This window comes from Tursiops truncatus, chromosome 2 (genome assembly GCF_011762595.2).
Source record: "Tursiops truncatus isolate mTurTru1 chromosome 2, mTurTru1.mat.Y, whole genome shotgun sequence".
NCBI classification, from domain to species: Eukaryota; Metazoa; Chordata; class Mammalia; order Artiodactyla; family Delphinidae; genus Tursiops; species Tursiops truncatus.
In genome coordinates this window covers 21,845,691-22,999,123 of record NC_047035.1, presented here as the reverse complement: position 1 = coordinate 22,999,123, position 1,153,433 = coordinate 21,845,691, and the positions used below count along the sequence as shown (strand labels likewise).

The 1,153,433-nt window shown below is 38.3% G+C and overlaps 5 protein-coding genes, 3 long non-coding RNA genes, 1 other non-coding gene and 1 pseudogene across 20 annotated transcripts; 4 read left to right on the top strand and 6 right to left on the bottom strand.

Annotated features, from left to right (window-relative positions):
• Positions 1–12,328: 12,328 nt before the first annotated feature.
• DIO2 (iodothyronine deiodinase 2) lies at positions 12,329–26,612 on the bottom strand. 2 transcript variants are annotated; one of them, XM_019919910.3, is made up of 2 exons: positions 26,391–26,612; positions 12,329–17,998 (listed from the first exon to the last, which is right to left on the bottom strand). In XM_019919910.3, exons 1-2 carry the CDS (start codon positions 26,610–26,612, stop codon positions 17,411–17,413), a joined length of 810 nt encoding a protein of 269 aa, XP_019775469.3. In that variant the 3' UTR covers positions 12,329–17,410. The 2 variants fall into 2 exon arrangements, with proteins under 2 accessions (XP_019775469.3, XP_073656272.1); XM_073800171.1 differs by having other exon boundaries at positions 17,423–17,998.
• LOC117311022 (uncharacterized) lies at positions 25,114–30,790 on the top strand. Its single transcript, XR_004525010.2, has 3 exons — positions 25,114–25,548; positions 26,213–26,628; positions 30,532–30,790. It is a non-coding gene; the product is annotated as an uncharacterized lncRNA (long non-coding RNA).
• Positions 30,791–181,012: 150,222 nt separating this feature from the next.
• On the bottom strand, positions 181,013–191,271 carry LOC141277818 (uncharacterized). The gene is made up of 2 exons (XR_012329671.1): positions 190,913–191,271; positions 181,013–181,336 (listed from the first exon to the last, which is right to left on the bottom strand). It is a non-coding gene; the product is annotated as an uncharacterized lncRNA (long non-coding RNA).
• Positions 191,272–193,905: 2,634 nt separating this feature from the next.
• LOC109547392 (uncharacterized) lies at positions 193,906–256,418 on the top strand. Its single transcript, XR_002173168.3, has 3 exons — positions 193,906–194,096; positions 240,724–240,863; positions 253,273–256,418. It is a non-coding gene; the product is annotated as an uncharacterized lncRNA (long non-coding RNA).
• Positions 256,419–269,245: 12,827 nt separating this feature from the next.
• CEP128 (centrosomal protein 128) lies at positions 269,246–708,349 on the bottom strand. Of its 5 annotated transcripts, none has more exons than XM_033850758.2 (27): positions 708,114–708,349; positions 706,133–706,287; positions 687,923–688,084; positions 686,152–686,238; positions 666,349–666,475; positions 664,950–665,068; positions 661,894–661,985; positions 660,847–660,924; positions 658,066–658,138; positions 644,838–644,954; positions 612,615–612,701; positions 604,590–604,664; positions 602,876–603,008; positions 596,507–596,658; positions 570,421–570,771; positions 554,853–555,503; positions 550,747–550,911; positions 524,221–524,397; positions 519,499–519,558; positions 504,360–504,552; positions 345,440–345,489; positions 324,003–324,026; positions 301,211–301,303; positions 293,076–293,153; positions 289,738–289,851; positions 277,290–277,398; positions 269,246–270,389 (listed from the first exon to the last, which is right to left on the bottom strand). In XM_033850758.2, the coding sequence occupies exons 3-27, from the start codon at positions 688,067–688,069 to the stop codon at positions 270,262–270,264; spliced, it is 3,480 nt and encodes a 1,159-aa protein (XP_033706649.1). In that variant the 5' UTR covers positions 688,070–688,084; positions 706,133–706,287; positions 708,114–708,349; the 3' UTR covers positions 269,246–270,261. The 5 variants fall into 5 exon arrangements, with proteins under 5 accessions (XP_033706649.1, XP_073656270.1, XP_033706651.1 ...); XM_073800169.1 differs by lacking the exon at positions 660,847–660,924 and adding an exon at positions 331,868–331,957; XM_033850760.2 differs by lacking the exon at positions 301,211–301,303 and having other exon boundaries at positions 708,114–708,348.
• Positions 708,350–729,004: 20,655 nt separating this feature from the next.
• Positions 729,005–895,734, top strand: TSHR (thyroid stimulating hormone receptor). Its single transcript, XM_019919874.3, has 11 exons — positions 729,005–729,233; positions 729,538–729,859; positions 821,039–821,110; positions 826,493–826,567; positions 844,198–844,272; positions 846,755–846,829; positions 848,559–848,636; positions 851,853–851,921; positions 861,036–861,113; positions 889,977–890,165; positions 892,299–895,734. Exons 2-11 carry the CDS (start codon positions 729,690–729,692, stop codon positions 893,710–893,712), a joined length of 2,295 nt encoding a protein of 764 aa, XP_019775433.2. The 5' UTR covers positions 729,005–729,233; positions 729,538–729,689; the 3' UTR covers positions 893,713–895,734.
• Positions 895,735–931,976: 36,242 nt separating this feature from the next.
• Positions 931,977–978,173, bottom strand: GTF2A1 (general transcription factor IIA subunit 1). 2 transcript variants are annotated; one of them, XM_019919822.3, is made up of 9 exons: positions 977,733–978,173; positions 973,788–973,889; positions 964,532–964,733; positions 962,806–962,870; positions 958,861–958,936; positions 956,472–956,605; positions 953,592–953,912; positions 945,230–945,319; positions 931,977–936,875 (listed from the first exon to the last, which is right to left on the bottom strand). In XM_019919822.3, exons 1-9 carry the CDS (start codon positions 977,760–977,762, stop codon positions 936,768–936,770), a joined length of 1,128 nt encoding a protein of 375 aa, XP_019775381.1. In that variant the 5' UTR covers positions 977,763–978,173; the 3' UTR covers positions 931,977–936,767. The 2 variants fall into 2 exon arrangements, with proteins under 2 accessions (XP_019775381.1, XP_019775376.1); XM_019919817.3 differs by lacking the exon at positions 977,733–978,173 and adding an exon at positions 976,091–976,644.
• On the bottom strand, positions 963,428–963,571 carry LOC117311483 (small nucleolar RNA SNORA79). Its single transcript, XR_004525679.1, has one exon. It is a non-coding gene; the product is annotated as a small nucleolar RNA SNORA79 (small nucleolar RNA).
• A 23,763-nt stretch (positions 978,174–1,001,936) lies between the features above and the next one.
• STON2 (stonin 2) lies at positions 1,001,937–1,149,655 on the bottom strand. Of its 6 annotated transcripts, XR_004525009.2 has the most exons (8): positions 1,149,500–1,149,655; positions 1,115,038–1,115,324; positions 1,112,957–1,113,241; positions 1,087,255–1,087,449; positions 1,016,447–1,018,285; positions 1,010,610–1,010,812; positions 1,008,459–1,008,988; positions 1,001,937–1,008,308 (listed from the first exon to the last, which is right to left on the bottom strand). XR_004525009.2 is itself a non-coding variant. In XM_019919776.3 (7 exons), exons 2-7 carry the CDS (start codon positions 1,115,123–1,115,125, stop codon positions 1,008,905–1,008,907), a joined length of 2,694 nt encoding a protein of 897 aa, XP_019775335.2. In that variant the 5' UTR covers positions 1,115,126–1,115,324; positions 1,149,500–1,149,655; the 3' UTR covers positions 1,001,937–1,008,904. The 6 variants fall into 6 exon arrangements, 5 of the variants coding, with proteins under 5 accessions (XP_019775335.2, XP_019775355.2, XP_019775341.2 ...); XM_019919776.3 differs by having other exon boundaries at positions 1,001,937–1,008,988; XM_019919796.3 differs by having other exon boundaries at positions 1,001,937–1,008,988; positions 1,112,966–1,113,241.
• Positions 1,125,827–1,127,558, top strand: LOC117311021 (core histone macro-H2A.1-like; annotated as a pseudogene).
• Positions 1,149,656–1,153,433: the final 3,778 nt, after the last annotated feature.

Genomic DNA, 1,153,433 nt, shown 5'->3' with positions numbered 1-1,153,433 from the left:
CCATGGAATATCCAGGAATAGGCCTTGCTCCTGCAGCCAGCTGCCCTCTTTCTAATGGTTGGGGTGTAAGCCCCCTATACCATTTGGCTTTTGAAAAAGCAGGCCAGCCTCTGTAAAGGGCAGCTTCAAAAGAGGAGGCAGCCTCACTGTTCTTGTGAAAGAGCCATAGTCAAAATTCTATTTTTAATTATCATTGAGATAGTGACAACAAACAAGATTGCCAAGTGATGGTAATCATTTGTTAGTGAAAACAAATCAAAGGTCATTGTGAAAGTGTTAAACTTTGGGTCTTGAGAAGGTCGTGACAAGACATTTAAAGGAAAGAGGAAATCTAACGGATACATATCTCTTCATGTTTAAATATGAGATTACACAATTGTGGACATTTAGTTCTCAGCTTCCTTGCCTAGTTTCTACTTTTCAGGTCCATTGGGATAGTTTAGAGATAAAAATTTGGTCTGCCTGGAATGCTCCCAGCCCTCCCACTTTGACTGAATAACATCTACCGCTGCTTTCCTTCTTGTCTTGGACGCCACTCCTACTGCAAAGTCTTTTCTGATCTCCCAGGATGGACAGAGAAGTTCACCACTGTGTGCCCAGTGCTCAGTACAGTGTACAATCCAGGTAGGTACTCAAGAAATGTTTGTTTGTTGAGTGAAGAAATGAATGCTAGCAGGGTGTAAAAAAAAAGGCAGACTTACAGATCAAGTTCTACCTCTGCCATTTATCAAAGAAATTAACTTTTCTGAGATTTGTGTGCTCATCAGTAAAAACTACAGATATAATAGTATCTACTTCATAGAGCTTTCTGAGAACAAGTAAGCCTATGTGGTAAAAGCATTTTGTAAAATGAAATGCCTTATAAAATTTGAAGCTATAACTCCCTTTTTCCTTTTACCTACATATTTGCTGTGAGGGTTTTATGCAACATTTTGGAATGTGAGCCAAAATTATTTGGGTTGCAGGTTGGAGAGAGCCTGTCAACCGTATTCTCCGCTAAGTGTGATTCCACAGTGGACTGCATAATCCATGGCTGATATGCAGAGACTCTCTTCTGGGCAATCCAGGCAGTACAGCCCAGGGGTCCCTAGAAATCAGAGCAATGGAAGAGGAGGCACTGGATAAAAGAGATGGTTTCTTGCCTTTCATAACCTGTGACTGTCCACAGTGAGGATCAACTGAGTTTTGAGACCAGAGGTCAGTGAGATAGCCCTGGCATACTCTTCACATGTCCAATGTTATAATAGCTTTCCCAAATGATTGGGTTGAGAATGAAGCTAAATGTATTATCTTGCCTTCCCTGGGAGGAGTTTCTTGCAAAGTCAGGAACATTCTTTGAGTAATGTATGATGAGTAGGGTAAAAGAAATGTATACAGAAACTTTACTCACTGGCCTCTTAATTCAGTATAGCATCTAGAATAAACTAAGAAGGGGGGACTAACGTCTCATGCCCCAGCAAACTTATATGAGAGATAAATGGTCAACATGACCAAATCCAGTAGAGCCAACCATTGAATCTTAAGAATAAAGGGTTAAGTTCTCCCAGGTATAGTTGACATAACAGTCTTTGTGATATTTGTTACAAGGAATAGACACCTAGCTAGCTTATACAAAAGCTTATACACAAGAAGTTTTACAGGCAGCTGAGAGAAGAGAAAGAGCAGGGCCACAAAAGTATAATAACTGGAACTGCGAAGTCCAGGAGCGGGGCACCTTATTTGTTTCTCTTGGACAGCATGGGCATCTGCCTTTTGGCCTCCCTCTGTCTCCTCTTTATCTTGATTGGCCTCCTTTGGTTGCATATGGTCCAACATAACATCTTAGGAAATCCACCATCACTCATTTTTAACACCTAGGAACATTGGCTCAGGTCCCTCTCCTTTGATCCTATCAGGTATGACCATTAAATTCAGGGCTACATGATAAAAGAAGGCAGTAGGGCTCAGTGTAAAGGCAGAGTTTTAAAAAAGGGGATGAAGACAGAGATGCAATCATTTAAGTGGCTAAATCTACTCTTCAAGAGTAGTTTGGGGCTTATTAATGGTGCCAAGGATGCATGGATTAAGGAGAAAAATGCGGGAAATGGTCTCCTTTATTTAAGAGCCAGGCCAATAAAGCACAAAACCAGGGTAGACCAAAGTGTGATACATCTCCTCCCTTTTCTTGTGTTTCCCCTCAATAGGAAATAGTGATTTCAGCCTTCTGTGAGTCATAAAGGGAAAAGAAAACTCTTCAAGGGGGCGTCTAATTGTGGTTTAGAAAAAAAATGCCTTATAAAAAATCTGTGCCTGATTTTCCCCTTACCAGCCAGTACACTCAGCATATTATCACCAGTAACCAAAATATTAATATAGTCCTAGATTGTAAATGTCTTTCAGTTGCCTTGTGCTTGCCTTGTGCCAGTTAGATTGTGTAAGTCACTGCAAAAGTACAAATGAAGAACCCATACCATGGCCCACTCGCCTTCTTTTCCACATCTGCCTCCATCTTTCACCACAAAGAGCCTTAGCCACATGGAGTGAACACCCACCTCAATCCATATTCCTCCTCCAAAGCAATTATCCCTTTGGCTACTTTGGGGTCAAGAGAAAAAGAACAACAGTGTAGTTCACTCTTGGGAGGACAGACTGGGGAAGAGGACTGAGTAAGCACTGAGAACTGCCTTCAGCATCTCAGGTTCCCAGAGCAGTACAGAACTGAGGAGAGGTCTAGTGTAGGGAGTGCACCCTATTTGAGAGGTGGACCCTATAAAGTGCTGAGCCAAGGTCAGAGGCCTTAGCTGCCATGGTCCAAGAGCAGTGCTGGCTGGCCAAGAATGTCAGAAATCACCTAGGCATGCTTTGACCCAGGTGAAGTCTTTGACATTGAGTCTAGAATTATGCCTCTAAACTCAAAGCAGGGAAGGCAGCAGGAGCTTCTATGGGTCATTAGCCACAGGGAGCTGCGAGTGTCTGGATTTCTGCTCATGTGCTGTCAAGGAAGGGAAGGATCGTTCAATGAGACCATCACAGCTCCAAAAGAGTATTTTAGGTGGAGTTCAGCCATTATTCCATAAAATCCCAAAGATGTGATGTCTCTTCAACAACAGAGATTTAACATATTTGAAATCAAATTCAACACTTTTTCCTCTTCCTTCTTCCCTTCACTATCCTATCCCTGCTAAGAGCAGCATTGTTCTCCCAATAACTTTGACTCTATATCTCTTCAGTTTCTCTCTTTCCTGAACTCTCTAACAATTAATGCTGTCATCAAGTCCCCTTGACCTTCCTCTCTATTAGATCAAATGTCTCTCCTCTTTCCTATCCCTGCTTCAGAGATGTAGTTCTGGCCCTTATTACTTCCTGTCTAGACCATAACAATAAATTCCGGTCATTCTTCCACTTGAATCCAATCTAAACAATAACAAGACTTCTGTCTTAATCTTCTCAAAATACAAATCTGTTCACATTAATTCCCTTCTTAAAAAGCTTCAGTGGCTCCCCATTGGCCAAGAACCTTTCCAAACCCCTTAACCTGGTATCCAAGTCCTCCAAACATGGCTCCAGCCAAGCTCTTGACAGCATTTGTTTGCTTTTTTTGTTACTATAAAAATAATCCCAGGTAATTGTAGAAAATCTATGCAAAAAATATGAAAAATGATATAAATTTGAATCCTAATTTCACCATTCAAATGTATTTTGGTCTAACTACAGATGTCCGTATTTACAAAAGTGAAAACATTTTTTCTTTTTCATTTGATAGAATACCAGTAGCATTTTTTTATACTTGAAAATCATTTTTAATTGTTAAAATACCATATGCTGCACTGGCTCAAAAACAGAAATTCTTATGTATCATCTGTAGCAGCTTGCATACTACCTTTCACAAAGCAGATGATCAATAGATACTAGATGCATTAAAATTATATCAAATTAATCTTAAATGAGGTGCTTAGATCTTGTATTCTGAGTAGGGATTTAAAATGATAATTTATGATATAGATATTGGGTCAAAGAGAGGAAACAGTGACAGATTGCATAAAGGGTATGAAGGTGCAATAATCATTTCTAGTATTTTCAAGGTTTACAGGCTAAAAGCTAGGAATAATGTTGACTTGTTAAAATAACAAAGTAGCAATTTTTTTTTTTTTTTTTTGCGGTACGTGGGCCTCTCACTGCTGTGGCCTCTCCCGTCGCGGAGCACAGGCTCCGGACGCGCAGGCCCAGCGACCACGGCTCACGGACCCAGCTGCTCCGCGGCATGTGGGATCCTCCCGGACCGGGGCACGAACTCGTGTCCCCTGCATTGGCAGGCGGACTCCCAACCACTACGCCACCGGGGAAGCCCAAGTAGCAATGTTTGATGGGAGAAGCAGTTTGTTGAATAAGATAACTTCCACCTTGAACACCTTGAGCTTTAACAGCTGATAAAATACTCAAGTTTCTACTTCATATTTAAAAATGCCTAAAGGAAATAGAAAGCAGATGAGAGTTTAGGTCTGAAGACATAGATTTGGGATTCACTTTCATTAGCATAGAATTGATGATAATAATGATTAGAATGGATAACATTCCATAGAAATGAATAGCATCAAGTTCTGCTTTCAGCAATAGGATCAGCTACATATTCCAGAAAGACCTTCTACTACAAACCCTGAGGAATTCTGGATAAAATAAAACAAACAGACTTTAAGGCATAGATGAGCAACAAAAGAGTAAGAGAAATTCACAGGTTTAAAAAAAGAAGCCTAGGGCTTCCCTGGTGGCGCAGTGGTTGAGAGTCCGCCTGCAGATTCAGGGGACATGGGTTCGGGCCCCGGTGCGGGAGGATCCCACACGCGGCTAGGCCCGTGAGCCATGGCCGCTGGGCCTGCGCGTCCGGAGCCTGTGCTCCGCAAACGGAGAGGCCACAACAGCGAGAGGCCCCTATACCGCAAAAAAAAAAAAAAAAAAAAAAAAAAAAAGCCTAAAAGCCTGAAACTGAGTGTAAGCAAGTGTTAAAGTCACAGATTGCCTATGGGCATCTCCTGACAGCAGAAATCTAGATGGCCAAGACCAAGAAAGGTGAGAAGACCTCAGTCTGGGTCACAGTAATAAGTCAAATCTGAGACTCCTACAGAAAGTTGGGTTACTTGAAGGGATATTCACTCAGTAAAAATGTGAGCCAGAAAAAGATTCATCCACTGGGAAAGAGAGCAACAGAGGAACCAGTTTGCCTTGGGTCTTGGTAGAAAGGAAAAATGAGTCTGCATTGGAAATTCATAATGACAAGCCTGCCCTCACATGGGGTAGGGACTTGAACACATGTTACCTTTGTATTCTAGTAAACTGCAAGCAAAATTAATTTTTAAGGGCTTCTAGGTTATTAGTGGCCCAGGACACCTGACAGAAGGAAACACAAATCCTGTCTAGAGAAATAATTCCCTTAACTTAGATTCCTCAGAAACGCCATAAATTAATATCAGTAAAAAGGAAGAATATAAAGTAAAATTATCAAAAACACAGGCAAACAACGCACTAACAACAAGTCAGAGAAAAACAGCCCATGGTCTTCAAATGTTGGAATAATCAGGTACAAATTATCTTAAAATATGATTTAAAAGTTTTGAGGGTCAAGAGAGAATTAAAAATAAGAATATAGAACATGGTACTTTCAAGGAATACCAAGGAACATTTGGAAAAGGACTCAAAAGAACTTTCATACATTAGTAACATGAATTTTGAACTTCAAAACTCAGTGGATTGGTTAAACAACAGATTAGACACAACTGCAGAGAGAACTGAAGAAATCATAAGAAAATCATAAGACAGATCTGAAAAATTCAAAAAAAAGAAAAAAATGCAGCACCTTTGAAAGTTGAAAAAAGTATAAAAGCCTTGGAGAATAGAATAAGAACACACATACACCTATGTGGAATTAACAGAGGAAAAAATAAAGAAATGAAGAGAATTGATATTCAAAGAATTGATGGCTTTGAATTTTTTTGACTCTCTGAAAGACATGCATCTTCAATTCAGGAAGCACAATAATACTAATAAGAGTAAATACCAGGAAATTTCCATTTTACTACATGATTGTAAAATTTCAAAACACTATTGTCAAAGAGAAAATCTAAAATGTAGCCAGAGGAAGGGAAAAGTGCATAAAAATTGGTAACAGACTGTTCACAGACTCTCAGCAGCAATATTGGAAACACCAGTAGAATAATATCTCCAAAAGTTATGTATAATTATATCCCTGCCTGAAGAACAAGAGTGAAAAAGGATATTTTTAAATAAAAAGAAAATAAAGATAAAAAGTCTACTACAAATGCACCATCGCTAAAAGAAGTTTTAAAGAATGAACTTTAGGAGAAAAGAAACTCATTTCACGAGGTAGACCTGATAGTCAAGAAGGATTGGCAAGCAAATGAATTGGTAAATATGCAAGTAAATATAAATGAATATCTGTGTATGAAATGATAGTAATTTGAAAAAAAAAGAACCAAAATATTGCACCAAAATAACATTTCAGAATATGTGTGAGACATTTATTGAGAAAATTTCATTGAAAAACAAAAAGAATACGTAAACCAATGGAAAGATATATCATGTTCATGTATAGAAAGATGCAATACCACCTAAATGTCAATTATCCCAAAAAATAATTAGAAATGCAACAAACTTTTAATTGAAGTGCTAAAAATGTTCTTTCTTGGAACTTGGAAAATTGATTCTAAAATTTATATCAAAGAGCAAAGTGCCAAAAATAACCAAGATGCTCCTCAGGAAGACAAGTATGTATGAGGAAAGTCGGGGAAGGAATTTGTAATAACAAAGCTTTTTATGAAACTATAGTGTTAGTTTTGAATCATATGAAATGGACATTTTTATAGGGCAAAAACTAATATTGCTAACTTCTCATAGTTCAATATAATAATAAAAAAGATGTAATAAAGTATTGGTTTAGAGAACAACAAATAGATGAGGAAAATTCAGACTAGAGTACTTTGGGACGGGCCCATGCATATTTGGAAACTTGTCAGAACTGGCATTATAGACCATTGGAAGAAAAAAAATATAAAGATGCTGTAATAATTAATTATCTGTTAGGAAAGTAAAGCCAAATTAGATTTCTTACCTAATATCATAGACAAAATTAGCTCCAGGTAGATAATCACATACTTATGAAAAGCAAATATTTAAAATGCTAGAAGAAAACATAGGAGAATGTATTTACAGATATGTTTTCTCCTTCTTCTACAGTAAAAAAAATTTCAGGTGGGCACATGGCTGTCCAAAATAAAGACATTTTCTAACCTTCTTTGCAGGTAGGGTCATCTTGTGACAAAAGTTCTGGCCAATGGGATATAAGTGGAAATGTCCATAAAAATGTTTCTAAGAATCTCCTTAAAAGATAGCTGATACACCCATACTTTACCCCCCCCCCTTTTTTTCTCTTCCTTTTTGCCCTTCTGCCTGGGATATGGGTATATAAGAACAATAAGACATCATGAGGGTGGAGCAGAAAGCTAGAAGAAGCCTAGATCTCTCAAGACTTCATGGAACACAGCTTCCTTACCTTCTGCAGATTTCCTACCTCAGGATTTTTGCATGAGAGAGAAAAATTAGCTTCTGTCTTGTTTAAGTCATTATTAATTTAGGTCTCTGCTCCTAACGCACAGGCAGACCTAATGCTAACTAGTGCAATTTGCAATGACATGTCTTCTCTCCTTATTTTAGAAAGTCTACAAGAGAAAAACAGGATAGGAATAATCCTATAGGAACATCCACTTTTAATAGACTAAATGGGAAGAGAGAAGAATAAAAAAGAAAGAAGCTATAAGAGTTTAGAAGGGCCACATGCTGTGAAATACAGAGAGTGAGGATGGGAAAAAAATTACCTGTGGACTTGTCTAGATTAGAAGGAGCTCACTGGTGACTTTAGAGGACTCCAAAGAATGTTTCCAAAGAATGACTAAGAAGTCAGTGAAGCAACACAACACTCAAGGGATTATTGCCACTTGCACGTTACTTGGAGGCCTTCCAGCTCCACACAAAACCAGCATACAAACGCGTTTGGTGTTTCTGGGCTACGGGTGTAACTAGATGTACCTGAATCATCAAGAAACAGAAATAACCCTTACCCTGGATAATTTCTTAATGTCTCTTCCATAATTATGACACACCCAGTAGGAACACGCCTGGTCTACTCTATCTGGTCACAATTGAATTGATAATTCAATAGGGATCCAACCTATCTCTCGTCTTCACTAAACAAGGGGATTCTTTTTTCTCTATTGTTTAGAAGGTAACCATTTTATGCCATGGGATGAACTACATAGATTACTACCAATGTGTATTATAGCTATCCATAGAAGTGTCCACCTGTAACAGAAAATGACAAATCTTCTGAAGGTGCAACTAAAATGTGGGCCTGATAACACTCACCACCTGTATGGAAGCCCTGAGCACCAGAACAATGGAAGAAGTGCATGCAGGCCAGAACTTAGAACTTAACAAAACATGAGTAGGCATTCCCCGGTTATACCCAAGGGAGATGCTTTTCAGAAATGTGCACAAACTGAGAATACATAGGCCAAAAGAAATTTTTCCATAAGAAATAGTGGTAAAGAATAAATTTAGGGGATTTCAGTCATTACAACATACAGCCTCTACTTATACATCCTTCAAGTATAATAGGGAGCACACTTAAATGGGTAGAGTAAGTAGTGGAGTTGACCAAAAAAAAAAAAAAAAAAAAAAAATTAGTGTTGGGTTTGATGAAGGAAAGTGCAGCCATTACAAAAGCAAGGGAGGTTTGTCTCCATAGGGTGATGACTGTTGGAAATGGGGGATTATGGTCCCCTAGTACCATCAGAGGATGGAAATTCCTAAACTTTCCCTTAGGATTTTCTTCACTTTAAAGAAACTTTCCTATGCCAGACATTTGCAATGCACCCCTCCCAGTAGAATTTGGTAGAGCACCTAAACCTCAAACAATTACGGTAGCAAGGGCAACCTATCAGGTATAGATAAATAGAAACACAAAAAGCAATGAAAACTTGGTGGCTGAAGTAGGAACACCTGATGAATAAACATCCTGCAGCATTTATTGGGGATGCCACCTCCTACAGGAGTGGCCTACGAGGACACCTAGGCCTGTGGTCTGTACACATGTTATTAAATTGCCTAAACTGCCTCACATGTGTTGTCTAAAATATATGAATCAAGATTTTTTGCCTCAATTACCTAGACTAAATCAACAACACAATCCACTCCATTCCATCCCATATCCATAATCATGGCATTAGGCTAAAGTTCTTATTTTTTTTGGAAGGAGAGGAGAAATAAGAAGGGGACAGCAAAGCCAGGAGAGGAAACAGAAGTTAAACTCCCTTTTCTAACTTTTTTTTTTTGGCCGTGCTGCATGGCATGCGGGATCCTAGTTCCCCGACCAGGGAGGGAACCCCAGCTCCCTGCAGTGGAAGCGTGGAGTCCCAACCACTGGAACGCAAGGGACATCCCCAAACTCCCTTTTATGAAGCAGGAATGGGAATGGGTGGGTTCCTGGAAATCTAGCATTCTTTCAGTCCACTCTCCCTGGTTTGGGCCAGTTAAAATGGCTACCATTTATCAAGAGGTACCTGAAATCTCTGCCACTACTCTAGAAGACCTAGGCAACTGCAAGACCCAGAATTGTCCCCCCTGGATATTTAAGCTACGTTGTACAAGTGTCAGTTTGGGCTCCAAGGGGATCAGGGCTCTAGCCAGTCTTGGTTCCTGAAGGTAGAACCATGAATTCCCAAAGTCTAGATGTGCAGGCTCACCCAGGACAGCTCATTAATTTCATAATAACAGACCCTGCATTTTCCTGATTAAGTTTTCAATTTTTTTCACTAGTGTATGTTGGGAATTTATTCTACTCTAGCAGATCTTCCTTTTGTCTCTTGCATAAATCTAGGCCACATCTTGACCAAGATGACTAAACCACAGTGAATCCTCACCCCTGTGAAAACTGGGAAAGAAAACTGGGAAAGGATTGTGAATGCCTTTGCAAAATGCCCCAATGCAACACATTATTATACTAAGGAATTTTATTACAAATTTTCCTGGAATATATTTCAGGGCTCAATGCTGGCTGGAAGACGCCCTTATTTTTAAAACACCCTTTTCTATGTTTCTTTTTCTCCAGTTCCTTCTACAAGTCCTTCTAGATGGAGTTAAATGGCAAAACTTCAAGGTTTTACAGTTCAGTATATTTGAAGATTATACATTAGATACTATGATGCTTAGATTTTTCATTTACCAGCCAGACTAGAAACACTTACAGTATGGGAAACCATATTTTATACCATTTGTATATATACCCACCGAAGGTAGGTTTTGATGTTTTGATGACTAGTGCTTTATTTACAACAACAGGTGCCCAAACATTCACTGGTGACTTTATTGTTGGTTATTTAACTGTCTGCTCACCCCAAAGAGGAAGAAATACAAAGAAATACAAAACGTATCTCCTATCCTCAGTTCTCTCAATTTTTATGAATTGGATTGAATTCTCCCCTCTAAAAATCATCGACATATTTTAGTGTCTTTATGGCTGCTTTGGCCTTCTTAGTCCCAACTAATAGACACTCTGTAAATACATACTGATAAAATGGGAGACATTCATCTTCTTCTCCATCTAAATCTTGCCCATCCTCCTAGGTCAATTCAAGTCCTTTTAAACTCCACAGAGTCTCCCCTGAGAGCTCTATCCTTTCTCTGAACTTGTTTTTAATGTTGTACCTATCCGATCACTTATTGAGGTGCCCCTCATTTTTAGGGAAGTTAAAAATAGTAGCCATTGAATTAATTTCTGATACCTTGTATATTCTCAGCATTTCTTGCTGTCCTTCTGGTAACAGACACTACTCCCTTGACAACAGAGTGAGCATGTTACACAAGCTGGTCCAGCTCAAGTCCTTCCCTCGGGATAGGTTCAAACTCTATCTGAGCCACCTGATAGTTAGAATAAGTGAGGAGTTTCCCCCAGCCAGGTTACCCAGCATAAGGAGAAGCTGGTCTGAAAGAAGAAGCTGACACCCAAAAAAGAGAAGAGACAAAAGACCTAGCAAGCACTGAAGATTTCTAAGTCACTGGATTTTGCTGTCCCTGAGGTAAGTTTCATCCCAACTATTTGCAAGGTTTGGTTATATCAGCCAATATATTCACTTTTTTTGTAGACTAACATCAGTTTGTCACTTGCAGTTTTTTTTTGTTTTTGTTTTTGTTTTTTTGCGGTACGCGGGCCTCTCACTGTTGTGGCCTCTCCCGTTGCGGAGCACAGGCTCCGGACGCGCAGGCTCAGCGGCCATGGCTCACGGGCCCAGCCACTCCGCGGCATGTGGGATCTTCCCGGACCGGGGCCGAACCCGTGTCCCCTGCATCGGCAGTCGGACTCCCAACCACTGCACCACCAGGGAAGCCCTTGTCACTTGCAGTTTTGACGAATCCATGACAGGTGCCTTGAGTGAGTCACGTCTTTGTGAGTTTAGTTTTACTGCTTTTGTACATCCCATTGCACTTAGCACAGGGTGCACCCTGCAAGGAATAGAAACTCAGTCAGTAGTTGTCAAAGTAATGATTCTTTAAATTTCCATTAAAATTCTGGAATATTATATGACACTACAAATATTAATTACTATGTGTAGGAAATATGAGCAGAAGTCTCAGGTACTAATACTGTGGTTAAGTCACCTGTTTTGGGGAACAAAATGCACATATTTAACCATGTTGCAAATATATTCCTTGTCATTAACAGGCCACTGCCTTCACAAACCATTCTTATCCTTTATATCTTCGCATAGTGGAAAGTGCTTGATATAAATGTTTTCAGATGTTGATGTTTTTATCACACACTATTGTACTACTGATCATGTAACAAATTATACACACACACATATATATACACACAAACACACACACATACATACATACATACAGTGTGTGTTATATGTACTGCTTTAACCAACTTCCTTGAAAGTTTTTTTATTGCACTTAGAAACTTGGGGTATAAATGTAACAAAGTAAAAGTTTGCTCCACAGTCTCTTTAACAGCCCCCCTTTCCATTAGTTCTGTGTGCAACTTGTTCATGAATATGGAAAGTATCTGAAGATTTTCTTTTAACTTGTCTTGATTTCCTTGAAGACTCTGGCGCACAGCATGAGATTAAAATAACCTGGCATTGCTGGTGATTTTGCCCACAAATACCAAGGAATAAATATTAGAATGATGGATTCCCTTTCCCTTGTCAACCATGAACATATTCCAGCCAGGGGCAAGGTCTAGAGAGTAAGTTAAAAATAAACAAACAGAACCAAAGAGTAACTTTATTCTTTTTATTCAAAGTTTATTAAAATACAAGAACAAATTTAAAAGCACATGTACCACTCAGCACCAATATAATAACTGATTTCTACTGATAATCTCCAAAGCATTTCTGTTTCTGCAGCTAGGAAGCAGAGATATACACACACACATTCTCACCACATTTACCCAGTACTCATAGCATCATGCCCCGAATATTCTCCTTGCTAGGGAGGCAAAGATGGGCAGAGGCAAACGAATGTGACTATATCCAACCACTAACTGAGTCGATGACTCTTTCGTCAGTAGTTATCATTTGCACACTAGTAACCTCTGCACATCCCAATCTCCCTATTTGGGCACCCGATTACTTGGGCTAGTGATAGAGTCTGGCGATAATGTGACGCAAATTTAAACAAAACTGGCCAACGTTCCCTACCCAATATCTTTTAATTGCTTTGGTTATAAAGTACTGGATACGAATGTCTTCACATCTTCCAATCTTAACACACACAAAAACCACACCGACCAGTGACATGGTCTGGAGAAGTCTTGAAACAATTTTATTTCTTTGCCACTCCCCTCTGTGGTCTTCTTTCATTTACGTGTTCACCTATTTGCTTTTCTGGGGGAAAAGGGGAGTTTTGTGCCAAAATAGTGACTTCATTAAACATCTCCTGGGTCTTCGAAGTCTCTGCAGCAAATAGTAAGTGAACTCCCTGGAGTTCTAGTGCAGCTGCCCAAGATGGGCAGAGAGCCCCAACTTGCACGAGCAGTATTGTTTGGAGATCTGTACATGTTTGCTATTGGTTCAGACTCACCTTGGAACAGAACTGGATCTTAAGTCTGAGACCTTGCTTCTAGTGCTATCCAGAACATAAGGCATCAGGAAGTGGCCCAATGTTTTGCTAAAGTCACTCAATGACAGTCATCAGCCCTCCTCCAAAGGTGAGAAGTTTCTTTTCAAATCTTCCAGGATCAGTAGACCAAGCCCTCAGGGCCTAGTTCTTCCCAGTTAGCAACTTCCTGGATCTCCAAGTCCCTGTCCCCCTTCTTTCATAGGGGACCTCAGGACACTACCAAGACAGCGTGGGTCACCAAGCAGAGGTTGGTAATTATGCCCCATCTGGACTTACACAGGAAGACTGGGTTTAGCTTCTATTTTTAAGATAAAGGAAGAAGTACAGAGGAGGTTGTAATATAACTAAAAACACTTTAGCTCTGATTTTTGGCAGTATCATTTTAAAAAAAAACTCCTGGAATTAAAAATCTTATTGTTAATCTCCACTGCTCAGAGACATAACATTGGGTATATTCTGAAAAGCTCTAAGTGCTGGTAAAGGTTTTTATTAATTCTTCAGTGGGACAGAAGTTAGCGTCTACATTTTCCATTTTGCAATGGCCATGTGATTCTAATTAAGCTTATCTTCCAACTATCAATAAGAAATTAGGTAGAATAAAAGTCCATGTTTATCCTCTTATGATTTACAGAACAGGAAGTCCTGCACATCAGTGCGTTCTTCTTGCTGCGGACATGGCCCATAGTGCATGCTGAGGGCACCTTGTATCCAGCTGGGAGTTTTCCAAAAGGCGTAGACATTGCCTTTAACCTACCTCTCTGGTATTTTATGCATCAAGGCAGCACCCGTGCATGACCTCACCATATTTCATAATTTTTATTCAAGAGCCCAAAAAGTGAAATACACTCAGGCAAAATGAAAGACAGCAGGCCTTTCTTCTCTCCTTGATCACAGAATCAGCATTTCCTGGTTAATGGTAGGAGAACTTAACTAAATCAACAGACCATTTCAAAGTTGATGTTACCAAAAATCAGGGGTACATTCTATAAACAAGGCGAAGACAAAGGACCAGAGATCGAAAGTCATATGAGTTAAACGACTGTAACTTTAGCTATACAAAGCAAGAACAGCATTACTAACCTGCTTCTGAGGAGGTCAGTTACATTTTAGTATCTGTATCAAACACTTCTACCCTACCATGCAGACATTTCAGTCATGCCCATTCAAGAAAGTCATCCTTGATTCCACTAATGTTTTCTCTAAGCAATAAAATAAAGTAAGTTTTGAATAGTTCCAAGACATAAGTCTTTCAAACACTAAATGTCTGAGTAAATCCAGATGTTATAATAATACCTAAAATTGCTTGGAAACTATTTCTACAATGGACAAGCTAATCCAGTTTAAAAGACTAAACTGATAGCTCCATGTAAACATAGCCTATGGGGTGGGGGGCAAATGTTTAAGTATTAAAAAGAAGAAATCATATATATATGTTTATATATATAAGCTTATAATGTATAAGTTTTTATATATATATATATATATAACTTATAATTTTTGCCTTGTGAGAATAGGAACTACAATTCTTCAAAGAAACATACCTTATAAAAGATAGGATAGGTAGGGTGGGTATTGACAATCTAATAATTTCTCTGAACATACCAGCTAAACATTGATTCTCCTCTATCTCAAATAATGAGTTCTTGTTAAGTTCATAAAAGATACACCACAGGAAATCATAAAAGTTCATGATGAGATAAATAAGTTACATAATTATAGGCTTATCCTAACTCTGATAACATCAAGCCATTCTACATATTGTAGGATTCCTGAGCTTTGTCAATTTACTTTCTCTTCTGGCCCCCTAAAGCCTTTCTTCCAGTAACTCTTCTATGTTCCACTGAACATATCTTTGTCCCTGATAGTCAGCCTATGCCTCTGTATGTTTACTTCCGCTGCTTCACTTCTCCATTGCCCTATCCTCAGGGAGAAGAATTGCACACACACAACCTTCTCTTTCTTTAAAAATATATCACAGCTGGGTAGTTTTCCCATCATCCTTTTCCCCAGACGACTAGCACTGCCTGCCTTAGCCAAATCTCATCCCCCCACCAGCATCTCTAACATCCTGTTCCCTTATTGTACATGTAGAACAAAGGGGAATTTTAAGGACAACAGTGTGAGTGGGCTGCCACCAATTCTTCATTTTTCTTCTCCTGGGTACCACATAAATCTCAACACCATTTTGAAGATAAAAATCAGTGGGGTCCGCCGATAAGCCTTGAGTCACAGAGTTTAACTATTGAGGACTCAGAAATAATCTATTCTCAATGTGATTTTCCAGAAATTCATTAGATAATGTCACATTTTCAAAATTTGTTCCTTTGTGGGCGCATTTTGTAGAATTTAGAACAGTGGGAAACTTAAATGTTGCAGTTAAAAATAATCAGTTAAAACGGTGCTTTAATATCTAAACAATAAACTATGTAGTGATATGACTATTATGTTGCTCCATTAAAAAAAAATAGACTTTTGGTTCTTGTACACTCAGTTCCCACTTTTTTCTCATTTCAGGCAACTAGTTCAGGAAGGTAGTTTCAATTTTAGATATCTTTTTCTATTAGTTTTATTTTATGATTCAATTATTAATGGGATGGTCATAGGAACCTTTGATTGTACATATAAATATGGCCATATACTGTGATTTGATAACATCCTCAAATTTACAATAAAAAAATTAAGATACAAAATTGGTTGGTCTATTCTTTTGGAGGTTAGGATATTAGTTATTACTTATATTAGTTATGAGTAAAACTATAGCATCTTCATTTTAAAGAGAAATATGGTATATATTAAAATAGCATTATAAAAATGTACTATAGAGGCCTTAGATTACTATACCTCAGCTAAGAGGAACAAAGGAAAACCCAAGTCCAAATTCAAATATTAATGGGAATTCCATGGTACTGAGAATTGCCTTATAGCAAAGCCTCCAAAATCACTGATGGGAATTGTCTCAAACTTACTCTTCTTCCATTTTGCTCCTGAAGAAACCTTGTTTGTTTTCACCTATCATTCATTATAGTTCACCTACTTTGGGAGAAAAACACTGCTGCAGCTGAATGGCCAGGGAACCTACATCCCACAGCAGCTGAGAATGTGTATATATAAAATATATACTGCTGAGCTCAGCATTCAGAGAACACTGCCATAGAGACCGAGACCAAGAAGGAGTGGGACCAGAGCAAAATCGTAGGGATGGAGAAGGACAGACCAGCACCACTGGACCCACTGGTTTTACCTTTCATCAGCATCATGGGGTATAATTCACCTACTGAAAATGTACACACCACAAACATGTTTCAAAAAGTAATACAAATATTAAAGCGTCTCTTCCCTCTCAATCTCTCCTTCTCCTCAATCTAGGAGTATATGATAAATACATTGATTTCATACGTATATTCTTGATGCTATTTTAGTGGAGTTTCTTCTTTTTCTAGCTTTGTGTATGTTTCCATGTTTCTGTGACTAACAAATTAGTCCCACTCTCTACAGTTGCAAGGTGAAGCACTATGAAGTCTCCTAATCTTTCTGCCGCCTCCTTTTCCTAGCTTGTCAATTCGATTTTCTTCTAGCACTTTCCCCACCTGCCTAGAAAGTAACCATCAGAGATCAGATGATCATTCTAACCCTCCAGGTAGGGACCATTCTTGGTATCTGCAAATATAGCTGCGAGTTCTGGGATATTTAGACTGGCATAGAGCACCACATGGCTAGAAACTAGAAGATCAGAGACTACTGTGACATGTTAAACACCAAGGTCCTAACCACACGGCCTGGGCTTGAAGATTCATTATAAGTAAACATTTGGGAATTATCCAGTTGGGCTCTATCCATGCTGAAGAAAGCCTAAGCAATACCCCATATAGTAACAAGGATGGTAGTTATTCAGGTAGGTCTTTTCTTCAGGTCCCAAGGCATGAATCAGAGGTATCACTTCTTTTCCAGGGCAGAAAGGAACACATGCTGAAACAAGGTTTCTTCCTCTCCATCTTGGGATCTTTTCATTCAGGGCTTTTCACCAGGAAGAGAAGTAACGGGGCTACTATTTAGCCAAAAGCCATTTAAGTGGTGAAAGTAGTATCGAGATGTTAGAGGTTTATGTTCTTCTGACACGTAAATTCCTGTCTTTCAGTGAGACAATGGGACTCAGTTGAAATAGTGGATTCAGTTCTTAGTTTCCTTGTCTTTACATAACTTAAAAAAAAAAAATCTCTATTACAATCATACCTTTAACCAGCTAATCTAGCTTTCATCTCTTGCTGAAATTCTTCTCCAGCCAACGCCGGACTTCTTGAAGGTTGTAGTAGAAGGGGCCCTTTCCTCCCAGATAAGCAATTTTCTGTCTCTGCACAATACACACACGTTCAAAGGCTACCCCATAAGCGACATTGGCATTATTGTCCATGCGGTCAGCCACAACTTGGCACTGGGGCGGCAAGGAGAAACGCTCCATTAGCTGGTGGGCTGCTGCACATCGGTCTTCCTGGTTCCGGTGCTTCTTCACCTCAAAAGACAAAGAAGAATCCCCAGGCACCGCCCAACCATCTGAAGGATGAGCCTCATCAATGTAGACCAACAGGAAGTCAGCCACTGATGAGAACTCTTCCACCAGTTTGCTGAAGGCTGGCAGCTGGTTAGTAAAAGGAGGTCAAGTGGCTGAGCCGAAGTTGACCACCAGTGGGCGCTCAGGGCTGGCAAAGTCAAGGAGGTGGCACTCAGCTCCATCAGCTGTTTTCTCATGGGCACCATTTCCACTGCTGTCATCTCCTTCAGGATTGGAGACATGCACCACACTGGAGTTGGGAGCATCTTCACCCAGTTTCACCTGGTGGTGAAAAAAAGAAAGAGGGAGAGAATACCACATTGAACACATTGTCACTTTAATTCACTCTGTATAGAAACAACTGGCTCTAATAAAATGTGGTATTTCCTTCAGAGGATATGGTAAACATATATTGATTTGAGTAAAGAGCCATTGTGGCAGGTAATATAATGAATGGCCCTGAAGAGAATAAAAGTCCTTTTCATTCTGTATAGTCACTAAAGGTAATTATTTTCATGATTGAAGGCGCTGCAGTTAACTCTCTTCATAATTAAGTTGAGACTGGTATTCTTTACTATCCTTATTTTGTGTCAGTGCTTAGCACACAATATACAACAAATGATTAATTGCCTTCATTTTTGTGGGGTTTTTTGTTTTTTGGCCGTGCCCTGCAGCATGCAGGATCTTAGTTCCCCAACCAGGGATCGAACTCGTGCCCCCTGCAATGGAACTGCGGAGGCTTAACCACTGGACCACCAGGGAAGTCCTTGCCTTCATTTTAAAAGTAAAAAGTGAATGGTCCACTTTAAAATAAATTATCAGAATTGTGGGACATAGTACCTCTTTCTGTATTCCCACTTCTGAATTCTAAAGTACTCAGAAAAGACCTTTATTTTCTTGCCTGATACTAAGTCATTTAAGCTCAACCAATGGACAAGGGTACCAGTGGGCTCTATTCCTGCCCAGAACTAGAAAACCGGGGGTCCACCATTTATAAGAAGAGCTACTCCCATTTAATCTCTTCAGTACTTCAGCTTTCCCATCTGTAAAATGGTGATAACAACCCCAGTCTTCCTCATACGGTTATAGGAGGATGACACAGGAAAAGAGCTTTGTACACTATAAATCATTGTGGGTGTGTAGTTTGCCATTATAGATGCCACCCAAAAATGTGAAACAGAATACTATTTTCCTGACCAATTCTCTGTTTAAAAAAATATCTACTGTTAGAAGTGATTTGAGCTCTCCTCAGTGTGACATCCTTCCCAAAGACTTCTATGGCTACTGAATACTTTGGGGTTCTTTTGACTAGAACCTCGCCATTTCCATTAAACAAACAAATGAGTGAACAAAAACATAAAATTTTACTTTCTGCAGAATTCTACTTTTAATTTCTCATATTACATGTGTTTTTTGTTGGTTTCACTTTTTTAATCTAAGAAGTCACAAACCATTTACTTTTCTACCACACATTTTATTATCAAGTTCCTCTGAATTATAAAATACTCAGGCAGAAGAGGTATAGAGGAAAATTGTTCCAGGTACCCTCTTTGCACGTAGTTTAAATTGTTGAACACAGACTGAAAGAAAGTTTGCTGGTCTTTGAATCTGTAAACTGATAATAAAAAGCAGGCAACATAAAAGGGCCAATTACTTCAGTTTGAATTAATACAATTGGATCTTCCCCTAGAATGCTTTAATCAAAGCCAGTAACATTGGGGACAACTTACAACAGTATAGTTGATTTTTATACACTATCCTTAACATTATAAAACACTTCCAACTGGATCGACTTTTTCCCCTCATATAAATACCACCACATATAACATTGCTGTTAATTGAAGTCACTTAGAAGTGAATTGTTAAAAACTCAACAATCCGAACTGATAAAAAAAAAAAAGCACTCAAGGGCTTTTATTCAGAAGCTTCTATCTGATGTTAATGCATAACTCATTTTAACTGCAGAGGAAGAGGTAAAGAAGCCCTTTCTCTCCCTTGTGAAAAATCCTAGCAGGGCAGGTCTGAAACAAGTACTGTTAGTTTTCTAAAAGAAATCTTAGAATAACAAATTTCTTTCTTAGAAAAGGAAGCTGTTGGTGTGGTTTAAATAAGTTCATTTGTTTTCAGTCACTATCAGGAAGAAAGTTGTTTTATGTGTATTTTCTTGGTTAATTTGCAAGTGACACTAGGTGAAGAAACCGAATAAGCCACTTTTAGCTGGACTGTTTTATATGAGCTAGACTTGTCTCTGAGGTTTTAAAATATACTTAAAATTTAAAGATATATACATTTTAAAGGTATTATAAACTTTTAAATCTATGGGTTCTTTTTGTACTTCTTTGTAGATTTAGGTAATAGGTAGCGTTACCATCACCTTCTCGTTAGATGTTTCCCACGTCAAATAGCAATAATGATTCTAGGACGGCTGCTTTTAACAATATCGTTGTGCTGTGTTTTGCAACACACTGTGATATAACGATCTGAATGCATTCAGATCAGTCTGAATCCATTAGTTGTTTTAGCAACTTCTCATTAAGTGAGCATCCCATACACAGGAGAAAAATCATCTCTGGACTACAGACTTGGAGGTTCTTGGTAGGTAAAAACATCCACCTGCATTTCTGAGTCATTTTTAAGAATTCTGAGCAACTGTGCTGCCTTGTTAAATGGGCCTCTGTCGCCCCTGACTCTCACCCAAGCTGAACTGTTGATCCTTGCATTATTCCTGATTATTCAACTGAGTAATCTAATCTGACTTCAGTCACAGGTGACACTCTTGTTACCTGTAATTAATTTTCTTGGAAAGGTAAAGCACCTTCTCCTTCTCCTTAGTGACAATGTATCATCCAGCCACATAATTCTTTTCAAAATACAAACAGACTAGTTCAACTTAGAAAACTTAGAACAAGTACAACATCTTAACTTTAAAATCAAAAGTGAGGAAAGTTACCAAGTACGTAATGCTCTTTGGTATTTGGGGGAGGGGGGTGGTGGGAGGTGTTGGTATTTTGTTAAGCTGGGGGAAAATTTATACATACACTTTAAAATTTTTTATTACATACATTATTGTTACTATTAATTGTTGCTATAATCCTAGGTAGAGGTCAGTGAAGAATTTTAGGCTTAATAATAACCTTAACCTACACTGAACACAATCACATTTGGGTGATGGATGAGCTAACTGAGGCAGCTTATTTAGAAGAGCGAATCCTGGATCCCACTGTAGAGTACCGCCACGATCGACACCTAATGCTGTTGATCTGTTCTTGATTATCTCAGCTGGTCAGTGCGTAAAATGAAAGTAACCAAATCCTCTTCATTTTGTTGAGCAGCCGTAGGACTTGACTGCAGGTTAGAATGTCATAAACAGAATTATCCTTTTAATGAGCATGACTAGGTAAGAGAAAATGCACAGGTAAGAACAGTGCTATTAATAAAACTACAAGGGAAAAACACACACCCATTTTTTGGAAGTCCAGATGTGAGTAGACCAGTAGTCTGCTTTTATAAGTGTCACAGACTAATCATAAAATTTGTCCATCTTTGCTAAAAACTGCTGATAGAGGACAATTTAGCAACAATAAAGAAAAAAAAACTTTAACAATTAAAAAAGTGAAAGTCTGTCTTAAACTGAAAAAAAAGAATCTTTTAGAAGGACATTATTGTTCATTTCTCGTCTTCCTATTCGGTCACCATGAAAATTAAATACGTATTGTGACCAAAGTTACAAATGGAGAGTTTCTTGGTTTGCTTGGCTTTTCACCCTGCTGAGATGGAATGGGAGAACCACCATTGTCTTCAATGATGGAAGATCTTTGCTTTCCTCAGGAGCAAATCATTCCTTGACAAAAAGCCAGAATGATGAAGAAAATAAAGTTGGTCCCATAATAACATTTAGGCTGCAGGAAAGAAGCTCGACAAAAACAGGTTATCCCCTGGTACTCCCAAACTTTGTTTTAATTTCCCACAGTGGCACAGAAAGTCTCCTGGCCACAAGTTACCTATCATCTTAATTTCTCCTTCTTAGAGGGTTTGTGTTTGGTTTTTGTCCTTAATGAGACATATTTGCCAAAGAGGCATTCAAAAGGCATTTTTTACTCTTGCGGAAGAGTAATTAGGTCGGTACCTCTTTCCCTGCCAGCATTAGCCGCTCTAAAGAGAACCCTGCCCAGTATTTAATGCCCAAACACAAGCATCATTTCCACTAATTGGTCTTGAAGTTCCGATGTTCCCAAAGGGTCTCTTTATTTTGCAAGGATCAGAAAGGACATACGTAAAATGTAATATCGTCATCACTGACTTTTCTCTCTCTCATCTGCACTATTACGGTTGTCCTTTCTTATGTTTTTATAATCAACATGAACACAACACCAACAAGGGAGGAAAATAAAGGGTTTGTATTTTTACAACAGAAGACATCTCTGGGCCAAGCTCAAATGTTGTGATAGCCATATTTATAAATATGAACAAGAATGTAAATATATGACATATATTTGATTCCCTTGATGATGGGATTCCTTTTGCTGACAGTTTTCAGTGCATGGGGAAAAGGATAATGCTGCTTTAGCATGTGGACTGTGAAATGCAGGGCAAGGGGAAAAAAAAGAAAGAACCATTCATCAAGGAGAAGCTGGAAATAGAGCATATACTACTAACCTTGTTTTTTTTTTTCTCTTCCACAGCCTGAGAAAGGCTTCTGGACAAAATATCACCTAATCTCATGATAGAAAGCAAAGCAGATGATAAAAATGGGGTAGGTATGTGGCAGAATTATTTTTACACATCCTTTTTGCTCTCCAAAGCCCTGGAATGGCTTTATTAACTGTCAGGAAATTTCAAATTCTTTGACAATAATGACCAGCCTACATCAATGTCCTTACAAATGTGGCCAAACAATTATTAAGCAGCATTTTAACCATTTATATTCAAATTGGCCCAATAAATCAGCGTTGAAGGATAAGCTACCTACTCCTTCCTCTGAGTTCAATTCCCTGTTAGCTATTCTCTTGTTGATTTGTAACTTGAAAAATATAGCTCTAAGCTCTATCACTTCCCAGTGTTTTATCCAAGTGATGGACAAGCTCTGGCTGTAGCCTTCTTTGTGTTCTTTTCGGAATGTTTCTTTCTTAAAAGAGCCATTTTCCATTGTAGAAACGAGTGTCAAAAGGCTGAGGTGAATGAAGAGGAGGAAGAGAATGTTAAAGAGACCCTTTCAAAACCAAAATTATATGTTCAAATGAATATGTTTTCTGTGCCACAGCAATATTGACCATGTAGAAGCTAAACTGCTTGTCAGCATCTATACTGTGTGTTTACTTTTACACTTCATTTAGGTGGGAGCCAGGCTCCCAGACAGAGTAGTTTGTTTACTGGTTGTATTTTTGAGTCTTTGAGCACCAGCACAAGGATGCAGTGTTAGATGCAATGACACTGACTAGGGAAAACTTAAATAATAAACATCTGTTATACACCTCAGTCTCTCACAAAATTCAGTAGATTTTCTTTTTCCTCCAAATCTTGCATGGACCTCCCTCTAACCAAACCCAAACTGTCTTTAAAGGCTTCCCTATAAAGTTAATTTTAAATCCCATTCAACATTTTAATGAAGAAGGGTTTTTTGTTTTATTTTGTTCTAATTTGTTTACATTTCTTTGTTGCCTCTTGTAGGAGCCAAACACAGGCACAGCGCTTTTACTGCACTTTCTCTAAGTAGCTTCCCAAGTATCTGCCATTCAACAACCGGGAGAATTGGAAATGACATGCCTCATCGTATGGCGTGTGCACATGCCTCACCCTGCAAAACTCCGTTTCTGGGGGTGGCAGCCTCAAAATAACGCAAGTCAGGATTGTGAAACACTGTGATGCCGTCTCAAACAGAGACTCCTCCAGTGTGTCTCTAGACAGGGCTACACCCAAAGGCAGTGGCACAGGTGACAGTAGCATTTGGGGAAGTGATTCAATCTGTTTCACAGATTCTGAGTGACCCTCAAGTGCCACCACAGCCGCGAACGCCCGCCCTTGCTACACTTGGAGACAGAAGGAGACCTAAACTCAGTGCAAGCTGTGTTCACCATGCTTCCATCCATCACACACCCAGTCCAGCCTTATCTCTGGACATATGGGTTCTTGTGTTGCTTCTTCTCCTGGCAGCTATTATATAAGTCATAAAAGCAAACATAATAATGTCAGTCATGAACTTGGTCACTAATCAAATCAGTAGACAGAAACAATACAGGAGAAGAATACACGAACCGTGTGCAAAAAGGAAAACAAATTACTCATCCTTCTCAGTCTCTCAGCGTAGGGATAACGAAATATTGCGACACAATGAAACACTATACATTGGTGAAAAAATAAACAAATGATCAAGTTTATTAGAGGCATTTGTTTCCTTTTCCCTTTTTATTTCAATAAGCTGCTTAATAGGAGAAACGACCTCACTTAATATTTGTGGGTAACATCAACCCCCATATTTTATGTGAGAATATACATGCATACAGGTAAAATTCTCCAAAGCAGTGCCTTTTCTTTTATAGGCAGAAGTCACTTGTCTTTGCAAAAAGTAAGAGTTTAATATGCTGAGACCAAATAACTGACATTGCCCTGTTATCTCCTAACACCTATGAAATACAGGTATAGATGAGGGAACTTCCTAATTCATAACATGCCTGACATACTTGTGCGTGCACACCCCACCCTCCTCCAAATTCTCTACCCCCAGAACAAAATGTGAACATTTCACATTTAGCGTATGCATTTGTGGAAATGAAATGATCATCTCAGTATGTCCTTCCCACATCTCCCATTCACCCCATGTACATAATATAAAGTGAGTTTTTACTGTTAGAACTTTGAGCATCGTTTCGAACTATTATAAAGAAATTTTCACTTACTAAGAAGAGCTCTTACTATGTTCCTGTCTTTAGGACAACAAATGCCAACCTTCTGCAGGTTGCTCTCAGTAACAAAGACATGTACTGTAGGAACACTTCCCTAATCCACCATGAGTATTCTCGTCTTGAACACTTATTTGATTTTCAATGGAAGGATCCTACTCTGGATTCCTTGCTACTAGAAATTACTTCTTTTCCATTCCTGGTGCATAGATTTTTTTTTTTAATTTTTATTTTATATTGGAGTACAGTTGATTAACAATATTGTGCTAGTTTCAGGTGTACAGCAAAATGATTCAGTTATACAAATACGTGTATCTATTCTTTTTCAAATTATTTTCCCATTCAGGTTATTACAGAGTGTTGAGCAGAGTTCCCTGTGCTGTCCAGTAGGTCCTTGTTGGTTATCTGTTTTAAATATAGCAGTGTGTACATGTCAATCCCAAACTCCCAATCTAACACTTCCCGCCCACCCTACCCCCCTTGGTAAGCATAAGTTCCTTCTCTAGACTTATTTTTCTAGTATTTATTTATGGAGGACTCATTCTCCTTCCCCCTCTTATTCTGAGTTTTCCGGCTCTGTTTCTGAGGTATTGCCTGCCTATAGTACACCACTTCACTAGCTCCCATATTCTTCTCAAACTCCCTTCCTGGCATCTCGGACAAGGTCTCTCAATACTGTTAGGGAAAACCAAGAATGTCTGCTTTGATACTAGCTTTTGCCAGATGAGTCAATTCTTCCTAAGCCCAGGGACATTCAGGAGTCCCACGGGCACAGGGAGAGACAGCAAACTGACAAAGGACCAGTGCCCTTTCCTCTTTGCCCCTTAAGAAGATCTGAGCTGAGGATGCGTCACCATCTCCAAACAGCATGCTTCACTTAGAAACAAAGATCACTCTGGTTTTGAAAGGGCAGCCCCTGGGACGCAGCTTCTGCAGGTAAGTGAGGCGACTGCTACAGTGTTCCAGGCACCAGTTATAAGACCTTTGAGGTTGCCATGAACCATAGATTTATCTGCTCTTTCTAAGACAACTTACTTAACTTTTGAGAAATAAAGCAAATGTGGTTTCTCTAACAAAGTCTGGATTTTTGACAGCTAGTTCTCAGATCTTTCTTCTTCAAACAGATATCTAGTAAGTCCAGACTCAGTGCCTAATAACTGCTTCAAAAGGTTCTAATCCAAATCAAGGTAGATGATGGTGCACACAGGCTTGCTCTCATTAACTCTTACTTCTACCAGAAACGAAGCAGCCACTCTGCTAAATGATACCTGCTGTTATTATTTTGTGAAATCTTGCCAGCTCCCTGAGAGTTTTGAGTGGTGTTTTCTTTTTTTCTTGCTTTTTAATGCCTACCCATTGAACTGTCTTTCCTAATGCACCTCACATAGCCTTTCATCAAGCAAAAAATGCCAGTTCGTGACAAGAGCAGAATAAATGCAGCCGTCTGCCCTCCCCCAACACTTTCTGACTTTTCTCAAAGTTATTCTACAGGCACCAATACCTCCCACTCCAAAGTCACAGCAAGCCATTAACGACCCTTATTAGGAAGACTCCTTCTCAGGTCACGCAGTCACTGTGACTTAATACCTGTCATCCCCAGATCTACTGTGTGTGACAGGTGTAGAGAGCAGACACAGGAGCAACCTTGAGCATAACCGCTAGGCCCCCAAATAGGGCTGCACCGTTCTCACTCCAGTGCTCCAGCTGGCACCCGGCCCCCCACATTCCAGCCCCTGCCCCGGCCGCCCTGCGGAGAAGCCCCTCTCGGCGCAGCTCACCTGTTTGTAGGCATCGAGAAGGAAGCTCTTCCAGATGCAGCGCATCCCCTCTGAGGTCAGCATGCGCCTCCACTCCCCGCGAGTGGACTTGGAGCGGCTCAGCAACAGCACCACGTGCTTGAGGAGAACGACCGAGTCATAGAGCGCCAGGAAGAGGCAGTTGGAGAAAAAAACTGGCAGAATCTGCAGTGTGATCAGCAAGTCTACGCTGAGGATGCCCATCTTCTCTGCCTCCTGGGTCAGTTGCCTTGTGCGCTCTGGTTCCCCTTCACCCTCTTATTTAAAAGGGGGGTGGTGATTGAGGGGGTGGGGGAGGGGAGGGGGGAGGTTGGGGGTGGGGGGAGAGGGAGAAAAACTAAATTAAAAGGAAGCCCAAGTTGTCTCCTTTTTCAAAGAAGCAGAAATGGCAAGACCAAGTCCAGTCTCTCCAGCCCAGCAGTTGGAGTGTGCCCATCAATTCATTCAATTCGGAGCTGCTGCTTTTTTTTTTTTTTCCAGGATTTAAGATGTTAAAAAAAAAAAAAAAAAAACTGGCGTACCCGTCCCTAATCCAGTTACCCCTCTCAGAGTCGGTTAAAGACAGGCAGTTCTACTTTCATTTCCAAGCACCTATGAGACTGTGGCAGAGATTGCAAAATTTTCTTTAGCTTTTCATTGTCTCTATGTTCAGAAACATAGCCTGTTTCTTTCTAGAATTGCCAGAGTTTTTAAAATGTGCTTTAAGGGTAGTTTTTTCCCTTCTTTACTCCGTTTACACACACTTTCTGTTCTCCTTCTCCCAGCCTGTCTCACTCTCTCCCTTCCTCAGGAGCGACTGACTGACTTCTCTCTTTTTCCTCACTCCCTCTGGCTTTTCCTTCGTGCTATCTGTCTGTGGTGCAAAGTGCCTCTCTCTGCAGCCCAGTGAGTCTCCCTGAAGCCTTTTATACATTCCCTGGCTAATTGCTGCAATAGAGAAATGAAAGCCTAATCTTGGTAAAGATCTTGACGTCATTGAGAAAGAGGGCTTTACTTTGGCCAGGACTGCAGTGAATAGAAAAGCAAAACTCGGCAACTTTTTTTTTTTTTTTTAGGAGGTGGGGTGGGGGGCAGAGGGACAGTGGAATTTTGCTTTGTGATTTAAAGAGAGAGAGGGAAAAATATTAATACCTTTGAGGGTTTTCAGGAAATGCTCCCAAACTTTGGGGAAAGTTACTTAATACAATGTGTAGATTGACAGGGAAACTCTCTCTCCTCTGATTATTATTATTGTTATTGTTTATTTATAAGGGGTTTGGGAAAGAAAGGATCCTGCAAGGCGAGTAGAAAAGAGGAAGATTAATCGTAGATGGTCTCTGTTCTATTTCTTGGAAGATGTGAATGCTTACCTTTCATCTTTACACCTATATACTATGACTGTCTCCCGTCAGATTTGTGACCTAAGCTCTTTAAATATTTTTGAGTCATAACCTTATTTAAGAAAATCCAAAGTGAATTGTGAGGTGGAAAACTTTTAAACTCTTTGAGTACCACCACAGCACTTTTCTAAAGCTTCTTGTTGAAAATTAGTACAAGTTTTCTTTTTAGTTTTACTGAAGCTTCCAATGAAAAAAAGAAAAAAAAGAAAATCTTCTAGACATGAAAGTAGCTGGGTGACCAGACCTTCTTTTAGTTCCATTTTGCCTATATGCAGATTACATAAAATTTTTATTAAGTGGCATTAAGCATAAGGATAAGAAATAAATTCTTTATAAGAGAACTCTTTAATTTCTGCAATTGCCCTGCTTCTGTTAACCTAGCCCCTAAGAGACCTGACACTTTAATGAACCTTCTTTTTGCTTGAAAAAAAAAATGTAATTAAATTTGTAAGTGGTTAAGAGCAGACTTTGAATTGGCTCAAGAGTCACACTGACCATTGCTCAGTGGCTTGCCTCTCCCACTAGCCTCCAAAACTGACAGGTACTTAGGCAGACAATGCTTTGGCAGAATGCCACGGCCCCCATCCCGTTCTAGTTTTCCTTCCTCACTTACCTAACAGATCACCTCTAGGAATTATGTTTTCTTGGAAGAAGGAGTGGCAAGTACAGACATTGGGGTGGAGATATAGAATGTAAATTGAAAATTAATTAGCTGACTTCTTCGTGCTCACGGAGCTCTCATTAAGCATGAGTTAAGCAGTGGGTGCAAATATATGGTCAGTACATTTCTGTGTTTTGTCCCTGTGGTTAAAACCTGCAAGATCAGAGAACTAATTTAAAAGCCTAGAGTAGGGGTCATTAACTGGTGGCCCCATGGGCCAAATTCTGCATGCATATGCATTTTATTTGCTTGGCACAGTGCTTTTTGCCTTTAATAAAATAATTGAATGAGAGTGCCTTTCGGTTCCGAGAGACCAGAGTTTCCTGTCGGCTTTGTTCGCTGCTATCTCTCAGCAGTTAGAACCATGCCTGGCATGTAGTAAGTGCAAGGAGGGTGTCCTGAATGGATAAATGGGCCAGGCATGCATTGCTCCACACCAGGGGCACCATTCACATACCATATGTTGTGACCATGACTGGGGTACCCCAGAATTGTGTGCATCCTGGTGGACTTGGGTGTGGCCCTCCCCACTGACACAACCCTCACCATTCCCTATTGTCCTAAAAACCTGATTCCTTCATTTTTATCATCAGTTTAGCCCATGACAAGTTTTGGATTTGCATCCCATGGACTAAATTTTTAGAGAAGACTTCAAAGCCTAGAAAAATGAACATAAACCACATAGAAAAATATTTTTCCTATGACTAGCATACATTGTTAGCAAAGGATATTATTTGTATACATAATATATATTTACTCCATTCATTCTCTCAGTCTTCTCCTTGTGGAAAAAAAAAAAGGACAAAAAAGGGAGGTGGCAACATGATATTTTAACTGGTATAGATGGGAAAGCTACGGTGCCAGACGGAGTGCCAGCCAACAACGACAGAAGAAGGTGTGGACTCAGGAAATGACACTTCCACTCACCGCCCAAGCCTTAAAATCTCACCCCTTCTCAGACATTCATTTTGCCCTGTTTGAATTAAACCAGTGCTCCTTTAAGGTAGAGATTTCTTGGCAGCTATAAACCAATTCTCCCTCACTTGTCATTTGCTTTCAATGAGAGGCGTATGTTTGGAAATGGCAAGACAAGGAGGAGGATTGGTAGAGAATCAGAAAAAATGCCTTCTTTTTAAATGCAAAGTTCAAGGCACGTGCAGACTACAAATGGTTATAAATCAAAATTTTTTTCTTTTTACAAAGTCAGAAGTGTTTGAGAGGTTTTTTTTTTAAAAAAAGAAGAACAAATTGGCAGATAGCCAATCTGATTGTGACATTTCTCAGATTTCTTCTGTCATTTTCTTTAAATGAATGAATAAATAAATCACAAAACCGAGAGCCTTTCTTTTACTTGTTAGACAGTCTGTCCAATCTAGAAATTACATTTCTCCAAAGCTATTTCTCTTTTTATACATGATTCACAACTGCTTGTTCTAATTATTAATAATATTTAGCACTTTATAGCACTTTGATCTTCAAGTAATTTTATACCAATTAAGTAACAAAAACAACCCATAAGGTGATAGAGTATGATTTGTCCCATCATGTAAATGAGAGAAAGTAGATCATCAAGGTTGTAAAGTCAGAGCTGGTGTTGGGATATTTTTCCCAACTCTAAACCTCAATGCTTTTCCTATATGACTATTTTATTGGTCCTGGTCGTAACTCTGAGAATGAAAACCCTTGCCCAAAGGATATCTGGGATTTCACATTTGTTTAATATTGCCCCAATTCAAGCTCCTGGTTCCATTTGAAAGGCTTGGATATCTTCTTGGTCATGTAAGTGTTCTTAGCAATCAACACTGTAACACTGTAATGAGTTAAATGCAAACCAATGTGTGGTATGTTGGTTGAATTTCCCCACACAATGCTGTACACAGGTTTTAAATTCCAAAGAGAGGTAGCCTAGAGAAAAATGCTTTAGGCTTTTTAATAAGAACAGAACCACTGTAAAATTGTTTAATTTTTTTCCCTTTTCATAGTTTGAGAGCAGCATGTCCTACCATAGCGTCCTTCCGTTTGGAAAAATAAGCATATGAGTGATAAGGCTTCCTTTGGTCCACTTTTTGACTCTTAAATTTAGATTAAGAAAATGAAGTTGGATAACCTGAAAGCACACCTGGAGATTTCAAGGATGGAAGCTACCACTACTCTTTCCTTACTGTTATCTGAAGGCAGCAAAGGGCATTCAAGAACACTACGGAATTCATGCTGTGGATTTTCAAGTGGTCTTAGTTTCATAAAATTTTATTCCTTCCAATTCAAGTGATTTGCTAAATATAATTTTTGAATGGAGATTAAACTTTACTTTAATAAAAACTTGTCTAATAAATATATTATAAATCCAATAATGTCTGGTCAGGACAGGTGCATTGATTCTGGGTTTGGAAATATGACTGCCGTACATATAACGCCCTGCCCCCCACCCAAATAGTGCGCCTCTTACCAGAGAAGGAAATCACAAACTGTACAACCTCCCATATCTAGTGACCCCCGACTGTGCTGAGAGTGAGTTATAATGAAGGGTTTACACCACAACTACTGAATCACTCAAAATTCCCTGTGGGCCCATCCATTCTACAAACACAGCCACGTTCCCTGCCCTGTGATGAAAGGAGAAGCTCAATGGATAAAACAGACAACCCCAGAGTAAACTCTGACACACCTTGAGCAAAGCAGCTTAGGGCTGGGGTCGAGAAGGCGGACGCTCTGGGTGGTATGAGAATTCTATCCCAACAGCCCAGCCGTTCTTAGGTCCCTTTGCAAGCCCTGGCAGAGAGCGCGGTCTGAGGTGTTAATGCATTCTTCCCTCAGGAACTGCTGCTGCTCTTTTTTCTTCCAGGCCACCTACTGGCAAAACAGAGAAGGAAAAGAAAAGGGAAAACACAGGAGGAGGGGAAAGCAGAAATGGAGAGAAGGAAGATGAGGAGGGTGGAGAGGAGAAAGAGGAATGTAGAAAAAAGGAGGAGATTCGATGAATTGCCTGCAGAGGCTGCCAGCCAGAGAGCCAATTAATGCCAATTGTGGCAATGCTTTTTGTGAGGAAGACAGCTGTCCAGAAACTGGATGGATGCCAGCACCGCATTTCACAGTGGCCACTGAACAGCTGTTAAGAGACAACAGCCTTCATTTGCTATTGACCTGATCTAGATCTAAACTGATGGCCAGTCCCCAACCCACCTGGTCAAACCTCTTTAGGTGCTATGAGGCTCTCTGAGTGTTAGTTTTGAGACTAGTTTATTAACCTCTAGAGACAGCAGGGTTGGATGGAGGGTAGTGGAATAGATGAGAAGAACACTCTGTAAAGTTATACATGGTGAATTCCTTCAGGACAAAAAGCCCTCAGAAGGAACAAATTGAACTCACCCTCTCTTTTCCAAAAATTTGACTCAACATCCTCATTCTCCCTAAATCCTTGACCCAATGCAATAGACCAAAAGAAACAAGGGAACATAATCAAAATCAGTCATCATTTTTGGAACAACTTTTCCTCTACTTTGTTTCATTCCACAGCTCATAGGAAACCACCAGATGATATTAAGTTTTAAAATAAAGTAGGTCATACTTTATAAATGGTTTTATAGTAGCTTTTAAAAAAAATCCCTTATATATCACCACACTCATACGCTGAGTACATGAACACAGAACACGACAAAATGTATTAACATACACGCCAGTTCATGCCATTCCAGAAGTAATAATGTAGCTTGTTCCCACTGAGAGCAAAGGATGCCACACCACCTCTCTTAAGAATCAGTAGATACTAATGCACAGAGGAAATATTCTATTCCAAGCTCAGTGGAGATGGTGAAGCTAATAGAATTAACTGTAGCATGAAAAATCCATGTTTGATATGGGGGTAAGATACCTTCAATGAGGATGATTGTACAATGAGATATGCTACCAAGGGAGGTTATGGAAATGTTATCAGTGGACCTATTCTCAAGGTAAAGAGGGAAGCCCATAAGATAATCTCTCAAAACCTTTCAAGCCTCTGGTGCTATTAAGGTAATAGTTAAGAATAAGTTAATATATAACACATACATAAAACCGTCCAACTGGGCTAATGGCAGAATACCATAATCATAAATTATTGCTCCATGCCCATTTCAATTTTGAAGACTAATTTTTTGTACAATTAAGTGAATCCTTATGCTTTTCTAAGGGAGAGTAGATGAGATGAGAAGACAACTCCTCAGATGTCTTCTAAGGAGAAAATATAAGACGTGAAATTCAAATCTATTTTTAAAATTCAGCCTCATTTATTAGATGGACCCTGGTATCTTTTATCAAGACACAACTACTTAGCTAAATGATTATTTAAAAAATAGATGTATACAAATTCCTGAATAGTCTTATTTTGTTTTCTGAAGGGAATTTTCTATCATGTTTTGAGGACTCAACATCTGCCTTCCCAAAATAGAAACAATACTCTTTATGATTGTTGTATTAGTAATGAGCTAAATGATACACAAATCTAAGACCTCAAATTCCTCAGAGCATAATCTCTATTGCTTCCTGGTAAATGTTAAATAACACCAGCTTACTCAAAAATTGGCATTCACCTCCTATCAAGAGATGTCTTATTCTGACAATCATCTGACTCAATCTATTTCTGGGGCCATACAGGTCCGTATGACCAAAAGCAAACCCCTGAACTGATTTCTCTACCTATAAAATGGAGCTAAAGATGTCTTCCCACATTTATCTCAGGTTGGTGGCTGAGATAGTCATAACATAGTCATGCTTTTAAGAAACTTAGTCTTTTTTAAAAAAATGCTCAAAATAAAAAGCAATCTTGGATGATGTTTATTCAGACCTGCCAATGTCAATAGATTCCCTCTAATAAAAACTTCTTTGGATAAAAAAAGTTCCTGGCAGGTCAGATCTGATTTTAGTATTAATTACCTACCTGCTCTACCTGACTTTAAGGAAATTTTGGTTACTTCGTGGAAAACAGGAAAGATTACCTGTAATTGGGGATGTTAGAAATGGGCAAATTTTGCCTAAAGAATGATAATAATCAACCTGAATCTTTGCCCAAACTCAAAGCTGAACTGAACCTGCTCGAGAGCCCTCTAGAAAAGCATGAACTTAACGATAAATTATTCACCACGTCACACTCCTGCACCTTCCATGATTCTAGGGAGAATAGAAAGAAAAGCTGCCCAGATACTTCCAATCCTAGAAAACAATTGTTCTCCTAAGTTTCCTGGACCAGAATTGGATAGATAAATGTTCAATAACAAAGGAGGAAAACCACTGACATTTTAGTGGATAACGTGCTTGTCAAATTGAAGGCTTAACAAAAGTCAATGGCTGCCAATATGTGTGGTACTATTTTGTTTTATTCATCCTACACAGAAACATGTCCCTACTATCCAGAACTGTGGTCTCAAAAGAGCTATCAAAGCTATTAGTTTTCTTGTGTGACAAAATGACTCTTCCAGAAGGAATTAGTAGGCTTTGCGTGTTGGGAGGAGACAGGAGGCAAAGCGAAAAGATGGAAGACAGAGCTGGATTTAGAATAAATGTAATAAATATTGGGGGGGGGGCAGTGCATAATCAATAGCATTTGATTCCTTGATCACAACAGATGTATATTGGGAAAAACAGAGAAACATAAAGAATGTAGAGGTTCAAGGAAAGGATGTGAAATTGGAAGTCAGTGGGCAAAATACTTTGTTTTTCTATATGCAGCCCCCAGCGAAAGGATATGGGAAATGGGAGAAAGGGGATAGGAAAAAGTCAAAGACATTTGCTTACCTTGTGAAATTAGCTCAAGTTCACTCAAATGATTAGCCACGATGACATTTATTCAGTTAGCCATCCTCTTAAAACAGACATTTACTGAAACCTACAAAGAGCTAGTCATTGTACTGGGCATTGAAAAGGATCCCTGGGTCTCAATCAAATTCAGAGTCCAGTAGGGGGAGACAGATATGTAAACCAAAGACGGCAACTCAACAGTCTAGGGGCTATAATAGAATTGCAGCATACAGTATGGTATAAAGGAAAAAATTAGCCAATTCTATGTGGGATAAGAGTCAAGGAAGAGTTAATGAAGAATATACACAGGCCCCACTAAATATAGTTCTGCAAAATCTAATTTAGAGATGTGGCCTTTGTTAATGGAACAAGCTTTAAACAATGTTTTCATATACATCCATGTTTGTAATATTTTATCATCAATCTCTACTAGAGGGACTTACATAGTATTTTTTGACTCTGAAACATAAGTTGTTTAGGAATCAATAACCTTCTCTTGATAAACAATAAAGCTGTTATAGCTACACATAATGAAAAAAGTTTGCTTAGAACTTTGTTTTGACAGATCCTATCAGTAACAAAAAGAAACAGGGACCTGGGTATATCCTTTGATTTTCAATTGACAGGAAGTTACTATGTACAAGTTCAATCTTAACACCTTAATGTTATGGATATACCATGGAAGCTGGGAAGCACTTCTTGGCAGTGCTGTTCACGTCTAGTTAAAGAATACCTCAGTGACAGGCATAGCAGTGACCAGAACAATTCCAGTTCTCCATCACCACACTTACATGATTTCAAGGCATTCATTTCATTTTTAGGTTCTCCAGGTACCTCACCAGGGAAGCTAATAAAGCACATTAAGCTTCCAAATTAGTGACTATTGAACAATGTAGGCTTTAAACTGCTACAGGGAAAAATGGGTCCAGAAACTCAGAATGACTTTAATCCAAATTTTCAGTCTTTCTGTTCTTTTCAGTCTATAGCTTAGAGTACCTCTCTTGATTCTTTATTTGTGATTTTTATTACCTTTGACCTCTCATGACGAATCACCCTGACAATGTACAGAAAGCAGGGTTAGAAACACTGAGGATGTTTACTTGCTGGGAAAATTTATGAGCTAGTTCAAGAATGATGTGGAAATCAAGATTTTATGGAAATAGGTATATTTGTGAAATGCAGAACCTCTGGTTTAGGTGCACAATGAACATTCTTATTTCCATATTTAGAGTATAAACTCCTCCTGGGAAATAGTTAAATCCTGGGATTTGAAAACAGTGTTTATTATGGGAAAATTCAAACACATGTAAATGTAGAGTGATAAGAATAAGGAACCCTCATGTACCCATCAGCCAGTTCAACAAATACGAACTCATGACCAATCTTGTTTCATTTCCACCCACTTTCCTGCTTCCCATGTAATTATGCAGGACATTCCAGTCAAGATTTTTGATTCTCCCAAAACATCTACAATGTTTTTTTGACTACAGAAAGCATCATATAAATTAGCTAGCTAACTGATATTCTCTTGTCTCTATCTTTTTAATCACTGACACATCTGTCAAGCCACTAAGGAAGAAATGTAAAATAGACATTCCTCCCCATTATTTCTGAGCTTAAATCCAATCTTTCATCTGAGTACCCTTGTGCTACAGTGATGGGTGTTGTAAAAAAAATGCATACATACATTGATAATAAAACTATAACATTTTTCATAAGTTACTGAACCACAGTCATTTCCTTTTTTCATTCATTTTTGATTGTATGCAGTACACATGCTGACTCAGAGTGAGATTGCATTTTAAGTTACAAGGTGGTCTCAGTTTACTCATTTGCATCCACCCCCAAATGCAAGGTATGACATGAAATTGCCTACTAGGTCATAAGAATCTGACAATTCTGACAGAACAAAAGCTTATGATAAGAATTCATGGAGGTGATCAATGACAAGCTAATGTGTTTCTTGATGTGAAATTTCTCATAGTGAAACTTCATTGATACAAGAATATAAAAAAATTAATATAAAAACAAACATCACATGAATATAAAATTTAACTTCTTTGTGAAACCCATAATAATAGGTCTGTATGCCTAATTCCCTAAAGTTATTCTTCCTTGAGTCATCAAACATTCCCTAAACAGAATAATCTCTTCCATTAGAGATCTGGCATCTTCTCAGCTACTTAGAATTCCAGAACAACCCCCAGCCCCAAAAGTGATGAATAGATGTTTTGCAGGGTTTTATGGAAAATATAATACCTTTCTATTTTATACCATATAATACCATATTACTGATCACTAAGAAGGTGGAGGGGAGGAGGGGAGAAGGACGTGCATCTATTTGATTCTCTGTATTTTCTTCTACAGGAAGTATAAAATTTTACCTGATGCTATTCCAGAATAGTGTACTTGCATATGCATGTCCATTAAATTCTGTAGGTGTGCTTTGCTATATTGGAAAACATATTCAAATAATAAATCTCAATAAATGAAAATGAGTTTCTTTTCCTACAGTACATAAAAATGCCAGGGCAATCTGCTTTCCATGCTCAGACACCAAAGAGCTAAACATTGAGTGATATCTAACTTTATGAGACACATAAAAATGAAATAAAAATGAGTAAGAAGATAAACATTAAAGACATAAACACTGTCAAACAGAAATGATGACAAAGTTTGTAACAATCTGCATTTTTCATTGCTTTCTATTTACCTAGTTTCCCCACTATGCATTTCTCTTGCTCATTTCCCTTCTTTTAATAATGTATGTTCCCATAATCGCGGATACTAAAGTAAAGGATCTGAAACAGGACTTAGTTTATATTTATCTGGAGAAATATAAGTAACTTGAAAATACAAAATTTTCCCTATATACTTGAATGTTTCATCTAGCCACTTTCATTTAATAGCGCTGGAAAATTGAGCTCCTTTTTCACAGGGGTAGTTTGCTTTGTACTATATGAAACCACCATATTCAACAGTTTTTGACCTACAAAAACAGCAATTTCATATTGTTTAACCTAATAGTATTTCAAATAGCAAAAAGTCTACAGATTGCGATTTCTCTTAAGCTACATATGGTATTTATTGGTGAAATGCATAGAAAAAAATGAAAGTATTGTTTCCATTGGTGTACCCTTGACATTATTGAAATTTTATTTTTTAAATCATAACATATTAATAATAAAAAACAAATTAATATTGTTTTTTAGTCTGGTCAGTCAATGACTCTGTCATTGGCCTAATGTAGCCCCTGGAAGAAATTACACCCTACCAATTAGTGTGTTCAGTAGACATAGCAGTTCCTTCTTCAAAATTATGATACCTAAAATGTATGTGAGAACACAGAATGTCACTATTTATAAGACCTAGTAAAACCTTTAACTAGAAAATGTTTTGTAGACAATATGTTGCTTTGTTATTAAAAAATTAGATGTGCTTATTCTATAGTAATGATAGGGGGTGGTGTGGGGATGGACAGTCTAAAGTTTTGGAAGTAGAAAAGTCAACCTGAATGAAGACTGATGTTATAAAGTCAGGTTACATAACAATGGTACTCAGTTTAGCAAGAAGGGGCTTCTGTTACAGTCTAATTTTACGTATGTCCATAAAAAGTTGAAAAGGTAACTCAGATATTTTAAGTATAGAATAATTTCTTCTCTGATCATATAGTTCATGTCTGCTACTCCGAAGGTATTAGTATTAATGGGAACTTTTTAAAGACTTGATTTCTGAGTTACCATCTCAATTTGGGGGTTAATTTAGTCTGTCCCTATTGTAGACAAAGTTCAATAAGCTCCACAAAGCAGACCAAATACATTCTTTAGACACCAAGTCACTACTTTACTTCCATGACGTACCTTCATTAAATTTGTCAAACAAAATAAAGTAACAGTAAAGAAATATGGAGTATATAATAGACCACCAAGTAAGTACCCAATTATCATCTCACTTAATCCTTCTTTTATGATAATGATGATATCAACACAAACAGCACCAACAAGTAATGACAGCTGACACGTATTGAGACTTCATATATACTACTCACTCTTCTAAATGCTTTAATTGTATTAAGTCATTTAATCTTTATAACAATCTTACTGGCCTAAATACCATTATTAGGCTCACTTTGTAAGTGAGAAAACCAAGGCTCAGGGGAGGGGTAAAGCAAATTGCCAAAGGTCACAGTCTCTGAATTACAAAACCCTAATGCTAGAAGGGCTCATGAAGCACTCAATCGGTTTATCCCTCAATTTGTGTAGTAGACTAAAAAAAAGGAAAGAAACCCAAAAACCAACCAAACAAAAACCTCCCCTGCAAATGATATTAAGTCCTAATCCCTGGAACTCATAAATGTTAACTTATTTGGATAAAAGGTCTTTGCAGATGTGATTATGTTGAGGATTTTGAGATGAGAGATGGAGAAATTATCCTGGAATATCCAGGTGGGCCCTAAGTGCCATCTCATGCACCCTTTTAAAATGGAGGCAGAGAGAGATTTCACACACATACACACACGAAAAGGTAATGAGAAAAGAGAGCAAAAATAGATTTGAAGACACCAGCCTTAAAGATTAGAATGATGTGGTCACAAGCCAAGGGATGTTGACTACAAGAGGAAAAGAAAGGATTCTTCTCTAGAGCCTCCAGAGGGAGCATGACCCTACCCACACATTGATTTTTGACCCAGTGATACTGATTTCATACTCTGGCCTCCAGAACTGTGAGAAAATAAATTTCTATTGGTTAAAGCCAATTAATTTGTGGTAATCCATTATGGCAACCGTAGAGAACTAATACAGGCTGAAATTAGAATGGTTAAACTGTTGAACATAAGTTAAATGTTCTTGTTTTTAAAAACTCTAAAGATTTTTAAATTTTTTCCTTCAGTAACACACTGCAACATTTGACCATCTCACTCTTGGAAATAATTCTTTCTAATTTATAAATCATATACTTCCTTTTGCTCTGCCTTCTATAGGAAGAGATATTAGTTTATTTTTGTCCTTTATGAAAGTCCTCCATACTCTAAATGACTTCATATCACTGTTAAATTTCACAGGATGAATAATTCTCATTTATTTAGTCTCTTTATTACAGGACCAATTTCTGGTGTTAGGATTATCTTTCTAGTTTTCCTCTGAAGTCCCACTATAGTTGCAAAACTCAGAAATGGTTCCAGATTTCCAATAAACTAGATTTTTTTCAAGATCTAAGCATAATGGAGAGAGCTATGGAATGGGGTGAGTGTAGCTGTGTGATTTTCAGAATTAATAATGATCTTCAACTTATAAATACTTACATTAATTTAGTCAAAATTCCTCTAACATTAATTATTTATTCTACAGGCATTTCTATCAGTTCCACAAATTGCTTCTAGTCATCCAAATAGACTGTCAAAAAATTGTTAGATAATAGCATCTGTGATTTCTATACTGAGAATTTAATCTATAAGGTACTACAACAAATTGAAACAACATATATTTACTTAGTGATGGTAGACAAGATTTTGAATAACAGAAAATACAGGGGACATCATGACCTCTAGTCCATTTATGAAAATTATAAAAATTACAGATACACTTACTTGTCCTAAGCTCTGGAAGGTTTTACACCAACCTGACTGATTACTCTGAAACCACAACTAGATTACTCTGTGATAGGATGGCCAACAGAGGTGAAGCTATCTGCACATCTACCAGATGCTAGTCGCACCACCTCACCTTAGCCCCCAAACAAAAATGTCTCCAATACTGTCAAATGTTCCCTGGGGAACAGAATCAATCCCCATTGAAAATACTGATTTAGAACAAGCATAAATAATAATTAATATAACCAATTGCTGAAATGGGATAATTTAAGAAACAAAGAGTGGAGCTAATGCCTCTTTTACATTGGTCTTGCTTTAAAGGAAATCATAAAAGTTGTAAGGCAGGCCAACAAGGACCCCCTTGAACACAAAAGATAGACTTCTTTAAAAGAACAATTGAGCGTTCATTTATTTTTGTTATTTTTCTGAGAGTTTATTTTTTAATCAGACAATTTTGTGACTGATCTCTAGCCTCCAAAACAGCTTGCTCCTGTTCCATATCTCTTCGACGTCTTAATTTAGTTTTCTGAGAATGAGGATTTTAAAGCCAATCCTTGATTGACATGGATTACACTGACATTCAGGGCAGGTGTGCATCCAGAGCAGTTCTATTCATATATGTATCTAGAGCACACAAAGGCAATGTTCCTGCATTAGATATTAACAGTTTCATTAACTTAAGTGGCCAACAGGGATATTTTTAATTCCCTGGGTGATTTAGAAGTGGAGGTAAGGAGAAAAGGATTTAGTAAAAGGCCAACTGAGATGCTGTCCCCTTGTTTCACCCCCAAATGGGATCTCTGTTCTTTCTACAGCAGAAAAAATAAAACTAAGTGATATTAGTTAAAAGACTCCCAATAGCAAAAAGGTAGCATGATCTTTAAGAGAAATAGAAACTTAGGAAGCAGATTTTCAGCCCTTTACTTTCAAAATAATAGAATATGTAAGCACAAAGAATCTTAAATCCATCAATAACAGATTTCTGTAAATGTTTGTAGAAATGACACCATCTGAGTTGCTAGAACTCTAAGAAGCTTCTACTGTGATTTCTCTTTAAATCATGTAATTTTTAAAAAATAAATTTTTCATTATTTATTTTTTGACTGCGTTGGGTTTTCATTGATGCACGTGGGCTTTCTCTAGTTGCGGTGAGCGGGGGCTACTCTTCTTTGCGGTGCGCAGGCTTCTCATTGTGGTGGCTTCTCTCGTTACAGAGCACTGGCTCTAGGTGCGTGGGCTTCAGTAGTTGTGGCACATGGGCTCAGTAGTTGTGGCTCACGGGCTCTAGAGCACAGGCTTCAGTAGTTGTGGCACACGGGCTTAGTCGCTCCACGGCATGTGGGATTCTCCCGGACCAGGGCTCGAACCTGTGTCCCCTGCACTGGCAGGCGGATTCTTAACCACTGTGCCACCAGGGAAGTCCCAAATCATGTAATTTTTAAAAACATAATAGCAGGGGTCACATGATATTCTCTAGACATCTATCCCATTTGCATTAGGGTCAAAAAATTTCAACTCTGCTTTCAGAATTAAATAATCCTCACAACCCCAAAAGATAGTCTATTACAGCCTTCCTCCTATTACCAGGTGAGGGTGAAGATTAATAGCTGGCTTTCATTTCTAATACCTTCAGCCAGCAACACATTTTTGCCCATCCTACAAAGATAATGCATGTACGAACAAATATGGGCATGTGTTTATTGTTATTGTTTTTAATCAGGCATCATTTGTGAGAGTATATAGGCAAAGCTGTTGGAACCTTCTTGTTCCTGGCATCACAGCCACTCCCTTCCAAGGCAAAGGACACAAGCCCTGCCCCAATTCTTGTACCAGCAAGTCAAGGGCTTCTGCTGAGGATCTCTTTCACAGTCATGCAAAAATGAGTACAACCTCTGTAGACTGAAAGTAGATGGGGCCAGTTCTTGTTGCATTCCTGCCCCTCCTTCTGATTAAGTGTTTTGCTCTTTTGATTGAGGAAGTTTCAGTGGGTGAGGAAGTTACTCTTCAATTGTCATCCCTTAAGAGGAAGCTGACAGTGCTAATAGTTCAAGCATGGGTTGATTGATGAGACTGTCGCAGCCTGAGAGGCTGACAATCTTTGTCACTGTCAGGATCAGTTAAGCAGTTTCACCTGCCAAAATGTAGGTCTTCCTCCCCTTCCTCCTATACTGCCCAAAAAAGAGACAGGAGCACTACTGTTACTAAAAATAGAAGTCTCATGTGATTTGAGTTTTGTTGACTTTGTAGATCCAAGGACTTTGGCTCACAAATTGGAAGAATTCTCCACCAATTTTTCTTAGTCGATAATGTTGCATAAGGGAGAATACAGGGGTAAATCAGGTTTTATGAGGCCTGAAGTTTCTATAATTTGGGAAGGCCCTCTTTAAGAAAAAAAAATACATAGTAACAAATACAAAAATTGGGTACAAAAATGAGTAGCTATTCAGAATGTCGAAAAGACATCACAACAAATTACAAATTTTAAAAGGCTGAGAAATACCACAAACATCACAAAATTCAGAAAAATAGCATGGTATTCTTTACTAATTAACTACCTGATACATTTCTTACATTTTGTGACTATTTTTTAATCACCTCTTCATAATACATCAATACTGTCATACATTTTTCTATAAAGAATAAAAGATAATAAAAAAAAAGAAAGAAAAAAAAGTAGTTGAAGAAATAAGTACACAAAGACAACTTCATTCTGTATACATTTATTTAACTACAGGTATTATGTACCTGTCACTCCAAGTACTGTACTCTATGTTAGAGATAAAAATATGATGACAATTTGGACCTTGCCCTCTGAGGGGTCCTCATCTTAAAGATAAAGTGTATAATCAAATTCACATGTGTGAAAGATGTTCCTACTTAAAAATGCATGAAATCGTGAAAAAAAAAACTACAAGAAAAGATAGGTAAATATCTCTTTTGGATGAGGAACAATTAAAGCAAATAATGGAAGAAAACACAAAGGAAAATATATAAATTTAAGTATATTACACTTAAATACAACTCTGCTTACAAACTACTGTCAACCAAATTAATATCAACCAACGTATTTATTGCAAAAGGAGACTAAATATAACTTCTCTATAGTTATTTAAATTAATTGAGAACATTTCTATCCATCCAGTAGAAAAATAGGCAATAGAGATGAATAGACAATGTAAGAAAAAATGTGACCAAAAAAATATGAACATATATTTAAAAGAAATAGTAATGAAAGAAATATAAATTAAATCAATTCATGATATTATTTTTCACTTATAAAATTACAAATGTTTTTTAAGACAGAAGTTAATCCTAGTGAGGGTATGTTAAGATAGCAACTCTAATATATTGTTAGTAAGAGTGTCAATTGGTATAAATATTGTAGTAGATTGAATCATGGACCCAAAGATATCTAGGTCAGAAATGAACAATTATTTCTATTTTCAAAACTATCCTAAGGAATAATCAAAGGCAAATACCATATGATATAACTTATATGTGGAATCTAAAATATGACACAAATGAACTTATCTAGGAAACAAACAAACTCACAGACATAGAGAACAGACTTGTGGTTACTAAGGGGTAGGGGGGTAGGGGAGGGAAGGACTGGGAGTTTGGGATTAGCAGATGCAAACTATTATATATATATACGTATATAATGCATGCCTTTTCCCTTGTCAGGCAGACAGGGTGACAAGCAGACCATTTTGAAGTAATTAGGAATTGAGCTGGGTGAGAGCTGGGTTGCCACTTTAAACAAAGGTGTGAGCTATTCTGTGTTCCTAATAAACCTCTCCACCTTGCAGAACTTTGACTTCTAAGTGTTGAGACACAGAAATAGTGTTTATTGGGTATTTTAGCCCAGTCTCCCTACTGTACAACCTTAGACAAGAATCCTGTGGGGAAAAATGGTGGGGAGTAAACAGCTATGCATTTAAGACTCATCCAGTTTCCAAGTAGCTATGCCATCCCTCTGTTAAAAGCTCCTGATTTCTCTTTCCCTCAGCAATGTCTGCCTGTCTGTTTTGAAACCTCAGCCTATGATCAGACTTGATAAAAGCCCTCAGAGAGAAAGATGTTTGCCAAATTTGCCCATCTAGAAGGTCTCTTCAATCTCTGGAAATTGATTCCTCTAGACCACTACACAATTATCTAATGACTTTTATATATAATATATATATAATTTTTAATTCATTCAGATTTTTCTAGTTGTTGCAGAAGAAGCAATGTTCTGCCAGTACCTTATATATCTTAAAGGAAAGTAGAAGTTCTTATAGCTATAAAATAATTTAGTTCAATTAATTTTTTTTCCATTTAGAAAACTCCATACATAGATGACTTTATAGATAAATTATACCAAATATTTAAGGAAGCAGTAATGCCAATCTTAAAAAAACTCTTCAAGAGAATAATAATAATTTAAAAAAACACTCTCCAACTCACTTTTTGGAGGCAGCATAACCTTAATATCAAACCTTACAAGAAAGGTAACTTATGACCCACACTGTAATAATTATAATGGCAAAATAAAAAAATATATAAATGAACTATTTGCAAACAAACACCGAAAGAATAATACCTCATAACCAATTGTGTTTATTTCAGCAATGTGAGGTTTATCATTTGAAAACTTATCAATATAACTTCCCACATTAATTGAAAAAGGAATAAAATCATATGACTACCTAATATATGATATGAGAAAATATATGCAAAGAAAATATTTAATAAAATTCAACAACAATGCATAATAAAAGCTCATTGTAAACTAGCAATAGAAGAAAACTTCTTTAATCTGATAAAAAGTTATTTTAAAAAATTACAGCAAACACCCTACATAATAGTGACATGTTCTATCTGCTATCAGTAACAAAAGAAGTCTTCCCACTGTCACCAATTTTATAAAGATGTATGAGAAGTAGCAAAGAAGAAAAAAAACTGATAGGACTGTGTACATAGAAAATCAAAAAGAACCTACAGATTGAGTACAAAGTCAGTGTTTAAAAATCAGCGGTATTTTTCTAATCATCAATGAATAGAAAATGAAAGTTTATGTGACACCATCTACAATAGCATTCAGATACATTACATTTCTAGGAAATAACCTAAGGAAATATGTAAAGCATTTCTAAAGCATAGAAAAATAGGAAACATTATGGAAAAAAATAAGCAGTATCCAAGTGAGGAGCCACCAAATATTTCTGTAAAGGATCTGGTAATAAATATTCTAGCCTTTACATTCTAGACGGTCTCTGTCAGAACTACCCAACTCTACACTGTAATGCCAATTCAGAAATAGATAATAGGTGAACAAATGTGTGTGGCTGTGTGCCAATAAAACTTTATTTTCAAAAACAGGCAGAGGACTGTATTTAGTCCATGGGTTGTAGTTCACTACTTCCTGATTTAAATAATCAGAGGAAAAAATATATTAATATATAATGAAGATATAATAAAGATATGTATTCTCCTTAAACTGATCTTTACATTTAAATCTCTCACAGTCAAAATTCAGGAAGTTGAGTTCTGTCGTCGTTGCTGTTTTTGTTGTTATTTTGTTGTGGGCTTTTGGTAGACATTGGCAAACTAACTCTAAGATAAAGTAAAAACTTAAAGGGCAAAAGTTTGCCAAGACATACTTGAAGAACAGAATTAAACTACTTTGGCAGATGTTGAGACTTATTTTAAAACTCCAGTAATTAAGAGAGCATGGTATTGCCAACAAGGTATATGCCTAGATCAACAGAATGTAATAGATAGTCCATTAACACCCTTACATATAAATAAAATTGGTTCATGACAAAGATGGCAGTGCAAAACAGTGTAGGAACGATGGTCATTCCAATGAATTATTCTGGGTCTAGATATTGTAAAAGAAAATATTCCTCATATTATATAGAAAAATCAGTAAGTATACTGTAAATCCAAATGTGAAAGATAAAACAATGAAGCTTCCAGAAGAAACCATTGGGAGAATATCTTCAGTACTTTGAGGTAAAGAAATTTCTTAACTAGGACACATAAGGCACTAATGCTAAACAAAAAGACATTAGAATTAAGAAATTCTACTTATTAAAGGATACTTTAAGAGAGCAAAAATGTAACTCACTGACTGGGAGAAGATACTGTAGAGACTTAGTACACAAAAGAAGGCATCAGAATGAAAAGATGCTCAATGTTATGACACATCAGGAAAATGTAAACCAAAACCACAATAAGATATATCAGCACATACCAGCTGGGGTAGCTAAAATAAGACTGGTAACACTAAGTGTTGCTGAGAATGTGGGACACACAAAAGTCTCATACACTGCTCGTGGGTTCTAAAAGTTGAATACATATATGTCCTACTAACCAATTCCATTTTAAGGCATATTTGAAAGAGAAATAAATGTACACATACACAAGAACGTTCATAACAGCACTATTCGAGATAATCTCACATTGGAAACAACTCAAATGCTAATCAACACTAGAGTGAATAAATAATTGTGGCATATTCATTCAATGGACTATTGCACAATAATGAAAATGAATAAACCAGTGTCCCACATATAATGTGGATATATCTCACAAACATAACATGGAACAAAATAATTTGCCAGACACAAAAGAATACATATTATTTCACTTAAATAGATGTTTAACAAACAAGCAAAACAAACTATAATATTCTAAGTCAGAATAGAAATGTTTGGAGATGGGGAGAAGATAGCCATAGAGAGAGCACAGGAGGGTCATCTAGGAGTTTGCAATAATCTGTTTCTTAACATGGGTGATAGTTACATAGATATTTACTTTTGTGACTATTATTTTAGCTATACATATTCACATTACGTTAAAATTTTTGCTTATTCAGGTACATGAATAGAGTTTATGTTTCTCTAATGCATAGAACAAAGACTAGAAGAATAAACTCCAATATAACAATGCTCATTTCTGGATGCTGAGGTTATAGATTATTTATTTTTTTATTTGGATCATCACACTATTAATTTTCCTCCTTTTTATTTTTTTAATTTTAGTTTTAATTTTTTTTCTTTATAACAAAGTGAATCAGCTATACATATACATATAACCCCATATCTCCTCCCTCTTACATCTCCCTCCCACCCTCCCTATCCCACCCCTCTAGGTGGTCACAAAGCACTGAGCTGATCTCCCTCTGCTATGCAGCAGCTTCCCACTAGTTATCTATTTTGGTAGTATATATAAATCCAAGCCACTCTCTCACTTCGTCACAACTTACCTTTCCCACTCCCCATGTCCTTGGGTCCATTCTCTACATCTGTGTCTTTATTCCTGTCCTCCTCTTAGGTTCTTCATAACCATTTTTTTTCTTTACATTCCATATACATGTGTTAGCATACGGTATTTGTTTCTCTCTTTCTGACTTACTTCACTCTGTATGACAGACTCTAGGTCCATCCACCTCACTAGAAAAAACTCAATTTTGTTTCTTTTTATGGCTGAGTAACATTCCATTGTATATATGTGCCACATCTTCTTTATCCATTCATCTGTCGATGGACACTTAGGTTGCTTCCATGTCCTGGCTGTTGTAATTACAGCTTCAATGACGACTGTGGTACATGACTCTTTCTGAAATATGGTTTTCTCAGAGTATATGCCCAGTAGTGGGATTGCTGGGTCATACGGTGCTTCTATTTTTAGTTTTTTAAGGAACTTCCATACTGTTCTCCATAGTGGCTGTATCAACTTACATTCCCACCAGCAGTGCAAGAAGGTTCCCTTTTCTCCACACCCTCTCCAGCAGTTATTGTTTGTAGACTTTTTGGTGATGGCCATTCTTGACTGGTGCAAGGTGATACCTCATTATAGTTTTGATTTGCATTTCACTAATGATTAGTAATGTTGAGCATTCTTTCATGTGTTCGTAGGCAATCTGTCCATCTTCTTGGGAGAAATGTCTATTTAGGTCTTCTGCCCATTTTTGGATTGGGTTGTTTGTTTTTTGGATATTGAGCTGCATGAGCTGGTTGGAAATTTTGGAGATATATCCTTTGTCAGTTGCTTCATTTGCAATTATTTTCTCCCATTCTGAGGGTTTTCTTTTCGTATTGTTTATGGTTTCCTTTGCTGTGTAAAAGCTTTTAAGTTTCATTAGGTCCCATTTGTTTATTTTTGTTTTTATTTCCATTTCTCTAGGAGGTGGGTCAAAAAGGATCTTGCTGTGACTTATGTCATAGAGTGTTCTGCCTATGTTTTCCTCTAAGAGTTTTATAGTGTCTGGCCTTACATTTAGGTCTTTAATCCACTGTGAGTTTATTTTTGTGTATGGTGTTGGGGAGTGTTCTAATTTCATTGTTTTACATGCAACTGTCCAGTTTCCCAGCACCACTTACTGAAGAGGCTATCTTTTCTCCATTTTATATTTTTGCGTCCTTTATCAAAAATAAGGTGACCATATGTGTGTGAGTTTATCTCTGGGCTTTCAATCCTGTTCCATTAATCTATATTTCTGTTTTTGTGCCAGTTCCATACTGTCTTGATTACTATAGCTTTGTAGTATAGTTTGAAGTCCGGGAGCCTGATTTGTCCAGCTTTGTTTTTCTTTCTCAAGATTGCTTTGGCTATTCAGAGTCTTTTGTGTTTCCATACAAATTGTGGATTTTTTTGTTCAACTTATGTGAAAAATGCCATTGGTATTTGATAGGGATTGCATTGAATCTGTAGATTGCTTTGGGTAGTATAGTCATTTTGACAATGTTGATTTTTCCCATCCAAGAACATGGTATATCTCTCCATCTGTCTGTATTATCTTTAATTTCTTTCATCAGTGTCTTATAGTTTTCTGCATACAGGTCTTTTGCCTCCTTAGGTAGGTTTACTCCAAGGTATTTTATTCTTTTCCTTGCAATGGTAAATGGGAGTGTTTCCTTAATTTCTCTTTCAGATTTTTCATCATTAGTGTATAGGAATGCAAGAGATTTCTGTACATTAATTTTGTATCCTGCTACTTTACCGGATTCATTGATTAGCTCCAGTAGTTTTCTGGTAGAGTCTTTAGGATTCTCTATGTATAGTATCATGTCATCTGCAAACAGTGACAGCTTTACTTCTTTTCTGATTTGGATTCCTTTTATTTCTTTTTCTTCTCTGATTGCTGTGGCTAAAACTTCCAAAACTATGTTGAATAAGAGCGGTGAGAATGGGCAACCTTGTCTTGTTCCTGATCATAGTGGAAATGGTTTCAGTTTTTCATTACTGAGAACAATGTTGGCTGCTAGTCATATATGGCCTTTATTATGTTGAGGTAAGCTCCCTCTATGCCTATTTTCTGGAAGGTTTTTATCATAAATCGGTGTTGAATTTTGTCAAAAGCTTTTTCTGCATCTATTGAGATGATCATATGATTTTTATCCTTCAATTTGTTAATATGGTTTATCACATTGATTGATTTTCGTATACTGAAGAATCCTTGCATCCCTTGGATAAATCCCACTTGATCATGATGTGTGATCCTTTTAATGTATAGTTGGATTTGTTTGCCAGTATTTTGTTAAGGATTTTTGCATGTATGTTCATCAGTGATATTGGCCTGTAGTTTTCTTTCTTTGCAACATCTTTGTCTGGTTTTGGCATCATGGTGATGATGGCCTCATAGTATGAGTTTGGGAATGTTCCTGCTTCTGCTATCTTTTGGAAGAGTTTGAGAAGGATAGGTGTTACCTCTTCTCTAAATGTTTGATAGAATTTGCCTGTGAAGCCATCTGGTCCCGGGCTTTTGTTTGTTGGAAGATTTTTAATCACAGTCTCAATTTCAGTGCTTGTGATTGGTCTGTTTATACCTTCTATTTATTCTGGGTGCAGTCTCGGAAGGTTGTGGTTTTCTAAGAATTTGTCCATTTCTTCCAGGTTGTCCATTTTATTGGCATATAGTTGCTTGTAGTAATCTCTCACGATCCTTTGTATTTCTGCAGTGTCAGTTGTTACTTCTCCTTTTTCATTTCTAATTCTATTGATTTGAGTCTTCTCCCTTTTTTTCTTGATGAGTCTGGCTAATGGTTTATCAGTTTTGTTTGTCTTCTCAAAGAACCAGCTTTTAGTCTTATTGATCTTTGCTGTCAGTTCCTTCATTACTTTTTAATTTATTTCTGATCTGATCTTTATGATTTCTTTCCTTCTGCTAACTTTGGGGCTTTTTTGTTCTTCTTTCTCTAATTGCTTTAGGTGTAAGGTTAGGTTGTTTATTTGAGATGTTTCTTGTTTCTCGAGGTAGGACTGTATTGCTATAAACTTCCCTCTTAGAACTGCTTTTGCTGTATCCCATAGGTTTTGGGTAGTCGTGTTTTTATTGTCATTTGTTTCTAGGTATTTTTTGATTTCCTCTTTGATTTCTTCAGTGATCTCTTGGTTATTAAGTAGTGTATTTTTTAGCCTCCATGTGTTTGTAATTTTTACAGATTATTTTCTGTAATTGATATCCAGTCTCATAGCATTGTGGTCAGAAAAGATTCTTGATATGATTTCAATTTTCTTAAATTTAACAAGGCTTGATTTGTGACCCAAGATATGATCTGTCCTGGAGAATGTTCCATGAGCACTTGAGAAGGAAGTGTATTCTGTTGTTTTTGTGTGGAATGTCCTATAATATCAATTAAGTCCATCTTGTTTAATGTATCATTTAAAGCTTGTGTTTCCTTATTTATTTTCATTTTGGATGATCTGTCTACTGGTGAAAGTGGGGTGTTAAAGTCCCCTACTATGATTGTGTTACTGTCGATTGCCCCTTTTATGGCTGTTAGCATTTGCCTTATGTATTGAGGTGCTCCTATGTTGGGTGCATAAACTTTTATAATTGTTATATCTTCTTCTTGGATTGATCCCTTGATCATTATGTAAGGTCCTTCTCTGTCTCTTGTAATAGTCTTTATTTTAAAGTCTATTTTGTCTGATATGAGAATTGCTACTCCAGCTTTCTTTTGATTTCCATTTGCATGGAATATCTTTATCCATCCCCTCACTTTGAGCCTGTATGTGCTCATACAGGCTGAAGTGGGTCTTTTGTAGACAGCATATATAAGGGTCTTGTTTTCGTATCCAGTCAGCCAGTCTATGTCTTTTGGTGGGAACATTTAATTCATTTATGTTTAAGGTAATTATCGATATGTATGTTCCTTTTACCATTTTCTTAATTGTTTTGGGTTTGCTATTGTAGGTCTTTTCCTTCTCTTGTATTTCCTTCCTAGAAAAGTTCCTTTAGCATTGTTGTAAAGCTGGTTTGGTGGTGCTGAATTCTCTTAGCTTTTGCTTGTCTGTAAAGGTTTTAATTTCTCTGCCAAATCTGAATGATATCCTTGCTGGGTAGAGTAATCTTGGTTGTAGGTTTTTCTCCTTCATCACTTTAAGTATGTCCTGCCAGTCCTTTCTGGCTTGCAGAGTTTCTGCTGAAAGATCAGCTGTTAACTTTATGGGGAATCCCTTGTATGTTATTTGTTGTTTTTGCCTTGCTGCTTTTCATATTTTTTCTTTGTATTTAATTTTTGATATTTTGATTAATATGTGTCTTGGCATGTTTATCCTTGCATTTATCCTGTATGGGACTCTCTGAGCTTCCTGGACTTGACCGACTCTTTCCTTTCCCGCATTAGGGAAGTTTCCAACTATCATCTCTTCAAATATTTTCTCAGTCCCTTTCTTTTTCTCTTCTTCTTCTGGGACCCCTATAATTCGAATGCTGGTGCATTTAATGTTGTCCCAGAGGTCTCTGAGACTGTCCTCAATTCTTTTCATTCTTTTTTCTTTATTCTGCTCTGCAGTAGTTATTTCCACTATTTTATCTTCCAGGCCACTTATCCATTCTTATGCCTCAGTTATTCTGCTATTGATTGCTTCTAGAGAATTTTTAATTTCATTTATTGTATTGTTCATCACTGTTGGTTTGATCTTTAGTTCTTCTAGTTCCTTATTAAAAGTTTCTTGCATTTTCTCCATTCTACTTCCAAGATTTTGGATCATCTTTACTATCATTACTCTGAATTCTTTTTCAGATAGATGGCGTATTTCCTCTTCATTTGTTTGGTCTGGTGGGTTTTTACCTCCCTCCTTCATCTGCTGTGTATTTCTCTGTTTTCTCATTTTGCTTAATTTACTGTGTTTGGGGTCTCCTTTTCGCAGGCTGCAGGTTGGTAGTTTCCATTTTTTGTGTGTTTTTGCCCCCAGTGGCTAAGGTTGGTTCAGTGGGTTGTGTAGGCTTCCTGGTATAGGGGACTAGTGCCTGTGTTCTGGTGGATGAGGCTGCATCTTGTCCTTCTGGTGAGCAGGATCGCATGTGGTGGTGTGTTTTGGGGTGTCTGTGACCTTATTATGATTTTAGGCAGCCTCTCTGCTAATGGGTGGCATTGTGTTCCTGTCTTGCTAGTTGTTTGGCATAGGGTGTCCAGCACTGTAGCTTGCTGGTTGTTGAGTGGAGCTGGGTCTTAGCATTGAGATGAAGATCTGTGGGAGAGCTTTCGCCATTTGATATTACATGGAGCCGGGAGGTCTGTGGTGGACCAATGTCCTGAATTCGGCTCTCCCACCTCAGAGGCACAGGCCTGACAGCCAGCCGGAGCACCTAGACCCTGTCAGCCACACGGCTTTCTTCGTGCCGAGTTTCACTGTAAGGACACCACAACCCAACCCACTCCCAGGGGCAAGTGGCCAGCCCAGTGATCTTCGAGCTCCACTGGGGCCAACAACCAGGAACCAGGCTGACTGGCATTCTCTCTTCTACTTTTTAATTATTATTTTGCTGTTCTATCTCTTTAATGTCAATGCTTAAAATGCTGTCTGATTAATTTTGAAACTTCTTCTCTAAGGCTAATAATTTCGCTCTAACACCGCTTCAAATACATAAAAAGCTTTTGACAGTAGGATATTTATTATTATTAAATGCTCAGTATTTTCTAAATTTATCATTTATTCTTTGATTCATGAATATATTTGGTAACATATATTCTAATTTTCAATCCTTTTTCTATTTTAGAGGGTTAATAACCTCTAAGTTAATGGCACTGTGATCAGATGATATGTTGTTTATGCTGTCAATCCTTTGAAATTTGTTGTGGCTAATTTTATGGTACAGCACAGGGTCAGCTTTCATATATGTTTCATATGTACTTGAAAAGAATGCTTGTTATCCAGTTGATGGGGGCAATGTTCCATATAGGTAAATTAGAATATGCGGTCTGATTTTGCTGTTTAAATCTTCTATACACATAGATATAAAAGTATCTTAGTTAGCTTGTGTTATCAAAGACTAAGAGATATATCACCAACATTGATGGTGTTTTGTGAACATTTCTCGCAATTTTGTCAATCTTCGATTTAAATTTCTGAGGTAACGATGAACATACAAATTGAGAATGTTTTAACTTTTTGATGAACTTAGGCTTTCATCATTTTCAGTGCTTCTCAAAATCACAAGTAATTATTTTGCCTTCGTGTTTACTTTCCATGATATTGATATAGCAGCTTCCTTTTGGTTAGTATTTGACTTGAAGTCCAGGGAGGTTGCATGACAAGCCCAAGTTCACACAGATAATTCACAGAAGTAGAACTTGGACCCACACTTCCTGACTCCCACTCCAGGACTCTTGCTAAGTGTTCTAGTAGAATGACCAGGATGTGGTACAGAGAACAGACGAGAGCCAGACTGGAATGAATGATAAGAGCCACGGAGCAATGGGGAATAGCAGGCACAGCTATAAAGGATCACTGGGGGACAAATAAAGGCAGGCACAGAGTTTTAGAATTTTTTGACAAGGGTGTCATGACAAAACAAGATTTAAGGAAGCCTATAATTTTAGCAGTATACAGGAGAGAGAGGTGGGGGGAGGAAATAAGACTGTTTAGGAAGAGTCTGAGACTCTTTGAGACTGTCTTTGTCCTCCGCATCCCACAGAATGTAATAAGAGCTTGAGTCAAGACCACTGGAATGGAGAGGAAAAGGTAGATTCAAGAGCCACTGTATGAAGGAAATGACACACTGAAATGACTTAATAGATTTTGGAGATGAAGGGAATTGTAGAGTCAAAGATACTACCTCATTTATATCTGTAGTACCCTGACAGCTTTATTATTTCTTAGGTTGGAAGCCACATAGTTGAGAAACAGTAGCTGGCCTAGAGGAGGAGAGAAAATAATGAGTTTTCTATCCGTGCTCTAAGTCTGGTATTTCTAGTACACAGCTGGAAATATAGGATTTAGAACAGATCCAGATATGAAGATTTTTTTGATGATGATGATGATGAAGATGAAGGGGACTACTCACATAGAAATGATAGTCAAATCTTTGGATTAGGCTCTCTTTTTTTTTTTTTTTTTGCGGTACGCGGGCCTCTCGCTGTTGTGGCCTCCCCCGTTGCAGAGCACAGGCTCCAGACGCGCAGGCTTAGCGGCCATGGCTCATGGGCCCAGCCGCTCCGCGGCATGTGGGATCTTCCCAGACCGGGGCACGAATCCGTGTCCCCTGCATCGGCAGGCAGACTCTCAACCACTGCACCACCAGGGAAGCCCCTAGGCTCTGTTTCTTAAGCATATCTGTTTCTTAAGCACCAAGTATCATTTATTGCCAAAATTTTTAAATTAAAAATTGCTGTAATTGATTACTATCATCTTTTAAAAATTGATATCAAGGATAATGGCTTCATGAATAAACTTCTGGACAACCCAGAAAGCGTTCTGGTACAATCACTGTACTCCAGGTCACTTTTGAGCATGACTGTATTAAAAAGTAAGGTTTACTGCTGCAGACCTATAAAATTTCTTGTAGACCTCCCCTTAAAGTATTGACAAAGCTCAACCCTATTTAATTCACAACCATTAAGATCAAAGCATTCAGTGGTACATCTGCTTATGTAATTATCAGTAATGCCAGAAAACAGCTTTATGAATTTGGTCACAATGAACTCTGAGGGAATAAGCAGTTGGAAAGGCTATGAGAGCTTTCTCCCCAGAAGTTAAAAAAAAAAAAAATGTACTCAACCCGGTGAATTTTTTTTCATTGAGTTTGGTTTTGTTTTTTGTTTTTCCAACTGGATATAATAAAAATGTCTGAGATTTTGCTACATAATATGATCTTTCAGAAGGGTCAACACTAATGTTTTAGGTCAGTTCAGCAGGCTTGAGTTCAACTCTGGAAGTGGGTAAATTCCAACAGGATTCTAACAAATCCACCCAGAAGAGCCAGAATGTGTCCATAGATTATTTATGTTGAGTTCCTTCACTGGTAGAACAGGGAAGCCCTGAAGGAATCGTGTAGTTGTCGGAGTATCAGTTAAAATACTTAGAGGCTCTGGGGCTTCCCTGATGGCGCAGTGTTTGAGAGTCCGCCTGCCGATGCAGGGGACACGGGTTCGTGCCCCGGTCCGGGAAGATCCCACGCGCCGCGGAACGGCTGGGCCCGTGAGCCATGGCTGCTGAGCCTGCGCGTTCGGAGCCTGTGCTCCACAACGGGAGTGAGAGGCCCGAGTACCGCCAAAAAAAAAAAAAAAACACACAAAAAAACTTAGAGACTCTGAAATCAAATTCAAATCCCCAAAAGGCCCACTTAGTCCTCACACTACAAGGTACATTCATGGAGTATAGTGTTGTCTGCTAGAGGAGGCTTTAGGATGAGACTTTTATATCAATACGATGCACACAGAACGTTGGTCTTAAAGATCCCGTGGTATTTTTGATATCAGGAGAGGCTTGCCTTAGCGTTCTCAGCCAAAATTTCTGGGACTCAGCTGAAATTCTGGAGTCATTGAGAACTTGGCTATATATATCTAATCTCAGATTAATAATAAAAGACATTTTTAAATTTAAAATCTCAAACTGTCTTACATATCTAGAGTAAATAAAGTGCTCCAAAAAATGTCTCCCTACATTAGAATGAGAAGAATCTATTTTGGCCAAGTTTTCACCTTCGAAATGCATATAGAACCATGAAGCAGTTCTAAAAATTTCCAAAGATTCAGGTAAATATACAGTTCTCTAAATCTTTTTGGAAAAAGAGATTTTCTTTTGTTTGTTTCACCAAGAAACCTGCTACCTGTCTGTATTCACCTTAAAGCACCATCTCCTGCCTCTCTCTCCTCTTTCTCACTGGAGGATGAATGGGACATGAATGAGATCAACTGAAGTTCTTTAAAGTCAATCATTCTATCTATTTATCTGTCTCACTCTCAATCTCTCTCTCTCTGAACTTTCATGTGTAGCTACTCTTGCCCCTTAGGTCAGCATTCCTTACACTCTCTTTCAGATAAATCCTAAGGATCCTTTAGCACTCAGCTGAGCTGTCACTTCCTTCAGAAACCTCTAGAAATTCTAATCATCTTTCTCTCACTTTAAGCTTCTCCTCTCTTTTGACCAGATTAGAACCTTTCCAACTTCCACAGTAACTTTTGCTTCTTTCTGTCATAACACTTACCTATATGTCTCCTCCTCCAGCAAGAGTTCCTCAAATCTAGACTGCCTTATCTGTACCTAATTTTTAGTCTAATTTTGTTAAATATTTGTTAATAAGTGTGTAATGGAGAGCTGATAAACTACTTTTTCTCTCACTGACAGAGATACAAAGCAAATGTGCATCTTTTCTTCTGAGGTTGTTAACAAATTACATTCATTCATTAATCCATTGAAAATATTGTAAAACTCATGTGTCTGGCACTTTAGGCACAGAAGACAGAATGATAAACGAGCCAAAAAGTGTCCCTCTTCTCTAGAGCTTATATTCTAGTGGGGGGGACATACAATAAAGCAAAGCAAAGCAAAAAAAAAAAAAAAAAAGTACATCTACAATATGACATCAGTGTTATACGCTATGAAGAAAAGTCATTCAGAGCCAGGGATAGAAAATGAATGTTTGTGTGTGGTGGGACGGGGACAGGAGTGGGGCTCAAGGGAGCCTTTTCTGACCTGAATAACATGAGTGAGTGAATGAGAGCAAACATGGAAGGAAGAGCGTTCCACTTAGGGGAACAGCAAATGCAGATTCTGACATGTAACATGTTTGATGTACATGGAGAACAGCAAGGAGGCAGTGTGGCTAGAGCAGAGAGAATGAGCACAGAGTGGTAAGAGAAGGATGTAAAGCTGGGCAGAATTCTGACCATTCAGAGGCTTGGAGGCTCTTAATCGTCTTTGCATGGGATGCATATAATGCAAATGTGAAGGGGGCCCCTTGGAGGGCTTTGATAAGGGACATGACAGTCTGATTTAGGTTTTAGAGGGAGCACTCCCGCTGCTAGGTGAAAACAGAATGTAGGAGGACACAGACAATTGTTAGGAAGTTCTTAGAGTAATCTGGGCCAAAGATGATGGTGGCTTTACCTAAGGTGGTAATAATGGAGGTGGTGGGAAGTAATCAGATTTCAGGTCAGTTTTGAATGCAGAGCCAATAGGATTTGGTGCTTACTATTGTGAAGCTATGTTTTAAGTTTATTACAAAGTAAATAAGGATCAGGTTAATCTCATGATTAATCATAACACTAACAACACATACACATGCATAAACACGCACACACCAAACATATAGCTAATGACACAAAATACATGAAGCCCTTGGTCTGGCCTGCTCTGAGGCTATAGACACTACCTGTAGATTCTATGGGTGACTTAGACTTCACCTGACAACCACTGAGTAATTGCTCCAAGTGAGCTCACTAGTCTACAGCTGCAGTTTGTCAGCATTCACTTCACAAATGCATTGCCCTGAGGACAAATATTAGTGTGCCCGTGAGGAGTTACTTCTACCCCTCTGCCATCACAAAACCCTGGTTTGGTGTCCATCCAGAAAGGCTAGGCTATCCCAAGCTCCACTTCAGAGATATAATAAAAAGGGAGAGGTTTGGAGTTTGAATCTTGACTTTGCCACTTAACTGACTGAGTAACCTTAAATGACTTACTTAACCTCTCTCTGAAACTTAGTTTACTCATGTATGAAATGTAGATAGTCAACAAACTTGGAGAGATGTTTGAAATTCTTCCTCGTCCTGCTTCCTGTGCTTCTGGACCTCATTCAGAGTCTTGTCTGGAAAAGTACAGCATCAAAAAACTGGTGAAACCACCAACAGGAACATCCATGGCATATTCAACATTCACAGCCATGTCCAATGTCAGAATTTGTCTCTGTTCCAAAGACCTTTAGCTTGGAACAATTCCCGTCTAGAGTGGCATCCCTAGGACTGCTTGCTGTCTCTGTAACAGAATCCAAAGACAGCTTCCAGTCTCAAGTTTCCATGAAAATCCTTGGCACTCTTGAGGGTAATAATACTGTCAGCACAGCAATCCACAAATAGAGATGATAATAATGTCTCAGAAAGCAGGCATTGAACTGAGACTTTTTCAAGATTTGGCAAGTCAGTCTCTTTATGCTGCCCTTTTGGTCACTGAAGAGCTAAGGCCACTTTAGTTTCATTAATGTTAGAGCAGTGTTTTAGGATAAAGGTTAAAATTGCTCCAGTGGGAGAGAGGGAAAGAAAGAGCAGACAAGAGCCAAGGGTTGAGAGTTGAGCAATGTGTCAATACAAACAATGGAAATCATCAGCAGACACTGAGGGCAAATTACTTTCATATATAGAAATTACGCCACAATAAAAGAGACTGATAGATGCTTACACAGCTGTGGTTATTAGGGAGACATAATAGCGTTTGTTCAAAGCAAATATTGAAGTAGCAGCAGGCTCAATGTGACAGGCTTTCAGACCTTACCAACGATGGAGAAGAGACAAGTGCCAAATAAGGCAATAAAATCATCAGGGAAAAAAGAATAAAGATTGAGCCCTGGATTAATGTGATGAAGTGGGAGTGATGTGAGGAGGGTTTTAACAAGGATACTTTTCTGGTGTGTGAGGTTAATTCTAGATATCTAACAGGTTAACAGACAATTTTCAATTTTACAACCTGTGCGTAATTAGAGTGGCTGTTTGTGAGTTACTCGTTTTGTTTGTAATTGAAATTTGGAGTTTGGACTGTGTAACGATTGCTATCAGAAGGGAGATGGAACATGCAAAGAGGTGGCATTTTGTCCTCCAGAAGGAAATGTCCCGTAGATAAAATAACCTAAAGACTTCTTTCCCAGCAGTGCATTAGAATGTGTAATTTGGATAAAATGTATTATTGGAAATGGTGGTAAAGAATGAACTAAAATAAGTGTGTATCTCTTCTGTTGACGTCATCTTTTAACACGTGCCTCAATTAAAACTAGGCTCTCTCTTCTCAAGAAATAATATGTTTTCTTCCCTTTCCCGGACACATTTTACCTGAACAATAGCATTTGGTTTTGATAAATATACCCTTTGATGTCATAAGGGAGATGATCACTACCTTTATTTACTTCTTGTCTCAACCTGAAATGTGGCTCTGGAAATACTACCTGTTAAAGATGTCAAGGAGAGGAACAACTTTACCTATTATATAAAACTGAATATTATATGTGATTTTTAGTCATTTTTATAAATTTATAGCAAAAAGCAGACTCTATAGCCACTGTTAAAAAGTTATTAAGCACTATCAGCCAACCAACTCTAATTCAAGGAACACTGTAACTCATTGACCATAATCTGCTGATTATCTCTTCTGTAAACTGTATTTCAGGCCCTTTAACTACTCAAAATTTCCTTCTTTCTTCTGAGCCTGAGAGCCCACTTCTTATGGAGGAGCTGTGAGTCTGTAAAGCTTAAAAACTTCACAGTTTCATTTGCTTCTTTTTGTTCAACTGAAAGAGGCCTTGAGAAAGTTTGACTGACATTTGTGATAATTATATTTGGAGATTAAAATAACGTAGGGTTTCGAAAGGTTTCAAATTTATTCACCATATTGGACCTCACATGATTATGGCTTCCTTTGTATCATTTTAGTCAGGTATTGAAATCCATTTGATGTGAATGTAATAGTCATTTTAAGGGATATTGTTAATTCCTTGTTTTCAGCATAATAGATAAAGGGGATTTTAATTAAATTCATTGTGTGAGTACTTATTGGGGGTAGAAAGTTTCACAGAATTATTATTTTTTTCTGGCATGACATGTAAAGAACATTGTAAAAGACAGAGAAGACAGCAATATCAGAGTACAGCTGGCATCAGAGTCAGGCCAGTTTCATCTCCCCCATAGATGACGGGGCAGGCTTCAAATAACACTAAAAAGTGTGCCTTGAGACTATAGTGTCCATAAGGGACCAGCACAATGTAACAACATTGCTTGCTTTCTTCAAAACTGGTGGAACTCTTAAAGGTGAGAATTTGGGTTTCCCCAAAAGCCTCAATAGAGAGCCCAGTCCTAGGCCCCATAGCAGCCCGCTAGAAATATGGTAAGAAATGGCAAGAGCTTTTGTCCCAGTATTTCCAATTCCTGTGACAGCTCAGAAAATCATAAGAACCGCTTCTCCCTGGGGGTTTTAGGACACTCCTGGTTATAAACCCTGGGTGACCAAGGGGCTCCAAAAGTCATTGGTCTGGTCACAAAGGAACTATGACATCAGAGAGGGTAGCATTCAGAGAATGAAAAGTCCAAGAACCACTGAGATGGTGAGTTTATTTTGGTAGAAAGGGAAAGCCTGAATTATTTATTCTGTAGAATTTTTACAACATAGTATTGATTGACCATTTCTCTCTGGGTCACTAAGCCCAGAAACTCTGCCCTTAGCCTGCTACTCACAAACCTTTGTCATAAAGTCCTTAGTGTTGTTAGACTGCTTTCATACAGCACAATGATTAAGTGTAAAAATATAGTGGAAGCTTCCACTGGGGAAAAAAATAGTTATATGCAGTTCCAACCATTTCCAAACAATCTCTGCAATGAATAAACCCGCTACACTCCTATCTTATCTTTGAAAGTTTGAGTTAGGATGCTAAAATTAACTTATGCAATAGGTATATTTATACACTCACACACACATAATACGAATATGTTAACAGTTTTCTCTGGGCAGAGGAGTTATGTGTGACTTTCTTTTCCTTTCATGTGACAATATTACAATGGTAATGAATATATATTACTTTTAAAATCTGCACAAATGCCTTGAAAAATTGAAAAAGTAAGTAACATATAAAAAGGTATCTTTCTTTCTCTCTCTCCAAACAAAGCCAGTTCCTCCCACACTCAGTGTTTATCCTAACAATCTCTCCAAGATTTAGAAATAGTTGGTATGGAGAGGAATGTGTAAAATCTAACTACATCACACTTCTTAATTTTCCCAAATTAAGTGGAAGGGGTAGTTTTAATACACATTCTTTGGGGAGAAAAGGGGACACCCACTTTTTAAAAATTGGAGTATCACTGCTTTACAGTGTTGTGTTAGTTTCTGCTGTACAGAGAAGTGAATCAGCTATAGGTATACCTATATCCCCTCCCTCTTGGACTTCCCTCCCCCCCATCCCACCCATCTAGGACATCACAGAGCACTGAGCTGAGCTCCCCATGCTCTACAGTAGGTTCCCACTAGCTATTTTACACATGGTAATGTATTTATGTCAAACCTAATTTCCCAATTCATCTCACCCTCCCCTTCCCAAGCTGTGTCCATACGTCTGTTCTCTACGTCTGCATTTCTATTCCTGCCCTGCAAATATGTTCATCTGTACCATTTTTCTAGATTCCACGTATATGCATTAATAGACGATATTTGTTTTTCTCTTTCTGACTTACTTCACTCGTATGACAGACTCTAGGTCCATCCTCGTCTCTACAAGTTACCCAATTTCGTTTCTTTTTTATGGCTGAGTAATATTCCATTGTATATATGCACCACATCTTTTTTATCCATTCATCTGTATACCCACTTTTAACATGAACTCCCTGATATCACTCTCCCTTTCATGATTAAAATTCTCAGGGGTACTTCTTGCCTCAACCTCCTTGCCAAACACTTCTCAGTATTTACCATGTGCTTCTACCTCCCACCCACCAATTGCTTAAAACTCATCTCCCAAAAGTCACCAGTGACCTCCTATTAACCCAATTAAAATATGCTTCTCACTCTTCCTCTTTGACCCCTTCTGCTATATTTGACAATTTTGACTTGCTCCTCCTTCTTCAGAAGTCAAAGGCAAACTGAATTTATTACTCTTGCCCTTCTCTAATTCCAGTGTCTGGCTATTCTTATCTTCTCTAATTTCAATGGCTATTCTTTCTTTGTTTTCATCACCCATTTTAAGTTTTATCTTGGCTCTGCTTTCTCCTCCCACTTCCCACGTGAAAGCCATTTCCAAGTCTGTTTTCAATCTTCATGCCACTTTATTTCAGCAAACATTGCTTTAAAACCTGCTACATATTTGACATTGGGCTAGGCACTGGGTATGGACTGAAAACAGAGTGATATACAAAGGAGAAAGTGGCAGATTTGCTTGAAGAGGGTATGGAATAACCTCCCCTGGGAAGAGGTAGGTCTCATAGGTCATAATAAAGATGCTAAACTTCTTAGACTTCATCTCATGAACAAAGGGAAACTGAGGAATTTTAAGCCAGGAAGTAATACATATTTGCATTTTTGAAAAATTGTTAAAAGGAGTGAAAGAAATGAAAGAAAATACTCAACTAGAGATGAGGAGACTTTCTGGGACATGATTCTTGTTGGCTAGGTGAGAACTGATGCAAGCAGGAACTAATGCAGTGTCAATGAGGATGGAGAAGAGTGAAGGAAGTTGAGAAGAGTCAGAATTAAAGAGAGAAAATCTATAGGATTTGATGTTGATTTCATATAGGAGGGACAGAAAGTGAGAACGAATGGAATCCCAGGATTCTGATTTGGGTTTCTGAATGGCTGATGCTGATGCTATATCCTACAGATAGGCAATATAGGAAGAGGGTGGTAGGGGAGACGGGGGGTTGAATTTTAGACACATTGAGATTGAGGTATCTCAGGGAAATCCAGGGAGTGTTGGCTAGATGGATCTGGAGCTAATGCTCTGAACTGGGATATAGACTTGACACTCATAAGGATAAAAGAGATAGTCCAATCCTATGATTATAACAGGAAAATAGATGAGACACTCAGGGAGAAAGAACAGAATAGGGAGAAAATAACACTAAGTAAGAGTCCAGGAAGTAATGGCACCCAAGTGTAAGAAGAAAAAATTAGCAAAGGAAAAAGAAATGATTGCTAATTCTATAAACCCACCTGCATTTGTGGTGATATTCTGTTTTCCTTCTTGCTACTACTGAGGTGTCCCACTAAAAATTTCTACCTTCCCAAGTAAGCTTGCAAATAACTCCAAAATCTGTGTCACTGACTCAACTTCTTCTAAACTCCTTAACAAGGCTCTCCAAATCTGATTCAAGTCTATTTTACCCAGACTTTTCTACCATAAATCTCTTACATAGCCCCTGAGTTTTAGCCAGTCAAGACAATCCCTTTTCTTCAAAGTTTTCATTCACTGTTCTGCCTCTCTGCCTTTATTCATGTTGCTCCTTCTTCCTGGAATTCCCACATCCCCCATACCTAGCCTCTCCACTAGCCATTGTTTATCATCCTTACCCATGACTTATGAGAAGCTAAAAAGAGCCCAGACTGGAGTCACTACCATCAAAGGGAAAAGGACAAAACATACTAATATTTATTTGGGATCCACTAATGTGTTAAAACTATGCTAGACAGGGAGTATGTGAGTGCTTGTGAATATCATTTAATCTTCACAGCAACCTCAGAAAGCCCCTTTTGTAGATGAAGACACTGAGGCTCATTCATCACTTAATGAATGTTTATCAAACGTCTATTATTGCCAGGCACTGTGCTAGATGCTAGATAAACAATAGGGAACCAGAAAGAGTCTCTAGTTGCTCCTACAAAGAGCTAACAATAGTGGGAGAGACAAATATTAAAATATATTTGTGTAAATAAATGTTTAATGACAAATTGGAGTAAGGGCCATAAAGTGAAAGGATGGGAAACTAATTCAGGGAAGGGGGTCTCTTTGCTAAGGCAGGCTCATTTAAGCTAAGACCTACAGGATGAGTAGCCAGATGAAAGGAGTGGAAATAATGTTTCAAGCAAAGGGAAGAGCCTGTTTGAAGTGTAAGGAAATTATGAAAGGCCAATGAGGCCAGAGAGATGTGAGTAAACTGGAAAGAAGTGCTCTGTGAGACTGACAAAGTAGGCAAGATTTTGCATGTCCTTTGCATGTCCTTGTAGACCATGTTTAAAAGTTTAGATTTTTCTCACCAAGCAATTAGAAGAGATTGAAGGATTTTAAGCAGCAGAGTTACACGAGACCGATGTTTACAACAAATCAGAAAAACTAAATAAAGTCATGCCAATAATAAATGGTAGAGCAAAAGATTAAACACTGGGTCTGATGCCTAACATTTGCAGAAAGTTTGTAATCTCAGTCCAAGCCTATTAGCATAATCTGAAAGGCATGGTCACCCCTGGCCTGGCTTGGGTGGTCTAATTCAGATACTGATGGCTTTTTTTTTGGCCACACCACATGGCATGTGGGATCGTAGTCCCTGACCAGGGATCGAACCCACACCCCACACCCCCTGCATTGGAAGCATGGAGTCTTAACCACTGGACTGCCAGGGAAGTCCTCTGATGCCTTTTTTTTTTACTCGAAGACTTAGCTGACAATCTCCTGAGTAACATAAACTTTCTCTTTTCCATATGGAACCATAGGGCTGTCTTTCAAGTGATGCGTGCTTTTTATATCCACCTGTAGCAAAGGTAACCTTGTCTGCCTTTTAACTCAGCATCCTCCCCTAGAATGACAACTGTGGTTCAGTAAGGTGCTTGGGGTGGTGCTGCTGCTGTGAAAATCAGGCACGTCAGTATCAAGGCTTCCTAGAAAGACATCTAACTAACCAAAGGCAGCATCGGGTGGTAGAACCTGATTGCCTAGTTTCCAAATCTGGCTTCACCATGTTAACTGTATGACCCTGGGCTAGGAACTCTGAGCCTATTTTCTCATCTATAAAATGGGGATGTGATAATAATAATAACAATAACTAATTCATAGAGTGGTGAGAATTAAATGAACTAATATATTTAAAGCACTTGCAACATTACCTAGCACTAAATAAGTGTTATATAAGTGATGTCTATTATTATGAATAATAATAAAGGCATTTGAAATTTAGGGTGTTTCTAAGAAAAAAAATTGCATATATCCATTTGTAACCATTTTTTATAAATAGACTGGCCTTTTAAGGTGAAGAATCCAAAGGAAAGAGACGTTATTTCATATCCCTACGGTAACATGTGAAGTTTGTGCTTGTCAGATGCTTCATGACCACTTTTGTGCTTCTGTCCCAACACGAGAAGTAGGAAAGCTCAGACAAGTGGACTGTGTTCCCATCTGGAGTCTAGTAGAAGGTACACCCTCAAAGAACCACCTCTGAAAAACACTGCCATGGGCTTCCCTGGTGGCGCAGTGGTTGAGAGTCCGCCTGCCGATGCAGGGGACACGGGTTCGTGCCCCGGTCAGGGAAGATCCCACATGCCGCGGAGCAGCTGGGCCCGTGAGCCATGGCCGCTGAGCCTGCACGTCCGGAGCCTGTGCTCTGCAACGGGGGAGGCCACAACAGTGAGGGGCCGGCGTACCGCAAAACAAACAAACAAACAAACAAACAAAAACACTGGCAGATTGGCAGGATCTGAAATCCACTCAACAAACTTTTAAGACTGTTTCTGGTGCTTATCAAATCAACAACCATTAATAAGGTACAGAGACAAGCCTAGAGACCATGTCAGATTGAACACTTCACCAAGGTGACAACTCCTAAGAGATTCTAAACTAGTTTCTAGACAAGTTACCTGAAATATATTACAATTGGCCTCCCCACCTGATTCCTGAAATAGAGAATGCAGAGCATTCTCTAAGTAGGGAGAGGGCTTCCCTGATCCTATTACTACATTGAAGAAATGCAAGGCTCTAAAACCGTTGGTTACTTAAATGGAATGAGTCCTCAGGTTTATTGCTGCCATGTTTCGCCAAATGTTGAGATCTAGCTCAGGTATCCAAATTGACCTCTCCCTAGAGGAAAGAAAGAGGGACCTTGAAAATGTTTCCAAAACTAGGAAGAAAAAAGTGTAGAAGAGGGAAAAATTGGATAAAATCCGGGTAAACTTAATTGTAGGGGAGAGGCACTGGCAAGAAATGAAGGGCAAAATATAATGAGTAACTGAGCACAAACAGTTTTCACCTATTATAGTTGAAAATTGATTTAAAGAGCATCAAGAAGAAAAGATGCTAGGGAAGAAGACAGGTAATTTCCCTTCCAACCTGACTCCATTGTCTACCAGAGGACAAAACTAAAATCTTCTATGATTCTTCTACCCAGATAATCATCATTAGCTTTTTGGCATGTATGCTTATTATATTCTTCATAGATATATTTATATAAACTTAAGTTAAATTGGAATTATACTTTACACATTGTTTTGTAAACTAACCTTTCATTTAATAAACACTTACCTAAATTATTACTCTTCTAAATTATGATCTTTAATGACTGCTTAGAATCTTCTCTTATGGCTAAATTCTAAATTATGCAATCAATAATCCATTGTTGGCCATTTCAATTGTTTGCAATTATAGTAATGTTGCAGTAATCATCCTTATATCAGATTATTTCTTTAGACTAAGTGGAAAGAGAATTATTAGGTTGAAGGCTATAAACATTTTTAAGGCACGTGTGTTATTTATTGTTAACTTGTACCCATTAAGGTTGTACTATTTGCCTTTCCACCAGGAGTATATAAGTCTACATTGATTAAAAAACAAAATATAAGCAAAGGTAAATAACAGTTTCTACTTCCAAATAAGAGGAGGACAGGAACTATAAAGTTATAAAAATTAAAAGAAGCATAGCTTTACTTAAATTAGTGAGCAAATAAAACTGATATATTTATCACTGATTCATTTTAATGCTCTTCTAAACCTTTTTTTTTTTTTTTTTAAATCTCATTTACCTCTTTAAAAACACAGTAGAGGATAACTCAGACAGGCTTTGGAGTAAGAGAGAAGTGGGCTCAAGTCCTAGTTCTCCAGGTGAAAACCCTGGTGAATTACTGAACTCTGTGAGGTTAAATTTATTCATATATAAAATGAGCATAAGCACACCTCTCAGGATGTTGGAAAGACCACACAAGATGACGAATGGAAGTTGCTTAGGACAGTGCTTGATTCTTAGGAGGTCTTCTCTCCTAGAGAATCTTCCATCAACTTTATTATTTTTTTTCATTAATTTTTATTGGAGTATGGTTGCTTTACAATGTTGTGTTAGCCTCCACTGCACAACAAAATGAATCAGCCATACACATACAGATATCCCCTCCCTTTTGGACTTCCCTCCCATTTAGGTTACCACAGTGCATTAGGTAGAGCTCCCTGTGCTATATAGTATGGTCCCATCAGTTGTCTATTTTATACATAGCACCAATAATGTTCCATCAACTTTAAACATGTTCTGTTCATGGTATTTTTTAACATAATGGGAATATGCTCATATGTTGCTGAAATGAATCTAAAAACTGTTGTGCCCATTCTTCTTTTGTTAATATTTTTTCATCAGGAAATATTAAGAAATAAGCCATAAATCCTGACATAAATATTCAAGAGAAAGCTTTATTTGTTCAATGTTTTAAAAGTTAAAATTATCAATCAAACTGAGAAAAGCAGAATCTGCCCTTCAAATACCAACTGTGTTGGCTAAATCCTTGTTCCTCCTTCTCCATGGTTATGCAGGCCTTTTCCTCAAGGGGTCCACCCATTAAAAGAGCCATTTTTAGTCTCTTTGTCCTTATTGTTTTCTTATATTTTTCAGATCTTCTCTCATGATTAATCTTTCCCATAAACTCCATGCCTCCTGATTGCTTCTTTTTTGCTCCATTTTGTGATTTAAATTCTATCAGGCAGTAGGGTTGGGAGGCCAAAAAGCTTATAATGTGAGACACTGAAGGATAAAGTGGTAGAGACTTGTCTAATACACTGATGAATAGCTAACGTAATTGACTCAAACATATGAACAAAAGAAAGTCATAAGAACTAAAAATGCGTGGGCATTGAACTATGTCATAAACAGGGAAGATTAGACCAATGAGTCACAGAACCATGCTGTCTGAATATTAGAATATGGATTGAGAGGAAAATAGATGAATTTTTACCTTTTGCTCCAGAACCTTCTTTATTTTTTCATTGTGATAAATTAAGCTTTCACATTTTTAAAATCCTAAGTGTGAGTGTATGTGTTGACTAATGCCATCTTGTCTTCATTTACTGTTCACTGCAGTTACCCTTGGGAATCAGCATCCCATTCAAGAAAGCTACAAACTGATCAGATGTTCAAACTGGCCTCTGTAATGGCACAAGATGAGTGCATTTCAAAGGAGGATACTGCTGAGCTCTTTGTCCTTTAGTTTTATATAAAATTAAGGAATTTTTAAAAAGAAATTATGATGTGTTGCCATGTACTAAATGTTTGTGCCCCCCCCTGCTAAAAAATTTGTATGTTGAAGTCTAACCTCCAATGTGATGTTTTGGGCAGTGGGGACTTTGGGAGATAATTAGGTCATCGGGGTGGAGTCATGATGGGACTGATGCCCTTATAAGTACATGAAGAGCACAAAGCAAGAAGACAGCCACTTATGAAAGAGGAAGTAGGCTCTCACCAGACACTGAATGTCTTGGCTTCTTCATCTTGGACTTCCCAGCCTGTAGAACTGTGAGAAATAAAAACTATTTTCAGACCTGATAAAAAGACACGCCAAAAGAGAAACTCTTATCATGCATTTAGATGCTGCTGCGTGAGGTCATGTTACCTTGAGCTGCAAAAGCCAATGTACGAACACAACAGGAAAGATCTAAGGACAAAAGCCATCACACTAAGGGTGGAAAGATGGAAACTTTAAAACCCTTCAGTGAAGACATCCTTATAATACTGAATGAATCCTTAAATTCACCACATTAAGACTTCTTGTTTAGTGATACAACACATGCTTTTTGTAATTTAAGCTACTTTTTAAAAAAAATTATGTGTCAGGTCTTAGTTGGGGCATGCAGGATCTTCACTGAGGCATGCGGTATCTTTCGTTGTGGCGTGCGGGCTTCTCTCTAGTTGTGGTGTGCGGGTTTTCTCTTCTCCAGTTGTGGCGTGTGGGTTCCAGAGCACGTGGGCTCTGTAGTTTGGAGCATGCAGGCTCTCTAGTTGAGGCACGTGAGCTCAGTAGTTGTGGCGCATGGGCTTAGTTGCCCCGCGGCATGTGGGATCTTAGTTCCCTGACCAGGGATCGAACCCGTGTCTCCTGCACTGGAAGGTGGATTCTTTACCACTGGACCACGAGGGAAGTCCCTAAGCTACTTTTAATTAAACATTCTGTTACTTGCAGCTGAATTTATCATAAGTGTTATAACTAGTTAGGTATAATACATCACTTCCAGGAAGGGTCATAAACCCCACATCTACTTTGCCTTTAGCCTACTCTTTTTCTATATTACTGTATCTTTCCATCTGGAAATACTTTCCTCTCTTTCTCCCCTGAACTACGGGCCAAATATCTCCTCCTCTGTAATGCTGTCCTACATTCCCCTGCAAGAATGGAATTACTCCATTATCTGTGTTTCTATATAATTTAGTCACTCTCAGCATTATTGCTATTATCATACAACTATAAACATTGTATCATGCAATTATAAACATTATATGTGTACTCTGTGCCAAACATGCTAAATGCTTTATATGTTTTACATGTATTACATCTTGTGGTAGATTACTTGTTCCTAAATATTTACTGGCTTCTCACTCATGCCATGCTCCTAGATGGCAGAATATTCTTCCCTATCTATCTATTTGGGGCTTGGCCATGTACCTTGATTTGGCCAATGAAATCTGGGTAAACCAGATGTACCATACGTCTGAGCAGAAGCTTTACGTGCCTACATATAGTCTGGCTCTGTCTCTCTTACTCTTGTCTTCACCACAGGAACAGGATGTTCAAACATGTGCCCTTAACATGACTCCCAGAATGAGAAGACATGTGGAACTCAACAGAGACCAATCAAGCCCAGCAAAACAACAGATAATCTGCAGCACTCACGTAACAAGAGAAAGAAGCACAAGTTGGTTTTAGCAAGCCACTGAAATATGGGGCAAAAGCTGATACAGTACCGTTTAATCTAGAACTCGTAACAGTATGAAGTAACTATTCTATTATTATTATCCCATTTAAAAGTAGAGGAGACCAACTCCAGTTACAGGACTTAGATTCTTCCCCCTATAATATAATGCACATCTGTTTCTCTTCCACTAGACAACTCTTTAAGGATAAGAACTATATATATTTTTTATCTTTCTTTCCCCAATACATAGCACATTGTCTACTCAATTAATTATGCTGTTGTAAAGAGGAAGTTATGATTCTAATAAATCCCCATTATTAACACATCTTCATGACTCCTACATTTTATATACCCTGATACCAGTTGTTTGCTGTTCACTATTTACTCTCCATTGTCCTTTGATTTTTAAATACAAAATGAATTCTTTGCATTTTTATTTAAATAAATGAAATAATCGGTACGGTCGTCCTACATCTTAATTTCTTTAGAGCACATGCCATGAAAACAAAAATCTCAAAAACTTATCTGGATAAAAAGTCACTTATCTATTATATAATAAAATATACTTTTAGAAAATTGCTAGTCTACTTGTTACATAGGTTTGTGAGAAGAGATATTGAACAAAAGAAGACACTGTGTACATTGTCTTTAAAAAAATTAACAATACTCACCGAGTAACGTTTGGCCAAATTTCTGGGCACCTCGTGGACCAGTCAAGTTGACACATAAAATTACCCATCACACACGATTCCTTCATTTAACAAATACGTACTCAATGTGTTAAGTGTCTACTCCATGCTTTAAATCTGTCAACAACTCTGTAGTAACTAAAATTTCACCTTTCAACAAAGAATTTTCATCTTAGAAATTATGTTATCCAACTGAGTCATTTATACAGGTAAGAAAATTAAGGCCCAGAGATACCATGTTGCTTGCTCCAAGCAACATAATTTTACTGGGAAAGGTAGAGGTAATATTAGATCCAAGGTCAAAAGCAAATGTTCTTTTCATTACACTGTCCAATTCTACTTCTCCTTCTCTATATTAGATTGTGAATCCCAATCCCAGAAGGAAAAAAAATTAATAGATACAAATCCTACATAAGCCTTGTGGAGTGTTTATCTTGTTACAGATACATACATATAAGCATTTATGAATACAGGGAGAGATAAAAGCTTTATGATAGCTTCCAAGCAATAGTCAAACACATTTTAGATATAAAAAACAAGATCCTCATAGATAAAAATGCACCCTTTCTAGTTTTTTATACATTAGAGAGAAATATAATAAAACACCCAATTTCTACTCCTGAATGAAGCATTTCAGAAGTTTAATTTTTCTTGCTAACATCCAAGTAACTCAATGATGTTCATCTAAAAATGAGGGCAGGGCTTCCCTGGTGGCGCAGTGGTTGAGAGTCCGCCTGCCGATGCAGGGGACACAGGTTCGGGCCCCGGCCCGGGAGGATCCCACATGCCGTGGAGCGGCTGGGCCCGTGAGCCATGGCTGCTGGGCCTGTGTGCCCGGAGCCTGTGCTCCGCAACGGGAGAGGCCACAACAGTGAGAGGCCCGCGTACCACAAAAAAAAAAAAAAAAAAGAAGAGACAAGTTCATGAGGTTCACCTTCTCTGATCATCTGGAAGTTTTACGTAAAATAAATGTATTTCTTTAGCAACGATGTCTAGAAAACTGGATTTAAATTACAATTTTAATTCTAATTTTTTAATTGCTACAATTTACCTGAAGCTAAAATTGCTGTTCATCACTCATTCATTCAAGAAAATTTTACTGGGACCTACCATGTGTCTGGCATTATTCTAGACACTGGGGATGTAGCAGTGAATGAAATGGACAAAAGTTTCTGTCACCATGGAGATTATATTCTAGCATGCCTTGTGTGTCAGGAAGAGAAATGACATTATCCAAGTCTAATACAAGCCAATGGATGATATATGGAAGTCAGAAATTAAACAGAAAATGATATACAAAATAAAGAAAGGGTCTTCTAGAATCACGTTAGGGATGGGAATGAAGTTTCCCAAAATCACAATAAACAATGACAGGAATGACCTTACTATAACAACAAATGAAAATAACAATTGGAGAACACTTCTGGCAGTTTTGTGGTGAATGAAATGGCTGGGAACGTTGGAACTCTACTTGCTCATTTGAAAACTATAATTTTTCAATGGCACACAAGCCTTTTGAAGTAGCAACTAAGTATTATATTCCTTTGGCACACCCCCAATAACCCTAGGATAGAGATGAATCCATCTCATTAAATACCTCAAGGGCATCCTTATATGCCCCTCAAGGAGAGCTAAATAAGAAGTCTCATGATGGTTCTTGTTTAAAATCAGAGAGATTCAGCCATCCTAGAGTGTATGGCCCTGGGGCTGAATTCTAGTGTGTGTATGAAAATGTGCCTTCAACCTTTAAACTGCTTGCCCCCTGAGTGATAGCTGAGGATAGACACAAGACTGACAGAACTGTTAACGGATTTTGTAACATGATTGAGTATCTAGAAACACATTGCAAATAGTATAATTCTGTTTGGCAGTTATAGCAATACATAATGAAGGATTTGTAGAACTTATATGCACATGTTATCGACTTATACAAATAATTTGATGAGCAAATAATCACTTTTTGTTTGGATGCATGTAATTTTAATCCTGGGAATCCCTAAAGATCAAAGTGCTACTAAAACACTTTACTAGTTAATTCATAATCTACTCATTTTGAATTTGTGATCAGAGAAAGGCTAAAAAAAGGAGAAATTGTATATTAATCAAATCACTAAAATACATGGTACTGCATAAGTTCATGTTTGACTAGAAAATATACATTTTACTGAGTACCTTATTTTTATCAATCCTTAAACAATTAATGTATTATGCATTCTTCTTATTCATTCACTTTTTAGGAATTTAGCAAATTCCTAAATGACCTCTGAAACACTTTAGCTACCAATTGTGTAGTACATACTTGGAATATATAAAACTAAATTTTTTATAGAACTCCAACTTAATACTTATCTGACTGTCTCTCAATTAATCTGAATAAGTACAATTTAATGTCATTTCTATTTAGCTTCCAGTTAACAGGACCCAATTTTTCTACATATCCTGTATAGCACTAGATAAATAATTAAATTTTACTAGTCAGTATCAGTAATTTTACCCATTTGAGATTTCAAAGTGTTTTGATTTTCCTTCTCCATAAAAACAGGCCATCCAAATTACTTACATCAGTAAAATGGTTGTCAAAATATTTCAAAAGCATTAAGCTAGACTTTTAACTTTGCAGACAACTGTTAATTTATTCATACCAGGACACTGGAATCTTGATGCTAACAGTTGTCTTTTGAAGTGTTTGCCAGAAAACCAAAGTGGAACCCAGACTCAAAATCCACTGTTTTATTTATGAATATATCATGTGAAATACAAATTTAGATGTAAGGTAAAAAAATAAAGGGATTTTTAAAAAAATCTGAGTATCAACCTAACCAAAAGCAGAGAGACTTAGATATGTGTGATAGAGGCAGTTGAGAAGTTATTTGGAAGATGTTATGAGTTGATATGGCTACACACCTACAAGAATAGCTAAAATGAACAGACAGGAAAATAAAATTGGTAAGGCTAGAGAGGACACAGAGCAAACACAACTCACGCTGCTGATGGTGTGTAAACTGATACAACCACTTTGGAAAACTGCTTGACAGTATCTATCTAGCTGAATATATGTATACCCTATGGCTTAGCAATTCTACTCCCAGGTATGAACTCAAAAGAAATGCATCCATATGTTCACCAAAAAAAAAAAAAAAAAAAAAATGCACAATGCATTACAATATTCATAGAAGCACACTTCACAATTGCTCAAAACAGGATACTACTCAAATATCCATCAATAGTAGGGTGGATATATAAGTTACAGAATATTCACACAATAAAATAGTACACAGCAATGAGAATGAACAATCTACAACTACAGACAAAAATAGAAATGACTCTTACAAACAAAATGGGTTGTATTATTCAATTTTTATCCAGTTTAAAAAAAAAACAGGAAAATCTAATCTATAGTTTTAGAAGACATGACAGTGGTTACTTATGGCAAGTGGATAGTGGATAAAAAGTTACATGGGAGGTTTCTGGTATTTCTATTTCTTGACTTGAGTGTTCATTATAAAAGTGAGCTCAGTTTATGAAAATCCACCAAGCTATATAATTATGTTCTGTGCACGTTATTAAAACTTAAACTATTTTTAGAGCACTTTTAGGTTCATAGAAAAATTGAGGGGAACGTACAGTGATTTCTCATACACCTGCTAATTCCACATATTCACAGCTTCCCCCATTATCAACACCCTCCATCAGAGTAGTACATTGATTACAATTGATCAACCTATATACATCATTTCATCCAAAGTCCATATTTTACATTAGGGTTCATATCCTGTGGATTTTGACAAATGTCTAATGTCAAGTATTATGTAATGTATGTCACCATTACAATATCTACAAAATAGTGTCACTGCCCTAAAAATCCTCTGTGCTCCACCTGTTCATCTCTCCCTCCTCTCAACCCTTGATAACCACTGATCTTTTTACTGTCTCCATAATTCTTCCCTTTCTAGAATGTCATATAGTTAAAATCATATAGCATGTAGCCTTTTCAGACTGGTTTCTTTCATTTAGTAAAATATGCATTTAGATTGTTTCATGTTTTTTCATGGCTTGGTAGCTTATTTCTTTTTACCACTGAATAATATTTCATTGTCTGGATGTACCACAGTTTATTTATCCATCCACCTACTGAAGGACATCTCAGTTGCTTCCAAATATTGGCAATTATGAATAAAACTGCTATAAACATCTATGAGCAGGTTTTTGTGTGGCTGTAAGTTTCAACTCCTCTGAGTAAATACCAAGGAGCATGATTGCTGGATCATATGGTAAAAGTATCTTTAGTTCTGTAAGAATAGACAAACTGTCTTCCAAAGTGACTGTACCAATTCGCATACCCACCAGCAATGGACGAGAGTTCCCATCCAGCTTTTGATGTTGTCTGAATTCTGTATTTTGGACATTCTATTAGGTGTATAGTGATATTTCATTTTTGTTCTAATTTGCATGTCCCTAATGACATATGATGTGGAGCAGATTTTCAAAGGCTATTTTCTATCTGTTTATTTTTTTAGTGAGACACCTGTTCAGGTACCCATTTTTTAATCAAGTTATTCATTTTCTATTGTTGAGTTTTAAGGGTTCTTTGTGTATTCTGGATAACAGTCCTTTATCAGATATGTTTTTGCAAATATTTTCTCCTAGGCTGTGGCTTGTCTTCACAAGCTCTTGAATCTGTGTACTTTCTACTGTTTATATTATATCATTTATTTTGTATTTAGCAGTTTGCCTTTGTTATTGAGCCATATATACATAATGTAAAATATAAGATTTTAACCATTTTTAAGTGTATAGTTCAGCTAGCAGCATTAAGTACATTCACACTGTTGTGTAACCTTCACCACTCTCTATCTCTAGAAATTTTTCATCATTGCAAACTGAAGCTCTACACCCGTTAAACAATAACTCCTCATTCCCCCTTCCTCCAGCCCCTTGTAACCACTATTCTGCTATCTGTCTCTATGAATTTGACTATTCTAGGTATAAGTGGCATCATCCCATATTTGTCCTTTTGTATCTGACTTACTTCATTAGTATAACATTTTCAAGGTTCATCCATGTTGTAGCAAGTGTCAGAATTTCACCCCTTTATAAGGCTGAATGATATTTCATTATATGTCATCATTTTTAAATGTCACATAAATGCTCATTACATCAAAGCCATCAGGCCAAACATCCTTGGCCAATTAGCTGATAACTTGTATAATAACAGGATCAAACTGGCCAGAATAAGTAAATGATGTGCATAATCACCTCCATAATATTAGTTAAGAGAAATTAGAGTGTTCTTTATGCCCTCAAATGTCTTCCTACCACACGTCCGATGTTATTTAAAATTCTACACAGGCTATTTCTAATCTCCAATATTCCCTAAAAAGAGTAACTTATTAAGACAAGACCATCTTAAAATGGTTTAAATTCCCTGCGTTATTTGTGACAGGGGAGACTTTGAGAGGAAGGGAAAGTAAACATTTCTTTTGCTTCTAGTACATTGTGACACTGTGTCATTTAATGGTCATGCCAGCTCCATAAAACAGGACTGATAGTCCTCTTGTTGAATATGAGGAAACAGAGATTCAGACAGGTTCAGCAACTGGGACCAGATGAACAACCTGCACGTGGGAAACTGGATTTCATTTTCAGGTCTCAAGCTTGCTTACTATACCATGCTGCCTACCAGGAAGTGATGTAATTCATGAAAGGAAAAGAAAGAGAATACCAAAGAATAACTATCAACTACATAATTTTGTCCAAAGCTAGCCTAGGTTGTCAGTTCAACTGATGTATTTCACTAGAAGCTGTTCTTAATCATGAAATGACTGATGTGAAACACATCACGACTAATTTAAATATTTGGTCCATACTGAACTTTCCCAACTAAAACTAAAGACTTACCAGGAAAAATAAAAATGCTTGATTGCCTCATTTAAGGACGTCCTCTGCCTCTAGCTGTTATGTCCAGAGCTAGTGGGCTCTGTAAATTTTTTTTTTCCCATGGATAGAGAAAAAAATGCCAAGCTTACATTGTGTAAATCATTTCCATGTTTAAAATCCTTGTTCTTAGGAATTTCTTCCTGAGACATTAACAAAATTATTCTTGCTGGTCTTTAAGAATATTTGTCAGAGTATATGGAGACTAACTGGTCACTATCCTTCAAATACTAAAAGGGTCGCAATGAGCTTTCATTCTCCAGGTAATTCTAATGCCTTTCATCCTATTTCCTAAAATAATCAGAATTTTCTTAGACGTTAATAAGAAATGTCAAGACTGAGAAAGCAACAATTCATCTGAGGCTATTTAGTATCAACTATGATCCATAATTGGCAAGTACGTCTGCTAATATTCAGCATAAACATGAAAGCAGTTTTATTAGCTTAGTGCACACTAAACTGAAATAAACTAAACTGATATTTATTAAAACATGGGAAGACAGTGCTATATTACTGAGATTTTAAAACACATCTTACTCTGGTGCTTTAATTTTATAGACTGAATTATAGAGAGAGATGCAGCTAGAGGCAGGAAGAGGTAGACATAAACACAGATATAGAAACAGAGATGGGACTCCCTCTTGTGAGAGCACCAGAATTACGAGTAACTGCTGAACAATCATCAAGAGGAAGACACTGGAACTCACCAATAAAGATATCCCACATCCAAAGACAAAGGAGAAGCTGCAGTGAGATGCTAGGAGAGGCACAATCACAATAAAATCAAATCCCACAACCCCTGGGTGGGCGACTCACAAACTGGAGAACAGTTATACCACAGAAGTCCACCTACTGGAGTGCAGGATCTGAGCCCATCAGGCTTCCCAACCTGGGGGTCTGGCAATGGGAGGGGGAATTCCCAGAGAATCAGACTTTGAAGGCCAGTGGGATTTGATTGCAGGACTTCAACAGGACTGGAGGAAACAGAGACTCCACTCTTAGAGGGCACACACAAAGTAGTGTGCACATCAGAACCCAGGGGGAAGGAGCAGTGACTCCATAGGACACTGAAACAGACCTACCTGCTAGTGTTGGAGGGTCCCCTGCAGAGGCAGGGGGTGGCTGTGGCTCACAGCAGGGACAAGGACACTGGCAGCAGAAGTTCTGGGAAGTACTCCTTGGCATGAGCCTTCCCATAGGCCACCATTAGCTCCACCGAAGAGCCTGTAGCCTCCAGTTCTGGGTTGCCTCAGGGCAAACAATCAACAGGGAGGGAACTCAGCCCCACCCATCAGCAGACAAGTGGATTAAAGATTTACTGAGCTCTGCCCACCAGAGCAACACCCAGCTCTACCCACCACCAGTCCCTCCCATCAGGAAGCTTGCACAAGCATCTTAGATAGCCTCATCCACCAGAGGGCAGACAGCAGAAGCTAGAAGAACTATAATTCTGCAGCCTGTGGAACAAAAACCACATTCACAGAAAAGATAGACAAAATGAAAAGGCAGAGGACTTTTTACCAGATGAAGGAGCAAGATAAAACCCCAGGAAAATAACTAAAAGAAGAGGAGATAGGCAACCTTCCAGAAAAAGAATTCAGAATACTGATAGTGAAAATGATCCAGGACCTCAGAAAAAGAATGGAGGCAAAATCGAGAAGATGCAAGAAATGTTTAACAAAGACCTAGAAGAATTAAAGAACAAACACCTAGAAGAATTAAAGAACAAAGAAACAGAGATAAACAATACAGTAACTGAAATGAAAAATACACTGGAAGGAATCAATAGCAGAAAAACTGAGGCAGAAGAACGGATAAGTGACCTGGAAGACAGAACGGTGGAATTCACTGCCACAGAACAGAATAAAGAGAAAAGAATGAAAAGAAATGAAAACAGTCTAAGAGACCTCTGGGACAACATTAAATGCAACATTTGCATTATAGGGGTCCCAGAAGGAGAAGAGAGAGAGAAAGGACCCAAAAATATATTTGAAGAGATTATAGTCGAAAACTTCCCTAACATGGGAAAGGAAATAGCCACTCAAGTCCAGGAAGCACAGAGAGTCCCAGGCAGGATAAATCCAAGGAGAAACACGCTGAGACACATAGTAATCAAATAGACAAAAATTAAAGACAAAGAAAAATTATTAAAAGCAATAAGGGAAAAACAACAAATAACATACAAGGGAACTCCCATAAGGTTAACAGTTGATTTCTCAGCAGAAACTCTATAAGCCAGAGGGAATGGCACAAAATATTTAAAGTGATGAAAGGGAAGAAACTACAACCAAGATTACTCTACCCAACAAGGATCTCATTCAGATTTGATGGAGAAATCAAGAGCTTTTACAGACAGCAAAAGCTAAGAAAATTCAGCACCACAAAACTGGATCTACAACACATGCTAAAGGAACTTCTCTAAGTGGGAAACACAAGAGAAGAAAAGGACCTACAAAAACAAACTCCAAATAATTAAGAAAATGGTCATAGGAACATACGTATCGATAATTATCTTAAATGTGAATGGATTAAATGCTCCAACCAAAAGACACAGGCTCGCTGAATGGATACAAAAACACAACCCATATATATGCTGACTACAAGAGACCCATTTCAGACCTAGGAACACATACAAACTGAAAGTGAGGGGATGGAAGAAGATATTCCATGCAAATGGAAATCAAAAGACAGCTAGAGTAGCAATACTCAGATAAAACAGACGTTAAAATAATGAATGTTACAGAGACAAAGAAGGAAACTTTGTTCTTCTTAATGATCAAGGGATCAATCCAAGAGGAAGATATAACAATTATAAATATATATGCACCCAACACAGGAGCACCTCAATACATAAGGCAAATGCTAACAACTATAGAAGATGGAATCGACAGTAACACAATAATCATGGGCAACTTTAACACCTCACTTACACCAATGGACAGATCATCCAACAGAAAATTAATAAGGAAACACAAGCATTAAATGACATAATAAATCAGATAGATTTTATTGATATTTATAGGACATTCCATCCAAAAACAGCAGATTACACTTTTTCCTCAAGTGCGCACAGAACATTCTCCAGGATAGATCACATCTTGGGTCACAAATCAAGCCTCAGTAAATTTCAGAAAATTGAAATCATATCAATCATCTTTTCTGACCACAACGTTATGAGATTAGAAATCAGTTACAGGGAAAAAAATGTTAAAAACACAAACACATGGAGGTTAAACAATACATTACTAAATAACCAAGAGATCACTGAAGAAATCAAAGAGGAAATAAAAAAATAGATAGAGACATATGACAATGAAAACACAATTATCCAAAACGTATGGGATGCTGCAAAAGCAGTTCTAAGAGGGAAGTATATAGCAATAAAATACTACCTCAAGAAACAAAAAAAATCTCAAATAAACAATTTAAACTTACACCTAAAGGAACTGGAGAAAGAAGAACAAAAAACCCCAAAGATAGTAGAAGGAAAGAAATCATAAAGATCAAAGCAGAAATAAATGAAATAGAAACAAAGAAAACAACAGCAAAGATCAATAAAACTAAAAGCAAGTTCTTTGAGAAGATAAACAAAACTGATAAACCTTTACCCAGACTCATCAAGAAAAAGAGAGAGAGGACTCAACTCAATAAAATTAGAAATGAAAAAGGAGAAGTTACAACAGACACCACAGAAGTACAAAGCATCACAAGAGACTACTTACTACAAGCAACTCTATGCCAATAAAATGGACAACCTGGAAAAAATGGACAAATTCTTAGAAAGGTATAACCTTCCAAGACTGAACCAGAAAGAAACAGAAAATATGAACAGACCAATCACAAGTTATGAAATTGAAACTGTGATTAAAAATCTTACAACAAACAAAGGTCTGGGACCAGATGGCTTCACAGGTGAATTCTATCAAATATTTAGAGAAGAGCTAACACACATCCTTCTCAAACTCTTCCAAAACATTGCAGAGGAAGGAATACTCCCAAACTCATTCTATGAGGCCACCATCACCCTGGTAACAAAACCAGACAAAGATACTACAAAAAAAGAAAATTACAGACCAGTATCACTGATGAACGTAGATGCAAAAATCCTCAACAAAATACTAGCAAACAGAATCCAACAACACATTAAAAAGATGATACACCATGATCAAGTGGGATTTATCCCAGGGATGCAAGGATTCTTCAATATATGCAAATCAATCAATGTGATACACCATATTAACAAATTGAAGAATAAAAACCATATGATCATCTCAATAGATGCAGAAAAAACTTTTGACAAAATTCAACACCCATTTATGATAAAAACTCTCCAGAAAGTGGGCATAGAGGGAACCTACCTCAACATAATAAAGGTCATATACGACAAACCCATAGCAAACATCATTCTCAGTGGTGAAAAACTAAAGGCATTTCCTCTAAGATCAGGAACAAGGCAAGGTTGCCCACTCTCACCACTATTATTCAACATAGTTTTGGAAGTCCTAGCCGTGGCAATCAGACAAGAAAAAGAAATAAGAGGAATCCAAATCGGAAAAGAAGAAGTAAAACTGTCATTGTTTGCAGATGACATGATACTATACATAGAGAATCCTAAAGATGCCATCAGAAAACTACTAGAGCTAATCAATGAATTTAGTAAAGTTGCAGGATATAAAATTAATGCAGAGAAATCTCTTGCATTCCTATACGCTAACAACGAAAGATCAGAAAGAGAAATTAAGGAAACAATCCCATTCACCACTACAACAAAAGGAATAAAATATCGAGGAATAAACCTACCTAAGGAGGTAAAAGACCTGAACTCAGAAAACTATAAGACACTGATTAAAGAAATCAAAGGTGACACAAACAGATGGAGTGATATACCATGTTCTTGGATTGGAAAAATCAATATTGTGAAAATGAATATACTACCCAAAACAATCTACAGATTCAGCACAATCCCTATCAAACTACCAATGGCATTTTTCACAGAACTAGAACCAACAATCTTAAAATTTGTATGGAGACACAAAAGACCCCAAATAGCCAAACAATCTTGAGGGAAGAAAACGGAGCTGGAGGAATCAGACGCCCTGAATTCAGACTATACTACAAAGCTACAGTAATCAAGAGAGTATAGTAGCGGCACAAAATCAGAAATATAGATCAATGGAACAGGATAGAAAGCCCAGAGATAAACCCACGCACATATGGACATCTTATCTTTGATAAAGGTGGCAGGAATGTACAATGGAGAAAAGACAGTCTCTTCAATAAGTGGTGCTGGGAAAACTGGACAGCTACATGTAAAAGAATGAAATTTGAACACTCCCTAACACTATACACAAAAATAAACTCAAAATGGATTGAAGAACTAAATGTAAGACCAGACACTATAAAACTCTTAGAGAAAAACATAGGAAGAACACTCTTTGACATAAATCACAGCGAGATCTTTTATGACTTACCTCCCAAAGTAATGGAAATAAAAACAAAAATAAACAAATGGGCCCTAATGAACCTTAAAAGCTTTTGCACAGCAAAGGAAACTATCAACAAGAGGAAAAGACATCCCTCAGAATGGGAGAAAATATTTGCAAATGAATCAACAGACAAAGGATTAATCTCCAAAATATATAAACAGCTCATGCACCTCAATATTGAAAAAACAAACAACCCAATCAAAAAATGGGCAGAAAACCTAAGTAGACATTTCTCCAAAGAAGACATACAGAAGGTGTGCCAAGAGGCACACGAGGTGCTGCTCAACATCACTAATTATTAGAGAAATGCAAATCAAAACTACAATGAGATATCACCTCACACTGGTCAGAATGGGCGTCATCAGAAAATCTACAACCAACAAGTGCTGGAGAGGGTGTGGAGAAAAGGGAACCCTCTTGCACTGTTGGTGGGAATGTAAATTGATACAGCCACTATGGAGAACAGTATGGAGGTTCCTTAAAAAACTAGAAATAGAATTACTGTATGACCCAGCAATCCCACTCCTGGGCGTATACCCAGAGAAAACCATAATTCAGAAAGACGCATGCACCCCAATGTTCATTGCAGCACTATTTACAATAGCCAGGTCATGGTAGCAATCTACATGCCCACTGACAGATGAATGGATAAAGAAGACGTGGCACATACATACAATGGAATATTACTCAGCCATAAAAAGGAAGGAAATTGGGTCATTTGTAGAGATATGGATGGACCTAGAGACTGTCATACAGAGTGAAGAAAGTCAGAGAAAAACAAGTATCATATGTTAATGCATATATGTGGAATCTATAAAAATGGTACAGATGAATTGGTTTGCAAGGCAGAAATAGAGACACAGATGTAGAGAACAAACATATGGAAATCAAGGGGGGATGGGGGGTGGGGTGGGATGAACTGAGAGATTGGGATTGACATATATACACTAACATGTAAAAAATAGATAATAAGAATCTGCTGTATAAAAAAATAAAATTCTAAAAAATAAAACAATAAAATAAAATGGTATTTGAAGTAAAAAAGAAAAGAGGATGGGAGTACAAGAAACTGGATGTATTCAGACTATTTCTAGAGAAAATATGAAGTATAGCTGTTAAAATTGTTATAAATAACAATCATCAAAAATATCCATATGTCACTCTGTTTATTGCATTCTGGAAGTTACCTCAGTTTTTAAACAATTTTATTGATATATAATTTATATACCATAAAGTTTATTTATTTAATGTATACAATTCAATGGATTTTAGTATATTTACAGAGTTGTACAACCATCACCATGATCTTATTTTGGAACAGTTTCATCACTCCATAAAGAAACTTAATGCCCCTTAGCAGTCACTCCCATCCCCTCCCTTACCCCTTCTCCCATCCATAGGCAACAACTAATCTACTTTCTGCCTCTGTAGATTAGCTTATTCTGAGCATTTCATATAAACAGAATCATACCACATGTGATGTTTTGTGACTGATTCTTTTACTTAGCATACTGTTTTTGAGGTTCATTGATGTTACAGCATGTAGCAGTAATTCATTCCTTTTTATTATAGAATAATATTCTATAGTATGGCTATGCCACATTTTGTTTTTCCATTTACCAGTTGGTAGGTATTTGGGATGTTTCCACTTTTTTGGCTACTAATAAATAATGCTGCTATAAACATCTGTATACACATTTCTGTGTGAACATATGTTTTCATTTCTGTTGGTTAGGTATCTAGGAGTGGAATTGTTGAGTCATATGGTAACTCCATGCCTAACGTTTTGAGGAACTGCTAAATAGTTTTCCAGAGTAGTTGTAACTTTTATAATCCCACCAGCAATGTATGAGAGTTCCAATTTCTCACATCTTCACTAATAATTGTTATTTTCTCTCTTTTTCATCATAGTCATTCAGTGGGCATAAAGTGGTATCTCATTGTGGTTCTGATTTGCATTTTTCTAATAACTAATAATTTTGAGCATCTTTTCATATGCTTATTCAACATTCCTATAGCTTTGGAGAACTGCCTGTTCCAATCCTTTGTCCATTTTTTTTAATTAGGTTGTTTGTCTCATTGAGTAGTAAACATTCTTTATATATTCTAGATTCAAGAATCAGTTATATGACTTGCAAATATTTTCTCTCATTCTGTGGGTTGTCTTTTCACTTTCTTCATGGTGTCCTTTGAAGCACAAAAGTCTTTAATTTTCATGAAGTACAACTTACCAATCTTTGCTTTTATTAATTATGCTTTTGATGTAATTCCTAAGAAATCATCACCTCACCCAAGGTCACAGAGAGTTAATACTGTTTTCTTCTAAGAGATTTTTAGTTTTAATTCTTACATTAAGTCTATAATCTACCTTGAGTTCATTTTTTTGTATAATATTAGGTAGAAATCTAAATCCATTATTACGCATATGAATATTTAGTTATCCCAATACCTTCTGTTGAAAAACTATTCTTTCTTCTATTGAATTGATTTGGCCCTTTGTCAGAAGTCAATTGACCAAAAATACTAGGGTTTATTTCTAGATTCTTAATTCTATTCCATTGATCTATATGTTTATTCTTGTGCCAGTACCACATTGTCTTGATTACTACAGTTTGTAGCAGGTTTTGAAATGGGGAAGTGTGAGTCTTCCAACTTTGTTCTTCTTTTTCAAGACTGTTTTGTCTAGCCTGATCCTCTGACATTTCCATGTGAATTTTAGGATCAGTTTGTCAATTTCTCCAAAAAAGCTAGCTGGCATTTTGATAGGGACATACATTGAATCTATAAGAGGTTAACTCTTTAATACCTTTCATTAGAAACAAACTCTCATAATTAATTATGCAAAAAATGACTATCTAATTATTTCAAATTTGATGAAAAGTTAAAAATATAGTCACACTTTAAAATCAGTTATCAGCAATAACAAACACATGCTAGGTAGTAAGCAGTCAATTGTGAAACAAAGGGAGGATACAAGGACATATACTGTGATTTGTAAAAATTTATTTATGGGCACAAAACTTAAGGCCTACAAAAATATTAAAGAATGAAAAAAATCTATTTGTCCCAAAATAAGAAAACTAAAAAATTTAAATTCACAGATGTTCAATTTAATGTCTATAAATGTAATTTTATGTCAACTAGCCAATTGAAGCTTAACTCTTGAAATGGTTATGTATCAATATAACAACATTTAACTCATAAGAATATACAAGTTAATATATGACAAACCAAAATCATACAATTAATTTTAAAAAATGTTATAGCAGAGGGCTTCCCTGGTGGTGCAGTGGTTAAGAATCCACCTGCCATTGCAGGGAACACGGGTTCGAGTCCTGGTCCGGGAAGATCCCACATGCCACGGAGCAACTAAGCCCGTGCGCCACGACTACTGAGCCTGCGCTCTAGAGCCCATGAGCCACAACTGAAGCCTACATGCCTACAGCCTGTGCTCCACAGCAGGAGAAGCCACCACAATGAGAAGCCCACGCACCACAACAAAGACCCAATGCAGCCAAATATTTTAAAAAGATAAATTAAAAAATATGTTATAGCAAAGGTTTTGCTTATTTGATTAAAAAAGAAGACTGATAGCATTTGCAATAATTCTAATTCTAATACATCAAAAATTCTTTAAGGTAAGATCTAAAAAAATCAGAAAACCTATTGTCATTAAACGTCTTTAAAAAGCCATAGAATCAACTGTAAAGGAATCACATAAATTCTCAACTCTGCAGAATGAAAATCTTCTATATGCTTCTTTGAAATGTAAACAAATTGCATAGTATCTTTATTGTGGTCTGTTACTCTACAGTATAGAAATCAAGCAATATTAGATCATATAATAGTCTAAGAAAAATCACTTCTCTCTTTGACCTAGTTTCAAAAGCATTTTCCCTTGGCTTTGAAGATGAATAAATATGCTTGTAGAAGTACTGGATCAGTCCATCCACCCTTAGTAAGGGATTCTATTAATTATCATCTGGTCCCTGTTAATTTTTAAGTTCTACTTGGAAAAAAAATGCTTTATCTTACAAACCTTTTAATTTCTCTTTTATTTACCAAATGATTGTATACTGGTTGCTCAGGGGATCTCTAGTTATATTTAGCCTTTGATTATCCCTCTTAATAGGAACAGAAACTTTAAAGATATTCCCACAGCTAAACAAGTATGAATGGAGAAACTTGAAAGTAACTTCCTTTGTAACCTCCTTAGTTATTCCAAAAATGCTGAATGCTGGAGTGACCATTTTCTTCAGTGAAGACACTTCTACAAAACAGCCATTATTTATCCATTGTACTTCTCAAGCACCACTATGTTTGTTATGTAAGCAAGATTTATAGAAGCAAGGTAAAAATTTTGCCCAGCAACAGCTAAAGGAAAAATGTTATTCATAATCTTCAGTTCTATTAAGACAAAAATATTGGCAAAGAGATTGTGATTATTTCCTTTTCAAACTGGTTGTCATTTCCTAGTTCCAGATGCACTAGAAATTTGAAGCTCACTGGGGAGGATGAGTGATTTTACGTTCTGTGTCTAATAAATGGCTCAGTAGTCCTCCCTTTAGCAGTTGAACTACACTTTAAGTTAATGTGCTAACTGAATAATAAAAATCTAAAGATAAGAGTACATTTGCAAATTGAGCATATTCCTATTGCCATTTTGTGATGCATATAATTGGTTTTGGAAATGTTCAGTTTACCAGGATCAAAAAGGTTGTGCCTAAAGAAACTGGCAAATTGTTTATCCTCTTGGTAGTTTAATAATGATAATTTTTAAAAATTGAGTTTCATACACAGGCAGTCAATACTACCTACTACTATGAATATCTGAATCTTACATAAACTTTACCAGATTATTCACAATTATAATGAAAAATGAGAGTATCTGAAGACTTCTTTGACTATTACACTTTCTTACAAAAGAGAATAAACAAACATTTATCAAAGTGCATCTTTCTTTTGGTATATTGTAGAACTAACCATGTTCTACAAAATATTTAGCCAGAGGACTACTAGTTCATTAAAATCAAGAAAAAAAATTATCATTAACTTAAATAGACAGTGGTGATTTCCACTGGATTCTTTCAACCTGTTGCTTTTCCATCACTGTTCCCTTTCTTTGTCCATGAGGAGAGGGTTTATGGATGAGAACACCTAAGTTTTAGAGAAGTTACATAAGTTGATTGAGGTCACACTGCAAATAGTGACAGAATCTTGATCCAACTAAAAATGAATCTTTTTTCATTATACCATTATTCTATGCATCTCTCTTTAGCCAGTAGCGATTATTGCTACTATCATTACCACCATCACTCTGATTTTGCCTCCTCTCCATCGAAGTCCTCACATCAAAGTAGTATGCATGTTCTAGGTCAATTTAAGGTAGAATTGGGAGTCCTGGTGTTGAGAGCCTAACTTGAAGGTGACTTCAAATCTGGGTATAAAAAAGCTACAAATGAGAAAGCCTGTTCTTCATAAAAGAAGCCTCTGAGAACAATGGATGTCACAGTGAAACGACAGGGAAAAGCAGAGCGTGACTCAGATGTTCTCAAATGCACCAGCTCTTTACTACCTCACGTTAGAGGTACTAGAGGTACGTCTGTTTTATAGTTCTTCTAAAGAATGCATCTACACCGAAGTATTCATGAGTGGTGCAGATTTTACTGAAGATTTTGTAGGGAAGATGAAGAAAGAGATTTAAATTGTATATTCCTCCAAAACCTTCAAAGGCACCCATTAGAGACTTTTATTCTTTTCCAAATCACTACCAGCATTTCTCTTCCTCTTCTCTTTCACCACATGCTGCCCCACCTTGTTGAATCTTTTCCTTCCCCAGTTTTCTCAGGATCATCAAATACTTTTCCCCTTTAGAATGCTGAAAATTTCAACTCTGCCTCAGGAACTACCCCCTTACTGTATCCCAAACCCCATGACACTCAGAAAAATAAAGGCCTTCTAATTTACATCACCCATTCTCCATAGCAGGCAACAAGAAAGTATAGTATTTTTTTTTTTTAAAAGAAGCTTGGCTGTCCAGAATCACCATCCATGAAAATTATGTGGACTAATGCCATTCCCTATGTTATACTATGCCTGCCTCCATGTTAATTCTGTCTGTCTTCGCCTTGGTCTGACTTTCACCCTCATTTTTACTGCAAATCTTGAACCTGTTTGATGTTGGCCAAAAATTGGAATGCACCCTGCTTCCAAAGATTTTATAAGTAACAATTAACACAGCCCCATTTATTTAGCATTTTCTAATAATAAGCATCTCCGCATTTGTCAGTGTGGTGAGCACTTTACAAATAATTACATTTAAACCTCCCAACAAGCCTACTAAATCGTTATCACTTCTCACATCTGTCCCTTGCCCTTCCCCTTATCATGAAAAAAGACTTTCTTCTTGGTGCTCACATGTTGCTGGGAAAGAGACAGTGTGCTCACTAAGCAGCCAGGAACCAGTTGCTGAACAGCAGGGGATAGGTAGGTAACAATTACTCAGTACTGACCTTGATTTCACATCTAAATGGTTTAATGAGACAAAGAAATTATGCCATATTTAAATTTAATTCACTGAGTTTATGTAGTGAGTAATAACCTCTCAAATGGTGTCGACTGTGTGATCTTCCGTAATCTTCATAGCGACCCTGAGGAAAAAATATTATTATGACCCAATTTTCACAGACCAGGAAAGGCGACTCATAGATGTTGAGAAACCTATACAAAAATCTGCTGGCAGATGGCAGATGTGACAGCTGTCTTTATCTTCTCTCTCCAGACTTTATGTACTGATACTTTGAAAAATACCATGAATATATATACATAACTATATGTATATGCATATAGTATGCATATACTAGTATGTGTGTTTAAATGTCTGTCTCACAAGGAAATGACAACTGGCTTATAAGGCTGAATTATTTAATATGTAAACTGATAACAGCTTAACAGTGGCCCCTCTAAAAAAGGTAAAATTTCAAGTTCAGTGAATTGATTCAGAAATTTATAAACCTAGAATTTAAAATCTACTTCAATTTCATCATCTAAAGCTCATATTTTCCCATCTGTAACCTAGAGGTAGTTATTACAGAATTTTGTGCTATTTTCAAAAGTTGTTTCAAAAGATAATTTTATTTTGATTTATGTATGGGCGGATATTGGGAGCGGGGGTACCGCAGTCTTTTTAGATCTGAAGGCCTCTAAAATTCTGAACTCAAAGCTGGCAGTATAGAATACTCCTTCAAGCCATGCAATATTGAAAGGAGAAAAGTAGGGTGGCAGTTAGAAGAGAAAAATGTAAGTAAAGAACCATCAGAATGGGTTGGAATACTGAAATCAAGACAACATAATACATTTATTACCAAGTGAATATGAACTGCAAAGCACAGATCACGTTTCAAATACAAAAGAACTTCTGAGAAACGAGATGGTGACAATCATAACAATAGTTTAACATTTCCTTAACACATACAGTGTGCCAAGAACTTCATATGTATCATCTCACTTAATCAGCTCCATGAAGTAGTATTATTATCATTTGCATTTGGTAGATAAGAAACTAAGATGTGAGAATTTATGGAAGAGCCGGAAGTCACCCAGCTTGTGATTGGTTTCAGCCACAGTGTCCAAAGTGTGGCCACCAGCGGCATTCTCTCAGGCATGAGGGGAAGAGAGAGAGTGGGTGGAAGGATAAAACACGGAGCTGCCAATCCCTGCAGATTTACAAAACAGAGAAATTAGGGTAATTTCAAACTTAAAAGTTGAAAAAATTAGAGTCCTTTATGACAGCTCATACATTAAAAATGGAGGAAGTTCTGTAGCAATGGAGGCTTAATAAAAAGAACAAAATTGATCCTACGAAGTAGATAAAATGTATAATTCAACAAATCTGTTTAAACTGGTTTCTCCTGTGGAGCAGCCATGTGATGGAGTTGGGAAGGGGAGGAGACTGGAAGGGAGGAGAGGAGAGGAGATGGTAAATAATGGCTGAAAAGAAACAAGAGTCTCACCCTAAGAGTAATGCAAGGAATTCTCAATGAAAAGCGAACAAGAAAAAGTTTAGATGTCATGAGAATCTAAAACATTTGGGTAAGTATTAGAGTTAATCGCTTGAAGTAAGGTTTGGAAAATGACTCCTTAGCTAATCTCCTCTCAGAAAGAACAGAGGAACATTAAGTAATTTGGTCACAATCATTACAAGAGAGGTTTATATAAAATTTCCTGTTTCTCAGGGCCTCACCTTAACCCCTGCTATTCATATCACTATTTTTGATTCCAGAATATTAAGAACTGTGCAATCATGGATAAATGGTAAACATGCTGTGGTGGGTTTGTTTTCCCTTACTCAGGGTTTTCTGTGGGGTGTAGATGGTAGGAGTTACACCATGCATAGCCGTTTGTATTCATTTCATCAGCTGATTATAGACATCCTTCCCAGGAAAGCTTCCTTCCCTGATATGCTCAACTCTATCACCAAACTCTGAGGCGCAATGAAGGATTCATGAGGTCAATGATAGTATAGAGATGTGAAATGCAAAATGAAATTGTTTAGATTTGTTGCTCTATCATAATGTGTTTTCTATAATACCAGTGTGGCAAGCTGCACACTTGATCAAAAACATATCTTTATAAGCTGTGGAACCTCATACTTTAGTTATCACTTCTGCAGATATGCAGAGTAATACCTCACCTAGGCAGAATGCTGATGAGAGGCAGAAGATAGTTGTGCCTCTGAATAGCTAGTGCACATTCACTCCCAAAGCTAATACCTAAAACTTCAATAATTTATTCAGTAAAAAGTTTACTGGACTCTCACTCAGAACCATTTTACTTTTATTTTACATACAATTCTAAGAAATTTGGTATAGCATGGGATTAATCTAAATCAGAGTCACAGGCTCTCCCATAAGTTCTCACCCATGCATTATTTGGTAAGGGGTTTAATCTTTCAAAGCCTCCATTTCGCCACCTGTAAAATGGGGATAAAACATTTACATTTCATAGGATAGGTTTGAGGATATAATCAGCACATTCACATAAAGTATAAACACAAAGGAGGTACCTTAGAGTTTAAATACAGACATTTTTTTCATAGAACCTGATACCACAGAGTGAACCAACTACCTTATCTGAAGCTCAATCAGAGAAATAGCAATCCCTTCCCAAGCCTCCTGGAAACTATTCTGGAATGCTTGAGAGACTGTACATTGATCTCTACAGTAGAAACTCCCTAGGAGATTTTCAAGGGTAATTTTAATTTATATAATTGTCTTTTTGTTGCTAGCATTAATATCTCCCTAAGAATTCAAAATACATAGCAATCTGAACCTAATGAGCACAGAGGTAAATGGGCTTTCCTAACCTCATTGCCCTGCATTATTGTAGAATACGATAATCAGTGTTCTTAATAATTAAGTCATCAAGAAAGGGTTAGGTATCTGTTCCCTAATGCTCTGACAAAGAAGATAGAGTAAATAGAGATGTTTAAAAAGCTCACTATTTAAAAAAACTAGAATTTTTAAACAATATTTTTAGGAAATTTATAGGTATGAATACTCAGCCAGTCAAGAAAAGTCATTCATGAAAAATGGAGCTAATCACAGTGCCCAAATATAGGACCACTGTCTTCCCATTCATGTATAAAGATGGTTTAATATTCACTCTCCAGTACTTGGACTCAAGACTACCAAGGTAAGGATTTTTGGAAAAGAGTGAGTTACTTAGACATTTGCCCTTTCAGGACCTTTGGTTACTGTACTAAGTTGTTTCTCTTCTTATTGATTTGTAGGAGCTCCTTAAATACTAAGGATATTGGCCTTGCTTCTGAATTATAAACAAATTTCCACAGTTTACTCTTTGTTTTATAGTTACTTTTTTGCTATTCAGAGGTCTTAAATTTTAGTATAATCAAATGTGACATAATTTCCTTTTATGATCCCTGAATTGCTGACATACGAAGAAAGCCTTTTTCTAATCCAAGATCATTAAAATATTCTCCTATACTTTCTCCTATCCCCTCTACGGCTTTAATTTCCCATTTAAGGCATTAATCCAATTATAGCGTATGTGTGTGCATTATGCAAGGTAAACAATTTCCAATAAAACATCTTTTATGAGAATATAATTTTTAGCCTCTTAATTCACGTTGGCAAAAGCATGGATTTTTACACTATGCCTCGGTAAAATAAATGTTATAGATTTTTCATATGATTCTAAATTATCAAACCCCTCATATCTCTTAAAATAAGTAAACATTTTGGTGTTGTGACAGAAGGAAAAGGGAACTAACACTGACAGAATGCCTAAAATATGCCAAGCTCTGTCCTGGGCACACGATATATACCATTTCATTTAATCCTCACAAAGCTGAGATTCAAAGAAGATAATAATTTACCCCCAAAGTCACATAGCTGATAAAGTGGAACAATGACTCAAAACCAGCTTGTTCTGACTTCAAAACATATATTATTTCTGTGCAGAGACACAGAAGTCTTTCCTATGTCTAAGGAATGCATGATTATAAAATTTAGTGGTTAATGTTATTTTTTCGCCAAATTCAAGGTAGCTCATTTAATCCTTTGGTAACAGTTATTATTGTATCTAAGTATAGAAACTGAGGGAAAATGGTAATAGACTTGGGCCTCATCCTGGGTAAGATGAGGGCTAGAAAAATGTATTATCCTCTTTTTTCCTAATTCTGTTTTCTGAATTTCTAGACTGAAAGTTAGTAAAGAGGTGACATGATAATCCAATAAAAATTCCAGGCAGTTGGGAAATTTTGTACTTCTAGGTATAGCTTCCTGCCTTCATACACTCATCCAGAATGTTTAGGACCTAGAAATAAATCACTTTATGAAATAAAATAACATAATCAGAGAATAAAGTCAATTCTGTTCATTGCTTTCATATATAGCCCAACAGAAATATTTATGTTAATGTTATACATGATAATTTTACTGTTATTGCTATATCAATACAAAAAGTTTATAGCACTTTATTGCATAAAAAACATACATTATCACAGTTGATTTCAACAATCACCACATAAGAGGAAAGCAGGGCAGGCATTATTTCCCCTGTGAGACAAGGTAGCTGAAGTTGTCTATATCCCAAGGCAGAGAATGAATGAAATCAGTTTTTCCCACCAGGCTGTACTAGAGAGGAAGGAAGGAAGGAAGGAAGGGAGGGAGGGAGGGAGGGAGGGAGGGAGGTAAGAAAAGAAAAAAAGGTAGATTTAATCTTAAAATGCAATGCAAATCTAATAAAATAGAATTTCATAATGTTTTAGTTTATTAACATCTGCTTTTAGATCTACCCTGTTATAAAAAGAGACGTTATCAACTCTGTCCCTAGAGTTATTTGAGAAGTTAATAGGACAAATATCTGTCCTTAAGGATCGAAAAAATAACAGGTGGACCAGAAAGTCTGCTGAATTCCATTCTAAGCCAGTAATTAATATTCATAAAGAATTTACAACTACTTTCATATCTTCTTTGAAAAAGTTCAATTCCTCAAACATTAAGTAAACCTACTGTTCTGAGGGGTTCTAAGGAAATACAGTGGTAAATGAGATGTCTATAAAAACCAATGTTAACTGTGACTGTCTCTGAGAGTGTAGGATTAAGGGAGTTATTTTGGCATATCTCTATCTCCAAATTTTTATGTAATAAGCATGCATTTGCTTTGGAGAGAGAGAGAGAGAGAGAGAGAGAGAGAAAGAAAGGGAAGGAAGGAAGGAAGGAAGGGAAGGAGGAAGGAAGGAAGGGAGGGAGGGAGGGAGGGAGGAAGGAAGGAAGGAAATGTGTGGGAAAGAATATAGTATGGTGTTGTCTTATTTTCTTCTAGAATAGACCTCCCATGTTAAATCCCTTTAGAAATGCCATGCTAAAGGAGAGGGGAAGCTCACAGTGATTGATCAGTTACTATGTTCAGCTGTTTGCTTAGACGGTTATAAACACTAATCTTATTTATTTCTCACCACAACTTTGCAAAGAAAATATTATTATCCTCATTTTGTAGATTTGGAGACTGGCTCTTAGTGAGGTTATATGAGTTGCCTTCGGTCACACAACAAGGCTGCAGACCACAGGTACAGTATTCTTTTCACATTGTCATGACAATTTCTTTTAATCCTGCAGGCAACAGGCTTGCCCCTTGCTGAGTCTGATTTATGACTAAAAGAGAAAATCATGTGCAGTCCCTAAAAGCTTTGTATTTCTTTTTATTTGTAGCTCCCGAATACACCAGATATCAATTCCTATGGAATTACCCCTAGTGCCAGTAAACTATTGTGCTAAATCCATCATATCCAATCAATTGGTTTGCTTGTTGACAAAATTTTCCCACTGGATAAAATGGAAAAATTGTTAACCCCTTGTTTTAAATTAATGTAGTTCAAACAATTGCCCTGAGTGTTCCGTAATTAATGTTGACTACATATCTACTTCTACCCTGAAATTTTAATTTGTACATTTCAGGTTAGAAACAAAACATGAACTAAACAGAAATGATTCAAGTTGAACCTAGAGAATTTTACTTAATGAGAGAAAACTTCTAGAATTATAAATTAGTAAAAGGAAAGAGTTTTTTAAGTCAATATTTAGTCCAAAAAGTTCAGATTGAATTAATATTGATCATCAAGATGTTAAAGATCCCAATATCTGGAGAAAGACTAATATTTACAAAAAATAAGTAAAGTGATTAGATATTTATTAGAAATCAAATGACTTCTAGCCATCAGGAAAATGTTTTTTCTTGGGAAGTCTTAATGAGCAGAATTAGGGACAAGAGTGACTTTTAGGGTGTCAGTAGGTTTTGTTTCTGGATCTCAGTACTGGTTACCTGATGAAGCTCTGTTTGCATATTTTCTGGTTGTACTAATATTTTATAGTTCAATAAATGTTTCTGAGAAATGAGGATTATGTTTCTAAGTGAGGACTAAAATACCCTAAATGGTTTTTAAATGATAGTTTTTATGTCTCTGCCCTATAGACTTAAAAGAAAAAAGAAAGGGGGTGGGTAATGAAAAGAGCTTAGGTATAGTAGATATTTATTCTTTTGCAAAAGAAAAAGACAAAGAAAATATTTTTAAAAATCATTTCACTATGGGTAAAATCCAAAAGACAAATTCCTCTGAGTTCTTGTAATCTGTATGTATCTGACCTGGGATTAGAAGGAGTGAAGTTCTCATACACAACAGGCCCCCAATTAACTCCCCTTTCTTCTACACACATATGCACATACACACAAACACACACACACTCCAGACTATGTAAACCATCCCTGAAAATAAGTCTTTGTCCTATGAAGAATCACCTTTGAGTATGACTCATACTCTCACATTTCTAAGGTTTAACTATAGGATAACTTTCATTAGCCTCGTGGCTGACAAGCCAAAAATGGGTTGTAAGGTTATTGCTGATCCATGAAATCCTTACTTTTAAAGTTGACTATTTTAACCCCCAATTCTGTTTAAAGCCTATTAGAAAATAATTAAAAATAGCAAACTTAGCATCAACACAAGCTAGTAGTTCTCAAACTTTAGAATTCATACGGAGCACATGGAACACTTGTTGAAAACATAAACTTTCAAACTTTATGTCAGAGACACTGATTCAGTAGATCTGTAGGGGTAGCCCCAGGGATCTATGCTTTCCACAAGCATGCCAGGTAACTCTGAAGCAGATAACCAAACACCATACCTTGAGAAACAATGCCATTATTAGAAACTCAAATATGAACAACTTCCAGCCAAACTCTGCATGGGATTCAAAGAGATCACAATCCAAGCAGTGTGCATGGACCTGAATAACCAGATGGTTTTCATCCTGGAAATCTAACAATCCATGGTTTGATTCCACATGAGAGTAAAGCAAAGAAAAAAGACGTATCAGGACAGGGGATTTCACCATGTCCTCTGAGTGAGTTTTTACAAGATGTACCCTGGCTGAAGTTTTATATATTTGTAAACTTTTTCCCAATGCTTTCACAAATCTTTGTCCTGTGAGACACAGTGGCTTAAGTGAGGAGAAGGATACAATTCAGTAAACTTTTATGACACCCTGACCCATGTTTGACTAAGACCTAACAAAGACTACCTAGCAGGTAAACACTCCATTTGGAGATAGGCCCCATCCACAGAAGTCATGATTCAACCCGTCACAACAAGTATACAAGCCTTGTATCTGGATTGTCATGGGGTGTCAGTCACAGGGTGGCTTACTAATTTTCCTGAAACTCAGAGTCTCATGATGCCAGAAAAAGCAGCTACCTTGTTTACTCTTTTTCTTAGGCAATCTTTCTCTGCACTATCATTTTGATCATCAACGTGCTTGGGTTGGCAGGAGCCAAAGAAAATTCAAATGCAACCCAGAAACAACAGAAATGTGTCATCCTGGAACAGACATGTGGTCTGTCCAACCCAGGCACCTGCTCCTCATGATGAGTAATGCCAGATGTTTCAGGGAAAGACACAAGCCTTTATTACACATCTGCTTTATGCAATTGTGCAACAATACATCACAAGGGAGTTTTCTTTTTCTGACCCTGGATTAGCCATCAGTTACAGCCTAATATTTCAAGACATCAGCCCTTGAACTCATCCCTGCATCCTTTACTGCACTCTCTCTTAAAAAATAAAAAGAAAGCAGAAAGAAAGAAAGAATATTTGCTCAGTATATTCAACCATCAACTCTAGACCGAAGCAATTATACTTGTAGACAACCTTCTCTAGCTTCCATTAAGGAGATGGCTAGACATTTGATATAAGAGCAATAAGTGTTGGTTATAGTAGGTAAATGAGAACTAGCTCTCATTTGCAAATAACTTTGAAATGAAAATCACTTTCCTGGTAATGCTAAAAGTCAGTATTAGGAAAGCCTTACAAAATGTGAATAGCTAACTGAACATAATTCAGGTAAAGCTACAAAAAAACTAGTAGCAATTGCGATAAATATAAACACTAACAAACTTTCCTGAATTATATACTCCTGAAAAAATTTAATAAGCAAAGAGCATAACCATAGCATGTTTATTCACTTTTTCACAGACATTTATAGAGTGACTTCTCTGTTCTAATCACTGTGTTAAGTGCTAGGGAAACAGTCATGGTCTTACCCTTACATAGTTCCATAGGGAAAATGGACAACTGTTAGGGAAAATAGATAAAATAATGATAAATTGAGATATATGTTCTAAAGGAAAACAGCATGGTTATAATATAGAAAAACTGGAGGAACTTGCTTAAAGTTGTCAGGTGAATTTTCCTTAAGATGTGATATTTAAACTGAAGTAAAAGAAAGAAAACTAATATCAGTCCAAAAGCAGGAGAGTAGTGTTCTGGGTAGAGGAAATAATGAGGGTAAATCTTGTGGGTAGAAGCTTGGTGTGTTTTAGGAACTGAAAGGAAGTCAGTGTACCTGGGAGTAGATAAGAATCAGATCTTGAATTAATTTATAGGTTATTGTAAGGAGTTTGGGCTTTGTTATAAGTGAGATGCGAAGACATTAGGACTTAAAGTGGAGAAATGGTATGAACGTATATCCATTTTTAAAAGCTCATATGGGGAAGTCTGTTAGAACAGTGATTACCTAACTTTAAAGTATACACAAAGATTTGGGGATCTTGTCAAAATGCAGATTCTGATTCTCTAAAGCAGGGCATGAAATTCTGTATTTATAATAAGCTCCTGGGTGATGGTCTGGTCTAGAAGCTACTGGTTCTCAGACCACACTCTGAAGAGCAAAGGATGAGAAAACTTTTACAGTAATTCAGACTCTTGCCTCTACCAAGATGGTGGCTTGAGCTGGGACAGAACATGTGGTAATGGAGGAAATGTGACCAATTTGAGAAATATTGGGGAGTTAGAACTAACAGATTCTCTATAGCATGCTTCTGAACACCACAGCAAAGTGTGTATTAAGAAGACCTCTGGGGCTTCCCTGGTGGCGCAGTGGTTGGGAGTCCGCCTGCTGATGCAGGGGATACGGCTTCGTGCCCCGGTCCGGGAAGATCCCACATGCCACAGAGCGGCTGGGCCCGTGAGCCATGGCCGCTGAGCCTGCGTGTCTGGAGCCTGTGCTCCGCAACGGGAGAGGCCACAACAGTGAGAGGCCCGTGTATCGCAAGAAAAAAAAAAAAAAAAAAAAAAGGAAGACCTCTGAAACCAAAATTTCTGAAAGTTAAAGGGGATCCTTAAGTTCTTGTCTCAACACTTGTTACGGAAGAGGACAGAAGGCAGAGGTAGAAACTTTCAGTGAGTAGGTTAGAACTTAGCTTGGGGGTGCGATGAGGGTTAAAGGTGGTGTGGGTGGAATAGAGATACTGCCTGGGGCTCAGCCTATTTGCCTGACAGCCAGAGAGTTAGCAGCAGTAGTGAGAGCAGAAAACCACAGACACGCAGGAAAGGATGTTGAACCTCAAAGTCAGGGTTTTAAGTCTTAGTTCTGCCACATTTTAGCTCTGCGTCTCTGAAAAAAAAAAGTTTACTAGTCTATCTGTTTCCTCATTTAATAAAATATAATGAGATCATGCATATGAAACTATTTAGCATGGTGCCTACAATAAGAAGGTATTAATAAATATCAATCAAATTACACTTATGCATCTTAATGGGGGACCATTTTTTGTTTCTTCTGAAGATGTAAAGATCATCCACGTAACTATAGAAGGGAGTGATTTCACATCCTGGAGTGTGTCGCCATGCAACCCATATTATTTCTGCTTCTGGTAAAGACGTTTTCTGACAATGAAGTTGGAAAGCCTTTTCTCACTTAGAAGCAATAAAAGAGTATCCCCTTTAAATTCAACAATGGTCCATGCAGCAAATGCTCCAAAGGTAACTTACAATTAAATATAACGTTAGGTTAATACAGAAGTTACAGAGCTTATCTAGTCCCTTTGCCACACCTGAAAGGATACCTCAAAGGCAGCAGACTCCTATTTTAATGAAACTCTTAGGAAAAGAAGCGTTTGGCAAAACCAAGGTAGGCTATTTCAAGGTCTCCTTAAAATAACCATCAGGATATTTTTTCTTGATGATTTGATAACAGTCTTCTGCTGTTTGTTTGTTATATTATATGTACTAAAAAAGAGATTTACTGGCTTTATCTTTCCTGGTTCAATTTAAAGTCATTCCTCTTTTCCATACTCTCAGAGGGAATGGAAACAGCTGGTCCCCACGCTCTGTAACTCAGGTCTGGTGTGAAGTTAGGCCGACTTCGGTTAAGCCTCTTTTGTAATTAACAGCAAATATTTGCATACAAACAAAGTTCCAGAAGTCCCCCAAAATTCTTTGATTCCAGAATGGGTAAAACACGACCCCTGTAAACATACTCTGCATCGTTAATTCATAGTGATTATAGTCTTCCCAGTGATACAAAGTCAAACTCAGCCTTTCAAAATTATAAATTCAAAACAGTGAGCTTCTTTATAATCTTTATAATCTTAAAAGTCATGGGTTTATAGCTTTCTCAAGATAGGGAAGAATTTATAGAGTATATTTCATATAGCCCTGTGAGTTTTACTTGTTGAACCCTATGCCTGAAATAAACAACCAGGATCTTCTCCCAAAATGCATTGTATCTACCCCAGTCAAGGTAGATGTAGACTCTTGGTCTCAGTCACTCTCCCTCCCTCCCTTCCCCACCCTCAGAATAATTCTCAAATCCCAAAAGAAGGTCTCTGAAATTTCTCTAAGCAATCCACGCTGGTATAAAAGAGGCAAACATTTTGGTCATCGTCATTGTGCACACTCTCTTAGGCAACATGTAGGACCATGTCCAAAATGTTACATGTAACCCTAGCCTTTTATAACAACTTCTCACAAAACATTTCTGAGTAAGTCAAGTCCTCAAATTGCACAGAATCCCTCAAACTCAGAGGAAACGTCCAGGCATTTTCCACCCCTGCAGAGATGATCACCGTCCGTTTCCTCACAGCCAGGCCACATGATCAGGGAACGGAACGTTCCAACCACACAAATTAAGCGAATCCTACAAACCAGTAGTTTCCTCCACCTGGACTCAAGATACATAATGTCAAGCATCTGGGTTTCGGAGATGAAAAATCTTTCAAAAGACATAACAGTTAGGCATTTATCTGTCACCTGTACTTCTGCAATGGGCTTGATCAGGCTCTCCCTGCTTCCAGTGCAGCCCACTTTAATCCCTCCTTCACACCAACTCCAGAGGGAGACATCTAAGGTGTAAATTTGATCATGGCACTTGGGCAATTGGTGAACTAGAATTTAACACGTCAAACCCACAGATATTCTTGTCTGACTCCCTCACTAACCTGTAAAACCTTTAAAGCAGGGGACAATTCATATTTATCTCATTAATCCTACAAGCTAACATTAGGCATGACATTTAATAGATACTCCATAAATGCTTGCCTAATGAGTAACTATTAGTGTTTCAGAATCACAGATTCCCCAAAATGGAGATCCAGAAAGTGAAGGAAACATACTAAATGACAAAGAAGCCAAACTACAGACCTTCTGTCACATCTTCTTATTCCCCAGAGCAGTTAGAATAATATCTGAAATAAATACTTTATATCACAAACTCCTATGGCATCCAGAGCTTCTGAGATCACCATCACATCCTAAGTGACATGCAGAGAAATCATATTTCACACCAACATATTATTATTGAAACAAAGCAAAGCTGTGCTGTAGGTTTTAAGTAGAGGAATGGGATAATGTTTTCTGAACACAGTTTCACTAAAATGGACTTGAGTACATATTTTCCAGTAATGATATCCCAATATCCACATCTGCCTCCCTGTGCCCACCACACACACACACACACACACACACACACACACACACACACACACACACACACACACAGTTTTTGATACTGCAAATCTCACTCAGATACATGGGGGTAAATCTTATTCACCCTTAACGCCATTCCTCCTCGACTCCCCTAACTGCATTATAATCATAGTCATTACTGCCATAATGATAGTAATAATGCTTTGTGCTTCTACAGCACTTCTCAGATGATCTCAAAGCATGACTGCATCGTGACTGTATAAATTAAGAATGTTTGCCTCCTCTGGAGACAGTGTTTATAATAAGGACGGGAGCTCACAGACTTACCTGACACCTGCAAGTTAAAATTATGAGGAGGAGGCCTGCACAGATTTGTCTCTTTTATTTAACTAGGAAAAGATGATTTTCTGACACAGGTCAAGACACGTCTCCAGAGGGAGAAGAAGACCTATTTCTTATCCTATACTCACTGAACTTATTGAATACATTTTATACTGACAAGGGGGAAAAAGGTTTTAATACTTCCATGGTTTAAATCCGCAAAGTGTCTTTCAAGTCAAGAAAACAAACTGACCAGCTGACCCATCTAGTCTTGATCCCTAGCCTCAAGTCACACTTTCTGTATGGCTCAAACTTCTCCTCCTCCTCGTTTCATGTGATGCTTTCACAGCTCCCCAAATATTTCCCTGCAGGTACTATATGGTCACTATTACAGTTATCTTCCCATAATTCCAGGGAATCAGGAGACTCCAGAAAACAGAAGGAACCTGATTCACCCCTCAGGAGGGGGGAAACCCATCTGTGAGAAGGGTCGTAAGTCATGAGGCTGAGGTATTTCTGCCCCACTCTAAATCAGAAATTTCCTTTATCCGCTCTTCTAGAATATATTCAATACTTAACCAAACACCTATGAAGTGCTAGGATAAGGCAAAGCACTAGAAACAATAATATGTAGAGATGTATTCTCTGCCCTTGAGGATTTCATACTCTTTGTAAACTAGAGATCATGAGAGGGTATAATTGGTCTCCTTGCTTCCAAGCTGTGACTGCCTCCAAGAAGTTCTGGCTATATGGCAGCAGAAAGATGAATTTAAAATACAAATCCAATCATATTGTTCACCTGCTCAAAAATTCTTTGGTGCTTCTCATCACACTTAGAATAATATCTAATTTCTAACCATGACCTACACGGGCATCCCTCGTGCTTAACTCTGGTCCCGCTCTCTTGCCTGTGATCCTGCCTTCCTTTCTGCTTCTCTAAGAAACTAAGCTTGATCCCATCTCAAGGCTCTGGACATGCTGCTCACCTTCTTCCCCTACTCTCCCCCATACCAGCACTCATTTCATTCAGTTTTCTCCTCCAGTGTCCACTCCTTGACCACTTCCTTTAAAATGATCAACCCAATCTGTGATAATCCGTATCTCTATCTTTCTCCACCATGTTTATCTTTATCTGACATTATCATATATGTTTATCTGGTTAATTGATCACTGTTGATCTTCTCCACCAGAAGGTAATCATACAGGCAGGGGTTTTGTTGTGTTCATCACTGTAACCCAAGCACCTAGAATAATAGTCGGCAAATAGCATCTGGTCAATAAATGTTTGTCACTAGATAAATAAATAGTAAGGAGGTTTCTATACCCACAGTTTACCTAATAATATCATAGGATAACCTATTTGCTCTCAGTACAAATTCTAGGGATTCTTTAAGGTCTTGAAGATGGAAAAATGGAAAGGAATGAGTTTTTACCTGTTAAGCCTAGATATACTCATGTGGGCTGCAAGTAATATCTATGTGCCTGTGCCATTCTCTACTACCCAGAACCTCAGGTCTTTCTCTCCTTTACACATAGGCATTATAATTATGATTTTATGGCTGAACATTGGCTGTCTAGCCACTAGGAAGCATCCTATTTCTCTGGCGTAGGCTTAAACTTGACGCATTCGCATATCCCAAGAAAGTTTCCCCATGGGAGCAATAACAGGAACTGAACTGTTTTCAGAGAGCTTCATGTCTCTCTGGTTAGCCTCCAGGGGTCAAATGTTTGTGTCTTACTTCCTTACAGGGGATTTCAAACTATCAAAACAAGTTTGTGCAACCAAACAGCTACTTGGTGGAATTCACCAATAGTTTGGATGCATATCTACAAACATACACAATTCTCCTCCGTGCAAGCTGTTAATGGGCAAAATGTAAGGGCACAAAAGCTCAAGCATACCAAAATGGACTCGCGCAGCCCGGGATACGCCAAATTGGTGCTTTTGAAACTCTCATAGGTTCAAATAAATCTTGGAACTTAAATGTCTCATTTATAATTGTCTCTAATTCTGTAGGAAACTGCCTCCCCAACATGGGTCACTCCCTCCTTCCCACCCCAGTACCTAATAAGGATACTGGTTCCCATTGCCAGCAGGCACCACTGTGAACACTCTGGTATGTGAGGAAAAAGGCTGACGGCACAGTCTTTATACATCTTTTCTGCTTTAACAATCATTTAACAGTTGGCTGGGTCTCGTCAGTTGACTATAATACTAATTCAGAAAATGTGGCTTCCAATCACACAGAACAAGACTTGTTCTCTCAGCAGTATTTCATGTCATCATCTGTTTTTCTAAAAAATAGGTAAAACACTGCATGTGTTACCAAAATGTTTAATAAAAGTTGTGATGTTGGTTTTCTTTCAAAACTGTACTGGGCTGAGCTAAAGAGAATATCAAAAACTGTTTTTCCATTTTTGAAGCAAAAATGACTATAGAGCCATGTAGCCACACAACCATCTGTTCACCCATCCATCTGTCCCTCGAACATGCACTGAACTTCTACTTCCAGTTCCCTGCTGGAACTGGAATTCTGAGTATTAATAAGAGATGATTCTTGCCCTGAATCAATTATCTACCTTAAACCAGAGTTTCTATCTTAAGCAATAGCTCTTAGGTTCAAACATACATAGTCTGTATAACTTTACCGCCATTAATTTCTCTTTCATGACTCTCTACCAAACCTTTAGTTAAATCCACACTACATATCTGTGATGTCAGGGGTTCTCCTATTTCCTTGATTGATTATTCACAGCCAGTAATTTACAAAGTACTTTCACATATAACATTTTATTTAATCCTCACAACAACCTATGAGGTAGATGTCACAACAACCCTCATTTTGGAGAAGAAGCAGCAGCAGAACTTAGGGAAGCTCTGTCACTTGCCTAAAGTCACACATGGTCTTAAGGGCAGAAATGGACATTTATGACCCCACATCACTGCACTGTGGCTTCCAGTTGTCTACACTAACATCTCCTTCTAGTCTTCTTTGGTTGCACACTCAGTTAGCAAATATTTATTGAGCATCACCTATGTGTAATATATTTTGCTAAGTAGGAGTATTCAATCCTTGCCAACTTGGTCAGTTTCTTCAGTTCTGAAATTTGTCAAGAGAAGTTGTTCATCTCTGTATTCCTGAATCTAGAACTAGTCTCCTCTACAACTTCTAGGCAAATGCTATAAAATATCACATGGAGTCTGACCTCTCAAGTATGTGCCCACCTCAGCCCCACAGAAAGGATCAAAACTTTTCCCCATAACTCATATCGATTTTTAAATTCTCTCCTCATTTTACATGGTAGTTTTAAGCCATAACCCTTTTCCCAATGCCCCAAGCCTAGAGAGAAAAGTGAGTGGATTAGAGGAGAAAGGGATAAGCAATGCTGCATTTCTTTGGCAGTATTTGAGAAGAACAGGTGGATGAGAAGCTAGATGCACTGTGGTGCATGGCAAGTACAGATGAGAGGCCATGAATGGGAGGCCATCTATATGATTCCACCAAAGCCCAGGTTACAGAGCTTTTCAAAATCCCAGGGAGATAATTCTGTAATTTCTACCACTTTTTAACCAGACTCATTGCCTCATTACCTTCACCTCACATTTGTAGTCTGTTGAGCTACTTTAAACCTAGTTCAGAAAGATGACCCTTAAGACAGAAAATATGTAAAATTAAAAGCAGATGCTTCAATGTACTGGGGTCATGTCTGGGTCTGGAAATGGAAACAGGGACAGCAGGTTTTTATATTCTCTTGAGCAAATCCCAGGATATTCTTTAAAATGAAGCAGTCAAAAAATGTAAATATTTCCGTTAGTCAAAGGATACCAAACCAATGTTTTCAAATCAGTGACTGTGAGAACTCCTCCAAGTGGAAATATTTACAAGAAGACTGAAGCAATCATTGTTACCAAGAACTTTTGTGAGACGTGTGCACCCTTCTCTCTCATTTTCCAGACAGACATATTACAGCATGGAAAGGTAAAGAAAACAAGAAAGGAACTAAAGGGAACAGGAGCTGAGAGGAAAAGAGTCGGAAAGGTGAAAAGAAATGAGGAGAGAGGGTGGATGGTATAAAAAATAACAAGTTTTGAAATCACATGGGCATCAATTTAAATTCTGGCTTTTGCCATGTGTCTTTGCTCAAGTTGTCTCATCTATACAGTGGACATTATATTTACTTTGTAGAATAAATATGAAGATTAAATGAGATATTGAATGAAAAGAGGCAGCATGGTGTTTGACAAAGTGGACTCTCAATAGAGTGGTAGGAATAATTACTGTTATTTATTTTAGAGTAAAAGATTGAAGAAAGAGAAAAGGAGAGATGTTCTCATTGAATAAAATTCTCAAAATCTCTATTTGAAAAAATAATCTACCTGGATATTCCAGAATCTTTTAAATTGACTATTAATTGAACTACTCTGATAATTCTATAATGTATGGGAAGAAAGGTGGAGCTGCCCGAAATAAAAACTAAAAAAATTTGAATGCACTGTGTGATTCTCAATCCTGGATGTATATCAGAATCACTTATGGAGTTTAAAAAAAAACAAATCCCCAGGCCTCACCTCCACAAATTTGTTTTCAGTAGGTTTTGGGTAGGGCTCAGACACCTGTATTTTTTTTTAAGTTCAACAGGTATTCTAATGCCCAAACAAGGCTGAGAATTGCTGTTATAAACACTAAATAAAGTTGGGCATTCTGACATAGTAAGGCTCCATCTCACCACTGTCCTAAGTCAATGTAGAACATCAGTAGGGAAATGGAAATAAATACACATTCAACATAGCAACTTTCTTTATCAGATTAAAACCTGCAGTTACAAGATCTTTTATTTTCTGCATCTATTTACTCAAACTTCCTCTATTTGTACCCATCTACAAAACCAAGCTGTGCTCTGTAAAAAAGATTATGGAAACACAATAAACACTTTCTCTAGAATGTTTTGCAGGTTTTAACCAATCCTTCCTGAGTCTGTATGATGACATTTACAATTTAATTGACTTCAACTGTGTGGAGAAACACTGCCCTGAGAATGGGGTGGTGACTGTACATAGCACATCATGTTCTCGGAAGTCATGCGGGGGTAAAGTTATGTAACTTAGCACTTTGCTTCAGTTTGCTCTGCCACCTCCACCTGCACAAGCATTGACCGGTGTATGGAGACTTACTTCATTCGGAATGGGTCTCCAGAAAAGTAAAACGATCAAATAAGAGTTTCTTTGTGACAAGGCTAAATGGCTGATACGGTACCAAGTTCCGAAAGAAGACCCTTCACTGTCTACTGATGCTTCTGAGTGCACTTTTCATTGAAGACTACAACCTTCTTTAAAATACCATCACTTCCACCGCTGCAAATGGAAAATAATTTAAAAACACAAAACTTTTGTTCTTACATCACAAAGTTAACCACTTTGTAAAGCTTTGTCTGCAAAACACAAAAGAGCTTATAATGCATTTGTTTTTAAATATGAAACAGAAAAATTGTTCCAAATAAATTTTAACATGAAATGCCAGAAACTTGGGAAAATGGACTCAGTGGGCCAAGAAAACAAAAAGTGGATGGTGGATGAGAGTCTTCCCTCTCTTTCGTCAGGTTTCACTTAGCTAAGGTCAGTCATGCAATTGCAGATAAACAAACAAAGGAACTTACATTTAAACATGGGACATTCCTAACAGGACTTCTCAGCACCTCCCTGCCTCATGGAAGCACCAGCTGCTCCTCATCGCTTGGGGAGCAAGTTGTGAAGAACACTAGTGACTTATAATTAAAGTGAAGAAATTCCATTCAGATGTAATCATAAAGGGAAATGACAGAGACACAAAAGCGATGAAGAAATTAAAAAAAAAAATTAAGCCTACTAAACCCTTGAAGGCCTGAATTGACCCCAGATTATAAGAAAAACAGATTGGCCTTTAAAAAAATATTATTTTGATAGGAAATCCACATTCATTGAGATGAATTCTGAGAAAAGAAGGCCATGTTGGTAAGAAAAGGACAGATAGTGATTTTAAGAGCTTACCAATGTAGATAAGCTGGTGAAAAAGTAAGGGTGACAGCTCAGCAATCCCCTAATTATTTACCTTCTTTAGGACACTGGGGGCTTTGATAGAAGTTTCCAACACCCTGAATATTTTATGTTTCTTATAAACATTTAGATATGATGGACGTTTCATTTGATCATTTCTTTTTATTCCATGAGTGGCTGGCTTGCATTAACTCTCGCTCTCTCATTCCCTCTGCCCCCACCTTCCCTCTCTGTCTTTGTTTCTTTCTATCTCTCCCTCCCTGTCTCTCTCTCTCTCTCTCTCTTCTTTGAATAAAGAGAAAAGTTCCAATGTCTTTTTCACTATGTTCTCAAGACATCTAAATAGAAACACACCTCCTGAAAGAGATTAATCTTTCATTAAGATAGTCCTTCACAGATTTTTGAACCTGAAAGAAAATTACAGAAACATTCCAGCCCCCATGGGGGCCATTGTGATTCAGGCAGGGGTGCCATCTAAAATATTTTCATGGGCTGTGAGCTGAATTTGAATTGAATTGGTACAGTGTGGGTATATGGTGAAAGAGTGGCCGAAAGTGGAAAAGGAGAGAAAAAGTGAGTATCAAAGATACTTGCATCATTTGCTTGCAAATTTATCAAAGTATTGGCCTCCTGTAGGCAGCAGAGACATCTGGGATGCTTCAGCTTCAAATTTTACATTCCCAGACCTAAGTTACTGCCCCTAAATTAACTTGTATCACTAGCGGGTAACTTTATATCATAAACAACTAGTTCTATGGCTTGAACACATAGGAACTAAAGCAATACATTTAATGTATATGTGTTAACAAATTTGTTTAACAGATTCCATCAGCTAAGACTTGAGAACAGCATGGTCATAAGGCTCACTATTTCAGAACCAGCATGAAATAATGAAAAGCACATGAATTGAAGAGCTACAGAGACCCCATTTAGACCCTGCTCCACCACAGACCATGTGACTTTGAAAATAACAATAACTAACATTTACTGAAAATTTATATTTGCCAGGCACTGTTCTGAGCACCTGACGTGTATTAAGTGACACATTCTACATAACAGCTCCATGAATCAGACATTACTATTATTAATGCTGAAACAGAAATATAGAGTGGTCAAATGGCTTATTAGTGAAGAAGTCAGTATTTGAACTCATGGTGTTAACTTTTCAGACATACTCTTAACCTCTATGCTGTAACATTCTTCAACATTAAGCAATTTTTCTCTCTGAGTTTCAGTTTTCTAATTGACAAGAATAAAAGGTTTGTGATGAAGTCTAAATAATACATAAAATGGCTTTAGCTTTTAAACAGTGCTACCCTTAAGGAGACTTCTAATGCCAGTCACGATGCAGCAATGTAGACGACATTATCTTTCTACCCTAAACAACAAGAAAACTTGGAGGTGGGGATGTGAAACAGTGATATTCAAATATCTGACAAGTGGCACCACAGGCCAGAGATCCCTGAGAGAAATGAAACAAATTAAGTGAGTCCTATAATAGCCCCAGTGTACTACCCTGAGAGTTTCTAGGCTTTGGTACAACAGAAAAAGGGAACCCAAATAGAACCAGAGGGCTTTCTGAATTAAAGAGACGGAGTTTGTAATTCAAGGAGATGAAAGCAGATAGAATTAGTGAGGCAGAGTGTAGAGCAGGGAGTTGCACAGAGAAAGACTTCCAGAGATCTGAAGAGGGAGAGTCTTTGACATTCTGCCTGAGTATTGATGGGCATGTACATGAGAGGAAGCTCTCCAAGGCCAGGGAAAGGAGATGGTGAACACTGTCTAAAGCTCACATGGGGCTGAGAATAGTTCTAATCCAACCAGACTGAGTGGAAAGGCCTCCTCATACATGGGGAATTAGGTAGAGTTCTCCATATGACATTGCCTTAGACGTGGGGCTAAATTAGTCTTAGACTAAAGACTGACTTTGGGTATGTCCTAATGAAACTTAAAGGCAAGACTCAAAAGAATCAGACTGATTCCAAGTAATTTAACTGCAACCCAGAACCAGTCAAAGAGAATTTAAAGGATAAAACAAAATTCAACCCCCAAGTACATAAAATTCACAAGTTGGTATCCTGTCAAAAATTACCAGGCATGCATAAAGAGTAACAAACAAGATGAGCCCAAACAGACCCACACCAAAACATATCATAATTAAAGTGGCAAAAGTTAAAGAGAGAATTCTAGAGGCAGCAAGAGAAAAACAGTCATATACAAGGGAACCCCCACAAGGCTATCAGCTGATTTTTTCTGCAGAAACTTTGCAGGCCAGAAAAGAGTATCATGATATACTTAAAAAGGTGAAAGGGAAAACCCTGCAACCTAGGATACGCTACACAGCAAGATTGGCATTTAGAATTGCAGGGGAGATAAAGACCTTCTCAGACATGCAAAACCTAAAACAGTTCATCAATACTAAGGCAACCCTAAAAGAAATGTTAAAGAGTCTTCTCTACGTGGAAAAGAAATGGCTATAAGAAGAAGTAAGTATTTATAGGAAAGGATAAATCTCACTCAGAAAGGCAAACACATAGTAAAGGCTAAGGACCAACAACTTAAATAAGCTAGGACAAAGATTAAAAGACAAAAAATTTGTAAAATCAAGTAAAACTACAATAATCAGTAAAGTGATAAATATAAAGATGTAAAATATGATATCAAAAACATAAAGTGTGGGAGAATGGAGTAAAAAATATAGATCTTTTAAAATGTGTTTTAACTTAAAGGACTGCCTATTTAAAACAGATATAGTTATAGGTCAACATATATGAACCCCATGGTAAGCACAAATCAAAAACTTACATTAGATACACAAAGGAACACAAGCATGCTACTAAAGAAAATCATCAAACCACAAGGGAAGAGACTACAAGAAGAAAGGAATAGGGAAGAACTACAAAAAAAAAGGAAAACAAGTAATAAAATGGCAATAAGTACATACCTATCAATAATTACTTTAAATGCAATGGACTAAATGTCCCAAACAAAAGACATAGGGTTGCTGATTGGATTAAAAAAAAAAAGACCCATCTATATGCTGCTTACCAGAGAATCACTTCAGAAATAAACACACACAAACTGAAAGTGAGGGGATGGAAAAAGATAATTCATGTAAATGGAAATGACAAGAAAGTGGGAGTAGCAATACTCATATCAGGCAAAACTGATTTTAAAACAAAATCTATAACAAAAGACAAAGAAGTGCATTACATAATGATAAAAACATGAAGAAGGTATTATACTCATTAACATATATGCACCCAATACAGAAACACCTAAATATATAAAGCAAATATTAACAGACATAAAGAGAGAAATTGACAATAATACAATAATAATAGGGGATTCTAACACTCCACTCACATCAATAGACAGATCATACAGACAGAAAATCAATAAGGCAACATTGGTCTTAAATGAAACAACAGACCAGATGGACTTAATAGATATCTTCAGGACATTACACCCCCAAACAGCATTCTTTTCAGGTGCACGTTGATTATTCTCTGGGACAGATCATATGCTAGGCCAAAAAACAAGTCTCAACAAATTTAAGGGGACAGAAATGATGTCAAGCAATTTTTTCCCACCACAATAGTGTGAAACTACAAATGAATTACAGGAAAAAATGTTAAAAGTACAAACATATGGAGTCTAAACAGCATGCTACTAAAAACCCAGTGGGTCAATGAAGAAATCAGAGAAGATATCAGAGAATACTTCAGGACAAATGAAAATGGAAACACAATTTTCCAAAATCTATGGGTTGCAGCAAAAGCAGTTCTAAGGGGGAAGTTTATAGCAATACAAGCCTACCTCAAGAAACAAGAAAAATCTCAAACAACCTAACCTACTATTAGCAAAAGATGAATAAACAGTATAAGGAAAGAAATAATAAAGATCAGAGAGGAAATAAATAAAATAGAGATTTTGTAAAAATAGGAAAAAAATCTAGAGCTGGTTCTTTGAAAAGATAAGCAAAATTGATAAAAACCTTAGCTGGGCTCATCAAGAAGAAGAGAGAGAGGACCCAAATAAATGAAATAAGAAATGAAAGAAGAGAAATAATAACCAATACTGCAGAGATACAAAAAATCATAAGAGAATATTATGAACCGTTACATGTCAACAAATTAGACAACCTAAAAGAAATGGACAAATTTCTAGAATCACACAATCTGCCAATACTGAATCAGGAAGAAATAGACAATCTGAACAGACGGATCACTAGTCGTAAAGTTGACTTTGCAAATTAAAAAACTCCCAGAAAACCAAAGTTCATGACCAGATGGCTTCACAGGAGAATTCTACCAAACATATAAAAAAGAGCTAATACCTATCCTTATGAAACTATTCCAAGCAGTTGAAGAGTATGGAACACTCCAAAATTCATCCTATGAGGCCACCATTAACCTGATATCAAACCAAAACAAAGACACTACAAAACAAGAAATTATAAACCAATATCTCTGATGAATATAAATGCAAAAATCCTCAACAAAATATTAGCAAATCAAATTCAACAATATATAAAAAGGATTCTATACCACAATCAACTGGGACTTATTCCAGGGATGCAAAGATGGTTCAATACTCACAAATCAATCAATATGACACAACACATTAACAAAAGGAAGAATAAAAATCACATACTCATCTCAAAAGATGCAGGAAAAACATATGACAAAATTCAACATCCATTCATGGTTTAAAAACAAAAACAACTTTCATCAAATTGATATAAAGGGAACATATCACAACTAAAGGCCATTTATGACAAATCCAGAACTAACATCATACTCAACTGTGAAAAGTTAAAAGCTTTTCCTCCAAAATCAGGAACAAGGATGTCCACTCTTGCCACTTCTATTTAACATATTATTAGAAGTCCTAACCACAGCAATCAGACAAGAAAAAGAAATAAAATGCATCCAAATTGGAAGGGAAGAAGTAAAACTGTTGCTACTTGCAGATGACATGATACAATATGTAGAAAACCCTAAGGTCTCCACCAGAAAGCTATTAGAACTAATAAATAAATTCAGTAAAGTTACAGAATATGATTACTATATAGAAATATGTTGCTTTTCTATACAACAATAATGTACTATCAGAGAGAGAAATTAAGGAAACAATCCCATTTACAATCACATCAAAAAGAATAAAATACCTAGGAATAAACTGAACTAACAAGAAAAAATACCTATACTCTGAAAACCATAAAATATTGATGACAGAAATTGAAGATGATACAAAGAAATGGGAAGATATCCTGTGTTTTTGGATTGAAGAAGTAATATGTTTAAAATGTCCATACTACCAAAAGCAATTTACAGATTTAATGCAATCCCTATCAAAATACCCATGACATTTTTCACAGAACTAGAATAATTCTAAAATTTATATTGAACCACAAATGACCTATAATTGCCAAAGCAATCTTGAGTAAAAGGAACCAAGCTAGAGGTATCACTCTCCCTGACTTCAGACTATAGTACAAAGCTACAATAATCAAAACAGCATGGCATTGGAACAAAAACAGACACATAGATCAATGAAACAGAATAGAGAGCCCAGAAATAAACCCATGCATTTACGGTCAATTAATCTATGACAAAGGAGACAAGAATATACAATGGAGAAAAGACAATCTCTTCAATAAGTGGTGCTGGGAACAATGGACAGCTACATGTAAAAGAATGAGATTAGAATTATTTTCTCACACCACAAAGAAAAATAAACTAAAAATGGATTAAAGACCTAAATGTAAGACCTGAAACCATAAAACTCCAAGACAAGAACACAGGTAGAACACTCTTTCACATAAACAGTAGCAATATATTTTTCAATCTGTCTCCTCAGGAAAAAGAAAAGCAAAAATAAACAAATGGTACCTAATTAAACCTAAAAGCTTATGAACAGCAAAGAAAACCATCAACAAAATGAAAATACAACCTACTGAAAAGGAGAAAATATTTGCAAATGACATGACTGATAAGGGGTTAAAATCCAAAAAATAAATAAATAAACAAACAAACAGCTCATACAACTCAATAGTCAAAAAAAAACAAAGAACCCAATTAAAAATGGGCAGACAACCTGAATAGACATTTTTCCAAAACAGATATACAGAGGGCCAACGGGCACATGAAAAAATGCTCAACATCACTAATCTGAGAAATGCAAATCAAAAGCACAGATATCACCTCAGAGCTATAGAAATGGATCTCATCAAAAAGTCTACAAATAGGGCGGAGTCAAGATGGCAGATTAGGAGGACGTGGAATTTGCATCTCCACACAACTAGGGTACCTACCAGGCACCAGTGGGTGACCACAGACACCTAAGGGGATGGGAGGAACCCCCAGGGACCGGGTAGGACGTGGGGTGTGGGAGGGAGTGATGGGGGAGGAGAAGTGGAGGCGGAAAGGGACTGGTGCCCCTGAGGGGTGGCTGGGGGAGGGGAAGGTATCCCACGCCTGAAGGGGGAAATTGGGGGACCATTGGGAGGGCATAGGATCAAAAGGGAGCATGAGTAGGTTTCTCCTACCCATTTGGGTCCCCGGAAGCCTGCTGAGACCCTGGACCTGATCCTCTGCCCACCAAGGCCCCCTCCAGCCACACGCATCCTGAGAGAGTGGGAGGGAGGGAAGGGAGACCAAAAGTAAAGGCCAGACCTATGGGACCAGCATCCCTGGGGGAGGGGAGGAATTCCTACACGCAGCGGGACCCACACACAGTTAGGGGTCCAGCAGGAATCGGGGAAACCAGGGGGTGGGAGGGCAGGGAGGAATGGAAGGGAATGCAGCCAGAACTCTTCCTGTCCACTTAGGCACTGGGGAGCCTGTTGGGCTCCTGGGCCTAATCATATGTCCTCAGAGTCTCCCTCCTGTGAGCAGAGCTCAAGCCCTGCCCCTACACCCCCACCCAGGGCCCTACTTCTACACTCAGAGACCCCTCTGAGACCCCCCTCCAACTGAGCTGGGTCTTCACCCCACCCACACACCCTCACCCAGGGCCTTACCTCCACACACTGGAGGCCCCCTATTGGACTTGCTGCCATGCCCCTACCGTGCAGCTCCTAAGCAGAGGCCCCACCTAGGTCCTGTCCAATCCTAAACCCAACCCCTGCTTAAAATCCACCCCCATAGGCAAGGTGCTTTTAAAATTTTATTTTTCCTCTTTTAGATTGGGGTTCTGTTTTACCTTGCTGTTGATTCAATGTTGTTGATTCAATTATATTTTTATTTGTTTTAATAAATCTTTTATTTTTCTAATTTTATTTTATTCTTTATACTTTGCTATGGTGCTGAACTTTTTAGCTTGTTCCTCCCCCCCGCTTTTTTTTTTCTTTTTTCTGTTGTGGTTTTGTTTTACCTTGTTGCAGTTGTTACAATTATATTTTTATTTTTCCTAATATATTTTTTATCATTCTAATTTTATTTTGTTTTTTATTCTTTGTTATTGTACTGCTCCTTTTTTTCTTTTTTATTCTTTTTTTTTTTTGCTGTGCCATGAGGCTTGCAGGATCTTGGTTCCCAGGCAGGACATCAGGCCTGAACTCCAGTGGTGGGATCCCCAAGGCCAAACCGCTGGACTAACAGAGAACCTCAGACCCCAGGGAATATTAATCAGAGTGAGACCTTCCAGAGATCCTCATCTTGGAACCAAAACCCAACTGCCAACTGCCTGCAAACTCCAGTGATAGACACCTCAGGCCAAACAACCAATAAGACAGGAATACAGCCCCATCAAAAATAATAATAATAATAATGAAAGGACAAAAAAATATGTTACAGACGAAGGAGCAAGGCAAAAACCTACAAGAACAAATAAATGAAGATGAAATAGTCAACCTACCTGAAAAAAAATTCAGAGTAACGAGAATAAAGATGATCCAAAATCTCGGAAAGAGAATGGAAAAAATACAAGAAACATTTAACAAGGATCTAGAACAACTAAAGAGCAAACAAACAGTGATGAACAACACAATAAATGAAATTAAAAACACTCTAGAAGGAATCAATAGCAGAATAACTGAGGCAGAAGAACGGATAAGTGACCTGGAAGATAAAATAGTGGAAATAACTACTGCAGAGCAGAATAAAGAAAAAAGAATGAAAAGAATTGAGGACAGTCTCAGAGACCTCTGGGACAACATTAAACATACCAGCATTCAAATTATAGGGGTCCCAGAAGAAGAAGAGAAAAAGAAAGGGACTGAGAAAATATTTGAAGAGATTATAGTTGAAAACTTCCCTAATATGGGAAAGGAAATAGTCAACCAAGTCCAGGAAGCGCAGAGAGACCCATACAGGATAAATCCAAGGAGAAACACGCCAAGACACATATTAATCAAACTATCAAAAATTAAATACAAAGAAAAACTATGAAAAGCAGCAAGGGAAAAACAACAAATAACATACAAGGGAATCCCCATAAGGTTAACAGCTGATCTTTTAGCAGAAACTCTGCAAGCCAGAAGGGACTGGCAGGACATATTTAAAGTGATGAAGGAGAAAAAGCTACAACCAAGATTACTCTACCCAGCAAGGATCTCATTCAGATTTGACAGAGAAATTAAAACCTTTACAGACAAGCAAAAGCTAAGAGAATTCAGCACCACCAAACCAGCTTTACAACAAATGCTAAAGGAACTTCTCTAAGCAAGAAACACAAGGGAAGAATAAGACCCACAAAAACAATCCAAAATCAATTAAGAAAATGGTAATAGGAACATACATATCAACAATCACCTTGAATGTAGATGAATTAAATGCGACAACCAAAAGACATAGACTGGCTGAATGGATATGAAAACAAGACCCATATATATGCAGTCTACAAGAGACCCACTTCAGAACTAGGGACACATACAGGCTGAAAGTGAGGGAATGGAAAAACATATTCCATGCAAGTGGAAACCAAAAGAAAGCTGGACTAGCAATATTCATATCAGATAAAATAGACTTTAAAATAAAGACCATTACAAAAGATAAGGAAGCACACTACGTAATGATCAAGGGATCAATCCAAGAAGAAAACAACAATTATAAGTATTTATGCACCCAACATAGAAGCACCTCAATACATAAGGCAAATGATAACAGCCATAAAAGGAGAAATCAACAGTAACACAATAATAGTGGGGGCTGTAACACCCCACTTACACCAATAGACAGATCATCCAGACTGAAAAAAATAAGGAAACACAACCTTTAAATGACACAATAGATCAGATACACTTTATTGATAATTTTAGGACATGCCTCGCAAAAGCAGAAGGATACACTTTCTTCTCAGGTACACATGGACTGTTCTCCAGAATAGATCACATCTTGGGTCACAAATCAAGCCTTGGAAAATCTGAGAAAACTGAAAATGTATCAAGCATCTTTTCCAACCATAACACTATGAGATTATAAATCAATCATAGGGAAAAAAAAACAGAAAAAAACACAAATACATGGAGGCTAATCAGTGCACTGCTAAATAACCAAGAGATCACTGAATAAATCAAAGAGGAACTAAAAAAATACCTAGAAACAAATGACAATGAAACCACAATGATCCAAAACCTATGGGATGCAGCAAAAGCAGTTCTAAGAGGGAGGGTCATAGCAATTCAAGCTCACCTTGAGAAACAAGAAAAATCTCAAATAAACAATCTAACCTTACACTGAAAGCAACTAGAAAAAGAAGAACAAAGAAAACCCAAAGATAGTAGATGGAAAGAAATCATAAAGACTAGAGCAGAAATAAATGAAATAGAAACAAAGAAAACAATAGAAAAGATGAATAAAACTAAAAGCTGGTTCTCTGAGAAGATAAACAAAATTGATAAATATTAACCAGACTCATTAAGAAAAAAAGTGAGAGTGCTCAAATCAATAAAATTAGAAATGAAAAAGGAGAGATTACAACTGGCACCTCAGAAATACAAAGCATCATAAGAGACTACTACAAGCAACTATATGCCAATAAAATGGACAACCTGGAAAAAACGGACAAATTCGTGAAAAAGTCCAACCTTCCAAGATTGAACCAGGAAGAATTAGAATATATAAACATACCAATCACAGGTAATGAAATTGTAACTGTCACTAAAAATCTTCCAACACACAAAAGTCCAGGACAAGATGGCTTCACAGGCGAATTTTATCAAACGTTTAGAGAAGAGTTAACAGCTATCCTTCTCAAACTCTTCCAAAAAACTGCGGAGGCAGAAACACTCCAAAACTCATTCTAAAAGGCCACTATCACCCTGATACCAAAACCAGACAAAGATATCACAAAAAACGAAAATTATAGACCAATATCACTGATGAACATAGACACAAAAAGCCCCAACAAAGTACTAGCAAACAGAATCCAAAAGCACATTAGAGGGATCATACACCATGATCAAGTGGGATTTATCCCAGGAATGCAAGGATTCTTCAACATACACAAAACAATAAATGTGATACACCATATTAACAAATTGAAGAATAAAAACCATATGATCATTTCAATAGATGCAGAAAAATCTTTGACACAATTCAACACCCATTTATGTTAAAAACTCTCCAGAAAGTGGGCACAGATGGAACCTACCTCAACATAATAAAGGCCATATATGACAAACCCACAGCAAACCTCATTCTCAATGGTGAAAAACTGAAAGCATTTCCTCTAAGATCAGGAACGAGACAAGGTTGCCCACTCTCACCACTATTATTCAACATAGTTATGGAAGTCCTAGCCACGGCAATCAGGGAAGAAAAAGAAATAAAAGGAATACTAATTGGAAGAGAAGAAATACAACTGTCACTGTTTGCAGATGACATGATACTATACATAGAGAATCCTAAAGATGCTACCAGAAAACTACTACAGCTAATTAATGAATGTGGTAAAGTAGCAGGATACAAAATTAATGCACAGAAATCTCTTGCATTCCTATACACTAATGATGAAAAATCTGAAAGAGAAATTAAGGAAACACTCCCATTTACCACTGCAACAAAAAGAATAAAATACGTAGGAAAAAACCTACTGAGGGAGACAGAAGACCTGTATGCAGAAAACTATAAGACTGATGAAAGAAATTATAAGATGATAGCAACAGATGGAGAGATATACCATGTTCTTGGATTGGAAGAATCAACATTGTGAAAATGACTCTACTACCCAAAGCAATCTACAGATTCAATGCAATCTCTATCAAACTACCAATGGCATTTTTCACAGAACTAGAACAAAAAAATTCACAATTTGTATGGAAACACAAAAGATGCCGAATAGCCAAAGCAATCTTGAGAAAGAAAAACGGAGCTGGAGGAATCAGGCTCCCTGACTTAAGACTATACTACAAAGTTACAGTAATCAAGACAGTATGGTACTGGCAAAAAAACATATATATAGATCATTGGAACAAGATAGAAACCCCAGAGATAAACCCACCCACATATGGTCACCTTATCTTTGACAAAGGAGGCAAGAACATAAAATGGAGAAAAGACAGCCTCTTCAATAACTGGTGCTTGGAAAAGTGGACAGCTACATGTAAAAGAATGAAATTAGAACACTCCCTAACACCATACACAAAAATAAAGTCAAAATGGATTAAAGACCTAAATGTAAGGCCAGACCCTATAAAACTCTTAGAGGAAAACAGAGGCAGAACATTCTATGACATAAATTACAGCAAGATCCTTTTTGACCCACCTCCTAGAGTGACAGAAATAAAAACAAAACTAAACAAGTAAGACCTAATGAAACTTAAAATCTTTTGCACAGCAAAGGAAACCATAAACAAGATGAAAAGACAGCCCTCAGAATGGGAGAAAATATTTGCAAATGAAGCAACAGACAAAAGATTAACCTCCAAAACGTACAAGCAGCTCATGCAGCCCAATATCACAAAAACAAACAACCCCACCCAAAATGAGCAGAAGACTTAAATACACATTTCTCCAAAGAAGACATACAGATGGCCAACAAATACATGAAAAGATGCTCAACATCATTAATCATTAGATAAATGCAAATAAAACCACAGGGGCATCCCTGGTGGCACAGTGGTTAAGAATCCTCCTGCCAATGCAGGGGACACAGGTTTGAGCCCTGGTCCGGGAAAATCCCACATGCTGCAGAGCAACTAAGCCCATGCGCCACAACTACTAAGCCTGCTCTCTAGAGCCTGCAAGCTACAACTACTGAGCCCGTGTGCCACAACTACTGAAGCCACATGCCTAGAGCCCGTGCAAGAGAAGCCACTGCAAAGAGAAGCCCGTGCACCACAACTAGGAGTAGCCCCTGCTTGCTGCAACTAGAGAAAGCCTGCACACAGCAACAAAGACCCAACGCAGCCAAAAAATAAAGAAATGAATAAATATTTAAAATAAATAAATAAGTCACAATGAGGTATCACCTCACACCAGTTAGAATAGCCATCATCAAAAATCTACAAACAATAAATGCTGGAGAGGGTGTGGGGAAAAGGGAATCCTCTTGCACTCTGGTTGGGAATGCAAATTGATACAGTCACTGTGGAGAATAGTATGGAAGTTCCTTAAAAAACTAAAAATAGAACTACCATACGACCCAGGAATCCCACTACTGGGCATATACCCTGAGAAAACCATATTTCAAAAAGAGTCATATACCACAATGTTCACTGCAGCTCTACTGACAATAGCCAGGACCTGGAAGCAACCTAAGTGTCCATCGACAGATGAATGGGTAAAGAAGATATGGCACATATATACAATGGAATATTCCTCAGCCATAAAAAGAAACGAAATTGAGTTATTTGCAGTGAGGTGGATGGACCTAGAGTCTGTCATACAGAGTAAAGTAAGTCAGAAAGAGAAAAACAAATACCATATGCTAACACATATATATGGAACTTAAAAAAGCAGTACTGATGAACCTAGTGGCAGGGCAGGAATAAAGATGCAGATGTGGAAAATGGAATTGAGGGCACAGGGGGAAAGCGAAGCTGGGATGAAGTGAGAGAGTAGCATTGACATATATACACTACCAAATGTAAAATGGATGGCTACTGGGAAGCTGCTGCACAGCACAGGGAGATCAGCTTGGTGCTTTGTGATGACCTACAGGGGTGGGATAGGGAGGATGGGAGGGTAGCTCAAGAGGGAGAGGATATGGGGATATATGTATACATATAGTTGATTCACTTTGTTGTACAGCAGAAACAAACACAACATTGTAAAGCATTTACTCTCCAATAAAGGTGTGAAAAAAAAAGTCTACAAATAACAAATGTTGGCAAGGATGTGGAGAAAAGGAAACTCTAGTACATTATTGGTGGCATTGTACCTTGGTGCAGCCACTATGGAAAACATTATGGAAGTTCCCCCCAAAATAGAACTACCAATTCCAGTACTGGGTATATATCTAAAGAAAATGAAAATAGTAATTTGAAAGGAAACATGAGCCCAACGTTCATAGCAGCATTATTTACAATAGCCAAGATATGGAAGCAACCTGAGTGCCCGTAAACATATGAATGGATAAAGAAGATGTGGTATATGTCTTATATATATAATGGAATATTACTCAGCCATACAAAAGTAAAACTCTGCCATTTGCAACAATGTGGTGGACCTAGAGAGTATTATGCTTAGTGAAATAAGTCAGACAGAAAAAGACAAATACCCTGCTATCACTTATATGTGGAATCTAAAAAATAAAACAAATGAACGCATGTAACAAAGCAGAAACAGCCTTCCCATATATAGAGAACAAACTAGTGGTTACCAGTGGGATAAGGAATGGGGGAGGGGTGAGATAGGGATATGAAATTAAGGGACACAAACTACTACGTATAAAATAAATAGCAACAGGAATATATTGTACAGCACAGGAATTATGGCCGTTATTTTGTCATAACTTTAAATGGAGTGTAATCTATAAAAATCTTGAATCAGTAAGTGGTACACCTGAAACTAAAATAATATTGTAAGTTAACCATACTTAATTTAAAAACTTACCAGGCATGCAAATAAGAGGGAAAATATGAACCATTTTTAGGACAAAATTCAATCGATAAAAATAGATCCAGAAATGAAAAGCTGACAGAATTAATAGACAAGCATATTAAAAGAGTTGCTATAAAGATGCTCAATATGTTCAAGAAAAAACATGAGCATGATAAGAAGAGAAATGGAATATGCAAAAAAGAACCAAATCAAAGACTCTAACATAAAGATGCACTGGATGGGACTGACAATAGATTGGATAATGAAGAAGAAGAAAAAAAAGATTAGTGAACTTAAAGACACAGCAATTGAAAAATATCCAAAATAAAACAGAAGAAAAAAGACTAAAAGTATGAACAAAGCTTAAGTGATGTGAGACAATATCAAGTGATGAAACATGCAAGAAAAAGAAATATTTTTTAAAATAATGGCAAAATTTTTCCAAATTTAATAAAAACTGTTAACCCACAGATCACAGAAACTCAACACAACCCAAGCAAAATAATCGTGAAGAAAATCAGTCCAATTCACATATTAAAATGGCTGAAAACCAGTAATAAAAAGAAAATCTTAAAAACATTCAGTGAAAAAGACATTACATATAGAAGACTGAAAGTATTAATGACAGCAGACTTCCTTTGAGAAACCATGCAAGAAAGAAGACAATGAAATGACATTTTTGAAGTATTAAAACAAACACTTTCAATTAAGAATTCTATACCCAGCAAAAATATATATCAAAAAGGAAGGTTAATTAAAGACTTTTTTACACAAAAAAGATATTTAAGAATTTATCACTAGAATTTCTTCAGGCAGAAGGAAAATGATACCTGAAGGAAATATGAATCTGCACAAAAATATGAAGAACATCAGAAATGGTAATATGTGAGTAAACATAAAAAACTGTTTTTGCATCTTAAAAATATCTTTGAAAGAGAATTCACTGTTTAAAATAAAATTAATAATAAAATAGTATGGACTTTATAACATATGGAGAAGTAAAATTATGATAATAACATAAAGTATAGGGAGATGGAAGTGTATTAGAATAAAGTTCTTAAATAGATGTGTAGTTATATGATATTGTTTGAAGGAAGACTGTTACAAGTTAAAGATGTGTATTATAAACCCTAGGAACAACCACTTAAAAAAAGTATACCCAATAAGACAAGAGTGGAAATAAAATGGAATCATAAAACTTATTTAATCAATCCAAAGGAAAGTAGGAAAAAAGGAACAAAGAATAGAGAAGATAGGAACTGTTTTCTATAATTTCCTACAGAAAAACAAATAGAAAGATGACAGATTTGAATACAATCATGTAAATAATTATGTTAATTATAAGTGGTCACAGTACTACTCTTGAGAAAGAAAAAACTTTTTAATTTGCCCAAAATTAGTGTTTTAATACGAAAGAATACATAAATGACAATTGTAAAGTAAAAGTACATTGAGGTATGGTGATAACACTGATTTCTCTTGGAATCAAAGATAACCATGATGAGAGAGAGGGGGAAGATGGCAGAAGAGTAAGACACAGAGTTCACCTTCCTCCCCACAGATACATCAGCAATACATCTACACGTGGAACAACTACAGAACACCTACTGAACTCTGGCAGAAGACCTGGCAGAAGACCTCAGATCTCAGACTTCCCAAAAGGCAAGAAACTCCCCAGGTACCTGGCTAGGGCAAAAGAAAAAAGAATAAACAGAGACAAAATAATAGGGACGGTACCTGCACCAGTGGGAGGGAGCCGTGAAGGAGGAAAGATTTCCACACACTAGAAGCCCCTTCAGGGGTGGAGACTGCAGGTGGCAAAGGTGGGGAGCTTCCGGGCCGCGGAGGAGAGCGCAGCAACAAGGGTGCAGAGGGCAAAGCGGAGAGATTTCCGCACAGAGGATCAGTGCTGACCAGCACTCACCAGCCCGAGAGGCTTGTCTGCTCACCCGCCAGGGCGTGCGGGGCTGGGAGCTGGGGCTCCGGCTTCGGTTGGAGTGCAGGGAGAGGACTGGGGTTGGCAGTGTGAACACAGCCTGCAGGGGGTTAGTGCACCACAGCTGGCCGGGAGGGAGTCCGGGAAGAAGTCTGGACCTGCCCAAGAGGCAAGAGACTCTTTCTTCCCTCTTCGTTTCCTGGTGCGTGAGGAGAGGGGATTAAGAGCGCTGCTTAAAGGAGCTCCAGAGACGGGCGCGAGCCACGGCTAACAGCGTGGACCCCAGAGACGAGCATGAGATGCTAAGGCTGCTGCTGCCGCCACCAAGAAGCCTGTGTGTGAGCACAGGTCACTCTCAACACCTCCCTTCCGGGGAGGCTGTGCAGCCCGCCACTGCCAGGGTCCCGGGATCCAGGGACAACTTCCCCAGGAGAACGCACGGCAGGCCTCAGGCTGGTGCAACGTCCCTCTGGCCTCTGCCGCTGCAGGCTCGCCCCGCACTCCATGCCCCTCCCGCGCCCCCGGCCTGAGTGAGCTAGAGCCCCCGAATCAGCAGCTCCTTTAGCCCCGTCCTTTCTGAGCGAAGAACAGATGCCCTCAGGCGACCTACACGCAGAGGCGGGGCCAAATCCAAAGCTGAACCCCGGGAGCTGTGCGACCAAAGAAGAGAAAGGGAAATCTCTCCCAGCAGCCTCAGGAGCAGCAGATTAAATCTCCACAATCAACTTGATGTACCCTGCATCCGTGGAATACATGAATAGACAACGAATTATCCCAAATTGAGGAGGTGGACTTTGAGAGCAAGATTTATTATATTTTCCCCTTTTCCTCTTTTTGTGAGTGTGTATCTGTATGCTTCTGTGTGAGATTTTGTCTGTATAGCTTTGCTTTCACCATTTGTCCTAGGGTTCTATCCATCCGTTTTATTTTTTTTTTACTTTAAAAAAATTTTTTTTCCTAATAATAATTTTTTATTTTAATAATTTTATTTTACCTTACTTTATTTTATTTTATCCTCTTTCTTTCTTTCTACTTTTTCTCCCTTTTATTCTGAGCTGTGTGGATGAAAGGCTCTTGGTGCTGCAGCCAGGAGGCAGTGCTGTGCCTCTGAGGTGGGAGAGCCAACTTCAGGACACTGCTTCACAAGAGACCTCCCTGCTCAACGTTATATCAAACAGGGAAAATCTCCCAGAGATCTCCATCTCAACACCAACACCCAGCTTCACTCAACGATCAGCAAGCTACAGTGCTGGACACCCTATGCCAAACAACTAGCAAGACAGGAACACAACCCCACCCATTAACAGAGAGGCTGCCTAAAATCAAAATAAATCCACAGACACCCCAAAACACACCACCAGACATGGACCTGCCCACCAGAAAGACAAGATCCAGCCTCATCCACCAGAACACAGGCACTAGACCCCTACAGCAGGAAGCCTACACAACCCACTGAACCAACCTTAGCCACTGGGGACAGACACCAAAAACAACGGGAACTACAAACAGGCAGCCTGCAAAAAGGAGACCCCAAACACAGTAAGATAAGCAAAATGAGAAGACAGAAAAGCACACAGCAGATGAAGGAGCAAGATAAAAACCTACCAGACCTAACAAATGAAGAGGAAATAGGCAGTCTACCTGAAAAAGAATTCAGAAAAATGATAGTAAAGATGATCCAAAATCTTGGAAATAGAATGAATAAAATGCAAGAAACATTTAACAAGGACCTAGAAGAACTAAAGAGGAAACAGGCAACGATGAACAACACAATAAATGCAATGAAAAATACTCTAGATGGGATCAATAACAGAATAACTGAGGCAGAAGAAAGGATAAGTGACCTGGAAGATAAAATAGTGGAAATAACTACTGCAGAGCAGAATAAAGAAAAAAGAATGAAAAGAACTGAGGACAGTCTCAGAGACCTCTGGGGCAACATTAAACGCACCAACATTCAAATTACAGGGGTTCCAGAAGAAGAAGAGAAAAAGAAAGAGACTGAGAAAATATTTGAAGAGATTATAGTTGAAAACTCCCCTAATATGGGAAAGGAAATAGTTAATCAAGTCCAGGAAGCACAGAGAGTCGCATACAGGATAAATCCAAGGAGAAACACGCCAAGACACATATTAATCAAACTGTTAAAAATTAAATACAAAGAAAACATATTAAAAGCAGCAAGGGAATAACAAAAGGGAATCCGCATAAGGTTAACAGCTGATCTTTCAGCAGAAACTCTGCAAGCCAGAAGGGACTGGCAGGACATATTTAAAGTGATGAAGGAGAAAAACCTACAACCAGGATTACTCTACCCAGCAAGGATCTCATTCAGATTTCATGGAGAAATTAAAACCTTTACAGAAAAGCGAAAGCTGAGAGAGTTCAGCACCACAGAACCAGCTTTACAACAAATGCTGAAGGATTTTCTCTAGGGAAGAAAAACAAGAGAAGGAAAAGACCTACAATAAAAAACCCAAAACAATTAAGAAAATGGGAATAGGAACATACATATCGATAATTACCTTAAATGTAAATGGATTAAATGCTCCCACCAAAAGACACAGACTGGCTGAATGGACATAAAAACAAGACGCATATATATGCTGTCTACAAGAGACTCACTTCAGACCTAGAGACACATACAGACTCAAAGTAAGGGGATGGAAAAAGATATTCCATGCAAATGGAAATCAGAAGAAGGCTAGAGTAGCAATTCTCATATCAGACAAAATAGACTTTAAAATAAAGACTATTAGAAGAGACAAAGAAGGACACTACATAATGATCAAGGGATCAATCCAAGAAGAAGATATAAAAACTGTAAATATTTATGTACGCAACAAAGGAGCACCACAATATATAAGGCAAATAGTAACAGCCATAAAAGGGGAAACCGACAGTAATACATTCATAGTAGGGGACTTTAACACCCCACTTTCACCAATGGACAGATCATCCAAAATGAAAATAAATAAGGAAACACAAGCTTTAAATGATACATTAAACAAGACTTAATTGATATTTATCGGATATTCCACACAAAAACAACAGAATACACTTTTTTCTCAAGTGCACATGGAACATTCTCCAGGATAGATCATATCTTGGGTCACAAATCAAGCCTTGGTAAATTTAAGAAAATTGAAATCGTATCAAGTATCTTTTCCGACCACAACGCTATGAGACTAGATATCAATTACAGGAAAACTTCTGTAAAAAATACAAACACATGGAGGCTAAACAATACACTACTTAATAACAAAGTAATCTCTGAAGAAATCAAAGAGGAAATCAAAAAAATACCTAGAAACAAATGACAACGGAGACACAATGACCCAAAACCTATGGGATGCAGCAAAAGCAGTTCTAAGAGGGAAGTTTATAGCAATACAATCCTACCTTAAGAAACAGGAGACATCTCGAATAAACAACCTAACCTTGCACCTAAAGCAATTAGAGAAAGAAAAACAAAAAAAACCCCAAAGTTAGCAGAAGGAAAGGAATCATAAAGATCAGATCAGAAATATATGAAAAAGAAATGAAGGAAATTATAGCAAAGAGCAATAAAACGGAAAGCTGGTTCTTTGAGAAGATAAACAAAATTGATAAACCATTAGCCAGACACATGAAAAAAAAAGGGAGAAGACTCAAATCAATAGAATTAGAAATGAAAAAGGAGAAGTAACAACTGACACTGCAGAAATACAAAAGATCATGAGAGATTACTACAAGCAACTCTATGCCAATAAAATGGACAACCTGGAAGAAATGGACAAATTCTAAGAAATGCACAACCTGCCAAGACTGAATCAGGAAGAAATAGAAAATACAAACAGACCAATCACAAGCACTGAAATTGAAACTGTGATTAAAAATCTTCCAACAAACAAAAGCCCAGGACCAGATGGCTTCACAGGCAAATTCTATCAAACATTTAGAGAAGAGCTAACACCTATCGTTCTCAAGCTCTTCCAAAAGACAGCAGAGGGAGGAACACACCCAAACTCATTCTACAAGCCCACCATCACCCTGATACCAAAACCAGACAAGGATGTCACAAAGAAAGAAAACTACAGACCAATATCACTGATGAACATAGATGCAAAAATCCTCAACCAAATACTAGCAAACAGAATCCAACAACACATTAAAAGGATCATACACCATGATCAAGTGGGGTTTACTCCAGGAATGCAAGGATTCTTCAATATACGCAAATCTAACAATGTGATACACCATATTAACAAACTGATGGAGAAAAACCATATGATCATCTCAATAGATGCAGAGAAAGCTTTCGTCAAAATTCAACACCCAAATATGATAAAAACCCTCCAGAAAGCAGGCACTGAGGGAACTTTCCTCAACATAATAAAGGCCATATATTACAAATCCACAGCCAACATCGTCCTCAATGGTGAAAAACTGAAAGCATTTCCACTAAGATCAGGAATGAGACAAGGTTGCCCACTCTCACCACTCTTATTAAACATAGTTTTGGAAGTTTTAGCCACAGCAATCAGAGAAGAAAAGAAAATAAAAGGAATCCAAATCGGAAAAGAAGAAGTAAAGCTGTCACTGTTTGCACATGATATGATACTATACATAGAGAATCCTAAAGATGCTACCAAAAAACTACTAGAGCTAATCAATGAATTTGGTAAAGTAGCAGGATACAAAATTAATGCACAGAAATCTCTGGCATTCCTATACACTAATGATGAAAAATCTGAAAGTGAAATCAAGAAAACACTCCCATTTACCATTGCAACAAAGAGAATAAAATATCTAGGAATATACCTACCTAAGGAGACAAAAGACCTGTATGCAGAAAATTATAAGACACTGATGAAAGAAATTAAAGATGTTACAAATAGATGGAGAGATATACCATGTTCTTGGATTGGAAGAATCAACATTGTGAAAATGACTCTACTACCCAAAGCAATCTACAGATTCAATGCAATCCCTATCAAACTACCACTGGCATTTTTCACAGAACTAGAACAAAAAATTTCACAATTTGTATGGAAACACAAATGACCCCAAATAGCCAAAGCAATCTTGAGAACGAAAAACGGAGCTGGAGGATTCAGGCTCCCTGACTTCAGACTATACTACAAAGCTACAGTAATCAAGACAATATGGTTCTGGCACAAAAATAGAAATACAGATCAATGGAACAGGATAGAAAGCCCAGAGATAAACCCACGCACATATGGTCACCTTATCTTTGATAAAGGAGGCAGGAATGTACAGTGGAGAAAGGACAGCCTCTTCAATAAGTGGTGCTGGGAAAACTGGATAGGTACATGGAAAAGTATGAGATTAGATCACTCCCTAACACCATACACAAATATAAGCTCAAAATGGATTAAGGACCTAAATGTAAGGCCAGATACTATAAAACTCTTAGAGGAAAACAGAGGCAGAACACTCTATGACATAAATCACAGCAAGATCCTTTTTGACCCACCTCCTAGAGAAATGGAAATAAAAATAAACAAATGGGACCTCATGAAATTTCAGAGCTTTTGCACAGCCACGGAAACCATAAACAAGACGAAAAGACAACCCTCAGAATGGGAGAAAATATTTGCAAATGAAGCAACTGACAAAGGATTAATCTCCAAAATTTACAAGCAGCTCATGCAACTCAGTAACGATAAAACGAACAACCCAATCCAAAAATGGACAGAAGACCTAAATAGACATTTCTCCAAAAAAGATATACAGACTACCAACAAACACATGAAAGAATGCTCAACATCATTAATCATTAGAGAAATGCAAATCAAAACTACAATGAGATATCATCTCACACCAGTCAGAATGGCCATCATCAAAAAATCTAGAAACAATAAATGCTGGAGAGGGTGTGGAGTAAAGGGAACACTCTTGCACTGCTGGTGGGAATGTGAATTGGTACAGCCACTATGGAGAACAGCATGGAGGTCCCTTAAAAAACTACAACTAGAACTACCATATGACCCAGCAATCCCACTACTGGGCATATACCCTGAGAAAACCATAATTCAAAAAGACTCATGTACCACAATGTTCATTGCAGCTCTATTTACAATAGCCAGGAGATGGAAACAACCCAAGTGTCCATCATCGGATGAATGGATAAAGAAGATGTGGCACATATATACAATGGAATATTACTCAGCCATAAAAAGAAACGAAATTGAGCTATTTGATATGGGGTGGATGGGCCTAGAGTCTGTCATACAGAGTGAAGTAAGTCAGAAAGAGAAAGACAAATACTGTATGCTAACACATATATATGGAATTTAAGAGAAAAAAAATGTCATGAAGAACCTAGGGGTAAAACAGTAATAAAGACACAGACCTACTAGAGAATGGACTTGAGGATATGGGGAGGGGCAAGGGTAAGCTGTGACAAAGTGAGAGAGTGGCATGGACATATATACACTACCAAACGTAAGGTACATACCTAGTGGGAAGCAGCCGCATAGCACAGGGAGATCAGCTCAGTGCTTTGTGACCACCTAGAGGGGTGGAATAGGGAGGGTGGGAGGGAGGGAGACGCAAGAGAGAATAGATATGGGAACATATGTATATGTATAACTGATTCACTTTGTTATAAAACAGAAACTAACACACAATTGTAAAGCAATTATACTCAAATAAAGATATAAAAAATAATAATAACCATGAGTCATTATATTTATAGACTTTCTCCCCTCAAGTATGAACATACAAATAGAAATCTATCAAGGGTTACTATAGCAATAAAGGTAGAGAGAATATGTAAACACTCAACAGTGGTTACGTCCAGGGAGAAAGGTGGGAAAGGTGAACTAGAGTGAAGGGAAGAGGGAGCTTGCTGAATGCGGATTTCCAAGTTTCACCATGAGTGACACATTTAGTAGATCTGGGATTGTACCCAGAAGTCTGCACCTTTAGCAGGCACCTACAAGTAATTAGTTTGTAAGTAGTCTCTGAATCACACTTTGACGGTCACTGGTGGAGTTTAGAGAATGGGACCATAAGTGTATATAGTCAAACCGCCTGGCTTGAATCTCAACTCCACCAAGAACTAGCTTGGCACAAGTCACTTAATTTTAGTTTAATGATGTGCAAATAGGAGTATTTGGGTGAATTGAGTCATTTCGTTGAAAACACTTACCATAGTTCCCAGCCCAAAGCCACAACAATGCTGTAATATGGTTAATGCTAAACACTGTTGTTATATATATATATTTCTGAATAATTTGGAGTTTTCTTATGGATGGTATTAGTGTATTACTCAGTGCCATGACACGCCATATTGGAGGCTGAGCCAAAAGAGAAAACCAGCAATGTTGATCCTGTCTTTATTTAAAATTTTAATATTGTGTTCATCATGGATTTTTTCATTAATTGTGATTTTTTAAATATTGTATTAAAATATTATTTATTGGGGTTTTTGGTGCCTAAATCTAGTGCCTTACCCTAGTCCCACCCTATATCATTTGTTTAAATAGAAGAGTTAGGGATGCGGCTTGTTCCTATGATTACATAGCCCACTGATCAAATATTGTGGAGATATAGTTTTGGCCTCACCCTCTGAAAGAGTGGGAAGTATTAATATCCTGAGAGTGAGGGTCTTCTTCACTATTCAAGGCACTTACTCTACCTTCTTTCAAGTACCCAGCTCTCCTAAACGTACTTCTGGAAAGAATTCAGTTTACTAAAAGTTTATTTGCACAACTTTTTATCAAAATGTTTCACCTGCAAAATGACCTCAAACAAGAACAGGAATATGGTACCACTCAGTGCTCAGTTTGTATCAAGTATTGTTCTAAGCACTTCACGTATGTCAAATGATGTCAGTCTCTCAATAGTTCTAGGAGATGGGCACCATTTTGTCCTGATTTTTATAGATGAAGAAACTGAGGTCCTTAAAAAGTACATGATTTTTCCAACATTACACAAGTGGAAAGTGGCAGGGTCAGGATTTAAAACTAGGCCTTTTATTCTGGGCCCTCACTCTTAACCACTACACTACATGACTTTTCACACACACACACACACACACACACACACACACACACACTGCCCAAACTTAGGAAGCAGAGATCCAGGAAACTCAGGATGTCAGTAGGCAGCAAACACATCTGGAACCTTTCAACTCCTGCTTTTTATGTTCCCAAAGAGAAATCACTGCCTCTATATTAACTAGTATCATAGGTGGATAACCTCATCAACAGCTAGATCCACTGCCTAAATATTTAGGAATACAAAAGAACACTTGCAGTGATTTATAGTTAAATTGCCTATTCATTGGCAGAAAGTGACTTGCAACACACACACACACACACACACACACACACACACACATCCTTGGAGCACGCATGGGAATCCATTCCACTTGTCAGGAGAGATTTGTGTAGAAAGCAAGAACACTTGGATCACCAGGGTGTGTGCCCCTTTTTCTCATTATGGTATCTTTGCAGTCATGAAGGCTTCTGATGACATGTCAATTTAGAAAGTGGTATCTCTGTTGAAAGCTTGATGAGTACATCTTATTTTTAATGCTAACTAATTCCTGCTTGCAGAAAATCCTCTTCAAGCAATGTTTACATAAGATACAGAGAAATGACAGGATAACATTAGTTACTATGAAAGTCGCCACAGGCTATAAACAGTTTTAACTTTTGGCAAAAGGACTTTATTATTTACATACTCGGACAAACATAGGTCACACTCTCCTCAGGTTCTTAACGTTCCTTTGCAAATAACTGACATATAGAGTGTGTAAATATACCAGCTGAACCCCTTCCTGGGTCTTAATTAAATTCTAGCAGTCTTGCTCAGAGTCTGGTATATTTGGTTTATCTTAGGATCATCATTAACACATATCAGTAATACTGCAGTCAGAGAATCTGATCTTGCCTTCTTTTTAATAAACAAATACAGTCAGAAGTTATTTATTTCCAATAATAGACAATGTCCAGCTCCAAAATCTTCAGATTTCAATCCCCCACTGTCCAAATGTCCATAAACTTCAAATAATATCAATTCAAATGCCATAACCCTAGTAGAAAGAAGGAGGGGGCGGATTCTGTAACTGAAGTAAGAAGCACACTGGTTTACATTAAAACAGTTATTTCTCTGTCAAATCCTCACAGCAAGAACAGAATCTCAGTTCAACGTTTCTAGGCCAAATGAAGCATCATGTTTATAAATAAAACCTTCAGTCCTTTTCCTCTCTAAGCAGTAAGTTCTTTGCAACCCCTGGCATTTGCAGTATGAACATTTGTCTGATTTATCTGCAGGACAAAGGCACTCTGTTATGGAAAAAGAAGCATTTCTGCACTCACCCATATCCCAAAATATTCCTAAAACGTAGGTGTCCTATGAGGGCTGTGGTGGGTGGAATAATGACTCCCAACATATGTCCATGTCCTCATCCCTGGAACCTGTGAATATGTTACCTTACATGGCAAAAGGGACTTTGCAGATGTGATTAAGGTTAAGGACCTTCAGATGGTGAAATTAGCCTAGATTACCTAGGTGGGCTCAATTGAATCACATGGGTATTAAAAATAGGAGACATTTTCTTGACTGGATTTAGAGTCAGAAAGAGATATATGTGAGTATAGAAGAATGGCCAGAGAGATGCAATGTTGCTGGCTTTGAAGATGGAAGAAGGGGCCACAGGCTAAGAAACATGGATACTTTCTACAAGCTGGAAAATCCAAGAAAGATTGTCCACTAGAGCCACCAGAACGGAATGCAGTTGTGCCAACAGCTTGATTTTAGCCCAAGTGACACCTGTGTCACACCTCCAACCCAGAACTGTGAAATGCTGAATGTATGTGTTTTAAGCCACTAAGATTTTAGTAATTTGTTACAGCAGCAATAGGAAACTGATACAAAATATTTTTAAGTTAATAGGCAACTCAATCAATTCCATAAGAAAAATGATTCCACTTTTACAACAGGTATTTTTAGCATTATTCCTACCAAAGGAAATGTGTGATTAACTTTGTGTGTCAAATTGACTAACAATAGGGTGCCCAGAGTAAGAATTATTTCTGAGTGTGTCTGTGAGGCTGTCTCCAGATGAAATTAGCATTTGAATCAGTAGGCTCAGTATAGCAGACTGTCCTCCCCAAAATGGGTGAGCACCATTTAATCCATTGAGGCCTGAATAGAACAAAAGGTGGAGGAAGGAGTAATTTGCCCCTTTTGCTTCCTGTCTACCTGCTTGACTTAGGACATCTCATCTCATCTTCTCTCCTTTTCAGACTGGGATTTACATCATTAGCTTCCCCAATTCTTAGGTCTTTCAACACAGAATGAATTATATCATGGGCTTTCCTGTGTCTCCAGCTTACAGATGACACATTGTGGGACTTCTGAGCCTCCATAATCTTTTGAGCCAAGCCAATTCCTCACAATAAATACATATATTTAATCTATATCTATATCTATATCTATAGAGAGAGACAGGCATGTATCTTATTAGTTCTGTTTCTCTGGCGAACCCTAATACATGAACTTTCTTCTTTTTACACAGAAACCATGTACATAGGAAATAAAGAGTTAATTAATCTTCTATTTTCCAGGAAATAAACTAAAAGAGTGTTCTTAGGTACTGAAACCAAAACCACTGAACGGTAGACCTCAAGCTTCAACAATTTCCCATGTCTCTAAGATATAAGATTCCCAGAATTTCCTAAGAGTTAGTAACTTCTGATTTCTCTAAAATCTTGGGCTCACCATCAGGTTATGAGGATAGGAGGTATGGTGGGGGAGGAGAGGTAAGTGACCCAGGCCTGGCTCCCAGGTGATTTCCTTAGAACACTGGAGTTTACATGCACCTAGAAGATCAATGTATCATATATTCATTTTTAAGCAAATATTGACTGTGCATCTATAATATCCCAGGCACTGTGCTAGGTGCTGGGGAAGCAGTGGTGAACATAACACGCAGTGCTTCCATCGCAGAAGTTAGAATTTACAGAGTTCTTACAGAACAACAGGAGCTGACAGACAATGAGTACTTCTCTCCAGATCATGAGCATCTGGTCAAGGCTTTTGCTCTACAAGTATGAAGAGAAGTGACTTAGCAACTGTTGAGGCACACTTCATTCTCCTAGCGACTTCCAGCTTTGCATCTGAACCCATTCCTGACCAGCAAGAGCAGGACCCCAGAGGTCCCACAACTTTATTCCACTCTCTGCTCTACAAAATGCCTTCCTTGTGCACAAGCTGAGCAAGCCCTTTCCCCTGGTTGTTCTCAAATTTTAGTGTGTACAAGAATCATCTGGAGTGCTTGTTTAAAATACAAGTTCCTAGGCTCTCATCAATCTAGTCTGATTGGATGGGTGTGACATGAGATCCAGCATGCAGAATTTTTAAACAAATACTCCAGGTGAAATCTGCTGAAGTGACTACACGCTGCAAATTGACAAACACTGATTCAACTGCTACATTTTTCATATCCATAAGGCTAAGAATGGTATTACCTATTTAAAAAAAGTAATTGTTGATTTATTCTCAATTTTTGAAATTTTTATTCATGTTGAAGAAAAAGAATCATACAAACAATATGTCACCCAGCATTCTATTATATAGAGATAACCACTGTTGACATTTGGGTAGTTTTTCTCCAACTTCTTCCAAAGTGAATGAATAAATATCTGAAGTCATACTGTAGATAAAACTCTGAATTTTGCCAATTTCAAGTAAATATTATAAATAATTACCCATATAATGAAATCCTTCAAAAATGGAACAGCTTTTATTAGTCTTATTTTAGGTTGCTTAGCAAAGTTTATGAATTTTCTTTATGTAAATTGTATACACTTCACGATACCCTTATTCTTAGATTATTTTCAAATTTTGTGACTATTAAGCAAAAAAATGTTTCTGTTATGTTTTCACATTTTAAAATATGAGCATGTAGGAAATCCACTAAATTCTTAAGTATTTAAGTTTTAAAAGGCTATCTTATTTCACTCTTGTTATAATAGCTTTTAAGTTGATTCTTTTTAGCTTTTTCTATAACCTGCAAATAATGGTAACTTTGTCTCCTCCTTTTAACTTTTTAAATTCATTGATTTTTATCTTATTGTGTCTGTTACAACTTTCATACCAGTACTAACTAACTAGTAATAACTAACATAATTTTTCCTGATGTTGACCTTTTTCCAGTCTTTCACCATTAAATACCATATTTTCCATTTATTTCAGAGTGATAATTTCAGTAAATAATTTTTCTCCTATCATCGGTTACTAAGGCTTTTATTTTTAAGATCAAGATTAGGTGTTGCATTTTTCCAAATAATATTTTTGAATCTAATAGGAAAACAATATTTTTTTTTATCATGTTGGTCTACCTTAATACAGTAAAGCAAATTGGGAAGATGTCCGTCTTGTTCTAAGCTCTGTTTCAGAATATAGATTAATCTCTTTTTTTGAATATTTAAAGGAACTTGCCCTAAAATACTTTTAGCCTTGCATTTCTGAGAATTTCCTTTCGTTGCTATGCATGTGAAAAATAGGTTGAGTATAAAATTCTTGAATCATATTTTTCCCTCAAAATCTGAAGATTGTATCTTAGCATTTAACATTGGGAAAAAGAGGTGATTCATAAATAACTTGTTTGTTCTACCTGAATGTTTACAGTAATTTTTCCCTTTTTTCCAAAATTAAAATATGTTGTAGGTTAAGTCTAGATATCATTTTTTTTTTGCCTGAATTTGATTTGATAAGTACATGCCAGGTGAAGACTCAAGTGTTCATCTGAGGAAATTTTTCTCCTCTTTATATTTTATTTATTTTATTATTATTTATCTGGGTTTTTATTTTCTGATATTCCTAGGTTGAATAGCCTTGGACTATTCTTCATATTTCTTATGTTTTCTTTTATAATGATTATTTAGATTTTTCCATGAGTTTTGTGATCATTTCTCAAATATAGAGCTGAAGATAGTCATAGTGTTACATCCATGTGTTTTCATGGTGTTTTTTTCATTTCTGTTATGACAGCTATAAAAGTTAACTAGAAATATAATCTTGCTTCCTTAACTGAGGTGACTGTCCCTATAAGGCACCAACCTCAGCTGGGCCTTGGCTTCATTCAACTGGCTACTACAATCAAGTACAAGCTATGAGCATATAACACTAACTCAAGGTATACTCCTCAGAGATTTTACTGAGACTGAGATTTGTGTACCACTTCCTGTACCTGCTGTCTACAGCATAGTCCAGCTGTTCCAAGCCCATGTCACTCTAAAGGAAGGGCCAACCAGCCTGTGAGTCCCCACAAGGAAAGAAAAGCCTGCTTGGCAAATTCCCTTTAATACTTGCTAACTCAGTCAGTTTCTCCTTTATCATACCCTAAAAAGATGCTCTAAGGTTTGTGGCACTTAGTCCCATTCTTCAGTTGTAATAAGGAATTTCCCTTCTTATTAGCACTCTTTGTCAAATGGTAATGTGTAACAGGGAAAAATGTGAACAAAGACTCTGATCATGCCATTATATGAGAACATCATCATTCTCAATGCAAACACACACAAAAAAAGAGTAGAGATAAAAACAAAGGATTCCAAAGCTGTTGGACAATAGCAAAGGTCTAATGTAAGTATTATTAACATCCGAGATTTAAAAATCTTTAGAGATAATCGCTAACAATTTTCTAAAGTTAATGAAAGACAACAAACCATAGAAGCTCAGAGAATTCCACAGTAAATATGAAACTACATGCCTAGACACATCAGGGTAAAACTGATTAAAAGCAAAGATAAAGAGAAAATCTTGAAGATAGCCAGGGACAAAAGAAATATACATACAGAAAACAAAGATAAGAATTACAATAGATATTTTATCAGAAATTATGCAAGCTCAAAGAATTGGAATTACATATTTAAAATATGAAAAGAACAAAAACATTAACAAAATAACAAACAAACAGATGACCCAGACTTCTATATTCAGCAAAAATGCCCTTCGATAGTGAAGGGAAAGTGAGGTCTTCTTTATATAAACCAAAGCAGAAGTAATTGTCAGCAGATGTATACTCAAAAAGTTTTAAAGGAAAATTTTCCATCAAAACTATACCGGGGGGACCTTCAAGATGGTGGAGGAGTAAGACGTGGAGATCAACTTCCTCCCCACAAATACACCAAAAATACACCTACAAGTGGAACAGTTCCTACAGAACACCTACTGAACACTGACAGAAGGCCTCAGACTTCCCAAAAGGCAAGAAGCTCCCCAAATACCTGGGTAGGGCAAAAGAAAAAAGAAAAAACAGAGACAAAAGAATAGGGACAGGACCCGTACCTCAGGGAGGGAGCTTGAAGGAGGAAAAGTTTCCACACACTAGGAAGCCCCTTCACTGGCAGAGATGGGAGGTGGGGGGGGGGGGAAGTTTCAGAGCCATGGAGGAGAGCACAGCAACATGGGTGCAGAGGGCAAAGGGGAGAGATTCTCGCACAGTGGATAGGTGCTGACCAGCACTCACCAGCCTGAGAGGCTTGTCTGCTCACCCACAGGGGTGGGTGAGGGCTGGGAGCTGAGGCTCAGGCTTCGGAGGTCAGACCCCAGGGAGAGGACTGGGGCTGGCTGCATGAACACAGCCTGAAGGGGGCTAGTGCACCACAGCTAGTGGGGAGGGAGTCTGGGAAAAACTCTGGAAGTGCCTAAGAGGTAAAAGTCCACTGTTTCAGGGTACATAAGGAGAGGGAATTCCTTGCCCATCTGCCCACAGAAGGCAGAGCACTGCCTAAACGAGCTCCAGAGATGGGTGCAGGCCACAACTATCAGCTCAGACACCAGAGATGGGAGTGAGAGGCTAACGCTGCTGCTGCAGCCACCAAGAAGCCTGTGTGCAAGCACAGGTCACTATCCACACACACACACACCCAGCCAGGAGCCTGTGCAGCACGCCACTGCCAGGGTCCCACGATCCAGGGATAACTACCCCGGAAGAACAGACAGTGTACCTCAGGCTCTTGCAACATCACACTGGCCTCTGTGGCCGCAGGCTCACCCCGCATTCCAATTGTAACTACCGTGCCCCTCCCTCCCCAGGGCTTGAGTGAGGCAGAGTCCTCTAATCAGCCGCTGCTTTAAGCCCCTCCTGTCTTGGCGGGGTACAGATGCCTGAGGGCGACCTACATGCAGAGGTGGGGCCAAAACAAAGCTGAATGCCAGGGGCTGTGTGAACAAAGAAGAGAAAGGGAACTTTCTCCCTGCAGCCACAGGAGCAGCAGATTAAATCCCCACAATCAACTTGATGTATGCTGCACCTGCGGAATACCTGAATAGACAACAAATCATCCCAAAATTGAGGTGGTGGACTTTGAGAACAACTGTAGACTTGGGGTTTGCTGTCTGTGACTGATTTGTTTCTGATTTTTATGTTTATCTTAGTATAGTTTTCAGCGCCTGTTATCATTGGTGGATTTGTTTATTGGTTTGGTTACTCTCTTCTTTTTTTTCTTCTTATTACATTTATATCTGATTATTTTAATTATTTTTAAAAATTTATTATTATTTTTCTTTCTTTTTTTCTCCCTTCTCTTCTGAGCTGTGTGGCTGACAGGAACTTGGTGCTCTGGCCTGGCATCAGGCCTGAGCTTCTGAGGTCAGAGAGCTGAGTTCAGAACATTAGACCACCAGAGACCTCCTGGCCCCATGTAATATGGAGAGCAACAGCTCTCCCAGAGATCTCCATCTCAACACTAAGACCCAGCTCCACCCAGTGGTGAGCAAGCTCCAGTGCTGGACACCCCATGCCAAACAATCAGCAAGACAGGAACACAAACCCACCCATTACCAGAGAGGCTGCCAAAAATCATACTAATTTCACAGACACCCCAAAACACACCACGAGACGTGGCCCTGTCCACTGGAAAGACAAGATCCAGCCCCACCCACCAGAACACATGTACCAGTCCCCTCCACCAGGAAGCCTACACAAGCCCCTGAACCAACCTCACCCACTGGGGGCAGACACCAAAAACAATGGGAACTATGAACCTGCAGCCTGAGAAAAGGAGACCCCAAACGCAGCAAGTTAAGCAAAATGGGAAGACAGAGAAAAATACAGCAGATGAAGGAGCAAAGTAAAAACCCACCAGACAAAACAAATGAAGAGGAAATGGGCAGCCTACCTGAAAAAGAATTAATAGTAATAATCATAAAGATGATCCAAAATCTTGGGATAGAATGGAGCAAATACAAGAAACATTTAACAGAGACCTAGAAGAACTAAAAAGCAAACAAACAATGATGAACAACACAATAAATGAAATTGAAAATTCTCTAGAAGGAATCAATAGCAGATTAACTGAGGCAGAAGAACGGATAAGTGACATGGGAGATAAAATAGTGGCAATAACTACCTCAGAGCAGAATAAAGAAAAAGAATGAAAAGAATTGACGACAGTCTCAGAGACCTCTGGGACAACACTGAATACATTAACATTCGAATTATAGGGGTCCCAGAAGAAGAAGAGAAAAAGAAAGGCTCTGAGAAAATATTTGAAGGATTATAGTCGAAAACTTCCCTAACATGGGAAAGAAAATAGTCAATCATATCCAGGAAGCACAGAGCGTCCCAGAGAAGACAAATCCAAGGAGAAACATGCCAAGACACATATTAATCAAACTATCAAAAATTAAATACAAAGAAAAACTATTAAAAGCAGCAAGGGAAAAGCAACAAATAATATACAAGGTAATCCACATAAGGTTAACAGCTGATTTTTCAGTGGAAACTCTGCAACACAGAAGGGAGAGGCAGGACATATTTAAAGTGATGAAAGGGAAAAACCTACAACCAAGATTACTCTACCCAGCAAGGATCTCCTTCGGATTCAACGGAAAATGAAAACCTTTACAGACAAACAAAAGTTAAGAGAATTCAGCACCACCAAACCAGCTCTACAACAAATGCTAAAGCAACTTCTCTAGGCAGGAAAAACAAGAGAAGGAAAAGAACTACAAAAACAATCCCCAAACAATTGAGAAAATGATAATAGGAACATACATATTGATAATTACCTTAAATGTAAATGGATTAAATGCTCCAACCAAAAGACATAGACTGGCTGAATGGATACGAAAACAAGACCCATATATATGCTGTCTACAGGAGACTCACTTCAGACCTAGGGACACATACACACTGAAAGTGAGGGGATGGATAAAGATATTCCATGCAAATGGAAATCAAAAGAAAGCTGGAGTAGCAATTCTCATATCAGACAAAATCGACTTTAAAATAAAGAACATTACAAGAAACAAAGAAGGACACTGCATAATGATCAAGGGATCAATCCAAGAAGAAGACATAACAATTGTAAATATTTATGCACCCAACATAGGAGCACCTCAATACATAAGGCAAATGCGAAGAGCCATAAAAGGGGAAATTGACAGTAACAGAATAATAGTAGGGGACTTTAACACCCCATTTTCACCAATGAACAGATCATCCAAAATGAAAATAAATAAAGAAACACAAGCTTTAAATGACACACTAAATGAGATAGACTTCACTGGTATTTATAGGACATTCCATCCAAAAACAACAGAATGCACTCTCTTCTCAAGTGCTCATGGAACATTCTCCAGGATAGATCATATCTTGGGGCACAAATCAAGCCTCAGTAAACTTAAGAAAATAGAAATTATATCAAGTATCCTTTCCAACCACAATGCTATGAGACTAGATATCAACTACAGGAAAAAAAAAACTGTAAAAAATATAAACGCATGGAGGCTAAACAATACGCTACTAAATAACCAAGAGATTGCTGAAGAAATCGAAGAGCAAATCAAAAAATACCTGTAAAGAAATGACAACGAAAACACGATGACCCAAAACCTATGGGATGCAACAAACGCAGTTCTAAGAGGGAAGTTTTTAACAATACAATCCTACCTCAAGAAACAAGAAAAATCTCAAATGAACAACCTAACCTTACACCTAAAGCAATTAGAGAGAAAAGAACAAAAAGACCCCAAAGTTAGCAGGAGGAAAGAAATCATAAAAATCGGATCACAAATAAATGAAAAAGAAATGAAGGAAACGATGGCAAAGATCAATAAAACTAAAAGCTGGTTCTTTGAGAAGATAAATAAAATTGATACACCAGTAGCCAGACTCATCAAGAAAAAAAGGGAGAAGACACAAATCAACAGAATTAGAAATGAAAAGGAGAAGTAACAACTGACACTGCAGAAATACAAAGGAGCATGAAGATTACTACAAGCAACTATATGCCAATAAAATGGACCGCCTGGATGAAATGGACCAGTTCTTAGAAAAGCACAACTTTCCAAGATTGAACCAAGAAGAAATAGAAAATATAAACAGACCAATCACAAGCACTGAAATTGAAACTGTGATTAAAAATCTTCTAACAAATAAAAGCCCGGGACCAGATGGCTTCACAGACAAATTCGATCAAACATTTAGAGAAGAGCTAACACCTTCTCAAAGTCTTCCAAAATATAGCAGAGGCAGGAACACTCCCAAACTCATTCTATGAGGTCACCATCACCCTGATACCAAAACCAGATAAAGATGTCAAAAAAAAGAAAACTACAGGCCAATATCACTGATGAACATAGATGCAAAAATCCTCAACAGAATACTAGCAAACAGAATCCAACAACACATTAAAAGGATCATACACCATGATCAAGTGGGGTTTATCCCAGGCATGCAAGGATTCTTCAATATATTCAAATCAATCAATGTGATAAACCATACTAACAAATTGAAGGAGAAAGTAAATATGATCATCTCAACAGATGCAGAAAAAGCTTTTGACAAAATTCAGCACCCATTTATGATAAAATACTCTCCAGAAAGTAGACATAGAGGGAACCTACCTCAACATAATAAAGGCCAATATGACAACCCTGCAGCCAACATTGTTCTCAGTGGTGAAAAACTGAAACCACTTCCTCTAAGATCAGGAACAAGACAAGGTTGCCCACCCTCACCACTATTATTCAACATAGTTTTGGAAATTTTAGCCACAGCGATCAGAAAAGAAAAAGAAATAAAGGGAATCCAAGTTAGAAAAGAAGTAAAGCTGTCACTGTTTGCAGATGACATGATAGTATACATAGAGAATCCTAAAGATGCTACCAGAAAACTACTAGAGCTAGTCAATGAATTTGGTAAAGTAGCAGGATACAAAATTAATGCACAGAAATCTCTTGCATTCCTATACATTAATGATGAAAAATCTGAAAGAGAAATTAAGGAAACACTCCCATTCACCATTGCAACAAAAAGAATAAAATACCTAGGAATAAACCTACCTAAGGAGACAAAAGACCTGTATGCAGAAAACTATGACACTGATGAAAGAAATTAAAGATGATACAAATAGATGGAGAGATATACCATGTTCTTGGATTGGAAGAATCAACATTGTGAAAATGACTATACTACCCAAAGCAATCTACAGATTGAATGCAATTCCTATCAAATACCAATGGCATTTTTCACAGAACTAGAACAAAAACTTTCACAATTTGTATGGAAACACAAAAGACCCTGAATAGCCAAAGCAATCTTGAGAAAGAAAAACGGAGCTGGAGGATTCAGGCTCCCTGACTTCAGACTATACTACAAAGTTACAGTAATCAAGACAGTATGGTACTGGCAAAAAAACATATATATAGATCATTGGAACAAGATAGAAAGCCCAGAGATAAACCCACGCACATATGGTCACCTTATCTTTGATAAAGGAGGCAGGAATGTACAGTGGAGAAAGGACAGCCTCTTCAATAAGTGGTGCTTGGAAAACTGGACAGCTACATGTAAAAGAATGAAATTAGAACACTTCCTAACACCATACACAAAACTAAACTCAAAATGGCTTAAAGACCTAAATGTAAGGCCAGACATTACAAAACTCTTAGAGGAAAACAGAGGCAGAACACTCTATGACATAAATCAGAGCAAGATCCTTTTTGACCCACCTCCTAGAGTGACAGAAATAAAAACAAAACTAAACAAATTGGACCTAATGAAACTTAAAAGCCTTTGCACAGCAAAGGAAACCATAAACAAGATGAAAAGACAACCCTCAGAATGGGAGAAAATATTTGCAAATGAAGCAACTGACAAAGGATTAATCTCCAAAATATACAGCAGCCCATGCAGCTCAATATCAAAAACACGAAAAACCCAATCCAAAAATGGGCTGATGACCTAAACAGACATTTCTCCAAAGGAGATATACAGATTGCCAACAAACACATGAAAGTATGCTTAATATTGCTAATCATTAGAGAAATGCAAGTCAAAACTACCATGGGGTATCACCTCACACCAGTCAGAATGGCCATCATGAAAAAATCTACAAACAGTAAATGCTGGAGAGGGTGTGGAGAAAAGGGAACCCTCTGGTACTGTTGGTGGGAATGTAAATTGATACAGCCAGTATGGAGAATAGTATGGAGGTTCCTAAAAAATGAAAAATAGAACTACCATATGACCCAGCCATCCCACTACTGGGCATATACCCTGAGAAAACTGTAATTCAAAAAGAGTCATGTTAAAAAAAAAAAAAAAAGAAAAAGTCATGTACCTACAGAGTGAAGTATGTCAGGGAGAGAAAAACAAATATCATATATTAATGCATATATGTGGAACCTAACAAAATGGTGCAGATGAACCAGTTTGCAGGGCAGAAATAGAGACACAGATGTAGAGAACAAACGTATGGACACCATGGGGGGAAAGTGGCGGGGGGGTGTTGGTGGTGTGATGAATTGGGAGACTGGGATTGACAATATATACACTAATATGTATAAAATAGATAACTAATAAGAACCTGCTGTATAAAAAAATAAAATAAAATTCAAATATTCAATAAATAAATAAATTGTAAGTATTTTCCTAGCTTATTAAAACTCCTAAAAAAAAAAAAAAGAAGAGTCATGTACCACAATGTTCATTGCAGCTCTCTTTACAATAGCCAGGACATGGAAGCAACCTAAGTGTCCATCCACAGATGAATGGATAAAGAAGATGTGGCACATATATACAATGGAATATTACTCAGCCATAAAAAGAAACGAAATTGAGTTATTTGTATTGAGGTGGATGGACCTCGAGTCTGTCATACAGAGTGAAGTAAGTCAGAAACAGGAAAACAAATACTGTATGCTAACACATATATATGGAATCTAAAAAAAAAAAAAAAAAGGTTCTGATGAACCTAGGAGCAGGACAGGAATAAAGACACAGAAATAGAGGATGGACTTGAGGACACGGGGAGGGGGAAGGGTAAGCTGGGACAAAGTGAGAGAGTAGCATTGACGTATATACACTACCAAATGTAAAATAGATAGCTAGTGGGAAGCAGCTAGAGAGCACCCGGAGATCAGCTCAGTGCTTTGTGACCACCTAGAGGTGTGGGATAGGGAGGGTAGGAGGGAGCCACAAGAGGTAGGAGATATGGGGATGTATGTATACATATAGCTGATTCACTTTGTTATACAGGAGAAACCAACACAACATTGTAAAGCAATTACACTCCAGTAAAGATGTTAAAAGAAAAAAAAGAAAAGTATTCCAGTTAGAAATGTGGATCTTACACAAAAAAGTTAAGAGCAGCAAAAATTATTTTAAAAGATGCTGTACATGAAAGATACATTGTTCTTATTTTAATTGCTTTAACAATAATTAGTTGTCTAAAGTTAAAAATTATGTCTTAAAAGATTTATAACATCTAAAAGAAAAATGTATAAAAACTATATCGCAAATTATCAGAGAGAGCAAATGAAAATATATTCTTGAAAGTATCTTACACTATGTGTAATAGTGTGAAATAATGTAAGATAATTTCAATGTAGACTATTGTATTTAAAGGTATATATTTAAACCTTAGAGCAATTTTGAAGAAATTTAAGAGATATAACTAGTAAGCCACAATGTAGATAAAATTGAATCAAAAGAAGGCAGAAAAGAGGAAAAGGTGAACTAAAAATAGACGAGGCAAGTAGATGAGAACTAACAATACAGTAGATTCAAATCCAAGCATATCAGTAATTACATTAAATATGTAAATGGTCTAAACACCCCAATGAAAAGGTAACAATTGTTAGATTGGATTTTTTTTTAAGGCAAGACACAGCTATATTCTATCTATAAGAAATCACTTTACCTATAAAAACATACAGATAAATAGTAAAAGGTTGAGAAGAGATGTACCACACACACTACTCAAAAGAAAGTGAGAGTGGCTATAATATCTGAAAGACTTCAGTACAAAGAACATTACCAGGCATAAGTAGGGACATTTCATAATGAGATAACAAATGTGAAAGCAAAGCTTCAAAATACCTAAAACAAAACTAAAAGAAAAAGGCAGATTCACAATTTTTGTTGGATATTTCCAAGCTCTTCTCTTAGTAACTGACAGAACAAGTAAACAGAAAATCAGTAAGGATATAGAAGACCTAAACAACACCATTAACCAACTTTGTCAAGTTGATGTTTAGAGGATCCTCATCCAACAACAGAAGAATATAATTTCTTCTGTTGGAACATTCACTATGATAGGCTATACTCTAGGCCTTAAAATTAATCTCAACAAATGTAAAAGAATTTAAATCATACTTCTGTTGGAACATTCACTATGATAGGCTATACTCTAGGCCTTAAAATTAATCTCAACAAATGTAAAAGAATTTAAATCATACAAAATATAATTTTTTACCGTAATGAAACTAAACTATCTCAATAATGGAAAGATATCTGGAAAGTACCCAAATATTTAGAAATTATATAAAATTGGTTTCTCATAAATCTCTCAAATTTATCCTTTTCCTCCTCAAATCTAAATCTTTTGAGGGGGTTATACCTCAGAGGATATTATCATCTTCTCATTCTTAATACATTAAAATTTTCTACTCTTTTCATAAGGCTCCAACCCTCTCTACCAAATACAGCCTAATCCATTGACAAATTTTGTGATTCAGCTTCTGAAAAGTTCCCCGTTTCACAATCCCACTATACCCCCAGTTCAGGTCCTTCTAACCTCCCCTGTGGCTATTCTATCAGCTTTCCAAACAATCTTCACTCCTTCAATCCAGTCTTACAACAAGTGTTATCTTCCTAAAACAGGGTTTCAAATGAAGTGTGCACAATTATCTGTTAATCCTTTTAGATACACTATCAAAAAAGTATTTCTGTGACCAAAAATATTAGGGAAACATAGCATATTACATTCATCTCTTTGATCTTTATAATACATGTTGGCATATTAAGAGTTATTTGAATTACTGCATAAAACACCTGCTTAGCTTTGCTTAACCTAGCATGCCCCAAATTTGTCTGAAAATTAAGTCGTTGGTTTTTTCATATAAAACCTATCAATACTCTACGAATAATTTTTAAAAGAATGTCCTTTAGCAAATACTTTCCTAAATCACAACATAACTTCACTTTCCCCCTCCTTTAAAAATTTGATGGTTCAAAACTGCTTATGAAATGCCACCCAACATCTTTGGCCTAGATGCAAAGGCCTTTCATGGTCTGGCTTCAACCTTCCTTTTGAACCATGTCTTCCTTATACTCCCCATCCTCAGTCCACCAATCCATTCATGACTCAGCCACTCCGGACTAGTGTCCATGAGCCAAAAATACCTTGTACTTTCCCTCTGCTCATCTTGCTCTTTCCCCTGTGTTCACTGTTTAATCCTGCCTATCTTTCCATATCCAGCTGAGATACAGCATCATCTATGATGAGGTACCATTCATTTATTCAGAAAACATTACTTAAATATCTACTAAGTACTAAATACTGGGGTCTATTCCAAGAAGGCTCCAGTTGTAAATAATCTCTATTTCCACAGTAATCCAGCAGCAAGTTTTGCCTCTGTTACATTTCTGCTTATATTATATTTTACATCCTGCCTAAAGTTTACATTTGCCATTCCCTCTCCTGGACTATTCCTCTCCCAGATATTTGTATGGCCACTTCCTTACCTCTTTAAGGTCTAGATTCAAATGGCAACTTCTCAATGAGGCCTTCTCTGATCGTTTTTTAAGAATTGTAGCTCCCCTTCTCCCTTTTTTTTTTAAAATCTTATTTCTCTCCATAATATTTAACATATGTTATAATGTAAATTTTACATATTTGTGTGTTGCAAACTCCATAATCACAGGGACTTTCATCTACCTCATTCACTGCTACATGCTTAGTACTCAGAATAAGGCCCACCACTCAGCAGCTGTTGATGGCTAATTTCAGGTGCCAACTTAGCTAGGCCACAGTAACCAGATATTTGGTCAAAAACCAGTCTAGGTGTCACTGTGAAGGTATTTTTTAAGATGAGATTAACATTTAATCAGTAGACGTTGAGTAAAGCAGATGACCCTCAATAATGTGGGTGGGCCTCATTCAATCAGTTGCAGGTCTTCAGAGAAAAAAACTGAGATCCTGCAAAGATGAGGGAATTCTGCCTTCAGACTGCATTTGAGCTATAGCATCTACTCTTCTCTAGGTTTCCATCCTGCTGGCTTGCCCTGCCAGTTTCAGACTTTCCAGTCCCTGGAGTCTTATTAGTCAATTACTTACAATAAATCTCTGAACTATGTACCTAGATAGATATTTCTCTCTATATATGGATAGAGATACAGATATTTATATCTATATAACTATGTCTATATCTATAGCTAGCTAAGTATAGAGAGAAAGAAAGATAGAGATACATCCTACTGTTTCTCTTTTTCTGGAGAGCCCTGGCTAAATACAGTAGGCACTCAGTAAATACTTGTTTAATGACTAAATGATTTATTATTAGTTATATACAGATCCAATTCCCTTACTAGACTCTAAGCTCCCAGAAGGGGCTATAACTCACTTATCTTTCTATTTGTTCAGTGCTTAAAACCATTATTCATTCATTTATTCAACATATATTTGTTGATTCCCTACCTAATTGGGCCCATGCCGCATACATGCCTTGACCTTCCCTACATCTCTGGCTTTACTCCCCCCTCTCCTCATTAACTTATTTAATTCCACCTGTCCTTCAAAATCCAGTTCAAATATAACATCTTCTATGAATAAGAAGCTATTCATCTATTCAGCAAACATTAATTAAATGTCTACTATGTACCAAGTACTGGGTTATGTTTGTTGAATAAACATATGAACTTCTAAAAAGAAAGAGTCACATAAAGAGAAAGCTAGCATAATTCAAAGAACCATGCTCATTAAAGTTGAGCTTGTTAGAGAATCTATACATTAATAGCATCACAAACACCAAAAATACATAGATCAATTGACTGGAATCACTTTAGTCATCTTTGAAATGTAGTCACCAATCAGCCAAAGGACCACAGCACTAGAGCTTTTAGTACAGAAAAGCAGCACGTTCATATGAAATCAAAAGGTCAAGGAAATGCAGGCAGTGAAAAGTGGACAAGTTCAAATATGATTACAGCAGGTTGGGGGTAATAAAGAAGGAAAATGGCAAAGGGTTTTCAAAAGAACATCATTTTCACACCTCATCCATATTTTAATCATCCATCAAAGGTGATTAGTCCAGAGTAAGTGTCAGCACTACATGCGAAAGCTTTATGTATGAGGTGAAACGTAGTCTTCTTGGCTCTTGCCTCGCACTGAAATGATTTACGAGGATAACTGAGATTGACAGATTGAAAAGGTCACTTGTCCAGTCAGCCCGCCACACCTCATCTTGTTTCCATGTCATAATAAACTTCACTTGCAGACCCTGTCTGAGAGCATATCCATATGCCCTGGATGCTCCAGAAGCTGAAAGGTCATTTTGGAGCTGAGTGCCTCTCAGTTTTGTGTGGGTGCTCCTGGTCTCCCCCCACTTGCATATTTTTGTATTGAAAGCCACAAGCAGGTAAGTTTCTATCTTTTGTTCAGCCTGTAAGTCTGAATCATAAATTATATTTTTCCATTTTACAGTCAGAATAATCTCCTCTTCAATGATAATAAAACCAGCACACCAGACTCTGCCCTTTGTTACTAATGTACAAATCCTGCTAAAGTCAGCAGAACTTAAGGGCATGCAACTTTGGGCAGAATGTATTCCAACTTTTTCTTTCCTTGCTGGATTTTTATTACCTGACATCTTTCTGATTCCTCTGGATTGCACAATAAGGGAAGGGTAGCCCAGTTTGGGTAAAATAAAAAATGACCCAAACCACTGACCTAAATCCTGCCTTTGAAATTTAAAATTACATTTACTAGGAAGGAAAATAGTTTTCTGAGTGTGGGTGGTTTTCTTTTTCAAAACCCATTTTCAAATGTTGACCTCCTGAATGCTATCATACCAGTTTGGATTGGAAAACAGAAGGGTAGGTAAACATTTTTTTTAAGCTTGTTGGGGGAGATCATCCTTTCTGAATTCATTATCTGAAAAGAAGCAGGAAATACCGAGAACTTTTCTTTTTCAAAAGATTTCCTGGTCACGTTGCCAGATTTGACTCTAAAAGTAAATTGTCCAATTTTGTGAAATGTTGAAACTTTTTGTCTTCCCTTTCTTCAAAGGTAAACTAAGGTGGTGAAGAAGCAAAGGTAGGAAAGCTTTAGCTTGGGGCAGGATGTAGGACATGGAGGTGAAGAAGGCTCATCCTTTGCACAAATAAATGTCAGCCTACATGGCTTGATGTATTGACTCAAAGACTATCCCACTATAAATCTCACAGCTCTTCCCTTATACCTGAGACGCCTACCGAAGTCAGTCTTTCGGATAAGATGCCACGTCCAGAAGCATTCTGTAAAATTCCCTGGGCTATAGGACTCTAACACACGGTAACCACACAGCCAAGTATTTACCAATTCCCGATCTGAGATTACAGCCCTGACCAAATGGAACATGACACAGGCAAATTCTAATGAAAGAGAAGAAGGATAGATTTGATAATGGAGGAAGGAGAGATTTGGAGCAAACTCTCTGTACCTTACATTAACACTTATTTATCCCTCTGTGTTGTCGTTCTTTGTATACATAACTTATTCCTGACCTAAACTGACCTCCTTGAAATAGGGATCTTTTCCTTACTTATTTTTGTTTCACTGACCCCTGACACAGGGCCTGATAACACAGAAGCAGTTTAACATGGTGCTTTGATTTCACAGTCTTCGGCTTGAGTTCATATTCTGTCAATTACAAGCCACATGACTTTGGGTAAGATATTGCACCTCTTTGAGCCTAATCTGTAAATTGGGCCTAATCATTCCTTCCTTTAAATATCCTTCTGAGGAATAAGTAAGATAGACGTTTAAGTGCTTTTTGTAGTGCTTGGCACAGAGTTCGCATTTAATGAACACTATTATTATTATATCAATACATTCAAAAATTGCTGAATAAATGAATAAATCAATCAATCAAGCAAGCAACTAAATGGACTTCACAATGGAGAAGCGGGCATACAGAGTGCTAGGTCATACACAGAGACCTAAGGGTGGGCGTGAGGAGTGTGGCAAGAAGGCATGTAGCAATTCAACTCAATCTTTTTTTCTCAGCACATTTTCAAAAACTCATGACATTTAATGGGACACCTGACTAGAACAAAAGTCTTAAAACAGCACTAAAGTAGCAACAATTTAGACTAACAATGTTTCACAGTGTCAACACCATGCACTGGTCATCCCTCAGCCCCATGTAGCTGTTTAAGTAAAACTATGTATGTGCTCTCTGAAATTCTTGCAAAGCAAAGCCACCACATGCTCCAGTAAATACATACTCTTTCTTTCACACTTTCACACACATGTCACACGACATGATGTTAGTCGGGCCTCTGACCTCATGCAGGTCATGTTATACCCTGTGCTACATCATAAAGAAGTGATATTTATTGAGAGCTTACTATGTACTCAGCATGTTTCTAAGTACATTAAATGAAACTATTTAATACAACTCTATGATATATGTATTCCTTATATGGAAATAACCATTATCATCTTCAATTTACAGATGAGGAAACTGAGGTACATGGAATCAAATAACAGCAAAGGTCACAGAGGTAGCAAGAGCTGCAGTGGATATTGGAACCCAGATGGGTGGACTCCAGAGTTCTTAACCACTACGTTAAATGCCCCACAAGACACACTAGTTCCACCCGCCTATTACAGGCACCGTCATAGCAGTATTTGTATATTACTTTGTAGTTAATAAATTTTTCCCACTGGTGGAAATATAGCTGTGTACCTGGGGAGGCTCTGCACCAAGAGCATGAAATCTACTGGCAGAGGCACAGTACCCTATAGGCAAATTCTACTTAAATCACAAATACACCAAGGATCAATGTGCCAAGCTGCGGAAGTGGGGCAAAAATTGACCACATTCTCAAACATATAATTCCCAAAGGAAATGTTGCCTGTCTTGAGGTCTCAGCAATAATCCCATTTCTGCCGACATTGTTATTGAGGGCTTCTTCAACCCAGTTTCCAAATTTCCTGCCAATGGGGCAGACCCACAGGGAGCAACTGGACAATTGTGAAGCATAGTCAGAGCTCCCTAGAGCCTCCTACCTAAACTTCCAGCAATTCCTCTCTCAATAATCTTTGCTTAAAAAGAAACTTGAGCATGACAGCCATTGAAAGTGCAACAATTATTGAAGTCAGCAAGCAACATGGGAATACAGAATCTTCCCTTCAGATTGTGTTCTGGGCCCAGGCCTGTGCACCTGCCTGTGTACCAGTAAGGTCTTGTCAGTGTTGTCATACACCAAGTTACTGCCTTTAGGAATTTTTCTCACACATATTTTTATATTTGTGCATGAGCTGGTTAATCAGCTCCCCATTTTGATTTCTTGCCCTTGGACTGATTATTTCTAGATGTTAAGATTCGGCAGTAGCATCCGTTTTCTATTTTGTGTACAATAGCAGGATTCAGTAACTCCTGTCTAACTGAGATTTTTTAAACTATTGCAATTGTACACTGTATTGCATCCAAATAAAATGTTAGTTTCTGTCCTAGAATAGGCAGATTGGATTACATATTTATTAAAATTTGGAAAACAGGCCAAGAACTTTGGGGAACTCAACTTTGTTACTCCTGGGATCTTTAAGGTTGCAAACTACCTCTCTCCTGAGCTGAAACAGTCATGATCAGGAATGGAGAACTGGTCAATTTCTTTGAGAGCCTCAGTTGAAAAGTTCTTAGTCCTTGGAATACTTTTAATGTTGCTTATCACCTTTCATCTCTAGAGCTGCCCCTGTTGATTCATTCATCCTCTCTTCTGTCTCTTAATTCAGAGGAGATTATGATCCTTAAAAACAAGGAGCATCCCCACTTGGCAAATGGAGAAAATGGGTTTCTGATTGGTTCTTCTCTACTCACATAACCAGTATTCCAGAAAATCGTGCAGCACAGGTAGAACCCATGTCATGCCTTGAGTGCCAATTCAAAAGTCATCCTCACCCTCAGATCCCATTACGGTATCTTAATACCTGGGAACAGTATTTGCAGTAAGATAAAGACTGTAGAACTCTGCATTTGTCATTAAGCTTCAAATATCCTAGTGGTGCACCCAAGGAGTGGTGACTGGTCCGGAGGGATTTCTGCCCCTCTTATAGCTATATGCCCTTAACAGGAACCAGCGAGAAAATCGGCACCAGGAAATAAAGACAGGGGAGGGTAACATTAGTCCAAGTTATTATCATCTCTTACCTGGATGATTGTAATACTTTCTCTGCCACCATTCTTGCTTACCCCAATTCTTTCTCTTCATATAGACCAGGGTTACTTTTACAAATACCATATCAGATAATACTCCCGTCCTACTTAAGACTTTTAATGGAATCCCATTACGTGAAGAAAAAAAATGCTAATTCCTTAGCATGGCCTACAAGACACTATAAGCAGCCCCTGCCGACCTCTGCAATGTCATTTTCAGCCCTTTACCCCTTCTCTCATATGTTCCAATAACACGGTCAGCCCTCCATACCCATGGGCTCCGCATCTGCAGATTCAACCAACTGCGATGGAAAATACAGTAGTCAAAAAAAAAAAAAAAAAAAAAAGGCAAGTTCCAAAAAGCAAAATTTGAATTTGCCCTGCACAGGCAACTATTTACATAGCGTTTACATGGTGATAGGTGTTATGTGTTATCTAGAGATGATTTAAGGTATGCTGGAGGATGTGCGTAGGTTACATACAAACATTATGTCATTTTATATAAGGGACTTGAGCACCCATAGATTTTGGTATCCAAAGGGGGGATCCTGGAACCAGTCCCCCATGGATACCAAGCAGCAACTGTATTCACTACTTTTAACTTCCTGAGCCATGCCAAACCATTTCCCAAATCAGAGCACAAACTTTTCCCTCTTCCTGGAACACATCTTTCCCCTTTTAACTCCCCCTTCCAGATGACTGCCCTCCCTCTGACTCCCCCCATGAATGGCATCTTATTTTTCAGGTTTGACCTTTAATGTCCCTCCTGAGACAGGCCTTTCTTTATTAACCTAGGCAGATCTCACCTACTCTTCCCTATCAGAACATCTTGTTCGTTTTTTTCATTCATTTAACAAAATTATTTTGTGTACTAGTATGTGCCAAAAACTGTGTTAAGCACCGTGGTTACAACAGTAAACAAAACAGACAAAAAATCTGTGCCTTCATGAAGCTAACATTTTAGTCAGAGAAGCAGAAAATGGGCAAAATAAATAAGTAAACATTTAGATACTCAGTTTTCTTTTAGATATAGGCTGGAGAAAGTTTTACTGAGAAGGTGACATGAGAGAAAGGACAGCCGGGGTCGGGGGTAAGCCTTACTACCCTCCAAGGAAAGAGTGTTCCGGGCCGAGAGAGCATCAGAGGCAAAGGCCCTGAGGCAGGACAGTGCCTGAATTGTCTGAAGAAGGCAAAGAGCTGAACTGGTGAAAGTGAACTGAGGTGGGGGACAGTTTAAGAGATGAGGCTGGAGAAGTAACCATAGAGTCAGATAGAGTAGAGCCTTGGGTGTCACAGTGCGTTCTTTGGCTTTTACTTTGACTGAAATGGAAAGGCCTCGGAAGCTTCTGAATGGAGGGTGATAAGATCTGCCTTGCATTATAAAAGGATCACTCCAGTTGCTCCTTGGGGGGAATAATTTGAAGGAGAGAGTTATGGAATGAATGTTTGTGTCCCCTCCACCCACAATCCATAGGTTGAAGTCTTAACCCTCAAGGGGGTTCATCCTTGGAGAAAGGGCCTGTGAGGAGGTCATAAAGTTAATGAGGTCATAAAGGTGAGTCCCTAATCTGATAAGGCTGGTGCCCTTATAAGAAGAGGAAGAAAGCCAGAGCTCTTTCTCTTTGCACACAGGTACAAAAGAAAGGCCATGAGTACACACACCAAAAAGGAGGCCAGAACCTAACCATGCTGGCACCCTGCTCTCAGACTTCCAGCCTCCAAAACCGTTAGCAAATAGACGTTTGTTGTTTAAGCCACCCAGTCTATGGTATTTTATTATTGCAATTGAAGCTGCAATATATTTTTATTATTTATTTTTATCAAAGATGGGATGCAAGAATGGAAGACCTTCTTTCCTTCATAGCATTTAAGAGAATGTGTAATTTTAATATCTGCCAGTGCGTACTTGTTTTAAACATTCTCCAATCAGTTGTAAGCTTTAAGAGGCTGGGCTCTTCGTCTCTCTCAATCACCACTCTACCTTCACTTCCCAGTACTGTACCTGGCAGATTGGAGATTTATAATCACATTGCCTGACTGAGTAATTTGATGAATTTAGGATTTCCGCTAAGGGCCCATACATTTAAGACATGCGCTTTCCAATTAAAAACGTTTTGTTTTTGTTCAATTTATTTCTTTAGAGACTCCTGTGAACTGATACTATGACACTTTATATTAATCAACTTTCCCCTTTTGCATTCTTTCATTCATTCCACAACCATTTATTGAGAACCAGCTATAAACCTGGCACTGTTTATAAACTGGCACTTCCCAGCCAGGGCTGGGAAGGAAGGAGGCACCTCCATTGTTTCCTTCAAGTTGTTAACAGATTTTTTATGTTTGTATTATTTAATATTATACCACTTACTGATAATTCGATATGCAAAACAATGGAACATATTTTTACCAAAGCTGCGTAGCTTTAATTTCTGAAACAGTTTTTACTGGACCACTTAGCAATCGCCTCTCAGAACTCAGATGGCACCTAGTCAAAATGTAACTTTTGTATACAGTAGGCTACAGTTTTAAAATCTGCATCACTTTAATAGACTCTTGTATTAGTTTCCTAGGGCTGTTGTAGCAAAGTACCACAAAGTGGGTGGCTTAAATAACAGAATTTATTGCCCCACTGTTCTAGAGCTAGAAGTCTAAGATCAAGGTGTCCGCAAATTTGGTTCCTTCTGAGGTCTGAGAAGAAGAATCTGTTCTATTCCTCTCCCCTAGCTTCTGTGGATTGCTGGCAACTTTTGCCTTTCCTTGGCTTTGCAGAAGCATCACCCCAATCACTGCCGTCATCTTCATACGACATTTTACCTGTGTGTCTGTGTCCTAATTTCTCCTTTTTTATAAGGATACCAGTCATGTTGGAATAGGGGCCTATCCTACTTCTGTATGACCTTGCTTTAACTAATTACATCTACAATGACTTTATTTCCAATAAAGTCACATTCTGAGGTACTGGGGCATTAGTTCTTCAACATAGGAATTTCGGGGGTGTGTGTGTGGCACAGTGCAACTCATAACAACGCTTAATAGAGGAATAAGCAAAAAGTTCTTCTCAAAGACTGCTCCACCTTTCAGCCTTTAATGATTATTTGTCTTTGCTAAGTGCTGGGGTTGAAAAATAAAATTCTGAACTCTACAACTTTCCTAAGAAAAGCACCATATGGTGTAGCCAAGAAAACACTCTAGCAGGAGTCATAAAGGCCTGGCTTAGTCTCACATATCTGATAATATCTGATTCAGCTAATTTTATTGAGGGTATCAGTGAGTTTCCTCATACATGAAAAGCGGAGTCAACTTTCATGATCAATAATGTCTCAAACTGTCCCAAAAGTATTATTATTTTTGGTAGGCAGAAATCTACCATGACCCCCGTGACCTGCACCTCCTTGTGTCAGCTCTGTGAAGGTTCCTTTGTATGGCAAAAGGAATTCTGCAGTTGGTGATTAAGGTTACCCACAAATTGACTTTATCATAGGGAGATTATCCCTATGGTGGGCCTAAACAATCACATGAGCCCTCTAAAAGCAGAGTTTCCCCCCAACTCATAGGTGAAGAGAACATCAGACAGATTCTAAGTGTGAGGGGGATTCTTGTGAGGGAGGTTCTCCATTGCAAAGTTGGGGGAGGGGAGGCACCACGGGGGGCAAGGACCTGAGGGTGGCCTCTAAGAGCTGAGAGAGGAATCTGGCCAACAGCCAGCAAGAAAGCAGGGGCCTCAGCCCTACAAATAAGTGCAAGGCACTAAAGCCTTCCAACAATCTGAATAACCTTGGAAGTGGATTTTTCTCCAGATAACCCAACATTTTGAGACCCTAAGCAGAGAACCCAATCAAGACACCCACCTGGACACTGACCTATGGAACCATGAGCTATAAAGCGTGCTGTTCTAACCTACTAAATTTGCAGTAATATGTTATGCAGCAACAGAAAACTAAGACATTATTACCTTGTGGTAAGGAAAGGAATAGCGCAAGCAGAGGAAAAAAAACAGGTAAAAACTGAGAGGACAGGGCACTATCAAAAGAAAGAAGCGAGGAAAGAATAAAGATAGAAGGAGATAAGATATATGAAGTTACCCTACGGTATTTCTACTTGGTCAGAGCTAAAACATGCTTACATTTGTTTCTTTGACTGCCCTCCTTTTTGTATGGAGTGGTGACAGTGGACCTGACTTGAAGCACGTAACACTCTGTACAGTTAAACCAAAATCACACTCGGTTGATTACCTAGGAAAAGATCATGTAATTTAAAAATGGAAGGGATACAGTGTGCTTTTTGCACACATTAGGAACAGTAGAGGAAAAAACAGAGATTAGAAAAGAAGAGATGAAAAGATGTAAGAAAGGGAGAAAAAGGACAGAAGGAAGGAAGGGAAGGGAGGGGAGAAGGGCAGGAAAGTGCGAAGAAGAAAACCTTTTTTAGACAAATATAAAATTCTGTATTGAAAATTAGACTAACGTGTGTCAGGGACAAGCATGGTGGTATCAAACTTCTCTTGAAGTTCTCCAGAAGCAATAGAGAAATGCTGTTTCCATTCAGCTATTTCAGCCTTTTTGAGCTTCACTGGTTCCCTGGCTGCTTAAAACAGCCTTCAATGCCATCAAAGGAAGCGAAAGCTCCAAGACTCCACAACCATGATGTTAAAAAAAAAAAAAAAAAGTCTTTACTTCACGTAGGTATTTCTGAGTCCAACAATTAAGAAAACACAAAATCACATCTGTTTGAAAGAGATGGGCAGGCCAATAGCAATGTTAGACATTTCCAGTAAAGTTCAGTAACTAACTGAAAATAAGTTTTATTAGGAAAACATTATTTCTGGATTTTCCCTCAGCAAGGCAGAGAAATAACTCTGACATGATCAAATCCCAACGAGATTTTTTTCCTATGTCCTTAATGGTTCTGTGGCTCCTTTAGAGTATGTGGGGACATTTCATCCCATGTTCAATGCCCAGTGACACAGACCAGCATCAGCGCATTGAAACAAAAACACACAGACCAACCTGGTGGAGAATTTACAGTAAAAAACAGTAGTGAGAGAACCAAAGTGGCCAGTCAATTAAACAAGCACACACAAAAATGAGCAAGCTATGCACAGACTTCCACTGCTAGTTTTATATGTAAGAATTCTTTTTTTTTAATTGAGCTATTAAACATAAAAAAGAGTTGAATACACAGGACAAAGTTCAGCTATACAAACTGGCATCCAAATAATGAATAAGAAAAAAGTGAATATTCATCGAGCAACTTCTGTTCTGGGTTCTAAGGAAATACCAACTCTATTTGCTTTGTCGAGGACTACCAATATTATTTGTAAAGCATTCTCAACAAGTTGGTTAAACGAGATCTCTTTTCTAGCAAGAGGTGAAAGACCTCTAATGGAAGTGTGCTTTCAGTAGCTCCTCTTGCTGTTCTCAGGAAATTCTGCAGGATTACTGCCATTATTTCCTATGTAGATGACTATTATATAATTATCTATTCCCTGTCTTGTGGCCTTGGGAGGACTACTGATGTGATGGTTGATGACCAGCCAAACCCCAAGACTGTCAAGTGACCCAAAGAGTTGTTTACGCCAATCTCAGGGAGGAAAAGTACCACATAATTACAAAATAACATATTTAGACGAGGGGTCAGCAAACTTTTTCTGTAAAGGGCCATAGAGTAAGTATTTTAAGATTTCAGGGCCATGTGGTCTTTGTCGCAACTACTCAAGTCTGATTGTAGTGTAGCCATGGATGATATGTAAATGAAGGAGTGGGGCTATGTTCCAATAAATCTTTATTTGTGGACAAAAATTTGAATTTCTTGCAATTTTCTTGTGTCAGAAAATATTACTCTCATTTAGATCTCCTTCTTAAAAATGCATTATAAAAAACGATTCCTACCTCACATCCAGACAAAAAACAGGTGGTGGGATGGGACTGCCAGGAGGGTCCTAGTTGCCCACTCCATAGTTATACTATTTTATGTGTTTCCAGAATATAAATACATCACTTAATTATATTTATAGATTGAATACCTAAAAAAAACAATAAAAATTGTTTACAGTTATATACAATGGGTACCAGATGTACATTACTGAATTTTGTGAAATATTAATAGAAGTTCACCTTTTCTAAAATGCTAAAATTCTATTTACTTGGTGTTTATAGAACTTACAGTCCATGAAGAAAACACATTGTAGAAAATCTGAAAGTCCCAAACAATTTGACTACCTGTCAACTGCCAACTTTTTGACACTAAAATATTGTGTAGTGTCATAAAACCCTGAGATTTGTTTTCCAGCAGACAGAAATTATCTCAGAATTATTTGGTGTTATTGATTCAGCTGAGAAGTATCTCAGAATTAACTGATGATTTATCCTGTGCAGTAACACAATTACAAATGAGCAGTAGTCAACGTCTGCCTTGCCCTTAGTCCTCTGATATCAGTGATAGAATTAAATGGATAAATCCAAAGAATCAAGGTTAACTTCATTTGAAAGCCCTGGAGACAGCTGTAGTAGGAGTTTTAATGTAGCTGTTCCCATTATCCACACAGTGTGATTCATAGTTTAAGGCAACACTAGCTATTGTTGGGGTGGCTCTGTTTGTATGTGTGTTAAGTTGTTCAACGTGTATGGCTTCAATTCTTCATATTAACGCAAAATAAGGTGATTGCTAAAGAGCTGTCTAAACTAGTTCAACCCTATCGGTTAATTAATCAACAAGTATTTGCTAACTCTGTGACTTATCCAAAGCTTCACAAAATTCCATTTGTGCCTGCTTTCCCCTAACATACCAGTGCAAGTTCTCTCTTACTGTTCAGTAGATCAGGCAATTATTCAATACTTTTCCCAAACTGTCATTTCTCTCTGACAGCTTAATAGAATTTAAATTTCAGGGATCTAGCTAGGCTCCAGTACCAAGAGAACATGATTCAAGTGTTTCAAAAAGAAGACAAATCCTAGCTTTTCAAGCCCTTTCCTTCTCAGAAGGAAAATGTACCTTCATCTTGGTTATAGAGAACAAATGCCATCATCTTTTGTCTTTATCTCTGATTTATTCTCTCCTTCAGTTCTTCCTCATGGTCCTTCACTGTCTTTCTCTAACTTCCTTTTCTTCCCTTCTTTTACAGTCCCCAATTTTTCTTTTCTCCTTTCATATTTTTCAATCTTTCTTCCTTCCTACAGACACTGATTGACTACCAGGCCCTAGGCTCAGCACCAGAAATACAAAGATGAACAAGACACAGATGTATGATAATAGGTGGTGATATAAGGTGTACCAAAGAGTAAGATGCAGTTTGGACCTCAAAGTCTACTCCTCTCTTCAATCTGGAGACCCTGTATGCCTCATTTTCAAGAGGCCCATGCCGTATCCCCCATTTCTTCAGTCTTGACATTCTCCCCCTTTCTTAGCATCCGCTAACTTCAAATATAATTATGCCTCTCCAAACTGAAAAACACTCTTCACTTTCATGTTTTAATAAAATATTTCAAACATGCATAAAGTAAAATAGCAAGTCATCTACCACCTTAACGAACATGTTAGTGTTTCATCTTACTCAATTCAGACTTTAAAAATAAATAAAACATTCCCAGTTTAAAGTTTTCTTTGTAGCTCTCCTTGAACCCATTCTTACCTAACTTCTCTGCCAACCCTTCCCCCCACCAAGTAACCACCACCCTGAATCCTTACCATTCAGTTTTTTATGCTTTTGTTACATATGTATGGGTTTTATTATGTAGCTTTACTATATGTATACATAGTTTTTTAAACACGATCCTTTTGTTTTTAAAGTACATTATATCACACTATATGTTTCATTCTGAAATTTGTTCTTTAAATATATTTTATATATTACATACTTGAGATGTATCCATATTATTGATACAGTTTCAATTCATTCATTTTACCTGGTAAGTACTATTTATCATATAAATAAAGCACAAATTATTTATCTTTCCCTTACTGATGGACATTTATATTAATTGTTCACTACCAAATATAATGTCAGAGTGGACATTTTAGTTCATGTCTCTTTGCGGACATGGGAAAAGTTTCTCTAAGGTACTTAATCAGGTGTGAAATATCTGGACCTTATGCCATGTGCGTTTTCATCTTCACTAGATACCGTGGATAGTATCAGTTGCCTCTCCAAAATAGTTGTTTCAGTGGGCTCTTCCACTGTTAATGTATGAGGCTTCCTTCACAGCCTTGCAGGAATTGGTATTGTCAGATCTTTACATTTTATGGTGTCTAACGGTTTAAAGGTACCTTATCATTGCTTTCCAATCTGGTTTTCACCCTTATTTAGCTATAAAACTGTTCTTTCCATGGATATCTAATAATCACATTCTTGCCAAATCTCAAAGACTTCATTTGTACTCATCATTCTGCTTGACCTCAATTGCATTTGGCCTACCAGTAACCACCCAGTCCAAACTCTCTGCTCCCTTTGCTTACATTTAACAGTATTCTGGGGAAGAAGAGGCAGAAAGCAAGATGTTCCCTTAGAAGTTCAGATGTAAATCTAGTAGATAAGTCAGGCAAGGTACTCTTTAAAGAAATATATTTAATAAGAGAACTGCAAACTTGGAAAATCAAAAAAATATATACAGGTAGCTTTCATAATATGAAATACAAAAAATTGATATCAAAACAAATACTTCTAAGTTTGGGGGGTATGCAGAAACAGCCTCAGAATACATTCATAATAAGCACTACTTTTAATATAATACATAGTAATTATTTCTTAATTATGTTCCATGTAGCTTATGTGTGTGATACATTTTATGTTGATAAGCTTATTTAGTGTTTTATATTTGAATCTACCACAATGTTCAAAAAGGGGGGCTATGGTTCTCATGAAGGTTCTTTATGATGCATCTCCCATTTCCTTTCCCATCAGCTATAGTTCATGCTCTATGCAAGCTAGAAAACAGATTTAAAAATAAGACCATTTGGATCTGGTCCTAGGAACATTTAAATGGGCCTACATTGGTAGCTATATATGGAAAATCATCTAAAATATTGCTTATTGGAGATCACGCATACCTGAAGCAGCCAGCCCCACCACTGACATCACTGATGACAGACTAACAAATATTCACTTAATAAATTCATTCAACAGATATTTTCTGAGCATTGACTCATTGATTCTTCTAGGTAAGGGGATTGAACAATAAATAAATCTCTTCCCTCACACAACTTAGATTCTAGAAAAAGATTTTGTGAAAGTAACTCCAGGCTCTGATCAGCATCTCCAGACTTTAGAAGTTTTCTGAAGGTTGAGGGATGGAATGTTTTGTTTTGAGGAAACATTAGGGTAGCTGATAATGTTGGCAAAAATAAAATTCTTAAATGTGATAAGGCTCATATGAAGTAAACGGTCACAAACATTGTAAAAAGATGATATCCAGATTTCTCAGTATAGTCTAAAAATGCAGAGTAATGGAACCAAACAAACTTGAATGATATTTGAGTAAAGAAGATGTGGCACATATATACAATGGAATATTACTCAGCCATAAAAAGAAACGAAATTGAGCTATTTGTAATGAGGTGGATGGACCTAGAGTCTGTCATACAGAGTGAAGTAACTCAGAAAGAGAAAGACAAATACCGTATGCTAACACATATATATGGAATTTAAGAAAAAAAAAATATCATGAAGAACCTAGGGGTAAGACAGGAATAAAGACACAGACCTACTAGAGAATGGACTTGAGAATATGGGGAAGGGGAAGGGGAAGCTGTGACAAAGCGAGAGAGTGGCATGGACATATATACACTACCAAACGTAAAATAGATAGCTAGTGGAAAGTAGCCACATAGCACAGGGAGATCAGCTCGGTGCTTTGTGACCACCTAGAGGAGTGGGATAGGGAGGGTGGGAGGGAGGGAGACGCAAGAGGGAAGAGATATGGGAACATATGTATATGTATAACTGATTCACTGTTATAAAGCAGAAACTAGCACACCATTGTAAAGCAATTATGCTCCAATAAAGATGTAAAAAAAAAATTAAAATAAAAATCATACAAGTCCTGAAAAATAAAAGAGTATTCTCTGCCCAACACATGAAGTTGGCAATTACTAAAACCTCTAAGAATCTTCAAAAACTGTGAATATTTTATGAGAAATAGCCCCTATAATTGCAAAAAGTAAAAACCTTATTTCTTTGGTGACTCTCGTTAAACCTTGTATTCTGAATGTTTCCAAAATGTTTCTAATAGTGTTTCTTTATGGGAAAAGTAGTGTTCTATATCAAAGAACCCTATGGTGTTTCTTTGTGTTAGTCTTGTAATCAGTCTTTAAACAGATAACTCAGCAGAGAACACCACAATTCAAGTTTGTCAAAAATGCAATCATTACCTTTTATTTTCTTTGTTTGACTTGTTATGATTCTACCAGTGGGAGAGTCAATTCAACTATTAGTTTATTCTGAATATTTAGCTAAATATTCTATGGAATAAAAAATGCTCTTTTTTCAAGCCTTGGCAACTACCAAAAAGATGAATTATCTTCATGGTTCTGTCAAAGTTTTTCTAAATAAAGGAGCAGAATTAGGGAGGAGGATGATTGTAGTATATGCTTTTACTATTCTAGAAATATTGGGTTGACAATCTAGATTGCTAGCAAAAAAAAATTTGGAGTGAAAGAAAAATCATTGGTTTAGATGCCCTATACCATTTGCCCCCAAGCAATGATTGTCCAAATGCTGCCAAGATCTTATAAAGAAGAATTCGCCTCACTATCAAGATAATCAATTATGGGAATAACAATATACGAAACAGCAGATTGTCTCCTTTGCTTTGTGAAGATACATATTTGGGTTAAAAAATGCTTATGTTCTTTGATTCCCAAAAGGAAATATTCTTGGTTAAATTTATGAGCTGAAAGACCAAGTGGCCTATTTTTGGAACACCAAAGAAAAGATCAACTGTGTCAGACCTGAAAAAATTATAACTGTCAGTGGATCTTGGCTGTTTGGCATATATACTTTAGGCATTGAGTATACTGAATCTGAAATGTCAAGAGAAAATTTCCAACCTCATTTCTCATTATAATAAATTTTAAGCATTTATAGCCAAAACCCAGATATGGATACAGCATATTAATGCTAAAAAAATCTAATTATTGTCTCAACTTGGTGAATATTTCAAGGACAATATCTTAAAAGTGATTTTTAAGGAGGGAACATTGTGTCTCATCTACTCCTACTGTAAGAAAAATGTGGATGGTATTTTCTTGATGTCATGGCAAAAATCCCTTTTGGAAACTCACAAGAAATTTTTTGTAGGATTGGACCATATACAACTAACTCTGAATATTTTTAAAATTATGCTTAATACAGTTTCCAAAATTAATTTTTATATAATCATGAGTGGAATAAAATATCACCCTAGAGGAAGTAAACAGGCTTTGCTTGTCACTATTCGATGTTCATCAACATAGACATGACACACATTTTCTTCACTTTTGGTCAGCAAGAAAAATAACTGTACAATTGATTTAATATTTAAGTATAATATCCTTCATTTTTCACATAACCTACCATAGAAAAGTTTAAAGCAAGCAAGCATACTCAATTCTCACATAATCAATTTTTTAAATTATTATTTAGATGATTAGAGGTAGTTTTTTCTTCTGAAACTACCACTGAAATGTTGTCTTTACCTAACATTTTTAAATTGTAGAAATGTTATGCATTAAAGCTACTATCTAATTGATACCACTTTTGTGGGTTCCTTATCTTGTTACACTTCCACACTAGAAGACTTTCCCAAGACTTGGTCCTTGGTCATTTTCTTATCCTTCTTTCCTTCCTTTCTTTTCTTTCTTTTGTGACACTCCTTTTAAAAACTTACCATTTATCACATTTTGAACTATGATCTCTGTGCAGAGGACTTCCAAATCTGTGATCTTAATGTTTAACAAGTTCTCCATTATTATATATTTATTTATTTCGAGTCATTCACCTAATATGTATAGGGCACTTACTGTATACAGATCTTTCCACAAGCAACAGAACACAAAGCAGTCAGTGCAGGTACAGTACCTTCAGAATCGTCTGCCAATGAGTAACCTCTTGGATGTCTGCTCAGCACATTGTATTTGACATTCATTAATTAAAACTCACCATTTTCTGTTCTACTTGCACTCTTTCTTAATATTTTTTGTCAGTACTATAATCACTCTCCTATTCATTCAGATGTGTAACTGTGGGATTAACTTGAATATTGGAAGGAAGTACAAGAGAGGACTTTAGTTTCCACTCCACAACTATCCATTTTTAAATTTCGTATCTGTTCTTTCCTATCATTTTTTAATCGACGCCCTTGCATTCAGGGTCTTCTCATTCCAATCCACTCTGTATACGGTTGGCACATTATTTTTAGAATATCATCCACATGATGTCACATCCCTGTTCAAAACCTTCATTGGTTTTCCACTATCTATGGAATAAAATCTAAACCTATTATTCAAGCATTCAAAACAGCCCACAAAGTATAAGATACTTCTCAACCTTATCTCCTATAACTCTCCAATATATGTTTTATGCTATAGCCAGACCACTCTCCTCACAGTTCACAAAACATACTTTAGCATTTTCACCTCCAAATTCATCACTTCCTGGCATGCTCCAATTTTTTTCCCTAGCTGACCAGGTTTCACCAAATTTAAGATAGACCTGTACTACCACCTCCTCCTGAGGTTTTTCTTAACTTTTCCAACCAACATCCAACTCTCTCAGAGAGCATGGACTATTTTGTCTGTCTTGGCACTCATAATGTTTTAATGATTTAGCTTTTCTTAGAATGAATATATTTTACCTCTGAAATCAAATTCAATGTCTTTAAGTTTGGGGCCTTTATTTTTTTACTTTTTATCTTACAGCTTTTAATGTTGTGATTCTGTTTGCCTAAAGGTTGACATTATAGAATGACTTGGCCTTTTATAGATGTGGATTTTCCACAGACTATTCATATCCTCTTAAAACTGTGCACAAGTGAAGTATAATGTAAGTGTTTAGCTTTTTATGAGGAGCACAGTCGCATCCCCTTACAGCAGTGTTTTAATGGGATCTCCTACATGACAGTATTCCTTCTGTTAGCTTTAGGTCTCAAATCAAAGAATAATTCAGTGCCCCCATCCATACCATCCATGATGATCCAATCAGTATGGCTTTCATGTCAGCTGTAGAAAATTAGACACTATTTCCCATCTTTTACGTGACTACAGAACAAACAGCAAGAATTGAATTTTGATTTTATGTTCTCTTCGTGAACTAAACTTAGGCATTTGATTCTATTAACCGAATTAGTATGTGGAAAATCTTGTGAAAGAAAGTATATAAACACCATTTGCTCCCTGCCTAAAGGAGGAATGGTGAGAGTTACAGATTAAGGAGCAAATATCAGATGCATTTACTGTGACTAACAGCACTAACACGGCCCCGTTCTTGCTCCATGACTGTTTATTATCTGCTTTTCAACAGTGCTCTGCACTTTCTCCAAAGATTCTGATTTAGAGACAGGCAGAGTGTCTCTCAAGCAAGAATACACTCAATGTGCAGTACAACGATAGCAAAGTGCTGATGGATGTTATTCAAGAATTTTGATATGTCAGGAACTGTACCCCTGTGGCTCGTAATGGGAATCAAATGCAGCTATTAGATTGATTTGCCTTCGCCACACTTCACTTTACTCTGGCTGACAGTACCAGAAAAGACAGAGGTCCTCACCCAGTACCTCCCAATTAATATGTTTACAATTCCTGTCATTCGGCTAAGCAGCTTGTACCTGCACGTCACTGATAATTCTGTGGTCACAGTAACCCTCGGAAAGAAAATTGGTGTCCAGTTGGCCAGTAATGTTTCTGAATGGACTCCAAAAGACTTGTGAAAAGGTCATGGTACTAAGATCAGCATAATCTAAAAGAAGAGAAATCTAGGCTGGACCAGAACAAAGACAATTCCCTAGGATATAGGTTTTCAACAGTTTTACATTAAGGAAGAACATGAAGCTTTATTAGAAGTTTATCTTTTTAACAGCTTTATGGAGGTATAATTTACACAGTGTTGGTTCACCCATTGTGAGTATACAATTCAGTGGTTTTTAAAAAATTTAGAATTGTGCACCTATCATCACAATACAGTTTTAGAACATTTCCATCACCTCTAAAAGTGCCCTTGTGCCCTCATTTGCAGGTAATCCTATTCCCATCCCAGCCCCCAGCAACCACTGATCTGATTTCTTTCTCCATAAAATTTGTCTCTTCTCAATGTTTCATATACATGAAATTATATTATGCATAGTCTTATGCATTGGAATTATTTCACTGAGCAAAATTATTTTGAGGTTCAATTATGCTGTAGTACATACAGTAGTATACTCCTTTTTATTACTGAGTAGTATTCCGTTGTATGTTTCTTCATTCACCAATTGATGGTCATTTGAATTATTTCCAGGTTTGGGCTATGATGAATAATGTTACTATGACTATTCATATACATGTCTTGTCTTTGTGTGGATATGTTTTCACTAAAAATCACAATAATCTTTCTCCCCTCAACACTGGGTTTTTTTCTAAATGTCATAATTCTATTGGAATGGTCAAAACCCACAGAAAACAGTAACACCAGCAAGATTTAAAAAGAATGAAAAGCTGGACCTGATTCATTTCACTCTGCTGAATTCTTTACCTAACTCTTCCTCATTCTATGTCAAGGTCAGTGTACTCAGAGAAATGACACAAGGTCAACTCAAAATGCTAGAAAAGGTAGCCTTTATCAAAGGTAGCTTTTATCAAGGGTTATGTACTTTTTTCTTCCAAGTGTACAACTGTCTAAATAACACAATAAAAACTTCTCTGGCATGAACTCATTCAATGCCACAGACTTCTTGAGGCAAACAGAACAACAAATCTATTTAGACTTGATTCCCAGTTTAAATAAGTATTCTAAGAAGTACTCAGCTATATGCTATTCATCTCAAAACAGAAAAAATTGCTACCAACTTATGGATATACAGAGCATTTTCCTGGCAGGTAGACTATTCCTCTTATAGACTGAATGCTGTGTTCCCCCAAAATTCATATGTTGAAGTCCTAACCCCCCAATATGATGGTATTAGGATATAAAGCTTCAGGGAGTGGGTAAATAGGTTTAGATGAGGTTATGATGGTGGGGTCCTCACGATGGGATTAGTGCCCTTATAAGAAAAGACTAGAGAGCTTACTCTTGTTCTCTCTGCCATATGAAGATATAGCAAGGGACAGCCATGTGCAAGCTAGAAAGAGGGCCTTCACCAGAACCCTAGCATGCTAGCACCCTGATCTCAGATTGTCAGCCTTCAGAACTGTGGGAAATAAATATCTATTGTTTAAGCCACCCAGTCTATGGTATCTTGTTATAGCAGCCTGTGCAGACTCCCTTTCAATAATCTTCACCCAACCAACCCTAAGAGAATTTCTTCTTTTCTCAAAACAAAACAAAATAATATAAACAAAACTATAAAAAATTAAGATGAATATTATTTTATTGTTTGTGTCTAGTGTAACTTCTTATCTTGAAATTTTATGAAATTAAAGAAGTTCCAGCAAGGTATTTCACTTATTTCTGGTATCTTATGGGTAATTTTTCAGAGGTCCCTCTTTCATAATAAATACATTATTGCAGGGTTTTTCACATTAAAGAATGATTTTAATTTGCCTTAGTGCCAACATTTTTAATGAGGGCACACATCCTTGAAATTATAATGGAAATCAGTAGGAAAATGTGATTTCCTTTACAAACTGTGTTCAGAGTGATCCTTGAGAAGCATAACCCTTGGTAAATTGATGTGCACCCACAATGGGCATCATCACTCTAGTGTATGTAGATTTAACTGAAGCCTCTGATAAATGTCCCTTGGTTAGCTGGCAGAAGATGCGCAAGGAAAGAATATGCTATCACCACATGCCTCTTGGGACACTCTGCCTCATAAGCCTAAACTATGTCAAGCATTACCACAGCGGTGACTTTGTGTGTGATAAAATATAGAAGTACGTCAAAAATTCTGTACAACCAAAAGAGTATTTAGAATATTATCAACAGGATATATCTCTGGGACAATGAAGAAACAACTAAGACTGTGGGAACACCTCTTGTAAAGGCACATGGCCAGACAAAAAGGATACTGGAAAACTTCAGCCATAATCAGCATATTTACCTTTCAAAAACAAATCATTATAATTACAAAAACGCTACTGTCTGCATCCAGAGAACATTTACTTGAGGAATAGGAGTTTTAAAAGGAGTTCAGTCTTGCTTCCTTTATCATGTTCTTGGTTGTCAGAAAAAAATAAATGGCATTCTTTTTGTACTCTGCTGGTATAGGAGCCACAGGGGTTTAGGCTATATTGAATATGAGGTGGCCATAGGATATCAACATCAGGGAGTCTATCGTTGGAAATACCCGGGTGGAGCTCAGAAGAAAAATCTGGCTGGAGATTTGCAATTGTAGTTCATCAACATAATAATGTCAACTGAAGCCATGGCAATGCATACACCAGTGAAAAGATAATTTTCAGGCTGAGTGAAGAGCCAAGAGAAAACCCTCCAAAGTATTCAGATATAAAAAGCATGCAGAACAAGAAGAGTCTGGGAAGGCTGGCAGGCTGTCTCAGAAGCCAAAGGAAATGAGTGTATAGAGTACATGGATGAGGAGGGGTGCACCAGTGCTGCCAAATGCTAGAGAAAAGTCACGGGTGAAACATCCTGCAACGCAACCATTTGATTTAGCTGTTAAGGGGTTGTTAGTAATCTTAACCAGACCACAGTAGAAGGAGAAGTGGAGACAACAAAGAGATACAACCAGTGCAGATTATTCTTTCAAGATGTTTGGAAAGAGATACGTCAATAGTGGGAGGAAGAGAGGATATGGAGTTTAAGACACTTACTTAGTGATTTATTTAGGTAAACTCAGTAGACTAAAAGAAGTTTGGGTACTAATGAGAAAGAAGTAGAGAGGGAAGGATGGAAGACACATGAAGGAGAGGGATTCTTATAAATTTTAGATACTCAACCAGTAACAAGCATAAACATGAGTGATCCCGTTCAATGCCTCTCCATTTTAGATACAAGGATCCTAGAGCTCAGAGAGATTAGTTTATTTAACTAGTTATGTTACTAATTAGTGGCAGAAACAAGGTTCCATCACAGGTCTTACCATGTCACATCCCAGGGCATTCCCCACTGTACCACTTCACAGTATTTAATCCTAAGGACCTGCCAGCTTGTGCATCCTGTGGTGAGATGGTGGATAGAGCAATGTCAGTAAGATCTGAACAGGACACACTCTAAAAAGTCAAAATTCCTGATTCCTGTTACAACCAGGAGCTCTAACAGCTTCCCTATACTGAAACAGGTTTCTCCTAATTTTCAAGATCCTCATAAATCCCAATTCATTGTGTATGTTCCTCCTTGCCCCTCAATTTGCCTGCCTTGGACCCATGACTCTACCTTGACATCTACATGTGTCATACTCTCTAGGTAAAATTCTGTCATATAAATACAAATTATGTCATATAAATAATAAAATTATGTCATACTCTAATAGATACAATTTAGGATGCCTAGTTAAACTTGAATTTCCAATAAATATGTGTTTATTTAGTATAGATATGTTCTGTTACAATAATTGCAACAATATACAAACAGCTCATACAACTCAATAACGAAAAGACAAACAACTCAATCGAAAAAAGGGCAGAAGATCTAAAGAGACATTCCTCCAAAGACATACAGATGGTCAATAGGAACACGAAAAATGCTCATCATCACTAATTATTAGAAAAATGCAAATCAAAACTACAATGAGGTACCACCTCACCCTTGTCAGAATGGCCATCATTAAAAGTCTACAAATAACAAATGCTGTAGAGGGTGTGGAGAAAAAGGGATCTACCTACACTGTTGGTGGGAATGTAAATTTGTGCAGCCGCTACGGAAAACAGTATGGAGGTTCCCCAAAAAACTAAAAATAGAGTTGCCATACGATCCAGCAATCCCACTCCTGGGCATATACCTGCAAAACTATAATTCAAAAAGATACATGCACTCCTGGTTATAGCAGCAATATTTACAGCAGTCAAGACATGGAAACAACCTAAATGTCCACAAACAGAAGAATGGATAAAGAAGATGTGGTACATATACACAATGGAATATTACTCAGCCTTTAAAAAGAATGAAAGAATGCCATTTGCAGCAACATAGATGGACCTAGAGATTATCATACTAAGTGAAATAAGTCAGAAAGAGAAAGACAAATACCATATTGATATTACTTATATGTGGAATCTAAAATATGACACAAATGAAACAGAAGCAGACTTCAGATATAGAGAACAGACTTGTGATTGCCAAGGGGGAGGAGGAATGAGAGAGGGAAGGATTGGGAGTTTGAGATTAGCAGTTGCAAACTATTCTATATAGAATGGGTAAAAAGCAATCTCCTACTGTATAGCACAGGGAACTATATTCCATGTCCTGTGATAAACCGTAATGGAAAAGAATATGAAAAAGAATATACATAAAATAATATATATATAACAATCATTTTGCTGTACAGCAGAAATTAACACAACATTGTAAATCAACTCTACTTCAATAAAATTTTTAAAATAATAATAGTTGTAACGTATCTATTTATGCTAAAAAGATACTCATGTTTATCTGATATTCAAATTTGAATGGGCATCCTGGTTTTGGTTTGGTTTGGTTTTTACTGTTGTTGTTTTGCTAAATCTGGCAATGTATCCAGGGACCATGTAGCTGATGGACTTTCTCCTTCCCATCACTTCTACTCTTCATTGTGCAGCAGTTAGTTCATAACCCTGTTCCACAGTCACGGCTACCTGAGGCCCAGGTTGAGAAATATTCATAAGCTCTGCTGGTATAGAAGTCTCCCAATAGCTGATAAACCCTAAATCACATGTTTGTCTTAATGCAGTCTAGGATTTTTTTCTAGATTTGCTTCTTTATTTATGTGTCGTTTCAATAGATATTAACATTTCTTCTAATTAATGGCAGATAAAGTCTATAGAAATGGCAGGGAGGAGAAGAAACTGCCTCATATTTTAATTTTTCCTCAAGTAATCGACAAAGCAAGTAAGGAGCGATGATCACAATCACATTTAATCCCTGCTGATTGGCTGATACACAACGGGCAGTTTAGGCAAGAAAACCTGGGTTGTATCCTCCTCATCTGGTCTCAGAGGACTGCCTGGAGGTCAGCAACTCCTGGCACTCACAGTTGCTGACCCAACATGATGGCTTAAATAATAAATACGATGAAATAAGGGCTCAGTTAATTTATGCAATCCTGCCCTGATCTGTTAATCCAAATATATACTAAGTGCAAATGGGAAAGAGCAGGAGAAGTTCATGGTGTTTGGCCTTTAAAAAAACACCACAAAACACATTTTGCCCCAAGCATTTTCCCCTTCATTTAAAAGTTAAATTGTGTATTTCAAAGATAAATCTAAGCCATGTGTCTCACTTCTTCCCTCTAACAGCAAACTGTTGTGAAAGAGCTCACTGTCATATCAAGGACTTCTAGAATGTCATTTTTATTCCAAATGAGAAAACTACATTTTTTTCTAAACACATAACAACATTCAATCTCAAAGCTACATACATATGGCTTCAACTCATATCTCATGGAAGCAGTAATAACCCATTTTCAACTGATCAATTTATATTCTTTCTGAAGTTACTTGTCATCTGATCAACACTGTCAGCAGTTTAACATTTATTAAGAGCCTATTACATGCCAAGCACTAGGCTATGTACTTTACAAACATTAGTTGTAACCTCAGTCACCTGGTGGGGACATATTATTAACCTATGTAATAGATAATGGTATTAAAGTCTCAAGGGGTTATGGAACATGTGAAGCAAATGAGAGGCTAGCACAAGTTCTGCCTAACGCAGAAGCCCATGGTCTTCCCATTTTCCCAGATGGTAGTATGTTCCCCGATAGGTAAGAAAGGCTAAGTCAGGACTTCCCTGGTGGCGCAGTGTTAAGAATCTGCCTGCCGATGCAGGGAACACGGGTTCGATCACTGGTCCGGGAAGATCCCACATGTCGTGGAGCAACTACTAAGCCAGCGCTCTAGAGCCCGTGCACCACAACTACTGAGCCCACGTGCCACCACTACTGAAGCCTGCGTGCCTAGAGCCCATGCTCCGCAACAAGAGAAGCCACCACAATGAGAAACCGGTGCACTGCCACAAAGAGTATCCCTTGCCTGTCGCCACTAGGGATAGCCTGCACGCAGCAAGAAAGACCCAACGCAGCCAAAATAAATAAATAAATAATTTTATCCTAAAAAAAAAAAAAGCCTAAGTCATCCTTATTTTCTGTAAGTTGATAGTCTTAACAAAAGACTTAGACAAGAGCATATTAACACAGGGTTGACTAACCCATATTTAACTCAGTGGAGAACAATGCACTAAGATGATACGTGCATGGATCTCAAAAATCAGCCTTTTACAAGAAATTAGACTGTAAAATTCACAAAAATGAAACACCCAGATTTTCTTTGTTAAGATGACATATAATAAATCCTATCTCCAGTGCTTCAACTTATTTGAGGGGTAGTAATTATGTACGGATTATATTTTTTGGTATTATGAGGGTATAAGGAAAGAGAAAGTCTTCTTAGTTTCTAAGTGTATGCATTACGGAGAGCCAATAGGGAGGAGTGAATAAAAACACAGGGTCAGGATTCCGACACTCTTGGGTTCCAAACCGAGTAATGTGGCTTGCTTGCTGGTCATTCAATTATGGGCCCTTTGCTCAACTACTCAGTACCTCAGTGTCCTCATTTACAAAATGGACATAATCATACCTATCTTATAGAACTGTTATAACAATTAAATGAGATTATATTTGGAAGATAATTAGCGTAGTGCCTGGGTCATAATTAGCATCTTACAAATGGTGGTTGTGGTTATATCTAAACAATTGAGTAGAAAACTTTGGCAGTCATACTACAGTCATAGGGGCCAATGAGGCGACATTTTCAAATAATCATAGCCTGTGGGTAGGAAAAGGAGAAACCTGGCTAAGTGCTTGGCAACACTGGGAAGAAGTGGGGGAAAAGGTGACTGTCAGAATTGGCACATGTAAAGACAAAAAGAGCTTGACAACAACAAACTTGCTATGTATAACAAAGACATGCTACTTATATTTTGACCATAAGTGAATGTTCCATATAGAAAGAAAGAAAGAAAAAAGACATTAAAGAGAAAATTTTCATTGGATTAGGAGATCCAGAGTTTATATGGCTTAGCCATAAAAATAAGCATTAACCCATGTGCCTTTTGCCTAAAAGTAACCATGGGAATCATATATTGGAACTTGCAAAAATGGAAAAGATAAGTAATTGTCTTTATTTTGTGTTTATTTAGTAATAATGGAAATCTGCCTTCAAGGAAAAAACCTGAATGTAACCACTTGTTATTTTTGTGTTTTCTTAGAGTAAGGGCTAGCAAACTAGAGCCTGTGACCAAATATGGCCCACTGTCTGTTTTTGTAAATAAAGTCACAGCCTCATTCACTTTTTTATTTACTGTTTATGGCTGCTTTTGTGCCACAAGGGCACAGTTGAGTAGTTGTAAAAGACTGTATGAACTGCAAAGCCTAAAATATTTACTCTATGGCCCTTTACAGCAAAAGTGTGCCAACCCCATTCTTAGAGCTTTGAGGTAAGTATTCTGCCTTAGGCAGCTCAGGCTGTTGTAACAAAATACCACAGACTGAGTGGCTTACACAATAGGCATTCATTTGCTCACAGTTGTGGAGGCTGGAAGTCAGGGTGCCAGCAGGGGGGGTTTCTGCTGAGAGTTTTCTTCCTGGCTTACAGAAGGCTGCCATTTCATTATGAGCTCACATGACTGGTGAAGGGGGTGGGTAGGGGCAGGGGGAGTGAGCTGGAGCATGTCTGATGACTCTTCTCTTAATGACAACAATCCCATCCTATCCGGGCCCCACCTTACTACTTTCCTTAACCTTAATTACCTCTTTATAGGCCCTACCTCTAAATACAGCCACACTGTGGGTTACAGCTTCAACATATGAATTTTGGGGAGACACAATTTATTATGTAGCGTATTCAAGCCGACAAAATCTGATTTAGTCTGAAATATCCATGGTCTTTCATTCCCCATGTACCTTTCTATAGGCTCTTCTAAACACATCTGAAAAATAAGTTGAAAACAAAGTACAGTGCAAACCTTCCCCACTGACTATGAATAAAGAGACTATCCTGAAATCTTACCCCAAATATTACCCTTAGCAAAGTATTTGAACTTGGAGAAAAATAGAGATGAAATGACTTCTGAAAGGCAGAACAAATTCCTCCATTCAGAAACTGAAAGACTCCTATAAATCCATACCCCAGATGGCAGTTTCCATCATACTGATGCCCTTTTATCTTACTGAGGAAAACAGCAGTGAAAATACTTGGGGATAATCTGTGACCAAGTGGGGTTAAAAGATTCAAATAAGCATTGATGGGTCAAAGTCAAGTTGTAGGCCTCATCGTTCTTGCACTATTTGTAAAGAGGATATAACTCTATTTCTCCAACAACCACAGCATATTTTAAGAGTCACTACTTCATTCATCTTCTGAGTACCCTTTGAAGTAAGTGTCCCATATTTTATTTCTATTTTATAAGTGGAAAAACTAGGGCAGGGAGCAGTTATATGCCTCTCCCCAGAGTGAATCAATCACTAGAAGAACTAAAGATAGGACAATTTTAAGTCCCTTGTTCTTTATGCATTCAACCACGAATTAGTGTAGTAAAGATCTCTCCATAAGTAAAAAGTGTCCTGTGCTCATTGTATAGGTATTACTCACACTATGATCATGGCATGTATTTCCTGCCATGCTAATATGGTGGATGACTCTCTCAGTCTGGCACTTTCAAGGATTCCCTTCTCAATTTTAAGCAGAGAAACAAGAACAACGATAGGAAAGAAATGTTAAACCAAAATAGACTGTGGCCAAATCACGAAAAGTAACACTGGATTGAGCTCCTGGCACCATACTGCTTCATGACATGGAAATAGGTTCTAGCACCATCTAGTGGGAGATCAAAGTAACTCATGGTTTATTAAGAGGGTTGTTTGTCATCCTGAGGGTTTCTTTCATCAAGAGGTTTGGATTATTTCCAGATTAAAGCTTCCTTGGGTTTACTCCTAAATAAGCAAGTGTATCTTTCATTGAAGTCATTGCAAAAGTACACCAAGGGTTGGTGTCCACAGGGTTGGTTCTTTCTGAGGACGTGAGAGAAAGCTCTGTCCCGGGCCTCTCTGGTTAGCTTGTAAACAGCCATTTTCTCCCCGTGTATTCTCATATTATCTGTCCTAATTTCCTCTTCTTCTAAGGATACTAGTTTTATTGGATTAGGGACCACCCTAATGACCTCATTTTAATTTACTTATCTCTTTAAAGACCATATCTCCAAATACAGTCACGAGTCACTAAGGGCTAGGACTTCAACATAGGCATCTGTGTGTGCGTTGCAGGTGCTGGGTATAGAGGGGGCACAGTTTAGCCCATAGCAAAGCACAATAAGCAAACAGCCACACAGCATGTGAATAGTCGAGGCAGGGTAAATCCCAGACTTCACGCAGCATGACGCAGCCATGCTGCCTCCGAGAGTGCTAAGTAGGAAAATACTGTTTTACAGATCAAATGAAAGATCCCATCTACTTTCGTTTAAGGAGAACTGTGAGATCTTTTTCCTCCAGGATCATAGGTTTCTGAGATAAAAGGGACTCTACAAGCACAACAATGTTTTGTTGATTACAGCAGGTCCCTCAGGCACCCCTGGCAAAAAAGTGGGCGGAATTGAAACGTTTGTTCCATCCCCTAAATGGATTGAATCCACGATTCCGGAGTTATTATGCTACCCACCAGTGCTAAATCCACTTTGCGAAACTTCATCTCAGCATTTAGCTGACTCAGGAAAGGCTTTTTGTAACTTCTAGCTCATCTATAGTACAGTTCAAAATATTCAGCTGCTAAAAAACTGCACTCTCCAGTTTTTATTCTAAAAAAAACTGTCTGCCAGCACTTTCAAAATATATTCTGTGAGGAGGTGCACATATGTTAATATAAGTATAGCAAAGATCGCCCACCTCGTTGCTCTCCTATTAAGCAGATTTCCCTTTACAATCTCCCACATAGCCAGCCTCCGCACTTCACGTTTAGAGGGAACAGAACTGCAATGCGTTCCTGGCCTGCTGTACCGTGACTTTACCACCTTTCTCTCCTTCCCATCTCTCCACTACAGCTATTCGCGTACTTGGTATCCAGTCTTTCTCTGCCTCGGACAAAACAAAAAGTCATAACGATAAAACACAAACAGGAGTTTTGGAATCCCAACCAATTGCACTCTCTGGTTTTCATTATCATTATTACCTCCGTTTATATTTTAAGTGACTATTTCAGTTGACTTCATAAAAAGAGAGAAAACTCAGTGCAAAGATAGAAATATCAAGCAGTACTCGGTTTTGAGAATCCAAATGAAAGTGGGCCTGAAGGGTCAGCTATGAATTTTTCTGGTAGAACGGCATATCATACTCCATTGCAAGGGTGCTTGTTATAGACTTACCTCAGGGTCTCATAATCAATTTTACATGCTTGTGTTGAGTGGCGATGCCTATTCGTGCACAGTGTTTCACGTGGGTACCCAGTAGGTGCCAGGCTTTACCCCCAGCTTCAACACAGCGTTCAATCCTCAGCTATCGTGGAACCCACTTCCTTGGTACTTTTCTCCTCTTTATTCCACTTGACAGCTGATCTCTTCCTTTCCCTGAAGCTGACATAGTCCCACTATGCAAACATTACCACTTTTACACCCAAACGTTACTGCTTTTACACCCAGCACCTAGATACTGGTTTCTAATACCATTCACCAATGAAATAACAAAAACTGGGGCAGATTCTAGGTCTGGGACAGGGGGTACACAAGATGAGCCTGGAGCATCTTGAAGGGCCAGAAAGTAAGGAAGTACTCAAAGAAAAAACAATGTTTTTTAAAGGATGGAGCCTGTCAAAGAAACAAAGGAACCAACCTGAAAGAGCTCTGGTGGCCAAATGTGGGACAATTTGAGCAACAAAATAAAAAACATAGAATTGGATTATAAGACAAAGTTTATAAAATAAATGTACACAGGTCCATATTGACATAAATAAATGATCAAATACATGTAGGAGAAGAGACAAATTGTTTCATACAGAAAATTACAAATAATGTATGTAAATACTCACCCGCTTGTTATGGACTAAATATTTGTATCCCCCCAAAATTCATATGTTGAAATCTTAGCCCCCAATGTGATGGTAATAGGAGGTGAGGCTTTTGGGAGGTGATTAATTGGAGCCTTCATGAGTGTGATAGTGCCCTTATAAAAGAGATTCCAGAGAGCTCTCCCTGCTCTCTGCCATGTGAGGATACAATAGGAAAACAGCTGTCTATGAACCAGGAATTGACCTCTCACTAGACACCTAATCTGCCAGCACCTTGATCTGCTGCTGGACTTTCCAGCCTCCAGAACTGCGAGAAATAAATTTCTGTTGTTCGTAAGCCACTCAGTCTGTGGTATTATGTTATAGCAGCCCAAACAGACTAAGGACACCCTTCCCAAAGGTAGAGATTAATCTCCCCCACACCCTGCTCTGGATGTGAGCTGGATTTATGACTTATTTCCAAAGTATAGAGTATGGAAAGATAGAGTGGAGAAACCTGGCAAACTCTAATTTAAGCAAGTGATCAAGATCACTATTCCTGGTGTTAAGTCATATGGATACCATGTACTCCTCCACATGCGTCATAAGAAAGGGGCGTTACCTCTGATATTGTCCCCCAAGCACATAACTCCAGTCTAATCATAAGACAAATATCAGACAAACCTAAACCGAGGAACATTTTATAAAATACCTGAACAATTTTCTCCAAAACTGTCAAGGTCATGAAAAACAAGGAAAGAATGAGACAGTCACAGATCAGAGGAAACTAAAGAGATGTGACAACTAAATGCAAAGTGTATCCTGGATTGGATCCTGGTACAGAGAAAGGACATCAGTGGAAAAAAAGCTGAAAAATCTGAATAAAGTCTAAAGTTTATTTAATGGTAATATCAATGTTAATTTCTTAGTTTTGGGTCTTGGTCCAAAGGCTGTGTAAGATGCTGACATTAGGGGAAACTGAGTAAAAGATATACAGGATTTCTCTGTATTATCTCTGAAAATTTTCTGTAAATCTAAAATCACTCTAAACTAAAAAGATTATCTTTAAAAGTTAAAAAGCAAAAATAATTCCTGTTTTTTAACATTTTGTTCATCTATGACTTTAGTTTACAATTAGAAACCTCCTTTAGGAAAACATAGTGAAAAGTAGACAAATGAAGAAAATAACTAAAATGAAGACAGCAATAACTTTTGAGGATGGAAGCATGCTCACCTCTCTATATATAGACATAACTCACATGCCATAAAATGACACTTTTAAAGTCTACAGTTGATTGGTTTTTAGTATATTCACAAAGTTGTGCGACTATCGCTACTATCCAATTCCAGAATATCCCTTTAAGGTCACAAAGATTCACACCTGTTTTCTTCCAAGACTTTTGTAATTTTAGCTCTTACAATTAGGTCTCTGATCCATTTTGAGTGCATTTTTGTATATGGTGTGAGGTAGGGGTCCTCTACAATACAGTTTTTTTATTTTAATTTTTTAAGTTAATTTTTATTGGAGTATAGTTGCTTTACAATGTTGTGTTAGTTTCTGCTGTACAGCAAAGTGAGTCAGTTATACATATACATATATCCCCTCTTTTTTAGATTTCTTTCCCCTTTAGGTCACCACAGAGCACTGAGTAGAGTTCCCTGTGCTATACAGTAGGCTCTCATTAGTTATCTATTTTATACATAGTGGTGTATATATGTCAATCTCAGTCTCCCAATTCGTCCCAACCTTGGTATCCATAAGTTTGTTCTCTATGTCTGTGTCTCTATTTCTGCTTTGTAAATAAGTTCATCTGTACCATTTTTCTAGATTCCACATATAAGTGATATTATATGATATTTGTTTTTCTCTCTCTGACTTACTTCACTCTGTATGACAGTCTCTAGATCCATCCACGTCTCTGCAAATGGCACTGTTTCATTCCTTTTTATGGCTGAGTAATATTCCACTGTATTTATGTACCATATCTTCTTTATTCATTCCTCTGTTGATGGACATTTAGGTTGCTTCCATATCCTGGATATTGTAAATAGTGCTTCAATGAACACTGGGGTGCATGTATCTTTTTGAATTATGGATTCCTCCAGGTATATGTTCATTTGTCTATGTGGTATCATAAACAATCATTTGTCTTAGAAGCAAAATGCCAAAGCTGAAATGTCAGGTCCAGCAGGTACCAGTATTAGGTGTTTTCCTTTCTTAGGTTTCCATTTTCTCACCAGCATTGTGAGGGAATTGAACATCCTCTGTGGAACCTGTTTCAATTTTACTTGGGATTTTTTAACCACCCAAATTTCTATTAATTGCAGAGTACATATGGGTTCATTATACTACTGTCTGACTTTTTTTAATATATTGGAAAAAATTTAACGGGAGAAACTGATACTCAGAATTGCCAATATTTTAGGCTGCCAAGTAAAAACATATTTTAAAAAGACTACCATCTATTATAATTATAATTTCATAAAAGAATGGCTTACACCAAATAGTAGGGGGAATACCATCTTTATATAAAGGAAGTTTTTTTAGTTTGGGAAAAAAATAGCTTCATAAAAAACTCATTGCCCTGTCCTTGTATGTTTCACTTAGCCGTGGACCAGTACTGATCCTGAGTCTCATATTTGGGAAGCACTGAATCAGATTACAGTTCTGAGGAATTAGAACCATATAGGCTCAGGCATATGATTCAGTTGATTTTTGATAAATACAAAGAACAATAGCATGCGTGGGGGAACTAGATGTTCTCGGGCAGAATCCTGTTGACGCCAAGCTTTCAATAAACCAGAGAGTGCTGGGCTGACGGGCAATAAGCTTCAGCTTTAGTCACAATATAGTAAAACTTCCATGAAGCTCTCATGACTACGGATTAAACCACAATAACTGTGAGGCAGGGAGAGAGCGAGGAGGGAAGTCTCATCCTTTATTGGGGGGTTTTTTATGGAAATTATGCATGGGCTTGTAACCGAAAGCGGGGTGCGGCTGCTCACCACTCAAAAGCCAATAAAGACGCCAGGTTGGTAGAAAGGAAAGTTTGCTTTATTTTGGAGGGTGGATGCCTGTCCAAAGGCTGACTCCCCCCCACCACCGACAATCAGGGAGCAAGAGCTTTTATAGACAGAGGGAGGGGCTACATGCAGCAACAATACAGTCAGCTCTGACAGTCATCTTGAAATGGGTCATCGGTGGTCTGATCAGCATCATCTCGATTATTTTAGGTACAGTTAATCTTCACTTCCAGGGTCGGTTTGTTTCCATTTCCTTGAGGCCAGTTCTCAGAATTGTGGCAGCCTATGTCATGGCTACAGCCTGGTCATCATGTAGTTAACTTCTTCCACCTGCTGGGGGTTTCAGTATCTATAAGACAGCTCACAGGATACGACTCAGAATATTATCTGTAGCCCTTAAGGAGGAACTAAAGGTTCTTGACTATGCTTAATGACTAAGCTATCATTATTTGGTCTCCTTTGACTGCTTTCCTTTGTTTCTGCATTTTCTCACTTCTCTGATTAAACTTATTCTTTGGCTAAAGTTTTTCCACAGACAAAAGGCAGGCTGGGGACATGGTGTGGGGGGCAAGGACCACAGGGCCCTGCTCTGTTTCAGGTTCAGATGCATTGTAGCAAGTTTTAATTCCATGTCATTAATTGAACATTAATAAAAATTCTAGTAATATACAAGAGTAAAATCCAGCAGTAGAGATCATTCATTTATAAAATCCAACTAGAACTCTTTGTGTTATAGAAACCACCGTAATGTGACAGTGTTGATTTATGAATGTTTTGAGGAAACAGAATTATAATTTTCAAAACAAAAAACAAAAAAAGAAATTGGATTTTTCTCTTCTTGTCTTTGGCCTCCTAATGATCTCTAGACCAATAGCAAGTTAGAGTCTCCACTGGCTCAATAAATTTTAAACCCTTTTTTCCAAGCAAGATGATGGTAAGGTTCACAAATTCTACAAAAGTAAAGCTGAACGTGATAGATAGATAGATCACTTGAACTCAAGATTGAAATGGACATTAAACCCATACAACCTTGAACCTGTCCTAAATGTCTTTATATCACTAGCATTTAGTATGTTATATATTTCCTAGGTAATTCTCTGAACCTTCATATTATCCCTTCCATCACATGTTTTTGGGATTATCAAGTCTTATAATCTTTACTCAGGAATTCCAAATTTACAAAATACTTATTATTGAATGAATAGTGTAATATTGCAAAATGAATCAGTTGTAATGTATACATTTTATAGCTGAGAATTCTGAATTATTGAAAATGTCGATGAGATGCTTTTCTCAGCTTCCTCCCTCTTCCTACCCCTGTGCACAACTTCCAGCCAGCTCTTCGTTGAGTTTAGATCACTTTCAATTAATTATTCAGCAAATATTTATTGGGTACCTACCAAGTGCTAGGCATTATTTGTGTTCTATGGATACAGCAGTGAAGAACAATAACAAAACATGGAAAAGGCCCCTGCACAGATGGAGCTAGCAGTCAGGGGGACAAGACAGACAATAGACAAAGGAATAAGATAAATATAAGTATATACTATGAAATATGTGAGTCATGTAATGTGCTATGTGGGAATTAAGAAGAGGCTGATATGATAGAAAGTAACTGAAAGAGAGGTATGACTCTCAAAGGGGTGGTCAAAGAAAGCCTCTTTGAGGAAAAAGCATTTAAGCCAACAGTTGATCATCAAGAAAGAGCTAATTAAAGATCTGGGGAAGGCAGAGGGACCTGCAAGTGCAAAGACCTTGAGGCTGGAAGGAGTTCAGCCAGCATGTCTGAGAAAGTGGAAGAAGCTGAGGTCAGAGGATTGTCAGGGCCAGGGCATGCAGGAACTCATCCAACATGGTAAACAGTTTGCAATGGGAAGACATGGGAGGGTTTTAAGTCCAGAGAAGAGAATCAATCCATCTTTAGGGGAAGATAAGGAATTTTATTTCAGTAACTCATACAACTCATCACTAATTCAGCCTTCTAGTTAGCCCTACTATGACCTTATGTCCCATATTTGGTTCATGAGCTTTTCTCTTATACCCCGATACAGGTTCATATCTTGTACCTTTACAAATAGTTTGTCTCTATGTAACTTGCTATTCCAAAAAGGTAATGGAGAGGATAGTATGAAAGTTCAGAGAATCACCCAGAAAATATTTAACTGCTACTAAATGCTCAAGACATAAAGAAATTTAGGATAGGCTCAAAGTCGTACTGGTTTAATGCCCATTCCATTCTTGAGTGCGAAGTGATATATAAAGCAGAAAATGTTCAACCTAACTTTCGCAGAATTTATGAATCTTATCATCATCGTGCTTGGAGAAAAGGTCTAAAATATATTGGGTTAGTGGAGACTCTAATTCGCGATTGGTTTAGAAGTCATTAGGAGGCCAAAGAAAGAAAGATATGACTCTCAGATCCTCCAGGCAACACTTCTATGGGATTCCTCCCTTAATTTTGCTAGCCCATTGAAGGCTGGAGTCATACTGACTAAATCCCCATCATTCAGCTGGTGCCCCATAACTCTTGCCGAGATCCTTCTTTGCTGGATCACTTTAACACTGATGGGCAGCTTAATTGTCAAGGGCTATAAACAGTACATTCCCTTGCTTGGCTGGGCATCTTCCACATCTGTTTAGAATAGTTCTAAAATACCAACTCCCCACCTGCCCACCCATCCACCTGAGAGGTTGGGGTTTAGAGGTGAGCTCATTTTGCTGGTGTCTAATCCTCTTGGTCGGGCTGTCTCTTAAGCTCAAAATGCCCTTCTCGAATATAACCCATGCCTACAGACACAGGCAGAAACCCAGATGAGATTACCAATCAAAACTCAAGAATCCCTTAAATAAGCTCAATTACTGATGCTTTCCCAAAGTTTACAACATTCTGCCTTGGAAATTTGGCATTATCTAAGTGAATGGGTATTAGAACTTTCCACTCTTTTGACACCGAAGTAATGGCTATACTGTAATTATTCCATTGGATTAAATTCAAACATTTGAACATGCAAAAACAGGATTTTATTCAATAAATTTTATAGTATTCAGAAGAGAAGTTATTCCTAAATTGTGGGTGCCAAGAACAAATATCAAAGAAATAATTCAATAGCAGTGGCCTTATCAATTGAAGATGGGGTTTTTGAGGTCAGGGTTGAGGTATTTTGGCAGCAAATGGCATGCACATGGGTCCACAGATCACAACCTCCCTGACCATGCCAGAGTCACTCTGGATAGAATATTACAAGGGTGGGGGATGGGGACACGTATCTAATCATGGCTCTAGAATGAAATAAATCAGCTTCATCTCATCACTGTTTTGTCTTTTTGTAAAACAAAATTTACTCATTTCTGAAAGACAGTAATATGGGAAACTTCTCCAGAATCCAAATGTTTGTTAGAAAATTTGTCTCTCGATTACCCTCCCCATCCACTCTCCCCTCCCCATTCATAGTTTTGCTGAAGCAACAACAAGCAGTGTCTCTTAACCCATAGTGAGGCAACAAGTGTGGCACTGCTACAGAGAGAACAGACAGAAACCAGAAGGCTAACTGGACGAGTGTCTGTCAAAGTGTGACCACTTCAGAATCATGTTTATGAAATGGTTCCCAAGTACCATCTGAGACCAACTGAGTCAATCAGAATTCTGAAGATGGGATCAGGATGGCTATATTTTTGGGAGATGGGCTTCAGGAAGTTAACCTTGCTGACTCTAAAATATTAAAGTCTGAAAAGTATTAATAGCAAAGACAGAAGGGAGCCCTAGGGGTGAAGCTGGTATTAGTAGAAAGTAACTGACTTTGGCAGAGAGAAAAGGTTCAGGAAGCTTGAACTGAGCATAAATAATAATAGCATATGTCATCTTCTTGGGTCATGAAAAGGGGTCTTTGCTCACACATACTTCAGAGCCTGAAGGAATAAAGCAAAAATCGGTAGAAGACAACACCCTTAACTTAGAGCAAGGGTCCTTACGGTCCAAGTTGCTAGAGGAGGCGCGGTCTGGGAGAGGTTATTACGGGGTATGAGGAAAGAAGTAAGGGAAAGAGGGATAATCTAATAGAAATAAGATGGATTGCCTTTGTGGCCATAAAGCAAATAGGCAAGGAGTGGATGTCTATTGCGATTTTTGTGACACCAATGCAAAAAGCCACAAAAGTCTTCAAGAAAACAGCAAGCATAAAAAAGATACTCTGCTCAGGGTAAGGCAAAATCCAGGTAGAATGATTTTGCTCAGAGTAGCCATACTGTCTAAAATTAAGAACCTCCTTTGATTTCAAAGCAGAAACAAAGCAGCACATGTTTCTACGGTGATGTTGTCTATCATACAGACAAGGTGAAACTATATGAGGAGTTTAATTTCTCAGTGTGTATTAATGATTAACCTACTTACCAGGTTTATTACATAGGATTAGTACCTAATTGGAGCAGAGCAACCATAAGGCAAATTATCAAAATAACAGATGGAAATTTCTTTCTTGACTTTAAAAGATAAAGCTTGGCAGCTCCAGATATTTATGTGTCTAGTATGAGAAAAGAATGGAGAAGTTTTGGTCTTGAAGAACTGGAAAGTGTAACCGCTTTGAGATATTCAAGGAAAGATTGGATAGTCTGAGTACTGAAGTAGGGTTCGATACAGATGCTGGCAAGAAAGAATATTTTTAAAATACATATTGTATCTGGTGGGGGATGTTGATAATGAGGGAGACTATGCACGTGTGGGCTCAGGGGCATATGAGAAGTTTCTGCACCTTCCTATCAATTTTGCTATGAACCCAAAACTGTTTTGAAAAAAACAGTTCTTAAAAAAAAATAGATATGTTTCTGTGTATTGACATAACAGTCCTCTACCTAGCACGTGAGGCCACCAAATTGCTGGTCACTACTGATGCCATAGTGGTAAGAAGACCACAACCGTGTATGGGTATAGGAATACATTTATGTAAATTAACTTTTAAAAACTATATTTGACATGGCTTTGGTCTCTTGAAGTCTTCCAGACTTAATAAATAAATAAAGGTGTCTTTCAAAAATCCACCCTTGAAATTTTAAACTAGGATATTGAGGAAGAACAAAGTTCGCCAAATACAAAAATAAGTGATATTAAAGATGATTGCATCTATTATTTTATCTTACCTTTTCCTGCCATCCCAAATATTACCAAATACTTTTAAAGCATTATGAACTATGGCCCAGCTCTTTTTAGATTCTGGGATATCTTTGCTGATTTATGCCCTACAATATTACAGATTTTAAAAAATCAAAATAACTCTTTGAAAAATGCCTGGCTCCACTGATTTTGTGGAGAAGCTCTTGCTTGGCTAAATTTAATTTAAATGTAGTTCTTTGTTATTGCTTCAAGAGGATGACAGTCATTTCTAACAAGCACAAATTATTCAGAGCATGACCCTAAATGCTGTATTTCAAATAGCAAAAGAAAACAAGCTATCCTCTAACCTACTTCGCATTGCAGGAAGAGAAGCTGTGTGAAAAGAGCTGCAAAAGGACAACCTGACCCAGAGAGATTCGCCCTCACCGGGGCCCTCCTCCCAGCTTTAGTGGGTCTCTGGATGGGCCAGTTGCACAAATACAAGAAGATCAGGCCAGCATCCTGGAAGGGGGAGGGGGCTTGGTATCACCCTCCTTGGATTGCTGTTTGCCAAGTTCTAGTTAACCCAGTTACAGTAAAGCCATTGTGGACTCTTTAGTGGAGCAAGCCTCAAATCTACATGGCATTCACGATTTTTGATGGCCATGGCCACAGCCAGTAACTGCAATTTAGTGGCTTACACATTATCATGAAAGGGGGCGGGCAAAGGCTCAAGAGCAGTGGATTTTACAGCAATAGGAAATAGGACACATTTTGTGCAGTCGCCAACTCCTTTGCATTTCTGAGGATGAAATGCCCCCTAGATCAAAGTGACAAAGTGGTTAGGATATTCACGGGACAGAAGACAAAAGGAGTTCATTCACTGCCAAAAAACAGCCTTCTGTTAAGTATTTAGAAGTTTAATAACAGTACTTACATGAGAAGCAGAATGCAGAAGGGTAACTTGAAAGTGTGCAGTTTAACAGAAACTGGTCGCTCTTCACGAAGCAGGCAGCCCCCATTCACTCAGCACACAGAAACTGGGCACCTGCTACGTGGGGCCTGCGTCAGGTATTATAAAGAGTATAGGAATGCATAACAAAAGCCTCTGCCTTTAAGGAGCTTGCAGGCCTATGTAATAGTATATAATACATATTTATACAAAATAAAATAAATATGCACAAGTCGAGGTGTCAGACCACCTATACAGTACTTGCAAAAGAGAGGGACAGGGACAGAAGGTGATTTTGCAATCTTAGCCCCACCCCCTCCTCGAGAGAATACAAGGATGGTGGTTAAAGAGGAAAGGAGAGAGAGAGACAATTAGTTTGGAGGATCTGTTGGTATTTTGTGCATTTCCCTCTCCACATGCCCTTACCCTGCCAATGGTGCGTCGTACTCCCTCTTTACTTCAAGTCAAATGAAAGACGTTTCAAGAGAACTACTTGGGGAGCTTGGCCTGTATCCTTTTAGAGTTTTGGAGGTACAGGGTCTGATGCAAGACACATACTCAAAAAAAATCTCTAGGCAAGACGCTGACTAAAGCTGCCTATAGTGTGATTTGAAGGCTGTACTGAGCGCAAACTGTTCTTCCACTGATGGCAGAATCAAGGACGCATACAAGTTTCCCAAGTACTACATATGGTCCGCAGCACATGAGAAAGAGCTGTCCTAGAGTTATTTAAGGTCCTTTACAAAAGAGGCTATGTAGAGAGACAATGGGTTTAAAGAATGGAGGAGGATTCGGGGAGTGGAAAATAAAGATGCCTTCCGTCTGCAACCGATGGAGATGAGCACACTTCATTTAGTACTTGTAGTACATTAAGGTAGAAAGTCTAAATCACTTTAAGATCATTATAGACAAAGTGTTATAGGGAAAATGTTTTTAAGTCAGCTAAGACTTGTTATACACTACTAATGTATCACTGAATAAAGGCTGGATCTAAGAAGGTTATACCTATTGACCCAACTAGTCAAATAAAAAGTGAAATTTTAAATTGTTATCCAGATATTTAGCTTGCAAGACTTCAAGGTTTTAAAAACTTACAGAGTTTGGAAGTTTGGGAGACTATAATTTTTATCTACGTGTCTAACATATGAAGATATGACATGAATAAAGAATGCAGATTCAGACTTGATGCAAATGTATTTGGTCCTTTAGCATAAGGACCTTAGAGCGATGCCTTTTAAGGGTGAATCATATAGGGAGTTATAGAGGGCTTGCATCCCCTTTCCTGAAGGAGCTGGGATGGAGCAGAAGTAGGAAAGGCGAAAAGGCAAAGCCAGCTTCTCTAGTGTTAGCCCTACTCCTTAGAATGGGGAGGTTAGGACATTCGGAGAGCAAAGGACAAAGCCTGCCTCCTTACCCCCAGCTTCTCTCCTTCTTTACCCCATGGGAAAGTTCCCCTCCCCACTGCCTTGCTTGTCAACCCCCTTGACTGCTCAGCCGAACAGGCCATGGCTCTAGCAGTCCTCTCAAGGCTGAGGCCATGGTTTGCTGCTGTCCACAGACAGCTCGCGTGTAATCCGGAGGTTGTGAGGTCTGCACCTCTCTGTTCTAAGGTTCAGAGAAGTTAAGTGGCCCACACACCACAGAATACTGGCTGGTGGCAGTGACAGAAGGAGAATCCTGATCTACTGCTTCTCTAATAGGGCTCTTTTCTACACTACATTAAATGGAACGTGCAAGAAGGAGTGAGGGTCACATATAGATATACACACACCCACAAAACAGGTAAACACTGTCCTGCCCCATCCCACACTGTAGTTAGGGGTCGCAGTTTCAAGCAATTTTATTTGCAGCAACCCAAAATAAGTACTTTGGAAACTTCAGAGAAATTTATAGGACCACTTCATATGCTATGAAATTGTACCGTGTGTCATGAATCAAAAAAACGATTAAATAAACTGGGAACGTCATGAAAGTTCCATTAGTGCTCATGTTATCTCTGCCTAGAAAAATCACTAGATTAAGTAAATTCTGGAAAAAAAAAAAAAAAAAAACATTTTCATAATCTCCAGTCACCACAATTCTTAGTATATAAACATATGAATCTTATGTGGTTGCTGTCCAGTCTAGACTGATGTTTCAGGCAAAGGGCCACGGCGTTGTCTGCAGAGCCTGCATGAGACTTAATTTAGCTCTCTGCAGGGTTCCCATTCCTACGATGGCGCATGGGTCCACAATTCCTAGGAACCATTCTTAGATAAGAGTCAAGATCAAGACTGGCTGAGTCCTCACTCTGCAGTTTTCCAGCCTCACACCAGTGCGGCAGCCCTTCACAGAGAGTCCTTGCTGTAAAAGCAAAAGGCTGAACGAACAGAACCGACTGCTAAGAGAATCTCCTACACTTGGGGGCGCATTCCTTTATTTCATCAAGGAGATAAAACCAAATAGCTCAAACACATCTCAGTCTTCCCCTGCCAACTCTTCTTTCAATGACAAAAAAGCAATTTTTTCCATACCATGAATAATTTAAAAAATAGGTACTAATGAGATTTACGCAATATTGGAAAAAAAAGGATTAAGACTAGATAATTACACTTCTAGGAGATTTACAGATTTCAACCAGTTAAGCCCCAGGGTATAATTATCTCATTAGTCCTGTGCACTCAGAATAAATATAGAATAGGTTGGGTATGACCAGTGAACACCACTTTTTGCCAAAAACTTGTAAAGAACAAGCTGTGGATTCAGAAGGGTATGTAACAAATGTTACCCAAGTGGATTTCATGCTTATGAAAGGCAAGCGGCGCCTGGCAGAGCCAGCTCTCCACGTTCGGAGCCATTCACACATCTGCCACGTTGCCAGCCTCCCAAACAAACCACTTTGTCTCATCCCCATCCTGGGCCTCCACTTCTCCAAGTACTTCAAGTTCTCCGTGTGCCATGCTGAACATACTGACCTACCTCTCCCTCAGGCCTTCTCTGTGGCTTGTTCCTTCATCTGTCCCTGGAAATGAATTTATTCTCATCCACTCCTACTCCTGGAAGTCACAGGAGCAGTGTGAGCCCTGGTGGCCCCTAAAAGTTTAAACCTACTATTTTGGCTTCAATTAGATCCTACTCTGAAAGAGTTCCCGTGAAGAGGGAGAGCTAGGAAAGGCAGAGGAGTTCTGCTTGAGAGAAATACTCATTAAACAAAAAGACTGAAAAAAGAAGTAGCAACTGGTCAGAACTGGTAGCACTCCTTCATCTATAATGACTAACACTGAATGATCCCCTCTATGTGCCAGGCACTCTTCTAAGAGCTTTACTTATGTCGAGTCATCTAATTTTTCTCAACAATGTCATGAGATAAATGCTCCTAAAATCCTCATTTGCAGAGGAGACAATACAAGTACAGAGAAATAAAGTCAATTGTTCAAGATTAGAATGTTGGAGCCAGACAATCTGCTCAATAATCACAATAAAACTAATTGAACGCTCAGTTGGTTCCAGTACTGTTCGTTATATGCCAGACATCGCGCTATATGTTATATGTATTATCTCATGAAATCTCTACAAGACCCCAGGAAGTAGGTACTCTCATGATGATCATTTATACATTGTCCTTATTTTACATCTGAAGTTTAGAAACGTGAAACAAGGGAGCCAGGACCCAGACTAAGGTTAGAGTAAAGAAAGCCTTGGGTTTTTTTTCTCCTCACTATTGCCTCTACAAAGTTATACCCAGCTAGTCCCTAGAGAGGGTGGGTGGGATGCTTCAGAAGACATGGAGTACCCTGTTATTGGAGATGGACAAGGAGGGGTGAGACATTTACTCAGACGGGGTGGCCTTTTGAAGTCATTGCCATATTTCCACATCTTAGGGATATATCCTTACCTTCATTCACGTTTTTTCCATGTCTTGTGTTCTTTTCCTACCACGTTTCTAATTTTTCACCTTGTGGCTGCAAACTGCCTTTTCTTTTTCATTTTTGTTTTCCCACAATATCTGGGTGCCATGTTCAATAATTCTTGCTGCTGTAGCAGCAGCTAAGAAATTTAGGATTATGGAAGGCCCTGAAAAACAAGTCTGAATTGTCTTCTTACGAAACAGACACTTCCTTGCTGTGTGTTTTCTGCCCAGAGCAAGGATCACGTTGTTCAGACTTGTAATGGACTGGGTGCTCCTAAGACAGCAACACCATCACCACACCCATGCGTTACCTCAGGGGCGTTTGTTTGCTTTTCCTTCGGATTTGGATCTATAGGATGATGTTAGGTCCTTGTATACTTGGAACTTTGTGATCAGTCACCAATCAAGGAGAAAATTGTTCCACAGTGATGGCAAGTCACTAGGTTCTGAATCCATTATTGTAATGGAGTCAGTTTCCCCAAAAGGGAGGACATCAAAACGAGTATAAAAATGATCATAATTAATATCTATTACACACTTACTGTGTGCCCCTCACTGAGCACTTTACATTTATTGTCTCGTTTAATCCTCACATGCAAAAGAAAACTGAAATAAGTACTGAGATCCATCACAATTTACGGGTAAGGAAACTGAGACTTTGGAATATTAAAAAACTCTCCCGGGGTCACACAGCTGTGGGAAATGGAAATAGTATTTTAGAACAACCACTGCCCTTCGAGAAGCCTCACCACCATCCAACACGGCTTCCCACCATCGCAGTATAATCGACTGACTCAGCATCACAAAGCTGCGCCAACACAAGAGCACTGCGGAGGCTGCTCACTAGAACTCTGTGAGAGCCTTCGGAGTGGGAGCAATTTCTCACCTGAGCTAAGTTCCTGCCACACGGATTGCTAGTCCAAAACGGCCTCGAAGCAATCGGATCCTCACTGGGTAGGATCTTACGGTTCTTCCAAATGCCATCAAATCCATATACTGGGGATTTAAATGCACAGAATATGGCTTAAAGCCCATCTTTCATAGGAGCTTCCTCTCTCCTTATATGCTTATGTCCCATCATCCTCAGAACTATAATTTGCTGAGCTGGGGACAGGATCTTCTATATACTACAAGGGCCTCATTTTTTTTTTTTTTTTTTTTTTTTTTTTTTTTTTTTGCGGTACGCAGGCCTCTCGCTGTTGTGACCTCTCCCGTTGCGGAGCACAGGCTCCGGACGCGCAGGCTCAGCGGCCATGGCTCACGGGCCCAGCCGCTCCGCGGCATGTGGGATCTTCCCGGACAGGGGCACGAACCCATGTCCCCTGCATCGGCAGGCGGACTCTCAACCACTGCGCCACCAGGGAAGCCCCTAAAATTTTGGTCGTTTGTTTTTTACAAAATAGTTTTAGGGTATACCTTGTGGCACTGATACCCTAAAACCATGGAAGTCAAGGAAATTTTAAAATATTATACACAAAAGGACAATAACCAACTAGATGGAGGTTTAAACTAAATATATAAAACATTAAGATTATGGCGATAGAGCCAGCAAACTAAAGATATAAGGAATCTAGACTCTAGATTGGCTCGAAATGACAATTTTATGGAATTTTTATCCTAAAACTCCCTTAGAAATGAGCTATGCCATCACCCCCCACTACCAAGTGAGAAAAAATGAGGCCTATTGTGTTGGGGAGACTGGTTTAGGATCACAAAGGTAGTCAGGACCAGAAGCAGGGCCACATTTTGTGACTCTTTGTCAGGCTTGTCACTTACACCACTTACGAGTTTTTGTTTCCTATTTTGTTTTATCCCTGACCTTCTCTCACTTCCTTCATGAAATGATATTTTTCATTAAAGAGCATTCTGGCCCATTTGGCAAGAAATCCACATTCAAGTTCCACCCCTGCCACTAACGTATCGTGGGACAAACTGCCATGGTGCTGGCCCCTTGCTGTAACTTTGCTCAGCGGCCTCTCTCTCTCTGGTTCGTCCCAAACCAAGGGCAATGACTGCATTGCTGACGGACGAACCCTAGAGCACAGGCTGCGTCAACAGGGACAACTGACTCACTGTGAATTTTACAATTTGGGAAGCCCTTGTATCTCAGCCAGTTCCTCTTTTAAACACCTGGAAGCTACAAGTGATGTAACATGTTCACTTGGTAACAAGCCAGAGACGAGTTTAAATATTGGTCTTTCTCATGGACATTCAGCCAGAAGTCAAACAGTACCTTCCCCCTTTACTACAGTGAAGTAAAATATTTGTGCCTGATGGTTTCGGTGTATTTCATAACCCTAGATTTGATTTTTCCTTTTTTTTTTTTTTTTGCATAGGAACTCTTCTGTCAGAACAGATCAGTGCTCATCAACTGACGCCAGGGTCCTCACTAGCCAATAGCAGAGACTGCCCTAGATGCTTCTCTTGCCTTCTTCACACCACTGGGGGAGCAGAGGGGACTGCTTCACAAGCGACAGCGAGGAGGAGAGGGGTTTTTGAACTTTTTGCCGACATCAGAAATCTTCTACTGTCTCAGGCAGTGTCCCTAACTACCACTGGAGATGGCACAGAGAGGAGTGGCAGCTGGTAACCCACCTGCTGGCTGGCACTCTGCAACAGGTTCAACTAGTTAAATCCAAGTTAATGGCCAAGCCAAGATTATCCTGACCCTGCACTGGAAAAAAGGTCGAAACCCTGCCGCTGAAAGGAGGTGGCAAGGAGCGTGGAGAGGTGCTTCTGGGTGCGATGATTCTGGCTGAGCAGATGCATCTTTTGCTCACTAGCTCTATCTGACTGGATCATGTTATGGTTTAACTGAGTCCACCAAAAAAGTCGTATATTAAAGTCGTAACCCCAGTATCTCAGAAAGTGATCTTATTTAGAAACAGGGATGTTACAGATGTCATTAGTTCAGATGAGGTCATACTGGAGTAGGATGGGCCCCAATCCAGTGTAACTGGTATCCGTATAAGAAGACGCAGATACACAGGGCGAACACCATGCGGACATGAAGACAGAGACCAAGGTGATGCCTCTAAAAGCCAAGGAATGCCAAAGATTGTCAGGAACCACCAGAAGCTAGGAGAGAGGCATGAAGAGGTTCCTCCCTCCCAGCCCTCTGAAGGAACCAACCATGTGGACACCCTGATCTCGGACTCCTAGACTCCAGGTAATAAATCTCTGTTGTTTACGTCACCCAGTTTGCAGTACTTTGTTATGGCAACCCTCAAAAAACTAGCACAAAGTTTTGAGAAACTTAATACAAAGCTCTAGCAATCTGTACATTCCAGTAGCTAGCTGCTAAAATAGAAAGTTTATAGAATTCACCATAATCCATATTTCTCCTTATTGCGATACACTGTTTGTCTATTTCTACCCAACAATACCATCACTTGAATGTCTCAAAATAAACTAAAACAACAAACCAAACCACAAGCTCATTAATAAAACTTAGGTCTCTCTGCACAATTCTTTCCAAAGCAGAGCACCATTTCCAAAGTATAGTTAAGACCAGCTAAGGACTGCCCATGACTCAGCTAGTACACTTGATATATATTCTTTCCTGTCCCACAATAAATACTACTGTGTATCTGCTGTATACCAGTCACTATGAAAGGTATTAGAGACACAATAGTGGTCAAAACAGGTAGTCATTGTCTTCACAGTGGCCTATGTGCACTGAGGAAGACAGATATCAATCAATCACTCAAACATACTCAACTATTAACCGTGACAAGTGCAATGAAGGAGAAGTATCACCACACTTTGTACGCAGCTACTTCCCCTATGAACTGTGGACAGACAGAGCGAGGCAAAGCTAGGCATACTCTGTATTCCATGTGAAGCCTGCAATACTATGAGTTTTCTCCCATGAAAAGAAAACACTGAATATTACATTCAGAGAACCAAACCATCCGCCAAAAATAATCATCTTAATAAAACATGGGCCCAAAGTGAAGGAGGGGATAGGTGCTGAAAAGTGGTAAAGAGAAGCAAAGTGGCAAATAGGACATGGAGAGAGTTAAATAAATAGAAAACTCAGGACAAAATGCTGACATCCAGTCCCCCCAGCCCCCCAGGATTCAAGAATAAGGGAGTGAGGACATATGCCCAGCACTGTGAGTGTGGCAGTGGTGAACGGCATGTGGTCAGGCATGAGATTTTGTGCAGTTGAAAGGATCTTACCCGAGATAAAAGCCTACCTTTGTTTGAAGCTCTGTCTTTTTAAACTGGAACATCCCTGTTCAGCATGCTCCTGGCTCTGTGCAGTTGTGAGCACTTGAGGCTGCTGCCAAACGACGTAGCTGGTGACCAAAGAAGCTGCCGAATGCTGCTGAAGACAGGGAAGAAAATCCATTGAATTCATCCCGAACATTGCAACAGCGGCTGCCTCTCTCAATTACTTTGTCAGGTCCCATTATAATTGTAGCTTTGATCACATGCAAGGTTTTCCCACGGGTGGGGATAGAGTCAGGATCCTCAAAGTGCCGGCATGTCTCCCCAGGCCACTGTGGACAGGTCTGCAGCCACTGTGTCACATGCTCTTGGTGGAATTTAACAAGATAAACTGCTTCCTTGGCATTTATATGACACTTAGCATGGGTTGTATTTACACCTCTTGCTTCTTGGTGATGACCAACTTGGATTATCTACTTTGAGATCTCCCAAACAACCTAGGTATAACTGATTTGAAAATACCTTTAAAACAATAAATCCATCACTGTATGAAAACATACACTTCTGTTTTCCAAGATAAGTATTCAGGGATATATGATAGTTGGGGGCTGGGTTAATGAGCAAACAATACCAGTGGGGCAAGGAACTCCATCACGGAACAGAAATAAGCTTGTAGCCCAGCACAGAATTCTACAATGACCCTTGATTCATCCTTGTCTGAGTTTGCATAATTCCAAAGTGTGGTTGTGATAGGTGAAGATGTCAAGCCATCCTTAGGTAACTAGTTGCATCACTATGATGCCCAGGTGAATAATGTGAAAGGAAAACTATTTGGAATGTTATTATGTTAGATGGTAAGGCTTAAGTATGTTTGGCATATTTAGCATCAGATTTGAAAATGGTGTCAAAAGAGAAAAAAGAGAAATATACTGCCTGTGAACAACAAAAAACAGAATGTTCTGGGAATGGGAATTGATGGCTGGTTAGAGCAATGGTTCTGAAAATGTGGTCCTGGGACCACCAGCAACAGCAACACCTGGGAACTATTTGGAAACACAAATTAGCAGGCCCCTCCCTAGACCTACTGAGTCAGAAACTGTGTGTGTGTGTGTGTGTGTGTGTGTGTGTGTGTGTGTGTGTGTGTGTGTGTGTGTGTGTGTGTGTGTGTGTGTGTGTGTGTGTGTGTGTTGAGGCAGGCGGGGGAGGAGGGGATGTCAACAAGCCACAGTCTAATAACCCAGTGATTCTGATGCACACTCACCTTTGAGAACCACTGAGTTAGGGCATGAAGACCAAAGCACATTTAAGAGAAAAACAAAACAGAGCAAACCATTTTCCCCTAAGTCCATTATCAGGGCAGAACTTTAATGACTCCAGGAAAAGAACTCTAATCCTGGAGCCTGTAAATTATTAGGGGGCCTAACAATGTAAACAATCATGATAAAGAGATGAAAAAGTCATTAAAGTAGACAGATGGCTCTTCGGCTGAATGGGTGACAGACCTGATCCCTGTCCTAGTGACATTTGCAGAATTTCTGCAAGTTCACTACAAACAGTGTTTTCATCCCCAGATTCCTCAGTGACTGAAATCAGCCTTAAGCCCAGGCAGCTGAAGTTTTTGTGGTCTGGCAAGTATTTGGTATGACTCCCTTCACCTGAATCTGAGCATTTTCCTTCTGAAACGTTCACTGAGTGAGAAGAATTTGAAAAGGAGTTAATAAAACACATTCTTTGAGGTTGGAAAAATACAATCTCCTCTGATCATAACACGGGTAGGCCAGTATAAGCAAATGACATACAGATAAGAAACACAGAAGACTTCTGAACTGTGTAGTCTTCCAAATTATTATACACACCTGGGGAAATCCCTAGCAGAGGTCACTGGTCAAAGCAAATGTTGAAGGGATTGTAAATCCAGGAAAGAAAAAATATGTTATAATAAAATTGTAGAGTTAATGTGGCTTGTCCAACCTAAAGCTGAATGCCAGAGATATTTCTCCACCCTCCTCACCTCCGCCAAACTTACAAGCAACTCTTAGCTCTGGGATATTAGCAAGAAAGAGTTTTATGTGAATGGAAGTTTCTTTTTCTTTTAAACTCTTTCATTTAGCGTGCACCAAAAAGACACTTGTGTGCTTAAAAGTGACATCCATTTGCTAGTTCAGTTCCCCCAGGCTAGGAAAATAAATGGATGTTTTGGCAAAAGTCTTAACTAGCACTTAAAGTTGGATGCTTGAGAAACACTTTATTCAGTGTTCCGCCATAATGGAAGGTGATGCAAGATTAATTTTAAAAAGGCTGGAAATATTCTAATGAAATTTCTTTTTTGATATGCCTAAATTTTTTTTCAAATACTATTGTGAACCTCATATCTCTACCACAAATACACATTTCAAAAGATCCTTTAAAAAGATCACCCAAAGGTGTTAGCTTCAGAGCCATCAAATCAATTTAATTCCAGCTTGTAGAAGTTGTTTCACTGAAAAACTAACATTTGCTCAGCCAGTCCCAACTCCTTGAGTCCAGGTCCTGATTTTTATCCTAAATTAATCTCTCTCTCTTTTTTTTTTTGTACAGCAAGGGCAGCAGCCTATAGTCATATCTCTGCCAAAACTTTTGAGGGCACAAGAAAGAAAAGTACAAGAATAGTAATTTAATATTTTCCACCTGTAGATATAACACTTCTTTAGTACTTACTGGTCTCATGCTGGCAAGACTCGTATGATGCTTTTGATGTACCTGAATTTTTAACTTTCCCTACTGTCTTTTACTCATCGCCAAGAATATGCTAATTGTTCATCTCTTGTTTTAAGACAACGCAACTTTAGTCTGGGGTGCCATACCGACTCTATGGATCACCAGCCAAAGCTCTAGTTTAACTTGTTCACTCGTGGTCTTCAAAGCTATGATGGAAAGGGAATTACAGTTTGGATACTACAGATCTCATGACAGCTACTGATGGGATCAGTCCAGAGAGTTACTCAAAGGAATTCACAAGTTTGACCTGGCTAAATATCCTTTGGGACTTAAAAAGCTGACCAGTTATTTGAACTGATTCATAGCCAGCTTTACTATGATCTTTTTCTCAAGACTCCCTAGGCAAGTACCTTTCATGTGATTGAGAAAGCCAAAAACCTCAAAGAGAGGAGGATTCAGGTATCTCCCTCCCGCCCCCACCTCTCTCCCTCCTTCTCTCTCTCTCCCTCCCCCACCCTCTCTCTCTCTGTCACTCACACACACACACACACACACACACACACACACACACACACACACACACACACACACACAGTGTCTAGGAACTCAAATTCCAGTGGTGGGGTATTTCTCAACCTCAGAGGCACGGTCCTCTTTTGTTTTGTTCCCTCTTCTTTCCATAATCAACTAAATGGGGTTTGAAAGTAATTGGAGCCACATGGATTGTTGTGCTTCAGATTTTGTCAATTATATAAAACTTACTTTCCTTTCTTCACTTTCCTCTAAATTTGCACTTTTACCATATACATGGTATATGTCGAATCTCATTACAATAGAAACCTTTGAAAGACAGACATCCCAAACTTCTCAATCATGAATATTTTTTTATTTTTTCAGATAATACACAATACAATAAGCTTCCCTATAACAAAATTATCTGGACAGTCTTTGGGAATTAGTCTGAAAGAAATTAATAACCAGAAGTAAACAAATAATCTGAGAAGAAACTAAGTCTTGCCATTGACATAGCACTCATTTTCTTTTTTTTTTTAAATTGGGGTATAGTGGTTTTACAATGTTGTGTTAGTTTCTACTGTACAGCAAAGTGGAGTTCCCTGTGCTGTACATTAGGTTCTCATTATTTGTCTATTTATACCTATTAGTTAGTGTATATATGTCAATCCCAGTCTCCCAGTTCCTCCCACCCCACCCCTTTCCCCCTTGGTATCCATATATTTGTTCTCTACATCTGTGTCTCTATTTCTGCTTTGCAAATAAGATCATCTATACCATTTTTCCATTGTATATATGTACCACATCTTCTTTATCCATTTGTCTGTCGATGGGCATTTAGGCTGTTTCCGTGACCTGGAGCACTCATTTTCTTAATATTGATACCATTCCGTAAGTTCTGAGTATTATTTACTGATTTACTTGGAGATGCAATATACAGGAATGTTTTCACGTAAACCTCACTTTGCCCTCCATACTGTCTCCTGGTTCCATTACTAGTTTATATAAATGATTATATCTCCCTTGTATAAAATGAGGCTGTTGGCCTATGTTGTCACTGAATTCTTTTCTGAGCCCCCAAATCTCTGATTCTCCTCTAAGAAGCTCAAAGATTCGCATTCTTCAGGATATTTCATGAACCTTCCCTACCAAGTTCAAACTACTCCATTTAATTCAGGTAAATTCATTCAGTCATTTAACAAACAAATATTGCACATCTACCTATGTGCTAGGCATTCTGCTAGACACTACCCTTAAGAAGTTCATAGTCTAGAATCTTATATGTTTTATATTTGATACATATTTATTTTTAAAGAGGATGTATACACTCTTATGTAGCACATCATCCATTTTGTTTATGTGCATCAGTGCAAATATGCCCAACTTGGTCTAGCACACTTAAAACTAAAGACATCAGACTTCCCTGGTGGCCAGTGGTTAAGGATCCACCTGCCAATGCAACGGACATGGGTTTGAGCTCTGGTCTGGTAAGATCTCACATGCCATGGAGCAACTAAGCCCGTGCACCACAACTACTGGGCCCGCATGCCACAACTACTGAAGCCCATGCGTCTAGAGCCTGTGCTCCACAACAAGAGAAGCCACCGCAATGAGAAGTCTGCACACCGCAACAGAGTTGCGTGTGTTGCCCCTGCCTGCCGCAACTAGAGAAAGACCGCGTGCAACAACGAAGACCCAACACAGCCAAAAATAAATAAATAAATAAATTTATTTAAAAAAAACTAAAGACATCTGAAAGTGCAGAAGAATATTTTATGAATTTTGGCCCCATTAAACAAAGAGGTTGAGACAATCTATATATTTAGCATAAAAACAAAACATTAACTAATAGTTTATTCAAGCAAATTAAGGAAATACTACAGATATTTTTCTTAAAATTTCCAGGTAAGATAGAAATCAATAATTCAAATCCCTGATTGTGCATACAATTGGAATGAAATTCAAATGAGCTTTGAGGACTATATTTGCCAACAGGTTATTTCTCACTAATCCTTAACAATTACCAATTATTACTTATATTTTGTGCAGAAGTCCAGTATAAGGTTAGATCAATTAGGCAAATAAATTCAGGTATCATTCTGATAACTTTTTTAATGAAATTCTAGTAGGTCTTAAAGTCCATTAGTTAGATTTAGAATTCTAATCTAAGTGCTATGAAACCCTATAAAGTGAGCTTATGAGTTAGCTTATCAGCATTCCTAAGTATGTCAGAATATTATCTTTTTATTTTTCCCCATCTATATCTTAGGAAACATAGAGCTGTTCATAGGTATAGAAATTTTAACTACGTCAGATTTAAGAAACACTAGACAAACCAACATGCCTCTGAATATTTCCCCAACCTACAGAAAATCATCTAATTTCTCCATTAAAGGTGGCTTCTTTTGGGTTCAGACACTGAGTCATCAAGGGTGGCCTGATTACAATAATGATGTCCATTCAGTGAGTGCCTAGTCCATTCTAGACACTGTGGCAAGTGCTTTACATACTTATTCCCCAAAACATCCCCGTAAAATGAAATCTCTTCCCAGATGAAGGAAGTGAAGGTAGAGTGGTCACCTAGCTAATAAGTACTGAAGCCAATATTTAGCCCCTATGTTCTTCCACTGTGCCACCTTGAGTCACTGCATTAAACCATTATCACTTTTGGTGGTCTATCATACAGAATTTTACAATATTACACTTCAAGATAGCTGAAAATTATGAGAGAAATAGTTTTTATTGAAGTACAGTTGATTTACAATGTTGTCTTAGTTTCTGGTGTACAGCAAAGTGCTTCAGTTTTTTATATATATATTTATACTTTTTTTAGTGTATATATATATATATATATATATATATATATATACATATAGATACTTTTTCAGATTCTTTTCCATTATAGGTTATTAAAAGATATTGAATATAGTTCCCTGGGCTATACAGTAGGACCTTGTTGTTTATCTATGAGAGAAACATTTTTAATAGCAGAGAAAAAATCAAGTGATACATCTGGGGAATGGGGCATTTATCATGGTGATAGTAATAGAATTGGTCTCTTTAGAGAAGAGTGGTAGAAAAAAGGTATACACAAGGCTGCACAATTTTGAGGACATTAATATAACAATAATTATTATAGCTAGCCTTCACTGAGGACTTGATGGTGCCCATTCACTGTCCTAAGTATCACACGTATCTTATCTGATTTAAACTCCCTAGATCAGAGAAGCGTCTCAAATTTGGAGAAATCTCAGGGAATCATGGTGACAGGGAAACTAAGACTTGCCAAACAAACTTTGTCTACTTCAAGGACATTCCTTTTAGAAAGCTACCTTGAAAAGCCACCTTGTGATTATCTGGACACATCACAGGCTTCTAATCTAGGACCTACAACCTTAAAAAAAAGTGCTTATAATAGCCATTCTAATGGGTATGAGGGGATATCTCATTGTGGTGTTGATTTGCATTTCCCTAATAATTAGTGCTGTTAAACACCTTTCCATGTGTCTGTTGGCCATCTGTAGGTCTTTGGAAAAAATGTCTATTCAGCTCCTCTGCCCATTTGTTAATTGGGTTGTTTTGTCGTTTTTGTTGTTGTTGAGTTGTATGAGTTCTTTATATACTATTTTGAAGGGTATTATGCTCAGTGAAATAAGTCAAATAGAGCAACACAAAAACTATATGATTTTATATATTTTTTAATATGTAAAATACTAAATAAATTAAAAAGCAAACAAAACAAACAAGAACCAAAACAAATGCATAGACACAGAGAACAGAGTAGTGGCTACCAGAAGGGAAGGAAGTGGGGAGAAGGCAAAATGGGTAAAGGGGGTCAACAGTATGGTGATGGATGGAAACTAAACTTTTGGCGGTGGTGAGCGCACTGAGGTGCACACAGAAGTAAAAATAAAATATTGTACACATGATACTTACATAATGTTATAAACCAATTTAAAAAGTACTTATATAATGAGCAGGGACAGATCCAGGTTTGTTAGGCCTAAAGTTTATGTAATTCGGGGGTCCTTATTTTTAAAAAACACACAAAATTGTGAATACAAAATTGTTTGTGAAACCACACAGTGGTTATAACTAGTCGTGGTTAGATTAGCTTATATTTTCAAAATTTACAAACACATGTGATCATGTGGACACACTGTAAGAGCTCTTGCCAGAGACTTGGAAGGGGTTTGTGTGAGGGGTCTTAAAGCTTGAGTCTCACCGGATTCACTGCCTCTCACACTGAACAAGAGTGAAGTGAGTACCTTCAGCAGAATGTTGAAAAAGTAGTCGTCAATGAAGTTGTAAGTGGAGGGAGGATATCCTTCAAATTAACCACTTGCAGCCCATCAATTTAACAAAATGAACTTTATAACCGGTAGATCTTGGGAACTGAGATAAACGTTGCAACTGATCATCCAGCTGGAGACTGAGGCACATGTAATCAGGTTCAAAAGTGAGGGTAAAGGTACTTGACTGGCAGAATGACAGGGGCTTATTGTTACACTCCTTAAACCCCTTCTGGGAAGCAGCAACCACCTCTCCCGCCTGAATGTGTCAAAACACATCAGAGCGTTAGACAAACAACTCAGACGTTTCCCACATTTCCATTCTTGTATATTGACCCAAGGGATAGGGAGCAGCAAGGCCTGGTGAGGCAGTGAGCATCCTGTTACACATGACCCTCCCAACAGCGCACAATTCATTTCTTGAATTGCTATCACACCCTGGGCCCCTTTGTTTCTCAATAACAGACTCATTTTTCCCTCCACCTTGTAAAATCCACTTAGAAGAAATTTAATGCAGTCAGAGAGCATTAAAAAAAAAATTCCTTAGTGGGACCACCCATTAATAATGTTACCCTAGAAGAGATAAAGAAAAATGAAGTATAGATACAAGAATCAAAGAGATCAGGTGAACCAGATGCTAATGGCTTTCATAGAGAATGACCTAATGAAATGCACTGGCATGGTTTTCCTTTCAAAAGCAATCTTGAAATGAAAGAAAAATATCTTAGGCAGGCTGAAACATACATTTTTAGATGATGGACACAGACTGACTTCCTTATTTGCACCCTTAGAGTTTTCGGAAGGCCAAAGAGATTGAACCCTTCCCTGCTGTTTATTTGATTTGGTCTGAGTTGAAGCCAAGAGATGTGGTGATGGAAGTTTTGGAAAAACAATTAAAAAGAAATGTATGCAGTGGTTTTTCTGGGATCCTAATTAACTGGCCCATTTCTAGGTAACATTAGGGAAGTTGTGGGCAGTGATTATTATCTCTTTAAAGTCCTAATTAAAACGTCGAACTGTAAGATAGAATGTCTTCAAAGCTGCATGTAATTTGATTGTGTTGGCTTACTGGGAAAATGGCCTTGGAAATACAAATAAACCAGCCACTAAAAAGATCCCAGAAGTCCAGGCTTTATTCCAGAAGTATAATCTGTTGAACCAATAGCATTTCATAACTAACCACTCACCAAGTGGTAGACATCCAAATGTCAAAGCCAGTTTCATAACACGGTTAACACGTAACATGCTGCACAAGAATGCCTCGCCACAGCACACTTGGGTTTCAAAAGGGTGTTTGGGGTTAGTTCACCTACAAATTCTTATCAGCCAGCTTTAAATGTTCTCATTTGATGAGTTTCAGAAATGGCTGGCACCCTATCCACTTTTTAATTAGCTCTAAAAGAATTCCTGCATACAATGGCAGATTTCTGTTACTCTCAAGCATTAAGATCACAGGCAGACTGGAATCCCTATCACATCTCTGCATGACCATTGGTAAAGCTGTCCTTCACTTAAGAAGGTTATGACACTTAGGAATGCAAATAACAAAAAAGCCAATCAAAAAATGGCTTCAACAATAAACACTCCTGTTGTATATCAAGTACAGCAGTTGATTCATACGGCATCTCAACAACGTCAACAATGATCCACTTGCCATTTTTCCACACTGCCACTCTCAGTATGCCAGCTGCTCCCCTCACTGTCACACTTTGTTTGCATGAGCTCCAGCATCACCCCCTCATATAACCACATCCAAAGGGAGAGAAACAGGAATGTTGCCTTTCATGCATATCCTTTTATCCTTTTCTGGACACCTCGCAGCAGGCTTGCCATAATATTTCCTTGCCCATAATTGCATCACATGCCCACGCCTAAACCAAACAGTGTCAAAGGGAACTACTACGACTGGATTTGCTTAATCAAGGCTCATCTGCTACCCCCACAGCTAAGGGGAAATCCAGGCTCCCTGATGCACATGTCATACTGATGCTGCAAAACAAATCATAATTCTCTTTGCAATGGAAAAAAATGGAACAGTGTCCACCCCAGAGGTAGCATGTCTATCGCACCACTGGTAGTAGGGTTGAACACTGAGTTGCATTTCCAGTGATGGGCAGATTTACTGACACGTTCACTCATATTCTCTCTTCTGTCCCCACTCGTGGCAACACTTATACAAAATACCTAGTCGAGAGCTTTGGCCATGAATACGAAAAGAAAACTATTCACACCTTAGAACTCATCCATTCATTCACTTGTTTATTCACAAATGTAGTTTGAGCATCTACTAGGTGATGGGCGCTGTATTAGAGATATAACAAGAACAAGTGAGACATGGTCTCTAACATCAGAAAGCTTATAGCTGAGTGGGGAGAATACATAAAGGCAAACAGGCAGAATAAGATCATAATCCCTGATGGGGAAAACACAGTACAGTAAAGTACCTGAATACTATAGTATCATAAGTGCTTTGATAGCAGAAGTCCTGGGCACTATATAGATGCACAGAGACGATGTACCTCACCCAGTCTCCTAGAGGAAGAGATTCCTGAGGTGAGAAATGAAGAATGATATGAGGATGGGTTGTAAATAGAAAGAGTTAAAAGGAGACTAAATGAACCCCACAGCCTTGGCCCTCATCTAATTAATACTGAGTAATTATTTCAAAACTTCTCATATATATACACCACTAATTTCTCAAGGGTACCTATACCACTAAAACAGGGATTCTTAATTTGAGGTACATAGATGTAATCCAGAAGATTAATGAATTTGGAGAAGAAAAAATACATCTTTATTTTCATCAGCCTCTAACTGAAATTTAGCATTTTCTTCAATAACAAATATGAGCAAAAAAACCCCACAGTAGTGTTATCATCACCCACGACTTTGGTAACAATAGAAATCATAGGTATTTCATATTACTCTACAAGATGATGCAGATGTATTAAAAAAGTGTTCAGAATTGTGGCACTTAATGACTACTGCTAGATATTGTTTTTAAAGCATTTATTTTAAAGAACGTGATTGCTTTTAAACATTTTGACTGCTGTATTTCAACATAATTGGCTTCCTTTTTGATTCTATATATTTTATTTTATGCATCTAAAAGCAATAGTCTGAGAAAGGGTTCATAGATTTCACCAGACTAATAGGGGTGCATTTCTTCCCAGGTCAGACTCAGTACTTGTACATGAGAGAATTGTGAAAGCTATGAATTTAACTTTTGCTGTAATTGTGCCTTATGCCCAATTAAATTTTTTTTTTTTTTTTGGCGGTACGCGGGCCTCTCACTGTTGTGGCCTCTCCCGTTGAGGAGCACAGGCTCCGGACGTGCAGGCTCAGCGGCCATGCCTCATGGGCCCAGCCGCTCCGCGGCATGTGGGGTCTTCCCGGACCGGGGCACGAACCTGTGTCCCCAGCATCGGCAGGCGGACTCTCAACCACTGCGCCACCAGGGAAGCCCTGCCCAATTATATTTTGTATTTGATTCTCAGCAATGATAGCCCAGTGGCTATAAAAAATATTATTTTAGGGCTACAATAAAGGTCCCTGAGTCTCTGGGTTTGTTGTTTTCTTTCTGTACGAACTTCAGAACAATCAGAAAATCTACCCCACACAAAGTTCTTGGAGTCGTCATTACCATCATAATGGTCAGCTTCTTAGGCATATGCTGTAGTAGGCATTTCACCACAATCAACATTGGTGATAATTTGATTAAATGAGATGTGACTGCACGCCATGGATTACTAGTACCTAATTTCAGCATTGTATTCAAGTACAAAAACATGACCAAACCAATCCTCAAATCCCCATTTGGAGTGTCCATTTCCCGGGACCACATGTGGAACCAATATTTGTATCAGTCAGTGTCCAAGCAGGATCTAGAAACCACATCAGTTATATGAACAGAGAGAATTTAATATAAAAAATTTTTAATTTTTATTGTAAACTTAACTAAAAAGGCAAGACTAGAACACTGTGGCGAGGTTCAGTAAACTTGTTGTACAAAGAGCCAGATAGTAAACATTTCAGTCATATGGTCTCCATTGCAAGTACTTGACTCTTATAAAGCAGCCATAGATAACACAAACACACATTTGCCTGCCACTGCATTAAGGGATCATGGAAGTATCAGTAGCAGGAGGCAGCCACACACCTTCGCCTAGCAGAACAAATAGGAGAGGCTGGAATTTTAAAAATCCCGGATCTAGAGGAAAGACCCAGTGGAGATGAAATTCCGACTTCTGAGAAGGTGCTAGCTGGTGCTGCTATCTCTGAGGTGGTACCATAACTCAACTCTGCCAGCGCTGGAAAATCTGCAAAATGAATTCAGCTGTTGTTATGGGAAGATAATGCTGATGCAAAGGTGAAGAAGTATGGCACGGTCATAGGAAATAAACAGGAAGCCCGTATACAACAGACAGGAAGGAAAAACATCCCTTCTCCCTCCCCCCGCCTTGCCATCTCCCTCTAGTGGCCTCCTTTGGTATAGCCTAGTAGGGAGCCAAGTGCCATGCTGAAATGTGGTATGGAAAGTATTAGCTTCACCATCACAAAGTGGTGTTTAGAAGAGTGGGCTTGGAACTAAGAAACAATAGCTTTATACCTGGCACAGGAGTTGCCTTATAAGCTTCACAGACTGCTAAAGGATATTCAGTATATAAAAACCAGTTCAGAATGAACTGGCTCAACTTTTACATGAACTCTGATTACTGAATAAGCCTATTAAGTCGTCTACCTGAACTCCTTACCTCAGTAAACATTCATTTTTACCAAAAGAGTATTAAGAAGTATTGTCTCCCTTGTTACCAATTTGAAAGAAGAGAAAAAACTATAATCAGTAAAGGCAATGACTCTATTCAGGTCACTTTTAAAAAAGAAGAAGGCACCAAAGCTGAGGCTGGTTCTCCTGCTATTATAATTACCACTTCCGGGCATATACAGATGGTACCATAAGCTCTTCAAAAGCTACTGGGAAATTAAAAAGAATACTAAATTAATGGAGCATTTTTAATAAAATAGGAATGTTTTTTAATGGAGTCCTTCATTGCTATGGGTGGCAGAAATGGACTGGAGACAGAGAGATGATAATTAGTTAGCTAATTTCTTTATAGAAACTAGTCTTTGGTAAAAAGGACCACACATTTTTTGCCCTAGGATAATCTCCACTATTAATAATGATAGGGATTCTGAGGAATAAAAGAAAATAAAGTACACTCCAGGTTGACATGCCATGGTTGGAGGATCCATCGAATATTCCAGATTCCAATTTTCCCAAGGATGTTTACACCAAACAACACAGCAGACCATGTGATATTTGGAATTTTTTTCCCTATCTCTCATGCTGTGTCTTTGAAGAAAGAAAAAATAAAACCTTTGCAAAATTATATTACCCTCTTGAAACTATCTCTGATTAGTATCATTCAAGGCTTGATCACTTCCCTATACCTTGCATCACTGTGACATTTTTCTTTTTTAATATGGTTTCTTCCTCAGTCACAATCAGAGGCTGTGCTAACTGCTCGGTGCCCAGCGTTGCCTGAGGTACTATAGGATGCTCAGAATGGCTCCCATTGTCAAAGTGTTTACTATATGGTTTGGAAAGCAGAATGGAAACATATGAAACTACTGGATTCAACAGAATGTTAAATGAGGTCATTTCTTTCCCAGCATCCTAGTTAACAGGCTTATATCTTGGCAAAGAGAAAATGAAGAAACATTCATGAGCTGAAGTATGTTGCCCAAGGTTTTAAATTAAAAATATGATTTAGACCAGGCCTTGAAGGATAAGTAGAATCTAAACCAAGGAAAGTGGAGCTCAGGAAACAGCTGAGCAAAAGCACAGAAGCAAAAATAAAAATTCTGACTTAAGTGACACAAAGGCTTATGATTTGCGAAAAGAACTGTGTGAAATAAGGTTCATAACAGTTAATGGAAGCACTCGAAAATGGTTAAGTATGAACTTGAAGCAGGAGCTTCAAGTAGGCAGGATCACACATGCTGAAAGTGGGGTTTTGAAAAGATTGATCGTAAGTATAAAAAACAGTTAAGCAAAAAGAGGGCAGGCCTTGTAAAGGATGTCAAACAGGGGTCTACTCTAGCGGCCCAGGCATACGTAGGTAATAATCCTACTAGAGTAGTAGCCATGAGAATAAAGAGTAAGACTCTTGGAATCCAGAAATTGAGGTCACAGTGGAAGCTACATACCAGTAGTTGACTGCTTTGATAGCATGTTTCTCAGCACCCTGGGTCCCCTTCTAGGCCATCAGCCTTACCATGTCCCTTCCCAGCCTCATATGTCGATTGCTCCAGGATCCAAAGACAGCACCGTGCCCCTGGAGGGTGACGATGAACTCTTCTGAGGGTCATGCTGATCCTGCTGACACACAGCTTTTAGTCTTTTTGGCAGTGTTTCCCCACATGGTGTTTACAGATCCTAATAACTCCTAGAACTCTTCCTTTCTTTCCCCTAAACCGAGGGAATGATTATCCTTCCTGCTTTATGATTTGATGGAAAACCAAGGGACACAGGAGAGCATAGCTGATCCCTTCATGCTTTCTTCTCAAACCCCCATCTTATCCAGAACATCTGGCTCTTTGCACAACAGGATACATTCTTGTCTTACCTGACTTTTCTAGTCACTACCCTCATAGCTCTTCTACAGTATCTCCACATATTATATAGGTACTCAATGTTTTGGTTTGGTCTTGGTCTTAAGCAGTTTAGTTATATAAGGCTGTGCAATACATTTTTATACTATATCATTATAAGCTTGTTTTAGTCTATTTTTTTTTAATTTATTTAATTTATTTTATTTTTGGCTGTGTTGGGTCTTCATTGTTCCACGCGGGCTTTCTTTGGTTGCGGCAAGCAGGGGTTATTCTTCCTTGCTGTGCACGGGCTTTTCATCGCGGTGGCTTCTCTTGCTGCAGAGCACGGGCTCTAGGCGCTTGAGCTTCAGTAGTTGTGGCACGCAGTCTCAGTAGTTGTGGCTGGTGGGCTCTAGAGCACAGGCTCAGTACTTGTGGCACACTGGCTTAGTTGCTCGGCGGCATGTGGGATCTTTGCGGACCAGGGACCAAACCGGTGTCCCCTGCATTGGCAAGCAGATTCTTAACCACTGCGCCACCAGGAAAGCCCTAGGTGTTGACATTTTGCATCTCAATAAGTGAAAGTAAACATGCTAATCTTTTGCATGTTTACATTTCTTGCTAAGGTGCTAGAGATGCAGAAGTAGGTGTCTTGATAAGAAACTTTAGAATTTCTAAACTTGAAAAGGCATGGAATTTACTAACAGGTGAGTAAAATTTCATAAGAGCATCTTTTCTTTAATATGTGCTAAGAGATAAATTGTATATAGGCACAAACCCTCAGGATTTGAAATGTCACATTTTGAAAAGGCTCCTACAGTATTCCTTGGAAAATAACTTTAAAGGAAAACAGAAACCAACCTGAAGATGCTTCTCTCTTTTTTTTAAACAGTGTCATTTATTCTTTAGCACAGCAATCCCAAAACAGTAATTTATAATATTGTACACTCTAGTCTCAGACTATTCACAGTTAATAACCATTATCTTTTCCTGTTTGATTCACCAGGCATAGATTTTCATAAATTTTCTCTCCTAGTCTTTCAGATGGTTCCTCCCCTCCCATTCTTTAAATCAGCTTGTTCCTCATAGTATCCTACCTCTGAAATCTGTCTACTAAACACACCCAATTTCTCAATTTGTGTGTATCTAGTTGCAAGATTTTGTTACCACCTGTGATGACTGTTTAGACAAGCAAAAGATATTCATTCAATCCATCTATAAACTTACAAGAAATTAAAGTTTTACCAACTACATTTGCTTATCAACCCTGCACTATTTAAACAATGTATTCTTAAGGGCTAAGTTCCTGATATGCCCTTCTCTGCCTGGATTAGAAAGGAAAAAAAAAGATGGCTTGAAATATCTTTGATAATTAGAAGTAATAAATGTAAAATAAGAGTTGGATAAAGAGAATATACAAAAAAATTTAATGTTATCAAAATGTGTGTATATAGTAGTTTTATATAATAAAGGCATATAGAAGGAAAATAATCAAATCATCTTAGATATATCAGGGGGGTTTAAGAATGAATACTTTGTTGCAAAAAAATATCCAGTCATTTAAATATTCTCCCTAATCACCTTCAGGTGAATGGTCCTGTTGTAAGTATCCTGGGTAGCCTATGGAGATACCCAGTAGTAGGCTCTTCTCTAAAAGAATCTGACAATTCAGTTGGAGAGAAAAACAAGTAGAATAAATATTAAAGTAAATTAGAAAAATCTATCACAGGTGCATAACTTTTGACCCAGATATGTTATTTCTCAGATTTTGGCCCAAATAAACAATGATGTATAAAACCATATGGGTTTATAGAATAATTTTTAGAATAACTAATCTTGGATAAATGACAAGATAATTTTAAAAGGTGGCCACATGCAGTAAAATGGTATGTAGCCACTACAGTGGTATACAAAAGACAATTTAATGACAGAGAACTGTTTGTGGTATGTTGGGTGGAAAATCAGGCTAAAAATGAGCAAACCTGATATGATCCCCTTGGTGTGAAAAATATACAAAAGGTCATCTACATAAAACCCACAACTAACATCATATTTAACAGTGTTAATGAAATTAGAAACTAGACGAGGGTGTCTGCACTTTCCACTTCTCTGCAGCATTGTAGTCGAGGTCCTGGCCAAGGCAATTAGATAAGAAAACTAAATAAAAGGATCCAGATGGGAAAGGAAGAAATAAAGCTACTTCTATCTGCCAATGACTTAATCTTGTAAATAGAAAATCCTCTAGGAATCCACTAAAAAACTATTAGAGCTAATCAATGAGTTCAGCAAGGTTGCAAGATATATCAAAATATGAATATTATTTGTATTTCTATACAGTAGCAATGACCAAATAAAAAATGAAGTCAAGAAAATAATTCCATTTAAAATAGGATCAAAAAAATATTTAGGAATAAATTTAACAAAGGAAGTACAAACACTCTAAAAACTACAAAACATCATTGAAAGAAATTAAAGACCTTACTCAACAGGAAGACATTTGTTTTCATGGACAATATTTATTGTTACAGTTGCAATACTCCCCAAATCGATCTACAAATTTAATGCAATCCCTATCAAAATACCAACTGAATTCTTTGCAGAAATGGAAAAGCTAATCCTCAAATTCATATGGAAATGCAAGGCATGCAGAACAGTCAAAACAATCTTGAAAAAGAAAAACAAGGGACTTCCCTGTAGCGCAGTGGTTAAGAATCCACCTGTCAATGCAGGGCACACGGGTTTGATCCCTGGTCTGGGAAGATCCCATGGAGCAACTAAGCCCATGCGGCACAACTACTGAAGCCCGCGCGCTCTAGGGTCCATGTGCTGCAACTACTGAGACTGCGTGCTGTAACTACTGCAGCCCACATCCCTAGAGCCTGTGCTCCACAAGAGAAGTCACTGCAATGAGAAGCCTGTGCACCACAATGAAGAGTAGCCCCTGCTCACCACAACTAGAGAGAGTCCGCATGCAGCAACAAAGACCCAACACAGACAAAAAGAAAAGAAAAACAAAATTAGAGGACTCACATTTCCCAATTTCAAAACCTATTACAAACATATATTAAACAATGTGGTACTGTTGTAAGCATAGACAAATGGAATAGAATCAAGAATCCTGAAATAAACCCTTATATTTACGATCAATTGATTTTTAGTAAGAGTGCCAAGGGTTGGACCATATATACATATATCAATACATCACACTATACACAAAAATTAATGCAAAATGAATCAAAGATCTAAATGTAAAAGCCTAAACTATAAAACTCTTAGAAGAAAAGATAGGAGTAAATCTTCATGCACTTAGATTAGGCAATGGTTTCATAGATATGACACCAAAAGCATAAGCAGCAGCAACAACAAAAATAGATAAATGGGAAATGTGCCATGTTTTGGTTAGTTTTCTGTTTGTTCTCTGTTTTTAATTTGTTTCCTTTTTCTTGTGTTCTTGTGGGTTTCTGTAAGTTTTTAGAAACCCATTTTAATTTATCTATAGCATTTTTTAGTTTCTTTGTTCAGATTTGTTAATGGTTGCTCTAGGTATTACATTGTATATACGTAACTTATCACAGTCTACGTGGTATTGTCGTTCTACTAGTTTAAGTGATATACAGAAACCTTATCTGGATTTACATCTTTATCCTCCCCCACTTATAACTGTAATAAATATTTCCTCTACATATACTTAGAGCCATATCAGACGGTGTTGTAATTTTGTTTCAATCATCAAACAATTTCTGCTTAGAAAACTTCCTTTAGTCTTTCATTTAGGGTAGATTTGATGGCAACAAATTCTCTTAGTTTTCCTTCATTTTAAAATGTCTTGATGTCTCCCTTCATTCTGGAAGTGTGTTTTCTCTAGGTATGCAATTTGGGGGTGTAAATTCAGATTCCTAGGCCCTGAGCACTGCATGGGAAAGAGAAACTGCACCCTTAAATTTTAAAAGGTCACAGACTTTTCAGTGGTAATCAGTGAAGCCCACACCTCTGAAAGCCTAGTTGGCCTTGCATAACACCTGTAAATAAGGACAGAGTCCCAATAATAACCCAGCATGAATGTACCACTATCTCTGTGGTATCGAAACTTAGGGTCAGATTTAATTTGGTTTGATTTCAAGGGAATAAAGTAATATTATATGCCTTGCACACTTAGCTTTGTAAAATACAATTTAAATCTCTTATGTAGTTTTTATTTTTACCTAATAAAAGAAACAGGAAGCTTTGATCCCAGAACAATTATCCTTATGCCTTCCTTTTATTTTTTTCTAATTTGTACATTTAATTTCTAGATCACTGTAGCCTTCTGTGATAACTGTATGCTCTTGGTTTTAAAAAGCACATCTAAAATAAGTCAGATTTTCTTACAGAGCTAGCATTACACACTGTGGAACTACTTTAGCCTGGGCCCCAGTGTTCAAAGGAAATTTATCAAAGGGGACATGGGTTTCAAGTGTGATGTTTCTCTCACCTTGTAGTGGAATGTCATCTGTGACTTTAAAGGTAAAAATTCCTCCTTTTATACTCTCTATTCCCTCTGTGGTCTGGGAAGTGCAGACATTGCCTAGACAATGTGAATCTACTTTTGTAGTTTTACAGACATAGTGGACATTATTGGTTCTACCTGAGATTTCTGGTGTACCGTGTTCTCTTCCCAAGGCTGCATTTTCTACAGTTATTTCCTGAGTCGTCCTGAGACTACCATTCTCTTCTTCTGCTTAAAATCTTTTTAAAGCTATTTTTGGCTCTCATTATTTCTAGTTATTTTCTCAATTATTAATTTTTTTAAAATGTGGGTGCCCCAAAGATACCAGAGTTATAAATATACTCCTGACTATCAGATATTTATCTCAAGGCTAAGTCTGTCTCTGTCTCCCTGAGGTCAGAACTATATAACCTCTCCTGCTACATACGGAAATCTCCTTGGGGATGTAGCAATTGTACCTCAGACTCAACACTTTCAAAACCAGACTCTAACTTTTCCATTAAAATCAGTATCCTCCTATGATCCTCATCTCAGAAAATGGCACTATTGTTTATCTAGCCACGTATCCAAGCTAGCTCCTCACCCACTTCTAAATCAAACTGTTACGAAGACTTAAAACTTAAATATCATACAAAATTCTTCTCCCCTTCCATCCCCACTGCTACTTCCTTGGTTTAGCTTCCAATCATTTCTCATCTAAACATACTACTACTTTTACTGCTATTTCTCCTCTCCCTCCTTGTGCTACTACTGCTACTACAGCTACTAATAATAGTGCTAATAAAATACTATAGTAATAAGAGCCAACATTTATTGAGCACTTTCTATGATCCAGTGCATAACATGATTTGATTGGCACTCAATAAATACATGTGATTGAATAAGAGAATTCCTGTGGACTGAATTCCTGAAATCAAGAGTTGATTAAAATTAGTTACAATTAATTTCTACTAGCTTGTACACATCAGAAGTCAGCAACTTCTAAAACAATTCTCAAAGTGAGGTCCCAGCATAAGCAACACCTGGATACTTGTTAGAAATGCAAATTATGGAGCCCCATCCCAGACCTAGAGAGTTAGAAACTCTAGGGGTGGTGCCCATCCATGCATTTATTAGCAAGTTCTCCAGGTGGATTTGAAGTATAATAAAGGTTGAAAGCAGCTGTTCTTCATATATATATATATATACACACACACACATATATATATATATATATAATTTATTTATTTATTTTTAAATTCATTTTATTTTTGTCTGCGTTGAGTCTGCGTTACTGCATGCAGGCTTTCTCTAGTTGTGGTGAGCAGGGGCTACTCTTTGTTGCGGTGCATGGGCTTCTCATTGCGGTGGCTTCTCGTTGCGAAGCACGGGCTCTAGGTGCGCAGGCTTCAGTAGTTGTGGCTTGCGGGCTCTAGAGCGCAGGCTCAGTAGTTGTGGCACACGGGCTTAGTTGCTCCACGACACGTGGGATCTTTTTGGACCAGTGCTCGAACCCGTGTCCCCTGCATTGGCAGGCAGATTCTCAACCACTGCGCCACCAGGGAAGCCCAAAGCAACTGTTCTAAAGCAATGGTTTGCAGACTTGGCTGAACATTAGAATCACCTGGTGTGTTTGCGAGTGTGTGTGTGTGTGTGTGTGTGTGTGTGTGTGTGTGTGTGTGTGTGTGTGTGTGTGTGTGTGTGTGTGTGTGTGTGTGTGTGTATTATTGACTGAATATTTGTATCCGCCTAAAATTCATATGCTCAAGCCCTAATCTCCAATGTGATGATATTTGAAGGCAGAGTTCTTGGGAGATAATTTGGTTTAGATGAATTCATGAGGTGGAGCCCGTTCTCATGATGGCATTAGTGTCCTTATAGGAAGAGACTGAAAGACTAGACCTTTCTCTGTCTCTCCCTCTTTTCTCTTCTCTCCCCCTCTCTCTCCTTCTCTTCCTCCCCCCACCTTCTCCTCTCCCTCTCCATCATCCCCCACCACCAGGTGAGAACACAGAGAGAAGGTGGGCTATCTGCAACCCAGGGAGAAGGTCCTCACTAGAACGCGACCATTCTGGCACCCTTATCTTTGACTTGCAGGCTCCAGAACTGTGAAAAATAAATGTTGCTGTTTAAGCCACCCAGTCTATGGTATTTTGTTATAGCAGGCTAAGCAGACTAACACGGTGTGTGGACCCATACATACATATACATATATATCAATCCTTGGTTTATCCTCAAAGAGCCTAATATAATTGGCATGGCACAAGCACTGGTATTTCCTGGAACTCAGAATGCTTGGGGGTAAGTCTCAGAACTCCCACGTTTGTTCTAAGAAGCAGCTTATGTTCTGAAGCTCACAGATTTTTACTATTCCCCAGAGCAGTGCATTTTCTTCTCTCCCCTTCATCCTTCACTTCCTTATTTTGGACGCACTGTGTGCTGGGATAAAAAGAACATGGACTTTGAAGCCAGAGACACAGATCTTGTACATATCCCAGCTCTACCGCTTAATGGCTTTGTGAGCTGGAGAAAAGTCACTTAGCCTTTCTTAGCCTCAGTTTCTTATCCAGAAAAAGGGGGGTGGGGTGGATAATAGGATAATACCTACTTTCCAAACAATGTCAAGATTAAATTAAATTAAGATAATGTATGTAAAATTCTAGCATAGCATATAATGCAAAGAAAATGCCAGTTATCTTATAAATAAGCCTTCCTCTTAAAGATCATATTATAAATTTAAAGGCTTCCCCAAATTCCATAATCATAACAAAAAATAAAAGGGATATTTTTGTCATTTCTGACATGTGCATATTTTTTGATAGTTTTTAAATTAAATAATTAATTTAATTTTTAGTTTTTAATAATTAATTTTAATTTTTATTTTTGGCTGCCTTGGGTCTTTGTTGCTGTGCACGGGCTTTCTCTAGTTGTGGAGAAAGGGGACTACTCTTCGTTGCAATGTGTGGGCTTCTCACTGCTGTGGCTTCTCTTGCTGTGGAGCACAGGCTCTAAGCGCACGGGCTTCAGTAGTCGCAGCATGCAGGCTCAGTAGCTGGGGCTCACAGGCTTAGTTGCTCCACAGCACGTGGGATCTTCTCAGACCAGGGAATCAAACCCGTGTCCACTGCATTGGCAGTCAGATTCCTAACCACTGCGCCACCACGTAAGTCCCTAGAATTACTTTCTGAATTGGAAGCAATATCTCTGATCAACCAATATAATTCCTGCCTCATAGAGATGAGAAAACTGAATCTAGAGACTATATAAGTGACCCAAGTTCACACAGCTGGTTGGTAACAGAAATGGTACTAGACAACAGACATCTTGAATGTGAGATGGTCTTTTCTCACTAACCCATGTCAGACCTCAGTCCAGTTCTAGTTTCAGGTGGATCACTCCTATGCATGGAGAGGTAGGCATCACTGTGCCGTTCTCCAACAACCTTCTTAGTGCCTCTCATATTTTTTGTGCTATTCTAAATATTTTCTTTCATCATGGTCTTAAAGACTGTCTTTTCAACTCATTACCAAGTTCTCAGAGGTTGCTCTCCATTTGCTCCCTGACTACTCTCCTCACCTTTTAGCACAGTGTGGAAGCTTATGGTACCCTGTTTACTGTTCTTCTGTACCCCATTGGAGGATATCTTGGTATTTCAGCCTTCCCACTCTGCAATGAAGAGCTGCTTCATTAAGCAACCTAAGTGTCCATCAACAGACGAATGGATAAAGAAGATGTGGCACATATATACAATGGAATATTACTCAGCCAAAAAAAAAAGAAACGAAATTGAGTCATTTGTAGTGAGGTGGATAGACCTAGAGTCTGTCATACAGAGTGAAGTAAGTCAGAAAGAGGAAAACAAATACTATATGCTAACACATATATATGGAATCTAAAAAACAAAAATTGTTCTGAAGAACCTAGGGGCAGAACAGGAATGAAGACGCAGACATAGAGAATGGACTTGAGGGCACAGGGAGGGGGAATGGTAAGCTGGGACGAAGTAAGAGAGGAGCATGGACATATATACACTACCAAACGTAAAATAGATAGCTAGTGGGAAGCAGCCACATAGCACAGGGAGATCAGCTCGGTGCTTTGTGTCCACCTAGAGGGGTGGGATAGGGAGGGTGGGAGGGAGACGCAAGAGGGAGGGGATATGGGGATATATGTATATGTATAGCTGGTTCCCTTTGTTATAAAGCAGAAACTAACACACCATTGTAAAGCAATTATACTCCAATAAAGATGTTTAAAAAAATAAAGTTGCTTCATTAGACCAAAATCCTGATAAAAATGGTGATCCTTTCTTCCAGAACAAGCATGCATGCACAAAATAGGCTATATTTCTTGTTAATTTTCATACAAATTTCTATTAGTAGAGAAAAACATGCTTCAGTATGTTTAGATTTACATTTATTTTTGGCACTTCCTTCATAGTAGAATTGTGTACTGTGGAATATCCAGGTCCCAGCAGACAACGTAAATATAAGTTTGTTAGTCTTTCTTCCTTTCATCTCCCTCTCTCTCTCCCTCCCTCTCCCCCTCTTCCTCCCTCCCTTCCTTCCTTCCTTCCTTCCATCCTCCCCCAGCTTTTCCTTTTTTAATTTTATTTACCCTGACAGAAAGAATTCCCATCTTCTCTGGTAGACTGAATTACTTCTCGTTTGTCTAAACTATGCCCAAGGTATATGCAGCATACCATCAAATTGTTAAGACTTGCTTGTTTTTACATCCTCTCTGGCATGTTAGACGTTGTTATAGCTGCTGGAGATTTCCAGTGCATTTTATGAAATTATTCCTGTTATTATTTTGTTGTCTTTCTGAAGGGTCCTCTTGAGATCTGAAGACCTTCATCTTCTTCTGTTAATGGTCTTTTGGTTTGCCTTAATGTTGTTTGATCTTTGTTATTACCAATTGTTGCAGAATCATCTCTCCCATCTTCTTCCTCTCTTCTTCCTTCTTTCCCTCTCTCTCTCTCTATGGCTTGCTCTCCTTCCTTCTTTGTAATGTTGTGATGACAGATGAGACACTACCTATAAAATGCTTATAATAGTATCTGGCAGCCAGTAGATATTCAAAAATGTTAGCTTTTACTATTATTTTAGGCAAAATAACCTCCTGTCTTACATCGTAGACAGACATGAGAATTTTTAAGACTACACAAGCTTTGGCAGTGCCTTCCTTATCCTCCTTTCACAATTTAGTCTCCAGTCCTGTGGATAACCAGGATAACCAAGAACCCTACTCCAAGTGACTGAGTTAATGTGCCTTTGGTCAGCACAGATGACTTTATTATTTTCCTCTCTTCTTTTGTCTGCTAGGTAAACATCATTTTTCTAAGGTTTTTGTTTGTTTGGTTTTGAAGACTACTCTTCTTAATACATTTTTTTCCTTGATCTATTTATAATCACACTGCTATCCTTGACTTAATGGTTGACTTTTACCTAACTACAGAGTCATAGGTGATGAGCTCTGGTTGGGGCCGAACTGTTCAGAGAGACCATTGTACATTTTCTTAAACCAACTTTAGTTTTTCAATACTGCTTGAAGTTCATGAAAATTATGCTTTTTTTTGGTCTCTCTTTCCAGCCACTTATGTGGATGGGAATCTCTCAGTGTTTTAAAGCTTTTGGGTTTACCTCTTCATTGACACCTTTTCTGTATGTATTTTTAATTCATGTTACAAAGTTCCTGCATCTTGCTCCTCCCTTCAAGCATGTTTTCACTACTTCCTGGTATATCTAACACTTTTCGTTTTGGTTGTATAACTGTCTAATTTCTAAGCTTTGGGAAACTGATTTTTTACTATACTGTTGTGTGAATGGAGAAGACAACTCAACATTTCATTAGGCTCCTTATCTCTTTCCTTCCAATCTTTTGTATCTTTTCCCCTGGAAAGAAGGGAAGGACTATGCAATTCCAGACCTTTGATCAGTTACAATTAAATTTACATTTGTGGGGTCTTCCAATTTAGATTTCAGGTCCTTCTGGCTTCTTGGGCTGGTGGGGCTTACCTCGCCCTTGGAGCCTCCCCTTGGAATCTGGGCACCGTGTCTTCCTCTGCGTATTCAGATTTGTTGTTGAATTAAAGCAACCTCCACTTTTTCTTCTCTCAGAGCTGGGCTTCTAGCCGTTGGTATTTATAGCCATTTCTTTTGTGTTACATGTTTGTATCTGTACTTTTTACATTTTAATTACTCTATCAAGACTGCTTTTGAATATTTTCCCCGTCTCCTCTGATTCCTCTTTCTGCGTTGTCCATTTATCTCAGGCTGAGTTGCTACTATCCCTACAATAGTTCTTCCTTTCATTTATTCAACAGATATTTATTGAATGCCTACTATATGCTAGGCACTGACCAAGGACTTGGAGATACAAGGGCAAACATGGCAGACAGGATCTCTGCTCTTATGGAGAGTTCATTTTAGTGTGGAAGACATATAAATGAATAATGTGATTTCAAATAATGACATACGCTGTGATGAAAATAAGGTAGCATAATGAAGTAGAGAGCTAGGTTTAGTTGAATACGTAAGCTATTCTTTTTAATAGGATGATTAAGGCCTCTCTAGAAGGTGACTCTGAGCTGAGAAGAGAATGACATAACAACCAGGGAAAGAGCATTCTACGTAGCGGGAACAATAAGAATGAAGGCATTGAGGTGAGAAAGGACTGTTCCAGGAACATAAAGAAGGCTACTGTGGCCGTAGTGTAAAGAGGGTAAGGTGGACAGGAGCTGAGGTTGGAGAAGTGGACAGGGGTCAGGGCACACCGGATGCTGTTGTCCATCTTACTGGAGGCCCCTATAGAGTTGCTTATAGAAGACAACTTATAGAAGTCTTGGTGCTGATTTTGGAGTTTATTCTAAGGAGGCCACCAGATGATTTTAAGCCAGCGAATGAGAAGATCACTTTGGCTAGCGTGTTGAGAATAAGCTGTGAGGGGAAAGAGGAGAAGCAGGGGGATCAGTTGGAGGCTACTCTTTTTAGTTAGAAAGATATTTTGATTTGTTAAATCCAAGTGACACAGACTGACTTACACAAGGACATGTTTCATTTCATATATAAGAAGTCCAGTTGCAGGGTGAACTCCAGGGTTGGTTGTTTCAGAAACTCCAGAAGTCATCAAGGAGACCCCTCTGCCATCCCTGGATTTTGTTTCATTCTCATGTTAACCACAAAATAGCTGTTATGCCTCTGAGAGTTATGCTCCCAAATCACCAAGACCAGAGGTAGGAGAGAAATTAGTATATCATGCGGCAATCTCTTAGCAAGTGTCCTCTCTTCTAAATTTGCCCCATAGCTCTTTGGTTACTCCTGAACCTTTCACTGACAGAAGTTATGGAATTATTAGTATTTACTTGGGCTAATACTTTGGGGTTGGAATGGATAATAGGGAGTCAGCCTCTGGTGCTCTAGTCCAGAGAGAAATAAATAATGAATGGCTAGCCAACTGTGTGTATATAGCAGGACCTCAAATAAAAGTAAACCAAAACCAAACAAACAAAGCAATCCTCCTACTTTGGACCCTTCAGAAAAAAACGATATTCCCCTGACATTTCTCTTTCCAAATTGTGTTGTCCTCCTTGTAACATACAAGAAGATATTCAACTAACTTTTCAAGTTTACTTATAAAGAGAGTGAATATTTGAATGTCTCTTATATGACAGGTAATACTCGGGGAAGTTTACAAATGAGAACTGTGTTAGACTTTACAAACATCTTATGAAGTAAGTATTTCTAAATCCATTTTGCAGAACAAAAAGCTGGGCCTAATTAAATTGATGAAGGTCACACAGCAATTTTTACCATTCTCCAAAGTCCATGTATGTCCTTCTACAATTTTAAGAATAAAATAAAAGAATATGTATGGCTATAGTTGAATCTGAATGCTTGAGCCTTTTTTCAGGATTCTGCATAGATAGCTTGCCTAGATCTTGATAGCTGGATCTCATTTTTAGCTTCCAAGGGCTCACAGGCAATATGAAAAGCAATAATCTTCAAATTTGAACAAATAAAGGTCAGAAGTGATATATATCACCCAGAAGCAGACTCCAGAGTCATATCTCTTTCTGTTTGGCAACTCAACTGTTATAAAGGCAGTGCCTAATTATTTTAAAAAATCCTTAGATGGGAGGGTTTTCTTGTGGATGTTGAGATGCTAATCTTTTATGTAGTGGGTATTATGAAAGCAAAGTTGACAAAAATACAGACTCTTTCCACCTGAAGGCAAGTTATTTATTCCACTCAGTTTGGGTTTTTTCTCTTTGTGTTTTTAACCTTTGCCTCAGTGTATACTCTGCACAGATACTGACCAAATCATAGCTGCTGGGATGTGAAATTAGATGATTTAAAGATTCACTTCTGATTCCCAGGATATGCTTCAGGACATACTGTGATGTGCTTTAGGGCATAAAATGATCTCAAGCTGAGGTTAAGGGGAAAAAAATCTCTGCAGTAACAATAAATATTGCACAGTGGCAAGGTGGTTAGAAAATAATGTTCTTAAAATTTTTCTGAACAGCTAGCTATACTTGTCATAAAATCAGGTTATAAGGCAGGAAACTAAACTGTATCAACTGTTGGCTTATTATATATTGGAAACTCCTTAAGTTATTCAATATGTTGTAAATTGTTCTCATCAGTTCAAAGATGAAATTCACTTTGTTTTTTTCTAAACTAGCTTTGGACCAATGTGTAGAGCTAAAAATAAATATAAAACTTCTGGGAGAGCTTTGATACACCCAGATTTCAATTTGTCCATGGTAATGAGGGAGAAAGGAGATGGTAGCTCCTGAATGTCCAGTTCTAAAGAATGGAGTATTGGTGTAGAAAACAAGATAATTCTTCCAGGGCTTTGATTGATCTGTCATTTGCATAATCAGGAGCAAAGGACAATCTTAGAGTATAGTCTCCCAAATAACTTTTATCTGTGTTACCAGAAAACAATGAAACATTGACTCAATGCTTCCTGAACGTGTTCCTTTCTACCCTCTGGCAGAGCTTCTAATAAGTGAACTGATCAGAAAACAGTGGAGGAAAGTAGGCAGAAAGAGAAACAAGGAATCTGGGTTAATTTCCAAACTGAATAATCAGCTTCCTACTAAAAAAGAGAATTGGCAAGGCTGTATGGAAGGTTCCATGATTCCTTCATTCCCATTGTGGCAGCAGTATGTGAGCTGGCAAGAGAGACCTGCAAATACTATGGATAAACCTAATCATTTCTCAAAGGCTCCCATTTAACTCACTATAATTTAAGATTACACAGCCCTACTTGCCCTGCATACATCCTCTTCTGTGTTGAGTCTACAACTTTGCTTGAGAACCTAGCAATCATTGCCCTGAATGGTGTGTTAACATGGAGTGCTTTGTAGTTGGTGATACACTTGGGAATTTGCAAGCTTGGCCCGGGAAAAAAAAATCTGTCCTCCCTCTCTGAATCTTGGAAAAACTTGGCCACTATCCCAGTGGCCCATATCCCCTGATTCCCTACTGCAGCCATCTTTTTATGATTAAAAAAAAAAAAATCCTGCTCCAGGTTGGTGTAGAATAAAGATCTGGGTGGGGCTAATGGGCTTCTGTCCCACACAGCCTAGCTACTGCTCAACAGAGCAGAAATTCTTGAAATCCTTAGAAAGCCTGCATTGCTCTATTAATACACTGAGTTTACATATAAGGGAACAGAACTCAGAGCATTTAAATGACTTACCCAACTTCACAGTTAGTACTGGAGTCAGAATTCAGACACACACGCTGGTCTGAAGCTAAAGACCATACTCTTTCCGCTACACCATGCTATCTCCCAGATGTATATAAAGGGAAAAACGTAAACACGAAGAGGTAACGTGGAAAGTTTTCTCTAAAAGGTATGTGGCATGTAGTAAGCATTTAATAAATATTTCTTGAATAAAAGAACTGTATTAACAATTGATTTTTGGATTTTTTTTTCTCCTTTATACTTGCTAAATTAAAAAAATGAATATTCACTACTTTTACAATTACTAAAAAGAAGGAAATGAAAGAAAGAAGAGTTGTCCTTTTCCACAGACGCAGAAAGTAGTTCCAGAAATTAAAAATGCCTTTAAAGAAATTTTGGATGAGAAATATTCTTTAGAGGTCAAATCATCACTATTAGCACAGGGTCATTTATTGTTGGTTTAATGGATTCAATTCTTAGAATGGTCAATGTCACACAGTGACCTTGTGGTTCTCTTTCCCTTGGTCTCTCCATCTGTGAGCAGATTTTAATCCCTGTCACCTACCCAGGAGAATGAGATGTTCTAGTGAGTACAGAAATATAAAGTACTCTCCAAAGTTTGGATGAAAGGCCTTGGGATCAGAGAAAAGTGTTAAGTTGCAAGCCAGTACACATTCAACAATTACTTGATTCATAGTCCATAAGGATTTAGACAGATCATGGAGAAGTACAGAAGGGAAAGGAATGACTGCCAATGTGCATCCACAGACCTTGATATTTCATAATTGCATAAGAAGAATTACACTCTGTGAAAAGTCAGCCTTTGTCTTCCTAATGTAGATGGAGAGCCACATCTAATCTTTGGACCCCAAGCATAAAGTAAGAGAGATACACATAGATTCTTGAAATATGGAAAACAGAATTTTGGAAGGGAAATCTCCTCTCCCCATGATGTCTAAATTTAGAGATGTGTCATCATGGAAAATACTGGGAACAGAAGCTTAGCTTAACAAATCACACAAATGACTTAGGGCAAAAATGTTCAACTCTACGCAATACTATCAATTGCATGAAAGGTTTGTCCTGTTGTCTAGAGCAGCACTGTTCCACAGAACTTTCTTTGATGATGGGAAATGTTCTCTTCTGAACCATCCAAAACAAAAGCCACTAGCTGTGAATGAGCAATTAAACTGTGGCTAGTGTGACTGAGGAACTAAAATATCAATCTTATTTAATTTTAATTAATTTGTATATAAAGTTAAATAGCCACATAGTGCTAGTGGCCCAGGTCTAGAGACAAATTAATATACCAGAAGTTTCTATTTCATTGCTTCTGGCCTAAGTAGGATTAATTCCAATAGCTATGCTGGCTTGTCAAACTCAGTTGGGTCAGAAGAGCCCTCTCAGAAATTAGACTTCAATGGGAGAAAATTCTCTCCCCATTATTCCATGACTCTAGAAGTTCTTAAACCAGGCCATCCTCTCACAGTAAGGAACACAAAGGCCCCTTCAAGCAACTGTTGGCTTCTTTACTGAGTGGCTACTTCTCTGTAGATAATACTGAGAGACAGACTGACATAGGACTTCTCAAGAATATTTATTCCATGTGAATCCTTCTGTATCCATTAGTATTCATACACACATTCGTTCATTCAAAAAATATCAAGTGTCTATCATGGGCCAGATGTTGTTCTCGCAAAGATAATTTTCCACTGTTACCATATTGATGTGTTGCCTCTACCTCATACGCACGTGTTGGGGCAGCATGGCATGGAGGAAGGAGCTTTGGAATCAGACCAACCTGAAATAGCACTATTTCCTAGAACAGAGTTTGGCAAAATTTTTTTTGTAAAGAGCCACATAATAAATGTTTTAGGCTCTGTGAACCACAAAGTTTCTTTCACATCTATTCAACTCTACAGTTATGTCAAATAAACCATGAACAATACAAAACCATATGAGCTTGGCTGTGTTCCAATAAAACTTTATGGGCACTGGAATTTGAATTTCATGTATTTCCTGTATAACAAAATATTATTTTTCTTTAGATTTTTTTCAATCATTAAAAAAGGTAAAAATTGGGCTTCCCTAGTGGCGCAGTGGTTGAGTCCGCCTGCCGGTGCAGGGGACGTGGGCTCGTGCCCCGGTCCGGGAAGATCCCACATGCCGCGGAGCGGCTGGGCCCGTGAGCCATGGCCGCGGAGTCTGCGCGTTCGGAGCCTGTGCTCCGCAACGGGAGACGCCACAACAGTGAGAGGCCCGTGTACCGCAAAAAAAAAAAAAAAAAAAAAAAAAGTAAAAATTATTTCTTAGTTCATGGGCTGTACAAAGACAGGTGGCAAAATATGTTTAGCTCATAGTTTGCTATCATAGTTTGCTGATCCCTGGTTTAGAATATAATAAATGAGAAAGTGTCTATGATATAATGCAACTAAAAACGCTTTATGAACATTTTAGTGTTTCTTGAATATTCTATCCTGTGACTGTATATGTAGAATGTGTGTGTTGATTTTCTTTATTTTTGGATTTTTAGGATTTTTCTAAGTTTCAGTCATTAAAATTAAGATGAACATCTTTGTTCATAATGACTTTTATTGTGGATTATTATGCAAGTTGGAAGGTATAAATATTTTAAGATTTTTATTATGTTATTGCCAGCTCACTTTCAAACAGTTTGTACAAGCTATGTTCTGCAATAGCCCTCAGTAGTCTTTTTCAAATTTCATAAGATTTAGCCTTTCTGCAGGTAGCTCTGCAGCTTCATTACCTAGAGTTTTAATTCTGTATTTTAGAAGGTCCTTCAAAACTACTCTAAAGACAAGTAGACTGAAATATCCTAGCTAAAATTTTCCCAAACAACTGAAAAATGGGTAAATATTTATTAAATTAAAAAAACTCCTACTAGGGGGCTTCCCTGGTAGCGCAGTGGTTGAGAGTCCGCCTGCCGATGCAGGGGATGCAGGATCGTGCCCCGGTACGGGAAGATCCCACATGCCACGGAGCGGCTGGGCCCGTGAGCCATGGCCGCTGAGCCTGTGCTCCGCAACGGGAGAGGTCACAACAGTGAGAGGCCTGCGTACCACACACACACACAAAAAACTACTAGGAATCTGGGTTACTGGCTTGGTTAGAAAGATTTAACAGTGTATTAAGGGTCAGAGACTGTGACTTTGCTAATTTTGAAGATGGGTAAGAAAGTAATATACATACCGTAAAAGTCATCTGTTTAAAGTGAAAAATTCAGGGAATTCCCTGTTGGTCCAGTGGTTAGGACTTGGCACTTTCACTGCCGTGACCTGGGTCCAATCCCTGCTGGGGGAACTAAGATCCCGCAAGCTGTGCAGCGCAGCCAAAACAACAACAACAACAAAAAAAAAAGTGTGAAAAATTCAGTGGTTTTTAGCATGATTACATATGCTGTAATTGTGTCCCTATAGATTTGCCTGTTCTGAACTTTTAATATAAATGAAGTCATACAATATGTAGTCTTTTGTGACTGTGATGAGACTTTATGTGTGACTTAATCTAATGTTTTTGAGGGTTATCCATGCTGTAGCATGTATTAGTACTTCATTCCTATTTATTGCTGAATAGTATTCCACTGTATGGACGTACCACATTTGTTTATCCATTCATCAGTTGATGAGCATTTGGGTTATTTCTACTTTGGGGTTATTATGAATACTGCTATTAATATCCATGTGCAAGTTTTTGTGTGGACATAGGTTTTCTACTCTCTTGGATATAACTAGGAGTGGAATTTCTGGATCATATGGTAACTCTATGTTTAACATTTTAGGAGCTACAAGATGGTTTTTCAAAGTGGCTGCACTGTTTTATATTTCTACCAGCAATATATGAGGGCTTCAATTTTTCCATATTGTCACCATCACTTGTTGTCTGTCTTTTTAAATTTTATTCATCCTAGTGGATGTGAAGTAGTATCATATCATGATTTTTATTTGTGTTTCCCTGATGACTAATGATGTTCAGCATCTTTTCATGTGCTTATTAGCTATTTGAGTAGTTTATCTGGAAAGCTAGTCAGATTCTTAGCCTACGTTTAAAATGGGTTATTTACTTTTGATTGTTGAGTTGTAAGAGATTGTCTTTATATTTTCTAGATGAAAGTCCCTTGTAATATATATGATTTGCAAATACTTTCTCCCATTCTGTGGGTTGTCTTTTTTACTGTCTTGATAGTGTCCTTTGAAAGTGTGAGTTTTTTGTTTGTGAAGTCCAATTTATCCAATTCTCCTTTTGCTGCTTGTGCTTTTAGAGTAATATCTAATAAATCATTGCTAAGCCAGGTCACAGACGTGTATTTCTTTGTTTTCTTCTAAGAGTTTTATAGTTTTTAAAACCTATTTTAGGTTGTTTATTACATTTAGGTCTCTGATCCACTTTGAACTAACTTTTACACATGACGTGAGGTAGGTGTTCAACTTCATTATTTTGCAGGCAAACATCCAGTTGTCCCAGAACCATTTGTCAGAAAGACTATTCTTCTATTGCATTGTTTTGGCACCTTTGTTGAAAATCAATTGACCATAAATGTTAAGGTTTTATTTATGAATTCTTACTTAGAATTAATATATTTCATTGATTTGTCTCTCCTTGTGCCAGTACCACCCTGTCTTGATTACCGTAGCTTTTTAATGTTTTGAAATTGGGAAGGCTGAGTCTTCCAACTTTTTGTTTTTCTTTCTCAAGAATGTTTTGACTATTCTCTCTCCACATTTTCATACAAATTTTAGTATCAGCTTGTCAATTTCTGCAACGAAGCCAGCCAGGATATTGATAGGATTTCCAGGGAACTTGTAGATCATTTTGGGGCAAATCTTAACAAAATTAAATCTTCTGATCTATGAGTATGGGATGTCTTTCTGTTTATTTGGATCTTCTTTAACTTCTTTCAACAATGTTTTGTAGTTTACAATGTGCAAGTCTTGCACTTTTTTGGTTAAGTTTATTTCTACGTGTTTTAAAATGCACCCACTGTTGCAGCATAAAAAGCCAAAAGAGGGAAATGCAGAATGGTCTGACTCCTTCACCTAAACTCACCAATAAGGCAATTCATTTCTTCTCTGACAAGAAAAGATGAAAGTGGGAAGAGGAAGGATAGAAAGAGAACTGGAAGTGTTATTTCTTTTGTTATTTTTTTAAAAATAAATTTGTTTATTTATTTATTTTTGGCTGTGTTGGGTCTTCATTGCTGTGTGCTGGCTTTCTCTAGTTGAGGCGAGCGGGGACTACACTTTGCTGCAGTGTGCGGGCTTATTGTGGTGGCTTCTCTTGTTGTGAGGCACAGGCTCTAGGCACACAGGCTTCAGTAGTTACAGCATGCAGGCTCAGTAGTTGTGGCGCACGAGCTTAGTTGCTCCGCGACATGTGGGATCTTCCCAAACCAGGGCTTGAACCCGTGTCCCCTGCATTGGCAGGCGGATTCTTAGCCACTGTGCCACCAGGGAAGTCCCTGGAAGTGTTGTTTCAACACAATTCTTTCCTAGGACCAAAAAGTTCCTTTCAGGCAACATGACCAGAGGAAAATAGGGATTCTCTCTATTAGAGAACTTGGTGATTGACTAGATATGACAGTTAAGGAGAAGAAAGTATCAGGAATAATTCCACAGTTTCTTGTGTGAGCAACTGGATACATAGTAATACTAGTAGATGGGGGAAGATTCAGAAGAGCCATTTTTGAGAGAATATATTGAGATTGGTTTGGACAGGTTAGCTTTAAGATGTCTCTGAAATGTGTGAACAAGGATGAATATATAGCTAAGTGTATAGATATGGACCTCACAGAAGGCTAGCAACAAAGTTAATTTGGCCTAATTAGCATATTAATGGTAAATTAAAATGTGCAGTGCAGTTGGAGTCATCTAGGGAGAATTTATAGTTTTACATGAGAATAGAGCCTAGAACTAAGTTTTGGGAAATTCCATCATTTACTGGAGAGGTAGGGCACGATGAGTTGGGGAAGTCGAGAAAAAGAGATATCAACTATAGGAGGAAACAGGAGATGGCTGTGTCCTGAAACCAAGAGTAGAGAATGTTTAAACAGGAAGGAGTGTGTAAAATACCATAGAGACGTCAGGCAGACACAGCTAGACCAATTAATTTTTTTTTTTTTTTTTTTTTTTTTGCGGTACGCGGGCCTCTCAACAGTTGTGGCCTCTCCCGTTGCGGAGCACAGGCTCCGGACGCGCAGGCTCAGTGGCCATGGCTCACGGGCCCAGCCGCTCCGCGGCATGTGGGATCGTCCTGGACCGGGGCACGAACCCATATCCCCTGCATCGGCAGGTGGACTCTCAACCACTGCGCCACCAGGGAAGCCCTAGACCAATTAAATTTGATGACATCAAGGTCTTCGGTGACCTTGGCAAGAACTGTTTCAGGGGATTTGTGGTAGGATGGAGGACAAGATTCTAGGGAGCTAATATAACAGAGAAAGGGGCTAAAATAGACAGAGTGACTGTGAATAAAAACAGAGAGAGAGGTAGCTGGTGGGGGAAATACAGCTGAAAAAAGGTTTTTTTCTTTTTAAGAGAAGAGAAACTTGAGAATGTTTAAATGTTGATGGCAAAGAGGCCACAGAGAGTAAATCAAATATACCTCAATAAAAATATATAAATAAAAGGGAAAAAAGAACAATTAAGATGCTAAAAATGTATACACTAGGTTTCAAAGACTTGATATAAAAAAGAATGTAAAATATAACATTACTCATTTGTTGTACTGACTATATGTTGAAATAATATTTTAGATATATTAGAGTCAATAAAATATTTAAAAAAGAGGCCACAGAGAAAAGGAGGATGAAGATGAGTTAATCCTGTCCTAATCCATAGGATTAGGTTCTTAAGAAGGCAGGACTATTAGAGGATCCATAGTACAGGCAGAGGGATTACCCTCTTAAATAAAGAGATCATTCATTCCTCATTGTGGAAGGATGCAAGATACATTGACGCACATACCTTTTAGGTTTGCTGTTGGTGAAGGTTTGCTGTTTGCTGTAGTGCTTGTTTCCTTGCTGGAAAGGAATACGTAAGTGGGGGAGGCTGGGTATTTAAGGAGAGTTGAGATTATGACAAATGGAAGAGTGGGTCAACCAAAGAGATATCACAGTACTGCTGGATGGTATGGAGGGCTCAATGTTAGTGTGTGCAGGAGGGGCTGATTTTTGAGGGAGACATGGACATGTGATGTGATGGAACCAAAATGCAGATGACTGGAGCAATAAACCTAAACTGAAGAGGTGGTGGGTTTAGGCTAAGGCTGCTTCCAACTCTTTCTTGTTTCCAAGCAGTGGCTGAAATTAGAGAAGGACTGGGTGGCTATGAGTGACAACAGCCAAATGCCTGTCTTTATTTTCCCACAATACTAGACAGTGTTTCCAGTTCTGTTCTATTATAAAGAGAGAACCAAAGCCGGCTTTGTAGAACAAGGATTCCTACCTTGGTTTCCTCCTCCAGCTGCCTGGTGCTAACAGCTTGGAGTATTTTATTACAGTCATACGACTGGTACCTACAATTCAGAGTAAGAGCCCAGACAAGAATTTGTGCCATCCAATTAGAAAAGGTCATTGTACTAATCCTGAGCTGGAATGGGGGTAGAGAGAGATGTAACTGGCAAGGCTAATTTTGTCATGTGGCATGCAAGGGCATGTGGCAAGCTGATGGTCTCCGCCTTACCTAAGGTAAGAGCCCATAACCCTTGGTTGTGATCCTGTGTATGAGAAAGGAAACACTTACACTAACAATTACCACGAGGTTGTATTCAAGAGCAAGCCCACAAGCTTTCCCTAGCCAGAAACAATCCCAGAATGCCATGGCAGCCTTGGTATATTATCCTCCTCATCTCCTGGTGAGACTTTGTGTCTGTGCCTTGGCGACCTCACACTTACTCTGTGAATCATGTTGCAGCAGCAACATTTATCACATTATGTGTTGAGAAAAGTAAAAGAAATGGGAGTTGGCTGAAATGAACAAAGTAAAGCAGGGATTGTTGATTAAGGAGTCAAATTGCTAACTCTCAGATAATACCCATGTGGTAAAGATAATTGTCACAGGATCAAAATATTAGTGGTGTTTCTCTCTGAATGTGTTTAAAAAAGAAATTAGTTGTCTCAAAATGTTGCAAGGAAACACGACTAGTGACAGAGTATAAATCAACACTTTTCATGGAAGACTATAATGCATTTTAATTAATATTAATCTCCCATGCATCTTACATGTCCAGTATCTAGAAGTGACACAATCTCATTTTTGATTAGGAGGTTTGGAAACATTTTACTTTCAAATAATTGGCTCAAGGTAATAATGAAAGTATTACTGTTGGTCATGGTAATAATAATGATAATAAAATTATTATAGCTACCATTTATAACTCACTTGGTACCAGGCACTCTGCTAAGCATTTTGCAAGTGCGTGTCATTTAAGCCATACAACACCCTTATGAGCTGGTACTGTTTATTTTATGGTATTTATTTTACACAAGTCTATTTAACCAGCAAGGAAGCTAGGCACTACTAAAATGTCAGGGCTGGAATACACCCGGGTGTATCTGTCTCTAGACTCCATGCTCTGCTGTATTCTGCCATTTCCTCTGTTACCCTACTATCTCCATGCCTCAGTTTCCTCTGTATAAAATAACTAATTGCATCCGTCTCATTGGGATTTAAGGATTAAGTGAGACAATACATGTAAAACTCTGATAATAATACAAGTACATAGAATATACTCAAGTAAATGCTACTTGCATGACTGCACTAGAGTAAATGATGTATCCATTAGAAGTCTTACTGGGTGTGTTGTCTCTCCTGATAATCAATCAACTTGCTCTTTGAACTGCTTTTCTTGCAGTAGCTTGAACAGGGCTGACCTAACCCTAAACTCTTTCTTGGGATCAAAAGCTAACAATAAACTGTAGCCCTGTGCTACAGTTTAAAGAAACAGAATAAAGTAAAGCCTAAGGAGCCCACAGGGAAACCATACTCCTAGCTACAAACATGTAACAATATACTGTATTCAGCTAAACAAAATCTGTGAAAAGGAAAGATGGGGTTCAGCAACAGGCGCTTTGAGAAGAATTTGGTTCCTTAAAACTACAGCTTTCTAAAATGTGGGAGCAAAATCAGGGCCAACATAAGAAAATTTGTGAAGGTCCATTGGTGTGAGGATTTCTAGAACGTGAGGTCATCCACTTGGTCTTCACTTTCCCATGTTTTCAGGAAGCTGCCATTTTAAATCTCACTTGGGAATAAGACTCAGCAACAAAAAGGAAGGACCTGTTCATCCAAGCTACTGTGTGAATGAGTTTTAAAATAATTATGCCCAGGGCTTCCCTGGTGGCGCAGTGGTTGAGAGTCCGCCTGCCGATGCAGGCGACACGGGTTCGTACCCCGGTCCGGGAGGATCCCACATGCCGCGGAGTGGCTGAGCCCGTGAGCCATGGCCGCTGAGCCTGCACGTCCGGAGCCTGTGCTCGCAACGGGAGAGGCCACAACAGTGAGAGGCCCGCGTACCGCAAAAAAAAAAAAAAAAAAAAAAAGAGGACATTCTGTATGATTTCATTTATATAAAATTCTAAAAAAAGAAACAATAGTGACACAAAGTAGATCACTGGTTGCCTGGAAATGGGCAGGGATGTGGAGGGAAGCATTGCAAAGGAACATACAGAAACTTTTGGAGGGTGATGATTTCACAGGTGTATACATATGACAAAACATATCCAACTGTACACCTTAAACATGTGCAGTTTATTGTACTTCAATTATACCTCAATAAAGCTATTTTAAAACTTTCACAGGATACTTTAGGAAATTCTTTTTATAAATTGTAACTTTTATAATATTTTCCTTCAAAGATATTGTCAATTCTTACTCTTATTCGTTAAGACAATTTTGGGTTTTCTTATAAACTTGAACTTCTTTACTGAAGTTAGAATTAGTTTTCAGGTTTTACTTATTCACTTATACATGCATGGTTGCACCCCTACCCCCCGACACACAGATACACATACACACAAACCTGCTAAGACTTTGATGAACTGCACTGAACTATACATTAATTTTGGAATAAAAGACATTTTTATGATATTGTTATGAACCACGAGTATGGTATATCTCCATTTATGCAGGTCTTCTTTAATGTCTTTCAAGAGTTTTACAATTTTCTTTATATAGGTCTTGTACATTTCTAAGTATCTATGATTTTATTACTATTGAAATATTTTTTTAAATAAATTTTCTGTTGAAAGTTTATAAAAATACAAATGATTTTTAATCCAGTTACCTTTTATTAATTATTTAGATTTTGTTGATTCTTTTAGGTTATTTTATGTAGACAATGATGGCATCTGCAAATATCAAGAATTATTTATACTTCCTTTCTGATTCTCAAAACCTTTATTTCTTTCTCTTGCCTTATTGCTTTGGCTAGGTTCTCCAATACAGGCATGAATATAAATGGTAATAGATTATTTTCTCTTACCCCATTCCTAATCTTAAAGGAAATGATTTTAATATTTCATCATTAAATAGGAGTTTACTTTGTTTTAAACCACTGATTCAATTTTTAAAACAGTTATAGGACTATTTTCTGTTCCTTCATTAGTCAATTTTACTAAGTTACATTTTCCTAGAATTTGTTTTCAAATCCATTGCCATAAAGTTGGTCATGATATTCTTTTACATCTTTAGTTATGATTTCTGTTTTATTCCTAATTTTGCCTGTGAAAGCATTATCTTTTTTTCCCGATAAACCTTGTCACTGTTTTGTCAATTTTATGTTTATAAGAACTTTTAACTTATTTAAAGGCTTATAAGTTTATAAGAATTTTATAAGAAACAACTTTTAAATTTGCAGATTATTTCTCTTTTATGTATGTCCCAAATCTGTACTAATATTTTTTACCTTCTCTCCTATTACTGTGAACAGACTATCTGTGCTCAAAGCTAAGTCTAACCCCTTCATTTGTGCATTAAATTTCATTCCCTTCTCCTACTCAAAAACATTGGTCTGACAATTCTCATTTCTTTCCCTGCATCATCATATTCCCCCCCTTATTACTGGAACATTTCCATCAACATAAAATATACTATTATTTCTTCAACTTACAACAACAACATCAATGTTCTCCTGACCTCATTACTTCCAGATGCTGCCCTATTTCTCTTTTCCTCTACAGCAAAACTCCTTTAAAAAGTTGTCTGTACTTACTGTTTCCAATGTATCCTCTCATTTTTTTTCTTGAACCCACTCTACTCAGGCCTCTGCACCAGCCACTGCTATGAAACTCCTTTTCTCCAGGTCATCAGTATTGCTAAAATCCAGTTGCAATCTCTTGGTCCTTTTCTTATTTGCCTGATTAGTAGCATTTGACACAGTTGCTTATTCTTTTTTCTTCCCTTGGCTTCCAGCACACCACACTCGCCTGCTATCCCTAATCTATTTCTGGCTACTGCCTCTCAATCTCTTTTGCTGGTTCCTTCTCATATTATCAGTATCTAAAATTTGAAGTAGCTCTTGGCTTAATCCTTGGACTTCATTTCTCTATCTACACCACTGTTTGGTGATGTCATCCTGTATCATGGCTCCTAAATATTCATCTATATTCTAATGACTCCAAAATTATATCTCCATCTCACGTGTTTCTCCAGCACACCACTGTTAACTCCATTTGCTGCATGACCACCATAAACCCCCAATAATGACTGGCGGGCCAAGTGGCATTTAGGGTTCCTAGAAGTCAGAACCAGTTCAAAGCCAGTGCCTCATAGTTCCCAAAAGATCTGGGTACTTCTTTTTCCCATAGCACGTTCATACTAATAAATGCCTACAGTTTCCTTTGGAAAAGGCTTGAAGGAAGATTCATAGTATATATGTATGGCAAGGTAGCAGGCTCTACCTTCAAGTGAACTTAACCTCTCCCCTTCAATCAAGGGGTTCTAGGCTTATATATAGAAACTGGGTGAGAGGTTATGACACTGCATTGTGTCAGTCCACACCTAGTTTCTCTCAGACATTTGAATTGTTTCTATTTTATAGATCAAGTAACATTTTAGTGACCCGTCTATATATTTTATCCCTAGAGATACTGTAAACAATTTTCCACTGCCAAAGATATTTGCAACTCAAAACATACTGATTACCAGTTTATTCCTTCTGCCCATTATGGTAAACACATCCACATTGTCAGTTAAGCACTGATACTTGGCTAAGTGTCAGTTAAGCCTCTGCAAATGCAGTTTCCTACTGAAAATCAGAGAGCACATTTCAATGGAAGTATCACCCACTTTTGTACTTATAAGTAACAGCAACCAGAGGGCTTTCCCAAGATTCAGGTTCTCCCCTCACCAATGTAAATGGGGTGTCCTTGGAGCCTTCTCGGTGAATGCAGTGTGGGTTAAAGGTAACGGAGGGGTGGGACTGTAGGTCACAGGTGATAAATGTCTCTAACATTCTTTTCTCCCCAAGCCTTTTGGATCTGCTTCTCTACATTTTCCCAGGGGTGTTTTGGCATCTCAATCTCATTAAATGCAGGCTATCAAAGAGTCAGATGTCACTCATTCAAAATAAACTATTAGAACCACCTCCAATGAACACATTCAATCCAGAAACACTCATAAAACCATCAACATCAATAAGCTTGGTTCTTTTTGGAATTCTGTTCCTTCCTCCTTGGGCAAACACCCTTAGAATCCATTCACAATATTCCTCATTTTCTCTCTGTAAATGTTCCAATGCACACAGACTCTATCCTTCACCACAGTCCTTGTTACCTTCCTCACCACAGTGCTAAAGGACAGTAACCCTTTGGTTTTCTAAGGACCTGCTTCAGTCAGCATTTTACCATCAATCACAAGTGATGCTTTGATTGATCGTATGTCAGTTCATGTCATAGATCACTAACAATGCATTTTCCATGAACAAGTAGCTCAACACTCAATGCAAGCCCACAAAATGACCAAATTAACCCTAAAGTACTATGTTTGATGGTATGTTTCATAGGACTACTCCTAGTGCCAAAATCTTTATCAGTCGAGATCCCTTCAAAAGCAAAGCATATCAATGTTTTGAAATGAATTGACTTAATGGAATGAATTACTAATTATGTCTAAAGTTGTATTTTATGTAACAGAGAAACAAAAAGAGCGAGCACTAGAGAGAGAGGGAGAAAACATGAAGGTGTCATAGAGGCAGCAACTGAAGGAAGCAGTTACTACCCTTAGGGCTGGGGGTGGGAGACAAGGGGGAGAGTTTGGAATTTTTAAACCCTAGAAGCTGGAAGGAGGGCCTGTGGTGCTGGAAGTCAGACTTCCAATGACAACGCGGCTCTGCTTAGCTGGTGCAGATATCTTTTTGTGTTGGGCTGGGGCAATGAGGGGGGTGGGGGTGGGTGATGGGGATGTTTCTACCAGTATGGGAAAAATTAAAACTGGATTCAGCTGCTGTTTTTGAAAGGGACTGCTGCTTCCAAGGTAAACAGTACTGCGAGGCAGATGCTTACAGGAATAAGAACAGATAGGAATCAAATAGGAATCTTACGGTAAATAATTTGCAATACTTCGGGGCTCATTCTTACCTTGCAATCAAACTACACTTTAAAGTTATAGCACAGCAATTCCTTGTTAGGGAAAAATAAAGACCAAATTCTTAACACCAAGTGAAAATAGCACACATCCAATATAGACAAAACTGTGGTAGAAGACGTTACTTTTTCGTCCCTCTTATTTTGCGCACATATCTGAAAGCAAAACATCTGTTTGCTGCACATGTATGCAAGCAAAATATTTTGGGTTTATCCAAATGGGCACACAATTTTTATTTGTTTCCACAGGATAGTCCTTGACTAGAAAGCACTGTGCCAAGAAAATTAGCCGGGGTATAATGTCAAAATATCACCTTTAATTGTGTATTTATTTATTGTGATTTTGGGTGAAAAAAGATATTATTCTAAAAAAATAAAAATAAAAAAGAAAGTTGTCCACAACGTGATTTAATTTTTCAGGAGCTATAATGAAGCATTGCTAAATGAACATACTTATTATATGAGGTAAAATTTCACTTGAGATTTAAGTGTTGCTTCTGGGACGGAAAAAGTAAAGCCACCTTTATCTTCAGGCCACGGAATTTTGTTGAAAATCTGAAGAAAAATTCTACAAAATTACTGGCTGATACGAATTTAGCAAAGTTGCAAGATGCCTGGCCAATGCACAAAAATCAAGTTTATTTCTATATATGAGAAATAATCAATTGGAAAGTAATATGTAAAAAGTGTCATTTATAATAAAATGAAATACTTAGGAATGAATTTATAAAATATGTGTAAGCCTGTATACTTTAAACTGTAATAGAAAGTAAACTAATATTTGCTGAAAAAAGTAGATACAGTATTAATCTTAAATTAATTATATTATTAAATTAACACATTAAATTAAAATACTAAATTAATATAATTAATATTAAAATGTTTTAAAATTATGTTCTTTAATATAAAACAATTTCTCATAAAATTATTAGTTATCAGAAGAATGTAAAATTAAACTACATACATCTTTTTTTTTTTTTTTTTTTGCGGTACGCGGGCCTCTCACTGCCGTGGCCTCCCCCGCCGCAGAGCACAGGCTCCAGTGGCCATGGCCCACGGGCCAAGCCGCTCTGCGACATGCGGGATCCTCCCGGACCAGGGCACGAACCCGTGTCCCCTGCATCAACAGGCAGACTCCCAACCACTGCGCCACCAGGGAAGTCCAACTACATACATCTTTAACTAAATATTTTAAATCAACTATACACCAATAAAAATTTAAAAAAATTAAACCACAAATAGACACTACAGTTACAATGTAATGGCTAAAATTAAAAATACAATACAAAGTGCTGGTAAGATGTGGAAATAACAAAACTCTCACACGTTGCATATGGGAATACAAGAATGGTACAGGCACGTTGGCAGTTTTGCAGTTTCTTATGAACTAAAACATATACCCACCATATGACCCAGCAGTTCCATTCTAACTATCCAAAGAAATGAAAACATATTCATGTCCACATAATAAACTGTACAGGAATATTCATAGAAACTTTGTCCATCATGGCCAAGAACTGGAAACAAATCAAATGCCCTCAAAAACATAATGCTGAATAAAAGACATCAAATACAGAAGACCGTATGATTCCATTTATATGAAATTCTAGAAAAGTCAAAACTACAGTGATATAAAGCAGACCCTTAGGCTTTAAGGTCTGGAGTTTGTTGGGGTGGAGGAAGGATTAACTGCAAAAGGAAAAAGAACTTTTTGATGTGATGGAAATATTCTGTATCATGATTATGTGGTATTTATACAACTGGGTGCATTTATCCAATCTCATCAAATTGCTCATTTAAGATTGGCAAATGTTATTGTATGTAAATTATACCTCAATAAGCTAAATTTTTTAAATTTGCAAGAGAAAACTAAATTTTCTTTCATGAAAGTAAGAGTAATTTACCCTTTCACTAGGGATGTCACCTAATGCCTCTGGTCAATTTCTGAGGGGGCAAAGTGAGACGACAAAGAGAGAGCAAAACTCAGAATTTCCTTTAGCTCAGGGGAGTAAAACCATAAAATGTAATTTCTTAAAATGTGTTTAACCATAAAATGTATTTCCAAATAACTTATACTTGTGACTTACTGTAGCATCAGTATTTGGACACCTATTATACCAATAGTACCGCAGGCCAGCTGTGTTGGCCAGAGAAGCAAAGACAGTCTACAGAAAGAGAGTAACTTGGGCAATTGAGTCAAGAAACATCTGCCATTCCTCTACCGTTTCTCCCAACCCTCCCTCAACACCAGAGGTCACAGACCTTGAAAAGAGAATAAGAGAACCAGATCATGACCCCGATTCTCAACCGGAATACACCCACACATGCCACACGGTGCCAGGGCGAGGAGTGGGAGAGGACTGAGGGGAAACCACCACTCTTCCCCTCTGGTCCCTTGAGCCCTAGATGTAGCTGTTGATCAGGGAAGGAAAGGTCTGAACTAGAGTTAAGACTGGAGTTGTAAATTGGATAGTCTTTTAACACCAAAAGTGACTGGGAAGGTATAAATCTGCCTGAGATGTGGCTAAAGAATTTACAACCAGGAAAGGAAGGGGGGATGCAAGATAGGACACTGAGGAAAGTGTTTAAACAAAAATAATTCCTGTTTCATGTTTGAGCTGACCTATTCAATAAACTGGTATTTTCAAATTCTGGCCTGTTCACTTGCAGCTGTTGACCTTAGGCAAGTTACTTAACTTACTTTTGCCCTATGTATGAAATGGGAATTCATGAGATAAGACGTATAAAGCTTAGAAAAAGCACTGAACCCATAATGTGTTCAATTCACACCAGCTTTCATCATCATTATAATTCACATTATCTCATTAAACTCAATGGACCTGGCAATAAGCGGTGATGGGATTAACAGGGGACATATATGCATTCCAAGAAATGGAGTGTGAAAAAGCAGAGGTAGGGAAGGTAAGGAACTGGAGAGTAGATGACCTACCTAATAGATTCAAATTCAAATTTTAAAAGATCTAGATGGGCCAAACAAAACCACTCTACAGACAAATTCTGCCCTGGAGACTACAATTTCCAACATAATTTCAAGATCTCATTCAACTCCAACCTGGACCTGACCACCCAGTCAGCTTTAACCCTTTCTCCCATATTGCCTCTCTATCCTGTCAATTCCCACATCCTATTAAGTGCCTCCATTCAATGAATCCTTAGCTTTCTCTCCAAAATAAGTTCTGAATACTTCCTCTCTTTGCCCACTTCCACACCTGTATTGGTCAGCTATTCCTGCAAACCTAGGGTCTTACAACATTAAAGGTATATTTTTCTTGTTCACTCTTTGATGGTCAGCAGAGGCAGATGTGCTTCTGTCTGTAGTTGGCTGGGCTCCAGACTTTGGATCTGGAACAAGTTTATATCACGTATCTCTCATCATTCTTAGACCAGCAGCGATCTGGGGCATGTACTTCCTGTGGCAAAGGGCAGGAACACAAGCGGGTGAATAAGAAAAGCACAGTCTCTCTTCAGTTCTTAGTCCGAAACTGGCATATTGTGACTTCTTCCCACTTTGCACTGACCAAAGCAAACCACACGGCCAATCTCAACATCAGTGAGGCTGGGAAATATACTCCATTCACTCTCGTGGAAGGTATTGCAAAGTCATATGGGGAAGGGTGTAAATGTGTAATGCCAACAAAGGGAAGGTGTGGATAATTGTGAACAATGAATGAATCAATTGACAAAAATCCCATCTTTTGGTCGTAATTATTCATGTCCCTCTCATACCCAAATTACACTTTAGTCCTCCCCAAGTAACACCACAAGGATGGAGACATGTGGAGCAGAACTGAACCCAACCCCAGCCTAGAGCCAACCTCAACTTGGGTGACCTGCAACCTGAAACAGAGCTACTTGGCTAATCCAGCCTAATTCAGCAGACCTGTAAGTGTGAAAATAAGTGCTGATATAAGACACTGAGTTTGGGGGTAGTTTTATTAGGCAGTATTTATGTGGCACTAGCTGATTAATATAATGCACTTTCTCATAATTTTTCTATGTCCTTGACATGACTTCAACACTTTCTCCATCTTCTTAAATCCTTCCTATGTCTCAGATTGACCTAAATGGTCTTTCAGTTCCTATATCTTTATCTCATCTCCAATAACGTCTACAGAGGCTATGCTACTTACTTTGTACTTTAAATATAGTCATTCTGTGTATTTTTGAAAACTTGTTATTCACTCATATTCCAACAAAGATTTTTGAACCCTTACTATGTGAACAATGACAAGAGCTGGGAATACAAGGATGAAAACAGGATCCAGCTTCTTGGACTGTACAATCTAATAAGAACAAAATAGTAACAACTAAGAAGGTACATGAATGCTCTAATTCCAATGTATCCGTTTTAGATGCTTAATTAAGTTTTAAGCTAGGACAAAGAGTTAAAAGTGAGGATTATTATATTCTTTCTTGATCCCTTTATAGTACTAAGAGACAGAGCTTTCCTAGAGTAAGTTTTCAATAAGCAGTTTTTTTTTTGTTAAATGGTCACCTCATCACAACTGCCTTTGTGCTACGTCTAGCAGCTGAGTCTTTTCATCCACTGTTCCCAAACATTTGCTGAATGGCTATTATGTGCCAGGCATTGTGCAAGGTCAAGGTAGTCTTGGCTGTCAAGGAGAGTATAGTCTGGATGAGACTATACTCATCCAGGCATGTATACACATAATTATGATAGCACTTAAGATACACAAGAGTATCAAGAGCAAAGAAGAGTGACCAAGTTCATTTGGGGAAGTAACTTTATAATTTCATATTATAATTGGATCATTAAAGTGTAGAAATTTTTCAGGCAGGAAAAATGGGAAAGGCTACTGTAGGTCACAAGAACATCTTGTACAAAAGAAACTAACACACCACTGTAAAGCAATTATACTCCAATGAAGATGTTAAAAAAAAAAGTACATCGGCATGAATAAGCAGATGGGTTTGGAGATTAGCAAAGCATTAAGTATGCATAGAATTTAGGTTGGGTGGGAGCTGAGTGATGAGCGATGAGGCCACAGCTGAGCTGAGAAGAGCTTTATATGCCAAAGTAATAAACTGAGATATTATTCTATGGAGGTGGAGCAACAAATGGAACATTTTAAGAATGAAAGAACTGTTATTGGATACTTTTATTTATTTGAGGGTGACCACCTCATGACAATGTAGAGACTGGAATAAATAAAGATAACTTGATTATAAAAAGACCAGTTAGGAAACAGTTCCAGGCCCAATATGATAAAGGCTCAGCTAGGCTGGAGGGTGGACTGGAGAGGTGTTTCTGCAAGAGTTGACAGGATATGCCGAGCCGGTGGATGGGAAATATAGAGCAGGGTAAACCAGGTCTGCACTGTGTCTAAGCTGGGAGCCGAATGGGACTTTTATGACTTTATAAGATAGGAGGAAAGGCAGGTTCTGAGTAGAAAGAGCAATCTAGATGTAAATCCTGTCCTACCCATTTCTCTGCAATTTGGGTAAGGTATTTCACTTTTCTGAACTAGAGCTGCATCATCTATAAAATGGAAAATAATATCTACTTTATGGGATTGTCACATAGGTTAAATAGGAGTAAAACATAAAAGCAATGAGCATACTGCATGGACAGAGAAGGTGCTTGATAAATATTTGTTGAATAAAGGAAACTGACTGAAGTAGAGTGAATAGCGAGACCAGCGTTTTAAATGAGGCTTGATTATGTGACCTTGAGCATGTTACCTAACCTTGATGACACTCAGTTTCCTCACATGTGCAACAGGGAAAATCTGTCCTACCTCGCTGGCTTGTTGGGAAGATTAAATCTGAACTCCTATGCAAAGTCTGATGCAGTCACTGGCACATAATCGGTGCTGAATAAATGCACTGAATGAAAGTATAAATTCATTCAACTGTGCTCAGTATACCTGTTTTAAGGAGATAGCAAACTACCTCAGTTTAGTAAATATTTACATTCACACTTAGACAAATACACACAAAAGAGGATCTTACGTTTGTTTCACATTAAATTTAAAATGGTAAGCTTCCATTATTTGGAAAGTTAACTTAGAAAAGTTCATTCTTCAATAATGTTAAAAAAATGGCATGCCTCTCTAATATACTTGTGTCATATAAAAACTAGAAACTACCTTCATATCTTCTCATTAGAAACAAAGCCATGTACACAGCTAAATCTTTGTGCAGAGTGTAGGTGACCTGTGTAACTTTTACTCCAAAGAAGTGGTACTAGACTGAAAAAACTTGAGAACCACTATTTTTAAATAACACAAGTACTACCAGCATTAATTCATTTAATTGTTTGAATGCCTTTGACGATTCACTGTGGATACTATTCCTGCTTGAATAACTGAATTTTACTTTGTATACTGTGGCTGTGACAGATGCTGGTATATGGTCTCCAGTATCTTTCCTTCTCCATCTTCTTTTAATAGATGAGACCACCCCTCCACCCTTCCTCCTCCATCCCATCTTTTAGAAACATGGTCTCCCAGCTACAGACTACATTTCCCAGCATCCCTTGAACCTAAGTAAGTTCATGTGCTAAAGTTCTGGGCAATGGGAGAGGAGAATTGATATCTTTCATTTCTGGGTCACCTCCTTAAAGACACTTGCCCTGGACTCTCTCCTATTCCCTTCTTCTACGGGCTGTAGCACAGACGTGGTAGTAACCCAGCTTTGGTAATGCTGATGAGCACATCAGGGAATGGTGATGCAGCAGAAAGGAAGAAACCTGTGTTGTTTAATGACCTTCACCACCTGGACCAGAGGGACTGTAATATGAGAAATACATTTCTATCTGCGTAAGCCACTACATTTGGGTTTTGTTTGTTTTTAAAACATTTTTGGGAGGGAGGGTTAGAGCATCTCAACCTCTACCCCATGGAATGCAGGGTTTTACCTTGTTTTACAAGAAAAAAAAATTGTTTCAATTGTGAAAATTCCCCTTAAGACTTTATGGGGCAAACAGATTTTTAAATATGAAAGTCCGAAGTGTCAGGCTGAACTTTCTGAATACTCATTATTACACCAAGGTTACTACAAGGGCTTTTCCATCACTCCTTATTTGGTAACAGTATTTTGAGTTCTAATGGGGAATACTTGTCAATTTGGTTGGTTTTGATTATGAGTATGCTGTTGTTTGTAATGAAGTAGCGGTTTCCCATTTCTTTTACTAATCCTGCCAGTGAGTGCCGGTTGAAAAAACTAAAGACCTTTCAACTTGCCCTATCTCTATGAAGCTTAACCATAAATTAGATAAAGGAATGGGTGTCTCAAAAGAGAATATCTAAAAAAACGGTTCATCAAATTTTAACCTTGAAATAATAGTGTCAATTTTGTATACCATAATCACTGATTTCCATTAAAAAAATTTTGTTGACTAAAGGACAATATCGGAAATAGAATTTTATTGTATGATTCAAGATTCTAGTTTTGTATACCTTCAGTAATAGGGTATCTTGCATCAGTATTTTTATTACTAGTGTAATGAATAGCTATGAGACGGTTTATTTGTCAAAAATAAAGTTAATAAAAAGATAGTTAACATAAAACAATTAGAGCACCACGTGATGGTGGAATATAGCATAATATAGCCAGAACGCACCAAAATCATACACAGCCACTTACATAACTTAACTCAATCACACATAGGACTGTCTTAGATCAACTGACTTTGGAAAGTAACTGCACTGCTGATATTTCAGTCACTATCAATAATTCTCAACTTCAGAGAAGTTAAATCAGTTTCTTCCCCTCGGCTTCCCAATAACCAGTGACAGCTGTTGTAGTGGAAAGAACCCTTGGCTAGGAATCAGGAAACTTCATTGCTAGCCCTGGCTTTCCTACTTACTAAGTGTGAATTTGAGCAGGTCATTTAACCTGTGTGCGGGGTAATTATGAAGTTCAGAAAAAGATAATCTATAAGAAGCATTTTGGAAAATAAAAATCTTTATACAAATACACAATAGTATATATATATATATATATATATATATATATATACACACACACACACACACACACATACGTATGTATGTGTGTGTTATGTAAGGAAAGCATCATTAACAATATAAAGCCACCTATAAATGTATTCATATATATACATATGAACACATATATACACGTGTGTTTATAAAGATATGCACACATCAGCTAAATTGAAAAGTTTTACTATTTAGGATTTATTTCCCGGCTGCTTCTAAAGTGAGTCAAGGCAGTTATAGGTTAACACACAATGCAAAGGTGCAACGAGACGCTTTAAAACAAAACAAAGTCCATGCAGGTGACACTTGAGAAGCATGTTTTAGTGGAGCCCTCCTGCTCTTCATTGATGGCTAAAAGCAAAGCAGATAAGGGGACTTTCGTTCCCTTATTAGTAATAACAGATTATTAATAGTTTATTGAACACTTGTGAACTGCCCCCCACAAATAAAAGTTGGAATCTTAATAATGACCTACATCTAATCATACAATGTCACCCATATCCCATTACTCTGTCACTGTCTCCCTGGGTGATAAAGTTAATAAGCCAACTCTGCCAGAGTTCTCTGGAAGTCACATCTGAGAGGTGTCAAGTTCCCATAGTGGAATACAAGGCACACATTAGGCTTGTACCCTAAATTCAGCAGGACTGTTATTACAACATTCTTCTGAACTTTTTTCCTTAGTGATAATCTTGAATCGTGAGATGATAAGAATAAGAATGACTAATCTTTCCTTTTCCTAGTCCCACACCACCTGTTAGTTTTAAGTGAGCTACATTCCTTTTTATATACAGGTAAATAAATTAGGAATTAATTTCATTGTGAGGTGGAGGGTTAATACAAACAACTTTGATTCATCAGCTCAGGCAATACCATTTTATTTGAAACCATCCATCAATTCCCTTTGATCTTTTTAAAAAACATGCAAAAGTAAAGCATTGCGTTTTATGGCCTTAGTCCTTAACACGAACAATGAATATATTAGGCTGTATTTTTATTGGACAGATTAGTATTGACGGTCATCTAACTCAAACTGAAAATCTCAGAGTAAAATCATTAGGTTAACGCTGGAACTAGCAAAGAATGGCATTGGAGATTCTACCCCCATGCCCCAGTCTTTTAAGAAATGATAACATATAATAAAACGGGTTAGAAATCTCTGCACAGATGGCATGGAAACAAAAAAGCAAGAGCTGGTCATTGACTATCACTTTAATACTTCGTTCTACTGGTGTGCTTGGCCTCACTGCTTAACCAAAGCATCACTCCAAAAGGGTCTACAGGCATTAAAAAATACTCACGACTGGGATATAGGTCTTTCAGAAGTTGGAATTTCTGGGTGGGATGAATTGGGAGATTGGGATTGACATACATATACTACTATGTATAAAATAGATAACTAATGAGAACCTATAGTATAGCACGGGGACCTCTACTCAATGCTCTGTGGTGACCTAAATGGGAAGGAATATGTATATGTATACGTATAACTGATTCACTTTGCTGTACAGCAGAAACCAATACAACATTGTAAAGCAGCTATACTCCAATAAAAATTAACTTAAAAAAAATATTTCCCCTACCCCCAGTCTTGTGGCTGATGCCTGAAATTCCACTATTACAGGCTCCTTTCATCAGTTCAAAATATTTGATCACTGTGTAAATAAAAATGCATATTAGAGTAAAAATATTTTAAACAATTATGTATAAAAAATAATTTGGAATTTCTTCTCCAGTCTAATATTTCTATTTTCTGATACTTACAAGAAAAAAAGTTCCTAAAGAAGGATTCTGCAGCAATGTATTCAAAGTTTGCCACCTTAGAACTGAACCATAATATGCCTTTCTTCCAGAGGAGGCGTCCAAATGCAGTCTCATTTAGTATCATGGTGTACCTGCCAAATAGGCCGCAGAGCGCGCCAGCCCCGTCTGACAAATGGAGGCCTAAGTGTCATTCCAGCCTCTCCCTATGTAGAGAAAACGAGGGGAAGCAGGGACAGCCACATATTCTACTCATTTCTTGAATGTGCATTTGTGAGCTCACGTGTCAATGACAGACTCCTTAAGCAGGTTCAGAGTAAACAAATAGAATACGTTGGGAATGCCAGTCATTGTGATTCAAAATTTAACCAGTCTCGCGGAGCAACTGCAGAGGGACAAAATGTATGCAAGTAAACACAGTCTAGTTGATCTCGGACTCACCTGACTCCTCTTGTCCTCTTGGAGTCGTAAATACCTGCCCCGATTGGCAGGTGTCTGCTAGAACAGAGACAGTGGAGAGGGAGAGGAGCCCCAAACACTTAGTCTTTATATGCCCCCCTCTTTCTGTTCAAACATGTTCTTCACTCTGATTGGCTTCTGGTTCTCTCACTGTCCCTTGCCTTTGACGTGTTTTCCACTCAGCAACACTCAAGGTTAATTGTCTCCAACTTCCCAAAGCATCTACGCATGTCCTGGGCACACGTGTATTTCCAGTGACCCAAAATGACAGTTAGTGGGAAGTAGCTTCTTGTAACTCCTTTTCCTGGAGACTTGTCTCTCCTTTGCACCGCTTGTCTTCTAAAACGCTAAGGGAGGTTATCTATTCTTTTCACCCACAGGTTATAAAACACAACATGGTTCTGTTTTAGAAGGATGATCAGCATGACTGGCATATCACTGCTAGAAAGAAAACTCAGGTTCCATATTTGAACCCCTAGCTCGTCTTCCAAATCAAGCACCTCCAAAAAATTATGAACCCGTTACTGCTTTTCTCTTTGTCATTCCTACTCAGATTAACAGTATTTTCCTTTCCTAATATGTTTTTCTTCATTTTTCTTCTTTACAAAGTTTTCTTTATAAAGTTTCTTCTCACAAAGTTGAAGCTATGGGTTATTTTTCTGAAAAAAGAAAAAATCTTTATCCCTAGCTTCACACACCATACTACAGAATGAACACATGTGATTTCCAAAGAGCAATAACTGGAATAACTTGTTTGTCATTCCATCTTCATTTCTTAACTGAGAAAATGAATATTCAGGTCAAATTCTGTGGTAATGGGAATAAATTCTGTGGTAAAGGGAGTTTCCAAGTTCGTTTCTTAGAATGAAATTTTATTATACCTATTATTGAGTGAAAGCAAAAGAGAAGCTTAGGAATCATTCAGCTATGCGTTGTCTTTGCTCTTATAATGGTATTTGCTGAAAGGGCAGATATCCAATATACCATTTTTGAATTCCATCATGACCATTTCTGGTAACCAGAATGTGACAGCATGATCACCTTCATGTAATTGAATTTTACAGCTTTGGTCTTCACAGTGACTGTGAAAACATTAAAAAAAAATCATGTGTAATTGAATTTAACTGATTTCTGCCAAACAGATAAATATCAGCTTTCCCTCAAGTCTTTATTTCAGTGAAATTCAATTAGTAATGAGATTTAACATTTCCAACAATAAATTTATAACATACTAAATTTAATCTCTTGAAATCTTGAAACAAACTAACGCATCCCTCCCCCCCAATTCCTCTGCATGGAGATGTATTGAATGTCCTCTCAGAATTCTCAAATGTTGAGTTATTTTTGATTCAGAACATTTCCACTGGTTGCCCTTGAGTAGACCTGCCATATTATCACATTACCTTTGGAATCTCTTTAGACTGTGACTGACATTCTCAGCAAGGCAACTAGATATGAACACCTTCTCCATCGACTTTTTTTTTAATAATAAAATGACATCTCCCTTGAGTAACTGGTCACCTTGCAAGGTCTCAATCCATTGAGTTGAGTACATGTGTTACTATTCCAATGAACTATAGGAATTTCTTTTTTTTGCTCAACTTAGAAGTAACAAGAACTTTGTTAATATCTCCCCATATATTTGAGCTGTGAAGTGCACAACATTTTCCTAGAGAATTACATTCCTCAATATTTCTTGTACTTTTTTCCATCCTCCACCCCAACTGTACATATACAAGTACCACCTGCTTTTGGAAAGTTTGCTTTATGCAACTCTGCTTTTACAAAAGACCTACATTAGTACCTGTTTTCCCTAACCAGAAGAAATCCAAAGAGGATTTCACTTTTATGAAAAAAGGTACGTAACCATTTCTTTGCTTTATGCCATTTCGGTTTATTAAGGTTTCATAGGAACGCTCTATTTTATGGTAGCAAGGGAAGTGTGTGTGTGTGTGTGTGTGTGTGTGTGTGTGTGTGTGTGCGCGTGTGTGAGTATGTGTGTGTGTGTATGCATGCGTGTTCTCATACATCTATAGTTAAAAATATAAGTTCTACATCAAGTCCCACCTATCTAACTCACAATTTAGACTTTGATAAAATAAATTTTTTTAAAAGGGGTAGAAAGGTATAAATTTCCAGTTATAAAATAAATCAGTTATAAAACTATTATAAAACCAAACTATTGGGTGTAAGATAGGCTACAAGGATGCATTGTACAACACGGGGAATATAGTCAATATTTTGTAATAATTGTAAATGGAGTGTAACCTTTTAAAATTGTACAAAAAGTTGAACATTTTTTAAAAAAGAAGAGGCATCAGTGAGATATATACTTAGAATTATTTAGAAGAATGCTGCTAAGAAAAATTCCAGAAAAAAAGTCATAGGGATGTAATGTATAGCATGGTGACTATAGTTAACAATCCTATATGGTATATTTGCAAGTTGCTAAGAGAGTAGATCTTAAAAGTCCTTACCACAAGGAAAACAATTTTTGTAATTATATATGGAGAATAACTGGTCACCTTGCAAGGTTAGATGGAGACAGATGTGGTGAGAGGTAGACTTACTGTCGTGATCATGGCTCAATATATACAAATATCAAATCATTATGCTGCACATTTGAAATGAATATAGTGTTATATATCAATTATACCCCAATAAAAATAAAGTTTTCAATAAAAAATGAAAATTTTCATTAAGCTCTTAACACTACTCTCTGGGGGTACAGGTCAGGGTATGCTATCTTTCATAATAATCTTTTTCATATGGTCTCTCTGAAAAGTATCTGTGAAGTCACTTTCTCCTTGTCTTCATCTCCCCATTCCAGGTACCCAAACTAGTCTTCAGAAGTATGTTTAGCTAACAAAGACTTCAAATGTTCTGTCTACGCCCAAGATACCTTCATTTTAATCAAGAATGAGTCTTAGTGAATTTCTAAATAGGAGGTCTCCAGATACCCTTGATGGGGGTAGGGGGGGAACTGGGGTGGAAACACTGCAAGTGCTCTGAAAGGGAGAAAAAAAGAAAAGTGGCAAAATATATATAACTTGTAATTTTAAGGAGCAAAACTGTACCAACTAAAATAGTGTTTTGATACATTATTTCTAATCTTTACCCTGCAGAGTTGGCATTATTATTAGCCCCATGTTTACGAATAAGGAAGCTGAAGCTCCCCGTTGTTACGTGCTTTGCCCGGGGTCAGGCAGCAGTGAAGCGGAAGAGCCAGGACTCACACCAGGTCTATGGATGCTCATGCCCACTCACCTGTGCCTGCATATTTTTATTACACTGTCAGAAGGCTTTGGGGAAGGATAAGTGAGAGCTCAAAATCTCCAAGTATCAGCTCCAAGTAATGTGGAATTTGTACAGGAAGAGAGGTTGGACCAGAAAATATATATGGAAAACCTAAAAATGCCCCTCCCTCCATCTTTTTGAAACCCAAGGAAAGTATCAGAGTAAAATAGAATGAACATGGACTTAGAAGTCAGAAGGCACTGGGTCAAATTCAGTTTCTGCCAGTTATTATACTAGCTTGGGTAAAATTACTTACTTCTTTGGTGCCAAGTTCTCTCATAGAAAAAATGAATATGATAATATCTACTCCATCGGCTACAGTGAAGATTAAATGAAATAACTTATGTGAAAGTCTCAAGACGAGTACCCCACTCATAGCATGATTTTAATAAATGGTCCTTTCTAATCCTTTCATCCATTGTTACAGTTTATTTACAACCTTTAAATAGATGCAAAGGAAGAGGCTTTTAAATCTGTAACCACACATTCTCAGGAGCACTGGACCACAGGTGCACCATCACGCCCAAGAGCATGAACTCTAAATCCTAACTCCTCGTTAATATCCTGGCTCTACTCTTTAAACGTTGTGTAATCTTAGCACAGTTGCTCAACACTTCTGTGCCTCGGTTTCCTTATCTGCAAAGCAGAGTTAATGATGGAACTTACCTTGCGAGATTTTGTGAGGTATGAATTTATTAATGCAAGTGAAGTGCTTATTACAGTGACTGGCATTTAGTAAGTGCTCCATAAATGCTAGCTATAATTATTAACCAAGCAAATAATAGAGTTAGAACACTAATTCTCAACCAGGGGTGATTTTGAGCCCCAGGGAACATTTGGTAATGTTGAAGATTTTTGGTTGTTACAACTCAGCAAGGAAATGGCATCTAGAGGGCAGAGGCCAGGATGCTGCTAAACATTCTAATATACACAAGACAACCCCCATGACAAATAATTATCCAGTCTAAAATATCAATAGTGCCAAGGTTGAGAAATACTGAGCTGAGAAAAATCATCCCTGGTCAACAGAGATCCTGAGATATTTCCCCATGGGGCATAAGAGGCCACGAAGCAAAGATTGCTGGAAAACCAAAAATATCCCTACAGAAACTACAACCCATTTAATATCCAGTAAGCTAACACCGGAAAAAGTAAAAGTAATTATTGACTGTATGGGACTGTAACAGCATGTTAGAGTTATTTTAAAATGCTCTTTTAAAAGAGTAATATTCCTCATTAGAATCACTATTCTAAAATTCACTGAATAAGAATTCTGAGAGTGAATGAACAAGGATGCATAAGGGCTTTAGAGACCACACCATAAAAATTAATGTTGGCAAATTTATCCGGATTCCCTCTGCCAGAGGACCTTGCAAGTGAAAATGGTCTGCCAGTAATGGACACTGGGTAGGAAAGAAAGTGGGCACGAATTTTCATGCTCCTTATTTATATTTTCACCCTCCTCATCCTCGCCCAGATACTTTGTGGGTGATGGGATTAAAGAAAGCTAAATGTGAAGGACTCAGAGCATCTCTTTTCTCACAGTCTCAACATCTCAGGTGAATTTAGCAGGATCTCTAGCTGGGAGAATTCCTTATCAATCCTCTCTGCGTGTTTCTCTCCTTCTCCTCCAGCCTGAGTTGAAGAGGGTATGTTGGCAACTTGAACCAGAAACCAGTAAGCCCAGGGGATGGCTTTTCCTTACCAAAAACAAAAAGTAGGCTTCAAAGTCTGAGGAAGAAAATAGGGAGCCCTCCATGAGGAACACACCCTTGGTGCTGACCTTCATTATTTGGGACTTAATGGTTGGTACTCAGGTTACTGGAAAGTTACAGTGAGGTCTCTTTTCCTTCTTCAGTCATTAGCAGGGAGGTATTGCTCAAACACAGAGCACTGTTCCAGTGAACACAAGACACATGAAGAGGTATGACTCCTTTCTCATGCTTGCAAGTGAGATCCACCAGAGAAGGTCATGTGTGTCTAGGATGGACTTAATGATGTCTGCCATATGTCAAGGGAGGACTCTTTGTAGTAGCCTGATTACAGTGGGTTGAATAATGGTGCCCAAATATATCAGGTCCTAATCCCTGGAACCTGTAAATATTACCTTATTTGGAAAAAGGGTCTTTGCAGATGTGATCCTTTGCAGGATCTTCAGGTGGGAAGTTTATCTTGGATTATCTGAATGGGCCTTAAATGTAATCATGAGTGTCATTTTTTTCCCTTAAGTATATTGATTTACAATATTATATTAGTTTTAGGTGTACAACATAGTGATTCACTATTTTTATAGATTATACTGCATGTAAAGTTATTATAAACAATAGCTCTATTTCCCTGTGCTGCACAATATATCCTTGTTGCTTATCCATTTTATACATAGTAGTTTGTATCTCTTAATCCCCTAACCCCATCTTGCCCCTCCCCTCCTCCCTCTCCCCACTGGTAACCACTAGTTTGTTCTCTGTATCTGTGAGTCTGTTTCTCTTCTGTTTTGTTTTACACCTTTGTTTTACTTTTTGGATTCCACATATAAGTGATAACAGAGTATCTGTCTTTTTCTTTTTCTGCCTGACTTATTTCACTAAGACTAATACTCCCTATGTCTATCCACATTGTTGCAAATGGCAGAATTTCATTCTTTTTTATGGCTGAATAATATTCCATTATATATCTATCTCACATCTTCTTTATCCATTCATTTGTTGATGGATACTTATGTTGGTTCCATATCTTGGCTATTGTAAATAATGCTGTTATGAACATTGAGGTGAATATATCTTTTCAAACTAGTGTTTTCATTTCCATAGATGAGTGTTCTTATAAAAGAAAGGCAGAGAAGGATCTGATACACTGGGAAGAGGAGAAGGTCATGTGACCATGAGACAGAGATTGGAAGGATGTGGCCACAAGCCAAGGAATGCTGGCAGCCTCCAGAACTTGGAAGGGTCAAGGAATGGATTCTCCCTTTGAGCCTCTGAAGCAAGTGCAGCCCTTGATTACTGTCCAGTGAAAAGGATTTTGGACTTCTGGCTTCAAGAACTGTGAGACAATACATTTCTGTTGTTTTAAGCCACTGGTTTGTGGTAATTCGTTTCAGCAACAACAGGAAACGAATATACTCGTCATGACTGTGGATTCTCTTCTCACAGACCTCTATTAGCCTAACCTAAGGGAAAGAGGAGGTGGAAGAAAAAGAAAAATTAAGAAACAGAATGCAAGCAAGAGATAAAGGAAGAGGAGGAGGAGGAGAAGAAGAAAGAAGAATCAGGAAAAAAGTGGAGGAGAAATAACTCACTGAATGGTACAGGTCATGTGTGAATCATATTGGGGAGAAGTTCACATAGCCCCTAAAGTCCACTTCTATCAGTGTGGTGGGTATTAAGGCTATGCCCAGGCCTGGGTCAGAAGAGGAATTTGTCTTTAAAACTTCTTATGATTCATCCAATAGTTGTAATGTAGCTTACTGAATTTTTTCTTATCGAGGTCACCAATGACCTCCTTTTGGTTAAAAAGCAGTAACCCCCTAGTCATCAAGTTCTTTAACCTGACATGCCAACACTATATATCCTTCAAGATCCTGCTCATAACCCACCTCCTCTACAAAACCTCCCTTGACCTGTGTTATTTTTCTGAATTCCTATTACACTCACAGGAAGTATGTCTGTTATTATTTCTGCCCCTATAAAAAGAGGCCAGAACTGCTTACTGCTAAACATCCCAAAATGTATAAAACGCCCCCTACAGCAAAGAATTATATTTTTATCCCCCTTCAGCAATTTTCACAGGGCTGGTCTGTAAGAGTCCTGTGGTGACTGACTATCGCTACTTTGAGTCCAGCAATACAGATAGTCTCATCTCTTTCATTTCTACCTATTTACTGTATTGATGATCGATACATATGGTGATCGATATTAGAATTATGTCCCTGTGGCATGCTAGGTCTAAATCATAAAAAAATACATTGACAAAATTCACTGTCTTGCTGGTTAAGAAAATCTACTCATATATTTCAGAAAGTTTTCCAACTAGAAGAGTTGAGGCCAGAAAGCATTTCTCATTCATCCTAATTTAACCCCAAAATGCAATTAATGGCAACCCCTCAAGTCTTTAATATTCAAAGCATCTGAAGATTTACTTTATTATCAGAAGAGTTACAGGTTTGTCCTAAAATACACCTGCTTTCTGGTATTTATTTCCCAATATGTGGCAAGTCTCATATAATGGAAACTTATTTTTTAATTGATATATGCTCCTGGCTTAGCATTTCCAAAAGGAAAGTTTTCATTCTGGGGCCTATTTATACTTTTAGTATTGCTCATTTGCATCCAGTGTAACTGAAATTGAAGCTCAGTTCAGGAAACTATCCCACGGTAAGTGATCAGATAATTGCCCACATGCAAACCATTATGCACACACATGGCTAAAGAATCTAGTCAAGGATATACAACTGTTTGTGAGCAGTCCTCGTGATTTCACTTTTTTATTTTTTAAGCATAAAAATACCAAAGGCACATTGTGGCATTCCCATCACATAAAAGCAGTGAATATAAACCACATCATACAATTAAGAATCACAAACACACAGAGAATGGTAATAAATTAAGTAAAACAACTGAACTAATTAACATACTTCCAAAACAGAAAACCAAGACTTAAAACATTATATACCTTAGTGAAATAACAGCTGCTCTTATTACAAACCATATATTCCATTAGTGTGGTATTTTGTAATTTATTGCCTTTCCCACCTTGGAAAAATTATGTTACAGTTATAAGGCCAAATTAACATTTTTTGGCCTTCTATAAGTAACAGCTTTTGAAACTGGACATGCAGCTATCCATTAAGTCAGTTGCCTGAAAAAAAGCTTTCTTTCTTTTTTTTTTTTTAGCTCTTTCAGAATGCTCCAAAAGAATGATTCAGCGAAATCATAAAAAGATTAATTCATAATAATGAAATGATGAACTTCATAAAATATAAATGCCCTTCCCACCTAATGTGTTATCTATGTACCTAAAGCATGATGCAGTCACAACATCCACATTTACCAGATTTCTATTCTGATGACCTTAGTTAGTCTGGAATAATGGTGAGGATCAAAAGGCCCACACACCCTGGAAAGCTTAGAGGGTTTTAGGTAGGGAAAAGGGTTCTTGACTAGGCTGTTATTACTAGGTTCCTTTTTTCAACTTTCCAAAGAGAATCCTACAGGTTGTACTCTGTTTTCCTGTTTGCTCATGATAAAATGCTTAGTATTCTATGACCACTTTCTGACACTCAAACTTCACTCTGCCCCTGAAAAAGGAAAATCATTTTCTTCAACCAGGGCCTTCTTCCTTGCATTAATATTAATATCCCATGAGAATATTAGCTCTGGAGGAAAGAATGTGGTGGCAAAATTCCATATTTTCTCATGAAATTCACTCCCAACTTCCACTCACACATTAATAGGACGGTCAGGAGAAAAGCTCGCCATTCCCCCGGCCTCTCTTCACACTTCCCCTCGGCTTCTTCTGACACCCACTCTGTTTTTATTTTTCTTTCCTACTGAACCAGAAGCCACTTTTATTAGTAGAGGCTCTTCTTTAGGCAGAGTATATTTTGTATTTATTAGAGCAAACAAGGATTTAAGTTTAAAAAAATTGGTTGGCACTGGCTAGAGTATAGAGACAGAAAATGGAGTCTGCTCAGTCCCCTAGGCTCTAACCCCACCTGACGGCTCTTTCTCCCCTCTCTTGGGCTGCGGGAAGGATGTATCAAAACCTAATGTATTATCAAGCCTTAGTAATATTTAAGCAAGGTCAGTGGAGCTGACAGCTGTTGCCTCTCTTTTTTTTTCTCTAGAAATGCTATTTAAAAGACTTTCTGGAAAAAAAGAAACCCCTTAATGCCATTAATTCTTCTGCATTTTAAACATCTGAATTTTGCATTTTAAAATAAAAATCATTAAAGTGGCTCTTTGCAAATGTGGCCGAGTGACAAAATACATGCATTCAAATGTGGGCTCCATACTTATGAATGTATGATTTTGAATAAGTTATTCAACCTGTGTCTCAATTTCCTCATGTGAGATATATTTCTGAATGAAAATGATAAATACCAACCTCATAGGCTTTTGAGTTAAACTACGGAAAGTATTTCAGCACAGAGTTGGCACTCAAGAAATATTTGATGAATTTATACAATCTAACAGAATAAATGTGCTAATTATAGAATCCAAATACTTTCACCTCTGATTGTTGTATAGTTTGAGTGATCTGTTGCTGTTTAGTAAAAGGAGACAAGAATCTGAGCTCACTGGAGAATTTTACAGATTAAGGGGATCAGGCCTAGATGTTAAAGAACAGTTAGAAACTTTTATGGAGAATCAATGTGTGCCATGTTCTGAGCCTGGCACTTTTCGTAGCCATTACACATAAGTCTCTAAACAGTTCTTCTGAAGGAGACACAATTAGTTCCACTGAGCAGATGAGATAAATGAGCTCAGAAATGTTAACTACCCCAAATCACACTTACCCCAGCTCGTAAGTCAGTGGTAGAGGTAGGATTCTAATCCTACGCCATTTTAAAACCAAATATAACATGGAAAAAGGAGGAAGGCAGACTGTGCAAGTAAAATGATTTTATGACAATGTCATTATTGAAGAGCTCACTGACAAGGTTTGTTTATAATCCAAATATGGTTTGGTATCTGTCAGAATTAGCTTCAAGGTAGAGACTCAGCCTACACACTGTTCAGTTTTAATCCCGTGAAGAATGAATGCCATTGTGTTTTTCAACAGCAGACTCACAGACCATCAGAGATAGAAAGCGACCCAGAAGACCATTTAGTCCAACCTCCTCCGTTAACACCTAAGAGACACAAGGGGTGCAATGGCCGGCCCAATGTCATACAGGTGATTAGTGGTTGAAGTAGCCAGGATTCTTCTGGAACCAACGCTCCTCCCCTTGCAGCATGCAGATAGCCAACTGGGACACCATGGTTTTAAATCCATCCATTTAGATGCATGTAAATTCTAGTTCATTTTAAATACCCCAACTCCTACTTTAGCACTTAAACCTAAAAAGAATATTAGAGTGATTCTTAAAATTATTTCGGAAGATATAATAAATAATGAGAATATTCTCTAGTGAAAATAAGCTTCTATGATCTAAAATCTTCTTTTTAAAAACTGACTAAAATTCTGGGATTGTTGTATTTTATCAAACAAGAACAGGGCTTCCCTGGTGGTGCAGTGGTTGAGAATCTGCCTGCCAGTGCAAGGGACATGGGTTCAAGCCCTGGTCTGGGAAGATCCCACATGCTGCAGAACAACTAGGCCCGTGAGCCACAACTACTGAGCCTGCGCGTCTGGAGACTGTGCTCCGCAACAAGAGAGGCCGTGACAGTGAAAGGCCCGCGCACCACGATGAAGAGCGGCCCCAGCTCGCCGCAACTAGAGAAAGCCCGCACACAGAAAGGAAGACCCAACACAGCCAAAAATAAATAAATAAATTTATTTTTTTAAAAAAATAAAAAACCCACAAGAACAAAAATTAAATATTGTCTGGGTAGAAGAGCTGTTTAACGGAAAGTATTGCTCTTTATACAGTGAGGAATTAAAAAGATCTTTAACTTTTTGTTGTTGTTGCTGTACTGCATTCATTCACCAAATGTTTACCGAACGTCAAACAGCTATGACAGCAGGAGTTCTACTTTTCTTGCATATTTCACAGCACTCATTACAGTGCTGGGCTTTTGGTAGTCATTGATTAATTGGCGGTACCTTATCCTATGTTCAGTATATTAAATGACTTCAGGACAAAAGTCATTGAGGTTATGAGAGCTACTATTTATATCCTCCTACAGAGGTGAAGGAAGGACACAGCTCTTGACTATTCCAATGCTTGTGTTGCCCCGAACCATGCAGCATGATATGCACTTTCTTAGTTATAATATCTTCAGTAATGTAAAGTCCAACGTTTTACATGTGCATGTACTGTCTCTTAGGCTGGCAACCATCAGGCTATGTGATGGTAGCCATACTGAAAAAAACTGCACTATCTAATTATGTCATAGTACACAGTTCTATCATAAGGCCAAGCTTTGGTAATGCAGGTTATAAAAGACAGATGAAAAGCACATTATCCATTGCTTCAGCAATAGTGCATTATTACAAACATAAGAAGAAAGCTAAAAATGCCAGATCTTGGGAAGATCAAACTTTTGACCTAAACTTCAAAATATGCAAAACATTACTTTGGTAGAAAGGGTTTTGGATTGCAATAGCAATGTGGAGAGAAAGGAAGTACTAAAGGTAAAGACAAAGAAGGATGGAAGTACACAATTCTAAGTGATTTTTACGGCAGACACTTAGCCAGGTCAGCAAATAAACTGTTAACTGACAAGCAGTTGTCATATGAACTAACTGAGTTTCTCAAGCCAAACATCCTGAAATAAAGGAATGCTGGTGGGCTGAATAAGCAACGAAACCACAATTAGCCACAAATTCGCTGGATATGGGCAGGCCTCTATAAGGCCTAGCAAAGATTTACCTGCCTTATTGTGAAAAGGGTGAAGCATCTTCCTGCAGATGATACTGAAAAGTCAACAATCATGGAGCAATTGATCTTAATTCATCACATGGGTCTCTCCACTTTCCCTAAAGTACCGTACAGCAAAATTAACTTGGGATTTAAAGGACTGACGTTACAATCTCAAGGATTTTGTTCTACATTATCCGTCCAGTGGAAAAGTTCTGGCAAACTATGTGATGATGATAGGAATCTCTACAAAAATCCACAAATATCATGGCAACACATACTCAGGCCTCAGTTATACACTTATAGAAACACAAGAGATGGTGCATGCAATGATAACACAGATACTTAACGGATATCCATTATGGAAAATTCAGCACATTTCATGCTCAGTAAATTAGTTATTAATATTGGTGACGTAAGGGTGTTATCTGATTGGTGTGGTTTTCCTGCCATCATGGCACTGAAGGCATAATTTAAACCATTAAGTGGAAATTCCAAGAACACTATGATTTGAATTCTCATGAATACAATCAGGCAACTGGTTTGTTAAGTGATGAAAGACTCTGCAAATCTGGCTATCAAGATCAGTTAATAAACACCATTTGCTCACTGTAGTAGGGAAAGATGGTTGACAGCGTAGGTGTGGTTAGTTCAGTTATCAAATGTATTCGGAAGACTGAAAATATGTCATGCACTGTGCTAGATAAAACACGATGCCTTTATTTAAAGAGCTTACTGTCTAGTGAAGCATCTTGTAATTTAGAAATATAGTAATTATATTTAGAGCATATATACATAAATCATCAATTAAAGATGCTTTCTAGGTACCATTGATTGCATTCAGCAATTTTCTACATAGATTTCAAAGATTCTGATTCTCAATACAATAATGATTGAAAGAGTTAAGAAGATGTCCAATCTATGATGATATCAGAACTATAATAAAAACCTAACTCTTGGTTCCTATTACACACATTTTTCTATATGCCAGACCTTTGGCTCATAATTATAAAAATGCACTACAAATATTAAACTGGTGATGATTTACTTTGGTCTGACCTTCCCAAGTCCTACCTGGATTTCAAATATTAATAAATGTCTCTTCACACAAGTTATGGGTAACTTGGGAATTAGCTCCCATGATGCTACCAGCAAAAGGTAAGTAATTCTGTTGGTAACAGTATTACTTTTGTAAAATTGATCAAACATTTGTATAAAGTTATGGTGTTGAGACCAGTACCAAAATAAATATGGATCTTAGTCTGGTGTTTGTCACTTTGATGAGCATATATCATATTAGGAAAGTTTGTAGGTTTCAAATGTGTTGTCTGCACATGTGGAAGGACAAAGAAGATTCCTTACACATCCATGCTTTCAATATATAACACCCGAGTTACAAGACACCAGACGATTTTAAGTTTTTCTTCTTTAGATGCCTACTTTGTTTCCAGTTCACTTATAATCACTCTCTGAGAGGAGCAATAAACACTAAATATTTAAGGATAATGAAAATTTAGCCTGAACATCTACTTGCATGAACATCACATGGGAAAGTTCTTTCTTTAGCTGCTCTGTGGTACCAGTGTCTGTGACCGTACGTCCCACTGAGAAATATAGAGTCCCAAAGGGCAAAATTAAGGGTAGAGAACATCTGACCTCAATCATGGGCGTCAGGATAAGAAATGCATAACACATGGTCACAACTCAAAAGCAGTGATCTCGAGGTTACCGCAGAGGATGGCAGCTGTTCAGTTGGACATCTGGATCTCTGTGGCTCCAGAAATGGATTGTTCTCACATGAGATCTGTCTATGAGAAGCTCAGCCTGTCTTCAGTAACAATTCTAACAATTTGAATGAAAGCTTCATGTAGTGCCCAACAAATAATAAATTTTCACATATACACAATATCCTTGTTTCTGGAAAGTAAATGTTGCCCAGAAGCAAAATATTAAAATTAGAAGGATCACTTTGGGGTTGTATGGCTGTGTCCAAACTGATCCTTCACCTTTAGTGTTTACACTCAAAAGATTATCAAGGGTAATGTAAGGGTTTTTACGTACTGCCCTCCTGTATTATTTGACACTATCTGAATATATATAACTTTTTGCTTACTTTTCAAAAGTTCAGTTTCATTCTCTTTTCTAAGAGCAATAATCAGCAAAAGGGGCATGAAAGGTTAGCACATGCAAGTCTAGTTTAGTATGCAAGTCTAGTTGTATCAATTTCAAACTGTGTATAACTATTCTAATTGGTAAGCAGGAATTAAGAAGTATGATCATATTTAAACATACATGTCCAGCTAATCAACTTTATCAGTGCACTAAGCGAAGAAATTATACTTAAATTCTTTACAATTACAAGGTTAAGATTGGTAATACGTACAGAAGACCTTTTTTTTGCCAATTAAACAAGACATAATAGATTCACACTAATTAATAACGATGTAAAATGGATAGATGATTGAATTAATGGAAATGATGCTTTCTTGGGTGGAAGGTCACTAGTCCTGAGTAACTTATGAACCTAAGTATGTGGTTGGCACAGGTCCCCATTCAACAGTGGGAAGATTTTCCAAGGCATATAGCAGCAGGTGTAATAAAATGCATCTGTATATTCAGTCTGTTTTTATAAAAAATTATCTATATAACCACTTGGTACAAATTTCAAACCATAAAATAACTGAAGACACTTTAAACACAGTTGAGGGGTTATGCTATTTGCTCAACTTACTTAGTTTTGTTATTTATGCAAGACCTGTACATTTCAGTACTTTTCTTGCTGCAGTTGGCTAGCTGGAGGTGGGGGCTCCTTAGCAAAGACTCTGAAGGGGCCTGTCACAGTGTAGTTGCTCCCGAAACAAGCACTCTTCCAAAAAATACACTTTCTTTGATGTATGGCATAGTGTAATACTTAAATCAAGTGTTCAGAAACTGAAAGAAGTTCCTGAAAAGATTTAGTTAAGATACATTAGAATTGGAAAATTCTGAATAGCTTTTGACTTAGTCCATTCCTAAGTAAATAAGGGGAACAGGAAGCAACTTAATTTCAAACAGTTCAAATTATCAGTGATACAAAATGGAGGGTACAAGATGTAAGGTAAAAGGCCAAGACAAATTATATATGGCCATTAATTATCAGAGGACAACGAGATGGAATGACATAATAAATCCCTGATCTCAGTTGTAGACAGTGAGGAAAAGTTGGAAGAGACTTAAATGTTCAACAGTCATTACATCAAAATCTTTCTTAAGGTGACAGTGTCAGAGGCTGGAAATGTTACTCTGAAACACAGTGGATGCCTGTGAGCCACTGGCACAGACGGGAAAAACTGAAATCCCATGTGAAATCATCATGCAGAACTAATGCCCCAAATCGGATTGCTCCCAAGTTCCTCGGAGGGAAGGAAACAGGATAAAAATTCAGCCCTGACGAAGTTCACACCCTTTTGATAATCAGATACTAGCTTGCACTTCAAACCAGAGAGAAGAGCTACACCTGTAGGTCCTGATTTAGCTGGATGCCTTCATAACAATCTTGGTGAATGGTTGAAGGGTTCTGGTTAATGGAAGCCTGCTAGGAGAAGCAGGTGGAGAAGTGACCTCTAATAGTAAATCAAGCATGTTTGGAAGCTGCTTTATGTCCTTAACCTGGGTGACCCTCAGGCCTGGAGTCATAGTTTGGATACCTGGGAGAATATATATTATTAGAAACCAAATAACCCTTGCACAACACCTGGAAAAGAATCTTTTTTTTTTTTTTTTTGGTTTTGGGATAGAGACTAAAACTCAGAGAAGGCTATAATCAAATGAACCTTTAAGGCATGGCTCTTGAACTCCAGCATTCACCAGAATCACCTAGAAGACTTGTTAGAGCACAGATTGCTGGCCCCATCCCCAGGGTTTCTGAATCCCTTGGTCTGGAGATGGTCGGAGAACCTGTAGTTCTAACAAGCTCTCAGGAGCTGTTGGGGCACTGGTACTGCAGGTCTGGGGACCACACTTTGAAAACCAGTGCTTTAAGGAATACCGAATAAAAGGATATGTATCTTCCTCACAGAAAACTATGATTTGTCCTCAATGGAATCTAATCAGAAGGTTTACATGCAGTTAAAATTAAAAAATGAGCAATGACCACTACCGTTAATTTGGAACAGTCAAACTAACCTCACAAAAGCCTTCTCCAATGGAAAAAGTAGGAAACTCTTTCCACGGTACACACTGGCTTTACTGGCTGTGGTCTCAGTCAAAGCACAGAATGAACCTTGGCCAGCAGCATGAGGTCTCTCAAGCTTGCAGCTGTTGGGAGGAGGCTGCTCTGCCAGTGACTCTGGGCAGGAAGTTCCTCGTTAGAACTGATGCTTCTCTTTTATTCAGCTCAGAGGGAAAAGAAGAAAAAGAGGCAAGAGCCTCTAGGCTTCTCCAAACTTCTTTTAACTATCTGACCTCCCCAAAGCCACCATGTTAGATGGTGGCTTTGCTGCCATGGCTGCTTGACTCGTGGTAACTGGCAGCTCGAGGTTCAGGGTGACGCTAAGCCGTAAATCACACCTATATCCTCACTCCTGGTGGGCTGACAGCATGAATAAAATGAAAATCCAAAACGACAGACAAGCACAGGGCGCTGAGACCGAAAAATATCTCAAATAAGGCCACTTTGCACCTGATCCAAACTGCCAGCCAGCAGTCCATAAAGAACATTAAGCAACAGTGTAACTTTCATCAGAAATAGGACTTCATCGCGCACATCAAGTTCAACGGGACTTCTCACAATGCTGCTTTCCAGGACCCTGCGTCAGATAAAGAATGGAGCGCTCCCGCAGTTTTTTCTTTCAAGTAAACAGTTTAAAATGTATGTTGTTGATGACAACACAGCTTCCGTGTTCATATCCTTTTACGGAACGCCTGCCATTCTTCATTCCCTTATTCCACCAAGGGCTCAGCAATAACGGGCAAACAAAATCTAAACTAGCATTACCACTACCCTAGGGAAACCACTGAATGAGAGTTACGCAGTATGATCTGATAATAGCTGGCTTCAAGAGCTGAAAAGGAAGACAATGTCTTGTAAAGGGGATATACCAGACATTTAGATTTTAAATCCTATGTGCAACATGACACACAGTTTGGGAATTGCTCTTTTGGCTTTAAGGTAAAAAAAAAAGTGATAGAAATAGGCTATGATATATGAAATACATTTAAATACTGCTTTAAAATATAGCTGTGCATCATCACACAAGGATGAAGAGAAACAATCTTGTTTTACCAAGAGAAGCCTTTCGTACCTGGTTAACAGACCAGCCCACATCATTAGAAAAAAACGTAAGCGTTTCATGTGTTAATCTCACTAGCTCTTTATGGTGCCATTACCCTGATGTCTTGCAAGGCATACACAGGACAAGCGAGCATGACTCCAGTCCACAGGCTTGCCCAAGTCAAGGACATAAAGCTCCTTCCAAAGGTCCTTGAGGAAATGACTATGGATCCCGGGGAAAGAAATGCGAGACAGTGGGAGGGAAAAATATTTCCAACTGAAATATAGCATGTCAAGAACAAAGAGAGGCTGCCTCATGTGTCAAAGAATATAACATGGATTTAGCCTTTCTTTAAAGTTTGATAACTTTTTATGGGACACTGTGAATAAAACTGATTTTTTTAGGAAAAAAGAATAGAGAGGTGCACTATAACGAAGTACAAATTTTCACACTACTGGCCAAGTTTTTTTCTTTTAAAAGCCAGTTGAACTCTCCGTGGCTTCAAATGATTCAGAAATCCACCTGACTCGAAATTGAAACATTTGTAAGGAAAAACAAAAGGAAACTAATTTGATGGAGAAAACCTGATACTTAAAACATTAGACGTGTCCTGTTGTCACAGGAAAAGCCCATAAACAATCCCCAGGAAAGAAAAACAGAATCCGGGTAATAAAGTCTAACCTTTTTTCCGCGTGGTGCTTAGTCTAGTTCCACTGGCCCACAAGGTGCCGCTCGCAGAGGCCTCCAATCCGGGGTTTCAGACCAGAGCTGCCCGTGAGAAACGCCGGCCCCGACACCTCAGCTCGGCGGACTGTGTGGAAAGGGGCTGCTCACGACCCTGCGATTCAAGATGGCGGATGCGGGCCGTGCGCAGAGGCTCTGCGCCCGGCACTGTGATCTGGGGCCTGAGCGGCGCAGCTGCACCTGCCTTGCAGCAACTCCGCCTCCCTCGCCTCTGCCAAGGTCCCTATAAAGCGGGCCGGCCCACGGCCAATCGGGAGATCGCGTGCTCTAGAGCTCTCGCCTCTCCATTCTCTGATTAAAGAGTAAAGCTTGTCTGTGCTTCAACCAAACTTGGTCTTGTTCTGTTGGCTTGATCAACACTGGGCAGAAGGACCCTTGCTGGGGACTGGCTCTGGAGGACTCGTAACACTTAAAAAATAAAGGTATGATTTTAAGAAAACATTAAGTCAGGATTTAAAGGAGACTGTCAATTAGTGACAAATGAACATATAATATTATCCTACTTTCCCTCAGAATAAGATATTTTCTCTTAAATGATAACATCTGAACTGTTGGTAGTTTAATATCCACTACTTTTGTTTAAAAAAATACTGCTTCAAGCTAGTGTTCTGATCTTTTATTTCCAGTCGAGTATACAGCTAAGATGACACAGAGTTCCTGTATTTAAGGATAAATAGTAATTTTTGTTTTTATGTAAATAATGCCGGTCAAAATGCTTTACCAAAGAATAAAAAATGAGAGGGTGTCAAGTCGTGAGGATCTATGGAGAGGGGATAGAAGACAGTCTGAGCATGAACGTCCAGCATCTGCCAGTTTGAGAAAAACAGAGCATTCATTCCAGGGAATGGCAAGTATGCAATGTCAATGCCTTAAAAGATAGCAAGTTATTGTTAGAATTACAGGTGATAAATGTATGGCTGTATTTTGACTACAGCAGCATTTTTTCCCCCAGATTCCCACCTATATGCTCAAAAGCATAAGGTTTTACATTTTGAAAGGTGGAGGTCATCAGATTATATGTTGCTTTAACTATTCTCCTGACAGGGATCTAACATGCTACTATGTTTAGAAATCCAATATACTCCTGCAGAGAGCAACGTGGGACGTTCACATCCACAGCTGTCTCATGGCTTTGGACCACGTCAGAGTCAAGCTGTGTTATGGAAGAAAAGATACCTAGCCACAGAAGTATTCCTGGGCTTTCAACCACGAGAGTAGTCAAGGACACGTGACATTCAAATCCCTGTCTTAATTGGCTGGCTCTGAAAGACATGAAGGTGCTACAAACCCCAGTCAGCCAGCCGCTTCATTGTAGGTTTTTGAGGTATCAGACACCAGAGGTCAACAGTAAGGGCTGACTTGGTAAAACACTCAGAGTGACTTGGGTTGGGTTTGGATTTGGGTAGGATGTGGGCATAGGACAGAGCAGGAGAGGCTAAGATGGGGACAGATGAGGTTAAAACTTAAAGGTTCAGCTGGTTTTACCAGAGCAGAGCAGATTCGTTTACTTTGTTATTATCAAAAGCAAGGGAGACATCTCTGAAGTTTGTTTGGGGGCTTGGAATCTAAAATTCTGCTTCTAGATGTAAGCATTTCTCCTAGCCTTAACCTAGATGTGTCGTGTTTTGTACGGAAATGAAACTAGACGGAATCTTTCATGGTTTAAATTTCTTTTTTCAAATAGGGATAAGCTGATACGTTTTTACTGCTAAACATCTGAGAACTTAAAAGTTGAAAGATGTAACTATTTTTATATCATACTTCAGAGCATGAAATGCCTTTACATACAAACTTTCCCAAATTTACATTCCAGCTTAAGGTTCATGGTTTAGTTTTTTGGTTTTTTTTTTTTCTTTTTTTGCGGTACGCGGGCCTCTCGCTGTTGTGGCCTCTCCCATTGCGGAGCACAGGCTCCGGACGCGCAGGCTCACCGGCCATGGCTCACGGACCCAGCCGCTCCGCGGCATGTGGGATCTTCCCGGACCGGTGCACGAACTCGTGTCACCTGCATCAGCAGGCGGACTCTCAACCACTGCGCCACCAGGGATGCCCCATGGTTTAGTTTTGATCCAAGAAAACCAGACGCTTTCATGAGGACAGCTTCCTCATTTGAAGGCCATGAAAATTACAAATTTTCTGTTTTGTTTTAAATTGAGAGAAAATACTGGGCCAGTTTGTTTGAAGAGGGGTATAAGAATCTTGGAAAAGGAATAACTTCCTCAATGATAATTCACATCGTTGGCCACCATATGATGTGTAGCTGGGCTTATGGTACAAATACTGAGTAAAACAATTTGAGATATTTACCCTTTCCTAAAATAGGGTTTGCTAAGTAAATATACCACCTAATTATATGTAAGAATTTAGTCCCACATAAAACAATTATTTTTTAACTGTAAGATTCAATACAGATTAGAGAAAATGTAATAAACACTGTGATTCTAAGTATGCTTTACATAACTCTGACTTGAGCCTCATGCATTTACCACAGTTGAAAGGAGGAGAATGAAGAAAAATAGGCTTAATTGTTTTCTTAGCTAAGTAGGTAGGCATTTTTTATCCACATAACCTTTAAATCCAAATGCCTTATGTGCACTATTATGTTAAGCTATAGATTTTATCTCTTTATTAGTAAAAATATGTAAACTATAACAAGAAGGAAAATTCGTGATTCTGGGAAACGGCATAAGATGTTATATAACCAACTGGTTTCCAGCCTTCAAATCAGACATTAGTCAAGGAAATAATAATGACCTTAGCCAATGGGAAAAACATCAAGCCAGATTCCTCCCAGCTGTGTTTCTCCCCTCTGTGGCCTTCAGTAACTTCAATGGAAGTTTAGTATGTTTAGGGAGAAAGGTGGCCAGAAGAATCAAAATTATTAAACCAAAAAGGTCAATCTTCAAATTAAGTCTTGGACCACGATCATTTCAAGAATAAGGTTTATCCCTTCCAATGTCCTAGTGCTACAAGCAATATGGCTGACCAACCACTCAATGGGGCTGATATCACACATTATCTTGCCAAAGGGGTGAGTAAAGGAAAAACAGTTGCTGGCTTTGAAATGTACAAATCAAGCTATTAGTGTTTCTTTAGCATTCCTTTTAATTTCCAACTCAAGCTTATGGTGACTGCGAGAGATAGGAAAAATCCTCAGAGGAGGCAGGTCCTTGGATTTAATTCCATATAAACAGAGGGCCAAGGAATTTTGACAAAATTGTTGCTCACAAAAAGCTAACTTTGCCTTTGAAGTTCTTGTGTGTTCCATACTTAAAGTCAGACACCTTTATTCATCCAACCATAGTATGCGGCCTTCAATAATATGATATCATGCTTTATTTTTTTTTAGATTAAAAACAGTCTTTCATAAGATCCCTCTCTGTTATAAAATCATCAGCTAACATGTTTTCAAGGCTTTGCCAAGTACACAATCTGAATTACCTTCACTTTTCAGGCCTAACTGGCCTGATGTAATTTTTTTTTTAATGACCACAGATGTGCTAATAATGCTTTAGATCAGTTTCTATTAAAAGAATGGACCACATGAAGTTCTTCCCAACACATTAAGTGAAAAGCTATCTAACCATTACCTGTAGGATTTAAATAAAACCTGTTAATTTTCTCCCTTACTTCCTTCCCAGTTAGTCATTTAGATCCAAGGAGATAAAATATCAATATTATGGTACTGGTCAAAACATCAAGGAAAAAATACTGACATAATTTTTCAATACCCCAGATATTACCATAGAGTGATACCACCCCCACTAAAACCTCTGGTGCTCATTAGCACATCAATGGCTCCAAGTCTTAAGGTTAGATACAAACAAATCAAACCTGCTTAGTGGTGTCTACTCCAGAATTTCTCCAGCCAGCCTGAACACATCACTCCTTTCTCACGTAATTCCTAGTGCCAAACAAACTTTGGGACATACACACCTGTACTTATGTCTCTTTTTTCCTTCTTAACACCATGACTGGCCTATAGTAATAACTCAGTAAAAGGTTTTTGGAATGAATAAATGATAAAATGCAAGGCTGTACTATCAGAGGTTATGTAGATTGTACTGGTAAATTTTGAAATAAAATATCTCTGTCTTCCGTAGTGACCATTGAGTTCGAGTTCATGGAGAATGCCATTTCTTCTGCACATTCAAATGTGGTAAGTTAGGAAAACGTATCTTGAGTAGAAAAAGAAGCATCTTCATGAAATATGAGAAATCTAAAAAGCGAGTAGGTGTTAACAAACACAAAATGTAATGCACATTCCAAAGATATCTCTTTATTGTCCTTGTCTCTGTTCAGAATCTTTCCATTATGACTCAGTGGGATTTAGTTCCTGGATGTTTACTCTTATTTAGCATTTAATAGAAATCTTTCTCCACTGGTAGATCAGCATGTAAAGGGGATAGGTTCTTAAAAACACTTTGATGTCGAGAAAGGCTAAGATGCTGAAAGCAGATAGATAGTACCAAATTATACTAGAACTCTTGGCAAGTAGATGTCATGGACACAGGAGTTTGGTGCTGTGATTTTGGTCAGAGTAAACCAAAGACGGTCCAGGATATGACTGGAGTGGTTACAGTGGGACATTTGGCCACAAAGAGACAAATAAATAAATTGTGCTACGAATGAATTCTTTAGAGCTCTACAATTCAAATATCATTTGTAAATTCTTTATTGCTATAAAAAATGGATGATTGGAAAAAAATTTTAAGATACTGCACGTAGTAGCAGACTGCTGAGATGATGGATGTAACAATCCTGAGCATTTGTAAAGTGGACTGCCTAATATTATATATGCATATCTCCATGACATGTTATAACACATGATAATTTATGAGGGAGAAAGCATCAAAATAAAATCAATTGTATATAAACACTCCCTGAATTTAAAGTGCTGGCAACTTCTGCCTCAAGGGGTACTCATTTTCCTCCTTTTTAGCCAGTCATTTTTGAAACACCTCAATTATAAATCCAGATTTTGGCCAGAAATATGTGACTGACGACACCTGAAAAAGGAAAATGCAAGGTGAAAAATATTATTCTTTCTCTGCTGGTATAAGTTGCCAATAAGTTAGTTGCATGTCATTCATGAGCTGATATCATTTGGATTGGTTTAACTTATATCATCCACAAAGACCGACTGCACTGTTATTTCAGTCAATGGTTGGCAATGCTGAAGAGCAGAAGCTACAGATACGTCTGCTAGATAATCGGGGCCAAACTGTGGCAAGGATACATGTGCTATTATTTATAAAACACTCATGTAAAGCAACTCATTATATTTTGCTGTTTTTGCTTTCGTATTCCTCCTTTTTGGACTGTGGACTTGTTCCATCCATCAGTAAACTTGTGGCATCTTCCTTGATTGAAGGTGAATCTGGAGCAACTGTTCTTTGGATAAATGCTGCCAAGGTAGGAGAAAAGAGAAAAATAAACCTAGATGAATAGAATCCCTGGGCTGACAAAATTGTAAGTAATCGCTGCATTTGATCTAGTTTTCTGTAAACTTTACATGGACTAACAAATCTTCGATGTAGGAATAAAATAGTTTACTATGTTTTTAAAAACACATTCATGGGATTTAATTTTGTTTTAGATTTGAAGAGTGAGGGTGGAAGATGTGTGTTTGTTCAGTATATAATGATATTAAAGCATTAATATGCTAATTAATAGCATTAATTCTGCTAAAGCAGAATTTTAGAGGGCGAAATCTTAAGGGCCTCCTTTTCATAGAATCCTCTTTTTTACACAGAAGGAAACAGACTAAATCTGGAATGTAGGTTTACTGTTTTTCTACTACCTCTTCCCTCTCTTCTGAGCTCCAGATGCCTATATCCAAATGTCTATGTCAAACACTCCCACCTGATTTATAATCTCTGATGTCTGCCCATCGCTTGCTCTCTTCATCTTAGAAAATGATACACTCATCCACCCAGTTTCTCAAACCCTGGTTCCTTCTTTCCTTTGGCCGGCCTGCTCGACCCATCCAATTTAAGAGTAAGTTCTGAGGATTCTACTGCCCATTTCACCTGATTCCTTCTGCTTCACACCACCTCCGTTACCATCAGCCCAGCCCAAGCCACCATTTCCTCTCTTTCTGTTTTCATCTTGCCTCCTTCTCCACACACCAGAATGATCTTTCTAAAAGGTAAATCCGATTATGTCACTCTACTGCATTAACCCTTCCCTCCCCCCACCCCCCCCCCAGCCTCCCAGCGAAATTAGAATAAAATCCAAACACCTGATGGTGTCTGAAAAGGCTCCACCAGGACCTCAGCTCCCACCACTCTCTCTCCCAATCACTCTCTCCCTCACTCATTCTCACTCTCCCTCCTTCTCTCCCTCCCTCCCTCCCTCTCTCACTCCTTCAGTGTTCCATCTCTCTAGAAGACCATACCCCTTTCTTCTCTGGGGCCTTTGCACTTACTGCTCCCTCTATCAGGAAAACTCTTCCCACCCAATTTTAACTCAGCTGGTTCTTCTTGCCATTCAAGTTTCAGGTCAATTGTAACCTTCTGATCACTAATATATAGTTCTGGTCCTGGTACCTTCTATGATTTCACCTTTATAGTACCAGTCACCATTTTGCTTGTTTATTGCTTACTACCTGTTTCTTCCATGAGATGAGGTGACCTTTTCTGTCTTAGTCACTACTGTATTCCCCCAGAGCCAAACACAGAGCCTCGTGCATAGTCTCTTAGTAAATGTTGTTTGAACGCGTGAATATATTTTAAGGGATTTCAAAACGATAGTCAACTGGGGATTTTCTAGCTGCTTTCTAGAAAGCATTTATAGAGTACATACCTTGTCAAATCGCAATAATCAGAACTCAATTATTTAAAAATATCTGGTACCTAATTGGTCAGTGAAAAGATAATCACCAAAAAAAATAAAAAAGCACTATCACATACAATGAACCTATAAGATGGAGAGGTAGAAAGATTGTGCTTTCATGAAATAAATAAATCCTATAAAGGACAAGAAATAATATTTTACATCAGCAGTCCCCCAACATTTTTATTGCTATAAATCTTTGGCACTTTAGTTTACAAATTTGAGGACAGACTACACATGAAGCGTCCATTCAGTTAGCCGGGGGGATCCTGAAGTACAACACAGACGTGAAGAGTATTGCTGTTCTCGCTGTGGTCAAGTCCCATCTGAGGGACTTAAACCTCCACTACAGGAACGTCAGAAAACAAATGAAGAATACTAACTTTTCTTTTTATAGTGACATATTCTGAAGTAAGGAAGTGAACAAAAGTACTTGTTAGTAACTTTCATTGATTTGCTTTTCTAAGAATATCAAGTTAAATTAATATGTCAGATTCACTTCCAGCTCCTGAAGTAGTCTGCAGATAACATTTCCCCCCCCATGAAAAATCACTGTCCTTTCTTTTTGGGATTATTTATTTATTTAAATGAACATTATTTACCACAATGTTAGAATTATGGAAAAATTGCAATCTGCATTTATTTTAAAAATTGAGTTTATAGATCCCAACTCCACAAACATTTAGCATTTGAATCTCAAAGAACTCGAGATTTTGAGGAGTCAGCAGTTTACTCCAGACTTCATTCAAACCCAGTCTGGTCCGGGCCCCAGGAGTGAGGGCCCTGTCCTGAGTTGTGTTCCTTTAGCCTAAAAGGAGCTATACATGGAGACCAGTGGTCAGTCACTACTTACAAAAAGTAAAAATGACAGTTTCAAAAGCTGGCATTATGAGTCTCTCTTACTAAGCCCCCACTGTCTACAGGCTGCAGGTAATGGAATCCAAGCCTCCTCAAAGAGTGTCCTGAATCATGGCCATAGCTTCCAGCCAGCCAGGATAAATTTGGTAGTAATCACGGCTCTAAATAATGGATTTCTGTGTTCCTATTTCCAATAGTAATATAAACTTACAATTTATATATTTCTTCCCTTCTTCCTGGCAGGAGGAATCTACCTTTTCTTGAATTGACCTGAACTACACAAAGCTGACATAAATTACTACTTAAAACAAACTTTCATTAATGCTGGATCATTTCAGAGACCACAAATTATGCAGTATTTTCCCATTTCCTTTGTTTTTTCCATGGTCAGTGATTCTACGCTTTCGTTTGGTCACAGTTTTGACAGGGCACCTAAGTCAGCAGAATGAGTGCCTTAGCGTCAACAGCACAGACAAAAGGGCCTCATCCAGTACCAATCCCAACCTGAGTAAGAAGGAGCCTGTTCTGTGGGCTCATAAACCCATGTCTGCCTCAGCACCTCAGTTACTCCCCGGGTCTCCACACAGGTCTCAACTGCTCTAAACTCCAACCCCCAGCTTTCATGCTTCATTCAGAGGTTAAGAAAATCCAGTACTCGCTAGTCAGACATAAAAGCTGGGGTTTTCTCAGTAGCGTTTTATTTTTGTAAGATTTCTTTTTAGCCAAAGCGTACATACATACACATATCAAATAGCACCAAAGGGCTACATAGAAAGACAGCAGTCTCTTGCCCCATCCCTCCCAGCCCCACACTCCTTCTCCCCAGACTCAACCGCAATCAACCCTTTATTTTATTTATTTATTTATTTATTTTTTCAGTACGCTGGCCTCTCACTGTTGTGGCCTCTCCTGTTGCGGAGCACAGGCTCCGGACGCGCAGGCTCAGTGGCCATGGCTCACGGTCCCAGCCGCTCCACGGCATGTGGGATCTTCCCAGACCGGGGCACGAACCCGTGTACCCTGCATCGGCAGGCGGACTCTCAACCACTGATCCACCAGGGAAGCCCACAATCAACCCTTTTAGCTTTATTTTCTGTACTTGCTTCAATTTTTGAAAGAAAAAGCTGATATTGCTATTTTTTGATTTATCATTTTTAGACTTATCCACACCCATCCACTTTCCCTCATCCCATCCTCCCTATATAGTTACATCTGGACTTGTAGTTATGTCAATAGTATTTACATTATTATGACTATGTAAATATGGCTCACACAAACCTAATAGGTCTACTATGACAATGTTTCTTTTCTTGCTCATTTTTTCCTGGAGTTATTAATTGATATTTATTAAAATTCATTAATAAATTAATTTTTGTTTGTTTTTATTTACTCTTTATAACCATTCTCAATTGTTTCTAATAGCTCAGTTATACCTATAATAATCATATGTCTATTAGTAGTTTTTCTAAGCACTCAAATGAATCAAATAATCTATCAGTTTGTTTATTTCCTAAAGATTCTCCTGAGGGAATCTTTTCTTTCTTCCTTCACTATGATAGAACTAAAGAATATGAGTGTCCAGATGAAAAGCTCCCCCCCCCGCAACCCTGCCCCAGCAAATAGTTAGAAAACTCAATAAACCAAGACCCACAGGGAGGCATATCATCACAAAACTCACTGGGGTTAAAGGGACAATCCTAAAAGTTGCTGGGCCAGGGGTGAGGGTGGGGCAGTGGTGGTGAAAAGGATCACGTCAAAGGAATGGAAGTCAAAACAAAAAGACATAAGGTTTTTCAACAGCAACACTGGATTTTGGAAGATGACTGTGCAATGACTTCAGAAGAAAAGTCCTTTTTAACCTAGAATTTTATAGCCAGCCAAAGTCTCAGTCAAGTGTGAGTGGAAGAAACCCATTCTCAGAGATACAAAAACTGAAAATATTTACCTCCCTTTCTTGGATGTGCTCCCACAAAAGATGTGCAACAGCTGTTTGTTGGGTGAGCCCTCATCATCCGCCCCGCTTCTGGCCTTTGTTCTGTTTTCTTTGTTCTCTCATCCCAGGACTCTCACTAATCAGGTACTGTCCTCCTTGTATTGATTTTCTGAATATCTTATCTTTTCTCTCCTATTGTCCCATTCTTTCTTTTTCCTTATCTTCTACTTTGTAGGTTTCTCAACTTTGTTTTCCACCTTTCTAGTTCATATTTTAAATTTCTGAGACCTCTTATCCTGTGTTCCTTTTTTATAGCATCTTGCTCATATTTTTACTAAATGTACTATTTTCTCGTTTCTCTGAGGGCATTAATGATATTTTTAAGATATCTTCCATTCCCTGTATTATCGAATTACTGTAGGCTCCATTTTTCTCTTTGTTGATCTTGACAGATCTCCTTTTTAATTTTGAAGTTTCAAGAAAAATTACAGGACAGTTTCTATAACTAAGCTGAAATTGTTTGTGCTACAAAAATGGAGAAGTATTCAGGATGATTCTAATTCGCTTCCAAAAATACTACATCATGAAAAAGATATAAAAAATTCAAGGTTCATCAGAAAAGCAAATAAGAATAAACATTATTTCTAGAAATAAGTTTGTTAAATCACTTAAAATGATTAACAGTAGTACCTATGATTAAACTTTTTAAAGTAACCTTAAAAACATGGAGGTAGGTATGGGAGGAAAATCATAAAACAAACTTGTCAAAAAGAACAGTAAAACTATGTGTAAATAAATAAATAATTTATCAATAAATTAATAAAGAGGTTTACTTTCTAAGCTAAATTTTCAGTCAGATTGTACAATATAGACTATAATAAGTATTTTCTTATCCAAATTATGTTCTCAATGATATTTTTTCCTATTCTTATTTAACTTTATTTTTTTTGAGCCAGTGTATTTATGTAGAAACCTATGGCAGCTTATAAGTACTATATCTTAGAGAAATGACCAGGGCTAGTCATGAAATGTTACTGAATGAAAAGCTGAATACAGTTTCTTTTATTGCCTGTCACAGTATTAAATAAAATTCTAAAAAATTTCATGTTTTCCCCTTAATGTCTTCTAACCACTTTCTTCTAGGTACCTTTCTAGGGAGCCTTATGAAAGTCATAATGGCAAAATTAAATACCAGTAGAACAATGACCTCTGTGCTCATATCATGGCGCTGTTTATTTCCAGGCTCTTAAATGTCTTAATGGATGGGATATGATGTTTGATGGTGCTCTGTCCCCACCCTCCTCCTCTTCCATGCTTACATACATCAAACAGACCTGAGGAAATTTTTCCATTGCTTAATATGAAAAATAAAAATTTTGTCCTATGTGTATATCACATCCTGAGGTACAGTAACCAAACCTGAGATATGATCCAATTTGAAGGGTGACTGCCAGATTAGAATAGCAGAGGGTTTATGAAAATATATAGAATCACTTGGTAAAATGGTTAGGACAGGAAAGGGAAAATGCTTAGCTTTTGCAATAAAATAATTATGATATAATGGAAGCCAAACCATTTATCAGAAACCAGTAAATATTTATTTGATGACTATGAATATAAATCAGCAAAAATGAGAGTTATCATTTTTGGATTTGACCTACTTCCTTGTGGCTAATTTTGATATTTTATTTTATAGCAGCCTAGTTTTTTTAAATGACAGCATTGTCAAATTGAATGTACAAACTCTATGTCCATGGAAAACTGAAGAGCTAAATGGTTATCTAACTAAGAATTTATTAACATTTGAGTCCCAAATGGATTGGATAAAAGTGGACTTGAAATAAAAAACTCATACACTCATTCATCTAATATTAATTGAGCCTTTACTATGTGCCAAGTTCTATATAGGATGCTGAGGAAACAGTGGTGCATAAAACAGACATCACTCCTAACATCATGGAGTTCACTCTTCGGTGAAGAGAAGAGTCAGTAAACAAAATGTCACTCAAATAGCAAATAATTCCATAATTAGTATGAGAAAGGTTTTAAAGGAAAATTGTAATGCTTTGTGGGCACACATAACAGAAACCATACTTAAAACTGAGTCCTGAAGGCTTCTTTAAGGACATTACATCCAAGGTGAAGCATAAGTGGTTGGAGATGGTATCCTGGGTCAACAGACTCACACTTTGTCAATGTGTGTGACATTTTATCAATATTTACACTGTATTATTCACAGAATGAAATCGGACGATAATAGTTTTCATATTCTTTGCACAAAATTAGATATTTTTGAACAGTTCTACGCAGAGATTTTCTACTTTTTGATGACTTGAATTTTATTACAATACCATCTAACTTCCTTACCCACTCATCCATAGTTACTAGCAATCTCCAGGCCAAAAAAAAGTTGCTTAATTAAGATTTTTACCTTGGGTAATTCATTTTCAGTTTTTATGAGAAGTGTAAGGTCTAAAAAGAAGCGATTCCATATATTTTTAGTAAGTTAGGTAATATTATAAATGTACTTGGGTATTATTTGTATGATTCATAATGAACAGTTTTTCAAACTTACAACATGAATATTACTATCATGTACTGGCCTTATGCTTTAATCTTTCCATGAGATGCATTTTCTTAAATCCAATTTAAAAGCTGGTACAGGACATCATTACTTACAGTGCAAGTGTGAAAATTGAGGACTAGACAGGAAGCAACTGTGATCCTGCCAAGAGGATGACTGATCTAACCCATGAGCATGGGAACCTTCAGCAAAGTTTCTGTCATCCTAAAAAAGAGAGCACAGCATTTTAGTTCAAATCATTGAAAAATGTAAGGCTTGGGATTCACTTAAATGTACTGAAAATAAAATTGAACCTCAAGATGCCAGCTATGTTACACCACAGTTTAATATAATTATAATCCTTGTAAAAAATAAAATGTGTGGATGTTAAAGAAAATATGAAAAAACGAGAGGGAAGGAAATCATCTGTAGCCATAACAGCATAACATATTTCTTTCCAGTCTTTTTTTTCCTGTGGATAAGATTTGTAAATATTGTTGTAAAACTCTTATTTATTTACATTTAATAATATAAACATTTTAAAAGTCATTAACCTTTAGCTTTATGTTACTCATATACTGTCTAGTGAATATATCATGCTTTACTCAGGTATTAGTCTTCTGGGCATTTAGGTGGTTTCCAATGTTTTACTCCTATAAATAACACTATGAGAAATACCTTTAAATATATAACCTTTCCCATATTTAGGTCTATTCCTTATGACAAATTCTTGGGTGGAAATACGGGGTCAGTAAAAACAATTTGATGTTTTTAAATACATTTACCTAGACTGCTTTCCATAATGATTATACAAATACTCATTCAACAAATATTTAATACATAAACCAAAATGAATACAGAAAAGGTCCCTCTCCTCATGGACTGTATGAATGTGTCCTTTTCCCCAAATCTTAGCTGAAAAACGGAATTAGGGAATTATATCTTTGAAAAATTTTACTAATTAAATAGGTTAAAAAACAGGTGCTTTAAGATACATTTACTTGATAAAAAATTGCAATTTTTTTCTCTTAAATGTTTTCTAATTATTTACTTCACTTCATTTTTTCTTTCTTGCACTCGTTCATTCATTCAACAATCGTTTATTTGGCACCTACTATATGCTGGTCAAAGGGCAAATAAAACACTGGTGTATATGATCATGAAATCTTCAGGATTGCAGGAGAGAAAGGCATTAAACAAACTATACAAAACACAATATAGTTTAAAACTATGATAAGAGCTATAAGAAGAAGAATGGGAAATAATAGGCAGAACTACATTTAGATTTGGGGTCCAGAGAAGTTTCCTCTGGTAGGTGATATTTAAGGCAATAATTTGAATGCTGAGTATGAATCAATGGGTTAGCCAGATGAAAACTCATAGGTGGAGGATGGAAAAGTGGGAGGTAAGGGGGAGCAGAAGGGTGGTCAGGGAGTGGTGCTCTAGGCTCGTGTGAAGGTGCTAAGAAGGTAAGAAAGAGTTTGGTGTGTTTGAAGAACTGAAGGAAAGCCCATGGCTTAGGCACACTGAGCCTGGGGAAGTGGTTACAATGAGATCCAGAGGTGGGATTTGGATGTGGGTTTCTTCTTACTTAAGTACAATCGGAAGGCAATCAAGGGTTTTGAGGAGAGGAATGACATGCTTTGATTTGTATTTCTCAAAGATTACTATGGCCTCTTTGTGGAAAACAGACTGAAACAGCACAAATGTAGAAGTGGGAATACAAGTTAAAAGACTGTGATTGAGGATGACTGCGGGGTCAAGGGAGAGGAAGGGATCAAGAATGGTGGCAAAGGTTCTAGATGAAACAACTGCTGGTTAGGTGGCCTAAACAGATTCTTCAAAACAGTAAGGCCTCATGTAGCATGACTATCTGATGAATTAGTTGTGGTTCTCTGCACTAAGTACCAAGTTTATATTTTATATCTTTGTCACATATATATGTATGCAAACGCAAAAGAAAGGCCAAAAAAGAACAAGTCTGTGTGCGTGTGTGTGTGTATATGTGCACACACACATGCAGACTCACACACACATCTGTAAAAGACACATTTATTCTGCGCTAAAAGCATGGACATAATCCTAAAATGACTTAAGATCATCAGTTTTCAGGTACCAAAAGGGAGTTTAGGTTCATTTAGGATGAAGGCCCTGTGGTTTTTAACCAAGTGATTTATAGTTTTCACTAATTATGAGAATTTCATAAGAAACTGGAAGTCATTCATTGTAGGATTCCTGGAAAGGAAAGGATATGCAGTTGACGCTTGAACAACACAGGGGTTAGGAGCACCGACCCTCTGTGCAGTCAAAAATCCACGTATAGCTTATAGTTGGCCCTCTGTATCCATGGTTCTGCAACTGTGGAGCCAACCAACTGTGGATTGTGCAGTACTGTAGTATTTACTATTGAAAAAAAAATCTGCATGTAAGTGGACATATGCAGTTCAAACCTGTGTTGTTCAAAGTTCGACTGTATTAAACTTCCTCATTTTCTATATATGAAAAAAAGAAATGTGAGTGGTTGAATAAGTCAACAATTTTAAGGGAAAGGGATAACAGTCCTAAATTGTATGTACATATTAACACAGTGCCAAAAATATATGACGCAGAACTGATAGAACTATAAGGAAAAAATAGACAAAACCATAATTATAGTTGGATATTTCAACGTTCCTCTCTCAGTAACTGATAAAACAGTAGGCAGAAAACCAGTAAACATAAAGAAGACTTGAACAACACTACTGGCCAGCTAGACCTAATTGACATTTATAGAATACCCCAAAACAGCTGATTACAAGTATTTTTCAAGCACACATCCAATATTCTCCAAAACAGACTACATGCTGGGTGATAAAACAAATCTCAATAAGTTTAAGATGACTGAAATTATACAAAGGATGCCATCTAACCACATGGGGTGAAAGAAGAAATCAACAACAGAAGGATATCTGAAAAATTCCCCCAAATTTAGAAATTAAAGAACATATTTCTAAATAGCTCATAGGTGGGTCAAGGTAGAGATCAAAAGAAAAATGAGAAAATATTTTAACTATATGAAAAGAAAAGCATAATTTATCAAAATTTGTGAGAATCAGTTCAAACAGTTTGGAGGGAAATGTATAACATTAAACGTGTATATTACAAAAGAAGAAACGTCTCAAATTGATAATCCAAGTTTCCACCTTAAGAAACTAGAAAACAAAGAGCAAATTAAACCTACATTAAGTAAAAGGAAGGAAATAATAAAGAGCAAAGATCAATTAAATAGAAAGCAGAAAAGCAGTGAAAAAATGAAACCCATACTGTTATTCTTTTTAAGATCAGTAAAATTTAAAAACCTCTACTGAGATTAATTAAGAAAAAAGAGGGAAGATATAAATTGCCAATATTAAGAATGAAAGAGGAATATTACTAGAACATCTATAGACATTAAGAAGGTAATTAGGAAATATTTTGAACAACTCTGCCAATGTATTAGACAACTAAGATAAAATGGGTACAAATAAACAGCCTTAAAATGTGTCATCCATGGGCTTCCCTGGTGGCTCAGTGGTTGAGAGTCCGCCTGCCGATGCAGGGGACACATGTTCGTGTCCCAGTCTGGGAGGATCCCGCATGCCGCGGAGCGGCTGGGCCCGTGAGCCATGGCCGCTGCGCCTGCACGTCCGGAGCCTGTGCTCCGCAACAGGAGAGGCCACAACAGTGAGAGGCCGGCGTACCGCAAAAAAAAAAAAAAAAAAAAAAAAAAAAAAAAAAGTGTCATCCAGTATACTTCTAGGCATCTATATTAGGTTAATAAATTAAAAATACGGACAAAGATTTTTATACCAAGATGTTCATCAAGTGACTACTTATAATAGAAAAAAGCTGAAATTAACCTTAAATTTCCAACAATAGGAGATCAGGAAAGTAAAGTATGGTAGAACCATAATGATAATAATGATGATGATAGAGAAAATTCCCACATATATACAATGTTACATGAAAAAAGGAGGAAATAAAATTATCAACAAATGGTGATTTCAATATAAAAAGATATTTATAAGTAAGAGCTGGGAAACATACACCCTTAAATTACACAATAGGTTTTTAAAAATATTTGTTGGATTATTTATTTTCTTGTTAATTTTTTTTGTATTTCCTAAATATGCCATATTTTTAACTGTCATATGCCAAGAAGCTGGTTGTATAATTAAAAATATAAGTGGTTCTTTTTCTGGTAACAGAAAAGATATAATCTATGGTTTGATGCCAGTTGATTTTGTTTTAGAAATTTAAAACCATACCTTGGGAAGAGCGAATAGGATTTGACTATCCTGCGTACTTCATCCTTCCTCTGGGAGGCACATTTTGAGGCTGTCATTGCGCCATCTGCTTCATTCAGCAAGACGCCCAGACTTACACCTCCACTCCTGTCCTTTCTCACTGTCTTTCTCAGCCCAGGTGTCAATGGGCAAAATGTGAGTGTTTGCTTTTCCTTATTTTTTCCTTTCTCTTACTGGCCCATAATCAACTAAGCATCTCTTAGCGGGAAACCATAGATTACGCTTTTCTCTTTCACATTTTATACAGGAACCACGATTAAGTGGAGATTTCTAGCATTGATTGAAAGCATAATTCTCCTTTCTATCTGTGTATCTTCCAGCTCCACCCAGGCCTTTAGTATGGCACATCTGAACTATAATAGCCAGATCCACAGCTCTGCCTCTAGTTGGCCCATGTCAACTCATTCTAAAGTAGCTATTGGAATACACCTGGGACTCAATGAACAGTTGACCCTTAAACAACACAGGTTTGAACTGTGTGTGTCTAGTTAAACACAGATTTTTTTTCAATAGTAAATACTATAGTTCTACATGATCTGCTATTGGTTGAACCCAAGGATGTGGAAATGTGGATGCGGAACTGTGGATGTGAAGGGCTGACTACAAGTCTGATTTTCCACTGCATGGAGGGTCGGTGCCCCTAACTACCGAGCTGTTCAACGGTCAGCTGTATGTCTTTAAGTTCCCAAATTTTCTAAGTCTTCAAAAGACTGTCAGAATCCCCAATGCTACCTTGAAAGATAACTAATGAAATGAACCCTGAAAGAACATACTAAAAGAAAAATATTTCACGATCCCTTTGAACAATCAACATATCAGAATATGAAAACAATATCTTCATATTCTCCAATTATACATTGATTAACTTGTGGAATTTCTATCTAAGTAAAGTTTACAGGGTGACCATAAGATGACTGTTTCTTTCTAATTCCTACCTGTTTTTCAGTTAAATACTTAAATATTAAAAAGGAAGTACTGGTTAAAAAGGAAGATTCTTTGCAATTTTAATAATCCTAGCTTTTGCTTTTTGCCAACTCTTATATCCTTAGCACAGGGACCTATTTTTATTTCTGTCTTAAGTCTCAACAAGCTATTTAACCAGAATTCCCTGCAAAAATTCCACTGGGTGAAGGAACTTGCATTTTCTAATATTTTCCCTGGGTTTCTTCCACTTCTCTTTCATAACCCACATTGTAATTGGTTTCTTAAAAGTTGTTCCAACCCAACTAAATCTTTTTGCTAAACTAATCTCTAATGATTAATATTTAATGATGCCCACCAAGTATTTTTCTCTCAGAAATACTCTAAGTTCAAAGTTTATAAGACAAATGATGCATTTAATTTTTTGTAAATTTTAATTTATCCAACTCTTCCCCCAGAGAAAAGGAAAAAGCACTTATGTGTTCCTGAATCTGTGGCAGAAATGTTTTCCTGAATTTGTCTCTAGCTTAACAATGCACTGTTCCCCACTCTTAATTCCCAATTCTCCATCAGTGCTCGAAAAAGCTTAACCACTTCCTCAGTAAACTTTATTCCTATTTGAAACTTCAATCTGGACAGTTTACTTAAAGTCTGCCCTCCGTAACTCAATCTGCACGGCTGCTATTATATAGCATTTTACCTCCATGAGGGTGGGGCTTTGATCACCTCTTTCTACCTACCCATCCCAATATTCCACAATTTAGCACAGTGCCATTTGCATTAAGAAAGTCAATAATGATCATATATAATTATTCTTGACCAAAGTACCGAAATGAAAGTTTGCTATGTGGAAGTTGGGAAGAAGGAGACTGTCACTCTCACATTCTCTGTTTCTTCATATAAGGAAATGAGGGCACTGGACCAGATCATCTCCTAAGATTTCTCAGCACTAACGTTTTCTAATTCTAATCTACCCGAGCAGAACCACTGAACAACCAGTACATCTAACTATGCAAACTATCTTTTCCAAATTTATACCATAATGCTATAAACATGAAGCCACGCTCATGAACAGACTCATGAAAATACCGTGTTAGATCAGGCAATTTGATAAATTTACCTTTATGCAATTGATTATTTTATGGTATAAAATTTAATATTACTAATGACTCACTAATGAAAAAGATCATACTCAGTTTTTGTTTTGTTTTGTTTTTTTACTCATTTTGGACTTGGCTCTACATGACTTTAATCCATTTTCAGAAACTGAATATATTCGTAGTGGGTAGAAATTTGCCATAAACAAGGATACGCAAAAAGATGTCACTGACTTAAGAAACAAAAGCAGAGATGCAGAGATATTTTATAATGATGGTGCCTCACTGGAATCAGTGCTTCCTCTCTTGAAGTGACTATTTCAAAGGAAACAGTGATTGTTTGGATGAATACGTTATAACATGTTTATTTAAAAACTAATAAGACATTTAATTGGTATTCCTTATGTATCTAGTATTCATATCTAGAATTTTGAATTCGACATGATTAACAATGGTATCTTTATAGTTAAACTCCTTCATAATCTTTCCTTTCTTAATGTTCTTGTTGAGTAAATTATTGAGAAAGGTGAAGAAAGCATGTGGCTTGTTAGGGGAACTGGGTTTGGTAGAGTTATGTGCTCATCTAAGTACCCATGTTGATTCCTAAATAAGCACTTTTGATCCATTGCTATTTTCAGGTTTTATACCAAAGAAAAATACCAACTCATTTGGCAACCTTTTGTTTAACTTTTAAAGAGCAAGATGTAATCAACTAGTTAAATATTATGGCTGGATCACTTCAAAAGCATAAAAATTGCTTCAGAGTTCAGCATGATTTGATTGTCTACGAGGTTTCAGATGTGTCATCTAAGCATTACTGGAAAAATAGCAATTAAACTTTTGTTAGAATTCCATAAAAGGCTAAAGTTAGAAAAAAGAAAGTTTAATCACCAATTTAGCGTGAATTGTGTATTCTGGAGCCGAAGATAAGGCAGACAGTGTCTACCCTCAAAAATCATACAATCCAGTAGAATAGCATTTCCCAGATTTCAGTATTTACCTATAGTTATCTTACTATTTCTTTTATGTTAACTTAAAGATTAGTGTTGGACCCTAAATCTGTATATAGGAGAGGCTTAAAGGATGGCAAAATTGCTCGGGGTTGGGGGAAGCATGGAGTTATATTTACGTAGGAGATTACATGGGATTTCTTAACAAATCATGGAGAGAGGTGGTTATAAATGAGATAACTGGGGTATTGTGGGGTTAAAGCTCCCTCAAATTCCCCCATGATTGCTACTACTGTTCCCAAGCAATATTTGTAAAATTATCTGAATAATACACTGGTGATATATTTTAGTAGTCATTAAATAAAAATCACCTACAGTCTTGAATTGCATGAGGAGTTATGCATTGCGTGCTTCAGAAGCTACAATTGTAGAAGATTTAAGATATGTACAGAAATAGGTGACCTTAGAAAGAAAGTGCTAACAGCCATTAATTGCTATGAGCAAAGCATAAACAAACCACGGAGAGATTCAAGGAGGGAGAAATAGCTTCCAGGAGCAAAGCACATTCTTAGAGCATACACATGCTTACATTGAACAAATATGACAAAGGGCTTCGGCAAACTCTGGCTTCAAAACCTGTGCTGAAAGCCATTATCAACACTTCCTCACCTACCTCATCTTATCCTGTAAAAATCTGCTTCTTTAAAAAGAAATTGCATATGAACTCTTCTACTGGAAATTGAAAATCATGATTTTTTTTTCAGGAGGAGGAAGGATGGGAACAAAATATGCCTTTTGTGATTTTACTAAAAAATCCACTGCTAATTAAAACCATATATTTAGCATGGGTAGAGAGCAAAAAGGGCAGGTAGCAAATGGGAATATCTTGGACCAAACCATGCTCTTTCGTGAATTCAGATTAGCAATGCTGTGTTATTGGCTGACTTTTGAACATTCTGTTCTATTTGAAACAGCTGGGACAGCAAGGAAGTCTGTATGTCCTACAGAAACCCAGTTAGGCCTCATGAACGAGAAGCTGTGAAATGTTTCTGTTGTCTACACAGAGACAATCTGGGTCAGATTCAGCTTTGAATTGAATTCTAAATTTAAACTTTTAGATCAGGCTTTGACCAGTTAACTTGGTAAGCTTAGTACAATATTACATTATGCTCTCAGCAGTTGTGGACATTGGTCCTGCTAAAACTCTCAGTAGGTTTCTAGAAATCTGATCATTTGGTCCTGGTGATTGCCATGGGAGTAAACAGCAGGAGTTGGTTCTCTTTCTGGATTGAAAGAGAACCTGACTTGTACACTTTCTGCTACACTTCCCCTCCACCAGCAGTGTGGCCATATTGGATGTTTCACTGCCTTCTGACATCAGCAACGACATGAGAGCAGCCAGCTGCCAATATAGTTCTGCTAGTCTAACAGTTATTTGTCTGCTAACAGTAATACAGTCAGGGGTCTACAACTGTAATGCTAATAGTGATCCTTTTCCCTGTACCTTGTCATCACAAGCCTCTTTTCAAGACTTGAGAGCATCTTTCTTCTCTGAACTCCCACTGCAGTTTTTTTGGGTCACCCTTACAGCATGTACCCCTTTCTCCTTTGTACTACAGTTGTCTGTGTGAAGACTCTGAGTTCCTAAGGACTGACAATGGCTCTTCTTACTATGCCATCATCCTCTCCGGCTTCCAGCACAACGCTTTATACACAATGTAAACTCAGTAAAGGTTTGCTGAATGTTGTATTTAACAACAACGAGAACAAACTTGAACATCTCACAATTAGAACAGAAGCTCTAAAAGGCAGGGATCTTTGTTTTGTTCACGGACGTGAGTCCCAGGGGCCTAGAAAGTTCCTGGCACATAGCTGAAACTCAATAAATTTGTTGAATGAATGGATAGTATTATGACTTTATAAAGAGCTTGGGTAGTATGTTTTGGTTAAATAAAGAAAAGAGAATATTTTACATAATGTGTAAAGGAAGTAAGAGTAGATTGGTAATTTCTCCTTCCTCTAGACCAGGAATTGGCAAATTTTTCCCGTAGAGGGCTTGATAATAAATATATTAGGTTTTGTGGGCCATACAGTTTCTGTTGCAACTACTCAACTCTGCCACTGAGTATGAAAGCAGTCACAGACAACACGTGAATAAATAAATGTGGCTGTATTCCAATAAAACTTTACTTACAAAAGCAGTCAGCAAGCAAGATTTGGCCCATGGGTGGTAGTTAGCCAAACTGCTCTCAAACAACTGTGCAAGAATTACCTATAAGGATTAAGATGACTAGATTACTATTCCCTACTTGAAGACCATGCCTTCTGCATGTTTGTACATCCTGCCACTCCCACCTCCAACAGGTAGTGCAGTGCTTTTGCAATATAGTATCTGTATAGTCTATGTCTGTTGCATTAAACTGAATCCTACACTAACTGATTTCCTGGAACCAGAGTTTATAGTAGAACCAATGAACTCAAGAGCCTTTTCTTTGAACTCTGTCCTAGCAAAATATGACAGAAGTCAAGAGCTGCTGAAATAACATCTTATGAAACTGATGTAGTAAATGGGACGCCTTATCCCTTGATAGAAAGAGTCTCAATGCCTCTTATTATTTTCTTCAAGATGTCCATAGTTAATCAGAGGTAGCTTTTCTGATTATCCATGCCTCCCCTCTCATTCTTGATAAATAACTTATTTTCATAAAAAGCATATAAGCAAATGATCATTGGTATCTACAATTCACAAAAATGCATTCTCACATTTTTCTCAACAATGACTATAAAAGATGTGATATTCTCATGAGTTTTGCATTAGATCACTACATTATTTCAGGCCAGACTTCTGCTACACATGACAGTAACCTACATATTCATCAGTAAAATGGATTAACATTTAAAAATGTTTAGTATTAATGTGGGACAACGTCATCACAAAATGTGCTTTGTGGCTCTTCCTTATATTTGTACTGTCTATTTGCAAAATTTTCAACCTTATTTCTCATTTTGATAAGTGTTGGCCTCACAAACCAGGCTTGATTTCCTCTTCAGCTGCAAATGTAATTTTAAAGAGAACTCCAATGAGATTACTGGCTGAACGTGTTAAACATTCATAGCTTTGCCATATGCTGTTATGGAAATTGCATTGATTTATAGCAATTTGGGTGCCACTAGACAGCACTGACTTACCTAATACCGGATCTAACTGTATTGGGAAATAATGTTTTTAATGCTTCATTTGCATCCAGACCTCTATTGAATTAAGAGGCATATAATGTGTTTATGTACTTTTGGAGACAACTGACTTTTATTTATTAAAGATATAGTCCCTACATTTGGTGACTTCTAAAAAAATTAAGGAATATCAGGTACAAATTTATACTATAATAGCCTGCTGCTCAAGGATATAGATTCTTGAAGCCAGGCAGATTTAGGTTTGAACCCTGATTCAACCACTTAACTGCCCTATAACTTCGTTTTCTTCAATGGTAAAAATGGAAAAATAATGGTGCCAACTGACAGGGTTGCTGTGAGGATTAAATGAGGTAATGCACATAAAGCATGAGACACATACAAAAAGAGCAATTTTATGTAGTTTGTTCTAATATATGCTCAATAATGAGTCGTTATTATTATTAGCTCTTGTTACCTAAGCCTTTCACTTCTGTTTAAAGTTAGTGGCACTCCTCTCAGTGGTGGAGAAATGCTTGAGTATATGGGACCTGATGAGAACGTTGGAAGACAATTTAAAATTCACCATATGAGACAACAAGGTCACTACTATAGTAAATAATACCAATATAAAAAGCAAAGGTAAAAAAGCACAAAGCCCCAGGACGCCCTCTTTACAATAAGGGTATAAATAACATGGCATAACTGTGTTAAATTTTTGTTTGAGATGGAGAAGTGAAGTGCTCATTTTAAGCATGCTAGGGAGGACTTATGTAAATGAATACTGTCTTTATATCCACTGAGCATTCTATCCAATTACATTCAGAGGAGGCAAGAAGCATCTTAAAAATAATTATATTTGGCTGAAATAAGTGAATATATACAGTGTAATGAATATTCATATATATTGAAGTTTGTAAGAATATAAAAAAGCCAAAAGAACCTTTAGTGTTTTTTTATTTTCTAAATCGACTTGGAGTGTACATTAGAATATAGATGGATTCTCTCTAGGTCAGTGTTCTCGATGGGGGGCAATTTTGCCCTCTAGGGCAGGGATCCCCAACCCCTGGGCTGTGGACTGGTACCCGCCCATGGCCTGTTGGGAACCGGGCCGCACAGCAGGAGGTGAGCAGCTAGCAAGCAAGTGAAGCTTCATCTGCCGCTCCCCATTGCTCCCCATCGCTCGCATTACTGCCTGAACCATCCCTCACTCCCCCCCCCCACCCCCTGCCCTGTCCGTGGAAAAATTGTCTTCCACGAAACTGGTCCCTGGTGCCAAAAAGTTTGGGGACTGCTGCTCTAGGGGATGTTTGGCAATATCTGGAGACACATCTAGATGCCACAACTTGGGATGGGGAATGCTACCGGTATTTAGTAAGTAGATTCTTAGGGATGCTGCTAAACATCCTACAATGCACAGGACAGCCTCTACAACAGAGAATTACCCGGCACAAATGTCACTAATGCCAGGGCTAAGAAGCCCTGCTCTAGGCTAATAACTGTTCAGGGTCAAATGAGTTTAAAGTCACCCATACCCCACATGGGTCTTGGACAGACTCTAGGGAATGGTAGGCTTTTTGTCAATATGGTCAGATCTTCCCACTCTCCTATGTTGATTCCACACTAGTGAACCATAGGCTGAAGTAGTAATATGGAGTTCTTATTCTTATGAAAGGAATGACTATAAATGCCAACGCTATGAAATACTATATGTTACTTCACCTACTGGGGACCTCAGCACCGAGAGTAGTTGAACTTACATATTGAGAGGGGCCACCATCCACACTAAGCCTCTGACCAATCAAGAGACCAGAGGTTTCCTGGCTCAGGATTTCTTAAGCAGCATCAATTCCCATAGACAAACAACATATTAAGCAACAATGGCATAAACTTAAAGATGAGTTCTCAGGGAAAAAGTTATAAACACAGTCTTTGGATTTTTATTTTCTACTTCTACAGAATTGAAAATCTATCTCCTACATCAAGAAATTTCTTTTATAATTAGTACCCTTACACAAAACCTGCGGCAGCTACTTAGAAAGCTGTAGCCATAAACATGAATAATGCCCAAAGACTGAAAGTGTATATAAAGGGCATTACTTTGAAGCTTGGGATTCTGTACTTGGTGTCATCCAGGCGCTGCTGAAGAGACTCTCTGTGAACTCCGTACTTAGAATATCTCCCGTCAATTCTGTCAGATAAACTGCGCGAACCCTGCAAAAACAACAAAGGGTCTAAACTGGTAGATGAAAGAAAAACCAGTGCTTGAAATTAAAATAAGAAAGTTTTGATATGTAGATGATTAATCATTATAGCCGTTTAGAGAGATATATAGAGGAATCATAGGTTCCCAAGGATAAAGAAGAAAACGATCACTTTGGATGCTATCATAAAAATAGAAACAGGGCCCCACATTGGTTATTTCTTTTCACTGCTAGTCCCCATGCCAATCTGAAACGACTTCCTTCCTTTAGTTGAAGGAAGGGAAAAAGGTTTAATTAACAGTGAGTTGTCCAAAGATGGAACTTAATGATACCATGCCACTTTTGGATGTTATATATGATCCCTTGGAATAGTACCTGGCATCAAAATATACTCTTTGTTCAACATTCTGACTTTTAACTATTACATCACGTAGATTTTTAAACCTAAGGATAGCTCATCGGCCCTCAAAAGCATAAAAAAAGTCAGGTAATAAATTAAGACAGAAAAAATTTCCAGGGCCTGCCTTCCTTCCTTTCTATTTTTCCTTCATTCCGGGGAGAGAGGATAGAACACAGCAAATAAGTCACCACAGCCAGTTTTTTAGACATTTCTATTATGAATTAGGGAGAAATTAGAGTAGAATTAGGGCAACTGATTTTCATATGTAAGAAAAATCATCTATGGGATTTAGTTCCCCAAATAGCCCCAAAGAACTTTTTGAATGTTCAAACTGGAAGGGGTATTAGAATTCCAAAGTTCTCATTTTTATTAAAAAAAAAAAAAAAAAAAAAGTTACAGCCCAGGTAAGTTAAGAATGACCTGTCCAAGGGTAGGCAATTTGCGGCAAACTGGGCTTGGGACCCAAGCTATTCCCTCTCCTCCATATCAAATATGTAATGTTTAAATGTAGGATTGTCAAGTTGAATCACTTCTTTCAAAATAAGGGGGAAAAAATGAGAGAGAGAGACTATGACACCTTTAAATAAGAATAAAGTCAAAACCATCTAAATAAGTTGAGGTTTGTATTCATACTTAAGAGTCAGACTACAGTATTGCCAAAAAAATATGTGAAATGCATTTTCACATATATGCTAGTGATGCCGGTGTGAGGAGGAACGACAGAGATAATATTGTTCAAGTCTCTCATATTTTATGGATGAGGAAATATTCCCTGAGATATTAAGTGATTTTGTCTGGTGCATGAGCATAGACCAGAACTTAGGTCTTTGAACTCTTGTTAACAGCGTACTGAATTTTAGAAAGTTTTGGGTTTTGAAAAATATAATCTATGTCTAATAACCTAAAGGCTTCATGTATTTTTATTTAAGGCTATGCTTAGTTGTTTTCATTAAATTGATTACATGACCTCTTTTTAATCATACAGATGGCTTTAGAGTACATATAGAATGGGTTTCAAGCTACAGGCAGTAGGGCAAAGCAGATGGGCTTTGCTGTAAACACAGAGAAGTAGATCGTAGATTTCTCTAATTTACATACCCCAAACCTCAGTTCCCTGAGCTGTAAAATGGGGGAAAATAATGCCAATCTATAGGGTGTCTCTGAGGATTTGAAGAAATGTAATGTAAAGTACTTAGCTACTGCCTGCCACATAGCAGTGTATAATACTTGCTAACGAACTCCTTTCCCTTTTAAAGGTAAAGGTTTCAATTTTAATGACTAATACTGGAAAGTACAATTCTGAAATTTGAAAAACACTGTCCCTAAAAATTTCACTATATAGGCACCTTCCTATGTGAGTGTGTGCACATATAAGCTAGATTTGTAGATAATCACTAGCCTATAAGATGAAAAAGATAATAAATTTTTTGGCAATAGTAGAGAACACAACTTTTAAATTACCCTTATGAACATTCTGTTTAATGTAGACCACTGGGGGAAAAATGAGCTGTCACTGGAGGTTAAACTTTATTTTTTTTATGCTGGTATAAGACAGGCATTAGTTTTTCAATGGCAAATGCCACTTGTTTCTAATACCTTCTGGTGCCGGCCCTTCATTCACTTAGATAACTTCTATTAGCTAAAGAAGAAAAAAGTGGAAAGGACATGGGTGTAACATATTGTCTGCTTTCCATATCGGGTCATATAAGGTTGAAAAGAAATTCTTGAACACTGGTTTCATAATTCTTTGATAAAGATTTAGACTGCAAATATGCAATTAAATCATGAGAAAGAATTAAAACTTTAGTAAAATATACTAGAAACACTTGGCTTTATTCTATAAGTGATATTCTAGATTTCTAGATGTGTCAGCTCAACCCTAGATCCCACTCAAAAATGTTTAGTTACTGAACTAGCAAAATACACTTAATGAAATTTTAAGATAGTGTAGACCTTGAAAGTTACATCGTATCAGTACCTCTAATAAATCAACATGGCATGATCTGGTTATATTTCTTACTCGCTATATCCTCAAATAATATGTTAGAGTTAAGCAGAATCTATATATAAGTTATATTTTAAAGCAAACGTGAAATAAACAGTTAAATGGTTTTCAAAGAGAAACTCTCATCTCTGTTTGTTCATACAGGGTCAAGAAATTACAAATCACTAAAACTGTCCATTACATATGCACCCCTATGGGGACATGTGCTGTCTGGCCTGGACCTTGTCTGGCAGGACTGGGTGGCAGGGTTATATTTACAGTAGGTAAATTCCGACATGTAATTAACTGGCTTGATAATAAAGTCCTTTGTGGTTAGAGTTCTATCAATAAATAACATTGGATATAAAATCTAAAATTCTATGTGGATCTGAATTCATATATTGTAGAACAGGGATAACCTGTGCACTACTGTATCTCTAAGACAAACAGTACTCTGGAAATTTATAATTTAAAAAAAGATAATTCATAAATTAAAATTGTTTATCAAAAAAGTCATTTAATTCCTTTAAAAGAATTAAAAGGAATGTGTAATTCCTTTTAATTCTTAGGTTTTTCTAAATTATAGTTGAAGCTTTAGGGGGCCAAATGAGCTTCTGGTAATAGGGTAAAAGCCTCTATTTTCCTATATATTGTGCTAATATGTAAGTTCCACTATTTTCAATGCTGGCTTCAGAAATGTCAATAAGCTCTGGTAAGACTGAGTGTTAAGAGTCCCCAATGTTTTATGGTCTTTCCTCCCTCCCTACAATTTTCTTTGCACATCAGGAAGATGTCAAGTGCTTTCACTCAGATAAAAATACTGAAAGAGAAAAGCCAAACTCTTTCTCACTCTGAAGCCTTTGAAATCTTCTAGTAGGCTCAGTTTCTCAGGCACAGACTCCAGATGGTCTAAGGCCACTCGGGTACTCTAGAAAACACAAGGCAAGCAAACATGATGAAAAATTGATTAATACTTTCAGAATCCAAGTACTAAAAATCAGTTGTACCACTGGTATAAGCAGTTCAAGCTGTAGATTTAGAGAGTCAAATAACAAATAATATGTCTAAGATAAATGTATCTACATGAGAAAAAATTTTTTCAAGAAGAATATGAGATGCATTTGCAAGACTGATTTGAATATAAAGCTCCTCCTAGATAACTGCTTGCAACTGATATACTATCAAACTTTCTATAGAGAATTTCATATTAATTTAAAAACCTGCTTCAGTGAACATCAGAAATAAATCATAAGGTAATACTGAGAAATAGATGAATTTGCAGTTATTTATCTATGGAGCATATTAGAGATCCTCACATGTTGCCATTATAAAGAAGAAAAGAGCTCTCAACAATTATTTTAGTTAAAAAGGAAAAGAGTAGTTCTCAAAAGACTTGGAAGAAATAATCTGAAATTAAATATGTGCGACAGGGACACAAGGTCCTGTTGATTACAAATCAATAACTTCTACAGTCTTTGATTAGCTAGTCACTGATTTACACATACTGATATAACCACTAAGAGGGAATGCTCTGAAAATTATTTCAAAGCAAATGTTGAACTAAGAGGTTAAATGGTAGAATAACCTTGAGACCAGAGACTGTACCATATACACCTCTGTATTCTTAGTCCTGTCACAGGGTAGGCACACAGATAGTAGCTTTTACATTTAAAACAAATTGTAATTATTCAATGAAATAAAAAATAAACCCTAGGGCTGTGCATGGGAAGAAAGTGTCCTGCAGGAACCTGGACATAAGTTTGCACAGAGCTATCAGGAAGTTAGTGACCACCCACTATTCCATGTACTCCCCTACATCTCCCACATGAATGGTTTTGCACAATAGATTATGAATGAAAGTGACATGTGTCACTTCCGGACTGAGACAGTTAAGAGTCTGTGTGTTCCCTTTTCCACCTCACACCCTGCCATAAGGACCCTGGAGGCCACATATTCCAGACGGCAGAGCTACAGGATAGAGGAGAGCCGCCCACCATATTGGACTTAATGTGAGTGAAAAATCAACTTTTATGGTGCTAAGCCATAAGATTACATGGTTTGTTAGCTACCAATGCATAGCATAGAATTTATTGCAAACAATACCTGAGAATTATGTAACTTAATGATAGGCTAATCAGGTGGTCAAATGGCTTTTTTTCTTTTTCTTTCTTTCTTTTCTTTTCTTTTTTTTTTTTTTTTTTTGGTGGGAGGAGGCTCCAAATTATATGTGCATCAGGGTTTTTTTCTCAGGGGAGTTCAATTTTTTTGGAACTAGCCTGGGTTAGGAACTGGTGTTCTTATCGTCTGGTATACTCACTTTCATTTACTCTTCCTATCCCTATCTCACCCTGATGCTCTGTCTTCACCTCCCATCCAGAGCATAGCCTTACATCTCCTGCAGGGTTTCTGGAGGAGCAGGGATGGAGACAGACAGTGGAGGGTCTAACTCTTCCCTGAAGACACTTTCAATGTACTCATTTCCACTCTCTCCTTCTGCAATCAAAGGGTACCACTAGCTCAAAAGCCTTTCAGAAATTCTACAGGGTGAATAAAATTTGCTTTCCATAGCTATCCCCTTGACAGGCATTTGGGTTTCACGTCTGTCATGAGGCATTTTACCCTTTTTCTTTCGATGTTCTTTGACTTGGCATTATAGATGTCTTCTAGTTGTCAACATGTAAACCACCGTTTCTATCTCTTCATATTTGTATTCTTCTAATGTGATTTTTGAGAGAGTAGTAGAAATATCCTTACTTTGGCCATTTTGAAATTGGAAGTTGTACGTGCTGTTTCTTCACATTCATAACTTTTCAAGTTCCACTTAAGCTTCCTTTTCGAGTTCCATTTAAAAGATTTAGTATTTTGTTCCTTCCGATTAACACTTACATTGTTAGTCTTTTTTGTGGCGTGTGCTCAACTCAAACTGCCATGCATTTTAAATAGCATTATTTAATTATTTCATGAATAGGAAAGATTAATCAAAATAACATGTTTCTTAGAGACAGACTCACAGACATAGAGAACAGGCCTGTGGTTGCCGGGGGTTGAAGGGATGGGGTCGGGGGGTGCGGAGGGATGGACTGGGAAGTTGGGGTCAGTGGTTGCAAACTATTTACACACAGAATGGATAAACAACAAGGTCCTACTTTAGAGCCCAGGGAACTATATTCAATATCCTGAGATATACCATAATGGAAAAGAATATAAAAAAATGTGTATATATATGTATAACTGAGTCACTGCTATACAGCAGAAATTAACACAACATTGTAAATCAACTATACTTCAATTAAAAAAATGACATGTTTCTTAACATAGGCCCTAATGTGTAGATTTAGGAGAACTAGTAGTTTTAGTCACCATATGTGCTATATTCATTTAAATAGTAAAATTATAGCTTTCCTCAAGAATTATATTGGCCCTTGAATAGTAAAATCCAAATCAATGCCATGGTGATTTTAAAGCAAAATTTTATGCATTGGATAAAATCTTCTTCATAAACAATGGTTTCGGTACAACTTGTAGTTTTAAAACTTTATTTCCTTTTTTTTCATCCCATAATCTTTTTCATTCAAAAGTGACCCTCTGAACCTGGGTTAAATATGTTATACTTATTTTGATCTTAAAATAAGCAAATGATCTCTTTCCCTACTGTAAAGCTAGCAGGTTATGCAAATATTTTTGCTTAAAATTTTCAATCAATCAGGTGATGCATTAAAAAGGTTTTTTCCTAGCATGTTTACACATACTGGTTTATTCTATTTGATTATGTTTTGGGGGTACATATTCAAACGGCTACTTTTTTTTGAGTAAACCTTCAACCTTAAAAATTTGCTTGGCTTCTTCTTTCTTAACCGGTTATTTTTCTACTTCCCTCCCCTAACCCCCCGCGTCTCCATTAACATCTTTATACTTTCTCTTCATCTATTGTAGATGTGATTATTTTATATTCCATTTATGGATTGTTTCTCAATATCTTGCTCAATATCAGAAATACTTTCTGGTACACATGTCCTTCTCTTCATCCTTATATTCTAGTCAGTTAAGTAACACCAAATGTATATCTAGATACCACAGAAAGATCCATAAGACGTAGGTGGCACACTTTCTCTTCTGCAGGAACTTTAAATTTACTGAGGGAGAATATGCATATGTAAAAGATGTAAGAATTATACAAAGAAAAAAGTTAATTGCATTTATTTTAAGGAAATTACATGTACAGATGCTGAGATTTCTAAGGCATCTGCAACAATAAGACATAAAGTAATGAAGATAATGAGTCCAGGCCTGCAGTCACCTCAGGTCTCATAATTTCATGATTAAGCGGTATTTGGAGAGTACGTTTATTTTCTGGCCTTCTCTCCCTCTATATGCATGTTAGTGTGCTTAAACCTACCACGTTGTCATATAGACTTAAAAAGTATGCATATGCACGTTCAAACTCCGTCTTTTTTTTTTTTTTCCGTCTTTTGTTTTTTAATGTGAGATTGGCTGGCATCCTGTGCTTAGAGTCTTGTCACATTACATGGCATTTCAAGTTCACTTTTCCCCAAAAGCTAACTGTGCTAGAGAGACAAGAACTAATAGCAGATGGGAAGTCTAAATAGGGAACTTGCTTGGATTTTAAAGGTGCCAATGAGGACCTACTGCATGCTATTTCCTAGGGCAAAATATCTCATGCAGTCAGGGAACCTTTTTATTTTTTAAGTTGATTAATTACTTCTGCCTTACATGGTCGAATGCATTAAAGGGCACATATAAGTCTCCACTGGTAGAATTAAGGGAACAATTTCTCAAGTTTATGAATAATGGCACCAGGAAATGACAGGTGCTTAACCTGTCTTTAATTTTCTTAAATCAATTTTCTAGAAGAACTAAATTGGACATTCACATAGGGGTTTAAAGAGTGTTTCTCTTTTGAAAATGTTACAAGATAATAAATTTCATATCTAATTTGAAAACAGAGAAATTCACAATTAAGACTCCATTTCATAAAAAACTGATACAATACGCTGATTATAGTACTTGCTTTATCTCAGAGGCTTAAGGAGCTGGACTTCCACTGGCCTAGGAAGCAAATGATCAATTACTCCTAATCCTGTTTAGTAGGATAATGAAAGACTAACTATAAAAATGTAATTCAGGGGCTTCCCTGGTGGCGCAGTGGTTGAGAGTCCGCCTGCCGATGCAGGGGACGCGGGTTCGTGACCCGGTTCAGGAAGATCCCACATGCCGCGGAGCAGCTAGGCCCGTGAGCCATGGCCGCTGGGCCTGCGCGTCTGGAGCCTGTGCTCTGCAACGGGAGAGGCCACAACAGTGAGAGGCCCACGTACCGCAAAAAAAAAAAAAAGTAATTCAATTTTGAATACAATTCTTAATCCTCATTCCACTGTATAATGTAGATACTAAGGTTATCCCCATTTTACAGATGAGACAACTGAGGACCAAAGTGTAAATAACTTCTTCACAGTCATGTGGTGGCAAAACTGGTATGCAAATCCAAGCAGTCTGAATGCAGAAATGTCAGTGTTATTATATAAATATTTTCATGGCAAATCACCAATTGAAAAGGACAGCAACCAGTAGCTGTAATAGTGCATGCTTTAGGTAAATTCCTAATCCCTTGTTAGCTATCAACTCTTAGCAGCTAGAATTTTGAAGATATGTCCTTGATGAGCTTGTTTCTGGAAAAAGAAGTCTTAAGATGAACCCAGGAAGAATTTCATCTTGCCAGTGCTGAAGGGTCTGTGCTCAAGACCATGCATCCAATATATATACACACACAAGGGGTCAGGACAGTCTTTCTGTTGATTAGAGGACGTTAGGTATGAGATTGAGTTTTATGATACTAATACCCCCTTTTCTTTTTTTGTAACATTTAGCACTAGGATAGCACACTATCTGTCCACAAGAGGTGCTTCAACAAATGTTGGCCACATAAAGACAAAGGCAGAGTTACCGTGTTCTAATCAACCCGCTGAATCTTGACCTCTGTATTAAAAACCTAGAAGCAAAAGTTTGCTATTTCATTTATTTTCTCTAGACTAAGGGCAAGATCCAGTGGTGGAAACAACAGTGAAATTCAGAAGTCCTGTCTGTTAGGACTTCCGGCTTCTGTGCGTACGGGCGTGTTTAGATACCTGTTGGAAGGGGCAATGAATCAGCTGGCAATTTTACTATTCCAAAATCTTCAACACACACCAAACTGCTGTGGGGTTGAACAGTTTGTACTGGTCCACAGTATATTTTTCTTCAGGTGTTCCTTTGCTTCAGACTTGAGGGAAATTGAATAATATAGTATGACAACATAAGTAGCAGCTATTAGGAATTAGAAGGGGCTTCACTGCAATTCTTAGATTCCTGTCTCCTGTAGAGAAAGCTTACGAAACAGAATATACTTTTCTTTGTAAAAATGTACATGTTATTTTCTTATTAACCTATAACAACCACCATTTTCTTATAGTGCTATTGAAATCATATATTTTGAGGTTCTGGATGATACATAAAGGATATGGTGTCTATATTTTTATTTTAAAAATGTGTGTGCATTTTTGGCACTATATAGATATTAAATACATGAGGTTATGAAGCAGTTTATTTGGGTTCAAAAATGCAATTCCATTTCATTTGGAAAGAGATTCACTTAAAAACTTTTTTGACAAATGGCTGAAAGATGGTAAAAGGACCTGAGTAAACAAGTTTGAAGGAGAGGAAGAGTGAGATCATGAAAAAGAGAGGCTGTCTGCCTTTTCACTTGAGGTGACTAGATCCAGCACAGCTATATTGGCTTCACAGGGTCCTCTTTTCATCCAAACTGTATGACAGCTGGAACCAAGTGAAAAAGTAGCAGAGGCTGGGCTGGCAAAGTCATTTCGTAGACACACATCCTTCAAAGAGCCTCAGAGCTCAAAGTCATGTGGATTTCTTGGAATATCAGAGGAGTCCTCTATTTCTAGATTGTGTACTTTTGATACCGAGCAGGACCCTGTGGGGCTCCTGGGCACAAAAGCCTTTCTGTGTCCTCCATGTCTCGATAACAGGAAATAGGCTTCATTCAGCCTCCATGACCTTCCCTGAGTTCCAGTGAGAAGGTTCAAACAGTTGCTAATTAGGGAAGGGAGGGGATGTGGAGACAAGGGAGGAACAGTCAAGAGAAACAAAAATGCAGCCTCGGGGCAGGGTTCTTGTTCCCCATTAAGGGATATACATATATAACAATATCTGAGCTGTTCTGCAGATACTGAAAGCCCCACAAGGTGGGAGAAATTAATGGTATGCTGCTCTCAAGCAGGCAGACCCCAGACGGGTTGGAACCAGAAGGTTGATGATGCTAACTCCCACTTACCTCACCACCAACCAATCAGAAGAGTGTCTGCGAGCTGATCACACCCTCTCTGAACCATTACCGTGAAACTTCTCACTATCGCCTCCATGTTGAGACACACAGTTTGTGAGGCACAAGCCCGCTGTGGCCCCTTTGCCTGGCAAAGCAGTAAAGCTGTTCTTTTCTACTTCACCCAAAACTCTTGACTCCAAGATTTAATTTGGTGTCAGGGTACAGAGGCCGGGTATGGCTTCACTTTAAGAGAGTTTTAAAAATCAGACACCCACTTAGAAGTGTTTACATGTGTCTCAGGGTAAGAGGGTACATAAGGCTTGTTAAAAAGACAAACCAAAAAAACCACCAGTTAATGTGGCAATACGGCATCAGTGACTTTTGTCAACAACAAATTCTATTTGTCTTCATATAATACCATTCTAATCAAACATGGTAGAAGATCTCCTTTAAAAAGCACAAATTTATGAAATTTGAGAATAGGTAGAATATCTTCACTAGAAAATATGAATAAAGAAGACTTTCTAGGTATTTTCCAACTCTCGTTCACAGTAATTTTTTTCAGTGAAGAACTATAAAAAACGTACAGAATCTGTCATTCCAGGTTATTGCTTTCTTGTTTCTAGACATAACCAAATGATGAGTTATCTTATTATTAGCTTAATTTGGGGATTTTTTTTCAATAAGAGAACACCAAGAATGAGCTGAAGGAGAAAGGAATACAGAAGGAATAAAGAAACATATCTCTTCCCCTTGAGATCCCCTCTTTAAATATTTTTCCTGATATAAAGGAAAAATAACACACAAAGAATAGTGAGGACTAGTTTAGTGTTCTCTGTATGCTAGATAACGAACTGGGCCCTTACAACCAGTCTATAAGGAGGAGTGTCTTGAGATCCACACTTTAATTTCTGTGAAATCACTTCATTTCTTAAAATTGAAAACTAAATGCCCTCAACAAAGGGAAGAAATTTAAGAACTTTTGCCCCCAAAATGTGATTGCATGTTAATAATGGGCAAACAGTATAAGCAAGTGTTTGCTGAAAGAGACAGAGTTTAGCAATTTCTGCTTAAGGTGGCAGATAAAGAAACTATGTTTGTGGGGTTTACTGGTCCCAGTCACGTGTTTCAAGCTGGCTGATGGAGGACAGTGGTGAGGTGGAAGGGATGCTGAACCAGAAGTCAGCCTATCTCATTTGTGGAGATGCACAGTTCCAGCAACATTAATTGTATTTTGTGGTTTCCCCTGCCCTTCTAAGCTTCAGTCTTTTATTTGCAAAATGGGGATAAATAATGATGGTCTTTATTATCCCATACTCATAGAGTAACTGTGATAATCAAGTAAGAGTGAATGTGAAAGTACATTGAAAACTGTCAAGTACTTTCTAAATAGTATTAAAAAAAACCTGATTCTGTGAAATACTGTCAGCTCAAGGATTCTCAAATGGAGAAAAGGAGGTCAGTGACAATCTAAATTTGACAATCTAAAATTACTAATAAAAATTAGTCAACAGAGTACAAAGCAGAAACAAGGCAAACTTAATTAAAACTATATCCAATATTTAGAAATACATTACTGTTCTAAAGACATCATCCAAAACATAAAAATAATAGCATTGTAATGGCACGCAAATTGCTTTTGTACATACTGTGCCCTCGGTGGAGAATGTTCCCTGCAGTCTCCTTATCTGGTTAAAACTTTTCCCCCCAACATTATGAGCATTTTCAAGCATACAGGAAATCTGAAAGAAATTTACGGAGATCACACAAATACCCACCACCTAAGTTCTACTATTAACATTTTGTTATATTTGCTTTATCACATATTCATCTATCCATCCCCCCGTCTATCCATTAACCCAACTTATTTTTTGGATGCATTACAAAGTAAACTGTGTACATTAGTACACTTTACCCTAAAGACTTCAGCATGCATACCATTAATTCCACTTGAATATGTTTAATGTAAAATTTACATTAATTTGTAATGAAATGTATAAATCTTAAGTGAACTGGTTAATTTTTATTATCTTTCATCACTTCCTCAGGGAAGGCACCCATGCCTTCACTGATTTCTGTCAAATAAGTTCTCAGTTAAATCATGAGCCTTTCCTTTGCAACAAGTATTAGAGTACTAGTGTTCCATTTATTTGTGCGGTTATTTAATTAATGCTTGTGTTGACACTGGGCAGTAAGCATCCTCCGGGTGGGGAATGTCTGTCTTTGTTCCCCACTGTACCCACAGTCCACCCAGTGCTTCCACAGAAAAGGTATTCAATAACTGCTTCTTGAGTGAACGAATGCAATTTACTCAACGAAGGGGAGGGATTTATCCATTTATTCAATCTGCAAGCATTTACTAAACACTGACTCTATAGCAGACACTGTTCTACAGGTGAGCTGAGGGAGGGCCCAAGATGAGGCTGAAGATGCCTATGGTAAGATCTTACAGAGCCTTTAGGCCACAGTGAAGTAAGTGTATTTAATTCTGAATGAGACAGAAGGTCTTCTGAGGGTTTTCAGCAGAGGAGTGACATGCTCAAAAGGAACTTCTGATGCTGTTTGCAGACTGCTGGCCCCTGAGCCCCAAGCAAGGGAAGAATTGGTGGAGTTTGGGAGTATTGTGAGAAGGGGTCAAGGCGTCTCACTCCCAGGTTGGGGACCTGCTGAGCAGTGGAAACTCTGAGACCCACATCAGGGGTACCATCTGGGTGGAGTTCCCTGAGAAATTTATTGGGAGAATGTACTGAAACCCCAGAAGGGCAATGGTGCCACATCTAAAGCTCTTGATTTACCCCAAATACTCTTACATCTCAAGAATAGTCATTCTGACCATAAACTTCTGAAAATGTCTTAAATGTCCACAAAATAGTTTCTCTAATAATGATAGATTATTTAGATTACTCAGATAATATTTTTATTTGCGGTAGCCTTCTGTTTAAGGACATCAAGATATATTCGAGGCAGCAAGGTACAGTGGAAAAGATCACTGAGTAGCAATCAGGAGATAAAAAGTTATATCTCAGGTTTGCCATTACCAGTTATATGAACTTGGGAAAATCATTTAACCCATGGATCTCAGTTTCCAAATCAGGAAAATGGGAAAGAAGGATCTAAAAATCTCTAAGAGCCCTTCTGGCTCTAGATTTAGTCTGCTGTAGCTTTAACTTCTTCCCATAGTAGGTTGGGAGCTTGAAAGGTTGGAAAGAGTAAGAAAAATGGCTTTCTATAAAGAGAAAGTAAAATAAGGAGAAAACCATTTAGGGATTACTATTTACCCAAGAACACCTGAGGGGTGGAAAAACCTTCATTCTTCTGTGGCAGAAAGCAAAGTCAATGACTGCATAAGGAAACCAGGAAGAAAGATATTTCTGTCATCTTGGGTATTTGCCCTATCAAATTACTAACTCCAAATATTTGTCATTTTGTATTTTTAGAACAGATACTTCCAAAAGCAGGCAAAGAACTTGCTTTTCTTTTTTCTTTTTCCATTTTATAACTGTCCTAATTAAAAAAAAATTAAAACAGAAAAAAGATTTTACAGTTTTGCCCTCATCTAGAGGCTGCTAATTAGCTTCTGGTTCTATTACCATAAATGTTATTCCATATTTTTGCTTCTGTCAAAGTTTCTGTGCCATCATGACTTTGCACACTGTGGACCAAACAAATGTTGCTGCCATTCTGGTAAACAACAAATGTAGCCTTGCCAGCAATCCATCAGCCAATGCAGCCACCTCCAATGATGTGCCCTGAGGGGAATTCAGGATGGAGATAAACAGGATACTGGCCCTAGATAGTTAAGATGCATATCTAAGCAATAATTTCAATGAACCTGGACTCATTCATCTTCCCATACATAGAAAAAACACTAAAATCATTAACTTGAGATGGCTGTTTTTTGTGATTAGCAGCAATCTTTCGATGTTTGACTTTTTCTTTTTTTTTTTTCCCAGCAAAAACTCCTATATATCTTGGCTCCTTCCTTACCTCTTTGAAACAGTTCCTCAGAGCTGTCTGAGAGCCTATATCCCAATTATATAGTCCTCAGTAAGATTACCAAAGAAAACATAATTCTCGACTTTTAGGTTGTGCTTTTTTGTTTGTTTTGTTTTTTCAGTCGACAACGTAAAGGCCCATCTGTCTGGAATATCCTCTACACGCTGCTTTAATTAGCCCACTGATTGTCCTTCTGCAAGACTTGGCTTGGTTATACCTCCTCTAACATGGCAGTTAAAAGCATGGCCTCTTGAGTGGTCCGAGTTGAAACCCTGATTTAGTCTCCTACTGGCCACGTGTGCCTACGGAAGTTCCTGATCCTTCTGCACTGGGACTCAGTTTCTTCACCTATAAACAGGAATGATAATAACACCCATAGCGTAGAACTATTTTAAGGATCAAATATATTAACATATGTAAAGTACTCAGAATGGGGAAGGGCACTAGTAAGCACTCAATAAACACTAGCTATTGTTACAACGATAATACTAGTGATTATTCCGTGAACATCTCTCCTAAAGTGTGTGTTGGGTACCCATCCTCAGAGCTTCCCATGCACACACATGCCTCCTATCACCTGCCTAATCGCTTCCTGTCTATTTGTCCCTTTCAGTAGACAGCAAATTTCTTAAAGGCAGGACTATATTCTTCCTTTATATCCAGGTCTGAGTACTTGCTATTACACACAATAGATTTTAGTTTTATGGGGGAAAAGAAAACAAAAAACCTTCTCAACGCAAAGATCAATAAATACTCATTTAGAACTTATAAATGTTGTAGAAACATATATGTAGCACAAATTATTTTCTAAAAGTACAATTTAAAACCTGACTTGAGGGACAGTGAATGTTTTTAAACACTCAAAGTTAAATAAACAAATGGAAGAAAACGAGGGACAGTAAAGTTGAGTTGGATGGTCCAGACAGAGTAAAAGAGAGGAAGATGAGAATAAAATCTTTTGTGGGCCTAATAATGTCCTAATAAGGAAATGTGGGATGTGAACAGCAAACTGTCTCTGTGGATGAGCTGACAGGGGCCTAGCCACTCGAGGCCACGAAGACACTGGTCACAGGGCAGATACTGAGAAATGCTAATCATTTCCCTGAATACTGCAAGGCCCTTGCCCCAAGCCCTCAAGATATGCCAAAGCAGGCAATCACATTTGCCTCTTCCATATTTAACATGGAACAGAGGGTCCTGATATGGAACACTGATAAGGAATGATAATTGTTCTGGCTGAGGTAGGGTCCAGGCTAATTTACTTAAAAGCTCCTTGGTGAGGTGAACATAATTAACCTTCTCTGTTCTCAAAGTAAAGGGTTATTTTCTTTTAAAGAGTTGTCCTGTGTTCTAAAAAGGAACGACAAAACAAATTAATCATTTTCCATTACTCGGCACACAGCACTTGGATGCTGAGAGAGCATGTGAACAGTTAATCCGCCTATATGGATGAGTTTCTGGTGACAGGCAGATCAGATCTAAATAGAAATCAGGCAAGGTATTTTATTTTTATCATTGTGGCTTTGAGACTTAATTCAAAAATAACTGAGACCAACTCTGACTATACTTTTAAAGTTTGCTTTCATAATTAATCCTTTTTTGAACACTTAGAAACACTCTTTTGGATCCTGTACAAAGCATTTCCCTGGCCGACTGCTGCCAAAGCAGACAGAAGCAGAGACTATCTAGAATCCTTCAAAACTATTGAAAATTCAACTGAACTATCTCTTAAGGCCATACTTAGTTCAAAGTACCAGTAATTTGAAGTTATAGCAATACATTTTGGAAGACAGCCCACCTAAACAAGTAATGTTAAAGGTGAATTCTAAGTATGTTTGAGAGGCTCTGTTAAGGTATGTCCTGAATGGCTGAACAGAAGGGCAAGAGAGGATAGATGAAGTATATGTAAGCAAAAGTATATATTTTTAAATAAATTCATCTAGTTTCTGAATTTGCAAGCCCTGGCTGAGAAAGATGGACCATGAAAGCCACTGGGCATCACACAACTGACAATATTATTTGATGAGCAAATTCATCTGACATTTGCCACAAACAATCGTCTTCCTGAAACTTCAATTGCTAGAAAGGTTTTTTTCTTTTTTCCAAATGAAAGCCATGTATTCATTCAACTGGACAACAATGAAGCTTTGTGGCCTGGTGGTTAGTATGAAAAGGAGTTGGTTTTGCCAAAACAATTTGAAATTTTGAACTTAGTCTCCCTTCCCCCACTTCTTTTTTAACATACTCAACTAAAATGAACGAGTTCTGTAGCCCTTACTAGACACATTAAAAAAAAAAAAAAGAAACTAAACAAAAAAACAACCAACAAACCTCCTGAAGTAGCCAAAACCACATGACTTTGGACATTTAAAGTATGTTGTAAAAACTTAGAAAACATGCAATACTCTGGAAATTAGTCAGGATTTCACAGCATTTATTATACAGAAACTGGATAGGACATCTGGCCTTCCCTTTATCCAACAGCATTTACTAAGTACCTACTATGTACAAATCAAACTATAACATCACTACATCAGACTTCATTTTGCTAAAGCTGATTAGATTTAGTTCAAGCATATTCTTTTGGTTCCTGAATGAAAATAAGTTATTAGGGCAATAGAAATATTTATAATTTTTTGTTAACTGCCTTTTCCCATTAAATTGGAAAATTTTAAGTATAGGGATTAAGCCTTACTTACTATTCTTTAAATCTATGGTGTTAATACATAAAAGCTACTCAATAAATATTTATTGAATTTGGTGCTATAATTGCTTCTCAGTCATCCAGTAACTACATATATGCAACAATATTTTTAAAATTTGCTAATGTGAAAGATTAGATAATTTATATTTGATTTGGGGATAATGCCATATCCTGTCAAGTGAATGTGGGTTTGTCAGGAGTTCTGGGATATACTCTATATAATGAAGTTGCAACAGTAACATCAATTACGTGAGACAGGTACTCCACTTTTTCTCTGAGGACGCCTGCTCCCTAAATTTTCTTGAGATATTCTAGGACATGACACCCACGAGGAATACCAGTTAGGAAGAGCAAATATGAAGTATTACATAATATTGCTTTGCCTGTCCTTCCTGCCCTCCCACCCAACTTTAGTTGGAGGCCAAAGGTAAGAGCTTTGCTCTATATTATTTCTAAGAAGGTACAGACATAGGTACATATCACAGCCATGCAGAGCTCAAACTTTAAATATATATATGGTCTCTTCCTCTTAAACTTAGAGGGAATCCAGTGTTTTAAAGGAACTTTCTGGAGAGGCAAACAAGATGCCTATTGATAGTGAAAACTGGGTCTATCAAATTTATGGTAATAGGTAATATCGCTTGAAGTCAGTTGCAATTTGAACACTGTGGGAACTACAGGAGATTCATTCATAACAAAAACAAACAAGCAAACAGAAAACAAAGAAACAAGGAGATGGGAATACAGAATGGCAGTTTGTTCCTAGATCTCGGAACACAACAACATACTTTTGCTTAATCTTTGGTGTATCGGTAATAATTAGTCATCACCATTTACTATTCTGGTCCAACGGGTGAAGTTTCTTTCTTTTTTTTTAAGATTTTTTTTGAAATTTAATTTAATTTATTTTTTGGCTGTGTTGGGTCTTCATTGCTGTGCACGGGCTTTCTCTAGTTGCGGCGAGTGGGGCTCTTCACTGCGGTGCACGGGCCTCTCATAGCGGTGGCTTCTCTTGTGGAGCCTTCTCTTGTTGCGGAGCACACGTTCTAGGCACAGTACTTGCAGCACGCGGGCTCAGTAATTGCGGCACATGGGCCCTAGAGCACACGGGCTTCAGTAGTTGTGGTGCACAGGCTTAGCTGCTCTGTAGCATGTGGGATCTTCCTGAACCAGGGGTCGAACCCGTGCCCCCGGAATTGGCAGGCCAATTCTTAACCACTGTGCCACCAGGGAAGTCCCCAACGGGTGAAGTTTTAAAAAAATATTTTAGCTACTTGATAAATAACTTAAAGAATATAAAGAGATAGTAAAAAAAAATAATGTCATTAGAAATTTTAGTAAGAAGTTAAGCACGTTATATATTCTCTTGATTTAGAAGGTATGAACGCAACGGACTACTGAATAACTGTCATCCATGATTCTGGAAAACACCCATCTTGTAAATACTGATTAGAAATTTCAAATATATTTCTAATGAGTTCTATTTTATCATTACTTCTGGCTTGTTCTCTTGCACTTGCTTCTTCAAAACACAATACCTCTAAAAATGTGACAGCTTCTAATTTTTTTAAATATAAATTTATTTATTTATTTGTGGCTGCGTTGGGTCTTCATTGTTGCGCGCAGGCTTTCTCTAGCTGTGGTGAGCGGGGGCTACTCTTCTTTGCGGTGCACAGGCTTCTCGTTGTGGTGGCTTCTCTTGCTGTGGAGCACGGGCTCTAGGCGCACATATGGGCTCAGCAGTTGTGGCTGACGGGCTCTAGAGTGCAGGCTCAGTAGTTGTGGCGCATGGGCTTAGTTGCTCCACCACATGTGGGATCTTCCCGGACCAGGGCCTGAACCTATGTCCCCTGCATTGGCAGGCAGATTCTTAACCACTGTGCCACCAGGAAAGCCCTGCTTCTAATTTTTAAAAAATTGATAATGCAGTCTTCTTTACTACATAATTGCAGATTTTTTTTCATTTTTTAGATTTATAAGTATAAATTAGAATGGTCAATCCAACAAAAATTTTCATTTCTATATTATCTTTTCCTTTCAATCACATTTTTATACAACCTGCTTTCAGCGTTTGCCCATTTACGAACCATATGAAGTAAATTATGGTGCACAAACATAACTAAAGATGAAAGAGTACTGTCACACATTCTTTCAGCAAATGCACTGCTCCAGGTTCTTGTTGCCAAATGTTGCATAATGAAGTCCTTCTTGTTGATTAAGTAACTGGAAGAGAGCACCCTATTTCCTCTTTGTCCTCAGAAATAGATTGTTCATTCATTGATTTGCAAAAAATTCATCTATGATATTATCATTTGAAGACTCATAATCTGACTTTTGCTTATACAATCAATTTCACCATCATCATTAGTATCTGGAATGCCACTGTCTGTCTCTTTATATTCATCTTCTGATTCATCTAATAAGTATGAAATGTCTTCCTCTGTCAGTTTCCTTCTCTTTGTCATTATGGGAGAAAATGAGAAATTCTGAACTATCAACCTGCATCCAATAAAAGTAATAATAATAAAGAAAAAGACTGTAAAACTTCTTCTTGAAAGATAATACAATATTTTGATGCAAGGTACTTCTCCGTGGCATTGCTACATGTCTTATGATGGCTTTTATCCCAGAATAGCTTTCCAAGAATGTTTCTATAGCAAACAGACTTGGAAATACACTGTCTTCCTCTTAGGCAAAGGTTCGGTAGAATTTCTTGTAGCTCCCTTTATAAGACTGGGGTTACATAAGCTCAGGGTTCCTCAGCTATAACACAAATTCACTGCATGTGCAATGCCCACCTGGACCCATCTCCGTATTGCCCCTGAGGGACTTGGGAGGCAAAGGGAAGTGATACAAACATGCAGCTCATGGGGCCAGCTGTGCTGTGACTAATAAAGTCCTTTGTCTCATGTCTTCTTCCAGCATCCGTAAAAGTACGGCAGGCTAACTTGGTAACTGGTGAGAAGGATAAAATTCTCAGACTCTTCAGTTCTTGATATACTTTGGACAACACAATAAGAAAATTGAAATGTTATGTAACAGTGATGATTTAGGTCACTTATTGCAACATCCTTCTGTGTGATCCCCTTATCCCTCCATCTTCATATGATTTTGGTCTCTTCTAGCATATTTGGGAACAACTGACAAGTACCAATAAAATAATTTCTAGGATGATGAAATAGGAAAATGTTTCAAGAAAATAAGATCACCAAGATTCATTATACATCTTGGATTTATAATAGGCTTCAATAGACTCATGGTGTTTGCAAGACAGAATGAATTTTTTCTATCTTAAAAGTGAGGAAAATTTCTCTTTGCTCTTTGTAAGAACTAAAAAAAAAAAAAGAAAAAAATAATTTAAAAAAATCAATCCTTACCAAAAGAAATTAATAGACTAAGATTGGGTCCAAATGACCCTGATGGTATAATAAAGATTAAATCACCCTTGAAAAACTCTTTGCCTTTTATCATCACCTCTCAGACCCTGTTCATCCTTTAGTACCTAATTTCTCCTTCCTAGGAGCCTTTGTAAACTACTTCTGTGGAGTCTGATACGAAGTCTGGTAGTTCATGAAGTACTTGTCCTATGCTGCTTTGCAAGATAAACCATGCTTTATACTCAGTCCTTTACATGGGTTAGTTGGTGGTCATTTGTTGAATAGAGAAATGAATGAAAGAAATGAGTGGAGAAATGAGTGTGATGTCACAGAGGGGGGAACTAACACAAAAGTAGAAAAGAGGAGTAACAAGAAGAGAGATGAGAGAGGCAGGTAGTCAAAAGAAAACTGAATAGCCAATTTGCTCAATATACTGATTTACAAAACAACGTATTTGTTTTTTAAACTCTTTATATGGTTTCCAAAAATACTAGTTTGTAAACTGGACAATTCATTAAGGTTTATTAAAATCAGAGAATTAATCATTTGGTGAGCTCATGACTGGGTAAATTTGCCCTTGAAGTTAGGCCCAACAAGGTTAAATTTTAGTAAGAAGCTACAAGTAAGCACACGAGATTCCTGGAAATTTTTTAAAAAATAAAGTTTGAGAAAGAATCTTATGAATGTTGTTTTGGTAGATTGGAAATTATATGTTGTAGGCACAGAATACATGATGGTATCAGTAGAAAAGGCATGAAATTAACTCAGTGGAAATTAATAGGACTACATCCAACAGACATGAAGGCAGAGTAACACCAGGCTCTAGGGGATGGACTGTAAAGGCACATTCTGAAAGGGCACAAAGAAGATGGCTTAAATCAGTGATTCCCACACATGACTGCAAGTTAGAATCATCTGAGGAACTTTAGAAACTACTGGGTCCTATCCCAGGTCAACTGAATCTGGAGGCAGGAATGTGTTGAACTAAAATTATTAGGATTATTAAATAAGAACTATAAATCTAAATTTCTCAGACCCTAAATTTGAAATAATTACATTGAATTTTGGAGGTAAAATGTATATAACATAGAGTGCCAAGACACATAACCAGTGTGACAAAACTAGGACCAGAATGCAAATGTCCCGATTAGTCAGCCAAATCTTTCTAGTCCATGTACTGCTCCTGTGACTGGGAAAGGTAGTGCACACATAAGGGAGGAATATTTGTTTTAAATTAGAAACGGACTTTCCATCCATTACCTCATTTGATCTTCTCAGCAAATCTGTGACACAAATAGGATAAGTAATAGGCCCATTTCATAGATTATAGAAATTAGGATCAGAGGGGTTAAGTGAGTTGTCCATGTGAAAGAGCCAGGATTCACAACCAGGTCTTCGAACTCTCAGGGCACCAAATTCTAATCGTTCTCTAAGAAATGTGGAGATCACCTGGCTTTTGCCTTACCCTCTCAGTCAACTCCTTCATGTCTGGGAACAAATACACTCTTCTTCAAGGAAAAACTAATGTCTAATGTGGAGTTCTGGGGTATTACAAAGCAAAACAAGTTCTGAGTTAGAAATGATAGGGATAAAAGCTGAAAACAGTAAGTTCTCTGACAAGATATAAAGGGAGTAGTTCACAGAATCTAGGTGTTTTAAGTCAGTGAGTCTATATTTAATATGCTTTAGACTATCTGGTTAATGTCTGATGACAATGAAACAAACAAGTCAGGATGTGTTCTATTGGCCTTTGCCATGGATATAGGTAGAGTGAGATCCTAGTAGAGAAAAACATTGAAGAAGCTCCAGAAAATCATTTACAGAGCACGAACTATGCGAAATAAGAACAGAGCCTAAAGACAATAATGAGGGAAGGGCTACCTTGATGGTCTTTCACTGTTTGATGTTCAAGTATAATGTATTTGGGGGCAATGATAGGATAAAATCGTTCACTAATGTTAAATAATTAACACAAGACCACTTTGGATATTTATATTAATAGTGCTAATAGTGACAGTATACTCTCTCCAGCCTTTCATCTGAGATCAAAGTTTGTTAAAAGCCCTAAACAAACTTTATAAACAGTTGTGTAAGTGGAATTAGAGTATAAAATTAAAAAAAGATCGACTGAGGCATTTGATATCACTGAGCAAAAGCTCAGGACACAACTAGTAATGCAGCCAAGGGGCACGCCAACACTCTTCGACATTCGCAAGGAAGAAAACCAGATCAAAGCTGCTTTATTAAACTCCATGTACCAAGAGGTCGAGGGCATATTTTGACAATTCTAAATATGATTCAAGAATTCAGTGTCCTGTTTATGACTCTACTTCTTGCCCTGCTCAAGGTAAATACGGGATCTTGTTGTTAATTGTCTTCCTCTTCACTTAGTATCATTCACTAGGTACTTACTTATGAAGCATTCCTTACTCATGTCTTCATTACCCTCAACATTCACAAGTGGAGTATGTGGAATGGAAAGAACACGGAGCCACTAATCAGGACAAATGAATTCTAGCCCCTGATTTGCCGTATTTGGCTATTCATAAATTCCTCTGTCCTCCATACTTCTTATTTATAGGGTGAGGGGTTTTGACAAGGGTCTCTAAGAGTCCTTCCATTTGTAACATTACCTAGAATGTGAGATCCACGGCAGCAGGGACCCAATCTGCTATATGCCCGAGGACACTGTCGAGATATGGCAGGGATTCAACAAGTATCTGTTGTACACAATTACGTGATTAAATCAGGGTAAATTGTTTGAAAGCAACTATTCATAGGGTGGAAATTTTTTAATGAAGATAATTTTTTTTAATTCCTCCTAGACTAGAGTCTACTAAGTAAAAGACTTTTAAAATATGATCCAGTCCAGCACAATTAAAAAAAAAAAATTTAAAAACTGAAATGTAGAGAGGTTAAACAACGTGCCCAGAGTCATGTGCCTGGTTATCGGGGAGGATATGACCAGAACCCACCATTTCTGACTCTAAATCAGATACTGTTGTACTATATCACTTTCCATCATTTAAAACTAGGCATATAATAATTTTCAGCTGAAACCTGTATGCAATTGGTTAAAATTAGGTGCACAAAATGAAAAATTCCCAAATTAGCTTTTTATGTAAAGGCTACTTCAAAATGTGTGTAACAGACACTACTCCCACCAACTATATGTTAAGGGTGTAATACCAATATTTCATTTTATAGTTCGATTAGGATCTTAAAAAGATGTAATACATTATTACTCTGAGATTTCACCCAGATATGCGCTCTTAAAGAGAACAGAAAGCATTTCTTATATGTATTATATTTTTCAGAAAGATACTTCAGAAAGTGTTTTGTAATATATACACTCATATTATCTTCACAATACAAAACAAGCGCTTCTTACCCATAGAATGCACTGTTATTGATAGTGTTTGGAACAGGACTATAAAACACATCATCGAGCAAAGCAGTTAGGCAGTCTGACTACTTATCAGCACCAACTATGAAGCTGTCAGACTGACCTCCAAACACTGAGGAGTTCAATAATACTAAATTCATCTGCTGGTGAAGCTGCATTCATTATGTAATTTCTCAATGATACTTTCCCTATGTCACCGCATTTATGAAAAATCTGACAGCGCTGTGAGAAACGATCTTTGCAGGCTGAAGGAAGTCTTACATTTTTAAATTGGTCATCACCTTTTGCCACAAGGTTGCAACTCTGTATAAACAGCCCACTGGTTTCAGCACCATTTTCTTCATTTTAACATAAGCACAGTCATGTTTTTGCAATTTAACCCTTTGAAGATGACCCCATTATTGGAAAATATACACATTTTAATACTGACTAACACAGAATACAGACTCTGTATTTTGGGACAAGGTGGCGAAAGGAGAATGTCTAGATTGTTTCAACCAAGATCCCTCATGAGAGATTCATGAGGATATTTCCGTTTGCCCTCGATGCGAATATACAGAAGGTAGACTAACATTAGAGCAGTGGGAAACTTGGCAGAACGGGCTAGGACAGGGTTTGTGCAAAACCTTTTTCCGGTTTCAGTTTGAATGGGTTCCCAGGAAGTGTCAAGTTCGAACAAATCCAAAATTTTACAATGCAGCTCAGCCAAAACTGCTGAGATTCACCTGATTCTGGGTCAAAACCGTACAGAGCACACTGCGTTTTATTTGGTGTAAAGCCAATTTGACTGAACCTTTCAGGCAACTTCAATGAGAGGCTTATAGCCTTGGCAAGACCAAAAATGAACCTGGCTTGATCTTTGGTTTTGAAACAGCAAGTTCTGGCTTTATAAAGAGATAAAGGCAAGTTTTACCCAGCTTCAAGATTCTTACAAATACTTAGAAGAGGCACTGCAGATAATTAACTGTTATTTGGCCACATTTACATACTCAAGTCAGTTATTTCCTCAGCTAAACCAGGACACTTTAGTTAAATACATTAACACTACTGGGTCCATATACTCCTAACTGCCCCAGAGCAGATTCTGGTGTCCTAACAAAGAATAATGGTCCTTCTTCAACAACTTATGTGCCTGTAGACTGGCTTGCACACGTAGTAGGGTGAAGCACAATTAGTGTTAGATCCATAGTGGGAAGGGAAGGAAATTGAAAGTAAATCCCCAACAATCAGTGTCTAACAGTAGACAGGTGAAATCAGAATACGCAACATCACTTAGTAATTTCCAGAGACATACTGGCATACTCTTGTACTCGTGGATACCAAGATCTTGAAGATCAACTGGTATGCATACTTCAAGTCTGGTACCACTAATATTAGCTGAATGAATCCTTTAGAGATGTGCTTAAGCCTCTAGCAGTTTTTTAAACATAGAAATCATATTTCTAACAGTTTTCCTGTGTCTTGTAATTTTTCTCAGATAGGCAAATTTGTGCATGTTTTTCTCCATATAGCTGCAGGTTAGGATTTATCCTGTAAATTATGTTATCTCTGCAAGTATATCCTAAAAATACAGGAAGCTTAGATTGTTTTAAGTAACTTTGGTTTGAGAAGTTGATTAAACACTGACAAATTGCAACTACACAGTTACACATTTGCTCTCAGTCAACACTTTTCAAAATTTTAATTACATCCTCCCTAAATAATTTTTAAACTGTATATCTCCCTTACTCTCCCCCCTTCCATACACACATTTTTAAGTTGTCAGAATGTTTTCATCATAAGTTTAGGTAGTTGCAAAGGATGAAAATTCTGGAATGTAGTAAATATTGTCATTTTCAAATAAAACTTTTATATTACTCATATAAACTTATCCAGTGAACTTTAAATCTCATTAATTTGTTACCACCATTTATCCACTTCCAAAATAACTAAATACTATCCTCTTTAAAAGACAGATTTTATATGATTCCTTTTCCCTTTGAATTTATTTCAAATCTGTTTTCCCTCACCGACTTTTATCCTAATATATAATATACTTACGCTTGCAGGCCTATTTATTGGTTATCCTATCATACTTTATCCTTCTCTGTAACAAAAATGTATATATATATACAGAGAGAAGAACTGATTTTTAAAACTCCCTGTGACCATAATGCTCTAAGTGTTAAACATTATTATGGATTGAATTATCATATAATTAATATTAGGTATATTAAAATTTTTGAGAAAAAATTAAATGTGAGATGTCAAAAAACCTCAAGGCTTCCAAATGTATATCTCTTACTGGGATGGATATAGCTTCCTCTTCTCCTGTACTCAATTAGCTCATGTATCCATGGGTAAATGCTAATTTTGTTTCAATAAGACAGCGTTCCATTTCTATTTCTATTTTTTGTTTCTATAGATTTACTCACTGAGAAGTCTTGTTCACATAAAAAAGTACGTGAGAATAAAATTAGTTTTGTTATAACAATGTCACTCAATTTCTTGAATGCCTTCCTAGTTTTATAGCAAAGATTACACAGTGATCTGTCATCAAAAATTAATTTAAATGATCTACCAGCTCGATTAGGTCCTCTTTCAATTTTGTTGAAAGCAAAGAATTAGAAACCACTTGACTTGCCAAAGGATTGTAATGTAGTTATTAAAGTCATTCACTTTCCATTTCTGGAAGGTAAACCCAAAAGGCTTTACTCACCAAGACTTAAATGACTACAACTGTTCTTTTTTCACTTAGAGATATTTCATTGAACTTAACACATGCAAAAAATAAAAATCTCAATTTCAATACCATTCTATCAGTATGAAATTTTAATATATTTATTTTATCTCAGCATTAACTATATCTGCATCCAAAACTTAGAGCTGCAGACTGGCAAAGCCAGTCCTCATTGTCAAACCAATCAGCCAAATCAGCAGTACTTTCTGGCAGAAAAAAGTCTGACTTCATTTTTCAATTCTATGTAATGTGTTGATGTGTGCTCGTGACAACCGTCTCACTTTTGAATCATAATTCTAAGACAGATAAATAGATAAGGCATGGAGCCGGACCAGAGTTTGTCACCCGGATGAAATAAGACACTGCGGCTTTCAATCTTTTCTTTCCAACACATCTTAGCTTTGTTTTCTGGAGCTACACATTCTCTGATTATAGTAGGTGGTGGAAGAGGTGAGGTCATTAAATAAAACTGTCTTTACTCCTCCTCAACATCCATCAACAATACATGTCGATTTCAGAACAACCCATTCTCAACACCCCAAATATCTAATACAACCCTTTGTTCTTATCAAAAATATATGGATGACTAAGAAGGACAAGAAGCCTTACCTTAGTGACCTGATTAAAGGAGGACATGAAGGCACCCAAATCATAAACTGCCCCTTGTTTGGCACCCTGATGTGCCTGGGGGAATTTGCCATCATGGGACCCTGGATGGGTGAGAAGGAAGCCTTTCTTCTGCAAAGTGGGAGGGGGCTGATTATGAAAAGTAAGAGGGCCTCTTCAAGCCGAGCTATTTTAAGAGAACGTGCAGGTGGTAGCTGAGGATATAAAAATGGATTCTCCTAAACCTACTTGTGTCTTGACTGCCCCTTGGAAGATCTTTGTGTATTCTTGGAGGTACTCTACGGGAAGACTGTGCTGTACCTCACCAGTTCTCTTTGAACCTTACTGTCAGGGACAGCATTAATCATTTCGTTGTAAAATTGAAAAAAAAAAAAAGTGCTGCTAACATGTTTCAATTTCCTTTGCTTTTTGGTAAAATGTGTCATAGATACAAATGAGTACATAAAACATATACATAAAGAAAATGACAATTTTTGTGGTTTTAGTCATCATTTCCCTGATTATGAATGAAGCTGAATATATTCTTACATGTTTCTTCTTCAACTGAAATGCCTGCTTATGCCTTTTATCCTTTTTCTTTTTTCTTTTTTTTTAATCTGCATTGTTTATCTTTTTCTAATTGCTTTGTTGGCAATAAGATTTGGATACAAACTGATTTGGATACAAACTGCTAGTCAGTTATATCTTCTGCTACAAATGTGTTCCAAGTGTGGCTTTTCTTTTCATTCTTTTTATGTTGTCTTTTGATTTATGGAAGTTCTTAATTTTGATGTGGTCAAATCAGTCATTTCCTTTATGACCTATGTTTTCAGTGCCCCTCCCCTCACCCCTAGAAATCCTCCAAAGTCCCAAGGTCATGATGATACTAAACTATACTTCGTTTTAAAGCCTTATGGTTTCATCATTCACATTTAGGCTTTCACCCACTTTTGCATCTGAGATAGGGGTTCAATTTCATTTTTTTCATACCATCTATTAAAGAGTCCATCCTTACTCCTCTGATATGTGATGCCAGGTATGTCAGACATCAAGTTTCTATGTACACATATTTGTTTCTGGATTCTCTATTTGATTACATGAACCTATTTATATATTCCTGTGTCAAGACTACACTATCTTAATTTCAATAGCTTTAATAAGGTTATATGTATGTTAGGAAAACTCTCCCCACTTCCTCTTCTTCAGAAGTATCTTGACTATTCCAGAGTGTCTTCTCTATAAAGGCTTGAATTTTTTTTTTTTTTTGCGGTACACGGGCCTCTCACTGTTGTGGCCTCTCCCGTTGCGGAGCACAGGCTCCGGACGCGCAGGCTCAGCAGCCGTGGCTCACGGGCCCAGCTGCTCCGCGGCATGTGGGATCCTCCTGGACCGGGGCACGAACCTGTGTCCCCTGCATCGGCAGGCGGACTCTCAACCACTGCGCCACCAGGGAAGCCCAAAGGCTTGAATGTTTTTGTCAGATATTTTCCTGTATACTTTGTATTCTTTGTTACTTTTGTATTGATATAGTAACTTTAATAACATTTTCTCAGCGATTGTTGCTGGAGTTAGAAGGAAAAGGGACTTTCAAATACTGGTTTCTATCAAACTTGTTAAACTATTTTTCATAATTTAACTATGAATTCCTAGAGCTTTTTATACAAACAATAATATTACTTTCAAATAATGATAGTTTTACTGCTCTGGTTAATACCACCAACACAGTGTCTAACAGAAACTGTAGAATGGGGCATCCTTTGCTTATTCCTGGTCTTAAAGAGGGACTTTCAAAATGCTAAGGTGAGGTTTGCCAGAGATTTTTTTTCACATGACCTTTATCAGATTAAGGAAGTTGTCTTCTATTCTTAGTTTTCTAAAAGGTTTATGAGGATGATAATGATATAATAGGAATAAATCTTCTTATTCATCTATTGGGATGACCTTATTAAATTTATTTCTCCTCAATCTGTCACTATGGTGAATTACACTGACTGAGTTTTTAATTTTAAACCAACTCAATTCCTGGAATAAACTCAATTAATTGATGAATTGGTAATTTGTCAGTGTTCATGAGTAATTTTCCTTTTTATACCTTCCAGGATTTATTTTGCTAATATTTGTGTATAATATTTTTGTATCCATGTTAATATGTGAGAAGTTCCTTAATTTCCCTTATTTATACATTCCGTCTGGTTTTGTCTCAAAGGTTATGCCAATTCCTAATGAGTTGGGCATGTCCTTTCTTTTATTTATTGACCTGTGAGTTGTTTAGAAGTTTACTTTGAAATTTCCAAAAGTCTATAGCTTATTTCGTTCTTTTTGAATCTTAAAGCTAGTTATAATCATGTCACTAAATTCCGGTCCACGGAAATGAACAGAAATGATATGTGCAAATTCTAGTTTTCACTAAAGGCAAGTTACATACATGCTCTCCCTTTCTTTCTTTTGTCTATTTACAATATTAATCTAAGGGCTGGAGTGGAACAGGCATCATAGATCAGGAGGCAGAAGCAGTATATTGAAGATGGTAGAGCAAAACAACAAAAGAAGCCTGGGTTTCTGACACCATACCCGCCATGGACACCATATATTTGGATTGTTAAACGAGAGTGAAACTAATTTCTATCTGACTTAACCCATAATTCTTTTTGGATTTCTCTTAACTGAGGTCATGCTAACTCTAAGTAATACAAAGGTATTGAGAATCTAAATTATCATGGCATTTATGGAAATGAAAATAAAGACAGGTCTGAAGTGCGATATGACAAACAGAATTTGTATCTCCAAGCTGAACAGCCTTCCCTTCCCTTTCATTTCCTAAAATGACCCTGACTTCTTATTGTACTGCCTGTATCTCCTCTTCTCCCTTGACCTCCCACTTACTAAGTTCACTAGTGCCTTTCTATGAACAAGGGTAATCACTCTAACCCTGCCTTTCTGGCACCAAACTGTCCCAATTCCTAATTTTCCTAGCACAGTCCTAAAGTTGTATTACCTCCGCATGCGCTTTCCCTCTTCCTGCTTGCAGGCTCTCACCACTCCACTCCAGTGTAGTGGTGGTTGCACACCACCACTCCAGCTGTACTCCTGCACACCACAACCCCTGACTGAAAACCATTAATGACTACTTATTGACTAAATAGCCATGCTACCGCCTTTCACCTCCCAACCTCGTAATGGACACAACAGAGAATGCAAAGCAATCACAGCAGTGCTCTCCAAAAGAGCAGCCCAGAATCCTTCCCAAAAGAATGTTTCAATAGCCAGTACTGACCAGTAGGAACTGGCACTCAGGAAGAAACCCACTTGTATCCCTGATATAAAGATAAAATCTAAACTCCTTGGTTTGTATTTCAAAACCCCGAAGTGTCTATTACTCTTTCAAAGTTTTACAGACAATGAGGCTATTAAAAAAAAAAAAAAAAAAAAGATGTGAAAGCCTTTGAAATGGAACAAAAACTTACTGGGTATTTTCAGTGAAAAACTAGTTTTTGCCTCGCAGACGCTTCTGGGTTTTTTGATTCTACAGGATCTCTGTATCAGTCACTGTCTTGGAGCTATTTATAACTCTGTGAGTTATAGATGACTGATCGCTATGCAAATGATTCTTGTACATAGACATGAAATAAATTTTGTCTGGGGAGGTTCAATTGATTTCCTTCCTCCACTATGGAAGAAGCCAGTTTTGCCTCTATTCTAAATTCACTTCAGTACTCTATTGCTCTTTGAATGTTCCTTTAAGTGAGTTGTAACATCTTGCTCATTCTCTGATTAATTAATGAGTTAAACTCATTTGTCATGAGTTCATTTTATATTTGTATGAGAGTCATGATTTCATGATTTTGCCTTAAAATTTTTTTTTTTAAATATCCTTTTAGCTAACTCTTTTTTCTTTTTTCTTTCTTTTTTTTTTTTTTTTGCAGTACGCGGGCCTCTCACTGTTGTGGCCTCTCCAGTTGCAGAGCACAGGCTCCGGACGCACAGGCTCAGCGGCCATGGCTCACGGGCCCAGCCGCTCCGCGGCATGTGGGATCTTCCTGGACCGGGGCACGAACCCGTGTCCCCTGCATCGGCAGGTGGACTCTCAACCACTGCGCCACCAGGGAAGCCCTAGCTAACTCTTTTTTCATTATTGCCTTTAAACTTTTATTACATCCCCAATATAGAATGTCTTCTCTGGCTCTTTCTACCTGACACTACTGATTCTTCCCATTTCAGAGAGGAAACTAATCTCCTCCATCATGTCCTCAAACTACAAAAGCCATGCTTTTCCATGACGAACCTAGACTGCAATGATGTTAATTTATTTTACAATTATTGTTTCTTTGTAATGCCTTCTACAAAATGCACTGTTTCATTCACATGTTGTAGACAGTGCATATTTATCTTACATCATTAATTCATTTATATGTAAGCAACTTCTCTCCTCAATTAAAGTGCAAGCTCCTTGAGAGAACTGATCACAATTCCTTTTCCTTTTCTCCTCTTCACTGTCTACCTAGTACCTTAGTGCCCAATAAATATCCACTCTGAGTCCCCAGTATATGTAGGAAGGATGCTTGCAAGCTGGTAACCACTAGTTTGTTCTCTGTATCTGTGAGTCTGTTTCTCTTCTGTTTTGTTTTATACCTTTTTTTACTTTTTAGATTCCACAGACAAATACTCTGTTATCACTTATATGTGGAATCTAAAAAGGATCCTAAAAAGGATCCTTCCAACCAAGATTTTTTTCAGGTAATCACTTAGCTTTATTTGGGGAATCAACCTACTATGTTTTGGCTGAAGGTGGTTCCTTCCTAGGAGAATTCACACTAAACTTTAATGAAGATAATGGAAGCTTCTGTGAAACACCAAATAAAGTGTAACACTGATCAGAAAGGCTAGGGAAAAAAGAATTAATTGATATGCTTCTGGGTACTTTTTTCCCTCAACTGTCAGTACTGTGTATACCTATATTCCTAAGAATAGTCTATGTGAGGATTATATACATTCAGTTCAACATTCATTCTTTGATTTTACAAATGTTTATTGATTGTCAACTATATGTTAGAAATGTTTTGCAGGCCCTGGGGGTGCATTTGTAAATAAAATGTAATTTCTATTCCAAGAAGCTTACCTGCTAGTGAAGAAGGAGAGGGAAGTATTGAGAAAGAAAAGGGAAACAGACACAACTGCGACCTGAGCATATAGATAATTGGTGACAAGCCAAATCAAGTTGCTCGTTATGACAAAAAAGACCTTCTTATTTTCAGGTATTATAACTACTAAACCTTTAAAATTAATCTATTGTAAATACTCCTAATGGAATAATGAAATTTCAAATTTTGCAGATCTGTATCACCAGGACACGTATCCTACATTCAAAGCCTTACATACCCTAATACCACCTAAACCAAATGAGAGACCACCAACATTTTTCTATGGTTTAAGTGCTAAGTTGTGAGAGACTAATAAATGGTCTTGAGACTGCTTCCAGCATATTTGATTTTATGAACTATAAAATACTTTACCAGCTGAACAGTCTACCAAGTATATTAAATCCACTCTTTATAATGCCATATGAAGTCAAAGGATTTCATAACATTTGAGCATTAACATTATTACTGAGCATTTTCATTTTTCATTCATTATTACCGAGGTTTTACTTATGATAATTATTTCAAATTAAAACCATCTTGAGAAAACTGCCACTGTAAAAAACCTAGTTCATTTAACCAGTTTTATTTTTCTCATGATGATTTTTTATTTTTTACCTTTATTCTTAGCGGAACCCTTAGAATAAGGCATTTAAGATTTTATACCATAGTACTATGTTAGTAAAGAGATTATGTAAATAAAAAAGACCAACAAATACTAATAAAAGTTATAGGCTTCTTGTTGTTATTGATAATTTTCAGCTTCACATGACACACTAGTATAATCAAAATGATTAAATAAGAAAAAATAAGCAATCACGTAATGATAACGATAACCTAACACTTGTCTGGTCCTAAATATTTTCACATATATTTTCTTTCTTAATTCTCACAACAGTGTGATAAAATATGTTTAATTATATTCACTTTTACAGACGAAGGAATCAAGAAACAAGCGATTTACTAAATGTTGAAGTGGCATTTTGTGTACTGAACCCAGGTCCTCAAACTCAACATTTCTGTTTTGGTTCATACTTTTAAAAAGAGCATTTAATTTACAAGCCAAATACTGTTGGCAAGACACTTTCTAAGGATAAGTAAAATATATGTGGAGGAACACTAAACATTTTATTCACTTACGATGTCATCATGCTGAAACCAAGAAAGTCAGTGTACTTTCCCAATGGCCTGGTTAAATCTAAGGAATAGATTATTTCCCAGCTAGGGTCTGCACACTGTCGATCAAAATCACTTGCTTACACAGGACTAAAATACTCTCAATTAGCATCTTTCCTTTCCTCACACTCAAAATATAAATATTTTATTCTTAATTAGCCTTATTGTTTAAAAGTTTCTTATTTTTCACCTGCTCATTAAAAACATTAAAAAAAAATCACCACTAGACCCAAGTCACTCAATATTTTGTGTGTTTTCAAAAGTTTTAAACACAAAATATGCATATTCAATATTTGCATCATACTCTCCATATAGCTTTAAATATCTCCCCCTGTATATAATAGCATGTCAATATTTTCTTTTTGAAAATATGACTTTTAATGGCTGAATAATATTTCATCGTTAGGTGGTACCATAATTTATTTTACCATTCTTTCAATTCATGTGGTTTTTATTATAAAAATGTTTATTTATAAAGTAATCTAACCATGTTTTTTAAAACTTGAGGAACAGAGAAAGGAATGATATCACAGCCCTAATTCTTGTCTAACAAGTCGCTGTTATAAGATTTGCTTGCTTCTTTTTTTATACACCTATCATCATATGTTATCATTAAAGTACACGTAATTTTATATCTTGAATTTGTTTCCATTTAACATTATATAATAAACCTTTTCCAAAATCTTTGTGTCATGCTGGGTGGAAATTTCACACTTTATCTAACCATTACTTTATTGCCGAACAATAAGTCATCTCCCCTTTTTTTCTATAAAATTGTATATCATTTTCCAATAAATATTGCAAGCACGTAATCTTTATATATTTGCACTTAAAAAAATGATTTCCTAACATCAGATTCCTGCAAGTAAGATTATTGAAAAAAAGGCTAACCAGCTTTTATCATTATTTGGATATTGTAAAAAAAAAAAAAAATGTTGACTGCCCTTCAAAGTATAAATAGCATCCTAATCTCAGTTTCTTATCAACTAGTCCTTTTAGTGATTGGGAAATACAGAAACAAATAAGCATAATTACATTTAAGCTAATTATGTCTTCCATAAATTAGTGCATCACCCGTCTTGAGAGAGCAGTGACCACTTAAACACACACAATTTTTTTCTTAATTCTTTTTTTTTTTTTTCATTTTAAAAGTTTGTATCTACATATCTTTCTGGTATAGTTTAGCTTACTTTCTCCTTTGAATCTTAGATATAGTTTTAGAAACGCTTTCCAGAACTGCTTCCTTTGGGGAGTGCTCTGAAATCCACATCAGGACACAGCAGTAATCCTGATAGAAGGACAAAGAAAATGCCCCAACTTACCGTTTCTAACGCATGTACACGGTCCTGCAAATAAAGCATAATACATAATTATTAAAACAAAGCTATAAAAAATCATTTCAAGTTTACTTAATTTTTAGATTTTCTATTTATCCTCTATGAACAATAACATTTAAAAAATGTAAAAAATGAAAACTCCTACTCAGGATAATCTCTCCAATAGAAAAATAGTCATAAAAGAATCACTTTTCTCATCTCAACTAGTGTTAGGAGGACTACAAGGTTTAATTTAATAGTAAATACCATAAATTCAAACATAGTTACTAAGTGGAATAGATTTTATCACTTTTGCATTGGTAAAATTATTTATCTATTTAGTGAAATATAACTATTAGACCTGAATATATGAACCACTAGACAATAGTAGTGATTTAAAAAAGGAATTTAGCACATATACCAGCTCTCAATTAGGTATACAGCACAAAGTATGCTCTCACAGGAAGTAAAGTTCAGACATAAGAATGACTTCACCAATTAAAATTAATAAGTACACTGTTAATTGAAACAAGTCAGGAAAAGTAAATGAGAAAGATATGTCACATGCAGCCAATCCTGAACCCAGAAAGGTCTTCATTACCTACAATATCTTAGAAGGTTTCATAGAAATACTGTTTTTAAAAAGAGTCAGTGATAATATCACTTTAAAAGCTAAATGATTAAGAATGGTTTCATTCTCAATCCAACAGTTGTGTTCTCAACTCTTCCCAGAGCTAACAGCTACATACTAAAAGTTTTTACCAAAAAAAAAAAAAAAAAAAAAAAAAAGCTGACTTGAGAGAAAGGAGACTGAAAATTCAAGGAAGTGCAAAGCCATCCTTTTTACGAGGGTCAAGGCCACTTTTCTTTCTATTCTTTCATTTTAAGTAGTTGGAGGAGATATATAAAATCTGGATTTTTAAAAATTAAATTGTTTGCGCTAAGAGGGAAAGGAAGGAAAATGGTGCAGAGGGCCATTCAGCTCAGATCTCTGTGACCGTACAGAGACTGACAGAGACCCATGACACTTAGGAGCATAAATTTGGCTCTCCCCTGCATTCTCCCAGCTTCGCCTTCAACCCTCAGACTGCGAAACTGGGTTGAACATTTCTGCCTCTTTAAATATTTGGCTATGTGGGCACAAGCTAAATGAATATATTATGCAAAATCAGCCCAAAGCAGATTGCTTTTAGCAATATAATCTGTTTAATTACATTTTGTTGGCATACTTGAGAGAACCTCGCCCTTACCCCCATAATTTTCATAAAATAACTGCTATTTTATTGGTGACTTGTGTACTGTCACATTTGAGTAGCTCGTAATAAATACATATAATGCCTCAACGGGGCTTTGATCTGTTCTTACCAGGCATCTTATTCACAGTGCATCTGGGACAAAATCATTCAGCAAAGTGTTATCATCACTTGCAGACTGAACAGAACCTCATTAGACAGTCTTTGGGAAGTATCGCATTTATATGAACCATCTTGGAAGGCTGAAAATATTTACAGCCACTATTTGGGCCTTAAGTTTTCCCCACACCATGTACCTATGGGGCTCATATTATTTAGAATTAGCATATTTTAAAAGCACACATACAGCTGGTTTGAAATCCGTGATATCATATGATGCCAAAATAGTACAACTGAATTAAATTCCATTTTAATTCATAGCTCACTGTTTGGTAAAGATAAACTGATATAATTTATGTATTACTGTCTTCATTTTACTTAAATATTTGTTACAGGATTTTAAAATACGCACTGTCATGGATTACACGTTTGTGTACTCAGAATTCATGCATTAAAACCCCAATCCCTAATGTGATGGCATTTGGAGATGTGGCCTTTGGGAGGTAGCCAGGTCATGAGGATCGAGCCTTCATGGGATTAGTGCCCTTATAAGAAGAGACACAGAATGCTTGCCTCTCTTTCTGCTCTCTGCCAGGTAAGGGAATAAGGAGAAGATGGCCATCTTCAAGCCAGGAAGAGGTCCCTTACCAAGAACCGAATTGCCAGCACCTCGACCTTGGACTTGCCAGCCTCCAGAACCGTGAGAAATAAATGTTTGCTGTTTAAGCCACCCAGGCTACAATAATTTGTTATAGCAGTCCCAGCTGACTGAAACATAACCCTAGTCTATAAGGCTAAAACGCAAATGGTCAAAAAATCTCAATTTCGTTAAAATATAAAGATCAATAATCTATTTCAATACAATTTACTTATGTCTGTCTATAATCTACTCCATTCCAAAATGGTACTGAGATAGATTTCAATGAAAAATATATATGTTAAGAAAATGAGAAAATTAGGGAAACAAGAAATTCAATTCATTAGTCTGAATTTAAATAATTCAGTTTGCCAATCAACAACAGCTAATAGGATACCCGTCATTGTTGCCAATTAGTGAGCTCTGTCTAAATTGCAGTTTTGTTGGCCTTAATTGTAGGCCATAAATAAAAACAAACTACTCCTAATCTTTATGAACTTATTAACTTGCTTTTTTTTAACATCTTTATTGGAGTATAATTGCTTTACAATGGTGTGTTAGTTTCTGCTGTACAACAAAGTGAATCAGCTCTCTGTATACATATATCCCCATATCCCTCCCTCTTGCATCTCCCTCCCACCCTCCTTATCCCACCCTCTAGGTGGTCACAAAGCACCCAGCTGATCTCCCTGTGCTATGCGGCTGCTTCCCACTAGCTATCTATTTTACGTTTGGTAGTGTACATATGTCCATGCCACTCTCTCACTTCGTCCCAGCTTACCCTTCCCCCTCCCCATGTCCTCTAGTCCATTCTCTATGTCTGCATCTTTATTCCTGTCCTGCCCCTACATTCTTCAGAACCTTCTTTTTTTTTGTTTTTTTAGATTCCATATATATGTGTTAGCATATGGTATTTGTTTTTCTCTTTCTGAGTTACTTCACTCTGTATGACAGACTCTAGGTCCATCCACTTCACTACAAATAACTCTTTTTATGGCTGAGTAATATTCTATTGTATATATGTGCCACATCTTTATCCATTCATCTGTCGATGGACACTTAGGTTGCTTCCATGTCCTGGCTATTGTAAATAGTGAGGCAATGAACACTGTGGTATGTGACTCTTTTTGAATTATGGTTTTCTCAGGTTATATGCCCAGTAGTGGGATTGCTGGGTCTTATGGTAGTTCTATTTTTAGTTTTTTAAGGAACCTCCATACTGTTCTCCATAGTGGCTGTATCAATTTAAGAAATGTATTGCGAAATTTAAATGGTTGAAGTTGACTTCTTTTTTGGCAGAAAAGATTAGTTATTATAATTCTATATAAAAGAATTAGGCTACTGCAAATCTCTATTCTCAAACAAAATATTTGCATACATCTGCTCATGTTCTTATCATTAAAATATCCAATAACTTAAGCCAATATTGTGGCACTGATACAGTCTATGAAAACACATGCCAGTATATGTCTTGGAATGAATATATAATTATACCAAAATATATTCTCCCTATCCTCTCCCACTCTTACTATAACTGCAACTGTAGTGTTTTGTTGTTGCTGTTTAATCTTCAATTTTCATTTCAACAGATTTTATCTTCAAACTTGGCCTGCAGGTTCAGCACTCTCCCTCCTCTCCTACCACATACACACTCCTAAGGTTAGATCCCCAAAAGAAAAGAATTGCTAGGATATTGAAAGGGGGGAGAGTAGGTGAGAGGAGTAGAGGGGGAAGACAGAAGTAATGAAGTAAGGAAGATATTCTCAGTATCATCATGACATTTCAGGTGGTTTTAATAAATCAGTGGTTCTTATTTTTGTAGCCATGGACTTTGAGAATCCTTTCCCAGGAAAATGTACACTATACACAACACACAGAATTTTGTATATATTTTTAGGGGAATTGCAGACTCTCTGAAACCCACTCATGGGCCTCCAAGTGCTTTTACTCCAAATAAAAACACTTGAAATAAGATGTAAGAATTATTTTAGTAGACCAAATAATTTATTTTAAATAAATTATTTTATTATGCCAAATAAACTATTTTATTAGACCAAATCTATTTATTTCTCCTGTATGAAATATTTCTGGATAACAAGGAAAGAAACAATGGGGAGTAGAAGGTTAAAAATTGGAGGAGAAATTTCCTTCAAATGTTTTGAAGAAAAAAGCTCTTAGGGAAAAAATATGTTTTATCGTTACCAGTTTTTTTGTGATTGGAGAGTCCCTTTCCCACTATTTTTTAGTGCTATTTAAGATGGGGAAAGTCTAAGAAAAACCTAAAATGGCAACAATTATTTTAATGTTTACTCTTAAGGATTATACATATAGTCACTGCATAGTCCTTGAGTTACAATGAAGAGTACTAGCTGTTATTATCAGTGTGAATACTACATACCATTTCTAAATGAAAACAATAATGCTAGAAATCACATTTTAATTTATTCTGGGCTTGACAGATGGAGTAAGGTGAGTTATATTTTTGGGAAGGACAATAGCACATGCACTATAAAAAAAAGATGTATTTTAACTTTTTATCATTAGGTTAGTAACCTGTCTTGAGCTGTATATATTCCTTTGCTACCTGGTCACAGTGGGGCGTACATTAGAGTTTATGAATAAACCAAAGCAAATTCATTAGTATCACTGGAGATGGGAACATATTTGTAGGCTGTTAGGAAATGAAGGCTACGTGGAGAGTTGGTATCTGAATCCTTGGTCATTAACAGTTTATTTGACTCAGCTGAGCCAATCAACTAGCCACATTGATTCATCCATCCCTTCTAAGAGATGAAATAGAGACTCACAGGTCTGAATGCTCAGAGTGCTCTCCCCCTGATAAGTAGAGCTGTACAGGTCTAGTGACTTTATCACAATAATGCAGCATTTTCCAAAAGTGCTTTAAATACATCCACTAGCGTACAAAAAAAGCACAATACTGGCGTAAAAATATAATGAAAGTCTCTATTGCTTCCGAGTCTAAGAAACACTACAAGCATAGACTAATTCTGGAAACTTCTCTGTACTGAAGGGCCATGATGAACATATAATTTACAAAAAGAAAACCCACAGTGAGGACTCCCTCTCGTCACTGTTCTAAATGCACAAAGCCTGTTTTCTGGAAGAAAAATCCACTGAGCTTCACCCAGAGAGACCACTGCAGGGCATTTTTCCTGTCAATGTTATCTTGGTTTAATCAACACTCACACTTTACCTGCTGTTTCGTACATGAAGGTTATAAAATGGAATGCATTTTTCCTCTATGCATTTTTCCACATGACAACCCATTACATTTAACAAATTGTCAATCATTTTTTTAAATAATTCAAAGAGTTAGAAATAATTTCAAATGTATTATTTTCCACACTTCAAGATATTAAAGTGAAAGAAAAGGAAAAGGCTTTTATTAACCACCTCAAAAAAAGATCAGTGTTTCATAGTCATTCTAAAAAATTAAAACAAAATAGATAAAAATCATAAACAACCTCAATGTTGCAACACCAAAGTTTTAAAATATAGCATAAGTTGGCTTTGAATACACACAGAAGTCAAAGATCTGTACATAAAATTGCATGTTATCTATTAAAAGTCAAAGTTACTCTATATTTTAAAAAACTTTAGAATGAATGACATTAGGGCAGCATGCAGTGGTTTCCCACCATCTGGTGTTCAATTTAGCCATCATTAGATATTTCCGGTCAATCTTTGTTAACTCATTTCACTAGCTGCTTATGTGCCTTTTTCAAATAATCTACCTCAGGATTCAAAATAACAAAACAGAAATGCTGAAAAGAAAACCACAACAAGGCATCAGGATTTTACCTAAAAAGTCGTCAATAAGAAAACCCAACATTTAACTTATCAAGAAAAGCCAGTTTAAAGGTACGTATTATTTCCTAGCCTAGTAATGATCCTTGTTATCTACCTTTCACTTGGGGACTGGAAAATCAGAAGCAGAAACAAAGACAAAATTTAAGAACAAAGCCTAAGTGTGTGCTCCACATTTCTGACCTGTTCTCTCATCCACTACCGTTGCCAGATAGGGACCTGAGGCAGCCAGTTTTGCTTCTGTAGCTTTCTTCTGCTGTATTCTCAGGCTAGCGGTTTGGTTTGCGGTATTGTTATGAGGCCGTTGTTGACTACTGCACTTGCATTCAGTACTATTCAGGAAAGGCTGAGGTTGCACTTACACTGAAGTGGGATGTGTACATGGGTTTGCGGAGCAGGGAATACAAGTGGGGTGAAGGAGAAAAATGAAGAGAAAGCATGGAAATGGGGCTCTGTTGGTTTGTTTCAACAGATTTCACACTGGAAAATGCAGCCAGAAAGGCTAGGTAAGGGTTTTGCTTAAAATCCCTGTAAGCATTTCTAGTCAACAGTACAAAACTAACACCAAAAAAAAAAAAAAAAAAAAAAAATCTCAGATTTACCCTTTATATTTTAGAACACAAAGCAAGGCAATGAGATTTCTTCCCCCTGCCCCGCTTCAAAATGAAGAATCACTGTAAGTTTCTTCTTTAATGCACAATGTAATACGGTGCATAGGTGTGTGCCTACAGGATAAGACTGCAACCCAAATGAAGGGCAAAAGCCAGAATTATCTTTCTGTTGGTACTGCTCAGTTCCACAGTGAAACTGCTAGTAACAGGTAACAAAAGTTCAGTGAATGACATCTAGACTGGAGAACACCTAAAAGTTATTTGCAGGTAATATAAAGGCTATGATCGTGGTTAGGGGTAATGCAAATGGTAACCAATGTAATTTCAAAGATTGTCCCCAAAAGAGATGCAGGAACAGGAGTTGAGTAGCAGGGGAAAAAGCTAACAATCCAGAAACCAACACACCACATTTTTTTTCAAGGATTTACACCTTATGAAATAAAGTACGTGTCTCCAGTTGTGAGGCCTGTCATATATCAGCTGAATATGCTCTGAACTCTTATGCAAATCATAGTGCAGTGGTGATTATGGCATAATTTATGAGTAGGTCTGTGTCATGCATAACTTGTGGAAAACAACTGGGTGTGCTTTTTTTTTTTCAGGGTGTGTCTCTGACTGCCACCAAACATAGCTGATCTAATGAGACTCCCTGAGGCTAACATCTCCTTTGTTTCCCTCAAGTGTGCACATCTCTTGGGTTTCCAAGTGAAGCATGTTCACAAGGAAACCCATATAATCACAGAACCCTTTGTCCCAAGCTCCTTGCTCTTGAATATTTGAATTGCAACACTTGATTGTTGACTACTATGCATGTCACATGGCTGAGTCATTAAATGGCAAAAGCAAACAGTCCACCTTGGGAATTAAATTGTAATTCCAATAATCCACATCCTAATTTACATGGAAAGTCATTTACTCAATTCTTTTCAGGAATTAAAACATAAGGAATATTATATTAGATACTCTCCTTTTCACCCTCATTCCCATATTCCTTCTGCGGGCTACTGCGTACAGTTATCTCTCACCATTCTATACAAAGAGAGAGGCTGCTGCTCCGAATGACTAATCAAGGCATAGACAGATTGTTTTAAAATAATGTATTCGGCTGACATAACTCAGGCTTTTCTTGCTTCCTAACTCAGTTTGACTCAGCTTAGAACTATACTAACCTCCATTTTGTAATACACAAGTACAGGTAGAAAGGGAAAGGTGATTAAAGGATTTAAAACTAGCCTTAGATTATATGTACTCTGATAATCAATGGTGCACTATTCTTAGTATCTACAAAAACTGAGAGAAAAAACCCAACAACTTAGTTTTCAGTTGAACTTCTGGGAAGCATACCTGAAGGCTGACTTACCCTGTATGTCCTGAAATAAAGCGGATGTATTTTGACTATTCAGTTCCAAATATTCTAAATATTTTACCTATGAAGTACTTAACTGCTTTTTCTTCAAATTGAGCTTCATTCTGATTTCTCATTGCAGTCTGACTAGCATCTTCCGAAGGTGGCATTTTAAATAGTAGCTTTGGCTGTTTAAGAGAGATGTGAGTAAAGAAAAAGAGTTGGAAAGCTCTATTGTCTACTTAAAGCACTATAAATAGTAATAGCTATAAAAATAACACCAATAGGACCATAATAATTTCTAATGATTTTTAAAGGACCTTTAAAATGTTCCTCCAAATAACTGTTTACCCAACTAAGGTCACAAATTTTAGGGAAATCATTATTTGAAATTTAAAATACTTTACTCTTCAGGATTATAAATAAAGAATAGTGATTCATTTCAAAATATCCCCAACTGTCTGGCTTTCAAAATCATCCCAGGAAGTAACTGATCCTAAATTCCAAAGTCTATGAAGGAAGGAATAAATAAGATGTGAGCTTGTTAACAGACGCACCTGGGCAGTTTTAGCCAGTAATGAAAGCTACTTTTAACACTCACAACCTTACCTGTGGATAATGGCCCACTAATGGAGTGTGATTTTAGGAGTTCAGGAAGGTCTGACTGATTACCCAAAATTATAGTTTCCTTCTATTTGCAAAATTATTTAAAATTCTACCAACAGAAATTTATTCTCTGAGGAAGAGGTCAAAAATTTACTCTTTGACTCTTCCCACTCCAGTTCATCTTTCAAAAAACAAACATTCTTGAGACAGATAACCATTAAACTGTAGTTCATTCCAAGGCAGGGTCAGCAAAGTACGACAGTAGGTCACTCCAACATGCTGCCTATTTTTATAGGTCTGCCAGCTAAGAATGGTATTTACATTTTTATGTGGTTGAAAAAAAAAGTCAAAGTAAGAATAATCATGACGTGAAAATTACATGAAATTTAAATTTCACTTTCCATAATTAAAGTATTATTGGAACATAGCCCACTCATTTCTTTACATATTGTCTATGGTTGTTTTCATTCCATGACGTCAGAGATGAGTTGTTGGGTGAGAGCATATGGCCTGTAAAAGTGAAAATATTTAGATACTGGTCCTTTACAGGAAGTTTGGTAACCCCCTTTTCTAAGATATTGGTGTCCTATAAGAATTACTTCCGGCCTCACAGAGGTCACCCTGTAGGAAACCCTGTATGTAACTGGAAGCAGAGGATAAGGTGAGACATGCTGACCAGGGATAAGAAACTAAAATAAGAACCAGAAAATTTTTACCCAACTTTTAAACTTTAAAGCAAAATTTAAAAGTTGTATGTGCATAAATACATATGCCCAGAATATAAACCATTCCTCAGGCTATATACGTTTCTTCCTTTTGTCCTTTATTCCTTTTATCCATTATTTTTTTCTTTCCTTCCAATTTCTTTCCCTACATCATTGCTTCCTTCCTTTCTTTCTCCTCCCTCCCACTCATTTATTCATTTTATTAATTCATTCACGTTTACTGACACAGACACTATGATAGACACTGGGTACACAGTTATTAACAAGAAAGATAAGGTCTCTCTGCCTTCATGGAGCTTACATTCTAAAGGAGAAGACAAGGACATAAATAAAGAAGACACCCAGGAGCTATGATGGGGGGTAAGGGCAGAGGTTTGCTTTAGACAGGTTGATCAGGTTAAGTTCTCACAAAGAGGTGACATTTGAGCTGAAAACTAAAGGATGCAAAAGAGCTGTCACCGAAAGAGTTAAGGGGAAAGCATTATAGAGAGAGGGAGTGGCAAAGGCAAAGGTCCTGGGACAAGAAAGAATTTGCTTAGTTTAAGGAACAAAAGGGACAGTGGTATGTGTGTTGTGGTTGTTAATGAAAACATTCCTTTAAATCACCAGTATCATACAAATCAACACCATTTATTAAAAGCTTATTATTTGCAAAAATTGTATTGGGTGCTTCTCACATATGTTCTCATTTAATGTTCACAAAAACTCTCGACGGTGAAAATGACTAACTTCATTCATTTAAGTCAGAGAAACAGACTTCAAAGATATATGTATTGAATTGTACATTGTGATTAAATGTTGGCAGTTAGACTGTAATCCAGGTCCACCTGATTCAAAGGAGTCTACATTAACTCTGAAAGACAAATAAAAGGTCACGTTAAAAAAAATGTGTGTGTTTGTTTATTTAATATGTTGACAAAATGGAGTAGTGGAAATACCATATGCTGACAGAGCAGTTTTATGAGCAAATAGCCAATAAATGCCAATATTACCACCAGGGCTATTTTTATGTGTGTGGTAGAGGTTAGAGGATATACTGGATAACTGTTCTGCAGGCTTTTCTCAAAATTACACATGCCAGAAGAGCATTCCAAAACCTTATTTTTAACAGATGTCATGTGACAGTGTAACAAAACACATACTATATCACAACAAAATTTAATGTTCAAATAAAAACCATTATTTGTACACATTTTTATATTTATTTCGGTATATAATAAAAAAAGATTATATTTTTGGCATATGCCTTTCTTAAGTAAGTTGCAACTCCCTCTGACTTCTGGGTCTGACATTAGGCCAGCTGAAACACACACAGTCAATACCACTGGGGAAAGAGCAGAAGAAAGGATAAAGGAGAGCAAAGATCTACACTTAATTAGCGGAGATGTTATGCAGTTAAATGGCACCTCTATTGTGCTGGTCTCCCAGTTCTTTTAGATCTGAGCTGCAGGAGATTAGTTTCATCACTGAGCTCATAAATGGCCTCTTTCCTCCACCCCTGTTCCATTCGTGACAAATTTATTAGTTCTTTCTAACAATGAAATGAGAACCAGGGATTTCAATTACCACCAGAATGTAGTAAAGGCATGGAGTCCTTTGCAGGTAGTATTTTTCTATTTCATTTTATGGGCAAATATAGAAACATTGTTAACAGACATTAAATGTTATTTATTAGCATGCTAATAAGCCTTCACACTTTTAAAAGTAAACACTAAACTTCTAACAAATTAAACTTAGAATAGTAAGTGTAATGCAGATACTCTGGAAAAGGAATGCACTTCAGAAATAATTTTTTAAAACCAAAGTAATCACTGAGTATGATAAAAAGACAAAGATATAAGAGGAGATGCTTATTAGTCATTCTTTCAGCTCAGTTTAGTTTTATCACCTTTTGCACAATTTAAAATTTATGCAAACGTTTTCAATGTTGCCTTTAATTTTTGCCAGAATATTTTGAACCTGGCTTAAAACTGAAATTGAAGAAGCCCAAGGAGGGCTTTAATAACAACTTTCTTCAGTCTGTTTATTTAAAACATGATGAATAAGCAAAAAGAAAAGGTGCAGAACTGAAAAAGAAAAATGATCCCTTCTCCTTCCTAGAAGTGTTCAAGATTACTGGATTGTTCATAATCTTGCACCAGGAATTAAAATCTTTCTCACATGCCAATAGCTAAATATACATGTAACACTGTCCAGTCACCATATACATGTGAGCGTAGAGCCTACGGGTTTATAAGTAGTTTTAAAGTTATAGAAAGGCAGGAAGAAGTTTCACTACTATTAAGACCCCAGTGTCGCCTGACTTATTTAATGCGCTCTCTCAAAATTGTTTAGCTTCTTAGTCTTTTTCTTGAGGAAGTAGGAGGTCAGTTAGTATTTTACCACACTAAATGCTTAATATCTTTACTAACAAATCATTCTCATAGAAAAAAACAGAAGAAATTTAAAGGAACATTTAAAGAAATGCCAGGAACCTAAACAAACAAACAAAAAAAGTGAAGAAATTCTGTTCTCCATAAGCTCACAAGGCATTTAAGCACAGTAGCACAGAAGACAAGCGAATTCTAACGCAAGTACCAGCCTGGCCACTAACTGGCTGAGCAAGCTATGCGCCTTAGCTTTTTTATCTGTAAGATGAGAATAAAAGTATCTATCTTATAGAATTGTTGCAAGGAATAAATGACATACATTTAGAAGTTTTAGCAGTGTATGACACAAAAGAATTGTCTGGTAGCTATTGATATCATTCATTAACAAGACAGAGGGTGATTTTTTTTCTTCTCTAATGTACAGATCATCACCCTTTGGGGTTGATTTAGCACAATCTTGACAGGAATTAACAAATGCTAAATAAGTATTTGTTAATAGATTGAAACATAACATTAGTGAGTTTCCAAGATCCCAGACTGGGGAAATCCTGTTTCTTTATATTCTGGAAGATCAGCCAGGGATGGGAATTGGAGATAGCCCTTGAAGTGAGAACTACAGTTTCTTTCAATGATCTCCTATTAATACTTTGAACCTCAGAGATTTGTTTTATGAGTCAGCAGAAATTGTTTCACCCAGATATATATTACTGCTGAGCATTTATTTCCAAATCTGTTGTACATCACAGTCATTACTTAAAATATTGCTTTTCACAACTGTCACTGTTATCAGGAGATGGAAGACAATATAGAGAACACAATGTTATGCCCTAAATGTTTGTGTCTCCCCAAAACTCATAGAATGAAATCCTAATCTCCAATGTGATGATTTTAGGAGGTGGGGCCTTTGGGAAGGGATTAGGTCAGAGGTGGAGTCCTCATGAAAGGATCATGCCCTTATAAAAGAGACTCCAGAGCGCTCTCTGTCTGCTGTGAACCAGGAAGCACGCCGGATACTGAATCTGAATCTGCCAACATAAATACTGAATACACGTAGTGAATCTGCCTTGATCTTAGACTGCCCAGCCTTCAGAACTGTGAGAAACGGGACTTCCCTGGTGGCGTGGTGGTTAAGAATCCGCCTGCCAATGCAGGGGACATGGGCTCAAGCCCTGGTCCGGGAAGATTCCCACATGCCACGGAGCAACAAAGCCTGTGTGCCACAACTACGACTGTGTGCCACAACAAAGCCTGTGAGCCTGCACTCTAGAGCCCGTGAGCCACAACTACTGAGCCCATGTGCCACAACTACCGAAGCCCACGTACCTAGAGCCCGTGCTCCGCAACAAGAGAAGCCACTGCAATGAGAAGCCCGCACGCCGCAACGAGGAGTAGCCCCTGCTCACCGCAACTAGAGAAAGCCCAAGCGCAGCAACGAAGACCCAACGCAGCCCAAAATAAGTAAAATAAATAAATTTATAAAAAAAGAACTGTGAGAAACAAACGTTTCTAGTTTAAACCACTCAGTCTCTGGTATTTTTGTTATAGCAGCCCGAAGGGACTAGACACATGGTTAGTTGTCCAAAGTTTGAGGCCCATTTAGGGATGTGACAGGAGAAGAACAAGCACATACACGTTATGGAGCATGGTATTGAAATGATCACTCAAACTGCAACCCAAATGAAATTGCCCCAAATCGTAAGGCGACAGTTGACTCTGGAAACATGGCAAGAACTCCCAGACAAGTTCAACACTTGCAAAACGTCATAACATGCTTAGATGGTTTTCATTTTTCCCAAGAAAATGAAAGTTGTTCTTTACATCAGGCCCAGTGCCCAAGGAAACCAGAGCTTGGACTCTGATGAAGGTACCAGGGGATATTTTCTGGAAGTGTTGCTTTTTATGGTGTCAACTGCGAAAGGGATGGTGTATGGAGACAGATAAAATAAATTCCCCCCTTGTGGCAGCAATTTACAAAATCTGCAACACATACTTCGTTCATTTTCACTACTGAGTTTTTAGTAAACCTTCTGTCACAGGGTAAAATCTGGGCTTTTGAGTTCAAAGACTACACTTTGTCTTTGCATTTTTAAAATGTTTCCAAATGGCGTCTGTTTTTTAGAAGCTTTTTAAGAAGCTTGATTCAAGGAGACTGCTGAATCTTTAGGACTTCTGCTTTGCATCCCTTTGGATAAACAAAACCAGCCACAGTTTTACATTTTTTATTCTCAAAAGAAAACAATCTGGTCAATCAACTTCCATACACTCAGACACAAGAATACTTCACTCTCAGGGTATTCTATTTTCCATTTTTATTGTCATAAATTTCAAATTAAAATTAAGTTGCAAATTTCACGTGAAAGAGGGTGATAAAATTTAATGATCACTAAAATTTCAAGTGGAATCTATTTTACTGATCTTGGTTCTCTGCTCTCCTGAGGCCTCTTGACATAGTAAATTGAAGTGTGCAAATCTAATTGGCTGAGATCCTGCTTGACCCTAATATAGACTGCTAACGTTTTATCTCTGCTGAGAACTGATACCAAATTTAAGGCTTGGTAAGCCTCTTCACCTTTTGAGAAAATAGAGATTTTAATGAGCCATTAAGTCACAAAGCCCTGAAAGGGGCAAAGTGTTGCCCAAGCCTACATCCCCTATAATCGCCCATGTTTTAAGTCATTGCTTAGGACCATTATTTTTTAATCATACATCAGACAAAGGAAAAGATACAAAGAGATTTGCCTACATTTTGAAGACTGCATCTTGGGAAGAATAAGTACATATGCATTACATTTTTGTTTCTGGAATTATAGAAGTTCCATTATAACTCTCAGGAATTATCCGAGGTTATGATAAGCAGGATATTGCATTTACCTTCCAGTTTAATAAAACCTTAAAGAGTCAATCCCAGTTCACCAATTTATTCAAATTGGGACTTCTAAAAACATACTTTAGTATCTCCCAAGCTAATGAGAATTTCTGGGGAAATTTAAGAATCTCTTTTACTAATCCTTCAACTCTTCTGGAGATCTAGTGTTAGGACGCAGCATCCCACATCACCCTCACTTTCCCTTCTAAAGTAACTCAGGGACTCTTAGCTACCCCATCCCTGCTTTCTATCCACAATCTCTAAATTCCCCAAACCACAACCTAGTTTGAAAATTCAGGTTTGGACATTCTACAGTCAGGCAGAAATGACTGACAGCAAAGCCACAGAGACTACCCAGTTGGTCTGTCACTAGCCCACTTTAACCCATGGTTGCTTACTAGGGGAGGACTGCATCTACTGGGATTACTGAGCAGTTAATGTTCTATACTGTCAGCCTCTGCCAGGGCAATTTATTTGCCCATGTCAGTTTTCTGTCTTTGGTGGGTTTTCTTGCCTAGTTTATCTCCAACGATGTGACTGCCAACTCTACACTGGAATTCTTTTCCATAATGTAATACAACTATATTAATATTTATTAGACTTGTTCCAAAAGAACTAAGAAATTCGAGTTCTATTTTTTTCTTCAAAACACCACACTGCCATAGCCTACTCTATAAGTAGCTGTAATGAAGTAATGACTGAGGAAAAGATTATCTTCTCCTTCCAGCTCATTTCAGATGTTTGTGCCTAAGCATTATTTAAATGACAAAAACAAAAATCAAACACCTGCCCCTCAAGTCCCAAAACATTTCTAAAAAACTAAAATCTTTCAAATAGAAGATCTCAGAATATATTTTTAAAAAGCTGTCTAGGACAGAAATTAAACATAATTACAGGTCATTTGAAAAACAACAAGTCGATAGTGCCACTTAATGTCCTTCAAGGGCATAGCTTCTGAAATGTCTCCAAAAAAATTACTTTTTTAAAGAACATAAACCCAATTTAAAAAAATTAAATGAAGGATTCAGCTCATTTTAAATGAAAGTACTGATACTGAAGAAAGTGTCCAGAAACACTTTTAGATTATAGATACTACAATTAAAATGTTCCCTTCTTCCTCTTAAAATAATGAGACTGATATTCATATGTAGCCCACATAGTCAATTTCATTACTGCCATATTGTGACTTTTTTCACTTTTTCATTATATTTAGTAGCTATCCAAAGATGTAACATTTCCTTTAGCACAATCATGGTTGCCTAGTGGAAGAGAGAGGAAGAGAGGAGAGGAAGAGGGAGGGGAAAGGGGAGGCAAGGAGACGGTGAGGGAGTGGCTCCACGAGGGCAGGTCTCATGAAGGCAAGGATGTTTACTGTTTCAATGCCCAGCATGCAGCATGCCTGGTACACAGTAGGTGCAAATAAATAGTCCGCGTGTGGAATTCATATTTATGGAGGACCTGCCAGATACCAAGGTTTATACATTTCTAACCATAGTTAATCCTCTCAACAGTCTTATGAAGTCACCAATATTATTGTCCCCAATTTATATATATGAATACTGCCTCGAAATCACCTAAAGAGGGCCTAGTAAAAGAGGACAATGAATAGAAAAAATCGTGTTCATAATCATCTATTTTTATCTCATTTAAAATAAAACCAAAAGCCAGATTACGTAAGTCAGAAGAAGACGAGGGGCACATGTATATTCCAGACACTCTGTTAAGTGACTGTCATAGGTAGCACTTTGAAGCTTTTCATAACGAAGCATGATACTCTTTTGGTGTGCTTTGCATTCTGGGGGTTCACAAAGTGAAACAGGGGAGGAAAGCAAGAAACTGGTGAAAGGTGAGCCAGGTAGGCTGGAAATTTAAAAAATAAAAACAAGAACAACAGCAACCTTACCACTAGCAGCCATCACAAGTAAGGTGTCAGTCACTGAATACTTTTCAACTAAAGTGAGGAAGAATGGATTATCTTTTGTGTCTATTTAAAATGTTTCAGCTGATCTGCAGCGGATTAAAGAAGGGATTTGCTTGTTTCAACGTACCTCAAACCCATATGCAAATAGGACTGTGATACTGTGCCGCACATTTATAGTCAAAGACAATACTTTGTTTTTAAGAAGAGCAGCACAATGTAACTGCAAATGAATGTCACACACACACACACACGCACACGCACACACACGCGCACACACACACACACACACACACACAAAGCCAGAGAACGTTAAGCTCCAGTGAAGAATTTTGGTAATTACCAGCTGTATTGTAAAAATCACCCAATATGTTTGTCTCCATTGTTTGTGATTCCTCTGAAGATTGAAAACACTCTCCTCTCTGCTGCTGTCCCCACTCTCGCCATTTTATCCTTTTCTGTTCCCACCGATTCCTACCACTGTGACAAATTACTCACTTACTGACCTTTTGTTTCAATATTACATTCATGGAGGGAGGGAGAGCAGAACAGGATACAGAGAAGGAGGGAGAGTGAAAGTAACTGTATGTGTGTGTTTGTGTGTGTGTGTATGTATGTGTACAGGAATGATAGAACTTGGAAGTCGCCCCCCAGTTTTTTAAACAAAAATGAACTCTAGGACAGGGATGGTGGTTGTTTTTTAATGGGTAGACCTTAAAGAGAACCAGGAATAGGTTCTGTGTAAATAAGAGACCAGCAGGGTGGTTCATTTGTTTGTTCATTCATTTGTTTGTTTAGTCAACAGAAATTTAATGAGTACCTACTATGGAAAGGCATTATGCTACCTAGTGGATACTTACAAAAGTGAATGATTTTTTTCATAAATATGATAGGAAATTACAATTTTTTATTTTAAAAGCTAAACCCCTTAGCTAAGTGGATTCAAGGATTAAACAAATATTTATTCAGTTTTACTGATTATTTGCCCTTTGAAATATTATTTGTTAAGCTTCATGACACTATGCTCTCTAGAATTTATTTTCTTTAGATCTTAGACTCCTTTGCAGGATTTTCATCCTTAGCCTGTTATTTAAGTGTTGGTGTTCCACAGGGTTAAGTTTTCATTTCTTTATTCTACATACTTCCCTGGGAGTTCTCATTGCTCCTATGACTTTTATTTATTTTTTAAAATTTATTTATTATTTATTTTTGACTGTGTCGGGTCTTAGTTGCGGCACTCGGGATCTTCGTTGAGGCATGCGGGCTCTTCATCGTGGTGCATGGGCTTCTCTCTAGTTGTGGTGTGCGGGCTCCAGGGCGTGTGGGCTCTGTAGTTTGCGGCATGTGGGCTCTCTTGTTGAGGCACATGAGCTCAGTTGTTGTGACACGTGGGCTTAGTTGCCCTGTGGCATGTGGGATCTATAGTTCCCTGATCAGGGATCGAACCCCTGTCCCCTGCATCGTAAGGCGGATTCTTTGCCACTGGACCACTAGGGAAGTCCTACTCCTATGACTTCTAGTATCATCTCTATGTGATACAGAGACCAGATCTGATGACACCAAATTCTGCATGTCCAGTTCAATATAGGACATTGCCACCTGGATGTTTCAAGGTGCCCAAACTCAGAATACCATAAATTGAACTAATCAACTTCCTCTTATCTCATGACCTAGCACAGCCATCCATGAAGTTGCCCAATCAAGAAACCGAAGAGTCATTCTTAACTCCTTTCTTTATACTCCCTAACAATCTAAAAGTTCCCTAAATGTTTATATCCTAAATTATACTAAGAAACCACCCATTCCTCTTCACACACTCTGCTACCACCCAATCCAAGTCACTGTCATCTCTTGGCAACATTCTCATGAACACTTGCTTAATTGGTCTCCCTGGTTTCAATCTTGCCTGCTCCCAATGGTTTTGGACTTTATAGCCAGTTATTTGTTAAAAGTGAAAATTTGATCACATTGTTCTCTTGTTTCAAACCCTTTACTGGCTTCCCATATACTAAAGGTAAAATTCCAACTCCTTTATGAGATCCTTTAGACCTCTGTTAACCTTACAAACTCTTGTCTTGCCTCTCCTCTCTCAGACACTATACTCCACCACACTGAAATTCTTTCAGTTCCTTAAACATGAAATTGATGCTTTTACCTCACGCATTCCCATATCCTTCGCACTGCCTAAAACTTACCTTTACTCCAAACCCACCAATGCTAACTCCTGATTATCATTTAAATACTGGCTTCCTTTGGGAAGCCAACTTGGGTTGCCACTCCACCCCTGCTCAACCTACCCACCTTCAACCCCCTGTACTTGCACCCAACCTACCTGTATCTCTACCAAAGATAGGTCCTGTTATATGTTCCCACAATGATGTATACATCCTCTCTAATATCATTTTTTAATATTTTATTATAAACATCTATTTAAAATTCTTTTTCATTAATTCTGGTATAAAGGGCAACAAACTATCTAGCATAAGCAACTTGCCCAGTACAGTGCCTTGCACAGAACTGGTACTCAATAAATATTTGTTCAATGAGTAAATGGAGCACCTTTTATTTAAAGGAACTGGGAAGTGTTTAGAGATAAATAAACACCTCCTACCCTTAAGGAGGATGACATTAAATGTAGAATGGCTGTTATATGTAATTATATGATGATAATGAGTAAATAAAATTGACTTCAATTTGGATACATGGGGATTTGCTAACACTGTAAATTGTAATGAAATATTTAGCTCTCCCTTCTGGGATAATCTAATGCACACTAAACACTTCTGGAAGACAGTTTTACGATTTTATATTACAGATAAGAAAATAGGCACAGCAAAATTACTCAAGGTTACCTAGTGAATCATAAGCAGAGCCAAGATTTAAAACTCAAAGTGGTCAATATCCAGTACCTAGTGCTATAATTTTTTGTTTTGTTTTGTTTTTTGTTTTTGCGGTACGCGGGCCTCTCACTGCTGCGGCCTCTCCCGTTGCGGAGCACAGGCTCCGGACGCGCAGGCTCAGCGGCATGGCTTACGGGCCTCCGCGGCATGTGGGACCTTCCCGGACCGGGGCACGAACCCACGTCCCCTGCATCAGCAGACGGACTCTCAACCACTGAGCCACCAGGGAAGCCCAGTGCTATAATTTTTTAAAAACTACTTTTTCTTTTTCTCCCCAAAGTTCTATTTTGTGATTGTAAGACTTCTACCTATATACTTTAATAATCTTCTCAAAAATATCACCCGTAATATTTATAGTTGAATATGGAAACTCAGGAATGGAGGCCCTTTTCGATGGATTTTCCTCTAGTCTTTAAAATACAAGGCTTTGTGTGATGTGTCCCTGCACGCTTGTACACTCTGAGAGGTAGTAAGCTCCTTCTTTGCTCTTAACAGTGTTAGTATTGGGCACTAATTGCCACTACAAAGGGCAAACGTTGAACTCTTCTGCTCTTGGACATCAGGTTGGACACTCTAGGTTTAAACATCCATAGTTAGTTGGCTGGTGCATTCTAGTGCACTCAATGGACATTTCGGTAGAAAATGCTGCCAGTACTTAATAAATACTCGAGAAACAACATAGGCTATTACATTTAACAGGATTTCTGGTTCTAACATTCATACTGTGAGAGAAATAAACTAAAAAAAGGTTTATGATGCCATTTCAAAAGGCCAGATATGTACTAAGTACTCAATAAATATGCTTATTCTCATTGTGGTATTCTGGGGCCAATGGTAAACTTAATGCATAACCAAAATGCATAATAAAGCCTTAATCACCTTCTCACTATATACAATTAGTACACATATATACCTTTGCTCTTTATAACAATAAGCATTGCTGACATTAATTTCTCAGAGATAGACAGGGCAAGTATACACTTGAGATTTTTTTCCTAACCCCAGACTGAACTTTCTTTTTTTTCTTTTTTTTTTTTCAGGGCCTCTCACTGTTGTGGCCTCTCCCATTGCGGAGCACAGGCTCCAGATGCGCAGGCCCAGCGGCCATGGCTCATGGGCCCAGCCGCTCCGTGGCATGTGGGATCTTCCCAGACCGGGCACAAACCCGTGTCCCCTGCATCGGCAGGTGGACTCTTAACCACTGTGCCACCAGGGAAGCCCTGAACTTTCTTTTTATACCTGAATACAGCACAAGATGTTAAAAGAATCCAACCTGTACAAATTGTGGCTAACACTTGCTACTTTTATTGGGTATGCAGAACACACTCCTCTTAATCATTCTTCAGTTCAATTATACAATTTTCTCTCACCAGATACAACATCAAATAGAAGAACCCCCAATTAAAGAACATTTCTCTTGCTCTTTGAGCTTTGCTTACCCCATCTTTTGTTCACCAGAAGCAAACATCTCTACCTCTAAAGCACTCAAGCCAGCTCATTATATCACTCTCCAGTCTTGCCTTGCAGCTCCAGGCCCAGGAAGAACTTTAAATGTCCAAAGTATTTACTGTTCTTAATCCCCATTGTGACGTTAAGTGAATTGGTTCTGTCATGTGAGTATAACTGATTTTGTTTCCCCTAATAAAGATAGACACTCGAGTTACCCATTTGTAAGCTAGCCCAATGTAAAAGGAAGAGAGAACTTCTGTCAGATGTCAAGTTAACATCAATTACTCATACCATGGAAATGTCAATTAAAACTCTAGTGCAATCTTTCAAACACAATTTTCCAGTCCAAGAAATGTGTATACATCCATAGTGAACGGAGAGGCATACAAGGATAAGCTCAATATATGTGTTAATATTGTTGGTTGGTCATTAGTAGATGGTATTCATGGAGTCAGAATACTTTTGATCTTCACTTGAAAATGTAGATTCCATGAATTCATCCTCATTCATTAGCCCTGCTTTTGGGGAAAGGACTTTGTAAAGATGTTGCTTTCATTTCCTAATGCTGCAGTTCCTACTAAGCTATACCAGGGAATAAAGGTTCCTTTCAAGAGTAGCACAGAGACTGAGTTGGCTTCCTGCTTTCAGAGATTATAAATGTTCTCAAACACTTCCAAAATGAAGCAAATTCCAACTTGGGTTTCAAAGATCTTTTTATTTATTTATTTTTTTACTCCATTTGCCTTAGTGGTCTGAATGTGACAATAATGAAGGCTAACAGAGTAAAAACAAATGTTTAAACCAAAGATACCTGCCCTATTGGAGAATTTACTTTACCTGCAGAGATTCCATTTCTTCATCTTTTCTGTGAGTCTCCTCCAGCAGATCTATAATAAGAAAGTAAAATATCCATCAAAATACAATGTCAAAATGCATTGCCTCTTACTTTCAAACTCGATTCAGTCAGTAGCTTGTATAAACCGTTGTCCGGAAAGAGAATTTGATATATTTAAGTATAAGAAGCAACATGAAAGAAATGCCCTCTGATCCCAACTGGTGAGGTGCGGTAGAGATCTGGATTCTGCCAAACCTAAGCTAGCTAAGAAGCCCTGGGAGGTCCTAGGTCTGGTGGCGATACCAGAAAATGAGACCAACTCAATTACAAATCCAAAATCATACCAATGTTTTAGAAATCTGGCCTAATGCTTATGTAACTCAAAAGCAACACAAAATTTTCTTTAAAAAAAAAAACAAAAAAAACCTTTTTTCGTTTGAAAGAAAAAAATAGAAACAAACCATTCGCTCTTAAAATAAGCTCCCAAGCCAAGTTCCACCTCCAGAGTCAATTTTTTAACCAAATTAAAACACCCTGGAATAATGGGTGTGATTAATGGAAGTAGAACACCACCTTAACTGTAAACTCATATTAATTATCATTTCACACTGAGGGGGTGGGAAGCATTGATGCTACATCTGACCAACTGTCTGGCACCATCTCAGAGAAATTAGTGGCTGGAAGAGCATTCTGTCTAAATGCATGCGTATAACCATGGTATCTCTGTGCCCTAGACTAATTTATGAACTTGCTATAAAGGAAAATGAATTTGGCAAGCAGAATTTTCTGCCTGCAGCTATACCACCTTGCGCTATGATCTTATTAGATCTCACAAACCTAAAGAGGGCTGGGCTGAGTTAGAACTTGGATGAAAACTGGCAAGAAATACCTACAGCAGCGCACATTAACATTAGCATTTGCCTTACTCTGTGATTGATATAGCTTACCAAGAGGCTGTGCTGCATAAAAGGAAAATATAACGTACAGAAATTCAATAGGTACCCCAGAAAGGCAAATGCAAATGTTTTTAGCAAGTGCTACTAGATGGAGCGGGAAGCAGTAATATACTGGGTAACCAAGTCATGCTGGTATATGTCATAACTGGACAGGCAATATCCTGAAACTTCAGGAGACCTGGCAGATGATATAATTGATGGTGATGGCCCTTTGAGATTGCACAGCTAAGAGAAATACAGAGGAGTGGCAAGCAGTCCCCTCAAGACACAGGGTACTGGGATTAAGGATGAAAGTTCGTTTTTGCTATCTGTAGCCGGCTGATGTTGGCTCCCCAAACACCCATACTCAGAGTTATATCAAGAAAGTTACAGGAGCATGCCAATGTGTTAGGGTGTATTTTTAAAGTGTTTTCTGTTGGCACATCAGGATTTTTAGCTATATGGTACAGAAAGCAACTTGGGGTGTGGTAAATTAAGTGCCCTCAATCATTCCTCTTTCTGCATCCTTACTCAATTGCATTGCGACATTGTAACTACTTCCATCAAGAGAGGTCACATGTATCTTGCATCTAGGCTTGCCTCCTGACTTGATTTGGTAAATAGAATACAGCAGAAGCAATTCTGTGCCAATCTGCAATAAGGGTTCCAAAAGGCCTCATGCATTTTCACTTTTCCACTTGGAACTCTTTCACCACCATTTGAACAAGCCCAGGACAGCCTGCCAGATGACAAGAGACATATGGTCCAGTATTCTTTCCACCCCTGAAACCCTGCAGGTTGCCCCAACTGGTAGCCTGCAAATGCCCAGAAGCATGGATGACTCAGATGGGAGCCCAACTGAGACCAGTCAAACTGCCCAGCTGAGCCCAGTACCGACTTCAACTCAGAGAATCATGACCTATGGAATAAATGGAATTGGGGGATGCTTTGGTACACAGCACTTGCTAACTGATAGCAACCAGCTGCTAACTGAATAGCAAGCATTCAGAATTTATTAGAAGGATGTAAGAGTAACTTATCAATACAATACATCTAGTAAGAATAGATAACAGGAAAGTGGATTCAGACTCTGGAGAGAGTGACAACTGGTCTGGGGGTGTAGGGATGAAGGTAGCATGAACTAATGGGCATTTTATACTGGGTAACACTAATCTGTGCATTAGTCCACTCAAAATGAAATTCCATAAAGAGAAGAGCTAATGAGACTAGCTTAGATCTTTTGCCTACTGCTTGGCCAGGGGAAAGTACGAAGCACTTTCACTGATAATCCCAAAAGGATTGGATGAAGAACAGAAAGGACTGTTTCCAAACATCAGGGTACTATTAACAAAAGGAGGAGGTATGGATATCAGACAGGCCAAAACAACAGCCAGTTTTAGTAATTCTATCTTCAGTACAACTCTTTTCAATATTTGTGAGACATAAATTACTTCAATATCTTGGCTATCGTAAATAATGCTTCAGTAAACACGGGGGTGCATATATCTTTTTGAATTTAGTGTTTTCATTTTCTTCAGATAAATACCCAGAAGGGGAGTTGCTGGATCATGTGATAGTTCTAGTTTTAATTTTTTGAGGAACCTCCAAACCATTTTCCACAATGGCTGCACCAACTTACATTCCCACCAACAGTGCACAAGCGTTCCCTTTTCTCCACATCCTCGCCAACATTTGTTTTTGTTGTCTTCTTGATAATATCCATTCTAACAAGTGTGAGGTGGTATCTCATTATGGTTTGATTTGCATTCCCTGATGATTAGTGATGTTGAGCATCTTTTTATGTGTACGTTGGCCATCTGTATGTCTCCCTTGGAAAAATGTCTATTCAGCTCCACTGCCCATTTTTTAAATCAGACTGTTTGTTTTTTTGAAATTGAGTTGTGTGAGTTCTTTATATAATTTGGATATTAACTCCTTATTGGACATATCATTTGCAAATATCTTCTCCCACACAGGGGGTTGCCTTTTTGTTTTGTTGATGGTTTCCTTTGCTGTGCAAAAGCTTTTCAGTTGGATGTAGTCCCATTTTGTTTATTTTTGCCTTTGTTGCCCTTGCCTGAGGAGACAGATCCAAAAAATATCGCTAAGACTGATGTCAAAGAGCTTACTGCCTATGTTTTCTTCTAGGAGTCTTATGGTTTCAGGTCTTATAAAGTCTTTAATCCATTTTGAGTTTATTTTTGTATATGGTGTAAGAAAGTGTCCATGAATGAATAAAGAAGATGTGGCACATATATACAATGAAATATTACTCAGTCATAAAGAACGAAATCTTGCCATTTGTAACAACACAGATGGACCTAGAGGGTATTATGTTAAGTGAAATGAGTCAGAGAGAGGAAGACAAATACTGTATTATTTCACTTCTATGTGGAATCTAAAAAACAAAACAAAACAAAAACATACCAAAAAAACCCCAAAACAAAACAGAAACAGACTCATCAATACAGAGAACAAACTGGTGGTCCCTGGGGGTAGGGGGATGGGGTTGGGTGAAATAGGTAAAGGGGATTAAGAGGCACAAAATTCCAGTTATAAAACATGCAAGTCACAGGGATGTAATGTACTGTATAGGGAATACTGTCAATAAAATTACAATAGCTTTGCCTGATGACAGATGTTTACTAGACTTATAGTGGTGATCAATTTGTAATGTATATAAATGTCAAATCACTAAGTTGTACACCTGAAAATAATACAATATTCTATGTCAATTAAACTCCAATTTTAAAAATTTAAATTAAAAAATAAGTACTTGTGAGATACAAGATCACTACTGTGTCTCTATGTGGGCGTGGCCATTTTGTTCCACTTTGGATATTAGGAGGTTCTCGGAGCTGAGCCCCCTTGTAATGAATTGCATTGCTTAATGATACAGTGGAGCTGGAATGGTGGAGAGTGGGGTCTATCAACCATTAAAGAAAACTGATCTAGTTCCTCCAGAGTCAACCTGGTATGGCAAACACCAAACCCCTTAGCTAAAACTTAACTGGATAAATAATGGGTACTGGATCTCTTATACAGCCAAACTCAACTCACACATTTGATAAAATATATATGTAAAGGAGTTCAGTCTACCCTCAGAACTTCACAGAATTACTGCAATTTAAAAATCATGTTCTCAGTTTTCTTCAAATACATAAAGGTCATGCTGCTCTTCCAAAAAGCTGATACCAATAGCGATGCTTGATTTTGAATGGCTGAACAAAAACTGCCAAGGAATTCCTATAATTGATATTTAAAATACAAAATCCCCTTCTGTTCACCCCCACTGACTCTCATCCCAGCTTATATCAAGAGTATAAGTAGACACTTGTTTTTGTTTTGGTCTCCATGTCACATCCCTCCCCTTTGAGAACTTCATGTTCTTCTTTTCCATGTGATTCCTGTGAACTTTCAGTCAAGGGGTTAACTTCTTTGGCCACAAAAGTAGGTCACGACCCAGAATGGCCAATTAGAGCACCCTACCTCCCTGCACATATAAGCTAAGCAAGGCCAGCAGTGACATGGATACCAGGAAAGAATATCTCCTTCTGAAGCTGCAAGCTTATATGAGCCTGGAGCTTTCAAGGCTCTATTTTCTACTATGTCAAAGGAACTTGTACAACAATGAAGCTGGTAAAGAAGAAAGCAGAGCCAAGAAACAGAGAGCTGGTTCAGGACAGATACACCCTTATCTGAAGTCCATGTAACTCCTGAACTTCTAACACTATTTTTTTTCTTTAGTAGCGGTAGTTGGATTGCTGTCATTTCTAAAAGTTTCTGGGGATGTGGCTGTATTGAACCTTATCTCTATGCAGAAACTTGGAGAACTTAGAGTTAGCAAGAACTTTCTATTCCACAGTGAAACATTTCATTCTGCAATAAATAGATGAAGACATGAAGCTCAAAGAAGGCAAATGGTTTGCCTGCAATTACCTAGTTAGTGCTAGAGACGCAACTAGAGCTTTGCTCTCCTGTTTTCCTACCCCATCTATCATATCATGCTCTCTTTGGTACCACTCAGTACTTATTGTACCTTTCTTCATATGGTTATTTTTTAAATGCACACGTTTGTATTCCTCTCACTTACCTTAGGAGTTCACTGATGTCAACAACCAGGGCTTTGATGTCTTTATAGCCATAGCCTCCCTAACCACTGCTTATCTACCTTTGCTACTTAACTTGGATCCCCCCAAATACCTTTCTCTGCCTACATCACTTCTCTATGCAATGGCTCACTTGTTAAGTGCATTGTTCAGTTACATGCATTTGGGGTGATTAACAAGGTCATCAACCTGTGCTGATGAAATATGGCTACCTGGCATCACTGAGGAGTGACTACTCTACTGCAGACAGACACAGGATGAGAGAACCTGTCCACAGGTGAGACCTCTGGACAGTTGACGTTACATAATGCTGTGACACCTGAGTGTGATGAGTGCACCTGGATATAATGAGTAAACTTGCTGTTTGTTCTTCCAGCATCAGAACAAACGATCGGCATGGCAAAAGCTGAAGGGCTGCTCTGCTCCCTTGCTCAGCACTGGCATGTTCATGTTTTGCTTTATTATTCTCTGGTTTGCTGTTCTATACAAACAGAATTCAACTGCCATGCAAATTGCTGTGGCTAAATGTGCTTCCATCAACATTAGTAAATGAAAGATATTTTTGGTGAAAAGGGCAACCATTCTGTGTATTTTCCTTGGACAGGCTCTAGCCAGTTTAAAAGAGCTGATACTAACTCATTATGACATATGGTTATTAGAGGAGGGAAAAAGTCCCACTTAAAAAAGCAGGACATCATGGATGAGAACTGGAGAATCCTGTTGTTTTGTTTTGTTTTGTTCCACGTTGCATTTCTCTGGCACATGCAGGGTAATACATCATGATCATGTTTTTGGCTAAGACTGTCTCCACCACTTCCTTCGCAACTAGTGGTCTGGCTATTTAAGGAGGTTTGACACTTTTTATGTTGATTCTGGTTCCTAGTAGCCAAGGAAACAGATAGGTTGTTTGTTTATTTGCTTTTAAAAGGAGAATCATGTTCAGGTGGGCATAACCAATACCCTCATCTAGCAACTTGACCCTTCACAGAAAGGTTGGCAATCATGTTTAGAAAGGAGTAGTGTTTCTTTTCTTCTCTTTTACTATAAAATATCTCATCCTTATTATAAGTCAGCCCAGCTGGTAATGAAGAGAAAGTTATAGAAACAAGGGTTTCAGACTCCGCAACATTTATAACAACAGCACCGGACACAGTAGCACTGGCAGAAGAATATGGTGAATTAGTGACTGAGGTTTAGGGAAAAGCATTTAGTCTCTGGCTCCTGTATCTTCACTTAGTAATTCAGTGCACCTTTTCAATGCTACTCTATGTGTCCTGACATTCAGTGAAAACAAGAGATAATGTAAATTCTCAAAAGAATGCAATACTTTTTAAAAAGTAAATTTGTGCCATTCCTCTTTGCGGGTGGCGGTCGCAATATAATGAAATTAACAAATTAACCAAATTAAAGAGCGCACTACAACCCTTAAAAGGTCATAAACGATGGACCTAGCATCCCACAGTTACATACTAGATACTCCAGATTTTATCTACATGCTGAAGACAATGGTTGATTTCTCTTTTCCTTTCCTGGCTCTCTAGTTATTTAGGATTACTGACATTTTGGGGACAGAAGGGACCGCTGAAATAACCTAATGCCAAGGTTTTCAGTTTTTTAAAAAAAAAGAAGTAGAATTCTGCCTTACAAGTGAAATCACACACACTTTCAAGTGTATATTATGAATAAACAATTAAGAAAGCTGCTTTGGTGGAAGCAGAAGTGAAGGGCCTGGAGGCCAGACCACTGGACTTCCCTCCTATCCTGGGGTCAACCCCTGTGGTGCCGTGGTGGGGCAATTAAGCTCCACACTGTGCTGATTGAAAACCACTGATCTAATCCCACCTTCTCACATCTTGTAGATGAGGACTGAGTTCCGAGAGATTAAAAGCCTCTGGCGACATCACATAACTAGTAGATAGAAGTATGTGAACCTGAGCCTAGGGCTTCTGAACTGGACCAGGGTCCGATACTTTGTTTCATAAAACAGTGACTACCTTCCTTTGCCTTTCAAGGTTTCTACTGAAACGACATAGTATTTCAAGCCCTACCGTGAATGCCTATACATTTTCCAATGCCTCCCCAAACTAAAAGTAAATTTTTCTAAAGCACTTGTGTAACATCAGCAATCTATGAGAAGACCTACAGTTAACAGCTGTGCACAATAAAATTCCTCACCTCTAGGAGATAACATCAAAAGATGTGGCTTTGATGGAAAGCAAATACCTAGACACTTGAAAAAGCAGTTGTTTTTGGCAAGATGTGTTCAACATACAACATACAGAATATCTCACAACATAAAACAACAAAAAAAAAAAACCTGTTTAAATGAATGGGTAACAGTTGAATAGTTTCTCAGCTTAATATAACATTTGCCAGTCAATGTTTTTCCTATTTTATTGTACTAGTAAACGTAAATAGGATAAATGAATAACAATATGACTCTATAGTAGACGAAATACCTCAAAAAACAATAAAATGTGTTGGTTTAAAATTAACATAAGTAAAACACTTAAAATAGTGTCTGGTACTTAGTCAGAGTTTATATATATATATATGGTTTTTTAAAAAACTTACCCTTCAGGATGCCTACTAAAATCAGAAAAATGTGTGAAAAATAATCACCTGCATTTTAAAACAAATAAGCAAAAAAAGCCCTCAAGCATCCTGCTTTTAGATTCCATCCATAATTGGTAGCTACATTATTTAGAACTCTGCCATATCTACTGCCACCCACTGGTTCATATCTGGATATACCACAATGAGTTAAGAGCTTTCTCATAAGGTCTGACCACAGAAAACACACAGGTTGAAATGAAGAATAACATTCAAAAAGTATGGCTATCCTCTGTGGTTTGTCTCAGACGCTGAAACAACATGCTGGTCTACAGATGGAGCCCAAATGGTCTAATAAATGAAAGGTTTAGAATCCACTGTCTGTCTTAGGTATGTGGTAAAACATCCAAATACAGGTACTCATGTTTTATTTGATGTCAGTTCATTTCTGGTGAAACTTTCCATCCTGACAACTTTACAGAGATTTAAAACATCTTCTCCACAAAACTGCTACACTACAGAAAACAACAAAGTAATCTACCCCATTCTGCCTAATTCTTGGCTCTGGCATGAAGAAACAACAAGATATAGATTGAAAGTTCCGATTCAATCAACTGTTAAGATTTTTAACATTTCTATTAGCAACAAGAGCAGAAAAAGAACATATTCATTAAGAAACAAGTAACCTGTCTTAAATCAGTCTAAGGCCTATCTTGGTCAAAAGGACTGCATGTGACAATTAGCAAAATGAGCAAGAGATGTTTATGATCTATTATAAACACCACTTCAAGAATAAGTTTCATATGCTCAAACCCAGGAACAAAATCATGTTCCTTCCTACATACAATATCTCTAAATTACAATCACCTAATGGAAACTTTGGCTTTTATTTAAATTCCTTTATCTTGGACTTTGTTCAGGTTCTAAACTCATAAGGTGCAAGTGGGTATGTATTTTGGGGCCTATAGAAATTCTGGGTATTTGACTTGTTCATCTCCTGTTTACAGAAACTATAAACGTTTGTGCTGGTTTCTTTTATTATTATTATTATTTATTTATTTATTTATTTATTTTTTATTTTTGTGGTATGCGGGCCTCTCACTGATGTGGCCTCTCCTGTTGCGGAGCACAGGCTCATGGGCCCAGCAGCTCCATGGCATGTGGGATCTTCCCGGACCGGGGCACGAACCCGAGTCCCCTGCATTGGCAGGCGGACTCTCAACCACTGCGCCACCAGGGAAGCCCTGTGCTGGTTTCTTGATGCACCTACTAGTAAATTAGATCTAGCTTCCTAGGCCTTTCAGTCTCCTGGGTCTACCCTAAATCTATTCTAAATACAGACCAAGTTCTGAAAACCAAACATAAAGAACAAATCTTGACAGCAATGAGAGATAAATGATACCATAGTTATAGGGGGGAAACAGAATGCTAGCTAATTTCTCATTATAATCCATGGAGGTCATTACATTTTTAAATGCTGAAAAAAAGAAATGACAACTCAGAGTCCTGTATGCAGTGAAAATATCCTTCTAGAATGAAGGTGGACTCAAGACATTCTCAGGAAGAAAAATTAAGATAATTAGTTGTCAGCAGACCTACACTAAAAAAACAACTAAAGAAAAGTCTCTAAAAAGAGAAGAAATGATAAAAGAATCTTAAAAGATCAGGAAGAAAGAGCACAGTAATCAAATATGTGGATAAATCCAATAGATTTTCCTTCTCCTATTTAGCTTTTAAAATTATGTTCGATAGTTGAAACAAAATATGTAACATGATATGATGTGATTCTAAATGCATATAGAGGAATATGTAAGACAATTAAATTATAAATAGGAAGGACAAAAGAACATGAAGGAAGAAAGTCTTCTACAATTCAAACTGATAAAATGACAATACCAGTAGACTTTGACAGCCATGTATATGCAGTGTAGTGTTTAGAACAACCACTGAAAAAGCTATACAAAGAGATGCATTCAAAAACAGAATTGAAAAATCAAAATGGAATTCTAAAAAATGCTCAAATAACCCATAGGAAGACAGAAAAAAGGCAGAGAAATAAAAAACACAGAAAACAAACAAAAATGGCAAACATTAAGTCATAACATCAATAATTATATTACATAAAAATGGTCTAAATGTACCATTTAAAAGATAGAAGTTGGCAGACTGGATTAATGACGACTCGGCTATTAATCCATGACATTGCCCATGGACCCAACTATATGCTGTCTGTAAGAAAGTCACTTCAAATATAATGATACAGGCAGCATGAAAGTAAAAAATGGAAGAAGACACACCATGTAAATACTAATGAAAAAAAGCAGGACTGATTATATTAATATAAGATAAAGTAGATTCCAGAGCAAAGAAAACGATCAGAAACAGAAAAGAACATTATATAATGATAAAAAGGTTAATCTACCAACTGATATAACTGAAAGGAACAATAGAAAAAATTCAAAATTAGAATTGGAGACCTCAACACCCTTCTCTCAACAATTGGTATTACAATCAGACAGAAGATCATCAAAGATATATATAAGCATATGCCAAGGATATATATAAGCATAAATGTAACAGGGAAAACACGTGGAAACTAAACACTTCTAAATAAAGCATGGGTCAAAGAGAATGTCTCAAGGGAGATAAAACATTATAAATTGAATAAAATGAAAACACAACATGTCAAAGATTATGGAACACAGTCAAAGCAGTGCAGAGGAGAAAATCTTAGAAATAATGCATACATTAGAAAAGAAGAAAAGTCGTGAATAAATACTGTATGCTCCCACCTCAAGAACCTAAAAAATTACAAAATAAATCCCAAGCAGTGAAAGGAAAAAAATATTAAGATAACAATAGAAATCAATGAAATTGAGAATAGGAAAACAAGAGAGAAAAATCAATGAAACAAAGAGGTGCTCCTTACATAGTTCAATAGAACTGACAAACCTTTAGCAAGATTGATGAGAGAAAGAGCATGTGACATCAGTAATGAAACAGGGGATTTCACTACAGATCTTGCAGATATAAAAAGGATATTAAGGGAAGACTATGAGCAACTCTTCACATATAAATTTGACAACTCAGATGAAATGGACCACTTCCTTAAAACATATAAGGTACCATAACTTACTCAACATGAAATAACTAATTTGAATAACCTTGTAAGTATTAAGTAAATTATATTTGTAATACAAAAATTCCCAGAAAAGAAATCTCCAGGCCAGAAGGTTTCACTGGTGAATTCAACCAAATGTTTAAAAAAGAATTAGCACCAATTTTACACAATCTCTCCCAGAAAATAGAAAAAAAGGAATACTTTTTAATTCATTTTATCAAACTAGTATCACCTTGCTACAAAAAATATACAATTAAAAAAAGAAATAGAAAGAAAACTGCAGCTCCCTCCTAAATACAGATGCAAATAACCCTAACAAAATATTAGAAAATAAAATTTAACAACATATAAAAAGAATTATATATCATGACCAAGTTGGGTTTATTCTAGGGATGCAAGGTTGGTTCAATATTCAAAAATCAATCAATGTAATCCATCATTTTAACAAGCTAAAGAAGAAAAAAAATCACATAATTGTATCAATTGATGCATAAAAATTATCTGACAAAATTCATCATATAGTCATGATTAAAAAAAACTTCAGAAAAAATATAGAACTTCCTCAACTTGATAGAGTGCATCTATAAAAACCTACAACTAACATATTTAATGATAAAAGATGAAGTGTTTCCCCTGTAAGATCAGAAATATGGCAACAATGTTCTCACAATTCTTATTCATCATGATATTGGAAATGAATGTATATAGGGAATGAAAAGTATATAGATTGGAAACAAAGAAATAAGTGTCCCTATTGGCAGATAATATGATTGTCTTCATAGAAAATCCCAAAGACTCTAACAACAACAAAAACCCAAACAGAAAAAAACTAGCTCTTGAAATCAATAAGTGAGCTCAGCAAAGTCACAGGATACAAGATAAAAATACAAAAATTGATTATATTTCAATATACTTTGAATGAACAGGCAGAAACCAAAATTAAAAATTAAAATACCAATTTAAAAGACTCCCCTCCCAAGCGAAATACTTAAGTGTAAATTTAACAGAACATATAAAGGACTTATATGCAAAACAATGATGAGAAATACCATGTTCATGGACTGGAAGACTCACATTGTAAAGATATCAATTCTCTCCAAACTGATATAAAATTCAATAGAATTTCTATAAAAGTCCCAGCAATATTTTTTTGGTAGCTAAAGACAAGGTTATTCTAAAATCTGTATGGAAAGGTAAAGGAACTACAGCAGCTTAAACAAATGAGCGAACTGGATGAAATCAGTTTATTCAAGTTCTAGACTTGTTACAGAGCTACAGTAATCAAGACTGTGTGGTCTTGATAGAAGTATATACACATAGATCAATGGAACAGATAGAGAACCTGATTATAGAAATGGAGAACAGATCAGTGGTGGCCAGAAGTTAAGGATGAAGTGGGGATAGAAAAGAAGTGGGTGTAGCTATAAAAGGCAACATGAAGGATCTTGGTAGTGATGGAAATGTTCTGTATACTGACTGTATCAATGTCACTATTTTGGTTGTTATACTATACAATAGCTTTGTAAGATATTTCTATTGGGGGAAAATGAGTAAGGGGATCTTTATGTATTATAGAATCTCTTAGTATTCTCACAACTTCATGTGAATAGAAAATTATCCTTGGAAAAAAAATTTAATTAAAAAATTCAGAAGGGCTTTAGATAAAATGACAGAAAATGGATATTAAAAGTTAATTAACTAATTATGTTTTGAGGTCAATACCTCAACATGCCCTTTACCATCTATCCATCCTCACTGCAACTGCCCTAGTCCAGACAGCCATCTTCTCTTTTCTAGGCAACTACAATTACCCATATTTCTAGAGCAAACTGTATGGTTGAACTCTCTACTATTACTAAAAGAAAGAAAAAAAACGTTGGACATGCTGAGGAATATAGGGTATAAGCTTTGGTGTCAGTCACTCGGATATATAATCTTATCCATCTACTCTTCTTTCCTCCAGTCTAAAATGGGGGCAAAAATGCCAACATTCTAGGACTGTTATAATGATTATAGAAGAAATATACATAACTTTTCAATTACACTTGACCTTTGAACTACACAGGTTTGAACTGTGCAGGTCCACTTACACACAGATTTTTTTTCAAGAAACTTGTATCAATACTACAGTACTACACAATCCATGGTTGGTTAAATCCATGGATGCGGAACTGCAGATATGGAGGGTGGAATGTAAAGTTATACGCAGATTTTTGACTGTGTGGAAGGCTGGCACCCCTAACACCCACATTGCTCAAGGCTCAACTGTAATAGTAATTATCATCATCATAATTCTTTCATCACACCTGTACAAATTATAATTATTGTTACTATTAATTATGAATATAAATTGTGTTGATGATTAGAGAACCCCTCTTTTGCAAGAAAGAAAATAACTGGATAAAACTCCACATTGATGGGATAAAAAACATCAATATTCTCTTGAATATTGTATTCTGTTCTGAAGACTGAGACTCAACAACATTACTGCCTCCCTTTCACTATATCTTATAAACTAGAAATTAAATCTTTTCTTACTGATTTGAATTTGTGGGGGCTAACATAGTGGAATTTGTGGTAATCAAAATAGTGGGAATCAATATAGTGAAATGTTGTGAAACATGCAATTGAGGTTTTACTAAATCCAAAATGGATGGATGGGGGGAAATTAGTAAAAAAATTTTCAGAAAAGCTATGATATCTTCAAGTTCTATACATTCCATTTCAAAAACATATCTTGAAATTCTCACCTGAATTACTACAACAGCATCCTACCTGTGTTCCCTAGCCCCAATCTCCTCTTACTCAATCTTCCCCTACACTGTTCCAAATTATGAATCTAAAACAGAGATGCCATGTCACCCTCCATTCAAAAATGTACTGAACTGTTAATAGTATTGGATTCTATTTGTGCTGCTGAAAGTGATTGGTCATGGCTTCTTGTAGCATGTATGGTCAAGTATTCTAACAATATGCCTAAGCTCAGTAGGAAGAAGTTTCTTAAATTCAGTTTTGATGTCCTCCATGGATATGGGGTGGGGGGAATAATGAAATGTAGACATCTAGTATTTCCCGTGCTGAGACACATAAAGTCCAAATCATTAATATGTCCTTTATAAAGGATATGTCTACAAATTTACTTCCAAGACCATTGTCTTCTCTCATCACTGCAATATCTGCTTGCATTAACTGTAATGCCCTTCCTGGACTTCACTAACTAGAAAATATCTAACCATTCTTCAAATCCCAGCTAAAACAAATATCCTCTGTTGACTTTCACCAACTATCCCATACCCACTCATATTCCTGGAGATATTGCTTTAGCTTCTGTATCCCAAAGTACTTTGTTTCTACTTTTATTATTTATTCTATTATAGTAACTGCAAAATAATTATTCTGAAGTTATAACTACAATTTACTTCATTACACTTTATGTTATTCCTCTACATTTTATCTCTTCTAATTCTCCTGAAACAATTGGGGCTTCCTATTCCAAAAGTAGGTATCCTCTGGCAAAAGTCAGAAGAATCAAGTCAGACCTGAAATCAGGATAACTTGAAAATTAGGACAATAGCAAAACCCTGATAATACAGGCCAATCAGTAACGTTGAGGATCATGGCTAAGTTTTGACCAAGCCCATCCAAAGGAGGTATGGTTTACTCAGTATGATGAAAAAATATTAGAATGAGAGAGTCAGGAGACCTGGGTTCTAGCTCTTCCTCTGCTATTAGTTAGCTAATTAGATTTGTAAGAATGGTCACTTAATCTTTCTTGGCCACAGTGATCATGTCAAAATAATGGGGGTGGACTAGATTATTGCAAAGAGCTCTCTAGCACTGAAAGTTTAAGCAATGTACTTTAGTAGATTGCTGCATGGTCTCTAAATGTTAGCTGTTGTCTCTTAGTTGAGTGCCTCAATCTGGATGAGTAACAATTATTCAGAATCAACATGGATGACAATCATCCCCCCAAAACGTTTTAAAAACCCAAAGAGATTCTTCACTTAGTTTAAGTAATTATTCTTATTGTTAGGACCATTTATAGATAATAAGGACACATGACAAATTCATTCTCATTCACCTCTAATATATATTTGTTTTCTTTTACACCCAGGGTAAACACACTTTTAGATAATTACAAATCTTCCCTTTTGGTTCTTCAAATCCTCACAATTACAATAATTCTTCTCTATCTTCTTATTCAGAGTTCTTTTAAATTCTAACAAATAAATTAAACCAACTGTTTTACCTGGAAGTAGAAAAACTTCACAAAATGGATTTTTACACAAATGAACTATATAACACAAATATTTTCAGTTGTCATATCAGTTTATTTTCTTGTCAGTGACACGGCAAAAAAAAAAAAAGACTGTGAAAGTCCTCAAAGGACAGCTTTCTCCCAAACCAGGCATCATACAGATCTTCTAAAGGTCAGTCAGGTATACCAAACCTAGTTCATGAATAGGGAGAATTAGGATTTTAGTGGTTTTAGTCCCTTCCCATTCATGAGAATGAAAAATGTGTGTCCCATTTAAACAAAGGGATTCAACAAATACCGAAGTAACTAGCAATAGAAAAATGAAAGTTAAACCAATACAGTTGTCAATGTAAGGTTATGGCATGAAAAGAAAAATCTTAAATGAGTGTTTTCTTAGTTGTTATGTTCAGATGGCAAATGGTTTTCATGGATAATCTCACAGGTCATTGCTTCCTTTAATTAGTGACTTTTGCTAAACATAAAAAGAGTCTCAAGTAATTTTTAATACTGATTACAACTGTCTAGCCCATTAACAAATCGTCGTATTAACACTGGCCACACTGTACTGTGTATCATTTCATTTTCATAGATTTTAATCAGCTTTTCCTTTCCCACTAGGGTTGATCATTAAACAGTAATAGGGGCATTTTGCCTCTTTTGCTTTTGGATCTGCAGCATCTTGACTGAAAAAGAGGTCCATAAAATGCAAAAACTGTGGATCCGAAATTGGATGGTGGTGGTGACTTACAGATATAGTCAAAAAGCCAGGCTCTGTGAATTCCACCAGCAACCTGACTGAATCAATTTCATGTTGCCACAATACTTCTGGAAGAGTCTTTAAAATTCCTCTTTCCATCAGCAGCTTCTCTTATTTTCATTAGCTGGGAACAGTACATAATCATAACTGACAGGCTGGAGGGAGTTTAGGCTTATGAAACAGGGAGAGGAAAGGAAAATGTTCATTGTTCAGATTCCCTAAAATAGAGACTGCTATCTTTGTTTGGGAAACAGAATGTACTGCATTTGTAGTCTAATCCCTAGGGGTTAGGCAGATCTACCAGTTTATAACAAACCTCAAGGGTTCTACTCTCAAAAAATGTCCTCTTTTCCCCCAGTACTTTCATTTATAAATATGTGCAGAGAACAGGATAGCCTGGCTCTTGAACACCATGTTATTACATATATATGACCTCTGTTCAAATGTCACCTTGTCAGAGAGAACTTCCCTGGTCTAAGAGAAGATCTAAAACAGTACTCTCTATACTCCTGCCTTGATTTGATATTGATATATATACTATATACAAAATACGTGCACATTTTATATATACAACATTTATGAACATCAAAGGCTATGTATCTAAAGACAAACATACAGCTCACTTTCAAAATAAATGTGCACCCTAAAGAAAATAAGCATATACTAAGAAAAGATGGAAGCTGCACAATAAGTATGACCAGGGTAAACAAAGTAACACAAAATTAGAGAACGAGGAGGAAGGAGATAGAGTGAGGAACAAAAGAAAAGATACATGGGGAGGACTACTATTCCAGTAGCTTTTCCCTGCTTTTCCTAAAGTAGATTTCAGTTTTCAATTCTGTCTGCACATATGCGACCATCCTGTCACCACCTCCATCGGTTCTCTTGCTGCTCTTATCTATTGCAACTCTCTTCTTTGCAGTCTCAGCTCTAGTCCTACTTGCTTCCCTGCTCTTCTGGGCATATGCCATTAATCACTGCCGCAGGGTCTTCACCAAGAACAATGAGTCTTCTGCCTAGAACAAACTTCCCATTCACTCCTTGATTGCATTTAAGTCCCTGCTCAAATATCACCATACCAGAAAGGACTTCCCTGAACTAAAAAGATATAAAAGGGTACACACATCCATTCTGTCTAACTTATGCTGCTTTTATTTTCTTCTCAGTACTTTTTGACACGTGGAACATGATTTGTATATTTGTTTAACTGTTGCCTTTTCCCCTCCACGAGAAGGAAGCACCACGAAAACAGTGATTTTGTTTGTTCAGGTCACTCAAGTAACTCAAGCACCTAGAGCACTGCCAGGCACATAGTAGGTACTCAGTAAATAACTTGTTGAATAACTGAATCTAATTCTAGCTTTCCTACTAACATAAAATTGAACTTTATTATATAGCACAGATTACATCTCATTTCACATCTTCATTTTCCTCTAACACCAACCTAATGTTGCTTAAAATATCTTAATCACTTCCCAGTGGTTTTAGAATATAATCCACATTCCCTTTATGGACTGTTCTTTGTTTAATTTTCCAGTTTTATCTTTCACCACTCATTTTCGTATTCTAAATTCTGGTCATACTAAAAGTATTTGCAGTTCTAAAATGTAGGATTCTCCCTTCAACCTCTAAATCCTACTCTATTTCTTCTGCCTGGAGTACACTATCTATTCCATTTACCCTGACTAACTCCTAGTTGTCCTTCAGAATCCAGCAAAGCTTTCCCATTTGGGGTTAGATACCCTTAGTAATTGCTCTCACAATCACTACCCTGTGCTTTGCTTTAATATGGCATTTCCACACTATTTTTAAAAATAATAATGGTCTCCTTATTTATCTGTTCCTCCTTCCCCATTTCCTGAAGACTTCAGGAACTGCAAAGGGTCTCTTTGCACTTATTCAATACAGTACCTGGAACCCAATAAACAAGTAATGAATATTGACTAAATGAGCGTATATGATAAATTTATATTAAAAACTAAATTATTCCGGGTTTTGAGATTTGAGAGATTTCTGAATTATGACTTGAGAATACTGGTGACATATTATAATACTGCAAAGACTGTAAGATCACAAATTTCTACATGAAAGCCTTCATTTTCAAAAAAAACTACATAATCAAATATTTGTTATATGTAATTTCAAACATAAGGCTGAGATATTTTAAACTTGGTAAAGCATTTGGATAAGTAAATATTATGTAATTGGGAAGGGCTAAGCATGACTCATTTTTTTTTCCCCAAAAGTTACCTTGGTTAATATTTCAGGATTTGCCTATAAATGGAAATTCCTTCCCTGTAACTGACTTTGAACCCTTTAAAACCAAAACATTAAATCATATATCTTGGACAGCACAAATAGCATGAGTTTTGTTTAAGATGTCAATTTAAAGATTCCATTATGATAGTCCCCTCCACTGTCTGCTGGGTGAGCTTTTGGGTGTCCATTTTCCCACATGGTGATAGATTCGCACTTTGCTTCATCAGGTCTTCACTGGGCCAATAACACATTTTAGATGTAATTATGGGAACAGTCTGTGGCAGTGGAAAACCAAAGTTAACTGAACCACATGGAAATAAAACCCATGCCATTGGTGTCATTACCAGTACACTCTAGCCAACAGAGTTAACCTCAATGTAAATAACAGGCAAAAATAGCACAACACTCCATCTTTTGGAGAAATCAGTCCCTTTGGAAAGAATGCAATAAGAAGGAAACACCTGAACTCATATTTTTTGGACCAAAAGAGGACAAAGTTATTGATTTTTTAAGATTATATATGTACATGGGTAAAAACATTTCAAACAGTTGGAAAAAAAGTTTACAATGAAAAGTAAACTTCACCAATCTACATAAAGAGAAGAGCACCGAAGAAGGAATAAGTGAAGGTAAAATAAAAGCTTTCATTTTTCTTATTCTCAAATGTCCTAACAAATAACAGTTTGTTTAAAATAATAATAGCAACAATGTATTTGATTATATATGGCTTATGCATATATCTTTATATATATATATATAAATTAATATATATATGCTTATATATTCTCATATGTAAGTGAAATGAATGACAGTAATGATATATCAATATGATACAGGAGGGAGGAATTAAAATTATTGTTATTATGAAGTATTTACTACTCCTGAAGTGGTACAGTGTCATTTGAAAGTAGACTTGTATTAGTTGTAAATGTATATTGCAAACTCTAGGGCAACCACTAAAAAAAGTAAAAAAAATAAAAATTAAAAAATAAAAAGTAAAACATATGCTAAGAAAGAGAGAAGATAGAATCATATAAAATCCTCAAATAAAACCACAAAAGGCACAAAAATGGTGGAAGGGAAAACAGAAACAAAGAATAACAAATAGAAAGCAGTAACAAATATGCTTGATGTTAATCCAACTACATAAATAATCTCTTTGAACGTCAATGTTCTAAATGCATGCAGAAACTGTCAGTGAATTAAAAAACACTATGACCCAACTATATGTTGTCAACAAGAAATCCACTTTAAATATAAAGACACATATGGATTATAAGTAACTGGATGGAGGAAAGTAAACAATGCTAACACAAATTAAAAGAAAGCAGGAATAGCTATATTAATTTCAGACAGATCAGACTTTGAGCAAAGGAAGTTATTAGGGATAAAAGGGCATGACATAATAATGAAGGGGTCAATTCTCCAGGAAGATATAACAACTCCTAATGTGTATGAATCTATCAACAGAGCATCAAACTTGTGAGGCAAAAACTGATAGAATCACAAGGAGAAATGGATGTATCCACTATCATAATTGGATACTTCAACAATCTCTATCAAAAATGAACAGAATCAGTAGGCAGAAATCAGTAAGGATGTAGTTGAACTCAACACCACCCATCAATCAACTGAATATAATCAACACCTAGAGACTTCATCCAGCAACAGCAGAAGATATAACTCTTCTCAAGATCACATGGAACATTCACCAAGATAGACTACATTCTGAGCCATAAAACACACCCTGACAAATTGAAAAGGACATACAATGTCTGTTCTCAGACCACAATGGAATTAAATTAGAAATCAATAATATAAATAACTAAAAATCCCCAAATATATGGAGATTAATCAACACACTTCTAAATAACTCATGGGTTGAAGAAGAAATATGAAGAGAAAGTAAGAATTATTTTGAACTAAATGGAAATGAAAACACAACTTACCAAAATTTGTCAGATGCCATGAAATTATTGCTAAAAGGGAAATCTGTAACACTGAATGCATATATTAGAAACAAAGAACAATCAAAAATCAATAATCTAAGTTTCTACCTTAGGAATTTAGAAAGAGAGGAAATTAAATCCAAAGTAAACAGAAGAAACAATAAAAATTAAAACAGAAATCAATGAAACCAAAAACAAGAAAACAACAGATTTTCTACCAACAAAACTAAAAGCTAGTTCTTAGTAAAGACCAATAAAAGCAATAAGCCTCTAGCCAGGTTAACTATCACAAAAAGAGAGATGACACAAATGACTAGAATATCAGAAATGAAGGAGGGCACATCACTACAGTACCCATGGAAATCAAAAGGATAATAAAGGAATACTATGCACAACTCTATGCTCTCAAATTTGATAACCTAGATGAAACAGACCAATTCCTTGAACAATGCAATCTGCCTAAACTCACACAAAAAAGAAACAGACAATCTAAATAGGCCTAAATCTATTAAAGAAAGTGAATCAATAATTAATAACCTTCCAAAACAGAAAGCACCAGGCTCAGATGAGTCCATTGGTGAATTCTACCAAATATTTATGGAAGAAATTATATCAATTCTCTACAATCTCTTCCAGAGGATAGAAGCAGATGGAGTACTTCCCAACTCATTTTATGAAACCAGAATTACCCTAGTAGCAAAACAAGGCCAAGACATTACAAGAAAACTAAAGATCGATATTTCTCAAAAAAAAGATGCAAAAATTCTCAACAAAATAATAACAAATTGAATCTGACAATGCATAAAAATAATTATACATCACAACCAAGTGGGATTCATCCTGGATATGCAAGGATGGTTCAACATTAGAAAATCAATTAACGTAAGCCATATCAATATGTTAAAAAAGAAAAATCACATGATCATATCAATATATGTACAAAAAGGGCTTGACAAAATCCAGCACATATTCATGATAAAAATCTCTGAGTAAGTTAGGAATAAAGGGGAACTATCTCAACTTGATAAAAAAATTCTACAAAAAACCTACAGCAAATTTCATACTTAATGGTGAGAAACTTGACGTTTTCCCACTAAGATCAGGTACAGGGAAGGCAAGGATGTTCCCTCTTACCATTTCTTTTCCACACACTACTAGACACCCTTGCTAATGCCATGAGGCAAGAAGCTAAAATGAAAGGTATATAGATCAGAAAGGAAGTAATAAAACTGCCTTTGTGCACAGAGGAAATAATCAGCTATGTAGAAAATCTGAAATAATTGACCAAAAAAATACTGCAACTAATAAGCAAATATAGCAAGGTTGTAGGATATGAGGTTAATATACAAAAGTAATTGTTCTCCTATATACTTGCACAGAACAAGTGGTATTTGAAATTAAAAACACAATCCCATTACATTAGCACCCCCAAAATGAAATGCTTAGGTATAAATCTAACAAAATATTTGCAAGGTCTATTTGAGGAAAACTACAAAACTCTGTTGAACAAAATCAAAGAATGAAATAAATGGAGTTATATACCATGTTCATGGATATGAAGACTCAATATTGTCAAGATGTCAGTTCTTCTCAATTTGACCTACTGATTCAATGCAATCTCAATCAAAATCCCAGAAAGTTATGGATATTGATACATTGACCCAAAAGTTTACATGGAGAGGCAAAAGGCCCAGAATACTCTATACAATATTGATGGGGAAGAAAAAAGTTGGAGGAGACTGATACTACCTAACTTCAAGACTTACTGTAAAGCTACAGCAATCAAAACAGTGTGGCACTGGTACAAGAATAGATCAATGGACCAGAATAGAGAGCCCAGAAACAGACCCACATAAACATAGTAAACTGATTTTTGACAAAGGAGCAAAGGCAATACAATGGAGCAAAGAGTCTTTTCAACAAATGGTGCTGGAACAACTGGACACCCACATGCAAAAAAAAGAATCTAGACCCAGACCTTACATTATTCACAAAAATTAACTCAAAATGCATCATGGACCGAAGTGTAAAATACAAAACTATGGAAGTTCTAGAAAATAACATAGGAGAAAACCTAGATGACCTCGGGTATGGTGACGTCTTTTTTAGAAACATCACCAAAGACAATCCAAGAAAGAAAAAAGTCATGAGCTGGACTTCATTAAAATTAAAAACTTCTCTATGACAGACAATATCAAGAGAATTAGAAGACAAGCCAAAGACTGGGAGAGAATGTTTGCAAAAGACATATCTGACAAAGGATGGTTATCCAAAATATACTAAGAACACTTAAAACTCAACAATAAGAAGACAAACAACATGATTATAAAATGGGCCAAAGACCTTAACAGATACCTCACCGAAGTAGATATACAGATAGCAAAGAAGGATATGAACAGATGCTCCACATAACAGGTCGTCAGGGAAATACAAATTAAAACAACAATAATATACGAGTATATACCTACTGGAATGGCCCAAATCTGGAACACTGAAATCAACATATGCTAGCAAGGATGTGGAGCAAAAGGAATGCTCATACATTGCTGGTGGGACTGTAAAATGGTACAGCCACTTTGGATGACAGTTTGGTGAGCTCTGACAAAACTAAACACACTCTTACTACAAGATCCAGGAACTGCAGTCCTTGGTATTTACCTAAAAGAGCTGAAACTTCTGTTCACACAAAACCTGCATAGGCATGTTTATAGCAGCTTTATTCATTATTACCAAAACGTGGAAGCAATAAAGATGGCCTTCAGTAGAATGGATAAATAAACTATGAGACATGCAGACAATTGAGTATTATTCAGCACTAAAAAGAAATGAGCTACGAAGCCATTAAAAGACATTGAGGAAACTTAAATGTATAATAAAAAGTTAAAGAAGCTAATATGAAAAGACTGCATACTGTATGATCCCAATTATATGACATTCTGGAAAAGGCAAAACCATGGACACAGTACAAAGATAAGTAGTGCCAGGAGGTTGGGGCTGGGGAGAGATGAAAAGGCAGAGCACAGAGGGTTTTTAGAGCAGTGAAAATACTGGGTATCGTATTATAATGATGGATACATGTTGTTATATATTTTTGAAAACTCATAGAATGTACAATACCAAGAGTGAACCCTAATGTAAACTATGGAATTTGGGTGATTATGATTTGTCAATGTAGGTTCAGCAAACGTAACAAATGCACCACTCTGGTGGGGGAGACTGATAGTGGGGCAGGCTATTCATGTGGGGGGGTGGGGGGTATATGGGAAATCTCTTGCTATCAATTTTGCTAAGAACTTAAAACTGCTTTAAAAAATAAAGTCTTAAAAATTTGTTTTCAAAGTAAGCTTCATTCCCCAGCACTCAAATATTGACTCCCCATCCTTTAGTTACCTTCAAGAGTCAATATCTATTACTACTTTCTAAATTTTATTTCTAGCTCAGTGTATCTGTATGTGTGTATGTGATATGTGTGTGCACATGCACAGTCCTCTTTAACAAATGGTAGCAAGTTATGTACCTGCTGTTTGTTTCATGTGTAAATCTTTGATCCATCTGGATTAATTTTGCTGAAAGGAATATAGATCACACTTTATCATTTTTTCAAGATAAATGTCTAGCTGGCTCAAAACCATTTACAGAATTACCAATCTTTTCTCTATGTATTTGAAATGAAATCTTATTGTGAACTAACCTCTGTAGGTATATTAACATATCTCTGGAAATACTACTGCTCTTATAACCTGTTTGCATAGTTATTTGTTATTACCATTGATTTAACATTGCTTTATGGTTTTGTTAACTCAGAAGAGGTATAAGAATCTAACAACGTATCATGCAGTAAATGACACAGACTGCTAAATGTGCCATTATGTTATGAATATTAGAAACTGTAATTCATGGGGTACTCTCATCAATCCTGAATCCTATGTATTTTTACATAAATTAGGGATAAAACCTTTACTTTAACATTCAAGTAAAACAGTATGAGCAAACTCGTATTTTCATTCATTCCTAGTGGGAGTGTAAATCAGTATAACCTTATGGAAGGAAATTATGCAAGCTTTACCAAAATGATCAATCTACATAACTTTTGCTTTACCAACTCTACTTCTGGAAATTTATTCCACAGCTATACTTGTGCAAATGACAAATGTATATTGCTATTCACTGCAGTGTTACAGCAAAAGCTGAGAATATCTTAAATTCATATCAGTAGGGAAACTTGTTGAATAAATTACAGCATTTTCACACAATTTCTACAGAGTTGCTAAAAAATGGGGAAGTACCTTATACATTAACATGGAAATATCTCCAAAAAAATGTTAAGAAAATAGCATAATGTTTTATAGTGTGTAGTGTACCACCATCTGGGTAAAAATCAATAGAAAAAGAATATGTATTTTTATTTGCTTGTATATGCTAGGTTATTCCTGGCAGGATACATAAGAAAATAGGAGTGAACAAATGTGTGGAAAAGGAGTAGGACTGGGAATAAGATTTTTCAATAAATCCTTTAATGTATCATTTTAGTTTTAAACCTTGGAACCAATGGTAAACATAAAGTATTTATTGAGAATCTACAATGTTTCATGAACTATATGATATGGAGTTTTCACTTTTGTTATTAAATTATTCAATCTACCTTGGTTAAACATTAAAAGACTAAAGAGAAAATATTAAGAACCTAACACTGCCATGAATTATTGAGAGAAAAAAAGTGAGCTGGATACTACCATCAAGTAACCAAAAATCATGAAAAATTTTTATCTAAAGTAAACTTTAGTTTGGAATGAGAAGGAATGTATCTTATAAATAATGACTAAGTAAATCAGCAGTGAATTCTAATGAAAATACCTCAATGAGAGATATAGATAATTCAGTTTCACACAAATGTCACAGCATCTTACATTATGGCTCTTTTAAAGTAAAAACACCTTGATAAAATTACTGCTTAATTTCAAGTATTCCTCAAAGTTAAATGATATAACAATATTAAATATTTTATATAAGAGAAATCAGTAAATATTTTTCTTAATAACTTAGATATAAAGGTACCTGTTAGCATAATAATGGCTATGATCTTGCTGTTTTATGCTGTACAAGCCACAAAAATGTAGTCTGCCTTTTAATATTCTGAAACAATGGTAAGCATTTTTGTCCAGAACTGTTTTGATAGATTTCAGAGTTCTTTTGTCTCTGATGAAATTGTGTTAAAATCACCTCTGATGTCTCAAAATGAGTGAAAGGGTAAAAGAAGAAAATAGAGAGTTATGCATACATATATAATGAAAGAATAAAAAGGAAGAATTTTCAATTCTAAGGTTAGGAATATTATGGACAAACAGAATGATCATATTAATTTGATCAATGTACTTCTCTTGTTATGTATAGCATCCTTGGTGACTAATTACCACATTAAATCTTACTAGATGAGAATATTATGATTTGTATTCACTTTAAAAAGTGCCATATGCCAGGAATAAAGACGCAGACCTACTAGAGAACGGACTAGAGGTTATGGGGAGGGGGAAGGGTGAGCTGTGACAGGGCGAGAGAGCGTCATGGACATGTACACACTAACAAACGTAAGGTAGATAGCTAGTGGGAAGCAGCCGCATGGCACAGGGATATTGGCTCGGTGCTTTGTGACAGCCTGGAGGGGTGGGATAGGGAGGGTGGGAGGGAGGGAGACGCAAGAGGGAAGACATATGGGAACATATGTATATGTATAACTGATTCACTTTGTTATACAGCAGAAACTAACACACCATTGTAAAGCCATTATACTCCAATAAAGATGTTAAAAAAAAAAGTGCCATATGGTTTAATTTGAAAATTAACCAGAACTGCAATTTAAAAAATATCAAAGGACACAATACGAATAAGAAAGATCCCAAAGATCATCCTACGTAAGGGTCCAGCTGGGCTCAGGTGCTTTACTCCTTTCCCTGATCTTTCAATCAACCACCACCTGATCACCACAGGACCTGGGTGCTCTTCCTCTGTCTTCCTTCAGCTCCTCTAGTGTTTTCTCTTCAAGTCCTGCCCAAGGATCTTGGTGCTCTTTTCACACATGAGACCACTGAGCCTCGTCTCTGAGTTCTCATTTACAAAGCCAAGATATGGAAGCAATGCAAGTGCCCATCGACAGATAAGTGGATAAGGAAGATATGGGGTGTGTGTGTGTGTGTGTGTGTGTGTGTGTATGTGTGTATGTATGTATATATGTATATATATGTATGTATATATGTATGTATATATGTATATATATGAATAAACACACACGATGGAATATTAGTCATAAAAAGAATGAAATTCTGTCATTTGCAGCAATGTGGATGGACCTAGAGAATATTATGCTTACTGAAATAAGTCAGGGAAAAGCATACTGAATAATATCACTTATAAGTAAATTTAAAGAATAAAATTAACAAATATATATAGCAAAACAGAAACACACTCACAGATATAGAACATAAACTAGTGGTTACCAATGGGGAGAGGGAAAGGGGAAGGGGCAAGATAAGGGTATGGAATTAAGAGACACAAACAGCTATGTATAAAATGTAAGCAAGAAAGATATATTGTACAGCAGAGGGAATTATAGCCATTATTTTGTAATAACTTTTAAAGGAGTAAAACCTATAAAATTAGTAAATCACTATGCTGGACACCTGAAACTAATATAATATTGTAAATCAACTACACCTAAATAAAATAAATCAGTAAAACAAACCAAAAATATAAAGATAATATAAAAGGATAATCATATTCTTTGAAAGTCCATGATACTGTATCTTGGAAACTGAAAGCAAACTGGTATCAAACTAGTAATGAAAACCAATCTGAAGAGGAAAAATGGACCTAGTAAAATTTAGATACCTTAATAATATTAGCGAAAATTAAAATAACAATACATCCAGATTTTCTGTTGACAAGATGGAATTCAACTGAATCCAGGAAAGCTCCAATAGATCTGATTACATTTTGATCCTTAAAGATCAGAGAAACCAGAAACATTGTTCTGAAAAGCTTAAAAATAAAAGTACCTGCTAGGTAACAATGGTTGTGATCTCACAGTTATATGTAGCACATACTATAGACAGTAACTTCAGTCTGCCTCAAAACTATTCCGAAATAACAGAATGCATTTTTTAAAAGTATTTTCCAAAATCATTATCCAAACAACACTTTACCAGAAATGTTTCTCTCCTCGTCTCTCCCCAACCCCTCCATCTCCATATATATATATATTTCTAAATATAAATTTTAACTGGCTTCAATTTATTTTGATGGAAAGTCATTTTGAATTAAGATAGGAAGCTATCCAGGAAGAGCACTAGAGTGGAACACTGGGCAGAAAACTGTAGTAAAAAGGCCTTTCAGGAAATAGAGTTCTTTATGATGGGAAAGTTCAGATATGTGCAAATCCAAATACACCTCTTCATCATCATAATAAGGAAAGTACAAAGGAAACCACTTAATTGTTTACATAAAAAGCTATTCTCATTTAATAAAGGAAAGGTGATTAGAGAAAATATTTTATATATAATTTTCTATAATAAAATCATCTCCTATATTTGACAAGACAAGTTTTTTAAATAATAGGCAGGGAATAGTCACAGAAAAGGGAATGATAGATATAGAATTAATGAGCAAGATACATAAAATATAAATAAAATGGAAAGGAAAAAATTGAGGTGGTTAAAAAAAAGAAAGGATGAAAAAAAGAGGGCAATGACTTCCAAATGACAAAATGACTTAGGAATAATAGTTTATTTTGTTTACAAAATTATATTATCATTACATAACCTCCATACTGCTGCAGCCAATGGACATTTTTCTATCCCTATCTTATTTGAGATCTTTGAAGCATTTAACACCTCTGACGACATTCCTGTGCTGGAGACTCACCCTTTCCTTGGCTCACATGACAATGCTCTCCAGAGATCTCTCCTATCCTTTTGTCACTCTTTCTTTTGAGTATCTTTTGAGCAGTCACCTTCCCATGGCTAAACCTTAAATATTACTAATTAATGAGGTCTGTTCTTAAACTCGTCAGGTTAACATCCAGGGTCTCTGAAGATCTGATTCCAGGAAACAACTAGCCTAACTTCAGATCCCATGACCCACCTCTAACCATACAGAACCCTGTCCCATCCAGGCAGGCTGTTTCATGAGATCTTGTTTCATAACACTGCTCCTTTCTTCTGAATGACTTTCTTTGCTTGGATAACTTCTACTTAACCTTTAAAACTCAGGTATAGTGTCATCTCCTCTAAGAATTTTTCTCAAAAAAACCTAGAATAGGATAACATTTTTTTGGTGCTCCCACAGAAATCTTCTCATGTAATAATAGCATTCATCACTGCTTAAAAATCACTAATTCACTCATCTCCTTTCCTACTAGACTATAAATTCCTTGAGGTCACAACTTTCATTTTTTTACTAAGTATAAAATGTAGATAGCAAAGGTTATCAAGTGCACAGTTCAATGAATTATCACCAGGTGTATAACTACTTCCAGAAAGATCATATTAAAATATGATCTTTCAATTTGCATCCTCAGTGATTAGTATATAATAAACACTTAATAAATATATGATAAATAGTAACAAATGACATTAATCAGGTTTGGAGTATATTAATCATTCGAAGAAATCAGCCCAGTGCTATGATTCAAAAATTAGACTTTTAGATACAAAGATTAAATATCATTTACAATGGGGAAACACTACAGTCATGTAAACTAGCAACAGTATAAAACTAAAGTTCACAATTCAACAAATACGATGTTAAGTAACAACTTTGCCATGAAACCGAAAATACAGGGAGCTTGGCATCAATACCCAGGGAAAGATCAAGGTCCATCAAATATTACTTTTGTCAGCACATGATCTGAGCTAGCCAGTTCCAGGAGGGAATAGCCATATGAGATCTCTAAAAAGTAAAAACAAAAGATGGGCATTCTACCAACAGCTAAGCAACTTAGCTTCTTAGCACTGGACATGTCAAAAGGACTGATGAAACAGGACAGCTATCCATCTGCATCATGATGAGTGGACGTGGAAGACTAAGCAGGGTAGGCAGGAGAAATGTCAGAGGGACGTGGAGAGCACAACTCCATGAGTCAAATGTATGGAAGGGACAGCAGCAGACAGGCCCACACTGGTGTACAGGACTGAGAGATAAATTGTCTCAATTTATGTCACAACAGTCTATAGCCTGGGAGGCTAAACAGCAGAAGCTTAAATACGGAAAGGCTATATAAGCAATAGCAACAGATTCTAAACAATGGGACTAACTACAGATGTACTTCACCTAGAAAGGGCTAAAGGTTTCCGGTGGTCTGTTCAATTTCACTCTTGCTGATATGAACAATGTCCCTGCCAGACTCAAATAATTATTTAACAAAACTTAAAAATTTGCATTCAGTTTCAGTATTGCATTTTTACTTGCCTGATAGTTCATTCAATAAGAGCTATAATACAAAGGAAAGATGCTTAATAGGAATCATAGTGACAATGACCATAATAATAGCTAAAATTTACGAGTGCTTACTGTGGTCCATATACTGTACTAAAGGTGTTCATGCATTTTCCCATTTAATCCCTACCCGATTATGTAGAGACTATCACTTTCTCCATTTTACAGAGAAGGAGACAGGTTGAGAGAGAAACTAACCTTCACGACTAGGAATTAGCAAAACTGGATATCTAATTCAGAATGGACTGAGAACCTGCACTTTTCTCTGTTATGTTAAATCACCCAAATTCAAATGATTTCTTTCTGTGATAAAAGTATTTAAAAAAATCAAGTGGTCGGGGCTTCCCTGGTGGCGCAGTGGTTGAGAGTCCGCCTACCGATGCAGGGGACACGGGTTCGTGCCCCGTTCCGGGAAGATCCCACATGCCGCGGAGCGGCTGGGCCCGTGAGCCATGGCCGCTGAGCCTGCGCGTCCAGAGCCTGTGCTCCGCAACGTAAGAGGCCTGCGTATCGCAAAAAAAAAAAAAAAAAAAAAAATCAAGTGGTCACATTTCTAATCATGATGATGGAGGCTAATGGGATTCTTAGGAAGCAAATAGCAGAAGGGTCTTGTAAGATGTCCAAGTTTACTTTAGTTCTCCCAATCATTTATAAATGGTTCAAATTCACATCACTATACATCACAAAGAACTATATGGAGTCTCACTGAGGAAAGAGTGGAAAAATTAGATTGAATCATCAAGAACTAACAATCTGTAGTTTTAAAACCTAAATTATTATAACTACTGGTATTGAATTAGAATGTCAGAGCTACAAGGACATTTAGAGATGATGAAGTTTAAAAACAAAAAAGAGAAAACTGAAACCCAGGGAGAAGAGGTGACATAAGTAATGGCCCCACAGTCTAGTCTGTATAGAACAAAGACTACATATTTCTTAGAACACGGTCCAATGATTCTGTTAATCACAGGGCCCCAGTAAAAATTACTCAGCCCCCGATACAAAAAACTTCCAATAGTTGGGCTGGCAATTTTGCAATCAATAAATCAGAGTATAACCACAGAGGAAAAGATTTCGAACTAAGTAAGTCGGCCTAGTTACCATACGAAAGACGCTTGGGCAGCAAATAGACCTGGGTTCAAATTCAACTCTGATTCACTAGGGCAAAATATTTAATCTATATAAAAATTAACTCTTAAGAAACATAAAAGGGTGGGGTGACTAGTAATAACTACTCATAGGATTACTGTAAGCGTTAGAGGGGAAATAGGAGAAAGCAGCTAGTATGACACACAAAACATGTTTGTTCAAATGCTGTTTTCCTTTCCTAAAATGAAATTGTGGTGTATTGGTTAAAGCATCAGCTGTGTAGTTGAGTGGCATGGGTTCAAATTCCACTTCACAAAATAGCCACGTGATTTGGGCAAGATACCTACCCTCTCTGTTTTGGCTTTCTAACACACAAAATGAGAACGGACTGTTTCTAAGGATTTAATCAGATGCATAGTAAAGCACTCAGCTCATATCCTAAGACATAATAAGTGTCCTTCATTCCATTCTGTAGTATGCAAGAAATATAAGTTCAATACACCCATTTACTTTTACTCTCTAAAAGGCACTCTGTGAATACCTTTGCTTCAATTTTTACTCCCATATCATTTTTTCGGTAGAATTTAAATATGGTCATCATGTAAATACAGTAGATGCTACAAAGAATCTAGTATAAAATAGAGAAAACTGAAGGCCAAATACCCATTCTCAATATCCAAATTTAAAATAAATCACAATGTGTATTTACCATCCAAAATAATATCAATATACAACATGGACAATTTAGCTAAGGCCTTTGGCAATAAGATGGCTCTAGCTAAGCCAGAAGTCTTCTTACTGCACACATCTTGAAATTCTGAATAAGACAAATACACAAGAAAACAAAAGGAAGTCCCCAGATGCACAAAGAGTTAAATGAAAACCTGGGAGGTAAAAATAAGTTGTTGCTGTAGCGGACCCTGAAGTGGGGATAGGATTTCAGGGGAGGCCCTAACAGCTAGAGTTCTGAATTTTAACACCTATTAAGTGACAGGAAGGTAAGTCTTGGACCCATCCTGAATGAGACAGGAAGTTGGAACTCAGATTCCTGCAGGAAGCTGAAATCCTCTTTAAGGCCATACTTGCCAAATTTTAGCATCCAGAAGACTCACATGGAGAGCTTATTAAAACCTCCATCCATTTCCAGAAATTCTGACTAGCAGGTCCGGGAATTTGCATCTCTCTCCAAGCTCCTAGGTAATGCTGATGCTTCTGCTCCACAGAACACATTTTGAATAAGCACTGCTCTAAGAGCTGCATCATCAGTGAAAAAGATCCAAAAAATGATCTTTCCTGACCCAGAAAAATAATAAGAAAGCTTATCTCCGACCAGTGCTCCTATGCTGTATACTGGTTTGGAGTAAAAATATACACTGCCTACATGGTATATGAGTGCTACACCTAAGAAATTAACATTAAAAAATTGGTGCTGGGTTGGGGATTCTTCTGAGGCATATGAAAGAAGTAAACATAAGACTGCTCTGTAGAGAAACTTTCACAAGCCAGATTACGTAAAATTCCTATTTAAATAACTCACGACCAATAATTACAAAACACACAAGGAAATGTTTACCATGAACAAAAGTGTACACAAATAAAAAAACAGGAAGATTGGCACCCCCAAAACTTAAGATAATAGAACAGTTGAAAACCTATAAAATAAGTTTTCAATTATTTAAAGACACATGAAGGAATAGAAAACATAAAAAAGTAACTTCTAGAAATGAAAAGTAATAGCCATGCAATTAAAATTTCCATAGATAGGTTTTAGACATTGGTGAAGAAAGAACTGGTAAATTGGAAGAACTACCTAAAGAAATTAAACAGAATACAGCACAGGGGATAAAAAGATAAAAGATACCAGAGAGCAGTAAAAGTATACTAAGAGTAGGATGAGAAATTCTGACATGTGGCTAATGGGAGTTTTATGAGTTGCACAAAAATAGAGAGAAGTAATTTTAGAATAGTTAAGAATCTTCTAGAACTGGAATTCCAGGATTAAAGAATCATAGAGAGAACAAAGCAAAATAAATAAAATTAAGCTTATACTAAATACATAAAATGGTAACACTGCAGAATACATTGGCAAAAAGTATCTTAGAGGGATGAAAAAGATAAGACAACTCTTTGCAAAGAAATTACAATTTGGCTGACAGAAGATAGATAACAATGGCAAAACAGAAATTGGAAGACAGTAAGATATCTTTTAAGTGTTGAGAGAACATAGCTGTCAGCCTAGAATTCTCTACTCAGGTATACAATCACTTAATAATTAAGGAAAAATAGGGGGAGACCTTCAAGATGGCGGAGGAGTGAGACGTGGAGATTGCCTTTCTCCCCACAAATACATCAGAAATACATCTACATGTGCAACAATTCCTACAGAACACCTACTGAACGCTAGCAGAAGACCTCAGACTTCCCAAAAGGCAAGAAACTCCCCATGTACCTGGGTAGGGCAAACGAAAAAAGAAAAAACAGAGAAAAAAGAATAGGGATGGGACCTGCACCACTGGGAGGGACCTGTGAAGGAGGAAAAGTTTCCACACACTAGGAAGCCCCTTCACTGGCAGAGACAGGGGGTAGCAGAGGGGAAGCTTTGGAGCCACGGAGAAGAGTGCAGCAACAGGGGTGCAGAGGGCAAAGTGGAGAGATTCCCACACAAAGGATCATTGCCAGCCAGCACTCACCAGCCCGAGAGGCTTGTCTGCTCACCTGCTGGGGCGGGTGGGGGCTGGGAACTGAGGCCCGGGCTTCGGAGGTCAGACTCCAGGGAGAGGACTGGGGTTGGCTGCGTGAACACAGCCTGAAGGGGGCTAGTGCACCACAGCTGACAGGGAGGGAGTCCAGGAAAAAGTTTGGACCTGCCTGAGTGGCAATAAACCATTGTTTTGGGGTGCGCGAGGAGAGGGGATTCAGAGCACTGCCTAAATGAGCTCCAGAGATGGGCGCGAGCCGTGGCTATCAGCACGGACACCAGAGACGGACATGAAACGCTAAGGCTGCTACTGCAGCCACCAAGAAGCTTGTGTGTAAGCACAGGTCACTATCCACACCTCCCCTCCCGGGAGCCTGTGCAGCCCGCAACTGCAGCCCACTGCGGCCAGGGTGTCGTGATCCAGGGACAACTTCCCTGGGAGAACACACGATGGGCCTGAGGCTGTTGCAACGTCACACCGGCCTCTGCTGCCACAGGCTCGCCATGAATTCCGTACCCTTCCCTCCCCCGGGCCTGAGCCAGAGCCCCCTTATCAGCTGCTCCTTTAACCCCGTCCTGTCTGAGCGAAGAACAGATGCCCTCAGGTGACCTACATGCAGAAGCAGGGCCAAATCCAAAGCTGAACCCCAGGAGCTGTGCGAACAAAGAAGAGAAAGGGAAATCTCTCTCAGCAGCATCAGGAGCAGTGGATTAAATCTCCGCAATCAATTTGATGTACCTGCATCTGTAGAAAACCTGAATAGACAACGAATCATCCCAAAATTGAGGCGGTGGACTTTGGGAGCAATGATACATACATTTTTTTCCTTTTTCTGTTTTTGTGAGTGTGTATGTGTATGCTTCTTTCTGTGATTTTGTCTGTATAGCTTTGCTTTTACCATTTCTCCTAGGGTTCTGTCTGTTTTTTTTTTAGTATAGTTTTTAGCATGTGTTATCATAGATAGATTTTTTTGGTTTGGTTGCTCTCTCCTTTCTTTCTTTTTATAATTTTTATCTAATTTTTAAAAAATTTTTACTTTAATAATTTTATTTTCCTTCCTTCTCCCCCCCTTCCTTCCTTCCTTTTCTTCTGAGCCATGTGGTTGACAGGGTCTTGGTACTCCGGCCAGGTGTTAGGCCTGTGTCTCTGAGGTGGGAGAGCTGAGTTCAGCACATTGGTCCACCAGAGACCTTCTGGCTCCATGTAATATCAAACAGTGAAAGCTATCCCAAAGATCTCCATCTCAACACTAAGACCCAGCTCCACTCAATGACCAGCAAGCTCCAGTGCTAGACACGACATGCCAAACAACTAGCAAGACAGGAACACGACCCCACCCATTAGCGGAAAGGCTGCCTAAGATCATAATAAGGTCACAGACACCACAAAACACACTACCGGACGTGGTCCTGGGCACCAGAAAGACAAGATCCACCTCATGCTCCAGAATACAGCAACTAGTCCCCTCCACCAGGAAGCCTACACAACCCACTGAACCAATTTTAGACACTGGGGACAGACACCAAAAAGAATGGAAACTACAAACCTGCAGCCTGCGAAAAGGAGACCCCAAACACAGCAAGTTAAACAAAATGAGAAGACAGAGAAACACACAACAGATGAAGGAGCAAGATAAAAACCCAACAGACCTAACAAATGAAAAGGAAATACATAGTCTACGTGAAAAAGCATTCAGAGAAATGATAGTAAAGATGATCTAAAATCTTGGAAATAGAATGGAGGAAATACAAGAAACGTTTAACAAACACCTAGAAGAACTAAAGAGGAAAAAAAACCAATGATGAACAACACAATGAATGAAATTTAAAATTCTCTAGAAGGAATCAAGAGCAGAAAAACTGAAGCAGAAGAATGGATAAGTGACCTGGAAGATAAAATAGTGGAAATAACTACTGCAGAGCTGAATAAAGAAAAAAGAATGAAAAGAATTGAGGACAGTCTCAGAGACCTCTGGGACAACATTACATGCAACAGAATTCGAACTATATGGGTCCCAGAATAAGAAGAGAAAAAGAAAGGGACTGAGAAAATATTTGAAGAGATTATAGTTGAAAACTTCCCTAATATGGGAAATGAAATAGTTAATCAAGTCCATGAACCGCAGGGAGTCCCCTACAGGATAAATCTAAGGAGAAAGACACCAAGACACATATTAATCAAACTAGCAAAAATTAAATACAAAGAAAAAAATATTAAGAGAAGCAAGGGAAAAACAACAAATAACATACAAGGGAATCCACATAAGATTAACAGCTGATCTTTCAGCAGAAACTCTGCAAGCCAGAAGGGAGTGGCAGGACATATTTAAAGTGACGAAAGGAAAGAAAGATTACTCAACCCAGCAAGGATCTCATTCAGATTTGACAGAGAAATTAAAACCTTTACAGAGAAGCAAAAGCTAAGAGAATTCAGCACCACCAAACCAGCTCTACAACAAACACTAAAGGAACATCTCTAGGCAGGAAAAACAAGAGAAGGGAAAGACCTACAATAACAAACACAAAACAATTGAGAATATGGTAACAGGAACATACATATCGATAATTACCTTAAATGTAAATGGATTAAATGCTCCAACCAAAAGACACAGACTGGCTGAGTAAATATAAAAACAAGACCCATATATATGCTGTCTACAAAGACCCACTTCAGACATAGGGACATATACAGACTGAAAGTCAGGGGACAGAAAAAGATATTCCATGCAAATGGAAATCAAAAGAAAGCTGGAGTAGCGGTGCTCATATCAGACAAAATAGACTTTAAAATGAACACTACTACAAGAGACAAAGAAAGACACTACATAAGGATGAAGGGATCAATCCAAGAAGAAATAACAGTTGTAAATATTTACGCAGCCAACGTAAGAGGACCTCAATACATAAGGCAAATGCTAACAGCCATAAAAGGGGAAATTGACAGTAACACAGTCATAGTAGGGGACTTTAAAGCCCCACTTTCACCAATGGACAGATCATCCAAAATGAAAACAAAAAAGGAAACACAAGCTTTAAATGACACATTAAACAAGACGGACTTAACTGATACTTATAGCACATTCCATCTAAAAACAACAAATACACTTTCTTCTCAAGTGCGCACAGAACATTCTCCAGGATAGATCATATCCTGGGTCACAAATCAAGCCTTGGTAAATTTAAGAAAATTGAAATCATATCAAGTATCTTTTCTGGCCACAAGGCTATGAGACTAGATATCAATTACAGGAAAAAATCTGTAAGAAATACAAACACATGGAGGCTAAACAATACACTACTTAATGACCAAAAGATCACTGAAGAAATCAAAGAGGAAATCAAAAAATACCTAGAAACAATGAAAACATGACGACCCAAAACCTAATGGGATGCAGCAAAAGCAGTTTTAAGAGGCAAGTTTATAGCAATACAATCCTACCTCTGGAAACAAGAAATATTTCAAATAAACAACCTAACCTTACAACTAAAGCAATTAGACAAAGAAGATCAAAAACCCCCCAAAGTTAGCAGAAGGAAAGAAATCATAAAGATCAGATCTGAAATCAATGAAAAAGAAATGATAACAAAGATCAATAAAACTAAAAGCTGGTTCTTTGAGAAGGTAAACAAAATTGATGAACCATTAGGCAAACGCATGAAGAAAAAAAAGGGAGAACACTCAGATCAATAGAATTAGAAATGAAAAAGGAGAAGTAACAACTGACACTGCAGAAATACAAAGGATCATGAGAGATTACTACAAAGCAACTTTACACCAATAAAATGGAGAACGTGGAAGAAATGGACAAATTCTTAGAAAAGCACAACTTTCCAAGACTGAACCAGGAAGAAATAAAAAACAAGCACTGAAATTGAGAGTGCGATTAAAAATCTTCCAATAGGGCTTCCCTGGCGGTGCAGTGGTTGAGAGTCCACTGGCCGATGCAGGGGACGCACGTTCGTGCCCCGGTCCGGGAAGATCCCACGTGCTGCGGAGCGGCTGGGCCCGTGAGCCATGGCTGCTGGTCCTGCACATCTGGAGACTGTGCTCCACAAGAGGAGAGGCCACAATAGTGAGAGGCCCACGTACCGCAAAAAAAAAAAAAAATCTTCCAACAAACAAAAGCCCAGAACCAGATGCCTTCACATGTGAATTTTATCAAACATTTAGAGAAGAGCTAACACCTATGCTTCTCAAACTCTTCCAAAATATAACAGAGGGAGGAACACTCCTAAACTCACTTTACAATCACTCACTCACTCCACCATCACCCTGATACCAAAACCAGACAAAGATGTCACAAAGAAAGAAAACTACAGGCCAATATCACTGATGAATATCGATGAAAAAATCCTCAACAAAATACCAGCAAACAGAATCCAACAACACATTAAAAGGATCATACACCATGATCAAGTGGGATTTATGTCAGGGATGCAAGGATTCTTCGATATACACAAATCAATCAATGTGATACACCATGTTAACAAACTGAAGGAGAAAAAACCATATGATCATCTCAATATATGCAGAAAAAGCTTTCAACAAAATTCAACACTGATTTATGATAATAACCCTCCAGAAAGTAGGCACAGAGGGAACTTACCTCTACATAATAAAGGTCATATATGACAAACCCACAGCCAACATCGTTCTCAATGGTGAAAGACTGAAACCACTTCCACTAAGGTCAGGAACAAGACAAGGTTGCCCACTCCCACCACCATTATTCAACATAGTTTTGGAAGTTTTAGCCACAGCAATCAGAGAAGAAAAAGAAATAAAAGGAATCCAAATCAGATAAGAAGAAGTGACGCTGTCACTGTTTGCACATGACATGATACTATACATAGTGAATCCTAAAGATGCCACCAGAAAACTACTAGAGCTAACCAATGAATTTGGTAAAGTAGCAGGATACAAAATTAATACACAGAAATCTCTTGCATTCCTATACACTAATGATGAAAAATCTGAAAGAAAAATAAGGAAACACTCCCATTTACCACTTCAACCAAAAGAATAAAATACCTAGGAATAAACCTACCTAAGGGGAAAAAAGACCTGTATGCAGAAAACTATAAGACACTGATGAAAGAAATTAAAGATGATACAAACAGATGGAGACATATACCATGTTCTTGGATTGGAAGAATCAACATTGTGAAAATGACTATACTACCCAAAGCAATCTACAGATTCAGTGCAATCCCTATCAAACTACCAATGGCATTTTTCACAGAACTAGGACAAAAAATTTCACAATTTGTATGGAAACACAAAAGATGCCGAATAGCCAAAGCAATCTTGAGAAAGAAAAACGGAGCTGGAGGAATCAGGCTCCCTGACTTCAGACTATACTACAATGCTACAGTAATCAAGACAGTATGGTACAGGCAAGAAAATAGAAATATAGATCAATAGAACAGGACAGAAAGCCCAGAGGTAAACCCACACACCTATGGTCAATTAATCTATGAAAAAGGAGGCAAGAATATACAATGGACACAAGACAGCTTCTTCAATAAGTGGTGCTGGGAAAACTGGACAGCTACATGTAAAAGAATGAAATTAGAACACTCCCTAACACCACACACAAAAATAAACTCAAAATGGATTAAAGACCTAAACGTAAGGCCAGACACTATAAAACTCTTAAAGGAAAACATAGGCAGAACACTCTACGACATAAATTACAGTAAGATTCTTTTTAACCCACCTCCTAGAGTAACAGAAATAAAACCAAAAGTAAACAAATGGGACCTAATGAAACTTAAAAGCTTTTGCATAGCAAAGGAAACCATATACAAGATGAAAAGACAACCCTGAGAATGGGCGAAAATATTTGCAAATGAAACAACTGACAAACGATTAATCTCCAAAATTTACAAGCAGCTCATGCAGCTCAATATCAAAAAAACAAAAAATGCAATCCAAAAATGGGCAGAAAATCTAAATAGTTATTTCTCTAAACAAGATATACAGATAGCTAACAAACACATGAAAGGATGCTCAACATCACTAATCATTAGAGAAATGGAAATCAAAACTACAATGAGGTATCACCTCACACCAGTCAGAATGGCCATCATCAAAAAATCTACAAACAATAAATGCTGGAGAGGCTGTGGAGAAAAGCGAACCCTCTTGCCATGTTAGTGAGAATGTAAATTGATACAGCCACTATGGAGAACAGTATGGAGATTCCTTAAAAAACTGAAAATAGAACTACCATACGACCCAGCAATCTCACTACTGGGCATATACCCTGAGAAAACCATAATTCAAAAAGTGTCATGTACCACAATGTTCACTGCAGCTCAATTTACAATAGCCAGGACATGAAAGCAACCTAAGTGTACATCGAGAGATGAATGGATAAAGAAGATGTGACACATATATAAAATGGAATATTACTCAGCCATAAAAAGAAACAAAATTGAGTTATGTGTAGTGAGTCTGTCATACAGAGTGAAGTAAGTCAGAAAAAGAAAAACACATACCATATGCTAACATATATATATGGAATCTAAAAAAAAAAAAAAAAGGATATGAAGAACCTAGGGGCAGGACAGGAATAAAGACACACATGTAGAGAATGGACTTGAGGACAAAGTGAGGGAATGGCATGGACATATATACACTACCAGATGTAAATAGGTAGCCAGTGGGAAGCAGCTGCATAGCACAGGGAGATCAGCTCGGTGCTTTCTGACCACCTAGAGGGCTGGGATAGGGAGGGTGGGAGGGAGATGCAAGAAGGAGGAGATATGGGGATACATGTATACGTATAGCTGATTCACTTTGTTATAAAGCAGAAACTAACACAACATTGTAAATCAATAATACTCCAATAAAGATGTTAAAAATAATAATAATAATTAAAGCAAGATAAAAGAAATTTCCAAGACAGAGAATTTACCACTCATTGAAAAAACTAGTAAATGGTACTTTTCAGTAAAAAGGAAAGTGAGCCCAGAAGAAAAGACTGGGTCACAGGGACAATCATGAGCAATGAAAATGGTAAATATATGGGTAAATCTAAATAAGCATCATGATTAACAACAATAACTAATTTAAGAAGGCTTAAAAACAAGATGGAACTAAAACTAGATAATTCTAATATGTAAAATGGGGTGAGTGAAGAGATTAAAAGGATTCTAAGGTCCTTTTAATGTTTGAGGATCCAGATACTGAGTGACTGTATATTTATGTCAAGGAGTCATGTTATAGTTTCAAAGGAGTGTACTAAAATAATAGAAATAGGAGGCAATACTTCCAAATATGTAGACATGAAAAATGTAAAGAAAACTGAAACAAGTTAAGGATACGTACATAAACAGTAAAAGTATAAATATACACACAAGAATGATATGTAACTGAGTTCAGGATAGTGGTCACAACTACAGACTGAAAGAAGGGAAAGGAATATGCTTAGGATCCTAATAGACAGCAATATTTTCATGCAAATATGGCAAAGTGTTATCATCTGCTAAATCCAGGTTGTGGGTACATGAACTTCCACCATTTTGATTTCTGTCTACTATGTGTTTGAAATATTTCAGGATGGATATTTTTTTTAGGTGAAGAAAGCAAAGAAGTTTACCTAAGGCAACATAATAAGAAAGGTTTAGTTAGCTGGATAGAGCTCATATTTATTTCCCAAAAGAAGTCACAGTGGGCTAAATTAATTGGGTGACAGGCCCAATGAAAACCAGGTTTAAAAATCTCTAATATATATTCTCTCTCCTCTTGAATCTCTATCTATTTGGTTTGTCTATGAGTCTTTGATTATAGAAGAGCTTATAATGAAAAATATAATACCAAGAAGTCGTGTTTCCATCAGTGATCAGAAGTGGAGATGAATGAATAAGAGATGATATTAGACATGATTTAAAGCAAATTATACAAATCAAACAAAATTTTGTAAAACTGTTTGAAGGACAATAGTACTATACTAACCAGCTTAAAACATACACATAATAAAGTCAGAAAGGCTAAAAACAGTCTGTGGGCTTCCCTGGTGGTGCAGTGGTTGAGAGTCCGCCTGCCGATGCAGGGGACACGGGTTCGTGCCCCGGTCCGGGAAGATCCCATATGCCGCGGAACGGCTGGGCCCGTGAGCCATGGCCACTGAGCCTGCGCGTCCGGAGCCTCTGCTCCGCAACGGGAGAGGCCACAACAGTGAGAGGCCCATGTACCGCAAAAACAAACAAACAAACAAAAAAACAATCTGCATTCTAGATTAGTCTTTGAAATGTGTTAGTTTTCTTATTTCTCAAATGTCAAGCTCCAAATCTGCTGTGATATATTTTTTTGCTTCAGTGGATCTCCAATCTCAGCACTTTTCACTGATAACTCAATCCCTCTCCTACTTGTAAGGGTGTTTTTTGTTTTTTTTCCCCACTCAACATTATATAAAACTCATGCTTCTTTTTTCTTTAATGACTCATATTTACAGTATGTTGTTTATTAATTCCAAAACAATTCCTGTTAGTGACTGTTATTATATCCCCAGGAGAATGAAGGCTGAAATTAGACCTTTTGACTTCCACTTCTTTCATGAGCAGGTATGTGCATGCTTGACCTTTCCCCTCTCCGGCTGTTTATTTCTTATAAGGCAGCAGCAGAAGGGCAGAAGTCAGAAAAATGTAATTCCCTGGCTAGCTTTTAAAATTAAAGTTGACAGGTACAATGGTGTAAAGGAAAAACATGTGCACACAGATGTGGTGATAGAGTTTAGGGAGCTGTTTATGGTATTATTTATGCAGCTAAAAATAGGTATCTATATTGGAGTGTTTTTTGGTCTTGTTTTGGGTTTTTTGTTTTTGTCTTTTGTTTTTACCTGTAGACAAAGATGGCATCTTCAAAATACTTCTTTTTCATTGACATGAACCTGTCCTGTCCCTTGTTAATCTCATATATTAAGGTTTAAAGCACTGTCTGTTTCAGGTTTCATCAGCTCTGGTCAGAAATATAAAATGTCATAACTTACATTTATATTTTTTACAACAAAATATATTTGCCAATGTCACGAAGCAGAAGAATAGGAAACTGGAATGTCACATGACTCTCTAACACATAGGAGGTACTCAATAAACATTTGGTGAATTTGATGCTCAACTAGAGCAGAGGTCAACAAGCTTCTTCTATAAATGAGCAGATAACAACTATTTTAGATTTGCTGGCTGTATGGTCTCTTTTTCAAATACTTTACTCTGCTATTGTAGTGGGAAAGCAGCCTTAGACAATACATAGACAGATGAGCATAACTGTATTACGCACTAAAACTTTATTTATCAACATTGAAATTTGAATTTCAAATTTTTTGAAAGCGACAAAAGATTTTTCTATTTTTGAATTTTTTTTTTTTTTTTTTTTTTTTTGGCCGTGCCACATGGCTTGCAGGATCTTAGTTCCCTGACTAGGGATTGAACCCTAGCCCACCTCCGCAGTCCTAACCACTGGACCGCCAGGGAATTCTCTTCTTTTGATTTTTTTGACCTTTAAAAATGCAACAACTATTCCTACTCATGGGCCACACAGAAACAGGCAGAGAGCCAGAACTGGCCTGCAGATCATAGTTTACTGATCCCAGAAACAGAGTTTAGTGACTTCATAAGCCATCTGATCTTATTCTTCAAAATTACATGTGGAATATAAAGGATTAAATTGTACAGCATAATAAATGTGTACAACTGAAAGCATGAGCAAAGTAGTTAAAACCACTGGCTCATTTAAAGGGTAGACACAATTACATATGTATTTTTCTTTTTGAGTAGTTTCACAAGAGACTAGTAACCTTTGATTCACGTACCCGTAGGCTGAAAGCAACACATATCTTGAAAACATAGATACACCGATTTGAGCTGAGTTTTGTAACAGAAACCTAAGGCTACATCTAAGGCAGAAATTCTGAATCTGTGACCTATACATCTATGCTTAGAATCAATGGCTAGTCTTTAGGGGCTCCTTGAATTCTTGATTTTGAAGTTGTAAATATTGGTTTACATGTGCACTTTTCTGTGGACTCTGGAGCTTTCATCAGATTTTCAAGGGGTCAGTGGGTTCAAAACCCAGTAACCTAGCAGATTGGAACTGATTACCTAATAGGTTCAATTACTATTCCTTTGAATCTTCAATATCCAAAAGCAAAATCATTTTTTAAGAAAAGAAAATATCTAAAAGCTTGATATTCCATTTAGTATTAAAGAAACACATATTAAAAAATAATTTCCTTCTAGAAGCGATTTTTAAGGTACCAGATTCTCTCTCATTCCTATAAAAATCAAGGGTACCCATATTACTCTTCAAAGCCACAAAATACTAAATAGGAACTGTAGTAGGCGGAATAATGGCACCTAAAGATATCTAGGTCCTATTTCCTAGAACCTGTGAATATATTACTTTACATGGTAAAAAGGACTTTGTAGATTATAAGGATCTTGAGATGAAGATGCTACCCTGGATTGTCTAGATGGGCCTTAAATGTAACCACAATTACCATTATTAAGAAGCAGGCAGAGGGAGATTTGTCTACAGGAGAGGAAAAGCCAATGTGATGATGCAAGCAGAGACTGGAGTGATGTACTTTAAAGATGGAAGAAGGGCCCACAAGCCAAGGAACACAGACAACCACTAGAAGCTGCAAAAGTCAGGAAAATGGATTCTCCTCTCAGATCTTCCAGAAGGAACCGGCCCTGTGGGCACCTTAACTTTAAGCCAATGAAACTGATTTCAGACTTGTGACCTCTAGAACTGTAAGAGAATAAATTTGTGTTGTTTTAGGTAATGACCTTGTGGTAGTTTGTTATAGCCATTAACAAAGTAATACAGAAACTATTTATTCCTGCTTCCACCAGTAGGTACTAATTGGTCCTGTACCTTTTCACCTTAATTTTTATTGAGTGTAATATCTGGCACCTGAGAAATCAAGATATGAACAATTTGATTTTGAATTTTATGTTTATGTTTTCCACAATTAGAGAAATATACAAACCAAAATGACAGTTAGTAAGGGTCTAAACCTAGCCAACTTTTTTCTCCCTAAAGCAAATCCTACGAATGCATTTGTAGAATAACTACTGAGAACTTTCATGTAAGTTATGTCTCCAATATTTATACTGAAAATACTCATCTGAAAAAGAAAATTTTAGAAATTATTAGAATACCATGTGCCTTCTCTAAATACCTCGTGGTCTCAACAGTTAAAGTGCAGTCATGAAAAGAAAGCTATATCATCTCTCCAAAGACATCCCACTTTACCTTCCTCCCATCACACGTATGCATATGAAATTGAGGGACAAGGGAACAATATAAGTAGATAAAACAGCTGCCCTAAAATCCATGCATCCAAAAAATCATACATTTTGTTCACAGATAGAATCCTCAAGGTTTTCTTCAGAGTGTAATGACTTTTATACTCCATAAAATCCCAGCCAAGTAATTTTTTAGGCCAAAGTATATTTAAAGAAGTCAACCATACTCAGGCATATAGAGATTCCAGGGAACTAGTAACAGAACACATTGGGATCACTGGATGAAGCAGCATTTCAGAATTAGAAAGCAAAGAGACAAAGGAAATGTTAGAGCATGGTACAAGAGCAAGTAGTGCTATATTTATTCTCAGTTGATGCTGAGGACAATTATTGTGTTACAGTATAATCATCAAGGTTGGCAACAATGGACCCAAGTCCTTAAATATATGTTCAGTATATTCTGCTTAAGAATGTAAGGGAAAAACAAGAAGGTGTAAGGATCTTATCAAAAGACTCTCAGATGCAATTAAAACAAATATTCAAGCTTAAGTAAGTGTCAAGTACTGAAACATTTATCTGTGTGTAGCACTTCATTACTAATGCTGCTGGTAGGACACTGTAGATGTTCAATTAACATTTGATGGGTAGATCTGTGAATAAATAGTGCATTAAATGAATATCATTTGTTGAGGATGTGCTGATAACAAATGCAATAAATTATATATTTATTTCAATTTTAGTTAATAGAAATATTCAGAAATTATCTCTTTCAAGAGAAGCTTTGGAAAAAAAGAAGAAAATTAGAGAAAAGAAAACACTTAGAAAAATAATTTGAAGTCCGTTTCAAAAAAGGTTTAATAAGCAGAGATTGGTTCAAGATGGCGGAGTAGAAGGACGTGCTCTCACTCCCTCTTGCGAGAGCACTGGAATCACAACTAACTGCTGAACAATCGATAGGAAGACACTGGAACTCACCAAAAAAGATACCCCACATCCAAAGACAAAGGAGAAGCCAAATGCTCCAACCAAAAGACATAGACTGGCTGAATGGATACAAAAACAAGACCTGTATATATACTGTCTACAAGAGACCCACTTCAGACTGAGGGACACAAACAGACTGAAAGTGAGGGGATAGAAAAAGATATTCCATGCAAATGGAAATCAAAAGAAAGCTGGAGTAGCAATACTCATATCAGATAAAATAGACTTTAAAATAAAGAATGTTACAAAGACACGGAAGGACACTACATAATGATCAAGGGATCAATCCAAGAAGAAGATATATTATAAATATATATGCACCCAACATAGGAGCACCTCAATACATAAGGCAACTGCTAACAGCTATAAAAGAGGAAAGTGACAGTAACACAATAATAGTGGGGGCTTCAACACCTCACTTACACCAACGGACAGATCATCCAGACAGAAAATTAATAAGGAAACACAAGCTTTAAATGACACAATAGACCAGATAGATTTACTTCATATTTATAGGACATTCCATCCAAAAACAGCAGATTACACTTTCTTCTGAAGTGCACACAGAACATTCTCCAGGATAGATCACGTCTTGGGTCACAAATCAAGCCTCAGTAAATTTAAGAAAGTTGAAATCATAACAAGCATCTTTTCCAAACACAATGCTATGAGATTAGAAAATAATTACAGGGAAAAAAATGTTAAAAACACAAACACATGGAGGATAAACAATACGTTGCTAAATAACCAAGGGATCACTGAAGAAATCAAAGAGGAAATCAAAAAATACCTACAGACAAATTACAATGAAAAGACAACGATCCAAAACCTATGGGATGCAGCAAAAGCAGTTCTAAGAGGGAAGTTTATAGCTATACAAGCCTACCTCAAGAAACAAGAAAAATCTAAAATAAACAATCTAACCTTACACCTAAAGGAACTAGAGAAAGAAGAACAAACAAAACCCAAAGTTAGTAGAAGGAAAGAAGTCATAAAGATCAGATCAGAAATAAATGAATTAGAAACAAAGAAAACAATAGCAAAGATCAATTAAACTAAAAGCTGGTTCTTTGAGAAGATAAACAAAATTGATAAACCTTTAGCCAGACTCATTAAGAAAAAGAGGGAGAGGACTCAAATCAATAAAATCAGAAATGAAAAAGGAGAAGTCAGAACAGACACAACAGAGATACAAAGCATCATAAAAAAATACTACAAGCAACTCTATGACAATAAAATGGACAACCTGGAAGAAATGGACAAATTCTTAGAAAGGTATAACCTTCCCAGAGTGAACCAGGAAGAAATAGAAAAGATGAACAGAGCAATCACAAGTAATGAAATTGAAACTGTGACTAAAAATCTTCCAACAAACAAAAGTCCAGGACCAGATGGCTTCACAGGTGAATTCTACCAAGTTTTTAGAGAAGAGCTAACACCCTCTCAACCTCTTCCAAAAAATTGCAGAGGAACACTCACAAACACATTCTGTGAGGTCACCGTCACCCTGATACCAAAACCAGGCAAAGATACTACAAAAAAAACAAATTACAGACCAATATCACTGATGAATATAGATGCAAAAATCTTCAACAAAATACTAGCAAACAGAATCGAACAACACATTAGAAGGATCATATAACATGATCAAGTGGGATTTAACCCAGGGTTGCAAGGATTCTTCCATATACACAGATCAATCAATGTGATAAACTATATTAACAAATTGAAGAATAAAAACCATATGATCATCTCAATAGATGCAGAGAAAGCTTCTGACAAAATTCAACACCCATTTATGATAAAAACTCTCCAGAAAGTGGGTACAGAGGGAACCTACCTCAACATAATAAAGGCCATATATGACACACCCACAGCAAACATCATTCTCAATGGTGAAAAACTGAAAGCCTTTCCACTAAGATCAGGGACAAGACAAGGATGTCCACTCTTGCCACTATTATTCAACATAGTTTTGGAAGTCCTAGCCATGGCAGTCAGAGAAGAAAAAGAAATAAAAGGAATACAAATTGGAAACGAAGAAGTAAAACTGTCACTGTTTACAGACAACACTATACTATACATAGAGAATCCTAAAGATGCCACAAGAGGTGCAGTGGTTGAGAGTATGCCTGCCAATGCAGGGGACACGGGTTTGTGCCCCGGTCTGGGAAGTTCCCACATGCTGCAGAGCAGCTAGGCCCGTGAGCCATGGCTGCTAAGCCTGCGCGTCCAGAGCCTGTGTTCCGCAATGGGAGAGGCCACAACAGTGAGAGGACCACGTACCAGGAAAAAAAAAAAAAAAAAAGATGCCACCAGAAAACTACTAGAGCTAATCACTGAATTTGTTAAAGTTGCAGGATACAAAATTAATGCACAGAAATCTCAATTAATCACATAAATTTCTGACTCAAAAGATCAGAAAGAGAAATTAAGGAAACAATCCCATTCACCATTGCAACAAAAAGAATAAAATACCTAGGAATAAACCTACCTAAGGAGGTAAAAGACCTGTTATCAGATAACTATGAGACACTGATGAAAGAAATCAAAGATGACAAACAGATAGATATACCATGTTCTTGGACTGGAAGAATCAATATTGTTAAAATGACTATACTACCCAAAGCAATCTACAGATTCAATGCAATCCCTATCAAATTACCAATGGCATTTTTTACAGAACTAGAACAAAAAATCTTAAAATGTATGGAGACACAAAAGGCCCCAAATAGCCAAAGCACTCTTGAGGGAAAAAAATGGAGCTGGAGGAATCAAACTCCTTGACTTTAGACTATACTACAAAGCTACAGTAATCAAGACAATATGGTACTGGCACAAAAACAGAAATATAGAGCAATGGAACAGGATAGAAAGCCCAGAGATAAACCCACGCACCTATGGTCAACTAATCTATGACAGGGGAGGCAAGGATATACAATGGAGAAAAGACAGCCTCTTCAATAAGTGGTGCTGGGAAAACTGGACAGCTACATGTAAAAAGAATGAAATTAGAACACTCCCTAACACCATACCCAAAAATAAACTCAAAATGGATTAAAGACCTAAATGTAAGAGCAGACACTATAAAACTCTTAGAGGAAAACACAGGCAGAACATTCTATGACATAAATCACAGCAAGATCCTTTTTGACCCACCTCCTAGAGAAATGGAAATAAAAACAAAAATAAACAAATGGGACCTAATGAACCTTAAAAGCTTTAGCACAGCAAAGGAAACTACAAACAAGCCGAAAAGACCAACCTCAGAATGGGAGAAAATATTTGCAAATGAAGCAATGGACAAAGGATTAATCTCCAAAATATATAAACAGCTCATGCAGCTCAATATTAAAAAAAACAAACAACCCAATCAAAAAATGGGCAGAAGACCTAAATAGACATTTCTCCAAGGAAGACATACAGATGGCCAAGAAGCACATGAAAAGCTGCTCAACATCACTATTACATTACATCACTATTACATCACTATTACTATAACATTATTAGAGAAATGCAAATCAAAACTACAATGAAGTATCACCTCACACCAGTCAGAATGGGCATCATCAGAAAATCTACAAACAACAAATGCTGGAGAGACTGTGGAGAAAAGGGAACCCTCTTGCACTGTTGGTGGGAATGTAAATTGATACAGCCACCATGGAGAACAGTATGGAGGTTCCTTAAAAAACTAAAAATAGAATTGCCATATGACCCAGCAATCCCACTACTGGGCATATACCCAGAGAAAACCAAAACTCAAAAAGACACATGCAACCCAATGTTCATTGCAGGACTATTTACAATAGCCAGGTCATGGAAGCAACCTAAATGCCCATCGACAGACAAATGGATAAAGAAGATGTGGTACACATATACAATGGAATATTACTCAGCCATAAAAAGAAATGAAACTGGATCATTTGTAGAGACGTGGATGGATCTAGAGACTGTCATACAGAGTGAAGTAAGTTAGAAAGAGAAAAACAAATATCATATATTAACACATACATGTAGAACCTAGAAAAACGGTGTAGATGAACTGGTTTGTAGGGCAGAAATTGAGACGCAGATGTAGAGAACAAACGTATGGACACCAAGGTGGGAAAGCGGTGGGGGGTTGTTGTTGGTGGGATGAACTGGGAGATTGGGACTGACATGTATACACTGATGTGTACAAAATGGATTACCAATAAGAACCTGCTGTATAAAAAATAAAGTTCAAAAATTCAAGAAAAAAAAGCTTTAAAATAAAGTAGAAAGAGTGCTCACTCAGATTTTTTTGGTGTTAGACATAATAGAACTAGAGCAATACCCCACTAGGCTCTAAAATGAAAGTCCCATATCAGAGATTGCATTTGATTTCCCTTAAGAGTTTTTCAAGTAACCTAAAACATTTATCTTGCTCAGGCTGTGTGTGTGTTTAAATCATGTTCAAAATCTCCTCAGCACAACCCTACTGAAGGCAGTTTAGTTCCCAGGAGTAAGCACACTTGTGAAAAAGCTTAGACTGCAAGGGCAGAAAATTCAGAGAACTTCATACTGTTAGATACCCATATGGTGGTTTGACAGATCAAACTAACCTCCAAAGGGAACTTGCCACTTGATTAGTAAGTAGATGATTATGGACATGTGCCTGAGGTTTTATTTAGAAGCACAGATTAATGCATCTGTTATCCTAAATAGTGAACGTTGGCAAGAAAGATTTTCCTTTCCCTCATTTGGGAGCACTATAGATATGTTTATTGGTACCCTCTTATCTTATCAAAAGAATGTACATTTCCTTCAGTTTGATTGCATGTCTTTAGACACAGCATCAAGTTATCAAGTTAGGAAAAGCACACTGCAAAAATGCCTATATGCAATGAAGCTAAAGAGAAGTGAATTTATTTCAACGTATTTAAACCAGTTTCAAAACATGACATGGCTTTAATTAATAGGCTAAATTCCCGACATAAAATACAGCTACAATGGATGTGTATTCTCTTTGCCTGTCCAGCCTCCATTTTCTCCTTTTCCCTAAAGAGGGTGCCCAGATTTTGCTTTGGCAAACACCCCTCCCCACACTCATCCTATAAAGCTCTAGCAGGGCTAACCCCACTGTCTGGTTTTAGCTTTGGACAAGTGACTGAAACCTGGTCAATGAGAGTACACAACTGGGAATAGTTTAAGGGTAGCATACATGATCAGGTGAATCAATGTCAAGGGGCATCAGACGGAGCATCAGCATCTTTTACTGGAAGTACTGGGAAGCAAGGCTTTCCTTGTGAAAGATGTAAGAAGCCTATAGCTACTGGGGCCAGGCTGCTGCTACTTAGAGAAAGCCAGACGGAGAGTGAAGTTAACACAAAGGGAAACTTTAAAGTGCTGACAGGTCAATGGAGTAAGATTTTTGGATGCCACAAATGAATTCTCTTGTGCTCAAGATAGGGGCTAAAACTACAAATGTAGCCTAAGTCAATAAATAACCCCAACTCTTCCTTTGCCTTTCTTTTTTTTTTTCCTTTTTGCTTAAGCCATTTTTTTTTTCCTTAACCAGGCTTAATGTCACTTCAACCAATGTTCCTGACTAAAACAATAGCTCCTACAATTATTTTTCCTCAAATAACTTTGAGATTTTACTACTTTGCAACAATCGAAAGAATTGCGCTTTGACTTCTCAGTGAAGCCTGAGTTCTAATCCTAGGTTCAGCAATGCAAGTTGTGTGGTCTTTGACCATCTGTGTCCTCTGTGGCTGGTTTCTTTGTGTGTAAAATACACAGAAGAGTATGTATCTTGCAGGATTGTGGTGAAGATTAAATGCACAGTGTGTCCAGCAGAGCAGAAACTTGGCAAATTGCATTTCCTTTCCCTTTTTGGAGAAACAGAAGGACTTTTATATATTTATCTTTTTTTTTTTTTTTTTTTTTTTTTTTTGGGGTACGCGGGCCTCTCACCATTGTGGCCTCTCCCGTTGCGGAGCACAGGCTCCGGACGCGCAGGCTCAGCGGCCATGGCTCACGGGCCCAGCCGCTCCGCCGCATGTGGGATTCTCCCGAACCGGGGCACGAACCCGCGTCCCTCGCATCAGCAGGCGGACTCTCAACCACTGGGCCACCAGGGAAGCGCTTATATATTTATTTTTATATTTTTTACATTTCATGAGTGGAGTGACAAAGTTTCCTCTGAGAAAGGGTTCTCAAATGCAAAAGACAAAGGTAATTAATCCTTAACACACCAATAAGAAACTTTCTTTTAAAATCAACTATATTTCAATAAAAATGTAAAAATAAAAAAGTAAAATAAATTAAAAAATCAGGACAATAATTTGAATCAGGTTTGTGGCCGTAGGGATGCCAGAGGAAATGAGCAACAATAATTCTGCTGTTTATTAAGTTTAATAAAAGGTATGTATGGTGTAAAAAGAAGAAACTTTTTTTTTTAAAAGGTAAGAACACCCTGTCTTGGGGAACTAAATAATATTCTAGAAATAGGTCATTAATAAATGACCTAGTAAAATTGTTTCACACAAGCAAAAGCCTTAGTAACGTACATCAACATGAGGTATAGTCTAGGCAGGCCTAGGGTTTGTGCAGAAGTTTTTCTTTGTGATTTTTATTGTTGATTTTCATTGGTGTGAGGCTTTGGGGTTTTGTTTTTTCTTTTATTTTCTGTAAGTGACTCTCTCAATCTGAGTGTCTGCAACTTTGAGTCACACATTCCTGAGATACTATAGTTCTAACAACATGAGAACTAGGTATCCTGGTAACAAAACATTTTGAGTTGGTTTTAGGTAGACAAATCTATTTAAGAGTGAATTGAACATGTTTTAACCATGTAGTTTGCTATTCATTGACCCAATTAAAGAACTCCATAATGAATTCAAGAAACTTGTAAATTTGTAAAGCCACATCAGCTAGCATAAAAATTTAGAATATTTTAATTTTTCTTTTACCTTTGAAACCCAATCTAGATGATATTTCCAAATTGCTATTACATACCCTTAAAAGAAAAAACAATCTGTGCTATTAGGTATAGAACAGTCCCTCCTGCTTTGTTTAATGTTTCTTTAGGAGTGGTCTGTATAGACATACTCCAGTTTCATTGGTGGTCTAAAAACTAATAATCAACTATTACTCTTAAATATTCACATACTTCTACAAACTATGTTGGATACTTCTCTTACGTGGCATTAGATTATGAATAAAAATACATTCTATCAGCTCAAAGCAATTTATTGTAAATTATCTAACCTGTTATTTTTCAGAAATCATAGAATTCTATAAGCAACTAAAACTAAATACTTGTTATTGAGATTAAGTAGTATGGCAATGTGACATAATATTTAATATTAAAATTTTCTATAGGGTTTAGAGTTTACACTTAGATGTGAATTCATTAGGATAGTACTTTGTAGGTAGTCAATTTAAGGGTTAACATTATGAAAGATTCTTTAGCATATGAAAAAGAAACTCTTAAGAAACATCCCCAAATCTGCCTTTGTAAGAAATTGAGTCATGGCAAAAACCACAAGTTACCATAGCAGTTGACTTGCTACAATAATACACACATTCTTTCTGAATTATATGGACAACAACAAAAAAAACTCCAGCTCTCTAAGCCAATAAGCAAGTATTTATATTAAATTTTCATTGTTTGATCTCATGGCAGAATCTAAGCAAGTTTTTATTTTGTAAGGACTAATCAATATAATGAAAATAAGTTAATCAATCTAGATGGAAAAAGACAAATAACTCTGCAATAATTTAGAATCACAAAAGTACTATCAGGGCACAACCTAATATAATGTGGACAGAAGGTAACATTAAGATTACGAGACATAATCTTACAATGTCAATTCTCCATAACATGTCTTATTTAGGCTTCTATTTTTTACTCATAGGCAAAAGCAAAAGAAAATCTGCAATGTCAACTTTCTGAAGAATAATTTTTACCTTTATACCAACACACTTAAAAACATTCATACTTTTTTGATCCAATAATTCCACTTAAACGAATAATCAGAAACATACAGAATTACATACAAAGATTATCATTCTCTTGTTACTTATAATAACCACATTTTCTAAAGGACCTAATGTTTGGCAATAGATTAGATATCACCTCCTTTAAGAAGCTGATGAACCCTAAGGAATAAATATACAGTTGACCCCTTAAAAACGTGGAGGTCAATCTGTGTATAATTTATAGTCAACCCTCCGTACCCTTGGTTCTTCCACATCTGAGGATTCAATCAAGCACAGATCATGTAGTACGGTAGTATTTACTAGTGAAAAAAATCCAGGTGTAAGTGGACCGGCACAGTTTAAACACTATTGTTTAAGGGTCAACTGTATACATTTGCTTTGCTTCTATAACACACATGCATGCAGGCGCACATACACACACACACTGAACACGATATAAAAACTACACTGTCATCTAACTTTGAAACTATTAAAGGAGTCAATAACAATTTTGTAATGTATAGGAATAACTTTTAGGATGATGGAAGAAAGAGAATGCAAAGTTTTCAGAGAAGTGAAAAAATGCAGTACACTTACTACTGAAATTAAAATGAATGGTCTAGAAAGAGAAAAAATAAAATTCAAAAACTGAAGGCTAAAAAAAATTTTACTCATTTCTATTATTCATATTCAAAGACAACACTACAATATCAGTTTCTATATATGATTCAGTAGCTGCTAAGATCAATGAGTGAAGCTCCAAGAAAGCTGATCTTTGATTTGAGTTGTATTAACTGTGATTAACAAAACCTGAAGCAATTTGTATTCCTCTTGTTCCATAGAAGTACAAAGTACAATGTTCATTTACTCAGGCAATTCAATTCCATAAACATACCTACTATGTGCCAAATTTAGGTGCCAGTTATACAAAGAGGAATAAAATACAGAGCCTATATTGCAGGGAGCTCACCATTTTAAGGAGAATTATCATAAAAATTTATTTCTAACAGCTAGAATGTAACCTGCATAAGGACAGGAATTTTTGCCTGTTTTGCTCAGTGACATATCCTAAGCACCTAGAAAAATTTCACGATTAGTAAAAGAGAGAGGCAAAATTTGAACCAAGGTTTGTCTGACTCCAAAATCCATATTCTTCGCCAACATGTTATTCAGCTTGCCAGTATTGACTATTTACCGAGCTTCTGAATAAAAGTTGGCTTCTTCTAAAATGTATAAGTTACACATTTGAAACACAACAGCAGGAACACTACATAATAATTATACAGAAATGTCAGAAAAATAGCAAGAATAGATACAATGACCACTATTATTCGGGATTGTTCTTTAAAGTTTTCTACATATGTACATAACCCTAAATAACATTGCTTCCTTTTCCTTTTAACATTTTATAAATATAACTATACTGAATGTGTTTTCTGTGACCTGCTATTTTCACTCAACTTCATACTTCTGAAACTACTATGTTGGTGAGTTGATATGTATAATGCATTCATTTAAACTTTTTAAAGTACCTGTTGTATGGCTATACCAGTTTTTAAATTCTTCTATGGGTGGGTATGTCGGGTTTTTTTCAATTTGTTTTGCCATTACAAACAGCGAATATTTATGTGTGTAATCTCCTGGTTTAGGTGCACAAGAGTTTCTCTTGGGTGTATACCCAGGAGTGGAATTGCTCAGTCATGCGGCAAACACACATTCAACTTTACAAAACAACACTGAGTTATTTTTCATTCTTATATTTATAAACTGGGGTTATAAATATGTCCTAAAAGTGAACGAAAGTTCTATTGCTCTCATTCTCATCTCATATGTTATTATATATTTTAAAATATTTTAAAGTTTGCTAATCTAAAAAAGAAAGACAGGAAGGAAGCAAATGGTTTCCTTTATGACTTTCCTCCAGAGGGATAATAATATTGGCATGAGAGGTCTGCTTTATTAATAGTATATTTTTCACTGTGAAAGTTTCATTGTAGTCTCATAGCAATATTAAGATACAAATCTACTCACATCCCTCCTGGCTTAAAGCATAAAAGACATCACAGGGGATGTATGTTCAAGCTAATACTCCTTGCACGGCTCAGAAGTTCTCCTAGCTCTGCTGCTAGCTCCTGCCTGCTTCTCCAGCCTCTTCTGTCACCACTCTTTCTCCCTCTCCCTCTCATGAATGCTGGTGACAAACTGAACCTCTTCCAGTTCCTCCAGTGAAACTTCCAAGCTTAACAATCAGTAAGCCTCTGCCTCTTACACACCTGCTCCCACACCCAGGACAAGCAGAACATCCCACTATGTGCTCCCATCAACTGGCTGAACTATAGGTTTTAAGAAGTTGGGGATCACATCTACCTCATTCACCACTGTACTCCTTTGTCAAGCTCACTGTCTGGTTCAGGTTAGGTCCTCAATAAATATTTAAATGGATGATTATATATTCCTAGTTAAAATAAATCTGCTCCTTATGAGAGGCAACCATTCTTGGTGTGAAAAAAATCTGAATCCATAAGTCAAAGGATCAGTCCCTAGAACATGGTGAATTTATAAAGGTCAAGGGCTACCTATAGAGCCCCTTGGGTCAAGGAGTCGTCTCTGGGTATGTATGTCCATGACAGGAAGTACCACAAATGTCCTCTTTAATATTTGCAGAAATACAACATTATTCCTCCCCCCAAACCTGTTCTTCTTCTAGTGTTCTCTCTGCCAGTGAGTAGCAGTACACATAGTCCTTTGGGTCTGCATGCCAAAAATGTACCTCTCATTCTAATCTATCACAGGGTCCTTCTGATTTAAGCTCTCTCTCAAATTTAGCGGCATCTCAACGTTTCCGTGACCACTATGCCAAGCTGATAATATATTTTCTCTGGTACTAGAATAGTCTCTCAAGTGGCCTCCCCACTTCCATTTTTGCTCCCAGCTCTTCTCCACATTTAGTCGGGATTATCCTTTCAAAACACAAATCTGACCATATAACCCCAGCCTGATTAAAATCTAACAATGGACTATCAGTGCTGTTAGAATAAAACGAAAATGATTGACATGGTCTATCCTACCTGTGGTAAGCAGAATAATGGTCTCCCAAAGATGCTCACATCCTAATCCCAGGAACCTAGGACTATGTGTGGTTACATGGCAAGATGGAATTAAGGTTGCAGATGGAATTAATATTGTTAATTAGCTGATGTTAAAATAAGAACATTAGCCTGGGTGACTCATGACCCAATGTTATCATAAGGTCCTTAAAAGTAGAAGAGGGAAGCAGAAGAGTGAGAGAAGGAGGTAAGAGGACAACAGCAAGGTTGTCAGAGTGATGTGATATAATGAAGATTCAGTCTACCTGTAGGGCCACAAGCCAAGGAACGTGGGCAGACTCTAGAAACTGAAAAAGCAGGAAAACAGATTCTCCCCTAGAGCCTCCAGAAAAGAATGCAGCCCTTGTTTCTTGAGGTGAGATTGAATGGCTATAAACTTCCCTCTTAGAATTGCTTTTGCTGTGTCCCATAGGTTTTGGGTCATTGTGTTTTTGTTGTCATTTGTTTCTATGTATTTTTAAAATTTCTTCTTTGATTTCTTCAGTGATCTCTTGGTTATTTAATAGTACACTGTTTAGCCTCCATGTATTTGTGGTTTTTACAGTATTTTTTCTGAATTGATTTCCAATCTCATAGCATAGTGGTCAGAAAAGATGCTTGATAATGATTTCAATTTTCTTAAGCTTTCCGAGGCTTGATTTTGTGACCCAAGATGTAATCTATCCTGGAGAATATTCCGTGTGCACTGTTGGTGGGAATGTAAATTGATACAGCCACTATGGAGAACAGCATGGAGGTTCCTTAAAAAACTAAAAATAGAACTACCATATGACCCAGCAATCCCACTACTGGGCATATACCCTGAGAAAACCATAATTCAAGAAGAGTCATGTACCACAATGTTCATTGCAGCTCTATTTACAATAGCCAGGACATGGAAGCAACCTAAGTGTCCATCAATAGATGAATGGATAAAGAAGATGTGGCACATATATACAATGGAATATTACTCAGCCATAAAAAGAAATGAAATTGAGTTATTTGTAGTGAGGTGGATGGACCTAGAGTCTGTCATACAGAGTGAAGTAAGTCAGAAAGAGAAAAAAAAGTACCGTATGCTAACAAATATATATGGAATCTGACAAAAATGCTACTGATGAACCTAGTGAAAGGGCAGGAATAAAGACGCTGACATAAAGAATGGACTTGAGGACGTGGGGGTGGTGGGGAGGGGAAGCTGGGGCAACGTGAGAGTGGCACAGACATATATACACTACCAAATGTAAAATAGATAGCTAGTGGGAAGCAGCTGCATAGCACAGAGGGATCAGCTTGGTACTTTGCTATGACCTAGAGGGGTGGGATAGGGAGGATGGGAGGGAGGCTCAAGAGGGAGGGGATATGGGGACATATGTATACATATGGCTGATTCATTTTGTTGTACAACAGAAATTAACACAGCATTGTGAAGCAATTATACTCCAATAAAGATGTATAAAAAAAATAAACAAACAAACAAAGAATGCAGCCCTGTCGATACCTTGATTTTAGCTCACTTTGGGCTTCTAACCTCCAGAACTGAAATTTACAGAAAGAAATATGTATTGTTTAAGCAACTAAGTTTGTGGTAATTTAGGATAGCATCAATAGGAAACTAACATGCCACCTAACACTCCTGGTCTAGGCCCTCTCCTTCCTCAGAGGCGCCACGCTCTCCGCTGCCACAGGGCCTGCGAGCATTTGTTACACCTGTCTGTGTAATCCTTGGATTAATAATACCATGCCTCTAACTGATGGTAAACTCAGTTTACCACAGTAGAGATAGTATCTCCAATTTGTTCACCATCCTGTCCCAAGCTTTCACCCCAGAGCTTGACAGAAAGTAGGTTAAATAAGTATTTGTTGAATGAATGCATCCAGCATATATGTACCATATCGAATCTTCGATTACAGCCCTCTAGTGGACTTTTGCTCCAGTATTTCCCTTCTCTGATACATCTGCTATACCAACCCTGCACAGAGTCTGCTAATCTACCAAGCACATAATTCCTCAGTTTAGGAGTTCACCACGTTTCAGTACCTGTTCATGGATCAAGGTCACGTAGAGAGATGGACATAAGTGGAGCACACCGCAATTCCTCCTTTTGCTACTTCTTTGCTGAGGTAAGTGGATTTAGACGACTTAGTTAACCTCTCTGGGCTTCAGGTTCTTCACTCTTAGGTCACAATAATCTCGTGGAGGTTGAGGATCTGGACAAGGAATACATGACTCAACAGTATCCAATCCTTACATTATAGGCTCTCTGTTTTCTATCCCTACCCTCCCCTCACCTTCACCTCATTTATAAACTCTATAAGGTCAAGGGCTGTGTTTGCTTTTGTGCCTCCCACTGTGTCCTACACAGTGTCTGTTGCAGACATTCAGAAAATATTTTCTAAATGCATGAAGACAATCAATAAATATATGCTAAACAACTGAAGAAAATATTCTGAGTAGACACATTTTTATCAGGTCAGTCTCTGTACTGTGTAATATTCTTATCTTCCTTATTGTGGGCTGAATGGTGGCCGGCTGCTGAAAGATATCAAGACCTGTTCCCTGGAACTTGTGAATGTTACCTTATATGGAAACATTTTTTGCAGATGTGATTAAGTCAAGGATTTTGCAATGAGGAGATTATACTGGATTACCCAGACGTAACTGAGTGAAACATCTTGAGATGAGGAAATTATCCTGGATTATCCAGGTGGGCCCTAAATATCATCACCAATGTCCTTATAAAAGAAAGGAGATGAGACGCACAGAAGAAGAGGAGACAATGTAACAATATAGATAGAAATTAGAGGGATGCAGCCACAAATCAAAACATGCCAGCAGCCATCAGAAGCTGGAAGAAGCAAGGAACAGATTCTCTATCAGAGCTCCCAGAGGGAATGAGGCCCTGCTGACATCTTGATTTTGAATCAGTAAAACTGATTTCAGACTTCTGGCCTCCAAAACTAAGAAAGAATAAATTTCTGTTACTTTAAGCCAACAGCTTTATAGTAATTTGTTACAGCATCCACAGGGACTAATATACTCTCCTTTGGACTTCTGATCATATCCTTTCTGAAATGCCTTTCTTCCTTCTCATGTGTCAACAATATTCAGTAAATAAACAACAATGAAGAGCCAAATCATACATTCCTTCAAGTGTTCTTTCCTCCATGAAGTATTCTCTGAATACTTCCAGCCATGTAAATCTACCTCATCTGTGTATAGAGACAATAATTTCTATAGAATTTTATAATCTGGGGCTTATGTATACCCATTGGTATATTTTTCTAATTATCCCATAGAAGCAGTTCAGTGTTTAATTTTTTCTGGTGTCCCTCAGATTGTGCACAAAGCTTTATTTAGGGACACAAAGGGCCTGGAGTGCTTTCCTCCCAGGTGCCCACAGGGCTTCATGCCTCTCTTCTCCTCAGATGTTTGCTCCTCTGTCATCTTCTTATCAGAGAGGCCAGACTGAGGGAGGAGATGGATGGGCCCCAGGCTGAGCAGCTGGAATCTGTCCCCTGTGGACAGACACTCCACGATAAAGATAATGGCAGGAGCGAGGAGGAGATGAGTCCTGCTTGGATAAAAGATAAGGAAACCACATATTTCTCATTCTTGAGGTCAAGGAGACCTCCCCGACTACACATGCGCAGAAAGGCTCCTTGTCAAAAACGGAGGAGGGGGCTTCCCTGGTGGCGCAGTGGTTGAGAGTCCGCCTGCCGATTTAGGGTACACGGGTTCGTGACCCGGTCCGGGAAGATCCCACATGCCGCGGAGCGGCTGGGCCCATGAGCCATGGCCGCTGAGCCTGTGCGTCCGGAGCCTGTGCTCCGCAACGGGAGAGGCCACAACAGTGAGAGGCCCGTGTACCACAAAAAGAAAGAAAAAAAAAGGAGGAGGCACCACCCCAAAATAGGTGGTGTCAACCTTCCCATAGGCCTCTGCACTGGAATCCATTTTGTCCAAAGATGCGTACGTGTGCTGGAGAGAGTCCTAGAACAGGTCAGGTGTGGGAAAAGAAATGAAATAATTGGCCAAAGGGAAACGAAGATCCGGAAGAACTGCCCTATATAAGTGATGTGAATCACCTCTCTGGTGCACTTCTCCTCATTAGGGGGGACGCCCACACCCTTTCTCTCCAGGTGTGCATCTCTGCCTTGCTTCTGTCTTAACTAAACAAACTGTTTCTCTGTGTGCTCTCCCACTTGTTGTGCTGTTTTTCTAATAATAAACTTTGTACCTGTTTTTACAATTTTAGCCTCCTTGAGAAATGCATTTTTCAGTGGGAGCAAGAGCCAGGGAAACTTTGCCTCCAGCCTCTAGGCCCCGGTGGACCGGCAGCTAGGATTTCTGGTTTTCATCCAGGCTGTGCAGCTCCAGTTTCGGGGCAGGGAACTAAGATCTCACTTCAAGCCACTGCTCACTGCTGTCTCCTCAAGATCAAGACCTGACCATCCAATCTAAAACTAATATCTCTTCCATATCTTTCTACCTCCTTACCCTACTTTATTTTTCTCTATAACACTTTTCATACCACCTGATATAATTCTTGTTTATGATGTCTCTTCCTTCCCCTTCCACAATAAGACAGTGAGCCCCAAAAGGGTAGGGACAGTCTTAGCACATAGTAGGAACTCAATAAATATTTACTGAATGAATGGCTGCATGTAAGGAAATGCCAAATATTAATACTTTTATTAGCTTTATGAGGCTAAGTAGTCTGAACATAGGTGACTGAAATGATAGCTCCTGGTACTTGAAAATCTATCTCTGAATTCAACCAAGGCCCAATATTTCAACTCTAGGAGTCCCTTTATTCAGTTTCTTCTAAAGTCAATAACCCATTACAAAACCACCTAGAGATTAAAAAAAAAAAATAAAGTCCTTTTCTCTTCTTTTCATTCCATTATAGGAAGCTCTGAAAGGTGACATGAGAAGAAAAAAACATGGAATGCAGGCCCCCAACTCTGTATTGCATGGACGGTTGGTTAGAATCTATGTACAATGTCCAGCAATCACAAGTTGACATTTGTCAATGGAGTGTGCTATGTTAAAAGGTGGTATTGAACCAAAGAACTAACCTATATTAAAATCATACTTGTTTATCTACTTCTGCAAATGAGAGTTAAACTTATCTTACCTTCAAATAACCAAAACGTTTCTGATTATGAAGTTAAGTGTACAAAATTAAGTCACATAGTACTCATTCTGGCAGATAGATACAAGATATGGTTCAGAAGCTGAGTTCAGACAAAACAGTTTTATGCAAAGGCTACCAAACATATGGGATAAGTTACCAAGAGAACTGCTGAAGCAAAAAACACCAGTGTGTTCACTGAGAGAAAGAAGGGTAGTTACATATGATTCAAATGAAGACTGTGGGAGAAGAGTAAAATACAAGTTTCCTGGAGAACTGGAACTCTCCCCAGCAAATGTGTGCCTGAGGTAAACTCACTGTGTCCATTATAACTGAAAGACAATGACGGATTCTGTGCCCTTCTTAAATATATTTATGGTTGACATTTGTTAGATCGCTTATAATGAAAATCTGTGGACCACCCAAATCTTTTTATTCTAATACAATTGGTCTAAAATTAACATATTACTGGAAATAATACTCTTTGTATGTCTTAGAAACAGCTGATTACCATCTTTCAATAATAACTGGTCTTTACCTTGTGAGGTGAAAAAGAGGAGTTAAGAAGGTAAAATGCAAACTTCCCGCTCCTTTGCGTAGATTCATAACCTTACTTGGAGCCATGGCCTGTTCTGATGGAGAGTTGTGTTCTTAGACTGGAGCTGGTGAGAGGAGCTGACAGTAATTATCACATGCTGCCAGAACCAAGGAATAAACAACAAAGTTTAACTCAATCTCTCTGACTACAAAGGCAAATAACACATAATCAAATTCTTTCTTATAGAAATTGACTTTTCCATGGACCGAGACCAACAAAAGCATTCACTGCATGAAATTTATAAAAACCTCAATAACAAAAGCATTGCTTCTAACCACTGTCCTTTGGAATATGGAACCATCTTTGTTGTTCTACTCCGAAAGGGTATTTACAGTAACACATTTTCATTTCAAAAGTGATAGATCTGTGATTAGTCAGTTCGACTGGTGAGATCATAGTGCAAATAAGTCTAATTCAGGTGTATAGGAGATACCCTCATCTTTCTTTTCTAGATTACAAAGTATGTCATTCATGATAGGTGGGATCAAACTAGAGATGGAGGATAAACTTCTTTTTAATCCACCATGATTATTGCTAAAAAACCAAATTTCAGGACCTATTAGTAAAGGGGAAAGACTACTACAATGACATATGGAAGGACAGTATATTCATATTATTTTTTTACTATCTCATCTACTAATTCCTCAAGTTACTATAAAGGGGCTCTCACCTCTTTTTAAAGCCACTACCAATTCTCTGCCGATGTTGAGTCCAACGGACATTTTAGATGACTTACCTAACTTGACCTATATGTTGCACTGAACACTATGGACAATTTCCTCAAATTTTTTTTTCCACAACATTCTCTCCCTTTATCTCCTGAATCCTCACTTCTCTGTATGCTTTCCTGGATCTCCTGCTTCTTTTACCATTCCTTTAAATGTTGATGCCCTCCAGGGTTCCATCTAGAGCCTTCCTCTTTTCTCACTCTTGACTTGGCCTCTGGACAATCACAAATATGAAATGTGGCTTTGACAAGTGCCCATACGTAAACAGCTCCCAAACTGGCCCTCTCAAAAGACCTATGCCTTTTTCTGAGCTTAAGTTCCAAATTCCAATAGTCTATTAGCCGACCTGATACTTAAGGGCGCCTCAAAGCCAGCATCTAAGTCTGAACTTGTTACCCACCACTGTCCTCCTAAACTCTAAGAGCATGTGTGAAATACCAGGAGAAAACACCCAGTTTTGTCACTGCCTACTTAAACTTATTTATATTAACTTACTTACATTCTTTGAGAATTGATTTCTAGCTACTGTGAAGGGCTGTTATTATGAGAATTAAATTAAATTGGTAAACACAAATTTCTAAGTTTCATTCTATTTCCCTGTAGTCTCTATCTCAGTTGAAGGTACCTTGCCCACCCAGACAGCAAGGCAGAAACCTGAGACTCATTCTGGACATCTCTCTCTCTCCCAGCATCCATAACCAATTAGCAGTAGACTCTGAACTGTCTACCATCTGTGTATCTCCAGCATTTGCCCCCTTCTCTGTAACTCTACACTCATTTTAGATTAAATCCTCATCATTCTCTATTGCAACTGTACACTCACATCCATGCTTCTAACTGAACCTTTATACTATTGCTCTAAACATAAAAATACCATGGCTCCTTGTTTTGCAAAAGCTAATGTTTTTTATTCTTAGCATGGGGTCCAAGTGCCTTTTCCACTTGGCCTCCGTATACCTTTACAGTTCTATCAAGTGTCGATTTTCCTAGTACCTTAAGCTTCAGTCACAAACTACTGAGGTGCTGTCATTACTTCACTGTTTCTCTAGCTTTGGGTTATGAGCCCATCCTTGCACCTTTTTCCTAGAGTCTGATACACTACCTGGTATAAAGTGTGCACAGAATAAATATCAATACTTGTTGAATTAAAATAGATTAAAATCAAGTTTTAAAACATTGATAGCTGTTGAAGAGTGCTTTCTGGGTTTAATGTGAATGACTGTTAAAAGGTTCAAAAAGGATATTTTTCCCTACTTAAGAGTATTTATCTCAACAGTGAAAGAGAGCTCTCTTGTAAATAATTAAAATAGCCATGTCAGAACAACTTAGCAATATAATTCAATTTAGTACTGCATGTGTGGGATGGGGAAGATACAAAGAAATAGGGAGATGGCCCTACCTTGAACTTAACCTGCAAACTGCTGGGATTCAAGTTGGCCCAGAGATATATGAGCAGTAAGTAGAGAAGGGCCTGCCAGGAACCACTTCACATGAAAGATGGAAGAGTCTCCTGGAAAGACCTCATCCTAAGAAAAGAGGGAGTCAAACTTGGTACAGTAATAAAGCTTTAGCATTAATGGAAACAGTCATTCTTAATACAACACGGGGTGTATAATTAGGATTTATTGCTTTCGAACCTACGTTAACTGTGTAAGAATGCTGTTAGGTTCCCCAAGTTTCCCAGGCATCAGCAGCGGCGCCACTGGCCAGCACACGGCAGTGAGGCCCATCAGTAATGGAGGTCGGCAGGCACCACGGCAATCAGCAGGGATAGTCGGGAGGCCTCAGCAGTGTGGCGCACACCCGACCTTAGGCAATGAGGTTTACCAGTGATGGTGATATATGAAATGCACAGCAACGTGCAGCCAAAGGGGCGCTGGTATCCGACAGAGGCAGCAAAGCCTGGTAGGAGCAGTAGCATATGGCAGAAATAAACACAATCCCAGCCAAGTGGGTGGAGTGCTTGGCTCATACCAAGTGTAGTAAGTTGAATGGTGATCTGCCCAAATGCATGTCCACTTGAAACCCCAGAATGTGACCTTATTTGGACATCAGGTTAATTAAGGATCTCAAGAAGAAATCATCCCGGGTCCTAAATCCAATGACTGATGTCTTTATAAGAGAAAGGAGAAGGAGATTTGGATGCAGAAACACAGACACACAGGGAAGAAGGCTATGAGATGACAGAGGTGGAAACTGACGAGTGCTGCTATAAGCTATAAGTCAAGTAATGCCAAAGATTTCCAGTCGCCACCAGAAGCTGGAAGAGGCAAGAAAGGATTATTCCCTAGAGCCTTCAGAGGGAGCATGGCCCAGAAAATACCTTGATTTCTGACTTCTAGCCTCCAGGACTATGAGAGAACAGATTTCTGTCATTTTGAGCTACCCAGTTTGTGGTACTTTGTTACGGTAACTCTGGGAAATCAATAGAGCATGTGTTACCAATTAGACAAACACTTAGACTCCTCAAAATACTTGCAGCAACAGGAGAAAAGACTTTACTGTGAGGGTGAGGCCTGCAAAAGCAAGTAAGGACAAGAGCTAGTAAACCGGGGGTGTTACACTGTCGAGAGAAATGCAGTCCACTTTGTTTTATCTGCAGTACTTTTTAACCACCAATTGTTTCGGTTGTTTCAAAAAGAAGATACTGTCCTTCTCAGAGATCTCACTCACACAAAAAAAATGAGAAATCAAAGCTCAAATATCAAAGGAGCAATTAGTAATGACCACTACTAATATTAGCCTCTTTTGTTAATATTCAACTCAAGGAAACAACACAAAATAGTATTAATATAAAACCCTTCTTTCAAGGTAATCATTTAACCACTCTTTATTTCTGCAAAATTAAGTTCACTAGAAGATGAAAGGATGTGAGTCATGACAACTGGACTTTAGTTAATGTCTCATGAATTAATTAATTAGATAATAAAGATACAAAAAGAGACACAGTAACATATATAGTTCACAGTGTTATTTTAATGAAATAGAACATTTTCAATAATACATTCTTAAATTACCAATTTGCATTTTCTAGAAAAATAATCCATTTTCATGGAACAAAACGTATCCTATTTCATTCAGTAAAAATGAGAGCGCAATAGTACAGTTTTGAGGAAAGACTACAAACGGTGATAAATGAGACATATAATTCTACCTACGCGACATGGGCTGAATTATCAAAACACTCTGCATCCTAGATTCCTCATCAGTTAAGTTAGAAAGCTAATGAGGTTACTTTTCACTCTAACAAGCCATCACTCTATGAACCATATATAAACATACACTATTTTACCCACTTCTCAACAAAAATGAAGTAGTTGAGATATACTATGGGTATATTTCTAAATGGTTTTCCTTTTGAAAATGATTTTCATATATGAAAATATAACCCCAATTCTTTTATTCAATAATCGTTAGTTTATATTTTATAGAAATGCATTAAAGTACTGTAGCTTGCATAAAAAATGGCTGCTGTCATCAAAGAGTTAATATTCTAATAGGAAAAATTAAGCAAGAAATTAGCAGCACACAGTAAGTCTAAATAAGTTGCTAAAATCCAGCAATGGTGCTCTTTAGTATTAACCCAAATAAACTGCAAACCTATGTCCACATAAAAAGCTGCACAGGGATGTTAATAGCAACTTTATTCATAATTGCCAAATTTTGAAAGTAACCAAGATGCCTGTCAGTAGGTGGATGGATAAATAAACTGTGCTACACCCAGACAATGGAATATTATTCAGTGCTAAAAAGAAACGATCAAGCCATGAAAAGACATGGAGGAACCTTAAATGTCTATTACAAAGTGAAAGAAGCCAATCTCAAAAGACTGCATACTGTATGATTCCAACTCTATGACATTCTGGAAAAGGCAAGACTATGACGACAGTTAAGATAATCCGTGATTGCCAAGGGTTCAGGAGAGAGAGGATGAACTGGAAGAGTACAGAGACTTTTTAGGGCAGTGAAAATACTCTTTATGACACTATAATGGTAGATACATTTCATTGTAAAATTTTCAAAACCCATAGAATGTATAGCACCAAGAGTGACCCCTAATGTAAACTATGGATCTTGGGTGACTATGATGTGTCAATGCAGGTTCATCAAATATAACAAGTGCACCACTCTGGTGGGGGATGCTGATAACGGGGGAGGCTGTGGGTGTGTGGAAGCAGGGGGTATAGGGGAACTCTACGTACTTTTCACTCACTTCAGCTATGAACCTAAAACTGCTCTAAAAAATAAAGTCTACTTTTTAAAAAGCAAAAATTAGTGGGAGGACTTGGAGGACAATACATTCCAAGCAAACATAAAAATATAAACAAAGGGGCTTCCCTGGTGGCGCAGTGGTTGAGAGTCTGCCTGCTGATGCAGGGGACACGGGTTCGTGCCCCGGTCCGGGAAGATCCCACATGTTGTGGAGCGGCTGGGCCCGCGAGCCATGGCCACTGAGCCTGCGCGTCCGGAGCCTGTGCTCCGCAACGGGAGAGGCCACAACAGTGAGAGGCCCGCGTACCGCATAAATAAATAAATAAATAAACAAAGGCATGGAGTGAGAAAAGCACAGTGGCTATTAAGGGTTCAGGTGACATTCAGATTGGTCAAAACACACAGTTCACCTACATCAGTAATAGAATTGATCTTTAATGAATTCTTTAACGAATTGATCTTTAGTGAATAATTGATCTTTAAGGAATACATCTTAAATGTAAAACACACATACACTTTGGAAACATACATCTCTACATATATATTATATATATCATATATATGATATATGCGTATATATACACACATCATTCAAAACAGATGTGTAGTATTCCACTAAATATATTCATGAATGTAATCAACAAATATTACTGAGTTCCTACTGTGTTCAGGCACATTTTAGATATCAGAATTTATTCAGCATTTCTACTTTGGCCAATTATGTTGATTTCATTTGTTTATTATCATAGCACTGAGATGAACATACATGTATATAAATTTTTCACAGGTTTTTTCACTTTTCTAAGCAATTTCTTAGAAGTAGGTCAAAGAGTACTTTCATTTATAAGTCTTAATATATATATGTATATGAATGAAAATTCACGCTAGAGAGGCTGTATGAAATGTTTAAGAACACTTACATCACTACCTCTTACCAACACTATGTACCATCAGTTTAAAACAAAATCTGCCAAAAATTTCCACACAAGGAGATTTTATCTATCTCCTTCTATCTTTTCACTACATTTTGCTGTTCTGTTTTCTCTGCACGACTTATCCCATTTTCCAACCCCCTTCATTTGGAGGCCTTGCATTCTGTTGAGTACACTGAATAATCTAAGAATTATTTTTTTTCCTGGAGATTGAACTACATCATTCTCAAAGTTGTGCTTTTTCTCTGAGTTTTTGGGTAATATTTTCTTTCCCTTGAACTACAGTATTTTCAAAATATGGATTTCTTCTCCTTTACTAATCCTTAAATAGGGCAACAGCCGTCAAGACTCAATCACGCCCCCTTCGAGACCTACTGTTGCAGTGGTCCTCCACTGGGGGCAATTTTGCTCCCAAGGGACATTGGGCAATGTCTGAAACACTTTTTTTGATTGTTGAGACTGGGGAGAGTGGGTGCTACTGGCAGCTAGAGTAAAGGTCAGGAATGTGGCTAAGCAGCCTGTAATGCATAGCACAGGCTCCCCAAACAAAGAATTATACAGTCCAAAATATCTATGGTGCTGAGGTTGAGCACCTTTCTGTTAAAAAAGCAGTTTATATTCACTGCTTTGGATCTAATTCACAATATTTTGCAGGCATTCATTAACATCATGTAGTTTTGCCAAGGTGGATATTGCTCTTAATCTCACTGCTTGGTTCTCAGACCCTCTAAACTAGCAGGGTATGTGGAAAATTATATTTCCCTATTTGCCAAATTTAATTAGCTCCAGTATGTTTCCAGCTTTACTATAGAGAATATAGGTCAAAATATGCCTGTACCCGTCCACCCCGTATGTCCTGATGAATTTCTCGAAGTTACTGCTTCTCAATGGACACAGAAATACGGCTACCTAAAAAATCAGTGAGAGTGAGAGTTAGCTGGTTCATGGTTACTGCAGAAACTGGGTCTCTGAGTCATGAGAAAAGGTGGCGGTTAAGAAGAAGTGTCTCCCCACCTCTCTTCAGAGGGTCTTTAATTAAGGAAGTAAAGCCTGATTCAATTTTCCTCAATTCAGTTTTACCTGCCATGTGTCTATGGAGTTTAATTCTAGATTTCAGTATTAGGTTATCTGTTAGTCTTGGTTTTTAGTATTACTGATAGTTTCTGTCTTGGTAAATAGCTTGATAGATGTTTTGGTGGGGTGTTGGAATAGTCTTCATTAGAAGCGGCAGCTAATACGCAATTATGAATTAAAGCCTGAACTATGAATTTCAGTTATCAACAACAATATATGCACCAAACTAAACTAATATTACTAATCTTTCCTTGCTATTCTTTACTTACATTATTAAACTAACATCTATTTCAAACTTTTCCTAAAAGAGATCATAAGATGGGTACATAAAAATAAAAGAATGCTAAGGAAAATACCAATTAATAAAGGACGTCTATAAAAGAGTATCTATGCATCTGTAAACTTTTAAAAAAAAACAGAGTTGTAGACGTTCATCTGTTTACTCATTCTTTCACTCAGGTATTAAATATCAGTTTAAATATGAAATTGTATTAAACATTAATGGATCAAAGGAAAACGAACAACATACTACTTGCCTCTGGGACCTTAGGAGTTTTGCAAGGAGAAAGGTTAAGATCTAATTTCAGCAAGCAGGAAACAATGATACAGTAAAATATAAGCTGGCTCACAGTAAAGTACAGATAGTATCAAGTGGGTTTCCAACACGGCTAAGAATTTCTACGAAAGGGTTTGAAAGTGTGTTTGGACCAATGGAGCCTAGACGAATCTAGACGATTTAAGAAAGTGTGAAATACTGACATGAAGCACATTAGCAGCAACAAATGAGAAGTAGGAAAACTTAACCATAACGTTCACATGAACTTGTGGAAGAAGGGGCCTGGCAAGCAGGTAAGATCCTGCATTTGTTTCCTGAAAATGTACAGAGGTAGGGAGACAGAAATGGGGTGGGTGAGGGAGGTGGATGGGCTCCAAAGGCAAATACGAAGGACGGTGGTTCAAACTGCACTCTCCAATTTCCCCTCCGCCCCACCCCCACCCCTGCAACTAACAGGTAGTACACAAAGACGGGGCAGGTGCTACATCTGTCTTCCGAGGCCACCCATAATCTTACTTGTCCTACTTGATACTAATCTGCTGGTGGAGGTAAAAAGAAAGAAAAAAAGCCTGAAGAGCATGTCTCTAGTTTCTGGTTTATGACAAAGGATGTGACATTTAGAGAGCATGAAAGAATTAAGCACCTAAAAAATAAAACTCAAAAGAAATAAAGATGCTGCTGCAGTGGAGAAAGTGCGAGCCTGGTGGAAAGAATGGAGGGCAGATGAATGAAACAAAAAGATGAAGGGGAAGAAGCAGGACCTCTGAGCCTCTGCAACCTCAGGAAAAAATGATGCAAAGCTTCCTGAGATCTGGTCTCCAGGCCGCTTGGATGGGGTGTACGTGGGTTAAACAGCTGATTTTAGGGCCTCATCTTGCAATTCCAAAATCAGAATCTTTGAGGAATGGGGCTCAAAAATCTATATTTTTACAAAGTCCCTCCAAATATTTATGCATATTAACTTTTGGGAACCACTGGAATGGAGGAAGAATCTAGTTCTTTCAATTTAAAAGCAATCTTCCAAATCTCATCTGACATTTTTTAAATTGTGAGATGTGACCCCTAAGTGGATCATTATATCAATTTACTGTGTTCGGTAAGTTTCTTTGTAATGACACAGAAGCATGGAAGAGTATTAAAAAAAAAAAAAATTACATCCTGGCACAAGGAAAGTATTGCTTCACAGAACTTTTGTTTCAGTCATAAACACATGTACAATGTATCTGTGTGTGTCCACTACACACGTGTACCAGGTAGTGACAAAAAGTGCATTTCTTATGGAAGGTCATGGTCAAAAAAATTGGAAAAGACATTATTTTATAGAGCAATAAGAGACATTCTTAGGCAATAGCAGGTCATTTCTTATGGAAGGTCATGGTCAAAAAAATTGGAAAAGACATTGTTTTACAGAGCAATAAGGGACATTCATAGGCAATAGAAGGTTTGAGGAATTCAGCACTTGACCTCAGGAAGAAGAGCTGGGTATTTGTGATTGGTGATTTTCTTCTATATAGGCCTGACATGACAAATTAGAAAGTATACTGTTTCCCTGTAGCAAATGTGAGATATGTGACCTGACAAGGCTTATCAAATCCACTGGCTGGTATTTATTATTTCTGATTCACTTGGCCATGAATAAAATAGTGAGAAAAAAATGGAATATATGTATAGTGACTCCAAAGCCCAAGATAGGAAGCTGAAGGCCTTGGCAGATAGAGTTTTCATTTCTTCTTTTAGTTGAAGGTCAGGACATTTAAATAGAGAGGGGGATATGGGAAGTGAAAAAATAGCTATATAGCTGATATAGGACAAAATGAAGTTAGTTTTCTAAACTAAGGACATGAAGCCAAAATGGGCTTCTGGCAGGGAAAGAAATTTATCTCATCATTACTAGGAAGAAAAATTTGGTGGGATTTTTATCAGAATGCCAAAGAGGATTTTGACCCGAAACGTGGGTAAGTGGAAAAAAAGTTTCAAATAAGATACTATGTGAATCACTGTTCAGCGTGAGTGAAATAGTTTATAGGAGAAAGTAACCCATGGAAAGGTAAAGGACTATATAAATAGTCATGGACATCTACATATCATTATGGAGAGCACTGGTGATGGTCACTGTGAACTTCAGAGGTGAACAGATGGAGATAAAACTATGTCCTAAGTTTTATCAATGAGACTTACTTATTCAACAGATACTCAGTCTCGTCTCTTATTCAGAGAAAAAGAAATGGCTTTACCCCCAACAAAGTTCTATTTTAGGAAAAGAGGAACCACATATATAAAATTATATTAATAGAACATGATTGGTATCCAAAAAGATGCAGATAAATTACAGTGGGAGTTTAGAGAAAGAAGAAAAGACTTGGGAGGGAAATTAGGGAAAGCTTTCTGCAAGACATAGCTTATTTTGAAGTAAGTCTTATAAGAGAAGTTAGACTCAAAAATCACGTCTGGAGTGGGATAATGGAATAGTAAGAATTATTTTAGAAACCGAATCTAATGAAGGGGTCAGGGAGTAGCAATATGTTCCGTTATACTTATATACTTATTCGTATATACGTATATTGCCATAAACATGAGTACAAACACATGAATAAAGGTAAGGAAGTACAGGGAACACCTTTTTTGTGAATAAAGGAAAGAGAAATAAATTGATATTTCTGGGGAGGATACTATATCCTTCCTTGTTAAACAGATAACATGGAAGATGCCATATCAGAACTTATTGTAAAGCCAGACCACAAAGCAAGATCTAGTAGGGAAGGAAGAACAAAAATACTAATACAATGTCTCACCTTGTCAGCAACTGTGTCTTACTTATCTCTGAATGAGTTTTGAAAGAATGAAAAAATAAATGGATGAAAGTTTCTAAAAAGAGAGCACTGGATATATTCTCAACTAGTTGGACTGGAGAGCACAGGACATAATCAGGAAACGGCATGAATTTTAATTTGGCTGGAATACTGGGAGCATGTAGAAGACCATAATGTTCACCCAGGGGACTGGTGAGAAATTAACATTTCAAAGTTAGATTTGCTCTGGTTAGATGACTTGAATCCAGGCTTTACCACCTGGCTTTGTACATTTATTCATGGGAAGCCACTGAGGATACCTGAGAAAGAGGTGATGTGATCTAAAAGAATTCTAAGAAAATTAATTTGGTGATAGGTAATAGGTTGGATTTGGAGAGACTCTGGGCTAGACTGAAGGATGTGAAAATTGTCATGGTTGAAATTATGGGAGTAGATTAGGTCCCTTGAAAGAAGTCCAATGACAGAGCTTTAGAGACTTCTTCTCACCAGAAAACTTCCTGAAAGAATAGACAGTACGTGACGTTTCCACTTTCTTAACACCTATTTAACTCATGTACTTTGGCTTGAAATGGTCTCTCAAATATCAGTGGTGACCTAATTGCTAAATGTAATGTCCTTTCCTTTTCCTCAATCTTCATCTTTAACTTTAGTGAGGTATTTTATATGACCCTTTCTTTCTTAAAACATTTTCTTTACATTTTTTTACTCGAGGTTTACCTACTTCTCAGATCAATATTTTCATGTCTTTTTGGTCTCTTCTTCCTATTTCTCCCCACTGCTACATGTTGGTATTTTTCAAGGTCTTATTCTTGACCTTTTTTTCTCTTTGTAAGTCTTTGTTTTTCTTTCATCCATTCTGTGAACTGAATCTCCATACGCATGATCTAAATCACCCTCTATAAACTGCAACTGCTCTTCTAAACCACAGTTTTGCCATTTCAGCTTATGTTCTAATTGTCTTGAGGACGCAATTTCTATAAGTAATCATCTACCTGACACCAAAATTATTTTTTCCTCTAAATGTCACCACAGTTTTCATAGTCACGGTCTAAATAAATGTCGCTTTCCTCTTTCTCCCTCTTAAATGAGTTAGTAATTCCTGTTGATTCTTTGTTCATATACACTCGCATCCGATCCCTTAACCTATTTGTATTGTTTCTACCTCTGTTTATGCTCTTATTATTTCATATTTCATATCTAGGCCTGATTGCCAAATAAAGGTAGGGGGTTTGGAGGTACATAAGATTATATTCTGGAACTGAGGAATAAAATATCATAACTTCCATATCACTACCCCTATATGTATAACCCTACCCTTATCTATCTATCTATCCATCTATCTACCTACCTACCTATTCTCTTCATATTGCCAGAGTGATCTTACTAAAATATAAATCTAGTAATGTCATATCCCTGTACACCCTTCAATTAGAGATTTACAATGATGTGCAAAATCCTTAGCTAACATGAAAGACTGGTCATAATGTGGCTACTGTATCTACTTCTAGTCGAGTCACTCACCACATGCCGTTCGCTATAATATGTCCTTCTTAATTCTACTCTGTTCCTTCCTGCTCCTCCTCTTTGTCTGCCTGGCATCTTGCCAAGGGGCTCAGGGGTAAGTACATGACCCAGACCTGGCCATTCATAAAACAACATCCTCTTGGCCACAGTGACTGGCTCCCAGAACTACAGCTGACTGAGTTAAGGAGGAGTCTCCAGGGAACTTCTGTTATGACTTTTAGGAGAGAGGCGCCTTACCATTGGGACTGTACAGCTGGTAGAAAGACAGATGGGGGATACTGGTGGTTATCATTGCCACCACTTGGCAGAAATGTGCCTGAGAAACACAAAAGAAAATGGAAAAGAGACAAAAGCAGATTCCTGACAACAGACCTTTGCTGGCCTTTTGGGTGACATGAGTCAATGGAAATCCTTTTCCTTTTAAGCCAGATTGAGTCTATCTTCCTTTCGCTGCAACTGAAAGTATACTACTGATAAGACCTACTCAGGCAAGCCTTCACTGACCTAATCTGTTTTACTCATCCTTCTTCTGTGCTGAACATTGCTGTTTCTCCTCTCCAAATACCATGAATTTAGTCACACTCAGATGAAAACCAGAGCCTTCAAAAACCTAAGGAGAAATTTTACATCTTTGGCAAAATCCAAAGTTAGTTTTCTATAATAAAGTTCTCCATTGAGATTTAATGAATAAGGGAGTCCAGGGTGGGGGGGGGGGGTGCTGAGGTCAATATAAATGTGAAGGATTCTCAAGTATTTCTTGAAAAATCCAAGTTTATAAAAGAAAACACAGTCAGGACAACAGCTCCCCTGCTTTCAACCATCTTCTTCCTATAGTTTGAGTTACAGGTTGCATTTACTCAACCTTGTTGAAAGCAAGGGCATGCAGCCAAGGGTGGCATCCTAGAGCACTGCGTGAAAACAACTAGGACTGGAAAGATGGGACTCCTTTTTCTTTTTTCCAGCTAGAAAGTTCTTAGCCTTCTTAATCATGGAATTAGTCAGACACTAAATGTGACAAGTTCTAAGATGCCTCTGGAGAAAATTAAATTAAGTTCTATTCCACTTAAATCTAATGAGAAAATTGTGAATAAGCATACTTAAAACAAAATCAAAAGAACACCAAATCCAAATTTAACTTTTGGTCATGAAGAAAGAGACCAGAATTAATATTTACAGCATGTTACTAAACTCCCCTCCTCTGGTCATCCCCTAATATCCATGTTCCCATTTTTTACTGGCCCTGAATCCACCTGAATTCACTCATACAGACCTTTCCTGTTTTGAGCTGTCCCGGCCTAACCCTAATGTGGTGTAAATAGCACTAAGCCACCCAGCCAGGTTTGACTAGTGGGAAATCCATTCATTTTCTAAGAATAAATTGAACGTTTTTTTTTTTTTTTTGATGGTGGCATCTCATTTTTCTCAAAAGGCAGAAGTCTATTTTGGTCTTATATTTGGTGGCCATTAAATGGGGATTAAGATTCTTTCAGAGAGATGACACAAAGAAGTAGTTGCACTTCATGTGTAATTTATACATGTAATTCCCATTAATACTAGAGAACAAACATGTAAAAAGCTTGATGGAAGAAAGGGAGGGGAAAAGGGAAGTTTGAAAGAAACGCTTTTTACTAAGACAGTCAGAGGTCAGCTTTGAACAAGAACAAGAAATCTTTTGTAACCAAAAAAAAAAAAAAAAAAAAAAAAAACACCAACAGGTGACATGTACTGATGTTAAGCAAGACAATAAAATGTACCTTTAAAAATCCTTTTTGGAGGCAAGAACTCTTGAATAAACACGTTTCCGCTGAAAGTGCCACTGAACATTCTGTCTCCTGTTACTGTGTATACTTGAAGTTTTTAAAAGCTATTACCAAAGTAGGGTGCTTCACATTGATAACTTAGATCTTCCAAGAACATGGAGAAAAAAATTAAAAGTTAATTGGTTTTTAATTCACCTAGTACAAGTTTAAATAGGTAATTTTTCATTTTTGATCTGACGTTGCTTATGGGCATGGCAACTATAGAAGAATTATGGTAAGGGATATAGAAAGAGATAGAGGAAATTGGTTTTGAGTCTTCTTAGGTTTTGCGTAACATTCTTCTGTTGTTGTTTGAAAGATTTATTGCCCTATTCATATTTATGCTTGTCAGCAAATTTCCCTTGGCTACATTCAAAAGGCAGCTGTTCATCCACAGTCCCCAATGAATAAAGAATTTATCAAAGCCAATTCTTGGCCCAGTGACATGATCTGATTTCTAGAAGAGCTGCCAGCTTCCTCCTTTTAAGAGAGGAGTGTGTCACAGTGTGTCACTGGGACCCAGCAGCTGGCATATTTACTTATTTTTAAATTATCTATTACTATATTCCAACGACAATACTTCGAAAGTAGGATAATCATGTAGAGATTTGCAGGCTCAGAGCAACTAGTAATGCAATTTTTTAAACATCTCTATAGATATAGAATGTCTATAACATCTTAAAATAAGAATGATGAAGATTCCTCCCTAAAAGCTGAGAACAGGTATAACAGATGTGGTACCCTTGTGAGTAGAATAGGTATGGTTGATCAAGCAACTGACAAAACCGGGCTCATGCAGTATATCAAGAGCTATTTTTATATTGGAACACCATGGGCAAAATGATATTAACTATAAAGATTTTCTGCCACCATAGATGAACATCCAGTTCCCAAAGTAATGCTTAATGCTACATAATGAGACTGCTGACAGAGGTCAGGGAGCAACCAGACTGTACAACAAAGTTTGTTTCCGTGTTAACTGACCCACCTGAACATAAAGTGTAAATATGGCCTGTGAATACTTGAGGAAATGAATTTAGAGCCATTTTTAGAAAGACAGAGTACTGTGACAAGTGTTAAAATGACTTCACAGGACAAAGCTATTGAAGACCTTTGTTCCCTTCAAGGAAATGGCAGATCTTTTAAATGAAAATAAGCTTTGCTAATTAAGACAAAAGTCATAAAGTACAAATAGGTCACAGTTTCATTGGAAAAGATGCTCTAGAGAGAAAAGTGGCAAGATTTGGTAATAATTTTGTCCCACCACAGGAAAGGAGTCAAGAAAAAAATATAGGTTCCAAAATGCCCCTCTCTTCATCAAAATAATTTATCTTAACATTACTTTGCAATTAATTATTATTACCTGCTTAAGGGCCTGTCTTTTCCCCTGGACTGTATGCTTCCTGAGGGCATGGGGCTCGACACATACCAAGTGCACCATAAATATTTGTTAAATGAAGGAGGATATGCATGCACTGGTATGCAAGTAGAAAATCCCAGCCGTACTGCCATCATTTATGGCTTTCCTTCATGTAACAAGCCTGAGTGATGTCTATAATTCCCCAGTTTACTCAGTTGAGAGTTCTGCCACTTTAAACATTTGAAATTCTACTAAATATAATGAAAAACACTTGCTGATCTAAATAATTATGGTACTACCACTGAAACATGATGATAATATTTATATTTTAACTAATAGAACAGGTCAATACCAGTCTGTTACAATGGAAATTAGTGAATCAGGTATGTATTTCATTAGCAGCATCTGTTTTTTTAAAAATTCATGTAAAACTATTCTAAATAATAATGACACCCATTTTCCAAGTCAGATGTGCAATTACTTGACAAATCAGGAGTACTTATAACTCTTTAATTATGATGATGGATTTTGACTACCCATGTCCCTTATCAGGTAGGTGGTTTGAGAGGCCTTTTACTGAAGTACAAAGCTAAACTTTCCCGGAATCCAGGCCCTTTTGACTGCAATGTTCCCAGAGCCATACAGTATATGCTAAAGGCTATGTTTATCAGAGATCACATGAGGTACATGACAAATACTTACAAATGGATGGGTAGGTCTTCTATGTACACTAAAGATACCATGAATTATCAAAACTGTAACATCTTCAATGTCTCAGTACTTTATTTTCCCCTCTTCTTTACCCATATACTCTAAATACCTCAAAGACAGAATAGAATATGGCTTTGAGATATGAAGAAAGAGGTTTAAATAACAGGATGGGGCTCACAGCTTTTCAAATACTTTGTCTATATTTTGTCATTGTAAAATTAAAAATCTTCAATGTGTACATATCACCTGAATTAACATGTCAACTCATATGTTAAAACATCATTTGCTTATTGTATCGTACCAATTAGTTCAGAGATACAAATGCGGTAACTGACACTCATAATAACTGTTAGTCTTGAGTAAGTTATGTACCGTTTTCTACATTAGACATCCTTGCCAATTATACAGAACATAAAATTACTTCTTCTATCAGATTTTGTGATTGCGGAGATAAATCTAGAAGAGTCCATAACAAACATAAATTTAGCCTACATCAGACTTAGGTACAGACACATGCTAAATAGCAATTTAAAAGCATTAACAGATCACTGTCATGTTGACGAGAATGCTTCAACAACAACATTTACTAAATGTTTGTTATTTTTAGGTATTATGCTAAATACAGTTAATCTTCACAACAATCTTATGAGGTATATAGTATTATTTTTACTCACGATTTATGCATGAGAGGAAACCAAGGGTCAGAAATGTTATATAACACTGCCAAAGTCACATGAGAAGTAGTAAAGGAGAGCCTGACTTTTTAGCCATTTGGCTATTCTGTGTCTCTAGCACATTTTCCTTAAACGTATACCCTGAAACATATGGAGCTGTTTTATCTAAATTAACCATTTTACCTGAAAAAAGTTCTACCCAAAATCTTTAGTACTTCTTTGGTTGGAAAAAATAAAATCCATTTTCTTATCCACTGACTTCCTCATCTCTTTCTACAGAAAGTACATGCATCAAGATTCATATAAATGCACCCCCCAACCCTATACTGATAAGAGTAGCAGAACTTTTCTAAGCCACTTGCTTTCCCAGTAGTCTCGGAATCCCTTTGTGTTAGGGTCTTAATTTGAGGGGGTTCATTTCTTTGCGCAGCCCACTAGGAAATTTGAGCCCAGGGATGTCTCTCAGGATGGTGTCACACTGCCACACGGCACCTGGCTGATACAACATGGTTGTTATTGTCGATGATCATTCTTTATCTTGCCACGACCTGTCTCATCACCTCTTGGACACCTCTTGTGAAAATATTTTTTCAAAAGCACCGTTGAACATGGAGCAGAAGAGGAAAGACTGATGCTGTTGGTTTGTCTGGTAGGGGAGCACTTATTATTTAATACTCTTTTTATAATACTGGTTCCATTTTGGGAATATGGAAAACTTAGTGCCATCATTATTCAGTTTCTTCAGAAACTGAAGAAAAAAATGGACTCAGGTAAAAATGAATTACCTGGGTCAAGCTGATGACAAATTCAGTATTGGGTAGTGGAGAAATTGTGTACCAAGTTATGAATTTTGCACAATAGATCTTAGAATGATGGTATTCATTTGAAATATGAAGTTATGGAGGGAGATTCACATCTCTAAAATATTTTGACGTGAAAATGACCAGGACTCCTATGAAAACCAGGATAGTGCTAACCACCAAGGTTCGATGGAGGCTTAATTGCTGAGTGAAACTTCATTTGCCTGAACTCAGACTTGGTCACCCAATGAAACAGAAATATGGAGTTAAAGAAATAGAACTAGTAAGTATTATAAAAAGGGTATTAAATAAAAACTGTTCCCCCACCAGACAAAGCAATAGCATCCAGTCTTTCCTCCTCCTCTGCTCCACTGCCAATAGTGCTATGGCTTTATTTCCTTCCATCTGGTTAAAACTAGAGCATACTGGTTTGTTGTGCTAATGTTTGTTATTGCTAGGATCACCCCTACATCTTACCACCACCATCAATATACTTCAAAGGTGCAAGAGGCCCTGGACAACCACAGAGGAAGTCGGAAATTGTTCTTTCTGCCTAATGGTCCAAGGTTATGAATCTATTTTAATTGGAGATATGTTTCTGCTTATGATAGGGGCTAAACTGAAGTCTCTCTCTTAAGAATAACAAGAAAAAAAGTGCAAATTGTTTTCAAGGGGAATATTTATACAATTGAAAGACCAAACTGTTTGCAAGAATTTCAGATGTGCTTGTTAAGTACATACATGTAAACAGACTGTAAATACAGGCCAACATTATCCTTTAAAAAGATACTGTGAAATTATAATTCTTCTTTTCATTAAAGAAGGTATTTCCTGGGCAGTTTTACTTCAAATAACTATATGTATTAAGCAATATAAGTACATTTTTCCAGAATGTTTTTTCTTTTATAATTCAAAATTTTCACTAATGCTGCCTCTCAACTCCAACTAATGAGATTTAAAAAGTGATCAGAATAACCAATAAAATATGAATTCAAAGTAGTGTTGGGGAGGGTGGCTGAAATTGCTTAATGGACTAAAGGACATCAATTGCTTAATTATACAGAATACACTGGGTTGAAACAACATCACTCAGCTTCTATCAAACTTCCATCAACAGAGAGAGAAGCTTTCCGGCTGTTTAGACAAATGCTTTTTCCAGACTTGGTAATACTACAAGAGTTTTAGATATGATTAACTTGATCTGAGCTGAACACATGAGAAACAGCAGTAACAACATTTCACACGACCCCAGCAACAGAGAATAACATTTGTTGAAACATTCAATAATTAATTAATGGAAATATACATCATTTGTGGGTACTAAACTATTTAGGAAAGGTAGTCTAAATAGTTTATCTCATGAAAGGTGGCTGACTTACATGTTTTACAGTGGTAATTATTTCTGTTTAGAATATAAAATATTAAGCACACTTTCAAACATTAGACTTTAAAGTCTAAAATTAAATTTATACCTAAAACATAAATAATATTGCAGTCTCTAGAGATGGTTATTTTACTACATTTTCTAATTAATTACTGATGAAAAATTCTTTTAAAAACCACCTATCTTTAACAAATTATTATTAACTGTGACCTCAGTCATTGTAAGAATCAAAATGGATTATCAAAAATCAGAAAAGAAGAAGTAATGCTGTCACTGTTTGCAGATAACATGATACTATACAAAGAGAATCCTAAAGATGCTACCAGAAAACTACTAGAGCTAATCAATAAATTTGGTAAAATAGAAGGATACAAAATTAATGCACAGAAATCTCTTGAATTCCTATACACTAATGATGAAAAATCTTAAAAGAGAAAATGAGGAAACACTCCCATTTAGGACTGCAACAAAAAGAATAAAATAACAAGGAATAAACCTACCTAAGCAGACAAAAGACCTGTATGCAGAAAACTATAAGACACTGATGAAAGAAATTAAAGATGATACAAACAGATGGAGAGATATACCATGTTCTTGGATTGGAAGAATCAACACTGTGAAAATGACTATACAACCCAAAGCAATCTACAGATTCAATGCAATCTCTATCAAACTACCAATGGCATTTTTCACAGAACTAGGACAAAAAATTTCACAATTTGTATGGAAACACAAAAGACCCTGAATAGCCAAAGCAATCTTGAGAAAGAAAAACAAAGCTGGAGGAATCAGGCTCCCTGACTTCAGACTATACTACAAAGTTACAGTCATCAAGACAGTATGGTACTGTCACAAAAACAGAAATATAGATCAATGGAACAGGATAGAAAGCCCAGAGATAAACCCACGCACATATGGTCACCTTATCTTTGATAAAGGAGGCAAGAATATACAATGGAGAAAAGACAGCCTCTTCATTAAGTGGTGCTGGGAAAAGTGGACAGCTACATGTAAAAGAATGAAATTAGAACACTCCCTAACACCATACACAAAAATAAACTCAATATGGATTAAAGACCTAAACGTAAGACCAGACACTTTACAACTCTTAGAGGAAAACATAGAAATAACACTCTGACATAAACCACAGCAAGATCTTTTTGTACCCATCTCCTGGAGTAATGAAAATAAAAACAAAAATAAAGAAATGGGCCCTAATGAAACTTAGAAGCTTTTGCACAGCAAAATAAACCATAAACAAGACGAAAAGACAACCCTCAGAATGGGAGAAAATATTTGCAAATGAAGCAACTGACAAAGGATTAATCTCCAAAATTTACAAGCAGCTCATGCAGCTCAATATCCAAAAAACAAACAACCTAATCCAAAAATGGGCAGAAGACCTAAATAGACATTTCCCCAAAGAAGATATACAGATTGACAACAAATACACGAAAGGATGCTCAACATCACTAATCGTTAGAGAAATGCAAATCAAAACTACAATTAGGTATCACCTCACACCAGTCAGAATGGCCATCATCAAAAAATCTACAAACAGGGCTTCCCTGGTGGCACAGTGGTTGAGAGTCCGCCTGCCGATGCAGGGGACGCGGGTTCGTGCCCCGGTCCAGGAAGATCCCACATGTCGTGGAGTGGCTGGGCCCGTGAGCCACGGCCACTGAGCCTGCGTGTCTGGAGCCTGTGCTCTGCAATGAGAGAGGCCACAATAGTGAGAGGCCTGTGTACCACAAAAAAAAAAAAAAAAAAAAATCTACGAACAATAAATGCTGGAGAGGCTGTGGAGAAAAGGGAACCCTCTTGCACTGTTGGTGGGAATGTAAATTGATACAGCCACTATGGAGAACAGTATGGAGGTTCCTTAAAAAACTAAAAATAGAATTGCCATATGACCCAGCAATCTCACTAGTGGACATATACCCTGAGAAAACAAACCATAATTCAAAAAGAGTCATGTACCACAATGTTCACTGTAGCTCTATTTACAATAGCCAGGACATGGAAGCAACCTAAGTGTCCATCCATAGATGAATGGATAAAGAAGATGTGGCACATATATACAATGGAATATTACTCGGCCAAAAAAAGAAACAAAATTGAGTTATTTGTAGTGAGGTGGATGGACCTAGAGTCTGTCATACAGAGTGAAGTAAGTCAGAAAGAGGAAAATGAATACCGTATGCTAACACATATATATGGAATCTAAAAACAAACAAAAAAAATGGTTATAAAGAACCAAGGGGCAGGATGGGAATAAAGATGTAGACCTACTAGAGAATGGACTTGAGAACACAGGGAGGGGGAAGGATAAGCTGAGACAAAGTGAGAGAGTGGCATGGACTTACATACACTACCAAATGTAAAACCGATAGCTAGTGGGAAGCAGCCGCATAGCACAGGGAAATCAGCTTGGTGCTTTGTGACCACCTAGAGGAGTGGGATAGGGAGGGTGGGAGGGAAGGAGATGCAAGACGGAAGAGATATGGGGATATATGTATATGTATAGCTGATTTACTTTGTTATAAAGCAGAAACTAACATACCATTGTAAAGAAATTATACTCCAATAGAGATGTTAAAAAAAAAAAGAAAATGGAGATAATTCACAGGATAAGCATGAAGAAAACATGATAGGATATAAGCAATTCTGATCTTCCAAATGACCAGAATCACTGTTTAAATGATTACTCTGTTCTCTAAACTCTCCTCCTCTTCAAAGGAAAAAAACAAAAGGAAACACTTAACAGATACAGATGCCTTACATTAGATAGACAGAAAAAGATACTTTTCTTAAAGAAAAAAAAAGCTGGGAGAATTGAATCAAGATGGCCGAGAAAATGGACCATTCTCTACTCCAGATCCCAGATCATAAAATGACAGTTACGAAATGAAGTAAAGAAAAAATAAATAAGACCAAATATTATCTAAAAGAGGACAGAAGAAAATCACCTTTGAGGTATGAGCAATTCCATGGCTTTCCCAACTTTAGAGTAAAACAATTATTTAAAAAATCAGGAGAGGATGGCCACCAGGGTAGATAACTTTACAATGCCATTGAACTAATTCAATCAAGTCTGTTTATAATGAGCAGCAGAGGGGAGTGATATGTGTCCCCAGGATAAACCCCTAAGTAATCCTTTTTATAAATCACTATCGATCTCAAGAAAGAAAAACAAAAAAGCTGGAAGCATTTTTTTTTTCAGTTTATTTTTTTATTCAGCAGGTTCTTATTAGTTATTATAATTAGTAAGCTTTTACTTTCATGTCTCAAGATCATATATCAGCTTCTTCTCCCACTAAGTTCACCATAAAATGGTGTGCTTCTTTTTGAGTTTTGAATTTTATTTTATTTATTTTTTTATACAGCAGGTTCTTATTAGTCATCAATTTTATACACGAGCGTATACATGTCAATCCCAATCTCCCAATTCATCACACACACACAGCCCGCTGCTTTCCCCCCTTGGTGTCCATATGTTTGTTCTCTACATCTGTGTCTCAATTCCTGCCCTGCAAACCAGTTCATCTGTACCATTTTTCTAGGTTCCACATATATGCGTTAATATATGATATTTGTTTTTCTCTTTCTGAATTACTTCACTCTGTATGACAGTTTATAGATGCACCCACGTCTCTACAAATATCCAATTTCGTTTCTTTTTATGGCTGAGTAATATTCCATTGTATATATGTACCACATCTTCTTTATCCATTCATCTGTCGATAGGCATTTAGGTTGCTTCCATGACCTGGCTATTGTAAACAGTCTTGTAATGAACATTGGGGTGCATGTGTCTTTTTGAGTTTTGGTTTTCTCTGGGTATATGCCCAGTAGTGGGATTGCTGGGTCATATGGCAATTCTATTTTTAGTTTTTTAAGGAACCTCCATACTGTTCTCCGTAGTGGCTGTATCAATTTACATTCCCACCAACAGTGCAAGAGGGTTCCCTTTCCTCCACAGCCTCTCCACCATTTATTGTTTTTTTATTTTTTTTTTTTTTTTTTTTTTTTTTTTTTTTGCAGTACGCGGGCCTCTCACTGTTGCGGCCTCTCCCATTGTGGAGCACAGGCTCCGGATGCGCAGGCTCAGCGGCCATGGCTCACGGGCCCAGCCGCTCCACGGCACGTGGGATCCTCCCAGACTGGGGCATGAACCTGCGTCCCCTGCATCGGCAGGCGGACTCTCAACCACTGCGCCACGAGGGAAGCCCCTGTTTGTAGATTTTTTGATGATGGCCATTCTGACTGGTGTGAGGTGATACCTCATTGTAGTTTTGATTTGCATTTCTCTAATGATTAGTGATGTTGAGCATCCTTTCATGTGTTTGTTGGCTATCTGTATATCTTCTTTGGGGAAATGTCTATTTAGGTCTTCTGCCCATTTTTGGATTGGGTTGTTTGTTTTTTTGATATTGAGCTGCATGGGCTGCTTGTGAATTTTGGAGATTAATCCTTTGTCAGTTGCTTCATTTGCAAATATTTTCTCCCATTCTGAGGGTTGTCTTTTCATCTTGTTTATGAAATTATGCTCCCTAATTTCAAACTGTATTACAAAACTACAGTAATTAAAACAGCAGGCATTGGCATAAAAAGACACAAAGATCAATGGAACAGAATAGAGACCCCATAAATAAAACCACACATATGGCCAAATAATTTATGACAAAGGAGTCAAGAATATACAATGGGGGAAGGATAGTCTCTTCAATAAATGGTTTGGGGAAAACTGGACCGCCACATGCAAAACAAAACAAAACAAACAACCAAAAAACACTTGTCCATTATCTTACATAATACACAGAAAGTAACTCAAAATGTATTAAGACGTAAATATAATACCTGAAGCCATAAAACTCCTACAAGAAAACACAGACAGAAAGCTCCTTGACATAGGTCTTAGTGATGATTTCTTTGAATATGACACTAAAAGCAAAAGCAACAATAAACAAGTGGAATGATATCAAACTAAAAAGCTTCTGCACAGTAAAGGAAATCATCAACAAAATGCAAAGGCAACCTACTGAATGGGAGAAAATACTTGCAAATTATATATCTCATATGAGGCTAATATCCAAAATATATAAAGAACTCATATAACTATCAGAAAAACAATCTAATTTAAAAATGGGCAGAAAATCTAAACAGACATTTTTCCAAAGAAGACAAACAGCGTGTACATGTCAATCCCAAACTCCCAATCTATCCCTCCCCTCACTCTTCCCCCTCGTAACCATAAGCTCATTCTCTAAGTCAATGAGTCTGTTTCTGTTTTGTAAATAAGTTCATTTGTATCATTTTTTTCAGATTCTGCATATAAGCAATATCACATGATATTTGTCTTTCTCTGTCTGTCTTACTTCACTTAGTATGATAATCTCCAGGTCCATCCATGTTGCTGCAAATGGCATTATTTCATTCTTTTTAATGGCTGAGTAATATTCCATTGTATATATGTACCACTTCTTCTTTATCCATTCATCTGTACACACTGTTATATTTAAAATAGATAACCAACAAGGACCTACTGTATAGCACAGGGAACTCAGCTCAATATTCTGTAATAACATAAATGGGAAAAGAAATAATAGATCTATGTATATATATAACTGAATCACTTTGCTGTACACCTGTAACTAATACAACACTGTTAATCAACTATACCCCAATATAAGATAAAATTTTTTTAAAAAAAAAGACATACAGAGAGGCAATAGGTACATGAAAAGATGCTAAACATCAGTAATCATCATGGAAGTGCAGATCAAAACCACAATGAGATAACAACTCATACCTGTTAGACTGGCTATTATCAAAAAGACTAGAAACAACAGTGTTGGCAAGGATGTGCGGAAAACGGAACACTTGTGCATTGTTGGTGGGAATGCAAATTGGTGCAGCCACTGCGGAAAACAGGAAAATTGTGACTGTTAAAAGCTTCCGCATGCCTATCCAAGATTTTATTTGAGATTTTAACATACTCTATCATAAATGAATTAAGAAAAAACCAGAAAAGAGTCTAACAACAAAACTAATAAGCTAAATCATTAGATATATACAAAATTCTTACACTACAAACAGAAATGATATACGCATATATATATTTTAAATATACATGAAATACAAAAGAATGACAGGCATTGGGATATAAAGGAAGTTTCAATAAATTTCAAGGGGCAAATATTAAAAACACCAGTTATCTGATAATACTGCAATTAAATTTAAAATTGGCATTGGAAATGTAGTGAAACAAAAACAAAAATTTGAGGGATTGAAAAATCAAGTTGTACTCCTATGTAATTCATAATGGAAATTATAAAATATTTATAAATGAACAGCAATGAAAGCACCACATATCAAAACTCAGGGAATACAACTAAACATAAATAAATGTATTACTTTAATGCATTAATTTAAAATACTGGAAATAAGTTAGTTTAAATATTCTCCTTAAGAAACTAGAAAAAGAAAAAACAGAATAAATATTGAGAGAGTAAAAGGAGTGAAATAATAAATATAAGGGCAGAAATTAATGATACAGATAATGAAAAAAGATTAGAGGGACAAGAATACCAAAATTTCTCTCAGAAAGGGAAAAATGCTAATCAACTGATCAGAAATTGATAATGGTAAAAAAGAAAAATAAAAAAAATCGTTAGAAAAAAGGTACATGCCAGTTAGAAATGTAGTTGAGTTTCTTAAACTATTAAGAGAGTACTATAACCAACTTTATGATAATTGGCTTAAAAAAGAAATAGAAAGCCTCAATAAATGCATAATCATTGAAGGCAGTAAGTGAGTAATCAAAGGTTACTGAAATAACTCTAAAAATGAATGATGGTATAACTGCAGTTAAAATGAAGTAAAACTACAGTATAGGACTTCCCTGGTGGCACAGTGGTTAAGAATCCACCCGCCAGTGCAGGGGACATGGGATCGAGCCCTGGTCCGGGAAGATCCCACATGCCGCGGAGCAACTAAGCCCGTGCACCACAACTACTGAGGCTGTGCTCTAGAGCCCGCGAGCCATAACTACTGAGCCCGCCTGCCACAACTACTGAAGCCTGCACACCTAGAGCCTGTGCTCCGCAACAAGAGAAGCTACCACAATGAGAAGCCTGCACACCGCAACGAAGAGTAGCCCCCGCTTGCCGCAACTAGAGAAAGCCCGCACACAGCAAGAGACCCAATGCAGCCAAAAATAAATAAATTAATTAAAAAAAACCCCTACAGTATATGGTCAACAGAGTAAAAATTAAAAATTTGATTATTATGTGGAAAAGTCATCTGTATAAAGCTTAAAAATCTATAATCAATAGTATATATATTTTGTTGATAGACAATATGTAGTAATAAAAGGACATAATATGTTTAGGAATGATAAACACCAAGTTCAAATAGTGGTTACCTCTAGGTTCTCTCTTCTCAGAAAGAACAGTGGATTTGGGAAGGCGTAGTAATTAGTTATAGAGGCATCAACTAACTTCTTTAAACGTCACAGTAGAGTAAATCAGTAAAACCCAAAGCTGTTTTTCTTTTTTTAAGACTAAAAAATGAAAAATTATTTGTCAAGTCTGATTAAAGAAAAAAAATAAAGCAGAAAAATTTAACAACATTGAAAGATAGGAGGCCTAAGTATCTGTGAAAGTCTCATACCTTCTGGTATGAGCTGAACTGTGTTCCCCCCCAAATTCATTATGATGAAGGTAACCCCCAGTACCTCAGAACGTAAGTGAAGTTGGAGATAGGTCCTTTAAAGAGGTGGTTAAGGTAGGTAATTCCCTGGTGGTCAAGGGGTTAGTACTGCCAAGGGCCCAGGCTGACCCCTAGTTGAGGAACTAAAATCCCACAAGCCACGTGGCTTGACCAAAATAAATAAATAAAAGAGGTGGTTAAGGTAAAAAGAGGTCACTAGGGTGGGTCCTAATCCAATATGACTGGTGTCTGTAAAAGAAGAGATTAGTATACACAGAGAGGGAAAAGAAGGGATTAGTATACACAGAGAGGGAAAAGCATGAAGACAGAAGGAGAGAGAAGAGGGAGCATATGGCCTCCACAAGTATGGGAAACATCTCAGAATGTAACCAACCAACCCTGTTGGCACCTTAATCTTGGATTTCTTGCCTCCAGAACTGTGATAAAATAAATTGCTATTGTTTAAGTCACCCAGTCTGCGGTACTTTGTTATGGTAGCCCTTGCAAACTAATACACATGGGCAAAGGAAGTTCCTTATTAATTGAGACAGTGTGTGTTAAGCTTTTCTGTCACTGTAACACTTGTGAGTTCTCTAATACATTGTCATTTCATTTTGGCAGACCTTTAAAAATGTCCTGAAAGGGCAAGACATTTGATTTACTGCAAACACATTTTAAATTATTAGCAAAATTTATAGTACTTGAGTAAAGTACGAGAAAAATGTTCTGAGAGGTTCAAGTATAATTTATATATGAAGAAAATACAGGATGTGACTATAACTTTATTTTAAACCTCTCTGGGACTTCCCTGGTGGCACAGTGGTTACGAATCCACCTGCCAGTGCAGGGGACATGGGTTCGAGCCCTGGTCTGGGGAGATCTCACATGCCGCGGAGCAACTAAGCCCGTGCGCCACAATTACTGAGCCTGCGCTCTAGAGCTCGCGAGCCACAACTACTGAGCCCACATGCCACAACTACTGAAGCCCGAGCACCTAGAGGCTGTGCTCTGCAACTAGAGAAGCCAATGCAATGAGAAGCTCGTGCACCGCAACAAAGAGTAGCCCCCGCTCGCCGCAACTAGAGAAAGCCTACGTGCAGCAATGAAGACCCAACGCAGCCAAACATAAATAATAAATAAATAAGTAAATTTACAAAAAAAACCACCGTCTCCTTCGCTAAAGAACTGCAACCCTGGCTTGACCAATATCTTTGGTGGAATAACATTTGTTGATTATTTAAAGGCTGGTGCTTATTTAGGATGTATTTTGTGAAGACTGAGATGATCAGTTGAATTCAATTACTGATTTTGTTCCAACTTTACTATAATAAAAATCTAAAAAATTAAAGCTTTACTAGCTCCAATACAAAAAAAAAAACAAATCCAGAAAAAAAAATCTGGCTGCTCATTGTATCTTAAATATAATGAAAAGAAATTATCACAACAAATTACTAATATTTCTAAGTACCCTGAGTTGCAAACAGATTTAAGGGAAAACAACATTATCTTCAAAGTGGCAATTGGAAGCTTAAGACTAGATGAACATACACTTTCTAGACATCTGTTAGAAGTCTGAGGAGATCAGGAAATTTTTAAAGACAAGAATTTGGAAATAATCAACTGAAAATAAATGTATACCTAATTAATGTGGCCAATGCTATTATGTTTATAGATCTCACTCCAGAAAAATTGGAAACTGTATTCTGGCATTCTGTGCTACAATACTCGTATTGTATTGTTGGAGGCTTAGTTTTTTGAGGAAAAAGAAATCATCTTGATGCTGCTTTTAAATATAGAAACATAACTCTGGTTTACTCTCTCTCCCAAGGTTCTTACTGGTTTGACTGCTTCCTGGTACTTGGATTTCTACTAATAAAAAGTATGCTAAAAAAGAGTTAGAAAATTTGGAAGAACACAGCTATCGCAACATGATTATCCAATTTCACTGAGAGGTTAATAAAAGGGCACAGGACTAAATGTTTCAGCGTTTCTAACCTGCAAATGTGAGACAGAACTAAAATTCCAGATATTCAGCGATATTATAACAGATCAATATTTTTAAAACCTAAAGCCGTCACACTTCATTTATCAGCTGCTGGTACCTAACTCACCTCCAACTTTCAGTTCATTTTGATAAAGATCCATCACTATTTAAAAAAATAATATAAATCTTAAAAGTATTATTTACAAAGGTTTTTTATTTACAAAGGTTTTTATGTGAGAAAGATTCTATACTTGCCTTTTCATATAAATTTGATTCAATGATTATCTCGAGGCATAAGTTATCTTGAGCCATATCACATTCAGTTGCTTTTACCTTCTTACTTTTAAATTTTACTAAATCAAAGAATCCTTACTTAAACCAAGAGGTTGTCAGAGGAACGACTAGAAGCACTTGCTGGCTCCTTAGGATGTTGTAGATAATCAGATCAAACAGAGATCCAGAAGGAGAAGAGGAGTTTGTCATAGACAATGACACCCAGCATGTTATCAGATGGTAAGTTATTAAATATAACACACTGAAAGTTAGAATGCTAAATATTTCCACTAGGGAGATAAAGGTAAACAGATTTATAAGCTGATTATTTTTGAATTAAAATAACACATGAGAACTACAAACCACTGCTCCGTGATTAAACAGCCTTGGATTACAGGTAAAGTACTGCGGGTATCAGACAGTCACAAATGCCACATTCTTTGACAGACTTCTCCATCAGTTAGTTACATATGGTTCATCATTAATAAAAATATCATAAGGCAGACTTCCGGAGAAGAGTATCCAAACTAAACCTAAGATCAGTTCAGTCATTCTCAAACCTTGTGTCATGCTAAGCCACAACACAAGACAATCACTGCCTCTACAGTGAAAACAGGAAGCATAGTCCTTTTCTACACCTTATAAATAAGATAAAATCCCCTTTCTGTAACAAAGACAAGTTATGGGGAATAAAGAGAACTAAACAGGGAATTGACTGATAACAAACCAAAAAGAGTTTAGACATGTGAACAGTTAGAATTGAAATTCACCACTCTTTTTGCAAGCTGGGCAAATTGGATGCTTTACTTTAATGAACCACGGAGAAGGGCTGATTGATTATAGGGGATGTTGCTTTATGGTTTACTGTTCACAAATCACTGATATCCTTATTGTATTGTCTATATATAGTAATCAGTTTTCTCCTTCTTGCGTTTTGGGGAAAGTGCAGAGGGGACAGGTTAGGGAGAATTTTACATCTTCAAAATTATCCTGGGCTTCCCTGGTGGTGCAGTGGTTGAGAGTCCGCCTGCCAATGCAGGGGACACGGGTTCGTGCCCCGGTCCGGGAAGATCCCACATGCCGCGGAGCGGCTAGGCCCGTGAGCCATGGCCACTGAGCCTGCGCGTCCGGAGCCTGTGCTCCACAACGGGAGAGGCCACAGCAGTGAGAGGCCCACGTACCGCAAAAAAAAAAAAAAAAAAAAAATTATCCTCACATATCAAAACTGACAGGTTCTTGATGTTTAAAAGCAACTTTCACAATTCCAATTTAGTAAAAGCAAAAACAGAGATTTACACCAAAGAGATGACATATAAACTGACCTTGAGGCCCAGTGGCCTGCCAATTATAAATTACAGATTTCTAGGCCTATTTTTCTGGCAATATCAATAGAATATATATATAAGCTAGTTACTGGCTGTAAAACTAACAAATCTATACAATTTATTATAAAAAAGAAATTTACACTAGGAAAAACTATTGTTTAAAATATCTTCACAAGAAGCATAGTAGTCGTCTCTTGTTCTGTGAAATTAACTTGACAGTATTAAATTTTGAGATACTTATTAAGCAACAAAAGTATACTAAACATGAACAGAAAAATCTTTTTAAAACATATAATGTCATAGAATTGCTAATACTAGAGTCAGTATATTAAAATACTTCTCGAAATTAGTTTCTATAAAAAGGACCTACAAAGATAACCAGCAATCAAACAAACAAATCCAATATAGCTAAGTTTTTTAAGGTATTTAGCTACAAAGCATAGGGGGTTGGGGATGTGCAGAGCCATAATTTTGAACCAAGCTCCAATGTTTTTAATACTTTCCTTTGCCTCTTGTTTTCCACTGTCATTTATAGATATGTATTTGTGCCCATCAAATGCCCATCTGTAATATGGTTTATTTTCCCATTTTTTTCTAAAATTTCTTTGACCTCGAAATCAGTTTCATTTCACAAGAACAGCTTATGCTTTCTAATTCAATAATGTTATTTTCTAATTCAGAAAATACTATAGCATTGGGAAGAATATTATATCACATGAAAACTAAGCAAAATCAAAAGATAACACTTTTCTGCATAATTATTCCACTGAAGTTGGTAAAAGTAAGTTAAGTGAAAGCTATCAGTGGCAATTTAATTCCTGTCTTTATCCTCTCAGAATAATTTGTTCTAAAGCTCAAGGTTCTAAACTTTTGTCTCTAAGATATTCAAGGTTTAAAAAAAGAAAGTGTAATTGTTAGAAATCTTAGAAAAGACAGGCAAACGTTTATGTATAGTATGATCTATATAATAGCACGTCTCATATTCAGGGTATTTTTTTCCCCTGAAATCTATGTTAGGCCCGCAATTAACAATAAAAAGGAAATTTATAGTCTTAGCAAAATTTTAAAATTACCATTCTAGTAAAAGATTTACATAATTATAAATCATTTTAAAACACCTCCATTCTGAAATCATAAAGGAATACTTTGTGTGGTTGTTTGCACAAAGAAAGCCAGGATATTCATTAAAAGAAATACATCGGCATTTCTTGTCTCACTAAAACTATTGTTTCATTAATGAACTGATAAGCATTTTTTAAATGCATTAAAGCAAAGGAATAATACACACAGAAATGTAAAACTGCTTACAACATATAATTCTGGCCTACCTTTGGTTTTCCTGAAGAAGATATGTATGCCTTTTTTTTCCTTTTCTTTTTTTTTAAGCATCAGAACTCTAGAAAAGATAAGCTTCCATAAACTCCCCAAAATTAATTAATAAATCCAAGAAAATGCTACCTTCACAGCAAAAATAATAAAGGATTTTGAATCACTTGTCCTTTATAGGAAATAGACAATGCTTCTGACTGGCAAATTTTGAAGCAACTCAGCAGAGAAAATAAAACAATTATATAAATAGGATTATGAAAAAGAAGTCCATTTACCTTTCTTTTCCTAGACAAAAGATTTTTTTAGAAAGTTTCTTGAATATTCATTCTATTTTTTATGCCACTTTAAAAAATGTATACGTTTTTGGTATAGAGAACTGATAAAGGGCTGAAAGAATTTAATCAGAAAACCTGGATTCCAGTCCTAGCTTTGACCCATATCAATTGTGTGATATCTGAACTTAAAAGGATAACAGTATCTAAATCAAAGGACCTTTTTTTTTTTTGGCCATGCCACATGGCTTAGTTCCCGGACACAGGGATGGAACCCATGCCCCCTACAGTGTACAGTGGAAGCACAGAGTCTTAACCACTGGACCAGCAGGGAAGTCCCTAAATCAAAAGACATTTAAAAGGATTACTAAAAGCAATTAATACTATGCTTACTGAATAGCCAGCAGTCATGAATAATGTTATTATAGTAATAATTATTCCTGTAATTATTCACCATCATCATTATCATCATTATTACAGATATTTTAGATATTATATCTTTATAAATATTTTCTACTTCTGCTCACCAAGAAGTGATCCTGCAGCACTCAAAGTCTGTGACATATCGCATTATTTCTATAAAATGGATTGGGAGGTTCTGAAAATATTCAGTCAAATGCAAAATGTATTTTGGAACAGGGAAAAGAAAATGTTCAAGAGCTTAATTTTCTTCTCTTTATAAGAAAATGTCTTTATTGAGTCTTGGAAAATTCTACAGTTTCAAATGAAGAAAAAATATGTCTCAAAAATGTATGTGTGAATCAGGAAGAAATAGAAAATATGAACAGACCAATCACAAGCACTGAAATTGAAACTGTGATTAAAAATCTTCCAACAAAGAAAAGCCCAGGACCAGATGGCTTCACAGGCGAATTCTATCAAACATTTAGAGAAGAGCTAACACCTATCCTTCTCAAACTCTTCCAAAATATAGCAGAGGGAGGACCACTCCCTAACTCCTTCTACGAGGCCACCATCACCTTGATACCAAAACCAGACAAGGATGTCACAAAGAAAGAAAACTACAGGCCAATATCACTGATGAACATAGATGCAAAAATCCTCAACAAAATACTAGCAAACAGAATCCAACAGCACATTAAAAGGATCATACACCATGATCAAGTGGGGTTTATTCCAGGAATGCAAGGATTCTTCAATATACGCAAATCTATCAATGTGATAAACCATATTAACAAATTGAAGGAGAAAAACCATATGATCATCTCAATAGATGCAGAGAAAGCTTTTGACAAAATTCAACACCCATTTATGATAAAAACCCTGCAGAAAGTAGGCATAGAGGGAACTTTCCTCAACATAATAAAGGCCATATATGACAAGCCCACAGCAAACATCATCCTCAATGGTGAAAAACTGAAAGCATTTCCACTAAGATCAGGAACAAGACAAGGTTGCCCACTCTCACCACTATTATTCAACATTGTTTTGGAAGTTTTAGCCACAGCAATCAGAGAAGAAAAGGAAATAAAAGGAATCCAAATTGGAAAAGAAGAAGTAAAGCTGTCACTGTTTGCAGATGACATGATCCTATACATAGAGAACCCTAAAGATGCTACCAGAAAACTACTAGAGCTAATCAATGAATTTGGTAAAGTGGCAGGATACAAAATTAATGCACAGAAATCTCTGGCATTCCTATATACTAATGATGAAAAATCTGAAAGTGAAATCAAGAAAACACTCCCATTTACCATTGCAACAAAAAGAATAAAATATCTAGGAATAAACCTACCTAAGGAGACAAAAGACCTGTATACAGAAAATTATAAGACACTGATGAAAGAAATTAAAGATGATATAAATAGATGGAGAGATATACCATGTTCTTGGATTGGAAGAATCAACATTGTGAAAATGACTCTACTACCCAAAGCAATCTATAGATTCAATGCAATCCCTATCAAACTACCAATGGCATTTTTCACAGAACTAGAACAAAAAATTTCACAATTTGTATGGAAACACAAAAGACCCCGAATAGCCAAAGCAATCTTGAGAACGAAAGAAGGAACTGGAGGAATCAGGCTCCCTGACTTCAGACTATACTACAAAGCTACAGTCATCAAGATGGTATGGTACTGGCACAAAAACAGAAAGATAGATCAATGGAACAGGATAGAAAACCCAGAGATAAACCCATGCACATATGGACACCTTATCTTTGATAAAGGTGGCAGTAATGTACAATGGAGAAAGGACAGCCTCTTCAATAAGTGGTGCTGGGAAAACTGGACAGGTACATGTAAAAGTATGAGATTAGATCACTCCCTAACACCATACACAAAAAGAAGCTCAAAATGGATTAAAGACCTAAATGTAAGGCCAGAAACTATCAAACTCTTAGAGGAAAACATAGGCAGAACACTCTATGACATAAATCAAAGCAAGATCCTTTCTGACCCACCTCCTAGAGTAATGGAAATAAAAACAAAAATAAACAAATGGGACCTAATGACACTTCAAAGCTTTTGCACAGCACAGGAAACCATAAACAAGACCAAAAGACAACCCTCAGAATGGGAGAAAATATTTGCAAATGAAGCTACTGACAAAGGATTAATCTCCAAAATTTACAAGCAGCTCATACAGCTCAATAACAAGAAAACAAACAACCCAATCCAAAAATGGGCAGAAGACCTAAATAGACATTTCTCCAAAGAAGATATACAGACTGCCAACAAACACATGAAAGAATGCTCAACATCATTAATCATTAGAGAAATGCAAATCAAAACTACAATGAGATATCATCTCACACCAGTCAGAATGGCCATCATCAAAAAATCTAGAAACAATAAATGCTGGAGAGGGTGTGGAGAAAAGGGAACACTCTTGCACTGCTGGTGGGAATGTGAATTGGTTCAGCCACTATGGAGAACAGTATGGAGGTTCCTTAAAAAACTACAAATAGAACTACCATATGACCCAGCAATCCCACTACTGGGCATATACCCTGAGAAAACCAAAATTCAAAAAGAGTCATGTACCAAAATGTTCATTGCAGCTCTATTTACAATAGCCCGGAGATGGAAACAACCTAAGTGCCCGTCATCGGATGAATGGATAAAGAAGATGTGGCACATATATACAATGGAATATTACTCAGCCATAAAAAGAAACGAAATTGAGCTATTTGTAATGAGGTGGATAGACCTAGAGTCTGTCATACAGAGTGAAGTAAGTCAGAAAGAAAAAGACAAATACCGTATGCTAACACATATATATGGAATTTAAGAAAAAAATGTCATGAAGAACCTAGGGGTAAAGCAGGAATAAAGACGCAGACCTCTTAGAGAACGGACTTGAGTTTATGGGGAGGGGGAAGGGTGAGCTGTGACAGGGCGAGAGAGAGTCATGGGCATATACACAGTAACAAACGCAGTAAGGTAGATAGCTAGTGGGAAGCAGCCGCATGGCACAGGGATATTGGCTCGGTGCTTTGTGACAGCCTGGAGGGGTGGGATGGGGAGGGTGGGAGGGAGGGAGACGCAACAGGGAAGACATATGGGAACATATGTTTATGTATGACTGATTCACTTTGTTATAAAGCAGAAACTAACACACCATTGTAAAGCAATTATACCCCAATAAAGATGTTAAAAAAAAAAAAATGTATGTGTGATATACTGAATATATATGTATAACAGTACATGTGTGAATGAGATAGAATAAAAGGGGTACAGTTCATACCAACTTGCTTTATTTTATTTCAACCATATATTCTGGCACTGAGCTTCCTTTATTATAGAGAAGACAGTACGGTAAAACAGTCACATTGGCTTAACCTCTAGAGAAGCTTATTTCATATTTTCCCCTATAAAGAGACCCAGACACCTTGTTCTACTGCATGAAAATAATATACAAATTCTCAATTAATCCATAAAGATACTACTATGTGTAGCATAATACTTACATCTTGTTTAAAGTACAGAGCTGTTGTAAGGTTCAAATGGAAATCGCATTCTAGCTTAATGAAACCATTAATTACCGCCATTCTGTTATAGTCTCATAATCACTCCTACTCCTTTTTACACTTTCCTGCTCCCTTACAGGATCTTAAACATACTCTTAGACATACCACTTGTTATACATATGTAAGAGGTTCTCTTGAGTAAATACTCTGGAGTAATATTACTAGAACACACAGCATGTGACTGTTCAACTTTATAAGGGAATACAAATTTTTATTGAGAGGTTATACTAACTTATATTACACCAACAATTCATAAGATACTGGTGACCCATATCCTTTCCAACCTTTGATATTGTTAGATTTAAATGTATGCTAAATGAGAGAAAATGGGATTTTATTGAATTAGTAACCTGCAGTTACCTCATTATTTCTTCCTGTTTATTGAACCTGTCTTTCTTCTATTAAGTAGTTATTCATGTTTTTTGCCCATTTTGATTGAGTTCTTTTTCTTATTTATTTTTAGTTCATTTATTCTTGATATTAATCCTTAGTAGGTAAAATTTTAGAATTTCTTTTAATCTGTAGTTTATGTCTTTTCTTTTTTTTTTTTTTTTGGCTGTACGCGGGCCTCTCACTGTGTGGCCTCTCCCGTTGCGGAGCACAGGCTCCGGACGCGCAGGCTCCGGACGCGCAGGCTCAGCGGCCATGGCTCACTGGCCCAGCCGCTCCGCGGCATGTGGGATCTTCCCAGACCAGGGCACGAACCTGTGTCCCCTGCATTGGCAGGCGGACTCTCAACCACTGCGCCACCAGGGAAGCCCTATTTTTTTTTAAGTATCCTTTGATGAAAAGAAGTATTTAAGACTGCCAAAACTGTCAATGAATAAGGGATACTTTAAAAATTTTTACTATATGGATCAACCATTTTTCCCTATCACATTTACTGAATACTCCTTCATTTCCCCCTAAAGTTTCATGTAAACTGTCATATTTCAAAGTTTCATGCATATATATATATTTTTCTTTTCCTCTGTTGCTGAGATTGCTACTGAATTGTCTATCCCTGAACTGATACCACACAAGTCTTGACTACTATAGCTTCACATTAAGCTTTGGCATGTATTAGGATTAGATTCCATACTTGTTTGCTTCAGAATTTCTCTAAGCTACATTTTTTCACTTACATATCCTTAAACATTTTAGTATCAACTTATCAAGTTATATAAAAAGCACTTTGGTATTTTAATTAGAATTAATATCACCAAATCTATAGGTCAATTTGGAAAGGATTGAAGATATTTATGATATAAAGTTTTCCTATTCATAAACATGATATATTTCATCATTTATCATTCAAAGTATTTCAGTAGTTTTATAATATGCATGTGAACATCTTACACATCTTTTCATAGATATATTCCAAAGTGCACTATCATTGTGCTGCTTTTGTAAACAGAATCTTTAAAACTATGTTTTCTAATTGCTCACTGTTAGTAAATAGAAATGTAATTGATTCTACATATTGAATTTTATATCCAGACACTTGTTAATTTCTTTTATCATTAGTAATAATTTTTCTGTAGATTCTTTTTCTTTTAACAGTCAGATTATCTACAAATCATGACAGCTTTATTTCCTACTTTCCTATCCTTACTGCATAATTTCTTTACCTTACTTTATGGCACTGGCTAGCAGCTCATACTAATAAAAGGTTGAATGGAAGTGGTGATAATGACTATTGTTCCTTACACCTGTTTTTTAAGTATCTTCCTATTTTAAATGTTGTTTTTAAGGAATATTTTGGTAGATATTTTATATCAGGTTTAAAAAGTCCTCTAATTTACTAAGAAAATTTTTTAATATGAATCTGCGTCGAACTTAATCAAATACTTTTTTCCTACAACTACTGATAATGATCATGTGGTTTTTCTCATTTAATCCTTTAATGTGGTAAGTGGAATTTATAGATTTTCTAATATTAAACTGTCTTTGGAGTCTGGGACAAAGCTAACTTAACCATTACATATTATCTTTTTCATACGATATTAGGTATTTACATTTACATTTGTGAGTGAAATGAGTCTAAAATACTCCTTCCTTATACTCCTTCTTTGTCTTTTGTATTAAAATGATAGTGACCTCATATTCGAGACCTCTGGGAGCCAAACTGGAAAAGCACTATATCTAAGATAAGACTTTTATATATGAAGTAGTTTTAATATTAAATTACCTATAAAGAGTGTACTTCAACCTTTCTTCAACTTGGAGCACGTGTGTGTTCATGTGTATTTTTCTGCTGCTTCTCTGTTGATAATCTGTTCCTTATTTATAGACATATTAACCTTAAAAAGAGCTAGAAAGCAATTCTCCCACCCAGGTGGTTTTAATCAAAAGAAAGTAAGTTTAACCAAAAGTAGACAACAAAGAGTGAAAGAAAGTAATGTTATTTAGCTCAAAAAAACTAAAATAACAATTTAAGGAAGTCGCTTCAGTTACACAAGAAACAGAACCCTTTGCATACTTAAAGGAAAAAGTATTCTTCCTCAGGTAACAAGCTACATTACAGGAAATGCACAACTTGCTTAAGTGTGGCTGAGCCTAATGGAAAGATAAAGATATAGCTATATATCAAAAGAAAAACAGAGCAGTATTATTTATCTCACAATATATTAAAACCACAAAACCTTCACTGTAATTGGGGTATTAGACTGCCATTAACACAACAAATAATTTAAGAGCTTTAGCAAGGAAAACGTTTGGCTGCTCAAATGTTTTTAAGAGACATCTTTCATACATTTTGGAATTATATAGTAGAGTCCCTAATACAGAAAGCTAGGATGAGCTAACCTATATTTTTCTGATTTTCTTGGCTTAAGGCTGTTTGTCAACTACTATCCACCCTCTATTTTCAACATGGACAGTTACTCTTTAAGAGATATATATGCTTAAGGGAAAATTACACAGCAGCTGCAGTCATGAAGAACTGCCCATCAGTTAGCATGGATTCCCACAGTTGACCTGAGAGCCCCATTTCAATTAAAACGAAAATAGAACAGCATGTATACAGTAGATTCAGACTCTCCACCACTTTTTTCTTGGATACAATCATTGAGGATAATATGTAATCCTGCTGTGAAAGGAAATAACTCAAATGCTACTTTCATGTAAAAGATCGTCTATCAAAAATATCAAAAACGCTTTTACAATGCTTAAGCCAAAATGTTCTAACTACAGTCCAAAAAAAAAAAAAAAGAAAGACTCTAAATAAGTATGAGGTTAACCAGTTAGAAGCTAAAAAGTAAGAGTGAACTCTCCCCAGAAATGAAACTCTAACTCATGCTTGAAAATGAACATCTGACCATGGAATGCCTGATGACACACCACATTCTTTAAAAAAACTAAATACATAACAGATATTTTTTCAGGTGACAGATATAATATATATAGACTTGGAATTAATAAGATTTTTTATAAATCGCTGTATGAAAAACCTTAAACCAATTATTTGCCTCCTTTCTTTCTTTCTAATAGTTGCTTTACTTTATTCTGGCTTGACTTTTAATAGATAAGACAGACAGATCAAGTCTCTGTCTTATTATCTATGTCTAGTTGTCTGTCAGAGCTTTTATAAAATACAGACTTGCCAGTATTTCAATTTAACCTCATCCTTAAATATTTACCCTCTACCAAAATGCATGCTTCTCCAAACTCTACAATGATTAGAACAAGTATTAAATATTATATTAACTTTATTTAAAACAAAAAATGTTTCTAGATGATCAGTAACTTCTTGAGGTCTCTAATTTTTTCCAATCCTTATGCTTAATGATTTCACCTGGACTGGTCCAGACTCCATACTGACCTTAATTCTCTGCTCTCTGCTACGTTGTTCTCATTGTAAAAATAGCCTTGCCAACAAGTACAAAGAATGCATAAATTCAGTTATTCACTAGCCTATTTATTCTATATCCATTAACAAAAATAAATGAAATCAACACTCGCTACTACGACTTAACAAATAGCGTCAACTTTAGCAAGAAGCTCTTTGTAATAATAGTTCTCAAACCCAGAAACCTAATGTTTCTGTACTGAACAAACTTTCATGTTTGTTTCATTTTGTTTCCCTGATTGTTCCCTGATCAGATTAAGGCATCACACAGGAAGCTCACGGGAATCCTTCCCCAATCTCCCATTCAACTTCCTATTAGTTGATGACAGCAAATAGAAGAGCATTAAAATGTTGGAAATATTTCCTAACGGTGGTTTAGAAACAATAATGGAATTATTATTCTATCTCTATTTCTGTAGGAAAACAAGTGAGGATATCCTTGCTTCATAAAGTTTTGGAATAACTATATCAGATAATTTTAATATATTTTATTATAATTATTATAATTTAATCTATACAGTTTCTTACCATCAAGTCTGTATTATATCAAATCCTTTTGAGGGCAGACTTCAAATGGGTGGGAAAAAAAAAAAAGACAAAGAGTTAAAGATGAAGGAATCATAAGGTAGAATTTTTATCAGCAAACATAATTATCCCAAAATATTCATCAAGAAACTGTAATGGTCTGTATTTCTGCCTTGCAAACAGGTTCATCTGTACCATTTTTCTAGATTCCATAAACATGTGTTAATATACGATATTTGTTTTTCTGACTTACTTCACTCTGTATGACAGTCTCTAGGTCCATCCACGTCTCTACAAATGACCCCATTTCATTCCTTTTTGTGGCTGAGTAATATTCCATTGTATATATATATCACATCTTCTTTATCCATTTGTCTGTTGACGGGCATTTAGGTTGCTTCCTGGTTATTGTAACCAATGACCTGGTTATTGTAAATAGTGCCGCAATGAACACTGGGGTTCATGTGTCTTTTTGAGTTATGGTTTTCTCTGGGTATATGCCCAGTAGTGGGATTGCTGGGACATATGGTAGTTCTATTTTTAGTTTTTTAAGGAACCTCCATACCGTTCTCTATAGGGGCTGTATCAATTTACATTCCCACCAACAGTGCAAGAAGGTTCTCTTTTCTCCACACCCTTTCTAGCATTTATTGTTTGCAGATTTTTTTGATGATGGCCATTCTGACTGGTGTGAGGTGATACTTCATTGTAGTTTTGATTTGCATCCCTCTAATAATTAGTGATGGTGAGCATCTTTTCATGTGCCTTTTGGCCATCTGTATGTCTTCTTTGGAGAAACGTCTATTTAGGTCTTCCGCCCATGTTTTGATTAGGTTGTTTGTTTTTTTGATATTGAGCTGCATGAGTTGTTTGTATATTTTGGAGATTAATCCTTTGTCCATTGATTTTGTTGCAAATATTTTATCCCATTCTGAGGGCTGTTTTTTCGTCTTGTTTATGGTTTCACACAGATGTAGAGAACAAATGTATAGACACCAACACGGGAAGGGGGGATGGGATGAACTGGGAGATTGGGATTGACATATATACACTAATAAGTATAAAATAGATAACTAATGGGAAAAAAGAAAACAATAAGTAACCAACACTATGTAATTCTCAGTAACCAACTGAATCATCTAATCAAGCTTTATAAGGCACTAAATAAATAACTATCAATAAAAATGAAATATATTGTTAAAAAAAAAAAGAAACTGTTATGGTACCTCACAGTACACCAAGCACTAGAAGTACAAAGAAGATACAAAACACTTCTTATCCAAGTTGCTCACAATCTAAGTAGGAGGAGGTCAAGCTACATCAATCTACAATTTGGAGGCAACACTGAAATGAAACGAACAAATGAATTTAGAGGGACCATCATAAAGAGAGAACAGACTTGGACTTAAAGAGGGTGAGAACAGTGGCAAGAATTCTATGCTACTCAAACTGCTACATATTTAAATATCATTCCCAAATTTATATAGGAGATACAACTGTATGTAAATTAAAAATTGCTCAAAAATTTACTGAATATATGTTAGACTCTTAGAATACAAGCATTAAAAAGCATAAAATATATGTTAGACTCTTAGAATACAAAGAATTAGGGTTTGAGAAACTTATACATTTATGTACATATACACATATATATAATTTGTACATAATACAACAGGCTTATTATATTAGAGGCCGAGGAAGTTCTTTTCTAAAATGGATAATATATAAAAAATATTTTAAAGTAAAAGCATTCTTAACTTGTGCATCCATCAGTTAATTTATATATAATCACAGAGTCAAATTTTAGTGACTTCCTGAACTATATACTCTTTTTTAAAAAATCATATAACAACTTGTGGAAAAGGACAAGAAGAGAGGGAGAAATGTACCAAAGCAAGAGAGTAGGTCTATGATACTGAATACAAGGCATGGCAATCTTGAAAATATCAACCATCCATCCTATTCTAACCCCTTCCACTTGAATTAGTAAAGTGGTCTTTTTGGTAAGTTGTTCCAAGTTTTTGAAGTAAAGGGCTTAATGTTTAAATTAGGTTCATTATTTTATACTGCTTTATGTTTATGATTGACAGAAAACATAGTTTGGCAGACTTATATTCTCAGTTACATTACTCAGAAGAGAGTTTGATGGTAAGTAGCTTCAGTCTTCTGGAAATTAAATTTCTCACATTGGTTGGCCCAGGTGTAGATAAAATCACTGCAAACACACTCTAAGACATTTTAAGACAAGTGTTAAAAAAAAAAAAATGAAACCCTACATCATGACATACACCTGAGTGACAAGAAAATATATTTCTTTTCATGTGTGTGCAATTTCAAACCAGTGTATAAAGCCTCACTTTAATGTAAGAATTTATTAACAACAAATTCAACTATCAATATCCTATTTAATACCTTACTTAAATAACTACTGCTTTATGGCTTTCCCACATCCCTTGACTGAACTTATGTCTCTTTATAATAAATCTATTTTGGAACTCAAAATAATTTCATTATATAGTATACTGAAATACTGATTATTTTCTTGCATTTTTTTCATTCATTAAAAATAAGTAACCAATGTTAGAAATAAAAATTTAATTTAAATAGTTGCCACAGAATTTTAAAACACAACATACTCTTAACAATAGTTGTGCAAAAAGGACAATATTGTAATGTTTTTCCTATTCTCCATCACAACATAAATCTACTCTAACAGTACAGTATTAAATAACTCCACAAACCTTTCTATGTTCAATTAAAACATGTATTGTGACCTATAAGTACATGTAGCATTATCTCATTGTAAAACATTAACACAGAAATTTTGTACTAAAATCCACATACCAATAAATATAGATACAAATTTTTCTTAGATTCCTGGCCTTCCCAATAGGTGTCTTTATTTTTCTTCTTCTTTTTTTTTAAAGATCTTTTTGTTACAATATTGCTTCCATTTTATGTTTTGGTTTTTTGACCAAGAGGCATGTGGGATCTTAGCTCCCTGACCAGGGATCAAACCCACACCCCCTGCATTGGAAGGTGAAGTCTTAACCACTGGACCGCCAGGGACGTCCCTATCTTTCTTCTTTAAATGGGGTGAAATTTACTTTAAAACTTACTACAAGCTGAAAAAGACAAATGATATTAATCAGAGGAGTCAATTCTCTGTTTAAAGAAATAATAGCGGTCATGCGGATACCTGGGAAGAAGAGAATATCATAGGTAATCCCAAATCACAGTTAAACCACAATCTTCTCCCCATTATCTGGGGTCAGACTCTCAGGGGAGGATTAACCACAGCCAAGTGACAGAGAGACAGACCTAGGACATGGTCACCTTACCCACAGGCCTCAGCAACTAATCAACAGTTGACTGGGGCTGACTGCCTGGCAGGGAGAAAGAAGAGCAAACTGGTTTATTCTCCCACAGACAAGGCAGACCTTCCCAGACTTAAAAAAATTCCAACTGAAAAAATATTACCCAAAGGAAGAAAAAGTAAACTACTCATTAAGTCTTCATAAATAAAGGGCTAATGAACTAACTGCACACCTCTAGAGTTGAACCAAGTGAAACTGCAGTTCTGTAGGTGTAAACGATTCAATCTAAATTCCAGGAAGATTACAAATTAGGATATGGTAATTAAACCTAAATGAGGTTTTTAATATCTTGAATTTGTTGTTAAGATATAATAATTTAAAAATATCCCACACCCAGAAGTATGTAATAAAAATTTTAAACTATTGAATTAGGTAAAGTCAGAAATATGACAGGATGAAAGGCAAATAAAATATGCAATGCATACAAAGTAAATAGGACCATCCCATCTTGGTCATGGTCCGGGTGGATGCAAAAGGCCCCCAGAAGACAAACTGTATAACTAATCGCCTACTTAGAAGGGTTTTGAACAGAAGGTGGAAATTGGATTTGGGGATTTGACAGTTTGTTGAAACAGAGAAATTAAGGTTAGTTGTCAGGAAAGGCCAGGACACAAGATTCAGCCACAAGGAGGTATCAGTCAGCATATTATGAAATGGAAAGGAATGACACAATACCTATAACAGTTGGTGACGTGAGTAAAGTGGTATGTGAAGAAGTATGGTTGGCTAAGAAATTTTGGAAGAGTAAAAAGGTCACGGTTCTGAATCACATCCAGAAATCAACTTCCATTAGTCATCTCTAAATTGGCAAATCTCAGATAAATTCTGCATGAAAAGTAAAATCAACCTACTGAGTTCAATTAGTCATGTGGCTATCATGATGATACCAAAGAAAGGATATGTACTCTGAATGTTAAAAGTATAAACAGGTGCAATTCACATGAAAACTGGCTATCATAACAGACTTAGGAGAATGTCCACATGACCTGGTGACACTGAATCCTGGAGACTGGAGAAAACTTCACAGGTAAAATTAAAAAGCCCAAGCATGGAATGTCCTTCTATACATCTAGTTAGTCATTAAGTGGTATTAATTATTCTAGACTATACAAAGCAGACTATGATCTCAGGCAACAATAAATTTTATTCAATAAATATTTTATTTTGGGGGGGGCTTAGACTTCTGGTTATGAAAGATAGAGTTGGGTTAGATTATCTTTGTGGATCCTTCCGGATTTAAAACAACATGATTCTGCGTGGACCACCTCCCTCCACACATCAACTCGCCTCTACCTCGGTTTTCCTCAGATAAGGAGAGTTTGCTCATGTGCTGTGGAATTGCCCAGAACCATTTTTACAAGGAGGCTTCCTATATTTCTCTAATTTGGGAACATAGGTAATATCCCCACTGGTCTAAGGCAGTGCTTCTCACACTCCAACATGCCTTTGAATCACTTAAGAGATCTTGTCAAAATGCAGACTCTAATTCAGGAGATCTAGGCTGGAGCATGAGATTCTGTATTTCTAATAATCTCTCAGGTAATGCAAATGTTGCTCGTTCATGGACCATACTTTGAATTGCAAAGGTCTGAGATACTCTGGAGGTCTCTGTGGCTTTGAAACAAGCAGCAGCAGCATACACTAGATTTCCTAAAGTCTGTAGAGCAATAGTCCAATGAAATATTCATATTTTAGATGAAATCTAAGGCCTATTTACAAGTTCAATTTGTTTTCAAGTCCCCTATAACAAAGATACAAATTTCCATTCCATTGCTAATATTTCACTTTAGGACAACAATTTAATCGAGTCAGTTGGAAAGAAAACCATACCTACGTGTCATTCATGCAGTAGTTCTCAGAAAATACAGGTTGTAAATAGCTATGTTCTATTTCAGAAGCAATAGTATTGACAGTTGGAGTTTATTTTCAAAAAAATGGACTTTATCCTTTAATGAGACATAAAGTACTCTTCCAAAGCTCAACTGAAATCCAATATTTTTTCTATACGGAATTAATTTTTGGTCATTAAAAATAAACTGGTATCATTATTTCTCTTAGAGAAAAAAAAAGGTCATCAAATATTTTATAGGTGCTCTACAAAACAAGAATGAGAGGCCATACTTTCTTTAAAATAAAAAACCAGAGAGAACAAGAAAGCGTCCAATATTAAGTTATGAAATCTAAAATTCAAAAATATTACAAAAAGGCAGCCAGACTTACTAATATGTTTAACTGTATCTATAAGTCAGTTGTGTGAAACTTAGACCATCATTTCCCACTTTAAAATTCTGTTGTCCCTAGATCATAATGCCTACTCAACTAATAATTTGGTTGAAATATTGTTGTTTGCATTGCCAAAATAAATATACATCTGAAAAACAGCAATAATTTAAAAGAAAAATACTGCAATTAACTATGAAATCATTTTCAATTTACATTAGATGCTAATGTTTCAAAAGGGACATATGAGGATGAAGAGGGATATAGCGGGATATCTGTTTTCTTCCACAAGTGCTTTAGACTCTTCAGTTCAAAGTTTTATTTTTTTTCCTCAAGGCAGGAGATTTCACTTGCATAGTTTCTGTACATTAACCATAACTATGGATTACCTGTTGCTTAAACTATTAAGCTAATCATATTATTAACAGTTTATGAATAGGAAAGTTAAAAAAGGAAAGGGAGTAGAGATGTTGCTGAGAGCAAAACTTGAAGTAGAAAGAGAAAACATTTGTTGCAGGGGTTGCATCTGGGCCAATGAGCAAGAGGTTGCCTAACTGTGGAAACCATGAAATGCAAGACAGGAGAAAAGCATCGGAAAGCATGCAAATACATTACCTCATAAAGGAGAAAATAGGGTTTGGGAAACATGGGGTCAGAAATTTTTTCACTGGTCCTGACAGAAGCTGGGCAAAGGCCAGGCACTGTTGCAGAAACTGGGTGACATATACGTTGAGCTTTGAGAAATAATTAGTTCACCAGTAGTTGAAGACGGAATTTGAAAGAGAGAAAAAGCATTTCCAAAGGGTCATGATATAAAATGGCAGGATGTGTTCAAATAAAGTTGGTGTTGCTGGAAGGCAGTGTCTGGGAGAGTAAGAGTATTAAGAGATTCTGAGGTAGCCAGAGCTGGAGACGCTTGGGTTCTGGGGTCACAGCTCTGCGGGAGCACAGAACACTGGACCAGGAAGGAAAAGACCGCCCCTGGTGCCACTGTCAGGTTTACAGACACTGTCCCAGCTCTCTGCTGTGACCACCACTAGGCAGTGGCCGGCTGGCTGCCACTCACCATGACCACTCCCCCCCCCAAAAAAGAGACTTTCAAAGGGTCCATATAATGTGTCCCTTATACAACAGAATACTATGGAAAGGTTTTAAGCAGGAGTAAACATCTTCAGGATTCTTTGTGGATCAAGCAGACTGGTATTACAGAATAACAGACTGGATGGTGGAAAGACTTAGATACAGGGAATGTGCCATACGTAGTGTGTGGAAAGTCTGAACAACAGTTCAGTAGTAATGGGGTTGGGGGGAGGAGAAAGCAGTGGTGGAGGGGTTGAGGAGTATGAATTTTCAAGCTATGAAGAAGGTAAATGAGGACCACTTAATAATAGCTTGGTTACTGGGATGGGGCTAGGGCATGGGTGGCGGGGTGTGGGGAGGGGAAGGGGAGAATGGATTAAGAGGAAACTGGAAAGACCTGGAGGTTTCTAGACTGGCTGAGTGGGTAAATGAGGAATAAAGGAAGAAAAGTAGTATGTGAAAGAATATAGTAAGCTAATACTCAGACACAATGCATTTGAGCTACTTGTAGGACATTCAAGCAAACATATATTTGAGAGACAGTAAGAGACCCAAATCTGATATATTTGAGAGACAGTAAGTGAAAAGAATCTGAATCCTGAGGAAGAGGTTGCAGCTAGAGGTCATGAGCATTTGGATATTTAAACCATGCAAGTGGATTCAATCTCCCAAGGAGCACATAAGGTATGAAAATATAAGAGGATCTATAATCAATATTTAGGAAACACCAAAATTTAAGGAATGGGTAGAGTAAAAGGAGCTGATAGAGGAGCTTGGGAAATGTTTAGGAATGCACTTAGTAAGCAGAGAAAAGTGGTGTCAAAAGAGTTTGCTGAGGGACTTCCCTGGTGGCACAGTGGTTAAGAATCCACCTGCCAATGCAGGGGACAATGCAGGGCTCAAGCCTTGGTCTGAGAAGATCCCACGTGCCGCGGAGCAACCAAGCCCATGCGCCACAACTACTGAGCCTGCACTCTAGAGCCCACGAGCCACAACTACTGAGCCCTCACGCCACAACTACTGAGGCCCACGCACCTAGAGCCCATGCTCTGCAACAAGAGAAGCCACCGCAATGAGAAGCCCATGCACCGCAATTAAGAGTAGCCCCCGCTCGCCGCAACTAGAGAAAGCCCGCACACAGCAATGAAGACCCAACGCAGCCAAAAATAAATAAATAACTTTATTTTAATTAAAAAACGAGAGAGAGTTTGCTGAGATGAGAACAGCTATCAACGTCAAGGGCTAAAGAGAGATGAAATAACAAGTGCATTGAAAAGTGGCCTGAGGATTTTACAATTAGGATACCACCCCTGATCTTAGTGAGAGTGGTTTCACAAAAGCAGTAAGATGAGAAATCAGATTTCAGTAGGCTGAAGAAAAAAGGGGGCGGGGGGAGCTGAGAAAAAGAAAAAAAAAAAAACAATGCACAAGATGGTTCTTCAGAGGTCTTTGAATAGGAATAAAATAAAACTGTACCTAGAACTGTATGAGGTTCAGAGAGGGTTGGTTGTTTGTTTGAACAGGACAGACTTGAGCACATTAATATACTGCAGGAAAGGAAGCAGTAAGGACATGCGTATAAAGATATAGAAGACAGTGAGGATAACTGAGGTAGGAGATCATGATTCAGAGCAAAGATGGAAGGTGGTTTTTAAGTGGAACCCCATCACCAGACTGTGCACATTATCTGGATGAAACCTGAGACATGCCTCCTTGATATCAGCAGTTTATTTGAATTTGGGTCATAGCAAATTACCAAATGCCAACAACTGAAATTGAAGAAATAGAAAAGTTTTCTAAACATTGAAAGTAAGGAACTCTGGAAATCAATGAGACCTTTCAGAGATACAAGGTTTCCCTCTCTTATTTTAGCTTTATTCTAAAACATATCTTACCGATGAACTAGGAGTATAATGCTTGTTCTTCTTACACAATAAAAAGAATTTAGAGGTACTAGGAGTAGTTAATGGATTTTCTATTTTCATGCCATAATTACATCTCCCAAAATGTATCTAACAGTCATTCAAATGAATATCTTAAACACATCTTGAAATATCTGAGATTAGGGATTTCTAATGAAATAGTACCTAAATGATCTATTTTTCCCTCTCTAAACTTATTACTATTAAAATCAAATTTGAAAAACCTTATTTAATGGATTTTATTCTTAAAATAAGAAGGCACAGCCATTTTCTTTTTTGTCTGCACTTGTATTTTGTTTTTAATAATGCAGGCTCACTTGGAAAATGCTGAATAGAAAACAGGCTAACATTTTAAAATAGAAATATAGAGGAACACTAGAACATCTGCTCTATTTGCTTACCTCAAAATGTGAAAATACGTTAAATCAGACTTTGAATGTGCTTTGTTTTATTTTATTAAATAAGAGTTTAGGGAGTATTACAAGAAGATTCATTGAACAAAGAGTTGTCAAGGCAAAAGTTGAAAACCAGACATACTTCAACATTTTCAGACATATCGTTATGACATCAAACATGACCAAAGAAAGCTATTCACAGGACTGTGTACTTGTATTTGTTTAAAAAAAAAAAAGATATGTCAGAGACCATATATATTGTAGCTGTAGATTTTCAAATTATTAGTTTTTCCTTTTGTCTTTCTGAATATGTGGGCTTTGCCCTAGTCATTCCAAAGCATCTATCTGACTGAGTACAGGTTACAATTAGTAACTCAGGCTTTTGTTTTGAATTAGGATTACTTTAGGATTTTGTGACCTAAGGAATTCAAAGAAAAAGAACAATGTAATATTCAGCTTCTTTCACACAAAATAGGATTTATGGAGCCAGACAGGCCTCGTTCAGGACTCTGAAAAGTAACTGCCCCATAGACTGCCCCAGATGGCAAAGCCACACCACCTTGGAGGGAGAGCATTGTCGGGGAGGAGAAGGAGGCAAGGTTTCATCAGCCTTTGGTTCCCATGAGGTCTGAAAGGGAAGCAGAAGCAGCTGAGAGCCTGGCTGGAGCACCTACCTGAGAGGCTGCCATAATGTAGGGAGGCTGCACAGCAGACAGTTCTGTGGAATCAAACCGGACACATATCCAGGTCTGAGAGGAACTGAAGGCAGCAGCAGGAGTAGAGGTGAAATCAAGTCAGCCAGCGCTACAGGGAACGCTGCCCGAGATGAAATGCAGCAGACGACAAGTGACACCAGCCTCAGACTCCAGCAGTGAAAAAAGCACCGCCAGGGAAGCAACGACCAGACGGATGAAGAACTTCACTCAGTGACAGGGGAGGCAGGGGAGCTAAATTTCTTCTGCCTCAAAGATGCATAAGCTGACCTCTGCCAGGATGCAGAGGAGGCTGTCTGAGAGACTAAGCTTTCTTGGCCCAAGACAGACTAAAAGGGACTATTTTAAATTTTAACCGATCTGAATTTAGTTCTCTCTTTCCCACTAGTTTTCTTTGCTGCTCCACCACCGGCCTCCCCACCTCGGACATGAAGAGTCCATTGTTTCAGCTATTTAAGCTAAAAGCTGTCATCATCTTTGACTCCTTTTTCTCAAACTCCACAACCATGCTCCCCTGTGCTCACTCTGCTCCAGCCACACTGGCTTCCTAGCCATTCCTCAAATATGCAGGACACAGAGCTGCCTCAGGGCCTTTGCACTAGTGCTTCTCTCTACTTGCGATGCTCTTCTCCCAGATAGGCATGTGAATTTTTCTCTTGTATTCCTTGTTCCAATGGCACTTTCTCAATGAAGCCAACTCTGATGATCTTATTTAAAACTACACTTTGCCTTTACTGGCATTCCTCGTGCCTTCTTTGTTTTTTCCCCATGGCAATTATTATCTTCTAAAATACTCTATAATTTACTTGTTTTTGTTTATTGTCTGTCTCCTGCCAAGAGAATATAACCAACACAGCTGCAAGAATTTCTGTGTATTTCATTCACTGCTGTATCTCTATTTCCAAGAATAGAGCCCAGCATTACAGTAGGCACTTGACAACTATTTGTTGAATGGATGATTAACCAAAGGTTCAAGATTCAAGAGGAAAATCAGGTTAGTTATATACTGAATTAAGGAAATCACATTTCCCTATATATCCATTTGCCCTTGACATTACAGGTGCTCAAAGATGATTTATTGATTCCTTGTGTATCTACTCCTGACCATATTTTTATTATCACTCTTGCCCATTCCCTAGTACAGCCTTTGGACCAAGCAATGTCTAATGAGAGTAAAACCAAAACAAAGAGTCACGTATAAAAATAGCAATTAACATTTACTGAATACATTCCAATCAATTTACCTATATCAGGGCATTTGATACAACCACCATTCCAGGTAAACAATATTATTAACTCCACCTAACAAATGAGACAACTAAGGGATAGAGAGGTTGGGAAAGTTTCTCAAGGTCAAAAATGCGGTAGAATCAGGAATCAAATCTAGGCAGTGGGAGTTCAGAGCCCTTGCACTTCCAAAGGTCCCTTGGATACCTTGTGGCAACTACCTGCTTATTTTGTGAACTACACTATAATAAGAGCTATTCCTTTAAAATCAAGCAAAAAAAATTTCTGAGAGGTACAGTAATACAAATACATAAAGCAAAACACTACACAGAAGATCCATAAATAGCAGGGTTATTTAATCATATAAATGTCACCACCCAAAAATGTACACTATAAAAAGATTATTTGTTTTTACCATTCTTATGGTAACTCTGGACAGAAGAGAACTAAAGGAAAAGTTCTTAAAATAGAGAGTGAAAATATACAGATTGACAGATGATGCAGGAAAAAGAAGGGCAGAGATTAAAGGTAGGCAAAATCAATCACTGCTTTGTTAAAACAGTAAAACCTTAGAAATATCACTTAATCTTTCTGGGTCCATTCCTCCATTTGTAGCAGAGACAGTTATAAACACGTAAGGTATAAAGGGACCCTTCCAGTTCTCAAAACTATGATTATTGGGCTTCCCTGGTGGCAGAGTGGTTGAGAGTCCGCCTGCCAATGCAGGGGACACGGGTTCGTGTCCCGGTCCGGGAAGATCCCACATGCCGCGGAGCGGCTGGGCCCGTGAGCCATGGCCGCTGAGCCTGCGCGTCCGGAGCCTGTGCTCCGCAACGGGAGAGGCCACAACAGTTAGAGGCACGCGTACCGCAAAAAACAAACAAACAAACAAAAAAAACTATGATTATCTCCTAGTCCAAATTAAGTTGGGCACATAAGTTCTTTAGCATCTAACATTGAGACTTCATTCTCTATAGCATCCCAGTGTGTTAACATGCCTTTAGTCACTGACTTTCACATTTGTCATGGCACATTTAAAGATCCTTTTACTGAACAGTATTAGTTTTTAAGAACTTATTAAGGTCCTATTCTAATTTAAATTTTTAAAACTTCAAAAGCTAAAAAATAAGAAATTAGAAATGTGTTCACTCTTTTAACTAGGTTTGATATCTGATTTTCTTATATCAATCATTTCCATTTCAAAATATTAGAATCAATGTAATCTATTTTTCACCTTTTTATTGTGAGATAATAAGAGACTCACATGCAGCTATAAAAAATAATAGAGATGACTTATAACCTTCGCCCCTTTTCCTCCGACGGTACCAGTTTGCATAGCTGCCATTCAATACCACAACCAGGAAGTTGACATGGATACAATCCACAGACTTTACCTGGATTTCATCAGTTTTTACCTGCACTCATGTGTGTGTGTTTAATTCTATGCAATTTTATCACTTCATCACATGGGCAGATTCATGTGAACACCAACACAGTCATGATACAGAAAGTTCCTGCACAAAGATCCCTCATCCTGCCCTTTTACAGCCACAGATACCACCCTCCTTCCCTATTTTCTTTCACAATAAAAGAAAACCAAAGAAAATTGTCTGGGCAATAACATCTTAATTTAGATTCAACCCACAAAATAATTATTGATAAAACTTTAAACTACCAGAATTAAGAAACTATTTTAGATTAGCAAGACAGATGCTTATGTAATGGGGGAAAACACACTAAAAATAACACCTTTATTTGTTCCTTACCACAGAATCAAATATAGAATGACAGTATCTCTGGGATATAATTTCAATATGTAGCTGTAAATCATTAGATTTTACTAAGATTAAACTGGGATTTAAGCAGTCGGTATTCATTTGGAGAATGAAGAAAACCATCAAGCAAACATTCCAGCCAGTAAGTTAACATTTTAGCCAAAAGAATGTTCAAATTAAATTTTCTAAGAGGAAGAAAAGAGGTACCATATACTAAATAAAATTTAGGATTTCGTTACTTGAAAATAATTATTTATGGGTGTCAAACAAATGAGATGTCAGATAGATGCATATGTTTTCATATTTTATATACAGATACATTATTGTGTGATGATTAGAATTCTGAGGCTCTAGTGCAAGTACATATATCGTCCCACCACATCTGTACTTCAACAAATGCAAACAACTTATTATTACAGAGATTTTCAGGACTATTCCTCATAAGCTAAACAACTATAGAAGAATCTTAGGCCCACATTTTTATGCTTGAAAAATGGAAAGGTATGTTAACTATAATTTTCTATAAAATTAAGACAGCAACAATATTGAATTATGCCCAAATTTCGGCTACATTAATTCCATCTTCCCTTTTCTCAATCTTTCCAACCCTTTCTTTCTTTCCTTCCTTGCCTCATTTCTTCCTTCCTTTTTAAACCTTTTTATTATGGAGACTTTCAAACCTATTCAAAAGCAAAGAGCTAGATCAGTATAATGAACTGACATACACATTACCCAGTTACAACTTTTATCAATACCTGAACAATCTTTTTCACATACCCCAAAGCCATCTGCATCACCCCATTCCAATTATTCTGCAGCAAACACCAGACTATATCACGTCATCAGTAAATATTTATTTTGAACATTCTTTTGGCTAAAATAAAATGATTCTTATTGTTTAAAACATAACTACAGGGGCTTCCCTGGTGGAGCAGTGGTTAAGAATCCACCTGCCAACGCAGGGGACACGGGTTCGAGCCCTGGTCTGGGAAGATCCCACATGCCACGGAGCAGCTAGGCCCGTGTGCCACAACTACTGAGCCTGAGCATCTGGAGCCTGTGCTCCGCAACAAGAGAGAGGCCGGTGCACCGTGATGAAGAGTGGCCCCCCCTCGCCGCAACTAGAGAAAGCCCTCGCACGGAAACGAAGACCCAACACAGCCAAAAATAAATAAATAAATAAATTTAAAAAGATTGACTATGTAGATTAAAAAAAAAAAAAACATAACTACAGCACCTCAGTCACACCTAAAAGAAAAATTCTTTAATAGCAATATCACGAATGCTATTACGCAGTGTTCTTATTTCCCTGTCCTTTTTTTTCATGTTTTTTGGGATCGTGCAATGCGATTTCATGCACTGTGTTGACTGATAGGCCTCTGAAATCTCTTTTAACCTATAGATTCTCCTTCCAGCTCTTTTTATTCTCCTAATTTTTTTGGTTGAGAAAACAGATCTTCTGTCTTGTAAAGTTTTCCACAGTCTGACTTCTGCTGATTGAAATGATTCCTATATATTTACCATACATTGGAAATAAGATCTAGAACCTTGATCAGACTCAGATTCAATTTTGTGCATATGTGTGTGAGAGAGGGAGCGAGACTACTTCACAAAGAATAAAGGGCATGGTGGTTCTGAAAACACCTGAAAATCTTCAACACTTCCCCCATGGAAAGGTGAAACATGGGAGGTGGGAGGAGGGCTATGTCCCCCTCCTTGGATATGAATAGGCTTGAGTAGCTCGTAACCTACAGGGTGCAGGAAAGTGATGCTCTGTGACTTCTGGGGCTAGGTTAGAAGAGGCAATGCAGCTTCTGCACTATTCCCCCGGGGACACTGGTGCTAGGAGTCCTGAGGCTGCCATGCTGTGAAGAAATGGAGCGATGCAAAGATTCTCTTGTAGGCAATCCTAGCCTCTGAATTCTCCCGGCCCAGATACCAGACACTGAAGAGGCATTTCTCTTCATTGCTGCACATTACTACACATTCTTTTTTCAACCAGTCCCATACTGATAGACACTGGGTTATTTCCTCTTTCGCTATTAAAAAGTGATGCAAAAAACAGCATTATGCAGTGGGCGTTTGTATCGTTGCCACTGTATCTGTGACACAGATTCCTAGAAGTAGGATCGAGGAGTCAAAAGTAAGTGCTTATGAAAATTAACTAGATTCAAAGGCACCTTCAAAAGGATACCATTTTTCATTCCCACAAGCAATGTATAAAAGAGCCTGTTTCCTCACAGTTCCCAGCCTCACTATAATAGGGATATAAACTCCTGTATATGGTAAGACTTACAAATATTTTTCCCAATCTGTAATTTGTCTCTTTATTTTGCTTATAGTGGAGGCTTTTCAGCCATAAAAAACAAAAAAAACTTTCTATGCAATCAAATATATCAATGCTTTATCCCCATTGTCCTTGAATTTTAGCTAGTAGGTAACTTTTGCCTACTGCCAGACTATAGAGGCACTGCCCATGCTTCTTCTAGTATTTGTATAATTTCATTTTTTACACTGAAATCTGATCCATTTAAAAAATATTCAGTGGATGGCATCAGGAATGGATCTAATTTTATATTTTTCCATATAGATATCCAGTTATCCCAGTACACTTATTAAAAAGTCTATACATCTGCACTGATTTAAAATTCCAACCTTACTGTAGACTAAATTTCTTCAAGCATTTGGGTTTATTTCTGGATTTTCTATTCTGTTCCATTGGTCTGTCAATTATTGTTTTAGATAGGTTTAGAACTACCTTTTTCCTTTGCTCTTCTTTTTCAGATTTTGCTGGATATTCATGATTTTTCCTTCTTCCAAATGAATTTTATAATTAGCTTTCCAAGCTCAAGTTTAAAAAAAGAAAAAAAATGAGATTATATGCATATGGGTTTGCATTAAAGTCATAAATTAATTTAGAAATAAATGATATCATTATGATATTTGAGTCTTTCTATCTGAGAAAATGGTATGCCTCTTACTTCTTCCAGTATACTTCCATGTCTTTCAGGTGTGTTTTACAGTTTTCCTCATATGGGTTTTCACATGTCTTGTTAAGGTTAGTTACACCTAGGTATTTTATTTTCTTTTTTGATAAATGAATAGAGTCTTCACTTTCATTCTATCAACTGGATTTTTTTCTGAATGCTTCAATTTCTTATTACCAACAACTTTGATAGTTTACAAGTGAAATATCAAATGAAACATCTGCCTCGCTTAAGGATAATATCTGATCAATGTAGGATCCTCTAATTGTACACAGGACATTAAGAAGTAAAGCATAATGTGGAGCTGTAAGAAAGCTGTAATGGGATCAATATGTATTTCACATTTGTCTCTATAAACAATTCACAAATGCCACAATTAGACTGTCATCTTTCTATTTCAAACTACAGAGCAATGTGGCATATCTAAAAACTAGAAGAGTAACTAAGAATAAGAGAATGGCTAAAACAAGAGTTCTCTTGTTTAAAAAAAAAATAGCCACTACAACAATTAATTCTGGACTAATAATTATTTTTGAACCTTGACCTTTGGGGAGGCAGAAACAGATATTCTATACCTATAGCTATTTGCAAAACACAGCTATTTGTTAAGTGTAGATATGTACAATCTCAGAATGAAGAAATCATGTCGTAAATTGGTGCAAACATAATCTCCATTACCAAAGGGTTTTAAACACACACTGAAACAGTTTTTGTGTTCTTCTCATCTGCCTTCTTTGATAATCTGTTACTAGGCAACAGATCTTATTGACTTTTTCTCATGGGAGATCCCACAATTATAGTATGAAATCAATATAACATATTGAGTATAGAAGAAAAGTTAAGAAATACTGATTAAACACTAAGAAATAAGATATATCTATCCCCATCTATTTCAGAGTTTACTGGATTCATATATATGTGTGTGTGCATTACATATATATATATATATATATATATATATATATATAGTCTGTACCACCTATTGAAATAATAAGTGTGAAAAATATATTGTTGTAAAAAAGTAAAAATAACTTGTCCATATCATAAAACCTAATTTCCCAGACTTTCATTCAAGTTATTCTAGAACATTATAAATATTAAAGGAATAGATATTTCTATTGACATACTCTCATTAAGGAGTATACAACTGAATACAAAATAAAGCAAGCCACTTATAAAGTTCTCTGAAAACAAAAATCATCTAATTAACCCCCTGTTGTTGGATCTACATACCACCCAGCTCAAACACCCCGTAACTAGTCAGATATTTTACCGCATGCACATTCCATTGACTTTAATTGGATATTTTCTTGAGCAGAATTTTTAAAAAATCAAAAGTGATTTAGAATAACTAGAACTGACAATGTGCAAATTCCAACAAAACATTTACATAAAACAATGGCAAGACCATAACATGACTGTGAAATAAACCATCGGATATTCAAATTGTCCAATAGTTTTCTTTAAAGTGATAAAAAAAATTACAGGCTAAAATCATTAACTTGCATACTCCAGAGCATTAAAGTAAATCTTGATAACTCACCAAATATAATAAACATCCATCCCCTTTAGAAAACAAAGCATAGCACCCCAAAACAAAAGAGCTCTTTTGGCTTACAGGAGAAGTTATCTAATTTTGTTTGTTTGTTTTTCTGATCTCCAAAAATGATTTTCATTGTTTATATAGACTGAGGTAAATGTTGAACTGAGGCAATATAAAACCAATGAATCCACTTAGGACACCTTCCCTATAACTACTCTAAATCAGTCCTTTATTACTTGTTCTTTTTCTTTCTAATGAAGGAAAAAGAACATTCCCTTTAAAATGTGGTCTGAAAATTGACATATGAGACTACATACAGTGTGTGTATGTATATATATATATATATATATATATATATATATATATAAACTATGTGTGTATACATATTTTTACCACACTAATATGATACCAATACAGCATCAAATAAGACATAAAACAATTTCCCTTCAAACATAAGCAAGAAGCTATAGCATAAAATATACATGAAATTGCAGTAGTAGTGTATTTGTTTTTTAAAATGGAGTGAGAATAATTCTACAGACCTAATGGTATTACCTTATTTAACTCTTTGCATGCCAATTCATTTTTTATTATCTTATTCTACTACAAACGCAAGTACATGAAAGTAATTTGTTCCTTCTAGTCTAATTCCAATGATTACACATGGCCATCTTAAGGAATTAGTGCAAAATAGAATAATTCAATAATCCTCTTTAGAAAGAAACTTTTTAATTTGAAACTTTGTGGGGGGAAATTGAATATAAGAGGGTAGAAAAGTTTGAAAATACAATCAAACTAGACTTAAAATCTGCCTCCAACACAATAAGGGGTTTGAGGCAGATAACTCCAATGAAAAGTAGTGTACACATTCTCTAAAGAGCTCAAAATGACAAGCCTCTTGATCATTTCAGCTTCTGCACTTCCAACTGACCCTATCAGATCCAGGCAGGTTTTTCTTAACGTTTTCATGGATGTAAAAGGAGGCTCTAGAGCCTGGGCCCTTCCCGTCCCACCCCAGATTCCATTTAACACCCTAAGGGGCCTCAGGCAGACGAGTGCAGAAATCACTGCACACATCTGACCTCTGCTGCCCCCTCAGACAGCTACTCTTAAGCTGCCTCTTGAGCCTAGAGGTATTCACACTGTCCTTGCGAAGACCGATCTAGGGAAAGGGCCTGAACTTTTCCTCCAAGTAGACTCTGGCAGTTTGATCAGAGAATTCTGGGGTCTACTACGCAGAGTATGGTCTAGAAAAAGGAGATACTGGCTTTATGAGTGGGTAGCCATGTATCCATGGCCCCATATACGTCTCATCCCATAGAAGGCGTTCTGAAGTAGAAAACCCAAGGCAAGCATTCAGATGTATCCTCAAAAGGCAGCTCGAGATCACAAGATCTCAAGGACTACCACAGCTGTTCAACTAGAAGCCTTCTTAAAGTTCTGCCAATCAACCTATCTCAATCAGAAACACATCAGCTGTTCCATCATGAATATCCTGAAATGACAAATAACCAAATCAGTAGCAAGGGTGCACTTTCCCTGAGCCTTGTATTTCCCCATTAGATCCAGCTCAGGTTGGACCAGCAGTCTACTTCCAAATGCCATATAACCTACAAACTCTAAACTGTAAAATTCAAGGTTAAACGAACTCCATCTTTTGCCAGATAATGCCCTATCTGGAAAGAATACAAAATTTAATCATATCACAGGGCAATCAAGGTAGACACAGGTATACTAAAATTGAACAATACTGTAGCTTCTTATTGGTAGTAGTAATACTGTAGTAGTAGCTACAGTATTATTACTACTACTAATAGAATAGCTACCAAGAAAAGCACTTTATACAGAAGCCATTATAGAGGAAGAGCATTTCTTCTATTTCTCCTAGCATCATTCTACAAATAAGTAAGAAGAATCATCACACTCATTCCCAGAAAACATCTGGTAGTTCATATAAAACACTCTTGATAATCTGATACCAAACCACACATATATATATATATATATATATTTTATTTTATTTTATTTTTTTGCGGTGCGGGCCTCTCACTGCTGTGGCCCCTCCCGTTGCGGAGCACAGGCTCCGGACGCGCAGGCTCAGCGGCCACGGCTCACAGGCCCAGCTGCTCTGCGGCATGTGGGATCCTCCTGGACCGGGACACGAACCCGTGTCCCCTGCATCGGCAGGCGGACTCTCAACCACTGCGCCACCAGGGAAGCCCCCAAACCACATTTCCACGCTCATTTTATTTCCTTCTTCCTCTCCCGCTTCTCCTCTGCTGAAATTTACTCCTGCCCCTTATCTAAGGAAACCATTCTCTATTCTTGGCTTCCTGAATTCCTTCCTATTTCCTGGGCAAGCATGGCCTTTTCAGAAGTCTATGACTCTTGTATAGCTTGTTTCAGTTGTCTACTTCTTCAGCTGTCAAACTCCTATTTAACCTTCAGAGTCCAATTGAAATAGCTTTCCGTTCCTCCAACTCATCCAGGCAGAGACAGTGTTTTTATCATGTGTGTACACAGCACCTTCTTAATATCTACAGCAATATATCCAAAGGCAAATTGAAGTGAATATCTAGACTATGGGGCTATAACCTCCTCTAGGGAAGGGTCAGGGTTTTATTATTCTTTGACTCTCCCCAGCCTTGCACATAGTAGGTTTCTTTTTGTGTATGTATTTAAAGCATAAAAAGTTTTTAAATAAGAATAACTTCTGTGTAGCATCACTTACAGGTACTGGAAAAAAGAGAAGCTTGCAAATAATAATAGCGATTCTGTTTCTAATTTTATGTCGATTGTATTCATCATCCTACAACCACCCGATCTGCACAAAGAATCAAGAGTCAGCTGCATGGAAAATCTTGGTTATTAGAAACTATGTAAAAGCAACTGGAGCCTAGCCATTCAATGCTGCAGTTTCCTATTCTATTTTTTAGCACCTAGTGTTTATCTGTCTCACTCTGCTGAGTAGTGAAAAGTTAGCAAATTCAATTCTATGAATATTATTTATGCACATGGGATCCAATTTTAATATTCTGAAAAAATAAAGCTACTTGTAAGAATATACTGAATATTGTATTATTTTTCAATATAGCAGAGGCCAGCAAAATATCAAAATGTAAATCTCAGACATCTAATTGTACAATATAATTCTCCTCAAGAAGCCCATGTTTTCTTTAGGATGTGTGTACACAATTGGAATCTTTAACTTTCCACATGAGTGTCCATGGTTGCATCACTCATTCAAGGAGTAATCATATATGCACACACACACATAAGGCTATTTCTCTCATTAGAAATATAAACAAGGTGTGTTTCTGTGCGTATGCATTAGCACACATGAGCACATAAGTGTGTGTGGGCCCAACGAAATAGAAGGCATGATACAGCAGGGTTTCTCAATGCTAACTTAGAATCAACTAATATCAGACAGGAAGCGACCTAGAAAATTACCCAAGCTCTCTCATATTTGCTCCATGCTGACTATAGCTACATCACTTCAAAGCCCCCATAAAACCAAGAGCTGAAAAGTGTTTTCCCCACTCCTTCACACTTTCTACTCACACCTCCACCTGAGAAAATCGGACCATATCCTAGACGCAGCACATTAATACCTTAAAAAACATGGAACATCTTAAAAATAGCAGTATTGTCCAATCACTCAAATACTGTATTATCAAAAGGCCAGCTCCCAACTTAAACCAACTGAAGGTCAAAATGACACTTGGAAAGGTATCAATTACATAGGATTATTTTATTTTTAAAAAGTAATTATAATAATAGCGGAAAAATATTATTTCAAGTCATTAGGGCATCAAATAGTCTTCCCACATGCGCTTCATCCTTTGAAAATTTGCCTCAGCCATATTTTGGAAAACAAAGTCCTAACCTCCCACAAGTCAATAAACAAATAATTTTTGAACTCTTACTGTTTGTCGGGCATTATTCTACTAGGCAGGGGCAAAGCTTACATGATTAAAAATAAGATAATTTCAAACACTGATAGAAGCAATGAAGAAAATATATGAAAATGTGAAAGCAAGTTGGAATTATTGGAGATAGCTTTCCCGGGGAGGTGATAGGCAAAAGGAAAAGTCTGGGGTAAGAGCTTTAAAGAAAAGAGAGAGAAAGGAACAAGCACAAATGGCCCAAGAAAAGAATGAGACTCTCAGACTAGAAATTAGTAAAATAAAAAGGGGCAAAAAAACTGAGTGAATGTTAAGCCAAGGAATGCCTTCATCTACTTCATATAACAGCCATTTACTTGCTGTATGGCCTCGGGCAAATTGCTTGACCTCTCTGTACCTGAGTTTCCTCAACTATAAAATGGGGACCAGTAACAGCAACTACAGCATAGAGTCGTGGTAAGGATTAAATGAGTGAATATTTTCATACTTAGAGTATTACGTGGCACAGTAATTGTAAAATGACTTCACTGCTATTTCATTAGCATTAATATTACCCATATCACCATCAGTTTAAAAATATTCACTCTGCCTGGCCTGCAAATATTTGTAGATGAAACAAATAATTCCATGAATGCAAGAGTGTAGACAGGTATAAACCACCTAGGAGGTCACTGCAATGATGTCCAGGCAAAAGTTGATTTTGAACCAAGACTATACAAAGAGGCAGATTTGGAATATAGTTTATAGGTAGAGCTGATAAACTGTTTAAAGAATTAGATATGCATAGTGAAGGAAAGAATAGAAATTAAATAACACTCTTAGTTTTTAACAGATTAATTGATACACTATATGAATCGCCATTTAACATGTACAATTCAATGGCTTTAAGTGTGCTCACAAAACTGTACAACCATCACCACAATTTTAGAACATTTTCATTATCCCAGAAAGAAGCCCTGTATACCCTAGTTGACACATCCCAATTCGCCCATTCCCTCCACCACCTTGACCCTAGGCAACCACTACTCTGTTTTCTGTTTCTATAGATTTGCCTACTGGGGACATTTTTTTCAATTTATTTTTTTTAAATTGAGGTATACTTGATTTACAATGTTGTGTTGCCTATCAGGGACATATGATATAAATGGGTTCATACAATATGTAGTTCTTTGTGATTGACTCCTTTCACCTAGCTTAATGTTTTCAAGGTTCATCCATATTGTAAAATTTATTAGGGATGCATTTCTTCTTATTGTTAAATAATATTCCATTGTATAGCTGAACCACATTTTATTTACCCAATCACCAGTTGACGGACACTTGGGCTCCTTCTACTTTTTTTTGGCTATTATGAACATTTGGCTGCTATGAATATTCATGTACAAGTTTTTACGTGGACATATGTTTTCATTTCTTTTGGGTATATACCTTGGAATAGAAAAGCTGAGTATTATGGTAACTCTATGTTTAATGTTTTAGATAACTGCCAGACTTTTCAAACTGGCTGCACCATTTTACATTCTCATCAGCAGTGTATGAGGGTTCCGATATCTCTACATCTTTCCCAACAGCCATTATCTGTCTTTTTGATTACAGCTATCCTGGTGGGTGTGAAATGGTATCACGTCGTGGTTTTGATCTGCATGTCCCTGATGGTTAATGATGTTGAGCATCTTTTCATGTGTTCATTAGTCATTTTATATCTTCTTTGGAGAACTGCCTATTCAGACCTTGGCCCATTTTTTAATTGAGTTATTTGTCATTTCATCATTGAGTTGTAGGAGCAAAGCAAAATACCTTAAGCAAAGAAAAGGTTATTTGAGATAGAAATAATGGCCAAATCCAGCATGTCATGATAGTTCACAAAATTTGTAACCTCTTAAGGGCAAGAACTCTGCTCTCATTCACTTTGAACGATATTCGTGCCTTGCAGAGTGACTAGCAGAATTGGAAGTTAAATATTTTAAAAAGCAAATGAAAATAGAATGCTTGAAGCAAGAAGGAAGAACCATTATCTTCAGTTTAGATAGAAAGGTGTAACATTTAGAACTTATTTCCTACACATATTAACAACTAAATTTCACTACATGGGTCAATTCAAATTAGTTGGCAATGGCTACCTAGAGCAATGTTTTAGGAGGGATACTGAAGTTGTGCCTGACCCAGAGGAAACCAACTTTAGTAATGTCTGCCATGAGCATCAGAAGATGAGAATGGTAGCATGTGTGGTAGGGCACCATCCCTAAGAAGGATTATGTATCTTGAAAATATAAAAGCAACTGAGAAAGATTGTTTTAAGCCATACAGGTTAATTATTTTTAAAAAATTAGAGATATTTACAGTATACTCTTCAATTTCAAAATGACCAAATGAAACATAAGGACTGTGCTTCCAATAAAACATCTACATGGGGGCCATTATCAGAATCAGAATATTGAGTCAAATGGATCATTGATCTAATTTAGTATGCCATTTCACATGCATCTCTGCAGAGCCTGTATCTCCTAATCCTCATTTCCATGTAACACAACAAAGCCAGAATGGTGAGTCTGTTATTTTCCCACGTAATTGAACATGTGAGTTAAACTAGAATATGAACAAGTCACACAATTCAAGAGCAATGACTTGACTAGTATAAATAAAAGTCTGTACAAATTATCAATGGCAATTCATTAATTCTAGTATAGGGATAATTTCACATTAATAGGTATTTATATCACTTTCATCTTTTCAACAAAGTTTCATAGTATTTACTTCTAAATTTTAGTAAAAATAAGGCTGACTCAAAAAAAAATTAAACAACTAGTTTCAATGGACCCAAAATTTATAAGGCACAAAAACACAATAATTTTAGCAATAAAATTATACAGTCTACAAGTATATAACCATTTTGTATTTTATATATATGTATATATCACACATAGATATCTTACCTCTCTAGGTTTTCAGAAATTGAAGGAATACTGAAAAAATTCTAAACAGAAAATACACAGCAGCAAAGTGGAATCATCATATCCAAACTAAATAAAATTAGTTCAACATGATCTTGTAGTGATGTTGAGAAATATTTTTTAATTTAACCCAAGAAAACAAAATGGATTCTGATAATCCCTTGCTGTGTGTATTTAGGGATGAGATTGGGAATGTTGATCTGTCAAGACTCTGCTTGTAAGGGAGGGAGAGCCACGGTTCACTATTTTAAGCCAAAAGGGAAGAAATGAAACGCAGCATCTTATCAAGAAAGGCACAGGCGCGAACGAGGATACATGGGTACAAGGGCTTGACACCAGCAAGCCTATCCCTTGTCTCAAGTCTTTAGTTTTTTTCTGAGTGTTGACTTATTTCTCTATCACAGTTTTCTCCTCTTGACATGGAATATGATCTCTGACAGAGAGCTTTGTAACCTTTGGATACCATGTCCAAAGCATAAAAGGAGGTTCGCCTACTTTGAGCTTGACATTTTCAATCAAGGAAGGATTCAGAATGGACTAGACTGGATCTCTTGAAACAATCCCTGTGGTGAGGGGGAGCGAGCTACCAGGCCAGCTCAGGCCTGGCTACATAGCTGTCTATGTGAGTCAGGAAATCCGATACTTTAGGACAAAGAGAGGGATATGGAGCTAGAAAGTCAAACCAATTGGTATTTATTACAATTTGGCAACATTAGCAGAAGAAACAGAAAAGTAAGAAAATGAAGTTGGGAAAAACAGTTTAGGATGCAATTATGGCAATCCAGGTACCAAAAGGCAAAACAATAAAATAAAATAAAGCCAGTATAAAATGTGTCTAGAACTTAATGCTCATGTTGAGAGGGGAAATGGACAAAGCTGGAGAGTAGATAGAAGCCAAACTGGGAGGGATATTGCCAATCATGGTAAAGAACTTGGCTTTTTTCCCCCTAAGTACATGAGTTATTGAAGGGTTGAGGTAGGGTAATAAGATGGTATAATTTATGTTACAAAATAACTACTCCAGGCTGCTGAGTGGTGAATGACAGGTATGGGTCACAGTTGAATGTGACAGAATAAAGAGGCAGTAATTCCTGCACTCCCAGTCAAGCCGCATTTTACAAAGGAATCCCTTTACATTATCCACTGATCCAAAGGCCTGTCACTTAACCTCCATGAGTTTCAATTTCCTTGGTAATAAATCAGGAATAAAAATACCTATCTCAAATGAAAGACTATCTCTGAGAAATTATGTAATGTGTCTAACACAGAACTTGGCATGTGGTAGATACTCAGAAAACATTAGGTCCCTTTTCATTTACTTCCTGTGTAACTAATAAAAACCCTTCCAAATTCATTAGAAGGTGCTAACTTTTGAAAAATAAAAAGCTGGAGCCAAACAACTTGGTCTAGGCAGTTGAAACAGAGCCTAAGCAATTTAGACTCTGTAGTCTGGATGGAAAATAACCTTGACCTGAGCAAAATATTTACTAAGCTCTACACTCTAAACCAAAGACAATATGCCCTGCATGCTCCAAAGAATGAACTCTCTATTTAATAACTATCCAAATTCTTTACTGAAATCTATTCAACACACAGAAAAATCTAGGTAAAGAAGGCAAATAAACCTCCTTGAAATGTCCTTCCTTCTGATCTGCTAAAGTTATCTTTGTCTACTGCCCAGCTACATAAATAATTGTGTTATTCACTACCACCTGTTTTGAAACAGATGTATAGAAGATTAGAAAACTCAAGTAAGCTAACCTATGTAAATTATTTCTATACATCTTTAATTTTCCTTCACATATTTTGGTATTCTGGTATAGTCTTACTGTAAGATGCCTTACACCATTTTTCACATATAAAAATTTTTCATAAAGAGAAGATAAGAATATATGAGCTTCTGTTTACATTCTTCACCTTGGACTTCCTGAAGAGTTCTCAATAATCCTAGGAATCCTACTACTACAGACGAATCTCTCATCAAAGGAACGATGAGATGAAACAACAGTCAATATAGAAGGTCTTCTAAGGCTGTGCTGTCACATACATTGCCATGAACCACATGCGGCTACTGAGCATCTGAAATGTGGCTGGCTGGGGCTGAGATGTGCTGTATGGGTAAAATATATGGCAGGTTTCGAAAGCTCCATAAAAAAAGAATGTAAGCTAACTCAATAATTTATGTTGATTATGTGTTGAAATGATCATATTTAGAATATAGCGGGCTATATAAAATATATTATGAAAGCTAACTTCACATTGTATTTTTAGCTTTCTTAATATGGCTTTTAAGTAACATATGTAGCTCATATTTGTGTCTCATTTCTTTGGGGCAGCATTACTCTGTAATGTTGCATATTTTTATTTAAATCAACTCGGTGTAAATCTGTTTTATAAGCCAGGATATAAAGACACGAAGATGAATAAATAAATAAGTGGATGAATAAATAAGTTTATGAGGGACTTCCCTGCTGGCAGTTGGGAATCCACCTGCCAATGCAGGGGACGCAGGTTCAAGCCCTAGTCCGGGGGGATCCCGCATGCCGCAGAGCGACTGGGCCTGTGCGTCACTGCTGCTCAGTCTGTGCTCTGGAGCCCGCGAGCCACAACTGCTGAGCCCGTGTGCCGCGACTGCTGAGGTTTACGTGCCTGGAGCCTGTGCTCTGCAGCAGGAGAGGCCACTACGGTGAGGGGCCCACGCACCGCGGCAGGGTGTGGCCCCCCGCTCACCACAACTAGAGAGAGCCTGCGTGCAGCAGCGAAGACCCAACTCAGCCAAAAGTAAATAAATAAAATAAATAATTTAAAAAAAAGTTTATGATATCTCTGGATAAATTATTTCACAATATTGCTTAATAATTGTCTGAGGAAAATGCTATTCAAATAATTAGGTAAAGGTCAAAGTTAGTATTACATTTCATCTGATGAATAAACATGCATTAAATTAAATGCTTATGGGTCACACGCTGTGATAAGTCATGGAATATCAATATATTTAAGACAAGGTCTATGCTCTAGTGTGATTCATAGCTTTCTGAAAGGATATAAACAAGAAAACAAGTAAGTGCAAAACAATTTCCGGTGCTTTGTGAAAGGCATCTAGAGCTCTAAAAGAAAGATGTAGAGGCCTTTTTCTTGTTTCAGGGACAGTGCTGCTGGTATTTAGTGTTTGGAGGCTGGGATAACCAAATGTCCTTCAGTGGGTGGGAGCATCCTGTACCACAAAGAACTGTCCAATTCAAAATATTCATAGTGCCCCTGAACTACACTGGCTCCTGAACATTGTGGCGATTCCAGAGCAATATACTCAGAGACTCCATTCTAAGAGTGCAGTCATAAGATTGCACAAAAGCATCTCTATTCTTCGGTGTATAAATATACATACACATACATAAATGTATCACATACACTTGTTTCTTTTTAACATCTTTATTGGAGTGTAACTGCTTTACAATGGTGAGTTAGTTTCTGCTTTATAACAAAGTGAATCAGCTATACATATACATATATCTCCATATCTCTTCCCTCTTGCGTCTCCCTCCCTCCCACCCTCCCTATCCCACCCCTCGAAGTGGTCACAAAGCACTGAGCTGATCTCCCTGGGCTATGCAGCTGCTTCCCACTAGCTATCGGTTTTACATTTAGTACTGTATATGTCCATGCCATTCTCTCACTTTGTCACAGCTTCCCCTTCCCCCTTCCCGTGTCCTCATGTCCATTCTCTAGTAGGTCTGTGTCTTTATTCCTGTCCCGCCCCTAGGTTCTTCATGACCTTTTTTTTTTTTTTCAGATTCCATATATATGTGTTAGCATACGGTATTTGTTTTCCTCTTTCTGACTTACTTCACTCTGTATGACAGACTCTAGGTCTATCCACCTCACTACAAATAACTCAATTTTGTTTCTTTTTATGGCTGAGTAATATTCCATTGTATATATGTGCCACATCTTTATCCATTCATCTGTCGATGGGCACTTAGGTTGCTTCCATGTCCTGGCTATTGTAAATAGAGCTGCAATGAACATTGTGGTACATGACTCTTTTTGAATTATGGTTTTCTCAGGCACATACACTTATATATATGGTGCGTCAATAGTAACATATTTTGCCATTCTCAGTCTAAGAAAAAAATAGGTTACTTGAAGCATTTAGTAACTATAAAACAGAATTTCCATATATAAGCAAATAACTTCTTTAAAAAACTTTTCCAACTTACAAATAATATTTTTCTCACTGAGCAGGAATACCATCCTTGCCATTCTGACCTGACTCCCAATTGAGAAATAAGCAGAGAGAGGGGGAGGGAAGAACCTTCTCTGTCATTTGCCAGAGAGGTCACTCTTTATTCCTTTTAACCACTAGAAAGGATATTGCTAATCTAGAATAGTATGGTGAGCAAAAGATAGGTACTACTCAATACAAAATGCTGGATTCATTAAAAGAGAAACAAGTCAAACTACCATAGATAGAAATTAAGGTATTCATTATTTGATAATAATAACTTATAAGTATGTATGAAATCTATAAAAATGTCATGCCTCGATGTCAAACCCGCTCATCTCTCCCACACAAATCAAAGAAAGATCCTTTGAAGCACTGACATTCTAGAATCTTATTCAGGCTTGAGGCAATAGGAATATTTCAATCCATGCTTACATCTAGGGTAGCAAAGCTATTTGCCTCAAAAATAAGGGTGTAGTACCCTTTTCAAAATGCATTACTACATAATTTAATTATCTCTATAAGAAGCGAAAAACTTTGAACCATAAATTATGGAGGGAAATCTAGCATAATGGTGGAATAGTGTCCAAAAACTGATACCCCTTTTGCATTAAAATATTCAGGGCTAATTGTGATTTTAGCACTTGTTTTTATCCTTGCTTTGTTCATTGGCCAAACTTAAACACTTCTCATCTCCTTCAATGAAAAGTGGCACTATTATGTTCCTGGAAGCATGAGCAGGGTTCCTCAAAGCCCAATTTTAAGGTCTTAATTGGCTGAGGCAATGGGAGACCATACAAAGCCCACTTCACAGAGAAGGGCAAGATTGCCAGGTCACTTGAGAAGAGATGAAGAGCTAACTGGAAACTATTGCTGAAATCTTAGTGTTCTGGGAAGTTTTACCAAACAGTAACTTAGCAGAGAATGGAACACAATCATCCATCATGACACAGAACCCAAAGGTGCTGAAGTCAGCTTGTAAAAACAGAACAATTAAAACAGAAACAGTTACCGTCACTTAATAATTGAATATGATAACAAGCCAAGCAAGCTTTACGGAAACTGGGTACTTGATTGGTTCTGTGTGTTGCTGATATCAAATATTCAATTATATCATCTCATAAACTCTAAGTCCCAAAAACCATGTGCTCACAAATCAAGTGAGTTGTTACTTACTAACACTTTTGTTTTATTTGGTACTACTGGACCTGTAGTCTACTGTTACCTTTGTGAAGTTGAATAGTCACCATCCATCCATCCATCCATTTACCCTTCCAACATTTGTTGTGTGTTATGTGATAAAAGACACTTAAGACATTGAATAAAATTATCTTGGCCCTCAAAGAGTTCATTATTATTTAACTAATAATAATTAATAATTCATAAACATGCAACCATTATAAAAACATCCAATTTGGATAATTTTAAGTAAATTAATACTTTCATCATCAACTCTAACCACCGATGACAGGTTCCCAAAACAAACCAACAAAACCAAAGAAGACCAATTTATATTTGTGAAATTCAAGACTCTACGAAAAAGAAAAGTTAAAGGTCCAGAATTAACCTAAAAAAACTTTTAAATAATTTTATGTTCACAAAATCAACAAAGACACATAATTTTAAAAAAAGATATCAAATGATATTTTAACGCTTTGGGGGGCTGATAACAGGGAAGACTTACTACTGGTATCCATATACTATCAGATGCTAAAATGCTCATAAATCTGTTTTACTTTGCTGTTACAAAAAATATAAAAAGAGGCTTAATTTTTTTTCAGGATACTTCCCCATGCAATTAATACTTTCTGATTATTTACTCTGGACTACTACCCTGCTCCTCTGTCCATTTACTTATTACTTTCCTCAACAATTATTTGTTTCGTAGCTAGTATATGCTCCTATAAATAACAAGGAAAACCAAGGTGCCTGTTGTCAAGTTCTACCTCCACCTGCCCCCGTTATATGACCAAGGTTTTTTATTTATTTCTTTGATTTTTTTTCTCTATCAACCACTGGAATTCAATTCTTAAATTCAGGTATATTCTATCTTATTCTTATTTTCCCAGGGCCTCTTATACCAAAAATTTACTACATTATTTCTATTATCCATACTAGAACAAAAGTTCCTTCTTTTTTCAATCATCACCCATAGGTATTAACCACAAGTGATGAAAATTGAATATACAAGCAAGAAAAGTTCTATAATTCCAAGAATTAAAATATGCTAAAATTTAGCACAAGAGAAAGTTCACATAGATCAGGGGATACTGTAATTCACAATCAAAATTAAAGTCTAAAAGAAAAACCTCTTGCAGAAAATATGCAGCATTAAAAAAAAACACCTGAAGATCTTATTAAGGGCTCAAACCAAGAAGAAGATATAACAATTATAAATATATATGCACCCAACAATAGGAGCACCTCAGTACATAAGGCAACTGCTAACAACTATAAAAGAGGAAATTCATGGTAACACAATAACTTTAACACCTCACTTACACCAATGGACAGATCATCCAAACATAAAATTAATAAGGAAACACAGGTTTAAATGACACAATAGACCAGATAGATTTAATTGATATTTATAGGACATTCCATCCAAAAACAGCAGATTACACTTTCTTGTCAAGTGCACACAGAACATTCTCCAGGAGAGATCACATCTTCGGTCACATAACAAGCCTCAGTAAATTTAAGAAAATTGAAATTATATCAAGCATCTTTTCCAACCACAACACTATGAGGTTAGAAATCAATTACAGGGAAAAAAACATAAAAACACAAACACATGGAGGATAAACAATACATCACTAAATAACCAAGAGATCACTGAAGAAATCAAAAAATACCTAGAGACAAATTACAATGAAAAGACAATGATCCAAAACCTATCGGATACAGCAAAAGCAGTTCTAAGAGGGAAGTTTATAGCAATACAAGCCTACCTCAAGAAACAAGAAACATCTCAAATAAACAATCTAACCTTATACCTAAAGGGACTAGAGAAAGAAGAACAAACAAAACCCAAAGTTAGTAGAAGGAAAGAAATCATAAAGATCAGAGCAGAAATAAATGAAATAGAAACAAAGAAAACAGTAGCAAAGATCAATAACACTAAAAGCTGGTTCTTTGAAAAGATAAACAAAATTGATAAACCATTAGCCAGACTCATCAAGAAAAAGAGGGAGAGCACTCAAATCAATAAAATTAGAAATGAAAAAGGAGAAGTTACAATGGACACAACAGAAATACAAAGCATCGTAAGAGACTACTCCAAGTAACTCTATGCCAATAAAATAGACAACATGGAAGAAATGGACAAAGTCATAGAAAGGTATAACCTTCCCAGACTGAACCAGGAAGAAAAAGAAAATATGAACAGACCAATCACAAATAATGAAATTGAAATTGAAATTGTAATTAAAAATCTTCCAACAAACAGAAGTCCAGGACCAGAGGGCTTCACAGGTGAATTCTATCAAATATTTAGAGAAGAGCTAACACCCATCCTACTCAAACTCTTCCAAAAAATTACAGAGGAAGGAACACTCCCAAACACATTCTATGAGGGCACTGTCACCCTGATACCAAAACCAGACAAAGTTATTACAAAAAAAGAAAATTACAGACCAATATCATTGATGAATATAGATGCAAAAATCCTCAACAAAATACTAGCAAACAGAATGCAAAAACACATTAGAAGGATCATACACCATGATCAAATGGGATTTATCCCAGGGATGCAAGGATTCTTCAATATATGCAAAACAATCAATGTGATACACCATATTAACAAATGGAAAAAACCATATCATCTCAATAGATGCAGAAAAAGCTTTCGACAAAATTCAACACCCATTTATGATTTAAAAACCCTCCAGAAAATAGGCATAGAGGGAACTTCCCTCAACATAATAAAGCCCACATATGACAAACCCACAGCCAACATCGTGCTCAAAGGTGAAACACTGAAACCATTTCCACTAAGATCAGGAACAAGACAAGGTTGCTCACTCTCATCACTATTATTCAACATAGTCTTGGAAGTTTTAGGCACAGCAATCAGAGAAGAAAAAGAAATAAAAGGAATACAAATTGGAAAAGCAGTAAAGCTGTCACTGTTTGCAGATGACATCATACTATACATAAAGAATCCTAAAGACACAACCAGAAAACTACTAGAGCTAATCAATGAATTTGGTAAAATAGCAGGATACAAAATTCATGCACAGAAATCTGTTGCATTCCTATATACTAAAGATGAAAAATCTGAAAGAGAAATTAAGGAATCACTCCCATTTATTTACCATTGCAACTAAAAGAATAAAATAACTAGGAATAAACCTACCTAAACAGACAAAAGACTTGTATGTAGAAAACTGTAAGACACTGATGAAAGAAATTAAAGATGATACAAACAGATGGAGAGATATACCATGTTCTTGGATTGGAAGAATAAATTTTGTGAAAATGACTATACTACCCAAAGCAATCTACAGATTCAATGCAATCCGTATCAAATTGCCAATGGCATTTGTTACAGAACTAGAACAAAAAATCTTAAAATTTGTGTGGCCAAAGCAGTCTTGAGGGGAAAAAAATGGAGCTGGAGGAGTCAGACTCCCTGATTTCAGACTATACTACAAAGCTACAGTAATCAAGACAATATGGCACTGGCAGAAAAACAGAAATATAGATCAATGGAACAGGATAGAAAGCCCAGAAATAAACCCACACACATATGGTCAACTAATCTATGACAATGGAGGCAAAGATATACAAAGGAGAAAAGACAGTCTCTTCAATAAGTGGTGCTGGGAAAACTGGACAGCTACATGTAAAAGAATGAAATTAGAATACTCCCTAACACCATACACAAAAATAAACTCAAAATGGATTAGAGACCTAAATGTAAGACTGGACACTATAAAACTCTTGGAGGAAAACAGAGGAAGAACACTCTGACATAAATCACAGCAAGATATTTTTTGATCCACCTCCTAGAGTAATGGAAATAAAAACAAAAATAAACAATGGGACCTAATGAAACTTAAAAGCTTTTGCACAGCAAAGGAAACTACAAACAAGAAAGAAAGACAACTCTTAAAATGGGAGAAAATAGCTGCAAACGAATCAACGGACAAACGATTAATCTCCAAAATATATAAACAGCTCGTGCAGCTCAATATTAAAAAAACAAACAACACAGTCCCAAAATGGGCAGAAGACCTAAATAGATATTTCTCCAAAGAAGACATAAAGATGGCCAAGAAGCAAATGAAAAGCTGCTGAACATCACTAATTATTAGAGAAATGCAAATCAAAACTACAATGAGGTATCACCTCACACCAGTCAGAATGGCTATCATCAGAAACTCTACAAAGAACAAATGCTGGAGAGGGTGTGGAGAAAAGGGAACCCTCTCGCACTGTGGGTGGGAATGTAAATTGATACAGCCACTATGGAGGTTCCTTAAAAAACGAAAAACAGAATTACCAGATGACCCAGCAATCCCACTACTGGGCATATACCCAGAGAAAACCATAATTCAAAAAGACACATGCACCCCAATATTCATTGCAGCACATTTACAATAGCCAGGTCATGGAAGCAACCTAAATGCCCATCGACAGACCAATGGATAAAGAAGATGTGGTACATATATACAATGGAATATTAGCCATAAAAAGGAATGAAATTCGGTCATTTTTAGACACGTGGATGGATCTAGAGACTGTCATACAGAGTGAAGTCAGTCAGAAAGAGAAAAACAAATATCGTATATTAACGCATATATGTGGAACCTAGAAAAATGGCACAGATGAACCAGTTAGCAGGGCAGAAGTAGAGAAACAGATGTAGAGAACAAACATATGGATACCAATGGGGGAAAGTGGTGGGTGTGTGTGTGATGAATTGGGAGGTTGGATTGACATGTATACACTAATATGTATACAATGGGTGACTAATAAGAACCTGCTGTATAAAAAAAATAAATAAAATTAAATTTAAAAATTCAAAAAAAAGAAAAAAAAACCCTGGAGAACTTAAATGGTGTTAATTGCAATTAATTAACTTACATGGAATAATAACACATTGGTATTTTTCATCTATATTTGCAAATCTTTAGAAATTACAAATCAGGCACATGAGATCTTAAAAAAATAACTACTGTCCCCCCTAAATAACTCTTCCCCAATAAATGCTCTAACCATTCAACTATTCTGTTCCTTCACCTAGAATAAGAAAAAAGAAGCAATATAAGGTACCATGCAGAAAAATAAATAAAAACCCCTATAAGATCTTTTTTGTAGTACATTAGCATGTCTCCCCTTTTCTTTCCCAATCTCCAAATACCCCAAAGCTAGGCACTTCCTTCATTTCCTTGTATCTTAGAAACCAACCGATATCTCCTATCTCCTATTACCATGCTAGCTATGATGTATCTGATTTAACCAAAGCAACAAGTGTTAATAACATCTGACTAATAGGGAAAATTCCTAATAACAAAATGACGAAGAAAAACTTCTCTTTATGAGTTTTACTATGATCTACACAATTTATATTGCCTCAGGGCAATTTATATTGCCTCAGTGCAATTTACAGCAATTCATAGTTATAGAAGACAGAAGAAACGATCCCCTCAGTGGCTCCTTCTTCTGAAGCACCAAACCTATGTGAAAAGAAGAATTCTAGAACCAACCAGAGCCACTCCATCAATAGCTTTTCCCTTTTGTGAAGCGTACATCCACAACTATATAATCCTTTTCATAGTCTTACATGTAAACTCTTCTGTGAATCCTTAACTGAACTAGAATTTTAAATTTAAAAGACACTGTCTCTTTCACATACGGAATCCAATGAAACAACACACACTCCAAAGACACTGATAGGTAGTCACTGAAAATAAGTCACTTTTGGTTTTCCTATGGCTTGCCTAAGCAAGGAAAGTAGTTTCATTAGCACAAATTGAACTGAAGGAGATACAAAGTAAACTATACAGCCAAATATGCGCAGCAATGAATCTCATTTAACACTTCTGTCCAGGTGGTAATAAGAATAAATGGAGGGGAGGACCTTCAACATGGAGGAGGAGTAAGACGCAGAGATCACCTTCCTCCCCACAAATGCATCAGAAATACATCTACATGTGGAACAACTCCTACAGAACACCTACTGAACGCTGGCAGAAGACCTCAGACCTCCCCAAAGGCAAGAATCTCCCCAGTACCTGGGTAGGGGAAAAGAAAAAACAGAGACAAAAGAATAGGGACAGGACCTGCACCTCGGGGAGGGAGCTTGAAGGAGGAAAGTTTCCACACACTAGGAAGGCCCTTCACTGGCAGAGACGGGGGCGGGGGTGGGGTGGGTGGGGGAACCGTTGGAGCCACGGAGGAGAGCGCAGCAACAGGGGTGCAGAGGGCAAAGCGGAGAGATTCCCTCACAGAGGATCGGTGCCGACCAGCACTCAGCAGCCTGAGAGGCTTCTCTGCTCACCCACTGGGATGGGGTGGGGGCTGGGAGCTGAGGCTCGGGCTTCGGAAGTCAGACCCCAAGGAGAGGACTGGGGTTGGCTGTGTGAACACAGCCTGAAGGGGGCTAGTGCGCCACAGCTAGCTGGGAGGGAGTCCGGGAAAAAGTGTGGATCTGCCAGAGAGGCAAGAGACCATTGTTTCGGGGTGCACGAAGAGAGGGGGTTTAGAGCACCGCCTAAATGAGCTTCAGAGACGGGTGCGAGCCACAGCTATCAGCACGGACACCAGAGACGGGCATGAAACCCTAAGGCTGCTGCTGCAGCCACCAAGAAGCCTGTGTGCAAGCACAGGTCACTATCCACACCTCCACTCCTGGGAGCCTGTGCAGCCCGCCACCGCCAGGGTCCCGTGATCCAGGCACAACTTCCCCGGGAGAATACACGGCACACCTCAGGCTGTTGCAGCACCATGCTGGCCTCTGCTGCCGCAGGCTCACCCCGTGTTCCATACCCCTCCTTCCTCCCAGCCTGAGTGAGCCAGAGGTCCCTAATTAGCCACTCCTTTAACCCCCTCCTGTCCTGGCGAAGAACTGACACCACACGGTGACCTACATACACAGGAGGGGCCAAACCCAAAGCTGAACTCCACGAGCTGTGCGAAAAAAGAAGATAAAGAGAAATTTCTCCCAGCAGCCTCAGGAGCAGCGGATTGAATCTCCACAATCAACTTGATGTACCCTGCATCTGTGGAATACCTGAATAGACAAAGAATCATCCCAAAATTGAGGTGGTGGACTTTGGAAGCAACCGTAGACTTGGGGTTTGCAGTATGCGACTAACTAGTTTCCGATTTTTATGCCTATCTTAGTTTAGTTTTTAGCATTTGTTATCATTGGTGGATTTATTTATTGGTTTGGTTACTCTCTTCTTTTTTTAAATCACTTTTTAATTTTTTTATTTTAATAATTTCATTTTTTTATTTTAATAACTTTGTAATTTAATTTTATTTTATTAGTAGTAGTATTTTCTTTTTTCTTTTTTTTCCTCCCACTTCTTCTGAGCCGTGTAACTGACAGGGTGTTGGTACTCCGGCTGGGTGTCAGACCTGAGACTCTGAGGAGGGAGAGCCGAGATCAGGACACTGGCCACCAGAGACCTCCTGGACACGTGTAATATCAATCAGTGAGAGCTCTCCCAGAGATCTCCATCTCAACGCTAAGACCCAGCTCCACTCAATGACCAGCAAGCTCTACTGCTGGACACTCCATGCCAAACAACTAGCAAGACAGGAACACAACCCCACCCATTAGCAGAGAGGCTGACTAAAATCATAATAAGTTCATAGATACCCCAAATCACACCACCAGACATGGTCCTGTCCACCAGAAAGACAAGATCCAGCCTCATCCACCAGAACACAGGCACCACTCCCCTCCACCAGGAAGCCTACACAAGCCCCTGAACCAAACTTACTCACTTGGGGGCAGACACCAAAAACAAAGGGAACTACAAACCTGCAGCCTGAGAAAAGGAGACCCCAAACACAGTAAGTTAAGCAAAATGAGAAGAAAGAGAAACACACAGCAGATGAAGGAGCAAGGTAAAAACCCACCAGACCAAACAAATGAAGAGGAAATAGGCAGTCTACCTGAAAAAGAATTCAGAGTAATGACAGTAAAGATGATCCAAAATCTTGTAGATAGAATGGAGCAAATACAAGAAACGTTGAACAAGGACCTAGAAGAACTAAAGAGCAAACAAACAATGATGAACAACACAATAAATGAAATTAAAAATTTTCTAGAAGGAATCAATAGCAGAATAACTAAGGCAGAAGAATGGATAAGTGACCTGGAAGATAAGATAGTAGAAATAACTACCGCAGAGCAGAATAAAGAAAAAAGAATGAAAAGAATTGAGGTCAGTCTCAGAGACCTCTGGGACAACATTAAATGCATCAACATTCGAATTATAGGGGTCCCAGAAGAAGAGAAAAATAAAAGGACTGAGAAAATATTTGAAGAGATTATAGTTGAAAACTTCCCTAATATGGGAAAGGAAATAGTCAATCAAGTCCATGAAGCGCAGAGAGTTCATACAGGGTAAATCCAAGGAGAAACACACCAAGACACATATTAATCAAACTATCAAAATATAAATTAAAAGAAAAATATTAAAAGCAGCAAGGGAAAAACAAACAAACAGCATACAAGGGAATCCCCATAACGTTAACAGCTGATCTGTCGGCAGAAACTCTGCACGCCGCAGAGGAGTGGCAGGACATATTTAAAGTGATGAAGGGGAATAACCTACAACCAGTATTACTCTACCCAGCAAGGATCTCATTCAGACTTGACGGAGAAATCAAGTTTTACAGACAAGCAAAAGCTAAGAGAATTCAGCACCACCAAACCAGCTTTACAACAAATGCTAAAGGAACTTCTCTAAGCAGGAAACACAAGGGAAGCAAAAGACCCACAAAAACAATCCCAAATCAATTGAGAAAATGGTAATAGGAAGATACATATCAATAATCACCTTGAATATAAATGCATTAAATGCTTCAAGGAAAAGACATACACTGGCTGAATGGATACAAAAACAAGACCCATGTATATGCTGTCTACAAGACACCTACTTCAGACCTAGGGACACATACAGACAGAAAGTGAGGGGATGGAAAAAGGTATGCCATGAAAATGGAAATCACAAGAACGCTGGAGTAGCAATACTCATATCAGATAAAATAGACTTTAAAATAAAGACTGTTACAAGAGACAAGGAAGGACACTAAATAATGATCAAGGGATCAATCCAAGAAGAAAACAACAATTATAAGTATTTATGCACCCAACACAGGAGCACCTCAATACATAAGGCAAATGCTAACAGCCATAAAATGAGAAATCGACAGTAACACAATACTAGTGGGGCCTTTATAACACCACACTTACATGAACAGAAAGATCATCCAGACAGAAAATAAAAAAGGAAACACAAACTTTAAATGACACAATAGATTAGATGGACTTTATTGATATTTCTAGGACATTCTGCCCAGAAGTGGAATGACACACCTTCTTCTCAAGTGCACATTGTTCTCCAAAATAGATCACATCTTGGGTCACAAATCAAGCCTTCGGAAATTAAAGAAAATTGAAATCGTATCAAGTATCTTTTCTGACCACAATACTGTGAGACTAGATATCAATTACAGGAAAAAAACTGCATAAAATACAAAGACATGGAGGCTAAACAATACACTACTAAATAACCAAGAGATCACTGAAGAAATCAAAATGGAAATCAAAAAATACCTAGAAAAAAATGACAATGAAAACATGACGACCCACAGGGTGTGGCAAAAGCAGTTCTAAGAGGGAAGTTTATAGCAATACAATCATACCTCAAGAAACAAGAAACATCTAAAATAAACAACCTAATATTACACCAAAAGCAATTAGAGAAAGAAGAAAAAAAATCTTCAAAGTTAGCAGAACGAAAGGCATCATAAAGATCAGGTCACAAATAAATGAAAAAGAAATGAAGGAAATGATGGCAAAGACCAATAAAACTAAAAGCTGGTTCTTTGAGAAGATAAACAAAATTGATAAACCATTAGCCAGACTCATCAAGGAAAAAAAGGAGAAGACTCAAATCAACAGAATTAGAAATGAAAAAGCAGAAGAAACAACTGACACTGCAGAAATACAAAGGATCATGAGAGATTACTACAAGCAACTATATGTCCATAAAATGGACAACTTGGAAGAAATGGACAAGTTCTTAGAAAAGCACACCCTTCTGAGAGTGAACCAGGAAGAAATAGAAAATAAAAACAGACCAATCACAAGCACTGAAATTGAGACTGTGATTAAAAATCTTCCAACAAAAAAAAGCTCAGGACCAGATGGCTTCACAGGCAAATTCTATCAAACATTTAGAGAAAAACTAACACCTGTCCTTCTCAAACTCCTCCAAAATATAGCAGAGGGAGGAACACTCCCACACTCATTCTAAAAGGCCACCATCGCTCTGATACCAAAACCAGACAAAGATGTCACAAAGAAAGAAAACGACAGGCCAATATCACTGATGAACATAGATGCAAATATCCTCAACAAAATACTAGCAAACAGAATCCAACAGCACATTAAAAGGATCATACACCATGATCAAGTGGGGTTTGTCCCAGGAATGCAAGAATTCTTCAATATATGCAAATCAACCAATGTGATATACCATATTAACAAATTGAAGGAGAAAAACCATATGATCATCTCAATAGATGCAGAAAAAGCTTTCAACAAAATTCAACACCCATTTATGATAAGAATCCTCCAGAAAGACAGAGAGGAATTTATCTCAAAATAATAAAGGCCATATCTGACAAACCCACAGCCAACTTCATTCTCAATGGTGAAAGACTGAAACCATTTCCACTAAGATCAGGAACAAGACAAGGTTGCCCACTCTCACCACTATTGTTCAACATAGTTTTGGAAGTTTTAGGCACAGCAATCAGAGAACAGAAGGAAATAAATGGAATCCAAATCGGAAAAGAAGAAGTAAAACTGTCACTGTTTGCAGATGACATGATACTATACATAGAGAATCCTAAAGGTGCTATCAGAAAACTTCTAAAGCTAATCAATGAATTTGGTAGAGTAGCAGGATACAAAATTAATGCACAGAAATCTCTTGCATTCCGATACACTACTGATGAAATCTGAAAAAGAAATTAAGGAAACACTTCCATTTACCACTGCAACAAAAAGAATAAAATAGCTAGGAATAAACCTACCTAAGCAGACAAAAGACCTGTACGTAGAAAACTGTAAGACACTGATGAAAAAATTAAAGATGATACAAACAGATGGAGACATATACCATGTTCTTGGATTGGAAGAATCAACATTGTGAAAATGACTCTACTACCCAAAGCAATCTATAGATTCAATGCAATCCCTATCAAACTACCAATGGCAGTTTTCACAGAACTACAACAAAAAATTTCACAATTCGTATGGAAACACAAAAGCCCCTGAATAACCAAGGCAATCTTGAGAACGAAAAATGGAGCTGGAGGAATCAGGCTCCCTGATTTCAGACTATACTACAAAGCTACAGTAATCAAGATAGTATGGTACTGGCACAAAAAGAGACACATAGATCAATGGAACAGGATAGAAAGAACAGAGGTAAACCCACGCACATATGGTCACCTTATCTTTGATAAAGGAGGCAAGAATATACAATGGAGTAAAGACAGCCTCTTCACTAAGTGGTGCTGGGAAAACAGGACAGCCACATGTAAAAGAATGAAATTAGAACACCCCCTAACACCATACACAAAAATAAACTCAGAATGGATTAAAGACCTACATGTAAGCTCAGAAACTATAAAACTCTTAGAGGAAAACATAGGCAGAACACTCTATGACATAAATCACAGCAAGATCCTTTTTGACCCACCTCCTAGAGAAATGGAAATAAAAACAAAAATAAACAAATGGGACCTAATGAAACTTCAAAGCTTTTGCACAGCAAAGGAAACCATAAACAAGACCGAAAGACAACCCTCAGTATGGGAGAAAATATTTGCAAATGAAGCAACTGACAAAGGATTAATTTCCAAAATTTACAAGCAGCTCATGCAGCTCCATAAAAAAAAAACAAACAACCCAATCCAAAAATGGGCAGAAGACCTAAACAGACATTTCTCCAAAGAAGATATACAGACTGCCAACAAACACATGAAAGAATGCTCAACATCATTAATCATTAGAGAAATGCAAATCAAAACTACGATGAGATATCATCTCACACCAGTCAGAATGGCCATCATCAAAAAATCTAGAAACAATAAATGCGGGAGAGGGTGTGGAGAAAAGGGAACACTCTTGCACTGCTGGTGGGAATGGAGGTTCCTTAAAAAACTACAAATAGAACTACCATATGACCCATATGACCCAGCAATCCCACTACTGGGCATATACCCTGAGAAAACCAAAATTCAAAAAGAGTCATGTACCAAAATGTTCACTGCAGCTCTATTTACAATAGCCCGGAGATGGAAACAACCTAAGTGTCCATCAACGGATGAATGGATAAAGAAGATGTGGCACATATATACAATGGAATATTACTCAGCCATAAAAAGAAACGAAATTGAGCTATTTGTAATGAGGTGGATAGACCTAGAGTCTGTCATACAGAGTGAAGTAAGTCAGAAACAGAAAGACAAATACCATATGCTAACACATATATATGGAATTTAAGAAAAAAAAATGTCATGAAGAATCTAGGGGTAAGACAGGAATAAAGACACAGATCTACTGGAGAACAGACTTGAGGATATTGGGAGGGGGAATGGTGAGCTGTGACAAAGCGAGAGAGAGGCATGGACATATATACACTAACAAACGTAAGGTAGATAGCTAGTGGGAAGCAGCCGCATAGCACAGGGAGATCAGCTCGGTGCTTTGTGACCGCCTGGAGGGGTAGGAGAGGGAGGGTGGGAGGGAGGGAGACGCAAGAGAGAAGAGATATGGGAACATATGTATATGTATAACTGATTCACTTTTTTATGGAGCAGAAACTAACACACCATTGTAAAGCAATTATACCCCAATAAAGATGTTAAAAATAAATAAATAAATGCTGGACAGGGTGTGGAGAAAAGGGAACCCTCTTGCACTGCTGGTGAGAATGTAAATTGACATAGCCACTATGGCAAACAGTATGGAGGTTCCTTATAAAACGGAAAATAGAACTACCACACGACCCAGCAATCCCACTACTGGGCATATACCCTTAGAACACCATAATTCAAGAAGAGTCATGTACAACAATATTCATTGCAGCACTATTTACAATAGCCAGGACATGGAAACAACCTAAATGTCCATCAACAGATGAATGGATCAAGAAGATGTGGCACATATACACAATGGAATATTACTCAGCCATGAAAAGAAACGAAATTAAGTTATTTGTAGTGAGGTGGATGGACCTACAGTCTGTCATACAGAGTGAAGTTAAGTCAGAAAGAGAAAAACACATACCGTATGCTAACACACATATATGGAATCTAAAAAAAAAAAAAAATGGTTCTGAAGAACCTAGGGGCAGGACAGGAATAAAGACGCAGACGTAGAGATGGACTTGAGGACATGGGGAGAGGGAAGGGTAAGCTAGGACGAAGTAAGCGAGTGGAACTGACATATATACACTATCAAAGTAAAATAGATAGCTAGTGGAAAGCATCCACATGGCACAGGGAGATCAGCTTGGTGCTTTGTGCCCACTTAAAGGGCTGGGATAGGGAGGGTGGGAGGGAGATGCAAGAGGGAGGGGATATGGGGATATATGTATATGTATAGCTGATTCATGTTGTTACACAGCAGAAGCTAACACAACATTGTAAAGCAATTATACTCTAATAAAGATGTTTAAAAGAAAAGAATAAATGGATATTTCTTTCAAAAAAAATTTTAATAAAAAATTAAATTAAAAAAAAGAATAGATGGATATTTCAAGGAGAAGGGGCTGAATGTGAACATAGTTAATTCCTACAAACCAATTTCTTACAAAATGGACTTTAGGACTGAGATGCTGAAAGGTGAATAAAATATTTGAGAACCAGAAATGTAAAAGGAGGGAGACATTTCAAGGTGCTCATGGAGAAAAACTGAACTAAAGAAAGACTGTAAAAAAAATTTCAAATGAAAAATAAACTAGAAATTTAGATGGAGCTAGACCTGTGGAAAAGTAATGAGATGCTTAGTCACCTGGACATGGTTATGGAAGCGTGGAAATTGAAAGACCAATACAAAATCATTGTAAAAAAGTTCAGAGTGGTTTACATGGAGACGTACATTGGAGGCCAAACAACACTTATGTCTTGTCTAACGCCAGCCTTACACCAAGACTTACACAAAAACAAGGTTACAATTTGACCTGGGGAGGGGTGATTGTAAAGAAGTTAAACAGTAAGGTACTTTAGTTTAACATGGAATGAAGATCAATTCACAGTAACCTTTAAAAAATAATCAATCAGGGCTTCCCTGGTGGCGCAGTGGTTGCGAGTCTGCCTGCCGATGCAGGGGACACGGGTTCGTGCCCCGATCTGGGAAGATCCCACATGCCGCGGAGCGGCTGGGCCCGTGAGCCGTGGCTGCTGAGCCTGCGCGTCCAGAGCCTGTTGCTCCGCAACGGGAGAGGCCACAACAGTGAGACGCCCACGTACCGCAAAAAATAATAATAATAATAATAATCAATCAATAAAAAAGGTTTGCAAGCAGAAGCCTCAGGAGGAAGTACAGACATTCATCCCAGCTCATTCCAGATGTCAGAGAAAGCAAACCCTAAAGCACCTGTCTGCCAGAAAGTATATTTTAAATATTTGCTCCACAGATTTCAAAAGAAGAGGAAAAGATGTCCAGGTACACATTTCTATGGCAACTGTATAGAAAGTGTTAGTATCGAATTCAAATCCAAAGAGCAGAAAGATATTTCAAATTCTTTTTTTTTTTTTTTTTTTGGCACACCGCACAGCATGCAGGATTTTAGTTCCCCGACTAGGGATCGAACCTGTGCCCCCTGCAGTGGAAGCGCAGAGTCCTAACCACTGGACCTCCAGGGAATTCCCTCAAATTCTTAATTCGAATTCCTAATGTATTTAAATCAAAGCTTTTTTATTATCTCTTAATAACTGACAGATTATTTCTCTGCCTGGATTGAGAGAAGAGCAAAAAAAAGTGATAATTTTTAGATTTAAGTAGAAAATTAGTATAAACATATATGCAGATATCAATATTGCAGAACAGTGTGAATACAGTAGGCCTGTGTTTTTACACTGATTTCCAAGTGGAATGTAAACACACATTAATTAGCTATATTTTCCTCTTTTAACAGTTTATTTTTTGAGAAGAACTTGTACATGAAGAATGTTTGCTTGAAAACTTGTTATTTCATTGAAATTGCATTTGCCTTTCCTCTCCTCCCTTAATGAACACCATTATGATAAGCATATTTAGTGAAATATTATGAGAATTTGTGTGTTTAGAGAGTATCTCTGAAGATGTATTACACACAGCCGCCATTTTCTCTTGCCTGTGCTGTCCTAAAAATCATTTTAACCTCACCATGAACAAAGATACAAATATTAAGCTAAACCCATCGGAGGCCTCACTGATATGGAAGAACAAGAGATCATGTTACCTAGAAATATACCTCTGTGAAATGTTCACATTAAACAGCCATCGCCACAAAGTGCCTGGAAAGCAAGGTCAGTTCCTTGTTTAAATGAGAGTTCACAATTTCAGTTAAAGAAAGAATAAGAAAACTAACTCCTCTACTTGTTCATAATCGTTAGCATTTCACTGCTGCTAAATCATACTACATAGATGTCTCCCCTTCTGAAGATCTTTGAAGAAAAAACTCCTTCCAACTGCCACAGACATTTTAGTTTCTAGTAACCTCAGAGTTTCAAAATATCTTTACATCTTAGCTAAATCCTTCAGCTGCAGTTTACATCCCTCTTCTCAAGATGAAAGTGCTCTGTGTTAAGGTGTGTTGAGTCACTACAGTCAGAACCGAAGAAGGCAGAGGGACGTTAACCTGAGGGCAACTGTTGATGACACTGCCAGACTCGGCTGAGGTTCTAGGGGGGAGATACGACCATGTTAAGGGAGGAAAGAAGGAAGAAACTGTGAATTATAAATTGGATACACACCTGTCCTGAACCCAGTGAACTCTGAAACCTTTGAAGAGAGCCAAACTTCTCATGACCAAAAAAGTAGATGGTTTGAACTTAGTTCCCTATTTATGGGAGAGAAAGGATCTATTCCATATTAGAATTAACTTCATTAAACGGGCCTGAGGCTTGCTACTCCTAGCCAAGAAATTATAGACTACCACATGCTAAAATGACGTGAAAGAAAATTCTGGGAATATTAGAGCTATCACAACTAGGGAGTTAATGTCCAAACAGCAAAACTGACCATTTTTTTCTAGAAAAGCATTTTTAGTGGTTTAGTTGTTATGGTAGCCAAAAAAGATATTTCGACAGAGCAATTTTCTTTCTAACATTCTTAATAAAAACTTGGTATCTTTACAACTTCAGGAACTAGATCCCCAAAAAGTGAGGAAGAACAGGTTGTTTCCGGTTTGCAAGGCCCACTGAAGTTGATTGTGGAGTGCTGATTCATATTGACATGTGATATGATAGTAGGAACACAACCCTGAGTTTCACAAAGTCCTCTCCCATCTGTAATTCACTGTCCCATCTTGTGAGAAACAATCTACCCCCACTGCTTCCCAGACTCAGCTGCCTGACTGTAAAATGCGATTAATAACCTCTCATGGTTGTTTTAAATATGAAATAAGATATATAAAACATATAAACAACATATAAAATCCTGAATATTAGCAAGGCCTCAAGAAATGCTAGCTTCCTTCATTCGCCTAAGGCTATCTCAAAGACAATGAGGCTGAACAGTTGAACATAGAGATCAAACATCACCTGTAGGGGACTGTGGTGAGGAATCTTTTCAAAGTGTGACATGATTAAGAAATGAATTTTAAATACTAGAGAACAAAGTGAATAGTTTCAATAGGAAATAAAGCAAGTCTGTAATCTCTCATGGTTGATGTGATGAACTATTCATCTAAACTAGGAAAGAGAATGTGTGTATCAAAGTCTTTCCAAATTAGGGAGAACTTGAAGGACTTGACTCTGGAAAGATAAATAGCAGAAAGCTTCTCTTATTGCCAATTATCCTAGTTTCAAAAGATATATTGAAAACAGCTTAGTTAATACAGGACATCATCAGAGTAGTTTGGTGGATAATTCCAAGTTGTCTATTACTTCATGTTTATTCCCGTGTCTTGAAGAAGCAGAAATAAGAATAAATCAACACTGATGTTTGTTTTCTTTTTGATTGGTAGAACAGACCTAAGTGTCTAAGAGTAGATATGATAAGGGGATATAGCTTCTGATGAAGACACCATAATAAATGGGATAAAGAAGAAGGATGCTAAATCTGTGCTATCCATTTATCTATTGATCTATCCATCCGTCCGTCCACCTGCCCACTTACCCAAACATTCAGTAAGTATGTTTATTTCCTGTTTCAATATAAAACATGATGCCAGATGCAATGGGAAAACAAGGGTCTAAAAACAAGAGATTAAAAATATAAAGAGACATATATGCAGATAATCAGAGGAAAGGGCAGTAAATGGCAAATGTCATGCAATATCCAAAAGTTTTAACAGAAATAGGGTAGTAAACGGAAAAATGTTCCTAGCAAGGGTGATAAAAAGGAAAGAGAGGGAAAAAATGATGGGGCACCTGTAAGAGTTTGAACATTAATTATTCAGCAGGGAGAAAGCCACAGAAGGTATCTGAGCCGAGCAGTCATGGGCTCTAAGCTGTGTTTAATGAAGATGCATCTGGCAGAACTGATTAGAACAGCAGTGGTGTGTGTGCACATGGTGTGTTTTCTCCAATGAAGCACTACTGGGTGGAGATCAATTATGGGGTGTGTTGCCAAGTAATTCATTATAAAAATTACAAAAATCACAGTTTTAAAATGATTTCCTGTTTTTGTAGTAATCTAAGCATATTCAAGGTTATTCCTAAAAGATGTCAGTTTACCAAATGCTTTATTAAATAGCAGAGAAATAGATGGAGGATATCTGGGGCCCAGGGAATGGTGTGAACTTGAACACACCCATAGGAGTGTGCCTGCTTGGGAAAGTCATCTGTCTTGGGGGCTCTGGCAGGCTCAGAGGTAAAGACCAATCAAGTAGAAGACAGCAACTAGAAGTCAGGAGGACCTTGCAAATAAGAAGCTTCAGCAACCTTAGAAGATATGAAGGAATAAGGAGCTAAATAAGACAGTAGTCTAAATGCAGAGGGAGGAGTAGATAGGTGAGAAACCACCAAAAAAATCTTGGTAAAGTCACTAGTTGCAGGAGACGAGGAAGTAGAAGAAAGCAATCTTTCTTTCAAATCCTAAGTGTAAGGGTAGGTTTTAAATGCTCTCAGGAAAGCTTGCAAATTAATAAATTAAGAAAATTTTCCTTGGAGTTTCAAATTAAAATTTCATAGCTATAAAGCAATATAAGCTTTATATACAATATGTTGCCATCCACTATTTTAAAATATTTCCATTTTAAATTTCACGGCACGCATGTTTATTCTCAGCCACCACATCTGTTATCTAAAGCATTATGGATCCCAGCTCCATCAACAATAAAGAATAATCAAATTTCAAATACTTAGTCAAGAATGCAACCACAAATTGAAGCTTAATATCTACCAAATGTGTACCAGTCATCTGAAAATTGAGTTCACTGTAGGGACAAATAATTTTTTTTAATCTAGTAGGTGTATAACATTAGGTCAACCACAATCTTTGTGTCTGCACTTTAATTTCCTTATCTCATTATGTCCCAGCCAAGCTCCTTCCCACTTCAGCCCTTCACACACATGGTTCCCTCTGCTAGGACAACTTTGCCGTCATCCCTTGCCTAGCTCATGCCTACTCAGACTCAGGTTCCCCATATGTAACTTCCTAAGGAAACCCATTATCAGTGTCTCCCTCACCACCTACTGCACAGCTAGAGCCCCCAGAGGACCTCAGAGCATAGCCTATACTCTTACATCCAGCCTATACTTTTCCACTAAGCACAGTAGGCACAGCGTCTACAGCCAATGAAAATGTTTTCATCTTAACTGATTATAAAGCCAGAAGAAAAACAAATATAATAACGAATACATAATAATAAATCTAGCCTGGATTAGATTCATCTTCATACCCATGTAGTCAAAAATCTAATTTTCTTTGAAGGGACCCATGAAGGCAAAAATGCCTAAGGGACCATAAAAGTCATAATGCGGGGCTTCCCTGATGGCGCAGTGGTTGAGAGTCCGCCTGCCGATGCAGAGGACACGGGTTCGTGCCCCGGTCCGGGGGGATCCCACATGCCGCGGAGTGGCTGGGCCCGTGAGCCATGGCCGCTGAGCCTGCGCGTCCGGAGCCTGTGCTCCACAACGGGAGAGGCCACAGCAGTGAGAGGCCCGCGTGTCGCAAAAAAAAAGTCATAATGTGTATCTAGTTACTTTGTAGTATTTCTTCCAAGAAAAATAACCCTGATTGTTTTATTTTTTTTTGAAAGCTGGATGATGGTACCTATTTGGGAATAACTGAAATAATGAATTGCTTAAAGCACTTAAACAGTATCAGGCACACAGCAATAAATGTTATACGGGTGAATATAATGAAATTATATTCATTTTGAAAGTACCACATTTCACACATTTTGAGAACTGTCTCAGTGCATTTCAAAGTTAGTTTTAGTAGACTGAAAGTAATATACATATATTCTTAACTTTCTGACAAATGTCCAAAGATGGGCACATGTACCCAAAGAGGTTCAAGCAGGCTGGAGAATTACTTGACATAAACAGAACTGAGAACCAAGAGACAGAGAAACTATTACAAATCTCTAACTTCATGATTTTATTGGTGTATTAGTTTGCATGTACACTGTAACAAATTACCACAGACTTTCTGCATTAGAACAATGCAAATTTATGATGTTACAATTCTGTACATTAGAAGTCCTGTACGGGTCTCACTGAGCTAAAATCGTGGTGTCAGCAAGGTTGCATTCCTTTCTAGAGGTTCCAGAGAAGAATCAATTTCCTTAACTTTTCTAGCTTCTTAGAGACCAGCCACATTCCTTGGCTTTGGTCAACTTCCTCTATCTTCAAGGCCATCAATGAATGGTACATTGAGTCTTTCTCACATCGAATCATCTGACTCCCTTTTCTGCTTCCTCTTTCACTTCTAAGAATGCTTATGATTACAGTAGGCCTTAAATAGATAATCCAGGACAATTTCATCTCCTCTAAACCCTTATTTGAATATAGCTACAAAATCTCTTTTGGCATATAATGTAACATATTAAAAGGTTCTGGGGATTAGGATGTAGACATCTTTGGGGGAGGTGAGCTGGTATTATTCTGCCTACTACAATCGATAACGAATATATACAAAACAAAAATAGAAAAGAAGCGTTAGCTTAAAAGAGCTCAAACACAGCAAAGATATGCTTTGAATTTAATAAAAGCTAATTACTAACCTAAAAACTCACATCAAATCATTTTAGCACATGCAACTTTATCTTATTTTTCTCCCTGAATATGCTCATGATTCAAATTTAAGTAGACCAGCTTTGCTGTCGTATGAAACAGCAGAAAATAATACAAATAATCTATAAAAGGATCAAAGAAGAAAATCTAAGAACTCATTTGTATAGTATATTTAACATTTCTGGATTTTCCAGAATACAGAAATACATCCAATAATTTAGGAGAGGAAAAATGTAAACTTTAAATATCTGAACTCTCCATTCAATCAATACTTCACTGTTGCTAACGGACTATATTACTTAAAATATTGAAAACGTTTGTCTCCAAAATTAAGTTTAGCCAATAGAAGTAGTACAAGCATCAGGCTCATTACCCACATGGGCAGGTGGGTGGAGATATGTATACCTAACTAAAGAATAATTAGCCATAACTTTCTATTGTCAATTTACTCACTAACAATGTGAATGTTGATTATATAACTCAAAGTTGACACCTGCATAGATCTGGTTATCAGGAGCTCCAGGCATATCATTAATTTATTCAATGCTGGTCTTAGGAACATTTAGCCAATTGAGTTTAATTTCAATCCCTGTTGACCTCTGGCCTGGCTAGATTTAAATCATAACACTAAACACATGAGAAGTAAAATTATTGTAATGAAACATATATAAGCAAAAACACAGATTAAGATTAAAATGAAATTCTGATTTGACTCAGTGGACATAATTTTTTAAAAACCCACTGTTTTTCAATTGGTTTTTGAAAATAATTATGAAGAAAGCCTGAAAATACATGAGGGAAGACATAATTTCACATTAAACAAAATAGTTTAATGAGTTCAAATAATTTCCTCAATCAATTAAAATAATCTTTCATTATCTCTAATGATCAAGATCACTAAACTTCCGAACAAACCAGTGAAATGTAAAATAAAGTGCTAAAATAACCAGAATCCAAATAAATTACATGACACTTAGAAATTATCCCTTAATTTAGAATTTTTAATTATACTCCAATAGGCAATAGAAAAAATTGGTTTTCCTTGTTATTAGACTAGACAATGACTAACATTTATATAAGTTGCATGATCGTCAAATATTGTTTCATAACAATGAAGAATTTCTAAGTCAAAGATAACTAATGAGAACCCGCTGTATAGCACAGGGAACTCCACTTCGCTGTACAGTAGAAACTAACACAACACTGTAAAACAACTATATCCCAATTAAAAAAAAAAAAAGAAAAAGAAATTCTAAGTCAATAACTACTAAACTTCTAAGAGGTCTAAGACATTAACTTCTCAGTAGGTTTCCTCTCCTTCTAGAACACTCCAGCTCCAACCTACAGGCCTAAAATAGCCCGGAAACATAAAACAACTCAGATCTACAAATCTGACAGCACTCACTGACAGAAACTCCTTGTACATGGGTCTAGGTTAACCTGGCACATATCAGTTAATATGACACTAAATCAAACTAAGAATATTAGTGCAGAGAATGGTTATTCCAATGAATAGAAAGTTTCTCTGTCATGTTTCACTTATAAATAGGTTAACATTGTTCTACCTAACAGACAATTTCGTAAGATAGTGAAGGGAATCAAATATAAATTCCTACAACAATTAACTTTGATACTTCAGAAATATCTAAATTTAATCATCAGTTTGGCTGTCCTCCACCTCTTCTATGTATACCATTGTAAACAAATGCTGAAATATGCAAGAAGAGATCACTATGCAGATAACCCCTGGAGAGAAGTTTTCCTCCTCCTCTTTCTTATAGAAATCCTGCTGCATTTTTCAACATGTAAATCAAAAGACATGTCCTACAAAAAACCTCCCCATATGGGCCTTAACAGAAGTAATCAGTACTCCCCTTTTCACCAGGAACATGGTGCTTATATTTCTAATAACGTATTTATTTCATCCTACTTCCTAATAGATACATTTGTAAGTAGGCAACTACAACAGCCTTTGCTTGGTCTTCATTACCCATATTAAGTTCTCATTATTTCTGAATCACCAGGTAGCACCTAAAACATCTTACACATAATACATCTTATACCCATAAGGCAAGAAATTACCATATCATCTCTCTGTCACAGAAGCTTGGGTCTTCCTGAGACCTTTTTTTATGATTTTAAGGAATAGATAAAAACAGGATCCCTCTTGTTCTCCCACCAAATCAGCTCCTCCTTCCCAACTTTGCTATTTCTCCCAATGGCAAAACCACTAAGACCTTAGAGTATCCTGTGAGTCTTCTCTCTCATTCACCTACACTGGTCAATCCTGCACTAATTCCTCCACAAAATCTTTTGCATTTGTTGCCACTACTAATGTCCTCTGTCAGTCCCTCTTTTGCTTTTACTGAGACTTACAACAGGCTCCTAACTAGATGCATTTCCATAATCAATACTAAGATGGGATCTAATAACTGAGTTTCAAAATATTAGGAGAAAAAAAATTCACACACACAAAGTAATACCTGGATATTTTAAAAATCCTCTATCAGTTACTGATAGAAATAAACAATTTCAAAAAAAGAAATTAACAATATCAGTAGGGATATAGGAATCACCAGGGACATAGAACAGTGTGAAACAATTTAGCATAAGTGATTTTTACAGAACATTTCACAATAAATTCAGAACATAACATTTTCAAGTGCACATGGAAAATTTACTAAGATAGACCACATTTGGGGCCATAAAACAAGTCTCAGAAAAGGATCAAAATCATTGAATCAAGAGTATGTTTTATGACTGCAAGGGTACTAAATTTAGAAACTGATGATAAAATATCTAGAAAACTACATAACTGGAAATTAAGTAGTACACTTCAAAAAAACCCCATACGTCAGAGAAGAAATCACAAGGGAAATATTTTCTAATTCAGACTAAGTGATGATAAAAAGACAAGATACCAGAATTTGTGGAATGCATTTGAAGTATTGCTAAGATGGAAATTTATAACTTTAAATGACTATATTTGGAAAGAGAAGTATTAAAATAAATTTTCAACTTGGGAATCCAGGAGAATAACAAATGCTACAAAAAGGAAGTAAAAGAAAGGAAATAAAAATAACAATAGAGATCAATAAAACATTAAAAAGACAAACGACAGAAAAAAATTTAAATTTGAAGGCTGTTTCCTTAAAAATAGTAATAAAACCCTCAGCAAGACTTAATAAAGAAAAAAAGAGAAAACAAATTACCAATATCAGGAATATAATAAGAGACATCAGCACAGATCTTACAGAAACTAAAAGAATTAAAAAGGGGATATTACAAAAAGCTTTAAGCCAATAAATTTGACAACTGCAATAAAATGGGAAAATATCTTAAAAGGCACACAGTAACAAAACTGACTCAAGAAGAAGTAGAAATTCTGAAAAACCATACATCTATTAAAGAATTCAGGTTTAAAATTAAAAACCTTCCCAAAACAAAAACTACAGGCGCAGAAGATTTCATTGATGAATTTTATGCTACATTTACAAAGAAATAATACAAACTTTAAACAAATGTTTCCCAAAAATAAAAGGGAAACACAACTCATGTTAAGAGTCACTGTTATACTAACATTTAAATCTGATAAAGACATTACAAGAAAAGAAGTTATAAACCAATATTCCTCACCCACATAGATGCAAAAATTCTTAACAAACTATCACTAAATCAAATCCAGCCATATGTAAAAGGAGAAATACGTTTTGACAAATTGGAGTTTATCCCAGGAAAACAAGGTTAGTTTAATATGTACTGAAGGTTCCAACCAGTTGATTAAGACAAGGGAAAAAGAAAAGAAAGAAGAAAGCAAAACTGTCCTTATTTGCAGAGGACATGATCATGTACAAGGAAAACTCTAAGTGCAAGGAATAAACAACAACAACTACTAAAAGCTACTACAACTAATAAATGAGCTTAAGGTTACAAAATACAAGTTTAATATACAAAAAAATCAATTGTATTTATACCTACTAGAAAAGAATGTTAGAAATTCAAATTTTAAAGTTATTTTATATAACATCATAAATTTAAAAAATAGGAATAAATCTAAAAAGGATGTGCAAGACCTGTTTGCTGAAAATTACAAAACATCATGAGAAAAGTTAAAGACAATCTAAATTAATGGATAGATACACCATGTTCATAGATTGGAAAATATCATCAATATTAAGATGTCCATTCTCAAATTCATCTATACATTTAACATAACCCTATCAAAACACCAGTAGGTTCTTTTCTAAGATTGACGAGTTGATTCTAAGATGTATAAAGGAATTCAAGTGCTCTATAGATAACAAGACGAGCAATAAATTTTTATTAAATTAAAAAAGTGGAAATAAAGGCAATCACTTTGAGAGATTACAAACTTTATACCTCACCTTCTGAAGCTTTTATGAAAAAGCTGGGCATTTGATATAATTATCTAAATGCACAGATATGTGGTTCTTTTGCATTTCTCCCCAATGACAGTTTTATGATTTTATAATAGACTACTGCATATTCCTTATGCAAAGAAATGACTTACACAGTGCCAATACTGATAAATATTTACTAAAAGAAAAATGGGGTTGTAATCTAGTGTTAATTAGTGGATAGGCTATGACATATAACATGTACAGAGATCATACAGTGTTTTATCTATAAGTTCCATTACAGATTCTACTGTACTGTCTTTAAAAAAAAAATTAAAGGGCATCCCTAACTTTTACTATTGGCACAATTTACATCTTTCAATTGCACTAGACCAGCAATTCTCAAAGGGTGTTTGGGCACCATCCAAGACCCCTTAATTATACTACTAAAATATTACTTGTCTTTTCCACATTCAATTTCTCATGAATGTAAAATGCAGTTTCTTCAGGCATTACATGACAGATAATATAACAACAGATTAGATGAAGAAGCAAAACTGAAAATGCAGCCATCTTCTTTTAAGACAGCAATTAAAGACATTTCCAAACGTTCAAAAAACAAAGTCACTCTTTAATTTTTTTGTATTGAAAAACAGTTAAATTTCATTGATTTTTATGTTAGTATGAATGGATTTATAATTATTATCTTAAAGGTATAAATATTTTCAAATACCCAGTTTTAATTTTTAATATGATATATATTGATATATACAATGTACATTAATAAAAGATCTTTGAGTTCTGAAAAATTTTAAGAATGTAAAGTGATTCTGATACCAAAATTTGAGAATCACTGCAGGACAGTAATAAACAATTTTTAAGTGGTATGTGTAGAGATAATAATCCTGATCACTAAAATAAAAAACAAAAAAATTATTTTAAAAAGAATTATCATATGTTAATGTTTAGTTTTTCTTAGTGGGACACTATATGACTCCTCTTTCTGGTTCTTAATAAAGTTCAGCAAGAGAAAAAGCCTTGGACTTCCCTGGTGGCGCAGTGGTTAAGAATCCACCTGCCAACGCAGGGGACACGAGTTCAATCCCTGGTCCGGGAAGATCCCACATGCTGCGGAGCAACAAAGTCTGTGAGCCACAGCTACTGAACCTGTGCTCTAAAGCCCACAAGCCACAACTACTGAGCTCGCATGCTGCAACTACTGAAGCCTGCACACCCTAAAGCCTGTGGCCACAACAAAAGAAGCCACCGCAATGAGAAGTCCATGCACCACAACAATGAGTAGCCCCTGCTCACCACAACTAGAGAAAGTCTGCGTGCAGCAATGAAGACCCAACACAGCCAAAATAAATACATAAATAAATAAATTTATATATTAAAAAAAAGCCTAAGGCCAACACAACATAAGATACACATAGGATTCCTATACCTGATGCTATTTTTCTTCTTCCCATTATATCCATCCCTAGTAGAACCAAACAGAAAGGTAATTTTCCATGACTCTTGTCTAACTTTTAAAGTTAAGTATTGCCTACATATTAAACCCTGTGCTGTGCTCTCCCAAACTCTCCTTCCCTTACTCTACTGCTTTCAACAACGTGCTTATAACCTCATATATTACATAATTTACTCATTTATCACATTTATTTTGTCACCCCACTCAATATAATGTAAAGTAAACGAGAGTAGGATTTTGGGGACTTTCCTGGTGGCACAGTGGTTAAGAATCTGCCTGCCAATGCAGGGGACACAGGTTCAACCCCTGGTCCAGGAATATCCCACATGCCATGGAGCAACTAACCCCGTGAGTCACAACTACTGAGCCTGTGCTCTAGAGCCTGTGAGCCACAGCTACTGAGTCCACACGCCACAACTACTGAAGTGCGTGCACCACAACTACTGAAGCCCACGTGGTCTAGGGCCCTCGTGCTACAACTGAAGCCTGCACGCCTAGAGCCCGTGCTCCGCAATAATAGAAGCCCCCGCAATGAGAAGCCCACGCACCACAACGAAGAGTAGCCCCTGCTCGCCGCAACTGGAGAAAGCCCACACGCAGCAACGAAGGCCACCCAACGCAACCAAAAAAAAAAAAGGAAGAGTAGGATTTTTTTTCTCATTTACTGATAATATCCTTAGCACCTATAATAGTACCGAAGACAAAATAGACACAAAGTATATATCTGTTGAATGAATTAATGGGTATTTTACTGAAGTAAAATATAAATTTTGGCATTTTACCAGGGAAGAACAAGCATGTCTTAGCAAATTAGCACTTGCAAATGGCCAACAGACACAAATGCTATCTATGTACACAGGAGGGATACAGTAGCTGAAGGAGAAATTCTCAAGGAGAAACAGTTTTCTCTTCTAGACCCAGAAATGAAGATAAGGAGACAAGAGACAAGGAAAGGAGACGAATTTGGAAATTCTGTAGTTCAAACCAGAGCCAAGAGAAACGGAATTTTTTTCCCAAACATAAGATTCCACAAATATAAACAAAGAAAAATAAAAGAGTAAGAGCAGTTAACACACCTCTCTTCTCCCGATGTATTTCTTCCAGAAGCTGCTCCTGTCTTTCTATCTGTTCAAAGAGACACTGAAGCTCAGCCTCCTTGTTTTCAGTCATGTTCCCGAGTTGTTGTCTGCACAACATCAGCTGGTGCCGTAGACTTTTCTCTCTGTTTTCTCTCTCTCTCAGTTCCTCACAGAGCCATTGAAGTTTAGTCTAAAAATATGACAGTTATATCTAATTTTTTAAAAAATCTAGAAAACAGTAGCATTCCAAAACATGAGAAAGTCATGATAATCTGAATTTAGACAATAACCAACAAATTTAAGCAAAATTTTAAAATACCCATAATGTTTTAATTTGCATAATGGTTTATATCAGTTAAAAGTTGGTGCAGAAATGATTTCCTTGGATTTTTATAAAATATTTGGTATACTCTATCATCTTTGGAAAGGCAGTACTACAGAAAAGTTTGGCCTCCTAAACTTCCAGGTGTAATACAATTAACCCCCTAATTTGATATATAAAGCAGTCTGGTACAAGCATTTGAAGATCCAAAACACCCCATAATAGACCTAGAAACTGGTTATGAAGGGAATTTTAGAGATTAAAAAATAAGATAAAATTCCTAGTTTTGTTTCTAAAAATGCATATCCCCAAGGGTCCAGCTAATCAGGTAGAGAGAGATTCTGTATGGCATGAGGCAGATAAAGTCTGCATTTTTCCACATTTAAAACTAGGAAATTCAATCAAAGCAACTCTCTTTTCCATGGACTCTAACCTCACCAACTCTAATACTTAGATATTTAAAACAGGGATGAGAAAAGAAATCTTTCTTCCACCTTCAATAGAACAGAATTTCAGTCGGGTCTTAGGACCTTCCCAAGTGAGACTATCATCCAATTTCTAGTTGATTTTAAATAATCTAAACAGTCTTCACCTCAAAGAAGCAAAATAGGGGAAGTCATGAACTAGAAGGGAAAATGAAATTAAGCAAAGGGACAATTTCCCTGAATAGCATGAATCCATAAGCAAGAATGTTCTAGGCCTCTAGAAGTCTAGAAGGTTCTTAGGACATGCCCCAGTATATTAAAAGTAGCTGTGATAGAATTAGCCTATGATGAAGCAGAACTGGGATATGGCCCTTAGACCGGGGTCTCCCCACATACATCAGCTTTCAAACATCCCCAGAAATGAAAAAAAAGGCAGTTCCTTTGGTCAGAAGGTCTAACAGATGGTGACATAGAACAAAATACTGTCATTAGTCAAATTATGCATAAATTATACACTTATATTGTAAGGTAACAAATGTATAATATGTTGGGTGAAGAAAAATGGAAATCATGCTTATAAAGGCATGATTTATTAATAACAAAGCACTTTTGATCAGACCAGAGCTTATGTTAATGAGGTGGCTTAGGGTGGGGCCCCCAGATAGCCTCCGTAAGGGGCTGATCATTAGAGAGTTGAAACTTACAATCCTACTCATCAACCTCTAAGAAGGGGGGTGGGGGACAGGCAGGGGAGGACTGAAGATTAAACTCTATAAAGACTCCTGAACAATGAGATACGATGAGCTTCCAGGTTGGTGAATACATCCACATGCCAAAAGGGTGATGCACCCAAAATTCCAGAGACAGAAGTTCCAGTACTAAGGACCCTTTGGGACCTTGCCCTATATACCTCTTCATACGGCTGGCTGTTCATATGCATCCTTTATAATAAAGTAATAATAGTAAATCAAGTATTTCCCTGAAATCTGTGAGCCATTATAGCAAATTAATGAACTATGGGAACCCCAATTTGAAGCCAGCTCAGATAGAAGTGTAGGCAACCTAGGGACTCAATACCTGTGACTGGCATCTGAAGGTGGGGGAGGGGGAGTCTTGTGGGACTGAGACCTTAAACTGCAGGATCTGCACTAACTCTGGGTAGTTAGTGTCAGAGCTGTAATTAGGTTGTAGGGCACCCAGTTGGTGAATGCAAAAAATTGAAAAATTACTTGATGTGGAAAACTCAAACTTCTGGAGTCAAAAATGTTGTAAGCAGAAACATCATAATAGTAGGTATTTCACAGGAAGGGCAGACCACTAGGAGTTTTCATCTTCACAGCTCTGATTTGCACAAGCTAAATTCTTGGTAACTGCAACAGAAATACTGGGAACTCCCTCCTCCACCAACTCTCCACTAATAGGGTGGTCACTCTACTGCAGACAAAGCCAGCTAAGAACACTGAAGTCTCAACTGTAATTTCCCCAGATTGTTTATAAGGCTTCAGTTATGAATATAACTTATGAATAGATATTTTTTTAAATCTTCAACAAAATACTAGCAACCAGAATCCAGAAACATATAAAAAGGTTTTTACAGCATAATCAAGTAGGATTTATCCCAAGAATGCAAGGCTGCACTAATATCTGAAAATTAATTAATGTAATATGCCATATTAGTAAGAATTAGGGACATAAAGCCACATGATCATATCAAAAGGTGCAGAGAAATCATATGATGAAATTCAACACCCATTCACGATGGAGACACTCAACAAGCTAGGAATAGAAGGGAACTTTCTCAACCTGACAAAAGACATTTATAAAAACCCCACAACTACTATCATACTTAATGGAAAAAGACAATGCTTTCTCCCTAAGATCAGAAACAAGAAAAGAATATCTGCTCTCACCACTTCTATTCAACACTGTATTACGAGGTCATGGCAGGGCAATTTTGCAAGAAAATGTAACAAAATATATCCACATTAAAAAAAAAGAAGTAAACATATTTGCATCTTTTTTGCAGATAACATGCCCCTGTATAAGAAAATCCTAATGATTTCACTAAAAACATATTAGAATAAAATAGTTCAGCAATGTTGTAGTATATAAGGTCAATATACATAAATCAATTGTATCTCTATATACTTGAATGATCAATCCAAAAATAAAGTTAAAAGTCAACTGTATGTACAATAGCATCAAAAGGATAATATACTTAATAATACACCTTTAAAAAGAACTGCAAAACACACTCTGAAAATATCTGAAAGAAAAATAACTCTACAAAACACTGCTGAAAAAAACTTTTAAATACCTAAATAAATGGGACCATATCCCATGTACAAAGATCAGAAGACTTAATATAGTTTAGACAAAAATACTCCCCAAACATCCTACAGATTCAATGCAATTCCAATCAAAATCCCAGCTGGTTTTTTGGAGAAATTGACAAGTTGATCCTAAATTTCATATGGACATTCAAGGGACCCAGAATAGCCAAATAAAGTGTTGAAAAATAAGGACAAAGTTGGAGGACTCACTCTTACCCATTTCAAAGCTTACTACAGAGCTACTGTAATCAAAACAGTGTGGTACTGGCATAGGATAGACATATAGATCAATGAAATAGAATTGAGAGTCCAAAAATAAAACTATACATATACAGTCAACTGACTTTCAACAAGAGTGCCAAAACAATCTGATGAGGAAAGAATAGTCTATTCAACCAGTGGTGCTGGGACAACTGAATAGTCACATGTAAAAGAATAGAGTTGAACCCATACCTCATACCACATAAAAAAATTAACTCAAAATGGATCAAAGACCACATGTAAAAGAATAGAGTTGAACCCATACCTCATACCACATAAAAAAATTAACTCAAAATGGATCAAAGACCTAAATGTAATTGCTAAAAATATGGCTACAAAATAAAATAAAATAAATAAATAAATAAATAATTTAAAAATAAATAAATAAAAATATAAGACTCCTAGAAGAAAACAGGGAAAAGTCTTTGTGACTCTGGTTTGGCAATCATTTCTTAGACATTACACCAAAAGCACAAGCAACCAAAGAAAAAAGCTGATAAGCTGAACTTAATCAAAATGTAAAATATTATGCTTCAATGGTCACAAGTAACAAAGTGAAAAGACAACTCACTAAACAGGAGAGAATACTTATAGATCACATATCTGAGAAAGGACTTGTATCCTAGGATATGTAAAGAACTCAAATAATAAATTAAAAGATAACAAATTGAGCAAAAGATCAAAATAGACATTTCTCCAAAGAAGATATATGAATGGCCAATAACCACATGAAAAGATGCTCAACATCACTAGCCATCAGGGAAATGCAAATCAAAACCACAATAGAATTCCATTTCACATCCAGCAGGATAGCTATAATCAAAAAAACCCCAGATGATAACAACTGTTAGTGTATATACAGAGAAATTAAAATTCTCATATACCAACAATAGGAATGTACAATGGTGTAGTCACCTTGGAAAAACAATCTGGACTTTCTTCAAAAGCTTAAACATAATTACCGTATAACTCAGCAATTCTCTCCTAGGTATGTACCTATGAGAAATGAAAACACACATTCACACAAAAAACTTGTACTCAAATGTTCATAGCAGCACTATTCATGACAGGCAAGAAATAAAAATAATAGAAATGAACATCAACTGGTAAATGAATGTGGTATATCCATACAATGGACAGTTATTTAGCAAGAAGAAGTAAAGTAATGATACATACTACAACACAGATGAACCTTGATAATATTCTACTAAATGAAAGAAGTCAATCATAAAGGATTGCATATTTTATGATTCCATTCATAGCAAATGTCCACAACAGACAAATCTATAGAGATAAAAGCAGATTACTTGTTGACTAGTGCTACAGGGAGGGTGGGATGGGCAGATAAGGATGTGATGGCTAATAGTCCAGATTGTCTTTTTGGGGTGATAAAAATGTCCTAAAATTCATGTAGTGATGGCTGCACATCTCTGTGAATATACTAAAAACTACTGAATGGTAACTCTAAATAGGTCAAATGTATGGTACATGAATTATATCTCAACTTAGCTGTTATGTAACAAAAGAGAGGGAGGGAGGGAGGGAGGGAGGAAGGAAGGAAGGAAGGGAGGAAGGGAGGAAGGGAGGAAGGGAGGGAGGGAGGGAGGAAGGAAGGAAGGAAGGGGAAAGTAAAAGGGGATAGATCAACAAAGCTAAAATTAAACCTCCCTGCGAGATGAGATCTGGCTGACCTGGCTTTAGTACTTGCTATACAATTTTTAGGCCTCTGTCTTGTCCATATGTCACTAGATAAATACAGGAAGTCCTCAACTTAAATTAGGATGTGAACTTCCAATTATGACTACAGAAATTTAATTAAGTCTGCTTCATTTCCCAATATCCACCTTGAAATACTATTGCAAATAGAAAAAGAGAAAAAAACTTCCATAGCACAGAAAACATGGTCAATTCTGCCAGATTAAAGGAGCACTTTCTACTGTAACATTCCACTATGCATTTAGGAAGAAAACACGGTGAGGGTGAGGGATATACCATCATCCCCATCTAACCACAATATGAGAGACAAGGATGTGAATTGGACTGCTCTTTAGAAAGCATACTCTCTAAGTAGAGTGGAGCAAATATCGGAGGCTGGAAGTCAGGAGGCTGTTACAATATTCCAAACAAGTGAAAATGGTAAGGGTTGAGCCAAAATGTATGTATTTGGACTTAAATGTGAGGGGGGTAAGGAAGAGAAAGGAATCAGTATTGATGGCCAATTTTTAGCTTAAACTGAAACAGGAAACCTAGAAGAAGCAATGATTTAGGGGTTAAGAAGTTAACATTAGGATGAAACATATAGAAGTTGTTAGGAACAAAAGATACAGAAGCATAGACGACTAATTGGATATCTAATTATATATATATAGCTCTAAAGCTCAAGAGATATGGCCAAGAGATACAAACTAAAGAATCAACAGCCTAAAGGAAGTTAATGGCATAGGAAGAGATAAAATAGCTCATAAAGAATATCCACAGAGAAAATAGAAGAGGGTTTAGAAGAGATAAACACAAGAGAATTTCAAAATAAAATGGAGATGTAGATAGAAAGTCGGGAGGAAAATACAAGAGTCTGGGGCGATAGAACCCCAAAGGAAGAAAATACTACAACAAGGTGGATACCCTCAATGTCAAAGACTCAAAAGGAAGGGACAGGTATATCTAAAAATATACATTTTTGTCAAAAATAACTGCAGCTCAGCCCACTAGATCAAAATAGGACTGAAAGCATGAACACCAAACTGTTTATGGTGATTATGCCTTTATACCTACAAAAGATGAGTGTAAATATCGAAATTTCATTCTCAATATTGCTATATTTGTTACTGTTTATTTCTCCATTTAGCTATGTTAGTTTTTCCTTTAAATATTTAGGTGCTCCAACATTGGGCACATATCTACAATTGTTCTCTCTTCTTGTATTGATTCCATTATAATGACCTTCTTTGTCTCTTTTTATCATTTTTTGTTTACAGTCTATTTTGTCTGATATAACTAGAGCTACCCTTGCTTTTTTCGTTTTCTCTTTTTTTTTGGGGGGGGGGGTTGGGTTACCATTTGCCTGAAATGTCTTTTACCATCACTTCACTTTCAATCTATGTGTACCTTTAAGGCTAAAGTAAGTCTTTAATAGGCAGCATATTTCTGGATCTTGTTTTTTCCTATCCATTTGGCTATTCTATGTCTTTTAATTAGAGAATTTAATCCATTTACATTTAAAGTAATTATTGATAGGTAAGGGCTTACTATTGTCACTTTGTTAATTGTTTCCTAGATGTTTTGTAGGTTCCTTGTTCTTTGATTCTTATCCTGCTGTCTTTTTTGCGTGTGTTTTGTTGTCTTCTGGTATCAGTAGGCTTTGACTTCTTTATCATGTTGTTTTATGTAATTATTATAGGATTTCCCCTTGTGGTTACCATGAGGCTGACATAAAATATCTTAAATGTGTATCACCCTATTTTAAACTGATAACAACTTAACTTCAATAGAATTCATAAACTTTACACTTTTACTTCTCTTCCCCCTCACATTTTAGGTTACTGCTGTTACAATTTACATTTTTTAAAAAAATTCTTTAACTAAGATTATATGGCTATATGTGTGTGTGTACAGTTAGTTACAATCTCCAAAATGAGAATGTATTCAATGCACTAAATAATAAAAATTATTCTAGACAATTATTCAGTAAGTTTGATACGGGTCATTGGAAAATGATTCTAAAACATTACTACTTAAGTCATTAATTTATTAATTGATATTAACTAGGAAAAATAAGGAAAAGCCTATGCTATCACTGCTTCTATATTAAAACTACAATCTGAATCTGTAGATCACACCTTCTATTAACCTCATCAATCTTTGCCAGCTCCTCAAGAAAAATAAATAAAATGAAAAGCCCCGGTGACTATCATATTATTATTGGTATGATGCAAGGAAATAAGGGAAAGGTTAGATGTATACTTTCTGGAAAAGATATATTTTCAACAAAGTCTTTTCGCTGTTTATTTGGCACCTCAAACATACACACATCTTTATTCTTGTATGTTAAAGAATTTAATATAATAAACCCTCAACACATTTTTCAAGAATTTTATAATAATATTCTTCGATTAAAATCTCCTAGGGAGTTTCCAAAACAACCAACATACGTGGATGCGCACACACACCCACACGCACATTACAGCTAGTTTTGCAGATCATGAGGCCCTGACACATGTAATTAAATGAACAATTAGATTCTGTTAATTTTTTTTGGAAAGACATAGCACCTTGCATCTAAGTAATAAAATAGAAAAAGAGAATGGTATCTTGAAAACAGAAAAAATCCAAAGTTCTTTTAGTTTTAATATATTAAGAAAGTTTAATTAATATTCAAAAGTAACACATTTAGGACCTGAACACTATCAATTTGAATTATGAAAAATACAATCACAAAGAAGAAGGGCTGACAGGATGTACATACAAAAGCCCTGATAACTCTATGCCATGTAGGCATGGTCCTAAACAGCAGCTTTCAGATGCTAATCCCCTCAGGATTAGTCTAAAATCAGATAATTAATATTATCACAGATGGCTAGGTATTAGAATATAAATTGATGTATTAATATGTTGGAGACAAGTAAATGAAATAACCTTGACATACAGAAGAAATACATACATGCAACATGAAATCTGAAACAGATTAACCAGAAGGAATGCACTTAAAAAAAATCAAATATGGATTGATAAAAGGTATGAGGTTCACAGCTGACCATAAAAATCCTTGTGAGGAAAGAGTAAAAGGAGTCAGATTATTCAACCTCTTATTTACAGGAAGACCAACATGTTCTAGGATCAAGTCCCTATTAGATAATATTATAGGAGTTAATTTCATTGGTTTACATCAGAGACATCAAATGTACATGCTAAAGGTGCCAGATAGGAAACATCTGTAAAAGTACACAGAAAATATGTTCTCTTTTGTTTTTCTTGAAAAGTTCAATTCAGGCTACTATGTTACTATTTACCATTTTGAACCACGCATGGATACAAGAGATAAATCCACTTCTCTTCAATCAACTTCAAAAAAAATAATGTGCAAGCCTAAAGATAACATCAAGTAATACTTTTCTTCCATATTGGGAGTCAACAGAAAATGATGGTGATTATGTCAAACGATAGCTAACTATATTAAGAAAGCTTAATGAACAGTCAAAAGTAACACATTTAGGATCTGAACATTATCAATTTCGAATATAAAAATGCAACCACAAAAAAGAAAGGCAAGAAGGGCACCACATCTAATGTGGTGTCATGTCCATGGTTCTTCTTCTTAACTCTGTTTTCTACCACAACGGAATGAAACCCTAGTGTTATCAGATCCTCTGATATCTCAAAAGGAAAACAATTTCATGTTGCAATAATACACTTAATTGAATTTTTTAAAATGTTCATTACCAAATCAATTTTTTTAAACTCATGTGGTCCAAACAAAATGAGTCCCTGGGGATCACCAGCTTCAATCATCTGGTTTAATCTGTTCTTTCCCAATGATTTAATGGCAAATTTAGAAAATACCTTCACATTTCTTTTTCATAATGCTTTCCTTATTCCATCCCAGTCTTTGGCCCGTGTTCACTACCGTTGCTAAGAGATGATAATAAAAAAACAATTCTGTTTTGTCATAACAATAATCCTACTGGTTCTGATAAAAACAAAACAATAACAAAAAATTATTTGCAACAAAGCATTAATCAGGTTTGATCTGTGTTACGGACTGAATTACATCCCTCTCAAAATCATATGTTAAAGCCCTAACTCTCAGTGTGACTGAATTTGGACACAGGGCCTTTAGGGAAGTAATTAACGTTAAATGAGGCCATAAGGGTAGGGCCCTAATCCTATAGGGCTAGTGTCCTTATAAGAAGAAGAGACACTATCTGACTCCTAACCTTCAACTTCTCCAACCATACCGCTAGCCCCCACATGAGAGGTGGCCGTCTACAAGGCAAGGAGAAGTCTCACCAGAAACCAACCCTGGCAACGTGATCTTTGACTTCTAGGCTCCAGAGCTGTGAGAAAATAAATACCTGTTGTTTAAGCTACCCAGTTTTGTTATGGCAGCCCTAGCAAACTAATACAGTATGACCTATGGCTCCAGTTAATTCCTATTGAGCCTTTATTCCATTGCCATACAAAATTAAAAATAGGTTATAGTTAAGATGCTTGATATGAATTGAATAAGTATCAGAATATATTATTAATCCTATGAAACAAATTAACTTATGGAAATTTAATCAACCAATAATCAATTAAGAGAATCAGAGTCTGTTAGAGAAACACCCGTTATCTATCATTCATTAAGTATCTTGGAGAAACAGCTTGGAACACAGTATAGGAATAACTTTACCAATTCCAAACAATAATTAGCTGACAAGGCTATTAATCACAGTGCAAACACCATTCTATTAACCACTCACAAGAGCATCTTACAGATTACATAATAGGCTCATTTATTTAACTACATCAACAAGTATCGCTAAGTAAGCCAAAATAGGGAAAGAATTTCTAAATAAGGTAGTTTTTTACCTTCTTAGTTGACAGCTTGCAACTAGGTGGGAATATTTTGAAGTATCTAGTAAAACAATCAAAATGATCTTTTTAATCTGTAAGAATCCTCTGATGAGATTCACTGGAATAATATACCGAAAGTCACTAAGGAGTGACTCAAAGCTAAAAACCAAGGAAAACAGAAAATTCAAATAAAAGATTATAGTTGACAGAGTTAGCAATAATAGCAGGAACCATAATTTTGCTGCTTTTAACTACTATGCTTCCTTCACCAAAACTCTAAAAACAATTTTGAGAGAAAATGCTTATGTAAGAACCAGAGATAAAGAGGATGGCGATTCTTTAAAATGTGCTAGATCACCAAAACAAGAATTAAACCAGAGCTGCAAAGTTCAAATCTAAATCAACCTCAGAATATAATTTTCAATTATACTTTCTCCACTTTTCTGCTTGGTTTGAAAATAATCTGGAAGAAATATACCCATAATCATAGTACATATTAAAAAATACAAAATGCTTCCTCCAATTAAGCTGAGTGTGTTCCCTGTATACTACCTAAGGATATTTCCACCACGTGAATGAAGATACCTGAGTATTTGTATCACATTTTGATGTCTACACTGGAACGATAAAATACTAGATGGTCATTTGCATCCTTCAACAAGAATTAAATACAGTAGGTCTAATACTTCTCACACAATAACTGTTCTTAAAAAATTCACATCACTAAAAAGACAATATATAAATGTAAGGTTTATATTCAAGTGTAGGTCACACAATCAGTAGAAAAAAACAATGGCACAGAGTTCAGAGATCCAGGTTCCCAAACCCTTCTCAGAAACTAGTTTTATGTCCTTAGATAAAACTCAAAACTCCCAGGACCCGTTTCTCATCTACAAAATGAGAAAGTCAAACTTCACAATCTCTAATGCTGCTTCAGTTATAATGCAAAAACAGTAGGGAAAAGCAAATGCTTGTCAACGCGTGAAACACGTTATATTGATACTATAAAAAGTGGGACTCTTTGGGATGATACCAAATAGGATAATATAGGAAAATCCCCAAATAACTTGGAAGTATATTTCTTATTTATATAATCTTAAAATTTACAGTACTGATCAAAGAAAACCAATATTTGAGAACTAACATATTTACTGAAATCTAATCTGCTTGTTATTTATTCATTGGTGATATTTAAGCTGAGGAAGTAACCTGAGTAGGAAAATGCAGCAAGGCTAATTACTCTCTAAAAAAAATATTTATTGAGCATTTAGCCAAGCCTGTGGTAAGCACTAAAGATGCAATAGGAACAGGATAGACACAGGTCTCCCCTCATAACGCTTACAGATTAAAGAAAGAGGAGAAGAGTAAATGGGAGTTTCAATACAGTGGGATAAAGGCCAAGAAGGAAAAGATCTTCAGAGCCAAAGAAGCATGTAAATTCTCCTAAGATACACCTCTGCGCATCTTAAGAGAATAATTAATACCAGACTCCCAGAATTAAATGTGCTCTCTAAACAAAAGAGTACTGAGCCTCCTGCAATTGTGCTGAAGAGCAGTTGACATCAGCTTTTTTATTCACTATCATAAAATGATAAGTTAAGATCTGGGATCAAGAGTGATGCTTGCTAGTGTTGTGGTTCCACCCTGAAAGTGAGTGCCTGATGGCTCTAGATTTGATGATTTGTGCCTACTTTCTCACTGCAAGTGTCTTAGCTACTTCTCATTTCTCTCCATGATTTGAAGCTAAACTCTGCTCTATGCCTTTGTCTCTGCTTCTCTTTAGGCATTCCTGTCCAGATGGAACTTTCTGGGTATCAATCCCTGTGGTGGAAACTCTTCCAATACTTCTGCTAGCTTGCCTACCTAGGACCCTGCATGTCTGTCTATTCCAATACTAACCTTTGACTGTAGTCTTCTAGTTTAAATGGAAAATCCTGGACACCTCCTTCTCCATCAGCCTCTGACATAACATTAAACATCACTTGCATATTGTCACCAAAATGTTTCTTCAGTCTGTCCCTTCCTCTAAATCTCTACAATTTCCTAAATTCAAACTTTCACCCTACCTCAACCAGAGTCCTGGGTCTCACTCAAAGACCTCTTAACTGGTGTTCCTGCCTTTGGGCTTCCCACCTCTAATCTACCTTTCACATCACTATCAGAGTGATGCTTCTAAACTATGAATACGAACATTTCACTCTCCTGTTCAAAACTCCTTCATGATTCCCCACTAAATGCAGAGCTGACCCAACCTTTGAAAATGGCATACAATGCTCTTCTTGATGGATCTAATCTCTCCCTCCTTCTGGAGCCTCATCCCTGACATTCCCTGACTCGCATTTCCATACTGTATGTAGTACTGCCAAATCACTTGGGGTTTCTTTTGCATTTATCATGCTGTTTCTCTTCCAGGCCATTCCTACAATTGTTTACTCTGTATGTATGTTCCTTCCTCTTTACTTGGCTGGCTTCAAGATTTATCTGCGACATCAGCCTCCAAGGCAGCTTTTACATACCTCTGTTACAGCTCTTACATATAATGTTGAAATTATCTACATAAGTGTCGACTTTTCTAAAGAAAACATGTTCCTCAAGAGGAAGGATCATTTCTTTAATTCATTCGTTATATCCACAGCATGTAATATAAAATTGGGGCATAGTAGCTACTTAGAAAATTCTCTGCTAAACTGAATAAAATTTGGCCTCTGCATGCCTTGTCAGGATTTATGATAAACACAAATCCTTTATCTATGGGAACTCCTTGCATAACTTAACGACCACCTCAACCCTCTTCCTCCCTGCAGTGTATTCTTCTTACCCTTTATTGGTCATTTTATCTATGAACCTGGTCCAACTCTTAGTTGGGTTTCATGTTTATGTTATGTCACCAATGCCAACCAAGCAACAGTGACACAATTCCCACCCAGTCCCTTAGTTCTTCTACAATTAACACTAAAAGAAGAAATTCATTTGGCAGATTTATGAAAACAATTACCAAATGCAATCAGAGGTCCTTCTAATAGAGCAAGATGTCAGCATGGACTAGCTGAATAGCAATTCTACTTTCCATATAGTTTTTGTCCTTTGATGTCAGATCTTATCTTCAATACTTATAGAGCTGTCCAGTCATAGTTCACAGGAATTACAGTATTGTAGCCCATCAATAACCTAAGCCATCTTTCTAGTAAATAGAGTCAATTCCTCCTTAGTCAGTTGGTCAGCGTAGTATTGCTTATCATGACCCTTTTACACTGTAGAGGAACAGTTGCCTCATGCAGTATTAAAACTTGTCTGATCAGAAGTTCAATCCCATTAAATGATAAGGGAAAACGGCTCACTCGCTCCCAAATTAAAGAGCTATGATTAAGAGTCATCTCTGGCTCTCATAATTTAATTGAACAACAGCAGTGAAAGCTTTCTGTTCAGAAATGATAAAGATTTTAACTTGAAAGAAAATTCCAAGTACATTACTCTGTTGTCAAAATTGTGGAGTTGGGAAAAAAAGAGAAATTCTTTATTAATGCACAAGAAGTTTCTATCTAAAAAATTCTGAGACAGCAAAACATGTCTATTCTAAATTTACTATACAGGTAGCATAAATACAAGTTTGCATTTGGTTCTATCAAAAATGGTTAGGTATACACGGGATCACTGTATTTAAAGTAGGAGAGAAAATTTTATAAGGCTGAGTAAATTTCAATGTTCAATCATAATACTGTTAGTTTCTTATTAAGAATTTTTTTTTAAAGAGGCTTCTCTAAAGAATACCTGGTTTTCAAAATGAACTCTGTTTTTGCACCACCTCCCACCTGTACCTTACTCACAAATCTCAGGGCCTTATCTGTGTTGACTCAAATATTCATCTTCTTGCCACTGTTATACTTAGCCAATTAGAGTACTTCTACATATTGTGTGTATGACTAAGTTTAAACATTGTATTTTTGCAGAAGCCTTCTCTGACATGCTGGCAGTGTCATACCCTCCCATCCTCCCAACATGAACACCATAGTTCTTCCTTCTTCTGTGTTCCTTTGTCAATGTTTACATATTTCTATAACAATATAAAACACTTCATGGATTTCTAAAATTTGTTTACATCTACATTTTCCCTATTAACTTTCACAGCTTGCTAACACTTAATATCCCCAATGTCTGTATACAAAACAGTACTCAATCAACAAATCTTGGCTGAATGAACAAAGACTTTAAATGGTAATGCACATAATAATAAGAATGTTAATTGTGAATCTGACATGGCATGTAATACATTTTCCCACTCTTTATATGGCACTGAGAAAGTCACATACCTTCTCAGAAACCTCATTTTGCTCATATTTTTAAATAAGGATATTGTACAAACGTAAAGTTTCTTTCTTGCAATAAAATCCTAAGTTGGACCACAATTGGTGAGGTTTATAGTACAGTTGGTTTTCTTATAGAATTTAAATGGGATGGAAGATTTTAGTAATTTAAAGCTGAAAAAAACTATTCTAAAAAGGAATGCAAGTGCTTAAGTATTGATAATTGAATAAACAGGTATCAACATCTTATATGGTCATAACTCTCTATATATTTAAATTAGTGAATTTCTAAGTTGATTTGATCTATGAAGATAGCTGATAACTATTTCACAGTGTAGAAGAATCTTTTTTGCTAAAATGAGCAAATTGTTCAATTTATTTATTTTTGGTTACCTTCCACTAAATTTAAATCATAATGCCAAAGAATCATGAAGCAGTGAAGTTATCTTCAGAACACAAAGTTTACCCCTCCCATTTTGTAAATGAGAAAACAAGACACCCAGAGAGATGAATGATTTGCTTGAGCCACAAAGAGATTTGGCAGGCTTTGAGCTAACCCTCCAGAATCAGAATGTAAGTATATATGTGTAAATGAAGGTTGGTTACAGCTGCCCTGACCTTTGTGCACCTCCAGAGACAAGGCCTATCCCAAGGAAAAGGCAGAGGAATTTGTCTCTCCGACAGTCTAATTCTGTTATTTCAACAGTTTTACTTACTGTCATTTATTCTCTCATTCCATGCCTATATATTTAAGCTAATTTTTAAATGTTAAACTAAAAGAACATGGAAGTTTCTGGAATGCATTACAATGATATCTTTCCCAGCAATGAAGTATTATGCTTTCATATGCTCAGTTATATGTCAAAATATATGACTAGCCCAAATAGTATGACTTGAAGGTCATGAACATTATGAAAACTTTAGGATGCAAAGATTAATTACCTTGCTTTCTGCTAACCAGCGATGTGGGTCATAATTAATATCAGGACCAGATGAAAAAACCTACAAAAAAGAGGAAATCGTCTATTAGATTTTTCTCTGAGGTGAACTTACATAAATGAAAATTCTTCACCATTACACCCAAAAGTTTAGTGTCTAAAGTTAAGGGTTTAAAAAGAAGAAAGTTCATACCAAGTATGGAACCAATTCCAAACCATTATTTATTTAACATGCCTATTTATGTAAGCATGTATACATGTATCCATGTATGTATGTATTGACAGTAAATATTTAGCTCACATAGAGAGACATGAATCACCTTTCAAGTGCTATTACTGCTTGAATCACTGAGTCTGATTCCATGGAGTTCTGCATGGCAAGCAGCCTCATTTAAACCAATTTATTTCATTTGTGTTTGTTTCTTTTCCTCAGTTTTGTTCCAGGTAATGTATTTCACAGTGAGTTAGATGTAATTACATAGAAACCTAATTCTTTGTCTCATTTTTCCTTCTTTAATTTTATACTATGCGGGCCATTTTGTCTCATTAATGGTTGTGCAGAACTGACAGAACCTAATCAATATGACTTCATACCAACATCGCTTTGTAATTCATGATGGTAACAAAATTCTACCTTCACACCAACTCATTTATAAAATCCCTTGTCCTCTGTTTCTGCCTTATTACTGATAAAACTACACTCAAAGGTTGTCAATGACTTCCTAATTTTAAACACAAGTTTTTCTCAATGCCTACCTTCTTTGAACTCTGTGCTACCTATGATATTTTTGCATCACGTTTTCCTAGAAATGTTCTGCTTAAAAATATCCTATCCCTTTGCAAGAGATGTCTATTCCTATTCTCAAATACTTCTATACTTCTTAATGTGTGTGCACATCATTCCCCTAAGGAATATCATTAGGTAATTCATTTAGACATATGATGAATGCATAATGAGTGCTGACCACATGCCATATACAAGAGTGTGACATTCTTATATCCAACCTTTCCCTCATCCATGTTTCTCATTATCTAAATCTCACTCAACTCTTGTGTCTTGCCTGCCTTTTCAGTGAGATTTCCCTTAATCACTCTAGTCCATAGTGTTTTCTTCCTCTTCTACCTCTGTACCATGTTGAATATTTGTAAACATCAATTTGTCATTGATTATGATGTTTTTATTATTCTTTTTCATTGATCTATGTCATAGTTTCAAGTCTTCAGTGATCTAAGGTATAGTGCTCAAGATTAAAGTCCAAAATAATTTGAGATAAGTACAATGTTCATATTTTGTGACTTGCTTTACAAATTTATATATAGTTTAGTATTTAAGAACAGTCACTTGATCACTTATAAGTGGTGTGACTTAATTCCTCTAAGCTGTAGGTTACCATCTGTAAAGTGAGTAAACTACCTCCTCAGGCCAAGGTATAAATTAAATAAAATGGGTGTTAGCACAGAGTCAGGCATACAGAACACCATTATCACTACTAACTGCATATCAAGATATAAGCATCAATAAATACACTTCAGGGCTTCCCTGGTGGCACAGTGGTTGAGAGTCTGCCTGCCGATGCAGGAGATACGGGTTCGTGCCCCGGTCCGGGAAGATCCCACATGCCGCGGAGCGGCTGGGCCCGTGAGCCATGGCCACTGAGCCTGCACGTCCAGAGCCTGTGCTCCACAACGGGAGAGGCCACAACAGTGAGAGACCCACGTACTGCAAAAATAAATAAATAAATAAATAAATAAATAAATGCACTTCAAAGTCTATTATGACAAGAGCACTGTAACAGGCATTTGTCATAAAAAGATTAGAGAAACAGAAGCCATATACATGGTAATATGAGTATACTACAAAAAAAGCTCTACATAATAAGGACAGCTATCATTAGTTGAGTATCTACTAAGTGCAAGATACTTCACACTATGATGTGCACCTTCTATATCTATTTTTACTTTATCTTCATAATAACCCAACTTATAAATGGGACATGAATTCTTAGAGAGAATAGAGATTACATAACTCATCCAAGGTCATATATTAACAATCTGAACCCACATCTGTCTTGGTCCAAAGCCTATCCTCTTCATGCTCCACAAATAAATGCTAAAACCAAGTGTTAGGGGAAAAGCTCTGGAATTATCAAAGATTGGTCAATGAAAATGTTGTATCTTTAATTCAGACACTTTTCTAATTGCTTCATAATAGTGGTGGTTTATTAAGTGTCTAACCATAGGTTTTCAATCACTGCATGCACTTACTAATGTGGAATAAGTAATAAATATGGCACTGAAAAAAGAAAATATAATTAGAAATAATGCCAATATTCCCAAAGACTTTTCTCAGACTCATTTGCTGCATATCTATTATGCAATCCATTCCATAGACAGTCACTTTCTACATAAAATGGCTGAAAATTTCATGAGCAATATTTCAAAAATGAACAAATGACCAGGAATAATTGGAATTATTCCATTTTGAAAACATTTTACAAGGACCACCGATCTCCCCTATATTTCTGAACTATAAAGCAAAGAATCAATTTTATTTTAACAAACACCTTGGTGGTTTCTGTGAGGTGAGAGCAAGTGTTATGTTCTTGAGTATTCCTCTTTTTTTTTTTTTCAATTTTATAGGAATGAAACAACAGAAGTTATTAATGGAAAGAGATCCACAATGGAAAAAAAAAGAATTCTTAAAAAAAAATCTTAATAGAATTTCCATTCTTTTAGATTTACTTTCCACCCATCACTAAGATTGAATTAGTCTTTCTCTAGGGGAAGAGGTGTAAAGACCTATTACCACAGTCACTGCATTCTTGAAAGCCTATTAAAGAATAGGGTACTTTTCAGAATATTGGAAGGATAATTTGAACCTCATAAAGAAATAAAATATTTAAGCCATCTGCTATCTGCACACTATGTTTTAGCCTGTAATTGGCCATAACAAGGTTTATATATCTTATAACACAATCCAAATGTTTCCATTTTTACATCACTACTTGACTGAAAACAAGCCATCCTGACACAAATTCTTAAATACAGAATACTGCATTGTTAATCTGTGCATCTTTGTGATAAAATTAGGATTTCAAGGCTTTAAATATATGTAAACAAGACAAGTCCTAAATAAAGCATCATTCGACAGGGAAAAGAATAAACCAGCATTATAACAGGACTGAAAGTTGGTTTTCCCCTAAAGCCAATTACTTCTCATACTTGGCTCAGAGTCCTCTCAAATTGACGTCTGAGCTTTTTAAAAAATGTATATAAAAATATATATTGTAGAAATTCCATCAACTCCACCAAATTCTACCAGCTGAAATATTTCTTTTAAAGTTGAATCCTAAGGCACAAGTGTAGAATTATCACTTGATTTTCTTTAAAACATTACTTAAGGAAAAAAAAAAAAAAAAGATGGGCAGGAAGAGAGGAACAGCAGGAAGAAAGAGGGGAAAGTAGTTTAGGGAAGAGTATTTTTTTTATTAATTCATTAATTTATTTATTTTTGGCTGCATTAGATCTTCATTGCTGTGAGCGGGCTTTATCTAGTTGCGGCGAGCCAGGGCTACTCTTCGTTGCGGTGCATGGGCTTCTCACTGTGGTGGCTTCTCTTATTGCAGAGCACATGCTCTAGGAGCGCAGGCTTCAGTAGTTGTGTCTCGCAGGCTCTAGAGCACAGGCTCAGTAGTTGTGGCACACGGGCTTAGCTGCTCCGTGGCATGTGGGATCTTCCCGAACCAGGGCTCAAACCCACATTCCCTGCACTGGCAGGCGGATTCTTAACCACTGTGCCACCAGGGAAGTCCAAGGGAAGAATATTTTATGTGAGAAAAAAGATGAATGACAAAATAATAAGAAGAAACATCTGAAGAGGTTTAAAAAAACCTTTATGCATAATATCATAATTCGAGTGCTGTCATATCATCAGATGAAATAAATACGGGGTAAATGATGGGCTAAATTATAATGTATTCTGGTTATACCATATTAAAGCACTGCAATGCTCTTTGTATGTAACACAGCAGTACTAGAACCTAGAGTCAAAAGAGGTGCTTACCTTCAAGGAATTAAGAACATCCATGATTAACATGTTTTTATTTATCATTTCACTAGGACTACATATTGAGTAGCAATAAGCCATTTTAAAGATAGGAAAACGAAAGTAAATGTAATTTTTTTAAATAGGGAAGGCAAATAGCACAGTGGTTACTTGTTTAAGCTCCACAGTTGGACACCCGAGGTTTGAAGTCCTAGTTCTAGCTTTTGACTAGATACGTGGCCAGGGGCAAGTTACTTAACCCTTCCAAGCCTTGTTTTCTCTTTTCTAAAATGGATTTAATCTGAGTACCTAAAGGATAGAGTGGTTTCAGCAATTAAGGGAGAGAATGCATACACCAGTACTTACTTACACGGTATCCGTAATGTAATTAGTACTCAAAAGATGTTAGCCAGTAATATTAGTCAGAACTGCTGCTTCCCTTGTAAGACATTTTCTTTTACAGAGTGAGATACAGGCAGTTCAGTGGAATAACAGCATACTATCTCTTACCATGAATGTACAATAGATAAAATAGCTCATTCTAAAAAATGCAAGATATTATTTTGTTTCATAAAACTCTCTGGAATAAAAATGTGACTACCATGTAACCATGCATTAAAATCTTCTTATAATTATATATTAGGAAACTAACTGAAAGGCACAATGAGAACTCATAATTACTTTCAATTTCTCCATTGAGTCCCTGGAGAAGGTTTTACAAGCTGCATCAATTTCCTTTCCTATCACACCAAGAATGGATTCCTGTTCAGTCTCCAGACAAAGAAGTTGATCCTTGAGCTGCAATCTGGCCTCTTCCATCCTCCTTGAGTGCTCTTCTTCATTGTTTATATGTTTTTCCTAAGGCATTGATAAGAAATAAAAACAGAAGTTAATTATTAAGTGGAGACAAGAAACACATGTAGTATCTGCACAACCAACTCAAAGAAGCGTATTAGAAAACAGCTTTCAATAAATATTAGTAAAACACTAGAAAAGGCAAAATGTCAAATAAGACAGTGCTTCTTCATTTCAGGAGAAGAAAAAAGTGTTACTACTACCTTTACCTCATTAAAACAGTTTTTTAAAATGTCTATGGTTTCAAATGCAGTTACACTGCATAAATGCTTTGAGTCATGAAAATCTGATAGAAGATGGAGGTACTTTTCAAGTAAGCAAATATACTTAATGAAAAGCGGTTTCTAAAGAACCCTTTAAGACAGGGGTCCCCAACCCCCAGGCGGTTACCGGTCCGCAGCCTGTTAGAAACCGGGCCGCACAGCAGGAGGTGAGCGGCAGGCGAGTGAGCAAAGCTTCAAGTGCCGCTCCCCTTTGCTCACATTACCGCCGGAACCATTCCCCCTGCCCCACATCTTGCACGAAAACGGTCCCTGGTGCCAAAAATGTTGGGGACCGCTGCTTTAAGAGATTACAAGGACTTAGGGCCCCCCCTAGACAAAACAATTATCAATCATTATGATTACACAATTTAATTCAAAATTTATTAGAGAAATTCAAGTGGTATTACACAAGGCTTGGAGGAAAATAACAGAATCACTAGAATTCTAAGTATAAACAGTGGACCAAAAAGTCATGATGGCTGGCTAGTTATGCCTTCAGTCATTACATAGTAGCCTAATCATCTTTACCTACCCTAGTAAATACAACACAAGCAGGAAGATGATACGGCCAACAAACCAGCTTGAATTTAAAATAACAAAGAATTTTTCAATGAAAAGTAATCATGAAAAGTGGAATGGCATTCGAGCAGAATAATCATACATGATATTTCCTTGCAATTCAACTTACTTTAAAAAATGAAAGAAACACCCTCTGCGCAAAAGAACAGAGTCCTTTCACAACCTGTCTTCAGCTGTTCTCTCCAGCCTCATCTCCCTCCTTTCCACTCTCTCATACTTTAACTACTTTCAGCTCTCAAGTAGGTCTACATATGTCTCCTCCGCCCACATCTCATCTGAACAACTCACTCTGAAATTGCACTATTTCAAAATGGAACTGGCAGTCATGAGACAGCATTTACCTTCATGAGTACATCATCCCAATCTGGAGCTCAGCTTTGTAAACCTAGGAGCTGGATTTTCTTTTCTTTTTGGTACTCCAAGTTGAGTCATGTTTCAGCAGTAGAGTGCATTAAGCTCACAAGAGACAAATGTACACACTAGAATACCACTCGATTAACTACATTAGCTTACAGTGAGAACCGTAACTGCCATATGGATCAGAACGTAGGTATTGTTGTTACGTACCTACCCACCTATACATCTTATCCTTCAAAGTTTATCCTTCAAGACCCAGTCTCCTTTCTCTCCTGATCTCCCAATGCAGAATGTTTCCACAGTATATTATGTGTCATGTAGTTTTTTTAAAAATGTACTAAGCTATACGATAATTATTTGGTCTTGCACCTGTCTGCCTTAATAAACTGATAATTTCAGGAGACCACGAAACATGTTTATAGTCATCTTTAAACTCCTCCACTTTGCTAAATATGTGATTTAAACATTTTTTGCAGACAAATTCAATACTGTAAAGATCATTTCATCAACTACCATGCAGATCTATATACTCAAAGGCCACTGAAGTGTGCTATGTTTCCTCTATACAAACATAGGCCTCCAAACAAACACAGGCCTGCAGTATTCTCGCTGATGTAATATTAATAAAGAAAACACTCTATCAGGGGTTGCTGACATACTTAGGGGACAACTGTTCATACTCGAAATCCACACAATTCACGAGGATGTTCTAACTGATCTTTCTTTTCTCTCTTCGCTCACAGCCATCTTTCTTTTTCCACTGTCACTTTTCTGTGCTCTCTGTTACTTCCCTCATTAAAAAGAAGACAAAACTATTTCTACATTTTGATGTTCTCAAGAATGCTGAAATCACTTTAACAAAGACTGAAAATTTCATTATCCACTTCACTATCCTCTGTGAGACAGCATATCATGTCCAATCTCCCTTTGAAGTGAAACTCACAGAGCTATAAACTCACATAAACCTTAGAGAGCAGTGGGTTCAACTATCTGTTCTTTCAGGATCCCCTTCTTTGACATTTCTGACAGATCGTCATCCAACCCCTACCTACACGACCAACTCAAGTTTCAAGGAAAAGAGTAATTGACAAAGCCGCAAAATCCTTCCATTAGTCTAAGTGCTATACTCAAAAATTAAAGTAAATAAATGAATCCTCCACCCCTACTGAATCTTCTGATGTTTCAGGCAAAGGTCCAGGTTCTTTTATTTAACTCGGTTTCAGACACTGCATCATACTGGTCCTCCATCCTTTCTGCATGTCCTTCAAGACCCTAAATCTAAGAGTTAAATAAGCTCTTCCATTCTGTACCTAAGCAACTGTAATTTGATTTCTTCACTCATTCTACAAATTTTTACGGAAGGCCTACTATGGCAGTACACTCTTCTGGATGCTAGGGATAGAGTAAATGAGATAGATATGGCTTTTACTCTCACAGAGCCAACAAATTTCTCCTTGAGATTTCTGGCTTGAGAATATCAATTTAAACACTAATTATGGCACCCAAAGAATTAGCTGTTTCTCCCACTTTCATGTTTCAGAAATAGCTCTACCAATGGAGCAAGCACAGCTAACTCTATGGGAGGAAGTTAAACTGGCTGACATTAATTCAATCAACCATCTCATTGGAGGCATATAGATTAATAAAAGCAGATGATAATATTTAGGCACTATTATGGCTATTCCCTGGTCTTCTAGTGAAATCAGAGGGAGCAGTAATTCTACGGCAACATTAACAAAAAGCTACCACATTTCAAGAGAACCAGAAGTAAGACGCGGTATTTCAGAGACTATTTAGAAACATGGAAGACACAGATAGTCCAACTTCAATGTTTCAGCGTAAATGGACACAGATGCCTGGGTCTTGGGAATATAAGGAGTTTCTTTGCAGCGGGTAGGGGGGTGGGGATAGCCTAAGCTGACTATGACGGTCTATATGATCCAAGAAAAGGGATATCAGTCCTAGACCATGACTGAGTTGGAGAAAGAACCTTAGAAAACAAACCCAACGCTTAATTTTATGAAATGAGGAAACCAAAGTTCAGACAAAGCAACTTGACTGAAGTCAAAGAGCCAATAACCCGTAAACTGAGTCCCAACTCCCTTACTAGTGCTCTCTACTGAAATGCTATAAAGGTTGAGTTCTTAAAACTGAAGTTTAGAAAGCCAATGTGAAAAACTCAAAAAAGTTGTCAGTAGGTGTTAGGGAAGGTAACAGTCTTGTTCAGGCTTCAGAGGCAACAATAGGCCTTTGACCAAACAAAGACCCTGAAGGGAGCTACGTGCCAAACTGCTGGACCACGTAGGTCAGCAGAAATGGCGCTAGCAAGCCTGAAAACCAACAGATAAGGAAGGGAGTAAGTCACGAAGCTTCCTGGGCCTTGGGAATCTGGCCAGTTCAGCGGACATTCTGAGACTTACGAAGAGAGAGCAAAGCATTTCTGATAATGGCCAGAGCTGCATATTTGCGCGTAAGCTGGTGATCATCAGCTGCGGCTTGGCGTTACGAGCAGGACTCCTTTGAGCAGTACTCTGAAGTCTCAGCCGTGGGGTGGACGCACTGCTCGGGACCTTCCAGCTGGGACTCCAGATCACTGTTCCAGGGATTTCCCAGCGCTGCTCGGGTCTGGATGTAGGGGCTTCCCCAATTTGATGACGCATGTACATGTACCTCTCTATATACATATATTGGTTGTCCTCATACTGTAACTTACTAATATAATAAATTTCCTTATTTCTTGCTTATTAAAGTGTGGAGTGGTTATTTTACCAGTGAATCCTCTGAACCTGAAGCTGAAAGTAAGTCTTTGGGCAAAACAGTAGCTTATATGGGGGCTAACGTAGTCATAAAGTAGAAAGAATAACTCAAAACTATTTCTGAATAAGCCTTATCACTGCAAATGAAAATATATGACATACTGGCAAATTCAGAATAGACCACAAAAAAGGGGGAAAAAACCCATCAAGCATGCACAGTATCCTAAACCTTTAGGGGCTACTGCATCCTCTACACTGGAGATGTACCTGTGTACACATAAAATCTGCTCTAGATTTCAGTTCAAAAGTATACCTAATACCACACTAAACAAGGTACGGTTCCACAGTCAAGACAGCAGAGGTTTCATGAAGCTTCCACTTCAAGACAGGAAAGGCTTACATTGTTGACGTTTGTGTCTAAAGGAAACAAAAATCATACTACTTACAATGTCATCATACACACACACACACGCACGCGCGCGCACACACACACACACACACACACACACACACACACACACACACACAGCTTAATCAATGAACCTTTAATTCAAAGGATAAGAAGTGCTCCTCTAATTAGAACATTCACTCTCCCAAAGGCTATAAAGATTACAAGGAGACACAATCCTAATGAAAATAGAACAACTTCAGTAAAACTAGAGCATGTTCAAAATGTTATCTCCTTGGCCAAAGCTTATGAGATTCCTTCAGTGTCTTAAGTATTCCAGAAAACCCACTTTATTTCCAATACGGTTATTACATAAAATGAAAACAGTTCTTCACACACCTTAAGAGAAACATTATAGCAAATAAAGCACACTCACACCACTAAATAAATCATTAATTTACAAAGCTAATGTTTTTCCTTTACTGAAAACTAACTTGAATAAGTGTGCAATATTTCAGCCCCAAGGCCATCTATAATACATGAGCAGGGGGTGGGAGAGACAGAGAGAGAGTAAACAGTAAGAGAGAAATCAAAGTTAAGGGCTGAAGTTAAAACTAATGCAATGTAATTCAAAGTTACTGGAAGCATGGCTTATTGAAACTATAGTCCTGCACACATCACCTAAAAAGTTTTGAGGAAGAATATTTCTATAACTCAAGATAACTATCATGCCTAAGCCTTAAATCCAGGATACTAGCATTACAAGGCAAATTATGAAACTATCCTGAACAAAAATTGGATCTGTCTGGAAGCCATTTATCTGACTCTCTAAAGAAGGCTCACATTACTTCTGCCAACAGAGCTGACTCAGCTGCAAGGAAGCTAAGATACAACATGAAATGCCAACCAAGGCAGAAACTGCAGCATGACTAAAAGAGAAGGATCTACTATGGATATTATAGGAAATGTGAAAAGAGTTTAATCTGGAAAATTACTATACTGCAGTTCAAGCTGTCTGACAAAACAGCCAACAAATAAATAAATAATGCATTAATTGCTGTCAGATGTAACTATTTTTTCAAACATTTCTTAAAAACAGAAGATCGTACACGAGTATGGATTTCTTAAAATTATGGCTATATATTAAACACTTAGATGGGTATCAAAAAATTAAAACCACAATATTTACAAAAATATTGTAAAACCACAATAAAGCAACAATTCTAAAATCAATAGTTAAGATCAATATGAAAGAGTCCCCATGAATTCAACCTCCGTATATCCTTTGCCTTCTGTGAACCCAACACTACTCTGGAGTAAAGAGGACAAGGGAAGGTCATAAACTGAATTTTTTTACTTGTTATGAAAGTCCAATAACATGCACCTACTTCATCACTCACGAGATTATTATAGCAATGGCAGGTAACCTCAGTTCTTAGGAATACTAGGTGTTCCTTCTCTATGTTCCTGTGGCACTTTGTATGAGCTTCTGCTGTAGCACTTACTACTCTGTGTGTCTTTTATGTCTGTCACCTCAACAGACTGTGAGTTCCTCTAGGGCAAAGATCTTATTCCTCTTCATTTAAATACCTCAGCACCCCTCGTGCAATGATGGTGGAAATGTAAACTGGTGTAGCCACTATGGAAAACAGTATAGAGGTTCCTCAAAAAATTAAGAATAGAACTACCATATGATCCAACTATCCCACTTCTAGGTATTCATCCGAAGAAAACAAAAACACTAATTAGAAAAGATACATGCACCCTTATGTTCGTTGTAGCATTATGTACAATAGCCATGATGTGGAAACAACCTACATGCCCATAAACAGATAAATGATAAAGAAGATGTGGTGTGTGTGTGTGTGCGCACAGACACAAAATGAAATACTTCTCATAGACAAAAAAAGATGAAATCTTGCCATTTGCAATAACGTAGATGGAACTTGAAGGTATTATGCTAAGTGAAACAAGTCAGAAAAAGACAAATACCGTATGATTTCACTCATATGTGGAATATAAAAAACAAACAAAATAAGTGAACAAGCAAAAACAAACATATAGATACAGGGAGCAAAGTAATAGTTACCAGAGGGAGAAGACTGGTGGGGAGGGTAAAATGGGTAAAGGGTAATCAACTGTATGGCAACAGATGGAAACTAACTTTTTGGTGGTGAGCACACTGCAGTGTATATAAAAGTAGAGAGTTGTACACATGAAATTTATATAATGTTGTAAACCAATGTTAGCTCAATAAAAAGTAAATTTAAAAAAAGAGAAAAAAATCACAGCATCTAATAGTGTCTCACATAGCAGTCAATCGATAAACCTTTCTGAAACATAAATATCCTTTAATGTTCCATTCATTCCATTAGTGTTTCTTTTTTTTTTTTAGTGTATTCTCTATGTGCCAGGCATAGTCCCTAACTACACAACAATGAAGAAGAAAAAAAAAAAAAACAGAATCTCTAAACTCAATAACTTCTTGTGTTTCAGTAAGTTTGTTTTTGTAATACATTAATTAGGCAAATCATTGAGGGCAAGCATCTTGTAAGTAGCAGGTTATTATAACCATCAAAGTAAGCTTATGTCAGAAAAGTAAAGGCTCTGTCAGTGGTAAGTAAATCAGATTAAATTTTGAGGATAGAGGTAATAAGATTTGCTGATGAGTTACGTATAGGTCTATGTGTGAGAGAATAAGAGAGTTCTTTACATGTATTTAGAAAGCAAAAGAACATTGTAATTCCTACTAGAAGATTAAAATCAAAATGCTACTATTTTTTGAGTTAGATATACACTTCCTTCTCCTCTCTAAGTATATACTTTATACTATTTCCTTCAAAGGAGGGAAGAAATTATGATTAATAGTATATAAGAGTAAGAACTAAGAGCATTAGTAAAACAGTAGAGTTAAATGAAAAAAGTAATGGCATAATTAGAAAACAGGATAGATGATTTGATGCATGTTAAAACTTGAGTGTGGAAGACTTTCCAATCTATAACCTGGTCTTAGGCAGGCTTAGGAAAGTTATCCATAAAACAGAAGTCAAAAAATGGAAATTCAAATTTAAACTTCTAACCCCATTTAAGGAAATTATTCTTGCCTCAGGCTTTTTAGTATCTTTTTCTAGGAGAATATTGAGCAATACAAAGATCACTGGCAGCACAATCAAAAAGGTGTTAGGATATGTATTGGATACATTCCTAGAAATTAATATTCACAGTTGGAAACAAAAATGCCTCTAAAGGGTATTTTATGCATTCATTAACTTTTAGGACCATTTTGTAATTATGATGTATTTCTCTTAAGTCAATGCCTGGAAACAGAAATAACATTCGTTATTTAAAATCAGCCACTTTTGATGCATTTCTATTTCTGAAACAAAATACAGACAAGGAAACAAACAACTAGAGTTTCAAATTATGCATTTGGAACGAACATTGTTTAATTTTCAAAAGAAAAAAAGTGCATCATTCATTTCCAGAGAAATGTTTATAAGCTTACTGTGTCTTTGGAAAACATCAGAATTTCTTCCTCTCCTCTATTTTTTTCTTTAAAGGATGCTTAAGCATGTATTTATTCTTATGAAATAATATGGGAAAAAAAGTTTAAAAACAGATCTCCAAATAACATAACTCGTGTAAACAATAAGCACCGTCTAGTTATTGGTTTTGCATTAACTGAAAGAACATTGCTTGTTCAAGATTAAATGATAAAATGGACTGAGTCAATTGGTGCTTTAAATGGTGATAAAAGAAACACAATGTAAACGAACCAGGACATTCATCTTATGTTCCCTTTTAGGGTCTACCAATGCAAGCTAGGTCTGCTCAACATCCAGCAGAGCACTGACACAGATGCAATAGAGATCTTTCATGTGGCCTCTTCCCCTTGGCTTTACACACCACAAGCAACTGTAGGTACTATTATTTAGCCTAACTCCTACACCCACAGGATGGGTATCACTCACAGTTTCACAAGGAAATGAAATCAAACTAGTAATAGAGGATTTTAAAGGCAAGTGCCCAAAAGGACTTCTTTCTTCTCAAGCCCTTATAGTTATCAACCACTCAGCTAAAGATTAAATGCCTTGAAATCAAGTCCAAATCAGGGGTCATAAAGACACAAACTTGGACTTCACTCCTTAAATTCACTTAAAATCAACCTCTGTGAGTGTAAATAGTTGGTGAAGAGGTCACTGCCAATGGAGGAGAGTTTGGAAATGGCTTCTCCACGCCTGTGTTCCAGTCTGGAAAGTAGACCAAATGTCCTTCTATACATCTTTATATCTTGACCCTCCCTCCGCTGCAGCTGTATGTATAACTGGGCTCCCCCGGCACTGCACAATCACTCCATCTTTGCATTCTAAACTTGTTTCTTAACACCTGGCAGAGTGATTCATACATGGTAAACACTGGTGTTTCTGTCAATTCTCTGTGAAAGTAAGGACTACTGTGGCTTTAATGACTATCAGGAATTCAATTAAAAGCACTTTATAAATGGCAAATGCAAAATTTATAATGTTACCTTCAATTTGACAATTTTATTATTATTTTTATTGTTGTTGTTTTTAAATGAGAGAAATCTGACAGGAACTTACTCATAGTATCTTAGTGTTTATTTAACGTATCTGGTTTAAGTTTGCTATAGCTTTACTCTACTCACACTATTTAAAATAGACGAAGCACCAAACAAAGAGCACAGTCTGCCTAAAAATGGCGTAAAGTGTAACCATTAAGTAAATGCTAGAAGTCAACAGCTCATTTGCTTCAATTTCTTTCTTGTACTTGGGAAAAAAATGGAAATGAGAGAATTCTGCCTGCTACTATCTTAGTAAAATATGTGAAACTGTGGTTTTTGCAAAGTAGTGAATACTTTATAGAAGAGACATCTGACAATCATATATATTTTTCCACATCATGAGAAAGAAACAGCAATCCTAAACAGATGGTCAAATTAGAAACAAAACACAAATTTCAACAACACTGATTCATTTTTTCCAGTCACAGATATCTTTTATGTGGAAATATCAGGTTTTAATTAGACTTTTCTAACAAAATCATTGATGACTTCTATTCCAAAATTTGTGTCAGGCTAAAAAACATAAGAGAGGATATGGTAATGTGTTGAATATAATAACCCTAAATTTAAATTCAACACTAAAATTTCATTGAAAAGACACAAATGTGAGTCATTTTACTGGCAGTAAATAAAGGGAAAAATACAAGGAATTTATGCTCATATCCTGTTTTCCACCACAAGCTATGCAATGTTCGGCAAGTCACTATACTACACCCTCGCCCTCAGTTTCCACCATCTGTAAAAAATGGGCATCATAATTACACTTGCAAATGTGAATTATAATTACCATTTCTTAAAGATCCACATTTTGTATAAGAAAATTATTTCCTAAGTGTTTTCAGCCAGCATAGCCATAGTTTTAAATATGTTGCTAGGTGTCACTTCACAAATGATTTCAATAAAGGATTTCATGAGAAGGAACAAAAGTACATTTCTACAAATCCTAATCAATTCAACACTTAGGTTCCCGTGAACTGCAACTGCCTTAGATGTCTCAAAATTTGTCTCCTAATTGTTTCACTGCAGCTTTCACATTTCCCAAAAGAACTAATAATAGAAAATAAAGGCAAAAAAAAGAGAAAGAAAGTCTTCTAAAATAACAAGTATAACTATGGAAAAAAACAAGTATTCACTGAGTTAGCTAAGCATCTCAGAGAGCCTACATAACCTATGCACTGATCAGAAATGGTTCTTACAGAAACCCTTTTGATTAGAAAATCCTTTAATCCATTAGGCCCTATTTATCAAGTTCACTCTATTGCTTAAATAGTAGGAATCTTTGGGATATAAGTCATGGGGTTTTTTTCATTGAAAACATATTTTTGTCCTGTTTTCTTGTTTTTATTTCCCCCAATCCGGCCAAATATACACACTCAGACTTCTGGGAAGATGGCGGAAGAGTAAGACGCGGAGATCACCTTCCTCCCCACAGATACACCAGAAATACATCTACACGTGGAACAACTCCTACAGAACACCTACTGAACGCTGGCAGAAGACCTCACACCTCCCAAAAGGCAAGAAACCCCCCACGTACCTGGACAGGGAAAAAGAAAAAAGAATAAACAGAGACAAAAGGATAGGGACGGGACCTGCACCAGTGGGAGGGAGCTGTGAAGGAGGAAGTTTCCACACACTAGGAAGCCCCTTCGTGGGCGGAGACTCTGGGTGGCGGAGGGGGAAAGCTTCAGGGCCGCGAAGGAGAGCACAGCAACAGGGGTGCGGGGGGCAAAGCGTAGAGATTCCCGCACAGAGGATCGGTGCCGACCTGCACTCACCAGCCCGAGAGGTTTGTCTGCTCCCCTGCCCGGGCGGGCGGGGCTGATATATGAGGCTCAGGCTTCGGTCGGATCTCAGGGAGAGGACTGGGGTGATTAGTGCAGGTGATTAGTGCACTACGGCTGGCCGGGAGGGAGTCTGGGGAAAAGGCTGGACCTGCCTAAGAGGCAAGAGACTTTTTCTTCCCTCTTTGTCTCCTGGTGCCCGAGAAGAGGGGATTAAGAGCGCTGCTTAAAGGAGCTCCAGAGACGGGCGCGAGCCGCGGCTAAAAGCGGGACCCCAGAGACGGGCATAAGACGCTAAGGCTGTTGCTGCCGCCACCAAGAAGCCGATGTGCGAGCACAGGTCACTATCCACAACCCCCTTCCGGGGAGCCTGTGCAGCCCGCCACTGCCAGGGTCCCGTGATCCAGGGACAACTCCCCCGGGAGAACCCACGGCACGCCTCAGGCTGGTGCAATGTCATGCCGGCCTCTGCTGCCGCAGGCAAACCCCGCACTCCATGCCCTTCCCTCCCCCAAGCCTGAGTGAGCCAGAGCCCCCGAATCAGCGGCTCCTTTAACCCCGTCCTGTCTGAGCGAAGAACAGACGCCCTCCAGTGACCTACACGCAGAGGCGGGGCCAAATCCAAAGCTGAGACCCTGGGAGCTGTGAGAACAAAGAAGAGAAAGGGAAATCTCTCCCAGCAGCCTCAGAAGCAGCAGATTAAAGCTCCACAATCAACTTGATGTACCCTGCATCTGTGGAATACCTGAATAGACAACGAATCATCCCAAATTGAGGAGGTGGACTTTGAGAGCAAGATTTATGATTTTTTCCCCTTTTCCTCTTTTTGTGAGTGTGTATGTGTATGCTTCTGTGCGAGATTTTGTCTGTATAGCTTTGCTTCCACCATTTGTCCCAGGGTTCTATCCGTCCGTTTTTTTTCTTTTTTCTTTTTTCTCTTAATAATTATTTTTTATTTTAATAACTTTATTATATTTTATCTTACTATTTTATTTTACTTTATCTTCTTTCTTTCTTTTTTCCTTCCTTTCCTCCTTCCTTCCTTCCTCTCTCCCTCCCTACTTTCTTTCTTTCTTCCTTCCTTCCTTGCTTCCTTTTTCTTTCTTTCTTTCTTTCTTCTACTAATTCTTTCTTTCTACTTTTTCTCCCTTTTCTCCTGAGCCGTGTGGATGAAAGGCTCTTGGTGCTGCAGCCAGGATTAGTGCTGTGCCTCTGAGGTGGGAGAGCCAACTTCAGTACACTGGTCTAAAAGAGACCTACCGCTGCACATAATATCAAACGGTGAAAATCTCCCAGAGATCTCCATCTCAACACCAAGACCTAGCTTCGCTCAACGACCAGCAAGCTACGGTGCTGGACACCCTATGCCAAACAAATAGCAAGACAGGAACACAACCCCACCCATTAGCAGAGAGGCTGCCTAAAATCATAAGTCCACAGACACCCCAAAACACACGACCAGACGTGGACCTGCCCACCAGAAAGAAAAGATCCAGCCTCCTCCACCAGAACACAGGCACTAGTCCCCTCCACAACCCACTGTACCACCCTTAGCCACTGGGGACAGACAACAAAAACAACGGGAACTACGAACCTGCAGCCTGAAAAAGGAGACACCAAACACAGTAAGATAAGCAAAATGAGAAGACAGAAAAACACACAGCAGATGAAGGAGCAAGATAAAAAACCCACCAGAACTAAAAAATGAAGAGGAAATACACAGTCTACCTGGAAGGGAATTCAGAATAATGATAGTAAAGATGATCCAAACTCTTGGAAATAGAATAGACAAAATGCAAGAAATATTTAACAAGGACCTAGACGAACTAAAGATGAAACAAACAATGATGAACAACACAATAAATGAAATTAAAAATACTCTAGATGGGATCAATAGCAGAATAACTGAAGCAGAAGAATGGACAAGTGACCTGGAAGATAAAATAGTGGAAATAACTACTGCAGAGCAGAATAAAGAAAAAAGAATGAAAAGAACTGAGGACAGTCTCAGAGACCTCTGGGACAACATTAAACGCACCAACATTCGAAATGTAGGGGTTCCAGAAGAAGAAGAGAAAAAGAAAGGGACTGAGAAAGTATTTGAAGAGATTATAGTTGAAAACTTCCCTATTATGGGAAAGGAAATAGTTAACCAAGTCCAGGAAGCACAGAGAGTCCCATACAGGATAAATCCAAGGAGAAATACGCCAAGACGCATATTAATCAAACTGTCAAAAATTAAATACAAAGAAAACATATTAAAAGCAGCAAGGGAAAAACAACAACACACAAGGGAATCCCCAGAAGGTTAACAGCTGATCTTACAGCAGAAACTCTGCAAGCCAGAAGGGACTGGCAGGACATATTTAAAGTGATGAAGGAGAAAAATCTGCAACAAAGACTACTCTACCCAGCAAGGAGCTCATTCAGATTTGATGGAGAAATTAAAACCTTTACAGACAAGCAAAACCTGAGAGAGTTCAGCACCACGAAATCAGCTCTACAACAACTGCTAAAGGAACTTCTCTAGGCAAGAAACACAAGAGAAGGGAAAGACCTACCATAACGAACCCAAAACAATTAAGAAAATGGGAATAGGAACATACATATTGATAATGACCTTAAATGTAAATGGAATAAATGCTCCCACCAAAGGACACAGATTGGCTGAATGGATACAAAAATAAGACCCATATCTTTGCTGTCTACCAGAGACCCACTTCAGATCTAGAGACACACAGAGACTGAAAGTGAGGGGATGGAAAAGATATTTCATGCAAATGGAAACCAAAAGAAAGCTGGAGTAGCAATTCTCATATCAGAAAAAATAGACATTAAAATAAAGACTATTAGAAGAGACAAAGAAGGACACTACATAATGATCAAGGGATCGATCCAAGAAGAAGATATAACAATTGTAAATATTTATGCACCCAACACAGGAGCACCTCAATACATAAGGCAAATACTAACAGCCATAAAAGGGGAAATCGACAGTAACACATTCACAGTAGGGGACTTTAACACCCCACTTTCACCAATGGACAGATCATCCAAAATGAAAATAAATAAGGAAACTTAAACTTTAAATGATACATTAAACACGATGGACTTAATTGATATTTATAGGACATTCCATCCAAAAACAACAGAATACACATTTTTCTCTAGTGCTCATGGAACATTCTCCAGGATAGATTACATCTTGGGTCACAAATCAAGCCTTGGTAAATTTAAGAAAATTGAAATTGTATCAAGTATCTTTTCTGACCACAATGCTATGAGACTAGATATCAACTACAGTAAAAGATCTGTAAAAAATACAAACACATGGACGCTAAACAATACACTACTTAATAATGAAGAGATCACTGAAGAAATCAAAGAGGAAATAAAAAAAATACCTAGAAATAAATGACAATGGAGACACGACGACCCAAAATCTATAGGATGCAGCAAAAGCAGTTCTAAGAGAGAAGTTTATAGCAATACTATCCTACCTTAAGAAACAGGAAACATCTCGAATAAACAACCTAACTTTGCACCTAAAGCAATTAGAGAAAGAAGAACAAAAAAACCCCAAAGTTAGCAGAAGGAATTAATCATAAAAATCAGATCAGAAATAAATGAAAAAGAAGTGAAGGAAACGATAGCAGAGATCAATAAAACTAAAACCTGGTTCTTTGAGAAGATAAACAAAATTGATAAACCGTTAGCCAGACTCATCAAGGAAAAAAGGGAGAAGACTCAAATCAATAGAATTAGAAATGAAAAAGGAGAAGTAACAACTGACACTGCAGACATACAAAAGATCATGAGAGATTATTACAAGCAACTCTATGCCAATAAAATGGACAACCTGGAAGAAATGGACAAATTCTTAGAAATGCAAAACCTGCCAAGACTGAATCAGGAAGAAATAGAAAGTATGAACAGACCAATCACAAGCACTGAAATTGAAATTGTGATTAAAAATCTTCCAACAAACAAAAGCCCAGGACCAGATGGCTTCACAGGCAAATTCTATCAAACATTTAGAGAAGAGCTAACACCTATCCTTCTCAAACTCTTCCAAAATATAGCAGAGGGAGGAACACTCCCAAACTCATTCTACGAGGCCACCATCACCCTGATACCAAAACCAGACGAGGATGTCACAAAGAAAGAAATCTACAGGCCAATATCACTGATGAACACAGATGCAAAAATCCTCAACAAAATACTAGCAAACAGAATCCAACAGCACATTAAACGGATCATACACCATGATCGAGTGGGGTTTATTCCAGGAATGCAAGGATTCTTCAATATACGCAAATCTATCAACGTGATACACCATATTAACAAATTGAAGGAGAAAACCCATACGATCATCTCAATAGATGCAGAGAAAGCTTTCGACAAAATTCAACATCCATTTATGATAAAAACCCTGCAGAAAGTAGGCATAGAGGGAACTTTCCTCAACATAATAAAAGCCATATATGACAAATCCACAGCCAACATCATCCTCAATGGTGAAAAACTGAAAGCATATCCACTAAGATCAGGAACAAGACAAGGTTGCCCACTCTCACCACTCTTACTCAACATAGTTTTGGAAGTTTTAGCCACAGCAGTCAGAGAGGAAAAGGAAATAAAAGGAATCCAAATCGGAAAAAAAGAAGTAAAGCTGTCACTATTTGCAGATGACATGATACTATACATAGAGAATCCTAAAGATGCTACCAGAAAACTACTAGAGCTAATCAATGATTTGGGAAAGTAGCAGGATACAAAATGAATGCACAGAAATCTCTGGCATTCCTATATACTAATGATGAAAAATCTGACAGTGAAATCAAGAAAACACTCCCATTTACCATTGCAACAAAAAGAATAAAATATCTAGGAATAAACCTACCTAAGGTAACAAAACACCTATATGCAGAAAATTATAAGACACTGATGAAAGAAATTAAAGATGATACAAACAGATGAAGAGATATACCATGTTCTTGCATTGGAAGAATCAACATTGTGAAAATGACTCTACTACCCAAAGCAATCTATAGATTCAATGCAATCCCTATCAAACTACCACTGGCATTTTTCACAGAACTAGAACAAAAAATTTCACAATTTGTATGCAAACACAAAAGACCCCGAATAGCAAAAGCAATCTTGATAACGAAAAACGGACCTGCAGGAATCAGGCTCCCTGACTTCAGACTATACTACAAAGCTACAGTAATCAAGACAGTATGGTACTGGCACAAAAACAGAAAGGTAGATAAAAGGAACAGGATAGAAAGCCCAGAGATAAACACACCCACATATGGTCACCTTATCTTTGATAAAGGAGGCAGGAATGTACAGTGGAGAAAGGACAGCCTCTTCAATAAGTGGTTCTGGGAAAACTGGACAGGTACATGTAAAAGTATGAGATTATATCACTCCCTAACACCATACCCAAAAATAAGATCAAAATGGATTAAAGACCTAAATGTAAGCTCAGAAATTATCAAACTCTTAGAGGGAAACATAGGCAGGACACTCTATGACATAAATCACAGCAAGATCCTTTTTGACCCACCTCCTAAAGAAATGGAAATAAAAACAAAAGTAAACAAATGGGACCTAATGAAACTTCAAAGCTTTTGCACAGCAAAGGAAACCATAAACAAGACCAAAAGACAACCCTCAGAATGGGAGAAAATATTTGCAAATGAAGCAACTGACAAAGGATTAATCTCCAAAATTTATAAGCAGCTCATGCAGCTTAATAACAAGAAAACAAGTAACCCAATCCAAAAATGCGCAGAAGACCTAAATAGACATTTCTCCAAAGAAGATATACAGACTGCCAACAAACACATGAAAGAATGCTCAACATCACTAATCATTAGAGAAATGCAAATCAAAACTACAATGAGATATCATCTCACACCAGTCAGAATGGCCACCATCAAAAAATCTAGAAATAGGGCTTGCCTGGTGGCGCAGTGGTTGAGAGTCCGCCTGCCGATGCAGGGGACACAGGTTTGTGCCCCGGTCCGGGAAGATCCCACATGCCGCGGAGCAGCTGGGCCCGTGAGCCATGGCCGCTGAGCCTGCGCATCCGGAGCCTGTGCTCCAAAATGGGAGAGGCCACAGCAGTGAGAGCCCCACGTACCACCAAAAAAAAAAAAAAAAATCTAGAAACAATAAATGCTGGAGAGGGTGTGGAGAAAAGGGAACCCTCTTGCACTGTTGGTGGGAATGTAAATTGATATAGCCACTGTGGAGAACAGTATGGAGGTCCCTTAAAAAACTACAAATAGAACTACCATATGACCCAGCAATCCCACTGCTGGGCATATACCCTGAGAAAACCATAATTCAAAAAGAGTCATGTACCAAAATGTTCACTGCAGCTCTATTTACAATAGCCCGGAGATGGAAACAACCCAAGTGTCCATCATCGGATGACTGGATAAAGAAGATGTGGCACATATATACAATGGAATATTACTCAGCCATAAAAAGAAACGAAATTGAGCTATTTGTAATGAGGTGGATAGACCTAGAGTCTGTCATACAGAGTGAAGTAAGTCAGAAAGAGAAAGACAAATACCATATGATAACACATATATATGGAATTTAAGAAAAAAAAATGTCATGAAGAACCTAGGGGTAAAACAGGAATACAGACACAGACCTACTAGAGAATGGACTTGAGGATATGGGGAGGGGGAAGGGTAAACTGGACAAAGCGAGAGAGAGGCATGGACATATATACACTACCAAACGTAAGGTACATAGCTAGTGGGAATCAGCCGCATTGCACAGGGAGATCAGCTCGGTGCTTTGTGACCACCTGGAGGGGTGGGATAGGGACGGTGGGAGGGAGGGAGACGCAGGAGGGAAGAGATATGGGAACATATGTATATATATAACTGATTCATTTTGTTGTAAAGCAGAAACTAACACAACATTGTAAAGCAATTATACTCCAATAAAGATGTTAAAAAATAAAAAACAAAAAAAACATACACACTCATAGAGGGAAGGGAAATGGGGGAGAGACAAAGAGAGGGGGGGAGGGAGGGGGAGGGGGGAGAGAGGGGGAGAATGAATGTACATCCGTATCCATAGGTTATTGATATTTTTTATCTCCATGTAAACATATGTGTATGTACTTGCGTGTATACACACCTATCTCTTCAACCACAATTTACTTATAAATTACCTACCATGGGCTTCCCTGGTGGTGCAGTGGTTCAGAGTCCGTCTGCCGATGCAGGGGACACGGGTTCGTGCCCCGGTCCGGAAAGATCCCACATGCCGCGGAGCGGCTGGGCCAGTGAGCCATGGCCTCTAAGCCTGCCCGTCCAGAGCCTGTACTCCACAACGGGAGAGGCCACAACAGTGAGAGGCCCGCGTATCGCAAAATAAATTACCTACCATGTGTCAGGCTCTCGGCCTCGTCTTGGAGATAAAAAAACAACCAAGACTTGGTTCCTGTCTTCAAATAGCAAACATAATTACAAACCTGCCCACCTGTTTGGTTTGCTTAACAAACATGCCTGCAATATCACTTGCTGATAGAAATGGCAGCTCTTCCCACATCGTTGCCTCTTTGTGGACCGTCATCTCAAGTGATTCAACACAGTCGGGCTGTAAACTTCCAATCAGCATAGTTCCACAGTAAGTCTTACTCCCAGTTCCCTGGCCCTTAATACCTGACACATTATTGGGTAGTTAATCAATGCTTGCTGATTTATTGCTGGGCTGAACCATTAATTGGCATCTATTTGGTAACAAAACAATAACAGAATAATGGCAGCTGCTAATCTATACCTTATCAGGTATCAGAAATTCAGCCAAGCACTTTATATATATTTTCACATTTAATTCAATAATAGAGTTTATTATTACACCTGTTTTAAGGATGATATAACTGAGGCTTTGAGTTTTGTTTTGCTTTTTGAATTTTATTTATTTTTTTATACAGCAGGTTCTTATTAGATATCGATTTTATACACATTAGTGTATACATGTCAATCCCAATCTCCCAATTCATCACAGCACCACCACCACCCTACTGCCGCTTTCCCCCCTTGGTGTCCATACGTTTGTTGTCTACAACCGTGTCTCTATTTCTGCCCTGCAAACCGGTTCATCTGTACCATTTTTCTAGGGTCTTTAGATTGATCCACGTATCTACAAATGACCCAATTTCATTCCTTTTTATGGCTGAGTAATATTCCATTGCATATATGTACCACATCTTCTTTATCCATTCACCTGTCGATGGGCATTTAGGTTGCTTCCATGACCTGGCTATTGTAAATAGTGTTGCAATGAACATTGGGGTACATGTGTCTTTTGGAATTATGGTTTTCTCAGGGTATATGCTGAGTAGTGGAATTGCTGGGTCATACGGTAATTCTATTTTTAGTTTTTTAAGGAACCTCCATACTGTTCTCCATAGCGGCTGTACCAATTTACATTCCAACAGTGCAAAACGGTTCCCTTTTCTCCACACCTTCTCCAGCATTTGTTGTTTGTAGATTTTATGATGCCCATTCTAACTGGAGTGAGGTGATACGTCATTGTAATTTTGATTTGCATTTCCGTAATAGTGATATTGAGCAGCTTTACATGTGCTTCTTGGCCATCTGTATGTCATCTTTGGAGAAATGTCTATTTAGGTCTTCTGCCCATTTTTTGATTGGGTTGTTTGTTTTTTTAATATTGAGCTGCATGAGCTGTTTACATATTTTGGATATTAATCCTTTGTCCGTTGATTCGTTTGCAAATAGTTTTTCCCATTCTGACGGTTGTCTTTTCGTCTTATTTGTAGTATCCTTTGCTTTGCAAAAGCTTTTAAGTTTCATTAGGTCCCATTTGTTTACTTTTGTTTTTATTTCCATTACTCTAGGAGGTGGATCAAAAAAGATCTTGCTGTGATTTATGTCAAAGAGTGTTCTTCCTATGTTATCCTCTAAGAGTTTTATAGTGTCTGGTCTTACATTTAGGTCTCGAATCCATTTTGAGTTTATTTTTGTGTATGGTGTTAGGGAGTGTTCTAATTTCATTCTTTTACATGTACCTGTCCAGTTTTCCCAGCACCATTTATTGAAGAGACTGTCTTTTCTCCATTGTATATGCTTGCCTCCTTTGTCATAGATTAGTTGACCATAGGTGCATGGGTTTATCTCTGGGCTTTCTATCCTGTTCCACTGAGCTATATTTCTGTTTTTGTGCTGGTACTATATTGTCTTCATTACTGTAGCTTTGTAGTATAGTGTGAAGTCAGGGAGTCTGATTCCTCCAGCTCTGCTTTTTTCCCTCAAGATTGCTTTGGCTATTCGGGGTCTTCTGTGTCTCATACAGATTTTAAGATTTTTTGCTCTAGTTATGTAAAAAATGCCATTGGTAATTTGATAGGGATTGCATTGAATCTGTAGATTGCTTTGGGTAGTAGAGTCATTTTCACAATGCTGATTCTTCCAATCCAAGAACATGCAGTATCTCTCCATCTGTTGGTATCATCTTTAATTTCTTTCAACAGTGTCTTATAGTTTTCTGCATACAGGTCTTTCGTCTCCCTAGGTAGGTTTATTCCTAGATATTTTACTCTTTTTGTTGCAGTGGTAAATGGGAGTGTTTCCTTAATTTCTCTTCAGATTTTTCATCATTAGTGTATAGGAATCCAAGAGATTTCTGTACAGTGATTTTGTATCCTGCAACTTAACCAAGTTCGTTGATTAGCTCTAGTAGTTTTCTGGTGGCATCTCTAGGATTCTCTATGTATAGTATCATGTCATTTGCAAACAGTGACAGTTTTACTTCTTCTTTTCCAATTTGTATTTCTTTTTCTTCTCTGATTGCCATGGTCAGGACTTCCAAAACTATGTCGAATAACAGTGGCGAGAGTGGACTTCCTTGTCTTGTTCCTGATCTTAGTGGAAATGCTTTTAGTTTTTCACCACTGAGCATGATGTTTGCTGTGGGTTTGTCATATATGGCCTTTATTATGTTGAGGTAGGTTCCCTCTATGCCTACTTTCTGCAGGGTTTTTATCATAAATGGGTGTTGAATTTTCTCAAAAGCTTTTTGTGAATCTATTGAGATGATCATATGGTTTTTATTCTTCTATTTGTTAATGTGGTGTATCACATTGTTTGATTTGCATATACTGGAGAATCCTTGCATCCCTGGGATAAATCCCACTTGATCATGGTGTATGATCCTTTTCATGTATTGCTGGCTTCTGTTTGCTAGTATTTTGTTGAGGATTTTTGCATGTATATTCATCAGTGATATTGGTCTGTAATTTTCTTTTTTTGTAGTATCTTTGTCTGGTGCTGGTATCAGGCTGATGGTGGCCTCATAGAATGAGTTTGGGGGTGTTCCTTCCTCTGAAATTTTTTGGAACAGTTTGAGAAGGATGGGTGTTAGCTCTTCTCTAAATGTTTGATAGAATTCACCTGTGAGTTTCTATTTCTTCCTGGTTCAGTCTGGGAAGGTTATACCTTTCTAAGAATTTGTCCATTTCTTCCAGGTTGTCCATTTTATTGGCATAGAGTTGCTGGTAGTAGTCTCTTAGTATGCTTTGTATTTCTGCACTGTCTGTTGTAACTTCTCCTTTTTCATTTCTAATTTTATTGATTTGAGTCCTCTCCCTCTTTTTCTTGATGAGTCTTGCTAATGGTTTATCAACTTTCTTTATCTTCTCAAAGAACCAGCGTTTAGTTTAATTGATCTTTGCTATTGTTTGCCTTGTTTCTCATTCATTTATTTCTGCTATCATCTTTATGATTTCTTTCCTTCTGCTAACTTTGAGTTTCGTTTGTTCTTCATTCTCTAGTTCCTTTAGGTGTAACATTAGATTGTTTACCTGAGATTTTTATTGTTTCTTGAAGTAGGCTTGTATAGCTACAAACTTCCCTGTTAGAACTGCTTTTGCTGCATCCCGTAGGTTTTGGATCATCGTGTTTTCATTGTCATTTGTCTATAGGTATTTTCTGATTTCCTCTTAGATTTCTTCAGTGAACTCTTTGTTATTTAGTAATATATTGTTTAGCCTCCATGTGTTTGTGCTTTTTACGTTTTTTTCCCTGTAATTGATTTCTAATCTCATAGCATTGTGGTCAGAAAAGATGCTTGATATGATTTCAATTTTCTTAAATTTATTGAGGTTTGATTTGTGACCCAGGATGTGATCTATCCTGGAGGATGTTCCATGCGCACTTGAGAAGAAAGTGTAATCTGTGGTTTTTGGATGGAATGTCCTATAAATGTCAATTAAATCTATCTGGTCTATTGTGTCATTTAAAGCCTGTGTTTTCTTATTAATTTTCTGTTTGGATGATCTGTCCATTTGCATAAGTAAGGTGTTACTGTCGACTTCGTCTTTCAGAGCTGTTAGCAGTTGCCTTATGTATTGAGGTGCTCCTATGTTGGGTGCATATATATTTATAATTGTTATATCTTCTTCTTGGGTTGATCCCTTGATCATTATGTAGTGTCCTTCCCTGTCTCTTGTAACATTCTTTATTTTAAAGTCTATTTTATCTGATATGAGTATTGCTGCTCCAGCTTTCTTTTGATTTCCCTTTGCATGGAGTATCTTTCTCTATCCTCTCACTTTCAGTCTGAATGTGTCCCTAGGTCTGAAGTGGGTCTCTTGTAGACAGCATATATATGGGTCTTGCTTTTGTATCCATTCAGCAAGACTGTGTCTTTTGGTTGGAGCATTTAATCCATTCACATTTAAGGTAATTATCAATATGTATGTTCCTATTACCATTTTTAAAATTGTTTTGGGCTTGTTTTTGTAGGTCCTTTTCTTCTCTTGTGTTTCCCACTTAGAGAAGTTCCTTTAGCATTTGTTGTAGAGCTGGTTTGGTGGTGCTGAATTCTCTTAGCTTTTGCTTGTCTTTAAAGCTTTTGATTTCTCCATCGAATCTGAATGAGATCCTTGCTGGGTAATCTTGCTTGTAGGTTCTTCCCTTTCATCACTTTAAGTATATCATGCCGCTCTCTTCTGGCTTCTAGAGTTTCTGCTGATAAATCAGCTGTTAACCTTATGGGAGTTCCCTTGTATGTTATTTGTCATTTTTCCCTTGCTGCTTTCAATAATTCTTGTCTTTAATTTTGCCAATTTGATTACTATGAGTCTCGGTGTGTTTCTCCTTGGGTATTTCCTGTATAGGACTCTACACTTCCTGGCCCTGGGTGGCTATTTCCTTTCCCATGTTAGGGAAGTTTTTGACTATAATCTCTTCAAATATTTTCTCGGGTCCTGTCTCTCTCTCTTCTCCTTCTGGGACCCCTATAATGTGAATATTGTTGTTTTTAATGTTGTCCCAGAGGTCTCTTAGGCTGTCTTCATTTCTTTTCATGCTTTTTCCTTTATTCTGGTCCACAGCAGTGAATTCCACCATTCTGTCTTCCAGGTTACTTGACTGTTCTTCTGCTAGTTCTTATTCTGCTAGTGATTCCTTCTATTGTAGTTTTCATTTCAGTTATTGTGTTGTTCATCTCTGTTTGTTTGCTCTTTAATTCTTCTAGATCTTTGTTAAACATTTCTTGCATCTTCTCGATCTTTGCCTCCATTCTTTCTCTGAGGTCCTGGATCATCTTCACTATCATTATTCTGAATTCTTTTTCTGGAATGTTGCCTATCTCCACTTCATTTAGTTGTTTTTCTGGGGTTTTATCTTGTTCCTCATCTGGTACATAGCTCTGTGCCTTTTCATCTTGTCTATCTTTCTGTGAATGTGGTTTTTGTTCCACAGGCTACAGGACTGTAGTTCTTCTTGCTTCTGCTGTCTTGTCTCTCAAGGCTTTGAATTTTTTTTTTTTTTTTTTTTTTTGGGTACGCGGGCCTCTCACTGTTGTGGCCTCTCCTGTTGCGGAGCACAGGCTCCGGACGCGCAGGCTCAGCGGCCATGGCTCACGGGCCCAGCCGCTCCGCGGCATGTGGGATCTTCCCGGACCGGGGCACAAACCCGCGTCCCCTGCATCGGCAGGCAGACTCTCAACCACTGCGCCACCAGGGAAGCCCCAAAGCTTTGAGTTTTAAGCAACTTGCCTAATGCCACACAGCTAGAAAATGATTTATACTCAAAGTTCTGTCTATAGCCACTAATTCTATACTACTTTCCGAAGAGAATGGCTCTATCTGTAGATGACTGAACCCAGTGAAACTTCGATTCATAGCTAACTATACTAAAAAAACAGGCCAACACAAACCGCTAAGTCAATCAAAACTACATAGCAATCACGTACACAAAAAATATTAAAGAAAAGCAAGCATATACGCTGTGTATATTTATATATGTGTGTGTGTCTATGTATCCTTAAGATTATTTACCACTTTAGATGTCATAGACATCTTTTCTCTGCATTAGGACCCATCATCATTGACTATATAGTTTTAACAACTGAAAGGCGATTTTGCTTTTAATGATCCCACTAGAAGCTTTCAATTACAGATCTGTGTCTTATCTATCGATATATCCCATCCCCAGCATCCAGCACAATGCCTGCCACATACTAGATGGTCAGTACATAGCAGAGGAATACAGTAGTCCCCCATTATCTGCGAGGGATATGTTCCACGACCCCCAGGGGATGCCTAAAACTGAAGATAGTACCAAACCCTATACATATTATACATACATACCTATGATAATTTAGTTTAGAAATCAGGCACAGTAAGAGATTACCAACAATAACTAATAATGAAATAGAACAACTGTAACAATATACTGTAATAAAAGTTATGTGAATGTGGTCTCTCTCTCTCAAAATATCTTACTGTACTGTATTCACCCCTCTTGTGATGATAAGAGACGATACAATGCCTACATAAAATGTGATGAGATGAAATGAATGAGGTAGGCATTGTGACATAGCATTAAACTACTGCTGACCTTCTGATACCTCAGAAGGAGGATCACCTGCTTTGGGTGATCCTGGATCATCAAGCCATGATGATGTGGATGGTTGGATGTTAGGAGCAGAGGACTGAGATAGGTGGGGATCACGGGTGTTAGAAAGTGGGACAGCTCAAGATTTCATTATGCTACTCAGAACAAAGTACAGTTTAAAACTTATGAATTATTTCTAGAATTTTCCATTTAATCTTTCTGGACTGCAACTGGTCCAAATTTGGTAATTTCAGTTACCATGGCAGGTAACTGAAACAATGGAAAGGGAAACCACTAATAAGGGGGGACTACTGTACAATCCTTAAATTTTAAAACTCTGTTCTAAGGTGAATGTTCCACTTATATGAATGTATGACAATGCATACATACCTGGAACGTCACAGATAGCGGAGAAGCATTTATTTTAAGCAGAACAAGGTAAACTTTCAACATAAAATTTCCCCCACTCTTTCTTAAATGCAAATAATTAAACACAAAACATGTTAATACAATCTTCTGGCTAACTTTTAATTATGGAAAAGTTGGAAAATTTAGTATTATCTTCAAAGCAACTACACCCTGGCAACAGATACATTAATTATGTGTGAACATTAGACTTAGTCAAAACAAAGCATGCCATAAGAACTAAATTACAATTGTCAAGATTGTAGGCCTAAATTTAGCAACTTAAGCACATTTAATCATAAACTCCAAACTAACTTAAATTTTATTTCCTTGATTTTAACAATTACTAGAAAGGTAAAAAATATATACAAAATACAGTGAAACAACAAAAAGAGGAAAAGATGAGCAAAGCATGAAGAATGTTTCTTCTAGAGGTTGATGACACCCCACCCAGTGATATTTCCTTCAACAAAGATGTTAGTTAGTAACCCTTATCAAGAACAGGAGTCATCTGGCCCAGTCTATCCTGCCTTATCCTATTATCCATATGTTAATAGTCTTTTTTTTTCTATTTGACTTCTATCACACTCCAATGCAAATCCTTTTAGGAAGTTGGTAAAGACACAGAATGCAAATTTAAGTATTCTGTCTTCTATTCTTAGTTGACTTTTGGCCACAAAAGTAGTGACTCTAGAAGTCCCTAGTATTCTACCCAATGCCTGGTATATAGCAGACACCCCCCAAATTTTACACATCTACTGATAGGAAAGCAGTGAGCCTGCTGGGAACATTCCAAGGTTGCCAACCTTCTTAAGTTTCAGTCTCTTTAACTGCAAAAATGAGCAAAATAGTATTGATTTCGTAACATGACTATGAGCATTAAAAGTGCCTAGTGCACAGTGACCACCTCATCTATTATATATTGTATTTTGAACCTCAGTTTCCTCATAGGTTAACAGGGATCAATAAAATCTAACCCAAACAGTCGTGAGAATTCAATGAGTACACATATGTAAATCAACTGGCATAAATACTTGCCATAAAGTAGGTCTTCAATAAACCATAATTCCTTTCTTTGCTACCTTGCCTCTAAATACCTATTTTAAGATCCAGAAGAAATTTAAAATCAAAAGTATTAGAAGGTTACTAGTTGGTTGAAAGAATAAAAATCACAGCATTCTAATAAACTTCTATGATGTCTTCTGGCACCAATACAAATTGCTACTAAAGCCTAACAATTAGCATTCAGTAGTACATAAACTATGTTCTAGGAGAAACACTAGAAGAAATTCAAAAAAGTCTTTTAAATTAGAGTTCATTCACATTTTTACCTTTTCTTCTAGTTGGTCCTTCAAACACTGGTATTTTAGCTTCAGTTTTTTGTTCTCATTTTCATTCTGAGTTAATTCCTCTGTCAGCCTGTCATACTGTGATTTCAACTTCTCTAGCTGAGAACGCTGGACTTCAGCCATATTCTTATCTTCTAAGCTTTCTGCCTGAGAGAAAAAGGAGAAAAGAGAAAGTCCACTGGCCACAGCCAAGCTGTACACAAAACAAATTCCACATTATATCAGTGGGCAAACACTTCGAGATTTTGCTACCTCTAAGCGTTCACACATAAACATACATGCAAAGGAAACATTCTTTGCATGTGGTCAATCTCTCCTTAGCATTCACTGAGCAACCAATTAAGTGACAGGTACTCTACTAGATGCTGAAGATAACAGGCATGAACCGTAAAAGAGACAGATACAACAGTCAATTCTGACAACGATGAACAAGAAGTGCTTAATAAAGGTGCAAGCAGAGGTATGTGCAACCCAAAGAAGGGACACTAACTGCTGAGAGGGGAAGGGTTATTAGAGAAATGTCCCCATAAGGATATACTATGGGACATTACTGCCTGATTAGTCTCTTCATCTATAAAAGGAGCTTAACAATATCCCTATTCAAGCTACACTCTCGTTTTTGTGAAAGGCTTGCGTATTTTTTGTACAATGTAATTATTAATACCACTCTTGTGGGGCTAAAAAGATTATGGATCAGAGTAGCCAAAAAACTATAAATAACTTAATATGAAAGAGTTTACCAGTGATTATTTTCAGTACCAATAGTGCAATAAAGTACCTCGTTTTCGTTTATTATTTGGAATATAACCAGAATCAGCTTTAAAAAAAAACAACAGGAATAATCTGTGGATGAGATTCAATAAGGATTTGCCAGGCATGTGAAGTTAAAGACTTAAAATAACAACAATGTAAATACTGACTATATGTCAGGCACTGCTCTAAGACCTTTTCGTATAGTTGTCCCTCATTCCATCCTCACCACAACCTGACTAGGGAGACACTGTTATTGTCTCCTGTTTTGAAATTGAAGCAGAACAACACTAATCATTTGCCCAAGGGTATGTAGTGAGTAAACCAGAGCCAGGATTTGAATGCAGGAATTCTCTCTACTGTCCATGTTTTCAGCTGCTCTGCCTCACTGCCTTTAAAAGGTACGTATATCATACGTTTTAAAAACCAGCTGGGTGCAACTTGCAATGTTAACTAGTTACACCTACCAGTTACTGACAGCCTGTAAGCACCCACATAGAATCTGTTTAAATTACATGTTTCAATGCCTAAAATATATTTGTTTCTTTCCTTTGTATAAGTTTATTATATGTATATAATCAAGTACATAGGAACATCATCGCTGGAAGCAATTTCCCAAAAGGAAGAAGTTTTGTGAGTTTCAGACAAGAATCTATACCTTATTCACCCCACAAATTTCAACTAAGACTTGATGCCACTTTGAGTTAACAAAAGAACTGATGTTTTTAATGAGGAATCCTGTATTCACTACCCAAAAATAAACTTACAAAATAAAGTCTCTCATCAGGAAAATTGTTCGATTATTATTTTAAGTTTCAGTAGAATACTTAGCATTTTTTGTGTCTTATAAAAAGTGTAGGTATAGACAGTTTTCCCCCAAGGCCAGTGGTGTCTGGGCCAGCTCACAGAGACACTCAGGAACCAACTGTGCTCATCTCTTCCCAACTGTGCCTCCAGTGATGTTGTTTGATAGCTTGAAACCAGCCAAATGGGGGGTTTTATACTGCTGAACTTGGCAAATGCTACAAATCAGGGTTCCCCTCTTTGCCCCCAGAGAACCTATTTTTAAAACAGTTATAAGCACAGTAATGCCTAAGTTTGACTAAGAACTTACTTCTTGTTGTAGTTTCATTATTACATTTACATTTCATTTTAGGGTTTACAAAGTGATATAACACTCAAAAAAACCCTGTGATAGAGAAAGACATTACTGTTTCCATTCTACTGATGAAGTACAAAAAGGTTAAGTAACTTGACCAAGATCATATGGCCAGCAAATGGCAAAAATACAGAACTCCACTCTTGGTCTTCTGATTCCAATAAGGGCTCCTACAAAATTATTTTTGTTGAAATCATAATAAGGTGATAACCCAATATCCTTCAAATATTAATAGCAGCTAGAGTATTTCATAAAAATAGTTTACATTTAAATTTAAAAACAGGCATGAGGGCATCCCTGGTGGCGCAGTGGTTGAGAGTCCGCCTGCCAATGCAGGGGACGCAGGTTCGTGCCCCGGTCCGGGAGGCTCCCACGTGCCGTGGAGCGTCTGGGCCCATGAGCCATGGCCGCTGAGCCTGCGCGTCCGGAGCCTGTGCTCCGCAACGGGAGAGGCCACAGCAGTGAGAGGCCCGGGTACCGCAAAAAAAAAAAAAAAAAAAACAGGCATGAGAAGGGTAGATCTAGATGGGGAAAAATATAACTTCTGCAGAGAAAAAAATATGGGTAATGTATCACACTTATTAGACTCAGAAAAAGTAACAGATTAAGGTGAAGCTGAAAGACAAAGAAATGTAACATTTACAGAGCTATTTATCTAAAGCCCTCTTATACATAACTCAGTATATTAAATCTTCAATGACAACCATTGCTATCAACTCCTGTTAATTAATATAAATGAGTCAAAAGTACGGAATTATATTCATAAAATAGCATGAGGTGGGGCTGTTCCTATGGGTAACTTATTCGGTTTAAGAGAAGAGTACTGGGCTCTCACGATCTCTGGTTCTCCTGTTAAGCTCGTATGCTTCTCTTGTACCACATTATAGAGTAACTATAATATCCCTCCGCATCTCAGTCTTCCGAATTAAAAAAAAATCTAAAGTTTTTGGAGAATCTACAGAATAGTTCTAAACGGTGTCTTCTTTATATACAGGTAATTTCTTAAAGCTTTATTGTCACCTCACTATACACAAATACAAAGCACTTCCTTTGGATGAGGAAAGCAATTTTACCACATTACAGAGAAAGAGCCAAACCAGACAGATCACAAAGCAAGTCAGCAGCAAATCCTTTGATTTCTAGCTTTTCAAACATTTTAACCCAACATCCACGGAACATGTTCTGTATGTCTCAAACATCATGCTAGACGCCACAAGAGGATACAAAAATGGCTAAGACCTGCTACCTGCCCCTCTGGAGATGTAGGAACACACAATAAACACACCATAATATAAGGCAGCCTGAATGTGCTGTACTAGCAGTTCCAAAAAAGAGCTATGGAAACACAGAGAATAGAAAGATTTATCCCAACCTCAGTTGAGATATATGCCATCTTCAGTGAATCCATAAAAGAAGTGAAAAATTAATTGGGCCTTGAAAGATTAGGCAGCCTTTTCCTCCTACAGATTGAGGGAAAAGACAATCCAGTTCTCATGGTGTTTTCATACTAATAAACGGAGATTAAAAAATTAAAAATATGGAATCTATATCATATGATGATGAGTGCTATGGAGAAAAACTAAAGCAGGAAGGAGGGATAGATTTATCACACTCCTGACAATCATGTTATGAAATGATTCCCCTGCATGGTGATAAATGCTAATACCATTAGATCTTACAATATTTCCCCAAATGTAAGATCTCAATTATGCATTTACCCAGGCAACTTTGATTTGGAAAAGAAGGGGTAAATCTCAAAAGCCTTGGGTTTACAAAACCCATAAGCTGATCCACTTTAGTTACCATACCAATGACCATGGTTATAGCTTCTATGGCCTTGACAAGTCTTTGCCTTTTATATTTTAGGAGATCATAAATGTTGAATGAGGGCTCGTTTCAGGTCCACGACTTACTGCTGCCTCTGCCTCTCCTGAACTCCCAAAATAGCTAAACGTTCTTTTTAAAGGGCTTCAGTGCTCTGAACTAGGTGCTTCCAGGTGGCTGCTATAACTCATTTCAACCTGGCTGAACAGGCATGAATAAGCCTCTTTATTGTTAGTTCTATCTTCCCTTCAGTGCTTGGGAATACAGAATGATCTCTAAAAGTTTACGCTTTATTAACTTCATGAGCCACCAGAAAATTTCCTCCAGTATCATCAGGATAATTCAGTGCGGGTACCTTCAGTGTCCTAATATGATTCTCGGCCTCACTCTTTTCTTTCTTGAAGTGCTTCATCAGCTCCTGGATATTCTGTTCATGTTTCGTTTTCATACTCTGCAACGAGAATGTGAGATCTTCCAGCTCCCTCTGGTGAACATCTCTTTCCAGCTTTAACTGTGTAACGATCGTAGCCGTTTCTTCGTCTTTGGATTTTGCCTGTGTCTTGAGGTCAGAGAGGTTCTTAAGTACCTCTTTCCTGGCTCTCTGTTCCTCCGCCAATTTATTGGCGAGATCTGCCCGGATGGCACTCAAGTCCTTGATGGCCTCTTGCATCTCAAGAAGCTGAGCTTGGTCCTTGGCCTGGCTCTCCTTCAGTGCTGCAATTTCTTCCTCCAGGTGCGCTTTCTCAGCTTTCATCTGGCTTTGAATCTTACTCTGCGTTTTCAATTCACTTTCTAGCCTATGGATGGTATCCAGGGAATCCCTGACTTCTAGTTCAAGGTCAGCTTGATGAGACTTAACATCACTTAGTTTCTGCTCCTTACAGTGAAGCTCCTCCTCTTGAAGGGCGCGCCTGGTTAGCACATCATTCAATTCCTTTCGAAGATTCTCTATTTGTTGTAACGCTGCATAAAGCTGGCTTTTCAATTCATCCTTTTCTTTTAGAATCTATTGGGTTAGGAACAGAAAGCAAAAATTACTGTAAAATTCACCATATACACTGCCAGAAAACAAAAATAAGGTTTAAGCCACAAGGAGAAGAAAAATTCATAAAATAATATTTTGTACTTCTTTCTGGTTTTTTAATGAAAAATACTTTTTAGGCTAGAAAAAGGAAGAAAAGTACAATTGCTCTGAAGTAGTACCACACTGAGATATATGTTTCAGATTTTCATCACCAAAACATATCAATCCATGATCATAAATAATTATTTAAATGTAAGATAAAATTGATCAAAAGAATGGGGGAAAAAAAGGCTCCAATTATAATTTACCAGAGGTTGAAATAATACAGTGTTACTTAAAGTAACATGATTTGCATTTCAATGGCACACTTTTAAAAAGGAGAAACCTCAAAACAGATACAAAAAAGATTCGGAAGATAATACAGGGAAGCAAACAAATATAATCTACGGAAGGTTTTGGTACAATCAGTCATTATTAATCAAATAATGTCCACAGTGACAAGAAACACACCAGTATGTTAACAGGGAGTCTTCAAGTCCCATGTAGAAATGAGTTTAAGATTAGGAGAGGCTGGGAAAGGACTCACAAGAAAAGTCAAAGGACCAGAAGGCCATCGCCCTCTGCCAGCTGTTTTAGGGGGTTAGGGCTGACACTGAGGGACGGCAGCCAAGAACTAATCTGCTAATCCTCACCATCCATCAATGCAAACGAAAAAGCCAGCAGCTGAGGAGGCTGAAGCTGCCCCCCCACCCCCGCCCCAACACTGGCACCAAGACCATTTCTGTACCTGGTTACTGATGCCTACCATGGCTTGAACCCGGAAAAAAAAAAAAAATTAAGATTCATTTTAGAATTAGAAATAATGAGTTAAGATGCAAACAGTTTCAAGGCATTTTTATACTTGACATTTTACACTGCAGTGTGAAACAATTCATGATAAAATGTAATGAGTCAATCACTCCAAAAAAAAAAAAAATAGTTTCCTCAAATCCCTCTCATTTTAACAGGGAGAATCAGCATGAAGCTAACATGAGAAATAACAAAAGGAGGGGATTAAGCAGTTGAGCTCTGACCAGGAGAACTGAATTTGATTCTCAGTCCAGTCATAAGCAGTTCTATGGCCTTAAAGAAATTATTTATCTTTATAAAGATAGTAATAAAAGCTACATCAAAGGGTTGTGATGAAGACTAGTGGGAAGGGAGAAACAAAAAGTGGGGGTGGGATTTAAGTTCAAGGAGAAACCAGGATCTCAGGGAGGTACTTATGCAAGATAGTGATCAAAGCTGTGAAGAGAGGGGATAACTGATAACGCAATGTCCCTCTATTGAAAAGAGTCTGGAACACAGATGACAGAGTTTACTCTAGAAGAAAGATTTCAACGCAGGAAAAATGGCTAGAAATATAGATAAGCCTAAGGGTGGATGTATTATTTTTCTATTGCAGTGTAACAAATTCCAACAAATTTCATGGCTTAAAACAACACCCATTTATTATCTCACTGTTTTCCAGAGGTCGTAAATCCTGACAAGGTATTCTGCCTCCGGTCTCCTAATGCTAAAAGCAAGGTGTCAGCTAACCTGGGCTTTTAGCTGGAGGCTTTGGGGGGAGAATCCACTTGCAAGTTCATTCATGGTGTTGGAAAAATTTAGTTCTGTGGACCTAGGACATGTTTCCTTGCTAGCTTTGGGCCAGGGGTTTTTCTGAGCTTCTGAAGGCCACCCACACTCCTTGGCTCATGGACTCCTCTGTCTCTGCAGCCAGTAACACCACACTGAACCCTTATCATGTTTTGAATCCCTCTGACTTCCCTTTCTCCCAACAGCCAGAATAATTTATCTGCTTTGAAGGACTCCTGTGATTAGATGAGGTCCATCCAGATAATCTCCTTATCTTAAAATCAACTTGCCAAGTAACATATCATAATCATGGGAGTGATTTTTCATCTTATTCACAGGTTCCAGGAGTTAGGCTGACACATCTTTGGGAGGTCACTCTATATACCACACAAAAGAAGACAAAAACTGACAGAATCCAGTCTTGGCTGTAAGGGTAATGTGGGAGGGACCTTAGAATGAGGGGAGGGTGCATAAATATAGTGACTAATGTTTGGAACAGATAACATAGGCCCCTGGCCCTGAGTTAAAAGACTTCCATGTAGCCCTGAAGATAAAAATCGTATTTCCAAGATGGTCCTAACGCATAAAATGTCTTTGATTTCAAAATACCGTAAGGTGGTTTAAACAGCAAGGATATTTATTTTTCTCACATGATGGGAAGACCAGAGATGGGGTGTCTCAAGAAGGGTCCTTCAAAGCTCAGGCTCTGATACTCCACAACTCTCCATGTTTCGCCCTCAGCTTCAGTGTTCCAAATATTACATCAATTCATGACCAACGTGACAGCCTTTGGGTGGACAGTATCCGACTATGTTGGTCAAGTTTAGAATTTCTTTGGCAATATAGATACTAAAAGCTAAGTAAGTTCTGTCTATTTTCTTTTGGTTAATGCTTGGCTAGTAGCCATAGCCCAACATTTTGTCTAGACATTGACTTCGAGTCTGAAAATGTCAGGGTCTTAACCGCCACCTCAGTATCCTGGACATTCCCAGGGGCCCTCAGTTGACTAGACTTTATCTTGAGGGAATTCAAAACAATGGACTTGGGTCTCCTTTGTCTGGCCAGAAGCACTTAAATAGGAGAACTTGAAAGGGGCCTGAAAAATCAGGCTTGTTTTTTTTACCTCATTTAAATTTCTGCTAAGTTTCCTACCTCTCTCTCTTGCTTGGACTAACTTCAGCATGGAGAAACAATTTGGCTTTTCCAACTCCAAATTAGCAGATTCAGTAAATGCGGATTATACATTGCAGATTTTCAGTCTCCCAGTGCCCCCAAATCTTGCTCTCTGCTTTTAGACAGATCAGTTTCAACCTATACTTGTCTTTGCCTTCCAGGACTTTTCTGAAGGCTGCAATAAGTACACAACAGACACCAACATCCTAAAGTTTTTCTACTGGTCACTTAATACCATCCCCTGAAGCACAGCATCAAGGTCCCAAGGTATGACTTCTGATGGTTCAATCAACAGCATGGCAAGGTTTTCCAATTATTCCTTTAGAAAAGTACAATCCTCCCTGTCCTGACCCCACTTCTCCACTTAATCAATCCTACATTTTAGGTTCTTTAACTTATAGCTCCTTACTCCTAGAACTGATGTTTCACATAAGCTTGAATTTCTTCTGCTGAGAGCAAGGGAAAACTCCAGTTCAAGCTGGCTTAAACTACAAGGTAATTTATTATCATTCCAGGCAGAACTGCTCCACAGTATGTCAAAGCTCTAGATCCGCCTCTCTGCACTGCTCTCAGTAGTACCCTCCCTTGGAGGGAGGCTTCATTCTCAGGACCATAGCAAGATAGCTTCAGCCATTTCTGGCATCACAGCCAAATATAACAATGTTCAGAGAAGAGGAACATCTCCCTCCTAGTGTTATCTTTTTTAGGAATGAGTAAATGTTTACCAGAAGCTCTCCAACAGACTTCATAGTTCATTCTTCAGAAGAAGAATAGTTCTTGATCAGACGAGGGCTATATGCATAGTAGCTGGCCTACATTAATTTTTTAATGGAATGGAATGAATTGCGGTACAGTCAGGGAGGTAACCAAGACCACTATAGGAGCCAATTGATATCCTACATAAGTTTTGCTAGTACCACTCAAGAGCAGGAACAGAAAAACTAGAGAGTTGGGTTGATTCCAGATTGAACATCAGTAAAATGTGTGAGGTGGAAGCAAGTAATTGAAGATGCTGGTGAACATGTCGTCAGAGTAGCTTTTCACGAAGTCCAGTCTGACAGGAAAAAAACGATTCCAGGAAACAGCTGGTCAACCAAAGGAATGTGGAGAGATCCAAAGCAGATGGTAACAGTTAAAAGAGGAAAAGGGAATAAAAGAAATGTGGACAGAGGCTGAAATGTTAGAACAAAAGATCTGAACACAGAGAAATTACAGATGATGACAAATCTTAGCCATTGAAATTAGCTGCTGAGTGATTTGAAGGTCACTATAAAAGAGGAAATTAGTGAAGTATAAGGATACAGAGTTCAACGGGTTGCTGACTTGAACTTGGAAATCACCGAAGATACTGGCAAGAATTACATGTAATGAGACAGGCTGAGGGGAAGCCAGGTGTGAAAATCCTTGGGAAATGTGGAGGCGAAATGGAGAAATGAGTAGCAGTCAGGAACAATGGGAAGGGAATGTTCTAACCAAACACTGCTTCCATAGAAGAAGAGCTGTAAGGGAAGATTATAAGACGAGGATTGAAAATGGCTGGTGTGAAGCCAAAAGAATGATACGGCCTAAAACCATGGAGATTATAGGAACAGGAACCAATTCCTCAAAGGCCTGACTGCCCAGTATATATAGTTTTTGAATTAACTAAAAGGTAGACAAGAAAAATTTTTAAAGAAAAAAAGGTTATTTTTCTGCATGTGAGGGAACATGCAGAAAGACTACTGGATTATACTAACATATCAGTGCTCTAGCCTTTCTTATATTGCGTATAACAATTACACATTAAAAAAGTATGCACTTTAGCACTGATCCTTCTTACTTTTCAACCATTAAGAAATTCAAATATTAAGAGACAGTATATATTACATATAGCTCTTTTATTTCCCTCAGCATGAAGGCAATACACAGAAGGAAAAGACGGCAATTTAAGATTCTTGAAGTCAAATACTATCAAGCAAAAAGCTCAATACATGGGCAAGCCAATTATTCTGCCAATTCAACAAGAAAAACAAGACAAAACCAAACCAAACCTAGGGATCATTCCCATTACCCATGTTATAAAAAAGAACATGAATTTGGAAACATTCAGAAGTGTATACATTATGATCAAAATCCAAGTTCAGATTTTTTCCTTTATCATTTTCAAAGCACATATAAAAACCAATGACTTCAAAAAGCACTTTAAAAGAAAAAGGCAATGAGGGGAAGATGGCAGAGATCACCTTCCTCCCCACATATACACCAGAAATAGATCTATACGTGGAACAGCTCCTACAGAACACCTACTGAACGCTGGCACAAGACCTCAGACCTCCCAAAAGGCAAGAAGCTCCCCCATGTACCTGGGTAGGGCAAAAGAAAAAAGAAAAAACAGAGACAAAAGGATAGGGACGGGACCCACACCAGTGGGAGGGAGCTGTGAAGGAGGAAATTAACTACAAAGAAAACATATTAAAACCTTTCCACACACTAGGAAGCCCCATCGTGGGCGGAGACTGCTGGAGGCGGAGGGGGAAAGCTTCTGACCACAGCAACAGGGGTGAGGAGGGTAAAGCGGGGAGATTCCCGCACAGAGGATCGGTGCTGACCCGCACTCCCTAGCCCAAGAGGCTAGTCGGCTCACCCGCCGGGGTGGCGAGGCTGGGAGCTGAACTCGGGCTTCGGTCAGAGCGCAGGGAGAGGACTGGGGTTGGCGGCGTGAACACAGCCTGCAGGGGGTTAGTGCACCACGGCTAGCCAGGAGGGAGTCCGGGGAAAAGTCTGGACCTGCCTAAAAAGCAAGAGACTTTTTCTTCCCTCTTTGTTTCCTGGTGCATGAGGAGAGGGGATTAAGAGCGCTGCTAAAAGGAGCTCCAGAGACGGGTGCGAGCCACGGCTAAAAGTGCGGACCCCAGAGAGGGGCGTGAGACGCTAAGGCTGCTGCTGCCGCCACCAAGAAGCCTGTTTGCGAGCACAGGTCGCTATCCACACCCCGCTTCCAGGGAGCCTGTGCAGCCCGCCACTGCCAAGGTCCCGGAAGCCAGGAACAACTTCCCCGGGAGAACGCACGGCGCGCATCAGGCTGGTGCAACGTCTCGACGGCTTCTGCCACCATAGGACCGCCCCGCACTCCATGCCCCTCCCTCCCCCCCGGCCTGAGTGAGCCAGAGCCCCCGAATCAGCGGCTCCTTTAACCCCATCCTGTCTGAGCGAAGAACAGACGCCCTCCAACGACCTACATGCAGAGGCGGCGCCAAATCCAAAGCTGAGACCCTGGGAGCTGTGAGAACAAAGAAGAGAAAGGGAAATGTCTCCCAGCAGCCTCAGGAGCAGCAGATTAAAGCTCCACAATCAACTTGATGTACCTGCATCTGTGGAACATCTGAATAGACAACGAATCATCCCAAATTGAGGAGGTGGACTTTGAGAGCAAGATTTATGATTTTTTCCCCTTTTCCTCTTTTTGTGTGTATGTGTATGCTTCTGTGTGAGATTTTGTCTGTATAGCTTTGCTTCCACCATTTGTCCTAGGGTTCTATCCGTCCGTTTTTTTTTTTAATAATTATTTTTTATTTTTATAACTTTATTATATTTTATCTTACTTTTATTTTACTTTATCTTCTTTCTTTCTTTCCTTCCTTACTTCCACACTCCTTCCCTCCATCCTTCCTTCCTTTCTTTCTTTCTTTCTTTCTTCCTTTCTTTCTACTTCTACTAATTCTTTCTTTCTACATTTTCTCCCTTTTATTCTGAGCCGTGTGGATGAAAGGCTCTTGGTGCTGCAGCCAGGAGTCAATACTGTGCCTCTAAGGTGTGAGAGACAACTTCAGGACACTGGTCCACAAGAGACCTCCCAGCTCCACATAATATCAAATGGCGAAAATCTCCCAGAGATCTCCATCTCAACACCAGCACCAAGCTTCACTCAACGACCAGCAAGATACAGTGCTGGACACCCTATGCCAAACAACTAGCAAGACAGGAGCACAACCCCACCCATTAGCAGAGAGGCTGCCTAAAATCATAATAAGTCCACAGACACCCCAAAACACACCACCAGACGTGGACCTGCCCCCCAGAAAGACAAAATCCAGCCTCATCCACCAGAACACAGGCAGTAGTCCCCTCCACCAGGAAGCCTACACAAGCCCCTGAACCAACCTTAGACACTGGGGACAGACACCAAAAACAATGGGAACTACGAACCTGCAGCCTGCAAAAAGGACACCCCAAACACAGTAAGATAAGCAAAATGAGAAGACAGAAAAACACACAGTACATGAAGGAGCAAGATAAAAATCCACCAGACCTAATAATGATGAGGAAGTAGGCAGTCAACCTGAAAAAGACTTCAGAATGATAGTAAAGATGATCCAAAATCTTGGAAATAGAATAGAAAAAATGCAAGAAACATTTAACAAGGACCTAGAAGAACTAAAGAGGAAACAAACAATGATGAACAACACATTAAATGAAATTAAAAATACTCTAGAAGGGATCAACAGCAGAATAACTGAGGCAGAAGAACGGATAAGTGACCTGGAAGATAAAATAGTGGAAATAACTACTGCAGAGCAGAATAAAGAAAAAAGAATGAAAAGAACTGAGGACAGTCTCAGAGACCTCTCGGACAACACTAAACGCACCAACATTCGAATTATAGGGGTTCCAGAAGAAGAGGAGAAAAAGAAAGGGACTGAGAAAATATTAGAAGAGATTATAGTTGAAAACTTCCCTAATATGGGAAAGGAAATAGTTAATCAAGTCCAGGAAGCACAGAGAGTCCCATATAGGATAAATCTAAGGAGAAATACACCAAGACACATATTAATCAAACTGTCAAAAATTAACTACAAAGAAAACATATTAAAAGCAGCATGGGAAAAATAACACAAAAGGGAATCCCAATAAGGTTAACAGCTGATCTTTCAGCAGAAACTCTGCAAGCCAGAAGGAACTGGCAGGACATATTTAAAGTGATGAAGGAGAAAAACGTGCAACCAAGATACTCTACCCAGCAAGGATCTCATTCAGATTTGATGGAGAAATCAAAACCTTTACAGACAGGCAAAAGCTGAGAGAGTTCACCACCACCAAACCAGCTTTACAAAAAATGCTAAAGGAACTTCTCTAGGCAAGAAACACAAGAGAAGGGAAAGACCTACCATAACGAATCCAAAACAACTAAGAAAATGGGAATAGGAACATACATATCAATAATTACCTTAAATGTAAATGGACTAAATGCTCCCACCAAAAGACAAAGATTGGCTGAATGGATACAAAAACAAGACCCATATATATGCTGTCTACAAAAGACCCACTTCAGACCTAGAGACACATACAGACTGAAAGTAAGGGGATGGAAAAAGATATTCCATGCAAATGGAAACCAAAAGAAAGTTGGAGTAGCAATACTCATATCAGACAAAATAGACTTTAAAATAAAGACTAATATAAGAGACAAAGAAGGACACTACATAATGATCAAGGGATCAATCCAAGAAGAAGATATAACAATTGTAAATATTTATGCACCCAACACAGGAGCACCTCAATACATAAGGCAAATACTAACAGCCATAAAAGGGGAAATCGACAGTAACACATTCATAGTAGGGGACTTTAAAACCCCACTTTCACCAATGGACAGATCATCCAAAATGAAAATAAATAAGGAAACACAAGCTTTAAATGATACATTAAACAAGATGGACTTAATTGATATTTACAGGACATTCCATCCAAAAACAACAGAATACACATTTTTCTGTAATGCTCATAGAACATTCTCCAGGATAGATCATAGCCTGGGTCACAAATCAAGCCTTGGTAAATTTAAGAAAATTCAAATTGTATCAAGTATCTTTTCCAACCACAACACTATAAGACTAGGTATCAATTACAGGAAAAGATCTGTAACAAATACAAACACATGGAGGCTAAACAATACACTACTTAATAACGAAGAGATCACTGAAGAAATCAAAGAGGAAATCAAAAAATACCTAGAAACAATTGACAATGGAGACCCAATGATGACCCAAACCCTATGGGATGCAGCAAAAGCAGTTCTAAGAGGGAAGATTATAGCAATACAATCCTACCTTAAGAAACAGGAAACATCTCGAATAAACAACCTAAACTTGCACCTAAGGCAGAGAAAGAAGAACCAAAAAACCCCGAAGTTAGCAGAAGGAAAGAAATCATAAAGATCAGATCAGAAATAAATGAAAAAGAAATGAAGGAAAGGATAGTAAAGATCAATAAAACTAAAAGCTGGTTCTTTGAGAAGATAAACAAAATTGATAAACCATTAGCCAGACTCATCAAGAAATAAAGGGAGAAGACTCAAATCAATAGAATTAGAAATGAAAAAGGAGAAGTAACAACTGACACTGCAGAAATACAAAGGATCATAAGAGATTACTACAAGCAACTCTATGCCAATAAAATGGACAACCTGGAAGAAATGGACAAATTCTTAGAAGTGCACAACCTGCCAAGACTGAATCAGGAAGAAATAGAAAGTATGAACAGACCAATCACAAGCACTGAAATTGAAACTGTGATTTAAAATATTCCAACAAACAAAAGCCCAGGACCAGATGGCTTCACAGGCAAATTCTATCAAACATTTAGAGAAGAGCTAACACCTATCCTTCTCAAACTCTTCCAAAATATAGCAGAGGGAGGAACACTCCCAAACTCATTCTACGAGGCCACCATCACCCTGATACCAAAACCAGACAAGGATGTCACAAAGAAGGACAACTAAAGACCAATATCACTGATGAACATAGATGCAAAAATCCTCAACAAAATACTAGCAAACAGAATCCAACAGCACATTAAACGGATCATACACCATGATCAAGTGGGGTTTCTTCCAGGAATGCAAGGATTCTTCAATATATGCAAATCAAACAATGTGAAAAACCATATTACCAAATTGAAGGAGAAAAACCATATGATCATCTCAATAGATGCAGAGAAAGCTTTCGACAAAATTCAACACCCATTTATGATAAAAACCCTGCAGAGAGTAGCCATAGAGGGAACTTTCCTCAACATAATAAAGGCCATATATGACAAACTCACAGCCAACATCGTCCTCAATGGTGAAAAACTGAAAGCATTTCCACTAAGATCAGGAACAAGACAAGGTTGCCCACTCTCACCACTCTTATTCAACACACTTTTGGAAGTGTTAGCCACAGCACTCAGAGAAGAAATGGAAATAAAAGGAATCCAAATCGGAGAAGAAGTAAAGCTGTCACTGTTTACAGATGACATGGTACTATACCTAGAGAATCCTAAAGATGCTACCAGAAAACTACTAATCAATGAATTTGGTAAGGTAGCAGGATACAAAATTAACACACAGAAATCTCTGGCATTCCTATACACTAAGGATGAAAAATCTGAAAGTGAAATAAAGAAAAACTCCCATTTACCACTGCAACAAAGAGAATAAAATATCTAGGAATAAACCTACCTAGGGAGACAAAAGACCTGTATGCAGAAAATTATAAGACACTGATGAAAGAAATTAAAGATGATACAAATAGATGGAGTGATATACCATGTTCTTGGATTGGAAGAATCAACATTGTGAAAATGACTCTACTACCCAAAGCAATCTACACATTCAATGCAATCCCTATCAAACTACCACTGGCATTTTTCACAGAACTAGAACAAAAAATTTCACAATTTGTATGGAAACACAAAAGACCCCGAATAGCCAAAGCAATCTTGAGAAAGAAAAACGGAGCTGGAAGAATCAGGCTCCCTAACTTCAGACTATACTACAAAGCTACAGTAATCAAGTCAGTGTGGTACTGGCAGAAAAACAGAAAGGTAGATCAATGGAACAGGATAGAAAGCCCAGAGATAATCCCATGCACATATGGTCACCTTGTCTTTGATAAAGGAGGCAGGAATGTACAGTGGAGAAAGGACAGCCTCCTCAATAAGTGGTGCTGGGAAAACTGGACAGGTACATGTAAAAGTATGAGATTATATCACTCCCTAACACCATACACAAAAATAAGCTCAAAATGGATTAAAGTCCTAAATGTAAGGCCAGAAACTATCAAACTCTTAGAGGAAAACATAGGCAGGACACTCTATGACATAAATCACAGCTAGATCGTTTTTGACCCACCTCCTAGAGAAATGGAAATAAAAACAAAAATAAACAAATGGGACCTAATGAAACTTCAAAGCTTTTGCACAGCAAAGGAAACCGTAAACAAGACCAAAAGACAACCCTCAGAATGGGAGAAAATATTTGCAAATGAAGCAACTGACAAAGGATTAATCTCCAGAATTTATAAGCAGCTCATGCAGCTCAATAACAAAAAAACAAACAACCCAATCCAAAAATGGGCAGAAGACCTAAACAGACATTTCTCCAAAGAAGATATACAGACTGCCAACAAACACATGAAAGAATGCTCAACATCATTAATCATTAGAGAAATGCAAATCAAAACTACGATGAGATATCATCTCACACCAGTCAGAATGGCCATCATCAAAAAATCTAGAAACAATAAATGCTGGAGAGGGTGTGGAGAAATGGGAACACTCTTGCACTGCTGGTGGGAATGTGAATTGGTTCAGCCACTATGGAGAACAGTACGGAGGTTCCTTAAAAAACTACAAATAGAACTACCATATGACCCAGCAATCCCACTACTGGGCATATACCCTGAGAAAACCAAAATTCAAAAAGAGTCATGTACCAAAATGTTCACTGCAGCTCTATTTACAATAGCCCGGAGATGGAAACAACCTAAGTGCCACCATCGGATGAATGGATAAAGAAGATGTGGCACATATATACAATGGAGTATTACTCAGTCACAAAAAGAAACGAAATTGAGCTATTTGTAATGAGGTGGATAGACCTAGAGTCTGTCATACAGAGTGAAGTAAGTCAGAAACAGAAAGACAAATACCATATGCTAACACATATATATGGAATTTAAGAAAAAGAAAAGTGTCATGAAGAACCTAAGGGTAAGACAGGAATAAAGACACAGACCTACTAGAGAATGGACTTGAGGATATTGGGAGGGGGAAGGGTGAGCTGTGACCAAGCGAGAGAGAGGCATGGACATATATACGCTAACAAACTTAAGGTAGATAGCTAGTGGAAAGCAGCCGCATAGCACAGGGAGATCAGCTCGCTGCTCTGTGACCGCCTGGAAGGTTGGGATAGGGAGGGTGGGAGGGAGGGAGACGCAAGAGGGAAGAGATATGGGAACATATGTATATGTATAACTGATTCTCTTTGTTATAAAACAGAAACTAACACACCATTGTAAAGCAATTATACTCTAATAAAGATGTAAAAGAAAAAGGCAAAAGTATCACAATTTATGATTAGATTATTTATATCAATAGAATTTTAGACCTTCCAATATACGTTCATCTACATATCTCTAAAGAATATCATGATTCCCTGATATAAACATCAATGTCATTGTCTTTTTTTTTCCCCCAACATCTTTATTGGAGTATAATTGCTCTACAACAGTGTGTTAGCTTCTGCTGTGTAACATAGTGAATCAGCCATACATATACACGTATCCCCATATCTCCTCCCTCTTGCGTCTCCCTCCCACCCTCCCTATCCCACCCCTCTAGGTGGTCACAAAGCACCGAGCTGATCCCCCTGTGCTATGCAGCTGCTTCCCACCAGTCATTCATTCTACATTTGGTAGTGTATATATGTCCATGCCACTCTCTCACCTCGTCTCAGCCCACCCCTCCCCCTCTCCGTGTCCTCAAGTCCACTCTCCACATCTGTGTCTTTATTTCTGTTCTGCCCCTAGGTTCTTCAGAACCCTTTTTTTTTTTTTTTTTTAGATTCCATATATATGGGTTAGAATATGGTATTTGGTTTTCTCTTAAGGAAAGTATACAACCTTACCTTTCTGGGTTTTTTCTGCAATGCTATGCTATTTGTTTGATATTACATAGTCTCAGTAATGACGTAGTTTTGTGATATGATATATATCTTATAATCTTACCAATATTCCAAAATGTAAAGAGCAGAAAAAAATAAATAAGAGCAATTTTTAAGAGAATAAAAGCCTTTGGCCTTCTAATGAATTTTTAAGTGGCACATTAAAGCAGAAAATAAATTAAGCTGGAAAAGAAAAACAGAAGTAGGCACAGAACTATTTTGAAAATCCAAAAATTGTATTATCTGAGCATATAAAATGGCTCAACAAGGCTACTTATTAAACAATTAACTCATTCTTTAAACTATAATGTGTTTTATTTGTAAACCAGTATCATTTTTATTTTAACATACACTTCCAAATATACCCTGGAGTCATTTTTGGAAAATAATTAGTCCTAAAAAACAAAAAAGGAGTAGGCTGTATTACTACTGCCCTAAGGTGGCTCTGTGATTTTATTAAAAATTAAATACTCTTTAGAGGCATTATTCAGTAAAATATTAAAAACATACTTTTTCCAAAATTATTTACAATGTATTTCCACATCACAGACTTACTGGACACTTGAATTTGCAGTGAAATATCTGTTACCCTTTCTTCCTTGATTAACTGTTGCTCTAACTGCGACATGCTGCATTAATTTTTAAGGCTTTTAAAGTGGAAATTACAATGCCTGCTGTGATAATTGTAATACTACCCTAACTGTGGCAATCACTTTAATGCTACCTCTTTGCTTATCATTAGCAATGCTAAGTGATAAAAATAATTATATCAAGAGTATTCTGGGAAATGACTGTTTAACAGATTTTAATATTCTGAAAAGCTCAATCTAGATAACTCTCAGTACCATGGATTAGGATACTGTCTGATGGCATGGACCCTTCTAAATTTCCTCTAATTAAGTAAAATCCCCAGATGGTTCTCAATCAATCAATCCCCCCAACCACTCTTCTCTCTAGCTACCTCCCTTATACCCAGGCTCATTGAACCAGCTGCCAAACCAGGCTGACAACAGAATAATCAAGGTAGAGCAATTTCCTGGGATCAAATCAATTCAGATTCAAGCCTGAAATGCTTAGAGCTGCTTTACCTTGGGGCAACTAGTCATCCAGTAAGTGTCAGATGGGTTAAAGTGAAAAGCACTCCACAATGAGTGCAAAGGGATCACTTCCTCCATCTTTTATATGTCCAAGAAATTCATACATAAAAACGAAAGCATCTTTTCCATGACAGCTCATCTGTCATGAAATAAGCATTTGTCACTCTTAAGTGCTGACAATTGATTTTATAAATATAATTGCCCTACATTTTGCTTTCTTTTGAAAGAAAGTCGACTTATCCAAATGACTATTCTTCTGGAACATTCAGATTTCTTGACAAGTGACAAATGACAAAGCAGAAGTGATAAACCAAGACTAAACATGGATAAAAATCAATCATGACTTTCCTGCTTATTACCTTAGAAACATCTGGGTTTAATTCAATGCAAAGATACAGTTGAGAATCAACATAGGAGCATAAAATCCATTTAAAGTAACTGATTATACAAGAGAAAAGATGATGTGAAATGCATACACAGATCAATGAAATGCTTTTTGTTGCTATCAAAGAGGCACAAAAGTCTTAAAGAGGTTTGAGATCTGATAATACCGTCAGCGAGATTATCAATGTCACTCACTTAACTTATAGAAGCTGCCAGAAAATGCTCCAGTAGTAACGGCTGCATTTTAAACGCTTCTTTCTAACCAATACTTAAGTTGAAATATACAAATAAATGAGATTTTAAAATAAATGCATTGGGGGAAAAGGCATGTGATATTAAGGAAGATTTTGTGATTCTCTTCCATTTGGATATTAGAGAATAATTTCAAATTAGGGAACTAAAAGCTATACTAGAGGAGGAGAGTGGATCTATTTTAAGCGTAAACTCTGAAAAGCCACAGAATGTTAAAAGATTACAAAGGCTTTAAAAAGGTTTTAAAAACTAAGTTACCTTTTACCTTGAAATAGTCTAGACATAAAGACTCTTCTATCAAGAACATCTTGATAGGTTGTATGCACAGCATAGCATTCAAGTGTTTGTTCAAAGGACATATGAATGAATGGTTGGTCACAGCAAAAACCAGTCCTCAGGAATTTGGCTTTTATACCTGATTATTCTTGTCTGTCAGTTGATCAAGAGTTTCAGATTGTTTCTCCAGCGCTCGCTCTAACTTCTTATGCTTAAGCTTCCACTGCCTAATGGACTCCTGAGCTTTCAGCTTCAGCTCTTCTCTCTTCTCCTCTGCCACCTGTCTCAGGGCCTCCGACTGCTGGAACTCAAGGAGGTACTGCTCGGCCTGCTTGGTTGCATCCTCAGCATGCTGAGTCAGCTTTGAGATCTGGAGGTCAGCGCACTTATGTCTGGCATCACATGTCTCAAAGTGATTCTGGATCTCCTTCAGTTCATCCAACATCTCTAGTTGCTGTTTCTCCCTGTTCTCCAATTCACATGTCAAATTCTAGGAAGAAAGCATGTGAGATATCAGGAACACGTTCTTGTCAAAATTAGATGCATAACATATCATCAAACAAGAATCACTAACATCACTAAATTAGCAATCAATCTAGAAAATATGATCTTTTTCCATGTATTTTATGATCACATTAGTTGAGAATAATTTTTTATAAAAGTATTTTCTTTTTTAGACTACTTCATTATCCAAAAAGGAAAAATATTTTTTTTTCCAATTGACTGTCACTAAAATAGAAGGTCTTGCTGATGAGAAAAACAATGTGCATTACTTTAGTAAGAACCTAGTGTTTTGTACAACTGAAGAAATGTCAATGTTTTAAAATTTGTCAGATATCAGAGCAATTATATGCAATCATACGTAATGCTTCACTTTTTGGCAGCACCTAAAATTTTGTTATAATAAAACTCTGTAACAAAAAATGAGCATTGATGATAGAAACATCAGTAATAGATAACACTGTATGTGAAAGTCCATTTAAAAGACTCTCAATAAAGTATTTATAGATAGGTTCTTTCCAGCTAAATCAACATAATGTTGTAAGTTGATGAACTTACCTCGAGCTTATATAAATCACTGCAGGATAGATTTTTAAATAAACTTAAATTTATGTGGAATACATACCTAATCAAGAAAAGAACCTAACATTTTTTTTCTTTTTTTTTTTTTTAAGAACCTAAACTCTTAAAAGCTAGCTTCCTCAAACCAAAAGCGGTCAATAATACATTTGGAACTTACACTTAATCATCATGATTCATACATATTTTTAATCTGAGAAGAATGGGCAAAGATGGATTGTTAACTTCAAAAGTGAGAGGACATTATATAACATTCTATACAAATAAAAGAATGAACATAATCATTAACATTAAGCCACTCTTGTAAAACTCTGGAAGGGAGTGACAAATTCAAATACAAGTGCTTCCAATGTATCCCATAAGCTGTCCCTCCTGAGCCTTAGTTTCCAAATACCTGTGGTTACAACGGTGACATGAAAATGTCATGTGTCCAAGTAAGACTAGGTTCAGAAGGCTAAGATGACGCTGCAAGCTGGACAAACAATAAATATCATCTACACTGTCCTGAAGCACCTACAGAGACTGGAAACATTTAAAAACCTCCTATGACTCTAACAGCAGAATGTTCAGTTCCAGATTCATCATCCCTGAACTGTGGCTCAAATAAAGTTAAATTTCTCTCATGATTAAAGTCATGGTGTGACATTATGGCAATAACATAAAAATAATGCCTCGAAAACAAGAGGTTTGCATTTGCTCAGTTTGCTAAATTCAGTGCAGCCTGGAAGAGATGAGTCACTCCTTTATCCACCCAAACAAAATAGTAAATTGAGAACTGTGCACTTGTTTGTGTGGAAAATTCTAAAATGAGATCAGAAAACCCTAGTGATGGTGGTTTACCCCTTTGCCCTTATCTAAAAGTTTTACCACATGCCAGAAATCAGCTTTATTAACAAGCAGTAGTCAAGTGGTTTCCAGATCAACAGAGAGACACCATTTTTTTCCCCACAACAAAGACTTGGGAGACTGGTTTCACTTGCTATGTGTTAGGCAGATAATTTACAGAAAGGTTAATAAGATCTGGCTACAACACCAAAGAAGATAATAATCTAACTGTGGAGATATTCAGACTATCAGCTAAATTACAAGAGTGGATAGTACAAGGTGATGACGGACAGCTACTTGAACGGGTCTATATCTACAGCATGGCTGGGGAGGGTCTCTCTTAGGAGGTGACATATGAGCTGAGATCTAAATGAGAAGGAGCTGGCAGTAATAACAACAACAACAACTACTACTACTACTAAAGTTTATTAAGCAGTTGTGCAAGGGATAGTGCAAATGCTTTATATGAATTACCTCATTCAATGCCACCACAAAACTAAAGTAAGGCAGTCTTACTATCTTGGTTTTACTGAAAGGTAACGAACACTTGGAACTTGCCCAAGTTCACATACCTAACAAGTGAGAGCACAGGATTCAGACCCAGATACTCTGACTCCAGAGCCCATGTTTTCAACTCTTTACTAAGCTTTCAGATTCCCAAAGGACCCTAACTCCATGCCTCTTAGGTCACCCACTCCCATAGTCTTATCCTAGGGTTTTTTTCAGAACTGTCACCTTTGAAGCAAAAGGTATGTCCAACCCCACCCCTCCCCATTATCTCCCCCTCAGGCCTCTGGCTTTATATACCAATCTTCCCAGTTCCCTTTTCTTCTCCTTTTCTTCTGATACATCTGTTCCTCATTGTCAAGAGGATGACCATTCCCTTGATATTCCTTTTGCTGATTTTAAATTCCAGGCTCTTTAACCTAATTTTCTTAATTTCACTTTAGCCACTCCCTTGCTCACATCTCAAACTCCCTTTAAAAACTGCTCATCTACTGAACTTGAACAGCAAAACCACCAACTCTGGAGGAACTACAAAAATCTCCTATTTCCTATATCAGGTTACTCAGTCCTCCAAGGAAAACCACACATGAGTATCAGGCGATGTGATGGGACACTGAAAGCCATCCTCAGTGCCCAGAAATTCTTCTGCAGGCCCCCACCCAGTCCACTGTACTATCTCTGAACCTAACAGCTTTTTACTCACTGTAGGATATAACATAGCTCCCCTGTGAGAAATAAAATTGAGGCTATTAGGCAGGACACCCCCCAAATTTCCTACATGTACCATCCTGAATCTTACCAATGGTTAGTCTCTCCTCCTCTCTAGGCTCTGAGGAAAAGGGATCTTTTAGAGAAACTAGCCTACCTTTGCTATTTCCTTCCACAACCATCAAGGGATTCACTATACCAGTTAAGTCCTCTCCTTCATGTACTGAACCTCTCTTTCCCTACTAGATCATTCTTCTCTACTTCTCCCATCTTAAAAAACACAGTAATTTTTTTAGAACTAAACAAACAAAAAAAACCTTTATCAATCTGACATGATCTTCTAACCAGTACCCTGTACTCTTCCCTTCCTGTTAAACTCCTGCAAAGAGCAATCCACACTTGATGCCCCACAATCTTATTTCCAATTCACCTCTCGATTCACTGGTACTGGTCCCGATACACAATTAAAATAACTCTCATCAAGATCCCCAAAGATAACCTACAGCCAAATACAATGGACTCTACAAATCTTTCCTAATATCCTCGTTGAATGTGGCACTGCCAATTACTTCTGCTCATTCCTAATCTCTCTTCTTCCCTGACTTTCATAATATACTCTTCACTAGTTCTCCTTTTTCTTCCTGTTTTTTCATAGTCTCCTTCCCTGGGTCTCTTCAAATATTTGGCTTTTAAATAGAGATAACTGTATAGGGTTCTAGTATTAATCATCATTCCATCTAGACAATGCCTTTGGTGGTAAGTATATAGATAAAAAGAGATATAAGTGATTCCTAATTCAGAGCCAGACTGATCTTCTCAAACTCCAAACCTTTAAATATCTAATTACATAATGACTTTCTACACTTGGTAATCCCACGGGCATCTTAATTTCAGCACGTCAAAAAAGTGAATTTATTGGATGCCCAACTCCTAACAAAAAAAATAGTCTTTTTAAAACAGCAGTAAAGGCTCTCTGCTGAGGAAGGATAAAAATGGAGGTGGATTTGTATATTTAAATACAGTGAGAAAGTTGGAAATAACTGCTGTAGGAAAAGAGAAAATCAACGAGATAAATGTTTAAAAGCTGACAAACATAAATGAGGTTACAGTTAGACAGTCTCAAATTTCTAATGGATCCAAGAGTATATAAAATTCTTCGAATTTCTCCAGCATTTCTTTTGAATCCAGAAATAAAATAAGTTCAGCATTATTTATCCTTCTGTAATTACAGAGCACAAGAATAGGCACAGGATTAATATATGCAAGCCCAGAGCTTAACAACATAATAGGAAGATCCTATTCAGTCACTCTTTTGACATTCTCTTTAATCCATCTTCCTCAAAAAACCAATCAGAATAATCTCATTGTAATAAACATTTCTCCCCCATAAATCAAAAGATTATGCTATAGAACCCTCATAACAATTCCTCCAATAAACACACACACTCATACATACATACACACACATCACACACATATACACAGAGAGAGCACATGAAGCATACAAACACATCATTAATGCATGGATAAATGCTTCAAGGTAGGCACGTATAGTAAATATTAGTATCCTCCTATGTACTACATGAAACGTTAAATGGAAGGCAATTTTCTTATTCATTCCATTATGATGATTTTCAATGCCAACATTACTGTCATACATTCCTGGAAGCACCTTCTACCCTGAAGAACTTTTTATATTTAAATTGTGTGAAATTATCTCAGCTACTAAAGCTGGTTAAATTTCATATTACTTAATTAAGCCCATTATTTATTTCTCACTATGTAAGTAACCATCAAAGATAAGAACAATCCAGAAACACACTTTTTACCAAGAATTCCTTCCAGTTGGAGGGGAGGAAAAAACTTTAGGATCCTAAAGGGAACCTTTTTAGTTTCTGTGGCTGGGCCTGAGAATTAAACTAACATAAGACAGATTAACAGGAGAAAAGAACATGAATTTTATTTAATACTTTTATGTATACATAGGAGCCTTCACAGAAAAAAGAAGATGCAAAGAAGTGGTTGGGACTGAGCGCTTATATACCTTTTTAACAAAGAATTTATGGAGAGATGACAAGACAAAGGAAAAGGGATTTAATAGTGGGAAAGTGACTAGGAAATATATGGGGGAATGAAAGATAAGGGTTATTTTAGGTTTGTTTGTACAGATCCATTTTGGCATCAACTCCCAGTCTTCAATGATGACAGTGTTCTTCTCTTCCTGGTACAGAGAGAGCACCTTCCTCATGGGAAATACTGACCTGCTTTTAGGTAGAAACAGGAGGTCAGAGAGCCCTTCCTGCATCTACTGGTTCTCAAGTGCCCTTGGCTGAAAATACTCAATATGCCAAAGTGGCATATTTTCAGGTGGCATGTTCTGATTCCCTTCACAGTACATTACCAAAAGATTTATAAAAGCTCCAACTTACTAAAACTTCATACATTTGAACGGATTTCTTTTCTCTTTCCTTCTTCAGGTGGGAAAATATATTAATGGGTAGTTGTGTTGAGGGTCTCAGGTTTGGTGATAGCTAGAAGGGTTCACAGAACTAGAAGCATATTGAAGCATATAGTTGTACTTATGGTAAGATTTATCAGAGTGAAAAAATACAAGGCAAAATCAGCAAAGGGTAAAGGACATGCAGTGAAGACCAGTGGAAACCAGCTGCAAGCTTCCAAGAGTCTTCTCCTTCCCAGCGGAGACACACAAGACATGCTCAATTCTTCCAGCAGTGAATTCTGACAACACGCATGAAGTGTTGTCTACCAGGGAAGCTCATCAGAGACTCAGTGCCCATAGTTTTAATTAGGGGTTAGTCACTTAGGTACTGTCTGTCTAGTATGTAGCAAATTTCCAGACTCCCAGAAGGAAAGCAGGTGTTCAGCATAAACCACATTTTGTTTGTACAAAAGGTCCAGTCACAGTGAACTACCCTTATCATTTAGGAAAGGTTTCATATCAGTGTAGAGAAATGATTATCACTCAAGTTCCTAGATGCCAGACAAGGGCCTACCTTGCAAGCAGGTAGGCTGAGGAAATTTCCTCAGGAGGCTGAGGAAATCTGTCTCAGGCCTATTAAGTTAACTCTTCTCTTCCCAGTAGTAAAATGGCCAAAGAACAGAAAGGAAAAAAGATAATAATGCCCTAAATAAGTTCTTAATTAAAAAACAATTAACTATAAATAATACCTGTAAAACAATGCATTTAGAAGTTGATAGAAAAGAACCCTCTCCCTTTAAAATTGGTTGGCTTTGGCTGCCACTGGCTCCCTCTTTAATAGCTGCAGTGGTTGTACTCAAATTCTAAGAAAATTACAGATGACCTACTCATATGAATAAGGCATTAAAACACAAATAGAAAAAAAAAGAGAGATATTCTATTAAAAAAATAATGTAGATAGGACCCACCATAAATTCTAGCATTAACGGATCACACATCTAAGATCATAATTTTACTTATTTTGATTACAAGGGATATTTATCAAGTTGAAATTACAAAAGTGGAAAAATTGGATAAGGTAGGAGAATAATGGAGCAAGTATACAGAATAAAGAAATCAGCTCTGTCTAGCATACAAAAATCTTTCCACCCACCTTCTTCCCATTATCTCATATTCATGAAGAAGAATTGCTAAGCCTACATTCAAAACATTTTCCATGAGGAATTAATTAAGGGAGAAAAAGTGGACTATGGTGTAAGTGGCAACAATGATTATTTGTTCAACGATGTAACTAAAATACAACAAAATACAATTTCTCCTCTACTCTTAATTGACAGTCAACACACACAAAAGATTAGGCACCTTAGTGAACACTTAAAAGTAAAAACCTGAAAGAAGATGGGGCACATATATACAATGGAATATTACTCAGCCATAAAAAGAAACAAAATTGAGTTATCTGTAGTGAGATGGATGGACCTAGAGTCTGTCATACAGAGTGAAGTCAGAAAGAGAAAAACAAATACCATACGCTAACACATATATATGGAATCCAAAAAAAAAAAAAAGGTCATGAAGAACCTAGGGGCAGGATGGGAATAAAGACGCAGACCTACTAGAGAACAGACTTGAGGATACAGGGAGGGGGAAGGGTAAGCTGGGACAAAGTGAGAGAGTGGCATGGACATATATACACTACCAAATGTAAAACAGATAGCTAGTGGGAAGCTGCTGCATAGCACAGGGAGATCAGCTCGGGGCTTTGTGACCACCTAGAGGAGTGGGATAGGGAGGGTGGGAGGGAGGGAGACGCAAGAAGGAAGAGATGTGGGGATGTATGTATAGCTGATTCACTTTGTTATAAAGCAGAAACTAACACACCATTGTAAGGCAATTATACTCCAATAAAGGTATTAAAAAAATAAAATAAAATAAAAGTGAAAACCTGCCCCAAATAAGCCAGGGTACAGTGAATGGCATTTATTTTAAATAAACATTTCCATATACAGTATTATGTACTTCATGTGGAAACTTGTAATGGCAATGAGAAAACAGCTAGACTTAAAAGACTCAAAAGTAACACCTATAGGGAGACAGTGGCATACCACGGAAAGAGCATGGCTTGAGTTCAAATCCCTGCTCTGCCAGTCTATGACCTTAGAAGAACTGCTTACTATCTGTGAACCAAAGTAACAAGTGAATTTATAAAATGGGCTCAGTAACATTTACACCACAGAACAATGATGACCTACATGAGATCACTTAGATAAAACAGCTGGAAGAGTGACTGGCACATTTCAGGAACTCAACAATGATAGCTCGTTATAACTAACTAGAAACAATGTTAGAATTAAAGAAGCAATCCAATGCCTACATTTTAGAGATAAGGAAATGGAAGGCAGCAGAAGATAAAGTGATCAATCCAAGATAAGGGAGATAGTTTTCAGCCACAGGTCCCTAATATTCAAACCAATATTGATCCCACATCAGTATATTACTGACTTGGATACTAGCCAACCTTCTTAATAATTAAATAAGTTGCCATGCTCCTTCCTGAGACAGAAGGAAATCCTGAATAGGAATTATACAATCTCTGATGCATAGAAGTTTCTAGAACTTTTTCTGAAACAGAGAGAAAAACCACAGGATAAGGTTGACTTGGGTTAAAAAAAACCAGAAAAGTACTGTAAGAGAAATACTGATTGGGGCAAATATGACCAAGCAGGAGGGAAGCAATATCAAGGGTAACTACTAGAAACAGGATTTAAGTTTGTAAATTTAAGAGAAACTATTCTGATCAGCAAGACCTCATAAAGAAGGAGACAAAGTAAGGACACAATGGACAAACTAAAGTGTAAAGAAGAGAAAAGACCGGGTCACTGATGGAAAGGAGATGAGCATCCATGCCCAATGATAGCATGCGCAAGAGCCGCAGAGTGGCCGAGCCATCTGAGGCTGCCCATGAAGAGCAATAGCTCAAGAGGGCTAAAGAAGACTGGAAGATGAGTTGAGAAATCAGGTTGCGGGGATGCCAAAATCCAGTTTAAGCTTTCAACAGTTTTTAAGCAAGGGTGTAACATGATCAGACATGTGCTTGAGAAAGATTAATCACCAAAGGACATTATCCTAACATTAGGATAGTAAAATATTAGAGCAACATTAAAAATCATTGAAGATCATCCTTTTAAAGCAGGAAAGGACTTTGAGAACCAATTCTTCTCTCATCTAAGTTCAATTTCAGCAATCAAATTCGATGGAGCTGGTTTACAACAGACAAGAAGGAACAGTGGCATTTAAGAGGCAAGAAAAAAAAAAAAAACACTATTGACACTTGTCAGTCTTCCTAAAGAAAATACAGATATATTTCCCTTCAGTCCAATAAACACTTACTGCATTCAGCAACAACCAAGCTGCCAAGACACAAAGCTGAGTAAGACAGTATGGTTCTATGTTCTACTCCTCTGGAGAACCATACAGCCTAGTTGGGGAAACAGACATGTAAGTTATTTTGAATAAATGCGATAAATATGAGCAGTTCTTTCTTCTCTATTTCAAATTTTGCCTCTTCCCCATTTATGCTACCAAATATATACTTATGTTTTATTCTTCAATGTCTTTATCTGATTATGTAATGTTTTCTAACAATAATTATTTGTCCAAAGAAAAGAGCCCCGAACAACATTAGGGAGTGACAAAGGGAACAAAAAGAAGATAATTCAAAGTTGCTGCTGAAAGTAATAAACAGAGAGTGAGAAAGAGAGGGAAGGATGGGGAAGAGAGAGACAGAAACGGAGATAGAGAGACAATGAATGCTCATGCCAGCCAATCCCAGAACTCAAACCACCAACAGCACTAAGGCAAGAGTATGCCTAGCACTCCTGCCCTGTTTCCCTCTGATGCCTTCTTTCAAGATGGACATGCCCTTAACATTGGTGTTGGTAGGGGAAACGGGATTGAAAGGAGTATGGAGAAGAGGAAAAAGATTAACAAGAAAATCTGATCAATAAGACACCTTTCCCAAATATTCACAAATAAAGCCTTCTGTAAGAATTCAAATAATTTGATTCTGTAATGTTTGGAAAAAATACCAAAATAGGGGCAAGCCAAGTGGAAATACAATCATGTGTAAAGACTCTATTTACTAATGAAAAATACAATAGTTGTACCTATACATACACACTTTTTAGTGTGCTAAACACACGCACTGTAAAATTATGTGGTGTTTGTATTATACTCATTTTACCAAAAATAAAGAATATTTTAAAATTTTAATTATTATAGAGATTAAGAATTTTTACATCTTGGCATCAATGACAACTTCATTTTAAGCATAAAATATTTTGGTTTAAAAACACTTGGTTGGAAACACAACTCTTAATTATAATATTTACCATTTAAAAACACACAAACCACAATAGAATAATCTGTTTTACAATACAGTTCCTAGAAACCCAATAGAATAAAAGTAGTAACTGTTTGAATGTACCAAAGTGATACACTGAAACAAAAATGATGTTTAAAGCATAAAGCTCAGTTCATTACAAGGGAAAAAAAACAGTGACATTAAAGCTAATAAATAACAAGCCTCAAGTAGAATACCATTTGAAATAGAATTCAGTTAATCATCTTTAACACTATGTGAACAATGTATTTGTTCACTAATTCCAGCCCAAAATATGACTTCCTTAAAGCAGGGACAAGATGAAAATGTTGACTGAAGAAAACAGTAACATTATATCCAAAACGAGATGCAAAGAGCCCAGTGAGGAAGGTGATTAACTCAAGTAACAGGAAAAAATATTAGAATTTTATATTTTTTGTTTTTATTGAAATTAAACTCTTTTCCAGCATGTTGGAACATTTTTGTTTTCATGTGACCAGTTAATTGTATTCATAGATGATTTAGTTTCAACTAAAATGGACAGGAAGCTTTAAAAAAAAAAACTGTAAAGAAGGGCTTCCCTGGTGGCGCAGTGGTTGAGAGTCCGCCTGCCGATGCAGGGGACGCGGACTCGTGCCCTGGTCTGGGAAGATCCCACATGCCGTGGAGCGGCTGGGCCCGTGAGCCATGGCCGCTGAGCCTGTGCTCCACAATGGGAGAAGCCCATGTATGCAAAAAAAAAAAAAAAAAAAAAAAAAAATATAAAGAAACTACAGGTTGAATATAACATTACTAATGCATGGATATGTGTTTGTAAATGTGATATTAGGTCTAACATGAATTCAACCTGTGTTTGCTAAGTACCACCAGGTTAGGCTCAAAAGCTATGAAAAAGATAAGGCAAGGTCATGTTTCTCAACAGAAAGAAAAACCTGATTACTGCACTGTTGTGTATGACCCAATAGTAGTCAGCCTCTAGCCCCACTTCCTAATATACTCTCCTGTTCCATGGAGGCTACAAAACCAAATGCTCAGCACTCCCTAGAGCTAGGTTCCAGGGGCAAATCAGATGCAATGCAGAGACATTTAGAGATTTAGAATGTGGAAGAGAGGCAGGGACCATATACTTGCTAATTTGGCTTTTTACTTCTTGCCAGCAAGGTCATAAAAGATAAAATTTATTCTGTTCTGTAGTGAATCTCTCCCTTTGTGCTATCCATCCTTTCTTGGAAGCCTAGGCAGGGCCACATCTGCCAACATTATAAACAACTATTGTATAAAATACCTAAAGCAGTTCTATTTCCCATACTAAACCCTAACTGATATTATAAAGTTTTGCCTTTACTGAGTAAATAAAAGAACTAACAGATTTAATAGGATTTCACCAGAAATTCTCAGATTCTCAATTAAGCCATGCCCCAATCACCTCTACTGGGAAATTAACTTGACATATTCTTACATGTCTTGATGAACTCATTCATTTCAGCATAATTCAGGTGTTTTATGAACAGATACCGAGAGGACAACTAATCAATTTTCCACAGTAGGAAGAACTAAGGCAAGTCTCTTTTAATAAAAGAACTCAAATCAATCAAAACAAGTGTGGTAGCACCGAAATATACCTACATGCAGTTAAAATAGACCACCACTCATTGGGATCATACTATTTAAAACTTTTTTTTTAAGTCATGATTGGTTAAAATCTATGAGTCAATTATTTTTAACTCAAGCAAAACACGTATTAATAATCTTTAAAAACTGCTTCAAACCCTTAATGAGTGAGGGATCAGCCACATAAAACATCAGGGGCCATTATGGTAACCATGTCACAAATATTCTTCCTTTAAAAACATTAACCTTCTGCCTTTTCTATCATACTAATTTTGACCACATATACTATTATCATTTTCTTTTCCCCCAATGAAGCAGAGACACACAAAGGATATTACTTCCAAATAATAGGTTCCTCAGTCTTTCTCAGTGATTAAAAATAATTATTTCTCCACAAGTCCTATGAGAACATATCTGCTTCATACAATTACAGTTTCCTTGTACTTTTTAATGAAACATGATACTAAGCTTAAGCAAAGTACACAAAGTAATGTTCAATTAATTAAATACATTCATCTCTTTGTGAAGAAATAAAATATTAACTTCTGCTTCATTAGCAGTGATGTTCACTACACGGAACATTTTAAATACACATTTCTTCAGAGCGTTTAACTTAAAACACGGGGGGACATATAATTATCATCTAAGGCCCCAGCAACACACTAGGGGAATTCTGACCCTGGCACACATATCTCAAAGTACATTTGCGTTTTCTTAATTTTTCTCATACTCTGTAGACTGATAAATTTAACTCTGCAACTCTGATGTTTAAAGTAGGCACTCTGGGAAAAGAAAATTTGAATATAGATAGGATAAAACTGTTCTAAGCAACTGCTTTAAGCAGACTGGTATTTGGGACAACCCTTGTTGGAGGTGGAACAACCTGTGGTTACACACTTGCTATGAAATGCAACAGCCCAAAGCAGGTATCAGAGAAAGATGTTCACCTGTGACTTTCCAGTGTTGATGTGGCAGCTTAGAGGATGAAGATAAATTATGTAGTTCAACTAAAGAAGTATTATTCCTAATTATATGACATATCATGAAGAGGAGAAACTAAGTGTAACATAGCACAATACTATTGCTCTACATCACTATAGAGCATTACGATTTATTTGAAACAGATCAGACACATTGTCTTATATGATACAATAACCTTGTGCAATTGGGAGAAATCAATTTTTCTATTTTAGACAGGAGGAGAAAAGAGAAGCTAAGGAAAGCTAAATGAGATAAAAGAGGCCTATTTTCTTTTTGTAAAGTAAAGTATTTTGAACAAAACTAATGATCCCTTGAGATACCACCTCACACCCATTCAGGTGGCTACTACTTTAAAAAAAAAAGAAACCAGAAAACAGAAAACAAGTGGTGGAGAAATTGGACGTCTGTGCACTGTTGATGGAAAAATAAAATGGTACAGTGGCTCTAGTAAACAGTATGGTGGTTCCTCAAAAGATTAAACACAGAATTACCATATGATCCAGCAATTCCTCTTCTGGGTATGTACCCCAAAGAACTGGAAGCAGGTCTTGAAGAGATGTTTAGATACCCATGTTCAAAGCAGCGTTATTTACAATAACTAAAATGTGGAAGCAACCCAACTATTCATCAACTGATGCATGGATAAGCTATATATATATATATATATACACACACATATATATATATATATACACACAATGAATATTATTCAACCTTAAAAAGGGAGGAAATTCTGCAATATGCTACAACAGGGATGAACCTTGAGGATATGAGGATATTATGGTAAGTGAAATAGCCAATCGCAAAAAGACAAATACCATATGACTCCGCTTACATGAGGTATTGATATTTAGAGTAGTCAAAATCATAGACAGAAAGTATAGTGGTACTTGCCAGATGCTGGGGGGAGGGGAGAATGGGGGGTTACTGTTTTAATATGTGTAGAGTTTCAGTGGGGGTGGGGATGGATGATGTGATAGCTGCACAGCAATCTGAAAGCATTTAGTACCACTGAGCGGGTCACTGAAAAATGGTTAAGAAGTTAAGTTTTACGTTATGTGTACTTTACCACAAAAAAGGAAAAATAAAAATAATCCCTTTTTTAACTATGGTAGACATAGAAGGGGATGGCTTTGAGAAATGCTTCTATAATCAGCCCCTCAATAAAGTCAAAGAATATGATCCTCCCCCCACACAGCCAGACCACATTCAGACAATCAAAGTAAAATCAGTGTGTTTTCTATACCAATGAGAATTCAAGATATGGCTCCTAAGCCAATTTCATACCATCTAATCACATTGCCACCTGTTAATTCCACTGATATTTAAAGTTCAGTAAAATTAAAAATTCAGTCACACTGACCTCATTTCAAGTGCTCAATACGTACATCTGGCTAACCTGTGTGGACAGTGCAGATACAAAACATCTCTATCACTGCTGGAGGGCTACTGGACCCTGCTAACCTAAAGCAACCACTCGATGTTTTTTCTAATTTTTCTTATCCTTTATATATACAGGTAGAGCCTTTGTTTCTAATGTTGATCATGTACATTCTCTTTTCTAAGTTTAAAACAAATTGCATAAATTTTACTTAAGAGTGAAAAAAAATTTTTGTTCTCAATAAAAATAAATACTTAGGACAATATGTTTTGTGGGAGCAATGTGACCGAAAATGATTCACTGGGTTCTTTTGTTTGTTTTTGGTTTAGCTTTAAAGCTCTGGTCAAAGTTCATTTTATTTGTGTCTTAACTGAAATATATCACTTCTTAATGTTAGTAATTTATCTACATAGCCTGTTGGATTTTTAAAATATCAATTGGAAATAAAGACAGCATAATTAATTCCTTTCCAAAGAGATACCTTTCTTTTTCCTTTCATTATTGCCTGGACCAGGAGTCCCAGTATGTTGCTGAATAAGAGGGAAGTGCTTGCCTCATTTACAACCAATAATTCACTGTTAAGCATGGTGTTTGTTATAGGTTTTCAGTAGGTACTCTGCAGTATCAAGAAGTTTCCCTCTCTTCCTTTTAACTAAGACTTTCCCTAATTAATGGATGTTAAATTTTCATAAGTGCTTTATCTGTTGAGGTAATAATGGTTTTTTCCTCTTATGCTGGTTACTCTACAAACTTTATTTAAATCAACCAGGCGCTACTGGAATAAACCAAATATACACAAATGATATATAAAGATGACACAGGTCCTAACTTGGATACATGTACTGTAAATATTTCCTCCCAATGTAGCTTGTTTTTTTCATTTTCCTAATGGTACCAAGCATAAAGCAGAAATCTTTAACTCTGTCAAAATCAAATTTATATATTTTTTCATTTATGATTCATGCTTTTGGTGTCCTAGTAAGAAATCTTTGTTTACCGGACGCTGTGAATGCTTTCATTTTCTTCCCCTGTATTAGTTATTTATCCATTACTCTTCTTTTAGTGGTTACCCTAGATATTTCTATATGCAACCTCGACTTATTAACATTTAGATTAGTAATTTTACAACTTTCTTCATCTTAGAACCAAGGACTTTAAAAACACTTCAACTTAATGTACAATTCCCAAATTAAGCAGTATTATTGATGTCATTTTAATTTTCTAAATAATTTAAATAAGATATTATTACAACTGGTTTCAAGTCAATATTCATTTAGACTTTTCCCAAATTTTTACCTCACGTATTGGTCTTCATTCGCTGCTACATTTTTCTTCTTTCCTCTTCAAAAAATTACCTTGACCGTATCAGTTCTGCTAAAACTGAATTCATCAGTTCTTGCTGTCTAGAAATATCTTTACTTCACCTTCAGTTCTGAAGAATATTTTCACTGGGTATGGATCTAGATTGGCAATTATTTTACTTCAGTACTTTGAAGACATCTTCCTATTCTTCTAGTTTCCATTTTGATCATTTATGGTAATACATCTTCTTTCCCCTCTAGCTGCATTTGAGGTTTTCTCTTTCTCTTTGGTTTTACTAATTTTACTATGACATGTCTAGTTGTGATTTTTATTGTATCTGTCCTGTTTGGGATTCTTAGGACTTCTTAATTATGGGAACTGATGTCTTTTCTCTTCAAATATTGCTTCTGCCTCTCTCTTCTACTTTTAAGATTCCAATTATATATACATTAGAACTTCAGAACTTTTCATTATGTCCCACCTATCTGTTATAAATGTTTCCATATTTTCCATCATTTGTCTCTCTGTGACTCAGAGTGGATATTTTTTTCCTAATTGGTACACTATTTCTCCCAAGGAGGAAGACTTCTGAAATGGCAATGTAAGGAGGTTAGCAGACCCTATTCCCAGCAAAACAACCAGTTAACTGGTAAAAATTATTTTAAAAAATAAAAACCATTTAAAACATCTGGAAATTGTCCTAAGGGCATAGAGCAAATAAAGAAACATTTATTTAAGAAAATCTATTAAATCTTGGTAAGAATAATGAGAGGCTGTGGCATCTCAGCCACAATCTATTCCAAGGTACGCTTCCTTAGCTCAGTGTGAATGAAGCAACACTCCAGGCAAGTATAGCCCAAGAAGACAGGGCTTCCCCTATGCCCAGCTCCCAGTCTAGGGCTACAAATTCACCCATAGACGGGCAGGCCCCCAGATCAGAATTGCAGAAGCTCTATCCCAAGAAGGCACAGCCAAAGGACAAGTCTCCTTTCCCCCAACCAACCCCCACTTGTAGGGCAAAAGGCATAGTACATCTAGATTGCCCCTGCCCAAGTTCACTCAATACAGTGAAGGATCCATAACAGAAGGGGCAAACTGTGAAGATCAGAGACTACCATTCCTACCCAACACCACACCTGAAGAGCTGGAGGATCACTCCAGAGGGAAACAAATTATAGTCCCTGAATTCAGCTCCAATGCAGGGATGCAGAGGTTCTGCTGAGAAGGAGAGAGGTCATATGAACAGAAAGCTCAACAGCTCTGCTGTTATTTGTAACAGAGCATAAGAAAATTCATTTCTAAGGATGATGTCAAAAACAATGGCGATCTTGGGTGTGAGCAGTTAAGAGGCTGGTGGTTTCCATATCACTAGTAGGAACAAGTGAAACAACAGATCAGATAGAAGTTTAATAGAGAGAATCAAGTAAAGGATAGCTAAGGAGAGCTCTCTTGGGATCAGAGAATGCCCCGAAGACTGGCAACACCCTAGCCTTGCAAAGAGGCCCAACCTTAACTGAATCAGATTGTGGAGCAATTTATACCAAAGGGCACTGTCAAAAAAAAAAAAAATCATCTAGCAGTTAGTGGAGAGGATAAAAGCTAAGTGAGATAACAACAAAGTCAGCCTAGCCAGAGCTGAATGGGAGGAGCAGGGAAATAGACAATCAAAGAGAGTCCAGCTAAAACAATAATCATCCCTGGTGGTCATGGAGGCTGTGCACATACCCAAGGCTACAAATATAAATGAAGCGTGTGACATAATAATGAAATCACTAAACCTGTAAAACTATGAAACCATTGTTTCAGATTTTCAATCACCAAATACCAATTTCTATTTGAAGATATTTCTGCTATTTTGTCTTCTGATGACTCTTTGCCTTTATATATATATATAATATATATAATATATAATAATAATATATAAACAATATAATATATATATTGTTCTGTCCTTGGAGAGTAGGAGCCATCTTGGTGCAGTAGGGATGGAGGAGCCTCATGCCCACTTCCAAAGGTTCAAGGCCCCAAGCCCATACCCCTGGTTCTCCATTTTAAGCCTCACAGTGATTCTGCCCACCCACACTGAAGAGGTCTGGTTTTTCTAGTGAATTGACACTTCAGTGCTAAATGCAAGTTCAGTGATTGTGCCTTTATTGAGGGCAATGTTGATTTCATTTGTGTACACCCAGATCCTAGCACCAGACCCAACAGGCCCTTAATCAAAATTTATTGAATGAAATGACTGCATAAGTTTTTTTTCTCATTGCCAATTAGAAAATAGAAAAAACAGAACACAAAACCAGAAACCAAACCACATACTATATTATACATCCTAAGCATATATATGGATGGAGGCCTCATAAAATTCTTTAGAGAATTAAGAAAAAAAATAAAATTCTTTACAGAATTAAGAAAAAAAAATGTATCTAATCTTCCGTTAAACTCTACCTACCTATCCAGCTCTTAATTTAGTTATTATATATTTCAATACTCAGATTTCTAGTGATTCTTTTCATAATATCCTATTCTCTGCTAGGATTAAATATCTTATAACGTAATTTCTTAACATATTAATAACCATCAGTTAAAGTTGATTTCTGTTAACACCTATATCTGAATAGTCTATCTGCTGGTTTCTATCTCTTGCTTTTTTTTCTCTTGCTAAAAAGTAGTGTGGTTTTGTTTCCCGATCTGCCTGCTAAGTTTTGATTAAAGGCTAGACATTGTATGACAAATTATAGAAACAATATCAGGGCTCAGGATGATCATACCTTCTTCCCCAAAAGATTTACAGTTGACCCTTGAACAACACAGGGGTTTAATTCAAGTATAATTTATAGTTGGCCCTCGGTATCCATGGTTCCTCCACGTCCATGGATTCAACCAACCACAGATCATGTAGTACTGAAATATTTACTATTCAGAAATATCTGCATATAAGTGGACCCATGCAATTCAGACTCATGTTATTCAAGAGTCAACTGTACTTTTGTGTAAATGGGCAGTAAGGATAAGGACAGATAAAATCAAAGCAGATTCAAAGCTATGTTACAGTCTTTGTGACTGTTAGTATATTTTCAGTTCACTCAGACTCCTGAAGTTTAGCCCTTTGGGTATCCCAACTGAAACTGCAAGATGTTCACCGGGCTCCTCCTCTTCAATGGGCCTAAGCTCTGTTGTAAACTCTGCTCAATTTGCGATTCAGAACCCATTACAAGGGAAAATGATGCTAAGTGTCAGGCCCATCACTTTTTGCACTCCGAATACTTGATCCCTCTTGTCCTTGTCCCCAGATAACTCTCTGATAACTTCAAACAGATTTTTTTAAATATATGTCTTCCCCAGCTTTTCTAGTTTTTCTTAGTGGGAGGTACTGTTCTTTAATCAGAATTGCCAAAAGTTTGCCTAATTTATAATCTTCTTTAAGGAAGAGCAAACAGTCTAACATTTTGTCATTACAGGTTCCCCCAAAATAAAAGATTGCATAATATAAACACATACTTCACCCAGTGAAGTACTAGAGACTAAATGCATTTAATAGATTTGAAAAAACTTGCTAACATTAACCTTTATGTTAGCCATGGATACTTATTAAAAACTAAAAGAATGTTTTCTCAGTGCATATGAATAATTTAATTTTCTTACAAAGATAATTCATACTATTTGAACATTTCCAAGAGTATAATGAACGTGCTGACTTTTTTGTGGTTTAAGGCTCAGTACAATCTCATTTCCACTTGTAGAAAGTTGCCTGAAAACAAACACCTAAAAAACAATTTAGTTTTCCACTTAAAATGATATGCTATCAAATTAAAATCACTCTAATGATAAGGTAACGATTAGGACTACAGGTATAATGCAAGAACAGTTAAAACTGGATTATTATAAAGTCTTCTTATCCCCCTTTTAATGGCATTTGTGGTAGTCAAGAAATGAATAACCATCAATTATAGAGGCAAGAACATTACCTCATTTGTTTCATATCACCCATTTTTCTAAAGCAAGTCCTTCAATCATTATTCCCAAGGCTATATTTTATCTTTATAATTGCTTTAAATATTAAACCTATAGCTAATATGTTTTTGATACGTCATTATTTTGTGAGGAATGTAAGTTTCTCCCTCTCTCACCACCACCTCAAGCATGCATGCACACACACGAACAAGCACACACACATCATATACACACAAAGAATCACAAAGGCCTACATATTCAATTTATAAGTAAAAAACGATGCAGAAATCATCATGATTTCAGAAAACAAAGAACTTGAAAATGGACGTTTTTATTCCTAAATTATTTCTTTATTCACCACATTCAAATGATAAGTTATAATAAATATTAGTGATAGTTTAAAAGCAAAATTAAAATGCTCATTCCACTTCTACTTTCTGGCTTTATGGAAATATTCGTTGCAACTCAGTTATAGAAAATAGAAAAACGGCCTTTCTTCACAACTCCTAAAATTCCTATTTTTTCCATATAGATGAAAGACCTTGGAATTAAGCTAAATCTTTCAGGAAGTGTAAAGGTTTGTTTAGTTTTAGAGTTTTTACTTGTACAGCATCTGTGCCAATAATCATCTTTTTTAAGAACTTGGAGTACAGTGCATCTACGGTCTTAGCAATTGTCCTAATGTGAGAGTTAATTTGGTTAATAATAGTGGCAGACTTGATCTCTACTAGGTTCCACAATTTGAGCCTTTCTCTATAAAGTTTTGCTACCAATATTTTTCTTTATAATCTAACCTGTATATTAAATATTACTTATTGCTCAGGTAATACCTTATTTTATAACATGCCCTTGGATAAGGAAGAAATTATTAAGATTTTAAAAAAAGAAGTACAATAGGAAATTACAGACAAGGTTATTAAGATGTCTAAGACCGCAGGTCTCTAAGAAGGGTTTAAAAGTAGTATTGAAGTGGGCATTACTGCATAGGAAAGTGGCCAGCTTTATATAAAAAAATGCAAAAATCAAAACAGTTTATCCTAAAAGCATGCATGAAAGGAACAATCTTCCTTCTGTTTCTACTGTACTAATCATAAAAATGTTATTATTGATTATCATTTATTTTCCACAATCTTCTCTCTTCTTAAAAGGAAATGCTGGCATTACAGTCCCAAGTTTCTGTTAATGAATAATCATGTCAGTTGTCACTCAATTATCACTTTCAAAACTTACTCTATATTATGTACAGCACCTTGCTTTTTCTTTGAAGTTCTTCATTGAATTTAAAAGTCAAATTTTTTTTTTCCCCAAGAAGAGTAAGTTGATGGAACATGGAAGCTGAGATTAAATCAGGAGGAATCATTGATCAAGGATGCTTGGAATTCTTATGAATACAAATAGCCTATCAAGGTTAATGAGGTTCAACTCAAGTTTAGAAGAGAGAAAAACTGCACTTAGTATTTTTTATGCACATACAGATTTAAGGTCTTAGATAGAATTTGAAAAGTAAATTATGCAAACTCAAATGTAGCTTTCATTTGGATTTTTCACAAGCTATTTTCATTGTTTTTTCCCCAGTGTAGAACAACTGCTTAAAATATATATTCTGGATCAGCAAAAACTAATGCAATTAGTGAGAAAGAGCAAAGGTCCCCCCTTGAATACCGACAACTCTTCCAGAAATTAATGTGCTTTTAAGGAATGACTGGACAACAAGTGTTAGCTTTGAAAATTAACCGTAAAATTTTTCTACAATATATTATTTCAGTCAACAAATATTAACTGAGTGCCTAAAATGGGTGAGACATTGTTTGCAGGGGTTGCGTAAAAGGATATTGAGATAAGACCTGGTTCTTACCCCATACTCATTTATGATTTGAAAAGGGTCTAAGTCTTTAATTCATAAGTGGCTCCCAGAATGCCACAAGTTTGAATTATAACATCAATGCATACTGGTAAATGGCCCAGAGCAAAATCTGTGCACAGCAACATATCAAAAGAAAATGTAAACAGAAGGTTAAGCATCAGAGTGGAAGCACAGGAGATTGTTAGAAAGACAGAAGAAATCAGTTCAACATACTCCAGGAATAAAGACAGAATCTGCTAAAGTAAACAGGATCTCTGGGTACAAGAATGCTATTAAAGAGAGGTAGAGGGTGGGGGAGCCTTACCATAGCCATGAACAAACAGTCCTTTAGACATCATTACTCTCTGATTCTGTGTTCACCAACAACTTTTTGGTTACTAATTCAGCTTTCTAAAATGTAGGTACAGAAAATTGGGAGACTGGTGCCCTGCACAAGAGAAGAGTGTATAAATATCCACGTAGGATTCCCACAGGGTACATCAATGAACTGGCACTCTTTTATATACTGTTCTCTTGCAAGTGTCACTATTAATCCTGGGTCACATTAATTCTAGGACACAGAAAACTCAAGTTTCCAGATGTCTTGTCCAGAGGACAAGACATTGAAAAATGGTATCTTTACCAAGGTAGGAACATCAAGGTCAGATTTGTCTTGGTGACAGGACCGCTTTCTTCTGCAGCCCCATTTCTCCTTTATTTCAACCTGCTTTGAAATTTTAAAGAAACATACCCAGATTACTTTAAGACAGTGTGAGATGGGTGCCATAAGATCCTCAGTGACATAGGCAAAAGGATGGTTCAGAAAGAAGGATTATCGCTTGCAATGGATACAATCCAACAAGGCTTCAGGGAGGAAAAGCTTTAGAATTTCCACAAAAAGAGGACACTAAGGAAACACTGAACAACTAGAACAACAAAAGATGGAAATGAGGACGGACGATAAAGAACAAATGAGTCTACAAGACTGTATAAAGTTCTGCAGGAGAGGTGTTAGGTCAAGGTTAAAGAGAAAGACATTAATGATCAAACAAACCACAAGAAAGGTTACTATTCAAATGTTCTTGGGCCTGATCAATAATCTCATTTATGCATCTTTTCTTACTTATATTTGATTTCTAAAAAAGCAACTAAAGGAGATTAATTTCCATTTTTTATGGAATGTATAAGGCAATACTCCGTACCACCAAAAGTAAAGCAGAGGCTAAATGTTTTTCAATTAAATTTCAATAAATTTTCCACTGTTAGAGATTAAATTGAATGATCCATGACCTATATATATCTCTCACAAAGTCTATACTAGATGTCACTTTGAGAATAGCTTAGGAATAAAGATATTTAAAGGGCCTCCACAAGTATAAAAAATAAACAAGCCATAATCAGAAGTGTCACTAAATCTAAAACAACTGATATAAATTTAATTAATTATTTTACTGATAAAAATAAGAAAAATCAGGGAAAACTGATAAATGATCATTTCTTCCAGGATGAACAATGTCTTTTTGTGATATCCTTTTCAATGGAAATTAGGAAAAAAATATTTCATCCCCCAAAAGGAATTTCAATTATACTTGCAACAAACTCAAAGAACATTCTATGTCAATTTTAGAATATCATCTTCATAGAACAGGGAAATCTGAGGGGGTTTTGTTCATTGCTATGTCACCAGTAACTAGAACAGTGCCTGGCATGTAATAGATGGTCATTAACTATTTCATATGTGAGTAAATGTTCAATCTTTCTCTCCAATTGTGTTTCATATCCAAATCTATACAACCTATCCCAACTAACGCAAGAGAATTCCAACTCTTCTGGTAACACATGTGAAAATGTAAAAGAACTATTAATTTAGGACTTTAGGGAAAGCCAGCCTCTTTCAATGAGAGCATTATTACATTATAAATAATTTTTAAATGTCTACATGCTTGAGGTTTTTTCAATTTATTCCATAAATGGTAAATAAAAAGAAACAATGGGAAGGAAGGGAGAAGAGGAAGGAGGGAGGGAGGACAGACCAACATGTGGTTTTAAACAACTGAGCAAAGAGATTTTTCTACCTCTGGCATCATTAGCATAGTTTTTTTTTTTTTAATATTTAACTTTGACAAAATAATCATATATTTTACCACATTTGTCAGCAGAATAAAAGGCTAAATAATTCTCATAAAAAACCTTTAAAAGTCCTACAATTACAACTGCTCTGAGAATATTTCTAGTAAGAATTTATTAAACGTGTAGAGAGGAAGGCAAGATCAAGATGGCGGAGTAGGAAGACCTTCAGCTCACCTCCTCCCAAGGACACACGAAAACTACAACTACTTATAGAACAACTATCTCTGAGAATGACCTGAAGACTAGCAGAGTAGCTCTTCCACAATTAAGGATATAAAGAAAGAAAACCACACCAAGATAGGTAAAAGGGGAAGAGAAGTAATTTAGTCAGAACCCAGAAGGTCAGCCCCCAGCAGGTGACCCAAAAGAGAAAGGAGACGTCACAAACTCAGAGGTCCTCCTTAAGGAGGAAGGGGTTCAGTCCCAACTTCGGGTACCCCAGCCCTGCAGACTGGCACCTGGAAGACAAGCCCCCGTAACTGGTTTTGAAAACCAGCAGGGCTTACAGCCAGGAGAGCTGGAGGGCTGTAGAAAACTGAGACTTTGCTCTTAAAGACTGGCAACACAAACTTACTCCAAGCCCCAGAACAGAGGCAGCAGAGTGACAAGTGCCTGACACCCTAGCTGTCCTGCCAAGACTGCCTCATCAGACCCCTCCAGCCCACATAATCCTCCCTCTTCAGTCCCCCACCAAGGCGGCAATCCCTGGCACACCCCTGGAGAAGCCTTGGTTCATGCTGGGCTCCAACTCTAGCCCCTCTGGCTCCAGCTCCCTTGCCAAGGTGGTGGCCCTCTATGGGCCTTGGGCGAAGCCCCAGCCCACATGGCTCCAGCTCCAGCACCCCTACCACCAGGGAGCAGCCCCCAGTACACCCCAGGAGAGCTCAGGATCACTTCAGCACCAGCCCTTCCATAAAAGCCACTGGACATACATAGTCTGTATAAAGACACTCCTCCACAAGGACACATCTTCAAGGCATGGAGAGGTAACTGTTTCTCTTAATTCATGGAGACAAACACAGAAAGTCAAGCAAAATGAGAAGACTGAGGACTCTGTTCCAAACAAAAGAACAAAATAAAACCCCAGGAAAAAAAAACACAAAACTTTAATGAAATCAAGGTAAGTAATTTACCTGATACAGAGTTTAAAGCAATGATCATAAAAATGCTCACTGAACTTGGGAGAAGAACGGAAGAACACAATTAGAACTTCAAAAAAGAATTAGAAAATATAAAAAAGAAGGAATCAGAGGTGAAGAATACAATAACTGAAATGAAAAATACACTAGAGGTGATCAACTGCAGATGAGGTGATGCAGAAGAATATGTAAGCAACCTGGAAAACAGAATAGCTGAAATCACTAAGTCAGAACAGCAAAAAGAAAAGAGAATGTTTACAAATGAGGAGAGCTTAAGAGACCTCTAAGATAACATCAAGCATAGCAACATTCACATTATAGAGGTGCCAGAAGGAGAGGAGAAAGAAAGGGGTAGAAAATGTATTTGATGAAATAACGGCTGAAAATGTAACCTCCCGGAAGAAACAGACATACGGGTCCAGGAAACAAAGAAAATCCCAAACACGATGAACCCAAAGAGATCCACACCAAGACACACCATAATTAAAACAGTAAAAGTTAAAGAGAGAATTTTAAAGGCAGCAAAAAAAAAAAAAAAAATCAAGTCACATACAAGGGAAGCCCCATAAAGCTACCACCTGATTTCTCAGCAGAAACATTGCAGGCCAGAAGGGAGTGGCATGATATATTTTATTTAAAGTGATGAGAGGAAAAACACCTACAACCAAGGATACTCATGTGGCAAAGTTACTCAGAATTGAAGGAGAGAGAAAGAGTTTCCCAGACAAGCAAAAACTAAGAAGAGGTTAACACCACTAAACCAGCCTTCCAAGAAATGTTAAAGGAACTTCTTTAGGTGAAAAAGGAAAGGCCCTATAAAGGTAGGAAAATATATGAAAGGAAAAAACCTTACTGGTGAAGGAAAATATATAGTAAAGGCAGTGAATCAACCACTTAAAAAGCTAGTGGAAGGTTAAAAGACAAGTCAGAAAATCAACTGTAACTACAATAAACAGTTAAGGATACACAAAAAGATGTAAAATTTGACGTCAAAAACATAAAACATGGTGGAGGGGAATAAAAAATGTAGAGATTTTAGACTGTGTTTAAACTTAACTATCAGCTTAAAGCTAACTAATTAATTGATTAATTAATTAAAATACATTTTCCATTGATGCACAGACAAGATGAAAGAGAAACTCAGACTGCAGTAACATTAAATATTTCCTTGGGATTATATAAAGTTATATGCTTTTAACACCAATTTTCTACCTTTCATTATTATTCAGGAAATTCTTCAAATGTGGCAACTTATTACAATTAGAACACAACTTCCCTAATAAGAACAGAGTAAGACTGATACATATCTATTTCCAGACGTGTCCTCCATGTTTGATCTAATTTGCATAATTAAAATAGGAATTAAGCCATTTTCTTTTTATGAAGTTCTCTCCTTTGGTTTTTAATATTTTCTAATACTTATGCTATCTGTGCTAGATAAAAGGCAACCTGGAAACGGTAGCTGCCTAGTTACACTTCACTCATGGTTACCACATCATTCATGACTACTACACAACTCTAAATTGATGGAGGCATCACAACTCTACCTCATGGAAAACAGCTGGAGATTTGAAACCCTTTATGTTTCCAAAGAAAAAATATCAGTAATAACTTTTTGCTGTGCCTTCTGCCAGTTTCACCCCCCAAATAACTGTTCCTTCAAAGAAAAAAGGACCCTCTGTCTGAGGGATGGGCTCAATTGCTACTGGAACAAGAATATTTTCAAGTTTGATAGGTATCCTGACTTTGAGGTCCCAATGAAGAGAAATGAATTCATAGAAATTTTTGTATGTAATTAAAGTGCTCATCTATATAACATTACCTTATCTATATCCAAACTAGAGTTCATAAAACGTCACAATCTTTATATTAAAATTTCATTAAGCAATTCTATGAAACAGAACTGAAGTCCTTTGAATACAGCTTAAAAACAGCAAAGTCACCTCTACTTGTGCTGCCAAATGTACTCTCTCCTTGTCTTTTCGCTCCAAGCACCGCTTCACTTCCTCTAACTCAGATGCCATTGCACTGAAGTTCAGCTGCACTCTCCAATCTGACATCTGCTTCTCCAGATCCTCTTTTTCCCGCTCAACCCCTTAAAAGAGAAAATGTAAAGCTTGATGGTTGTTCGTTACTCACAGGATAATGTACTTTCGAATGGTATGTTTTAATATTCTACCTAATACAATCCACTTATTGTCACTGTCACCCAACAGACTTCTCAGAATTTGTCATTCTATTGTTTCAAGTCTCACACAGTTTTCTAAAATATACACATTGTTGTGTCATCCAATATTATCACATTTTGATACTAAAGTGTTATCTGATTTCTAGTACAATTTATTTCAAGAAAATTCTATGCATTTTTTCTTTAATTTGCCTTACATTCCTATATTACCCCCAAACTATAAAACAAAAATACTGAAAGAACTTTCAACTAAGCTTCTCCACCTAACTGAAGTTACTGAAGTTCACACAACAAAACACTTTTCTTGCAACGTAAACAAATGATGCTGCTAAATTTTGATTGTGTTATGACCTCTAATCTATTAATTCTGGAGACTACTACCTACAATTGTATCACTGAACAATATAAATTGACTTAGTATTTATTTTTAGTCCAACATGAAATACTTGGTATATGATGAACAGGGCACTGTTAACACCATCTTTTTCAAAGATAAATAACACAAAAATCCTTTTCTCAATGAGCTTGCACTCCAAGAATAGAAAGAAAACATAAAAATAAAGTACTTCCATGAATTTAAGATGTCAAAAATTGGAACATATATTATCAATTTAAAACTACTCTTTTTCTAGTAGCTTCCTTTCCAGAATAGGAAAGAAGGAAGGAGACACTAGCAAATCCAATTTATAGATCATGTGTAAGACACATGCTAACTTTAGAAATATTAAAATGTCAAAATTGCACATTTTGGATGAAAGATACATAGGTATTTTAATAGTATGATAAGAGCACTTATAGATACTAGACAAACAGTTCTCTATATCTGTATAATTTCTGTATAATAAATGGTTAAAAATAGTCCAAAGGATAGAATGATTAATTCTATCTCAATGAGAAACTGAGGTAGGAAAAACTGGTTACTATGGTAGTTCTAAAAAATAGATACCAAATTTCACCAAGCAAAGGAGATGAAGTTGGGGTGATATTTCAGGGAAAGGAAACAGCATAAAGCATAGAGGAACAATATTGGATTTCATATTCAGGTAACTGCACACACAGGAGTTCTACACAGCTAATACGTATGAGGGAGGGAAACAGGAGAGTCAGCAGGGAGTTATGCATTGCCAGGGAGCTTAGAAATTAGCCTACAGACCAGGAGTTAACAAACATTTTCTGTAAAGGGTCAGATAGTAAATATTTCAGCTATATGGTCTCTGTCACAACTACTTATCTCTGTTATTAAATTGCAAAAGTGACCTGGAAAATGCATAAATGAATGGGAGGAGCTTTAGTCCAATGAAGTTTCTTTACAAAAACAGGGGGCGGTCTGGATTTGGCCCATGGGCCATACTCTGCCCACCCCTGCTAGGTCTTCAACGTGAAAATATGCATATTTTTTATGTGTAAATGTATTTATTCATTTGACAAATATACACATTCATTCATCTTATAAATACATTTTTTATTTTATAAATTTATATATGCATATGTGTGTGCATATATCTCTCTATAGTACCTATCTACATATAGACATAGACATGTTTCATGATATATATAACATTAGTGTATACATACATATACAAATTAACATTAGTATGAATATATTATACAAATTATGGAGATAATACATATGAATATGTGTATAAACACATACATATATGTATATTTATAAAACACATATGTATTTGGTGTGATGACATAATACTTTGATATGTTTCATAATATAGATATAAAACATGAGTGTGGATATATATAAATATATAGATATACACACATATATACATATATAATGAAACATTTATCAAAATTAAAATACTTAAAACATAAAGTATAAAATATAGTGTTACAAACACTCTCCTCCCACACCCAGTGGGTTATATCCTCCATTTTAAGGAACTCTTGCTACAAACAATGATGGGTCAGTACAGGATAGCAGTTAAGAGTTCAAGTCTGGGTAGAAAAAAGATTTGGTCTGCTACTTCCAACAAATGTTAACTTTAAGCAAGGCACTCAATTTCTTTGTTCTTTAGTCTTTTTTTTAAGTCATTAAAATGGAAGTAAGAATATTCCCCCCTCATAGAATAGTTGTAAGAACTAAAGGAGACAGTGTAAAATGAGTAGCATAATGCCCTGTAAGAACTCAATAAATTATAATGAGAGGTTTTAATCAAGAGAATAACATGAAAGGTTTGTGTCTTAGAAGGGTCTCTTTAGTAGCAGTACAGAAGACAGATCACAGACAAGCTATTCAACAGAGTAAGACAAGTTAAGAGGGTAACAGAGATGAGATGAAGCATGCCTAAAATGGGCTAGGGGGAATAAGAAAGAAGCAACTTCAAGAGATATCAGGATCTACAAATAGACAGGACGTAGAGACTAATTAGATGGAGGTGAGAAGGAATAAGTTTGGATATTCTTTGTATTTTAGGCTTATCTGGATAAAGAATGATACGATCAATTAAGATAGGAAATAAAAACAGGTTTTGAGGAAAGGATGAATTCAGTTGTAAATCGGCTGACTGAGCATTCTGGAAAGGCATATATTGATGCCCAATGAACAACTCCATCTGGAGGGCTGAAGGTTAGGAGAGTGAGATGAGCCAGATTTAGGGATCATCGTTTGTAGGTGATAGCTAAGGCATAAGATTAAATAACAACCCCTAGGGAGAGGTACTAAGTGAGAAAAACCATAAATAGGATTCTAGACAACAGAGGCATTTAAAAGGCAAACTGTAAACAAAAGGAAAAGATTCAAATACAAAGACTGAAAGCAATTAAGACAGAAGAACCAGGAAAGAGTAGGAACAATGAAGTCAGTGGAAGAGTTCTAAGAGGAAACAAACAGGAGTCAAGTAAGGCAAGTAATGGAAAGATTCCTTTGAATTTGACAGAGAAGACCACTAGTAAACTAAGCAAAGTCAATTTTATAAGTAGAAGTGGAAGTCATTTCACAGTGGGTAGAGGAACAAACAGCAAGCAGAGCGTGATGAGTGTAATTTCTTATGTAGAATTTTTTAAAATAATACAAGTATTCTATAAAGATGAAAACTCTAGAATTGTTAAAAGAAGGTGAAAAAGTCCACTGTCACAATGACAAGAGAACTTTAAGGGTTTTTTTTTTAACCTGGGAAGTAGTTAAAAAAAAGAGATTCTTCTAGTCCTCAAAGACACCAAAAATAACTAGATTTTATGAGACAACAAAACATATAACAAATGTACCACAGGATCTTTTTCCAAACAAAATGAGAGTTCTTATGTGCATCTTTATGAAATTTTGATGAATAATCTAATACCTTATATTTTACTGTTAAAAATAAATTTTAAAGTATTTGATGTTAAAATATGATTAAATTACAACATCAAATGAAACTTAAGCGAACTTAATGGCATGCAAATATATTAGGATAGGTATGTCAAAATTTGCCATCCAGTGAAGATTTTCTGGCAATGTGGAAATTCTAACTTAGGCAACATATTGAGTTATGTGTAGGGAATCTGGGGAATTTGTAACATCAGATGCTTACAAGAGTTTCTACAGTAATTTAGGCATCTGAGTAAGAAGCATTAATATTTAAATAGTCTGAAATAGTCTACCAGAAACCATTATAAAATTTCAGTATCACCATTTCTGTTAAACACAAACTTTCAAAAAGAAATACATCCAGAGTAATTAAATTCCACAGCCTAAATCAATACCTCCACTGAAAAAGCATTCTAACAGTTTTCAAACACAAAGTCTTCCTAATCAACATAAGAAAAAGCCAGTCATATTGTTCATAACCACTTCTACAATGTGATTAAATTTCGCCACCAATCTCCAAGTAACAAAAAGATAGAATCTTAATTGTATGCATATATTGGGGGAAAAAATGTGTGTGTGTGTGTACGAATCTGAAAAAAATTCCACTACTGCCTTGCTGTCTCTTTCTAAAAGAAAGACTCATGAGATAAGCAGGTCTGACAACAGAAATGGGTTTAAAAATCAAGAAGAGAAGACATTAAAATTGGATGCTAATATCAGCAAAAAACAAGTGAAATTTGAAATTAAAGACAATACCATTTACATTAGCATCCACAAAAAATTAAATACTTAGGTATAAATCTAACAAAATATATATGATGAAAACTACCAAACTCTGATGAAAGAAATCAAAGATTAACAAAATAAATGGAGAGATATTCCATGTTCATGGACAGAAAGATTCAATATTGGCAAAATGTCAGTTCTTCCCAACTTCATCAATAGAAGCAATGCAAGCGCAATCAAAATCCCAGCAAGTTATTTTTTGTATTTTGACAACCTGATTCTAAAGTTACATGGAATGGCAAAGAATCCAGAATAGCCAGTGCAGTATTGAAGGAGAAGAAAAGAATTAGAGGACTGACACTATCCAACAAAACAGTGTGGTACTGGCAAAAAAGAAAAAAAATGGTCAGGTAGATACATGGGACAGAATAGAGAGTCCAGAAGTAGGCCCACATAAAGACAGTCAACTGATCTTTGCCAAAGGAGCAAAGGCAATACAATGGAGAAAAGATAGTTTTTCAACAAATGGTGCTAGAACTGAAGGCCTGCATGCAAAAAAATGAATCTAGACACAGACCTTAAACCTTTCACAAAAATTAATTCAAAATAGATCACAGATTTAATATAAAATGCAAAATTATAAAACTCTTAGAAGATAAGAGAATGATTTGGGGTTTGGTGATGGCTTTTTAGATGCAACACCAAAGTCACAGAAAGAAATGACAAGCTGGACTTCATTAAAAATTTCAGCTCTGTGAAAGACATTGTCAAGAGAATGAAAAGACAAGCCACAGACTATGAGAAATTATTTGCAAAGACATATCTGATAAAGAACTGCTATCCAAAATATACAAAGGACTCTTAAAATTAACAATAAGAAAACAAACAAGAAACAAATAAGAATAAAACAATAAGAAAACCATACTAAGAAATGGGCCAAAGACTTTAATGAATATCTCACCAAAAAAAATACACATATGGCAAATAAGCATATGAATAGTGCTCCACACCACATGTTATCAGGGAAATGCAAATTAAAACAACAATGATATGCCACTACAAACCTATCTGAATGGCCAAAATCCAGAACACTGACAACTTCAAATGTTGACAAGGATACAGAACAACGGGAAATCTCATTCACTGCTGGTAGAGGGAAAAATGATATAGCCATTCTGGAAGACAGTTTGGAAGATTCTTACAAAACTAAACGTACTCTTGCCATATAGTCGAGCAATCACACTCTTTGGTATTTATCCAAAAGAGATGAAAACTTACATCCACACAAAAATCTGGACGCAGACATTTAGTTTACAGCAGTTGTATTCATAATCACCAAAACTTGGAAGCAACCAAGATGGACTTCTGTATGTGAACGGATAAATAAACAGTGGTACATCCAACAATGAAATATTATGCAGCGCTTTAAAAAAAAATTTTTTTTAAAGAGCTACCAAGCCATGAAAAGACATGGAGGAAACTTAGAGGCATATTACTAAGTAAAAGAAGCCAATCTGAAAAGGCTACACACTGTATGATTCCAACCATACTAGGTTCTGGGAAAGGCAAAACTATGGAAACAATAAAAAGATCAGTACTTGCCAGAAGTTAGGGGAGAGAGGGATGAATAATGAAAAACAGAGGATTTTTAAGACAGTGAAACTACTCTATGATACTATAATGGTGGATACATGTCATTATGTTTGTCCAATCCTGTAGAGCACACAACAAGAGTGAACCCTAATGTAAAATACAGACTTCGGATGACAGTGATGTGTCAATGTAGGGTTCATCAGTTATAACAAGTGTACCACTGTGGAGAGGGGTGTTGATGGTGGGGGAAGCTGTGACATGTGGGAGCAGGGGTACATGGGAAATCTCTGTACCTTCTGCTCAATAGTGCTATAAACATAAAATTAAAAAATTAAGTCTGTTTTAAAAAAACTGGATGCTAAATTATGATTAACTTGGAAAACCTTGTAGTAGATCAAGAAACAGGATGAAAAGAATATATAACATAAGGAAAGCGATTCTGAAAATGGGAAATATTTAAGAAAGATCAAAAAAGCCCCAGACATTTACAAATCAGAATGATACCTCTTCTAAACCTCCAGTCAACTTCTTGTTCGTCCTGATAGCTTGACTGTTGCTTGGAAATCTGAGATACTTGATGTACTAAGCCTTTTTGATCACCTTCTGCTTTCATGAGTTGTGTACGGAGTTCTTCTACCTAAATACACATAGTCAAAAATGAAATTTTATCAGTTTTAAAAGCAGGAAAAGAATAACTGAACTTACAAATTATTTTTCTAGGGAAAAAAAATTTACTTCCAATGGGCTACTGTAAGCACAAGTTGAAGCCAAGTTAATCTCCTTGTTATGCCAAGCACAGTGGAACAGTCTCTTGCTCCATTTCTTTATTCCTCCCATTCCTTCCACAAACAATGAATGTTCTTTCCCCTTCTCTGTGTCTACTGTGACAAAGAATTTGACCACACTTTTTTAAAATCCCTATTTTCACCTCAGTCCACTCTACTGTTATTAACCCAAACTACCTCCAATTAAGTACTATACATTTTTATATTTTTCACTTATTCTCTTTCATGTGAACATAGTCTATTGGTTGGTAAAGTCAAATGAAATGATCACAATTTAGCACACTGTGATATCAAAGTACTGCTCAAAATAAATAAGCAATAAAAGCTGTTGAATAAACTATAAACTCCTTGAGGTAAGGTACCATTTTATTCTTCTTTGTATATCTGGAGACTAGCAAGCATGTCCACAATGACCTTTAAACAAGTGGCAGAGACTCAGGTAAAGTCACAATAACAACTTTAACACATAAATCTCTTATTTCAAAAGATAAGATTAGAAATTACAAGGCAGAGTTCAAAAAAAAAAATCAGAAGGAAATGAATACAAATATAAACTTCCAAAAAAGAAACTCTAAACTCTGCCAACATTAATTCCATTGGACCACTGGCTGCAAAACAAAGCCATTACACATTTTTAAACATTTTGTAAAACAGGAGCTACGGTGTTTCAGATGCTTCAGGATTAACTGTCAAAACGTAATACTCCTTCTGAACGTCTAAAATGTCTGACAACTTTGCCTGCCTAGCATATTATGTAGTGAGTTATGTAAGCCACACCTCAAAACAGAGGAAGTTACAATTGCAATTTATATTAAACACAGGCAGAAAGGTAGTTAGAAACCCACATGCCTTTACCCAATGTGTATAAAATGGCTATTTCAAGTTACTGAACTTTAGATATCAGAAGCACCAAACTCCTATTATTGGCTAATGGGCTGCAAAATGTTATGCTTTAAAATTAAGCCTTATCTCTGATTAAAAGGAAGCAGGGCAGGTAGCAGCTTGAAAATGCGAATATAAGACAGTGATGCATTCAAAGTAACTTGAACGTGCAAGGTTTGTTTTATGTATTTTACTTCCGCCTTCACTCTCTACGTCTCCTTGAATAAAATTAAGCTCCTGGGAAAATTTTATCTTACACATCCAGTCTCACTTTTACACTGGTTATGCTAAGAGAGATGATTCCTAAACTGGAAAAGCAATCAGCAAGATATGCTGTCACAGTGGGAACCTGGGCTGGTGTTTCACATTGGCTTTCTCTGAATCTTCCTGAAAGGATTTCATCTTTTGCTTATGTGTGTTAATATACATTCCTTAAGGAAAAATACTTCTAGATCTAAGGTTTTTCTCCCTTTCACAAAGACATTTAATAGGGAAAGAAACTCAATCCTGATTTAATTTAAAGCAGATTATCATAGCTTGCATAGACTTACCTGATGCAAAAGTGCTTCTCTGCTGCCTTCTGACTGATTCAATAACCTTCGAGATAGCTCCAATTCCTGTTCAAGCTAGAGTTTCAACAAAGAATAAGGAAAAATGTCCAATGGGGCAGAAAATAACTAAACTATTACAGGCTCAGTTTAAGAGGAGAAAAGTGAAAAAGTTTTCAGATTTTTACAGCTAACATAAAAGGAAAAATATCTTGCTATAAACATATATCAATGCTCCCATTAAAATAATGGTAATTAAATAACAAAAAGTGAACCAGACCAGACTGCAGGAGGTCTTGGCTCTAGTCAGTTCCATCTCAATTATGACCCCCATTTAAATCTCTTTTCCTTAGGCCTCCTGTCACCTCTAAATTAAGGATTTTATATTAGATAATCTGAGATCCCTTCAGTTCTAAATCATTTTAATGTAAATTCTGAAGCAGTTTTTTCTTTAAATTACTACATGTAGTATCATACGAACAAAATTAGAATAAAAATTTCAGGGACCCAATGACTCAAAGTGTATTTCATCCAATTGGTTATTTTTTATATTCTTAATATTCTTATATTCCTAATATTTCCAATATTCCTAACATTTCTAAAAATTTTAATCAGAATAAGATATTTTAAATTTCCCTAATAATATTGCCATTAGATAAGCATCCACAGAAAATGTGCCAGTTAGGTGACTAAATACCCTACAAAGTCAATGTGCTTCGCTTACCTCAGGCTGAAAAATATAACAGGATGTGAAGGGGAGAAGAATATGCCACTCCAAAATATGCCTCTTGGCACAAGTATTATTCTGAGCTGATGGCAATCAAAACCCAATAGATTCAGGAAAAGCTTTTTACCTTCCCCTAAATTGCATTTAAAAACTTAAAAAGGAGGTCGGTACCAGAAAGAGAGCTGTTACCAAAGATAACTTTCTATATCTGAAAGACCTCTTCACGGCAGGGCAAACATTTGTTTACCATACATATACTCTTCTCATCTTCCTGTGAACTGTGTTCCTCCCCTTTGAAGCCCCAAGCCCCTATTCCTTGCCTTAGTTCAGGATGGTAGATAAGCCTCAACTGCCTGGCTGTCTTTGAGTCTCATATTTTTATGGGGCTCCCATACATACAAAATTAAACTTGTTTTTCTCCTGTTAACCTGTTTTATGTCAATTTAATTATTATACCAGCCAAAGAACCTAGAAGGGTAAAGGGAAAATTATTTTTCCTCCCTTACAGATGGGACACTTTTGTTAAAAATCCACAGCTTACATATGCTGGACATGTTTGCACTTTGTAAGGGTAAGGTTGTTTTGTGAAATCACAAATTTATATTAAGATGTTATTAAGTGCTTAGATTTGTAACAGTTATCCTAAATTATCATTTCATTTGAACAAACTACTATCTATACATTAGTCTTTCAGAAATTGTACATGTGGAAGGTGTGACTATTAAGGAGTAGCATGAGGGAACACTGTGGTGATGGAACAGTTCTGTATTTTGACTATCGCGGCAATAAGATTGAGACTCATGAGATAAAACTGCATAGAAGTACACACACACAAACACACACTTAACACACAAATGAGTATACACATAAAGCTGGTGAAATCTGCATAAGCTCTGTGCATTGCAACAGTGTCAATTTCCAGGTTTTGACGTTGGATGGCAATTATAGAAAATGTTATCACTAAGAATAACTGGCCCATGGTACATTTTGTTTTGCAACACCTATGAATCTATTATTATTTCAAAATAATTTTTTCATCCAGTTATATAAGTTTTTTAAAAGTGTGCAGCAGCTGATAAAGTAACTATCACATATTTTTAAAAGTACAGTTGACCCTTGAACAACATGGGTTTGAACTGCACAAGTCCACTTATACACGGATTTTTTTTCACTCGTAAATACTACAGTACTATAGGATTGAATTCACATATGTGAAACCATGGCTAGAGAGAAACTGCAAATACGGAGAGCTGACTACATGTTATACTCGGATTTTTGACTGCACAGAGGGTCAGGGCACCTAAGCCCCCATTGTTCAAGGGCCAACTGTAAATCAACTATAAAGTATATGTGGAAGCAGAGAATCCACACAAAGTATTATCTGACCTGTTCTCTTGTTTCTATAAATAAATAAAAAGGGAAGAAATCGCACTGAAGTCAACATGGTTTCAAAATCTACCAGGGTCCATACTGGTCATGTTTCCTGGGTAATATCAGCATCTACAACTCCCAAAGAGCAAACGTGATGACCTGATGTACCTTGCTTACCACCGTAAAGATAGCATGGACGCATCATGCAACCTTACATAGGTTGGTGAAATAAAATAAAGAAGGTAAGGGTAAATAGAAAAGGCAATACAGAGTAAAGAACATTATATCAGAAGCAAAATTTCACTTTATCATTCATTACCTTGGGCTTGGCCTTTAATCTACTCATTTGCAAACTGAAGAGAGTTGTTTGGCCTCTGAGTTACTTTCTAGCTCTAAAATGCTATGCTCTATAGCCTCACAGACATGAATTCATATCAAAGATACTTAATATTTAATGAGAATAGAGGATTTTTCGGAACTAGGCTGGTAACTGTTCCTATCTTCTATAACAAAAATGAATAGATACAAAATATTCAACCTTTAAAAAACAGGTCTTTCCCAACCCTACAGTAAAGTCAACCTCTTTAAATGTTCTCCAGCAAAGAATGGTCAAGTTTAATTCGCCTCTAGAAAAGGAGAGCGGCCAGGAGACAAGGTAGCGAACTACCTGTGTATGTTTCCAAGAGCAGGTAGCAGAGAGTGGCAGAGCCCTCAAGCCAAGTGACTCCACATCAAAACGTAAAGGCTTCACTGCACTCTAACAAAAAACCTCAGGGACACTTTCCAAGGTACTCAATGAATATCACTGACCCCAAACAGCATTACACTTGAAAAGTTAATTTTCAAAGGGGAGACAGCAGAAGCAAGAAGAACTACAATTCTGACCCTGTGGAAGGAAAACCACATTTACAGAAAGATAGACAAGATGAAAAGGCAGAGTACTTTGTACCAGATGAAGGAACAAGATAAAACCCCAGAAAAACAACTAAATGAAGTGGAGATAAGCAACCTTCCAGAAAAAGTATTCAGAATAATGATAGTGAAGATGATCCAGGACCTCAGAAAAAGAATGGAGGCAAAGATCAAGAAGATGCAAGAAATGTTTAACAAAGATCTAGAAGAATTAAAGAACAATCAAACAGGGATGAACAGCACAATAACTGAAATGAAAACTACAACAGAAGGAATCAATAGCAGTATAACTGAGGCAGAAGAACGGATAAGTGACCTGGAAGACAGAATGGTAGAATTCACTGCCACGGAACAGAATAAAGAAAAAGAATTAAAAGAAATGCAGACAGCCTAAGAGACCTCTGGGACAACATTAAATGCAACAACATTCGCATTATAGGGGTCCCAGAAGGAGAGGAGAGACACAGAAAGGACCCAAGAAAATATTTGAAGAGATTATGGTCGAACACTTCCCTTACATGGGAAAGGCAATAGCCACCCAAGTCCAGGGAGCACAGAGAGTCCCAGGTAGGATAAATCCAAGAAGAAACATGCCAAGACACATAGTAATCAAATTGGTAAAGATTAAAGACAAAGAAAAATTACTGAAAACAACAAGGGAAAAATGGCAACATACAACGGAACTCCCATAAAGTTAACAGCTGATTTCTCAGCAGAAACTCTACAAGCCAGAAGGGAGTGGCATGATATATTTACAGTGAAGAAAGGGAAGAACCTACAACCAAGATTACTCTACTCAGCAAGGATCTCATTCAGATTCAACAGAGAAATCAAAAGCTTTACAAACAAGCAAAAGCTAAGAGAATTCAGCACCAACAAACCAGCTCTACAACACATACTAAAGGAACTTCTCTAAGTGGGAAAAACAAGAGAAGAAAAGGACCTACAAAAAGAAACCCATAACAATTAAGAAAATGGTAATAGGAACATACATATCAATAATTACCTTAAACGTGAATGGATTAAATGCTCCAACCAAAAGACACAGGCTCACTGAAAGGATACAAAAACAAGACCCATATATATGCTGTCTACAGGAGACCCACTTCAGACCTAGGGACACATACAGAATGAAAGTGAGGGGACGGAAAAAGATATTCCATGCAAATGGAAATCAAAAGAAAGCTGGAGTAGCAATAATCATATCAGATAAAATAGACTTTAAAATAAAGAATGTAGCAAGAGACAAGGAAGGACACTACATAATGATCAAGGGATCAATCCAAGTAGAAGATATAATAATTATAAATATATATGCACCCAGCGTAGGAGCACCTCAATACATAAGGCAACTGCTAACAGCTCTAAGAGAGGAAATCGACAGTAACACAATAACAGTGGAGGACTTTAACACCTCACTTACACCGATGGACAGGTCACCCAGACAGAAAATTTGCAAGGAAACACAAGCTTTAAATGACACAGTAGACCTGATAAATTTAATTGATATTTATAGGACATTCCATCCAAAAACAGCAGATTACACTTTCTTCTCAAGTGCACATGGAACATCCTCCAGAATAGATCACATCTTGGGTCACAAATCAAACCTCAATAAATGTAAGAAAACTGAAATCATATCAAGCATCTTTTAGAACCACAACACTATGAGATGAGAAATCAATTACAGGGGGAAAAAAGTAAAAAACACACACACATGGAGGCTAAACAGTATGATACTAAATAACCAAGAGATCACTGAAGAAAGCAAAGAGGAAACCGAAAACTACCGGAGACAAATTACAACGAAAACACGACGATCCAAAACCTATGGGATGCAGCAAAAGCAGTTCGAAGAGGGAAGTATACACCTATACAAGCCTACCTCAAGACACAAGAAACATCTCAAATAAATAATCTAATCTTACACCTAAAGGAACTAGAGGAAGATGAACAAACAAAACCCAAAGTTAGTAGAAGGAAAGAAATCATAAAGATCACAGCAGAAATAAATGAAATAGAAACAAAGAAAACAATAGCAAAGATCAATAAAACTAAAACCTGGTTTTTTTAGAAGATAAACAATATTGATAAACCTTTAGCCAGACTCATCAAGAAAAAGAGGGAGAGGACTCAAATCAGTAAAATGAGACATGAACAAGGAGAAGTTACAACAAACACTGCAGAAATACAAAGCATCATAAGAGACTACTCCAAGTAACTCTATGCCAAAAAAATGGACAACCTGGAAGAAATGGACAAATTCTTAGAAAGGTATAACCTTTCAAGACTGAACCAGGAAGAAATAGAAAATATGAACAGACCAATGACAAGTAATGAAATTGAAACTGTGATTAAAAATCTTCCAACAAACAAAAGTGCAGGACCAGATGATTTCACAGGTAAATTCCATGAAACATTTAGAGAAGAGCTAACACCCATCCTTCTCAAACTCTTCCAAAAAATTTCAGAGGAAGGAATGCTCCCAAACTCATTCTATGAGGCCACCACCACCCTAATACCAAAACCAGACAAAGATACTACAAGAAAATAAAGTTACAGACCAATATCACTGATGAACATCAAAGCAAAAATCCTCAACAAAATACTAACAAACACACTGAAAGATCATACACCATGATCAAGTGGAATCTATCCCAGGGATGCAAGGATTCTTCAATATACACAAATCAATCAATGTGATACACCATATTAAAAAACTGAAGAATAAAAACGATATGATCATCTCAATAGATTCAGAAAAAGCTTTTGACAAAATTCAACACCCATTTATGATAAAAACTCTCGAGAAGGTGGGCACAGAGGGAACCTACCTCAACATAATAAAGGCCATATATGACAAACCCACAGCAAACATCATCTTCAATGGTGAAAAACTGAAAGCACTTCCTCTAAGATCAGGAAAAAGATAACGATGTCCACTCTCACCACTATTATTTAATATAGTTTTGGAAGTCCTGGCCACCACAGCAATCAGAGAAGAAAAAGAAATAAAAGGAATCCAAATGGGAAAAGAAGTAAAACTGTCACTGTTTGCAGATGACATGATACTATACATAGAGAATACTAAAGATGCCACCAGAAAACTACTAGAGCTAACCAATGAATTTGGTAAACTTGCAGGATACAAAACTAATGCACAGAAATCTCTTGCATTCCTATACACTAACAAGGAAAGATCAGAAAGAGAAATTAGGGAAACAATCCCATTCACCATTGCAACAAAAAGAATAAAATACCTAGGAATAAACCTACTAAAGGAGGTAAAAGACCTGTACTCAGAAAACTATAAGACACTGATGAAATAAATCAAAGATGACACAAACAGATGGAGAGATATACCATGTTCTTGGATTGGAAGAATCAATATTGTGACAATGACTATACTACCCAAAGCAATCTACAGTTTCAATGCAATCCCTATCAACTTACCAATGGCATTTTTCACAAAACTAGAACAAAAAAATCTTAAAATTTGTTTGGAGACACAAAAGATCCCGAATAGCCAAAGCAGTCTTGAAGGAAAAAAATGGAGCTGGAGGAGTCATACTCCCTGACTTCACTATACTACCAAGCTACAGTAATCAAGAGAATATGGTACTGGCAGAAAAACAGAAATATAGTTCAGTGGAACAGGATAGAAAGCCCAGAGATAAACCTACACACCTACGGTCAACTAATCTATGACAAAGGAGGCAAGGATACATAATGGAGAAAAGACAGTCTCTTCAAGAAGTGGTGCTGGGAAAACTGGACAGCTGCATGTAAAAGAATGAAATTAGAACATTCCCTAACACCATACACAAAAATAAACTCAAAATGGATTAAAGACCTAAATGTAAGACCAGACACTATAAAACTCTTAGAGGAAACCATAGGAAGAACACTCTCTGACATAAATCACAGCAAGATCTTTTTTGATCTACTTCCTAGAGTAATGGAAATAAAAACAAAAATAAACAAATGGGACCTAATGAAACTTAAAAGCTTTTGCACAGCAAAGGAAACTACAAACAAGGTGAAAAGACAAACCTCAGAATGGGAGAAAATATTTGCAAATGAAGCAATGGACAAAGGATTAACCTCCAAAATATATAAACAGCTCATGCAGCTCAATATTAAAAAAACAAACAACCCAATCAAAAAATGGGCAGAAGACCTAAATAGACAGTTCTCCAAAGAAGACATACAGACAGCCAAGAAGCACATGAAAAGCTGCTCAACATCACTAATTATTAGAGAAATGCAAATCAAAACTACAATGAGGTATCACCTCACACCAGTTAGAAAGGGCATCATCAGAAAATCTACAAACAACAAATGCTGGAGAGGGTGTGGAGAAAAGGGGACCCTCTTGCACTGTTGGTGGGAATGTAAATTGATACAGCCACTATGGAGAACAGTATGGAGGTTTCTTAAAATTAACTAAAAATAGAATTACCATATGACCCAGTAATCCCACTACTGGGCATATACCCAGAGAAAACCATAATTCAAAAAGACACATGCACCACAGTGTTCATTGCAGCACTATTTACGATTGCCAGGTAACGGAAGCAACCTAAATGCCCATCGACAGACGAATGGATAAAGAAGATGTGGTACATATATACAATGGAATATTATTCATCCATAAAAAGGAACAAAATTGGGTCATTTGTAGAGACGTGGATGGATCTAGAGACTGTCATACAGAGTGAAGTAAGTCAGAAAAACAAATATCATATATTAACGCATATATGTGGAACGTAGAAAAATGGTACAGATGAACCAGTTTGCAGGGCAGAAATTGAGACACAGATGTAGAGGACAAACGTATGGAAACCAAGGGGATAATGGCAGGGGTGGTGGTTGTGGTGGGATGAATTGGGAGATTGGGATTGACATATATACACCAATATGTATTAAATAGATAAGTAATACAAACCTGCTGTATAAAAAGATAAATTAAATGAAATTCAAAACTTTAAAAAAAATGTTAATTTTCAAAATCTTACTTTACTCTTTTCAGTTTCACTTTGTCTTAGCTTATTTTTCACTACTCCCTCATTCTCCTCTGCTTTAGCTTCTTGTTTCTTCAATGCCTAGAAAGAAAGACATGGGAAAATCAGTATTATTCCAAAATACATAAAAAACTGAAAGATATTACTAGGATCTATTAAGAAAAGGCTGAGGAAGATGATTATGAATTGTACAAAATATACACAGGAATTACAACCTGCTCATTCACTGAAGTCATAAGATCACTTCATTGGGGCTCAAATATAAACAACTTCCCGATCTACCTAATCAAGTTCCACTTAGTTTCACTTTTTCCCATCTTTAGGAATTTTGTAACACATTTAGAGAGCTTAGACAGCTAACAGTTTTCTTGGAAACAAACAAATTTTACCTGCCGAAATAATAGTATTTAAAAGTTATATTATCAGCTCAACAATTTTGACATAATACCTAAAACCAGTTCACTAGTTTTTCAAATTCTGAAAAAATATCAAGGTAGAAACATGCTTGTTGCATCATTATCACATACATGACATTTTATCACAACATATAACTTGCTCTTCAACCATACTTTCACAAAGAGCAAAGAAAAGCATTCTTTTCTACATTTTTCTCTCTTTAATAAATTGGAAAAAAAGGAACTTTAAGATAATACAAATTTCAAAAGTTAACCACATAAGTGTTTGTTTCTATGTTAAAACAAAATTAAACTTAAGGAAAAAAATTTATATTAAGAGCAATCTTTCATAACATCTAAAAGACATTCCATTTGTTTAAAAAAAAATTCGACACTTAGCATTTAGACTTAAAAAGGTGTAAGTGTAGAGGCCATCTAAGTTGAGAAAAGCCAAATTTCCAGAAGTCTTTTCCAACAAGTTCTATGATGCTCAATAGAAAAACTATTTTTAGGCAAACAGCAAAACATGTTAAAACTGTTTTGATGCAAGTATAATCAATCATATTCCAATTTCATTGACTCACATATCCAGCATGTATCTCCAAAGTGCATATATATGCATATATAAAATAACAATGTCCCCCCTACCCATGAGATTACAGCTCCCTCTGCATGGCTCCTGCTCTCACTAATAAAAAACAATTGAGTAAAAACGCAGAGAGACACCATCAAATAAAAATAATTTTGATTTGAGTATAAATAATATAGTGTTTACTATGTCCGGGCATTCTTCTTCTTCTTCCATATATTAAATAAACACATTACATATACTGAATATATACATTTAATCTTTATGATGGTTCCATGAGTTATTATTAAGTCCTTTTTTTTTTTTTTTTTTTTTTGCGGTACGCGGGTCTCTCACTGTTGTGGCCTCTCCCGTTGCGGAACACAGGCTCCGGACGCGCAGGCTCAGCGGCCATGGCTCACGGGCCTAGCCATTCCACGGCATGTGGGATCTTCCCAGACCGGGGCACGAACCCGTGTCCCCTGCATCGGCAGGTGTACTCTCAACCACTGCGCCACCAGGGAAGCCCATTAAGTCCATTTTATTAAGAGGGAAGTTGGGGCTACAAGGAGTTGAATAACTTGCCCAAGGTCATTCACCAAGCTCGTGACAGAGTCAGGACATAGACTCAGGCTGTGTGCCTCTAAACCATTGAATGGCACTGCCTCTCCACGTTGAAACAATATCAAGCTTATAGGGTGGATATGAAGACTAAATAATTTTATACTTATAAAGCATTAAAATATACAATAAAAGACAACTATTATGATTACTAAATTGTTAACAATTGATAAAGTATTACAAAACATAATGCTTTTCAGGTAGGTAGCTATCAAATGATTTTGATGTTTATTATTTGTTCTTTACTGTAGCCTAAGTGGAATTTGTAATAATATTTACTTAAGTATGTATAATCTATTCAGTTTTGGCTGGTGGGATGTGTTTATAAATTTTTCCCGAACGAAATTATCCTAGAAACTTGAAAATTACTGCTGGCATCTTCATTTTTTCCATGCTTCCTCGGTCTAACTCCACCTAATATGTGTGTGTGTGTGTTTCTGTGACAGAGAGGGAGAGGAAGAGGGAGAGGGAAGGAGGGAGAAATATTTTTTAAAAAGATATGAATTGTTGCTATACTTTTCATCAATTCATTTTACAATATTTGAACTATCTTATTCCTCAACATCATCATTCAACCTAGCCCCATCACCTGTTTTTCTTTAATGAGTTAAACTTAACTGGTTATCTTTTCAATATTTTTTTTCCAGTTATGTCATACACCTTTTATTGCCAAGTATATTTTTCAGATCAAATATATATTTGCAGGTTCTCTAAAACTTAATCTAGTGCTAGTCTAGAAGTAAGTTACTGTAGAAAGCATGCTGCTGTTTTTTAAACAAACAAAATACTATTTTTTCAAGGTTCATGGATTCAGTCAATATTTTTTCATTGAACTAAAAACCAGCCTGGGTTTTTCCACAGAGAGGAGATTATGAGGAAGACTTCCTCATGCAGTTGATAAGTTTCATCACACTGTAAATAGTCAGCCTCCCATTCTGGATTCAAACTCCTGGGCAGAAGCCACTCCAAATGAGTATGCAGTGAAGGCTCACCCAAACCCGGTGACATCACTTAAGGCCATAAGCAACTTCAAACAAGATGGGCTTGTCCCAAATATAAGAGCCATTCACTTCCAAAGCCAAATTCAAAATCTACCTTGGAAGACTCTGCAACCTTCAAACAGTAGCTGCTAAGATCCTTCCAGTGTGATTCTGTACATCTCTTCATGTTCCAAGTTGTTTCCACCTGTGTCCTCTGCTTACTGAGGTACGAGAAACAGAAGGAATCACCTGCTAAGCTTTTAAAACTTGACTTAACTGCATGCTGCAACTCTAGGAGTTTAACTTACTAAGAATTTAAACCCCAAAAATTCTCCAGTGAAGAAATTTTTCCATTTTACTAACTGGAATTAATCCATTTCTGTCCCTTTCTCATGAGTTCCAAAACTTACATTTTAAAAATCCTATTACATTTTACATCAAAAAAACAAGAAAGACATATTAACATTTCCCAAGTGTTTACATACTTTATTTTGATTAAGTCTATTAAAATGTGCTTAATTCATTTATATGCTTATTTTTACTTAGATAGACATACAAATAATTGTTGTTTATCTAGAGGTTTACATTTCCAAATAGTAATATAAAAGATTTGGTGTCACTAAGGTGTAAGCTTCAGAAGGCCAGGGACCTCATCTGTCATGATCATATTTTAACTCTAACACAATACTTGACACATTTTAGGTGGTAAACATATGTTATCGAATGGATGAATAAATATCCCTTTATAATTCCTAAATAACAACTTCACTTTGCAATTGGCCAATTCTGTTCATCACATATATGAAAGTTTTCCAGATTTCTCTCATCTTTCTTAACCACCATATTTTCTCAAGCACCAAGTTGCCTTTCTTTCTGTAAAAACAATTATTACGGTGTAGTGATGTTGGAAAATAAATATTTACTTGGGGGTTTAAGTCAAAGAGTTAATAATCCTTTCCTGTTTTCAAAGTCATCATTTTAGTCTTTTCCTTAGAAAAAAATACTCTGAATAGGTTTAAGTTTTTTTATTTTTTAAATAATTCAGATTTACAGAACAGTTGTAAAGACAGCTCAGAGTTCCCATATACTTTTCACTTAGCTTCCCCTAAAAGTAACATCTTCCATAACCAAGGTAAGTTTATTGAAACTAAGATGTTAACACTGTTACAAAACCAAAAGCTACAGACTTTACTCAACTATCAAATGTTCTTTTTTGTTCCAAGATACTTCAGAGCAGCTTGTCTCTTTAGTCTCCTCCAATCTGGGAAAGTTTTTCAATCTTTCCTTGCTTTTATGATTTCAACATTTTCGAAAATATTTCAGGTATCTTCAAGTCAGGTATTTTGTAGACTGTCCCTCAATTTGGGTTTTTCTGATGTCTTCTCATGATTAGACAAAGCTCATAAATTTGGGAACAGAATACCACAGAGGTAAGCCGTTCTCAATGCATCACACTGGTGGGTATGTGATATCAACATGACTCAGGACTAGTGATGTTAACCTTGATAGCTTGATTACGGTAGTGTGGTGTCTGCCAAATCTTCCTGCCATAAAGTTAGTATTCTTTCCTTTCCAGACTCTGTTAGAAGCAAGTCATTAAGTCCAGCCCACACTCAAAGGGAGAAGAATTAAGTTCTACCTCCCAGAGGGAGAATATCAAAGAATATGTAGAACTATGTTAAAATCACTAAAGTAATGAACAAATATTTTGGTAGATAATTTGAGGCTATGCAAGTATCCTTAAAGTTTTACCCACCAATTTTAGCTCAAAATCAGACCAACTATAACATTATCAGTACTTTTTTGGCCTACAAGCTTTTCCCCCATCAAACCTTATGCCTAATGCAACCCAGATTCCTAGTAAGTTAACTCATAGCCCAGTGCTCACCACTAAGTAGAACGCTGAACCCCTTTGCAGTCACCTCCAGATAACCTACTGACACCAAAAACATTAATGAGTGATACAGAATTTACATAAGACCGTATCGGTGGATGGAGTACACTCATCAAGTCTCTATATAATCCTAACTCTCCTCGGCTACTCCACTAACCAGGAATTCTCCTTCCCCCCTGTTTCCCTACATCTTCTTCAGCTTCACTGTTCAGTTTCTTTGCAGCTTCTGGGCCTTCCCAACAGGCTTCTAAATCTCCCTCCCCGACTTACGCCGAGCAGTGTGCCTCTATTCCAGTTCTCAATTTTTTTTTTTTTTTTTTTTTTTTTTTTTTTTTGGCGGTACGCGGGCCTCTCGCTGTTGTGGCCTCTCCCATTACGGAGCACAGGCTCCGGATGTGCAGGCTCAGCGGCCGTGGCTCACGGGCCCAGCCGCTCCACGGCATGTGGGATCTTCCCAGGTGGGGGCACGAACCTGTGTCCCCTGCATCGGCAGGCAGACTCTCAACCACTGCGCCACCAGGGAAGCCCCAGTTCTCAATTTTGAATGCCGACACTGATTACCATGCCCAGTACCCCATTTTCCTCACCACACAAAGAAAAGACCTGTTACCAGGATCCATTCCCCTTAAAGGGCGGTTGAGAAATAATTATTTTCTTTCTCATACTAATAGATATTTAATCTTCATTTCTTATAATTAGTATAAATATTAGTAATTTTACTTGATGTGAAAGGAATAAAAATCAACAAGCTGAACTTTAATCAAACTGTGTTTTCTAGTACATGGAATTATGCCCTATAAAAACATAGTTCTTCTGAAAGTCAACTATTTTTTTTTTAATTTGAATTTCCACGTATGAGCTGTTGAATAAAAGAACCTCTAATTCTCTTGGATATCTAAGATTTTGTAATAAAATTTCCTTTCCTCTGAACTTTCCACCTTGTACATCTGACCAGTTATTTATAATATCACTTTTCCAAAATAATATATGTCTCTACTGTAGCTAATACTCTAAGGATATGTAAGTCTTGGAAAATTGAGGCAATGAGAACTTAAATTCTATTGTTTTCAGCACAGGAACAGAAGTCAGGTACTGAGGAGCAACCCAAAGCAAATTACTATATTTCCACCTTATCATTTAGAAAAGTCAAACTTTAAACAACCTATAACACACCTATTAACTTTTTTTTTTTTTTTTTTGTGGTACGCGGGCCTCTCACTGCTGTGGCCTCTGCCATTGTGGAGCACAGGCACCGGACGCGCAGGCTCAGCGGCCAGGGCTCATGGGCCCAGCCACTCCGCGGCATGCGGGATCTTTCCGGACCGGGGCACAAACCCGTGTCCCCTGCCTCGGCAGGCTGACTCTCAACCACTGTGCCACCAGGGAAGCCCACACCTATTAACTTTAAACCTACCTATACAACATAAGCCAGTAAACAACACACAAGCAATATTCTAGCCCAGAACACTGAACCCATTTTCTATATTATCTAGTTTAAAATGAAAGACAAAGAAAGAAAATCTAACTCTTAAGACCTAGTAAATATAATGCACTTTAAATTTCGGAAACACAGATAACAGTCAATGAGAAATAGTTTTAAAATTAACTAAATCAAAATTACAAGTCATTTCTTCAAATCTTATAACAAACTTTAACTCATTTACTACCTTTTTTAAGTGTGTAAGGCTGCACTGGATTTCTTTTCCATTTGACTTAGATCAAACAATTTAGAATTATATTAAAACTGACCCAGTAAAAGCAGCTATAAAAAGAGGAAAAAAATCACATGCCAATGAATTTCTATTACTATGTTATTTTGCCCTTTAAAGCTTGTTTTTTTCTTAAAAGCAGTTCAGCTATAAAGCTATCATGTGCCCTGCTCCCGGATTCAGATTGTCTTTTACACATTTAAGATCACAGCAACAACACTGAACCTTAATAGAGGGTCCCTGGAACACATTTAAATTTCTAATAACAACAATTTTTCTTCTTTTCCTTAAGTGTGCCTATTTCCATTAAAAAGACTAACATATTGAGTATTGTACTACTGCAGTTCTTTAGAGGTAGATGATTTGGAATTCTCACAAATATAATAAAAAAAATACAGCCTTTCCTTTTAAAGAGTAGGGGAAAGGAGAAAAAGAAAATGTTTGTAGACCTCTCATCTGACCATAAAAACTGCCACAACTTTGACAACAGGCATGTTTATCAAGAGGCTCTAAAAAATAACACACTCAAAAATGTAGAACAAATAGGGAATTAAAGGCCCTTTGTCTACTTTAAATGGACCAGCAAGCTTGGGTAAGAATGATGGAGCTGGAATGAAATAAAGGTCACATGTTAACACCCACACAGGCCACTGAAATTTCCAAAACAAAAAAAAAAAATTATGAACATAAGCTATCCTGTCTTATCCTAATCACTCAGCAGCACTACAATTGCATGCCTTTGGTCACAAGGGCAAGAATATGTAGATGATTCACTGGTAAACCAACAGGACTATAGAAAAACAAGTCTGTGCTCATATTGAACAATAGGTCTGTAATATTATATTAAAGGTACAAACTTTTAAGTCATATTGTTCCCATAACAATAAAGAATGAAACAGTCATGTTACTGAGAATTATAAAATAGTTGCTCTTAATATATATATGTATATACATATATATATATATTATTTTTTTAAAGACTATTTTTTTAGAGCAGTTTTAAGTTCACAGCAAAATTGAGAGGAAGGTACAGACAGTTCCCATATACACTCAGCCCACACACATGCATAATCTCCCCCACTATCAACATCCTCCAACAAAACCTCCACCTTTGTTACAAGTGATGAACCTAAATTGATGCATCATAATCACCCAAAGTCCATGGTTTACACAGGGTTCACTCTTGCTGTTGAACATTCATATGGGTTGGTCAAATGTGTAATGACATGTATTCATCATTATAGGATCATACAGAGTATTTTCACTGTCCTAAAAATCCTCTGTGCTCCACCTATTCACCTCTCCCCTTCCTACCCCATCTCCTGGTAACCAATGATGTTTTTACTATTTCCATATTTTTTTTTCCAGAATGTCATGCAGTCGAAATCCTACAGTATGTGATCTTTTCAAATTAGCTTCTTTCACTTAGTAATATGCCTTTAAGCTTCCTCTATGTCTTTTCATGACTTCACAGTCATCTAGTTTACAATCATTCTTCATGTAGGTACAAAATAAAAATCAGCAAATATTTTAAGCTTCACAATATAGTGATATTCTGATCCAAATTAGACCACATAAGCTATAAACTGAAGTTATAAGTTGTCTATGTTTATGTATTTTAAAAACTTAAATAGCCTTAAGGACATGTTATATTTCAAATCAAGGAAAAACATTACTAAGTACTCAGTATGTATAAAACACTGTAATTGGAACCTGACTTAACTGGAATTTTTTTTTAATATAAAAATCTGGTGTCCATTTCCAAAATTCTCTTCTGTAAACCTAAATCACAGCTCCAAAACCAAACATCAATAGAAAAATACGCATTTTGAAAAGGAATATATACACATAATACAGCAGGATTTTATTGCTCATAACTAATACTACTCATTTAAATTAACATAGATTTTATTTCTGTCAAGTTCTGTGAATTTCTAAATTTTGTTTTTTCCTAAATCAAGTTAGAGATTCCTCCCACATGAAAACTAGCTAAAGTCATGGAAAATTTTAGCCTTTAAGTTCATCCAGTTGGGGATCATCTGTGCCAACAAAAACCAAAACAAAACAAAACAAAAAATTAAGTTTCTTTTCAAGGCAGAAAACAATACATTCATATTCTAAATCCCTGAACCAATATCTCAGAAATAGCTAAGTGATTGTTACTTAAATTATTCAAAGAAATTTATTTTTCAGGCAATACCAAGGAACAAACATTCCATACCAACATCTACGATTTTAAAACACTTTAATAAGTGAAAGTAGAACTGCGTGACAGAAGTCAGAAGAGAATCCAATATTGATCATCACCATTATGACACCATACAGATTTTGGGGATATCAAAGGGAGAGATTCTAAAGACTTGCTGCCAGGTGAACTATGTGTATTTTCCAGATGGAAGTGGTAAGCACATAGTGAGTAGAGTCACAAGTTGCAACCATCCTTGTTTTGCAAAGAGTAGAGTAATATCAGGTATCATGTGGTTAAGTAAGATTTATCAGTAGTTAAGTACATTGGTATTACTTCTGATGGTAAGTGTAATCCTAAATAATGTTCTTTAAAGATACCTGAGGTTTTGAAACATAAAACTCAAAGCTTCTCTTTGAGAATGGCCTAGATGCCTTTTTCTTTTTTTTCTTTTTTCTCCTTCTTCTTATGATAAGGTGATCATTATTTCAGGAATCCAAAAAGCTTTATAGTAATTATTGTGGTAGAACAGATGAGCACATATTACTGACCTATTTTCCCTGATAAATAAATAAACTCACTGGTTCCACTACGTCCATATTTATGGAGTCTGTGACTGGTTAGGGTACCCTGTGCCAATGAAGCCAGCCAAGGCCATGGGTTCAATCACCACGAGAACCAATTCCCTTTGCTCTCTTCCATGGCCATAGCCTTTACCCTAAACCTTAGCCAAAGGCCACATGGAAGACTAAGCAGGCCAGAGACCATGGATGAATCAGCGAAAATCCATTACCATGACTATAAAAATAATGCAAAAGTAAAACCCCTATTGACTAGTGTCAGGATTTCGTTCTTCAAACGTTATTAAATTTGCCAATCTGCAAAACAAAACCTTAATTATTGCCTACAAAGTTGGTATGCTGAAAAGACATATAAGTCCTTTGACTTCTTTAATTCAAAAGCAACAATGGTAATGAGTATTATTCTCCTAAATGCCATTGCTTTTACTGGAATGGATTGTATTTTTATGCAATCTTTTACTTAATAAAAATCTTGCAAGTAAAGTTAAATGTGAGCCCAACAAGTACACTTTCCAGGATTTCCTTCAAAATCAAAAAGCAACCACTCTTAGTGGAGGGTCTGTTTTTATCTGAGTAGTTTCCTCTCAAAAAAGAGACTCATAGTTTTATTAGAAATCCCAGAGCAATATGATACTTCATTTGACTTTCTAAATGCAGGACCACGGAGTTAGAATTGTTGACAAACAGAAGATCATAGATAATTATGGAAATTTAATTTAGAATTTCTCAAGTTTTATATGTATTTGAGCAGAATGTCCTGTAAATATACAACATCTTTCATTGTTCAGAGTTAGAGGGTATTATTTTACGCCTTTGGATTTTGGGGGAGAGGGGGTTGTTTCTTTTGCTTTTTTCTAATCAAAATAAAACAGTACCAAATCTATGAATAAGCCTATTTGTAGCAAAGTCATCTTTGTTTGCACAATATTACTATGCACTCAGTAGTTACCCAATAAATATTAATTGATAATGACGGAAATAGGGCTTTATAAACAGATGGTCTAGGATAAATTTGCTGAAAACATAGATAGAAACATTCCACTCTTCAAGAAAAGCATAAAGTAGAAATTAAACAAGTCCTGCACTCAGAAAATCTCAGTCTATTGTCAGACAGCTGTTCAGTCAACAAGAGCACAAACATTTTTCATCATCATCATAGCATTAACAAAATTAAATGTCTATTTTCATACAGTCCCTACACAAAGGGACTCACACAGACTCATGCTAGCCTTATTTGTTATAATTTACAATGACAATATTGGCAAGAAAAAATATGCACACATAGGAAAAGAAATGTGATTAAACAATACTTTGAGATCTAATCATATGTAGTATGAACATAAAATATGTGTCAGATTTAAACGCAACTCACAGAAGCAATGTGAGTATTTATCTATAATGTAAATCTCAACTATTTCCAATGAGAATTCAAGATGCTTTATAAGAACTCCTATGCATATGCTGAAAGAACAGGTGAAACAAAAAATGAGTCGGAGACCATGATGGCCCTAATAGAATAAGTAGTAACACTTCGAGAACCGAGAGCAAATAAGCAGGAAAAAAAAAAAAGAGAAAAAAAATTGTATGAGGACTAACTTCAATGAGGGTAGGACCAAGGAAACTATAAGCAAAGTGATCAACCCAGAAAGACACCCTGAAAAATGCACACTATTTGAAAACACTTGAATAATAAGAAAATGTAAGTTAGTATACATGGGAGAATTTTGGAGAAAGTTGAAATGGGGAGGTGAAAGAGGATAGAAAGTACATTACAAGCATGTAATGATTAAAAGCCTTAGGTAATTTTTTTTTATAAAGTAAAAAGCCTAACAAGACATGACATGAGTGTTAATTATATAGAAATGAGACTATAAGAATTTCAGGACAACTTACATACACACATCCTCTCACAGAACTGCACCCTTCAAAGGAATCCAAAGGCCTTAACCAGCAGGCTAACAGTTGACATGTTACCTCTTCTCTGATGTGGAATACATTTCTAAATGTTCAGCTTTTGTTTTATCAATATTAAACAGTAACCCCCTGAAAAACAGTATCAAAATGGAACATTCTTTAATCCAGCTAGCTATTATTCTCAATATTTCCCAATACGAAAAAGATAGCATGGCTTGTGGAGACTTGTCCTTAATATCCACAAACCATGCAGGAAGTTTGCACTGTGAATGGAAATTCAAGTACTGGATGAGTACAAGGTTGAAAGAGACAACATCTAAGATCTCTTCCAACTTCTGTAAGAAGTTCAGGGAAAAAAAATACTTTCCACACAAAGAATAAAGTGTTTTGTTGTCATCTAAATGATCAAAGCCTAATAAAATAGACTTTATGTTAAATAAGTGGGTGGGCATGTGAGGCAAGGGGGGGGAATCAAGGAAAAGGCTAAGGAAGAAGACTAAAGAACACGATATGTCTGGGACTTGCGCATTTCCAGCTGTGCCAAATAGTGTTCAACCAGCTGTGAAAGACAAACCCCCTAATATCCAGTCATTTGTTTCCATCTACTTCCTTTCTTTCAGCATGTTGACATTAACAGACTTTTCACAACCTTACAGAAAAAAAGTATTTATTCTAACCTTGCAAAGAAAAAAATAATCCACAGGTAACAAACATAAAAGAGAGAAGAAAATAATTAGCATGGCATAAAATAAGACAAAGAGCTATGTTGTGAATCAAAAGTATAGTGGGTCAGAATTTAAATTAGTATTTCAGCCACAGATTAGTAAAGTGCTTATCAAGTAGCAATAAGCCACAGGGTAGAATCACATTCATAAAAGAACTGCCTAAAATAATTTGAAAATGCACAATCTCTTTCACCCAAATTTTCCAAAGGGCAGAGAAGGGGTAACTATTTCCTGTACGGGCTAGTCTAGAGTCTATGCAAAGCTGAAATAACACACTTATTGAATTACAATGACTGTTAACATTTCTATTTTCCCAACTAAACTGAGAGCCCTAAAGAGCAATACATCATTTTAAGTATTTTTAAATCCCTAGTCCCCAGCACAGCACCTGGCGCGTGGTAGGTTCATGAGGGTATTGGCCAAATGAATATTTCACTATGAATAGTTCTGACAACATAGCATATAACATTCATTCCTTCAAGAAACACTTACTAGACCTATGCCAGGCACTGTTCTAGGTGCTGGAGATACAGCAATGAGCAAAACAGACTAAGTGCCTTCCTTCATAAAGCCTGCATTCTGCTCACGGGGACAGATAGCTGACAGATGACAAGTAAGGAGAAGTGTTATAAAGAAAAAAAATACAGCAGTGTAAGGGGCTCAGGAGTGAAGAAGGGGTGTATTATGTAGAATAACTAATAAGGCCTTTCTGAAGTAGAGCTCTGAGCGATAGGAGGGCATAAGCAATGCAACTGTTTTCAGAGTTGAAAATCCCTGGCTCTGGGAATGGAAAGTACAAATGTCCAGAAGCAGGAGGGTGCCTGACATGTCCATGGAAAAGCCAGGCGAGTGTAGTTGGCCTAGAGTAGGCAAGTGGAAGAATGACAGAATCAGAGTAAGATGGCAGGCAGGGACCACCTCAGAGGGGCCTTTTAGGCTGAAGATTTTAGATTTCATCCTGAATGTGATAAAGAAAGCACTGAAGGGTTTTGAAGAAAGAAGTGGCATTATCTGATTCTATGGGGAAAAGACTGCAGGGAAGTAAGAATGGAAGCAAGGAGGCTACTCCACTAGCCCAGGCAGGAGACAAGAGTCACAGGATGATAAATGAGAGTAGAAGTGATAAAAGGAGTGAGTTGTTATCATTTAAAATATTTTCAAGATAGAGCTGACAGAATTTAATGATAAACTGGATGTGAAGAACGGAAGAAACAGAGACGGCGAGGACATAAAAGAAACACAAAAAATTTTTCATATAAAACTAAAATTATTTTACTATCAAGATAAGTAGCCATTTTTTTAAAAAGAAATAAATCATATGAACTACTTATTAAGATGAACCACACAAAGAGGTAAGGTTTAGCAACTTCTATACAAGTTCACAAGTCAGGAGGGGAAGGATCAGGAAATGGAGCTCCAGAGACCAAGTCTGCCCAGGCTTTGTGGCTCTGAATCACAGAATCACTCTGACTTGATCCCCATCCAAGACTGATACTGGTGAGCAGCACTTCAGGTTCTCAACCTCAGAAATAAACATGAAAAGGCGTAACTTTTTCTCACTGCCATATGAGGCCCACCAAAAAACTACATAATAAGGTTACAGCTGCAAATACTGTTCTAACCTGGTCATAATATGGGCAAGGGTATGTTAGAAAAACCTAAGCAGTTTCTCTTTTCTTGAGAAATAAATAAAACTACAGCTGCAGTATAAAAAATGAGAGAAAAGAAGGAAGAAAGGAAGGAAGGAAGAGAGGAAGGAAGGAAGGGAGGAAGGAAGAAAAGAAAGAAAGAAAGGGAGGGAGGGAGAGAGGGAGGAAGGAAGGAAGAAAGAAAGAAAGAAAAAAGGATCCAGGGTACTGAATAAAAATGTAAATTCACTAGAAATGCAATGAGTCATGACAGAGCTAAAAAAAAAATGCTTTTCTAACAAGTAAAGAAAAACAAACAAGATTAGCCAGACGAAGAACAAACAGCATTAGAACATCAGTGGAAAATAAATATAACTGGGGTGAGTAGACAACAGGGTGCAAAGGCAATGATTATTAAGGAGAAGAAAATGATAACTAGGGAAAAGTTTTTAGATCTATATAATATAAAAATTTAGAGAACATATCTTTGGTATACTTCTGTATAGCTTAGAAATATGAAATGTGGAAAATGGCATAAGACTATATGACTCCAGTGAAATAAACTCTCATATCAAATTGTAGTCTTTGTTTTACTACACATAAAAAGATTTTTCCTCAGCAGGAGGGAGAGAGAGAGGAAGAAAGGAATTATAACCCTGAATAGAAAGCCTCAAAGAAACTCTGACCAAAAGGCATAGAAATGACAGTTTTAGTGTTAAATATAACAGATGTCTTAATATGTAATACTCCATACGTCATATTTTATTTTTCAACAGTGGAAAGCAACATCATTTCAAATTTAAGTTTTCAAATAGCAATAGTTAAATAATTAGATTTTTCAAGTTGCAATATCTGTGGCCAAGTGTATTTTCAGGGAGTCCTAGGAGATGAGGAATGTGTATATATTATAATCATTTTTCAACAAAGTTTAGCAACTTTAGTAAACAATGCCTGCAGGGTCACAACTGATGGTTCAATACTGACGACTAGTGGTCAAAAACATGTACTAATTCATTCATACTAAGTATTTATCCTATGATTTTTATCATCAAAATTTGAAACATGTAATGCAAATTATGTGAAAAACCTTAAAAGAACTTTCCTTACACACGTCTTGAAAATTACAAAAGAAAAAACTGTATCTGCAAAGTCTCTTAAAAAGTCTTTTCTGTCCATTATTTGCAATGTCCCCAAACCCAAGTCAATCAGCACCAGCTATTGACCCATAATGGGAAAATTCCATAAAGTGTCATTTATCTACATCCACACAGCTGAATTAACATGGTTTCAGAAATCCATAATTATTTCAAGAGGTCTTACTTTTAGATTTCATGTATCTGTGCAGCTCTAATTCTTTTTCTAACTTTATCTGCTAGACACAAAGAGAGCAGAAATCCAGCTGTCCTAAATTTTTGACATAATTTGAAAAAACAGTAACCTATAACAAAATGTTTTTATAAAGTTGAAATATTTAAAACTTAATTGTGATTGTCTGAATTCTTGAAGAATGTGGGATTTGGTTTAAATCATTTAAACTGTTACATATTAAACTTCAAAGAAGTTAAAATTTGTTGATTTGCACTTTCTGCTCTGCAAGAATAAGATCCACAGAATAATACAAAAATGTATACAAACCTTCAAATGAAAACTTTTTTTTTTTTTACCAAGAACATTATATGCAGCTAAGTGGTTATTTACATTTGAAAGCAGCCTTCATTTTCCAATGACTATTCACAGAATGTCTGTGGTGTGATAAACACCATACCGCAGCCCCAGAAACAGGCATGATGGATGAAGTTCCTGCCAGTGGAGGAAGAACTATTCAATACAGTAACTTAAGTAGTTATGCTATATGACAAGACACACAATAACATAAGTAGACAAATCACAACTATAGGTGATGTAAAGTACTATTAAAAAATAAAGTAACATGACAATGACAAGGAACAACGGGGCAGAAAGGGGCTATTTTAGAAAAGGGGGCAGGAAAGTTTTCTCTGAAGAGGTGGCAATTAAACCTGAAGGATGAAAAAGGATAAGTTACACTGAGAATCAGAAAAAAAATGGTCGAATAAGACAATAAGAGGAAATCACTGTGCCTGGAATATGTATTTCTTAGAAAAATTTGTAGCGTCACACATAAACATTAAAAAAAAAAACCCAGAAAATGTTTAATTTTTTTACTCATAAAATACCAAATAACCAACAATGGTACTAAGCCAAATGGGAAGTTTCAACAAATTTCAAAGGAATTTAAAGATAAATTGTAAAAAGTTAAAAATTAAGCATACATACATATTTGAAAATTCCAAAAGGCACTCCTAAGTCTTGAATTATGGAAGAAACCATAATAGAAATTATGAAATTTAGAAATAAACTATCATAAAATAATAGCATCTCAAAACACAGGGTAATTTGTTCATGAATTTACAACATTTATTTTAAAAAACAGACAAGTCAATTATTTAACTTGCAAGTCTGAAAAATAAAACAGCAATCCTAAAAATGAAAAATCAGAAAAAAAGCAATAGCATTAAAGGCAGAAGTTGATGAAGTAATAAACAAAGCTAGTCAAAACGAAAACTAATAAAATAATCATGTCTAGTAAGACTAATAAAGAAAAAGAGAAAAAAATAAATAATATTAAAGAGAAAGGATACACAGCTTCAGTACAAGATTGAAAAAATAATATAGCAGGGCTTATGAATGCTTCTTTAAATATCAAAACACAACAAAATGGATAACTTATAAAATCAGGAGGGCTTCCCTCGTGGCGCAGTAGTTAGGAGTCCGCCTGCCGATGCAGGGGACACAGCTTCGTATCCCTGTCCGGGAAGATCCCACGTGCCGCGGAGCGGCTAGGCCCGTGAGCCATGGCCGCTGAGCCTGCGCGTCCGGAGCCTGTGCTCCGCAACAGAAGAGGCCACAACAGTAAGAGGCCGGCATACCACACACACACACACACACACAAATCAGGAATAATTACCAAACTGACTTAAAAAATAAAAAGGTTATATTGATATAAACCAAAAAATACTGAAGAAGTTGAAACTCTCAGCCACCAAGAAGACAACAGGTACCAATGATTACATGAGTGAATTTTAACACACATTCAAGAAATAAACAATCCTTCTCTTAAACAGCCAGGGAAGAGAAAAAGAAGGAATCTATCTAATTCATTTTATGAGATTAATGTAACCTTGCTTTCAAAACCAAAAAAGGTAATGCAAAGAACATACAACTGATCTCAATCATAAACATAAATATAAACATACTAAAGAAAAGACAAGGAAATTAATTCAGCAATGTACAAAAAAATAATACATTATGGCCAAATAAAGCTCTCAGGAATGCAAGGAGAGCTCAGAATCTACTGATAGAGTCAAATGTATTTAAATATTTAAAGAGAAAGACAGCAGCAAGAATATTTGATAAATTTCACAACCCATTCATCGTTTTTTAAAAAATCAACCTCTCTTGGCAACCCACAAATAGAAGGCAATATTCTCTATCTGATAAAGGATAGCACTCAAAACCAGGAGCAAACACCAAACCATAAGGTTAACACTTTAGAAGCATTTCTATAAATATCAGAGTAAAACAAGGATTCTTGCTATCTTTGCTTATATTCAACATTGCATTTGAGTTTCTAGCCAGTGCAATAAAACCACAACAAAAGAAGAATTATAAGGAAAGAAATTAAATTGCCGTTAATTTCAAATGATATGATTAGCTACACAGTAGACAATATGTCAGTAAAGCTACTAACAAATTATAAGAGCTAATAAGATCATTAAGCAAAAATGCTGGATAAAAGAGCCACATACAAAACCAACTGCACTCCTGTAAACTACAAATAACCAATCAGAGTTGCAATAAAAGAAAATATCCCCCACAAACAATTAAAAAGAAAAACCATAAGGTACCAAGGAATAAGTCTAAGATGTACGAGATTGTTATAAGACAATTACAAAACATTATTGAAGAACATTAGAAAACACCTTCTCTTCAAATTAATCTACATATCTAATACAATTACAATCAAAATGCCCGCAGAATTTTTCATGGAACATGACAAGAGACTTTCATTATCATTTACCAAATTATAATGAAAGCTCTAATAATGGAGACAACATGTTATCAGTTCAGGGATAGACAAACAGATCAAAGCACATAGAACTCAGATATCATGCAACACTGTAAAGCAGAAGTGGCATTTAAACCAGAGGGAAAAGAAGAAATTATTCAGAAAGGATGCTGAGGCAACTCATCAGTCACATAAGAAATAACTTAAGACTCCTTCCTCCTGCCATTAAAAAAGTTAAATTCCTGGAAGAAAACTCAAATAATCCAGTATTTTTAAATGAGCAAAATTTATAAACAGGCCATCTGTATAGGCACAAATGAAAACTGCCAGCAAATCTGTAAAAAGATGTTCAAATTCACTAATAGGAAATGCAAATAAACATAAAAATGAGTTAACACTTAATCCTCATCAGCCTGGCAAAAATTAAAAGAATTATAACCACTATTAACGGTAGGAATGCGGGGAAAAGGGCCACTCTCAGCCATTTTGCTGACAGAAACGTGGAGAGTCAGAACCATTTGGAAAAATAATCTGGTAACATCTATTATAATAAAAGATCTGTCCATGGTAATAAAAGATTAAGTTGGAACAACATCAGCTAGTTGGAGGAATTTCCAGAGAGTATTGATGAGAGAAGAAAGCAAGATGCAGAAATGTATATACAATATCATCAGTTTTTATTAAAATAAAAACATACCAAAAAAAGCCCCTATATACATATATATATATATATATATATATATATATATACATACAAAGGTGTATATATTAGTAGTTTATATGTATCTGTCCAGGAAAATTAAGAGCACAAAGAAAAATATAAAGGGATATCCCAGGCTGTTTACACTAGTTCTTTTTATTTTAGGGAGTAGGGGTAGTGATGGATGGTGAAAAGAACAGAGGGGAAGAAACAGGGAAAAAATGAGCCAAGCAAATAAATAAATAAAGATGCATTTAAAAAAAGAGGCTGTTTGTACAAGCATTTATGATAGGAACACATTTAGTTATGCATTTATTTAAATTAAATGTAAAAAATACTTTTTATACTAAATGAAAATGTTAAAAGAAAACAACCATATGAGAAACAAAACTAGTTAAACATTGGATCAAAACAATGCATCAGGGTCTTCCCTGGTGCATAGTGGTTAACAATCCATCTGCCAGTGCAGGGGACACAGGTTTGAGCCCTGGTCCAGGAAGATCCCACATGCTGCGGAGCAACTAAGCCCGTGTGGCACAACTACTGAGCCTGCGCTCTAGAGCCCGTGAGCCACAACTACTGAGCCCGCACGCCACAACTACTGAAGCCCACACACCTAGAGCCCGTGCTCCGCAGCAAGAAAAGCCACCACAATGAGAAGACCATGCACCGCGACGAAGAGTAGCCCCTGCTTGCTGCAACTAGAGAAAGCCCGTGCGCAGCAACGAAGACCCAACGCAGCCAAAAATATAAATAAATAAATAGATAATTTATTTTAAAAACCAATGCATCAGTATGGTCACTACTTAAAGAATTCAACAAATATTTATTAAGAGCCTACTATGTTAAATGCTAGAAATAAAAAATTCTCCAAACAAGTACAATTAAAAACAACAATACATCAAGAAATGGTAATTAACAGTAATAATCTGAGACTAAAAACCTCACCTCACATAGTATATATTACCAGAAACTGAACAGTGAAAAGAAAAAAAGCCATCTTTGCAGAAGAAGGAGAAAAATAGTCAACGGGATTAAGGTTCATTAAAAGAATAAAAATCGTGACTCAAAATAAGGCCCAAATTTCTTCTACACACACAGTTTCACCCCCTAAAGAACGAACACTAGAGCATAAGTTTTTGAATTTTCCCTTGCTACGCACGTTCTCCTACAGAGTAGTACATATGTGGTTTTTCTGGTGTGACATTCAGTGCTTTCAGCCCCTTGTTAGTCTGGGGCCCTGTGTGTCACCCTGCCTGGGTCACTCTCTGCCTATTATACTCCACCTGGTCACCTAAGCCTGACAAAGGACTGAATCCTACAGCTCATATCCCAACAACTGCAAAACTGAGGCGCCTCCTCCGAGCTTTCCTTGTGCTTTCCTCAGAACTTGTGTTTTACTTTTAAACTCTCCTTTACTTGTAAATTCCACTGTTTTTTCTCAACGTCCAGGGAGGCTATTGGTATGTTCAATGTGAGGGTGATTTAATGTGCACTTAAAAAAAAGTATCTAATAATATCAATCGGGAAAGGGAAGCTTATACTATGAAGTAAATATGTGAAAATGTGGGGCATACCTACAAACGTTTTGCAATTCATCCTTGGAAAGGTAAGTGAAGGGAGTCTAAAATCTAGCAGACTCAGAAAGGCCTCCATAATTCCAAATCAAGTAGGGGAGTCTCTAAAGGAAGAGCGGGAGAAAGGGTTAAGGAGGCCATGTTAAAACATTTAGCAGACTAGGATCTCCTCTGAACTGGCTCAGAAGTCTCAAGGGAGATGGTAAAGCTATTAAGAGGACATTAGGAAAACATTCTTGGCTTCAGTGGAAGCTTCTCCCTTAATGAGTCCACACTAAATACATTAATGAACAGTACCCAAGGCTTTTCTTAGTTGAAGCAGCCGTATCAGTCAGCATCTCTGGAGCCACAATGACATTTCTGGGAAGGAACGAATAGCTATTTGTTCATTAGGTTTTTCACAATTGATATAGATGCCAAAAGATGAAGGAAAATACTGGGGGAAATAAATCTATCAATTAATTTTTCTGTATATGGCCTTATTTTATTGACAAGACTCACATAATCTGGTTTTCTATCAGAGCACAGACTGAAAACCACTGAGCCTAGCTCCCACATTACACTCAATTCCTCACTTAGACTTCACTATCTTCTATTAAGATTCCATGCCCTGCCTGCCCCATTCTCCATGAAACAGTTTTAAACCTTAAGGAACCTGATTCACTTTAGGTTATATGCAAGCATGGAATATTCTTGGTGGGGGAAGATCAGGGAACTAGTATTTTAATATGCTACAAAATGCTCTGAAAAACATATACAAATATACACCCAGCATTTATCTCATGATTTTCATTTTATGGAATTCAATTGAACAAATAACATTCAATTTATAAGAAAGAGCTAATAAGAAAAACAAGTCAGGAATTCCCAAGATGCCATAGTCAAGAGTTAGAAATGTTATCTAAGATTTATGTAAATTCTGTACCTGCAAAAGAGTTCTGATTTGGGCTTACCGTCTAATAAATACCTCTTTCATCATGTCCGTTCCTACCTCATGCCGCTAAATTTAACTAATCAAAGTTACCTTACTATCAAGTGTCTGATCAAAAGGAATTAGTAAGACGATAAATGTACCCTAATGTTAAACAAACACTTTATTGTTTTCACACTGGTTCAACAAGGAAAGACTGATGGTTACAGGCTTAATATTTGAATGCAATTAGTAAAAGTTCAGAGAACAACCATTCAAAATTTAAAAGAGCTATATGAGTGGTGCTGGGAAAATTGGACAGCTACCTGTAAAAGAATGGAATTTGAACATTCTCTAACACCATACACAAAAATAAACTCAAAATGGATTAAAGACCTAAATGTATTGGGTTGACCAAAAAGTGCATTTGTTTTTTTCCGTAAGATGGCTCCAGTAGCACTTAGTTGTCTTTAATTGTTTCATTCGAAACAATTTTGTTAGACTGTATTGTGACAGCTGTCATATCAGTGTGCATTTTAAAACAAACTTACCAAAACTGGTGAATTTTTGTATAGCCATTTTAATATTGAAGATGGAAGAAAAAGAACAATGTTTTCGGCCTATTATGATTTATTATTTCAAGAAAGGTAAAAATGCAACTGAAACACAGAAAAAGATTTGTACAGTGTATGGACAAGGCACTGTGACTAAGTGAACATGTCCAAAGTGGTTTGCGAAGTTTTGTGCTGGAGATTTCTCACTGGTCAATGCTCCAGGGTCGGGTAGACCAGTTGAAGTTGATAGTGATCAAATAGAGACATTTATAGAGAACAATCAACGTTACACCACATAGGAGATAGCTCACATATTCAAAATATCCAAATCAAGCATTGAAAATCATTTGCACCAGCTTGGTTACGTTAATCGCTTTGATGTTTGGGTTCCACATAAGCTAAGCAAAAAAAAACCTTCTTGACCATATTTCCCCATGCGATTCTCTACTTAAACATAACGAAAATGTTCTGTTTTTAAAACAAATTGTGATGGGTGATGAAAAGTGGATACTGTACAACAATGTGGAACGGAAGAGATGGTGGGGCAAGTGAAACGAACCACCACCAGCCACACCAAAGGCCGGTCTTCATCCAAAGAAGGTGAAGTTGTGTACATGGTGGGAATGGAAGGGAGTCCTCTATTATGAGCTTTTTCCGGAAAACCAAACGATTAATTCCAAGAAGTACTGCTCCCAATTAGACCAACTGAAAGCAGCACTCGACGAAAAGCGTCTGGAATTAGTCAACAGAAAACGCATAATCTTCCATCAGGATACCGCAACACAACATGTTTCTTTGATGACCAGGCAAAAACTGTTACAGTTTGGCTGGGAAGTTCTGATTCATCTGCCGTATTCACCAGACATTGCACCTTCAGATTGCCATTTATTTTAGTCTTTACAGAATTCTCTTAATGGAAAAAATGCCAATTTTCTGGAAGACTGTAAAAAACACCTGGAACAGTTCTTTGCTCAAAAAGATAAAACGTTTTAGGAAGATGGAATTATGAAGCTGCATGAAAAAATGGCAGAAGGTAGTGGAACAAAATGGTGAATCCGTTGTTCAATAAAGTTCTTGGTGAAAATGAAAAATGTGTCTTTCATTTTTACTTTAAAAACCAAAGGAACTGTTTGGTCAACCCAATAGGAACAGATATTCTAAAATTCCTAGAGGAAAACTTAGGCAGTACACTCTTTCACATAAATCACAGCAATATTTTTTTGGATCTGCCTCCTAGAGTAATGGAAATAAAAGCAAAAATAAACTAATGGGACCTAATTAAACTTAAAAGCTTTTGCACAACAAAGGAAACCATAAACAAAACAAAAATATGACCTATGGAATGGGAGAAAATATTTGCAAAGGATGCGACCGAAAGGGGATTATTTTCCAAAATATACAAACTGCTCATACAGCTCAATATCCAAAAAACAAACAACCCAATCAAAAACTGGGCAGAAGCCCTAAAGAGACATTTCTCCAAGGAAGACAAACAGATTACCTACAGACACATGAAAAGATGCTCAACAACACTAATTATTAGAGAAATGCAAATCAAAACTACAACGAGGGACTCCCTGGTGGCGCCGTGGTTGAGAGTCTGCCTGCCGATGCAGGGGATACAGGTTCGTGCCCTGGTCTGGGAGGATCCCACATGCCGCGGAGCAGCTGGGCCCGTGAGCCATGGCCGCTAAGCCTGCGCGTCCGGAGCCTGTGCTCTGCAACAGGAGAGGCCACAACAGTGAGAGGCCCGTGTACCGCAAAAAAAAAAACAAAACTACAATGAGGTATCACCTCATCCCGGTCAGAATGGCCATCATCAAAAAGTCTACAAATAATAAATGCTGGATAGAATGTGGAGAAAAGGGAACACTCCTACATTGTTGGTGGGAATGTAAATTGGTACCGCCACTATGAAGAACAGTATAGAGGTTCTTTAAAAAACTAAAAGTAGCATTACCATATGGTCCAGCAATGCCACTCTTTCCATATATCTGGAGAAGAAAAAACTCTAATTTGAAAAGATACATGCACCCCAATGTTCAAAGCAGCATTATTTACAATAGCCAAGACATGGAAGCAACCTAAATGTCCATCAATAGAGAAATGGATAAAGAAGATGTGGTACATGTATACAATGGAATATTACTCAACCATAAAGAAGAATGAAATAATGCCATTTGCAGCAAAATGGATGGAACTAAAGATTATCGTACTAAGTGAAGTAAGTCTGAGAAAGACAAATATCACCTGATATCACTTATATGTGGAATCTAAAAAAGAAAAATGATACAAATGAATTTACAAAACAGAAATAGACTCACAGACATAGAAAACAAACTTATGGTTACCAAAGGGGAAAGGGGGCAGAGGACGGATAAATTAGGAGTTTCGAATTAACAGATACACAGTACTATATACAAAATAGATAAACAACAAAGTCCTGCTGTATAGCACAGGGAACTATATTCAATATCTTGCAATAACCTATAATGGAAAATAATCTGAAAAAAATACATATATATATATATATATAACTGAATCACTTTGCTGTACACCAGAAACTAACAGAACATTGTAAATCAACTATACCTTAGTTAAAAATATATAGAGAGATTTTTTTTAAAGGTATATGAAAAGAATATTATTGCACAACTAATAAAACATTCATCTCTCTAAGGAGACCTTTACTGAGAAATGAAAACAATGTTGTTTAAAATGTGATATATGAGTTCTGAAGGCCAGATAAGGCCCTCACCAAGTTAAGAAAATCTGACGTTCATGTGCCAGCAGTAGCACATAAGTAGTTGAGCTTCACCAAGGGAAGTGGATTCCAGAGCATGAGCTTAGCCCTTTTGCTTAGACCAGGAAGAAAGAAAAGAAGGAGAAGAAAAAAGGGAACAGAAAAGAGTGAACAATTCTTTAAAAACTCTAAACAAGAAAAGGAGAGTGGCTTTCCCTCAACCAATTTCCGATGACTAATACTGTGATTTTCATTAAATGGGAACAGATAAAGCTCCGAGGAGCTAAGAACCTCATTAAATCACTAAAAAGAAGCAAGTTTTATTAGCCAAAACCACAGATTGACACCCTATAATACATTATACCTAGAAATCTCCAACATTCTGGAATTTTTAATGATTACTGCTAATTAAGAGATTATGACTTTTGAATGTCATAATTTTCACTAACACTGAATTATACATTTTAGGGAGGCAGGAGAACATAGTGGCTAAAAGTCCAGGCCTACTTACTCACCCACAGATTCAATTTTTCACCATAGCCAGAAACAAAATATATAAATTACTATTATCATACAGTATAGATATAGCCATAAGTATTTTTTAATATCAAAAAGAAAGCAAAGTATTTTCTCTCCTTAAACGTGACCCTTCCAGAATAGTCTAAGCCACTTAACTTGTGAGTAGGAAAACGCATCAGGCTAAATTAATCCTTTCCAGTTTCCATTGCACTGTTTAATCCAAAACCACCTATTAAAAGCATATAGGTCACCACTTACATTAAAGTGACAAAATATGAAATTAAACATTTCTTATCAATAGTGATCCTCTATTGTACTGTCAGAGATGGAATTCCAAACCACTGCTCAAGCTTTTAGTCAAATTGACAATTACAATGCAAATATTCAGGCTCTGGTTTCTCAAGAATAGGGGTGGGAAGCAATCTTCCTCTCCCTCTTTCTTTGTAATTTTGTGCATCCTGCAAAGAGAATAGAATATAAGCATGGAAAACTTCCCTAATTCTCTCTCGCAAAAAAGAACAATTGTCATTTCAGTACTATTCTTATGCTCACCAGATGCAATGTGCTTTGAGAAAAAATGTATAAAAATCAAGGTTTAAAAAAAAGGCTACCCACATGCTGTATCTAATTATTCAACAAAGTATCCTCTTCAAAGTAATTACCGACTAACAAGGGTATGCTTCCTTTTGTGAAATGGAATTTTAGAAAGATCTGCTTTTGTTTTCTGTCAGCTTACATTATAATTTCAGGTTTGCAATTTTTGTTCCTAATTTTCAACTGGCATGTCTCCTAATACTTAAAAAATTTTTTAATCTGTCAATTTAAAAGGGTTAATGATCTTCAAGCACACATAAGTGCATCTGTAGAACATCACTTTTAGAGAAAACCACTTTGTAAAAGAAAAAAACGTTCGTTTTGTTTTTAAATCTTTTGGTTTTCTTGCTGTTTCTAATTTTTTACACTTTATAAATCTAAGAAACATTTAAAAGGAAACACAAGTTTTCTAGGACAGTTATAAAACATAAACAATATAATGAGAATTCACAAACCTATACCAATAATAATGAATGAATCAATGAATGAATGAGTGGAGAAAAAGACAAGCCCTTCCTGACAGTAGGAATCCAACTAATAAATGTGAAAGAAATGACAGAATATTTTTTAAATCACTGTTTAGTATCACCTATAGCAGTAACTGTTTCACAAAAGAATCATCAATAGCTGCTAAAATTTGTAGGTGAAAATTTGATGAGAAATAAGCAATTTTCAAGTTTTAAAGAGCCTCCCCATAAGACAAATAATTTAAAAGGCATAATACAGTAACTTCACAGTAGAGAAGCCTGGCAAGCAACACCTTAACCAATGTTCAGTTTCTACCAGTACTGGGACAAATCAACACTACATGCCCCCGATATGATATCCTGGGAAAAACGCAACAATTCTCTGGGTTTCCTGCCAAAAGCCTATAACCTGATCTAGTCATGAGGAAAAAAATCAACAAACCTAAAACAAAAGACATTCTACAAAATAACTGGCTAGTACTCTGCAAAATTGTCAAGGTCATGAATGACAAAGAAAAACTGAAAACCTGTTCCAGATTAAAGGAGACTAAAGAGACATGATGGTCAAATGCTATATGTAATCCTGTATTGTATCTTGGACCAGAAAAGAACTTTAAGTGGCAAAATTAGAATAAAACCTATAGGTTGGAGGGTGCTTCAAGATGGTGGAGGAGTAAGACATGGAGATCACCTTCCTCCCCAAAAATACATCAAAAGTACATCTACATGTGGAACAACTTCTACAGAACACCTACTGAACACTGGCAGAAGACCTCAGACCTCCCAAAAGGCAAGAAACTCCCCACATACCTGGGTAGGGCAAAAGGAAAAACAGAGACAAAAGAATAGGGATGGGACCTGCACCAGTGGGAGGGAGCTGTGAAGGAAGAAAGGTTTCCACACACGAGGAAGCCTCTTCACTGGCAGAGACAGGGGGTGGGCGGGGAAGCTTTGGAGCCACAGAGGAGAGCGCAGCAACAGGGGAGCAAAGGGCAAAGCAGAGAGATTCCCGCACAGAGGTTCGGTGCCAACCAGCACCCACCAGCCCGAGGCTTGCCTGTTCACCCGCCGGGGCGGGTGGGGGTTAGGAGCTGAGGCTCGGGCTTCAGAGGTCAGACGGCAAGGAGAGGACTGGGGTTGGCTGCATAAACACAGCCTGAAGGGGGCTAGTGTGCTACAGCTAGCCGAGAGGGAGTCCAGGAAAAAGTCTGGAACTGTCTAAGAGTCAAGAGACCATCATTTCGGGGCGCGAGAGGAAAGGGGATTCAGAGCACCGCCTAAACAATCTTCGGAGACAGGCACGAGCCACAGCTATCAGTGCGGACACCAGAGATGGGCTGAAATGCTAACGCTGCTGCTGCAGCCACCACGAACCCTGTGTGCGAGCACAGGTCACTATCCACATCCCTCCTCCTTGGAGCCTATGCAGCCCGCCACTGCCAGGGTTCCGTGATCCAGGGACAACTTCCCTGGGAGAACACACAGCATGCCCCAGGCTGCTGCAATGTCATGCCAGCCTCTGCCGCCACAGGCTCGCCCCGCATTCCATACCCCTCCCTCCTCCCGGCCTAAGTGAGCCAGAGGCCCCTAATCAGCTGCTACTTTAATCCCCTCCTGTGTGGGCAGGGAACAGACACCCTTAGGCAACCTACACACAGAGGTGAGGCCAAAACCGAAGCTGAACCCCAGGAGCTGTGCAAACAAAGAAGAGAAAGGGAAATTACTCCGTGAAGCCTCAGGAGCAGTGGATTAAATCCCCAGAGTCAACTTGATGTACCCTGCATCTGTGGAATACCTGAATAGACAACGAGTCATCCCAAAAGTGAGGCAGTGGACTTTGGGAGCAACTGTAGACTTGGGGTTTGCTGTCTGTGACTGCCTTGTTTCTGATTTTTATGTTTGTCTTAGTATAGTTTTTAGCACCTGATATCATTGGTGGATTTGTTTATTGGTTTCGTTGCTCTCTTCTTCTTTCTTTACTTCTTAATTTTTTATGTTAATAATTATTTTACTTTAATTATTTTATTTTTTTAATTATTTTATTTTTTCTTTCTGTTTTTCTTCCTCTTCTTCTGAGCCGTGTGGTAGACAGGGTCTTGGTGCTCCAAACTGCTGTCAGGTCTGAGCCTCTGAGGTGGGAGAGCCAAGTTAAGGACACTGGACCACGAGAGACCTCCAGACCCCACGTAATATCAATTGGCAAGAGCTCTCCCAGAGACCTCCATCTCAATGCTAAGACCCAGCTCTACTCAAGAGCCAGCAAGCTCCAGTGCCGGACACCCCATGCCAAACAACTAGCAAGATAGGAGCACAACCCCACCCATTAGCAGAGAGTCTGCCTAAAATCATACCAAGTTCACAGACACCCCAAAACACACCACCGGATGTGGTCCCGCCCACCAGAAAGACAAGATCGAGCCCAACCCAACAGAACACAGGCACCAGTCCCCTCCACCAAGAAGCCTACACAAGCCCCTGAACCAACCTTAGCCACTGGGGGCAGACACCAATAACAACGGGAACTATGAACCTGTAGACTGAGAAAAGGAGACACAAAACACACTAAGTTAAGCAAACTGAGAAGACAGACAAACACATAGCAGAAGGAGGAGCAAGGTAAAAACCCATCAAACAAAAAACAAGAAAAATCTCAAATAAACAACCTAAACTTATACCTAAAGCAATTAGAGAGAGAACAAAAAACCCCCAAAATTAGCAGAAGGAAGGAAATCAGAAAGATCAGATCAGAAATAAATGAAAAAGAAATGAAGGAAACAACAGCAAAGATCAATAAAACTAAAAGCTGGTTTTTTGAGAAGATAAACAAAATTGATAACCATTAGCCAGACTCATCAAGAAAAAAAGGGAGAAGACTCAAATCAACAGAATTAGAAATGAAAAAGGAGAAGAAACAACTGACACTGCAGAAATACAAAGGACCGTGAGAGATTACTACAAGCAACTCTATGCCAATAAAATGGACAACCTGGAAGAAATGGACCAGTTCTTAGAAAAGCACAATCTTCCGAGACTGAACCACAAAGAAAGAGAAAATATAAACAGACCAATCAAGCACTGAAATTGAAACTGTGATTAAAACTCTTCCAACAAACAAAAGCCCAGGACCAGATAGCTTCACAGGCAAATTCTATCAAACATTTAGAGAAGAGCTAACACCCATCCTTCTCAAACTCTTCCAAAATATAGCAGAGGGAGGAACACTCCCAAACTCATTCTACGAGGCCACCATCACCCTGATACCAAAATCAGACAAAGACCTCACAAAAAAAAGAAAACTACAGACCAATATCACTGATGAATATCGATGAAAAAATCCTCAACAAAATACTAGCTAATAGAATACAACAGCACGTTAAAAGGATCCTACACCATGATCAAGTAGGGTTTATCCAAGGAATGCAAGGATTCTTCAATATAGGCAAATCAATCAATGTGATACACCATATTAACAAACCAAAGGAGAAAAACCATATGATCATCTCAATAGATGCAGAAAAAGCTTGACAAAATTCAACACCCATTTATGATAAAAACGCTCCAGAAAGTAGGCATAGAGGGAACTTACCTCAACATAATAAAGGCCATATATGACAAACTCACAGCCAACATCGTTCTCAATGGTGAAAAACTGAAACCATTTCCTTTAATATCAGGAACAAGACATGGTTGCTCACTCTTACCACTATTATTCAGCATAGTTTTAGAAGTTTTAGCCACAGCAGTCAGAGAAGAAAAAAGAAATAAAAGGAATCCAAATGGGAAAAGAAGAAGTAAAACTGTCACTGTTTGCAGATGACATGATACTATACATAGAGAATCCTAAAGATGCTACCAGAAAACTACTAGAGCTAATCAATGAATTTGGTAAAGTAGCAGGACACAAAATTAATGCACGGAAATCTCTTGCATTCCTATACACTAATGATGAAAAATCTGAAAGTGAAATTAAGGAAATACTCCCATTTACCACTGCAACAAGAAGAATAAAATACCTAGGAATAAACCTACCTAAGGAGACAAAAGACCTGTATGCAGAAAACTTTAAGACACTGATGAAAGAAATTAAAGATGATACAACAGATGGAGAGATATACCATGTTCTTGGATTGGAAGAATCAACATTGTGAAAATGACTATATTACCCAAAGCACTCTACAGATTCAATGCAGTCCCTATCAAACTACCACTACCACAGAACTAGAACAAACAATTTCACAACTTGTATGCAAACACAAAAGACCCCGAATAGTCAAAGCAATCTTGAGAAAGAAAAAAGGAGCTGGAGGAATCAGGCTCCCAGACTTCAGACTATACTACAAAGCTACAGTAATCAAGACAATATGGTGCTGGCACAAAAACAGAAACATAGATCAGTGGAACAGGATAGAAAGCCCAGAGATAAACCAACACACATATGGTCACCTTATCTTTGAAAGGAGGCAAGAATATACAATGTAGAAAAGACAGCCTCTTCAATAAGTGGTGCTGGGAAAACCGGGCAGCTATATGTAAAAGAATGAAATTAGAACACGTCCTAAGACCACACACAAAAATAAGCTCAAAATGGATTAAAGACCTAAATATAAGGCCAGACATTATAAAACTCGTAGAGGAAAACATAGGCAGAACACTCTCACATAAATCACAGCAAGATCCTTTTTGACCCACCTCTTAGGCAAATGGAAAAAAATAAATAAATAAACAAATGGGACCTAGTGAAACTTACAAGCTTCTGCACAGCAAAGGAAACCATAAACAAGACAAAAAGACAACCCTCAGAATGGGAGAAACATTTGCAAACAAAGCAACTGACAAAGGATTATTCTCCAAAATTTACAAGCAGCTCATGCAGGCTCAAGATGAAAAAAAACAAACAACCCAATCCAAAAATGGGCAGAAGACCTAAACTGACATTTCTCCAAAGAAGATATACAGATTGCCAACAAACACATGAAAGGATGTTCAACATCACTAATCATTAGAGAAATGCACATCAAAACCACAATGAGGTATCACCTCACAACAGTAAGAATGGCCATCATCAAAAAATCTACAAACAGTGAATCCTGGAGAGGGTGTGGAAGAAAGCAAACCCTCTTGCACTGTTGGTGGGAATGTAAATTGATACAGCCACTATGGAGAGTAGTATGGAGGTTCCTTAAAAAACTTAAAATAGAACTATCATGTGACCCAGAAATCCCACTACTGGGCATATACACTGAGAAAACCATAATTCAAAAAGAGCCACGTACCAAAATGTTCATTGCAGCTCTATTTACAATAGCCAGGACATGGAAGCAACCCAAGTGTCCATCGACAGATGAATGAATAAAGATATGGCACATATATACAATGGAATATTACTCAGCCATAAAAAGAAACAAAATTGAGTTATTTGTAGTGAGATGGATGGACATAGAGTCTCTCATACAGACTGAAGTAAGTTAGAAAGAGAAAAACAAATACCATATGCTAACACATATATGTGGAAACTAAAAAAGAGAAGAAAAAGAAAGGTTCTGATGAACCTAGGGGTAGGATAGGAATAAAGACACAGACGTACAGAATGGACTTGAGGATATGGGGAGGTGGAAGGGTAAGATGGGATGAAGTGAGAGAGTTGCATTGACATATATACACTACCAAATATAAAACAGATAGCTAACGGGAATCAGCCACATAGCACAGGGAGATCAGCTCTGTGCTTTGTGACCACCCAGAGGGGTGGGATAGGGAGGGTGGTGGGGGAGACTCAAGAGGGAGGGGATATGGAGATATATGTATACATATAGTTGATTCACCCTGTTATACAGCAGAAACTAACACAACATTGTAAAGCAATTATACTCCAATAAAGATGTAAAATAAAAAATTTTTAAAAACCCTATAGGTTAAATCATAGTATTGACCCAATGTTAATTTCCTGTGACTACAGAAGAGAATGTACACACTGTATTATTTAGATTTAAAAGTATTTACATCATGTCAACAACTAGCTCAAAAAAATTTTTAGATATACATATATATGGAGATACATATATAAAACAATAAAGCAAGTCTGGTAAAATATGAATACTGGGGGAGCCGAGGTAAAGGATATACAGAAATTCTTTGTTCTAATTATTCAACTTCTTCATAAGTGTAAAATTTCGAAATAAACAGGTTACCTAAAGTGTAAGTAACCTCCGTTTTGAATTGGTTTGATGATAGTCTAGGCCAGGGATCTGCAAACTTTTTCTATAAAGGGCCAGTCAATACTAATTTTAAGCTTTGTGGGCCATATGGTCTTTTTCACAACATCTCAACTCTGCCAACGGTGTGTCCCAAAAGCACCCACAGACAAACTGGAAATGAATGGGAGTGGCTGCGTTTCAATAAAACTTTATTTACAAAAATCGGCAATGGGACAGATTCAGCCCATAGACCAGTTTGTTTACCCCTGGTCTAGTTCACACCAAAGAAAATTAATCCAAATAATTATACTTCCAGTTAACATGTATTCAGCACATGCTAGACACTACGTTAAGTGCTTTACCCACATTAACTTATTTACCCCTGCACCAATGTGATCAAGTAAATACTATTATTATTTCCATTTTCCACAGAGGAAATGGGCCTAGAAGTGAAGGAACTTGCCCAAGGTCACACAGCCAGTAAGGCGTAGACTCTGGGTTTGAACCAGGTAGGCTTGTCTTCACACAATGAACTATAACCAATATGCTATACTTCTACAGACTGAACTATACTTTCACATGCAACAACTAAAGTATTATAACGATTTTAACAATAGCTAAATAACCACCAAAACTCAAGATTTACATTCCAAGAAGGTATTTTTCACAAACCTCCTGTAGCTGCAAAGAAATAAGTCCCAGTTGATCCTGCCGTCTTTCCACCAGCTCTCTTTCTGTACGCATCTCTCTTTGTATTTCTTGAAGCCGTCGCTCTACCCGATCTGAAACCTTAACATGAATAAAGAGAAAAGTGAGATTACAGAACTGTTAGGCAAAAAAAAGACTAAAACTGAAGAGATATTTTACGCCAGATACACTATCGCCTAAAGCATTTAAGATTGGCTTATTTGTAGAATCCTTTTTTAATGACACTATTATAAAACAGGTCACAAAAAAATTGAAAGTTGCAATAGTAAACAGTCATTAGTCTCCAATTGATCCAAATCTGGATCCCAATAAAGGACTTAAATTTTCCAAAGTAGAATATAATATGTCAAAAGATCAGAGTTAAAAGTAATAAACTAGAAAATAGTGCCCTCTGGTGAGTTAGAAGAAAAATACCAATTTTGCCTACAACTGCATTTATTACTCTATTAATGATAAACTGTTCTATCTATTTAGTTCTTTTTCATTTTAATTATCTATGAGCGTGACCTGCCTAGGAAGGTTTTGATATTTATATGCATCAAATAATTGAAAGGGCTTGTCAATCTTTGCTACTATGATCTGCTAAAAATAAACCAGCTGTAAAAGATCAAAAACTAAAGTCAAACTGCAAAGTGTTTAATTGGGACTCTCTAAAATAAACATGAAAGAATTTTCTCTCTGATGCGAGATCTTCCTTGCTAAAAGCTGTGCAAATGCAAACACACTTCAGAAGCATCACTATACAGTCCCCTAAATAAAATATACAGTATTTGACTATTTGTGTATATTTCACAGAGGAGGTACAGTAGATAGAAGAGAAGCAATAAATACAGCCCTGTTATAAGAAATCTTTTGCCATAAATTCTATAGAGTCAAGAAAGGTCCTGGTCACAAGGGATCTCACTGGGGCAATAGGAATGTTCTAAACTGGATTATGGTGATAGCTGCACAACCCAGTACTTCACTAAAAATCACTGAATTTTACACTTAAAGCAGATTAATTTTATGGTAAATTACACCTCAAGTCAGGTTGTTTTTTAAAAAGACACTGGTAAACGTAAGTTTAATTAGTCAATAAAGGCTGAGCAAAAATATTCCATCAAAAAATTAGCAGTTAACATTTAAGACTGTTAAGTCTTGGGTTTCCAACTTCGAGTGCTGAAAAACAATGAAGATGTTTACTATGATATTCACAGTGCCTTACTAAAACTTCAAAATAGCCTTCAGCATCAAGCTTCTAATTTATCCTAACAACCCTAATATCCCAACAATTTATTACTGCATCTGAAATAAAGGCAGTACCTGCTGTTATAGAAAACATTATAAATAAATACTGAAAAATAAAAAGTTGTTAATTCATTCCATTTTTACAAAATGGAAATATCTTTATCGTTCACTCAATATAAAAAGTAATAGCAACACTTATCAAAAATAAATAACAGGGAACCACCTCAAGCACACTGGGATGGCTATTAACAAAAAACAGAAAACAAGTGCTGGGGAGGCTGCAGGGGAACTGAAACCCTGGTGCACTGGTGGTGGTTTGTAAAAGTGGGCGGCCGCTATGGAGAAGAGTGCGGTAGTTCCTTAAAAAATAAAAACAAAGGTACCATATGATCCAGCAATTCCATTTCTAGGCATAGGCCTAAAAGAACTGAAATCAGGGTCTCAAAGAGATATATGCGCACACCCATGTTCAAAGCAGCATCATCCACAATAGCCAAAATGCGGAAGCAACTCAAGTGTCCATTGACAGATAAATGGATAAACCAAATGTGGTTTATACATACAATGGAATATTATCGAGCCTTAAAAAGGAAGACATCCTTACACTTGCTACAACATGAATGAATCTTGAAGGCCTTATGCTAAGTGAGATAAGCCAATCACAAAAAGACAAATACTGTATCATTCCACTTATATCAGGTATGTAGAATAGTCATATCCATAGAAACAGAAAATAGAATGGTAGTTGCCAGAGGCTGGGGGAAGAGGGAATAGGTAGTTGTTTAATGGGTGTAGTTTCAGTTTTGTAAAGAGTTCTGTATTTGGTTGCACAACCACGTGAAGGTACATAACACTACTAAACTGAACACTTAAAAATGGATAAGATGGTAAATTTTAGGTTATATGTATTTCACAACAATTAAAAATAAACAAACAAATATAGAATAAAAATTTTTTTTAATCTGCTAATACCACCTAGCACGAAAAAAATAATGCTAAGTACTTTGTTGTATACTTCCAGAAATTTTTCTATGCATATGTGTATGACCAGTCAAACACATATCAATTTCATTTAAATTTTTAAACAAAAATTGGGTGTTATACATAGTATTTTATAGATTTTTTCAGTATATATATATATATATATATATATATATATATATATGTTTCCATATTTTTTTTCCCACAGATCACAGATAACTTTCCATGACAACAAATCTATATCCTCATTTTTAGCAAAGGCATAGTTCTCTGTAATTGATTAAAATAATTCCCTGTTGATAATGGGATAACAATTAATATTTATTTTTAAATATTAACATCTCAGTGATGAGATGTTACTTCCATGATTAGGTTATAAAAATTCTAACTTTCAATCCTGCTAGCATGTTCTCTCTTGCCTTCTCACTTGCTTGCTCTAATGAAGCAAGCTGCCATGTTGTGAGATGCTCTTTGGAGAAACCATGTGTCAAAGAAACAAAAGAGGCCTCTGACCAACAGGTCATGATGCTTGATGCTTCAGTCCATTAACCTACAAGGAACTGAATGAGCGAGGAAGCAGATCCATTCTAGTCAAGGCTTGAGATGACTGCAGCCTGTGAGAGACCCAGAGCCAAACAACCCAGCTAAGCCACGCCTGCATTCCTAACCCACAGAAACTGTGAAATAATAAAAGTTTTAAGCCACTGAGTTTGGGGAGATTTGTTATGCAGCCATAAATGACTAATGCAATTTTAAATTGGTTTTCAAATAAATCCTCACCCAAGAAATAAAGAGTCTGATGAAGAAAAATATATATATATTCTCCACTCCATCCACAAAATGTCTATCCATTTCATAGAATTTTGTTCTCCATTTCAAACTATTACAGCTCCCCGTTTCTTCCATGGTAAAGGAATTTTAACTAGACAGGTGGCTACAAAATATAATCAATACATTTTCTGGCCTCTTCAGCTGCTAGCTGGCCATGTGACTTAAATTTTGGTAAATGGGATACATGCATAAGTGTTGTGACAACTTCAAGAAATTATCCATAAAGGATAGCGCATAGGCGCCTTTTGCTCTCATACTCATTCCTTCCTCTGTTTTGCTGCCTAGTACACAGATGCTGCCATCTCCGACCATAAATTTGAGACCATAACAGCAGGAAAAACAAAAAGAGCATGACAGGAAGAGCCTGAAACTATTATATACTGTAGATCAGTACACACCATGTGGAACCCTGAACTCCCTACTTAAGACTTTCCCACAGGAGAGAAATAACTTAGTCTTTTTTTCCCAATCACTATTATTTGGGGTTTTCAGTTATTTACGGCTGAAACTGATCTTAACTGACAAAGAGAAGCACTTAGTGGAAGGCAAAATGCTAAGCAAATACAACTACTGCCTTATACAACCATCGGAACATGGGAAAATAGTCATATCCTGCTCTGTTTCAGAAAACTATAATATAGAAAACTATAATAAAATGAATAGGCACTATAGCTAGTCAGTATTGAGGAAAAATAAAACAGATACACAAACTAGCATGATTGAAAATGAATAAACACAGGAAGTATTTTATGAATTTCAACAGTGGTAGAATTATAATCTGGTGGCCTGTAAGGCCACCAAATTATCTTTATCGACCCAATCATCCAGACAGATCAATATGCTCAAAGTACTTTCCTTTTCCTACTGCTAATACACTGATTTACCCAACTCCAACTAAGTCAGCAACAGCCAAAGACCTAAAATACACATTTCTATAACTCCAGTTTTCTCTTTATCTATTCTTTCTCGTCTATGTCTACATTACATTCTGTATCAGTTAGGGTACAGTCTAGGCTCTCTCAAAAAGATCAAACATACATCAGCTAAAATAAGATTAGTATTACATGCATGCTCTCTCATCTTACAGCCCAGAAGAAAGCAGGACAAGCTGGCAGGCCACTCTGCTCCCTAAGGTCATTCAGAGGTCCAGGTTTCTTCCATCTCTTGTTCCACCACCCCTAGGTAGTTATCCTCACCTGCCTGGTTTAAGCTGGGTTAGTGCTACATCCCCATTTCAACCCACATAAGGAGAAAGAAAGTCTCAGACAAGTGGCTTTGTTACAAGAAGACAACCCAGAAGTTGCATGTACCACTTTTACTCACACTTAGTCACATGGTCACGACTTAGCCACACAGGAAAACTGAGACATGTCATCTCTACCTGAGTAATCACATGCCTAGATAAAACTGCCAGGGGTGTGGAGAGGGCTGATAAGGGAAGGAAGATGCAGATCTGATACTAAAGGAAAGAAGAAACTCAATACAACGGGCCAATGAGAACTAACATAACTTCAGCACACATATTATAATTTTAAGGTAAGCCACTTTTCATCCTCTTTTGGAAAAGAATAAGATAAATGCTAATTCTCAGATGAAAGTATTAAAAAGAAGACATTTAAAATACTAATTATAAAATTGAGCAGTATGTAACAAATTACAAATGCTCATAGACTTTAACCTTGTAAATCCACTTCTAGGAATTTATTCTACCAATTTAATTTCCCATGTGAAAAATGGTACATGTACAAGATCAATAATTGCAGTGCTGTGTATAAAAGAAAAGATTTAAACCACCGAAATGTCCATCAATATAAGACTGGTTAAATAAATTTTGGGATATTCATTCAATAGAATGCTTTAAATATTTTAAAAAAAAGGAATTAGGAAGCTCATGAGAGGCTAATACGGAACAATCTCAAATCTCAAAAATACATTAAGTGAAAAAGGCAATATACAGAACAGTGTGTTTATTAGGCTAACTGCTAACAATTAAATAACAAAAAAGGGAGAGCAGGAGAGGCCTCTCTCAGTGTAGTGACATTCAACAGGAGCCTTGAATGACAAAAGGGAGCTAGCCATGCAAAAAATTGGGGAAATAAAAGTGAAGCCAGTGCAAAGACCATAAGGTAGGAATGAGTTTGGCAAATTCAAGGAACATAGAAAAAGCCAGATAATGCAGGCAGTATAGGCTATGCTAAGGAATTTGAAAAAGAAAAAGCTCAGGTAGGATTTTAAAAAGCATGGGAGTAATTCACTGTGATGACAATTTTTAAAAATCACTTGGGGGAATTCCCTGGCAGGCCAGTGGTTAGGACTCTGCGCTCTCACTTCTGAGGGCCCAGGTTCAATCCCTGGTCGGGGAACTAAAATCCCAAAGTCTGTGTGGCGCAGCCAAAACATAAAAAATAAAATGAAAAATAATAAAATAAAAAGTAAAAATCACTTGGTAACTGTCAGCACAGATATGGGCAATTGTAGGAGGTAAGAGACCAAGTTCAATGCAGTCTACTGCAGTGAACTCAAAAAAAAATGACTGAACAGAAGTATTAAGCAGATACAGATGGAATTGAGCAAGATTTCAGAAATAAAAAGGACAATATTTGATAATGGATTGGAAGTGTGGTATGTAGAAAAAGATGTGGAGTGAATCCTAGGTGACCACTGGATGGACTGTGATGCCCTTTCCTGAGACAGGGAAGACCAAAGCAAGAGCAAGTAAAAACAGTTCTAAACAGAATGGCATGGACTTTGTACCTAAAGACACAGCATATATTTGCAACTTTTGAATGATAAGATAATTCCCAATAATAAAAATTATTTTAAGGACTGCATTTATTATTGCCTCCTCACACTTACTTTCTATTTGTAAGACCTAAGGGAAAAATATTAATAACAACATCACCCAATACTAAAAAATTCGTTTTTATCAGAGTACGTACCAATCAATCAAATTTACTACTAAGATATCAAAAAGTCCTGAATCTCTAAATTTACTTATAAAAATAGCAAAATAGGGACTTCCCTGGTGGCGCAGTGGTTGAGAATCCGTCTCCCAATGCAGGGGACATGGGTTCAAGCTCTGGCCCGGGAAGATACTACATGCCGCAGAGCAACTAAGCCCATGCGCTACAGCTCCCGGGCCTGAGCTCTGCAGCCCACAAGCCACAACTACTGAGCCCACGTGCTGCAACTACTGAAGCCGCATGCCTAGAGCCAGTGCTCCGCAACGAGAGGCCCATGCACTGTGGCGGAAGAGTGGTCCCCACTCGCCGCAACTAGAGAGAGCTTGCATGCAGCAACGGAGACCCAACACAGCCAAAAATAAATAAATATATTTATTAAATAAATTAATTAAATAAATTAAAATAGCAAAATAACAGAATAAAAATTAGAATACCTTTAAAGTTAGCATTTAATGAAAGGAGGTGAAACAAAAGCAAAAGCATTCCGTTTATAGGATTGTATTCTGGCTTTTCAATATGTTGATTCCTCAGATCTTTAATAATATCTGCTGGTTTAAAATACATTCCAGGGCTTCCCTGGTGGCGCAGTGGTTGAGAGTCCGCCTGCCGATGCAGGGGACACAGGTTCGTGTCCTGGTCCGGGAAGATCCCACATACTGCGGAACGGCTGGGCCCGTGAGCCATGGCCGCTGAGCCTGCGCGTCCGGAGCCTGTGCTCCACAACGGGAGAGGCCACAACAGTGAGAGGCCCGCGTACCGCAAAAAAAAAAAAAAAAAAAATCCATTCCAGTAAGTATTTGTTACTTATCCTGCTGTTGTAATCTGTGCAATAACTATCTGACTAAACACAGTGTTGAGAAAGTTTTTAGAGTCAATTTATGATCAACTCTTCCAGAAGGAGCTGAATCCACGTTTACATTTTTAATTTAAATAGTGACCCTCCTACAGAAATCAAAATAAAATTGTCTTTTTCTTCCATAAATAATCAAACTTAATATGCACTCATATCACACTCAAGCGGGTAAAGCCTAGACAACTAATAGACTAAAATTTCCCCTGTGGTATGAGGCACACAAAATATTGTTTATTATCACGATTGTTAACAGAAAATATTTTCCATAGCATCATGCTATAAATAATATCTCCCTTCCAATGGGCAGTTTGAAAAAAGAACAAACAAAATTATGATTCCCAAAGGATTAACAAATTAAATCTTGGCGTGTTTGATAGGAATACTTTTTGGCCCTCAAAGAAAAATGTGTTCTATAAACTTTCAAGATGTATTTTAGTTACTGAGAAAATGCATGATAAACAACTGCAATCTCAGAATAATGCACAATAATTCTGATTAACAGGAGTTACCAAAAGAAAGTGAAATTGGTGGGAGATAGGAGCATTCATTTTTCTTTATATATTTGTACAATATTTAAAAGTTTGCCGCAGTGAATGTGCATCACTTTGGTAATTTTATTTTAAACGTAAACCTGGAGGGGGGAACACAGCTGCAGCCTCTGAGAAGTTTAATGCTCAAACAACAAAACTGCATCTTCCCTGACAACACGCTATCATGAATTCACAATATGTCAAACAGTTATAAAATGTAAATGTTGACTTCAGTTGGAATAAGTGAGTCACAATATCTATACTAAACCTTGCACAGATTGAAAGTAAACACCATGTGGCCTTCAGAAGACCTTCTAAAATTCCACAATATTTTTAAGTTTTGCATTAGGTAATTGTTTCTTAATCAGAACTACATACACCCATGTGAGGTTTGACATGCTCTCTGTACAGTTATGAGACAACCCTACTTTGAAAGCAAATTACAGAAAGCACAAAACAAGGTGTAACACCACAACTTGATGCGAGGAACTAGCAGATGAACAATTCAACCAAGTGCACAGTTAGGTGTGTATGATTTTCCAGGTTTTGACAACATAAAAAGATATGCCCTGATGAGCTGGGCCCACTGGACAGTTGAGTAAAGAAGCAAGTTGTATAAACGAATTACACCAAAGAACTGAGCACTAGTGAGGTATGACATCTATGGAAGAGCTGTGCAATCATAGCTTTTATCTGATATGGGATAATTCTTGATGCACAGTAATGATGAGAGAACTCAGGCTTTCTTTGAATTCAGCTGCTAAGACTGAACTCAGTGGTTATATTTTAGACCCACATTAACACTCTAGACTATATAGACAGTGCTTGCTAATTTTACTTGCTATATGAAAGAAATATAAATGAAGTAGCTCAGGTTCTCTTGTAAAAATGGCAAAAGGTGAAACTTACAAAATGTAATGTGCATTATGCAAATTAGCATTTCAAACTCCCCAAACTCAAACTATCCCATCTATCTAACAATGTCAGAAACCAGCATGACCACTGGATATGTCCATGGCTTAGTCAGATCTATAAGGATCTCAGCAGAACATTGAAGATATCTGAGTTTGGATCAAAGCCCTCGATACAAGCATGCTCACGAGTTGTATACCTATGTAGCAAGTAACAGAAGCCTCATACAAGTGCATTAAGAATCACAAACATAGTAAAGGAATCTGATAGATATAAAAAGATTCAGGGAGTTTCACTTCTAAAAATGACAGACTAGATAATTCAGACTAATCCTTCCACTGAAAATAACTTAAATAGCAAGAAATAATACTTTAAATATCTGTTTAAAGGCATTGGAAAGCTAAAGAGATAAAGACATATGAGACCAAGATGCAAGAGAAAAAAGAAACCCTATCCTTTCTCTCAAATATCAGCCCATTTCAGAAAAGGCAGCAGAGACACTGAGAAGCTGAATAGATTTTCAACAGATGCATAGGGTTAAAGAGGAAAAACAAGTTGAGAGCCCTTCCCAGGAAAGGGGTTCCCAGGTTAAACTTCTCCATCCCCACAACCCAGTCTGTGGGCTGGAATCCTGAAGGACTATACACTAGCAGGAAGGATGAATCAGAAATAGTTGAAACCTGGCACTAAAGTTTAACACTGAAATGTCTCAACAATAAATGATAAGGTAATTCATGAGTGCTATGGCCCCAATCTAATCTGTAACCAAAAGGAAACATGTCCTTTCATACATAGTAATGATCAAATTATCTATGCAAGTTTACTTTGAAGAGAATGAAATAGTTTCTGTCATCAAAAATAACTAGACAATCAAAAGTAAACAGAAGGCAAAAACAATGCGATCAAAATCCCAGGAAAATAAGACATAATAGAAACAGACCTATAGAAGATCCAGATGATGGAGTTATGAGACACAGATACACAGATTGAGGATTAGAACTACAAAGTAAAAAGAAAAGAAATAAAAATTCTAGAAACGAAATATGTAATAACTGAAAATAAAAACCAGTGGGTGGTTTTAATAGATTTGATTCAGCTGAAGAAAGGGACTAAACGAAAGGTCAGAAGAAAACATTCCAAATGGAGAAACAAATTTTAAAAATTATAAAAATGGGGCTTCCCTGGTGGCGCAGTGGTTGAGAGTCTGCCTGCCGATGCAAGGGACACAGGTTCGTGCCCCAGTCTGGGAAGATCCCACATGCCTCGGAGTGGCTGGGCCCGTGAGCCATGGCCGCTGAGCCTGTGCGTCCGGAGCCTGTGCTCCGCAACGGGAGAGGCCACAACAGTGAGAGGCCCGCGTACCTCAAAAAAAAATTATAAAAATGAACATAGAGAGGATCTGTCACCAAAAGACCCACTCTAAATAAAATTCTAAATGGAATTCTATCAGGTATATGCAGATTCACTCTAAAGGAAATTTTACAGTATGTTCCTAAGGCATACATGGAATCTCAGGGATGTAGAAAGGAATAAAGAACATACAAAGAAATGCAAAACAAAGAAGAATAAATATAAGGGTAAATCTAAATGAACAATTACTGTATAAAATAATAATAGTGATGTCTTGTGTGGCTCGATTAAACATAGAATTAAAATACATGATAGTAAAAGAAAAGTGGAGAATGAGGTTAATGGAGTTAGAGTTTCTTAGATCCTTGTACTTGCTAGGAAGAGCTAAAAGTGCTAATTTATACTAGATTTAATAAATCAAGGATGCATGTTCTAATCCCTACATTTAATCCCTACATTAAAAAGAATTTAAAAATAAGGTACAATTAGCAAGATAATAAATATGAAAAATGGAAAAATGAAAACTAATAAATCCAAAGGACAGAAGAAAAAATTACAACAGAGGTGGAACCAATAGAAAGCAAATAGTTAAGATGGTAGATTTATACAAACTAAATCAATATTTACATTAAATGTAATAGGGTAGATCCTCCAAATGAAAAACAAGGATAATTATATTTTTCAAATGTTAAATGTTACTCTATAAAATAGCATAAAAATATCAACTCCAAGGCATAAATCTTATAAACAATGTATTAAATATAAGACGTCTGGATAAAAAACTATAAAAAATTATTGGAGGGATTTGCTATGTTCATAATTGGAAAACTCAATATGTAAATATTTGTATTCTCTCCAAGTTGACCTACAGAAACAATGTAATCCAATCAAGATCGCAGCAGGCTTTTAAACAATTTCATATTGATTCTAAAACGTAAACAGAAATGCAAAGAGTAAAAAACAAACAAGACAAGCTTGAAAAACAAAGTAAAAGGACTTACTCTACCATATTACAACTTATCAGAAAGCAACAGTAATCAAGACAGTGTGATATGCGCACTGGGATAGATGTATTAACTAGATGACTGAACGAAGAGTCCAGTTAACAGATGCCCGCACATATGAACATCTGATTTATGACCAAGACAGAACTGTAAAGTAGTGGAGAAAGCGTAGTAAATGAAACTGAATCAATTGGATATCCATATAAAATGTATGACCTCTACTTCACACCAGAAACAAATATCAATTCCAAGTACATACTAGATCTTAATGTGAAAGGTAAAACACTATCCTTCTAGCAGATTATATAAGGGAATATTTTGATGATCTTAAGATAGGGAACAATTTCTCAAATAGGTCAAAAAAGCACTAACCACAAAAGAAAAGATGGAAAATGAACTAAATTAAATTTTAACAAAAGGTTCCATTAAGAGAGTTTTAAAAATAAGAAGCAGCAGCTGTAGAATAGGAGACAATATTTGCAATACGGATAACTGACAAAGTGCTTGTATACTAAATATATAAAAACCTCCCACAAATCAATAACAAAAAGACAATCAAGCCAGTAAAAAAAGTGGGCAAAAGAAGCAAACTGGCATTTCAAAAAAGAAACTAGCCAATAGCCGACAAACATACGAAAAGATGCTCATCATCATTAGTAATCATGAAAATGCCAATAAAACCATGCTGAGATACTGTAAGCACCGAACATAATGGCTACTAATGAAAGACTAATAATACCAAGTCTTTGAAAAGCAACACAATTTCTCATATGCTGCTTAAGAGTGTAAATTAGTGAAGCCACTTTGGACACCTGTTTATCAGTATCTACTAAATTGGAAGGCACCTAACAATTGCACTCCATGTTACATACCAACAGAAATGCAAACACGTGCACTAAAACAATAAGATTGGTAGCAGTAGATTATGTGTAACAGCCCACAATTTGAAATAATTCAAATACCTATCATAAAATGTTAAAATATATTGCAGTATATCCATACGATGCAATACTAAGGAGCAATAAAAAATGAACAAACTGCAAGTACATGACACATCACCCAGAAATATCACAATCGTGATCAGCAAAAGAAGTCAGACACAAAAAAAATGCCCTACATGGTTCCATTTATATAAAAAGTTCAAAACAGGCAAAATTAATCTATAGGTTTAAAAGTCAATATAGTGGTCAGAAAAGGAGAAATTAGTGATTGGGAGGGGGAATAAGGAGGCTTCTTGTGCACTGGCAATGTTCTATTTCTAGATCTGGGTGGTGGTTTCATGGGTGTGCTCACCTTGTAATAATTCATCAGGCTATATAATAATACATGTACTTTTCTATAAGTACATTGTATCTCCAAACTTTTTAAATTAAAAATAAGAGAAAATAAGTTGATCTCTTTAAAAATAGAACATATCCATATCTTAGCATATGTGGCCAATAAATTCAAACTCCAAAATAAATTCAGCACATCTATGTAAGAAACTGTAAACACAGTAACATCTGGAGAAAAATTACAACTGGAGAAAAATTATCTGCTTTTATTAGGAAACTCTCAATTTTAATAAAACAAGTTAAGAAAATTCTGCTACTATCCCTTCCCTTACAAAAACAACGTTTTTGTGGTAAATGAATGAATACACAATTACTCCTGAAGTGGATAAGTTTGCAACAGTTTAGTGACAATTTCTGATGATATTTTTCTCCTAAAAAAAGGAAAAAAACAACCTGATGATGCAAAGAAATGGACAATGTATGTACTTCATTTTTATTTTAATTCCATCAGGAATAGTGATTTGATAAAAAGCAATCACTTAATAATGAGTGTCGGGCTTCCCTGGTGGCACAGTGGTTGAGAGTCCGCCTGCCGATGCAGGCGACACAGGTTTGTGCCCTGGTCCGGGAAGATCCCACATGCCGCGGAGTGGCTGCGCCCATGAGCCATGGCCGCTGAGCCTGAGCATCCGGAGCCTGTTGCTCCGCAACGGGAGAGGCCACAACAGTGAGAGGCCCACGTACCGCAAAAAATAAATAAATAAATAAATAATGAGTGTCAACAATTTGAGTTTGAGATAATAAAACTCGAGAATTAGGGGGTTTTTTCAATCAACACCACGTCAAACAAAAAACAGAGAGCAAGGAGCTCTTTGCAGCAATGCTGATTACACACTTCTGTGAGATGACCTGAAAATACTTAATGGGGAGTGTTACAGAGTCACTACCAAAAAATTCTGTATTTCTCAAATATCATTTAATAAAAACCACAATATCACTGAGTCAATAAAATTTTAAATCTCTTTCAAATATTCATAACTCTAAAAATTAATTCTATCTCTAATATACTACCACTATAAATATTTCAAACTTAAATACCTAAAATTCATGAATATTTTATAAAAGGTGCAAGAACATATTTTTAGACAAAATGGCATATACTACCCAAAAAGTTAAAATCTAGTAAACTTCACTGTGACTACAACCAGCTCAATCACTCTACCACCTGTGTATGAAATAAAACTTTCTATAAATAAAGAGTTCTCACCACTTCTTGTTTTTGGGTTTCATTAAGTTTTTCAGTCAGTTCTTCCAAAGCCCTTTTTGTTTCAGCATCGGACCTAGGCACATAACAAAAAACAGAGTATTTTTTTAAGTTGGCTATTTGAGAAAATATACATAATTCGTGAAATTTACAACATCATAATATGTTATTACATAATACTCTGCTGCAGTGGTTCTTAGACGTTAGCAAACCTATGAAACACCTGGAGGACTTGTTACAAACACAGTATCTATCAGTAGATACACAATGGAGCCCAAGAACGTACATCCCTACAAATTCCTAGGTGATGCTGATACTGACAATCTGGGGACTACACTTAGAGAAACAATGCTATACTAGATCACCTTCAATAAACAAACACACTGAAATAGCTCCCATTTTAAATTAAGAAGAATGAAAGAGGTAAGGTGGACAAAACTCTTGATCTCACATCCTCTCCAGGAATTCATAATCAAATTACATCTGAGTGTGCTATACAAACTCTGTCCTCACTCATTTATCTCCCATTACCTTTTTCCCATCAAATTAATAACACACATGATAAATAACCAAATCGTACAGGAAAACGTATAAAGAAAAGCAAAGCCCTTTCTCTCTCACACTTATCTGGTTCCAACCCCCCCTGGCAACCATGCTCAACTAATACGTTCTCAATTCTTTTGCGGGCTATCTCCATCATTTTCAACTCGAGATATTTTCAACTCTGTTTTGAAATATTTAACTCACACTCTTCTTCAATTTCAGATAAATTTATTACTATTTTCAGTTCTTCTATTGGTTACCTGTGTAACTTAATACATTTATACCCATTATGAATTACTCCATCATAGAGAATTAATGCTTTTTGCTTACATTCTATCATGCTCACATTTTTGTCAGATTCCTAGTTGGATCACTAACTTTCCTGTGCTTTTTTTTTTTCTAGAGTTTTCCGTTACCTTTTGGCCTTACACGGGCCTTATTATCACATCATTGATGTTTTTCTCCCACTTATTACTCAATCATCTACTAAGAATCTACTCCATTCTTCTTGACTACATCCTTCTCAAAGGACACTTACTTCCTGCTCGAATTCAGTGATTACTTTCTGGGCCTGCTATATGGCTATCATGCTGGAAATTACTTTCACTGAAGTCTCGGGTTAGTTTTACTATTTCTTATAACCTATATCTTCCTTTTTCTTGGTTGCCATTTTATTTTACTCATATGCCCTTAGTAATTTCCTCAGAAAGAAGTTACCTTAAACGGTCAACTTTCTAAGTCTTTAGATCTCTGAGAAAGTCTTTACTTGTACTTCTTTCTTGGCTTTTGTGATTCCATGTGCTGCTGGATTTCCCATACCTCACTAGCTCTTTCTTCTCAAGCCAGCTCCTCTTTTTATATGACTTCTAAATATTGGAACTCCTGGGCATTCAGCTCTGTCCTTGATGTTCTCCCTACAGTTTCTCTCTAGATATCATCCATTTCCATAGCTCCAAATACCACTTCTATATGCTTACCACACTTAAATTTATCTCTCTAATGGAGACTTCTCCTTTGAGTTCCAGAGTAAATATCTGGCTGCATATTTTACATTCCCACTTGGATGTCTCACTGGCATCTGAAACCTAACATATCCAAGGCCAAACTCTTAATTTCTATGCCTCACCTACCCCCACCAGTCTTCCATATTTCAGGAAGTGGATTTACCATCTATTCAGTTACTCAAGTCAGAAATCTGAGAGTCATCCTTGGTTTATTCTCTCTTACCCCTCATAACCAATCCATTGCCAAATCCTAGCTCTCTGTTCTCAGAAAAAAACTTGAAACATCCCTGTTCATCTCTCCCTTACCATAATCCTGGTCAAGCCATCATCTCTCATGCTAATGCAACAGTCTTCTAGTTCACCCTCCTCTAATCAATTTTTCATATGGCATCCAAAATAGGTGAGTTCTCAGTTAACTTTATATAATCCTTTCTAAAAGTTTGCTTTCTAAAAGTTTACTTACAATAATAAGTACATTTATTATTATAAATAATAAGTGTACTCTTATTATTTATGTACCTTTTGCAATAAATGTCATGAAAAATATTAAAAATTAGTAAGTAAATGAGAGTATCAACCTTTCTGAATCATGTAGGAAGTTAAACCTAACAGCTTCCTACCCAGAATTTTTATAAACATGAATTAAGAATTGTGGTCTAAGTAAAGCAGAACTGGATCCTAAATCTTCCTCATCCACAAAGTTAAGCCACCAAGATTCAGAAGAAAACTGACTCTTATTTTGGCTCTAATAAAATTTCTCTGTCTTACATATGCCCCTAGGTCACACAAACTATTACCAGATGGTACCAGCCCATGGATCAGAAGATTCCCAGTCCACCACTGCATGTCCAAATGACCATTTAAACTAGTCAACAAAACCATCCCTGCAACTTCCCCTGTATCTTCCTACAGGACAACTACTTTCTGAAACTCATGTTCCTAATGCTTAATTTATACCCTTCCTTCAAATGTGGAAAAGCTACATAATAAAGCCATTCCAAGAACATACTGTATTAGAATATTAATGCCATTCTGTTGAGTTTATCAACTTGTCAGAAATAAATACCTAAGTATTAAATTAACTAACCCTTGCCATTTAAAAGATTAATAACACAGCTCAATAATGTAGTTTAAAATTCAGGAATTTAAATGCCTTATTCATATCAGCTACATGTGAAAATGATCTTGAACCACAGTGTACTATAAGTGGTAAAGAGCAGACACTCTGGGGCCTTACTGCCTAGATTTGAATTCTGACTCCACCACATCCCTCCTTTGATCTCCAACAAGCTGAGTTACTTCATCTCTCTGTGCCCTGTTTCCACAACAAAAAAAAAAATGGGAAAAATAATAATTACCACTTCATTAGAACTGTCGTGAGAATTAAACCTAATTCTACCTGACATGAAATAAGTGTTCAATAATATTTACTGGTGGTAGTAGTAATAATGGTAACAGCAAGGTCTTTTCTTCTTATTACTAAATTTCCTGCCTTCCTCATACAGAAGCAGATAAGTTATGCAGACTACAGTTGATATTCAGATTTAACATTTACAGCTTTGACTCTTTTTGCTATAGCAACACAAAACTGTCATGTGGAATGATTTCATTAGCTCGAGTACGAGTTAGCAAGTGAACCTAGCAAGTGAACGAATTTCAATTCACCTTTTTTGTTCTCTAATCATTGCTGTATATAGATTATGACTTTTGAGATGGTATAAATGTTTATTCCTTGAAAAATATGGTCTCTAAATGAAAGTCACCTGTCACCACTGATGATGAAAATGAAGACAGTGAAGAAATCTTAAATAAAGTGATACCTCTTAGGGAATACCCAGAATTGACAAAATTGCAAAAACTGGGCAGACATAAACAACTAGCTTTTGAAGATTTCAACTGAAAGATAAAATGTCAGATTCTACAATGGCTCATGTCCACTGACAAATTCCACATTATGCTTCTATTTGCTCCAATGTCGATCAATGGGTCTCTCTCCCCGATGTATTTGCAAATCTACCTCTTTACTAAGGTCTTGCAACATATCTCTCCATAATGTCAGCATGAAATAAAATGTTCTTAAAAATACGAAATTAATTTGTCTAACACTGAGTCATGATACATTGTAAATTCAAAGGGTTTTGAACTGTTCTATGAATATACTTTAAAATACTAGTATAAAAACATAGCACTTTTTTTTGGAAATTCATGTAAACATGTCAATTATAGAACCTATTTTATTCTTCTAATAATTCACCCCTCAACAAAAATCATATTCAGCTTTTACCGGCTTCTTCTGGCAAGTTCCCGGTTGAAATCATCTCCAAGGCGAACTTGTTCACTGCTGAGGTCTCGGAGGGACTGATGAAAAGCATGAAACTAATAAAAGCAAAACAAAGTTATCCATTTAGGATTCTGTTGAATTCTTCCATAAAGATTCACTGAGGGTAAGAATAAGAACTTGCTCTTTGCAATAATACCCATATTTTATAATGTTATCAAGACCTAATAAAATTTTTTCTCTCGAAGAGAAGTTTTTAAAACTATATATAACACTGACCATTACATCCTCTATAGTGCACTATTTCACTCTTTATAGATACTCTTGAAAAGAGGTCTGGAAACTTTTTCTGTAAACAGTACAACAGCATATATTTCAGGCTTTCAGGTTCTATGGCCTGTGTCATAATTACTCAACTCTGCCATTATAGCACAAAAGTAGCCATAATCAAATGAGCATGGCTGTGTTATGGAACTTTATTGAACTAGACCACATGCCTCAGCATGCCAACCCATGCTGCCAAGAAACCCTTGCCCACATGCATGAGGAACCATGAACAAGAATGTATGGAGCAGGGCTTCCCTGGTGGCGCAGTGGTTGAGAGTCCGCCTGCTGATGCAGGGGACACGGGTTCGTGCCCCGGTCTGGGAAGATCCCACATGCTGCAGAGCGGCTGGGCCCGTGAGCCATGGCCGCTGAGCCTGCACGTCCGGAGCCTGTGCTCCGCAACGGGAGAGGCCACAACAGTAAGAGGCCCGCGTACCACAAAAAAAAAAAAAAAAAAAGAAAAAAAAAAGAATGTATGGAGCAGCACTGTTCATGATGAGAACACTAAAAACAAACCAAAGTCCATTAAGAATGAAATGGAGATAAACTGCAATATATTCCTCCAGCGGAGTATCACACAGCAGTGAAAATGAAATGATCAAACCTACTTACACTCCAAAAACAAAACATTAAATGGAAAAGGAAAGTTACAAAAAAAGTTACACTGCATTATTCCATCTATATAAAGTTTAACACAGGCAATACTAAGCAAGATATAAGCAGTAAAAATATTTTTAAAAATCAAGAGAATGATTAACATAGAAGTCAAAATAGTTGATAGCCCTTGGGGAAAGGAGGAGTGTAAAAGAGGTTTGGGGTGTATTATAAACCTCTATTTCTTGGTCTGGGTGGTAGTTACATGGATTTTTCATATTGTTGTACTTTTAATGGTAAATATGTATGCTATACATGTATGTGTAGGCTATAATTTATAATAAAAAACTAAGTTATACAGACTTGCAGAAATAAAAAATTGATTCATTTCAACAAATTCACATTGTGCAACTAACCAGTGCCAGCAACTGTGCTGGGAAACAAGTGTCATGGGAGACAGATATGTAAACAAAACCACAAATGCTGCACTGGGGCATTAAGAAAGTAAACAGTCATATGGAGCTAAAGGTCATCATAAGAAATGGACTAAAACAAGGAAGAACAATTAAAAAGAAAGGAGTGGAGGTAATACAGCAGATGAACAACAGACCATTCACTTAGGTTTTGCTGTGATGATTTTCCAGTTTTGCAAAGCAGAGTCCTAGGACTCATCTTTGACACCACCTTTTCACTCATTCCCGCCCTCCCCAAATGGTCATCTGATCTTCAAGACCTTTCATTTTATCCACCAAATAGTTTTTAAATCTACCACTTTCTCTCCAACTCCATTTATCCTAATCCAAGCGGCCATCAGCTCACACCCAGAACACAGCAATATCCTTCTAATTGGTTTACCCACACTGACTCTATTTTCTACACTAGAGCCAGAGTGATCTTTTCGAAGTAACTGTCACCCTCTTACGTGGCTGTGCATGGTCTCAGGGTTTCACACTTCTTTAGCCACATGGCCTTCTTTAAATTACTCATAGGTGCTATCTTCCTTCCTGCCAAGGTATTTGTTCTACCTCAAATGACTCTTACTCAACTTTCGGATCTCAGCTCAATCAGCCTTTCTTTGGGAAGCCTTCCCTAACTGCGGCAGGTCCCTCTATAAACACTCCTATAGCCCTATGCTTCCTTCCGTTAGAGCAAGCATCTCGGCTCACAATTATGGGTGTATTTACATACTTTTTGATTAGTATCTAGCTCCCCCTCTAAACTGTAAGCTCTGTGAAAAGGCAAGGTTTTTGCTCATCACTGTTTCCAAGCCCCAGCACTGTCCCAGGACAAAGGCACTAAATAAATAAAATGAAAGAGTAAGTAATATTAGGATATTGTTCTCTGCTCTAGGTTTTATCACATAATCCACACTAGCAAGTTGCACCTACCAAAAAATAACACTGTCAAGGAAAAGTTTCTACAAGGCGTCTTCTAATGCACTTGGTTCTGTTATCTCTTTATCTTATGTTATAATAAGGGAAAGCTACAGATGAGTATCCTAACAAACTCTGAGTCCTCAATCTTAAAACTACCAAAACAAAGATGTCTAAGTCAGCAACATCTCCTAGTCCTTATCTAATTAATTTAGCTACCCAACACAATAACAAAAAAAATTTTTTTCAGCTCTTGCATAGAAGTTTAAAGAGGCAGAAAAAGAAATATAGCTATAGAACTAATACCTTCAAAATCTTTAGTGAATACATAGAAAAAGCCTAGAATTCCTGCTTAATACAAAGTGGCTCCATCAGTGATTCAGCAAATCAGAAAAACACTAATGGAAAAATCAATAGGTTAACCACACAAAGACTAACTTATTCATACTAAACTAAACTTAGAAAAATAGAAACTAGTTGACTTAGCAGAGCTTGGAAAAGAGCAAGCCATCTGAGCAAGGAAACAAAACATGTCCAGCTAAACTCACTTTTAAATGTTCTACAAAATATAATCCTCCATAACAAAATTCAAAATAAATGTATGATGATCAACACATTGAAAATAAAATACTTTACTTGGTTTAAAAAAAAAATCATTACAAAATTAGTGATGATCAAACTCTTAGTTAAAATACAGCCATAAAATTCAAGTGTTAGTGATTTAAATAGAAATGCAAGGAACCAGACTACAGAATGGGTACCAAATACCTGGCCCATGTCATCAGTCTCCCGAACAAATCGGACACCAGTTCTGGACCTATTTCGTTTAATACCCTGTTGATCCCCATAGTCCTTCAGAGGTGAGGTAGGTGGAAAACGGTGGCTCTCTTTACAGAAGAAAGAAAAGGGAAAGGATTAAAAACACCACATGAGAAGAAACAATCTAAAATTTTACTCAGGAAATACACAGCAGACATGGATATATACATGTGCCCTCAACCTGGATTATTTCCCACAGACAATCACAAACAAATATCTTGCTGTGGCCATAAAATTCCACAAAATTGGCACTTATCTTGCTCTTAAAGCAGATAAAATGAACAATTGAAATAACCTGGAACTAGAATACATCAAAAATTCTAATTGGCTGTATTTTTCAAAGAAGCAATATAGTATTTTCTCTTACATAAAACTAGTAAGTTGCTAAAAAAAAAAATAACTTTTATGACTCCCTAAAATAATACTAATAAAAAAGAATTTTTCAAATAACGAATTATCTAAAATCTGAATGGTGTTTAAAAATCAGTATAGGGCTTCCCTGGTGGCGCAGTGGTTCAGAGTCCGCCTGCCGATGCAGGGGACACGGGTTCATGCCCCGGTCCGGGAGGATCCCACATGCCACTGAGCGGCTGGGCCCGTGAGCCATGGCCACTGAGCCTGCACGTACGGAGTCTGTGCTCCGCAACGGGGGAGGCCACAACAGTGAGAGGCCCGCGTACCGCAAAAAAAGTAAATAAATAAATAAAAAATCAGTATAAACTAAACTACATAAAGAAATATAGCTGATTGTGATTTTTAATCATTATTATCACGACCAATAATGATATTAACAACACAAGCTACTAATGTTCACTCTGTCTAAATCGCCTCTCTTCACTGCAGACTTTTCTAAGTCTCTTCTATTCAAACATGAACCTCAGTGCTGTAGGAAAGTATAATTATATGCAAACTAAGTGTTATCACCTTTTATGTAGCCATTGAAATCGAGCTGCACACCAAGGATAAAATTCCCCTGTTATTAACAAGTGTCACAGGATATTTCATAATGAGACTTTTGAAAAATTATGAACCTAGGACAAGATTTCTAATCCAGAAAGTACACCACACAGTAAATCCTATTTGTGTGTGTGTTTTGACTGGAGGCAGACAATTAAATAAGGTTCTGTCAGGTGAAGCTCTACATGGTCTACAGAGCCTGAGAAGAAAAAAGTAACAGACTCAGAATATCAAAGTCCCATTGAACATGCTTCAAAGTATACTTCTAACACCTTATTTGTATGATTTTATGTATGGGTTATATTTGTCTAAATACTACATGTATCCAATATGTACTTCAGGAATATTTTTAAGACAAAGAAGAGGTTTTCAGAACATCTGAAGAGTTTACCTGTCACAGTGCCACCATCGAGGTCACTTGTACTCAGACTTGTAACAGAAATACTTCTCCCTCCTGAGTTTCTCAATAACCGTTGACTCCGCAGTTGGCCTACTGAATGCTCCAAGCTTTCTTTTAACTAAATTAAAGGATACAATGAAGTTTAAAAAACTTCCAGATACAAATAAGCCTAGAGATTTTAAAGCTATTCGTGAACTATCTGGGTTCCCAAAGAGAATTTATATCAGAGAAAATTTTGAACTAAGTTATATTAATAGAAATATAAAAATAGTAAACATAAATATTTTAAGACCCAATTCTAACATCTGGTTTTAAATAGCATCTGTCACTACCTATTCCATCTTTCTATTACCATCAGATTGATGTGCCCATGCTTAGAAACATAACAAGGCCAACACATCTGAAAAAGAGAAAGCCTTCCTTCTAAACATTCCTTCAGAAACCTCAGATCTATAATAAACAGGAAAATGAACAGCTGTCACAGTGACTTCTGCTTTGAAAAAAAAGTGCACTGCCCAATTCTGTAGCAGAGTACCTTTCATTCATTCAAAGATTTCAAATCCCGGAAAACCATGTGGTCAGATGTTGGACTGTTAGTACAAACTAGGATCACAGTTGTCCAAATGCTCTCTTCAGGTTATTAGGAAGTTAGCCAGCAGGGAATATAAGACAACATCTTTTAAGACCTAAAGGGCTACAATAAATAAAATCACGCTTAATACTGAGAATATAATCCAGAGCTGTACAGAACTATTGACCTGAAAAGGGGATTCAACAAAAACCCAAAGGAACAAAGAGTAAAACTTAGGAAAATCCACATACCCTGAATTGCTGAGAAACTTCTGGTCTAGACATTTTAGCCAAGGATGAATAAAAAATAATATTAATAAAAATAATGTATGGATCCAGAAAACAAGTCATCTGTAACTCTTTAAAGAGAATGTCAAAACAAAACAATTGATTGAAAAGAGAGGGCTTCCTAAATTCAGCCAGAATTAAAAGGTAGAACACCACTGATGGAGGAAATAAGTTGGTTTCCTTGGGGAACTGTGCAGAAAGAAAGTAGCTTCAACTGAAGGAAGAGCACAGCTGAAACAGAATATGAGTCACAAATGAGTAAATCCTTTTTCACTTTGGTTGTTTGGACTTAGCTGTTCTGGAGAACCAAGGTTAAAATAGGCTGGATTAAAAGAAGTAGAGTTAGAATTTCAACAATTTATCTCTATTACCACTCTCATTTCTGGAAAAAAAAAAAGAAAGAAAGAAAAAGCTAATATTTCCATACCCTCTGTTCCCTGCTTCTCTAAACTGGCATTTGTGCAATACCATCCTGCCTGAGTGTTCACCAGCTGTAGGACCTAGACTATCAATCCAGGAAACATACAGATGAGGCCTGGGAGAACTAAGGTCTACCTGGAGAGTAATTTATACACAAGTAAAATAAAAAACTATGTTTAACATGTAAGTAGTCAAGAGGTCTTACACAGTGAACACAAAATAGCATATCAGTAATCTATGACAGTCAGAATAAAATTGTACAATGTTAAAATTAAAAAGCTCAAATCCAAACTGTAACATTAAAAAAGGACTAGAAAGGTAAAATGACTTTAGATCACATAAGTTAGTGACAGAATCAGCTCTACTAACTTTTCCTGTGTTTATTATTTGCATCTTTCAAGCTAAGCCTGATGTCAGTATCCTTTTTCATAGTTTTTTTTTTTTTAATTGAAGTAAAGTTGATTATCCTTTTGGAAGTAAAGTCAGCTGACATTTCTAATCATTGCTTCTTTTTGAAGGTAATTTGCCCCTTACAGCTCTGGCTCTTTTTAAGATTTTCTCTTTGACTTTGAGTGTCAATGGTTTTACAATGATACGACTATGTACAGCTTTACTTGTAGTTATCCCATTTCTGACCCACAGAGATCATGGAATCTGTAGCTTAATCTCTTTCATGTGTTGTAAATTTTCAGCCACATCTCTTCATTCTTTCTGCGTCATTCTTTCTTTCCTCTCCTGGAAATCCAGTTGGATTTAAGTTTTATCTTTTCTACCAAATCCCATGGGTCATTTATGCTCTTTTCTGTATTGTTCATCCATGCCTCCATTCTTCTTTTTGGATATATTATGCTGATCTATCTCTCAATCTATTAATTCTCTCTTTAACTGTGTACAAGCTGTTACTTAATCCATCTGTTGATGGTTTTTTCTAATTTATTTGTTTGTTTATCTTAGTTATATTTTTCAGTTTCTGTAATTTTCATTTTTTGTCTTTTTTGTTTGGTTTTTTATAGAGTTTTCAATTGTCAAAATTCTCAATCTTTTAATTTCTTTTTTCTTTTTTTTTTTTTTTGCTGTACGCGGGCCTCTCACTGTTGTGGCCTCTCCCATTGCGGAGCACAGGCTCCAGACGTGCAGGCTCAGCGGCCATGGCTCACGGGCCCAGCCACTCCACGGCATGTGGGATCTTCCCGGACCGGGGCACGAACCCGTATCCCCTGCATCGGCAGGCAGACTCTCAACCACTGCGCCACCAGGGAAGCCCTCAATCTTTTAATTTCTTGAACAGGTTAATCATAGTTATTTTATAATCTCCTACTTGTTTCTCTTGTCTGTTTTTTCCCTTGGTTTTCAGTCAACTCTTGTATTTTCTTATGCCTGAGTATTTTTTTTATCATGTGATAGACATTATATATGAAAACTGTGGAGCTATTTAAAGCTCTGGATGATGACATCTTCCTTCAGAAGGGATTTGGGTTTGCTTCTATCAGGAAGTCAGGCTACGGTCACTAGGAAACCCAATGTACCTTAATTCATTAGAACTGAGATGATTCAAAGCTGGGCTTCTGTCCCCATCAGCACTGGTCAATTTTCAATTTATCACTGCTCTGATTTTCAATTCACCATTTTTCCTAGGCTATCACTCTTTGGGGTCTCAATCAAAAGCTGGAGGGTTCCTGAACTCCAATTTTGGTCTCTCTAGCCTCTTTGAGTCTACAGATAGTTCTAATCTTATCTGCTTCTAAGCCACCTCTTTTGAAATCAGCTACTGCCTTGACAGAGAAAGAGTCCCAAATGTAGGACTCTTCCTTCTGGACTTCTATTTTTGCCAGATCTTGACTATAAAATTCCTCACTGCCTTGGTAGTTCTCTGATGGTTTCATAATATTATTTTTTACAATTTTTTTGCCTTTCCAGTTGATCTGAATGGGAGAGTTGATCCAAAATAATCTTATCTACCAATGCCAGAAGCAGAACTTGCCAGCATCCTTTTCATGTGGGCTTATTTGCTAACAAATCCTGAGCTGTAACTAAAAGCTGATTAAGAAGAGGAATTTTCACACACACATGCACACACACAATATCACTGCTAACAACAACAAAAAACTCACCATGGAACATATGGGAAAATATTGCAGAACAACAGAAATGATACATTACCCCCAAAATCTAGGAGGAATAACAGATGTTAGAAAATTGATCATTTCAGAAATAAGATAAAAAGTTAGACAAACTATTTGGCAACCTCATTTTAAAACTCTCAAAAGATGTATCATAAGCCATTGAACAGATGAACAGGCTAATACATAAAGACCAAAAAACTGAACTGTAAAAGGTAAATGAGTGAGATGAAGATTTCTTTTAATCACTCCTACAAACGTCATGGCAAAAACAGATCCTCCACCTAAGATACAAAACTAAACATGTAATAAAATTAGAACCTACACTTAAAGTAGCAATAATACAACAGACATGGCACAAAATCTATTCATGATGTACAAAACCAATTTGATAACTCCTAAAATACAAAAACCAAAAGATAAAATTTGTTTTAAACTCTTTAGGATTATAACTTCTAATTAGATGCAAAGGCAAACCAAACTCGAAATTACATAAAAACAAAACAACACTAATAAAATTCAATTTAATATTAATTTATAATACTATGATGGATAATGCTATTTTGCTGAAACTAAATCAGTGTTCCACACAGACTGTGGTACTGACTGCAATGGTGCAGATTCTAAAAGTTTATCATGAATACCTCACCACATACCAAGTGTTGATTCCATTTCCCCCACTTTCCCCTATATAAACTACCACAAAACCAGCATCATGGAACATGTTATGACATATTTTCACCTCAACTTGATATAAATGTACCATTTACATATTAGGTCTATTCTTTTATCTCTGTTCATTTGACATTAGACTAAAACAAACGAAGCATTACTATAATGTACCAGTAAGAATGAAAATAAAACTTGGGCACTGAAATTGAATGGCAATACTTGTTTGCAAGGTAGTTTATCCAAATTGTTAAGACATGCTTTTAAACACAGAAGTCAAGTGGGAAATCTCTCTATAGCCAAAGATGAAATAATTTGGGCATCGATAAAAATATTAACTACAATGGAATAAAGCAGTTGAAACGAATAAATTTGTGAGTTAATGATACTCAAGGAGAAAAAAATAGTCACTGGTCACCAGCAGAGAATGTTAGGGAAATAACTCATTATTTTGGAAACTAGTAAATAAATTAAAAAAATTTTAAACGTATAAGCTTTTAGATTAACATTAACATAGCAAATTTTAAAATCCTCATAGAGATCTCTGAAAACCCTGTTACATCTCTATTTGAAAGTCTGATTTGAGACAAAATATAAGTCAAGCTTAGAGAATCGAAAAATACATACAACTCTGAAAAACTGACTATACTGCACACCAAATCTATGAAAAGAGATCATCTAGGCAGCAATGGGTCCTCCATATAAGAAGTGTGATCATTAAAAACATCATGATTCACAAGGACCAGAGGAAAGCCTAGCAGTACTTTCCTCAGTTCTACTCCTTTTGTTTCTGTTCCTGTTGACATATTTCACACCCTAATATTTTATTTTGAGGATGAAATAAGATAATGTATGTAAAATAATTAGAGCAATGCCTAGGGAAGATTAGTTTGTTGAGTAAATGGTAGTTTTTACTGTGATGACTACACACAATGAATATAAGAGCAAAAGTAAATGAAGAAATTGGATGTTTTAATCTGGAGAAGCTCTTTAGAAGAATGTCATTCCCTAAAAATGACTTCACTGAATTCTTCTAGTTGTATATCTACAGGCTCTTAAACAGCAAAAATATCAATATTCTCACTATCAGCTATTTCTTTTTAACCCCACATCTAACTCCTCCATAATACAATTCAAATTTCATTCCAGCATTATCACTTTTCATTTCCTTGCCACACTTTCACCTTTTTGACCAATTCCTTTATTATTATTATTATTATTATTATTTATTCTTGTAAAATAGCATGCAGGTTTACCATTGGGAGGCAAGGAGGTATCACAACTATAATTTTCACTGTCTGCGACCCATCAGCAAGACTTCAAAAGCAGCAATTTGTTATTTATACAATAATGTGTGGACTGAAGAGCCAGCAGTAAAGTTTGTCCTTTTTGCAGTTACTCATCGTTAATATACTGTTGTGTTAGCTGAAATGTGAATTGTGTTGTTTGGGCACTGGTGTTATTTGACCAAATAGGAGTAATGAAATTCATGCACATCGAAACCATGCAACAAGGACCAACTGTCTTTACTTTTCAGCATTTGGAGAGGTTTTATAGCTGTATTCAGTGGAAGAGTATGCTAAACTCCACCTCGCCTGGGACCAGAACTCTAGTTTGTTTGTTTAAGTAAAAAAATATTGACTTTCCAAAATTCATTAATAGCAAGCTTCTTGACCAGTTTCTGGGAAGGTAAGGTTACAAGCAACTGTAAACAACTAAGAAACTAGGCACCAACTTCACACACACTATCAAAAATGCCTAAGAAATAAATCATATTCAGTAAAATTTGACTTCAATAAGATGAGATGAAAAAAGGCAAAGAACCACATGGGTAAACTTCGTTGGTCAATTTACAGTTACTGATACTAATAACCAGTGTATCTCACGTATTCACATTCTCAACAAAACTAATCACATTCTTGACTAAGCTCACTGTGAGAAAGAGAAAAATATATCACACTAAAACTAGTCACTAGGAAATTCTTAAAAGATATCTACCATTACTTCCACAAAGAGACCATAATAAAAATGAAGTAGGAACAGTGATTACTCACACATAAATATAGTAGCTACCAAATATTCAAATAATTAGCTTACATACAAATGAAAAACACAACTTTAAAAAAAAAACCTTGATAAAAATTCTAAATGCTGCAATTCAAAGTCAGCTTAAATTCTGGAAACCATTAAAGATCCTATTTAGTTTCTCCAGATACTTTCTTACTCCAAAGTATCCCTTATTTTCATACTAAGAAAACATATCCCCTAACATAACACAGATTATACAGAAATGCATGCAAAGTATAGGTAACTGCATTCACTTAGCTGCATAGTTGAGCAGAAATTGGAAACATCTGAATATTTCATCTAACCATTTAGTTTTGTTTTCACCTGACAGTAAAGGCTCAGTATTTAGCAAACATTCACAATGTATATAGCACTGGTGACTATGGAGACAGTTTGTGTAGTAAGTTTAGATATACCTATAACGTTGACATTAGAAACAAAAAAAAAAATTAAAGTACTTTGATTTACAAATCTTAGGGGTCAACTTGGCAAAATCCAGGGCAAGAGTAGAGGCAGAAAAGAGGTCATTTTAAAAAGTTTGTCCTGGGTAATAACGTCAACCGTAGGCACATTGATTAAGTGCTTTCTGCTTGACTTTCCTTCACTGCCTGTTTCTCCACAGAATGCCAAGCTTGATCTGGCAATACACTGCAAAATAGATTGGTTGTAGAGTTAATTTTATCAGCTCTACTTTGGTTCCTTACAGTCTATTAAAACTAGAACAAAGAGAAGGAGGAGGACAAAAAAGGAGGTAGAAGAGGTGGAGGAGGGGAGTTTTATAAAATTAGAGTGCAAATTTATGGTTTGCATACTTTTCTGGTCCCACCATCTGTTGCTGAAATGTATTTTTTAAATGGTTGCTGCTATCTTATTTTTTATTTACCAGAAAGATCATTAGCTCTGACTGCTATCCCTAACCTCTCTCCATAGGCTGATTTATGGAAATATAAGTCTATACTAATAGTTCTGAAATTTAGAAATTCCCTTGCAAATGATACATCATATTTATTTATGTGGCTATTTTATTTTTAAATGAGATCTCATATATTGAAAGCCCACATAGCATACATATTCTAACGATTTTTAAAATTTTTTAAAGTGTTTCCATATAATATTCTGAATGTTATTAAATGAGCATACATGGGGGCTTCCCTGGTGGCCCAGTGGCTAAGACTCTGAGCTCCCAATGCAGCGGGGCTGGGTTCGATCCCTAGTCAGGCAACTAGATCCCACATGCTGCAACTAAGAGTTAGCATGCCATAACTAAAGATCCTGCATGCCTCAACTAAGACCCGGTACAGCCAAATAAATAATTTTTTTTAAAAAAAATGAGCATGCATGGAAAATGGAATGTGCTCTTAATAGTACATTATTGTATTTTGGGTGGACAGACAATATAATCATGGACATAAGGGGGGAAAAGCAGCATTATGTATGCTGTCTAATTTGGCATATACTTTGAAGTCAAAACAATCAGATACACCTATCACTGTGAACGTTACAACATATTATGTTGTTTATAGTCACAATAATACACAAAAGAAACTGAAGTTAGGCCCAGTGAATTCAAGGAAAGGAAAGGAAGAATACTCAGTGCCTATAATGTACCAAGTACTTAATCTATATTAAGAACATAGCAAATACTTGAAGATAGGGATTACTGGATGAATTAAAGAAGTAACAAGAACATAAATGTTTATCAAGTGTCTAAAACAGCGTGACTACTTCAATAAATGTTAGTTATAATAAGGCATATATAATTATGTTCATTTTCCAGATGATTAAATTCAAGTTCAGAAAGATTTAATAACTTGCCCAAAATCACTGAAATGGTTTCTAGTGGAAAAAAATCAGGATTCAATTTTAAGTCTGACTCCAAAGTTTACATTTTTCCACTAGCCTCAAAGCAAAATTCTGTAAAACTTATTCTCCTGTCTAGTAGTTTCATGAGAAACTTGGCAATAAAATTTTAAACATAAGACTCTAAGAACCTAATTCCTAAGATCTGAAATATATTTACAAAAAAAGTTCCTAACAGAATTCAGTTGTTCCATTGTAATTTCTTACCCATACATTCTCACTACTTAGCACTGAAGTTGTTAAAAGATGGAACAGTTCTCACCTTTAGGACAATTAGCAGAACTCAGCCAGAGAGAAAGGGATGGGTACCTTCAGCTCTGGGATATTACAAGTGGCTTGTGCCTGGCTCCAAACAATTAACATTAAGCTTCTAGGCTGTCACTATGTATATCTAACAACTGAAATCCATTGAAAAGAAGAAAAACCCTGGACTTCGTTATTTAACATTCAAATTCTTCCAAAGTTCATATACGCCAGATGGTAACGTCCTATTACTCCCAAAGGGAAATTTTAATCAGAGTACTTAATTAGAAGAAAAATTACCTATTAATGCAAGTCTCTAAGCTCTAATTTGATTTTACTATATTTTAACCACTCTTTACCTTAAAAATGTACTTAATGAATCTGCTGATTTGAATCAAAAGAACTGTATCTTTCTTTTATACCAAATATTAACTACTTTAGCCTCATCAGCTGCAGTCCAAATTTCCACTGCAGAAGGTATTAACTTTTTATGTTGAATATTCTTTCTTGAGGGCATTCCATTTTTATGGCATTAACATAAAAACAGACCTGTTCTCTCATGAATAGGAACACACAGCTCTAGATATGTTCTAAACATTAAGCTAATCAGTTGCACTATTTAACATAGGAGTATATGTTCCAAATATTCCCAGTAAACTTTCATATAAAACCAACCCCCACAGGTCTTCTTTGGACCAAATGTTCTCAGACCTCCCAAGAAATTTACAGCATGAGAAATAATGCAGGATGACACTTACTTAAGGTCATGAAGTTCATTAAGACCAAAGATCCTAAGTCATACTATCCAACTTAATATGGCTGATTGGTTGGGCTGGCTACAAGAAAGGCTTGTTAAAAAAAAAAAAAAATCAGTGGTTGTTACTTAGGAAGAAGGGGGAAACCAGTGCTGGTGTAGGCAACCTGCAGAATCCACCACACTGCCTTAAGTGGCAGCTAGAACAGCCAACTTTGGCAAGCCTTCAATGCCAATCCTAGCTCAGCATCGGATTTCTTCCCATTCTGTTTCTGTATTTGTTCCATCTAACTCTCATTCTGGACATTGCACCAGCTGTAACATTAATGACTTGTGTGATAATGGGCTTTGGTTTTTCAATCAGTTAAGATAATCTCCAGAATCTAGTTTATAAATGTAAATTATATAACCCTTCAAACTTTGAATCCAAAATCCCAATTTTCAGAAAAATTAAATTCATATCATCATTAAAATGTGAGCAAGCACAACTCAATGATGTGAATGAATCCTGATGCTGGGTTTTGGGATAATGTCCTATCCTTGGCTCTGTCACTGACTAACTGTGAGACTGTGGGCAAGCTAGTACCCATTCTGTGCCTTAGTATTTTTATCTTGTAAATGAGGATAATAATAGTATCTACCTAATAGGACTGTTGAGAGAATTAAATGAGTTATCACACAAAAAACAAAAAGGTACCTGTAAACTAAGCTTATGAAGATATTCCCAAAGAGAATATGAAAAGGTAGATGCTACTTCTCTATGAAACACCACACACCCCATTGCTGACCCTCTAACACTGCTCAACTCCTCACAGAGAGAGGCCTGCACATATTATAAGCAAATAAATAAATTTAGAGTTGGAATAAAGATTCAAGAAAACAACAGTGAAATTATGTACATTTCAAGAAAAGGTAGTCAAAAAAGTGACTCATCATGACTCCTGACCCTTACAAAACCAACAGGAATAATTCTCACAATTCTCTTGTTAGGGCAGATCGTCTCAGGAGGAAAGCATTGCACTGAATATTTACATAGCTCCTCACTCACTGGCGAATTATGTTCACAAAACTGAACCTCCATAAAATAAATATGTAAGTTCATACACAGTTGACCCTTGAACAACATGGGTTTGAACTGCACTGTTCACCTGCGGATTTTTTTCAGTAGTAAATACCACAGTACTACATGATCCAAGGTTCGTTGAATCCATGAACACAGAATCACAGATACAGAGGAACTGCAGAGAGGGAGGAACCTCAGATACCAAGGGCCAACTATAAGTTATACACAAATTTTCAACTGTGTGGAAGGCCAGAGCTCCAAATACCATGTTGTTCAAAGGTAAACTGTATATCACTTGTATCCATTTCCTGAGGTTTAGCATTAGTATCATTTATAAGATCTAAGTTAAAAATAAAAGTTCTTGAGATACCCTCATCCGCAGAGAGCAGACAGCAGAAGCAAGAAGAACTACAATCCTGCAGCCTGTGGAACAAAAACCACATTCACAGAAAGATAGACAAGATTAAAACGAAGAGGGCTACGTAACAGATGAAGGAACAAGATAAAACCCCAGAAAAACCACTAACTGAAGTGGAGATACGCAACCTTACAGAAAAAGAATTCAGAATAATGATAGTGAAGATGATCCAGGACTTCGGAAAAAGAATGGAGGCAAAGATCAAGAAGATGCAAAAAATGTTTAACAAAGACCTAGAAAAATTAAAGAACAAACAAACAGAGATGAACACCACAATAACTGAAATGAAAACTACACTAGAAGGAATCAATAGCAGAATAATTGAGGCAGAAGAACAGATAAGTGACCTGGAAGATAGAATGGTGGAATTCACTGCTGCAGAACAGAATAAAGAAAAAAGAATGAAAAGAAATGAAGACAGCCTAAGAGACCTCTGGGACAACATTAAACGCAACAACATTTGCATCATAGGGGTCCCAGAAGGAGGGGAGAGAGAGAGAGGACCAGAGAAAATATTTGCAGAGATTATAGTCAAAAACCTCCATAACATGGGAAAGGAAATAGCCACCCAAGTCCAGGAAGCACAGAGAGTCCCATACAGGATAAACCCAAGGAGAAACATGCCGAGACACACAGTAATCAAATTGGCAAAAATTAAAGACAAAGAAAAATTATTGAAAGCAACAAGGGAAAAACAACAAATAACATACAAGGGAACTCCCATAAGGTTAACAGCTAACTTCTCAGCAGAAACTCTACAAGCCAGAAGGGAGTGGCAAGATATACTTAAAGTGATGAAAGGGAAGAACCTACAACCAAGATTACTCTACCCGGCAAGGATCTCATTCAGATTCGATAGAGAAATCAAAAGCTTTACAGGCAAGCAAAAGCTAAGAGAATTCAGCACCACCAAACCAGCTCTACAACAAATGTTAAAGGAACTTCTCTAAGTGGGTAACACAAGAGAAGAAAAGGACCTATAAAAACAAACCCAAAACAATTAAGAAAATGGTCACAGAACTTACATATCGATAATTACCTTAAACATGAATGGAGTAAATGCTCCAACCAAAAGACACAGGCTTGCTGAATGGATACAAAAACAAGACCCATAAATATGCTGTCTACAAGAGACCCACTTCAAATCTAGGGACACATACAGGGGATGGAAAAAGATATTCCATGCAAATGGAAATCAAAAGAAAGCTGGAGTAGGAATACTCATATCAGATAAAATAGACTTTAAGATAAAGAATGTTACAAGAGACAAGGAAGGGCACTACATAATGATCAAGGGATCAATCCAAGAAGAAGATATAACAATTATAAATATATATGTACCCAACATAGGAGCACCTCAATATATAAGGCAACTTCTAACAGCTGTAAAAGAGGAAATTGACAGTAACACAATAATAGTGAGGGACTTTAACACCTCACTTACACCAATGGACAGATCACCCAAAAGGAAAATAAATAAAGAAACAGAAGCTTGAAATGACACAACAGACAAGATAGATTTAACTGATATTTATAGGACATTCCATTCAAAAACAGCAGATTACACTTTCTTCTCAAGTGCGCACAGAACATTCTCCAGGATAGATCACATCTTGGGTCACAAATCAAGCTTCAATAAATTTAATAAAATTGAACTCATATCAAGCATCTTTTCTGACCACAGCACTATGAGAGTAGAAATCAATCATATGGGAAAAAACATAAAAAACACAAACACATGGAGGCTAAACACTACGTTACTAAATAACCAAGAGATCACTGAAGAAATCAGAGAGGAAATCAAAAAATACGTAGAGACAAATGACAATGAAAACACGACAATCCAAAACCTATGGGAGGCAGCAAAAGCAGTTCTAAGAGGGAAGTTTATAGCTATACAAGCCTACTTCAAGAAACAAGAAAAATCTCAAATAAACTATCTAAACTTACACCTAAAAGAACTAGAGAAAGAAGAACAAACAAAACCCAAAGTTAGCAAAAGGAAAGAAATCATAAAGATCAGATCAGAAATAAATGAAAAAGAAATGAAGGAAACAATAGCAAAGATCAATAAAACTAAAAGCTGGTTCTTTCAGAAGGTAAACAAAATTGATAAGCCATGAGCCAGACTCATCAAGAAAAAAAGGGAGAAGACTCAAATCAACAGAATTAGAAATGAAAAAGGAGAAGAAACAACTGACACTGCAGAAACACAAAGGATCATGAGAGATTACTACAAGCAACTCTATGCCAATAAAATGGACAACCTAGAAGAAATGGACAAATTCTTAGAAAAGTACAACCTTCTGAGACTGAACCAAGAAGAAACAGAAAATATAAACAGACCAAACAGAAGCACTGAAATTAAGACTGTGATTAAAAATCTTCCAACGAACAAAAGCCCAGGACCAGATGGCTTTCACAGGCAAATTCTATCAAACATTTAGTGAAGAGCTAACACCTATCCTTCTCAAACTCTTCCAAAATATAGCAGAGGGAGGAAAACTCCCCAACTCATTCTACAAGGCCACCATCACCCTGATACCAAAACCAGACAAAGATACTACAAAATAAGAAAATTACAGACCAATATCACACATGAATATAGATGCAAAAATCCTCAAAAAAAATTAGCAAACAGAATCCAACAACATATTAAAAGGATCATACACCATGAGCAAGTGGGATTTATCCCAGGGATGCAAGGATTCTTCAATATATGCAAATCAATCAATGTGATACACCATATTAACAAACTGAAGAATAAAAACCATATGATCATCTCAATAGATGCAGGAAAAGCTTTTGACAAAATTCAACACCCATTTATGATAAAAACTCTCCAGAAAGTGGGCATAGACGGAACCTAATTCAACATAATAAAGGCCATATACGACAAACCCACAGCAAACATCATTCTCAATGGTGAAAAACTGAAAGCATTCCCTCTAAGATCAGGAACACGACAAGGATGTCCACTCTCACCGCTATTATTCAACATAGTTTTGGAAGTGCTAGCCATGGCAATCAGAGAAGAAAAAGAAATAAAAGGGATACAAATTGGAAAAGAAGAAGTAAACCTGTCACTGTTTACAGATGACATGATACTATACATAGAGAATCCTAAAGATGCCACCAGAAAACTACTACAGCTAATCAATGAATCTGGTAAAGTTGCAGGATACAAAATTAATGCACAGAAATCTCTTGCATTCCTACACACTAATGATGAAAAATCTGAAAGTGAAATTAAGGAAACACTCCCATTTACCACTGCAACAAAAAGAATAAAATACCTAGGAATAAACCTTCCTAGGGAGACAAAACACCTGTATGCAGAAAACTATAAGACACTGATGAAAGAAATTAAAGATGATACCAACAGATGGAGAGATATGCCATGTTCTTGAATTGGAAGAATCAATATTGTGAAAATGACTATACTACCCAAAGCAATCTACAGATTCAATGCAATCCCTATCAAACTACCAATGGCATTTTTTATGGAACTAGAACAAAAAATCTTAAAATTTGTATGGAGACACAAAAGACCCCGAATAGCCAAAGCAGTCTTGAGGGAAAAAACAGAGCTGGAGGAATCAGACTCCCTGACTTCAGACTATACTACAAAGCTACAGTAATCAAGACAATATGGTACTGGCACAAAAACAGAAACATAGATCAATGGAACAAGATAAAAAGCCCAGAGGTAAACCCACGCACCTATGGTCAACAAATCTATGACAAAGGAGGCAAGGATATACAATGGAGAAAAGACAGTCTCTTCAACAAGTGGTGCTGGGAAAACTGGACAGCTACATGTAAAAGAATGAAATTAGAATCCTCCCTAACACCGTACACAAAAATAAACTCAAAATGGATTAGAGACCTAAATGTAAGTCTGGACACTATAAAACTCTTGGAGGAAAACGGAGGAAGAGCACTCTTTGACATAAATCACAGCAAGATCTTTTTTGATCCACCTCCTAGAGTAATGGAAATAAAAACAAAAATAAACAAATGGGACCTAGTGAAACTTCAAAGCTTTTGCCCAGCAAAGGAAACTATAAACATGACGAAAAGACAACCCTCAGAATGGGAGAAAGTATTTGCAAACGAATCAACAAAGGATTAATCTCCAAAATATATAAACAGCTCGTGCAGCTCAATATTAAAAAAAACAAGCAACCCAAGCCAAAAATGGGCAGAAGACCTAAATAGACAGTTCTCCAAAGAAGACATACAGATGGCCAAGAAGCACATGAAAAGCTGCTCAACATCACTAATTATTAGAGAAATGCAAATCAAAACGACAATTAGGTATCACCTCACACCAGTCAGAATGGGCTTCATCAGAAAATCTACAAACAACAAATGCTGGAGAGGGTGTGGAGAAAAGGGAACCCTCTTGCACTGTTGGTGGGAATGTAAACTGATACAGCCACTATGGAGAACAGTATGGAGGTTCCTTAAAAAACTAAAATAGAATTACCATATGATCCAGCAATCCCACTACTGGGCATATACCCAGAGAAAACCACAATTCAAAAAGACACATGTATCCCAGTGTTCACAGAAGCACTACCTACAATAGCCAGGTCATGGAAGCAACCTAAATGCCCATCGACAGACAAATGGATAAAGAAGTTGTGGTACATATATACAATGGAATATTACTCAGCCATAAAAAGGAACGAAATTGGGTCATTTGTTGAGACATGTATGGATCTAGAGACTGTCATACAGAGTGAAGTCAGTCAGAAAGAGAAAAACAAATATCGTATATTAATGCATATATGTGGAACGTAGAAAAATGGTACAGATGAACCAGTTTGCAGGGCAGAAATTGAGACCCCGATGTAGAGACAAACGTATGGACACCAAGGGAGGAAAGCCGTGGGGGGGTGGGGGTGGGGGTGTGATGAATTGGACGATTGGGATTGACATGTATACACTGATGTGTATAAAATTGATGACTAATAAGAACCTGCTGTATAAAAAAATAAATAAAATTCAAAACTTTTTTAAATAAATAAATAAAAATAATAGAAGTTCTTGTCTTCCCTAGAGCAGAATGGCTGATCCCATTTCCTAGGAAATGTCTTATATTTTAAAAGAGAAATGCTAATTTCAATTAGGCAATGGATATTTAACATGGAGAAATTTTTTTAACAGTTGAACACTGATTAAAATGGATTAACGAAAATTCAATATCCATTCACGATAAAAACTCTTACCAAAGTAGGTATAGGGGGAACATATCTCATAATAATGAAAGCTATTTATGACAAACCCACAGCCAACATAATACTCAACAGTGAAGAGCTGAAAGCCTTCCCACTAAAATCTGGAACACGACAAGGATGCCCTCTCACCACTCCTATTCAACATAGTATTGGAAGTCCTAGCCACAGCAGCCAGACAAGAAAAAGAAATAAAAGGTATCCAAATTGGAAGGGAAGAGGTAAAATTGTCATTATATGCAGATGACATGATACTATATACAGAAAACCCTAAAGACTCAACACAAAAACTACTAGAACTGATAAACGAATTCAGCAAGGTAGCAGGATACAAGGTTAGCATACAGAAATCTGTTGCATTTCTTTGCACTCACAATGAAATATCAGAAAAGGCATGTAAATAAACAGTCCCTAACAATCCCTTTTAAAATTGCATCCAAAAACAAGAAAAAGTACTTAGGAATAAACCTGACCAAAGAGGTTTTGAAAGACTTTTATGCTGAGAACTATAAAACATTGATAAAAGAAACTGAAGATGACTCAAAGAAATGGAAAGATATCTCATGCTCTTAGATTGGAAGAATTAATATAGTTAAAATGGTAATACAGCCCAAAGCAATCTACAGATTTAATGCAAACCCCATCAAAGTACCCATGACATTTTTCACAGAACTACAACAAATAATCCTAAAATTTATATGGAACCATAAAAGACACAGAATTGCCAAAGTATCCTGAGGAAAAAGAACAAAGGTCAAGGCATAACCCTCCCAAACTTCAGACAATACTACAAAAAGCTACAGTAATCCAAACAGCATGGTATTGGCACAAAAACAGACATATAGATCAATGGAACAGGATAGAGAGCTCAGAAATAAACCCACATACCGACGGTCAATTAATCTACAACAAAGGAGGCAAGAATACATGATGGAGAAAAGACAGTCTCTTCAGCAAGTGGTGTTGGGAAAGCTGGAAAGTCGCATGTAAATCAATGAAGTTAGAACACTCCCTCACACCATACACAAAAATAAACTCAAAATGGCTTAAAGACTTAAGACATGACACCATAAAACTCCTAGAAGAGAACGTAGGCAAAACATTCTCCAACATAAATCGTAGCAATGTTTTCTTAGGTCAGTCTCCCATGGCAATAGAAATAAAAGCAAAAAGAAACAAATGGGACCTAATCAAATTTATAAGCTTTTGCACAGCAAAGGAAACCATAAACAAAATGAAAAGACAACCTACAGAATGGGAGAAAATATTTGCAAACAATGCGACAAAGGATTAATTTCCAAAATAAACAAACAGCTCATACAACTCAATAACAACAACAAAAAAAACTATCCAATCAAAAAATGGGCAGAACACCTAAATAGACATTTCTCCAAAGAAGACATACAGACGGTCAATAGGCATATGAAAAGTTGCTCAACATCACTAATTATTAGAGAGATGAAAATCAAAGCTGCAGTATCACCTCACACCAGTCAGAACGGCCATCATTAAAAAGTCTGCAAATAATAAATGCTAATGAGGGTGTGAAGAAAAAGGAACACTCCTACACTGTTGGTGGGAAAGTAAACTGGTGCAGCACTATGGAAAAAGGTATGGATGTTCCTTAAGAAACTAAAAATAGAATTGCCATAAGATCCAGCAATCCCACTCCTGGGCATATCCAGAAAAAACTCTAATTCAAAAAGATGCATGCACCCCAATGTTCACAGCAGCAGTATTTACAATAGCCAAGACATGGAAGCAACCTAAATGTCCATCAACAGATGAATGGATAAAGAAGATGTGGTATATACATATATACAATGGAATACTACTCAGCCATAAAAAATGAAATAACGCCATTTGCAGCAACATTGGATGAACCTAGAGATTATAATACTAAGTGAAGTAAGTCAGAAAGAGGAAGACAAATATCACATGATATCACTTATATGTGGAAACTAAAATATGATACAAATGAACTTATTTACAAAACAGACTCACAGACATAGAAAACTATGGTTACCAAAGGGGAAAGGGGGTAGGTGAGGGATAAATTAGGAATTTGAGATTAGCAGATACAAGCTATTATATATAAAGTAGATAAACAAGGTCCTACTCTATAGCACAGGGAACTATATTCAATATCCTATAATAAACCATAATGGAAAAGAATATTAAAATATATATGCATGTGTGTATAACTGAATCACTTTGCTGTACACCAGAAACTAACACATTGTAAATCAACTATACCTCAATAAAATAATAATTATAATAACAATAATTTGAAAATGGATTAGCCTGTTACAGGCTGTTGAAAAAAAATAGCAGGTTCTACATCAAGAGAACTTGCATGAGCTGGAGCACAGTCTCCAAAAGGAAGAAACAAACAAATCACTCTCCAGGGTCCCTCCCTAAACAGAACACACAATAATTAAAATTTTTAAAATAGAGGATAATACTATCATGTACTTAGAGGACTTAAAGAATACAAATAGAAAGATTCAGATAAATCACATGACAGTTGGCACATTACATACACTCATTTTTAGGTATGCCCATTTTACTGCTATATTTCGTAACAGTAAGTATTTTAATGCTAAGAAAGCAATTTTCACTGAGCTGCCCATCAGATTCACTTGTTGTGAGAAATACTCTTTCTGAGTTGCACATCTTCGCATAGATTACAGCAGGTGCCCCCCCAGGTTACTTACAGGTGGTAGGGTGGAAATCATTGCTCTATCGAGGGAGTGTAAATATAAGGCAATGAGTGACATCCCCCTCTGGCATGCTGGGAGCAGAAATCATTGAGAGGCAACTACTTTAATAGAACAAGAATTTGAGGAATCTAAGGGGAAGACTCTAGACCAGACAAGGAACAGCCTAAAGTAAAAGGAAAGAATCTTATTTTCCTGTGTCCTATTTTAAATGAGTGGCTTTCCAGTCTAGGTACTTACAACTCAGACGGGAAAGAAATACCTGTTGAGCTTATCTACTTCCCATGTATAAAACTACTCCCCCAGAGCTCAGCATTATTCAATTCTAGGCCTACCAATTCTAGGAGAACACACTCTGTGTTTTAAAAGCTTACCTGTACAGAAGTTTCACTTAATACATAGTTTTATTTCCCAATTGCTCAATTCAAGGGAAATTCGTCTAATATTCAACCTGACAAAGTAGGTTTTTCTCTGCTACTAGTTAATAATGTTTTTATTTTTTTACTAATAAATTAAAGAGCAAAGAATTAACTCCCATTATTAATAAGGTAGTTAAATCTAAAACATTTCATGAGCTACCCAAATATATAAAATCTATGGCCCCATCTGCAAATATACCATAAATCATAAAAATTTGGTAGATACAAGAAAGTCCAAGTTTATTTTCTAAATGAAAGTAGTAAAAAAACCTTATGAGAGAAAATATGTTCCCTGTGCTCAAGCAATTAGCTTCCGATTAAAAGCAAATGATGACTATACTTCTGCTTTGTAAAAAGAAAATAACAAATAATCAATTAAACTTGGGGCTTATGTGACAACTCAGTACAGCACAGATATATATAAAACTATCATTATAGCACACATGTAATACTAATCTTATTAGAGTGTATACTCATAATTAGAAACATGAAGGAATAAATTTCTTTGGTTTTCTAAGAGTTTACAGAGGATGAGTTAGCAAATTCCAAAAGAAGGAAATAAGAGACAGAATTAGCAAAATATTAATAAAAAAAATATTCATTTTAGGGAATTCCCTGGTGGTCCAGTGGTTAGGACTCCATGCTCTCACTGCCAAGGGCCCGGGGTTCAATCCCTAGTCAGGGAACTAAAATCGCACAAGCCATGTGGCACAGCCAAAAAAAAAAAAGTAAAGCTTTCAAATTCAATAGAATCTAATCTATATAGACTAGCTGGCAAGCCATCTGACAAGCTAAATTTAAACTATAAAATAATAAAGCAGTTGATAAGCTAAAGCTATTCACAGTGGTTACGTCCTTTATCTCACATCCATACTCCTCAACAACTAAATTTCCAAAAAGGTGGGTAAGAGTAAATGCAAACATATGTAAACATTCTTACGTGTTCTATAGCCCCCGCCTGTCCATTACTATATTCTCGATACTGTCCAAGCATCTGGTCAACTTGCCGCAGGTTCCGACTAGTGTCCTAAAGAAAGAAAGTGGACTTTATTAATTGCTCCAAACAATGTTTTCCCCAATCAATCTTAGCGGCATATCAAACAGCTAGGTCACCCATTTGCAAAAGGTACAATTTATATAATAATTAAGTTGGGTAATATACTTCATAAATATCAAATAAATCTTATTAACAGCACTGACAGAGAAACTCAAATCCATCTGCAATTTACTTGTGTGAAATCTGAAGCACAAAATTTCAATCCTTATCCAAGGTTCCATAATAAGTTGGCAACAAAACCATAAATTGGAAAAGAATCCTCATCGTCAATTTGTGCACCTCAACTAATTCAGACCCTCTTTATATAAGAGAAATCCTGAGAAAAATCTAGTCGATTGTGTTCATGACAAGCAAATCATTAGGATCAATGTTATTTCAGTTATTACTTTACCTCAAGGACTCCATTAAGAGAAAAGAAAACAAAGTATCCTTTAACTTTTAGCTATAAAATTTGTTTGTAATTACAGTAAAAATGGTTTCCACCTAAATATGCTAGGTTTCACCTGAGAGGTAAATGGAGGCATTTCTTTCAAAAATATATACTTACTAATATGTTTCAGTAGTGGGAAAGTACAAGAATTTGTACTGCAAGAATCCAATATTATGTTAATTTAAATAAGTTTAGAAAGAAAAAGGCTCCGGAGTTTTAAATCAAATTATGGTTTCTCCACCAGAAATTAGCCTCTTCTTATCTAAGCATACTAACCCAAAGCAATTGAAAGCCAAAATCCATGTTTATCCAGGCAAAACGGAAGTAAGAGATTAAAGGGTAGGAAAAAAAGTCTGAGTTTTCTTTTTGCCCTTCCTCCACCTCTTTTCCCAAGCCCTTTCCTATGGAGGGAATGTAAACTGCTGCCACTCAAACTTCCAAACACTGTCAAAAATTAGCCTCTAAATAAAAATGGCATCTCAGTATCATTCATCCATGAATAATTTACCTACCCAAAATATGAACAACTTCTCTAAAGGCAAATGTCCACAAGAAGGTAAACTATGGTAATAATTCCTATTGGTTTCACTCCCACAGTATTTTATTTGGAAATACTGCCTTATCCCAAAACATTTCCACAACCTATCATATATTTCAAATATATCTTTACTGACTGTGTTAGGCAGAATAATGCCCCCAAAGATGTCCAAGTCCTAATCCCTCGAACCTATGTATACGTTTCCTTATATGGCAAAAGGGATTTTGCAGCTATGATTAAGTTAAGGACCTTGAGATGAGGAGATTATCCTGGATTATTGGGTGGACTCAATCACAAGCATCCTTAAAAGTGGAAGAGGGAAGCAGAAGAGTAGTCAGAGTGATATGATGTAAGAAGTACTCAACCCACCCTTCCTGGCTTTGAAGAGGAAGGAAGGGGCTACAAAACAAGGAATGTGGGCAGCCTCTAGAAGCTGGAAAAGGAACAGATATTTCCCTAGGACCTCCAAAAAGGAATACAGCCCTACTGACATCCTGCTTTTAGTCCAATGAAACCAGGGTCAGATTCTGACCTACAGAACTGTAAGAAAATAAATTTCTGGGTTTTTTAGACATTAGTTTTGTGCAAATTTGTTACTGTGGCATAAAAAACTAATACACCGACTGAAACCATTTCTTAGCTCAACCTAGTTAAAATCTATTACATGCAACCATTGCTAAACTAACCTGTAAAGTACTTGTTATAGTGTTGACCTTCTCAGTGACATCCACAGTAGGTCGATTTCGAGTTTCCCTGTGTATTGAACTGGCAGCCCATCGACCCAATCGGTCATGAGAGCGGAAGTGGTCTGAATCGTTGGAGGATCCTGCCATTGAGGTGCAAAAATCCTTAAAAATAAATCCAGGTCAAGGTCAATCAAATGGTAAAGAGCACAGAAATAAGAGATTAATTTAACTATTTACTTTTTGATCTTTTAAAGTATTTATTACATTAGCCCTTTGCCACATCATAATTTCTAACACATAGCTTGAAAACACAAGTCATTTCCACATGTAATTCTCCCTCCTTTGTTTTTTCTGGTTTATGAGCAATTCCTCAGACATTTACAACTCCAAATAATAATAATCACTTAGTTTTGTGCAATGCTCCTAAATTTTATAAGCTCTTTCACATACAGTATCTCACATAACTCTACCAACAACACTGTAAGGTATATGAGACACATAGATTGGTATCTCTACAATGAAGAAGAAAAAAAAACACAGATATTCTCTAAGGCTAAAACCTGCAGGTCTCAATATTAGTCTGATGTCCATTCTTTTTTCTTTAATTTATTTATTTTATATTTTTGGCTGCATTGGGTCTTTGTTGCTGCGCACAGGCTTTCTCTAGTTGCAGCGAGCGGGACCTACTCTTTGTTGCGGTGTGCAGGCTTCTCATTGCGGTGGCTTCTCTTGTTGCAGAGCATGGGCTCTAGGTGCACAGGCTTCAGTAGCTGTGGTGCACAGGCTCAGTGGTTATGGCTCACGGGCTGTAGAGCACAGGCTCAGTAGTTGTGGAGCGCAGGCTTAGTTGCTCCGCGGCATATAGGATCTTCCCCGACCATGGCTCGAACCCACGTCCCCTTCATAGGCAGGTGGATTCTTAACCACTGCACTGCCAGGGAAGCCCTAGTCTGATGTCCATTCTACTAAGCTATGAGAACATGTGCATCTTTAAACAAAAATACAACACACAGAGAATGACCTAAAATAAAAGAATTCCATTCACTGTACAGTGAACACTCTCATACACCTTAATTTAAAATATAGTAGAATTGAACAAATGCAGTAGAGGTACAAACTCTACAATAACAAGTGTGTGAGAAGATGGAATCTTCAACATCTCCACCAAAACAGAAAGCCAAACATCCTGAATATAATGTCATCAGTAGAAAAGTCTCTAAATATGCTTTCCTCCCATCCTTACCTCGATTTTCAATCTAATGCAAAAGAAAATTATTTCATGCAAGACGATCTCAAAAGTTTCAGAATACCTTTTATAGAAATTGAAGAAATGAAATATATTTGTAACAAAGAAGCATCAGAGAAAATTCAATTATCAAAAGTGAAAGTTTGAGTATTCCAATAATTTCATTTTCTGCTTAATAGAAGGTTAACATAATCTTTATTTTAACATTAATTGTTATAATCTTCCTAAAATCTATATGGCCAGTTTTCTGGCCTTTGAAATACAGTATGATGAAACCTCTCTTTAATAATCAAGAATATTCTGAAATTTTTAGATCTTTATTCTGAATGCATCTGGGAAGTACATGACCATACATCTAAAGCCAAGATAAAGGGAATTTGCTAAATATGTATAGATTCTCGAGCATTTAATGAAAGTAGTCATGTTTTTAAAATATTAAATAAAATAAAACTAAATAAGATAAGCAAGGAAGCTTGCTGTGAGTTTAGGTTTTTCAAAGTGAAATACAGTCTGTCCTTGTAGCACCAGGAAAAGAGTCAACGGAACATCCAACTTCTTCAAACTGGCTGAGACAGGGCTAGCAAACACCTGTCACACTCGAGCCTCTCCTCTGCCCAGGTCTCTCAACTTCCTTCCTCACCTCTCTTCTCTGGTTCTCGCCCCCTTCCCCTGTCTAGAAGTACAAAGGTACAGTGCCCACGATGTAGCTCTCTAACGTCAAAAAACATGAACAAGAAACAGGCTGAAGCAACTGTTGGCTATGATTTTGGAGGATCACAACTGTTTAAATCCGAAAGAATAAACTTAAGAAGAAATCTTAAATGTAAAGTTCACCTTTATACTTAGGAAATCACAGGGGTGTGTGTGTGTGTGTGTGTGTGTGTGTGTGCGCGCGTGTGTGTGTGTCTCTGCACACCTGTGCGCACTCATGTGAGCACACCCATAAATCTATGTATGCCACATGACCTAAAATCGTTTGCTCTATGTAAATGTACTTTCCAACATTTTCCATTAGTGAAAACAGGAAAAATCAACATTTTCGGAGAGCCTGCTACAACGCTAAGTACTATATAGATGCTCACACAATCCAACTTAATTCTCATAATAACTTATTAAAATGGACAGTTAACCCCTAATCTATCGAGGATGCTGAGGGGGAGCTGTTAAGTAACAAGTCCAACACCATATAATGATTTTAAGTAGCAGACCAAGGATGCAGACCCAGGATTCAGCCAGGCTTCTCTACCTTCAGTATTCTTTTCATTCTACTTTGCTCTGCTGTCCCCTAAACACTACTTACGAACAATCTTAACAGTTAGTAAAAATCATTACAGGCAGCAGCAGGCCATGGTTCACATGTTGTCTACAGCCTCTTCAACCCCCTCTCATTTCATTTAAGCATAAAAATATCAAAATGAGGGAGGCTGGGAATCAAGTAGCAATATGAAATCTGTATTAGGCACCAGGAAAAAAACTAAGTGACATATCTATGCTGCATATAATAAAGAGCCTTAAAAACAAATCAAATCATTGGCCTCAGAGTAAAGGGGTTTTTATTTCCTGTTCCTTCTACTTGTTGTATAATGGAAAATAATAATTATGCCTGGATCTGTCAAAGTTTTGTATCTAAAAGTATAATGAATATCATTTTAATAAGTCAAAATTCTGGAAACTAAATTGGAGTTAGGATACCACGCAGAATAAAAAGGAAACATTGGAAACCAGATGTTAACTATAATGGCTACTGGTGAGAGCTGGAAACAAGATAACCATCTATGAGACAACCTGATTTTTTTGAGTACCAAACTTTTAATAATAATCAGTTATCTACACACAACTTTAATGGATATAAATGGTGTATCAGACTCATCTAATGAGCAGACAGTCTGAGTTTCAATTTGACTACAAACAGTGATAACTGAAAATTTTATGGTTTTTTTTAAAATTTGAGAAAATATTTAAAATATAAAATAGTAGAGACTAATATAACAAGCATGCATGTATCTACTACCTAGAATGTTATTATTCTTTTCTATTTCTGTCTTCTTTATTCTATTTCTATCACCTTATTTCCCTAGTATTTTAAAGAATATATTCTTAATATTGTTATTTCCCATTCTGACACGTGTGCTTCTAATATTTTTAATAAAATATTTAGAACGCTATAAATAAAGTCTTAGTACCCTCTCACACTACCCTCCACCCAGTACTACTCCTGCCCCACCTCCCCTGGGATAACTACCAGAATGATTTTGTGTTTAACTTTCCACACCACACTTCTATACTTTTACCGCAGGTATATGTACCTTGCAGTCTTTCTTAATGGAAAACACATTATAATCAGTTGATAAATATTAACAAGTAAAGACATGGGATATATGAATTTAAAACAGAAAATCTTAGCAGCATTACACAAAATTAACAACAGCATTAACTAAATTATTTGTAATTGTCACATTAAAAAAGAAAAACCTCTCACCCCTATTAAGGATTACATACTTTTAATAAGAAAAAAATCACACTTTCCAGAATGAATTTCACTATTTCACACAAAAGTCTTCAGCTTTTAATTTCAATTACTTTGAGCAATAAAAGATTTTCAAACTCCTGCATCTGATGGAACTCCTGTAGAAATATCAAGATTTTAAGGTGAGATATATCTGAGAATTTTGCATGGTTTTTTTTAATAGCTTATGAAACATTCACTTTTATAGCATATGAAAGGACTTCAATTACGTGTCATAAGGGTTGAAGGACTTTAAAGACATTAAAGAATCTGATTATAATAAAAAATAGAAATTAGATTAGTATTTTACTGTTGATAAAAACTTAGCACTTTCTAAAACTATTACTGACAATTCAAAAGGTCAAACACGCCTCTCATAGGTAACAGAGAGAGCACCTGACCCTAAACGTCACAAAGCAGAAGGCAGATATGGTGGCAGAGGTCCAATCTTACCAAAAGATGCCAGTCAGCCAACACCTCCACTCCCCAGACATGGAGTTGATGGAGGAAAAGAGAAACAAATGAGAAAGGATTGGCCACTAGAGTTGGCCCATGAAGATAGTTCCCAAGAGCTCCTTAAGATAACTAAGAAGAGAAGCACAAAACAGTAAGCGCCAATTATACACTCTTCACTGACCATTAAGAATGTACTATTTTATACTACAAATAAAAAATTAATTTTAAAAAAGTACTGTTTACCCTAATATCAGTGGCATTAATGAAAATAAGATTTTCAGGCCTCTGAAAATCTTCCCCCCAGTGAAATTGTGCCCAAAGTATTAGATTCATTCCATGTTGATAAAAGCATACTGAGCAGTAACATAAAAAAAAACAAACATGCATGGCCATGCAAAACTGTTCTATCTAAAACCTAAGAAATATAAATTATCAGTGAGATGCTTTTCTAGCCCATTAACTTGTTTTCCTTTAAATAATTATGTCTATGTTAGCCAGGTTGTAGGGGAAGGAACACTCCTAACCTCTCCTACTGGATATGTGTAAGTTGATATAAGTTGTCTGTTATGTCAGCAGTTTGTACATTTAACCTACCAACTACACTTCCAAAATTTCCCCTAACAAAATCATCTGAAATACATACAGAAATTTATATATAAGGATATTTACTGAGAAGTGATAATACAGGGAAAATAAAAACAACTTATATTTCAAATTATAAGAGAATGGTTAAAACACAGTACATACAGGTAGTAGAACAGTACACAGACATTAAAACCCTGTTTCTGGAGACATTAAACAGCAATGCAAGGGATAAAAGTATGAATCCCAATTTTGTAATAAACATTATATGATGTCTGTATGTGAATGCAAATTACCCATATACCAATTTAGAGGAGCAGGAAAGGACAATGACAAAAGGGGAAGAAAATAAAACTATACGTATTTACCATGTAGAGTTTACAGCCGATTTCTATTTTTTAAACATTCCTATCCTTCCTGAATTTTCTACAATGATTGACTAATCAGAAAGAAAAATATATAGTTAAAAGAAAGAAAAACAAATATAAAGATCCCCTTCAGAGATAGCAGGTTAATAACAAGTTGACAACCTGGAAAATGTGTTTAAATAAAAGCTATACATTCAGAACCCCCTTTTTCCTAGCAGCTGTTTCCTTTTCCTTCCTGGCAACTTACCTGACCATTCTTCCTAGTCTCCTAACATCTATCTAGGTAGGGTCATGTCACCAGTTCTCACCAATGAGCTAAAGAATTAGGATTTCAATGACAATCTCTAATGTTTCATACTGAAGAGTACTGGCTGGCCAAAGAAACCATTTATCATGAGTTTGTGAGCTAAAAGAATGATTTTTTTTTAATTATGTATGATTCTTTCTTTGCAATTTTGTTGAACGACAGTCATTAGATTCAAAAAATGATTCTCTTAAACATCCTAAATACTGGAATGAACTTAAAAATTGAAGGACTATGTGAAAATATATTAATGTGTACTGGCATGGCTTATGCAATCAAATTCTGCTTTGGAAAACAAATTTAAAGTGGTTCATGAATGATATTTAATCATTACTACAATTTGAATTCCAAAGAAGAATTATTAAGACTAGTAGAAAAACACCTAGTATGCTCAAGAAAAATCTTCATCATTATTTTTAAAGAGTTAAAAGAAAAAAGTTCAGTTGGATTAGAAATGCATTCTTATTACCATAAGAAATTTCAGCATGATGTTTGTTGACAAAAGAAAAGAATTGCTAAATTTGAAGAATGATTAAAGAACTCTTAAAGAACAATTTAAAGAAACTGAATCACCTGAATCCTGGTTAAATGTGAGAAAGGCATTTCCTTTAACTGGAGGAAAAGCAGTAAATACTCTCTGCAGCTTACTACCACCTACTGGTACAACAAAATTTACCATTGATGGGAAAGCAGTACTATTTACATTGTCTGCTTTTCAGATGCTGAGCTTCTTCCAAGACTCTGGAGAGGACTAAGATGGGTGACCTTGGGTGAAAGTCTCCAGAGACTTAGAGAAAGCTCTGGGTCTGAAAACAGATGGTACAATTCTTAGAATAGTTTATTTAGCTGCTCCCAACACATCAGTATTTAAAGGCATAAATATTGTTGTTTCTGCCTTAATGAACCTTATAACAAAGACATACGGCCACCAGAGCAAGTAATGAACCCTTCATCAATTCTCTCCCACTGAGGATCTATCCATCAAAAACAAATGCCCATATGCAAACCTGAACACTGCAAGAGAAGAAAACTGCATTCAGCCCTGTAATTTCAACCCTTTAATAAGAGAACTTGCAGTGAGTCTTTACAAACTTTCAAGTCCACCTCCTTTTTTATTTGACCTAAAGAGCCATCAGATTGTCTTCATTATAATGATGCACATTTGTATGTATGAGAGCTGTAATTTATTGATTCTCAAGCCTCTTTTCCTCAGAGCCAGTTTAAAACAATTAGGATTTGCAAGCTGGTCCATAAAAGATAAGCAACCAGCATCAGGGGTGATGTGTCACAAAGGCTGACTAGTGCATGTTAAAGAGGTGATTGCCTCTGTGGCCTCCAAGTGCCTCAAACGTCCCTGTCCAAGGCAGCTGTCCTCAAAGAACATATTCAAGGTAATGATGCTGATATTTAAAGGAGGTCAGGGGAGCTAGGGAGTGTATTTTAAGCCTAATCACTAACCAAGTTCAAAATTTTTAATACATTTCTCACTGTTTCAATAGCTGTAGGACGTGTGATTGCCTCATCCTTCAAGAGAAAAAGTTAACAAACCAGCAGAGATTACCATGTACAAACAATTATCACCTGTATCTGTCTTCTTTATGTCAGTCCTCCTCTGTAACTTAATCTCCTCAAACCCTTTTGGTAAATTCATATAAGATCAAAGTTAGATTGGAAGAATCAATACTGTCAAAATGACTGTACTACCCAAGGCAATCTACAGATTCAATACAATCCCTATCAAATTACCAATGGCATTTTTCACAGAACTAGAACAAAAAATTTTTTAATTTATATGGAGACACAAAAGACCCCAAATAACCAAAGCTATCCTGAGAAAGAAAAATGGAGCTGGAGGAATCCAACTCCCTGGCTTCAGACAATACTATAAAGCTACAGTAATCAAAACAGTATGGTACCGGCACAAAAACAGAAATACAAATCAATGGAACAGGACAGAAAGTCCAGAAATAAACTCACACACCAATGGTCAATTAATCTACAACAAAGGAGGCAAGAATATACAATGGAGGAAAGACATTCTCTTCAATAAGTGGTGCTGGGAAAACTAGACAGCTACACATAAAAGAATGAAATTAGAACATTCTCTAACACCATACAAAAAAATAAACTCAAAATGGATCAAAGACCTAAATGTAAGGCTGGACACTATAGAACTCTTAGAGGAAAACATAGGCAGAACACTCTTTGACATAAATCGCAGCAATATCTTTTTTGATCGACATCCTAGAGCAGGGGTCCCCAACCCCCAGACAGTCCATGGCCTGTTAGGAACCAGGCCACACAGCAGGAGGTGAGCGTCGGGTGAGTGAGCAAAGCTTCGTCTGTATTTACGGCCACTCCCCATCGCTCACATTACCGCCTGGGCTCCGCCTCCTGTCAGATCAGCAGCAGCATTAGATTCTCATAGGAGCGTGAATCCTACTGTGAACTGCGCATGTGTGGGATCTAGATTGCACACTCCTTATGAAAATCTAATGCCTGATGATCTGAGGTGGAGCTGAGGCAGTGATGCTAGCACTGGGGAACAGCTGCAAATACAGATTATCATTAGCAGAGAGGTTTGACTGCATGGAGACCATAACAAATCAATTGTTTGCAGACTCATATCAAAACCCTATCAGTGAGTGGCAAGTGAATACAAGCTCAGGGCTCCCACTGATTCTGCATTATGGTGAGTTGTATAATTATTTCATTATATATTACAATGTAATAATAATAGAAATAAAGTGCAAATTAATGTAATGAGCTTGAATCATCCTGAAACTATCCCCCCTGCCCTGGTCCATAGAAAAATTGTCTTCCATGAAACCGGTCCCTGGTGCCAAAAAGGTTGGGACTGCTGTCCTAGGGTAATGAAAATAAGAACAAAAATAGACAAATGGGGCCTAGTTAAACTTAAAAGCATCTACACAGCAAAAGAAAGCATAAACAAAATGAAAAGACAGCCCACAGAATAGGAGAAAATATTTTCAAACAAAAAGACCAACAAGGGGTTAATCTCCAAAATATACAAATGGCTCATGCAGCTCTATGTCAAAAAAACAAACAACCCAATTAAAAAATGGGCAGAAGATCTAAATAGACATTTCTCCAAAGAAGACATACAGAGGGCCAAAAAGCACACAAAAAGATGCTCAACATCACTAATTATCAGAGAAATGCAAATCAAAATGACAATTAGGTATCACCTCACACAGGTCAGGATGGCTATCATCAAAAAGTCTACAAACAACAAATGCTGGAGACGATGTGGAGAAAAGGGGACCCTCTTGCACTGTTGGTGGGAATGTAAATTGGCACAACCGCTATGGAGAACAGTATGGAGGTTCCTTAAAAAACTAAAAATAGAACTACCTATGATCAAGCAATCCCATTTCTGGGCATATCCAAAGAAAACCATAATCCGAAAGAATACATGCATCCCAATGTTCACTGCAGCACTATTTACAAAAGCCAAGACATGGAAGCAACTGAAATGTCCATCACCAGAGGAATGGATAAAGAAGATGTGGTACATATATACAATGGAATTTTACTCGGCCATAAAAAAGAATGAAATAATGCCATTTTCAGCAATGTGGATGGACCTAGAGATTATCATACTAGGTGAAGTAAGTCAGACAGAGAAAGACAAATATATGATATCACTCATATGTGGCATCAAATTTTTTAAAAAAAGATACAAATGACCTTATTTACAAAACAGAAACAGACTTATAGATATTGAAAACAAACTTATGGTTACCAAAGGGGAAACATGGCAGGGAGGGATAAGTCAGGAGCTTGAGATGAACACACACACACACACACACACACACACACACACACAACTATATATAAGACAGATAACCAACAAGGACCTACTGTATAGCACAGGGAACTTGACTCAATATTCTGTGATAACCTATATGAGAATCTAAAAAAGAATGAATATATGTATATGTATAACTGGCTCACTTTGCTGTACACCGGAAACTAACACAACATTGTAAATCAACTATACTCCAGTAAAACTAAAATTGAAAATAGAATATTTAAGAGTAACTGGGATTGGGAGAGCTTTTTTAGAGAAAAGTGGTCAGGACAGGGGTCTCATAATCAGAGAACTTAATGATGAGAAGGAACCAGTCACACGGACATCTGGGGGGAACCGAATTCTAGACAGGCGGAAGAGCAAATGCAGAGCACATGAAGTAGGAAGGAGTTTGGCAGGTTTGAGAAACAGCAAAAGGCAGGAGCACAGAGAGCAAGGAGTAAGGTGGCATGGGATGAAGTCTGAGAAGCAGGCTAGGGACAGCACATGGAGAGCTTCAAGGCTGAGAGAAGTGTGGATTTTGTTCCAGTCCTCATGTAAGTTCTACGAGGGGAGGCATTTACTCTACGTATTCACTGTTGACACCACAAGGCCCAGAACTCTAACACACCTGGCACTCGGAGGAGATCCGCTGGACTGAGAGTGAATCAAGAACACCAAACGTCAAGTCATCAACTGCCCACAACCCAAGGCCAGCTGCATGTGGCGGGGACATTTTCCAAGGTGACAGAGTGGTTGAGATCTCATGCCAAATCTTTAGCTTAAGACTGCTTGGGCTACTCAACAGCATCTATTACCACCTATACGAGGACGCATAAGAGGGAGCTAATTATAATGTGTCTTGCCCTGCTACTGAATAATTAAATGTTTTATTGTAATGTTACAATTTGAATTTATTATCTTTTGTTGGGGAATAAAATTAAACATAATGAGGACTGCTAGTCTCCTCACAAAAAAAGATCCAAGTCAACTGTCCAGTCCAGTAGCTAGTTCTCAGTTAAGCCAGGAGATAATATAAGCCACAGGAACAGAATCAAAGAGGTACAACAGATTCATGCATTCGTCATTTACTGAATCGTCACTACATCAAAAATGAAAGATGAAAGTAAGTAAGTCACAGTCCATGATGGGAGAGAAAGACTTGTAAAAGTTCTATATATGGCGAACTAAGTAACAGGACAAAATGCCAGGGGAGTCAGGTTAGGATCTTTCCACCCATCTGGAAGGATGAGAAGAAGTTTGACAGATGGATGAGACAAAGAAACGAGATTCAGTTAAAAACCATCTGTCTCAGAGGAACTAGAGAAGAGACAAATAAGCAGAGCTCTCCCATCCTTCCACCAGGGCATGGCTATAAAACTATCTCCGGATATTCCTAGATATCCCCTGGGCAGGAATGGGTGGGTGAGTGGGTGAGTAAAATCATTCCCAGTTGAGATCTGATTTACAGAATTAAGTATATATGTATACTAACATACATATACTATATTCCAAATACACTAGATTTGATTTTTTATTGTATGTTCCACTTATTCCTGTTGTTGCCATCCATTTCCTCTCTTCGTCTCTCCTCCTTCCTCCCTCCCTCCCTTCCTCTATCTCTCTCACACACACATACCTCTACTCCATGGATGATGCCAGGAGGACTCAGCCCCCGGGCTCCATTTTGCTCCCCTTGCTGGAGTTAAGAGGGCAGAGTCACATGGACCAGGACCCATCAAGCAGGGGGCAGGGGCATTTCTGGAAAAGGCTATGTGGCATACAAAATGACTGTTTACTCAGACATGGAGATAAAACTAGTAGCTGCTTGATTATATATCTGCCAGTTGTTAAAAATTAGTGCAGTTTTAAAAGAAAATAAAGTTACTTAACAACTCTTTCCCTGTCTCGCAGATATTTTAGACTCTTACACCTACACATACTTCTAAAATAAATGAGGCAGTTTAAAAAATTAAATTAAAACATGTCAAGATAAAAAACAATAAACAAAAGCCCAAGAGAAAAAAAAAAAACAGAAATGGATGCTAACAAACAGAAGATGGATTTCTTACTTGTAGTTAAGCCCTAGAATTGTACTCTCTCTATTTGCTGACAGATAAAAAATAAATACAAACTACACTATTCCCGAAACAGCAGACAATAATGCAGCCCTCTAGGGGTGCAGCCAACCCCTAATAATTGTCCAAACTGTTCCAGATTGGGCAAGAGATCAGCCTGGGCAAAGACAGAGCTAGGATCCCCGAGTTTCTAACACCATTCTGTTTAAATCAGAGGATGAAAAGTGGAGAACTATAGACCAAATCCAGCCAACCAATATGTATTTTTAAATAACACTCATTGTGTTACCTTAAAACCTTAATTTGAAAACAAAGAGACTTCACATAAAAAATCTAATTTCCAGTTTTTCTAGAAAAATCCAAAGATCTGGCAACACTGGGGATGAATTTTCCCGTGGCGACACAGACGTAAATAGTGGCTGCCCTGGAGTTTGTCATGTACCTTCCTCTTGCCCTTTGCCCTTTGCAGTCCCCACGGGGCCTGCTTCAGCAGTGTGTTACCCAATTAGCAGTTGAGTTTGTAACCCTATTTTGGATAAAGAACCAAGACAAAGGAAGTTTATCAGCCTCATTCTCCAGTTAAAAATGAGCAATTCAGCTGTGAAGAATTAATCAATGTTAAATGCTCGAAAGATAATGCTTTCCTCTACAGACCAGAAGGGAAATATTGAGTAATACAGCTTCGATATTAGCCATGCCTATACACTGTAAAACCAGAACAAGATACAAGCATTGAGCATAAGGACTTGATTTTCAGCAAACTACTTAGAATGTTTTCACACTATTGTATATAGAAGAAATTAAATGCAGAACAGTGTTGTACCTTGCATAATCTGGCTCCAATTCTTCACCCCTCCCAAGATGCACTGCCCTCCCACCATAGGTAGAGTTACCCCCTGTCTCTGAGCTCAGCTATTTGACCTACTTTGGCCAATTGGATTTTCACTGACATGGCACAAGCAGATGCTTGAAATGGGATTACGCACTGGAACCTACTCCCCCACAACTCTTCCATCACCATGAGGACATGCCCACGCTATCCCACCGGAAGGTGTGGGAAACGTGGTTGCCCCAGTGGCTTCCAGCTTGGATCAGCAGACCAGACAGCTGAGCTCAAACAAATGAGTCTAGCCAAGATAAGCAGACAAAGTGTACTGTTGTATACCGGCAAGGTTTTATTTATTATGCAGTAAAGGCCAACTGATATATATAGGTTACTAGTAAGTCATTTGATTTGGTTCAGAAGATGGTTAATTTCCTGACGTTTCCTCTCGAGCCTGCTCTCCTTGAGAAAACAGGTTGGTTTCAGCCTCTTCTAACCGTAGAAGCAAAAAAGGACAGGTTCATACTAGGATGCACAAAATAAGCATTAACAATTGATATAACAAGTGACAGGCCACCAATTTTTGAGAAAGTAATCATAAATATCAGTTGGAGCCATTTATTTGTTCCCTGTAACGTTAAGGTTTTCAAAAGAAACATACGGGCTTCCCTGGTGGTGCAGTGGTCGAGAGTCCGCCTGCCGATGCAGGGGACACGGGTTTGTGCCCCGGTCTGGGAAGATCCCACATACCGCAGAGCGGCTGGGCCCGTGAGCCATGGCCACTGAGCCTGCGCGTCAGGAGCCTGTGCTCCACAATGGGAGAGGCCACAACAGTGAGAGGCCCGCATACTGCAAAAAAAAAAAAAAAAAAGAAAAGAAACATACTATTTCTTAAGTGTATTATAAAGCTTATTTGTTTTCTTCCTATTAGTTTTTCAAGTAGAAACAGAAACTCCTCTTGACTTTCCTAGTGAACAAAACAACATTAAAAATTTTAAGAAAGGGAAATATTTCTTATTGCTATTTATACCTTAAATTTGCATATTACTTTATAGCTTACAAAGAATTTTCATTAGCATTTTCTCTTTTGATCTCCACCTGAATCCTATAAAGTTGGTATAATTACAACCCTTTACTTTTGTTGCTAAAGGAAAACAAAGTTTTAAGTAAAATACTTATCCATGATTGCTTTGATAAAGTTACAACAACAGAACTGGAACCTAGATCTTGTGTCTCTAAGCCAGTGCCTTTTCCACAGCATTCTTAGATGCAAAAGAACTGTGTAAATTCCAAATACATTGTCCAATCACTGAAATGTCTGGGGGTTCTTTTGTCCTTCCCTACCATATTTCTTATGATCCATTCCCCCCACTATACACACACAACCAATGCATTTAAGGCCAAACTATTCCATATGTACCCATTTACTCAGAACTAAAGGTTTATATAATGAATACAGTATAAGATAATAAAGTATTAATACTATGTAAATCTGCTATACATCCAATTTTCTACAGCTATTTTAAGATGAGTTTTAAATAATCCTGTCTCGTATTAGGAATATTTACAACCTCTTTCAAGCCGAAAAGCATTCCCTTTTTTTTTCCCAGAAATCATATCCTAAAGCCTTAAACTTAAAAAAAAAAAGTATTATGAATATTTTTCCTCCACTCTTTCTCAAATCCCATATTTCTTTCTTCCCCCACTCTTCTTTTACTTTATATCTTTAGATCTCCCTTTAACTCTTCTATAATAATGAACTGGAACACTTTTTTACTGTACTTACAAATATGATTACTCAAGAGTTTGGTATTTTTTATTCTTAATTTTTAAAGTGGGTAAAAAGAATGATGTATATATTCTTTCCAAGATATAACAAAAACTTCTAATTTTTTTTAAAAGGTGATTGGCATACTTTGTACCATGAACTGTTTCCTTTAATATTTTTAAATGTATACATAAAAATTTTAAAGATATAGAATTAGAAAGGAATCCAACTATAATAAAATACAGCTCAATATCATATAAAACCAGTTACATTGAAACACTGAATTACTGCAAGTACATGGATGTAAACTCCACTTAAGAACCTCAATTTTAAAAACTTTCAAAAAACAAAAGTTGAAATAATAATGCTGAATAGCTAATGCTCTAACATTACAGCTTGCTCTATGACAATAAGCCTACAAAGTACCATTGTCATCGTGATATGTAGAGAAGAGGCTTAAAGAAGCTAGGTGAGGTACCCAAGGTTACACAGCTTCCAACAGCAGAGCCGAGTCGTGAGCCTTTCTTCAAGGCCCAGATTCCTAACCATGTATGTATCCCTTCTCATTACCACCAGCGCCATTCATAATTCAGGACTTTTCTTAACTCATTACTAGCCACTATAATGGTTTCTCTGAGTCTTTTTCTGTCCATTCCAACCTTCACTGACACTCCACTGCCCATGTGATTGAGTCTAGGTTCTTGAATCAGGAATTCAAGACCCTAATCAAGCCACCCTTCTCTTAACGAAAGAATCATAGAAAATATAAGGCCTACATTTAGCTATTACACCAGCTATTCTCCTACCACTTCCATCCCTCACTAATGCCATTAGGTCTGACTGAAATGCCGTCTGCTGTCGACCATTGCCACCTATATAAATTCCACCCATCTTTCCAGGTAAAGGTCAAATAATACAATCTCAGCGAAGCCTTCCATCTCCAGCCAGAAGTGATCTTTTCTCTGTCTGCATACTTATAGTTCTCTACTTATAGCAAGACAATAATTAAACATGTCCATAGTATGTAATTATTCCTGCCACAGAATCTTTTTCAATTTCTCAAATATGTTATGCTCATCTCACCATTATACCTATGCTGGATTCACCACCTAGAACATTCTTTTCACTCCTTTCCTTTGGCTAACTCTTACTTGTCCTTCAAGTCTCAGTTCAGAGGAAACTTCCTCTAGAAAGCCTTCCTTCACTGCCCCCACCTTAACCCTGGGCCAAGAGCCCACCTTGGACACCAACTCCTCACAGCCCAGACATAGCTAACTGGCTGTTTACTTGTCTGTCTCCCTTCTAGTCTCTAAATCTCATCATAGACTCCATCTACTTTGTTCATGGCTGTATTTCAACACCGACCATAGCGCCTGGTGTGTAGCTGGAATATTTTTTAATGAATTTACAATTAACTTCTCCTTATTACACTGTCTGATTAATCCAGAGACAAATTTCAAAGTACAGGACTTTGCAATTGGTGATTCTAATTAAATAATTGTTGGATGAAATAATTTTTGCAGTAAATAGCCTAGATTAATTATCTTAAGTCCTCAGACAATATGGATTGAACTGCAAAACGGTATAAATATGAATACTTGATATGTCTTTAGAGTAAACAAGGATAATCATTTCAAATTCATTTGAATGTGTTAAAACTTATAACTGAATCAAACCTAGGTCTGCTTGAATTATTGCAAATCACTTTCTCATTGCTATTTGCAGCTACTACATTCACCAATTATTATTTATTGGTACTATAAAGCTCTACACACTCCAAATTACCTAGGCTCTTTACTATCTGTGTCCATTCTCAGTACTGTTTTAATGTACCAATTACCACTCATAAGCTAACCCGTTTTTGCCATTTTAAAGCCTTCACTCTCCCGCCATCGAGCTTTTTCCTTCTTCCTACAATCTATAAAATTATGTCTTCTTTTTTTAATTTAACTTTTTTTTAATAAATTTATGTATTTATTTTCAGCTGCATTGGGTCTTTGTTGCTGCACGCGGGCTTCCTCTAGTTGCGGCGAGTGGGGGCTACCTCTTCCTTGCAGTGCGCAGCCTTCTCATTGCGGTGGTGGAGCACGGGCTCTAGGCACGTGGGCTTCAGTATTTGCAGCACACGGGCTCAGTCGTTTTGGCTCGCAGGCTCTAGAACACAGGCTCAGTAGTTGTGGCGCACGGACTTAGTTGCTCCGCGGCATGCAGGATCTTCCCGGACTAGGGCTCGAACCTGTGTCCCCTGCATTGGCAGGCCGATTCTTAACCACTGTGCCACCAGGGAAGTCCCTCTTTCTTTTTAAATAATCAGAGTTCACTTCTTCCAAGAAGTCTGTCTTCACTAAAAGCCTAGTTCAGGCTTAGCCTTAATTCACCTATTCATTCATCTATGAGCTCATTCATTCATGAGTACCTGTTTCATGGCAAACACTGTTCATAAAGTAGATTTTAAATGTTCATCAGCTAAATGGATTCATGTAACCACAAATACTCCCATCTCCCAAACAATCCAAGTACCAGTATTGTACAGATATATATCAAGGGTTATATGAATTTCAGGGAGGTGCTAAATATCTGATAAAGACCTGATAAGCCTCTTAGCATCATTCATAATTATTAATAAGACACCAGAAACAAGGTTGAAGAACTAAAGTAAAAACTCAGAAAAATATTTGGATTATATGAAAACCAAAGAATTTATCATCTCTTTAAAAAAATAGAAAAAAGAACATTCCAGTAGTAAAAGGTCCACAGGATAAACAGGCAATTCACAGAATACATGTAATATATTCTATTTCACTAATTAAAGAATTACAAATTAAAGTAATGATATTCCTTTTTATCTGTTTTGTACCTGTGAAAAAAAGTTCTCACCACCAAGGGCACACCTTGCTGTAAGAATATTAACTAGGATAGCTTTTCTAAAGAACAATCTGGCAAGTAAAAATAAGTAACATGCACATGTTTTGACCCAGAGATTCTACTTCTATAACTATATCCCTAAGAAAAACAAAAGGAGATGTATGTATAAGATGTATGTATACCCTTAGATGTAGATGTCGGTAAAAGAGCTTCATGGCAGAATTATTTATAGTAGTAAAAAAAAAAAAAACCACAAATCCACTGATAAGGGATACATTAAATGTATCTAGTCATTTGGGATACTATGTAGCAGTTAAAAGAGACAAGGTAAAATTTTATATGTACATTATTACAAGAAAGAAAAACGCTACAGAATAGTACGAATATATTGAAACATTTCATATTAGAATCAACCCAGTGACATTATTGCATGGATTACAGTGAATCTACTCTAGGTTATTTATATATTACTCCCAAATGTGTTAAGACTGCAGTTGAAAATTTCTGGACTAAATTATCCTAACAGGCCCCTCCAGCTCTAATATTCTTTCATTCTAAGAACCTTTTACACATTTATCTTAAACAAAGTGTTATTACAAGACCCCAATCGGTCTTCCCTACATGTTTAAGTGCCCTTTATCTAAATGAAACGTGAAAATGCTAAAGTGTCCCGAATTTTAAATCTATGATGCAAAACCTGAGTTAATACTATCCTCTTGATTATCAATGACAATTTATGTTGCATACATACACTTATAGAAATCACAGATACAGTTACCGCTTACCTCAATAATAACATAAAGACCATTATATTGATATCTTGAAAAAAAACTAAGAAAGATAATAGAAGCCTTTGAACATTTAAAGAGATGAATAACAAGAAACGTGGCTTATGTGGTACACAATATAAAAATACTAACCGCAAATCAAACCCTATTAGAGGGCAATCAGAGACCACAATGTGGCCTCTGTGTAGTGGGCAGGACTGGGATTTAGAGTCAGAAGACCTGGGGATGAAGACCACTCTTCTGGCTGCAGAATCCAAGCAAACCAAATAACCTATCTGAGCCTCAATTGCCTCATTTCTAAAATAAACAGAAGGATAATAAATGTATTATATACAACATGTAAAAGGTACCTATACAGGGCCTGAGACAAAATAGGTTCTCAAATACTTGTCTAATAGAAGCAGGTGCATTATTATTGCTTTTATTAAGGTATCTAGTTCGTTCCCCTGAATTTTTGTAACACTGCATGTACAACCATCCTATTTAATTGTGATACTGCATGTTAGAAAGGGGTTTCTTGCTCCTTACAAGCCTATTTGTTGCCATATTCTTTTCCACTATAAATATGCAAAAATATGTTATCTCAGAAACTCAGGGAGGAAGCATACTTACAAAGCACACCCCCAAAACTCTGTGTTGCTGTCCTCTGAGCTCAGTGCTCTTCTTAGGCACGTAAGTCTGCCTCCTATCATTTCTTCATGAGGTTCAGGGCAAAAGGCCTAGTCAAATGGATGATCTTGGTTGCCCCTACACTTTCCCCAAACCACCTACAGATAAATGAAACAAGGAGTAAAACACACCCACAACCTTAATTTTTTTTAAACAATTCAAGATAAAAATAAGCTCATCCTATGTACAGTTTGTGTACACAGCAGAGAATATATCACATCAAGTCAGAGAACAGAGAAAATGTTCCTTGGATCATGCAAAAGACCCACTGAAGTCACAGGAATTCTTCACACCCAAGTGCCCAGCCAGCATACTCCTCACCGGTGACTTCCGCCCATACCTGGTCATGCCTTGGGCAGGCTAGAGCATGTCGCAGTGTGAACTGTAGCCCAAGTCTAGCCAAAGATACTATCCCTAAGCATGTCTCTCAGTGGGTAAACTAAGGCAGGTAACGAAATTAATATGTTACTTCTGAATTTAATGGCCTGACTGTATTTCCAAGCCAGTAAATGAACTACATGCTAGCACTCCTAAAGGAAATATTTTGTAAACTGCCCAGCTCTTCCTACACTTAGTATTGCAATTAAATAAGTAAAAGTAAAATGCCTTTGGTTTGAAGAGCTGTGTACAGAAATACTCTCAGTTCTTTGTGACGCCTTTCAAAGTAGTAAGAATCCATTGAAAATTATCCACAGAACGGCTGGTTGTCCACAGAAAAAACATATCTGAGAATACATCTATCAACCACTCCAAGAAAAAAGGTATTTTCTTAATCAAAACATACAGTCAAGAGAGTTCAAGTTGACCCAGAGGTCATGCAATGGCAGAGAGGACACAGGTATGATGCATGCTTAACTCTTTTAACAAAGCAGCTACTACCTTCATTCTGTGAGTCACAGACACCCCCAAATTTCTCTGTGCCAACATGAAACTACCAAAATTTTAATCTTCTATCTGTGCTGTCCAATACAATAGTCACTAGCCATATGCGACTAATGTGCTGTAAATGTAAACTAGATGCAATACTTAGCACCTTTTTTTAAAGTTTTTTAGGATGTAAAATATCTCAAGTTTCACACTGACTACAGGTGGAAATGAAAACATTTTGGATCTACTGTGCCAAACCAATTACTTAAAGAAATTCCACCAGCTCCTTTTTACTTGTTTAGTGTGCGTGAGTACTAGAAAATTTCACCTTGCGGTGTGGCTCACACTATGTTTCTATTAGCACAGCTCTGTATAGTTAATAAAAATAAATTACTAATATTGAGCACTCCCAATGGCCCAGGCCCTGTGTTAGATAGATACTCTACGTAACACTTGGCACAAGGATACAAAGCGGTTTTACAAGATGTCCGCGGCGGTGACTGAGCTTCATCAAACCGACAAAGGATGCAGCTGGAATTCAATGTCAGGTGTTTCTACGAAATAACTCAAATACGGGGCTGTTCAACAGCTGACACTGGGGCAACTCCCATGTTGGCATAGGAAAGACAAGTCATTGATACAGCGTTCCCAAGGGTAGCAAATTTTTGTGACTCTAAAACATGTACAAAACGTCCAACTATATCCCAGGCCAGGCAAGTACACGCCAGAATGAGGCCAAACTCCTTGACAGCTCAAGCTTCACAGCTCCTAGTGGCAGGACAAGCCGCTCTCAAAGAGAACGAAGTTCAAACTCCCTGCATGACTTGACCAGGACCTGACTGTGGACACCCACGCCGAGGGAGGGGGGCGTCGGGGTGCCAGGCACGCCGTCTCCCCCAACTTTAGCACACCAACCACCCATCCACGGCCTTACCCCAGATCTCCGGGCGGCTTTGGCGTCCCCACCCCTGGGACGAGGGGAAGCGGGACCTAAAACGTCTACGACAGGATAGGGAAGTGGTAAATAAAGAGCGAGGGGACGGTGGGGCGCAGGTACCTGAAACAGAAGAGGACCCCAGGTCCTTAATGCCGGATCATTGCCGAGGCCCCACCCGGCTCCCGCGGCCACCAGTGACCCAGAAGGTGTAACTGACTGGACGCAGCGACGCAACCGACTCTGCTCTCCCCAGACTCGCAGCTATGGCAACTTGAACTAGCCGCCCAGCCGCGGCAAGTGTACAGTGCCCCGCTGCTACCACTTGGTCCTCTGGGGGTTGTAGTCCGTCTCATGCTCAAAAGCAAGGAGTTACTAGGGGAGTGGGGCCCCAAAAGAAACTGCATTTCCCAGGATGCCATACGACTGGCCTTGGGGTGACTTTTCCGGAAGAAGCCGAATTAGCTGGCACCTGAGTCCCTCGGCCGCGCCCTCTTGCCCTGTTCTTTATTTTTTAAAGGGCCAGTAACTCCTATAAGCGACAAACACCAGATAATGAGCTGAGAGCTGCTTTAGCCCTGACTCTAGCATAATCAGAAATGTCTAAAATATTTACTTTGTAAAAAATAACAAAAAAATCAAAGTAGCTGCAATACTAACACAAACTATGTTTCTTTTACTCCTTGGGGAACAGGGAAGCGTAACTTCCAGCACTGAAATGTAAAAATCCCCTTAATACCAGGACCCAATGTCTTTTTCATTTCTTTTTCTTTTTTAATTTAATTTAATTTATTTATTTTTATACAGCTGGTTCTTATCAGTTATCTATTCTATACATATTAGTGTATATATGTCAATCCCAATGTCTTTTTCTAAAGGCTCACAAATTCTTAGAACTGGAAGCGAACAGGGAAGATTATCTAATTAAACCCTTTAGGCCTGGAAAGAGTAAATGACTCGCCTAAAACCACACAGTTCATTAATGGCAAACCCAAGGTATATGAGACTGTCACTTCATGGCTGCTGCTACCTCAGTCGTTCTAGAACATGAGAGAGACATATTCCACTCAGAGAAGCTGGTTTCAGTCATGAAAAGGTGATGATAAAAACCTCGACAAAAAATTGAACTTTGGAAAAGCTACGAAGACGGGAAAGTCAAATTAGTCAGCTGGAGCTTTGTTCCCTTCTGCTCTGCCACAAAGACCATTGATTCTTTCCTCCTCAAGGCTAAAATCAAATTTCACTTTATCTGTGACAGCTTTCCTGGCTACCTCAAGAAAAGCCAGATCACATTTTTAAACTATGCAGTTTCCTTATTCTAATAATCTGTACCATAATTATCCATTTCCCAGTTGGTCTCTTCCACTAAATTCTAAGCCCCTCCTGTGTTTACAGGATCTTAACCTATTAAAATTGTTATTTCTCTTCTCAGCCTTTCCTCACTTCACACTCTTCCTTCATATTTCTCTCTTTCTCTCTCTCTCTCTCTCTCTCTCTCTCTCTCTCTCTCCCTCTCTCTCTCTCTGTCTCTCTCTTTTTCTCTTTCTCTTTCTGTCTCTCTCTCTCTCCCCCACTCCCACCGGGGCATGCATGCACACAAAATCATAAATAATATATATTGGAATTATTCAAATATTTTCTCTGGACAACACTGAGGTAAAGTTTATTTTATATTCAGCTTCAATATAAAATAATTCTTCTAAAGATCTACCTATGTACTTGCATCTATCTTCAAGCTATTTGCTCAAAGTTGTGTTCAAGAATGTGCTCCACCTGATACTGAAATTAAGGTGATTCAGAACAGCCTTAAACTTGCTCCAGATGCATGTGGAAGCATAATAATTACTCCATTTATTCACATTTTGATTTTTCAAAACAAATGTATCAGTCATTTAATTCAGCAAATGTATGCTGAATCTTTCTATGATCCAGACATTGTATTAGACACTGAAGATGCAGTAAAAATGAGGAGGTAAACAACATAGTCTCTGCCCTCATGTTAGAGTCAAGTGAGGGAAATAGATTATTAAACAAATTATTACAAACCCAGGTGACAGTGCCACATAGGTTTCTATAGATAGACATAAAAAAACTTCCTGAGGAATTGATATCTGATTAACTGCAGGAAGAATGACTACCCAAAAAAGCTAATGTAATCTTGGGATGAATTAATAAAAGCTGATTTTTCCACAACCTCTCTTCCTTGGTTCAACCACATTTAGAAAATTGGATTAAATTCTGGGGACCCCATTTTTAAAGTGATATTAACAACAAAAAAGCAAAATCAGAGTATACAACTGGGACTGATGGATAGAGAGTCAGATTTGAGTTCACTATGATGAAGAAATTTTAAAATACATTATTAAATTTACAGCAGCTTTCTGTCCTATGGTGTGCTCTCAATACACAGATATGATATCCAGAAAAAATACAGTGAAGTCAGATCATAGACTCTTTCTCCTTCTTAACAAAAGAGATAAAATAATAAAGCCAGTTTAAAAAAAAAGATTTTACACAAAATGTGCCTGTAACTACCAAATGACCTCAATTGCTTTTAACTGATATGGTGGGCACACATTATCCAACCCCAAAACCATAGTCAAGATGAATCACCTGAAGTTAGAGGTGGAAAAACCCACAAGGATTACCACCCGCAGTGCATAGCCTTTTTTCACAAACAATGTTAATAGAGGCACAGAGAGGTTACATGATGTATTTGGTTTGCTAGGACTGTCATAATAAAATACCGCTGAATGGGTGGCTTAAACAATAGAAATTTATTTCTCACAATTCTGGAACCTGCAAATCCAAGATCAAGACGTCAGCAGGTTCAGGTCCTCCTGAGGCCTCTTTCCTTGGCCTGAGATGGTTTTCCTCTCTGTGTGTCCTCATGTGGCCTTTTCCCTGTTTGGGCAGTTGCCTGGAGTCTCTCTTCTTATAAAGACACCATCACGTTGGATTAGGGCCCCACCCTTATGACCTCATTAAACCTTAATTACCTCCTTAAAGGCCCTATCTTCAAATATTGTAACATTGAGGGTTAGAGCTTCAACATATGGGATGGGGGAGCACAGTTCAGTGCATAACACATGATTTCCCCAAAATTGTACCTATTCAAGATTAGTGTCATCAGTGATCCTCCCACCATACAATACCTTGATAAAATTAGATGTGCTGGATATTTTTTACATACCTCACCCACATTTCCCCTTTACTGGGAATGCTCCTACCCATAGCATTGGGCTCCTGAAGCTTTGTTTATATTATACAAAGCCCCTATCTCTCTGACCGTGGGTGGTTGGACAAGGGACAGATACTTGAAATAATTTGGGCCAATTATGCTCTTTATCCTTTAAAACTGGGACTCAAGCATTTAATTCATTACGTGAATAGTCTTGATGTATAGGTACAAGCTGAAGTTGTCGTAGGGAGGTGACCATTTTCAACTGTGTTCAAGGAGAAACAAAAATCTAATCCACAGAGAAAGAGAGAAACAAATGGGTAAAGCAGCAGGAGTAAACTGTGCAGCCCCAGAGGAAATAAGCCTAAGAGAAGAGGGCCTTGCTTCCTGACAACTTCCAAGTTCCTGGCTCCAATCCCACTTGTATTATTAAAAGTGTTATTCCCACTTGTATATCCTGTACTTGTGACCCAGGATACACTAGAGGCAGCTGGAGGTGGTTAAATGAAAAGATTTCGGAGCCAGACCACGCGGGTTCAAACCTTAGCTATAATACCTATCAACTGTGTGACCTCAAGCACATACTTAATCACTCTGTGCTTTCAATTCTTCCTTTGCAAAATGTGGATGCTAAGAATAGTATATAATGTGTAGGGTTGTTTTGAGGATAAAATTAATTAATGTGTGTGAAGGATTTAGCCCAGTGCCTAGCCCATAGTAAGCAGTCAATACAGTTTAACTGATATACACTACGATATCCTAAAATGTTAGTTCCGTGAACATTGGGACCTTGTTTATTGCTTTGTTTTAGGTACTTAGAATGAAGAATAGACCATGTTGCCTTGTGATGATTTCCCTTTTGAAGCTTAAGATAAGTTCTACTGACTAAAATTCAAAGAGCCTTGACTAAGATTACACTGGTGAAGCCTAACTGTCCAGCCTGTGAGATTTGAGGTATTAATGTCACATCTAGTTTTTCTGAGCAACTTCATCAAAAACTCTTTTGAACCACACCAAATATTAAACATCTAGATGGGCTAATCAATATAGAGGTTGTGGGATGAGGCTAGCCTGAAAGCATTGACATGAACCTCACAGCCCAACTCTGCTGTTGTGTGGCAGACAGAGGCAGTGGTATTTCAAGTAGAAAGGACAGAAGTTTGTTCTACCCATACCTTGCAAACTCATACTACTGTGAAATAACAGCAGAAAACTGATTATTACTACGTGACAAGAAAATATATTTGAAATACTAACCAAATTTTCCCCAAGTATTTTCTTGTCCCCTTGGGTCCCTCAACCACCCACCTCCATTTCAGCCAGCTAAGCTGTGCTGTGCTTATGGCTCAGAGAAGGGATGTGACCACAGGAAGCAGAAAGGGAGAGGAGGCAAAAGAGACTAAAAAGAAGAAAAAGAGTAGCCTCTTCCTGACTCTTAAGCATTAAGCCTAAAGATTCTCAGATAAGGAGGATCTGGCTATATAATTTGTGAGGCCCAGTGCAAAATGAGAACATGAGGCCCTGTTCAAAACTGTTTAAGGATGTCAAAATGGCAACAGCAGAGCATTAAACTAAGATCAAGGTCTTTTTGAGTGCAGGGCCCTGTGCAATTACACAGATTACAAACCCATGAAGCCAGCCCTGCTTTCAGAAAGGAGTTGTGGTATAAGCAAAGAATCTGGAAGCAAATATGAACAAGAGAAGTCCCCACAAAAGAAAAGCTATTCCTGACGGGAATTGTCATAAGAAACAGAGAAGAGAGCCCTAGGATGGGAGGTTGGGGGTTGAGGGGCAGACCTGATGGTGTTGGAGGAAAGCCCATGTCCATAGAGCACACAGTCTCCACTTAAGCAAGTACCATTCATAGCCTGAACCTAGCTGTCCTGCCCGTTGTCATTAGGGGAGGATGTCCCTTCAAAAAGCATGCATTTTGCCCAGTGATTTTCCAGTCCAAGTAATGACCATCTGTACCATTAGACTTTGCTTGGTTCTGTCTAGCCATCACAGATTGTCAAGCTCCCTCATAATATCACAGGACAATTATAAGCCCTAAGAAGGAAGATGGATCACAAAAGTGGGATGCTATTGGGAAAGTAAAAAGGAAATCCTCAACATCCTAATTTGTTAGGACTGAAAGAAACTACTCAAAATTCTCTCTGAACCAAGACAGTGGTGAAAGCCACTCTCTTTACACCAGCATGAGATGATCATAAATGGTCATTGACTCTCTTTTTTATTATTATATTATTATTTTTATTTATTTACTTTTGGCTGCGTTGGGTCTTTGTTACCGTGCGCGGGCTTTCGCTAGTTGCGGTGAGCAGGGGCTACTCTTCATTGCAGTGCGTGGGCTTCTCATTGCAGTGGCTTCTCTTGCTGCGGAGCACAGGCTCTAGGCACGCGGGCTTCAGTAGTTGTGGCTCATGGGCTCTAGAGCGCAGGCTCAGTAGTTGTAGCACATGGGCTTAGTTGCTCCGTGGCATGTGGGAATCTTCCCAGACCAGGGCTCAAACCCGTGTACCCTGCATTGGCAGGCGGATTCTTAACCACTGTGCCACCAGAGAAGCCCTGTCATTGACTCTTTATGCATCAAGTTTCAAGATAACTGCAAGTCTAATAAGAGTTGAAATAAAACATAAGATGTTGCAAAAGTGGTATCGCCCACTACTCCAGAATCATCTTCAGCCATTCATTGTGTAGAAGCACTGTTGATCCTGTAATATTCTTTCTAGCCATACACTTCCTAATTATAGGTATTTGTCACTGCCAAGAACATCACAAATATAAAACAGCAATTTTTATGCATTTAAATCAAAATGAAAAACTATTAATGTACAAAACCAAAATTGTAAGACATTTTTGTAGCTAAATAATATAGCCTATGTTCCACTTTAATAGGCACCTTTTTTTTTTTTTTTTTTTTGCGGTACGCGTGCCTCTCACTGTTGTGGCCTCTCCCACTGCGGAGCACAGGCTCCGGACGCGCAGGCTCAGCGGCCATGGCTCACGGGCCCAGCCGCTCCGCGGCATGTGGGATTTTCCCAGACCGGGGCATGAACCTGTGTCCCCTGCATCGGCAGGCAGACTCTCAACCACTGCGCCACCAGGGAAGCCCTAATAGGCACCTTCTGAAAAAAGGCAAAACACATAGAGTAATTCATTGCTAAGTACCACTTTCTGATATTTGAACCATGCTAATGGTCGTCCTACATAAAGGAAAATATAATGTTCTATAACCATTTGCATTTATCTGTTGTATTTTAAAGGATTTTTTTGTGTTTAATGGATCTGAGTGCAAACACTTCCCTTTATTTAAATGGATTCATCTTCTCATCCTGTGTGTTTATTTGCCCCAGTTTAAAAGTTATGCTAAGGAAAGAAAATTGCTTTATTATCATACCAATTTGTTGAGCAGGCTATTAGAACATAGCCATTCGCTGAGGGCTTGTTCTAGTTTACTAAATTGAAACTGGTTGACATAGGAAATTTCACCTACATTATGAGCATCACTAAGCCAACTTTATGCTGTCTAAATCTTGATTAAAATGTTACAGATTTCAATGTACCATTTCTGTTCCCAATAAAGATGGAGTAGGAGAGACCAGACTTACCCTACACCTGAATCAAACAAAAATACAGGCAAAATATATGAAACAATGCTTTTCAAGACAGTAGACATCAGACAAAGAAGGGCAGAGAGATGGGAAACAAATAAGGTAAGCCTTATGATTGCCACAACTTACTGCCTCGAGAACATTTCCTGGGCACGGTGCAAGGAGAAGGAACTCAGGAAGAGCCCAGCAGATGCTCTGAATTGAAGAAACAGAGCTGAAAGTCGGGAAAGACCAATGTAGCTGGAGTTTGCAGAACAAACGAGTGGAGAGAACCACATAGAGAGAAAGCTCCAGAGAACTCCATGAAGTGTTCAGCAGAGTATGAGTCATCACATTTATGTGAAGAAACTGAGGCTGGAGACAGAAGCACCTTAGAAGAGTGGAGGGAAAAGTGCCTGTCACTCACAGGACCAGGAATAATGACTATTCCTGCCTGCCAGATTGAAACTCCTCATAATTCATGGAGCATTAGGTAGAGTACTCAGAAGAGTCTTATCTCAAGGCTGGGGAATAATTAGCAACAGATTAAATGCTACTCTGGTCCCACCTAACAAACCTTGAAAGCAAGATCCCAAAATATCAAAGTTTCCAAGTAATTTAATCATATCTGACAACAAATCTCAACTTTATGTGAAATCAAATAATTCAGTACCAACGGGGTTAAAATTTACATCAGCCAACCAAATAAGGTTATCAGGCATATAAGGAAGAATGAAGGGCTTCCCTGGTGGCGCAGTGGTTGAGAATCTGCCTGCTAATGCAGGGGACACGGGTTCAAGCCATCGTCTTGGAAGATCCCACATGCCACAGAGCAACTAGGCCCGTGAGCCATGGCTGCTGAGCCTGCGTGTCTGGAGCCTGTGCTCCGCAACAAGAGAGGCCAAAATAGTGAGAGGCCTGCACACCGCGATGAAGAGTGGCCCCCGCTTGCCACAACTGGAGAAAGCCCTCACACAGAAATGAAGACCCAACACAGCCAAAAGTAAAATAAAAAATAAATAAATAAATAAGAGAAATGCATTTCCATAAAAAAAAAAAAGAGAAAAAGAACGAAACTGTAACCCATTTAAAAAAGAAAAATCGGACTTGAGGAAGATGGCGGAAGAGTAAGATGCAGAGATCACCTTCCTCCCCACAGATACATCAGAAATACATCTACACGTGGAATTACTCCTATAGAACACCCACTGAACGCTGGCAGAAGACCTCAGACCTCCCAAAAGGCAAGAAACTCCCCACGTACCTGGGTAGGGCAAAAGAAAAAAGAATAAACAGAGACAAAAGAATAGGGATGGGACCTGCATCAGTGGGAGGGAGCTATGAAGGAGGAAAGGTTTCCTCACACTAGAAGCCCCTTCGCGGGGGGAGACTGCGGGTGTCTGAGGGGGGAAGCTTCGGAGCCGTGGAGGAGAGCACAGCCACAGGGGTGTGGAGGGCAAAGCGGAAAGATTCCCGCACAAAGGATTGGTGCCGACCAACACTCACCAGCCCAAGGCTTGTCGGCTCACCCGCCGGGGCAGGCAGGGTTGGGAGCTGAGGCTTGGGCTCTGGTCGAGGGAGAGGACGGGGGTTGGCTGCGTGAACACAGCCTGAAGGGGGCTAGTGCGCCACGGCTAGCTGGGAGGGAGTCCGGGGAAAAGTTTGGAGCTGCTGAAGAGGCAAGAGACTTTTTCTTGCCTCTTTGTTTCCTGGTGCTCAAGGAGAGGGGATTAAGAGCACTGCTTAAAGGAGCTCCAGAGACGGGTGAGAGACGCGGCTATCAGCGCAGACCCGAGAAATGGGCATGGGATGCTAAGGCTGCTGCTGCCGCCACCAAGAAGCCTGTGTGAGAGCACAGGTCACTATCCACACATCCCCTCCCGGGAGTCTGTGCAGCCCACCACTGTCAGGGTCCTGGGATCCAGGGACAACTTCCCCGGGAGAACGCACGGCGCGCCTCAGGCTGGTGCAACGTCCTGCTGGCCTCTGCCGCCGCAGCTCGCCCCGCAACCGTATCCCTCCCACCCCCAGCCTGAGTGAGCCAGAGCCCCCGAATCACGGGCTCCTTTAACCCCGTCCTGTCTGAACGAAGAACAGACGCCCTCAGGCGACCTACACACAGAGGCAGAGCCAAATCCAGAGCTGAACCCCAGGAGCTGTGCGAACAAAGAAGAGAAAGGGAAATCTCTCCCAGCAGCCTCAGGGCAGCGCCTTAAAGCTCCACAATCAACTTGATGTACCCTGCACCTGTGGAATACATGAATAGAAAAAGAATCATCCCAAATTGAGGAGGTGGACTTTGAGAGCAAGATATATTACTTTTCCCACTCTTCCTCTTTTTGTGAGTGTGTATGTGTATGGTTCCGTGTGAGATTTTGTCTGTATAGATTTGCTTTCACCATTTGTCCTAGGGTTCTGTCCATCTGATTTGTTGTTGTTTTGTTTTTTACTTTTTAAAAAAAATTTTTTCTTAATAATTATTTTTTATTTTAATAACTTTATTTTATTTTATCTTACTTTATTTTATTTTATCCTCTTTCTTTCTTTCTTCCTATTTTTTCTCCCTATTATTCTAAGCTGTGTGGAGGACAGGCTCTTGGTGCTCCAGCCAGGAGTCAGTGCTGCACCTCTGAGGTGCGAGAGCCAACTTCAGGACACTGGTCAACAAGAGACCTCCCATCTCCACATAATATCAAATGGCGAAAATCTCCCAGAGATCTCCATCTCAACACCAAGACACAGCTTCACTCAACGACCAGCAAGCTACAGTGCTGGACACCCTATGCCATACAACAAGCAAGACAGAAACACAGCCCCACCCATTGGCAGAGAGGCTGCCTAAAATCATAATAAGGCCACAGACACCCCAAAACACACCACCAGACATGGACATGCCCACCATAAAGACAAGATCCAGCCTCATCCACCAGAACACAAGAACTAGTCCCCTCCACCAGGAAGCCTACACAACCCACTGAACCAACCTTAGCCACTGGGGACAGACACCAAAAACAACAAGAATTATGAACCTGCAGCCTGAAAAAAGGAGACCCCAAACACAGTAAGATAAGCAAAATGAGAAAACAGAGAAACACACAGCAGATGAAAGAGCAAGGTGAAAACCCACCAGACCTAACAAATGAAGAGGAAATAGGCAGTCTACCTGAAAAAAAATTCAGAATAATGATAGTAAAGATGATCCAAAATCTTGGAAATAGAATAGAGAAAATGCAGTAAACATTTAACAAGGACCTAGAAGAACAAAAGAGGAAACAAGCAACAATGAACAACACAATAAATGAAATTAAAAATACTCTAGAAGGGATCAGTAGGAGAATAACTGAGGCAGAAGAACGGATAACTGACCTGGAAGATAAAATAGTGGAAATAGCTACTGCAGAGCAGAATAAAGAAAAAAGAATGAAAAGAACTGAGAACAGTCTCAGAGACCTCTGGGACAACATTAAATGCACCAACATTCAAATTATAGGGGTCCCAGAAGAAGAAGAGAAAAAGAAAGGGACTGAGAAAGTATTTGAAGTGATTATAGTTGAAAACTTCCCTAATATGGGAAAGGAAATAGTTAACAAGTCCAGGAAGCACAGAGAGTCCCATACAGGATAAATCCAAGGAGAAACTTGCCAAGAAACATATTAATCAAGCTATCAAAAATTAAATACAGGGCTTCCCTGGTGGCGCAGTGGTTGAGAGTCCGCCTGCCGATGCAGGGGACATGGGTTCGTGCCCCGGTCCGGGAAGATCCCACATGCCGCGGAGTGGCTGGGCCCATGAGCCATGGCTGCTGAGCCTACATGTCCAGAGCCTGTGCTCCGCAATGGGAGAGGCCACAACAGTGAGAGGGCTGCGTACCACAAAAAAACAAACAAACAAACAAACAAAAAAAAACATTAAATACAAAGAAAAAATATTAAAAGAAGCAAGGGAAAAACAACAAATAACACACAAGGGAATCCCCACAAGGTTAACAGCTGATCTTTCAACAGAAACTCTGCAAGCCAGAAGGGACTGGCAAGACATATTTAAAGTGATGAAGGAGAAAAACCTACAACCAAGATTACTCTACCCAGCAAGGATCTCATTCCGATTTGATGGAGAAATTAAAATCTTTACAGACAAGCAAAAGCTGAGAGAGTTCAGCACCACAAAACCAGCTCTACAACAAATGCTAAAGGAACTTCTCTAGGCAAGAAACGCAAGAGAAGGAAAAGACCTACAATAACAAACCCAAAACAATTAAGAAAATGGGAATAGGAACATACATATTGATAATTATCTTAAATGTAAATGGATTAAATGCTCCCACCAAAAGACACAGACTGGCTGAATGGATACAAAAACAAGACCCATATATATGCTGTCTACAAGACACCCACTTCAGACATAGGGACACATACAGACTGAAAGTGAGGGGATGGAAAAAGATATTCTATGCAAATGGAAATCAAAAGAAAGCTGGAGCAGCAACTCTCATATCAGACAAAATAGTCCTTAAAATAAAGACTATTAAAAGAGACAAAGAAGGACACTACATAATGATCAAGAGATCATCCAAGAAGAAGATATAACAATTGTAAATATTTAGCACCCAACATAGGAGCACCTCAATACATAAGGCAAATACTAACAGCCATAAAAGGGGAAATCGACAGAAACACAATCATAGTAGGGGACTTTAACACCCCACTTTCACCAATGGACAGATCATCCAAAATGAAGATAAAGAAACACAAGCTTTGAATGATACATTAAACACGATGGAGTTAACTGATATTCATAGGACATTCTATGCAAAAACAACAGAATATACTTTCTTCTCAAGTGCTCATGGAAATTCTCCAGGATAGATCATATCTTGGGGCGCAAATCAAGCCTTGGTAAATTTAAGAAAATTGAAATCGTATCAAGTATCTTTTCCGAGCACAACGCTCTGAGACTAGATATCAATTACAGGCAAAGATCTCTAAAAAATACAAACACATGGAGGCTAAACAATACACTACTTAATAACGAAGTGATCACTGAAGAAATCAAAGAGGAAATCAAAAAATACCTGGAAACACATGACAATGGAGACATGACGACCCAAAACCTATGGGATGCAGCAAAAGCAGTCTTAAGAGGGGAGTTTATAGCAATACAATCCTACCTTAAGAAACAGGAGACATCTCAAATAAACAACATAAAGCAATTTGAGAAAGAAGAACAAAAAAAAAACCCCAAAGTTAGAAGAAGGAAAGAAATTATAAATATCAGATCAGAAATAATGAAAAAGAAATGAAGGAAACAATAGCAAAGATCAATAAAACTAAAGCTGGTTCTTTGAGAAGATAAACAAAATTGATAAACCATTAGCCAGACTCAACAAGAAAAAAAGGAAGAAGACTGAAATCAATAGAATTAGAAATGAAAAAGGAGAAGTAACAACTGACACTGCAGAAATACAAAGGATCATGAGAGATTACTACAAGCAACTCTATGCCAAAAAAATGGACAAACTGGAAGAAATGGACAAATTCTTAGAAATGCACAACCTGCCAAGACTTAACCAGGAAGAAATGGAAAATATGAACCGACCAATCACAAGCACTGAAATTGAAACTGTGATTAAATATCTTCCAACAACAATAACAAAAAAATCTTCCAACAAACAAAAGCCCAGAACCAGGTGGCTTCACAGGAGAATTCTATCAAATATTTAGAGAAGAGTTAACACCTATCCTTCTCAAATTCTTCAAAAATATAGCAGAGGGAGGAACACTCCCAAACTCATTCTACGAGGCCACCATCACCCTGATACCAAAACCAGACAAAGATGTCACAAAGAAAGAAAACTACAGGCCCATATCACTGATGAACATAGATGCAAAAATCCTCAACAAAATACTAGCAAACAGAATCCAACAGCACATTAAAAGGATCATACACCATGATCAAGTGGGGTTTACTCCAGGAATGCAAGAATTATTCAATATATGCAAATCAATCAACGTGATACACCATATTAACAAATTGAAGGAGAAAACACATATGATCATCTCAATAGATGCAGAGAAAGCTTTCGACAAAATTCAACACCCATATATGGTAAAAAAAAAAAAAAAAAAAAAAAAAAAACCTGCAGAAAGTATGCATAGAGGGAACTTTCTTCAACATAATAATGGCCATATATGACAAACCCACAGCCAACATCGTCCTCAATGGTGAAAAACTAAAACCATTTCCACTAAGATCAGGAACAAGACAAGGTTGCCCACTCTCACCACTATTATTCAACATAGTTTTGGAAGTTGTAGCCAAGCAATCAGAGAAGAAAAAGAAATAAAAGGAATACAAATTGGAAAAGAAGAAGTAAAGCTGTCACTGTTTGCAGATGACATGATACTATACATAGAGAATCCTAAAGATGCTACCAGAAAACTACTAGAGCTAATCAATGAATTTGGGAAAGTAGCAGGATAAAAAATTAATGCACAGAAATCTCTGGCATTCCTATACACTAATGATGAAAAATTTGAAAGTGAAATTAAGAAAACACTCCCATTTACCATTGCAACAAAAAGAATAAAATATCTAGGAATGAACCTACCTAGGGAGACAAAAGACCTGTATGCAGAAAATTATAAGACACTGATGAAAGAAATTAAAGATGATACAAATAGATGGAGAGATATACCATGTTCTTGGATTGCAAGAATCAACATTGTGAAAATGACTCTACTACCCAAAGCAATCTACAGATTCAATGCAATCCCTATCAAACTACCAATGGCACTTTTCACAGAACTAGAACAAAATATTTCACACTTTGTATGGAAACACAAAAGACCCCGAATAGCCAAAGCAGTTGAGAACGAAAAACGGAGCGGGAGGAATCAGGCTCCCTGACTTCAGACTATACTACAAAGCTACAGTAATCAAGACAGTATGGTACAGGCACAAAAACAGAAAGATAGATCAATGGAACAGGATAGAAAGCCCAGAGATAAACCCACGAACATATGGTCACCTTATCTTTGATAAAGGAGGCAAGAATATACAGTGGAGAAAAGACAGCCTTTTCAATAAGTGATGCTGGGAAAACTCAACAGATACCTGTAAAAGTATGAAATTAGAACACTCCCTAACACCATACACAAAAATAAACTCAAAATGGCCTAAAGACCTAAATGTAATGCTAGATAGCATAAAACTCTTAGAGGAAAACATAGGCAGAACACTCTATGACATAAAGCACAGCAAGATCCTTTTTGACACACCTCCTAGAGAAATGGAAGCAAAAACAAAAATAAACAAATGGGACCTAATGAAAGTTAAAAGCTCTTGCACAGCAAAGGAAACCATAAACAAAACCAAAAGACAACCCTCAGTATGGGAGAAAATATTTGCAAATGAAGCAACTGATAAAGGATTAATCTCCAAGATTTACAAGCAGCTCATGCACCTCAATATGAAAAACACAAAAAACCCAATCTTAAAATGGGCAGAAGACCTAAATAGACATTTCTCCAAAGAAGATATACAGATTGCCAACAAACACATGAAAGAATGCTCAACATCATTAATCATTAGAGAAATGCAAATCAAAAGTATAATGAGATATCATCTCACACCGGTCAGAATGGCCATCATCAAAAAATCTAGAAACAATGAATGCTGGAGAGGGTGTGCAGAAAGGGGAACCCTCTTGCACTGTTGGTGTGAATGTAAATTGATACAGCCACTATGGAGAATAGTATGGAAGTTCCTTAAAAAACTACAAATAGAACTACCATATGACCTAGCAATCCCACTACTGGGCATGTATCCTGAGAAAACCATAATTCAAAAAGAGTCATGTACCAAAATGTTCATTGCAGCTCTATTTACAATAACCAGACATGGAAGCAACCTAAGTGTCCATCAACAGATGAATGGATAAAGAAGATGTGGCACATATATACAATGGAATATTTTTCAGCCATAAAAAGAAACGAAATTGAGATATTTGTCGTGAGGTGGATGGACCTAGAGTCTGTCATATAGAGTGAAGTAAATCAGAAAGAGAAAAACAAATACCGTATGCTAACACACAATATGGAATCTTAGAAAAAAACATAAAGGTCATGAAGAACCTAGGGGTAAGATGGGAATAAAGACACAGACTTACTAGATAATGGAGTTGAGGATATGGGGAGGGGGAAGGGTAAGCTGTGACAAAGTGAGAGAGTGGCATGGACATATATACACTACCAAATGTAAAATAGATAGGTAGTGGGAAGCTGCCGCATAGCACAGGGAGATCAGCTTGGTGCTATGTGACCACCTAGAGGGGTGGGATAGGGAGGGTGGGAGAGAGGGAAACGGAGGAGGGAAGAGATATGGGAACATATGTATATGTATAACCGATTCAGTTTGTTATAAAGCAGAAACTAACACACCATTGTAAAGCAATTATACTCCAATAAAGATGTTAAAAAAAAAGAAAAAAAAAGAAAAATCAACCAATCTAAACTGACCCAGAGCTGACAAAGATATTAGAATTATCAAACATTGTTGGGGGTTGAATTATGCCCCCCAAAAAGATATCTTACAGTTCTAACACCTGGCACCTGTGAATGTGACCTTATTTGGAAATAGGGTCTTTGCAGGTATTCAAGTTAAATTGAGGTCAGAGTGGATTAGGGTGGACCCTAATATAATGCCTGGTGTCCTTATAGGAAAAGAGAAGTATGGACACAGAGATACACAGAGAGAACATCTTGTGATGATAGAAGAGAAATTGGAGTAATTCAAGCCAAGTGACGCAAGTCAAGGATTGCTGGCAACTATCACAAGCTGGAAGAGGCAATGAAGGATCCTTCCCCAGAGCCTTCAGAGAGAGAACACCCCTGCCAACACCTTTATTTTGGACTTCTAGCCTCCAGAACTGTGAGTGAATTAATTTCTTCTGTTTTAAGCCACCAAGTTTGTGGTTCTTTTTTTTCAGCAGCCCTGGGAAACTAATTCAGATATCAAAATAGTTACTGTGATTTAGATGTTCAGAAATTTACATAGAGACAAGGAAAATACATTAAAGCCCAAATAGAACTTCTAGATATGAAAACTTCACCTGAGATGAAAAATACACTGGTAAGACTAGTGGTAAATTAACTCTTTCAGAAAAAGAGAAAAAGAATACTGAATATGAAAACATAGCAAAAGAAACTGTCTAAATGAAAAAAAAGAAAAGTTTTGATATAAAAAGCATCAATGAGCTCTTTGTGGGACAACTTCATTCAGCCTAATGTAAGTGTAATAACTGGAATCTCCAAAGGAGTAAAGAGAGATAAGGGGATAGAGAAAGTATTCATACATGAAGAAATAAAGCCTGAAATTTTTTCGAATTATAAAATTTGAAAACCATAAATGCACAAATCCAAGACCCTCAAAATACTGCATAAGAAAGATGAAGAAAAATACATCAAGGCACATGATAAAATGACTCTTAACCAGTGATAACAAAAGTCTTAAAAGCGTCCTATGGGAGAAAAAAACATGCTGCAAAAGAACAAAGAAAAATGACAGAAGATTTGCCCTTGGAAACGATGCAAGCAACAAGACAATGAAGCCATATTTTGTAAGTACTGAAAAGAAAAAACTGTCAGTCTATGACTCTGTACTAAGCAATGATACCCTTTAAAAATAAAGGCAAAACTAGCACTTTTCAGACACACAAAACCTGGCATAATTTATAACCAGAAGATCTGTACTACAAGCAACGTTAAAGTCTTTCAAGCAAAAGCCAGGTGACAGGAGAAAATACACCTCTACGTACACTCAGGAACGAAGACCAAAAAGGATAACTAAATGAGTCTTTTCTTATGACTTAAATTTCTTTGAAAGATAACTGGTTATCTTAACAAAGATAATAAGAACGTATTGTAGCGTTTATAGCTTATGCATAGGTAAAATGTATGGCAACAGAAGCATAAAGGCCAAGAAAGGAGAAATGGAAGTAACACCGTTATAGGGTTCTTAAACCATACATAAAGCAGTGTAATAGCAGCTGCAGGTAGACTCTGATAACTTAAAGACATCCACTATAAACCCTAAAGCAGGCACTATAATAACCAAACAGTTATAGCTAAGAGTCAACAAAGAAGATGAAATGGAATCATAAAAACTCCTGAATTAATCCAAACAGGTTAAAAAAAGAAAAGGAAAAGGGATCAAAGAATAGATGGGATGAATAGAAAACCAGGAGCAAGATTACAGACTGAAACCTAATATCAATAATGGCATCTTGGGCTTCCCTGGTGGTGCAGTGGTTGAGGGTCCGCCTGCCGAGGCAGGGGACACGGGTTCGTGCCCCGGTCCGGGAGGATCCCACATGCCGTGGAGCGGCTGGGCCCGTGAGCCATGGCCGCTGGGCCTGCGTGTCCGGAGCCTGTGCTCCAAAATGGGAGAGGCCACAACAGTGAGAGGCCCGCGTACCAGAAAAAAAAAAAAAAAAATTTAAAAAAAAGTAATAATAATGGCATCAAATGTAAATGATCTACACAATCCAAATAAAAAGCAAAGATTGAAAGCAAAACCTGCTTTCAATCTGCTATTTATAAGAAATGGCACTTCAAATATAAGGATGCAAAGAGGTTGAAGTAAAAGTATAGAAAAAGACTAGCATGGTAACACTAATCAAAAGAAAGTTGGATTGTCTCTATAACATAAAAAAGTCAATTAAAAAGAAAAGGACATCACAAGAGATAAAAAAGTACATTTAATAATGATAAAGGCATCAATTCACCAAGAAAATAGAAGAGTTCTAAATAGTTGTATATTTAATAGAACTTCAAAACATATGAATCAAAAACTGATAGAAATACAATGGAAAAAAAGACAAATCCCCAATTATAGTAAAAAATATTTTAGGACCCATGTCTCAATAATTGACATAACAAGTAGATAGAAAAATCAGCAAAAATATAGATGACTTGAACAACACTATCAACAACTTGATCTGTTGTCATTTGTAGAACACATTCAGAATGCACATTTTTTTCAAAAACACACTGAACATTTGTCAAAATAGACCTTATTCTGAGTCTCACTAAATTTAAAAGTTCTCAAGTCATACAAACTATGTTCTCTCTCTACAGTGGAATAAATTTAGAAATTAATAACGGAGCAATATGTGAAAAATCCCCAAATATTTGGAAACTAAATAACACACTACTAAATGACCCAGAAATCAAAGAAGAAAATTAGAAAGTATTTTCAGCTGAATGATAATAAATATCAAAACCTAAGAGATGTCTCTAAAGCAGTACTTAGAGGGAAAATCTATAGCACTATACAATATTATCTTTTAAAAAAGTCTCAAATCAATGACCTCAGCCTTCACCATAAGAAACTAAGAAGGGCAAATTAAACCCAACAGATGCAAAAGAAAGGAGATAATAAAGATCTGAGCAGGTATCAATGAAATAGAACATAGAAAAACGATAGAGAATCTATGAAACAAAAAGTTGCTTCTTTCAGAATATTTATAAAATTGATAAACCTCTAGACATACTTATCAGGAAAGGAAGAGTGAAGACACAAATACCAGTATCAGGTATGAGAGTGCTGACATTAGAACAGATTATACAAATATGAAGAGGATAAGAGAATATTATGTACACATTTATGACAATAAGTTCAAAAATTTAAATAAAATGGACAAATTCATAGTAAAACACAAACTGTTAAAGCTGTCTCAGGAAGAATTAGATACACTGAATAGCCCTACCATCTATTTTTAGAAATTTAATTTGAAGTTAAAAACCTTCCAGCAAGTAAAAATGTCCGGATAGCTTCACTGGTGAATTCTACCACATAACTAAGAAAGAAATAATATCGATTCTACACAACCTTACACAAATTTGAAGAGGAGGGAATATTTTCTAACTTATTCTATGATGGCAGAATTAGCCTTATACAAAAACTTAACAAAAACATTACAAAAAAGAAAATGACAGTTAACATCTATGCAAAACCCATAACCAAATTTTAGAAAATTTAATCATAAAATAAATTAAAAACTTAATATGTCATGATCAAGTGGGGTTTATCCCTGGAATGCAAAATGGGTTTAACATTCAAAAATCCATCACTTTTATTCACCACATTAACAGACTAAAAAAGAAAAATGCTGACTCATCTTAACAGATGCACAAAAAGCATTTGGAAAACTCTAATACCTATTCCTGATTAAAAACTCTAAGAAAAGGAGAATAGAAGGAAAATTTCTCAACCTGATGAAAAGCATTTATGGAAACTGTCATATTTCATGATGAAAGAATGATTTCCCCCATATGATTAGAAACAAGATGATAACTGCCCTTAATCTTTCTACTCAAAATTGTACTGGAGTTTCTAGCCTGTGCAGTCCAATAGGAAAAAGAAATGAGAAGCATTCAGATTGGAAGAGAAGTAAACGATCTATACTCAGACAATACAACTCATCTATGTGGATAATTGGATGGAATCTATGAAACAGCTTCTAGAACTAATAAGTGAATTTCGTGATATTGCAGCCAAGCTATCAGATAACTGCAGCCCTAGCCGTCATTTTGTTTGCAACCTCATGATAGACCTTAAGCCAGAGCATCCAGTTAGACCTCTCCCAAATTGCACCACAGAAACTCTGAGATAGTAAATGTTGTTTTAAGCCAATATTTAACATTTTGGGGTTATTGATTATGCTGCAACAGATAGCTAATATAGCCATTGCCTATTCATTCATTTAACATTTATTATTTCCTAACTCTGAGCTAGGCACTGTTCTTGGTGTTAGGGATACAGTGGCAAAAAAAAAAAAAAAAGCAAGGTTCCTGCTTTCATGGAGCTTATATTTTGATGGGGATGGGAGAGCAGCAAGAGACAGGCAATAAATGAGTAAACTAATTAATAATAATAACAAGAGATAAGTGCTTTGGTGAGGTAATATGATGGGGGGATCGTTACTTGAGAAAGGTTTTTCCAGAAAAACTTACGCTATTTCAACAACAACTTGAATGATGTGACGATCTGGGGACAAATTTTTCCAGGCATAGAGTTCAACAATAGCAAAGGCCCAGAGGTGATAATAAACTTGTCTCTTTCCAGGTCCAGCAAAGTGATGGTAAGGGCCGGATCTTGAAAAACAGGAATCAGCAAACTTGTCTTCTAGGTCAAATCCTGCCCAAGTCCTGTTCCAGTACAGCCTACAAGCTAAAAATGGCTTTTACATTTTTAGAGGGTTGTATGAAAAAGAAGAAGGAGGAGAAGATGTGACAAAGATCCTATGTGGCCCACAAAGCCTAAAACATCTAGGTTCTTCACAGGAAAATTTCTTCACAGGAAAAGTTTACAGGCACCCAGAGTAGGATTTCATTGGTTAGTATAAAGAATTTATACTTAATTTTCTTTAAATTTTTTTTATTTCTTCTTTTTATTGTGGAATAGTATTCCATTGTATGGATGTATCACTCTTTGTTATCTATTACTTAGTGGAAGAACATTTGGGTGATTTCCAGTTTGGGGGGATTAGGAACAAAGCCACTAAAAAAATTGAAATACACATATTTAAAGTGCACAGTCTGATGGATTTTGGCAAATGTATACATCCACTTATGTCCAGTCTAATCAAGATGTAGAACATTTCTATCAATATAACTGCCATGAGTTCTCTGCTGTCCTTTTCCAGTCAATCTCCCCTAACCATTATTCTGATTTCCTTCACCATAACTTCCTCCCGCCGTCCCAGAAGTTCATATAAATGGAACCATATAGCATGTAAGAAGATGCTATATGATGCCATATGCTCCTTTTACCCAAGAAGAATTAGTAAGCAATTGAAAGTTTTTGAGAGCGAAATTGGCACAATCTGATATTTATTTTAAATTATCTTCTTGGCTACTGTGTGAAGGATGATGAGTAGACAATAGTGTGCCCCTTAAGTATTCTTCTTCTTCCCATCTTCTGGGGGGATATATGGCTCGATAATATTCCTGGCCAGACCAGAATTTACAGGTCGACTTCAACTACATAGAGCAAAGCTCGATTCAAGAGTTCCATTCAAGGCACTCGAACAGTTTCCGCCGTTCCCGGTTCTCCCGGCAGGTGGCGCCAGAGCCCAGTTCCTGGCCTGCCTCGCCGAGTCCGCGCGCGGCAGTGAGAGCCGGACGCCGCCGAACGCCGCCGAACGCCGCCAGACGGCTCCCCGCGGCGATTTCTGCGCTAGTGGCTGCGCGCCCCCAGAGGTCCGGGTTTGCGCTGAAGTTGGGGAGCCGTGAGGATCCCCCCGTGGGTGTCGCGCCCCGGCCTCGGCCGCACCTCGGGCTGGCAAGCCACGTGTGCCCGCCTCCGACCCTCGGCAGAGGCGTCCTAGGCCAGGAAGAGCTGAAGTTCTGCGGCACCGGCGTCCGTCCCGGGACGGTCCTTTCCGCTGCAACTTTCTCTGGATAGAGGGTGCGTGCGGATGGATCCCGACAGGGAGCGCTTTGGAGAGGCTACCCACCCATGGGAAGAGGTGGCCCGTTGGGTTTAGAGCCAAGGAAAGGAGCGGGCGTGTAAACTAGGCTTTGGAGGGAAGTAATGGGAGGGGCGCGTGAGGCAGGTTGGAGGGCAGAGAGGACAGCCCGGACCGGCGCTGATTGTCAGGCAACAGACGGGAGTGGCATGGGGCAAGGAAAGTGAAGTACGTAAGCTTGTTTGGGTGGAGGGTTGCCTAGGGAAACGGAGCACTTGAGAGCCTCTTCTTTCCCCTCTCCAGCCTCCTCTTTGGTGCTGAAGTCACGACCCCATCGATTTCTCCTTCCTCCCACCCCTCCCGCTCTCCTTCAGCCTGAGGGAACCCGAGGCGCAGAGGGCTGAGAATGAGGCGATAGTGGAGGATGAAGACATAGCCTTGGAGCCCCGAGGACAATGAAACCGACGCCCCTGCTGCAGCTGGCGCTGCTTCTTGTCCTGCCCAGGAGCCTGAGGGGGAAAGGGTGTCCTTCTCCGCCCTGCAAATGCCACCAGGAGGACGACTTCAGAGTCACCTGCAAGGATATCCACCGCATCCCCAACTTACCGCCCAGTACGCAGACCCTGTGAGTACCTGGGAGAGGAGAGGGGAGGACTCAGGAGCCAAAGTCGGCTGGAAAAGGTGGATGGAAGTGCACAAAAAGAGCTTGAGAGGGTTGTGTGTGCGTGCGTGTGTGTGTGTGTGTGTGTGCGCGCGCAGTGAGTAAAAACTCCATCGACCAAACGTGGGATTGCTGACGCTCGAGTTACTCATAACACAGAAAAAGTTAACAAAAAAAGTTAACGAAATTTTAGTGCAAGGTGAAAAGTGAGAGTTGTTCTTTCTAAAGAGCTGCTGTTCTGCACTTTGCCTACTCCCAGCCCTGGCTGAATCTTAATTTTACTTAAGATGTAAATAAGATTAATAGCAACTCAAAAACGGATCCTTTTGATCTTACTTTGGGTGATGAAAATTGCAAAAAAAAAAGGGGGGGTTTCAACTTTTAATCTTTCTAGATGGGAAATTATCTTAGCAGGTCTCTTGGTTCATCAAACAGTTGACAAAAATTTAATCAGGGCTCTTTTAAAAACACAGTCGTCCCTCGGTATACATGGGGGATTGGTTCCAGGACCCCTGTGTACACTCAAATCAGAGGATGCTCAAGTATAGCATTTGCATATCACCTATGCACATCCTCCTGTATACTTTAGATCATCTCTAAATTACGTATAATACCTAATACAATGTAAACGCTATGTAAATAGTTGCCAGTGTGTGGCAAATCCAGGTTATGCTTTTTGGAACCTTCTGGAATTTTGTTCCCCCAAATATTTTCAATCCAGTGTTGGTTGAATCTGCAGATATGAAACCTGCCCAGATGGACGGTCAACTGAATATCCTTTATACTTTGTCTGGAATTCACTTTGTATGAGTTATTTACTCAAATGTGAGATACCCACTGATGTAGTGCATCCAAAAATCTCCTTTGGCTTTGGCATGGTAGAGGTATAAAGAGATGAAATTTCATAAAGTACATTTTTATCTGCGTGTTAAATGTTACCAGATTAGAAACTTGATGTTAAATGAGTTTTGTGTACATCTGTTCCTTAACAGATGTTGAAATCAACGATTGAAAGGATAATTGTAAACAAGGGAAGAAGGCTTTCTTGGGTGATTAGAAATAGAACGGTAGGAAAGAATAGTAAGACAATCTGGTTTTACTGTTTACTTAACTGGTTAAACCCAGTTAAGGTACAAAAGCTCAGGTTATTAAAGAAAATGTAGGTAAGTGGAAAGCAATGGTGAAGTTGTATTTAAGATTTCCTCAAGAATTCAGCTCATAGGGACATTCAACAGTGGGTTATGAACGTTTTGGACACAGGTGTGTATTTCTGTGCTGCGATATCTCAGTTTCTTATCTCACCTGGGTCAATTAGTGTAATAACATCCAGTGAATAACATTCATTCTCGGGCTTCCCTGGTGGTGCAGTGGTTAGGAATCTACCTGCCAATACAGGGGGCGCAGGTTCGAGCCCTGGTCTGGGAAGATCCCACATGCGGTGGAGCAACTAAGCCTGTGCACCACAGCTACTGAGCCTGCGCTCTAGAGCCTGCGAGCCACAGCTACTGAAGCCCGCACACTTAGAGCCCGTGCTCCACAACAAGAGAAGCCACCGCAGTGAGAAGCCCGCACACCAGAACGAAGAGCAGCCCCCGCTTGCCACAACTAGAGAAAGCCTGCGTACAGTAACGAAGATCTCCATGCTGCCACTACAGAATAAAATACGTTCTTATCCTCTTGATTAAACCCCTGCATTGACTCCCCATGTCTCCCATGATAAAACCCTTTTGTACAACCTACAAGATCCCTTAAGACGTAGCCCAGTCTTTCAAACCTCATGGCTCCTACTCTGTCACACTTTTCACTCCTACTGAACAGAATTTCTGGCACTTTCCCCAAAGTTCTTTGCTCTCACAACTAACTGCCTAGGCCTTCCCTTCCACATTCTCTTCCCTCTGCCTAAAGCGACTTTTCCCTTTTCTTCATCTGGCTGATGCCTACTCCAAGGTCCAGATTAGGTGTCAACTCCTTCAGGAAGCCTTTCCTGGTCCATGACCCCTAGGCTGGGTGAGCGACCTTCTCCACAACATTCTGTGCATTCACCCTGTCCTAGCCCTTACACACAGCTTTTCCGTAACTTGATATTTCTTTGAGTGCCTGTCTAAGCAGGACGTGAGCTTCTCTAACACAGGGACCCTGTCATTCAACTCTGGAACTACTTTGATGCTCAAAAAAAAGCTTGTTAGGTGAATGAAAGAACAAACAAATATTCTGGTCTCAGATTGTCTGCTGTGTGTGGGGAGAAAGGAGGCCAGAGACATCACGACTTCAGAGACTTCTTTAAGGGGAGCAGAACTTCAAGAGTCATTGAAGAGAAATGTGGCTCTGGCAGTGGAAGGGAAGCTGGAATCATTCTGTGTATAGTTCCACCAAGTGATGAGACAGGTAGTGTCAGAGAAAGAGCAATGAAATCAGAGTCAGGATACACATCTCTTCCTCCCTCTCTCACTAACTGTGAAATTAGGTGAGATAATTTACGTGGCAGGACCCAAGTTTCCTTCAGGGTAAAAGGGAGGGTTCCATTAGGTTCTTTCTGATGCCTGTGATGCAGTGAGAATAGTCTGAGGGAATCCACTGAATCACTGGATAAAGACAGTAGTGGGGAGAATCTGACCTTGAAAACAGTGGGAAGGTGGGGAGAGGGAGGGCAGGAGGGGAGCTGTTCTGAGGAATGAAGTTATCCTGAGATAGAGAAGAGAAAATTGATGAAAAGTATAGGTTAAAGAGCATGCTAATTTGAACAATGACCGCAGCCCTGGGCAAAAGTAGCAGAATGATTTTCAAATCTTTTGGGGGCAGTAGAACTCTTCTGTGAAAGGAAAGCTTATGAGAGAAGTCAAATATGTAAAGCTAACAATCATACTGTGCTTTTTCCTGTTCTCAGTACTTTATACCAACTCACCCATTGAATCCTCACAAAATCAAATCTAGTAGACGATTTTATTACTCTCATTTTATAGATGAGAAAACTGAGGCACAACAGAAATGAAGCTATTTGCTCAATGTCACACAACTTGTAAGCGGTACTGCCAGGATGTGAAATACTGCAGAGCTGCACCCTGAGCCCCCTGCTTTCAGAGGAAAATGGGTCTCACCCTGCCAGCTCTTCCCCAGTATGGTCGTGAGGCTTTGGAGAAAAAAGTTTGAAAGGTAGTGATGTCCAATAAGCCACAGATAACCTTGGGGGCTATTGTCCCTAGAAATATGCAGTAACTCAGAAAATGGGAGGGTAAGAGGAAAATAAAACAAGGAAAGAAAGAAGGAGGGAAAGAAGAAATTGGGAGGGAGGATTGGGACAGAGGGAAGAAAAGAAAGACTACATCTATCGTACAAGGCCTTCCCTGCTGGAGCAAACTAGATCCTTGTCATTAAAAACCTGTTCTGAGTGGTAACCCCTATTCCAAATACAGATGCTGTTTAACCATTGCCTAGCCATTTTACAAATTACTATGGTGCAATTTTCCCTGACCCTTACCTTCTATCCACATAGTATGGTGCTGAAAGGTAAAGAGATTGCCTCTTTCTTCACCACCCATACACCTGTCACATGGGCTGGGTGGGAGTTATACTGTTTATGGCTCCCACTGAAACAGTGGTTCAGAATCTTTTCTTCCACTTCCCCCCCTCCAAATGGGCATGATACACTCTCTTTATAACAGTGGTTCTAACTAGGTGAGAAGTGAGGGAGAGCTGGTATCCCTACTCCCCAGTGGAACATTCTAGAATCTTTGATATACAGGTAGTCTGAAAAAATTGCTCCTTCCAATTGAGAAGTACTGATTTAAGGGAACGTTAATGAAGCAAGAAGAATAAAATTTAAGTTTTCATGTATAATTATAGATCATATTACCTTAACACCAAGGATAACAAGATTGACCCATCACTCTCATTCAGAGAGTTGCCATTTGCTACTTCTGTGTATACGAGACCATCCCTTCTCTGAATGAGGAGGTAGATGAGGTTAGACGGCTGTTCTGGATTTCTGTGGATTCTTCCTCAAGAAAGTGCTGCCTTACCTTGCCTTATCCTTTTAACCCACCTGCTTTTAGTTTTATGATGGTGACAATCATTGCCTCCACCCCCTCCATCCCCCGCCTTCCAGAGTCTAGGGCCTCAGTGAAGTAGTGGTTTGTCCATCACGCACTTGTGTGCCTTCAGAAATGTTTCTGAAAGAGTTGTAGCTATTGTTTTCGGGTTCTGCATTTTGCTTCAGTTTTTAGTCATTTGCATTCTGTATCTGTGTCTCTAATTGATGGCCTGTCCTGGTGTCTTCTAAACTGAAGATGGTAACTCACCATCTTCAGGATTTTTGCCTTCTCTGTGTTCTACCCGTGCTATTATTTACTCAATATTTTTAGGTTGACTCACTTCTTCAACTAAAAGAAATCTGTTTAGAAGGCTTATATTGTGACTATAAATGGAAAATTAGCACGCCTTGCTCTAAATAGGAGGTAACTAGAAAACTAAATACAATTAAAACATAAATGTAATTCTATTCTAGCTCGAGACTATTGTCTTTGAATGTTCTGAGCCTGAGGCTGCCTTCTCTTTGTTATAAAGGAAGTTTAATAAGTGTTCGAGAAGTATCAAAGAGATATCAATCCACCAATCCTTGGTGGTGTCAGAAAGACTGAAGGACAATGGAAAAGGGAATCACTTTCTCACTGTGTGATTCAATATTATTTAATGCCATGTGGGCATTCCACCTAAAATAATCTCAAGTATCTCCAAATCACACCTGTTTTACACTTAGGGAAATGTGGATTCATTCTACATTTCACAATTACTTCAGTTACAATTAGCGGTCATAACCTGAATAACATTTGGCTTCAACCTAAAGAGAAGCCCTCTGCTTCAGCACCCATATGCTGTCCAAACATGGACCAATACTTTGTGTCTTATAAAGGCAGCTTCACTTCACACTTCCAGGCTCTGTGATTTATTCTCTGTTATTCTGTGTGAGTATGTGTGTGTGTATATCAGTCAAGGTTTTCATTGGTAAGTAACAGAAAACCCGCTGTGTCTAGCTTAAGGAGAAAAGAAATATTTTGAAAGAATTACATATAATTTACAGAATCATCGTAGAACCAGGCTTTGAAAATAGGCCAAGGCCCACAGCAGGCAGGAAGTTGGAACCACCGCCAACCATCTGGTTGGAACAACTCCATGGACAATACTGTGATCACAGCCACAGAACATCTGTGGTGCTGGGCACCCAGTTGTATAGCTGCTGGACTATCTGTGTGCTGTCATAACTAATTTCTCAATTGTCCCTGCCTCTTTGAATCACCAGCCAGAGAATGATATCCTATGTGAGAGCAACTGATTATCTGGTGTAGGTTACCTGCTGTGTCCTAGCTGCTGGGGGTAGGAAGAGGAAAGAGGTCTCCCTTTATCATTTTTGGTGTCAGCAGTAGGAGATGCAGAATAGTGTCCTTCTAATATTACACACAATGGGGAATTTCCCACCAAAGAGGGGCCATATGCCCTCCACATGGCTCATCCCTTCTTTCATTCTGCAAATGTTTATTAAGCACTGGCTATATTCCAGACACTGTGCTAAGCTCTGGATTTGGTGGAGAATGATGCCAACATGTCCCTGTCCTCAGGGGTCTCACAGTCTAGTGTGGAAGCTGAATATCAATCCAATAATCCCATAAAATTGTAATTAGAATTGTGTAAGTGTGCTGAGAGTATACTTGGTGGAAATGGGTGGGTGGGGGGGGGGTTAACTTTGACTGGGGTTCAAAGAAGGCTTTGAGCTGTATCCTGAACCAGTAGAATTTGGGTATAAGCGTTTCATGGAGGGTGAGGAAGCATTGTTCCAGGAGATGGAACTGCTCGTTTGAAGAACTTTGGAGAATTCTAACTTAAATGCTGAAGGGTTTGATTAATTCACTTGGGACAAAGATATTGATGGGCAACAAAATATGTACTACATACTTTCTTCATAATACAATACAGGTCAAAGTGAATTCTGATGTCAGTGGGGGCAGCTTTTGTGTCCAAAGAAGGCTTTTGAGGGTAACTGGTTTTAAAAACAAATATTTGACTCATTAAGGTAATAAATGTAAAACCTAGGGTTTTTTTTTTTTTGAGTTTTCCATGTATTTATTATTTTATTTGTAAATCTAATTGTAACAATTACTTTAAGGAAGAGTTTATGATTTAATAATATCTTAATAAGTACTTTAATAAAATAATAAGTAGTTTAAATGTATACAAATGTAATATATTTTCTTTTAAAGCATGTGAATATTTGACAAAACTTTCCAAATACTTGGAAAATTCTAGAAAGTCTATTAAATTAAATCTTATAAGTACCGGGAATCCTAAGTTTTTAGATATCCCAGTGCTCTTTACGGGGCAGGAGAATAAAGTGGTTAAGAGCATGCTCTCTGGAGTGAGGTCATGTGGGTTGAATGGCTTGCTGTACTGTTTCCTAGGTATGCTCTTGAGAATGTAGGAGAGAAAAAAATTTCCCCCTACCCTTCTAAGTTCTCGGCTGGGGCCTCTGTAACAGTAACAGATTAACAAAAGAAAAGCATACAAATTTATTTAATATAAGTTTTACATGACATGACACAGAGCTTTCACAAGGAAATGAAGACCCCAAGAAGCTATTATACCTGAGCGTCTTTATGCTAGTTTTGATGAAGTATGGTGAGCCATGGAACAATATGACAAGACAAAAAAAGGTGTGAGCTAAGTGTAATAAACGGGCAAACAGCAAAGTCTGTTCACTCAGATTCCTCTTGCCTTCCCTCTGTCTTTAGAGATAGGGATGGTCCTTCCCTCCGGGTATAGGGAGGACCTCTCACCAGAGGGTGTTGTGACCTGCTTTGGGAGAAGGTCAGAAAGTCCTCCCTGCACATGCTGTTTCTCAAATTCCTTAAAATACTCAACATGCCAAAGTTCTGTATTTTGGGGTAGCCTGTCCTAAACCCCATCAGGAACATTGCCTGATTGTTCTGTGCCTCAGTTTCTTCATCTATAAAATAAGGATAAAAGTAGTACCTGCCTCATTGGATTGCTGGGAGGTGTGAATGACCTAACACTGTTAAAGAATAATTTTCAAAGGCAGGTAAAATTATGACTCTCCTACAGCTATAAATTGAACACATTAAAGATTGTGTTTAACTCATTGCAGCGTATTAGTTTCCTAAGACTGCCGTAACAGAGTATCACAAACTGAGGAGCTTACCATAACAGAAATGTATTGTCTCACGGTTCTGGAAGCTAAGTAAGAAATCAAGGTGTTAACACGGCTATGTTCCTCTGAAAGCTCTAGGGAAGAATCCTTCCTGCCTTCTTCAGCTTCTGATGGCCGTGGGAATCCTTGGTGTTCCTTGGCTTGTAGCTGCAGGATGCCAATCTCTGTCTCTTTATTGATGTGGCCTTCTCTCTGTGTGTCTTTGTCTCTGTGTGTCCTTTCCTCATCTTATCACAATCCCAGTCATTGGGTTTAGGGCTCACCCTACTCCAGGATGACCTCAGCTTAACTAATTATATCTACAAACACCCTATTTCCAAATAAGGTCACATACTCAGGTTCCAGGTGGACATGAGTTTTACGGGGACACTAGTCAATCCACAACAAGGAGAAAACTGGTAAGATGTTGCAATCAGCTTAAAGGAGAGTCCACAAAATCAGCACTTTTATAGATGTGGAATACCGAAGTGAACACGCTGATGGAGGCAAAACTAACTTCTTTCGTGTGGGGAAGAGTGGGCAGAGTCAACTGAAGCGCTCACAGGACAGAATTTGCGTGTCCGCAGACAAAATTGTTTCGCCTTGTTGTCAGTCATCTACAACCTACAGAGCTGTAAAGTAGCTCTTGTTGAATCAGACTCAATCTTGGAAGAATGTGCTCTAAATCAATGCATAGTTTTCCACTGAAGCACGATTTTGCCCCTACAATGTGTATAAATTGCTTAGAACAGTTACTGGCTCACGGTAGACATTTACAAGTAAACGCAGTAAAAAATAATTTTCTTTTCAACTTAACTCACAGGTTGAAATAAATTACTCAATCATTCATTTTAAATTGGAGTTGCAAGAGCAATCTATTAGATATTCCAACAGCCCAAGTTAAATAAGACAAAGACCGAACCTACCAAATATGTATTGACTATTCTTAAACTCAACACAAACATATTGATACTGTGGATCTGAGTTAGCCTCTCATTTCTATTCTTAATTGTAAAATTTCCCAGGCTAAAAGATGTCTATTCAGTAAGCAAGTTGGTCTTCCTCCTCTAACGAACTCTGGTTTTTAAGGAACCATCCACAGGCTTCCTAAGTTCCTTGTAATTAGGGTTGCCCTATCTGAAAGGAACCTTCTCTTGTACCTGTTGTCCAGGTGTAATTAATAGCATTCCTTTCATTCTCAAAGGTGTCCCAATTTGGAGGATAAAATACTAATAGAACATAAAGTCCAGAGGCCCGTAGGACATATGGGGACATTCTTAGCCTTGTTTATTGTCACCGTAACTGGGAGACAATAACTTAAAATGGGTTGGTCTCTCAATACCCCCTCAAAATCTGCAATCCCCACATAGTTAGGTAGCTAGCTTCCTTCACTGCTTCAGTTGATTTTGTGTTTCTTTGGCTCTCTTAAGATACTGAAAGTGTCTTCCCTTCTTGCTTACTGTAGGAGCCTCCGAACCTGTCCCGTCTTCCACCCCTGCCCTCCACAGTCTGTTCACACAGCAGCCAAAGAGCTTTTAAAATGTAGTTCAGGTCATGTCCCTCCTCTACTCAGGAACTTCTAACAGGGTTCCTAGTTATCTCAAGATAAAAACCAAAGTCCTTACAGTTTTGGCCCCAAAAGCCCTATGTGATTCAGACCTTCTTTACTTTTCCAATTTTATTTCTTATTACTTTCATTCATAATCCAGCTTTCACTCCATTGGCCTTGTTGTTCCTCACATTTGTCAGGATTTACACATTTGGTCCTTCCCTGCGTCTCAAACATTATTTTCCCAGACATCCCCACGGTTAACCCCTGCACCTCCTTCAAGTTTCTGTTCAGATGGTACCTTCTCAATAAGGCTTTCCTAATCACTCCATTTAAAATTTAACACTCCTGCTTTAAAACATGTTTTTAATCCATAGCACTTGTCACCTTCCAGTATCTAAGTAATTTGCTTGTTTTTATGTTTCTTGTTTATGTCTTTCTCCACAAGAATATAATCTCCACAAGGGCAAGGTTTTTGTTTTGTTTGTTGTTGTTATTGTTTGTCTGTTTTGTTCAGTTATGTATCCCCAGTGTCCAGAAAATCAATCAATAGTCAGTGAGTATTTGTTTAATAGATGAACAAACGCATGAATGAGTGTCTCCAGAGGCACTCTAATGTTGTCCCATTGGGTTCTTTGCACCCTTTTATAATTCTTTTTCCAAGTCCTTTAGTTTTATTGCCCTGTTAAGACGGATGGAATTCTGCTTTGTTTCGTATTTTTCCTGGCTATCTGGGACACTACTTCTTTACATACTGAAGTGACATCCACATCTCTCATTGTTTGTTCATATTACTAAAGACCTGTTGATGAAGATCCTTTGAACTGCCACCCCCAAGAAATTAACTACCCCAGTGCTTTCTAAACTTCCCAAAGGTAGGGCTCCTCGGCAAGAGGAAGTGGAGCAGGGCCCCTGGGATAGCTGGGACACTCAGAAGGAATCCAGGGCAAGCAGGACATTCCTTCAAAGTCTTTGGTTTATTTTTTAAATTTAACTTCCAAAAAATTACTAAAATTTTAAATTCTTTTCCATCACGTATTTGTTTTTCATGTGGCTTCTTGTATACCTTCCCGGAGTTATTTCCTTGTACCTTCAGGTTAATGCATCTCTGTATTTGAATATCCCCGTCACTTGATCCACAGAAGTGCCTTGATGCACGGAATGGCAGGCATGAAGGAGGCCAGTGAAGAAGTAGTTTGGGAGGCAGTGCTGTGTGTAAGAGCTCCATGATCAGACCAGCTCTGCAGAGGCCAAGCCCATTCAGTCCTGTTCTCAGAGACCTGGGTCCAGAATGGCTGGTTATGTCACCTGCCCCTGGGTCTAAGTCTGTCTTCGTATATCAGCTCTGATAAAGTAGTAGACATAGAAAACAAATTCACACTACTTAAAATGTGTTGTTAAATGAGTGAACTTTACCTGAATTTATCAGTCAATTAATTGAAATAGCTTTTTCCCCTCCAGAGCTGATAAATTAAAATGATATCTTTGATTATTTTAATGTTTCTTGGTTGTACAAGGTATGTTTTTTACCCTTCAGGTTAAGATTTATTCCCAGAGAAAACCATAATTCAAAAAAACACATGCACACCAATGTTCATAGCAGCACTATTTACAATAGCCAGGACATGGAAGCAACCTAAATATCCATCAACAGAGGAATGGATAAAGAACATGTGGTACCTATATACAATGGAATATTACTCAGCCATCAAAAGGAACGAAATTGGGTCATTTGTAGAGACGTGGATGGACCTAGAGACTGTCATACAGAGTGAACTAAGTCAGAAAGAGAAAAGCAAATATCGTATAATAACACATATATGTGGAATCTAGAAAAATGGTATAGATGATCTTATTTGCAAAGCAGAAATAGAGACACAGACGTAGAGAACAAATGTATGGATACCAAAGGGGAAAGGGGTGGGGTGGGAGGAACTGGGAGACTGGGATTGACACATATGCATTATTGATACTATGTATAAAATAGACAACTGATGGGAACATACTATATAGCACAGGGAGCTCTACCTAATGCACTGTGGTAACCTAAATGGGAGGGAAGTCCAAAAGGGAGGGAATATCTGTATGTGTATGGCTGATTCATTTTGTTGTGCAGTGGAGGCTAACGCATCATTAGCCATACTCCAATAAAAATTAAAAAAAAAAAAGATTTATTAACCAGAGGTTCATGGGCTTCCTAGGGGTCTGTGGTTGGCCTCCTGGGAATCTGTGATAATGTAAAAATTTGTATACAAGAACATTAGGGCATTGCTGAGAGAGTCTATAATTCTTCTCAGATTTTTCAATGAAAATCTTTGGAGGTTTCTTGACCTCCAAAGAAATTCTGTTTTGGCATAATTTGGCATTTTTGTGTAACTGTAAGTATACGTTTGGTATCACCTATAATTCTTTTTATTATAAACATTTTTATTTTACTACAAAGAATGCTTAAACATATATTTAAACAAAAAAAGAGTCTTGATCTTTGAATGTGATATATTTTCTCCTGAATACATTAGTATGGTTACTTTTTTATGCCTCACACTTAGCCTGTCCTTTGAATAGGCTTTTCACACAGAAGTTCACTGAATGTGGCTGTTCTTCAAGCCAATAGTTTAAAAACAGATCTTACAAGTGTCTAATACCTCATGTCTGGCATCAACTCCTCCACACTGACCCTGTTTCCATTTTCACTGAAGCTGGCCAGTGTGCTTCATTACTCTTTAGCCCTTCATTCCTGCAATTAAAAAATCATTGAAGAAAATTTCAAGTATGGGCAAAATGGTCCCATTTGTTCAAAGCTACAAATTGGATTTTAAAGCATTCCATTTAGATGTCAGACACTACTTACTTTGCTTCATTCTTGTGTGAATCCTTAAGATCATTTAGGGTGTTCTGGAAATGTTCAAAACAGATTCTTTTCTTAAAATTACAGAGCAGGCATTTGTGATTTTTAAAGCATCTTATAAATATCACTCTCTTCATGTAGTGACATGTAAATATGGCGTAGGTTTTGCACCATCACAATAGTCCAGAAATTCAAATATTTCATCTTAACTAAACTCCCCACACCCCTTTTGCACCTGGGAAGAGCTCACTGTGTCCCAGTTTTTCTTTCAAAACCACAATCTTTGTATTTATATGATACATAAGCTCTTGGTTTACATTTTCCAAGCATTAGCTTAATTTTACCCACACCCGTGTGTTATCGTAATTACTCAACTCCAGTTAGAGGATTGAACTCGTCTCTTCTTATTGCCAGGTCACTCTGTATTTTGTTATTTCAATCTTTTTGTGAGCTGGGAAACTAGAAGGCTAACTTTGGGTGAAGGATGTGGACTTGAGAATAAATAGGCTCTAAAGGGAGGGTGTCAGTGAGGGGCTTTCCTGTGACAGAGTCCTTAGTGGGCTGGGTGACTGCTCTGTTTCCTTCTCAACACCTTTTTCAATTATTTCTGGCTTCATGGCCATGGTCCAGAGGTTTGAGATGACCAGAAATCTTACCTCTAGATAGATGGCATTTTGTTCTAGTTATTCTTCCTTCCTTTCTTCTTTCTTTTTTCAATAAATATTCATTGATCACCTATTAAATGTAAATACCATTCTAGGCATTGGAGATATATAATAAATGACCTCCTTGACCTTACATTCTAGCAGGGGAAATAGCCACCGAAAATAAATTAATAAATAAATAAGGAAAACACATAAAATGTGATAAGTATAATGGAGAAGAATAAAGGAAGGGGGAGGAGGAATGCTGGAAGTTGCATTTTAAATGGTCAGAGAAGGCCCCACTGAGAAGGTGACATTTGGATAAAGACCTGAAGGATCTAAAAAAAACTAAGCCAGGCTGGTATCTGGGTGGGGGGGATTCTGAGTAAATGCAAAGACCCAGAGTCGGGGGGACAGGAGAAGAACACGCATAATATGTTTAAGAAGTAACAAGAAGAGAAATGTAGCTGGAGCAGAAAGAGTTGTTGGAAATGACATCAGAGCAGTTATAGATCATGTTTACTTTATAGATCATTATAAGGTATTTGTGTGTGTGTGTGTGTGTGTGTGTGTGTGTGTGTAAAAAATAAATAAATATTTATTTGTTTGTTTTCTGAGTGAGATAAGAAGCTAGTAAGGATTTTTAATCACCCCCCCCCAAGAAAAATCGCATGAAAAAAAATACCCCCCATAGGTCAGGGTGTTAACTCACCAACCTTCCGCGTTTCTTATGCATGGATGATATAAGAGTTTCCAGATATTAACAGAAAAGCCCCGGGGTGGAAGACGAGAGGAGCATGATGCAGGGCTGAGATGCAGCACTGTCAGGGTGCACCTGGGTGAAGCCAGCTGGCTTGTGCATGAACCGGTGGCTGCAGAATGGCTAGAGTAGGAGGCACGTAAGGCTGAGAGGATCTCAAGTGAGATATAAGAGATCTCCAATGTAGTTCACTCTTTGCACCACTCAGAATCTGCCCAAGATTTCCATTATATCCTGCTTCCATACGAAAATATGTTATCTGCAGTTTTGTGGGAATGATATGCCCGTACTTCTTTCCTGAGAGAGAGGAGGATACAAGTCCAATCTGCCACTCCCTTCAAGATGCAATCTTTGCAAAGACATAATGCAGGAGAGTTTCTGACATGAGCTAAAGTCTTCTCTGTTGTGTTTGATCCCAAGCTTGTAATTGATAGTTATCATCTCTCTGCAACTCCAATTCTAGATTTCTTTCTCCTTCGGACAGCACTTTGACTGGCTGGGGTGATTGCCTAGTGGTAGGACCCAGACTTGCACCTCCAAGTGTTCTAAACCCTTAGTTGCCTTGCCCTTTTCAACTATAGTCGCCCCATTTTCTCATTCACCATTATCACTGGCCATAGAAGAACCAAGGTATGTCCCAGTGAAATTCCTGGGTTCTAGACATACTCCTTGCAGCTGCTAATGTGTAGCAGCCACCCCAGCTTCTCCCGGTTCTATTATTCCCATCAGTAGAGAAACTCCTTTATTTTCCTATTCATGCACTGGTACAAGGAGCCCAAATGACCAGGTGGTTATTATAGCATTAGGCCCCCTGTGTTTTACTTTGTGGAAGTTATCTGTCCATCCAGGAACTAGGACCTCTAATCTGGCAGGAATTGAGAGGTTCAAATTCTGGAAGTAGGTCACTGTGGTGATGGTGAGAAAGGCCAATCCTACCAACTCCCCTAGGTCCTCAGACTCAGGTATTCTAGCTGTAAAGAACATAATAGCATACAATGGCTATTGGTTCAGTGTGCATACTTCATTAGATCAGATCCCCAACCCTGCAGGACTTAGTCTCCAAGTTGGAACCTTAGCTGAGCCTTTAACGGGTCAGTCCCTCATTTTATTAGGCAGTCTGCTTCTGCATGACGGTAGGACTAGTGGATATGGCGGTCATGCACCCTTTGTTGTGCCTTCTCTGTCTTGAAAGGTGTCTCTTGGTTGAGGGTTGTATTGCACTGTTGCACAAGTCGCTTGTTGCGGTATCGTGCAGGATTTCCCACTGGTAGATCAAGCATTTTATAAGCCCTTGAATAGTGGTTCTGGTGGACATGTTGAGGTCAGGGAAGACAAACTGAAATCTAAAGTAAAAATTCTTTTTAAAATGAATCACTATTTTCTACAGGATGGAAAGGGTCCAGTGTAACCAAACTGCCACCAAATGGCTGGCTGTTTTCTGGGGAAATTTACCTTATCAAGGTTGCAGCATAGGGTTCTGCTGTTGGCAGGTCGGGATTTTACAGAGGCAGTATCTTGACTAGCTGTGATGAAAAGGAGCCCATGTTTGGCTTCAGTCCCTGTCACCATGGCCGTTTCATTCATGTTCACTGCACCATAGAATGGGTCATCTTGTCCAGCTGGTTGTTGAACATCACCTCTAGGGTGGCATCGTAGAAATTTCCTTAGGGTGATCCAGCCTCCCTTTCAATCAATAGACTCCTGGTCTCAGAGATATTAAAGTTTTTTTCCAAAAATGTGCATCTTAAATTAATGAAATAGAGTACCTCTTGATGTAGGTCAAGCAGTATTAGAGTGAAGAATTTGCCACAACAGTAATTTTTAGGGTTAAATTAATGCCTTGATGCCAGAAAACTTGAGTTTCAAAAACAACTAGTTCTTCAGAGTGTTTGGATTTCTGAAAATTGCCATGATTTTTATCTACTATGGTTTATTAATCCAAGTTACTTTTATTACATCATAACAGTTTGAGCAATAATAGGAATTAAATGAGTTCTGTGTACTGCCTTAAAAAGCCTATCACTGTTACGTTATTTTCTTTTGTTGAATTATGTTCTGTGTGTGAACTCTGTGTCCAGCCCCATGCTATGTGTTTTCACATATGATATTTCGCTTAGGACTCATGGTAGCTCTGTGAGGTAGATGGTTGACTCAGATGAGGAATCTGAGACCTAGAAATGTCATCTCTCTCATCTTTTATGTCACAACGAGTTGAAGTGAAAGGGTATTCGAACTCGGGTGTCCTAACTCTAAATCCAAGGCTCTCTCTACTATTCTGTAGTTCTCTTCCTAAATAACTCCCCACCACCCTCTCTTAATTGATGTGAAATTCATACAGTGCCCCGAGTAGTGTTTAGTACGTTCATAGTGTTGTACAGCCATCACCTCTAGTTCCAAACTCTTCATCACCTCTAACGGAGATCCTGTACTGATGAAGCAGTCTCTTGCCATTCCCCCTCCCCCCAGCCCCTGGCAACCATTAATCTGCTTTCTGTCTCTATGGATTTACCTTTTCTAGACATTTTATATCAATGGAATCATACATATGTGACCTTTGTGTCTGGCTTCTTTTACTTCATGTTTTCACATTTCATCCACGTTGTAGGGATAGAAAGAATGTGGGTGATCAGACGAGTGGCCCAGTGCAAAAGGAGATGTAAAAGGCCAAGCTTGGTTTACTTTCAAGATTTTTCATACAGGTTCATTTCTAACGCACCTGTATAAAAAGGACCCCCACCCCTTGTCTAAACACCTTACACCTTAGATATAATCATCTGAACACCAAAAATGTCCATACTTATTCTCAGAGGCTCAGAGCTACAAAATGACTTTCCCATGTCAAAAGGTTTTAAGAATACCCATCTTGTGAGGGAGATAGCCGGTTGGCTGAGGAACACCATGCTCTTAACCCTTCTGGATCCCACAGCAATCTTAGTCAACACTTCTGCAAAGAGGTGACTTAATAGCAATGCATGAGCCATTATCCATAACTCTTACCCTTTTAAGAGCCAATATTTATGCAAAGGACTTCCCTCTGTTATAGGGAAGCTGAAGAACTCAAACAGTATCCCATTTGTAATGGTGTTTCTTTTAATAATATTTTCCATCTCCGTTAAAAATTTTTAACCAATATGCCAATAAAGGAAATTGGCTAAGAATAAAAAAAGGTTAAATGAGAGAAGTAGATTATTCTTCCCCTTACGTTTACCAGAGTTTACTTCTCAGCTATTTCTTCCCAACCTGCTCTGGACTTGGAGGCAGAAGCTGTATGGTCAAATCCTAGCTCTCCATCAACTCACTGTGTGGAAGACTCTATTTGCTCAACTCACAGGATGAACAAGCTAGTAAGTTGTGCTATACCCACATCATGGAGTGGTTATGAGGATCACGTGAGGTTATGCTAGTAGCATGTACGTGAAATACCTGATAAACCAGAATAAACCCTTGATCACAGGTTAACTGTTATCACTAATGCAGTAGTGGGTCTGAGAGCCTGTGAGATCCGGCCTGATTTAACCCTTGATGTGGGTATTATATTGCCTCAGGGAGGTCAAGCTTCCATGCAGGGACCATTCAGCAGCTGTTTGGCTTGAAGGTTGTACAGCCATATTAAGAAGAGCAAACACTTGTCCACTGTGCAAAAGGGACAGTTTAAAGATTTACAAGATTTCTTATCTTCTTCCCGAGATATTCATGCCCGAGAAGTTACTCTTAGTAGGGTAAAGTGACCGAAATTCTAGCTGGGAGGGTCTCTGTCCCAATAAGGCCCATAAATCTCTAGGAAGGGTTTATCTGTTCTGTGTCAGAGTTTGGCTGAAAGGCTTGTTAGTATTTCCAAACTCTCCAGATGCCCCTATTTAATGCTTGGCTGGCCTTCTTATGTAGCATAACCAAGTTGCCATTTCAAAACCATCCTCAATCCCTGGAATCTAAAACAACAAAGCCAGAAGCTCTGAAATGTGCTCTACGAAGCATGAAAGAATCCATTAAGGTTCTGTCTGATTCAGTTCTATGTGACAATAGAAGTTCTAATGTATTTATGAAGAATTCCTTCTACTCTTAAGAAACTGGGCACTTTACAGAAAGTATGTTATCTCATGGCCAAAAAAAAAAAAAATAGAGTGACTTGGAGGGGCTATGCTTTCTTTTTATATTATATCCAATGTCTTCAGTTTCAATAGCAGCAAAGTACGGAGGGAAATATTGTGGTTAAAGCCATGTCAGCTAAAAGTCATGGTGAAGAGTAGAGGATGGAAGTTTCTGGAGCAATAAGTAAATGATTATGTGACTATGTGACAGAACTCTATATAGTAAGAGTGGTAAATAGAAATGGAGGTCATAAGTCAGGAGACCTTCAATAAGTCATGAACATTTTAGCAAGGCACTTAATCTTTCTGTGTCTCACTTTTTGTATCTGTTAAATGAACACCAAGGAATGGCTCTGTCCTACCTCGGAGAACTGATGGGTAGACCAGGGAAGTAACTGTTCAAGTGTAGAAGGTGCTCTTCATTATTCAAGGACAATCTTTCTCATTCAGCAGAGTAAGAATATGGGGGGTTATGCTTTATCAAATATTTTGGGGAACATAGATGTATCATATAGGGATTTTGAGGGAATTAGACTAAAAACAAAGCAACAACAACTAAATACTTAATTTAAAAGCATCCACACCCATCCTTTCCTCCTCCACTCTTACAATAATGGAAGAGGAGTCTCTCCACCTGTGTCCACGCTCCCTGGTCTCTTCACCCTAGACTTTTTTTCCTCTCTCTTTCTCTCCCAGATCCTTTCCACTGCTCTCCAAACACACTCAAGTCTCTGTATTCTTAAAAACATCTCTATAGTTCTCACATTTTAGCCCATCTACCACTCCTACTTCCCTGCCTTCTTCCCTTCACAGCTACATATTTATAAAGAATTTTCTCAAGTTGCTCTCTTGATGTTTTTACTTCCTATTCATTCTTTAGCTTAGTGAAATCTGGCTTCTGCCCCCATCACTCAATTGAAAAATCTCTTTTCCAAAGTGACTAACAATCTATGTTGAAAAATTCAGTGGACATTTTAGAAACTTTCCTGGATTGAACCTTTGGTAGCAGTGATGACCATCTCCCTTGGATTCCTCCACTTTACACTCTGATTGCCTGGTGCCTCGAAGTGGCTCTCTGATCATCATCTAAGGTAGGGCTGCTATTGCACAATGAGGGCAGATACTGAGCCAGTTAGGAATGTCAGCTGCACTCCTACAGCTTAATAGCAAGTGCTTTCTTGAACGGAGTGCTCACCTCCACAACTGGATCTCAGTTGGTCTCAGGATCACAACTGGTATTTATAGTCTCTCTCTTCCACTGTCCATTCTAAATTCCCCTCACACTCAGCTTTCACCTCAGCTGGTCTTGATGACTGATCTAGTTGTCTGATCCAAGCTTTCATTCCTGAGGGGTTTGAGCCCATGGTAACTATACGCTTCTCGGGTCAACGTTGCTGTCCGTGTCCATTTTAGTCATAACGAAACAAGTACTTCAATATGCCCAAATGGATCAGCTGAATTCCACACATATTCCCTTCTGCTCTCACTGTGGAACAGCAGCCCTACCTCTTCCTGCTGATCAGGATCACTTACTCTTGCCAAGATATTAACTCCTCCTTTAGTCTGCTGATTCCCTGGACATAAGGAGTCCAAAATGCCTAGGTAGCAGTCATAGTTTAAAATTCCCTGCAGAGCCTAGAATTGTAGGGATGGGAAACACAAAGATCCTTAGTGGGTCATTGGATATAAAGGCAACTGAGGCTACTCCTGCTTTGGCTGCTTGGTTCCCAGGCCCATTTTTCTTCCTAATAGATCAAACATCCAAATAGAGGTTTGTGATTCAATGTGTAACCTGCATAATGGTACTCCATCACGGTCGAGTATTGCCTACAAGTTGTGCCTTTTGCAGGCTATTCCATTGCTCTGTAAAATCAATTCCTTCTGGATTATATGGTGCTTGATAGGACCAGTGGATCCCCTGATATGGACTCACCTCCCTATCTCCTTCTCTGTGAAGTAGGTCTCATCGTCAGATGCTCTATTGTATGAGATTCTATGCCTGTGGATCAGACACTTTGAAATCTCTCAGCTAGTGGTGCTGGTTGAGGCTCTAGCGGCAGGAAAGGTGAACAGTTACTGATAATGTCTACTGTTATGACAATAAACCACTGGCCCTTCTAGGAAGAAAGGGCTCAGTGTGGTCAACTTGTCACCAAGCAGCCATGTGGTGCTATCGAGTAATAGTGCCACATTGATTTCTGTTGCCAACTAGCTGGACTTTCAATGGTGATAGTGGCCAGATCAGCCTTAATAAGTGGGGTGGAGGGAGGCAGGGGGGTGTCTATGGTATTGGCGTGTAGTCTCCACTCTGTTAATCTTCCATTTATGCTAGTTCTGGGGTGGCCAATGATGAAGGCTGGCTACTGTCAATTGATCAAGTGATTTTGTCTTGGTTATTTCAATGCTTCTTCTATGGTAGCTGCTTTCTGACGGTCATTAATATATGATACAAAGGTCTTCACATTTTACACCCTTTCTCATATATTCATTCATTCATTCATTCGTTCTCCAAACTTTTTCCCTTCAACCTTCTCATCTTTGTCTTTTACTTTCTTTCCTTTTCTTTTCCTTTCCTTTCTTTTCCTTTCCTTTCCTTTCTTTTCTTTTCCTTTCCTTTCCTTTCTTTCCTTTTCTTTTCCTTTCTTTCCTTTTCTTTTCCTTTCCTTTCTTTTCCTTTCCTTTCTTTTCTTCCCCCTCCCCTCCCCTCTCCTCTTCTTTTCCTTTCTTTTCCTTTTTCTTTTCCCCCCTGCATCCTGAACATCTTTGATTTTCTTTCACCTGGGGTCTTCTCTTCACCTTCCTTCTTTTGCACACAGCGTCAGCACTTATCGTATGGAGCCTGGCCCAGGCACCACCACGTGGGGTGTGGGGCTGGGATTGCCCCCCGGTAGGGCTCACAGAGTGCCCGGGGGGTGAGGGCGGGGGTTAGCACGGGGAATAGTGCTGAATGCTGCAGAAGTGAGTGGTGCTTGGCGGCAGGAACTGACGGAGGCTCAAGGGTGCCGCATCTGTTTCAGGCAGTGAATAACCTGACTTCCGGTAGCTGAAGACTGTGGACTGTCGCTGCCCAGCTGCCTTTTCTAGTCTTTTTCTTCCCAGGCCCCTGACCAGATGGCCAAACCATTTGTTCACAAATCCATATCTTTTTTTTTTTTTGCCGTACGCGGGCCTCTCACTGTTGTGGCCTCTCCCGTTGCGGAGCACAGGCTCCGGACGTGCAGGCTCAGTGGCCATGGCTCACGGGCCCGGCCGCTACGCGGCATGTGGGATCTTCCCGGACCGGGGCACGAAGCCGTGTCCCCTGCATCGGCAGGCGGACTCTCAACCACTGCACCACCAGGGAAGCCCCATATCTATTTTTTATCTCTGAACACTCTTCCATGAATTGAACCCATTAGGAAGATTTTCCCTTGCTGCTATCTTTCAAGGCCACTTCCACTTGCAGCTGATGTCGATTTTGGGGGGACATAGTGAACCAACATCTACACACCAGCAAATGATCCATTGACCAAGATCTGGCTTTTTGTTTTTCCCTTAGCTTCTCATATGGGACCTCATACAGCCATAGGTGTGAACAAGGAAGGGACTGTGCTGCAGTCTTAGTAGGTGACTTGAGGGTCTGGGTTACCTGTTCAGACAGTTTACTCATGCTTTGTAGTTCTGCCCAGGTTTGATCATGGATGTACCACTTTCCATCTGATTAACTGCTGCTGAGTCTGCCAGGTACTCTGACTTAGCCAGTCCTATAGAATTCACCTCATGATGGACAGTTTAGGATGCGTGGCCTCTTGGTTTCCAGGGTCCAGTGTTCAGTCTCATCTGACTGAGAGCCCAGTAGCTTACCGAGAGCTGTTTTTCTGTACTGCAGATGGTGCGGCCTTGCTCTAGAACTCCAGGGGACTGCATTATATTTCTCTTGTGAGGGCTAACCATAAAGTCCACTCCACACTATCTCTTTTTCCAGTATTAACACCTCCAACACAACAGGGTCTACCAGGTCATATGACCCAGCTGCTTGCGCTACAACCTGGTGTGCAGAGTCCTGCTCAGTCCCTACCCCAAGCTAGCACGCTTCCATGTCAACTGATATATAGACAGAGCAATCCTTGTACAATACTCCATTGAATGAATAAACCACAGTTTGTCCATCTTCCTACTGAGGGATAAATAAAAGCATAACTCTTAACTGTAAGTCCTGAGTTTGGTCTTCAGCTTTCTTTGATTTCACACTGGACTGTACAAAGGCCTTTACATTTAGTTTTCAATTGTTTGTTAATTGTTCTCAGCTTTTCATTATCTGCCTGTAGTAGCTTCAATTACAACTTAATAAAAGCCAGCTCTTTCTTTGGATGCATTGACTTCCTTCACTTCCCTCACTCCCACCTCAACCCATCCCCACTACTTTCCTAGACCATGAATCATTGCAAAGGCCAGGAACGTTCCTCAACAAAACATTCTTCCAAGCCACTCCTGGTGAAAGTTTTAGTAATTGGGCCGCTACCTTGTGCCGGGGACTACTTGTACACCGCATACCACCCAGTATGGGATCCTCATTATCAACCTGCAGAAAGTGATCCATTCCCTAAACTCTACTTTTGCGCCTACTTTCTCATACCTGTTCCAGTACCAACTGTATAGGTTCAGTTATTCTGGGACAGATGCTGAGACAGAATGAGGAGTGCAAGTGGTTCGTTGGGAGATAACATCCGTGAAAGGTAAAGGGAGAAGAAGCAGACTTTGGCAGGGATACTCTCAAACTGTGCTGCACGTCTGACAAAGTCTCAGCCAACCCATTGGGGAGCTCTTGAGTGAAGATTGCCTGTTAGAGGAGCCCCACGTTGGGTGTAAAGGGTAGGCTCTAGTGCCTCTTCCATGCTCAGTCACTGGCTGTGGGCTTCCCAGGAAGAGTGGGTATTGGTTCAAACTCTGTGACAGATCTGAACTTGCTACAGATGGAGGCTGGCAGCTAACTACCTCTTGAGAGCAAAATAGAAAGCTGTTTCTTCCAAGGTGATCGGAGTGGCATGTCTCCATGGCTGCCGCATCCATTTTTCTCTTTCATCTGTTCTGTTTGCACATCCCTGGTTTTCCTTACAAGCTTCTCTTTCTCCACCCATCATTTAAACAATGTTGCTTATTAAGTTCTCTGCTCATAGGATACTTGCCCCCAACTGTCTTGTTCACTCCAATTCGTACATCCATTGAGATGCTAAATGAATTGCAATTTCAGATCTTTAGGCTAAGTCTATTTTCTGAGCACTAGATCTATATCATCCAAATGCCTATTTAGACATCCTACAGACTCCTAACATTTATATTTCCCAAAGTGACCTCATTCTTTTCTTAGCCAAAACCACCTTTCTGTCTACTCATCTCAGTGAGTGGATCACCATTTACCCAGATACGCAAAACAGACAGCATATAATAGCATCTTTGGTACTATCTTCTCACGCATCCCTAATATCAATCCATAATCATTACCAATCTAAACATCTCTTGAATCTGTCTCTATTGCATTCGTGTTACTGCCATGCAAGTTCACACCACCACCATTGTTTTCCACCTGAACCACTGTAAGTAGAGATTCTTCTGTCCTTATTAAACGCAGCAGTCAGAGTGATGTCTAAAATGTACTATGGATGGGGGTCTCAGTTCCCTGTTTAAAATACATTATTGGTTTTCGTTGTTCTCAGGAGAAATTTCAAACTCTGCTTGGTTTATGAAGCCTGTGTGATCTGGCCCTGCTTCTCTTTTCAGGCAGATCTCTTACCAGTTTCCCTCCATTTCAGTCACTTCTATTATTTCAGCTACTTTTCATTAGTTTTATAGTCTACAATGTGTATGCACTGTGCTGCTCTTATGCAGTTTTGCACAGGCTATTCCTTCTTACTGGAACATTCTTTATCTGCACTCCTTTTTTATCTGGTTAACTCTTACTCATCCTTTACTTTTTAAAGTTATAATTTACATGTATAAAAGTACAAAAATAGCAATGCAGATGGCTGTGTATTACCATCAAGATTAACCAGAAGTTGGGGCTTCCCTGGTGGCTCAGTGGTTAAGAATCCTCCTGCCAATACAGGGCACACGGGTTTGATCCCTGCTCCGGGAAGATCCCACATGCCGTGTAGCAGCTAAGCCTGTGCGCCACAACTACTGCGCCTGCACTCTAGAGCCCATGAGCCACAACTACTGAAGCCCGCACGCCTAGAGCCCATGTTCCACAACAAGAGAAGCCACTGCAATAAGAAGCCCGCGCACCACAATGAAGAGTAGCCCCGGCTTACCACAACTAGAGAAAGCCTGCGCACAGCAACGAAGACCCAACACAGCCAAAAATAAATAAATAAATTTATTTTAAAAAAAATCAACCAGAAGTTATCATTTGGCCTTATTTGCTTCAGCTCTCTCTTTTATACTTTAAATAAGTAAAATGTTATAGAAACAGCTAAAGCCCTACCATTAGCCTGTATTTTGCTTCTCTCCCCACCTATAGGTCAAGATATATGTCTGTTGTCTCTTGCCTTCTATTATTGCTGTTAAAAATCTGCCATCAGGCTGTCATTCTTTGTCTTTGACTTCTATTTGCTTTTAAGGTCTCTTTGTCTTTGATAGTCCACAGTTTTACTATAATGCGCGTAGGTATTATTTAATTTTTATTTATCCTGTTTTGAACTCATTGTCATGAGAATTCTGTCATTATTTCTTTAATATTGTCTCTCCTCATTTTCTCTATTCTTTTCTTCTGTAAGCCCTATTAGATGTATTTTGGATCATTCATCTTCCATTCTTGTCTCTCAACTTCTATTTTATGTTTTCCAATATGATATCTCTCTATGCTACATTTTATCTATTTTCCATGGCTTTATCTTCCAATTCACTCTTCTTCAGCTGATTACCTTTCTATTTAATCCATTCAGTATTACTGCATATATTTTTCATTTCTGTTATATTTCAGTTATCTGTTCTTTTTAATATTGCTCTATTCTTTTTTGTGGTTTGGGTTATATCTTTTATGTTTTGAATTATTTTAAACAAGCTTACTTTGTAGTCACTATGAAATTGTTCTATTTTCTGAAATTCTTGGGGTCTCAATTTGCTAGCATGTTGAGTCTACTAGCTCTTTCATGGTGAATTGTAACCTCCTTATTTTTAAATTTTGGATTATAAACTCATCTTCAGCAGGGCTGTGTCACTGAGAATCTTGTGCAGCCTGGGCTGTGAGCCGAGCATGTTTCATCAGGAGCTCTGCATTTGTTTCTATCGGCAATGTCATGGATCTCATCACTCAGGTCCATACTTTGTGTTACTATCACTGCTTGGGAGGTATCTCAACCAGGCAGCAGTTTAAGTGCTAACCCAAACACCCACATCTGTGGGTAGGTGCATTCCAGATTCTTAAAATATTTTTTTAATACAGAATGTATACAAGGGATATACAAAATTTAGTCAGTGGGCAGATCTTTTCTGACTCACATTTTCACTAAGTGTGTAGCCATCTTACATTGCTAATATTGTAACAGTATCTTAATTCCAACTCTGCCCTTCACGTGTGCCAATGTCTGTTCTTATGACCCACTGTCAGCATTAAAAGCCAAGCTCCCAGGTTACTGAGTCTGGCAATGCCTTCCCCACTATCACTTTCCTATTTCTAGACCACTCATAAGGCTTACCATTCTGTTTGCCGTTCTCTCTTGATACCAGGGGAGCTCACCTATCCATTGAAAGAATTATAGTGTCTTACACAGAATTTACAGATGGTCATAGTAGGAAGGATTTTGGATTGTGTAGACTTCCAGGAAGTCTCCATCTTTCAGTTTCTAGATTATTCATTCTACAGATATCTTATTGTCTCGGGGGCTGTATAGGGTGTTGAAGACAGTGTCTTAAGGAAAAGGATAGAGATCCTGTGCTATCAACTGTACAATATAAATTAGGCATCAGTTTCTCCAGGAAAACTTCCCTAACTTTCCTCAAATCTAGATTACGTAGACCTAATTCAGCACGGTATGTTTCCTCGTTCTTTAACACTATTTTAATTGCATATTTACTTGTATGTATCATCTTCTAGACTGGACTATAATCTCCAAGATGGTGAAGAATGTCCTCTCGATTAATGATTCCACATCACCTTGCACAGAGGCAGCATACTGTAGGAACTAGAATGTAATTGTCAAACACAATTATTTCCAAAGATACTTGAAAATTTTAAGTCTTTATGAAAATTCCATTTTCAGCCTTTTATTTCCCCCCATCATTCTTACAAATGTCAACCTTTCTTTTTTTCTCAAGTTTTTCTTCTCTGCATATAAATGTGCTCAGGCCTCCTCTATTCTTAAAAACAGAGCAAAGCAAAATGATACCTCCCCTGGTACTTGGTACCCTCTCAAGATAGCATTCTATCTATTCCTTGGTTACGTATTACTCCATTCTCCATTCCTGCATCTGTGAGTTCTCTTAAAAGCAAGGCAAAGCATTTGCAGCAACATGGATGGATCTAGAGATCATCATACTAAGTAAAACAAGTCAGAGAGAGAAGGACAAAGATCATACGATATCACTATATGTGGAATCTAAAAAAATGATATAAATGAACTTATTTACAAAACAGAAATAGACTCACAGACATAGAAAACAAACTTATGGTTACCAAAGGGGAAAGGGGAGGGGAGAGATAAAGTAGGAGTTTGGGGATTAACAGATACACACTACTATATATAACATAGATAAACAACAAGGACCTACTTTATAGCACAGGGAACTATATTCAATGTCTTGTAATAATCTATAATGGAAAAGAACCTGAAAAAGAATGTGTGTGTGTGCGTGCACGTGTGTGTGTTTGTGTGTAACTGAATCACTTTGCTGTACTCTTGAAACTAACACAACATTGTAAATCAACTATACTTCAATTTAAAAAAAAGCCAGGCAAAGCAGTCTTGGTGCTTCCCATATGTCATTTCCAAAGTAATACTGGTCCTCCATGAGGCAACTTGCTGCAGTACATTGACACTGGATGCCAGCATTTATGACTTCCAGCCAATTCCCTTACCTCCTGGTGACCCCCTGAAGGCTTTGCTTTCTCATTTCTATGCGGGTACTTCAACTCTGGTTCAGTTTTTTTATATTGATTGTATTTTAACTCTACTTCAAGTCTTATGCTGCATCCTACACTTTAAAAAACTAAAACCTTTCATCCCACTTTTTCATTGACAGTACAGTTCACCTGAGATTTCTCCACCAGGTTGCTCAGCTCTGGAAGTTCTCTGCTGTTTCCTGGTAACTGACAGACCGGTACTTCGATTAGGTTACACTGCTAGTGCTAAGCGTTTTGCTTTATGTAGTTACCCCTCAGGTTCTAGTATCTTCCTTTCACTCTCATATTCCTCATTGCCACTGTTTGTTCATCCTCTATTCATTCCTCGTGCCTTTGCTACTTACTTCTGACCCCATCTTTCTACCAAAACTTGCTATCCTGTGTTTACAAGGGCTTCTTCTCAGTCTTTATCTTCTGGATGCTTTCTGGTATTTGAAGTTCTCGTCCTTCCCTTTCCTTTCTACCCATAACACATTTATTCCAAGAACTGGAAGTTCTGTTACAAATTATCTACTTTAGCGGTTTTCAAATTTGACTACAGGTTAAAATTACTAGGAGAGCTTATTAAAAATATTGGTTCCCAGGCCCCATTCCTGAAAATTCTTACCCAGTAGGTCTGAGGTAGAGGTTGGAAATCTGCATTTTAATATATTTGTTCAGTTAGGTAAAACGTGTGCGTGGTAAAAATTTAAACAATACTAATGCGTAAGTGCTAAAATGTAAGTCCTTCTCCGTCCTTCCCCTTAAGTTCCCTAAATTCTCTCCCCAAAGGCAACCACTGTTAACAGTTTCTGGATAGATCCATCCATACCCAAAAGTCCATATTTTTAATACATGTTTCAATTGATTTTGGTACAGCTGGTTCACCAAACTTGGGAAAACTTTTACCCTCATCTTTCTTGAAATTCTTTCTTCCCTTGAAATCCTTTATGCTGGTTGTCCACTATCTCTGACAGCCTGAACTCTGTCTTCTCGACTCATGACTTACTTCTTCTGACACCTAAGTGTGGGTATTCCCTAAAGGCATTCTCCTTGATCTTCTTCTGTCTCTGTCTTCCTCCTTGACAATCCTTCCCAGACCCGTGAGTTATTCAGAGAATACACTCATCCTTCAGTCTCTCACTCCAATATTTTAACCTCATCACAGACCAATATTTTTTCTACTTTTTAGACATTTCTGCCTGGTTGTCTGGAAGGACCTCAACTTCAACACCCAAAGCAAACTCATTTTCCTGTCAACAGAACTGCTCATCCTTTGCTCTTTCCTGCCGTCTTTACAGTCTCCCATCGTCATTGCCTCTTCTGTCTCTTCAATGTTATCGTACCTCTGAAATGTCTCACACTTTCATGCTCTGCGTTCCAGTTTTATGTTACAGAATTTTACACACCACTTTCACTTCTGTTTCCCATTCCCCTGCCCACTGCTCATCACCCGCTTAAGGACAGGAGCTCTGTCTTCTTTATTTCTGTGTTCTCAGCACCTTGCTCTCTCTCTGTCACATAGTTAAGTGTTCTATAGATATGTTGAGTCAATGAATACAGAATAAAGCTCAAACTTAGCTTGGTGGTTGAGATCTTCCATTTTCTACTTTACCAATTTCTTTGATTTAGGTATCTATTTACCCCTTGCTTTGACCAAAATGAACTAGTCATACTCTCTCGCATACACGTTATACTTTGCCTTTTGTATTCCTTCGTGTATGATTCTCCTGCCTGACATGCTCATCTGCCCCATAATTGCCTATCAAAATCCTATAAATCCTGAAAGCTCAAATGCCTCCCTCATTCTTCACAGATGTTTCCCAAATCTCTAAAGCCCTGGGTCCGCACAACATTTGGATTCAGAAAATGCACCTGTCAGATTTATAAAGTCACAGGATTTTAGGTGTGGAAAAGACTTTTGAGGTTATCTAAGGCAACCCTGTATTTTACAGCTAAGAGCGCTGAGGCCCAGGAAGAATAAATGTTGTTCTCAAGCCAGTGACCCATAGAGCCAGACTTAGAAGGCAACTCTCCTGAATCCCTTTTTCAGAGCTGTGCTGCCTATGCAATTATTTTATCTTCTCTTCTCGACTATTAGCACCTAAGGTCACGGATTGAATTTTATTCAGCTGTGCTTCCCTGTACCATCTAATCTAGTGCCTTGCAGATTCACAAAGTTATCCTGGATTGAAATGAACTTTCGTGTGCTGGTTAATTGATATTTTTAGCTAATAGCCATCTTGTCCTAGATTCCCTGGAAAACAGAGTCTGAGGCGGAGGTTACTTGCTGATGTGAGCGTGAGGAAAAAGAGAAGTAAGGCAGGGAGGGCTGGGGAGCAACGCACTGCTGCAGCTTCCTTCCCAGTAAGCCAGAAAAAATCCTGCAGGTCATGTGGTGAGTGCATCTGCACAGCCATGTAGGGCATCTGTGGACAGGCCCTGTGGAAAACCCATGTTTCAGAAGACAGTTCATAAGAAGGAACCTACCCACGCCCTCCCATCTCTTGTTTCCCATTGATTGAAGTCACTCCCCTGCACTTACAGGTGTGTCATCTGGCCTCTTTGATGGCTACTTGGAAAGCCAGATTCTTGCCCAATTAGAAGGCTTCTCATTTGGGTCCATAATAGAAGAGGATGCACATAAGATGCATCCAATAGAATATCCCTGACCTAAGCCTGTTATGATTGTTACTGCGCTAGTTTCTATATTGATGCTAGAAACACAGGACTGGTGGCAGTTTTCTTTAAGAGAGAGGCCTGAAATAGGAATAATTTTTAAACATTTTATACAAGTAAACAGTGACATTCATGAATAAGAAGATTAAAATACAGATCGAACAAGTCCTCATTTTTTTCTCTCTTAGTCAAAAGTAATTTGTAAATTCATAGACGGCTTTTAAAAAATCAGTATTTTCTCCTATAATGTTATTATGCTAAAGTAAAAGACCTAGAAACTCCTCTTTCCATTAAATTGCTCAGTATAGTGCAAAAGAGTCCAGCCTTTTAACCTGTCACTCTCTGTCCTCATATGTTAACTCACATCTTTAAAGAAAGCTGCTCACCAGTGCACATGACAAAAAAACACTTGAGTGGGGAAAAGAATTCTTTTTTTCAGACAAGTGGTTTTACCTACTTACAAAAAAGACTTGAGAACTTGGACACACTTCAAGAGCCTCTGAATATTTTTCTTCAGCAGAAATTCCAGCCCAGACATTCAATAACCCAGGTTTGTTTTCAAAGTGGAAATAAAGAAACAAATTTCATAAAGACAGGGCAAAATTTGAAAGCAATTAATGTTGACAGGGCCAGGGATTTTGCTTCATTTTGTTATTAACCCTACCCCTCTTTCCAGTTTTATTGTCAGATATTGGAAAAGAGGAGGGGGGAAAAGTCTGGGAACTGAAAATAAAATTGAACAGAAAGGGGACGTTTGAAAACCATGTTCAGAGTAGAGCAAGAGTAATTGAAGGAGCAGATGGTCCGAGAACACTGTAACAGCAGATGACAAATAAGAGCCTACAGAAGGTTCATAGACTTCAAACTCTGAAAGGAATTTTGAGGACCAAGTTCAGCTGACATATTGGTGAAGTTGCTTTAAATTAATTCACACCACCAGAGGGATTCACACCATTCAGAGGAATTACATCCCTCGGTGCTGAAGAGATCCAGTCATCAGTCTCTGAAGGCACAATGTGGAATATCTGGGGAATCTTGGGGGAAAAAAAAAAAATTTGAACAGAAAAATAGGACCCCTTTTTCCTGGCTTTCTAAAAAAGGGGAAAAGACACTTCTTACTTGCTGGGTCACTTAATTGCTCTGAGCCTCTGGTTCTTCTGTAAACTGAGGATTATTTGCTAACCCTATTATCCATCAGAATTGTTTTGAGAATTAAATAAAATCTGCAAGGTAATCATAAATCCTAAATCAATATAAAAATGTTAGCAGTTGTTTAAATCTCTTCCTTCTTTGCATGTTCACTACGCTTTACACAGACTCACGGACTCCTGTTACAGGTCTTAACATGTTGCATAACATAACTGGAAACTTTGTGTCCAGTTTCCTGACTGGAATGTGAGATCCTCAAGAGGAGAGACAGTGACTTAGTTTTTCATTTGACTGCACAACCCAAAACAGTGACTAGCACTTAGTGGCGCTTAATCAATATTTGCTGAATGAGAAGAGATTAAAAAATAATCTCAGTAGGCTATGTTATAAATCAAACTGTGCTAGATGATAAATTTAACCGAGATGAATATAAACCCTAGAATCAGCTCTAAATAATAAATTACACAGTTACAGGATGGTAACATCCTAGCCCAGATTTCATGGTAAAAAGCCTCTGGGGGCTGTAGCTAACTATAAAAAGAGCCAAGAGACAGATGAAATTCCTAAAAATATTAACATTAATTTTATTAATAGTATAGGGTATGCAAATCAAGAGAAATGATAGCCTCACTGCATTCAGCACACGTCAAATCACATTTGAAAAGGGAATGGACAAACTAGAGAAATTCAGGTGACTGCCATCCAAGAAGGTAGACAGTACCCCAGGCTATATTTTAAAAGTTGAAAGAGCCCAGATAGGGCCCTGGGGGAGAGAAAAATAAAAAAAAACAGACTTGATCTGTTTTCGGATATTTAAAAGCTATCCGGTGTTGCCCTTGTAGACAAAACTTAGATGGGTAAAAATTTACTTCCAAATTGGATTGTCATCTTTCAGATTTAGATACAGTATAAGACAGAATGTTCTGAAGATAGCAGCTGTTCAACAGTGGAATGGACTCCTCTAAGAGATGGAGAGACAAGCATTCAGGCTAAACACCTGTGGCTTAGACCTTCCTTGTAGTCCCCTCGGTGCCTAGCATAGTGCTGAGCACACAATCCATATTCCCTAAATATTTTTCTCAGATTGATGCCAAGGGAAACAGTCATAGTTAATTATGAGCGCATGCCTATCCTGCCCAGTAAAGTTTCGAATTGGGCAAATCACCCAGAGGCGTGATCTCCAGGTTCAATTTATTGTGCGCTCTTATCAGTACATTTTTGAACATGTACTCCTAACATCCACATTTACTTATAAATTCCATGCTAAACTACTGAACTAATCAGCACACTTTATACACGCTTATAAAATACACAAATAATGTAAAGGCAAAAGGTGTGAGAAAAAGAAATGCTAGTGTGTTATCTTTCTGCACTTTAGTGGCTCAGCGTGACCCCCTGCTTTGCAGAGAACCAGCGGACCAGTTAAGGAGCTTAACGTACTTCTGTCTCCAATACCTGGCTGTATGGGTGCTTCTTGGTCTGAATTATCTACATATCAATCTTAAATTTTTCCTTTTCCCATGTAGATAAAACTAGTTTTGATTTTTTTTAAAGAAGGGTAAGTGATTTTCTGGAGTTTCTGTATATTTTTGTAAGTCAAAAAAAATTAATAGTTTCCTGTTGACCCTGCATGATTTTGATCCTATTTTTCTATCTTATGTCTTAAAAATAGGTGCATTCCCTTGTAAATATAATAAATTTTACAAAATTGCAACTGTGTGGTGTTCTGTTGAGATAGAAATTTAAATAAATGCATCAGCAGGAACTGAATCAAGAATTTATACCCCTTTCTGTCAGACTTTCAATTAAATCCCAAAGTCCCAACATGAACCCAGCAGCCTTGTTTGAATACTTAGAGGTTCTTTGCTTCACCAATATCTTTTCCCTTTCCTAGGAGATTTGAACTGTTTTTGCATAAATTATTATGCAGTACAATGCTACATATTCCCATGATTGTCCTTTATTTTTGGAAACATTGTTCTTTGGCCAAGTGACTATAACTTTATTGCAACATTTTCTGAATCACATTGCTCCGTCACAGTAAGCTTTCAGAGAACCAGCCCGAGGGAGTAGTAAGAGACAAGCAGGTGTCATCTCAGAAATTTATTTCCAGTTACCTAAGGGGCCAAAAAACTCCCACAAATTCAGATCTGGTCCTCAGCAGAAAGAAGCACTGTTCTAGTAATTGGGAAAACCTGGGGTTTAAGCAATGGCACCACTAGGAATCCAATCTCTTGCCTAAGTTTTCTTGGGATTCTCATAGCAATAGAGGAGGGGAAGTCTCCTGTACTAGTTCTTCCTTGGGCCTCCCTGGCTCCTGTTTTCTCAGATCCTAATGAAATAGACCCTGTGGTCTGAGGTGGGTGGAGGTAGTGGGATAGAGAGAAAAAGAAAAAAGTTTCTTCTTGTTCAGCATCCACTCACCAAATCTTTCTCCCAGAGCAAACACAAGCCTTAGCACTGGTTTACCAAGTCCCTTACTGCTCTGCTCTCTGGGTACCCTGAGCCCAAATCAGTAAGCTACTGAATCTCAGTTTCTTCAACTGTAAAGAAGACATTATTATTATCATTATTATTATTATCATCATCATCATTATCATTATCATACTACTACCATCTTTTTAGTCACTTCTGTTTCCTGCACTTAATCTCATTTAACCCTCATGTCAGCCCTATGAGTCAGGTTTTGTTGTTCCCACATTACAGATAAGGAAACTGAGTTTTAGTGAGGGTTCAGGAACTCAGACAAGGTCATACAATTAGAAAAGAGTAGCCCTGGGACTTAAATGAAGCCTCTGTGACTCCAAAACCCCGTTCTCTGCACCTCCCTTGGGAGCAAGAAGAGCAATACCGTCTCACAGTTATACCTTACAGAGCACTTTAATCTTTATTATACCCACCTCAGAATAATTCCATGAGGTAAGCAGGAAAAATATTAACATCTCTTCTTCCCTATTCCTCTGTACCTCTTTAGCCTGCATTTTAAAAATATTTAAGGAGAGTAAAGCCTAGAAAATGCAAAGGATTTTTCTAAGCTCTTATGGATAGTAAATGGAGCTGAGATTAAGCAGGCTTTAGTCCTGTGCTTGCTCCACCACACTGCTTTGTCACCTAGAGATAAAGAGACCCAGCTTTGCCTATAGCTAGCACTTTAACCCTAAAATGGTCACTTAAACCCTGCAGTTTTTGCCTATGAAAAATAGATGGGAATAACAATAATAATAACTAATACCTATGTTAACTACCTCACAGTGTTATTACAAAGATCAAATGAAATCATATATGTAGGTGTTTATGGAACAAATGGACAATACACAAACCCAGATAGTGTTATCATTAGGATTATGCTGGTTAAACTATCATAGCATTATTTGCCAGTCTGGTTTCTGGCAAAACGTAAGACAGGGCAGGTTTGTGGTTAACGCTGCCCATCTCCCTGCCTTCCAATTCCCAGGTAGCACATACAACCCTGCTGCCTTTGTCCTGCCTCTCAGAAAGGAATGTTGCCTGAAAAGGCATTTGAAGGTATTTAAGAAGCAGGAGATCTTCCATATTTACTTACATTTTTATGATGAGGCTGCCTATCGCAACTGTCCCATGAGGTGGTGTTCACCTACTTGGGAAACCATCCACAGCTTGTTCTCCCCTGCATGGGACTTGGAAGCAGTTTTGTTGTGCTTTAGAGGGAAACCTTGAAAGCCAGGTGAGTTGTGCTTACACCACTGTGAACTGTCCCAGCGCCCATTTGATATAGTTGGTTACAGAGACTAATGCAGTAGTTTAAAAGGAGGAAATAGAATCTTTGCTCTGATCCAGAACAAGGGGACAAGAAAATACTGCTATCTTTCTGAAATTTATGAAACGAAAGGGGAGGCTATTTTTATTTTTTTAAGGAACTTTCCCAAAACAGGTAAGTTGTCTCTGTGTGTGTGTGTGTGTGTGTGTGTGTGTGTGTGTGTGTTGTGATGTGATGTGATGTGATGTGATGTGGAAGATACGAGGAGAATTGGAAGGAGCAGATGATCATTTCCTTGCTTGATTTCTTCATTCAATTCAATATTTTTGAGTGCTGACACTATGCTAGGCACTGGAAATGGGATGCTGAACAAGACAGATAAGTTGTCCATACTCTCATGGAATTTGCATTCCAGACAGGTGGCCAACATTGATCAAATGTATCATTACAAGTTTGATGGGTATTATAAAGGAGAAAAAGAGACTTCCATTACAACTTTATTTGTGAGCATACTACAATGCCTTGAAGTTATTACTTATAAAGGTCAAGAAGAAGCTACTGCCACATTCTAAAGAACACCAAGTGATTTCCAACAATGAAAAACTTGAATTTCTTAAATAGTAACTATTCTAAAAAGAAGCTAGAATGGCTAATCTTGGCTCTCAGTCTCTCTAAAGCCAATATAAAGGAAATGAGAGCTATACAACATTATCTTGACCTCACTGACCACCAGATAGCCCAAGAAACAGTGCATGCAATATGGTAGAAGGAAGGATCAAAGAATGTGTTTTATAAGGATAATGAATTCTGCTGAATTTTCCCTGTCTGGGCTCTAATAATTTTGGCTTCTTTTGTAATCATACCCTGTTGGAAAGCCACATGGCTTGGACTGATTTTTGCCTACTACAGATTTTGGATTCCAAAAGTACATCTCCATGACTAAAGAAATGGGCAGTCCCAGGTTGGCTGGCTCCTTCAAGAATACTTAAAACCTGATTGCACAACTGCATGGCCAACTGGGGTCTTAGCATTAACTTGAATTTTCTTACTGGCATCCAATTTTGAGGATATCATATTACTTTGGGAAGAAGGGAGTAGTTATTATGATTTTCATGGACTTGAGGGGTTTTGGTATTGGAAAGAGGGACTTGGAGATCATCTATTTTAATCTTCTACCGAATGTAAGAATCTCTTGTGGTTGATTCATGATATTCATCCTTTGAATACATATGGTAAAAAGAACTTACTATCTCGTTTTTGAAGAATTCTGTTATCCTTTCCTGCACTGGAGAAAATCTAGCACTATTGGTCTTAGATGTGTCTACTTGAGTGCCACAGATCGAATCAGAAAGAATCTCACTTCCATTTAATGACTTTCCTCCTCCTTAGTCTTTTCTAGGCTGAACATTCCATGTTTTCCCTCCCTTTTCTACACAACATGATCCTCCAAACTGCTACACTTTTGGATGATAGATTGAGGAGATGGGAGAAGAGCAAAATATTTGTCTCTTCCCTAACACATTTGCCATTTCTCTCACACACACCCACAACTTAACTTTTTTGGAGAAGTTTCTTAAGTAAATAAAAATAGCCTCCCTTTGTTTCACAAATGGCAGAAAGATAGCAGTACCTTCTTGTCCCCTTGTTCTGGATCAGAGCAAAGATTCTATCTCCTCCTTTTAAACTACTTCATTAATCTTTGTGACCAACTATATCAAATGGGCGCTGGGACAGTTCACAGTGGTGTAGGCACAACTCACTTGGCTTTCAAGGTTTCCCTCTAAAGCACAACAAAACTGCTTCCAAGTCCCAGGCAGGGGAGAATGAGCTGTGGATGGCTTCCCACCTCAGCAGGTTCGATCAGCATACCACCTGTGCCCGCATTCATATTGATATTTAAACTGCACAGAGCTACTTTAATTGTAAAGATAAAAACAGAATTTCTCCATTAATATAGCCAGATGGGGTGGCTTGCCAACTCATTCTCTGTGGTTCTAGAAAATGCCCAATAAAATAATATTGACTCTAAAATTAAGCTTTGGGTTTGAAGATGCTACCATGCTGTTGAGTCACAAGAATATATTAGTTTTAACTTTTATAAGCTACTAATTTTAGTAACTTTGGCAAAGGGAATATAAAAACAGGCTGTCCCCAATTTATAGGGTTGTGTTCCACAAGTCAGTTGTTTGGAATGTATTTCACATGTGTATTAAATTTTCCGGCTAGCCTACTAAAGAGTTTTTAACCTTAAGATGCCAGACGTTATAATACCATTTCCAGAAATCAGCTGTAACCCAGAATGCAGTCTCGGGGTTTTTTTGCTTCACATGCACCTTAAGCACCACCGGAAATATCCTGGCATCTAACACTATGTTTTACCATGTTTCTATGGGTTAAAATGTCAAATGTCCAAGCGACTACTGGGATCACTAAGAACATTTTCATGCTTTCCCTTTCCTTTCCAATAGAGTTAGTCCCCCTGCCCCAGTCAGCTGAACAAAGAAACCGGAGGCTCCTTGTGACCTGAGCCTGGTGGTGGCTGGGAGGGTGAGGTGCAGTGATAGATGCCAAAGACCTTCTGAAAAAAAGCACACTGTCAAGTATACTTCTCAGTCTTCACTGGTTCTACTCAGACACCCATTCTTTTCTTCCATGTCAGCCTGATTCATAGTCTCTTCATATCCATTCTCAGTCTCTCTCTTTTTTTTTCTCTGTCTTCCTGGGGGTCACAATGAAGTCTTTCAGGTTTGCTTCACTTGTCCCTTAAGCATTCTCCAAGGTTTTAACGGTTTTTCAGTTTTTCCCCACACTGGGTAGCAAAATGAATGAATGAATGACTATTACTAGGGAAATAGGAACTATAAAGAATCTCTCTAGTAGCATCCTCTGTCCCTCAATATCTCTTTCCATTTTCTGTCTTACTAACACCTGGAAGGGAGAGGCAGGATCACCTTGACCCTACTGGTGGGTCAAGTTAAAAAAAAGGACAAGCAAGGACAGGCCATGCTAGACCTTAAAGGAAAGAAGGTGACGTCTGTCTGGCATCTATCTGAGCTTCGATAAGAAAGCAGAACAAAGGAAAGCTTCTTGGGACATTTGGGAGTGAGGAGCCGGGACCTAGCTCTACTAGTCTTCCTTTCACCCCCTTTTCTCTTGTCACAAAGGAATACGTGTTCCCAACCCTTTCCAAGGCCATACCCCCACCTCTGTTACCTTCTCCCCTTCCTTTCCTTCGGAGACATGTTCAGCTATTGTGGGAGCACTGTTCCCTATCCACAAAATTCAAACAGCTCTGTACAGTGACAATTTTTTGGTAACTCACAGAAGCAGAACTTGGCCCAAACTAAAGTGAGTTATTTATAGTCTTAATTCATTCATATATTTACAAGTGGCATATTCGTAAAGGGCTCTATTTTCCGGCATCTTCCTCTTTCCAGCAAAGTGTAGAAGTTAAAAGCATAGACTGTAGTGCCCCTAGCTGGACTTAAAGCCTACCTCTGATACCAGGTGTGTGTGACCTTGCTTAATTTACTTAACTTCCCTGTGCCTTAGTTTCCTTGTTTGTAAAATGGAGATAATAGCAGTGCCTACCTCAGTGTTGTTGTGAAAATTAAAATGAACTGATCTATACAAAGTGCTGAGAATAATTCCTGGCACATGGTAAACACTTTACGTTTACTATTACCATCATGCTTTGTCCTTCACTGCTACCTACAAATATTATCTCATTTCCCCCTTGATGCTATCTTCCCAATAGTTAACTCTCTATCAGTTTCCTTTCATTCTGTCTTAAAGAGAAGACCATACATTCGCAGTTCCCGTTTAGGTTCAGTCTGCTAAAATCCTGTCCATTATCCCTTTACTCAACTCTGTGATAACTGCTCTCCTAAAGGTCCCTTAGGACTCTTAACTGCCAATTTAAAATATTGCAGTTTAGTTTTTATTCTGCTTGATATTCCCATAGATTATGATATTTCTGTAACAAATAGACCCTCTTCCTACCTCATCTCCATTCTGCCTCTCCTGAGACTTGCTCATTAAATGTTGACCTTCCCCAGGATTCGATCCTTTGTTCCTTTTGCACACTCCCCAGGCTCCTTAGAAAAATCTCATCCAGTATTTGTCTTTCTGTGGCTGGCTTATGTCACTTAGCATAATGTCCTCAAGGTTTTGTATGACTCCACTTATTTGGGGTATTTAAAGTCATCAAATTCATAGAATCAAAGAGTGGAGTGGTGGTTGCCTGGAGTTAGAGGGAGTCGGAAATGGGCAGTTACTAATCAAGGGACATAAAGTTTCAGTTAATCAAGATGAATAAGTTCTAGAGATCTGCACAACATTGCAAATATAGTCAACAATAAAGTATTATATACTTAAACATCTAAGAGGGTAGATCTCTAGTATTTTTACTAAAATAAAATTAAATTTAAAAAAAAATAAAAATAAAATAACACCTAAAACTTAAATCAGAAAAAGCTGGTAGCTGTGCAATAGCCAGCTAGTAAGTTTTTCTTAAATTTTTCAGTAAGGAAAAGCAGTTTGCATAGTAATAGCATACTATGGCTTATGTGAAAGAGATATTTATTTTCTTTTGAACAATATTAAAACAGACAAATTATTATGGAGTTCAGTGATGTAATGAGCTCACAATAGAGTTAACCTTTTAAAAGTCACTTCCGGTACAATCACAGTAATGTAGCATAGACGATTAGAGTTATTTCTTGCCACCTTATAAAATTGCCTGCTCATTTCACATTTTTCTTTTAATGTACTTCAGTGAATTATTGCATTTTATAAAAATTTCAGTCTCTTCATATAATGAACCTCTATTGATTGGTTTATTTTAGTTCCATTTACTATTAATTATCAACAATGAATCACATTTAAAAGACATGTTAAAATGTCATCCTTTATTCGTGTGCTAAATTGATCATTTCTTTAGAGTTATAAGAAAGTGATTTAAGTACCCTCCTAAAAGAATAAAATTTGAATAAACCAAAAGAAAAAGGAAAAAGAAAACCTCATCCAATTTAACATGTCAGCTATCATCTGGATAATGATTACCAGACTTTATCATTAACCCTGAACTCTTCCAGGTACTTCAGACTTCATTTCCTATTGCCTCCTAGACATCTCCACTTGATGACCTGCAGGAAATTCAAACTCAGCTCATCTCAACCAAGCTCATCATCTTCTCACCAATATCCTGCCCATAATCCCCACTCCCAACCCCAGAAGAATCCCACATTTGCGCTTCTTCATTCTTCATCTCAGTTTTGACGACATTGTACTTCACCAGCTAGCTTCAGCCAGAAATTCCAAATCACCACCTTTCTTTACTTTCCACATTCACTTACTCACTAAATCCCACCAATTCTTTTTCAGTATCATCACGAAAATCTACCTACTGCTTTAATAAGAACTTCCATCAACTATCATGTAGATCAGTGGCTTCACACTTCTGACCATGACCCAGAGTGAAAAATATGTTTTACATTGTGCCCCAGGACACAGACGTATTTATGGATGTGTGTGTTTTATTTTATTTCATTTCCCTAAACTGATGACCATGATACTCTAAATTGATTTAACAATCTACCGATGGGTTACAACCTGCAGTTTGGAAAAAAACTAACCTAGAGTAATGGCACTTTTCTACCCCTTCCCTCTCCCATATCTGTAACAGGGGTTTAATACATAACACTACAGGGTGTGTGTATCAGGACCTCCAAGGGCAGGTGTTGCAATTTGAAAAAGAAAATCACCCCCCCGCAGGTGATTCTGATATCTCCTATATGTTCTACTCAGTTATCAAAACAATAAGAAATATTTATTAAGCTGTATATATAAAGCTTAAGGCAGTAGTCAAAATAAGCATTATTTACTTATCTGGCTTTTATATTTACTTTTACTCAGAGTCCTCACACGTCTCTTAACACTCCAAGCATTTCACAATTCATACCTTTGCACATATTATTCTCCTGCCTTGGAATGCCTTTCACACTCCCTTTCATCAGGTGCATGTCTACACTTAACAATGTATATAAAAATCTATTTCTTGGACTCCCCTGGTGGCACAGTGGTTAAGAATCTGACTGCCAGTGCAGAGGACACAGGTTCGATCCTTAGTCCAGGAAGATTCCACATGCCGTGGAGCAACTAAGCCCGTGCACCACAACTACTAAGCCTGTGCTCTAGAGCCCGTGAGCCACAACTGCTGAAGCCTGTGCGCCTAGAGCCCATGCTTCGCAACAAGAGAAGCCACCATAATGAGAAGCCTGCGCACTGCAATGAAGAGTAGCCCCTGCTCGCCGCAACTAGAGAAAGCCCACACGCAGCAACCAAGACCCAACGCAGCCAAAAATTAATTAATTAATTAAAAAAACTCATTATCTCTTATTAAAAAAAGGATCTATTTCTTTACAAAAGACAACTCGATAGTAGGGGTACTGTGTCCAGTTTATGTGCTGTCCAGTTACTCTGTTTCCTGGTGAGCATGGGCCCTGCAACAGCTCATGCAGTTCCTACTAGCTCACCCCAAAAAGCTCTGGTACATTGGCCTGCACCTCATTTTTCTCTGATGTGTTCTGATTCAGAGGTACTGGAAGTCAGGTTCAAGGTGAAACAGGAGGGAAGGGGGCAGGCACACCTTTTATTTATTTATTTATTTATTTATTTATTTGTTGCACCTGGTCTTAGTTGTAGCAGGCGGACTCCTTAGTTGTGGCATGTGAACTCTTAGTTGCGGCATGCATCTGGGATCTAGTTCCCTGACCAGGGATCGAATCCAGGCCCCCTGCATTGGGAGCTCAGATTCTTATCCACTGCACAAACAGGAAAGTCTCAGGGCACACGTTTTAAAAGAATGACTTAGCCATAGGACATGACAAAAACTGGTTAGAACCAACTAGGTCCAAGATGGTGGAAGATTTGACTTCCAGTGGACCTTTAGCCTCATTATACGCTCATTGTAATACATTAGCATAAGCTAAGTGACACACCAACCAGCGCCATGACGGTTCCGAGGGCGACCATCAAAGATCAAAAAGTGGGTAGGGGCCCAATTCCTGGAAATCTCCACCCCTTCCCCCAAAATAGTTGGAATAATCCTCCCACTCATTAGCCTGTGAAATTACCCAGCTCATAAAAACCAATCACCCCATATTTCAGGGCCTCTCATCTTCTGAGATGGCCCACACTCTCTCTGTGGAGTGTGTCTCTTTCTAAATAAATCCACTTCTTACCTATCACTTTGTCTCTCACTGAATTCTTTCTGTGATGAGACATCAAGAACTTGAGCTTCATTAAGTCCTGAGACTAGGTGTGCGATTGCAATTAAAAGACCTGTGCAATCTGGGTTACAAAAACTAGGTGTGTGATTGCAATAAAAAGACCTGTGCAATCTGGGTTGCACGGTTTCAAGGGTTTGTTGAAGAACAAGTAGAAAGCTGAATCTGACAGTATGGGCTGCAGGTTTTACAACCACATGGGTTTCTGATTAAGAGAGTTTCCATCCTGATGAAACCAGGGTTTTTTTCCTCATCCCTCTCCTACCTGGAAATACAACGTGAGGTAGTACTGTTATGATCCCCATTTAAAGGATGAGGGAGCCAGGGCAGAGAGAGATTAAATAATTTGTGCAAGGCACATACCCAACAAGTGGTAGAGCCTATAGTTTGAAAACAGCCTTAAAGATGAAAATGTATTACTCACCTCTACTATTGTATTAAGGGGGGAAAAAAGCCCTAAGAATCTAGTTTATACTTTCTTACCCAGTGGTTCAGTTTTTTCTGGTTACTAATGATATGGTCTCCAAACCCTTTTGTGTACTTTAAAGTATATGTGTATTTAAAACATATGTGCTCTCAATCAGCACTTTAAAATATATGTGTATGTGTGCATGTTTCATAGACACATACTACTGTGTTAACATACCATGTAAATTATAAGACACACACACACAAACAGAAATCCAAATATTTTAAAATTATAAATAGAGGTTCTAATTTTTTTCTGTACTCCAGAACGTTGCCTTGGACACTGTGTTTTGGAAACCAGCTATAAAGTATTATACTTAATAGAAAAACATGCTTTCCTCCATACACAGAAATAAAATTGACCTATAATCAATATTTATTCACAGAATTGCTTTTCAAGGTGTGTTGGTCCGCATGTCACGTCCCCCAGGGCAGCATTAAAGACAAGCATTTGCAGTTTTGAGATGGCTAACCCTGATTAGGAAAGTAAATTATAACTGCCACAGATTATAATCTGACTAATGTGCCCTTGAAACTGCTAGGCTACAGAAGTTTTTGAATTTGGGGTCAAATAGGAGTGATGGGAAGAGGGCTGGTTGATTAACAGCAGATAAGAGTTCTAAATAATTTGACTTCTGCCTAAAATAGCTATGGGACTTGGGCAAAACATTTAATAATGTCCTTTGATTAAATTGCTTTTGCCTGTATTAATTCCACTGATGTCATAATAACCCTGTGAAATAAGTAGGGCAGATACTACCACCTTCATTTTACAAATGAGCAAAGGCTTAAAGAGGGAAAATAACCTGCCCACACAGCATGAGGTATAAGTGGGCTTCACCACAGCATTTTTGAGTTTTGTACTGCCTTGCTTAACCTCTTTGGGGTTCACTTCTTTAAAAAAAAAATGTCTATTTGTAGAACAGTTTTAGATTTAACAGGAAAATTGTGAAGATAGCACAGGTAGTTCCTATATACCCTGCACCCAGTTTCCTCTATGTTGTAGGTTGTTAGAGCTGCCATAACAAAGGACCACAGACGGGATGGCTTAAACCAGTGGTTCCCTACCTTTTTGGTACTAGGGGCCAGTTTCATGGAAGACAATTTTTCCATGGACTGGGGGTGGTTTGGGGATGATTCAAGCACATTACATTTATTGTGTACTTCATTTCTATTATTATTACATTGTAATATATAACGAAATAATTATACAACTTACCGTAATGCAGAATCAGTGGGAACCCTGAGCTTGTCCTCCTGCAACTAGATGGTCCCATCTGGGGGTGATGGGAGACAGTGACACCCAAAGTGTGTTGCTTATGTCCAGTCTACTCCGTAAGATGCAGCTTAATTGTCACTTGCCACTCACTGATAGGGTTTTGGTATGAGTCTGCAAGCAATTGATTTATTATGGTCCCTGTGCAGTCAAACCTCTTTGCTAATGATAATCTGTATTTGCAGCCGCTCCCCAGCACTAGCATCACCTCCTCAGCTCCGCCTCAGATCACCAGGCATTAGATCCTCATAAGGAGCACGCAACCTAGGTCTCTGGCATGTGCAGTTCACAGTAGGGTTCGTGCTTCACTGAGAATCTAATGCTACAGCTGATCTGACAGGAGGCGGAGCTCAGGCGGTAATGTGAGCGATGGGGAGTGGCTGTAAATACAGATGAAGCTTTGCTCACTCACCCGACGCTCACCTGCTGAGCGACCACATTCCTAACAGGCCATGGACTGGTAGCAGTCCATGGTCCGGGGGGTTGGGGACCCCTGGCTTAAACAACAGATATTTATTTTGTCATGGTCTTGGAGGCTAGGAGTCCAAGATCAAAGTACAGGCAGTTTTGGTTTCTTCTATGGCTTCCCTCCTTGGCTTTCAGACTACCTCTTTCTCACTGTACCCTCTCAAGGTTGTCCCTTGATCTGTGTATTGTCTGTGTCCTAATCTCCCCTTCCAATAAGGACACCAGTTGATTGGATTAGAGCCCACCCCAATGACCTCATTTTAACTGAATGACCTCTTTCAAGACCCTCTCTCCTGGGACTTCCCTGGTGGCACAGTGGTTAAGAATCCACCTGCTAATGCGGGCAACACGGGTTCAATCCCTGGTCCTGGAATATCCCACATGCCGTGGAGCAGCTAAGCCCATGAGCCACAACTACTGAGCCCGCGTACCACAACTACTGAAGCCCACATGCCTAGACCCCATGCTCCGCAATGAGAAGCCCACGCACTGCACTGCAATGAAGAGTAGCCCCCGCTCACTGCAACTAGAGAAAGCCTGCGTGCAGCCAAACTCAGCCAAAAAAAAAAAAAAAAAAAAAGACCCTATCTCCTAAAGCAGTCACATTATGAGGTACTGGAGGTCAAGACTTCAAAGTATGAATTTTGCGGGGGACACAACTCAATCCACAACACCATTTTATTAACACCTTATATTTGTATGGTACATTTGTCAAAATCAATAAACTAATATTGATATATTAACTAAAGTCCATACTTTATTCATATTTCCCTAATTTTTACCTAACAACCTTTTCCTATTCCAGGATGCCATTCAAGATACCACATTACATTTTGTTGTCATTATGGACCAAACTGTGTCTCCCCTCCCCCCACCCGAATTCTTATGTCGAAGCCCTAACCCACAATGTGATGGTATTTGGAGGTGGGGTCTTTGCAAGGTAATTAGGTTTAGATGTAGTCACAAAGATGGGGCCCTTGTGGTGGGATTAGTGCCCTCGTAGGAAGTGGGAGAGACCAGAGCTCACTCTATCTCCATCATGTAAGGACAAAGCAAGAAAACTGCCATTTGCAAGCCAGGAAGCAAATCCGCCAGCACCCTCATCTTGTACTTCCCAGCCTCCAGAACTGTGAGAAGTAATGTCTGTCTAAGCCACCTAGTCTATAGTATTTTGTTATGGCAGCCTGAGCAGACAGAAACAGTCATCATGTCTCCCTAGGCTCCTCTTGATTCCAACATTCTCAAGGGTTCCTTGTTTTTGATGACCCTCACAGTTTTGAGTACTGGTCAGGTATTTTGTAGAATTTTCCTTGATTGGAATTTGTCTGATGTTTTCCTTGTGATTAGACTGGGGTTACAGGTGTTTAGAGGAAGACCACAGAGGCAAAATGCCATTCTCATCATGATTTATCACTATTAATATTAACCTTGATCTACTGGCCGAGGTAAGGTTTTTCAGTTTCTCCGCTGTAAAGTTATTCTTTTTTCCCCTTCAATACTGTGCTCTTTGGAGGAAAGTCACTATGTGCAGCCTGAACTTAAGGAACGAGGAGTAACAGGTTTTCACAACTTTTATCTGTAAACCAGCAGGGCTGGAGTAGTTGGTTTCTAAGTCACCTTTAGTTTTTTCCCCACAATCATGAGAAGTGTTTTTCTGATTTAAAAAGAAGTCTGTATTCACAGAACAGGGTGAGAATTCTGAAAGCTTGTGGGGGTCTCTTCTTCACACCAATGACAGAGATTTGGATGCAATGCACTGTTTTCAGTAATCAGTACTCAATAATTATGTTAATTGCTGATTAGTTGCATCTGACAAACAAGAAACTCAGTACCATTTTCTATAAGTAAAGGGTAAAATTTACTAGAAATTTTACCTTGAATACAAACTTTATGTAGTTTACATTTTTTATCCCAGTATATGACGCATGCAGTGAAATTCAACCAACACGAATATGTAAGATAGGCAAAATAAGTGAATGTTGAATGGAAATTGTTTTCAGTCTTTATCAGAGATGAATTATTCTTAAAATAGGAAGAATTGCTAATTGTTTCATATCAATTTTCTATTTCCTGCATCAGCTTAAAAGTATCCACATTAAGAGATTCTTGAAAGCTCCAATTATTCTAGGAATAATAAACATTTTCTCTTTAAATGTTGGAACACTAATTAGTTGTTCTTTAAGATTTCCTTCTTTAATGATTACAGAAGCACATCTGTTCAAGTTAGCAACAACATTTTATCCAAGCAACATGGAATTGTGTTTTACCCATAACCAGTCCTCAGATGACAAATAATTTTGCTGTTTACAAACTAACTAAAATCAAGTTTAAGCCCCATTAAACATGATTACATGGGCAAAATACCCACCTTTTTAAAGGAGAGCTCTACAGTGTTAATTTAGAAGAATGATTATAATTAATAGTTTCCACATTCTCAGATTTTTAAAACAATATTAATATAACCATACTTTTATCTCTTTATAATTTATGGGACAGGAAGCAAATGATCCTGTCTTGAATATGGGAAAAATTTTTAAATGAAGTTTCTGGAGGTTTCAAGTCGGCAAAATGTTTTTCAATGACATCATTTGTCTTATAGGCCCCTATTATTCATATACTTACTGGCTACCCTCCACATATTGTAGGTTCTTTATTATAGAACATTTAAAATGCATAAAGATATACACTGTACTATAGCAAATACCCTCTTTCAAGAAAATTATTAATAATTTTTATAGTTTTATGACATATGCCATATCATAAATACCATAGGATTGTGTTTTATATTTTAACATTTTATTTAATGGTATCACATTTTGTGTATAATTCTATAGTTTAACTTCTTGACTCCATATATGAGTTCAAGAGAAATTAATATTGATATATATAGTGTAGTTTATTTTAATGGCTATATACTATTTCATCACATAGCTAATCAAACTTTATTTATCCATTTCCTTATTGATAAGCTTCAAGTTGTTTCCAAAAGTTGACTCTTGTGAAGAATGCAGAAATGAACATCTTTGTATATGTTGCCTTGTGACAGTTTCTTTGGGGTATATACCTAAGAAAGAGGATTTGTTAGGTTGTAAGATACAGTAAACTTCAGCTTTATCAGACAATGCCAAATTACTTTTTGTAATGATTGTAGCAGAATTTACTCCTAAGAGTAGAACATGAAAATTCTTATTTCCAAATATCCTCACCACATCCTTAGATGTTAAATATTTACCAATCTGATGAATATTTTTCTTGCTCTCATTTTCCTTGTAACTACTGAGGTTGAGCATTTTTCATATTTATTCATCATTTTAACTTTTTCTTCTGTAAATTGTTTATTTATTGCCTTGTCTTTCTATTGCTTCAAGGAGTCCTTTATCTATCTTGGGTATTAATGCTTTGGTATTCAATTGGTAAGTATCTTTTCCCAGTCCATCACTTGCCTTTTGATTTGATTTTTAAAATATGTATTGAAAAGGAAGTTATATTCTAGTCATTTAACTTTAATTGTGCAATCCTTTATTATAGAGGTAATTTAAATTTTGATGTAGCCAAATGTATCTTTAATTTCCTTTCAATCAAATCTAGTAATTTACTCCACTGAGGTCTTGCATGTCTTCCATTTTTAACTGTCTTGTAGTTTTGTTTTTATTTTTCTATGAGATTTTTTTTAAATTATATTTTCTAAATGATTTTTGCTGGTGTACAACAATGCTGTTGATGATTGTATGTTAATCTTGTTTAAAACCAACTTTGCTGATTCCCTTGATTTTCCTTACAGAAAAATATATAAATATGATTGTTTTGTTTCTTCCATCTTAATATCAACTCCTAAATTTTTCTTCTCTTAGTGCATTGATTAGGAACTCCAGTACAACACTGAATACGAGCATCCTATCTTCTTGACTTTAAAGATAATGCTTTGGAAGTTTACCCATCACATATGAAATTTGCTGTATTTTTTAGTAGATGCCCATTGATTTAGAGTTAGAGGTAACAGAAGCTTACCCCAATTAACTTAAGCTGAAATCAGACAAATCCATTACCAAGGACACCATTGCAGGTATTGCTGCCTCATGGCACTGAGGTACTGCTCCTATCATGTTCTCACTGTCATGGCTATCGGAAAACTTATCAACTTCATTATGGCTTGTTGTCACTCTCTCAAGATTCAAAGGCGCATATGTGAGCAGCCAATTAGCTATAGCTAGGAAATAAGCATGATTAGGTTGGGCTTTTCCTTTCTTGTACTGTGAAGATTGTATGAGCTTCATAAAACTAGTTGGTACACCCTTCACCCTTCCTTCCTTACTCTTTCTCTTGTCCTTTTTTCTTCTCTTTTTCTCCTTCCCTCCTTTCCTTCCTTTTCTTCTTTCTTTTTTTCTGGAATGATTTGTACAAGGAGGAGAGTGTTAGTTTCTTGAAGGTTTGGTAAATCCATTCAGGCTGGTGCCTTGGGGGAGACAGAGATAGATATATAGCTAGATAGATAGAATTTAATCATTATTTGTCTATTTAGGTTTTTCTATTTCTATTTTTGGCCATTCATTTTTTTCTAGAGACTAATCAGTTTCATTTAATTTTAAAAATTTATGAGGATAAAGCTATTCATAGTATTCTTTTCAGTTATTTTTTCTTTTCTTTTTTTTTTTTTTGCGGTACGCGGGTCTCTCACTGTTGTGGCCTCTCCCGTTGCGGAGTGCAGGCTCCAGACATGCAGGCTCAGCGGCCATGGCTCACGGGCCTAGCCACTCCGCAGCATGTGGCATCTTCCCAGACCGGGGCACGAACCCATGTCCCCTGCATCGGCAGACGGACTCTCAACCACTGCGCCACCAGGGAAGCCCGTTTTCAGTTATTTTTATAAATCTGTACAGTATGTGTAGTTGTAGTCTCTTTTGCATTCCTAATACAGTTACGTATTGTGCTTTCTTCCTTTTTTCTGATCAATCTTGCTAGATGTTTGTCTATTTTATTTTCTCAAAGAACCAGCTTTTATGTTTATCAAATTTTTAAAATTATGGTACAATATTTATGGCCTAAAAGGAATTACAATTAGAATTTTTAGTCATATGTAGTAATTTCTAGGAAAAAGTTTGTTTGTCTCAGTGACACTGAAAAGTCCCCTGGAAAATATGAGTTAAGATTTTTTTTTTTCTATGTAGCTCTTGCAAGGAGAATCTTAACACATATACATATGTGTAGAGACATTTAGGTGTTTTTTTCTGATGAACATATGTCTATGTAGGATTTGTTAGGTAAGCGCCATTGTGATAGACTTTGTTGCTACAAATATGAACATACATGCCCTGTCCTCCAGGAGTTTTCAAGCCAATGAAAATTTATAGCCACTTTTTATGTTCCACTCTACTGTTAGGAGTCAAGGTCATTATTAATCAGCTTTCATGACACTGGGCACTGACTTCCTGGGAAAGTGACTGGCCTGGACCTCACAGCCTCCAAAGCTTTCTCTTCATACCAGACCACACATATGGCCCACGGAGTGATATTTACTCTGACCTTTTAGAGTCTGAGAAAACATTGTTTAGTGGTCTGGCATCATCTATATTTACTTGGCTTGATTTGGGATAGAGTATAATCCTAACTCTTGATGAAAGGATTTTCATGCATTAACCTTATGGGTCATGATATTTGTGGGATTATTCCCACTCATAAAGTGATTTGTGGAAAAAATGTGTACTAATCTTTAATTTAGGATTAAAACAGATATACCCAGGAGACATGGGTCTATAAAATTCACCTTAACTTGAGAAATGCAATAAATAAACATTTCTAAAATATCTTGTTGGTTCAGTTATTTCAGTCCAAAACCAATTGGAGATCTGTTCTATATCAAGATTCCCCAGCCCTCTTGTGAGAAGGAGCTGTTTTTCACAATGTCAGAGATGGTCCTCCTCAGAGCCCTACAGGGTCTGCCCATGTAGAAGTGTTTGTCTCCCCAGGAAGAAACAGGATGACCTGAGCTTAAGTGTCAGACCAGAGAGAATGGTCAGATTTAATATCAACAGCCAGTCCCTGACTTTAGAGGTATCCTGGCTGATTCACATGATGCCAAATAACAAATATCTTTCTTTTAGGTGTCAGAGTCCAGTATGGTGGGGAGTTTGTATCTAGGGGATATAAAGGAGAATAAATGAGATCCTACGTTGAAAAGCCAGCCAGAGTACCTGAAAAATAGCTTTCAGTAGATTTCTTCTCCACTTCCTCCTTCTCCTCGCCATCTCATCCTTAGCACCTCTCTAGAATTGTCTGTATAAGCCCTAAAGGTTTGATTGGACTTTGGCACCATACAGTTAATGCTACTGGACTCTAACATGCTCCGATAGCCACCGTTTCATCGAATGGGATCGGGGTTGGTAGCCAAACTAAGCTAATGGACTTTGTCGTCATAGAATTCCCACACCAAGTAGGAGGCATAAAATGACTTGGAGACCTGGTCATGCAGCTATTAGTCATGGTGTGTTAGTGGAATACAGTCTCAAAAAGTTATTTCCTAAGTGCTTTCCAAAGACCTGGTTCTTCACACAGAGAGTTTTGGCCAACTGTAATGGCAGGGAGAAACTAGAGTGTCAGGGAGAACAGAATTGATGTTTTAAGTTTAATTTTATTTTGGATCAAATGTTCCTTAAAAATAAACCTTCACCTGATCCTAATTTTCATTTCAATGCCATAGACTGGTGATTTGAGTGTTGGGGATAGAGATCTTAGAATCTGTTTATGTGGTATAAATACAGAAATGGTCTGGTTCTGAGTAGTAGGATCATGATCAGTGTTTGGATATAAACTCAAAACCTCTCTAAGTCACGTGTTCTTTTTTGAAGCATAGAAATTGGTCTTTGCAAACACCCTAAATCCCTTTGTTTGAGAAACTTTAAATACACATTGAGTCTTCTTGCCATAACGTTCTGCACTGCATCTAGAAAGCTTCTTTAAAAAATAGCTCTGAAAACCTGAGGCTGGCAAAGAAGTTGGATAGTTGAAGGGGAAATGATAGAGCATTCTGTTCTGTGGTAAAGGGGAACAAAGGAAGGGGGAGAAGTTATTATTGTCAATTTAAAATTTTGTTTTAAATTTCTAGTGTACAGTGTTCAAGACTGGCAAAAATTTCAGTTTGTTTTATCCAAACAGTTACAGTGTTAGATGTGTGTTAGAAATCCAGCATGTGGATGCCACCTCCTTAAATTTTAATAGCACAAGAAATGGGAACAGCAAGGGAATAAGGAAATAAACAGAGCACAGGCTTTTGCAGTTGATGGAATACCAATGGCGCTTGGAGGTAACAAAGGTAAGCTAAGGAAAGAATTGAATTTGAATTGAATGTCTCATTTTTACCCATGTTACAAGTTTCAACCAGTTCTAATGTTCTGCTAATATTTTGTAATTTTATAGATGGTAAATTTGGATGGTGGAGGAAAGGGACTGGCATTAGGGTAGTGCCCGGAGGGATGCTGGAGTAACCCCAGTGCAGCTTGAAGGTACTGGGAAGGGAAAAGGAAAGAGGGAGTGTACAGAGGGAAACTTGTCCCCTTTAAAACTGAGGTCAGCTGTGTGTGACACTCCAGAGCATTATTTCTCAAAGTGTGGCCCCCAGGACAGCTTGCATCCAAATTAACTGTGAAACTGTTAAAAATCCAAGTTCCCAGATGGCACTCCAAATCATTGAAACCAGAACACTGGGAATGTGGCCTGAGACTATGCATTTCAAACAAATAGCCTAGGCAATTTCAAGGCATGCAAACTCCTGTTTGAAACTTTGTGCCAAAGAATGTCAAGGGTAAGTAAAAAAGTAAGAAAGGAACCTACAAATACCATACATTAAAATACCATATATAAAAATGGCCACTGCTCAGGCTTCCATAACCCTTAGGTCAAACTCTCCTCTGCAATTGCTTAGAGAGTCATTGGGGAAATTTCGAACATGGAAATTTTGGAGAATCTCTAGTGTAACTGAAAGAAGGGAAGAATTGCAAAATGCCAAATAAGTAGATAGCATGACATTTATTGGGACAGATTGGCCAGGGCCCATTTCATGTCTCTCCATTCCCATCTTGAAATGTACGGTCCAGCCACACTGAGCTGACTACATGTCCTCAGATGGACCACACTTTCCCTTGTCTCCATGCCTTTGCACTTTGTTGTTCCCTCTGCCTAGAATGTCTTTCTCCCGAGGGCAGATTTCTATTTGCTTTTCACGTCTTAGTTCAAGTGTTGCTTCCTCTGAGGAGCCTGACCACCCCAAATTCCATATTGCACAATTCTCTATAATAGCACTCAACACTGTCTATTGAATTACTTACCTGTCTTTCCCACTAGCCCACTAATTTTTCAGGGCCATTTATTTATTTCCTCTATTTAGTACAGAGTTTAGTTCATGAAAGCTGCTTGCAAATGTTCTTTAATAAATGACTTAATGTCACATACTGCCTAACCTGCATAATCCAGTAGCGAGAATATTGTCACTTCACGTTGTGTAAGATTCCATTTGGAGTAAGTGAGAATTTTAGTTCAATAAATGAAATCAGTCAGTTATCCAGTAGCATGAATTGATTCCACCTTTGGTTTTCCAAGGGTAGGAGAGAAACTACACACAGAGTAAGGAAGAGGTGACATGGGTAATTTTGACAAAAGTTTTAGGGTTAAATTGGTTCTGAGTGCAGCCATGCAATGAATGGGTGAGGGCTGTGTAAGGGCACTGAGCAGGAAGGACTTGGCAGGTAGGCCATAGAGAGGTTGAAAGTGTGGGGTGGAGGTGGGTTAGAGGGAGGAGGATGCAAAGTGCTTATTTCAAAATTTTACCTAGAGATGGCCCTGCACTCAAGAGTGGAGGCAGCTCTATTTACAACAGCCAGGACGTGGGAGCAGCCTAAGTGTCCATCGACAGAAGAATGCATAAAGAAGATGGGGCACATATATACAATGGAATATTACTCAGCCATAAAAAGAAACAAGACTGTGTTATTTGTAGTGAGGCAGATGGACCAGAGTCTGTCATACAGAGTGAAGTAAGTCAGAAAGAGAAAAACAAATACCGTATGCTAACACATATATATGGAATCTTAAAAAAAAATAATGGTTCTGAAGAACCTAGGGGCAAGACAGGAATAAAGACGCAGATGTAGAGTATGGACTTGAGGACATGGGGAGGGGGAAGGGTAAGCTGTGACAAAGTGAGAGAGTAACATCGACATATATACACTACCAAACGTAAAATAGATAGCTAGTGGGAAGCAGCCGCATAGCACAGGGAGATCAGCTGGGTGCTTTGTGACCACCTAGAGCGGTGGGATAGGGAGGGTGGGAGGGAGACACAAGAGGGAGGGATATGGGGATATAAGTATATGTATAGCTGATTCACTTTGTTACACAGCCGAAACTAACACACCATTGTAAAGCAATTATACTCCAATAAAGATGTTAAAAAAAAAAAAAGAGTCGAGGCAGACAACTCCTCCTTCTCTGATGGCCATGGCCTCCTTATGGCTCCTAAATACAAAACTCAAGCAGGTCCTAATTCTACCACATGAATAAATGAAACAGGCTGTGGGAACCTGGCCTGAGAATTTGACCACCCTAAGGAAAAATGCATTCAAAATCCCAGAAAACAGATTTTCAAACAAACTTTTGAAATCTAACCAACTCAGAAATTGAACAAGGCCTAGATTAGCTTTCTCTTACAAATCAACTTAGTAATGAAAGCAGATTTTATTTGTGCAAAGGTCAGTACTCCAGAGATACAGCAAGAGACATTTTATGAGAAGGAAACTAGATGCAGTTTGAGGAGCTGGAGATATTAAAAGAAAAAAGTGCATTCCTTAAACAAAGAGTATCAAAATGACCAAACTTTCTGAACCCAACAAGCAGACACATGATCTTATAAGTCATATAACATATGAGTTGGCCCACTCCAAAGAATCTGTGGTGCGATCAATATATAAAAAGGGTGACTCAGCTGTGCCAAAATACAAGCAAGATTGAACAGGCAAGAAAATGTGAATGGTTTAGTGCAAGCCAATCGCCATTTCTAAAACTCATTAACAAATATTTATTAAGCGTGTGTGTGAGAGAGATACTTAGGCACATAAGAGGTATTTAATAAATATTATTGAATGAATGAATGAATGAATAAATAAATAAACATCTGCTATGTGTCAGGTACAGTACTGGAGCTGGGGAGTAGTCCTAAGACACACATGGTATTTATTCTCATGGACATTACAGTCTAGTGGGATGACAAACAAAAGTGTTAGGTGTAGAAAAGGAAGTACTAGTTTCTATTGGAGAACATAGAGCAATTAATTTAAGCCAGAGGGTCAGATAAAATATCCTCTATTGAGATGAGGAAAATTGGAGAAAAGGCTGGCTTGGGGTTGGGATAGGTGGACGGAGATGATATCATGAGTTAGATCATAATGAGATATAGTTAAGCTCAGTTAACCTGTGAACTCAATATGTTATAGTGAAACACAGGAAACTTATCTGTAATCCAAAACTCGAACCCAAAACTTTAAACCAAAGCTAGAGTTCTGCCTAAAATATGCAGCACTAGCAGTGGAAATCTTAATATCCAGGCAATGTTTATTTTAAAAACCATGTATGTAGTAAATCTATTCTTTGAAATGGAATTGATTGCCCAACAGAGCTGTTTTTCTTCCTGTCAACTTTATGCTAACTAAAAGAACTCAAGAGTATGGATATTACTTAATAAGTAGGTATTATGTTTCAGAGGAAGCCTGTATAACAATTCAGCTGAGTATAATTAATAATTTTAACTATGTAAATCTTTTGAAAATCTACTTTCACAACAACTTCCTTTGAAATATAATTGACTTACAATACTAGGGTCAAAACAACTTCCTTTATTCAACAGATGTACATACACAATTTCTCAATCTTTTTATTGGGCTGAAATATATGGAATTGCAGGGTTTTGGTCAAAAATTATTGAATATAAGTTGTTTTGCGTGGGTTTCATACGGTTTGACCTAAAGTTCTGGAACAGTACCTTGGGATCTCTGATGACATAAAAGGAAATCTCTGATACTTATGTCAAGGAACAACTCGAGATCAATTCAGACTAGACAGACAGATGGATAAATAGATAGATGTTTTTCTTTCATTTTACTCTAAGATAAATGTTGAATCTGAGGGTAATATATATTTATTTCTATCTTTAATCATTTCAAATTTCTTACAAACATAGACTGTTAGACCTGAAAACAACCCTAGATAACTACTCAGTGAATTTAGGTAGTTAATCAAGTAAATAAATGTTCCAATTTGCTTATTTATTTTTGTTTATACAAATCAAGATTTTATTAAGCTGCCCACTTATTTCGGTCTTGGGAGCACCATGGTTGATTTTTTTTCCTATGTTTTTATTGAAGTATAATTGATTTACAATACTATAGTTGTTTCAGGTGTACAGTGTAGTGATTTGCTATTTTACACATTACAAAATTATCACTATGATAAGTCTAGTTACCATCTGTCACCGTACAAAGTTATTATAGTATTAGTGACTGTATTCCTCAGGCTGTATATTACATCCCTGACTTATTTATTTTGTTACTGGAAGTTTCTACCTCTTAATCTCCCTCATTTATTTCACTCATCCCTCCACCCCATTCCCCTCTGGTGACCACCAGTTTGTTCTCTGTATCTATGAGTCTGTTTCTACTGTGTTACATTTGTTCATTTGTTATAATTTTTAGATTCTATATATAAGTGAAATCATACAGTATTTGTCTTTCTCTGTCTGACTTATTTCACTTAGCTAATACCCTCTTGGTCCATTCGTGTTGTCACAGATGGCAAGATTTCATTCTTTAATAAATGTTTCAATTTACTGGTGGTGGTTACGGGGGCATGGGCTCTGAGGTCAAACAGATCTTGATTTATCTATTTATTTGACAAACTCTTTTTGATATCTCACCATTAAGCCAGACACTGATAGAAGCTAACTTCAAATGGTGAACAAAAGTCATCCTTACTACCTTACACAGGATTGGTTTTGTGGGACTCAGTTTTCTCTGTTATTGGGATGGGAGAAGAATAAAAGCATATGCCTCAAAGAGTTGTTATGAATATTAAATGAAATAAATGCATGGAAATTATTTAGTAAAGTGCTGAGTATATGGTAAAATTTCAGTGTATGGTAGCTGTTGACATTACTGTGGACCAAGCCCTCATTTTAAAGCTGACAAAAACGGTATCACCCAGATGTTCTCATTCTCCTCACAACTCCAACTTCTCTTACCTCTGTATAGGTTTTACGCTCAGAAAGCCTTGCAATATGGTGGCAAAGACGGACACTGGGAGCTCTAGGCTTGTTCTTGCTGCTAATGATTCCAATGAGAAGACCGTGCCTTTGCCCAGCGATTAGTGGGTGGTGAGCAGAGTGAGGGGTTAGCCTCACTTGAACCACAAAGAAAGTATTTATGAGAAAGAGGGTTTCTACTACTAGAAAACAAGGATCAAGGAAAGGCAAGCTAGACAGACAAGAACTATAGCTCCCACAGTTCACTTTAGTGAGACAAAGGGGAAAAAAGGGATGTATATGTGTGGTGGTAGTAGTGGGGTATGTGTGTGTGCATGCACACATATGTGTTTGTGAACTGTGAGTATGACTTAGATGACTCTAAAGCAATGGACTAGAAACCACAAAAATGATCAGTTCCTAAAGAAAAAAAGAGAAAAGTGAGCACTCACAAAAAGGTCATTTTCAAATTTGCATTCAAATTCTTTCATTGTACTCTATTTTGCACAATTCCTTATTATTTAATATGGTGAAGTCAACTACAACACTATGGATGAGAGCAATCGAAGATTCCTATGATTGCAATGATCAGAAACCTATCTCAAATTACCATTTCATGAAGATAAAGATGGGAGGTGAGGGTAGGCATAGGCTTACCTGGGGATGACAAGGCCAAACCAGATTTCTGTACCAGGTAGATGCAGGTGATGAACCTCTTGTATTTGCAAATACAGAAACCGTCAGGTACACCATGAGATTAGATTCTATAATCTAGAAGAATAGGAAAAGTAGGACTCCTTGAAGAAATTTCCATAACAACCTGAAACTTTAAAATACATGGGCAACAGGCACTTTCTAAATGAGTATGAGTAACCACTGAATGAGTTCATGCAATGAGCAGAGTCATCAAGAATTCACACTGCTTTACCACATTGATCATAATTTGCATCAACCCAACATCCTTGATCTCAGAGTGATACTCAGAAATATTAAGAAACATGTCCCAAAGTCACACAGCCCATAATTTAGAAGGCTAGGTTGGGAGCCCATGTTCCCTGAATCTTAACCTATAGCTCTTTGTCTGTACTAGTGGTTGTCAAACTTGAGCATGCATTAGAATCATGTAAAGAGCTTGTTAAAATACACATTGGATTGCCAACCCCTGAATAAGGGCCTAAGAACTTACATTTCTTTCAAGTACACAGGCAATGCTGATGCTTTGGGTCCAGGGACCACACTGAGAATGACAGGTCTATACCAAACCTACTACCTTTAATATTTCCTCAATAATAAATATGAGATACAAGTAACTGCCAACACTCACTGAGAATTTACCATGTGTCAAGCACTGTTCTACGTATATCTATGCATGTTAATTCCCATGAGGCAGGGATAAAGCAGGCAACTTGCCCAAGGTCGTACAGCTGATATGTGGCAAAGCTGGGTTGCAAAATCAGGCCATCTGGCTCCAAAGGCCAGTATCTAATTTATACACTATAGTCCACCTTTGGTACTGCAGTAGTACCTGTGGTATATGTAAGTCTACCTTTAGCACGTATCTGGTGTAACGTCAGAAGACCCAGAGCTGACAAAGACAATGGCTCTTACTGGGAGCTGCTGGTGTACAGAAACTGAGGTAATGAGTAAGAAAAAATTCTTTTAGTAATATCCACAATCTCTCCATTGCCCATAATTCTACAAACAGTAATCGCAATTTGTCATATTTTTTACATTGTCTTATTTTCTAGTAAATCCCCAACAAAAAATGTAAAATGTTAAACATGAAATTATGTAGGTACTAATCAGAATACTGATAAATGTTCAATTTGATTGCAATTTTTTTCTTTAACAAAATCTGCAAGCAGAAAGTCAAGTATATAGAAATGGAAGTGGTGACAAAAAAACATAAGAAGAGATATCCAAACAAGTTATAAGAATAATAAGTGTTGAGAAAGATATTGGAAGGTGGAGTCTGAATTCATGGAATCAAAGAGCAGGACTGTGAGAGCAGGGAGTGATGGGGGTCAAAGTTTGGGTAATTTGGTTTCCAACCACAGAAAGAAACCTTGGATGCCTTAAGAAAAAATGTACTTAAAGACTATGAGGTTACTCATATCATTTAATAATTCCTTCCAGAATATGTCTCTTTGCTGACGAATCCCTGATCAACCTTTGAGGCCCAGCTTATATGTCTCCTCCCCTGTAAAGTCTTCTGTCAGCATAACTGATCACTATTGCACTGACAGAGTTCATCCCTTCATTTATGGGTTAGGTGTTCTACCTGCTTGTCTTCCTCACTAGGATAAGAGCAAAAAGATTCTGTGTTTTGTCCATCTTTGTTTTCCCTAAATCTACTGATCGTAGTAAGAGAAGGAAGAAAGGAAAGAAAAGGAGTAAAGAACAGAGGAAAGGACAGTAAGAGGGAGAAGGAAAACAGAAAGGTAAAATAAATCATGTTCTCCTGCCTCTAAAGAAATTATGGTGCATGAGAGATCTGGTAGCCTGGTTGTTAGATAATGGAAATCTCAATTCTACTTTATACTCAATAAACATTGTTAAATGACATTAATTCCTCAGTTCTACTTTATACTCAATAAACATTGTTAAATGACATTAATTGCCCTACCACTCTGGGAAGAAATCTGTAATTTTATAATGTTTTAGATCAGTTCTTTTTAATATATTTTTGCAGCTCATTCAAACCACTTAGCACACTTTTAAGTATGCAAAATATACAATCTGACTCATGGTAAAGACATTTTCTAGGTAACAATATCAGTAAATATATGGCTGCACTTTCAGTTATGACCTACTTTTACTCTTTTCTAAGTTTACAACCTCAGTCCGTTCTCAATGGCTGATACTGTTCAATAGCTGGTACGTCACATACATTGATCTAAAAGTGGGCTTTAAAATTGCAGTTATTAGTATGGGTATGATGGTTAATTTCATGTGTTAACTTGACTGGGCCACAGAGTGCCCAGATATTTGGTGAAACATTATTCTAGGTGTTTCTGGATGACATTAACATTTGGATAGGCAGACTGAGTAAAGCAGATTGACCTCTCTAATGTGCGGGCCCTGGATTAATCAGCTGAAGGCCTGCATAGAACAAAAAGGCTGACCCTCTTGCAGTAAGAGGAGACTCCTACTGCCTTACTGTTGAGCTGGGATACTGGTCTTTTCCTGTGTTTAGGCTTAACTGGAACACTGGCTCTTCTTGGGTCTCGAGCTAACAGCTTTTGGACTGGAACTTGTAGCATCACCTGTCTTGGTGCTCAGGCCTTTAGATTCACGTTGGAACTACACCATCAGCTCTGCTGGGTCTCTAGCTTGACAGCTGCAAATCTTGGGACTTTCAGCTTCCACAGTCACGTGAAAACCAATTCCTTATAATAAATCTCTCTCTGTATATATACATCCTGATGGTTCTGTTTCTCTGGAGAACTCTATCTAATACAATGGCTAAATCAGTAGAAATATATACTTGTTTTTTTTTAATGTGAGAAGAGGTGGAAAGTTAGGTTTGGACAAATCTGAAGCTGTTTTTATGAATAAATCCCTGATACTGATTTTTATAACTTAATGCCTATATATCTTTCACATAAAATAAGATGTAATGGGAAGGGTGTTTAGCTGGGAGTCCGGATGCTTGAGTTCTGGATTGGATTCATATTATAAATTATATGTGAAACCTTGACTAAATCACTGAATCTTTCTTTTTTTTTTTTTTTTTTTGTGGTACGCGGGCCTCTCACTGTTGTGGCCTCTCCCGCTGCAGAGCACAGGCTCCGGATGCGCAGGCTCAGCGGCCATGGCTCACGGGCCCAGCCGCTTCGCGGCAAGTGGGATCTTCCCGGACCAGGGCACGAACCCGTGTCCCCTGCATCGGCAGGCGGACTCTCAACCACTGCGCCACCAGGGAAGCCCACACTGAATCTTTCTAGGCTCAGTTTCCCTCACTTTAAAAGTGAAAAGATGGACTATTTAGTTTCAGAATAGTAAAGATATCTAGATCCTATACCAATCTCTGGAAACAAACCAAAAACAACAAGGAAAATTAGCAACAGACATTCCCATTGTGATTATTAGAAAATCCTCATTAACTTGAACCATAATGTACATGAGGAACAGCTGTCAAGTACAGTAAAATTGGCCCAGAGGGAGGGAATAAACTGAAAGAAGAGGGCTGCTGGGGATCATAGCCTGAGAGGGCAAAGTTCTCTGAGTAGGTGGTACATACCAAGGAGCAAGATATTCATAAAACAAGATGGGTGAGCTCAAGGAGCTCTGGAAACCACACAAGGTACCCTGCAGTGGCAGGGGATGTGATGATTAATGAGGGCATTTGCAGACAAGCTAACTCTTCAAGAAGTTATCTTTGTGTTTGGCAGACCAGATGAGAAACTGAATGATAAGCATTTTAGGCTCTCAATCTCCATCCTCTACAGAATGTAAACTCCATGGAGACAGGAACTTTTTTTCTGTTTTATTGCTATATTCCCCAAATCTAGAGCTGTACCTGACACAGAGAAAGTACATAATAAATAAATATTTGTAGGATGGATGGATGGATGGGTGAAGAGAGACTATGGCTAAATCAACCCCTTAACATACGTATAAGTGATACACACACACACACACACACACACACACACACACACACCCTTTCATTTTATTTGGGACCTTGATGTGAACTGAAAAATCTTCCTGCTATCCCAGAGCACCTCTCTGTCCCTTCACATATTCTCATACATTATTCTGCTACACCCAGAGACACATCCTTCATTATCAAAAAAGAATTTGATAGGATTTATGCAAAAGCATAAGATTTACGCAAAAAATAAAAACCTATACAAGTAACAAAGAAAAGGAACAAAACAAATAAAAATTATAAAAAGGATACCTACCAAGCTATTTTTATTGCCGTAGAGCAAACAAAACATGTGACCAAATAGTTATCTGTGAGCTCACAAAACTTAATGAGATAAAAGTCTCAAAAAAGAAAAAAGAAGACAACGTAAAATTAAAAAAAAAATTAACTGGCAGATCTTGGGATAGAAGTGAAAAAGAAAAATAAAGTTATCATAGATATAAAAGCCTTAATAGAAACAGCAATGCTGCCAATGCTGAAAATACATTCAAGACATCTTGAGAAAACTAAGCAAAATGAAATGGAAAAGAGTAAAGATTATAGTAGATGGAAAAAAGGTAGCTAAAGAACACAGAAGGAAATCCAACACATGCAACATATGTTTTAAAAGACAAGAACAGAACAAATGGAGCACAAAAATATTCCAATATGTGCCCAAAACTCCTGAAATAAAAGAAGACCTGAATCTATAGAATTAAAGGACGCAGTATTCCAACAGATATAAGTATCTCCTAATACCCATGGAAAATCTAGTAAAGTTAATGGATTTCAAAGAAAAAGAAAAAAAAAATATCCAGAGAAGGGTGACATAAAGATCCCATCTTAAAATCAAAAGAATTAAGGTAGCTTCAAACTTTCCACATTCAGTGCAAGGAAGAATAAAGTCATGTCTGAAAAGTTCTCAGGGAAATAAAGTGTGACCCCAAAATTGTATACCGAGACACACTAGGCACTTTATCTCACTGTTCATATATGCAATAACTTTTTCAAATATGCAAGAAGTTAGGAAAATACAAACTACATGAGTTTTTAAAAAATGATTATCAAACTTAATCAAGATATGAATGTATTACATATAATAAAAGGACCAGCTGTGAGCATAGAGTCACTTTACATGTAGAACTCAGGTTAAAATAACTTGGGAGAATTATGATTATAGAACAGACTATAAATATAATAAATTATCACTTTGTAGAAATAATAGAACTAACAAAAACCAGGTCTAGAGAGAAAAGAAGATGGAGGTAGTATAAGTGTACTGATTTCCTAATCTTCAAAGTATGTGTTTAAGGCTGCTCTAAGATCAAGTACATAACTAAACAAAATAAGTGTAGCAGAAAAGAAAAACAAGAAGGTGAAACTGAAAGTATTCTAAAAATATAATCACTCAGAGTGGGGCATTAATAGATACTGGTTAAAGAAAGAGAGAATGTAATATATTATTTGAAGTTGTATTTTAGAAGATGACAAAAAAATTACTAGAACTAAAATTGGACCATACATCTTCCATATTATGAAAAAGAAATATACACGTGGGCAAAATGAACCTAAGAAATCACAAATCAATGGTAAAATGTGAAAAACAAAGCATAAAAGACTTCCGCTTCCAGGAATATTCACAATAACATGAACATAACATGCACATAACATAAACCACTCCTGCTGAGAAAAAGTAACAAAGCAGGATAAAAAAATTATTTTTCAATCTCACAGTCATCAAGGTAGTAAAGAATTGTAACAAAGAAGAGAGAAAGGAAACCTAGAGAGGTGAATCCCAGGAGTGGCTGATGATTCTGGAAGAGGTAATTAAGGGAGAAAGTAAGCACAGATTTTGGCAGCCCCATAGGACTAGACAGTTAAAAAAAATTCTAATCTAAGTTTTGTCAAGTAGGGATCTCTGACAAAGCCCCCACATTGAGTTGGGATCCCAAAGGGCTTCATCTTAATGTAAGGAGTCACTGGAAGAAACTTGAGACTAAAGTACAGTTTCAAATCATCTCAGTCCCTATAATTGGAGTAAGGTGATCTAGGATTGCTGGTGCCCCTAACCACCTCCAAAGGCAAATGTAAATCCCACCTGGAGGAAACTAATTCCAGGCCTTAAATTATTTCAACATTTTTTTCCATATACAATGTCTTGCACAGAATTAAAAATAACCAGACAAATGAGAAGAGAAGATGATTTAATTAAAAAACGAAGAGAAATAACAGCAATAGAAATGGATGCACAGGAAATTCAGATAATGAATTCTAAGACAACTTTAAAATTTTTAATAGAAAAGATTTTTTAAAAACCCAAAGTCTGCTGTACAGTAGAAACTAACACAACATTGTAAATAACTATACCCCAATTTAAAAAAAACAAAAACAAACCAAAGTTGATTGTTTAAAAAGATGAATAAAATTGATAAACCCCAGGTGAAGCTCCTCAAGAAAAAAGAATAAGAAATGAAATGGGATATATCATTACAGAGCTTACAGATATTTTAAAAATTATTATATCATTTAAAGATATTATTAACAACTTTATGTTCCTAAATATGAGGATTTAGATAAAATGGACAAGTTTCTAGAAAAAAATTCAACTTACCAAAACCGACACAAGAAGAAATAGAAAGTCTGAATTATCCAATAAACTTAAAGAAATTAAAAACCATATCAAAGGTTCATTGTAACTTCCCCAGAGTTATCCCATTCACTTTTTCTACTTAAAACTTGATTTCCATATTTTTGAGAAAGCATTCATTTTTCTATAGGAATGTTTGGGGAATTTTTAAAAATTATGAGTACCTATTTCCTCTTCATCTTATTTTACTCAATTTTCTCAAACTCTCCTATGATTTACTTTTAAGGATTATATGTATTAGCATCTCAATTATATTTCAAACCATAGGAGGCAGACCATGTGGCAGAAGAGTGAAGGAAGAAAAGGAGTAAGGAGGGAGACATGGAAGAAGGGAGAAAAAAAAGAACTGTTCTGACTTGAATTATTAAAGTTCTGCAACCAGACCCTTTGCTGCCTATTTATAGCCTTCTGACATATAGTCATGAATAGTCATGGATGTTATTAAATATGAAATATATTCAGAGAAGCAATATGAAAAGAGGTTAAGATTTGTGTGTGTGTGTGTGTGTGTGTGTGTGTGTGTGTGTGTAGTCTTGTAGTCCTTGAACAAGGTCCTTGGACAAATTACTTAACCCCTCTAATTTTCAATTTCCTAATCTATAAGATAAAGATCATCATGGTACACCTCCCATATCACTGTAAAGATTAAATGAGAAAATACACGTCACAGTATTAGTACAGAGCCTAGGATATAGCAGAATTCTATGAATAGTAGTTATTTATAATTATGATGGAGAGAAAATAAATAAAAATATATGTGATATGATTTTAGGCTTTAAAATGTGTTAATGAGGAAAACCCCAAATCAGACAAAGTCTCTTTATGCTTCTTTCATGGAAATACAAACTTTCTATACTAAGCGGTAGAAATGAGTATGGCCATTCTGGGAAACTGTTCTAAGTTGGCCTACCTGATGGCCTATGAGTTGAACAAAACATTTGACATTTTTCTAAAGAAAAGAAGGTGAAATAATAACTTGGCCTTTCTTTAAAAAAATATACCAGGGACTCTGCATCCTTGCCAGTTTTCTGTTACACAGTTTGTTGAGACTGCCCAACATTGTCTGGAATTTCCAAGCCTCAGCACTATAAAAATAATTCACTAAAACCATCCTCCAAATAATTTTATATTGTGTACTTACTTAACACTGAACTTTGGACTACAGTATGGGATGGATATGCTGGGAATTACATTGAGTTCAGTGAGAGTCCTGTATAAAGCCTATTTTGTCGTGAAGAGCAGACCCTGATGTTTAAGGAATGGTGCTGATAGGTTCCAGAAACTTATTACCTACAATTACTAGAACATATTTATTGCAGCAAAGAGGGTATTTAAGAATGGCTGATGCAAACTCTGCAAAACAAGGTTACTGATGTTCCAGTTTGAACCTTCAAGAGCCCTTGAAGGAAAAAAAAATTACTTTCACAGTGAACTTTCAATTGCCTGTTCTCTGATGTCTAAACAGAATAGACTGAGTTCATTTTTTTCCTTGTCTCTTGGCTAAAAGACCACAGCAAACTGATCCTTCACTTAATTTCAACAAAAAACAAATTGTATTTCTTTTGGTTAAATTCATTTTTCACCTCAGGGATTGAGTTCCAGTTCATCTCATCAAAATATATTTTCTTTAAAACTCTGAAATCCTTTCCCTGAATTTTATTGAAAGTAAATTCTACTTTAATTATAATACGAGGTAAAATATTTTGGTGTTAATCCTTTTCTCTTTTAGTGAATTAAAACACATAGAAGCACTATTTAAAAATCATGACACGAGATAAATGTTAAATTCTTTTTACCAAGGATCTTTTGTTTTGTGAAACCAGCTTTTCCATATCTGAAGGCATCACTCAAAAAAGGACTTCACTGAAAAGTGTTTTTAATCATTCTGAATGGAATTATCTGAATACGACCTCCCAGATACTGATGCATTTGGATTTCCCATCCACTTAGACTATTTCATTCATAATCAAAAATCATGTGGTTTCATGTTCATTGTTTTTTCAGTTGAGAGGTTTGTCAGGAGGAAAGGTGAATGTGACTTTCTTGTCTTTTTTGTTTTAATCAAGAGAATTGTCAATAGGAAATGATTTCTGTATAAAATACACATGGAGCAAATATGACCTTTTGGTCATGACATTTTTCCATTATTACACTGGAGATTTTTCAGAGGTACACATCATGTTTTGCTGCCCTTTTCACATAAAATTGTAGCACCATAAAACTTCAGACCTGTCTATGAAAGCTAAAGAGTATTGGGAACCAGGAAGCTCTGACTGATTGCCATGATGAATAAAACAACCAGGAAATCTCTAGATTTTTCTTCCATAGATTTGAATAGCCAGGTATGCCCTGCATAAGCCCTCGATCTTAGAAAACCTGTCTATACTTTTCCAACAGGGGACAGGGGAGATGGAAAGCTGACCTGCCAGTGACATATACAGCATTATACTTGGAAGAGCATGGGTTCCCTCCACCTTGCCACTCTGCTCTGACCATCAAGTCACCAGTTTAGGTCATGCAGTTTAGGTCTCTAGAGTCATACCTTTGGAGGAAATACAACCATAAGAGGCAAAGTGGGCATTGGCTCTGAGTATCTACATTAATATTTTGATGAATAGTATTTATCAAAACTTATTTTTAATTGAGTAATAATTTGAGTTATGGTAAAAATATAAAGCTGTTGGTTGGGAAAAACATTAAGCTTCAAACTGGATAAATAAATATATTTTAAGGGCAATTCTATCTACATTGTTCCTCATTTATTTACACTTTGCTACTATAGAACACCAATAGGGTATCTGGTTTCAGATTTTAAAACTTGTGTTTTTTTTCTTTTAGTTAGATAAAATTTAATTTTTTTTCATGTGCTTCTTTGGGCATCTGGTTTTCCATGCATCTCTGGTGATTTTTTAAAAAATTTTTTTAACACCTTTATTGGAGTATAATTGCTTTACAATGGTGTGTTAGTTTCTGCTTTATAACAAAGTGAATCAGTTATACATATACATATGTTCCCCTATCTCTTCCCTCTTGCATCTCCCTCCCTCCCATCCTCCCTATCTCACCCCTCTAGGTGGTCACAAACCACCTAGCTGATATCCCTGTGCTATGCGGCTACTTCCACTAGCTATCTATTTTATGTTTGGTAGTGTATATATGCCCATGCCACTCTCTCACTTTGTCACAGCTTACCCTTCCCCCTCCCCATATCCTCAAGTCCATGCTCTAGTGGGTCTGTGTCTTTATTCTCATCTTAACCCTAGGTTCTTCATGACCTTTTTTTTCTTCTTAAATTCCATATATATGTGTTAGCATACGGTATTTATTTTTCTCTTTATAACTTACTTCACTCTGTATGACAGACTCTAGGTCCATCCACCTCATTACAAATAACTCAATTTCATTTCTTTTTATGGCTGAGTAATATTCCGTTGTATATATGTGCCACATCTTCTATATCCAGTCATCTGCTGATGGACACTTAGGTTGCTTCCATGTCCTGGCTACTGTAAATGGAGCTGCAATGAACATTTTGGTATACGACTCTTTTTGAATTATGGTTTTCTCAGGGTATATGCCCAGTAGTGGGATTGCTGGGTCATATGGTAGTTATATTTTTAGTTTTTTAAGGAACCTCCATACTGTTCTGCATAGTGGCTATATTAATTTACATTCCCACCAACACTGCAAGAGTGTTCCCTTTTCTGCACACCCTCTCCATCATTTATTGTTTCTAGATATTTTGATGATGCCCATTCTGACCGGTGTGAGATGATATCTCATTGTAGTTTTGATTTGCATTTCTCTAATGATTAATGATGTTGAGCATTCTTTCATGTGTTTGTTGGCAATCTGTATATCTTCTTTGGACAAATGTCTATTTAGGTCTTCTGCCCATTTTTGGATTGGGTTGTTTGTTTTTTTGTAATTGAGCTGCATGGGCTGCTTATAAATTTTGGAGATTAATCCTTTGTCAGTTGCTTCATTTGCAAATATTTTCTCTCATTCTGAGGGTTGTCTTTTGGTCTTGTTTATGATTTCCTGTGCTGTGCAAAAGCTTTGAAGTTTCATTAGGTCCCATTTGTTTATTTTTGTTTTTATTTCCATTTCTGTAGGAGGTGGGTCAATAAGAATCTTGCTGTGATTTATGTCATAGAGTGTTCTGCCTATGTTTTCCTCTAAGAGTTTTATGCTATCTAGCATTACATTTAGGGATTTAAGCCATTTTGAGTTTATTTTTATGTATGGTGTTAGGGAGTGTTCTAATTTCATACTTTTACATGTACCTGTCCAGTTTTCCCAGCACCATTTATTGAAGAGGCTGTTTTTTTTCTACTGTATATTCTTGCCTCCTTAATCAAAGATAAGGTGACCATATGTGCGTGGGTTTATCTCTGGGCTTTCTATCCTGTTCCACTGATCTATGTTTCTGTTTTTGTGCCAGTACCATGCAGTCTTGATTACTGTAGCTTTGTAGTATAGTCCGAAGTCAGGGAACCTGATTCCTCCAGCTCCATTTTTCGTTCTCAACTGCTTTGGCTATTCGGGGTCTTTTGTGTTTCCATACAAATTGTGAAATTTTTTGTTCTAGTTCTGTGAAAAATGCCAGTGGTAGTTTGGTAAGGATTGCATTGAATCTGTAGATTGCTTTGGGTAGTAGAGTCATTTTCACAATGTTGATTCTTCCAATCCAAGAACATGGGATATCTCTCCATCTATTTGTATCATCTTTAATTTCTTTCATCAGTGTCTTATAATTTTCCGCATACAGGTCTTTTGTCTCCTTAGGTAGGTTTATTCCTAGATATTTTATTCTTTTTGTTGCAATGGTAAATGGGAGTGTTTTCTTAATTTCACTTTCAGATATTTAATCATTAGTGTGTAGGAATGCCAGAAATTTCTGTGTATTAATTTTGTATCCTGCTACTTTACCAAATTCATTGATTAGCTCTAGTAGTTTTCTGGTAGCATCTTTAGGATTCTCTATGTATAGTATCATGTCATCTGCAAACAGTGACAGCTTTACTTCTTCTTTTACAATTTGGATTCCTTTTATTTCCTTTTCTTCTCTGATTGCTGTAGCTAAAACTTCCAAAACTATGTTGAATAAGAGTGGTGAGAGTGGGCAACCTTGTCTTGATCCTGATCTTAGTGGAAATGGTTTCAGTTTTTCACCATTGAGGACAATGTTGGCTGTGGGTTTGTCATATACAGCCTTTATTATGTTGAGGAAAGTTCCCTCTATGTCTACTTTCTGCAGGGTTTTTATCATAAATGGGTGTTGAATTTTGTCGAAAGCTTTCTCTGCATCTATTGAGATGATCATATGGTTTTTCTCCTTCAGTTTGTTAATATGGTGTATCACGTTGATTGATTTGCGTATATTGAAGAATCCTTGCATTCCTGGAATTAACCCCACTTGATCATGGTGTATGATCCTTTTAATGTGCTGCTGGATTCTGTTTGCTAGTATTTTGTTGAGGACTTTTGCATCTATGTTCATCAGTGATATTGGCCTGTAGTTTTCTTTATTTTTGACATCTTTGTCTGGTTTTGATATAAGGATGATGGTGGCCTCATAGAATGAGTTTGGGACTGCTCCTCCCTCTGCTATATTTTGAAAGCGTTTGCGAAGGATAGGTATTAGCTCTTTTCTAAATATTTGATAGAATTCGCCTGTGAATCCATCTAGTCCTGGGCTTTTGTTTGTTGGAAGATTTTTAATCACAGTGTCAATTTCTGTGCTTGTGATTGGTTTGTTCATATTTTCTGTTTTTTCCTAGTTCAGTCTTGGCACGTTGTGCATTTCTAAGAATTTGTCCCTTTCTTCCATGTTGTCCATTTTATTGTCATAGAGTTGCTTGTAGTAATCTCTCATGATCTTTTTATTTCTGCAGTGTCAGTTGTTACTTCTCCTTTTTCATTTCTAATTCTATTGATTTTTTTCTTGATGAGTCTGGCTAATGGTTTATCAATTTTGTTTATCTACTCCAAGAACCAGCTTTTAGATTTATTGATCTTTGCTATCCTTTCCTTCATTTATTTTTCATTTATTTCTGGTCTGACCTTTATGATTTCTTTCTTTCTGCTAACTTTGGGGTTTTTTGGTTCTTCTTTCTCTAATTGCCTTAGGTGCAAGGTTAGGTTGTTTATTCGAGATGTTTCCTTTTTCTTAAGGTAGGATTGTATTGCTATAAACTTCCCTCTTAGAACTGCTTTTGCTGCATCCCATAGGTTTTGGGTCGTCGTGTCTCCATTGTCATTTGTTTCTAGGTTTGTTTTTTTTTTTCGATATGCGGGCCTCTCACTGCCACGGCCTCTCCCATTGCGTAGCACAGGCTCCGGATGCGCAGGACCAGCAGCCATGGCTCACAGGCCCAGCCGCACTGCAGCACGTGGGATCCCCTCAGACCGGGGCACGAACCCATGCCCCCCGCATCGGCAGGTGGACTCCCAACCACTGCGCCACCAGGGAAGCCCCCGTTTCTACGTATTTTTTGATATCCTCTTTAATTTCTTCAGAGATCACTTCGTTATTAAGTAGTGTATTGTTTAGCCTCCATGTGTTTGTATATTTTACAGATCTTTTCCTGTAATTGTTATCTAGTCTCATAGCGTTGTGGTCAGAAAAGATACTTGATACGATTTCAATTTTCTTAAATTTACCAAGGCTAGATTTGTGACCCAAGTTATGATCTATCCTGGAGAATGTTCCATGAGCACTTGAGAAAAATGTGTATTCTGTTGTTTTTGGATGAAATGTCCTATAAATGTCAATTAAGTCCATCTTGTTTAATGTATCATTTACAGCTTGTGTTTCCTTATTTATTTTCATTTTGGATGATCTGTCCATTGGTGAAAGTGGGGTGTTAAAATCCCCTACTATGATTGTGTTACTGTCAATTTCCCGTTTTATGGCTGTTAGTATTTGCCTTATGTATTGAGGTGCTCCTATGTTGGGTGCTAAATATTTACAATTGTTATATCTTCTTCTTGGATCGCTCCCTTGATTAGTATGTAGTGTCCTTTTTTGTCTCTTGTAATAGTCTTTATTTTAAAGTCTATTTTGTCTGATATGAGAATTTCTACTCCAGCTTTCTTCTGATTTCCAATTGCATGGAATATCTTTTTCCATTTCCTCCCTTTCAGTCTGTATGTGTCTCTAGGTCTGAAGTGGGTCTCTATAGACAGCATATATATGGGTCTTGTTTTGTATCCATTCAGCCAGTCTGTGTCTTTTGGTGGGAGCATTTAATCCATTTACATTTAAGGTAATTATCAATATGTATGTTCCTATTCCCATTTTCTTAATTGTTTTGGGTTCGTTATGGTAGGTCTTTCCCTTCTCTTGTGTTTCTTGCCTAGAGAAGTTCCTTTAGCAGTTGTTGTAGAGCTGGTTTGGTGGTGCTGAACTCTCTCAGCTTTTGCTTGTCTGTAAAGGTTTTAATTTCTCCATCAAATCTGAATGAGATCCTTGCTGGGTAGAGTAATCTTGGTTGCACGTTTTTCTCCTTCATCACTTTAAATATGTCCTGCCACTCTCTTCTGGCTTGCAGAGTTTCTGCTGAAAGATCAGCTGTTAACCTTATGGGGATTCCCTTGTGTGTTATTTATTGTTTTTCCCTTGCTGCTTTTAATATGTTTTCTTTGTATTTAATTTTTGATAGTTTGATTAATATGTGTCTTGGCGTGTTTCTCCTTGGATTTATCCTGTATGGGACTCTCTGTGCTCCTGGACTTGATTAACTATTTCCTTTCCCATATTAGGGAAGTTTTCAACTATAATCTCTTCAAATATTTCCTCAGTCCCTTTCTTTTTCTCTTCTTCTTCTGGGACCCCTATAATTCGAATGTTGGTGTGTTTAATGCTGGTCCAGAGATCTCTGAGACTGTCCTCAGTTCTTTTCATTCTTTATTCTGCTCTGCAGTAGTTATTTCCACTATTTTATCTTCCAGGTCACTTATACGTTTTTCTGGCTCAGTTATTCTGCTATTGATCCCTTCTAGAGTATTTTTAATTTCATTTATTTTGTTGGTCATTGTTGCTTGTTTCCTCTTTAGTTCTTCTAGGTCCTCGTTAAATGTTTCTTGCATTTTCTCTATTCTATTTCCAAGATTTTGGATCATCTTTACTATCATTATTGTGAGTTCTTTTTCAGGTAGACTGCCTATTTCCTCTTCATTTGTTAGGTCTGGTGGGTTTTTACCTTTCTCCTTCATCTGCTGTGTGTTTTCCTGTCTTTTCATTTTGCTTGTCTTACTGTGTTTGGGGTCTCCTTTTCGCAGGCTGCTGGTTCGTAGTTCCCGTAGTTTTTGGTGTCTTTCCCCAGTGGCTAAGGTTGGTCAGTGGGTTGTGTAAGTTTTCTGGTGGAGGGGATTAGTGCCTGTGTTCTGGTGGATGTGGCTGGATCTTGTCTTTCTGGTGGGCAGTTCCACGTCTGGTGGTGTGTTTTGGGGTGTCCGTGGCCTTATTATGATTTTAGGCAGCCTCTCTGCTAATGGATGGGGCTGTGTTCCTCTCTTGCTAGTTGTTTAGCATAGGGGGTCCAGCATTGTAGCTTGCTGGTCATTGAGTGAAGCTGGGTCTTGGTGTTGAGATGGAAATATCTGGGACATTTTCGCCGTTTGATATTATGTGGAGCTGAGAGGTCTCTTGTTGACCAGTGTCCTGAAGTTGGCTCTCCAACCTCAGAGGCACAGCTCTGACTCCTGGCTGGAGCACCAAGAGCCTTTCATCCACACAGAAAAAGAGGAAAAGGGGAAAAAATAATCTTTCTTGCTCCCAAAGTCTACCTCCTCAATTTGGGATGATTCGTTGTCTATTCAGGTATTCCACAGATGCAGGGTACATCAAGTTGCTTGTGGAGCTTTAATCCACTGCTTCTGAGGCTGCTGGGAGAAATTTCCCTTTCTCTTCTTTGTTCTCACAGCTCCCGGGGTTCCTGCGAGGTAGCAAAAGTACCACCTTCCTCCTGTACTTCCTCTCTCCAGGTCCCAAAGTCACCTTCACAAGGTCTGCTAGTGTTGGAGGGTCTCCTGAAGAGGCGGGGGGTGGCTGTGGCTCACCGCAGGGACAAGGACACTGGCAGCAGAAGTTCTGGGAAGTACTCCTTGGCATAACCACTCCCAGAGTTCCTAAAAGTTTTTTTTTTAATCTGCATCATTTGGTTTATTCCCTTTCAATTATGTTTTAGTATCTCATGTATTTAGAACAATTTCCTAAAAATCTTTTGTGGTTCAGAAAGAAACATAGAATATTAAGGCTGGGCTTACTCTTTATCTGGTGCTGTCCAAGAGAAATATAATGCAAACCACATGCATAAGTTAAAATTTTCTAGTTGTCACATTAAACTAAGTAAAGAGAAATAGGTGAAATTAGTGTCAATTGTATGTTTAATTAAATTAGTATGTTCAAAATTTATAATTTTAACATGTAGTCAGAATAAGATATTATAAATATTTTACTTTTTCTCTTATTAAGTCTTCAAAATCCAGTGTGTATTTTACACCCACAGTTCATACCAGCTGCATTTCAAGGGCTTGGAAGTCACATGTGACTATGACAATTGTGTTGGGCATTACAGCTGTACTCTATGAAGGGAAGTTATGGCTACCGTACTGGGTTGAAAGAACCAATACTTCCTTCTTTCCACTATGCTCATCCCCCAACCCCCATGCCTTTGAACTTTTAATGAGAAAATGACTCTTCTAGAACTATAGACCATGCTCATAGCTATGAGTAAAAATGATCCAACCCTGCTCCACCTAACCACACTTTTTTAAATGGTTAATAACTTTTCTTTCATTACAAGTGAAATACATGTTTTCTGTAGACAAATTAGAAAGTACGGATTACAAAAAGAAAAATTTAAATATCTCTAATCCCACTCCCTGAGAACTTCTAATATTTTGTTGAACATCTATTTAGAAGTTTTTTTGTGCAATTGATATAAAACAGTTTTATAATGCATGCACTCTTTTGTGACTGGATATTTTTTACCTAGTATTACCTTTTAAACATTTCTCATGTTCTTTTTATGCAACTTCTAGATGAATTTTAATGGCAGAATAATATTTCATTTAGTACATGTACCATAATTTATTTAAGCAATCCCTTGTGTTTGGACATTGCAACTATCTAACTATCAAATTTTTTGCTATCGCAAAGGAGTCTATTCTTTAGGTTTGTTTTGCTCATGTTTGGAGTGAGGGAGCAGGGAGCACTTCTACAGGTAATCCAAAAAACAGGAAGATAGTTGCAAATTGCAGCCAACTAAATAATAGTTTCCGGGTTTGTCTGGATACTTTGAAATGTTCAGTTTAGCATGCATAAGGGATCCTCATGAAACTATCAGAAAAACCATACACGTGTCTAAAGATCAAATGCATTTTATTTATTTATTGTTGAATGCATTTTAAATGCTTTTCAGGCTCATGTAAGAAAACAATAAAAATTAGTCTCTTTCTTTTTCCCAAGTAGATATTCTGAAAGAAAATAGGTAAACACAATCTCTTTTATGTTATCATTTGTTTTTGGAATCATCATCGCTGTTGCGATGAAAACATAAATCCAAACTCATTTCATTTTCTGAATTGTTAAGGAAGCTAGAAATCTAAAGCGTAATTTCATGAATGTAAAACATCTGCCTCAAGTGTCTCGTTTCCAGGGTGTGGGAAAAGGAAAGATCGTTCGTTGAGTTCTCTCTCCATCTTACCCCCAAATTATTCAAAATTCTCGGAGGCTGACTATTTTTCACAAAGTCAGTTTTGCTTCCTAAGAGCAAGTACAAATAGCCCACTGTTGCCATGAAGCCACTGCTCTTCCAGGTCTCTGCATGGAATGAAGTGGGTCTTCAAAGAAATAAGATCTTATACTCAGCCAAGCAAGTTCCATGTTCAAATGCCTCAGATTACAATGTCTTACCTTACGTTCTCATGACAAGCAATTATTTCCATAATGATCAGATTAAGAGGGATGACCCAGCCACAGGTCCACCCTGCACAGAATCACTATTAGCTCCATAACTATTTAAACTCCTGCAGAGTCTAGGTCAGAAGTCTAGATTGCCCTACCACTCAGGTAAGTTCCATCAAGGGGTCCCCTAGGTGTCTTTTCCTTTCAATAAATCACACTGAGAACCATCTTAGTCCTTTAGTGAGGTTCTAGTTACATCTCAGCTCAGGAGGGAAGGGGTAAAAGCTTTCCTTCCCAGGAGGCCTTGATCCTGGTACAAACTTTCTCATATCTTCTTCAGTGATCAGCCCTTCAAGCAAAAAAAGTAATGGAATAGAGAGCTTCATCAATCCCCCAAATGGGCTTCTCTTACCTTTCTCCCAGGATGGCCTCACCTCTGGATTCAAAGGTCCTGGGTTCAAATCCTTGCCAATTCATTTGTTGTGTAACCTTGAGCAAGTCAGTTAACCTTACTGAACCTCAGTTTCTCTACTTGTAAAATCAGAGGGGTGTTGTAAGGCTTTATGTAACATAAAGCACTTAGCCCAGCAGCAGGCACCTAGTAAACTACAGTATTCGTTCCTGTATTACTTAGCTATACATAACTAAGAAGGGAAATAGCAGACTGTGGTGCTCCATCCATATCAATTTAGATCCCTTTATTGTTTCAGTGGACCCCTTCCCCAACTTCTGTGTGGTTTTGCTTCTAGCAAATCATGCTTGCTCTTTAGAGGAATGCCTGGAGCTGATTTGAGGAGTTTATAATGGACTGAAGTAGGACTATGAAAGCCACACTCTTTCTTTGAGTGAGGACCAACTCTAAGACATGATCTATACTCCAGAGCTCTCTGTGGGACCCCGCCGAGGCTGGGACTCTGCCTGAAATCACACCTTCACTCTCATACTTCACACACACACACACACACACACCTCACTCTTTCCTGTCCTGCTTCCCTCTGTCCCTCTACAGTTTCCCCTAGGAATACTTCCCTAATAAATCACTTGCACACGAATCCTTGCCTCAGGGTCTGCTTCTGGGCAACATGGACTAAGACAGGAAAATCCAGTGATTCTTTCTAAAACAAGAAAAATCTATTCCAAGATGTGTTGATGTCTTGACAATGTTAATAGCACCTTCTCTTGTGCACACACAAATTCCAGTCTGCTTAATGGGATATCAGATACAGTAGTAATACATAAAGCTTATCCCTAAGGTTGAAATAATAATGAAACCTTGTAAATTATTTCATGAGGGGAAAATTAGTGTTTGGCCATTTTGAGGCAACTCGTTTTATCATCCAGTTGAAATGATTTCATAAAATAGCTATTAGAAAACTTACCCCAAGAGAGTCTCATGATATGGAGAACTGAGTGTTTGTAGCCTTATAAAAAAGTAATTGATTTTTAAACTGTGGTAAGAAAGCATCTTAATGTTATTTTTTAAATAAAATTGTTTGCAGTGAGGACAATATTTATTAGCTTCTGCCTCCCTCCTTCCCCACCAAGGAAAACTCCTTGTGAGCCATTTTCTTGTATGATTTGTGGAACAAAATCAGGAAAATGTGTGGAGTAAGATAGCATCTAAAAATGAGGCAGATAGGACTTCCCTCGTGGTCCAGTGGGTAAGACTCCACACTCCCAATGCAGGGGGATCAGGTTTGATCCCTGGTCGGGGAACTAGATCCCACAAGCATGCCACAGCTAAGAGTCTGCATGCCACAACTAAGAAGTCCGCATGCTGCAATGAAGATCCCGTGTGCCGCCACTAAGACCCAATACAGCCAAAATAAATTAATAAATTAAATAAAATAAAATAAAAATGAAGCACAAATAACCAGTAAGGCTTGGTCACTTTGTATAACCCAATACTTTGGGGAAGGAATGAAGTAGAAAAAGGAAGGGAGGAAGAAACTTTGTAGAGAATTTTGGAGGTTCATCAGGAGCGGGTTTGAAAGAAGGGAGAAGCAGAGGAAGGGCTTTTAAAGATGTGTTGTGAGGATTAAGAATGATTCCCCTTTGGAGATCAGCTCAGTGCTTTGTGACCACCTAGAGGGGTGGGATAGGGAGGCTGGGAGGGAGGGAGATGCAAGAGGGAAGAGATATGGGGACATATGTATATGTATAGCTGATTCACTTTGTTATAAAGCAGAAACTAACACACCATTGTAAAGCAATTATACTCCAATAAAGATGTTAAAACAAAAAAAGAATGATTCCCCTTTGAACCCTCCTGCACTGTTGGTGGGAATGTAAGTTGGTGCAGCCACTGTGGAGAACAGTATGGAGGTTCCTCAGAAAACTAAAAATAGAATTACCATATGATCCAGCAGTCCTACTCCTGGGCATATACATGGACAAAACTATAATTCAAAAAGATACATGTACCCATATGCTCATAGCAACCCTATACCCAAAAGCCAAAACATGGAAACAACCTAAATGTTCATCAACAGATGAATGGATAAAGAAGATGTGGTACATATATACAATGGAATACTACTCAGCCATTAAAAAGAATGAAATAATGCCATTTGCAGCAACATGGATGCAACTAGAGATTGTCATATGACGTGAATTAAGTCAGAAAGAGAAAGACAAATACCATATGATATCACTTATATCTGGAATCTAAAATATGGCACAAATGAACCAATCTACAAAACAGAAACCGACTCACAAACACAGAGAACAGATTTGCAGTTGCCAAAGGGGAGCGGGGGAGGGAGAGGGATGGACTGGGAGTTTGGGGCTGGTAGATGCAAACTATTACATTTAGGATGGATAAACAACAAGGTCCTACTGTATAGCACAGGAAACTATATCCAATCTCTTGGGATAAACCATAATGGAAAAGAATATCAAAAAGAGAGTGTCTATATATATATATGTGTGTGTGTGTGTGTATCACTGAGTCAGTGTGCTGTACAGCAGAGATTGCCACAACATTGTAAATCAGCTATAGTTCAAATAAAGAAAAAAGAATGGTTCCCCTTTAACCCTAACTAACTCCCACAAGTAAAGACAGGACTTCCTTTTACTGACTTAACAGTATTTCTTTGCAAATGACATTGCAGTGAGCCTAGGTCACATGGGGCCTTGAGTTATTTCTGAATATCAACCTCTACCTTTCCCTATTCCCTAACTCAGAATCAATTTCAGTTTGAAAATGAGAGACCTCTGTTCTCTTCAAACCACTTCTTTATCCCTATAATTGGGAGGGCAAATATTATGATATAAGAAGTTAAATGCTTGTTAATTATAATACCTATTAATACTATTATAATCACAATCATAAAATTTTCATTTAACTTCAGTTAGTTTGTTTTACCTGGTGGTCATTATAACCCTGTGGGTTAATGAGAAGAGATACTATTCTCCACACGTGAAAAAAAATTGAGGCTCAGAGAGTTTAAAATTCACCTAAAGTCACAGAGACAGTTATTAGCAGAGTTGAGATTGGCCAGCCCAGCCAAAAGGCAGCTAAACTCTCTCCCCCATTGTACAACACAGGTGGTAAAATAAACACTAACAATGCTACATGGAGAAGAATCATTTCTAGTTTGCCTCTTTACAGGTTATCAAACTCTGTTATTACCCAAGTTTTCAAGTAACTTTGCAACCAGGATAGAAATAATAGAGGGAAAGAGAACAGTGGACATGAAGCTTAACGTCTGTCATTCTGCAGGTGCTTATTAAATCAATCCTATTACATTTATCTCAGCTTGGTGAGGTTTATTATGATAAGATGTGGCTACTCTTAGCAATATGTGATACACGTAAAATTCATAGCACAATATTTGACTGGGTATTTTAGTTATCTATTATTGCAATAAAAAATTAGAGGTTTAAAGCAACCATTTTACTATATCTAAGTTATAATCAGGAATTATATAATCTAAATTATAATCAGGGTAGGATAAGATATAGCTGAATCTTTCTCATGGCATCATCAGAGTTCACTTAATGGTATTTGTGTGACAAATGGGTGTCGCTGGAGAGCCCAAGGTATGTTCCTTCACATGTCTGCTGCTTCGTGGGGATGGCTGAATGCTGGTCTCCGGTGGGACTGTGACTGGAGCTCCTACACTCTTCATTTCAGGGTAGTCAAACTTCTTTCATGACAGTTCAGGGCCCTCTAGGAGAATATTCAAAGACACTCATGCAGAAGCTTCAAGACATCTTCTAATCTAACCACAAAATGCAAGAACACTACTTCTACCACATTCTTTGGTCAAGCAACCAAGGCTAGCCCAAATTCAAGGGGAGGAAAATTTGTGGCCATCTTTTTACTACCGCAGTGGACATCAGTAAATCTTTTTTTCCCTTAAGTAACGGTTTCCATGTTATCTTATCTCTCTAAGCAATAGGAATTTTTTTTAAAAAAAAAAAAAGGACAGGAGGGGCTTCCCTGGTGGCTCAGTGGTTGAGAGTCTGCCTGCCGATGCAGGGGACACGGGTTCGTGCCCTGGTCCGGGAAGATCCCACATGCCGCGGAGCGGCTGGGCCCGTGAGCCATGGCCGCCGAGCCTGCGCGTCCGGAGCCTGTGCTCCGCAACGGGAGAGGCCACAACAGTGAGAGGCCCGCGTACTGCAAAAAAAAAAAAAAAAAAAAAACGGGAAAAATGATCCATAAAAAAGAGAAAATCAGTTGATAACAACAGACCCATAATGACAGAGATGATGGGATTAACAGACAATGACACAAATTTTCTGTTATAAGTCTTCTAAAGAAACTCAAGAAAAGAAAACATGACCATAATGAGAGAAATGGAAGATATGGAGAAGACCCAAATGGAATTCTATGGTTAAAAATACATAAAATGAAAAATTAACTGGATGGGCTTAATAGCATTAAACACTACAAAGTGAAAAATATTAAGACTTTGAAGACTTAGCAATAGAAAATATCCAAAATTGAGTACCGAGGGGAAAAAAGATATTTAAAAAAATGAAGAGTGCATCAACGACCTGTATGACAAAATCAAGTCTTTATTACACATGTAATTGGAGTTCCAAAAGGAGATGAGAGAGAAAGGGAACAAAAGAAAATTTTGAGGCAGTAATGACCCAAACTTTTCCAAATCTGATAACAACTCTATGCCCACAAGTCCAAGAAGCTCTAATGAAGCAGAGGAAGAAGAAACAGAAAGAAAGCTACACCAGGGCACATCATAATCGAATTGTTGAAAATCAGTGATAAAGAGAATATCTTAAAAACAGCCATAGAAAAAAATAAATACACAGAGTTCTTGTCAGAAACTCCACAGATTGGAATGCAACAGAATGATATCTTTAAGTACTGAAAGAAAGAAAAAGCTGTTAACCTATAATTTTATGCCCAGTGAAAATATCTTTCCATATTGAAAGCAAAATAAAGACTTTTTCTGATAAAAGTTGAGTAAAGTCATTGCTAGCAGACCTGCACTAACAACAAGAAGAATAACATGTTAAAGGAAGTTCTTTAGGCAGGAAAAAAAACAATACCAAATGGAAATTTGGATCTACATAAATGTATGAAGAGCAGCAGAAGTGGTAGGGAGGAAGACTGTGGTTTGAAATCAGTGTATAACACTTAAGACGCAAGCACAGAAAAGAAAATTAACTCATTCAAAAATATTAACACCTGAAATGCAAATTAGGAATGAGAAGAACTTGCTTTTTGATCATTTGTTAAATAAAATTATTTTTCTTCTCCCTAACAACAGCAACAACAAAAACATACAGACACACAGACACACATACACACACATCTCCTTCAAAAATATTTGACCCTGGTATTTAACATTTCTGAATAGAATATATATATGATAAATCTATGCATACTCTTTGATGTTTCACTCTTTGTCCTGACTGGTTTGAAAGTTTCCTAAGCCAATAGTCTTTTATCCCTGGATAAAATTCACTGACAGTACTTTGAAATTTTAATGAGAGATGATGAACGTAATGAACTGCCAATTTGCACATGACTACGAGAAAAAAATGTTAATGTTACCCTCTACCAAAGCCTGCATTGCCATTTTTAAGGAAAGCTACTTTCCGAACACTGGACAGATGGCAAGTGTTCACCAAGTGCTTTTTTTTTTTTTTTTTTTTGCGGTACTTGGGCCTCTCACTGTTGTGGCTTCTCCCGCCGCAGAGCACAGGCTCCGGACGCACAGACTCAGCGGCCATGGCCCACGGGCCCAGCCGCTCCGCGGCACGTGGGATCCTCGCGGACCGGGGCACGAACCCGTGTCCCCTGCATCGGCAGGCGGACTCTCAACCACTGCGCCACCAGGGAAGCCCTCACCAAGTGCTTTTATCTGGAGTACAAACTGGAGGCCAGCTATGTTTATGGGCATCGTTTTATATAAGACCTCATGCATTATAATTCCTGACATTCATTCAGGATTGTGTGATATATAATTCACTTTTCCTTTCTCCTCATAATAACTAAGTGAGAAGAGTGGATAATATCATCACCCTTCTTCGGTTAAGGTTCAAAAAGCCTTGACTCCCAGTCCATCACCCTGCTTCTTTCACTGACACTTTTAATCCTTCAGATTCTGTTATAAATTATAGTCTTCTGGTTTCAGCTTAAATCAGTTCTTTGGAGAGGACTTCTTATGCACTTGCACAGATCTGGGCTCTTCCTTCATAGCATTAACACAATGATAATAAGTTAGTAAGTTAACTGTATTAAATAGCTTTTTTAATGTCTAGCTCCTCCACTGGTCTCAGCTTCATGAAGGCAGGATGTCCATCTGAGTCGTTTATCATTGCGTTCCCCTCACCATGCGTGGTGCCTGGAACATGGTAAACACTCAACATATGTGTAGTACTAAATATGTGTTGATTCCTGAAGTGCCTCTGGGTCACACCTTCACAACAAAGGAAAGAACCTATGGTTATGTAGTTTCAGAACACCATATGTATGTATACTTTATAGTGGAAGGCTTGCAGGACTGCTATTACTTTATTATATGAACTTAAGTCACTCAACCTTTCCTCATATTATTCATCCATAAAATAACAAGGTTTAGACAAATATATAGGTTTTAAACAGTGCTCCTCAAAGCCTAAAATGCTCCATGAGGGTTGAGGAAATGTTAAAGGGAACCATTTACATTTTTTCTTTTATTTACATACCAAGTAAGACTACCACACAAAGTAAACAGTAGTCCAAGGCTCTGTAATAAAATATTCCCAATAATATTGAGGCTGCACTGTAATGCTCCCTCGTAAATTAAAAACAAACGAAATAGAGGAAATTTTTAAAGTAACACATAATGGATCATAATAGAGATATATAAAATCTCTTAAAGGAAATACAACAACCTCATGCAATCTAGTTAAAGAAAATATCCATCTGGCAGAGAATTGATCAGCCATAAACGCAGAGAGAAAGTGGAGTCACACATGAGAATTGTGGAAGTTCCTGTCTAGTCAATGTCCAAGACAAATGAAACTTAAACCAGTGAATGCAAAGTGCTGTGATCCCACAGGCAAGGTCATTCCTTGTAAGAAGTGGTGATGTTAGGCTCTCGTAGCCTGAGAGCATTAAAAAAGTGAGTTCTTCTCCTTCTTTTGATGGATTTCATGCTCTACAAGCAACCTTCTGAATCTGTCTTGGTTCCCTACAATAGTCTGCTCACAAGAAAACATGGGCTTGGCATCATGACTACTCTGGTCCATGTGACAGTTTTATTTCTCATCATCGATTAATACATTGGCAAACAGATTTGTGTGTTTTTATTTCTTTAAAAAAAAACAATTCATCTAGTGTTCAACCACTATGTGCCAGACATTGTTCTAGGTGCTTCTAACAATAATCTGTTAAATCTTCATGGCAATCCTATGAGGTAGGTATTATTATTATCATCTACATTTCATACTTTGCAGAACAGCAGTAGTGTATACTGAAGAATCTGATGTCTTTTTGCCTGTGATTAAAACCCTGCTCTCCTACTGAACAACTGTGTGGCTTTTAGCAAGTTATTTAACCTTCCTGTATCTCAGATCATCATCTGTAAAATGGGGATAATAATATTACATATCTCTCACGGCTGTTATGGTTATGAAGTAATAAATGTAATGTACTTTCATAGTGCCTGGCTCAGAGCTATGTAGATATTTATCATTTTCAATTTACATCCTTGTTGTACTAGTCTGGATTTTCCAAAGAAACAGAATACGTACATATATATTCTATATACAGAGACATAGGCAGAGGGAGAAGGATTTTTTACAATAAGGCATTGGCTCACATGGTAATGGAGGCTGAGATGTCTGAGACCTGCAGTTGGAAAGCTGGAAACACAAGAGAGCTGACAGTATATTTCCAGTCTGAGTCCAAAGACCTGAGAATCAGGAGAGACTCTACGTAAGTTCCAGTTAAGTCCGAGTCCAAAGGCAGGAAAAGACCAGTGTCCCAGCTGGAAGATAGGCAGGCAGAGAGAAAGAATTTTCTCTCTTACACAGCCTTTTTTTTCTATTCAAGCCTTCAATGAATTGGATGAGGTCCATCCACAATGGGGAGGGAAATCTACTTTACTCAGCCTACTCATTCAAATGTTTACCTCATCCAGAAATACCCTCACAGACACAACCAGAATAATGTTTAACCAAATATCTGGGCACTCTATGGCCCTGTCAAGTTGACACACAAAATTAACCTTCACACTTGGGTTTACAAATATACTTTTTTACATGACTGTGCATATCTCCAAATCCTTTAGCAGTTAAAAATACCAATCATGTGGTATTGGTAAATACCAATTGGTATTTACATACACATCTACCAGTCTGGCTAAAATTTAAAAGACAGATAATACCAGGTGTTGGTGAGGATGCAGAGTTAACTGGAACTCCCATCCTTCACTGGTAAGAGGGAACATGGTACAGTCACTTTGGAAACCAGCAGTTTTTGTTATAATTAAGTATATATTTACCTATGATTCATAAATCCCACTCCTAGGTATTTACCTAAGAGCAGTGATTGTATATGCCCATAAAAAATTTGCACACGGATGTTCATAGAAGCTTTAAACATAATAACCCCAATTGGAAAAATATCAATTATAGAATGAATAAACAAATGATGTGTATTCATAGTTAGCAATAAAAAAGAACAGGCAACAACATGGACGAATCTCAAAACCATTATGTTGAACAAAAGAAGCCAGAGAGAAAAGGGTGGCTAATGTATGATTACATTTATGTGAAGTTAACAAAAAGAGCAATCTGAGAGGGACGGGGTTACTGACTGGAAAGGGGCACAAGGGAACTTTCTCAGATGATGGAGATATTCTATATTTTGATCTAGGTCCTCGTCACATGGATGTATGTGTTCATATATGTAAAGTATAAGTATACCTACCTATACTGGATGAAATAAAAATTCATATTTTAAGGTAAGACAAGAAAAATTTAAACATAAAATTTTTCTCTGCCCTTTGGCCTCCTCCCTCCCGTCTAGTGCACATTGTGTGTCTACAGTATATGTTAACCAGACCTCCCCAACAGCAGAAATAACTGCTCAACCCTAAAGATCAATTTTCTCCTTCTGGCGCCAGCCATGTAACTCCTCGGAAGATAACATTCCTTTCTCAATCCTAGAAGGAGTCACAATGACTCACTACTCCCCTGTACGTGCAGACATCTCTGGTGAACTGTATGTACATTGCCAGTGTATCATTTCCCTTAAAGATAGCGATTGGTGTGGAACAGACTATTCACATGACCTGGGGAGATACTGGCCCACACCCAGTGGAAGTTCTTAGCTTAAATACTTAACGGATGACCTACTAATATTACTAGTCATATTACTTGTATTCTGCCTAATTGTACAAGATTATTGTTTCTTATATTACCAAATGTGTGACTGAGGCTCAGATAAAATTAATGATGATTAGGCACCTTGAAACCTAATTGATCAAATTTATAATTCTAAGATCAATTGCTGTAATAGTGTAACTCTAGTTATGAGAAGCAGCAACAAGAGGGAACCATTTCCTGGACCCCGACAGACAGGTAGTCCAGAGGATTTTGGCTACTGTTAACAGGGCCTACTTCAGTAACAGCACACTGAACGGCCTATCAACGAAGTCCTCACCTGACCTGGGGGTGAGCATTCCTAGCACCGTGGGACAAATTGCTCATGAAATGCCTCCCAAACCTTGGTTGAAATTAAGACGAAAGGGAAGGGATTATAAAATAGAGAATGTTGGGCTTCCCTGGTGGCACAGTGGTTGAGAGTCCGCCTGCCGATGCAGGGGACATGGGTTTGTGCCCCGGTCCGGGAGGATCCCACGCGCCGCGGAGCGGCTGGGCCCGCGAGCCATGGCCGCTGAGCCTGCGTGTCCAGAGCCTGTGCTCCGCAACGGGAGAGGCCACAACAGTGAGAGGCCCAAGTACCGCAAAAAATAATAATAATAAAAATAAAGAAAGAAAGAATGTTGTCCACTATCCAGGCCTACACATTAGCCACTGCAGTCGCTGACCTGCAATACACCTTGAAAGGAATTCATGGCGAAGATCAGGAAGAGGCACTCTGTGCTTTGGGAAAACTGGCAGAACAGACCTTCAGATAGATATTTTCAGGGGAAAGTTTTTATAAACCTGGATTCTTGCATCTTCCCATACTTAGAAAAGCACTAAACCATTAACTAAGACGTCTGTTCCTTGTGACTAGCAGCAAATTTCTACTGAGATGTGTGTTTGATTGTATATACCCCATTCACCAAGATCCAATGTATACTGGCCTTCCCCTTTACCTCTTCAGAGCAGTTCTCAAAGCTCTCTGAGAGACTGTGTCCTGGGTTATAATTCTTAGACTGGCTCAAATAAAAATTTCCATTTCATTCCTAGACTGACTATTGATTAATTTTTTCATTGACACACTGGTATACCCTTAAGTAGCTAAGTAGACATTTAAGATTTGTGCATCTTACTGGACACAAATTATACTTGTGAAAAAATTTCAATACAATAAGTATCCCAAATGAAATAAAACTAAATTAAATATGTATTTTTCAATCTGGAAACCAAGCATCATAAATAGAAAACTCTCTCCCAGATGACGTAAGCTGGACAATTTCCATAAACCAGATCTGTCAGGACATTGCTTGGGTTTCTAAGTCTCGGATCACAAAAATTAAAGCCCAAACGGAAACTGTCTGTCCCAAAATGATGACTCATAGGCGCCTCTGGAATCTGGGTATTGCAGTTTCACACCTTGCGCTGCAGGCATCACCTGGTATTTTTGTACTGTTTGTAAATAATTCAACAGCAGCCCTGACTGAAATCCCACTCTACCACCAAAACCAGAAAACACAACTTAGTACAGATTAAAATTTGTTCATACTTAAACATACGGCCTCTATGTAAAGAGTGCCAACTATTTGTGTGATTCTTCTGGGTCTACATCCCTGATATTAATCCCTGTGCTTGCTGCACTCTCTCACAACTCACCACAGAGTTAGAAAAAAAAAAAAATTGGCACAGTGGTAAAACAAATTCACCAATGAGAATTTTTTTCTCAGCCAAGTAGAAACAATGGGAAAACAATAAATGTCATATTTAATATTGTCCGGTTTATAGGGTACAACTTCACAATATATAAGTATCTGGATTATTTGCACCAATTCTCTCTTCTTCTACTGCCAGTACTTTTTATGGTCACACTTGGCACATCTAAATGAATTATCCGTTGATTGAAGCAGGTATTTAATAAAAAGGAGGTTTTACAGATCTGCTAGTCAACACAGTGCCTGTAGTTAACAATAATGTATTGTTCACTAAAGATTTGTTTAGCAGGTAGATCTCATGTTAAATGTTCTTAACACACACGCGAAAACCAAGAAAAAACAAACAAAGAAAAGGGGACACAGGAAACTTTTGGAGGCGATAGATATGTCTATTCCCTTTATTGTGGTTTCATGGGTGCATGAAACCCATATGGGTGCATATGGCCAAACTCATCACATTGTATACATTAATTATGTATAGTTTTTTATATGTCAATTAACCTCCACAAAGCTGTTAAAAATAGAATTAATGTAATTCTGAATAAAAAATACTTTCTCCTAAAATTTTTTTTAACTAAAAAAATAAATAAAAAGGAGCCCTTGAAATGCAGATGACAAGGGAATTCCCTGGCGGTCCAGTGGTTAGGATGCCAAAAAAAAAAAAAAAAAAAAACAAAGAAATGCCGATGACAATATTAAACAAACAAGCTTGGTGCAGAATCACAAAATATTCTCAGCCTGGGCTTCCCTGGTGGCACAGTGGCTAAGAATCTACCTGCCAATGCAGGAGACATGGGTTCAAGCCCTGGTCCAGGAAGATTCCACACGCCCTGGAGCAACTAAGCCCGTGCGCCACAGCTACTGAGCCTGTGCTCTAGAGCCCATGAGCCACAACAAGAGAAGCCACTGCAGTGAGAAGCCCGCGCACCGCAACGAAGAGTAGCCCACGCTCACAGCAACTAGAGAAAAGCCCGCACACAGGAATGAGGACCCAACGCAGCCAAAAATAAATAAATAAATTTATAAAAAAATAAAATATTCTCAGCCTGATTGCCAAGAGACCAAAAATGTGACACACAAGTGAAAAGTTTGGTGTTTCTGGACCACACAAGCTCAGCCATGGCAAAGAAGAGCAGCAGGGATTCTCAACTCATGAGATTCAGTCTGGCTCATCTGCTCATACTCCACATTCTTTATCAAGTAAAGGCTGTAATGGGAAACCTGAAGCATTGCTTAATTAAAACCTCACCCACATGTACACACTGACACACAAACTATGTATTATGAGTCCAGAAACCTTGTAAAATACAAGACGCTGGAATGTTGATAAAATTTCAGTGAAATGAGCCTACTATCATGCAAGATTACTGTGAAAAATTTAATTGCGCTAACTGTTCTTTTTGGAACATAGAGAACTATCTGCTCTCTTTAGTAGCATTAATCAGATTTCCCTCTTCCATCGCTACTGCAAGAACAAAGACGGTACTTAAAACTGGATCCTATTCGGCAAAATCTGTAAGTCAATCAGTGGCATCTCACATGCATTTCGATTTCTGCACTGCAGCTTCCAAATGCAGATATTTGAGAAATATAAATCTTGCCTGCTCAAAGCCCAAAGGAAACATTTGACTCTAAGTCATATTCTCACTGATACTTCTTGGTTAAATAAGTCTTAGAAAAACAAATTAAATTACATCAGCAGCTTAAATATTTATTCTCTCTTGTAAATTCCATATCTTAAAGCCAACCTGTTTAACTATTAAATGTACATAGTCCACTTAGGATACAAAACTATAGCTGTAAACTTTTTTCCCCAATGACTTATATGTGATGCCTTAGTCATTAATAGTAAATACCGATACTATTTGTATAAAGTAAGCCTTCTGAGTTTTTTCATTCTATTTTAGAGAGAATAATCATTGCCTTCTTATTTTGAACAATCAAAAAAAAAATAAAAAAGCAGAGTCTCTTCTGTACCTGGTGTATTTTCATACGAAATAAACATTATTTTGATGCTAATCCTTTGGATAATAGTATAACACCTTGAAGCTTTTCTAATGTATTTATCAAAAGAATATACTCTTAGATATGTATTTTTCTCTTCCAAAAATATTCAAAATGTATTCTGAAAGTAAAATAAAACATTTTGGCCAAATAATTACAATCATTTGCTTTCTTTCCTCTCCTATCTGCTTTTAAAGCAGTAATCACAGGCTTCCCTGGTGGCGCAGTGGTTGAGAGTCCGCCTGCCGATGCAGGGGACATGGGTTCGTGCCCCGGTCTGGGAAGATCCCACATGCTGCGGAGCAGCTGGGCCCGTGAGCCATGGCTGCTGAGCCTGCGCTCCGCAACAGGAGAGACCACAACAGTGAGATGCCCGCGTAAAGCAAAAAAAAAAAAAAAAAAAAAACTTTGAATAAAGTTCTGCTTTTGAAAATATAGACAATGGAAAGAATATTGTGCATATTGTATCATTAGTAAGACAGCTGTACTGAGATATGTAATTCTTATCCATGCATTTATATGGGTGGCTTTCTTTGATGAGAAATCTGGCTGAGAAGAATATCTTGTTTGTGCAATCAAGCAAAATGTTAGCATTTCAAAAATGATTGTCTTTTAAAACACGTTCTGCATGTAGGTGAGGAAAAAAAAATATTTCCCTTCTACTCCTCTAGGTTCTCAGCTAGGGCTTTGTAACCAAACACAGAGTGGCAAGAGAAAAGCATACAAATATATTTAATGCAAGTTTTACATGACATGGGAGCATTTATGAAGAAATGAAGACTTGAAGAAGTGATTAAACTTGAGCATTCTTATGCTAGGTTTAATGAAGATAGGAAAGTGGTGGGAAAATGTGATAGGACAAAGGGGTATGAACTGAGAATAGTAAACTAGGGGAAATTTGCAAGGTCTGTTCATTCAGAATCCCCTCGGCATCCCTCTGTCTTCTGTGATAAGGCTGCTCCTTTCCTCCGGGGAGGGCACCTCTCACATGAGGGTCTTAGGGCTTGCTTCAGAGCGTGAAGGGGAGTCAGAGAATCCTTCCTACACCTCTGCTTCTCAGATTCCTCCAGCTTAAAGTATTCAGTATGCCAACACAATATGTTTTGGGATAGTGTGTCCTGAACTCCATCAACTACAACCAACTCAGTAGTAGGTAAAAGATCTTTGTTCTGACTTAAAGTGTGTATGTGTTTACGTGTGTGAAAGAGAAAGAGAGAATCCAAGAAACGTGTATTACAAATTTCAGAAATTCATATATTGGAAAATGATATAAACATTATTTGAAACTTTAACCAAAGGCTATTAAATTGCATTTAGATGTTATTTCTGTTCCAAGTCAAACTTCTCTGAAACCATTGTTACTCTAATTTTCTTTTAAATTAAGTATCGTTTCTTTACTTTTAAAGACAGAATAAACCCCCAAATTTTTAGCCAATGAAAGTTACAAATTAAATCCGCATTACCCACAAGCAGCGTGCAAAATCTTAGATAAATATGCCCTCAATATCCATGCCTTAGGACATGCTCTATAAGTAAGACTATCTGTGAGCTTAAGTAAGTCTCTTCGGGTGATACCCAACAGGTGTGTACCTTATCCTTTGTTTTTCTTAGGCATGGCCCAATTTTACTGGGAGATTTCAGTCCCAACGACTTGTTATTCTCATTTCTTTTTAACTTCAGAAACTTGGATCTGGACCAACAGGCTTTTAATCAATCCAATTAAGGGAATGTAAGTGGGAGACCTGTGAGGAAGTACAGGTAATCTATGGGACCTGAATTTCTGGAAACATATGAAGGCATATTGCACTTTATGCTGAATCACCAGTGTTGCAAAGGGCTGACAATCTACCCTTTTATCATTCAGGTTGCCTCCCTCTGCCCCCTTTTATAAATTAATTTGGTTTTACTGAGGCTTTGGTTAGGTAAGTTACAGATGCATTTCTTGATAGACAGACATGATGTACTGGGTAAAAGGAATGGCTATAAATAGGTCTTAGTAACGTGGCGATAAGATGTCAGGGGAGCGGTAGTGTTCTATATTCCTGTGATTAGGTATTTTAGTGAGCCTATGCCTCTGGAATGTGAACTTCACAAGTGTTTCTCAGTTTTTTTCTCTCCCCCCTAGGTAGGACAGAATGGCTAGAGTGAGCTGGAGTTGTGTATTTCCCTTCCACAGGGTCTGGATAACTAGTTTCCCCTGAGGGTAGGCCTTGTTAAAAAAAACAGAGTGCTCTGATGTACAGTTGGCCCTTGAACAACATGGCTTTGAACTGCATGGGTCCACTCATTCGTGGATTTTCTTCAGTAGTAAATACTACAATACTACTTGATCCAGCAGTGGTTGGTTGAATCTGCAGGTGCAGAACTGCAGATACTGAAGGCCAACTATAAAGTTATACGTGGATTTCCGACTGTGTGGGCATTGGTGCCCCTAACTAACCCCTCCATTGTTAAAGGGTCAACTGTATTTCCAGATGGTTCCTTTTCCCGTCCCTGTGACAGAAGCACAAAGGGATTTTTCCCTAGTGTTTACTCTTAGAATCTTGTGGAACTCCTGGAGGTAAATCTCACAAAATTGTGGAGGTCGCCTGTGACTAGGTTCTCCTAGAATTTCCAACTCTCAGAGTTGTCTGCACTGCACCTCTGGCAATTGGTCAATCACAGCTCAGGTTTTCCTACCCTACCCTGGCACTGGTTCCCCCTTATAGTTTTTGCTCATGAGTCTCTGCTCTGGGAAGTAGGGACTCCTTGTATTTACCTGTCTCTCCAGTCCTGGGGACAGTGGTTTGCCCTATGTCTTCCCCTGTCCCACAGATCCAAGAAGAGCTGTTGATTTTTCAGTCTGTTCAACTTTTTGCTTACTGTTAGGAGGGAGGGGTGACTTCCAGGCTCCAGTCATGCAGAACCAGAAACCAGAAATTCTAAATATATTTCAATCACTGCAAAAATTAGTAGTTCAAAGAGTACATAGATCAAGGAAATAGATTACAGAGAAAAAACCCTGTAGCCTAGAAGGAAAAATACACAATCTCAGTATGATGTCTTTTAAAAAGGTAGCAAATGAACAATGTGTAATTACCAACATTTAAATGGTAAAAACAGACCCGCGGAGAAGAGGATAAGCACGGTGAGGCATTGGCTTTTTGCAAAGCCAGCTTAGAACAGTAAGTACACCTTTCTCCATACAGAATTCTATTCAAGCAGTTGCTATAACAAAGAAAGACAATAAAAAATGGAGGATCAAGGTGGAGACATACTGGAATGCATAAAGAGGTCTCATTGAGTAAGGAAACCACTCTCCGCCTTCTGAAAAGTAACAAAAAAGCAAACTGGAAGAAAAGGCACAACCTTTTGGTTGCATATGCAACAAAGACATCATGATCCCGAGAAGAATTAGCTCCTTGTCAGTCATTTATTTCCAAATTGCAGCAAGTTGACGATAAGATCAAGGTAATGGTTGAAGAGACCTTTGCTTGGGCAAAAAGATTATAATCATACCACTATATTTAATCTTTAAGATATATCAAGTGCATTTAATCCTCTTAATACATACTCTGGTGGCATTTCAAGATATTTCCATTGACCGTGAATTCAGTAGTCCTAATAAACTTATGAATATATTATGTTGCCCTTCCATTAACAAATTAAATATGATGTTATACAAGGCATACTAGTTCACTGATAATTCAAAGGCAAAGTTTGAAGATTTATTGTCTGCATTTGATTCTCACTCTCAATTCTTGTTTTGTTGGGGGAAAAATTGTTTTCTTGCTTATGTATGATAAAGTATACATTGTAAGGATTGTCATGCTTCTAATAATGTGTTCTGTATAATTAAGGTGGGTTACTAGAAAAGTCTAATGATTTAAACTCTAATTGTGTAACTGTTATTTTCATAGGAAGTTTATAGAGACTCATCTGAAAACCATTCCCAGTCATGCATTTTCAAATCTGCCCAATATTTCCAGGATGTAAGTCAATTTTTTTTAATATAAAGAGAAGTTTGCAATTGTGACGTGTTATTTTCTAAATGTGTTCTATCAAGAAAAATACTTGTTATATATCGCACTTGCATAAGTCAATAACATTCTACATTTCCAATATATATGAAGTTTATGTACAAGATGTTTATTTGATTTGGCTACATATTTATTCCCTAATTCCTAAATGATTTTTTAAACCTAAAGTAAATTTAAATTCCTTTGGCCTTAAGAATTTAATAATTCTTGATGTATTTCAATATATTTTGAGATGTGGCAAAACCTTAGCCAGGACTCTCTCCCATAAACAGATCTATATATCTATCTCTAATCTATCTATCCCAGTTACCAATTCTTGATTTTCTTTTCACCACTAGTACAAACGTTTACATTTTGTCATAAATGTAGCCAGTGATTTCAGACTTCTCACTTTAAAAAATAACTAAAATTAATTTGAAAATTTGAAATCGTAGAAAACTGAATTGCTATACACTCAAGAGTGAGGAGAAAAAGGGGTTCCATGTTGCACTGACAAAGAGTGTATGTGTCTGAAATGAGCCAGGTCTTTATTTCATTTAGTTGATTCTGACAAGCAATGCAGATAATCCAGGCCTACCAATGACATTACCACCAGCCCGTGTGGTCTCTGGCTAAATTTATTCATTTCATTACCATTTATTGAGTGTCCATTGTGTCATGTCAGGAGCATTTGATGTTTTTGGTTGTCACAACTGGAGAGAAGGGTGCTACTGTCATCTAAGGGGTAGAGGTGAAGGATGTACTCAACATCCTACAAGGCATAGGATGCCCCCCACCTCCAACAAAGCATTATCTAGTCTACAATGTCAGTAGTGCTGAGACTGAGAAACCATCCCAGCTGAACATCTCTGCAGTTTTTTTTTTTCTACCAGCCCTTCCTTTTTCAAATTCTTGCCTCCTTTGGTTTCCCTGCTGTTGTTCTCTCCCTCTTTTTAACATCTTACCCTGGCTACTCTTCCTCAATTTCCTCTCCTGGATTCCTATTTCATTTCATTTCATTTCATTTCATTCAGTTACTTACATACCAGTTCTTTGTTTATTTTGTCCTAATTCCTTTATACCCTCCGCACCTTGAATGAAAACTCCCATTCCTTTGGCTTCACTATTACCTAATACAACTAATTCCTAAATGAGTATCTCTACCCCTGAGTTGTTCCTGCAGCTCAGGCCTGTATTACAAACTTCCTTCCAAATAGTGTCACCTTGATGTCCCACAGACACTTCAAACAACATATCCAAAATAAACTCATCATCTTCCTCCTAAACTGTTCCCTCTCTACTCCTTCTTGTAACAGCAGCACCATTTAGTGGTCTGAAAGCTAAAAGCCTCAAATTCCCCTTTAGCCCTTCCTTTTCCCTGATCTCCCCTATACAATTGCCTATTTGGTGTCTCTACTTGGCTATATTCATTCATTCATTCATTCAATGAATATTTATTGAGCCCTACTTTGTGCCTGGCGCTTTGCTAGATGTGTCACGTACAACAGTAGACAATACTTATGGAGCCTCCAGTTTCCTTCCTAAGAGAGTGATAAGTGCCATGATGGGGTCAGTTCTAGGGTGACCTGGGAACTCATATGAGAGGTCTGTTACCTGGATATGGGGTGGGGTCAGGGAAGGCTTCCTGGAGGAAATGGTGCCTAATTTGCAATGTGTATTATCTGGCCAAAAAACAAAAGATGGAAAGATAGTTCCAAGCAGAAGAGAAAAGGGATGTCAGTGAAGTTAAAAATAAGTTTGTTGAGGCTGGAGCTTAGGCTGGGAGTGGGGACAGTACAGAAAAACAAAATTGGGAGGGAAGCGAGTACAGGGCCTTGTGAATCATTTGAAGGAGTTTGAAATCTTCCCTAAGGACCAAGCCACAGAACGATTATAAGCAGGGAATTGAGAGATCAGATGTTTTAGAAATATTCCCTGGCTGGGCTGTGGAAGGGGTGGAAGTGGAGCAAGGCTGGAGACAGGAAGTTAGTGAGGAGGTCGATGCAGTGCCTGGGGAGAGGGAACAGCAGGTTGAATGGTGAAGGCTGAGTGGGAATAAAGAAAAAGTGGCCAGGTTTGAGAAATAAGGGAGAGCGGACAAACTTAAAAGTTGGTTGATTTTGAAGGGGGAAACAGATGGAGAATTTCAACGACATTTCTGACTAGGACACCTGTGTGGTTGATGAGCACATTTGCCAAGGTAGAGAAGTTTTCTGTGCATTTGCTGTGGAGGGACAGGGGGTAAGTTAGGAATTCAATTTGGGGCCTGTGGCATTTGAGGTGCCTTTGAGGCATCCAGCAGCTATGGCTAATAGATATCAGGATAAAATTCTTTTATTAATTCATTCAAGAAATATTTATTCAGTCCCTGGTATATATCAATCATTTTTCCAAGAGATAGGGATACATCAGGGAACAAATGCACAGAGAGCCATGCCCCTGTGGAGTTCACATTCGAACGAAAAGAAATAGGCAAGGAACCAAAAACATAATAAAGAAATATATTAATATAGAAGGGAATATGGATATGGCAAAAAGGAAAAAAAATCAAAGTAGACTAAGGAGAACTGGAAATTCTGGGTATGTAGGGGCACTCAGGAGAGATTTTGGTAGAGATTAAGACTTGAGAGTCATAAACAGGTAGAAGTAACTGGGACCAGGAGGAGAGGCTTAAAAAAAAACTGAAGAAAGAACAATTTTAAGAACATGAGGTCCCTAAGAAGGCAGGAGGGAATGGGGTCCAAATAGAGGGATTGACCTTTTACAGGAAGATGGACACCTTTTGTACTATAACGAGAAATAGTAGTTAGAGATGGGGCAGGTGCAGGTAAATTAATAGGCTTATTAGAGGGGGATTCCAGGAATTCTCATCTCAAGGTTTCAATATTTTCTACAAATTATTAAAAAGATTATCTACTAATATTTGGGTAGAAAGGGCAGAGTTAGAAATTTTAGAAGGTTTGAAATAAAATGATGGGCAATAAAAGAAGGAAGTTTGACTGGGATATTCAGGACATCCAGGCAGATTTGAAGGTCCTGATGAGGACTCTTCCAGGGATACTATGTTTAGATTCTCCAGTCTGGGTTAAGTGTGCCCTGAACCCCATCAGAGAATTTATCACTCTACATGTTAATCCCATTTACCTGTCTGTATCTCCCACTACTGTGAGTTCCTTGAAGCTAGGGAACAGGTCTGAATGGTCAATGCTCATTTACTGACACATAGTGAATGTTTAATAGATATTTGTTGAATGAAAGCATACACACATACCTAAATAATAGTTAGGGAGCTGTCACATCTACGGGGCAAGAGATCACCAGGTAGCACAGTTAGGAGCCGTCACATCTACAGGGCAAGAGATCACCAGGTAGCTTTGCCTGGAACAGTACAAATTCCCACCTATTATTCTGGCATAATTATTAATAGCACCCTGCATTAACTCACAAAAATATCCTATTGTGGATGATTAATGATATGGTTACTCTAGTTATTACATGAGACTTGCATGCTTAGAAGAAATATGAGGAGGAGGTGGGATCTGATTTTTCCTGATTATAAAAATGGGATAAGCAAGTAGGGAATCACTGCTCTTATCCCACTGAATAAATGGTTCCTATATGTTGTCTTCACAACCAAGCTATAAGAGTCCTCTAAGGAGGTATCATTCAGTTGGAGAAATTGGAACTTCAGTGATCATGACATGTGCTGAATGACTAAAACCTTAAGAAAGCTTTGCACCTCCTAAACTAAGAAATTCGGGAGAAAATTTGGAGCAGTGGATATGATGCAAAGTTAGGAAAACAAGTTTGCAGCCTTCAGAATTAATCTTGTCCTTCAGATGGCTCAGCTTCATCCATTCTAAATCCCCACAATCTCTACACAATAAATTAATTCTTTTCAACATCTTCAGTGGTTTCCTCTATGTTAGAGGTATGATATTTGGATCAAAATAATTTATGTAATGTTATCCACAAGTGGCAATGACTTGGGAGACCTGATAAATCAAAGGATAATTGTTTAGAGAATAGATAATTCAAAACAGAAAGCACAGGACCTTTAGAATACACACAATACCCATGAGAAAAACACTCAAATGGAACAGTCAGCACTCCTCTTATAAAAATTGTATTAATGAAAATATTTTACTGGCAGATTCAATTCAAACTATAGGCCAGTGGTTCTTAACCCTGCCTGCGCATTAGAATCATCTGGGAAGTGTTTTAAAAATAAAAATGTTTGCCCCATCCCTTAAATACTCTGAATTAATTATCCTGGACTGAGCCTTGGACATCTTATGTTTTAAAAGCCTCCCAAATATTTCAGTTGTATGGCCAGGGTTGAGAAGCTCTGCTACGGCCACAGGTGGACACCATCTGTTAATCATTAATTTTCCCAAATGTCATAGAAATGCCTCTCAATAAAAAGCCGTAATTGAATTTGGCTGCATTAGTCATTCTTATTACAAGATAGAATTTAGGAGACTTTTTGAAACATCATCCCTTATGTATTCTCGACAAGTTGTATTTAGAAGTTTCTCTTTTCTCCTTTTTAGTACTTAAAACTTTTATTTGTGTTGCCTTTCAATTACAAAGTTCAAAATAAATATTGAGTTTTCAGCCTCTCAAAATCAAGAAGAGAAGTCTTGAGAGAATATATAGTCACCACCCTATGGAATGTTCCACTAGAGAAATGTGGCTTTTTCTTCATCTTCTTTGTAACTACATCTCTGACCTCATGCAATTAGCTACTCCATTAAAAATGCCTCTTATTTATTGGTGAATTCTTTTCTAACGTCTTTCATTTTCTGCTATTTTGAGTAACTCACCTGTTCATTCATTCACTCAGTCATTCACTTAATCCATAATTATTGGAAGTCTACTACATGACAAGCAATATGAAAGGTACTTTGAGTGTACCTTCAGTGTCCATCAGAAACAGACAGTTCCCCATTTCAGAGAACTGGCACTCTAATGAGACATCAATCACATATCATCCAAACACTTGCAAAGTTTCATTGTGATAATTAGTGGAAGGAGAAGTTCATGGTGCCATGAGGATATACTATGCAAAATTTGACCTAATCAGGAAATTTGGGGAAAGCTTCTAAAGGAAGTATCTGTTGAATGAAACCAGAAGAATGAATAGGTCCAATGAATTGGGAAACTTTCAGATAAAACAGGATCTAAAAAAAGTAATAACTAATTTTAACATAATTAGGGAGAAACCATGAGGGTTGTGCATGTTGCATGACCTGGGAAGCCCCTGACAAAGAAGTTACATCAAAATTAATAGTATGTTTGCAGTTCACAACCCTACTAACTTTCTACTTTGTTTTATATTTTTGTGATGTTCAGCTACTTGTCAATAGATGCAACTCTGCAGCGGCTGGAATCACATTCCTTCTACAATTTGAGTAAAATGACTCACATGTAAGTACAATGAAAAGTGAAGCATGAATCCAAGCCACAGCCAATCTTAATTGATAATTTGGGGGCTCCAGATGGCAATAGCAACTAGAACATGGGTCAGAATTTCCATTTATATTCAATTCTTAACTTGTTCTCACTCTCAGTTTATGTTGATTCATCCTAATTCTAACTTGCATGGCTGGAAGTTAAAGACAAAATTAGAAGTCCTCTTTTTGAATTGTCATTTCTTTCTATTACTACTGTGTCAACAGATTTTATTGACACGGATATCAGTAAGTCAATAAATATTTACTGACCATCTACTGGATTCCAGGGCCTGTGCAAGTTTCTGCAAAAACTAACTTTTTTCCCTCATTTAGGAAAGAGAAATGTAGCCTTGTGAGATTAGAACAGGAGTGGAGTTAAGAGCTCTGGCTTTGGAGTTGGTCAGAGTTGGGTTAAAACCCTGGTTTCTTTGCCTGTCATTGTCTAACCTTGATGTTCCCTGGTGGTCTAGTGGTTAGGTCACAGCAATCTCATTATCTAACCTTGGACATGTCATGTAATCCTTCCTAACCTCAGTTTCCTCATTTGTAAAATAATGGTAATAAGAGTTCCAACTTAATATGCTTTTTATAAATATTGAATGACATAATGCATGTAAGCATTTAGCACAGTGCCTCCCACATAAAACCAATCAATACACTTCATAAATAATTATTCTGTTTTTATTTCTGTAGTACCTTGCAATCTATAAAAAGTTTTACACAAATAATCACATTACATTCTTTTAAGCAGCCATGTATTATGAAATATTAACTCTCTTTTCTTGATGAAGAACAAAAATACTTATCATCTATGAATACTTAGTATGTTCTAAACATTATGCTGAACATTTAAGTACTTTATTTATTTAACCTTCAAAAAACAACCCTGTGAAGTAGAGATTATCATTTGTATTATTTATTTAAGAAAAGCATAAATGTAGAGAGACTAAATACATTATCCTAGGTCACAGAGTTACTAATGGATAGGGTCAGAGGTTTTACATCATAAATATGTGACTCAAATCTTCTTTCCCTATGTAATACAGTACGCGGCCTTTAACACATTTTTGACCAGAGACGTATTATGGCCACAGGTATTAGTTTCTGCAAAAATCCCCCAGACGATAATGTGTTAAGAATACTGAGGCCCAGAAAGTTGTCTCCAGCTATGGTAGGCTAGCGGACATTATTATATCAACCATTGGTTTGAAAACAACTAGAGGAACTGGAAAAAAATCTGTTTAAAGGTATTTGAGTGTTATGAAGGCAGCAAGAACTTAAGGGGAGAGAAGCAAATCCCCAAAACAACATTTGATTACTTTCCTCTTGAAGTATTTTCTAAACTGTAAACAACAGCTGAGAGGCTGCCCAGAGGTTTAGGCAGTCTCATAGAGCTAGGGAAATAAAAACTGGAGTTCAAGGCTTACTAAGGAGATGGCTCCTGGTAAACACCCAAGGATTTTAGCTGGGATGCCAAAAAGAGCTTCATCCCAGAAGTATGGTATAATGGGAAATAGATCAGTCCTCACAAAGACTAAAGCTCAGCTTTCAATAAAAAATAACCAAGCATACAAAAAAAAATTAAAAATAAAGAATTTATAGCAAAAATCAAGAGAAGAAAACAGACAATAGAAAATGATCCACAAGAGATTCAAATATTGGAGTTATCAGACAGACTTTAAAATAACTATGATCAAGACATTCAAAAATTTAATTGCCAAGATAGAGAATTTTAGAATAGAACTGGAAAATATTTTTGAAAGGATCAAATGGAAACTCTAGAATGTAAAAATTCAATAACTAAAATAAAACCTAAATACATGAGTTTAAAACAGATATACATAGGTCAAAAGAGAGTAAGTAACCTAGAAGTTAGGTCAGAAGAATTTATCCAACCTGAAGCATGGAGAGAAAAAGAAATATGTGGCACACTAAAACGTCTAGCATACCTATTACTGGATCCCAAGAAAAATAAGAGAAAGAATGAAAGAAGCAATATTTGAAAGAAAATTTCCAAAATTCATGAGACATCAAGTCACAAATGTAAGCAGTACTGCAAACCCCTAAAGGATAAATACAAAGAAAACCACAACAAGGCACATCATAGTAAAAGTGCTAAAAAATCAAAGAAAGAGAAAAGCATAAAAAGCAGCCAGAGGAAAAAAATACATAATACTTTCAAAGAAGTAACAACATGACTGAAAGCTGACTTTTCAACAGAAATGATGGAATCCACAAAGCAAAAAGTAAGATATCTGCAAAAAGGAGAACCACACAAATAACAACAGCAAATATCAGCCAACCTAACAAAAAGATTCTCTGAAATTGAAGACAAAAGAAAGACATTTCAAGCCAACAAAAGCTGAGAGGATTCATCACCATTAGGCTCATATTAAAGAAACTGCTAAAGGGAATTATTAAGGCAAAAGGAAAATAATCCTACCTGATAGCACAGAGGTACAGGAGGAAATGAAAAGCAAAAAACAAAAACAAACAAACAAAAGAGCTAAATATAAATTAAACTTGACTGTACAAAACAAAATAAAACGTCTTATGGGGTTTAAAAAACTGGCAGTCTTTGCTCTGCATGATAGTGTTGGATCATAAAACTGTGCATGCTGAAACTGTGCAAAGCGATCTTAATCAATGATAAAAAGATTACTTTTTGTGACAAAAATTCTTGTCAAAACATTAAAATCTCTCTTACTATTGGGTTATAAATGCATGGGGAAAGTAAAAATAGTAAAACTAATATTTTTAGCACATTGTAATTTTAAACGTTAGAAGCATTACTTAGAAGTAAAATGTTTTATTTCTTTCTAAAAAGCTTATCAAGAGTAGTTTGAATAGCACACACATTTTTCTCTGTTGTATATATAACTTACAAGAGAGTATCACGTCACTGTCTTGGCAAATTGTCATACTCCTTTCTAGGTCTGGATCAGCTTCCAATATCTATCCTCTGTTCTTTCAATGTCAAAATATTTCTGAGAGTCTCTTTAATGTAAGTTCTTTTTTTTTACCAGCATCATTTCTTTGGGGACATCTTCATTCTTTTATTCACAACCACTTTTCTTATTTATGTCAATAATGCACCTTCACTTAAGTTCCTCTTATTAAATGTCTAGAGTCTCTCAAATGGTAGCAGTATGGACGTTCCCATGGTTAGCAGTTTCTATGGTTCTATTTACATTTATTCAAATTTCACTTCCAGCACTATCACATTTTGTTTCTTTGTTTCTTCCATCTTTGTTGGTCAATTACCTCTTTCAATTATCCTCTTTTATAAAATGTTGTGTGGGTTTATCACTGACAGTCATGGAGGCAACACAACTGCACACCTTATTGTTTGTGTATGAACTGAATAATAGATGCTAGGTGACCTATCACCAATGACTTTGAAAGGAGCAGTGTAATTGATCACCTATCATGATGTGCATCTGTTACTTACATAGTGATGCGTGGACTGAAGATCTGGCAGCAAAGTTTGTACTTTATGCAATTACTCATAGTTAATATATTGTGGTAACAAACTTGAACCATGTGGTTGGAACCAGTTATTATTTAAATTTAACTAAATAATGGTAACTGAACCTCATGCATATGGGAACCATGCAAAGCAAGGACTGCCTGTACACACAGAATTCAAATACACAATAGCAAACAAAGCGATGGGAGGGTTTTAAATAGTATTAATGCATTCTAAGTTCGTTGAATTGTCTGGGAAATGGTAAAAGCACTAACTTATATTAGACTTTTACAAATAATGAATAAATATTCTAATCCATAGGGCAAAAACTAAAATAACTGTAAAAGAATGGATAAATAACAAGCTAATAATAGTGAGGAATGGAATAATAAAAATTAATACAAAAAGGGCAAGAAATTAGAAGAAATAAAGAACTTCTGGAACAAATAGTAGATTTAACTCCAAATAACCAATATTTACATTAAGTGCATAAAAGAACTAAACACTCCAATTAAAATACAAAGATTGCCAAATAGGTTAATTAAAGATGCTGCTTATAAGAGACATACTTTAAATGTAAAGCTATAGAAAGATAGAAAATGTAATCATGAAAATATTAACATGCAAATAGTAACCAAGAGAAAATTGATATAAATATACCAATATATATAAAGCATGAAGCCTTGCTATATATAAAAAGAAATTTTACTACGATATAAAAGGATTACTATACACTGTACCAAAAAGATACAATGATTCTAACCTTGAATGTCTATAAGAGCATAGCTTCAAACCATATAAAGCAGAAAGTAACAGAACTAAAAAAATAAAATAGATAAATCCACAATCATAGTGGGCGTTTAATATAGCTTTATCTGATAGAACATATATACCAAAAAAGTAAATAATCATACTCATAAGAAATTAATATCTCAGTAGCTTACAAAAAATTAAAATCAACCATATTCTCTGACTAGTAGGTAGTACACTTCTAAATAATCATGGATCAAAGAAGAAATCCCAACAGGTACTAGAAAATAATTTTAACTAATTGTCAATAAAAATATGACAAATCAAAACCTGTAGGATGCAATTTAAGTTATACCCAGAAGAAAATGTATATATTAGAAAAAAGGCTGAAAATAATTCATTTATATAGCTTTCACAATAAATGTATAAAGGAACAGTGAATTAAAACCAAAGAAAGTAGAACAATACCCAAGAAAACTGAGAATTCAGGTCATTAAGAACAACAGTTAAAATTCAAAACCAAGTCTCCAGACTCCGAATATAATGTCCATTTATCACCCATTTTGCTTCTCTGCCCCACTCACCAAAAACTCAAGGCAACTGATTTGTAATAAAGCTCTATATAAATCCTGCATCTCTTAAAAGCAACTGTTTTGTTTTATTACAGCCTTTTTCTCATAAAGGTTCTAGTTGTTAATATTTCTCTTATAAATATCCATTTTCCCTCTCTGAGCAAAAGTGTTAACTTCCAAAAGCAAAGGAAACTATTAAATACAATGACTACAACAAGGATGAATTTGAAAATGGGTTTTTAAAAAGATACTTTCCTTATATATATGAGGTATTGAGAGCCTAATATCTTAGAAAGTAAGAGAATAATGCATCTTGCATTCTTCAAATTTTCCTACTATATATCCAACATTATTATCTGCAAATGGTTCTAGTCAACATGAAGGATAAATAAAGACTTTGAGTGCCAAACATCAATAATTTGTTTAATCCACAGACCGCATGGTACTGTCAACCAAAATTTCCTGGGATTCCTGAGCACAGAATTAAAGCCCTCTGATTTATTTAGGAAATAGCTCTTCACCATGTTGGATTTGCTGCAAGGGTAGGTACTAAACTAAGGAGCACTGATTTCAAATGTCAGTGCATGTTGCCAGTGCTTATTGAAATGCCTCAGTGAGCACATCAGCAGTTAGAGAGCATAATGTTATTCTGTTTCGTGAATATATTTCCTTCCTCAGCTGCCCTCTCTCTACCCCTTTCTGACCATGTGATTTGGTGAATAGACTGATCTAGGGCTACGGAGAACTCACACTTCATCATCCCCACTTCTAATCATCTCTCCAATGCCTTTTCAAACTTTTCCTGCCAAAGCTCAATATTTGTCCTCTGAGACAGCTTCTTAATTCATGTTTAGATTTTATTCCCTGATATGAATTGGGGTGGTAGAACATAAACATTGCTTCTGTTAGTGACCGTGAGCTAGGTTTCCAAAGATACAAAGCTACCCATTCATTCAATAAATACGGTATGTTTAACACTGTGCTAAAGCTGTGGTAATTGCATCTTATAGCTAAACATACACAATAATCCACTATTCAAAATAGTGGATTATTCTATTTTTATCCAAACCCTCTTCCTCTGGGCTCTGTGATACCACACTCCCAGCTGTCCTCCAACCATGCTGGTCAGTCTTTCTCATTCTCCTTTGCTGGTGTCTCCTCCTTCCCCACTTCAAAATGTTGGGGTTCCATATGGCCCAGTCCTGTGTCCTCTTCTCACTCCACACTCTCCCCCATGTGATCTTATCCAACAAGTCTCAAACTTACACATCTAGTCCAGGCCTCACTTTTTAAGTATTGGACCATTAACCTATTGGTCTATTGACATCTCCTCAGTTGTGTTACATCTCTCTCACTACTTAAATACCCCAAACTGAAATCTACCTCTCCTCCTGAAATCTGTAACTCCTCTGATACTTGCTGAGCCTGTATATGGCACCTCCATTCACCTTACTGCAAATCCCAGACACCTGAAGGGATCACTATACCTTCTTTCCTCATCACCCACTTCTAATCCTTCACCACGTCCTGTCCATTCTACTACGCTAATACATAAAAAATTCATCCTCTTTCTCTCCGCTGCCACCACCCTTGTCCAATCCACCATCATCTCTTGCTTGGACTACAATAACTTCATAGCCGAACTGGTTTTTCCAGTTTTGGCTTCCTCTATTTCATTTCTGCACAACAGCCAGAGTGATTTTTCTCTTAGGATAAATCCAGAGTCTTCAACATAAACTTCCAGGCCCAGGACTTCAGCCGGCCCTGCCCACCTCTGTCTCCTCATCTTGCTCCATTCCTGCACACTTGTGTTCTTTAGTTCCTTGAACAGTCCAAGATCTTCTCCACCTTGGGGCCTTCACATCCTTTTGCCTCTGTCCAGAAAGTTCTTTCTCTCTCTCTTTACCTGGTTAACACTACCGATTATTTTTTCAGCCTAAATATTACTTACACATACCCTTGATCCCACCTAAATGAACCCTTCACTTGAATCTATGATTGAACCCTTTATTTTTGCTTTATAGAACTTACTAAAATTTGTGAGAACAATGCAAATGTGTGAAGACAATAATAAATGTTTCCACAAGGCAGTGTGTTTTGTGTGCCAATCACTCACACCATCAAACCAAAACCAAAAAACGGGGAACCATTAGATATATTCTAAACATGCACTTTTAAAATCATGAATTGAAGTAGAAGACTGAAGAAGTCTGAATTAATGAAAATTACAATTGATAGAACATTCAGTATTATGTGTGAACATACACAGATGCATATATGTTTAGCTGTCCTTAATGGAGAATTTACCATGTCCCAAGCACTATGCTGAATGCTCAACACACATATTTACTCACTTAATCTTTGCGACAATCCTCTGAAATAGCTACTATATTTTACAGAAAAAAATGGTGTTCAATAACTATATATATTTATATATAAAGTGCATTTTATGTAAACATCACATAACTGGACCTTGCTTTTCTGTCTAATAATCCCTACCCTTTTTTTTTAGTCCATTACATTTACTGTAATTATTGATATGATTTAAACCTGCCATTTTCCAATTTGTTTTCAATTTTTCTTCTCTGTTCTTTGTTCCTCCTTTGTTTTCTCTTGGATTAATCAGGTTGTTTCTGCTTTTGTTTTTGTTTTCTAGTATTCTGTTCTATCTCCCCTATTAGCTGTTTAGCCCTTTGTAATATTTTCTTGTGGTTACTCAAGGGATTATAATATGCATCCTTCACTTATCATAGTCTACCAAGAACGATTATACCAATCCCCATATCATGTAAGAAACTTTTGAAATTATAATTGCATTTGCTCTCTCCCATTTTTTGTTCTGTTTTGTCATATATTTTATTTCTATATATGTTATAAATCCCACCACATTGCTATTTTTTAAAAGAGTTAATTAACCTTTAAAGAATTTGAGTAAAGAAAAACTAGTCTTTTACATATATTCCCATATTTAATATTTCCAGTGTTAATTCCTGCCTGTAGATCCAATCATTCCCTTTAGCCTGAAGAACTTCTTTTAGCATGTTAGTGTGGTTCTGTTGGCAACAAATTTTCTCAGCTTTCATTTATCTGAAGATAACTTTATTTTACCTTAATATTTAAAAATTAGTTTTGCTGGGTATAGAATTCTAGCAAGGCAGTTTTTTGTTTTGGCCCTTTGAAGGTATCTTTCCATGTCTTCTGGCCTCCATTGTTCACTCATATACTCATCATTGTTCTCCTATGGATAACGTGTCCATTTATCTCTGGCTGCTTTTCAGGCTTTCTCTCTATCTTTGGTTTTCAAAATTATGTACCTAGGTGATATTTTCTTTGTCTTTAACCTGCTTGGGGTTTGCTGAACTTCCTGGATCTATGGATTTCTGGTTTTGTTCAAATTTTGAAACTTTTGCCCAATATTTCAACAGACTATGGTGGAAATGACATCATGCATTTTCAGGCCCAGTCTTTAAGAGAACTGGCAGCTTTTAATTTAGACTCTTGGAGGCTTGAACCACTATGTAAGAAGTCCAGCTACACTGATGGGAAGACCATATGGGGAGGCCCTGAGATTACATGGAGATGGAGAAGCAGCCAGCTGAACCTAGCCTTCTAACAACCCGCATCAGAGCCAGGCATAGAAGCACAACCACCCTGGACCCTCCAGATTGATACAGACACCAGCTATATACCAACCAATGATCCTAGGGGATGCCACATGGGGCAGAAAAATTGCCCAGTTTAGCACTGCCTGAAATCCTAATCCACAAAATTGTGAGCTATAATAAAATGGTTGTTATTTTAGCCATTTAGTTTGGGGTAATTTGTTATGCAGCAATAGATGGCCAGAAGAGGTGGGACACTGAGAATTTGTAATAGAAAACTACAAGAATGGCAGGTTTCTTTGCAAATTATTGAGGGTCCTAAGTGGTTACAAATTAGTTCTCCTGAGTTCTAAATTTCAGCTAGGATACTGGTTGGACCCAAAAGTGTACATATGATAAAGATTTATGACTGTAAATTGTGTACATATGATAAAGATTTGTAACTGTAAATTGATGAAACACTAGCCACATCCATCTTCTATTTCATTTCCTTTATAAAGAAGCCAATAGCATATAGTAGACGGTTGCTGTTGTTACTCCTATTAATAGTAGCTACCAATTATTGGATGCCTTTTATAGGCACGCACTTTGCTAAAAGTGCTTCACATATACTGTCCCACTTAATCATACAAAGCCTCAGTTTCCACTATGTAAAATGAAGATGGTAATAAATATCTCACAGGGCTCTTACCCAAGTTTACTCAACTAAGAAATTTCAGAGTCAGAATTTGAAACCAAGAGTGTCTGCCTCCAGAACCAATGCAAACTCAAAATATCTCTTTAATTAAAAGAAGAAATAATTAAATAAAGTGCTGCCCTCAGAAATATGTTTTTACTGTTTTGTGGATTTTTGGGGTTTTGTTTTTGTTTTGTGGATTTTTTTGAAAATCACAAGTAAATAAAAATTCTACAACTGGGTAGGTAAAACGTGTGATTTACAGCGGATAGTGAGATAAGACTTAATTTTGCTGATTCCCTGAATTGAATCAAGTGGATTTATTGGAGGTTTTGAGAGCACCAGTCTTAGTCCTGATCATTGAATAATCATGAAAGTAGCTGTATACATCCTCCAGGCATATATACACTACCATGTGTAAAACAGATAGCTAGTGGGAACCTCCTTATAGCGCAGGGAGCTCAGCTCAGTGCTCTGTGGTGACCTAGATGGGTGGGATGGGGGGTGGAGGGGTGAGGGAGGTCCAAGAGGGAGGGGATATATGTATACATATAGCTGATTCACTTTGTTGTACAGCAGAAGCTAACACAACACAGTAAAGCAACTATATCCCAATAAAGAAAAAAATAAATTGAAAAAAAGAAAAATCATTTTTATAATGTTCTATTTCTAGTGGAAAATCTGCTGATAAACTTACATTTTCCTCAATCCGCTTCAAAACTCTGAACATTTATAAACTCTCTTTGAATTAGCATCTATTTTTTAAATTCCTCAATAAATTAAAAATGCATCAAAATCATGAATATCACCTTCCATTATAGATTATTTTTCCCCAGTTATGTAATGGAATGTTAGTGGTAAAATACTTTATCGATAATTATCATAGTAGAATAATTAAGATATCTCTCACTGAAAAGCCTTGATACACAGTAGCAGAGACAATAAAACTCAGAAAAGTCTGATGGGAGGAATAAGTTGTTAACTTTGGAGTATACAGTGTAAAACCTCTCCCCTGACTTATGAATCTTCAGTAAAATCTACATTGCTCACTTTCTGATGTGAGTGGATTCCTTATTATCAGCAGGCAAGTATTATGGAACAGAAGAATGATGGGACAGTCCATATCTGGGTTACATTTTAGAAAAATGTGACTACAACAAGTATTTTTTAATCCTGTAATCTGGTGTTGAAGAAGTCCTCCCAAACTAAAATTGATCCATTAATAAGCATTTTAGGATAAAGTTGTTCAATAATTTTGAGTCATTAAACTTACTCTTATCTTAAATTTAAAAAAAGAAAATGTAGGAAATAACTTATTCTGTGAACTTGTAGACTATTTCTGAAGAGTGAGTGTTAGTCCAAAAATCAGGACCTTAGAAGCTAAGGATCAAATATATACAAGAGCTTTGACAGCCTTGTACTTTTTAACCCAGTAATTCCATTTCAGTACATTTTCCCTAAGAAAATAAACATAGGAGTGAGAAAAAAGTTCACATAAAAAGCCATTTGGGGCTTCCCTGCTGGCGCAGTGGTTGAGAGTCCGCCTGCCGATGCAGGGCACACGGGTTCGTGCCCCGGTCCGGGAAGATCCCACATGCCGCAGAGCGGCTGGTCCTGTGAGCCATGGCCGCTGAGCCTGCGCATCCGGAGCCTGTGCTCCACAACCGGAGAGGCCACAAGAGTGAGAGGCCTGCGTACCGCAAAAAAAAAAAAAAAAGCCATTTGTCCCAGAATTAATTTATAATAGCAAAAATTTGGAAACTACTCAAATGATTAGGTAGAAGAATGGTTTAGTATTAAATATTGAGCAACCATTAGACATCTTTTGTCATAGACTAATCTCAGAGGAACTGCTTTTGACACAATGTTGTTAAAACAACAACCACCAAATATATCTACGGAGAGAAAAAAACTGATTTTCTTTGGATCATGGAATGATGGGAGATTTCACATCTTTTTGATGTGAAAGTGTTTACATGTTTTACAATGTATATATATATATATATATATTATCTTTATAGTCAGATGAAATAAACTTTTTAAAAATTAAGGAGTCCTTCAATATGCATTAATTTTGAAATTAATACTTGATGTTAAAATACATGGGTGATTCAGCTCCCTCCCACTGGTGCAGGTCCCGTCCCTATTCTTTTGTCTCTGTTTTTTCTTTTTTCTTTTGCCCTACCCAGGTACGTAGGGAGTTTCTTGCCTTTTGGGAGGTCTGAGGTCTTCTGCCCGCGTTCAGTAGGTGTTTTGTAGGAGCTGTTTCACATGTGGATGTATTTCTGATGTATTTGGAAAGAGGAAGTTGATCTCCGCATCTTACTCTTCCGCCATCTTGAAGCTCCTCAGTCCAGTTTTTGTCCCTAGGCATTCTTTAAACGTCAGTCTCTTCCTCCCACCGTCTCCACTTGCCTTATGTTACTAACGTGATGGTTGCATGAGATCAACATTTTATGGTTTCACATTTGGAAAAGGGAATCTCAAGCCTGTATTGCACAATTTTCTCTGTCCCCATAAAGCTCAATTAATCTCATATTAATTACTCTTCTAGCCCTTTTACTTCATTAATTACTAAACTTGTGACTTCCATAAACTGACTCTCATACGTTTCATGCTATTAGTGCAGAAAACTATCCATTTACTTCAAATCAGACGGATTTTATAAGGTGAAAAACACTTTTCAGCATGGGTGAAATAAAAAAAAAAATACGTGGGTGATTTATTATGTGATAAAAGCCTATCACAAAATATTACTTCAACATTAATTTACTTAATTCTTAGTCCCAGTTTTCACATCGGTATAGTACAGCATTTAAAGCATTTAAAGTATTTAAAGTAACAAAATTCTGGCTTTGCCAACATATTCACATCTTGGTTTTTTTTGTTTTTTTGGGTTTTTTTTTTTTTGCGGTACGCGGGCCTCTCACTGTTGTGGCCTCTCCCGTTGCGGAGCACAGGCTCCGGACGCAGGTTCCGGACGCGCAGGCTCAGCGGCCATGGCCCACGGACCCAGCCGCTCCGCGGCATATGGGATCCTCCCGGACCGGGGCACGAACCCGTGTCCCCTGCATCGGCAGGCGGACTCTCAACCACTGTGCCACTAGGGAAGGCCCACATCTTGTTTTTAAAGTAGCTAAATAATTAGTTGCTACTTCCCTACACCTCCTGGAGCATGCAGTAAAGTTGCACATGATAGATGTCCACTAATTATGTGTTTAACGAATCTCTCCACACACCACTCACTAGAGTAAGCAGATCTAGTGAAAGTCAAAGCGGCCTGCCTCCCATTTTTTTGAACCATTGCCAGTTAAAAGCAGACTAGAACAAAAACCTGAAAATCAAATTGAAATAAGCGTTGCGAAGGATCTGGGACTGGCTGAGAGCTAGGTTTTTGGTTAATAGTCTTGCTCAGTTTCTTGTTTTAAACAACACAGTCTTATGCATTATTGCATTTGTATTTCTTAAGCGTCCAGCTATGCTGACTGGGGCAGCTTCTCTTCTCTTCAATTATTTTAATTCAGTCTCCGAGCCCGGTGGGAGTCTGACGCTTTCCTATCGCCCTTGGCCCCATCTAACTTTGCAGGTGAAATGCCAACTCGAATTTATTATTGCCCTCAATTCTTTCCCAGCTTGGCGTGCTTTTCATTCATGGACTGGAGATGTTTAGGGCATATAGGCAAATATCTCTAAGGCTGAGGATCACAGTCAAATGCCAGGACTAATGCCTATTGAATAATTGAGGTGGGAGGGGGGACAGGACAATGGAAGAAAATCAGTAGTTGGAAAGTTCCTTCATAGGAGGGTTTAAGCCTTCATTTCCCCCCTTTTTGGTTGCTCACTCCCCAAGCTGAGAACTCCCTTCTCTCACCTTGCTGATTTCCCTGTTCTTTCGGTTTAGACTGGATACTAAGTACCTGCCACAATGCCAGTTGTTTTAAACAAACTGATTTCTCTATTTTTGGCTCTGAGAATTAACAAATATTTCTCAGAAGAAGAAAATCCAGAATCTAGATGTATGATTAAATGAACCTAATGTATGCTAAATTATTAATCTGCTGTCTTGTGAAAACACTGCACACTGGGCATCGTTAGACTTTTCATCTAAATGTCCATTTTATTTGAAATCCAATGAAGGGAAATTAAGCAATAATGAGTATTTATATTTAAGCTCTGGTCGATGATCTCCTTTAAACATCATTTAAAAAAAAAAAAAAACTGTATTTGGAGTTAGAATTCCTAGTTTAAGGCCCAGAGTTGCCTCTAACTGTGTAACAGATCAGTCACTTAACCTTTCTAAGCGTCTGCATTGTTTTGTCTCTAAAATAAGGATGATGTTACCTGTTTCTCTAAAATCAGTTCTTCTATTCCCTCACTGGTAGAACTGTTCTGAGTAATAAATATACCCAATCCCTTTGCACCTTATAATTTTCCAAGGCTGGGCTTTTTTCTCTTCAGTAAGCTTCAAGACCCTCAAGTATTTCCCGGACACAGCTAAATCGCCTCACTCTGTGGAAGAGCATACTTGAAGATTTAAGCAGACTCTTTGGCACTGCATATTAAAATTTTTTATATAGGATATGTATTGCTATTTTTTTTAATTTGGGGTTTTCTTTTGCATGGCTTTTATTATATTTTTTTCCTCATTTGAACAAGATAAAATAAAAAGTGAAATTCACACATTCCTAGCCTCCAAACCTTTCTCCCGGAGATGACCACTATTAACAGTGTGCTCTGTATTTTAAGAATTTATTGATGCTTATTGTATGAGTTTGGGTAGGCTAATTACTGTAAGAAATAGACAAAAATAAAAATGTGTAAACCCTAAGGTAACAAGTTTATTTCTTCTTTATGAGACAGTACTGGGTAGATGAGCAGGTGGACAGGGTAGCCTTCCTCCATGCAGTCACTCGGGGACCCAGGCTCCTGATCCAGAGGCACTGGGATCTTCAGCTCTTGTTCAAACTCACCCTGCAGGACATCTCTGTTCCAACCCACTGTGCTGCAATTGCATATAGGTTTTCTTTCTCTCGGTGTCCCCAGCTTCCTGGCAGCATATCTGGCCTCCTGCACACTTGAGCCATAATTGCTTTACTCAAAATTGTGTGATTCAAATTCACCCTCCCAGGCATTCTTGGAACGCATTTCAGTTTGGACTCCTATTTTCTCCTTCTTATCAGAGGTTTCTGGTACTTACCTCTACACCTCTATTGCTTTTTTTGCAACAACTATACCAGCTGCATTCACTTCTGACATCGGTCTCCATTTAGCTAAACTACTGGCAGTCCATGCCCCACTCCCCTTCTTTGTTTCAGCAGAGATTTTATTTTTCTAGATTTATCGAGCTATAATTGACATATAACGTTGTGTAAGTTTAAGGATGCAATGTGTTGATTTAGTATACTCATATACTGCAAAATGATTCCCACCATTGCATGAGCTAACACCTCTGTCCTGTTACATAATTACCATTTCTTTTTTGTGGTGAGAACATTTAAGATCTCTTGTAGCAACTTTCAGTGATATAGTACAGTATTATTAGCTATAATCACCATGCTGTACATTAGATTCTCAGAACTTGCTAATCTTATAACTGGAAGCTTGTACACTTTAACCAATATCTCCCCAGTCCCCTGACCACACTCCCACCCCAGTCCCTGGTAACCACCACTCTACTCTCTGTTTCTCTGAGTTTGGCACTTTTAGATTCCACGTATAAATGATTTCATACAGTATTTATCTTTCTCTCAGCAGAGATATTTCAAAAGTCATTTGCGAACAAGTGTTAACCACTTACCTCAGAAGGTGGCTTCTTTTGCCTGGTGTTTTCTTGTGGTATCTCTTGTCCATCTTTCCCCTTTATTTCACTCATACATTTTCCCTGAAAAATCCGTCTCCTCTTTTGTGTCTCCCTCTCTCTGCCTGTAGCCTCTCTCACCTCTTTCTTCTCTTACAGCCGCCATGTTGGTTGCCAGCCTCATTTAATCAGCTGTAACCAACAGCTGTGGTTCATTTCCCTTTCATTCTCTATCCCTAAAGTTGATTCAGCCAGGCTACACTCTTTTATTGTGACATTCTCTTGGGCTGCTCACTCAAGTTCACTTGTTCAACAATAGTCACTCATGGAGCAATTTTCCAGACTGCAAACCACACTCAGTTGTCAAACTCTTCTAACTAGTTTACGTTTGATTGACAGACGTTTGAACCATCCTCTCCAAATGGAAAGCTCTGGCAAGGAGCTTACTGCTCACCACACAGAGCATCTCAACAGAGTCTGATAGTCTTAGAGGGGCAAGGTGGGATTGCTATAAGAGTGTGCAGTGGGGTAGCCAATGGTCCTAGTTTACCCAGGATAGAGGGAGTTTCAGGGATGCAGGGCTTTTAGTTTCAAGCCAGAGCAAAATTTAAACCATCTAGTTTAAAGTGGGTCTTTCTATGCAGGGTCTTGGTTGGATAAAGATCGTGATATGATAGTTTAGGATTAGTGGACACAACAAGGCAAAGATTTTGAAGTGAGGATTTCTAAGAGTTTTGGGATATAAACTGTTGAATCTTTGATGAGTCTTTCAAGAAGTTCCCAAAATTAATAATAAAGTTATTTTCCTGGGCAAAAGTTATGCTAATGAAGACAAGGGACCAGGAAGGTTATGCTAATAATAGACAGTGAGCTGAGGTGGGGGAAGTGGGAGATGGTTTCTGTTCTCAGAGTTAATGCCACTCTCTCTTTTCCAAGGTCTGTTTCATATCCACTGTCCTTTGTCAAATGCAAAACCTAGTGGGGGTTTTTTGTTCGTTTGGTTTATGTTTTTAAATTTTTGCAAACATTGCATTACCTCCAACCCCAAGTCTCCAATGTCTGTTCCAGCTTTCATTCCACTCAGGAGAATAACAATAATAAAACTATCACCTATAGAGCCTTCACCATAAGCTAAGACACATGTCAAACCCGTTATAGACATTATTTGACCCTCATAAGAGTCTTATGAAAGAGGCACTATTATTGTCCCTATTTTACAGATGAGGAAACTATGGCTCAAAGAGGTCAAGTAACTTGTCCAAGGTCATGTAGCCAGAAGTGGCAGAGCCAAGATTTGATCTCAGGTCCATCCAACTCTTCAGTAATAAAAGGGAGCAAACTACTGATATATGCTACACGTGGATGAACTTCACAAACACTCTGTTAAGTGAAAGAAGCCAGACGCACAAGACTACACATTTATGATTCCATTTATATGAACTGTCCACATAAGGCAAATTTAGAGGTAGAAAGGAGATCAGTGGTTCCTAGGCAAGAGGCAGGGCGTGGGAATTAATTGCAAATGTGCGTATGATTATTTTTTGTCATTGATAGAAATGTTCTAAAACTGGATTGTGATGATAATTGATTTTACAATTCTGTAAGTTTACTAAACATCATCTACTTGTATCTAATCACAACGCATGAAGTTAATGGAAATTCTCATTCAGTAAAACTGTTTAAAAAATCCCAGAGGCCAGATTCTAAGCCTTCTAGTTGTTATCAGCAACCCCTAGGTGCAGGTTCCTTTAGGAATCAAGCCTTAGGTGCCATTCAGAAGGGGATAGACTATAAGTCTTACTAAGTTTTCCTACCCTCTTCACATACGCCTTTAAACTCTTTTAACCAATCTACACATGTTGAATACATTTAATTCTACCAATGAGAGTCCATTTCTAAACAGGCACTAATTTCATTAATGCTAACTGTGCATTTGATTAGCATGTATATAAACCTAAGTAGATAAGTTATAGACATATATGATATTATCACATGTGCTCAAGAGTTTTCAATTACTGATATAGAAAAATAAACCCAAGTGAACTCTTAATACTCACTACCTCTACTGCCTCTGAAATAGCAGTTGACAGAGGAGCCTCACTGACCTTATTTTCTTGCTGTAATCCATTATATAATCCACTCAGACCCCCACTCCAGGGCCAGGTTACTTGCTGTTGTTAATAAAGATATCTTCCCTCAACAAACCATTGGAGAGATTTTTCTTTTCTATTCAAATCTAAAAGGAAAAAAGGCTCTGAGACTGTAGATGAGAAAGGTCACCCCAAAATTTAAATGGATTGAAACTAAGCCAGTGATGAGAGCTGAATAGTCATTGTGTCCCTGAAAGGAGCCAAAAAGTAGCTTGTGGGCTTCCCTGGTGGTGCAGTGGTTGGGAGTCCACCTGCCGATGCAGGGGACACGGGTTCGTGCCCCGGTCCGGGAGGATCCCACATGCCGTGGAGCGGCTGGGCCTGTGGGCCATGGCTGCTGAGCCTGTGCGTCCGGAGCCTGTGCTCCTCAATGGGAGAGGCCACAACAGTGAGAGGCCCGCGTACAGCAAAAAAAAAAAAGTAGCTTGTTGTGGATGGGACTGGCTCCTGGGAGAAGAAGTCCCTGGGGCACCATGTAAATGTGTATTCCTCTCAGGAACATTTGCTAAACCTGATTTATGTTGTTTTATCTTTCATAAGAACAGAAAGGGATATATTACAGTGAATATGTTTCCTGTACTTTTACAGAGAGATTCGGAATACCAGAAGCTTAACTTACATAGACCGCGGCGCCCTGAAAGAGCTCCCCCTTCTAAAGTTCCTGTAAGTATTAACTCCTGTCCCTTCCTACCTTTTTTTTTTTTTTAAGAGAATTATAATGTAGGAATATCCCTAGGATGATGTGGGCCATTTTAGTGGTGTGTGGCCTGGAGCAAATCACATCCTGTGACTTACTCCCCACCTTTTCCCATGAGGCAAGGTAACAGGTGAAATGATCCACATTTTAAAAACCTATTCAAAAGTCAACACATAATGCTGGGACGAGAGACCTGCCCCAAGAGACATGAGGGAGAAAATGCCATCATGTATATATGGTCTTTAAATGAATATAACAAAACAAAACAAAAACCTCTGAAAGCCCACTGGTCAATTTTGTTAGGAAATGGGTATCACAATATTAGAGTGACTGTTACACAAAAACAAACAGAAAACAAAAAAGGGTAAAACCTCATCTCTTAGAGCTAGGGGGACAAAAATGGAAGGGACAGCACTTACTGCTTTGCTTTGGTGACACCTTGTGAGCTAACTGTAACCTCAATGAGAGCAGGGACCACAACATTTTTGTTCTTTGTTGTATCTTTACTGCTTAGTGCCTACTGCCTAGGTACTCAAGGAAGTGTGTTCAGTGGATCTGTGTGTATGGCCTCAGGTCTTCTGGGTACCTTCCTTTCTTCCCTTCTTCCTTGCTCACATGCATTGTAAAAAATTAGAACACAAAACGTTATGAAGAAAAAAAGCCAACCTCAATCCCAATACTCAGAAATAATCACTATTAACATATTAGTTCATTTCCATCTAGGGATTTTAAATAAAAGTATATATCCAAATGTATTTTATGAAATTAGTCTTTAAGGATGAATAGAGTTTATCCAGGAAAAGGAGGGGGAGGGGTAGAAGAGAAATACAAGGGGATGGGATAGCATGATAAAGATACAAAGGTGTGGAACCACATGCCTTGTTTGGGGAATGAAAAATAGTTCAGTATTGAAGAGGTAGGAGTGGGAGATGCCAGGAGAACAGAAGAGGATATGGATGAGATATGTGGCTGAAAGGGTATCTGGGGAGTAATAAAAACTTACAGCACAAGGTAATTGCTCCTGTGTGGACTTTGAGTTCCAATCCATCAGTAACTCTTTGATATAATGGTCCCCTGCTATGTGCAAGGCTCAGTGGGGAACATGTAGGATAAAAAAACATTGTCCTTGCCTTCAAGAAACTTACAATCTAGTTAAAGAAGATATTATATATGGGATTGAGAAGTTCCTCCTCTAGGAGAACAATGGTAAGTGACAAATAAGAGGTACATACATTATCTGGGGGTGCAGGTAATTAGAGGAGACATCCAGAAGGAGATGGACTTGTTCAGGGTTTTAAAGAATAGACAGGTCTTGGTCCAAGTCCCTAATATGGCATTTCCAGCCCTTTTTGATATGGTCCCCACTTAACTCTGGGTCTCCCCACCGTACTCTTCCACATGAACAGCTGTTGCAATTGAACTAGATTTTTTTACTGTTCTTCAAATATACCTCATGGAATCTTACATCTCTCCTTTGTTATTTAGAATGTCCCATTTGCTTTTTTGAGACCTCAGGCTCTTCTTCCTCTTCAAATCATATGTCTTCCCTTCTAGAAGGAGTCAGGTCAGAATTTGCCTTAGATGGTACAGCAATGGGACTAGAATTTTCTCTACTGGACGACTTTCTTTAAAGATTTACTGGTAGTTACAAGTTCTCACCATGTCATACTGAAGATCTCAAAAAAATCACTAAATCCACTACCTATGTTCTAGTAGCTGCAAGAAATGTTAAACCAACTAAGTCTGAGAGGCATCCAGAGTTTGAGAGTTTTTGTATTCATGCTGTCAATGCACGTTTTAATCTTGACATTTTGCCCTGATGACACATCTTTGGAAAGTGAAGATATTGTCTTTGACTGATTTCCTCCCTTATCTGGACATATTTTTATGGTACTGCTGCCATGGTATTCTCAAGTGACTGCCATGGGAATACCATTCTAGGTAAAATAATGAACACAATATAATGTAGAGTTTGAAAGAAGAAGCCTGGCTTGGAGTTGGGTAATTATATTATCTTCCTGTCCCATCCTCTCCTTATTCTACCCTCCCTTCCCCCCAACACACACATAATGTCCTCCAGTTAAAACAAGGAAATCACACACACACACACACACACACACACACACACACACACACACACACGAAAAGAAATCTGAATTCCTATTTCTAGGAATCCCACTTGGTTCAAACAATCCCCAGATGCTTCTAAACAGAAAAGATGTATTGACACTGGTGGACTGGGTTAGATTCTTGTACCTTCAGGGAGCATCATTTCATCCAAGGATTAGAACTTGCCATGGTCTCTCAGATAATTGATGAAGGACTTAGGATTTGATCCTAGTCTGACTTCAGAGCACATACTTTTAGCTATTACATTATTCTACTTCTTATGTGTTGATTTTCTTACCTTATTTCTGTTCTTTTGTTCTTCTTTTTCATGTACTTTAGTGGCATTTTCAACACTGGACTTAGAGTATTCCCAGACCTGACCAAAGTTTATTCCACTGATGTATTCTTCATACTGTAAGTGTGCACATATGCAATATTTGGCAATATTTTACTTGCCACTGACAAGAACTGGGCTGCAGCCAGAGGGGTTGGTTGAAACCAAGTGAAGCAGTTGTTTCAAGGAGGAAGCAGTGATCAGCTGTGACAAATGCACTGATGGATGAAGTAAGGCAAGGACTGAGAAATGGCCATTGGGTTTAGTAACACGGGGCATCGGTGATTCCGAAGAGAACGCTTCCACTGGGGTTCTGGGGGTGGAGAAGTCTGGTTGGAGTGGGCTCAAGAATGAACCAGAAGGGGGAATTAGAAAGAGTGACCATAACAAACTCTTTAGGGAAGTTTTACTACAAAAAAGAAGCAGAAAATGCCTCAGTAGTTGGAGCATATTGAATACGGAGAAAAGGGTTTTTTGTTTTTTTGTTTTTAATGAGAGAAACTATGGCATATTTTTGCTGCTGGGATTGTTTGAATAGAAGGAATTTGATGATAATGATGATACTCTATTTTTCACATAGTTTTTCATAGCTTTTCACTCTCCCATGTGTTATCATATTTGCTCCTCTCGACCACCTTACGAGACATAAAAAGAAGTAACAATTTTTCCACTAAACAAATGAGGAAACGGAGGAATAGAAAACCTAAGGGATTTTGTCTGAGGAGAGTCCCAAGGAGCAGTTGTGAGTGGTGCTCAAACTACTTCCTGTGACTTCTGATTGGGGTCATGGTGCTCTTTTCCAAAACCTGTGACACAGTTAAGTATCTTACTAGTTGTTTAGAAGTGAAAGGACATATGCAGAGAGAATTACAGACTGAGTTTGAACTACAGAATCAGCAAAATGTAGAATGATAGGATCCAAACTCTTGGGATTTTGTTAGAAAAAATGCCCATGCTTCTTTGCTGCAGAAGAGCTCAGTTCAAAATACAGGCCGTCTTCCAGCAACTAGACTGGCATAGAAATGTCCTCTAGGAGTATATGTCTTGCAAGTGGAGGGCACTTCAGTAATACTCATGAAATGAAATCAATTGATCCCATTCTAGCAACCCTTTTTAGGGGTTCCACACGCTGAGAAAATGAATTGCTCTGGACAAAGTATTAGTCAGAGATTCATGAGAAATCTCTGAGATCCACCTGCTCCCCTTGCACATGAGGATTTGTCAGGAACCTCAGCCCACACCCAAAGCTCACTTGCTCACTGCACATGTGGGGCTCTGAGTATATGTCCACCTAGGACAGCTCTCACCACCTCACCGGACCTCTGAGCCACCAACAGCTAAGAAATGTCAATGACACCTAAAAAGAAATAAGATAAAACTGAATTGTGTCAGGTTATTTATTTAAGGGCATATGTGCAGCAAGAGCCCAGCTCCAGAAGGAAAGCATTTTTTTTTTTAATTTATTTTTGGCTGCATTGGGTCTTTGTTGCTGCACACGGGCTCTCTAGTTGTGGCGAGCGGGGGCTACTCTTCATTGCGGTGCGCGGGTTTCTCATTGTGGTGGCTTCTCTTGTTGCGGAGCATAGGCTCTAGGCATGTGGGCTTCAGTAGTTGTGGCTCACGGGCTCTAGAGCGCAGGCTCAGCAGTTGTGGCGCATGGGCTTAGTTGCTCCGCGGCATATGGGATCTTCCCAGACCAGGGCTTGAACCTGTGTCCCCTGCAACGGCAGGCAGATTCTTAACCACTGAGACACCAGGGAAGCCCAGAAAGCACTTTTTTCACCAGGTGTTTTTGTTTCTCCCCTGCAGTGAAATTACAGACAACCCCTACATGACTTCGATCCCTGCGAATGCTTTTCAGGGCCTGTGCAATGAAACCTTGACACTGTGAGTACTGCCAGTTCCACTCCTGCCAACAATGAAATATTTATTTGGGCCGCTGTACTATTTCCACAGGCCATCCAAGAACCGTACTACCATATAGTATGTGCTCTATGGTCTACCGAGGGTTTCACATAGTTAAATAAGAGTAGTGACTCATGGTGTGGTCCTCTACAGGTGACGAAGTGGTTTAGGTAACAAGACGAGAGAGTATTCCCTTACAGAAGTGGTCAGCACACTTTATCTGTAAAGCACCATTCAGATTTTACAGACCACATGGCCTTTGTGGCAACTGTTCAGCTCTGCTATTTCAGGGCAAAAGCAGCCATCCACAATATATAAACTAATGAGCATAGCTATGTTCCAACAAAATTTTATTTACAAAAACAGCCAGTGGGCCAGATTTGGCCTGCAGGCCTTATAATAGTCTGGGTTCTAGTATCCCCATTGAACAGAGGAAGAACCTGGGGTTAAAGCAAATTTAAGTGACTTTCCCAAGGTCACTGAGCTAGAAAATGGTGATGCTAAGGGCTTTTCATACTCTGCACTCATACTTCAACTGTGTCGTCACAAACTATTATTAAGTTCCTATGAAGGGATATTGAATAGAAAACATAGTTCTGCTCTACATCATCACTTTGCCAGAGTTTGAATGGGTTCTGCTCTTTAGTTGTTCAAAAGAAATGCTAGATCAGGGAAATTCACAAAATGTTCTAATGAAGGAGATCTAATAGAGGTACAAAAGATAAGTTAATTCTCCAAGCCGGTAAAAATTCCCCTCTCTCATCGAATTAGCTACAAAGTAGAGTTGGGACTACGTCCAAAGGATCCCGTCTCTCTAGTTTCAGTACCACTGCCCAGGTTCAGGCCTGGTGGGGGTTTTGCCCAGATTGTCACCCAGCTCCCTTTCTCCAGTCACACTACAGTCCAAGGGTTCTTCGTCGTATGCAAACCTGATTGAATTAGGCCCCAGCAAAATTGATCCAGGCCTCCACACGACCCTTTGAAGAGGCAGTTTCCAAGCGTTCCAAGTCAAGCCGTCTTGACCCTGTGAAGGTATCTCAACCTCTGGGACTCTATCCACAGTGGAGCATTTCAATTCATCCTTCTCGAAAAATGGGGAGAGCTCTCTTGATAAGACAAGAGACTCCCCAGCCACCATTTCATTTGACAGCACAGCAAAGACTGGGGTTTAGCCTGCTCAGTCCCCAGACCTCAAGGCCATTTACTTCTTCCGTAAAGCCTTCCATTGTGCCCACTCATTGTATATAAACACCAGTCTCAATTTCTTTGCAGGATGTTACCTCCACATTTTGACATCTTTTTCTAAGGACCCGTATCCCAAGCAGCCCTCTCAAGTGAAAGCTGCTGTTTGTCTCACACCCAGCATGGGGCCCAGTAGGCATCTGATAAACCTCTGAATGAGGGAACCTTAACTTTCCTGAAACCTAGAGGTGGGGATGGCATAGCTTGTCCATTATCTTTTCAGATGATTATTTCTACATACCTGCAAAAGTCCTGGCTTCTTTAAAGCTCATGCTCAAAAAACTATAAATGTGAAAGGGTATGTGTCCAGTAGCAAACTTTGTACCCATATTCCTGGTAGGATAGGGTTTCAATCAAAGTTTGCAACCCTTTGTTCTTTCTTTCCTACTATGTTTTTCTTTCTTCACTATTTTCCCTTTCTGAGACCTACTTGTCCAATAAGAGTTTTATTTAATCTTTGAAATGTAATTCCAACAAAGAACATTTTTATTGTCCAGGCCTCTCAGCAAAGTTTGGGAAAATAGAAATGCCAAATGTACAATTCTCACATCTTCATTAATGAACTCTAGTTCAGAAAAAATTAACTTACCTATAGAGCTTTCTCAGCCTCTGTGCTTAGCGTCCCGGTGCATTGCAGTCCTCCCCCAGGACACCTTAGTAGCAGGAAGTAAACTCATTGTGTAATTATTTTAAACAAAACAAAAGCAAACAAGGATTGCCTCTTAGTTCTTCACAACTACATACGATAAATCCAAGTTTGCAAGGTATTCATTTTAACATGGTCGTCTCATAAGTGTTCACACCTTACTTGTTAAATGTATAGCTGTTTTATCCTGCCAGTAACCTTTTGATTAGGTATTACTTTATCATAGTTTTACAGACAAGGAAAACTGCGGATAATTGAGGTTGAGAAGTTCTCAGGGTCACCTACTATGAAGTGACAGAGCCAGGTCTAATTCCAAGTTTGGAGTCTCCTGTATGCTTCTTACTGTGTTACCAGAGTTCACAGGAGGCACTGCAGTAGTTTTCAGAGTTCCCCTACAATCGCCACTCACTGTGCCTGATTGTGGACATGGCAGCCTTCTCTTATCCCATGCCAGTAGCCCCCAGGAACCCCCATGCACCCCTGTGTAGACCAGAGTTCCCATGGCTGGAGCTCCTTTTCCAGCAGAAAGGATGTGTCCTTTTGGTGGGTGGGAAGAATTGCTTTTGAGTTCAGAAATCCTGATTCCCGACAGCTGTGCATCAGTGTGGCTTTGGCAAATAACCTCCATATCTCAATAACCTGACTAGGAAATAGAGGAGATAATGCTTCAGTCCAGCCCTTGGAATCGCTGTATGAATTAATTAGTTGCAGAAACATAGCAACAAGTTAAAACATTAAAACTTCCCCAAAAGGCCATGGTCTATCTATTTTCTTAGATTTGTTTTTGAAGTTCAATTTGATTCAGTCCTCAACCATTTAATTAAACATTTAATGTATGATACACCCTGAGGATTAAAAATATGACTATAAATGTGAAACAACATTTTAAAGAGAAAAATATAAAACCTATGCATTCAGATGAATAATGTCTTTTAAAGTGCTCATCTTGAGAAACTGCACTTATTCCTCCATTATTGACATTGGGTTAACTATTTCCTGAAACCCCAGTTTTTTGAGTGTATGTAAAACATTTTTTAAAAAATCCTTAATGATTGCAAATCTTTGCTCATTAAAGTGAATCTGCTTCTGGGAAACAGCTTAAAGCTCTAGGAGCTAAGTCTGGAGAATGGGGATTCAAACTGGAAAACACTATTCCATGTTCCAAATAAGACATACTGTAAAGTTTCCTTGTAGGGCCTAAGAACCTTCATGCACATCTCTGGCACTGAAGAAATGAAGAGCAACCCTCAGAGAAGAGCCAGCACTACCTCTTATAGGTCACTGATTTCTCCTCTCTCTGTTGATTATAGGAAACTATACAACAATGGCTTTACTTCAGTCCAAGGACATGCTTTCAATGGGACAAAGCTGGATGCTGTGTAAGTCAAGGGTTGCCATGGAAACCACTATCCTGCCCTACACTCCCTCCCCCAAGAAGGACCATTCAGTGGGTCAGAATTCTGCTAGAGATAGGTTCCACCAGAGCATTCCTCAACCCCAGAGTTAGCATGACCAAGACTTGGGGATAATGTTAAGGAACTTGACAAGAGCCAGCTTTAGTGGACACACATTAACTCCAATTCTAAATCCCAAAGCTTTTATCCTTAATAAAATGGAGAACGATGGTGTCATCTTCTATTATGTTATAGGAGTGTGTGTGTGTGTGTGTGTGTGTGTGTGTGTAAATATTCATCTATCATGTACATGAAGTAAAGAGGTGTCTTTAATTAAGTCCAAAGCTATTCAGAAGGTAAGGCTTTTCTTTTCGTTTTATCTGACATATTTTCAGGAAAGGTGTCAGTTTATATTTGATTCAGTTAGAAATAGCTGAAAAGCCATATCCAGATTTTGGCTTCTCTGCAAATAAATAATGCCTAGAACAGGATATTGGCAAAAAAGATAGTGATTAACATGGGTCTCTGTCTTTGTAGTACCTTTCTATCAGATCTCTGTGGTCCCCAGTGTCCATGCCAGAGCATAGTTTGTGTCTAAGAGCTGCTAGACCGGTTCAGCCATACTGGTGTGTGATTTAACCTAATAGCTAATAAATGACAAAGAGCTTTAGTAGAGCCTGCTTTCCACAGTATGGTGAACTAGATAATTTGTTTCTACTACGAAAGAACTAGATGATATATTTTGAAAAAACTTATTTTATGTCATATCCCCAAGAGAGGAAAATGAAACAACTAACAAACCAGTCGCTGAAACCAAAATGGTGGGTGCTTACAGAGGGTGCAGTTCCCTTGGGGGCAGCTGCCAACATCAGTGGTGCCAGGAGACTAGACTCAGTGAGAAGTCAGTGAGAAGGTGGAGAAGTGATGTAAACCTGAGACTGCTGAATTAAGCCAGGGAACCTGGATGAGAGCTGGAGTGGGACCACACTAGTAGAACCTCTGGACTCCTGGCAGAAATAAATGCAAACCTCTGCAGAGGAAAGAACCCCAGTGCAGGCCCAGATTTTTAAAATCAATCAAATAGGTGCTTACAGTCAAAAGTCACACATAGGAAAGGAAGAAACTACCATGCGTAAGAGTCAGCTGAAGCAACAAACGATAGATTCTTGTGTTTAATTTGTTTTATGACAGTTTATTGAGTATTTTTAAACAATTGTATTTTTTCCATTCCAGAAGTTCTATTTGCTTCTTTAAAAGTTTGCCTGCTCATTTTTGTAATTCCATCTTTTTTTCCCCCTTTAAACATTTCATACATAGTTGTTTTATATTCTGGAAACGATCATTGCACAATCTTAAGGCCTGTGGTTCTAGATCTGTTGTGCTCTACGGTGCTTCTCAAACTTTATTGAGCATATAAACGATCTGGGGGGTCTTGTTAAAATGCAGAATCTGATTAAGTAGATCTGGGGTGAGCCCCAAGATTCTGCATTTCTAACAAGCTCCCAGGTGATACTGAGGCTGCTGGTCCATTGAGCAACTTGAGCAGGGTGAGTTAAATTACCTGCACAACACAGGTTAATAAGTTCAAAGTCATTATACCTTGACATGGCTTCCTAAGTTCTGTTTGAAGTGGGGTCTCACTCTTTACCAGGCTTTTGGGTTTCTTAGTAGTCTTTGTTAAGTGAAGATCAGAGTACCTATATCGAGATTGCCTAGGTGTAGGCTCATCTGGGTTGATATTAGTCATTTGTTTAAATACATAATTATAGGGGAAGTCTGAAAAGACTCAACAGAGTAACATGAATACTTATACATCAAATTTATTTACAGTATTGGAGAGACCCTACTTCCATCTTAACTTTATTGTTCAAATCTCACACAATCCTACATTTAATTTTCTTTTCTTTTTTTAGTGTGCAGGATGTTTATTGAGGAGAGCTCCTGGAATCTACCAATATGGAAGGGAGGGTATGAAAGCAAAGCAAGATGGGGTAGCAGGAAAAGTTGGCTGACCTGACAGAGAACTCTGGAGCTAAATACGGCCTAGAGTTTTCCTGTTTCGCTAAAATGGCCAGACAGCTATACTCCCATCTTCTTTGGTCGTTAGATTTAAGCTACCCTAACATAGGTTTCCTTAGGTGAGACCATTCTCTGCAGCTGAGGCAATCCCAGGGACTGATAGCTAAAGCTTTTCTCCTGACAGTAGGCCCAGCAGCTGGATAGACAATTCCTTCCTAGATGGAGGACCCAGGCGTATGAGCTCCATGCCCATCACTGTCATAACTTGAACCTCTTGGATTCAACTTATTTATTTATTTATTAACCTTTTCATTGGAGTATAATTGCTTTAAATGGTGTGTTACCTTCTGCCTTATAACAAAGGGAATCAGTCATACATACACATATATCCCCATATCTCCTCCCTCTTGCGTCTCCCTCCCTCCCACCCTCCCTATTGACCTTGTAAAGTTAAACAAAGTATACAGGTGGACTTCTTGCATCTTTTGATAGAATAATCTGAATTACTAATATCCAGCAGGGGGATACAGTATGCAGAGCTTCTCAGGGAGTTCTTGGTTCCAGGAGCACCTCTCTGGACTGGTGTTCCACAGAACACTTTTTGGGGAAAGCTACTTAAGAATCTTTTGATATACTGCCTTGTTCGGAGGCAGGTAAATTTAACAAGGCTTATTCAAGAGGCAGGCTATGGAGAATCTTAAGAGCCAGTAAATTTTCAGATCATCCTGTGGTCTTCTGAAGTTAAACCTATGAAAAGATTATGTAGGAAAACAGTCTCTACCTTCCTACCAACTTTCTCCTTAGACCATATCATGGGCTCTGTGAGAGGCTTGGTTGATGGGAGAGCGTTATTCTGATGAAAACAGTGGATTTTAATTCACTGATTCTCTGAATTACATACAGTCTGTTCTAGTCACTACAACTATCCCTTGAAACACAGGAAAGAAATCAACGCACCATTTTCACATACTTTCTTGACATTTTTATGTAAAATTTGGAAGGGTTTAACAAATGTGGGCAATATTTCTTAACTGAGAATCATTTGTTTCTTGATTTTTAGAAGTCTAGATCTGAGATCAGCAAACTTTTTCTGGAAAGGGCCGGATAACAAATATTTTGGGCTTTGTGGGACATAAGATCTCAGTCACAGCTTCTCCACTCTACCATTGTAGTGTGAAAGCAGCCACAAACAATTCATAAACAAATGAGCATGGCCGTATTTCAATAAAATTTTATTTACAAAAATTGGTGACAGGCAGAATGTGACCACATGGTCGTAGTTTGTGGACATCTGGTTTAGATGTAGGTATTCAGTGAGGATGACCATTGTGTGATGAAATATGTAGTTTATTTCTCCCAATTCCTGGTAAAGGTTAAATGGCAAACATGGGATAAAGATAAGAAGTATCTGGACAAAAATATTTTAGGGTTTGAAAGTTAAGATCCAATCATAAAATAAAATAAAGATCTTTTTATCCAATCAGTATTTTAAATCTGAACTTAAATCTCTGCTCCTGTTATAAAACAACATTCCTTCTGTTCGTTCTACCCTAAGTTTGTGATTCCTGGTTGATGGAAACTCAATTTTTCTTAGCTTCATGCACTCCATTAAAAGGTATCCTATAAATCCAAGGTAAAATCAAGATGATAATCATGATAAAGATGCCTGGAACTAGAGGAAGATAAATAAGGGTTGAGCTGTAGATGGAGAAAACAGAGGTCAGGTTTCCATAGTGATAACAAAATAGTATTCACTTTGTGATTTTAACATGGAGCCGTTGCCTCTATCCTCAATACTAACTGTGATTTAAAACTAATGTAAACACATCAGTATTCTATAATTACCCTAATATTGTTCAAATACTGTACATGGCATGTTAGCAATTTGTTGAATCCTCCAGAAGTATGTTCAAATATTTTAACTTCTAATTTAAACAATTGCTCATCCAAAAGCGTGATTATTCCCCATCATCTGCCTCATGTCAATTCACTGAAATTAGCAGATTTGACCTCACTTAGACCTATTTTATTAGTGTAACTGAAGAACACGGTTGCAGCCAAGTTGGACAAATTCCACATTGAGAGCAAGCACTGATGCCTCAGCAGCAGTTGGGTAATTAAAAGTTCATGAAAATTATGGCAGATGCTCGAAAGTACATGGTCCTGTGATTTCATATGGAACCAACACACTGTCATCACTCAGATGTGGAATTAATAATAATACAAGCATCCCTTGCTCAACAGAAGTTGAACTGCTCTCAGTCACAAGTTAAGTCACACATTCATTCTTTGGAACCTCTTTTCCACCCTCTCCACACAATCTGGCATGGAGATATATCGCTTATCTCAGAAAATTTAATTCTCTGTATTGTATTTTGTATTGTCAAATTCTAGCAACAAGCTACCATCTGACAGTAAACATTTGGGCAGAAAAAAATACCATTTTGATGTGCTAAGAGCATACTGAAACACTAATCGTTATGAACAGAGAAGTCAACACAATTCATGTACTAATTAGCATCACACATTAGCTTATTACAAGCAAAACACTGCAGCTTGGAGCACTGGGAAAAGATGACGATAGAGAAGATTATAGGATTAAGCAGGCTATTCTTTCTAATGGAGTAAGTATTTGAACAGCTTGTAGGATATGCTCCAAGGCTGGCTTTTACCTCTGCCTGTTGAAGCCTTGAGCATTTTCTCACCTTTTACTGCTTACAGGCAGGTATCCTGATTTCAGCTACTAAAAGGATTTTTATGGAACAGTGAGGGCTGGGCAGCGATTCTCTTTAATTTTCCAAATAACTGATGGTATGAGAGCGAAATACAGTTCCCACAGAAGTATTCCCATGAGAGTCTCACAGTATAAACAGGTGCCCGCCCATTTACCCTAAGGGGATTGTGGAAATGCAGGCTCAAATTCTATCTTGGAGCTGAAACGTATCCTAAAACTCCCGAGAGAGCAAGGCTCAGCAGCAACCACAACTCTCCTTACCACAGTGTCATACTCCTCCCTCTGACACGTCCTCACTTAAACATAATACAGAGGGTGCCTTGAGCTAGGAGTTACCCAGCAACTGGACTTTCATTTAGTCATCCAGCATGTTTTCACTGAATGGCTGTTGTGTGCCAAGTGTGAGTCCAATGGGGAAGGATGTGAGCTATGTCTATCATACTGAGTTCATCAACTGGTTAGTCTTCCCCAGCTCATTCCTGACCATCTTCATTTTTCTGACCACACTGTTCTTCCTTAACTGTGAGATACACGGCACTTAAATCAGGGCAGGACTTCTTAACTCCCCTCTCCCTACACCCCCCCCCACCCACCACATGAAAAATCTGACATATCTTTTCTCGGAAGAACTTCATTTCTTCCAAGAGGTTCTCAAAGAAGCATACATACTCCGAAGAGTGAAAAGTCATTGAATACTTACATGTAGCAGTGTCTATCCTATTTTTAAAGGAGATACCCATCCTTTGCTCATAAGCCCTTCCCAGTATTTGTACTTAGAAAGACTTTCAAGAAGTCTTTCCTTTCACCGCAGACTCCGAGACTTTCTACTCTTCTTTTGTTTACATTCATCTTGTCCTTGGAAGAGACAGTTTAGATGATCACACACACATACTCTCCCAATAAAATAATCATTGTCTGGAGTAGGTTACCCATGTAGTCTACCAAGATTTGTGATTGACTTACCCAAGTTGGCTTACAGAATGTGGATTCCAGAGGAATCAGGATAAGTCCGGGTCAAGGAATCAATTTAACTAACCTGACATTCCCAGTAAACATTATATGATAAATGAGGCTGATGGAAGCACAATCTTCTTGGATATTAAGGCTTCTGCAGATATATTTCCCCATCCCCATCCCCTCCGCTCCAGGAGAAGGTAGGATCAGCAATCTGAACCCAAGGTTAAAGCTTCATGGCATTATCATAATTTGTGATAATAAGACAGCCCTCCAAACCGCTAAATAGCGGAATGATGCTTTCATTTTTAAGCACCTAATTATTTCTAAGAGATGAAGTGCCCAAACAACCCTCATGGTTTTGAAGAATGCAGCCTCCCTCAAGACTCCAGTTCATCTCCGTTCAAGTTGGCTGCACCCTCTCTCCATCCTCCTTCTCCCCTTCTGGACTCTGGCTGGCTTTCCCAGTTTAAAATCTTCTGCAGCATTTCTGGTAAACTCTAACGCTTATCAACCAGACTCCTTATCCTTGGGGGCGTATTGAATATCAGATGAGAACACTGCAGAATTGTACAAGCAATTATTTAGTTTTACAATCATTTCTAATGATTAGAGCAAGCCGATTTTCACTTGCGGCAGTCAGAGATGAAGAGGAAAAACTGAGATGAGCTCACCAGTCCTTACTTGATTTTCAGCAGTCTGGGAAAAGAATGTGATCTGCAAGTTGCATGGTCCAGAGAATATAAAAAGAGACACAAGCCAGTGTGGCACTTGAGTTGAGTTAGTTGTCTTTTCACAGAACCACGCTGTTCAAGATCCTCTCTCCAGGTGTTTTGTCTCCAAGGCAGCTCTTGTCTGCTCTGGCTATCACTGATCATGAACTCTGTGGACACAGTGGGTTGAAGGAGACTCCAACAACGATCGAATGAAGCCTATGAGTGAGAGACTTACATGATAGCCATTCATCCAGAAGGCACAGACTTGCTGCTGTTAACATCTCAGTTGCGTCTTTGTACATATATGAGGGTTAATTGATACCACCACTCCATTTTTGACTTAACAGCACCCTGGACGCTTGGTATCCATCCAGCCATTGCCTGAAGAGGCCATGTCTGGACCATACCCTTGTGGCATTTGTAAACAAGTTGCTTGTCACTGCCATCAAAAAAGTCAATTGGCCACCACACCATATGATGGGTCTTCTAGCTTTCATTCCCCATTACTTTTTCCATAAAGTAAAAGTTTAGCATAGCTCACCTCACTATTTTGGAGGAAAAGTGCATTGATTTTTTTATTCAATCATTTACACCTTCCTTCAGTAAATAGTTATAGAGGCACTGAATTTGGCACTGGTGATACAACAATGAGTAAGACAGAGAGCTTAAACTCTGATTTGGGAGACAGACGACGAAAAAGTAAACAAATACACAAGATAATCACAGACTGTGATAATGTCATGAAGGAAACAAAGATTGCAATGAGGAAAACTGATGGTGGCTACTTTAAGTTAGTTCTCAAGCTCGATTTGAGAAAAAATGTAAAGGATCACAAAATGTATACCAATTTATGAGATGTCATTGTGTGAAGTCGTAGTACTTGTCATTTGGTTAATCCCTCATCCTGCCCAGGAGAGGGAGACTTCTTGGTGTTTGGTCAAACTCTTCCTCCAATTGCTCCAGTGAACACCCATCTATGGCTCTGGGGCTGCCCTCTCTTATTCTAAGTTCCATCCTCTACAAAGGACTAGAGAGAGCAGAGCTGCTGGACCAGGAGAGGTTGAGGGCAGACCTCACGGAAGTGCTGTTTGTGCTTTCGCCTTCTGAACAGCAACAGAGGCTACCTCCTCATGGCTCAGCCACAAATAAAGCCACCCTCCCTCTCCTCAATCTCACCAAGAGATGCAGAGAAAGAGAGAGAGACGATTAACCAAGGAGAAGTTCTGTGAGGGCTCTGGGGAAAGAATCCTTCTGACACAAAGTCCTCATGTCACACTATTTTTTTTTTAATTGAAGTATAGTTGATTTGCAATGTTGTGTTAGTTTCAGGTGTGCAGCACTGTGATTCAGTTATACACATATATAGATATAGATATAGTTTTTCAGATTCTTTTCCATTATAGGTTATTACAAGATACTGAGTATATTAATAGTTCCATGTGCTATACAGTAGGTCCTTGTTGTTTACCTAGTGTCACACTATTCTTATTAACCATCGCCCTTGAGGATTTTGCATCATGAAGAGCAAACACCATAAACAGAATAATGGAAGCATTATCTGTATCTAAGCAGATCTCCTGAGTCGCCACTGCATTCATTTTGCATCAACAGGTGACCACTCACTGACTCTTAAATTGACTAGTCTATTCAGGGGTGAGTTATTCTAAACATGTGTAAATTGAGATCATTTATAACAAGGAGATTTTATACACACACACACACACACACACACACACACACACACACACACACATATGATGGCTATATATATATACACATATATAATGCTTTGTTTCTTTTTAGATAACATTGTTCTCTAAAAAAGCTAGGGGGGGAAAAGCCAGTTTCAAAATGCTTGGAAGCTTTTATCCATTTGGAGGTAATTTTATGTTTCAGAATCACTTTGTGACTTAAATTGCTCAAAAATATTTTACACTCAACTGCCCAATATATTTTCAAAACGGAAAGATCAATGTGCCCATCAAGGCCCTTCAGGAAAGGTATACTCTGTAATCTTATCTGTATAACCTGCCCCCCATTCCCCAGATAGGATTGCCACAGAAAATGCTGGCCACCCAATTAAATTTGAAGTTCAGATAAACACCAAATAACCTTTTAGTATATGAATGTTTCAAAAATTACATGGGAAATACTTATACTAAAAAATTATTCATTGTTTATCTTGGCGTCCTGTATTTTTACTTGCTAAATCTGGCAATCCTGCCCCAAATAAAAGATGTGAATCTCTGACAGTTCCCATCACCACTCGCCACCTTCACTGAATACCTGATTTAAGCCCAGTCATCAAAAGTAAATGTAAATATTGATCAATGTTGAGAAAAAAAATTTAATTTAGTTGGTATTGAAGAAGATTGAAAAATACAGTCGCCATTGGCCAGGTAAATAGGGAATTAGGCAACTTTTATATCATCTAGACATGCAAACTAGATCATAAACAAGTTCTCTTTCAAAGACTTCTGCCATAATTAATGTGTATAAACCTTGCACAATTGAAATCTAGAATATTTTGAGTGCTTAACCTGGAAGAAGGTAAGGTGTTTTCCAAATTCCTAAGAAACAGGTAATAGCTAAGGAGACCATGCTCTCATTTTATTTTGGTATTTATGTTAATTTGCTTAACCTCACCTAATCCATTCTCTCTCTCACTTTCTCTAGTTACCTGAACAAGAATAAATACCTGACAGTTATTGACAAAGATACATTTGGAGGAGTTTACAGTGGACCAACCTTGCTGTGAGTAAGACATACAAAAGAATATTTGCCTTTTTTTTTTTTTAATGGAAGGGAGGGGGCCATTAAGAAGAGTAGCTGATGATGTCTGTGGGGAGGGAATGTTGTTGTCTTGGATAAAGGCTTCTGCTAGTACTTTTCTGCCCAGCTGTATAGGTTACTGCTTGGAAGAAAGTCCTTGTTCTTTGAGACTCAGAAAGCCCCAGACTCCACTGTGCCATCCTGATGCCTGATGCCACCTTGGTGTGGACATTCATGAAGGCCCTCTTTTGGAAAAAAAGACATTTTTGAGCAGCTGGTGTTTGCAAAATTCTGAGATATGAGGTCTACAAATAGGTGGAAGGCACTCTAGTCTTTGCTGAGAAATGAATGTGTATTGGATAATGCAATACATTATGGTACTGTACCATATGGGGGTTCATAGCACAAAGAAGGAAGAGTATAAAAAGTTTGATTCATATCTGGGAAAACTTACAATCACTGGAAAAGATGGGATGTAAACAGTTTTTAAAACAACATGGAAAAAAAGTTATTTGTGCATTTCCTCTGATTTATACCTCCACATGTAATCATGATGAAGTTCTGTTGATTCTGTCTCCCGCAAGCCTCTTCTGGTGCCATCTTCTTCATCCCCTTGGTTTTGCCTTAGTTTAGAACTTCATTCTTGAGCATCTAGTACAATCCTTGCCAAAGTGGAACAGAGCCCCCCAGGAGAAGCACAAGACAATCCATCAGAGGCACGAAGGTTCCATACATACATAAGAGGTTCCATTTAAAAATAAGAACAAATTGGGAATTCCCTGGTGGTCCAGTGGTTAGGACTCTGTGCTCTCACTGCTGAGGGCACGGGTTTGATCCCTGGTTGGGGAACTAAGACCCTGCAAGCCACGTGGCATGGCCAAAAAAATTAAAAAAAGAACAAATTAAGTTCTACTAATATTTTACATATAGATGATTACTGTCCCTCAGGTGTCAGGTAGGTAATGATTGCATCCCAAGGGAACAGCTGGTGATCCACAGTCTCGAAGACTTACATCCTCACTCTTTCACTTTTAACAATTTCACTTCACTTTTAGATTGAATACACCCAGTTAAGTGGGTTTATGGCCTTACTTTCTTAACACACAGGCTCCATATAAGAGGGCAGAGTGACCCTGAAAATCTATTGTACCATACGGGGATTCATTGTTAACTCATGGCAAAGTACTTAAAAGTATTATGCATTTTTCTTTTTATAAAAAGACAAGTGAAAAAAAGTGTATTGACCTTTTCTGTGATTTTTTTTTTAACCTGGAAGACATTTTTTAAAGACATCTTTAACTGCTCCTTCAAGATAAAGGTGATATTTCACCAATGAATGAGGAAAGTTGTTGCTCTTCTAAAGAAATGTGTGCTTTGGAAAGTCTTTAGAAACAGGTATTTGGAAACTTTTCCATGTTACATAATTTTCCTGATGAAAATAGTGAATGTCACTTATAAAAATTTTGCTTTTTTAAAATCAGAAATTGAATTTTAACATGTTTTAAAACCTTTCAAATTAAGAGTTGCAGTGGGTTTAAAATCCATGTATATAAAATATGAAAATGAAACATCTTTAGACTACTTTGCAAAAACTACTTATTGACAGCTGAGAATATGAATTTCAATAAAAACATGTATTTAATTACTGAATTGGATTGAGAGATGAGAATCTCAATTTAGTAAGTACAGCCAAGCCTGCCCTATTCCATTTGGAACCATCTATCTTTGTGAGGTAACTTTTTCAATTGACAACCATTTAAACCAAAACAAAAATAAACTGACCCAGAAGCAGACCTCTGAATAGCTGTATCAGAAAGTGTTAAATGACAATTTTCATAATTAGTAAAGTATTATTTAATAACATTGATTTCACTTTGGTGAAATATTTTTTTAATATTACTTATTTGTTTTTATCCTATCCTTTTAAATGTACGGTTAGTGTGTTTTGTAATGTATAATATATAACATGGTATTACAGTAATATGTGTATAGAGCTCATAAATATACATATGTTGAAGTACATACTCAGACATTTTTTACTTATAAATACATGACATTGAAAGAATCTGAAGACCAATAGTGTAGACCAGAAACATTCAAAGTGTGGGTCCACTATAAGGTTGGCTCCAGAATGTACTTCAAAGCACAGCTTTCTTCATGGATAAAGTCTTCCTAGGAGAGCAAAGTTGCCCAAACTAAGCAGTGTGCTTAGTAAAGTAGTTGCTTACATTCCAGTACAAGCTTCTTACTTTATCAGGGACTCATAAGAAACAGCCAATGGTTACCACACTTTGAGTAGCACTGGTCTAAATGACAAGTCTCCAGATTTCCCCTGGCCGTCTATCTTTTTTTTTTTTTTTTTTTTTTGGCCTTCTATCTTTGACCTTCTCAATTTTACCTTCTCCAAACCTCCTTGTGTTCAAATGCAAATAGGATCTTAAAAACCAATGCTGGTCTCCCATTCCCCTCAGGATAAAGACCTTGGTGTGGCATGCAAAGCCCTGCTATAACCTTCAGCTTTATCTCTCACACCTCTATACACTCCTGACCAATCATCCATCCATATTGAAACTTTCAGCTCCCCTAATATTCCAACCTACTTCTATGGCTATGCTAAACTCTTGCTCTTCCTACTGCTTTGAAAACCCTAGCACAACCTTATCTGTCTGATAAGCACCTACTACCATTTTGACATTTGAGTAAAGATCTCTCTGAAGTCATTCTTGGCCCTCCTCTCCTTCGGGAAGGATGACCATTTCTTCCCTTATACTCCCCACCTCTATTTATGCATCTCATGGCACCAGTGACATGTTTCTATCTATCTCTCCAGGAGCTCCTAGACGGCAGGGGCTATGTCTGTTTCATTTCTACAGTTCTAGTTCATATTACAGTGCCTGAAACACAGTACTTGCTTAAAAATGTTTGTGAAATTAATACAGTATACTATAAATATTTGAATCACACTTCCATAAATGCTATGGCATTTAAGTAGTAGTCACATTTTAAAGATATTTTAGTACATTGTCCTTATGGGAGAGTGTCCATTTCTACTTCTTTGGAAGCGGTAAATTAAATTACCTATTTGTTTGTGCTGCTTAAAAGTTGTTTTGATAGTTTTGGTAAGTCTCTTTTTTACAAGACTCTCTAACCAAGTTAAGAGCAGATGTGCGACAGCTTGACGATGCCAGTTCTGCTTCCTAGAGGCATGCCAGGTTACAAAAAGTGAACTATATTAGGAGCTAGACCTGGAGTTGATTCTTGGCTCCATCACTAATTGTGAGACCCAAGTCTCAGTTTTCTTATTTGTCAAAAGAGGGTAGCTAAAAGTAGTGAAACTTAAGTAAGAAAATAAATCTGAAGTATTTCATATATGCTTAATAAATGGTCAACATTATCATTACCTTCACTTCTTCCTGACTCTTGACAGCATCACTATTCTTATCTTTTGTAACCTCTCTGATCACTCCCTCCCGATTTCTCTCACTAGAGCTCACTGCCCCAGAATTTCAGTGTGGCTCAGTCCTGGATCTTTCTCCTCTATATCTTCTCCTTTGGTTAAATCATTTGCTCTCTAATATTATGAGAATACGAATAATTTCTAAATTTCAGGTTTCCGACCATAGCTCTTATTTAGTCATCTCACCTGCCTGGAATTCCTCCCTCCTCTCCCTCTCATTCCTACCCATTCCCATCAGTTTGATGAAACTTTTCCTGACCAACCTCTGAAAATGTACAGTCAACATTTACTGAGCACTTGGTAAGCCCAGGACTCTTCATTATGAGCTTTCAATAGGGGAGGGTCACCACTTTGAAGGATAGTCAGGGAAAGCCTCATCAAGAAGGTCACAACTGGGAAAAGATTGGAAGGTCATAAGGGAGCAAGTCATGTGACTATATGAGGGAAGATCATTCTAGGCAAGTGCAAAGACCCCCAGGTGAAAACATACCTGGCGTGTTTGAAGAGTAGCAAGGAGGCTGTTATAGCTCAAGCAGAGCGAACTAATAGACATATACATTTCATCCAAAAACAGCAGAACACATTCTTTTCAAGTGCACATGGAACATTCTCCAGAATAGATCACATCCTAGGCCAAAAAAGAAGTCTCAATACATTTAAGATTGAAATCACATCAAGCATCTTTTCCAACCACAATGGTATGAGACTAGAAATCAACTACAAGAAAAAAATGGAAAAATCACAAACACGTGGAGGCTAAACAATATGCTACTAAACAAAAAATGGGTCGTTGAAGAAATCAGAGGAAATCAGAAGATACCATGAGACAAATAAAAATGGAAGCACAGTGTCCCCAAATCTATGGGACACAACAAAAGCATTTTTAAGAGGGAAGTTTATAGTGATGTAGGCCTACCTTAGGAAACAAGAAAACTCTCAAATAAACAATCTAACATTATACCTAAAAGAACTAGAAAAGAAGAATAAACAAAACCCAAAGTTAGTAGAAGGAAGGAAATCATAAAGATCAGAGCAGAAATAAATGAAATAGAGACTAAAGAAACAGTAGAAAAGATCAACAAAATTAAGAGCTGGTTCTCGAAAAGATAAACAAAATGGATAGACTTTTAGCCAGACTTACCAAGAAAAAAGAAGAGAAGGCCCAAATCAATTAAATCAGAAATAAAAGAAGAAAAGTTATAACAACCACAGAAATACAAAAGTGTTTTCCAAACTATCTATCAAAGATGAAGGTAAAATAAAGACATTTTCAGATGTGCAAAACCTCAAAAACTTGATTTCCCTTCACCTTTTCTTGAAGCATAAACAAATAAAGAGAAAAATGGAATTTTAATGATCAACATTGGACAGAGGCAAATGGAATTCCCAGGATGACCAAAAAGGGAGGTCCTGGGAATCTTGAAACCAGGACATCTACATCAGGGCTGAAGGAGGGCTCCAAGAGAAAGTTCTACAAATAAAAAGGGATTGATAGATTATATGATAGGACTGACTTTATGAAAAACTGAGTTGAGAGATATTTTAAGAACTTTGGAGCATATAACAAGACTCAGCAAGAGGTCCATTCAAACCAAGATATGTAAATAAAAGAGAAATAGACATCTCATGAAGAAACTAAAAATGTTACACAAGAAATAAAATGAAATCACAATATGCAGGCTTGTAATAACCAAAGTACTAAATATAGGTTTAACCAAATACATCCTAAAACTATTTCGGGAAAGTTAAGGGGGTGTGAGAAGGATGTATGTGCAGGGTGATGGAAGAGAGCTAAATCCTCATCTTCCAAAGTAGGGAGTCAGTGGGTGAATGAAAAACCAATAAATCAAGAAGTATTTTCAATTATGGGAAGAATACTGCAAGTTGAAAGTGGTTGTTTCAGGGGCATCAGAGAGCAGAAGGCAGGGAAGAGCTGCACAGGAATCTGATGTGTGTGTTAAGTTTCCAGTATAATTTGCTTTATAAAAATAGGTTCATGCATTATTTTAATAAAATTCTAAATTAAATTTTAAAAGAACACCACAAAGCATAGGAAGAAAGGACAATGGAGATTGTAGCATTTGAGAGGCCCGTAGGAGGAAAACAAGAAATGAATAAGAGTCCAGTCTCATTTCTCCACTTCCAAGCATCTGTCTTAAAATGCATCTGTTAACTAACCATGTATGGCCTTGCAACATCACTTTAATTCTTGTCTTGAACTTTTGTCAAAATCTTCATTACTTTATTTCCGCCATATCTTCTCCCCATAACTAGAATTTAAGATCCTAGAGGAAATGGACTGTGTCTTATACTTTTTGTAATGCCCCCACTTCAAAAAAGAAGACAGCAAGTACTCAATAAATCTTGATAAAGTATAACTTAATATCAAAGACCCATGATTTGGCTATGATTTGGAGTAAAAGCCAAACTTGGAAAATCTTAAACTCCAACTAAAGAGAAGATAATTGGAATATATGTATACCTCATAAAGGTATTTGTGAAGACTGTATTCATCTCTGTTGACTAAAACAGTCAAATTTGCCAACTTAGTTTACCACCTGTTTTCAAGGTCATTTCTTTAAAAAGAATCTAATTTAAAACAGCTGCAACATCTAAAGTGCGATCTCATCTCCAATCTTTGCTAATTTTTTAAAAGCCTTTTAAATTTAGTTTCATAACATTTTTTCCTTATTGATTTTTTAATCAAGATATGCAATCTCATTTTCCATTTTTATACTGTCCATTTTTGATTATCGTGTTTTCTTTTCATCTTATTTTGAAAGAGAAGCTCTTGGTGTTTATAACCCCAAAGGAAAGAACACACTGAAATGTAATGCCTTCCATAATAACCAGAGTCCTCCAAGGTCTAAATTATGTAACTCATTCTAATAAGCATTTAACTTACTGTTGATAATGACTATATTATAATTGTCCCACTTACTATTATAAGTAACTCCTAAGAAGATGAAATCTCTGTGATAATATACTTGAGCTTGCACTACATGTTATCAACAAAAACAAACTTCAAAATAAACTATTGTTGCTATTAGCTGATCAAATTAATCATTTGAAAATCTAAGAGTCATGGCACTGCCATCTTGGTTTAGAGAAAAATAAGTCTTTCATATATTTCTTTTGACTCGTAATGCTCTCCACAAGGTCATACTATTAGATGGCTGAAAAATTGTGGCAGGGTTCTTTCTAGCATGGCTGAAGTCCACAGGCGTGTTGAATACATGATTTTCTAGGTTAATTCTGGGCAAAACTATTTTTTTATTGAGGTATAATTTACATACAATAACATGCACATCTTTAAAGTGTACAGTTTGATGAGTTTTGGCAAAACTATGTTACCTCATTGAAGGCTTAGAACATTTTCATGGCCCAGAAACTTCTCTCATGCCCCAGTGTCCCATAGACAGCCACATATCTTTTTATTCTTCTAGTGTAAAAATAGGAGTGAAATTATCAGGTCATAGGATAGATGTATATTTAACTTTATAGGATATACTGTCAAACTGTTTTCCAAAATGACTATCCCATTTTCTAGTCCCACCAGTGAAGTGAGTTTCATACTTGCCAATCCATTGTATTATCAATCTTTTTTATTCTAGCCATGCTAGTGTGTGTAAAGAGATATCTCATGGTGGTTTTACTTTGTGTTTCCCTGACTATTAATGATGTCAAGCACCTTTTCATATACTTGTTAGCCATTTGTATATTTTCTTTTTACGAGGGTCTGTTCAAATATTTTATCCATTCTTAAAGTTGGGTTGCATGCCATTTTGTTGTTATTGAGGTGTGGTCCTGAGAAATCAAATCAGTTTTAGTCCTAACTACCAGTCCTCTGTCATCCCTAGTTTATTCTCTCTTTCTGTTTCTCTTTTCTTTCTAAGGAGAAATAGCTAATCTGAAACAAACTCACACAAGGTGTTCATTAACTCATTCTGAAGATATTTTACTGAGCACCTACTGAACTCCATGAAAATTATAAGAATAAGATACAACCTCTGCCCTGAAGGAGGTTACAATCAAATTCAGGAGAAATGTGAATAAGGCACTATAAGTTTAATGTAAAAAGAGCCATAAGAAGTATTTAAAGAATCAAGATAGCATTTCTGGCTAGGGTGACCAGCAAAGGCCTTTTTAAAAGAGGTGGTATTTGAGATGGGCTTCAGGTGAGGGGCAGAATGACAATAGACAGAGACAGAAACTATAAGAGGAAGAACAAAGGCAAACGTACAGGAAAACAGGATATATTCTAAGAGCAACAACAACCAAAAAAACATAATTTGGGCCAAAGAATAGTGTCTGAAAAGCGCGTTGTGTTGAAATCATGTTATGGGAACATGACCTGACTCAGCAGGTAAGGATGACCCACTGAAGGTTACCATGGAAAGATTAGTAATAGCTGCATAATCCATTACAGTTTGTGGTCCTCTTCAACTCACCCCATGCTTCCTTTCCTTGGCCTCTGCCCACACTTGACCCTGACTATATTAACCCTGGGTAGCTCTGTCTCAGCCATGGCACTGGGACCGCTCATCTCTACATCCTGGCTGTTTGGCAGGCACTGGCCCTCCCTCAGAGGGAGGGAAATCAAGCCCAAAGACCTAATCAGCCTAGTGTTCCTTGTCTTCCTTTCTGTGCCTGCCAGCAGAGCCTCTGGAGTAGCTCTCTTGGAGAGGAAGGGAGCTTCCTAAGGGTGGAAAACCAGAGGGGTTTGTCTACTAGGCTGCTCTACTCTGGGCTGTGAAATGAGTTACAAAGACAAACAGACCTCTTGCAGTGCCCGACTGGGGCACCAAGCCAGACTCATGCCAAGGAAGCCGGGTTGTCAGGGAAGCAACCAAAGCAGGATAAGCAACTTCTCCTCCTAAGTCATACACCCTTTTCTCCAGAGGCACAGCAAAGGAGAGGGCCTGTGGCCATTTTGTAGAGTCTATGAGAGCTGCAAGGAAGGTCACAGAAGAAGTTGAAGAGAAAGAGAAGACAATTACCTTTCCAGAATTGTGTGCATGCTGGCTTCTTGCTAAAACAAAAGGACGGTCTGCTTCAGCCCTAGGAATCTTTGGACCAAAGGAGTTATGTCAACAACTCAGGATACTTGATTCCCCCCAAATCCAGATTTATTGATCAGTAGCATCTCTTACTACCATAGCCATTGATATGAGAAGAAAGGATTAGCACTTCAAGTCACGGAAATCTATAATGATAAGGTTACGTTTTACAATTATTGAGAAATTTTCAGAGCATTTCCCAACTAGGGGGATGACTCTGGTAGGAGAAGGATGATGGAGTTATTGCAAAGATCCTCAAAGCCATACAAACCTTTCAGTTCCTTCAATTGCCTAAAAGCCCAGCTACTATTATCCTCAAAAGATTTTTACTTTAAATAAAGTTCTCCAAAGCACTGAGAGCCACTGTCCTAGAGCAATGGCCTCAAATGATCATGTATTTTACGTCAGGGGATTCAGTCTGAGTAAAGGTTTTTGTATCTATGCCACGCCAAAAAGTAAACTAGGATGACGGCATCTCTAAAAAAGAATAACTCACAAATCCATTAACTGTTTCTTTTAACTCAGTTTTGCTAAAGTCAATTATTTAAAGGATTTTTACTTTGATCAAAACTGAAGAACATGAAAGAATCTTTACTGAGTCTGAATTCTAGGTAAACAACACTTGAAGTTTCAGGGAAAAAATTAGAAAAAAATTTCTAAACCATATTAATTTTCTAAACCAGTTTTATTAACTAATCAGTGCTCTTTAGCCAAGAGCCCTCAACAGTGAATCTTCAGAATAAACAGTGAATCTTCAGAATAAAAAGCAAGTAGGAACACGTATTTTTCTCTGCAACTTTACATGTAAATAAATCTACTTTTTAGTGAGTGCCTACTAGTCTCAGTGCTAAACATTTTAAAATAAATTAGTTTATTTTATACTATCAATCCCAAAGGTTTCTGACCTCTCCACATTACTCCACTCATAATTTCTGGTAATTTTACCCATATCAAGTCTCAGTTGTATGATGAAAGAAGAGAAATGAGATTGCATAGGGCCAAATAGATGAGGCAAAAATCATGCGTACTCTGTTCTGTGGCAAGTTTTACTCATGATTTTATAATTCACTAAAAGATGCTGATAACAGGTTGATAGGAGGGGTGAATCAAACTGGGATTAAATTTTTAAATAAATAACCCACAAATATAAATAAAGAAGCAGTTTACAGTGTATAGAAATGAGGCACTCAATTCTTCCCAAGCAAATATGGATGAGTACTAAATCTTTGACTCTTCTGTGATTTTTACTCTTGGAACAGGTGGAAGGAAATAAGGGTTTTCATTCTGACATGCTGTCTCTGTCAAGTCTCTGAAATCCATTTTGTTAATTATGTTCTGCTTCTGAGTCTAAAAGAAACAAACACTCAAAAGAAAGTGGACTTTTCACTTCTCACAGACTGATAGTGATGGTTATTATGTATGTGTGTTGTGCGTCGGGGAGGACAGGGGAGAGGACTTAACACTGAGGAGGACATGTTTGTGTTTCAGCATTTGACTGTCGGTAATACCTTGCCATCATTTCCTCTTGTTACTGTGTGGAGGAGCTCCAACCTTACTGAATTACAGTATACAGGTAGTTTTTCATTCCAGGATATATAATGCTGAGACAGTCAACTCCATGAGATTTCATAGGTCATGGAAGCTATAGTCTTAAATGAAGTGTAATTATGCAAACTCAAGAGCGAAAAGAAAGAAATAACAGTGATTATCGGAGTTACAAAGCAATTTTGTTTGTACGCAAAGACTTCAAGAAAAGATTGGTAATTTATGATCATCTAAATCTTTAGACAAACATTTTCTTATTAATAATAGGGGCCATTTTTGAGCTTCAGCTGTGTGCTAGGTTCTTTACAGATCACCTTGAGTCTCTTTAACTATTCAATAGTAGGTGCCATGATCCCTATTTAACAAATGAGAAAACTGAGGTGCAGCGATATCAGGTAAGTCACCTGGCCATAAGTGGTGAGGATGCAAACCCAGCCCTAACCCAGAAACACCATCAATTTACAGCACATCAGGTCAACCCCTTTCACATAAGATGATTCTTGCTCCTGTTGTAATCCTCCAACGTTGCTTTATCATTTTCTTAAATTTCTACTTGAACATCCCCAGTTCTTGATCATCTGACTCTGAAAAAAACCAAAGTCCTCACCAAGGCCTTCAAAGACCTATGCTGTTCGCCCCCCACCCATGACCCAGTATCTCTGATCCCATCTCCTGCATCTTTCCTCATCACTCCACTCCAGCCACACTGAACTGGTGCCCCCAGGCACATTCTCGCCTTGGGGGTTATGCACCAGCTGTTTTCTCTACCCAGGAGGCTCCTTCCCCAGATATCCATGGGGCTTGCTCTTCTGACTCCTTTGAGTTTTTGCTTAAATGTAAGCTTCTCACTGAGGTCTTCCCTGAATTCCCTGTTTAAATTAGAAGCTGCCCATCACCCTTCATCCCATTTCCCTGCTTCCTTTTTCTCCATGATACTGAGCACCATCCAAACTTCTAGCTATTTTAGACATCTACTGACTTGTTTACTCTTTCTCCCTCCATTAGTATGTAAATGTAATGGGAGAAGAGATTTTTTTCTATCTTTCCCCATGGTTGTAACCACAGTGCCTGATACAATGACTCACACAGAGCAGAAGCTCCTTAAGAACGCCTCTTTTCTTATGGGTTCTCCGAAAATGAGCAAGCCCAGTAGCGAAGTATTCCATGTGAACAACTTGCAAATTCTTGTTGCAAGTCAATCCTCATATGAAAAAGCTAGACAGTTACCTGTGGGCACCGGCAGCTTGGAGGGATCTTAAAGTAGAATACCTGATTTTAAAACATGCTAATGATTGACTCATGTTGTAGAAACATAAGCAGTTTATATAAAATGAAGTCGAGGCAGATGCCCTCCTGCCTCCTCATTGTTGCTTTTGGACCATTATCTCTCCTCCTCCTTAAAACCTCTCCCAAACTTTGACTCTCGTGCCCTCAAACATTACCACCCAAATATACTTTTTTTTTTTTTAACCACTTTTTTTTTGGTGTGAATTCTATACAAACCTTTTTTTTTTCCAATTTTGTTTTATTTTCTTTCTTAAAAAAAAATTTTTTTTTAATTCAAGTATAGTTGATTTACCACCCAAATATCTTTTTTGTTGTGATTTGTGAACTCCAGAGTTACTCTATCTCATTTCTTGAAGGTCTCAGCACCTGATGTACTGTTACTGATTCCTCTAACACTACTCCTTTCATAATTTTTGTTGATTTCAGTATCCATGTGGATCTTCTTTCCTATACCTTGGCCTCTGACTTCCACTCTAGTAACCTTGTCCTCCTGGCCTCTGACTTCCACTCCAGTAACCTTGTCCTCCACTCTACCTCTAGACTTCAGGTCCATGGCCAATGATTCCAAACCCTTCATAATCTCAGTCTCAAACATTCTGCTGTCTTTCCACGTGTTTCCTTCTAATACAGTCATTCTTTCAATTCTTTGGTCTTACTAGGAGCTACAATCTATTACTAATATTTCACTGTCTTTCACCTCTCTCAAGTCTTCTTTTCTTCCTTATGAAGCTTAAATTCCATATCTATCATTATAAGCACTGATTTGTACACACAGCCAACTAACTACCTTGACCCTCTCTCTATCATCCTTGCATAGAAAAACCCTACCTTGGTTAAGTCCAATTCCCACCTACTGTGGGCCTGGACTTTTGCAGGTGGGCTTGGCAAGTGGTTTCATTTTAAATCATTCACCCCAGGTGGGCCCCAAGTGCTGTACAGCAATAACATCCCATTTCCCTAGGCACTCTCCCAGATGAACATGTCAGACCTCCTCCCCTCTCCTCAATTCTCTAGTCCTCTCTCGTTCTCATGCCCAGCTGATCACCTTGACTTCCATTTCATTTAGAATAAAATCAATCAGAAGAGAATTCCTCATGCTCCCACCACCACATCTACCCACATTCCTGTATCTATATCTACATCCTCTGTCTCCTCTCCTGAATTTTAAGTCACTTTTTAAGGCTGGGCCCTTCACCAAGGTCTTGGGTCCCATGCCCTCTCAGCAATTCAAGGGCATTGCTTCGGCAATCCTTGCCCTTCTGTCCCATAGCATCTATATTTTCCTCTTTACTGGATTATCTCCCATGGACATTTAAACATGTTATTGTTTCTCCCATCTTAAAACAATATTTCTTGAGCCTATGGATTAAAAGACACCTAAGAGACATATCAGTCAGCTGTAATACTTAGGTCAACTTGGCTCCTGACTCCAGTGAGACAACTACCTTGCCTCTCTTGGAACACTGATTGAATATTTGATGACTTTAAAGAGTTATTATTATTTTTAAGTGTTCTTTTATTTTTAAAAGATACTTTAACTTTCAGGACTATATACTGAACTACTTATAATTTTAAAATATCCCTTCAACTCCATATCTACCTCTGTATCCTTTTGTAGCAAGACATCACAAAAGAGTTGGCTAGAATCCTAAATCTTCTCCCCCAATCCCTGTTAAGCTCACTCCAATCACGTTTTCACCATGCCACCAAAACTGCTCTTTTCAAGGTCATCAGTGACTTCCACAGTTGCTAAATCAAATGGCCAATTCTTAGTTCGTGTCTCAGAAGCATTTAACTAGGTTGATGACTTCATCCTCCTTACAATACCTTCTTCTTCTGGCTTCCAAGACACCACTCTCTCTTGGTTTTTCTCCACACCTCTGATTGCTCCTTCCCAGTCTCCCTCTCTGGTTCTCCCTCTTCTTCCTGATCTCTTGTTGTTGGAGTACCCCAGCGTTCCACCTGTGGCCTTCTTTTTATCTCTCTTTATCCGTGTCCTTGGTGATGTCATCCACTCATATGGCTTTGCATAATGCCTGTGATATCTAAATAGAAGTCTCCAATCCAGACAACTCTACCAAATTCCAGACTTATAACACACTGCCTACTTGACACTGCCACCTGGATGTCTCATAGGCATCTCAAACTTGACCTGTCAAAACTAGACCTCTGACCATTCCTCCAAATTTGCTTTACCTTCAGCCTTCCCCATCTCAGGAAATGGCAACTCCATTCTTCCAGCTGCAGACCATATGTCATGGAGTCATTCTTGACCTCACTTGCTCTTAGACCCCATATCCAAATCCATCAGAAAATCCCATTGGTTCTACCTTTTAAATCTATACAAACTCCAACAATTCTCAGCATCTCCACTGCTACCACTCTTGTCCAAGGCACCATCTTGTCTATTGTAGGTCTCCTTGATTCCACCCTTTGCTCCCTTTGGTTTATTCTCAAAGCAGTAGTTTGATCCTTTTAAAATAAGTCAGATTGTACCATTCCTCTGAAGGCTTTTGATCTCACTGTGATGAAAAGACAAAGTCCTTTTGATGGCCTACAAGGCACACGTGATCTGGCTCCCCATTACCTCTCTGACTTCTTCTTCCACATTTCCTAACCCCCTACTGTCTCAGCTCCAGCCATACTGGCCTCCCTGCTTTTTTAAACATACCAGGTACACTCTCATCCCAGGGACTTTGCACTGACTGGTCTCTCTGCCTGGAAGGCTCTTTCCCAGATATAACTATGGCTCTCTCCCTCATCTCCTTCAGATCTTCGCTCAACCAACTCCTCAGTGAGGTCTTCCCTGACACCCATCCCCATCTCTAATTGTGACTTACCTCTGGGCTCTTCCTTTCCCCTACTCCGTATTGCTTCTCCCCATGGTACTTATCGTTATCATCTAACATACTGTTACTTTTTAGAAAAAATTATCCCTCTCTCTAGAATGTAAGCATAAGAAGAGCAGAAATTTCTGCATGTTTAGTCAACTGCTATAACCCTAGATTCTAGAACTGTTCCGTGAGACATAGAAAGCAATCAATAAATACTTATTGAATAAATGCACATGCTGTTTTAAAATTTTAAACAAATAATTAAACAAGCTCACTGTCTTGAACTTATAGCTTTTAAGCCCTAGTTATTTTTAACTCAGTATCAATAAATTAATTAAACTGCTTTTTAAGCAGTAAGTTAATCTTCTTTCTGCTCTTAGATGCATTTCATCTACCAATTTACAGATGTGACTACACATTTATAATGGATCAGCTTCTACATACTGACCTTTAGAAAACCCCACATCCATTACAAGCAAACATAAAAGAGACTTGCAATTGCTGCTGAAACATTGGCAAGCCGATTAGTGCTTATTTAATTTGCAATTGAATTCATCAAAGGTTAATCGTGTATTTGATAATGACAAAATATCTCACACAAAAATAGAAACTGTTCCAATGTTTGGGGATGCTAGAGCACCTAATCGCTTCTGAGGAGCAATTTGTTCTTCCTATGACATCAAATATCAGTTGGGTCTTTTCTTTTTCCTGGCATCCTTAAAATTTGGTGATATTCTTGCCCAGTATATAACCCTGCAGGCCTCACTCTCTCCAAATTCAGGTCCTGTTACTTTCATTAGACACTTAACTTGAGATGGTTCCCATGACCTAGGCAATTAGACTTCAAACTGTCTGCCAGGCTCAGCTAAGCTGCATTCTGTTTTGTGAGCAAATACTTGCTAGAGACGAATTCTCTTGAAGTTCAGTGCCCATCACTTGATGAGCTCCTTGTGGAAAGTGCCAGAGTCAGTAAGAGAGGGGGAGGCCCTCCAGCTAGTAGGCTTCATTCGATATGGCTGCACTCACAAAGGAATTCAGGTCCTTTAACAGCTGATAGCTACTCTCCATATTGTTATCACTTCAAAACCAAAATTTAAAAATTAAACTATATTTTGAAGGATTTATTTTAGGAAAGATACACTATTAGGAAATTCTGGATTCAAACTGGTCAAATAAAAATTTAGATGAATGTGAAAAGATACAGCTTCAAATAACTTAAAATGATCCCTGCCTTGTTAAGTCTGAGGATTTCTTCAGACTGAGGCTCTTTCTCCATCAACTCCAGATTTGGAGATTGTCCAGTGTGGCTCAGCACTCAATAAGTATTCATTCTCAGCTCTTGCACACTTCTACATGCTAAATGGAGTAGTGATTAAAAGTCAAAGATGATGCATTGAACTTAAGCCTTTATTTCTTCTCCCTCCCGAGATCCCTCTTAAAAGATGGGAAAGAAAATTTTAATGTACATAAATCAACAAGGACAAAGAAGACGGGTGAGGGCAAATGGATGGCCTGGAGAGCTACAGAATTCTGGGGGGAAAAAAGGCAGAGGAGAAGGAGGCAAAACCCACACGGAGCATATATTCAGAGGTAACTTCTTGCCCTGCAGAATCTCTGAAGGGTATGAGATTTAGCAGTGATGGATGTGACATGTGGCAAGAGACATGGAACTAAAAACAAAAGGATTAATTGAAGGTCTCTGTCTGGAAATGGTAACCCTCCACCCCATTCATGCAAAACACCAACAGCCAAGTACTTCCCCTCTAAGCTGGAGATTGAAGTCTTTTTTCTGAAGAAGTTGAAAAACTCTAAAACAAAAAAGACCTCCACATTGGCATTTTAGGGTTCAGCAGCATAATGGCCATCTCCCCACAGAATTGCCCTAAAGCACAGTCTACTGGTAGACAAGCTCCCTATCAGATTTTCAGTGCCTTGTTCTTCAGCATGAATGTGACACCAAGGAACACAAGCCAAAGAATGCTTCTAACATGAAAGATCAAAACCAAGAAAAACAAATGGGGGGTGGGGGTGGGGAGGGGGATGAGTCTGGAGGAACCAAAGACGTTAAAGAGAACAGAAAAGAACTTTTTACAAAGCAACAATTAGTGACCTGAGATAAATCTGAGAAGATGTTTTATCCCTATAACAGTAATGATAATAATGGCTAATATTCATTGACAACACACTGTCAGTTGCTGTTCAAGAAGATGAGGCACAAAATGTTAAGTAACTGATAGTAAGTGGGGAAGCCAAAATACAAATCCAGATAGTGTGAATTGAAAACTCATGCTCCTAACTGTGTGTATGCGTCCTCAAACATGCTATAAAAAAGGAAGATAAAACAGGAAAGCACTCTTTAAAAATGTATTTGACAAGTATATATTCAGAGCCTTCTGTCTTCTAAGCACCAGTCTGTGTGCGAAAAATATAGCGATAAACAGAACAGGCAGAGTCCCAGCTCTCATCAAGCTAAATTTAAAAAATTCAAAGCCAGGCACAGAAAGACAAATACTGCATGATTCCTCTTATCTGTGGAATCTAAAAAAGTTGAACTCATAGTAACAGTAGAATGGTGGTTGCCAGGGGATGGGGGATGAAGGAAATAGGAAAATGTGGGTCAAGAGGTACACAGTTTCAGTTATGCAGTGTTAAGTTCTGACTGTCTAATACACAGCATGGTGACTATAGTTAATACTATATCGCATACTTGAAATTTGCTAAGAGAGTAAATCTTTTTTTTTTTCATTTTAACATCTTTATTAGAGTATAATTGCTTTACAATGGTATGTTAGTTTCAGCTTCACAACAAAATGATTCAGTTATATATATACATATGTTCCCATATCTCTTCCCGCTTGCATCTCCCTCCCTCCCACCCTTCCTATCCCACCCTTCCAGGCGGTCACAAAGCACCGAGCTGATCTCCCTGTGCTATGCGGCTGCTTCCCACTAGCTATCTACCTTACGTTTGGTAGTGTATATATGTCCATGCCTCTCTCTCGCTTTGTCACAGTTTACCCTTCTCCCTCCCCATAGCCTCAAGTCCATTCTCTAGTAAGTCTGTGTCTTTATTCCTGTTTCACCCCTAGGTTTTTCATGACATTTTTTTCCCTTAAATTCCATATATATGTGTTAGCATACGGTATTTATCTCTCTCTTTCTGACTTACTTCACTCTGTATGACAGACTCTAGGTCTATCCACCTCATTACAAACAGCTCAATTTCATTTCTTTTTATGGCTGAGTAATATTCCATTGTATATATGTGCCACATCTTCTTTACCCATTCATCCGATGATGAACACTTAGGTTGTTTCCATCTCCGGGCTATTGTAAATAGAGCTGCAATGAACATTTTGGTACATGACTCTTTTTGAATTTTGGTTTTCTCAGGGTATATAACCAGTAGTGGGATTGCTGGGTCATATGGTAGTTCTATTTGTAGTTTTTTAAGGAACCTCCATACTGTTCTCCACAGTGGTTGTATCAATTAACATTCCCACCAACGGTGTAAGAGGGTTCCCTTTTCTCCACACCCTCTCCAGCATTTATTGTTTCTAGATTTTTTGATGATGGCCATTCTGACTGGTGTGAGATGATATCTCATTGTAGTTTTGATTTGCATTTCTCTAATGATTAATGATGTTGAGCATTCTTTAATGTGTTTGTTGGCAGTCTGTATATCTTCTTTGGAGAAATGTCTATTTAGGTCTTCTGCCCATTTTTGGATGGGGTTGTTTGTGTTTTTGTTATTAAGCTGCATGAGCTGCTTATAAATTTTGGAGATTAATCCTTTGTCAGTTGCTTCATTTGCAAATATTTTCTCCCATTCTGAGGGTTGTCTTTTGGTCTTGTTTATGGTTTCCTTTGCTGCGCAAAAGCTTTTAAGTTTCATTAGGTCCCATTTGTTTATTTTTGTTTTTATTTCCATTCTCTACGAGGTGGGTCAAAAAGGACCTTGCTGCCATTTATGTCATAGAGTGTCCTGCCTATGTTTTCCTATAAGAGTTTGATAGTTTCTGGCCTTACATTTAGGTCTTTAATCCATTTTGAGCTTATTTTTGTGTATGGTGTTAGGGAGTGATCTAATCTCATACTTTTATATGTAGCTGTCCAGTTTTCCCAGCACCACTTACTGAAGAGGCTATCCTTTCTCCACTGTACATTCTGCATCCTTTATCAAAGATAAGGTGACCATATGTGCGTGGGTTTATCTCTGGGCTTTCTATCCTGTTCCATTGATCTGTCTTTCTGTTGTTGTGCCAGTACCATACTGTCTTGATTACTGTAGCTTTGTAGTATAGTCTGAAGTCAGGCAGCCTGATTCCTTCCTCCAGCTCCGTTTTTCGTTCTCAAGATTGCTTTGGCTATTCGGGGTCTTTTGTGTTTCCATACAAATTGTGAAAATTTTTGTTCTAGTTCTGTGAAAAATGCCAGTGGTAGTTTGATAGGGATTGCATTGAATCTGTAGATTGCTTTGGGTAGTAGAGTCATTTTCACAATGTTGATTCTTCCAATCCAAGAACATGGGATATCTCTCCATCTATTTGTATCATCTTTAATTTCTTTCATCAGTGTCTTATAATTTTTTGCATACAGGTCTTTTGTCTCCTTAGGTAGGTTTATTCCTAGATATTTTATTCTTTTTGTTGCAATGGTAAATGGGAGTGTTTTCTTGATTTCACTTTCAGATTTTTCATCATTAGTGTATAGGAATGCCAGAGATTTCTGTGCATTAATTTTGTATCCTGCTACTTTCCCAAATTCATTGATTAGCTCTAGTAGTTTTCTGGTAGTATCTTTAGGATTCTCTATGTATAGCATCATGTCATCTGCAAATAGTGACAGCTTTACTTCTTCTTTTCCGATTTGGATTCCTTTTATTTCCTTTTCTTCTCTGATTGCTGTGGGTAAAACTTCCAAAACTATGTTGAATAAGAGTGGTGAGAGTGGGCAAACTTGTCTTGTTCCTGATCTTAGTGGAAATGCTTTCAGTATTTCACCATTGAGGACAATGTTGGCTGTGGGTTTGTCATATATGGCCTTTATTATGTTGAGGAAAGTTCCCTCTATGCCTACTTTCTGCAGGGTGTTTATCATAAATGGGTGTTGAATTTTCTCAAAACCTTTCTCTGCATCTATTGAGATGATCATATGGGTTTTCTCCTTCAGTTTGTTAATATGGTGTATCACGTTGATTGATTTGCATATATTGAAGAATCCTTGCATTCCTGGAATAAACCCCACTTGATCATGGTGTATGATCCGTTTAATATGCTGTTGGATTCTGTTTGCTAGTATTTTGTTGAGGATTTTTGCATGTATGTTCATCAGTGATATTGGGCTGTAGTTTTCTTTCTTTGTGACATCCTTGTCTGGTTTTGGTATCAGGGTGATGGTGGCCTCGTAGAATGAGTTGGGGAGTGTTCCTCCCTCTGCTATATTTTGGAAGAGTTTGAGAAGGAAAGGTGATAGGTCTTCTCTAAATGTTTGATAGAATTCGCCTGTAAAGCCATCTCGTCATGGGCTTTTGCTTGTTGGAAGATTCTTAATCACAGTTTCAATTTCAGTGCTTGTGATTGGTCTGTTCATATTTTCTATTTCTTCCTGATTCAGTCTTGGCACGTTGTGCTTTTCTAAGAATTTGTCCATTTCTTCCAGGTTGTCCATTTTATTGGCATAGTGTTGCTTGTAGTAATCTCTCATGATCTTTTGTATTTCTGCAGTGTCAGTTGTTACTTCTTTTTCATTTCTAATTCTATTGATTTCAGTCTTCTCCCTTTTTTTCTTGATGAGTCTGGCTAATGGTTTATCAATTATTTTTATCCTTTCAAAGAACCAGCTTTTAGTTTTATTGATCTTTGCTATCGTTTCCTTCATTTCTTTTTCATTTATTTCTGATCTGATTTTTATGATTTCTTTCCTCCTGCTAACTTTGGGATGTTTTGTTCTTCTTTCTCTAATTGCTTTAGGTGCAAGCTTAGGTTGTTTATTCGAGATGTTTCCTGTTTCTTAAGGTAGGATTGTATTGCTATAAACTTCCCTCTTAGAAGTGCTTTTGCTGCATCCCATAGATTTTGAGTCATCGTGTCTCCATTGTCATTTGTTTCTAGGTATTTTTTGATTTCCTCTTTGATTTCTTCAGTGATCACTTCGTTATTAAGTAGTGTATTGTTTAGCCTCCACGTGTTTGTATTTTTTACAGATCTTTTCCTGTAATTGATATCTAGTCTCATAGCATTGTGGTCGGAAAAGATACTTGTTACAATTTCAATTTTCTTAAATTTACCAAGGCTTGATTTGTGACCCAAGATATGATCTATCCTGGAGAATGTTCCATGAGCACTTGAGAAAAATGTGTATTCTGTTGTTTTTGGATGGAATGTCCTATAAATATCAATTAAGTCCATCTTGTTTAATGTATCATTTAAAGCTTGTGTTTCCTTGTTTATTTTCATTTTGGATGATCTGTCCATTGGTGAAAGTGGGGTGTTAAAGTCCCCTACTATGAATGTGTTACTGTCCATTTCCCCTTTTATGGCTCTTAGTATTTGCCTTATGTATTGAGGTGCACCTATGTTGGGTGCATAAATATTTACAATTGTTATATCTTCTTCTTGGATCGATCCCTTGATCATTATGTAGTGTCCCTCTTTGTCTCTTCTAATAGTCTTTATTTTAAAGTCTATTTTGTCTGATATGAGAATTGCTACTTCAGCTTTCTTTTGGTTTCCATTTGCATGAAATACCTTTTTCCATCCCCTTACTTTCAGTCTGTATGTGTCTCTAGGTCTGAAGTGGGTCTCTTGTAGACAGCAAATATATGCGTCTTGTTTTTGTATCCATTCAGCCAATCTGTGTCTTTTGGTGGGAGCATTTAGTCCATTTACATTTAAGGTAATTATCGATATGTATGTTCCCATTCCCATTTTCTTAATTGTTTGGGTTCGTTATTGTAGGTCTTTTCCTTCTTTTGTGTTTCTTGCCTAGAGAAGTTCCTTTAGCATTTGTTGTAAAGCTGGTTTGGTGGTGCTGAACTCTCTCAGCTTTTGCTTGTCTGTAAAGGTTTTAATTTCTCCATCAAATCTGAATGAGATCCTTGCTGGGTAGAGTAATCTTGGTTGCACGTTTTTCTCCTTCATCACTTTCAATATGTCCTGCCACTCTCTTCTGGCTTGCAGAGTTTCTGCTGAAAGATCAGCTGTTAACCTTATGGGGATTCCCTTGTGTGTTATTTATTGTTTTTCCCTTGCTGCTTTTAATATGCTTTGTATTTAATTTTTGACAGTTTGATTTATATGTGTCTTGGCGTATTTCTCCTTGGATTTATTCTGTATGGGACTCTCTGTGCTTCCTGGACTTGATTAACTATTTCCTTTCCCATATTAGGGAAGTTTTCAACTATCATCTCTTCAAATACTTTCTCAGTCCCTTTCTTTTTCTCTTCTTCTTCTGGAACCCCTATAATTCGAATGTTGGTGCGTTTAATGTTGTCCCAGAGGTCTCTGAGACTGTCCTCAGTTCTTTTCATTCTTTTTTCTTTATTCTGCTCTGCATTAGTCATTTCCACTATTTTATCTTCCAGGTCACTTATCCGTTCTTCTGCCTCAGTTATTCTGCTATTGATCCCATCTAGAGTATTTTTCATTTCATTTATTGTGTTGTTCATCATTGTTTGTTTCATCTTTAGTTCTTCTAGGTCCTTGTTAAATGTTTCTTGCATTTTGTCTATTCTATTTCCAAGATTTTGGATCATCTTTACTATCATTATTCTGAATTCTTTTTCAGGTAGACTGCCTATTTCCTCTTCATTTGTTAGGTCTGGTGGGTTTTTATCTTGCTCCTTCATCTGCTGTGTGTTTTTCTCTCTTTTCATTTTGCTTATCTTACTGTGTTTGGGGTCTCCTTTTTGCAGGCTGAAGGTTCGTGGTTCCTGTTGTTTTTAGTGTCTGTCCCCAGTGGCTAAGGTTGGTTCCGTGGGTTGTGTAGGCTTCCTGGTGGAGGGTACTAGTGCCTGTGTTCTGGTGGATGAGGCTGGATCTTGTCTTTCCGGTGGGCAGGTCCACATCTGGTGGTGTGTTTTGGGGTGTCTGTAGACTTATTATGATTTTGGGCAGCCTCTCTGCTAATGGGTGGGGTTGTGTTCCTGTCTTGCTAGTTGTTTGGCATGGGATGTCCAGCACTGTAGCTTGCTGGTCGTTGAGTGAAGCTGGGTGCTGGTGTTGAGATGGAGATCTCTGGGAGATGTTCGCCGTTTGATATTACGTGGAGCTGAGAGGTCTGTTGTTGACCAGTGTCCTGAAGTTGGCTCTCCCACCTCAGAGGCACAGCACTAACTCCTGGCTGCAGCACCAAGAGCCTTTCATCCACATGGCTCCTTAATTTGGGATGATTCATTGTCTATTCATGTATTCCACAGATGCAGGGTACATCAAGTTGATTGTGGAGCCTTAATCCGCTGCTTCTGAGGCTGCTGGGAGAGATTTTCCTTTCTCTTCTTTGTTCTCACAGCTCCCAGGGGCTCAGCTTTGGATTTGGCCCCACCTGTGCATGTAGGTCGCCGGAGGGCGTCTGTTCTTTGCTCAGACAGGACGGGGTTAAAGGAGCAGCTGATTCGGAGGCTCTGGCTCACTCAGGCCGGGGGTAGGGAGGGTCACGGAGTGCGGGGCGGGCCTGCGGCGGCAGAGGCCTACGTGACATTGCACCAGCCTGAGGCGCGCCATGCGTTCTCCTGGGGGAGTTGTCCCTGGATCCCGGGACCCTGGCAGTGGCGGGCTGCACAGGCTCCCCGGAATGGGGGTGTGGATTGTGACCTGTGTTCGCACACAGGCTTCTTGGTGGCGGCAGCAGCGGCCTTAGTGTCTCATGTCTGTCTCTGGGGTCCGCACTTTTAGCCGCGGCTCGCGCCCGTCTCTGGAGCTCGTTTAAGCAGCGCTCTTAATCCCCTCTCCTCGCGCACCAGGAAACAAAGAGGGAAGAAAAAGTCTCTTGCCTCTTTGGCAGGTCCAGACTTTTCCCCGGACTCCTTCCCGGCTAGCCGCGGTGCACTAACCCCCTGCAGGCTGTGTTCACGCCGCCAACCCCAGTCCTCTCCCGGCACTCCGACTGAAGCCGGAGCCTCAGCTCCCAGCCCCGCCCGCCCCGGCGGGTGAGCAGACAAGCCTCTCGGGCTGGTGAGTGCTGGTCGGCCCTGATCCTCTGTGCGGGAATCTCTACGCTTTGCCTTCTGCACCCCTGTTGCTGTGCTCTCCTCCGTGGCTCCGAAGCTCCCCCACTCCGCCACCCGCAATGTCCGCCCGCGAAGGGGCTTCCTAGTGTGTGGACACTTTTCCTCCTTCACAGCTCCCTCCCGCTGGTGCAGGACCCGTCCCTATCCTTTTGTCTCTGTTTATTTTTTTCTTTTGCCCTAACCAGGTACGTGGGGAGTTTCTTGCCTTTTGGGAGGCCTGAGGTCTTCTGCCAGCGTTCAGTAGGTGTTCTGTAGGAGTTGTTCCACGTGTAGATGTATTTCTGGTGTATCTGTGGGGAGGAAGGTGATCTCCGCGTCTTACTCTTCCGCCATCTTCCCAGAAGTCCTATGTCTGAGTCTTTAAGAGAGTAAATCTTAAGTGTTCTCACCCCACTACATCTCACCACATTACATCTGTGTGAGGTGATGGATATGTTAATTAGCTTGATTGTGGTAATCATTTCACAGTGTATACATGTATCAGAACAGCACTTTGTACACCATAAATATATACAATTTTTATTTGTCAATTATACCTCAATAAAGTTGGACATTGTTTTAATTAATTTTTTAATTCAATAGAAGAGATGGAAGATACAGTCAAGGAATTTTACCAGAAGATTCAATAAAAATAATAGCAGAAAATTATAAGAAAAGATGGAGATATGTCTGATGGTTCCAGGATGGTCCTTTTCCACTTACCAGGAATTCCAGGGAAGAAACTCAAGTTACTGTGTTATTCCAAGGCACAAGTTATCCTGGGAACAATACCAAAAATTGTCTTACAGGTGAAGAGCACAGGTCTCCAGATTGAAGGGACCCCTCTATCCCAGTGTCCAGCACAATAAATGAAAAAAGATCTATATCTATATCAAGGCACACTTTCATGAAATCTCACACCAGGGAAGAGAAGGCCATATAATTATTTCACAATATACACATATCTCAAATCATCATGTTGTACACCTTGCACGTAATATATGCCAATTATATCTCAATAAAGCTGAGAGAGAGAGAAGGCTATAAAAGCTGTCAGAGAGTAAAATCACATCAATGACCAAAGAATATATGGAATCTAAATAAAAAAGAAAAATGGTTCTGAAGAACCTAGGGGCAGGACAGGAATAAAGACACAGAGGTAGAGAATGGACTTAAGGACACGAGGAAGGGGAAGGGGAAGCTGCGACAAAGTGAGAGAGTGTCATGGACATATATACACCACCAAACATAAAATAGATAGCTAGTGGAAAGCAGCTGCATAGCACAGGGAGATCAGCTCGGTGCTTTGTGACCACCTAGAGGGGTGGGATAGGGAGGGTGGGAGGGAGATGCAAGAGGGAGGGATATGGGGACATATGTATACTGATAGCTGATTCACTTTGTTATACAGCAGAAACTAACACACCATTGTAAAGCCATTATACTCCAATAAAGATGTTAAAAAAAAAATGACCAAAGAATAAGAACCTGGATGGCACCGTACTTACCAAAAGCAACACTGGGTGCTAGAATTCAATAGAGTAAAGCCTTTAGAATTCTGAAGAAAAGTGATTTGCAACCTAAAATTTATAGCCAGGTAAAGTGTCAATTGAATACAAGAGTAGGGAAAAAAGTCATTTTCAGTCATACAAGGACTCAGAAAATATCTTGCATATATGACCTCCAAAAAATTACTTGGAAATGTACTCCAGGGAATTCCCTGGTGGTCCAGTGGTTTGGACTCTGCACTTTCACCACTGAGGGCGTGGGTTCAATCCCTGGTGGGGGAACTAAGATCTTGTAAGCCGGGAAAAGAAAAAGAAAGAAAGGAAGGAAGGAAGAAAAGAAAGAAAGAAGGAAAAAGAGAGAGAGAGAGAGAGGGAGGGAGGGAGGAAGGAAGGAAGGAAGGAATAAAATGTACTCCAGTGAAATGAGGGAGAAAACCAAGAAAGAAGACAACACAGAATTCAGGAAGAGACTTGCGCTGGAGAGAGGGCAGAGACTTAGAGAAGCGTGAACTGTAGACATTGGAGGAACCATGGGTTTCAAGCTGGAAAGCAACAAAACTTGTTCTTTCCAAGTTTTAGAAAGAACATCCTGTCCTAAGTCTGAAGGCAGAATTAGTAGACACTTTCTGGGAGACGAGTCCGGAAGTTTTTGCAAAACTCAGTTGAAATGTAATTCAGACCTAAACTAAGGTGGTAGTTATGAGAACCATGACACTGTAGATCCATAAACAGCAGAGCTGTAATCTGATTGGGGGTCTAGCTCAATTGCATTTTACTGTAAACATTCATGGCATGAATACTGAACAAGGACAAGAGAGAATCCACAAGGACATAAGCCCTGGAAGATGGCACTTGGTGGGCAGGAAATAAAGAAATACCAGCAGGCTTAGAGGGAAGAATCATTCCATTGGGTAATTTTGAAAAGAGAGACAGTGCTACATCCACTGGGAGGTATAGGAGCTCCTACCTTCCTTTCTGCAACACTCAGAGCTGTCTGATTAAAATTTTAGATCTCTGCAACAGAGGTTAAATTTTTTTAAAAGGAAGGGTTGAAGGGGAAGCCGTTGTTCCCCTTGCTTGACTCTGTAAGGGCTGAAGTAGCACCAGTGCAGCAGCCTACATCAGGAGAGGGCCGTACCTCAGAGCACTTCAGGAGCAGTAGGCTTAATGGATACTTAGAGCTACATCAAGTGGCTCATGCCAGTGGGGAGTGAGATGGCTCCAGATAGATTCTAATTTGGGCTGTAAGCAGTCTGTGGCCCTGAGATGAGGTTGGAGAGGAAGGCAAGGGCCAGATCTGAAGGGCCTTGACAAGCATGGTATGAAGAGTAGATGTTATTCATGTACATTAGGAAGTCACTGCAAGGTTTTGAGCAGCCGAATGACCTTGCTCCACCCATATGTTACGACTACTCTACTGCTGTGTGGAGAATGGACTGGAAGGGAGTAAGAGCTGACAAGAAAGCTACCACAGCAAGAGATGCTGTTAGCTTGAACCAGAGAGCTTCCATTAGAGATGCAAATACGAGCTCTGCTGGAGTTCAAATCCCTGTATTTTGCTCGATTAAATGGACGAGGAGCAGGTTGGTGTCAGGGTGGGGGATTAGAAGCTAAATTTGGGATGGATCTGTCAAGTTGGAGATGCTTGTGAAAAATCCATATGGAAATGTCAAATAAGCAGTTGACTATATAAGCCAAGGTCTGGGCTGGGGCTGTATTTGCTTGGTTCCTTCCTTCTGATTTGAGCTTAAACTCCAGATTGTGGCAAGGAGGGCATTAACATTGAACACCTACTATAGGCCAAGTACCAATTATGTTACAGATGTTTCCGTCACAAAGTTTATACACATTTTCCAAAAACGCCTTCCCAATTCAGCCCCACCAGGACCCAACTAGAGGCTACCTGGGAAACGCTTATTGCAGACACTCAGACAAATCAGGGAGTAAATTCCTCCCCCCCAGGTTGCTAACGAGTTCCTGGAGGGGTTGCTGCACCTGGATCTATGTTCAAAGACTCCAGAGACCTGAAGATATGAAGGAGTCTGGTGATAATCCCAGCCCCCAGCCACTGAGCTGTCCTAACCTTCAAGCCTTCCCGGCTGAGTCCCAGACAGCACAGAGCAGACACAAACCATCCCCTCCATGCCCTGTTCAAATTCCTGGCCCACAAAAGCTATGCTTGTAATAAAAAGATTGTTGTTTGATGCCATTTAGTTTGGGGGCATTTTGTCATGCAGTAACAGGAATGGTTACTGAAGTGTTTTCTCAAGAAATATCTATTTAAAGACACAGACCTACTAGAGAATGGACTTGAGGATACGGGGAGGGGAAAGGGTAAAAAAAAGAAATATCTATTAAAATGCAAACGCACTATTTGGAAGGATAAACTCTTTCAGATGAACACACACAATCAGTGTATCCAACAGACAGCAAAGCAGAAAAAAGGAGCCAAGAGATACTCTCTTGTTTCACCGACAGAAAAGAGACACGTAAGTGGCCTCCAGAAAACCGGAGGCATAAAGATGGCCACACCATGAAGACACACGGCTAAACGAGAAAGAGATGCATCCAAAGGAAGATGAGGCAGGAGAGCAAAGTCCAGCCTCATTTACCTCACAGTTGGGCTTAATTCCTCAACTCTCTCACTAACCACAAAGTTATTCATTTAGGCCAGTTTTTCCAAATGTACTTGCTTAACGTTAAAAATCACCTGGGGATCATATAGTAACAAGCACCAAGGGTAATTATTACCCCCAGGCAAGTTTGGGAAATGCTGAAATATGGAATTTTTAAATTAAATATAAAACAAAATAGCGAACATGACAGCCTCCCCCCAATAATCACTGTTCTGCAGTGAATGGGGTTAATACTCAAGCTTCCTGTTTATAAAAAGCAAGTTGCAAGTTCTAGCAGCCTTGAACCCTGAGAATGTAAATCCCAGCTAAGTCCAATTACAATAATGTGGAGTAGAAGTTGAAAATATTGGAATTCATTTGCTAATCAGTCATTACTAATTACATGAAACATTAAAAATATGATTGTAAAAAGAAGGAATATTTAATGAAGGTCAATTTAATTCAATTGATAAAATATAAAATAAGAGAGATGTTAGTTTAAATATTTATGGTCTTATTCAGGCTGTTACTCAACACAAGTAAAAATGATGGAGCAAGATACATAACCTGGATTCTGTGGGACTGAGAAAAGAGCAGGAAATGTCACACTAAAAGCCATGAATTAATTCTACTTTAGTAACTGACACTAATGTCTACACTGTCCCCAGCCTCACCACCTCAATCTGAATCTCATTTCAAATTGTTAATATAAATCCTGGAGTTTTCTTTCCCGGAATACATTTAGAGCCTTCTAAGGAATCTGTGGCGAGATTGTTCTGAGTCATGAAGCCACCATGTAACTGGTTATGACTCCCAAGTTCTGCGTCATTAGGAGAAGACTTTCATGATACTGGTATTGATCCGTATCGATGAACACTTTATCAATCCCAAAACCCTAGCCCCCACAGAGACTGGGAGCAATTTAGTCCCCTCTGAGCCTGTTCAAATTTATTGCTCTTGCCTCTTGAGACCATTTAGTAGTTATATGATGTAGTTTTCCAGAGTAAAATTGACATCCATCTCTGATTCCCAGAGTTTGTGTGTATTGTAATGGGTAAAACAAAATGTCTGCTGAACTATGTATTATTTGTACTGATAGATCCTGGAGTTCTAAACAATAGAAATGGAAGTCCCTTGCAACATACCAACTTAGAAGCATAATATCCATCCTTAGACCAGTGGCTGTGTGTAATAACTCAGAGTGCATATTCTACAGCAGAAAGCATCGTGTCATCTCCCCATTAATCTCAGGCCTGTCTGTCTTTCTGGCCAAGAACTGGAAGGCCCTGGCTGCTCACCATCTCTCTGTATCACTGTTCTCTCCCTCCCAGGGATGTCTCTCATACCAGTGTTACTGCCCTGCCATCCAAAGGCCTGGAACACCTGAAGGAACTGATAGCAAGAAACACTTGGACTCTAAAGAAACTTCCACTTTCCTTGAGTTTCCTTCATCTCACACGGGCTGACCTTTCTTATCCGAGCCACTGCTGTGCTTTTAAGAATCAGAAGAAAATCAGAGGGTAAGTGACAGTGTCTGGAATAAGTGACAAAAGGCTTTGGTTGAAGTTGAATTAATTTCTGGGTTTGAGGAAGAAGCTCTGTGGTTTGAAAACCAGGTGAAGAAGAATTTGGAAACATCCGTCAGAGACATGAAGTTCATGGGACACAGTGACTGCAGACCGAAAGGGTTGCAGATAAGAAATAAGGCCTGTGTCGCTGGATCACAGCAGGGGAGGGAAGGATTTTAGGTGATGTTGTAGGAGAGGCAGGAATCTTGTAGAGGTTACACGACATGATTTCTGGCCTCCAGACCCAACCCATATTAGGTGCCACAACTATGAGGACGAACTTAGGAACAACACGAGCAATTGGATTACCTGGTCAGTTCAGGCCTTGCAAATGTCACAGCTCCCTGGTTACAGTGTGGGCTTTGTAGTCACCTGGGTTTGTGTCCCAGTTTTGCCACTTCCTAGCTGTGTTATCCCACCCTACTCACTTAACCTTCCTGAGCCTTTGTGAAGGGAGATCGTAATGCTACCATTTACAGAGGTTTTGAGAAGAGCAAATGAGAAACTGAGTAGAAAACACCTATCACCATGACCTGGAATTTAAGTTCTCATAATATGTATTATTTTATTAACAGGCTGCTTGTGGGCTGCAAAAGAGGGATGGCCTTCTTTTTCTCCCATGCTCTCTCTGAATCTTGTCTTCACCTACAGTTTCACTCTGCATCATTTCCCCTTTTGTGTCTGTTCTTCATTTATCTCTTATTCACTCCCTCTTGGCTTCTATATAATATCTGCGGGTTGACTTCCTGCACTCAGACTAGCAGTTGTAAATAAGTTGGGATCTAGCTGTGGGGATAGAAGCAAACAGGAAAGTTGAACAGCTGTGCAAAGAAAGCTACTGCGGGCATAACAGTGGCAGAAAACTAGGAGTGGGATATGGGGACGGTGTCAGCCAGCCCTGAGCAGAAAAGGGACCAGGGACGGGCGGGAGGCTAAAGTGGACCCCGAGGGCAGTATCCAGATTTCTCGTCAACCTCCAAACAGGTTGGAATAGGCAGTCCACCAGGCATTTTAAGCAGAGCTCAATAGATGAATCTGCTCAGCAGCTAAAGCCAGTTAAAGAATCCCATTTGGGGAATTCCCTGGTGGTCCAGGGGTTAAGACTCTGTGCTTCCACTGCAGTGGGCACTGGTTCGATCCCTGGTGGAGGAACTAAGATCCTGCATGCTGCGTGGTGTGGCCCAAAAAAAAAAAAAGAATCCCTTTTGATATCAGTCTGGAGAGCTAGTGAAACACTAAATCTTACTTCCATAAGCATGTCTGAACAATAGTGTCCATTTATTCATTTGTTCAATAAATATTTATTGAGCACCTGTTATGTGCCTGGCACTGTCCTATCCACAGCAAGAGTCTTCTTGCATTTTGTTAACGTTCTAGAATGGGAAGTCAGAAAAGAAACAGGCAAACAAAAAGAAGATATTAGATAGTGCTGTGAAGAAAATAAACACAAGGCTCAGGCAATGTATTAAGGAAGACGAAGGAAGCCTCTTCTGAGGAAAGAAAATCTGAGTTTAAAACTGAATAATGAGTAGAGGCAGCCATGAGTTTTTCAGGCAGGCAAAGGGAACATGGAATTCTAAAGCTCTGAAGAGGAAAAAAAATAATAATAGTAACCAAAATATACATGGCACTAACAATGTTCCAGGTGCTGTCATAAGAACTTCAAAATGATAAACTCATCTAATCCTTTAACAATCCAAAACGAAATAGATACTCTCCCTATCCCATTCTACAAATGAATAAACCAATGTTCATAGACCTACCCAAGATGAAACAGCCAGTAAATAGTAGAATCAGATCCTAACCTAGGCAGACTGGCTCTAGCATCCATACTTTTTTTTTTTTTTTAAGTCACTGCTGTTCTTGAACTGGTTGCAGACGAGAAATAAGGACCAATGTCAGTGGATCACACTTCGAGAGGGGAGGGTTATAGGAAATGACATAGGAGAGACAGGCCTGACCAGATCATGTAGGATCTCACAGAATCATGTATATCATACGAAGTAGTTTGCATATTTTGCTAAGTGTTGTGGGGACTATTAGAGGGTTTTCAGCAAGTGGTGACTTATATCTACTGCCTTGCAGAATCCTTGAGTCTTTAATGTGTAATGAGAGCAGTATTCGGAGCCTGCGTCAGAGAAAATCTGTGAAAGCTGTAAATGGTCCCTTCGAACAAAAATATGAAGAGGATCTGGGTGACGGCAGCGCTGGGTACAAGGAAAACTCCAAGTTCCAGGATACCCACAGCAACTCTCATTATTACGTCTTCTTAGAAGAACAAGAGGATGAGATCATTGGTTTTGGCCAAGAGCTCAAAAACCCCCAGGAAGAGACCCTACAGGCCTTTGACAGCCATTATGACTACACCGTGTGTGGGGGCAGTGAAGACATGGTGTGTACCCCCAGGTCGGATGAGTTCAACCCCTGTGAAGACATAATGGGCTACAAATTCCTGAGAATCGTGGTGTGGTTTGTTAGTCTGCTGGCTCTCCTAGGCAATGTTTTTGTCCTGGTCATCCTCCTCACGAGCCACTACAAACTGACTGTCCCACGCTTTCTCATGTGCAACTTGGCCTTCGCAGATTTCTGCATGGGGATGTACCTGCTCCTCATAGCCTCCGTAGACCTCTACACGCAGTCTGAGTACTACAACCATGCCATCGACTGGCAGACAGGCCCTGGGTGCAACACAGCTGGTTTCTTCACCGTCTTTGCCAGCGAATTGTCAGTGTACACACTGACAGTCATCACCCTGGAGCGCTGGTACGCCATCACCTTCGCAATGCGCCTGGACCGCAAGATCCGCCTCAGGCACGCCTACGCCATCATGGTTGGGGGCTGGGTTTGCTGCTTCTTGCTCGCCCTGCTCCCTTTGGTGGGAATAAGCAGCTATGCTAAGGTCAGTATCTGCCTGCCCATGGACACCGAGACTCCTCTTGCCCTGGCATATATTATCCTTGTTCTGTTGCTCAACATAGTTGCCTTTATCATCGTCTGCTCCTGTTACGTGAAGATCTACATCACAGTCCGGAATCCCCAGTACAACCCGGGGGACAAAGACACCAAAATTGCCAAAAGGATGGCTGTGTTGATCTTCACTGACTTCATGTGCATGGCCCCAATCTCATTCTATGCTCTGTCAGCACTTATGAACAAGCCTCTCATCACCGTTACCAACTCCAAAATCTTGCTGGTTCTCTTCTACCCACTTAACTCCTGTGCCAATCCATTCCTCTATGCCATTTTCACCAAAGCCTTCCAGAGGGATGTGTTTATCCTGCTCAGCAAGTTCGGTATCTGTAAACGTCAGGCTCAGGCATACCGGGGTCAGAGAATTTCTGCAAAGAACAGCACCGGTTTTCAGGTCCAAAAGGTTACCCGAGACATGAGGCAAAGTCTCCCCAACATGCAGGACAACTATGAACTGCTTGAAAACTCCCATCTAACCCCAAATAAGCAGGACCAAATCTCAAAAGAGTATAAGCAAACAGTTTTGTAAGTGGTAGGGGGACTTGGGCTGGTTTCTTGAGCATGCATTCCAACCACTGACACAACACACAGTTGACCCAACCTGCAGGTAGTGTTCAGCTCTGGAGAGGGACTAGCCTTAACCTAATCATTGCCTCCAAGAAGGAAGAAAGGCTACCGACATGTCTGAATCCCAGGTGATATCAAAGTAATGTATACTTTCTGGAAGAGTTGCTGGATGCTAAGTGCAGTGATGACATTGTGTAAAATGCTTAATAAATATCACCTGAGCCAATGTTGACATTGAGCTTTCTCACTTTCATATGGCATTTCATACTAAAGCTTCAGCAAATGGCAAATGCTATTAACTTGGTTGGTGACCACAAGATAAAACTGGCCCCATGTTGGTTTAGTTCCACTTCATGTTCCCTGATACAACCCAAGAGAGTTTGAGTCCCTAGAAACTGAAAAGTCAAGCAGAACATCATGCACGGAACAGCTATTTTGACACATGAAGGAGGGGGAAGGTGTAGATTTGAGTTGTTTTTTCAGACTCTGAAACTTAATCATCTCTGCACAAGAATCTACCTGATGTGACCCAACTGTTGCCTGGAAAAACTGGCAAGATTTCAGCTGTTGTGGCTGAGCAGACTAAGAATTACTCTTCTTGGCCAGTCTTCTGGCATTAAAGATGTGAACTCTAGAAAGTACTTATAAATAGTGACAAGTGGGAATTATGAGCGGGGCACACTAGATCTCCCACTGATTAATAAAGCAGGCTGGACACTAGTTTACTATTGGATCTTGGGCAAATTACTGGGCTTCTAAAGTCTGTAGAAATGAAGGAGATTGATGGCCTCTTCCAGTTTTAAAACTCCATGTATATCCCTTTCCCTCAAAACATAGGTTGCCATGACAAAGAGAAAGAAAAACAATAAGGAAGCAGAATCTGTTTTTCCTATCTTGTAGGAAAAACAATGTGCCATCTCCTTCTCCTTGGAGCCTAGACATATGACCCAGCAAATTTTTTCTTTGTTTCATTTTTGGTTATGATGTCTGAACCAGAAATTCTATTGAGTGACCATATTGGGTTGGCTCTGAACCACTCATCTAATTATTAGATCTACACAGCTATAATTATCAGGCCAAAACCAGATTGATATTCACACAATAGAATTAGGGTTAGGGTGGTTTTGCAAATGCTTGTTATTTAGAGTTACTACTTCACTGTGCAGGTTCACTTCAAACATTTAACTTGTCTTCAGGGATTGGTTTCTTTACTTAGCCTTTTCTGACCCACAATACAGTACTAAAGAGAGGTTTCTTCTCTCTGAAACTGCCAGCTCTTTCCAACCTTGTTGACCACTGGACATAAAATCTTTATTCCCTAACAGTGCTCCCTTACTTAATATGGTCAGGATTTTTATCTATAGATGTATTCTCCAGGTTATCTGTCAAGACAGTCCCTTAATTTCATCCCAAAGGGAGATGGCATTTGCTTCTCAGTGCTCATGAACCACACTGTGCATTAAAACCACAGCATGAATTAAAAGCTTGTGTTAATTCTATGGAGTGGGGCAAGTGGGCCCAGTGGGTCCCCAGAGATGGTGACCCTGACTTACCTGGAAACTCTCAATAGCCATACCCATTCCTGATTATCAGTGAGACATGGATTAGATGTCTTAGTAGAAATATTACACACACCTAAAATCATGACTAATCCACCAGTTCACTTGTAACTAATGAAATTAAACAAATGTGTTACCTTTGACATGTATTTCTCATTTGTAACATTTTGAAATACCACATCCTGATAAATAATGTGTTTTATCTTGAGTAGTTGAAATAATGCTTTGGAAACAGTCCTAGAAAAGTAACTTCGACAGAATTGTTGCTAAAATTTGCATTTGCAACATGAAGTAAATTTTCTTCCTATGAAATGACTATGCTGAGTCCTAAAGTATTGCTTTTTGTAATTTGTGAGCTTCTGTAGAGTTATTATTATATGTGTTAAAACTAAAGACAGGAAAAAAATTGGCACATTGGCTAATAAATTCATGTTAATAAATAAATTATTGACTACTAATAACTTAAGTATAATATTGTATCTTGGTTGTAAATGGTCTTTATGTGAAAAAATTTACTCATGGTTAAATGAATTATGATTCATTGAGAGGCAATGAATCTAAGAGAAAAAAAACGATTGGTGTTGACACTAGGAATTTATATAGCGCTCTAATGAAGATAATAAATCTACAAGACCTGGTCAGAGTTCACTTTATCTGGCAACTATCTAAAGATTTCAACTGTCTAAAGATAGACCCAAATCAGTGAGGACAAACAGCCTCAAGTCAGTCACAATAGATGTCACAAAAATTCATGCCCTAAAATTTAAGCATGTTGCTCAAAGGAGTGTCTCTCAAGAAACCCTCAAAGTTTGACTCTTGCTCTATGGATAATCTGCTGCATATCAGAAGCAGCTGATTAGAAAAAGAGAGTCTATTACAAGGCAGCACCATGAGAGGGGCAATAAAGTAAAAGGGCAAGAAGATGAAACTGGAATCATAAGAATTAAAAACAATAACAGGGCTTCCCTGGTGGCTCAGTGGTTGAGAGTCCGCCTGCCGATGCATGGGACACGGGTTCGTGCCCCGGTCTGGGAAGATTCCACATGCCGTGGAGCAGCTGGGCCCGTGAGCCATGGCTGCTGAGCCTGCGCGTCCAGAGCCTGTGCTCTGCAATGCGAGAGGCCACAACAGTGAGAGGCCTGCGTACCGCAAAAAAAAACAAAAACAAAAAAACAAAAAAAAACCAATAACAGTTTGAGAACAAATACTCCTCACTGCTTGAAGGTTTTGGAGAAAAAACTATATCATAACACAGTGGTGTGATTCTCATTCATTCTGAATACCTAAAGGGACAAGAAAAACTTGGTAGCAATACGTTCTACTTCAAAAGATATAGAGTTCCAGCTCAAAGTGATGGATGAGTTCTGGCATCTATCAATCTTCCTTTTTCAAATTCCACTGAAATGACAGTGAGAAAATATAAAATGGAATCAAGCCAAAACTGTATTGTAAACAGGAGAAATGGTACCAACAACACACCCAAGTCTTTGATGACTTTCTGAAAGATGGAAAGTTTCTGGCCTTGAGTTGGTGGATAACTTAGAGTGGAGAAGGCTGCAGCCTAGAACATACAGGATAAGGCTGTAGCTGTGGAAGGATGTGTTCTTCCTTGCAGAGTCTTAAGAGACCCCTAAGCCTGAAGGTCACAGGACTGAGAGGCTAACTATGTAATTAACTGCCAGCCCATCTCACCCGGCCCCTCCCATCCCCTCTCACTCCATTTAGTTAGAACAACTGACACATTCAGTGTTTGCCCCAGGTTGAAATCAAGAAACTTATCTTAAAGAAACTGAATGTTCAGTGTTGATAGGGCTAAGTCCCTGGTCTGGGGCAGGAGGCAGGAAGCAGGGAACCTAGCCCACTTGCCCACTTCCTGCCCTCACATCATAAAGTGAAGCCTGGTCATTGACACAGACGCATCAACATCAGTGTCCAGTCAGGGAAAGGCATCTTGGGGGAGAAAGATCTACGCCATTAGCTGACATTAACCATTCTCATCCTTTATTCAAAAATAAAAATGAACCACAATAATTATCAGACATTTGAAGAGATGAACTGCATATCAATAGCCCAAAAAAAGACCAAATTGAACAAAGAGAACATTTCCCTAGAAAAGACAGTTCAGAAACACAGTATTATTTTTAAATTTGTAATTGATAACATCAGAGAAATTTGAGAAAATACTGGGCTCCAAAATAATAACAAGCTACTATTTTTTTAAAAAAGTAATAATCAAAAATGAGGAGGAGTTTTGGCAAATTTAAAATGGGATTGCCAAAGCCAAGAGCTTTAATAGAAGGACTAGGAGTTAAAGTAGAGGAAATCTAAAATGAACAAATAAATAAAGATGTGAAATATTTGACAAAAGTTGAAAGATACAGAGGATTAGTCTCAAAGTCCAACATATGTCTAATAGGAGTTTTAGAGAAAATGTAGAAAATGTAATAATACCAGAGCAACAGAAGGAAGAAACTTTCTTGAACTAATAAAGATTGATAGTGTCTCCTTAGTACTAAGGGGGCGGGGGGTGAATGAAAAAGACTCACGTGTAGAACAGTCCATATAAAATGTCAGAACACCAAAAGTAAAGGGGAGATCTAAAATGTTTGAGAGCGAATCAAGAGAGAAAGAGAGAAAAACATCAGGTATTGTAAAGAATTAACAAGCAGAGTCACCTTTAATTCAAGTTAACAAATTGTATACTAGAGGTCAGTGGAACAACACTTTCAATGCTGTGGGAAAAATATTTAAATCCAGGATACTATACCTAGCCAAATGTGCATCCAAGTGGAAGGGCAAAATAATAACATGTTCATATTACAAGTACTTGGAAAGTTTACTTATTTCAGATAAATTATCCAACACTTGGAAAAAAGCAAAAAGATAACTATTTTTGGTGTGTTTTCAGTGCAGTATTGGGCTTGACTTCCTATTGTTCAGGGTATTTTACAACTTGGTAAGGACAGAGGTTAACTTGTGCAAATGATTTTGATCTGATAGAGATTCAACTAACTTCTGCATGGTTTGTGGCCCCATTGGATATTAACCAGTTTTGTATCTAACCCAGCAGTTTTATCCTAACACTTAAAATTGCTTATAGATACTTAGCTTCTTAAGTGCTTTATTTTTTGGACCAATTTTAACAATTTGCTAATATCTTCATCAACTTTTAAGTTGAGTAAAACCTTTGGAAAAAATGTTTATTTTATATTTGCAGAAGCATCATTTTCTAACACTACCTATATATCCCATCTGAAAAATTACTTGAAGTTGTACTTCAGATATGACGTAATTTCCTTTTCAATGAATCTCAACACACTCCTGGTTTTAAAGCTAATAATATTTGTGTGTCATAATTCTCTAAACATTTTAAAAATCAAATTATATGGCTCACTTATATTTACCAGTAGAATACAAATATTACAAGCCTTGACACGTCAGAGTAATGGTACTGCTGACAAAAGTCAGGAGGGAGAGGGGGAAGGGAGAGGAGCAGGACATGATAAAGGAGCTAATTCCCTATCTTACACAGTGTGGAGGGAGGGAAGACTGCCCAAAGTTAACAGAATAAGAAATAGAAGTTTGTTTTCTAAGGTTATAAAGTTGACCAGCTGAAAAACTTAAAATCAATACCAGCCTCCAAATTTTAAGGCTGAAAGTTAGGAGATTATGCTAAATCAACTAATTTCCTAATCTCCCTTATGTGCAGACAAAAGATACATTGTCTAAATATCTATAGTTCAAGTAACAGGTACCTAAGTATATAATAGTAATACAATAACAACCACCAGAAGAACTAAAATCAGAAAATGGCTAAAAGTAGTTTTCTAGGGATTGGGACTAGGGATTGAGTACTGTTAGGGGCTGAATTGAGTCCTCTCAGATTCATATGTTGAAGCCCCAACCCCCAACATGACTGTATTTGGAATAGGACCTTTTTAGAGGTAATTAATGTTAAATGCAGTCATAAGGGTAAGGGCATAATCCCATTGGACTGGTGTCCTTATAAGAAGAAGAAGAGACACCACAGCTCACTCTCATTCTTGTGCACACAGAGAAAAGGTCATGGGAGGACAGAATGAGAAGATGGCCGTTTGCAAGCCAGGAAGAGAGCCCATACCAGAAACGGAATCTGACAGCACTTCAATCTTAGACTTTTAGCCTCCAGAACTGTAAGAAAATAAAATTCTGTTGTTTAAGCCACCCACTGTGTGGTATCTTGTTATGGCAGCCCAAGGTGACTAACATAGGTGAAAACTTTTCAACTGGTGCTCCTCTGTACTGCTAATTTTTTTATCATATGCTTACTTTTTAAAGACATTGGAATGGAAATTATTATAATAATATTATTCTTTAAGATAATAATTTAAATGTATCATTTAAAGAAAGGTGCAGAATGGCCAATTTTATCAGGTAATTGAGTTATTATATCTTTAGAGCTATAAGAGGGAGGCAGATATCACATTGAAGGTCACTTAAACAGTAATCTGACCATTATGAAATTTAGATTTTTAGGATGTGACAAATCTAAGCCATGAGTTTTAAAGTGCCTACTTTGTAGCAATATCAAGTAAACTAAACACTAAGAAAGTAAAAGCCCTTCAGAATTTATTCTATTGGACAGTCTAATCACATTAAATCAGAATTTCTGTTTCCCTTAAATGCATTGCTGTAAGTTGCACAGGGAGAATGAAGCAACTAATTGTTATATGAAATACGAATTTAGTAAGTAAAAAGAAAAACTCTAAATAAAGGAGAGGAAACTAAGTGTAAACAACTTCAATTTCATCACCCATTTAGCATAATTTTGGAATCTATTTTGGGAATTTAAGAATATTGGGGAATATTCTGTTTCATTTATTGAAGTATTTTAGATGGAGAGGGATTAGGAAGGTGAAGGACAATTGCTATTGGACAGCACACAATAAAAACTTTAATTGTATCTCAGCGCTGTACCTGCTAGTCTTAAAAAACATAACATGGTTCCTTATAGCCCATCTTGGCGGTTTAGAGTCACAGTGCACTATAAAAATGGCTCAGGCATATGGAAACCATGTAATGATTTATTAATAATTCACCATAATGGGATACAAACAAAGGATTCTAGTCATTGAGACATTTACAATCAAAAACAGCACTATAGATCTGCCCATTGGATGGGAAGCATTTTGATAGAAGCCTATTTATAACTCATTCCTGTGACTCAGGTTTCTTTCACCACGGGCACTGCAATTTAAGGACTAACCCCAAAGGCAGTTGCAAAAAGGTCTGAAAGAGCCTCAGTTCTCTGGGAGGCTTTTCAAGTTTCTCAGCAAGGGCCATATTAAACAGGTGAGGTAAAAGTTTGAGAAAAACAAGACTAGTTTCATCCCTGTTTCTTTTTAGCAAATCCCAGGTCTAAATTTTATTACATTCCACATCAGTTCCCCGGACACCATGTGGAAAAGACTTCTGGAATGATAGTAGACAAATTTAGATATTGTCAAACAAGATATGGGCAGATGATTTGTGGATCTGTGGGAATATGGGACTCCTAAGATTTTTTTTTTTTAATAACAAATTAGAACCATTTTGCTCTGTTTGCTCTCCGATATTTCTCTGATTTCTCTAAGTGTTCTTTAAGCACTTTGACAGAAGAGGAACCAGGGGAAGTATTAATAGCTTCAGCAAATGTTGGAGAAATGAGATACTGTGACCAGTCGATGCCATGGTCCAGATGAAAGAGGAGATGCCTGACATCATACCTGTTTTCACCATCTGTAGGCCAACTCTGGAGAAAAGGAAAAAGTGAGCACACACCTCTGGCACTCATAGCTCTTCCCAGAGACATATCCAAGTTGCTACTTGATTTCATTTTCATTAATGCACTTGAGCCACTAGTGGGAGCAACAGTTGAAGGAAATTAAAGCATTTTCTTCTGCTTCTTTAACTGTTTGACCATCCAGCCTAAATGACACCCATGGTACCCACTCACCCTACAGCCACACCCTGTCTTCCATCTAGAAGACCCTCAGTCTACACTGACCCCTCCATCCTATCCTAGTCCCAATACCCTCTTTCAAACCTATTCATTCTTTTCTATCCCTCTTCATGTCCTAAAAATACCATTTCTTTGGCCCTCATGCCACTATTAAAATGGGGAAAGGAGCCTATATCCTGCATCTAGGATATATTCAGAAACTTTTCAGGAATCATCATCATAGACTGGTGATGGAGAAAGTGAGAAGGTGCACAGTGTATTAGTACCAGTGGTTGAATGGTTCAGGATTAGTTACATATAATGAGAAAGAAATGTGTGGCTGGTGCTTTTTATCATCTCCCTCAGTTGAAAAGGAAATGCAGGGGCTAATAATTTCATATTTATATGGTTGCCTCTTACAGCAGTTGCTTAGTAATGCCTACCATTTCTGTAGAAGGATTCTTTAACTTTTTGATAAGTTAATAATAACCACTACAAAATCAATGGTTAGAAGAAGTGTCCAGAAGCATCTAATTCTTTTGGGAAGACATGAGTTCTTAAATCCTAAACTTTAAAAACACTTTATTAGGGGCTTCCCTGGTGGCACAGTGGTTAAGAATCTGCCTGCTAATGCAGGGGTCATGGGTTTGAGCCCTGGTCAGGGAAGATCCCACATGCTGCAGAGCAACTAAGCACGTGTGCCACAACTACTGAGCCTGCGCTCTAGAGCCCGCAAGCCACAACTACTGAGCCCACATGCCACAACTACTGAAGCCCAAGTGCCTAGAGCCCATGCTCCACAGCAAGAGAGACCACCGCAATGAGAAGCCCATGAACCGCTACGAAGAGGAGACCCCGCTTGGCACAGCTAAAAGAAAGCCCACGTGCAGCAACAAAGCCCAACACAGCCAAAAATAAATTAATTAATTTTAAAAAAACCACTTTATTAATAGCTAACACACACATAGATATGTGTATATGTATATAGTAACCCTGTTATGGTTCTTACTAGGTTTCAGAGCTGTTCTAAATGTTCTGTTAAAAGTAATTCATTTAGGATAAAGAAGATGTGGTACCTATATACAATGGAATATTACTCAGTCATAAAAAAGAACAAAGTAATGCCAATTGCAGCAACATGGATGGACCCAGAGATTGTCATACTGAGTGAAGTTAGACAGAGAAAGACAAATATCATATGGTATCGATTATATGTAGAATCTAAGAAAAGGCTACAAATGAACTTATCTACAAAACAGAAATACAGTTTCAGATGTAGAAAATAAACTTGTGGTTACCAGGGGATAAGGGGTGGGGAGGGATAAATTGGAAGATTGGGATTGACACATATACACTACTATACATAAAATAGATAATTATTAAGAACCTACTGTAGAGCACAGGGAACACTACTCAAGACTCTGTAATGGCCTATATGGGAAAAGAATCTAAAAAAGAGTGGGTATATGTATATGTAAAACAGGTTCACCTTGCTGTACATCTGAAACTTACACAACATTGTAAATCAACTATACCCCAATAAAAACTTTTTTAAATAAAAAATAGAGGAGACCTTCAAGATGGCAGAGGAGTAAGACATGGAATGACCTTCCTCCCCACAAATACATCAGAAATACAACTACATGTGGAAAAACTCCTACAGAACACCTACTGAACACTGGCAGAAGACCTCAGACTTCCCAAAAGCCATGTGGCTGACAGGGTCTTGGTGCTCCAGCCTGGTGTCAGGCCTGTGCCTCTGAGGTGGGAGAGCTGAGTTCAGGACATTGGTGCACCAGAGACCTCCCAGCTCCACGTAATATCAAATGGTGAAAGGTCTCCCAGAGATCTCCATCTCAACACAAAGACCCAGTTTGACTCAACAACCAGCAAGCTACAGTGCTGGACACCCTATGCCAAACAACTAGCAAGACAGAAACACAACCCAACCCATTAGCAGAGAGGCTGCCCAAAATCATAATAAGGTCACAGACACCCAAAAACACACCACCAGATGCAGTGCTGCCCACCAGAAAGGCAAGATCCAGCCTCACCCACCAGAACACAGGCACCAGTCCCCTCCACCAGGAAGCCTACACAACCCACTGAACCAACCTTAGGCACTGGGGGCAGACACCAAAAACAATAGGAACTAAGAACCTGCAGGCTGTGAAAAGGAGACCCCAAACACAGTAAGTTAAGCAAAATGAGAAAAAAGAAATATACAGCAGATGGAGGAGCGAGGTAAAAACTCACCAGGCCAAACGAATGAAGAGGAAATAAGCCATCTACCTGAAAAAGAATTCAGAGTAATGATAGTAAAGATGATCCAAAATCTTGGAAACAGAAAGGAGAAAACACAAGAAATATTTAAAAAGGACCGAGAAGAACTAAAGAGCAAACAAACAATGATGAACAACACAATAAATGAAATTTAAAATTCTCTATAAGGAATCAATAGCAGAATAACTGAGGCAGAAGAACAGATAAGTGACCTGGAAGATAAAATAGTGGAAATAACTACTGCAGAGCAGAATAAAGAAAGAAGAATGAAAAGAATTGAGGACAGTCTTAGAGACCTCTGGGACAACATTAAACGTGCCAACATTCAAATTATAGGGGTTCCAGAAGAAGAAGAGGAAAAGAAAGGGACTGAGGAAATATTTGGAGAGATTATAGTTGAAAACTTCCCTAATATGGGAAAGGAAATAGTTAGCCAAGTCCAGTAAGCGCAGAGAGTCCCATACAGGAAAAATCCAAGGAGAAACATGCCAAGACACATATTAATCAAAGTATCAAAAATTAAATACAAAGAAAAACTACTAAAAGCATACAAGGGAATCCCCATAAGGTTAACAGCTGATCTATCAGCAGAAACTCTGCAAGCCAGAAGGGAGTGGCAGGACATATTTAAAGTAATGAAAGGGAAAAACCTACAACCAAGATTACTCTACCCAGCAAGGATCTCATTCAGATTCAATGGAGAAATTAAAACCTTCACAGACAAGCAAAAGCTAAGAGAATTCAGCACCACCAAACAAGCTTTACAACAAATGCTAATGGAACTTCTCTAGGCAGGAAACACAAGAGAAGGAAAGGACCTACAATAACAAACCCAAAACAATTAAGAAAATGGTACAGGAACATATATATCGATAACTACCTTAAATGTAAATGGATTAAATGCTCCAACCAAAAGACAGAGACTGGCTGAATGGATACAAAAACAAGACCAGTATATATGCTGCCTACAAGACACCCACTTCAGACCTAGGGATACATACAGACTGAAAGTGAGGGGATGAAAAAGATATTCCATGCAAAGGGAAATCAAAAGAAAGCTGGAGGGGCTTCCCTGGTGGCGCAGTGGTTGGGGGTCCACCTGCCGATGCAGGGGACGTGGGTTCATGCCCAGGTCTGGGAGGATCCCATGTGCTGAAGAACGGCTGGGCCTGTGGGCCATGGCCACTGGGCCTGCGCGTCCAGAGCCTGTGCTCCACAACAGGAGAGGCCTCAGTGGTGAGAGGCCCGTGTACCGCCAAAAAAAAAAAAAAAAAAAAAAGAAAGCTGGAGCAGCAATTCTTCTATGAGACAAAATGGACTTTAAAATAAAGACTATTATAAGAGACAAAGAAGGACACTACATAATGATCAAGGGATCAATCCTAGAAGAAGATATAACAGCTGTAAATATTTATGCACCCAACATAGGAGCACCTCAATACATAAGGCAAATGCTAACAGCCATAAAAGGGGAAATCGACAGTAACACAATCATACTAGGGGACTTTAACACCCCACTTTCACCAATGGACAGATCATCCAAAATGAAAATTAAAAAGAAAACACAAGATATAAATGATACATTAAACAAGATGGACTTAATGGATATTTACAGGACATTCCATCCAAAAACAATGGAATACACTTTCTTCTCAAGTGCTTATGGAACATTCTCCAGGATAGATCATATCCTGGGTCACAAATCAAGCATTGGTAAATTTAAGAAAATTGAAATTGTATCAAGTATCTTTTCTGACCACAATGCTATGAGACTAGACATCAATTACAGGAAAACATCTGTAAAAAATACAAACACATGGAGGCTAAACAATACACTACTTAATAACGAAGTGATCACTGAAGAAATCAAAGAGGAAATCAAAAGATACTTAGAAACAAATGACACTGAAAACACGAGGACCCAAAACCTATGGGATGCAGCAAAAGCAGTTCTAAGAGGGAAGTTTATAGCAATACAATCCTACCTCCAGAAACAGCTCAAATAAACAACCTAACCTTATACCTAAAGCAGTTAGAAAAATAAGAACAAAAATAACCCAAAAGTTAGCAGAAGGAAAGAAATGATAAAGATCAGATCAGAAATAAATAAAAAGGAAATGAAGGAAACGATAGCAATAAAACGAAAAGTTGGTTCTTTGAGAAGATAAACAAAATTGATAAACCATTAGCCAGACTCATCAAGAAAAAAAGGGAGAAGACTCAAATCAACAGAATTAGAAATGAAAAAGGAGAAGTAACAACTGACACTGCAGAAATACAAAGAATCATGAGAGATTAATACAAGAAACTATATGCCAATAAAATGGACAACCTGGAAGAAATGGACAAATTCTTAGAAAAGCACAACCTTCCAAGACTGAACCAGGAAGAAACAGAAAATATGAACAGACCAATCACAAGCACTGAAATTAAGACTGTGATTAAAAATCTTCCAACAAACAAAAGCCCAGGACCAGATGGCTTCACAGGCGAATTCTATCAAACATTTAAAGAAGAGCTAAAACCTATCCTTCTCAAACTCTTCCAAAATATAGCAGAAGGAGGAACACTACCCAACTCATTCTACGAGGCTACCGTCACCCTGAGACCAAAACCAGACAAAGACATCACAAAGAAAAGAAAACTACAAGCCAATAACACTGATAAACATAGATGCAAAATTCCTCAACAAAATACTAGCAAACAGAATCCAACAGCACATTAAAAGGATCATACACCATGATCAAGTGGGGTTTATCCCAGGAATGCAGGGATTCTTCAATATATGCAAATCAATCAATGTGATACACCATACTAACAAATTGAAGGAGAAAAACCATATGATCATCTCAATAGATGCAGAAAAAGCTTTTGACAAAATTCAACACCCATTTATGATAAAAACCGTCCAGAGAGTAAGCATGGAGGGAACTTTCCTCAACATAATAAAGGCCATATATGACAAACCCACGGCCATCATCATTCTCAATGATGAAAAACTGAAACCATTTTCTCTAAGATCAGGAATAAGCCAAGGTTATACACTCTCACCACTACTATTCAACATAGTTTTGGAAGTTTCAGCCACAGCAATCGGAGAAGAAAAGGAAATAAAAGTAAACCAAATCAGAAAAGAAGAAGTAAAGCCGTCACTGTTTGCAGATGACATGATACTATACATAGAAAATCCTAAAGATGCTACCAGAAAACTACTAGAGCTAATCAATGAATTTTGTAAAGTACCAGGATACAAAATTAATACACAGAAATCCCTTGCATTCCTATACACTACTGATGAAAAATCTGAAAGAGAAATTAAGGAAACAATCCCATTTACCACTGCAACAAAAAGAATAAAATACCTAGGAATACACCTAGCTAAGGAAACAAAAGACCTATATGCAGAAAACTATAAGATACTGATGAAAGAAATTAAAGATGATACAAACAGATGGAGAGATATACCATATTCTTGGATTGCAAGAATCAACATTGTGAAAATAAGTATACTACCCAAAGCAATCTACAGATTCAGAGCAATCCTTATCAAACTACCAATGGCATTCTTCACAGAACTAGAATAAAAAATTTCACAATTTGTATGGAAATATAAAAGACCCTGAATAGCCAAAGCAATCTTGAGAAAGCAAAAGGGAGCTGGAGGAATCAGGCTCCCGGACTTCAGACTATACTACAAAGCTGCAGTAATCAAGACAGTATGGTGCTGGCACAAAAACAGAAATATAGATTAATGGAACAGGATAGAAAGCCCAGAGATAAACCCACGCACATATGGTCACCTTATTTTTTGATAAAGGAGGCAAGAATATACAATGGAGAAAAGACACCCTCTTCAATAAGTGGTATTGGGAAAACTGGACAGCTACATGTAAAAGAATGAAATTAGAACACTCCCTAACACCACACAGAAAAATAAACTCAAAATGCATTAAAGACCTAAATGTAAGGCAGACACTATAAAACTCTCAGAGGAAAACATAGGCAGAACACTCTATGACATACATCACAGCAAGGTCCTTTTTGACCCACCTCCTAGAGAAATGGAAATAAAACCAAAAATAAACAAATGGGACCTAATGAAACTTAAAAGATTTTGCACAGCAAAGGAAACCATAAACAAGATGAAAAGACAACCCTCAGAATGGGAGAAAATATTTGCAAACGAAGCAACTGACAAAGGATTAATCTCCAAAATATACAAGCAGCTCATGCAGCTCAATATCCAAAAAACAAACCACCCAATCCAAAGATGGGCAGAAGACCTAAATAGACATTTCTCCAAAGAAGGTATACAGATTGCCAACAAACACATGAAAGGATGCTCGACATCACTAATCATTAGAGAAATGCAAATCTAAACTACAATGAGGTATCACTTCATACCAGTCGGAATGGCTGTCATCAAAAACAATAAATGCTGGAGAGGGTGTGGAGAAAAGGGAATTCTCTTGCACTGTTAGTGGGAATGTAAATTGATATAGCCACTATGGAGAACAGTATGGAGGTCCCTTAAAAAACTAAAAATAGAACTACCATAAGAGGCAGTAATCCCACTACTGGGCGTATACCCTGAGAAAACCATAATTCAAAAAGAGTCATGTACCACAATGTCCATTGCAGCTCTATTTACAATAGCCAGGACATGGAAGCAACCTGTGTCCATTGACAGATAAATGGATAAAGAAGATGTGGGTCATATATACAATGGAATATTACTCAGCCATAAAAAGAAACAAAATTGAGTTATTTGTAGTGAGGTGGATGGACCTAGAGTCTGTCATACAGAGTGAAGTAAGTCAGAAAGAGAAAAACAAATATCATATGCTAATACATATATGGAATCTAAAAAAAAATGGTTCTGATGAACCTAGGGGCAGGACAGGAATAAAGACACAGACGTAGAGAACGGACTTGAGGATATGGGGAGGGGGAATGGTAAGCTGGGACGAAGTGAGAGAGTGGCATGGACATATATACGCTACCAAATGTAAAATAGATAGCTAGTGGGAAGCAGCCGCATAGCACAGGGAGATCAGCTCGGTGCTTTGTGACCACATAGAGGGGTGGGATAGGGAGGGTGGGAGGGAGGTAGACGCAAAAGGGAAGAGATATGGGGACATATGTATATGTATAACTGGTTCACTTTGTTATAAAGCAGAAACTAACATACCATTGTAAAGCAATTGTACTCCAATAAAGATGTTTTAAAAAAAATTAAAAATTAAAAAAAAAGAAGACTTCAAAAGAAGGTTACTTTCAAGCTGGGATTTCAAGGGTGAGTAGGATTTCAAATGTATAAATATAGGAGGATGGTGGGAAGGGCATTCCAGACTGAGACATAAACAGGAGCAAAGTCTCAGGAATGTGAACCACCATTAAGAAAAGGAACCAGAATGCGTAATGCATAGGCTTACAGGACCGTAAGGAGGGAAGGAATGTGCTGGTTATTCTCCAGAGGCATTCTCCAACCTTTTCTGCCCTGCAGAGGCTGACCCCTAGGGACTGCATCACCCACACTCTGTTGCCTTCTGGATTCTAGTTGGTTTAGCAATGAGGGTGGGTGGGCACTGGCTTGAGATCAAAGTGCAGCTCTCCAGCTCCCTCCCTGTCTCCTGGCTGTTCTGGCAGTGGTAGGTCTATGGCTACAGCTCCTGACTTACCCATCTCTCTTCTTTGGCTCCAAGTTCTCTCCAGGGTCTATTATCACCTCACCCCTGCCTTCCCTGTCCATTCAGCCGAGCGGTAGTAATAGCTTTGCTGTGGCTAACTCCTGCGTTAATGTTTCATCATCCCTGTTGGGTTCCCTCAACCCCACGCATCACTCTGTAGATAGTTTGATCATTAAATTCTCCTCAGTTAAACCCTTTTAGTGGGCCATCTGTTTCCCGGCAATATCTTCACTGATTCAAGCAGACTGAAGCCAGACCATGGAAAGCCTTGCATGCCAGACTGTAAAGTTTAACCTCTATTCAGTAGACAGTGGAGAATATCAAGGCTCTTAGCATAGCGTTGTGTGGATTGCGCACTGCACAACCAAACGTGGAGGCCCTCCCTCTTAAGAAAGGGGGTGACATGGTTAAGAAGAACACAAAGGAGGAAGCTGGTCTGGGAGATATTTCTAGGAGAGAATCAACAATGACAATACTATCAGTAGCTCAGATTATCATAGGCACTCTATGATACTAAGACTGGCAAGAGTGGCTGTCAGTTTTAAATAGAAATTGTCACAGCTACTTAAGTCTGAGCTAAATAGCTCATATTCTCCCCAATATCCAGAGTTCATCTTTTGCATCAACCTGTGCCCATTCACTGCAGGATCCTCCAGCACTTCTGACTTAGAAACCAGTTGTAGCTGAAGGTTCTTTAGCAGATATGTTTCCACTTCATTATTTTCTGATGTTAGTCTGCGGTGTTCTGGGAACCAGATAACCAAGTATAAGGAAGATTAGACATTTCCTTCAGGATGTGAAACCCAGGTCCTCTGACAAGTGAGACCTTATAGCAGTACTCCCCAAACTTGTTCGCATCACGGCACGCTGCGAATATCATCATATTGCATGCACACCACCTAAATGGATGAGGCTGCTCTTGGCCAGAGGTGACCAAGATAGAGGCTCTGGCTGCCCCCAACCTCGGCCAGTTTCCCCAAGGGTTAAGCCGTTCAACATTGAGTCACATGTGCCACACACTCAAGACATATTAGTTGTGAGGTTCTGCTTTAGAGCTCCAACTCCTTCTGCACAAGAGTCTTTTCCTCTTGGAGCTCTCTCAGGAATCATCATTGACCTCAGGCAGGGTCTGGTCCCCTTTAACGTTTGCTCTAATCACAGACATATGTCCCCTCCCTTGATGTTCTGAAGCACCGTCAGGGCCATAGCTAGCCCGCATTGAACTCTTATACAAATGAGAAAAAGGTGCCCTTGCTCTGGATGGACATTGCCTAGCACCAAGATGTGACAGCAGGAATGTTTAAATAAGGTTTTATTAAAAATTCATGGGATTATGAAAAGGAAGTGGCATCACTCAATAATCAGCCTTAGTTGGGCTTGGGGCTCACTGAAAGGCTGCCTCCTTACTTTGCTGTGCACCTTTCTACTCTCCCACAAGTCACTCTATCTTTGTGACTCTTCCAGCTGGGAAACTGACTGTCCAGTCCTATTGGCTGGCTCTTCCCTAAGCAGCTTAACCTTCCGTGAAAGCCATACTTGTATATCAAATACCGCGATATATTTCCAACCTCCAATGTTGTACTGAGCTTTAGCAACTATCTTGATGATACCCAAGATCTCAGGGAAGTTCGGCCAGTTCTATCATCTTCTCTCTTGAAGCTTTTACTCCTACTTCTGCTTCTGGGCCACCTAGTAATGAGGCCAATCCCATTAATCTAACAGCATGATCCACTAACCATAACGTATAGTATCAACTCCTTGATCAAAATCAATCCTCCGCCCTCCAAGGCTGGCAATAGAGGAGACTAGGAGCAGAAGAAAAAAAACTGAAGCTTTAAAGTACCCTTTCTTTATGGAAGGTCTCACTGCTTGGCCAATTTAAAACTGGGCTTGATTATATTAGGGAACTGACAGACAATTTTAGTTTTTACTTTGGGTAGAATAAGCACAGGAGAGTCTCTCATGAGTCAAATACACATGAGTGAAATACACACTGGGATCAATAGGTCCAATAACTAGTTATGTGCTGTATTTGCGTACATCTAATGTCCTAGGTAAGTCCTGTTGCTGGACACATAGGCTCTTCAATAATAGCCCAAAATAGATCTGGCAGACTCAGCCTCAGAGTGAAAACGTGGCAAGGGATGAACTTTTTTCCAAATGTGGGGAAGGTTAACATGACCTAAAACCAAAGCTCCTCTGTTCCTTGCCAGATGTGAATGACCTTTTTGTGACAAATAAAAAAAGAGAACCTTAATGAAATATACCTGCACCACTAGGTGTGCTTACTGCAGACACTTACTGAGGAAGTCCATTAGGTCAGTGGATGAGGTCAAGGACTTGCCAAACTGGGGTCACTGTCAACTAATGGAACAAAAAGAGAAGGAAAAGAGAAGGAGGAAGAAAGCTAAGCAGTTTTGAGCTGAGACAGGAGTCACAGCCTCCTACATAGAACTGCTTGAGAATATGTCTTTCTCCCCCTTTCTCTTGCTAGAGAATTAGGAGCCTCTCAAAGTGTTCACAGTTGACTGGTGTCACACAGCAAATCCTCCCCTTGATGGCATTCTCCCTCTGCAGGCTGCTCAGCTGGAGCACAAGGAAGGCACCTCTCCTCAGCTGTCCCCCAGTGTGACTGACACGTCTCCTATGCCACTCACCCTTGGATGTCATTCTCTTGGCCAGCATATTATAACAACTAATTGCTCTGATAGTGATTCAAAGAGGAGAATAAAAAACCACTGCTGGACAACTTGGTTCTTCTTTTTACCTTTTTGCCTTGGTCTGTAATATTGGCCACAAGTAAGGCACATCCATGTTAGCATGGCCCCAACAGTATTAGAAAACACCAAATTAAAGAGTTTTACTGCATTCTATGAGACCCTTTGGCACCTTATTGTTTTAGTTAAAACTCTCCAAGATTGCTTGTCCCATCTGATAATGACGGTTGAATTGGGGAATGGTGGCTCGCACCACTCTACTTCACCTCGCCACCATTGTAAACTATTCAGGTTGTTGGAAAAAAGCTTCCTTTCTCAAAAAAGGTGGTGCATTTTGATTGGCCTCAGTCATTCTGAGGCCAAGTTACCTTGTGACCAGTCAAGGGGCAGGAATTGTTTTAAGGAAAGAATCACAGAAGATAAGGATGCTTCTTGTAGCTTAATAACTTACATTTGGCAGGTTGAACATTAGACTTTCACAGGACTATCTCTCCCTAAACTTCCCACAAGAATCAGACTGTATTCCTTGGGTGAAGCCAAACCCAGTGACTTGGGCCCCTTTGACACAGCGCTCTTTCCTCCTGTCTGCATGCTGAACTGCTTTGGCCAACTGTGGTCAAATCCAAAGCAACACCATTCTGCCAAGTGCTATCACCACTGATGAAAGTAGGTAGACTTGAGGAGTTGCCCTACTTCTGCTTTGCTGGATAGTGTCCCTCTTCTAGAAAATTTCACAAAGGTGAAGCTCCAAGTTCATAGGTGAAGAGCCGAGTGCTGCCCAGCATCGACGTGCACTCCCCAGGCTACATGAAGGAGCATCCAGTGTTTGTCAATCATTAAGCCTCTGTGAAACATGTTATATTTTTAAAGACAAAACTTTTTAAATACAAAGTTAAGATGATACCTACTTACAGGTAAATTAAATTTATAAGACAAAATGTTGACAAAGTTCTTCAGTTAAAGTAATGCAACATCTGTACTCAACTCTTCATAAGCAGCAAGCTGCGTATTTAAAAAATAATGAGTTGTTCAAACAAATAAATGAAATTGTGTTTAGGCATCAGGGCCCATGCTGGTGGCTATCAGGAAATAAAAGAATGTAATTAACTTGGAAAAACTTTCAATGATAAATAAACAAATGTGATCACTATATATTTTAATCATCCTTGTTACCTTTTGCATACTTGCAAAACAGTCATGATCAGCTATCTTATGGCAAACACCCAGGTCATATACTCAACTAAACCCATCTTCCCTACATCTTGGGCACACACCTACAAACACATCTCCCTGCCGTGCCTGCAGTTATTGAGGTCTGGCCAATGGAATATAAACAGGGGTAAGAGTGTCACATTCAGGTCCATGAAACCTCCCACACAATCCTCCTGTGTTCTCTGTCTTCTGTCTCTGCCAGACAGAAGCAAAGGATCCCAGGGAGATGGAGAGAGTATCTGAAATCCCAGGGAAAGGTAAACTTATTAGATGGAAGGAGCCTATGTCCCTGAATTACTGCGTGGAGCAGAGCCTTCCCTACCAACCTGGAGTGCACTGTGACATGCAGGAAAAACAAACCTTTACTGAGTTAAGCCACTGGAATCTTGGAGTTAAAGAAACATTACATAAGTTCACTTTCTTTGACTACAATCACATTCTTACACTGTATTCTTACCCCTTTATTTCAGAAATTGAGCAATGGTAGACAACATACCTTTATCTTTTCCATAGTTAGAACATACTTGAACTCTTTGCCAATGTTACTTGAATTCCTTCCATGTCAAACCTATTTGACAGCACAGATAAATAATACAGAATTATGTAGTCATCTTTTATGCAGTCCTTTAGACAATCATGCCATGATGCTAAATTTAGAATTAAAATGCATTGAATCCAAATGTAAATAGTTGGGAGAAAATTTTTAAATAGTGTTATATTCCTTCTTTAATAATAATCCCATAATGGCCATTTCATGGAAAAGTAAATTTTTTCCTCATGTTATATACATTACTGTCAACAAATATCCCCGAATTACACAGGAAATCACTGTCATTGCCCGATGTATACAAAAGGAAATTTCAAAAAACTTTTTTCTTAAAATGAATGATTTTGACTTTTTTTGACACCTGTATTAATGCTACATGACTAACAAAACCGTGAGAATTGCTTAGACTAAATCAGAATGAACACACGTCAAAATGCTTAAGAGAGAGGAATGTAGTCTTCACCTGTATGGATCTCTACCAATAAAAGGTAAAATATAAAAACTGGAATAACCAAAATGTACACTTTCTGAGTAGAATTAACTTAGGCTTGGAGAGTAATAATAGTGGCATCGACAAAACGTATTTTTGATGCCACCATTTTATCTTTGAATTTTTGTTACATATTTATATGTCAGGAATGTTTATTGGGACATCACCTCTGAGGAGAGAACTGAATTGAGATAAACGCTAGAAACTGTCCTGATTTATATAAAGAAACTCCATTGCCTATAATTCATGGAGTAATTGATTTTGTTATAATGACATTTGGTTCACTTTCTTTTACAACTTCCCACACTAATTTTTTTTCTTCAGTTAATGTTCAGGTTTATCCATGCTTACCAATTTCTTTGTTCTCCATTCCTTCTTTCACCCCCGTTCTGGTTCCCATAATCTTTTCTCCTGAAATTCATTATTTATCAATACTAATTCTTTCAGCCTGGGCCTTATAAATGATTTACACTTTCCAGTTTTATCTAAAATTATTTTTATTTTCATCCTCACTCAAATAGTAGTTTTAACTTGGTATAGGCTTCTGGGTTGAATTAGTCCACTTTAGCACTCTGAGTGTACTAACTAGGTCATTGCTCTTGCTTTTGATGAGTAATCTATCTTAGTGGGTAAGTAGCTGGTCTCTAAGTTCAGCCTGGGTCCAGGTGTGGCTCCACCATTCACTTGCTGGGTGACTTGGGGGGAAAATACACAATCTTTCTGTGGCTTAGTTTCCCTATCTGTAAAATGGGGGCAAATCTAAAGCATACTGCATTGGGTTATTGAAAGATTCATGCATGACCAGTGTCTGTAACATAAAAAGCAATTTGGTAAAAAAAAAAAAAAAAGCAATTTGGTATCTTTATTTATCTTGCTCAGGACTAGATGTAAATGTAGATTCTATAGCTGTGCTTGAGTTCTCATGGGATTCCTTCTGTTTCACCAGAGCCCTGGGCATATGCATGCTTCCTTGAAAGGCACTACAGTGCAGAGACTAAAAGCACTGATTCTAATTTAGAGACTATCTGGGTTTCAATCTTCATGTGACGCTTGTAATACCACTGAACTTCTGGCATATTGTTAAAAAAAAAAAACATTCTCTGTGACTCAGTTTTCCTGTCTGAAGTCCCTCTTCAGTGAACGGGGATTAGAAAACTCCACCAAAAAAATGACAATAAAAGCTAACACCTATAACACATGACATGTGCCCTGCACTGTTCTAAATATTTTACTATATTAACTCATTTAATCTTCATAACAACCTTACAAGGTAGGTATTATTATTAATTTCATTTTACAGAAAGGAAAACAGTCATGGAGAGGTTTTTGTTTGCTTGTTTTTACACGATGTCTAAGGTTCAATGGACTTTCTTTCCTTTCTTTCACACTCAGTTCTGTATACAATTTTTTTTCTTCTTTTGTACCAAGAAGGCTTGGAGGAGTGGTTAGGGCAAGGGACGAGGAGTAGGGATCGCAGCTCACACTAGCACTGTCTGCTGTGTTGCCAGGATCCAAAGCCTGCAACTGAATTTCGAACACTCTCTTCAGTCAGAGCCATTGCTAGAAAAGGCTCTTTTTGCAACACCACAAGTTCTTCTCTAATTCTATCTGAGAATGTGCTTTAATTTTCTAAAATCTTATTGACAACATGTGGCCTTTTCCACGGCACATCACTCCTAGGAGCCGAAAGTTCTTATCTGTAGGATACGAGCAAAGCAGATAAGACGTCACCTCTGAAACCCCAGCCTCCTTCCAAAAATCTCCTGTCTTAATTATTAAACAAAAATAATCTTCCTAGACTCACTAGAATCATTTTATACAATGGAAGAAATAATAGTACAATATATTCATCAAAAATATTTTGCTTGGAAGTTCAAAGAAATAAGTCAAACTGCAGGCTTTTCTGATAGAACCAATTTTTTCTTTGCCTAGTGTGTATAGGAAGAAATAAAAAAAATATTGGGAAGAAAAACAATGTCGATAAAATTTAACTATCCAGAATTTAAACTAGTGTAATTTAAATATTGGTCATGAAACTTGCTGTGATTTTCTAAACCATTTACCTGGCAGCTGCAAGACTACAGTATATAAGCACTAGCTGTGAAACTAGTCCATGGTTCCCCTAAGTTCTCCCATCTGAAGCCCCTGATGACAAAAGCTCATGGCCACAGAGGTGGGGTGGGAGGGAGTCTCTGTAGGTGAAAAAGGCCCTCCACTGAGGAACATAAACCAGATCAGGGCTCAAACCTGGGACCTGCTGTTTACTCTCTTGTATGTCATTAATGGCCCTCAAGGAACGACCTAAGTGTCAGCCAGACACCTGATTATACCCCAATTCTCCTGTCTTGTAGGTCACCATTTCTTTAATATTTAAATTAAAAGGTGTAAACTCCCATTCAAACACAGGAGAAAGCAGCATGCTGACTCCCACCCTAAGTAGTCTGGAGACACCCAGGAGTATATGTTTCTCCTGTTGACCTTCTGCTCTGATTTTCTTGATCCACTGTACCTTCAATCCCACTCACATCTTGTCTCCTGCAGTTTTGTCTTCCCTTCACCCTCAACTAGCTCAACTCAAAAGGCATCCCCTCTTCCTTTGATTCCCCAAAGCCTCCATGATGATAAGCCTTTTGAATGAATCAGACCATTTTTTGAAGGCTTAAGAGTCAAAGGGATTTGTGGTGATGAGGGTGGGGAATGCCTCCCATCACAGAATCATAACCGCATATGCCTTCAATTTGAACTTTAGACACTGCTGTTCTTAAAAGCCCCTCAAAGGCTTCCCTGGTGGCGCAGGGGTTGAGAGTCCGCCTGCCGATGCAGGGAACACGGGTTCGTGCCGGGGTCCGGGAAGATCCCATATGCCGCAGAGTGGCTGGGCCCGTGAGCCATGGCCGCTGAGCCTGAGCGTCCGGAGCCTGTGCTCCGCAACGGGAGAGGCCACAACAGTGAGAGGCCTGCGTACCGCAGAAAAGAAAAAAAAAAAAGCCCCTCAACTATCCTCGATTATAGAAACTTCTCCCGGGCTGTTTTCCTCCTTGGGGACGTCCCTCCACGTGATGCAGGACCAGCCCTCTTCACTTCTCTTCCTTCTTCTCCAACCAGCCTTCAAGTTCTCACGATCTCTTGGCATTTGTCACACACAGCAGTTCTTCTCTGTACTCCTTACCTCAAACCTTCTGAAGCCTACTTTTTAACGTCATTAAGGTGCTTCAAAAATAAAGGGCCATCTATTTTCCCCCATTTCCTAGCTCCAACCCCAAACACATCAGAAGCTGTGACATCGGGCTCTGTAGGATCACATTCCTAGAAGTGGCTCCCTTACTCTTCAGTGTCTTTACAGAGAAGGAACCAGTATAAAGACTCATTCTTCCCATTATATGAATTATGCCACCTCCTCCTGTTATCTCCCTTAAGAAGAACCAAAGACAATTCATTTTTTGTTTTAAATAGTAATGTTTCCCTTCCCACTACAGGAAGTAATATCTGTTCTCCAATGGAAATGAGGATGACATATGTGGATAAGCATATGCCAACTGCCAGGCCTGTATTAAGTATGGAGGCATTGTGGTTGCTCTGATTTTGACTGGTATTATTTCCTCTCCTTTTGGGAATAGTGATCTTTTAAAAAAATAAATCATTTTATCATGCTATCCTCTGCTTTAACTCTCCAATAGACTCTCATTGCACTCAGATATAATCTAGGGCCTACAGGCCCTACTTTCTAGCCCTTTCATACTTCTCTAACCTCATCACCCTTCAATCCCCTTCTTGTTTACGCTGTCACACTCCAGCCATACTGGTCTTCCTTCACTGCTTGCATTCAAGACATACGTATTGAGCATCTACTATGCACCAGGTAATGTTTTAGACACTTGAGGCACATCAGTGAACAAAACAGAAAACACTTCCTCACACAAAATATACTGAAGCTGCTATTTCCTCTTCCTAGTATGTTTACCCCAGAGTTTTGTGAGGTCCGGCTTCCCTTCATCCTTTAAGTCTCAGCTCAAACATTACCTCCTCCAAGAAGACTTCCCCAACCACACTTTCTGGAGTAGTACCCACTCCCCTGGCCACTATGTATTTCATCATCCGTCTTTGATCGCAGCTGTATTTACTATTTTTCAATATTATTTTGTCCATTTATTTATTTATTTAATTTTAAAATTTTACTTATTAATCATCTGTCTTTCCCAGTTAGAATGTAAGCTCCATGAAGGCAGGGACTTAGCCTGTTATGTTCCTCATTAAATCCTTTGCACATATGACAGTGCCTGTCATGTTGTAAACACTCAATAAACTGGATACACTGAATGAGTGAATAATGGATGAATGAATGAATGAATGAATGAAATTACATCTGCTTTTGCTTGAAGTCATTTTCCTTGCTCCGTGTGGTCCTTGTTGTCAAGAATGATACAAATAGATGGAGAGATATACCATGTTCTTGGATTGGAAGAATCAACATTGTGAAAATGACTCTACTACCCAAAGCAATCTACACATTCAATGCAATCTCTATCAAACTACCACTGGCATTTTACACAGAACTAGAACAAAAATTTTCACAATTTGTATGGAAACACAAAAGACCCCGAATAGCCAAAGCAATCTTGAGAACGAAAAACGGAGCTGGAGGAAGGAATCAGGCTGCCTGACTTCAGACTATACTACAAAGCTACAGTAATCAAGACAGTATGGTACTGGCACAAAAACAGAAAGATCAATGGAACAGGATAGAAAGCCCAGAGATAAACCCACGCACATATGGTCACCTTATCTTTGATGAAGGAGGTAGGAATGTACAGTGGAGAAAGGACAGCCTCTTCAATAAGTAGTGCTGGGAAAACTGGACAGGTACATGTAAAAGTATGAGATTAGGTCACTCCCTAACACCATACACAAAAATAAACTCAAAATGGATTAAAGACCTAAATGTAAGGCCAGAAACTATCAAACTCTTAGAGGAAAACATAGGCAGAACACTCTATGACATAAATCACAGCAAGATCCTTTCTGACCCACCTCCCAGAAAAATGGAAATAAAAACAAAAATAAACAAATGGGACCTAATGAAACTTAAAAGATTTTGCGCAGCAAAGGAAACCATAAACAAGACCAAAAGACAACCCTCAGAATGGGAGAAAATATTTGCAAATGAAGCAACTGATAAAGGATTAATCTCCAAAATTTATAAGCAGCTCATGAAGCTCAATAACAAAAAAACAAACCACCCAATCCAAAAATGGGCAGAAGACCTAAATAGACATTTCTCCAAAGAAGACATACAGACTGCCAACAAACACATGAAAGAATGCTCAACATCATTAATCATTAGAGAATTGCAAATCAAAACTACAATGAGGGCTTCCCTGGTGGCACAGTGGTTGAGAGTCCGCCTGCCGATGCAGGGGAGACGGGTTCGTGCCCTGGTCCAGGAGGATCCCACATGCCGCGGAGCGGTTGGGCCCGTGAGCCATGGCCGCTGAGCCTGCGCGTCCAGAGCCTGTGCTCTGTAATGGGAGAGCCCACAACAGTGAGAGGCCTGCGCACTGCAAAAAAAAAAACTACAATGAGATATCATCTCACACCAGTCAGAATGGCCATCATCAAAAAATCTAGAAACAATAAATGCTGGAGAGGGTGTAGAGAAAAGGGAACACTCTTGCACTGCTGGTGGGAATGTGAATTGGTACAGCCACTATGGAGAACAGTATGGAGGTTCCTTAAAAAACTACAAATAGAACTACCATATGACCCAGCAATCCCACTACTGGGCATATACCCTGAGAAAACCAAAAGTCAAAAAGAGTCACGTACCAAAACGTTCATTGCAGCTCTAGTTACAATAGCCCGGAGATGGAAACAACCTAAGTGTCCATCATCGGATGAATGGATAAAGAAGATGTGGCACATATATACAATGGAACATTACTCAGCCATAAAAAGAAATGAAATTGAGCTATTTGTAATGAGGTGGATGGACCTAGAGTCTGTCATACAGAGTGAAGTAAGTCAGAAAGAGAAAGACAAATACCTTATGCTAAAACATATATATGGAATTTAAGAAAAAAAAATGTCATGAAGAACCTAGGGGTAAGACAGGAATAAAGACACAGACCTACTAGATAATGGACTTGAGGATATGGGGAGCGGGAAGGGTAAGCTGTGACAAACCGAGAGAGAGGTATGGACATATATACACTACCAAACATAAGGTAGATAGCTAGTGGGAAGCAGCCACATAGCACAGGGAGATCATCTCAGCTCGGTGCTTGTGACCGCCTGGAGGGGTGGGATAGGGAGGGTGTGAGGGAGGGAGACACAAGAGGAAAGAGATATGGGAACATATGTATATGTATAACTGATTCACTTTGTTATGAAGCAGAAACTAACACACCATTGTATTGCAATTATACTCCAATAAAGATGTTAAAAAAAAAAAAACAGTTCATCAGAAACAAAGCCCTCCTCACATTCCTACTCATGAACTTTCTTTCAGTTGCCAAGACCTAGAGGCAAGAAAACACTGTACTGAAGGAGCTTCTAGGGTCTACTACATTCTCTGAACCACACAGCAAAAAGAGAAGACACAGAACCATATTTGCCCTGACATGTGACAACGGGAGAAGTATACTATTTCTTGGATATACTCTGTACAGAGACCAATATATGTACAGTATGTACAGTATTTAATATTAATAATACGAGTAGCTAACTGTAGTCGGTGGAATGGTGGCCCCCAGAAAGATATGTCCGTGTCCCGGAACCCCTAAATATGACTTTATTTGGAAAAGGGGTTTTTGTAGATGTAATTAAGTTAAGGATCTCCAGATGAGATTATCCTGGATTACCCAAGGGAGCCTTATTAAATCCAGTGACAAGTGTCTTTATAGAGTAAAGCAGAGAGATTAGACACACAGAGGAAAAGGCCATGTGAAAATGAGACAGAGACTGGAATGAGCAGCTCTAAATCAAGAAAAGCCTGGGCTACCAGAAGCTGAAGTGGCAAGGAAGGATTCTCCCCCTAGAGTCTTCAGAGGGAACACAGTCCTGCTGACACGTGACTCTGAACTTCTGACTTCCAGAACTGAGAATAAATTTCTGTTATTTTAAGCCATCCAGTTGGTTGTAAGTTGTTATGGCAGTCCTAGAAATGGAATGCACTGGCCCACATTGTACTTACCCTGTGCCTACACCTGTGCTAGGTGCTTTGCCTTCATTTTCTCCTTTATTCATGGCAAATCCTCCTTACATGGGAGGTATTGTTCTTCCCCCTAAACAATGCCTTGCCCAAAGGTTTTAAATGCCTTGCCCCAAAGTCCCCTGAGGAAAGGTGGAGCCTTAACTCAAATTCAGATCTACCTAACTCTGAAGCCCATGCTCTTTCCACCATACCTCTATTTCTGTATTTAATAAAGTGTTTGTTTTCAAATTATTAAAGAATAGGGTCTGATCCTGATGCCATTTCTAGAATATTTGACACCCAGAGCACTTCATTTTTTAATACCTCCTCCTCTCATATATGACACAATTATTTTCAGTAATAGTCATGAAATGAAATGAGAGTATTTCATTTACAGACTAAAATTTGCACTAACCAAACAAAAGGATTGCACTTCAGAGTTTATACTGTTTTATATTTAAGCAGAATAAAATTCCCAGTGGTCACAACGAAGGACATAATTAAATACCTAAATTTTGTTTCTTCCCTTACAATTATTGTGCTCCAACTGTTGCTTCCTAATCTACTGTTTAAAGACAGAATTATACACTACCACAAGAGTTGGACGCATGAGCTTAGCCTTAAGTGAGTGTGAAGAATTCTGAACCCAGGGGAATTTATTCTTGAAACCAACGAATATGACTGTACCCCAAGTGTCGGGGTCTGACTGTATAACTGGCAGTTGTTCAAATTAACTTCCACACTGATTATGTTTGTTAAAAAATATGTATACCTTTAAAAATTGTGGTTAAAAACATAATATAAAATTTAACCATCTTAATTAACCATTTTTAAGCATACAGTTCAGTAGTGTTAAGTATATTCACATTGTTGTGCAACTAATCTCCAGAACTTTTTCATCTTGCAAAAATGAAACTTTCTACCCATTAAATAACTCCTCATTTGCCCCTCCCCAAAGCCTCTGGCAACCACCATTCTACTTTATGTTATTATGAATCACACTACTTTAGATACTTCCTATCAGTGGAATCATATGGTATTTGTATTTTTGTAATTGTCTTATTTCACTCATGTGAAATGTAGAAAAATGGCTTTTAAAAGATATGTAGTGCAAATGAAGCTAACAAATATTTTATTATTAAAACTCAACACTAACTGCTGTATTTAGGCCAATTAGAACTTACACTAAAAAATTATTTCTTGCAGGGAGTGGTAATAATAAAAGCATGCCGAATTTAATCAGCTTTATTATTACGTCTAAATTCTCTGCAAACAGTTCGCCCCCTTCTTGCCTGTTCCTGGGACAGATTGCCCCCTGCCTTGGGGATACCATTGCTGCAAAATGTGCCTAGGAGGGCCACGTGGGACAGCTTTCCCCGGAGGCAGGCCAGGCCGGGCAACAAGAGTTGCTGCCCACGCTCACGTACTTAAATTAAAAACTGAAAGTGGGGCTTTTCAGTGACCACAGGGCATCAGCCTCTGGGTTTCTATATTCCTGCTGCGCCCTACAATGAAACCTTCAAAAGCTGTAGGAACCACTTTGATTGCATTAGGGAGCTTACTTGGGAATAAACCTCCAGAAGAGAAGTGGTATGAGCTCAGTGTAGACCACCCTCCCTTCAGGTAAACAAAAATTTTTTTCCTGAAAGCACGTTCTTTTCCTTTAACTCATTTAACCTAATCCTATTAGTAGAGGGGGAAAAGTCATAACTAACCACTTTGCTGATCCTCAGGTGAGCACAGAACCACTCTCCAGAGTGGCTCTGTCACTGTGGCCCCAGGTGGTGTATTTATTTCTCTCCCTGTCTTTTCAGTGTCTTTTTAGAGTGGTGAATGCAAATGGTGAAGAGTCAACGAGTGTTCCCAGAATGCCGCCTCTGAACAAAAACAGGAGACCAGGCTGCTGTAAGGCTGCAGCCTCTTGTCCACAGGTTTAGCTAAGGTGAAAACCATTTGTTCCTGCAAACTGAGGAGATGGAGAGACCTAACTCATCCTTGAGCTCAATCCTGGCCTCACTCTGCAACAAGCCTAAGCTTCACTATCATCATTTCACTGTGTGATCTTAGTCAAATTACTTGACCCCCATAAAAATAACCACCCTCAGGGCTATTGTGAGAATTAGAAGAGCAGCCAAAGCTTGTGGCACTCAAGGAAGATTCACTCCTAGTCTCTTTCCTTCATCGAAACCTCTATTCCCAAACTTTTCTTTCTGCTCCACTAAGAGCTGTGTCTATAAAACCTTTCAGTGCGCTTCTCCTGTCATCTTTGATGCCCCTCTTATTTGGGAACAAGAACTCCCCACATAAGGACCCTTGACTGTGGGAGGTAAAACCCTAGGGGGAGGCTCCAGAATATATAGGACATGTCAAAAAGAGGGTTTAATAAAGAACATGAAAATAACATTAAGTACACATCACACACAAACTCCTTATAACACAGAACATATCAACTAAAAAGTGCCATCTCAGGATAGGGCACAGGGTCCTGATGTATGTTCATACCAAGAAAAGAGAGGAAGTGTTAGAGTGGGGGGCCTGGTGCAGGCAGACTTGTGCTAGAACAGGTTTAAGGAGATGTCGATGACTATGGAACCTCTGTGCTCCTTGTTTCCTACAAATGGGCCTCCAGTGGCCTCATCCAGGCAAGCCCCAGCCTCCAGAGAGCAGTGGTGCTAGCGATGAGGCATCTTGACCTGACTCTGCCGACCCTCCTGACCACTCACTCTACCAAGACTGTATTGGGTTGGAGTTTGGGTCTAGCTATCACGGTGCATGTAGTAAGTATTCAATAAATAATGACAAAACTATACATAAGGAGCTAAAATTTAACTGAAACTCTTTTATGCTCAAGTATAATCAGCCAGCCAACCACAATTGTAACTGTTAAACAGTAAATAATGTTAACAATAATAATGTAAATACATTGCTGTTTTGTGTATCCAGTGAAGGCTATAGGATATTGAATGCCTAATGGGAGGAAGGGGTTAATATAAGGCAGAAGACTCCCTGCAAGGGAAGGAAGGTGATTCTTAAGACATGCCTCTGTTTCCAGTTTTGCTGAATCAAACCTTGTTACCCCAGCTTACCGAGAGACAAATGTGGAAGTGTTTGAACACTGGGATAGATGTATAACTGAATGGGAACCTTGCTGCTGAACCATGCAAAGGACACTGCTTTGCATGATTAAGAAAGCTTTTCATGCTAACTCATAGCTCAGTGTGGCTCATTCCCAAGTGAACCGAGCTACACTGTCAGGGCTCTTGGTTGTGAACAATAAAAACAAAATCTGATTAATTTAAGCAGAAAAAGAATTGATTAGAAGAATAGAGTAGTTTGCAGAATCAACAGGAAGGCTGAAAAACCAGGCTCAGTGAGCAATCAAGCAAAGGAGGCAAAGCCACAGCCCTGCCCCAGCAAAAGTGTGCTTAGGAGGCTGCCACAGATACCCTTGCCCCAGACAGTCACTGTCACACCACTGGACCTAAACATATATAGGACCTCTGCCTGGTCCTGAAACTTTGTTTCAAGCCCTCAAGATTCAAAGTCCTCTGATTTTAAAACTTACTACAAAGCTACAGTGATTAAAACAATGTGGCACTAATATAAAAGCAAACACATAGACTAAAGGAATTGAGAGCCTAGAAATAAACCCTCAAAAATATAGCCAAATTATTTTGACTAGGGTGCCAACACCATTCAATGGGGAAAGGACAGTCTTTTCACAAGTGGTGCTGAGAAAACTTGATATCCACGTGTAAAAGAATGAAATTGGATCTGTATCTAACACCAAATGCAAAAATTAACTCAAAATGAATTAAATACCTAAATCTAAGGCCTAAAACTATATAGAAGAAAACATATGGCAAAAGCTTCACAACACTGGATTTGGAAATGATTTCTTGGATATGACACCAAGGGCACAGGCAACAAACTTTTAAAAATAGATAAACTGGACTTCATGAAAATTAAAAAATTTTGTGTATCAAAAAACAATATCAACAGAGTAAAAAGTCAATGCACAGAATAGGAGAAAATATTTGCAAATCACATATCTGATAAGAGATTAATATCTAGAATATATAGAGAACTCCTAAAACTCAACAACAGAAAACAAAAACCACCCATCTCAGAAATGGGCAAAGGACCTGAATAGACATTTCTCCAAAGGAGATATACAGATGGCCAATAAGCACATGAAGTTCAACATCACTAATCACTGGGGAAATATGAAATCAAAACTATGAGATACTACTTCACACCCATGAGGATAACTACTATGAAACTAACCTGGGTGGAATTCTTCATTTTCCTGTCTGTACTTGCTCTGCCCAGCTTTTCCAAGCTACCCTACGGCATCCACAGTGTGGAAGATCTGTCAACACTGCAGAAAAGTCAGTGTGCCTTTTTCAAAATGAAGAAGACAGATCCTTGACTTTCTTCATAATAACCAGCACAGCACTTTTATTTACTCACTCGTTCATTTAACAAATATGTACTTTTAATGTCTGGCACAGAGTTCAGTCCTGGAAATATGGTTGACATATTCACAGCCCTAATGGAATGTATAGTCCAGTGACCCAATCTTCAGCCCCTAAGGAATGCCATAGAATACTCTTCTCTTGAGGCTTTTAATAAATGCCCACATTCTCATCAATTTGATGGCCTCCAAAGTCTATGCCTAAGAAAACAAAAATGGCCCAGATAACCCCTCAAGTTACCCTTATCCTATGGGATGTGTAAAATTTTCAGATTTTGAGCTTTTTCATATTTTAGAGCTCTCATAAAGAGATGATTATTGAGGAATGGAAATTATGCCTTTAAACCAAGCTCCCTTAAAACAACAAAACAGCCAGCTGTACCCTGTTTCTCTAATTACAATCAGGAGTACTTCACACAAGGAGGTACAAGACTAAGCCCACAGAGACACTCTGGTGGTCCCCAGGTATTCCCTCCCACCCCATAGTCTGCCTTCTTGAAGAATACAATTGACTTTTTCTTTTTTAACATCTTTATTGGAGTATAATTGCTTTACAATGTTGCGTTAGTTTCTGCTGTATAACAAAGTGAATCAGCTATATGTATATGTATATCCACATATCCCCTCCTTCTTGCGTCTCCCTTCCACCCTCCCTATCTCACCCCTCTAGGTGGTCACAAAGCACCCAGCTGATCTCCCTGTGCTATGCAGCTGCTTCCCACTAGCCATCTATTTTACATTCGGTAGTGTATATATGTCAATGCTACTCTCTCACTTTGTCCCAGCTTACCCTTCCCCCTCCCCATGTCCTCAAGTCCATTCTCTAGGTCTGCATCTTTATTCCTCTCCTGCCCCTAGGTTCATTAGAACCATTTTTTTTTTTTTAGATTCCATATATATGTGTTAGCATACGGTATTTGTTTTTCTCTTTCTGACTTACTTCACTCTGTAGATGGACCTAGAGTCTGTCATACAATTGCCTTTTATTTTGGAAAGGCAACAAGGTTTACAGCAGCTTCTCACAGATAAGTCCCGGAGAAAAACAGAATGGTCTAGGAGGGTAACTACTTGACCTCAAATTGAATGGGATATTTTCACAAATAATTTTGCATCTGTTCTTAAAACCAACATGTGACAGGCTGTCACATGGGACCACAGATTCACTGCCAAAAACACAAGCAGTTAGTACAAATATGTAAAGTAGGCCAGGTGTAAGAAGAGGAGAATTGCCATCCTTTTGTCTCAACTGTACATTAAAAAGCCACCATTGTATACTATTAAAACAAGTTCGAGGAAACTTGGCCATGGGACATCACTGCCTGTAGGTTGCATGCCTCAAGGCATCTACCTAGGTATCAGGAGACCTTCTGGCTATACCTTTTATTAGTTGCACAATGTTGGTTAATTTGCATTACTTTTTTGGGGGTTTAAAGTCCTCAACTGTAGAGTATGAAGATCAAACCAAAAGAACCTTAAGGCCCTTTTGCTAATATAATGAAATATTTTCAGGGGATTCCCTGGCGGTCCAGTGGTTAGGACTTGGTGCTTTCACTGCTGGGGCCCAGGTTTGATCCCTGGTCAAGGAACTAAGATCCTGCAAGCTGTGCCATATGGCCAAAAAAAATTCAGACCTAATATGTGCCCTACACTTTACATACACTATATCTTACAAAAAAGGATGCAAGATAACCATTATAATAATGCTTTTACTATAGATTTTATAGATTAGGGATCTGAGGCTCAGAGAGTGTAGTACACCTGGCACTCAACCCCAGGTCAGCCTGGTTCCAAAGCCTGAGCTGTTTCACCCTATAGTATTTTCCACTGTGTGTCTAGGAGCTATGCTCATAGGCCCCTCTGAGTATAGAGAAACAAGAGTTTCCCAAGGGAAACACAGTCTCAAAACCTAGGCCTAAAACAAGCCAGCAAATCATCAGGGAAAAATGCAGAAAACTGTATACAATTAAAAGGCAGAGAGGTGAGAAGAAATAAAGAAAAAGAATGGTAAACAAAATACAAAATCAGTATTTATGATAACAGTAAATGGAATAAATTACCTACTAAAATGCTTAGTTACAAGAAGTCATGAAGGGGCTTCCCTGGTGGTGCAGTGGTTAAGAATCCGCCTGCCAATGCAGGGGACACGGGTCCATGCCCTGGTCTGGGAAGATTCCACATGCCATGCAGCAACTAAGCCTGTGCGCCACAACTACTGAAGCCTGTGCTCTAGAGCCCGTGAGCCACAACTACTGAGCCTGCGAGCCACAACTACTGAAGCCCGCGTGCCTAGAGCCCGTGCTCTGCAATAAGAGAAGCCACCGCAATGAGAACCCCGCACACCGCAACAAAGAGTAGCCTCCACTCGCCGCAAATAGAGAAAGCCTGCGCACAGCAACGAAGACCCAACAAAGCCAAAAATAAATAAATAAGACAAATAAATGTATTAAAAAAAAAAAAAGAAAAGAATCTGCCTGCCAATGCAGGGGACATGGGTTCAAGCCCCAGTCTGGGAAGATCCCACATGCTGCACAGCAACTAAGCCCATGCACCACAACTACTGAGCCTGTGCTCTAGAGCCCGCGTGCCACAACTACTGAGCCTGTGTGCCATAACTACTGTAGCCCGCGTGCCTAGAGCCCGTGCTCTGCAACAGAGAAGCCACTGCAATGAGAAGCCCACGCACCACAATGAAGAGTAGCCCCCGCTCGCCGCAACTAGAGAAAGCCCGTGCGCAGCAACAAAGACCCAATGCAGCCCCAAATAAATAAATAAATAAATTTATTTAAAAAAAAAAAAAGTCATTAAGGATGCTGTTTCTTTCCATCTTCTGCTCTGCCTCCCTGTATCATCTTTATCTTAAGCTCAGTTCTCAAGGTCATAGGATGGCTGCTAATGCAATTGAAGCTAATGCCTCCTCATCCAAACCTGACAGGAGAGAGTCTGAGCATTTCAAGCAAGAATCCTGAATCCCTGAATCAATGACCATGGCCAGGAAAGAATGGCTTAAGCTAACCAGGACCTCATCTTTATTAAAATACTATCCTCTTTGACTTGTAAAACACCAACCTCTCCCCTTTCTTCCTACTTAACTGGACTTGTCCCTTACTGACTCCCAGGACCAGCTTCGAAGGTATGTGACAAGTGCAGTCACAAAGGGCTCCACTGTCACCATCTTGAAATTCTTAATACATTTTGAACAATGTGCCTCGCATTTTCGTTTTGTATTAGGTTCTACAAATTATGCAGCCATTCCTGTTAACTAATCCTTTTCCCAATCTGTCTTGGGAGTGCCTTTAGGGTTGGTCCTGGATCCCTCTCTTTTTACATTCTTGCTTAGGTGAATCATTTCTATGGCTTTAAATCCTCTCAATATGATAATAAATACCAATGGTCTTATTCAGCTCAGACATCCCCGCTGAGCTCCATCTGCTTATATCTTGCCTTCTTGATACTTCAACCTGAATGTCTAATGGGCATCACAAACTTAATATATCAAATATGGATCTTTTTATTTCTCCCCCAAATATCTGTACTCTCCCATGCTTACTACACTTGAGCCTCTTAGATAACTTTTGTACCTTGTAGATACCATCCCCCTGTCCTGACTTGAAGCACTTGTGTTTCTTGTTCCCTCTGTCCACCAGAAAGCTGTTACCATTTTGCACTCCTGCAAGCAATGCATCATAAGGTCCATTTATCCACACCCTGACCATGACAGGGTATTTTTTTCTGGTCATTGGGTAGATGGAAAAATGATTTATTATTATTGTCTTATTTTGTATTCCTTCAATTATTAAAAGGGTCAATTAATTGACATCTGCCTTTCTTCTTAGATGAATTGACTTGTTATATATATATGTATTTTCCCTAATGGAGTATTCTATTCATTTTTAACAGTCCATTATATTAAAAATATCAATTGTCTTCATAAAAAGTGAGTTAGAGCAAACCTGGGATGAGGAAGGACAAATCAAGAAATGTCAATGTAAGACAAAGCATGGTAGAAGCAAAAGAAATGTTCTTGACAATGGGAATATAAAGATCTAAAGGGAGAATGTTGCAGGCATAGGGGAAAATCAGGTGTAAATGCCTTGCTTAGGAACTGAACTTTGTGTTACTAGGTGGGTCCCCCTATGTAGTTGCCACCTGTGCATCCAAACTGTGACTCACTTCCACGTGAACATATATTAAGAAATGGGCTTTAGTGAGACAAATCTACAAAGTCAGGGTCAGCAAGAGAAGAACGAGCAGGGGCCCACATCCTGTCACAGAGAGGCAGGCCAAGGCCAGGGGCTCTGATAGACACAGTTGAGATCCAGTTGAGGGAAGTTGCCCCAGGTTCTCCCTTCATAGGAAAGGCCAAGTGTAACCTTTGTCAGACTAGTTGATGCCAGTCTGGTTTTGGGGTGACTCAGACTAGGTACCAGTGAAAAAAAGAAGGGAATCAGGAAAAACTTGTGGGTTTTGTTTTGAGCACCTGGTAGGCAGTGGAGCTATTTCCTAATATTGGTGAAGACTAGGTTAGATGATACTGAGCTTCAAATCCCAGTGACTGGGAGAACAGTAGTCACTGATACACACAAGGTTTGGGAGTGGGGAAATAGAAATTGGAATGAATTCCATTTCTGTTACATTGTGTTTAAGAAAGCAGGCTATTCCAGAAGTGATCAGGAGGTAACTGGTATCATTTCAACTCAACAACCTTCAGAAAGATGAAGTTTGAAGATAAGATCCAGAACATTCCTGATTCAAGAACACAGAATTCATTTCCAATGTGAAGACCACAATTATAAGTAAGCTTCTAGAATTATCTCCATTGGCAAGCTCAATGCTCTCTATAATTGCTAGCTTTTAGTCCTCTGATCTCTCACTTTAATCTGCAGAAGCATCAACCCAGATGGTAAATGTGTTTCTATTATGACAGGAAGATAAGGAAAACTCAAAGTAACCTAGCCAGTCTAAGATCTTTTCTGTGACCATTATGCCTTACTAAAACATATGGATATATACACACGTGCCAAGGATTGTGCTAAATGCAATGTATGCATCATGTCATTATCTTATCTTCACAACAACTCTATGAGGTAGTAGGTTTGGTAACATGCTGAACCTCACACTGCTGTCAATCCAATCCACACTGGGATTAGAACCCAGACAATCCAACCTCACTGCTTTTAAAGGTAGCAACCATCTTAACTCATCTCTGGCTCAACCAATAATACTGATCATAATTCCTGGCCTATGGGAGATCACCAAAAAGAGTTGAATGAGTGAGTTAATACGTGCTCTGTGCTCGATTCCCTTTCAAACTAAGAAAACTTGTATTTCAGAACAGAAACAAAAGTAACCGATTATTTATATATGCAACTTCTTCCTTGGCTGGGAAGTAGGAGCATTGACACAAAGGTTATTTGCCTCCAGAAATAGGATTGCCAACAATCCCTAGGAGAGGGGTTCAGGTCAGACTCAAGAGTGATGTAATCATAGTTTCAATGTCTTTCAATAACAATAACACTTCATTATCACTTTCTCCATAAATGAAATGAGCAGAATCCACTGATATTTAGGAAAATCATGCAATTTTTAAAATGTTGTATTGCTACTACAGTTTTAGCTTTGGGAAAATTCAACCTATTTTAGACATATAGTTCAAAAAATGTTTACTTTAGGGGTAAAAAGGCTTAAAGCCTTCTGGTGTGTTTCATTATTCCTATCCATACCCATCATTCCCTTTTCTTCCCTCAGGCACTTTCTGCTACAGACAGATGCACTGCTTCACTAACTCAGCCTCCCAGGCTTAATTTGCTTGGCTGTATCCACATCTTTCACTGCCCCTCCTTAAATCAGACCACATTCTCTTTTGCTATTTTTGACCATTTAAAAACATTTTTTCCACTCCACAGGTCATTTTAAATTATATAATTATGAAATAAAGTAAATAACTGGGATATCTGAGTGCTTACCATGTACTACAAAAATCTTTACATGTATTATCTTTAACCCTCAAAACCATATTGTTGTCATTTTACATATGGAGAAACTGAGGCCAAAAAGGTTAAGATCATCAATGTAGGAACTTGAATTAAACTGCAAAAATACAAGATTTGCTGGCAATAAACAAAATATCTTTATTATGATTGTTTTAATGGTTAAAATTTGCATGTTTCCTAGATAAAGTAGTCCATAACAGGATTAAAAAATTACAAAAAAGCAAGCTTCTTAATGATTCATTTGAATTAACTATAAATTAAAATACTTGCTATTTAATACCTTCTAAAATAACACAAAATATATTCAATATGTAATACAAGCCTTAATAATCTGATTCTCCTTTTATGCAATTATTTACAAACTCTGAACTAAACGAAAAACATATGGCTAAATGGTGGAATTAAAGAACAAGTATGTTCTCAAATAATTTTATCCTAAGTAATCTATTCTTTGGAGTAGAAATACTCACTTAATACAGTATGTTAATTATAATCAATTTTAGCTACACTTTGTTGGTGCGAATTTAGCCCAATTTAAATTCCTGTGTGCCTAGAAATCACAACTATTCTCTTTAAAAGCTACTAAGAATTTATAACACAGTTTAATATTCAGACTGATATCCCACCCTACTTATTTTAAAGGTACAGAATTTAATGATACCTTCTTTTGATAAATGGAACTTACTAACAATGTAAAGCATTTTCCTTTCTAAACTGTATAGTTTTATTCAGTTATCTATATAACAATGTTATAAACTAGTAAGCAAAGCAAGCAGCATTACTTTTTTTAAATAACATCTTTAATTAAAGTTTTTGCAAAGGTAAAATATTAAACTTAAAATAGGTCTTAGTACATCAAAATACTAAGTTCTCTAATTGTATTCCAAGATGGTCTTTAAAACATAATATCCCATATATCACAGAAGAGCAACCTTGATCTGCAATTGTACAGAATGAATTTTACAAACATAATAAATATATTTACGCCCTTACACATAACAGTATGTACAACAGCAGTTGACAATAGTAGCTCAGAACAGCAAAAAGGATTAGCCCCTCCCCCCAATTGTAGCCCTGATACATACTGGATGATTTAAGGAAACTTGAAATAGTAGCTACTAACTCAATGTAGTTCTTCCCTTAAGAGAGAAGAAAAAAACAAGTTTATCTTGTTCCTCAAAATAAACAAAAATATCAAGTTTGGTGTGCTCTTCCTTAAACCATAAAAAAATGACAAAAAACAGACTAAGGCAGGCTTAAAAAGGGAATACAAACTTCAGAATAATTTCCATAGCACAAGAGATTAAAATGCAAAACTATTTAAAATAAACCCATGAGGAGATATATAAAGTAACTATTTTTTAACCAATGAATTCAAAATCTGAAATAGCTGATTCAGACAGAGAGGTGGGAAATAGACATATGAAATAAAATGAAAATGTACAAAGATGGATCAATAAAATATTACATTGCACAAAAGCTCAAAAAAGTTCAAGATGAAATAATCTGAAAATATAGGAATTTTCTCAAGTGGAAGAAAAAACTAAGTTATAAAGGGGACTCCCAAGAAAATTATGTCTGATTTCCTATACAAGGTGTATTTATCTTCTGAAAAGAATGGTGACGTTATTGCTATAAGATAATCAAAAATTACTCTTAGAAGGAGATAACCCTCTTCATTCCTCCATAAAAGCCAGAAAAAAAAGAAAACCAAATCCTCGATTTTCATATAGCAAAAGAAAATCTTTATACAAAAGCTATTATATTTTTATGTTCTTGCTGTCCAAGCCAGTCGATTACAGTATGCTCTTCAAGAACACATTTTAATCACTATACACACTGCTCAAATCTTGATGTATCCCTAAAAGAATAACATCAAGGTGGCTTTGATTTTAAGAGAGGCAACAATATAAACGTGGTATTATGGTGGCATTTAATAGAAAGAAATGTGAACATTTAAAAAAATATAAAAGCCCAATATAAAGATCCCCCTCATATAACATGACATTTTACTCTAGAAACTAATTGCACATTAAAGAGTTGTTTCAGCCAAATGTGGCGCTCCACAGAATTTAAATGTGCTCTCAGCCATTCAAATGGTCTGATTATCCAAACGACCACCAAAAAAGAGTACATACACTGAAAGGCACGCATTTCCACACTTTTATCTAGTACTTTTGCGTAAATTTCCTTAGCACTGCTGATTGTTTTTTAATAAAAGGTGCCATCACCATCTGTGCAAATCTAAACAAATCCTTTTCTGAAACCTTTACTTATTTCATAATACTAAGTCTGAACTATTTTCCCTCTTTGAATAAACATGTTATTTTCATTTCAAAATTCTGAAAGTGGGAATCCTTGCCTTTTCAAAGGAATGACAGAACCTAATGAAACGATTTGTTAAATAAAATGTTAAAAGCATGATTAAGAATTCAAGTACAATAAAAGATAAGCAAGTGGCATTCCTATAGCAAGCCACTATAATAAAACTAAAACATGCTATTTGATTAAAAAGGAACACGATGCAGTAATATATAAGAGCACAATTTGGTATGCAGTGTTGTTTGGACCAGCTTTCAGAATATTCACAGGTAAAAGAAAAGCACTTGCCAAGTATGTCATAATTAATATGCAATATACACAGGTGCAAATATAAATGGCTATTTCCTGCTTCAAAATAACCCTAATGAGTCACTCTGAAAGCAGTGGTTGTTCATGTTTGAGTATAAAAACAGGCCAGTATACAATTCTATTATGAATACGAATGTTTTCGTCTACATAGAGAGCCCAAAATATAAGCTGAATATCATACAGTAATCCAAGGTTCAGTAGCATAAGAACTACTAGATTAGCGAAAGGGTTTTAATCAACACTGCAGCAATGCTAAACTTTTATAGGTAGTTCAGGTCATTGACTTCTTCACTGGGTAAATATAAACCTACTAGCAACTATACTCAAGGGCAAACAAACAACAGGACTTCTGTGATTTTACCCCCTCTCCCTTCTCTCCTCCCAGTCTCATTAATTAAAAAAAAAAAAAAAAAACCTGTGTGTGCTTTGAGCATAGTGGGGTAAACAAATAAATCTCCAGAAAACTAAATTAATATAGTAAAAATTAAAACCGTATCACCAGTTATGGCATCTAAATAAAACCTAACTACTAGCATGCTAGAAACCACATTTATACCAAAGTTCAGAACATAAGTTAAAGGGACCAAGGTGGTATGTGGGGTGCGAAGCAGGCAAAAAAAAAAGAAAAAAAAGATTAGCCTTTTCAAGAAAGTTTAAAGATTTGTGTTAAAAAAGGAAAAACAATATATAATACCTCACAGTTTTTCTTTGCAATGTACTTTAAAGTGTTTCTATGTTACTTCTGGAAACACAAAGGCAAATAAAAGGAAGACAAAAATGGAAGACTTAAAAAAAAATCAATATACAAGTAAGTTAAACACATGTGAATTTTGTCAAAATAAACCATAAAAAGAATTAGGTGTAAGAACAAAGGTGAATACACAAGTTCCTACAGTTCTCCCAAGCAACTCGTTCACACTGAACATAGCACTGCCACATTGTTCTTTATAGCCCCTTACAGAATACAGAGCTATGCATTCTTAATATCATATAACATTTCTATTATTTTTAATATACAAGTCAAATTTCTATGCTTTCTTCCCAATGTGCAAACTGGAGCCCATGTCTATATTATCAATGGCCTGGAAGGGCCACCAAATGAAAGAGGTAAATATGTACTTAGTGGCCCACCCTCCTCTAACCCCAAAATTTCTCCCTCAAATTACAAAGTTGCATTTTAAAAGTGTGTTCACTTAGAATCATTTTAAAATTCTTTACTAGTAAACACAAAAAAACTTTTATAATTACTAAATTGTTTAATAAAATTCCAGGTCCTCACCACCTGCCCAATGCTTCAATCAATGCACAGAATGTTATCTAAATGTTTGTTTAGCTTGAAGACTAAACACATATATAAGCATATACTCTTCAGCCCAACAGGAAAAAAAAATCTATCTATTCATATGTATATAATTTCAGCTAGATGGTACCTTTGTGCAATAACACTGTATTCCTGAGGAGCCACTGGGGTTTCTTTTTAAGGTGGGGGGGCTAAAAGAAACAAATGCAATTTTTCTGTTAGGAAATTGAAGTTATTTTAATTCTGCTCAACTCAGATGAGACCCAAGTCTTTAAACTACATTTAATGAGTCTCAAAACCTAATTAAAATAAATACCCATTCCTGGGTAAATTTTGTCTCCAAACTGTGATCACTGTTTACTTCCTTTAACTCTTAAATAGATGTTCCATAAAGCAGGGAAGGAAGAGGTATATATTACTGAAGGAGAACAGCAAGTAAAAATATTTAAGACCTATTATGAGAGTTCTAAATTGTTTCCTTATACAAATGAATTAAAATTCAACACATATTCTTACCCTTTTGTAAAAAGCTCACACACAATTTTTACCAAATATAACCACGTACAATAAGCAGTTTCGGTTCAACCTATCAAAAGGGAAGTTTCTTCAGTTCATTCCAACAAGTATCTTCTGACTGAACTCAAGTTGGAGGAAGGAATATAAACCAAGCTTTACATGCTAATTACCAGTGGCAGGTACCTGTATTTAAAATCGACAATTACGGTTTTCTTACACAAAATCCCAACCCTCGCCACCCCAACAACCCCAGGTGCTACAGTTCCATGGCTTGCCAGTTAGAAGTAGTGTCTGTGTTGTCAAGGTCTCTTTGTTCCAGTAGCTCTGCTTCTACTGCACTTCTCTGACATGCAGAAGTTAAGTTTTGGTTGGTATATGTCCCAAGTTACAAACTGTCCACTTTAAATTTTTTTTTAAGTTTCTTTTGTTTTATTTATAAAAGGAAAGAACCAACTCTTCACCATTCTGCATCTCCAATGGCTTTGGAAAATATATAATCTCTTCCATTAAGATTCATAATGCCATCCTTGAGATGAAATTTCCATTTGTTTTTACTTCTGTGTATCTAAATAAATAAGTAAAAAATGTATGAGATAAAATAAAAAGAAAACAAACAACCACAGAAAAATCATTCACACATCAAACTTGTATATTACTGCAATTGCAAACTGGTTTCTTTTTTAACTGAGATATAACTGACATGTAACGTATTAGTTTCAGGTGTACAAAGACCATAAATAGTTACAAATTTTTTTCCTGTGACAAGAACTTTTAAGATCTACTCTTTTTGTAACTTTCAAATATACAATGTTATCAACTGTAGTCACCATGCTGTACTATATCCTCCTGATTACTTATTTTATAACTTAAACTTTGTATCTTTGACCACCTTCACCCATTTCACCTACCTCCAAACCCTCATCTCTGGCAATCACCAGTCTGTTCTCTGTATCTATAAGTTCACTTTTTTCGTTTTAGATTCCACATGAGATCACATGGCATTTGTCTGTCTCTGTCTGATACTTCACTTAGCATAATGCAAAGTCCATCCATGTTGTCATAAATGGCAAGACTGCCTTCTTCTTAAAGGCTGAATAATATTCAACTGTACATATACATACACCACAGCTTCTTTATCCATTCATCCACTGATGGACACCGAGATTGCTTCCATTCTTGGCTGCTGTAAATAATGCTATAATGAACGGGGGAATGCACATATCTTTCAGAGTCAGTGTTTCTGTTTCCTTTTAATAAATACTCAGAAGAAGAATTGCTAGATTGTATGGTAGTTCTATTTTTAATTTTTTTTTTTTTTTTTTTTTTTGCAGTACACGGGCCTCTGTTTGTGGCCTCTCCCGTTGCGGAGCACAGGCTCCGGACGCGCAGGCTCAGTGGCCATGGCTCACGGGCCTAGCCGCTCCGCGGCATGTGGGATCTTCCCAGACCGGGGCACGAACCCGTGTCCCCTGCATAGGCAGGTGGACTCTCAACCACTGCACCACCAGGGAAGTCCTCTATTTTTAATTTTTAAAGGAAGGTTTACACTGTTTTCCATAGCAGCTATCCCAGTTTACATTCCCACCAATGGTACCACAGGGTTCCCTTTTCTCCACATCCTTTTTAATTCTTGTCTTTTTGATAACAGCCATTTTATCAGGTGTGAGGTGATATACCTCATTGTGGTTGACTTGTATTTCCCTGATGATTCGTGATGTTGAGCATCTTTTCATGTATCTGTTTGCCATTTGTATGTCTTCTTTGGAAAAATGTCTATTCAGGTCCTCTGCCCATTTTTAAATTGGGTTGTTTGTTTTGATGTTGAATTGTGTGAGTTCTTTGTATACTTTGGGTATCAACCCACTGTCAGATATATCCTTTGCAAATATCTTCTCCAATTCAGCAAGTGGCCTTTTTGTTTTGTTGATGGTTTCTTCCGATGTGCAAGAGCTTTTTCGTTTGATGTAGTCCCACTTGTTTATTTTTGCTTTTGTTGCCTTTGCTTTCTTGTCAAATCAAAAAATCACCAATAAGACCAATGTCAAGGAGCTTATCATCTCTGTTTTCTTTCTTCTATGGTTTCGGGTCTTACATTCAAGTCATTTTGCACTGATTATTTTGCATGATAAAAGATAGTAGTCTAGTTTCATTCTTTTGCATGTGGCTTCCCAGTTTTCCCCACACCATTTACTGAAGGGACTGTCCTTTCCTCATTTTATATTCTTTGCTCTTCTGTCATAAATTAATTGACCACACAGGAATGGGTTTATTTCTGGGCTCTCTTTTCTGTTCTATTGATCTATGTGTCTGTTTCTATGCCAATACCATACTGTTTTGATTACTATAGTTTTGTAATACAGCTTGAAATCAAGACGCACGATGCCTTTGTTCTTTCTCTAGATTGCTATGGCTCTTCAGGGTCTTTTGTGGTTTGATACAAATTGTAGGACTGTTTGATCTCTTTCTGTGAAAAATGCCATTGAAATGTTGATAGAGACTGCACTGAATCTATAGATTGTTTTGGATATTATGGACAATTTAACAATATTAAGTCTTCCAATCCATGAGCAAGTAATATATTTCCATTTACTTGTGTATTTTTCAATCTCTTTCATCAATGTCTTAACAGTTTTCAGTGTACAGGTCTTTCACCTCCTTGGTTGTATTTATCCCTAGATATTTTTTTCTTTTTGATGCAGCTGTAAATGGATTGTTTTCTTAATTTCTCCTTCTGATAGTTCACTATTAGTGTATAGAAACTCAACAGATTTTTGTATCCTGAAATTGACTGAATTCATTTATTAGTTCTAACAGTTTTTTGGTGGAGTCTTTAGCATTTTCTATGTAATATCATGTCACCTGCAAATAGTGACAGTTTCCCTTCTTCCTTTCTGATTTGGATGTCTTTTATTTCTTTTTCTTGCCTAACTGCTCTGACTAGGACTTCCCATATCATGTTGAGGAAAAATGGTAGGAGTGAGCATGCTTGTCTTATTCCTAATCTTACAGGAAAAGCTCCAGCCTTTCATTGATGAGTATGTTACCTGTGGGATTTTCATATATGTCCTTTATTAAGTTGAGGTACATTCCCTCTACACCAACTTAATGTTGAGACTTCTTATGTTGAATTTTGTCAAATGCTTTTTCAGCATCTATTGAGATGATCACATGACTTTTATCCTTCATTTTGTTAACATGGTGTATCACACTGACTGATTTGTAGATGTTGAACCTTCCTTGCATCCCTGGAATAAATCCCACTTGATCATGGTATATGATCTTTTCAATAAATTGCAAATTCAGTTTGCTAATATTTTGTTGAGGATTTCTGCATCTATGTTCATCAGGATGATACTGGCCTGTAATTTTCTTTTCTTGTGGCATCCTTGTCTGGTTTTGGTATCAGGGTAATGCTGGTCTTCTAAAATGAGTTTAGAAGTGTTTCCTCCTCTTCTATTTTTTAGAAGAGTTTGAGGATTGGTATTAATTCATTAATTGGTATTAATGTTTGATAGAATGTACCCATGAAGCCATCTGGCCCTAGACTTTTGTTTATTGGCAAGTTTTTGATTATTGATTCAATCTCCTTACTAGTAATCAGTATGTTCAGATTTTCAATTTCTTCACGATTCAGTCTTAGAAGGTTGTGTGCTTCTAGGAATTTATCCATTTCTTCTAGATTGTCCAATTTGTAAATGTATAATTATTCACAGTAGTCTCTTATGATCCTTTATATTTCTGTTATCAGCTGTAACATCTATTTCTGATTTTATTTATTTGAGTCCTCTCTCTCGGTGAGTCTAACCAAAGGTCTGTCAATTTTGTTTATCTCTTCAAATAACCAGCTTTTAGTTTCATTGATCTTTTCTATTGTCTTTTTAGTCTCTATTCATTTATTCCCACTCTGATCTTTGTATTTCCTTCCTTCTACTAACTTTGGGCTTCTTCTTGTTCCTTTAGGTGTAAAGTTGGTTTGTTTGAGATTTTTCCTTATTTCTTGATGTAGGCATTTCTCTCTATGTACTTCTTTCTTACAACTGCTTTTGCTGCATTCTACAAGTTTTGGTATGTTATATTTCCATTTTCATTTGTCTCAAGGTATTTTTCTAGTTCTCTTTTGATTTCTTCTTTGACCCATTGGTTGTTCAGTAGCATATTTAATCTCCATCTAATTGCTTTCTAGTTTAATACCACTGTGGTCAAATTGGTTTTTAATAGTTAATTTGACAACCTCTCTTAAAAAAAAAATTCACTAGGTGCGTTTTTCAAAAATAAATTTATCTATAATTAGTAATACTTATTTTATAGCTCTCAGTACTTGTGTTCATTAAAGTAGTTAATAATATTTCTCTGAAAAATATCTTAACTCTACCAGGTATGTGTATACATGTCACTTCATAGGAAATTTTATACTGGCAAATATTTCAAACAGCAATACCCTTTGTTCTCCCTGATGCTTCTAGACCATTTTTTTTGGTCTTTTCTCTGTAACTCCTTTTATGTCTATGCCATTGATTTGACCTTAGGCTTTTCTTCATTCCTCTTATCTACTGACCACCAGGACACTATCTTTTCAATATTGGTATCATGTTTACAACTACTCTCTTCTTCTTCCTCACATACAGTAACAACTTCCATATTGCTGACCTTTTTAATACCGTGGCCCCACTGTATTAGAATTCACACTAATATTAGTATTTCTCTAATTATTACTTTCTCTCTAATTCTATTTTAGTTGTCTTCAGGACACCTGGCAACTGTTTTCTAAAAGGCCATCAATAATCTTCTAGTTACCATGTCAACAGCCTCTTGTCGTACGATTTATTACAATATCCCTTAGCTGATTTCCAGGACTTCACTCTCTCCCTTCCTTCCAATCATCTTTTAAGTATCACTGCCACTTCAGGCTTTCATGTTCAACAGAGAAAATTATAGCCTGGAGAGGTTCCATGGCATGACCAAGGGCATATCACAGTTAAGTGACAAAGATGATTCTCTTGCCCCAGTCCAAAATGCTTTCTACTAATCAGGCTGTTTTATATAATAATGCAGAAATTCTCACTATATAAAGGTATTTTCTTATCCCACTGCTAAAATTCCATGGTCTAACATCCCTGTGCAGACAGTCTCCATGACACATTCTTAGCAAATCACTGTTCGGTGTCTGCTTGAGTATGGTTAAAAGTGGGGGGTAAAGAACTGCAAATTAAGTTATCCCTTCCTGGGATAGCTCTCTTATAACTCTTTCATACTTTACTCCTTACTAAAACTGCTTACTCCAAACTTCTACTTATTGATCGTAGTTCTGCCTTTTGGGAGTTAATTTAAAAAACAATCAAATACTTTGTATGTTTGAAAATCACTCCCATACCTTTCCTCTAGATCACTAACTTAAGCTATATATAAATTTAACATGTGTCAATTTTTTCTCACTTATTAAAACAAAATAGAGTACAATAAAGTGAAACAGTATTCAGGACAGAGACTCCAGCATTAAGTGGTCTTATAGCTCTGGTCTAATTACATTATGTAGATTATTACACCTAACACCTTAGGATGGATGATTTGAATGTCTAACAGATACAACACTTAACATGCCCAAAACCAGCCACTCTCCTTTCCCAAACTTGCTCCATCTGCAGCCTTTCCCATCCAAGTTGATGGTATCTCCATGCTTCTGTCTGATTCCTCATCAAAAAAAATTCCTATACTCATTCTTGATCCCTCCTTTTCTACTGCACATACAAGAGTCAGGAAATCCTGTTGACTCTTCCTTCAAAACATCCAAGATCCAGCTGCTTCTCACCACTTCCAGTACTATCATCCTAGCCTCAGTCACCATTATCACTCACTTGGATTATGACAATATCCCTCTATTAACCTCATTTCAACCTTTGCTTCTTCTCTGCTCTCACAAAGAAAGCTAAGTGATCTTTTTAAGATTAAAATGTAAGTGATATCACTTTTGTCTATTTGAAACCTTCCAATAGCTTCCCAATTCACTCAGAGGAAGAGCCCATGTCCTCCTACACCATCTGCCTTCACCTAGCTCTGACTTAATCTACTACTATACTATTCCCCCAAGTCCAGTTACACTGGCCTCCTTTTTGCTCCTCACACACAACAGGCAGGTTATGCCACTGAATAATGACAGGGCTAACTTTCTTCAAGTCTTTGCTCCTGTTCCATTTTCCCACTCTAATATAATTTCCCATACCAATTATCAGCTTCTAGCATAGTATATTAATTACAGTTGACCCTTGAACAGTATGGGTTTGGAAGTGCAGAGATCCACTTATACATAGGTATTTTTCAATAGTAAATACTACAGAATTAAGTGGTCTGTGGTTGGATGGCTACATGCATGTGGAGGAAGCGCAGATACAGAGGACTGCCTATATGTTACATGCTGATTAACCCCAGCATTGTACAAGAATCAACTGTAATTTATTTGTTGTTTGTTATGTTTTAACATCTGTCTCCCTCAACTAGAGTAAGCTTCTCAATAGCAGAGATTGTTTTGTTTTGTTCACTGGTGTATCTCAAGTTCCTAGAATAGTACCCTGGGATATCACAGACACTCTGTAAGTATTTTTTGAATAAAAAGATGTCTCCTCTTTTCTTTGACTTCCTATAGAGAAAGTATTAACTATCCTAAAATTGGATATACAAATTTATTTCCAGTACAAACCAAGTGACTACAACCTGAAAGACATGGAATTAAATAAACAAGTGACATATATATAAAATAAATAAATAAATGAGCAAACAAGTGCTGAGTAGCCAGAAAAAGGAATTCCACAGACAAGTAAAGAAACTGACTGCATTCTGCTGCAAGACAACTTGCAAAAAGCAAATGTAGAAAAGTTTCATTAATCAAATAATAGTCTATATACTAAGCACTGAAGTCATATTGAGTAATAAGTAATAAATATTTTTACTTGAATAAAATCACAAAATACAACTTAACAATTCATTGGCCTTAAATTAAGCCCTTCCTGAAGGAGTGTCCCGAGTGCCAGGAAAAAGGCCTCTGAAATTTCCTAATGACAAACATATTAAATAAAATTACCTACAAATAAGGCTGAAGACTCAATACCTGATGCCATACTTATGGGAGAACCCTGCCTCATTATTAAGTTTAAGGTTCTCATTTGATTAGCAATACAATAACTCTATGATTGCTTCTAAAATTGACTCGTTGTTGAAATTCTAAAGTTTAGTCTTCAAAAATAAACTCCTGAAGTTCAAGTTGCCTCAAACCACACCCACGCCCATTTCAGAACACACCATTCTTTACTGTTGGCTAAAACATCAAGACTCAACCCTCCAGTCTCCAGAACTCATTTGATTATAAAAATTAGATCTCTGCAAACTTTATAACTGTTTATCATTCAACACACTATTTAAATCTATTTTTTAATTTCTTAGTTTAAAACATTAAAATATTGTCTCTTGGAGCAAAACAAACCAATTTTAACATTTAAAATATTAAGTGTACAAAGGAGAATACAACTAGTCACTTATAATATGAAAATACTTAGAAGCATATTCTTAAGTCAAGCTAAGGTAAAGGTCCTCTCTTGACTGATAAATCTGACAACTTGCTATCATGAAACGGTGCCCTGGATAATTTGGCTGCCAACAGGTTCCCTTGAGTCTTCCTGGCAATAAAGATTTACTGGTATCTCCCATTGTTTTAACTTCAATATGCTTCCTGTATGTGCATGTAACGAGAAATTACTTTTATTATAATGTGCTTGGTGTAGGGTATTAAAAGTGCTTACTTAGCAGTCATAATGTACACAAGTGGATGTCTGATAACTCTGAATCAATGACCTCACTAATTTAATTCTATAATTTCACGGGTATTCAATTCTCTTGACTTTACCTTTTCATTAGGAAATGATAAGATTTATTTTCTTAACATTTTCCCTATAGATCTGTTTGCAGTAAACATGGCTATTTATAATATTCATTTCTATAAAAGCAACACAAATTTAAGATTTTCATCATTTGTAAAGGAGGGCATGCAGGGCACAAATCTTGTATAATAATGACTTCAGTTCCAGTACCTGACACATTTAGGCACTTAATAAATATACATTTACTGAATGAGTAGTGCTTATAAACAAAACCCAACTACTTCTGTTAGAGTTTTCAGCACAGTTTAAAGACCTCTGCTAAAATTAAATTATAAAAATGCAATATAATTTGTGGATTTACTATAAATTTAGTGATTATAACCAGAAAAAAAATTTATTCCAAATTAAATGTTTCAGCAAATAACCAATATTTTAACAATGCCAATAACTATAACAAAAATACTTGGGAAGTAGCATCCTTTTTAAGAATTAAGAAATCAAGGAATCAATAACTAATTCTCATAGAATCGAGTTTAAAAATTTTTTACTGCTACCAAAGTACAGCAAAGCTAAATAATTTAAAACAATTTTCAGTAAAAATTATCTTTTGTTAGTTATCAGTCTTGTTTTTTGCCGTTGTTCTTTTCTCCTTAGCAATAAAAAAAGGTTACAGAAATTTAATTAAAGCCTTTTAGTTTTGAGGTAGTTGAAGTCAGAGGGAAAACAGGGTTATCCCACTGAGTTACTATTCATGTTAAAGGACAACCACAAAGTAGCTTTACTTTGTTAACAGGTTGGGAGACAGTCTAAATTGAAAACAACATACTTCCCATGAGTTCTTTCGTAACTTTTTTTTCAACTGTAAAGTTATACAAATTAATTTCTCATTCTATTAAAATAATCTAAACTATAACATTGTTTTCATTCAAACTGTTTATACTGAATATAAGAGGCATCAATCAGCTGACCAAATGCTTGAACAAGGCAGACAGGATGGTTTAGGGAAGAAATTACAACAGAAAAAATGTCAGTAACCTGATCATAAAACCCTTACCTTATCATATTGGCATACAACAACATTTTCTGTATCAAAGAGTTCCTGTCCTTCCTCATCACTCACATCATCTTCACTATTGAGGGGTTCCTAAAAATGAAAAAGGGAGAATTCATTTACTTATACTTCATGTATTACTAGAAAAGGCCCTTCAAATATTCAGAGAAAAGAAACACAAAGACCTTGATGTTCTTTGAGAACCAAGGGCCAGACAGATGCATATATACCATGAATATATTGTTAACTGGCTGTGTTAAGACTCCACCAATGTCACTGAAATTCCAGCAAGAAATTAAATACAATAATTAAAATAGTTAAGCTATATAATTTATAAGCCTGAAAAGATGTTTAACTTTACTTCCTTTATTCTTTCCTAATAGTACGAAAAGATGATTCTCTTTAGTAACTGTTTTAAGATGCCTAGAAGTAGACCTAACAAAATATGAAGGTTTAATGAGATAATGGTAGTATGTACCACCAAAAGCAGCAGTGTAAAAGGGAAAACAATGGTGAAATTGGCATAGGAAAACAGGGTTATAAAACAGCTTGGCAGCCTGGATAGTCTTTACATTAAGGACTAGGACTAGGGATACAAATTAGTATTAGTGGAGGCTTAGAGCATAGTTAAGGCAATCATATTTAAAAAGAAGGAGAGGATCTCGGTCTCAGTATCAAAGAGAATTAAAGGCCAAGATCTAACTAGAGCATAAAATGACCAACTAAGTTAACCTTGACCTCAGTCATGGCAGAAAATAAAACATATAACTCTGATTTCTAATTAATGAAGAAAGAGAAGCTAGGACAAAATGAAGGTGGAAAGAAAAATAATCAAGATGATATTAAGTCTAGGCCTATACCTACTCACACACATGTATATGTATATATATTCTTTAATTTAAAATAGGTTATCACCAATGTAAATGTAAAAAGAAAATTTACTGAGGTAAAATTCACCATTTAAACCATTCTAAGGTGTACAATTTGCACTTAGCACATTCATAATGTGTGCAATTACCACCACTATTGCCATTTCTAAGCAATATTATAGAGCTTAGGCAACAAGGCAAGAAAAACTACTTTTTCACTTTTGATTTGACTGCCTACAGAAAAAGCATGAAAGAATCAAAAGAGGCCACCTGGTAAATAAAGATGACGGTAGCCCCCAGCGCCCCCACCTGAAAACCCCATTTCCCTTGATCAACCTGCCGTGTCCAGGGAAGGAGCTGGGAAGCACAGCGAGGTTGCCTTAAGTACACGTGGGAAATCAAGAACTACGATATTTTTCTCTGTTCAAACAGCTTTTTAAAATTTGCTATGGTGTTTATAACAAAAAAGAAAATTGAAAAAAAAAATAAGTGGAGTAGCAGAAGCCTTTTGCTACTCATCATTAATCAAGGAAATAATAATTAAAACCGAAATGAAACAAAAGTTTCTACCTACCAGACGCAAAAATTAAGCAGCCTGACAATGTCAAGTATTGGTGAAGATGTATAGACATATGCACCATTATACACACTGACTGCCAGAAGTGTAATTAGTACAACTATGTGGCATTTTATCGTCAGTTGAAGATAGGCATGCCTTATGATTCAGCAATTCAAGGTTTAGGTACAACACTTAGAGAAACTCTTACATGTGTCCCCAGAAGACACATACCAAAATATTGTATAACTGTAATGGTTAACAAGTAGAAACAACCCTAATGCCCAACACATCACAAAAATGGATAAATTTTTAACATTTAACAGTGAAAATAATTATATGTATATGCAACAACTCAGATGAACCTCAGGAATACCATGTCGGCAAAAAAAATCAACTTGCAAAAGAATACACAATTATTTCACTTTATTATAAACAGACATGTAAAACAAAACAATATGCTCCTTAGGAATATGAATACATATGGTAAAATATAAAGGTAAGTTAGCGATAAACACAAAATTCATGAGCAAGGTTACTCTGATGGCAGAAGGAAGAGGATGGGGATTGGAGACGGGCACCCAGGGGACTTTATTTAGGCAGTGGGATTTTTTTTTTAACTAGATGTGGACATTGGGTTTTTTATATCATAAAATATTTTTGTTTCATCTATTCAATATTTAATAAAACAGTATTCTTTAAAACAACATTACTTAGATCAGCGGTTCCCAACCTTTTTGGCACCAGGGACCAGTTTCATGAAGACAATTTTATCATGGATAAAAAATTGGAAGGGGAGGGGCTTCCCTGGTGGTGCAGTGGTTAAGAATCCGCCTGCCAATGCAGGGGACACGGGTTCGATCCCTGGTCTGGGAAGATCCCACATGCCGTGGAGCAACTAAGCCCGTGCACCACAACTACTGAAGCCCACGCACCGTGCTCCGCAATAAGAGAAGCCACTGCAATGAGCAGCCCGTGCACCGCAATGAGGACTCAGCGCAGCCAAAAAAAAAAAATTGGCGGGGGATAGTTCAGACGGTAATGGAAGCGATGGGGAGTGGCAGAGGAAGCTTCGCATGCTCACCTGCCGCTCACCTCCTGCTGTACGGCCCAGTTCCTAACAGGCCACAGACCAGTACCAGTACACGGACCAGGGGTTGGGGACCCCTGACTTAGATAATTTAGAAGAAGTTTGTACTAAGATAAACCAGAAGATTACATCTTAGGCTGCAGAAGGCAATTAACAGTGGAAACTGTGGTAAGACAAACACCATCTTGAATACAAGTAACTAAGCTGGAATACTGAGGAAATCAAAGATATAATCACATGCTTCTAAAAATACACAACAAAAAATCAATAAGAAAGGATGGTTTGATCAGGAAACTTGCACAATCTTCTTAGATAGCCTCATCCACCAAAGGGCAGACAGCAGAAGCAAGAAGAACTACAATCCTGCAGCCTGTGGAACAAAAACCACATTCACAGAAAGACAGACAAGATGAAAAGGCAGAGGGCTATGTACCAGATGCAGGAACAAGATAAAACCCCAGAAAAACAACTAAATGAAAAGGAGATAGGCAACCCTCCAGAAAAAGAATTCAGAATAATGATAGTGAAGATGATCCAGGACCTCAGAAAAAGAATGGAGGCAAAGGTCGAGAAGATACAAGAAATGTTTAACAAAGATCTAGAAAAATTAAACAACAAACAGAGATGAACAACACAATAACTGAAATGAAAACTACACTACAAGGAAGCAACAGCAGCATAATTGAGGCAGAAGAATGGATAAGTGACCTGGAAGACAGAATGGTGGAATTCACTGCTGTGGAAGAGAATGACGAAAAAAAGAATGAAAAGTAATGAAGACAGCCTAAGAGACCTCTGGGACAACATTAAACACAACAACATTCACATTATAGGGGTCCCAGAAGAAGAGAGAAAGGACCCGAGAAAATATTTGAAGAGATTATAGTCGAAAACTTCCCTAACATGGGAAAGGAAATAGCCACCCAAGTCCACGAAGCGCAGAGAGTCCCACACAGGATAAACCCAAGGAGAAACATGCCAAGACACACAGTAATCAAACTGGCAAAAATTAAAGACAAAGAAAATTACTGAAAGAAGCAAGGGAAAAATGACAAATAACATACAAGGGAACTCCCATAAGGTTAACAGCTAATTTCCCAGCAGAAACTCTACAAGCCAGAAGGGAGTGTCATGATATACTTAGATGAAAGGGAAGAACCTACAACCAAGATTACTCTACCCAGCAAGGATCTCACTCAGATTCGAGGGAGAATTCAAAAGCTTTAGTGACAAGCAAAAGTTCAGAGAATTTAGCACCACCAAACCAGCTCTACAACAAATGCTAAAGGAACTTCTCTAAGTGGGAAACACAAGAGAAGAAAAGGACCTAGAAAACAAACACAAAACAATTAAGAAAATGGTAATAGGAACAAACATATCAATAATTACCTTAAAATGTGAATGGATTAAATGCTCCAACCAAAAGACACAGGCTTGCTGAATGGATACAAAAACAAGACCCATATATATGCTGTCTACAAGAGATCCACTTCAGACCTAGGGACACATTCAGACTGAAAGTGAGGGGATAGAAAAAGATATTCCATGCAAATGGCAATCAAAAGAAAGCTGGAGTAGCAATACTCATGTCAGATAAAATAATTTTAAAATAAAGAATGTTACAAGAGACAAGGAAGGACACTACATAATGATCAAGGGATCAACCCAAGAAGAAGATATAACAATTATAAATATACATGCACTCAACATAGGAGCACCCCAATACACAAGGCAACTGCTAACAGCTATAAAAGAGGAAATCGACAGCAACACCATAATAGTGGGGGACTTTTAACACCTCACTTACACCAATGGACAGATCATCCAAACAGAAAATTAATAAGTAAACACAAGCTTTAAATGACACAACAGACCAGATAGATTTAATTGATATTTATAGGACATTCCATCCCAAAACAGCAGATTACACTTTCTTCTCAAGTGCGCATGGAACATTCTCCAGGATAGATCACATCTTGGGTCACAAATTAAGCCTCAGTAAATTTAAGAAATTTGAAATCATATCAAGCATCTTTTCTGACCACAACGCTATGAGAGTAGAAATCAATTACAGGGGAAAAAAATGTAAAAACCACAAACACATGGAGGCTAAACAATATGTTACTAAATAACCAAGAGATCACTGAAGAAATCAAAGAGGAAATCAAAGAATACCTAGAGACAAATGATAATGAAAACACGACAATCCAAAACCTATGGGATGCAGCAAAAGCACTTCTAAGAGGGAAGTTTATAGCTATACACGCCTACCTCAAGAAACAAGAAAAATCTCAAATAAACAATCTAAACTTACACCTAAAGGAACTAGAGAAAGAACAAAGAAAACCCAAAGTTAGCAGAAGGAAAAAAATCATAAACATCAGAGCAGAAATAAATGAATAGAAACAAAGAAAACAATAGCAAAGATCAATTAAAGTAAAAGCTGGTTCTTTGAGTAGATAAAATTGATAAACCATCAGCCAGATCCATCAAGAAAAAGAGGGAGAGGACTCAAAACAATAAAATTAGAAACGAAAAAGGAGAAGCTACAACAGTCACCACAGAAATACAAAGCATCCTAAGAGACTACTACAAGCAACTCTATGCCAATAAAATGGACAACCTGGAAGAAACGGACAAATTCTTAGAAAGGTATAACCTTCCAAGACTGAAGCAGGAATAGAAAATATGAACAGACCAATCACAATTAATGAAATTGAAACTGTGATTAAAAATCTTCCCACAAACAAAAGTCCAGGACCAGATGGCTTCACAGGTGAATTCTATCAAATATTTAGAGAAGCGCCAACACCCATCCTTCTCAAATTCTTCCAAAACACTGCAGAGGAAGGAAGACCCCCAAACTCATTCAATGAGGCCACCATCACCCTGATACCAAAACCAGACAAAAATACTAAAAAAAAAGAAAATTACAGACCAATATCACCAATGAATATACATGCAAAAATCCTCAATAAAACACTAGCAAACAGAATCCAACAACACATTAAAAGGATCATACACCATGATCAAGTGGGATTTATCCCAGGGATTCAAGGATTCTTCAATATATGCAAATCAATCAATGTGATACACCATGTTAACCAATTGAAGAATAAAAAACATATGATCATCTCAATAGATGCAGAAAAAGTTTCTGACAAAATTCAACACCCATTTATGACAAAAACTCTCCAGAAAGTGGGCATACAGGGAAACTACCTCAACATAATAAAGGCCATATACGACAAACCCACAGTAAACATCATTCTCAATGGTGGAAAACTGAAAGCATTTCCTCTAAGATCAGGAACAAGACAAGGATGTCCACTATCACCTCTATTATTCAACATAGTTTTGGAAGTCCTAGCCACGGCAATCAGAGAAGAAAAAGAAATAAAAGGAGCACAAATTGGAAAAGAAGAAGTAAAACTGTCATTGTTTGCAGATGACATGATACCATACATAGAGAATCTTAAATATGCCACCAGAAAACTACTAGAGCTAATCAATGAATTCGGTAAAGTTGCAGGATACAAAATTAATGCACAGAAATCTCTTTCATTCCTTTACACTACTGATGAAAATTCTGAAAGAGAAATTAAGGAAACACTCCCATTTACAAACAAAAAGAATAAAATACCTAGGAATAAACTTACCTAGGGAGACAAAGACCTGTATGCAAAAAACTATAAGACACTGTTGAAAGAAATTAAAGATGATACCAACAGATGGAGACATATACCATGTTCTTGGATTGGAAGAATCAATATTGTGAAAATGACTACACTTCCCAAAGCAATCTACAGAGTCAATGCAATCCCTATCAAATTACCAATGGCATGTTTTACAGAACTAGAATAGAAAATCTTAAAATCTGTACGGAGACAAAAAAGACCCCGAATAGCAAAGAAGTCTTGAGGGAAAAAAACAGAGCAGATGGAATCAGTCACCCTGACTTCAGACTACACTACAAAGCTACAATAATCAAGACAATATGGTACTGGCACAGAAACAGAAATATAGATCAATGGAACAGGAGAGAAAGCCCAGAGATAAACCCACACACCTATGGTCAACTAATCTATGACAAAGGAGGCAAGGATATCCAATGGAGAAAAGACAGTCTCTTCTTCAATAAGTGGTGCTGGGAAAACTGGACAGCTACATGTAAAAGAATGAAATTAGAACACTCCCTAACATCATACACACAAAAAAAACTCAACATGGATTAGAGACCTAAATGGAATACCAACACTGTAAAACTCTTAGAGGAAAACATAGGAAGAACACTGACATAAATCACAGCAAGATCATTTTTGATCTACCTCCTAGAGTAATGGAAATAAAAATAAACAAATGGGACAGAATGGAACTTCAAAGCTTTTGCAAAGCAAAGGAAACTACAAACAAGGCGAAAAGACAACCCTCAGAATGGGAGAAAATATTTGCAAACAAATCAATGGAAAAAGTATTAATCTCCAAAATATATAAGCAGCTCATGCAGCTTAATAGTAAAAAAACAACAAGCCATCCAAAAATGGGCAGAAGACCTAAAGAGACATTTCTCCAAAGAGGACATACAGATGGCCAAGAAACACATGAAAAGATGCTCAACATCACCAATTATTAGAGAAATGCAAATCAAAACTACTATGAGGTATCACCTCACACCAGTTAGAATGGGCATCATCAGAAAATCTACAAACAACAAATGCTGGAGAGGGTGTGGAGAAAAGGGAACCCTCTTGCACTGTTGGTGGGAATGTAAATTGATACAGCCACTATGGAGAACAGTATGGAGGTTCCTTAAAAAACGAAAAATAGAACTTCCATACCACCCAGCAATCCCACTACTGGGCATATACCTTGAGAAAACCATAATTCAAAAAGACACATGCACCCCAATGTTCAATGAAGCACTATTTACAATAGCCAGGTCATGGAAGCAACCTAAATGCCCATCGACAGACGAATGGATAAAGAAGATGTGGTACATATATACAATGGAATATTACTCAGCCATAAAAAGGAACAAAATTGGGTCATTTGTAGAGATGTGGATGGATCTAGAGACTGTCATACAGACCGAAGTATGTCAGAAAGAGAAAAACAAATGTCATATATTAACGCATATATGTGGAACATAGAAAAATGGTACAGATGAACCAGTTTGCAGGGCAGAAATTGAGACACAGATGTAGAGAACAAACGTATGGACACCAAGGGGGGAAAGTGGCGGCGGGTGGGGGTGTGCTGAATTGGGAGATTGGGATTGACATGTATACATTGATGTGTAGAAAATAGATGACTAATAAGAACCTGCTGTATAAAAAAATAAATAAAATTTTAAAATTAAAAAGAAGATAAAGTATGGTTTGTTTAACTGAAGATAGACACTAAGAGTAGATAAGGTTATCTACGGAACTGCTATGGAATACAGAACAAAAGGAGGTTTTGAATAAATCGGTCACATTTAGCTTTTTCTTAAGTTTCTTCCCTTTCGAAATGTTGTTTTAAATTACTGAAGGAAAAGATTACCACATCTATCTGTTCTACCAATGTTTAATCTTTAAGCTACATCATGATGAATGCATAAGCCAAAGAATTAGAATTACATGCACTGTCTCCATCACCTTTATAAGTACAACTTAATTTGGTATTCATTCATTTTTTTGTTACCAGCTATAGAAATATTTTATGAAGATAAATACATCCAGAACAATCTAAAAATCTTAGGGTACAGTACCCTAACAGCCTCTAAGAAAATATAATTCATCAGTTTGGTACCAAGTAAAAGAAGAAATGATTGAGTAGTTTCTTACTTCTAGTCTTTTACTAGAAACTTACCTCTTCTACCTGCCCATCTTCAGCTCCATCTTTCTCTTTGTCTTCTTCCTCCTCATCATCATAGTCTTCTTCTTCATCTTCATCTTCTTCAGATGACGTATCCCCAGTCCCATCAACCTGCAACACCAGCGGGGCTTGCTGTTGAGCAGGCTGGGCCTGTGGCTGCTGTTGGCCAGCTGCGGTTAGCTGTGCTTGTGCTGGTGTAGGTGCTGCCACTGTTGTAGGTATAACTTGAGTCTTATTTCCTGTAAATAAGATTTGCTGGGGCTGGATGATAACACCTGTTTGTGGTGAAATCCCTCCAGGAAGAGGGGCCAGTACCTAAGGAAAAAGAAAAACTACAGATTAGTAACTAGCTAGAGGATCAAGTAGCTCAGTTTCATTGCTTGGCACACTGAAATAGGCCCCAATGCTAAAGAATCACCCCAAATTGCCATATCTCACACATAGTTAAAACTACCAAAGCACAGGAGGAATGTTTAGTGAGTGTACTGATCCACTAAATTTTCATTTTACCATTCAAATTTCTAAAGGAAAAAGATTTTCTGAAGATAATTGCTCCATTAATCAAGTACTTGCTATGTATATGCCAGACTCCAGGCTAAGAGTTACACGTTATTAGTTTATTTGCTTGAGGTATAGAGGTTTAATAACTTGCAAAGCTTGCAGTCAAGTCACTAAGAGGCAAAATGTGAACCTAGGTTTTCTGGTTCTGCTCTTATTATGCTACACTGCCTCCCTATGAAGAACACTGCCCTGAACTCTGAAGCCCTGGGTTCCAGTTTTGTCTAAGATCACAGATAAAGATGTAGCAGAGGCAAGTCTTTAACCTCTCTTCACTGTTAGATTAGGGTCAATGGTTCTCAATGCTGGCTACAAATTATAACAACCTAGTAACTTAAAAATGCTGATACCTGGGCTTCCCTGGTGGCGCAGTGGTTGAGTGTCCGCCTGCCAATGCAGGGGACACAGGTTCGTGCCCCAGTCCAGGAAGATCCCACATGCCACGGAGCGGCTGGGCCCGTGAGCCATGGCCGCGGAGCCTGTGCTCCACAACAGGAGAGGCCACAACAGTGAGAGACCCGCATACCACACACACAAAAAAAAAAAAAAAAAAAAAAAAACTGATACCTAAGTCCCCACTCCTAATATTCTGATTTAATTGGTATAAGATGACATCTATTCATTTTATTTAAAGTTCCCCAGGTAATCCTAATCATGCAACCAAAGCTGTGAACCACCAGATCAGATGGTTTCTAAAGTTCCTTCCAGCCTCTGCATCCTAGGATTCTAAAGTAAACCACAACTCAAAAAGAACCTATTAACAAATAGTAATTATATCTATTATAATGAACATATTTATAATTATAGTTATTAAATAAAAAGCAGAGAATGCCTAGTGATAAATTAAAAGCACTAAATGGCAATTCCTTGTCATTAGGTTCAAGGAAAGCAAAAATAATAAGACTATTTCTTTTAAGAAGTTTACAGATTAATGATGCAATAGACAAAGCAATAGCAACTCAAAAAGACAGAAGATGTCTGAGAACTGCAATATATAGCCTTATGAAAAGACAGGCGAGAGTACTAAATTCAGCTTGGGGGGACAAGGCCTGGTCAGGGAAGCCTTCCTAGTAGGCAACAGTTGAGCTTCTATTTGTGTTTTGGGAGATTAGCCAGGCTTTTTCTGTTTGGTTTGTTTGTTTGCAGGGGACTGGAGAGAACTGCTAGAAGGAAGGCCAAAGGTGGCATTCTAAACAGAACAGCATCAAGTGAAACCCAGAAGTACCAACAGGACAAATGTGGAAGGCTGTAAGTAGGCTGGATTAATGTTCCTCCTCTGTATCTCTATCATTGTACTATCATATTAACATTATTTGTTTATGTATCTGTCTCTTTTTCAAAGTACACAAGTTCCTCAAGAAAATAACCATTTCTTTCATCTTTGTCCTCACAGTACAAGAGTTTAACACCTGGCACACAAGTATGTGCAAATATTTGTCAACTTTGATATAAACAGCAGCTGAACCAGGTAACAACTGGAAGCATGGCAAAAAATAAAATGTGGAAAAATTTTAAAAAAAAGAACCCAAAAAAGATCTCATAACCCACGCTGAGGAGTTTACACTTTTTCCAATAAGCAATGGGAAATCATTAAAAGATTTTAAGATTTTTAGAACAATGACTATAAATATAGAGTAGCAGTCAAGTTAGGAGGGCACAAGGCTGGAGGCAGGGAAATCAATTAAGAGGATAACACAGTATTTTAAGTGAGAAATTATGAGAGCATGAACTAAGGAAATGACAAAAGAGAGTGTGGGAAAAGAAAACTAGTTTCAAATATATTAACAGACTGAAAGCATGTTTAAACTGCAGTCTAAAAAAAAGAAACTATTAAGAAGAATTGGTAGGATTTCATGATACCTTGGATATTAGAGGTAAGCAAAAGGGAGGATTCCACATACCCCCTTCCAGACAATACATAACCATCAGGAAACCAGACTCATGCCTGCTTCGTTCACTCCTAAATCTCTAGTCTCTTGCAAAGACTCTGATACGTAGCCACCCAATAAATGTGTGTTGAATGAATGCTGAATAACTAGCTTAGGAGGCTGGATGGAGAGTGGTGCCACTTATAAAAAGCGGGGGGGAGGATGATAAAGGATGAGTAGGGATAACAACAATTTAGTCTTAAACATACTGTAAGTTAAGCTGTGAGGTGTACAGGAGGAATTCAGAATGACAGGTTGTGTAGTATTAGAGAAGAGTCTAAGAATTTGTATAGACAAAGCTATGGAAAAAGGGATGGTAAACACCCAGAGAATTCATAGAGGCAGAAAAAAAAGAACCCCATGGTGGTCAAAACTTAAAGATTTTTACCTGTTGTATAACAGGAGCTTGTACTCCACCAGGCTGCATTTGTGGTATAACCTGTTGTTGTAGAACTACTGACTGCTGAGGCTGAAAGATATACTGGGCACCATTGGCTGCTCTGACCACTTGAAGAAGCTGGCCTAAAGTAAAAAGCATGTATTCCAAATTACCACTTTAGCAGTGACCACCTCAAAACAAACAAATTCATAGTGAATGTCAGACCATGGTGAATGACAAAAATTACTAAGAAGGCTAACAATTTTATTAAGGGCTGTCATCCATACACAGTAAACTATAGTCCTTACCTTCTCTGACTTTACGACATGCTCTAATACATTGCTTAATATGTTTTATTTTCCTTATAAAGCTGTTTCCAACAAAGTTTTAACAACAGATTATGAGAGTTGATTAAAAGTGTAAATTATCTTCACTAACAAGTCATGAGAGAGGAATAAGTAACATCAGCAGACATTTCAGGGGCTGTTCATTTTTAAAGCTTTAAAGAAACAAAAGTATAATAATGCATTAATATCTTGAACAAAAGCACAGCATTCCGTAGCTTCAAGATGACTTAAAAAGCAGTAAGAGTTTGCTGAACCAATTATTACTGCCACATAACACTAACAGTATGACTGGCTTATACCAAATCCCTCTAATATATTGTTTTAAATGATGCAGAATGTTGAATAAATTAAGTAGTAAGCAATTATATCTCATTAAAATATGTAGCAAGCCGCTAAGTTTGTTCTTCAAACATTTAGAAATTAACAAAACAAGAAATTGTATAATCATTGTACTTTTTTTTAAACATCTTTATTGGAGTATAATTGCTTTACAATGGTGTGTTAGTTTCTTATTTATAACAAAGTGAATCAGCCATACGTACACTTATATCCCCATATCCCCTCCCTCTTGTGTCTCCCTCCCACCCTCCCTATCCCACCCCTCTAGGTGGTCAAAAAGCACCGAGCTGATCTCCCTGTGCTATGCGGCTGCTTCCCACTAGTTATCGGTTTTACATTTGGTAGTGTATATATGTCCATGCCACTCTCTCACTTCGTCCCAGCTTACTCCTCCCCTTCCCCGTGTCCTTAAGTCCATTCTCTACATCTGCGTCTTTACTCCTGTCCTACCCCTAGGCTCTTCAGAACCATTTTTTTTTTTTAGATTCCATATATATGTTAGCATACGGTATTTGTTTTTCTCTTTCTGACTTACTTCACTCTGTATGACAGACTCTAGGTCCACCCACCTCACTACAAACAACTCAGTTTCATTTCTTTTTATGGCTGAGTAATAATTCATTGTATATATGTGCCACATCTTCTTTATCCATTCATCTGTCGACGGACACTTAAGTTGCTTCCATGTCCTGGCTATTGTAAATAGTGTTGCAATGAACACTGTGGTACGTGACTCTTTGAATTATAGTTTTCTCAGGGTATACGCCCAGTAGTGGGATTGCTGAGTCGTATGGTGGTTTTATTTTTAGTTTTTTAAGGAACCTCCATACTGTTTTCCATAGTGGCTGCACCAATCTACATTCCCACCAGCAGTGTAGGAGGGTTTCCTTTTCTCCACACCCTCTCCAGCATTTATTGTTTGTAGATTTTTTGATGATGGCCATTCTGACTGGTGTGAGGTGATACACCTCATTGTAGTTTTGATTTGCAAGAAATTGTATAATTAAATTACAGAGAAAATACTTAAAATCCAGGTAAATAAATTCTTCAAACATTATTATTAAAAGTAAATTTTGCCTGCTATGGAGAGATACTATATAAAATACAATGTAATAAATTTGCTCTTAAGATACTATAGGATTTAGTTTGATATCACAAATTAGTTCAAATGAGTTGTTTAACTTATTTGGTAAGTTAAAAGTGTTTAGCAAAACCCAAGTAAATAAGCACTTCTAGGGCTTCCCTGGTGGTGCAGTGATTGAGAGTCCGCCTGCCGATGCAGGGGACACAGTTTCGTGCCCCGGTCCGGGAAGATCCCACATGCCGTGGAAGAGGCTGGGCCCGTGAGCCACGGCCGCTGAGCCTGCGTGTCCGGAGCCTGTGCTCCACAACGGGAGAGGCCATAACAGTGAGAGGCCCGCGTACAGCAACAACAACAAAAAAAAGCACTTCTCTATAATCATACTTCATTCAATAAATAGGATTCCATTCACGGATCAAAAGTTCAAGTGCAATTCTCATCTTCTCTACTGCATCCTCAGCAGTGATTATGGTTTAATATGCCATGGTCCTCAAATCATCTTATTTTAATAACGTAAGCCAAATGGTAAAAGAAGTATTAAGATCTTCTATCTTTCAGTGAAGACAAAACAAAGGCTAGACGGTACAATTTTCTGAGTTATATAAATAATGGATCAGTTATTCCTAATTACCTGAATTTGTTAATATCTGTTGAACAGGAGTCACACCAGCAGGGAGTGCTAAGGTAGCAGCTGTAGCAGCAGCACTCTGGAAAAAACAATGAAAAACAATCAAAACCATGTATGTTCATAACAGCACATCAGTTTATCTCTGGCATATTTTAATAGTATTTACAGTTTCATTTAGTATATAGTACAATGAAAAGTTCTAACAATAAGACTAACTGCCATTTTATAAAATGGTACAATAAAGACCATTGAGCCTAAACATCTTACCTAATTATTTCAAGCAATTAATTAGAATAATTAGGAGGTTTTTTCACCTGGAGAATGTACTCTAAGGAAATATAACCCACACTAACAGTGCTGTACAATAAATAAAATTTCCATTCCATTATTTCCTTACTTATTCTGTTTCCTTACTCCCAATTCCTTGTTGTCAATTAATATACTTATGGCAAAAGTGTAAGTATCTTCACTTTAGAAATCCTAATATTTTAAATTTATACCATGATTAACAGGTCTCTAGAGAAAACCTTGTATCAGAAGACTGCAATTCTTAGCTGGCAACTCTTCTAAGATGCCATAAGGTGACAACACTGGCATTATCTAGGTGAAACATATATTACTGACAGTTTTATCAATATAGAAAATATCTTAAAAATCTTAAGTCACAAAAATTAATTTCTACACTTAAAAATGAAGTTAGTATCTGACTTTAAATTATAAAAACATACATGCAATTATACTCTGAATGTTTTTAAATCCAGGATAAATTCTTGATTTACTGCTTCTGGAGACTTCTCCCCTTTCCTCTGAAAGAATTACACTACATTTTTACTGTTTTTTTAAAATCCTGAGCTCAAAGTATTTCCATGTATCTCACTGTAACTATATACAGGTAGGTTTTTTTCCCCTCCCCCTTCAATCTTTTTTAAGGTACCAAACCTTCATATACTCAATCTAACTTATACATTTTTAGAAACACCTCTATTTGAATACGCTGTAAGAAATAAATATTAACTGTGCTTTGAAGTCAACAAAACTTGGAAAATTACACTCAGGTAGGTTACTGATACAACTATCTAGTCAGGCTCTAAGTATAGCCTTCCAAGAAAATATGCTTGTTGCCATTTGACAGGCCTAAGTAATCTCTATATCTTAAGCCTGAAACTCCCATTATGTCCCCAAAATCCAGCTATCTAGCTCACCAGGTTCTCTTTATAAAATGCAGGTTCTGCATTTCATTTTATTAAATAAATGAAAGATTTAAATAAATCTTGTCTATATAAGCAAATGAAAGGTAATCTAAATTTAAGGAATATATTAACAACCACTTACTATTGAGAAATATTATTTAGGAATATTAAGTGCCTATAATTCACATTTTATAAGATTAATAGATCTCCCTCTACTAGCAAACTGACCTAGCATTTTCCTTATAGCATACATGAGAAAATAACCACCTGCATACCTCTGCACACTCAAGTTGCTATAAATATTTGTTGTGATGTATCATACACAAACCATCTTTTATTAATGTCTGCTGAAAGTTCCTTCCTATATTTTGTGAAAAGGCCCTAATGTGAATAACGCATTTGAGCAATTTCATAAAGAGAACCTGCAAAACTAGTTTGATATAAGGTCCTGTTTCATAAGTTCCCTGAAATAGCTTTCTACCAAATATATTATCACTATCCCATATTCTTATATTAAAAAAATTCTTTTTTCAAAATGAAACTGTTTTTAATGGATATCTTTGAATCAGGAATAATAATGCAAACAAACAAAAACACAAAAAACTTATTTGTAAAAAGCCTATACTGATTACATTTTAGAACATGAAAAACACATGAAGCAAACACTAACTGAAAACAAGTAAAATGCTGAAATACGTATAAATGCTAACATTTTATTGATTGAAGTCTGATCTATGATGTGTTTAAATACATATGCTCTTTAGAATCAAGGAGACACAGCAAATCAGTAAGAGATGGGCCATTAACTTTACCAGTCTTTTTAAACACAATTTTAATTCAAAATTCTCTCCCACAAAACTTAAAATTCTTCAAAATTAGATGGGTCTACTGCAAGTGATTCTACTAAACTTTGTTTTAAAATGATACAAGTTATTCCCTAGGAAACAGTCTCAATAGTACCAACTACAATATGGATCCTACAGTGAGACTTATTTTTAAAGATGGAGGTTAAAAAGAAATTTGGTGCCTTAAACTTGAAAAGGAATTTTTTTTGAATAATAAAAATTCTTGTGAGAATCGATAGGCATGGACTTTTGTGATTTTCATGCAAAAGAATTGACTCCAGGAACTTGAACTGGAAGTACAAACAGAGATTCTTGATTTTTTGTGAATTTAAAAGTTCCAATTTCTATCGTGTAGAAATTTGCAATTCTGTAAAGTTATACATTTGTTAAGGCTGGTATATATCAATAGAAAGAAGTCGTTTGTCTAGTAGGTAAGCCCTGCTTCCTATATGGCTTATAAAACACAAAGGAGCTTTCAGGTTCACTCATCACTCACAAAATATAGTAACTGTTTTTTTTTTTTTTTTTTGTGGTTCGTGGGCCTCTCACTGCTGTGGCCTCTCCTGCCGCGGAGCACAGGCTCCGGACGCGCAGCCTCAGCGGCCATGGCTCACGGGCCCAGCCGCTCTGCGGCATGTGGGATCTTCCCGGACCGGGGCACGAACCCGCGTCCCCTGCATCGGCAGGTGGACTCTCAACCACCGCGCCACCAGGGAAGCCCAGTAACTGTTTTTTAAAATATTGCTTTTTCGTTTAAAAAAAAAAAAATCTGGATCTGAAAAGAAAATCTCACTGCTAACACTAGACTAAGAGATCTTATTTAAAATAATGATTCTTTCCTATTAAAAGGATTTGGCTGGATTTAAGAATGGAATGTCAGAGCAGAGACACCACTAACAGTCTGTGTAGTTTAAACAGAAGAAAAGCCATTTACGAGAAAATGCCGGAACAACGATTCTAATTAAACTTTGTTTTAATGTTTTATTAAAAAAAAAAAACTGTGAAGATAGAAGTAAAGATTTTCTAAGGATCTGAGGGTTTCTTTCTTTCAGTTTTATTGTTATATCTGATGGGATATATTATATGTGCTAAGTGAAATTTGAAAATTTGAGGATTTATGAAGTTCAGTGGCTATCTCTTAGAAGTATCAAAAGTCTAATATATAATAAACACAACTGAAAAAATGCATTTTAAAGTAGCAATTTACATATTGTAATAAAACTTATTAGGCTATGCTATGGTTAAATCAGAGCAAAATTTGTAAATGTCTGATCTTAACGATACTAGTTATCTTTATCCAAATGGTTCATTTTTTAAAAATTTATAATTCTTAGCATTCCTAACCTCTTTCAGTTAATGGGTCTTCTGCAACATAACTATACTTGGCATAATGTTTGGTAGGTCCCGTAAACCTATTTTCAAAAAATAGCAGAAGAAGGGCTTCCCTGGTGGCGCAGTGGTTGAGAGTCCGCCTGCCTATGCAGGGGACACGGGTTCATGCCCCGGTCTGGGAAGATCCCACATGCCGCGGAGTGGCTGGGCCCATGAGCCATGGCCGCTGGGCCTGTGCATCTGGAGCCTGTGCTCTGCAACGGGAGAGGCCACAACAGTGAGAGGCCCGCGTACCGCAAAAAAAAAAAAAAAATAGCAGAAGATAAAACAGCTCCCACAAAGCATCATTCTTTTGGTATTTTCAACAGAAAGTTGCATAATTTTATGAACCTTAATGTCTAAGTACCAAGCTAAACTTTAGATTTGCTGTTAAATCCAATACTTAGGAAACCAAACAAAACAGCTATTTTGCTTAAGTCCTGAATAAACTTCAAGTTGTTAATATACAACATACACAAGCATAATCACAATTTGGGTTAGAATAAATAGAGCCAAGCAAAGTGCTATGTTCTGAGTCTTACCATGTTTGATGCATTCATATGTTGTATCAGCTTAGAATCAGGAACAATAACTTGTGGTGCTGCAGCTATGAAAAACAACAGGCACACATAAAAACAAGGAACCCTGAGGCTATTTCAAAAGAATGCTGTGTACTATACCAAAAATTTTTTTCATGCTTTCCACATTTTCTGCATGCAAATGCACTCAACCACTTGATATCTCAGAAAGTTATAAACTTTTACGGTAAATAACAGCTGTGACATACCCACCTTATACTGGAAAACCCACAATTAAAAAAAAGATTTAACAACACCTAAGGACACAAGGGACCTTGGGAACACGACATAATGAGATACCTAACACCTAAACATATATATTTCTGTGCATTCTTAAACTGGAAATTTTCAAACATAATTTAATACTGTCTTGCCAACTCAGCAATAACTGTGTTATTAATATAATGATACTACTGCTGGAATGCATTATTGACCCATTAAAAGGGAGCTCAAAAAGTTATAATCTACATAGTCTTTTAAAATCTTTTTCTCCCAATTTGACAGTTTCCAGTATCTTATTTCCATCAACTTTTTAAAAAATACAAATCATAAATAATGGCAATATCACGTAAGCATAAAAGGAACTAAGTGTTTGATTCCGCAAATTTCAGAGAATAAATAGATAATCCCATTATCCTAATATTCTCTGAGTGAAGAAAATCAAATTTTAATTTATGATAACCTAAAATCCTAGTGCCAGGCCTGAAGGCAATAGGAGGAACGGTCATCAAGAAACATTAAAAGGATAAAATTACTTGATGCAAGGTACAGAGTAAAATCAAATATTAAGTCTTATTTGATATAAACAGTAAAATAACTCAAACAGACATTTCTAATGTGCATCAATATCAGTTTTAAGTCTTACATACACTCTCAGATGAGACAAATAAGTAACTCAAGTTACCTTAAGATGAAGTTTTCATTTATCTTTATTCTCCTCTCTGACAACAAGATTTACAAAACTTGAAGGCCTAGCAAGTTTTATAACTGAACAAATGTTTGTCATGACAGAAAATACTCCATGTAGAGGATCAAGCTTCTAAGCCTTTTCAGGGCCCAGATTTTCCTCAGCTGTGATGTTTTAAGAGCTACTTCACAGAGCCTCTATTAGACTGCAATGAAACAAAACCTATAAAATGACTTGCACGGTACAAGGCACTATGGATGCAGTCTATAAATACTTGTTTTTTCTTATTTTTAAACCACATAATATAAATTAAGATGTCATATATCCACTCTTCACTTAAAGGAAATCTAATTCAGTCAATTTAACTACATAAATTAGTAAGGAATTAGAATTTCAGATTGCCAAAGTATAGTTACAAAAACCCTCCAGTGTTTATTTATAAAAACTAAACTCAAATGCCTTTGCAGGAACAAATCAGTTTCAAAGAAAGTAATGATTCTACTATATAAAATAATGAAACCCTTAGTAAATAAACCTTTATAGATCTGACTTAGGAAATCCACCATTGTGTAGCCATCTAAAAAAAGTAATAATATACTTACCTGAATATCATTTTAAGCTGTTAGTGAATTACTTGTTTATCATTACTACATAAATAGGAACCACATTTTATACACACAGATACAACCCCCTCAGCCAATAGAAAGGAGACACCAGAGTGTTTCTCTTCTTTGAAAATGACAACTTTCATTTCCAAGTTGCAGTAGGATCAGACAGCCTCACCTTGCTGAGACGCAGGAATAAGGACCTGCTGGGTCTGCGCCTGCTGAGGTACTGTCTGCTGCGGTTGAGCCTGGTGGTGATGGTGGTGGTGATGCTGCTGCTGCTGGGGTTGCTGCTGCTGTTGAACTTGCAGTAAAAGCTGCTGCTCTTCTGAATGAAATCCATCTACTGCCCTAGACTGCATTAGTTTATTCTCCCATAACTAAAGCAAAGAATATTAAAGATTTCTAAGTAAGAGTCAGGGAAAACAACGCTGGACATATGGATAAAACATACTTTATTAGTCAGTTTATAAAATTCTTACATTTTCAAAACTGATAAATCTACAAATCTCTAATTCTTACCCAAGTGTATGCCATAATGAAAACCAATTTTTAAAGTATCAAACCTCATTTTTGCTACTTAAGAGTACTGAAGAATTCTTTTGTTTCCTTTTATATCTTCAACAAACTTTCCATAGTAATTCCTTGGTTGCCAAGCAGTTTCATATAAGCAATTTTTCAGTAATCAAAAATCATCCTTTTTAGTATCAAATCCATTGTTAGCTATTTTATGGAAATCTTTCTTTCCTAACTTTTAAATAACATATAAAACATAAATTCATCTTTCCTTGAACTATGAGAAACATTATAGAGGCAGTCCTCAGGTTAGAAAACCCTACCTTTCTATCTGTCCAACCCTACATAAGGAAAAAGAAACAGCAATGCCTAATATGCTTTCAGAGGTATTCTCAACCCTCCACACTTCTTGAAATTCCCTTCCCTCTTTCATTATGACAAGGATTGACAATCCTTTTTTGCTTAACCACTTCTATTTTCTCATCTCTCCCTTAGACAGCTTCTGTGATGAAGGGAAAAAAAAAATCAAAAGTGGGCAAAAACAAGGAAGTAAAAGAAAATATTTACAACTATTCCATCCTTCTCCCTAACACACATTTCCTCTCTACAAGGTTTAGTGTTCAATCTATAGAGCCCTTATAAAAAAACTGCCCAAGAAAGTTATAAACCATTCCTTAAACATACATATAAAATTTAATTCAGTCATTCTGTACACAAGGATCTACAGATACTTTGTTTTCTCCCCTAGGATCTACTCTTGGGATATTGCCTAGCTCATGTAAGGCTTCTATCAGATCCTTCAAAAAGCTCCCTTTGCCATACTAACAGGGATTTTTATAAACTGCTGACACTTCCAACTGTTCTAGAAATTCTAGATCTACATGTTAATAACAATTCCAGCACATCTCTAACAATTTAGCGAAAAAGTAAACTAAACTAAAGGTTAATTCCCCAGAGCAACCATTCCCTTAGCAGTCTCAGTATTTAGGCTCACCTGAAGACTATTCTTACAGAGACAGTAACAGTATCTATTTCATGCGTTGTTGTGAGGAGTAAATAAGATTTCCATGTAAAACATTTATCAGAGTCTAGCATAAAGTCAGTCATCAATAAATGTTAGGTATTACAATTATTGTAGTGGTGGTATTAATTGTGTAATAAAGCATTACAATAGAAGTCAGGAACCCAATTAGTCCTGGTTTGGCCACTAAACGGCTTGGTGGACAAATTATTTGTCTTCCCTGGGCATTTTACTCATCTAGAAAGGGAACAAGCTGAATTAGATTACTTCTAAACGAACTTCCAGCTAGTAAATCTAAGTCGGTGCAAATCCCAGACTAAAAACAGCTAGGGTTCTTCCTAGGGTAACAAAAAACTACTTTTTGAGAGCCCAAGTTTTGTCTGGTTCATTTCTATAAAGTGGGCACCTAGCATAACACACAATACAAAATAGGCTCAGACACTGAATAAAATACACTCTACACTCTAAAATACACTCTAAATGTATTATATAGTAAGGCTATATAGGTAAGCCTCCCAGTTATCACCCAAACTGTTTACACTTCTTTTCCCTGTTTCAAAACAAAACAAAACCTCGCTTCTTGTAGGCCAAAATCAAGGTGCAAAAAGTACTATTAATTAATGCTTTAAGAAACAGGTCTTTAAGGGACTTCCCTGATGGTCCAGTGGTAAAGAATCCGCCTTCCGACACAGGGGACGCGGGTTCAATCCCTGGACAGGGAACTAAGATCCCACATGCCCCGGGGCAACTAAGCCCACACGCACCACAACTACTGAGCCCGCACGCCGCAACTAGAGTCCGCATGGCGCAAACTACAGAGTCCACACGCTCTGGAGCCCATGCACTACAACTACAGAGCCCATGTGCTCTGGAGCCTGTGTGCCACAACTAGAGAGAGAAAATCCACACACCATGACTAGAAAGAAGCCCGCGTGCTGCAACAAAGAGCTCGAGCACCGCAAGGAAAGATCCTGCACACAGCAATGAAGATCCCATGTGCTGCAAGTAAGACCCAACGCAGCCAAAAATAAAAATAAATATTAAAAAAAAAGAAAGAAACAGAAAAAAGAAAGAAAGAAACAGGTCTTTAAACCATAATTTTCTAAATTTAAAGCTTCAGTTTTTATCACCTCCAATTGGTCTTCCCACTGCAATCCTGACCCATCACTTTAATGAAGCTTCCATGACAATGGTAAATATTAACAAATACACATTATGTGCTAAGTGCTGCGTACCACTACTCACCTAGTCTCCCAAGTCAATGATCTGTGAGTCAGAATGCACTCCAATGCCCTATCATTATTGTCAATTTCCTTTCCAAAGCATTATTCCAATCTATCCCTACTATAATGGCCCCAGTTCAAGTCCCTTCCTCCCATCAGTATTATTGCAAAGTGTTAATGACTAAGCTAATTGAGCTCCCTGCTTCAAATCATACATTCTACACATAATTATTGAATATCTCCCAGCTAGACACTGTTAGTGGCATTGAGAACAGACAGTGAACAAATCTGACAAAGATCTTTGTCCTTACAGAGCCTACATTTTAGTGGAAACTTGTGCTTCCAATCTATTCTCTATAAATCAGTAGTCCTCAAAATGTGATCCTGGACCAATAATATCAGTATCACCTGGGAACTTGTTAGACATACCAATTCTAAGGCCCCACCCCATCGAATCAGCAACTCTGGAGCTAGAGCCAGGAATCTGTTTTAATAACCTATCCAGGTTATTGTGATGTACACTAAAGTGAAAGCCACTGCTTTAAGTATAAACCAATACTTTTCAAACTGCAGACTGCAACCCATTAATGCATTATTAAAAGTTAATTTAAGAGTTTTTGGTAAATGTAATCAAATTTTTCTTTTTAAATGTCAGACTGTACCCCTATCAACTGAGACTCTTTGAAGCAGAAGTCCAAAACTCTGTCTTTTAACTAGCACCCCAGAGAATCCTTCTCACTCTAAAGACCAAGCTCCTTAATGCAATATTATGTTAACTTCTCCAACTGCTACTATAACTTGCACTCTATTTTCCAAACTACTTGCAGTTCCCTAAATATAGCATACATACCTCCTGTCTAAACTTTCGTAAACTACTCCTTATGACTGACAGTCTTCCCACACAATTCCCCAAAGAATGCAAATGCAAAGTCACATAGCCGCGAAGAAATCGCTCACTGCCTCTATACCTTAGAGATATTTCTATTGGTACACTTTTCACACTAAGTCTACCTTCTCTATTAAAGTATGAACTCCTTCAGGGTAGAGACTATGTCTTATTCATAACCTAACAAAATGACTAAGAACTTATCAGAAATTTAATATTAATTTCAAAAAGAATGGAAAACGAACTTGTTTTCTAAGGTAGTTTCTCTATAAAAATGCTACCAACATTTTAGGCAGAATAACTCTTTATTTACAGGGTATTACCACAGGAAGTGTACATGAAATACAACACTCCTCTAGCCTACTAAATGCCAAAGATGCCCATTAGTCATTATAACAAGCAAACACAGAACCACACATTTCAAACTGCTTCTGGGGGAGCAAGGGGATGCTGGAGTAGTGGGCCACTGAGAATCCATATTTACTAAGTACCAAATACTGCTCTAGGTAATGTGAAAAATACAAGAATAATACCATACAAATATTTAGCATTACGCTTATAATATCAAATAATGTAAAGTTCAAATTAGTTGAATGTTTTCTGTTTCTCTTCAATTTCATTTTAAAATAATTTATCAAAATATTTTATTTTTAAAATATCATCTGTTTAAAATAATGTAATACTGTTTTGGCAACAGTAATCATATTAATACCCCTAAAGACTACCAAGAATACTGAATTGTTATTTATGTATGTATTTATTTATTTAGCTAGCTTAGAAAATAGGAAGAACTCTTCTCTCCACATTTTTATAGTACTTTTTCCCCCCAACACCATAGCTATTGTTTCTGGCAGTCCTATTTCAACAATCTTTGCCAGGTCTCCGGAATTAGACATGGAGAAAATTCATTTTCTGTTCCCAAAATGATTTGGATATGCATCATGTTATGCCCATGATGTTTACTAGACTAACACTGAATTCTTAATGTGCACTTAAGTACTTTCCGTGTACACTCGTTTTTCACAAAAATTCTTTAAAATAGACATTATTATTATCTCCTTTTTACAGAAAAAGAACCTGAGGAACAAGAAGTTAGGTACCTTATCCAAGATCACCAACTAACAGCAGGCAAAACCATCATACAGTCCAGGCAATCTGACTCAACAGGGCTGGACCCTGAGAGTGAAGAGTAAATGTCCTTTAAATTTTAAATTTAAAGTTTAAATTTTGGACTCTAGGCCCTCACTTTCCTCACCATAATCCCAGCTCTGGTCCAAAGTTCTAATCTCTAAACTGTACTGCTGCTATCACAGCAGGTCTAGTCATAACTCTGGTACCTTCCTTATCTGGAGACAAAAGGCTTAGCTTCAAGTCTCTACCACTTGCTAAATGATCTGTCAAAGCATATTTATTCCATTTTTTGATCTATAAAACGTTACCAGATCTACTGCTCCCTGGCAGTATGCTGGGCTAGAAATTCTAAAGGATTCTCCTACTCTCACAAAAACAACTAGCTCCTGGATAAAACATAAGACAATTGAATTTTTGGGCTCTTTAGAAATGATGTTGGGGAACAGAGCTTTCCCCAAGGCCAAATGATACAGAACAGTAGATCATCGTTCAACTTATGGTTCAAGTATTTATATACAACTAGAGTATACTTAGAATAGTGGTTCTCAATCAGGGGTAGTTTTTCCCCTTCTGCCCTGGGGACATTTGGCAATGTCTGGAGATATTTTTGGTTGTCAGAACTAAGGGGTGCTACTGGCATCTAGTGGGCAGAGATCAGTTATGCTGCTAATATCCTACGATAACTGGCCTTCTACAACAAAGAATTAACAGGTCCCAAATGTCAGTAGTGCCAAGGATGAAAAAACAGATCTAGGGGCAGATTAACTTTTTCAGATTTGTCTCCAAATGAGGAATTCTTCTCACTTTGTTTTATTGAGAGGCCATGTTTTCTATCTCCCATTGTACTTGCTATTTGGATAGGGGTGGGTCTGACAGTTTAGAAATCAGGATAATTTTATCACTTACTTTGAAGAGGACTTCTAGACTGTCATTTCCACCCATAGTCATTTACCAATCTAAAACACAATTTACATTCAAATATAGCTTTATTGAAAATCAAGTGGTGATCATTTTCTAATGTATAGAAATCCTGAATCCCTATGTTGTGCACCTAGAACTAATACAGTGTTGTAGGTCAATTACACTTCAATTAGAGAAAAAAGCAAGAAAACCAACATTGTGCTTTATGCATCTTTTCTATCTCCCACAGTTCATACATTAAAGGAGACCCACAGTGTTAACAGATAACCTCAAGAATCAGGTTGAATTATTTTAATGTAGAAGGTCCCTTTCTGAATTATCTAGTTGAACTTCAAATTACAGGCACTCTCATTACTCATCTTAATTCATAATCTAATACACCACTGTATCCTTCACAGCCGTTTGGAAGCTTTTGATAGAAGTTTGTGAAATACTATAAAATGGTGAGAAAGGGGATAGAACTAATGACAGTCTTTTATAAAGCTTAAAATATGAAATATTGTTAGTTTTCATTAGCAAGAATATCCAAACCTACAAGGTCTAATACAGTAGCCACTAGCCACACGTGGTGATTTAAAGTGAAATTAATTATAATTAAATAAAAATTCAGTTCTTCAGTTCCACTAACCATATTTCAAGTGTTTAATAGCCACATGTGGCTAGTGGTTAGCATACTGGAAAGCACAGATATAGAACATTTTCATCACCACAGAAAGTTCTACTGCATAATGCTGGCTGTCAGACTGTTAAAACTAGGGCACATTCTGGAAATTCTAATGAGATCCTGAAGAAATTTAGTGCAGAGAATTAAAATAACAAACTCATTTCAGTCTACCAGTTTTATATTTAAATTCAGCTACAACCCAGAATAAAAGAGTATGCCCCGTTTAAAAAACAACAAAAACATTAAACTACCTTTTTCAGTTAGATTCTGGAGCAACGTGTTATTAATTTGTTTAATTAAGTATTTACTGAATGCCAACCACATATGCCAGGCATTGTGGTAGAGGTTGGAGATTCAAAGTTGCATAAGTCACAATTTTGTCACAGAAAACTAAGCATTAAACAAAAAATCAGTGCATAACCTATAAAACACAGATATTACTTTTTTTATACTATTATACTATATTATATGTACATATATCTGTATATACGTGTATACATGTATAAAGTCTTATGTACTAAAAATGCAGGTGGAGCTATTTGGTCTCAAAGATAGCTCATTCTGTTTGGAAAGAACACCTTGATTCTAACTGGGACCAGTAGGAAAATATCAACAGACTCTGTGAAAAGCAAGAGGAGATAACAACTTGGATTGACCACTAGTCTGACGTACCACAAATTAAAGCCTTTGGGACTAATTTTTTGCACCTAAAAATGCTGTACCTTCTACATAAGATCACAGATCTACAAGGACAACCATTATAAGGGTATAACATATTTATAAAATATTCATTACATGTAACATGAAGGAATCAAAATAAGCTTATTCTCTTCTTATTCATATCCCTGAGATACTTTATGTTTGAGTAGTTTATATTGCTATTCTTCCAACTCATGTCTCAGAGTTGGCATTCCTTCACTTATATTTTTAAATACCTACTCTTCACTTTCAGTAACCATTACATTTCTCACAAGGTAAATAAATATTTCCTCATCTCATTCAAACCTATATTTTCCCTTCCTCACAGGGGCAGATTCATATTGAAAATTCTATAGAAGCTGCCCACAGATGCTGCAACATTCTAAGATATATTTTATCACCACAACACAGGTGAGATTTGCTTTATTTAAAATAGTAAGTTGCTAAATTGCAGCCTCCACACCTCTGTTGAATGGATAAATAAGACCACAACAAATGTTCCTTAGCATTCATTAACTGTGATTACTTATTTATACATAGCTCTAAAGGAGCTCAATTCCCAATCTCTAAGCCAGCAGTTCTAAAACTTTTTAGTCTGAGTCCTTTAACATTTTTACAAATTAATGAGGACCTCAATGAACTTTTATGAAATTTTAAATAAGATTTTTTTTTAATGTTGACATTTAAAAATAACAACGTGGGCTTCCCTGGTGGCGCAGTGGTTGAGAATCTGCCTGCTAATGCAGGGGACACGGGTTAGAGCCCTGGTCTGGGAAGATCCCACATGCCGCGGAGCAACTAGGCCCATGAGCCACAACTACTGAGCCTGCGTATCTGGAGCCTGTGCTCCGCAACAAGAGATGCCGTGATAGTGAGAGGCCCGCGCACCGCGATGAAGAGTGGCCCCCGCTCGCCACAACTAGAGAAAGCCCTCGCACAGAAACGAAGAACCAACACAGCCAAAAGTAAAATAAAATAAATAAATAAAAGAAATGCATTTCCATTTAAAAAATAAGATCCAGAGGAGTAAAGAAGAAAAAAAAAGAAAAAACAACGTATCCATTACATGTTAACATAAATACTTTCAATGAAAATAACCATATCTTCCAAAAAAATTTCGTGAGAAATGGCTTAAAAGGAAAATAGCTGGATTCTCATATCTGCTTCTACATTCAGTTTTCTTTCGTTGATGTATATGAAGAAAATCTGCCTTCTCATAGCTAAGTAGTTGGGAAAGGAAAAAGTATTTTAAGTGATGGTTTCTTAACAGGTAGCTGCAATGTACAATCTGAAACCATATACCAATTAACTTTTCAAACTCTTCGATTAAATGGAAAATATGAGTTCAGTGAAGTATGCAGACATGCCATATGTTAACACATTTCATTATAGAATATCATGAATAGAATATCAAACAATTGCATGTCTTAGTATCAACAATGATCTCATCTCAACCTTTACGTAAACATCTTTTTAATATTTGGTACATCAAAATGGGAAGCATGCATAAAGCCCTTCTGCTGCATATGGAACAGTTATCTCAAGGAAAAGCACTTGTACATTTGAGTTGCAAGTTTAACTGGTCATTTTTTTCATGGAATACAGCTTTTACTGGAAATATGACAAACATACTATGATTATTCAGATTTGGGCATCTGTCCAACTGCATGGACCCCTGAAAGAGCCTGTGGGGAAGTCCACTGATCATATTTTGAGAACCACTGTTTTGAGCAGTAAGGCAAAAATATTCCATGATTTCATGAGTCATTACACCATCAAGAAAACACAAATGCTAAATAAAAGTATCTATATATTTCTGCTTAAATCCAAGTAAATAGAAGAGGCAGAAAAGCAGCTCCCAAACTAGAATACATTGTAAACCAAATATTTGGCCCACATAGAGAATCGGACTCCAGAACATGAAATTTATCAAGCACTTAATCTCCACAACATAAATACATTTTAGAATACCAGTGCATTAAGACCACAAAAAAAGAAAAAGTAAAAAAAAAACCTTACAGGAATGTCAAGTAATTAAAACATAAATGGATATTAACTGCCCATTAATAATAGCTAATACTATTGCCAGGCACTTTGCTAAACACTTTATATAGTCATTACATTTAATCCTCAAAACAAGCCTAAAAGGTAAGTACTACTAATTCTCATCTCACATATAAGGAAACTGAAATATAAGCAGTTTGCCTAACGTCAGAGGAAGAATGGATGGTAGAGCTGGGATTCAAAACCAGCACCCTTCACATAACTATACTGCTTCCTGCAACGAAGTCAAATGGTCATCATATGGCAAAATTATGGAGTATAGTTTCTGACTGAAGAGAATGTTAAAAAAAAAAAAAGCAGCAAACTCACAGTTTTTAGTTCCATCAGAACTTGTTCATCGACTCCATCATCCAAAAAGATGTCTCTCACATCATTAATTACATCTTCAATCACAGATCTGTATAATTTAGGCTTTAAAGGGAAAATAAAAGACTGCTAAAAAACACTGCTTTTCACATATTAAAATATATAACATTTTCACAAATTCAAAACAAATGTAATACAACAGTCCCTTTTCCAACTCTCTAAAACTTATTTTAGAAGATGTAACTTTAAAGGTATGGCCATTCCCATAAACATCAATTGCCTTAGTTAAAATGAATTATTTGATGACTGCATATTTTAATAAAGGTTTTACGACTGTTTAATACAATTCATATACAGAAGATCGTCACAGATACAAGGTCTATACAGTTTCCAGTTGTAATTACCCATGTTGTTATAGTCAAAACACTTAATGTGTTTTGACTATATCCAACGATATAGTTTTATGGGTTGCTATGTCTGGTTTTTATTATTCCTTGCTTGGTTTAACCCGTTGTATCTCCTAACGTCATCGCTGTCTTAACAGAAACTTATGTCCTGTGATTTGCCTGGTAATAATTTGCAACCTAATAAGTATTCAAATTTAAAAATCACCTAATTTTAGTTTTTGTTACCCAGTCTGTACCTTTAAATTATACCATCAAGCTGTTCATATAACCACAATAACAGGTCTCAAAGTCTCAGAGGAACAAGCCACAATGATCTCTTTTCCAGGATTTCTCTCCTACTACTGCCCAGATGATGCTATGGAATAGAACTATAAGCAGCCTCGATATTTATTTTTAAACTATTATTATTGTAACTATTATTGTTGGCATTACTTGGGGGGAAGCTTGCTTTTAGAAGGTTGCCAGAAAAATAAAATGAGAATAGATGTGAAAGCACTTTAAAAGCATAAAGTACTTTTTAAAAACCAAAAGGTAAGAGACGGAAGACTTTGCCCAACCCACATCCTATTTTTAATGGACAAAAGGAAGTTTGCTTGTCAGAGTGTAAAACCAGAGATGCCTTGCTATAAATCTTATCCATTATCACACAGAGCTAAGATCAACAGCCTTTTTATTTTAATACTTTGTCATTATCTGTGTTTTATATCTTGCTTAAAAATTACTGCTTACCCAATAAAACCAAGGGTTTGCTCTCATAAGCAAACCTCAAACATAAATAAATGTTTCATTAGCATCTCTCCCAGCAATACTGTTATCACAGGGGAAACCTCTTATGTGTCCTTGTCCAGGCAAAAATATAAATAATGAGTTCCTCTATACAACTTACCTCAACCATTAAAAACTATTTGTTCCTTTTCATTACAACCAGAAAAACAATTCATGTATCTAGTTTCTCACCTTTGCCGTTCCACTCACTCACCTTTTTATTTTGCCAAATCTGCCTCTATGAACTAAAATTATTCACGTGATTTCTGCATCTCTACAGTGCCTCCTTATGTTAGCATTCTGATTCTATATATAAAGGAAAGTCTATCTGACTATGGGTATCACCTTATCTATGGCAATTCAACTACTGAATTACAAAAATACATTTATAAAGTGTTTTTTTAAAACCAATGACTCAAGGCATTATAAAGATACAGTGTAATTTTAAATTGGTAGTATAAATCTCAAATTGACGATATAAATTATTTTTCCAGCAAAATAGATGTTGTTCTGGTGTTTCTGAAGTCGGTCATCCCTAAAAATATTCTGCTTGGATATCCACACATTTATAGGTACAATGTGCTTTCTTCTGGCACTCCCTACTTAATGAATCAATCTTGCTTTAAGATTTTGCTTTTGTGTTTTAATTAACCCACAACTTGACCACTTAATGGATTCATATGCACTATAGTTAAAGAAAGGGAAATGTGTATTATTCATGAAGTATACGCAATTTAAAATTGTTCAAGAGTTAAAAAGCGCGCAAAATACTGACGTTTTTCAAAGTATGTGAGTACACAGGCATTATTTGAAATAAGCAATTTCTGAATTATTTAGAATACTAAAATGTACTTAAGCCAAAGTTTTTGCCTTTTATGAAATACACATTAATTTAGGTTTGTCCTAGTTTTCAAAAACCAGATATTCCAAACTTAAAAACTCGTAAATTAAAGGGCCATTAGTGTCATTATCTAATGATTAAAGGATTTCTTTCAAAAGTGTTAGTACCTGGTACAATATTGGAAAATAAGTTGGATTAATTTCTATATTGGATATCACATTAACAGCCAATGCAGCAAAAACACCGTCTACTTAGAATTTTAATACCCAGTTTCCACTAAGCAAATTACTCACAATTCCCCGATCCATAAATGTACTGTAGACATAGGTCCTACGTCGAAGCTTCAGGCACTTACTATTTCTTTGAAAAGCTTCGTATCTCAAATATTTATTATAGGAAAACATAATGAAATATTAGGAGCTATATTTCTAACATTTCCTGAATACGTGATAAACAAAACACTACCAAAATCAAATCCTCCACAGCTAACAATTAATGTAGAAAACTTTTCAAAAAAAAAATTACCGACAATAATGCATGCATCTTCTGAATACAAGAACGATTAGACATCTGAGCTTAAATTCTCTTTAAAAAATAAAAATAAAAGAGGATGGCAAGTCTATTTTCCCCTATCAAAGACCGCAAATCCCAGCTGCTGTATGAAAACAAAAACTTGGGGCTCTAAAAGCAGACCCGGTTGGGCACGAAATTACAGTGTACGCAAAGGATTTAGTAATAAACTGAGCTCTGCACGCGCCAGCCTCTCGCCTCGGGAGCACGCACCTCCCAGCCCCGCTCTCAGCAGCTCTCACTATTTAAAGCCGGATCTGGTGTTTAAATGGAGAGGCGGTGACGTAGGCCTGAAAAGCACCTTCCCATCCTGGCAGAGTCTATATTAGAGAGCGGCAATGGCTCTATATAAACAGGGCAGCCAAAGGGAGGAGGACCACAAGGCTCAGGGACTGAAAAGCAGGGTAAGCGGCCGCAGCCATGATGGATCGACCCGAGTCGTCAACGGTACGGAGCCGGGCTGCCGTGGGCTTGTCTGCATTTGGGACCGGGCAAAAAAGTGTTTTATTGTCATAATAAAAATAAGAGAGTGGGGTGGGCTAGTGATCACATTTTGCGTTGGTGACTGAAAAGGTTATTTATGTGACTGCTTTTTGCAAACCTACGTGATCGCAAGTAAGAAAAAAGGGACAAACGGTGAGAAGTAGGCAAATTTCAAGGCGAAAGCGGGGCACTTTGACCACTACTGTAGGCTTTGTTTGTTTTGGTGCTTTTGCTAGTCGAAGATACGATGGGGGTTTTGCTTCCCCTTCGCCATTTTACCGATTCGGAAGGAACCGAGATAAGTGCTTTTCAACCTTCGTCCTTTTTTTTTTTTTAAAACATAAAATGGCCCCAATGAAGGCTCTTTAAGCACAACCGCCAAAACGCCCAAAGTAACCCCCAAAGTAGCCATTAACCTTTCACTGCGTTAAAGTGGATCGCGGTGGGTCTTGGGGATTCGCCCAGCTCCCCAAACACGGTTTTTGTTTTGAGGCTGCTCCGGGAGCCCTCCTCCAGCCGGCGCGGCCGGGCCCGCTTCGGGGAGAAGCGGCGGCGCCCCTCCCGCCCTCCCTCCTGGCGGCCGGGGTCTGGGGCCGGGGCCGCGCGCTCGCCCCGGCCCAACCGCCCCGCGGCGGCCCCAGGCCCAGCAGGCGCCCCCGCCCTCCCCGCCGCCGCGGCCGCGAGCCTCGGCACCCCCCCGCGCCCGCCGCCCGGCGCACCGGCCCGCTCCGCCTGAGGCGGGAAGCGGCGGCGGCGGCGGCGGCCGCGCGGGCGGCTGAAGAGAGTCGAGGCCGGGAGTCGCGGCCGTCCCCGCCCCCGCCCGGTCCGGCCGTTGCTGCCGCCTGAACGAAGCCCCCGCCGGCCACCAAACCACGTCCTTACCACGGTGTTTGTATTTGCCGAGTTCGCCATTTCCACACACAACACAAACAAGAGGGGGGCAACCCCGAGAAAAGATAAAAACAAAAACAAACAAACAAAAAAAGAACACCCGGAGGGTGACCCAAGCCACCGCAAAATTGGGGGGAAAAATTTTTCAAACAAAATCGTATCCTGACGGAGGAGAGGGGAGCGGTGAGAGGAGGTAGAGGAGGAGAGCAGTCCTCGGAGCTAAAAACTCGAGAATCGCCCTTAAAAAAAAAAAGGCCACGACCCTTCAGGGGTCCTGGGGGGCGTTGCCCGCTCCCCACCCCGCACCAAGGAGGGAAACCACCACCGGTCGCCGCTCCCCGCGCCGCCGCTGCCGCCACCGGCTGCAGCTCCAGCCGTCCGGTCCGCCCGCTTCTCCCCTTTATATAGTGAGCCAACAAGCTGCGCGAGCCGCCGCCACCGCCGCTGCCGCCGAGAGACAGGGCGGAGGGGGAGGGAGGGGCGGAAGGGGCGGGGGCAGAGGTGGGCGGGCCTGAGCGCGAGACACCGCGAGAGCCGCGTGCGCAGGCGCGCCGGGGCGGAGGCCGCCGCGCGTCGTCACGCACAATGGAGGCTGCTGTGAGGGCAGGGCCCGGGGACTTAAGTAGTGAAGTTGGACCGCTGTCTCCCCAAGTCTCGCGTGATCACGTGGTCGGCACCCAGGCGGAAGTCTCCTGCACCTGCTTTGGGATGAGGAACTTGCTAAGCATTGCTGGAAAACGCGTGAGTTCTGGTGACACAGGAGTCCAGAGCTAGCTGGGATCGCCTCCCGTCGGGCATTTATGCGCCGTCGCGCGGTGGAGGGGATACGAAATGCTGAAGGGGCGCCGGCTGTTGCCCCGCTAGGAATGGCCGCGGAGGAGGGCCGGTCACGTGGCCCAGCTTCCTGGCCCTGGCGCGCTCGGACTGAGGGAAGTTTCAAATGCGGAGTCATCTCCGAGAACGGGCTCGACTCAGATTCCGATTTCCGAGGCGTTGGCACCTCTTCCCTAGGATGGGCCTTTAGCTTGCAGAATTGTGTACGAGTTCCTAAAAGGGATGAAAGCTGATTTGGGCTCCCCGTAAACACATTCCAGAATTAATAACACCTGAAGCCGTATGAGTTCTCTCCATCAGTAAGCTACAAAGTCTCTGGGTTTAAGTTCCCCAAAGGTCCGGCCTCTACTGTCCCACGTACTTTAAATGACTTTTCAAGGTGGGGGAAATGCCACCCCACCCCACCCACCGCCAACCCGAAACACTGATAACCGGGATTACGATCGCACAACTTTTCCCGGTTTTTAAAAATATTGCCAAAATTCAGTGACTCCACGTGGTCAGGACATACTAACATCTGAAATACTTGGCATGTGACACACCAAGTCACATGGCCTCTCGCTGCGGAAGCGGGGCAGAAAATGTCCATGTCTTGGACTGCAACTCAGTAGGCTTTTGACCTGTTCTGTCCAAGCTAATCTCGCCTTTATATCAACATTTCACGCAGAACAGAGAATGCTCTGTTTAGAAGGCAGAGCTCACAGTACCTAATTTTCTTGTCCCTAGGAATTTCCAGAGACATGGAATGTAGTCTGGACAAGTGAGGGAGTTTATCCTCAAAAGGCAAAGCAAAACAATGTCAAACTTGTATGCCCCTGAAACCATAGTTGAGGAATATCAGTTGCTTCTCAGTTCGCTGCACAGCTGCTTGTTTGGGAGCATCAAAAGAACAACAACAACAAAAAAAAAAAATCACAGGAAATCAGTGTTCTTTATGTATTATATAAAATTATGATTCCATCAACATTTGTAATTCATTTAATAGTCGGGTGACCATTAGCCGGAAAAGTTATACTAATACTTCTTACTATTTTAGGAGGACTTGTTACCTCCTTATGTAAGTACTACTTTTTTAAAAAAATTAATTAATTAATTTTTGGCTGCATTGTGTCTTGGTTGCCGCCTGCCGGCCTTCTCTAGTTGCCCCCAGCGGCGGCTACTCTTCATTGCAGTGCGCGGCTTGTTAGGAACCAGGCTGCACAGCAGGAGGTGAGTGGCTGGCAAGCAAAGCTTCATCTGTATTTATAGCTGCTCCCCATTGCTTGCATTACCGCCTGAGCTCCACCTCCTGTCAACATTATGGTGAGTTGTATAATTATTTCATTATGTATTACAATGTAATAATAATAGAAATAAAGTGCACAATAAATGTAATGTGCTTGAATCATCCCGAAACCACACCCCCCCTTGCACCGCCACCCCCGCTCCCCAGTCCGTGGAAAAATTGTCTTCCATGAAACTGGTCCCTGGTGCCAAAAAGGTTGGGGACTGCTGTTTTTGAGAATACAGAAGTTGAGAGGAAAGATCTTATATCTCAAATTTGCTAATCCTAATGGAAGTCTTATTTGTAAAGTATACTGCATAATTACAGCATTCATTCAAGATATAAAAAGCACTGATATATTTCAGTCCTACCAAATAAAATTATAATCAGGTTTCACCTAATTTTTATTTGAAGTATAGTTGATTTACAATATTGTGTTAGTTTCAGGTGTCCAGCAAAGTGATTCAGTTATATATATGTAATTTTTTCAGGTTTTTTCCATTATGGTTATTACAAGGTATTGAATATAGTTCCTTGTGCTATACAGTAAATCCTTGTTGTTTATCTATTTAGTTTGTATCTGTTAATTCCATACTACTAATTTATCTCTCCACCCTCCCTTAGGTCTTCTGCCCATTTTTTTATTGGATTGTTTGTTTTCTCGATATTGAGTTATATGAGCTGTTTGTGTATTTTGGATATTAACTCCTTGTTGATCACATTGTTTGCAAATATTTTCTCCCATTCCATAGGTTGTCTTTTCATTTTGTTGATGGTTTCCTTTGCTGTGTAAAAGCTTTTAAGTTTGATTAAGTTCCGTTTGCTTACTTCGGCTTTTATTTCTTCTGCCTTGGGAGATTGATCTAAGAAAATATTGTTACTATTTATGTTCGAGAATGTTTTGCCTATGTTCTCTTCCTGAGTTTTATGGTGGCATATCTTATAGTTAGGTCTTTAAACCATTTTGAGTTTATTTTTGTATATAGTGAGAGGGACTGTTACAATTTCATTGATTTACATGTAGCTGTTCTGCTTGCCCAACACCACTTGAAGAGACTGTCCTTTCTGTATTGTATATTCTTTTATATTCTTTGTTGTAGATTAATAGGTGTGTGGGTTTATTTCTGCACTATCTATTCTGTTCCATTGATCTGTTTTTTTCTGCCAGTACCATGCTGTTTTGATTACTATAGCTTTGTAGTATTGTCTGAAGTCTGGAAGGGTTATATCTTCAACTTTATTCTTTTTCCTCAGGATTGTTTTGGCAATTCTGGGTCTTTTGTCATTCCATGTAAATTTTAGGATTATTTTTTCTAGTTCTGTGAAAAATATCTTGGGTATTTTGATAGTGATTGCATTCGATCTGTAGGTTGCTTTGGGTAGTATGGCCATTTTAACAATACTAATTATTCCAATCCAAGAGCATGGGATATCTTTTCATTTCTCTGAATCTTTTTTTTTAATTTATTTATTTAATTTATTTATTTTTGGCTGCCCTGGGTCTTCCTTGCTGTGCGGGCTTTCTCTAGTTGTGACGAGCGGGGGCTACTTTTCGTTGTGTTGTGCGGGCTTCTCATTGCAGTAGCTTGTCTTGTTGTGGAGCATGGGGTCTAGGCACATAGGCTTCAGTAGTTGTGGCATGTGGGTTCAGTAGTTGTGACTCGTGGGCTCTAGAGCACAGGCTGAGTAGTTGTGGTGCATGGGCTTAGTTGCTCGGCGGCATGTGGGATGTTCCTGGAGCAGGGCTTGAACCTGTGTCCCCTGCATTGGCAGGCGAATTCTTAACCACTGCGCCACCAGGGAAGCCCTCTCTGAATCATCTTAAGTTTGTTTTATCCATGTCTTATACTTTTAAAGTATAGCTACCTCCTTGGTTAGGTTTATTCCTAAATATTTTTTTGATGTGATTTTAAACAGGATTGTTTTCTTACTTTTTTGATATTTTATTGTTAGTGTAAAGAAATGCAACTGATTTCTGTATATTAATCTTGTATCTTGCTACCTTGCTGAATTCATTTATTACTTCTAATAGTTTTTGTGTGGAGATTTTAGGGTTCTCTATATAGAGTATCATGTCTTCTGCAAATAGTGACAGTTTTACCTCTTCCCTTCTAATTTGGATGCCTTTTATTTCTTTTTCTTGTCTGATTGCTGTGTCTAGGTCTTCCAATATTATGTTGAATAGAAGTAATCAGAGTGGGCATCCTTATCTTGTTCCTGAATTTAGTAGGAAGGCTTTCAGCTTTTCATCATTGAATATTATGTTGGCTGTGGGTTTGTCATAAATAGCTTTCATTATGTTGAGATATGTTACCTCTATATCCACTTCAGTGAGAGTTTTTATCATGAATGGATGTTGAATTTTGTCAAACGCTTTTTCTATGCTGTTGAGTTAATCATGTGGTTTTGTCTTTTCTTTTGTTAATGTGGTGTATCACATTGACTGAATTGCATATGTTGAACCATACTTGTAACCCTGGAATAAATCCAACTTAATCATGGTGTATGATCCTATCTGTGTATTGTTGAATTAGGTTTGCTAATATTTGTTGAGGATTTTCACATCTATATTCATCAAACATATCCTGTAATTTTTTTTTTTTTTGTAGTGTCATTGTCTGGTTTTGGTATCAGGGTGATGGTGGCTTCATAGAATGAATTTGGGAGTGTTCCTTCCTTTTCAGTTTTTTGGAATAGTTTGAGAATGCTAGGTATAAGTTCTTCTTTATTTGGTAGAATTCCCCAGTGAAGCTGTCTGGTCCTGGACTTCTGTTTTCAGAGGGTTTTTTGTTTTTTTGTTTTTGTTTTTGCAGATTCTATTTCACTTGTAGTAATCAGTCTGTTCAAATTATGTTTCTTCTTGACTCAGTTTTGGCAAGCTGTATATTTCTAGAAACGTCCGTTTTTTATAGGTTGTCCAATTTGTTGGCATATAACTGTTTATAGCATTCTTTTATGATTTTTTATGTATCTATGGTATGAGCTATTATTTCTCCTCTTTTCTTATTTTGTCTATTTGGGTCCTCTCTCTTTTCTTTTTGGTGAGCCTGGCTAGAGGTTTGTCAATTTTGTTTATCCTTTCAAAAAAAAAAAGGTTTTATTGATCTTTTCTGCTTTTCAATCTCTGTTTTATTTATTTCCTGTCTGGTCTTTATTATTTCCTTCATTCTGCTGACTTTATGTTTTGTTTGTTCTTCTTTTTCTAATTCTTCTAGGTGGTAGATTATAGAACAAAGTTAACTTTTGAAAAGAAGTCCCCAAATTGAAAATAAAATGAAGGAAATTAACCTAACAGTGTATTCCATAACACACAAAGGGGAACTTTTTCAAGTGACTTTAAAACACAGTCATTAAACTATATATATCTGTAGTGGGATATTCTCTAAGGACAAAAATATGAAAAGTTTTTTTCACTGCTCTCAATATTTTTATTTGTGGTGGTAATGTTGTATATGTATTCTTTTTTCTTTTTTTTTTTTTGCGGTACGTGGGCCTCTCACTGTTGTGGCCTCTCCCATTGCAGAGCACAGGATCCAGACACGCAGGCTCAGCGGCCATGGCTCACAGGCCTAGCCGCTCCACGGCACGTGGGATCTTCCCAGACCGGGGCACGAACCCGTGTCCCCTGCATCGGCAGGCGGACTCTCAACCACTGTGCCACCAGGGAAGCCCTCTTTTTTTTTTTTTTGAATGTGATATGTGGGATAAAGAAGATGAGTGATTATATGATGTAATTATACCATCCCAGTCATTGTTGAGAAGCGGGATTCCCAACATAGGAGAAATAAATTCAGATTTAAGACAGAAGAGGATAAATGAAAATTCTGTAGTCCTGAATTTAAATTAGAAGTGTCACGGTGTATTTTGTCTCAAATATTTCTCCCTGGCTCTGAAAAGTCCTAGAAACAATAACCAACCCATTAACAATGTGTATACCTGGTACCTAGATTATGGTACTTTAAGACCAATGCTCCTTGGAGAAATATCTTATTCTGATTCTAGGTCAAAAGCAGGAAATGTCTTTTTTTTTTTTTAAGCAACAAAAACCCAAACTCAATACATTTTAACTTATAAAATATATTGAATACATAGTTCTGAAAAAGTCTGAACACCTCACTGGTGATCAGCCCAGTATCTGTGAGCACTACTAGCTCCCGGATTATGATCTTGAAGTACCATTTTCCACTAAAAGGAATTAGAGCTCCTTGGAAATATTTCTCACTCCAGGACTGGGGCAAGAAACATATTAATTTAAACCAAATGAATTGCCTATTATTGCCCTACCTAATGCAAAATGAATCTAGAATATATTTTCATACAGATAGCATGAAAGTGTATTAGTGTCCTAGAGCTGTTGTAACAAAGTATCACAAACTGGGTGACTTAAAACAATAGAAATTTATTGCCTCATAGTTCTGGGAGCTGTAAGTCTGAAATCAAGGTGTCAGCAGGGCCATGCTCTGTCTGACACTATGGGTAGAATCTTTCCTTGCCTCTTCCCAGCCTGTGGTGGTGGCCAGCAACCCTTGGAATTCCTTGCCTTGGGTCTCATCACTCCAATATCTGTCTCCATCTTTACATAGCATTTTCCCTGTGTCTTTACATTGTTTTCCTTCAGTTCATGTCTATCTCTGTGTCCAAATTTACCCTTTTTATAAGGATACCAATCATATTGGATTAAGGCTTATCCTAATGACCTCATTTTAACTTGATTGCCTCTGTTAAGACACTATTTCTAAATAAGGTCACTTTCTAAGGTACTGGGGGTTAGGATTTCAACATATCTCTTTGGGAGGAGGTAATTCAACTCATAACAGAAGATATCAAAGACTTCTAGTGTCATGTTAAAAGAATTTAGGAGCCAACATGAAGAGGCTCCCACTGGCCAAAGATGAGACACTTTGAGTATCAATAGGATAGTACGTGCAGCAAGTTGAATTGCATCAAATATTTAAATCCATTAATTTATAATGCTGCTAAAAAACAAAACATTAGGGCTTCCCTGGTGGCGCAGTGGTTGAGAGTCTGCCTGCCGCTGCAGGGGACACGGGTTCGTGCCCGGGTCCAGGAAGATCCCACATGCCACAGAGCAGCTGGGCCCGTGAGCCATGGCCGCTGAGCCTGCGCATCTGGAGCCTGTGCTCAGCAACGGGAGAGGCCACAGCAGTGAGAGGCCCACATACCGCCAAAAAAAACCCAAAAAACATGAAAATTCTGATTGGTCACCATTGGAGAATGGTAGGGAAACAACTTATCATTTTGAAGACTGGTAAATAAAGAAATATAATCAAGCATTTCCAGCCTTTCCAACATGAATTGTACCAATTATCAAATAGTAGATGTAGTGGTTTGAATGGTAGCCCACCAAAAGATACGTTCATGTTCTAATCCTCAGAAACTGTAAATGTTATTTGGAAAAAGGGTCTCTGCAGGTATAATTAAGTTAAGGATTTTGTGATGAAATCTTTACTGTGTTAGGCCCTACGTTTATTGACAAGTATCTTTATAAGAGACACGGAGGTGAACAAACAGAAGAGGAAGAGGAAATGTAACCATAGTGGAAGAAATTAGAGCAATGCAGCAACAAGGAATGCCAACAGCCACCAGAAGTTGGAAGAAGCAAAGAACAGATTCTCCCTTAGAGGATCTGGAGGGAGTATGGCCCTGCCAACATTTTTGTTATGGACTTCTGGCCTCCAGAACTATGAGAGAATAAATTTCTGTTGTTTTTAAGCTACCACATTTGTGGTTATTTATTACAAAAGCCTCAAGAAATTAATACAGTAGATAAGAGGAAGATTCTCTTTAAAGAAGTATTACAGCTAATAAGTGAATGAAGAATAATAGAATATCACTATTTTGCAACCTCTAATGAATTAAGAAATGGAGGTGTTAAGCACTGACATCTGCCAACATCATTAAAAAAGAAATAAAATAGCCAGGTATTATGTGCTTCTTGATGAAGAGCATGCTACCACCTGTAAGGTAGTCTTACCCACACTCCCACCCCAAAATATATACCCTGAATGTGATCAAGCTTCTGTATCCAACTAACAATGTACAAAAAATAAACAGGTTGCAGGGACATTTTCATCTATGTATCAGAAATGCAGCCAGCAAAATCCAGACCCTGGGAAGCCACAGGATAAATGATGTAATTTCTTCAACAAATAAATTCAGAACGAGAAAGGAGCCTACAGAGAAAGACACTTGAAAGACATATCAGTCAATCACAGTATATGGAACTTATTTAGATCCTAATTCAAATAAACTGTAAAAGAAAGATGACAATTATGAGACAATTGGAAATTCAAACACTTACTGGATATATGATGAAATTAAAGAATTATTGAATTAAATGAAATCTTCCATTAAAAAATTAAAAATAAGCCAATGAATCCTTATTTACAATCAGTAAATAGCAGTTCTTTATCCATACAGCTTGTCTTCCGGTGGAAAGACCGTTGGTATTCCCAAGAAGGCCTGGTAGGTATTGTGTTATAAATGTAATTAATATTAAGCATTGTGTTTAATTACGTGGGTTTCCTCTTTCTCTGATTCTTACATCTTAGCTACATATGCCTTATCTTGATTTACAAGTTGAACAGCTGTGATTTGGGACAGTTAAAAATGGTGAAAAGTAAGGTGCTTGCTCAGATGTTTTGATAAAAATATTCTTCTAACGGCCAAGTTATCTTTGATTTACCTACCAACTTTACCTTCTTACTCATATATCTTTAACTTGATAGAGGCTTCTGATATGAAAGATAATTCTACACAATTTTCTAATAAAATATATCATAGTGGATAAATTAAATCTGAGTTAATCTACAAACTGTGTCTTAGAGAATTATTATAGAAACTGGAAGTAGATGGCTCGATTTCAGTTTTTCTCCAGAACCTACCTTCCTCTGATAGTAAAGGTAGTAGAGATTATGAAAGGGGAGGTGGCAGAAAGATTATTGTAGCTTCCAGGCCATAGTGGAAGTAAGGAATTTGCATAAATACTGAGGGCTGGTCTTTGATTTAACAAGGGTTTCTGGGAGAAAATCAGGAGATGCAGTTCAAATACCTCCTTGAGAACAAGGGTCTGCATTAATGTAGGATGGTTCTTCAAAGTAAGGAGATAGCAACTAGGGGGAAAAAAAGGATGTTTAAACAGGAAAAATGGAGATTTAAAAAAGAAAAGGAATTTGCCATTTTGTGTTCCCTGCCAAGTTGAGAGACAATAATAATTATAATGGACTTAGTCTAAAAGATTTAATCACAAGGTACCTCCTTTAAAACTTGTAACAGTCCAATGAGACGAGTAATGTTATCCCTTTGTTATGGATAGGAAACTGAGACTCAGGTTAAACAGTGACTTGCCCAAGGTTATACTGCTGTTTACTCATGAAATTTTAGAGCTCCAGGTTCAAGGCTCTTTCCACCTGTCTTAGAAATAAGAAGCTATCAATCCAGGAGGATGTGAAGGTTTTGAATCAAATTATGTTGGTAGTTAAGCTTGTCAAATATATATTAATTATATATGTGTTAAACTTCATTTGGGAGAAGAAACTATAACATAAAAATTGGAGAGTTGAAAGTGAGATTAGTCGCGATTAAATGTGATTACCTTTGTAAAAGCATCATCAAAATGCATTTATTAAATCATTTAAATAACTGATGTCTCTGTTTCTACATTAGTTGAAAATCATCCATTTGCCATTCCAAATAGCACTTACTCAATTATTGAATTTGGTGAGAATTATCATTTTTCTAGCAAGAGTCTCTATAATCAAAACATTTCTGTCTAACTTTATAATTATATTTTAAATGCTTTCATAAAACAAGAAAATGGAGGGTTACCATTTTTAGTGGTAGAACATTGGGCAGGGGAAGTCTTTCTATTTTACCTCATGGACCAGTGGTATAACTCCCATTGTGTAGATAGAAAAATAAATGAGGGGCTTCCCTTGTGGCGCAGTGGTTGAGAGTCCGCCTGCCGATGCAGGGGTCGCGGGTTCGTGCCCCGGTCCGGGAGGATCCCGCATGCCGCGGAGCGGCTGGGCCCGTGGGCCATGGCCGCTGAGCCTGCGTGTCCGGAGCCTGTGCTCCTCAACGGGAGGGGCCGCGACAGTGAGAGGCCCGCGTACCGCAAAAAAAAATAAAATAAAAAAATAAATGAAATTGGGCCTGTGCCAATGTCATTGCGCAATAAATTAGACGAGGCCATGTGTATTGACAGGGATAGTGGTACAGCAGTACCCAAGAGCATGAGCTTTGTAATCAGATAGACCAAGATGCTTGTCCTTGTTCCAGTCATAGGCAAGTTACCTCATCTGTAAAATGGCAGTAATATTAGTAACTCTCTCTACTTTAGAGAGTTGTGGGAGAATTAAGAGATAATACATGTAAAACCCCTTAGCACAGTGATTGGCACATAGTAGGTCCTCCGTAAAGATCAGGGATAATAATAATAATTTTGATGGTAATGAAAATGGGTTCTATTTTGTCTTTGTCTAGATTATGGTAAGCAGTGGAGTGGAACAAAAATTAGGAATCAGAACACTTCTGAACTGAGTTCACCAATTAAGCAAGCTCATACCTATCTTTTGGGTTTTTTTTTAAACTTTTTATTTTATATTGGAGTATAGTTGATTAACAGTGTTGTGATAGTGCAAGTTCATATCTATCTTTTGAATGTGTAAGTTTTTTCCACTGGTAAAATTAGACTCAAAGAAGAAAGCAATTCCAAGTTTGAGATAAAACACATACTACACTCTAGATAAGTACATTTTTTAATACCAGTTCTTGAGGATAGATCATTTGAATAACTGATTTCTCTGTCTCAACATCAGTTGAAAATCATCACTTTACTGAAATGACTCAGATTGTTTAAAACTGAGGCTTTATATAAACTCTAGTCAAGAGTTATAATTGCTCATTTGTGAAGTATAGAATGCATTACCATTCCTCAGTAAATCTCAAATTAAAATGATAAGTTTTCAGGCTTCAGATATGTTGTAGTGTGTGATAAAAATCAATACTGTTATTTGGCCACAGGATGGCAAAATACACCTGAACCCAGATAGAATACAGGACTAGGAAACCACAGTCCCTAGAATGGTGTTTCATCTCCTCTTCATATATTTTGCTGCCTGCTTAGTGACATTTACCACTAACAATGGTTTTATTTTCAAACGATAGAATTCATCACATATTTGCTTCTTAATTCTAATTTTAGCAAACGACAACACAATCAAGTCCAAATCCCTTCTTTCTGTCTCTCTCCCCTTTTTGCTTAACCTCCCTTTATGTACTTTCCTTTCTCCCTTCTCTTCTCAGTCTCCCTTTCTTCCTTTGCTTTTATTTTTCTTTTTTAATGCAGTAGTTACAGAATACCAAACATAGCCTCTGTTCGGTGACCTTGATGTAATTTCATCATTCCAGTATTGACTTAAAAAATGAAATCAGAATTTCTGTCTGACTTTTTACAAATGTGATTGGATGATTATTAAATACAGACCATTTTGAAAGTCTCAGTATGTTCTTAGTCTCCATACTTAGCCCTCTTAATTTTAACCTTAACCAGTCATAACATTTAAAAAATATTTTATTGCGTGTGGGGGGGACCACAAAATGAGGGAAATTAAATTACCAAAACCATCAAAGGAAAACTATAGAAAATAAAAATGAAACTCTTGTGTTCTTGTCTCTACTCACACCTCTCAATCACACCTGTGTTTTCCCTGTACCTATCTCTAGATAATGGAATCATGCTTTAAATTTTATATGCAACTTGCTTTTTTCATAGACCCAGTCTATCTCTTCCTAGGCTAGTAAATTTCAAGCTGACTCAGGTGTTTTTTAGTGGCTGCATGGAGTTTCATAGTATGAGTATACAATAATTTATTTAACTTGAAAGTGCAGTTAGACTCTTTCCTTTTTTGCTATTTTAAACATTGTTGCAACAATATCCTTGTGCGTGCCCCTATATATGCTTTTGTTACTATCTTTGTAGGGTGGATTCTAAGAAATGGAGTTGATGAGTCTTAGGATTTCCACCTGTTAAGTATTAATTGATAGTCACAAGTTACCCACGCTATAGGTTGTCCCTCCTATCTCTGACTTTATAAAGATCCCATGTAGCTGTCCTATAAAGTTGAGACCAACTTCCTTTCTCATTCCTCCAGAAAAAGTTCTTTGCCTTTTAAAATTTGTTTCTGTATCTTTCTTCATATTACACACTTACAATGTTTTTCTTCACATATCTATCCTTTCTTCCTTTCTGGAGAAGTCAGCTCTTGAAACCTTTAATTCCTTCCATCATTTCCCCTATCATTATTTCTCTATATTTTTTTAATCATTTGGAAAGTAATAATATTTGATATAATTACTTGTGCATTTTGTTTCAACATACATTTTAAAGGGAAAACTAAAACAAACATTTCCCCAGTGTTCTTTATTCTGGTACTTATTTTTCTTTCATACAAAGGGAAAGATTAAGCTGTTTCCTAAGGCCTGGAAATATTGTCTTTTCTAAATTTTGTACATAGTTTCTCCTTTTTTAAAAAGGCATTATAATTACTTTTTGTCTGATACCCACTAGACTTTTCTTCCATTCATTCAACAGGTATTTATGGCACATCAAGTCCTATTCTAGGCCACGAGGGTACAGCACAGAACAAAACAGACAAAATTCCCTTCACTCCTGAAGCTCATAAGACTGGTGAGACAGATAATAGACGAAATAACTAAGTAAATATTATATAACATGTTAGGTAATTGTAGAAATTCAGGTGAGAAGAGTGGAGATGGAAAGAAAGATTCATCATATGTTTTGAAAAGAGATCAAGTTAGGCTTGCTTTGGGTAGAACATGAGGTTTAGATAAAGGAACTATCAAAAATACCTCATAGGTTTCTGGGACTTCCCTGGCAGTCCAGCGGTCCAGTGGAAGTCCACTTCCACTGCAGGGGGCACGAGTTCAGTCCGTGGTTGGGGAGCTAAGATCCTGCATGCCGCAGGCACGGCACAGCCAAAAAAAACCCCTCAGGTTTCTGTTAAGTAAGTGGGAGGATGTTGCTAAGATTGGGGAAAATTGAGGGAAAGACATGTTTGGGTGAGAAAATTTCTGTTTTGGTTAGGTTTAGACATCTGTTGAACGTTCAACTGGAGACGATAATAAACTGTTGAATATGAGTTTAGAACTCAGTAAGCTGACCTGGAGATAAAGATTTGTGAATCACTTAGCATGTATACGTATTTATAGCCATGGAATGTATGAGATCATGGAAGGAGTGTAAGGGGAGAAAGGGGAAGCATGCTGATATTTAGAAAATGGGCCAAGGAGGAACAGCCAAAAAACAAGACTGGGAAGGGGCAAGAAATGATGTAGCGTATGAACCAGGAGAATAGGAGTAAGGATAAGGGGTGGACACAGGCACCAAGGGAAGAGAATGTTTCAAAAAGAGTGGTTACTGCTGTCCACTGCTGCTGAGAAGCAAATAAGATAATGATAGAAAAGATCTTGGATTTATCAAGTTGAATGACATTGACAAAAGCCATTATAGGGACTTCCCTCGTGGTGCAGTGGTTAAGAATCCGCCTGCCAACATAGGGGACACGGTTTCGAGCCCTGGTCTGGGAAGGTCCCACATGCCATGGAGCAACTAAGCGCGTGCACCACCACTACTGAGCCTGTGCTCTAGAGCCTGCGAGCCACAACTACTGAGCCCGCGCACCTAGAGCCCGTACTCCGCAACAAGAGAAGCCACTGCAGTGAGAAGCCCACGCACCGCGATGAAGAGTAACCCCGCTCCCCGCAAGTAGAGGAAATCCACACGCAGCAACGAAGACCCAACGTGGCCAAAAATAAACATTTATTTATTTATTTATTTTAAAAGCCATTATAGTGTAGTGATGGAGATGGAAGATAAATTATAGTGAATTGAGAAGAAAATAAGTAAAAAAAATGGTGAGAGCAAATATAGACAACTTTTCGAGAAGCTTTGTTGTTAGCTCACAGAAATAGGATTGTATTTAGTGGGGTTAAAGAGGTCAATTGATTTTTTTTCAATGGTTTTTACTGTGGTAAAATACACATAAAATTTACCATCTTAACCATTTTTAAGTGTACAGGTCAGTGATATTAAGTGTATTCATATTGTGCAACTGTTACCACCATCTATCTCCAGAACACTTCATCTTGCAGAACTGAAACTCTTTGTACATTAAAAAATAATTTCCCATTCCCCTCTAACCCCAGCCCCTGGTAACCATCATTCTACATTGTATCTGTATGATTTTGACTACACTAAGTACCTCATATAAGTGAGATCATACAATATTTGTTCTTTTTTTATTGAATTATAGTTGGTGTATAATATTATGTAAGTTACAGGTGTACAATATAGTGGTTCACAATTTTAAAGGTTACACTCCATTTACAGTTATAAAATATTGGCTATATTTCCTGTGTTGTACAGTATATCCTTATAGCTTATTTTTTATATAATCGTTTATATCTCTTAATCTCCTACCCCTATATTGCCCTTCCTCCCCACTAGTAACCACTAGTTAGTTCTCTATGTCTGTGAATCTGTTTCTTTTTTGCTATATTCATTAGTTTAATTTTTTAGATTACACATATAAGTGAAATCATACAGTATTTGTCTTTCTCTATCTGACTTATTTCACTTAGCAAAATACCCTCCAAGTCCATGCATGTTGTTGCAAATGGCAAAATTCCCTTCTTTTTTATGGCTGAGTAGTATTCTGTTATATATATATACCATGTTTTCTTTATCCGTTCATCTGTTGAGGGACACTTAGTTTGCCTCCATATCTTGACAATTATAAGTAATACTGCTGTGAACATTAGGGTGCATATATCTTTTCAAATTAGTGTTTTCATTTTTTTCGGGTATACAGGAATGGAATTGCTAGTCATGTGGTGGTTCTATTTTTAGTTTTTGAGAAACCTCCATACCTTTTTCCACAGTGGCTACATGAATTAACATTCCCAACAACAGTGAGCAAAAGTTCCCTTTTCTCCACATCCTTGCCAGTATTTGTTATTTGTGTTCTTTTTGGTGGTAACCATCCTGGCAGGTGTGAGGTGATATCTCATTGTGGGTTTTTTTAATATATAAATTTGTTTACTTATTTTTTATTTTTTAGCTGCGTTGGGTCTTTGTTGCTGCACATGGGCTTTCTCTAGTTGCAGTAAGCGGGGCCTACTCTTCATTGCAGTGCACGGGCTTCTCATTGCGGTGGCTTCTCTTGTTGCGGAGCAGGGCTCTAGGCGTGCGGGCTTCAGTAGCTGTGGTGCACAGGCTCTAGAGCACAGGCTCAGTAGTTGCGGCACATGGGCTTAGTTGCTCCACGGCATGTGGGATCTTCCTGGACCAGAGCTTGAACCCATGTCCCCTGCATTGGCAGGCAGATTCTTAACCACTGTGCAACCAGGGAAGTCCCTTATTGTGGTTTTGATTTGAGTTTCCCTGATGATTAGCAATGTTGAGCATCTTTTCATGTGCCTGTTAGCCATCTGCATGTATTCTTTGGAAGAATGTCTATTCAGTCCTGCAGATTTTTTAATTGGGTTGTTTGGTTGATTGTTGCTGTTTTGATGCTGAGTTGTATGAGCCGTATATATATTTTGGATATTAACCACTTATCAATCATATAATTTGCAAAAATTTCCCCCTGTTCAGTAGGTTGTATTTTCATTTTATCAGTGGTTTCCTTTCCTGTGCAAAAGCTTTTAAGTCTGATTGGGTCCCTTTTTTTTTTTTTTCCTTTTATTTCCTTTGCTGTGGGAAATGGATCCAAAAAAATATTGCTGTGATTTATGTCAAAGAGTGTTCTGCCTATGTTTTCCTCTAGGAGTTTTATACTGTGCAGTCATACACTTAGGTCTTTAATCCATTTTGAGTTTATTTTTGTATATAGTGTTAGAGAATATTCTAATTTCATTATTTTACATGTAGCTGTCCAGTTTTCCCAGCACCACTTATTGAAGAGACAGTATTTTCTCCATTGTATATTCTTGCCTTCTTTGTCATAGTTAATTGACCATAAGTGCATGGGTTTTTTTCTGGGCTCTCTGTTCTGTTCCATTAATCTAAGTGTCTATTTCTGTGCCAGTACCATACTGTTTTGATTACTGTAGCTTTGTAGTATAGTCTGAAGTCAGGGAGCCTGATTCCTCCAGCTCTGTTCTTTCTCAAGATTGTTTTGACTCTTTTGGGATCTTCCATGTTTCCATACAGGTTTTAAAATTATTTATTCTAGTTCTGTGAAAAATGCAGTTGGTATTTTAATAGGGATCACATTGAATCTGTAGATTATTGGGTAGTATGGTCATTTTAACAATATTAATTCTTCCAGTCCAAGAACATGGTATATCTTTCCATCTGTTTGTGTCATCTTCAGTTTCTTTCATCAGTGTCTTATAGTTTTCCAAGTACAGGTCTTTTACTTCCTTAGGTAGGTTTATATCTAGACATTTCATTCTCTTTGATGTGATGGTAAATGGGATTGTTTCCTTTGTTTCTCTTTCTGGTAGTTCATTGTTAGTGTATAGAAATGCAAAAGATTTCTGTATATTAATTTTGTATCCAGCAACTTTACCCAATTTATTGATGAGCTCTACTAGTTTTCAGGTGGTGTCTTTAGGATTTTCTATGTATAGTAATCATGTCATCTGCAAACAGCGACAGTTTTGCTTCTTCCTTTCCAATTTGGATTCCTTTTCTTTTTCTTGTCTGATTGCTATGGTGAGGACTTCCAATACTGTGTTGAATAAAAGTGGCAAGAGTGGGCATCCTTGTCTTGTTCCTGATCTTAGAGAAAATGCATTCAGGTTTTCACCATTGAACATGATGTTAACTGGGGGTTTGTTATATGGCCTTTATTATGTTGAGGTATGTTCCCTCTATGCCCACTTTCTAGAGACTTTTTTTATCATAAATGCGTGTTGAATTTTGTCAATAGTTTTTTCTTCATCTATTTGTCTGATTATATAGTTTTTATTCTTTTCTTTTTTTTTTTTTTTTTTTTTGCGGTATGTGGGCCTCTCACTCTTGTGGCCTCTACCGTTGCGGAGCACAGGCTCCGGACACGCAGGCTCAGCGGCCATGGCTCACAGGCCCAGCCGCTCCGCGGCATGTGGGATCTTCCCGGACCGGGGCACGAACCCGTGTCCCCTGCATTGGCAGGCAGACTCTCAACCACTGCGCCACCAGGGAAGCCCAAGGTAATTATTGATAGATATATATTTATTGCCATTTTAGGCCTTGTTTTCCAGTTGATTTTGTATTTCTTCCTTGTTTCTTTCTTTTTCTTTTTGTTTTTCCTTTTGTGGTTTGATGATTTTCTTTTGTATCATGCTTGTGTTCTCTTTTTGACTTTTGTGAATCTGTGGTTACTCTGTTTTCAAGTAACAGAACCCCTTTAACCCCTTCTTATATCTACTTGCTTTAGACTGTTAGTCAAATAGGCTCAAATACATTCTAAAAAAAAGGAATCTACATTTTCTTACTCTCTTCCTCCACATTTTATGATTTCGACGTCCTCTTTTGTATCTTCGTGTTTATTCTTTTGCTGTTCACTGTGGTTATCACTTCACAAAAACTTTTTGATTTTTTTTTAATCTGAATACTGGTTTAATAAGTGATTTACTTTACAATTGTGATTTTCTCTTTCCTATAGATTCTTGCTTTTCTTCTCTTTAAAGAAGATCTTTAAATATTTCTTTTAGGATAGGTTTAATATCGCTGTATTCTTTTAGTTTTTGGTTGTCTGAGAACTTCTTTATCTCTTCTTCTATTCTAAATGGTAATCTTGCTGGGTAGAGTATTCTAGGTTGCAGATTTTTCCCTTTCAGGACTTTAAATATATTTTGCCACTCTCTTCTGACCTGCAGTGTTTCTGTAGAGATATCAGCTGAGAGTCTTATGGGGGTCCCTTGTAATTAACTCTTCTTCTCATTCTGCCTTTAGAATTCTCCTTATCTTTAACTTTTTCCATTTTATACGATGTCTTGGTATAGGTCTGTTTGGGTTCATCTTGTTTGGGACCCTCTGTGCTTCCTGTACCTGGATGTCTCTTTCCTTCTTCAGGTTTGGGAAGTTTTCAGCCATAATTTTTTCAAGCACATTTTTGATCCCCTTTTCTCTTTCTTCTCTTACTGGAATCCCTATTATGTGTAGATTGGCAAGCTTTATATTATCTCATAGGCTCTTATATTGCTTTCATTTTTTAAAATCTGGTTTTCTATCTGCTGTTCTGATTGGGTGATTTCCATTATTCTATCTTCCACTCAGATTTCCCATAGGCTCTGAGTTTACAAAGCCAGCAGTGGAGGCGTAAATCTGCACAACTCAGATTTCTGCCCTACCATGTGTGGCCAACCCGCTGGCGCACTCCCAGAACTCGTAGAGGTGGTGCCAAGTCATCTGAGAGAAAGAGGTTTTTATGGGTGCCCCCTTCCTTCCTTCCACACTCCTTAATAAAGGTGCTTCACTTCTATGGTGGGCCCAGGCTTCCGCATACACCCCTGGTTGCGGCCTGTACCATGCTCCAGCCCCTGCAGGCTGTCTCCACACGGCCAACCCCAGTCCTCTCCTCAGGTCTGTGTTCTTAAGCCCGAGTTTCAGCACCCAGCCGCCACCCACACCAGTGGACACACGTCTCAGGCTCAGGAGCATAGGGCAAGGGCCCAGATCATCTGTGCAGGTCTCTCTCTGTTCTGCCTGCCACAAACCGACTGCTGCGTTCTCCTCCAAGCCTCTGAAACTCCCTCTCTGTCCAGCTGACGTCCCCGCCAGTGAAGGAGCTTCCCAGGGTGCAGGAACATTTCCTGTTTCACAGCTCCCTCCCAGGAGTGCAAGTCCTTTCCTGATTTCTTTTTTTTTTTTTTTTCTTTCTTTCACTCTACCTGGTTACATGGAGATCTTTCTTGTGATTTGGGGTATTTGAGAAATTCTGCCAGTGTTCACTAGGTATTCTGTGAGAATGGTTCCAGATATAGATGTATTATTGATGTATTTGTGGGAGGAAGTGAGCTCCACACATCCTTCTTTTTTTTTTCCCCTCCCTCCCACTCTTAATCCACCTCCCTCTGCCAGACATTCATTTATCTGCTTTTTGTCACTGTGGATTAAATTGCAGTTCCTAGAGTTTTATATAAATTGGAATCATATACTATATTCTCTCTTTGAGAGAATAGCATAAATATATTTTAGATGTTTTTTTAAATTTTATTAATTTTTATACAGCAGGTTCTTATTAGTTATCTATTATATACATATTATAATGTATACATGTCAATCCCAATCTCCCAATTCATACCACCACCACCACCACCACCACCACCCTGCTGCCTTCCCCCACTTGGTGTCCATACATTTGTTCTCTACATCTGTGTCTCAATTTCTGCCCTGCAAACCGGTACCAATGCCCTGTACCATTTTTCTAGATTCCACATATATGCGTTAAAATACGATATTTGTTTTTCTCTTTCTGACTTACTTCACTCTGTATGACAATCTCTAGATTCATCCACGTCTCTACAGATGACCAAATTTCGTTCCTTTTTATGGCTGAGTGATATTCCATTGTATATATGTACCACATCTTCTTTATCCATTCGTCTGTCGATGGGCATTTAGGTTGCTTCTGTGACCTGGCTATTGTAAATAGTGCTTCAGTGAACATTGGGGTGCATGTGTCTTTTTGAGTTATGTTTTTCTCTGGGTATATGCCCAGGAGTGGAATTGCTGGGTCATATGGTAATTCTGTTTTTAGTTTTTTAAGGAACCTCCATACTGTTCTCCATAGTGGCTGTATCAATTTACATTCCCACCAACAGTGCAAGAGCGTTCCCTTTTCTCCACACCCCCTCCAGCATTTGTTGTTTGTAGATTTTCTGATGATGCCCATTCTTTTTTTTTTTTTTTTTTGCTGTACGTGGGCCTCTCCCTGTTGTGGCCTCTCCCATTGTGGAGCACAGGCTCCGGACACGCAGGCTCAGCGGCCACGCTCACGGCCCCAGCCGCTCCGCGGCATGTGGGATCTTCCCGGACCGGGGTACAAACCCGTGTCCCCTGCATCGGCAGGCAGACTCTCAACCAGTGTGCCACCAGGGAAGCCCTGATGATGCCCATTCTAACTGGTGTGAGGTGATACCTCATTGTAGTTTTTATTTGCATTTCTCTAATAATTAGTGATGTTGCGCAGCTTTTCATGTGCTTCTTGGCCATCTGTATGTCTTCTTTGGAGAAATGTCTATTTAGGTCTTCTGCCCATTTTTGGATTGGGTTGTTTGTTTTTTTAATATTGAGCTGCATGAGCTGCTTGTATATTTTGGAGATTAATCCTTTGTCAGTTGTTCCATTTGAAAATATTTTCTCCCATTCTGAGGGTTGTCTTTTCGTCTTATTTGTGGTTTCCTTTGGTTTGCAAAAGCTTTTGTTTCGTTAGGTTCCATTTGTTTATTTTTGGCTTTTTGTTGTTGTTTTGTTTTTTGCAGTACGCGGGCCTCTCACTGTTGTGGCCTCTTCCGTTGCGGAGCACAGGCTCTGGACACGCAGGCTCAGCGGCCATGGCTCACGGGCCTAGCCGCTCCGTGGCATGTGGAATCCTCCCGGACCAGGGCACGAACCCGTGTCCCCTGCATCAGCAGGAGGACTCTCAACCACTGCGCCACCAGGGAAGCCCTATTTTTGTTTTTATTTCCATTACTCTACAAGGTGAATCAAAAAAGATCTTGCTTTGATTTATGTCAAAGTGTGTTCTTCCTATGTTTTCCTCTAAGAATTTTATAGTGTCTGGTCTTACATTTAGTTCTTTAATCCATTTTGAGCTTCTTTTTGTGTATGGTGTTAGGGAGTGTTCTAATTTCATTCTTTTACATGTAGCTAGCTGTCCAGTTTTCCCAGCACCACTTATTGAAGAGACTGTCTTATTGCTTTTGGTGCCTTTTGGCTACATGCTGAGAAAGCCAGTTCTCTATTGCTTTTTTTTTTTTTTGCGGTACGCGGGCCTCTCACTGTTGTGGCCTCTCCCACTGCGGAGCACAGGCTCCGGACGCGCAGGCTCTGGACGCGCAGGCTCCGGACACGCAGGCTCAACGGCCATGGCTCACGGGCCCAGCTGCTCTGCGGCATGTGGGATCTTCCCAGACCGGGTCACGAACCCATGTCCCCTGCATCGGCAGGCGGACTCTCAACCACTGCGCCACCAGGGAAGCCCTCTATTGCTTTTTAATGAGGATAAACCTAATAAATATAAAACATTAAAAGGCAGCACACAAGTGATAAAGGCAGTAGAAGAGATGTACAATAGGGGTTTGTTCAAAAGAGTTCAATACGGGAAGAAATAACTGGAGACTGTCCCAGTCTCTGAGGTATGTCCCTTTCTGTGCCACTGCCGCCAGATTAGTCTAGGCTGTCAGGACTTTATGCCTATTAGTGAAAAGAAGAGAGGGGAGGAGAGCAAGAGGGAGATGAGAGAAAAGTCTTGACCCCTGGGGTGTGCCCTTGACAGGTGGAGAATAGATTTTATCCTGTTCTTTTCTGTTGACCTAGACTGTGCTGAGGAGGGAAGTACATGTATTTTGATTTTAACTCCTTTTGAAAAATATTATCTGTAACTTTGACACCACTAGAGAAAAATTGTGAGTTTTTGTAAGTTCTTTTCTGGAGAGCTAAGATATAATTCTCTTCAGTTTGGAAAGATACTTCAGTGGGTCCATAACAGGATGTGATAGAGTGGAACTGAAAATTGCTTTGCATAATAAAGTGAAGTACAATGGAGACATTATACTTCTATTCAAGTTATTTGGTCTGCCATTCCACTCAGTGGGTCTGTGAGGCAGATAAAAGATGCTGTCAAGACTGAAACAGTCAATTCATGTTGGTAAAACTCAGGGAATAATTGTGTGACTCATTTTTATGACCTCCCCACATTGACCATGCACTGGAAGGCATTGTTCAGGTGGCTGGCATTTTTGGTGGTGATGACTCCTGTTGGTATCCTCAATGAAGAAATTGAAAAGTTAATTGAGGGTCATGGAGCGACTTTCATTAAAGAAGACTGACACCGTAGTCTGCTTTATTTTATAGACAGTTTAAGTGATTTTCAAGAGTGTTCAAGAGTGTTGAACTTTAGAACTTAATTCTCATTTAAGGTGGGATTTTTAAGAAGAGTTTTGAGTTTTCCCTTGGCGGTGAGACAGTGGTTTGGGGACTTGAGGGATTGGTTCCATTTACTCAGGCTAGAGCTGAGCAAGAAAGATGTTTAATAAGGACTTCCTCCGTGGGGTATGGGTAATGAACTTTAAAAACAGGGATATCTGATATTCAGTTTTAAGTTCTTTTCCTGTTTTGTGCTGTAAATACTCACCATTGATTGCTAACCTTCAGTAAACATTGGTTGTACCACCAGCCTTGAGTTATTAGTGCCTTGCAGAATGGAGAGAGGGGGCTGCCTTCATTAAATAAGATAATGCATCTAAAATACTTACTACAGGTCGCTGCACCAGAGTATAAGCACTACCTAAGTGCTTTGGGAATACAGAAAGCTTTTGGGAATGCTTTGGGAATACAGAAAGCTGCCCAGTGTGGAGAAATACAGAGGAGGCAGTCGGAGGTGATCAGAGGGGAGCTGGGTTGGGAGTTTAGAATAAGAGCTGACAAATGACACTGAGGACATTTCAATCCTCATCCTCACTTCCCCTCATTCTCAACTCCCCCTCCCCCAAATCCTGAGGAACATTAGGGAGCATACTTAGCTTCAAACAGTTACTTGAGTAGTTATTCCACTTGGATATTAAAAGGAAAGGGGGACCTTAGAGGCTAAAACCTTGTGATAATGTGGGACCTAGACAATTAAGTCTCAAAACCTGTTCAAGAGGACTCTGGGCAGATAGGGATGGAAGAATAGGGGGAAGGAGTAGAATATTCTTCAGAATCCACAACTTAAGAAAATATTATGCTCTTGTTTGGCTTTTAACACTATTGTGCACCTGATAACAGTTACTAGTATCAGTTAATTTTGTACCAACTAGGCTATAAAATTCTGTGTGTTCAGGATAGAATTCTCTCAATGGCAGGGGACCACTGAACTGGCCTGAGTTATCCCCTTGTAGATAACTGTACTTTGCAATGTCTATGGTCTGTCTGAACTAAACAAAACACAAAGCTCTGTTTCTTTCTTGTTTACTCCAAAAAAACTTTGTTTTCTTGCGTTTAATCTTTTCCCTAGACCAAAATACCCTGCACACTGTAGACAGATTAGTCTTTCTAGAATAATGCTCTATTGCCCAGATTCTGAAGTGGCTTCATAGCATTTATTAGATTGAGTCCACGCTCAACCTGGAGGCCAGCTCTTCCACAGCATGGCCTCACTGTCACTCTTACCTGTTGATGTGCATGAACCCCTCACCCAGGTCGGGCTCACCTGCTAATCCAACCACTTTACACCTGCCTCTTCCCAACCCCAAACTCCCTTCCTCTTGCCACTGAGCTAAATTTTATCCCCACCTCCAGATCTCACTGAAAAACCATCTTTCTTGTGAAAATCTCCCAAGTATTCTAGTCCATATTGATTTTTTTTCTGTCTATGTTGACATTGGTCTCTTGGATTCATCAATCAGTTGAACAGTTATTTGTTGAGTGCTGACAGTATGGCCAAGAACGTAATGCAAATACTGTTATTGATTATGTGCTGTTACATTTCTAATTTACTTATATGTGTATGTACTTACTGCCAAAACCAAACCACCTTAGGAACTGTTTGTTTTCTCACAGAAATAGACCCAAAATATCAATGCAATAAATATATCTTGAATTGACTAAAGTATATTCATGATAAACTTAACTAGGATACAGGTCACTTGTTAACTTGTCAGCTTATGATCACTAACTATATTAACAGGGTGATGAATCTTCTTAATAATAAATATTTTTTATTATGCTTGACCTCATTAAATCTTGCATAGTGACAGATATTGTTTTAAAATTTTTATTACCAGCTCTTTTTCCTAGCTCAAAAAGGGTATTACAGATGATAATCTGCAGAACAAGTAAAAACAAAACCTCACCTCTATAGAGTTAGCCAGTGTGTAGACTTTATTATATAGGCACATTTTTTTTAAGTAAGCTGTTTTTAACATAAAATAAATCACATAGTACAAGCAGTTACATTGAATGAGGACAGATGATGAAGGAAGGAAAAGCCAAGCCTTGGATCAGCTGAATCATTCACTGGATCTTGGGTCCCTCCATCCTGACACATTGAAATGCTCTATGAGCATTACAAAAATGGAGAGTGAGGAGGGGGTGCTTTTTTAGCGCTCCCTGGCTTAAAACACTGATTGATTTTGTTTCATTTCTTGAATATGGTAAACTTTCTCCAGGTTCTGTTGGCAGGTTGACTGACACAAAGGTTAAATGCATGCTGACTTAGGGTCAGAGGAGTTCATATTCTTCCCTCTGTCACCCCAGTACTTCAAAACCCTTAGATGCTTTGGTCCAACAGGTTGCTGTCAGGATCTGATTGCACATCTGCTTTCCCAGAACCGCTCCCATTGGAAACCACGTGTGGGTGCTGACCCTGAAGCACACAGAGGCCAGACAGCGGTGCTTAAGGCTTCAGTCACAGTGCGGCTAGGTGGTGTCCACAGCCAGCACTGAGGGTTTGATCTGAGGCAGAAGGTGGGACTGAACAGGAAGAGGATGCTAAAATTCCTTTACTTTGTCCGGCTGGAATTGAGCCATTATATTTGAGCAACTCTTAGTATAGGAATCTAAAATCAAACTAACACATACCACGAAAGAGATGCTATTTTGTAGCTTGTACACATTTTTTAAAAATAATTACATTTTCATGTTACTAAGAGACTGTGAGGATAGGGAGGACCGACCCTTTCATCTCCTTTTGCCATAACTGTGTTACAGATAGTCCCAGAATGTTTACTAAGTTTGTTTTCCCCCTTGATTTCTGCAGTCTTTTGTATAAAAGGATATATCTGTAAATTGTTGATCATCCCGACATAGCCCCTTGGAGGGTTAGACCGACTTCTGCTTCAGGTAGTACCCAAATCCTATCAGTTCCTCTTCACCTTCACACCACTGTTGTGCTGGGTGATGCCAGAGGAACTTCCGGAGCAGTGTTCCAACTGATCTTCACCGTCCTTTTGATCCTCCATGTTTATCTGTGTTTTGAAGGCAACTACAAAATAGAGGACTGCAGGGTTGTCTGGGCAGACAGTAAAGGATAGAGACATTAAAAGAGAAAAGATGGGCCAGCTGCTTTTCCCAGTATTCAAATTTTAAACTTCTTGGTTCTTAAGATTATATGAAGAGTCCTATTGATATGAAGTATCACTGACAGTGGCACCAAAGACAGTTTGTAAAATAATCCGTAACACTGGAGCTGGAAAGGATCTGAGGGAACAATCAGTCCAGCGTCCTCACTTTTTTAGCTGAGGTTTCTGAAGCCCAACTGGGAAAATTGCAAGTGACTTAACATGATGATTGTCTTCATGACTGTGTCCTTTAAAGATTCAGAGAAACCCCAATTCTCCCTTGATAAAGGGCACGCCCACCAATGTCTTTACATCAACAGTCCTCCGTGTCCTTGTGTTTGGCCTTAGCTCCCTTTAGGGAAGCTGGTTACTGGGACAGCACCTTGACCAAATACTTATTGAACTGAATTAATTCTGTTGTTTATCCCTGCTAGGCAATCTTTTATTATTCCTGGAGCTCCTTACATTTAAGGCCTCTAGTTCAAGTAGTTTTATTTATTTATTTATTTTTTGCGGTACGCAGGCCTCTCACTGTCGTGGCCCCTCCCGTTGCGGAGCACAGGCTCCGGACGCGCAGGCTCAGCGGCCATGGCTCACGGGCCCAGCCGCTCCGCGGCATGTGGGATCTTCCCGGACCGGGGCACGAACCCGTATCCCCTGCATCGGCAGGCGGACTCTCAACCACTGCGCCACCAGGGAAGCCCCTAGTTCAAGTATTCTGAGGTTTGGTGGCCAGTGCTGTATTTGTCATTTCTCTATATTTTTTCATATTGCCATTCTGTTTTTTGATTCTGTTCTTTTATAGCTTTTCTTTACATGCAGTTATTATTTGCCTCTCTCCAGGCGCTACCAAACACATTGCTATGGATAGTTTCTGCCTTTACAGGCCTGGAATTGCAAATTCAGAGATACTTTTTTTTTTCCCCCAATTGTTAAAAGGACTAGACTCTAAATCAGGTTTGCTAAGGCACAGTATAAGAAATGTAAAAATTCCATATTCCTACTTTAGTTAATACATGGGAAAATACTACTGACACACACATTTATTTTCTACATTTATGTCTCTTTCACTTTTAATTCTTTAAATACATAAATATGAGTCGCAATATCCAAAGCAAGTTTCATTTAAAAAGAACATAATTAAATGGTAGAGAGATGGTGACTTGTAGGGAATTGGCACTTAGACATTGGTAATGACCGTATGTTTAGAAGTTGGTGAAAATGCTATGGCTAATTTTATATAAGAGCTGTCATGTTTTGAATGACACTTGTTAGTGAAATGTTAAGAGATAATTCCTTTACTAGATAATATTTTTTGTGGATTTAGCTTTTTGGTCAGTTTTGTTTGAATTTCCTGTTGCATTCTTAACATCACCTAAACTCTAGATATGCTAGAATTAACTTATAATCATTCGTAGAAGAGTTAAAGTTACCATTCCCACCTGGGAAAAATTTTAAAAGTAGGCTAAATGGCAGTGCTTCCTAGTCAAATCAACTTAATATTTTAAAGATTTTTAAGAAAAATTTCAGATCATTCTCTCTTTTCCCACCACGAAACTTATTATGAGATTTAAAGCAGCTCTGAAATCATGATGTCACTTCACACGTTTCAGCCTTACTACCCCAGGCCTCCATCTTTCTTACTATGGTGACAAAACAAATGCGCAGTAACACTGGTCAGTGGTTAATGTTGGGGAAAACAAAGACCTAGCACACCAAGACTGTCCATGTGCTCTATTAAATGCTTTCTTCTCCCTCTCACCATTCGAATGGTCAAGGCTTAGGCTCACAGAGCTGTCTGACTTGCAAGAACAAAACTGAATCAATAATCTGGACTGTGACAGCATCTGTGCTACTGTTATCTTTGGGCACAAAAATGTTTTTCAATATGAATAAGATATACTGTAGTTTAAGTTCAGATGCACATTAAGTGCTTAAGTGCTGACAGTTATCACTAGTTGACAGTGGAGGCAAGGAAAGAAAAATTATTTAAGTTCTCCAGGAAATAGAAGCATGCTTGTGCGCTTTAATGTGTTTGATGATAAGTAAGGGTTAGGTAGCCTTAGAGTCTAAGCATCAGTATTCATTCAGCAAACATTTATTGAATACCTAAGTAATTTTCCTTTATTTCATTAATATCTGTTTGGATTTAAGGTAGCTGAAACTTATTATATTCCAAACTAACTTGGTGGTAGGTACTAGAAACAAAGAATAAGAGCCATTTCTTGCCTCCATGGATCACATTTCTTGGGAATATGAATTTCTAGGGAAATAAGCTCCTGCCCTCATCTACAGGATTTGAAAGGAAATTACTCTAATTTCAAATAAGAAATATTTTACATTAAAAGAATGTTCTTGGGAATTCCCTGGCAGTCCAGTGGTTAGAACTCGGCGCTTTCAATGCAGTCGCCTGGGTTCAATCCCTCATCAGAGAACTGAGATCCCGCAAGCCGTGCAGCACAGACAAAAAGAAAAAAAATGTTCTCAAGGGTTATGAGCCCTGCCAATAATGCAGGAGGGTTGCATGGGCTGGGGGGTGGCGGGGAGAAGAAAATAGAAGAGAAAAAAAAACTGTCCAGATTATATTTCATATGAGTAAAATGCACAATTTTGATAAGGCATAACTAGTATATTTACAAGAGTGGCAAAGGGAGTTTAATGGTGCACCCACAAAGTACCTCATAGTCTCGTTTGATATATCATGAGTACATTTCTCATCCTCCTTTACTATAAAGTCAAAAAAGGAAGTCACCAGTCTCAAAAAAAAAAGCACAGCTCTTAATATCATGGGACATCTAATTTATATTCTAATAGTAATAGTAAGACTATGTATTGGTAAAATGAACTCACTTCTAATATTTTCACATTACTGATAACATAGACAAAGATTATTTGTGGCCACACACACAAAATCCAAGTCCAGGGTGGCAAACTTAGAATCTGCATATCAAAAAGGTATTTGCCCAACAGTGTTTTCTATGTAGGCTATTAACAAAACTACATAGAAACTACGTCTAAAAATATATAGTATTATATTTCCCACCCCGCTAAATGCTACCCATAATCAACTTCCAAAAAACAGTAGAGGGAAAACAAATCTGATGAAATCAAGGTGGTAGGTTTTTAAAAATGAATGATAATATGATTGCTGAATGTAGATAGCATGGAAGGGATTTCCCCATCCCTTGGTTTAAAAAAAAAATGTCCAGGTGAAAGTACAAAGGCAATGAGAAATAACCAACAGGAAAAAAGCGTCCAACCACCGATACACATGTGATGCTAGCAGGTGAAGCAGAGATCTTGAGAGGGTGCACAGGTGCTAACCTTGGGTAAAGAAGGTGCTAGAATGACCTTCACCTTGCCAACACTTCAACCCATTTCAGTGTTTCTATAAGGAATCTCATGTGCTTTTAGCACAACAGGGGAAGGGCTAGGCCTTGGAGTCCTCAGTTGACAAAGACCTCTAGGGGACTCCACTGTATTTCAAAGAGCATGAAAAACCACTTATCAAACTAAAAACGGAGTCCTAATACTGTTGAAATGAAACCTATATGTAGAAGGGATCTTGTTAAGAATCTAGCCCAAATCCAATCTAAGAGTCCCTTTCACAGCATTTAGGATGGGTTATTTTAGCCTTTGGGCATTTGCAGCAACTGGAAGTTTTACTGTTTGAGTCCATTCCTCTTTAGAACAACTCATTACAAAGTTCTTTCTTATATTGAAGCAAACATCTGTCATCTATAAAGCTCCTCTTTTTGCCCTTTGAAGCAACACAGGAAAAGTCCAATTCCTCTCCCCTTTTATAGCTCAACAGAGATTTCAAGGCAGCTATTGTATCATTCCCTCTTTTTCCCTTTCCAGCTATACCTTCTGTTCTTCAGAGGAAGTATTCCCCTATTCCATGTATAATCACACTCTCCACAACCCTGGCCACCTGACTGGACACAATCAATTTATTAACATCTCTCTTAAAATGTGGTTCCCAGAACTGAATGCAGCCCTTCATCCAGATGTGGGCTGACCAGTGCAGCATGCAGGACTCCCTAGACTTCTGTTACCACAGGCTGAATGCATTAGTTTTGTGAATAGCTATGATATACTCCCGATTCAAAACTGAGCTCATTTCCCCAAGAAAACATTTTATACAAAAACTGCTGTGAAACCAGGACTTTCCAACACCCTTCCCATTAACACACACAGGTAAACACACACATCCGTACACACGTAGGTACCCCATTTTGTACTTAGTGGGCTGCATTTAAGAAACTCAGAATATAGCGTTTCTCACTAATGCCTATTTAATTTCATCCTTTTAGTTTCAGTCTTATGTTCAGGTATTTCAAAAAATTACAATGATTTCTATATCCTAATGTCAATACATAGAATTCAGTGAATATTCATGGAATGAACTAATCCCGAATCTGCCAGTCAACAGACTAGTTATATGTCTATTTCTATGTCATCTACAAATCGGATAACCCTTACTCTATTCTTCATGGGAGAAACAGGAAGGCAGGTTAAAGCTGCTTTAAATTGTTGAGCTCGTATCCTCTTTGGGATGCAGAGGTACAGAATGTGAGCTGGAACAGATGAAGAGAAAGAATATTGAGTGTCCTAGAGTCTTGGAATCAGGATTTAGTGTTCCCAACATTAGAAAAATATGGCTTTCCCTCATCTCTACCCTAGAGTCTTCTGCCTTTTAGATCTATTACAATACTGTGATTATCAAACTGAATTTTTAGGAAAAGCTCATACAAGCTCAGTTTTGAACAGCTTTTAAAATGATCTTTTCAACTTATATTTCCTGTAAAGTTTGAGTTAAAGAGACACGCAGCTGTCTATTGGCTATGAGGTATAAAAAGAGTTCCCAAATGCCCCTGACAAATGCCTGAGATACATGTATCCATCTGTTTCAGGAATCAAACATGGCCTATACTTTTCAGTGTGAATTTGGAAATTCACTGAGATTTAAGCTGTCTCCTGAATTGAAGATAATCTTACAATGAATGTTCTTTTTCCCCAGAATGAAGAAAAGTAAGCTCAATTTTGCTTTCCCTTCAATAGCCACTCTTCACAGAATGTGGGGCTACTCACAGAATTTAGAAGTGTCCTCTTGTGCCTTTTTTCCATTGTCTACTGTGACTCAGGGTGATGAACCCTGGGACTGATGCCTTAGAAAGATGGAAAAAGTGTTTCAGTCAACACTATCTAGAACCAGGAGGGAAGCATCTCAAAAACTTCTGTTGCACAGTGTTAACATTTGAAGAATGGAGACACCTATGAAAGGTCTAGCAGACCCAAAGAGGAAATCGGTTTTGTACCTTTTCTCAACTTTTTCTAAGGGGAGTGACAGGGATGGAGTCTTAGTTAATTAACTTCTCAAGATTCTTTTCCAGAAACTGATGTAAGTAACAGATGAACATCGGAAGGAAATCACGCCAACAATGATGTTGGGAGTTTCTTTTCCTGACTTTATCAGTCACAAACCATACCCAAGTGCTGTGAGATAAGCAGAGTGGAGAGGAGGCTTAATTATACAGTAAGCTCCAAAAAGTCAGGTGATGCAGGTGCTTCAGGCATGATCAGAGCCTCTCCAAAGCAAGCACCTTAGGGCTTCCTGTTAGAATACAGGTAACTACAAACAGGGAGGTCCAATACACTGTTCCCAACGTGGAGTAGCCATGGTAGGCAGTGCCTTGAACTTCAGCTATTCAGGAAGACATCCTGTCGTGATGCTTAGGTCAGGGCCCCCTGCAGTAGGGCTTCGTCACTGGACCCCACACTCCTTGGGATTTTCCATTTCATCTCCTTCAAAGTCTGGCTTCAAACTCTTTTTTTGCTCAATTTCCACCTGTCAAGAATAAAAGTTGGAGAGAAATATCAGAAGAAATATCAGGAAAACATCCCAACAAATAAATAAACCAAAAGAGAAAAGCTCACTAGGTTCTTTGAGAGTCCTTGTAATTTGGTTAATGTTCTGGGCTTTAGTCACACCAAGCTACCGGCCATGTGTATATTATGGCTCTGTCTTTGCACATGCCCTTTGCTTGGTCTGGAATTCCTCTCCCTCTCAGTCTACCTGGAAAATTCTTATTCTTTGCCTTACACAGATACTCAAAGGTCACCTCTTCTGTGAAGCTATTCTTGACTCACCAGGTAGAGTCAGGTGCTCCTCTGTGTATATTCCCACTACACCCTGGACCCGCTACACCACAGACTTCGTAGGACAGGGCAGGCCCTTGTTCACTATTGTACGCCTATAATATGGGCCTACAGCAGGCAATCACAAAGGTTTATCAAATGAATGAATTCCTTTGCAGCTGGCTCTTTACACTCTCCATTATTTTATCCTTTTAAAAAGTCTCCAAATGGATAGGTATTGTAGTGTTTACGGTTCTGCCTATATCTTTTGGAAAATACTGTAGCTGTAACTGTAAAGAGATTAATAAATTAATCTTGCCTTGAGAGTGATATACCTCATCTGAAGCCTTTGATAAATCAGGCAGGGAATCCTTTGAGCTGAAGGAGTTTCATAATTAAAGCCGCTCTTCTCAATACCACTTGGACATTTATGATGAGGGAAACAATTCAAGACAGAACAGTTGACTAGGGTCATGTTTGAGGAAAGTGCTGGGTTCTTTCCTGGCCACAAGATGGAGTATTTGTTCTTTTTGGTAGTTTAATGTTTTAAATCACACAAGTAAGGAAATATTTAAAGAACAATTAAATGATCATATAAATCTAAGGATGCTATTACGAATAGAAAATTATTAAACCACTTTGCCAAATCCTTCTTCAGTAACCCCCTGTTTTCCGTCTTTGGCATATAATCTCCTATTGAATTTCTAACTACTCAGGATACAATACTATTTGTGTCGGAAATCTCCAACTTCATTTCCTCCTTCACAGCCCTGATCCTGTTACTATTATAGAAGCTTGCCTGGCTTTTGAGTTTGTCCAGTTATAGCCCAGTGACCAGGTTGTATGACTTGGTATATGTCATACTTCACTATGACATACTGTCATACATAGTGTCATACTTCACTATGTAAACTTCATTCAGATCCACTTCATCAACACCTGGAGCTGAAATATATGCTTTGGGTTAGCATTTTCCTGACCCTCTCTCCACTTCCAAACTCACTCCCCTGCAAATAAATTATATGACAAATGAGTAATAATAATCCCATTACCCCATTACTCTGTTGTTGTTCATGATGACTGAAAGACATTATATACTCCTCCTTCACCAGCCTGTACTTCTCTTTCCAACCTTTCTCTTGCCTGCTAGAGAGATTATTCATTTAACTCAGAGCAGACTCAACCACAGCTATGCATGGTAAACCGCCTGCAAGGTGGTAGGAGAATACCCTGCACCCTGGGCAGGCACTGCTAAAAGGAATGAGAAGGGGGAGGGCATGGGGGTGCACAGACAGACTTGGAAACATGAGCCAGATGCCTCCCGAGGCTACCTTGTAGCTGTAGTGTGCAGAATAATTGACCCACTTCCTGACGTCGGTCTTGTCTTCCACAGAGATGGATCTTACGGCAGCTTTGGAGGCAGAAGTTGTAGGCATGCTGAACTCGACGTTAATGTGATTGGCAAATCTGGAAGGCACTTCCCGGTCAGAGCCAAGTTCAAGATGGCAGAAGAAACAGTGTGGGTGACCAGAAGCTATGAAAGAAAGACAAAGAATCTAGGGTTCAGGTTCTTTGGGGAGGAAGTGGAAGAGCCTCAATAACAAACAAAAGGAGGCCTGGCAGTCTTTAAGAGCATCCAACTATGAGCAGAGAATCTGCCTCGGCAGAAATCACACTGCATGTGCTTCAGACCCTTTGACATAACATCTGACTACAGTAGCCTGGTATCCTAGCAATAAAACCCATGACCTGAGAAATGGAGTGCTTTCTGCCTGCTCAGGTCAGAGTGCTGTGTGAACACAGTGTAAATACTATGAAATAGAGGTTGTATATTGGCAGAAAGGAATAAAAGAGATCAGCACTTAGCACCTAATAAAACATCAAAGACGGCCACCTGGAGCAAAATCATCAATTTCCTTCGGAAGATGAATTTTCTTAATAGCATTTGATTTTTTTTTTTTTTTTTTTTTTTTGCGGTATGCAGTCCTCCCACTGTTGTGGCCTCTCCCGCTGCGGAGCACAGGCTCCGGACACGCAGGCCCAGCAGCCGTGGCTCACGGGCCCAGCCACTCCGCGGCATGTGGGATCTTCCCAGACCAGGGCACGAACCCATGTCCCCAGCATCGGCAGGCGGACTCTCAACCACTGCGCCACCAGGGAGGCCCAGCATTTGATATTTTTTTTTAAATGCTTTTGGCATGTTTTTTTGGTGAACAGCATATAAAAATGACAAAGCCCTTAGAAACAGCACATATGCTTTAGGGAAGCACGTGGAACGCTGGAGAGAATACAGACTAATAGTCAGGATACCTGGGTTTGACCTGCAGTTCTCCTAAGTGCAGAGATCCCACACCCAAGTCCTTTTTGTTCTCTCCAGGCCTCAATTCCTCATGTGTGAAGTGGCGAGTTGGGCGGGGGTGGAAAAGGGTAGGCTGGATAATGCCAGGCATCGTCCCTTACCGCTATTTAACTCTATAAATCTATGGCTAGTTCTACTGTATTTGGAAGGCAAACTTACGGTCTGATTTTCATTTGAGGATTGTTATTAGATTATTTGAGGGAAAAGAGTCAGAACTTAGTTCTATGACGATCACCACCGCAGCATCGTCCTCGCTCATCAGATGTAACAGGAAACGTTTGTTGATAACTCTAAGCCAAGTACTGTGCTTTATGCAGATTCTCTCACTTCTCTCTCTTCATAACCGTCCCCTGAGGTCATAATTATTACGCTGCACAAATGAGGAAACTAAGGCTTCAGGAGGTAAGGTCAACTGCCTAAGGTCATAGCGAGAAAGTGGCAGAGCCAAGAACTGGACCCAGCAGTCTGACTCCCAGATGTTCTTAACCCGTTTGTCTGAGTCATAACCTCACAGTCCTCAAACCTCAAGACAGGTTTGCAGGGTGACAGGGGTGGAGAAAAAGGAAGCTGTAAGAAACCCATAAAGCAACTCACTGTGGATAAACCATGTGACTCTGGCTTCATTATGTAACTGAAACAGCCCTTAGTTATCGGAGTTTCCCCAAATAAACAGTTCCAATTTCCTTTATTGGTCTGGGCAGGACTTTTTAATCTCGGAGCCTGAGGACATACACACCCGCTCTCCAAGGAAAACATAACAGAGTGAAGTATTTGTTTTGCTCTGTTTCACAAATGTAACATATTTCAATGGGTCTTTCTAAAGAGTAATACTTTGGAAAATTAATTGAAAAAATTGCAGTTTTTTAGGAAAGGAATTTAAGATATATGTAGTAGTAAAAATTACATTATTTGAAAATGAATCCAATTTTTTAAAATTGTGTACCACAGATGTAATTATATAGCTGTCACTTACTGAACACTTATTACAGGCCAGAGACTGTGCTAAACACTTAAAAACATTACTAATTCCTTTCTTAATGAGCTAGGTGTTAATAACCCTATTTTATAAAAGAGGAAACTTGAGATTTCTCTGAAAGGTTTAAGTAAATTGCCTGAGGTCACACAGCCATTAACTTGTAGTACTGGGAATAAAACTCATTATCTAACTGACTCCAAATTATGTCCTACACTCCTCTCAATAGATTGCTATAGATTTAGATCATTACAAAGTATTTAGAGGAGTTTCTTAATTTAATTCAATAGCAACCTGAACAACAGTTTTATCTAATTACCCTTATTTACACATGGTTGGAACACTGAAAATCATAACTTTCCACAAAACTGACCCCCCTCTTCTCACCCCACCAAAGCATATTCACAGAAAATTCTATGAAAGCAACATTCTCTCTTGAGTTCTAGCATCAGCTAATGCATTTGGTAGGGCTAGTGGACAGATAGGGAAGTACAATTTTGAAAGCTAATACAATTTAATTCATGTTAATGAACTAATGAGCTCACATTATGTCATCTTCCTTGATGAAGCTGAGAAAATTTAATATTAAAATTCAGATTTCTATTTTCCATAGAAGGGGAATCATTTTAGAATTGTTTTCCCTTCACCTGATCTAATGAGAACTGGAATTCCAGCAAAGAAAGCTACCTATGCAGAACAGAATGCTTTGTTTCCTGGCAGACAATCTGGGAAAGCACAGAAACTTGTTCTGGTGCCTTCTAGGATTAAAGGAAAGCTCTTGGGATTAGGACGGGAGGGGTCCTGGGAGAGCACAGATAGAGGGACCCTGCTGGTGGGAGCCATGTTGGAATCCAATGGCAGCTTGTTAGCCTTTTGATGGCTTGACTGGGATAAGCCTGCTGTGGCTGCAGACTTGAGGTGCCGACAAAGCCCAGGATGCCAGCCTGCTGGCCCATGCTGCCCTGCAGTCTGACCATCCTACCTGTTGGGGCTAGGGTTGCAGGGCCACTGCAGGTGGGAGCAGATGTGCAGAGGTTCAGTCCTCTTTCACTGTAAGTGGAGGTGTGAGTATTATGAAAAATGGCCTATGGAAGGCACCTTCCCAAAGCTATCTCAAGACTAAGAAGAGCTCAGAAAAGGGACAGTTACTAACAGATCATCGTCAATTCTCTGGCTTCATGGATGGAGCAGTGGATGGGGAGGGCAGGGGTGGGCACAGAGAATATCAGCAATGGTAAGAACTTGCATTCTGACTGGAATTCAGATCCTGTACATCTCAAGTTTCCAGAAAAAGGGTGCTATTAATTTCCTGAACTGACACAGAAATATACCATTGGCCAGAAGTAGAAATAAGAAGCTCTTGGGGGGATTTCATGTCTAAAAATACACAACCATGACAGCAAAAGCAGTAATTGAGTGGGGGGTAGGTTTACGTGAGAAATATCCCCAAATATCCTTATGCTGTCCTTATGTATTTTAAAAATCATTCACAAATAAGGTTCCAGTAATCTAGAAATACATATGTAGTATAAAGGCTGCATTTACTTGGCCTTGAGCCTACTTAACACTACCCCGCTGGGAAGCATTAAGGAAAGTGGTTGCTGAGGACTATTTATTCCATGCCCTGCATCTGCTCCCTTTTTATTCTGGTAACAATCTTTTTTTTTTTTTTTTCTTTTTTCTTCCTCTTCGAGAAATACTCTTCCCCAGCACTGCATGTCATCTTGGTGGTCATGTCAGTCAAAATGCCCTGTCCTCCCTTTTACTCTTGGGAAGTGGCACAAGGACAGAAAATGGCCTGTGATGGTTTGTCCCAAAGGCTGCAGCCTGAGGAGACATCCACAGTTCCTGCTATCAAGAGCTATCCTTTCTGAAGCCTGTTTCTTCCTTCAGTTCTGTGAGCTACCTGTATCTTTCCAACAATTTATTTCTTTTTGCTAAAAGAAGCCAGTCAGTCTCTGCTGCTTATAAAGCCCCTCACATGGTACTTTTAAATATTTGAGAGAAAGAACTTTGAAACAAATGGGGTATGTGTGTACACACTGAGAAAACTGAAAAGCTCTGTCCTCATAGTGGAAGTAACTTTGAGTTTGTATCTGTTTTGTGTCATCTACTAAGAGGCAGCTGTGGTATGGAGAAAAAAGACCCCTGGATGTGATGAGTCACGTCACTCCCGGTCCTTAATTTTCTCATCTGTGGAATGGAGAGGTTTGACTAAGTTATCCCCAAGGTCCTTTCGAGCTCAAAATTATTCCATAATGAAGTGATCTGAATACATGCTTAGTAAATTGCAGAGCTAAAAATTCCAGTAAGCATAAACCTGAGGTCTTTTCTCATGTCAAGCCTCTTGCGGGTTAAACAGTAATCTTCCCCGTTACCTCAGTTCTCTTCTCAAGGGCATCCGTGCCAAAGGAGAATTGAGGGTTTCTCCTTTCTGCCATCAATTCACATCGGCCTCATGGCTGAGGCAGAAATCACAGTGCTATCACCAGGAGAATACAGTGCTGATTTTAGGGAAATGAATAAGCAAGCTCAGAGAGGAAGACTTTATGTTAAGAATTCTGTCAGTTTAGAAATAGCGGGTGGCAAATCCAGCCTCAAACACAGAGGTCCAATTGTCTTTTCGGTTTGCACTGCTACACCCAGTGTCTGACAAGAAAGCCCTGGTGTGTGTCCACTGCCTGGCCTGCCTAGGGAGTTGGCCAGATCGTATTGCTTCTTGGCTTCACGTTGTTTTACATTTAGGGTAACACAGCCACTCCACACTCAGAACAGGAAATGAAGACTCCAATCATACTGTTAGGATTTAATAGTGAGAATGGAAAAAAGAATATCTGCATAAGAGAAAGACTTTAACCAACAGTTTTTTCAAACCTCTCTCTTTCTTTCTTTTTCTTTTTTTTCTGGCCCAAATACCCACTTTTTTAACAGATGAGCGAAGTTTATTATAAACAAGAAAAGTGATTTAAAGGGTCACAGGATCATGGGCTTATTGCCTACCACTGGGGTCACCCAGACTTACTCTAAGAAACAAAGCTATTAGAGCTGGTTTGATTACTCCTTAGTTTTGTCATTTCACCAAATCTCACTGGACCCATGAGGAAAGTCATTGCCTTCAGGCTCACTCAAGCACAGAAGCACCCCTGCTAGCTGGGAGCAGGCCAGCTAGGGCTAGTAAACTGTCTCCTTTGTTTAAATTAAACATCCCTTCCCTTACTTTCTGTCCTTTTGGATTTCAGTCCTTTTGGACCTTCATGTCCTGGCTGGATCTTCAGTCTGATCAGAAGCCCCTTCCCCATCTCCAGATCCTGGCTCTGAACTTGGGATGTTATGATTGACAGGCCTTGCACAGGGTGACTGGAATCATAGATCTAACTCTTGGCCTGTACTGTACACATGATTGGCCATAAACTGGCTCTTTTACCTATACTTGGGGCAACAGACATCTCTTCAAAGCCCAGAAGCCTTCTAGGATCTGGAAAAGGATAGCTTCCAACACCAGATAAAACTTTAATGAGTCAGAAAAGAATACAGAATCATAAGCTGCCTTGGAAATCTGCTTAGCAGCCCAGCTGAGAAGAATAATGCATAGTTTTATGGAAGAACTGTGATAGTAAGAGAGTACAAAGATGGAGTGAACTGGGTCATGCATGTTTGTTAAGTACTTTGCTCAAATATTTTTGTTTTTCTGGTCCCCCATTCCCCCATCCCTCCCCATCATCATTCCTATCACATAACAAAAACCAGCACTTCATAGGGAAAGAGAATGTGGAACTTTGATCCCAGCTCTTTCACAACCATGTGGCAGTTTTCACAGAAGAGAAAGCTCTGCCTACCTGAGTTTTTGTCAGGCAGTCGGTTTATCCTCCACACAATGGAGTTGAAGGCATGCTCATACTTCGCAGTTCCCAGAGTTACTCTCATGACAGGCTCAGAGCCAGACAAGCTAGTTGAGCCAAAACTTGCCCCCCGGTTCACTTTGGCTTTCAGAGACTTTTCCCCCAGGACACTTTCCCTGCGGAAGTTTTTCACCCACTCACTGGGCACAGGGTAGCGAACCATCACATTCTCACAGGGAACCTGAGTGAGAGGATCACAGTTAGAGGAGAAGCCAGATGACATCCTCAGCCAGCTCTGCACCTCCACCTCTGCCCCACTGATGCTTGCTACAGTCCTGAGTGTGAATGGCAAGGTCTTCTCGGCAAATACTGTCCTGAACCTCATTAGCTCAAGTCGGCAGGCGTCCAAAGGGTTGAACAGAATAACCCGTGAGCTGTTGAATACATCCTCATCCACACACCTGTGAAAATGGCACTCATGGAGCTTGATCCACTTTGTGGTGGTGGTGGGCATGATGTCTTGCCGGGAAACGATTTCGTTCCCTTTGACGAGGACATCATTGAGACCCAAGCGGCACTCGGCAAGGCCAGAGAGGAAACTCAGGATGTGGACCCGTGTCAAGACACGGTGCTGGAGAATCTGGTTGTCTCCTTTGCTCACAAGGCCAGAGAATTCATCTCGGACATCCACTGCAATCTCCTCTTCAAGGTAGTTCAAGCCAACTGTGCACAAGTCCATTGACAACACCGGCAGGTCCATGAGACGGTCCTGAACTGCACGGATGAAGCTCAGGAAGTCATCGTAATTGGTGGTGCCCAGCTTAATCACTTGTTCCCTCTCGGCCACGTGGGCCACGGCAGGTTTAGGCTGGTATTTCTTCTTCTCCTTGTAGGTGACGCGGTCTATCCGCAAGCTGTGGATCCTGCCGTTCTCATCATAGTTTTGGAGCCGGGGCTCTGAAATCTCATGGCAGATCTCCAGCTTGAACTCACGGAATGGCTTTTCTAAGCCCTTCTCATAATACAGCTGCAGATACCCACTGTCTGTCAGTTTGATGTAGATGGGTCCCCAGTGCCTAGAGGACATGATGTTTTTCTTCTCAGGGATCCTAAGCATCATGGGCCAACCATCCTTGGGCTGGGACAGTGCAGAACCTGGTGGGTGGTCATCTAGTTCAATCCAGGCTATTGGGTCATCATCAGGGAGTGTTGTACTCCCTAAGTGATCGGGATCCTCAAGTTGGAGTCGTTTGAGTTTTTCAACAGCATCACAGTGTGACTGGTTTTTGCTTGAATCATCAAAACTGATGGCATCCTTGTAGATGACAATGAGAGAATCTCTTTGGCTTTTGCCTGTGGTACCAGACATGGAATTGTCTTGGGAGCGCCTCTCCTGCTCCTCAAAGAAAGCGCGGAAAGGGTTTATAGGGGAGGGTTGTACATCCTGTAGAGTCTCATTCAGAAAAGGATTGGTTGCCCTCCAAAGAGGAGCCTCAGGCACGGAAGGCGGACGGTTTAAGGAGGAAATGTCCAGCTTCTGAACTTTGGAGAAGTTCATCAAAGTGCTCTTGGGACGTTCCCTCTTCTTAAATGACCCAGTTGAGTTACAAGGTACATCTGGGATCACAGATGCAAGAGGTGGTGTTTTCGGCTTCAGAGGAGAGGTGATTGGTGGCAAAGGGCTGCTGACTTCATTGTCATCAAAAGTGACCCAGCTAGGGAAACGAGCAGAGGTCACTAGAGTGGCGGGGTGTCCGTTCATAGCTGGACTGCTGGCCTGCCAGTTGATGGCCTCCATCTCTACCTCTTCATCTTCCTGAAGAGAGGAAGAATTGTCTAAAAGGAAAAGGAGAACATATGAAGGGCTGCTATTCAGGGCCTCTAGAGGTATAGGAATGAGGGATGACTAGAATTTTATATGGAATCCAGTAAATTCCAAAGCATTTCATTACTTGTCCTCAAGTGTTTCGTCTGGGCACAGCTCTCACAGTTTTGTAATAAGCAGTAAGAATACAAATGTCAATACAGAAGCACTGATAGGACCCAGGTCCCTTGCAATTTAACTCTTATACATTCTCCCTTTATTTTATCGAAGTTTCTGGAATAGATTTTTTTTCTTGACTCTAAAGTATGTATTCTTATATTTTTAAACATTGAAAACTACCTCCTACATAAAATGATTTAAAGCTGATCTCATTGAACAAAATAAGCCATATGCTCTAAGTGATAATATGATTGCAAATAATGTAATCAGAGAGATTTTTACCCAAATGTGGTAAATAAATATTAAAGACAAAATGTTAACATCCTTAATATGAAATAAATTTACACAAGTGAATAACAAAAATACAAAAATTTGAAATACAGGCAAAGGACATATACAGACAACCCAGGAAAGAGAAAGGAAAAATGTCTAATAACCATGTAGAAAATGTTCCGTCTCACTAGTAATAAGAAAAACGTAAATTAAACCCCAAAACTCAGTGAAGATTTTTAAAGTTTTAGTATTCGATGAGGGTAAAGGTGCTATAATATGAACAGTAAATAGACCCTTAATGGGACCGTAAGTTGCTACAAACTCTCTGAAAATGGTTTGGCAATTTGTATTAAGGGTCTTACAAATATTCATGAACAATGACTTAGTAATCTCACCCTAAGGAAATAAATCCAAATTAGGAACCAAGTTTTGGGTGAACGTTAAGAAACTGAGGCATACAATGGAATAACAAGCAGCCATTAAAATGTTTACAAGTTCGTATAACAATGATAAAATGCTCCTGACATTAATCTCTTCTTTTTTCTCTAAAATACTTTTCCATCTTGGGGTTTAATTTATGGGAAAAAAAAAAGATTATTACAAATAAAACTCCACCCTAGCAGGGCCTTCGAGGAAGGAGATACAGGAGTTGAGTTTCGATGCAGGAAGACCCAGACCTTTTCAGTAAAGATGCTGTGTGTCTGCTGGGGTTATAGGAAGGAGGAGGAAATGAGGCCTTTATAAAGCAAGGAGTGGATTCTGAGGAAGGAATGGCACAGAAAACAAATCTGTATCTGGCATATAGTAAATGCTCAGTGAAGAACTGTTAATTGAATGAGTGAGAAAAGAAACTTTGCTTTGGAGCAGTTCTATTCTCTCTGTCTCTGGAGGAATGTGTATGGGGATCTCTGCTGCCATTCCACCCACTGTATTTACTGCCAGAAATTTGGAATCAAAGAGAAATGAATACTCAAATGGTTAAGTCAAATAGTTGGCTTTTCTTACCATCCTGCTAAATCTTCACAAATATCATATCCAACCACACCAAATGAGCAATGTCACATATAATTAAACATGTAATTACACATGGATGGGATGGCTGCCTCTCATCCGTCTCTCAAAGTATATTTATTCAAACAAATAGCAATTACCTCTACTGAAAACATCAGTTTGAAAATATAAGCTAAATGCATGCATGAGTGAGCATACATACATACCCACATTCGCCCCAGAAATATAATGAGCAAAAAGTATTTGCTATATATGCAGCATCACAAGAATTTAAAAGCATTATAAAATGAAAGATGAGACTCTCCTTCAAATTAATCATTAATCCACTTTTGTAAATGCATAAGTGATTTATTTTCTAGAAAATGAAGGGAAAAGGGTCAGAAAACAATCCAGGTTTGTAGGACTTATATTTTATTACTACTACAACTGCTGCTGTTGTTGTTGTAATGAAGCCTAAAGGGAACAATGTGGCCCTGAGTAAAATACAATCACTTCCTTGGAACAGTAACTAATCCTCCCTAGAGAACTGGCAAAAGGGGTGTATCGCAAAATGCATCACTTTTTAATGAAGCAGCTCTATGGAGCTTTTGTAAGCAGTATTTCCACCCAGACAGTCTGGTATTGACCCACCCCTTGTGCCAGGGATATCCTTTTTGCCTTGGAGCTCATTACTACTCCCTAGTTCAAAACGTGCCCTAAGTCCTTTTCCTGTGGAGGGTGGCTTTCTGCCAAAGCTGTTTATTCTTGCTGCTAAAGGATTCTCTTCTGTTAGGAGACTTGTCCCCAAAATAGCACTTCTCATCTTCCTCTCCCAAACCAAAAAAAGGGGGGAAAAAGGCCTCTGTCTCCACTGAAGATAATTTTCTTACAATAAATTTGTTTTTAAGCCAAGTTACTTGAGATCACACCAAGTCCTACACAGTTGTGAAGCATTTGACTCTTAATACAATTTAAATGAAGTATCTTTAAATTTGGGGGGAAATTCTTTGAATTAAATTAATTTCTAGAGAGTCTACATTCTCTTAGACAGCCATCAAAAAGTTTCAAAAGACTTATAAAGTCTCTCCTTTGGCATTTTCATCTTCCATGATTACAACCTGTTTTAAAAATCCATCTTTTGGGATGATAGTGGGGTATAGGTCAAATTTCTGAAAATGAGAATTTGTTTTTCTACAAAATCATTTATAAAGAAAAAATATCTTAATAAAGACACTTTTATAGGGCTTCCTTGGTGGCTCAGTGGTTGAGAATCCGCCTGCCAATGCAGGGGACACGGGTTCGATCCCTGGTCCGGGAAGATCCCACATGCCGCGGAGCAACTAAGCCCGTGCACCACAGCTACTGAGCCTGCGCTCTAGAGCCCGCGAGCCACAACTACTGAGCCCGCCCCACGACTACTGAAGCGCAGCCAAAAAAAAAAAAAAGACACTTTTATAGATGAACAGCAAAAGTGATCCACAGTTCATATAGGTCATAGTGGTTCATATTTTCATATGAAAATAAAGCATTTCTTGAGGTGAACCTAAGGACCGCCAAATAGTACTTTAAAAATTATCCCCTGTTAACACTGACTTCCCTATTTGTGAGTTCTAATTTTTTTTTTCATTTATCACTGGCTGAAGGACATCCTCAATTGTTTTTATAAAGGTTAAGTCATATATTTTCTGAACCTCTTTTTATTAAAGAATGGTCTTTGAGACTTTCACGTATAAAAAAAATGACAATCTGTATGTAAAATTTCTTGGGGAAAATATTTGTATAAGACAAAAATTCGACCTCTTTAATATATAATGACAGCGTATCCTTAATAAAAATGATACACCCTCACAATAAAATAGGATGAAAACAGACTATTCACTAATGAAGAAATATAAATATCTAATAACTCTTTGGAAAAAAGAGTTTAAACTTATAAAAGAATAAATACAGGACTTCCCTGGTGGTCCAGTGGTAAAGAATCCGCCTTCCAATGCAGGGGATGCGGTTTGATCCCTGGTCGGGGAACTAAGATCCCACATGCTGCAGGGCAACTATGCCCGTGCACCTCAACTAGAGAGCCCAAGTGCTACAAACTACAGAGTCCATGTGCTCTGGAGCCTACATTCCACAACTAGAGAGAGAGAAGCCCGCGCGCTACGACGAAAGATCCCACGTGCCACAACTAAGACCCAACGCAGCCAAAAATAAATTAAATTAAAAATAAATTAATTAATTAAGTAAACATTCTTTTTGGCGGTACGCGGGCCTCTCACTGCTGCGGCCTCTCCCGTTGCGGAGCACAGGCTCCGGACACGCAGGCCCAGCGGCCATGGCTCACGGGCCCAGCCGCTCCACGGCATGTGGGATCCTCCCGGACCGGGGCACGAACCCGTGTCCCCTGCATCGGCAGGCGGACTCCCAACCACTGTGCCACCAGGGAAGCCCTAAACATTTTTTTTTAAAAAAGAATAAATACAATTCTCCCTGTGTCAGAGAGACAAAGACTTAGAAAGAATAATAATCATTACTGGTGACACATGGACAATTACACTCTATAATGTAAGTGTTAAAAAGAAATTTTTCTGGAAGGCAGTTTGAAAATTTGTACAAAAGTCTCAAAAAACATAATCCAAGAATTCTACTTATAGGCTTTATCTAAGGAAAGAACAAGACAGACATGTACTGATGTATATAGTGGTATGTTTATCATAGCAGTGTTTGTATCATGGAAAAATTGGAAACAAATGTCCAATAATGGGAGATTGGTTAAATGGAATCTCATGCATCAATCAAGACAATGCTGTTGATGATGTTAATTCACTGGAAGCTGATCATGATATATATTGTTGAGTGAATAACAAGAGCCTACAGTGTGGAGTCAGACTGCCTGGGTTTCAATTCCGTGTCTGCAGCTTATTAGCTTATTAGCTATGGGCAAGTTGTTTAATTTCTCTGCGTCTCAGCTTTCCCACCTATGAAACTAGAAGAATATTAAATCCTACCTAACAGGGTTGCTGTGAAAATTTAATACAGATGTTAGAATTGTATTTGGCAAATAATAAACGTTCAGTAGATGTTAGCTGCTATAACTACTGCTGCTGTTGCTACTGCTGCTAGAATGATACACATTCATGATATAAAGTGTATATATGTACTAAAAAGCTTTTTGATGTGACAACAAATGTCTCATGTGGGGTAAGAGGTGATTTTTAAAATTCTAAATCTGTATTCTTTTTTAAAAAATGCTGTATTGCTTACAAAATAAAGAAATATTAAAAGGTCAAAACCTATCTTTATTCCTCCCACTGACTGACCTTAGAGCAAGAAAGCCAACAGCTTCACTGTAGTCCATGTGGATAATGGACTGCTTAATCATCACAATACACTGATAAAAAGGAGAGTCAGAGGGTCTGAGTCTATTTATCTGTCCTTCCGCATTGTCGTGGAGAGGGGATGCTTTGATGCTGGTCAGAGATATCCCCAAAGTGAAGAAGTCAATTCATCAAACTACCACTTAACCACTACTTGACAGAATCCCTATCAAGAACATTTTACACTGCATTCTGGGTTTTATTTGCTAAGAGGACCTAAGAAGCGGTACTGAGCACCTTCAAATGACTGGTCCAGCTCACCCTGCCAACTCCCTCCCTGCTTATCGAGACTGACCTAATACATTTCATCACCCTTTTTTTTTCCTCTCATAAAAGCAAGCATCAGACTTTAAGTTTGATGAATGGCCCAGGAACATCCCCAATATCTTGTGTTCCAAGTCTGTTCTAAATTTTTAAAATCTGGTTCTAAACTTTTGCCTGTTTTACCATTGCCCATTTCCCCATGGCTTCTTCAATATTCAACCTTTGGATCCCTGCTTTTGGCTTCTTCCTCTAACAACTGAACTTCCACTCAACTAGCTTACTGGTTTCCCTGGCTTAAGTTGCCTTTCTGATATCAGCTTCTTATGTTGTCTTAGATGAAGGCTCTATTCTCCCACCTGGGCAGAGATCGCACTGTAACCCCTTGCTGTTGTCTGACAGGCCCAACTTCAGTTCCCCAGCAGAGGTCATAGGCAAGGGGCAGGGCTGGATTCCAATATCTACGGTAAATTGAAAAACTGGCAATCCATTTAATAAATTAATCTCTTAACATAAATCAATCTCTTAACATTTTATATATCAGGGCATCTCAGAGGCTTAACTAGTGATGATACCTGCTGACCTAACCTAACCTGTGTTTTATTTATTTTTTATTGCCATAGCAAAAAGCCCCCTGCATTTCCTTCCCATCCTAAACTATTTTCCGAGCCCACCTAAGAGGAGTAAACAAAGAGGAGTTTCTAGGGTCTGAGCCCTTTTGGATGGACTGTGAAACTCTCTGCTTAATGGCCCGTCAAACTCTTCTGTGATGTGACAAGAGAGTGGAAAGGGCTCTTTTGGTTCAGGAGCTTAGAAGAGAAGGGAGTAGCATCCAGATGTTACTGTCAGGGAGAGCGTATGGTAGAGGCAAGGGAAAAAAGGGGTCTTCATCCTGACTCTGATCTGAGCATAGTTCTTATGCCTAGGAAGTGCCAGCGCTGGGGACCAGGAAAACGACTGCCTGGAGGGGCACTGGGTAAGTTCCTAGAAACAGTGGCAAGCCTACGGTGCTCGTGCCCTTACTGTGACCAGGACAGGTCACTCCCCGGGACTGCCTGTCCCACTGCCACAGTGGAAGTCTCACTTGCGTGTGCCCCCAGGTCCTTACTCACTATTCACCTGGTCACCACATGAGGACACACCGCAGCAATAAGCCAGGATACTTGTAAGCTCCAAGGAACCACTGGACCCCTAAGCGGGTGAGGGAACAGACAAGGTCCTGGACTTGAGTGAAGAACTAGGGTGAATCAGTATGCCCTAAATTAGGGTTAAAAGGGACTAAACCGTGCATGCTGTTACATTTGGTCAGAGATCTCAGTTTTTGTTTGTTTGGTTTTTTTTGCGGTACGCGGGCCTCTCACTGTTGTGGCCTCTCCCGTTGCGGAGCACAGGCTCCAGACGTGCAGGCTCAGCGGCCATGGCTCACGGGCCCAGCCGCTCCGCGGCATGTGGGATCTTCCCGGACCGGGGCACGAACCCGTGTCCCCTGCATCGGCAGGCGGACTCTCAACCACTGCGCCACCAGGGAAGCCCAGAGATCTCAGTTTTTAAGAGCCTCATCACTCTTACATGAACAGGTAAAATCAGGTTTCACGTTTGGCAGGATGATCCCCAAATCCTGGAACTTCTGAGGAAGGTAAAGACACATCTTACTACTTTTACCATTTCTTAACTGCAATAGTAAGAAACAGAGAAAAGGACCAGACTTATGAAGGATTAGGGAGCACCCAAGGATAAGGGCTTGACTGTCCTCCTGGTTATGTTGGTGAGTAACAGAAAACAGAACTATGCCTCAGAGAGCATGTCAAAGCGGCCAAATGGAATTCACCTAGAGGCTTCAGTCTCACCAATGGCTTTGTCATCTCCCTCTCTGCTCCCTTCAATACACGGGTCTACTTTTAACTGGTACTAATGTCCTGCCAATCAGTCTATGCCCCTACAGAGCTGGGACTCATCATCCTCTTTACATATAATACTTCTAACTCTGACATCCACTGCACGGGTCATGGAGCACCTGCACCATGGGCATGGACCCCTGCCTACTTATTCTGGGGGTGGAGCTTGGGAGTCTCACCTAACCCTGATGAACTTACACACTTTAAGCACACACAGCAATGCCTTCTTTCCCTTCACTGTCCTGAAACAGTTACAGGCGGAGCCATTCTACTGTAGACCAGATTCAAAGTCTGATCATTTTGAACCTTAGAGATGGGAAGTGCTACTTCTCCGCAGCTGATTCTGTAAATTTGGTCAGGCGGCAAAGAAACAGCGCTGGGGACTCTCATGCATTATTACATTTGCTTGTATACATGTGTATTTATTGGGAATGAGAAGAGCAGGCATTCTGACTGAGTCTGTATCAGGCCTATCTTCCATTTGTTAACTTGGCTAGGCTATAACACACCTTGCAGGAGGAATTCAAAAGGTCTGTTGGGATGGGGGTATAGTCAGCTGGGCTAAGGTCACCCATAGAAAGGTTAGGGGCAATTCTTGCAAGCTGAAAGGATCCGTACAAATGATCTCCTTTCACCTATATTACGCAAAGCTCCCTGCTCTTTATGTGGATTTTCCAGCAATGGCAACAAAAACAAAATAACCAAACAGCTCCTGTATGCTGTAAGCCACTTCTTTTCTATTGAATTTCAAGTAGGTAATTTGATTTCATTTCAGTACTTGTCCAGCTCCCTTTTAGTTACCAAGATCAAAGGAGACATTCTTAGAGACTGACAGTAGGTGCACTTTATAAACTGTAAACATACCAAGTTAAAATAACCTAGTAGGAAAACAACTAATTTCTAGCATGACAACAGATTTATTCTAGCAGGTAGAGATCTCTTTGTACTCCTGAACCTGTCGAGTTTTTCAGAAGAACTCATAAGGCAAACAGAGTGAAAAGCTATTTCCAGATGATTCATACACAGACTCAGTACTTCTACTCACTTGCTCCAGGACCCTCACCATCCAGCATATATACACCAGTGTCTCCTGGGTGGACACAAAGCCCATAATAGAAAAGACGGCTTAAAAGTGGCTTGTACTAATGCTGGCTTGAGCTCCAGGCCCCATGCTTGTCTTCACCACCTATTTTGTGCCACTGCAGGCAGCAGAGGGGAAAGCTTGGACTTGGGCTCTGGAGTCAGATTGACCTGGCCCTGCTTCAGAAAACTGTGTGATCTTGGGCACATTACTTAACCCTCTCTAAACTTCATATTTATCACCTCTTAAGGGGGAATAATAACAGTACCCACTTTGTAGAGTTGTTGTGAGGGTAACAGAGATCGTTAAAGGACATTGATTTTAATTAACCCGTAGCACAATAAATGTTAGCTATCACAATAAAAAATATGTAAATATTATTATTATTTCAGAATTCTTAAGGAAGCAAAAAAGAGGAGAGAGGGGAAGAAGTGGGAGAAAAAAATGCCTTTGAAGTTTCATTAGAATCAAGGGAAAGTGGGACGGAGAAAGAAAGAAGAATGTTTGTCTCAGGTTATGAGTCCATGAATCCAAATCTTTCCATGATTATTGCAAAGGCTTGGGAATTACAAGAGATGTAAGAGTCTGCGTTCGTGAAGTCACTGTGATTATAACAAAACAGCACTAGAATCTACCACCTAACAGAAGTGCTAAGTCATGAGTACACTTTGGTCAAGATAGGACATGCAACTTTCTATTACCCCTAAGAATTGCCTTTGTAATTGCTGGGCAGGTCTAAGATGTTATAGTATTCCAGAGAAGCAGTCCCCAAAGGAGAGCAGCACACCCAAGGAGGTACAGGATGATCCACTGGGGTGGAGGGAGAAAATATCAGACCTTCTATTTTTGTTGACTTTTTTAAAATTAATTTTTATTGGAGTATAGTTGCTTTACAATGTTGTGTTAGTTTCTACTGTACAGCAAAGTGAATCAGCTATATGTGTGTGTGTGTGTGTGTGTGTGTGTGTGTATATATATATATATATATGTATATATATATATATATATATATATATATATCCCCTCTTTTCTGGATTGTTGACTTTTTAACCCATCCTTTAAACATTTCTAACTTTTGTTTATATGTTAGAAACCATATACTAAAATACTTGCTTGTAATTTATAAATATATTTATAATATAGTATATTTATAAACATACAAATATTAGAGGCACACGATCAAACCTTTGGAGAATCACGACCAAACATTTGGAGAAGGCTAGTTCAGTGCACTAGGCATATTTCAAATACTCAGCATGGGTGCACACACACACAAAGCTATCACCTCTTCCCTGTCCTCTGTAAGAGTTGGCCATTGTAACCAGAAAAATGGCCGTGGTTGTCAGTCCAAAGGGAAAGGTGCTTTGGCAAATAAGAAGGATCTATTACTCCCTTAAACTCTCCCATGATTTGGGCAATAATTGACTCTTACATGCTCCAGCTCCCTGGTGGCCATGCTAACAACCTATCCTGGCCTTTCCATGTTGCTTCGAATCTAGCTAAGCATGACTTGACCACCACCCACCTTGCTCTCTAGAAAGTTTTAAAACCAGTCTTCCAATTCTGCAAAAATTATAAAACTGACCTAAACAAATAACTATTGGAGTTGCTGCCAGGGCCAAGGATTATGCGACTTCACTATCACAACAAAGGTCTTTTGATGTCCCTTTCTTGGTTATACTCTTGGTGTCCAATAAATACATAGCAATGGAAGGAAGAGGGCCTGTCTGTGAGATCTTGACTCATGCCAGGGTCATCACTAGCTTTATAGCAAATATCTATTGAATTAAATGCTTTAACTCTCCTATTGCTCAAATAACAGGTTGAGACTGTTACTTTTGCTTTCAGTAAGTCTTAGAGGAAAAGTCAACCCACACGATTGAGAGGGGAAGAACAAAGTCGATACAGCAAACAATATACAGGGAAGGAATACTGTATTACCTTCCCTGCATCCCTCCCCTGCTCCTTGGGGTAACAGCATCACAGCTGAACTTTTCTTCTCTCATGCATGTCTTTCTGAAGTGTCAGTGAAGGTGCCCCACCCAGGATGCATATGACCCAAGAAAAGTCAGATTCTTGTTGGAAATTTTGAATGGACTAACTCAAGTGCAAAAAAGTGGTGGGAGCTGAGTTATTGACATGGAGGCACCCTGAAGAGTCTGCACATAGGTCCTTGCTGACTTGAGCCTGAAGGATGCTAAGGTTCCCAGCCATCTGTGGGAGACGGCAAAAATGGCCACAGATTCTTCCTTTCTCTATCCATGCTCTTGGGCAGTCCCCCACACCCCCGCCACATTGACTGTGACCTAGGGCATGTGATTACATTGACTCTGAGCTACAGCATGTGATTTGCTTTAGTCACGATCAAATACACCACTAGCAGAAACTTGAAAAGTGCTTGCATGCTGCGGCTTGCCCTCTTTTGCTCTACTTGGAACCCCGAGACCATCATTCAAACAAGCCTACAGGGAGATGAGTGACCACATGGAGAAGTAAGGCGCCCTAGCCAACCAGGCAGCTGATCACAGACGCACGAGTGAACGCCTAAGGAGATCAGCTCAGCCTAGTATAGACGGGGAATCGCTCAAGCGTGCCCAGATTGCTGATTTGCAGCATCTTGAGCTAATAAACAAAGGGTTGTTTAGGGGGGCCACTAGTTTTCAGGGTGGTTTGTAACACAGTAAAAGCTGATACACCAACTTCCTGAAGCTTGAGTGCTCAGCTTTTCTTCTGATTCTGTAAACAACTATATCCTTAAAATAAATTCCTGTCACTTAAAGGTAGTACAGTTGGCTTCTGTTCCTTGCAATCCAAGCTCCTTAGCAACCAGGCAGAAGACCTTCCAAACTCGTCTGGCTATTGAGCAAAAATATTTCCATTTTATTGCTCCTCTTTACCCTCCCTTGCTCTTTTCACAAGGAAATAGAACAGTATTCTTCTTGCTTATATAATACAAGACACTTACTTCAAACTCTGTAAGTTTGAAAGGAAGGAATTTTAAGACTCTCATCCCTATAATTGTCATCTTTGGCCCAGGTCACCCTAGGCATAAACAGGTAGGAAGTGGATAGGCCCTGAGTGCATTGTCAAGTGGTCAAGAGTACGGACTCCAGCTTCAGGCTGGCTCATATCCTGGCTACTCCTTCTCACTCTGTGACCTTGGGCAAGTTACTTAATGCAGGCTTCAGTTCCCTCAACTCTAAAATGGAGATAATAATAGTACTTACCTCTTAAGTTGTGGTGAGGACTGAGTTAATGTATTTAACGTTTGCATAGCAAATATTATATAAATATTTAATAGTGTTATTATCACAATTATTCCTTAGAGTCCAGGTACCCTTGGGGAAGATTCTGCAAAGAGACATTTGGCATTGTGGGAACTTTGATGAAGCCACAGAACAGAAGGTTTTATTTCTAGTCCTGGCTCTGCCGAACACCCCCTGTGGTCTTGGGTAAGTCTCTCTGTGGCATTTCCCCATTTAACATGGGATAATCATAATCCCCGTTCTAGTTTGGAAGCAGATATGAAATAACACATGTAAGCATGCTTCTGAACATTCAGAAGTGCTCAACCACTGTTTGGTAAGGCCTGTGATTACTTTTCACATAGTGAGGTAGTTTTAGCTTCCAAGTGAGTCCTACAATTCTTCACGCTGTCTGAGTGGGTCTGAGGTGGGCAGTTATTGCATTTTAGAGATAGAAGACCATAAAAACGCAGAAAGCAGTCTTGGAATAAAGACTTCTTTACAAAGATATTAAACCAAAACTAGTGTGTTGAGAGGCTTGGTTACATATCAGATCGAAGAGGCCATGGCCTTTTCAAAAGTCTCCCAGAAACTGTTAAGTGTTTCTAAGAAGGGAAATGAAATCAAGTAACTAGAGAACAGAGGAAAGCAGAAGGACAAGAACACTTTCATACCTTTATACATCCTGCACTGACAGATGTCCTTTAATTGACTTGCTTCCCAACTGTCCCAGGGACCAAGGTTGAGTGTTCTTTGCCTCAGCTGGGGACAACTCAAGGTTTAAGGCCCACAGAATGTAATGTACTCCCATGTGAGTTCATTTTAAGACAAACCATTTTCATGAATGTTCCAGTCACCAAGTTCTAAAGTAAATAAATTTTGTTTCTATAATACAAAGAAAGTAAAACTTTTTGATAATTTTAAGAAAGAAGTTGTATTTTAGAAAACTTGGATGGTGCAGAAACACAGACAATTAAAAGCACCTGAATCTTGCTGCCACCTGAGATGACTGATGTCACCATCATAGTGTGCTTCCTTCAAGCTCTCTCACTCTGCACATAACACATTCACGAACACACACCTCTCTACAAAGTAGGGATTATTCTGCATATGCAGTTTTAGGGCCTAGGTGTTTTGACTTAATGTTCTCAGATGAGAATTTTCATGGGACACCATTCAAAACAAGTAAGTGCTGGTAATTGTTGGCAGGATCTGACGGAGCTGTTAGTATGAGCATTATGTTTGCTAAAAGAGTTTGGACTGCAGAGCATGAAAATATATTAATTCCAGTTCATATATTCAATGTCTAGCCGCCTCAGGGGGGATATGCAGAAATTCCATATTAGGGGGGATATGCAGTAAAGTAATAAGAAAGTATGACACCGGATGAAGGAGGATCAATGCTGATGATTTGTTTCATGAAGTAAATTTGACTCCTGTTGACATTTAAAGTCAGGGACTGCAGTAGACAGGGAAGAGGTAATGGGATTAGGACTTCTATCTCCAAACCTAAAGCTTCTTGCCCCACTGTGACACACAGAGATGTTGACAAACATGCTGCCTTCCATTCTGTAAAAACAGTAACCTTTGTGTCCTCACTGAGGGCCTTTCCTGGGGGTCATAATGAATCTCCTCTGCAGCTGGACACACAGCCGGCTGCTCAGTACACGTGGTTACTTGTTGCCTCTTCTTCTTTGCATATATGACAGAAGTCAAGTGAAGGACATAAAGCCAGAAGCATCAGCCCACCTCTAAGCCAGAACCTCAGTTACATCATAGGGTGGGGCGCACAACCTAAAACACGGAGGTTTGCTGCCTCAAAGACTTTTTAAAAGTATGCCATATAGCATAGGAATTGCCATCCTATCTTTAAGAGCAGACTGTGGTAAATACACTAGTCAGCATGGATTTAAAAAAGGTTGTTAGCAAATAAAGAATAAATAGTCCCAAAAATATTTAAAGAGGAAGAATGTACTCTAAATCCTTAAGATTTCTGATTAAGATTAAGAGGGGTTAGGAGTGTGTATGAGGAGATAGGTACAAACTGTCTTTAGAATCAGGGCAAAACTGAGTCAGGGAAAGAGATCTTTATGGTGTTAGTTTTTCTTCAAAGCATTTAATTTGGGATTGGATCATCTAACCCTACAGAGCCCATAGGGACTTTTGGAGTGTGTCTGGAGTACTCTGGTGATTTCAGGAGTAGACTTTGGGTTTTAGGGCAGGAGAGGTTGCTGGAAGCAGAGAGGATAATAGCTCACCGTGGCCACCACCTCCACGACAACAGCAGTGGCAAAGCTGACACTCACCAGTCATGTATCACATGTCATGTATCACCTGTCAGGTGCTCTGCCTAGGCCTGTACCAAAACCATCTCATTTGATCCTGGAGACACCTACATGAGGTAGCTCCTACCATTATCCCTATTCTATTGATGGGGACACAGGCATAGAGGTTAGATGACTAAATCAATGTCACAGACAAGCAAGTGGTGGCGTTAGGATCTAAACCCTGGAGGTTCGAATTCACAACCCTCAGCTTGACCCCTCCCGTATACTGCAGCTCAGTGTCTTTAGAACTATCTAATCTTGAACAAGTAACCCAATTTCTGTCTCAGTTTCCTCGCTTTTAAAGAGGATAATAATAATCTAGTCTATCTACCACAGTACGGTTGTGAGGATCAAATGAGACACGTGAATGCATGCGATTGCCATTTGTAGAATATGGCATGCTCTACAGTTTAAATTATTTTTATTATTACTGATGAAAGGAAGAGAAAGAGAGTACTGATTTCTTCATTTTGAGGGTTTGGGTTTTTTATTTTGGCTTAGTATAAAAGTTTTAATTTTAACAATCAACATAAGGCAATGAAAATAACTGATATGCACTAGTAGGTACATTAAGTATTGATAAAAAGCAGAAAACACTCCCTGTATCAGGAACCTGTGATTAAGAAAGAAAAAAAAAAAAAAACAGTGATTATTTTGACAGGACAGTGACTTAGAATAGCTCCTTGTGGGGCTTGATAGCTCTGGTGATAAATCTCTAACTGCTGGAGGACAAGTGACACTTCCCTTTCCGGAAATGGAAATGAACTCTCAAGGATTTGTGACTCTCCAGATAATGACTTCCTGCTCCACAAAAACAAAGCCCAGCCGCTGAAATAACAACCTATCTCTGGTCCCTACTCAACATCCTAGGGCTGCCATTCTTAGTCTGGTCTGAAGGAGGCTTCTCCAGCTCCAGGCCTCTAAAGCCTCACTATTCCAGAGATAGACAAAAATGCCAGAATTTAAAAGCCAAGGTTAGAAAGAGTTACCTCTGGGCAAAGTCACGCTGCACTCAGACTTGATCTGTTGGAAGTCATTCAACTCCCAAGCAGGCCTGGAGTCCCTGGTCCATACCTCTATCACAACACACACAGGCAGGATCCCTTTGTGTTTATTTTCCAAATATGGCCAGTAAGTTCCTAGAGAAGAGAAGCTACATAAAAGCCTTTTGAACTGAATTGCACTAGGGATTTCATCTAGGAGCCCAATGTTGGGACAGAGGGAAAAATGAGCCTCTCCTGAAATTAAATGATAAAAGGATCAACAAAGAAGAGTTTAGTCATCCACCATTAAATGGTGTGTGAATGTGCTGCTCTCAGAGATTTAAGAAACACCTAAAACCAATCAAAGGTGACTTGGATATAATTTCAGAAAGATTTGATAGGAGTGAGTCTAAAGTCTACTATTCATAATCTAATTACATAGAAGTTTAAAAACTTTTTTTTAAACACAAATAATCCATGTCCATTGAAGAAAATTTACAAAATACAGAAAAGTGAAAAAAATAATAAAAAGCACCCAAAGTTCCACGTTTACCACCAAAATATGAGACATCTGTGCTGTTATGAAGGTTGATGAAGGAGAAAATGAAAATAACAGCCAGGAGTGTTCAAAAGTTAACTGTCATGTGACACTAAACCATGTATAGTACTGGGATCTGGTGGTCACTTTCATATACATGCCTGGACTTCTGTCCTCTTAGGCAACCCCTCTTCACCCCTCAGGAATATTATGAAAGTTATCCATACATGCACAGAATAGTGTTGTACAAGAATATACTGTGACACCATCTCAAAAAATTAAGAAAAGGTATCTGGTAAAATTTAATACCCATTAGTAATAAAAACTTTCAGCATACTAGGAATGGAAGAGAACTCTTCAGTCTGATAAAGGGCATGTATCGCAAAAAGCTCAGCTAACATCATAATGGTGAAATATTGAATGCTTTCATCCAAGCTCACCACTCTATTCCATATTGTACTAGAGTCCTTAGGCATCGCAACAAGGTAATGAAAGGGAATAAAAGAAGCTATATGAATGGCCATATAACACATGAAAAGGTGCTCAACATCATTAGGTACCAGGGAAGGGGAGATGAAGCTACAATGAGATACTACACATCCACTAGAATGGCTTAGAAAGTGTGATAACAGAACACCACTACAGTGATAAACATAAGTGAATTAGTTACACATGCAGCAGCATAATGAATCATTAAACCACCATCTGAATCTTAAGAGTCCTATCACACCGTCACTCACCTTGGTTTCATTCATTCATTTAATCTCATACCAACACTATAAAGTAGATACTGTTATCCCTCTTTTAATAATGAAAAAGATTCATAGAGGAAAAGTAATCTCCAAGATTATATTAGTTCATTCAATATTTACTGAGCACATACTGTTTGCCGACAGGCAGTGGAGCATGTGCTGAGGATATAATGTTAGCAAAACTAGACCCAGTCCTTCCTCTACACAATACTGCCAGGTAATATGATGGGCCTGTCATGAAAAAAAAAATAAGACCATCACTACCTTTAAGTTCAGAGTCCAGCTGTACACCAGAATCTAACACAACATCAACTATACTTTAATTAGAAAAAAAAATTTTTTTAAAGAAGTTCAGAATCTAGCAGAAGAAACTGGCAGGTAACAATTTACCGTGCAGTAAAAGCAATTACAAATTAACACAAAGTGTTCTTACAGGTATATGCAAAGTGCTGCGTGTACTCAAAAAGGGAAATGACTGATAATTTTGCAGAGTTGATTGAAGCCAACCTGGCAAACATTTGAGCTGGTAATGTAACAACAGACAGAATGCCTTCAGGCACTGAGGTAGAGTGGAAGGACTTGATTTGTAACTAAATACACCTGGCTAAGATGCCTGCTCAGGATTTACATTTGTGAAATGTGAATACCCAACAACTTGAAGGGGTGTTGTGAGAACTGGAAATAATACCTGTAAAGATCCAAGCACATGCAGAAGACACTCAATTCACAGTAGCTTTTAGTTTTGGAACAAATCACTGGTGACAGTCATCTTGCTAATATACATCCCCTGCTGTAAATTTGTGTCAATCCCAGAAAGTCTCACCTCTCAATACAAGAATATGATTCACTTTCTGAGGCCGAAAAGCTTAAGACTATATCTTAAACCCACGGCAATCTGCTGGCTTTTGACCTTTCTCCTCATCTGAACATGACCTGAGCCCCAATATATGAGACAGTGGGTAAAGTAGAGTTGGCTGTCTCAGTTAGACTGGCTCATGGAAGGTTAGAGGCTGGGACCCAGAAACATTCGGACCAGTGGGAGTAGCAGCCACTCTGCCTCTTTGCACAAAACCGCTCAGAACATGCACTTTATCAGCTGTCTCCTCTGTGCCCAGCTCACAGCAACGCTCACTTTAATCTGCATCAGATACCCATATCGGTCTACAAATTTCCAGAACAGGGGTTAGCAATAAGTATTAAATTAATCTGAGAGAGACAGCCCAGTAAGGGAAGGACCAAAATGGTAGAACTTTTTCGATACACAGAGGCTCTTCCCGTGGTGCCTGCATTTTAATATAGATAATGCAATAGGCCCGGTACCCTTCCTTGTGGCACAGTGCACAGGTTAGTGCGGCTGAACACTGAGGCATTTTCAAAACAAGAGCTCAGAAGTTGTTTGCAAGGCTGACCAGCTCTTTATTGACATTTCCAGTCAGAGTGGAATAATTACAGCAAGAGCGACCAGAGTGCCGACGTCTCCTAACCACATGGGTCTATATGTGCACAGTTGACTGACAAACTAACGCAGAAGGGTGTCTGCATGGTTTAATCATCAGGGCAAACACTGCAGACGACTCTACAAGGAGCACGGCACACGGAGAGAGAGCGGGCTCGCACTGCGTCACAGGGCACAGCGGCTGTGGGCGGCGCTGGGCAAATTACATAGAGCTCTCCAAGCCTCAGCTTCCTCGCCTATAAAGTGGGATGATGCCCTGCAGGATGCTGTGAGAGTTACGTCATGTAGACAGGTGCCTGGCACAGCACCTTGTGGGTAGTGGACACCTAGTAAATGGTCATTTCTGTTACTTAACTAATGTAAGGCATGGTCGTCTATAGTTTGGGGGGAGCCAAGGGAAAGATATATGCTAAGAGTGGATTGTTTTGTTGGATAGAGGCCATGTTAAATGGCTTTTAGCCTGTGTACATGGAGTTCAGTGAAGGGTGTGTGTGTGTGTGTGTGTGTGTGTGTGTGTGTGTGTGTGTGTGTGTGTGTGTGTGTGTGTGTGTGTGAGAGAGAGAGAGAGAAAGAGAGAGAGAGAGAGAGAGAGAGAGAGAGAGAGAATGAGAATATGCACTAAGTGAGTGGAGGATATCGGAAGAGAAGGGAAAAAAAGCTTTGAGAAGAAACACGGACGTCTTGTTCCTAGACCATAAGCTATTTGAAGGCAAAGCCTCTGCTTTATTTTATTTCACTTTCAGCCCTGTTTTTAGTCACTGTTCCATGCTCCATTAGAATCTACCATAACGCCTGACACCCAGCAGGCACTCGGTAAACATTTCCCGGACCAGGCGCTGCACTCTCACTGGCAGGTGTGGCTGTGACTAAACACAGGAAAAGGAAGCCAGCAGTGGTGGTGAGGGACACTTGCCAAGCCGTGGCTCTGACACGCAGAAGTGCCCTTTGTCCCAGCAGTTGAGTCACTGTACCACCGCACTGGAGTACTGTGACGGGTTCCATTCACAACAACAATAATGACATGAGGTCATTCCCCCAACAAAGCAATAAACCCCAGATGGAGGCTCCAAATCCTAACACAGGTCACCCTCTACGCTAATGAGCAGATCAGGCGCATTAAATACTTTACCAGTCCACTCTGGACTAGGTGTTCCGTGTACACTGTTCCCATTAATCCTCAGGACAGCCCTATGGGAGGTAATAGTGATAGCTGATAGGTAAGAAAATGAAATTCACAGGGGTTAAGTAACTGGCCTGAGGTCAAATACTTCACCAGATTTCAAACCAATGCCCTTTTCACATACTTGAAGTAGAAGACACATACAGAAAGGTGTGCATAAGTGTATAACTAAATAAATTTTCACAAACTGAGCATATTCATGTAACCACCGCCCAGATAGGAAGCAAGTCCCCTGTACTCCTTTCTCATCGCTCCCTGGCTCCAATGGTAGCCAATACACTCCCAACTCTATATGAGTTTTACCCAGAACACTCGACGACAATCTCTCCTCCCATTGAATCCTTAGGTTTTTCTTATGTGTACCACCCATCTGGAATTTCCCAATACTCTCTTGTAGTGTCAACTATTTGTTCCTTTATGTATCTTGTCTTTTTAATTATTACTATAAATTCCTTGAGGCCAGGGTTTTTATACTTTTTTACATCCCCCTAGCACATCTAGTATGAAGCAATTTCTCCAAAATACATGTACCTAACAGTTATTTTCTGCTTTCTACACACATCAGATGCTATTTTAAGCACTTTACCTGATTTCATTTAATCCTCCCAACAACCCAATCATCTCCCTTTTACATATGACAAAACTGAGGCATAAAGAAGTAACTGGCCCAAGGTCACACAGGGAGGGATGGAGTAAGGTTCAAACTCAGGCATCATTACTCCAGGGCATGCATGGATTGGAGGCCTCTCATGATTTTGTCCCCTTTTCATAAATTGTGTCCTAAAGTATAAAACACATGTAGAAAGAAAACCACATAAATCACACATTTAAAGTTCAACAAGTTTTCACAAAGTGAAGACACTTAGGTAACTCACACCTAGATCAAGAGACAACATGGCCAACAGCCCGGAAGACCCCTTCACGCCCCATCCCAGTCACTAAATACCCCTCCAGGGTACCCACTGTCCTGATTCCTAACACCATATATTAGTTTACCTGTTTTTAAACTATATAAATGAATCATACAGTATGTCCTCTTTATATTCACGAGAGTCATTCATTCTGTTGCATGTGGTATGATTAATGTGTATTGTGGTATTGTATTCAATTGTGTGAATGTGACATAATTTATCCAATCTGGTGTTATTAGACAGTTGATAGATTCTAGATTTGCATAACTGTAGCTAGTGCTTCTGTGAACATTCCTAATGTCTTTTGGCATATGCATGTATTTTTCTTGGGTACACACCCAGGAGTGGAACGGTTCTGTCCTTGAGTATGCAAAGTGACCACACCAGTTTACATTCTCATTTGCAGTGTTTGAGAGTTCTGGTTGCTCTACATCTTTGCCACTTGATATTGTCCATTCTTTTCAGTTTAGCTATGCTGGTGGATGTGTAGTTGCATCATATTGTGGCTTTAATTGGGCTTTCACTGATGACAAATGACGGTGTACACCTTTTCGTATGTTTATTGGCCATTTGGATATCCTCTCTGTGAAGTACCTTTTCAAGGCTTTTGCTGATTGAGTGATCTGCTGTTTTGTAGAAGTTGATTTGTAGAAGTTCTTTATATATTCTGGATATGAGTTTTTTGTCAGATGTATCTATTATAAATATCCTCTTTCACGCTGTTGCTTACCTTTAACTTTTTTTTTTTTTTTTTTTTTTTTGCGGTAAGCGGGCCTCTCACCGGGGCACAAACCCGTGTCCCCTGCATCGGCAGGCAGACTCTCAACCACCGTGCCACCAGGGAAGCCCACCTTTAACTCTCTTAATAGTATCTACTGATTAACAGGCAATCTTAATGGAGTCTAATTTATCAGGGTTTTTTCCCCTTTATAGTTAGTACTTTTGGGGTCTTGTTTAACATGCGCTTTTTTTTAAGGGACTGCCTCATCAGAGATTCCCTAGTGGGACTAAGCAGTCAAGGTTCCCTGCCTTCCTGGAGCCACATGAGCTGAGCTAAGCTATGCCACAGCAAAGCTCTTTCCCTGGAATTCGACTCCTTTGAAAATAAAATTGAAGATGGTTATCATTCACTCATGACAATGGTAGCACTGGAAGAAACCATCTGCAAGTCCTTGTCAAAGACCCAAATGCTGTTCTAGCTCCCGTCCTTTCTGCGGCTGGCTTTTCGGTTTGATTTCTTAGCCTTTCCTTCGATTCTGTGAGCACACCCTCCTCCCCAATCCCCATATCCTTTCAATAAACCCTCCTTTTTTATCTCTAATTAGGCAGAATCTACTTCTGTTGCTTGCAAACAAAAAAATCCTATCGATTCCTTTCTTCGCTCTCTCTCTTTTTATATATGGCACTAAGCACAGAAGTATAGCTTGATCCGTTTCACACACTTTCATGATTCCAGTATAATTTTTGAAAGCTATGAGCTTTCTGGCATCCCAGAGCTGGCTCTGCCTTGACACTCACCACATTAGGAAAAACAATGGCATTTTCAACTCATTGGCTCTTAGGGAAATGAAGAAGGGGAAATCTAGCTAAAACTGGACATTCTCCAGTAAAGCTGACAATAAAAAGGTTACAATAGGGCATGAACCCCTTAACAAATTATCAAGCAAAGGCAGCTCTGTAGCTGTGCCTAAGCATGATAATTACTATCTCTTCTAGCTGGTAGGTATAATAACGAGCACTGATAATTTAAATGGAAGAGCAAACGATACTTTGGGTAGAATATTGTTTGAATAAGGAGCACTTCTAAAAACCAAATTTATCCTGAAAAGCCAATCTACAGAAACACTGTTAAAACTGGAAGGGTGGGCTTCCCTGGTGGCACGGTGGTTGAGAGTCCGCCTGCCGATGCAGGGGACACGGGTTCGTGCCCCAGTCTGGGAGGATCCCACGTGCCGCGGAGCGGCTGGGCCCGTGAGCCATGGCCGCTCAGCCTGCGCGTCCGGAGCCTGTGCTCTGCAAAGGAAGAGGCCACAACAGTGAGAGGCCCGCGTACCACAAAAAAAAAAAAAAAAAAAAGAAAACTGGAAGGGTGTCTGGGGAATCATCTCAGCAATTGCTCTCTTAGACCGTTCACATTTCACAAAATATGAGCACGGGCCAACATTAACAAGAGAGATTTTAAAAAAACAAACAGGGACTTCCCTGTTGGCACAGGGAGCCCGGGTTCGATCCCTGGTCAGGGAGCTAGATCCCACATACATGACACAACTAAGAGTTCGCATGACACAACTAAGGAGCTGGCCTGCCACAACTAAGCCTGGCGCAACCAAATAAATAAATAAATGTTAAAAACATAAATTAAATTTTTTTTTAATTTAAAGTAAAAAAAGAAATAGAAGTTATAACTACAAATTAGTCTAAAATGGTAAGCCATACACATAGTGCACTGAAGTAATTATAACATTAGGCATTCCAGATTACATCTTTGGGCAGTGTTTTCAGAACCTGCAGTGCTGTCTTCAGTGTGACCCAAGTGGTGGCAAATCTTTATTCCTCGAGGTCAACTGGGTTTGATTTTTCAAAACAGTCAAAACTCACTTGGAGTCAAAGCTGTTGAGTAAATTTCTAAAAATTTATTTCCTTTTTTAAAAAAAGAGACAATGCAACATAGCAGTTAAGAGTACTGACTTTTAGGGCTTCCCTGGTGGCGCAGGGGTTGAGAGTCTGCTTGCCGGCCCAGTCCGGGAGGATCCCACATGCTGTGGAGCGGCTAGGCCTGTGAGCCATGGCCGCTGAGCCTGCACATCTGGAGCCTGTGCTCCGCAACGGAGAGGCCACAACAGTGAGAAAACCACGTACCGCAAAAAAAAAAAAAAAAAAGAGTACTGACTTTTAGAGAAATCTGTATTCTAACACTTGCTGATGTGGGATCTTGCATACAAAACAGTCTATCTGAGCCTCAATTTCTTTACGCATCAGAAGGGACTAACAAGCAACGAGGATATACTCCATAGCACAGGGATATATAGCCATTATTTTGTAATAACTCTAAATAGAGTATAATCTATAAAAATATTGAATCACCATGGTGTACACCTGAAACTAATATAACGTTGTAAATCAACGATACTTCAATAAAAAATGGGGGGGGGGCTAGCAGTCTATCTGATAGGTGTGGCTGGTAAATTAGATAATGTAACTGAAGCTATTATATCTTTAACTTTTATTATTATGCCTAAGGAAGGAGAATGACTTTTGTTTATGGAATGTGAATTGGTTCTGAAAGGGCTTCCAGAAAAGAAGTTTACAACTTTTATGCATTAGCACAGTCATTTGTGAGTGTCAAGACTTAAACTGTCTCTGGATTTATGCAATCCAGCTCAGACCCAGAAATTATTTTTAAAAGGACTCTGAGCACACAAAACACAATCACAGAGTCCATGTACTAAAGCTGGGATATTTATTCACAGGTGGCTTCTTGGTGACAGACAAGGCCTAGCCACTCATGCTCTAATTCTAAGTTCATCTCTAGCAACTCGTGGGAGGTGAAGCGGGCCGTGAAGACAGGTTAACTGTGGTGAAGGGAAAAATGAAAGAACTGATGGAGGAAACAGAAATTCTCAGGGGACAACCAGATTCACCTAGAGACATGTTTTACCCAAGGACATATATAAAGTGAGGGGCTCTGGGAGGATTAGGGACAAAAAGGCTGATTTAATAAGCAAAAATCAGAATTTCAAAGTTCCGAAGGGCTGGTTTCTAGCGTAGTGCTAGCCAGGTAGAACAGGCTGGTCTTCTGGTAGAAAAACTTTATTTGGTTCAGCAACTGGATTAGCAACCTTTCCTTGGTGTTTGCCTAAAATTTTGCTCTGCTCTGCTTCTGTGGGAACAGAAACAGGTCATCAGAACACCCACAAAATTTTGTTACCTTGACCCCTGCGCCTTAGGGTCCTTATCAATAAAATGAGGAAACTCATGCCTACCTCACAGTACTATGCAAGTTAAATGAGATCTCATAAAAAGCACTTATTACAGTGTCTGGCACATAGCAGTTGCCTGATAAATACAAATTACTATTATTATTGGCTTTATACAAAAAGATGCCAAATATTTGGAGCTGAACTATGAGGAAGATAATAATCTATAGAATGAGAGAAAAATTAGTTCTAGTCTGGATAGTTCTAGAATTTTCTGAATCCTGAATTTTAAGCAATTGCTATTATGGCTTCAATGTATATTTTCTTAAAATACATTCTCTATAACTTTTTATCTATCTACATATGTCATACAATTTTACTTCGTTAAAAGAACAAAATAATCAATTATCCTTGAGAAAATCTATTCATAAATATCTGGGTCTTATGCTCTGCAGATCTGACACTTTCTTGAAGTTGCAGAGCTGGAGGATGACGTTCCACTGTGGAACCATCAATCCCCTGGACCATGTGTGAAGCTCAGGAATCTGGCTCTGCTTTGATCATGACTGTATCTAAGGGCACAGGGTTTGTGGAGGAGATATCCTTCAGAGGGAAAAACAGGAACTGTTCACTTTGTCATCACTGCCTCTTTCACATAATAGGTAAATGTAAATTTCCTACAGAGAGTCAGGGATAATGTGCCAAAGACAGGAAGAGACTGGGTCAAAGGTGTCATCTTGTTTGAGAATCCCCCACTGATGACCACCCTCACATTTCAAAACGATGGCTCTCAAATCATTTTATGTCCATGGTCACTTTGAAAGAGTGATAAACCAAGAGGCGACATATTCAGGGCCTGAATTACGGCTGGAAGACCTGTCCTTCTGCCACTCGGGAGAATCCATTTAATACCCATAGGCCTCAATTTCCACATCTGTAAAGTGAAGGGTTTGCATTAGATGATCCTGAATTTGTCTTGTCTTTAAAACCCTATAATTCATATCCATTCTTCTACTTTTTTACTGTGAAAGAGAACAGTGTAAGCCACCTCTCTTCGACTAGAAAAGGATATGACATGGCTTTGATGAGATCACAAATAAAAGACATGATAAAATATGAATTCATGTTAAAGATAAAAATATACAGTGCCATCCTGCAGTCATTACCAGAGAGCTGTCTGCTCACCGTGTGATGTGCCTGCTTGTCATACGCTCTTTCTCTCTCATCTATGGCAATGATGGAAAAATAGCTGTGAGCCCTCAAAAAGGGTCATTCAATACCAACTTAGGAACTGTCAAGACTAACCAGAGCTGCAGACACATAGAGCACCTCTGTGGTCAACAGGTGAGTAATAGCAGCCTCAGGGGCAGGTGGTGAGGTTTAAGTTATATAGGACTGAGAAGTCTAACTGGCCTCTAAATAGCTAATTATCCAGGTGTTATTCATGAGCTAATCATGGATAACATTTATTGAGTACTTACTATATGCCTGGCCTTAAAGCCATGGGCTGTACATATGTATGTGTGTGTGTGTGTATACACACACACACATATAATCTAAATATTTGATTATCACCCCTATTTTGTGGGCCAGGAAACTAGGGCTACAGAAGCTCAGGGTCCTGGCCATGCTGCTCAACCAAATTGTATTGACAGCTCTTTCACAGTGAAGATGAACAGGAAATCTATTTCCTTTCCCCTGTGCCTTTTTTCCTGGTCCAGTAATTCACATCCTTTCCTCTCAGGCCTGAAAAGTCCCGAGAGACTGGATAGCTTGGGAAGTTTGACACTTGATCTACTCTTTTTTTTTTTTTTTTGGTTGCACTGGGTCTTAGTTGCAGCAGGCAGGCTCCTTCCTTAGCTGAGGCAGGCGGGCTCCTTAGTTGTGGCTCGCAATCTCCTTAGTTGCAGTTCCAGGGCTCCTTAGTTGTGGCTCACTGGATCCTTAGTTGCAGCACTTGGGTGGGCTCCTTAGTTGCAGCATGTGGGCTCCTTAGTTACAGCTCCAGGTCTCCTTAGTTGAGGCTTTCCAACTCCTTAGTTGCAGCATGTGGGCTCCTTGGTTGTGGCATGTGAACTCTTAGTTGTGGCACACGTGTGGGATCTAGTTCCCTGACCAGGGATTGAACCAGGGCCTCCTGTGTTGGGAGCGCAGAGTTTTGTTTTTTTTTTTTTTGTGGTACGCGGGCCTCTCACTGTTGTGGCCTCTCTTGTTGCAGAGCACAGGCTCCGGACGTGCAGGCTCAGCGGCCATGGCTCATGGGCCCAGCCGCTCCGCGGCATGTGGGATCTTCCCGGACCAGGACACGAACCCGTGTCCCCTGCATCGGCAGGCGGACTCTCAAACACTGTGCCACCAGGGAAGCCTGGGAGCGCAGAGTCTTATCCACTGCGCCACCAGGGAAGTCCCACTCTTTAACTTTTTAAAAGTGTTTTCCTCTAAGCGCCAAATGGTTCGGCGACTACCTCTGTCTCCCATGATCAAGTCAACTGGTAGCACTGATATCCCTAGAGTGCTTGTTATGTGTCAGGCATTAGTGTATGCATTTGGGTGGAACAGCAAGTGCATGTAAAGCACTTGGGGAACAGAAGAAAGCAAGCTTGTAACTGAGATACCACTTCTTGGAAGATAGAGCTGAATTTGTATTGCTTTACATATTGCACCTAGTTTTATACCAATCAATCAACAGTTAAAGAAGTAGAACAGCATACTGGACAGAGCAGCAGAATAGGAGAGAGTGGAAGAACATGGGCATAGGTCTCCATCACCCCCATTCCTGCCCAACCATCTCTGCTCTGCTCTCCTTCCCTCCCCCAACACCGGGATAAAACCCTGATACTGAGAAGCACCAAATGTCAAGGGGTGTTTCTAATTCTGGAGGGGCAAAGGAGAAAAAGCTGAAATATCTCTTCATGGAATTAAAAACAATAATAATTTTTAAATCATACTATGTGCCAGGCACAGTGAAAAACCTTTTTTCAGTTGATCTTATTTGCCTCTCACAAGAATCCTATGAGGGCGATACTATTATCAATGCCACATAAAAGAGGAAGAAAATGGGGCACCCAGAGGTTAAATAAAATGCCCAAGGTGTCCAGTTAGGAAGCGGCGGAGCTGAGACTGAAGAGAGGCTGAAAACACCAAAACTGAAAATAAGGGGTTTGTTTTGTAAAGAATTTTGTTAAAGTGGTATTTGTTCCTGGCAGCTCTAGAAAAAGGCAAATCCCTAGGAAACCAAGAGATTCCTTATAGCCAACCTTCTCTGGAACTAACTAGCCAGGAGACATCAGATAGGAAAGCACCATAACCCACAGATAATCTTTGTTGTGTCTATTTTTGGTAAATGAAGGAGTGGCCAATTTATATCGCCCTGTGAGACACACGAGCCTGACGGCTTGGCTGCTTGTTATATCCCAACACAGTTATTTCCTGGTCTTCGGCCAGCACAGCATATACCATATTATCTCCGCCTAAGTCCGTGAATGAGCAAAATGGGTGTGTGTGTGTGTGTGGGTGTGTGTGTGTGGGTGGGGGTGTGTGTGTGTGTGTGTGTGTGTGTGTGTGTGTGTGTGTGTGTGTGTGTGTGTGTGTGTGTGTGTGTAGGATTTATGCAGTGTAGGCACAAAGCCACAGGCACTCCTTGCATTCTCGGTGCACATTCCTTCCTCCCCATAAAGAAGAGAGATCATGTGATTGCTTTAGTCATTCTTCTCTTCCTGAAACAGCTTTGGGACAGATACAGTCTGGCTGGGGTTTAAGCTCCCAACTGGACCAAGCATAAAGGCAGGCTACTGACACCCTCTGTGTCTGTGGGTGTTGGTGAGAAAAGGAAGCAGGGACAACTCTGCAGGAAAAGGCTGTCCTTTGCCATTAAAGCTGAACTCTCAAGGGAGAGGATCAGAAGAAAAACTTTACCTGTCTCACCCACCCATATGCTCTCTCTATACCTGTTCTCAAGATAAACGGAGGCTGCTTTGGCTTTTTGAAGCTCCTGATTTCATGCTTTCTACTGAAACTTAATTAGTAAAACTCCCTGAAGCCGCCTCCCCTACAAACTGCAAAATCACTGAGACCGAAAGGAGTTGTATCTTCTAATTCAATCTCTTCCCACCCCCAATGACGAGCATCCATCACACCTCCAACCTAAGGAATTCCTGCTCTTCCCTCCTGGCGTCCTCTAGACTAGGCTTGCTGTTTCAAATCAAATTGCCCCTGGCTGTTTAATCATGTAGTAGCTAGCTCTGGTTTCATGATGCATTGGCCTGTATTGATAACTGTATTGGTCTACAGGAACCTGCCAATCCTTTTGAAAATTAGTACCTTTCTGGTTTTTAAGGCAAAGAGATTTCTGGAGTCCAGTCATCTTTTCGTGTATTTATAATTACCTTTTGGTGGCAACCTCTTTGTACCATCACTCAACACTTCGGGTAAGAATTCTGCTTAAGAAACTTGTCCTTGCTTGTGAAGCCTGGCAGTCAAAAAAGAAAGACACTTACTGGCAAATTAAATAAAAAGACACAGCCCAGGGGCTTCCCTGGTGGCGCAGTGGTTGAGAGTCCGCCTGCCGATGCAGGGGACACGGGTTCGTGCCCCGGTCCGGGAAGATCCCACATGCCGCGGAGCGACTGGGCCCGTGAGTCATGGCCGCTGAGCCTGCGCGTCCGGAGCCTGTGCTCCGCAACGGAAGAGGCCACAGCAGTGAGGCCCCCGTACCGCAAAAAAAAAAAAAAAAAAAAAGACACAGCCCATGTTTTCACTGCTCTTCTTACCTTCACCTCTTCTTCCTCCTCATCTCTTTCTCCCTCCTTCTCTCTCTTTCTTTCCTTCTTTCTTGGTCCACCACTTCCATTCTTTATACTGTCTTCTAAAATCTCCTTCCAAGGCCTTGCTCCATTTCATGGATTGTGACACAAGAGGCTAATCGGTCCAATCAAGGAAAATGAAAACCTATCGAATGATCAGATCAATGACCAGAACCCAGGGTTTTTGGTTTCGTTTTAATTTCTTGAAGCATAGTTTGGGTGTGGAGTGGGATGGTAGAGAATAAAAACAGGGAGAGCAAATCTGAAGACCCTTGAGGGCAGAGACTGTGATATAATCACCTTGCACTCTCCATAGAGCCTAAGTCAGCCACACAACAGTGTTTAGTGAGTGGCTTCAATATACAGAACCAGTGGTGACCAAAACAGACTGGGTGCTTGCCTGAGAGAGCCCTCAGACTCATGATGAGAGAGAAAATTAACTGAAAAAAAGAAAGAAAGAGGGAAATAGATCACTACAAACTTTGATAAGTGTGGTGAAAGAAAAGAACACACTATCAGGGAACATATGCCCAGTCCTGATCTAGCCTGGGGGTGAGAGTAGGCTCCCTTGAGGAAGGGACACTGAAACAGAGATACAAAGTCTGAGGAGCAGTTAAGGGAGTTGCAAATTATAAGACGGTCGACAAAGCAAAGGGCTTTCCTACTTCTGAAACAACTGGAGTACCACTTTTTTTGTGTGGGGGAGAGACATGAAAGGAATCTTAGGAATGTCATCCAAATCTTTCATTTTAACATGTAATAGAATTCAAATCCTCGTATGAGCTGCCGAAGGCCACTCCACCTAGGACTAGACCCTGGGCTCCTGGCTCCCAGCCCAGAGCTCCCTGGAGCACGCTGTGGACTACACGGCAACAAGAATGGCATTTCAGTGACCACAGTGGACTTAAAGGCAGTGACGGATGGGACTCTGAGACATAAAGATAGAGGGCTTATCCCATATTCAAATGGTATGTAATGGGCTGGGGATAAAAGGTTTTTAAAATTGAACTTTCAGGGCTTCCCTGGTGGCTCAGTGGTTGAGAGTCCGCCTGCCGATGCAGGGGACACGGGTTCGTGACCTGGTCCGGGAGGATCCCACATGCCGCGGAGCGGCTGGGCCCATGAGCCATGGCCGCTGAGCCTGCGCGTCCAGAGCCTGTGCTCCGCAATGGGAGAGGCCACAACAGTGAGAGGCCCGCGTACAGCAAAAAAAAAAAAAATTTTACTTTTAATAAAAAGAACTCAGCACTGCTTCTGAAGAATGGCTTGATATTGTGCAAGGTTTTTTTGACCAAAAGTTATTTGTAAATCAGGAACGAAGAGTGAGCCAGGCAGATTTCCCCATCTGCATGCAAAGTGAAAACAAGATGTAGAAGTGATAACAGCAATGGGGCAATGTGATAAATCAATCCAAAGTTGATGTTTAAGGTCTAGTGATTTCATCCATTAGCCCAGTGAGAACTACCATTAGCACTAAACTCAATCACCACCGCTGAGATGACAAGCGGCAGCCCTGAGTGACAGACGGAGCATTTTTCAAGTGCCTGTGAAGCCTCGTGGGAAGTCAACACCACCTAAGCGCCTTTCTCAGCAGCTTCCCTATTTTCTTTCCTCTCTGTGACACCACTACACCAAGGAAAAACTAACACTGCCACTTCTCTTTCTCAGTTACTTTGTCCTTCCTTCACTTCCAAATGCTGTGGGGTGAGGATATCTCTCAGAAGAGAGGTCTCATGAAGAAGGGAGAAAAAGATTCTACTGAGTACAGATTAAATGTCAATTCCTTCCCCTCCTCACACCTCTTCAGGGGACAAAAGATTGGAAATGTTCCAATCAAAACAAGATCTCTCTCTGCCTTTCCATGATTCTTAGCCCCGGCTTTGTGTTGGCCTCTTTGTTCCTGCAAAGAAGCTGCTTCATTGAAACATCACAGAAAAAAAACAGTTGTCCCCCAGACAATGAAGTCGCCTGCACACAGGCATCTCCAAAATAGGCAGGCCACAATGCCGGCAGAATTCTCAACCTGTTGCTATAGTAGCAGAAAGAATGTGATTCCAGCAGCTCTGCAGAGATTCATATCCAAATCCCACCAGCTCCCAAAGAGAACATTAACCCTTCACTGTCCCTTTTCAGGGGCAGAACCACCTGGGACGAATCCTTAATTATTCTAGGAGCTGGATATTGTAGTCTTAATATTCACTCACTCATTCATTCATCCAACAGCCATTCATTTAGATTGTTATGCTGGTTCTTAGGTTTTCAGTGGCAAACAATGCAAACATGGCCCTTGGTGTTAAGAGGAGGAATAAGATATTAAATCACTGCTCAAATAACAATATACTATGCAACATCAGTGTTACATGGGAGGCACCAGTTTTCAGCAAAGCCATCACCAGAATGGAAACAACCTACCCAAGAAAACCAGCTTATACATTAGTTGCAGCAGACAACTGCAATTATTTGATTGTTTACATGTGTTCATTTGACAAAAATACCACTAGTAATGTATATTCCAATCACATCATGCCTCCTACAAAGCATTGGTTTAAATGAGCTATTTAATCAAATCAGTTTTCCACATAAAATAGAAACAGGATTGTTTGTTGGAGAACATAGCAAGCAGTTGCTGACTTGTCACCAGGGAACAGAAATAGCAGGTTAGGGCTCAGAAAATACATGAAAGAAGCACAGTCCTAAGAACCCTGGGAGGACTTCTAAACAGCCTTCACCCCAATTTATTTCTCTGGTCAAGAGAGAGTAACAAAGAAACCTCAGGAAATACAATTTAGAAATGACCTGCAATCCAGCCTACTCTCCCTAACTTTGTGGTGTAAAATCTCATGTTATTGAATACCTTCCTGCTAGACTTCCTTGTTTCCCATGGAGCACAAATACTAGGAAGGCAGGTTGTCTTAGGAGGATGAACTCGGTAGGTAATGATATCCTCATATGCTTTTTGTGAAACAAGGCAGCATCGATCGGATTGCCAAGCAAAAGCTGAAAAACCAAGAAGACAGGTAACTAATTTCGACTGGCTAGTAAGATGCAGTCTCAGGGAAGTCACATAAACCTTTGTACCTCAGTTTCCTCAAAGGTAAATTTGATATACCACATAGATCCAAAGGCACATGGATCAACAGCAATGCCTGAAATAAAGTACTCTGTTATCATTCTTAGTAGCGCTGTAAAACAGGGTTTCTGCCCTGAGAACCTCAATCATCTTTTAGAACACTGGCTTCAACCAGAGGCACAGGGTATAAGCCTTTCACGAAACACATCAGGGAAAATGGGCCATCAGGAAGGGATATTCACCCAAATCTCTTTTAACCACTGCAACACTGGAGTAGGGTTTGGGACGTAAGGAAAAGAATGGTGCATGCCAATCCACTTCTACAAGGATCAAGTCTTTGGCCACTCTAGTCATGCACTGACAGTGAACCCTGAGGGGAATTCAGAATGGAGAAAAACAGGAAGCGTTCTGTGCTTTGGATATACTGGCCCCTATATAGTTAAGATGCATATTTAAGAAAAGTATTTAATGACCCCAGATTCCTGCATCTTCCCATATATAGAAAAACACTAAAATCATTAATTTGAGATGTCTGTTCTTTGTGATTAGCAGTAATCTTTGGATGTTCGACTACAAGTTTTTTTCCAGGAAAAGAAGTCATATATATCCTGGCTCCTCCCTCACCTCTTCAGAGCAGTTCCTCAGAGCTATCTGAGAAGCTGCCTCCCAAGCTATAGTCCTCAGTAAGGTCCCCAAATAAAACTTAACTCACAACTTTTACATTGTGCATTTTCACTTCAGTCAAAAAGGAAAAGGTCCCAAGTGTTCAGACTAGATGGAAACTGGTTTCTGTTTGCCTGAGAAAAAAGTGATGATAGCAAAGGGATATGGTGTGATGTATCAATAAATTAATGACTCCACCCAAATAATGCCCATCCTAGAAATACACAGCCAAGCCCAGTGACCCAAACCCTTGACATTTTGGAGGACAGACCAAGAATGGAAATGGAAGCATTTTGTTGGAACTCCAGTGCCATTTCTGTATCTATCAAGTCTGAAGTACCTGCAGGAATTGTTTTCCCTTTAAAATTCCACTGGCTAGATCATAGTAGCAAAGAGTCTGATGCTTACTTCCTCATTACAAGGAACAGGCTAGTTTCAGAAGATGGACACTTTCTGCCTCTTGGTTACTCTGGGATCTACCTATGGTTTCACCAGCTTTTCTAAGCAGGAAAAAGTACAACCCCCCTCATATGCCACTCCCCCACTATGGAATCTTACTTTTAATAGCCCTAATTCTTCACGCCTCTCAGTATCCATGTCCTTTGCCACATGACTTTACAGTTTCTCCCTGCAAACATATATTTCCCTGACCTTTGACAATGGTCTTGGCCACGTGACTTGCTTTGGCCAACAGGATGTTAACAGATTAATGACACAACCAGAGGACTGAAGTGAGTTTGCTCATTGTGGCTTGTGCTCTTGTATCTCTGCCATCAACCATGACAAGAACATGCCCAAGCTAACAGCTGGTCCCAGGGGGAGGATGAGGGACATGTGGAGTAAAGCCACCCCCGAGTAAGTCCAGTCAAGATCAGCTGACTCTCCCCACCCCAACCTACAGTCATGGGGGTTAATAAAAGCATATTATTGGATGCCACTGAGATTTTGTGGTTGCTTGTAACCCAGCGTTAGTGTATTGACAACTAACTGATACATCCACCATAGCAAAAATTAATCTGTAATTTATTAATTAAAACACTGTTTGCTTTTTTTTTGCTTTGTTTTCTTAACACGTAACAAGAAATGGATCTCTGATTTTTGCCCCCATTACACGACAAGGTCCTCAAAGCAGGGTCCTATGACATCCCTAATGCCCAAGATTTATTCATGGAGTCCATACCATGTTCTAAATCCCAGGAGATGCAATGATGAACGATACACAATTCCAGCCACCATCAGTCTGCACCTGTGAATTTTTTCCGATCTAAGACCAGGTCAATGTGCTTTAGCTCAAAGGTGATTATAAAGTTTACTTATGCAGCTGGAAGTACACCAAGTCAGTAGTGAACTCTGAACCACTTGCGTGTTCCTTGCCTAAGTACAGGTGAACTGGAATCATAACCTCTTTCAGTAATGGAAGGAATTGACAAGACCATTGGATTATTGGTTTTCAATCTTAGCCAATCACCAGAGCTTTCTAAATTATAGATTCCTGGTTCCCATCTACAGATATTTAGTTGAATACTCTGGCACAAGGCCCAGGTGTCTGTGTTGTTAAAAAGGTCTCAAAGTAATGCCGATAATGATAAGCACTGGGACCCCACCCATGCACCCACCTAACAGAACCTCTCCATCCAATGACTGAATCTCTTACGTTGAGTTGCACTAAGCATTTGTGATGACATTAAAAGACCCAAAAGTGAACACAGAGGGACTATTTCCAGATGACCACATGTATCCATTACTTACTGTTAGCATGATAAACCGTTCCAGAACTCAGTAGCTTGAAACAATAAGCACTAATTATTGCTCAAGAGTCTATGGATCTGGATCAGTTTGTCTGATCTCTGCTGGATCCACTCACGTGTCTAAGGTCAGATAGCTGGTCTAGGACTGCTTCACTCACATGTCCGGTAGAAGACCACTATCAGCTGGGGTGACAAGGGTCTTAGTGCCACAGAAAGCGAGTCCAGGAGTTGTCCCTATGGTGACTAGACTGGATTCCAAGGGAGCAAGCAAAGGTATACAAGGCCATTTAAGACCTAGGCTGGGCTGAGGTGGCTAGTGCACCACAGCTAGGCGGGAGGGAGGCCAGGAAAAAGTCTGGACCTGCCTAAGAGGCAAGAGACCACTGTTTTGGGGTGCACGAGGAGAGGGGATTCAGAGCACTGCCTAAGTGAGTTCCAGAGAAGGGCACGAGCTGCGGCTATCAGCTCGGACGCCAGAGACGGCCATGAGACACTAAGGCTGCTGCTGAAGCCACCTAGAACCCTGTGTGCAAGCACAGGTCACTCTCCACACAGCCCCTCCCGGGAGCCTGTGCAGCCTGCCACTGCCAGGTCCCGTGATCCAGGCACAACTTCCCCGGGAGAACACACGGTGCGCCTCAGGCTGTTGCAATGTCATGTTGGCCTCTGCAGCCGCAGGCTCACCCCGCATCCGTACCCCTCCCTCCCCCTGGCCTGAATGAGCCAGAGCCCCCGAATCAGCTGCTACTTTAACTCCGTCCTGTCTGAGCAAAGAACAGGCACCCTCAGGTGACCTACACGCAGAGGCAGGGCCAAATCCACAGCTGAACCCCAGGAGTTGTGCGAACAAAGAAGAGAAAGGGAAATTTCTCCCAGCAGCCTCAGGAGCCGTGGATTAAATCTCCACAATCAACTTGATGTACCCAGCATCTGTGGAATACATGAATAGACAACGAATCATCCCAAAATTGAGGCAGTGAACTTTGGGAGCAACTGTAGACTTGGGGTTTGCTGTCTGCATCTAATTTATTTCTGGTCTTATCTTTCTCTTAGTTTAGTATTTAGAGGATATTATCATTGGTAACTTTGTTTATTAATTTGGTTGCTCTCTTCCCTTTTTTTATATATATAGCTATATATTATTTTTTGCTTTTTCTCTTTTTGTGAGTGTGTATGTGTATGCTTCTTTGTGTGAATTTGTCTGTATAGCTTTGCCTTTACCACTTGTCTTAGGGTTCTGTCTGCCCATTTTTTGTTTCCTTATTTTAGTATAGGTTTTAGCACTTGTTATCATTGGTGGATTTATTTTTTGGTTTGGTTGCTCTCTTCTTTCTTTCTTTTCTTTTTTTAATTGCTTTTTAAAAAATTTTTTATTTTAAAAACTTTATTTTATTTTATTTTTTTCCTCCCTTTTCTTCTGAGCCATGTGGCTGACAGGATTTTCGTGCTCCAGCCAGGTGTCAGGCCTGTGCCTCTCAGATGGCAGAGCCAAGTTCAGGGCATTGGTCCACCAGAGACCTCCCAGCTCCATGTAATATCAAATGGCGAAAGCTCTCCGAGAGATCTCCATCTCAACACTAAGACCCAGCTCCACTCAATCACCAGCAAGCTAGAGTGCGGGACACCCTATGCCAAACAACTAGCAAGACAGAAACACAGCCACACCCATTAGCAGAGAGGCTGCCTAATATCATAAGGTCACAGACACCCCAAAACACACCACTGGATGTGGTGCTGCCCACCAGGAACACAAGATCCAGCCTCATCCACCAGAACACAGGCACCACTCCCCTCCACCAGGAAGCCTACACAACCCACTGAACCAACCTCACCCACTGGGGGCAGACACCAAAAACAACGGGAACTACGAACCTGCAGCCTGTGAAAAGGAGACCCCAAACACAGTAAGTTAAGCAAAATGAGAAGACAGAGAAACACACAGGAGATGAAGGAGCAAGGTAAAAACCCACCAGACCAAACAAATGAAGAGGAAACAGGCAGTCTACCTGAAAAAGAATTCAGAGTAATGATAGTAAAGATGATCCAAAATCTTGGAAATAGAATGGAGAAAATACAAGAAATGTTTAACAAGGACCTAGAAGAACTAAAGAGAAAACAAACAATGATGAACAACACAATAAATGAATTAAGACTTCTCTAGAAGAAATCAATAGGAGAATAATGGATAAGTGACCTGGAAGATATAATAGTGGAAATAACTACCGCACAGCAGAATAAAGAAAAAAGAATGAAAAGAATTGAGGACAGTCACAGAGACCTCTGGGACAACATTAAACGCACCAACATTCGAATTATAGCGGTCCCAGAAGAAGAAGAGAAAAAGAAAGGGACTGTGAAAATATTTGAAGAGATTATAGTTGAAAACTTCCCTAATATGGAAAGGAAAGGAAAGGAAAGGAAATAGTAAATCAAGTCCAGGAAGCGCACAGAGTCCCATACAGGATAAATCCAAGGAGAAACATGCCAAGACACATATTAACGTTAACAGCTGATCTTTCAGCAGAAACTGTGCAAGCCAGAAGGGAGTGGCAGGACATATTTAAAGTGATGAAAGGGAAAAACCTACAACCAAGATTACTCTACCCAGCAAGGATCTCATTCAGATTCAATGGAGAAATTAAAACCTTTACAGACAAGCAAAAGCGAAGAGAATTCGGCACCACCAAGCCAGCTTTACAGCAAATGCTAAATGAACTTCTCTAGGCAGGAAACACAAGAGAAGGAAAAGATCTACAATAACAAACCCAAAACAATTAAGAAAATGGTAATAGGAACATGCATATTGATAGCTACCTTAAATGTAAATGGCTTAAATGCTCCAACCAAAAGACATAGACTGGCTGAATGGATATAAAAACAAGACCCATACATATGCTGTCTACAGAGACCCACTTCAGACCTAGGGACACATACAGACTGAAAGTGAGGGGATGGAAAAAGATATTCCATGCAAATGAAAATCAAAAGAAAGCTGGAGTAGCAATTCTCATATCAGACAAAATAGACTTTAAAATAAAGACTATTTCAAGAGACAAAAGAAGGACACTACATAACAATCAAGGGATCAATCCAAGAGGAACATATAACAATTGTAAATATTTATGCACCCAACATAGGAGCACCTCAATACGTAAGGCAAATGCTAACAGCCATAAAAGGGGAAATGGACAGTAACAAAATCATAGTAGGGGACGTTAACAACCCACTTTCATCAATGGACAGATCATCCAAAATGAAAATAAATAAGAAAACACAAGCTTTAAATGATACATTAAACAAAATGGACTTAATGGATATTAACAGGACATTCCATCCAAAATCAACAGAATACACTTTCCTCTCAAGTGCTCATGGAACATTCTCCAGGATAGATGATATCTTGGGTCACAAACCAAGCCTTGGTAAACTTAAGAAAACTGAAATCATATCAAGTATCTTTTCCAACCACAACGCTACAAGACTAGATATCAATTACAGGAAAAAATCTGTAAAAAATACAAACACATGGAGGCTAAACAATACACTACTAAATAACCAAGAGATCACTGAAGAAATCAAAGAGAAAATCAAAAAATATCTAAAACAAATGACAATGAAAACACGATGACCCAAAACTTATGGGATGCAGCAAAAGCAGTTCTAAGAGGGACGTTTATAGCAATACAACCCTACCTCAAGAAACATGGAACAGGGCTTCCCTGGTGGCGCAGTGGTTGAGAGTCCGCCTGCTGATGCAGGGGACACGGGTTCGTGCCCTGGCCCCGGAAGATCCCACATGCTGTGGAGCGGCTGGGCCCATGAGCCATGGCCGCTGAGCCTGTGCATCCGGAGCCTGTGCCCCGCAACGGGAGAGGCCACAGCAGTGAGAGGCCGCATACTGCAAAAAGAAAAAAAAAAAAAAAGAAACAAGAAACATCACAAATAAACAACATAAACTTATACCTAAAGCAATTAGAGAAAGAACAACAAAAAAGCCCCAAAGTTACCAGAGGAAAGAAATCATAAAGATCAGATCAGAAATAAATGAAAAAGAAATGAATGAAACAATAGCAAAGATCAATAAAACTAAAAGCTGGTTCTTTGAGAAGATAAACAAAATTGATAAACCATTAGCCAGACCATCAAGGAAAAAAGGGAGAAGACTCAAATCAATACAATTAGAAATGAAAAAGGAGAAGAAACAACTGACACTGCAAAAATACAAAGGCTCATGAGAGATTACTACAAGCAACTATATGCCAATAAAATGGACAACCTGGAAGAAATGGACAAATTCTTAGAAAAGCACAACCTTCCAAGACTGAATCAGGAAGAAACAGAATATATAAACAGACCAATCACAAGCACTGAAATTGAGACTATGATTAAAAATCTTCCAACCAACAAAAGCCCAGGACCAGATGGCGTCAACGACGAATTCTATCAAACATTTAGAGAAGAGCTAACACCTATCCTTCTCAAACTCTTCCAAAATATAACACAGGAAGGAACACTCCCAAACTCATTCTATGAGGCCACCATCATGCTGATACCAAAACCAGACAAAGATGTCACAAAGAAAGAAAAGTACAGGCCAATATCACCGATGAACATAGATGCAAAAATCCTCAACAAAATACTAGCAAACAGAATCCAACAGCACATTAAAAAGATCATACACCATGATCAAGTGGGGTTTATCCCAAGAATGCAACGATTCTTCAATATATGCACGTGAATCAATGTGATAAACCATATTTAAAAACTGAAGGAGAAAAACCATATGATCATCTCAATAGATGCAGTAAAAGCTCTCAACAAAATTCAACAACCATTTATGATAAAAACCCTCCAGAAAGTAGGCATAGAAGGAACTTACCTCAACATAATAAAGGCCATATATGACAAACCCACAGCCAACATCATTCTCAATGGCAAAAAACTGAAACCATTTCTTTTAACATCAGGAACAAGACAAGGTTGTCCTCTCTCACCACTATTATTCAACATAGTTTTGAAAGTTTTAGCCACAGCAACCAGAGAAGAAAAAGAAATAAAAGGAATCCAAATCGGAAAACAAGAAGAAAAGCTGTCACTGTTTGCAGATGATATGATACTATACATAGAAAATCCTAAAGACACTACCAGAAAACTACTAGAGCCAATCAATGCACTTGGTAAAGTAGCAGGATACAAAATTAATGCACAGAAATCTCTTGCATTCCTATACACTAATGATGAAAAGTCTGAAAGAAATTTAGGAAACATTCCCATTTACCAATGCAACAAAAAGAATAAAATACCTAGGAATAAACCTACCTAGGGAGACAAAAGACCTGTATGCAGAAAACTATAAGACACTGATGAAAGAAATTAAAGATGATACAAACGGAGACATATACCATGTTCTTGGATTGGAAGAATCAACACTGTGAAAATGACTACACTACCCAAAGCAATCTACAGATTCAATGCAATCCCTATCAAACTACCAATGGCATTTTTCACAGAACTAGAACAAAAAATTTCACAATTTGTATGGAAACAGAAAAGACCCCGAATAGCCAAAGCTATCTTGAGAAAGAAAAACGGAGCTGGAGGAACCAGGCTCCCAGACTTCAGACTATACTACAAAGCTACAGTAATCAAGACAGTATGGTACTGGCACAAAAACAGAAAGATAGATCACTGGAACAGGATAGAAAGCCCAGAGATAAACCCACACACATATGGTCACCTTATTTTTGATAAAGGAGGCAAGTATATACAATGGAGAAAAGACAGACTCTTCAATAAGTGGTGTTGGGAAAACTGGACAGCTACATGTAAAAGGATGAAATTAGAACACTCCCTAACACCATACACAAAAATAAACTCAAAATGGATTAAAGACCTAAATTTAAGGCCAGACACTATAAAATTCTTAGAGGAAAACAGAGGCAGAACACTCTATGACATAAATCACAGCAAGATCCTTTTTGACCCACCTCCTAGAGAAATGGAAATAAAAACAAAAATAAACAAATGTGACTTAATGAAACTAAAAGCTTTTGTACAGCAAAGGAAACCATAAACAAGATGAAAAGACAACCCTCAGAATGGGAGAAAATATTTGCAACTGAAGCAACTGACAAAGGATTAATCTCCAAAATTTACAAGCAGCTCATGCAGCTCAATAACAAAAAAACAAACAACCCAATCCAAAAATGGGCAGAAGACCTAAATAGACATTTCTCCAAAGAAGATATGCAGACTGCCAACAAACACATGAAAGAATGCTCAACATCATTAATCATTAGAGAAATGCAAATGAAAACTACAATGAGGCAGCACCTCACACCAGTCAGAATGGCCATCATCAAAAACCCTACAAACAATAAATGCTGGAGAGGGTGTGGAGAAAAGGGAACCCTCTTGCACTGTTGGTGGGAATGTAAATTGATACAGCCACTATGGAGAACAGTATGGAGGTTCCTTAAAAAACTAAAAATAGAACTAGCACACAACCCAGCAATCCCACTCCTGGGCATATACTCTGAGAAAACCGTAATTCAAAAAGAGTCATGTACCACAATGTTCACTACAGCTCTATTTATAATAGCTAGGACATGGAAGCAACCTAAGTGTCCATCGACAGATGAATGGATAAAGAAGATGTGGCACATACATACAATGGAATATTACTCAGCCATAAAAAGAAACAATATTGAGTTATTTGTAGTGAGGTGGATGGACCTAGAGTCTGTCATACAGAGTGAAGTAAGTCAGAGAGAGAAAAACAAATACCATATGCTAACATATTGTATATATGGAATCTAAAAAAAAAAAAGGTTCTGTAGAACAGAGGGGCAGGACAGAAATGAAGACGCAGACATAGTGTATGGACTTGTGGACACGGGAAGGGGGAAGGGTAAGCTGGGACTAAGTGAGAGAGTGGCATGGACATATATACACTACCAAACGTAAAATAGCTAGTGGGAAGCCGCTGCATAGCACAGGAGATAAGCTGGGTGCTTTGTGATCACCTAGAGGGGTGGGATAGGGCGGGTGGGAGGCAGGGAGATGCAAGAGGGAAGAGATATAGGGACATATGTATATGTACAACTGATTCACTTTGTTATAAAGCGGAAACTAACACAGCATGGTAAAGCAATTATACTCTAATAAAGATGTTTAAAAAAAAAAAAACACCTAGGCTGGGGACCAGTACACAAGCACACCTTTACTTCTTTACTTCTGCACATTCTATTGGCCAAAGTAAGTTATGAGGACAAGCACAGATTCAAGGGCTGGGGAAACAGATTCCACTTCTTGGTAAGAGAAGCTACAAAATCACATCACAAGGGTCTAGATTCAAAGAGGGAAATAATTGGCGCCATTTTTTCAATCAATTTACTATACAACCTAGTGGAAGAAAAATATCGGCTCCAGCCAAATGTGATTTCTACGTGTGGGCCAAAGTTTTCACCCTAAGCTCACAAAGTTATAAAATTCTCAGGTTGGCATTCCATCTGATATTCCTCATTTCTACTCCTGCCTGGGTGCGTGCGCACGCGCGCACACACACACACACACACACACACACACACACACACATATCTTAATCCTCACGATCTTGGTCTCAAACTAAAGCAAAAGAAATCTATTAGCACGTTTTATTTTATCCTTTGATGTTTTTAAAGATGGTGCTAGATGACACGCCACCCGTACGAGGATTTGTTTTAGGGCAGGTCTCTCTGTGATGTCTCTTCTGGGCTGAGGATATGCCTACAGATGAAAGGTGACTGAATGATTACCAGGGCTACATCCTCCAAGGGACCCCAAACCATTAACACGAGGAGAAGCAACGCAGAAGAAATATGACAGAAAAAAGATAACACAAAAGTAGCAACTAGTCTTGAGGAGCAGGAAGCTGGAGCTCACTGAAGATTACAGGCTGAGGCTAATTATATTTTTGCCACCAGCTGCTGGCAAAGCCCTCTTCGTTCCACTTCCCTACTTCATCACCCTTGCCCTGACTGTGACTGTTGAGGAAATGCACTAAACTACAGTGGCTGAATCCACAACTGTCTTCCTTGCCCCAGGCCCTAAGATGTATGCAGTCTGGCTGGGATGTAGCAGCAGCTATTATAGCATCCCTACTAAGGTGCTGCTTTCTGTGTTTTGGAAAAATCACCATGCCCTTTTGGTTAACTCCCCTTGAATTCTCTAAATACCTACTTGTGAGGTCTGGGACAGCAGGAGGTGGTAGAGAAAAGAGCTGCAGAAACCAGAAAACACAGGCTGGCAGAGAAGTGGCCAGGGCTGGGTAGTGCCTGAAGGCTCTTTAGAGAGTATAGGAGAAAGCAGACTCTGCTCAAATGCAAAGCTGTCTCAAGTGCACGGTTTGGTTCCCGTTTAATACAGCCAGTTTTCACTCTGCTTGGTAGGTTCACTGCTTCAAAGACTAAGAAACAGGAGTGGATGAAAAACACAATGAAATAAAAAGAAATGATAAATTTACCATAAAGATGCCTCAGAAAAGCCAGGTTCAAGAAGATATTGCACTCATTTTAGTTTATGCAGAAATTCCAGGAAGTTCTGAAAACATTTAGAACAGGCCCTCTATAGGAAGAAACGTTGCCCACACTCTTCAGAACTATTCTCTTCCTAAGCACTGGATCTGGGAGAGGAGGAGGTTTGGTAAGAATGGCGATGCTTTTATACTGTAATGCTTAGGATCCAAAGCGCAAGTGCCTGTGAGACCCAGAGTGGCTATCAGTACTGTTAACTCCACAGGTGGCCTGAAGCTGCATCTGTTTGTTTTTCAATCATCACTGAAAAGAGTCACCAATTGAAACCCTGCATCTTTAGGTAAAATCATCATGAGGGTTCCCACCCCCATCTCTTGCTCAGTTGGCAACAAAATAAGTGGCGTTCCTGGACGTCTTCTAATGAGCTGGCTGATTGGGCCGCAGTCCATCTATGCTTTTGATTCACTAGCCAAGGGGAATCCAGAGCTGTAAGAAAGCAAACTACTGGCATTATCACCACAGGAACAGTGATAACCACAATGATGAAGAATTACTGATTTCTGCTCAGCAAAAGCCACCCTGTACTTTCCTGAAACTTAGAAGAGAGGTATGCTATCTAAGAAGGGGACAGTCACCCTGCCTGTGCCCCTTCCCACTTCAATACACACATACCACGACTTCATACCCTCTGGGTACAGTACTTTTCAGCGCTATTGTTTACTGCTGCTCTAAAAACCTAGACATGTGAAGTACAGGTTGCTCCTTATAGAGAATCCTTCAGTTGCCTGCAGAGCGGTGCCAAGAAAGAACCTGGGCTGCCTCTGCAGATACCTGGGCACTGGCCAAACTTGCACATGTGTCTTGTAAGCGCCTCCAGTCTGGGCAATTTCTGTTACAGCTTCCCAGGCCGTGCTCCTACAAAATCGCTTAGTGCATCATCTTCACTCTCTAATGACGATGTAATTCCTCATGGCTGTTAAAAAATAGGGCCGTCTCAAATAGACAGTACTATACTGGTATAGTACCAAATTCACGTGACACATACACAAATGCTGTCTTTCCTGTGACATTTTTCTTGAAATCTCCTTAGATATTAAAGTTTGGGTGAGGCCAGGACCCAGAGGCAACAGTTTTATTCCTTCACATGCCAGTGCAATCAACGGCTTGTGTTTAGAATAAATATTTGAAACTCAGAAGCCTGTTAACAATGCAGCACTTGATTGCTCTGAATTACTCTCACCCACAGCAATCAAGGGAGAAGTCCTTGGCACTAGCTCCATGCAAAAAACCTGCTTCCCAGCCTCCTCCATCTGCCTTCTGACTCTCTCTTCAAAGAACTCTCCACACACCACACAAAGGTCTCAGTTTTCTCCGTTAAATGCCACATGAATCCCACATTGAACATCTGACTTCTTTCTTCCCAGAGCACCACAGATTTAATTCAATACTTCCATGTTCCTGTATATTTAATGGAACCAACTTATCTTTTAACTCTTTGACTCAAACCCTTCTGCTGGTATCTTTCATTGGACACTGAAAATAGGGTTTTCTGTTGACTAGTTTTAGTTTTGAGACAAAATGTCATCTTGGTCTATTTTAAAGCTATGGTAACAATTAAGCTACTTTTCAATTAGTCAGAGGTGCCCATGTATCAAAATGCTCACAATTCTTACCACTTTTCCTTCTCCAAAACCCATTTGGTAAGCAATGTAATTTTTTTTCCTATGGGGCTAAAGGGTAAACTATACTAACCAGAGGTAATTAGAAGGTTAAATTTTGCTCAAGGCCAGGCTATCAGATTACAAGTTCTAATAAACCCTGCTGGGAGAAGACATGCCTTTGTCTTGGGACCACTGAGAACTAGCCAATCAACAAAACAAAACACCTTCAATTCTATCAGAAACTCTCCCATCTAAACACAATGGAAAAGGAAAGCCAACGCCAAAGCAAATAAAATGAAGTGGTTCCACTGCTGGCAGCCCTTACCGTGGGGGGCAAAAACCCCCTGTGGACCCTGGCCGGGGCTCTGGCTCCTCCTGGGGTGGGGGAAGGGTGGCGAGGGGTCCAGGACTTGGGTGCAGGTAGAGGTATGCTCCATGCATGCTTGAACAGGACTCACCGCCGCCTGCCTGCCTGCCTGTCTGCCACTCAGTTCTCTAGTCTGGGTGGGAAGGGCCAAGATGGAAAAAAAAAAAATGCGCAGGTTACTCACTGGCCTTCCCAGGCGGGGCGGGCACACCCAGGAGGAGAGAGAGGCCAGGCGCAGATAGGCAGATTCTTCAGAGATCTTGCTTCCGATTCCTTTTGTTAATACTTCCTGAACTTTCAACTCAATCTGCACAAGCGTGGGTACTTTGGGGAGGCAAATAACACTTGGGAAATTAGATTCCAAGAGCTCAATGCAAAGGTTACTTTGAAAAGGCCATGCTTTCCTGCACATACTTTTACATTTAACCCTGAAATTTGTTTCCACTGTTTTTGAGCATTAATCCTGGCACAGAAAATGAGAGTAACAGGCAACCTTGGTGCTGGGCCTGGAACGACCCGGAGCAGGCAAACCCAGATGCGATTTAGAGAATGAATTTCTCTATCAGGCACATTCTTGAAATAGGTATCTGAAAATCAAGATTTTAGAAATGGAGTCACATTGAAAATGCAAGAACTTGTTACCTGAGAGCCTGGCCTTTGATAAATCCTGAAATGAAGCCTTTCATAAATGGAGGGAATCCTTCAGTAATTTGTTTTGGTAAATGTGGGTGTTCATGAACAAAGGCACAGCAGTATTACAATAGAAGGAGATAGAGAGATGGAGAAGGGTGAGGAGAACTAACACCTATTAGAACCAGGTACTTATCTAATTTATTCCTGAAAACATCCTCAGGAATTCCTCTTCCTCTTTCACAGGTGAGCACGCTGAGACCCAGAGGTTAGGTAATGGAAAACCTAACCTCCTAGTGAATGGAAAACCCAGGATTTGGACCCAGGTGTGTCTGAATCTAAGACCCAGCATCATCCCACTGGACCACCAGGCACCTCTCCCACCATTCCTGAAGAAATACTCACCTTTCTTCTACTTGCAGTTGACAGAAGGCTAAGTCACCTTTTCTTAAATTTTTATACCATTTCCAAAACTGCTGTGCCATGAAATGTAATTCTGCAGGATACTAATAGGTGTAATAAAGATGAAAAAAAAAATGTGCTGTGCAGGTTTCTTTACTGTAGCTCCTCACAACCTTTAATATGCTAATATATATATTACGAATCTCCTAGCTCCAGACTTAGAGTGTCATGTTTCCTTTCCCAAAGGTTGTCTACTTGGGACAAGGAGATCTTCTGGGTTTGGGAAACACTTACAGAAATGGGTTATTGTTGGACTCTTCTCCCCCTTTGCTCTACTCTGAATGTTGATGTCCTCCCAAAACTCCCATGCTGGAACCCAGTTCCCACTGTGATGGCGTTAGGAGGTGGGGCCTTTGGAACATGATTAAGTAATGAGGGTGGAGCTCTCATGAATGGCATTAGTGCTCTTATAAAGGAGCCCTTCCACCACGTGAGGATACAACAAGGAGGACCCTTACCTGATCTCAGACTTCCAGCCCCCAGAATTATGAGAAATAACTTATTTCTGTTGTTTATATAATAAGTCACCCAGTCTGTGGTATTTTGTTATAGCAGCCTGAACAGACTAACACACCTTCCTTTTTCTTTTTTTTTAAATTTTTTAAACATAAAAAAACTCATGACAATTTCAAACAGTATATAAGGATATAAAATAAAAAGTAAAAATCTACCTATTCTAGCAATCATTCCCATTCCCCAGGGGTAACCACTGTTAAGAATTTTTTATGTACCCGCTTCAGAAATGTTTGTGTTTGTAAAGCATATATGAATACCCTTTTAAAAATAACACAACTGGGATTAAAGTATAACCAGGGTGTGTTATTTGGCACTTTTTTTTAACTTAATAATGTATTTGGGATTTTCCATATCAGCATATAGAATTGCTACTAGCAAGTCAGAGTCAAAAAAAGTAAAAGGTAGATCTATAATATAGGATTACTGCTTTACTAAAGGGTCCCCTACGTGGGTCACAGGATGCTTGGTGACTCAGTGTCAGAATGCCTGGATTCCCTTCCCAGTTCTGTCTAACCCCACACTTGACCCTTGTGTACAGGATGGAGAGGACCCTAAGACCTAAGCCACACTACCGGCCATTGTGAGGATCAACAACGATGATGACAATGACACCACAGCAACCACTCGAGCATATTTTTTGTACATATTAACTCGATGAAGCCTTACTTGCAACAATCCTTTGAAGACGTGCTATTATTATCCCCATTTTCAGATTGAGTGAGCCATCTCAGAGTGCACACCCAGCACTCTGAGTGCACAGTAAGTGCCTGAAGTTCTATCAACAAAGTAAACATGATGTCAGCAACCCCAATCTTTGCCACAATATATTCCTCAAAGTAGCACTAGAAAGTGGGGGCCATTTTCCCTTAGGATAATGTATTGATAATTGGGGGTTCTGTTCCAACACCTGACCTTGGCTTCCTATAAATTCCAGACATAATAAGATCTTGTAAAACAGAGATACAAATCTCATTTAAAATAGCAGAATGATGTTCCATGCCTCAGAGTTTTTGAGAGATTAGTGCCTACAACCCTTCCTTTTTACTGATTAATGAAATAACATCCAGAAAATGTGTGGGTCACTTCTGGGCACGTACCCTGTTACATTGTCTCAGTCATGAAACAATTTTTAAATGTGCACACATTTGAACCCCATATGACTACACAAGGGACTCCAACATATTCTATACGTACATTGTATCACAGAATATATTGTATCACAAACCTGATATAATATTAGTACACAAGTTAGAACAAGCATTAAATATTTAATTAGAAATAGCTTTTCTTGCCTCCTTAGAATTTAAAAGGTCATCTGAGAAATGATTTGACTGACTCATTTCTCTTAGAAAAACTGTCTAGGGAAAAAGGGAATCAATACCTTCTTACCCTCTCAATACATTTTCCTAAAAAAGCCAGAGACCTTCCACATCAGTCCACCAGGTTCTTTCCCCCTAACATAGTTGCAGAACACCTCTATAGTTTGGGAAATCACCCAGGGTCTTAGCTTGGTTTGGGGTGCCCATGCTTTGACCTGGTCCTCCTGCCAATCTCTCTCTCTCTTTTTGTTCCCCATCCTTCTTCCCCAGCAAGGAAAGCCTTGAAGGTGAGGTAAGTCACAGAGGGGCCAACTGAGAGAAGGGAGGAAGAGGAGAGACTCGCATTCCCTTAATGTGGTTACAGTTGACTGCATGCTATGCATTTTACCCTAAGGGTTAAAAAAAAAAAAAAAAAAGGACGGAGGATCTAACTCCTTCCCTCTTCCGCTTTGACTCCCACCCCCAGTGCTAGAAGATAGATTTCAGCACAGCACCTAGAAGATGGTAGGAGCTTATTCAAGTGGGGGGTATTTGTCCCCTCTCCTGCCCTCTAATTTAGCATAACCTTCATGTCCAGTGCATTGTTTCTTACTCTCAATTATATTCAGCAACGACTGTCCATCCAGAAAGAAGTCAGGTAGCGCAGCCCTGCTCCGACAAAGGCACACGTTTAAAAGAAATGCTTGCTTTGGCTGCTGTGAGATCAGGAGTAAGGAAGGAACAGCAGTGCTTAACGGCATCCGAGACAGGGCTGGGGTGACAGCTCCGCTACGTATGTTCTGGTCAACTCACAGGTCGGAACTCCAGCTTCCTGGTCTCTCGAGTGATGATAATATCATCTACCTCACTGGCTGTGATTGACGATTAACTGAAAGAAGTATGTGAAACATTCTTTAAAGGGCAGAGTTCCAGGTAACAGCATGAATATCAGTAGTGACCATCACTGCTCTCAGCTCTAAATGTGCTGACGGTAGAGCATGACAATTGCTTTAAAAGAGGAACTAAGTTGTTTCTGCTGTTCCTGATCACCCAGTCCATAGCCTACTCAGCTGCTGTTCCCAGAGCAGGTCCATCAGAATACTAACTAGTAGGTGAACACAATTCCAGTAGAAAATGGACCAGCTTATTTTTCATATGGACAGAGATTTTTTTCCTTCATTCCTCTTGTTTTATCAGACCCTCTGAACTACTTCCTTTTAGCAATAATTATAAAACGTTTTTTAACATTTTTTGTTATGGAAATTTTCAAACATATATAAAAGTGGAGAGAAAGGTGTAACAAACCTCCACGTACGTATCACCAGTTTAATTATCAATGCATTCAAACCTTGTTTCACCTATATCCCTACCCACTCTGCATTATTTTGAAGCAAGTTCCCAGTATCACATCATTTTATCCAAAAACATTTCCCCATGTATCTCTAAAAGAAAAGGATTCTGTTTATAAGCGTAACAAAAATATTACAGCAAAAAACTATAATTACTTAATATTATCCAGTATCTAGTAAGTATTAAAAGTTCTCCAAATGTCTCAAAGATTTTTTTTTGCACTTGGTTCAAATCAATTCTGCAATTAGTTGATAAATGTTGTCTTTTTTAATATAAAAGTTCCTTTTTCATCTTTTTTTTTCCTTTCTATTTATTAGTTAAAGAACCTGGTTCTTTTGTCATATAGTTTGTCCCACAATCCACATTTTAATTATGTTGTGATTTAACAAGTTCTCTGCCCCCCATGTTTCCATGAATTCATAGTTAGATCTAGAGGCCTGATGAAATTCATATTGGATTTCTGGATAGAATAGCAAATTGATAGGTGGTATTGTGTACTTCCATCAGGAGGCAACTCATATTGATTACCTCTGATTTTGTGCGCTTAGCAGCCATTGAGAATCAGTGCCTAGGTATTATTTCATAGGGATTGGAAAATGGTGATTTTCTCCCATTACTTTTTCATTTATTAATTGGGATGCTATTATTATTAAAGGTTTATATTTGCCTGAAATGAAAGCATATATTTCCCACTTCTGCTTTTGGCCATGAGGTTTTATGTTAGACAGTATATCAGAGTTCCTTTCTATCTACATATTTTATTAAAATCTATTATACTGAAAAGATGATCAAGTTAAAAAAAAAAACTACTCAATTAGATTTCTGGGGAAAACAACTGGGAAACATCATCCAGAAATCTTCACTCCAAGGGTAGAGAAAGACGGGTCCACAGCACATCATTCAGATTCATACTTGATTCTTACGAGCTCTATGATTTTGGTCAAAGTTTAACATTTTGACACCCAGTTTTCTCATCTATAAAATAGGGATACAATACCTACTTTGTGGTTTCTGTGAGGATTCATGATAAAGTATGCAAAGAGCCTGTTCCAGTGTCCAAAAAATGAGTAGATGCTCAATAAAATGTAGTTACTACTAGTTGCAGCACTGTTTCCTCCAGACCTAGTTGCTTAATAAATGCTGGGTGAATAAATAAAGGGACGTTGGGTTTACTTTGTCCCAAGCTGATGATGGCTTTAAGACGCTGGAGACATAGAAGTGAACAAAACAAAGTCTCTGCTCATGAATTTACATTTAATCGTATAAAGGAATGGAAATGGGCATTATTTGTTCCAGGATAATAATTATTCCAGTTGGCTATTTTGAAAATAAGTACTGTTGGTGACCCACAGGGTTGGGGCAAGAGAGAAGAACAGGATCAACTCAATTACATCACTAGAGACGTAAGAAGGAATCAATTTTCTCCATAAGAACGATAAATCAGTACTATTATTACCTTTGACTTGGCCTGCGGTACACTGAAGGCTCACCTAGTGTACTGGGTTCAACTGTATCTTCCCAAAAGGTAGGCTGATGTCCTAACCCCCAGAACCTGTGAATATGACCTTATACGGAAATACAGTCTTTGCAAACGTAATCTATTTAAGATAAGGTCATACCAGATTAGAGTGGGCTCTAAATCCAATCACTGGTGTCCTTATAAGGGACAGGGAGACACAGAGATACACGGGGAAGACCATGTGGGGATGGACTCAGAGATTGACGTTATGCTGCCATAAACCCAGAAATGCCAAGGATTGCCAATACCACCAGATACTAGAAGAGGCAAGAAAGGATTCTTCCCACAGCCTTGTGAGAGCGCACGGCCCTCCTGACACACTGACTTCGGATTTCTAGCCTCCAGAACTATGAGAGAATAAATTTCCCTTGTTTTAGGCCACCCAGTTCATGGTAACTTTTTCGGGCAGCTCTAGGAAGCTAATACATCCAGTGAACCCAGACCAAAGATCTGGACCAGTCAGCCTACTTGCGGCTCAAACTGTTTAGCGGGATAAAGAGAGCAAAGGGGAGGGGAGGGGGTCCTAGACAGGAGAAGTTGAATCAGTTTTAGTTCATCTTACAGCAACTAGGCCCATGACGGACTCTTCAAAGCTGTGCAAGTACCAACAGGTAAGCCTGCTTTACCTGAAAAGCAGGTAGACAGAAGCCACAGAACTTGTTGGCACTGATACCTTAGGAATGAGAATGTTCTTTGAGAAGTTTGGCGGGGGAAACAGTGACATCCTCTTCTACGGGGTAAAGGAGAAACACTAACACTGCCCAGACGCAGTGGGAGAAACATTCTACCCTAGGCACCTACCTCTCTCCATTTATTGTATCTCAGGAAGGCTCGATGGCCTAACAGAAAAGCTGCTAAGCACTCCCCTAGTTACCTAGCCATGCTGAGCCTCTGCTACTGCCCCCCTCACACTATGAGAAGAGGTCAACACAATAATGCAGTGAAGAACTCAGCCTGTGAGAGGTGCTGGGCTGGCACCCTCTGTAACGTCACTGTCTAGATACCTGGTATAGGAACTAGTGGTATGGCCATTAACAGACATCCACTCAGCCCCTTTTCCGTGCCGGGGAACCGGGCTGGACGCTGAAGAGACTAAGAATGAGCTACACTTTTTGATAAATTAATTGTGTTGGGGATGTGGGATTGGGGATGGCTCCTTTTTTATGTTTCCCTTAAAATGTCTTTTAATTTTATAATAATATTTTATAATGAAATACTTAAAATTAAAACTCTGATCTAATTTTAAAAAAAAAAGATGTGGGAAAAGCTGCCACACGTGTATGTGTATATACGCATGTAGTTTATATATATACGTATATATCCACACACACACACACACACACACTGCTCAATCTTCCCACAAGGCACAGCACTAGGTACCTCGAGAGACGGGTACCCTCACCAATCTCCAATTTACCCTCACCCCCACTGCACTAACACTGGGTCAGCAGCACATGATTTAGCACGGAATTGGTGGCTAATTATTTCAGGTGTGCTGGTTTTATTTTCCCAGGTTAGTTCCCCCAGGGCAGGAATTACCTCCTTTCACACCATCTGTTAGCACCCACTCAAAAGCCCACCATGCCCCAGGATTAGCTGGCCTTACAAACTAGACGATGCAATAGACTTCTCTGGACCTTTCTGGAAAACAAGCCATAACAAGTTGCCTAGTGATTATGTTAAGGCAAGGAAGGAAGCAGAAGAGAGTATGACTAAGACTTCTGCTCACATTTAGGGTCTGCTTCTTCATTTCCTATTGGTTCGCCCTGAAATGGCACCACCAAGACCACAGGGCAAAACATGGCAAGAGCCACCTGTGAGGCACCAGCACCTGAAAAAGAGATGTATGTGTGTGTGTGTATGTGTGTGCGTGCGTGTGTGTGTGTGCGTGTGTGTGTGTGTGCGTGTGTACACTGCCATGTGTATAATACTGGAAGGCTAGAGCAAATAAAAGGCCTCTGGAATTTTATTGTTCTTCACGACTGCCACAAATGCTTTGGATGCTTGCTGGAAGCAACCAGGATAATTTAGCCCCTCCCATCTTAGGAAATGTGGACAGGAGTACTGTGTGCAAGCCACTGTGCTAAGTACTTTAGATCTGCTCCTCTACTTACTCCACTCAGAGGCTCTCACCTCAGGTAGCACTAACCCTGTTTCAGGGGTTGGGAAGCTGCCTAGAAAGGGCAGAGCTGGTATGCATCTCCTGTCTTGGTGACCCCAGCATAGATTTTCTGCGTGACCACAGTTCCACCCTATTGGGAGGGAGGGGAGAGAAAAGTATTAAATAAAGTTGTTAGTCCCTAGCCCTTTTTCTCCCCTACTTGCATCCATCACTCACCAGTATGAGCAATGAACTCTGACCAGAGACCCTCAAATGATGCCACAAAGCTGCCTCTATGCATCTCTCTATGCTTGGACAGAGGAGAAAAAGATGACCTCGTTGAAGCTGCTGAATGAGGGTTAAAAGCTGCATCCTCCCTCCTCTCCACACAGAGCAGCTAATCGAGGTCACAGCCATAGAAACCAAACAAAAGGCTCCCAGGAGCCCACACATCCTCGCCTCACTGCTGCCAGCCACTGTGGGAAGGGAAAAGGGAGCACCCGCCCTCCTTCATTCCTCAACAACTTAATGAAGATTTGGCCTGTCATCTTCCCAGGGAACAAACCCCGTGGCTGTCTGAGATTGATTTTTATTCTCAAACAACACAGCAGATCCTCCTTTAAAACCAAAGTCAGCAATAAAATGGATCATAAACATGTGTATGGGGTTATAACCCCCCAACTACTCTAAAGTGGCTGGATTTCTCCCAGCCCCCCGGGTCTGTCAAAACGAAATTCCTGAGCAAGTTCCCCATGTCACCACTGGGGACGGCGAGGTTGGTGGAGTCCATGGCTCTCACAGGGCTGCTGCCACAAACAGCTCTCTTAGGCCACATCCCCTGTGGTCTCAAAGTAATGGGCGTATTTGTCTGATATCATTTATTAGCAAATGAGGATATCCAGCTGGCTTTGCAGATTTGAGATGATTCTGAAAAAAGTCACATTTACACTCTAAAATGTCCAAGATTCTAAGCACATAAATGACAAAAAAAAAGTACTTTGTATACATCATAAGCAAGCACTATTTTTTAATCCAGCAAAGAAAAGTGAACCATTGCCTTGTTAGACTTATTTTATTTATGTGCTTTAAAATCGCTCTTCTGGGGATATAAATTCCAGGAAAAAAGTCATCATTATTCGAAAATTAAACATATTTTACTGTTGAGGTCTCCAAATGGGCGTGAGTATATTAAACCTACCTCAGCGCCTTGAACTTCTTTTGTCACCTTTGTAGAACTAAGCTGAATTGTAAACTGTTTCTGAGACTGAGGATATTTAGCTCTTTTCAAATAAGGAAGAAGATGTCATACAGAAAAAAGATTGGGTTTATTCTTTATAGATCCAAGGTGTGGTGATAATAACTATAATAACAATTATCATTATACTGGAAGAACTGACATCTATTAAGCACACCTACAGTATCAAGCAGTTTTCTAAGAACATTAAATACATTTCTCATTCACCTTATCAATCCTATGAAATTACTACTATGATTGTTCTAATTTTGTAGACAAAGAAACTGAAGCTCAGAAAAGTTAAGTGTTTTCTACAAGGTCAAACTGCTAATAAGTATGGAAGCCAGTGTTCAAACCAGGCAGTTAGTTGCCAAAGGACTAGTGGGTAGATAGTAAACATGGCTTGAACATGGAATGGGCTGCCTCTCTAGTGACTGCATCCTTCAAAGTTAGGTATTCAGGCAGGAACTGCCATACTAAGGACTCATATACACATTATTATTTATAAAATAGATAACTAATAAGGACCTACTATATAGCACAGGGAACTCTACTCGATACTCTGTAATGACCTATATGGGAAAAGAATCTTAAAAAGAGTGCATATATGTACATGTATAACTGATTCACTATCTGTACACCTGAAACTAACACAACACTATAAATCAACTATACTCCAATAAATAATTTTTTAAAAAGAGCTTCACTTGGGACCTTGGCAAACTACCTTTTCTGGTCCCCGGTGATGCTCAGTTCTTCAGATTCCATGATACTGAGCTACTTAGTATCAATACGATTTTATTTTCCAGATTTGAACAGATTCTCTAGTTCCATTTTCCCACATTTATCAGGAAGTTCGTAGGTCATTCAAAAAGCAGAGAATCCGTTTGTCGTCACACATGATATTTCACATTTCTGTCTAAAGAAAAGAGCTGGGTTTGCACACCTGTTCCCAAATGACTTCCCTTTCTTCTTCTTGGAAGCAGATGGTAAAATATGTCTTGGTCAAAGTTTCTGTTCTAAAGCCAAGAGGCTCATCAGTGAGAAGGATGCTACACAGCACCTGCAGCTCACTCTACTCTTAAGCGAGCCCCAGTTAGAATGGATGTCAAGGTTCACGCGTGGCAGTGAGGCCAGAGACGATTCCGTCAAACCAGCCAGCCAGCCTGCCTTCGGGAAGTGACTGTGCCACCTCCAGGGTGTTAGTAGTTGGCCAAATCCGATACCCACTTCCTTTCTGCTGGAAGTGTGCATCTAAGAAGCATCTATAATGGAGAAGTGAAATATTCGATTTGTTGAAAGACTGCTTATTTTGTCTGGCTTGACTACTTTTTTCCTTCACTTCACTTACTTAAATATTAGGCCACAATTCAAATCCCACCACACACTATGGAGCTTTCAACACAAAGGACTTGGGGAAGGTGCTAATTTCATCATCCAGGCTTGGAATAATTTAGAATCTTGACCAACTTTCTAGAACCTCTAAAACAGTGACAACCACCACCTATTATTATTATGAGGGCCGACAGCTAGGATTTTAGGCCTCAAGCAAGCTCTTCATACCTTCCTCTCTTTCTACTTCCACGTCTTTCTCAACTTTGCCAAAACACCCTCCCTGGGCACCTGGAAGGAAAGAGGGACATATCTTGTTTATCAGGAGCTGAAGCACTTTGGCTGATGTTACTTCCACAAGTGAGGCTGGCACAAGGAGCCACTGGCAAGCCTAAGTCAGAAATAATGCAGAAGGAAGACGGGGAAGGGGCAAGATACGTGGAGTGGGAACACCCTACAGCAACGGGTGCGCCATCCCAGGGAGCCAGGCAGCTCTTCTGAACAAAGACTTGCTGCCGGTTTTTTTTTTTTTTTTTGCAGTACACGGGCCTCTCACTGTTGTGGCCTCTCCCGTTGCGGAGCACAGGCTCCGGACGTGCAGGCTCAGAGGCCATGGCTCACGGGCCCAGCCGCTCTGCAGCATGTGGGATCTTCCCGGACTGGGGCACAAACCCGTGTCCCCTGCATCGGCAGGCGGACTCTCAACCACTGTACCACCAGGGAAGCCCTTGCTGCCGATTTTAGGTACAAGAGTCAGCACTAACGACAGTGACCCATTCTCTGCATGAAGACTGACCAGAGACACTCTCCAAGACACTACCCAATAACCATCTGTGTGCTAATGGAATGGAAAGGAAAAAGGAAGAGAGAAGAAACTAGAAGAAAGAAAAAGGGAGGGGGAAGAGGTCTCATTACAAGCCCTAATCATGTCCCTCTTCACCCCAAACGCTTCCTGTCATATCCATCTAACAAGATGTGCAGAGATGGTCTAGAGAGATGGACAGAACAGGACAGGAAGGTGCTGAGTGAGGAATATCCACTGCTTCACCTCTCAAGAGCGGTTTCTAATTTTGGTTCTGTGGATACAGCTAGACTGTCAGTCATGCTGGAGAGACTGAAGGGAGAGACAAAGGTCTATATTAAAGGAAGACCAGGAATTCATACCACGGCTATGGGTTCTGCAAGTTTCATAAACAATACTCTTGGATTTACTATGGAGTCAGTCCTGCCAAAATTTACAAGGGGATGTGTAACCTAGTTGAGGAAAGTCATCAAAAAATGTCAACATGAGAGGAAGCAAGATCAAAATCAATTATTTGTTAAGAGTATTATTTGTTAATGGAGCATATTTAGGAGAAAGAGAATTTGGGGGTGGTGAAGAGAGACAAGATACACAATATGCAAGGCAGATATTGAAAGAGCAAGGTTCTTGAAGAGGCAATAGGATTAATTCAAGACATTTTGGTTTTCAGTAGAGCTCAGGGGCACAGAGGTTACACATATGTGGTAGGGGTTACTCAGGATTGAGAACTGGCCAAAGGGATATCGTGGCAAGTCAAAGAGCTAAAGATTCTAAGGCTGTTGGTAGAACACTGAAGAAAATTACCCTTGGGGTCCAGGCTGGGTAGGAAGGAAAGTGAAGCCAGAAGATCACTGAGAGAAGTTCCAGGCAGCAGTGAGACCCAAAGTTTGGCATGCCACTGGACAGCTGAGAGGGCAACTGCCCATAGTACCTGCCCTCTACATAGTATTCATGGTTTAGAAGTTAACTTGACCATCCATACCTCATTTTATTCCTCAATAAACCCTGGGAAGTAGTTACATCGAGTAGGTATCATTATGGCCATGTTCCAGATGAAGAAACTGAGGCTGAGAGGCACAAGTGATGTCCCAAAATCTTATCACTGCTAAGTGGGAGAGTGAGGCCTCCGATTGAGCTCTTCTGACTACTAGTCCAACACTCGTTCCACTAGCCAAGGACTCCACATCACTGGAAATAACATTAAGGGGAGGATGGGCTTGGAGAAGACAGTCAAGGGCCAGAGTCAGCAATGCACATGCACAACCTGGGCAGAGGACGGTGGAAGTGGACATGGAGGTTTATTTAAAATTGTGGAACAGTGGCAGCTCCATAATGGCATGAAAGTAACCAGGGGGAAAGGAGATGATGCCAGTCCTTCCAAGGTTGAGGAAATTAGAGCCACAGGGAAGGGAAGCCAGATGACTTTAGGACAAGAGAGTATAAGGAGAACAATGTACAGGTAGAGGACGTAGACTATTTTCTCACCATCAACAAGAGTTTGAAAGATACAAGATGGCTCAGGTTGGAATGAGTGAATGAATGAAAGGCAAAGGAGCAGGGCAAAGGGGCTCTGGCCTCAGATGAATGATGAGCGACAGCAAGGATGAGGGAGACCATGGGTCAAGAGGGGGTGGGGCTGTAACAGTGACAGGAAAGGAGTAGTTGCTACAAAAGCTGTGGAACATTCCCAAGGTTCCAAGTCCTAGTCCCAGAGTTCTAACTGGAATATTAGTGTGAGGATGTGAACATCACTGTGAGCTTTAGATGAGACAATGTGTATAAAAGTACCTGATGGTACCTGGCAAATAGCAGGTGCTTGATAACCTTTGGTTGAAACTGTGGCCACACTTCATGTAACTGAAGTTTCATGTAACGAGGCCAAATTTTCCAGCCTCTTTGACAGGAAGGCATGGCCAGGCCCTGCCTTCTGGCCAACAGATTGTGCACGTCCACTTCCCACCCACCACCTGAACAGAGGAGACTCTGAGCACAGCAATGGGTCCCTGAACTCTGGAGCACAGCACCCTGTCGCCACCCTGCACTCACAGTCGAGTGGATGAGAAATAAACTTGAACTGTGCTAATCCACTGAAATCTTGGAGTTGTTAAAGCAGTTAGCCGCCTATGTATAATTTATATAAGGACATTATATAAATTATTTCAATATTATTAATATCAATATATAATATAAAGTATATTAAATATATATGAGGTATAATATAAAGTATTGATATGTCATTAGCATCTGTATTTTACAATACATATTCATACATTAATTGGTATATTAATATGCCTAATACTGATATTAGTATTGGTAGTAGAACAGAGGACAAATCATTGAAAATTAATAAGCCTTAGTTTCCTCCTCTGCAAAAAGGCAGGATATTTTTCTCCTTATCTCACAGGCTATAATAAAGAGTGAATAAAATTATGTATGTATTTGAAAGCTTTTTGAAAACAAGTGTGCTATTACCTACAATAGAATTACCTTAACTGCCATTAAAAATGTCCATATTTGATATCCTTAGGCCAAGTTCATAGTATTACTTCCAGCAAGGACCAGATGACTTTTCTTTGTTCCAACTCAGAAAGACTCTCAGCTCTAGCAAGTGCCTCATATTTGATATAATCTGAGCAGACATGACCTGCAAACCATTCATAGGGATAATTCTTTCTGGTACAAGATGGGAAATGGATAGGTAGATACATTCAAATGTAAATTCACAAATAATGGATACCTTTAAAAAATAAAAATACTATCTGCTCTTTTCACATTAGGGACTTTATTTATATTCTCTCATTTTATAAATTTTTTACCAAGATGTGGCCCTGAATTCTATTTCTGGAGGGTCACAAAGAGAGTGAAGCAAGGTAGATGTATTGATAACCCAAACCATCACTACTGGAAAAGGAGCCTCAAAGCGCACTGAATGTTAGCAATTCAGGAACGGAAACGCGAGCAACTGGGAGTGCAGAGGGCACGTACCTGCCCAGTCACAGAACTCCAGTCAACTCCCGGGATTTCATCCAGGCTCTTCTGGGTAGCACTACCATACATACATAACAAAAAGTTCTGCCAATACCATATTTAAAGATATACAGATATATTTTGTTTTTTACAGATTAAAGATGTGTGGTGACCCTGAATCTAGCAAGTCTATCGGCGCCATTTTTTCCAATAGCATTTGCTCATTTCATATCTCTGTGTCACGTTTTGGTAGTTCTTACAGTATCTCAAACTTTTTCATTATTACATTTGTCATGGTGATCTGTGATCAGTGGTTTTTGAAGTTACTATTATAACTGTGGTAGAAAGGGCAAGAGAACTAGAATTAGAAGTGGAGCCTGAAGATGTCACTGAATTGCTGCAATCTCATAATAAAACCTTAACAGATGAGGAGTTGCTTCCTACAGATGAGCAAAGAAAGTGGTTTCTTGAGATGGAAACTACTCTTGGTGAAGACGCTGTGAAGACGGTTGAAATGACAACACATTTGCGATTATGTATTTAATGACAACAGCATTCAGAATATTGCATAAATTTAGTTGATAAAGCAGTGGCAGGGTTTGAGAGGATTGACTCCCGTTTTGAAAGAAGTTCTACAGTGGGTAAAATGCTATCAAACAGCACTGCATGCTGCAGAGAAATCATTCCTGAAAGGAAGAGTCAACCAACGTAGCAGACTTCATGGCTGTCTTGCTTTAAGAAGTTGCCACAGCAACCCATCCTTCAGCAACCACCATCCTGATCAGTCAGCATCAAGGCAAGACCCTCCACCAGCAAAAAGATCACAATTCGCTGAAGGCTCAGATGATGGTTCGCATTTTTTAGCAACAAAGCTTTTTTTAAATTTTATTTATTTATTTTTGGCTGCGTTGGGTCTTCGCTGCTGCACGCAGGCTTTCTCTAGTTGTCACGAGCGGGGGCTACTGTTGGTTGCAGTGCACAGGCTTCTCATTGCAGTGGCTTCTCTTGTTGCAGAGCACAGGCTCTAGGTGCTCGGGCTTCAGTAATTGTGGCACATGGGCTCCGTCGTTGTGGCTCGTGGGCTCTAAAGCGCAGGCTCGGTAGTTGTGGCACACAGACTCAGTTCCTCGGTGGCATGTGGGATCTTCCTGGACCAGGGCTCGAACCCATGTCCCCTGCATTGGCAGGCAGATTCTTAACCACTGCTCCACCAGGGAAGCCTCCAGAGGATTTTTAAATTAAGGTATCTATCTTGTTTTTTAGACATAATGCTATTGCACACATAACATACTAGAGTGTGAACATAACTTTTATATGTACTGGGAAACCAAACACTTTGCCTGACTCGCTTTATTGCAATATTCACTTTGTTGCAGTGGTCTGGAAGGGAAGCTGAAATGTCTCCGAGGTCTGCCTGTACAATCTTCTTTCCTTAGACACCAGTACTGAGGGGTTAAGGAAGGATGACAAAATCCTGGAGTTGAAAACAAAGATTAACAGCTCCCAACCGGTTGCTTTCTAAATGCGCAGTGCAAGCAGCAGACACTCAGTGTGAGGGAGGTGGGGGGGCCGGACTGAAATATGCCAAAGTGGAAAATGCCTCCACAGTCCCAGCATCCTCTTTGGGAAAAGGACAATTACTTGGCAAAGGGAAAGCGGCAAGTCTCCCGGGATACATTCCGGCTCAAACTAATGATGTGTTGCTTGAGGCAACCAATTTGTCCAAACAAACCAATTCTGAAGAGGAGGAGGGGCGAGGCACCTCATGAAAGTAAACCTGGCATGGGCTCCCTACCCCCATCCAGCCCTCCCCCTCCCTCCACCCTCCCTCCCTCCTCTTCTCAGGGAAGCTTTTCTTCCTGATTCTAATTCTGCAGAAAAATGCCATAGACACAAGTGGTTTCACAAAGCATGCTGAGTGAGCCCACCCTTCAGTCAATGAGAACAGAAAGAATAAAAGAAACTGCCTTTCTGTAAAGGCAGTTTACAGAAACTAGCCAAGGACATAAAGGAGAACCTCTTCGGAGTTCCACTTGGCCGTTTTTCCACAACTTAAAAGAATTCTCCTTCCATTGACTAAGTCCTAGCTCTAAAACATGAGGAATTCTGAAAACTGCATTATACCGCTATCATCATAATGACTACTCCTTATTTTATTCCAGAAACTTTATGTTCCAGGTCTCCCTGAACCCTCAAAATAAACCTGCAAGCTCAATTATCATTATTATTTCCATTCTACAGTTGAGGAAACTAAAGGTCACTGAGGTTAAATAATCTGCCGAAGGTCACGGAGCAGGGGAGTAGCAGGAGTGGTCTTTGGTCTGTCAAACTCAGAAGATCATGGCTTTCCGTCACTCTATATCTACTTCCTGCAAAGAGTAAGCAACTAGCATCATGCCAGCGAAAAATCACAAGTATATGACAGCAATGTTTGAAACAATGGCCTCCCCCACAAAGCAAACAGGCCAGCACTCAACCCCCAAACAAACAGGCCAGCCCCCAAACAAACACATATAGCACAGAAGAAATTTTAAAATGCTCTAGTAACATATTTAATTTTCTAAGTGGAAGTATTTTCATTCTCACTGAGCTGAGGTCCCTGTGCTATACATCGTGTTCCCACTAGCTATCTATCTTACACATGGTAATGTATTTATGTCAAGCCTAATCTTCCAATTTGTCCCGCCCTCCCCTTCCCACCCTGTGTCCACATGTCCGTCCTCTTAAACTCCGCCCTGTAGGACTGGGTGCAGTGAAGTGGTCCTTGCAGAGAGCTCAGCCACAGGACGGGCAGAGCTGCACAGCGTCAACAAGCCTGGACATCAATCCTAATTCTGTCCCTTAACTAATGTGTGGCTCTGGGCATTGGTGTTGTCATCTATAAAAGGAAGATCATAACACTACAAAGACCACCACAGAAAGTAATGAATAAAAGGCACTACAGTTGTCACCTCCTCTTCAGGACTAGTGCATTAGCAATTCTAAAAGGAACTTGCAAAATCTCTGGTTGGAGGTCACAGGTTTTTTTATTAAGTGCTTCTAAAATATCTAGTTTAGATAATCTGTATGGAGCACAGCATCTTAAACTCTACCACTCTTTCTCATATTTTGGTCTACATAGATGGTTCAATAATCACAAGGACCTATTTCAATATCACAGAAAAGCTTTCCCCAAATCACCTTCTTTGCACTCTCTGAGCTAAATAAATAGGAAAGGAAAATATGGCTGCTTTGGTCAAAGAATATATAGGGTAAGTGAAATTCTGAGATACCCAGACAGAGAGAGAACCCCCCACTGCACCCACACACATACGTCAATTGTTTTTTAGAAAATTTAAAAGACTATAGTAAAACCCAAATAAGAACAGGAAAACAAAATGAATGGACATGACTGGATAAATGGCTAACATGTGAAAACACAGGAAAAAAGTCTTATTTACACACTGGGTGCACCTATCTGTTCCCTTTTAGTTCTTCCCTGTCATGAAGTTACATTTCAATTAGCAAATACACTTAAGCCTAGGTAACTGGAGAACAGGATTGGGAACAAGGGTCTTCTAGCCCTATATCAGAATAGTTAATTTATTCCACAAATGTCCACTGCGTAAGTTCAACGTGCCAGGCAGTGTTCTGGGAATATAAAATGAATATGATGTGGTTCCTGCTTCCAAGAAGGCCTCAGTGTAGTGGGGACTCCTGAACAAGTCACTGCCACCCAATGAGATAAACTCATGAGGGAGGTTTGTACATAGCTCCCGGGATGCAGAGGAAGCAGCGCTGGGCCCCCAGAAGGTTCTCTATAACTGCTGCCCACAACTCACTGCATTCACAAACACCAGCCTCTCATTACCAGGCACCAGGCAGGGAAACTGAGGAGAGAGGCTTGGACTGAATCCCAACACTACCCTTTCAGTTGTGTGACTTTGGCCAAATCATTTAATCTCCTTAGCTGTGTTTCTGCTTCTACAAAATGGGGTAGTAATATCTACTCTTAAGATTATGAAGACTAAATGTGTCTGTGCATGTGTGTAACACATTCCTAGCATACAGTAGATGTTCCATAGCTAAAAACTATTTTTTAAGTTATATATAATGATCCTTTGAACAGCAAAAATTTGTAGGTTATCCGTTCTTCATAGACAGATGTCATACACTTCACTCTTTTCTGTATTTGCAATGACTGGCAAAATACCAGTTTTACTCAATAAAAATTTGTGTTTCTGAGAAACTTTTGAACCTCTTTGAAAAGAAATTTTCAAAGAGAGCAATCATTAGAGTTTTAAAATACTGATTTAAATCCAAAATGTAGGGCTTCCCTGGTGGCGCAGTGGTTGAGAGTCCGCCTGCCGATGCAGGGGACACGGGTTCGTGCCCTGGTCCGGGAGGATCCCACGTGCCGCGGAGCGGCTGGGCCCGTGGGCCATGGCCGCTGAGCCTGTGCGTCCGGAGCCTGCGCTCCGCAATGGGAGAGGCCACAGCAGTGAAAGGCCCGCGTACCGCAAAAAAAAAAAAAAATCCAAAATGTGCAACTTAATGGGAACAAGAATATCAAGGATCCTGGGGCATCCTAATAACAGAAATGGGGCCAAATTTCTATTTGTTAATGAAAGAGAAAAAGATGTAATTTGTTTTAAAAATATGTTCTACTGTTCTTCGATTTTGAGGAGGGCACTATTACTCAGGAGGGATACAAATTATCACTGAAATTCATAGTTAGGCAAAAGAATTTTTAAAATTAGTTAGCTCATTTTGTTTTCCAAGCAAAATATATTAAAGGTGAAAAAGAATCATAAAATACAAATGTGCCTTAAGAATAACAAGAATCCCCTGTAGCCCCATCATGCACAATGATAATTACTGTTTACTGGGAATCTGGGCCCCCTGGTCTAGTGTTCTACCAGCTGCAGCAGGATTACGACAAAACAGGCAACAGAGAAACGTGTTACATCTTATAAAGAGGCACACAGCCCCGGTGATGTTCTCATTCTATCCTTAACCAATCATGACAACAGAAACTTTCTAAGCATATAAAAAGTGCTTGTCACAAAAATTGAACTCCCGAGTCCATAGGTTTCTACCCATCATAAACACTTGTTTCTGAGGGGGGGAAAAAAAAAAAAAGAAGAGGCCCAAATCCCTGGGGATCTCCTACTGCTCTGGCAGAATTCCATTGTGATCAGTTAAATGCAAATAAATCAAGAACATCTGGTCTACATTTGTTTTAAAGCCCACGAGGGTTTAAATACAAAGAACGTTTGGCAAAATGTATTCCTGAGTCTATTGAATTAGAATTTTTAAAAAAGGCCAAGAGGTATAGCAGAGCATGAGACAAAGTAGAGCTACCTTTGTAAATCCAGGAAAGTTTGTCAAAATATTTCTTTCTGGTTTCTCTGGTTTCCCAACACTTTAGCAATGGCATGCACTTCCAACTCAAATTTGCTAATTTATGTATGTTTGGGTTTCTATACCTTGAGATCTGACCAGGTAACCAGATAGGCACTATGGGTTAATGAAAGACTAAAATGATTTGTAGATGTATATAAATATATATATGTGTGTATGTGTATATAAATATATATGTGTGTGTATATATATATATACACACACATATAAATATAAATTATACATATACATAGATACATACATAAATACCATATCATTTCAGGACTTTTCAAAATTTTTAATAAGCTAATACATGTTACAAATCTCCAGCAAAGGTGGCAGGGGGACTTCCCTGGTGGTCCAGTGGTTATGAATCCGCCTTCCAATGCAGAGGACATGGGTTCGATCCCTGGTCAGGGAACTAAGATTCCCACATGCTGCATGGCAACTAAGCCTGTGCCCCACAACTACTGAGCCCACGTGCCGCAACTAGAGAGCCCGCATGCCGCAAACTACAGAGCCCATGCGCCACAACTACAGAGCCCACATGCTCTGGAAACCTCGTGCCACAACCAGAGAGAAGCCCGCACACCACAACAAAGAGCCTGCACACAGCAACGAAAGATCCCGTGTGCCGCAACTAAGACCTGACGCAGCCGAAAATTAAAAAATAAAATAAATACTTTTTAAAAAAACAAAGGTGGCAGGTCATGACCTAACTCGTTGGCCCCAGCATCCTGGCTTTTCTTAGGCGGCTGCATGGGACACACTTGGGAGAAATGCTGGACTCTTAAACCCAAATGGGATACAGATGTCTGGGATGCAGATGACTCTCACCACCTGGAATCCCACTCCTTTCATGCAAGGATCCATTCAACAGACAACTATTAAACACCTGCTATGTGCTTCACCCAGCATCAAGTTTCTCAGTTTGCATATACACCTGAGCATTGTCATCCCACACGTAAACCGACACCTTTCTTATGCATAAAAGAAACCCAGGGGCTTCCCTGGTGGCACAGTGGTTGAGAGTCCGCCTGCCGATGAAGGGGACACGGGTTCGTGCCCCGGTCGGGGAAGATCCCACATGCCGCAGAGCGGCTGGGCCCGTGAGCCATGGCCGCTGAGCCTGCGCGTCCGGAGCCTGTGCAACCAAAATGGAGGCCCACTACTTAACAGCAGCTTGTGCCACTGTAAACATTTTTGTGTTTTCTCTTCTCTTGGTTGCAATGGACTTCCAAGGCAGAAGTCTTATTTTTATTCCTTCGACCCTCTTACCATTTATCAACTCAGGTAAAACTAGGGGCATTACAGAGCTACTGTATGTGATGACAGGGTGTGCTTGTCATCTAGGGAAAGGGGACCCTGGGGAGACAGGGGGTGCTATTAGGGATTTTGCCTAGTCCCTCTTTTGCCATTTGCACTGGAAAGCCGAACCCCAGAGCAAACTTCTACACTGCTCTCCAGCTTGCCCACACCCCGTGATTTAAGCAAGGTGAGGGGATTTGGGATTTATTTGCCTTCCTCCTGCTAATTATCCCCTAAGTGAGAAAACGAGAAGAAAGTGTAGGCTGATCACAGAGTCCTTCCCTGCACAATTATGCTGGGAATCGGGATTGCCCTGTGGGGATGCCAGCTTCTTGCAGGACTCCTGCCGCAAAGGACAGCGAGGAGGTATGGCTTGCTATGGCCTCGTACAGAGCAACAGAGCCAGGCAGACAGGCCGGGCCTGGGCCACCATAATCCCGCTCCACACAGGAGATGAATCGCGGAGCATCTGCCCCAGCCACATCCGCAGGGACACCCCTGGACTGGCGGAGCAACTTCTCTTCACCCTCTTCTTCCCTCCGCAATGCTAAAAGACATGGGGGTCGAGAGTGGGCAGATAAATGACAGAAGGCTCCCCAAGGAAGGTCCTCCCAAGGACCCCCAAGCCCTCAGCACAGGAACCCATCATCCTGAAACCCCGCAGCATCTCTCCACTTACCCCGGCTCACTGCTGAGGACCGCGAAGCCCCTCTCTGATCCCATCCCACAACGTATATGGTTTACAGTCCTCTTTGGGGCAATAAAGGAGTAGGCAATAATTACCCTCATTTCCCATGCTAAAGGGAAATAAGGCACAGGGCTATTCAATTAGGATTGTTTTTTTACTCCTAGGGCGCTGTACGAAGCACCTCCGCACACACCCTGTCGCCCTGCCTGTGCAGGGGTGCCCAGCCCCATTTCACAGATGAGGAAGAGAAGCTCCAGGGAGGGGAGACAGAGGTGGATGAGAATCTGCTCCCCAGCCTGAGGGATTCAGTTTACCCTGACTGAAACATCCAGCTTCAAAGTAGGGCTCTCCCAGAGGCTGGCCAGTGCCACAGGCCTGGTGCTGGGCAGAGGATGGGTAGCCACCTGGCTGGGGGCACTTTTCCATGTTTATCAATTTCTTTGAAGCTCTCAATAGCTCAACTGAAAGCATCTGTAAATTCCCCATTGCTGGGGTAGATGGGTAAGTGCCACAGGCTTCGAAAATACTTGGTCGTCCTCCTAAACCTTGTTTTTCCTTATCTTCCTTCTATCCTGGGACCCAGGATGAGTTAAAGGCTTTTCAAAGCCAGAACTCCACCCTGTTGGCACCGGTCAGGTATATATATGTATTTCCTCTATACCTATCTGTACAGCAGGTCTAGAAGGTAACAGCAAACTGATAACATGATGACTCTGGCACTGCCAGGTTTGGGAGCCACTGGAAAAGGCTTTGGAACTTTAACTAAGACACAGATTTGTCCATTCCTTAGTGGTGTTCTCTTAGACCAGTCTCTTAACCTTCTACAGACTCAGGGTCAACTAGGATATGAGAATGATGCCTGCCAGCAGGATTCTTGTAAAGGCAGATATAATCCACATCTGACACACAGCACACACTCAGTAAGTCCTGGCTATGATTATTACTACTTCTGCAAAAGAGGACGGTTGCTAAAAGGCCACACATCTAGCCTCCCTGTAGCTGCAGAAACCGCCTCCTGCTGAAGGAGGGAACCGAGAGCATCACTCAACATTCTCTAGTCCTGGTTTTGCATTTGTGTCTCTGGAGTGACCCCAGCCTGCAGGACATTTAGTTCCTGGTAGGGACCAAAGTGTGTTGGCTATTCTCCATTTGCTTCACCACCACCCCTCACTCCAAAGCCATTCTCCACCTCTCTACACCTGCTCTGTGGCCTGGTGGCTGACTGCTGTGGGCTGCCTCACCAGGGCTCCATGCCCTTTGGTTTCCGACAAGATCTGCTGATGCGAGGACCAACACAAGATCTGGGTAGTTATTCTCCCCACTTTGCCAAGTCTCTGGCAGTGGTGTTGCTCTTTCTATAGCCATAGCACCTGTGGGGCAGCCCCTCTTCCATGAATCTAGGTCTTGTTGCCTCTGTAAGCAGTTCTTTCATTAAACTCTCTTCAGATAAACCCCTCTGAGGGCACGATCTGCTTCCTGCTAGGACCCTGACCAAAACAACACAGGGCAGGAGGCTTTCTCAATGAAAAGGGAGATACTAAACATAATTATAAGCTTTGGGGACAGCTTAACAATGTCCAGTTCAGGCTACGACTCTGATCTTCATCATTTGAACCTCTAGGAATTAAAGCAATTTTCACCTAAGTAAAGAGGCCACCAAAAAGAACAGCCTGAGCCTAGAGATCTTGACTTTTGCTGCAGTGAGGAGCCCACCTCTACTTCTCTAAAGCAATAAGAACCCTGGGGCAGGAGAGAGAAGAAATCACATCCTTGACGATCATTCATTCTGTGTCAGGCATTATGTTAAGACGTTGTACATAAACTGTCTCACTTGGAGTGAGTAATAATTTGGCTGAGGTAAGAACTATTATTACGGCCATTTTTCAGATGAGGAAACTGAGTCGTAAAGATACTAAGAATCTTGCCCAAGGTCACAATGGCAGAAGGAGGATCTGAACCTGAGCAGTCTGACTCCAGCGTCTGTGTGCTCTTAGCCTCCTCCACGGGAAGGCTTGGCAAAGAGGTTGAGGGCAAGGAGATGCAAACGGGAGGCAAGCACCACCTCTCTTCCTCACCACCTCAGCTTGTGACTTCCCATCCACAAGATGCTCCCATCCATGAAATGCTCCCCAGGGTGGAGAGGGGGGTATGAGGGCATATTTCAGCTGCTGATCAAGATCATCCGTCACAGAGCATCAACCAGAACTGAGTGTGTCAGTGCAAACAAAATGCAATAAAGAACTGTGGCTTGTGAAGAGAGAGAGAGAAACCATCGTAAACTAGGATTCCTTGCAATATTATCAAATACCAAACCAAATCCTGTCTCAACCCTTTAGTCTGCAAGAGGGATCACTCTTACTTGTAGAACCTCCCAGTAGCACACACCGTGAGGACAAATGTTACCCAAGTTTGAAAATGATCCAGAAACAAATTCCTAAAGCACACCTTTGAGAAGGAAAAACAGATATTGTTGGACACACTGGGTAAATTCATCTACAGAGAAACCATCAGTAACTCTATCACTTTCAAAGGAAAGCAATCCCTTGGGCCAAATAACCAAAACACTAACCACACACAACATCTTCCCAATGCTGCCCTAAACCCAACCCATAATACAGTGCTTGCTGACAGGCCCATATTCTACCTGCAAAGCCAGCCAGCATCCCACCCTACACCTACCGGAAATGTAATAAATGAGAACATGGGATGTTATACACTAGTGCATAGCTCAATCCAGGCACAACAGAAAAAACAGAACTGCGAAATGATCTGTACTCTGGACACAGTGGCTGCATCCTGATTCTCATTCCACTTCACATAACATTTCCTTTTTCTCTGCTTAAATGTAACCTCCCTCTTGCTGAATAGGGAAGGTGCGTGGGTGGTAGGATGAAAGATTCAGCCTTGTTCATATTACACATAGTTTGGTTAACCAAGGAGAAAATAAATTGACAGGGAACCGTACTTGTACAGAACAGTCAGAAAACAGCCCCTTAAGATACACTGACAAATGGTTTCTCAGTATTGATAACCTTGCCAACCAACCAGCCAATCTGTGTGCATGTTTTTTCCCAGTGCAATTTTGAACCACTCAGGATTCTAGCTTTTTGACTGGATGACTATGCCTGAACTCATTCTGCAAACAAAGCTGGCTGCAGAGATTTGATGAGTGGCAACAGGTCACCAAAAGTGATTTGCAGAGCCCTCTGGCTTGGGGCTCCATCTTACCAGTCGAGTCGGCCCTGGAAGCCAGGCCACTCTGCTCCTCAGCACTGATGAGCTGCAGGCCTGTGTACGAAGGGCCAAAACTAGGACTACTGGTGTCTTCAGAATGTGTGGTCCAGCTGCTCTCAGAGGGCAGAGGGCATCTCCTCAGGGAGCTGAAGGAAGGGCACGTCCAGCAGGGCATGGTCAATGATATGGCTGGGGACAGACGGAAAACCAAAAACATACAGTATAAATAGTTGTACTTTGTTTATCTTTAGTGCTTGTCTGACTTTGATGTTATGAAAGTCAGGCAAGCACTAAAACAACACAAGCACTATGAAATCTCAACAGCCGTACAAGGCAAGGAAGTGTCACTCATGATATAGACAGGGAAAACTAATTGACTGAGACCCCACAGTGAGTCAGTATCAAAACCGGTACTACAATTAAGGTCTAATGACCCTCAAATCAAAGGTAAGCTCACCAAAGAATATGAGTGATTTTAGGCTCTACTTTTTTTTTTCTTTTTTGGCTGCATTGGGTCTTTGTTGCTGCCTATGGGCTTTCTCTAGTTGTGGCGAACGGGGGCTACTCTTTGTTGCGGTGCGTGGGCTTCTCATTGCAGTGGCTTCTCTTCTTGCGGAGCACGGACTATAGCCGCGCAGGCTCAGTAGTTGTGGCACACAGGCTTAGTTGCTCCGCAGCATGTGGGATCTCCCCAGACCAGGGCTCAAACCTGTGTCCCCTGCATTGGCAGGAGGATTCTTAACCACTGTGCCACCTGCGAAGTCCCTAGGCTCTACTTTTATTTCCAAACCTAGGTTTCGGTTTCATTCAGACCTAAACTACATGCAGTTTTACCCTTACCCTTACATTTCCTCCATTTTTAGTGGCACACCAACACTCTCAAGAAAACTTACCGATTTGCACTGCAAAATTAGAGCTAAATTGGATTAAGGGATAAGAATGTGAATATAGATGTATTTGCATATGAATGTGATATGTCTCCGCTTGCCTTGAGTTTGACTGTAACTGGAGAATCTGTAGACTTTTACATATACAAATTCAGATCTACTAGGACTGCTGACCTGGCATACAATGAAAAATATCTTTAAGGGGGAAGTGCACAGGGCTTGGCTTTATCTCTGTAACCTTGAGCACCGAAGTTAGCAAAAAACACTTCGGAAAGTTTCTTTTTTTAAAATCAAGTTTCCTAATGTTCCTAATTTGTCTTTGGTTAATTGCCTATCACATGGTTTCTCCACCGTGTTGCATAAGAATCTGATCGCAAGTACTGAAAACAAGTGCTGAAAAGAGTGTGGACAGGGAAGGAAGAATTAAAAAAAAGAAAGAAACTAGCAATTATTGAGTACCCATGAAATGTCAGACACTCGTACAAATGTTATCTCATCTTGCCCATGGGTCCTGAGAGTTAGACAGTGGTCTTCCTTTACACAGGGGGTAACAGACTCAAAGAGGTTAAGTAGCTTGTCCAAAAACATAGAGTCAGTCAGGCCTCCTGGCTGGAGAATCCAAATTATGGTGTTGGGCTCAGAAACAGGAAGAGATACTGAGATTTAAGAGGAAAATGAATAAATAAATAGCAATATCTGTGACATGGTGTAAATATGAAACTACAGAGAATTTTCATTTTATTTTCTTAGGCATTTATAAAACATAGAGATCTTTTCTCTATCTGGAATGCTTATGGCTCACACCCCATTTTCCGTAAAAATGTGACCTTCTCCTAAGCTATTCTCTCCAAAGATGCAAGTCCCCTTCTCTGCTTTATTTCTCCTAAACGTTATCTCTAACAGCCTATATGTCCCATGTCTTCCTCGCTAGAATTCAAGCTCCTTGGGGGCAAGGATTTTGGTTCATTATTGTTCACTCTTCTGCCCTGAAGGCCAGAAGGATTTGCTACCCCAAAATATGCCTTTTTGGCATAAGGATTATTTTAGGTTTATTATATTTTAGAAACAGCTGATGAGGGAGAAGCTCTGAAAAGTCAGTGAAAGTTACCCTATTGTAAGGGACATTTACATTTATAAGGGAAATCTCCATCTGTAAAGCTATCTCTCTGTACCAGGAATAGGAGGAGGTCCAAATCTCTAGAGACCCTTTACCAGCAGAGAAGGCCTGGACTTAAATCTGCAAAACAACCTTACCCTTGTTTACCAGGGTAACCTGGTAACTTACCGAAACTGGCCTATTCCCTCCCCCAACATCCTCTTTTGTCTTTAGCTGGTATTTAAGGTGGTGGTTTGGGCCATTTCAGGGAGTTATTCATTTTTTTTCTGGGTACCTCCTATGTATATAGGAGTATACATGTTTATTAAACTTCTGGGGAGCTGCTCAGAGCTACGTCCCAGGGACTTGGGACTGCAGGCAGCAGTGTGGCAGACAGGGTCTTGGTGCTCCAGCTGGGTGTCAGGCCTGTGCCGCTGAAGTGGCACAGCCGAGTTCAGGACAGTAGTCCACCAGAGACCTCCTGGCTTCACATAATATCAAACAGGGAAAGCTCTCCCAGAGATCTCCATCTCAACGCTAAGACCCAACTCCACTCAATGACCAGCAAGCTACAGTGCTGGACACCCTATGCCAAACAACTAGCAAGACAGGAACACAACCACACCCATTAGCAGAGAGGCTGCCTAAAATCATAAGGTCACAGACACCCCAAAACACACCAATGGATGCGGTCCTGCCCACAAGAAAGACAAGATCCAGCCTCATCCACCAGAACACAGGCACGAGTCCCCTCCACCAGGAATCCTACACAACCCACTGAACCAACCTCACCCACTGGGGGCAGACACCAAAAACAATGGGAACTACAAACCTGCAGCCTGCGAAAAGGAGACCCCAAACACAGTAAGTTAAGCAAAATGAGAAGACAGAGAAACACACAGCAGAGGAAGGAGCAAGGTAAAAACCCACCAGGGGCTTCCCTGGTGGCACAGTGGTCGAGAGTCCACCTGCTGATACAGGAGACACGGGTTCGTGCCCCGGTCCGGGAAGATCTCACGTGCCGCGGAGCGGCTGGGACCGTGAGCCACGGCCACTGAGCCTGCGCGTCCGGAGCCTGTGCTCCGCAACGAAAGAGGCCACAACAGTGAGAGGCCCATGTACCACAAAAAAAACAAAAACAAAACAACCAGACCTAACAAATGAAGAGGAAATAGGCAGTCTAACTGAAAAAGAATTCAGAGTAATGATAGTAAAGATGATCCAAAATCTTGGATATAAAATGGAAAAAATACAAGAAATGTTTAACAAGGACCTAGAAGAACTAACGAGGAAACAAACAACGATGAACAACACAATAAATGAAATTAAAAATTCTCTAGAAGGAATCAATAGGGGAATAACGGATAAATGACCTAGAAGATATAATAGTGGAAATAACTACCACAGAGCAGAATAAACAATGAAAAGAATTGAGGACAGTCTCAGAGACCTCTGGGACAACATTAAATGCACCAACATTTGAATTATAGCGGTCTCAGAAGAAGAAGAGAAAAAGAAAGGAACTGAGAAAATATTTGAAGAGATTATAGTTGAAAACTTCCCTAATACGGTAAAATAAATAGTTAATCAAGTCCAGGAAGCACAGAGAGTCCCATACAGGATAAATCCAAGGAGAAACAGGCCAACACACATATTAATAAAACTATCAAAAATTAAAATACAAAGAAAAAATATTAAAAGCAGCAAAGGAAAAACAACAAACAACATACAAGGGAATCACCATAAGGTTAGCAGCTGATCTTTCAGCAGAAACTGTGCAAGCCAGAAGGGAGTGGCAGGACATATTTAAAGTGATAAAAGGGGAAAACTTAAAACAAAAATTACTCTACCCAGCAAGGATCTCATTCAGATTCAACAGAGAAATTAAAACCTTTACAGACAAGCAAAAGCGAAGAGAATTCAGCACCACCAAGCCAGCTTTACAGCAAATGCTAAAGGAACTTCTCTAGGCAGGAAACACAAGAGAAGGAAAAGACCTACAATAACAAACCCAAAACAATTAAGAAAATGGTAATAGGAACATGCATATCAAAAGCTACCTTAAATGTAGCTATTTACTTACATTGGCTTAAATGCTCCAACCAAACGACACAGACTGGCTGAATGGATATAAAAACAAGACCCATACATATGCTGTCTACAAGAGACCCACTTCAGACCTAGGGACACACACAGACTGAAAGTGAGGGGATGGAAAAAGTTATTGCATGCAAACGGAAATCAAAAGAAAGCTGGAGTAGCAATTCTCATACCAGACAAAATAGACTTTATTTTTGTTTTTGTTTTTGTGGTACGCGGGCCTCTCACTGTTGTGGCCTCTCCCGTTGCGGAGCACAGGCTCCAGATGCGCAGGCCCAGCCACTGCGCAGCATGTGGGATCTTCCCGGACGAGGGCACGAACCCGTGTCCCCTGCATCGGCAGGCGGACACTCAACAACTGCGCCACCAGGGAAGCCCCAAAATAGACTTTAAAATAAAGACTACTACAAGAGACAAAGAAGGACACTACATAATGATCAAGGGATCAACCCAAGAAGAACACAGAACAATTATAAATATTAACGCACCCAACATAGGAGCACCTCAATACGTAAGGCAAATGCTAATAGCCATAAAAGGGGAAATCAACAGTAACACAATCATACTAGGGGACTTTAACACCCCACTTTCACCAATGGACAGATCATCCAAAATGAAAATAAATAAGGAAACACAAGCTTTAAATAATACATTAAACAAGATGGACTTAATGGATATTAACAGGACATTCCATCCAAAATCAACAGAATACACTTTCTTCTCAAGTGCTCATGGAACATTCTCCAGGATAGATCATATCTTGTGTCACAAATCAAGCCTTGGTAAACTTAAGAAAACTGAAATCATATCAAGTATCTTTTCCAACCACAACGCTACGAGACTAGATATCATTTACTGGAAAAAAATTTGTAAAAAATACAAATACATGGAGGCTAAACAATACACTACTAAATAACCAAGAGATCACTGAAGAAATCAAAGAGGAAATCAAAAAATACCTAGAAACAAATGACAATGAAAATATGACGACCCAAAACCTATGGGATACAGCAAAAGCAGTTCTAAGAGGGAAGTTTATAGCAATATAATCCTACCTCAAGAAACATCTCAAATAAACAACCTAATCTTATACCTAAAGCAATTAGAGAAAGAAGAACAAAAAACCCCAAAGTTAGAAGAAGGAAAGAAATCATAAAGATCAGATCAGAAAGAAATGAAGGAAACAGTAGCAAATGTCAATAAAACTAAAAGCTGGTTCTTTGAGAAGGTAAACAAAATTGATAAACCATTAGCCAGACTCATCAAGAAAAAAAGAGAGACAATTCAAATCAGTAGAATTAGAAATGAAAAAGGAGAAGTAACAACTGACACTGCAGAAATACAAACGATCACGAGAGATTACTACAAGCAACTATATGCCAATAAAATGGACAACCTGGAAGAAATGGACAAATTCTTAGAAAAGCACAACCTTCCAAGACTGAACCAGGAAGAAATAGAAAATATAAACAGACCAATTACAAGCACTAAAATTGAGACTGTGATTAAAAAATTTCCAACCAACAAAAGCCCAGGACCAGATGGCTTCACAGGCAAATTCTATCAAACATTTAGAGAAGAGCTAACACCTATCCTTCTCAAACTCTTCCAAAATATAACAGAGGGAGGAACACTCCCAAACTCATTCTACAAGGCCACCATCACGCTGATACCAAAACCAGACAAAGATGCCACAAAGAAAGAAAACTACTGGCCGATAGCACTGATGAACATAGATGCAAAAATCCTAAACAAAATACTAGCAAACAGAATCCAACAGCACATTAAAAGGATCATACACCATGATCAAGTGGGGTTCATCCCAGGAATGCAAGGATTCTTCAACATATGCAAACCAATCAATGTGATACACCATATTAACAAATCGAAGGAGAAAAACCGTATGATCATCTCAATAGATGCAGAAAAAGCTTTTGACAAAATTCAACATCCATTTATGATAAAAACCCTGCAGAAAGTAGGCATAGAGGGAAATTACCTCAACATAATAAAGGCCATATATGACAAACCCACAGCCACCATCATTCTCAATGGTGAAAAACTGAAACCATTTCCTCTAAGATCATGAACAAGACAAGGTTGTCCTCTCTCACCACTATTACTCAACATAACTTGGAAGTTTTAGCCAGAGCAATCAGAGAAGAAAAAGAAATAAAAGGAATCCAAATCGGAAAACAAGAGGTGTCACTGTTTTGCAGATGATATGATACTATACATAGAGAACCCTAAAGATGCTACCAGAAAATTACTAGAGCTAATCAATGAATTTGGTAAAGTAGCAGGATACAAAATTAATGCACAGAAATCTCTTGTATTCCTATAAACTAATGATGAAAATCTGAAAGAGAAATTAAGGAAACACTCCCACTTATCACTGTAACAAAAAGAATAAAATACCTAGGAATAAACCTACCTAGGGAGACAAAAGACCTGTATACAGAAAACTATAAGACACTGATGAAAGAAATTAAAGATGATACAAACAGATGGAGACATATACCATGTTCTTGGATTGGAAGAATCAACATTGTGAAAATGACTCTTCTACCCAAAGCAATCTACAGATTCAATGCAATCCCTATCAAACTACCAATGGCATTTTTCACAGAACTAGAACAAAAAATTTCACAATTTGTATGGAAACACAAAAGACCCCGAATAGCCAAAGCTATCTTGAGAAAGAAAAACGGAGCTGGAGGAACCAGGCTCCCAGACTTCAGACTATACTACAAAGCTACAGTAATCAAGATAGTATGGTACTGGCACAAAAACAGAAATATAGATCAATGGAACAGGATAGAAAGCCCAGAGATAAACCCACACACATATGGTCACTTTATTTTTGATAAAGGAGGCAAGAATATACAATGGAGAAAAGACAGTCTCTTCAATAAGTGGTGTTGGGAAAAACTGGACAGCTACATGTAAAAGAATGAAATTAGAACACTCCCTAACTCCATACACAAAAATAAACTCAAAATGGATTAAAGACCTAAATTTAAGGCCAAACACTATAAAAACTCTTAGAGGAAAACAGAGGCAGAACACTCTATGACATAAATCACAGCAAGATCCTTTTTGACCCACCTTGTAGAGAAATGGAAATAAAAAGAAAAATAAACAAATGGGACCTATGAAACTTAAAGTTTTTGCACAGCAAAGGAAAACATAAAGAAGACGAAAAGACAACCCTCAGAATGGGAGAAAATATTTGCAACTGAAGCAACTGACAAAGGATTACTCTCCAAAATTTACAAGCAGCTCATGCAGCTCAATATCAAAGAAACAAACAACCCAATCGAAAAGTGGGCAGAAGAGCTAAATAGACATTTCTCCAAAGAAGATGTACACATTGCCAACAAACACATGAAAGGATGCTCAACTTCACTCATCATTAGAGAAATGCAAATCAAAACTACAGTGAGGTATCACCTCATACCAGTCAAAATGGCCATCGTCAAAAAATCTACAAATAAATGCTCGTGAGGGTGTGGAGAAAAGGGAACCCTCTTGCACTGTTGATGGGAATGTAAATTGACACAGACACTATGGAGGACAGTATGGAGGTTCCTTAAAAAACTAAAAATAGAACTACCATATGACCCGGCAATTACACTACTGGGCATATACCCTTAGAAGACCATAATTCAAAAAAAGTCATATACCACAATGTTCACTGCAGCACTATTTACAAAGCCAGGACATGGAAGCAACCTAAGTGTCCATCGACAGATGAATGGATAAAGATGTGGCACATATATACAATGGAATATTACTCAGCCATAAAAAGAAACAAAATTGAGTTATTTGTAGTGAGGTGGATGGACCTAGAGTCTGTCATACAGAGTGAAGTAAGTCAGACAGAGAAAAACAAATACTGTACGCTAACACATACATATGGAATCTAAAAAAAAAAAAGGTTCTGAAGAACATAGGGGCAGGACAGGAATAAAGACGCAGATGTAGAGAATGGACTTGAGGCCACAGGGAGTGGGAAAGGTAAGCTGGGAGAAAGTGAGAGAGTGGCGTGGACATATATACACTCCCAAATGTAAAACAGATAGCTAGTGGGAAGCAGCCACATAGCACAGGGAGATCAGCTCGGTGCTTTGTGACCATCTAGAGGGGTGGGATAGGATGGATGGGAGGGAGATGCAAGATGGAGGAGATGTGGGGATATATGTATATGTATAGCTGATTCACTTTGTTATGCAGCAGAAACTAACACACCATGGAAAAGCAAATTATATTCCAATAAAGACGTTAAAAAAAAAAACAACTTGTTTTTCTCTTGTTAATTTTTTATCACAGGGGCTTCTCAGCTAAGAATCTAGAAGGGTAGAGGAAAAATTATTGTTCCTCCCCTTCAAATCCCCATTTCTAGAATAGTGCCTGGTGTAAAGTAGGCGCTCAGTAAGGATTTGTTGGTTATGTCCATAACAGTCTATACACAGACATTCTATATTAAATACAGACTGTTAAAATAAAACTCCCACACAAACACAGGGAAAAAAATCAAAACACTGAAAATAAAAAGAAGAAACAACCAAAAAAAAAACAAAAGCAAAGGGAATTCCCTGGGAGTCCAGTGGTTAGGACTCGGTGCTTTCACTACTGGGTCCTGGCTTTGATCCCTAGTCGGGGAACTAAGATTGTGCAAGCTGCATAGCACAGCCAATAATAATAATTATAATAATAATAATAAACAATTTTTTAAAAAAGCAAAGCTGAACTTGTAAAAGCTTATCACAGGATTGCCATTTCCTACAGTATCATGGATTAGACACTTAACTATTACGGAAATAAAAGTAAAATATTAGGTAAAATGTTAACAACAATATTTACAATACATTACAGGGTAAGCAAGAAAGTAAAGAGTTATCAGAGGCCGAGTGAAAGCTGGAACCCAGAAATGGTAAGCAGAGCACACAGCCTGATTTTTATACCCTGAGGATTTTGTACACACCAGGGAGACTCCTAAGTTTGAATTTTTTCAATCTCTTGTGAAGAAGGTGTAGGGGAACAGAATTTGCCACCCTAAAATATGTCTCTGTGGCATATTAATTGTCCTAAACTGATCATTTTCTAAGAAACAGCAGACATGAGAAGTACTCTGAAAACCAAGTAAGAGTTACCCTTTTGTAAAAAAAATTTCCATTTGTAAGGGAAATCTTATTTGTAAGGGTTTGTCCCTCATGCTGTACCTCATACCAAGAGGAGGATGACCAAATCTCCAGAAACTCTTATCAGTGGAGAAGGTTTGGACTTAAATCTGCATCATAATCAGCCTTGTTTACTCTGCTTTTCCTGGTCATCTCCCACCAAAGACTCTCACCACCCTCAACATCCTCTTTCGTCTTTAGCTAAGGATGGTATATAAGATGAGGGCTTCAGCCATTAAGACAAGTTACTCAGTTTTTCTGGGTCTCTCCCATGTATACGTGTCATTAATCAAAATCGTCTCATTTTCTCCTGTTAATCTGTCTCATGTTAATTTAATTCTTAGACCAGTCTGAAGAACCTAGAAGGGTAGAGGAAAATTTCTTCCTCCCTGACAAGGCAAAGGAAAAAAAACCTAGGACTTACCCAAGATGGAAAATCTAACAGAAGATCTGGTGCCTAAAGCTAGAATTCTCAAAGGGCTCAGTTAAAGGGTAAATTAGGAATAACCCCCACTAGTAACCCCATGCTAAGGGTGCAAGATAGAGGGGGGAAAAAAAATCTGAGATTTTATAACCACAAGCTGTCCCATATAGGGGTTTGCAGCTAAAACTACTTGTGTGGTCAGAAAAACTTCCAGTCTGAGAACCTGGTCGAAGTATTTCCACTTTGATAGTGGAAAGAGAGTAAAAGCCATGGAGGATAGAGTGAGAAGGTCCCATAGATATCTAATCTGAGTTCCTAAAGAGAAGAGAGAGAGAATGAAGGCAATATCTGAAAAAATGCTGGCTGAGAATTTCCCAGAATTTATGAAAGATTTTATTTGTCAGATTAAAAAATCACAAAGTATCTCAAGGAGGGTAACCAAAAATAACTCCATAAGTAGATACCAAAACTATATAAGACTGGGGCTTCCCTGGTGGCACAGTGGTTGAGAGTCCGCCTGCTGATGCAGGGGACACCGCTTCGTGCCCCGGTCCGGGAAGATCCCACATGCCGCGGAGCGGCTGGGCCCGTGAGCCATGGCCGCTGAGCCTGCGCATCCGGAGCCTGCGCTTCTGGAGCCTGTGCTCCGCAATGGGAGAGGCCACAACAGTGAGAGGCCCGCGAACCGCAAAAACAAAAAAAACAAAAAAATAACTATATAAGACTGAAACCAAGCAGGACCCTATGGGGCTCCTGGGCACAGAAGCCTTTCAGTGTCCCCCATTTCCTGTTTGTAGGGAATAGATTCCAGCCTCCATGACCTTCCCTGAGTTCCGCAGGGCAGATTCGAATGGTTGCTAATCAGGGAAGGGAGGGGTTGCAGAGACAAGGGAGGAACAGTCCAGAAACAGTAGTGCAGCCTTGGGGCAGGGATACACATAAACATATCTTTGAGCTCTTTACAGAACTAAACCCCCCAACAAATGGAAGACTTAGCATTCTTCATTTCCAATTAAAGGAACCAGAGAAACTCTTCAAGAGACCACCTGAGACCAGATTAAAGGGGTGCAGGCCCTGCGCACACCCTGATCCTTATCAGCAGCCCTGCCCTTGAATCATTGCTGTAAGTCGTCACCAAATCCCCCCAGGTTGGGACACACAGTTTTTGAGGGGCACAAGCCCACTGTGTCCCCCTTTGCCTGGAAAAGCAATAAAGCTATTCTTTTCTACTTCACCCCAAACTCTGTTTCCGAAATTCGATTCGGCACTGGTGCACAGAGGCTGAGTTTTCGACAGCAAGACCAAAGACATACAGAAGATCTTAAGAGCTAGCAAAGAGAAAATAAGATTACCAGTCTTATTCCTATTCCCCAGTTTTACACATGGTACGTGTCTGTGTTGTATTTATTTCTATGTAATGTTATCAACGTGTAGGTTTATGTATCCACACTACAGTCAAGATACACAACAGCTCCACCACCACAAGGATCCTGCCTGTTGCCCTTTTATATTCAATCCCACCTCTTCCCCTCATGCCCTGTTCCTAAACCCCTGGCAACCACTAATTTGTTTTTCATTTCTATAATTTTGTCATTTCGAGAATGCTTTATAAATGGAATCATGCAGTACGTAACCTGTTACAATTGGCTTTTATCACGCAGCATAACGCCTTTGACATTCACTGACGTTGCTGAACATATCAATACTTCATTCCTTTTAACTGCTGAGCAGTATTCCATAGTATGGATATACCACAGTTAGTTTCACCATTCACCTGCTAAAGGACATCTGGGCTGTTTCCAGTTCTTGGCTATTATAAATAAAGGTCTATGAACATTCATGTACAGGTTTTTGTATGAACATAAGTTTCCATTTCACTGGGATAAATGCCCAAGAGTACAACTGCTGAGTTACATGGTAATTGCATGTTTAGTTTTATAAGAACCTACCAAACTGTTTTCCAAAGTTGTACCATTTTACATTCCCACCAGCACCATTTTACATTCCCACCAGCATACATGAGTGCCTCCTTATTTTCTTAACAGGGTCTTTTGCAAAGCAAAAGTATTAAAAGTTTTAAAAGTCTTTAACCAGCAAGAAAACAAGAGAGCATCTATAACAACAACAAAAAATATGAAGCATATATAGTAATAAATTTAACAGAAGATAGGCAAGGCCCCAGAGGAGATATTTGTAAAGTGTATTAACAGACCATAGGGAAGACCTTATTAGATGGAGAGATATACTATATTTAGGGACTGAAAGAATTAATGAGGTAAAGATGTTAATTCTCCCTAAATTGGATTATAGAGTTTTGCCTCTCAATCACAATCCTAGCATGGTTTTTTCCTCATATTAAGCAGAATACACTATTTAGATATGAATGAAATCAAATGTTTAATAATATAAATATATTTGTAAATATATATTAAAATAAATAAAACAACAGAAATAATATTGGGAAAATACTACTATATGGAAAAAAATGAAATTAGACTCCTACTTCACACCATACAGAAAAATCAGTTCTAAGTGGACTGACTGTCAAGTGTGAAAGGCTACATAAGATGCATTTTAGAAGGCATATAGCTTAATATGGTCATGACTCTGGGGTAGGGAAAGATTTCCTTTACCAAGACAAAGAAAGTACCAAGCATACAAGAAAAATAAACAAATTTCATATAATTAAAATTAAGAACTTTTCACTAAAAGGCACCACAAAGAGTCAAAAGACCACCCACACGGTAGGAGATAATATCTGCCACACATCATATCCACAAGGAACTCCTAGAAATCAGCAAGAAAAAGGAAAATACCCTCAACAAAAAAATATGCCACTAGGCATTTTATGAAAGAAAAAATCTAAATGAAAAAAAAAGTAAAGAAAAGGAAAAAAAAAGAAACTCAACCTCATTAGTAATCTAGGAAATGCAGATTAAAACCACATGAGATACCATTACTCTTCCCCCTTCCCTCTCTCCCTGCCTCCCTGTGACAAAAATAGTGCAACGTGACTATCCCAGTGCAGGCGGGGAAGTGGAGCCGCAGCATCTTTCATATGTGGCTGGTAGAAGAGTAAACTGGAACCACTGTAGTAAAAGAGTTGATGTTAAAGTTATCTGAGAAAGTGGAAAATAAACACACTCTGCAGCATAGCAATTCCCCTCCAACTTTTTTTTATACAAGAGAATCACTTGCACTTGTTCACCAGGATAGGAATGCTCATAGAAAAGACAAAAAGTATGCTCATAGAAGCATGTTCGTTTTTTTTGTTTTTTGTTTTTTTTTTTTTGCAGTACGCGGGTCTCTCACTGTTGTGGCCTCTCCAGTTGCAGAGCACAGGCTCTGGACGCGCAGGCTCAGCAGCCATGGCTCACGGGCCCAGCCGCTCCGCGGCATGTGGGATCTTCCCGGACCGGGGCACGAACCCGTGTCCCCTGCATCGGCAGGTGGACTCTCAACCACTGCGCCACCAGGGAAGCCCAGAAGCACGTTCTTAATTGCGGAAAAGTAGAAATAACTTTAATATCCATCGCTCATAGAATGGGTAAATGAATTGTGGAATATTACTAAGAAGGAATACATTGCAATAAACACTAAAGGAACTATACCTACAGGTAATAACATGGAAAAATCTCACAAATAATGTTGTGTAAAAGGAGCAAGCCACAGAATAATACATGCAGTATTACTCCACTTACATAAGGTTCAAAAACAGGGAATTCACTTATGTCATTCTCGATGCATATGTAGGTAGGAAAGCTGTTAAGAAAAGTAAAGCAGGGACTTCCCTGGTGGCACAGTGGTTAAGATTCCTCACTCCCAATACAGGGAGCCCCAGTTCAATCCCTGGTGAGGGAACTAGATCCCACATGCATGCTGCAACTAAGAGTTTGCATGCCACAACTAAGGAGCCTGCTTGCTGCAACTAAGACCAGGTGCAACCAAATAAATAAATATTTTTTCAAAAAGAAGTAAAGCAGTTATCACAAAACCAGGAAGTGGGTGACAGAGGAGGGAGGGAAGAGGATGTCTGGAAAAAGGATGTCATGATCAGCAGGGAAATATGCAGCTTCTGGGTGACGACAGTGTTCTATTTATTAAACTGGGTGGTGGGTTGTACTGTCGTCCTTTTAATTTAATACACATTTTAAATATGTTCCTTTGTGTTTATTTGGTAGATAATAAAGCTTATTAAGACCACATATCAAAAGACTAATTATTCAAGAAAGGAAGCTATTTTAACTATTTGTATTTTCACATTAGCTCTTTACATTTCTTAGATAAAACTCCAAAGTTTCCCTTGAAAGAGAAACTAAGAATAATGCAGCTGGGAGAGGCAAAGTCCCTACATCCTACAAACTGTTCTCATTTGGTCTCATACACTTTATTTATCAGCTTAGAAATCCTGGATAAATCATTTTACTTAGGTTCTGAATTGACTATCCTCAGGCCACAAGATCAGTTGAACGGTGAGAGAAAGTACTGGGTCTGGAGCTGACTCTTCTCCCAGGGACCAGACCTCCGACAGCCTGGCCGGCGGAACAGCAGGCTGCTATCATCACGATGCTTCAGAGCCACATCCACCCCTCAAGGAATAAAGTGAAAAACAGACAGAAATCTGCCTTCTCTCCTTTCCTATGAGGTTGTGCACAAGGACTCTGGATCCAGACTGCCTGGTTCACATTCAGCCCTGTAGCCTGGGACAAGTTACTTAATACATCTGTTCTTCTGTGTTTTCAGCTGTAAAATGGAGCTGAAAACAGTGCCCGTCTCATAAAGGGATTAGGCTAATACTGACAGAGCACTTGGAAAAATGCTTGGCACAAAGGAAGTACTCAAAAAGGGTTAAGTGGTCGTTATTACTTCCAGACATAAACTTATGTCCAAATCTACTTGAAATCTTGACGTAGATCTCTAACTTTACAAGTCAGAAACTAAGTTCCTACTATCCCTTCCACACCAGCTCCTTCACCCTTTCAGATGTTCAGAATGAAACCTTGATTCTTCTTACATTTGGTCCATCCCAGCTTCTGTTAGTCCTACCTTCAAAATATACCTGGAATCCAATCACTTCCCACCATCTTCAAGCTACCACCCTGGTCCAAGATACCATCCTCTCCTGGATCATCACAGTGGCTGTCCCCTGGTTTTCTGTCCTCTCAGTCCGCTCTCAACATAGCAGCCACACAGTCTTAATAGAATTATCTGTGCAAGCCTAGTGGGATCACACCACACCTCTGGCTCAACACCCTCCCACAGCTTCCCATCTCACCCACAGTAAAGGTGAGAATGTCCTCATTGTGTTTTCAAGGACCTACGTGGTCTGAGACCCCTCAACTTCTCTGTCTCATCTTCTTCTCGAACTTCTCCCTAATTCACTCCACTCCAATCACATCCCACGAACACGGCCACCTTCCCAGAGTCCCGTCACTTGCTGTTCGTTCCTCCTAGAAGGCTCCTTCCCTGATTTCTGCAAGGCTCACTCCTCACTCCCCTCAAGTCTTTGCTCAAAAGTTACTGCTCAGAGAGTCATGCCCTGACCTTCTGTAAAATTTCACATCCTCCCTCACGCTATTCCCTTTCTTTGCCTCATTGTTCTCTTCTTCCCACTTACATTATCTAACACACTTACATTGCATCTACTTCGTGATCGTGTTTCTGGTGTGGCTTCCCCAGCAGAATGGATGCTCCATGAGGCAGGAATATCCCACTGTATCCCCGGTGCCTTGAACAGTGACTGGTAAATAGTGGGGGCTCAAAGCGCCATTGATTGAATAAATAATAAACTTACAAGTTGTCAGCTGAAACAATACAGCAAATACTGTTCTCTCTTTTTATACTTTGGAATCCTGGGTAGACTAAAACTTCAAATACTTATATACATTTTGATGTCATGTCCTTTATTTATACTTGGATGTTTACTCACTAGGGCTAAGTGATTTTTCCAATGCCGTAAACATGCCCATCCATGAATACAAAATAGATCTAATTCGACTCTTCATTTGTGTCTTTCACGCTATTTCATAGCTGGCAATACAAAGCAGCTGCCCCAGGACTGGCTCAGAAGAGCGCCTGCTCACGCCAGAAGGCTTCATGGGTAACAGATTGCCCGACCGCTGGATTAACTTCAGCTTGGGGAGAACAGGGACGGTGTCCAACTTTCTCATAATTGCATTCCCAGCACCTAAATATTCTTTGCATGAATGAACCAGTTAATTAATGCATGCTTGGGCAGCTTATTGTGTTTTGTGTCCCACACTGAGGGTGAGGGTGAGATAGGCCACACGGCTCCCTGGGTGAGCTAGCATATTCTCTGGAAGAGGAGAATTCTGGAGTTTTAATAAAATACGTATATGTTATGTTAGGCGTATATGTTGTATGTGTATATATGTAAGTGTACATGTTATGTGTGCATATATGTAAATGTATGTGTATGAGTACATGTTACATGTGTATGTCTGTGTATGGGTGTATCTACGTGTATGTATGTGGTATGTTTATACATACACTATGTGCATAACAGTGGAAAATCAAAAACTGATGATAACAACCAGCTGATAAGAGAATGGCATGATGGAGAAGAGGCTGTTATAGTTTGCTTATTAAAAAAAAAAAAAATTCACTTCACTGAGGAAGCCATCCTTCAAGTTCTACTAGCCGCTCACTGCCCACATAAACAATAATGTTTCTGCTTTAGATTTCATGTACATCTTTCACCTTTTCATTCATTAATCCAATAAATCAAAGTGAGCGCCTACTAAGGTCCATGCACCGTACTCTGGGATAAAGAGTAAGTGAGAGAGACAAAGTCCCTTTCCTCTAGTGGGGAAGAGAGACAGTAAACATATAAGCATACAACCTAATTTCAGGTAGAGACATGGGCTGTAGAGACACATAAAGCCAGAAAAAGCAGAGAAACCAGGCTTCCTGATTCCTAGCCTAGTGCTTCTTCCTCAGGTGAGTGGCTTTCCAGCTCTCTCTCTCCCTTTTTTTTAAACCCCAAATATTTCTTTCTTCAAACGAAATCATTTAAGACGTCCAACATGTGAAACAAGCATGGCTGGAACAGCTCCAGTTGAAAATGGGGTGAGTGGGGGGTTTTCGATAGCTCAGCTACCCCCTCCCCAAGGGCAGCTGGGCCCTGAACGTTGTCTGAGGAGGGACCCCCCAAAACACTGCTCCCAGAGCACCCAGTCTCACCCAGAACACAGAGAAACTCCCTGTTCCATCAAAAAGGGACACTTCCCACCCAGAAGGGATGCAAGTTCATTTTTATTTTATTTTTTTAAAATATTTATCTATCTATCTAAAAAAAAGAAAAAGCAGGGAGTTGGTGAACGGAGGTGATGCTGAGCAGAGCTCTGAGTGAAAATGTAGGGGAAGAGCTTTAAAGGCTGAGGGGACAGTAAGAGCAGAAATGCACTTTGGGGAACAGCAGGAGAGGTGACAGTTGGAGCAGAGTGGAGCTCAGTGGAGAGGGGCAGAGAGGTGGCAGACCCCTGAGGAAGAAGGGCTCTGTTAAATTCATTCCTGAGTGCATCATAGTCTGAGATGGATTCCAGAAAGGTCATTAATTACATTTAAAGGCAGAGAAGAATAATTTAAGGTATTAAAAGAAAATAAGACCTCCTCTGTTGAGGAGAGAAATATATATGCATGTCAAATGCAGGGCGTCTGGTCTCTGTATTCACCAAATGGCTGGGATCTTATCCCACCCCCATCCACCACTCACCCACCCGCCCCCAGTAGCCAGAATGAAAAACATAACAGAAATTAACCAATGGCCTAGTCTTCGTCAGCATTAAGTCTCTCAGCTGTCACCCCTGCCTCCCTCTTAAATGGCTGACGGCATCTCTGGTCCTCCCCCAAACAAGTGGCTCTTTCTCTGGTCCCAAATAATTAGCTTCCCCAGACACAATGGGAAGGCCTCAGTCCAAGTTGTGAGGGAAGACATTTGAAGGACAAGCGAATACTAGTGTTTTGCTTGGGCTGTGGGACAAATGTTCCGGAAATCAAATTTTTTTTATGTTTGTAATTATGCATATCCTGCAGTATCTGCATAATGGGTCCAATTCAGCCTTGGCCTTGCCACAAAACTGCCACGTCCCTGGAAGGTCAGCGCATAACATGACGAGTGAACAGGAAGCCTCATGTTGATAATAGTGCCTTAATTTTTTTTTGTTTTGTTTTAATTTGGGGATGACCTTTGCTCTGTCAGTCAATTTGCATGCATTTGCAAACATATTCTAAGCACACCCATACACTTGTAAAATGCACATCTGTGAAATCAGCCTTGGGTCTGAGATAATCTTTGTAAAGAATTTAGGTGACAGGGAAGCTAACTACTACATTCTTCCTGGTGCACGGTAGAATTTTAAAGTCAGAGCAGACAAAATACTAAGTTAGGAAAGCTTTGTGCAACGAGGCAACCTCAGAAACACTATTGCTAAAGGACCCAATGTGAATAAAACACACTTGGGTTTAGGTTCGTTCTCAAAAATATTTCTTTAAGAGAACAATATAAAGATTCAATTTTGATTTGAACAGATCCACCATAAGGTTTAAAAAAAAAAAAAGAAACAAAAAACTTTGGTTCTGCTCACGGTTTAACAGAATATCTGTGCACTTAGTTCAGAGTTTGGCAAACAAGTTTTCAGTTAAGTTTTTTGACATTTTTCACCATGTAACCCAGATCGTTCACACAGCATCTTCAAACTGGAGATGTGAACAGTATTCTTGTGCTAATTTAAGTCCAAAGTTTAAGTGTTTGACAGTTAAGAGTCTAATAAAAATCTTTCAAAAGAGGATATTTATCAACACAGCCTGAGCCAAAGTGGTCCTGTTAAGTCAGATATGTGAATTCCACATTTGGCCTTCACCAAATTTCAGGGGTCTTAATGGAAGAAACAATTTTTACAAAAGAATCAAAAGGCATGATTTTATATGCTCTCTCATTCCTAGTATCCTCAGGTCCAAAGAACTGGTGGCAGCTCTCTTTCCTATATATGTAGTTATAGAAAGGCTCTGTCACTCAATTGATTTTATTCATATTTTTCTGAGGGAGATCAGGTAGCTCCTTTTTTCCCAGACCAACCATGAGGGCACTTATTCACTTCAAACCCTGCCCTAGTTGAAGTCCAAAAGAAAGTTGTTCCCTTGATGGATTTAAGCATCTCTGGAGTTGTTTTCCCCTCTAGCTGTTACTCCTGGCTATCCAGTCACCCTGGGTATGTGTCAGTGAACAATAAAAAGTAGCCAGGTCACCAGGGTGGGGACTAGCTACTCCTGGCTTCTCTAAGTTCCCTGTGCACCTTCTGGCATTTAATGCCACAAAAACAAGAGATTTAACACTAATGACAGTCTCTTTGTCCCTTACTCCCCATGCCTACAGCCTCCTGCATTTTAATGAAGGCAAATTGCACATTCCCCTTCCAGGCTGAAATCCAATGCCCCCTTGACTTTATTCTTAGGTGGCACAACTTAAAAGATAAATTATTTTGTGGGGTTTTTTGGTGTTTTGTTTTGTTTTGCTTTTCTTCTGTCAAGAAAACTGTGGAGGAGTGGAGGAATGGGGACTGGGGGAGGGGAAAGGAGTATCCCAGATAACATTTCTCTACCTAGGCACTCCTGTGTGTGTGATCATTTCTTTCCCAACTTCTCTTTGCAAGCCAGGATGTTAAGGTATGAAAAAAGCTGGCTGAGTAAGGCTCCACTTTTTGCTTCCAGGAATCCAGACTAGGAATGTCACTAATCAGTCTTCCTTTGTCGTCTTCCCACCTATTTCTCTGAGGCCACGATGATTTTCTCATAAAAGGAACTCATAGAGAGGCTGCATGGGATGAGTCCAAGATACACATTTTTCCCTTTCTCCTGACACAAAGACATTTGACCAGAGGGTGCTAGGCATTTGCTAGAAGCAAATAGGACAAACGTGAGGAAAATGGGAATAAACTGAGAAACTGTAACTCCGTTATAGGAGAGAGTCCGTTTGTTTGGGTGATACTTATGTGACTGGGAAGACGGCTGAAGCCGAAAATCAGTTTCCATGGAACCTTTGTTCTGGCTGAACTTCACCACCTGCATGCATGGTGGTGTAAACTTTAAAAAGTTTGTAAAGGGCTGCAAACTTTGGAGATGACGCATAGTGGCTAGCACAGAACATCTGCTTGGTAAATGGCCTGCACTATTAGAGATGCTCCACTAGCCCAGAGTGACTCATTCTCAGTCTGGTTCCATTTTAAGATTTTGGAGACGTGATATATTAACTGTGGCTGCTATACCAACAAGCCGGTGGCTTTAAACAACAGAAGTTTATTCTCTCCTAGTTCTGGAAGCCAGAAGTCTGAAATCAGAATCACTGGGCCAAAATTAAGATGTCAACAGGGCAATGCTCCCTCCAGAAGCTCTAGGGGAGAATTCATTCCTTGCATCTTCCAGCTTCTGGTGGCTGCTGGCATTCCTTGGCTGTGGCCTCATGACTCCAATCTTCAGGGCCAGCATCTTCAAATCCCTTTCTGTTCTGTCTTCTCATTGCCTTCTCTGTGTGGGCAAATTCTCCCTCTATCTCCCTCTTACATATGTGATTGTATTTAGGACACACCCAGATAATCCAGGATTATCTCCCTATCTCAAAATCCTTAACATAATCAATCCGCAAAGATCCTTTCTACAAATAAGATAATGTTTACAGGTTCCGGGGGCCATAGGACCTGATGTCTTTGGGGGCCATTATTCGGCCTGCCACACCAGGAAAACTTAGCATTATCCAAAGAATAGAGCAGGGAGCGGTGACTGCAAGAAGCCTCAGGCTGTCTCTATCACCATGAAGATACTTGCTGTCCACACTGCGCTAGTTTGGTGTAATGCCTGCAGTTAACGTATGTGATATCATTGACACAGCACAGGTATCCAAATCTTTTGGATTCAAATTTTTAAAATCTGAGCTGCTCAACAGCCTCCAGGATGGAACTGCCTGCATTTTCTGTGTTGAGTGACCTGAAGCCTAGTTTCTCCTGCTTACCACCTGGCCTTAGCTCTACCAACCACTCACTCTTCCTTATTGTTAAACACAGTCTGTGTGAGGAAACCCATGAGGGAGCTGGCCTAGTTGGTGAGGCTAGTTTGGGTAAGAGGGATGTACCCGGCGGTCCTTTATTTGGGGGGGTTCCTTGATGGGCAGTTGGGTATCAGCAGGAGAGTTGAGATAGAAGCCTTGGATTTATTACCATTTTCTTTACCGCCCTGATGCTCTGCAGAGTCCTCTATGATTCTTGGGTCCCTGAGTTAGAAACACTTGCTGAGGTGGGGCTGACCCTACACGTTGGGCCTCACGTCTGCTGGGAAACCAGCCAACAGGCTCTTCCTGCAGCAGAGGGCTCCATCTCCACAGAGCTGAGTTAAATGTTCATACGTGGAAACAGATGGAACTAGTAATGAACGTTTGGGCAGTTTTCAGGCCACAATTATGCTTTCACACATTTGGAAGTTGTCATTTCTTGATTTGTTCTCTAGTGATATCAATGAATCCCATATCCTTAGTGCAGTGCAAGGCTGGCACTAGGGCGAGGCAAGTGAGGCACTCACCTTGGGCGCAAAATTTAAAAGGGTACCAAAAAACTTAGTAATCAAATAACATTTTAAATACAATATTTAAAAAATATACAATCAGCAAACTGTGGTCCACAGGCTAGCTACCTATTTTTGTACATAGAGTTTTACTGGAACCAGGGCTAGGATTAGGGTGCAGGGCGGCAGTCATGAAGGTATTGGTTGAATTTTGTCTTTAAAATGCTGATATTTTGTTCATCAAGGGTTTTTTTTGCATTGTTTTGACTTTCTCAAATAATCTTTAAGTAATTTTGATTTTTAAATTTAATTTTTAAATTAAAATATTTTTCAAACCCAGTTTTTTTCAAGACAGCCATTTTTCTTCAAGACAACCATTATATCTTGGTATGGAACACAAGTGTTTTATGCATATTTCCCAATTTGTCACAGAAAATATTAAAAAGATGTACTTAAGAATCCAGATTTAGGGCTTCCCTGGTGGCAGAGTGGTTAAGAATCCACCTGCCAATCCAGGGGACACGGGTTTGAGCCCTGGTCCGGAAGGATCCCACGTGCTGCGGAGCAACTAAGCCCGTGCACCACAACTACTGAGCCTGCTCTCTAGAGCCTGTGAGCCACAACTACCGAAGCCCCGCATGCTCTGCAACAAGAGAAGCCACCGCAATGAGAAGCCCGCGCACCACAATGAAGAGTAGCCCCGGCTCGCCACAACTAGAGAAAGCCTGCATGCAGCAACAAAGACCCAACGCAGCCAAAAAGAAATAAATAAATTTATTTTAAAAAAAAGAATCCAGATTTAATAAAATTAATAATCTTTACTACTTCATGAAGGATATTATGTGAAATTGACTTTTTTTTTTTTACTATGTGTACACAGTGGCCATAAGTTTTACTTGCCATTACTTTTACACCATTAATGCAAATGCCAATACAGTAAAAAAAAGACCAAAAAAATCTTAGAATTATTATGAAAATACTTTTGGTCCCACACACCCCTTGAGAGGGTCTTGGGAAACTCCAGAGATCTATAGACCACACTTTGAAAACTACTGCCTTAAAGGATAAGGTTTTAATGACTTAAAGGTTAAAACCATTAAAGTTCAAAACCATTATCAATAACAAGCTAAAATCCTCAGTCAGATGGGGGCAACATAATTATGACTAACTCCAAAGTTAGTTTTGCAAAAATAAGTGGTGAAGAATTAAAGCAAATTGATCCATCTGTCATATAAACAGTTCTAAGCAATTAGGAGATCTTTGAAACTAAAGGTAAGGTATGAACAATAAGTAAAAGAATCTGAATGCCTTGAATATAATCAGTGATCTGAAAGCAGGCCCATTTAAGGGCAACCCATTCCTGGCCTCCCCTGCCTCCGGGGAATGAGGAAGCAGAGGAAACTATAGCAATAACGGGAAGATTAAGGCACACATACCACACACACAGCATCCCTAGGCTGTTCAAAGATCCTGGGGCCAGTCTGCCTGGTAGTAAAGCTCTCTCCTGCCACTTCCTAGCATACAACTGTGGGCAAATTCCCAAACCACTATCTGTCTCAGTCTTCTCATGTGTAATATGAATATAATATTAAATATACCTTCCTCATATGATCGTTGTAGAGAGTTCATGAGATGACGTAAAGCACTGAGCACAGTGTCTGAGAGAATAAATATTTAATGAATGTAACTTACTGAAAACAAGCATACTTCTGTACTGATTCATTGCCCTGTGTTCAGTAACTTTCCCTCAAATGCACAAATGCTTAATTAGCCAGCCCACTGTCTTACTGTGTTAGGTGTTCAGTAAAGGTTACGTCCTCCCTCCAGCCAGACTGGGAAGCCTGTCGGGACCTGTCATTTCATCCATGCTGCTTTGAGTGTCATGGCTTTCTCACCAACAATTCATGAGAAATCTGATGCTTAAATGTGAAAAAGTGTATCAATGTGCAAATTGTTATGTAAAAATGGAAATGTTTGTTATACAGTAGAATTATGCCTTATATTTTCTTAAAATTATTTTTATTGATGTTGAAAACACGTTTGAAAAGCAAAGGAATTGTTTTTAAACATCAAAGCTAGCAAAACATTTAACCCACCAACAGAAAAACATCAACCTGGCTTTGCTAAGAGGTCTCCGTGGTAGACAAAATAATGCTCCCCTACAAAGATGTCCACATCCTAATCCCCAGAACCTGTGAATATGTCCTTTTACATGGCAAAAGAGACTTTGCAGATGTGATTCAGTTAAAAACCCTGAGATGGGGAAATTATCCTGGATTATCCTTGTGGGCCCAGTGTAATCACAAGGGTCCTTAAAAACAGAAGAGGAAATAGACATTTCACCAAAGAAGACATACAGATGGTCAAGAGGCACGTGAAAAGATGCTCAACATCACTAATTATCAGAGAAATGCAAATCAAAACTACAATGAGGGGCTTCCCTGGTGGCGCAGTGGTTGAGAGTCCGCCTGCCGATGCAGGGGACACGGGTTCGTGCCCCGGTCCGAGAGGATCCCACATGCCGCGGAGCGGCTGGGCCCGTGAGCCATGGCCGCTGAGCCTGCGCGTCCGGAGCCTGTGCTCCGCAACGGGAGAGCCCACAGCAGTGAGAGGCCCGCGTACCGCAAAAAAAAAAAAAAAAAACTACAATGAGGTATCACCTCACACCAGTCAGCAGTCAGAATGGCCATTATCAAAAAATCTACAAACCATAAATGCTGGAGAGGGTATGGAGAAAAGGGAACCCTCTTGCACTGCTGGTGGGAATGTAAATTGATACAACCACTATGGAGAACAGTATGGAGGTTCCTTAAAAAACTAAAAATAGAACTACCATATGACCCAGCAATCCCACTACTGGGCATATACCCTCAGAAAACCATAATTCAAAAAGAGACATGTACCACAATGTTCACTGCAGCACTATTTACAATAGCTAGGTCATGGAACCAACCTAAATGTCCATCAACAGATGAATTGGTAAAGATGTGGCCTGTATATACAATGGAATATTACTCAGCCATAAAACGAAATGAAATTGAGTTATCTGTAGTGAGGTGGATGGACCTAGAGTCTGTCATACAGAGTGAAGTAAGTCAGAAAGAGAAAAACAAATACCGTATGTTAACGCATATATATGGAATAAAAAAAAATGGTACTGATGAACCTAGTGGCAGGCAGGGCAGGAATAAAGATGTAGACATAGAGAATGGACTTGAGGACACAGTGGGGGAGGGGGAAGCTGGGGTGAAGTGAGAGTAGCATGGACATATATACTCTACCAAATGTAAAATAGATAGCTAGTGGCAAGCAGCAGCATAGCACAGGGAGATCAGCTCCGTGCTTTGCGACGACCTAGAGGGATGGGATAGGGCGGGTGGGAGGGAGGCTCAAGAGGGAGGGGATATGGGGATGTATGTGTGTGCATGTGGCTGATTCACTTTGTTGTGCGACAGAGGCTAGTGCAGTCTTGTGAAGCAGTTATACTCCAATACAGATTTAAAAAAAAAAAAAAAAAACAGAAGAAGAAAGCAGAAGTCAGGCAGGGGAAGATTTGCCTATAGAAGAAAGGCACAGAGAGATGCAACATTGCTGGCTTTGGAGACTGAGGAAGAGGCCACATGCCAAGAAATGTGGGCAGCCTCTAGAAGCTAGAAAGGGCAAAGACACAGATTCTCCCCTAGAGCCTCCTGAAAGGAATGCAGACCCACCAACACCTTGATTTTAGCTCAGTGACACCCATGCCGGACTTCTGAACTACAGAATTGTAAGATAATAAAGTTGTGTTGGTTAAGCCACTAAGTTTGTAGTAATTTGTTACAGCAGCAAATAGAAAACTAATACAGTCCCAAAGGTTATCCCAATCACCCTTGGTATGCTTCAGTGCACAATAAAATAAGTAGCCAGGTCACCAGGCTAGGAACTAATCATTCCCTTGGCTTCACTCAGCTTCCCAGTGCAGCTTCTGGCCATTTAAATGCCACAAAGTAAGAGACTGACCATTAATGACAGTTCCCACCCCTGAAGATTTGGATTCTAAAGGTCTGGGACACAAGAACATCTATGTATAACTGGTGACTCTATTAGAGATGGTTGGTGGTCCACACTTTGAGAAACATTCATTTTACTCACAGGAGCTTACAATTTAGGTGCTAAGTAAATAGAATTCTAGTCCATAATAGATGAATAAATATGCATACTTCCAAAGAGAAATTAACAGCCAGGGCAAGGGTAAAAGGCTGGAAATGGCCCAGAACACATAAATCCTTCCACATGCTTATGTTAATAAAAACGTGTCACAGAATTAAGCCAGATGAGATCTCTGTCTGCTCCCTCCAGTGCTTCAGGGCTCTGGAGCAGACAAAACAGAGTGCTGGCAGCCCTGCAGACCTCTCACGAAAAAGCGTCCCTGGTGAGCACAGCCCCCCACCTGTCCTACCTGTCCCACCTGCTTCTTTATGAGGTGGTAATGTGCTGGCCCAGGGCGTGTCATCTTCAAACTGAACCCAGCTGCTGATGGCTGAAGCCAGGTCAGGTGGAGGCTGCTCAGGGCTCAGGGGAGGGGAGGCCGCTTCAGAGATGAGGCCCATCTTTTCAGAAGAGTCATCGTGCTCTGAGGGGGAAAGGTCCTGAGAGCCTCCATCCACCACACGGTTCTCCCCAGAAGAGATCTCGGACTGGTCTGAGGAAGACGATGGTCCTGGGAGGTGCTCTTCAGTGCCTCCTGAAACAGATACCAGAAACTACCATCACATCATGCGAGGAAGGCCACTCTTCAGAACTGTCTTGTGGAGGAAAAACAAAGGACAGGCAAGCAGTGATCAAAGGACTCACCATTACAGGGTGTGAGGGCAGACAAACAGCCATGCCCACCTGCCTCTATGCTTAAAGAGTGTTTACCTTAAAATGTATAAAAACTATACCCTAGGATGTCCATAGCAGTCTCCATGCAGGCTGAGACTGGGAGTCTTGTTCACTATTCTTATCCTACCATCTACTCCAGTGCTTAGGGGTCACAAACAAAATTCCTACAGAGGCCGAGCAACAGATAGAACTAGGTCGAATTAGAAAAGCGAAAGGCAATGGGGAATGGTGGAGACTGTGGCTCAACAGGAGAGCTTCTGTCTGGACTAAAAACATTCAAATTCAAACTCTGCGCAGTCCAAACAACACACATCTGCGGGCCACCATGTGCAAACCCTGCACTAATGACCAGCTAAATATGGCACAGAGGCCCTTCCTCTAGCTTTTGTATCACTGCATTGGTCCTGGAACATTTAATAGCCTTCAAAAATTTGTTTTTAAATAACAGAACTAGATCCCAATTGTGGTGGTGATTACACAAATCTATGTGTGTTAAAATCCATCAACTGTAGACCAAAAATGGTCAATTTTACTGTAGGAAAATGTTTAAAAAATAAAAGTACTGATGTGAAACTCCTTTCTCCCATCACTAGCCAAACAAACAGGTCTACCTGAATGTAATTATTTAGATAAGCGCTGTCCTAAAAAAGTTAAAGGTGGGCCATATATGAATTTTAAATTTTCTAGTAGCCACATTTTAAAACTAAAAAGAAACAGGCAGAACTACTTTTAATAATACGTATTTCATCTCAGCGTGTTGAAAATGTGTAACATCAACATGTAATTGATAAAAAGCTGTTAATAACACATTTAACTTTTACTAGGTCCTCGAAATTCAGTGTGGGTATTTCACATTTATAGCGCATCTCAATTCAGACGAGCCACATTTCAAAGACTCGACAGCCACATGGCTACCGTATTGGACAGCACACCTGTAAACTCGCACTTTCCAGGTGCTGTAAACGAAGCTGGGACGATTTCAGGTGGCAGTAGCAGCGGCCGTGGAACAGAAGCAGCTGAGGTGGTTCTGTAAATAGCTCCCGCATCCCACCTTGACCTTCATCCCTGAGCACAGTTCCCCAGAAGTCAATCTAGCCACCTTCATCATGATCACGGGTGACAATTATGAGCCCTTTCCATGTGCCAGTCACTGCTGTAAGTACTTTACATGTTAATTCATTTAATCCTCACAAGCACCCTGAGGTAGGTACTGTGATTACCCCTACTGCACAGATGAACCACCACCCAGGGAGGTTAAATCAATTATCCACCCAAGGACACATCACTCATCCATAATGGAGCCAGGATTTGAGCCCAAGGGATCTGGCTCCAGCTCCTGTCACTCTTGACAATTATGCTTTAAAAACCGAGACCATCCGAATTGCTGTTGGGAATAATAACCGAAAAGACTGAGCATAAAGTACTTTGGAAATAGGAAGTTAATGTTCATTGGAAGAAAGCAGCCAATACTTTTGGTGTTTCCTGGTCCTTGTTTGGGGCCCTAGGTTCTAAGATGTTTCCTCCAGGCTTCTAAGTGGAAGAATCTGGACCTGAAGAAAGTGACAAACTGGCAAAAGAATGATGAAATAGAAGCCATAACAAGCAGGTGTGGTTCTTTGTTAATCTTTTCACTTAGGCGATGGAAGTTCTCCTTACCCTCAGAAGGGACAGGAAAGAGCGGCTCCTCATTGAAAGAGACCCACTCCGACTGGTGGGTAGCGATCACATGGTCCAAGGTCGTCATGCTAGGAAGGTGCTGGTCATCTTCACACTGCTGGCCTCAGGCAGACCCCAGAGCAATGCCTGGGGTGGGGTGGGGTGGGGGTCTGGTAGCACAGTGGACTTGGGCCTGGGGTCTGTTATGGGGGGTCTCGCGGAGAGTGGCACTCAGAACGTAGACAGATTAGCCTCTCTTGCCTTTGGTTAATCTGCCAAGTGGAAATCTGTTTAAAAAATAAAAAGTAAAAGGGATAACCATCACATTATAACCAATCCACTCAAGTCTTGAGCTTTCAACACTGCCCACAAGGAGGTCTGAGTCGTTTCCAACCTATTTAGCTTTCTCTATCCCTGTCTTGCCTTCACTTCTCTTACAGAAATATCTGCTTTTAGCATCAAGATCTCTGTATGTGCCTTCAAATCAGACATAAATAATCACACAGATTTTAGCAATTAGATTCTCCAATTTTCCCAGTTACTATATTTTGGAAATACTTTTATCTATAAGGCCATCATTGTAGAACAAATATTAAAATTTTTCAAAGTGCTTTCACTTTCCTTTACCAGATGGCAAAATAAAAGCATGTTCTTTCCTATTAAATCAGTGTGGTTTTTTGCCTTAGGCAGGTAGCTCTTTGCAAGCCTGATTTAAATCTTTGGCAGAAACCCAACCATCTCCAGATGGTATCTCCAAGCATGATTTACCAATCAAGAAAAACAGAAAAGGAGTCATCTTATTCATTTGGAGTAAGGGGGTAGGGCATATTTACTTTAGTGGAAAATGTGAGTTAAAGAAACACATTTTCACTCTAGGACAGTTTGAATTAGTATGTAAAAGTCTAGCCTTTACTCACATTGCAATTATGTTCCATGTAAGGATCTTAATAGACTCATAATATTGCTTGTACAATTAATGTCTTTTTACAACTGGCACCTAACTCTTGATCTTATAATGAATTAGTAAAATCTGAATTAATGTTTCCACATAAGAGCTACTATCCACCTTGAACAGCATCAGTTCGTATTAACTGAATACTCACAATATTCACTTTAGTCTAGAATAATTTAACTTATAGCCTTCTAGCTGGTGCACAATAAAAAGAAAACATTGAAATTTTACTACAGGTTATTATCTGCAGTAAATAATCTATGCTAATGATAAAGAGAATAGAAACATTTAATAGCTTTTGTTTTGGTAATTAAAACAATTAGTTTTGTTGCATGATACTTCCTAAAAACAAGTAATGTTTCCCACAGAATCTATAATTTTCAGAAACCTATTTTCATACCATACTTTGACTGAATAGCCATTGTAGTTGGGTAAGAATTATTATAATTCTTTCACAGAGGAAGAAATCTGGGCTGAGAGGAGTTAAGTGACTTATCCAACACTTTTGCTGTTTCAAAGCCTTTGTTTGGTGCCCTAAGATTCTAAGATGTTTCTCCCAAGTTTCTAAGTGGAAGAATTCACACATCCTAGGATAGTGACAAATGGACTCTTTTTATTCCATAGTAAGAGACCACCAAAAAAATGATCAAGCAGAGGTCATAACAAGAAGGTACACACCTGCACCAAGCTAGGAAGTAACAGATGCAACACTTGAGCCCAGGTCTTCTGATGCCGAAACACTCTAATCTTTGGGTCATAGCCACGAAGAAAAATACTAGAGAATATATATAGACTACCACCAACTAAAGTACTTTACAGACATTAATGACAATGGAACCATAATGAAATGATCAGTGAAACTGCTCACTGGAAATCTGCCAGGGAATCCAAGCTGTGCGCAGAATGGAAAGTTCAGAAACCTCTCTTCCAAGTTCCTCTCCTAAGATCCTTACCAATCACAGGACCAGACATGTGCTAAAAGCCTGGAGAGTGAGTGCTCCAAACCAGATCTCACCAGAGAACCAGGCAGGGCCCACGGACCCAAAGAGCTGATTCCAGTGGGCTTCTCCCATTAAGCCTTTCTCAAGCCCGTCAAATGTTAGCATCACTCAATGTGGCAATGGCTGCAGGCCAAGAAAAGACAGTAAAATTGAAGAGTCAGATTCCCCCTCTCCCAACAACAGCAGCATGCAAACCAGTTCCAACAACCACCACAAAGCCACAATACTACAAGTCCACGTGCTGACATTTGCAGCATCATAGCTCAATGGGGAAAACATCCTGCCCATCCCATGATGATGAATCCAGCGAAATTCACGGATGAGTGTGGGTGGATGAGGGGAAGGGGAAGGAGAGAAGGAGAAGGGTGAAAATAATGGAGAAAATATCTAGAAATTTTAGAGCTCCAAGATTTTAAAGGCCAGTAGTCCAGCTCTCAAGTTTTACAGATGGAAAAAAAAAACAAAAAAACTGAGGCCTAAGGAAATCAGGCATAGTAACAACAGAGATTGAAATGGGCTCAGGAGTTCCACTGTCTGGATTTGAGTACTGTACGGTCTTTAAGCCTCAGCTCACCCTTCTGCAGCAAAACTCATGTCATAATTTTAAGGATTAAATAAGATAACATACACCAAGTGCTTAGTACTGGGACTGAAAAACCCTATGTAACAATGACGATGATCATAGCAGGTGAGCTTACAGAGGGCTTACTGAATGCCAGGCCCCAATCCAAGCTCTTTATAAATGTCAACTATGGTCATCGCTACCGTAGGTAAATGACTCACACAAAGGTACACTGTTTGCCAGTCGAAGTCTTGGGACCAGAACATAAATTGCACAAAACCACCCTGTTTCTGTCACTTACACATTCTGATTTTAGTGATTTCCCTTTTCAGTGCTTTTTAGAGCAGTTCTCCCAGATGCTAAACAGAGTCACACACTCAACTTCCTCTTTATAGATGCAAGCGCTTTCTGGCTGAGGAACCAAGACTACTACTCAGACGTATGAACAAAAGAAGAGCCCCCAAGATTTATCTACCCTTCCTCAACTTGCCCATCCCAGATCCAGACATGGCTGGTTACAGACCATGAAAAGTCTCAAGAAAGGCTGGGGGAACAAATTTATCATGGGGAACCGCCTATCATAACCCTGTGAAACGGATTCTAGGTATTTGCCATGAAACAGCTATATCCAGTGAACCCTGAGATGCCTGACCCTGAAGAGTGCTGGGCGAGCAGCTGGAAGCCCTCAGAGGAACCTGATCATTGTGAGGCTACGTTCACAACGGAATTGGTTTCTCTGGAAAAACCTCACCCCGTTTTTAGAACATGAATCATAAAGTGAGGCTTAGAATCACCACAAGCGAGCAGTGACTCACTATCAGTAGCAGTGCTGACCAAGAGACACTAAAAATCTCACTAAAGTCTCTGGGCTGCCATTCCAGAGAGAAGCTTCTTCCTCGGCTTCCCTTACACGCTAAAATGGGGCGGGGGTGGGGGTGGCGGGTGGAGAATGCAGTTGACTGATAAGATGGGAGTCCGAGAAATAGTTCTGCCTTATGCCAATCTTCTAATATGCATTCAGGAGCCCTAGGTGTCCAGAAACGTATCTGGCACCCTTGGGATACTGAGCGATCAAGCAGCTTGCAATCTAGCTGTGGAGATGAAGATGCTCAGGACAGCAAACACAACAAATCTGGGAACAACTGCTTGCTGGAAGACACACCAGAAATGCCGTGACAGTATGGTCATAGATCTGCAAGGGCTGGAACCATAAGGGACTAAGCAGGTTTTTGGATTTGAAGGACATCCTTGGTTCTGAAACACTGGAAGGGAAGAGTAAGGACATCCTTGGGACAGGGGTTAGTCTAAGTGACAATTAAGAATCAGACCTTCATGGGACTTGTTTTTGGACCAGTAAAGAGGTCAGTCTGATGACTGCTGAGGTATCTACTGGGGAAATGTGGGGAGAATGGACTGATGGACCTTAACAGCTGAGGAGAAGAGTTCAGTGGGAAATGGGAAGTTGGTGAAAGTCTACGAGCAGACAGTGACCCAAGAGATGTGCTTATGGGAGATAAACATTCCTCAGACTGTACCGAGCAGGAATTTGGTGATGGAAGCTATCAGCCACAACAGGACCCTAATGTGTCGCACAGAGCCAGGGGCCAGCATCATCAGGAACGTGTACTGGGTACTCTGTGCTGGACCCATTCTAGGACCTGACTGAGACAGCATCACTAGCCTCTAGTAGCTTACAGTAGAATGCAGGGAGGTATGACAGTGATATAATAACACAATAGGCTCTTTAACCTATTGTGACAAGTTAGCCATCAAAACAATGACAGCAACCTTATAGAGAGTTAGGGTGTTAAGAGACTACCGAAGGCTTGAGCAGTAGGTGGTCATGAGCTGCATCTTAAATGGGAAGGGAGAGCTCTGAGAAAATGAGCAGAGGGGCAAAGGCATTCGAGGAAGAAGGAGCAGAAATGGCATGTCTAGTTCACAGTGAGTTACGCTGTTTATCTGAAGAGGGTGGGAGTGAGTTGAGTGCACTGGAAAAGGAGGGGTTGGGACAGTGACAGTTCTCAATTTTAGAATGAGTTTGAACTCCTGAAACTACCCTTTCCGTTCCCACAGCCATTGCCTTGGTTCAGCCCCTCAATGTCTCTCATTCAGACAATTACTAGTCTATTACCTCTCTCCCTGCCTTCAGCATTATCCCCTCTAACCTATTATCCAAACTATTATGCCAGCGTGGTCTGCTTAAAACCTGAAGATGCCCATGCCACAGCTCTGCTTAAAAAGTCCTCAGTGGCTCCTTTCTTCCTGTGTTAGCCAGAGTCAGTTTTTGTTGTTTGCAATGAAGAACTCTGATACACGATACCCTTCCTTGACTCCCACTAATCCCACTTGTTCCTTATCCACCATGTCTTCTGTATGCTGGTAGTATCTTACCTACTCTCATTTATCAAATGATAATGAACCTGTTTGCTAATATGGCTATCATGTCAATTAGCCTGTGAGCTCCCTGAGGAAAGGGACTGGATTTTGTTCTTGTGGATATCTCCAACTCTTTGACTAGGGTCTGGCATTTAGTAAATGTTTATTGAGTAAATAGCTGAATGAATGAATGAAAGAATGGACAAATTAACTTGTTTTACCACATAGTAGGTAGCTTCTTCAGGTCTTCTGAGCTGGCAAATGTTTTAGAAAGGTTAATTTAAACACCATGTAGGACTTTCCTGGTGGTGCAGTGGTTAAGCATCCGCTTGCCAATGCAAGGGACACAGGTTTGGGCCCTGGTCCAGGAAGATCCCACATGCAGTGGAGCAACTAAGCCCATGCGCCGCAACTACTGAGTTGGCACTCTAGAGCCCGTAAGCCACAACTACTGAGCCCGTGTGCCACAACTACTGAAGCCCACACGCCTAGAGCCCATGCTCAGCAACAGGAGAAGCCACGGCAATGAGAAGCCCGCACAACGCAACAAAGAGTAGCCCCCACTCGCCACAACTAGAGAAAGCCCGCACGCAGCAACAAAGACCCAACGCAGCCAAAAATAAATAAGTACATTTTTTAAAAAAATAAAAAATAAATAAACACTATGTATAAGATAGCTTGGGAAACAACCTGGATACAGGGCAACTTGTCCATTCCCCTTTCTCTTCGATCTAACACTGTGCTATTCAATTCCAACAGCAGCCACTAGACACAGGTAACTATTAAAATGTGGTTAGTCCAAACTAAATTAAATTCTTTTATAGTTTCTATTTCTCTGCTGAGATGCCTTTATATTCACTCATTCTGACAATATTTTCCTTTAGTTCTTTGAACATATTTATAATAGTTTCTTTAAAAGCTTTGTCTGCTAAATCCAACATCTGGACCATTTGGGGATTAGTTTCTATTGACTTTTTTTTTTTTTTTTTTACTATGGGTAATATTTTCCTGTTTCTTTGCATACCTAACAATTGTTTAGGATACATGAAGACATTCTAGATTTGATCTTCCTCTGCAGAGTTGATTTTTGCCAGAAGTCAAACTGTCTGCCCACCTTGATCTTGCATAGGCTTGCATAAACTTGGTCTTCCACTTTGTTGGATGAATCTTTGCAAAGTCAAAGATGTTCCCCAACCTCCTCTAACTACCGCAGGACTCAACTTCCAAACTCAATTTCCCTTGCAATTTTTCTTGACAGCACTTGGCTCTAAGCTTTGTTAGGGTAGATTTAAAGTAGGCCTTACTCTAGGGCAAGTGTTGGCAAACTATAGCAATGAACTAAGTCTGGCCCTCTGCCTTTTTTTTTGTTTGTTTGCGGTACGCGGGCCTCTCACTGTTGTGGCCTCTCCCGTTGCGGAGCACAGGCTCCGGACGTGCAGACTCAGCGGCCATGGCTCACAGGCCCAGCCGCTCCGCGGCATGTGGGATCTTCCTGGACCGGGGCACGAACCCGCGTCCCCTGCCTCGGCAGGCGGACTCTCAACCACTGCGCCACCAGGGAAGCCCTGCCTTTTTTTGTTAAAAAAAAAAAAGTGACACTGGAACAAAACCATGCCCATTCATTTACATGTTGTCTTTGGATGCTTTTGATCTACAATAGCAGAGTTGAGTAGGTATGAGAAATATTGAATGGTTCACAGGGCTTAAAATAATTACCATCTAGCCCTTTATATTAAAAAAAAAAAAAAGAAATTTACCAACCCTGCTTGAAAGCATAGACTTTTGCCCCTAAGACACAGATTTTCTGTGTCTCTTCTGGATGCTTGGGATATTATTAAGGTGTTAAAAGGTTTTTCCACTGTTTCTGGGCTGGACCACCAGTGTCCCTTAGTATCAGCTGCTTGACCTTTAGTATCTCTGTCCAATTCTCAACCCTGGAGCCGCCATTTTTGGTAAATCTCATATAGTTTCCACCTGTTCATGGGCACTCTAGCCTGGCCAAGGACTCCCTGGGTACACCCAGAGAGTGTACCCAGGGAGTCCTCTTCCCCCCCAGCCCTATGCAACCCTCTCCTCTCTAGTGCACTGCCCTGTGGATTCTAGCTGCTTCAATTGCCCCAAACTCAGATCTGTGTTTCCTTAGTTCAGCAGGAGTGCTGTGCTCAGCTGAGACTCTAGCATACTCCGCTGCAATCAGGAAACCCTCCCCTGGAAGACAGCCAAGGTGAGCATCAGACTCACCTTATGAGTTTTCCTTCACTCAGGACGGAAATACTGTGCTTTCTGTTGACCAATACCTGAAAACAGTTACCTGATACATTTTGCCTGGTTTTGTGGTTGTTTACTGCAGAAGGACCAGTTTGTTAACCAGTTATAGCAAGAACTGAAAGTCCTCCCCTGAAACATTCCTTACTGACTTGTGCTCATTTTTAAAAAAAGAAAAAGACACTAGTGCAGATCATCTATACTAGGGTGATTTTATACTGATGTCCTGGAAATATTAATAAGAAGTTTTACAGAACATTTATAAATCATATGAGAAGGAAAGGAGGGTTTCATATAGCCATATGGATTAAATCCATCCTTTCAGAGCTGGGACAATGTTCTATTTTGTTAGGTTAGCTATGCTATAAAATATCATAAAGTAATTCTTGCTTGGTTAGAGGTTATTTAAATCTGAGAATTTAGTGATCTTCCTTCTATATCTCTTTGTCATATGTATTCAACTAGACAGTTACTTTAAAAATCTCCGCATCCACTTGTTGGGTTTTGAGGTTACTGACAAATGCTATCCAGCCTGCTATCAAGGGTTTATGCAAATACATCTTAATCTAGATCCTGGTGCCAATTCCAAACTCCAAAGTAAAGCCTCAAATTTTTCCTGGTCAAGGAAAAGCAACTAAAGGTCAAAAGGAAAACTGAGAAGAAAGGAAGAATGGGAAAAAATAAGACTGTGTGAATTCTTTGTATTTCTTTAGAACTTTCTTCTAAAATAAGACATTCAACAAACTTACACTGAGCATCTACTAAGCACTCAGAATTGTGCTCAGTACAGTCATACAAAATAATACCAAGCATGGTTTTACACTCTGCAGCCTCTGTCACAGTGGGCTACAGAAATCACAAAAGTTAGGGCTTCCCTGGTGGCGCAGTGGTTGAGAATCTGCCTGCTAATGCAAGGGACACGGGTTCGAGCCCTGGTCTGGGAGGATCCCACATGGCGCAGAGCAACTAGGCCCGTGAGCCACAACTACTGAGCCTGCGCGTCTGGAGCCTGTGCTCCGCAACAAGAGAGGCCGCCATAGTGAGAGGCCCGCACACAGCGATGAAGAGTGGCCCCCGCTTGCCACAACTAGAGAAAGCCCTCGCACAGAAACGAAGACGCAACACAGCAAAAATTAATTAATTAATAAACTCCTACCCCCAACATCTTTAAAAAAAAAAAGAAGAAGAAGAAATCACAAAAGTTTAGTCAGGAAGTTAAAGTAACAATGTTGCTTGCTTCATAAATTCTCAGAATAAGCAGAAGCCTGGAAGGCCTGATTACCCTGTGACAAAGACCTAAATCAGATTAAGGACTTGGAACACTGCTTCTTTTCCTTCTTCTTTAAAATTCTTTTCCTTTGTGAAAGAACAGAGTTCATGTTAGATAGATAATTATTCTATCATGTGATTTTTCTTCAAAATAAACAATCTTGATGGCTGTGCTATCCAACAACTTCATGGCTCCACATTCAGAGTCAAGGATCTATGTCACACTTGACTTGCAAAACAGGTTGCCTCTGATCTCGGTGCATTCCTGAGGCAGTGACCCGTAATGACATCCCTAGGTAGCTGAACAGTATGTCACATTCAGTGAATAACCCTGGTAGGAGGTCAAGCTTTAAAGTTTGTGGAATACTTTCTAGCACCTTGAACTCTTAGAAGATGGCTTACTCCATCTTGTAAACTCATCTCAGCTTACTTCAGTTTTACATCTGGAATAGAGATACTAATATCTCCCTGTATGAAAGTAGGAAGTTGGTGTGGATAATTTCCTTTCATCTATATTTTAGATGTTCTATCATGAGACTGTCAGTTTCCTAGGAGTCTATAGGAGTGTGTGGGTTCCAATGGCCATATTTCCTAAGCATAACCCTAAAACTTTCCAAGAAGCTTAACAAAATATTGTTATTATATTTCTTTGAAGCTGTCATAGATTGTAAACTGCATCTAATTTCAGAGATTATAAAATATTAAAAATTGTATATATACATACATATATTTCTTAGAATCCATGAAATACATTCTTATTTTTATACCAAATACTTACCAAAAACCACAATTAGTATATATTTCCAGGATGCAAAGAAACTCATGGGTAATTTCAATCCATTTTTATAATAACACTGAGATAAGTAAAGCAGAAATTTCTCTCACTTGATAGCTAAGGGAACTGGCTCAGAGAGGTTGCTTGACTAGTCTAAGGTCACACAGCTAAGCATGACAGAGGTGGGACAGGATTACAAGTCTCTTGACTCTAAATTCTGCATTTTTTCCACTATACCACATTCTACCTTCCAGAGAACAGGTATAACAGATATGTTAGCTACATCATCAACATCCATTTCCTCTTATCATCCAGCACTGGAGGATAGGTCATTATTGGTTGAGTCAATCACAATAATTCCTATTCCTGCTTTCCCAGCCTCCCTTGAACCTTTGGGTGGCCACTTGGCTAAGTTCCGGCCAATGAGACATAAATGGAAGTATGGTCAGAAATAAAGCTCTGAGAAGTGTTTTTTATCTATGTTCTGTTTTGCATTCCCGATGAAGATAACAGATATTACTCATGCTGTCCTAATCCTACTCATGTTCTCTTTTTTTCCTGCCTTGAATACAGTCATGATGGCTGGCTGGAGCTACTATAACCACAAGGAAAGGCTAAGAGAATCACAGAGTCATTGATCCTGATGTCATTGAGCCACTGAACCAGATCAATAATCACTCATCTCTATATATATTGTTATGTGAAAAAAAAATTTTGGTTTAAGTTATTATAATCAAGTTTTCTGATACTTACAGGCAAATGCAATTCTAATAAAATAAGAGAGAGAAATTGTGGCAAGCAAAATTCTATGATGACTCCCATAATCTCCACACCCTGGTGTTGTTACTATTGTGATTATGTCATAGTACATGGCAAAAGGGATTTTGCAGATACAATTAAGGTTACTAATCAATTGACCTTAAGATAGGGTGACTATCCATGCAAGCTTAAGCTAATCAACGAGCCCTTTAAAAGGAGAGAGTTTTCTCTGGCTGGTAGCAGAAGAGGAAGTCAGAGAGATTCAAAGTGTGAAAGGAAGGTTCCCCACTGCTGAGATGGAGGCCACAGGGCAAGGATCTGAGGGCAGCCTCTAGGAGCTGAGAGTGGTACCCAACTGAGAGCCAGAAAGATAAAGGAGACAACAATCCTACAACCACAAAAAACTGAATTCTCTCAACAAAAGTCACAAGCTTAGAGGAGATCCTGAGTTCCAGGTGAGAACACAGTGACCAACCCTTAATTTCAGCCTGTCACATACTGGGCAGATGATCCACCCAGGCTGTGCCAGTGCTACAGTTTAAAAATGGGACAAAAGATACAAGATGCGGTTAAGGTTCTCGGAAGAGAGGACGCGGTTAAGAAGGCACATCTTGGGGCCCAACCTGGACTTATTGAATCAATTCTGGGAGTGGATTTCAGGAATCTGCATTTCAGCAAGCTCTTCAGAGGAAAGGTCAAGTGAAGACAAGTGGCCATGTGCTCTATAAGAGAGCTTTTACCAGAAACTGAACTGTACCAGAACCTTGATCTTGGACTCTCCAGCCTCCAGAACTTGTGTTTACTGATCCATCTCCAGGGCCACCGCCATGTCCAGCCGGGGTGAGAAGAAGTCCGCTAAAAGTCCCAGTCCGCCAAGTCAGAAGTCATCTTCCCTGTGGGCCGGATGCTGCGGTACATCAAGAAAGGCCACCCCGAGTACAGGATCGAAGTGGGCGCGCCTGTGTACATGGCCGCCGTCCTGGAGTACCTGACAGCGGAGATTCTGGAGCTGGCTGGCAATGCAGCAAGAGACAACAAGAAGGGCCGGGTCACGCCCCGGCACATCCTGCTGGCCGTGGCCAACGATGAAGAGCTGAATCAGCTGCTAAAAGGAGTCACCATCGCCAGCGGGGGAGTGTTACCAAACATCCATCCAGAGTTGCTACCGAAGAAACAAGGATCCAAAGGGAAGTCGGAAGCCATCATCACACCACCCCCAGCCAAAAAGGCCAAGTCTCCGTCCCAGAAGAAGCCCGTGTCTAAGAAAGCAGGGGGCAAGAACAGGGCCTGGAAATCCAAGAAGCAGGGAGCAGTCAGCAAGGCAGCCAGCGCTGACAGCACGACCGAGGGCACACCCGCCGATGGCTTCACTGTGCTCTCCACCAAGAGCCTCTTCCTCGGCCAGAAGCCAAACCTTATTCACAGTGAAATCAGTAATTTAGCGGGCTTTGAGGTGGAGGCCATAATCAATCCTACCAATGCTGACATTGACCTTAAAGAGGAACTAGGAAACACGCTGGAGAAGAAGGGTGGCAAGGAGTTTGTGGAAGCTGTTCTGGAACTCCGGAAAAAGAACGGGCCCTTGGAATTAGCTGGAGCCGCTGTCAGCGCAGGCCATGGCCTGCCCGCCAAGTTTGTGATCCACTGTAACAGTCCCATCTGGGGTGCAGTGTGAGGAACTTCTGGAAAAGACACTGAAGAACTGCTTGGCCCTGGCGGATGACAAGAAGCTGAAGTCCATCGCCTTTCCATCCATCGGCAGTGGCAGAAAGGTTTTCCGAAGCAGACGGCAGCTCAGCTGAGCCTGAGGGCCATCTCCAGTTACTTCATGTCAACAACGTCCTCTTCCATCAAAACGGTGTATTTTGTGCTTTTTGACAGCAAGAGTATAGGCATCTACGTGCAGGAAATGGCCAAGCTGGTCGCCAGTTAGGCTGAGGAACTGCAGAACCAGCCCGCACCGTGCCCCCGCCTCCAATTTGAAAGAAAGAAAAGAAAAAAAAAAAAAAAAAAAAAGATTCCCTCCACTCCTAGTGGGAGGCAGGAACCCTTTCATTTTTTTCAGTTTTGCTCATCTAGGGAAAATAAGGTTTTGGTTTCCAGTTTAATTGTTTTTGACCTTCTAAAATGTTTTTACGTTAGCACTGATAGTTGACATTACTGTTGTTAAGCACTGTGTTCCAGACCGTGTCTGACTTTAGTGTAACCTAGGAGATTTTATAGTTTTATTTTAATGAACTCCTGCTTGACGCAGAGCAGCAGGGAGAGCAGTGTCTTCTACGTGGGGCAGAGTTCAGGAAGCCCATTTTGTAACCGTGTGTCGTGTGCTTTATTGTATACCCAGTGGCATTCTTTTTACTATAATGTTCCTTTTTTTCCCCTCAAGAAGAAAAATCATGAATTTGCAGCAGACTTAATTTTTGTTTACTTTTTGTCTTAATGATGGATTTGAAAATGAAAGATTTAAAAGGCAGAACAGAATCTGTTGTCCTTAATTATATTTGCAATTTGGAATTCATGGGAATTGATTTAGTAAAATGTTAAACTGTTAAAAAAAAATGGGAGAATTAATTCTAGAGCTCAGAATCTCAAGGGCCTGGGCATAGCCTTCTTTAGACAATTTCCAAACATGGATAAGGGACTGAATTTCAACAAAAATCAACTATTGCCCATAGTACGGAGTAAATTAAAAAACAATACAGTAGCAAAATACCACTAAACTTTACATGTAGCACTTTGGAACATATTACATGGATTTCTCTCTCTAGAAAGTTTAATTTCTTTTTCTGCCTTGCTTACTTAGGCCACTGCAAAATTAGCTTACCTTTCCAGAGACAAGGAGCAAAGCTGAAAGGGTGATCATTTTCAGTGCAAAATGTTAAACGACAATTTTGGGTGCCTTTCCTTTGAAAATCAGGAGGCCAACAAACATTCAACCAGTTTTCTGGAGAAGGAATGATGATATCATGCCAATGACTCTTCAATTAGGGATGTTAGCATTTTGGAAGGTGTCAGAGGTGGGATGAAGGAAGAATGAGCACAAAGGAAGGAAAGTAAAAGTAGAGCCAATTGTGGAATCACCAAGCTCTTTCTAAAAATAGGATATGTAGGTACTTCCATGGTGGTACAGTGGTTAAGAATTCACCCTCCAACACAGGGGACTTGGGTTCGATCCCTGGTCAGGGAACTAGATCCCACATGCTGCAACTAAGGAGCACACATGCCGCAACTAAGACCTGGTGCAACAAGGATAAATTAAATAAATAAAAATTAAAAATAAATGTTTCCAAAAAATCAAATAAATAAAATAGGATATGTATTAATTCATCCAACAAATTGTTAGTAAAGGCCTGTTAGATATTCGGGTTACAAAATAGATAGATACAGACCCTGCCTTCAAGGGGTTTCTATCCAAGAGGGGAAAACAGGGACGGGACAAGTCAACTATAAACAAATAAGAATCCTGCAAATCAATAAATGGTTCAGACAAGGAATAGCAAGGGATCCTATAATATATAGGGTGATAGGAGCTCTCTCTGAAGAGGTTACATTTAACTACTACCTGAAGGATGAGAAGACCCAGACCATGACAAGAAGTAGAGTGTATTCATGGTAGAAAACACCAAAGACACAAAGAGTCTGAGATGGGAAAAAATTAACAAGAAGGAAAAAAAAAAGAAAAAACTTGAACTGAGCATAGAGGGAGCAAGGAGGATGGGGCATGGGATAAGGTTGCAAAGGTAGTTCAGTTTATGAACTATGTAGATATGGGGTCTTGTGAGCCAGATTTAGATGTTTAGATTTCATTCTAAGCACAATGAAAAGCCAATGAAGGATTTAAAGCAGAGTAACAAAATTCAACTTGCCTCTTTAGAAGCTGAGTGGAGAACAGATTGGAAGAGGAAAGAAAGGAAGCAAAGAGAACAATTAGGAAGCTACTGTACTAGTTGAGACAAAAGACAATGAAACAACTAAAGTATCCATCAACAGATGAATGGATAAACAAAATGGGGTATATACATATAATGGAATATTATTCAGTCTTAAATAGGAAGGAAATTCTGACATATGCTATAACACGGATGAACCTTGAGGACATGTGCTAAGTGAAATAAGCCTGTCACAAAAGGACAAATATTATACTATTCCACTTATATGAGGTACCTAGAGTAGTTGGATTCATAGCAACAGAAAGTAGAATGGTGGCTGCCAGGGGCTGGAGTGGGGTGGGGAGAAAGGGAGCTATTATTTAATGGGTACAGAGTTTCAGTTTTGAAAGACGAAAAGTGCTCTGGAGATGGATGGTGGTGATGATTGCACAACAATGTGAATGTACCTAATTCCACAGAACAATACACTTAAAAAAGGTTAAATGATACATTTTTTGTTATATATATTTTAACACTATGACGCTCCAGCCAAGCCCTAGGACCCTGTGACTCCAAATGGACAGAAAAGAGAAGGGAGCCCAAGTTCGGGAGAGCTGCCATGCTCTGTCCCTCAATACAAGGGCATGTAGGAGCCAGAGGTCCTGGACCAAGCAGGCCACTCTATAGCTAGCTGCTTAGAAAAAGGTTGGAAATGCGGCTTTTCTCTATGAGATTCTTTGAATCTCAGGCTTGGGTGGAAAAAATGAAAATGCTGCTAAACAACTCAGTAAATACAGAAACAAATGTCCTTGGTGATAACTCTATCAGCAGGAGAGGCGCAAGTACCAGGCATTCCATAACAAGGGCAGGACTTTCCTGAAACCACAGACAATTTTACAATTTTGAATAATTATTAAGCGAGATAATGTGGGTGAGAGTGCTCTGTAGACTGCAGAGCATGATTCAAAAAGTAAGCTCTGCATATTTTTGTCAATCAAGGAGAATGTGGAAAGGGATAGGGGCCCAGAAAACAAAGTCTGGTGCTTTGCAGACTCTCCTGGGGCCACCAACCATTCCTCCCCATGGTTGGTCAGGGAAGCAAAGGCACAGGGAAGGGAGCAGCTGCAGTGCCTCTTGCTTTCTAACAGTGATGCCCACGGCCCTATCTCCTACCTCCTTGCCCTGGACCCAAGGACTACGTATGTGCAGGCTCACCTTTGTCATCTCACAGATCATCTCCTTTGTTCCTCCCACCATCCTTCTGAGGTAGGTACTCTTAGTACTAATCAAAAAATTTCATTTTTGAGGTGACAAAGCTGAGTAAAGAGAAGTTAAGTAACTCACTCAAGGCCAGAGAGCTAGTAAATGGCAGTGCTGGGATCCCAACCAAAACTGCTCTGACTTTGTAGACTTTTCTCAAACAATTCACAGACTCATTCAACCAACCAACCAACAAGAAATAAGAGCTTAAAATGTTAGACTTTCCTGGCAGTGCAGTGGTTAAGAATCCGCCTGCCAATGCAGGGTACACAGGTCGAGCCCTGGTCCGGGAAGATTCCACATGCCGCGGAGCAACTAAGCTCTTGCATCACAACTACTGAGCCTGCGCTCTAGAGCCCGCGAGCCACAACTACTGAGCCCGTGTGCCACAGCTACTGAAGCCCACGTGCCTAGAGCCCGTGCTCCGTAACAAGAGAAGCCACTGCAATGAGAAGCCCACGCACCGCAACGAAGAGTAGGCCCCACTCACCACAACTAGAGAAAGCCCGCGCACAGCAACGATGACCCAACACAGCCAAAAACAACACAAATAAATACATATTTTTTTAAAAAAAGCTTACTATGTTCCAAGTCCTGACTCTGTGCTAGACGTTAGGTATAGAGAAGTAGATAATACAGAATCCAGAAAGGTCAATTAGCCAATGGCCTCATACTCACAAAGGACTTTAAATACTAATAAAAATGAAAGCACATGTTTCTTCACAGAAATACAGTGAAAGGATTGAAAGATGTGCCTCCAACCTTAAATACATGTCCCATTACCAAACCACCCTTCACAGAGAGTTTAATGAGTATCATTTATAGCTCCTATAGTTACCTTGTATGTAGCAAAATTATATTACAATGTGGGTTTCTATGTGTATGAGTATACATTGAACCTTTGAATTTCGTTCATGCAAATATACAAAAAAGGTCCTAATACTTTTCTAACCCTGTCTTAGAAGTTTTTCAGTCTTTACTGAGAACCTCAGAAACAGGAAGGAATATTGGTCTTTCTCCCCTATGTCAAAGAGGTCCTGAACTTGAAATAACCCAGGGGTTACTATGGAGGACCACCAAAGGTCACAGGAGTGGGATGCGGTCACCCAGGGAGGCTTCTTGCAAGAGGCTATACCTAGCCTGGGTTTTAGGAAAATGAACAGCACAAGCTCTGCAGTCAGGCAGGCCAGGTCCCCCTGTCCTTAACTGTAAACATGGGCATGTCTCAAACTCTCTAAACCTGAATTTCACCTAGTATTGATAGTTTCCGAGATTCCTGTAAGGATGAAAGAAGATGCTGCATGTCAGACTTTCAGCACAGTGAATACTATAAGTGCTCCATTAATGTTACGTAGCACCGTTATTATTTCCACTAATAAAGGGTGAGTAGGAGAAACAAGGCACGAACTTGCTGATTTCATTCCTGTGGTCCTGACATTCAGGAAGTGAAAGTGGAGGAAGGGGGAAATCTTAGAAATTTGGGGAAAAAAGGAAGTAGTGGTGTGAGTTTCAGCCTGAGACAGGAAACAGCCTGCTCAGCTGGATGTGGGCCACTCGTTGGCCTGGAAAGGTCTAGTGAAAGAAGGTACCATAGGCAGGACACCACGTTGGGCGGCTTTGGGACCTCATTTATGCGGTCACCTATGTGAGTGGTGTCTATGCAGTGTGAATCGCACAACCTGTGTAGCAGAAGGCAGCAACCTTCCCAGATGGGCGCTCGAAGGGTCCCTGAACAGAAGACTCCGCTGCGAGAGACACCAGGCAGGGTGTTCCGCTGCTGGTGTGTCCAGATCAGCTGGGCTGTCTCAGTTCATGGCGGGGCAGCAGTATTACCCGCACTGCCACCAACCTCTTTGGACCTTATGCAAACCCTACTTAAAGGAGTCCAGCTGGGACAATAGAATGTGGGATTATTGCAATTTACAGCACAGCTACAGGAACACGGAACTTTCATTTCAGAAGCTCCGGCCAATGGTCCCTATACCAAGAATAGCAAGGATTAGAGGAAATAGAGCTCTAGGCCATAGATCTCAAGCTCGATGGGTGGCTCTATAATAAAGTGAGCTCAATATGGATTTGTGTAGAAAAACACAGAGCTTTATTCCCCCCAGGTAGATGACAAAGAGGAAAACTATATCCCTATCCTTCTTTTGTGGAAATGAAACTTTCCTCCTGGGCTGAACTGCCAACTCCTCTTTAGTCTTTCTACTGCCGTGTTCAGCATCCCTACTGCCCAGAAGCCCTCCCCAGCACTCCATCCCCTCCCAAATAACACTCCCACAGCGCAGTGCTGCACAACTCTGGGTGGCGCCATTCACGCACGAAGCAATGGGGACCCTGCCCCTTATCTGACTGCTGCCCTACGGGTGTAAATTCCAGCAGCCCTGAAATAGCACACGCCCTCCCACCTCAACATCCACACTTTAGAAAAAGAAAGGAAATGTCGAATGTTCAGGAGGAAACCTCCACTGGGAAAGAAGATGAAAGTAACTGGCTATGGCCATAAGAATCCTTGGGCTTATTCTTCACTCACCAGTGAAGCAACAGTGATAGGAAATAATAATTAAGCCTGGGTAATCAGGAGAATGGCAGCTGAACTGAGGGCAGAGAAGGTCCCAGTAAATAGCCTAGGGAAATTAGGAGTGTGGAATTAATTGGGACTGGGGGTGGGAAATGAGGTAATTTAGGATACGTTGAGATTCAAGGATTGTGAAACCAGAAGGTAGGTGTAGAAGATGTAGATTTGGGGCCTAGAGAAAAATCAGGGGTAAAAAGTTAGATTTTAGAGTCATTTTAAAAATGAAGATATATGAAGCCAAGGGAGTGAATAGGTTATCAATGGAGGAAGTAAAAAGACAAAAAAGACGTCTGACTCTTGGATTGTGTGGTGAGAGGAAGTAAAGTGGGGGCGGGGGGTGCAGAGTGTCCGTCAGATGGTTAGAGAAAAAACAGAGGCCTCTAGGATCATGAAGACAAGAGAGAATTTTCAAGGTAAGTTTCTCTAGTGTTAAATGCTGTAAAGAGACATTTATGGGGCATGGATGGTCACTGTTGACCCTTAAGAAAGTTAACTGGAGTGGTGGCTCCTTGAGGGATGGTCCATGCCCTTTCTCACAGTACTGCCAAAGCTCCAGGCCGGCTACACAGAAGGAAAGCAACAAGCATTTGTGGAATAAAGTAAGGCAGCTAGACTGGAAGCCCGATTGCAAGGAGTTAATAATATACCACGATCGGACTTCCCTGGTGGCACAGTGGTTAAGAATCTACCTGCCAATGCAAGGGACATGGATTCATGCCCTGGCCCGGGAAGATCCCACATGCCGCGGAGCAACTAAGCCCATGCGCCACAACTACTGAGCCTGTGCTTTAGAGCCCACGAACCACAACCACCGAGCCCGAGTGCCACAACTACTGCAGCCCACGTGCCTACAACCTGTGCTCCACAACAAGAGAAGCCACCGCCATGAGAAGCCCGCGCACCACAACGAAGAGTAGCCCCAGCTCACCGCAACTAGAGAAAGCCCGCATGCAGCAACGAAGACCCAACACAGCCAAAAATAAATAAATAAATAAATATTTTAAAATAATAATAATAATAATATACCATGATCACAGTTTAAAGTTTTACGACTCTTAATAGAGCTTTTGTAAAAAGAAGGCAAAAAATATCAGCGTACACATTGTTAATCCCGATTACAAGCATCTATGGAGGAAGTACTTTTCTATTTACTTGGCACAAACTGAAACTTGCCTTGGGGAGGGGGAAGCTCTTTCCTGGGATCTTCCCTGGCATGAATTCTCTGAATGACCATAACAAAATTGAAAAACTTTTCCGCTTTAGTTTCCACAAATTTATTAATTGGGGATTGATATAAATTTATTGAAAATACCTAGAAGGTGAGAAACAGACTTAACTGGTCTCAGACTCTATGTGGTTCTCACATGTTCTCCAACAAAATATCTAGCAGGTAAATACTACTTCCATGGAAGCTTTTTACCAGGCCCTCCCACCTGTTTTAGCAAGATTAAAACTAGGACTGAGACTTACCAAGAAAACACCTCTTAAAAACCCAATAAAACCTAAGAACTACAAAATCTCACCTTAAATTTGTTTTCTATATAGAGATGAACACTCTCTTATTCTCAAGTTGTATTTTAAAAATAGATAGTAACTATAGCAAATATCTTTTGACTGCTTACTCTGTAAGACACTGTGCTGAGGGCCTTACATGCATAATCTTATCTAGGCTTTACACAGTTTATAACAGTGCTATTATTAATGTCTACTTTTCAGATAAGAAAACCAAGGCTTGGATCTTTCTCAAGGCCACACAAGTAGTAACTGGAGCTAGACTTTAAACCCAGAATATATCACAATCCTCATAAGGATCAATTTTCATAGATGTATAATATTCCACGGCATCACTGACATTTAAAGATACATGTTTGTTTGTTTTTTTAATTAGAAAGATATCTTCAAATAAGAAATCATGGAACAGATGGCCAGCCTGCACAGGAATGAGGTCACAGGTTCCAAATGATGGATCTTGTTCTACTAATGAACCCATCTTCCCAGTTCCCCTAAATGAGGGGGTCCAATGCAGCATGGACAAGGAAGGATAAAGGGTACATAACTGCAGGCTCAGACTCCCAGCTAAGGCATGACAGATCCATACACTAGAGACCACCTGGCCTGTGGTGTTCCTTTCTCTTCTACCTTTATTGGCCCATTTTTCTAGAGAAATGGAGGTAGTTTGAATGTATGTTAGGCTGGATTCCTCAGAAAATAAGAGCCTGAGACCAAGCTTCTATGCCAGGGCTTTAGAGCAATCCCAGGGAAGCAAAAGTGAGGGAAGAAGAGAAATGAGGCAGCAAAAGCAAATGTACGACGGAGTGGGACTGGCTGTGACTTCACAAGAATCATAGCTTCGTGCTCGGTCACACAGGACGTCCCCAGAGAGGCTGTTAGGAACCGCAGCATCTCAAAAGCTTCCATCGGAGGAAATGGTGCTAGCAGAGGGAATGAATCTGCCAGCTCCTGCCTGTTTCTTGTTCCCCATTAGTCAAAGTTCACTCCATGGTGACCCAACTTCCCCACACGATTGGGATGTATCATCTGGTCCCTTTGGCAGCAGATGGGGAGGCCAGATCCCATACCCTGCAGGGTGGTTCTTCATTTGAGTCCAGAAGTGGTGGGAGGAACCCCAGCATGGCCTTGGATGGCAGGATGGTAGAGACCAGTAGAGCTGGGCACCACTGCATCTAAGAGACAGGTGGGGCTAAGAGAATCTGAGGTGGTACCTAAGCAGAAGCCAACACAGGAAGGTTAAACCTAGGCAGGAATCAATGCTGGTATGCAATCCCACATACACAGAACACAGAGAAGATGATCTATAGGTCTTTTTGAACTCTGGGCTATTTGTGCTCATTGAGTTTCTGCAGGTGTCATAGGACATCACCCATTAATTTCTTCACCCATTCAATAGCATTTATTCAGCAGCTCCTATTGCTAGGCATATTCTAGTGAAATCCTAGGGATAGAGAGAGGGCTAAGACCCAGACCCTGCCTGGCAGAGGGAGACAGGCAAACAAAAGATGATCACAATACAGTGTGATCAGAGCTACCCCAGGGGAACCCAGCAGTGCCATGAGCACACAGAGGAGTCGCACCTCGCCCAGTCTTGGGGTCAGCGAAGAATAACTGAGGGAAGATGATACCTGGGCAGAGGCTTGAAAGGTGAACAGAAAGTAGAGGCAGGGGGAAAGGACTTGCAGTAATGGCATCTATAAGAACAAAACAGGACAATACAATATGGTCAATTAGAGGGTGCCATTTTACTTAGCCCTGTTTAAATGGATTGTGTTAACATGCAAAGCCACTGTTTGTTACCAAAAAAGGGTGCACAACGGACATCCCTGGCTCTTACATTCATCCCCAGACCTCCCTCCTACCTAACCCCCCGCCGAACATCACCCATCACTGACCCCAGCTCCCAAAGTATGCATCAGGGATGGGTTAGGATCTGGAGATAAGGCATGGTATGAGGGGAGATGGGGCTGAGAAATGAGGTTCAAGTTCAGAGATTCAGGGTTAGTGTTAGAAAAGGGGTGAGAGGTGGGGAGGGGGTGATGCAGAGCTGAAGTGATGGTATCTGTTTTGTACATGACTTAGAACCTTGAAGTGTATGATTTTTAATAAGTCCCCCACTCCAAACAGCTGTAATAAAGTGTAATGTGTTCATACAAAGTCTCGGAGATGAATAAAATCTTGATGTGTTTTCTGAACTATAGATAATTCAGTTTGACTGAAGTAATGAGTCAGATGGAGAGTAGTAAGAGAAGAGGCTGGCAAGACTGGGAGTCAGGTCAGACAGAGCCTTGCAGGCCATGCCAAGAAGGCTGGGTTTTGCCATAAAGGCAATGGAGATCAATTAAACAATTTTAAATGAGGAAATAACATGACTCAGTTGTATTTTACAAAGATCATTCTGGAAGCAATGAGGAAGGTGGACTGGAGGGTGGGAAGACCAGCTAGTAATTATAGTGATCAGGCATTGCAAGCTGAGGGATAAAAAGGGGGGATGTTTTTTATGAGCCATTTAAGATGTAAGATCATCAAGACATGGGGAGAAAGTCTATTTGGGGCTCATTTAGATTGAGGGAGTAGTGGTGGGTGGATAAAAAGGATCCTGGAAAACTGGATAGATTTTTGTGCTATTCACCAAGATGAGGACTTTAGGGGGAAGAATACTTGAGGGGTGGTAGGGATATGATGAGTTCAATTTTAGACCTGATGAGTTTGATGGGCGTACGAGACAACCACATTGAGATGTCTATGGGTCCTGTTCAATAGACAGGTTGAGAGCTCAGAAGAATTGAGATGAGCGTTCATCACACAGACTGACAGGTCACCCAGAGAGAATGTATAATATGAGGAGAAGCAAGAACCAAGGGTGGGAAGATCAACATTTACATGCTGGACTCAGGATAAACAGCCCGGCAGGAGTTCACTATAGATGCCTTCTCCTGTCACATTGTGGAGGCCAGGGCCAAAGTCAACCTCCCAATTGCAGGGAAACTCAACCCGGTTCGCTTAGAATCAAGAGGAAGACCAGGTAAAAGAGACATTAGTGTTCACTTCAGCTAGTGAACTCTTCAGGTAATACAGAGTTCAGGGAGCTCTGTAGGCTCCAGGATAAGACACAGAGAGGGAGAAGAACAGGAAGCATTCGACAGAAGCACAGGAGTCGTACATTTCTGGATTTCCAGCTTTCCAGCACTGGAGGAAGTAAAACCTTCCTCATCTTTCTGCAGCAGGGGCTTCACCTAAGATGTTTTACACACTGGTACTTCCACTACATATGCAATTCATCCATCAGGAAGGGGTCTCTAGTTAGGGCCAAGGCCAGGATACACTCTGGGCCTCCCCCTAGAACTTCTTAACCATTGTTGTTTTTTTTTTTTTGAAGTATGACTCCCTGGATTTATTTGAGATATAAATTAAGTCTTCATCTCTGGGTAAAAAACACATACATGCAACATTCTGTTTAATTTCAGGACATCTTTCCTAAGGTCCCTCCATGAATGCCCTAGGGATCTCCATACTCCCTGCTAAAAGCTCCACCCTAGAACAATTTATCTAGCTCATGTCACTTTCAGACCTTTCCAAACTAAGCAAAATCATTCCAGAGGAGCACAGCAGAAGGAAGCCAGGCACTGTGGCTTCTACTGACCCTGAACTGATAATTCCTTATTCCCATTTTCAGTAATGCAGAGGATATCTCCTTCCCTTTTCTAAGAATCCCTCCCCTCCCTCTTGCCCCAGCAAAACAGACACACAGGCATAAAACCAAAACAGCCCAGCCAAACACTAAAAACTCAGGCTACCGCAGTGGGCCTCACAGGCTGCAGCTACAGCCGGGCCCTGGGCTGATTGCAACGTTATTCCTGTGAAGCAGGCCCCTCACAAACAAGAGACCTCCCAGTTCACACTGCCGACGAAGGCAGGGGTACGTGAGCGTCTCCAATGGCCAGAGACAGCGGCAAGGAACAGGGCACACAGGGTGGGTCTCACACAGTGTGAAAGTTGAAGAAGTATCTGTTCACTGAGGGCTGGCCCTGCTTTTGTAGAGCAGGTCTTGGGTTTTGATGGGTGACATTCACTGTTGACACCTGGCACATTTTACAGATTGTAAATAGAGAGAGCAGATATGTTAAGTATTATGACTTGTAGACAAAATAATCCTCACATTATAAAACGTGAGCAACTTAGCACCTTGAAATGGTGACAACACACCCATCTCCACACTCCTAGTGTATTTCCTTCTTTTAAATTTATTTTTCTAATTTTTATTTATCTACCTACTTATTTATTTATTATAAAAGGAATACAATCTCACTAAACAAAATTCGGAAAATATAGAAAACCAGTATAACCACTGGTGTACTTCTGAAATGATATGATTTCTAAAAATTCCCTTTGCATGTACCTTTTCAGCTTCCCAGGGACACTTCTATTGTTTAAGGGTAAAGAGTTCCTTTGGGTTGCGGTGGGGGGGGGGGGGGCCAGGGAGAGGCTGTCACCACAGACAAATGGGACAGAATCCTTTGACCTTGTGACTGCCTGGGCTCTCACCTCATGGCTAAGAATTATTTATTCTATTGTTTTTTCCAAGTTGACGGAAATTTCCCACAGTTTATGCCTATTCTCCTTACTTCCTCAATCTGAAAGACCAGAGAGAAAAATGTAATCACTGCAAACTCTTGCCTATTAATTCTTCTGCTTTGGTTATTTCTAATGTTTTCTTTCAGTCCTCACACCACCCACCTCCATCTGGAGAAGGTTTCTCAAAAATTCTAGCAGAGATTTAGACACCAACCACAACGTTACATATATTTGGTCCCATCACCACTAATAGTAGTATTTCTTTTGGTAGACGTCTCGCTGACAGTAACTCTTGCAAAACAGAAAAGCCACAAATTCGTTGCATGTAAACCACATATGCAAACACGGCAGACATTCTAATTAGAGAATTGAGAGACAAGACTTCAGAATTTCATTCGCCATATCTCTTGGTTCTTACTGAGCTTTGAGAGTGAGACGTTTTAAAAAAATTCAGAATTGTATTATTTGCTGAGTGAAAACCCAGTGTCTTAGATGCATTTTCCAACCAAGTGTAAAACTCGAATTTAAAACAGTCGGGAGGATCAGTTCATTTATTGGAAAAGAGTGAGAACTTTCTTACCCGGCTCATAGTGGTAAAGAGCACGTATGAGGTTAGCATATATAATACTGAAACACTGACACTGCCAGGGATATCCATTTTTTTCCGTGTTTCTGTTTTCAGGTCTCTGAAGGCTTGTGCGTCTGTGATTCACATACCAGTTGCCACATCTACAGGCCAGATCTGATCTTTGGATGCAGTGTTTCAATTACAGAGGAAGTATAAGTGGCTGACATGTAAAATTTATTGCAGTACCCCCTTGACCTCACTCTTTTATTTTTAATAAAAAGAAGGAAGGAAAATAGCAGCAGTGTGGGTTAAATTAAAATGTGGTTTCCACCTCAGGCAAAATTCAAAGGGCTTTAAAAATTCCTCACTTCTCACACATTGGCACGAACAGGGAGAATTTCACAGTGATAAAGCGATTAACAGCTTCATAGCATTAATACAGCTGCACTTACTGAGCCCTCAAATCTCTGAGACGGGCATTTTTACTACCAGTTCCCATCTCAAGATAAGGAAACAGAGTGTCAGAGGGTAAGTAGCTTGCCCAAGGGCACAAAGCTAGGATGAGGTCAACTGGTATCTGATCAGAGTCTACTGACTCTGAAGTCCAAGCATTAACAGAACTCAGATGATAAACTAGCCAAAGAAAACACCAGCATTAAGTAGGTCCACCCTTCATTTCACACTTGCAAATCGAAGGAAAGAACAAACTAGAAAACTGGAAACAGCCTGACTCTTCCACTGGAGCTGGAATACCCCCTGGTTCAGCCCTCGGACTCTTCTTTGTCTGCTTCCATTCCTTCACGATGGCTTTGGATGCCATCTCTAGCTAGATGGAATAAACCACCACATAGAGGTTTCCAGCCCTGACTTCTCCCCTGACACCACTGATGCCCACAGAGCACCTTTACTTCAATGTCCAACAGGCCTCTCAAACTTAACATATCCAAAATTGAACTACTCTCTGTCTCCCAAAACCACTCCAGCAGAAGCCTTCCCCACCCAGGATGATGGCAGCTCTATCTCTCCAATAGCTCTGGGGAAAAAAAAAAAATCAAGTCATCCTGAACTTCCCTCTTCCTCTTACACTGTTTCTCTCATGTTCATTTCACAAAAAGGCAGTTTACAAACATATTTCTCATATGATTCTTTAAAATGGCAAACTCCACTAGTACAATTAATAATTATTTCATTTGCATGTAACTCATCATGAGTACCGTTACTAAAGCAGTCAGGTGAGCTTTATCCATCGTAGACAATGGAGCTTTATCCACTGTCTACCTACAAACAATGATGTTCACCTACTACTTCGTTTTTTATGTGTTATTTGATAAACACGTATGTAACACCTCCTATCTGCCAGCCGTTGATCTCAAAGTGCTTTACAACTCACTTAACTAACTCATGCACTCCTCAAAAGAACCCTATAAAGTAGGTACTATTATTATCCCATTTATTTAGATAAAGAAATTGAGGCACACAGAAGTTAAATAATGCCCAAGACCACACAATTCAAACCTGGACAGTCTGGCTCCAGAGTCCGCATAAATGAACCTACCGTGTTATCTGGCTTTCTTATGGCCAGGACCTACCTCTGCCAAGTGCCCAGCCAGGACTGGCTGTACGTTCTCTGTCCTCTTCACAGGAGAGAAGCAACCAAATGACAGGGATCAGAGCCCCTAGTCCCATGAGCACAGTGCTGTGCGTGATGGATGGTGCAGCTAGAGGAGCTGCTGCAGACACACCCGCCCACCTATGCCAATCAGGCTGATGTGAGTGACAGAGACACGCAGAATTTACGCTAACAGATCCCCACTCCCCAACTCACCCCCTTTCTGGATGATACTTTAGAACAAAAAATTTAAGGAGGACGAGATAGGGAAAAGAAGAGAAGGAAGTGTGCTTCAACAGCCCTGCTGATAGTGTGAACTGAGGGAGCAAAAACAAGGGCCGTTTCCTCCCACAGGGATCTCCGTGGGTGTGGTCAGAGTGCACAGACAGCCCCTGTTAACTCTTCCCAGCACTTTTCCTTTTGTTTCCAGATACAGTACAATAGTGACTAAGGGCACAGTTTCTAGAGCTAAGTGATTAAAAGAGGGTGCAAAGTCCAGGTCCACTACAACCTTTGACAAACTACTCAACTCCAGCCTCTGCTTGTCTCGTCTGTGAACTGAGATCCCACTCTTCCCAACCGTACAGAGCTGAGACAGAAATTAAGTGAGCTAATACGGAGTGAACTGCTAGCAAAGGACCTGGAATTAGTAAAACTCAATGAATAATAGCTATTGATAGTGATTTTGATAATTTTGATTAAAAAAGTTTTTCACACCTTTCAACTGCTCAGAGTCTGAAGTGGAGGGAGATGGAGGGACAAGGAGTAATGTCAAAAAAAATACTTTATGTTTGGGACTTCCCTGTTGGCGCAGTGGTTAAGAATCCACCTGCCAATGCAGGAGACACAGGTTCAAGCCCTGGTCCGGGAAGATCCCACATGCCACGGAGCAACTAAGCCCGTGCACCACAACTACTGAGCCTGAGCTCTAGAGCTCGTGAGCCACAACTACAGAACCTGCGTGCCACAGCTACTGAAGCCCGCGCACCTAGAGCCCGTGCTCCACAACAAAAGAAGCCACCACAATGAGAAGCCTGTGCACCACAACGAAGAGTAGCCCCCACATGACACAACTCGAGAAAGCCCGTGCGCAGCAACGAAGACACAACGCAACCAAAAATAAATTAATTAACTTTTTAAAAAAATTCTTTATGTTTGGCAAAGATACAAGTCAAACTGTATTTCTGACAGCTCTGGGTTCACGAAACAGACAACATTTAAACAATGTATAACTGAATAAGCTATGGATCACCCCAGCCTTATCCACTTAACCACGGTATTATAATTTCCCTCTTTTAAAAACTTACGTCAGGAAAGACAGACAAACATATTCAGTTTCTAAAGCAAACAGAAATAAAATCTGTTTTCATTTAAAGCATCTCACTTTTTTTTTTTTAAAGCAATTAGCTAACTTCAAAAGGCAGCCAATGGAGTGATTCTATCCTGCTGGTAAGGGTCTGGTGTCTCACTTCAAAGTTCAAGCAGATTGAAAGCCACTGATAGTCCTGCTATACTGGTTGGCATTTGGCATGAAAAGTGCTGAGATTGCTGTTTCATTCAGATGGGAGTGTTTGCACAGGCCCACAGCACTGAAATGGTACTTTCTTACAGTGAGAGCCAGGATTAAGCCTGAAAGAGAAGGGTGTAATTATCTCATCCCCAGATTAAAATTAACGAGGACCTCTTGGGGTTACAGTTGAGGGCCTCCATGGGCTACAATAATAGATGGAGAAAATCTTAACTAAATGTCAAGGACCCAAGTTCTTAGAGCCACCATCCCTATGGAGATCTGCAAAGCAAATGACGCTGGGAACCACCAAATGTCAGGGAGGTGGGATCCAGGGATATGGACGTGCCAGGGTATTCTTGCATGACTTTAAACAAGTCACTTGACTTTCCCAAGTCATTTTGCAAGTGGAGAGAGACCAACCACCTGCCAGTTTGACAGAGTTTATGATAGGATTAGATTGTATTGATAAAGTGGTGCGTCATCCTTAGCTCCAAAGTGCTTTCCTATTAATAAAATGAAATGTTAAGAAGGTCAAATGAGAGTCCAGTGTTACTCATCTTCTAATGAATCAATGAATGGCTTAATTTGTCAGGAGCTGTAAGCCGTCAGAATATTCGTTTTTGTTTTTGTTTTTCTTTTGCGGTACGCGGGCCTCTCACTGTTGTGGCGCGGGCCTCTCATTACTGTGGCCTCTCCTGTTGCGGAGCACAGGCTCCGGACGTGCAGTCTCAGCGGCCACGGCTCACGGGCCCAGCCGCTCCGCAGCATGTGGGATCTTCCCGGACCGGGGCACGAACCCGTGTTCCCTGCATCGGCAGGTGGGCTCTCAACCACTGCACCACCAGGGAAGCCCCCGTCAGAATATTTGGATTAGATGGTCCGAGGGCGCTCAAGAAAGGAAGACCTCAAGAAGCTCAGGCTTCCCTTCTCCTCTCTTACTTGACCCCTTCACTCCAGATACAGAAGTCGAATCACAGTCCTAAACAAGCCTGTGCTGACCAGCAGAGCCACAGATCACTTAGGTCCATTCCCTAAACCCCAATGCTCCACCCAAATGCTACTTCTACCTCCAATCCAGTGCGACTGCTCCTCCATGAGCCTTCCCGTCCAGGACAACCTCAGAAAGATCCCATCTCTGGATTCACAGCATGCATACCCCCTTTTATTATATGCCTACTCTTGGCCTCACTGTTACGTACCTATTATTAATTTTGCGTAAATATTATGCCTTTTCTCTCTCAGATTAGAGGCCGTGTCAGAGGACTAAGTACTACACTTTTCTGAATTCCTCATGATGTCTTCCTCGGAGCCTTGCACCTAGAAGATGCTCAATGCCATTCACATGAAGCCACCTTCCAAAGATTTTACTGGGCCATTAGCAATCTGCCAAGTAGCTTCACACTCCTCATTGGGACTAAATATTGTAAAGAACATTGACCATCTGTTACCTGTTGGTGAGGCCACCTCAGTGCACACAAGTCTGCGTTGGTGCAGGGCCGGCTGAAGTGACAGAGGTGTACACAATGGACAAAAGATTCATGGGACTTAGAGTTTTCAATCCTGCCCTTCTTTTATCTGTCTATAGAATTTTGGTTTTTTCTATCTACGTTATTATATTTCAGAAAGACAACAATAGCACTGGAAATCTACCACCAGAAATTGCTAGACATTGAATATATATATGGTATACATTATAGCATTTATTCAAATAAACATAGAGTATGCTAGTTATCTAGTTATTTAATATGTATGTTACTTAAACATCAAATTTCTGGATAAATGCTAAGCAACAGTGAATAGTAACACTTTCTAATGACTATGATCAGTGTTTTAAGTCCCTCCTGGCTAGTTTAAGTGTCCCTTTCCTCACTGGCTCTCACTCATGTCTAGGGTTTTGTTTGCTACATCTTTTGAAACTTTAGACCAAGTTTCCTGGAGACCTGAGATTGAGGGAACTGCAGGAGTTCACCGTACAGTTGACCAAGAGAAGGTAGCACTAAGGCCAACCCTGCAGGAAGAGGGGAAACAGCTGGCCTTCCAAAATTACCTGGACAGGGAAACAGACAGATCTGACCAACAGAGTTGGCCTCAGGCCTGCTGGACAGAGGTTATGGTTCCAAGCTTTCACATCCCCCCTCTGGAGGTACCCAGAATCCTCGGGAATTCTCCCGTCCCCAAGAGCACACCGTTAAGGTGTCATTTGTCTGTCAAATCTCTATTAGGGGGCTTCTCTGGTGGTACAGTGGTTAAGAATCTGCCTGCCAATGCAAGGGACACGGGTTCGAGCCCTGGTGCGGGAAGATCCCACATGCCGCGGAGCAACCAAGTCCATGCACCACAACTACTGAGCCTGCACTCTAGAGCCCACGAGCCACAACTACTGAGCCCACGTGCTACAACTACTGAAGCCCGCGAGCCTAGAGCCCACGCTCCGCAACAGGAGAAGCCACCGCAATGAGAAGCCCGCGCACCTCAACAAAGAGTAGCCCCCTCTCACCGCAACTAGAGAAAGCCCGCAGCCAGCAATGAAGACCCAATGCAGCCAAAAACTAAATAAATAAAATAAATAAATTTATTTAAAAAAAATCTCTATTAGGAAAAGTATCTTTTCAAATCTCACTCACTTCGCATTATAGCTTAGGCCCACCATGACATTTCTTACTTTATACAAATTTAATAGGCATAGAATTTCCAGTATATTCAACACCCCAATGGACCATTTTACACTCATGCCACCTTGAAACAAATACTGTAACCCGCTAGCTAGCACTCAAAATGTTGACCCTGAAAGTATTTCATTCATTCACATGGTGTCTGTTGGGCAGGCATATCACTGATTATCTAGACCCCAGTAGAGTTCAAACTTTTGTCACATCCAAGATTGAGAAAAATACAGCAAAAAGAAAACAAACCTTCACGATGCTTTATTTCTTCTGTCACGTTGTACACGCCAACATATTTTCTCCTTAACGTCTGATCTTGGAAGGCTCTCTCATTACAGGAATGCTCTCTCATTACAGGAGCAGTGAGTCACAGCTAAGGGAACTGTCACAACTTGCGCCAGCCATTAGTATAAGCCAAACCATGGATGACTTTGGGTTCTCAGGGGGTTATTTATCTAGGGGGGTTGATCACAATTTGCATGATCATACGGTACAGATGTTTATTCGTGAACGTGACCTCAAGAGAAGAGAGCAATTTCTTGGTCTGACTACTTTAAAATTCAGCCAAATGTCCACCCAGTGGGCCAACCCAGCTCCAAAAGATATCAGAACTGGGATGACAAGCAGTGAGATGGATCAGGGTGGGAAATACACTGGCCGACTTGAGTGCAAGGTCTGGAACCAGGCAATGTGCTCGCTGACAGGGAGTCAGGGCAGAATCACAAGGGAGGGGATAAAGCAGCACTTGCACACTTCTTACCTCTCAGAATCTGAGCTTTTTTCATTTCCTCACTGTGAGAATTGCATCTGCAATTCAATATACACCTAGAGACTCAGTCACTCTTACAGACCCCACTGTTTGTGGCCAGAGCCAGCCTTCAGCAAAACTGCCACAGGGATTATGCTGGGACCTTCCAGATTTTTTTCCTCCTTCCATTCTATTCCGGCCTTTCCCTCAACTATGTCTTAATTTCTCCCTTTAATTCAGTGGTTTTCAAAGTGTGGTCTCTGGACCAGCAGCAGCAATATCACCTGAGCACCCCTCAGAAATGCTTGTTCCCAGGCCTACTGGTTCAGAGATTCTGGGGGTGGGGCCCAGATATCTGTGTTTTTTCAAGCCCTTTAGGTGATTCTAATGCACCCTAAACTTTGAGAACAGCTGCTTTAGGTGACAATTATAAAATAAGGACTTTAAGATGAGAGAGACATCCATTTTAGGAGAAAACTTGTTAAGTAGACAAGCCACCCAAGTGCCAAATGAGCCACTTCTAGGAGTGGACTCAAGTCATGTGACAGATAGTGAGAGATCTGAGGCTGCTGTGTTAGTCCGAGCCCTCATCATCTCTTACCTGTAAGTCTCACCTATTTCATTCTTCCCACTTTGCTACAAGAGATGTGTGCTCAGCCTGAACATTTGATCATACCAAACCCCAACTTAAAATCCTTCAGCATAACACAACATTGTAAATCAACTATACTTCAATTAAACAATTAAAAAAAAAAAGAAAAACCTTCAGCGGCTGTTCCCTGCCCATAGGATAAAGTCCCAAAACCCTGGCACACAACCCAGGGCCCTGCAACATCTGCCTCTAGGACACCTTCCTGGCCTTGTTTCCTTCTGCACTTTCCCTCCTAATCAGCTCTGCCTCACGGGTTTGCAGGAGGCTTACGAGTCCCCATACCACTGACATCAGTTTTGGCCATGTGACTTACCTTGGCCAACAGCATGAGAACTACTACTTCTAAGCAGACATTAAGTACTATAATAGTTCTGTTCTGTCATGTTCTCTTTTTCTCCCTTTCCCATAAACAAGATTAGTATTGTCCCAGAAACAGGCTGTTTCTTAAGCCTTAACAGACCCCCAGATAAAGACAGATGAGAAGTAGAACCGAGAGTGACCTAACCTGGACACACAGCATATGTGAGAAATAAACTTTGGTGGTTGTAAGCCACTGAGATTTGGGGGATATTTGTTTATTTTGCCTAAAATGACTATTATAGCACTTCTGATATCCCATATCCTCTCTATCTGGACTTCTCCCCTCTGCCCTACCCTTCCTTCTAATCCCACCTCAACTCTGTTTGCACAAGAGAACTGCTCATTAGTCTACACTCAGCTCAAGTGTATCCCCTCAGTAAAGTCTTTTTTTTTTTTTTTCTTTCCCAGGTACAGCTGATCATTCTCACCTTGCGGACCTCCTCTGCATGCTACAGATCTATAACTACATGCCCGGAACGGTGCTAGGAGCTTTCTATTCATTAGCACCATCCTTAGAACTCGTCCAAAAAAAATGTTTTTTTGAGTCCTCATTTTACAACGTGAGAGACTTTGGCTCAGATAAACAAAGCAACTTGTCCAAGTTTCCCAGCCATCAGCCACAGAGACAGAGTTCTCACCAGGGGTGGGTCTGGCTCTGAACTCAGCAATCTTTCCCCTGCCCCACGCGTCTCTCTCCCTCCTCCAGCACGAAGCTTTCAAATCCTCCCACTCAGGTGAAGAGAGTAGGTCCCCTCATCAACACCTGAAAAGGCTGCTGAATTAATCTGACACTTGAAAGATTTGCATCTGGAAGTGGGCTTCTTACCCTCTGAGAAGATAATCACTATCTCTAAGTGGATGTATTTATTCTAAGCCTCCTGGCAAATGCGCTGGAGACCCTAGGAGAACTGGGGCCCTTTGTCTGTGCCCTTTCCCCACGTCCCAGGTTATGCGGGTAATGTGGTGGAAAAGACAGGTTCCCACTAACATCACCCTAGAGAATTTTTAGTAAGGTCCTTTTGGGTTTGTTAGAGGGTAGGAAGCAAGTAAGTAGCAGAGGGCTCAGAAATCCAGCAAGTCTGATACACATTGATACTTTAGCTTTTAAAAAGACAAATTCATGGAGTGAAACGTTTATCTGACTTTTCAAATTAAACAAGGAAAGTGACACAGTGGCAAAGAACTGAACCAGACCACCTAGGTAGAAAACGGGGGGAAAAAATCGCCTAAGGTGGGAAGTGCAACTTTGGGTTTCTATGAGCTGCTGGCATTCTGTTGTGTGGTTGGGCTGTTTGTTCTTCTTTTCTTCTCTCTCTCTCCTTTTAAACTTTACTTGTTTAAGGGAGGAGTAGGAAGTATAAGAACCTTCACAGTTTCCCCCCAAATCAGCGATGTTAATGAAAGATTGAACAAAGTACCATGATATTCTTTTCACAGAACATTCATACCATTTTTTTCAAATGTTACAAAGTTTTCTGATACTAATTGGAATCCATTTATCTCTCTCACCATTCCAATGAAGGTTTTTGGTTTTTTTTTAATCCCAGAACCTTTAAATGATACCATCCTTAACATTATTAACAGTTTTTTTCCCTTTCAAGTGTAAAAAGCTGTTCGGAGCTCCAAATAGTCACTGGGCCGGTTTGGACACGTCTGATTTACTCTTTAAAAGACCATCCACTCCGTGTAATAAATCCTAAGAGCCAGCGTTTATTGAGTACTTAGCGCTGTCCTGAGTGTTTTTCAGCATTGGCTCATTTACTCCTCAAAACAACTCTATCAGGCAGGTAAAAGCATTGTCGTGCTTTACAGATTAGAAGAGTGAGGCACACAGAGCACGAAGGACCTGCCTAAGAGAAAAAGAGACAGGCAGAAGCCACCAGCTGCACAAGAGCACAGTTAATGATTCACTCACAGCCCTCGGGCAGCTCCTTTTAGTAGAGGCTGCAACACACGGACACACACACACACACACACCACATCAACTCTCTTCATCTCAGTGAGAGGCGGGTGTCCTGCAAATTGCTTGGCAACGCGAGGAGGAAACTCCATCCAAAGCCCGGGTCCGCCGGGTCCAGGCCGCCTCTGGGCGCTGTCCAGCGGGCAGCGCGCCTGAGAGGCCAGGCTGGGGTCCTGTCTCCGGACAGCCCGAAGGTGGGGCAGAATGCCAAACCGGGATTTCTGGCGCAGGGGGACGGGGGGGGGGGTGTTGGGGGAGAAAAGCACCGTCCGCAAGTACACCTGTTGTCGCCTCCCTTACTCAAGCCAATGAAGACGTCGCGGGGACTCAGATCTCGGGGAAGACGCCCACTGGCAAACAGCGTCTGTGTATGAGTGTGGGTGTCGCAGGTATCTTGTCCACCCCCGCCCGCCTTAGGCCGACTCACCTCACTCCCTCTCACCCCTGGACGGCGGCGGCTGGTGGAAACGCGTCTCCCGGGGTCTCCGGCCGAGGTAGGCGTCAGGGCGCTAGGGGCTCGGGCAGCGCCAGCGGCGCTAGGACCTAGCGGCCAAGTCGCCCCCCGCCCGCTCCACCTGCGGGGCCCCTCTCCCCGGGCACGCTCACCCTCCCCGTGCGGGGCGCGGGCTCGGTTACCTGTGACGCCGCCCGCAGGTTCCAGAGAGTCGGCTGGAAGGTCGCCTCGGCAAAGCGGGCTGCGCTGGCCCAGGGCTCCCAGTCCGCAGTGAGGCTCTCGCCGCCCTCCCTCCCAGTCAGCCCCGCCGTCCGCTTCACAGTCTGAGCTCGCTCTGCGCCCGCCAGCTCCCGGCGCCGCTCCCGCCGCTCCTGATTGGCCGCAGCTCGCTCCCGAGCTGCGCCCTGATTGGGCAGCCGGGAGCAGGGGCGGTGGGGCGGGCCGGGCGCCGACCGGACCTGCTCCCGGCGACCCTCGCACAGCAGCCTCGCATCTCCGGTGCACCCAGATGCCCCAATCCAGACGCTGAAACCGGGATCCTTCCCCTCCGCGCGAGTGGAGTCCAGGCACGGGGCGGAGCAGAAAGCGTTGTTGCAAAGTAGCAGGGGGATGGCAGGGAGTGGAGATCGCCTAGGAGTCTCTCCCACACCGCGTGTCAAGGCAGGACGGTAGAGATCATTGCTTCTCCGGTGTCGCTCCTACATTTGACTTCACGTTCATTTAATACTTTTACTATAAAAAGGGCGTAGGACGCAGGGCAGTAGCTTATAAACAGTGGGTGCCAAATTGTGTTCGTGGACCCAAATCGTACTTGACAAGCAATCTTTTGTGGTGCAACCAGAGCTTGCGAAGAGTAAGCGACTTGTCCAAGGTCCTAATCACGTTAACAAGTTATTAAGGACGAGAAGGACGACTAGATCTTCCTTTACAAGGAATTTATACCTAGCTAGGGAGATGAGCCTGAATAATAATAATAACAATAACAACAACAACATCAACCCTAACGTTTCCGTGACGCATATTATTTGCCAGTCACTTTTCCAAATATTTTACATATATTAATTCAGAAATACAGGAAACATCTGTCATAAGGATGTCCACATGTCCCGTGTGGACAAGTGACATCAGCTCTGAGTATGGAGAGATTTTCATCTGGAAGACACACTCAGTAACTCCACACTGCGATGCAGAGGCACAAGTTAGAATGGAGAGGAATTGTTGGGAATAAAATTATTTCCATCTTCATTTCTTCTTGCATTTCATAGTCTTTAGTCCTCCCAACATTTTCTCCCACCTGCAATGAACCTTTCTAAAGACTAAAAACAACTACTGTAAATCAGGGTGCTCCCAGAACTTTGTTCTACCGCTCAGAAAAGGACGCCCCCGCAAAACACCCAGATAGACAATGAGTAGAAATAAATAGCAGTTTCTATTTCAGGAACTTTGACTTTGGTTGCAGTAATGTCTTCCTGACAGCAAGTATGTAACCATTTTCCTGCAGGTATTTCCCCCAGTTCTAGCTTCCTATGTTGACAGAACCCTTGAGTGAGAAATTTCGTTTGATAAAGAAGATAAAAGACCCTAGTGAAAACCAGCTTGACCCATTCTAAACAGCCTGATTTTTGCCCTCGCGTGAGCTGAAAGACGTTTACTTTGAGGAGCCCAAGACTCCTGGAGGAAATTAGCTCCGTTTTCTCCAGTTTATATCAATGGACAATCAATTCACTTTATATTGAAAAGATGTACTGGGCATAGGTGAAGCCTAAGCCTCACCTGGTAAAAACCTGAGGGCACAACAGACCGTACGAGGAAGTTTCTTTCACCAGCATCCCTCCCCAAGCATCAGTTCCTCACTTTCCATGGCTGTGGCTTTTGCCAAAGCAGAAATTCCATTTGGATTGGTCATACTGTCACTCCAAAGAAAGGCTACCTCAGGCAAAGAACTAGGCTGACCCAAGATGATTTCTTAAATGGATCAACCCTGGTATCATCACACTAAACTCAGCCCTCTGGAAGGATAAGTGGAAGAAGAATCTGGATTCCATCACATTCACTCTGGAATCTTCCTGTGGGCAGAAACCCTTTATGTATCCATCTATGCCCTGTGTCATCTAGCAGAATGCTTTGCTTAGTTTTAATTCCTGTGTGGCATTTCTTCCCTGGCGACTTCTACTTAGCACTAGAGACTCAACTAATGTAGCTCTTCCTCCATGAGGCCTTCGCTAACTCTCCCAGGCAAAGGTAGTCATCCCCCTACCTGTGTTATATCCTCACTACAGCATTCTAGTTCCCATGGCTGTCAGGCAATGGGAAGTAATAGGTATTCAATAAACATGAACTGATTGACTAAAATCGCTGACAGGTTAATAGGGTAGTACTAAGGAGACTGGGGCCACATCCCTATCCTGGTCAACAGGGCATCCTGCAGTTCCAAACTGAATGGATATTTAGTGTGGGTCAAAGTGATCATCCATCCAACCCAACAGTGAGTAGGGAGTTTCTGTATGTCAAGCACTATCAGGTAAAGAAAATAATAGTTCTCTCCTAAATACATGCAAAATGAAATGGTGCAGCTGATTTAGAAAACGATTTGACAGTTCCTCAAAGAATTAAACATAGAGCTACCATATGACCCAGTAATTTTGCTCCTAGGTATATACTCAAGAGAATTTAAAACATATGTGCACACAAAAATGTGAACACAGATGTTCATGGCAGCATTATTCATAATAGCTGAAAAGTGCAAACACCCCAATGTTTATCAACTGATGAATGGATAAACAAAATGTGGTGCATCCGTATGATGGAATATTATACAGCTATAAAAAGGAATGAATACTGATACAGTGCATGTTACAACATGGAAGAACCTTGGAAACACTGCGCTAAGTGAAATAAGCCAGACACTAAAGCCCACATACTGCATGATCCCATTTAGATGACTTTTCCAGAATGGGCAAATTTATAGAGACACAAAGCAGATTAGTTGTTGCCAAGGAGCCGGGGGAAGGAGAAATGAGGAGTGACTGCTTCATGGATCTGGGGTTTCCTTTTGTGGTGATGAAAATATTCTGGAATTAGATAATGGTTATGGTTGCACAACTTTGTGAATATACTAAAAATCACTTGAATTGTTATTTTTTTTTATGTTTGGCTGCATTGGGTCTTCATTGCGGTGTGCGGGCTTCTCATTGTTGTGGCTTCTCTTGCTGCAGAGCATGGGCTCTAGGTGCGTGGGCTTCGGTAGTTGTGGCGCACGGGCTTAGTTGCTCTGCGGCATGTGGGATCTTCCCGGACCAGGGCTCGAACCTGTGTCTCCTGCATTGGCAAGAGGATTCTTAACCACTGTGCCACCAAGGAAGTCCCTGAATTGTTTTTTTAAAAAAAGTCCACACCATGCACTCTGAGGGTGCAGAAACTGTCAATGAAGGAAATGTCAGTCAAATCCTAAAGTGTAGTAGCTAAAAGTATAAAAGTGTGGAGAAACAGAAAAGCCAGTGAAAAACAGCTAAAAGTCAGATTGTCTTCCCCTCACGCTCTAGCTTTCCACAGCCCAGAGGAGATTTACTCCTTAGATCTGTATTGTCCAAATGAACATTCTATGGTAATGGACATGTTCTCTATCTGAGCTATTTATTATGAAAGCCACTAGGCACATGTGGCTATTGGATACTTGCAATGTGGTTAGTGCGACTGAAGAACTGAATTTTAAATTGTGTTTAAATAGCTACCTGTGGCTAGTGGCTACTTTACTGACAGGGTAGCGTTTGCTGGTTTAGAGGGCTAGAGCCATCTTCACTGGCAGTTTGGAACAACACTGGAAGGCATCGGAGGGGGAGAGTCTATGTCTTTATGTCCCAAAGCCCAGCCCAACAATATACCGACTAGAAATCCTTCAATACTATCTCACTCCTCCCAACCTCCTCCCTTCTGTGAACTCAATGAACTTCAGTCAAAATACAGTGTTTAGTTTTGTCTTTATGGCAAGGTGCTTCCATTCAATAAATATTTATGGACCAAGCGCCCTGTGGAATTCTGGGAAGAGAAAGGTATGTAGACAATGTCAGCCAAGTTCCCAAGGGTTGTTCTTGACAAGGCTGAAAGGATGAAGGGACA

Coding starts and splice junctions, on each gene's coding strand:
- CEP128 (XM_073800169.1), bottom strand. CDS start 688,069: ATGGCAGGATCCTCCAACGATTCAGACCACTTCCGCTCTCATGACCGA. Junction 596,659..602,875: donor TGACTGGAGGTTTAGAAGAG/GTATCATTCTGA, acceptor TTCTCTTTTAAG/GGGTTGAGCGGGAAAAAGAG. Junction 270,390..277,289: donor TCAATTTTCACACTTGCACT/GTAAGTAATGAT, acceptor CTACCTTGGCAG/CATTTATCCAAAGAACAGTT.
- TSHR (XM_019919874.3), top strand. CDS start 729,690: ATGAAACCGACGCCCCTGCTGCAGCTGGCGCTGCTTCTTGTCCTGCCC. Junction 844,273..846,754: donor CTCCCCCTTCTAAAGTTCCT/GTAAGTATTAAC, acceptor CATGTACTTTAG/TGGCATTTTCAACACTGGAC. Junction 851,922..861,035: donor GGGACAAAGCTGGATGCTGT/GTAAGTCAAGGG, acceptor CACTTTCTCTAG/TTACCTGAACAAGAATAAAT.
- GTF2A1 (XM_019919817.3), bottom strand. CDS start 976,201: ATGTTTTCCTATAATAAATATTTGAGATACGAAGCTTTTCAAAGAAAT. Junction 953,913..956,471: donor AAGCTCCTGTTATACAACAG/GTAAAAATCTTT, acceptor CTTTTTCCTTAG/GTACTGGCCCCTCTTCCTGG. Junction 945,320..953,591: donor AAGATGGGCAGGTAGAAGAG/GTAAGTTTCTAG, acceptor TTTCATTTTTAG/GAACCCCTCAATAGTGAAGA.
- STON2 (XM_019919776.3), bottom strand. CDS start 1,115,125: ATGACGACCTTGGACCATGTGATCGCTACCCACCAGTCGGAGTGGGTC. Junction 1,087,450..1,112,956: donor TAAAGAAGCAGGTGGGACAG/GTAGGACAGGTG, acceptor GTCTGTCCCCAG/CCATATCATTGACCATGCCC. Junction 1,010,813..1,016,446: donor ACTGCCTGACAAAAACTCAG/GTAGGCAGAGCT, acceptor TTTCTTTCATAG/CTTCTGGTCACCCACACTGT.